We start from the raw sequence: 1153433 nt of genomic DNA on the forward strand, positions 1-1153433 counted from the left end.
ATGACGTAGGCTCTTTACCATGTGGTCAGCTGTGCCCAATCACAGTGATAACAGTGTAAACAGGAAATACCGGTTACAGTACAGCCCCAACAGTGCCCACCAGTGCTGTCCATCAGTGCCCACAAGTGCTGCCTGTGAGTGTTCATCAGTAATGCCTTTCAGTGCCCATTAATGATGCCTGTCAGTGACTATCATTGCCGCCTATCAGTGTCCACAAGTGTCACCTATTAGTGACCATCAGTGCCGCCTAATATTGCCGCCTATAAATGTCCATAAGTGCTGCCTATCAGTGCCCATCAGTGCCAGCTATCAGTGCTCATCTGTGCTGCATATCAGTGCTCATCAATGCTGCATATTAATGACTCCTCATCAGTGCCATCTCTTCAGTGCCCATCAGTGCAGCCTCCTCAGTGCCCATTGGGGCAGCCTATCAGTGCCCGTCAGTGCAGTCTCATCAGTGCACATCAGTGAAGGAGAAAAATTACTTATTTACAAAATGTTATAACAGAAACTAAGAAAAACTTCTTTTTTTTCAAAGTTTTCGGTCTTTTTCCATTTGTTTAGAAAGAAATTAAAAACCAAGCTGTGATTAAATACCACCAAATAAAAACCCTAGCTGTGTGAACAAAATTATAAAAAAAATCATATTGGTACAGCATTGCATGACCATGCAATTATCATTCCAATTTGCGAGAGCGATGAAAGCTAAAAATTGGCCTGGGCAGGAAAGGGGTGAAAGTGCCCAGTAGGTAAGTGGTTAATTCTGATTGCTAACTCTTTGGGCAATCAACCTCTTTAGTGCATTTTTTTGTTCTTGTTATTAGGGGCTAGTCATGTTTGGCTGCTGTCCTGTTCATAGAAAACAAGACTTCAAGACTCGCTTTAAAAAAAATAACATTTGTTTCAGGTAGTCATTTTTGGGGGGTTTTTGTTTGCTTTGTTTTTTTTTTTTTTATATATATATTATGCCGATATGGCTTTTATTTTAGGTTTTATTATTATTTTAAATACATATGGGCCTAACCCAAAAACTTTTGCAGGGAAAGCTGACAATTTGCATAGGGAGAAATTAGGGTCAGTTAGTTAAAGTTGTTCGTAGACCCTTACATATACACAGATAAGTGACTATCCTTAGGTGATAAACAGAGATGAAGCAAACCCTCCTACATAGGTTGTACCTGTTTATCTGCTTTCTTCTCTTCTCTAAATTCATACCAAATGCAAAATGTATAAAGCTTGTCTGAGCTGCCAGAAAAAGGGGAAAGGGGGCAGAGATCTGAAGTCACATTCTGCAGCACTCAGTTAGAGCTGATTGGAAGGAAGGGAACCCCCCCCCCCTTTTTCACACAGCACAGAGGAACGGACACGACACTTCCAGCACAGGATGTTTGTATTGACAAGGGGTGCTGAAGTATGCTAGAGGGTCTATTGATCCTGGCTGCTGGGGATCTAATGTTGCTGGGGAGGGCTATTGCTGCTGGTGGGGGAACTATTTTTGCTGGGGGGAGGGGTCAATTGTTGCTGGGAGACATCTACTGTTGAGAGAGGGGTCTATTGTCGCTGGCATCCGAATGGTCTATTGATGTTGGCTGCTGTAAATTTATTGTTACTTGTGGTAGTCTATTGTTGCTGGGGGGGGGGGGGTTGTTGTGGGAAGTCTTTTGTTTCTAAGGGAGTCTGTTGTTTTTGTGAGGATCTATTGTTGCTAAGGAAGAGGGGCTAATGTTACTGGCTGCGGGGGATCTATTTTACTGCTTCTCTTGTTATCATTAACAAATTCCATACACCATAGAATGATACAGTACTTGGTTCTGTATTCTCTAACAGGGGCAGGAACTTTCTTTTAGTGGTATTTAATCACTGCTGGGTTTTTTATTTTTTACAAAAAAAAGGAAATAGACCGAAAATTCTCAAAAAACATTTTTTCTTAGTTTCTGTCAGTACATTTTTTACTCTTCACTGATGGGCACTGATGGGCACTGGTAGGCTGCACTGATGGGCACTGATGAGGTGGCACTTATGGGCACTGATGAGGAGGCATTATTATGCCACACTGATGGGCACTGATATGCAGCACTGATGAGCATGGATAGGCGGCATTAATGGGCACTGATAGGTGGCACTGGTGGGCATTGATAGGCGACACTTGGGGGCAATGTTAGGTGGCACTGGTGGGCACTGATAGGCAACACAGATGGGTGGCACTGTCGGGCACTAATGGGTGGCATTGATGGGCACTAATGGGCAGCACTGATGGTCATTGATGGGCAGCACCAATGAGCAAGCACTGGAGGGCATTAAAAGGCAGCACTGACTGGCACCAGTAATGGGCATTGATTTCTGTCACTGATGGGCACTGAAAACGGGGAAAAAAAAAATGTGTGAAGGACAATGTACCTGCTTGATCCAGACAACGTGGTCTTCTTGCCTCTCATCCACACCCAGGATACTGGGAGGAGGGCACAGTCCTCATTGGACTTGACTCTCAGGTCATTCTCATGGATCTTGCCCCCCCCCCCCCCCCCCCGAGTAGGAATCAGATTCCCCTGCTAACTTTGTTAGACCCCACCGTTGGAAGGTTTTTAGGTTACCCATTACCTACTTTTAGTATGATAACAGTATTTCAGGGTTGGCGCCTATTACTAATGGTTTGAAATGTATATTCCAGTTTTGCCTGAGGGGCCCCTGAGGCAATCCCCTACCTTACACCGGTTCATACACTTCAGTTAGCATTCCGGGGTTTCTCCCCACCTTAGTTCATATGAAGTATATTAAATGGTACCCTATGTTATCCCATACCATCCTCTCCACTCCCCTACTTCCCTCCCCATTTCTCTCCACGCCATGGTCCATTCCTCCCTTCCTTCCCCTCTCCCACCCCTTACCCCTATCCCTTCTTACAGCCCTATGGCTTACTAGCCTTGTTACTGCTGGTTGCGATTCATTGTTTTTATATAATATTGACATGTTTTTACTTTTAGGGATTGGTTGCAGCTGGGGCAGCTGTAGTGAGCCCCCACCTACCCTTCAGCTATGGTCCTCCCATACTCATACGGTAGGACTGTAACCCTCATAGAGGGCTACTATTCCTTGTACTCATGTACTCTCATTCCAGGCTTCTGGAAAGCCTCTGCTCGCTCATTCTTTTTCTCCTCTTTCTTTTCCTCTCTAACTTCTTTTTACTTCTAGTCCCTCACCAAGACGTTTCCCTGGAGCACTGGATTGCTACTCCACCCAGTTGCAGTCTTACCTTCAAGATAAGGTAAGTGACGGTAGATGGGAATCTTACCCCAATGGTTCCTGATGCACAGCTAACCACCCACTTCGTATGGTCTCCCATAACGCTCAAGGGTTAAACTCACCCGTTAAGAGGCATAAGTTTTTCCATCCCTATCAACCCTAAAAAATTGATATAGCCCTGTTGCAGGAAATCCATTTCAGTAAACGATACATTCCCTCCTTCCTTCATGCACACTACCCTCAGTTTTTCCTTGCGAACGCTGAAAACAAGACAATGGGAGTAGCCATCTTGATCTCTACAATTTTTAAATTCACTCTGCAACTAGAGCACAGAGACCCAGAAGTCAGGTTCATTCTAGTAAAGGGAAGGCTCGATGATCATCTATACTCACTGGTCTCTTATTATGTCTCCAATAAGGAACAAACAAAATGTTTCCAATCAATGCTCCAAACCCTGAGTCCACTAATGGAAGGCACAGTGATTCTTGGAGGCGACTCCAATATGATCCTCAATCATGGTCTGGATAAAACCAAGCCCTTGAAATCTAAACTTACTCGCCCCACTAAAAGAAGCTCCAAAATTTACAAACTAATCTCCCAGCATGGCCTGGTGAATATATGGAGAGAATTTAACCCCTCCAAAGCAGGCTACACCCATTTCTCAAACCCACACCAATCATACACCAGGATAGACTATATCTTTATTTCTTCAATACACATCCCCCTAGTGCTTAAGGCTTACATCAAGGACACAGTGTTATCTGACCATTCCATGGTCCTACTCACTCTGCGTAGAAATGTATCCAGCCCACCCACCCCCCATTGGAAACTCACTGAGTCCATTCTTAATGATCCCATTCAAACCCTTGAACTAGAAAAAGCTTTAAAGGAATATTTCTTACTCAATCACACGGAAGGGATCTTGGCAGAGACTCTTTGGGCAGCACATAAAGTGATGATGCGTGGAAAGTTCATCCACATAGCGTCCCAGTTAAATAGAGAGGGACTTTTCCACGTTACGTTCACAGCATAGAAAAGACCCATCCAAGGTCTCAATAGAATAACTAGATGCGTCGCGCCTTACACTCAACCTAGCACTCATGGTTAAAGCTGAAAGGAACATCAGGTGGCAAGGGGCCAAATTTTATATTCTAACACAGGGATACCATCGGCTTGATGCTAGCCTCCAAATTTCCCCCAAACCATGCTCATATGCACTCTCGAAAATCCGTTTGCAAGAAGGGACCTCAACTTTTAACCCCCCAACGAACTAATCTTTTTAGGCTTTATACGCTAAACTATACAAAGTAAAGGATTTGATACTATTGTAATTCGGAAATTTGGATACATCAGAATTTCCAAAAAACTGAAATTTGTCTGAATTTCAATTCGGAATGAAAGGAACCGCACATGTCTATACTGTAGCTACATTGCTGGAACTAGGAAGCAGGTCTTGAGAAAGTGGAGGAGTACAGTGGATGATTTGGACGATATATCGAGATGAGATGGTGATGTAGCTGGGGGGTAATGTTATCTATGGCTTTGTATGTTGTAATTAGTATTTAGAATTTTATATAGTATATTAGGCTAGTGTAAACCAGTGGATGGACTGACAAGGAGGGGTGGCAGTGACAGATCTGTTCGTAAAGCAGTCTATGATAAACTGGAAGGGGGATAGCCTATGTAGGCCAGTAAGACCAGAGTTGTAGTAGTCAAGGCAGGAGATAATCAGGGAGTGAATATATGGTGTCAGTAGTTAACCCCCCTGACGGTATTCCCGAGTCTGGCTCGGGGTGGAATTTTTATACCAAGAGTGGTAACCCCGAGCCAGACTCGGGACCGCATCGCTGGATCCAGGAGGATGTTTACTTACCTTCTCCCTCGGATCCAGCGTTGTCTCCCTGATGCACGAGCGAGCCGTGTCTCGCTCGATCTATCATGGAGCCGATCTCCTTGCCCCCACTCACAGAATTGAGCGATAGCGATTTGTGGGGAGATCCGTCATCAAATACTGAAAAGTAATCACAGTGACAATTCTGCAACTGAGCAAATTTCTGTGTTTTTGATTTGATTACATTATTGAATAATTTTTATTATTGTTATATTATTATTTGGTACAATTATTTATAGTTATTTATTATATTATAATTTATGATTTCATTTTTCAAACTAAGAATTACAGGACTACAATATAAAACGCCAAATTTTCATGCAAAATAATGGTACCGCTTTTAGCACCTAAAATCCGAAATGATCGTACCGCCAGGGAGGTTAAAAAGGAGGGAATTTTGGAAATGTTGCAGAGGTTAAGGCATCAATATTTAGCCAGTGATTGGATGTGGGGGTCGAAGGAGAGGTCAGAGTCTAGCACCCTGACATGCTTGGAGGGACACGATGCTTTTGCCTAACGGTGTGTCCAATCCGGGTGCAGAAATTCTAGAATGAGGTCATTTGAACTTATTTCTAGAATGTTTGCCAGTTCACAAATCCAATATCTCTAAACTTCTCTTACTCTATTCCCTCTAATATATGATGGAAAGGCAACCTGGTGAGAGTAAATGTGACAGATCTCTTCCTCTCCTCAATTCAGAAATTCAAACAGCGACTGATGAGCGAAGGCCTGTGAGATGGTGGCAGCCTGCCACTCGGTGGGACTGCTAAAATTGGAAATTTTGTCGGCATGTTATAGTGAAGCTTCAGTGTATGAAACATTTTTTTCAACAGGATTCATATGTTGTAGATCTTAGATGACCTCAATCTGCCTAGAATTCTGCTTTGAAATGGCTAGCATTCAGGTTTGACAATAGAGCCATGGGAAGCTTAGGAAATATACTGTATTAGGAGACTGTTCCCAATGTGTCAGAATAAAAAGTCATTTGTCATAAGCACAATCCTCAATGTGTTTAATATTTATCTTTGTCTACTGCACAGAGGGAAAATGATTAGCAAGAAAAAAAAAGCAAAAAAAAAACAAAAAACAAATAGTTGCTGTTAGAATTGAGTGCCAAGGGCCCAAGCTAAAAAAAAAAAAAAAGGGGGCCACATTGCTTAACCACTTCAGCCCCGGAAGAATTTACCCACTTCCTGACCAGAGCACTTTTTTCAATTCGGCACTGCGTCGCTTTACCTCAAAATTGCGTGGTTGTGCAACGTTGCACCCAAACAAAATTGACATCCTTTTTTCCCCACAAATAGAGCTTTCCTTTGGTTGTATTTGATCACCTCTGTGTTTTTTTTTGTTTTGTTTTTGCGCTATAAACAAAAAAAGCAATATTTTTTACTTTTGCTATAATAAATATCCACAAAAAATCTATAAAAAACAATTTTTTTTCCTCAGTTTAGGCCGATGTGTATTCTTTTACGTTTTTGGTAAAAAAAATCGCAATAAGCTTGTTTTGCGCAAAAGTTATAGCATCTACAAAATAGGGGATAGTTTTATGGCATTTGTATTATAAATTTTTTTTATTAGTGATTTTTATCACGACTGCAACATTATCGCAGACACATCAGCCACTTTTCACACTATTTTGGGACCACTGTCATTTATACAGCGATCAGTGCTATAAAAATGCACTGATTCCTGTATAAATGACACTGGCAGGGAAGGAGTTAACCACTAGGGGGTGATCAAGGGATTAAGTGTGTCCTAGGGAGTGATTCTAACTGTGGGGGGTGGGCTTCCACTCACATGACAGTGATCACTGCTCCCGATGACAGGGAGCAGTGATTTCTGTCACGTCACAAGGCAGAACGGGGGAAAGCCTTGTTTACATCTCGCTGTTCTGCGGCACTGTGACACGATTGCGGGACACCGGCGGATATCAATGCCACTTCTTAAATTCCACTTCTTAAAGGGTCTGTACCTGTACACCCATTTGCGTAGCCGTGCCATTGTGCCATCGTATATCATCGTGCGCTGGTCGGCAAGCAGTTAAAGGGCCAGGGCTTTCAGATTAACGCCCCCCATGAAGATTCCCCCTGGTGATCCTTGTCACTGGTATACAAATTGATGGGAAATACAGCCTTTTATAGCTGTCACCAGAACAAGAGGTGAGAGAAATATACCAGTGAGGATACTTTTTTGTCTGTGACAACCATCTCTCCATTCACATTGTAAAGATCTCCTCTCACTTTCTTCTGTGTCTTAGGGCAGCAAGTGAAGAGAAATATCCGGAACAAGACACAGACAGCAAAAAGTATCCTGACATTCTGACATGAGTTTTAAAGGAGAAGTATGGCCAAAGGTATTTTGTCTATACCTCTCATGTAAGTCACAAGAGTGTAGTCCGTTCTCCACTCCTGTGACCCTATAGCCCGCTGTCGGCTGACGTCACTCAGCCGGTCCAGACTCTGGAAAGATCCTGACTTTACAGTCATGATCACCCAGATGTTGGGACCATCAGCTAGACAGCCCTCTCAGGGAGCCGCTGGGAGACTAGGCCAGCTGCTTCTGCCCCCTCCACAGCCCAGTGCTCCTGTGAGCACTGGAAGGGCAGAGCAGAGAGGCTCTCTGCTCAGTGAAGACTGAAAACTAAGCAATCAGTGGTCTTAGATTGCTCAGTTCTCAGTATTAGATGATGCATTGACCTATGTGAGTATAATTTATTTATATTTTTACTAAAACCCAAACTTCGCTTTTAACGCTTCCCTACCCTATCCAAAAGTTAAAAAACAAATCCTTTCTCCAGATGTAGTATGCTGGCAGAGCTGAGTATTAGCCATACCCCTCTGCATGAGTGCCCTAATACAGACAGACTTAAACCCCATACAAACGGACCGAATGTTGGGCGACATTGGCCGGTTCAATAAAAAACGGCCAACACTTGGCCCGTGTTTATGTCACCCTGTTTGACAGAAGCCAGCCATTTAGGCCTCTTTCACGCTGGGGCGGTTTTCAGGCACTACAACGCTAAAAATAGCACCTGTGTAGCATCTGATAAAACCAGCCCCTTTCACTCCAGTGTGAAAACCAGAGGGCTTACACACTGGAGAGGTGTGCCAGCAAGACGGTGAAAAAAGTCCTGCTAGCCGCATCTTTGGAGCGGTGAAGGAGCGTTGTATTCACTGCTCCTAAACTGCTCCTACCCATTGAAATCAATGGCACAGCACGGCTATACCGCCGGCAAAGCGTAACTGAAAATAGCGGCGATGCCCACACTGCCCCAGTGTGAAATCTATCAATCTATGTGCGGCCATTGCAGTTAAGCAGAAGTTGAACTTCTGTCCAACTGTCCTTGACCAGTGTAGATCAGATGTCCCACCATCTTTAGTGTCTGCCCGACCATGAGTACTCACCATACACGTTGCTATTACCTAAATTAATGAGACCACACATGAACTGGAGTACAAATGGCCATAGCAGCCTTTTTATTAACAAAAACAACTTATTAAAATTCACGTTATTTTCTATCAACATCTGAAACACAACTAACAGTCCTCAGCCTGTTGGTTTTTGACGGCACCCAGAATTCCAACTTGTTCCACTTGTAACACTGCGGATCCTTTTTCCATACTAGGCCTCCAGCCGTGACACACCATCTCATAGAGAACCCACACTCGTACTGCAACCATTACCGTAATCCAGCTAACCTTAGTTGACTGGAATAAACCAGAAGGGCACATACCACCAAGGAGTCCCCCACACTTCCACCTCTACCGTATTTTCTTCCACTGCCAAAAGACCAACCACCGCCACTTGATCAGCTGCCATGACGTCACCTGCTCATACTGCACCTGTAAAGAGATAAACAAACCAACCAAACAAAACAAAAAACACAGGGAGGTTGGATTGGAAACTGCCTGCTTGTCACCTGTCCCTTCTCTGCTGCCCAGGAGACCCAACCTATCCCTTAAATAAACTCCAACAACCCGTTCTCATCCTGTTGCTCCAACCAATCCTACCTCTCCCCTATTCTCTACCTACAATCCTTAACCCCATAGATGCTTCCCCTTCTCACCCTGTCATGCTGGCCCTGCACTATCTTTAATTTTATTTCTCTCACTTCAGGCCTAACTTTCAGATAAAAGGCCCTCTATCAGTAGCTGCAGCCAATGGCTGTAGTTCTGACCTGTGTGTTCTGTCAGTGGAGGAGTCTAACCACTGTCAGGATACACAATGGGGAGGATTCCCCCATCCACCTTGAAAGGGGGAATTCGTTTCAACCAGTGGATTTTGATTGTCATCTGATCTGTGGCACTTGCACCCCCACGCCTATCGCCTATCCTTTTCCTGCTTGTACCTACGGGCTGTTTAAATTTACATAATTTAAAATTTGGGATCCCTTGCAGTATTGTGTTATCCTGGTCACCTCCTATGCTGTCATCTTTTTCATTATTATATCATGGAAATTGTAGTTGTATGATATCTCTGCATCACATGAGAATACTGTTCTGGACAATCAACAGACTGTAAAACCTAACTTCTATTTCATAAAAATTTTGACAAAATAATTACTTTACTGTTCCACATGTCCCCACCAGAGGATTTCTTTCATCTGATGACATCATAAAATGTTAGATGTTCCTTTATTCGAGTCACATTGATAATAGTCACACAGCACTAAAGACTTGACAGGGAGCTTACCCTTCCCTAATACAAAAAAAGTGTTGGCTTAAGATTACTGGTGCATAACTTGGTAGATAAAGGGGGCCTCAACCGTGGCCCCTACCATTCCCAGGGTATCGAACATAAAATTCAGTAATGTAATGCTATAGAACAGCCTTTCTCAACCTTTTCAACACAGAGGAACCCTTGAAATAGTTCTCTGGTCTCGGGGAACCCCTTCTAAAAATTAGAAATCTACAACTCATGATACATTAGTGTGATGGTCAGTAGGAAGAATGTTCCTTACACTTGTGATCATTGGGAAGAATTACCCTCTTACAGATAGCTGTAAAGATCAATGGTGTTTGTGGGAACTTATCCGAGAGGCAAAAATGGTCCAATGCTGAAGGAACCCCTAGCAACCTCTGGAGGAACCCTAGGGTTCCACAGAACCCTGGTTGAGAATCACTGCTATAGAACATTTAGGCTGCTTTCACACTGGGGCGGTATTCAGGCGTTACAGCGCTAAAAATAGCGCCTGTGTAACGCCTGAAAAAAACCGGCCCCTTTAACTCCAGTGTGAAAGCCGGAGGGCTTTCACACTGGAGCGATGCGCTGGCAGGACGGTGAAAAAAGTCCTGCTAGACGCATCTTTGCAGCGGTGAAGGAGCGGTGTATTCACCGCTCCTATACCGCTCCTACCCATTGAAATCAATGGGACACCGCGGCAATACCGCCGGCAAAGCGCCGCTGCAGCGGCGCTTTGCGGGTGGGTTTAACCCCTTTTCGGCTGCTAGCGGGGGTTAAAACCACCCCGCTAGCGCCCGCACACCGCCGCTAAAACGACGGTAAAGCGCCGCTAAAAATAGCGGCGCTTTACCGCCGACGCTGCTCCCGCCCCAGTGTGAAAGCAGCCTTACAGAGACTGCTGATATACTGCAAGGGTTGGTCAGAGGTGGAAGACATGTATGTACATGTAATACAGGTATGGTTGGGGATTTTAGTTATACTATGAGACACAGTCAGAGACTATGGACATGTTCTATTACAAATCAGTGACCCAACCACTTGGCTAATGACTGAGCACTAACCGAAAATCCAAAATGCATAGGCTGTTTTACAGCTATGTACATGTATTTAATAAAGGAATACTATTTTGGATGTCATCCTGAGTGCTGACCATCCCTTTCCTTATTCTGGTACGTTAGAGGTGTCAGCAGCCTCAAGGTCTGAACAACGGGCAGAGATTTTATGTGGGAAGGTTGCAGCACCTATACACTTTTCATAATATGTACGAAAGGGCTGCATATATCCGTCAAGCTGTGAGCACCAGGACTTTAGACATTAAGAAAAAAGGGCATAACAACTTCACCTTCCATCTCCATTCTTACAAAGTAGAACGTGTCAATGAAAGTTAGTTTTTGCTCTGTCCTCTATACCAGCCACGTCCTTTTCTCAATGTCCACTTCGAGACTCACCATAATTAAATTATAATACAACAAACCCTTAGGGATCTATATACAAAATCTAATTGCCCATTAATTATTCTGCAGAGACTCTGTGGGGTATTAGCCTTTATTGATTTAATATAGACACAACTTTAGGTCGAATCCATTTTTCCGTAACCTGCAAATGACCTTTATAAAAAGTGAAGTTTAACCTTGTGCTTCCAGTGTAATAAACCATAAGAAAAAAAAAAATGTTTGGCAAACTTGACTATGGCATTTAAATATCGGAAAGAATATTAAATAAAATATCTCTTTTTTATGACTACACATAAGAGGTTGTTTGGAATTTATGTAATACTAGTGCTGCATACTTTAAAAGATACATCAATGTCCATTAAAATAAGCACAAAGTGTAGCACTAACTTTAATGTATCCAGCTATGAAGGCTCTTTCATTCCATCTACTCAATTGTGCATGAAAAGGGACTTTGGAAAATAGGATGTTTTTTTTGTTTTGTTTTTTTCAATTCAGACATCCTCATTAATATTTAATGGGAGCAACAGTGAGGTTCTGGGTATCTACAGCAGTGTTGTGACATATTCTGGGTAACAGATCCTTATAAGTATGTAGGCAATTGGAGACAACATTCATTATAGTGAAAGTCTACCTTTTTCATTTCAGAAAATAATATCTCCAATGCTTCCAAATATATTTAGATATACCTAAAGCAGAACTGGGGTCAGAATAAAAGTCTATGCTTACTTAAAGTGAAACTGTGCTTTGACCACGCAGGACAGAGCAACAGCCCAATTCCACCCAACCCCTCCACCTTCCTGGCTTCTCGCCTCCCACATACATGTTTACATTTTTTAAGTACTTTTTTTTTATGTCCTCAGGCTGTTCCTCTTCCTCTTTACTGGCACTGGGGGTATCCCTCAATAGTGATGGACGAACTTCCGACGGGACGTTTCGCGAACGCGAAACGCGAACGGACACAAACGTTCGCGAAAACGACCGTTCGCCGCGGGCTCCATTGACTTCAATGGGAGGCGAATTTCGCAAACCTTTAGGTCGAATTTGCGGCCACGGGGTAATTATTAGGGGGTAGCACGTAGTCCCACCACCTGGACAATAGCATAATACATGTATGAGGTGAATTTGGGATCGATAACTACAAGCATTTTTTTTTTATTTGGGAAATTGTTCTGACAATTCAGGACTATGGAGCTAATGAAGACAATGGAGGAGAGGGAAGGTCAGGGACCAGGGTAGGCAAACAAGAGGGTGCAGGAGATACAGAGCACTGACAGCAGCACCGTAATACAGAGCACTGACATCAGCACCGTGACATACAGCGCTGACAGCAGCTCCGTGACATACAGCGCTGACAGCAGCTCCGTGACATACAGCGCTGACAGCAGCTCCGTGACATACAGCGCTGACAGCAGCTCCGTGACATACAGCGCTGACAGCAGCTCCGTGACATACAGCGCTGACAGCAGCACCGTGACATACAGCGCTGACAGCAGCTCCGTGACATACAGCGCTGACAGCAGCTCCGTGACATACAGCGCTGACAGCAGCTCCGTGACATACAGCGCTGACAGCAGCTCCGTGACATACAGCGCTGACAGCAGCTCCGTGACATACAGCGCTGACAGCAGCTCCGTGACATACAGCGCTGACAGCAGCTCCGTGACATACAGCGCTGACAGCAGCTCCGTGACATACAGCGCTGACAGCAGCTCCGTGACATACAGCGCTGACAGCAGCTCCGTGACATACAGCGCTGACAGCAGCTCCGTGACATACAGCGCTGACAGCAGCTCCGTGACATACAGCGCTGACAGCAGCTCCGTGACATACAGCGCTGACAGCAGCACCGTAAGCAGCCCCAGGAGGAAGTCAGCACAGCACAGGGATGGTGTGATCCCCTCATAATAAGAACCCCCAGGAGGAAGTCAGCACAGCACAGGGATGGTGGGAGCCCCTCATAATAAGAACACCCAGGAGGAAGTCAGCACAGCACAGGGATGGTGGGAACCCCTCATAATAAGCAGCCCCAGTAGAAATATGACACCGCTCAACCTCTTCAAAGAGGAGGGTAGGGGCATATAGTACGGTGTGCTTTTTTGGGTCAGGGAAGTGAGCCAAATGAATTAAGAAGGTCTGTGTGCTTGATTCCAAAAATTGTTTATAGACATATACATGGTCTACTGATCACATGTGTTGAATTCCTCCGAGATCCATGCCTCATTCATTTTTAGAAATGTGAGGTAGTTAACACTGTCGTGAGCTAGGCGAGTACGCTTATCGGTCACAATCCCCCCTGCTGCGCTGAACGTCCTTTCGGACAGGACACTGGATGAGGGGCAAGCCAACAGTTCGATTGCAAATTGGGCAAGCTCTGGCCAGAGGTCAAGCCTGCCCACCCAGTAGTCTAGGGGTTCATCACTCCTCAGAGCGTCCACATCGGCCGTTAACCCAATGTAGTCGGACACCTGACGGTCTAGGCGTTCCCTGATGCTGGATCCGGATGACACCTGTCGATGGGTCGGCTGAAAGAATGACCTCATATCCGAAGTCACCAACACATCTTCAAACCGGCCTCTTCTTGCAGGCGCTGTTGGATTGGTACCCGCAAATCCTTCTCTGGGAGTGGGAATTGCTCCTCTGCCAGCGCACGCAAAAGCAGAATGCAGCATTTCTCGAAGCAAGGCCTGGAAGTGCTGCATTCTGACAGCCCTCTGCGACGGCGGTAACATTTCCGCCATTTTGTGTTTGTACCGGGGATCTAAGTACGTTGCCACCCAGTACTGGTCCTTGACCCTCATGCTTTTTATACGGGGGTCCCTATTAAAACACTGGAGCATGAAGGCCCCCATTTGCACTCAAGCGGAAGGTATGTGGTGGTGGTGGTGTTGTTGGTGGTAGTGTCTTTGGGGGTGCACATAGCAGAGAGTGAAGAAGAGGGTGCAGATCGAGAGGATGAGGAGGGTGCAGAAGAATAAGGCTGAGTGAGCCACTCAACCAAGTCTGGTGCGTCCTTTAAAGTAATTGAACGCACCTTCTGCAACTTCCCACTTTGGCTCAAGGCTGTTGCTCCTGCCCTACCCCTACCACCCCTGCGGAAGGGCCTGCCTCTTCCTCTGCCTGTCATTTTTTAAATCACCCTGTGACAAAACTCTTAGTCCCTATACCGCTGAAGGACTGCTGCAGTATAGGGCAGCGGTCAGCAGTAGTGCACGTCAACCCTATGTATTGTGGACCGATAGCGGTCCTTACAGAACAGCAGACTGTACTGCACTCAGGCCTATGTACCGTAGCACCCTATACCAAGTTACCAGTCCTTATAAAAACTTTTGTGGACCAAGCAGGTTGTGTGTTAGTGTTTAGCAGACTGTGCGTCAGTCCCTATACCGCTGAAGGACTGCTGCAGTATAGGGCAGCGGTCAGCAGTAGTGCACGGCAACCCTATGTATTGTGGACCGATAGCGGTCCTTACAGAACAGCAGACTGTAACGCACTCAGGCCTATGTACCGTAGCACCCTATACCAAGTTACCAGTCCTTATAAGAACTTTTGTGGACCAAGCAGGTTGTGTGTTAGTGATTAGCAGACTGTACGTCAGTCCCTATACCAATGAAGGACTGCTGCAGTATAGGGCAGCGGTCAGCAGTAGTGCACGGCAACCCTATGTATTGTGGACCGATAGCGGTCCTTACAGAACAGCAGACTGTACTGCACTCAGGCCTATGTACCGTAGCACCCTATACCAAGTTACCAGTCCTTATAAAAACTTTTGTGGACCAAGCAGGTTGTGTGTTAGTGTTTAGCAGACTGTGCGTCAGTCCCTATACCGCTGAAGGACTGCTGCAGTATAGGGCAGCGGTCAGCAGTAGTGCACGGCAACCCTATGTATTGTGGACCGATAGCGGTCCTTACAGAACAGCAGACTGTAACGCACTCAGGCCTATGTACCGTAGCACCCTATACCAAGTTACCAGTCCTTATAAGAACTTTTGTGGACCAAGCAGGTTGTGTGTTAGTGATTAGCAGACTGTACGTCAGTCCCTATACCAATGAAGGACTGCTGCAGTATAGGGCAGCGGTCAGCAGTAGTGCACGGCAACCCTATGTATTGTGGACCGATAGCGGTCCTTACAGAACAGCAGACTGTACTGCACTCAGGCCTATGTACCGTAGCACCCTATACCAAGTTACCAGTCCTTATAAGAACTTTTGTGGACCAAGCAGGTTGTGTATTAGTGTTTAGCAGACTGTGCGTCAGTCCCTATACCGCTGAAGGACTGCTGCAGTATAGGGCAGCGGTCAGCAGTAGTGCACGGCAACCCTATGTATTGTGGACCGATAGCAGTCCTTACAGAACAGCAGACTGTACTGCACTCAGGCCTATGTACCGTAGCACCCTATACCAAGTTACCAGTCCTTATAAGAACTTTTGTGGACCAAGCAGGTTGTGTATTAGTGTTTAGCAGACTGTGCGTCAGTCCCTATACCGCTGAAGGACTGCTGCAGTATAGGGCAGCGGTCAGCAGTAGTGCACGGCAACCCTATGTATTGTGGACCGATAGCAGTCCTTACAGAACAGCAGACTGTACTGCACTCAGGCCTATGTACCGTAGCACCCTATACCAAGTTACCAGTCCTTATAAGAACTTTTGTGGACCAAGCAGGTTGTGTGTTAGTGTTTAGCAGACTGTGCGTCAGTCCCTATACCGCTGAAGGACTGCTGCAGTATAGGGCAGCGGTCAGCAGTAGTGCACGTCAACCCTATGTATTGTGGACCGATAGCGGTCCTTACAGAACAGCAGACTGTAACGCACTCAGGCCTATGTACCGTAGCACCCTATACCAAGTTACCAGTCCTTATAAGAACTTTTGTGGACCAAGCAGGTTGTGTATTAGTGTTTAGCAGACTGTGCGTCAGTCCCTATACCGCTGAAGGACTGCTGCAGTATAGGGCAGCGGTCAGCAGTAGTGCACGGCAACCCTATGTATTGTGGACCGATAGCGGTCCTTACAGAACAGCAGACTGTACCGCACCCAAGCCTATGTACCGTAGCACCCTAGACAGACCAAGTTACCAGTCCTGATAAAGAGCTTTGTGGAACAAGTGAGTTGTGAATGATTAGCAGACTGCAGCAGAAGGGCAGCAGTCAAGTATAATATTCTTTCTATATTTGGAAGAAAGAATATTATACGTGTACAAGCCTATTACCGTACCACTGATACCAGTCCTGAAAAGAACCTTTGTGGAACTAATAGTAACAGCAAGTCTTTAAAATTATCCTCACTGCCTGACACACTGCTTCCTGCCTGTCCCTATACAAATTGGCAAAAAAGAGTAGGCTGGAACGATTAGCTGGAACAGCTCTTTTGTGGACCTGATAGTAACAGCTAATGATGATGATGATGATGATGATGAAGAAAGACTAATCTGGCTGAGCTGTCCCTAAAATAGCAGCATACAGCGCTCTGTCCCTTTATCTAAACTGACAAAAGAAACTCAGGCTGCTGACCTAACACCTATACCAGTCCTGAAAAGAACTTTTGTGTACCAAATAGCTAGCGTTTTCTCTGTCCCTACTCCACACAGGATCCTTTCCCTACAGTGACAGAAGAAAGAATGTAAAATGGCCACCGGATCGGGTGTATTTATAGGTTAGGGGGAATGTCCAAGTGTCCCTGAGCTGTCATGTCTCAATTGGTTGTCCTGTAACACATGATAAACGTGTCACGAAAGGTTAAAGTTCTTGTATACATTAAACACGTAAGTCCGCCGGGGCGAACGACGGAAAAAGGCGTTCGAACCCGCGGACGGCGAAAGTCGGAAATTCGCCGCGAAACGACCGCCGGGCGAAACGTTCGTCCATCACTATCCCTCAATAATGCAAAGCATTACTGAAGTGACGACATTAGAGCCATTTTCTATATGCTTTTAATGGGAGCATTGAGCACCACCAGGCATTCTGAAGATACCTTACACAATGGTTCCCGGCCCCCTACTGTAGGCACTTGCCTTACTGTGAGATCCTGGAAAAGCTAATCATGTAAGAAGACACTCCAGCACCGTGTAGGAGTGCATTATTACAAAATTTGGAACCCTCGTCTTCCCCAGGATCAAGTGGTAAGGGAAATTACATTGGTGCCTACAGTAGGGGGGCAGAAACTAGGGTGTAGGTTAAAGCATTAGTGAAGTCATTAAAAAAAAAGAAAGAAATGCCCCTCTGGCTTTGGGTTTAGGTCAAAACGCATTAGTATGCCTGCATACTAGAAAATTGTGACAGACTTACATGCAGTGCTGTGCTGCCAGGGCTCTCCCTGGTCCCAGTTGCTCCCATCTTTGCCTGGTCTTCATTCTCGGCTCAGTGTCTTCAGGCATTTGAATGGCCAGGCAGTGATGACATCACTCCTACTCATGCGCACAGGAGTAGCATCACCAGGGCTTTTTTTCACAGAAAATAGGTACAGAAACTGAACCACAACCAGGCATGTACTGGCCATTGAGACAACAGGGAGTTTCCCGGTGGGCCGATGCCTCAGTGGGCTGGTTTCAGTGACAAATTAATGGCTGTGCTGCTTGCCCTCAACTTCACACAGTGATGTGAGAAAGATGAGAAAAATACAGAGGAGAATAAGTGATATAATAAAAGAGGTTAGTGAGGACTACTTATGTTATGCTACTTATGTTTGTTTGCACAATTAGGTATAGTTTTATATACTTGTTTTGTGCTTGTTTGCAAAATTAAAGTGGGCTGGTCTGGATGAAGTCCAGGGCCAAATTTTTGTCCCAGTCTAGCCCTGACCACAACCCCCCATAAAACCCTCTCAACCGCCCCCCCTCCCCACACACACACACACACACCTTCCAAACCACATCAAATTGAGGGTGTGGTCAAATTCCACTAACAGTGGGAGGGTTTTAAAGGGGCAGGATCATCCAGTGGAGGTGTCGGCCTCTGCACTGTACCCGACCTCTGCACTGTACCCTGGACACCTGCATCTCCCCATCTTGCACTCAGTGGGAGCCATTGGGAGACAAACTGTCACTTGTAAACACAGAAGCCAGACTTCTCTGTTTACAAGCAAAAGAGGTGAACAGGAAGCAGAGGTCAATGTAAATTTTTTTACTATTCATTTAGTTGGTCATTAAATGCCTCCTATGGTCACCTGCAGTCCCTTGGCTTACCGCGGCATGTGTAGAAACCCTGAATCTTCATTAATTGCATTTGATATATCTATCCTAGATCCTGGGGGGAGTAGGGATATCTCTGAGCTGAATATGCACATGTATATTTATCTGATTATCTGTATACTGTACTGATTTTATTGTTTTTTGTTTTTGTTAAAATGCTCTATATTGATACTAGTATAATAGTATATATATTTTTCTATTAGAAAACTTTTACTTTTAAGTGGACAGCATCCCCAGAGGAAGCCCAGGTTGAGGGCGAAACATGTTGGGAACTACATCAATCTTGCCGCATTCATAACAGAACTTGTACCTGCTGTAAAACTGTTTTTAAACATGTTTTTTACCAATGTTAAAATAAAATGGTTTTCTTTTAAATGTATTTCCTTGGATCTACTTACTAGTATCTACATCTTACAAATACCATATATACCTCAATACACCTTTAGAATGTACATTGCAGTGCTAAAAAATACTAAAAATGCAATAAAGAAAGCAGCTCTAGCGACAATACTCACCTCCTCTCTGTGAGCTTGTCTCAGCTGTGAATACTTTCCACAGACAAGCAACAGCAAGAGGAATACAGAGGGACAGGGGACATGTCAGGCTCTACATTCCTCCAACTGTTGCTTGACTATATAAAGCGTTCACAGCCCAGACAAGCTGCATGAATTAGCCATCTCCTTCATAGTTGTTTGTCAAATCAGCCATGGAAGGAAGGGAGAAGGCATGTTGGACCTCATAACTCAATTAGTAACATGGGCCAAAGTACTACATGTCTCTTTTCACAGAAGGGCCAGAACTGTAACAAAACCTTATAATGGCTGATCGTCTTTAAAGCCTACGTTTAGTAAAAATTTTAAATCAGCACAAGGGACATTACTTACAGTCAGTGCCGGGACAAGGTCATCCAGAGCCCAGGGCAAACATGCCAAACTGCGCCCCCCGCCCCCAAGGTGTATGAGCATTATGTGTCATCAAAAATCCCCCCCCCCCTCAAAAAAACTGAGCGCTAATCTTTTTCCCACCCCCAAGCATAAATTCCCCCTCCTCTCAGTGCAAATCTGTTCCCCTGCTGAAATTCCCCCTTCCAGCACAAATCTTACCCCCATCCCCCAAATCCCCCCAATTCAAGTACCCACCCCAAAAAATCACTCCTCTTAGCACAAATGATCTACCCCTAAAATTGTCACTCCCAATAACCCCACTGCAAATCCCCCCTTCCAGCACAAAGTGCCCCAATCATCCCTCCTAGCACAAATTTTCTTCCCCCGTTCCTTCTCCACCTACATTTTTAGCATACCCCCCAAATTTCCCCTCCTAGAACAATACTTACTCCCTGCTGCCCCCCCCAAATCCCCCTTTCCAACACAAATTCCCTCCCCCAATTTCCTTGTGGTGCCCCCCACCTCACATGATACCACAGTGCCCAGGGCAGCCTTCCCTCCTGCCCACCCCTTGTCCCGGCCCTGCTTACAGTCACTGTGATGTGTCCCTTGTGCTGCTGGTTCTGCTTTAGTAGAAAAGTTCATCCTTCAACCTCCCTCTCATAGTAGAGCTGAGGAACCTGTCATGAGCACTCATCAAGAGTGCTGAATATGCCTACAATTTCCTGCAACCCCCTCAATTCTTAGAAGCTGTACTATGGTATCCATAAATGAAATATTATCTATGAATAGAGGAGGCGGATCTTTCATTCATCTGCCCATTTTCCATTTATAGAGCAGATGGATGGAATAGGTGGGCATAGTCAGCCCTCTTGATGAGTGCCTATAATAGGGTTCTCTCGTATATATACCCCTGATGCATTGAAAGGTTATGGTGGCAGGGGTAGGGAAAAGAGGAGAAAGGTTTAACTAAAGTAGGAGTCAGCAGCACAAGGGAATAATCACAATGGTAGTAAGTAATGTCCCTTGTGCTGATTTTTTACTACATTTAGGCTTTAACACAAATGGTGGGTGTTGGTTTCTCATTCTAGACTAAGTATAGGCCAGGAGCTCAGCATAAGTGGAAGGCCTACATGATGGGGTTTGACTAGAGAGGCTATAGTAAGGTAGGGGTTAAAAAGAAGTTTAGTTAATAGGAGGGATACTTACTAAGTATTACCTCATTGGAGGAGATTAGGGTGGGGTAGGGTGTAGACAGGATTGTCCTAAAGGTTCCTGGGTGGGAGGAGACGCTCTAGCATTAGTTGGACCAGAGGATAGCAACGGACAAGATTCTCCCACCCTATTTTACTGTGGTAATCAACGGGTTGTTTTTGTTTTTGTTCCATTCTTTAGTGTTGTTTGGAAGATGGGGACTGAAGGATGTCGTAGCAGCAGGCAGAGGTCATAGGGTTTGGGAGGATGGTTACGTTCTTTGGAGAACGATGGATTGGGCCCATCTCTGGTATGGGGGGTACCCGCCCTAATAAGGGCAGAAGTAATACGTGTTGAAGCAGTTGGCTGTATCTAAGACATAGAAAACAGGCAGTTACATTCAGTTTGAGAGGTTATGGTCTGTTTTTCTGTTTATCGCCGTTTATATTATGTAATAAAGTGGTTTTGTGGTTGGTTATTGTAATAAAGGGCTGCTATGGCCATTTAAACCCAAGAAAGTTTGAATTATTTAAATAAGGTAAGGTGGTATTTGGGCAAGTGGCAATACCCCAGGCATGTATGGGAGGAGCCCAGGGAGTGTCAGGTGTTACTTATACCCTCACTGGGAGTCTTGTTCTCACTCTGGCTTTTCTCCTCACACATGCACATGATGTCTCATGCCGCGTACACACGACCGGACCGGACTCTCCGTCAGAAAAGGTCAGACGGAATCATTCTGTTGGATATTATGATCGTGTGTGGGCTTCATCTGATTTTTTCTTCAAAAATTCAGACGGACCTAGAAATAGAACATGTTTCAAATCTGTCCGACGAAATCAATTTCTATCGGGAAAACCGTTCCTCTGTATGCTGGTCCGACGGACCAAATACGACGCAAGGGCAGCTATTGGCTACTAGCTATTGAACTTCCTTTTTCTAATTCTGTTGTGCGTCATCACGTTCAAAACAAATTGACTTTGGTCTGCTCGTGTGTGGGCAAGTCAGTTCGGTTGGAACTCTGTCGGAAACTCCATCGAGAAGACCGTCAGACCTTTTCTGCCAGAAAGTCCGGGCGTTTGTGTACGCGGCATAACAGCTTGGCAATATCACCAGGTAACTATCCTTGTGATTTCCTCTCTACCATAGATAAAAAATACTCATGTTCAACGCTTTGTTTATATGCAAATTAAACAATTTTACAATTTCTCCTACCACATGTCTTGTGCCTCACTTAACGTCCATAAAAACCCCTTTCTTATAACACACGATAAGTACATTGCCTTTTCTTTTGCAGGCTAACATTATTTTACTTTGGAACTTGTAGTGACTTCACTTTAAAAAGGCCAATTCAACTGAGCAAGAGAAGACAATGATGATGTGCAAAATGTGGAAAGGTATTATAATCAATCAGATTTTAGCTTGCTACAATTAGACTGGTAAAAAATAAAGTTTAACAGGTCTCTATGGAAAAACGTTGTAAATTGTTCGTTGCTGCTGTCTTCTTCACACCAGACATTTACAATTGTATGCACAATAGCACATACATGTTTTTAATTTCTTTAGTAATTTTTTTTTTTTATTGAATTCACTTTTTCTTGTCTTACAATTTACAGTATATAGGTGATAAGTAAGGGACACTGTGCTGCTTTGAAGCTTAATCATTCCAATAAGTGGTAAAAGCTGCAGAGAAGTGTTAGACTTATGAGTCAGCTCAAATTGAGACTGAATATGTGTGATTTAAACCATCAACTGAGTGGGAAGCTGGCATTTTAGAAGTTATATATCCTGGTGTACATTATAATTTGGTAAGGGATTAAAGAGAACCAGTCATCAATGGCCAACTTTAATAATCGGAACCACTGCTCTTGTACCGTTATAATAGCTCTTAGGGTTTAATTAACTCTTCAATCTTTATTTTTATTCTCTACTTGGTTGTAAGGTCATCCTTGTCTGAGCTTGGTGCTGATAGACATACTTGTCTCCAGATTTTATTCATCCTAAATACATATTTTGTTTAAACCATCAAATTCAGTCTGGGGAGTTGTCATTCTTCAAAAGAAGCATTGCTAAGATTAAGCTTTTGCCAACTGCGTAATATGTGTATGGGGGCCAAAAGGATGGGCTCTAAAACTCAGACCCCACACATATGCATGTATTGGTGCCTGAGACTGTGTGCTGAGAGCACGCTCTCAGTGCTCTCCCAGAACACTGACAGAGCTGTCACCATCAACTCTCGGTCATGGCTTCTGATTAGGAGCCAAAGGAACAGACTACCAGTCATTATGGCTGTGAAAGCCAATCACCGCAGTTACATGATAGAGAAGCCGCTCCACTGTTTGAGTATTAAAATCCACTTAAAGGGGAACCGGGAGGTGTCATGAAGGGGTTAGAGTTCATCATCATCACAAAGTATCTACCAAATTACCCCTCTACCATTCCTGGCTGCATAGCTGACACTGGGGCTCCTTATGTAGTAGCAAACTTGAGGGATGGACTCAGGAAGACAAACGCTCCTGAGGCCTAGACCTCCAAGCATGTGGCAGGCCTGGTGCAGTTGTGGGAAGGGCTTATTCACCCTACACATGGGGATAGCTTTCCCGTGTATGCACTCATCAATGCCCAGAACCAGACGAGGCCGTGTTTATCTGGAAATCAAACATTAAAGTGGTACCCTGGCTTAGGGATGAGCCATACACTGTGCACAGTAGAAGTAAACATACAGAGTCCCTCTGTAAAGTCCCTTGTCCCATACTACTGCACACCTATCTGTCAAGTATTTGCATTTAGGAGGGACACCCCTGAGCCTATGCCAGCTCCACCAGTCCAGCGTACCTCTGCCAGCATACCTCTGCCTAGAATGGGGTCCCGATGAGGACTAGCGCAGACCTCATGCATGCTCTCCCTTTCCTCCTGCACCCTCCCGTACCATGAGGTCAGGTACAGTACCTGCGATCTTGTACCGCAGGTTTGGTTCCAGTACTTTGGGGGAACCGATCACTAGGGAGGTAGCCAGAACACCAACCACCACACTACCAGAGAACTTGTCATCTACGCCAGATACCATGCTTTATGACCAGCTGCTATACATTCCCACCAGTCTATGGTTAACCGTAGCAACTGCATTCCTCCTGCCATGTTAACCCTTCATAGTAGTCTCACCTTTGCACCACCTGTGTGCTTTACAGCCCCTGTTCTTCTGATTTGCCATACACCCCTTTGAATAACTTCAGACCAGGCTTAAAACAGGTAATAGCTTTACTTAAGATTCAGTAACACAGTTCAATAGCACAACACACATGAAACAGAGACCAGCCCTAACTAACTAATGCAGGCTACCCAGGCTCATACCCTCGAGAGAAGCAAAGTCCATTTAGCAAAAGTCCAGTGATGTTAGGTTCTTAGTCCGGAAGAATCCCAGCAGGGTGACCCAGAAGAGAACCACGTACTCCAGTAGGACTACATGTTGCAACAGTTCTTCCTCTGTAAATCCCATGTGGAAATGAGAGAGCTCGGGGCCCTCCCCTGGTTTCGATATGGCTTGAGGCAGGTCTCAGAAATCCCAGGAAGAGACTCTAGAGACAATCAACCCCTTCCCATCTTGGGCATCCTATAACTGTGTTTATAACTACGCAGTGCAATGAATACAACAGCAGAAATACGTTCAATTACACCACACAAGCACTTGCTTGCACAGTAGTGGGTACACTCTGCTTCATCCTCTGAAGCCAGTTGCATATCCGGGACTGCAACCATGAGATCCCTTGTGCTGCTGCAGCTTCACATGGTTGGCACAGTCAATCTTCAATTACTTGTGTTCCCTTTCCCCATATGACGTTCTTTGGAAGCTGGTTAGCATGACAATGAATTTGCTGTGCTCATTCCTGTAGCTAAGCTTCAAAAAATCCATCCAGCTTCAGGCCACCCTAATTAAATCAAGTTAGAGCACCTTACTCCTTGACCAATGTAAAATGGATGTTCCCAACCTTACCCACTGACTGAGAGGCCATACTCAGATCACCCACAACCACTTCACCTTACCTATCCCAATAACGGAGACCACTCAGCAAACGGAGTGAATAATGGACATAGCAGCCTTTTGTTAACAATTTTAAAATTGAATTAACATAAAGGAGAAAAACATTCCTTAAAACAGAAACAGATCAGTCATTAAGCCTGTTGGTCTTTGAGGCACCCTAAAAATAAGTTTCATCATACACTGCGGGACCTTTATCATAAGTCGCAACACACTGGCTTGGAGACAACACTCTACCCTCAGTGCAACCTTTTCCATATTCCAGTTAAACTGTAATTACTTGGAATGCACTAGAGGGACACATACCATGATGGGTCCTGAACCATTCACTTATCCTACATTTTTCTCCTGCCAGCAAAGACCAACAAAAACACCCAGCTGCCATGACATCCAGTAATACAACACATCATAGCAATGAAAAATAAACAAGAACAGGGAGGGTGGTAATTTGCTTACTGCATCCGACAATCTTTCACTGGATGCCAGGACTGAAGCCACCCCTCCTAAAGCTGTCCAAACCTCACCCAGTCACCACATACCTCCAATCAGGTAAGCCCCCCTATTCGTCTGCAAAAAAATCTCTACCTCTTAACCCTTCCCTAACTTGTCTCCCTTCTTCACCTGGTCATATCTGCCCTGCGCTATTTATTTTTTTTTTTCTTTAGTTCCGGGCCTTTCTTTATTCCCTGTCCCTCTAAATTTTACATTGCCAGGCACCTGCTCCTTCCTGTCATTAGGCCACTTTCACCCATGTCCTTTGTCTTCTAGCTCTGGCCTTTTCTTTCCTGTCTGCATCTAATTCCTCAATGTTCATATCCAAATGCCAACTTTTTGGGAAATCTGTATTTACATATGAGTAGACACGTCTCTAACCTTTATTGTATTATGCCACTTGGGTCTATGTGCAAAGAAATCAGAGACCTATGTGCCCCATAGTAAAATTTATTGCAGCAGTGCATTGTGTTAGGTTGGCAGGGGCTTAAGTTATAGCACTGCAGGATACATCGCTATCATAGCTGCACAGGAAAAAAAAACCCTTACACAACTCAGTAAGCCATTAGAGCAGCAGATTATTCCTTTTCAGACCACTAAGTCTGAGGTTTAGGTCAGATATAGAAAGCTTTAAACCAAGCTGCTCTATTGGGCTGTTTTTTTTAGCTAACCCATGGAGCTCTAGAAATTCTGTGTCATTTATTGAATGTTAATTGTAAAATAGAAACATACAGTAAAAAATTAATGTAAACCAATAAATACAAACTAAAAATAAAGTTAACCTAAAACCATTAAAGGTTCCTGTTCGTTAATACTGAAGATTTCCACCAATGCAGCCTTATGCCCCATACACACGGTTGGACATTCTGACAACAAAATCCATCAGATTTTTTTCCAACGGATTTTGGCCCAAACTTGTCTTGCATACACACGGTCACACAAAGTTGTCAGAAAATCTGATCATTCAGAACGCAGTGACGTAGAACACGTACAACGGGACTATAAAGAGGGCAGTAGCCAATAGCTTTTGTCTCGTAATTTATTCTGAGCATGCGTGGCACTTTGTCCATCGGAATTGTCTACACACGCTCAGAATTTGAACTATCGGATTTCGCTGTCAGAAAATTTTAGATCCTGCTCTCAAACTTTGTGTGTCAGAAATTCCGATGGAAAAAGTCAGATGGAGCCCACACACGATCGGAATTTTCCGACAACAAGATCTGATCGCACATTTTCCGTCGGAAAGTCTGACTGTGTGTACACGGCATTAAACTCATGGACTTCTGCTTGGTGACAGTCAAACAAATATAGATTGAACAGAAATGTGATCCAAGTATATACCAACATATAAGATAATACAATAACAATGGTGCTTAATGGGCTGTTTTTTTTTAGCTAACCCATAGTGCACTAGGAATTCGGTGTCATGTATTAAATGTTTATTGTAAAATAGAAACATACAGTAACACATAAATGTTAAACAACAAATACAAACTAAAAATAAAATTGACCTAAAACCATTATAGTTACCTTTTAAAGCAAATGTGTTGACACTGAAGATTTCCACCAATGCAGCCTTAAACTTATGGCCTTCAGCTTGGGGACAGTCAAACAAATATTGATTGAACAGAAATGTGATCCATGTATATATCAACATATAAGATGATAGTGATACAATAACAATGGTGTTTAAGATAAATGGTAACCTCATAAATGTATGCAGCCGGAAGCTAATACTAATAAAAATATTGGACCTGTTTGGCCCTAAATCGGGTTAAAGAAGACCTGTTATTAGGACAACACTGAAATGTGCATACAACAGTAAAGACTTGTAAAGATTTCAGGACATAAAGCACAAGGACATCACATACTTTGGCTCTTGTTTAAAAAATCAAAATATGCTTGTTATTGAATTTAAAAGAATTACAGAGAGGAAAACCCAGTATGTACAAAATGTTTGAGGCCTTTCTCTGTTTTTACGCTCTCTTTGTCCCTGATATTTCAGACATGAAATGCTATATGATTAAAAGACCAGGATCTCTACAGGAAATGGGCATTTTTCAAATGTCAAGTGATTCAGTTGTATAGAGTGGGCAGTGCCAGGTTCTTATATCAAAAACATAATACAGGCCATTTTTATACCATTACTCTCAAAGCTCAGTGGGCAGTATACATTATACTGTTAGGATATTTTTTCATTGCAATTTTATTTTAAAGTCTTTTCAATTGTATATGTTTTTAAATGTTATATTCTTTATTGTTATTATATAAAAAAAAAATCTTTAAAGTGTATCTAAATCTAAAACCAAAAAAGTTGTATATTACAGTTTACTCGTCCTTGGTGTGGTGACTAGAGTTCATCTTTAAATGCCCATATCTGAACAGGGCAGGAATGCACTGCTGTAAGATGTGTGTGTGTGTGTGTGTCTGTGTGTGTGTATCAGCTTGAGCTATTCAGCTCTGTAAGCAACAGGCTTTTTTTTTCTGGCAAATCAGTTTGTTTTTGCAAAATACTGATCCGTTATGTGACAGACAGTGATTAGGAATAGCAATTACCTGCTAGGCCCAAGCATGCAACATGGGAGATGGTCAAATACAAATTTATACCTAAAAGCAGGGCCACCATTAGAAATGATGGGACCCTCAACAGCCTGCCTGACAGACCCCCTCCAGTGTCTGCCTATACACTCCCCATGCACTGTTCACTACTCCACATTCCGAATGAGGGACAGTCCCTTAATATTAGGGACAGTTTGGAGGTATAATTCTGTACTCACTGCATCCCACATTTCACCTCACTTTGCAATGCCCTGCATCCACCACTACCCCACATTCCGCCCCCCGTCTATCATCCACTACCCTGAATTCTGCACTCTTGGCATCCTCTACTACTCTCTGTGTACCCCCATTACACCTCACTCTACCACCCCTGAATCACCCACTACCCAACACTCTGCATCCTCCACTATTCTCTCTGTGCCCCAATTATACCTCGCTCTGCACCCTCTGCATCATCCACTACCCCAAAATTCTGCATCCTTTGCATCCTCCACTATTCTATCTTTACCCTCATTTACAGCAATACAGCAAATATGTGTTATGGCAAGAAGAGACCCCTAAATGTAAATGTACGATAAGCTGCACAATGCTGACAGGCAAGGAGAACCAATAGGGTCTCTTCTGTCATAAAAATCCTACCAGACTGCCATTTTTGAACTTTTATTGCTTTAATAAAAAAGTATGTACAGAATTTAAAGAGGAACTTCACCCAGACGTATGAAAATGAATAGTCAGCAGCTACAAATACTGTAGCTAGTGATTTTTAAGAAAAAAATTCTTACCAACCCAGGAAGTCCAGAGCTGTCTTCCATGCAGCTAATTCTTCTCAAGGCTTCACATCTTCTACACCACCATCTTGGTTTCAGCTGTTACTTCCTGATGACTCATAGCTGGCCACCTATTGTGAGGCGGCAGCAGGCTCTAAAGTCTGGTTCACATGGGATGAATATCTGCTGCTATTAGCTAGTTCAACAGAAACCAGCCAACATTTGGGCAGTGTGTACACCAGCCTATCAGACAGAAGCCAGTTGAATGACCGACTTCTGTCGAACGGGCTTGAAAACTAGCGTCCAATAGGCATCCGATCAGAGCTGGCAGCCAATGGCTAAGAGAGCTAATTGGTATGTTCTAGTGGGTAGGCAGCCCCCCACTCAGAACACAATAGCTCAGCGGGGAGGTTGCTGTACTAACATCAAATAGTATAGCAAGCTCCCCAGTTTTTTTTCTCGTTCAGCCCGTTGGGTTGCATGAAAAAAAAAAAATACTGTGTACCAGGCTTGGTCCTGTAGCCTTCTGGGATGTGTAATTTTATCTCAGAAGGCTGTGGTTGGGGGAGGCCCAAGGTGATATCATCCTCACCTAGGCAAGGAATAAGTAAGCTGGAGCTGGTACCACCAAAATAAAAGTACTAAAAATTCATATTGGATTGGGAGAAAAAAAGAATATGGGGGGGGGGGGCAGTAATTTTCAGGTAGAGGTCATCTCTAAGAAGACACTGACACCTTCTATGTACCCCATTTTTGCCCATCTCTGATTTTTATTTTCCCTCTCTTAAATCCAGATACCATTGGCAGTACATGCACACAAATAATAGAAATCAGAGCAAGTTTAGGTGATCTCTGAATTTGCATACAGATGTGCAAAGAGATAAGACACAAAATTAAAACTCAACAGAAGGTATAATTATGATGACTGACATTTATATCTTAACAGAAAACACTTAAACATAATCAAGCTTCTGCCAATATAATTTAGATTGCAATTATAAAACCTACAGTGGTGCACACTTCAAAGTCATGTCTCTAATTAAATGATTAGGTCTTATGCTTTATCTATAAGAAACACAAAAATATGTTAAATCAAACCAGTCCTGCCACGTTGAAATATGTATTACTAATGCTACAACCTGAAAACTGAATTGTAATGTACATTTACTAACACGCCTACTGCTCAGTAGAACATTTTTCCATGAGAGGTTAAAGCTGAACTCTGAGATACGCAAATATTGTCTAAATACAAGAGCAATGTGGAATCTTGGTGGGCTTTACGTATTTCTTGAAGATCTGTGTGGTAATCAAGTGTGAAACTTTGCCCTTGAGCTTCCTGTGATAAAGACCGGTCACTACTGCTCTCTCTCCTTGTCCAGGGTGACTGGTCTTGTCTCCGCCCCCTCCTGTAGTTTTCTGCAGGCAACCCGTAGTGGGTGAAGCTGCTGAGCCCCTCCTATAGTTTTACTCTCTGTACAGTACTAACATATTGGGGGTAATTTACGAAGATGAATGCGCTGCGCCGGTTCATACCTTAATTTGTGCGCCAGATAAATTATTAATTGAGCGTATGAACTGGCGCATGCATAAGTGCAACAGATAGTATGCTGGCTCACGTGATAATAATATGCCATTGATAATAGCGCATGGCATATCATTAACAGTCCATTCACGCAGGGGCAACACGATTTCCAGCACGACTTTGGGAGGCAACTTGGACAAGACTTGAGTATGAATCACAGCACGACTTGGGGCGACTTACAAAATGACTTTAAGTCACCCGCAGGCCAGGTGACTTTAATTTAAAAAAAAATGGTGTGGGTTCCCCTCCAAGAGCATACCAGTCCCTTCAGGTCTGGTATGGGTTTGAAGGGGAACCCTGCACCAAAAAAAAAATGCCGTGGGGGTCCTCCTCAAAATCCATACCAGGCCCTTCAGCTCTAGCACGAATTTTAAGGGGAACCCCACGCCCCAAAAAAATGGCGTGGGGGTCCCCCTCAAAATCCCCACCAGATCCTTATCTGAGCACGCGGACCAAGAAAAGAGGGGGGACGAGAGAACGCCCCCTGAACCGTACCAGGCCACATGCCCTCAACATTGGGAGGGTGCTTTGGGGTACTCCCAAAGCACCTTGTCCCCATGTTGATTAGGACAAGGGCCTCATCCCCACAACCCTGGCCGGTGGTTGTGAGGATCTGTGGGCAGGGGGCTTATCAGAATCTGGAAGCCCCCTTTAACAAGGGGACCCCCAGATCCTGGCCTCCCCCGTGTGAAATGGTAAGGGGGTACAAAATTACCCCTACCATTTCACCAAAAAAGTGACAAAAGTGTTAAAAATTACAAGAGCCAGTTTTTGATAAGTTCTTTATTAAAGTCATCTTCTTTCCGTCTTCTTCGGGTCTTCTTCCTTCTTCCTATCTTCATCCTTCGGTTTCTTCCTCCATCTTCTTCTTCCTGCATCTTCTTCTATCTCCATCTTCTTCTTCCTCCGATCCTCTGCTTCTTGCTCCGGTGTTCTCGTCTGGCATCTTTCTCCACGGCGTCTCTTCTTCCTCTCTTCATTCTCAGGATGCTCGGCACAATGGGAGGCTCCTGCTGTGTGTGGCGCTTCTCTTCTTCTGACACTTATATAATGGAACCATGCGTCAGAGGGGGCGGGGTCATATCCGTTATATAAGAACTGTCAGAAGAAGAGAAGCGTCACACAGGGGGAGCCTCCCATTGCGCGGAGCAGCCTGAGAATGAACAGAGGAAGAAGAGACGCGGAGGAAGATGCCGGATGAGAACACCGGAGCAAGAAGTAGAGGATCGGAGGAAGAAGAAGATGGAGGAAGAAACCGAAGGATGAAGAAAGGAAGAAGGAAGAAGACCCGATGAAGATGAAAGAAGAAGACTCCAACCATTTCACACAGGGGAGGCCAGGATCTGGGGGTCCCCTTGTTAAAGGGGGCTTCCAGATTCTGATAAGCCCCCTGCCCGCAGACCCCCACAACCACCGGCCTGCAGCCTGCCATGTTGTGTGCTCGGATAAGGGTCTGGTATGGATTTTGAGGGGGACTCCCACGCCATTTTCTTTTTGGCACGGGGTTCCCCTTAAAATCCATACCTGACCTGAAGGCCTGGTATGGAATTTCGGGGGACCCCCACGCATTTTTTTTTCTTAATGCTAACTTGACCTGTGAGCAAATAGCCTTAAAAAAAAAACATAGAAGTGATCCAGCGTAAAAAAAATAAACGAGTTGAGATTTGCGCCTGTTCAATTTAATGCAAATGCATCTACGTGGCTTGACATTTTACTAAGATTTTGCCGGTGCAGTGAACCAAAACACTTGAACGTGCTCAAATGCCGCTTGCGCATGCGCAGTGCATAGAATGACCTCACGCAGTTCCAAGTGTAGTTGCAGGTGCAGCAGGCTTGTTCAGAGAAAGTTCCTTTTCCATTCTATTTTGGAAATATTTGTTACTTAGACAGTTATAACTGTACTTCCTCACATCACCCCCATAATATTAACACTTCCACCTTCTTTTAATTCTGAGTTGAATAATGCATGCACCATGTCTATAGTGGCGCACCAATCGCCGTCTTTCATGCGCTGGCATGATAATCGTAAATAGGCTGTGTTACAGGCGCAAATGCTTTGTGGATACGAAAACGGCCTCAAGGTGCAAACCGTTTGTAAATCAGCCCCAAATTCTGTAACGTTCCTGTTTGGTAGTGACAGTTAGCATTACAAACATTTCATTTATTTTGGGTGTGTGCTATAATATTTGTTTTTATACAATAAAGGTATTTTTAGTAGGATTTTTCTATTTTTCGTTTAAAAGTTTTTGTTTTTTAGGTGATGGCCTAAGCTTTTTCCAAAAACTCCCCTATATTTCTTTTAAAGGGTCAGATTTACAATAGCATATAATGTCTGAGTTAACATGCTCTAGTGATGATCACTCTCAATCTGCTGGTGCTAAAATTGTTGTCCCAGAGCAGGAAAATCTCTGCACAGGGCAGGATCTGAGAGTGTAATCATCAGAGAAAGGAGTAGACAAGAACTACAAGAATCAGAGGAGGGCCAGAGGGGAAGCAGAAGAGGAAAAGGGGAAGCACAACAATCAAAGACTGGACGGGGTGAGGACTAGATGGGAAATAGGAAAATCAGATGAGGAGCTTAGGTTGTGGGCAGTGTCGTGGCCAATGCCTACTTGAGACTGGAAGTTCGCCCCCTAGAGAGCAGATCAGAGACCAACAGAGACTAACTCTTTACACTTTGGTTCCACTTAGAACTAACAGACACTGTAACCAACAGACACAACAGTCTCCTCTTCTTCTTTTTCCAGGTGATAAACTGTTGTACGATGGAGCGTAGAGCACACCCCATACCTCCCCTGTCCCTGTATCTCTTCCCAGATGCTTAATATATAATTCCATAATCACATTTTTACTGAAATAATGCCACAATCCACACATAATGTAGGAAACGATTGCTTTCCATTTGCAAGGCCTTGCTTCATGAACACCCAGGCCTGGTCCCTAGGTGCACTCTGTGCCGCAGTGAATCCCAGTGTAGCGGCCATAACTCATCTCAGGGCGGCCTTAACTTAATGGGCTTACCGATTACCTTCTCTCGGCCTGCTCCTCTGCATCTAGGGGTTCCCAGGGTTGATACCCAACAACTTGTACACTGACACAGATGAAGTTCTTTCAAAAAGGTTTATTTTGCAGTAGAACTTTCACAAACACAGTCTCTTAGGGAACAGAGGGCACGGGTGAAGAACTCAGGCACCTTCAACTGCAGGTTTAGCAAAGTCTCTATTTCCACCTAGAGAGTAGCCACTCGCAGCTGGGTACTTCAAGGCTGAACAAATCTTTAGCCAGAGATCATGGCAGTCAGCACGTTGACTCAAAACTTGAACAATCAACTGAGGGTATACAGGAACCTTTTTCCAACCGTACCTGGAACATTTCCCGCTTGCTTTATGGTACTGGAAAATTGTGAACTCGTCAATGTCCTTCCCAACTCAGTAACCAGGCACTTCTCAGGAAGCCACTTGCCGGCCCTCCTCCGAAGAGTCCTCCCCCGGTCACTTCCACGAGCTGTGGTGTCCCTCCAAGCCGAGAGCACACCCGGATAATTTGAATCCTCCCTCAGTTACTGCGCCTCGGACCAGCAAATTCCGAGACTCGGGAACAGACAGATCCCTACCCCAGACTAGACAGGTCTATCAGGGGCAACTAACAGGAACATGTTGCGGGATGTCAAACACCCCGTGACCGGGACCCCTCACGGGGATACCCCAGTCCTGGAACCAGAACAGACCACACGGGTCTCACAAACAACTCCGAACCCTGAACACGTGACCCACACCTGTTTAAGTACCCCCTCCCAGACTCATCAGCGGGCCCCGGCCCTCCTGCTGATTGGCTCCGAGAGGGCCATACCCAAACATCCAACCAGACTTGGTTCTGGCCTGTCATGCGCACCTCACTGTTCACATGACCAGGCAGAACTTTCAAACATAGCCTGGCCAGACTGGTGTTAGGCCTACCTACAATAATTAACCCTCAGAACCTTTATTGTCCTGAGGCCAAAAATTAAATTTACAATGCGTATGACATTTGATCCCAAATGTCATCCGCTACACCAGTATGGGATGTCCAGCCGGGAGGTGAGGAACATAAAGCATACCTGTCTTCCCACCCCAACAGGGGTCATATCACCCGCCACTGTCAATCGCTTTCATCTCCAGACTGGCCATCATCCCTGGTAGTGTGTTCCAACCCTGAGGGATAAAGTGTGTGACTTTAACTACTCTCTGCAGCAGTCTCCTGTGAGTCCAGAGTGGCATGATGATGTGGTCCCCAGAGTGTGGGTCCTTGGCTCTCTGGGCTCACAGAAAGCAGGTTGAAAAATGCTAGTCATCATTAAACCTGAGGAGAGGATCAGTGCTGAAGCAAGAAGGTAGGTGTATGGGGCTGTGCTGGAGTGTGGAGTTAAAGAGTATTTTTATTTTTTTTAAAGATAGGGGTAGGGGGCCTACTTAACAAAAAAATGTTACTTTGTAGTTATGCTTTAAATTGGCTTTTGGCTTTACTACCCCTCAAGTGCTCCCCTTTTAGCTGCAGTGGACAGGGGTGTATTCATTGCCATGACTGTAGGAGGAATTCTTTCCCCTTGTGCTTTGGAGGCTTTACTGCCTTCCCATCGCAATTCATGCAAGTGAATAGGACAACTGCCCCAGAAATGCACATATTTGTGGCACAGTAGTCCAGCATTTAGGCGGTTAAAAGGCAGTGAGGAGCCTCCTCACCATCTGTCAAAAGCTCTCTGAAGTGTGATCCCACCGTGGGTGTAAACAAGCTCTTAAAGTGATACTTAAAGTGGAGTTTTACCCATTTAAAAGTCAGCAGCTCCAAAAAGTGTAGCTGCTGATTTTTAATAATCAGACACCTACCTGTCCAGCTATGCGGGTGTACGAAGCCCTGCTTTTCTCCCCCTCTTCTCCGCAGTGCCGGCATTCTAACTGTGGGCGCCCGGTTATGGCTTCACAGCTGGGCACGCACTACTCATTCACGAGCCGTTCTGGAGGGGGGGGGCACTCTCTCTGGTTGCAGGTTTTGATCAAGTGTAAGCGTAGTCGAGGAACAAGTCACAGATGGTAGTGAAGATAAGGACAGCTGCAAGTACGCAATGGAGCAAGATATCCACTGGTGAAGGCACAATAATCTGGCAAACGGGAAATCATAAGAGAAGCAAAGAGTTTAAGGCTCACCAGAAGTAACAGACAGGGCAAGATTGTCCAAGGGACCAGACAGACATGGATTAGGTGGCACAGGAAGAAGAGTTACAGTCAGACACTGCCGAAGTTGCAGGCTCAAATCCAGACCCTGACAGCTAGTAAGCTGCATCCTACTCCCTCCTCACATGAAGAAAAAACAGAAAAGCGCCCCTGAGTGCAATATTTATTGTACAATTGCAAGTGGTAAATCAAACACTTACATAAAAGTAAGGGAAGGTAAGCTCATCTGAGACAGAAACCCACAGGGAACAGTCCTCCATGCCTCTAGTCTGAAGGTACAGCCGCCAAGATGGCCGCAGTGAATCAGGAAAAAGCAGGCAAGTCCTGTAGTTGTTCCTGATGGAACCAGCTTGGAGCGCAGTGCCAGTAGGTGTGTGACGTCACTGGGGTGAGGGGAGAACCACAACGCGTTTCAGAGCATGTGTGAAGCTCGTACGGCACGTGCACACTCCTTTCTCAAGTGATACAAAGAAGGGAGAGGGGTAGGTTTAAATGCTCTGCACTGGGAAGTCAATTACCAATCAATTGGATAAAGCCACTAAAATGCTGTTCGCCTAGATACATTTAGTGGGACACATGCAATATAAAAGTGCACTGAAACATGGTATTTAAAACATTTGAAAGGAGAGGAAGTGTAAAAATGTAAATAAATAAATAAATTGCCCATTGATATAACCAATATGGGACAGATCATTGAAATTAAAATTAATAAAAATATATATGCCTGAAAATACAGTATGTGGCATACAGAATATATATATACATACACAAACATATTCACGTGCATACACGTTCAATTTAAAGCGGTTCTTCACCCTAAAGGGGAAGTTACGCTAATCTGATCCCTCCCCCCTCCGGTGCCACAATTGGCACCTTTCAGGGGGGAGGGGGGTGCAGTTACCTGGATAATCCAGGTATATGCACCTACTTCCGGGCAGACCGCCGCAGACCCTCGCAGACGCCCCGCCCTCCCCCCTGTTGTGTTCTGGGAAACATGCAGTTCCCAGGACACAGCGGGGGACCCGAAGAGACACGCAGTGCGACTCACGCATGCGCAGTAGGGAACCGGGCAGTGAAGCCGCGATGCTTCACTTCCCGATTCCCTGACAGAGGATGGCAGCGGGGGCAGCAGCGAGAGCATACATGTGTCCAGGCATATACATACAGATGGACAAGGCCACACAGGTGACCAGATTTTATATAAAGGAATTATTTAAATTATTATATGTATGCATGATTGGGACATAGCTGGACCATGAAGGGATGGAATGTGTATATGCAGAGGCGTAGCTTGAAGCTTGTAGGCCCTGATGCAAAAGTTGACATGGGCATCCCCCACTACCACCCACCACTTTCACCGTGCTTGCAGATACACCCACCGCATGCCAAGATACTCAAAATGGCTTAAGAGTTTTGATTTCCCAGAGTTCCTCCTTACATCAGAGGACAGGGATCACCGCTGGAGAATCAGAGGACAGGGATCACCGCTGGAGAATCAGAGGACAGGGACCCCTAGCAGGTCACTTGGCAGAGCTCCTTTCCCATCCCAGCATTGTATACAGCTCCTCCCCCCACCCCCACACTCCACAGGGCTGGGGGGGCGCAACTTAGATCTGCGGGGGGGGGGGGAATCCATGTGACACAAAATCTGGAGCCCCCCAGGTGTTAAGGGATTTTTTTTAGCAATTTCTGAAGGTTTCTTTGTCAGTGTTGGCAGGTGTTGGGGGAAGGTCCCTTCCCAGAGGTGTGTGTCTTTTTCCCAGTTGTCAGGGAAGTGGGGTAAGCATACATCTCTAGGCGGGGGGGTACAAAGAATCCCAGCTGGTAACTAGGAGACACTGAGCAGTGTTTTACCTCACCAGTAACATCCGTCACATCGTGGCTACAGGACGGCACTCTTCTCCTCTTAACTTGCTGAGCTTGGTTACCATTCCATGTTGCCAGCACACAGCACAGACACTTCCCCATCCTGGGCTGTTCTGACCCCATGCTCTTCTCCATTCAGGAAAAGGCTCACAGCTTCTCCCCAGGCAATGAGAACAGAGGGGTCTGTGAAAGGCAAAATGCAAGCCCAGTATTGGAGCGTGGCTGTGGGGCCCTAGGGCAGATTGGAGCTGGACTTTGTGGAGAATATGATAATATGACAGGGAGGCTGCAGGGGCCCCCTGGAGCTAGGGGCGGTGTTGTGATTCTAACCCCTGCAACCCCATATGCTACGTCCATGTGTATATGTATGTAACCAATATATATATTTCAACATACGACAAATCTGAAGTAATCAGGTGGAGAGTTGTGAAAGTTACTGTAATTCTAATGTGAGTGACATAAGAATTACCCAATATTTGCACAGTCAGCTCCATGTGATGTGCCCTCACTCGTAGGGAGATTAGGTCATGCCTTCACTGGGGTGTGGTTGAGGTTTGTCACTTGATTGGCTGATAGGCATGTGCGCCGTCAATAAATTGGTTTTGTTTCGTTCCGTTTCGTATTAGCCGTTAATTCGTATGTCGTAATTCGTGTCCGAAATTCAATTTGGATTCGTACGAAATACTAATTTTCGTAACAATTACAAACGTTCATTATGATGAATTTCAAAAAGTAAAAAATACCTTTCTCAATATGACAGTCGTCGACACATTATGCTCAATATGAGGGGCTCCCACCATTCCTGTGCTGTGCTGACTTCCTCCTGGGGCTGTACCCCTGCTGTGCTCATTATGGGGAGCTCCCACCATCCCTGTGCTGTGATGCCTTCCTGGGTTTGTACCCTTGCTGTGCTCATTAGGAGGGGCTCCCACCATCTCTGTGCTGTGCTGACTTCCTGGGTTTGTACCCCTGCTGTGCTCATTATGAGGGGCTCCCACCATCCCTGTGCTGTGCTGACTTCCTGGGTTTTTAACTTCATCATATCAAATAATCATAATTATTATGACAATAATAAAACAATATCAACGAACATTCATATTTTGAATCTCCCATCGACTACCAGTACCTGTCTCCCAATCCCATATTAAAAAAAGTAATTTTCCCAACCCTCACTCAGCAACAGAAGAAAACCTCTGATTGGTCAACAAATTCATCAACTAAATTTTGTATGCAATTTGGAAGCACGGAAATTCGTATTTTGGAGGCTTCCGAATGTACGAATTTTCAGAAATTTGTAAAAATTTTGGATTTGTACGAAACGAACCGCACATGTCTATTGGCTGAGCGGTGTGGTGTTCGCCCAGATTGAGGGTTTACGGGCTTGCACCTCACACCTGGTCATGCCCTCGTGATGACGTGCTCCTGGTCACGTGATTCGGTGGTGCTGGGAACACCTCTTCATTTTTAGAGGGGTTGTGACTGGCCGCCCTTGATCATGTGGCCAGCGTCCCTTTATTTTCTTTCCACTGTGCTTCAAGGAGATGTGTATCTCATGTGGACTGCGTCATTTCTACGACTATTCTGTGGAGGCGTTCTGGTTACTATGGTGCTATGTTTAGAGCCATGTGACCAGATTTGCTCCACACCATTGGTTCTTCAGGTCATGTGACCTAGTAGTCCAGAGATTGGTCTCTGTTGGCCACGTGACCAGTGTCACCAGCTTCGTCACGTGACTTATTCCCATTAACCATATGTTTGGCCATGTGACCCAGCGGCTCTGTGGCTATGACTGGTTCTTTCCAGTCATGTGACCAATGATGCCCATTTTCCCAGACTTTCAACAAGAGGTCCGTCTCATGTTGGTTGCGCCATTTTCGGGCTTCCCTTGTAGGTGTGTTCAGGCTCTCGTGGAGTCAAAATTCGACCTTATGTGACCAGACCCGCCTTTTTCCATTGGTTTCCAGACCGAGGCTAGGAGCCCATACTGTCATGTGACGGGCCCTCTTCCAATCATCGGCCACGGAACAGTGGATGCTTAATTGGTTCCCTTTGATTGGTCTTGTAATTCATATGTAGTTTATAAATATGAGCACTGTGGGGGAGCTGATGTATGCCCCAGTTGAAGTCCATTGGGACAAAATGCGTCTGGCTTGGCTTTCTGCTTCCCACATTGCTGTCTTTTTATTCTGTGATCACAGTTTTTTATTCTTACCGATGTATGTTGATTTTTATAATAACATTTTTTTTTTGGACCTACACCATATGGAGGCATTTTTTCTCCATACCCCCTGAATGAGAGCTCTTTGGCTGTCCAGCCAGGCTTTCCACATCTGATTTTCAGCCTTGGTCTTTCCCACGTCCGGTTACCTGCACATCTCTTGGAGTTGTGTTTGGATGTCTTCAGTTTCTCTGGAGAACTGCTGACCTGCCAATCTTGGCACCCTCGTTTGACTGACTTGACACTCGAGTCCACCAGTTTCAGTAAGAATAGATATATTTCCCCCTTGGTTGAAGATGTACCATCTTTGATGCTCTACATGCCGGTCAGTGCCAGTGTATTCCATCCCTGAGAAACCACCACCCGGTGGTAGACCTACACCGGTCTTCCCCATGACTTTTTCCACTTATTGAACTTTTTTCACTAACATTTTTTCATTTATAATTGTTTTTTGTGTGATTGATTTTATTATTCAATCATTATTGGTATACTATTATACATGTTTACTAATTAGCGCTACATTCTTCATTATCCACTATTTAGAATCTTTGACACGTTATTATGTAGCAGCTTTTCACTTTTCACCCATTGAGTTAGCGCAGTAATATTCTTCATTTACACTTTTCATGTGTATGTGAATGTGTCTGATCATCTGAAAATGAACTAAAAGATAAGAACAATGAATTAGCTGGGAAAAAATTGCAGATAATATAATGCTGATTTCTAGTTCCTCGTTTTAAGCCATTCGGTGCGGGAATATCGAGAGTATACTTTATATCCAAAATATTTCACGTTCACATAGTCTCCAGAAGCGCTCAACTTCGGAAGTTTTTTGGATATAGCTTAAATGTCCCACACCTGTAATTCTATGGTAGACTTATTATGATGTTCTAGAAGGTGTTGTGGTACACTATGTTGGTTACACCTCTACAAAGCGACAGTGTTTGCCGAAGTGTTGTCTCAGTGGACGGATGGTGCAACCTACATATAAAAGCTTAAAAAGACATGTGAGACAACAATATTGTTGAGACAACAATAAACAACATAATCGGTGGAGCAGTTATAAAAGTTGTCTAGGTAATAGACTTTATGCTTAAAGTTTTTTTTGCCCATGTCTCACAAAATCACAAGTCTTACATAATTCCTTATGGCAACGATACATCCCTTTAAGAAGAATTAAGCATAGCGGGTTTTTGTCCTTAATGCAGTTTAGTTTAGTTTGGGCGCTATTTTGTTTTTTAATGTAGGCATCCTCCTCTAGGTAACCTTTGGTTTATCACAGAGAATGGTGTTGAGGTGGTATTAAGGTAGGGATCTTGCTCAGTCTGGAATCAGGAGAGCTTAGCCTTTCTAGACCTTGAACTTGGCCACGAGCATAATCACATTTTTGCTTGTAATTACACTAAATCCACTGCGGGTAATTTGTACCTACAATTTAACAGCTGTCATCGCCCACAGTGGGTCAAAACATAACGAAAGGGCAGTTCTGTAGATTAAGGCAGAATTGTACTAGAGACTGCGACTACATTTCCCAGAGAACACACCTCAGGTGAAAATTCCTGGAAAAAGGATACCCAGAAATGTTGGTAGATCAGTACTATGACACCTTTCTTCCAAGTAAAAAAACAAAAGTTGAAAAACCTCCTGAGAATGTACCTGTTCGGTTTATCACTTGGTATCATGGTCAACACAAGAGAATAGAACACATTCTCAATAAACATGGGAACATTCTAAAGCAAGATCTCCACCTTAATACCATTCTCTGTGATAAACCAAAAGTTACCTATACTGTAGGAGAGCCCCTACACTAAAAAACAAAATAGCACCCAGCATATGTTGTATATTGTTGTCTTTTATATTTAGGTCGCAGCATCCGTCCACTGAGACAATGCTTCAGCAAACACCGTGGCTTTGTGGAGGAGGGGTGGGACCAACATAGTGTAATACAACACTTTATAGAACATTCTAATAAGTCTACCATAAGTTTACAGGTGTGGGTCATTGAAGCTATACCCAAAAATGTATCCGAAGCTGAACGCTTCTCGAGACTATGTGAACGTGAAACGTTTAGGATATATACTCTCGATACCCTCACACCGAATGGCCTAAATGAGGAACTAGAAATCAGCATTATATTATAACTATATTACCTGTAATTATTTCCTAGCTAATTCATTCACATATACTTTTCACTTGCATTAAGACCATTTGTGCAAATATTGGTTAATTCCTATGTTATGCCATTCACTTTAGAATTACAGTAACTTTCACAACTCTCCACCTCCTGGTTACTTCAGATGTGTCATATATCGGAAAATATATATTGGTTACATACATATACACGTTCCTTCCCTTCATGGTCCAGCTATGTTCCAATCATGCGTACATATAATAATTTAAATAATTACTTCCTTTATATACCATCTGGGCACCTGTGTGGCCTTGTCCATCTGTATGTACAGTGTATGCATGTACACAAATATCCTTATAGTGTTTTACATTTTTTCACATTTTTCATTAAATTAAACTTTGATCCCCCCAGTATGTGTGTGTATGTATATGCACATATATATATGTTTGTGCATGTGTATATATACAGTTGTGCTCATAAGTTTACATACCCTGGCAGAAATTATTATTTCTTGGCCATTTTTCAGAGAATATGAATAACACAAAAACATTGCTTTCACTCATGGTTAGTGTTTGGCTGAAGCCCTTTATTATCAATCAAATGTGTTTACTTTTTTAAAATCATAATCGCAACAGAAACTACCCAAATGACCCTGATCAAATGTTTACATACCCTGGTGATTTTGGCCCGATAACTTGCACACAAGTTGACACAAAGGGGTTTGAGTGGCTATTAAAGGTAACCATCCTCACCTGTGATCTGTTTGCTTGGAATTAGTGTGTTTGTATAAAAAGTTGATAAGTTTCTGGACTCCTGACAAACCCTTGCATCTTTCATCCAGTCCTGCACTGATGTTTCTGGATTCTGAGTCATGGGCAAAGCAAAAGAATTGTCAAAGGATCTGTGGGAAAAGGTAGTTGAACTGTATAAAACAGGAAAAAGATATAAAAGTATATCCAAGGAATTGAGAATACTAATCAGCAGTGTTCAAACTCTAATCAAGAAGTGGAAAATTAGGGATTCTGTTGAAACCAAACCACGGTCAGGTAGATCAACTAAAATGTCAGCCACAACTGCCAGGAAAATTGTTTGGGATGCAAAGAAAAACCCACAAATAACTTCAGGTGAAATACAGGACTCTCTGAAAACATGTGGTGTGACTGTTTCAAGATACACAATAAGAAGGCACTCAAAGAAAGATGGGCTTGAGTCGCCAGAAGAAAGCCATTACTACTCAAATGCCACAAAGTATCCTGCTTACAATACGCCAAACAGCACAGAGACAAGCCTCAAACCTTCTGGCACAAAATCATTTGGAGTAATGAGACCAAAATGTTGCTTTTTGGCCACAACCATAAAAGCTACATTTGGAGAGGAGTCAACAAGGTCTATGATGAAAGGTACGGACGTGGATCACTGATGTTTTGGGGATGTGGGAGCTACAAAGGCACAGAAAATTTGGTCAAAAATTGTTGGCAAGACGAATGCAGTATGTTATAAAAAAATACTGGAGGAACATTTGCATTCATCAGCCAGGAAGCTGCGCATGGGACGTACTTGGACATTCCAACATGACAATGATCCAAAACACAAGGCCAAGTCGACAAGTCATTGGCTACAGCAGAATAAAGTGAAGGTTCTGGAGTGGCCATCTTAGTCTCCTGAACTCAATATCATTGAGACACTCTAGGATGATCTCATATGTGCAGTTCATGCAAGACAACCCAAGAATTTACAGGAACTGGAGGCTTTTTTTCCAAGAGGACTGGGCAGCTTTACCATCTGAGAAGATAAAGAGCCTCATCCACAAATACCACAAAAGACTTCAAGCTGTCATTGATGTTAAATGGGGCAATGCACAACTGAGGTATGTAAACTTTTTATCAGGGTCATATGGATAGTTTCTGTTGACATTATGATTTAAAAAGAGTAAACACAGTTGATTGATAATAAATGGCTTCAGCCAAACAATAATTATGAGTGAAAGAAAAGTGTTTGTGTTATCATTTATATTCTCTGAAAAATGGCCAAGAAATCATAGATTCTGCCAGGGTATGTAAACTTATGAATACAACTGTATATATATATATATATATATATATATATATATATATATATATATATATATATATATATATATATATATATACATATATATATATATATATATATATATATATACATACATATATATATATATATATATATATATATATATATATATATATATATATATTGCAGGGGTTGTCAACCCCTGGGCCGTGGCCTTTCTTCAGCGGGGCCACGGGCACAGGCGTTCGGCATGAGACAGCCGGGCGGTCAGCATATAAGCACCAGGTGGAAGGGATAGAGAGTGGGCAGGCAACATGGCAGGTGACATCATCTTTCTCCGCCCCCCGCATCGCTGCTTTTCCACCCTGTCAGCCTCAATTTCGGAAGTGTGGCAGGGAGCAGAGAGACGACATCATCTCTCTCCAACCCCCCGCATTGCTGCTCTCCCGTCCTATCAGCCTCAATGTCGTAAGTGCAGCAGAGAGCAGATGACATCATCTCTCACTGCTCTCCTGCCTTCACTCAGCGCCCTTCTGTGCTAGATGGACCAGTGCTGCCACCAATGTAGTGGCAGGCAGTGTGGCAAGTGACAGTCCACATCTGGTGACAGGCAATGTGACAGGTGACGTCGCAAGTGACATTCCGCATCTTGTGGCAGGCAACATGGCAAGTGACATTCCACATCTGGTGAGAGGCAACGTGGTAGGTGACATGGCAAGTGACATTCCGCATCTAGTGACAGGCAACGTGGCAGGTGACATGGCAAGTGACATTCCACATCTGGTGACAGGCAACGTGGCAGGTGATGTGGCAAGTGACATGCCGCATCTGGTGAGAGGCAACGTGGCAGGTGACATGGCAAGTGACATTCCGCATCTAGTGGCAGGCAACATGGCAAGTGACATTCCGCATCTGGTGAGAGGCAACGTGGCAAGTAACACACTCAGGGCTCCCACTAATTCTGCATTATGGTGAGTTGTACTATTTTATTAATTACTACAATGTAATAATAGAAATAAAGTGCTGACAAACTGCCAACAAAAAATCGCTTATCCCCCATGGCCCCCCCCCCCCCCCCCCAACCGGGCCTTGGCACAATTTTCTTCTATGCATTCGGTCCCCGATGCCAAAAAGGTTGGGGACCACTGATATACTGTATTTTCAGGCATATATATTTTTAATTCATTGACATGATCTGTCACATATTGGTTATATCACTGGCCAATTTATTAAAAATTTTTTCACTTCCTCTCCTTTCAAATGTTTCAAATAATATGTTTCAGTGCACTTTTATATTGCATATGTCCCACTAAATGTATCTAGGCGAACGCCATTTTAGTGGCTTTATCCAGTTGATTGGTACTCCCTGTGCAGAGCATTTGAAACTGTCCCCTCTTTGTATCACTTGATAAAGGAGCGCTCATGCTCTGAAATGCGTTGTGGTTCTCCCCTCACCCCGGTGACATCACAAGCATTCTGGCACTGCGCTTCAATCAGGCTTTTTCCTGATTCACTGCAGCCATCGTGGCGGGTGTACAACAGGCTTTAAATGGCTTTTGAAGATTAGAGAAAATCCCTTCAACTATAATAAAAAAAAAAAACTCTCATTAGCTGGGAACATGACATTAGATACTGACAAACTGAGAAAACCTAAATGCAAATAAACTAAAATCCTAATGTTGACCCTCTCCTATGCTTTTATTTAATCACTTCCCGACCGGCGCACAACGATGTACGTCGGCAGAATGGCACGGGCAGACAAATTGGCGCACAGGTACGTCCATTTGTATTTGCCACCCTGCCATCACAGGTAGGGACCCCCGTGAGTCCAGTTGCGGGTCCCGCGGACTCGATCGCTGTGGGGATACCCACGATCGTCTCACGGGGAGGCTGAATGGGGAGATGCTGATGTAAACAGCATCTCCCCATTCTTTTTTTTTTTCCATAAAGATTTTATTGAAAAGTGTAACAGTTTACAGGAACAGGTCAACATAAGTGAACAGGTACACGTCAAGAGGCCAAACACACCAAGGAAATAATGCACGGTGGGGGAGCAGCCAACAGGGACCTCCCAACGGTACTAAGCAGAAGAATAGGCTTGAATACTGTTCCAATCACTATATCAGTACTACATCAAGTTTAATTATGATGGCTTCACAGCCGCGGGAGGGGGACAGCTCGGGTGGCTACCTGCGCCCACCCGAGAAACCCCAGGGAGAACAAAGGGTATAGGGTAAGGGCAAAGGTAAGTGTCGAGAGCAAAAAGAAAAAGGGAAACCTGAGAGAAGAGGTGTCAACAGGGGAGGGGTCTTGGGGAAAGAAGAGGAGGGGGGGGAGGGAGCAAAGAAGTGAGAGAGAAAGACGGAAATGGGTGGGGGGAGAGGAGAAAGGGAAGGAGAGGGGGGAAAGTGAGGGAGGAGGGAAGGAGAGAGGAAGGGGGTGTGTGGGGTGTGCGGCCTCCCGCCCCAGGGGGGGGCTCAGGGGAAGTAATAGACGGTTGGTAGAGAATCAGGTGGAGGTCAGCCTTCAGCCAGGAGGAACATGTTGTTTATACTCAGGAGTAGTTGTGAAATGAGACCAACAGGCCCACGTGAAGGAGTATTTCTCGAATCTCTCTTGGGAGATGTGGATCAGCTCCTCCATGCCAGCAATCCTGGAGATAGTCGAAAACCATTCGGCCAATGAAGGGGCACGCGTAGACCGCCAGTGTCTGGGAACACACAACCTGGCAGCATTGACCATATGCATGGCCAGGGATTTCAAGTAGGTTCTCCGAGAAAGGGAGGTGTGATGGAGGAGGAATTGTGCCGGAGTGTAATCAAGATCAAGAGTAGTAACGGCTAGGATGAGTCTGTGGACTTCCCTCCAGAAGGGTTGGATGATCGGACACGTCCACCAAATGTGGAGCATTGTCCCAATATCAGCGTTGCATCTCCAGCAGACATTCGGGGTGGAGGGGGAGAACTTATGAAGGCGGGAGGGGGTCCTGTACCATCTGGTTAAAATTTTGTAACCATTCTCCTGTATGGCTACATTCAGCGAGCCTTTATGAGTATATTCATGGACTCTAGTCCATTCCGTCGGTGTTAGAGGAGTCGGTAGATCCCTATGCCAGGAGGATTGAGAGGGGGAAAGGGTCGGGGCAGCCGGGTCCGCGATGAGGGTATACAGGAGGGAGACAAGGTGTTTTTGGGGTATCTTACGGTTGCATAAGTCTTCAAACGGGGTGAGTGGTCGTATCCACTCCTTCAAAGGGGCCCGGGTGGAAAGAAAATGGTGAACCTGGCGGTACGTCCAAAACGAGAAGGAGGAGGCGTTCGGGAGGCTACGAAGGGCGTCCAAGGAGAGAACTTTGCCCCCCTGGAAAAAATGAAGGGCCAGGACGTCCTCAAAAGGCCAGACCTGTCGAAGAAAGCTGGGTGAGTAACCAGGGGGGAAGTCAGGGTTGAATCTCAGTGTGGTTAAGGGGCCCGGGGACGGCGCAATAGGTACGGAGGCAGAAATTTTTCTGCATAGCATCAGGGAAGTGTGGATAAATGGGTGTGTTGCGAGGGAATGGGGCCATTGTTTTGGGAGCAACCAGGGGAGGAGGTGAATGGGGACTGTGGAGAAGGCATCTTCTAGAGATACCCACAGTTTGTCAAGAGAGTGGATATGCCAGTCCGCTACCCTGGTAAGGTGGCAGGCGACGTAATACTTGTATAGGTCTGGAAGGGCGATCCCCCCTTTGGATTTGGGGAGGGTGAGCCTGGAATATTTGATCCTCGGGGGGGAGTCTCTCCACAAAAAGGACGAGCAGATCTTCCGGTAGGAGGAAAAGAAACTACAGGGCAGGGCCATAGGGATGGTCTGGAACAGGTATAAAAAGCGGGGCAAGATGATCATTTTAATTAAGGCCGCTCGTCCGAACCAAGACACGTTAAGGTGGATCCAGTCCTTAAGATAGGTTTGGGTGTGGGTCAGGACCGTGTGGAAGTTAAGGGAGTAAAGGTCAGAAAGGAGGCGAGGAATTTTGATGCCTAGGTATGAGATAGCGGTGTGTTCCCAATGGAAGGGAAATGCTGCCTGGCAATGGGATACTTCCCGGGGGGGTAGGGAGACATTTAGGGCTTGGGATTTGGAGTAGTTGATCTTAAGGTTGGAGATCTTACCAAAAACTTCTAGATCCTGAAGCAGTGATGGAAGAGAAGTGCGCGGCGCAGTCAGAGAGAGCAAGATGTCGTCCGCAAAGGCCGAAACCTTGAGCTCCCTCTCCTTAATCGAGATCCCCCTAATATCCGGGTTCGTTCTGAGTTTATTCAAAAGTGGCTCCAGAGTGAGGATGTATATCAGTGGTGAGAGGGGGCAGCCCTGACGAGTGCCGTTGCTGATAGGGAAGGCGTCCGATAGGTGGCCGTTGACTCTCACCGCTGCAGTAGGGCCCGCGTATAAGGTCATTATAGAAGCTAGCATGCGGTCGCCCAGGCCCACCGCTGTTAAAACTGCACGCATGTAGTCCCAGGCCACTCTATCGAACGCCTTCTCGGCGTCGAGGGAGAGGAAGAAACCAGGGGTTTTGGAAGAAGTGAGCCAATGGTGAAGGTTCAAGGCGCGGATAGTGTTGTCCCGAGCCTCCCTTCCCGGGACGAACCCCACCTGGTCATTGGGGATTAGGCTGGGGATCAAGGGGAGCAATCTGTTGGCTAAAATTTTGGCATAAAGTTTGATGTCAACATTTAACAGTGAGATTGGCCTATAGTTTGCTGGCAAGAGGGGATCCTTGCCCTCCTTGGGTATCACAGTTATGTGAGCCTTTAACATTTGATCTGACTTCACCTGGGGGTCCGCGAGGGCATTGAAGGTGAGAAGAAGGTGCGGGGAGAGGGTGTCCAGGAAAGATTTGTAGTACTGGAGGGAGAAACCATCTGGCCCCGGGCTTTTGCCAACCTTCATCTGCTTCAGTGCAGTATCCAGTTCCAGGGAGGAAAATCGTGCCTCCAGAGATTGAGCACACAGGGGAGAGATAGGGCTGGGGCTATGTGACGCGAGAAAATCTGCGATAAGAGCGTCCCGGGCCGCTCTTGCGGTCTGAGAGAGGGGAGAAGGGTGAAGGTTATAAAGTTTGGTGTAGAAGTTTTCGAATTCCTTCGCAATATCCTCATTTTTAGTAAGTAAGGATCCCGAGGGATGTCGCAGGCTATGGACAGAGGGAGATAATTTAGCTGATTGGACCGACCGAGCCAGGAGACGGCCACATTTGTTGCCGTGTTCGTAAAAGACCCTTTGGCCTAAGACATAACGTCTTTTAGTGCGTTTGCCCAGCTCATCTGTGAGCAGAGTGTGAGTGTGTATCAGCTCATTGAGGGTAGCTTGGGCCTGAGATAATTTGTGGGACGTTTCCAACGTCTTCAGCTTAGTCAAAAGGGAGTTCACGCGCTCCTGGTGTAGTTTTTTGGCTTGGGAAGATAGGGCCAGCAGTTCCCCTCTAATTACACATTTATGGGCCTCCCAGAGAGAAACCGGGGAAGCAACGGACCCCGAATTCTCCTGGAAGAACAGTCGTATGCTCGAGCGAATACGCTCCAGGGCGAGGGAATCTTTAAGCAAGGACGGGTTGAAGCGCCAGGTTTTAGTTTTGGGGCAGGAATCGGGGAGGGAGAGCGTGACGGTGATAGGGTGATGGTCAGAGAGAAACATGGGCTCAATGGATGAGTGTTGAAGGAGAGGGAGGTCCCTCTGGGACAAGAAGAAAAAATCAATTCTGGAATATTTTTGGTGGGGAGCCGAGTAGAAGGTGTAGTCTTTGGAGGAGGGGTGAAGCGTACGCCAGGCGTCGTGAAGTGATAAAGCTTGGAGCTGCGCTTTAATCTGGCGGAGGGCTCTGTAAGTCAGCGAGGATGTCCCAGTGGACGTATCAAGAAGAGGGTTCAGAGGGACATTAAAGTCTCCCGCTAAAAGAAGCAGCCCACTCTGGAAGGAGGATAAGAGGGTACAGATCGTGCGGAAAAAGGTTACCTGGTGTTCGTTAGGGCAATAGATGTTGGCTAAAGTAATCGGTGTAGAAGCGTAGGTGCCCTTAAGGAAGACATACCTGCCCTCCGGGTCTATCAGGGAGTCGGAGAGATGAAAGTTAGCATGCCTGGAGACAAGGACGGACACACCCTTCGTTTTTGCTGCAGGATTGGTGGCATGGAAGGCCGTCTTATATACGTGGTTCGAGAGTTTAGGTATAGCAGCATCTCCCCATTCTGCCTAGCAACAAGTGACACTAATCTCTGCTCCATGTGATTGGAGCAGAGATCAGTGTTCACTAAGACATAGCCCAGCCCCCCAAAGTTAGTAACACACCCCTAGGACACACTTAACCCCTACACTGCCATCCCCTGGTTAGCCCCTTCACTGCCAGTGTCATTTACACAGGAATCAGAGCATTTGTATAGCACTGATTGCTATATAAAGGACAATGGTCCCAAAAATGTGTCAAAAATGTTCAATGTGTCCGCGATAATGTCGCAGTCACAATAAAAAATTAAAATTAAAAAAAAATTTGCTGATCGCCGCCATTACTGGTAAAAAATAAAAAAATGTATAAAAATGCCATAAAACTATCCCCTATTTTGTAAACGCTATAAATTTTGCACAAACCAATCAATAATCGCTTATTGCGATTTTTCTTACCAAAAATATGTGGAAGAATACGTATCGGCCTAAACTGAGGAAAAAAATGTTTTTTTTTATATATATTTGGGGGATATTTATTATAGCAAAAAGTAAAAAATAATGAGTTTTTTTCAAAATTGTCACTCGATTTTTATTATAGCGCAAAAAATAAAAACCGCAGGGGTGATCAAATACCACCAAAAGAGAGCTCTATTTGTGGAAAAAAAGGACGTCAATTTTGTTTGGGAGCCACGTTGCATGACCACACACTTGTCAGTTAAAGCGACGCTGTGCCAAATCGCAAAAAGTGGTCTGGTCTTAAGCCAGCAAAACGGTCTGGTCTGAAAGTGGTTAAAAAAAATTGCCTATTTTCTATAGCCCCTTAAAAACATGTAATAATGGTGCAAAAGCCAACCTGCCATCTAATGAAAAAACACACTTCTCATCTCATTCAATCTTTAAAATATAACTAAAAGGCAAACATTTTTGGGGGGATAAAGTGGAGAAAGGTTAGAAAATCTGTCAGGTTTCTGTCAGGTTTGCATTGCTTTCTGTGCCCCCGAGATTCACCCTATTTGTCCGGTTTAACAATATCAACAAAAGTGAAAGAAAATCACATATATGGGTTGTCACCAGAATAGAAGTGGGGGGAAATTTTCAAATGGGGACACTAGTTCTGGTGACAACTAGGCATTTCCTCAATTTGGAGGGATTTCCTCCCATTTCCTGTTTTGGCTACGGGACAGGAAGTGAAGGGAAATCCTCCTAATGGACAAAGATGGCAAGCAAAATTCTAACAGGGTTTATAACCCAAAAATGAAAAAAAAAATTGCCATTAGTTCTACTTTAAGCTGCTAATTTTAAGCAGAACTGAACCCTCATCCGTTTCAGCCAAGGAAGCTGCCATCCTCACCAGTGTTTGATCTTCAACTGCCATGGTGCTGCACATGTGATCAGTTATGACATCAGCCATTTGATGGTTTGAGAGTATGTTGAGAGCACAAACAAATGTGACAGTTAGCATTCCCGGGAATGTAACTGTTTTTTGAATTTTTCTTTATTGATGGGTTTAGTTCCACTTTAATAACTGGCTACAGTTATAATAAGCTCAGTAATCGCAAAGCAGAAAAGAGAATTTAAAATGCAATACAAAACTTCTTCATGGAATTTTGTGTGACTACACAGATAATCAACAGAAGAAGCTTTTATATTTGACCCCCAGGGCCCTGTCACAGCTGTACCCTCTGCACCCTCTATAGTCACACCTGAAGATATAATTCCATTCTGATGTATTTATAAAAGAAATCTGCATATTCAAATTCAAATTGTGACTACGCAGATTCATATTCAAATTCCATTCTGTGAAACTGTAAAACGCGACAGCCAAATGCCAGCTCGCTTTGATTTGTTGCATCCAGGCAGATCTCTCCCCTCTTCTCTGTATGGAATGTACAAGATTTCTGTGACAGTTTACAACAATCATAAACCATAATGCCAGTTTTAAGATGCAGCATCATTTCATAGCAATTTATCAATCCATTATGCCATCGTAATCTCGCCATAAATTTGGATGTAAAGAGTCGCAAAATTGACAGTGGGTTCTGTAAAGTAAGCTTACATCCGTATTCTGTTTGTAACACCATTTCGATTGTCAGAGTTACAATAAAATTGCTGACAACAAAATAATATCGGCGCTTGAAAGGACCGCCGCAAGTCAACCGTAAGGAGCAACTGATATCATTCACGCATAAGCTAGAGCATATCAGAATAAACACGGCGCAATTTAGAGGCCTGTTTGTAAAGTTGTTTCAAAGTTATTCAGATTTGCAACATTTTTTATTTTTTTACTGTGTGGCTTTTCAAATAAACTTCTCAGGTCATTTCTGTAGATATGACAGCTTAGTCACTGTGCTGGGAGTGTGTAGCGGGCACAGAAACCCATGGATGCATATGTGGGATGTGTGGGCAGTAAAGTCCACCCTCTATGTGTAACATTGAGAGCAAGAGTTTAAAAATGTTATGTTCATCCAAAACATATTTTTTTTCCATTTTAGTTTTCGGCAAGGTGGGAAACATTTAGAACCTATGTTGGGTATTTACTGCTACTTAATCTAGTTCTCTGTTAGAGAGATTTCCCCCCCACTTCCTGTTAATGGTTTTGGCAGACAGGAAGTGAGGAAAAATCTGGTACAGGTTTAAAAATAGCTAAAAAGCTAATAGGGGTTTTAGCCTAACATTTTTAATTTCTGTTTTGCTGATTTTTCCTCAGTTCTTGACTGGTAATGCTGTTGTCACCAGGACAGTGGGAGAGAAATCTTTCTAATGGAGCCACAGAGAGCAGGAAACCTTGACAGGGGACCTAGCGCCATAATTTATTCAAATCTGAAAAAAATAACATTTTGTCTGTACATTACACCAATGGTCATCAACCCTGTCCTCAGGGCTCACTAACAGGCCAGGTTTGCAAGATAACTGAAATACATCACAGGTGATATAATTTGCTGCTCAGTGATTGCAGTATTGTAGTCTCCATCTCCCCAAGGTAATACAGGCAGTACAGTGGTGTAGTAGGTAGCACTTTCACCTAGCATCAATAGGGTTGCTGGTTCAAATCCCAACCACGACACTATCAGCCTGGAGTTTGCATGTTCTCCCTGTGCCTACGTGGGTTTCCTCCCACACTCCAAAGGCATGCTGGTAGGTTAATTAGACCCTGCCCAAAAAAAAAAAAAAATGGCCATAATATGTGTATGTCAATGTTGTAAGTGTGTCGGGACCCTACAGGTTAAAGGACTGCGTAAAAGCTGCAGATGGACACCGGTGGCAAGAAAGTGCCCTGAGGCAATTCAGTTCACATAGGTAGCGCTTTACAAGTCATAAGGCTTACCTCTAGGTCCAAGAAATATTTCCTAAAACGGTTTAGGAGATATTTACTAAAAAACAGTGACAGTGACAGCTGTAGACAGCGGCACGCAGGCGCACTATCGCTGTTAGCAGCATGCCGCTGCTAACGGCGATATGTCATTAGTGGCAGCTCCTGTGCGCAGCCGTAGGAGTGACATCATCGCTGCTCCGGCGCTGTGAGTGGCCGGAGCAGCGATACCCAGAAGAAGATGGATGCGCCGGACTACAGGGGACAGCGGTGACATCGCTGGCTCCTGTGTCAGGTAAGTGATACATAATGGGCTACTATGCGATGCATACTATGCGATGCATAGTAGCCCATTATGCTTTATCCATTATGCAGGGAGGCAAAGAGGATGTAAACCCATCAGTTTGCTTCCTCTTTAATAAAAACAAAACACAATAGTTTATATTAGCATATAGTATATTTTTTTGTATAATGTGAAAAATTATGTTATGCAGAGTAAACAGATACCTAACATGTCATGCTCCAAATTTGCCCATGCTCGTGGAATGGCGACAAGCTATGGTACTTAAAAATCTCCATAGGCGATGCTTTAAATTTTTTTTACAGGTTAGCTGTTTAGAGTTACATAGAAGGTCTTGTGCTAGAGACTCTACGGTCTCTATTAGAGCTCTTGCTCTAATGATCGTGGTGACACCTCACATGTGTGGTTTGAATACCGTTTACATACGTGGGCGTGACTTAGATATGTGTTCACTTCCCCGCATGAGCACTGAGGGATGCAACGCTTTAATTTTTTTTACATATTTAAAAAAAATAATTATTATTATTTATTTTACTGCCCAGCAAACTACCACATCGGCTTGCTTCCAGGCTTTACCGATGGCTCTGGTAAGCCCAGAAACCACCAGGAAGTTTCTAAAAGTCATCCCGCAGCAAATCAGCCCGTGGGACCACTTTTAACAGATGCAGGATTGCCCATAGTAAAAAATTATACTGGAGCTATGGCAGGTAGCATCGGTATTAAATGTCAAAGAAACGTTGGCAAGTGTAGTATTAAACCAAAAAGCAAATGTTTCTTATATCGCACCAATTGTTAGGTGTGATAGCTACATTCGTTTTCTTTTGTAGACTTTCCTTGTTCGATTTTCATCAGTTTTTACAGCCAGTAAGTAATGTTGCATTTATTCAGAAAATGCAAAACATTCTTTGAATGGTGCCTGAACCTCATGTGTTCAGAATGCTTCAGGATGACGATTCAGCACAAGAGATCTCAGCATGTTGTCTCCTTTAGATATGGTATATACATAGTTACATTGGTCCAAGCTGGACCAATGTAACTATCTGTAACATGCTGATGCTTGGAATAAATAATTTGAGCTCTACTTTAACAAAAAAGCTGAAGAATGATGTGAAGAAGATTAGAAACATAAGCTAAACATTTTTTAATCTTAGTTTTGGGTGGAGTAATGGAAAGTTTTGTGAAGTTACGATTACCAGGGATCATCACTAGAGAATGTTTCAGTTTGACGATTTACTCCACCTCCTATTCTGTGGATAACTGTTAGGCCGCGTACACACGGGCGGACTGTTCGCACAAACTTGTCCGCTGAACAGTGTTTGGGCGGACAGTCCGCTCGTGTGTGGGCTTTCAGCGGAGTTTCAGCGGACAGTTGGACGGACAAAGTCTTTCGGAAATTCCGAAAAACTGTCCGCTGAAACTGTGTTTGAGCGAACAGTCCGCCCGTGTGTGGGCCTGTCCGCTGTACTTTCGAAATGAGCGGACTGTTCCCGCTCGGAAAGTCCGCCCATTTCGAGCGCGTGTACAGGTAGGCGGGGCCCGCGAAGGAGACGTCGCGGGCTCCGCCGCCTGGAATGGGCTTAAAGGGGAACCCCAACGCCGAAAAAAATCGGCGTGGGGGTTCCCCCAAAGTCCACACCAGACCCTTGTCCGAGCACGCTACCCGGCCGGCCAGGAAAGGGGGGCGAGCGAGCGCGCCCCCCCTCCTGAGCCGTACCAGGCCGCGTGCCCTCAACATGGGGGGGTGCTTTGGGGAAGGGGGGGCCGCGCGGCCCCCCCACCCCAAAGCACCTTGTCCCCATGTTGATGGGGACAAGGGCCTCTTCCCGACAACCCTGGCCGTTGGTTGTCGGGGTCTGCGGGCGGGGGGCTTATCGGAATCCGGGAGCCCCCTTTAAGAAGGGGGCCCCCGGATACCGGCCCCCCACCCTATGTGAATGAGTATGGGGTACAATGTACCCCTACCCATTCACCTGTGAAATAAAGTACAAAAAAAAACACAACACAGGGAAAAAATATTTTATTGCACAGCTCCGGGGGGTCTTCCGTCTTCGGGGGTCTTCTCGCCGGACTCCTCCGCTATCTGTGTGTAGCTCTTTTACTAGCGGAGGAGTCCGGCTTTCTTCCTCCCCGCCGCCGGCCTCTTCTCCCGACTTCGGGGGTCTTGTCCCCCTCTTCGGTTCTTCTGCCGGGCCACCGCGCCTTCTTGTAGCTCTTTTACAGGCGGTGGCCCGGTCTTCTGTCGCCGCTGTCGTCGCCGCCGCCGCCTTCCGTTCTTGTTCTTGTTCTTGTTCTTGTTCTTCTTCTTGTTCTTCTTCTTCTTCTCCTGGAGATGTTGACTCGACGAGCTCTCCGGCCGGAATGCCAGAGCCGCGCTGTGCGGTCACTTATATAGTGACAATGGGGCGGTGTCACATGGTATATGTCACATGGGTTGGTCACATGGGTTGATGTCACATGGGGACTATGACATCGTAAGGGGGCGGGGTCACCATGTGACCAACCCATGTGACATATACCATGTGACACCGCCCCATTGTCACTATATAAGTGGCAGCGGAGCGTGTCCCTGGCATTCCGGCCGGAGAGCTCGTCGAGTCAACATCTCCAGGAGAAGAAGAAGAAGAACAAGAAGAAGAACAAGAACGGAAGGCAGCGGCGACAGAAGACCGGGCCACCGCCTGTAAAAGAGCTACAAGAAGGCGCGGTGGCCCGGCAGAAGAACCGAAGAGGGGGACAAGACCCCCGAAGTCGGGAGAAGAGGCCGGCGGCGGGGAGGAAGAAAGCCGGACTCCTCCGCTAGTAAAAGAGCTACACACAGATAGCGGAGGAGTCCGGCGAGAAGACCCCCGAAGACGGAAGACCCCCCGGAGCTGTGCAATAAAATATTTTTTCCCTGTGTTGTGTTTTTTTTTGTACTTTATTTCACAGGTGAATGGGTAGGGGTACATTGTACCCCATACTCATTCACATAGGGTGGGGGGCCGGTATCCGGGGGCCCCCTTCTTAAAGGGGGCTCCCGGATTCCGATAAGCCCCCCGCCCGCAGACCCCGACAACCAACGGCCAGGGTTGTCGGGAAGAGGCCCTTGTCCTCATCAACATGGGGACAAGGTGCTTTGGGGTGGGGGGGGCCGCGCGGCCCCCCTTCCCCAAGGCACCCCCCCATGTTGAGGGCACGCGGCCTGGTGCGGCTCAGGAGGGGGGGCGCGCTCGCTCGCCCCCCTTTCCTGGCCGGCCGGGTAGCGTGCTCGGACAAGGGTCTGGTGTGGACTTTGGGGGAACCCCCACGCCGATTTTTTTCGGCGTTGGGGTTCCCCTTTAAGCCCATTCCAGGCGGCGGAGCCCGCGACGTCTCCTTCGCGGGCCCCGCCTACCTGTACACGCGCTCGAAATGGGCGGATTTGCCTCCTCCTTACGTGGGCGAGTCCGTTCATTTCAAAAGTTGAGCGAACTGTTTGCCCAACCTTGTTCGTCAAACAGTCCGCTCGTGTGTGGGCAAGTCCGCTCATGCAAATTTTGAGCGGACTGTTTGCCGAAACTGTTTGACGAACAAGGTTGGGCAAACAGTCCGCGCGTGTGTACGCGGCCTAAATGTTTTAATTTCCTATCCCTTTTTGTCTTGATGACAGTGGTCCAATGGCCCCTTTTTGTTTTCCCAGAGAGGACACAGACAGCAATAAAAAGCTGACACTGGTTCCAACCCTTCATACTACGTCCAAAACCAACATAAAAAAAAAATGGCAGAGAAAAAAGCAAATACGGCAATGACAGCTCTCAGGATTTTTCTTTTAAAAGTTCTGGATAACAGAACCTCTTTAAACAAAGTAGAGTCTCAAATGATTTTCTTTAAACAAGTCTCCGATGTAAATCTGTTCTCTGTCTGCTGTCATCACCATTCCTTATGCTCTATATGTTTGAAAAACACTGATTCCTGTTTTTTTTATCAATTTAAAGATGAGTCACATACTTGTACTGAAGATTGAAATGTCTGTCTACTGCGATTGAGTCTTCTTCCGAAAAAAAAAAAATGAGTTAATCTTTATTCAAAACCATATGCTTTTATTTTCTTCATTAATGTGCATTTAAAGTTTGTTTGTAGAGATCTGATGAAGAACATTGGCAGAAATAGGTAGAAAACAGAATGGTAACCTGCTATGAACTCGGAATGTTCACTTGTATGTAAATTAGTCTAGTCAATGAATCAGAGACTGGGACTAAGTGACCTGCTCTGTCCAAGATAATAGGGTTTAGGATGGACACCAGTGGGGTGATTTACCTCTATTGGCCTACAGTAATCAGATCCTTCTGCTCAGCATGGCCCCTCACTATGACTAAGTTTTCCACTTCTAGCCAAGTAAAGACATCAAGCACCATCTACTAGATCCCCCATAGGGTCAGCTTTAACTCGAAGTTCTTAAAGCGGACCTCCACCCTAAAGTGGAAGGTCCACTCATTGGAACCCTCCCCCCCTCCAGTGCCACAATTGGCATCTTTCAGGGTGGAGGGGGGTGCAGATACCTGTATAATCCAGGTATCTGAACCCACTTCCGGGACAAGCTAGCCGCAGATGCTCCGCCCCCCCCGTTGTGTTCTGGGAAACACGCAGTTCCCAGGACACAGCGGGGACCAGTGGAGACACGCAGTGCGACTCGCGCGAATGCGCAGTTGGGAACTGGGCAGTGAAGCCGCAACACTTCACTTCCCGATTCCCTGACAGAGGATGGCGGCGGGGGCAGCTGAGAGATGATCGATTGCTCGTCATCTGCTGCCGACATCGCTGGACCATGGAACAGGTAAGTGTTGATTTACTAAAAGTCAGCAGCTGCAGTATTTGTAGCTGCTGACTTTTAATATTTTTTTTGAAAGGTGCAGCTCCTCTTTAATGCTGGAATTTTGATTAGTAATGGTTCCTACTCTTGCTGGATTCTATACAAGTTTAATTCCATTAAAACAACATGGGGAAAGCCATGGGGAAGTCCCCGTGCATCAGAGTGGGGTGGGGTCACTGGGTGGCCCCACCCTCTGTTATATAAGAGCTGTTACATAGTGGGAGACTCCCATTGAGGCAGATCGTCTGGAGGACGAAGGGGAGAAGAAGAAGCCAGAGGAAGTTGCCGGGCGAGAAGACCAGAGGAAGACAGAGGAAGAAGCAGGGGGACGAACAAGATGGAGGAAGAAGAACACCAAAGGAAGACCAGAAGAAGATGGAAGAAGAAGCGGGGAAAGAAGAAGATATTACTAAAGGAATTGTCAAAAAACGTCTATTGTCTTTTTTTAACATTTTTGATTAATCAATTCACACGGGGGGGGGGGGGGGATCTGATTCCCCTTGTTAAAGCAGGCTTCCAGATTCCAATAAGCCCCCTGCCCCCAGACTCCCACAACCACCGGGCAAGGGTTGTGGGGATGAGGCCCTTCTCCCCATCAACATGGGGACAAGGTGCTTTGAGGGGCTACCCCCTTTTCTTCAGCAAAAGCTGGTCAGAGGTGATGGAGAGATGGATTTAGCCAAATACATGGCAATCTTAGAAGAAAACCTGTTATGCCACGTACGCATGATCGGATTATCCAGCGGACTTGGTTCAGCAGACCAGAGTCCGCCGGACAATCTGCCCGTGTGTGGGCTCCGGCAGACTTTTTGTTCCAGCGGACTTAGAAAGAAGTCTTGACCCAAAATTGTCAATTCACCCATCTGTGTGCTAGTCGGCCAGACTTTCGAAATGAGCGGACTTGCCCACACATGGAGTAAAGTCTGTTCATTTTGAACGTGGCTCCAGGTAGACAGAACTAGAGAAGGAAGTCAATGTCGCCGCCTTCATCGGCGAGATTGACATCTGGCTAGCCCCGTCACCTGGTATGGATTTAAAGGGGAACCCCCTATGCTGAAAAAACGGCGTGGGGGTCCCCCCAAAGTCCATAGCAGACCCTTATATGAGGACACAGCCCGGCCAGTCAGGAAAGGGGGTGGGGATGAGCAAACACCCCCCCCCCCTCCTGAGCCATACCAGGCTGCATGCCCTCAACATGGGGGGGTGCTTTGGGGAAGGGGGCCCCCCTTCATAGCATATTCATGCGTTAGAATGGCCCAGAGTCCAGACCTAAATCCAATTGAGAATCCGTGCAAGACTTAAAAATTGCTGTTCACAGATGCTCTCCATCCAATCTGACAGGGCTTGTGGCTATTTTTTAAAGAAAAATGAGCAAAAATGTCAGTCTCTAGATGTGCAAAGCTGGTAGAGACATCCCCAAAAAGACTTGTAGCTGTAATTGCAGCAAAAGGTGGTTCTACAAAGTATTGACTCAAGGGGGGCTGAATACAAATGTACGCCACACTTTTCACATTGGTAAAAAATGTTGAAAACATTTATCATTTTCCTTCCACGTCGCAATTATGTGCCACTTTATGTTGGTCTAACACATAAAATCCCAATAAAATACATTTACGTTTAAGGTTGTAACATGACAAAATGTGGAAAATGTTAAGGGGTATGAATACTTTTTCAAAGCACTGTACGTCAGACTGGAACAACCATCAATAAACAGGGCTGGGAGTCTTTGACACCACCTATCTTCCACATGTAATTCCATTTTAACATCTCTCTACCTCCGGCGTTTTGAGAAAAATGTACACCTTTAAAAGTGTAAATCAAAGGATTAACACCTATGAAGGCTTTCCGTCACAGAGGATGGGATTATATAATTAGAACATGGTGGTTCCACAACTGTCACACCTTCCATCCTGTTCTTGTGCAATAACACCTGCCTTTCCAAATATCCGCCTACGAAACATCTTCAACATTACAGAACATGTTCTTTTGAATGTGACCAACTACTCTATCATGACCTGGGTAACTGAGAACCTTCACAGACAATGTTGCACAATATTGTATTGTGATGTGTCAGGAATGTGTCCATACAGACTTGTAAGGTTACTTACCAGCGTCCCCCCCCAAGAAAATTGAGTACCAGCCGCCACTGCTGGAAACTGAACTGTTCACTGTTAATTCCCACAAAGACTGTAAGTCCCAAGAAGCAGCACTAAAACAGCAGGAGCCAGTAGAATTGACAGTTGTAAACTGCAAGTGCTGGGGTAAGAATTTTTATTTTATTGTGCTCGATGTGCGTCCTAAGGGTGCACGGGCGCCACGCCCACTCTCCAGCCACCCCCTCTATCATAGCCTGTTACTATCCATGGCCGCCGTTGCAACCCCCTATTCAGGCGCCTGGCTCCTTTTCAGGCACCGGGCGCCTGAATTACAGAAGCTGGGGGTGTTTTTGAAGCACCTGAATAGAGCCATAAGCTCTAATAGGCGTTAAAAAAGGCGACCTCCGAGCACCATGCTTGGCGCTCGCAGTTCATCCAGCTGTGTTAGAAAAGCGAATGAACATTCGCTTTCCTAAAACTGAAACTGAACCTCCTCTCAGGAGAAGACATTGAGGATGTGGAAGAGCACGGAGGACACCGCTCTCTGCCCGCCGCCGCCACCCGCTGCCCCACCGAGACAGGGTAAGTGCTGGGCAGATGGTAAGCGAGCGGGGGGGGCAGCGGCAGCATTCGATGGGCACAGTGGCTGCATTCGATGGGCACAGTGGCTGCATTTGATGGTACAGTGGGAGCATTTGATGGTACAGTGGGAGCATTTGATGGTACAGTGGGAGCATTTGATGGGCACAGTGACAGCGTTTGATGGGCACAGTGACAGCGTTTGATGGGCACAGTGGCTGCATTTGATGGTCACAGTGGCGGCAATTTATGGTACAGTGGCTGTGTTTGATGAGCACAGTGGCGGCAATTGATGGGAACAGTGGTAGCAACAGATGGGAACAGTGGCTGTGTTTGATGGGCACAGTGAGGCTGCAATTGATGGGTTTTTTTCAGATTTTTTCAGCTTGTTTGCACCCCCCCCCCCCCCCCCCCCCAAATTTTGAGCACTGGTGTTGAGCTAAAAAATGCTGAAGGTTTAAAACCACTTTAATGGGCATTTAACCCTTAGGCCGCGTACACACGGGCGGACTGTTCGCCCAACTTTGTCCGCTGAACAGTGTTTGGGCGGACAGTCCGCTCGTGTGTGGGCTTTCAGCGGACAGTTTCAGCGGACAGTTGGACGGACAAGGTTTTTCGGAATTTCCGAAAAACTGTCCGCTGAAACCTTGTTTAAGCGAACAGCCCGCTCGTGTGTAGGCTTGTTCGTCAAACAAAGTTGCGCGCATGCTCAGAAAGGATTTTCACGCCGAAAGCTATAATGCAGTGTATAGGACGTCGTATTTTTCGTCCCGTCGTACGTGCTGTTCACGTCATCGCGCACGGTTTCAGCGGACTGTTCGTTCGTCGTGTGTGGGCATGTCCGTCCATGCTAATTTTGAGCGGACTGTTTGCTGAAACTGTTGGACGGACAAAGTTGGGCGAACAGTCCGCGCGTGTGTACGCGGCCTTACAACACAGGGAACCCAACTGCAAGGTTTTTTTTTTGTGTGTGTTTAGAGTTTGGCTTTAAGTTAGGTACCTTCCTCAGCAGATTGTACTCAGAAAAGTGTGTGTTACATTTTGACATAAATGAAAAAATAATCCACTTTCCAAATTTCTCTCTATGAAGACTTTACTGCTCGTTTGTTGCACACAGATTGTTCCACATGGTAAACATTGAGCATTGTTAAGAGAACATAGTGGGACTGTTGTATACTCTAATTTACATATCCTTCCATTTACGCAGCAAAAAGGAGGGGGATCCATCAACCTGCAGCCTTAAGCTTCATTCAGCCATTTTGTTGCAATGTACCATATGGCAGTGAAAAGCAGAAAAACAGATATATTGTAACAGCTACGGCATCATTTCACTTCCATAAAAATGGCTTTTTAAAGCGGTATTAAACCCAAAAGCAAACATTTATTATATTTCAGCTTATCAATTTTTAGTTGTGATGACTGCATTAGTTTTCTTTATTAGACTTTTCCTAAATTTGCACCTGTAATCCTGTCTGTTGTTTTTCAATAGAATAAACTGTCCGGCAGATGTAGCAGTTATGGGATTGTGACAAATCATTTACTACTGACAGGGATGCTTACAATGTTCATATTTTTTTTATTTATACAAAACTTTAATCCCACAAAAGAAACAAAAATGTAGTTGTAACTTGTTATAAAGTATTAGCTGGAGTTTGGCTTCAATTTGTTAGTGCATTTAAATTTACTAATACATCTAACACTCCCCCCCCCCCCAGACTGACAATGCTGCTTTCCAAAGGTGACCCCCTGTGCGCATTCATTCAGAGTGGGGGCACTTTGATACAGGAGGTGTGCTACTGGCCAGATTATCAGGGGAAAACATAATTTTAGGCTAAAGGCTAAGTTCACCTTTATAAGAAAAATGAAAAATACACATATTTTTGCTGGAAAAAAATAGCATTTATATTTTTTTTCACAGGAGCCTGCAACACATTGCACCTTCAGTCAGTGGTTTGTGGGTGCAATGTCAGGCTCCTACATCCTCCAGCTCTCTGCCTGCACCTATGTATGGGTTTTCAGTTGTAGAGCTATAGGAAGTGTCATTGGACTGTGTGTTGATCTGTCTGGTGCAGTGGCAGATGGGATTTGTAGCTTACTTATTCAGTTTTCTGTGAATGAATGACACGGCTGTGTGGGTGGAGCGCTGGCTGCTGGGGAGAAGAACCCCTATATGGTTATCTGGAGGGGACTCTGGGGGTGGGAGGTGGCTACCTAGGGATATGTAACACGTTACACCCTAAATCCAGGTGTAAAAGATGATGTAACATCTTTCTAAAGTTGAACTTAGTCTTTAAACTTTTTTTTTTTTTTTGCTGCAGGACTTTCCTTAAAAAAAGAAAACTTTTGTTTTAGAGTTGCATTGTGGAGTTCCTTTTAGGGGAATTTTTTTTTTAAACCACTTCAGCCCTGGAAGGATTCGCCCCCTTCCTGACCAGAGCACTTTTTGCAATTCAGCACTGCGCCGCTTTAACTGACAATGGCGCAGTTGTGCAACGTGGCACCTAAACAAAATTGACGTCCTTTTTTCCCCACAAATAGAGCGTTCTTTTGGTGGTATTTGATCACCTCTGCGTTTTTTTTTTTTGTGCTATAAACAAAAAAAGACGAAAAAACACAATATTTTTTACTTTTTTCTATAATAAATATCCCCCAAAAATATATATAAAAAAAATATTTTTCCTCAGTTTAGGCCGATATGTATTCTTCTAGATATTTTTGGTAAATAAAAAATCGTAATAAGCGTTTATTGATTGGTTTGCACAAAAGTTATAGCGTCTACAAAATAGGGGATAGATTTATGGCATTTTTATTATTATTATTTTTTATTAGTAATGGCGGTGATCTGTGATTTTTATGGGGACTAAGACATTATGATGGACACATCGGACACTTTTGACACTATTTTGGGACCATTGTCATTTATACAGTGATCAGTGCTATAAAAACATACCGATTACTATATAAATGACCCTGGCAGGGAAGGGGTTAACCACTAGGGGGTGATCAAGGGGTTAAGTGTATCCTAGGGAGTGATTCTGTTGGGGGTGCTACTATATACATGACAGCGATCACTCTCATCTGTGTCATATCACTAGGCAGAACGGTGAAATGCCTTGTTTACATTCTTCCGTATTCTTCTGCTCCGTGACATGATCGTGGGCACCCGGCGGACATCAAGTCCGTGGGACCCATGGTCATGGTCACGGAGCATGCAGCGGGCGCGTGTGCTCACAATGCCGCTTCTTAAAGGGGACGTACCTGTACGCCCTTTTGCCAACCCATGCCATTCTGCTGAGGTATATCGTCGTACGGCAGTTGGGAAGGGGTTATTGTTTATGATGCTTTTTTAAGCTTATGGTGCTCAAAGCACAGCATTTACTTGTTAGTGACCATCTGTTTCTGGAACTGCCTTTTTTCTTTCAATCATTTTTATTGATTATATCATAAAGAAAATACAAACGGACAAAATATTGGCCAACATGGCCTGGTTGAAATCAGCAAAAGAACGTAATAACATGTAGAAATACGGAACTGTGTGTTTTGAGAACTGGTGCTGCCTTTTTTCACAGCACACCTTCAACCGTTTGTTTAAGAGTAGCAAGTACAAGTTTAAGAGTAGCAAGTACAAGTTTAAGAGTAGCAAGTACATGTTTAAGAGTAGCAAGTACATGTTTAAGAGTAGCAAGTACACATTTAAGAGTAGCAAGTACAGTATCAAGGGTGCACCTAGTCACCTCACATTATATCATTATTATTCACTACACCCCCTTATCCCCGTAAGTTAAGCACATACCAGTTGGGCCTACTATCCCTAAATAAAACTGTCTTACTGCTGGCCAAATTTGCACTGCCTTATCTTCTGTATATCTTAACCCTTTTATGAATACACATAGCTGGCCCATTTTTTTGCGCCTCAATCACATTTGTACCTATTAATGCTGATTAAAATTGCCCTGCTACTGCCCAATTTTATACTGCTGTATCCTCTGCAGTATCCTAATTGTATCCTGATGAGTACCCGCTATGTATGTAAATGTAGTTTTTGCCCAAAACTGTAGTTGAGTTTTGGGGTTAATTGTGTGAAATTATGCTTTGGCATCAATTTGGCTGGGCTGTATCTGCCTGGTCATAGGTGGGGTTTGCACCTGTGAGAGGCATTAGAATGCAGTCTGGTTGGATGCATTGGGTACCAATCTCTCTCTCGGAGCCAATCAGTGGGCGCGTTGGTTCCGCTGTGTATTCCGGGAGAGGGTACTTAAGGTGCTGAAGTCACATGGTTCTGGGTTCCGGTCCAGAAGTTGTTGCTGACTCCATGGTCCTGGTCTTCCTGACCAGCCCCCAGAGGCCCTCATGGTCTGGGGATCCATCCATTTACGAGCCTCTGAACTGGCTAGTCCGAGGCACAGTAACTGAAAGGAGGATTCTAAGGTGTTCCGGTGCTGTCTTGGGTTTGGGAGGCCCAGCAACTCGACAAGCAACCAGGGAAGGACTCTTCAGTAAGAGGGCCACGCACAAGGCTGGCTGCTCGGTAAGAGCCTGGAAGCTGAGCTGTTAAGGACACTAATTGAATCTACATTTCTTACGGTATCACCGGACCAGCTGCAAGATTCTGGTACAGTAAGAAAGTTCCTACCTCTATCCTTCCGTTTGCAACTAATTTTCAACCAAGCCTGTAACAGAGACTTTGCTAAGCTAAAATTACTTGTTGGCTGCTAGTATCCATAAACAAGGATATATCCGACAGTTAAAGAATCCAGTTGCGAGTGGCTATTCCCTGGATTATGTAAAGAGAGACTTTTATTGAAATCAGCAGTTCCAAAGTACCTGAGCTATACTTCATCCTTATACCCTCTATTCCCAACTGAGAGACTGAGTTCTGTTTAACTGTTTTATGCAAATAAATACCCTAAAAAGGAATTCAAGTGTGGTCTCTGCAGTTACTGGGCCATCAACCCTGGGAACCCCTAGACAAGAGGCTGAGGCTCCCAAAAATAAACAGGATACCTGTGAAAGACAGGTATCCCCCCCCCCCCCAAAAGGTGTCAAATGTGGCCCCGGGGGGAGTAGTATAACGAGCGGAAGTTCCACTTTTGGAACCAAAAAGCAAATGTCACTGCTAAAGCAACTTGAAAAAAGTTAACCAGATTACGGTACTACTGCTTTTTCGTAAACTAAGCTAATTGTAAAAAAAATTAAAATATTTCACAGCTAAATGCACTGCTAGTGTATGGTGTTGTTGAGACTGTCTGTAGTACTGTTTTGTAACACCTTACACATTTAAGCATGGGTATAACCTTTATACTGTTGCCATACCATTCCCCTTTTGATAGCAAAGTCTTTAAGTGAAAAAAAAAAGTGTAAAAAATGTACATACAGTGAAACCTTGGATTGTGAGTAACGCAGTTTACGAGCGTTTCCCAATAGGTGCTATTTTCAATAAAAAACTTGACTCAATTTGCGAGCGTTGTCTCGCAAGACAAGCAGGATTCAATCCGGGGGGGGAAGTACCACATTTGGCCAGAGGTGTGGGGTAGATGCTCGGAGACACTCAAAGACACTCCATTCCCGAGCGTCTCCACTTCACCTCTGGCCACATGCAGTACTGCATACACCAGCACCCCCGCACCTCTGGCCACATACAGTACTGCATATGCAAGCAGTCACTGTGGAACAAATTATTTGAGTTTCCATTGCTTACTATTGGGAAACTTGCTTTGATATATACGAGTGCTTTGGATTACAAGCATGATTCTGGAATGGATTATGCTTGTAATCCAAGGTTCCACTGTATAATAAAATGTATTTTTCAAAAATGAAAAAAAATGGAAAGAGCCCTTGTCCCCATGTGCATGCACGTACAAATACGGGTTTACAGCATGGGTGGACTCGGACAAAAATGTGGCCCTGAACTTCATCATGACCGGCCCACTTTAATTTTGAGTGTCCCCAGCAGCGTCCCCCTTACATCAGTGTGTCCCCAACAGCATCCCCCCCATTTTGAAGCGTGACATGTTGGGTATCAATTTACTCGGCGTAACATTATCTTTCACACCATAAAAAAAAAAAATGTGGCCAACTTTACTGTTGTCTTATTTTTTAATTTAAAAAAGTGTATTTTTTCCAAAAAAAGTGCGCTTGTAAGACCACTGCACAAATATGGTGTGACAGAAAGTATTGCAATGACCACTATTTTATTCTCTAGGGTGTTAGAAAAAAAATTATAATGTTTGGGGGTTCTAAGTAATTTTCTAGCAAAAAAAAACTGTTTTTAACTTGTAAACAACACATCTCAAAAAGAGGCTTGGTCCTTAAAGCGGAGGTCCACCCTAAAATGGACCTCCGCTCATCGGAATCCCCCCCCCCCTCCGGCGCCACAATCGGCACCTTTCAGGGGGGAGGGGGGTGCAGTTACCTGGATAATCCAGGTAACTGCACCCACTTCCGGGCTAGCTCTCTGCGGAACGAGCGTAGGTTACGCCCCCGTTCCGCAAGCGCCCGCCCCCTTCAGCAAGTGCCCCGCTGCCTGCTGGGAAACACACAGCTCCCAGAGGCAGCGGGGACCGTCCGGATTGCGCCGCGCTGCTCGCGCATGCGCAGTAGGGAACCGGGAAATGAAGCCGAAAGGCTCCATTTCCTGATTCCCATACCCAAGATGGCGGCGGGACCCGGCAGCCGAGCGAGCGATCGGCTTCGGGTGCCGACATCGCGGGCGCGCTGGACAGGTAAGTGTCACTATTTAAAAGTCAGCAGCTGCAGTATTTGTAGCTGCTGGCTTTTAAAAAAAAAAAAAAAAACGCGGAGTCCCGGTGGACTCCCGCTTTAAGTGGTTAAATCAATAAAGACATGACATGACATGGTATTTTATCTAAGGGAAGAGCTATTTTATCTAAGGGAAGTTCCCAAAAAATGGCCTGTTGGGAGTTCTTGAGGACTGAGGTTGAGAACCACTGTCCTACAGCACTCAGTGGTTCCTTTTGCCGACCTCCGCATCACTATAAAACAAAGGGTGCTGCACTGGTCCCCAGCAGGCTGCGTAGGATAGTTTTCAACCCTTTTTAATCTTCTTTTGGATCTGAGCATCAATGGTCTCTTACAGCATGTCTGCATGCACTCCATTGGTAGTTGCATGGCATTTGGTTTTTCTGATGGTGAAAACAGTTAAAACAGCCACTTGTAGTCTCCATTGGAGGCTCTTGCCACAAGGTGATGATGCAGAAGCTAGGTGACAGTGTCAGGACATAGTCACCCCATAACCGAAAGTGCCTTAGAAAAGAGCTCTCATGGCAGGATCAGGTACCTTATTTAAAACTGCAAAACGATTGAAAATGTGATGCACACGCACCCGGTCATCCACATGAGGAAATAGCATGATTCATCAGACCAGGCCACCTTCTTCCATTGCTCCATGGTCCAGTTCTGGTACTCACATGCTCATTGTAGGTACTTTTGGCCATGGCAACCGGTCAGCATGGGCACCCTGACCGGTCTGAAGCTATACAGCCCCATACACAACAAACTGACACCTTTATCGGAACCAGCATTACATTTTTCAGCAATTCAAGCTACTATAGCTTTTCTATTGGATTCGAATACACAGGCCAGTCTCCACTCTCAATGTCCATCAATGGGCCATGACCCTGTCACCGGTTTTCCTTTCTTGGACCACTTTTCATAGGTCCTGACTACTGCAAACCGGGAACATCTCACAAGAACTGCATTTTTGGACTTGCCCTGATGCAGTGATCTAGCCATTAAAATTTGGCCCTTGTCAAAGTCACTCACATCCTTATGCTTGCCTATTTTTTCTGCTTTCAACACAGCAACATCAGGGACAACATGTTTGCTTTCTGCCTCATATATATTCAATCTTCAGATGCTATTGCAACAAGATAATCAATGTTATTCAATTTACCTGTCAGTGATCATAATGTTATGGCTGATCGGTGTATGTGGCTGGCAACCATTGCTGCTAAAAAAAAAAAAAAATTCTTATACTTAGATTTTCCCTTTTAAACTCCAGTATGAAAGATTATACATTGTTTTTATGTGCATTTTCTTTGCCGGGATATTAAACGTCGGTACATATATATGAGTTATTATGAGATGTCTGGAAGAGATGTGCATTGGAATTTATTAAAGGGACGAGATAATAAGACCATGCTGGCATCTGCATGTACTTGTCGGCAGAACAGCTTTTTATTTCTATTCATTTATTACTTTGTTCATGCAAATACAGTATAAGATTGCCGATAAAAGATATAACTGATTGAAAGTAGCGACGTGTTCGCGGCAGCAGTTCACCTGAAATTGCTTTCTATGTCTTTTCTAGTGGAAGAAAACGTCTGATATTTAGTTGGTTTAGAGAATCTGGTGTCTTCCTTTATCAGGAAATATATTTGAATAATTCAGCTTACTTTCATCAGAGCAACATGATTTTTGTATTAAAGGGGAAGTATTGTATGTATAAAGCATGAACATGTTTAGTTCAGTATTATTTTTTTAATTCAATTTTGTGTGTAATTTTACATTTTTACATATTTGATCCTCCATATTTTTGTTATTGTATTAGGTGTAGAAGATTGTAGATTATTCACCTGCTTAACAGTTGCTTAAAGTGGTTATAAAGCCTTAAAATGGATTTCCCGGTGCCACATTTGACACCTTTCGGGGGGGGGGGGGGGGGAAGACATATACCTGTTTTTGACAGGTACCATTCCCCACTTCCGGGGGCCCTTTCCTTCTTCCTCCATCACAAACCAATTAGAAAGCGCAGCGCGCTTCGCGCATACGCAATAGGGAACGGGCTGTGAACCCAAAAGGCTTCACTGCCGGGTACCCTCACCAGGAATGGCAGCGGCTGCACCCAATAGCTGATCCGATGATAGGCTGGGGTGCCGACATAGTGGGCTCCCTGGACAAGTAAGTGTCCATATATTAAAAGTCAGCAGCTGGCGTATTTGTAGCTGCTGACTTTTAATTTTTTGTGGGGGGCTGGACCTCCTCTTTAAGGTATTTACCTTATTGTATACTATGCATTAAGGTAAAAAACCTTCTGTTGCAGAGGATAACCCCTAGCCCCCCCCTTTTACTTACCGGTACCTGAGCCCAGTCTCGATCCAGTGCCCCCTTACTGGGCAGATTAATAGTCAATTAAGGTCAATCAAATAATTTGACGAGGTAGTGGGGGGACGAGGTTGAGCCCCGCTGTCTGTGTCAATAGATGCAGACAGGGTGCCTCGGGAGCAAGCCCGTGCAAGTGTCCCCATAAGAAGTGGCTTTCTATTGGGGCACTTGCCGAAGAGGAGGAGCCAGGAGCACTGGCAGGGAATCCGAGAAGAGGAGGATCGGAGCTGCTTTGTACAAAACAATTGCACAGATCAGGTAAGGACAACATGTTGATTATGTCAATAAAAGAAAATCGAACCTTTAAAATCACTTTAAAATCTAAACTCAAAAACAAATATATCATATATTGTAGCTTACCTGTCCTGGTTCACACTAGTTGTTTGCAAATTTTGAGGTGATTTTACATCTGTTCATATACTATGGGTACTACTACTACTACAACTACTACAAGTACTACTATTCTTTTGAGCAACCAAGGATTTGCCTGGGAGGTGGGTTGAAGGTTAACCTTGTTTTAAAGCCTCAGACTGGGTTCATATATGTGTGGGGCCAGTTTCAGTGCTATTTTTTCAAAGGAGTCCAGTGCGGTTCCATTCACCAGTTCAGGTGCAAATCAGGTGCAAATTTTTAAAGTGTGTAACATTTGAAATTGCACCTGAACCAGACTGAAAACCATATGTGAACCAGCTCAATAGAAATCCGGTTTGGTTCACATGTGAAGCGAATTAGATGCAGTTGAAAACACATCCAATTCACATATATGTATGTGAACTGGAGCTCAAACCTAAATGCCTTTTACCTTAATGCATTCTATGCTTCTGGGTCGAGCCAGTTGAGTCAACAGACTTTGACAGGGCGGTTTAGGAGCAAGCCTGCACGAGTGTCCCCATAGGAAGCGCCTTCCTATGGGGGCACGTGCCAAACAGGAGGAGCCAGGAGCGCTGCCTCGGGATCCGAGAAGAGCAGGATCAGGGCTGCTCTGTTCAAAACCATTACACAGAGCAGGTAAGTATAACATGTTTAATATTTTATTAGAAAAAAAAAGCATTAAAAAAATGCATTCAAAATGCATCAAATTCGCATGTACATACAATTTCCGTGCAGTTTCATTGAAGGCTATGGGGGCCAAAATCACGCTGGAATCGCACCAAAGTAGTGCAGGAACCTTGACCAGTGTAGATTAGATGTCCCCAAACCTTCTTGATGTCTGCCTGACCACTTGTACTCATCCCACCCCTTAACGTTACCAAAATTAATGAGACCATACATGAAATGGAGTACAAAAAGCAGCCTTTTATTAACAAAATGATTTAAATTAACATGCTTTAACACTTCAACATCTGAAAACAAACTAAACAGTCACTCAGCCTGTTGGTCTTTCACGGCAACCCAAAATTCAAAATATGTTCCACTTGTACACTGCGGGACCTTTTCCATGATAGGCCTCCAGCCGTAAACACCACCTCGGAGACAACCCACTACCCGCAGTGCAACCATTACCATATTCCAGCTAAACCGTGTTTACTGGAATACACCAGAGAGGCACATACCACTGATGAGTCCCCAACACTACCATCTCGTAAGTGTTTTCTTACACCATCAAAGACGAACCATCGCCAACCGATCAGCTGCCATGACGTAACCTGCTCATACTGCTCCTGCAAATAAAGAAGAAAAAAACAGACAAACAACACAGGGAGGGTAGGTGGCAAACTGCCTACTTGTCGCAGCTGATGCCCAGGAGACCTGCCTCCCCCTTAAATAAACGAAATCCCTCCCCCAGCCAATTCTACCTATTCCCCTTCTCTTTACACCTTTCCTTCCTTTTAACCCAATAGTTGCCTCCTCTTCTCACCCTGTCATGCTGGCCATTCACTAATTAAATTTTATTTCTCTCGCCCTGGGCATCTCTTTTCCAGAATCACTTTATACACATATTAGTACATTTTGTAAAATGTATTTCCATGCCCTAGACTGATATGTTTTAGCTTTTAGGCACATCCAGCATGAATGGAAAAAGGTTTGTCCTTCTTTGTATCTGACTTACTTGTCTATCACCTTAGATTACTTAACTTGAGTTTAATACCATCTGTATAATATTTTAAGGGTCTATTCACACTATCCATTGTGTTAACGCATGGCATTTCATGGAGAATATTTCCTGATGGTGACAACAGTGGACCACGCCTGCTTAATGTGTGTTGAAATGGCCACTAGTAGTCTAGTAGACCGAACTATTGGCTCAGCCTTACTGAGAATGGTGACAATGCAGGGGTACAATTGGGAGGCATGAGCAGAGAGTTGTCACCTTTTACCAGGTGCCTAAACAAGCGCCTTCATGGCAGGATGACCAAGCGTTAATTTGATGCAAACTGTAGATTTAAAACTGATTAAAAATGGCTTTTTAAGAGCCGTTAAAATGATGAATCTTTAGGTTCTCCTCCCATCAACTCTCTGCTGTTCAATTTAATACCTTTTCCATTCCAATAAGAAAAGTAATTTCTTGTTCTCCACCCACGTGACGCAGGGGACACGTGGGCAGCACAATCACGGGAGGACATCTATGTACGCCCTCCTGGCAAATTAAGCCCGCGCTGTAGCCAACCCAGTCATGTGAAGCTGGATGCCTACAGAGTATCTAACATGTTTCACACAAGAGCTTAGTCACTACTTTGAATAAATATGCTATACTACATAGCATTTGAAAATACATATCACTATTGTATTTCTGGAGTAGAAATTAGGTTCTTTATTTTAAAGAAGAGTGAGCAAATAAGGGAACAAATAAGGAAGGATCATTGTTAGAGTTTTCATACACTTTAAAGTGTATCATCACACAAACACACATTTTGTTTTACTCTGTATTGTGCATAGATTTTTTATTTTTTTCTTCTTTAAAATAAAGAACCTAATTTCTACTCCAGAAATACAATAGTCTTATGTATTGTCAAATGCTATGTAGTATAGCACATCTGTTCAAAGTGGTGACTAAGCTCTTGTGTGAAACATGTTAGATACTCTGTAGGCATCCAGCTTCACATGGCTTTGAAATAAAACATCTAAGTGTAAATATGCAGTAATTGCTGTATTCATTCCCTGTTGGGATATATACAATGTATAGAGGATAAACAGATAAGATGTGCTAGATAGAACTAAAAGGATCTATTCTTTGGAGGTAAAGGAAAAATAAACTTTAAGAAATGCACAATTCAGAGTAAAACAAAATGTGTTTTTGTGTGATGATACACTTTAAAGTGTATGAAAACTCTAACAATGATCTTCTCTTATTTGCTCCCTTTTGGTCTGTTAATTATATCATTCAAATAGTTTGGTATATTTGTTCAGTAAGTGCATAAAAATATCTGTTGATCCTTGAGCAAAAGGTGGTTTTGGGACTTTAAATGAGGTGCATGATAACTGTTGATCCTTTTTTTAGTTTTAGTCTTTTTTAGTTTTAGTTTTAGGCCTCATGCACACTGGGCATTTTTTCTGCTGCTCCTAGGGGTGTCCAGCATTTTTTCCTGCTTCTAAAAGGTCCTGCATGTTAGCCTATATGTCCATGCACACATGCGTGTTTAGAGGAGTTTAACCCCTTCCCGCCTGTGATATAACAGAAATACGGCTACACCACGAGCTTAATTTGCCGGGAGGGCATGCATAGATGTCCTCCTGTGATTGTGCTGCCCACATGTCCCCTGCATCTTATGGGTGGAGCGCTCTGTGATCACTGAGTCCTTCGGACTCAGCTGATCATAGATCAGGGTAAAGGGACAATCACAGTTGCCCTTTGCCATAAGATCAGCAGATTATCAGTTTCCTGATTATCAGTGCAGTCCCAACAGTGCCCACCAGTGATGCCAATCAGTGCCCATCAGTGTTTCCTCATCAGTGTCACCTATCAGTGCTGCCTATCAGTGTCCATCAGTGCCGCCTACCAGTGCCTATCAGTTCCCATCAGTGCTGCCTATTAGTGCCACCTATCAGTCCCCTTCAGTACTGCCTATTAGAGCCCATCAGTGCCACCTATTAGTGTCCATCAGTGCTGCTTATCAGTGCCCATCAGTGCCACCTGTCAGTGCAGCCTCATAAGTGCCTCCTCATCAGTGCCCACCAGTGTCACCTCATCAGTGCCACCTCATCTGTGCCCATCAGTACAGTCTATCAGTGCCCATCAGTGCAGCCTCATCAGCACACATCAGTGAAGGACAAACTATGGAAAATATTTGTTTGTTTTTTTTCAAAATTTTCGGTCTTCTTTCATTTGTTTAGCAAAAAAATAAAAAACCTAGTGGTGATTGAATACCACAAAAAAAAGGTCTATTTGTGTTAAAAAAAAAAAAAAAAAAAAAAGATAAAAATTTCATATAGGTACACTGTATTATCACCATGCAATTGTCATTTAAAGTGTGACAGCACTGAAAGCTGAAAATTGGCCAGTGGCACAATAGTTTAATAGTATAGTTTGTGGGCTTCTTTTTTGCAGTACCGCACTGCATTGTCTTACCATTTTAATAAAATGCTAAAGCAGAATGCACAAAAACACTTCAAACCACAACCCCAAATTCCCGAACTATCTCTCATCCTTGTAGCCCAAATTATTCCCAAAATATTCAAAATATAGGTATGTGTTTGATAGAAATTATCTAGCATCAGGACAGTATGCATGCACCTAATTAGGTAGCAAATACAAAGTGATAAGATTTATCTTGCAATAAAAATGACAGTGTGTTATTTGAGAGATAATAGCCATGAATGTTGTTCAGTGGCTGGACAGTATGTAAGGACCTCAGTTAGGTTTCTAATTTAGAAAGGAGAGACTAGGGAGGTTTTACCTTGAAATAGAAATGTTAGTGTTTTACTTGAGAGACAATAGCCATAAATATTGTAAAGCGATTGTATAAAGTACCTGCCACCTGGAGCTGCAAAAAAAAAAGCTACACTATAATCACCCCTTAAGTCCCACAGTCTAAGCCCCACTTTGTCCAAGCTCTTTTCACTGTAACCACTCTTAATCTAGTGCTATTTTTTTCACTTATGTTATTTTTTTTTACATTTTTACTTTCAGATGTATTTGCACAAAGCAGTCAAAAACCAGCATCCAAGGAAGAAATATTTTCCTATTTTGTTTTGGTGATTTTGCTTCTTTTTTCGAAGCGATTTAGGATGAGGAACATTGGGGGGCCACTATATAGCGCTCACTTGCTCTAGACAGCAAGGTCCACTTTAAAATGTAACCTCTGTACCGAATTTTCTGGCTGCTACTTTGCTTGTTTGATGAGATATCATGGATTCCTCCGGAGGTTGCTGACAGGTGAAAACACATGTAATGTCACAAGGCACAGAACATTTTTAGCACCTGACTGACAAGCTTGTAAAAAGATGTGCAAAAGGTTATCTTGGCATTTGACAGAGAGAGAAGAGAGATGCAGTGCAGAAAGCATATTATATAATAGAGCAGAGCAAGGATTACAAACAAAAATATGTTACGCCAAAGATAATTGAACCTCATAAGCAACAATTACAGATTTATGTTCTGATGCTGATAAAAAGCAAGGACAAACCTAAAGTGGATCTGTTATTCTGTAGTGGACTTAATGCTGTGAAGGAAGACGGCAAGGAAGGCAAACAGTACTTTGGTTCATCCAAGGCCAAAGGCATCAGAGTATTTTAGAAATGTGATAAGCAATTAAAGCACAATTAAGACCATAAAATATATTATTGTTACACACTCAGGATGTATCACAAGTAAAAATATGTGTTATTTCAAGATTAGGTCCCTGACCAGTGGTGAGCATTTTATCCCAAGCATGCTAACCGTCCATAGCTTTGGCTTATGAGAAGTTAAGCATTCTCTCCTCAAGAAAATGCCTTGATTACTATCCAATATTTGGACTTTGTAAGTATTTATTTATGCATGTAAAATGAAAAAGACAAGTTGATCCAACTGGACATTCCATCATTGTGTGAGGAGGAGTTGGTGTGTGAATGTACTTTTTTAAAATGTGTTTATTTGAGTTTTCAACAGTACAGCTTATATGTCAATCAGGATATATAGCATATAACAGCACTCCAGTTGTACAGACAGAAATATAAACCCTTAATAATTAAGTATAAAATGTTGTGTGCAGTGGCCCGAGCACCACCTGTGCAAATAACCTCCCAGCCTGCGAGCTGTCATACAGCTCGCTGCCTCCACCATCATATTAGTTGAAGCTATGGTGTTACTCACATCACCCAAAAAAGGGGCACACCACAGGAGTAAGGAAAAAAATTAAACAAAGAAACAAAACCCCCAACAAAACATAGACACAAAAAGACAAACAGGCATACCAATCACACACTTCACATTCACACACGTCACCGTCCCACTGTGCATCACAATTTTCCACCATACGCAGCATCAATGTAGTGTCATATAACTGCAGTGTTCCCTATAATCTGCCCCTCCCGCCAGTAGCCAGTAGCATACACCAAGAATCCCAAGGTCCAGACCCACCCCCCACAATCCCACCTAGGAGATTTGTGAGGATAGGACCGTCCCCCAGAAGGAGCCAGAGACATCCAACCATGGCTGCCACACTTTATGAAACTTTTTTAAACAAGCTCTATTTTTATACACAATTTTAAATTTGGGGAGTTCTCCATTAATAATACCAAATAGGGATTGGGTCCTTGGGGGGTCACTCTCTTTCCAGTGCAGTAAGATCACTTTACGTGCATAGAATAAAATGGTACGAAGTAAAGTCCGAGCTGATGCCTTGTGGATGAAGTCATTCAGTATACCCAGTAGCTCCACCTCTGGGGTTTGGGGCACCGGGAGAGCAAGATGATCATCAAAGAATTTAAACAGGTCCTTCCAATACAATTCCAATATAGGACAGCTCCAGAACATATGATATAAATCAGCATTATCAAATCTACATCTAGCACACAGAGCCTCAGCTCTCAGGCCCAATCGAGCCAGTCTGGCCGGGGTATAATGTAAATGATGAATAAACTTAAATTGTACATATTCATCAGATGTGCTTATGATGTCCTTAAAACAAGTTTCCGTATCCTCCTCCCAACCCTCCCCTGACAGATCAGGTATCAATCTTTTCCACTTCATAAAGGAATGTACTTTTCAGTGTTAGTAGGTGTGTGCATCCTGTGGAGTCTGTTACTAGTGAGGGCTGGAGTAGCTGATGTCCATTTCAGTTAGGGTGTGGAGAGTTTGGATAGAAGCAAGGTTACATTTTTCATCTCTCTCGCCTATTGGCGCTTCAAGATGGTTGAATGCCAGGGGGTGCCCTAATGCAATTACTGATTGGAGGAAGGACAGATTCTATATTGAGTCTTCCCCTTTGACTTTTTCTACAACAATTGAATTTTGTGTTCCCTGTTGTTCAGGTATCCAATGTGTCTCTCAAAGTGACTCTTATTGGATAATCTACCATTAAGCTACATGTGTATTGTTTTTTGTACATTAATTGCATATGGCAATAAAAACCTTTTAAAAAAGCATGGAGGGTTCCACTTCTGTCCTGGTCTATAGGAAAAGGGACTGTATTTTTTAAGCACCTGCAAAGCATGGTCATCAAGAACCCAAACTTATGACAGCTGAGTTCACAGAGGAGCAGGATCTTAAGATTGGGCAGTGCTCTCTAGAGCTTCTGATGGTGGAGATGGGTTGGCTGCTTACTGCACCCAGGTCGCTACCCTAGTTACTACCAGCTAAGACAAGGTTAGTGAGAAGCTCCGATCATTGGAACGATGAGTTGTGGATCAGTACCGCAGAAGAGCTACAAGGCACTGAGTACAGCGCAGCATTCAGGGGTCTCAGGGAACTGGAGACTATATGGCATAAAGAGTTTCCAGGGACAAGTAAGAGAGTGCACAGCTGAACTTCCAAGGGCAGGGTATTACTCAGCCTGCAGGATTTCAAGGGATAGGTGAACAAAGTACTTGCATGAACAGAACTTCCAGGGACTAGGAGTTACAAATTACAGGACTCAGCACCATATGGAAAAATTTTGCTCAGGAAAACATGGCTGGTCTTAGCACAGCCTACCCAGAGTCACTAATCGCCAGACTGGCAGGGACTGGTCCTATATCAGACAGAGTGTGGAATTGGGTGGTATCTAAGGCTTCCAAACCAGTGCATGAGTCGGGAGAGAACAAACCATAAGTCAATGGGGTCACAGGTAATATTTCAGCTTTGCAGCTACAGCAAGGTAGGAAAAGTCCACCTGACTAAAGGACTTTTAGAAAACAGATCCACTTTACAGTTGATCTGCAGCAGTACTGCACAAGATCTGAGGGAAGGTATCACCATCTCCTGGAACCTGTACTTGAATCTATAGATGTTATGCCTGTGAAAGAAAGTTAAACAGAAAAGTGGTTGTGCCATGAGGCCTTGGGCCACCCACAACCAGGCAGACCTTAATAGGTCACCCATGTGGTGGCAAGAATCCCAGCTACAAGGGGGACCATGCCTGTGTTAACAGTATTTTACTGCTACTTAAAGTTGCCCTGTGTTGGCAGCAAGCTGGAGATCCACATCACACAGAGGAAAACAGTCCAAATGTTCAGTGGCACAACACACCTTCTGCACAGTTGCCCCAAACAACAATGCTGCTCACTCTTCAAGGGTTATATCACTAGAGATTTGGGCCTCTGCTCTCTGTTTGAGAGCAGAGCAGCCTACACTGGGCAACTTGATATAGTAATAAATAACTTTTAACACATTAAAAACACACATGTTCTTTACTTGCTATGCAGCCTGACATCTTGTTTTTTTCCCCTAAGAAAATAACAGCACCGTTAACAGGTATCGCTGGGATGATGAGAGTGGGATATAATTTAATTACATACCCATTGATTATTTTATTCCCTCATGGTTTTATAAACTGAAAGGTGCGCATTAATTCTGCCTTTTATTGTAGTAGAACTTCTCTGACTGTTTGTGTAAATGCATGGTTTTGTCGGAGAACGGTAGGAGAAATTATCTAATAATAGTATTGTTATGCTTACCTTTGACAAGTTATGGTTTACTAAATGGCTGGGAAATTCAAAGAAAAAAAATTAAGGCTTACAAGCAAACAATTTTCTCACTGTTACCTAAGAAAGGGACTGAGAGACATCTGTTGGGAAGTAAATTTATGCAGAATTCTACCAGGGATTGTTGCTTATCTGTGTATTAAAAGCCGATTCTAGACAAATTGCAAAGAGAAGCTATTGAATGCACAAAAAGTACAGAGCTTACCTATTTTTAGTAAATATAAACCGCTTAATACCTTTTGTCATCTGCAGTATATAGCGATCTTGTGACTTCTATCAGAGCCTGGTTAAAGCTTGTAGGAGTTTTCATACAGCACTGGCTGACTTATCAGGATGCAGAACCCCTGACCCTGTGTCTGGACAGTTCTGATTGGCCCTGTGCGGATCACATGCACTCTCCCAAGAAATAAAATACTCTCTGGCAACACACACCAAACCGAGCATGTGCAGCCTGACTCCAGTAACTCTGTCTTATACAGACATGTTTTGGAGACATTGCAAGAAGGGAAGGGTCAATGTAATACACGATCAAACAGCCTTTTTACACAATGCAGATGATTAACCCCTTAGGTTCCACAGAGAGTATAACAAGCATGCTTTACTGCATATACAGACTGATTTTACTGTTGTGGGTTTAGTAACCCTTTGTCGGAAATTGTTCCACCTACTGGTAGCATTGTCAGACATCTGGTGTGCAGTACTGATGTCCACCAGCGGGTGTCTCCTGACAGTCTGGTGGTATTATTTGATCTTTGGACCACAGTTCTGGCACTCACCAGGGGGTGGTTCCTGGCAGTGTGGAGCCGACATCATCTCCTGCGATCAGGCATCACCTGATCCTGATTGCAGGAGATATGTATAAATAACTGGCAAGTACCCACACACTTTTCCTTGGTATCTTCCTTGTGCCCTGACCTGATCCTGTGAGCTTTGAGCCTGATCCTAATGCCATCTCTGAACCTGATCCCTGTACCTGTACCCTTTGCCTTGTACCTATACCCGTCCCTCATGTGATCCTGTTACCCCTACCTTTAGTTACAGCCTGATTTATCCATCCTCTCCTTGTCCTGTTTGTTCCCTATCCCTAGCTGCTGACCTCCCATTGGCTCCGTTTACGATTTCCGTATTCCCCATTATATGTATATATCTGTCTGTTTATTATTATTTGTGGGTTTCTGTTTGTGGTTGGCTGGTTGCACATTGTATTATATTGGAGATGGTTGTGTTTATTCACTTATCTTAATCACTATATTTCACTTATAGACGTTTAGGTTTCCTCTGTTGCGGTCCACACAGTTCTGGTCTCCCTGATACATGACGCACTTTAACTAAACAAGCTGAACATAGAAGCTGATTGGCTGCCATGCACAGCTGCTCCAGATTCTGTCTGCTTCAGTGTTAATTCCCTTCCATGATACTTCTCGTTATGGTATTCAAAATGGTATTCAAAATGGAGTGCGGCTTTGCATAAATGGGTGGAGCCAACAACCTATGTTGTCACTTCACAAAAAAATTTTCTGCTTATCAAGAGCAAATTATCATGCATTCCCTTCCTGATGTCAGAAATTGAATCACCTGCTGCTGACACTGTGGTTTCCAGACCTGTTAGATTGTAGTTCCGGTGCCCACCAGCAGGTGTCTCCCAGCAGCCATCAGTTCCTAGCAATTAGTCTGATGCTGGCTTCTGGGAGGGTATTTAGTCCCTCCTCCTCTACTCCATCTTGCCTCATTGTTCAGCCTGTGGGCCCCTTGTTCTGTGCTCCTCGTGAGCTGTTACTCTGTTCCGGATCCTTCTCCTGCCTGCTAGAGCCTGCTCCTGTGTACCCTCTCCCTGTCCTGACTTGTTCCCTACTCCTCCTGACTGATCCTCCATGCATGGCTCTATAGTTAGTTGCTAGTTAGGTGTTTTGTCACTTAGTTGGTTTGCCAGTTAGGTATTTTATCATTTGATTATGGTTCACTGATATCTTCAAGAGGAAGTAAACCCTGATGGGTTTACTTCCTCTTTGTCTCCCTGCAAAGGTAAAGCATAATGGGCTACTATACATCGCATAGTAGCCCATTATATGTCACTTACCCGACACAGGAGCCAGCGATGTCACCGCTGTCCCCTATAGTCCGGAGCATCCATCTTCTTCTGGGTATCGCTGCTCCGGCCACTCACAGTGCCGGAGCATCGATGATGTCACTCCCACGCATGCACATGGGAGCCACCACTAACGGCAGCGCAAGGGTTTGTAAGGGTTTACAACCACTTTCATGTTTGGTGTTTCACTGGTAATAAACTTAACAGCAGGGGGGGAAAAAAAATTCTGATCCCCCAGAAGGCAATCAGATATTCCCTGGATCAACAATCTCAGTTATTATTAATTATAACTATTAAAGAAAAGCTCCAGTCTTTTTCGTAAAAATTAAAAGTCAACAGCTGCAAAAACTGTAGCTGGTGATTTTTTAATAAACAGCTACTTACTTGTCCCAGGATCCAGCGATGTGCTCACCCGAGCCATTTTCCCCTCCTCTTGTCTCTCTCCAGGATCTTAACTGTGGGCACTCGGCTGTGACAGCTTGTGTCTAAAGTCGGGTGCCCACTTTGCATCTGCAGCCTGTACATGCGTGAGCCTCACTGAGCATTTTCAATGTTCCCACAGTGTTCTGAGACCTGTCATGTGACCCAGAAGACTGCTGGGGGTGGGGGGTTAGAACTTCTGCTTCCGATCGCCTAGGCGTTTGGAGCGGGTACCCCCAAAAGTGTAATTTCACAAACAGGGGCACAGAAGGAGGCCCCTTTTGAGTGGAGCTCCGCTTTAATATCCAGTTACATTTTTTTCCATTACTAGTAAAAAATAAGTATAAAACTATCTCCTATTTTGTAGACGCTATAACTTTTGCGCAAACCAATCAATAGATTCTCATTGTGATTTTTTTAATCAAAAATATGAAGAAGAATACATATCGGTCTAAAGTGAGGAAAAAAAAATGTTTTTTTTAAAATATTTTTTGGGGATATTTATTATAGCAAATGGTAAAAAATAATGCGCTTTTTTCAAAATTGTTGCTATTTTTTTGTTTATAGCGCAAAAAATAAAAACCACAGAGGTGATCAAATACCACCAAAAGAAAGCTCTATTTGTGGGGAAAAAAGGACGTAAATTTTGTTTGGGAGCCACATCACATGACCGCGCAATTGTCAGTTAAATCGACGCAGTGCCGAATCGCAAAAAGTGCTCTGGTCAGGAAGGGGGTAAATTCTTCCAGGGCTGAAGTGGTTAATACAAGATCATCAAAGCAGTTTTTGATAATGTTTTGAAATCACTGAATATTGGTATAGACCACCACACAAAATCTGGTGTCAGGTCAACCCCCTTCTCTTTTAGAAACATTTTCAATATGGGTAATTACTGTAATTATGGTCCCTTTTATGAAGCCCTTAGGACATCCCCAATTGTGAAAAGCGCAGCCGTTCCTAATTAAAAATATGAAACACTATCAGTCCAGGCATACATGGATAAAAGAAAACAATTAGTCATTTTCAAAGAGGGATTGTTGTCAGAAGGGCAATATTATATGGATGTTAGCATGCAATGTGACCAGCAGAGCGTGGTGGGATAGACCTCTGGCTAAGTACTCTGATGTGAGAAAATGACAGTCAGCTACAATTTACTAGTGTTTAATCAATGCAGCACAGCATGGGGCAGGTGTATCAGGGGTACTTTTGTCTATTAGAATGATATAGGGGCCATTTATCCATCACATGTAGACAATTTAATAGAATCTTGTGGGTTGGGGAACAGGAAAATAGCCTGAACATTATATATATTTTATATATATAGGCTTTATTTTTTATAGTGTGGACCATGTACTGTTATATCATGGTGCAAGAGCTTTAAGGAAACACATGTTGTTTGAAACAAGGGACCTGTCATTGCTGATTTGATTTTTGAAGATATAGATTTCACGGCCATCATCCCGGCTTTTCCACTTCTGAGTCAATGACCTGAAATAAGCAAGAGGCAAGGGAGTGATGAGGTTTTTTTCAGCTTTTCTGGTTGCATGCTTGTTCCAGGTAAAAGCTGAAGTTTAGCTAAAAAAAAATATAATTTTCTCTATAGCTTTAGTTACCTAAAGTACCTATTCTGACGTATGTCCTACGATGTGCAGGCAGCTGGATTCTGTAGAAATCTTCGCTGCTGGGGATGCCCTGTCCTCTTCCTGGTGATGATCTTCTATGGGGGTTAACAGATTCTTTGACAGGGACACGCCCCCTGCTGCCCTCTTCTCCAAAAAGGATAGTTCTTCACTGATTACACTGACTGTAATATGATCTGTGAATAGGGAGAAAATCGTGTGACTGATCGGACTCTCCCCCGTTCACAGATTCGATTACAGTGTAATCAGTAAACTTTTTGGTTTTAGGTGTAATACCGCTTTAACAGGCTAAAGATAATTTGACAGGGACACACCCCCTCCTTCCCTCTCCTCCAATGAGAAAAGTTTGTCCACTGATTACACTGACTGTGATAGGATCTTTAAATGGGGGAGAGAATCCTGTGCCTGATCAGACTCTAACCTCAACATTCACAGGACCTATTACAGGCAGTGTAATCAGTGAAAGAACTTTTCTCATTGGAGGAGAGCACAGAAGGGGGTGTGTCCCTGTCAAATTATCTTTAGTGCTGCCGAGCCTGGAGATCAAATGCTGTTAAAGTGCTATAACACTCAAAATCAAAAATGCAATATATTACAGCTTACCAATCATTTATGTGGTGGCTGCATTCATTTTTTTACCCCTGTTTTTACCTTATGATCTGGCCAATAACACACCTCCTATATTAGAGTGCTCCACTCTGGATGAATGACCACAGGGGACACCTTGGCACCTTTGGACAGCAGCATTGGCAGTCAGGGAGGAGGGGAGTGTTAAATAAATGCAGATTTAGAAACACTAACACCAGTGGTGGCTGGTGGTTGGTCTGGCACTTACCCCATTTAAGTGGCGGGCAGCAGGCATTGGGCAGCGGCTCCTGTGTCCTCTCTCCTCCATCACAGCAGCTTTCGCCGTGCGTCTCCTCCCCTCCTCCTAGGTGTCCAATAGGATTGCCTGTCCTTACAGCCAATCAGGTGATGGGTCTCAAGAACCACTTCCTGATTGGCCAGGAGGAGAATTAGTGTTACAATAGCGAATATTCAATAGCTATTGTAACACACCCATCCGTGCGTCCACCGCCCCCATGCAGGATGCTAGATGCATGGATTCCAATGGGGGGGGGTTGTGTTTTTTTGAAGAACCTGATTAGAGCCAGAGGCTCTAATAGGCTTCAAAATAGGGTGGGCTTGGGGTGCAAGCACTGGGAGCCAAGCCCACCCTATTTTGAAGCCTATTAGAGCCTCTGGCTCTAATCAGGTGCTTCAAAAAAACACAACCCCCCCCCCCCATTGGAATCCATGCATCTGGCATCCTGCATGGGGGCGGCGGACGCACGGATGGGGGGGCACCCTTAATGGACGGGCCGCCCCTGACTAACACATTGAAGCCAAAGTCCAGCTAATATTTTATAATCAGTTACAGCAAACAGCTGTTTTCCCTTTTTGGGATAAAGATTTTACATAATTAAATAAAAGCTGATCATTGTACGCACCCCTGTCAGTGTTGAATGGCTTGTCTCATCTGCGTAACTTGACACATCAGCAGGAGAGCTTGTTCTTTTGAAAAAACAACAGATTTACTGGTCCGCTGGCCAAATGAAAATAGAAGAAAGAAAGCCTAAAAAAAGAAAACAAATGCAGCCATCGCATGTAAGATTTGGTAAGCTGCAATATATTAAATGTTTGCTTTTGGGTTGATTAACGTTTTAACTCCCATGGCCTGGAGGAGATCACTAGTACCAGGTCCAAAAAAGGAAGAAATAATGTTAAAAACAGTATTTTAAGAAAAAAGAATGGAAATTGTTTATGGCACACTGTTCTATAGCAAACTAAATGTCGTCCAGTTTGGGGTTAGATCTACATTACAGCTGGCTGGTACACTCTATACAGCTCTTATCTTATACAATAAACATACAGAGCTGGTGACTTCTGCAGCTTTTCCTATCAGACAGTAGTTGCTGTCCTTGGTGCTGAAACATAATACCAGACCAAGTCTATGGGGCTTGCAATCAATGTGTATTTTGCTGTTATGCCATTAACTTGTAATTTCCATGAAGATACATAAAGTATTTTAAGGAGTATAATGTTAAGGTCCATTTCCACTGTCCTTCCTCTTGACCTTCAGTCCATCCATTTCCCACTTGGATATGACCCTCAATTTTTTCTTAACATACCTTTTTTGGATGTCTTTTAGCTGGTCATGTGATGAGCAAGGTCTTTTCACTCTTTACTCCAGTGCTGGGTGGTCCTCACAAATTCAGAGGGTGTTCCTGACATGGTGATGTTGGTGCTGCTCTGTGCATAGGTGGGTGCTCCCTGTGCTCACTGTAAGTGTGTTGAATATGGAGCAGCGCTGGGCTGCAGAGTCAGTCTACATGAGGCAGCACCACAGAGGAGGTAAGTACTGCAGAAAGTACTGTTTTTTTTTAAATGTTTGCAACTTGTGAGACACTGATTAAAAAACAAACTGGAGCTGGGCCATAAAGCCCAACTCTGGGCAACTAAAATAGCATAAAAAAAAGGAGCAAGTTTGTTTACTTCGAATCTGCTTCCCTGCCGGTGGAGTGTCAGCTCTGTGGGCCACACAGGAGACGTCTTACTGAAGGGGAGGTTTTCTGAGGACATCACCGTGTGGCCTGAAATGTTGGAGGATTATCCAGGACTTAGTTCACCGTCTTCTCTTCACTGAGGGCCTTATATGCTCATACGATCTGGTGTTGATGACACGCAGATCCACCGACTCTGGTAAGAGTATCCACCTATATTATTCTTCTGATACTATCAAATTAAAGAAGTCCATACATCTGCTGACGTTACCCCTCTGGAGGCTGAGTGGTTTATGTGGCAGGTCCTTCTATTATTTTGATGGACAATTCTTGGACTTATTCTCTATATGTGTATTTGGTCACTAATTAATATTTTTTACTTCATATTCACTTTACCTTATGACACGAATATAGGGTTTTGTGTTATTAGCGCTACATTTTCACTAACTAACTAAAATATAATTCCTTGCAGTGAGGCTGTGCCTGTAAAGCCTCGTACACATGATCGGATTGTTGGCCAACAAAATTGTGGATTTTTGTCCAAAGGGCGTGGGCCCAAACTTGTCTTGCATACACATGGCACACAATTGTTGACCAACAATCAGGAACGCAGCTCTTTAGCACCACCCTTTTGGCTCCTTCTGCTAATTTCATGTTAGTAGAAGTTTGGTGAGTGTTGATTCGCGCTTTTCATTTTGTGCTTTTCAGTTCGTTTCTGAACAGCCCTTCATCAACCAGACATGTTGCGGAATCGGAGGAGATAACGCGTTATTTATTATTGGCCTTGGAGTTATTGCTTTGACATTATTTTTTTGGTTGAATAATGATTTGATTTGGTATATTTTCAATATTTTTGGATGCATAGAATTCACTTTTTGGTTAAGTTCTATTGGCAGATAGCATGTCTAATTTTATTTCTTATCTTTTTTAATGCACAATAAAAAAAATGTGTAGAATAATACTTGGCTATGTGTTTTACTTCAAATGACAGTGTTTGGGAGTAGGCAGTTACATTTAAAAAAAAATACAATGTAAAATTGACAAGGGACTCCTAAAACTAAAACCATCTAGCATTTGTCTGCGGAAAATCCGACAACAATTGTCCGATGGAGCGTACACATATTTGGATTTTCCGCCAACAGCCTGACATCACACATTTCCTGTTGGAAAATCTGATAGTGTGTATGAGGCTTAAGAGTTTATTGCTCATTTTGGTCTAGGGGAAAAATATATTTACCAATCCTCTGTGTTGTTAGACTGGTTCCCCCCCGCTCCAGCAACAGAGAAGAGGGTCCATAGCCTGACATTGTGCCAGAACATGGGACAGTGCCATCTGCTGAGGAGTGCAGGATCAGGTAAGTAAAACTGTTTCTCCTCTCCCCTGGACAAAACAAGCAATTAACCCTTGCAGTGCACAGGGCTGGATTTTCCATTAGGCTCTATAGGCATATGCTTACAGGAGCCCTTCCTAGAGGGGCGCCTGTATGTACATGTCTGGATCTAGGGGCTCCTCAGATTTCAGCTGTGCCCCCCCCCCCCCCCCAGACCAGCGTTCCTATGAACAATGTACCTGCCAGTCAGAGAGAAGAGAGCTGGTAAGAGGTGTGGGCTCCTGTCAGTGGAGCACTCCTCTGTGGATTACACAGTATCCTCTTAGATTGCACAATACATGGCTTTATTACCCACCCCCTACTCACATTTCTGGGAAATGAGCAGTCCTTAGTAGAGGTAAAGGATGGGTAAACAAGCTGTGTACCATCCGATCTAAGAGGATCCTGTGTAATCCACTGTATGAAGGAGCGCTCCACTAACAGGAGCCCACACCTCCTCCCAGCTCTCTTCTCTCTGACTTGCAGCTGGCATGGGTTCCATCATTCAGGGGGTGGCTGGCCTGGGGCAGGGGGCACATAGAGCCCACACCTCTTCACTACTCCTGTAAGATTGGAGGGGGGGATGTTTGTGCTGGGAAGGGTAATGGGGGAAAGCTTTGTATGGGGGGTGTATGTATTAGGGGGCAGAACTGAGGAAGATTTGTGCTAGGAGGGGCAGGGATTTGTACTGGGAAGTGATTTGGGGAGGAAGATTTGTACTAGGAGGGGGATTTGGGGGGGATTGTGCTGGGAAGGGTGATTTAGGGGGAAAGCTAACACTAGGAGTGAGGATTTGGGGGAGGACTGATGCTAGGAGTGGGGATTTGAGGCCGCATTTAAGCTAGGAGGGGGTATTTGGGGGAGAGAATTTGTACTAGGAGTGGGGATTTGGGGGTGGACTAATGCTAGGAGTGGTGATTTTGGGGGGACTAATTCTAGGAGTGGGGATTTGGGGGCGGGACTAATGCTAGGAGTGGGGATTTGGGGGGGTGGACTAATGCTAGGAGTGGGGATTTGGGGGGAGGATTTGTACTAGGAGTGGCGATTTGGGGGGACTAATGCTAGGAGTGGGGATTTGGGGGGTGGACTAATGCTAGGAGTGGGAATTTGGGGGGACTAATGCTAGGAGTGGGGATTTGGGGGAGGATTTGTACTAGGAGTGGGGATTTGGGGGCACGGCTAATGCTAGGAGTGGGGATTTGGGGCGAGGATTTGTACTAGGAGTGGCGATTTGGGGGGACTAATGCTAGGAGTGGGGATTTGGGGGGTGGACTAATGCTAGGAGTGGGAATTTGGGGGGACTAATGCTAGGAGTGGGGATTTGGGGGAGGATTTGTACTAGGAGTGGTGATTTGGGGGGGCTAATGCTAGGAGTGGGGATTTGGGGGGAGGATTTGTACTAGGAGTGGCGATTTGGGGGGGGACTAATGCTAGGAGTGGAGATTTGGGGGGAGGATTTGTACTAGGAAGGGGGATATGGAAGGAAAGATATAGTGAGGCCCCCTGAAATTCAAGGGTTAAATGCTCATTATGTCTTGGCGTGGCACTTTGTCAGATCGGAATTCTCTACAAAGGATCGGAAAAAGTCTGATCAGATTTTGTTGTCGGAAAATTTTAGATCTTGCTCTCAAATTTCCGACGGAAAAAGTCAGATAGAGCCCACGCACGATCGGATTTTCCGACAATATAATCCGATCGGACCTTTTCCATCTGAATTTTCGACCGTGTGTACAGGGCATAAGATGCGGTCGCTACAGACTCCTCTCTAAGCTGCTCACACCTGTGGTCGCAAGTTTGCCCCCTCAACATACAATGCATGGTTAATAGCCCTGGATTAGATGTGACGATGCTGGGGCATAGGTTGGAAATTCGGAGAGCAAAGGACAGTCCTGGAATAGGGAATAGGATAAGAAATACAGCCTCTTTCTCTAGCTCCTGAACATAGTGATCATTTAAAAGTAAGAAACTCAATATCATCCAAATTAAGTTTATTAACTACATGTTTATTACAGCTTGAAATCCTAACGCGTTTCGGCTATGCTGTGACTAATGCTGCGTACACACAATCGGAATTCCAGCCAGAAAAAGACAGAGGAGAGCTTTTCATCGGAAAATGCGACCGTGTGTATGCTCCATTGGAATTTAGCTGTCCGAATTCCCGCCAGCCAAAAATTGATAGCATGTTCTCAATTTTCCCGACGGAAAAACTTTCTATCGGAAATTCCAATCGTGTGTATGCAATTCCGACACAGCAAAAAACACGCATGCTCAACTATGAGACAGAAGCTATTGGCTACTGGCTATTGAACTTCCTATTTCTAGTCGCGTCTTTCGTGTTGTACGTCACCGCGTTTTTAAACGATCGGAATTTGGTATGACCATGTGTAGGTAAGACAGCTTGAGCCGAATTCTGTCGGAATTCCATCTGGAAAACCATCAGAGCTTTTTCCGATGAGAATTCCGATCGTGTGTACGCGGCATAAGGCCTGGGGGCCAAAACACGTTGGTGTATTTATGCTGTACTGACCATTTAGCTACTTAACTTTACCACATTTGGATGACACCGAGTTACTGATGGGATCTTACTTTTGCACAAACCAATCAATTTACGCTTATTGTGATTTTTTTTTACCAAAAATATGTAGAATACGTATCGGCCTAAACTGAGGAAAAAACATTTTTTTTTTATATTTTTGGGGGATTTTTATTATAGCAAAAAGTAAAAAATAATGTGTTTTTTTTTCAAAATTGTCGCTATTTTTTTTGTTTATAGCGCAAAAAATAAGAGGTGATCAAATACAACCAAAAGAAAGCTCTACTTGTGGGGAAAAAAGGACGCCAATTTTGTTTGGGAGACACGTCGCACGACCGCGCAATTGTCAGTTAAAGCGACGCAGTGCCGAATCGCAAAAAGTGCTCTGGACTTTAGGCAGCCAAATGGTCCGGGGCTGAAGTGGTTAAGAGTATTCTGTGTAAGGTCTGCATGACGCTCACACACAGAACAATAAAGATGGTGAATAATTTAACCTCAAGAATGAATTTGCTTTTCAAGTGAGTGAGAAGGCAGCCAATAGGGGGCTGGGAGAAGTGCGAAGAGTTTTTCCTGAATGGAGGAAGAACAGATAACAGAAGTCATTAATCACAGAAAGGCTGTGAGCTGGGATCAGAAGATACTGGCGCCAAGTCACTGCGCCACCAGCTAATCCTTTTACATTTCCTTATGCGAAACTGATCAATGCGTGCGTGGGAACCTGATCCTCTCTCCCAATCCAGACATTTGTTTATGCTGTCATCTCAGAGCTCGTTACCACCCTCAGCGTGACTTTCTGTTCTAGCTGGGACTAGCAGAACTAGCATGGAAAGTGGAGCTCTTTGATGCCCAGAGGTAGTTTGGCCTGTATGCATCAAATTGAAATTCTAGTGTTTTGGGGCTGCCGCAAGGCATAGGTGCCGCATTCAGCCACACTGCCTGTCAAAACCTGAAATACGCAGTCACCGGACGTTTTGCCTGAATTCGCACCAGAACTGGACCCAAAAAAGCACAGAACCCTTTTTGAAACTGCACTGCGGCCATCCTGGGCATGTGTGAACCAGATCCATTGAGAGCCAGTCACATTCACATGTCATGCAAACTGGATGCTGTTTAAAATGCATCCAATTCACATATACATTATATTACCAGAAGTATTGGGACGCCTGCCTTTACACGAACATGAATTTTAATGGCATCCCAGTCTAAGTCTGTAGGGTTCAATATTGAGTTGGCCCACCCTTCACAGCTATAACAGCTTCGTCCTTCACATTTGGATGCTGGACGCCGTGACGGACGATTGGATGGACATAGTCCAAAGGAGCGGTCTCTATCTGGCTGTATTATTACTGTAATATCCACTATTCCTCAGGCCTGACTGCTTTGCCCCAGTGCTCTCCCGGGGTTTTTTCCATCCACCCACCTGCAATAGGGAGTTGGTCTTCCATCAACATCTTGAGGCCCTCTCGCCCCATCTTTACTGGGGTGACCACACTGGAAGTTCCTCAAGGGGAAAATAGCCATCGGCAACATCCATCCCGTTTTTTCGTCTTGTTTCTAATTACAATGAAATGAAACACACTATTTTGAACACTAGACCTTTTTTATATCTCATACCTACCCCTGAGGAAGGAGATTCAGGCTCTCCGAAATGCGTAGGGTATTCTAAGCGATTAGTGTGTATATTGATTATTAATGTACTGATGCATTCCATGTTTTCTTACAATACCATTTCAATAAAAATTCTTTTTTTGTACCTTATATACTTGATAATTACTGTATGTGCCTAAAAAGTCCACCACTAGGGGTGTTCTAATTCTTGGTCTATAACAGCTTCAACTCTTCTGGGAAGGCTGCCCACAAGGTTTAGGAGTGTGTCTATGGGAATGTTTGATCATTCTTCCACTGATGTGGACGAGAAGGCCTGGCTCACAGTCTCCGCTCTAATTCATCCCAAAGGTGTTCTATTGGGTTGAGGCCAGTAAAATTCCTCCACCTCAAACTCTCTCATCCATGTCTTTGTGGACCTTGCTTTGTGCACTGGTCCAAATCATTTTGTGGACGGAGGATTATGATGTGGGGTTGCTTTTCAGGGGTTGGGCTTGGACCCTTAGTTCCAGTGAAGGGAACACTTAAGGTGTCAGCATACCAAGATATTTTTGGACAATTTCATGCTTCCAACTTTGTGTGAACAATTTGGGGATGACCCCTTCCTGTTCCAATATGGCTGCACACCAGTGCACAAAGCAAGGTCCATAAAGACATGGATGAGCGAGTTTGGGGGGGGGGGGGAACTTGACTGGCCTGTACAGAGTCCTAACATGAATCCAATAGAACACCTTTGGGATGAATAGAATGGAGACTGCGAGCCAGGCCTTCCACATCAGAGCCTGACCTCACAAATGCTCTTCTGGAAGAATGGTCAAACATTCCCATAGACACACTCCTAAACCTTGTGGACGGCCTTCCCAGAAGAGTTGAAGCTGTTATAGCTGTAAAGGGTGGGCAACTCAATATTGAACCCTACGGATAAGACTGGGATGTCATTAAAGTTCATGTGTGTGTAAAGGCAGGTGTCCCAATACTGTTGGTATTATAGTGTATGTGAACCCAGCCTTAATGTGAGTACAGCTTGGTACGGCATCTAGCTGAATCATAGATATTGACAGGCTGCAGGCAGCTGGACTCTACATTGCACCCATGCCTTCCTAAAAACACTGGAATTTGACACACATGGGCCACATTGTTTGTCCCCTATATGATAAAAAAAAGTTTAGTAAAAAAGGGTAAAAAAGTTTGTTACACCCAAGCCCTTAAAATACTTCCCCAAAACTTTTCTGAGCCCCACCCCCACATTCTTCCATATACAAATATAAATGCACACATTGGCGGCACATATGCATGAACAAATCGATTGCACTGCATATCGCCCCACATGCCAGGGTGAGAGCAATCATTCTAAGCCCAGTGTTCATAGTGCACTCTAATGCCGTGTACAGACGATCGGAATTTCGGACAACAAATGTTCAATGTGAGCTTGTTATCGGTAATTGCGACCGTGTGTAGGCTCCATCAGACATTTTTTGTTGGAATTTCTAACAAACAAAATTTGAGAGCTGGTTCTCCACGTTTCCGATAACAAAATCCGTTGTTGTGAATTCCGAGCGTATGTAGACAATTTCCGACGCACAAAATTCCACGCATGCTCTGAATCAAGTAGGAGACGGAAGCGCTCGGTCTGGTAAAACTAGCGTTCGTAATGAAGATAGCACATTCGTCACGCTGCAAAGTTTTTAATCTTTTAATACAGTGCATTCCCTTCTTCTTTATAATGCTAGAATTATGAAGTTGTTTTGCTGCTGATATTCACACAGAGTTCTGACAAACTGATTTCATTATTATTTCTCGTGATCTTATGAATAATCTTTTTTTTTTTTTTTTTGCCAGATCTCCAGAATAATGTTTTATTTTTATTTTTTTATAGTGATCTACTTTTTTTAAATTTGTTTGTCAAGATCTCCTGATTTTTTTTTTTTATTGTGATCGCCATTATATTTTTCTTCGTTTTGCTTGTCAAGTTACCACAACACCATTATTATCTTGTATTTTTTAACCTCAGAGATTGGTTGGTGTTGCTGTCCCTTGTTAATTTGACATTTGTCTTTTTGAAATGTACCTGCCTACTCACAAACAAATTGTCCTTTTTGAACTAAAACATGTATTTATGAAAATAAAATCTGCATTTATTAGGGGTCATAACAAAATAAAGAGGAAGGCAATGCTGGATAAACTGGAGAAATTGGCAAAGCCTTTGTACCCAAGGGCAGACTTCAATTATTTGACAGGCAAAATTGGTAGCCTGAGGAGTCCATTTAAAAGAGAGTACAATACGGTCCAGGACTCTGAGAGATCAGGAGCAGCAGCAGATGACATGTATGTTCTGAGGCTGTGGTCTTACAACAGCCTGTGTCTTTTGTCAGACCAGACTGAACCCAGGCCATCACTCTCTTGTCTTCCTTCCATGCTTGCTTCTGGGTTGTGGCTCTGGTGTTGGAGTTGTGGCAGGAGGTGGAGGAGGAGGAGGATGGTCCAACTCACACAGGTGGGTTTTGCTTGTGAGTTCGCCCCTCAACCCCTTATTTAGGGCCAGATAGATCAGTTCCTCACAAAAGAGGTGTTGTCCCACTTCCATTTCCTGCATTTTGCTGGCTACCATGCAGGCATAGGCTTCTTGAAGATTGGGGGTGGTTCTGAGGGCCGCAGTAGCCTCCCGATTTAAAGAAACACTGACTCCTGCACATTCCTCCCCTTCCTGGTACTTTTTGTTACAAGGCGGAAGGGAGGAACCTGGGTATCGGTCAGGCTACTGGGCCCGGCCACCTCCTGGCTGTCACTTTTCCCGCCACCTCCTGGTTGCCACTTTCCCCCGACCACCTGCTGGATGCCACTTTCCACAATCTCCTCCTGGCTGAGGCTTTCTTGTGTAGGAAAATGGGACATAGTTTTAGTTAATTGTTCATCAAACAGAATTTTGAGAAATATGTTAAACAATGCTATACCTGACTCAAGCTGTGCACCTCCACATCTTCTTCCTGGGTGGGAGGCCCAGGTTGGACGTCGGAAGCCTCAGCTGGGGTGGAAGGAAGTGTGGAAGGAAGGGTTGAGAGTGATGGCCTGATTTCACTCTGGTCTGACAGAAATCACAGTCTGTCGTAGTACCACAGCCTAGGTACACAAAGGTCATCTGCTGCTGCTCCTGAACTCCTGAATCCTGGACCTTTTTGCACTCCCTATTACATGTGCTCCTCAGGCTTAAAATAGTTGATGTTTGCTGTGGGGATCTGCCGCTTCACCAATTCCAGCAATTGATCCAGCGCTGTCTGCCTCTTTATTTTATTAGTATAAAAGGGGTGTTTTACCTGCCATAGACAGGGCAGCTCTCTGTTCATATCCCTTTCATGACTAAGCCTATTTTTGGAATTTGGTGTTTACAAGTTAAAATCCATATTTTTTTAGCAGAGGCTCTAGAGAATAAAACGGCGATTGTTGCAATATTTTATGTCACACGGTATTTGCGCAGTGGTGTTTTAAACGCAACTTTTTGGGAAAAGGGACACTTTCATGAATAAAAAAAAAAACAGTAAAATTAGCCCAATTTTTTTGCGTAATGTGAAAGATAATGTTACGCCGAGTAAATAGATACCAAACATGTCACACTTTATAATTGCGCGCACTTGTAGATTGACGACAAAGTACGGTACCTAAAAATCTCAATAGGCGACGCTTTAAAAAATTTTTACGGTTACCAGGTTAGCGTTACAGAGGAGGTCTACTGCTAGAATTATTGCTCTCGCTCTGACGATCGCGGCGATACCTCACATGTGTGATTTGAACACCGTTTACATACGCGGGCGCGACTTCCGTATGCGTTTTCTTTGCTTCGCGAGCTCGCGGGGACGGCGGGCGCTTTGAAATTTTTTTTTTTTTTTTTTTATTTATTTTATTTATTTTAAAATGACTAAATTGTTTTAAAAAAAAATAAAAATTTGATCACTTTTATTGCTGTCACAAGGAATGTAAACATCCCTTGTGACAGTAATAGGTGGTGACAGGTACTCTTTATGGAGGGATCGGGGGTCTAAAAGACCCCCCACCCCTCCTTTACACTTCAATGTATTCAGATCGCCGAAAACGGCGATTCTGAATACCGGATATTTTTTTTAAACCGGTGCCATTGGCAGCCGAGTAAACGGGAAGTGACGTCATGACGTCGCTTCCGTGTTTACGATGAGGAGACTGGAACGAAGCCGATTACGGCTTCGTTCCAGTTCCTCCCCAGCAGCCAGAGCCAACGGATCGCTAATCGGTGCTCCCGATCGAGCGGGAGCACCGGTAACAGCGGCGAGAGGCGGCGGGAGGGGGGGACGTCCCCTCCCGCTCCTCCGGCATAACAGCCGAGCGGCTTTTAGCTGCATCGGTTGTTATGGGTGGAAAGCCAATCGCCTGCTGAACAAAACGGTACCGGGATGATGCCTGCAGGTGCGGGCATCATCCCGGTATACCCCCCGGAAGCCGAGTACGCAGAACTGCGTACGCTCGGCGGGAAGGGGATATCAGTGAATTGGGGGAGGAAGTCGTGATCATTGAATCAATCCATTTTATCTGCAAAACACAACACAGGACAAACCCTAATGTCAGGCTAAACTCTCCTAATCTTGTCCCAATATCGTCCTCATTCTATAAGCAGTATAGGCCACTGATGCCCACAGTTCAAATTGTACCTTCGTTATCACGATCGGCGCTTACGCTACTCCGTCCTCCGCTAACAGATCATATGTACGACGCACACGTGTTACGCTTTATATACACTGCGCATGCGTAAACTCCGCCCGCCCCTGACCTTCTTTCTAGTATATTCCCTGCCCCTTCTCTTTTGGCGCAGTGGGAGAGCATGTGGCGAAGAAAGAGCAAGTGCATGCAGAGGAGAGCAGCAACGAGGATGACGAAGAAAGCCCAGTGCCACAAACGTCCCAATCCAGGAGATTTAAGGTCTCAAATATGTCCTTTGTAGAGATGGTGGACATCTTGAAGAGGGCTGACTATGATGGGAAGCATGGACCTTACCCAAACCCAAATGTGAGAAAGGCCAAGATCATGGCTAAAGTTGTGAAAAGTCTGCAGAAGAATTTTGGGGTACGACGATCCAAGGATCAACTGAGGAAACGATGGTCAGACCTCAAATTGAGGGAGCACGATCAGTACAGAAAAATCAAGAGCGTGCTGCAAAAAAGTAAGTATTTTGTCGTGTGTTCCTATTATTATTATTACGTTCGTGCTGCTCCATGTGCTTTTCTTTACTGTTGTACAGTTCAAAATGACAAGTTTCAGGTTTGTGGGTACAGTAATTGTTTGTAGTAAACATTGTTTTTTCGCTCACTAATATGATGTGTTTGGCAGATGCAGGTTAACTACATTTGTTCATGCCTATTTATATTAAAAGAAGTTTATTACATTGTTGCCTAGATGGGTATGTAACTAGAATGAAAGGCAAACTTGATTCCGTGTAAAGAGAGAACACTCAGCAGCTGTTTACACATCTGGACACAGGAGCACTAGTGTGGGACACCAGAACAAACTTTTAAGGGTGTCTCACACAGGTGCTGTAGTGGATACTAGGGGTCTCTACATGTGCGAAACTTGCACAAAACAGGTAATTATTCCAGATTTAGAAAGGAAAAAAAAATCATGTTTTCAGCTTGGAACTCTGCAAAAACAGACAATTGTACGTGACTTCCAAGCAATGTTTCATATTCTTATTTATGGGCTCAAATATCTGTGTGTTAAGTATACCTTTTTTTTAATTCACATAGGGGAGAAAAGACTCGGGACATCAGAGGACACTGGGAACCCCCAACTTCTTAAAGAAGGGGAAGTCGCAACACCACAACCTCAGGATGTGGAGGAAGGAGAAGTTTCTGAAGTGGGCGAAATGGTGACCACAACAGGTGAGTGTCTGAGACCACAGCTTTAGGTAATAGATGTATGCCTGCATATTTATAATGCATGAGGGGTTATTTACTAAAGGAAAATCCACTTTGCACTGCAAGTGCACTTAGAAGTAAAGTATCTGAAGATCCGAGGGGGGCATGCAAGGAAAATAAAAAACAGCATTTTAGATTGCACATGATTGGATGATAAAATCAGCAGAGCTTCCACTCATTTCAGATCTACCCCTTAGATTTAGAGCGACTGCACTTCCAAGTGCACTTGCAATACAAAGTGGATTTGCCTTTCGTAAATAACCCCCAATGGCATGTTTTTTTATTTTAGGTGATGTGGATGCTGTGGAAGAAGAATCTTATTTCACAAGTACAAGTGCACACGTCCTCATCGGGGAGATAATGGTGTGCAATCGTGATTTACAGAAGATCAAGAAAGACATCAATGATGTGGAAAAAAGACTCAAAAACATTCCATTTGGAAGGGCATAGAGAGGAGACATTTCTGGATCTGGCGGCAGAGGAGGACCTTCCTTTTTTCTTTTGTCTGTGATATTGTGGAGTTTGGAGACATTCCCATTAGGACAAGAGACCCTGGAGACCGGGAACCAGCACAGTGACCCTCTGGACGTTTGATAAGGATCCTGAGCCACTGCCTGAACGGCTATTGATGCACTACTAGACCCATTTGGGGTCTTTTTGTGAGGTAAAGAGGCTGGCACCACTGGGGGAGGACTGTATCAAGCTACATGGGTTTTTTCTACATTCCAAAGTGGACTGCTGAATTTGCCTTTTGCTGGACTATTATACCTGTTCTTTTCCCACTCACTCTCATTTGTCTTTATAGGAAAAGAGTGATATTGTTGCAGGACTATTTTGAGACAGAACTCTGGTTTCTTTCAATTTGAACTATATGATTCCCTTTGCTGGACTCCCACACCTGCTCTTTTCCCCCTCATTCCCATTTATTTTCATAGGAAAAGAGTGACATTGTTGCAGGACTATTTGGAGACAAAACTCCGGTTTCTATCAATTTTATCAATTTGATCTATATGATCCTCGTTTTTGGATGATATGCCATTTTTTACACAAGCCACTGCACTTTATTTATAGTTTTTTAGCATTTTTAGAGCATTAGTTCACTATTCTACTGCTGCTTTATTGGACTATTCATATTATATATATATATATATATATATATATATATATATATATATATATATATATATATATATATATATATATTTTTTTTTTTTTTTTTTTTTTTTTTGGATTGCTCATATTCTTTGGATTATACTTTACCATTACTGCACTTTATTTCAATTTCTATTTCAATAAAAAAAAAAAAATCTCTCACATTAGGATTTATTGTATCTTTACTTATATTAATTTAGATCACTTGTTGTGGGAATATCACTAATACTTCTTTAAACATTATTTATCACTGTTTATGGATACGTTTATCCCCTGTTGATATTTGGTTAATTTATTCACCGTTTACTATATTGGTTTAACTAGCGCTACTTCACTTTATATACACAGTTTTTATGGGTGTTTGTAACACTTTAGAAGTTTAGCTGCTTCTTATTTCCATTTACCTACTTATAGTTGTTTGTAAACACTTTATAGTCAGCACAGATTGCTTTGTTAGCGCATTAGTACACACCCTTTGATAATCCAAAATTATTCAAATTTGTTTGCATTTTTCAGATTTTCACAAATTTTTTAAAATTGTTTAGAAAGCCAAATTTTGAAGATGCACACCGTGTGTCAACATGTGCTATCTGCCATCACGGGATATCAATGTACGCGTTTTGTGGGTGCAACCCCTTCCTCACAACTAAAGTAGATGAGAGGAAGGGGCTGCACCCCCGAAACACGTCCATTGACCCCCCCATGATGGGAGATAGCATATGTTGACATTAGGCATGGGATCAGGAGGGAAATGCACATTTTGACTCCCAATTTGTATGCATCTTTAAAATTTGGCTTTCACAGGGGTTACATCACCCCATCTGATGAAGGCAATATCAACACCATTTGGACATATTGATGTATGATATTGCCTTCACTTTGTCAAAGTTGAACTTTGTAAGTTCCTGAGTTGTGTATGTTTATAGTTTCATAGTTTCATGGTTAGTAAGGTTGAATAAAGACACCAGTCCATCCAGTTCAACCTGAGTGAGTGCCTGTTTAACCCAAAAAAGGCTATTTGTACTCTCAAACCTAAAAATGTTATACAACAACTATGATGGTTTGTTCAAAAACCCTTTTCTAATGCACATGTGAATGTGATTTGAGTAAAATGTTTTCTACTCAACAAAGTGTGGCTTCTTCTTTCAATACTCAATACCAGTTTTTGTTGTAATTTGGTGTTTACAGTGACAACGGGGGTTATTTACAATAAGACCCCACATCTCTCCTCCAGGCTGGAAAGCATGAGATCAAGAAAAAAAATTCACCGATGTCATGCTGACAGCCGCGATCACAGCTTTGTTTTCTTCCGGTCACACTCGGGCCTCCGACAGTCATAGAGATCACTGGTGACCATCTGGTCACCGGAAATCTCTATTATCGTCATCCGCCGGACGATTCTTTCTCCGGCCCCTGATTGGCACGAAAGAGCCCAGAGAAGCACCGGATGGCGGCTGGAGGGGATACGTCCCCTCCTGTCGCCTATAAGAATGATCAAGCGGTGGAACTGCCGCTATGATCATTCTTATCATGCACATAATCGCCGGCTGGAAAGAATGATATCTGAATGATGCCTGTAGCTGCAGGCATCATTCAGATATCCCTTCACAGAGACAAGGATGTCATATGATGCCCTAAGGTATTGAAGTGGTTAAGTATATTTTTATGGAAATGTTGTTTTCGTGGTTGTGTTGTACTAATATCATGTAAAATAAAAAATGGAACTACAACTGGTCTATTCCCTAGGACAGTGATGGTGAACCTTGGCACCCCAGATGTTTTGGAACTACATTTCCCATGATGCTCAACTACACTGCAGAGTGCATGAGCATCATGGGAAATCAAGGCTCGCCATCACTGCTCTAGGATGTCTGCTCTCAGAAAATATATAGGGGTTGATTTACTAAAGAGAAATAGACTGTGCACGCTGCAATTGCAGTTGCTTATTAAGACCCCTTTCACACCGCAGAGCCTATAGCGTTGGCGGTAAAACGCCACTATTTTTAGCTGCGTTTTAACATCAGATTTGCAGCGCATTTCAGCCGCTAGTAGGGTGCTTTTACCCCCCGCTAGCAGCCGAGAAAGGGTTAAACCCACGGAAATATGCAGCAATAGCGGCGTTTTGCTGGCGGTAATACAGTGCTGCCCCATTGATTTCAATGGGGAGCAGCGGTGGAGGAGCGGTAAACACACCACTCCTTCACTGCTCCAAAGAAGCTGCTGGCAGGGCTTTTCCTGACGTCCTGCCAGCGCACCGCTCCGGTATGAAAGCTCCCGGGGCTTTCATACGGGAGACAAAGGAGCAGCAGTTTGAGGGCGACTTGCAGGCACTATTTCTAACGATATAGCGCCTGCAAAACACCCTCGGTGTGAAAGTTACATTTGACAATCTAATATAAGATTAGTTGAAAAAAAATCTGCTTTTGTGTTGCCTGTCTGCTGGCCGTCTCTTTCCACATCAAGTCCACGGGACCCGCAATCACACACGCGCCCACAAGCCGCTTCTTAAAGGGCAATGTACAGGGTACGTGATTCTGCCTGTACGTGCCCTTCTGCCGCAGTATATCTGCGTGAGGCGGTCGAGAAGCAGTTAAAAGAGAAGCATAGCCAAATTTCATTTGACTGTACCTCTCCCCAGGGCCACAGAACTGCAGTTCGTTTTGCACTCCTGTGACCCCTTTTTTTAGCAGACAGCAGGCTGAAGCCCGTTGTTGGCTGATGTCATAGAGCCTCAGAACCCTGGATCGGCACCCCACAAGCTGCTGAGAGCCTGAGCCGTCCCCTTCCACCCCCTCCACAGCCCTGTGCTCCAGTGAGTGCAGGGTAGCAGAGTAGAGAGCTGGTGACTGACAGTCCCCGGCTCTCTGCTCAGGGAGCTGTGGGAAGTGTTAGAGCCGGCGGGGGACAGATGCAGCATCCACCTAGGTAAGGTGAATAAAAAAAAGCAAAAAAAAAAAAACCCATAGTTCTCTTTTAGGGCCGGTTCACACTGGTGAGATGTCAGAGATCGGATGTGATTCGCACCGCACTGCAGTGAAAATCACATGCGATCTCTGAGCGATTTCAGCCATTAAGATCGTATGGCTGAATTTGCATCAAGCTCGCACAGGACCCTTTTTTTTGTCCGCAGCAGAATTGGATCGCATAGGTGTTCACACCTATATGATCCAATTCTTCTCCGAGTTTGCAGATCGCACTGTGATATATGTATATGTATATACTGTGATTCTGTACTTGCCAAATATGCTGCAGAAATCTCTCTCCACTGAGTCTGGCTGCAACCATTTTAACTGTGGGCAGATGAAGTTGCTGCCTGTTCACCTCCTGGATTTACACAGACACACAGAGGTACACCTCCAGCCCTGCAGCTCTCATTGGCCCTCTTATGACTCACCCCCCCCCCCTTCCTGGCAAACTCTCACAAGAGTGAAAGAGACCTGTGCATGATGTCATAAGTCTAGGCTAATGGCCAGGCAAGACACAAGAAGTGGGCTGTACAAGGTATTTACTGGCAGAAAAAAAATGTTTTACTAGCCAAAGTTAAAACAAGGGCAGAAGATTTAATAGATGGAAAGATGAGAAAATTACTGAAAACAGAGTTCCACCCAAAAATGGAACTTCCGCTTTAAGGGAGGTGACCCCCATTTTTTTTGGGGGGGGGGGAGCCGGGACCCTCTTTTCAGGTGGTCCCAGCTCCCACTTCCTCCCGGCGCACCGCGGCACCGGAAGGGAGATCACCACTCTCTCTCGGCAATCATCTGGGACATGTCACAGGTCTCAGATGATTGCCTGGCCAATCTGTAGCTCGCGCATGCACAGACGGGCACCCACAGTTACAATGCCGTCGCCGCAGAGAGGCGGGGGAGACAAGCGGGGCTTAGTTCCCCTGCATCGCTGGACCCTGGGACAGGTAAGTGTCTGATTATTAAGGCCCCTTGCACACTGGGGCGGTGGGTGCGTTGGCGGTAAAGCACAGATATTTTTAGCGGTGCTTTACCGTCAATTTCACTGGGCTATTCGGCCGCTAGAGTGGTGCTTTTACCCCCCCACTCGTGGCTGAGAAAGGGTTAAAACCATTGCAAAGTGCTGCTGCAGCAGCGCTATGCTGGTGGTATAGCCGCGCTGCCCCATTGATTTTGATGGGCAAGAGCGGTGAAGGAGCTTTTTTAGCATTCACATTCTGGGCTTTCACACTGGAGAGGCAGCAGCGGCTCTTTCAGGGTGCTTTGCAGGTGCTATTTTTAGCGTTAGACCCCTTTCACACTGGGGCGCTTTGCAGGTGCTACAGCGCTAAAAGTAGCTCCTGCAAAGCCTCCTGAAACAGCCGCTGCTGTCTCTCCAGTGTGAAAGCCCCAACGGTTCTCATACTGGAGTGGTGCGCTGGCAGGACGCTAAAAAAAGTCCTGCTAGCAGCATCTTTGGAGCGGTGAGGGAGCGTACACCACTCCTGCCCATTGAAATCAATGGGGCAGCGCGCCTATACCACTGGCATATCGCTGCTGCAGCAGCACTTTGCGGTAGTTTTAACCCTTTCTCAGCCACTAGCAGGGGGGGGTAAACCCCCCCTGCTAGCAGCCAAATACCACTGCTAAAACGACGACATAGCGATGCTAAAAAACACGCCGTTCTATCGTCGACGCCGCTCCCGCCCCAGTGTGAAAGGGGCCTTATGCCCCATGCACACGGTCGGAAATTCCGACTACAAAATCTGTCTGATTTTTTCAGATGGATTTTGGCCCAAACTTGTCTTGCATACACACAGTTGCACAAAGCTGTCGGAAAATCCGATCGTTCAGAATGCGTACGACGGGACTATAAACAGGGCAATAGCCAATAGCTTTCATCTCGTAATTTATTCTGAGCATGCGTGGAACTTTGTCCGTCGGAATTGTCTACACACGATCGGAATTTAAAGGATCAGATTTTGTTGTCAGAAAATGTTAGATCCTGCTCTCAAACTTTGTGTGTCGAAAATTCAGATGGAAAAAAGTCATATGGAGCCCACACACGATCGGGTTTTCCAACAACAAGATCCGATCGCACATTTTCCTGTCGGAAAGTCCGACCGTGTGTACAGGGCATTACGGCGCCTGCAAAAGCGCCCCAGTGTGAAAGGGGTCTAAAAGTCAGCAGCTGCAGTATTTGTAGCTGCTGATTTTTTTCTTTGTTTACAAACGATTTTTATTATGGAAAAGATCAAGGTATAAAACTGATACAATGATGGTACAGGTGAATATGCAAATATCTTTGACGTTATATGATGTACAGGAAGTGTAATAGGGTTATGGTTAGTCAGGTAAACGAGGAGAGAAAAACAAATTGCATGGTGTTATGATCAGGCCAATCAACAGTATTGAAGTAGGGAGAAGAAATAAAATAACAAATACATATATGTTTTTAAGGGGAGAGATTTTTAATTATTATTATTATTTTTTTTTAGCAGAACTCTGCTTGAAAGTCCACTTTAGGATAGTATTGTTTGTACAATCAGATTGTTTAGTGTATGGCCAGCTTACAAATGAGCAAACATCTGCGAGCACCTGTCACCCCACCATACCAGAATGCCAATGATGTCCATAACAATCTCTCCTTTTAGCAAATTAGTATCCCAAACATATATGGGCGGCACAGTGGTGTAGTGGTTAGCACTCTCACCTAGCAGTAAAAAGGGTCGCTGGTTTGAATCCCAACCACAACACTACCTGCCTGGAGTTTGCATGTTCTCCCTGTGCCTGCGTGGGTTTCCTCCAGGTACTCCGGTTTCCTCCCACACTCCAAAGACATGCAGGTAGGTTAATTGGCTTCTGTCCCAGATTGGCCCTAGTATATGAATGGGGACCTTGGATTGTGGGCTCCTTGAGGGTAGGGACCGATGTGATTGTGCAATGTACAGGGATAGGGAAAATTGTAGACACTCACTCAGGATGGACTGGTGTCTTCAGGGCTGTCTTTAAGGCAGGGCAAAAGGGGCAGCTGCCCTGGGCCCTGTCATTGTTGTGGGGCCCAAAGCAGCTGCCTCATACTTGCCAACTATCCCAGCTTAAAGGGGTTGTAAAGGTTTGTTTTTTATTTTCTAAATAGGTTCCTTTAAGCTAGTGCATTGTTGGTTCACTTATCTTTTCCTTCGATTTCCCTTCTAAATGTTTTTTTTCTTTGTTTTCCTTGTCTGCATTTCTCACTTCCTGTTCCTCCGCAGTAAGCTGTTCTGGCTGACTAACCACCACTCGGATGATGGTGGGAAGTTCACTGAGGAGAAACAGGAAGTGAGATATTCAGACAAAGAAAAAAAACATTTAGAAGGGAAATTGAAGGAAAAGGTAAGTGAACCAACAATGCACTAGCTTAAATGAACCTATGTAGAAAATAAAAAATGAACCTTTACAACCCCTTTAAATTCCATTGTCCCTTGAAGTTTTAGTCCCGTGCTGTGTCTCGATATCTCAGTGTGAAGTGCTGGTACTAATGCTGCCCAGCTTTGCAGATGACCCACCTGCAGACCCGTGTGTACATGTAAATAACCGGCATTCATATGTAAATAGCGGTGGAATTCATAAGGAAATAGCTGCGGCCGGCAGCATTGATATGTAAATAAAGGTGGCATTCATATGTATATCATGCCCCCTGCAGTGAGATGATGTGCTGTAACTTCTAGCAACCAATCAGTGAGCAGTATTACTGTACAGTAATTTCTAGCAACCAATTAACAAGCAGAAATCATTTGCTGTATCCTATAGCAACTAATCAGTGAGCCGTAATGTGTACTGTAACCTCTAGCAACCAGTCAGTAAGCAGTAATGATATTCTGTAACCGCTGGCAACCAATCACAATTGCTGCCTGATCTGATACAGTAAACTGATTTTAAGCCTAGCTACTATTTATTTTATGTCTCGGAGCAGGTGGAGACTGAAATTGCATGCAGGGGCCCCAAGAATTTTTTTTCCCAGGGTCCAATCAATATTAAAGACGGCCCTGGGTGTCTTTATTCAACCTTACTAACTATATAACTATGTATAGATCTCCCAGGCAGGGCATGCTGGAGCTTGTAGTCCCCCAACAGTTCAGCATGTAAAGATTCGCTCTGCAGCACCCAACATCTGCTTCCTCAGCTCCAGCCATAAAAATCGCATTTCTGTTGATCTGCTGCCTGTCACAGCCCAGTCCCCCCATTAATGGACTGTCAGAGAGGACCAGCACAGTGCTGGAATTAGGATGCTCTATTAGTCTGATCTGTCAGCTTCTCATCACTCCTCCTTGCAAAGCAACAAACCACATTTTTTATTTTTTATTTTAAAACGAATTTAAAGTCCTAAAAGCAACACAGATCGATTGGCTGTGATGCGATGCTGCTGAAAGTTGTCTGGGCAGAGAAGAGAGGCGCTGTCCCTTTAAGTCATAGGCGAGGAGGAATGCACAGAGTAGTCACAGGCAGCCTCCACAATATAGGCAGGGCTCTCCTATCTGCACTGAGACTGGGAAGCAGCAGCGAAAAAAAACCCATCCGATTGGCACTGCGCAGAGGAGCGACTCCTAATGCTTGCTGCACAAGCAGGGATCTGATTTAAAGGTGGAGGAGTGGAAGTATGAGCAAGGCTTCCACCCTCCAAATCTTGGCCACTTTTCCTGACAGCCCAGTCCAGGCTGGCATGTCTCTCCTTCCCCCTCTTCTACAAACACTGGAGTGATAGAACACAGCCAGAGCACCTTCTAATCCCTGGGAAGAAGATTACTCTTTGGGGAAGCTGGATGAACAAGGCTTATTTTTTATTTTTTTTTCTATTTTATTTTCCCTTTTTTTTTTTGTGGTGCAAATGGATTTTTAAAAAGTCTTAGATCTTTCCAATGATCCCCCTTGGAACTCATTGCCACTGGCCGGATTATACAGGTAAGAGGCTTTGAGATTTAAAAGTCATCAGATAGCATGGAGAGAAAGAGCAGAACAGGCAAAGATCTCTTTTACTAGCTGGAAATCTGCTTAGGTTACCTGGGATTACAATGATTTATTGATCAGAAATGATAGATGAATAGGAAGGAGGGGGAGGGGGAGGGGGGGCAATAGGAAGCATAGGGAGCAAGGATGAGATAGGATGACAGCAAAGCTGTATAATAAAAAGAAATTCCATTTACTATAATGAGAGGAGCATCTCCTGTGCTGTACATCTCTCCCATCAGGACCGGAGTGGTACCCGGTGCTCTTAGCATCCGTTCAACAAAATTCCGATTTCAGCAACTTCTCTGCCAATGACCAACTTCACACAATGCCCTGGTCCACCGGCTGCCCATGTGTCTCCTGGAAGGCAATGAAAGGGCAGCTTGTGGGTAGCATTGGCTGCTCAGCTATGCAGGTGATGTCATATAAATAGGACTGTACTCTACAACATCTGGATGACATGGTTCACTAGTCAACCTAGTCAACTAGGGAGCCCAAGTCCAAGGGTCCTGAGGATAGGTGAGCTGCTTTGGCATTAGGGCACCGTAAGCAGCATGCACAGTACATAGTCTTTCCCTCAGGAATCTGGTTGTGGGATCTGTTTGGAGTAACCCTGACCCCACAGGTTGTGATCCTATTGTTGGGCAATACATGAATGTTATAAGGAAGATAGATAACACACATAAAGATAAAGGTACACATAAAGGTACATAAAGATAGAGAGATGGATAGACACTCAGATCATTTAGATAGATAGATGGACAGGTAGGTAGACATGAATACATATAATTATACCTACATATGCCAATAAAAAAAAAAACATTTGCATGTTTGCATATCTATAAATTTATACATTTATATAAATATAAACTTAAATATGCAAATAAGTACAAAATAAGTACTGTAAAATAGATATATTTTTGAATGTGTGTATATATATATATATATATATATATATATATATATACTCTGTGTGTATGCATACAGTATACATATGCACTATTACTGTGTGTGTTTATATATATATATATATATATATATATACTGTGTACAGTTTATATGTAGTAGTATCTGCAAGTAGTAATAGTGTTAAAAAAAAAATAATAATAATAATAATAAAAAAAAAAAAAAAAAAAAAAAAAAAATATATATATATATATATATATATATATATATATATATATATCTGCAAGTAGTAATAGTGTTAAAAAAAATAATAATAAAAAAATAAATAACTATATATATATATATATATATATATATATATATATATATATATATATATATATATATATATATATATATATATATATATATATATATATATATATATATATATATATATATATATATATAATATATATATATATATATATATATATATATTATATTATATATATATATATATTTATATATCTGCAAGTAGTAATAGTGTTAAAAAAATAATAATAAAAAAATTATATATATATATATATATGTATATATATATATATTATTAAGTATGTACGCACATGCACACAGTGTAGATATTTAAATATGTATGTGAATGTATATTTATATATTTGTAATGTAATTAGACTATCACTCTACAGAAATGGCTTTGCCCAATTTGTATATTGTACATGTGTGTCTCTGTATGCGTTTATCTGTTTGTCATACATTAAACGTCTATTAAACTGCCATTATATTTATATACATTATAATAGTTACACATACTAGATCATGTATTACATACAATCAAAATCACTAATGCGTTTGATTTAGGATTGTTGTAAGGAACTTATGCAGTGGTTATAACATTAATAGGATTCTAAAAATAACATTAAATATTAATACAAACCCAAGCCCCATGTATTTCTTTGATTGATATTGGATAGAATAATGTATTTATACATTAGTCTTTATCAGCATTTTTTTCTTTTTCATGGAATAAAATATTTCCCCCTGGTTCATTGAGAGATTACAAGTGAATAAGTGACAAAATTTCTTGCCTGGAACACCGTCTCCCTGAATGACTTTCCTCTGGCTGCGCAGGAAAATACAGCAGCAGGAATGTCTGATTGGCTGAAAAAAAAATGGAGAGTGTCTGAAGTCTGATTAATTGGGTGAAAGAAGAAAAAAATCCCAGCAGGTGATGTGGAATACCGAGGACCTGGAAGGACTGGGAGTGCGGTCTTCCCAGCCTGCCCAATGTACTGATTATATTACGAGTGGCACCGCTTACCCTGTAACATTTAAAACTATTATGAAATGAGTGACATCATTGTGTGCAGCACAGCTGTATGTGTCAGAGACATGGGCTAATCATGAATGCATTCCAGGGGTCGGCGTAGATTAGAATTGTGCGTGAAATGTTTTGTGACTCAGTGAGAAAATGTTCTACAACAAGATGTCAATAGATGACAGACGGCTGTCAAAATCAGTCAATGAATTAAAGAGTGACTCCCCCTTTTCTGGAAATGGGAATACTGGAAGACGGGGCAATAAATTCTCCAACTTTGTAAATAGTATTTGTAGGTGTTGGTCGTGAATATAATCAGTCTGCTGTGACCCAACCTGGTGACGCCCATAGCCCCCAGTAACGCACACAAGAAGGGCAGTGTAATTGGTACAGCCTGGCTTTATTTTGTCAGCTGTAGTGAATAGCCCTGCGGGACTACAGCGCCCAGCATGTCTTAACAGGCTCAAGGGTGCTACATATTCTTTCCTCAGTTACTTCCATTATGCCTGTAATGGCTTCTAAAGTATCCACTTTTCCCAGTGAGAAATTTTCAAATGGAGCTCCATTTCCTCGGAGGTCTGTCTGCAACTGACTGTGCAGTATTGGCGCTTGCCCGCAGTCTTATGGGGCAACAGGCAAAATAGGAAAACCTCCTATTAGATAGAGCCTATACAGTATATAAATAGAGGTGATAAGTATATGCAATGTTACTTTCCTGCCTTGCGAGAATGTGCCCTTATTTTAACACAAATGAGAAAAAAAAATATATAGGTTATAAATTATTCAAACAATATAGAAGTTATATTATTATTCTAGACCAGGCATTCTCAACCAGCATTCCTCCAGAGGTTGCTAGGGGTTCCTTGAACTGTGGGTGATTGACCTCAAATATAATGGTTCCTTAGTTCCAGGGTCAACACCACTTGGACAGAATCAATGACACCTATGATCTTTCTAGCTGTTTCTAAGGAAGGCAATCTGACCACCAATTTAAGGGACATTTTTCCTACTGACCACCAAAGGAACATTCTTCCCACTATCCACCAATGTAAGGAGCATTCTTTCCACTGATCGCCAATGTAAGAAGCATTCTTTCCACTGACCACAAATGTGAGGGACATTCCTCCCACTGTCCACCAATGTAAGGGACATTCTTCCCACTGACCACCAATGTAGGGAGCATTCTTCTCACTGATTACCAAAGTAAGGGCCATTCTTCCCACCGACCACCAATGTAAGGGACGTTCTTTTCACTGACCATCAATGTAAGGGACATACTTCCCACTGACCACAAATGTAAGGGATAGTCTTCCCACTGACCAACAATGTAGAGAGCATTCTTCCCACTGACCACCAAAGTAAGGCCCATTCTTCCTACTGACCACCAAAGTAAGGGCCGTACTTCCCAGTGACCAACAATGTAAGGGACATTCTTCCCACTGACCCCCATTGTAGGGACATTCTTCCCACTGACCACCAATGTAAGGGACATCCTCCCCATTGGCCACCAATGTATGGGACAGTCTTCCCACTGATTAATAATGTAAGGGACATTCTTTCCACTGAGCCCCAATGTAAAGGACATTCTTCCCACTTTCCACCAATGTACAGGACATTCTCCCCCTGACCACCAATGTAAGGGACAGTCTTCCCACTGATTAATAATGTAAGGGACATTCTTCCCACTGAGCCCCAATGTAAGGGACATTCTTCCCACTTTCCACCAATGTACGGCACATTCTTCCCTCTGACCACCAATGTAAAAAGCATTCTTCCCACTGATCACCACTGTAAGCGACATTCTTCCCACTGACCACCAATGTAAGCTACATTCTTCCCTCTGACCACCAATGTAAGGGACATTCTTCCCATTGGCCACCAATGTACGGGACATTCTTCCCCCTGACCACCAATGTAAGGGACAGTCTCCCCACTGATTAATGTAAGGGACATTCTTCCCACTGACCCCCAATGTAGGCGACATTCTTCCCTCTGACCACCAATGTAAGTGACATTCTTCCCCCTGACCACGAACATTCTTCCCCCTGACTACAATTGTATAGGGACATTCTTCTCCCTGACCTCCAGTGTAAGATACATTATTCCCAATGACCACCAGTGTAAGGAACATTCTTCCCCCTGACCATCAGTGTAAGGGGCATTTGAAATTTATTTCAAGGGGTCCTCTAAGGAAAAAAAGCTTGAGAAAGGCTGGTCTAGGATATCTTTATTCTAAAACTGATACTAAAGTAGATTTAAGCCCAACCAAGGTGCATTGCCGCCTTGTCACATGTACCCATGGTGGAAATTACAAGCAGCTTGGGACACACGTTGTGCAAGCAAAGTCCACCAAAAGGGTTGGTCCACAATGATGTGAAGCTGACACTGAATCCAGCACATGTAGACAGAAATTGGCTGAAAGAGACTTTAGAAGATTCAATAAAGGATGAAAAACGATGCAATTGTGATACACAGGGCTTTAGCAAAGTGCATCTCACCCAGTTAGGGTTTAGCTTTACTTTAATGTTAGTGTGTTACAAATGATTAAAAACATATAGAGCAATGGTGGTTTACTCACATGATATAGAGGGCCTTGAGTGCAGCCCCAGATATCACCATGGGGCCATGCCTAGTGTTCTGTGAAAATAATAGTACAGGAAGGTGTCAGAGACTATGGTGATTCTACGAGAGATGGTCAGACACTGAGGACATGCTACAAGGGATGGTCAAAGACTATTGGCATGCTACAAGGGGGCATATAGGGGGGCTCAAGCATGGTTCCTGACATCACCAAGGGGCCATACATAATTTGCAGTGAACACAATATTTCAGGAAGGTGTCAGAGATTGCAGATAATCACCAGGAGATGATCTAAGATTATGAGGATTGCTACAACAGATGGTCAGAGGCTATGGGCATACTACACAATATGATCAGACACTATGGGCATACTAATACAGATGGTGAAAGACTATGGGCATGCTACAAGGTATGGTCAGAGACTATGGGCATGCTACAAGGTATGGTCAGAGACTATGGGCATGCTACAAGGGGGCATATAGAGGGGTTCAAGTGTGGTCCCTGACATGACCAAGGAGTCACACATAGTTTTCAGTGAACGCAATAGTTTAGGAGAGATTGCAGATAATCACTAGGAGATAACCAGAGACTATGGGCATACTAGAAGAGATGGTCAGAGATGGTCGGAAACTATGGGCCTGTTGTTGGAGTTTGTGAGACCATGCTTTAAAAGAGAGCTATAGACTGGAGACACCGTACATTAGACAGTTAGAGTTTACTACTATTAAAGCCCATTTAAAAATCAATGCTTCCACATATGTGCTCCCTACATCCCCCATAAAAATGACCTATGCCACATTTAATATTTTCCAAAGCAAGATCTATTATATAAGATGGGGATAAAAACATAAAAAGAAAAATGAATGGACATCACAGAAAAGGTGTGATAGTATGGGAAAAAAATAAACCAAACCATTTAGCTACTAGAAGACAGTCGATAGAATATTTTCCTTCACTGGCCTAAGTAAGCACCTAGGCAAGGAATACAAGGGGACTATTTGCAAGGAGCTTAAAGGTCCACATGTGTTCCCCAGGATGCAGATTGGACACCAAGGATTTACAGTAGTCCAAGTTCTCAGCCATGATTCGTGTGTGTATGTATCTGTGTACTTTAATATAATTTTTAAAATACAAGTTTAATATGATCATATGCTACAGTTATAATACAGCCTATAGCTTCTATACCATAAGAGATATTGTATTCCAACAATGTTATCAATGTAGACAGATATACACACAAACACATGAACAGCTACCTAGAGAACCTTCATGGCGTCTGTACACTCACAACCTCATATATATAAGGTCAGAGATTGATGACCTAAAATTACATTTCATAAGAAAGCCATTTGCACTGCTAAATGGTTGAGCTTTCCCTGCTAGCTCGCCTTGTTCCTGGGCTGTCTGTATGTTCTTAACCTTTATGTTGCAATGTGCTCTGAATGCATGCAGCATGCCAGGTCATTTCATATATATTGCAAATGGTTACAATTAAGAAGCTCCCTTAAGTGAAGGGTCGGGATCATAACTCTTGCCTGTGTTTCATTTAGAGAATGGCGATGCTCTGGGCAATGTCTTGGGTCGTCTACTTGTGGATAAGTGCCTGGATGTTTTTACTGTGTCACGGATCCCTCCATCAGCAAAGCTTTCAGCAGCATCATTTACACCGAGCAGGTAAGGAGAATCCACGTTCTGCTCTTTGAATTCATCGAACGTTCAATTTCTGCCGCTTCTTTGATAAAGATCAGCCTGGCTTTTAGCCTTTTGCAGGTTATGTGAAGGATCAAGTCTTACAAAATAATCATTTCCCTTAAGGGTCCACATCAATCCTTAATCAGCTCAGAATCCTGAATTGTGGAAAGGGTTAATGAAATGTCTGAACTCAGTTGAGAATCTCTAGAAATAATGTCAATCACAAAGTTTATCTATGAAGGCCTTAAACAGCATCTTTGGGCAAGTCTCTTTTTGTTTTGTGCTTTATACTCGCTCCACCCCTCTAGAACACCCACTTATCTTCCTCCAGTTGCAAGAAAATCTTCTTTGAAGTCCTACTGGCTTCACCTTCATCAACCTGCAATGCAAGGAGGAGAAGAGTGCAGGAAAGCCTAGATCAGTGATGACGAACCTTGGCACCCCAGATGTTTTGGAACTACATTTCCCATGATGCTCATGCACTCTGCAGTGTGGTTGAGCAACATGGGAAATGTAGTTCCAAAGCATCTGGGGTGCCAAGGTTCGCCATCACTGGCCTAAATCATGTAGGCCCACCCTGCAGAACAAGTGGTTGCCATTGAGGAGATCATCATCCAGTCCACAAATAGTCAGCTGGGGTGACTGGTCTCCTCAACAGGAATTGCTGCCTCAACAGGTGTTAACAGGTGGCATTTTCTGATGGAGAAAAGGGGCTAGGGGCACCCTTAGAGTGAGCCGTAAAGAAAAAACTGGGGTATATGCTTTATTAAAACACATTAAAAAACTTGCTTGGAGAATAGCTTTAAGGGCAAACTGCCATGTGATAGCCATGGAAGCTGCCAATGGGGACTTCTCTTTCTGACAATGCACATTGTCTGACAGTCTTGCTTCATTAATTTGAGTCACTGACCTGAAACAAGTCTGCAGATGAAGCCTTCTGACTTAACTCTGACTCTCCTAATCTGCCAGTTTGTTTTTGGTCAATGGCCCAGAAAGTATGGAAGCCATTGGGCCAGGCATCCAGCATTTTCAAACGGAGATCCACAGCCAAGATATTGATGTTATGGTTTAAGCCATTCCTAACTAAATGCTGCCATAAAGGGAGCAATTTTCGCAAGAAATGTGTGACCAGTTTGGGTTAATGTTGGCATAGGAGCATAGCACAGTTTGAAAGTACTTGTGAAGATTTGCAGGATTGGACCAGCATGTTGGGAAATCTCTGAATCTTATGGGCCTTGCTTCTCTTTTCTGTGTCGAAACCTAAACGATTGTTTTGTCATGTATGTGCCACATTTAAGTGTTGCTGGAGCTAGAAAGACAAATTGTGACCCTCCATTGAGTCTAATGTCAAGAATCCTCGATGGTAGATCTCTATATCTACCTCAAGCTGCCCATAAACCTGGCACATTTTGGAAGCTTTTATTCACCTTTTATAAAAATAAAATAAAACGGTCCAGTGCAATCTTCCAATCATGACTCAAACTGTTTCTTAAACCCAAACAACTAGACAACTCAGGCTATGGTGATAATTAGATCACCTCATTACCAATTAAAAGGGCACTTTTCATTGGTTTCTATCCTAATTTGTGGGATAATAGGATGCCAAATGGGTCATCAAAACTGAAAAAAAGGATTGCAGATTACAATGGACTGTTCAGTTCTACTCAAATGTTTTTTTTTTAGACAAAAGCTGATGGAGATCTTCCAAAATTGTAACAGAATTTACACCTGTATGGCTAGTACCAGGACTGAGCTACATGTGACATTTGAAAAGGTTGCTTAGTTTGGGGATTTAACATCTTACTGACTGTAACTCTAATTGCATTGATTTTAACTGGGTCAGTTCACAGCTAGGTGATTTAACCCCTTGCTGACTGCTGCTTCATTTGCAAAACACTGTTGATGCTGTTAAATGTCATGACCACAGGCAAATAAAATCTTGGTTTATAGTTGGGCCCTTATTCCATAGAATGTTGTGCTTCCCTCTGTCATTGAATAACTACATACCTGAGCAAGGGCAAAACCCACAGAAATGTATGCCTTATTATTCTGAGTGTTGCAGATAGAAACCTTATGAGGCTTTTGTACTTTGCACATTTGCATTACCCCTTGCATTGGTTTACTGAATAAGCCCAACTCAATAGTAAACTGTTGTAAGAGTTATAGAAAGATTGGTGGATCTTTCTATACCAAAGCTAACTAGTTAAATCACTTACCTAATAAGGCAAAGATATCAAGCAGTCTTTGCATATGACTGATCTGATTCTAGTGAACTAAAATCTGATTGGCTATTATTGGATATGTCTTTTTGCATATTTATTAGTACCCTATGTACTTTCTTATTAAAGTCTGAATGTATGGTGAAGACCATTAACTTCCTTGAAATTTTTTTAAAATATTTATTTGTTAGGAAAAATAGACTTCTAACACGTTTCAAGGGACAGGACTCCCCCTTCTTCAGGAGCTTAGACAAAAATTGATGAAATGATCTGCTCAAAGTAATACAGAGAGCCTCAAATTGAGGGTGGAGTTGGCTGTCCATATGCTGATAGGATAGGTCAGTTTGAATCCAACCTCAATTTCACCTTCTCCATATTACTTCATGTTTATCATTTCATTAAGCTTTGTCTAAGTCCTAAAGAAGGGGGGAGTTCTGTCCCCTGAAATGCATTGGATGTATCTGTTGTTCCTAACAAATTAAGATTTTAAGCAAATTTCCATTGGAAGTTGCTCATTTGCGTAACAGTTGGACTATTGTGATCAGAGAGGCAGCAGCCTCGAGCCCAGAATTGGTTTTGTACTTCTATTATAAACCAAGTTCCAGCTGGAAACACTAATCGGATCGGATCTATCTTTCATTTTAATTAACTTCTACTCACATTGGGTCAGCGCTATCATACAACTTCAATATCTTATTAAAGTGGAAGTTATACAAACAGTATGTTCAATTTTTTTGCAGTTCTTACTACAATTGTGCCTTACTTTTGATATAGAAATCACTACATTTCAGCCCAGATCTGAGAACAGTTCCTTTGGTAGCAGTGGTGACATAGCTATAACAATGGAGCAATGCTGGCACTTCTGGTGTCACCACTTCTTAGATTGTACACTGGAAGTGGAACCCTTCTGTTACTTTAAGACCTCTCTGCCTGTGGAGGTTCATCCCTTTTGTCATGCCTATTGAATGTTTTCTATGGCAAATCTCTTCCCATGGTCTTCTGCTACATGTTACTAACATGAGTCTCTGCAACAATCCTTACTCCTAGGCTGCATCTTTTAAAATAAGAAGCAAGATCATGTGAAATGGTTCTATGAAAGCTTAATTGTTTATATTAATGCATGTCAAGGGATTTCACGTATTAACTTTTTTTTTTAGGAAAGGAGGGGCAATTATTGGAATAACCCTCACAGACTATTGCCTAGGGCAGAAACGGGGATGCAAGAAGCCTGAAAACTCACAAACTTTGGTCATGTTTTCCCAGTCTTGTTTCCTGCATTGGCCACTTTTCGACATTTGTGACTATATTTAGCAAAGGAATGGTAAAAGGAAGGGGACACAAAGGTTTTTTTTTATTTCAGGAAACGTTAAGTCATCTCTTGTTTTTCTTAAAGCAGAACTAAACCCATCGATTTAACAGTTTCAAAAAACAATTACATCCTTGGCACATGCCAGGAATGTAGCTGTCACTTTGGTTGTTCTCTCCAACTATCAAACCATCAAATGGCTGGTGTCATAACTGATCACATATGGCATTCGCGGGGGTGGCTGGTGGCAAGATATTCATAGAGTTAGGGGTCATGGGGTCAGTCCTCCACACTGTAATGTAATATAATGGGAATTGCACTGTAAAGGAGCACTGTAATGATTAAAGCATCCCTTTGCAGTGCAGTCCCCTTTATATCCCAGTGCCCCTTTACATTTCAGTGCCCCTAGCAATCACAGCCCCCATCACTGTGCCCTTTGCAGTCATGCCACCCCTCTTTTCCCTCTAATCACAGTGCCCCCTTTTAATCTCTGCTTCCCCTGCACAGTCCTACTTTTGGCAGGGCAGGGACATGATTCAGCCACCCCGCCGACGATGTCATCCTATAAGCAGGGCAGATGGCAGGATGAGTTGCAGATTTGGATCATATTAACAAGTGGCTGAATACCCGCTGGTTAATATGAAAAGACTCTTGCTCTCTGTGCAGATCTCCAGCTCCAGGAGAGTCGGGAGAGGAGATGCAGGCATGGCTGCATAGTGGGAGGTGACTGTGTTAGCCGTGTACAAACCATGGTTGCCGCTTACCTCCAACTATGCAGCCTGTTCATCAACAGGCCCCAGACAGGTATTGGTCCGCGGCCCAGGAGTTGGGGACCCCTGCATTAGCCAGCTATGGTTAGGAAATGCGGCTTGGTGGCCCTAGGCCACCGGGCAAATTCCCAGTGTGCCCTATGGCCAGATCTCCAGCTCCTGGGAGAGCCGGGTGAGGAGACGCAGGCATGGCTGCATAGTGGGAAGTGCGGCGACCATGGTCTGGGTTAGCCCTGTACAAACCACCGTTGCCGCTTACCTCCAGCTGTGCAACCTGGTCATCAACAGGCCACGGACTGGTACTGGTCCACAGCCCGGGAGTTGGGGACCCCTGCATTAGCCAGCTATGGTTAGGACATGCAGCCCGACGGCCCTGGGCCACCAGGAAAATGCCCAGTGTGCCCTATGGCCAGTCTGGGCCATATTATTACAATAAGGGTATATTTTCAAACGATATGCTTTTAGTATATTTCCCATTCGCAGATATGGCAAAGAAAAAAACGTAAAAATGTATTGATGATTGATAGGTAAATAATTAATAAATATGTACAAGAATATGTATTTTTCCAATGATCTGTTAAAAGAAATGAAAAATAAAAATAATATAAAATAACCAAAGGTCCATTAAATTCACACAGTGTGGTCTAGTTATGCCAATGATAGATCTGCTGGATTTAAAGGGCCACTGCTATTCAAATAAAACATTTTTTTAAAATGTATACAAGGATATATATTGTTAAAACTAATGATCTTTGTTATAATAACTGAAAAATATAAACAGTATAAAATAACTAAAGGCCTACTGAATCCACACAGTGTGGTCTAGTTATGCCAAAAAAAGATCTGCTGGATTTAAAGGAACACTGCTATTCAATTAAACATAAAGGTATAAAATATATTAAACGTATAGAAATAAATTGCACTGTCACAACAGTATTTTCTAGCATATTGCTAACACAACTCCAAACCCACAATTTGTTTATCATCTACCCTTAAACTGTTACTAAACCCACAACAGTCAAATCTGTCTTTATATGCAGCATAGCATGCTTGTTATACTCATGGTGGTACTTAAGGGGTTAAGCCTCTGCATTGTGTAAAAAGGCTGTTTTATCCTGTATGCACAGATCCTTCCCTTCTTGCATCGTCTATCTTTGAATGGCTAGCTAACACACAGGCAGTAGCCAACCTGCACATGCTCAGTTGTGTCTTTTATGCTGGAGAGAACATTTACTTGTTCTCAGAGATAGCCAGGTCAGATGATATTGACATCACACATGTGGGCGTGTATTCAGGCTGCAGTGGAAATCTCCTCCTACCTGAACTCTCAGCACTGGAGAAACTGTGCAGTTTATCACTGACCATGGTAAACAGATCAGCCAAAAAGCTATATACAGTAGTGGCAATATTTTAATGTAAAAAGAAGATTTGTAAGCTGTGGGCACTGTGGGGGGCAGATGAACTATTTTCATATTACTGGGTTTAGTAACACTTTAATCTGGCCATAGATAGATTGAAATTTGGCTCGTTCAACAAAGACTGGCTGAATATTGACCCATCTATGGCCATTCCCATTCAAGAGGAGTCTAATGATCTTTCTATGGCCAGCTTTAGTTCCATCTGTTGCCCCACAATGCAATGACATCTTAGGGCTGTCTTGAAACAACAAGGGTCTATTATACTTAAAAGCTGTGCAGCCGTGCGTTAATGAACGGGTGTTGACACTTGGATCTCACATTATCATTCTTTGTGTGAAGGCAAGCTATTCCATTTAAATGGCTGCCAAGGAACCACAATGCTGCCAAAAACACACAGGGCTACTTTTACCGCAAGGCACTGTGTGCAATGTGGGTTTCAGCAGAGTTGGGGTGCCATTCAAAGTAATTATTCTGCATTGCACTAACATGCAGTAAAACACATTGAAAATAGATCCAAATACAGTGTTTCCCATGCAGAATTAATGGATTTTTGGGCGATGTGCACTACCAATTTACCAGCTGCAAGTGACTAGTGAAATGTTATTTTAGATCTATAGGTTGTGGAGGAGGAAGGGTACGGCTAAGCTTGTCTATTACAATAAAAAGTATAGGAATAAATTGGCATTTGACTTTAGTGCCCTATATATCTGCAAGTACTAATTGGACTGACATTTCTTTTACTATAACATCCACCCATGCCTTTCTCATCATATTCTCAATCTGAATGCAGTCACAATTTTGTAAGAGCGTTGCAGGTTATCATTTAAGGCCTGATTGTAATAAAGTTTGCTTGTTTGTGGCACAATGTATTTTCCTGGTGTCACTATAGTTTTGTTGTGTTGGAATTGAATGGCTTTAGCCAGGTAGGCTTGTGACTAGGCACTATTCAAAGGACAGCAATTCAAAATAATATAGAAAAAAATATAGGGGCTATTTACGAATCTGCAGATAATGAAAAAATTATTTTCACCAAGTGAGTTTTTCATCTTAAGGCTTCAAAAAATGAAATTTATCAGCACTCAAAATTATTCCTAATTTGTATTTTTTAAATTACTAAACACACTAAAAAAGATACAGGAATAAACTGATGATATATTACAAAAACGCCTGGGTGATTGAGTCACAATTGTCTTTCTTTATAGTGTAATGTACACTATCTATCTATCTATCTATCTATCTATCTATCTATCTATCTATCTATCTATCTATCTATCTATCTATCTATCTATCTATCTGTCTATCTATCTATCTATCTATCTATCTATCTACCCACCTGTTGTAGTTGTTAAACATTAATTTATATTTAATTTATATTTAACATGTGTAATATATTATATTAGCCAAAAGGTTTTATTAGAATAGGGATGAGTTAGAACTTATTTCAGCCCCTTATTGCTACCATAAAAACACACAACCTGTTTCTCCTATGATCTTAAGAAATATTATTGGTTAATATGGTCAAGACAAGACCTTGGATCCTCCCAACATGCTCCATGGTTGAATCAGCACCCCTAATTGTCAGAGGCAGGAGCCTGTTTAGGTTTATGAGTGCTACTATTTACCATTTTATGAAAGGTCTCGTGACTCCATTGGAGAAACTTTTCAAACAAAGACACAAACACCTATAAGACACATTTTTTAGCACAATGGAGAAGGATTAAGTTGACCATTCACATAGCAAATTTTGTCTGGTTCCTGACGAACTGCTGAAATTCACTGAATGGTTGGCCCTGTTGGCCAACTCTCACCCAACATCCCTCAACTGAAAAATTGAAGAAGCTGGGCAGAAATTAGTGGATGAACAGATCCAGACACTGTTTCGATATTTTGACAGCTGGTAGAGTTGGCTTTCAAAATAAAATATGTGTAGCAGGAGATTGATTCATCCACACTATGTAGCATTGATGGACAAATCTATGTGTATGGCCAGCTGAAGATCTTTCATTGAGTTTTATTGCTGTCCATGGCCTTGTTGGGGGAGATTTGCCCTCTTCCTGACCAGGTAAGACTGTGTGTGTCAGGGCTGACAGGATGTCAATGGGACAGGAAGTGACAGCTTTATCTCCTCAATGGGAGCATAGACGGCAAAAAAAAAACAGAAGTTTTATTAGAGGTTTGGAGTTGGGCTCTCATGTTTAGTCGTGAAGGTCCTAAAAAAGTTGACAAAACCCAATGCACAACAATCTAATATTTGAAAAGTAGAACAATAGAATGCTCACAAGTCATGTGAATCTGATTTATTGGAGTTTGCAAGTGTAGTAAAATATAATACTGGCCATGCTTCTGATTTCCTGAAATAGTCATATTTCATAAACTGGAGTTTTGACATATTATTTGAGATTGACATGATTTAGTTGATGATGGCCGTGCTTGAAGTCTGCTGTTAATCTTAGTTTCTTCATACAACAAACTTTAATAAAAGACTGGCCGCTGCTTTTTGAAGTTTAATATATATTTTGTTAAAACCTAACTCTAGAGAAAACTTTTTTAGTGGCAAGGGGTTAGAAATTCTATGACATGAAACTGGTGTCAAATAGTACAGAAAGAAAACAAAAATCTCCTCTAGTGGACACAGACACCATTTCAAATCTGATGGAAAAATCCCAACAACATCAAAAACCGACAGCATTTTAATCATACGGAAATGTAGAAAGTAAGAGCACTAAATGAATAGTGAGTCCATATTGAAAAATGTGTTTAGGAATAGAAGTTTAATTTAAAAAAAAGGTACATGCGTTTGAAGGGTTACAAAGATTTCATCACTGGATATGTAGTGTTATATAGGAGGACTACATTGGTTGCCCCAGTGCTGCATGTTTTCCAATCTGGTAAACGAATGGGTTATTTTTACTTTGAGTCTTTGTTTTTCCATGTAAAATGTTGTCGGTTTCTGCTGAACCCTAAGAGATCTGTACCAAATCATTGGAGACTTGCCTTATGTATGGTTGTTTCATATTTTATGTTACACATGTAAATTGGTTGATACTGGAATTTTGCAACTGTGTCGGCTATATACTGTGAGGACATCAGTATTGACTGACACTGTGGGGGAGATTTACTAAAACTGGAGCACTCAAAATCCCGTACATGGTAGCCAATGAGCTTCTAACTTTATCTTATTCAACTAACCACTTGCCGACCGCCCCATAACACATTTCCTGCTATAGGGTGGTCGTGCTGCACAGAATCACATATATATAATGATTCTGCACTTCCGAGTATCAGACGTGAGTGCGTGCCACCGGCGGCTCACTCCCGCTGTGATTTTACACAGCTGATCAGTGGGTACCTGGTCACTGTCACTGGTTCCCAAAAAAGAGTCCATTAGGTGTCCACAGTCCCGCTATAAGTAGCTGATTGCCGCCATTACTTGTAATAAAAACATAATAACATAAATATATTCCATAGTTTGTAGACATTGTAACTTTTGCACAAACCAATCAATATATCCTGACCTCATCAAACCCATATGCCCTGTACACACGGTCGGAATTTCCGATGGAAAATGTGCGATCGGATCGTGTTGTTGGAAAATCCGATCGTGTCTGGGCTCCATCGGACTTTTTCCGTCAGAATTTCCGACACACAAAGTTTGAGAGCAGGATCTAAAATTTTCCGACAACAAAATCCAATCATTTAAATTCCGATCGTGTGTAGACAATTCCGACGAACAAAGTGCCACGCATTCTCAGAATAAATTACGAAACGAAAGCTATTGGCTACTGGCCTGTTTATAGTCCCGACGTACGCGTTGTACGTCACTTTGTTAAGAATGATCGGATTTTCCGACAACTTTGTCCGACCTTGTGTATGCAAGACAAGTTTGGCACAAAATCCTTCGGAAAAAATCTGATGGATTTTGTTGTCGGAATGTCCGACCGCGTGTACAAGGCAATAGATGTGGACATGAAGACATCAGGGCACAGTGAAGTACTGTTTTCTGGAAGATGAAAGGATCAGTTGAATATAGGAAATGTGTTCACCCCTAGAGAAATTGAGCAAAAAATAAAACATTTGCACTGGTTTTTTCCCTTCACCAATCTATCCAAAACCAGAATAACAAAGTTTTTCCTGGAGTTGAATTGTAAGTTTCTTTGGTATGCAATAATGCTAGATTTTTATGTTTTTTAGTTCATAACAACCTGGTTCTACATCATATAGTAACTGTAATTATTAGAAGCAAAATCATTTCATTCTTATTTCTAAAGAGGGTTAGTGAAAACTTACAAATTTTCCAAACGCCTACAAAAAGGAAGCTGTACTCTGTAGGAAGGCCAACCAGGTGTGGGAGTCATAAGATGATTAATAATACATGATATTCTCAAGGATCTCCAGTCAATAGCCAGCGGCTGATTTTTGATTGATGACCGTAGTCTTAGCCATGTGAGGAACATAATGTGGTTTCATAAAGTTCATCAGCTGTACGAGAAATAAATACCTATACTGGCCTCGATGTATTGACAAGCCAGCAGACACCAGCTTCATAATGCAGTTGTGTATGTCAGCCATTCAACAAATGAATATAAATGTGGCTGGTTAATGATTAATTGATTGGGCTGTGAGTGAGGTATCTGCAGTCTGGTTTTGCTGTGACCCCCTATACCAGGGGTAGGCAACCTCGGCCCTCCAGCTGTTTTGAAACTACACGTTCCACGAGACATTGCAAGACCCTGAAAATCCCAGGCATAACTCCTAGAGGCAGAGGCATGATAGGATTAGTAGTTGCACCACAGCTGGAGGACCGAGGTTGCCTACCCCGGCCCTATACCATACCTACCTAAAGAGATTTCCCTAAAAAATGCAATTTTGGTAAAAATGCATGTGTGGAACAGAATAGTATCAAGTCCTTTATATTTTGTAGATCTAAGTAGTGACTGAATGCCTCTAATCGGCATTTATATGCATTTGGCCATATAAGCTGTGATGTCATGGGTGAGCAGTATTAGGAAGAGCCGGCAACACTGTAATCCTTGAAGTGTCATTTATTGATACATCCGAGGGACAATAAAAGAAAACTGACGCGTTTCGGCAATAGCCTTAGTCGTCATGGGTGAGCACAGAGGACAAAGTCTTCTCAAAAATATGATAGCTGACTTTTTTCATGGCAGCAGTTAAAGTTGATACATACTTTTTAGTAGGACTCTGGATAGACATAGGGTTGAGAAGGTAGTAGGTAAGCTATAGGTCGCAGGTGAAGAACATTCCTTGAGTTCAGCATAATCACTGAATTGAAACAATCATGCAAACAGGAGTTTTGACTTTGCTTGCTACATGCTTATTCCAGGTCACTTGCCCAGAAAGAATCCAAGCTGGAAACAGCCAGGCAGCTATCATTTTTAGAAGGGATATCAGAATTGGTAGCAGCCCTACAGTATCTATTTCAAGTTTTCTTCACCACTAATAATTTGGGATCCATTTTTTTTTGTTTTGCCAGAGAAGACCTTGATACTGTCCTCTGCGTCACTGCTTCCAGCCTCACCTCCCACTTACCTCCCAATAAATAAACATGCATTACCAACAGGAAACACAAACTCCACTTTGTAAAACCAGCTTAAACGAGTGGTATTATCAGCCGCGAACAGGGAAACGAGCGGGCCTGTAGCTCAGCTGCATTTACCTAAGCCTGAAAAATGACCTCTTTTATGAAGCAGGATCTGGAAGACACTAAGTGCATACCAAGTAGAGGAGAAATGTGAAAGATGACATATCTTTCATTCAGAACGCCCGATCCAGATAGAGTGAAGCTTTTACATCTGCTTCATCACCTGTTTAGGATCTGCAATGCTCCCCCTGCCGCGTACCTCTTTTTCGGCAGCTATGCCATACCTTACCTGAGTAAGATTGATGGTGAGCTGATCCCAGGCAGCCAATTTCAGTCTCTCAAGAAATAATCCGCTACTTTGACAGATGAGAAGAATTTGATGCTCCGTTCACATCATTTAGATTTTTCCGCACCTGAAGAGCAAGTAGAGGTTCTTGCTGGGATAAATATATTTAGACATCCCAGGGTAGCCTTAATAGTGCGCTTTTTAATAGTGCGCTTTTTATTTTTCTACTTTTTTTTTACTTTTGGTTCTCAGATGCTCAGCTTAGGGAAATTATTCAATTTTCAAAATACACAAGGGCTGCTTGATCAGAGCTACGGGAACGGGAAGATGAAGCTGACGCTCATTGCTATGCTGCCAGTCAAGTGTTAGCGTTATAGAACAACTTTGCTTTAGTGAAGTTGTCCTTTAAATGTTCCCCCTACTCCTTGAGTGGCTTAAAGCAGACCCAACCCCCCCTTTTCCTAAATTTCACATCAGCATGCATCTTTGCATGCTGATATGAAATCGCCTAACACTTTTTAAACTTTTTTTTTTTTTTGCTTTACTTACCTTTTTTGTCTTCTACTTCCTGGATTCCCCTGAAGGCACTGGTGACATAGCCCTGGTCACACAGATGCCTCCTGGGAAGGCATCACCATTACCTTTAGGGAAATCTCTTACCTAAACTGCAGTTTAAAATAAAATAATCTTGCAGTATTGGTATACTCATTTTGCACAGGCGCCATACAAAATTACAGGTTTTTTTTCCCAACAGAGGCATGTAGTGAGGCATGGGGGGTTATTTACAAAAGTCAAATCCACTTGCGCCTTGCATTGTGACACACCTGGTTGGGGTCTTATGCTGCTTCTTCCATCCCTTCTCTGAGTTCTAGTGTTCAGAGGTAATACTTAGGGGTTGATTTACTAAAGACAAATAGGCTGTGCACTTTGCAAAGTGCAGTTGCGCCAGAGCTTAGTAAATGAGGTAAAGCTTCACTTTGCAAAGAATACCCAATCACATGCCAGGAATTATTTTTTTAAAACTGCATTTTTGCTCGCACATGATTGGATGATGGAAGTCAGCAGATCTTTTGCTCATTAAGTAAGCTCTGGAGCAACTGCTCTTTAAGAGTGCACTTTGCAAAACTGCACAGTCTAATTGCCTTTAGTAAACCAGTCAAATTCAAGTACACAATGGAGTTTATTTACTAAACCTAGAGAGTGCAACATCAGGTTCACTTCTGCATATAAAGCTATCAGCTTCCAGGTTTTATTGCAAAAGCTTAAGTGAACAAGCTAAGGTTAGAAGCTGATTGGTTTCTATGCAGAAGTGAGCATGATTTTGCACTCTCCAGCTTTAATAAATAAACCCCATTGTCACATGAACAAGGAGGAGATACTCTCCTTCTAGGCCCCAACACTATCCGGCAGGAGTTTTGGGTGCTCAAAGTGGAGCTCTCAGTTGTTACTGACTATCTGATCTTGAAATTGCGTTGTTGAAATAAATTAAAATAAAAACTCCCTCCTTTACTTATATGTATGTAGCTGTTATTCATATGACATTTCTGGTATCATATGCCCTAACAGTTACTTTTTATATATTTTTTTTTTGTTTTTTATTTGTGAGATGTGACTACTGTTTTATATTGCATTGCCTTGTTGGCTGCTTTATTTATATAAAAAAAAATAAAAAAAAAATCTAAATGCAAGAAATGCAACTAAATTACTTCACATTATATTAAAAGTTAGGTATATACCAATTAGACTTATTATTCTTAATTAAAACTATCCTGCTGGCCAATACTGTACTGCTTACATTTACAAGTCTATTTAATAATTTATTTTTTTAATACAGAGTGACATTAATTTAAACCTTTATAAATTGTTGGAGTGCAGGTTAAATATACATTTTTTGATGACGTGTCTTTTGTATCTGATACAAGCATTATTATTATTATTATTAATTTTTTTTTGCATAACAAGTTTCTGGACAAAAAATAATGAACCAGGTAAAATGACGCAGAGCTTGCTAACTAGAATACTTCTATCCCTAATGAATCTTTCTTTAATTCTGACTATACTGATTTGTCACTTTACAGCTACTTCAACTGGGTCATTAGTTTCATTTAGTCGCTCTCTCATTACAACATCCAATAACGGGCATACAACAAAAGCCCCTAAAAGGAACGACGTGATTAACTGGCGCCACGACAAGAATGCAGTATATAGATTTTGTCACTGGGAGATCAGGATCATCTTTTTTCTTTTCCATTGTCAGGAGATGACAGAATTGTCACATTTAAAGATATTATGCAGCGTGAGTAAATCGCTGTATGTAATAGTGACATAAGGAACAATTATAACTGTATTATGAGAATAGCATGTGATCAGCTAATTAGAAAATTGATGACTTTTATTTTTCTCTTGCTGCTTTTTCTTATTGCTGATATAACAAAATGCAACATACTATCTCACTTAAGGAGGCAATGGGAGTTATTTACGAAAAGGCAAATCCACTTTGCACTACAAGTGCAAACTACAAGTGCAAAGAGAACTTGGAAGTGCAGTCGCTTTAAATCTGAGGGGTAGATCTGAAATGAGGGGAAGCTCTGCTGATTTTATCATCCAATCATGTGCAAGCTAAAATGCCGTTTTTTATTTTCCTTGCATGTCCCCCTCAGATCTACAGCGACTTTACTTCCAAGTGCACTTTCAGTGCAATTTCAAGTGCACTTTGCACTTGTAGTTTGCACTTGTAGTGCAAAGGGGATTTGCCTTTCGTAAATAACCCCCAATGAGAAGAGCAGCGTGATAGGGGGTTGATTTACTAAAGGCAAACAGACTGTGCACTTTGAACTCTGCAATTGAACTCTGCAATAGTGATGGACGAACTTCCGACGGGACGTTTCGCGAACGCGAAATGCGAACGGACCCAAACGTTCGCGAAACCGACCGTTCGCCGCGGGCCCCATTGACTTCAATGGGAGGCGAACTTTGCAAACCTTCATGTCGAATTTGCGGCCACGTGGTAATTATTAGGGGGTAAAACGTAGTCCCACCATCTGGACAATGACATAATACATGTATGAGGTGAATTTGGGATCGATAACTACAAGCATTTTTATTTTATTTGGGAAATTGTTCTAACAATTCAGGACTATGGAGCTAATGAAGGCAATGGAGGAGAGGGAAGGTCAGGGACCAGGGTAGGCAAAGAAGAGGGTGCAGGAGATGATCACCAGCAGCGTGACATACCGGAATGACACATGCACCGTGATAGAGGCATCTGACAGCAGCACCGTAATACAGAGCACTGACAGCAGCACCGTGACATACAGCGCTGACAGCAGCACCGTGACATACAGCGCTGACAGCAGCACCGTGACATACAGCGCTGACAGCAGCACCGTGACATACAGCGCTGACAGCAGCACCGTGACATACAGCGCTGACAGCAGCACCGTGACATACAGCGCTGACAGCAGCACCGTGACATACAGCGCTGACAGCAGCACCGTGACATACAGCGCTGACAGCAGCACCGTGACATACAGCGCTGACAGCAGCACCGTGACATACAGCGCTGACAGCAGCACCGTGACATACAGCACTGACAGCAGCACCGTAAGCAGCCCCAGGAGGAAGTCAGCACAGCACAGGGATGGTGTGATCCCCTCATAATAAGAACCCCCAGGAGGAAGTCAGCACAGCACAGGGATAGTGTGATCCCTTCATAATAAGAACCCCCAGGAGGAAGTCAGCACAGCACAGGGATATCATAAGCAGCCCCAGTAGAAATATGACACCGCTCAACCTCTTCAAAGAGGAGGGTAGGGGCATATAGTACGGTGTGCTTTTTTGGGTCAAGGAAGTGAGCCAAATGAATTAAGAAGGTCTGTGTGCTTGATTAAAAAAATAGTTTATAGACATATACATGGTCTACTGGTCACATGTGTTGAATTCCTCCGAGATCCATGCCTCATTCATTTTTAGAAATGTGAGGTAGTTAACACTGTGGTGAGCTAGGCGAGTACGCTTATCGGTCACAATCCCCCCTGCTGCGCTGAACGTCCTTTCGGACAGGACACTGGATGAGGGGCAAGCCAACAGTTCGATTGCAAATTGGGCAAGCTCTGGCCAGAGGTCAAGCCTGCCCACCCAGTAGTCTAGGGGTTCATCACTCCTCAGAGCGTCCACATCGGCCGTTAACCCAATGTAGTCGGACACCTGACGGTCTAGGCGTTCCCTGATGCTGGATCCGGATGACACCTGTCGATGGGTCGGCTGAAAGAATGACCTCATATCCGAAGTCACCAACACATCTTCAAACCGGCCTCTTCTTGCAGGCGCTGTTGGATTGGTACCCGCAAATCCTTCTCTGGGAGTGGGAATTGCTCCTCTGCCAGCGCACGCAAAAGCAGAATGCAGCATTTCTCGAAGCAAGGCCTGGAAGTGCTGCATTCTGACAGCCCTCTGCGACGGCGGTAACATTTCCGCCATTTTGTGTTTGTACCGGGGGTCTAAGTACGTTGCCACCCAGTACTGGTCCTTGACCCTCATGCTTTTTATACGGGGGTCCCTATTAAAACACTGGAGCATGAAGGCCCCCATTTGCACTAAAGTGGAAGCGGTGTGGTGGCCTGGCTCCTGCTCATCATCCAGGATAATGTCGTCCTCTTCATTCTCCTCTCCCCATCCTCGCACAACAGGGATCCCAGAAAGGTTTAAAGCATGCTCTTCTTGCTCCTGCTCATCCGCCCCGGCACCATCCTCCTCTGACTCCTCATCAGACTCCTGTTGTTGACTTGTCTCAGATAGAGTAGCCCCCCCTGGGAATTCATCCAGCATTGCGACTTCCTCATCTTCCCGCTCCTGCTCCTCCACAGCCTGATCAATGACACGACGCAATGCACGCTCCAGAAAGAAGGCATAAGGTACCATGTCACTGATGGCGCCATGGCTGCGACTGACCAGTTTGGTGATCTCCTCAAATGGCCGCAGAAGTCTGCATGTGTCGCGCATGAGCAGCCACTGGCGCGGTGAAAAAAAACCCAGCTCCCCAGAACCGTTTCTTTCGCAGAGTTCATACAGGTAGACGTTAACTGCACGTTTCTGCTGGAGCAGCCTATCAAGCATATAGAAGGTTGAGTTCCATCGCGTCGGGCAATCGCAAATAAGACGTCTGACCGGCAGATGGTGTCGCCGCTGAATGTCAGCAAGGCGAGCCATGGCCGTGTAAGATCTTCTGAAATGGGCCGAGATTTTCCTTGCCTGCCGCAAGATGTCCTGGACCCCAGGGTATTTGACAAGGAATCGCTGCACGACCAAGTTTAAGACGTGTGCCATGCACGGCACGTGCGTGATTTTGCCCTGTTTCAATGCGCTAAGCAGATTGGCACCGTTGTCACACACCACTTTACCAACTGTCAAATTGAGCGGTGTTAGCCACTCATCTGCCTGTGAACGCAAAGCTGAAAGGAGTGCCGGGCCAGTGTGGCTCTTTGCTTCCAGGCACAACAGACGCAGCACGGCATGGCAACGTCTCACCTGGCATGTGGAATAGGTTCTGGGGAGCTTGGGCGGTGCAGTGGAAGAGACGCTAGCAGCGGAAAAGGAGGAGGCAGCTGAGGAGGAGAGGGAGGAGGATGGAGTAGGAGGAGGAGAAGAAGAGTCAGGCCTGCATGCAATCCGTGGCGGTAAAACCAAATCTACACGGGTGCCACGGGTTACATGCTTGACGGCCGTCAGAAGGTTCACCCAGTGGGCAGTAAAACTGATATACCTTCCCTGCCCGTGTTTGCTAGACCACGTGTCTGTGGTCAGATGTATCTTGGCACCGACACTGTGTGCCAGAGATACATTCACTTGCCGCTGAACATGGCCATATAGCTCTGGGATGCCCTTCTCTGAGAAATACTTCCTTCCTGGGACCTTCCATTGTGGTGTTCCAATGGCCACAAATTTGCGAAAGGCCTCCGAGTCCACCAGTTTATATGGCAGTAGTTGGCGGGCTATGAGTTCTGACAAGCCAGCCGCCAACCGTTGGGCAAGAGGGTTATCCGGCATCATCATTTTTTTACGCTCAAACATTAGGCCCACGGAAGCCTGCCTTTTTGCAGAAAAATGTGAGCTTGGCGTGATGGAAGGTGGAGTGGAGGACAATTGTGAGGAGAGAGGAGAAGGAGAAGTAGAAGACGAGGCTGGACGGTGAGAGCCTGCAGTGTGGCTTTGTGTGTTCCGTTGCTCCCACTGGGCTCGGTGATGGCTGCTCATGTGCCTTCTTAAGGCGGTCGTCCCTAGGTGAGTATTGGGCTTACCGCGACTAACGCGTTGACTGCAAAGATTGCAGATGGCAACGCTATTGTCAGCAGCGGACACGTTAAAAAAAGCCCACACTGCGGAGCCATGTGCCGGTGTCCTGGGAGCGCCAGATGTGACCGTACATGGTCGATGACTCGCTCCTGATACATTTGCAGTCTGCTTTGTCCCTGCTGTGCAATGTAAGTCATTGCTGCTTCTCCTCCCTATCTGCTGGTCCATATCTCCCTCTGAACTCCCCTCCTCTTCCTCTCTTGTGGGCACCCACGTGACATCACTAGACACGTCATCATCAACGTCACCTTCCCCACCGCTATAAGTAGAGATCTCGGAGTAGGCAGCAACACCGGGGACCAACCTCCTCCTTGGGCTGATCTGGGTACTGGCGTCAGACTGCTGAGTAGCGCTTGTTGCTACCTCCTCTTCCTGATCCAATACCAAGAGTGGCTGCGCATCAGAAATGTCCTCTTGATATGGATCGGAAAATAATTCCAGTGACTCAAGCGGAAGGTATGTGGTGGTGGTGGTGGTGGTCGTGTTGTTGGTGGTAGTGTCTTTGGGGGTGCACATAGCAGAGAGTGAAGAAGAGGGTGCAGATCGAGAGGATGAGGAGGGTGCAGAAGAGTAAGGCTGAGCGAGCCACTCAACCAAGTCTGGTGCATCCTTTAAAGTAATTGAACGCACCTTCTGCAACTTCCCACTTTGGCTCAAGCCTGTTGCTCCTGCCCTACCCCTACCACCCCTGCGGAAGGGCCTGCCTCTTCCTCTGCATGTCATTTTTTAAATGACCCTGTGACAAAACTCTTAGTCCCTATACCGCTGAAGGACTGCTGCAGTATAGGTGAGCGGTCAGCAGTGGTGCACGTCAACCCTATCTATTGTGGACCTATAGCGGTCCTTACAGAACAGCAGACTGTACCGCACTCAAGCCTATGTACCGTAGCACCCTATACCAAGTTACCAGTCCTTATAAGAACTTTTGTGGACCAAGCAGGTTGTGTATTAGTGATTAGCAGACTGTACGTCAGTCCCTATACCGCTGAAGGACTGCTGCAGTATAGGGCAGCGGTCAGCAGTGGTGCACGTCAACCCTATCTATTGTGGACCGATAGCGGTCCTTACAGAACAGCAGACTGTACCGCACTCAAGCCTATGTACCGTAGCACCCTATACCAAGTTACCAGTCCTTATAAGAACTTTTGTGGAACAAGTGAGTTGTGAATGTTTAGCAGACTGCAGCAGAAGGGCAGCAGTCAAGTATAATATCCTTTCTATATTTGGAAGAAAGAATATTATACATGTACAAGCCTATTACTGTACCACTGATACCAGTCCTGAAAAGAACCTTTGTGGAACTAATAATAACAGCAAGTCTTTAAAATTACCCTCACTGCCTGACAACACTGCTTCCTTCCTGTCCCTATACAAATTGGCAAAAAAAGAGAACGATTAGTGGTTACTGGAACAGCTCTTTTGTGGACCTTGATAGTAACAGCTAATGATGATGATGATGATGATGATGATGAAAGACTAATCTGGCTGTCCCTGTAGCATACACCGTCCTTTCCCTTTCTCTAAACTAACAAAAGACACTCAGGCTGCTGCAAGAATCAGCAGCACAGCAAACCTATCAACACCTAACACCTATACCAGTCCTGAAAAGAACTTTTGTGTACCAAATAGCTAGTGGTTTATCTCTCCCTACTCCACACAGGAACCTGTCCCTATCTTAACAGAAGAAAGAATGTAAAATGGCCACCGGATCGGGTGTATTTATAGGTTAGGGGGAATGTACAAGTGTCCATGTGCTGTCATGTCTCAATTGGCTGTCCTGTATCACATGATAAACGTGTCACCAAAGGTTAAAGTTCTTGTATACATTAAACACGTAAGTCCGCCGCGGCGAACGACGGAAAAAGGCGTTCGAACGTGCGGACCGCGAATGTCGGAAATTCGCCGCGAAACGACCGCCGGGCGAACCGTTCGGCCATCACTACTCTGCAAGCGCAGTTGCTCCCGAGCTTAGTAAATGAGGTAAAGCTTCAGTTTGCAAAGAATATCCAGTCACGTGCAACTGCACTTTGCAAAGTACACAGGGGGTTATTTACTAAAGCTGAAGAGTGCACAATCTGGTGCAGCTCTGCATAGAAACCAATCAGCTTCCAGGTTTTATTGCCAAAGCTTTATTGAACAAGCTGAAGTTAGAAGCTGATTGGCTATTATGCACCGCTTCACCAGATCTTGAGTGCAGTAGTTTTAGTAAATCTCCTCCACAGTCTATTTGCCTTTAGCAAATCAACCCTGTGGTGTCTGTGAAAGGCCCCCTAAACCTTTGTTACTCACCAGTAATCCCCCACCATTCTTTCCTCTACCTTAGCCAGCCCAAAATACCAGTTTGTAGAGGAGAATGTGAGTTTGGGTCTGGCTGCTATCCCCTGGGCCAAAGCACTGTCACATGACCAAGGGTGTGATGTCACTCTCCCTTTAGGCTCAGACACTAACCAGAAGTGGAGTTTGGAGTACTGAAAGTGAAGCACTCATTTGTTACTGATCATCTATTTGTGAAGTTGTATTGTTGGGAAAAAAAAAAGTGCAAGGACAATGTTAAAATAAATCACCTTATATTATATTACTCATAGAATAAACAAAACTTAAGCTTACACCAGTTAGACCTATTATCCCTAAAGTGATTGTAAACCTCAGACATGAAATATCAACAAAGCATATCCCTCTATAGTGTGTAAGTGTTTTAATTTACCGAGCTAAGTGTGATTTCTGTCTGCTGCTTCATTCTTCTGCTATCAGCATGAATCACTTCTTACAGGTTTTCTTGACACCAAGAAAAAGAAGATGACAGGGGCAGGATCTCCAGTATGAAGCCTGTGATTGATAGCCTCAGCACTGTTCCTGTGTGCTGTGAGGGGACAGGGCCAGGCCGAGGCTCTGTGTCTGAATGGACACAGGGAGCTGTGGCTCAGCTCGTGTGCCCCCATAGCAAGCCTGGGGTGGGGGCACTCAACAGGAGGGAGGGGCCAGGAGAGCTGAAGTGGGACCCAAGAAGAGGAGGATCCAGGGCACTCTGTGCAAAACCACTACACAGGGCAGATAAGTTTGGACATGTTTGTTAAAAAAAAGCAAGACTTTACAATCACTTTCAGCTCTCCGTCCCCCCTTTTTTTTGACAGCTCAGACAATTTTTATCAATTCTGCACTTTGAACGAATGTACAAAAGAGAAGACTACAGATAAATAGGTATAACTTATGTTGGAAGATTATTTCATCTCTGTGTATCGCCAGAGGCCAGTCACTTTAGTGAGTATATGTAAGGGTTTACAACCACTTTATTTAAAACCGTCCTGCTGCTGGCCAATGTTACACTGCCATGTCCTTTGCAGTATCTTAAAGAGGTTGTAAACCCTTACAGACCACATTTACCTACAGGTAAGCCTAAATTAAGGCTTACCTGTAGGTGCAAGAAATATCTCCTAAACCTACACGGTTTAGGAGATATTTGCAAAAGACAGGCACAGCTGTCTATGGCCCATGTGCCGTAGACAGCGGCGTGCAGGTGTACTGAGCGTACCACTGCTAACAGCGATCATGCAGTTAATTGCGGCTCCCATGCGTATGTGCGGGAGTGACGACATTGCAGCTCCGGCCAATCACAGTGCCACAGCCACGATAGCTGGAAGGAAGATGGACACTTTGTGGAAGAGGGGACTCCTGTGTCAGGTAAGTGACACATAATGGGCTACTATGCGATGCATAGTAGCCCATTATGCTTTACCTTGGCAGGGAAACAAAGAGGAAGTAAAACCCATCAGGGTTTACTTCCTCTTTAGTAATGGTAGTAAAACCTCAGCCTCTGCTCTTGTTTTAGTACATTTGGGCCTAGTCTTGCTATTTAGAATTGTCCTGCTGCTTATTGATTTACACAGCTGAGCCATCTGTGGTTTCCTATGTCCAAAGCTTTTTTGCCTGTACTTCTCTTGTGGATAACAAGAATGCACTTACTTTCGCTCCACTGTGACCCAGAGTCAGCCAATGGTGAGCTATTTCCCTCTATCAACTGACATAACAGAACTGCTCCAGGCTCTAGAAGGACCCTGACAATATTGGTCTACTAATGGCCTTGCATTATACACAATGAAGCAGAAGGCTTCCAATATTCTGCCACTGAAAAGAGAAGGATTGGAATGCCAACTGCTGCAAACCATGTAAGGTATTCTTTTGTTAGATTCTCCCTAGACAAAAATTCACAGCATATTTTATATATACTGAGGGGGTGGGTGGCAATTTCATACTTGTAGGCCAGCCAGGGGTTCAGCTTTATGACCTGATGTCAAAGCCTTGCTTATTTTTATTGACAGTGAAAATTATTGCTTTCTGCCAGACGTGTCCATCGCTCATCAACATCTAAGAAAAATAAATGCTAGCATATGTCTCTTAATAAGTAACCCAAATTCTTTTTTATTAACCCAAATAAGATCAAATGACTGTGTTAAAACTTGGCTGTGCTTGACAGAAAACCTAGAGAAGCCTGTAATTACCGAGCCGCTTTTGTCGAGGAACATCTGAATTTGTAGTCACGAAGGACTTTTCCATTATTCATCCTGAGGTCCCCAGTGCCCAAGTTTTTCTCTATCAACATGGATTGTTAGTCTGAAGCATGTATTCTTGATTACACCTTGGGCATTATATATCAACGGACTTCATGTAGCTCTGGCAATTATTCGGCACAGGATTCCACAAGCTGTTATAGTACTCTTTCTTGCCATAAATAGATTTTAACTTCTACAATTCCTTCTCTAATATATTCTGCATGACCTGTTTTACTGAGAATGTTACAGAGCACCCAGGTTGTGCTTCTTTTAAGAAGTCTAATGACATTTATTATGGGGTCACTACAAGCACGTATTCGCTGTGGGGTAATCGCACGGTGAGAGGAGGGAAAAATTAACATAGGAATTCAATAAACATTTGTATTCCAGGACAGAATTCATACATAATAATCCATAATTGCCTTTAAACTCATTATTGATTTCAGAGGCCTTCGTCGAAAGTTGTCAGTGTTGCAGTTGCTAGATCAAGCGTTCTACAATGTGATTTGTTAGATAAAAAAAACCTGTAAAATTTTCAAAAATTGAAAGACATCTAGTGGTTACAGCAGGAGCGACAATTGTTTTTTTCATACGCAAACCAATAGCAGGATTTTAGCGTTAACCCAAATTGACATTTGTATATGCAGGACAAAACATTAGGTTTTCTTAAAAGAAATCCCATACACTGCATTTATGAACCTTCCCTTTAATACTCCAACTGTCCTGTTCCACTTCTAGAACATTGGGAATTATGGTGTACTTTTGGGTATGGGATCATGTGACTCACTCTGCCACATGAGTGTGAAGGGAAAGTACTTAGCCCTGTGTAAGCTCAGACCTGTGTAAGCTCAGACTTGAAAATCACACAGGGATTTTTCTCTTTGTTGTTTGCTCTGGTGGTCAAAGGGAGTGAATGGAAGGTGAGTATAAGGGTGGCCAGAGACTAATATTTTTTTTCTATCAGCCAGTGAGCTGATTCCCCCATCCACGTATTTCTTTGCTGTCAGAATAAACTGACCAGCGCTGCAACTGATTGGCTGATTGATTTTTTTTCCAATATCCTTTTCTGACAAAAGTCAATCATTAAGAGGAATGGCCTGAAATGGATCAAAATTCATCAAGTCCCTATTTAATTTTGACCAATCTATGGCCAGGCTTCGCAGCAAGAGTAGGAAAGGCATTAAGTGAATCTACATGAACTCTTTTAAAAGTCAGGTAGAAGGCCCAACACCCAATACTGAAACTATAGTACGTTAATGTAATGTAATATCTAACATTGTAAGCAAGAACAGCCAATATGTATACACTATGGGGTTGATTTACTAAGGGTAAATAGACTGTGTACCCTGCAAGTGCAGCTGCTCCAGCGCTTGGTAAATGAGGTAAAACTTAAAGCGGGAGTCCGCCGGGACTCCGCGTTTTTTTTTTTTTTAAAGCCAGCAGCTACAAATACTGCAGCTGCTGACTTTTAAAATAGTGACACTTACCTGTCCAGCGCGCCCGCGATGTCGGCACCCGAAGCCGATCTCTAGATCGTCACTCGGGTGCTGCCGCCGCCATCTTGGGTATGGGAATCAGGAAATGGAGCCTTTCGGCTTCATTTCCCGGTTCCCTACTGCGCATGCGCGAGTCGCGCTGCGCAATAAGGACGGTCCCCGCTGCCTCTGGGATCTGTGTGTTTCCCAGCAGGCAGCGGGGCACTTGCGGAAGGGGGCGGGCACTTGCGGAAAGGGGCGTAATCTACGCCCCTTTCCGCAGAGAGCTATCCCGGAAGTGGGTGCAGTTACCTGGATTATCCAGGTAACTGCACCCCCCTCCCCCCTGAAAGGTGCCAATTGTGGCGCCGGAGGGGGGGAGGATTCCGATGAGCGGAAGGTCCATTTTAGGGTGGACCTCCGCTTTAAATTTGCAATGAGTACCCAATCACATGCAAGAAAAAGAAAGAAAAAAGTGCTTTCACACGATTGGATGATGGAAGTCAGCAGAGCTTCTGCTCATTTAGTAAGTGCTGGAGCAACTGCTCTTGCAGAGTGTAATTGCAAAGAGCACAGTCTATTTTCATTTAGTAAATCAACCCCTATGTGTCCTAAACCTGTGTGGGCACACCTCCTAGCTCATAACAAAGCCAAGTCCATAAAGAGCAAGATTTGATGGGTTTGGCATGGACAGGGCTGTACAGAGCGCCTTATCTCAACCCTGATGAATATCTTTGGAATTAATTGGATTGTTGATTGTGAGCCACAATCAACAATTGCTGAACCTCACAATGCGGCTTTGCCTAATGGGCACACCTTTTCACAGATACACTCCAATATCTTGTGGAAAGCCTTCCCAGAGGAGCAGATGCAGTTATAGCTGTAAAGGGAGTCGGGCTTCATAATAATGTCTGTGGTTTTGGAATTGGATGTTCCACAAGTTCGTAAAATATGATGGTCAGGTCTCCACAAGTGTTTGGTCATTTAGTGTAATTTACATTAATGTGGGCTTGATTTACTGGTAATATCGATTGTTGGCTATAGTCTAAAACCAAAGACAAAAATAGTGTTGGATTTTTGAGGTACCCAAGGATAACAACTCCAAATTTCTAAACATATACCATTTTTAATTAATGGTGTATAAAAGATATAGCCTTAAAAGAACATACATATTTAGGGAAGCCCTCCTCAAGGTATCACTATACCAGTCATCTCACAAACATTGTTATGATTACAAATACATAAGGCATTAACATCACAACTTAATGCCTCTATCTATTTTAAAGTACATGCTACAAAATGGACATAGAGATCCCGGTTCCTCTATGCCTTTCTCATATATAATATTCAGGAAGGTAAGAGAGAACATCTTTAAAAACAAGTTCTGGGGTATGTGAATAGTGCTAGGACTTCCCTGGGTGAGTACAGAGGCATCACAGGGGAATCCTTTAAAGCCACAGAATATTTAAAATGGAATCCAAATGACATCTTAGGGTTAAAAAAAGGATGGTATCTAGTGTTTATGCTATGGGTTAGTGTTTCTAATGTGGGAACCTTCCCATATACTTACGCTGATGATAGTTGAATAGAGGAACCTCCACATGTGTCAGATAATACAAAGTAAAGGGAGAGTCTTCCACTTGTTTTTTTGTCTTTTGTATTTGTTTTTCATTTAGTGTAGTATGCGGATACCTGCAAGTTTCAGATATGTATAAATGTAGAAATTGATGAATTAACAGAGCCCAGATAAAAAAAAATAAAAAAGATCAGCTGAAAGAGCCAGTTCATCCAAAAAAAGGATCTGTTTCAGGTGGATCTTACTTCATTCATTGCAATAGGGAGACAAAATAATTCAAAACATTACCATCGAGGGGCAGACCTCAGTTTGAGAGATCTTGTTGCATCCTGTTGAGCTATGAGGCTGGGTGATTCAGTATTCCATTAAAAAGCTGTAACTTCGGTTGTAGATAAACTGTCCCTTTAAACTCCAAACCTTGCATTTATAAAGCTTTGGACAAGTAGCTTTCTCGGACTTTTAATCCTTAAGGTCTTGATAAGTGCAGGTCATCCTTTTATTCTAAAGTATAGGACCTAAGGGACATTTTTACCTTTTTTGAATGTCCCGAAACACTGAATAATTACCACTTTGAAGTACCTGCAAAAAATTTTGCTTCCAAGTTGCAAATGCATGAATTCTATTATGCGAAATTCAGCTATTTACTTCTTTAATATGCTTATAAATCAGAGCACATAGAGCTAGTTTTTAGGAGACAATTGTTAAGGCTGCTCTGATAATTGTGACCCTTTGAATTGTATTGATTTTAGAAAAAACATATTAATTGTCTGTCTAGTAGTCTTTTTCCAGATTTCCAAAATCTGTGTAAAGTATCTGAAATATTTGGCATTCTTACTGCTAGCATCAGCATGTTTAATTTCATTCCAATTAACAAAGAATGCACAGATATGGAGAATACTAGGGCTGTTGAATGAGGATATATTCTTGAGTTTCAAACAAGTAGTTAAATTCTTGAACTGCTCCTATTTCTAATCTTCCTTTTACTTTCTATTATAACGTGTTTCTTATTCATCCTTCTTGCTTGTTCTTGACTTTATCTTTTCCCCTTATTTCCTTCTTTCCTTTCCCTTTTTCAGCTTTAATTTCTTTTTTACCTTCCTTTTTGCCTCGTAAATCTATTTACTCGATTCTCCTTATTCTCTTATATTTCTATCCTTATGCTTTCTGTCCTTTCATTTCTATTTTTACTGTTCCCTTGCCATCTTTACCCTTCTTTCGCTTTCTCTTTTCATCCAATCCCCACTCTTCTCTTTTCACTCTTCCTTTCTCATGACCTTCTTTTTCCCATTGCCAAACTTTATTTGTTATCTGCTTCTCTTAGAATTCTTATTCTTCCCCTCATATGTCCTTATTGCCCATCAGTACATCCTGGCAATTCTTTTGTTCTGTTTCCTTCATACCCTAAACACTTGGTTTTCTTTGCTTCTACTTTATATCCATTCTTGTGTTAGAATTCTTTTATATCCTTTTTACTTCTTACCTTGTCACCCTTCACCTTCACTCTCTTCCTTTCCCATTTTATCCTGCCTGTTCCTTTCTACTGTGTTCTCTTCTCTCCCTATATAATTCACTCTCTTTTATTTCATTAAATATTGCTCTTCCATTTCCCATTCTAACCTTAGCCCGCCTTCTAATGCCTTTTCCATCCATCATTACCTCAAAGTCATTTGACTATCAATGTTCTACAGCTGCCATAATAAAGTGATTAGAGACCTACAATCACTTTATGAATGATCGGCACAATTCACATTCCTCAGTAACTACATTTATAATATTCTATATCACCCATGGTAGGACTGTTATTTCTTACCATATGGTTTAGTGTAAAATTTTATGCAAGGCAGATTAGTTACATTCCCTCTTTCACATGTCCATGAAATTCCAGATATCTCAATTTCTTTAAACATTGGCATAGTCACACCCACTTCTCACACTTGCTAGCTAAGTGTCACCTCTTTCTTCCTCTTCTGCATAATTCCCTAGTTTCAGTCCCTAACACAAGGCTGCCACTTTTATCCTTGTAACTAATCTCCAATATGTCTGTTCCTTGTACAAGACTCTACCAAGATGCTTGCCCCTCTCTTGTCATTTCACTACTTGAATACTGCAACACTCCACTAATTGGTCTCTCCCTCACTTTGTCAGCCTATGCCGAAAGCTTTAGCTCTGCTCATTCATCTAACGAGTTATTCCTTCTCTATGACAGTTGAGACAGAAGATTTTTCCTGGCCCTGGAAATACATTTTAAGTGATAACATTGACTTATTAAGCCATTCACTTCAAAATGCTGAATTTCCCTTACAGATTGGTCTCCGCCCATTCCATTATCTCTCTTTGTACATGAATGGAGTACTTCTCTAGAGCTTTACCAAATTCACTTTGAAGCTTCAGACTCCTCCTAGCCTTTCCTTCTTTTTTTACAAAGAGGGTCTACTCAGGCAAAGTCAGGATGAGAAACAGAAACACTCTAAAGCCCCGTACACACGATCGGATTTTCCGATGGGAAATGTTGGATGTCAGGCTCTTGATGGAAAATCCGACTATGTGTATGCTCCATCGGACAATTGTTGTCGGAATTTCCGCCAACAAATGTTGGCTAGTATGTCTTCAAATTTTCCACCAAAATATGTGTGTTGTCAGATTTTCCGATCATGTGTACACAAGTCTGTCGCACAAAAGTCCAAAGTACAAACACACATGCTCGGAAGCAGAAGCGGTCGGTCTTGTAATCTAGCGTTTGTAATGGAGAATTAACATTCGTGACGTGGCAAATTATGAAATCTCCAAATGCAGCGCACAATTCTCTTCTTCTTTAATGGGATAATAATGAAGCTGCTTTACTGGTGATACTGATGAAGTTATTGCAAACACATTTTCAAAGGCTTTTTTTTTCTAGTGATATCAAGAATAATATTATTATTTTTTTTTTAATTTGTGCAAGTTACCACAACACCATTATCCCGTAGTTTTTAAGATCAAAGATACAAATATGTTGGTGTCCCTTGTCAATTTCCATTTTTTAAAATGTAACTGCCTACTCTCAAATTGTTATTTGAAGTAAAACACATAGCCAAGTATTATTCACCACAATTTTTTTATTGTGCATTAAAAAAAAAATTAGACATGCTATCTGCCAACAGAACTTAACCAAAAAATGCATTCTATGCATCCAAAAATATAGAAAATATACCAAATCAAATCATTATTCAACCAAAAAAATTATGTCAAAGCAATAACTCCAAGGCCAATAATAAATAACACATTATCTCCTCCAATTCTGCAACATGTCTGCTTGATGAACGAAACTGAAAAGCGAAAAATGAAAAACACGAAAAAAGAAAAGTGCGAATCAACACTCACCAAACTTCTACTAACACAAAATTAGCAGAAGGAGCCAAAAGGGTGGTGCTAAAGAGCTGAAGAACGACGTAACATATCTAGTACATCACTAAATTCGTAATTGTTGGCCAACATTTGTGTGACCATGTATATGCAAGACAAGTTGGAGCCAACACCCTTCAGACAAAATTCAGCGGTTTTGTTGTCGGAAAGTCCAATCGTGTGTACGAGGTATTAGGCTTTGCCCCTATAAGTATTACCATAGTAAGCTATAGAGCCAGTGTCAATGGACTTTTGCTTGCTTTTGATCAGGAGTGTTTCTATTTATTCTATTGAGTGCCCTGGGTCTCTTTTATGAACATATGGAGCTGATACATTCTATGTATTACATGGTTTTGAAACATTGCATCGTCTTATACAATTATGTGTTTTAACACCAATTCATTTTTTTTAAGTAGAAAAGATTATATGAGTCTTGGATGTGATCCAGAGTGGTCATCACCAGCCCCTCAACATTTTAATCTGTGTGCCCAGAGACTCTCCTAATCTATTAGGACTCTAGAAACATCCCGGTTTCCCTATTGGACTATGGAAATAGCAATGCAGCTTGAAGCAGGTCAAGTGTAATTCAAATGCAGGTCAAATGCACCTTGAATAAATTCTGAATCATTTCAGAGTTTCTTAAATTGGCATCAGAAGCATGCTGCATTTGCCCATTAAAGCCTGCCAAATATTGGCCTCTACTGTAGCATACCTTTACCTCACCACTGCTCCAGTTTTGCTACTTTTACAGCATGTGTTGATGGGCTTTTGTTTCATACAAGTCAAAAGAAATGCCAAACTGTTCGACGTAGATCAATTACAGGTTAGAAGGAGGTCAACTAAGGGGGTGGATGCACCTGCCAATTAATTCTGAATGTTCTCAAAATGTGGACCCTAGTGGACTAAATCAACCCTACCTTCTTATAGCTCTTTGCTACTCCAGCAGTGAGATCTTCCTACCATAATTACCAACCTTTTTCTCGTATACCTAGGACATTTTTGGTGTTTCTGTCTACCTTTGTGTGAATAAGTTCCTTCTGCTGCAATCACCATGATATAAAATAAATTAACCTTCCACAGGGAGACAGGGAGAGTGGGAACCCCTCCTGATGGCCACAACAGGCATGCAGACCCAGGTACTCAGCACACACATCTCACCAACAGTTTCCATGTAGGCAAGTGACAAGTGTGTTCTTCGTGCAATGTATTTATGATATGCTGGGTTTAACATGCTGTGGTGCCTGCCATTTGACCTGTGGAGCTTCCTGTAGTGGGGATGTTTGAATGGGAAGGGGATGGGTTGGAGGGTAATCGGAGATTGGTCATGGAACAAGGAAGGACAATGCACCAAGAGAAAATGCTGCACCTAAGTAGGGTCAAGCATTGGCAGGAACCCGAAACTGGACTGTTAGTGAGCAAGACACCATCTGATGGGCACTTATACAAGCTCAAAAGAAATGAGACACCACAGCATAACCTTAAAGATCCTGCCAAATATTAGAGAAATGCTGGTCAATTAATTAACCTGTTGCACTTCCATGTGTTTGCTTGAGTGAAATTGTGTGAAGAAATGTTGTATCACCATGCCATTTACTCAGTAAATACAGTTTACTACAGTGTATAGGAATAGGGAATGAAGTTTAAGTCCTTATGTTAAAATTCTGGGTAATGGAGAGTGACAAGTAAAAGGAAGGAGAAGCAGAGGAGGCAATGGTGGCCAGTGATGTAGGTTTTGTCGGAAGGGTGGATTAGTGGCAGTATAGTCCATATATAATTTAAATCTGTGTTTAGGCTGGTTGTGGTTTCAGATATTGGTGACCCAAAAACATCTAGTTGCAGCTTCTGGATAAATTTGGAAACTATTTGAGGTCCCCAGTGACAACCAGATGGGTATTTTTTTCCCTACTCAATCTACATATAGCTACCACTATTCTTCTGAGTTGGCTGATTTTTTCCAAACAATCTCCCTTTACCCATAATTAATATTATTTCATAGCTTAATTATAGGCTGCTTGCATTATTCGTAATTACATGGTGCTGCTTTTCTCTGAGGAGTCAGAGTAACACCCAGCGTGTTTGGAGTCTTCAGAATCACTAGGGAATGAGACTAAAAATGAACAAAAAACAAGGTTTCTTGTAAGGCACAACAGACAGGGAGTTTTGTGTTGTCTGATTAGTCAGCGAACAAAGGGTGGTGGTGCTGCTAGACAGAAGAACCTAAATTATGGATTAACACACACACAAAAAAGACAGCCATTCAGGAAGGTTGGAGCGGCCCAAACATTATGAATAAAGCTGAAAACCAAGGTGGGGATTTTCAGCTAACATATTCATATTTTATTTATCAGAAGAAAATTATGATAGGATAGGTTTGCATTTTAAAAATAGAGAAAATGAAAGGGTTTTTGTTATTCATTACTTGTTTATGTGTAAAAATTAGTAGTATGTTCTACTTAAACGTTGCACTTCTTGGGAAAAATGTTTTTACCAATAAATGGCGACATGGGCTTTATGTGTTGTACTCCAATAAAAAAGGAATTATCTGCTCCCCTGGCTTTACCAGTCTTCATATATCATATAAAGTATAGGGGTGCTGAAATTAATTGCAGCATCGATACATCATGATTCCAGTGTCCCTGATGCAGCATCGATGCATACGACCGGAAAAATGGATTGGCGGGTGACGTCGTCCCGGCTTGCTTCGCTGTTCCCGGGAGAGCTTTTCAAGCGTATAGTTGTATATGCCTCTATTCTGATAACTACAGTCAACGGGCAGGGCTGAGAGTTCCCCGGTGACGTCAGGAGAAACGTGAGAGGAGAGAGGAGAGAGGCAGGCCAGGCAGTCACATGAGCGGGGTGTGCTGGAATGTGCAAACAGGAAAGCCCAGAGGAACTGTCAGCACAGAGACAGTACAGGGAACTTCGCAGGGCTGTTTGTCAGCTGTGGATGCTCATCCCTCCTGACCTCCCAGCAGCAGTGTGTGTGAATGCCTGTACCCTGTAGTGCACCGGATTAGTGTACTTTTTTAAATGAGTGAAATTATTTTTAATTCAAAGTAGAGTTCCAGTCGATTTTTTGTTTATTAAAAGTCAGCAGCTACAAAAAGTGTATCTGCTGACCTTTAATAAAAAGACACTCACCTGTCCCACGATCCAGCAATGTGGCCACCCAGACCCTCCATTCACTCCCCCACCTGTCCACAGCACTGGCAATACTACTGTGGGCACCCGGCTGTGACAGCTTGCAGCTTCACAGCTGGGTGCGCATGTCTCACTGGGCCATCCCGAATGGCCGGGAAATCTTCTTGCAGGGAGGGAGGGCCTGCCTAGACGGCCCGAGCGGAAGTGGGAGCTGGGTACCTGTCAAAAATAGGTACCCACCCCCCCCAAAAAAAATGACATACCAGTTGTGGCGTGTAAGGGGGTCAGGACTCCTTAAAGCGGGAGTTTCAGTTTTGGGTGGAACTCCACTTTAATAAAAAAAATGTTTATACAGAAAGCACTATAACATCCCCAACCCTGGACTCCAGGAGGAGACTATCACACCCCCAACCCTGCCATGTACACAGCACAGGGGATCCTCTACCTCTGATATTCCTCATATGCAAGACTCCATGATGACCATCCTAACACCCGCCCTTTGATTCTTCCATCCTTCAGTCCCCCCCTCACCACTACCATTTTTATCTTTGAACTCTTCTATCCATGGATTCCTCCGTCTCCATCCCCATACTCTTCCATCCTTCAGTTCCTATCTCCAGACTCCTCTGGACCTTCCATTCTCTGCCCTTAGATTCCTCAATCCCAAGACTATTCCATCCTTCCTTTCTTATTCATGGATTCTTCCATCCTTCAGCTCCTACCCCTCCCTCATATCCTGGACTCTTCCATGTCCTTGTCCTGCTATATTCAAAGCAGATAACATAAAAAAAATGAAGTTCTTCTAAATTGCATGCCATTGCTGAGCCTATCATGTACTAAGACCCCAAGTCCTTTTCCATCCTAGATTCCCACAAAGGTTCTCCCCCCAGTGTATAGATTGCATTCATATTTTTTCCAGCCAAATTCATTATTTTACATTTTTCTACAGTAAACCTCATTTGCCATGTAGTTGCCCACCCCATTAATTTGTTCAGATCTTTTTGCAAGGTTTCCATATCCAGTGGAGAAGTTATTGCCCTGCTTAGCTTAGTATTGTCTGCAAATACAGAGATTGGACTGTTTACCCCATCCTCCAGGTCGTTTATGAACAAAATAAATAGGATTGGTCCCAGCAAAGATCCCTGGGGGATCCCACTACCCACCTCTAACCACTCTGAGTACTCCCCATTTATCACCACCATCTGAACTTGCCATTGTAGCCAGTTTTCAAACCATGTACTCACCTTATGGTCCATGCCAATGGACCTTATTTTGCACAGTAAACGTTTATGGGGAACTGTATAAAATGCTTTTGCAAAATACAGATGCACCACATCTACGGGCCTTCCTTTATTTAGATGGCAACTCACCTCCCCATAGAAGGTTACTAGATTGGTTTGGCAAGAACGATTCTTCACGAATCCATGCTGATTACTGCTAATGATACTGTTCTCGGTACTAAAATCTTGTATATAATCCCTTATCATCCCCTTCAAGAGCTTGCATACTATTGATGTTAGGCTAACTGGTCTTTAATTCCCAGGGATGTATTTTGGGCCCTTTTTAAATATTGGTGCTACATTGGCTTTTCTCCAATCACCTGATACCATTCCAGTCAGTAGACTGTCAGTAAAAATTAGGAACAATGGTCTAGCAATTACTTGACTGTGTTCCCTAAGTACCCTTGGATGCAAGCCACCTGGCCCTAGTGATTTATTAATGTTAAGTTTCCCAAGTCTAATTTTAATTCTGTCCTCTGTTAACCACGGAGGTGCTTCTTGTGATGTGTCATGAGGATAAACACTGCAGTTTTGGTTATAGAAGCCCCCCAATTCCCTTGTGAAGACTGAGGAGAAGAATACATTTAATGCCTTTGCCATCTCCCCATCCTTTGGAACCAGATGTGTTTCCTCATTCTTTATGGGGCCAATATGGTCTGTCCTCCCTTTTTTACTGTTTATATACTTAAAGAATTTCTTTGGATATTTTTAGAGCTCCTCCGCTATATGTTTTTTGTGTTCTATCTTAGCCACCCTAATTGCACCCTTACAATTCTTGTTGCATTCTTTATAAAGTTTGAATGCTGATGATGATCCCTCAACCTTGTATTTTTTGAAGGCCTTCTGCTTTGCTTTTTTTATGAATTTTTACATTGGAATTAAGCCATCCAGGACTTTTGTTTGCTTTTAAATTTATTACCCAATGGGATGTATTGGCTAATGCCCTTATTTAATATGCTCCTAAAGCAAACCCATCTCTCCTCTGTGTCCTTTGTTCCTAAAATTTTTTTTTATAAATTTTTTATTTATAACTGGAAAAGAGGACCAACCAGGCCACAACATGGATACAGACAAAATAACACACCATACAGGCACAGTCCAGAGCAATACAAAGAAATAAAAGAAAAAGGAAACAAATCACATAACAAAGTATCGATAGAAGTATGCCCTGGGACCTATAGTCCATGACCAGTTGTCCCGGCTCGGCGGGGCCTCCCCCCATATTTTTTTTTTGGGATATATAGAAAACAGTAAGAGCTTGTAGTAAGCCCTGGAATGCTAAGAGAAGCCAGAATAGAAAAGGAGTGGAGAACGAAGAGAAGAAAAAAGAAAGGGGGGGGTGGGGGTGTATGAGAGAGAAGGGCGGGGGAAGGGTAAGGGAAGAGGGGATGGGGAAGGGGAACTCACGAACATGGGTGTCCTGTTTATGCTCGAAGAAGGCAGCCCATCTCCATGGTTCAGCCTGCTGCTAGGGGCCTCACGGAGGGGTACCAATGGACCCTCTAAGAGCCTGCCCTTCTTGCGAGTATTTAAACATATTCCAGAGCTGCCATGTTTTGGAGTACAACGCTTGTCTATGCTGACTCGTCAAGATCAGGTCTTCCATCTTATTAATATCTTCCACTTTCCTAATCCAGACATCTAGAGTCGGCGGAAGCTGAGACTTCCAGAGAAGGGGGATACAAGCCTTTGCTGCATCCACCAGATGCCGAACTAAAGATTTTTTGTAGGAGCGTGTAGGTATATCGGTTGCATGCAATAGAAAAAAAGCTGGGTCATTAGGGATATTGTGATCAGTAAACTTCTGTGTGATTCGGCGCACTTCCCCCCAGAAATACTGAAGTCTGGGGCAGGACCAGAAGATATGCAGCAGCGTACCTCTGTCCTCCCGGCAGCGCCAGCACACCTCTGCCACCTCCGGGAAGAACTTGTGCAGCACCTCCGGGGTTCTGTACCAGCGCGTGAGAAGTTTGTAATTCGTATCTTGGTACAGATGGACGATTTGTGTGTAAACGTGATAATTTTCTGTTTCTGGTGGTCCGTGAAATTGCATTGTAATTCCCTCTCCCATTTAGAAAGGCTGGGGAGTTGGTAGTCCGTCGGTGGTGCATTCAGTTTCGCATAAGTCAAGGTCAGGGTATGAGCCACCGCCCCCGTCCCAGAACACAGTTTGTTCCTAAAGTTTATCCCAATTCATGCCTTCTAACAAGGTTCGTAGTTTAGGGAAGTTGGCTCTTTTGAAATTCAGTGTCTTGGTATTCCCCTTATGTTCCATATTTGTGTGATTTATACTGAAGCCAGTTGATCTGTGATCGCTGTTTCCTAAATTGCTCCGTATTTCCACATCCATGATCAGGTCTGTATTGTTGGTAATCAGTAGATCCAATAACGCTTTATTTCTAGTTGGTGTGTCTACCATCTGATCCATGAAATCGTCCTGCAAGACATTTAGAAACTGGCGAGCCTTAGATGAATGCGTGGTTCCCTCCGCCCAGTCTATGTCTGGATCAAATAAAATCCCACATTATGATAACACTTCCTTTCCTTGCTGCTAATCCAACTTGTGATAGGAAAGCCGTCTCTCCCTCCTCCCTCAGGTTAGGGGGCCTAAAGCATACTCCCAGTGCTATTTTCCTCTTAGGCTTATCCCTTTGTAGCTCTTGCCATAATGATTCCATCTCCTTCCTAGCTCCCTTAGTGATATCATCTCTCACATTCACTTGTACAATATGTATTTTACTGTCTCCTGAAGCATTTTCCCAGTCTCCAAATATTCACAATCTCTGACAGTGTTCTGCCGCATGTCCACAGCCTCTGATCATCCCTTGTGTCATGTCTGCAATCTCTGATCATCTCCTGTATTATGTCCACAACCTCTGCCCATCTCTTTTATCATGCCAATAGTTTTTCCCAATATCCTGTTGTCTCTGATAATGAATATTCACAGAATTTTGGTGATGTTGGGCCACATTAGATGTCCCCCATATCAAAAAAGTTGACTATCACTGCTTTAAGAGCTTGTGTGACATACCATTTAAAAATCATGGGCATTAATATGGAGTGCCCCCCACCCTCATTTGCATTTATAACAGCTTCCATCCTTCTGGGAAGGTTTCCACAAGATTTTAGAATGTGTCTTTGGGAAATTGTGCCCATTCAGTGAAAAGAACATAGGTGAAAGTATGTACTGATATTGGGTGACTTGCAAGTGGAGTTCTGCTTGTAAGGAATATGTGTATACTTGAATGTCCATAGCCTAAGTATGGCCAATATGCCCTAAACCAGTGGTCTCCAAACTGTGACTTGGGGTCAGATGCAGCCCTTTGCCTGCTTTTATCTAGCCCTTTGGGCACTAATCCATCCACTGACACCAACAGTGGTTGACACCAACAGTGGCATAATTCTTCCCATTGAGACCAACAATAGGGCATAACTTCTCTGAATGACACCAACAATGGGGCACAATTAGTCCCAATGATACCAACAATGGGGTGCAATTACTCCCACTGAAGCCAATGATTGGGGCAGTATTCCTCCTACTGACACTAAATATGGGTAGTTGTTTACTTTCAGTGATAATAAGACATTTTCTACTCCCACTGACCACAGTCCTACCCCCCGCTCCCCCAACACCCCCTGTCTAAGAGACAGTACACTGACCCTGTGTTTATAAAGTTTGGAAACCCCTTCTATAAAAAAAAATTGTGGAAACCATTAAGCCAATATGCCCTAAACCATCCAAATGGCTTTCCGAAACTATAGTTGTAACCCCTTTGTGACCTATTTACAATATACTGCAATGCAAAATAGTATAAAACTTTTGTGGCACGTGTACATACCTGCTACAAAAAATAACTAAGCACCAAGGTATCATGGTAAAAATAGCAATTGTTTTCTTGCTTGAGGGAGTTTAAGAATATTTAATGATTTTTCAGCTATTAATGTGGCACCAAGCTGGCTGACTGGTGAAGAAAACAGATATTAAGTACAGATTTTACAGTGAAAGTTGTACTGTTTCCCCACATTCTAGTTACATGCTCTTAGTATTGAAACCTATAAAATATAAAATGTAGAGCTTCATAAAGGTTGTTTAGCATCTTCTGGGAAAGGTCTGAGGCAATGCACAGCAGTAAAAACTCCATTGTTTTTGTTTTAAGGAATTGAAAGTATTGAACTATTCATTTGTATCGAAAAGGAAGCAGTTCAAGCAATTACAATGAGAACTGCTGGAAAATCCTCCTTTTCTTGTGCAGACGGACTTTGCTTATATTAGTGTTATATGTTTGTTTGGGCCTTAAAGAGGAAGTAAACCCTTTCAAACCACTTTGACCTACAGGTAAGCCTAGATTAAGGCTTACCTGTAGGTCCAAGCAATATCTCCTAAACCTATATGGTTTAGGAGATATTTGCCCGAAAATGGGCACCGCTGTCTACGGCGCATGCGCCGTAGACAGCGGCGCGCAGGCGCACTAAACGCGGCAAATCCAAGAATGGAGCTGCCTAATTTGTTTACTCCCGTGCGCATGCGCGGGAGTGACGTCATCGCGGCTTCGCCGAATGACAGCGGCGGAGCTGCGAGACGCGACTCCCGTGCGCATGCGTGGGAGTGACGTCATCGCGGCTTCGCCGCTGTGATTCGGCGGAGCTGCGAGACGCCACCAGCAAGATGGATGTGGCGGACTACAGGGGACAGCGGCGACTTCGCTGGCTCCTGTGTCAGGTAAGTGACACATAATGAGCTACTATGCGATGCATAGTAGTCCATTATGCTTTACCTTTGCAGGGAAAAAAAGAGGAAGTAAACCCATCAGGGTTTACTTCCTCTTTAAAGAGGAACTGCAGTCCGCTCACATAATTTGTAATAAAAACATCTGTGCCATGCTGAAGCTTCCCTCCAACCACTTGCATATTATTTTATATATACTGTGAATCTGTACCAAATATGCTTCAGAAATCTTCCTCCACTGAGTCTGGCTGCAGCCATTTTAACTGTGGGCAGCTGAAGCTGCTGCCTGTTCACTACCTGGATGTATCCAGAGGCACACCTCCAGCTCTGCAGCCCTGCAGCTCTCATTGGCCCTCGTATTACTCATCCCCCCTCCCTTCCTGGCAAACTCTAATGAGAGAGAGAGCTGCGCATGATGTCATAATGCTAGGCTTTACCAGACAAGAAACAGGAAGTGGGCTGTATAAGGTATTTACTGGCATAAAAAGAATGTTTTACTATCCAAAGTTAAAACAACATTTAATAGATGGAAATTTGAAACAATGACTGAAGTTCCACTTTAAAGTGGTGTTCCGGGAAAAAAAAAATTAAAAGCCAGCCGCTACACATACTGCATTAATAAATGGACACTTACCTGTCCTGCAGTCCCTCGATGTCGGCACAGCGGCTGATGTTTCCATCAGCTGTCGGGTGCTGCCGCTGCCATTGTGGGTAAGGTAACCCGGCAGTGTAGCCTTTCGGCTTCATGCCGAGAACCCTACTGTGCATGTGCGAGGCCCCGCTCCCCTCTCCTATTAGCGCGGTGGCCGGGGGAGGAGGAAGAGGGAGCCCCGCAGTGACGCCACGGCCGCATCACAGCCACGGTCGGACTCCCGGAAGTAGGAAAGGCTACCTGTCAAAGACAGGTATCCTGTCCCCCCTCCCCCCCAAAAGGTGCCAATTGTGACATCGGAGGGGGGGGGGGGAATCCGATGAGTGGAAGTTCCACTTTAGGGTGGATATCCGCTTTAAAGTGGTATTAGATCTAAAAACAAAAGTGTAATATATTGTACTTTAAATGCAACTACATTTGTTTTCTTTTAGACACCTTTCTCTTATTTTCATCTGGTGATCAAGCTACTAACAGACTTTATAATGGAGGGTTCTCCACTCCACTGGAGGAGCAATAGACACCTTTTCGATAGCAGCATTGTCAATCTGGGGAGAGGGTAGTGTCAGATGCACAAGAGATTTAGGCTACACATTAAATAAAAGCTGACCACTGTAAGCAACCCTGTCAGTGTAAATGGTTTGTCATATTCCTCTAACTGCCACTTTTGCTGGTCAGCTTGATCTGATGAAGATGAAAAATAGCAGATTTACTGGCAGGCTCAGCAAGTGCAAATAAAGGAAAATCACCTAAAAAATAAAATTAATGCAACAACAACATCTAAGAAGTGATAAGCTGCAATATAATGAATTCATTATTTTTTCTTTTGGGATTAATACCACTTCTAGGTGGAATCCACATTTTTTTTAAAGTTCTGGATAGAATAGGGAAAGGGTAACTGGTTTTTATTTTTGTCTTCATCCCATTTGGGGGATTCCCCCCTTCCTATAGTCTTGTTACTAGAGTAGCAAGTAAGGAAAATCGCCCAGATGAGACAACAGTAAAAATACTAATAGATACTTTTGTGACCTAAATGGTAAAGATACAGTATGCCACACCAACAAATTTGGAGTCCAAGCTGATATTGAATTTATTGCATATTATGATAGAAAGAAAATAGCCAACACATTTTAAGGGCGTGTGCACCCTTCATCGGGGCTGGAAAACTGTGTAAACTTGAAATGGAGGGACTCAGGAATAAAATAAATGATACATTTTGTGGTATAAGCAATGTTTGTCCGGTACAACCTCTTTGTAGCTAGTGGCACACATACCGTAACTTAATAATAATAATAATAAAAATAGTAATACATTTTATGACCTAGACACCCCGTCTTGACAGCACAAATAGTTCTTTGATTGCCACTGTAGCAGTAGCTCAGCTTTGCCAATGACCACTGATAACAAAAAAACACACTCCTGCACACGAGTGGACTACTAGACAGTGTATGTCATGATGGTGTATGTCACTGGCCTTGCTGCCCTCAAGGATAGGGGTGTCCTAACGATAAACAAGAAAAAGAGAAAAAGGGCGCACCAGCATAATGCATTATCCTTTGGATGGATTGTATTAAAAATGAATATAAAAGAAAACTACTCACAAACGTAGGTGAATGGTTCGCAATGTAAATAGTTTCCACAAATAGCAGCAATAAGTCAGAACCAGATACACTACAAATGGTCACAGAGGAGATGACGAGGGCCATTGCCCGCTGACGCGTTTTGAAGGATCACCTTCTTCCTCAGGGTAGGCTCGTTGTGGTGTGCGGCCATCCTCTTTCATTTACATTAGCATTTGAATATACCTTTAATTATTACTTAAAGTGTTACTAAGCCCACAACAGTAAAATCAGTCTGTATATGCAGTGAAGCATGCTTGTTATACTTACTGTGGAACCCAAGGGGTTAATCCTCTGCATTATGTAAAAAGGCTGTTTGATCCTGTTTTCTCCGTTCCTTTCCTTCTTCCACTGTTCCCAATCCATCTCCTGATAGGACAGAGTCTAGGGGACAAGCTGTACATGCTCAGTTTGGCGTGTATTCTAGAGAGATTTTTTTTTTTTTGGGGAGAGTGCATGTGATCAGCACAGGGTCAATTAGCACTGTCTAGACAGAGGGTCAGGGGTCCTCCAGCCTCATTGGACAGTCATAGGAGACAAGCTTTAACCAGACACTGATAGAAGTCACAAGACTGCTATATACTTCTGATGAGAAAAAGTATTTAGTTTATATTTACTAAAATTGTTGCATTTCCAGGTTCTGTGTACTGTGGGAGACCAGATATAGTGAGTCCTGGGTTTAGTAACACTTTACTGAAGTAAACTGGTGATTTGTATTGAACTTCAGCTTTGAAACGGTAATGATATACCTGACATGAGTTAATGATATTGGTTATATATTCATATTTTACGTTAATTGTGTCAATTATATAAATAACCAATGGACAGAAAAGGAGGACTCATGTTTGCACTTGTTTCCAAAGGTATAAAAAAATAATTTACTCTCCTTACTCCATAGCTCCTATAATTTTTGCTTCTGCATTTAAAAAGAAGATCTTTAACCCTTTCCCACCCCTGTCTGGCATCCGGTTAAATGATTCTGAATGCCCTGGGGGCAGAAAGGAATGGTGATCATGTGACCCCTGTTACAGTGAAAACAAGATATAACTGTGCTCAAATCCCAATATCTTGTCTATGCATATAATCTACCAGGTGCTAAAGGGTGACCACATATTAACACAAAAAATTTCACAGTGGTCACATGATCAGAAGGCGGTCCTTCTGGCTATCGATCATTAGTCTGGATTGAGATCTGTCTTTGACAGCTTGGTCTTTGTATTGGGAGTGCGCAGCGAGTGCGTTCTCAGTACATAAATATCCGCCACCCAGCGATGTATGTATGCAGTGTGTGAGTGTTACAACCAGGGCCTTTTTCAGCAGGAACACGGGGAACACCGTTTCCGACACCTCCAGCACTATGGATCTATTGTTGATGAGGAGATCTACTGTTTCTGGTGGGGGGGTCTATTGTTGCTTGGGGGGTCTTATATTACTGGGGGTCAGTTGTTGCTGGGAGAGATCTACTGTTGAGGGAGGGGCCTATTGTCGTTGGCTGCCATAAGGTCTATTGATGCTAGCTGTGAGAGATCTGTTCTTGATGCCAAGAGACTATTCTTGCTTGGGGGAATTATTATTTTTTTTTGAAGGGGGAATCTATTGTCGGGGGAGGGGGGTGGGGTCTATTGTTACTGGCTGCAGGGGATCTATTTTAGTGCTTTTCTTGTTATCATTACCAAGTGCCATAAAAATTCCATACAAATTACAAAATGATACTTTGTTCTGTATTCTCTAAAAAAGGCAGTACTGGGAGATGGGTAGGGGGTGAAACCAAGGAATGGTGCTCATAGGTGTGTAGGGGCAGAGAAAAGAGATGACTCCAAAAGGGGGAGTTCTGCCACTTATTCTCTAAGAAAAAAAAGCCTTGGTTACAACCCACCCTTTTGCTGCTACACATATGTGTTAGGTGGTCATAAAGTGGTTAAAGTAACCATTTTACCAATTTTCATTTTTAAGTACATATATATATATAAGAAAGAATGTAAATACTTATATTTCTTGCTGTCCAATCCAACCAAACAGGGCACTCTTTGGATGAAATATTTCTGGGGAAACATTTCTTTGAAACCACTTCTGGTGGTATTGATCTTCTGTGTCCCCCGCAGCACCCAATAGTTCCTCCCACTGCCCTCCGTATTAATGCAATGTCCTATATTGACATAGAGGTTGGGGGAAGAAACCACTGAGTGCTGCAGGGGGAAACAGGAGTTCAACACTTCCAAAAGTGTGAGTTTCAGCAAAACTTCTCCCAGTGATTTCTTTTTTTTTTTTTTTTTTACAATGAACTGCTTTTGGCTGCATATGCTGCAGGATAGGTAAGTATTTTTTTTTTATAGGGATCTGTTTAATTGGACTTTGAGATTGGCAATGGCAACAGCATCAATATACTCTACGTCTGATGTCTTTAGATTTATGATGGAAGGAAAGGAAGGTTTTGTTTTTCTTTCAAAGTACATTTTTATTAGCTGGTGACATTATGTAAAATCTGTTTGATAAAAAAAGATGTTAGCTGGGCAGGATCACTAGAAAAAAAAACTGTTATTACCTTGTCAGTTTGACTCTATTTTAGTGGGCTAGGACTGGCGAAAGGAGTTTAAAGCACCATTAGACAGTATAAGGTTTGATGGTCTTGACTTCTCATGAAATGTTGTAAGTGCAGCCTTGGGAGGAAAAAAAAAAAACATGGGCAAATTGGTCTCAAACTGTTGAGAGACTTTTGGCCAAACATGCCCAGAGAGTTTAAAGCATGAAAGGTGATTTTTGTGCTGAAATGTAATGTGTTGCTAGAAAGCTGAAAATAATGGCTTGGGATTTATAAATAAACACCAGATGTATTTGTCAAGGGGCAACATAACTACTGAATTCATTTCCAGCATCATCTATGGAAGTCATGGGTCTTTTTTATGTCATTTCATTCCTGTGAGCAACACAGTGCATCTTCACAATGGAGAGACAGAGGAAAAGAGAGAGACTTGGATAACGAGAGAGAGAGAGAGAAAGAGGGGAGAGAGAGAGAGAGGAGGAAGAGAGAGAAGAGTGAGGAGGAGTGAGAGAGAGCGAGGACTCGGAGAAGGGAGATAGAACAAGGAGGAAGGAAAAAGAGAGAGGAGAGAGAGAGAGGGGAGGAAGGAGAAGAGAGAGAGAGAGAGAGGGGAGGAAGAGGGGAGAGAGAGAGGAGGAAGAGAGAGAAGAGTGAGGAGGAGTGAGAGAGAGCGAGGACTCGGAGAAGGGAGATAGAACAAGGAGGAAGGAAAAAGAGAGAGGAGAGAGAGAGAGGGGAGGAAGGAGAAGAGAGAGAGAGAGGGGGGAGGAAGAGGGGAGAGGGATAGGAGGAATAGAGAGAAGAGTGAGGAGGAGGGAGAGAGAAAGTAGTGAGAGAGAGCGAGGAGAAGGGAGATAGAGCAAGGAAGAAGAAAAAACTGAGAGGCGAGAGAAAGAGGAGGAAGGAGGAGAGAGCGAGGAGAAGGGCGAGAGAGAGAGTAGACAAAGAGATAGAAATGAGAAAGAGAGAGGAAGAAGAGGGAGAGGGAGCGACAGAGAGGAGAAGAGAGAGAGAGCAAAGAGGAGGGAGACATAGATGGGGGAGACAGAGAGAGCTAGAGAGGAGAGAGAGAGCGAGGGTGAGGGAGACAGAGATAGGAGAGAGAGAAAGAGATGAGGGAGAGAGAGAGAGAGAGAGAGAGAGAGAGAGAGAGAGAGAGAGATGAGGAGGGAGACAGAGAGAGAGAGAGAGAGAGAGAGAGAGAGAGAGAGAGAGAGAGAGGCGGGAGACAGAGAGAAAGAAGGGAGGGAGAGAGGGAGAAAAGAGAGAGAGGAGGAGGAGGGAGACAGAGAGGGAGGAGGAGTCCAGTTCACACCATAGAAATGCAGTCCGGGTGCGTTCCAGGTGCTTTTCTGCATACGCGTTTTTGGCATGTTTTTGATGCAGTCCAGTGCACCCCCCGCCACCTTTTTTTCTTAACCTTAATTAAGGACATGTATGTTCCAGTGCATTTTTGGTGCATTCCAGTGTGCGTTTTGGTGCTTTTAGTTGTGTTCCAGTACAGTCCTGTGCAGGAAAAATGCAACATGTTCTACTTTTTTTTTCTGGAACCGGAACGCACTGGAACTGCAAGCACTGGTGTGAACTATGCCATTGAAAACCATATAACCTACTTTCCATGCGTTTTTGATGCAGAAAAAAACCACACTGGACTGCATGTGGTGTGAACTGGCCCTAAATGCGATATTTTGCGATATGTTTTGAAAGTGGTGTCTCCCTCCTGGCTATGTATCGCTGAGAATCGCAAAAGCAGCTGAACAGAATTATACATCTTTTGGCAGGTAAAATAATACATATGTATGTATTGCATCTAAGCGTTTAGAAATCTGGCTGGAGTTCAGCTTAAAATGCTTACATCAAAATGTTTTCTATCTACACCGATTTTAATATTAAACAGCAATCATACCACCAAAGTAAAAAAAAAAATAAAAAAAAAAAATAAACATGTCGGGTTAGGAAAACAGATTCAGATGTGCAGAAAATGCGTGGTCACTTTTATGCGTGAAGATATTCTGCTGTGTTGCTCTCATTTGTACTTGGCAGGCAGAAAAATCAGTTATGGATCAAATGGAGCCATTTGTCACGGATTAATGCATTGCAATGCTTTGATAACAGTGGGAGACAGAGGCGTGCGGGAGAGTAGATGTTGAATTTGGACAGGAAAGAAAAACTAATGAAGCCAAATAAAATATATACAGTCAAATATAGCAGGCTTGCTATTCTGATCATTTAATGACTCATTTCATATATTTGTGGTTGTAATGATGCATATTGTGGTGAGTTGCTATAGGGTGGCATTGAGGCAAGACCAAGCCACAGTGTGTGACTGCAAGGTTACCAATAGGAGAAAAGAAAGACAGAAACAATGTGGATAGCATTTAAAGTGGAACTCAACAACTATCTGAGCACCGCGAACCAAAATCTATTCAATTAATTTTTTAACAGTAAAAGCAAACTCTCACATCCACCCATCTCTACAAGCTTTATTATGTTGAGAAATATTTTTAAACCCCCCGAAATTCTAGCTGCTGCCATAAGGGCAGGTGATTGATGTACCATTTACCTTCTGGATCCATCTGCCCTTAGCTCAGGCATGCAGGCAGGAGGGTGTGCTTAGCTAAGAAAGCCCTTCCTCCCCTTCTCAAGATGAAAGAGATAAAAATGCCCATGGAAACTGGGATGTATAACATCATTTTGGCCTAGCCCAGAAAACACTGAAGAAAATACTGAAGAAATGTAAAAAAAAAAAAAAAAAAGTGGAAACAAGTAAATATAACATACTTTCCAGTCTTTTTACGAATGCTTGCAGCATACGGATTACATATAGCTGATGTTAACTGAAAGAGTTTAGTTCCGCTTTAAAATTGGAGCAAAAAAGAGTTTTGTCCATGGCAACCAATCAGGTTACAGCTGACATTTTCTAGTAGACAATAATAAGTGAAAATATGCATCTGGTCGGTTGTGTATGGAAAAAAAATCGTATTTTATCCTTTTTAGCTGCCATATATTATTCCATGTGAATACTGGTATAGATTGACTTGGGCACCATATAAGACAGGGCACCGCTACATCAGCTGTATACCCATTGCTCCAGTCTTAAAGAGGAAGGCATTCTATACATTAGGATAAAAAGTCTTCTGTGTGCAACAGCCCCCCAATACCATTGGCTCCTACTGCTGTCAATCAAAGTCAGTCAGCCAATGAGGAGAGAAAGGGGCGGGGCCGAGCCAGGGTGCCATGTCTAAATAGACACAGGGAGCTGTGGCTCAGGTGCCCACATAACAAGGTGCTTGCAGTGGGGGCACTCAACAGGAGGGAGGGGCCAGGAGCACCGAAGAGGGACCCCGAGAAGAGGAGGATCCGGGCTGCTCTGTGCAAAACCACTGCAACAGAGCAGGTAAGTATATCATTTTTGTTCTTTTTAACTAAAAAAAAAAAAAAAAAAGAGACTTTAGTATCACTTTAAAAATAGATCTAACATCAAAAGCAAAATGTAATATATTGCAGCTTACCAGTCCATATATGTGGTTTCAGCACCATGGACAGCAGACAGCTTTGTTATAGTGACAAACATCAATAACCCTTTAAAGTAGTTGTAAACCCTTCTTTACAACTTTATGTTACAGGTAAGCCTATATTAAGGCTTACCTTTAGCTAACAAGGATATCTCCTAAACCTGCACGGTTTAGGAGATATCTCTGTATTTGCATGTGCCAACGTCATGCGGCACATGCGCACTTAAGACAACTGAAGCAATGGCGCTATATGCCGTTGCTTCAGTTGTACTGTGCCATTCCAGCGCGCATGCACAGAGTGACGTCACCGCAGCTCCGGCTAATCACAGCGCCGGAGCCGCAATACCCGTAAGTCACTCCGGGACAACATGTCGGCGGTCGGAGGGGGAGATGTGGACCAATTTGGGGGCTTGGATCTGAGGTAAGTGATACACAATTAGCTAGTATGCAATGCATACTAGCTAATTATGCCTTTCTCTTGCAGGGTTTTTTGTTAATTTTTTTGCTGTGGGTTTACTTCCTCTTTAAGAGATGTCTGAAAGAAAATTGAGTTGCCTGTACCAACCAACTAGAATGCTGCCGTAATCTCTGTCATACAGGTTCGTAAACGAGGAAAGATAATTCTTTTCTATACATTTTTCTTCCCTCCAGTGCCATACTGAGTAATGGTTATAATAGTTTCATTCTACTTCAAAGCCCAAATTAAACTTTTAGGTTTATTTCATTATTTACTACGATGTATATGGTGTGTATGTTTTGTTTTGTCATTTCTATTTTTTTTTTTTAACCTTTAACTTGATTTGTCTTTTTTTTGTCCTCTTACTCTGTTCTATGTTTTAAGATTATACTGGTTGGCATGGGAGATTTACACACGAAGGGGCCATTGTGGGTCCTGACTCCTGATGTCTGTTCTTGGGGCTGTACCCTCGCTGTAGCCATTGTGAGGGGTTCCCACTCTCCTGACTACAGTTTAAATGTATTTTATGGTATGAAAAATGTGACAGGAGTAGCACCCAAAGGTGGGTGGGAACTCGCAAATGGAATGGAATTATGGCAAGGAAGACAATCCAAGATATATAATAAACCAGGGGCTTACTTAGCCCACTAGACTGTAACCACATGTAATATTTAGGTTAGTTGGCTCTTTGGACTCATTTAAACTTGCAGCTGGGGGTTGAAAGATACATGTGGATGAGTGGTATTTTTACTGCACTCCAATCAGCCCTTTAAAAAGGTATTCATAGTTACATAGTTAGTAAGGTTGAATAAGGACACCAGTCCATCCAGTTCAACCTGAGTGAGGTGTCTACAATTGTCCCTATCCCTGTACATCGCACACTCACATCGGTTCCTACCCTTAAGGAGCCCACAATCCAAGGTCCCCATTCATATACTAGGGCCAATTTTGGAGAGAAGCCAATGAACCTATCAGCATGTCACTGGAGTGTGGGAGGAAACTGGAGTACCCGGAGGAAACCTACACAGGCACAGGGAGAACATGCAAACTCCAGACAGGTAATGTTGTGGTTGGGATTCAAACCAGTGACCCTTTTTACTGCTAGGTGAGAATACTATCCACTACACCACTGTGTACATGGGTGTCTGCAGAGCTTTTTTCAGGGGGGGGGCATCATTTTAGGGTCACCCATGTGGCGCCCCTTTTTGACAATGTCATTATCACATTATGATGGTCAGAGACTGCTGACTTAATGAATAATGTCCGGCAGGCCCTCTTACCAGACCCAGCGAAACTACAGCAGTGATCCCTCTGGCTGGGTGATCGCTCACTCTGGGTTCCCTGTGGGTGACCCTGGTCAGTAGGTAGTGTAGCATGTCTGCACCCTGGCAGTGGCTCAGTCTTTCTTTCTCTGGAGGCACTTGGTAGCGTGGCACTCTCTCTGGTGGTGCTGGGCAGTGTGGCTCCCTCTCTGGTGGCGCTGGGCAGCGTAGCTCTCTCTGGTGGTGCTGAGCAGTATGTCTCTCTCTCTCTCTGGTGGTGCTGGGCAGCGTGACTCTCTCTCTGGCTTCCTCCCAGCACAGGTCTCGTTCTTTGTCATGTAGCACTCTCTCCTTCAGCTTTTTTCCAAGCTACAGTCTCTCAATCTCTCTCTTGATCGAGCTGTGGAAAATCGAGCTGTAGCCTCCTCCCTGTGGAAAATGGGGCCACAAATCTTTGGGACTACATGGGCGGGGAAGCTAGTGAGAGCCGCTGTCTCTTGTCCTTAACAGGAGAAAGGGGGCAAGCGGGGGAAACCTCTGACAGCCGCAGCTCGCTTTTCTCCTGTCACAGCAAGTTCTCTGCTGGACTGAGCAGGGAAAAGAGCCCGCAGTCACACTACACTGATTTGGGGGGCTTGACAGCACCTTGATGGTGTCACCCTACTGGCAGGTGGCACCCAGGTGCGAGCTGTCCGGTCCCATATAGCGACACCACTGTGCTGAATTTAACAGTGCTGATCTGATCCCTGATTCCAGGGGGGGCACTTGACCCCCCTTGCCCCTACCTGTGAATGCCCATGACTGTGTATTCCCTTTGTCACACTCAATTTGTGGATTGCTATTTAGAGGCACAACAATGTTGCTGCATGTCTAAACCTAGCATTAAAAGGTTAATGGATATCAATCCCCAATAAAAAAAATCATAATATGTGTGAGCTTTCCAGTCCTTAGATGTAGTAGCTGTATTAGTACTATGGGGTTGATTTACTAAAGGCAAAAAGTTTGTGTACTTTGCAAAGTGCAGTTTTACTCTACAAGTGCAGTTGCTCCAGAGCTTAGTAAATGAAGTGAAGCTCTGCTGACTTCCATCATTCAATCATGTGCAAGCAAAAATGCTGTTTTTTTATCTTGCATGTGATTGGGTACCCTTTGCAAAGTGAAGCCTTATTTTCCTCATTTACTAAGCTCTGGAGCAACTGCACTTGCAGAGGGTAACATCACTTTGCAAAGTGCACAGTCTATTTGCCTTTAGTAAATCAACCCCTCTATGTACTGCCAGCACAGAAAAAAATCTTTCTGTACACTGAACTGATAACTCAAACAATATTATCAACTTTCCCAGCTATATTCTGTGAATCTATAGTCTGTGAATCTGTGAAGCTATATTCTGTAAAGTTAAGGAGGGGGAAAGGTGTTCTGTAAACCCAGCACACTTCCTGTCTTGGGGTGACAACTCACCTCCATTTATACAAATGCTCCCCTACAGATGCAGCAGGGGCGGACTGACCATTGGGCTTCTCGGGCACTGCCCGAGGGCCCCATGCCATTAGGGTGCCCCATCAGGGTTGCCAGCCTCAGTAAAACCAGGGACAGTATGTAAAAAAATAGTGTTTTTTTTTTTTACATCTGTCTTTGAAATGTCCCTTTCCGACATCCTTTTGGTCTAAAAATCCCGAGATTATAGCTGCCCCACTTCTCCAGTACCTTCTCAGCCAATAGAAACATATCTGTGTCTACTGCGTGATTGTATACTGTGTGTGTTTGTGTATACTGTGTGGCCCCATAATCTGTGATTGCCGGGGGGCCCCATAATCTCCTATTGCCCGGGGGCCCCATAAATTGTCAGTCCGCCCCTGAGAGGCAGTATAGTGCGTGAGCATTGTCAATCTTTAACGGGAAGTTTGTAACTGGCTGGATCACCAAGCGAAAATAAGGCAAAAAAAAAAAAGGAATGTAGTCACCACATTTGAGAACAGGTTTTGGATTTAGATAGTTACACTTAAAATGGGAGAGGTGGTTTAACATCCCTATGTAGCATCCTCTAGTACATGTTGCCCTCATTGGTCGCTTGATAAACCCCATTTATTAAAGGTATAGAAAAAAGATGCATAAACCCTGTGCATAGACTATATATATATATATATATATATATATATATATATATACATATTATACCGTATATATATATTGTTGTTTTTCTTATTTTTACTAAAGATGTTACTATAACTAACACACTGTGTACAGTACCAACCAACACCACATGCATACTTAAGAGTATGGTATACCAGAACTAGTTAATTTATGGTAGTCATCCTTTAGGCATCCTGGAACCATGGAAACACATACTTTTAAACATGGTGTTTTGTAAGCCACTGCATAATAAATTTATAGTAAATAAAACATGAAAAAAGAGGCGAGTTCTATTTTACCAACAGAGAATCCGCGATTGAAATTAGCATCACAAAACCCCAAGTTGATGCTACCTATTGACAGATCAGCTGCTTTGTCATCTAAGGACGAAGCGTATTGTTCCTCCTGCTACTCAGCAAGTGGCATCTGGAATCAACGTCTTATTTTTTTTCACAATTACAGTGAATAAACAGTAAATGAAAAGGATCAAAGACTCAAAGCAATAAACTGCTGTAGCGGTGCTTCTCACATTTTATTGTTGTACACTATCAATGATCCCATTACATCTGATCTTTGGGGGATTCATCGTTTTCTGGTTCTTTTCTGTATTGTGTATTGTAATCAAGTTTACCGGAATGGTTTGGAGCGGCTTTCGTGAAAGACTGGAATCTGAGGTGAGCTGAATAAAATGTGTGCTGCTAAGAAATGTAGCTTCCTAAAAGGGACACCATAAGCATATTAAAGTAAAAGTCTAAGCAAACAAATAAATACACCTTTGAAGTAAATATGTACATTCTGTATGTTGGTCATGTGGTCTCCGCTGAGGCTGCTGATCTTGAGGAGTTACCAAAGTGTAATGCCGCGTACACACGACCAGACTTTTCGAGGGACTAAGGCCGCGTACACACGGGCGGACTATCCGTCCAACTAAGTCCGTCAGACAATCCGACAGACAGTCCGTCCTACTTTTGAATGAACGGACTTGACCACACATGATGAACAGACAGTCCGCTGAAAGCTTGCGCGATGACGTGTACAGCACGTACGACGGGACTAGAAATACGACGTCCAATACACAGCAATGCAACCTTCGGCCGTGTAAATCCTTTCTGAGCATGCGCCATACTTAGCCCGTCCAACTTGCCTACACACGAGCGGACTGTCCGCTGAAACCAAAGTTGGACGGACAATATTACGGAAATTCCGAAAGACTTAGTCCGCCAGACTGTCCGCTGAAAAAGTCAGCTGAAGCCCACACACGAGCGGATTGTCCGCTGAAACACGTTTCAGCGGACCAAGTCCGTCAGACAGTCCGCCCGTGTGTACGCGGCCTAAGTCTGACAGACTTTCGACGGAGTTCTGACAGAGTTCTGACGGACTTTCCGAATGAACGGACTTGGCCACACACAATCACACCAAAGTCCGACGGATTCAAACGTGATGACATACGACTGGACTAGAATAAGGAAGTTCATAGCCAGTAGCCAATAGCTGCCCTAGCGTCGGTTTTAGTCCATCAGACTAGCACACACAAGAGCGGATTTCTCAGTAGGAACTGGGTCCGGCGGAGTTCTGTCAGAAAAATTTGAAACATGTTCCATTTCTAAAGTCTGTCAGACTTTTGCAAATCAAAAGTCTGCTGCAGCCCACACACGATCGAATAGTCTGCTGGAATCATTCCGTCAGACTTTTGATGTTGAAAAGTCCGGTCGTGTGTACGGGGCATTAAGGTGGAGTAACTGGTGTGAAGGTTCCTCCTCCAAGGTCCCCTGCTAGAGGCCAGGTGAACCATTCTTTGGGACTGATCATGTGGCCACCTGCTTGAGAAATCCTGGATTCTCATCAGTCAGTTGGTGCCTGTTAATGCTGCTGATTTTGGGGAATAAGGTCACTAGATTGCCCAGGTAGAGTTGCTGGCGTGCAAAATCCTTCAAAATCCTCTGCCAAAAGTCAGGTGACCAAAATTTTGGCACCAATCATATGATATCTGCCCGAGGAATCATGGGATTACTCTGGTCAGCTGGTCCCTGCTGATGTTGCTGATTTTAGGGCATGCTGTTGTCAGCAAAGTGTTCATGTCCGGCAACTGGTATACAAGGCTCTTCCTCCAAGATTCTGAGCCAGGGGAAATCAAACTTTGTCTTTGGTCAAGTTATCATCTATCTAAGTTTCTCAAGTTTTCTAAGCTTGCAGGGGTCATCTGAGATTCGAACCATGTTTGGGCAGGTTGATTGTACCCATGTTGATCGATCGATCATCTTGTGTACAACCAGCCTGTTGGGCTTTTCATGCGATTATTGCCAGCAGTTATAGCCTCTAGCAATAAGAACTGTGTGTTCTCCTGGCCAGGGGTGGTTACCCAAGCCCCTTCCCCCTCACTGGAAAAACACAATAGCTCAGCAGGAGGGATTCCCCCATCAACACTAACTGGGGAATTGAGTGAGTGCTTTTCATTGCAGGAAAGAAATCATATCATCTATGGCCGGATTAGGGAAACCTATGAGCCCGTTGGTCAGGAGATCTTGTGTTGCTGATCTCGGGGAGTGTTCAGGTTCATCGTCTGGTGTGAAGACTCTTCCTCCAGGATGGTCTTTGAGAGGCCATGTGACCAACAGGTCAGCATTGGTTATGTGATCATCCATCTAAGGAAACCTAGTTTTTATTACGTTTCCCTTATATTCACCAGTATGTATGCTGAAGAGTTAGTGTCGGTTCACACTGAGGCAGCACGACTTGCAGCCCGATTGCTTCAGGCGACCTGGATACGACTGCTGCGGCGACTTGCAAAATTACTTCTCTATAGAAGTCAATGCAAGTCGCCTGAAGTCGCCCCCAAAGTCGTGCAGGAACCTTTTTTTAAGTCAGAGCGACTTGTGTCGCTCCGATTAGAACGGTTCCATTGCACAGAATGGGACATGACTTGTCAGGCAGCTAAGTCGCCTGACAAGTCGTCCCAGTGTTAACCGACCCTTAGATGAATATGTTTTCTTCTGAGTTTAGGTTTGCTTTAATTGTGTTTAGTAATTTCAGCAACTTCAGATCAGAAAATATTGATGTACTTTTTTACTTAGATTGGATTTTCTGAGTTTTTCTAACGCTTATATAACGATATTACAATCAGAGATTCATAAGTATTACATAAACCAACTATTCACATAATAGAGAAAAACTTGTAGGATCTTTTCCCAATCAACACCTTTTACTCCACATGTTGTGCTCATGGCAACACCACAATTCATAGTCCACATCATTGCTGCAAATTGTAGATAAGTAAATGTCACAACATGATTAGTAACCAGAGGTGTATGCCACACTAATGCAGCTAACATACTTCTTTCACCTTCTTTTAACATTCTTACACTTTTCATTTGAGCCTTTGGAAATGTGGAATAAATACACATTTACACTTATGAGAATTTTTAAAGCTATATTTGAAGGTGAGAACAGTTAAATTCTTGCAGCTGAATCCCAAGCAGCAGCTAAAAACACAGATGAAATGTACCAAAAGTAATGCAAATTGTTTAAATATCACATGTCGGCTCTTTTTCTTTTTCATTGCAGTTAAAGAGGAAGTAAACCCTGATGGGTTTACTTCCTCTTTCATTCCCTGCAAAGGTAAAGCATAATAGACTAGTATGCATCGCATAGTAGTCCATTATGTGTCACTTACCTGACACAGGAGCCAGCGAAGTCGCTGCTGTCCCCTGTATTCCGCCGCATCCATCTTGTCGGTGGGGTCTCGCAGCTCCGCGGCTGTCATTCGGCGAAGCCGCGATGACGTCACTCCCGCGCATGCGCACGGGAGTCGACACGCGCGGCAGCTCTATTCTTGGAAATGCCGCGCTCAGTGCGCCTGCGCGCCGCTGTCTACGGTGCATGCGCCGTAGACAGCGGTGCCCGTTTTCGGGCAAATATCTCCTAAACCATATAGGTTTAGGAGATATTGCTTGGACCTACAGGTAAGCCTTAATCTAGGCTTACCTGTAGGTCAAAGTGGTTTGTAAGGGTTTACAACCACTTTAAACACAGTAATGGATTTCATGTGCCATTATTGAGTTCTCAATGAAGAAGTGGTGCAGGCTGTCCAACATCCATAGAAGGCTACAGAATGTTTACAGAGATTACACCAATGACAAGACCAATGTCTTGTCATTGGTGAGTCTTGTCAGTGGTGTCATCCAGGGGTCAAGTCCTGGGGAAAAAAGTGTGGGAACTCCCTCCCAAGATCCACTCCCCCACCAAAAAAAAAAAAAAGATATGCTCAAATGCATATATATATTTCACATAAAATACAGTGACTGCAAATGCGACATGCTACAAGAGATGACCAGACTACGAATGCGACTACAGGAGATGACCAGACTGCGAATGCGACTACAGGAGATGACCAGACTGCGAATGCCACATAGTACAGGAGATGACCAGACTGCGAATGTGACATAGTACAGGAGATGACCAGACTGCGAATGCCACATAGTACAGGAGATGACCAGACTGCGAATGCCACATAGTACAGGAGATGACCAGACTGCGAATGTGACTACAGGAGATGACCAGACTGCGAATGTGACTACAGGAGATGACCAGACTGCGAATGCGACATAGTACAGGAGATGACCAGACTGCGAATGCGACATAGTACAGGAGATGATCAGACTGCGAATGCGACTACAGGAGATGACCAGACTGCGAATGCGATTACAGGAGACGATCAGACTGCGAATGCGACATACTACAGGAGATGATCAGACTGTGAATGCGGCTACAGGAGATGATCAGACTGTGAATGCGACATACTACAGGAGATGATCAGACTGTGAATGCGGCATACTACAGGAGATGATCAGACTGCTAATGTGACATACTACAGGAGATGATCAGACTGTGAATGCGGCATACTACAGGAGATGACCAGACTGCGAATGCGACATACTACAGGAGATGATCAGACTGTGAATGCGGCATACTACAGGAGATGACCAGACTGCGAATGCGACTACAGGAGATGATCAGACTGTGAATGTAACTACAGGAGATGACCAGACTACGAATGCGACTACAGGAGATGATCAGACTGTGAATGTAACTACAGGAGATGACCAGACTATGAATGCGACATAGTACAGGAGATGACCAGACTGTGAATGCGACATAGTACAGGAGATGAGCAGACTGCGAATGTGACTATAGGAGATGAACAGACTGCGAATGCGACTACAGGAGATGACCAGACTGCGAATGCGATTACAGGAGATGATCAGACTGCGAATGCGACATACTACAGGAGATGATCAGACTGTGAATGCGGCATACTACAGGAGATGATCAGACTGTGAATGTGACTACAGGAGATAACCAGACTACGAATGCGACATAGTACAGGAGATGACCAGACTGCGAATGCGACATAGTACAGGAGATGACCAGACTGCAAATGTGACTACAGGAGATGACCAGACTGCGAATGTGACTACAGGAGATGACCAGACTGCAAATGCGATTACAGGAGATGATCAGACTGCGAATGCGACATACTACAGGAGATGATCAGACTGTGAATGCGGCATACTACAGGAGATGACCAGACTGCGAATGCGACTACAGGAGATGATCAGACTGTGAATGTGACTACAGGAGATGACCAGACTGTGAATGTGACTACAGGAGATGACCAGACTACGAATGCAACTACAGGAGATGACTAGACTGCGAATGCGACATAGTACAGGAGATGACCAGACTGCGAATGCGACATAGTACAGGAGATGACCAGACTGCGAATGCAACATAGTACAGGAGATGACCAGACTGCGAATGCGACTACAGGAGATGACCAGACTGCGAATGCGACTACAGGAGATGACCAGACTGCGAATGCGACTACAGGAGATGACCAGACTGCAAATGCGACATACTACAGGAGATGATCAGACTGTGAATGCGACATACTACAGGAGATGATCAGACTGCGAATGCGACATACTACAGGAGATGATCAGACTGCTAATGTGACATACTACAGGAGATGACCAGACTGCGAATGCGACATACTACAGGAGATGACCAGACTGTGAATGCGACATACTACAGGAGATGACCAGACTGCGAATGCGACATAGTACGGAAGATGACCAAGTAGCCAGTTTTAAAATTTAAACCTGTCCTCTTTATGGCACCTCCTTTACATTCCTGTCCTCACCCCCTTTGTAGAACCCCCCTTCACATTCCTTTCAGTTTCTGATACTTTCCCCCTCCCTCCTTCATAACAGTGCCCTCTTCCCTGTCTTACCTTACACAGGACACAGCAGATGACATCGGAGGCACAGAGCTGACATCGGAAGTGCAGCAAAGGGATGGACAGAGGGCGGGACCAGCCCCAGTTAACTGATTGGTTGATAGAATGCAGAGCAGTTCTATTAACCAATCAGTTAACTGGGCCAGCCCCTGCCCTCCGTGCATCACTGTGCTGCTCTTCCGATGTCAGCTCTGTGAAGACAACACAGCTAGCAGGCTGTGCTAGAGCCTCGGGCGGCTCTGGTCCTGCAAAGGGAACGGCGTTCCTGCTGTGAAAAAAGTGCAGGGACGCCGTTCCCACGCATTCCCGCAGGACTCGAGCCCTGGTGTCATCCCCGTAAACACTATGCAGCCTTTTGTGGATGTTGAACATACTGCATCTGTCCTTCGTCAAGAACTCAATGCTGGCATGTTGCTTCTGCCTGGCATCCATTTTTTTTACTTGCAATGAAAAGGAAGAAGAGGAGTTACTATAGAGGAAGAGTTATTCTACCAACATGTTAAATTTGAACAACCTATCTAAGGTAGGCCCCATTCACGTGGGCGGCTCCTTGAAGTGGAATGAGCTTGCTTCAGTGGGGGATCTCTCCCCGCTGATCCCCACTGAGCAGGCGAATGACAGGTCCGTGTCGGCTCCGCTATACAGAGCAGACATGGACACTGTCCCGCTCTCCTCTATGGGGAAATCAGATAGAAACAGACCACCTGTACATTTCCATCCAATCTTCCGGACTGATGACGAATAGGTCCACCATCCGTCTGTTTTTGGCAGAGCGGAACAGATCGGATGGCACGTTAGAAGATACTGGAGAGTCTGATCAGATCACCTGTGTAAAAGGAGCCTTAAAGTGATTGTAAACCCTTACATATACCCAGTGAAGTGACTGGCCTCAGGTGATACACAGAGATGAAACAAATCTGCTTACATAAGTTGTATATGTTTATCTGCAGCCCTCTCCCATCAACATCCTCAAAAAAAGGGATGGAGAGCTGAAGCTACACTCTCTAGAGCTCAATGAGGAGACCTCTGAGAGCTAATTGGAGGAAAGATACGCCTCCCCCCCCTTTCACACAGCACACAGGAACAGAGCTGAGGCTGTCAATGCACTGGTCCAAATCATTTGGTGGAGGGGGGATTATGGTGTGGGTTTGTTTATCAGGGGTTGGGCTTGACTCCTTAGTTCCTGTGAAGGGAACTCTTAAGGCGTCAGCATACCAAGACTTTTTTTGGCCTAGCTCCTTAGTTCCAGTGAAGGGAACTCTTCAGGAGTCAGCATACCAAGACATTTTGGAGAAGTTCATGCTGCCAACCTTGTGGGAACAGTTTGGGGATAGGCCCTTCCTATTCCAACATGACTGCACACCAATGCACAAATTAAGGTCCATAGAGACATGGATGATTGAGTTTGGGGTGAAAGAACTGGACCTGACCTCAGCCCGATAGAACACCTTTGGGATGAATTAGAGCGGAGATTGTGAGCCAGGGCTTCTCGTTCAACATCAGTTCCTGATCTCACAAATGCGCTTCTGTAAGAATGGACCAAAATTCCCATAGACACACTCCTAAACCTTGTGGACAGCCTTCCCAGAATAGTTGAAGCTGTTATAGCTGCAAAGGGTGGGCAAACTCAATATTGAACCCTACGGACTAAGACTGGGATGCCATTAAAGTTGAGTGTAAAAAAACTACAAACGAAACCACTTGAGTGCAAGCCTGTAAGTAATACCCCTTCATTATCAGGCCACTTTTCAGGTTTCAGTACTAATTTGACTGACAGTTACTCAGTCATGCAATAGTGTGCCCAAATTAATTTGTTTATATATTTTTTGATATATTCTATATATATATATTTATTCTAGTGGTATTTAATAACCACTGGGCTTTCAATATTTTACAATTTAAGGGCTCATAGAGCATTCTTTCTTATACCAAACAAGCTGGGGTATTTGGGTGCCTGGGAGCTCCTGGTGTTGGGTACATCCACCCATACACATGAATAGTAGTAGACGGCTGTATTCAAGTATGTATGTGCCACTGCTTGCAGAAAGTGGCACATGCACATAGACATACATCCTTGAATGCAGACTGTCTGCATTTGGAGAGGTAGGTCTGTGCACATGCTTCACTTTACCATACATGCCTACAGCTGCCTAGAACCATTCATGTCTATAGGAGGCTGTATAATGCACAAGGGGCATCCAGGCACCAACATATGTAAGGAGGAATGCTCCTGTGTGCATGAGCCCTAAAGGAATATTTTTTAAGGAAAAATCTTTTTGTTGTAAAACATATCAAATAAAGATGCCAGGACAGTACAATAATTTCCAAATTGACTCCTTTTTTGGCACAAATGATGAAAGTTGCCCACTGAAGAAAAGTAGTGGTAATAACCCCCCCCCCATCATTGGTGACCCCCCCTTCATTGGTGGTCATTGTGATTTTAAAACCCACCACCACCCCCCTCACTGGTAGTCAGTGTCACTTTGGATCCCCCACCTTTTAAAAAACAATCCCAAATTCCTTGGCAGTAAGTGGCACTTTACTCAGTTGCCGACCGGCTCACACTGATATACGTTGGCAGAATGGCTCTCCTGGGTGAAACCCAGTATAGATACGTTGTACCCTTTAAGAGCCACCAGATGTGCGTGTCCGATGGGCACGATCGCCACTGGCCACGTACAATCACGGCCACGAGAGCCAGCACTGGGATTTGTGTGTCTAAACACACAAATCACTGTTCTGTCAGGGGAGAGGAGACATATTGTTTGTTCCTTCTAAGTAGCAAGGATATGATTCCTCCCCCAGTCAGTCACATCCCCATACAGTTAGAACACATATAGGGAACACACATTTAACCCCTTGATTGCCCCTAGTGTTAACCCCTTCCCTACCAGTGATGTTTACACAGTAATCAGTGCATTATTGTGATTTATTTTACCAAAAATACGTAGAAGAATATATATTGGCCTAAACTGCTGAAGAAATGTGTTTTTTTTTAAACTTTTTGGGGAAATTTATTATAGCAAAAAGTAAAAAAATATTGTTTTTTTTCTTCAAAATTGTCGCTCTTTTTTTGTTTATAGCGCAAAACATAAAAACCGCCAAGGTGATCAAATACCACCAAAAGAAAGCTCTATTTGTGGAAAAAAAAAGAACGCAAATAGCGTTTAGGTACAGCATTGTATCAGTTAACTTTGTTGTCAATGGGCTGAATATTTGTAAACTTTGCCACAGTTTACAATTGCAATCTCTGTGATTGATTCACAGCAATCATAAGGTACAGAGCCACTTTGTGTGGCTGTATTCATTTGCTTGTGATCTACACTGTCTAACAATAGCACAATCATAGCTTTGGTGTTCATCTGGCACCGTTCATAAACAGCACTCCAGAAACAAACGTCCATCTTGCAACCATCATTTTTTTTCCCAATACCGGGCGGTATTAAGGTTAAGAAGGCCTGTGACACAAATACAAGGTTTGGGAGGACTAACCCTTTAATTAAACCTTATAGCATTATAAAATGATTGCTATTCACGGTGTAATAACCCTCTTTTTATTATAGCTTTAAAATCTGCATGACAGCTACGATTTAAGGGCTCAGCTATGAACCTTTTCATTCTGTTGGATTTCAGATGGTTAAAGAACAATTTTATTTATTTTTTCAGACTTTCTTTTCATGGTTTTCAATCTGCTAATAACGGCTCTTTACGTCTTTGCTGCTAGGGTCTGCTAATCTCAGCAGGTCCCCTGATCCCTGTCCATAGATTAGCTGTAAGTGATCATGCTTCTTCTCTAATACACTGTGTTTTTTAATATTTCAAATGCTTGAGATGCTAAATGCCAGGATTGTCCTGTCAATCTCGGCAATAATTCCTCTGGAAGACCTGCTGTTTCATTTTTTTCCTTCCATAAGAGTCTCCAACTGCTATGATTTCTGCTTCATACTCAAGAGGAGGAAAAGTAGACTTGGAATCTGAAGTATAATATGAGAAATGTAGAAAAGAAAGGCCAAATTTTTTGACTTAGTTAATTATCCAAAGTGCCATGTAGACGCATAGGAGCTTTTTTTTTTCTTCATTGGGTAGAACCATAACGATCTGTATAGGTATAGGATAAATACTTAAAGCTTGGCCTTAAGTTTAAACAAGGAAACTGGTTACTTGGAAACTTGCTTCCCAAACCAGTAAACAATGTGAATATACAGGAAATTAACAAATGAACACTTACCTGATGCCTGAGCTGTTGCCATTAGGGATGAGTGGATCAGCCTTGAGTTGGTCTGTGAGTCTTGCTCAAAGTTTCCAAACTTTGTGGTGAATCCTATTAAAGTCTATGGTAGTTTTCTCAATCTTTTTTTCAGTCATGGCACCCTTTGAAGGTACTGAATATCTTGTGGCTCCTCATTCTAAAATGGGGTTCTTGTCACATCAGAATCCCCCTTTCACATCTGAGTCTTCAGTTTGCCCTCCCTGTTCACAGTCATCCCCGCTTCACACAGAGTCCTCAGTTCCTTCTCATATTATAACTTCAGAGTCCTCAGTACTCCCCCTTCCCGTTCACATCAAAGTCCTCAGTCTCCCCCCACCCCATTTCCCTTTCACATTAGAGTCCTCAGCCTCCCTCTAGTCTTTTCATTCCTCCCTTCCTGATCATCACCACAGCATAACTGTGGCAGCATGGCAGTGGGCAGGAGGTGGAGCAGGTCTAAACGGAGATGGACTTCAATTCTCTTCTAAATGCCACCCTCATTGGATTTGTGTCATGTGTTTCCATGGTATTGGTGGCCCACCTGCACTTTGGAAACACATGACGCTGTGCAAAAATATCAGATGCAGTGTTCAACCCTCACAACCCCAGATGGAGATGGCACACCAGGGTCAGAAAACTGGTCTATGGGCAATGGGGGCAGGGGGTATGGTTTTTAATTCTGTTAATTTGTAGGGCCAATAAGTAAGCTTTTGTCAAATAAATTGCATAGGATGCCAAGCACTGCCATGGGGGACATAGTAAAAAGAAAACAGTATCTGTACATACATAGAATTGTCAGTTCTCCATAACAGCTCCAACACACACAATATGGCTGCTCTGAGACCACTCTTATAGAAAGGGGGCTAGGCTAGCCATTCTTTCAAGGCATAAACGCTGGCCAAAGCCAAAGCATTACACTGCATTATAGTGTGTTCCTTATTTGTGGTGTTGATCCTGCCAAGTTTTTGGACAAAGGTTTATGATCTGCAAACTTTGTGAATTCTGGGGATTAACCGAAAGCTGGAAACAGCAAACCCAGATGTCATACCTAGTCTGCATCTGAATCTGGATGTAAACTCCTGCCTAAATATGCAGTATATTGTAAAGGTAAACACTTTGGCTGTCATTGCTGAATTCTTCCTTCGAAAATGTTACATGGCTACAATATGCTGATCCTAAGGATAAATGCTGATCCTAAGGATAGGATGTGATATGATAACAGAAGAATGGAAGAGTTGGAAAACCTATGAAGTATTTATTGCTGTTTGCGATGAGAAACCCAAAATTTTACTGCTGTCACTGGAACATGAGTTAGGGGAAAATCGCCCAATAAGGACATTTGTATCAGAGAAAAATGCCAAAAAATTTTTTTCTTCACTTCCTGTTGTATCTCTAGGACAGTGAAGGAAAAAATCCCCAATGGGACACAGACAGAAGAAAAAAAAGTGAGTTTAAATCTGGATTTGGATTGAAATCTTTATACTCTGCAAATAAATAAAATTCAAAAGTTTGACTTTAGAAACATTTATAATACCCCAAAAATGCCACACTACCTAAAATTATTTTTAAATGAAATCTAAAGTTTGGCAATAATCAGTAAAAGTGAACTGGGATCCCCCTCCCTGCACAGCCAGTTACACTGAATCTTCACAAGCTCCCAGAGTCAAGAAACAGTCCAGTGATTGTTTTTTGTATTTTTATTGAGGGGATAAAACTTGGATAGGGAGTAGGGATATTATGGGATGCCCACTTGACTTTAAAACATCTTCAGGGACAACTCCTAGTATATACAGTCCTATATACAGCTCCTTTCCTTCCTCCAGCACTTCACTTGTTTGCGGAATCACCAGTGGTGTCACTATGTAAAAATCTGTAGCACTGGCCCATTACAGGCAGGAACTTGTAGCCCCTATACTTGTAGCATGCAGAGTGACACCTCTGACCCATTCACTTCATTTCTTCCCATGGTCACTGGTCCCAGCACCACCTCTTTAGGCCCTGCACGCCCTCCAGGCTGCAGTAGCTTCTTTCACTAGCCCTCCTGGCTACTTCACCACAGTCTTCCTGACTGACGCTCCTAGTCCTCCAGACTGACATTCTCCAGTACTCCCAGGCTGACTGTTAGGAGATCTCCAGGACAACTCTCTCTCCTGCTGTCCTAACACCTGCTTCCTTGCATCCAGGCAAGGATTCCTGGCATGACCCAAGAGTATTTAAGAGGTGCCTGACTCCTGCCAGCCCGATTGCTGGGGATTGGCCTTTGGCACTACTCAATACTCCAAGCAGCTCCTCCTAGACTCCACCTTCTACTTCTGGAAGCGTCTCCCAGGTTCCAGAGACCAGAGGTGCTGCTTGATTAGTCATCCAGCCTCCCTGAGTCACTCATCCCTGACCCAAATTCAACCCAGGCCTGGCTGCCAGCCAAGCCAAATTTACTTACACTACAGCTCACCAAACAAAAAAAAATTCAGATCAAGACTTGACGAAAATTGCTTGTACTTCACTAGTCACATGCTTGTTCCAGCTTAATGACATAAAAAAACATTGAAGCCAGAGACATCTAGGAAGCACTTTTTGGTTGGAGGAGTCAGCAATGGCAGCTTCCACATTTTTGTACCAGTTAACTTTATGTCCCCCCCCCTTCTTGGAGTTTTGTAGACATCCTTCTTTATCTATCGCTAAACAAGTTTCTGAGTTTTATTTTAGTATGCATCGGCTCGTTTAGCAAACCATTTATTTCATTAGCACTTGCAACATTAATAATCATAATGAAAGTGTTTTTTACTTAGTACAGTCCCGATTCAGATGTCACACTGATCCTTTTGTCAAAGAGCAATAAAATGTTCTTGTAGCTATTACGTTTAATCAGGGGAGAAAACGGCATTCTGAAAATGCAAATGATTTCTAAAGTTCAATTTTCTGTAAATGGCGAGTGCAGTAAAATACTTAAAATAAATTATGAGTTAATTAACATTACCATGGCAATTCGGGCTTCCAGCAGCTTGCCCTGCTAATTAGCCAATGACTAATAATCAGATTTTAATATTTCAGCGATTGAGGCATTGATCACGGTTACCAGCCTGAGAGGGAGAGGAAAAGCAGACTCATTTTTTTTTTAGCGTAATGTAAAGCTACCTTTCTGACGTTGAGGCGACCTGGAGTGTACCGCGGTCTTAATCTTCCTGCCGCGTTAGGCCTTCAACAACAGATGTCTGGCTGACTTCCTGCAATGGTCTTTCAATAATTAATTTTTTACTGATAGGATCACAATCTGTTAAAGTAGAAAAGAAACCTGTGCTGAGAAAAATATGGAAGCTGTCATTGCTGGCCAGCTTTTGATAATGCTAGTCGCTTGGCTTTCAAGCTTATTCTTTACTTTAAAGTGGACTTCTGCCTATACTCTGCACAGTAGAGAATTAACATATGCTGAACAAGCAGAAAATGCATTTACACTGGAGGTTATAACAGAGCATGGACACTATTTATCCCTTGGTCCGTTTTGTTTGTGTAGTGTGAGTGCACCAAACACTCGCTAATAGCTCTGTAAGGAGGAAGGACAATCAACAGTGGGCATGAATCAATTCTAACAAGCCCTGTACTGCTTATGCAGCATATTGTACACACAACTGGACTTTTCGATGGACTTGGTCCGGCGGACTGGAATCCATCAGACAATTCGATCATGTTTGGGCTCCAACTGACTTTTTCTTCCCAAAAGTCCAGTGTGCTAGTCCGACGGACTAAAACTGACGTTAGGGCAGCTATTTACTACTGGCTATGAACTCCCTTATTCTACATCATCATGTTCGAATCCGTCTGACTTTTGGAGTGATCGTGTGTGGCCAAATTAGTTCGTTTGAAAGTCCGGCAGACCTCAGCTGCTGAGTTCGTCGGATTGTCCGCCAGACCAAGTCCGTCAAAAAGTCCAATCTTATTCTACGTCATCACATTCAAATCCGTCTGACTTTTGGAGTGATCGTGTGTGGCCAAGTACGTTTGTTTGAAAGTCCGGAAGACCTCATCTACAAAGTCCGTTGGATTGTCCGCCAGACCAAGTCTGTCAAAAAGTCTAATCGTGCGTACGCGACATTAGTGCTCAATCTTATGGCTTGCAATAAAGAATACCACATTGCCACCATTGCAGTGCATCATCTTAGACCAGCTTTTGTAATCCTTGTCTTAACACAAAGGAACCCTTGAAATAACTTTCAGGTCTCAGGGAACATGCTCTGATAATGACTATATCTATAGCTCACAGTACATTAACATGATGGTCATTGGGAAGAATGCTCCTTACATTGGTGGTCATTTGGTAGAATGCCCCTTAGTTTGGTTATCAGTGAGAAGAATGCCCCATACATGGGAGGGGGGGGGGGGGTAGTGGGAAGAATGCTCTTTATATTGGTGATCAGTGGGAAGAATGCCTCTTAGTTTGGTTATCAGTAAGAAGAATGCCCCTTATATTGGTGATCAGTGGGAAGAATGCCTCTTAGTTTGGTTATCAGTAGGAAGAATGCCATTTATATTGGTGATCAGTGGGAAGAACGATCCTTATATAGGTGATCAGTGACAAAAATGCCCCTTAGTTTGGTTATCAGTAGGAAGAATGCCCTTTATATTGGTGATCAGTGGGAAAAAATCTCTTTACATTGGTGGTCAGTGGGAAGAATACTCCATACATTGGTGATCAGTGGGAAGAATGATTCTTACATTGTTGAACAGTGGGCAGAATGCTTCTCACATTGGTGGTCAGTTGAAAGAATGCTCCATATATTAGTGGTCAGTGGGAAGAATGCACCTTAGTTTGGTGATCAGTGGGAAGATACCCTCTTACATTGGTGGTCAGTGAGAAGAGAGATTCTAACGTTGCTGGTCAGTGTGAAGAATACTCCACACATTGGTGGTCAGTGGGAAGAATTCACCTTACATTGGTGATCAGTGGGAAGAATGCTCTTTACATTGGTGGTCAGTGGGAAGAATGCATCTTACATTAGTGATCAATGGGAAGATTGCACCTTACATTGGTGATCAGTGGGAAGAATACCGTGACATCGGAAATATGCAGGAACCGAAAGAACCCAGTCCATCTTGGAATCTGTCTGCTGCTATCCTCTCGGCATATGTGAGCATATGACATACATATACTGTATTACACGATCAAAAATGTTTTTTTTTTTTAAATGGAAACAATTTAAGTATTTCTATGGTGGAAAATTTTGGCAGGTCATGGAGAATGAGAATTGTGATATATAACCATCAAATATTTGTGTCCTGTTAGCCCTTGTACACACGGTCGGAAATTCCGATGGAAAATGTCCGATCGGACCGTGTTGTCATATAATCCAACCGTGTGTGGGCTCCATCTGACTTTTTCCGTCGGAATGTCCGACCAACAAAGTTTGAGAGCTGGATATAAAATTTTCCGACAACATGATCCGATCGGACTTCGTCCGATCGTTTGTAGAGAATTATGATCGGACAAAGTGCCACGCATGCTCAGATCAAATTACAAGACCAAATTACAGTGGGAAGAATACCCTCCTTACATTGGTGGTCAGTTGAAGGAATACCCCATGTATTGGCTAGTAGCTTGAACATAGTCCCGTTGTAACCAACGACCAACGAAAGTCATCACATTCGGAACGATCAGATTTTCTGACAACTTTGTCCGTCCATGTGTATGCAACACCAGTTTTGGACAAAATCCCTCAGAAAAAATCAGACGGATTTTTTTGTCGGAAGGTCCGACCGTGTGTACAAGGGCTAAGGGTAGATGAACTAATAGGTGTGGATAGCACATGTGGCACTGGGTGTTGTATGGCATATACAAATTTTTATGTGTGAGCGCAAATATGTATTCATTTACTGCAGGTTGTCAGATATGAGCACACTACACCATAAGTTGTTTTGTTTTATTTTGGTAATATAACGTCTCGGGAAGGAGATGAAGGAGAGAGAATAAAGAGAAGACACAAGTGTGGTTGTGAATTTAAGCTTTATTGAATCTGGTGAGAGTTTAAACATTTCAAGCACACAGTAAGATAATTTGTAAATACTGGAATATCACTAAAGACTGGTTTGAGCGCTGAATTAATCTATTTATTGCATACTCGCCAGGGGGCGTTTTATTTCCAGCTGCTGCGGGAATTTGTTTGAGTTTCACCTGTGTGCTGATAAAGACTGTGACTGTTATATTATACTGCATCCTAGAAATACTGAACAGAAATATTCTGTAGGGTTTTCATTTCTGTCTGTGAGCATTCGGCAGTTTGTGTATTGCTCACTCCACACTCATTCATACCCTGTCTGTGGTTTGCCACCTACTTTGGGGGAATATTTGACCATCTCAACTGTCTCCCATGTTGCCATACTCAGGCCTAAGTTAGGCCCAAACAGTCAAATGGGGTAGAGATGAAGATCATTAAGCCTGTCTACGCTCAGCCACAGAAACAGAGCTTACTCAGGGTTTAGACTCAGCATTTCTTCAAGTGGATTATGACTACAGGGAAGCAGGGGGACCTCTGCCTTCTGATATCAACAAGGCATTTTCGTCCACACAACTGACGCTCACTGGATATTTTCCCTTTTTCAAACCATTCTCTGTAAAACCTAGAGATGGTTGTGCGTGAAAATCCCAGTAGATCAGCAGTCTTTGAAATACTCAGACCAGCCCGTCTGGCACCAACAACCATGCCACGTTCAAAGTCACTTCAATATCCTTTCTTCCCTATTCTGATGCTCAGTTTGAACTTCAGCAAGTCATCTTCATCACGTCTAGATGTCTAAACGCATTGAGCTGCTACCATGTGATTGGCTAATGAGCAATTTGTTTACGAAGCAATTGAACAGGTATACCTAATAGAGTGGCCGGTGAGTGTATGTGGGAACGTTGCATTTTGAGGTCACAGGTCCATCTAAGACTGTCCTGTCCAACAGTGATAATTTCACAGCAGAATAAATAGTATTGCCACTTTTTTAAAGGAGATAAAGAAATAACAGTACTAGTGGCAAGGTCAACCGGTAAAGAAAATTTGTTAAATTAGAACTATAGGCAAAACTTTTTTTTATTTTGGATAGCGCAAGTAAGGATTATTACCATGTCATATTTTTTTCTGCCATTTGTGTCCCGTTGCAGAGATTTCCCTTCACTTCCTGTCCGATAACCAAACAGGAAGTGAGAGGAAATCCCTGTAAATAAACCCCTAGGCGCAGAGGGTACATAGATATGGGGAGAGGCTGTATATTTGCATACTGTGCTGTGATGACAGCATATGCCTTGCGTGCTCCTGGCACAGTTACTGGTGGCTAACGGAAAGCTCCCAATTGTTTCTTGCAATCTGGAGCTTTCCAATTATGTGACTGCTGTGAAAACCAATCACGGTGGTCATGTGATCATAATCCCTGCCCCCTGGCATGTGAAATCCCCTAAAGGGCTGGAGGCGCTGGTGCAAAGGGGTTAAGGAAATTCCTTCGGGACCCCTAGGTCATCAGAACTAGTGTCCCCATTGGAAGATTTTCCCTCTATTACTTTTCTGGGGGCAACCCAAAATTTGGGATTTTCTTTTACTTCGACTTTCAATGATAACCAGGGTGTCACGTATCTAGTAGATGAGCCCAAACTGCAGGGGAAGGCCCCTTTTACGCCTCTGACTCAAAGCCACTGATAGAGTAAACAGGAGGTGCAGGAGTGTAGAGTAGCACGAGTGCCTGGCAGGATCAAAGGCAAGGAGGTCAGTCCAGAATTTCAGGTGGAACTGTGCAGTGTGGTCAGCAGACTGGAGCAGCAGACTGAAGGCTGGAGCAGACTGGAAGGAGAAACCCACAGGACTGGAACTCAGAAGGGTCAGACAAGGCAGACAAGTTAGAGGCAGGAGCAGGGTCACTGGAACAAGCCGAGTCGGTATTAGGCAGGCGGCAGAAAGACCAGAGGAGCAGGCAGATGCAACTTCAAGACAGGCCAGGGTCAGATGCAGGCAGACAGCAGAAATAGTCAAAGGCAAGCTGGGTAATACACAGGAGCAGCTTTGGATAGCAGATAACACATGGGGAACGCTGTCGATCAGACAGCAATGCTTCTGTGTGTCAGCCTAGTTTAAATAGCCCGCCTGGGGTCATGGGCCGCATGCGTTCCCGTGCTCACTCTTGCATGCGCATTGGCACCTGCAATTGCGCACCAGCTTGTCCAGCTCTTCTGTTTCTGGCAGACTCTTCTTGACACAGGGCATATAGAGAGGGAAAATGTATTTTAATGGGCGCACAAACAGCATAAAAAACTGACAGGGGTTCTAATCCAGGGGTTCTAATCCACTCTTTCCAAAACGAAAAATAAAATGTGCCTTTAGTTATACTTTAAAAAGGTTGTAAACCTTGGGGAAAAAAAACCCTGCAAGACAAAAGCATAATGAGTTAGTATGCATCACATACTAGCTCATTATGAAACACTTATCTCAGAACGATGCCCTGAACCGGCGTTGGCACTCCGAGTACATGACCGACATAGTCCACCGGAGTTACTTCCAGGTTCGCTGCTCGTGTGCTCTGATTGGCCAGAGCCCCAATGACGTCACTCCCGTGCATGCACGTGGGAGCCGCCTGTCACGGCACGGCTACGCAAGAAACTGCACCAGCGGCCCGTTTCATCAGTGCGCATGCACTGATGATGTCAGCAGCAGCGCGTATACTAAATATCTCCTAAACTGTGAAAGTTTAGGAGATATTCACGGTACCTACAGGTAACCCTTGTTATAGGCTTACCTGTAGGTAAAAGTGGTGTAACAGAGTTTACAACCACTTTAAAGTGGTTGTAATCCCTGGTTAAAAAAAAAAAAAACTCAAGACAAACTGCAAGACAAAAACATAGTGGGCTAGTATGCATAGCATGCTAGCTCACTATGAATTACTTACCCGAGAATGAAGCCCCCGCAGCCGTCCTCGTGTCCCCCTCCAGCCGGGGAATTCTCTCCCGGGGGTTACTTCCGGTTATCGCGGGGCTGCTTCCGCACTTTGATTGGCCGGAGTGGGAGCCGCTGGTAATGGCACACCGACTGAAGCCATGGCAGATACGTACCATTGCTTCAGTTTGCCCCAGTGCGCATGTGCCGATGTCATTGGCACATGCAGGTTTAGGAGATATCCTGGGTAGGTACAGGTAAGCCTTATTATAGGCTTACCTGTAGCATAAAGTTGTTGTAATGAGTTTACAACCACTTTAAGGGGGAACTGTTGTGCTAATGTTAGTGACAGATTGCAGACTATATGCCATTTTTAATTTGGCGCATAGTACCACTTTTTCACTTTTTGCACATAGCAAACAACAAGGCTAATACACATGGAGGGCTGGCTGTTGTGTTAAAATTCTTTATTAGAACATTGATATACAACAGAAAGGCCTTCCTTTCAATAATATAAACAGTCTTTGTAGGATAATCCACTGAGGGTGGTCAAAATACCTTCTATAATTGCTGTCTGCTGTGCTTATAGAAGATAATACAAAAAAAAAATACAAAAAAAATATGCTTCAATAATTACTCTGTATTAGGCCATTCAGTAGCAAAATGCCTGCTTGAAAGAGCAATTGTCTTATTCTCTATGAACATTAATGGACCTCCTTCTGGCTGTTTACAACCCTCTCTCTTCTAATTCATCAAATGTAAACTAAGTATTGTGTATCTTCCCCAGCATGGATTGGCTTTTATATGCTGCAAACCAGATGACAGTCATACCGTGGCAGCCTGTAATTCCTGGGAGGATAGTGTGCGGGGAGGAGGGCACGCCATTGTGCCGAGCATTTTCCTTCAAACAAACCTAAATTGGTTGGTGTTTATCCTTCTGAGTTAATTTTTATTTGTTGGCTTCTCACTGCCAGAAACATTAAAGGGAAACAATAATGGTTCTCTTGGTTGATCTTATTTCCATTTCTTTCACACATTACAGGTTTAAAAATGGTTTATAGCTTTTTCCATTAATTATATAAAATGTTATGCTTATAAATAAATTCAAGGAGCAGCAATGAAACTTTTTTTCCAAAGAAAGCCTGGTTCTCACTGCAGACTGAACATTAAAGCTGAATTCTAGGAATTCAGCCATTTTGCAAGCAGCAAACACTATGAGTTAAGTCCAAGGAGGTTCATGATATCTCCTGAATTTATCGGTATTATTTATATCGATAGGTTTTGCCCTACCAGGACATACATTGATACTCTGGGCTTTGAGAGAGGAGAGAGAGAGGCACATAGAGCAACTATACCTGCTCCTCCCCTCCGCTGCCTATTCAGAGAAGCCTTTGTATTCTGTGAATGAGTTCACATGATACAAAGGCTTCTGTGATTGGGCAGGAGAAGGGGAGAGGCAGGCATAGCAGCTGCAGTGACTCTAATCTTGAAGATGCCTAAACCTGAAGCATCAGCACCAGGCTCTTGGAAATACAGCGATAGCCATCTTTCGAGAGTGCAATAAAACTGTCAGATTTAGCTAATAGAAATAAGCCCAGGAGCTGTCATGAACCTCCTTGAGCTTAACTCATGGCATATCTTCACTCATTACAAAGGAGATTAATTCTTGATTTTCAGCTTTAAGAAAGGTTTCCTTTGTGCTCCTCTGAGTCATTCAACTTTGTTGTGAAAATTGTTCCTCTACTGTTCAAGTCTATTTCTGGGATATTCATATTATTTAGGGTGACCAGACGTCCCTGGTTCCTGGAGGCAGTCCCCGATTTGGGGGCTGACCCCAGACAAAAAATTGTAATAACCCCAATTTATTTCCAACTTAAATGATGGTGTCCCTGGCCAGTGGTAGGTGCAGGGCAATCCATCTTATCCACATTTCTGTAACTGGACTGGAGCTGGAGGAGGGAGTGGAGGGATGTGTCTGCTCCTGGCTGTGTTCGTGGGGTTGATTGTCGGTGTCACGTGCCGATATCATGTGGTCCTTTTAGTTACTCCGCCCCCCCAGCTTGTGTAGACTTTGTTGCAAGAGGTAAGAGTATGGATTATTTGCCATCTTTTATGACGGTGACCTGCAGTGCACACCTGGGCCAGCACTTGACTCAGAGCAAAGTAGGCTCAGGCGTTAATAAACCTTAATAAATCCTATAAGCTCCTCCCACTGCTATTATAATATGGTCACACCTAAAATTTGGTATAGCGTGCTTCGTATGCCATTATTATCCCCACTCCTTGCTACTCCCCTGTCCCATCCTCAAAAAAAAAGTCCTAGTCAGTAGGATGTTCCTGGATTTCATTTTGAAGATTTGGTCACATTATTTTTACTGCAGTAAGTTTGCTTGGCAAAGGAGGTTGTCGTATAATTGAGCTCGCCAACTGCTGGCTGCAGATGGTAAATGTGAAAAATTCATATAAAGTATTTCAGAAAGTGTTCTATGAGCATGGCTTGGAGGATATTCCTTTTACACCCCATACTGGAATCAATCATACGTTTAACATGGTGCTGCAATGACTCATGGCTGAAAAACAGTTTAAAACTGTATAAAATATAATATATGCCCATCAGCCTCACTGAAACATTTGTCTCAAAGTGAAAAGCTTTTCTTTATCGCATGATCACATAGATAACAATGTTTCAGGATCTCACAGGGACTCTTCATCACATGTCTGATGAAGTGTCTCCATGCGGGACTTGAAATATTGTCTGTATGTCATTATGCAATAAAGAATGGCTTTGTACTTTGAAACTAAATTGTTCACACAACATATTTTATTCTATCCCTATAGTAACATGGAGGTCCCCAACTGTTGGCTGCATTTGGTATAAATTAACCATTTATATTCAGTATTTTATATTTGGCTGACTAAAAATAAATGTAAATATATTTTAAAATGGTATTTTATTAGGTCTCAACATGATAAATACTGTATATAATACTAATATAAACACAATAAATATATTGTATTATATACATTCACTTTTTTGCCAAAAATAATATTAATTGATAAGTTACACATAGTATAGGTCCAGCAAAGCAGAATACATTGAACAACATTAAAAAAAAAGGCCCTGCAGTTTCTGCAATTAGGATTTACAGTAAGATAGTCACATAAGTCCTGACCACATTCATAAAAGGCAACCGTAAGACCACTTTCTCACTGGGGCCGCGGCCACAATAGCGCTAAAGTGCCGCTAATTGGTGCTTTAGTGCTGTTTAAGCAACACTTTTCGGGCGCTAGCAAGGCACTTTTAACCCCAAAGAAGGGGTTAAAAACACCCATGTTGCGCTACGAAGCACTTTCAGGCGATGGGCACTGCGTTTTGGGAGCGATGTGTGTAGCGCTCCCAAACCGCCCCAAAGATTCTGCTTGCAGGACTTTTTCAGGCACTATTTAGAGACAATTTCTAGTGTTAAAATGCCTAAAAACCACCTCAGTGTGAAAGGGGTCTAATAGCATCCAAGTAGGGCAGTAGGGTGAAAGTGAAAAAAAAGAGGGGGGAGAAAAAAATGGAGAAGGGGGAGGGAAAAGCGAAAAATAACACCAAGTAATTGCCTAGAAGAACTAAATCTATCCCAAGCTGTGGCCCCAAAGGACCAATGAGGGGTTAGGAGTAGTTGTTAGGAGTAGTTGTTATCACAGTGATTCTTTCACCATCTATCCAATTGGACCAGATTTTGTAAAATTTTCTCGGGCAGTTGTGACTAACGTAGGTCAATTTATAGAGCAGGAGAATTGCATTGATAGCCACCTTTCACTGTGCTACGGTGAGGGGCTGGGGGGCCTTCTATTTGACCAGAAAGGTCTGCCTTGCATAAAATACAGAGTAAAATATAAGTGGTTTAACATAACGAGTATACTGTATACCATGTTGTTGTATTGATTGATGTTGTGTTAATCTCTCTGAGGATGGAAGTTGAGCGAGGGAAAGATGGCCCCCACTCGGCTCCATTGGATAATGGAAGCGACATCATGGTCTTAAAGGGAAGATATATATATATATATATATATAATATTTTTTTATTACATTTAAGTGGAAATGTGAGATCTGAGGTCTTTTTGATTCCCAGATCTCACATTAAAGAGGCCCTGTCATGCTTTTTTTCTATTACAAGGGATGTTTACATTCCTTGTAATAAGAATAAAAGTGACTCAAAAAAAATTTGGACAGTGTAAAAATATAAAACAAAAAGTAAAATGAATGAAGAATGTAGAATGAAGAATCTTTTTTTTTAAAGCGACCCGCCAAGCTCGTGCGCAGAAGTGAAGGCATGCGTAAGTCGCTCCTGCATATGTAAACAGTGTTTAAACCCCATATGTGAAGTATCACCATGATCGTTAGAGCGAGAGCAATAATTCTAGAACAAGACTTCCTCTGTAACTGAAAACTGGTAACCTGTAGAGATTTTTAAACGTCGCCAATGGAGATTTTTAAGTGCCAAAGTTTGTTGCCATTCCACGAGCGTGCACAATTTTGAAGCATGACATGTTAGCTATAAATTTATTCTCGTAACATTATCTTTCACAATATAAAAGAAATTGGGTTAGCTTTACTGTTGTCTTATTTTTTAATAAAAAAAAGTTATTTTTTCCAAAACAGTTGTGCTTGTAAGACCGCTGCGCAAATATGGTGTGACATAAAGTATTGCAACGGCCACCATTCTATTTTGTAGGGTGTCTGAAAAATATATATAATGTTTGGGGGTTCTAAGTAGTTTTCCAGCAAAAAATTGTAAAAAATAGGCCTGGTCCTTAAGTGGTTAAACATCGGGATTTACATGATTGTGTCATCTCTGAGCTAGATGCCCAGTACAGAATATAGCTGCTGATTCTAGATAATGCCTTAACAAAGATGGCACTGTCCATCTTCAAGAAAGCAGATGAAAAGCAGAAAAAGGCATTACACAAAAGTGTACTGGGATCTATGTAAGGTGGAGTGCTTGGGCCTTATGTCACATGACATAGGGGATCAGTCATTGCTCCCTTCAATTTCCAATGCCAGCCAACCCCTGGTATTTTGTAGGAGTAGCAAAGGATGTGGCAAGGAATGTAAAATTGGATATTACTAGGTCAGGATTTTTGGCTTTAGAGGGCCCTGTCGCTTGGACTCGAGCAGGCAAGGTGACATTCTCTTTAATTCAAAACCCATTAAAAAATTGTAAAGAAAGGTCTACATTGTATCACAAAAGAGCTCCTAATTTGGTGCGCTCTTTGCTATTATTCTAGAATGAAATGGGCCCCTTGTGAAGCATTTTTCTCCATAAGTTGATAATAGGGAAAAAAATCCTCCATGTAACCATAAGACAGGAACAACAAAGCCTCAGCGGCTGCCAGAGCATTTACAGGAGCGTGCTCAGATATTTTGTTTGGTCTGCACAAATAAATTGTTAGATAATTTGGAACAGTGCTCCTGCTGTGAGACTTAATGGGAAAATTGTAAAACGCCAGGTAAAAATGAACACCTATTATACCTGTACTTTGTTGTATTTTTTTCTAGTGCCCAGTATGAGGCATATTAGATTAAAGATAAGCTATGGTGTATTCTCAGACAATATGGGCTTTGTGTTATTACTGTAACATTTAACAGAAAATACTTACATGGCATTCACCATTTTACATGCTTGTGACTCTGTGTTTTAAAGGGTCAGTCCATCAAGAAAGGCATATTTTAATTATGGATGGAATCTGGTAGGCTAAGTCAGCTCTTGGCCTCTTGTATATCTCAGATACTCCAATGACAAAAGATACTTAAGGCCCGTACACACAATCAGATTTTCCGACGGGAAGTGTGTGATGACATCCTGTTGGTGGAAAATTCAACCGTGTGTACGCTCCATCGGACAATTGTTGTCTAACTTTTTCCGCCAACAAATGTTGGCTCGCAGGTTTTCAAATTTTCCACGGACAAATGTCTGTTGTCGCATTTTCCGAGCATGTGTACACAAGTCTGTTGGACAAAAGTTCAAAGTACAAACACGCATGCTCAGGAGCAATTACGAGCCAGAAGCAGACGGTTTTGTAAACTAGCGTTCGTAATGGAGAATTAACGTTCATGACAAATTATGAAATCCCGAAATGCAGCGCACAATTCTCTTCTTCTTTAATGGGATAATAATGAAGCTGCTTTGCTGGGGATACTGATGGAGTTATTGAAAACTAATTTTGAAAGGCTTTTTTTTCTAGTGATATCAAGAATAATATTATTATGCTTTTTTTAAATTTTATTTGGGCAAGTTACCACAACACCATTAGCCCGTAGTTTTTAAGATCAAAGATACATTGTCCATTTTTCATTGTATTTTTTAAAATGTAACTGCCTACTCCCAAACTGTCATTTGAAGTAAAACACATAGCCAAGTATTATTCTACATGATTTTTATATTGTGCATTAAAAAAAGAATGCTATCTGCCAATAGAACTTAACCAAAAAGAGCATTCTATGCATCCAAAAATATAGAAAATATACCAAATGAAATCATTATTCAACCAAAAAAATAATGTCAAAGCAATAACTCCAAGGCCAATAATAAATAACACATTATCTCCTCCAATCCCACAACATGTCTGGCTGATGAACGGCCGTTCAGAAACAAACTAAAAAGCACAAAATGAAAAGCACGAACTAAAAAGCTCTAAATGAAAAACGCAAAAAGAAAAGCGCAAATCAACACTCACCAAACTTCTACTAACACGAAATTAGCAGAAGGAGCCCAAAGGGTGGCGCTAAAGAGCTGAAAAACCATGTAGTATGTCTAGACCGTCGCTACATTCGGAATTGTTGGGAAACATTTGTGTGACCATGTGTATGTAAGACAAGTTTGAGCCAGCGCCCTTTGGACAAAATGCCATGGTTTGTTGTCGGAAAGTCAGATCGCGTGTAAAAAGCATAAGGCTAGCCAGTAGACTGATGTAATAGGGGACAGAGCAAGACAAGTAGCCTTGTGGAGAAGGATACAAAAACCTGTCTTTTTCCCGGCCATAATTCTCAAGTCTCTTACTGCCTACCTGGATGTTTTAGGTGTTCCTATCTACCTTCGTATGCTTCCGCTCCTTCATTTCAATTCTCCATAATAGAAATAAAAAAAATAAAAAACCCACAGGCAGAGTGAGAGCCTCTTATAATGGCCATCACAGGTGTGAAGAACCATTTTTTCATTTGGTTTATGGCTAGGTTCACACTGATGGGGTGCAAGTCTAATCCATTTTGCAGTGTGACTTCAAGGAGCAGTTCAAGTGTGAATGGATCCAGTTCAGATGCCACTCTAATCTGTTTTTCATGTGATTTGGATACAACTGCGATTTCTCTCTCTCCTGCATTAGGACATGGTCCAGGGATGAGGGGTGAGAAACACAGCAAAGGCTTGCAGAAAATGTACTAGAATCATGTTACTTTAGGGCTGATAAGCGATCTCCAATGCAGTTTTTGTTTAAGTCTATATAGCTACAAATCGCACAGGACACTGTATACAGGTGAACAGCCTCCACCTAACTTATATTAGTTCACTTGTCATGCAATCACATGAGTTCTGGAACGCATCAGAAATTTCATCAGAGTGAACTAGGGCTAAATTTGTTGCTGTAACTACTTAAAGTGGAGGGCCACCCTGAAAACAAAAGTACATTCAAATTCAGCAAAAAATCAGAAAAAAAAAATGATTTTTTTTTTTAAAACTTACCAGAAATGCCTGTTGCTAGGCATATCGTCCTAATCTGCCTCTCCCTACTCTGCGGTGATGTTCGGTCTTCTCTCCTCCATGCTGCGTCTTCTGGGGAAATGGGGCGCTGTGTGTTCTGGGAACTGTGTGTCCCAGAACACAGCGCACTCCATTCACAAAGCGCTGCGCGACTCGCGCATGCGCAGTAGGAAACGGGCAGTGAAGCCGCAAGGCTCCACTGCATGTTTCTCTTTGTTGGAATGGCAGCGCCGGGACCCGAGAGCCAAAGGACGGGTCAGCCTCGGACGGCCGACATCGCGGGCGCCCTGGACAGGTAAGTCTGCCTATTAAAAATCAGCAGCTACAGTGTTTGCAACTGCTCATTTAAAATTTTTTTTTTTTTAAGCTGGCCCTCTTCTTTAAAAGTGGCAGCTTTTTCATTTTATCAGCCTGTGACTGGACAATAAAAATAGAAGCAGCACGCTGATGAGTTCTTCTTTCTGTTGCTCTGCATGTTCCTTTTGTCAACGTGTTCCAGTAAGAACATGAGCACTGCTGCAGTCATGCTGGAACATGAAGGGGCCATCCCCAAACTGTTCTCACAAAGCATGAGTTTGTCCAAATGTCTTGGTACACTGATGCCTTAAGAGTTCCCTTCACTGGAACTAAGGGGCCAAGCTCAACCCCTGGAAAAACAACCCCACACCATAATCCTCCCTCCAACAAATGATTTGGACCAGTGCACAAAGCAAGGTCCATAAAGACATGGATGAGCGAGTTTGGGGTGGAGGAACATGACTGGCCTGCACAGAGTCCTGAACTCAACCCGATAAGACACCTTTGGGATAAATTAGTGCCTGTGAGCCAGGCCTTCTCGCCCACAGCAGTGCCTGACCTCACAAATGTGCTTCTGGAAGAATAGCCAAACATTCCTATTAAAGTCCATGTGCGTGTAAAGGCACCTTTGACAATATATTGTGTATATACATACACGGTATATAAATATATTAGGGCTGTTACTGATTACAATTTTTGTTTTTGCTTGATTAATCGATTTTTTTTTTTAATCAACTAATTTTGATTAATTATAACACACATACAGATCCAAATACTTTTAGCTGATCTCCTTGCATTGCAACTCTGCATTAGTCAGTGGTAAATATGGTATACACTATATACAATCACCCGACACTAGTTAGTTTCCACAATCCATGACTTAACTTCACAGTTCACACAAATACGTTTTAAATTCAATCTGTAGCACTGATGTAAGTAATTATTTTTTCCACAGTAGCGTAACAATCCCTCCACCTCCGGTCTGACTAATTGATCTCACCTTTATAGCATGAACCCCTGTGCAAACAGGTGGTCATGCAAGCAGGTATCAAAAGGGTTAATACGGGCCATAAACGTCTCTCACGTCTCCTTAGATCTCAGCAAGGACGCCAGGTCATGGGTAGAAAGAAAAGATCTAAGTGCTCATCGCATAAGTATAAGATTACATTTTTGTGTTCAAACACAAACTACTTACATAAAGATGATAAAATCACAGCATGTAAAGCCGACAATCGTGTTAGTTCCGTAGGGCAGCAGCAGGAGACGTCATGCGTAGCTCCTCCCCGTACGCGTTACGTTTAATCAGAACTTTTACGTCACTCCCCCTTCCCTTTGTTAGCAGATGGAAGCACTTGGGGAAGGGGAAGGAGTCCAGTGACGTGATGTCCGTGACGTCACTGGATCTCCGACGGAACTCCCTGAAGACCCGGAAGCTGGTGGAGATGTGAGTACCGATCAAAAGAATTTTGATTGATCAAACAAATTTATCGATTAATCGAGGAATTCATGTTTAATTTCCACAGCCCTAATATATATATATATATATATATATATATATATATATATATATATATATATATATATGTGTGTGTTTATGTGACATCAGTTGGACATAAATTGATCCCCCTCCTGTTAGGATTGTGTGCACACATTTTCGGCATCACAGAAAATAATATAAAATCCTACATCACTTTGTCTTGTTACACAATAATAAAAAAAATTTCTTTAATTGAAAAATCATCTCCTGGTATACAAAACAAGGAATATCAAAGGATATAACTCACTATTGACTACACAAGATTGCCAAAGTGATTTATCTATGAAAGAAGAAAGATGTATAAAACTTTCAGAGACCAGATGAGAAACAATACATCAAAATAATGAGCATGTTACTAGTAATATATGCATAAATCCTCAAACAGCCAAATCCATCATTAAGGACCAGATTAATTTTATAAAGGTCTAAAGTGGGTTGATAGCAGAGGTCTATTAGGTAGGAAATCCATTCACTACTGTGAGGAGGACATCCCACATGCTGATGTCAGAAGGAAGACTTACCCACTGCTGCCAGGTGGAAGACCTTCTCACTGCTGCCAGGTGGAAGACCTTCTCACTGCTGTCAGGAGAGAAACTCACCCACTGATGTCTGGTGGGATACCTACTCACTGCTGTCAGTAGAGAGGCTCATCTACCTGTCTGGAGAGAGGCTCGCCTATGCTGTCAAGAGGGAGACTCATTCCCTGCTGTCAGGTGGGAGACCCACTCAATGCTGTCAGGTGGGAAATGCACCTATTGCTGTCAGGTGGTAGACTCAGCTATTGATGTCAGGTTGGTAGACTCACCTACTGCTGTCAGAAGGTCTCTGCTGTCAGGACGTAGACCCACCCACTGCCATCATAAAGGGAAACTCACACACTGCTGTCAATAAGGAGACTGCTGCCAGGCGGGAAACCCAACTACTGCTGTCAAGAGAGAGACTTAATGTCATTCATTTTGGTAGATCACTAGCAATAATCAGAAAAAGAAACACTGAGCACCCCTTAAAAGACTGTGGATCATGTATTTATTATTATTTGTCCCAGTCCCTGTAGTGGCCGGCAGTATATGTTCCTACTCCTTATATCTCATCATAAATATTCCAATATAAATAAAATCCACTGAAAAAAAATAGCTTTTTCTTCATCTGTTATTCCTTTATCCTGTTAGATATTTAGGCATTTTTCGTGGATCTCTTGTTTCATTTTCAGAGCCATTGGAATCATTGTAATAGGATGACAAAATGATAAGATCCCTCTTTCTGATTTTAATTTGGACCACAATAGATGACTTCTGTGGTAACCAATTGCTTAATGATATGCCATCTGGACATTCCTTGGCCACTTTGCTGGGCAGGTGAGAAATTTGAATAATCTTTGGAATACCTAAACAGGAATTCCATTAACATATTAATGGAAGAGGTTGTTGGTATGGTAATATCTTTTTATGAATTTACAGATAGGTATCAAAGATTACTGAAAAGGTCACTGACATTTATTACATTTGAGCACGCAGCCTAATTTATTGGCCAGGTATACATTCCAAAACAGGGTCCTTTTTGTAATGGCTTGGTATAGCACTGAAACCCAAGCTGGCCAACTAAACTTATATACAATATATTACCTTCTCAACGTCAAGTCCTTGTAACATTAGTTTTGTTGATAATGTACAGTACGTTTCCCCTATTATGGAGTGGTCCAAAAGAGCTCGGAGCAAATGGCAATAAAAAATATACTGTATGTGTTTTTTGATACCTAGTAGCTGTCCATGCTATCTAAATGTACCTAATTCAGACAAACCATTTGAAGATAGAGGAAGAAAACCCAAAGCAGTATATTCAATAAAAAATAGTGAGGGTGCATTTTTTTTATCAATGGGGTTTTCTCTTAAAGGGGGTGCAGCTTCTCATAGATGTGTGCAGATCATCCACTGCTGAAAAACTTTTATTGTAAGCTTAGTCTGTTACCAGGAGAGTGCTAAAGCCAAACCAAGAGATCAAAATTTGATCAGTAGATCAGCACCCAGGGGTCAAAATCAAGGGTGATTGCTTTTCCGGGACAAGCCCCCCAATATCTGAAAGGAATTGTACACCTTGAAGACCACCCTGATTTATGCAGGCAGACCCTCGGGATCCTATATGTAAACATGTGGGACTTCAGCACAACTTTGATCCGCCTGTGATAACCTTTTTTGTCCTGGAACGTATTTTCCAGAACTCACGGGGAAGTGACTTTGACAAACAAATTCTGACTCATGACGTCAGCCACCAGCAATCAACCACGGGGGCATGGTGGCCTGCCTCCATAAATCAGGGTGGTCTTCAAGGTGTACAATTCCTTTCAGAAATTGGGGGCTTGTCTCGGAAAAGCAATCACCCTTGATTATGACCGCTGGGTGCTGATCTACCGATTGAATTGTGATCTCTTGGTTTGCTTTAGTACATCCATAGCCAACTCCTGCCATTGTTGGTTTGATGTCCAGGTGGTGATTCTACAATACAAGGCTCTCACTGCTTGCCTTCTGGTAAGCGCATATGCTTTGTGGTGGAGGTTCACATATATTGATGGTCTGTCTGCACATAAGGATTTTTATTAATCATCACTTTCACTTATCTCACTGGACTTAGATATCATTCTTCATTGTTTTTCTTGAAATCTGAGGACTGGTTATTTATCACGGAACACATATTTAATGATAATATTTATTTTTATGGTTAATTTATGTCACATAATGTAATTTGTGTCATATTTCAATTTGTGCCACGATCTATAATTTCATTGCACAGCTTTTTTTCTATTTCTGTTTATGGTGTTTGTATGTATCTTACAAAGTGAGCTGCAGCTATAGTTTAGTTTTGGAGTTTATAGTTTTGAGCGCTGTATTTCACCTTTTTCTATACCAGGAGAGTGCTGCAAGTTACAAACAAGTGTTGCAAAGTTACGAGTTACTGTAGCTACTGGAAAGACTTCCATGTTGCCAGCGAAGGAACCATATTATCAGAGAGACTTCTGTTTTCAAGTAGACCTTCATGTTTTCAGTAAAATCGCCATGTTCACAAAGAGGGAAAGACACAATAATGTTTAGACAGCCTTGACAAATCTTACTGCCAGTACAGTTCCCCTAATGAAGTCTTTGCAGCTATGAAGCTAACATCATGGGCCACACATCAGGGCCTCAAAAGAGTTTGAGGATTCCTGACCATCATACCTTCGCTATATGACCAAAAGTATCTGAACTCGTCTCAGAAGTATTGAGTGCAGGTGTTTCCCATGAAGGATACTATTAACAATACTGCAACAAAACACTGACTTGCAGAATCAACTCCATAAAGACGTAGCTTAACCATTTTGGATTGGAGTGGCCTACACAGAGCCCTGCCATTAACCATATTTTAAACATTTAAAATGAATTAGAATGCAGATTGCAAGTCTTCTAGCTCAACATCTGTATAAAACCACCTTTAAAAAAAAATACATTTTAATTATATACATATTAAAAATACAAATCTTTAAAAATGTCAATTAGACACCAGTTCATTTACAAATGGTAGGGACTTTAATTGTAGAGTGTCAGAAACCATCAATCAGACCGAGACAGAAGTACAGTTAATCACACTTGTTTAATAATAATAAAAAGGTAAACAGAGTAAGCGTAGTCAATACATAGCCAGAGTTCAGTAACCAGATCGGACAGTCAGCCAATGCCAATGTCAGAGAGACAGAGATCAACATAGTAGTACAGCAAGCAGGATCAGGAGCCAGAAGGGACGTCAACTGAGCAAGTCTTCAACAGGAACGCAGGAGAAAAGTTTCTGAGAAGTGACCAAAGGCGAAGGCAGAGATGCAGTGAGCCAGACGGCTTTAAGTAGGCAGGACTGATGAGCAGATCAACAACAGCTGAGTCAGCGTGGAGAGAAAGGAGCTGGCAATTATCCAACAGCTGAGCGGCCAGCTCAGAAAAGGAAGGGCTGAGCCCAGCCGTGACATAGATTTCTTGGAGATTATTTATTTTGACACGTTTCATGGGATATCCTGCTTTCTCAGGACCTCGGATCTCCACCAATAGAGTAATCACTACAATATTATCCAAAAACACATATTAAGCATTTTACAAGAGTGTCTAATAATTAAACACATATACAATCTTTCACATAAAAAAATATATATATAATTTACATTTTAATGAGAGAAGATTAATTCAACACCCTAACCCTAGCTTGCAGAAGGGAAAGTAAGAAACAAACAAAACAATTTGAGATATATGTCTTAAGTCCCTTTCATTCACACACATATATCTTTGGTTTTATACTTTATCAGGGATAATAGCCTCCAATGGGATGATGCATTATACCACACCACTACCCCAACTTTGGTTTATTAGCCTAACATCAGTGTTGGACCTCACAAATACTAATACTGGCTTAATGACACACATTCCAAAAGATACATTCCAAAATCTTATAGAAACCCTTCACAGAAGAGTAAAGGGTGTCATACGTACACAAGGGGGTGTGGGGACAACTCCATAACAATATCTATATTTTTGGAATGGGATATTCAATGAGTTCTTATAGGTGTAAGGGTTAGGTGTCACCATCCCTTTGGCCAAATAGCAGGCCATAGAGAAGTTCCTTGGCAGCCGGCTGTATCCTAAATTCATATTTTTAATAATAAGATTCAGGGAAAAGAATAGCGGCACAACAAGTAAGATATTTAAAATCTTGCTGCATTAAGTTGTATTTTGCAGCACAGTAGAAATTATCATTCAGATAATCAGGAACGGTTTTGCACATGTTGACCTATATAGAGTCTTGGCTTTACTGTTTTCCCGACTTGGTTCATCATTGAGTGGAAAGAATATATTATTTTCACAGATGGTGTATGCACCTGACCTATTGTTTGAGAAACTTCCTAAGCTTTTTGCAGTTTGCATGTAAGTCTGAAAGGTGCATTGCGTTGTGAACTTTGGTAAAAGAGTTAAAAAAAATAAAAATAATAATATATATATTATATATATATATATATATATATATATATATATATATATATATATATATATATATATATATATATATATGTGTATATATATATACTATATGTATATACCCCGTTATAAAACGATACTGGCTACAAATTTGTTCCATACATTCTCACTGTGTTTTAGCCCTTGTACACACAGAAAATGTCCGATCGAATGTTGTTGGATAATCCGACTGTGTGTGGGCTACATCGGACTGTTTCCGTTGGAATATCCGACCGACAAAGTTTTAGAGCTGGGCTATAAAATTTTCCGACAACATGATCCGATCGGACTTTGTTCGATCGTTTGTAGAGAATTCTGATCGGACAAAGTGCCACGCATGCTCAGATCAAATTCCTAGACCAAAGCTATTGGCTACTAGCCTGAACGTAGTCCCGTCGTAACGAAATAACGTCATCACGTTCTGAACGATCGGATTTTCCGACAACTTTGTCCGACCGTGTGTATGCAACACCAGTTTCGGACAAAATCCATCAGACAAAATCCGACAGATTTTGTTGTCGGAATGTCCGACCGTGTGTACAAGGGCTTAGAGTTGTAGAGCCTTATGCCACGTACACACGGTTGGAAATTCGGCCAGCAAAAGACCGATGAGAGCTTTTCATCGGAAAATGTGACCGTGTGTAGACTCCCTCGGACTCCAGCAGAATTTCAGCCAGCAAAAGATTGAGAGGATGTTCGTAGTTTTTCAGATGGAAAAAGTTTTGATCGGAAATTCGATTGTCTGTATCAATTCCAACACGCCAAATTCCTACGCATGCTCAGAAACAATTAGACGCATGCTCGGATTAATTTTCTCGGCTTGTCATAGTGTTGTACGTCACCGCGTTCTTGATGGTCGGAATTTGGTGTGACCACCTGGTGTGTGTAGACAACACAAGCTTGAGCGGAATTCCGTCGGAATTCCATCGGAAAAACCATCCAAGGCTTTTCCCACTAGAATTCCAATCGTGTGTACGTGGCATAAGAAAGGTGACAACACTTTTTGGAGGCTGAAATACAACTGACTTTGTGTCATTGCCCCACCTCCTGTCTATTTTCTGAAGCAGTAGGAAACATTCCTTCCCTGATGCCCACCTGAGCTCTCATTTTTTTTAAACCTAATTACCTTTCTTTCCTGCCTGTTTCTGTTTCCTTTCTGTTACTCAAATTAGCTGAGTTGCAAAATTGTTTTTTTGGAGAGAATACTCTAATGGGCCAGTTGCAGCCTAACATAACACTATATATATATATATATATATATATATATATATATATATATATATACACACTCTATATTACCAAAAGTATTGGAATGCCCGCCTTTATACACACATGAACTTTAACCACTTAAGGACAAGCCTCTTTCTGAGATTTGGTGTTTACAGGTTAAAAACATTTTTTTTGCTAGAAAATTACTCAGAACCCCCAAACATTATATATATATATTTTATAACACCCTAGAAAATAAAATGGCAGTCGTTGCAATACTTTTTGTCACACTGTATTTGCGCAGCGGTCTTACAAGTGCACTTTTTTGGGAGAAATTCACTTTTTTGAATTAAAAAATAAGACAACAGATACACAACATGTCACACTTCAAAATTGCGCCCGCTCGTGGAATGGCAACAAACTTTTACCCTTAAAAATCTCCATAGGCGATGTTTGAAAAATTATACAGGTTGCATGTTACAGAGGAGGTCTAGGGCTAGAATTATTGCTCTTGCTCTAACAAACGCGGCGATATCTCACATGTGTGGTTTTAACAATGTTTTCATATACAGGCGCTACTCACATATGCGTTCACTTCTCAAGTGCATTTCAATTTTTTATTTTTATTTTATTTTACCTTTTTATTTATACTTAAAAAAGTGTCACTTTTATTCCATACCTTATTCTGTACTGTGTTACTTTTATTATATACTTCCATCATAATAGAAAAAAGGACCTATATGAGATCTGGGGTCAAAAATACCTCATATTTACACTAAAATGCAATAACAAAAAAAAAAAAAAATCCCTTTAAGAACTATTGGCGGAAGTGATATTTTGATGTCGCTTCCGCCCTGCAATGATATGGAGATGGGTGGGGCCATCTTTCCCTCACTCGTCTCCATACCAATTAGGGGACAGGATGCGATTGCCTCCGCCTCTCCCGGCGGCTCCGGTAAGCGGCGCAGGGCACCGGAGAGCAGCAGGAGGGGGCCTCTCCTGACGCAAACCAAAGTAATCTTGCGGCGAAGAGACCACTTTTATCTGAAAAAGGATCGCCCGCTGAAGAAGAGGCTTCCGGGATTATGGTAGCTGCTGCCATAACAACGATATTCCTCTTCAAAGTAGCGATGTAAAACAATGGCGGGCAGTCTGTAAGTGGTTAATGACGCTCAAGCCTTAGTCTGTACGATTTAATATTGAGTTGGCCCACCCTTTGCAGCTATAGCAGCTGTTCAGGGAAGGCCGTCCGCAAGGTTTAGGAGTGTGTCTATGGGAATGTTTGACCATTCTTCCAGAAGCGCATTTGTGAGGTCAGACACTAATGTTGAAAGAGAAGGCCTGGCTCACAGTCATCCCAAAGGTTTGAGGTCAGGACTCTGTGCATGTCTGTCAAATTCCTCCATTCCATTCCCATAGACACACTCCTAAAACTTGTGGACAGCCTTCCTAGAAGAGTTGAAGCTGTTATAGTTGGAAAGGGTTGGTCAACTCAATAATGAACCCTACAGACTAAGACTGGGATGCCATTAAAGTTCATGTGCTTGTAAAGACAGGCGTCCCATGAGATCGTTGCACCTATTCATGTTTTTTATACACTTTTTTACATGTTTATCTCATGACAGCATAGGGCAGCCCATTCACTTGTGCACAAATACACCAAGTGCGCCAAAGTAGTTTCTGCACCTTTTTTGGGTGGTGAGCCTTGCATGCTTCTTATTGGACGAAGTAAAACAAATGTCTTCCAGCTCTGTATGGGGTGCATTAACAATCAATGGAAATGTTGCGTGTTTTAGCGTATTCTGGGAACGCATGCAGAAACACCCTTAAGGGTGCATAGACACATATTAATGGGTGAGTCTCATCTACAATATTCTAAAGCCTCATACACATGATGGGATTGTTGGCCAACAAAACCACAGACTTTTGTCCGAAGGGCGTTGGCCCAAACTTGTCTTGCATACACACGGCCACACAATTGTTGGCCAACAATCACGAACGAGAGCATTATGGCCGGGATAAAAACAGGTTTTTGTACCCTTATCCACAAGGCTACTTGTCTTGCTCTGTCCCATATTACACTAGTCTACTGGCTAGCCTTATGCCTCGTACACACGATCGGACTTTCCGACAACAAAACTGGAATTTTGTCCAATGGGCGTTGGCTCAACCTTTTCTTGCATACACACGGTCACACAAATGTTTTCCAACAATTATGAATGTAGTGACGTTCTAGACGTACTATGTGGTTTTTCAGCTCTTTAGCGCCACCCTTTGGGCTCCTTCTGCTAATTTTGTGTCAGTAGACATTTTCTTTTCTTTTCACGCTTTTTATTTAGCGTTTTTCATTTTGTGCTTTTCAGTTCATTTCTGAACGGCCGTTCATCAACCAGACATGTTGCGAAATTGGAGGAGATAACGTGTTATTTATTATTGGCCTTGGAGTCATTGCTTTTACATTATTTATTTGGTTGAATAATGATTTGATTTGGTATATTTTCTATATTTTTGGATGCATAAAATGCACTTTTGGCAGATAGTTCTATTGGCAGATAGCATGTCTAATTTTATTTGTTTTATTTTTTTAATGCACAATAAAAAAAATGGTGGCGAATAATACTTGGCTATGTGTTTTACTTCAATTTCCGACTGTGTGTTCAGGGCATTAAAGAAGAAAAGAATTGTGCGCTGCATTTGGTTTCATAATTTGCCACGTCATTATCGTTAATTCTCCATTACGAACACTTCTGGCTTGTCCTTGCTTCCAAGCATGCATTTTTTTACTTTGGACTTTTGTCCGACGGACTTGTGTACACACACTCGGAAAATCAGACAACAGACAATTATCTGAGGAAAATTTTAAAAGCTGCCATCCAACATTTCTCTATGGAAAATCCGACATCAATTGTCCGATGGAGTGTACAAACGGTCGGATTTACCACCAACAGCCTGTGATCCAACGTTTCCCATCGGAAAATCCGATCGTGTGTACGAGGCTTAATAGTCTTCTCTGTTGTTGAAACCTTGTAATAGAGAACATCTTCAGACAGCTTGGGTTTTCCAAAACACAACATTCCCGATCACTCATTTCGATTTGAACATGGGGGGAAGTGGTCCTTTATGTCCATTGAAGTTACCAAAGTACGGAAGCTGTGAGGCTCCAACTCAAAAACAGGTTGGAGGGGGGCCCGTTATCCAGCGTGCCTATATGGGAAAAGTACAGAGTCAGTTTCTGAGTGTTTTCAAATCAGCTCTTTATAAATATTCTGGAGCCAGTAAGATCTACTGTTCAACACTAATGTCTGTTACGGTATGCAAATGTCGGGAGAGCGTCATTAAACATATACAAGGTCATTACGAGCCGTGTTGGGGAATTGAAATCATTTCGGCTATTTGCGCACTTTCAGCTCCATTAGCGTGCAGAGGGATGTTAAATGCATGCAAGCGCTCTCAATGTCATCATTCACACTCAAGGACAGTACAGTGCATCCTTTTTAAGTTTTTCTTTTTGCTTGTGAGACTAGAAACTCCAAACATATTGCTTAAGAGTGTTTAAAGTGGAACTGTGGGCGAAATAAAAATAAAAAAATGAAATACAGAATGCCGCTGGTCAAGAGCCTGTTAACACAGCAGCCATGCTTTTCTGAGTTCCCACTTGTAACACCGTTTAATTACCTGTTGATCCCGTCAGTAGGTTTATTTTGAGCTTCCTTTAACATACAGTACCAAGCTGTCCAGCAATAGTGGAGGGTTGAGAAAAAACATTTAACACTGGCAGGGGTGCTTACAGTAATCAGATTTTCATTTATGTAAAACCTTTATCCCAAAAGATAAAATAAAACTGTTGCTATAACTGTTTAACTACTGGGCACTTAAACCCCCCTCCTGTGCAGACCTATTTTCAGCTTTCAGTGCTGTCGCACTTTGAATGACAATTGCGCGGTCATACAACACTGTACCCAAATAACATTTTTATCATTTTTTTCCCACGAATAGAGCTTTCTTTTGGTGGTATTTGGTCACCTCTGTTTTTTTTTTTTTTATTATTGAAAAAGACCAAATTAAATTTTTTTTTTTTATATATTTTGTTATAAAATTGTGTAAACATGTAATTTTTCTCCTTCATTGATGTACGCTGATGAGGCGGCAGTGATGGGCACTGATAGGTGGCAGTGATGGGTAATGATGGGTGGCAGTGATGGGCACTGATGGATGGCAGTAATGGGCACTGATTGCTTACACTGACAGGCAGCACTGCTAGGTGGCACTGATTGGCACCACTGGTGGGCATTGATAGGTGGCACTTGTGGGCATTGATAGGTGACACTGGTGGGCACTGTGGGCACTGGCAGGTGACAATAATACATGGCACCAGCAGGGGGTACTGAATGGCACAGAGGAGGCATCTTTACCTCTTTCCTCTTCGAGACTGACATCCCTTTAACATAAGCCGGTGATTGGCTTTTTTTTCTCCTCACGCTGTCAGCGTGAGGAGAGAAAAAAAAACAATCACCAAGCTTTTGTTTAAATCATGTGATCAGCAGTCATTGGGGCCGGGAACGTGACTTGGTGATCACAGCACGCTCCCCGCGTGCCCTGTAGGGCACACGTGGGGCGCGTGCACAGGGGAGGACGTCCTATGATGGCCCCCGGAAATTGAGGTCTGCGCTGTAGCCATCATTCGGCTATGGCCCGGACCTCAACTGGTTAAAAAGGGTGAGCTGGAGTTAGTCACTTATGTAAAGTCCATCCAAATCTGCTAGTCCATCTAACACCAACCTCTCCATAGGCTGGCAATGCTGCTGTCCAAGAGTGGCTACATTGATCCTCCATACAATGGAGGAGTGAGCTTAGCCACCCCAAGACAAAAAGCTTGTTACTGGCTGGATCACCAGGTGTAAATAACCAGTTCCTGACCCCGTTATAGCCGAATGATGGCTACAGAATGGTCGCACATTGCTGGGAGGGTGCCATATGACGTCCTCCCGTAATCGCTCTTCCCGGGCACTCGCTGCAGTGTGTAGGCAGTGTGCTCTGTCATCGCCGTGCCCATAGGACACAGCTGATCACAGAATGGGGCAAAGAGCTAATCACAGCGGCTCTTTACCACGTGATCCGCTATGTCCAATCAGAGCTGATCCTGATGTAAACATAAGCCAGTTATCGGCATTCCTTTTCTCATGCTGACAGCGTAAGGAGAGGAGAACCGATAACCAGCTTGTGTTAAAGGGTAATCTACACTAATAATCAGGGCACTGATTATCAGTTTTCTGATTATCAGTTCAGTGCCAATCATTGCCCACCAGTGCTGCCAATCATTGCCCACCAGTGCTGCCAATCAAGGCACACCAGTGCCACCAATCAGTGCCACGTATCATTGCTGCTTATCAGTGCCCTTTAGTGCTGCCAATCAGTGTCCATCAGTGCCACCTATCAGTGCCCATCTGTGCCACCTATCAGTGCCACCTATCAGTGACCACCAATGTCGCCTATCACTGCCCATCAGTGCCGCCTGTTAGTGCAGCCTTATCAGTGCCTCCTCATCCTCAACAGTTATAGCACCTCACCAGTGCCACCTCATTAGTGCCCATCAGTGCAGCCTATCAGTGCCACCACATCCATTTCAGTGCCTATTAGTGCAGCCTATCAGTACCCATTAGTGCAGTCTCATCAGTGCGCATCAGTGCAGCCTCATCAGTGCCCATCAGTGCAGCCTCATCAGCGCACATCAGTGAAGTAGAAAAATGACCTGCTCACAAACAAAATATGAAAAACTTTTTTTCCCAAATTTTTCATTTAAATTAAAAACCAAAAAAAAATAAAACCCAGTGGCAATCAAATACCAACAAAAGAAAGCTTTATTTGTGTAAAAAAAAAGTATACAAATTTCATTTGGGTACAGTGTTGCATGACCACCCAATTGTCATTCAAAGTGTCACAGCGGTGAAATTTGGCCCGGGCAGGAAAGGGGTGAAATTGCCCAGTAGACAAGTGGCTAAAGTATTAAAAACCTAAAATATATGAATGATGCAGACAACGCATCTAAGGATTGGTGAGCTACAATCAATTACGCTTTTGTTTTTGGGTTTATATACATTTTATGGACCAGCCCTGCCTTGTCTTTAGATTTAATGTTGAAAACTAGGTCATGCCAACATGGTTTTGGTTAGCAAATCAGCAGATTAAAAGAGCAGCATCGATACATTTCATTTGATCTCCCAGAAACACAGCAGGAAATAAGTGGAAATCTTCACTTAGAAAAGCCCCTGGAACAAAAAGTGATATAATGATCGTTTTCTCGCTCTCTTTTCCCAAGCTTTTTAACAGTATTACAAAAAACGAACACAAATGTAAATGGCTATATACAAACTAAAAAAAAGCTAGGGAAATGATACAATTACTAAAATTAGGGTAAACAAAATTGTAACTTTAATGCCGCGTACACACGACCGGACTTTCCATTAGAATAAACTCTGACGGTCTTTCCGACGGAGTTCCGATGGAGTTTCGACCAAACAGACTTGCCTACACACGATCACACCAAAGTCTGTTTGTTTCGAATGCGATGACGTACAATGGGACTAGAAAAGGAAATTCAATAGCCAGTAGCCAATAGCTGCCCTTGCATCGTATTTGGTCCATCGGAATAGCATACAGACGAACGGTTTTGCCAATAGGAATTGATTCCGTCTGAAAGATTTAAAACATGTTCTATTTCTAGGTCCATCAGAATTTTTGAAGAAAAAGTGAGATGAAGCCCACATACGATTGGAATATACGATGAAATGATTCCATCTAACCTTTTCTGCTGGAAAGTCCGGTCATGTGTACACTAGACATGTGCGATTCGTTTCGTATGAATCTCAAATTCCTACGAATTTCCCTAAATTCGTACGTTCGGTACGTTTCCGAATTTTGTACGAAATACAAACTTTTGTTTACGAATCCCCAGGAGGAAGTCAGCACAGCACAGGGATGGTGGGAGCCCCTCATCTAACGAAAATTCTTCAACGGAATTTCGTATTTCGGATAAAAACCAAACCTTCATCAGCACCGACTGTCATATTGAGGTATATTTTTGCCTTTAAATTCATCGTAACGAATGTTCGTACAAGTTAACGAACCTAATGACAATTCGTATTTTGTACAAAATGAAATTGAATTTCGGACACGAAATACGAAGTACGAATTAATTTTAATACGAACCGTAACGGAACAGAACGAAATGAATTTATTGACGGCGCCCATGTCTAGTGTACACGGCATTAAGGTAATGCCCTGTACACACGGTCCGACATTCCGACAAAAAAATCCATCTGATTTTTTCCGACGGATTTTGTGCCAAACTTGTCTTGCATACACACGGTCGGACAAAGTTGTTGGAAAATCCGATCGTTCTTAACGAGGTGACGTACAACACGTACATCGGAACTATAAACGGGCCAGTAGCCAATAGCTGTGGTCTCTTAATTTATTCTGAGCATGCGTGGCACTTTGTCCGTTGGAATTGTCCACACGCGATCGGAATTTAAACGATCGGATTTTGTTGTCGGAAAATTTTAGATCCTGCTCTCAAACTTTGTGTGTAGGAAATTCCAACGGAAAAAGTCAGATGGAGCCCACATACGATCGGATTTTCCGACAACACGTTGCGATCGCACATTTTCTGTCGGAAATTCCGACCGTGTGTACAGGGCATTATAAAACGAATTAGGGACACTAAAATACCAGCCAGGTGGCAACCCTATATAATCCAGGACAGGATTTAAGGGGAGTTTCCTCAATGGGACACAATAAAAAAGCAAAAAAAAAAAAATACCTATAGGGGTGTAAACTATTCCTACTATATCCAAAAAGAAAACGAAAAATGTCTTGGCTGTACATATACTTTACCTAGATATTATGAACTCCCATATTTAATGCATCACAGGTGTATACAGTGGAATTTTGGATTACGAGCATAATCCATTTCAGGAGAATGCTTGTAATCCAAAGCACTCGCATATCAATTTATTCCGCATTGACGTCTATTACATGCAATACCGCATGTGGCCAGAGGTGGGGGGGTGCTGGAGAGCTTGGCTGAACCCAGAAAGCCTCGGAAATACTCCATTCCTGTGTCCTTCGGAACGGCTCTGAACTGTTTTGAGTGTTCCCGCGCCACTGGCCAAATGCGGTACTGCACTGCCTATTATCTTGAATTCTGCTCGTATTGCGAGACAACACTCACAAACCGAGTCATAATAATAAAAATAAAAAAGTTGCTCGTCTTTCAAAATGCTTGTAAACCTCGTTACTCGTAAACCAAGGTTTCACTGTATTAGCACTGTATTAGGGTTGCTCCAGCCACCCATGTGACTTATTATTGTGCCACCTAGTGCTCACAACAGCATGCTACATTTGTATCTGCTTTATTAACACTGAAAGGGGTAAAACAAAAATGTTATATATTGCAGTTTGCAAAACCTTAACCTCTAAACGCATATATGCAGCAACAAAGAGAGTGGGCTTTAAAGAATATGGGAAACCTCACCTTGTAAAACAACTCAGTTTAAAATAGAAATGAAAGGCAAAACATTTGTGTATACATTAAAAAAAAATTATACATACTTTTTTACATTTTTTTTATAAGTGATCACTTTCCCTCTGTTCTCAGCTGCATAAGGAGCTCAGAGAGTTGGAGAAGTAGAAGCAGTGGCACACTGATCTTCCCAGTGAATGGCTGTGCGGGGGGGGGGGCGTGTCAGCAGAAGTCTGGTCATTGGAGGAGAGAAGGCTGAGTTCCCAGCACAGCCAGAAAACTGGTCATGTTGTGCTCTCCTGCTTAGTGTGGCCAGTTTTTTGATAGGAAAGCAGAAGGACTGTCAGGAACACTAGGGATTTCACACAAAGGAAGCAATACAAAAAGAACAGGATACTTTCTCATACAAATACATGGTACAGCAGGCACATTCAGTGCTTTCAGTGCTAAGAGCATGATCCCAACACAATGACCCATCTTTCAAAAACAGCTCTCGGCCTCTGCTTGTGATCTGTAGGTGGCAGGACCAGCTCCTGGTTATGTGACCACACTGACAGCCAATCACAATAGTCACATAAACGTCCAACCCTTCTCCCCCCCTGGCATAGGGACCATGTTTACCGCTTCAACCCTGGAAGATTTAACAGCTGAATGAGCAGACCATTTTTTGCGATTCGGCACCGCACCACTTTAACTGACAAGTGCGCGGTCATGCAGTGCTACACCCAAACAAAATTGACGTCCTTTTTTTCCCACAAGTAGAGCTTTCTTTCGGTGGTATTTGATCGCCTCTGCGGTTTTTATTTTTTTGCGCTATAAACAAAAAAGTAGCAACAATTTTGAAAAAAAACCCACAATATTTTGTACTTTGCTATAATAAATATCCCCATTTTTTTTTTAAAAGAGCAAATTTTTTCTTGGTTTAGGTCGATCTGTATTCTTCTACAAATTTTTGGTAATAAAAATTGCAATAAGCTAAATTGATGTATACTGCGCTATGACACAAACTTTGATCAAGCCGCTGATACAGCTCCAGACAGAAGTAAGTAAAATCAAAAAGAAAAAATTACGTGTAGCGCTATACCAAAGTATTAAAGTACAAATATATACGTGCAAACATATACCATATTTTTCGGACCACAAAACACACTTTTTCCCCCCAGAAATATGGGGGAAAATGTGCCTGTGTCTTATGGTGCGAATATACGCTTGGCACCACCCCCGCCACACTCAGGAGTGCTCCGCGGCCTCGGCCTTAGGAAAGGCCACGGCTTCAGCCTAGCTCCGGAGCGGCGGCCATCTTGGAGCACCCGCCGTTTTCAATGTGATCGCTCCGTCAAATGACGGAGAGATCGATTGTAAACAAACCAGCGTCATGATGATGCCGGTTCCTCTCTCCCCTCTGTGTACAGATCTGTACAGTGAAGGGGAGAGATCGGATGGCAGCAGCGCTGTGGGCTGCATCTGTAGTGCCCACAGCGCTGCTCTGTGACAAGTGCAGTCACAGCCATTCCTCCATACCCTGACAATACTCTGCCATACCCTGCCAATACTCTGCCAATACCCTACCTATACTCTGCCAATACTCTGCAATACCCTGCCAATACTCTGCAATACTCTGCAATACCCTGCCAATACTCTGCCAATACCCTGCCAATACTCTGCAATACCCTGCCAATACTCTGCCATACCCTGCCAATACCCTGCCATTACTCTGCAATACCCTGCCAATACTCTGCAAAACCCTGCCAATACTCTGCAATACCCTGCCAATACTCTGCAATACCCTGCCAATATTCTGCCATACATTGCCAATACTCTGCCATACCCTACCAATACTCTGCCATACCCTGCCAATACTCTGCCATACCCTGCCAATACTCTGCCCTACCCTGCCAATACTCTGCAATACCCTGCCAATATCCTGCCAATACTTTCTATGGTAATGGTCACTCTGCATTTTCTATGGTAATGGTCACTCTGCATTTCATGGGCACTGGAAAATATTTTAGTACACCATTTGGTTCAGAATATTTTTTTTTTCTTGTTTTCAACCTCTAAAATCTAGGTGTGCCTTATGGTCAGGTGCGTCTTATGGAGTGAAAAATACGGTATATATCTTAAAACAAATAAATCAAAACCAAGATCACTAGTGCTCCGTGAGCTCAAAATTCTAAACACTATTAAGTGAAAGAAGAATAGAATCATATACAGCTTATTCTTAAAAAAGTGCAAGTGCTATTAAAGTCCCAAAAGATTAAATTCGGTGCCAAATTAGGTAAAAACTTCCAAGATGTACTCTTCATACATGCAACACCACCACCACCGTGGAAGTGTAGGAGGCTTACCAGGCCTATTAGGCATATTCCCCTCAAGTCATGTAGGCTTATGGATGGAATTCAACCCAATGAATGTAGGTAGTCCACCGCCTCAAATTGCACCGCAATATCAATTTGGCAAAGGTACGTGGTTATCCAGTAAACGATGACGTGGTGATATCATACATAGAACCATAACAATAGGAATCCAACATAAAACTCTATAAAGATAAATCAACACTTCCGAAAGATGAATCAATCTATCAAAATCTATCCATATAAGTGAATATATGTTGAATAAATTACAAGCTCAATATCTCATATTATGTCATACATAATATGAGATATTGAGCTTGTAATTTATTCAACATATATTCTATTATATAGTTTAAATGTTTTGAGGAAGTTTTTTTAACCATTTAATGCATACCATCGTTATTGTCTGTATTTAGAATATTATGCGCTGTTTCTGACTCTCTTTTGATAGATTGATTCATCTTTCAGAAGTGTTGATTTATCTTTATAGAGTTTTTTGTACAATAGTGATAGGGCTTTATCAGTGTATAGAGCCTAATTAAAACAGCTGCTTAAGAGGAACATAATTCCACACCCCCCAGAATATATACACACGTTTTACGGTGTAAGCGCTTGTTGTTTTTACATCTAGCAAGGCGGCGCTAGTTGTAAGGAATCCAACATAGCGTAATATTGTCACGAAAATTGCTTTAATATAAAAGGCGAATAAAAAACACTAACATTTTGAGGGTATCAAAAACAGCATATATAAAAATGTATGCAAGCGATGTCTGCAAAGGAGTCCACCCAACGAGTTTCGACTACGGAGTCGTCACCCAGATGACGACTCTGTAGTCGAAACGCCAGGTGAAAATCAAGAAAGAGAAGGCTAAAAACAATATAACAAATGTGCCAACACATTTGAGGATTGGTAAGCTGCAATATATAACATTTTTGTTTTGGGGTTTTAGAACTGTTTGAAGCAAAAAAGAAAAGTGAGCAAAACTGGAGCCACAGCCCAGAGCAACCATCAGGAATAAACAAAGAAAAACAAAAATCTGCTTCGGCTGCCATGAGCAACAGCTCCATTTTTGCGGCAGTTTTCTTTGTAGCAGTTCCTATAAACCAGTTCTTTTTTTATCTTGTTTTACACAACTCTGAGCACTTAGTGAAGTCCTTCTTTAATAGCAGCAGCAGTGTGCTATGATAAATGGAACAAACGTTTATTGATTGAAATGATGTTTCTTGCCTTGCATACTCTTTCTGCCAGTTGCTGTGTGTGCTGAGTCACACCACATCAGTCTTCAATTTATTTTTAAAACATGAATTGTTGCTTCCAGGAACAGAGGACATTGGGTCAAAGGGATGTTCCTTAACCTCTTGCCACCCGCGTTATAGCTGAATGACAGCTACAACACGGGCCTAAACTGCTGGGGGGAGACCATGTACGTCCTCCTGCATGAGCTGCCTGCGGGGTTCACTATGTTATCAATGACAGCTGATCACTTGATGTAAACAGAGCCGGCTCAATGCTTTTTTTCCCCTCACGCTGACAGTGTGTGGAGAAACAAAAAATCTGATTACCGTATGGAGTAACGGGACATCGTGCCCACCAATGACACCTACCAGTGCCACCTATCAATGCCTACCAATGCCACCAATTGGTTCCCATCAGTGTTGCCAATCAGTGGCCACCGGTGCCTCATCTTAAGTGTCACCTATCAGTGCTGCCTATCAGTGTCACCTACCAGTACCTATCAGTGCCACCTATCAGTGCCACCTATCAGTGCCCTTCAGTGCCACCTAGTAGTACCCTGCAATGCCGCCTATCAGTGCCATCTATCAGTGCATGCAGCCTCATCAGTACAGCCTCATTAGTGCCCACCAGTGACACCTCATCATTTCCCATCAGTACCACCCATCAGTGCCTATCAGTGCTGCCTATAAGTGCCCATCAGTGCAGCCTATTAGTGCCCATCATTGCAGCCTCATCAATGATGGAGAAAAATTACCTGTTTGCAAAATTTCATAACAAACTATGAAAACTGTTTTTTTTTCAAAATGTTCTCCCTTTTTTTGTTTGTTTAGCAAAAAATAAAAAACCCAATGATTCAATACCACCAAAAGAAAGCTCTATTTGTGTGAAAAAAATGATAAAAATTTCACATGGGTAGAGTGTAACATGTCCGCACAATTGTCATTGGTGGTGCTGAAAGCTGAATATTGGCCAGGGCAAGAAAGGGGTTTAAGTGACCAGTAAGCAAGTGGTTAAAGCAGAACGCCAATCCAAAAAAACCTTATTAGCTTGGATATGTGTTCATAAACAATATCCTTATACTCCAAAAATAATCCATACACATCCACACTTTGCTGCCTGCTTCTAGACTTCAGACGTACCTCCCCCCTTCCTGCCGACACTTGCTGCTATTGTACAGAGTGGGAGTCTGTCAGCAAGTTCCAGCCAATGATTCATGGCTGGGACCTGCTAATCACAGGTGCTCTGAGCTGTCTAATCACAGCTCAGGGCTCTGTGTTAACAATCAGCACGGAGCTCTGTACAGAAAGACCAATCTCTTTGTTTCTCATGTCTGCAACATCTCTACACACATTACACATTGTTAGGCACACATTTAACCCCTTGATCGCCCTAGATTCATTTATTTATTACAGGTAATTATATAGCGCCGTCAATTTACGTAGCGCTGTACATATACGTATATATTATACATTCATATTAGTTCATGCCCTCAAGGAGTTTACAATCTAAGGTCCCTAACTCACATTTATACATCCACCTACTAGGGCCAAGACAGGAGTCAAATATCCTACCAGCTTGTCTTTCGAGTGTGGGATATTAAGTGCAAATTTCAGGCAGTTGAAGTGATTGTAAAGTCTTGTTTTTTTCCCTCTAAAAATAACAAACATGTTATACTTACCTCCTCTGTGCAGTGGATTTGATCCTCCTCTGTGCAGTGGATTTGATCCTCCTCTGTGCAGTGGATTTGCACAGAGCAGACTGGAACCTCCTCTTCTCAGGTCCCTCTTTGGCTCTTCTGCCTCCTCTCTCCTGTCGAGATCCCCCACAGCAATCAGCTTGCTATGAGGGCACCTGAGCCGAATCACAGCTCCCTGTATTAGTGTCACTTGTGATGTCAGTTGCAGTTAGTCAGTCTCCCCCCCAACAACAAAATCCGATCAGACTTTTTCCGATCGTGTGTAGAGAATTCCGAGGCACAAAGTGCCACACATGCAATGCTACTGGCTACTGGCCTCTACCTAGTTGTGCGTTTTGTACGTCACCTGGTTCTGAGCGATCGGATTTTCTGATAACTTTGTGCGACCGTATGTATGCAACACAAGTTTTGGCCAAAATCCGTCAGAAAAATTCTGACGGATTTTGTGCTTGGAATGTCCTACCGTGTGTATGGGGCATTAGGGCTCAAATGTAATTGGACAAATGAATATAATCATAAATAAAATGTTAATTTTTAATATTTTGTTAAAAATCCTTTACTGGCAATGACAGCCTGAAGTCTGGAACCCATGGACATTACCAAAGACTGGGTTAACTCAGTTCTTATGCTTATCCAGCTGTCTTCAGTTGTTTTTTGTGGGTCTTTCTGCCTCTAGTTTTGCCTTCAGCGAGTGAAATGCATGCTCAATTGGGTTTAGATTAGGTGATTGACTCTTTGCTGAATATTCCACTTCTTTTCCTGGTTCCTGGGTTGCTTTTGCAGTGTGTTTTGGATCATTGTCCATCTGTACTGTGAAGCGCCGTCCAATCAACTTTGCTGCAATTCGTTGAATCTGGGCTGACAGTATATCTCTAAACACGGCAGAATTTATCTGGTGTCTTCTGTCACCTCATCAATAAACACCAATAACCCCGCGCCACTGGAAGCCTGTCAGAAACCATGAATTAGACTGAGACAGAAGTACAGTTAAATCACACTTGTTTAATAATAATAAAGAAAAGTAAACAGAGTAAATGTAGTGAAAACATAGCCAGAGTTAAGGAACCGGAACAGATAGTCAGACAAGCCAAAACGTCAGGGAGCCAGAGATCAGCGTATTAGAACAGCAAGCAGGATCTGGAGCCAGAAGGAATGTCAGCCAAGCAAGTCTTTAACAGGAACACAGAACAGCATCTCTAGAGATGTGACCAAGGCAAAGGCAGAGATCATCTGGGCTGGATGGCTTAAGTAAGCAGGACTGACAAGAAGGATATCATCAACAAGTGAGTCACTCTGGAGAAATAGGAGTTGGCAATTAACCGACAGCTGACTGGCCAGCTCAGAGAAGGAGGGGCAGAGCCCAGCCCTGACAAAACCATGCATGCCCATGCCATCACACTGCCTCCACCATGTTTTACAGATGATATTGTGTGCTTTGGATTATGAGCTGTTCCAAGCCTTCTCCACACTTTTTTCTTCCAGTCATTCTGGTACAGATTAATCTTAGTTTCATCCGTCCAAAGAATGCTTTTCCAGAACTGGTCTGGCTCTTTAAGATTTTTTTTGGCAAAGTCTAATCTGGCTTTTCTATTCTTCAGGCTTATGAATGGTTTGCACCTTGTGGTAAACCCTCTGTATTTGATCTTGTGAAGTCTTCTCTTGATTGTAGACTTTGACAATTATACGCCTCCTGGAGAGTGCCCTTCAATTGTCTGGATGTTGTGAATGGGTTTTTCTTTTCCATAGAGATGATCATGTGATCATCCACCACCGTTGTCTTCTGTGGACGTCCAGGCCTTTTTATGTTGCTGAGTTCACCAGTGAGTTCTTCTCTCCTCAAATTGTACCAAACTGTTGATTTGGCCACTCCTAATGTTGTTGCTATCTCTCTGATGAATTTGTTTGTTTTTGAAGTTTTACAATGGCCTGTTTCACTTGCATGTACAGCTCCTTTGAACGCAGGTTCACAGCAATAGATTCCAAATGCGAATACCACACTTAGAATAAACTCCAGATTTTTTACTGAATTTTTTGCTGAAAACCCCTTTCACATCGAGGGCGTTTTGCAAAGTTTTCATCTTTTTTTTCCGTTTATATTGCAAAAAATAAAAAACCCTGTTGTGATCAAATATCACCAGAAGAAAGCTTTATTTGTGTGAAAAAAATTATATACATTTCGTTTGGATACAGATTTGCTTGACCACGCAGTTAAAAAACAGTGCTGAATTGCAAAAAGTGGCCTGGTCATGAAGCGGGTAAAACTTTTAGGAGCTCAAGTGGTTAATCTGCTTTTCATGAAATAGTTTACTGTGTTTTTCTGCCTCCTTGAAACCTCCTTCATGAGCTCCCAAACCTGTCCTTTTCCCACAGCAGTGTGGGCAGTGTGCCCACTCTGCATCCCTGGCTGGCACTCTGCCATTCTGTTTTCCAAAATCTTGTAAGCAATATATAATTTTGGGAACCACCCCCATCCAATAGCATGCAACAATAGCCCTAAAAAAGTGGGAGTACTTTCCCCAAAAACACATTGGCTCAATGTACATATTTACATTCTTAATAAATGTCTTATGAACTATAAATAAAAATTGCAGTTTTCTAGACACCGGGCACTAGTTTCCTACTCCAGTCAACCGATATTACATTAATCATCAGCACGTTCTATTCTCTTCTTGAATACTTTTTATAAGTCACATGACATAATTTGCAACATTTTAGGGCAAACATGTTCCCCTTTCTTAGGCAGACGGTGACTGAAGGAGAGGCACATGTTGACCCCAAAACATTGCACAATATATCATGTGACTAATAAAAAAAGTCTTCAGGAAGAGAACGGGATGTGCGGCTAATTTACATGATGCATGGATTCGCACACAATCCATTGCTAATCACTACAGCTCCCATTACTGCAGCAATTTATCACTTTTTGGAGTCCCAGTGCTCCACGCTTTCCCTGTCTTTAATCTTCAACCTGTAACAAACCCAAACTTCAACCTGAAGTCAAACCCTCCTCTGCTCAGTCCAAAAGGCAATAAAAAGTCTAGTCTGGAGTATGGGTTTTACACTCATGAAATGTCCATTCACACTAATGTGTTCAGTAACACACACATTTTAATGTATGTAACTAACTAACTAACTGTGGTGCGTTATAGTACCATTCATTTGTAATGGCACCCCCAACACACCTACCCAGTGCACAAGTAAGGAAGAAAGGGAGGAGAAAAAAAGGCAGGAAGGAAGAAGGGAGGGAGGAAGGAAGGAGGGGGGATGAAGGAAGAAGGATGGGATGAATAAATGATAGAAAAAGGGAGAGATGAAGGAAGGAAAGAAGAAGAAGGGAGGGAAAAAGTAAGGTAGAGAAGAAGATAGGGAGGACTGAATGGAAAAGAAGGAAGGGAAGATGGAAGGAAGAAGAGAGGGATGAAGGAAGGATAGAAGAAGGGTGGGGTGAAGGAAGGAAAGAAGAAGGGAGGAAAGAAGAAGGGAGAAAAGAAGAAGGGAGGAAAGAAGAAGGGAAGAAAGAAGGGAGGAAAGAAAAAAAATAAGAAGATAGGAAGGACTTAAAAGGAAGGAAGGATGAGAGAGGAAGGAAGGAAGGAAGGAAGGAAGGAAGGAAGGAAGGAAGGAAGGAAGGAAGGAAGGAAGGAAGGAAAGAAGGAAGGAAGGAAGGAATGGAGAACCAAAGGGAGGAAATGTTTTTTTTAAATTAAGGAATGAAAGAAAATGAGAAAGGGAGATAGTGAAAATGGAAGAAAGAATGAGAGGATGGAAGTAAATTAGAAGGAAGGAGGGAGAGAAGAAAAAGCGGAGATAGAAGGAACAATTAAAAAAGAGAGAAAGCCAGGAAGAAGGAAGTATGGAGGGATAGAAGGAAGATGAATGAATGAAAGGAAGAAAGAATGGTCAGAGGGTGAAAGGAAAAAAAGAAGGGAGGAAGGAAGGAAGTAAGAAGGGAAGGAAAAAGTAAAGAGAGAAGAAGATGGGAGAACTGAATGGAAAAAAGGAAGGAAGAAAGGAAATAAAGAAGAAGGATGGAAGGAAGAAATGAAAAAAGAAGGGATTGGTGAAGGAAGGAAAGAAGAAGGGAGGAATGAAGGAAGGAATGAAGGAAGGAAAGAAGAAGGGAGGGAAAAAGTAAGGGGAGAAGAAGATATGAAGGACTGAATTAAAAAAGGAAGGGAAGGGAAGGAAGGAAGAGAGGGATGAAGGAAGAAAAGAAAAAAGTGGCAGTGAGAAATGAAAGAAAAAGGGGGGGGGGGGTGAAGGAAGAAAAAAGTAGGGTAGGTGAGAGGTAAGTAGGTAGAGAAAGTAGGCTGAATAAAAACAAAAAGTAAAGGAAGGAAAGAAAGAATAAGGGAGGAAGGAAGGAGGGAAAGAAGTAGGGAGAGATGAAGGGAGGAAAGAAGAAGGGTGGATGGGAGATAAATAAGGAGGGAAGGTAGGCAGGGCTCACTAGAAAAAAAAACTGAAGGAAGAAAAGGATGAAGAAGAGAGGAAAGAAGCATGGAAAGAAGGGTAGGATGAAGGAAGGAAAGAAGAATGGTGGGACGAAGGAAGGAAAGAAGAAGGGTGGGATGAAGGAAGAAAAGAAGACGGAAGGGTGGGTGGGGGGAAGGAATGGTAAGGAAAAGAGTAATAGAAGGAATTGTGTAGGTAATCAAAATAGAAAGAAAGAATTGCATATCTCATGCAGAACACAGGCTTTCACTTTGAGCACTGTGCATAGACGCAGGATAAGCTGTATCATTTACTATCTTTGAAGTGTCCTTTTGTTAAAATGACAATCCGAAGTCAAGATAACACATGGAATCTGAACTGCCATATCCTCATCGGTGTTACTTATTGTACAAAATAGTACATCTATAAGGGGCTATTTAGCACAACACAGAGAAGTGAAGGACAGACATAACAAGTCTTTGTGACATCCAGGCACAGCAGTACACAAATATCAGCTATGCCCAGGTTATCATCGAGATAATGATGAGGCTGTGCCTTTCTTTTCCCAAGAAGGAACTTCTTCTGCTGGGAATTAAGTACCAACAGAAACATAGAGAAAATCATTATTTTCTTGGTGCAAGGGGCCCCTTGTCAAAAATGTGCAAATCAAAGTACTCGCAGATCACAGGTCCACAATATATCTAAATTAACAATGCATTGTCTCTAGTAGTAACCAATCATATTCAAGCTATATTTTTTCACAACAGGCTAGAAATGAAAGGAATTTCTAGTTTTATATCTGCTTTGACCTACCAGTGTCAACATACAAAGAGTCCCCCGCCGCTCAGAGCCTTATGTAGCAACATTGATATTCTTACCTTGTTGTCACTTCTAGTAGCTGATAGACTTATATTTACTCTTTTGGATACAAGAAAGCTTGTAAAGAAGCACTATATGAGTCAGGTACTCACAGAATACCCAATATACCTAGTGATTTTGGCAAGATGCTAATGACTGGACGTGGCAGCAGGTCGGGTAATAGTAAATTGCTGTATGCCATCATCAGGCTGCCCAGCAAATATCACTGCATATCAAGTAAAGTATTTTCAAAATCTGCTGTTGGAGAAAAAGGGGAACTGAAAACCTGAATAACAAAAGGTGATCTGGTTATCAGATTTATCAGACATCCAGCGGCGAGATGAGTCTTTTGATGTTTCTTGCAAACTATCCATCTTTTATCTAATCTGCGTAAGCAACTTTAGGTGGATCACCTTTTGTCAGCTACTTTTTAAAACTTATCTCCAGGCATGACCACAATTTGCCCCCAAACCTCCTTCTTCCCCTGTAGAACATTTCTGTACATTATATTATTCTTTTACCTTGCTCCTATAGCAAGAAACAATGTTTATTACTCCCTGACTAATGTATTCATCAGAATATACATTTGCAACTGATAAAAGTAACTAAATGTGTCAGTCTCCTGCAATCCCCTTTACATGGGTAGTGAAATAAGGAGGGTCAGCACTATGAACCAAACAACTGCTACTGCAACACACAGGGACAGAGAACATGCGGACTGGAGGAGTAAGCATAGTGAATAGAAGGATGACCTCATCAGTGCGCTGCTGCTTCTTCAGTATCCAATCACCAAGTGAGGGTGTGTTTTCAGTAGTGTTCCTGACCAAACTAAGCAGCTCCTGCAGTGAGGTCCAGGACTCAGCATGGTTGCCTGGGTTATGGAACTAACTGCACAGATTTAGAAATTCTTTGGCAGGTAAAATAGTTCCCTTGTAGGTGCTTCAGCTGTATATTTAAAAGCCAGCCTGGAGTTCAAATTAAATGTACAGCTGTGGCCAAAAGTTTTGAGAATGACACAAATATTCATTTTTAGAAATATACAAATCAAATTTGTTGCGCTAAGAAACAAAATACTAGGTAAAAGCTGCTGAAACAATATTGTTAGGTGCAATAATAAACATATGGGGTAAAGGTGCGCTACTCAAAAAGTAATAAACGAAAGTTCATATGTCATATAATCAAATAATAAGTTCCAAATTAGATACGGACAGGAATCACACTGCATTCCTGTTCAAATCGCATTTGATTCTTTGCAGTTTGATTTGAGCCGATTCATCTTGTATGGGCTGCAATTGCACCACAAAGGTGTCAGTAATTGGTATTGGCGGGTACTTGATCGAAACTAGCGGTACTCGCTGATTAAAAAAAATGGTATCAGTGCAACCTTAATTAAAAACATGTTTTAATTCTGTTTAGTCAGTCTTGTAATTCATACACTAATGGTAAAACACGCAGCTAGTCAGATGACACTCCTCTTTGGCCAATTAACCAGCATAATCAGAATTCTGATCCATTATCCAGTGAGCAGACAAATGAAGCTGTACAGCCAGGGGTGGCCTGTCCATTAAGGACACATGGGTGGTGACCCCCTCGTCCATCGCCACCTCCCCTATCCATGCATCTGGCCCCTTTCAGGACACCGGCGTATGAATTACTATGCGGGGGGCTGTTTTTTTTTTTGAAGCACAGATTAGAGCCAGAGTCTCTAATAGGCTTCAATATAGGGTGGGCTTGGGTCACAGTGAGTGCGCTCCGAGCCCACCTAGGTGTGTTACAACAGCAAATCACTATTGGCTGTTGTAACACTGATCCTCCCCCCGGCCAATTAGGAAGCGGGTTTTGACACTGGTGACTCGATTGACTGAAAGGAGAGGCGATCCTATTGGATGCCTAGGAGGAGGAGGGGAGGAGCTGGAAGCCGCTATGGAGGAGAGGACTCAAAGCTGAGCCTCTTCACCATGCTGCTTGCCACCCTCCACAATGGGGTAAGTGCCGGACTGACCAGTAAACCACACGGGGCGGTGGATACCGCTTGGGGGAGATGTAGGGTTGCCACCTGATCCCTTAAAAACCAAACACATATTGATTACACAGGTTCTGTGGCTGATTAAGGTGGTAATTAAACTCACTTGATGCCTTATCTCAGTGGTTAAATATTCACATATCTCTATTTCAACTGCTTTCATCTTTAAATCACTGAATGGTCCCTTTGAAATTTCAATGGCAAATGTTTTTTTGTTTTTTTTCATCTGATTACCCAACAGTATAATGCAGTTATTTATTTTTGCACTTATGCCAGCCCATAAAAAGAAATACTTTCAAAGTGCCACCAAATAAAATTAGCGATGTTCAATGCACAAATGTTTCTTTATGGATCCAATTTATTGAGTAATTCTGTTTTCACTAGAGACAAAAGATTTATGACGTTTAATATAAGCTAACGTGCAAACAAATGTAAATTTAATATGCATTATTCTAATGCACTTAGTGTCAGAAGTTTAAAAAAAATTAAAAGTCCTTAACTTTCTCATTTTCCATAGATGCAGATTGATTGGTTACATAGTTTCATTATTCTCTTAGGCATGATTTATGAACTGTTAAATAATTCTAAAAGCTTACTTTGAACAAATTAGAGGGTATAATGAAACACAGCGGTAGACGATTCGTGTACAGGAAAAAAAATAAAAAAAGTGAAATAAAATTTGCTTGAGAGCTATCATTTTCTAAATTTTCAGCTTTGGCTGAACACTCTGCAGGAAGGGATCTGGTTTTCATTTAAAATCCTTTCAAACTCAGATAGCAGAAAAAAAGCTTGTTTTAAAGCTGATCTATTTAAAGATTTTGAGAAGTGGAGGAAGAAGAACAATGCTGTGAAGAAAAGGAGAAACTACAGGTGTAATATATTAGCTAAGAGGTCTGAGACATTAAGTTAGAAATATTTAAAATGCATGTTATTACTTTAATGGAAAATTATGTATTGGGCTGATTCAAACCTCTATTATGGCATTCCCAACCAGGGCTCCATAAATCTGTAGGGTTCCTCCAGAGGTTGCTAAGGGTTCCTTGAGCTTTGGCTGATTATTGTCCTCTGATGGTGCCTGCATAAGCCCTTGTACACACGGTCGGAGATTCCGACGGAATGTGTCCTATCGGACCGTTTTGTCGGATAATCCGACTGTGTGTGGTCTCCATCGGACTGTTTCCGTCGGAATATCCGACGGCCCAGCCCAAGTTTTCCAACTTGTCTAGAAAATTTTCCGACAACATGCTCCGATCGAACATACTCCGATCATGTGTAGCCTACTCCGACGGACAAAGTGCCACGTATGCTCAGATCAAATTCCTAGACCAAAGCTATTGGCTACTAGCCTGAACGTAGACCCGTCGTAACGAAATAACGTCATCACGTTATGTACAACCGGATTTTCTGACAACTTTGTCCGACCGTGTGTATGCAACAGTTTCGGACAAAATCCGTCGGACAAAATCCAACGGATTTGGTTGTCAGAATGTCCGACCGTGTGTACAAGGGCTTAGTCTGGGTCTATCACCACTAGTCATCAGCATGAACCCAAAGATCTTTTATTTGTCTGTAAGGTTGGCGTTCTGACCACCAATGTAAGTAAGATATTCTTCTCACTGATATCAATGTAGTTGACATTTCCCAATGACACATGATGAATTTATTTTAGCAGGGGTTACCAGAGACCTACATATTATTTTATGGGTCCCTCTGGGGTAAAAAGGTTTATAAAGGTTGTTGTAATAAAATATCCTACGTGGCCACCTGACCACCACACTTACCCCAATGGCTAAAAGTATGGAGAGACTGCTCTAAATGATTAAGTTAAGATGTTTCCAGTGGAGGGTACCATTAAAAGAATTGTTAAGTCAGAAGGATTTTTATCTTGATGCACTCTATGCATTAAGATAAAAAGCGTTCTGTGTGCAGCAGCCGTCCTAGCACCCCCTAATACTTACCTGAGCCCCATCTCTCTCCAGCAATGTCTACAAGTGTCTCTGCCATCCGAGACTCTCCCCCCTGATTGGCTGAGACACAGCAGCGGCACCATTAGTTGTCAGGAGAGAGAGGGGCGGGGCGGGGCTGGGCTGCAGCTCTATGTCTGTAAGGACACAGGGAGCTGTGACTCGGTTCGGGTACCCCCATAGCAAGCTGCTTGCTGTGGGGGCACTCGACAGGAGGGAGGGGCCAGGAGCACAGAAGAGGGACCTGAGAAGAAGAGGATCTGGGCTGCTCTGTGCAAATCCACTGCAACAGAGCAGGTAAGTATGACATGTTTGTTATTTTTATTGAAAAAAAAACAGACTTTACCATCACTTTAATGCTACAGCATATAACAAAGAGAAAATTTCCTGCGCTTAGTATATGATGAACCAATAACAATTAATCAGTGTAAAAAAATCACAATCAGCAAGCGCTCACTGTATCTCACATAACAATACAAAGGATATCTAAAAAGGTGCGTGTTGTTTCAGTACCTCCAGCTCCGTCATACTGTCAGGTCCCAATTCCCATAGTCACCTAGACTCCAGACTGATCCTGTTGAGGAGCTAATGATCGCTGATGATTTAGATAAACCTCTTTCAACCATGTATGGTACTCTCCTTTCTGTTGACTAACCTAAAATTGAAAAGTCGTGGGAATATTGGAAGAATGATATTTCATCTTTGGAGTAGGAGGACTTGGAGGACTGTTTAGAGCAGCGTCCTAAACTGGTAGTCTCATCCAAAGATAAGCTGATACAAGGTAAGTTCCTGCATTGGGTCTACTATACCCCCACCAGGTTGCATAGAACATTCCCAGATTGAGATCCTATTTGTCCTCATTGTAGACTCCATCCCGGGTGATATTTATGCAAGCTTTGGGAATGCCCTTATATTGTAAAATACTGGGCTGAAGTCTTTGAGGAGATAAATCTTAGGCTACAACTGTGGTCAGTATTTTTTTATTTGTTTATTTCTTTATTTGACATATTACAAGTTATAACAGACCAAGTTACAATATCAGTATATATTTTACAGTTTTGTTTCCTTATACCGCTAATACATCATATTCTCGTTTTCCTATTTATTTCAATTGATCCGTGCAAAACAACTTTTTATATTTTTCTCTTATTCTTACTTGCCACTATCATATATACTACCTAACCATCCTTTAGACACAAGTATTTACAAACATACACACAGACATAAACACAAAAAAAAACAAAAAAATAATAAAAATAAATAAATAAATAAAAAAATATAAAAAACACACGCACTCTCCGGGCGAAAAATCCATAGCGTAGTTTCCATAGTGAGTTATATATCACAAGCTGACAAAGGAGGAGAATGTTTATACCCACATCTTCCTTTGAATACTGCTTTTACTGTCCCACTCAAACAGAAAAAGAAAAACTATACTAACCACTCAATACAGACTCCCCCATTACCATTGAGGGTGGAGCTACCCGTGGATCCGATATCCATCGTTTCCATATTTTAATCCAGTTATTGGATTCTCTCCTATTGCAACCAATTTGTTGTTCTTTCAAGATGTTTTCATTTACCTGAAGACGCCAGTCCTCAAGTAAAGGTGCATTCGAAGATATCCACCTTAGAGCAATTAACTTACGTGCAATAAACAATAGTCTGGTAACTAATATCATCACCTCCCTGGGAAAGAAACCTTCCTCGTCCAAATATCCCAGTAGACATGTCATAGGGGTCCTGTCGATATGCGTATTACATGTAGCATTGATTGTATTAACCACCTCTCGCCAATATCTAGCCACTTTTGGACAATTCCACATCATGTGTATTAAATCCGCTGGAGACTTTTGACATCTAGGACACTCTGGAGAATCGCGTCTGCCCCACTTAAATAATTTAACTGGTGTTCTATATACCCTATATATTATAAATAGTTGCGTCAGGCAATGAGCCGGTGATAATGATACTAGGGGCACCCTTCTCAAAATAATTTGCCAGTTCATCTGAGATGTCCCCTATGTCTCTCTCCCAGCCTGTTCTACCCGGGCTGACAACTTTATCCTGATATAGTCTCATCAATTGACCATATAAAGACGAGATCAAGCCCTTTTTTTCCTCCCCCCTTGCTAATGATGTTATAAGTGGGGTAGGTTTTATCACTATCTTTTCCCTTCTAAACTGAGTTTGAATCGCATGCCGTAATTGTAAATATTTATAGAAGTGACTAGAAGGCAGTTGAAAGGATTCTTGCAGGTTCTGAAAGGAGCGCAGAACGTTATGTGTAAACATCTGTTCTATATATTGAAGCCCCTTAGAGTGCCAGCTTTCGAATCCCTCCAATTTATATAGTTCTTTGTATTGCTTATTCCCCCAAAGCGGGGAGTATTTTGAGACTCCTTCAAATTTCATTATACTCCTCATTTCCTTCCAGACTCTATTCATAAGTGTCGTTGTTAGACCCCTACCGGTGTTACCCAGGGCTCCGGATTCCAACTGAGCCACAAGATTATATCGAAAACTGTTATTTAACAGTAAAACCTGTATGGGGTCTTCCCAATTACTTTCCCCCCAGCCTGCAAAATGCTGAAGCTGGGAGGCTATGAAGTAGAGTCTTGGCTGTGGTACCGCTAATCCACCCCAATCCCTTGCCCTCTGGAGAATTGATAACTTAATTCTCGGGGTTTTTCCTTTCCACAATAGCCTACGAAATATTGATTCTGTTTTTTTGAACCATTTTAAAGTTATCCATATCGGTGAATTATGGAGTATATATAACAATTGAGGGGTCCAGATCATTTTTATGAGATTTGCACGGCCTACCACCGATAATGGCAATTTGGTCCACGCCATGCTCTTAAGTTGAAATTTGTTAAGAATAGGTGACAAGTTATCCATTAAATAGTTTTCTATTCTAGAGTTTATAATTATTCCCAAGTATTTAAATGATGACACTATTTTAACTTGAGGGGCCTCTTTTAACCTGGACAGACTAGGATTATCTAAGGGAAGTAGTACGGATTTATCCCAATTAATAATGTAACCAGAAAACGATCCAAATTGTTTTATTAGTGACATTAAGGAGCTTAAAGAACCTTCTGTATCCCCAAGAAACAGTAATGCATCATCAGCATACAAGGAGATTTTTTCAATCCTCGTTCCTCTAATAAATCCGCAAATAGATTCTGCCTGTCGAACGGCCTCGGCCAGTGGTTCAAGAGCTTTCTGAAAATGATAAACAAGAACTGGGTGCTCCTCTGACATTGGAGGAATTGATTAAGGCAGTGGAAGAAAGTCCAAATGATAAAGCCCCGGGTATTGATGGGTTACCCTCAGAAGTATATAAACAATATGGTGAGGTTTTGCTTCCAGAATTATTGAAGGTCCTTAACCAGGCTTTGGAATCATTCAGGCTTCCTGAATCTATGAGGGATGCTTGTATTATTGTATTAGCAAAGCCGGGAAAGGACCCTTTGGCTCCGGAATCCTACCGCCCGATATCATTGTTGAACTCGGACGCTAAGATTTTAGCCAGGGTCCTGGCTAAAAGACTAAGTAGACATATGCAGGGATTGATTCATCATGACCAATGTGGCTTTATCCCAACAAGGTCTACAGCTATTAATATAAGGAGGCTTTATTTGAATATGCAAATACCAACTGATAATATTGGGACAAGAGCGATTTTGTCACTCGACGCTGCGAAAGCTTTCGACAGTGTCGAGTGGACATATCTGTGGGAGGTGTTGGGTTTGTTTGGCCTGGGGGACAAGTTTATAAGGTGGATCAGGATGCTGTATGCCACTCCGAGGGCATGTATGCAAATAAATGGCACGGTTTCAGAATTTTTCCCATTATACAGAGGAACAAGACAGGGGTGTCCCCTGTCTCCTTTACTATTCGCACTGGCTCTTGAACCACTGGCCGAGGCCGTTCGACAGGCAGAATCTATTTGCGGATTTATTAGAGGCTACAACTGACCATCCCACTCTCTCCATCCTTAGCAGGGTATTCAGGATGATGAACAACATTCTCATCACACTAAGCTGTTAATCTCCTATCTCCTTTACTATGCTAAAAAATAAATCTTCATTAAATGGTCATCCTCAACCCATCCTGGGGTGTCCTGCTGGGAAGCTATGGTGGATGCAGCCCATCCTATGTACAAGCTAACCTATATCAATTGAGGCTGCCCCTTGGACCTGGATATGATGATTACCTGTAGTATTCTGTGTCTGGGTTTGCAATTTGGGTGTTGAGCCTGGGGTACTCCCTCTGTGGGACCCCCCCCCCCCTTCTCCTCCTTGCCGTTTCCCTTTGTTTGCTGGCCTTTTCCTCTTCCACCCCCCCTTCTTGTTCCCCCTTTCCTCTCCCCTCAAATGTATCCTTGGATATAACATGGCTCTCCCCCTTTTGTTGAGATCTTGCTGTTGTATATGCCTGTATTTATTATATGTTTTGTTAGGACATGTCTGATTTTTTGTACCTGGTTTCTAAAAATTATTTTGCATTGCTGGTCTCTCTCATGTCTTATGTACTTCTCCTTTTACAATGTAATAATGTAATGCACTGAACCATGTCTTGTGCTCTGTTCTGCTGTATTTGTGGCAAAGTGGCAAAGTGGCAAAGTGAAATAAAGCACCCCTACGTGTTGCGTCTAATAAAGTATGTGAAATTCATACCCTAATTCATAGATTAATACAAGACATAATTGGTCAATTAATAAATGTGTGGATAAATGTATAACATACATAAATCAATAGTTCTGTAATTTATAAAATTCATGAACATGAATCAAGTCCCAATTAAGGTGATGGAAAAAATAAAGTGCTGTACTTGTGTGCCAAAGAATTTTGTACTTCAGGAATAATAACACCTCTTTCCAGACATTAAGACCATTGTAAAAAGAGTCTAACTAGGCCTTAGTGAGAAAAGCCCTCAACTGTTTAAAATACAGCTAGGATCAGACCTAGGATCAGTAAGCAGAACCGACAGCTGCACATATCTCCAGCAGGTGCTTCTCAGACCACCATCATACATCAATGTACTCACAACCACCGATTAATCCAAAACAATCACATGTAGAGAGGAAGAGGAGTGCTCATTGTGCAATATTTAAAAACCAAGTTTATTAAACAAAGGCATCACATATACAAAGCATCCATCGCTCTGTTGAGAGTGATGATGTCACCACTGAAACTCCGTCCCAGCGGGCATGATGACACCACAAACAAATATGGCCAACCTCATGTACATTTTGAATTAAAAACTATACATGGACACAAGGCTTTTAAATCATTAATTCCCACAGATGAGATTATTTACAATGTTTCTATGTTTAGCTAAAAGAACATTAGTAAGACAGGGAAAGTGGGGAAGAGGCATCTGTTGTTATCGTTTTTATTGCTGTCTGTGTCCCCACTGGGTAAATCTAATCTCACTATTGGTCCTATAGATCACTAAAACTGGAAGAGAAAGTAAGGGGAAATGCAAAATTTTTTATTTTTGGAAGATGGGTGGGATTTTCCTTGGCTATTGGGAGGGAGATTGGATTTACCACCTGCTTTGTCTACGAATACAGGAAGTGAAATTTCCCCAGTGGTGATGTGAACAGCATTAAAAATATAACAAAAGCTCAAAGCCTTCTCTGCACTTAAATAAAAAAAGAGACCCTGTTGTTTTGAGTTAGGCAGATTTTACTGAATAGTTTTACAAAGAGATAGAAAGATTTTCAGGGACACAATAGTGAAACAGAGCCTGCATATAGAATGTGCAAATATGGCCTACCTTCATGTACTTATAGACTTACAGACCTATACATGGAAACAGCTATAGCTATAAAAACATTAAGGCCCTACTGGACTAAAGTAAGGCCGGCCATACACGGTTCAAATATTGTCCAGTTAAATGGGTTGTAAACTCTCATGGTTTTTTACCTTAGCGCATTCTAAGCATTAGGTGAAAACCCTTCTATCATGTTGCAGCCCCCCAGCCTCCCTGGTACTTATCTGAACACTATCATTCTTCGGCCCTAGCTGGTGTCTCATGTCCTGCTTTGATAGATTAATAGCAAAGCAGCCATTGGCTCCTGCTGCTGTCAATCAAATCCAATGATACAGCACCGGGTGGCGGTGCCGAGTCCTGCGTTCTGTGAATGGACACAGATGCAGGACTCAGGAGCGCGCCTGTACGGGTGTCCATTAAGGAAAGCCTTCTCCAACGTGGACATTCAATGCGGGGAGGAGCCAGGAGCGCTGCTGAGGAACCCCAGAAGAGGAGGATCGAGGCCACTCTGTGCAAAACGAACTGCACTGTGGAGGTAAATATGACATGTCTGTTATTTAAAAAAACAAAAACAAAGCTTTACAATCCCTTTAAGCAGGAACCGGCCGAGATACAAACAATTAATGGGCAGGCTGACTGTAGAAAGTTGATTGATCTACGAACTTTGTACAACCAGCCTGCTGAATTATCTTGTGATTATTGCTAGCGGCTGCTATAACTGCTAGCAACAATCACTGTCTTCTCCATGGTTGCAGAACAAGAAATGTGCACCATGTATTAGAGAAATCTCTCAGAAATTAATTAGCTTTTTCCCGTTACATCCCTCTTCCATCTCCACCAAAACATATAAGAAATCCATCCTCTGCCACCTTTTAAATGCAGTAAAATCTTGCATTCCATTAAAATGGAGAGACCCTATTCCTCCCTTATTATTTTTTGCAAAAGGTGAAACTAGCATTTATTTCCTCATTGACACTTACCCACAATAGCACACATTTTATGGTGTACTAGTGTGGGTGTCAGAACCCTTCAAAGCTGTATAATCACTGTGACTGATGATGCTTATTAGTAAAATCGATGTTTATAATGAGAAATACAAAAGTCTGAGAAGCTGCTTTTAAAAGGTATTGTTAGTTTGCACTTTGGCATGCTGTATTTACTTCATTTTTGCAACGCTAAATTTGACTAAAGCTGTTTTGTATAGAGTTTGGAAGGGGATGCATATCTGTCAGGTTTTTATTGCTCTCTGTGTCCCTGCTGGGGAGCTCTGTCTCCTCTATCTGTTATGATGTCATTTGTTACTAGGACAGAAAGTTTTGAGATATACAACATTTTAAGATTTCTGGAACCGAAAGTGAGTGGAAATCTTCCAATTTAAACACCTTTGATAATTATTTAATAGGGAGTGTTCTCTTACTTTGGAGATATTTCTCCCCTATTACCGTTGTTCAGAAAGTGAAGGGAAGATTCACCATTGAGACATAGACAGAAATTAGACAGACAAACATAGACAGACAAAATGTAAACCTGACAGGTGCATTAACCATTCCGTACTGTATGTAAAAAAATGCACCTATAAATATACTTTAATTAACAAGCCTGTTTTGGCAACACAAGGTACCACTTGTCGCCTACTATTACCACTTCAGAATTTTAATGGGACACCAGTGCACCTAGAAGCCCCAAGAATTGCTATGCCACGACAAAGTTTCCATTGAGTAGCTCTGGTTCCTCTCAAAAAGTCACCAAGGTATCTGCATTGCTTTGTGGATTGTGGTGCCTATGCTTCTTGAAATTCTCAAAAACCATAACCTGCATACAAAGGGTGCTTCTGGGGCACCATATGGCCAATAGGATCTGTAGGACCTCATTATAAACAGTTGGGGTTAATCTAGTAACTGTAATGAATACCAACTACAATATATTCATTCTAATTATGTATATAATTGTTTGTCATATTTATTTATTTCCTTTATTTCCATTTCCTCACAATACTATCTGCATGCAAATATTAATGAAAACCCCTTCTTTAAGTAGCCACAGTAGGGTGGAAATACCACACAGGTGGTAATAGGCCTCCAACCTGATAGCACACATCTCCTCCACCTTTGTTATGGCTTATCTCTATGACATTATGCACACATAATTTTTTTATATCTAGAAACTAGAATAGTTTAATGGGATATAATGGGATTTCAGTTTGTGAATTCTGGCATCTATATATTAGCCATGGTTTTGGTTAAGTGTACACATGGTTTCTCAGACAGCTCAGCCCCCTACTGTTGCCCTACACCTTTGATTTGTCAGATCACATTGTACAGTCGGAGCGAGTAATCAGTTGCAAAAAGGGAACCAAGGAAATCCTGACTTTGTGCAGCAGACAAATTCCAACTTCCAATTTTGCGCCAAGATGCTCCTCTCGGACCAAATGCTCCTTTCAGACCCAGTCTTGGTAACTTAACTGGAGTTCAAGGATTGATTTTTTAACAATAATAGGTTCAATTTGTTTGGAAATTAATCTTTAGCTGTCTGTTGTAACATGCTGTCAGGATTTTTTTCCTGGCAACTTGTAAAGTTTCCAACAAGCCACTGTATTTAGTGAACATTTTTGGCTACTCACAGACATCTTAAAAAAATGATTGACACCTGATCTAATTTTTGATTTCCTGTCTACAGCCCTTATGCTAGAACAACCTTTCTAAACCCTTTTTATGTACCCCAGAGGAAACCCTAAAATTTGTTTTCTGGCATTAGAGAATTCTTAATAAATCCAGATCATGGGGTCAATGGGGAAAATGGGGGTTATTTACAAAAGGCAAATCCACTTTGCACTACAAGTGCACTTGAAATTGCACTGAAAGTGCACTTGCTGTAGATCCAAGTGGGGACATGCAACGTAAATAAAAAAACAGCATTTTAGCTTGTACATGATTGGATGATAAAATCAGCAGAGCTTCCCCTCATTTCAGAGCTACCCCTCAGATTTACAGTGACTGCACTTCCAAGTGCACTTTTAGTACAATTTCAAGTGCACTTTGCACTTGTAGCGCAAAGTGGATTTACCTTTCGTAGATAACCACCAATGCCTCTTATACTGGTACATTAACCTGGAGATTAATCAGCCACAACTCAAGAAACCCTTCCAAAACTCTTAAGGAACCCTAAGATTCCACACAATTCTGCTTGAGAATTGCTGTGTTAGACTATATCCACTAATCCTGGCATAAATTGTCAACCTAGTAGGTTAGAAAACCTGCCTGATTACTTTTGTTCCATACTCTGATAACTAGTGATAGGAAGATCTTCCAGTGCCAGTCTTCTGTCTCCATTGAAACAAACAGAATAATTTGGTCCAGCCATACCATCCTTTAGAAGTGTTTGGATTGGGCATCCCATCCTGCAACTAACATAAATCTATGGAAAAGTTAGGAGATAAGGAAAAAATGTAAACTCAATGGAGTTTACCCCATTATTCACTCCATTAAATCAATATTTGATTTGCCTAACAGTGATAGGACTTCTAATGGGGATCCCAATGGCCAAACTCGCAGCCAGTTCTGACTTACACAAATTGATTTGTTCACCCCTATAAAGTGTGGCTGGGATATTCATTTCCCTTTTCTACAAGCTAATTTCTGTCAATTTCTAGCCATCTTTTACCTTGTTTTGTCTGTGGATTAGTGGTCCTTGAAAATGACATAGCAAAGAACCCAAAGCTCCACGTTATCTACCAGAGTAAATAAGAAATAGAGGAGAGGAGGAAGAGCCTTAATGATGTAGTAATTCAACCATGCTGATATGTTGTACAAAAATGTTCTGAAGAAATAAACGATTGTTATGTACATTTGGAGAACTTATGAATGACCAGATGTGATGGAAAATGTCACCTTCTAGGGGTGCATGTGGAGAATACCCTATGCAGGAAATTGGGTCGCTCTTGATACCACGGGATAGCCAATCCTAGGTCCCTCACAAGGAAAATCAAGATGGTGTGATGAACTTTTAAGTGATGCAACAAAAACACCATTAAGCCCTGTACACACGGTCGGACTTTCCCACGGAAAATGTGTGATCGGATGTTGTTATCGCAAATTCCGATCATGTGTGGGCTCCATCTGACTTTTTCCGCCTGAATTTCCGACATACAAAGTTTGAGAGCAGGATCTAAAATTTTCCGACAACAAAATCCGATTGTTTAAATTCCAATCGTGTGTAGACAATTCCGACAGATAAAGTGCCACGCATGCTCAGAATAAATTACGAGACAAAATCTGTTGGCTACTGCCCTCTTTATAGTCCCGTTGTACGTGTTGTACGTCACTGCGTTCTGAACAATCGGATTTTCCTACAACTTTGCGCGACCGTGTGTATGCAAGACAAGTTTGGGCCAAAATCCGACGGATTTTGTTGTCGGAATGTCCGACCGTGTGTACAGGGCATAATATGTGGCAGAGGCACCCGTGATATCATATAGTGACATTAAAGTATAACTAAAGCCCCATACACACCACTACACACTGAGTTTTTCCTTGAGGTTTACCAAAACCATGTAGTGCAAGGGCCTGCCTGATTGCATACAAAATTTAATAAAAATGGAGCCATCATGATTAGAGTAATAAACAATTCAATTTATTTCATATACTAAAAAGACATGTTTTGTTCCTAAAACTAACAATTCCTCAGCTGTTGCTTAGCTTTTAACAATTTTCCAAACCTCACCCCTTAACCTCCTCCTCAAAAAAAAAAAGAAGAAAAACGCATACAATAACAGTAATAACATAAATCATTAAAACAAGATAAATGGAACATGCTGGAAATGATATCTCTATTTTCTTTTTATTTTCAAACTGACTGCCTTGCTATCATATCCGATGTAACACCAGTAGAACAAGACCTTCCAAATAGCATCAGTTCTAGAATTTAAAGGCCTTGCATGTATCATTTACCATTAGGAGATAAATAAAATCCCTGATAGCGATCGGACAGTTGCTCCACAACTTATCAGTGGAACAGACTATCCGCCATGTAATCCTGACTCTGAGCACTCGCAAGGTAAAGCGTACTGCTGCAGTAAGTCTTAGTTTGATGGGCCTAAATAAAAAAGCTCAATAAAAGATTATAGCATCTGTAATTTTGGGAGAATGACACAATTCAGTAGCTGCACGGCGCTCTAGCGCGATGCAATGTCTTCAGTCACTTCGAGTCATTGTGAACACAAATGGCACTGTTGTTCTGTCTTTGTGCAAAGGTGAATGTGAAGTTATTTGATAGATGGGTAGGATGCCTGAAATCCTTTATGTTTAATGCTATATTCTAGTCTCAAATCGTATTGCCTGCAGCTCAGTATAATTGAAGGGGTTTAATCATAATTATAGGTTATACACAGCTACCAGCACCATATTGTGCAGTACATAGCCTGGCTCAGTTTACAGCATTAAACTGAACTTATCTGCTGTTCGGCTTTTCTTCAACCCGAATTTAGTGCAAAAAAAAAAAACAGGTCAGGTTCACTGTTCTTAAAGTACCAGAGGTCTACAATGATTTTTACATCTGTTAATTAAAGTGTCATCCTACCTTTCTGAGACATTTTTAGCAAATTGGACACGCACAAACTATTTCTTCTCTCCCCTGGACAAAATGAACTATTAACCTTTGCAGTGGTTTAATTATTTAAAGATCAACTCCTGCCCGGAGTTAGGCTTAAATAATTAAATAAAACTGGCAGAGGCTTTATCAACAAAGAATGAAACTGTGAAAGCTGTGCCCAAAACAGGCAAGTGGCAAACGACTTGTCACCAGGATTGCCTGCGGTCTTCCCATTATTGACTTACCATGTCTTATTCTGCATTGTCTCTCTGTGAAGACGGCCAGCATGTAATGGAGTCCATACCAAGGAGAACAATGAGCATGCATGATAGTGACAGCACCAAGTCTCACTCCAAATCATGTGAGGCTACCGTAGTGCATTAGATCTCAACCTTCAGATATACAGTTATGAGCTTGTAGGCACTGGACTGCCTAGGCACCATTACATACCAGACTGTTTTAAGGAAGATTTAAAGACAAAAGAGAAACCTTTCAGGATTCTGCTTAGGCACAATTAACATTTGTAAATGTAGCACCCTCTAGTGTGCTAGATAGGATGTATATAGTTAGTTGTTAGCGTAGGGAAATTTGGCCTGGCTAAGAGCCAGGCTTGGGTTGAATCTGGGTCAGGGCTGAGTGACTCAGGGAGGCTGGAAACTCCCCCTGCTATATGGAACCTTGGAGAAGCTTCCAGAAGTAGAGGGCCCCAGCCAATCCCCAGTAAAATTGTCTGGCAGGGGGCAGGCACCTCATAAATACTCGGGTCAGGCCAGCAAGGGCTGTCGGTGGAAAATGAAGAAGGGGTGCTGAGTGGGGGTGTTGTTGGCCTTTGAGGGTGCCCCCTAGTCTGGGGGGGTGTGACCTCGGGCCTGGGGCTCAGGTGCTGGAGGGAAACTCTTCAACATATTAAGGGAAATCCTTCCTGGAGGCATGGGAGCAAGGAGAGGACATCAGGAGAAGGTCAGAACATCCAGGAGTTGTCCTGAGAAGACAGCTTGGTGGGCTGCTGAGTGAGCAGTCTGGGAGGACTGTGAAAAGAGACAGAGAGTCAGTCTGGGAGGACTGTGGAGAAGTAGCCAGGGGAGGGCTAGTAAAAGGGGCAGCTGCAGCCAGGCGGGCTGGCAGTGCCTAAAGAGGTGGTGCTGGGATCAGTAGCCACAGGGATGTAAGCTAGACACTGGACTTTGCTACACAACCCAGGGGCCTGGGGTCCCTGCCTGTAAAGGGCTTTTGCTTTGATCTGGCCGTGTGTCTGGTCAAATCCATTAGTGTCCAGCTGAGATTTTTTTCTGCAAGCAAGTGTGCTGGAGAAAGAGCGTATATAGACTGTTCATGGGAGAAGTTGCCCCTGAAGTTGTTTAAAGTCAAGTGGGCACCCCAGAATACACCTACTTCCTATCCACGTTCTAATCGCTGAATAAAATAACAAAACAAGGTACTGGACTATTTTCTGACTCTGGGAGACTGTGAAGATTCGGTGTGTCTGGCTCCTGTGGCTCCCTAGGGGGATGTCTGTATGTAGATCTATAACATAACACATTTTCAGTTTAAAGTGACAAGCAAATATCCTCCACTTACAGACACATACCCCGCTGTCTCCCAGACCTTGGGTGCTGGCAAAGCAACTGCACACCAATGATGTATCAATCATCAAGGCTTTATTCCAACATTGGCCATAGCCTGGGATCTATATGACTAATCCTTGTGTGGTGAAATGCGTGGAAGTGGTCAGTCTTCAGACAGGGGGGCTAAGGCTATGGTCTATGATGGAATAATGCTTGATGATTGATACTTTATAGGTGTGTGGTTGTTTTGCTTTTTCTCTTCGATAACAAATCTTCACTTTTGAGTTGAGGTCTATTATAGCAACCCATATATTGGATGGAAAATGTTTAAATTTGCTCTTAGTGATGTTATCTGTCAACAGTTAGCTACAAATGCCTACAGGTTGGTCGTGTGGGCACAATTGTAAATGGAAGAGAGCATTTCGTTGTCAAGTTGTCAAATGGAGACTTCGTTACTTACTTTGTGTTTTTGTCTCCCTGTCCATCTTTCTTCTGTCTATAGAATGTATCTATCTATCTGTCTATCTATCTTAGTCTTTTTCTCTCTTTCTGTCTATCTTCTTATCCATCATAATGCTAATCCGTAATGAGAGATATAGCAAAATATCTTATATCTATCTTAAGGATAGCCTAAGAACTGTCTTTTCCCCTTGTACATATACCCCTATACTGTTTTCTTTTTAGGTATAAAAACTATACTGATTTACATTCGCATGACCTATTTCCAAATATATTCAACAAGAAGGATGTTTGATGTCTCCAAAACTAGAGCAGGCTGGTTCTTCCTACAGTCAAGTTAATAGACAAATTGTCCTGGGAGATTAGCTGCATCCCTTAAGTTTGTTAACATTTCTAAAGTCATATGTAAATTGTCACTGGAAATTTGGTGTTGCGGCTCAGCGATTGCCAGAATCCTCTGGACGTTTTCTGGAGCACAAGCTTTTGTAACAGTATTACTGGTATTGATTTTTCCTCATATTGCAGCAACAAATACCATATTATGGAGCTCAAAAAACATTATGAGACCGGCCATTGTTGTTTGTTTTTAAGGGCATGATCTAGGCCTGTCATCCTAATTCTGACGTCACCACTTTCCGTACCACTGATCAAAAAAAAAAAAACATATACAGTATGCATCAAATGTTCATGTACTAAATATACACATGCATGTTCTAAGTCAATGACCCACCCCCCAGTGCTACTCCCTCCATCCTCTGTGTTCTGTGGAGCTCCTGGATAGCACCCGGTTTTGGCATATCTGCATTAAATTTTGCCACTTCCCAGCAAATTCCCCTCCCCAATATTCAGCTGTCAGCCTTTCTCAACTTTTTTTTCCCCCTTGTAATAGTTTTTAAGTATCAAATTATTTAAATGTTAAAAAAATAGAAAATTACTGTGATCAGTAAATTTGTTTTGTAGAATGTTTAAAATGAAATAAATGCTGCGCACCTACAGTATCTGACACCTAAAACAGATCAATTTTTAATACCTATCTGCTGTATACCAAAAAAAAAATTTCAGTACAAATATTAAATTTAACAATAACAAGACACACATATATTGAAAATTGTGGCGCCTCCTAACATTAATTGTCACTGCAGAAGTGACCCCTTATGTTGGGGGTCAGTGGAAAATTGCCTCCTTGTACTAATGGTCAGTGTAGGTAGGAGATCAATCAATATACCATCTGCTAAAGGAACTCCTAAAAATTTCAGTAAGCCCCTTGGGTTCCACTTGGATGTCTATTGAGGAGTGCCTGATACACACTTGAAGGACTTTTTGGATTATTTAATAGTTGAAAGCATTAAGTACAGCCGACGTGTTTTGAAGGGAAAAAGCCACCCCTTCTAAAGGGCTTGAGCAGTTAATATTAATAAAAATATTATATAATGCACAAGGGGACCTGTATTAAGGCTTTATGAAAATTAACATCTCTTGTCGGCACTAAAGGCAGTCCACTGAGTCCAAGGAACCCTTGTTGAGAAAAGCTGGCCCAATATCCAAGCCTCAATTGAGATTCTAGGACTTGACTTTTTAATGGTGGGAGGGGTTTCCCACTGGGAGGGATGGGCTTAATGCTGACATGAGTAGACATGTGCAAAAGGAAAAAATTTGTTTAGTTTCGTTTCGTTTTAATTCGTTAATTCATTAATTTCGTTTAGTTATATTCGTTAACTTCCTTAAATTCGTTTTCAGATTTCGTTTAGTTTTCTACCGAATTCGAAAAATCGGCCACATTCGAAAATATTTCAACCAAATTCGAAAATATTTCTACTGGATTCGAAATGATTTCAACATGATTCGACATTATTTCAACCGCATTCGAAAATATTTTGTGACCCGACTTTAGGGCCATGTATCTCGGGGTCACTTGGTTCTAGAAATTTGGATATGTTGTAGTGCTAGTACTATTGTGTTTTGCATACCCAAAATCGGGTTGCAAAATGCCATTCTCTGCTCTAATAACTAATAACATTTTGCGACCCGATTTTAGGGCCACATATCTCGGGGTCACTTATAGCTAGAAACTCCAAATTTGGTATGCAGACACAATAGTACTAGCACTACAACATGTCAAAATTTGGAGTTTCTAGCACCAAGTGACCCCAAGTGAATCATGTTGAAATAATTTATAATAATAATAATTTCGAATGCGGTTGAAATAATTTCGAATCATGTTGAAATCATTTAGTACTTCGGCTCAAATACAATACAACACCCTTTGAACTCAGTTCTCAGGAATGCACTTTGCCAGTAATCCATCTTCCAGCAAAAAATTAATTAGCTGATTGGACTATAAGATTTACTTTGAGCTGACCTTTTGTTTCATTAGATCTTTAAAGAATTACCGAATCATGTCGAATTCATTCGAATTCATTCGTTATATTTCTTTCGTATTCGTTGCAATTCGTTATTTTTTTTATTTGGACATTCGGATGCATCCGAATGTCCGAAAGATGCAAAATTCGGCCGAATTTCGATTCGTTACGAAACGAATTGCACAAGCCTAGACATGAGCAGAATTTAAAGCCAAGTGTACACGGGCATGGAAAACAAGAGCTTTACATTCTTCAAGCTAAGAAAGATTAGAGAAATTTGCAGAAGGATACCAGCAATGGCAACCCAAATATTTCTTCTTTAAATTATAACACGTCTTTGTTAAAAGGTAGCAAGTGAATCAGTATAGATTTTGGTTGGCATTCAGAAATTAATGTGAAATATGCTTTATCTGTGTTTTATTTTTTTATTTTTATTTTTCTCCATGAATAGTCAGCCTTGAGACCTCTGCCAGAATGATGGTATAATTAATCATTCTCACCTATGCCTTTTCTTTAGAAAATAAAATGTAGACGTTTCTCAATTCTACACATTCACACTTGCCGGCAGATTTAACAATCACCTTTACATGTATTTCTTAATGTGCTTTTTTTCTGACTCAGGAGAGCACAATCCCGAAAAACTTGGATCTTTACTTTGCTTTTTTTCCTCCCAGTAAGGCTTTTCTAATCTGTGTTCAGCAATTCACCATCATTTTCTTCAGCCTAAATCTATTTTTATTAGGATTGTTATTACCCAATTATAATGAAAACATTTTTATCTACCTTCAATTAGAGCGATAGTGCAGCTTCCACAGTTACCATTAAGATACTTATGATTCGGATCGGTTGCTTTTATGGCAAAAGTCTGAAAGAATGAATCTTTATCGTTGAAAAGGTTTCAGAGAAATGAGAAAGGTCTTGTGATTATAGGAAGATCTGTGTGATACGTAACACACTTACAATCACTTTGAGCAGCTCTTTGTGATACTTTTCTAAATGTGAATGTGAAATGCAAGGTAAGGGTCAGTGCCATTGGCTTTGGGCTTTGGGCTTGTGTCAATAGTATCAGTTTGACATCAGTTTTAGATGTTTTTCTAAAATCTGTCAAAATTCATTAACATCTGCTTCAAGTGGCTCAGTCTGAATCAAAAAGCTCATTGGCAGAGACCCTAAGCCTAGGCTCACATTGACAGCAGGATTGAAATCGTGCAAGTTCAGTTGAACTCATGCGATTTCATACCCGCATGTCAGTCTGACCTCGAGAGCAATTTCAGAGACATCTTATGCACAGACGTCTATAAAAAATCACACCCTGAAGTCGCCAAAATTCGTATAGAAACAACTTTTAGGAATCGGTGCGGCGCGGCAAGCCGGCGTCTAACTGATTCGGACAGTGCCATTACCGGCAATAGCCGCTGATTTTCCAAATCGCATCAATGTGATCCTAGGCTAAAGGCGAGCCAAGTTCCTCCAAAGACTGTACAGGATCTGTGATTTTAAAGAAATACTTTGATCGTTTGGGAGAACGTTATATTAATAATTTTAAGTTGTAAAACCATTTTAAATAACTTTTTTTACTTTACATATAATATATTCGACAAATAAACATTTAATACATGACAAGGGATTCTCAGTGTACTATGGGTTAGCTAAAAAAAATAAATAAAGCAATAGCATTCTGCCTTGTGGCTGGCTTTGTCTCACTGAATCTTCAGAGTCTTTAGATGCTTTACTAATGTGAGTTTAAAATGGAGTTGAGAAAAGGGGGGGAATGATCTAAGTTTCTCCAAACTGCACAATGTAGGTTTATTAAAGTGGAACTAAATTCCCTCAATCAACATTAAAGTGATACTAAACCCAGGACTCTGCATTCGCTATATCTGGTCTCCCACAATACACAGAACATGGAAATGCAATTATTTTATTAACTATAAACTGCTAAATACCTTTTCTCATCAGCAGTTACAGCAGTCTTTTATCAGTGTCTAGTTAAAGCTTGTAGGAGGAGTTTTCATTCTCACATGACTGTGCTATGAGCCTGCAGGATCCCTGACCCTCTGTATGGGCAGGGCTGATTGGCCCTGTGATTGATCACTTGCACTCTCCCAAGTAAACAAAAAAACTCTCTGGCAATACACACCAAACTGAGCATGTGCAGCTCGCCCCCACAGCCGTGTTCTATCAGAAAATGGACTGGCAACAGTAAAGAAGGGAAGAGTCAGAGAAGACAGGATAAAACTGCCTTTTTAACCACTTCACCCCTGGAAGATTTTACCCCCTTCCTTAATCAGTTTAGGCCAATATATAGTCTACATATTTTTGGTAAAAAAATAGCAATGAGCGTATATTGATTGGTTTGCGCAAAAGTTATAGTGTCCACAAACTATGGGAAAGATTTATGGCATTTTTATTGCATTTTTATTATTTTTTTACTATTAATGGCAGTGATCTGGGATTTTTAGCGGTACTGTGACATTGCGACGGACAAATCAGATGCTTTTGGCACATTTTTGGGACTATTGACATTTATACAGCGATCAGTTCTATAAAAATGCACTGATTACTGTGTAAATGTCACTGGTAGGGAAGGGGTTAACACTAGGGGACAATCAATGGGGACAATCAATGGGTTAAATGTGTGTTCCCTAGATGTGTTCTAACTGTATGGGGATAGGACAAAACACAAGGGCTGTGCTGGCCCTTGTGCACGTGCCACGCGTATCATGTCCCCAGCTCTTAACCACTTGAGCCCCCTTCCTAACTAGACCAATTTTCAGATTTCAGTGCACACTTTGAATGACAATTACTCAGTCATGCAATACTGTACCTATATGAAATGTTTGTTCTTTTTTTCACACAAATAGAGCTTTCTTTTGGTGGTATTTAGTCACCACTGTTTTTTTTTATTTGATTATTGCAGAGTATTGGGGAGTATTGGCAGAGTATTGGCGAGTATTGGCAGAGTATTGCAGAGTATTGGTAGAGTATTGGCAGAGTGCTGCAGAGTGCTGCAGAGTATTGCAGAGTATTGGCAGAGTATTGCAGAGTATTGGCAGAGTACTGCAGAGTATTGCAGAGTATGGGCACTGAGCAGCGCTGTGGGCACTACAGATCCAGCTGCAAACAATCTCTCCCCTCACACTGTATAGATGGGTGCGGAGAGGGGAGAGAGCAACCGGCATGAAGCTGGTTTGTTTACAAGTGACTGCTCATTTGACAGAGCGTTCACGTGGTAAATGGCCACTACCAGAGGCCATTTACCGTAATGCAGACCCAGCGTTCACAGATTTTTTCGGGAGTGCGCCCCAGGGGGCGCGCGGGAGCAAGATTCTGGGGGGACATCCATGAGCGTCCTCCCAGAATAAGTCGACCGCAATGTAGCCTTCTTTTGGCTAAGTGGTTAAAGGAGACCCCGTACCCGAACAGGGTTTCGCACAGCAGTGCCATTGTGCCACAGTTTATCTACGTGAGCCGGTCGGGAACCGGTTAAACAATGCAGAGAATTGGCCCCTTAGGCATAGCTCCCCAAAAAATGTAAAATATCCAGTGTCAGAGGTTAGAGGGAATATTGATTTTTTTCCCCTTCGTCATGTGGAAGTACTTAGATCTAGTGATTGATTGCTAGGCCCATACACCACAGTATAAAAAGAGGCCACATTCTCCACTATGCCTGGGTATTTTGTAGGGGCGACCACAGAAGCAGAGTGGTCATGGAGAGGTAAATATAAGGTATTGGGGAGGGTTTGAGCAGACAATGTCACTTTATCCTAATGGGCTAGTCTAGTTAATATGGTCTCTTTAAGATAAGTCAGCCCAAACCCTAACCTTCCTCAACCCCACCGGCATTACTATGCACCTCTAATAACAACAATCATTAAAAACAATATGTAAATGCATCAAGCATAACATCCTCTTCCCCTAATTTGTAGATCTAACAAACCTTGTTTTAAAAGCAGCCAAAAGCAATTCCTAACGTAGCCCAAAAAAGAAGCAAACTAAGCCTATACCTGTACATCCCTGTCTAGAATAGAGTGTCCTCTGATAGTATTACTTTTACGGAGTAAGATACTGCAAGGAGTCAGAGCCTTGAAGGCCGGGGCGATCATAGGAAATATTTTACCAAAGGTATTTGGGGAAAACCCCAGGCGAAAGCTTTGATTATATTGTACCCGCATGTAATGGGAGTAATAACAAAGGAGGCCGTAAATTATACATAGAATATACCTACACAGAGGGGAAGCTTTGAGAAACACAAAGGGCTTCTGCCAACTTTTTGAACTTTCTTACAGTTCCAGTATTTCAGTAAAACTCTGGAATAACCTGCAATCAAAAAGAGCCAAAACTGCACAAGTACAAAAGCGATCAGTCCATGTAGATTGAAATAAATGTCCATGTTCAGCAATGATAATGATCCTTCATTAGGCTATCTGATGGTTCCTGTAAGCTCCTTCATGTTGGCCGATCCAACAAACATGCAAAACAAAAGGACAGAAGCGCGGGATCCAAATAACATACTGTGTAATTTTATTGATAAAAAAACAATAGCACACTCACTGTAAAACAGCTTGTATCCGGCATAGATTGGTATAGAAACAAAAGCACACTGAGCTCCGGCTGTGGTGCAGATAACAGGGAGACCTCGAACTGGCCGCTAGAATACCGCTCATACTGTTAACAGAGTAGCGCTCTCATTTGCCGTCTGCTCTCCCAGCTGGAACGTGCATCTGGTGAAGGGGGCGGCAATGCGTTTCGAGAGAATTTCTCCTTTGTTAAACCTTATTACTGATACAGAATACAATACTGCAAGGAGTTAGAGTGACCACAGGAAATATTATACACAGGAAATATTATACACAGGAAATATTTTGATTATATTGTACCCACATGTAATGGGAATAATAACTGAGGAAGCTGCAAACCAGAAAGAGATTGCAAATTTGACACTGAAATATCCCTACACAGAGGGGAAGCTCTGAGGAACACAAAGGGCTTCTGACAACTTTTTAAAGTTTCTTACAGTTCCAGTATATCATTAAAACTCTAGAAGAGCCTACCCATGATGCGCAGCTGTGCGTCAAGTGGTTACATCAAATGGTTAAAGTGGTTCTAAAGTCAGATTTTTTTTTATCTTATTGCATTCTATGCATTAAGACAAAAAAAATTCTGTGTGTAGCAGCCCCCCTCAGCCCCCCTAATACTTGCCTGAGCCCCATCTCGATCCAGAGATGTTGCATGAAAATCTCGGCTGTCTGGGGCTCTCCCTTCTCATTGGCTGAGACAGCAGCAGGGCACCATTGGCTCCCACTGCTATCAATCATAGCCAGTGAGCCAATGAGGAGAGGGGGGTGGGGCCGAGCCACAATTCTGTGTCTGAATGGACACACAGAGCAGCTGCTCGGCTCGGGTGCCCCCATATCAAGCTGCTTGCTGTGGGGGCACAAGGCTGGAGGGAGGGGCCAGGAGTGCCGGCGAGGATCTGGCCTGCTCTGTGCAAAACCACTGCACAGAGCGGGTAAGTATAACATGTTTGTTATTTTTAAATGAAAAAAATGTAGACTTTAGTATAACTCTATGGTTGGGAAATAGGGGCGAAGTAAACCAAAATTACATATAAGATTTATCTATCAATAGCTGAAGTTTTTGTTTTTCCACACTGTAACATAGTACTTATTAACTGTTGATCCTGCCAGTAGATTCATTATTCCCCCAGAAATGGTCCGACGGAATCATTTCTTCGGATATTCCGGTCACGTGTGGGCTTCTGCGGACTTTTTTTTTTCAAAAATTCTGATGGACCAAGAAATAGAATATGTTTTAAATCTTTCTAACGGAATCAGTTCCTATCGGGAAAACCGTTCGTCTGTATGCTATTCCGATGGACTAAAAAAGACGCAAGGGAAGCTATTGGCTACTGGCCTAAATCAGTCTAATGCCACTTCTCACCTGACAGTGTTGAGCAACATCCAAACTTTGTTCAAAACCAAAAATAAGTTTTAGTTTTAATTACACTAAAAGACTGAACTCTGGACCAGCAGCTAAATATATGGGAATTTCTAGTTGCTGGTAACCACTTTTGTGATCCTTGACCCACTACCAGATCCTGAACCTCCTGAAAGAACAGCAGCAGAGCAATGGCATCTTCTTTTTCAGCATGTTCCCTGTCAGCACAGGTTGGCCTCAGGGTCTTAAAAGACAGGTTTCTCCCCCCGCTTCCTTTCAGTACTGGCTGAATTGTAATAATTAGGGATCTAAGTCCAGCTGGCACTGGCTAAGAGCAGCTGAACTGAACAGCTAAAAGCAAATATCAGAACAAAATTTAAAGCCAAACTCCAGGAGATCTAAAAAAAACGTCCCTTGCAGTAGAGCAACCACATTACAAGGGTCAACTACTATTTTAGTCTTGGGAAGATGAGAAGCACTTTTACTAACCCAAATCTAGCTTCCCCAGCAGACAGCACTCCCCATGCTCCATTGATAGAGTGTCCCTTAGCCCTTGTACACACGGTCGGAGATTCCAACGGAATGCGTCCGATCGGACCGTTCTGTATGATCTTCCGACTGTGTGTGGTCTCCATCAGACTGTTTCCATCGGAGTATCCGACGGATCAAGTTTTCCAACATGTTGGTAAAATTTTCCGACAAAATGCTCCGATCGGACATACTCCGATCATGTGTAGAGAATTCCGATCGGACAAAGTGCCATGCTCAGATCAAATTCCTACACCAAAGCTATTGGCTACTAGCCTGAACGTAGTCCCGTCATAATGAAATAACGTCATCACGTTCTGAACGATCAGATTTTCCGACAACTTTGTCCGACCGTGTGTATGCAACAGTTTCGGACAAAATCCGACGGATTTGGTTGTCGGAATGGCCGACTGTGTGTACAAGAGCTAAGTGTCCCCACTTCCAATGCAGGCTTATGGTTTTGGCCTTGGTCTTGGCAATATCAGGATCTTTGATGGCTGGAGCATTGGGGAAAGACCAGTCTAGCAATGCAGTGGATCAAAGAATCAGGTAAGTACATTTACTTTTCCAGGAATGTACTTAACCCAAACAAGCTGTTACCCCTTTAGTGTGGGAATAGTGTTGGAGTTTAGCTTTACGCTTTGACTGGGGTAAGTGTGTTGTAGATATTTTCAGCCTCAGGGAAGTAATCATTGGTGGCACACCCATAACCGCTGTATATATATAAAAAAAAAACACAGAAGGGAAGGATAGATAAAATATAGCTCTAGGAACCCACTTGTAGAATCTTATGCATACAATATGTAGGACTAAGGAAAGTGTCTAATGGTAATGTGAATTGGGTATTATTGTATTATGAAAAAGCTTTGAGAGTCTTAATTGGTTCTTTTAAATTCAGCCAAAAAAACAATAAAAAGCAAACTCTCTGACAAGATAATGCTTCTGGCTTGTTGAATATACGAAGAAGCGGTGTAATTTATTGTCTCGTGTTTAGCGTTTATGGGCTTCTTTGAGATACCTCATTGAGTGATAAAAGTACAAAAATAGATGTCAGCAGGTAGGAGACGCCATTTATCACAACCCGCTTCATACAATAGCGGATACAATGTGTTTTTGTGTTTCTCGTCAGTAAAAGAAGCTCTTTTATTGCGTCTGTTATATGTAGGGGTCAGCAAAGCTGCCGAGATTCCGTATGGAACAAAAATTTACCTTCAAAGCATTTCTGGGGTCTTGCTGAGATAGGAAGCAAAAGCCAGTGATGTGATGTCATTGCATTTAGAATAACAATGTCACATCATCGCACATTCTATAATGATGCTACAAACTTTAAAGCTTTTCGTTTGCTAAAATATCCCAATAGAGCTACCCTGTGCAAAGAAGGCACTGAATTCTCACCTCTCCTGCTATCCCCACCTGTGATCACTGCTGAAACAAGAAGAAACCACAGGCTAAATATGTAATACTTTTGGTAGTGTTGATTTCTTTGTCCACAGCTGCGTGTTGTGGTTCCTCCTGCTGGCCCCTGCGCCACTAGAGGATGCAGTAGTAATGTAAATGCTGGTAGATCAAACCACTGCATGCAGCAATGGGTGGGGACTAGGAATCTTACACTCCTGGAAGTGACTGAGATGCTTTAAAGAAACTCTAATGCCATTTCAGCAAAAGATTGTATGTGTATTTAACATATTTTATGCTCAGTGGCTTAGTGGTTAACGCTTTTGCCTTGCACGGGTGCAAGGTGTCCTCAGTACATGTTCTGGTCAGGAGGACACTGTCTGCGTGAAGGTTGCATGTTCTCTCTGTGCTTGTGTGGGTTTCCCCTGGATACTCTGGTTTCCTTTCACACTCCAAAGACATGCTGCTAGGTTAATTGTCCTCTGTCTTAAACTGACTCTAGTATGATATTCAATTACTTGTGCCCAAGGTGGCTGCCTCAACATCTGTCCCAACCTGGACCAGGACAAGGGGTGGGCAGGAAGGGTGGCTGCCCTGGGCACTGTGGTGTCATGTGAGGTATGGGGAGGGGGTGCCATTAGGAGATTGAGGGAAGGGGATTTGTGTTAGGAGGAGGAAATTGTGAGGCGGCGGAGGGTAAGAATGGTTCTAGGAGGGGAAATTTGGGAAAGTTTTGGGAGGGGGAAGGGGATGGGTTTTTTTTGGGGGGGGGGGGGAGATTTTTGTTATTATTTTTTTTTTTGGTGTGGGATTTGTACTAGGGGCATATGGAGAGAGAAGAGTTCCGCTGGGGGGGGGGAGGGGGAAACATGTGTGCTGGGAAGGAGGGAATTTCAGTATGGGGGTGGGTTTGTACTGGGAGTAGAGTGAATTCATGCTTTGAGGTTAAGCATGCAGACTAGTGCTCGATCTTTATGGGGTGGGGGATTTTTGCTGACACATAATGCTCATATAGCTTTAGAGCGCATTTATTGAGCATGTTCACCCTGGGCTCTAGATGAACTTGTCCCAGCACTCGTCCAAACAGCAGATAAAGCACTTTGAGTCCCCAGTGACAAAGCATTATAAAAACATAAACTAAATAATTTATGAAAACATTATTTACCTGTAAAAGCCTCCTTTGTGTACACATCTAAAGCTCTCAGACTGCTGCTGGGCACTGCCATCTTGGATGTGATGTTAGCTAAATCAGAGGCATTACTCAATAGACACTCTGTGTAGGGGATTCTGGGAGCTCCTGCCCGCTTGTGGTCATAGCTGTACAACACACAATGCCATTCTCATTATTATGTAATCTGTCTGATATGAAAATAATGTTATGACGGCTAAAGTGCATTCAGTACAAGATGAAACTCACATGTAGGATAAATGAGAAGTCATTATATTTAAACAGGGTTACACTATATGGAGCTATAGAAACATGACCAGGAATGTTCTAGATTGTTTACCACTTGTTTATGTGAAATCAGAATGTAGCACCCTCGTCTTAAAAGTAGAGCTACAGGTAAATCTAGTTATGCTGGGTGGTAGCCAGCCTGGCTAATTTGTAGTGTTTAGCAGTCAAATGGCTTCCCTGCTAATCCCGTGTAGCTGTGGTTTCTCCCTTTTGTCAGTAGGTGGTGGTGTTGCCTTTGACATTAGTGTGATGAGCTACAGTGTGTTCAGGTTATGAGTAAACATACCTTTCTCAGCCAATCAGATTCGCTGCTATGAATGCTGGGAAAATGTATTCATATGGGAGAAGTCAGGTGATCGGGGTTAGTCTTCCCACCCAGGGCCTGGCTGCTAGACCTAAAGCCTAAGGCCTATCTAAGTGGTTTCCTGGCTGCTAGGCCTATCCAGGGGTGTTCCAGATTCCACAGAGGACTCTGTGTCACTACATAAAATAATTGATCTATCGTACAAAAATGTGCAAATGCTGTTAAACAAAGTGCAAAAGAAAAAAACTGTGTGCTGACACAGTGAACAAAGTGCTTAGTGCAAGAAAATATTATTCATTAGTAAAGTCCCTTGAATGCTACATAAAACGTTAGGTATACTTATGAGAGGAGGGGCAGAAGAGCTGGGTCAGCACAGAGAATAATTTGACACTCCCAGAAGAGGAGAGGGCTATGACATGCAAGAGAAGGGGGGAGAATGATGTGTTCGGGAATTGATTAGTCAACTTGATTAACCACTTCAATACCGGGCACTTATACACCTTCCTGCCCAGACCAATTTTCAGCGCTGTCGTACTTTGAATGACAATTGAGTGGTCATGCTACACTGTACCCAAACTACATTTTTATAATTGTGTTCCCACAAATAGAGCTTTCTTTTGGTGGTGTTTGATCATCTCTGGGATTTTTATTTTCTGCTAAACAAATAAAAAAAGACCGAAAATTTAGAATTTTTTTTTTAATTTCTGTTACAAAACTTTGTAAATAAGTAAGTTTTCTACTTCACTGATGGGGTTGCACTGACGGGCACTGGTAAGGTGGCACTGATGGGCACTGATGAGGTGGCACTGATGGGCACTGATGATGGACACTAATATGCGGCACTGATGGGGCACTGATGGGTACACATAGGTGGCACTGATGGCATTGAAAGGCAGCACTGATGGGCACTGATAGGTGGCATGGATGGGTATGGATTGGCACTGATAGGTGGCACTGATGTACACTAATGGATGGTACTGATGGGCATCACTGATTGGCAGGCATCCATTGTGGAAACTGGTTGGCATCCATTGTGGCCACTGATTGGCATCCATTGCGGGCACTGATTGTTATCCCTGGTGGCCATGGGTGGCATACCTGGTGGTGACTAGTGGTGGGCATCCCTGCTGGTTCTGGTGGCATCCCTGGTGGTCCAGTGTGGGCATCCCCCGAGGGGGGGGGGCTGCACTAATAATAAATCAGCACAGACCCCCACTGTCAGAGGAGCAGCCAATTAGCTCTCATCTACTCTGGCAGGCACGATTGAGGAAAAGCCGATCAACGGCTCTTCCTGTTTACACTGTAATCAGCCGTGATTGGACATGGCTGATCAAGTGGTAAAGAGTCTCCATCAGAGACTCTTTACCTAGATAGGTGTTGCGCTGTGTCAGATTGACACACCACAACAACGATCGCCGTGATGTGGGCCCCCGGGGGCGCGCAGCGTCTTGTTATCCTGAAAGATGTCCTATGACGTCCGGTCAGGATAATACAACCACTTTGTCAACGTCATTTTGCTATATGGGGGGGGCGGCAAGTGGTTAAAATCACTTGCAATACTTTCCATGCTTTTACCTGGAATTTTTAAGTTGGTGACAGGGTCTCTTTAAATCCAACCTTTATTTATAATTTGTCTTATGTTTCAATCAAGATGATCAACCCAAAAAGAGAACAATAAAAGGAAATTTAAAAAATAGCTTTTGTGGAACAAAAAAGGGCGTGCGGCTTTGAGTTATGTCCTTTCCTTTGCATTCTTATTTCTAAATCAACATAATAACACACTAGGATAAACAAAAGAGCACGCCGGTCTTGATGCATTAGCCTAGTAATGATAACATCTTTGTTTTTTCAACTTAAATTAAAAGCATTGTTTTATTTGACATTTTGAAAGATATAATCAATTTCATTGACTGATCTGTTTAAGCTGGATGCCACCAATGCTTCTCAGAGTCCATTCTCCTCGCAAAGACATACAGATCAATAATAGGAAGTTTTATACCATCAGGTATTACAAATGTTTCAGGCTACGTAATACAGAAGTTCATTTGTAAATTCTCCATTTCACCCTTGTTACATGAATAGAAGGTGTTCTCTGTAATGAATGTGTTTCGGATGGATATAAATGACTTCATTAAATATATTTTTCTACATGGTAAAAAGTCAATGGTGAAATAATTAACATAGATCATTTTGCTATTTGAGAGAGTGCATGCTGTTAAATAAAACATAGCCTTCAATGTGCTGCAAATTATTATCTGGAACGGTAAAGCGCCAGTTATGTAGCTTGCTGCCCATAGATTGGAGAAAGGAAAGAAGATATACTATATTGCCAAAAGGATTGGGATGCCTGCCTTTACACGCACATTATTATTATTATTATTATTATTGTTATTATTATTATTATAATACAGGTTTTATAGTGCCAACAGTTTGCACTATATTTAAAATTAATGATATCCCAGTCTTAGTCCATAGGTTTCCATATTGAGTTGGCCCACCCTTTGCAGCTATAACAGCTTCAACTCTTCTGGGAAGGCTGTACACAAGGTTTAGGAGTGTGTCTATGGGAATGTTTGACCATTCTTTCAGAAGTGCATTTGTAAGGTCAGAAGGACGAGAAGGACTGGCTCGCAGTCTCCGCTCTAATTCCTCCCAAAGGTTTTCAATTGGGTTGAGGTCAGAACTCTGTGCAGACCAGTCAACTTCCTCCCCCCTAAACTCGCTCATCTATGTCTTTATGGACCTTGCTTTGTGCACGGGTGCGCTGTCATGTTGGAACAGGAAGGGGCCTCCCCCAAACTGTTCCTACAAAGTTGGGAGCATGAAATTGTCCAAAATGTCTTGGTATATTGATGCCTTAAGAGTTTCCTTCTCTGGAACTAAGAGGCCAAGCCCAAATCCTGTAAAAATAAAATTAAAAAAATCCCACACCATAATCCACCCTCCACCAAATGATTTGGACCAGTGCACAAAGCAAGGTGCATAGTTGGCACTCAATATTGAACCCTACAGGCTAAGACTGGGATGCCATTAAAGCTTATATGCATGTAAAAGCAAGTGTCCCATTACTTTCCTGCAATATAGTGTATGTTTTTTTTCCTGTGCAGCTTTAATCCCAGCGCATGATTTATTAAATGATATGATTAAACAAAAAAGTATACTTGTTTTGGGTTGTTTTCTTTAAAAAAAAAATATATATAATTTTATATATATTTTTTTGCATTTATGTTATTTTTTAAATGGTATGCCATTAATACAGGATGCACCTATTACACGTGTTTTGCAGAGCATTATGGGTTTTTTAAAAGAGAGCTCAACAGTAAAGCTTTTTACTTTCAGACTTTTTCTCTATAATCAAAACTGTACAGAATCATACAGAGCAGCAGAAGAATAAGTCGCTTCTGCATACCTTGTAGCTTCATCTTTTCAGCTTAAAAAATAACAGGAAAGCGCTTACGCTAGGTTCACACTGTCAAGTTTTGTGTGACTCACATTTGCACAGGCACAGCAGCCCTTTTATTTAAATGGTCTGCTGTTCCTGCGGGAAAACATAGGGAAAGGGTCCTGGCACCTTGTTAAAATTGCAGTAATTTCGCTTTTCAAACCTGGAGGCAAAATGGGTTGATTACAGTGGGTTAAATATACCATAGTAATCCTTACTTATTGAAGTCTTTTTTAAAAAGATCTCTATGGAATATAATATTCCGAGGCAGCGTTCGTTCATGTTATTCTCAAATTAAACACTTTTTTAAGAGTGGGAACAATTTATAGATTATACTCTAGATTTGGAGGTGATACAACGTTTTATGTTAACATTTAAATATAAGGAATGGTCCATTAAAGATGATATTACTAATAGTCTGAGCAATCTTAAGCTTAAGTAATAGTAAAAAATGTATATTGCTGGTTATTCATTTAAGTGATATGTCTGACTGCTGTTTGGTGTGGACAATGGCTTGTTGTTATATTTGTTAGTGTGTGTTTTTTTGGTATTGTAACATACGATATTTACAATAATTATAATGTATGCCTAATCAATCAATCAATCAATCAATATATATATATATATATATATATATATATATATATATTTTTTTTTTTTTTTTTTTTTTTTTAAAGGGTTAAGTGTCTTAATATAATCAAAATTTAAGTCTTTGATATATTTTTTTTCTTCCTTTCTATTTTTTTTGGGCATTTTGGCATTGTACTATTTTAAAAATGATGAATAAAATGTAAAACAGTGGAAAAATACCTCCATGAAGAACATATAAAAATACAAAAAATTATGTAGAAAAACTAGCTTCTAAAACCGTCAGATACACACCAGAAATAGATAAATAGTACAAAGTAGCAGCGCTGACCAAAATGTGACCAAATAAGCGTAAAAAAAAAAAAAAAATGTATTAATCCAAATCAATGGTTGCGTATAAATGACATAGGTAGATTTCTTGGTGGTTGTAAAGTGGTTGTAAAATCACTTTTTGGACTTCTACCTATAAGTAAGCCAAGAATAAGCATTATGTGCGCCGTTTAGGAGATATTTCACTTGTAGTCCGCCGAAAATTCCTACGGCACATGCATGGGGAATAGTGATGGACGAACTTCCGACGGGACGTTTCGCGAACGCGAAACGCGAACGGACACAAACGTTCGCGAAAACGACCGTTCGCCGCGGGCTCCATTGACTTCAATGGGAGGCGAATTTCGCAAACCTTTAGGTCGAATTTGCGGCCACGGGGTAATTATTAGGGGGTAGCACGTAGTCCCACCACCTGGACAATAGCATAATACATGTATGAGGTGAATTTGGGATCGATAACTACAAGCATTTTTTTTTTATTTGGGAAATTGTTCTGACAATTCAGGACTATGGAGCTAATGAAGGCAATGGAGGAGAGGGAAGGTCAGGGACCAGGGTAGGCAAACAAGAGGGTGCAGGAGATACAGAGCACTGACAGCAGCACCGTAATACAGAGCACTGACATCAGCACCGTGACATACAGCGCTGACAGCAGCTCCGTGACATACAGCGCTGACAGCAGCTCCGTGACATACAGCGCTGACAGCAGCTCCGTGACATACAGCGCTGACAGCAGCTCCGTGACATACAGCGCTGACAGCAGCTCCGTGACATACAGCGCTGACAGCAGCACCGTGACATACAGCGCTGACAGCAGCTCCGTGACATACAGCGCTGACAGCAGCTCCGTGACATACAGCGCTGACAGCAGCTCCGTGACATACAGCACTGACAGCAGCTCCGTGACATACAGCGCTGACAGCAGCTCCGTGACATACAGCGCTGACAGCAGCACCGTGACATACAGCGCTGACAGCAGCTCCGTGACATACAGCGCTGACAGCAGCTCCGTGACATACAGCGCTGACAGCAGCTCCGTGACATACAGCGCTGACAGCAGCTCCGTGACATACAGCGCTGACAGCAGCTCCGTGACATACAGCGCTGACAGCAGCTCCGTGACATACAGCGCTGACAGCAGCTCCGTGACATACAGCGCTGACAGCAGCTCCGTGACATACAGCGCTGACAGCAGCACCGTAAGCAGCCCCAGGAGGAAGTCAGCACAGCACAGGGATGGTGTGATCCCCTCATAATAAGAACCCCCAGGAGGAAGTCAGCACAGCACAGGGATGGTGGGAGCCCCTCATAATAAGAACACCCAGGAGGAAGTCAGCACAGCACAGGGATGGTGGGAACCCCTCATAATAAGCAGCCCCAGTAGAAATATGACACCGCTCAACCTCTTCAAAGAGGAGGGTAGGGGCATATAGTACGGTGTGCTTTTTTGGGTCAGGGAAGTGAGCCAAATGAATTAAGAAGGTCTGTGTGCTTGATTCCAAAAATTGTTTATAGACATATACATGGTCTACTGATCACATGTGTTGAATTCCTCCGAGATCCATGCCTCATTCATTTTTAGAAATGTGAGGTAGTTAACACTGTCGTGAGCTAGGCGAGTACGCTTATCGGTCACAATCCCCCCTGCTGCGCTGAACGTCCTTTCGGACAGGACACTGGATGAGGGGCAAGCCAACAGTTCGATTGCAAATTGGGCAAGCTCTGGCCAGAGGTCAAGCCTGCCCACCCAGTAGTCTAGGGGTTCATCACTCCTCAGAGCGTCCACATCGGCCGTTAACCCAATGTAGTCGGACACCTGACGGTCTAGGCGTTCCCTGATGCTGGATCCGGATGACACCTGTCGATGGGTCGGCTGAAAGAATGACCTCATATCCGAAGTCACCAACACATCTTCAAACCGGCCTCTTCTTGCAGGCGCTGTTGGATTGGTACCCGCAAATCCTTCTCTGGGAGTGGGAATTGCTCCTCTGCCAGCGCACGCAAAAGCAGAATGCAGCATTTCTCGAAGCAAGGCCTGGAAGTGCTGCATTCTGACAGCCCTCTGCGACGGCGGTAACATTTCCGCCATTTTGTGTTTGTACCGGGGATCTAAGTACGTTGCCACCCAGTACTGGTCCTTGACCCTCATGCTTTTTATACGGGGGTCCCTATTAAAACACTGGAGCATGAAGGCCCCCATTTGCACTCAAGCGGAAGGTATGTGGTGGTGGTGGTGTTGTTGGTGGTAGTGTCTTTGGGGGTGCACATAGCAGAGAGTGAAGAAGAGGGTGCAGATCGAGAGGATGAGGAGGGTGCAGAAGAATAAGGCTGAGTGAGCCACTCAACCAAGTCTGGTGCGTCCTTTAAAGTAATTGAACGCACCTTCTGCAACTTCCCACTTTGGCTCAAGGCTGTTGCTCCTGCCCTACCCCTACCACCCCTGCGGAAGGGCCTGCCTCTTCCTCTGCCTGTCATTTTTTAAATCACCCTGTGACAAAACTCTTAGTCCCTATACCGCTGAAGGACTGCTGCAGTATAGGGCAGCGGTCAGCAGTAGTGCACGTCAACCCTATGTATTGTGGACCGATAGCGGTCCTTACAGAACAGCAGACTGTACTGCACTCAGGCCTATGTACCGTAGCACCCTATACCAAGTTACCAGTCCTTATAAAAACTTTTGTGGACCAAGCAGGTTGTGTGTTAGTGTTTAGCAGACTGTGCGTCAGTCCCTATACCGCTGAAGGACTGCTGCAGTATAGGGCAGCGGTCAGCAGTAGTGCACGGCAACCCTATGTATTGTGGACCGATAGCGGTCCTTACAGAACAGCAGACTGTAACGCACTCAGGCCTATGTACCGTAGCACCCTATACCAAGTTACCAGTCCTTATAAGAACTTTTGTGGACCAAGCAGGTTGTGTGTTAGTGATTAGCAGACTGTACGTCAGTCCCTATACCAATGAAGGACTGCTGCAGTATAGGGCAGCGGTCAGCAGTAGTGCACGGCAACCCTATGTATTGTGGACCGATAGCGGTCCTTACAGAACAGCAGACTGTAACGCACTCAGGCCTATGTACCGTAGCACCCTATACCAAGTTACCAGTCCTTATAAGAACTTTTGTGGACCAAGCAGGTTGTGTGTTAGTGATTAGCAGACTGTACGTCAGTCCCTATACCAATGAAGGACTGCTGCAGTATAGGGCAGCGGTCAGCAGTAGTGCACGGCAACCCTATGTATTGTGGACCGATAGCGGTCCTTACAGAACAGCAGACTGTAACGCACTCAGGCCTATGTACCGTAGCACCCTATACCAAGTTACCAGTCCTTATAAGAACTTTTGTGGACCAAGCAGGTTGTGTGTTAGTGATTAGCAGACTGTACGTCAGTCCCTATACCAATGAAGGACTGCTGCAGTATAGGGCAGCGGTCAGCAGTAGTGCACGGCAACCCTATGTATTGTGGACCGATAGCGGTCCTTACAGAACAGCAGACTGTAACGCACTCAGGCCTATGTACCGTAGCACCCTATACCAAGTTACCAGTCCTTATAAGAACTTTTGTGGACCAAGCAGGTTGTGTGTTAGTGATTAGCAGACTGTACGTCAGTCCCTATACCAATGAAGGACTGCTGCAGTATAGGGCAGCGGTCAGCAGTAGTGCACGGCAACCCTATGTATTGTGGACCGATAGCGGTCCTTACAGAACAGCAGACTGTAACGCACTCAGGCCTATGTACCGTAGCACCCTATACCAAGTTACCAGTCCTTATAAGAACTTTTGTGGACCAAGCAGGTTGTGTGTTAGTGATTAGCAGACTGTACGTCAGTCCCTATACCAATGAAGGACTGCTGCAGTATAGGGCAGCGGTCAGCAGTAGTGCACGGCAACCCTATGTATTGTGGACCGATAGCGGTCCTTACAGAACAGCAGACTGTAACGCACTCAGGCCTATGTACCGTAGCACCCTATACCAAGTTACCAGTCCTTATAAGAACTTTTGTGGACCAAGCAGGTTGTGTGTTAGTGATTAGCAGACTGTACGTCAGTCCCTATACCAATGAAGGACTGCTGCAGTATAGGGCAGCGGTCAGCAGTAGTGCACGGCAACCCTATGTATTGTGGACCGATAGCGGTCCTTACAGAACAGCAGACTGTAACGCACTCAGGCCTATGTACCGTAGCACCCTATACCAAGTTACCAGTCCTTATAAGAACTTTTGTGGACCAAGCAGGTTGTGTATTAGTGTTTAGCAGACTGTGCGTCAGTCCCTATACCGCTGAAGGACTGCTGCAGTATAGGGCAGCGGTCAGCAGTAGTGCACGGCAACCCTATGTATTGTGGACCGATAGCGGTCCTTACAGAACAGCAGACTGTACCGCACCCAAGCCTATGTACCGTAGCACCCTAGACAGACCAAGTTACCAGTCCTGATAAAGAGCTTTGTGGAACAAGTGAGTTGTGAATGATTAGCAGACTGCAGCAGAAGGGCAGCAGTCAAGTATAATATTCTTTCTATATTTGGAAGAAAGAATATTATACGTGTACAAGCCTATTACCGTACCACTGATACCAGTCCTGAAAAGAACCTTTGTGGAACTAATAGTAACAGCAAGTCTTTAAAATTATCCTCACTGCCTGACACACTGCTTCCTGCCTGTCCCTATACAAATTGGCAAAAAAGAGTAGGCTGGAACGATTAGCTGGAACAGCTCTTTTGTGGACCTGATAGTAACAGCTAATGATGATGATGATGATGATGATGAAGAAAGACTAATCTGGCTGAGCTGTCCCTAAAATAGCAGCATACAGCGCTCTGTCCCTTTATCTAAACTGACAAAAGAAACTCAGGCTGCTGACCTAACACCTATACCAGTCCTGAAAAGAACTTTTGTGTACCAAATAGCTAGCGTTTTCTCTGTCCCTACTCCACACAGGATCCTTTCCCTACAGTGACAGAAGAAAGAATGTAAAATGGCCACCGGATCGGGTGTATTTATAGGTTAGGGGGAATGTCCAAGTGTCCATGAGCTGTCATGTCTCAATTGGTTGTCCTGTAACACATGATAAACGTGTCACGAAAGGTTAAAGTTCTTGTATACATTAAACACGTAAGTCCGCCGGGGCGAACGACGGAAAAAGGCGTTCGAACCCGCGGACGGCGAAAGTCGGAAATTCGCCGCGAAACGACCGCCGGGCGAAACGTTCGTCCATCACTAATGGGGAAGAAACGAAACGAAGTGCCGTTTCATACCTAGCCTGTGCCATTAGTTGGGGCTCCCATGCGCATGCGCGGGAGCGACGTCGCGTGGCTCTGGCAAATTACAGAGCCGGAGTCCGCAGCCTGGAAGGAAGAGGGCCAGAAGATGAACGCTGCCTACACAGGGCATATCGCTGGATTCCTTTTCAGGTAAGTGGCGCATAATGGGCTAGTATGTAATGCATACTAGCCCATTATGCTTTTCATTTGCAGGCTGCAGCAGCGGCGAGCAAAAGAGGAAGTAAAACCCAACAGGGTTTACTTCCTCTTTAAGAATAACACCTCTTTACAACAGTGCACCTCCACCACATGAATTGTGCGCTTACCAGAAGGCAAGCTTTAAATAGCCTGTGGCTAATTACCCAGTCAGCATGGGCGTCCGCAACAGGGGGCAAGGGGGGTCAAGTGCCCCCCCCCCTGGAATTCCCAAGGTGTTGCAGCCGCCGCCATGCTGCATTTTTTTTACTGAGTCCGCCGGGGCCATGTTACAGAGCGGCCGCCGTACACAGCCAGCCAGCACTTTTATCCAAAGGAGGAGATGCTGCAGGTACAGCCCGCCCTGTGTGCCACAGTGCCTGGATAGGAGGATCGGGGGGCTGCAGGGGGCCCCCCTGCCAATTCTCCTATCCAACTTATTTTACTGTCCCCAGTTCACCTTGTGCTCCCTGCCCCCCCCCCCCCCCCCGTGCTCTCCTCCACCACACTCTCCTGCCCCCCCCAGTGCTCTCTTCCACCACCACACTCTCCTGCCCCCCCATTGCTCTCCTCCACCACCACACTCTCCTGCCCCACCACACTCTCCTGCCCCCCCCCAGTGCTCTCCTCCACCACCACTACACTCTCCTGCCCCCCCATTGCTCTCCTCCACCACCAAACTCTCCTGCCCCCCCCCAGTGCTCTCCTCCACCACCACACTCTCCTGCCCCCCCCAGTGCTCTCCTCCACCACACTCTCCTGCCCCCCCCAGTGCTCTCCTCCACCACCACACTCTCCTGCCCCCCCAGTGCTCTCCTCCACCACCACACTCTCCTGCCCCCCCAGTGCTCTCCTCCACCACCACACTCTCCTGCCCCCCCAGTGCTCTCCTCCACCACCACACTCTCCTGCCCCCCCCCCCATTGCTCTCCTCCACCACCACACTCTCCTGCCCCCCCCATTGCTCTCCTCCACCACCACACTCTCCTGCCCCCCATTGTTCTCCTCCACCACCACACTCTCCTGCCCCCCCAGTGCTCTCCTCCACCACCACACTCTCCTTTCCCCCCAGTGCTCTCCTCCAACACACTCTCCTGCCCCCCCCATTCCTCTCCTCCACCACCACACTCTCCTGCCCCCCCCCATTGCTCTCCTCCATCACCACACTCTCCTGCCCCCCCCCCCAGTGCTCTCCTCCACCACCACACTCTCCTGCCCCCCCAGTGCTCTCCTCCACCACACTCTCCTGCCCCCCCCGTGCTCTCCTCCACCACCACACTCTCCTGCCCCCCCCCAGTGCTCTCCTCCACCACCACACTCTCCTGCCCCGCCCAGTGCTCTCCTCCACCACCACACTCTCCTGCCCCCCCGGTGCTCTCCTCCACCACCCTCCTCCTGCCCCCCATTGCTCTCCTCCACCACCACACTCTCCTGCCCCCCCCCATTGCTCTTCTCCACCACCACACTCTCCTGCCCCCCCATTGCTCTCCACCACCACACTCTCCTGCCCCCCCAGTGCTCTCCTCCACCACCACACTCCCCCCCCCCCCAGTGCTCTCCTCCACCACACTCTCCTGCCCCCCCATTCCTCTCCTCCACCACCACACGCTCCTGCCCCCCCAGTGCTCTCCTCCACCACCACACTCTCCTGCCCCCTCCGTGCTCTCCTCCACCACCACCACACTCTCCTGCCCCCCCATTTCTCTCCTCCACCACCACACTCTCCTGCCCCCCCCAGTGCTCTCCTCCACCACACTCTCCTGCCCCCCCATTCCTCTCCTCCACCACCACACTCTCCTGCCCCCCCCCCAGTGCTCTCCTCCACCACCACACTCTCCTGCCCCCTCCGTGCTCTCCTCCACCACCACCACACTCTCCTGCCCCCCCATTGCTCTCCTCCTCCACCACACTCTCCTGCCCCCCCATTGCTCTCCTCCACCACCACACTCTCCTGCTCCCCCCAGTGCTCTCCTCCACCACCACACTCTCCTGCCCCCCCCCACAGTTCTCTCCTCCCCTGTTCTTGCTGACCCCCTGCTCTCCCCATCCTTCTCTAGCCACCATCCCAGTGCTCTCCACTCCCCCCGTTCACCCCCCAGGGCTCCCCCCACAGTGCTCTCCACTCCTCCCAGTGCTCTCCCCCCTGTTCTCCCCCCACTGCTCTCCCCCAGTGCTCTCCCCCATTCTTTCTCCCACCAGTGCTCTCCTCCCCCCAGTGCTCTCCTCTCCCCCCCCCCAGTGCTCCCCCCCAGTGCTCTCCGCCTAGTGATCTCCACTCCCCCCAGTGCTCTACCCCCTGTTCTTTCTCCCCCCAGTGCTCTTCAGCTCTCCCCATCACTCTCCAGCCCCCACCCCAGTACTCCCCAGCCCCCCATTCTCCCCACCCCTGTTCTTTCTGCCCCCCTGGTGTTCTCCAGCCCCCCAGTGCTCTCTACCCTCCGTGCTCTCCACCCCTGTTCTTTTTGGCTCCCCCCAGAACTCTCCACTCCCCACCCCTTTACTCATGTGCTCTCCAACCCTACCAGTGCTCTCCATCCCCCATAGTGCTCTCCAGTCCCCCGTGCTTTCCACCCCTGTTCTTTCTGGCCCCCACTGGTGCTCTCAAGCTCCCCCCCATTGCTCTCCACTCCCCCCTGCTCTTTGTACCCCCCTAGTACTCTCCAGCCCCCGTGATCTCCACCCCTGTTTTTCTGCCCCCCCCCCAGTGCTCTTCACCACCCCACACTCTTAGCCCCCCCAGTGCTCTCAGCCTACCGTGCTCTCTACCCCTGTTCTTATTGGCCCCCCCAGTGCTCTCAAGTTCCCCCCAGCGCTCTCTGCTCCCCACCCCTGTGATCTCCACTCCCACTCGCTCTTTGCCCCCACCCATGTGTTCCAATCCCACCAGTACTCTTTGCTCCCCCTTCTCTCCAACTCCCACCCAGTGCTCTCCACTTTCCCAGGACCAGAGGACAGGCTGACTGGGGCTGGAAAATGAGGACAGCTGAAGGTCCAGGTGGCCAGGGACCACTCCATCTCACAGCAGATAGATCCTCTGGAAGGAGCACCGTCCACATCCAAAACGAGAACAGACCCTGCCTACTGCTGGCCATCATGGATATCCTGCTGGCATGCAAGGTACCGTACCAAGCATCAACAACACACCTTCCCACAGACAGGGACTGCAGACTGGGACATGGGGCACAGGAAGGGCTGCAATGATGGACACAGTGAGGCTGCATTCACGGCACAGTAAAGCTGCATTTGATGGACACAGTGAGGCTGCATTTGATGGACACAGTGAGGCTATATTTGATGGACACAGTAAAGCTGCATTTGATGGACACAGTGAGGCAGCATTTGATGGACACAGTGAGGCTGCATTGGTGGGCACAGTGAGGCTGCATTGGTGGGCACAGTGAGGCTGCATTTGATGGGCACTGGTGAGGTTGCATTGAGCTCTTGCATCAAGTTTGCAGTCTCTGACCATCTCCTGTAGCATGTCTGCAGTCTCTGAGGGAGTCTGGAGAGGAGTCAAGAGTGGGAGCACTGCCAGGATGGGGGTCATGGGAGAAGTCAGACTTGTGTGGACTGTGGACAAGAGACTATAGGATAAAACCAGAGCTACCAAGCTGGAGCCGACTGACTGAGCCCTGCACAGTGCACCTGAGAGGAGGTCAGTGAAAGCACCACCAGGCCAGTCGGGGGGGGGGGGGGGGTCACTGATGTAAGGGGGGGGGTGAATACGATAATGTAAGGGGCATTGATATAAAGGGTTTCCTCCTTATATTAGTAACCCACCCCCCTTACCTTTGAGTATTCTTTCTGCAGATGGTGCCCCCCCCCGCGTTCTGAGTTCCTGGGGTCCCCCTTGATGATTGATCACTTACCACTATTAACTGGTAAAATGTATGGTTTTCCCTTTCATGAACAAGAAAATAATGACGTTAAGCTGTTGGGCTGGTATAATAATGCTGTGAGACTGGTATGAATTTTTTTCCCGGGCAGGTTTTTGAAAGTATGGGCATCCGCAAGGTTACTCAGGTGGATGCGTACCATGCCCATATAGCCTAGAAAATGTACTTCTTTTTACATTGCAATACATCTGTTGTTGCCATATTTTTATCTTGATGAAAACAGCCTATACAGTGACAGTATGAGATCAAAATATGGCCACAACAGATGTATTGCAATGTAAAAAGATGTCCATTCTCTAGGCTATATGGGCATGGAACACAGCCGCCAGAGTAACTTCCAATACAAAGTGAAGATGAATTATCTGTTATATAACACACATGTATTACCAGTGGAAAGATTTTCATGAGATTGTCGAAAAGGGGCGGAGTATGAGCGGCCTTAAAATGATGCCCCCCCTTGGAAAAAGTTCTGCGGACGCCCATGCCAGTCAGGGCCTTTATCCAAAAGGAAGATGGTTATTATTGCTGTCTGGGTCGCTGCCAAGTTCTCAGGAACCCTTGTATTAATTCATAAAATACAAAGCTTCCTGTGAATGGCTAAGCAGAGCTCAGCCTGACACAATTTTGTTCTGGGAATGGGATGGGAAGTCCCTGTACCTCTGAAGTAACACAGCACTGTGTACTGTATGTAGCTGACACTAGTACATACAGTTTATATATTGCTCACAGTGCCTGCATTTCTTAGTAATACAAAAAAAGCATATCCTTCTATAGTGTGTACTTGTCTTGTTTAGGAGCACTAAGTGTCATTTCTGTCTGCTGCTTCCTTCCATTGTTACCAGCATGAGTCACTTCTGATAAGTTTTCCTGGCACCAAGAGAAAAACGGTGACATGGGAGGAATCTCCAGCAGAGTTACAGTCTTAGCTTTGTCCCTCTGTGCTGTTTGAAGAGGCATGTCTCTTGTCCCTCCAGTCAGCTCTTATGCCACGTACATGCGATCGGAATTCCGGCCAGAAAAAGACAGATGAGAGCTTTTCATCGGAAAATGCGACCGCGTGTATGCTCCATCGGAATCTAGCTGTCCGAATTCCCGCCAGCCAAAAATGTATAGCTTGTTCTCAATTTTCCCGACGGAAAAACTTTCTATCGGAAATTCTGATCGTGTGTATGCAATTCCGACACGTCAAAAATCACGCATGCTCAGATTCAACTATGAGACAGAAGCTATTGGCTACTGGCTATTGAACTTCCTTTTAAACAATCGGAATTTAGTGTGACCATGTGTAGGCAAGACAGCTTGACCGGAATTCCGTCGGGAAAACCATTAGAGCTTTTTCCGACGAGAATTCCGATCGTGTGTACGCGGCATTAGAGTACTCCTCACTGAGCTTTGCAGATTGTAACTTCAGCTTTCCATCCTCTTTTTTCTGAACTCTCAGGCAAGCTTTAAAATGATGCACTTTGAATGGATGTAGAGAAGAGAAGACTGCAGATAAACAGATACAACTTATGAAGGATGATTTGTTTCATCTCTGTGTATAACCTGAGGCCAGTCACGACACTGGATATATGTAAGGTTTTATAACCCTTTAATTTCTTCACGACCGCTTTAGCCAAAAGATGGCTACAGAGCTGTCACACATTGCCAGGAGAGCGTCTATTGACATCCTCCCCTAATCGTGCTTCTCGCCTGTCTCCTTGGGACACAGCTGATTACAGATAACAATAAAGAGCCAATCACAGCAGCTCTTTACCACGTGGCCCAATCACAACTGATCACAGTCAAAATAGGATTTTCCGGTTATCAGCATTCCTCTCCTCACGCTGTCAGCCTGTGAGGAGAGGAGAGTCGATAACTGGCAAATCCACACAGAGGACATCTACACTGATCATTAGTGCTCTGATTATCAGCATAGTTCCAAGAGTTCCCACCAGTGCTGCCAATCAGTGCCCATCAGTACTACCAACCAGTGCTGCCTATCAGTGCCCATCAGTGCTGCCTGTCAGTGCCTATCAGTGATGCCTATCCTTGCTGCCTGTCAGTGCCGCCTGTGAGTGCCCCTCAGTGCTGCCTATCAGTGCCTCCTCATCAGTGCCACCTCATTAGTGCCCATTAGTGTACCTTATCAGTGCCCATCAGTGCAGCCTCATCAACGCACATAAGTGAAGAAAAAAAAATACTTATTTAGAAAATTTTATAAGAGAAACTAAGAAAAACATATTTTTTTCAAACTTTTTGGTCTTTTTTTTTTTTTAAATAGCACCAAAGGAAAGTCTCTATCTGTCTCAAAAAATGATAACATTTTCATATGGATGCAGTGTTACCTGACTATGTAATTGTTATTCAAAGTGCAACAGCGCTAAAAGCTGAACTTTGTCCTGGGCAGGAAGGAGGTAAAACGGCCCAGTAGGAAAGTGGTTTAGGGGTGCCTGTTTGCACTGGAGCATGGGAGAATGAACACTGATTGGCTAATAGATGCAACACGTACAGACTATTCCCTTTTTTAGAAAAAAAAACCTTTGATCACATTGTGTAATATTCATAAACAGTGGAAGAGATAAGATTATGAGGGGTTAATGACTGACTGCAATTTTTTTTCCCAACATTTCTTTAAATAGATTTTATGGAACCATAAGTAACATTTGGAAGCACTTCCTTCCCCAGAACAATTATAAGCATCAGTGACATTCCTGGATTTCAAATGCCCTTGACATAAAAATGAAATCCAATATCTGTGATCCTACATTATCCAGGTGATGAGTAAGAGAATATAAGAATACTGTATTTGTCTATCCGTGTGTGTGTGTGTGTGTGTGTGTGTAAGTGTGAACAGATACCCCGGCATTTCATTTTACTGCTAGTGATTAGAAGAGACTTGATTTTTTTTTTCTGCTGCAGTTAAATTGACACTAATTGACATTGCCAAAAAAGAGCTCTATTGAAGTATGTATTCTTAAGTCACAAAAGTCACTTCTATTGTTCTCAGCCTCCTCCAATTCTCCAAACTCCTACTTCTGTGATCTGACTTCCTTTTAGAGGGTTGCTATGTTAGTTCCCCATGATCCCACCATATGAAGAAATGTAGACACCCTCAGTGGCGTCACTAGGGGTGGTGTCTCCCAATGTGGAAACAAATTGGTGTCACCCCCCCTTTCACTAACTATAGCCCCCCTTCAGTACAGACCCCCCTCCCTTAGTACAGACCACCCTCCACTAACTACAGACCCACCTACATTAAGTACAGACCCCCCCCACTAAGTACAGACCCCCCTCACTCAGTACAGACCCCCTTTCCTTAGTATAACCCCCCTTTAAGTACAGACCCCCCCTCCATCAGTATAGACCCCCATCAGAATAGACCCCCCCAATGCAGACCCCCCTCCATCAGCATAGACCCCCCCTCAGTGCAGACCCCCCAACAACATAGGCCCCCCTCAGTGCAGAACACCCATCAGCATAGACCCCCCTCAGTGCAGACCCCCCCACATCATAACGTAGATATTTGGCAGCACACTAAGGATCAATGTTTCAGAGTCACGCAGGACCCCTTCGTCAGGCATGTGACAAAGGGGTCCTGCGTGACCCCGAAACATCGCACCTTTCTTGTGTTGTGATCGTGCAATGGTGTGTGCTGGCAAATATCTACATTGTGACTTGAACCAAGATCCAGCTGGTTGTTGCTGCAGCACCTAAACCTTGAGAGCTTATACCAGGAACGTGTGCGATGGGAATATGAAGTATGTACCCCCCAACAGCATAGACCCACCTCAGTGCTGACCCCCAATCAGTATAGACCCCCTCAGTGCAGACCCCCGTCCATCAGCATAGACACCCCCCAGTGCAGACCCCTCCTCCATTAGCATAGACCCCCCTCAGTGCAGACCCCCTCCCCATCAGCATAAACCCCCCCATTAGCATAGACCCCCCTCAGTGCAGACCACCCTCCATCAGCACAGACACCCCCCCCCCCCACTGTCAATTCCCCCATCAGCATAGACACCCCCCTCAGTGCAGACCCCCCCCCCTATTATATTAAAAAAAAATGTATATATTTTGTGATATTTTATTAAATATATATAAGGAAAGTGGTGTTTCTTTTTTTTTTTAACACCTTCACAGCTGATTTTAGTTAACAACCTGGTCAGTTCTGCCTTTTTCTCCTATCAGCATGTTCCTTGTTAGTACATGAGCATCAGCACATCTGAATGACTGCTTGTACTGCTTCACCCTCTCCTATTCTGAGCTATGTTGTACAGGGTATTGCAAGAGCCTGACACAAGATTAAATTTGGCTGCTTACACTACAAAAAATAAAAAATAAAAAAAAGTAATTCATTAGTAAATACATTGTGTCTTTTATATTAGCCTTGAGTTAAGCTTTATTAATAATAATAATAATAATAATAATATATATATATATATATATATATATATATATATATATATATGTGTGTGTGTGTGTGTATATAATACATATACCGTATATAGGTATATACTGCATATATAATTTTTTCATTTTTTTAATACATTTTGTGATATTTTAATACGCACATAATGAGAAGGTAGTATTTTTTTATTTTTTTTACACCTTTACAGCTGATTTTAGTTACCTACCTGGTGAACCTGGAACTTGCTAATGGCCATGTAAAAAAAAATAAAAAAGAAATTCCCCTTTAAGCAATTTACATGCAATAAAGGCATGATTTTGTAGCGGATAAACTCAGCAGTCCATCATTGCATGTTGTAATGTACTCTGCAGTCTTATTTTGGCTCTTTAAGCCTTGTTTCCAGATAAGACAAGCTCCCGAGTTATCCATTTGAGTCATCACCTGGTAATCAGGGAAAGAGATCTTGGTAGGAAGGACGCTGTCAGGAGGCAGCGCACGGAATACCCAGCCTGTATAGAATTGATTTTAGAACAGTGTTCTCCTATGAGAATATCCGCCGAGAGAGCCATTGATTGATGGCCCGGCTGTAAGTACATATGATATGCCCAGAGAATAGTGTGACTTTAATACATCTTAAAGTGAAATTTCTCCCCCTTAATAATTGTGATGACATTGATTTATCGTCCTTAGCTGTAATCCCCACATTCTTGAACCTTGAGGGATCCAAGATTCGCCTCTCCTCTGCTATAATAAAGTGTGTTCCTTCTCTGGACAGGTAGACAGAAATACACAGGCTCATTTATTACTATCATAAACAAGTTGAACACAGGAATGTGATATATTTGTTTGCTGGATTTTTATCAGAGTAAATCATGATAAATGCGACACATGAAATAAACATTTGGTTATGGACTGACTGTATATTGTTTAGGGGAAGGTGACCTGCCATGCGTCTGGGTACTCAAAGACATTCAAATTCAAATTTTGTCAAATTTTATCAGCTACCTGTAATATTTTCTGGGCTCTGTATGAGTATATTTGTTAAGAACCGATGAAGGCACAAGTTTACTATGCTAGATTTGCCGATCTTTAGAGCATAATGTGGAAATTCCTCTTGGCAAATGCATACCTTTAAGGTGACGCTGCAACAAAATATATATTGCACCAAATGTAGACATTTCTGATTTGGCACATAGCCTGATTATTTCTTCTATAGACTCTTACTCTCTTTACCTTTAATTAGGTTCTAATTTCGGTTGGGTACTGTTTTACCTTTCAAAGGATCAAAAGCCAGGGTTGGCATTCAGTTGTTGAGTTGTAAGTAAATATTCCGTAATCTATATGTTATGGTTCTCTGTAAAAAGCAGCTGATGGGTGAACAATGTGAGGGCGTATCTTTGGGTGCAAAACCAACTGTCTGTTGGGTACCTGGTTTCTATATCTAATATAGCCCTTTTTTGGGGGTCACAGGCAGCTCTTTGGCTGTAGGACCAGATGGTAATAATACCTTTGGTTGCACTTTGACTTGATGCACCTCCTTCTCAGGACAATACCTGTCCAGGGTGGCAGTTGGGGAAGGATGATATTGTTAGTGCCATACATATGAGCGGTGGTGCGAGTAGGAAGGGAGGTTGCTGGATCAACAACTCCACTGTTTTATTAGAAAACCAAAGCAGCGCTCAAACTAATGTGAAATAAATCTCAACTATATAAATGTGCAACACATTTCACCACAACTGTATCTCAGGGCAATAGTGAATCGATGCTTGAAATCCCACTCTTTCACCTCTACATTGCACTCTTTTTTTATTATGCTCACCCAGCAAAAGGCCTTTAAATTATAGAAGGTCATAAAGGATCAGCTCCAAAGGGCTTCTCTTATAGAACAGCACCCCATACACTGGACAATCAACATCTTTTATTACCCCATCAAACCAGGGCAATTCCACCTATGATTCCCAATGCCTGGGTTTCCCAAGAATGAACACCTTTCCCTCAGTTGAATCGAATGCTCTCCTTGGGACTTTGTTGAGAAAAAAAATACTAGAACACATGCCCACAGGAAAAGTATAAAGTAGTGCATAGATTAAAATACAACAGTACTGCTGTAGAAATTACTTTGGCAAGTGTTGCCGATGACTACGTGATGATGACTAGGGTTGCACAGATACAGTTTTTTTTTTTATCAGCAAGTACGAGTATCTATAGTTTCGGTCAAGTGCTCGCCAATACCGAGTGCCAATACTTTGTGGTGTGATTTGTGTCTATACAAAATGGACGCAAATTGCACTGCAAATAATCACATGCGATTTGAACAGGAATGCAGGGCAATTCTTGTCCGAATCACTTGCGATTTCCCCCACCGCTCCTGTGTATAGTGTGTGTGAATCCAGTATAGGATGGGAAGCACCATCTAGGGAGCAGTTTATTAAAAAGTTTATTATAACTCACATTAAAGTATATATTTGGTCAACTCCAACTCTGCATGTCCCCATTCCGCCAATGATAGAAAACAATGGAGGTGCTCAAAGGGCTGGAGACGAACTTCCGGGACCACTGTGAGTATTGGGTGGAAGTGATGTCAGCTTGGTGGTGGACCAGCTATATATCTCCTCCAGCCCTGTGAGTACCTCCAGCGGCTGTGGTTTTCTATCATTGGTGGGACAGGGAAATTATGCAGAGTTGGATTTGACCAGTTATGTACTTTAATCTGAGTTATGAATTTTTTAATAAACTGCCCACTTGATGACTCTTCTCTTTCTGTACTGAGTTCACACACAAACACACAGGAGTGGTGGGGGAAATCACACTGCATTCCTGTTCTTTGCAGTGTGTTTTGCTCCTTCAATACATTTTGTATTGACGCAAATTGATGATGTAAAAAAAGGGGCGGATACAAACCTGATGTGTTAAGTTCCTGTTGGGGCTTCCTCAAAGGTATCTGCCAGAATTATAGATGGAGAAGGGTCATGGTAGTACTGATGAAGAAAAGGATGATTCTGATGCAGTTAGAACATCATAAAGATGAGTTGATGGAGAGGGTCAAGGAATATTGAACTATGTTGGAGGAAAAGCAGCATGGAGAAGAGGGTCTGAGAGCATGGAGGAAGGGAAAGATTTGTGGGAGTACAACTAATGAAGGGGGTCAAGGAATACTAGCCTACCAACATTTCAGGAATAAAAAGGTTCATGGTATGAAGGGGAATTAGCAGATGGGGAAACGTCATGGTAGTACTGAAGAGGGGAAGACCATGAGGGTGATGCTACAGCTCAAGGCCTATCAGTGTTAAATGTATGTGTGTTTTAGGCTTCATTCACATGAGGCTGATCCGCTCAGTGGAGTCCGCCAGCTCAGCAGGAGATCTCGCCGACGAATGACAGGTCCATCCCTGCTCACTGAGCGGGGAGGGGCCTGTGAGAGCCTGCTGAATCCTATGGAGGGATTGGCCGAAAACAGACAGCATGTCCCTTTTCATCAGATCTCATCCAATCCGATCCACCAAAGCGTATCGCCATACTTCTGATTTTAGCGGATCACATGGCAGATGGGTGTCAGTAGACACATCTCCGCTGACATCCATCTCCCCGTAGGAGTCAAGGAATGGCCCGCTCGGATCCGCCTGATAAATGAACAGGCGGATTGGAGCGAGCTTGCCGTGTCAAAGGGGCCTATTAATAAAATCTGTGAAGCTCTCTCAAAAGGACACTATGGGGGTGATTTACTAAAACAGGTGCACACAGAATCTGGTACAGGTGTGCATAGTAATTAATCAGCTTCAAGGCTATATTATCAAAGCTTAAGGCCTCTTTCACACGGGGCGGATCAGTAAAGATCCGCCCCGTGATGATCCGCTCGCTCAGCGGGGATCGCTCCGTTGTCCCCGCTGAGCCGGCTGCGGACAGGGCGGTCTCCGCACACTGTGCAGGGACCGCCCTGTCAGCTCTCCGCTCTCCTCTATGGGGATCGGACGAGCACGGACCGTGTGTCCGTGTTCATCCGATCCGCTCTGCAGACGGACAGAAAAATAGGATTTTCCTCCGTCTGCAGAATCGGACAATTTCGGAGGCGGACAATAGCGGGTGTCTGCAGATGCTCATCCGCAGACACCCGCTATCCCATAGGGATGAATGTATGGCCCGTATTTCATCCGCAAACGGATGGATGAAATACGGACATACCATCCGCATGTGTGAAAGGGGCCATATTGAACAAGCTGAAGTTAGAAGCTGATTGATTACAATGCACAGCTGCACCAGATTTTGTATGCATCAGTTTTAGTAAATATCCCCCTATATGTTTATATGTCATGTACTTTGATGAAGAAAGTAGGCACGCCCGTGGATGGCCTTGTACATTCTGTTGATGTTTCTTGGGTCTAGAACAAATGTAAAGTGGGATGGAGCTTAATCCATTCCACCTATATAGCTACATAAACAAAAAGTCAATTCTTTATAATAAAACTCTGAAGAAGAAGAGAGAGAGAGATATCTGCTAAATAATTCTCAACTCTAGACTAATAGACAAGGGACACATGGAGGGCCCTTCCTATTGAAAATGGAAGAATGTGCCAATTACTTACTCTCCTCAAATCAAACTGACTTTTCTTAATTCTCCCAGGGGTGTAGGTTCTTACTGTCATCATCATGTGTACAACTTTCTCCACTGAAAACGACAGCCACCATCATTCTAAGCTTCTAGAGGAAACCAATGGAGATTGATTATGACTTAAAAAATTTGGATTGTTCAAATCTACTAGAGAGGAGGGGCTTGACAACCTGAAGAACAGCTAAGTCTATGGCAACAATGAATTTTGGATCTTGATAATGCTGAAGGACACTGTAAGATAAAGTTTAGACTTATTGACTTGAATTATCACAGGTTATGAAAGTAGGGGTCACAGTTACACAGCAGGGTGGTACAAACCCAATGCAAAAGTAGATAGAAGACACTTGGCAGGCTATCTTGTACCATTTTAACTGCTAAATATTCAATTTTCCCTTGATTACACATTAAACTAATATAACAGAGCTTTACAAATAAGCTAGGCAAACTACCATTAATTAATAGGATGTCATTATTTTGCTTTATATGGGACGTGGCAACTAAAGTGTATAAAGTTCTTTCTTTGGTTTACTTTGTGAAAATTATGAAAACAGTATACTTTTTTTGCTTCTTATGACAGTGATATTCAAATTCTACCGGTGCCTCAAGCCACAACATGGTTTTTTCTTGTTACATCCTATCTCTTGACCTGCAAAATGGCAGACACTCATGCATAGCTTTATGAACCCATATTAAGGATCAAATGGTGATTTACCAGTCTATGTTATGAAAAACTCGCCATAGGGTTAAAATGAATGGCAAGCTGTCATAACAAGCACAAAACTGTAGAGAAAATAAACAACATGTAAGTGAGGGGTCTGTTGGAGGTCTGAAATCTGGGCCAGATTGATCTGTCTTTATTTTCCTCTCTCAAGAAGCTGTCAGCCTCTCCCGCTGGCATGTAGACATTTCTCCTGGTGCTATACAAAGCTGAAAGGTTCCTTTTAATGGTGCCAGCTGATGCCAGAGCCATTACTTGTAATGACCTGTCAAGAAAAGGTACTGAAATTGTGACTAAGGACCCAAAAACAGAAAACGTATAGTGAGTGTCATTTTTTAGCATGGTCACACTCTTGTAGCTGAGATCTATCACCAAAAGTTTCTGTGAATTCAAGTCAAGGCCTAAATGGTTCTCTAGCTTTAGCAAGATCATGTAACCCTTGCCATGAGATTTTAAACTTTTTTTATATCTGTTTTATAATAATTTTATAAAATAGGCATTTAGGAAGTGTTATGCCACATAAATATGACCAGACAGAAAAGGTCTGACGGAATCATTCCATCGTGTCCCTCCTTTCCCCAGAAGCCCCATCTATAATGTTTTTTTTATTTATCTTTGACATGTGATTGTTCGTGCCATATGTAATTTCCATGCATGTGCCCAAGTCACCAAGCATAAGGCTGCCTAAAGGACTCCTTCTCTTTCTATCATTATTGGAAAAGTAAGCAGAGGGTTTCTGATGATGTTAGTAAAAGGGTAGGGAAAATAAGTCTTTAGAAAGTTAGAATGCAAATACTACTTTTTAAAATAATATGTAAGTGTAGCGGCCATAACCCTTTGCAGGGCAGCCTTAACATTTTGGGCTTACCGGTTACCTCCGCTTGGCTTGTTCTTCCACGTCTAGGGATTCCCAGAGTTGATACCCAACAACTTTGGACGCTGACTCCAATAAAGTTATTTGCAGGGGTAACATCCAACAACACAGTCTCGTATAGGAACAGAGGGCAAGGGTGACTTGAACTGCAGACATAACAAAGTCTCTAGTACCACCCAGAGAGTAGCCACTCGCAGCTGGGCACTTCAAGGCTGAACAAATCTCTAGCCAGAGATTATGGCAGTCAGCACTTTGACTCAGAACTTGTGAAATCTCTGACCTTTAAGAAGTTGTAACTGAAAGTGAACAGGAACCTTTTCCTCAGTACCTGGAACGTTCTCTGTCTCCTTGATAGTACTGGAAAAAGCATGGATTCGTCAATGTCCTTCCCAACTCAGTAACCAGGCACTTCTCAGGATGCCAGCTTGTTGGCCCTCCTCCAAAGATTCCTCCTTGGTCACCTTCATGAGCTGTGGTGTCCCTCCAAGCCGAGAGCACACCCGGACACCTTGAATCCTCCCTCAGTTTCTGCGCCTCGGACTAGCCAGTTCCGAGACTCGGGAACAGACGGATCCCTACCCCAGACCAGGCGGGTCTAGTGGGGTTAACCAACCGAAGCATGTTGCGGAGCTTCGAACGCTCCCGTGACCGGGTCCCCTCGTGGGGCTACCCCGGTCCAGAATCAGGAACAGACCGCTAGGGCCTCACGAACGAACAACCCGTAACACGTGACCTCAACATGTTAAGAACCCCTCCCCAGACTGCTCAGCAGGTCCCAGCACACCCACTGATTGGCTCAGAGGAAGCTGATACCCAAAACGTCCAACCAGGCCTCACTGTACACATGACCAGGCAGAACTCTAACACAGCCCAGCCAAACTGATGTCAAAGTTAACCTACATAATTAACCCTCAGAACCCCATTACCGTTCTGAGGCAAAAAACTAAACTTACAGTCAAATGACACTTTGTCCAAAATGTCATCCGCTACATAAGTAACATCCTTTTCTCAGTAAATCAGACAAGGATAGACAGGTAAACAAAAAATGCCACTTAGAGAATCACCTACTGGCTGGATTTAAATCCTGCCAATGGTATTCATATATGCGGCCTCTTGAAGGGTGGGCTTTAACGCTGAAAAGCTGCATATATTCGGCCCTATGTAAACACCTTTCTGTGCTGAGAGCTTGCGCCCACAGCACACATACCAGCGGGGACCGGAAAGCTCCCAATGCACACTTGCGATTGGGAGCTTTCCGATCATGTGTCTGCTGTGACAGTCAATCACAGGGTCACATAACCCAAATGCTAACCTCTGCCTCCTGGCATTAGGAAACTCTTAACTCAGGAAGGGGTTAAATTGCCAAATATTCACATACCATATTTCATATTTTATCAACTAAAAATATTTTTTAAGTATTTTTTTTTCAGTTCTGACCATAATAATAAAAAAAAAAAGATGAGCTATTATATATTCCCTTTAACATGGACCTGAACTAAAGATTTGCTATCTAAAATATCTAAAAAAGCTCAATACCCTGGTATTTTTTACCTTTTGCCTTATGCAGGCCATACACGGTCGAATTTCGAACGAATTTTCTTTTCAGAATCAGAAAATTCGTTTTTTTTGTGATCCGATGATGCCACCATTGATTTTCGAAATTCGGCCGACAAAGCCTTCAATTTCACCTCATGTTGCTACAGAAAAGAATTTTCTTGGCTGGGAATCTTCTTTTCTCTCCGTAAATTTTCTTTTATCTCCGTACATTTTCTTTTATCTCCGTACATTTTCTTTTATCTCTACATTTTCTTTTCTTATTACGTTTCTCGCACGATTCTCCCATCATTGATTAGAAAATCGTTCGTTTTTCTAAAAATTTGTCCGATTCCTCAAATTTTATTTCCGCACGAAAATCGGCTGTTGCTGCAGCCCACTAATGGTGCGAAATTCATACGAAAATTCTTAGATACGATTTTCTAAAGAAAATTCTTTCGAAATTCGAACCGTGTATGGCCGGCATTAATTTCCTTCTGAAAAATAGCAGTACACTTCCTGACATGTAACTGTCATGTCATAACTCCCAACTGTCCCTGATTTCAAAGGACTTTTTTCTTCCTCATTTGTCCCTCACTTTGGTCTGAACTATATAGTTAGGCACTATTTATCTTTCAAAAAGTGTTTCAGTGCTAAACCTTTCATCCAATTTCTAAATTGCTGCATTTGTATATGTCAAAAGCTGGTATAAAGAAATAATAGTGTTTAAAAAAAATAAAAATAAAAATCACTTGTGGATTTAACTTATCTTTTGTTTGTATAATTCTCCTTTAATGAGGCGTGTCAGGGTGTGTGTCCTATGCCTACATACTTTTGTCAATAGGTGTCCCTCATTCCCATCCAAAAAGTTGGTATGGTCGTGTGACTGCCTAGGCACTCTTGCTCTGTAGTTTCACAGCTGTATATCTGCAGTTTGAGATCTAAGGCACTGCTGCGTCTGACTGCTGGACAAGAATTGGACAGTGATTTTGTGATGTCTCATCTCTGCTGTTCACAGTTCTCCATGCAGGGGTGGAAGCTATACCTGAGAACCTGCAGTGCATGAATCTTGCTGCTTCTCATTCATTTATTATTTCTCTGCTGTTCCTGTTGGTTCTTACTCATTATCCCAACAGTCATTAGGCCATCAGTCATCAGGATAAGTTGGTGAGCTGTACTCCAGGTTACAAAACGAAATACACTTCTCCACTAAGGCTTCTCTAACTGATGCATTTCACTTTAAGATATTAATTAGTTCAGCCTTTATCAACCTAGTTACCCTATGTGAACTCTTCAAATAATTTCCAGTTCTTAGGGAACCCCTGTAAAAATAATTAGTGGTCGCAAAATCTTACATGTACCAAGTAAAGGGACCAACCTCAGGTGATATACAGAAATGAAACAGTTGTACCTGTTTATCTGTAGTCTTCTCTTTTCTATATCCATTCAAAGTGCTGAATTTATTTTAAAAAATTGCGATTTCTGAAAAAAGGGGGCGGAGAGTTGAAGTTACACTTCGCAGAGCTTAGTGATGCCAGCTGTGAGAGCTGATTGGAGGGAAGAGACATACCCCCCTTCACACAGTTTACAGGAACAGAGCTGAGGCTGTCAATCTCCTGGAGATCCCTCCCCTGTCATCATTTTTCTCTTGGTGTCAGAAAAACTTGTCAGAAGTGATTCATGCTGATAGCAGAGGAACGAAGCAGCAGACAGATATGACACTTAGTGCTTTTAATTGAGACAAGTACACACTTTAGAAGGATATACTTTCTTCATATTTCATGTCTGAGGTTTACATTAGCTATTAACTTTATTAACTCTGAGTCAATCCACACGCCACTCAGGCTTTTTAAACTGGCATGTTTTACACTAAGGGCCCATTCACACCTGATTGTTTTGTAGCTTGAAACCTGAAGCTAAAAAATGCTTGAGGGAAAAAATCCATTATTCTCTATGGAGATGGTTCACACCTCCACTCCATGTCTCCTGAAGCCCTACGCCTGAAGCTAAAACAAGTTCTTGACCATTTTTTGTCACTCGAATCGGACAGATTTGGGCATTTTTGGAGCAGGAAGCAGATAACAAAATCTAAAAACATAGCAACAAATGATGAAACAAATGATAATTTTTGCTATTGGCTAATAAAAAAAATGTCAAAGCTCAAAAACGCCAGAAAACACTGCATGGAGACGCTCAAATACACGCAACACAACACCAGAAAACCTACTCAAAAAACGCTACGCTCAGGTGGGATTAGGGCCTAAGATATAACATAGTCCAACCTTTCTCAACTTTTTTATCCCCGAGTGAACCCTTGAAATTATTTTCAGGTTTCCGGGGGACCCCTTCAAAAATGATGAAATCACAGTACATTAGCCAGTCCATGGTGGTGGTCAATGCGAGAGGTTCCACATTACACTTATGGCCAGTGAAAAAGTGTCCCTGTGACAATAGTGGTCAGAAAGACGAACGGTCCTTACATCGGCCATTTAAAGAAGTTGTTATTGATTTCTTACCTGAGAAAGGATAGGGAAAGCGACACTGGTCCGACACCAATGGCATTCCCAAGTGAGATTGGTGCCAGGCACCATTATGCAGGAGATCAATTTACTAACCACTGCTCAAGGAACCCCTAGAAACCATAGGGGGAACCTTGCTTGAGAAAGGCTAGCTTAGTCTCTGTAACTAAGCTCTATTAGAAAATGAAAAGACTCAGCTGTAGGATTTTGAACTGAGTGCAGATTAACCTCCCTAGCGGTCCCGAGTCTGGCTCGGGCTTTAATTTCAGTACCACGAGCGGTAACCCCGAGCCAGACTCGGGATCGCATCGCTGGATACAGGGAGAGATTACTTACCTTGTCCCCTGGATCCAGCGATGTCCCCCCGCTGTGTGTGCGAGCTGTCCTCCGTTCGATTCACACAGTGCCCGAGTGCCGCCGAGCTCCGTTCCCTGCGACGTTACGACGCACTGGAGCGGAGATCGGCGCCAAATTCCAAAAAAGTAAAAATACACAATACACATACAGTACTGTAATCTTACAGATTACAGTACTGTATAAAAAAAATACACACACCCTTTGTCCCTAGTGGTCTGTCCAGTGCCCTGCATGCACTTTTATATTATAAATACTGTTTTTTTTCTGCCTGGAATTGGGAGATTGTCCATAGCAACCAAAAAGTGTCCCTTTATGTCAAAAGTGATTTTAGACCAACTAGAAAACAGCAATAATAAATTAGAATCACTTGCAGAATTGAGCGATAGCGATTTGTGCGGAAATTCATCATCAAACACTAAATCTTAGCCCTTGTACACACGAATGTGTCCGATCGGACCGTTTTGTCGGATATTCCGACTGTGTGTGGTCTACATCGGACTGTTTCCGTCGGAGTATCCTACGGACCAAGTTTTCCAACTTGTTGGTAAAATTTTACGACAAAATGCTCCGATCGGACATACTCCAATAATGTGTAGAGAATTCCGATCGGACAAAGTGCCACGCATGCTCAGATCAAATTCCTACACCAAAGCTATTGGCTACTAGCCTGAACATAGTCCCATCGTAACGAAATTACGTCATCACGTTAGATTTTCCGACAACTTTGTCCGACCGTGTGTATGCAACAGTTTCGGACAAAATCCGACGGACAAAATCCGATGGATTTGGTTGTAATGACAGCGACAATTCTGCAAATGAGCAAATTTCAGTGTTTTTGGATTTGATTACATTATTGAATAATTTTTATTATTATTTATTATCATTATTTATTATATTATAAACTTTATCATACCCGGGATGTCTGCTAGACTCTGGTTTGAACAGATTTAAGAGAGTTATTCCTAAGAATTGCAGGTCTACAATATAAAACGCCAAATTTCCATGCAAAATAATTATACCGCTTTCAGCACCTAAAATCTGAAATAATCGTACCGCCAGGGAGGTTAAAAGTATGTAAAGGTTATTTTGAACCATGACCTGGCATTTTTGCTTACAAACTTCTCTTTATGAATGTTTCGAAGGGTGGGATTAGGTGGAGTGATTATTTTAGTAATGAGAAAAATATCAGCCATTGGGAGCCAACAGGCAATACTAGTGAAGGGTCCTTTGCTTGGCGTTTTGGTCACAGCTTCCATAGGACAGGTCCTCTTTAAAAGTAAATACAAATATGTCACATGAATAGATGAAAACTTAAAGCATTCACTTATACTTGAGAAACATTATTACAAAGTTTTTTTTTTCGGAGCTACCATATAGAATGATAAATTTGAGCTTATCTACTATATTTGTACACTAGATCACTCTTCAATACCTTGTTAATGTTATATGTATTTTTATGGTCTCATGGTTCTTAACATGCCTTACGGCAATGTATCAATGTTTGTAACCTGAAAATGCACAATAAAAAACGATTGGAGCCGAATAGATGAAAACTTAAAAGGCAACATTTTTTATTTAGCCAATAAGAATGACAACACATACAAATACACTCACCAGTATGGCAGATATAAATAGGATTTCATTTTAGCTTTTCCTGAGACTCTCTGATAGACTATCGTGTCTTCTCCTTGTCTAGAGGGGTTTCATCAACCTTTTCCTCCATGTCTGGCCCATGGGAAGTCAATGGCATTATAATGAATTAGGGCATTAAATATGCAGCCTTCATTTGTGTGCGTTTCACATCTTGCAAAAAAGTATTGAAATAAATTATATTCCTGGTAGACTAAGCTGATAAAATGATACCCTCTAAGAACACAGATATTAAAAAATTCACTTCAGTGCTGCTGGCCACTTATTAATCAGAAGGCAGGAAAAAAAAGTAAAAGGAAGGAAGACATCCTTTCCTGAAGGAAGACCGAGTTGCTCTGTGCTGCAAATATAAAAATTGATCTTAATTAACTCACAGTGTTTCCGGACTTAAAAAAAAAAAAATCTAATTTGGAACAACAATTGATGGACATTCATAGCTGTACAATACCTGATCTTTAGATAATAGGAGTTTTTAAAGGAACCTCTCAAAATAAAAATGTGGAGCTTCCGCTATGACTTTTAAAAACCCAACTCTAGGCCCAGTTTCTCTCCCTCAAGTGGTACCCGCTTCCCCCTGGAGGATCCCCCCAACACCACCCATGGAATTCAACTTTCTGGAAAGGTATTCTTAGCTTTCCATAAAGTCTTTAGGCTGGTCATGGGATGCGTAGGGTCCCCCTTTTCTTTCAATCTTCTCTTGGTTGTAGGCAGTCCTGGATGATGAAGAGAGTGGTGCTAAAGTGATGATGTAAGAACCACAGTCAGCCTTATTATACGGTTATACATGAAGGATGCTGTGGGGATACCTCTTTTGGGGAGGACCCATGTTTTGCTTTGCATCTTTTAGCCCTTATACACATGGTCGGAGATTCCGACGGAATGTTTCCTATCGGACCGTTTTGTTGGATATTCCAACTGTGTGTGGTCTGCATCGGACTGTTTCCGTCGGAATATCCGACGGACCAAGTTTTCCAACTTGCCGGTAAAATTTTCCGACAAAATGCTCCTATCGGACATACTCCGATCATGTGTAGCCTACTCCAACGGACAAAGTGCCACGCATGCTCAGATCAAATTCCTTAACCAAAGCTATTGGCTACTAGCCTGAATGTAGTGCCGTTGTAACGAAATAACGTCATCACGTTATGTACAATCGGATTTTCCGTCAACTTAGTCCGACCGTGTGTATGCAACATCACTTCCGGACCTCTTCCTGAATTAATCCATCGGAATTACTCCAACGTATTTGGTTGTCGGAATCTCCGACCGTGTGTACAAGGGCTAAGGGTTCTTTGCTGTAGAAGTAAGGAAGCAATACAACCTCTGTAGTATATTATTATGATTTTGCTAAATAAAATGCTGTACACACAAACTATTACAATGATAGGAATACAAGACTGACAGATATACATACAACAAATATGCCCACACATTACCTAGCTATACAATAGGAATACGTTATAAGTTACTTAACTCAGGTTATAGCAGCTTCACGCTCTCTATAGGCAACCAGAACTCCTGGCTATTCGAGCGATTGCAGAAGTTTCTTCTGGAACAGAAGAATGCATACTAGCTCATTGTGCCTTTGTCTTGCAGGGTTTTTTTTTATTGGAAGTTTTTTAACCGCTTGCAGACCAACAGTCGCACTTTTACTGTGGCAGGTTGGCTCCACTGCGTGAATATTGTACGTTATCTCACGATGCCTGGATAGCAGCGAGCCTCGTGAGTCTGACCGCGGGTCCCGCAGACTCGATGTAAACAAACATTTTTCCCAATTCTGTCTAGTGACAGGACACTGATCACAGCTCCCTGTAATCGGGAGCTGTGATCGGTGTCGTATCACACATAGCTCCCCCCCCCACAGTTAAAATCACTCGCTAGGACACACTTAACCCCTGTAGAGCCACCTAGTGTTAGCCCCTTCACTGGAAGTCACATTTACACAGTAATCAATGTATTTTTAATCACATTGATCGCTGTATAAATGGGAATGGTCCCAAAATAGCACCAAAGGTGTCTGATGTGTCCTCCAAAATGTCGCAGTCATGATAAAAATCGCTGATCGCCGACATTACTAATAAAAAAAATATTAAAGTGGTTGTAAACCCTTACAACCAACTTTGACCTACAGGTAAGCCTAGATTAAGGCTTACCTGTAGGTCCAAGAAATATCTCCTAAACCTACACGGTTTAGGAGATATTTGCAAAAAGACAGGCACCGCTGTCTACGGCACATGCTATAACTTTTGCGCAAACCAATCAATAAATGTTGTGATTTTTTTTACCAAAAATATGTAGAAGAATACGTATTGGCCTAAAGTGAGGAAAAAAATGTTTTTTTATATATTTTTTGGGGATATTTATTATATCAAAAAGTAAAAAATACTGCGTTTTTTCAAAATTGTCGCTATTTTATTTGTTTATAGCGCATAAAAATAAAACTGCAGAGGTGATCAAATACCACTAAAAGAAAGCTCTATTTGTGGGGAAAAGAGGACGTCAATTTTGTTTGGGAGTCACGTCGCACACGACCGCGCAATTGTCAGTTAATGCAACACAGTGCCGAATCTCGAAAAAGTGCTCTGGTCTTTGGCCAGCCAAATGCTCCGGGGCTGAAGTGGTTAAAGGGGTTACAACCACTTTAACTTCAATATAATTTAATCTTCAATTTTTAAAAGGCCACTTACACACGGGAGTGTCAACTGCAAAGTAGTCATGCAGGTATTTTAGTGCACTGGGGAGGGACAGGGGCAGTGTCCAGCCCTGATACCTGTAACCTGTCAAAGTCTATGGCAGACTGCAAATGGACAGGGCTGAGCGCTGTACTGAGTGGTACCCGTGTTAGGACTCTATGCGTTCGGGGCTAATTCCTTATTCAGATTAGATGCAGGTGCTGTTAAGGATACATTTGTCCGACAAGCTACTTTGACAAAAGTCGACTAAACAATTGACTTTTGTCCAGATGAGCCAGCAGGGCCATGCGCTGTTGTAATTTTAGCCAAGCCAGCAGGAATTGGCAGAAATTCAAGCAGTTACACAGTTTGTGAGGTTGAATAAAGAAACCAGTCCATCCAGCTCAACCTGAGTGAGTGTCTACAATTGTCCCTACCCCTGTACATTGCACACTCACATTGGTCCCTACCCTCAAGAATCCCACAATCCAAGGTCCCCATTCATATACTAGGGCCAATTTTTGAACAGAAACCAATTAACCTACCAGCATGTCTTTGGAATGTGGGAGGAAACCAGAGTACCTGGAGGAAACCCACGCAGGCACAGGGAGAACATACAAACTCCAAGCAGGTAGTGCCATGGTTGGGATTCAAACCAGCAACACTTTTTACTGCTAGGCAAGAGAGCTAACCACTACACCACTGTGCCGCAGTGTATGGCCAGCTTTTCTACTAGACACAGGTAATCTAATTTACAGCTGTAACAAATTGCAGCAAGGTGCCATCGAAAATCTGGTTATTTTATTGCTCTCATTTCTCCGGGCGCCAGGAGCGGTGTACTTTCAATAGAATCCCTGAGATATATTTGCCACGAGCTAGAAAATAATTATGTGTCCCCATTACATTTAGCACAATGGCGGGCCCACAGCTCAGTGTCACACTCTACATATCTTTTCACTTTACTATCGTTTAAACTTTACGTCCAGCAACAAGCCGGGGACGTGGTTTCCGGTGGCATAAATTGGCTTGTGAAAAATTTATGTACGCTTTACCGGCAATGACAGAATGTAATCTTCTTTGTATTGAATCTTCATAAGGTAAAAAACAATGTTAATGAGATTTTTTTAAGGGTGCTTTGAATTCATCTTGGTAAAAGACAAATAGCGTCGCCTTCTTTTTAATTCCTGTAAACCTTGCGGCGCAAAAATAAAATAAATCTCCAGTGGGTGAAGCGGCTATTGGTTTCAAGGACAAGACAAAGTGTTGGTTTGAAATGCCAAAGCCTTTCTTCTTTCAGAGTCTCTATGTAAACAGACACGTTAAATAATATATCTTCAGGTGGTTTAGGCCTCGCTGTGGGGACACTTATGAATATTTAGCGTTAAATATGTCGCAGATGTGAAATGAGAACAAATTTATCTTGCCTAGCAGTTCTGTGTGGAACGTATTGAATTAGTTGTATTAGGGCCTGTTCACACTATGACATTGAGGTACTGAGTGCAATACATGCGTTTTACTGCAATGCTTGACAACGTTAAATGCATTGGTGCGATTCATTCTGCTTGAACCAGCTGTTGAAAGTTGCTCTGCCATTATACTGATCTGAAAGACCCATTACTTTTGCTTTGTGTCTATATTTTTTCAAACCCTGATGCAGGGGCAGTGTTTGGCCCCCCGAAACGTATAGGATTTAAAAATGTATTTATGTTTGGAATGAACTTGATTTTGGACTCAAACAATTTGGTGTGGCATTTTAATTCCATATTTAAGAATGACTGTATTTATTGGCGTATAACACGCAACTTTTCACCCTGAAGGTCGGGTGCAAATAGCATGTGCGTGTTATATGCCAATATTTAAATTTTAGCTGCCTCGGAGGGGACAGAGAGGGGGCGGGACGAGCGCCATCAGATTACATACAGTGAGAATCTCCTGTTTATTTGGCGGCCTCTACAATAAGATGTCCCATCTCCTGGGCCACCATTGGACCACTGTTCTGTCTATCATAGGGGATTCCCACTGTGTGTAATCTGTCGGTGCTCATCCCACCCCCCTCCCTGTTCCCTCTTGGCTGCTGATGGGCATCGATTAGGCTGCACTGATGGCAATGGTAAGGCTGCTACATTGAAGGCAATGGTGAGGTTGCTGCATTGATGGCAATGGTGAGGCTGCTGTATTGAGGGCAATGGTGAGTCTGCTGCATTGATAGCAATGGTGAGTCTGCTGAATTGATGGCAATGGTGAGGCTGCATTGATGGCACTTGTGAGGCTGCAGATGGGCATTGATCAGGCTGCATTGATGGCACTTGTGAGGCTGCAGATGGGCATTGATCAGGCTGCATTGATGGCAATGGTGGGGCTGCAGATGGGCATTGATCAGGCTGAATTGATGGCAATGGTGAGGCTGCAGATGGCCACTGACCCTTATTTTGCTTCAAAGTTCCTTATTTAAAGTTTTTTTTTTTTTTTCCTGAAACTTCCCTCTTAAAATGAATGTGTGTGTTATATCCCGATAAATACTGTAATTCTAAATGGTTGGGGTGGGGGGCCATTAAAGTATATCCAAAGTCAAATGTGTATTTTTACATAGAGTAAGGGAGTGGTTCTCAACGCCTGTCCTCAGGAACCACTAAAAGACCAGATCTTAAGTATTACCTTGGGGAGATGTAGACTAGAATACTGCAATCACTGAGCAGCAAATTATATCGCCAGTGATGTATTTCAGTTATCTTGCAAACCTGGCCTGCTAGTGGGTCTTGAGGACAGGAGTTGTGAACCACCGGAGTAAGGGATTATTAAAACTGAAATTCCCTTTACTCTCCTGTACTTAAATAGCTTTTTTTTCATTGCTACTGTGAGCTTCTCGTAGTGTGCATTAGAAAATTTAGAAATACGATAGAACCCACCTCATTTCCTAGCTGAAGGGCATTCAACATGATTTAGCCCCTTCCTTCTCAGTCCTACTGTCCCTGGCCCACCCTTTTCATTTATTGGATTTCAACTCTTTCAGTTATGGAGGTTCAGCATCAAATGTTGGCAGCAGCTTGGGCAGTCTGCTTGCAAATACAGCCTGCCTGGGAATTGCCACAACTTCAGACTAATAAACACATATCAAGGACGAGAAGGCCTGGCTCGCAGTCTCCACTCTAAGTCATCCCAAAGGTTTTCTATCAGGTTGAGGTCAGGACTTTGGGCAGGCCAGTCAGGTTCCTCCACCCCAAACTCACTCATCCATGTCTTTATGGGCCTTGCTTTGAGCACTGGTGCGCAGTCATGTTGGAACAGGAAGGGCCATCCCCAAACTGTTCCCACAAAGTTGGGATCATGAAATTGTCCAAAATGTCTTGGTATGCTGATGCCTTAAAAGCTCCCTTCACTGGAACTAAAGGGCCAACCCCTGAAAAACAACCCCACACCATAATCCCTCCTCCACCAAATGATTTGGACCAGTGCACAAATCAAGGCCCATAAAGACCATTGTCATCAAGACAAATAGAGAGAGTGAATGTCCCCAGTGGGCACACAGACAGCAATATAACCTGTTCCAACCCTTCTCTACGAAAACTCTACCTTCCTACACTACTCTATTCAAAACCTAAAAAAAACTTTGGATTTAGCTAAACCATGGGGTCGATTTACTAAAAGCAAACATAAGTGCAGTTGTTCCAGAGCTTGGTAAATAAGGTAATATTGGAAAGAACACACTGCTGACAAGAGCAAGAAGGGTGCTGCTCACCCCTATAAATCAGAAAAATAAAACAAATTCCCCCACCAACGGGATTTTTAGGCAGCAATAAACAATAAGCGTAGCATACTATATAAAAAAGATTATTTTATTGTATGGTAAAAACATGAGCTTCACCCAGGTATTTAAAATAAAAAATATAGATAGAACCAAGCTTGTATATACAAAAATTACAATGACATCAATGGGCATACACTAAACAGACCTAACTATAAATATACTGTATAAAATTAATAACAGCAAAAAGAAATAAATGCAGAAGAAATAAAAGCTCTTCATATGCTGACAAACAATGTCAACCTCACAATAAAACCCTCCGACAAGGGGGGTAATGTTGTCCTTATGGTCAACTCAAACTATGTACGCATGTGCCAAGAGATTCTAGACAACAAAGAATGGTATAGGACTATCCCGAGTACATTAATACAGACTTTTTTACAATAAATTTTACAAGCTAATAGATGCAGCCCTGGCTCAGGGTGGCATCACAAAGGACCAACATGCCTTTATTGGAATTAAATATCCTAAGGCCGCCACCTTCTATAGTTTACCAAAGATCCATAAATGCCAAACAAGACCTCCTGGCCGGCCGATCGTTTCAGGGAAAGGGGGAATAACTGAAAATCTTAGCAAAGTCATTGATTCATTTCTACAGCCATTTGTTTTGAGTATGCCCTCATATGTGAAGGATACAACGCATCTACTACAAACCATTGAGAACCATACCTTAACTGCCAATTCCATCTTAGTGGCAATTGATGTGGAGGCACTGTATAGCTCGATCCCACATGAGAAGGGGACCAAGGCTATACAAAATCTACTTCAACTAAGTGGGAGATATAAATTTGAAGTTAACGAATTCATAGTGGACGGACTTGATTACATCCTACATCACAACTTCTTCCTATTCAATGACTCCCACTACCTCCAGGTGCAGGGCGTGGCCATGGGCACTTGCTGTGCCCCAGCCTACGCCAACCTGTACCTGGGGGAGTGGGAGAAGTCCCTCCTGGATGACGGGGACCTCCTCGAATACACGCGCCACTATGTGGCGGCGGTATATCGATGACGTCCTCGTCATCTGGGAGGGATCGGAGGCTGCCCTGTTGGAATTCATGTCCTGCATGAATATAAACACATATAATCTCAAGTTTACTGTGACATATGACACTCAGAGCATTACGTTCTTAGATGTCACTATAGGACGCACCCCAGATAACTCCATTTTCACCTCTCTATACCGAAAAAGCACTGCGGGCAACACGGTATTGCATGCAGATAGCTTTCACCCTATGGCCCTAAAACGGTCTATACCCTTGTTGTGTGCCCTCCCCTTCCCCATCTTGGTGGCGGGTCAGGCAGCGGGTGACAGTGGCGAGCTGTGGGATGAGTGGTGGCTCCTGTGTCCCCCATGCTTCCTCCGTGCATCACTTCTTTTCTCCTGCTAGGAGATTGTCCAATCCTCATGTCCAATAGGATCACCTGTCCTTTCAACCAATCACCAAGTGACGGGTTTCCAACCCACTTCCTGATTGGCCGGGAGGAGGATTAGTGTGGTGATAATGAATATTCATTTGTTATCAACACACAACTGGGTGGGCTTCGGGCGCAATGCCCTGCGCCCAGAGCCCACCCTTTTTTGAAGCCTATTAGAGCCTCTGGCTCTAATCATGTACGTCAAACCCCCCCCCCCCCCATTGGAATCCATGGTCTGACGTCCCTGTATGTAGATCAGGGGGTTGGATTCATCGATAAGGGAGGTAGCAAATGTGCATCCCTAATGCACGGGCCGCCACTGGTTAGGTAAAAGATGCACCACACTACTGCTAAGAGGTCTAGATTCAACTTTATTCCATTAAAAGTAAGGGGTACAGTCCAAAAAGTAGCTAATGCATTTTGAGGCTGCCAAACAAGCTGATGACAAGGCCGCTTTTTGTAATTCACATTGGAAAAATTACCATTGTAGGTTCAGGTTCGATTCTGGTTTGTTCACATTGTTGTCAATCAAGTCCTGATGAAGGCAATGCTCTTGGATCACCTGAAATATATCAACATCAATACTTTAACCGCTTTTAAATTTGCCGCCTTTTGCGTGCACGTGTGCTGAAGGAGCGTGCCCGTGGGTCCCGGGAACTCGATGTTCTCTGGCGGCCCGCGATTGCAGTGTGGAGAGGTAGACCGGGAAGATGCCTTTGTAAACAAGGCATTTCCCCTATTCTGCCTTGTGTCATGACAGAGATCTACTGCTTCCTGTCATCAGGAGCAGTGATCGCTGTCATGTTCTATGTAGCCCCTCCCCCCGCACTTAGAATCACTCCCTAGGACACACTTAACCCCTTCATCGCCCCCTATTGTTTAACCCCTTCCCTGACAGTGTCATTTATACAGTAATCAATACATTTTTATAGCACTGGTTGCTGTATAAATGACAATGGTCCCAAAATAGTGTCAAAAGTGTCTGATGTGTTTGCCATAGTGTCGCAGTCATGATAAAGATTGCCGCCATTACTAATAAAAAAAAAATAATAATAAAAAAATATGTAGAAGAATACATAACAGCCTAAACTGAGGAAAAAAATTTTTTTATATATATTTTTGGGGGGATATATATTATAGCAAAACGTCAAAAATATTGCTTTTTTTTTTCAAAATTGTTGCTATTTTTTGTTTATAGCTAAAAAAAAAACGCAGAGGTGATCAAATACCACAAAAAGTAAGCTCTATTAGTGGGGAAAAATGAATTTTGTTTGGGTACAACGTTGCACGACTGCTCAATTGTCAGTTAAAGCGACGCAGTGCTGAATCGCAAAAAGTGCTCTGGTCAGGAAGGGGGTAAAATCTTCCGGGGCTGAAGTGGTTAAGACAGGTCACTTCAAACTTTAGGGGGGGGCGAATTGTGGCCAGTGGGAGTAGAAAAAGCCTCAGCATCGGTGGGAATAAACCATGTCATAGGCTTGGTGGGAATAAAAAATTAGCATCATTGGTTTCACTGGGAGGAATAGTGCCCCATAATTGGTGTCAGTAGGAGGAATACTTCCCCATCATTGGTGTCAGCCTCAGCATCGGTGGGAATAAACCATGTCATAGGCTTGGTGGGAATAAAAAATTAGCATCATTGGTTTCACTGGGAGGAATAGTGCCCCATAATTGGTGTCAGTAAGAGGAATACTACCCCATCATTGTTGTCAGTGGGAGGAATAGTGCCCCATAATTAGTGTCAGTAGGAGGAATACTACCCCATCATTGTTGTCAGTGGGAGGAATAGTGCCCCATAATTAGTGTCAGTAGGAGGAATACTACCCCATTATTGGTATTAGTTGAAGGAATAGTGCCCCATCATTGGTTTCAGTGGGAGGAATAGTGTCCCATCAGTGATGTCAGTGGGGTGAATATGCTTCATCATTGATGTCAGGGGGAGGAAAAGTGTCCTGTCTTTGGTGTCAGTGGAAGAAATAGTGCCCCAAGCGAAGAATAAAGGCAAGCAAAGGTCACCTGCTTTAAGAATGGGTCTCCAAACTATGCTCCTCCAATTGTTCAATAACTACAATTCCCATCATGCCTAGTCATGTCTGTGAATGTCAGAGTTTTACAATGCCTCATGGGACGTGTAGTTCCGCAACAGCTGGAGGGCCATCATTTGGAGATCCCTGCTTTAAGATAACAATACCGGTGATAGGTCCAGTGCTATGTTTTCGCTTTCCTCAACCAAGTTAACTATTTGATAGGTGTTTGTGAGATAGGGATTTTAGTTTGTAAGCATGTATGTGAGATTTTAGATTGTAAGCTCCTTGAGGGCAGGACCAGGTGTGAATGCACAGTATGAAAAGCGCTGTGTAAACTTTTGGCCCTATATAAATAGCTGCCTTCCATCGGTTTACTTGGTTTAACTTGACTACAGGTTCTCTTTAAACAACACTTTTTCCTTGCAATACAGCAAAGTTTGTTTCTGCAGATTCAGCTTTATACTGATTGATGTGTTCTAAATTAGTAGAGCTAACAGACAGGTCAAGAAGCCTATTCTGGATGGATGAAAACTCTGCCAATATCTAGACGATGTTATTAGGCCAAACAAGTGTTGCATTGATATTTAATTAATATTTGCATTGCTGTCATCACTGGCTATCCATTCAATTATTGATTTAAATAAGACACTGAGAACACGATGATAATTATCTATTCGTTAGCGATAAGAACATTACTTGCAATAGACGGTGAATTTGTTTTTTCTGTCTGACATCGCCGGTATTAAAAAGACTTTACAATGTTATATTTCAACTTGAGTTATATGACTTTACTTTGTATTTTAAGTACAAATGTTACCAAAGTTCAAGATGAATCTTTGCAGATCTTTCTACATTTCAACAAAGACTTTGTAAAAGTTTCCAGCTTTTCAGAACTTATTATCACACCATCTTCTCTTATGTTTGACACCATGTACTCTACTCCTGATTACCTGAGGCTTGTCATGACCTTTGGTATATGTGGATCCTGCTTAACCAGGGGAGGAAGGAATGGGGCTATAGTATGAAGATAGAACCTTTACAGTAGACTTCATGATAGAAAAAAAGTGTTTGCACAATAACAAAAGATGAAGAATTAAATGTACCTGATGACTCACGGAAGGATTGTTTCATTTAAAACATATCTATGGTCAAAATGTAAAATTATATACTAATTTGAACATTTGTTATCAATTATATCTAACCTACTCTGAAGCTAATCTGAACAATCTTGAAGTTTGTAAGCTTACTTTGTGAAGATCCTCAGACATTTACTCCTTGTATTATGTGACACGTAGTCGCTATGCCCTGTGAGTAGGCACTATTGTGTCACACATTTCACAGAGCCTGCCTTCTGAACTACATAGGTGCTATCACGTACCTGGTGATGACTGGACTGTTGTGGAAGCCTCTCTTGCACCTCCTGTCCAACATTCCTGAAGATGGAGACAGTGTGAGGGCACGGAGTAGCACGAGTGCCTGAGTAGCTGGAAGGTGAAGTCTGCTCTTAGGTGGATGAAGCTGGGGGTCACAGTCCTAAGAACAGGATAATGAAGAAGCTTGGCACCAGAGCAGGAGATGGTAGCAGAGCCGGTATGCAGGCAGGGACTGAATCAGCAGGCAGAACAAGTCCAGGAAGCAGGCCAAGGTTGTTAACAGCTGGGCAGCGCAGTACAGAATAAGCAGGCAAAGACAATACCAGAAAACAGGCCGAGGTCAGAGAGATCAGGTGAACAAGGTTAATGCAGGAGCAAAGGCAATGTCCAGGAGAAAGCAGGGTCATACACAGGTAAGCAGGTTCAATGGATCAGGTCACAGGAATGCAGGTACAGGCTGAAGACCATTTAGCAACTGCTCATGGTGACAGATCAGTTTAAATAGGCAACTGGGCACCAAGTATGCACGCTAATTCGTATGCGCAGGTGTACGTGTGCAAGTGCACTCATGAATGGGGGCTGAAATAATACATCTATGGCGTCTTTGCCTAGAGCAGGGATATGCAATTAGCGGACCTTGAGCTAAGGCATAGGCATAGCAAGACTCTGACAGCCACAAGCATGACACCCAGAGGCAGAGGCATGATGGTACTTGTAGTTTTGCAACAGCTGGAGGTGCGCTATTTGCATATCCCTGACCTAGAGGTATTAGCATGTGAGCAATACACATGTGCACAAATGTAAGCCCGCACTGGTCTTCTGGTGCTGGGAATCTGGTTTACCTTACAGGTGCTAAGAGGAGGAGTTTCAGGTGGTGGAGTCAGTACAGAATGACTGCTTGCAGGCCTGCAGGTAGCAAGTTACCATGGGATATGTAGTCCTTATAAGTTAAACGTAAACAGCAGAGGAGAAGCTGCAAACCATACAGGTAATCAAGGAACAAGGTTGACTGCCCAAAATTCTAGCACTCAGAATTAATGTATAGTTTCCTAACAACCTGTTCATTCCCTATGCAATTTTTCATGTTTCCTTACAACAGATCCTGATTCACCGACACTATGGCTGCCCTATGCCCCGACCTTATAGCCAAAGAGCTGGTTTATCCAGAAGCCCCCATATTGCCCCGTTAAGCCTGATGGCCATAGTTCAAAGGCCATTCAGTGTGTCATAGTTTAAAAAAAAAAAATCTGATATGATTCACTTCAAACTATTTGTATTTTGAGGTGCAGTGGATCAAGGTTGATCAAGTAGATATATGTGCATTAAGGTTCCCGGTTTTGCGCCTCCCTTAAAAATAACCGAGGTCATGTGTAGGACCCTAGAAGTGTCTGTTGTGTCATCACATGGGCAGTTCCTTGATTTCCCAATGACTACAGGTATTCTATGGGTATATGAAACTTTCAGTTGATTATTTTATTCTCTATGGCTAATTATTCAAACAACTCTGAGATAAAGTGTCACTTCTGCGCAAGCATGTGCTTTGGCTTGTCGTCATATGCCATAAAATCAAGAGCTCTCAGAAATACAATCAGCAATATGCAATTAGCAGTAAACTTGGTAAATGGGCCCTTAAATGTGATCCGTTCCTTAGAGAGGCATTGTGAAACTGATATCACCTGAGCTGTGTTTTTAATGCTGTTCAATCATGAATAATTGTTTCTTCTTCCAGCAAAATCCAATTTGCATCCTAAGGTAAAGGGCATGTACACCACATACAAGCATGAAACACTACAAAAGAAAATACTGTAAATATATGTAATTTTTCAGAAACTGAGACTGATATTTACACTTCTGGATTTTTACTTGACGTGATTTACAATGAAACCAATGGAAACACAAAAAATGCATGTTTACAAGTATAGGCACATGTCAATGTGTGTGATTGTGTATGCCAATGCAGTGCAGTGTAATTGCATCACAAACTCAACATAAGTTTTACTGCATTTTTATTGATCTCACTGGAAAATGTATTGGGGGGCAGATTGAAAAGTATGAATCTAGCCTTAAAGCCAAAACTTTTTAGCTTTGTATAGAGCAGGGTGATTAATATACCCCGATCAGTTTTTTAGTTTTTTCTGGTTGTGTCCATTAGGAAGATTTACCGTCACTCTCTCTGTCCTAAAGACCTAATAGAATATTAAAACAATTTCCCCTTCGAACAAGTGCCCACAATGATAGTTTTTCCCTTAGCTCTATAAGACAGCTCACGATTTCACATCACAGGAAACAAGGGGCACCATGACATATAGAGAGGGTGACAACCCCCAGCAGAGACACAGACTGAAATTGTTTACTTAGAGTAGAAGTCCATAAGCACCAAGTATATATTCAGTAAAAATAACAATTGTCCTTTTAAACATAGCTAGTAAGAGTAGCTGAATCTGTCTTGATGTCTGAAGGCCAATAGCTTATTGCTTTGCTTCCTCTTTAGAAAACCTATAGTGCTTTGGGAATCTTGTATTTGTTCCTCCCTATATTAAATACTTAATTGTATATATATATATATATATATATATATATATATATATATATATATATATATATATATACAATTAAGTATTTAATATAGGGGGCGTGGCCAGCGGCGGACATGTGAGCAGCAAGCTTACGGAGCTCCTCCGGCACCGAATCATCCTGAACAGCATCCGTTATCCCTACCTAGATACCGACCTCGTAGCCACTACCGCACTGCCCACTACCTTCTCGGGCACCCGCTGGAATGGGTCGGAACGGCCCTGCGAGCCAGAAATCCGCCGCGGACCGGGCGGCCACGCTGAGGGGCAGCAAGGCCAAAGATGGCGCCGGCGCGTCCTCCACCACGGGGAAATCCTCTAAAGGCAAGGCACAGGCGAAGGCTGACTCCGGTCCCTCGGCGAACTCACATGTGCCCTCCGGTATTCCGGGTAAGCCGAAACCGCCGACAACTATCAGGGAACATTTTGCGGATTCTCCGCATGGACAGCATACCCCCCCCCAGCGTCCCCGAGAGCAGAGCAGGCCGTAGACCCCTGGGAGGAGGGTGAGGCCTGGGAGAGAGACAGCGACCCGGGGGATCCCACTCCACAGGTGGACAGGGGGTCGGAGGTGGAGAGAACGGCAGAGGGTGAAGAGGAACTTACTTTGAAGCATGTTATGGACGCTATCCATCAATGCCAAACCACTCTGACCACACAGATCGAAACGGTTAGGCTGGATCTCTCCATTGTTAAACATGACATGCAAAAGATTCGCTCTAGGATTTCCACCGCGGAGCAAAGAATCAGTGAGGTGGAGGACAATATGCAACCTATGTCTGCTACTCTCCGCACACATCAACAAGAGATTACTGAACATGCTGCTAAATTGGGAGACCTTGAGGACCGAATGCGCAGGAATAATTTACGTTTCGTGGGATTCCCTGAGGGTGCGGAGGGCAAGGACGCGGAGCAGTTCCTGGAGCAATGGCTGAGCACTCTGTTGGGACGGGAGGCACTGTCACCCCTGTTTGCAATCGAACGGGCTCATAGGGTGCCCATGCGCCCTATGCCCCCTGGAGCCCCTCCGCGACCCATTTTGGCCAAGATCCTTCATTTTCGGGATAAAGAATGCATTATGCGCACCGCGCGGAACTTACAAGATATACAATACAACGGAAAAAAGATCTCTATTTTCCCGGATTTTTCTGCTACTACTCAAAAGCAAAGAGCGGCCTTCTTCCATGTTAAGAAACGCCTCCGAGAGAAAAATCTTCCATATAGTATGATGTATCCGGCCAAATTACGAGTTGTTAATGACGGCAAGGTACAATTTTTCCTTTCACCCACTGAAGTCTCGGATTGGTTGGACGGCCTGTAACATTCCGGTCCCTACCTGTTTTCTTATGGCCGTCACGTTGTTTACCTTCCCTACAGTCTATGATGGAATTCTATACACAGGGCGGAGGACGACCACTCTATACGGTACTTTCTGGTTGACTTTATTCTGTTCTTGTTCCTCTTTGAAGTTGTCCCACCCAAAGCACCGGAATTGACACTGAACCGCCATTTTGCCCTGCTGGCGGACCTGGACCTGGCGTCTACAATTATTCTGGGATGCGCATATCTTTCTTTGGTTACTGTATCAGGTGCCTTATTTGTGCTATGTTTTGCCGGAGGAGGCACAAGCTTCCTCTTTTCTGATCTGACATAGTTTTTCTTACTAAACTGATTCTGGGAGCAACGACTGGTCACTCCCTGGACTAAACAGTTTTTTTTTCTTCCCTTTTTGGTTTTCTTTTTGGGGCTAAAGCTCGTTATGGTTGGGGGTAATGAGCAGGGAGGGGGGAGGGGGGAATGGGGATGGTTAGCCTGGAGATGTTTGCTCCTGTTTTTTTTCCTTGGTATACCTGATGCACGCACGCAACGACACCGAAAATATTGGTGGGAGTTTCAACTTTTTTATTTTATGTTTATTGTCTATAATGTGTCGGGGGGGGGGGGGGAGGGGAGTGGGACCCTCTTGCTGTCCTGCCCTCTCTCTTCTCCCCCCTTCATATGACTACTGTGTTATACAAATGAGCTTTAACTGTCTTACTTGGAATGTCAGGGGGCTGAACTCGAAGATTAAGAGATCACTGGTCTTTGACTATTTGAAACGTACTAAGGCGCAAATAATTATGCTTCAGGAAACTCACCTGATGGGTTCAAAGGTCATGGCCCTGAAAAAGAGGCATATTGCTCATGCTTTCCATGCCACTTACTCGACCTATTCTAGAGGGGTATCTATACTCATATTACGGTCCCTACCTGTCCAGATACTAGAGGTTAGGACTGACCCGCAGGGATGCTATGTAGTGGTCATACTGCAATACCTGGGTGTGTTATATACTTTGGTAAACCTTTACATGCCCCCACCATTTGATTTACAAAGATTGGGAGCCTGCATGGCGGTGGTTCTCCCTATGTTGCGTGGTCACCTTATTATGGGAGGGGATTTTAACCAGGTCATGAATGCTGATTAGGATAGGCTACGTTGCACTAGACCATCATCTACGGTGTTAAGTGATTGGGCTGCGTCCTATGACCTCAAGGAGGTCTGGCGTTGGAGGCACCCGGATGCCCGAGAGTTCTCTTGTGCATCGGCATCCTATAGATCGCTTTCTAGATTGGACATGTTTTTCCTCCCTGGGGCTGCATTGCCAGAGGTGGAGGCTATCTCCTATCTACCCAGGGCTATATCGGATCACTCACCTCTGCAACTGACTATGAGAGCGGGCATTGTCCTGGGTGAGCGTGTGTGGAGGATGAGCTCATATTGGTTGCAGGAGACTATGGTAGCATCGATTTGTAGGGACGCAGTGACACACTTTTGGAAGGAAAATAGGGAGGAAGTCCCCGAACTGATCACCTGGGACGCTTTCAAAGCGGTCTCTAGGCGGGCGTATATGCAAGGAGTATCTGATTTCAAGAGAGCGACTGGGGATTGTTTGAGAACATTGGCCAATCAGTTACAGGGGGCAGAAGACTCTTACGTTAGAGATCCCTCTCCTCAGCATTATCAAACTCTGCAAAGTGTTAGTAGGGAGTATGAACTTGCACTGCTCTCGAAAACCCAAAAAAAAAATCTATACCAACGTCAACGGATTTTTGAGATTGGGGACAGGAGCGGGAAATTGCTGGCGTTTTTGGCCGCTCCGCTCCCGGACCCTATTTTCATCCCCTGTGTTTATGATACCTCAAACACTCTCAGGGATACTCAGGATGAGATTGTGGAAACTTTTTACAAATTTTACACGGAATTGTACCGCTCCCAAGCCCATTATACCATCCCGGAATTATATGAATATGTGGATAGAATTGACTTCCCGGTGCTACCCTTAGAACAAAAGATGTCTCTAGAATCACCTATCTCCGCCGAGGAGATACTGCTTACCATTAAAAGTTTTGCTAAACATAAAACTCCAGGCCCAGATGGCTTCCCTATAGAGTGGTATTTAGAATATCAAGATGTTCTAATCCCTAGACTAAGAAAGCTTTATTCGACTATTTTTGAGCAAGGCTGCTTACCATCATCTATGACGGAGGCCCTAATTGTATTAATTCCCAAGCCCAATAAAGACCCACAATACTGTGAATCCTACAGACCCATCTCGTTAATTAATACGGACTTAAAAATTTTATCTAAGAGTACTTATACAATTGGGAGCCAAGGAGAGGAGGAGGAGATCACAGCGCTTAGACACGCTCACTTCAGACATCAAAATCCTGGAAAACCAAAATCAATCCAATCCTAACCCCTCCACTAAACTCAAATTAGATCGCCTTAGACAAGAATTACGAGCTCACTTACTTGACAATTACCAAAAAGCACATACTTACTTTAGAGCTGTACATTATTCTACTAGTAACAAAGCTGGTCGAGCTATGGCTACCAGAATTAAAGGTCACTACTCCAAGACTAAAATTCCTTTTCTATTTCACCCCACCACGAACAAAAAAGTAATAGATCCCTCTGCTATAGCAGACGCATTCAGCCACTACTATGAATCCCTCTATAATTTGAAATCAGACCCCAATACCACACAACCCTCTCCTCAAGACATAGACTCCTTTCTCCAAGAAATAAAACTTCCCAGACTCTCAAGTGATCAACTTCAGTCACTGAATGCTCCATTCACACCACAGGAAATTATTAACACCATTTCTGCCCTGCCATCCAACAAATCTCCAGGCCCAGATGGTCTCACTGGTGAATACTATAAAAAATTTAGCTCGCTCCTCAGTCCATACTTTTCCAGAGTATGCAACGACGCTGCCTCCTCCTCCTCTCTACCTCCAGAAATGTTATCTGCTCTAATTATTACATTGCCGAAGCCAGGGAAGGACCCGTCACATCCACAGAATTTTAGGCCAATCTCTCTTCTAAATGTAGACACCAAGATATACGCCAAACTTATAGCAAACAGACTGATAGACTTAATGCCCCATTTAATACATAGAGACCAATCCGGATTTACCAAGGGGAGACAAGCCTTTGACGCTACCCGTAGAATAATTAATGTGGTACACCATGCTGAGCTCACTAGAACGCCTTCTCTGCTTCTGTCTTTAGACGCAGAGAAGGCGTTCGATAGAGTACATTGGGAATATATGAAAGCAACCCTACTTAAGTTTGGATTCCAAGATACGATACTCTCTGCTATTTTAGCTCTATACTCGTCACCATCTGCCCAAGTATATACTTCTGAAATGTTATCTAGACCCTTTCAGATCACTAATGGCACACGCCAAGGATGCCCCTTATCGCCGCTAGTTTTTAATTTAATAATGGAACCCCTAGCCGAACACATTAGAACACATTGCAACATCAATGGATTCACCATTGGCCAAACAGAACACAAAATTAATTTATTTGCTGATGACGTCATATTGATGATCACGGATCCCATTTCTTCCCTGGCTTCGGTACAATCATTATTGAAAAGGTTTAGTGATTTATCATACTATAAAGTGAATGAACATAAATCCGTTATTTTAGACATGGGTTTAGATGCGACCACTGGTAATCTTCTTAGAAATTTGTTCCCTTACTCTTGGACTGACACTGGTTTACCCTATCTGGGCATACATATTACTAGATTTACGAAGTTACTCTTTTCCCGTAACTATCCTGACATCAAACAAACGCTACTTCAAGACATGGAAAAGATATCAAAACATGAATTTTCTTGGGCAGGTCGTCTAGCTGCCTTCAAGATGATGGCATTACCTAAACTGTTGTATGTCTTTCGTACACTGCCTATACCAGTACCGCTTACTTATCTTAATTCATTACAATCTGCATTAACACGCTTCCTCTGGCAAGGCAAGAAACCACGATGCAATCACACAAAGCTCATCAAACACAGATCAGTAGGTGGCATGGGACACATAGATATTAAGGATTACTATATTGCTACCATCATATCCCAAACGAAAGAATGGTTTAACACACACACCAACACCCTGTGGGGAGCTATAGAGAACACAATGACACCTGGTACTAATCTATCCACCTGGCTGTTTAGCACCTCCGCTAAGACTCCACAATTATCTCTATACTCACCTACCATACAAGCCACGGTCAAAACTTGGAGAACACTACACTACACTCACTGGACAAATCTTCCCCTACGACCCATTCCAATCCCCCTTGAAACACTACAACTACTTACTCCCGACCTCCACATTCCTGTCTGGATATCAGCCATGGCAACTTACACATCGGAACTTCGCTCTCTAATTCAATCCAATTCGCATACACTCAAGCAACAACAGTCGGCCACCCATATGACGGACTATCTAACATACTACAGGATAAGACATTGCCTCGCTGCTCACCCTTCTTTAGAAAGTTCTCTACCACTAAACATTTGGAAGTTCCTATTTCTTAACGATCATATCTCTAAGGGGATCTCAATAGTATACTCCACCTTGCAGGGAAAACATATGTTTTACAAGTCCAAACCCCTTACAGACTGGGAGACAGACCTTGAGACACAATTCTCAGATTGTCAGTGGCAACAAGCAATTAAGTCCACCTACACATACACTGCTTGCTCCGCACTTTGGGAGCTCGCCCAAAAAATTACAATGAGATGGTACTTGACACCATATAGAATGGCCAAATTTAACAAACAAACACCGCATACTTGCTGGAGAGAATGTAACTTGCCTGGGACACTCCTACATATTTTCTGGTCATGCCCACGTATAAAACTAGTATGGTCCAAAGTAGAAACACTACTACATGAAGTTCTGCACCTACACATTCCACTAACTCCTTCTCTGGCAATCCTCAATGTCAACATTAACGACATTCCATCAGACCTACGCTTAATCACCACACACATTCTCTTAGCCACAAAACTCTTAATCGCAAGAAAATGGAAGACAACTACAACCCCATCACTGGATGAAATTATCATGGTAGTCCAAACGCACTATACATATGAAATTGTTCTCTCTAGAGGGAAACACAACCATCACCGCCTTAAAACTCTCTGGCATCCCTGGTCGGTATGGTATGACCAATACCATAATGTTTGATTAACTCTTTCCATCAAGACAACCCCATGACTCTCCATCCTCTTTTGCTTCTTTCCCTCCTATCCCCCCCCCTCCTCTTCTCTCCCCCCTCCTTTCCTTAAGCTCCCTCTCCTCTCCCCCCTCCCACTCCCCTCCCCCCTTTATCTCTCGCCCTTCCATCATTGCTGTTTATAAGCTGATATTATAGACTGTTATGTACTAAAATGAACATTATATTGTACCTATTGTACCTATCATACCTACTGTTCCTGTAGTACCGTTTGTACCTACTGCGTATTTACATTGTTGTATGTTCGCTAAACTCAATAAAAACTATTTTGAAAAAAATAAAATAAAAAAATTTTATCTAAGATTTTGGCCACCCGTTTAAATACCATCATTGGTGCTCTTATTAATCCAGACCAAACTGGCTTTATCCCTGGTAGGTCCACTTATAGTAATATTCGCAGATTATACACTAATTTACAAGCCCCCAATAAATTGTCTGTCCCCCGAGCTATTGTTTCTTTAGATGCCCACAAGGCATTTGATTCCGTGGAGTGGCCGTACCTTATATATATTATGGAAAAATTCGGTTTTGGACAGAATGTTATCACCTGGATTAGGATATTGTATGATCAACCTATTGCCCGCCTTAGGCTTAATGGGATTATTTCTAAACCCTTCAGAATCCACAGGGGCACCAGACAGGGTTGTCCTCTGTCGCCCCTGCTGTATGCTCTGGCAGTGGAACCTCTAGCGAGGTTATTGAGGAGTTCTCCGGAACTTCAGGGCATGTGGATTGGCTCCTTGGAAGAACGTATCTCGCTATATGCTGATGATATGTTGCTCTATTTGTCAAACCCTAAATACACGATTCCCAAAATGCTGAGGTTGATCACTGATTTTGGCGTATATTCAGGCCTGAAGATTAACTGGACTAAGTCCACTGTATTTTCGTTGGACTCAGAGTCCCTTGCCCACTTACCACAACATTGCCCGCTTCAATTCACTTCATCGTTTAAATACTTGGGGGTGGTGGTTAGGCTGCCGATTTCGGCATACGTCCAGGATAACCTTCTTCCTTGTATAGCTTCTCTTAAGGCTAAACTCAATAACTGGGTGGGTTTACCTCTTACATTGATGGGGAGGGCTAATTTATTTAAAATGGTGTTTTTCCCTAAGTTGCTGTATGTCTTGGCGAATTGCCCAGTGTATGTACCAAAGAAGATCTTTCAAGAGATTGACTCTTTGATATCTACATTTTTATGGTCTCCCAAGAATCCACGGATTGCATTGGCTACTTTACAATTACCTATACATAAAGGGGGGCTAGCAATACCGAATCTGCGTTTGTACTACTATGCATCACAGTTGGTATATGTTCATTGGTGGCTATTTCCACAGTTGAACAATGCTGCTACTGCAACAGAGGCAGCGTTGCTCTCCTCCTATGAAACACTGTCAAATGTGATCTTTAGAGGAGCGATTTCTGAGAGGAGGGGTACAGATATGATTGCAATCTCTCTCAAAATCTTTAAGATATGTAAGACACTGGTGCCTGAACCCCACCCCACGATTTCCCCTAATCAACCCATATGGAATAATCCGGTTTTCCCACATTTTAGAGATCTCCCTTTCGCTGGCAATTGGGCCGAAAGAGGTTTGAAATATGTCCACCAATTATACGAGGAAGGTAGATTCAAAACCTTTCCAGCATTCCGACAAGAGTTGGGTATACCTGAATCCTGGAGGTTTAGATATTTACAGTTACAGCATGCGGCCGAGTCTCAACTTGGGCTCCGGGCTGTTACCTTTCAGAATTCTACTTTGGAAGGGGCGCTTGCCCAACCAGAACATACTAAACTGGTTTCCAATTATTACAAATTGTTGAATGAGCCTAAAATTTCTAGATTGCAAATCCTGAGACAACAATGGACGAGGGATGTACCTGACCTGTCGGACGACAACTGGGAGGAACTTCTAGATACTTATTTTAGCACTGCTATTTCTGCCAGAGATAAAATGATTCAGATACGCATTTTTCATAGGATATACTATACTCCTCTACGCCTTTTCCGTATGCGGAAACTGCCTTCTCCTCTGTGTCATAAGTGTGGTAAGGAAGAAGGTAACCTACTACATATGTTGTGGGACTGTGAGCGGATAAGACCATTTTGGTCTCAGGTGACCCACTTTGTGGCGACTACCTTTGACCTCCCCAATATTTGTAGTCCTAAATGGTGCCTCCTCTCAGTTTTTGAGGAGGTTGGCATTAGTAACCATCAGAAACAATTTTTGCGTTTTCTCCTTTATTATGCTAGGAAGACGGTCCTATTACATTGGACGCGCACATCATTGGTCTCCCTAAACAAATGGAAAGCTTTGATTAACCAAGACTTGCCAATATATAAAATAACGTATGAAACAAGGGGTAAGCCAGGGAAATTCCTCAAAATATGGGGAGACTGGGTGGATGGGATAGATACATGTAATTCTGCTCCTCTATGATCTGTTGTGCGGTAAAAGCGCTGCCATGGGACTTCTAGGCCATTGACAGGATGATTTGAGGTTCTAGACCTCATACCCACCTAATTGGCATCCTTATGAGTGCATCTGTTCTTTGTTGGGTTGTTTGTTGTTGTTGGGAGGGTGGGGGGAGAGGGTGGAAATAAAAAATACAAGTGGAATATGATTTTGATATAACTGAGGTACAGGGCAATTATTGTTGTACGACTTGTCATTGTTTATCAAGTTATGTTTATATCCCACAAAGATGTATACAGTCTGACTTATTATATATGTCTGTGCCAAATATTATTAATAAAAAACGGAGTTTTAAAAAAAAAAGTATTTAATATATATATATATTAGAGCTGCAACTAACGATTAATTTGTCCGTCGACTAACCTATCGATTATTTTTTCGATTAGTCAACGACTATCCGATTATTTTTTTATTTTATTTTTTTAATGAATCTAGTGTTTTTTTTTTGATTAGCGAATTAATCCTTTGGATAACCTTACAAAAAATAAGTACATAAAAAAAAAAAAAAGTAAGATAAAAGAATATAACTTGTACATACTTATACATATTATATATAAGTATGTACTTATATTCTTACCTTTTTTTATGTACTTATTTTTTGTAAAGTTAAGATAAAAGAATATATATGTATGGCTGAGTACGACTGAGCGTGGCTGGGTACGGCTAAGCATGGCTGGGCAGGGTACGGCAGAGCATGGCTGGGCAGGGTACGGCAGAGTATTAGCTGGCAGAGTATTGGGCTGGCAGAGTATTGTATTGGGCTGGCAGAGTATTATCTGGCAGAGTATTGTATTGGGCTGGCAGAGTATTATCTGGTAGAGTATTGTATTGGGCTGGCAGAGTATTATCTGGCAGAGTATTGTATTGGGCTGGCAGAGTATTGTATTGGGCTCGCAGAGTATTGGCTGGTTATGGAGGGATGGCTGCTTCCATCCGACCTCTCCCCTCCACTGCACAGATCAGTACAGAGAGAGGACAAAGAAACCGGCGTCATGTCATGACGCTGGTTTGTTTACAAGTGATCGCTCCATCAGAGCGATCACATTGTAAATGCCTGGGTGTAGAAAGATGGCCGCCGCTTCGGAGCTAGGCCGAAGCCGCGGCCTCTCCTAAGGCCGAGACCGCGGAGCGCTAAGCAGATCGCAGCATGTGCCGATCCGAGCGGGGTGACCCGTTCAGATCACGGATCAGTGACGATCCATTGCACCCCTAGGGATGGCGGCATGGAGGGGGAGAAGAGAGGGGGACAGCGGCATGGAGGGGGAGAAGAGAGGGGGACGGCAGCACGGAGGACAGTGGTAGATACTAAGCACTGTGACGCATTGACACCCTGCATGCACGTCAACGTATTTTTGTAGTTGACGTAATCGATTACGTCGACTAGTCGTGGCAGCTCTAATATATATTTATATATTTACCATATATATATATATATATATATATATTAAATACTTAATTGTATATCATTATATATATATATATATATATATATATATATATATATATATATATATATATATATATATATATATAGTAAAAATATAAAACAGATGTTTTAAAAATGTATAATAAATAATTGAATAAACTTGACCTAAAAATGTATTACTTGCCTTTAATTTAACTGGATAAATAGTTAAGCTCAGCAGTGAAAAGGGCTGGTGCCTGCTTGTTTCTTCCTGAACACCTTGTGAGTCTCCTGGCAGTAAGTCTGGCGTCCAGTTCTGAAACCAGTGCTGTACAACAATACCCCCTATACCTTCTACAGTGCAATGTTGTATTCCTCTCTAACCACGATAGAGGTCCCTTATTGCAGAATATATAACTGAACTTCTAGATTTCATATCTACAATTTTCTCAGGGGTAAGATAAGTACTTTGCTGTGGCTGATTTTGCTTTCTCCTTTTAAGAATGGTGCAATTACAGAAAAATGCTTGTTGGTCCGAGTGGAAATCAAGTGAGCTCCCGACTTCCTAAGCTTTCTGCCCGAGCTGTGCTGATATCCAAAAAACAATTTTATTCACCCTGCTGTGGTTCACCTTTCTGAACTACAGAACATCTATGTTATACAGCAGGGGTCTCCAAACTGCAGCCAGCGGGCTTGCCTATTACTTCCACTGACACCAAAGATGGAGCACTATTCCTCCCACTGATACCAACAATGGGGCTCCATTCCTTCCTCTGATACCAATGATGTCCTCTTTGTGATCCTACTGACCACCAAGCCTATGACATTATACAGTGCCTTGACATTTTCGACATTTTGTCATGTTACAACCAAAAACATAAATGTATTTTATTGGGATTTTATGTGAAAGATTAACACAAAGTGGCACATAATTGTGAAGTTGAGGGAAAATGATAAATGGTTTTCAAGTAAATATGTTAAAAGTGTGGTGTGCATTTATATTCAGCCCCCCTGAGTCAATACTTTATAGAACCACCTTTCGCTGCAATTACAGCTGCAAGTCTTTTTGGAGATGTCTCTACCAGCTTTCCACATCTAGCGAGTGAAATGTTTGCCCATTCTTCTTTGGAAAATAGCTCAAACTCTGTCAGATTGTATAGAGACCGTCTGTGAACAGCAATTTTCAACTCCTGGCACAGATTCTCAATTGGATTTATGTCTGAACTTTGACTGGGCAATTTTAACACATGAATATGCTTTGATCTCAAATATTCCATTGTAGCTCTGGCTGTAGATTTAAGATCGTTGTCCTGCTATAAGGTGAACCTCTGCCCCAGTCTCTTAAGATTGCCCTGTATTTGGCTCCATCCATCTTCCTATCAACTCTGATGTGCAGTGTTAGTTTTCCGCCACACGTAGCGTTTTGCTTTTAGACCAAAACGTTTTTGGTCTCATCTGACCAGAGCAACCTTTTTGTACATGTTTGCTGTATCCCCCATATGGCTTTTCGCAAACTGCAATTGGACTTCTTATGGCTTTCTTTAAACAATGGCTTTCTTCTTGCCACTCTTCCATAAAAGTCAGAATTGTGGAGTGCATTAAATAGCAACAATGCAATATGTAATAGTTGTCCTGTGGACAGATTCTCACATCTGAGCTGTGGATCTCTGCAGCTCCTCCAGAGTTGCCATGGGCCTCTCGGATGCCTCTCTAATTAATGCTCTCCTTGCCCAGCCTGTCAGTTTAAGTGGACAGCCATGTCTTTATAAGTTTGCAGTTGTGCCATACTCTTTAGGTTTCCAGATGATGGATTGAACAGTGCTCTGTAAGATGATCAAAGCTTGGGATATTTTTTTATAATCTAACCCTGCTTTAAACTTCTCCACAACTTTATCCCTTACCTGTCTGGTGTGTTTCTTGGTCTTCATGATGCTTTTTGTTCAGTAAGGTTCTTTAACAAACCTCAGAGGGCTTCAGAGAATTATTAGTATATAGTATATAGAGTCTACCTGTGAGATTAAATTACACACAGGTAGACTCTTAATTAGTTATTAAGGTTGAATAAATACACCAGTCCATCCAGTTCAACCTGAGTGAGTGTCTACAATTGTCCCTATCCATCGCACACTCACATCAGTCCCTACACTCAAGGAGCCCACAATCCAAGGTCCCCATTCATATACTAGGGCCAATTTTGGACAGAAGCCAATTAACCTACCTGCATGTCTTTGGAGTGTGGGAGTAAACCGGAGTACCCGGAGGAAACCCACGCAGGCACAGGGAGAACATGCAAACTCCAGGCAGGTAGTGTCGTGGTTGAGATTTGAACCAGTGACCCTTTTTACTGCTGGGTGAGAGTGCTAACCACTACACCACTGTGCCGCCAACTCTATATACTAATTAGGTGACTTCTGAAAGCAATTGATCCCACTAGAATTTAGTTAGGGGTATCAGAGTAAAGGGGGCTGAATACAAATGCACGCCACATTTTTTGCATATTTATTAAGATATACTTTAAGAAAATGTGTTCATTAAATGTCATAATGACAAGATTGAGATCAGATTTTTTTACGATTCTGGTTAACTATCGCTATAATCTCTAGATAATCTCTTCTCAGCATTGGATGGAACAGTGCAGTTGCCTCCAAAGGTACAGGATGTGATTGGTCTAATGGGGGCCTAGGCAGTACATGAAGAACCGATAAAAGCTTCTGTTCATTACTGTTAAAGGTTACCATTAACCTTCTTTAGCCTATAACTTTCTGTCTTCAGACACAGCGTGTCCTTCATGGTGTACAAGTTATATGATTGTTAGACAGGAAATCATTTGTATTCTACAACTCACTGCAAAACACTTGAGATGAAAGAGGAGTTTTAATTTTGTTTTATGATTAGGTGGCCTGGATTCTTTTCATGGGTCAGTAATTGACCAGAATGTAATGAAAATCTATGATTGAAACCATTATAATCCATACATATAGCATCATAGCTTGCCTATGAGGGTGTATTCAGTGACACTTTAGCCCTTTGGGAATTTATAGGTCAGCAGATCCTGCTTGCTGGCCATATGGAGGCATCATGAAGCCCTTTATATTACTTGGTGACTTGTACCATTATTCAATAAATATTTTTAAACAAATAGCGTGCCTTCCTGTACATTTATAAATTTCAGCTACATTCCATGTCCTTTACATATCCTTAGGACTGCAAGACCCAAGTAGTCTATTTGTTATATCAAGGCATATAGTAAGTGCTAAGGATCAGTTTCTTCTCTTCTAAATTGCCAGTAGATGGCTGGTGGGGGGGGGGGGTATTAATGTGTTAATTTTGTGAATGGGTTCACATAATACAAAAGCTTCTGTGAATGGGCAGCAGTTAAACCTGTCACATATAAGTAATATAAATATTTCCCAGAGGTGGCATATACCTAACTGGACTTAACTCATAGTGTACCTGCACTTTTTGTAAATTTGCTGAATTCAGCTTTAATTAGGTCAATAGAAATGGTCAGGGGATGAGTGGTGGGGGCAAAGGTGGCTCCAGAAGTGTTTTTGGGGAGAAGTGGTGGTGCTGGATTCACATCAGTTCATATAATACAAAGGCTTCTGTGAATAGGCAGAAGGAAGGGAGGGATGGGCATAGCAGTTCCTGGAACTCTGCTCTTGAATAAACTGAGACCACAGTGAGCAGTGTTGGATCTCCAGAAGTTATCTTCCTGGAGCACAATAAACCTGTCAGATGTGAATTCTAGAGGTAAGTCTAGGAGGCAGCAGGCACCTTGTTAGACTTTAAAGTGTTTGTAAAGGTTATACTTACCTGCTCCGTGCAAGGGTTTTGAACAGAGCAGCCCCGATCCGCCTATTCTGGGGTCCCTGCCGGCGCTCTTGGCTCCTCTGCTTCATCAGGTGCCCCCGCGGAAAGCCACTTTCCATGGGGGCATCTGTGCGGGGTCGTTCCTGAGTCATGCAACTGCGTCCATTGACAAACACAATGAGACTCAGCCCCGCCCCCCGTGTCCCAATGTCACAAAATTTGACTGACAGCAGCAGAAACCAATGGCTCCTGCTGCTATCAATCTGTCCAATGAGGAGAAAAACAGAGGCTGGAGCTGCCGGGCCCGTGCACATCATTGGATTGGATCGGGTTCAGGTAAGAAGGGGGGTCTTGGAGGAAGCTGCAGCACAGAAGGTGTTTCACCTTAATGCATATAATGCATTAAGGTGAAAAATCTTGATACTTTACAACCACTTTACAGTAAAATCAGTAATAAGTAAAAATCTGTCTGTATATGCAGTATACTCACTGAACCTAAGGGGTTATTCTTCTGTAGTGTGTAAAAAGGCTGTTTGATCCTGTCTTCTCCTCTTGTCACCTTCTTCCACAGTCCCCATCTATCTGATGATAGAACAGAGCCTTGGGGGCAATCTGCACATGCTCAGTTTGGTGTGCTTTGCAAGAGAATTTTTTTTTTCCTTGGGAGGGTGCATGTGATTAACACACGACCAAACAGCACTGTTCAGACAGAGGGCCAGGAGTCCTGCAGCCTCATTGGACAATCAAAGGAGAATGAAAAATCCCTACAAGCCTTATCCAGACACTGATGAGAAAAGATATTTAGCAGTTTATATTTACTAAACAAAAGTGCATTTCCATGTTCTGTGTACTGTCAGAGACCAGATATAGTGAATGCAAAGTCCTGGGTTTAGTAACACTTTAACTCATGGCATGTCTGCAGTTTTTACAAAGTAGCTGAATTCCTGGAATTTAGATTTAAAAATAAAATCAAGCAGTAGCTTTTTGTTATCAGCCTCATGGCTTCCACAGAGCGCAAAATCTTGCTTGTCAAGATGCAGGCAGGTATGCAGTAATGAAGAGGACATTGACGACACTGCCAAGTGCTGAAGTTTGATGGGTTAACCATTATACTCCATGTGAGCCATGGGTACATGGGTAGCAGAGAATTGGATGCCAGTTGTGCTACCTGCTACCATGGTTACCATAAAGCCACGTGCATCTGAAATCCGCTTCTTTTTTTTTTTTTGTCCCTAGAAAAAATAAAAATGTGTTTCAGAGAGGCACAGAGAGGAGGATTTTCTAAATGACTGAGGTAATAGGAATCTCCTGTTAGATAGAACTTTAACTTTCAAAAGTAAGTTACTTCCATTTTAAGACATACTTGAGATGACAGTTGCCTAATTGGACAGGTTTGTATCAACCAGTGTCCATGAATACTGCTTACCTTACACTTAATTAAGTACTCACCTACAATCTTGCTGCTGCCATTGCAGGCAGACAAGAGCAGCTGTCATTTATGGACAGTCGAGCCCAATCAAAACAATATAAAAAGATACAGTATACAGGCATACCCCACTTTTAAGTACACAATGGGGTTTATTTACTAAAGCTGGAAAGTGCAAAACCAGGCAAAGAAACCAATGAGCTTCCAGGTTTTATTACCAAAGCTTAATTGAACAAGCTGGCGTTAGAAGCTCATTGGTTTCTATGCAGAAGTGAGCCTGATTTTGCACTTTCCAGCTTTAGTAAATAAACCCCATTGTGTACTTAAAAGTGGGGTATGCCTGTACAGCCATATAGGCTTTGTACTAATAGCCTCCATTTTCCTGTTATAGCAGTTGTGCAGGGACTCAAAACATTACTGTGTAGAGCAGTGGTCTCCAAACTGCGGCCCTTGGGGCTGGATGTGGGCTTTTTTTTTTCCATGAAAATTTTTATTGAAAATAAAATAGTTACAACATAGTAGAGTATGTTACAGAAGCAACTAATAACACATAAAAGTGCACATAACAGTTAAGGTAAGCAGAAGACTGTACATAAAAATGTAATTCAGTATAGGTTTGGTGTTTTAAACAGGAGGGGGTTTAAGTTAGGTCGATTTAAGAGTGATCGCAGTAATATCGTTATTAGCTATTTGTAATGGATGTCTTAAAAAAGAGATGTATTTTAGGATGGACACGAGAGTCCATTAAGGAAGGTTTGAGCATTATTTCTGTTATAGTCGCATGAATGTGTAACGGTTGGTAGGCAGTTTGGTGTTTATTTGGTGTCCCTTTATCAAGTAAGTGATAAAAGTGGATGATGAGGTATAGATGGTCTTGTCTTCTTACGCATCTGAAGCGTCGAAAATAGGGCAAAATTGCTGTGATAGGAATGTGTCTGAGTAGGGTATTATGCTTCTGGATTTCCATGATAAATGTAGGACTCAGGGGTGGTTTGAAGGCAAGTTTGGGGAAGGTGGAGTGGTAGGGAGGGGTATTGAGAGCATAGAGGGGAGATAGGGAATGGAGGGGGTGGATTGAATACCATCTCTCTCTCCCTTCGCAGGGATGGGTATATAGAGGTTTGGAATGGGGGATACGAGTTTTAGAGATTCTGTATTTTAGTTGTGCGTTGTGGTGGATGTTGGGTAGGGGGTTGGTGTCTGGGCTTTTTAGTATGGGCTTTCTCCTGAGGTGTATGTTTGTGTTGCATTGGGGATGATAATGGATGTGACCTTTTGCTTGCTTTTATCTGGCCCTCGGGGCACAATTCCTCGCAATGACACCAACAATGGGGCCCAATGACGGGGTACAATTCCTCCCAACGACACCAACAATGACACCAATGACAGGCACAATTCCTTTCAATAAAATCAAAGAGGGGGCATTGTTCATTCCAACTGATGCTGTGACATTTTCTATTCCCGATGGCCAGAGTCCGGCCTCCCTAAGGTCTGAAGGACACTAAACTGCCCCTTTGTTTAGTAAGTTTAAGGACCCCTGGTGTAGAGCAATCAATACCAGCATTAGACCAGGTGCACTCAGTAAGGTAACAGACCTGGTCAGACCTCTCCGTAACCTTCTCTGCAATATGTGAGCCCACGTGTGATGATGGGTGGGACTGTTACTCAGCTCTGCCAGCACAAAACACTGCAGTTGAAAGTAAAATATATTTCCAAGCAAAAATAATCAATAAATACATGAGGGACATATAAATATAAAGAGATACAATGGTGTGGCATTTCAATTGGACTTTAAAGTGCATCTAAACTCATTTACAGAAATGTCATATATAGAAGCCTACCAGCCCTTATGTGTGGTGGCTTTGTTTGTTTCTTATTTCAGGGTTGTTTGCTTTATTTTCACTTGTGATCCTGCCAGTAACACAATTTCTGTCCTGGGTTATAGGATCCATTTGCAGAGAAGCATGGTCACCCTAGGACAGGAAGTATGTTAGGATTGCAGAACATCTCCTCTCCTCATCTCCAGAACATTGAGTTCTGGAGATGGGGATGGCAAGGCTGATATTGCGGTTTGGAATTTCAGTGTAGTAAAGGCAGAAGGAACATGAATTTAATAACTCACTGGATTTTTTGCAGATCACAAGGTACTTTTCTGTACTTGTAGAGTTTTTAAAGAGACAAAATACGGTGAAAGGTGTGTATATATAGAGATATTTTTAAAATTCCACAGTCCCTTAGTATACTTGTTGTGATTTTATTAACATTGACTGCTCAAGCCCTAAAGAAAGGAGGGGGGCTTTTTCACCTAAAACACATTGGGGGTTAGTTACAAAAGGCAAATCCACTTTGCACTGAAAGTGCACTTGGAAGTGCAGTCGCTCTAAAAAAAAGGGGTAGATCTGAAATGAGGGGAAGCGCTGCTGATTTTATCATCCAATCACGTGCAAGCTAAAATGCTGTTTTCTATTTTCCTTGCATGCCCCCCTCCGATCTACAGTGACTTTACTTCCAAGTGCACTTGCAGTGCAAAGTGTATTTTCCTTTAGTAAATAACCGCCATTGGCTGTATCTGATGCTCTTAACGTTTGTACCAAGCTTTCCTCTGCACACATCCAAGAATTTCTCATTTAGCGAGAGCTCCATTTGTCACTATCAGAGAGGTAGCAGCCTATGAATTCGAGTCTACAGAGTCCAGTAGAGTCTATGGGTTGATTTACTAAAGGCAAACAGACTGTGCACTTTGCAAAGTGCACACAGTCTTTTTGCCTTTAGTAGATCAACCCCAATAGATAAATTCTGGATCTGGTTCTATGAAGGATAAAATCACTTTACATTAGATCCACCTGAACCAATTTTCAGTTTTGTTGGCCACGTGATAGCACACACACATTAGAAATCCAACACAGTTGGAATCTAAGGACATGCAGTTGCATATGAACTTTTATCTGTATGAACTCTATGTAGTCCTCAGTCTAGTTTAGATGGGCATGTAGATCACATTACAAGACCAGGTAGAGTTGTCTAAGCCCCTGTACACACGGTTGGAGATTTCCACAACCAAATCCGTCGGATTTTGTCCGTCAGATTTAGTCTGACGGATTGAGTCCGAAACTTTTGCATACACACGGTCGGACTAAGTTGTCGAAAAATCCGATCTTTCGGAACGTGATGATGTAATTTCGTTATGATGGGACTAGATTCAGGCTAGTAGCCAATAGCTTTGATGTAGGAATTTGATCTGAGCATGCGTGGCACTTGGTCCGATCAAAATTCTCTACACATGATCGGATTACGTCCCAACCGGCCCAGTTGGTCGGGAAATATTTCCAACATGTTGGAAAATTGGGTCCGACGGAGATTCGGACGGAATCAGTCCGATGCATACCACACACAGTCGGATTATCTGACGACACGGTCCGATAAGACACATTCCGACGGATTCTCCGACCGTGTGTACGCGGCATAAGAAATATTTCCCATGGCTGTAGTTGCAAATATACCACCTAGAACAGTGATGGAGAACCTTGGCACCCCAGATGTTTTGGAACTACATTTCCCATGATGCTCAACTACACTGCAGAGTGCATGAGCATTATGGGAAATGTAGTTCCAAAACATCTGGGGTGCCAGGGTTTGCCATCACTGACCTAGAACAACAGAGCATAGCTCAGCTGAGTGCAGCGTTTCACAACCTGAGAGGAACCCCTAAAATATTTTTCAGGTCTGTGGGGACCCTTTCTAAAATGTATTAATTGGAGGTCAATGGGAAAAATGTCCCTAACATTGGTGGAAAGTAAAAAGAATGCAACCCTTACAAACAGCTAAAAAGATAACTGGGTCATGCTGCTGGCTTTGCCAGGTAGTATTGGCTCATTACTATACAGGCACCATCAGAATGGAGGTCAATCAGCCTTAGCTCAAGGAACCCCTAGGTTTCTCTGGAGGAACGCTAGGATTCGGCAGAACCCTGGTTGAGAATTGCTGGCTTAGACAAAACAAGTACACATAATAAAAGAAGAAAAGGAAACACAATGGATAAACACATTGCTTTATTTTAAACAGGATGAGTTTACTTCAAGGTACAATAGAACCAAGGCATCTTTGCAGCAATAAACTTTAAAGTAACTTTCTAGTCACTGAAAGTGACAGAAACTGCAACAGTGTACAAAGTCTTGCAAAGCTTTGAAAGCCGAGCTTAGCTTGGGAATCCACATATAGAACGATTCAATATTCTAACACAAAGTACTTTTTGCTGAAGAATAAATTGAATTGTCAATCAATAGAGGGTATTAGCAAAAGTTCAGGCGATGCTTTTCCTACGCTAGACTGACAAGTCGGGCTGTATTTTCTTCATTTTTTTTTCTCTTTTAAACTACATTTTAAGTGTTTTCAGCATATCTGTTGGCTTTTAATTTTAGGATCAATTGTTTGTTTTACTTTCTGAGAGTTACATATCAATGAAGAGATGTCTTTGTTTGAATTGCCTGTCCTTATTATGCTTGCTTTGCAGTATACATTTGATTGTATCTGTTTAACGTATAGAAGTTGTCTCTGCTATAGCCTACAAATGACTAAACTCAGTTCCTTGCATTTTAAAGTAAAAGTCTACATTTCGCTTACTATATTTAAAAAAAAGTATGCTTTCTCGTAGACTAATACTTTTATTTAGTTTTTTTGTTTTTTTAATGGGCTACTATCTGTACTAAAGTCTTGGGCGCTGTCCCTCGCATACCCACCGTCTCTGCAAACCAGAACTACTAGCCTTCCAGGTTAAGTGATGCCCAGTATCATTTATCCCATTTCCTGGAGTGCAGGATCTCATGGGCCCACCCTCTAGGGAAAGAGGGTGCATCGCTACCGTGCACTACACTTACATCACAGTGTTGCAAGGAATAGTGCTCATCTCATCAGTTATTGTGGACTACCCAGAAAAGAGGACACTGTGTGTCACATGATTGGCCTGAAGGCTTCTGATAAAAGTTATTTGTATGTTGAAAAAGTAAAAAATAAATCTGGGATTGGAGCGGCATAAAAGGGAATGGGGAGGACTAAGGGGCAGGTGAAGTTGGACTTTAAGTTGTTTGATTCTGGTATAATCTTGGAGGTGCTTAGCAAAGGGTGGAGCCTACCAAAATGGATACAGTTTTGTAAGGCAATTTTAAAACAGGTTTTGGGGCCTAAGTAACCCAACAAGCAATGCAGACTGTCAACAAAGGAAGCACAATATACTGACAGCTTTCAAGCCCACCAGTGTCAGCTGGTGCTCCATTTTTTGTGAGGTTGGCAAAACCGAACCCCCGATCAGTCGGTCACACCCCCGTCATTCAATCATCAGGACACCAGCCTTACCCCATCTAGTTCGTGGGCAGCGCTTCCTCCCCTCGTCAGCTTCACCCTGCGTCTTCTCATCCTCAGCTTCACAACAGCTTCCCCTGCATCTTCTCCTCCTTGGCAGCCAATACGATCAAATCTCTTCCCAGCCAATACGGTCTCAGGACCTGCTTCCCGATTGACTGGGAGGAGAATAAGGAGAACCCCATTGGAATCCATGCGTTTGGCACCCAGCATGTAGATTAGGGGCCCGGGAGCATGGATTAGGGGGGTGGCTGAACTGCTCCCCTTATGGATTGGGGCTGCTACTGAAGCCCACCATGTATAGACTTTCTAGGAAATCCATTTTGGAAACCTATAAAAAAAAAAAAGTAATCAGTATGCAAATAGAATAGCGTTTAACTGGTATCTAGTTAATGCATTTCATATGATAGAAACTGGACTTCTATGTGTATTATCAGGGTTAAGAGCTTTCCAGAGTTTGTCAATGTCATAAAATGAATGATAGTTTTCCATCAGATTATAAATTGGGTACTGGATCTATCTGAAACTGGAATTATTTATATGACCCCTGGCTATTCAGGGTTCCACAAGACAGTGTTATAATGGTAGAGCTGGGATAAGGAATACCAGTCTCTCATTATATATGGAAACAAGACTTCTTATGGCTTTACTAGGGACTTTATCATGTATATAATGTTTATGACAGCTAAGATGGTCATACACCCCCAGGCCAAGGGATAGCATACATCACAGCTTCCTTAACAAAAGACAAAGCAAATGGAAGATTTTTGTTTTGTTAGCTTGCATTGCACAATATTTGGAAAAGATGACAAGCGGCGCAGTGCAGATTAATTTAATGCCAGCTTAGCAGAGCCCACTAGGTCCACTCTATTAGTAGATGTTTATAGATTTACGTGAGGAACAAGGAGCACTTACTTTTATATTGGGGATGGCTAGAAATCAAATAGCTCATAATAATATGAGCAAAATCTTTTTTTTTCTAATTCCAAGTAGCATACAGAATAGTTAGAATCTCTGACAGTTTTCTATTCTGTCAGTGTTTTAACCTCACTTCCTGTCTACAGTACCAGGACACAAAATTATGGGAATGGAAAAGGCTTTTAGACACATGGTTTTGTTGCTATCTTTATCTCTATAAATTTGACCTCTGAGTCCCCAAAACATCTTGGCTTTTATGAAATAACAACTCTTCAAGTGGATCTATACTCACCTTAGCTCCAGCGATTCTGCTACGGCAAGCTCCCTTACTGGTACCAACGTCTTGGTCAGGATGATATAAACTCACTCACATTGTGTGGAAATTAAAGCAGTATTAAACCCAATATGTAATATATTTCAGCTTACCAAACACTATATGTGGTGCATGCATTATTTTTCTTTTTCTAGGCTTTTTTCCCTCTGTTTTCTCTGGCCAGTAACACATCTACTGTATTAGAGTGCCTCTACTCTGGATGAAGGAGCAACAAAGACATTTTTGGACAGCAACATTGTTAATTGGGGAGTGGGGGAAAGTAGTGTTAGACTTTTTTAGCAGATATACAGTTGTGCGCATAAGTTTACACACCATGGCAGAATTTATGATTTCTTGGCCATTTTTCATAGACTTTGAATGATAACACAAAAACGTTTCCTTCACTCATGGTTAGTGTTTGGCTGAAGCCATTTATTATCAATCAACTGTGTTTACTCTTTTTAAATCATAATCACAACATAAACTACCCAAATTACCTCAATCAAAAGTTTACATACCCCAGTTCTTAATACCGTGTATTGCCCCCTTTAACATCAATGACAGCTTGAAGTATTTTGTGGTATTTGTGGATGAGGGTCTTTATCTTCTCAGACGGTAAAGCTGCCCTTTCCTCTTGGCAAAAAGCCTCCAGTTCCTGTAAATTCTTGGGCTGTGTTGCATAAACTGCACGTTTGAGATCTCCCCAGAGTGGCTCAATGATATTGAGGCCAGAAGACTGAGATGGCCACTCCAGAACCTTCACTTTATTCTTCTGTAGCCAATAACAGGTCGACTTGGCCTTGTGTTTTGGATCATTGTCATGTTGGAATGTCCAAGTATGACAGATGTGTAGCTTCCTGGCTGATGAATGCAAATGTTCCTCCAGTATTTTTTGATAACATACTGCAATCATCTTGCCATCAATTTTGATCAAATTTCCTGTGCCTTTGTAGCTCACACATCCCCAAAACATCAGCCATTCACCTCCGTGTTTCACAGTAGGAATGGTGTACATTTCATCATAGGCCTTGTTGACGCCTCTTCAAATGTAGTGTTTATGTTTGTGGCCAAAAGCTACATTTTGGTCTCATCACTCCAAATGACTTTGTGCCAGAAGGTTTGAGGCTTGTCTCTGTGCTGTTTGGCATATTGTAAGCGGGATACTTTGTGGCATTCACGTAGTAATGGCTTTCTTCTGGTGACTCAACCATGCAGCCCATCTTTCTTCAAGTGACTCCTTATTGTGCATCTTGAAACAGCCACACCATATGTTTTCAGAGAGTCCTGTATTTTCCCTGAAGTTATTTGTGTGTTTTTCTTTGCATCCCAATTAATTTTCCTGGCAGTTGTGGCTGAAATTTTAGTTGGTCTACCTGACCTTGATTTAGTTTCAATAGAACCCCTCATTTTCCACTTCTTGATTAGAGTTTGAACACTGCTGATTGGCATTCTCAATTCCTTGGATATCTTTTTTCTTTTTTTTTTAACTTACAACTGTGTTTATTTTACATACACTGTAAATTAACAACGTAAGCATAGAGATAATGATCAAACAATCAGACTAAATATCACTGTCCAGTTGTAAGATAAGCAGCAGAAAGATAAAGAATGAGTATCCCTATATTATATATTGTATAAAAAAGAAAAGGATAAATGCCTGGTTTATCCCATCGTAACCCACCAGCCTAATGAGAGAGAAGCTTAAAATGAAAAAATTAAAAAATCATCATCAAAAGAAAATAGCAAATAAGGGGAAAAGGAAAAGATAGAAGGGGGAAATTTCCTGGGATGGTGCCCTGGCTCATGGTAGATATACATATTTAATTGGTAAATATACTACGTAGCCTAGTGTGGTAGCAACAAAGATTGGTCAAAATCAGTGGGGAAGTAGTGTTTAAACCATGTTTGCCAAATATTGCAGAATGTATTGATCTTATTCTCTTCAATAGCTGTCATCTTAGCATATATGAGTGCTCTATTCATTCTGTGTTTAGCTTCGGCGACAATTAGAGTTTGGGGCTTCCATGCCTTGGCTATCGTTTGTTTAGCTGCAGTACTAAATTGAATAAACAATTGAAACTGAGTGTGGGTGAGTGTAGTGGGCTTAAGGTTTAGAAGTGCCATAGCAGGATCTGGAGGAATTGCGATATCCAGAGCTTTAGAAGCCATAAGAAATATGTTCTTCCAGAAAGCAATTAGGTGGATATGTGGGGATGAATTTTGCTATTCTAGCTGGTACTAGGTACCAACATGCTAGAACCTTGTAATTTGTTTCTACAGCAAAACAGTTTGGAGAGGAAGTTTTGGTGGCTAACCAGATATTAGACCAATCTTTATTATCGAACACTTGGTTCATATCTTGTGCCCATTTAGTAGCGTATGAGGGTAAAAACTCACTGGAGATCTCATTGAGTTGCAGATATAAGAGTAAAATAAGTCCTCTAATGTGTGGGTCGCTTATACATATCCACTGAAATTGAGTCATTTGGTTGAGAGTTGAGTCTGTACTAAGAAATAGTTCGTAGAAATTTTTAATTGGTAAATAACTGAATATTTCTGTTCTAGGTAACCCAAAGGTTTCACATAGTACTGGAAAGGTATGGATAATGGTAGCAGAGGATTGATTGTATACGTGAGTCAGGTTCATAGAGGACCATGCAGAGAATTATCTTGGAAATTTCCAAGCAGGATAAAAGGCTGGATTATTAAGGAATGAAAGCAGGGGGATATGTGGTGATTGGAGATTATGTGAGCACTTAAATTTATCCAAAATTGCTAAGGTATGTTTCATTATGGGATTAGAAAGATGTATTCTATCAGGGGGGCGAAGCCATAGCATATTAGCCACCGAGATAGGGTCGCTATCTTCTGATTCCATAGCTACCCATATCAACTGTAGCATGATATTTGGGAAGAAGCGAAATCTGTGCAGCATTGAAATAAGAGGAAAAGTTGAGTAATCCCAAACCTCCTCTCAATTTATTGAGGTAAAGCGTGGATTCAGTTATGTGAGGTTTGGGGGTACCCCAAATAAAGGACATAACTCTACGTCGAATAAGTCTTAGAAAATAAGATGGTAGTGGTATAGGAAGTACCCTGAATAAGTATAAAAATTTGGCAATATTGACATCTTTATAGCGTTAATCCTTCCCAACCATGACATTGCTTCATGAAGCCAGCAGTTTGTTTCAGGAGAGGCAGATAATTAGCCACAAAAAGATCCTTAAGGGAGATTGTGAGTTATACTCCTAGGTATAGGAGTTGTTTTGGAACCCAGTTAAAAGCTAAGGAAGTTTGTGCATGTTGAAGTTCTGATTGTGACAAGGAAATATTTAACGCATTTTATTTTGTTGGGTTAACATATATTCCTGAGATTTGGGCGAAATTATCTAATGTATTGAGTAAATTAGGGGTAGATATAGGGGGATGTGACAAAAATATAAGGATATCATCCGCAAAGAGGCATAATTTATGATGGTGGCCACCTAATTTGATACCTTTAATATCAGGATTGGTTCTAATTAGTTGTGCCAGGGGATCTATTAATAAGGCAAAAAGTAAAGGGGAAAGGGGACAACCTTATCTAGTGCTTCTTCTAATGTCGAACATTGTTGACTTATAACCAGCATATTTAATATATGCTCTAGGATTATTATATAAAGAGGAGACACAGGTTAAAAAATGGTTTCCAAATACCCATTTTTGAAGGATATATTCCATATATGACCAAGTGACAGAGTCAAATGCTTCCCTTATATCCAAGGAAACAAGGCAAGCTGGGATTTGCCTGGTTTTAGCAGCATGTATAAGTAAGAGTGCTTGCTTAATATTATCACCTGCCTGGTATTTTGTCATAAAACCTGTGTGGTCCTTATGGATTAGATGGCCAATGGTATTATTCAATTTGGTGGCCAGGATTTTAGCTATTACTTTTATATCTAGGCTGAGGAGAGATATAGGACAATAGTTAGTGCAGGAAGTGGAGTCAGAATGTGGTTTGGGGATCATTGCTATGGTAGAGGTGAGTGTCTCCGTTCTAACTGATTGTCCCTTAAGGATCAAATTGAAGGCCTTGGTTAAGACAGGCATTAAAATATGTGCAAACTGTCTATAATATGCAGTAGAGAATCCATCCGGGCCTGGTCTCTTATGCAGTTTTAGGGATTTATTGCATTTAAAACTTCAGTATCTGTAATTGGGCATTTAAGAAGATCTCGCTGTTGTTGATCAAGATTAGGAAGTGTGATATTGGAAAACAGAGTATCTGCTTTGGTCTTATCGAAATTCGGAGCAGAGAAATATGATTTAGCCAAGTTAGAACGAAAAATCTCTAGAATCTTTACTGTATTACTAGTGTTCGCTTCTCGGGATACTTTCAATCTTATCGGTGTTTGTGTGTGTTGCGAATTCTTTATTCTAGCCATGGGCATATCAGGTTTATTTGCCCTAAGGTATTGAACATGCTGACGTTTGTGTATGAGCTTATCTACTGATTCAGTCAGAAAAAGATCCAGATCAAAACAGGCTTTTTCTAGTTTAGAGTTATTGGTGGCAGTCGGGGAAGATTGAAAAGTCTGGTGACAGTCATTAAAGGTAGACTCAAGTTTCGCGCAAAAAAAATTTGCATTCTCTTTTAAGCGCAGTTGCTTGTTGTATCAATCTACCCCTAATGACAGCTTTGTATGCCCACCTTAATGTAAGAGCAGAGACATCCCCTGTATCATTGGATATTAGATAATCGGAAAGTGCTTTCTCAATCTCAATACGATGAAAAGGATCGGTCAATATAGAGTCATTTATAAACCAAGTGGTGTCATGTGATCTAGGAACTGTGGAAGCAATGGTAGTGAATACTGCACAAAGGTCTGTCCATGGAAGAGGAACGATTTTGGATGAAATGATTTCTGATATCATACTAGATGGAATAAGGATATGATCTATTTGTGAGAAGGAGTTATGTGGGTAGGAATAATGAGTGAATCGTCTACTGGTAGGGTTAATTTCTCGCCAAGTGTCTACCAAGCCACGTGTAGTAAGTAGACATTGAAAAGTTAGGTTTATTGTACCTGTAGTAGGTCCTGAAGGAGATTTATCCAAAAAAGAGCAAATAGTTGCATTAGAATCCCCACAAATAACAACCGTACCAAACTTATGAACCTCTATAACTTGAAGAAGATGAGATAAAAAAGCCGTTGGGCGTTTGTTGGGGGAGTAGTAAGATACAATTGTAATAGGATTGTCAGAAATAAAACCTGTTAAAAGTATATATCGTCCCTCAGGGTCCGTCAATTGTGATGCAAGGTTAAACGGAGTGGAACAATGAAAACCAATAAGGGTTCCACGCTGTTTAACCGCCGCGGAGGCAGTATAGAATTGTGGATAAGGAGATGAAAGAAATTTGGGGTAAACATTTTCAGTGAAATGGGTTTCCTGTAAACATATAATATTAACTTTCTTCATTGAAAAAGAGCGTAGTGCCTTCGTTTACTTATGTGGAATATTAAACCCTTATACATTTAATGACAAGACATTTATAGGAGCCATAAACCAACTAGGGTCAACATTATATCATAACAAGCATAGTACTTACCGAGAGCCAGAACCACCGACTGTAGAGTCAAAAGGGAATAGTAGAAGGTAGAGAAAGAAGAAAAAAAAATAAAACAATCGAGCTAATCTAATATGAAGACAATATGTCAGTAGATTAAAACTAAATAATAGGGTGTGGGAGAATCTCAGGGGAGTATTTAGAACTCCCTGAGAGGGCCGGGCCCACCAGTAGAGTCCCCCATATGAATGGTAGTTGTCCTTATGTGATATGAAGGGTAACAAGGAATTCCTAAAGGATGAACAACTCTGGAGAACCACAGGAACTCTGTAAGAGCTATCATGGAAATATTTAACTGATATTAAAAAAAGGAGTATAAAAAGAAAAAAATCAAAAATTCTTGTATGACAGAACCATGCTGCCAAAGCTCATTTCAGCATGAGGAGCTTGGCACCTGTAATGAGAGAAGGTAACTAGTTTAAACTAAAATGTCAGCCCATTGAATCCTCGTTATTGGGTGGTAAATGCTCATAACGACCACGCTTATTAAGATTTTGATGTGAAGAGGAGGTAGAGCTGGATCCTGCGTCTTTATTTTGCTGTGGAGATCGAGAGGCTGAACGTCTGTGAGAGTGGTCTTTAGGCAAGACTATTTCAGCCAAACCCATTTCAATTAGGGCCGACTGTAAGTCCTCTGATGAGCGACAGACGTATTTCGTTTCCAGATGAGTGAATCGGAGACAAAAAGGGAACCCCCAATGGTAAGTAATTTGATTTCGCTGAAGTATCTGCAGTTGAGGTTTGAGCGCACGTCTCTTTGCCACTGTAAGTGGGGACAGATCAGTGAAGAGCTGATAGACATGGCCCTGAAAGCTGAGGGATTCTCTACCTCTGGCAGCTGTTAGCAGCTGTACTTTGGTTCTGTAATAGTGCAATTTGGCTATTATGTCCCTTGGAGGACCATTGGTTTTGCAAGGAGCTAAACCTCTATACACTCTATCCATTTCAAGCCTGTCAATAGGCAGGTCCAGAACAGATTCAGGGATTCCCCTGATCCGCAGATTCGATCGACGGTCCCTATTCTCTTTGTACTCCAAGCGTGACTGTAGTGTGAGGTTTTCCTCTTTAAGGGCCATAAGCTCAGAAATTTAATTCTGTGTATGGTTATCAATTTCATCCACTCTCAGTTCTAAGTCTGCGGTTCTCTGACCCAGTTCTCTTCTTTCTTTAGTTAATTTGTCAGAATGTGGTCAGAAGTCTGCTTGAGGGCTTTCTGAAGCATATATTCAAATTTTTTGAATATGTCAGGCTGTACTGCAGCTTGTAAGTCACCATTGTCATAGTCAGACTCACCATTAGTAGCTTGTGTTTTCTGGCTGTGGGGCAGAGACTTCTTAGTGCGTGGGCTGCTGCGCTGTGAGGGGGAGGATGATGCTGCCATCCTAAATGCCTGCTTGTGTACTGTTTCCCTCGATATACCCGCTTTAAACTTGTTTTTTGGGCCCCTCAGAACCATTATTTATATAGTGGATGTTGCTGAGGTGAGTCTTCTTCTAGTTTGAGCTGATTACAGTGCTGCTGTGACCTATAGTCCTCCTGTGGGAACTCCCGAGGAGGGGAGCTCTAAGGCAGCATTACTGTTACCTCCGGCTGCCACGCATGCGCCTCCTTGGATATCTTTTTATATCCCATTCCTGTTTTATACAGTTGAACTGCCTTGCAGATCCTTTGATCCTTTTGCTTTCCCCATGACTGAGAATCCAGAAACGTTAGCGCAGCACTGGATGAAAGATGTAAGGGTCTGTCAGGAGTCCAGAACCTCACTAACCTTTTATACACACACACTAATTACAAGCAAACAGATCACAGGTGAGGATGGTTACCTTTAATAGCCATTCAAACCCCTTCATGTCAACTTGTGTGCATGTTATCAGGCCAAAATCACTAGGGTACGTAACTTTTGATCAGGGTCATTTAGGTAGTTTCTGTTGTGATTATGATTTAAAAAGAGTAAACACAGTTGATTGATAATAAATGGCTTCAGCCAAACACTAACCATAAGTGAAAGAAAAGTTTTTGTGTTATCATTCATATTCTCTGAAAAATGGCCAAGAAATCATAAATTCTGCCATGGTATGTATACTTATGAGCACAACTGTAAATACAAATAGGGATGAGCTGAACACCCCCCAGTTCGGTTCGCAGCAGAACATATGAACAGGCAAAACATTTGTTTGTACAAGCGAACACTGTTAATGTCTATGGCACGCGAACGTGAAAAATCAAAAGTGCTAATTTTAAGGGTTAATACAGTATGCAAGTCTTTGTCATAAAAAGTGTTTGGAGACCCGGGTCCTGCCTCAGGGGACATGTATCAATGCAACGGCCATTTTTTCGGGAGCAGTCCCAGTCCCCCCCAGTCCATTACGAGGCCCTTTGGGTCTGGTATGAATATTAAGGAGAACCCTGAACCAAATTTTTTTTTAAAAATTGCGTGAGGGTCCCCCCAAATTCCATACCAGGCCCTTCAGGTCTGGTATGGATTTTAAGGGGAACCACATGCCAACATTTAAAACAAAATGTTGTGGGGTCCCCCCAAAAATCCATACCAGACCCCCAGTGTGCAACCTGGCAGGCTGCAAAAAAAGAGGGGGACTAGAGAGTGCCCCCCTCCTGAACCGCAACCAGGCCACATGCCCTCAACATGGGAGGGTGCTTTGGGGTAGCTTTGTTGATGGGGACAAGGGCCTCATTCCCACAACACTTACCCGGTTGTTGTGGGGGTCTGCCGGTGGGGGGGCTTATCGGAATCTGGAAGCCCCCTTTAACAAGGGGACCCCCAGATCCCGCCCCCCGGTTTGAAATGGTAACAGGTAAATTCCCAAGAGCTTCCCCCTGGCGTCAGAGGGGGGCCAGGCCACCCAAGTACGTAAATGGGTGGCCTGCCACCCCTCTGATGCCACAGGGAAGCCATTGGGAAGTCCCCGTGCATCAGAGGGGTACGTCACCGTGTGGCCCCACCTTCACTTAAAGAACTGTAATCGCTGAAGCGTCATAAGGCGGGTGACTCCCAAGGAGGCAGATCTTTTTTTGTTAAATTTTTCGTTCCATCGGTGGAGCCATAGAAGAAGAGGAATGGACTTTGTGGGACACCTGTACCAAAGTGTGTCTTGTTTTTATTTTTATTTTTTTATTTTGACACTTTTTTTATGAAACGGTATGGGTACAATGTACCCGTTACCATTTCAAACAGTGGGGTGGCATGATCTGGAGGTCTCCTTGTTAAAGGGGGCTTTCGGATTCTGATAAGCCCCCCGCCACAGACCCCCACAACCACCGGGCAAGGGTTGTGGGGATGAGGCTACCCCAAAGCATCCTCCTCATGTTGAAGGCATGTGGCCTGGTACAGTTCAGGAGGGGGGAGCTCTCTCGCCCCCCCCCCCCCCTCTTTTTCTGCAGCCTGCCAGGTTGTGTTCTTGGATAAGGGTCTGGTATGGATTTTTGGGGGGACGCCAACCCAATTTTTTTTTTCGGCACGGGGCTACCCTTAAAATCCATATCAGACCTGCAGGGTCTGGTATAGATTTTTGGGGGGATCCCCATGCCATTTTTTTTATTTTAATTTTGGTGCGAGGTTCACCTTAATATCCATACCAGACCTGAAGGGCCTGGTAATGGACTGGGGGGTTCACATGCTGTGGTTTTCAATGACTTTTATCTGTATTGCTAAGACCTGACAATTCATTATAGCCGCGAGTAGTTTTAAATTACTTTTTTCCTTTAGAAATGTAATTTTGTGCAGGGACTGTTCTTAATACGGCGCCACTTTACAGGCATACTTTAGAAATTTAAAGGGATATTTTACTTTTATTGTTTCACTTTAAGCATTATTAGAATCACTGCTCCTTAAAAAAAAACGTCAATTTTTAACACATTTTGCATTGATACATGTCTCCTGGGGCAGGACCCAGGTCCCCAAAGCCTTATTATGACAATACCATGCATATAAGCCTTTAAAATGAGCACTTTTGATTTCTCCCATAGACTTTTAAAGGGTGTTCCGCGGCTTTCCAATTTGCCGCGAACACCCCAAATTGTTCGCTATTTGGCGAACGGGCGCACACCCGATGTTTGAGTCGAACTTACATTCAACTTGAACATCTGGCTCATCCCTAAATACAAACTCCGGCTCACACTTTATAAGGACTTACAACAAACAGTTTTTTTTCTCTTGGGATAAAGGTTTTCCATAAATAAATAATAAGCTAATGATTGTAAGCACCCCTGTCAGTAGTAAATGGTTTGTCTCTTTTTTTTTTTTTATTCTTTATTTAAATTTAAATTTAAGAGTAAATGGTTTGTCTTAACCCTGTTACTGCTGCATCTGCAGAACAGCTCGTTCTGTTGAAAAACAACTGATTTCTTTGGAAGGTGAAAATAAGTGAAATACAGCCTAAAAAAGAAAACTAATACTAGATTCAGCGAAAAGGGATATAAAACTAAGGATCTGATCATCAAAACCAAAAAATTGAAACAGAAAACAGATAGAGAAAGTTTATTTATATAGCTCTGCCCTCTTGAGGGTCGCAAGATAATTCATAATTCAGTAGGAAGGAGGGAGAAGATTCGATACCCCCTCACCGGAAATAAGCATGTTTGACCCTCAGACTGAAAAGCTAAGGGTCCATTTTCTCGGATGAGTAGGGGCACCAGAGGGGTGTGTGCCACATTTCACGGCATTTTTCTTTTGAGCACTTTATTTATGAATTATCGAGCATGGAGAACATAATAGGAAGAAGGTGGATTATGAAATGAACTGTTTTGAACACTTTTTGACTTTGAACGCTTCTTAAAGGACTAATTTGCAGTTCACTGTATTATATATTTTTATATCTATTTTTTTTTCATGTGATATGGGATACACTGTATGCATTGTGGTAATAGTTGGTATTTAACCACTTCAGCCCCTGAAGGATTTGCCTCTAATGACCAGGCCATTTTGTACAATACGGCACTGCGTCACTTTAACTGAAAGTTGCGCTGTCGTGCTTCGCTGTACCCAAACAAAATTGGCGTCCTTTTTTCTAACAAATAGAGCTTTCTTTTGGTGGTATTTGTTTTACTTTTTGCTTTAATACACATCCAAAAAAAAAACATATTTATTCATCAGTTTAGGCCAGGGGTCTCAAACTGGCGGCCCTCCAGCTGTTGTGAAACTACAAGTCCCATAAGGCATTGCAATGCTGACAGTTACAAGCATGACTCCCCAAGGCAGAGGCATGATGGGACTTTGTTTTTGGACATGTTTTGAAACAACTGGAGGGCCTCCTGTTTGAGATCCCTGGTTTAGGCTGATATATATCCTTCTACATATTTTTGCTATAAAAAAAAAATCGCAATAGGTGTACATTCATTGGTTTGTGCAAAAGTTAGAGCGTCTACAAAATAGGGGATAGCTTGATGGTATTTTTAATATATATATATATTTTTTTACTAGTAATAGTGGCGATCTGCGACATTGTGGCGGACAGCTACGGCAATTTGCGCTAAAGAGAGCAGACCTGCCGGCAGCTGGTCAGCAAGTGGTTAAAGTGGATGTAAACCCTCACATATACCTATTGAAGTGAATAGCCTTAGATGATACAGAGAGATGAAACAAATCTCCTGTCTTCAGCTTTCTAGACTCTTTAGAAAGTGCAGATTAATTAAATAAACTTGCAGAGTTGTGCTGTGAATAGAGAAGCTCTCTGCTTATCTATTTCTAAGCTCCCTCCCCGACACAAATTTTCAACTGCTTTTACCTCCTGTGTCAGAGAACTTGTCAGAAGTTTTCATGTTGATAACAAGGGGAACAGAGCAGCAGAAAGACACAGGGCTTAGGGCTTTGGAGAGAGATAAGTAAACGCTACAGATAAATGTGCCCAGGTCAGATTTCATGAATGGGGTTTACATCCACTTTAATGCCACATTTAGATCAGTAAAAAAAAGGAAAAAATAAAAAAAATCTTGAATAGTAGATTATGTTATTGGATTATTTCTCATTCTGGAAGCTAGAAGAACTTTTGTGTGTGCATATACATGTGTGAATGTGCTCATTATACAAACCAGAATTTTGTTTTTTGCACAGGAATGCTCTACCAGGAATATCCGGTGTTACAATAAATGTATTTTTAGTCAGGTCAATATGTGTATGTTATGCATATAAAACATGTATATCATTCTTTTCATATTTAACTTTTGTCACCAGTGGGCAGAGCTCTGGAGTTGGTATTTTTTGCAGTTTTAATTCCTTGTTGTATACAGAATATAACCTGGAGACCGGCTATTCAGTTTTATTGAGAATGTATGCACAGCTGAATGAATCTCATAAAAGAACACCCCTCCTACTTCTGTCTATTCAAACAACTCTGTATGATGTTTCAATTAGAAAGAAGCTGTCTACAAGTGAGCAGCCACTGCTGGGCTTTTTTACTAGAAAGCTCAAGATACACTGAAAAAAAAAAAGAACAACCAACTGATATTTTACAAATGTGTATTTGCAAAATAAATGAGCAATGGAAACCTCACACAAATAAAATAATAATACAAAAAAAACTATAAAAGCATAAAAAAATACTTGAAAAAAATTAGTCATTGAAATAAAGTGGAATAACGTTGACCAAAAAAACAAAACAATATAATTTTCCTTTAAAGGATATCACTGTCTAAACTCATTTACTGAAATATTTGAAAATATTTTTAAAAATTGTGATACACGAGGTTTCTAAAAATCAAAACCGTTCAGTTATTACATATGAGGACTTTGTGATGGTAATCTTTGTTGTAACGCATCACTACAATCTTCCCTGTGCCTAAAATAATTCAATTTTCCATACGTGTTTCCCAGCAAACTGGAAAAATTGGCAAGGTGCTCTGCTTCAGAACCTGTGCTTCTTTTCCAAATATATTAATTAATGTGACTATGCTAAGATATGCAATAAAAATAGCAAACAAGCATTCTTAATTAGACCAGAGAAAACATATTTTATGCAAGTAGGACACACAGTGCTTTTGTGGTGCCGGTATATTTTATACAATTAATCAGCGTTAAATTCTCCTATGAACTATTTCACGCATAGTAACTGGTAGGTCAGCACAAATGCAACAAACTTTGAAATGGCGAGACACTTTACATCATTAGTATACAAAGCGCAGTGAGATTTTGGCCTCTATCACATGGCATATATGAAAATGGTTGTTTGTATATGGCGGGTAGAACAGATGGCAGCTCGTTATATCCTTTCACTGACTGTAATTCTGTTATTTTTATAATCACATGATCATATGGCAAAAATTCAGAGTCTTGTTTTCTTAAGCAAACCACTAAGTCATATGTTGTCCATGTCTGCCTGTTAAAGCATAGGTAAACCCAATAAAAAAAGTCGCATACAATAAAGCTTGGTTTGAGAGTAACTTTGAGAACGTTTTGCAAGACAAGCAATACTTATTAATATATTTTGACTTGATATAAAAGCGATGTCTTGATATACAACTAGCGTCATGTCACAACTGAGTATAAAAGAGAAGAGAGGCGCCTCTAAGTGTAGCAATATGGTTACATTTAATGAAGGTACAACATTTAGCAACATTATAGAGACAGCGGGAGAGGTGCTTTCTGGTAGTTTCTAGGTTTATCAGAGCCGTCGGTAAACCCAGAAGCTATCCGATCTGTTGGATGGATAGGCAGGAAGTTGAGTGAGGGCAAGATGGCCCCCACTCGGCTTTATGCCCTTGGAGGACCGGAACAACCTCCAATGTCACTTCCAGTTCTCTGGCTTAAAGTGGTAGTAAACCCTCTGACACTTTTTTTTTTACACCTGTAAGGAAAAATGCATAATGAGCTAGTATGCAACACATACTAGCTCATTATGAAATACTTACCTTAGAACGAGGCGTCGGTATCTCACCTGGTCCACGCCGAGGTTGCTGACATGTTGCCTTGGCGTGTCTTCCGGGTATCGCGGCCCCAGCGCTATGAGTTGCATGCACGCAGGAGACTTCTTTCCAGCAAGGTCCGTCGTCTGCCAGGCTTTCAGCTGAGAATCCCCTGTGCGCATGCGCCGCTGCAGTCAGCGGCTCATTGCAGGGGGGATATTTCCTAAACCGTATAGGTTTAGGAGATTTTTTTTTTACCTACAGGTAAGCCTTAGGCAAAAGTTAAAATGTATTATTATTCTTTATTCCCTTTTTTTTCTCAATGATGGCATGAGTAAGATGGTAGCACAGGACTGAGCTGTGACTGATCACAGAAGGTTGTCAGCAGGACAACCCTGAATCCAATGGCTGAGTAAGCAACCATACTGTGCCTAGAACACCACCAGGTAAGCGGGGTATAGAAAATAAAGGAAAGGGGGGGGGGGGTTAGCTGAAGTTTCTCTTTAAGAGCAGAGAGGGTAAGGAGAATCTGTTTACCTTCCATGTGCTACCCTTCCCCAACACCACCACCCAGTGAGGTACTGGGAATTCCTGCAATATTGCTGTATAAGCTATCACCAAATGATGGGTCAGAGCTTACAAAGGTCTAAGAAGGTCCCCCTTCCCTGGTCCATACATGATAGTGTCAGAATCGGCAATTGCTCAGGTGCGGACTTCTACACAAGGTAGCAGGTTAGTTGTGCCACCATACTCTGGAACTACTAAGTTCTCTTAGCCCTTGTACACACGGTCGGACATTCCGACAACCAAATCCATCGGATTTTGTCCGAAACTGGTGTTGCATACACACGGTCGGACAAAGTTGTCGGAAAATCTGATCGTTCAGAACGTGATGGCGTTATTTCGTTACGACGGGACTACGTTCAGGCTAGTAGCCAATAGCTTTGGTCTAGGAATTTGATCTGAGTGGCACTTCGTCCGATCGGATCATGTTGTCGGAAAATTTTACAGCCCAGCCCTAAAACTTCGTCGGTCGGATGTTCCGACGGAAACAGTCCGGCTTACACTTTTGGTAAGCTAACTGGAAGGTAGAGAAGAGAATGAAAGGTAAATATGAAAGTAGAGCTACCCTTTGGTTTAAAATATCAGCAATATGCTCACAAATGTACTTTTTAAAAATAAATGAAGAATACAAAAATCTATATTTTTTTATTATGTAAAAAAGTGTTGTACTCGCTTGACCTAAACTACTGATTTTATTATTAATAACTAACATTATTATGCGGCTTACAATCATTTTCTTTCTTTCAAAACTATGCAGCTGGTAAAAAGAATCCTTTCTACTGCCTCTGTTGTTTGTTCCTTTATTGTGTTTGCTTTGATTTTTATTTCCCTGAATACTTCATCTTGCTTCCATCATTATCCTATTCATTACCTCTAATGCTTTAGTTATGTTTTTTTAGCATTCTAAGTATGTTGTTATTTGTATCCTGCTGGAAGAAGAATACCGAGGGAAGCTGCTTGGGTTTCAGATCACGCCTAGGGAATGGTGGTCTTCAATAATAAAATATTTTGTTGAATGTATAATTTATAGGAGAATGACAGCCCTGGAATTGATATATTTTTTGCCGCAGCACAGAAGCGTCCGTAAATAAATCCTGTCAGGGCACAAAGAAGAGAGCCGATCGTTCAGCTCGCAATGACACCTGCTACATTGTTTCGCTTTTTCAATCAATATGTCAGCGATGCGCTTCATCATATTTAAAAGCAGCGTCTAAATGTCTTTCGCTCTTTAAAATGTCAGAATACCCAAGATCACCTTTTTATTTGTTCCCCATGAGTCTTGCATTCTGTTTTGTCCATCAAGTACGTGCACTAGACCAAAAGGTTAATGACTGATAATTTGACTTCATTAGGTAATGATAGAGCAACCTGAGTTACTAATTACACTCATGTATTGAAGAGCAATGTCATAACATTAAGATGGAATACGATGAAATATATGCATAACTCTCCAGCTTTAATTTGTGTACTGCTGAGATTTCCATTTACAGAAGAGGTGTAAAGAGAAACAGTCATTCACAACCATACTGTTCATAAAATGGTCAGCCCACCTAAAAGGGATATTTTATTTATTAAACTTGGTGAATAGAACATCCTTGCTTCTTATATCTCTTGGCAATTCCAGCAAGTGGACCCCCCTGGCCATTGTTCCTAGCCTTGTAAATGCCTATCTTGGAGTTTTGAGTGCCCCCATTCATTTTGGGATGCTCTTCATTTTCCATTACATTGGTCAACAAATTTTGGGAAATTATCAAGATAAAATGTGCTAATTCTTACATATTTTGATTAAATTCATTAGAAAATAGGTGATAAAGGTGCTAGTTGGCTAAAGTTTTGAAAATGTTTCACAAATCAAAAGATTTATACACAAGCAAATATATTTGCCTATAAGGGAGGGGGTCTAATGATCATGATGCCTCGTAACTTCTCGACAAAGTATGGTAGAACAATGAAAATGGTACCACGTGGACGTGTATACATTTATCTTCACTTTGAGACTAAAGATCACTACCTAACTGTAATTTATGGTTCATTTATTGCAAGGTACTGTACATTTGTCTTGCTCAGATCTACACATTATACAGTTACATCTGGTGGCTTGTGAAAGTGTCATTGCCTAACATTTCCAAGGAACAGTTGTGTGATATTTTCCCTCAAGATGCCTCAAAACTGTGTAAACAATGCAGATAATGTCTGCTACATTTGTGGCGAGGTTACATTTGCATCTCAAAAGTGCAGTATGACGGCAGTGGTAAAAAGGGTATACCCCCTATATTTTGGATGCAAACAGGGGATCAGGACAAGAATTTGGCTCCTCATTATTGTTGCATTACATGTACAAACTATCTGCGTCATTGGCTAAACAAGAAGAAAAAGTCCATGCCTTTCGCAGTCCCAATGGTGTGCAGGGAACCCACCAATCAGAGTAGAGATTTAGAGACTGCTATTTTTGCATGGTTCCCCCAACTGCAAAAGGGATCTCAAGAAAGAAGTAGACTGTGGAATATCCAAACATTCAATCCGCACTGCATTCTTTATCCCATGGTGAGGACTAGCCAATTCCAGATCCATCAGACTCCTACTCTCTAGACTCAAATGTAAGCGGACCCAAACTTTAACTTTTGTTATCAATAAAAAGATATATTTATAATGATCGATGTGGCACCAATCTTATTGCTGTCACACTTTGCAGAAAACTTATACTTCTTGTCAATTCTAGCAAGAAGACCTTTCTTGGCCATTGTTCTTAGTTTTGTTATTGTCTATCTTGGAGTTCTGAGTGTTCCCATCCACCTTGGGGTTTTCTCAATTTACCTACTCCATCCTTCATGATGTAATATGAAATCAACATTTGGGAAAAAATTGTGAGAGCTCACCTTTATGACCACCGCAGGGTAAAGCACAGAGATCTTAACAGCATGGGGTTGATTTACTAATAGCAAATAGGCTGTTGCAAGGGAATGTGCATTTCACAACTGAATTTTCTCATATCTTAGTGAATATGGTGGAAATTCACTATACAAACAATATACCCTGCCATGTGCACGAAAAGAAACCAAAAAACTGTATTTTGCCTTGCACACGATTAAATGATGAAGTGAACAGCTTATTTGTCTTTTATGAATCAATCCCCTTAATAGGGATGAGCCGAACACCCCCCGGTTCGGTTCGCACCAGAACTTGCGAACGACCCCCGCGTTCGGCACGAACGTTAGAACCCCATTGAAGTCTATGGGACTCGAACGTTCGAATTGGAAAGTGCTAATTTTAACGGCTAATATGCAAGATAGTATGCTAAAAAGGGTTTGGCGATCTGCCTCCTGCCTCAGGGGACATGGGTCACTGCAAAAAAAAGTTTTAAAAACTACCGTTTTGGCGGGAGCACTGATTTTAATGACGATTAAAGTGAAAAAAAAAAGTGAAATATTCCTTTAAATATGGTGCCTGGGGGGTGTCTATATAGTATGCCTGTGAAGTGCCACGTGTTTCCCGTGTTTAGAACAGTCCCTGCACAAAATGACATTAAACGGAAATAACACCATTTAAAACTGCTTGCGGTTTTAATGTTATATCTGGTTCCTGCAATATGGTTGAAAATCATTCAGAAAAATGGCATGGGTAGCCCTCCCTGCCCATTACCAGCCTATTTGGGTCTTGTACGCACATTAAGGGGAACCCTGTACCCATATTAAAAAAAAGGAAATGCGTGTGGCCCCCAGGCCCTATATACTCAGAACAGCAGTATACAGGCGGTGCAAACAAGACAGGGACTGTGTAGGTTTGTTGTGTTAAGTTGAATCTGTTTGTCATTTTCAACCGGTACATTTTTAAAGTGTAGCTCCAGTCAAAAAAAATATCTTTAAGCTTTTTGGAAAACATAGGGAAGGGTTATCACCCCTGTATAATTTGTTTTGTCGTCCATCTTTTTTCATCTCACTTGCTGTTGTCTCCTTCCGTTTGCAAGTAGGAGATGTTTGTAAATTGGATGTTTGAAAGTAGGGGCCTGCCCTATATGCTCTGCAGAAATGGCGGAACAAGGTGTTGGTTTTGCAACAACATTGTAAGCCCTCAAAGTGACTCTTGGTGGCCGCTGGAGCGCCCTGCTGTGAACGATTATATCAAGAATTGTAATTACATGCCATTGTTGAACAGTGGTAGAAAAATTGACCTTTGGTGGTTGTGGTGCTGGTGCCACAACACTATAAGTCCTCACAGTTACTCTGGGTGGGCACAGGAAGGGGCCCTCCTGTGAAATATTATATCAAGAATTGTAATTACATGTCCCTGTTAAACAGGGGCAGAAAAATTGGGCCTTAGGCACTGGTGCCATCACACTGCAACCTCTGCCATACACTCTAGTTTTTTTGCAGGAATTAGCCCTGCTGCAAAGCATTGCATCAAAAATTTTACTTAAACGCCCCTGTTAAACAGGGGCAGAAAAATTGGGCCTTAGGCACTGGTGCCATCACACTGCAACCTCTGCCATACACTCTAGTTTTTTTGCAGGAATTAGCCCTGCTGCAAAGCATTGCATCAAAAGTTTTACTTAAACGCCCCTGTTAAACAGGGGCAGAAAAATTGGGCCTTAGGCACTGGTGCCATCACACTGCAACCTCTGCCATACACTCTAGTTTTATTGCAGGAATTAGCCCTGCTGCAAAGCATTGCATCAAAAATTGTACTTAAACGCCCCTGTTAAACAGGGGCAGAAAAATTGGGCCTTAGGCACTGGTGCCATCACACTGCAACCTCTGCCATATACTCTAGTTTTTTTGCAGGAATTAGCCCTGCTGCAAAGCATTGCATCAAAAATTGTACTGTTAAACAGGGGCAGAAAAATTGGGCTGCTGGCATCACCCAGAACCAAAAATGTTCTTCCAACATATCAGCGGAGGAGGAAGAGGATAGACAATCAACATAACAGGACAGTCACTCAGCATCAGCATAGGCAGTCTTGAAGGGATGTGGTATTTCAAAAAAAATTATTCGGTTACATCAGCTTCAGGTGCTTGGTAGCTGTGGGTGATCCAAGACTGATTCATCTTGATGAAGGTCAGTCGATCAACTGATTCGGTGGACAGGCGCACCCTGTGATCGGTAACGAAGCCACCAGCAGCACTGAAGGTGCGTTCCGAAAGAACGCTGGATGCAGGACAGGCCAGTAGCTCAATTGCATGCTGTGCAAGCTCTGGCCAGTGATCCATCCTCAAGACCCAGTAAGCCAGAGGATTTTCAGTGGGAAAGGTGTCCAAGTCTGACCTTGCCCCTAGGTATTCCTGCACCATGTAAATTAGACGCTGGCGATGGGTGCTGGAACCAATCATACCTTGGGGCTGCGGACTAAAAAATTGTCTGAAAGCATCAGTCAGACGGCCACCTTCTCCACCGCTCCTTCTGACTGATGCCTCAGCAACACGTTGTCCAGGACCAGGAGTTTGTGACCTCCCAGTCTCTGGGAACGCGTTGCACAGAGCTTTCTGCAAGGCCTCCCGGAGATGTCTCATCCTCTGCTCCCTCTGCGATGGCAAGATAAGGTCGGCAACCTTACCCTTGTATCGTGGATCAAGGAGAGTGGCCAGCCAGTAATAGTCCCTCTCCTTGATCCGAAGAATACGAGGATCCTTCCGCAGGCTTTGCAGGATCAGGGAGGCCATGCAGCGTAGGTTAGCTGAGGCATTCGGTCCGGAGTCCTCTGGGTCACTAAGGACAACATGATCCGCAGCTACCTCCTCCCAGCCACGTACAAGTCCACGTGTTTCTTGGGACTGTAAATCATCCCTATAAGACTGCTGCTGCTGATGCTGAGTGCCAGCCTCCACCTCCATGCTGACACAATCATCCTCCTCCTCCTCTTCCTCCTCCTCACCCTCTTCCTGTGTGATGGGTGGCACAGCAGGAACACTGTCTGGATAAAGGGGGCCTTGAGAGGCAAGGAAGTCCTCCTCTTCCTGCCTCTGTTCTGCCTCAAGTGCCCTGTCCATTATTCCACGCAGCGTATGCTCCAAGAGGTGGACAAGAGGTATAGTGTCACTGATGCATGCACTGTCACTGCTCACCATCCTTGTGGCCTCCTCAAACGGTGACAGGACAGTGCATGCATCCCTGATCATGCCCCACTGGCGTGGTGAGAAAAAACCAAGCTCTCCTGACCCTGTCCTGGTGCCGTAGTCGCACAGGTACTCATTGATGGCCCTCTGCTGCGTGTGCAGCCGCTGCAGCATGGCCAATGTTGAGTTCCATCTGGTGGGCATGTCACATATAAGGCGGTTCTTGGGCAGGTTCAACTCCTTTTGGAGCTCAGCCAACCAAGCACAGGCATTAAATGATCGGCGGAAATGCACACAGACTCTCCTGGCCTGTTTCAGGACATCCTGTAAGCCGGGGTACCTGCCCAAGAACCGCTGCACCACCAGGTTAAGGACGTGAGCTACACAGGGCACATGGGTCAGTTGTCCCCGTCGGAGGGCGGAGAGGAGGCTGGTGCCATTGTCGCAAACCACCATTCCTGGCTTAAGCTGGCGTGGCGTCAACCACCTCTCGGCCTGCCCCTGCAGAGCTGACAAAACATCCGCCCCAGTGTGGCTCCTGTCCCCCAAACAAACCAGCGCAAGCACGGCATGGCATCGTTTTGCCTGCGTACTTGCGTAGCCCCTGCAACGCCTACGGAGCACCACTGGTTCTGAGGACAGAGCACTGGAAGAGGCCATGGAGGAAGAAGAAGAGGAGGGGGTGGAGGAGAGAGGTGTGTCACAACCAATAGTAGCATTTTGGAGGCGTGGTGGCGGAACAACCTCCAATACTACTGCACCTTGTCCTGCATCCTTCCCAGCAGCCAGAAGAGTGACCCAATGGGCCGTGAAAGACAGGTAACGTCCCTGTCCATGCCTGCTGGACCATGAGTCAGCGGTAATATGCACCTTACCGCTGACCGCCCTGTCCAGCGAGGCAAGGACATTGCCTTCCACATGGCGGTAGAGAGCCGGAATTGCCTTCCGTGAGAAAAAGTGGCGTTTGGGGACCTGCCACTGAGGAACCGCACATTGTACAAACTCACGGAAGGGGGCCGAGTCTACCAACTGAAAAGGCAGCAGTTGAAGTGCTAGCAATTTAGCCAAGCTAGCATTCAACCGCTGGGCATGTGGATGGCTGGGAGTAAATTTCTTCCGCCGGTCCAGCAGCTGGGGCAGGGACATTTGTCTGCTATAATCGGACGTGGATGTACCACTAGCAGAGTTCCCGGAAGCACTTGGCTGTGACACACCTAATTCTACACCTTCATTCCTCTCAGAGCAGGTTTCAGAGAGGACTGAAGGTCTAGTGGGGTTGGAGATGCCAGCTGATGAGGAGCAAGGAGAGGTCCGCTTTGTTCTTTGGTGTGGGTCTTTGAGGTATGCTTGCCAACGAGCTGCATGGCAGGTCAACATATGTCTGGTCAAGCATGTGGTGCCCAAGCGGCTGATGTTTTGGCCACGTGAGATACGCTTGAGACATATGTTGCAAATAGCAGCGGTGCGATCTGATGCACTCGTCTCAAAAAAGGCCCACACCAAAGAACTTTTAGAATAACGTGCAGAGGAAGCGCGATGCGCAGGCGGAGCTCTGCGGTGTGATTCAGTCGGTGTGCTGCCCCTAAGCTGGCCCCCGGAGGGCATCCTGCCTCGTTGGACATGTGCCTCCTCCTCCTCCTCCTCCCTCCTTCCAGGCACCCACGTGGAGTCAGTGCCCTCATCATCCCCTCCCTCTTCATCGCTGTAGCAAACCTGGCAGTATGCTGCAGCTTGTGGAACATGACTGCCAGATTGCTGTCCTTCTTGAGCATCCCCTCTCTCTGTGCTCACGCTACTGCCTTCCTCTAGCTGAGTGTCATCATCAGAGCCCACCAAACACTGGGCATCCTCCTGGAGCATGTACCCAACACTGTGCTCAAAGAGTTCAGGAGACTCCTCAGGAGGACGTGGTGGGTCTAGGGAAGGAGTCACTGATGATGACATTGAGAGGAGGGACGACGATGTGTTAGCAGCTGCTTTTCTACTACCCTGAGACTGGGTGAGAGAGGATGAGGAGGATGAAGAGGGCTTGGTCATCCACTCTACCAAGTCGTTGGCATGTTGCGGTTCAACATGTCCAGCTGCAGAAAAGAAGGACAAGCATGTCCCATGGCCACGTGCTGATGACAATGCACCGTGTCCCCGACCAGCACTGTTGTCTCTAGACACAGAGCCTGCTTGCCCTCTTTTATCGGCTCGCGCCTGTCTGCCTCTCCTTGCTGGCCTTCCAGACATGGTAATGGCCTGAAGGGAGTTGGGTAAAACAGTAGTTGGGTAGTTTATATTGTGCTGGAGGCACACAACACCCACTAACTCCTGCAGATGCCTTTTTTATAGAACAGCAGAGTTAAAGGGGTATATACAGATGTATACTGTGCTGTGCTGGAAGCACACACAACTTCCAATAACTCCAGCAGATGTCAATCGGGCCCAAATAGAGAACAGCTATGTAGGTGGATAATAGCGGTATGTACTGGGTAAAGAGCAGGCACACAGCACGCACTATCTCCTGAGTGACACTGCTGACTGCAAGCTCTATTGTTAAAGATGGACCACTAGCTATATAGGTGAGGTGAATATCACGGTGTATACTGCGGTCAGGGCACGCAGACAATAACCAGAAAACAGCAGAGTTAAAGGGGTATATACAGATGTATACTGTGCTGTGCTGGAAGCACACACAACTTCCAATAACTCCAGCAGATGTCAATCGGGCCCAAATAGAGAACAGCTATGTAGGTGGATAATAGCGGTATGTACTGGGTACAGAGCAGGCACACAGCACGCACTATCTCCTGAGTGACACTGCTGACTGCAAGCTCTATTGTTAAAGATGGACCACTAGCTATATAGGTGAGGTGAATATCACGGTGTATACTGCGGTCAGGGCACGCAGACAATAACCAGAAAACAGCAGAGTTAAAGGGGTATATACAGATGTATACTGTGCTGTGCTGGAAGCACACACAACTTCCAATAACTCCAGCAGATGTCAATCGGGCCCAAATAGAGAACAGCTATGTAGGTGGATAATAGCGGTATGTACTGGGTACAGAGCAGGCACACAGCACGCACTATCTCCTGAGTGACACTGCTGACTGCAAGCTCTATTGTTAAAGATGGACCACTAGCTATATAGGTGAGGTGAATATCACGGTGTATACTGCGGTCAGGGCACGCAGACAATAACCAGAAAACAGCAGAGTTAAAGGGGTATATACAGATGTATACTGTGCTGTGCTGGAAGCACACACAACTTCCAATAACTCCAGCAGATGTCAATCGGGCCCAAATAGAGAACAGCTATGTAGGTGGATAATAGCGGTATGTACTGGGTACAGAGCAGGCACACAGCACGCACTATCTCCTGAGTGACACTGCTGACTGCAAGCTCTATTGTTAAAGATGGACCACTAGCTATATAGGTGAGGTGAATATCACGGTGTATACTGCGGTCAGGGCACGCAGACAATAACAAGAAAACAGCAGAGTTAAAGGGGTATATACAGATGTATACTGTGCTGTGCTGGAGGCACACACAACTTCCAATAACTCCAGCAAATGACAATCGGGCCCAAATAGAGAAAGGCAGCTTTATATAGTGTGGGGCGTGCACTACACAGTCTGAGCTATGATTGGCCACAGGCAGGATGCCTGTGGCCAACCATTGCTCTTCCCACTACTGGCGCTGCGATTGGCCAAGCATGCGGGGTCACAGTGCATGCTTGGCCAATCGTGAGACAGCAATGCATTGCGCCATCGCAGTGCATTGTGGGCCACACGAATTTTGCCGCGAACGGCCCAAACGTTCGGAATTCGGCGAACGCACGAACGACCGATGTTCGAGTCGAACATGCGTTCGACTCGAACACGAAGCTCATCCCTACCCCTTAATTCCAGATTCTTGTTAAATGGCTTACCATTATAAAACTAGCTGCTACAGTAGTTGTTAATGTGTGTGTGCCAGATTTTAAACAGTTTAAAGCCTTGTGATATAAGTCTGCAATAACTGGGTGAATTAAGCGGAAAGTGGCCCCAAACCATTTTTTTTTAAATCAGAACTGGATTATAAACATTTTAAACTGGCAAGATCCTATTCTGGAGAGCAAATTGGTAATTGTGATCTTTCATGGCAACTTTGTCCACCTTTCTTGGATATTGTGAGTGCTGTGCCACAGACTTTCTTTTTTCCATTTCAATATAACATATAATTTATAAGGGAAATATTATAGAGGTTCGGGGGAAAAGCTTTTGCTGGAGTATAACACTTTTAATAGTTGAAGTGGAAGAAAATCCTAACTCTAACTATTCTTAAAGTTGTTCCCTCCCTATAGGTTAAGGATTCGTTTTGATAGCTATTGATTTTGGGTCATGGTCATGGGTCATGTTGTTTGGGGCATGTGGGCTCCGTCCTCATCGTTCAGCGGTTATGGACCTTCAGGACTAGACCAACAAGACCGACCTTCGACAAGATGACCTGTTGGAGAAATCATACCAAACCCCACAGACCTCCAGGAATGAATCCTATAGGAATTTCATGTAGGTGATATCTAAAAAACCATACTCCCCCCCCCCCCCCCCATGGGTGTCCGCAGAACTTTTTTCAGGGGGGGGTCATCATTTTAGGGTCACCCATGCACCGCCCCTTTTCGACAATGTCATTATCACATTATAATGGTCAGAGACTGCAGACGTAGTACGGTTCCTAAGATAAGTAATGGATAATGACCAACAGGCCCTCTGAGCAGACCCAGTGAAACGACAGCAGTGATCCCTCCAGCTGGACGATCGATCACTCTGGGTCCCCGGGAGCGACTGGTCAGTAGCGTAGCATGTCTGTACCCTGGTCTCTCTGGATTCCACCCAGCACACTCCTCATTCTTTGTCCTGTAGCACTCTCTCCCTCAGCATTTTTCCAGGCTGCAGTCTCTCAATTTCTTTCTTGATCGAGCTGTAGCCTCCTCCCTGTGGAAAATGGGGCTGCCAATCTTTGGGACTACATGTCCCATGATGCTCTACTCTCCTAGTCTCCTTTGATTGGCCCTCAGTTATGGCCAATAGGGAAGGAACGGAGCGGGCAGGAAAGCCCCAATAGCGATGCAACTGTGCTGAATTTAAGATCTGATCCCCGATTCCAGGGGGGGCACTTTACCCCCCTTGCCCCTACCTGCGGACACCCATGCTCCCCCCTGGAGGGTGTCCTCCACATCACCTACTTAGATATTCCCAGCGCAGCTCTTAACTCTGCTATATCTGTGGGCGAGTGCTAGGGCCATCCAGGGGCAACTCTTTGTTTTCGCTGTTTTTGATCAGACACTCACGTTACCCGTGTAATGTTATTATAGTTTACTGATTCTCCTGGAGCCTTAGGTGGCTAATAGATAGTTTTGTTCTCCAGTTTCTCTTGCTGTTAGTAACCAAGGATACTACAAGCTGTACAGTCTTACTATATGGTAACATTTGTTTTGATCAATATCACATAACCCTATTGTGAATAGTGATGGCCGAACGGTTCGCCCGGCGGTCGTTTCGCGGCGAATTTCCGACTTTCGCCGTCCGCGGGTTCGAACGCCTTTTTCCGTCGTTCGCCCCGGCGGACTTACGTGTTTAATGTATACAAGAACTTTAACCTTTCGTGACACGTTTATCATGTGTTACAGGACAACCAATTGAGACATGACAGCTCATGGACACTTGGACATTCCCCCTAACCTATAAATACACCCGATCCGGTGGCCATTTTACATTCTTTCTTCTGTCACTGTAGGGAAAGGATCCTGTGTGGAGTAGGGACAGAGAAAACGCTAGCTATTTGGTACACAAAAGTTCTTTTCAGGACTGGTATAGGTGTTAGGTCAGCAGCCTGAGTTTCTTTTGTCAGTTTAGATAAAGGGACAGAGCGCTGTATGCTGCTATTTTAGGGACAGCTCAGCCAGATTAGTCTTTCTTCATCATCATCATCATCATCATCATTAGCTGTTACTATCAGGTCCACAAAAGAGCTGTTCCAGCTAATCGTTCCAGCCTACTCTTTTTTGCCAATTTGTATAGGGACAGGCAGGAAGCAGTGTGTCAGGCAGTGAGGATAATTTTAAAGACTTGCTGTTACTATTAGTTCCACAAAGGTTCTTTTCAGGACTGGTATCAGTGGTACGGTAATAGGCTTGTACACGTATAATATTCTTTCTTCCAAATATAGAAAGAATATTATACTTGACTGCTGCCCTTCTGCTGCAGTCTGCTAATCATTCACAACTCACTTGTTCCACAAAGCTCTTTATCAGGACTGGTAACTTGGTCTGTCTAGGGTGCTACGGTACATAGGCTTGGGTGCGGTACAGTCTGCTGTTCTGTAAGGACCGCTATCGGTCCACAATACATAGGGTTGCCGTGCACTACTGCTGACCGCTGCCCTATACTGCAGCAGTCCTTCATTGGTATAGGGACTGACGTACAGTCTGCTAATCACTAACACACAACCTGCTTGGTCCACAAAAGTTCTTATAAGGACTGGTAACTTGGTATAGGGTGCTACGGTACATAGGCCTGAGTGCGTTACAGTCTGCTGTTCTGTAAGGACCGCTATCGGTCCACAATACATAGGGTTGCCGTGCACTACTGCTGACCGCTGCCCTATACTGCAGCAGTCCTTCAGCGGTATAGGGACTGACGCACAGTCTGCTAAACACTAACACACAACCTGCTTGGTCCACAAAAGTTTTTATAAGGACTGGTAACTTGGTATAGGGTGCTACGGTACATAGGCCTGAGTGCAGTACAGTCTGCTGTTCTGTAAGGACCGCTATCGGTCCACAATACATAGGGTTGCCGTGCACTACTGCTGACCGCTGCCCTATACTGCAGCAGTCCTTCATTGGTATAGGGACTGACGTACAGTCTGCTAATCACTAACACACAACCTGCTTGGTCCACAAAAGTTCTTATAAGGACTGGTAACTTGGTATAGGGTGCTACGGTACATAGGCCTGAGTGCGTTACAGTCTGCTGTTCTGTAAGGACCGCTATCGGTCCACAATACATAGGGTTGCCGTGCACTACTGCTGACCGCTGCCCTATACTGCAGCAGTCCTTCATTGGTATAGGGACTGACGTACAGTCTGCTAATCACTAACACACAACCTGCTTGTTCCACAAAAGTTCTTATAAGGACTGGTAACTTGGTATAGGGTGCTACGGTACATAGGCCTGAGTGCGTTACAGTCTGCTGTTCTGTAAGGACCGCTATCGGTCCACAATACATAGGGTTGCCGTGCACTACTGCTGACCGCTGCCCTATACTGCAGCAGTCCTTCATTGGTATAGGGACTGACGTACAGTCTGCTAATCACTAACACACAACCTGCTTGGTCCACAAAAGTTCTTATAAGGACTGGTAACTTGGTATAGGGTGCTACGGTACATAGGCCTGAGTGCGTTACAGTCTGCTGTTCTGTAAGGACCGCTATCGGTCCACAATACATAGGGTTGCCGTGCACTACTGCTGACCGCTGCCCTATACTGCAGCAGTCCTTCAGCGGTATAGGGACTGACGCACAGTCTGCTAAACACTAACACACAACCTGCTTGGTCCACAAAAGTTTTTATAAGGACTGGTAACTTGGTATAGGGTGCTACGGTACATAGGCCTGAGTGCGTTACAGTCTGCTGTTCTGTAAGGACCGCTATCGGTCCACAATACATAGGGTTGCCGTGCACTACTGCTGACCGCTGCCCTATACTGCAGCAGTCCTTCATTGGTATAGGGACTGACGTACAGTCTGCTAATCACTAACACACAACCTGCTTGTTCCACAAAAGTTCTTATAAGGACTGGTAACTTGGTATAGGGTGCTACGGTACATAGGCCTGAGTGCGTTACAGTCTGCTGTTCTGTAAGGACCGCTATCGGTCCACAATACATAGGGTTGCCGTGCACTACTGCTGACCGCTGCCCTATACTGCAGCAGTCCTTCATTGGTATAGGGACTGACGTACAGTCTGCTAATCACTAACACACAACCTGCTTGTTCCACAAAAGTTCTTATAAGGACTGGTAACTTGGTATAGGGTGCTACGGTACATAGGCTTGAGTGCGGTACAGTCTGCTGTTCTGTAAGGACCGCTATCGGTCCACAATAGATAGGGTTGACGTGCACCACTGCTGACCGCTGCCCTATACTGCAGCAGTCCTTCAGCGGTATAGGGACTGACGTACAGTCTGCTAAACACTAATACACAACCTGCTTGGTCCACAAAAGTTCTTATAAGGACTGGTAACTTGGTATAGGGTGCTACGGTACATAGGCTTGAGTGCGGTACAGTCTGCTGTTCTGTAAGGACCGCTATCGGTCCACAATAGATAGGGTTGACGTGCACCACTGCTGACCGCTGCCCTATACTGCAGCAGTCCTTCAGCGGTATAGGGACTGACGCACAGTCTGCTAAACACTAACACACAACCTGCTTGGTCCACAAAAGTTTTTATAAGGACTGGTAACTTGGTATAGGGTGCTACGGTACATAGGCCTGAGTGCGTTACAGTCTGCTGTTCTGTAAGGACCGCTATCGGTCCACAATACATAGGGTTGCCGTGCACTACTGCTGACCGCTGCCCTATACTGCAGCAGTCCTTCATTGGTATAGGGACTGACGTACAGTCTGCTAATCACTAACACACAACCTGCTTGGTCCACAAAAGTTCTTATAAGGACTGGTAACTTGGTATAGGGTGCTACGGTACATAGGCTTGAGTGCGGTACAGTCTGCTGTTCTGTAAGGACCGCTATCGGTCCACAATAGATAGGGTTGACGTGCACCACTGCTGACCGCTGCCCTATACTGCAGCAGTCCTTCAGCGGTATAGGGACTGACGTACAGTCTGCTAAACACTAATACACAACCTGCTTGGTCCACAAAAGTTCTTATAAGGACTGGTAACTTGGTATAGGGTGCTACGGTACATAGGCTTGAGTGCGGTACAGTCTGCTGTTCTGTAAGGACCGCTATAGGTCCACAATAGATAGGGTTGACGTGCACCACTGCTGACCGCTCACCTATACTGCAGCAGTCCTTCAGCGGTATAGGGACTAAGAGTTTTGTCACAGGGTCATTTAAAAAATGACATGCAGAGGAAGAGGCAGGCCCTTCCGCAGGGGTGGTAGGGGTAGGGCAGGAGCAACAGGCTTGAGCCAAAGTGGGAAGTTGCAGAAGGTGCGTTCAATTACTTTAAAGGATGCACCAGACTTGGTTGAGTGGCTCGCTCAGCCTTACTCTTCTGCACCCTCCTCATCCTCTCGATCTGCACCCTCTTCTTCACTCTCTGCTATGTGCACCCCCAAAGACACTACCACCAACAACACGACCACCACCACCACCACCACATACCTTCCGCTTGAGTCACTGGAATTATTTTCCGATCCATATCAAGAGGACATTTCTGATGCGCAGCCACTCTTGGTATTGGATCAGGAAGAGGAGGTAGCAACAAGCGCTACTCAGCAGTCTGACGCCAGTACCCAGATCAGCCCAAGGAGGAGGTTGGTCCCCGGTGTTGCTGCCTACTCTACTTATAGCGGTGGGGAAGGTGACGTTGATGATGACGTGTCTAGTGATGTCACGTGGGTGCCCACAAGAGAGGAAGAGGAGGGGAGTTCAGAGGGAGATATGGACCAGCAGATAGGGAGGAGAAGCAGCAATGACTTACATTGCACAGCAGGGACAAAGCAGACTGCAAATGTATCAGGAGCGAGTCATCGACCATGTACGGTCACATCTGGCGCTCCCAGGACACCGGCACATGGCTCCGCAGTGTGGGCTTTTTTTAACGTGTCCGCTGCTGACAATAGCGTTGCCATCTGCAATCTTTGCAGTCAACGCGTTAGTCGCGGTAAGCCCAATACTCACCTAGGGACGACCGCCTTAAGAAGGCACATGAGCAGCCATCACCGAGCCCAGTGGGAGCAACGGAACACACAAAGCCACACTGCAGGCTCTCACCGTCCAGCCTCGTCTTCTACTTCTCCTTCTCCTCTCTCCTCACAATTGTCCTCCACTCCACCTTCCATCACGCCAAGCTCACATTTTTCTGCAAAAAGGCAGGCTTCCGTGGGCCTAATGTTTGAGCGTAAAAAAATGATGACGCCGGATAACCCTCTTGCCCAACGGTTGGCGGCTGGCTTGTCAGAACTCATAGCCCGCCAACTACTGCCATATAAACTGGTGGACTCGGAGGCCTTTCGCAAATTTGTGGCCATTGGAACACCACAATGGAAGGTCCCAGGAAGGAAGTATTTCTCAGAGAAGGGCATCCCAGAGCTATATGGCCATGTTCAGCGGCAAGTGAATGTATCTCTGGCACACAGTGTCGGTGCCAAGATACATCTGACCACAGACACGTGGTCTAGCAAACACGGGCAGGGAAGGTATATCAGTTTTACTGCCCACTGGGTGAACCTTCTGACGGCCGTCAAGCATGTAACCCGTGGCACCCGTGTAGATTTGGTTTTACCGCCACGGATTGCATGCAGGCCTGACTCTTCTTCTCCTCCTCCTACTCCATCCTCCTCCCTCTCCTCCTCAGCTGCCTCCTCCTTTTCCGCTGCTAGCGTCTCTTCCACTGCACCGCCCAAGCTCCCCAGAACCTATTCCACATGCCAGGTGAGACGTTGCCATGCCGTGCTGCGTCTGTTGTGCCTGGAAGCAAAGAGCCACACTGGCCCGGCACTCCTTTCAGCTTTGCGTTCACAGGCAGATGAGTGGCTAACACCGCTCAATTTGACAGTTGGTAAAGTGGTGTGTGACAACGGTGCCAATCTGCTTAGCGCATTGAAACAGGGCAAAATCACGCACGTGCCGTGCATGGCACACGTCTTAAACTTGGTCGTGCAGCGATTCCTTGTCAAATACCCTGGGGTCCAGGACATCTTGCGGCAGGCAAGGAAAATCTCGGCCCATTTCAGAAGATCTTACACGGCCATGGCTCGCCTTGCTGACATTCAGCGGCGACACCATCTGCCGGTCAGACGTCTTATTTGCGATTGCCCGACGCGATGGAACTCAACCTTCTATATGCTTGATAGGCTGCTCCAGCAGAAACGTGCAGTTAACGTCTACCTGTATGAACTCTGCGAAAGAAACGGTTCTGGGGAGCTGGGTTTTTTTTCACCGCGCCAGTGGCTGCTCATGCGCGACACATGCAGACTTCTGCGGCCATTTGAGGAGATCACCAAACTGGTCAGTCGCAGCCATGGCGCCATCAGTGACATGGTACCTTATGCCTTCTTTCTGGAGCGTGCATTGCGTCGTGTCATTGATCAGGCTGTGGAGGAGCAGGAGCGGGAAGATGAGGAAGTCGCAATGCTGGATGAATTCCCAGGGGGGGCTACTCTATCTGAGACAAGTCAACAACAGGAGTCTGATGAGGAGTCAGAGGAGGATGGTGCCGGGGCGGATGAGCAGGAGCAAGAAGAGCATGCTTTAAACCTTTCTGGGATCCCTGTTGTGCGAGGATGGGGAGAGGAGAATGAAGAGGACGACATTATCCTGGATGATGAGCAGGAGCCAGGCCACCACACCGCTTCCACTTTAGTGCAAATGGGGGCCTTCATGCTCCAGTGTTTTAATAGGGACCCCCGTATAAAAAGCATGAGGGTCAAGGACCAGTACTGGGTGGCAACGTACTTAGACCCCCGGTACAAACACAAAATGGCGGAAATGTTACCGCCGTCGCAGAGGGCTGTCAGAATGCAGCACTTCCAGGCCTTGCTTCGAGAAATGCTGCATTCTGCTTTTGCGTGCGCTGGCAGAGGAGCAATTCCCACTCCCAGAGAAGGATTTGCGGGTACCAATCCAACAGCGCCTGCAAGAAGAGGCCGGTTTGAAGATGTGTTGGTGACTTCGGATATGAGGTCATTCTTTCAGCCGACCCATCGACAGGTGTCATCCGGATCCAGCATCAGGGAACGCCTAGACCGTCAGGTGTCCGACTACATTGGGTTAACGGCCGATGTGGACGCTCTGAGGAGTGATGAACCCCTAGACTACTGGGTGGGCAGGCTTGACCTCTGGCCAGAGCTTGCCCAATTTGCAATCGAACTGTTGGCTTGCCCCTCATCCAGTGTCCTGTCCGAAAGGACGTTCAGCGCAGCAGGGGGGATTGTGACCGATAAGCGTACTCGCCTAGCTCACCACAGTGTTAACTACCTCACATTTCTAAAAATGAATGAGGCATGGATCTCGGAGGAATTCAACACATGTGATCAGTAGACCATGTATATGTCTATAAACAATTTTTGGAATCAAGCACACAGACCTTCTTAATTCATTTGGCTCACTTCCCTGACCCAAAAAAGCACACCGTACTATATGCCCCTACCCTCCTCTTTGAAGAGGTTGAGCGGTGTCATATTTCTACTGGGGCTGCTTATTATGAGGGGTTCCCACCATCCCTGTGCTGTGCTGACTTCCTCCTGGGTGTTCTTATTATGAGGGGCTCCCACCATCCCTGTGCTGTGCTGACTTCCTCCTGGGGGTTCTTATTATGAGGGGATCACACCATCCCTGTGCTGTGCTGACTTCCTCCTGGGGCTGCTTACGGTGCTGCTGTCAGCGCTGTATGTCACGGAGCTGCTGTCAGCGCTGTATGTCACGGAGCTGCTGTCAGCGCTGTATGTCACGGAGCTGCTGTCAGCGCTGTATGTCACGGAGCTGCTGTCAGCGCTGTATGTCACGGAGCTGCTGTCAGCGCTGTATGTCACGGAGCTGCTGTCAGCGCTGTATGTCACGGAGCTGCTGTCAGCGCTGTATGTCACGGAGCTGCTGTCAGCGCTGTATGTCACGGAGCTGCTGTCAGCGCTGTATGTCACGGAGCTGCTGTCAGCGCTGTATGTCACGGTGCTGCTGTCAGCGCTGTATGTCACGGAGCTGCTGTCAGCGCTGTATGTCACGGAGCTGCTGTCAGTGCTGTATGTCACGGAGCTGCTGTCAGCGCTGTATGTCACGGAGCTGCTGTCAGCGCTGTATGTCACGGAGCTGCTGTCAGCGCTGTATGTCACGGTGCTGCTGTCAGCGCTGTATGTCACGGAGCTGCTGTCAGCGCTGTATGTCACGGAGCTGCTGTCAGCGCTGTATGTCACGGAGCTGCTGTCAGCGCTGTATGTCACGGAGCTGCTGTCAGCGCTGTATGTCACGGAGCTGCTGTCAGCGCTGTATGTCACGGTGCTGATGTCAGTGCTCTGTATTACGGTGCTGCTGTCAGTGCTCTGTATCTCCTGCACCCTCTTGTTTGCCTACCCTGGTCCCTGACCTTCCCTCTCCTCCATTGCCTTCATTAGCTCCATAGTCCTGAATTGTCAGAACAATTTCCCAAATAAAAAAAAAATGCTTGTAGTTATCGATCCCAAATTCACCTCATACATGTATTATGCTATTGTCCAGGTGGTGGGACTACGTGCTACCCCCTAATAATTACCCCGTGGCCGCAAATTCGACCTAAAGGTTTGCGAAATTCGCCTCCCATTGAAGTCAATGGAGCCCGCGGCGAACGGTCGTTTTCGCGAACGTTTGTGTCCGTTCGCGTTTCGCGTTCGCGAAACGTCCCGTCGGAAGTTCGTCCATCACTAATTGTGAATCTACCTTATTGAGGCTTCACACTAATTCCTGTGAATGCTGCATAACCATCACATTTCTGTATCAAATAAACTTCAAAAAATTCTGGAATACGATATATAACGCAGCCTGCATTCTGACTAAGGCGGGCACTATTGCTTCCTACGCCAATACTCAGTTTTCTCCCATTTGGGGTGTATGGGAGGGGGGGCAATATCCTAGCCGTATGTTTAGGCATCAGGCCTAAACCAATGTTTGAAATACGTTTTGACTTTGTCTGCTTACCATTATAACATCCAGGTATGACAGTATAACAGGATACATTGCTTGTTTTTTTTTCTCTTAATTTTTTTGTACAAAACTTCAATAAAAATCATTGAACAAAAAAAAATATATGGTCCCTCCCCCCTTCTCCTACCTACCCTGCATACTATGTATTAATCTGTGTATTTTTTTATCTGCTATGATCGGGCCACATGATCCCACAGTTCTGGCTCCCCTGTGTCCGTGGGAAGCTGCTGCAGGGGAGAGAAGGGAGTGAAAACAATGGCTGAGCCAATGGATCCTATGCGTGAGGTCATGGCTTTGGGAATTCATAGCTATTGTCGAGTGTTACCCTACACAGGGGAGCAAGAGCTGCAGGATCATGTAATCGGACTGGAGCAGAGGATGGGGACAGGAACATATCAGAAACTGTTAGAATCAGGCGTTTCCACTTTATAGGGCAATTTTTATTTAGGTTTATAAACTAGACCGATGAGATGGATAGCTGAGGTTCCAAAAAAGGGCCATCAAGATGAAAGACAGCTGTGAGTTATGTTCCCTGGTGGACTTAGGGTGACCATGCATGGTCCAATCCTGTCCTAAGCTAATGTTCAGTTAGGAGTGTTAATTGTGCATGCACAACTTCAGATAATGGGTCCCGGCAATAAAGAGAAGAACAGATGTCTCCCACCATCACAATCAAATCACAGCTAGACTGAGTCATGGAAATGAAGGCATGATATATTTTTGTTTCTGGGTCCCTGCAAAATAAAACTCCAATTAATTTGCTGAGCCCTGAGAAATGTGATGGAAATAATCAGCAGTAACCAAGAATATATGCATGGCATATAAAAGTTGGTTTCATTCAATGGAGTTCTGTCTTGGTTGACAGATTAATGACAATTGTAGGCATATTACGTGCCTCTTTGGTGTGTGATAGGCACCCAGAGGAACAGTACACATTACAGGAAATGCAGTTAGATTTCCCGGCAACGATTAGTATTGTTGCAAGAGTGCACTGCAACAATTTTAGCTTGGCGGTGTAATTAAAAATAAACTAAACAGAATAATGTCAGAGTTCTATGGGAAACAAAATGAGACCAATAAAATGTAAAGACGTTTACCATGAAGAAAGAAAGTTTAACTGGTTTGTCTTTTTTTTTTATTTTTTTACGGAAAATCTCTCGTCTAATTAAAACAGAAAGACCTAAACCTAAAATTAAAAAAATGTAAAGCATGTATGTATATATAAATATTTTACCCTCCTGCAGTCATTAAATGTTAATCACAGAGCAGATATGTTTACCTTTCTCTATAATTAGGTAAATTCCACATCTCACATGGATCTGACATCTAAAGACCATTTTGGTAGAATAGCTGACCAACCAACTCTGAATATCGGTCCTCCAAAACCCTCTGGCAGATTCCATGTGAGGGATGCTGAGGCATTAGAGGGCTGTAGAATCTATGTAGTTACTTTGAAAGATGAAACTTTATGATCAACCAACAAGCTTTCAGTACTGGTGGGTTGTCAGCTCATCTTAAATGCATCCACAGGCAAAGATAATGGCGCCTTTTCCAGCGTAATCCAGCCTTTTTCTCGTGTAGGTGAGTATCTGAAGATTGAGTGGGCTGGAGTCCCTTTCTTTAGAAATAAGCTAGCTCCACCCTCCCCGCTTCCTCCATCACCCCCCAGTTCACATCAACTTATAATCGTGGACAGCCAAATTGAGTTTTTACTTCCCTAAAATTTCAATAAAAATCTAAAGATTTTAGCGAAATGCATTGGAGCCAATAGGTAAGGCACAATTAGGGTGTTTTTGGCTCCAATTTGGCTTTTAAATATGTAGCTCCTCAAGGTTATCGAACCTCCTTTCAAGTATCTTGGACCCGTTCTTGTGTTTTGTGCCCCCATTATCTTACATTTTTATTTTACAGAAAGAAAACACAAACAGTAAAAAAAATGTTTTAAGTACCAGTACACAAATTCCAATCAAATTAATAAAAAGGGAACACTGAGGATCTATTTATATATTTATTTTTTTCATGCTAGATTCACACACCTTTCACACAATTGAATCTCATTAGAAAAATGTCTGAAACCTGGGTCGAAGCTGCATGACAAACATTTAAACAAAACCACCCTAAATATACCAAAAAAAGATATAAACTCTAAATAAAGAAAAAAATTGGCTAGGGCTTTTTTGCAAGCAAATTTGGACCATTCAGCTCAATGAGTGCCATTAAAAGGTTTGATTTAATTTAATATATTTAATGTTTACGTAACAATACCCTGGCAGGGGCTGCTAGGAACTGGTTCCCCTATTCCTACATAGCCAGACAACAAGCATTTTCCACTTTCATCTGGACACAAGAAGACAGTCTTTGACCTTGGTTTTGTTGTTTAATTAGGGATAATAACTTGGAGAGGCTGAAGGGATTATGGAATGCCCAGCTTGACTAAAACAATGAATGTGGACAACTCCCTTCCTATGTACAAAATCCTGTATTGTCCTTGTTCCTGGACACAGTAATGATCAAAAAGCAAATATTCCTTGAGGACTAGGAGCTCTCAGTCCTCTTTAGAAAATAGCACAGTATGTTGTAAACTGCATACAGGATCTCCTCTTCTCTGTAGAACTTCTCCTAGATCTACTGCATGCAGGAACTACCAGCCCTCCTGGCTGCTTGTCCGCCAGACCACCTGGCTGCTCCAATGATTTTCCAGGGCAAAGAACAGGAAGGGCTAAACACAGTGCTGTCCTCCTGAAAGCTTGCAACATTTGACAGTCTTTCCCCTTGTGAATGCTTACATGTGCTGATGTACTCAATCTGTGCTTCTTGCTCCCTGCTGCTCCTTAGGCAAAATTTCTCCTCAAACCGAGACACTGATAGGATCTTCCCAATCCAGCCCTATCCCAGCCTGGAGGCAGAGCCCCCCTCCCCGGACCCAGGGGTCCACTCCTAAGCCCCCCGACAGCCTCCTCAGCATTCCATCTTTCATCCGACTCCCCTGCTGTCATGGCTCCACCATGACAGGTCATTCTGCCTGGGGATTGGTTCCCTCAAATATGCAAGTATTGGTTCCCTCAAGTATGCAGATCAGAACCTCTTGGCCTTCGCTCACTAACTTATAGAAGCTTCTGCAAACTTCTAAATCCAGGAGAGGTATCAGAGACCTGTCTCTGTGGATCCATCCAGCCTGAACTGCACTAACCCTGAGTCATAACCTAAATTTGCCTGCGTTAACACTAGTAGCACACTAGAGGGTGCTACATTTATATATTGTTAACTAGATGCTGACCGCCGACCGTCCAATGATGGCCAGGCGGCGCACCTATTGTGGCAGGAGGCCGTCATATGACGGCCTCCCGTTTAAACAGGGAATGCGCGCGATCGTGCACGCGCATCCCTGTTTCTTCGGTGGCGGCGTGTCACGGAGACACCGCTCGCCACCGAACGGGGTGAACAGCCATTGGTTATGGCTGTTTACCACGTGATCGGCCGTGATGAAGTCACAGCCGATCACACATGGTCACACCCCGGCTGTGCACGGCGCATGCGCGCGATCACGAGCGCGCTGCGCGTTCACGTCGGTGGCGGTGTGTTCCCCGGGAACACTGCTCGTCACCGACGCTGGTAAACAGCCATTGGCCGGCTGTTTACCCACGTGATCGGCTGTGATCCTTTCACAGCCGATCACTAAAATGTAAACAAACCGCGGTAACGTGATGTTACCGGGTTGTTCTCCTCCTCACACACCGATCGTGTGTGAGGAGGAGATTGCGGTAACATCTCGTTACCGCCTAATGTACACCAATCACACTGATTGCCCCCCCAATAAAGAGGACCTGTCACCACCCCTCATAGTACCTGTCAATCACAGTCCATCAGAGTACCTGTCACAGTCCATCAGAGTATTTGAGTACCTGTCACAGCCCATCAGAGTACCCGAGTACCTGTCACTAGGCCATCAGAGTACCCTGAGTACCTGTCACCAGGCCATCAGAGTACCCCGAGTACCTGTCACCGGGCCATTAGAGTACCCGAGTACCTGTCACCAGGCCATCAGAGTACCCGAGTACCTGTCACCAGGCCATCAGAGTACCCCGAGTACCTGTCACCAGGCCATCAGAGTACCCCGAGTACCTGTCACCAGGCCATCAGAGTACCCCGAGTACCTGTCACCAGGCCATCAGAGTACCCCGAGTACCTGTCACCAGGCCATCAGAGTACCCCGAGTACCTGACATCAGGCCATCAGAGTACCCCGAGTACCTGTCACCAGGCCATCAGAGTACCCGAGTACCTGTCACCAGGCCATCAGAGTACCCGAGTACCTGTCTCCAGGCCATCAGAGTACCCGAGTACCTGTCACCAGGCCATCAGAGTACCCGAGTACCTGTCACCAGGCCATCAGAGTACCCGAGTACCTGTCACCAGGCCATCAGAGTACCAGAGTACCTATCTGCAGCCCATCAGAGTACCCGAGTACCTATTTGCAGCCCATGTCTCATAGAATATATGTTGGGATGTTTGCTTTCCAAAATGGGGTCATTTTGTGGGTAATTTCACTGTCCTGGTGGTCCAGGACCTTCAAAAGTGTGATGGGTAGGAATGAAATGAGATGTGTCATTTATGCTCCTAGAACGCCTGAACGTACTACTTCAATGTTCGGCCTCTCTATGTGGCCATGCTGTGTAAAAGTCCTACACATGTGGTATTGCCATACTCGGGAGGAGTAGCAGAATGTGTTGTGGGTTGTAATTTTTGCTATATACATGCTATGTGTTAGAAATATCTCATAAATTGACAATTTTGTGTAAAAAAAAAATGTGTTTTAATTTTTTTCCACATATTCCAAAAACTTCTGGAAAAAAAGTAACCATTCAAAAGACTCATTATGCCTCACAGATTATACGTTGGGGTGTTTGCTTTCCAAAATGGGGTCATTTTATGGGAAATTCCATTGTCCTGGTACTCCAGGGCCTTCAAAAGTGTAATAGGTGGTTGAGAAATGAGATGCGTCATTTTTGCTCGTAGAACGTCTGAAGGTACTACATCAATGTTAGTGCTCTGTATGTGGCCAGGCTGTGTAAAAGTCTCACACATGTGGTATCGCCGTACTCGGGAAGAGTAGCAGAATGTATTTTGGGGTGTAATTTGTTGTATGCATATGTTGTGTGTGAGAAATAACCTGATAATATGACAATTTTGTAAAAAAATAATAATAATAAAAAAAATCTTCATTTTGCAAAGAATTGTGGGAAAAAATGACAACTTAAAAAAACTCATCATGCTACTTACTTAATACTTTGCAATGTCTACTTTGTAAAAAGGGGTCATTTGGGGGATATTTGTACTTTCCTGACTTGTTAGTGTTTCAAGAAATGAGGTACACCTGATGTACTGAAGGCCTGATCAGATGTGATCAATTTTAGTGATTGGCACCATAGTTTGTAGACTCTATAACTTTCACAAAGCCCAAATAATATATACTAATGTGGGTTATTTTTACCAAAGATATGTAGCAGTATAAATTTTGGCTAAAATGTATGAAGAAAAATTACTAATTAGCAAAAATTTATGACAAAAACAAAGAAAAAGGCATTTTTTTCACAAAATTTACATTTTATTTTATTTATAGCACAAAAAATAAAAAACTCACTAGTGATTAAATACCACTAAAAGAAAGCTCTATTTGTGTGGAAAAAAGGACGCAAGTTTCATATGGGTACAGTGTTGCATGACTGAGTAATTGTCATTCAAACTGTGAGAGAGCTGAAAGCAGAAAATTGGTCTGGTCAGGAAGGGGGTGTAACTGCACTGTATTGAGGTGGTTAATTTATTTCCATGGTGGATCTGTAAAAAATTTACTTAGTGAGCAGTTTAGACCATAACCACACTTTACTGTAAAAAGCTTTGGCATGGGCATGCCATTCTTCTATGCTTCTGTCTGCATGGTATGTAGGTTTCCAATTTCGCCCCACTTCAAAGTTGGCAAACTTTCCTTCAGATTTACCGCTACTCCTGTGTAGACTTTTCTTGCCTGATAGTAGCCCAGTTTAACTTACTTCTGTGGTCATTGGGAATAAGTGAGGTATAACAAGGTGTTGGCCAATTATAATTTTTTTATTTAAAGGGTAGCTTTAAAGGGTGCTTTTGTGAGAAAAAATGCAAATCACAATAATAATAATAATAATAATAATATAGTATATTTAATTCCTACAATATAGTAATTGTCTGTAAATTTCAATTAATTATGGCAACCTAGAGGCGTTCTGCACACAGACTACCTCTAAAAATGTATTTTCCTTGTTTAATTGGCGAACTGATTTTCCCAGAACTCTCCACCAACATACAGGTCAGTCCCTTCACTTCCTGTCCCATAGTCAAACAGGAGGAGGAAATTAAATCTGCAAATTAGGGGAATTTTTTGGGGACCTCCAAGATCACCAGAAATAGTGTCCCCATTGGCATATTTTCCCTTTATTACTTTTCTGCTGACAAACCAAAATCTGAGATTTACCTTTACTTTCAATTATAATGGTAAACAGGACAAATAGAGAGGGTGGATCTCCCTAACGGGGGCACAGACAGCAATAAATACTGACAGGGGTTCTAATCCCTCTCCACTCTATCCAAAACAATAAACATTTGCCTTTTGTCATGCTTTAAGGTTAGTTAGGATAAAGCTGGAATTCCATTTTAAAGCCGCTAAGAAGTATGTAAAATGCAGGTCCAAAGGAGTTCAGAAACTACAGTGAAGGAATGGAGAGGAAACTGATATCAAAAACAAGCAGAATGTATCTGAAAACATGCTGCATTGGCCCAACTACACATGCCCCAAGGCACACTTCAGAAAGCAGGGCTGAGAATCCAACAAAAATAATTCCGGCCTTCAAAAATACAGTCACAGTTATTAAAGTAAAGCAGCTTCAGTATACAACATACGGAGAGATGAGGACTCCCGATATAAAAAGGAAAAGATTTAAAGTGATATTAAAGCGGAGTTCCTCCTAAAAGTGTAACTTCTGCTAATTTGTCCTCCCCCCCTCTGGTTCCATATTTGACACCTTCTGGGGGAGTGGATACCTGTCTTTGACAGGTATCCTGTTCTCACTTCCGGAAGCCATGGCTGTGACCATTGACATCACTGCTTGTTGACATCTCCTCCTTCCCCAGCTGTGGGGCCAGTAGGAGAGAGGAGTGGAGCCTTGCGCATGTGCAGTAGGGTTCCTGTCGTGAAGCCATAAGGTTCCCTTACCCGCAATGGCGGCAGCATCTGCGGTGCCAGCATTATTAAAAGCCAGCAGCTGTAGTATGTGCAGCTGCTGGCTTTTCATTTTTGCAGTGGTGGGCGGACCTCTCTTTTAAACCCAAATTTTTGAAGCTCTTTTAGCAGCTGATTTAATCACTTACTGAGTATGAAGTTTATTTTTCCTTTAATCCATGCCTATGTTCCAATTTAAGCTGTTGCCATGACGCTACCCCAGGTTTTCGGTTTCAGGGTGGCACCTCTCTCTTACAGATTCAATGGAGACTGCACTACCCACTGCTAAATCCTGCAAAGACTAGATGATCAGAGAAGTAGCACTAAGACAGCAAGTGGCAGCGGCATTGGAAGTTGTAACCTGCAGGTGCTGGGGTTTCAACAGTTTACCAGGGATTTTCTTCTTTTTTTTTTTTGCACAATACAGTGCCTTGAAAAAGTATTCATACCCCTTAAAGTTTTCTACATTTTGTCAGGTTACAACCAAAACCGTAAATGTATTTTATTGGGATTTTATGTGATAGACCAACACAAAGTAGCACATAATTGCGAAATGGAAGGAAAGTGATAAATGGTTTATTGTTTCAAGTTGCATCAAATATGCGGCAAAATCGCATGACTTTCAGGTCGCACAAGTGTGAAAGGGGCCTACGTTTCTCTAACAACCTCTGAAGGCTTCACGGAACAGCTGTATTTATACTGAGAATAAATTACACACAGGTGGACTCTATTTACTAATTAGGTGACTTCTGATGCACTAGATTTTAGTTAGGGCTATCAGAGTAAAAGGGGTTGAATACAAATGCATGCCACACTTTTCAGGTATTTATTTGTAAAACGTTTTGAAAACCATTTATCATTTCCCTTCCACTGTACAATTATGTGCCACTTTGTGTTGGTCTATCACATAAAATCCCAATGAAATACGTTTATGTTTTTGTTTGTAACATGACAAAATGTGGAAAATTTTATGGGGTATGAATACTTTTTCAAGGCACTGTATGTTGAGCTTAAAATCACTGTTGATTTAATACTACGTGAAGGTTAGGTAACCCAATATAACTTCTTTAAAAGTGTTTTTTCTTTTTTTTTCAATGCCATGGCTCTGTGAACCCTAAACACAATCTCAAGCCTACAAAAGACTAATATATCCTTCAACATTTCCTTTTCTGGGTGTATATATTTATAGTGTTATGTTGAGCCATAGGAACAACTTTATATGCAACTGCACATTGATAGAAAAATGCATGCAGAGGCGAGATGCAGACACCAACCGCTGTCAGTGGAGCGCTGATTGGCGGCTCACTGAAGGGAACATTGAATCTGTGCCACGTACAAGCGCCACTGGCAAAATATCTGGCAGCCGTCGGAAACCGAGTAAATCAGTCTTGGTAATAAGAAATGCAATGAGGGATACAAGGCATGGTCATCTGAGATTTATTTCAAAAGAAGAGACGTTTAAAGAAGTGTCCAGCTCGGCATATGTGTCATTTTTGTGCAATTACTTGGATGGAATTTAGAAATCATTTACATTAGAATGATTGCTATTATTTTATTATATTACTATGATTTATTCCTATTGCTGTTGAGACATAACAGTATTAACAAATGTATTTTTATATATGCATTTTGTAACAAACGTTTCTATTTTAGTTCATTCGAGTAAACACTGGTCAACTCTTCATTTAAACTACAACACCAAAGGGGCTATGATTATAACATTATGATAAGGTGTCAATTTAATTAAAACAATTATTGAGATTTTGTAAGGTACAGTAAAATCTTGGATTGCGTGTAACGCAGGTTACTAGCATTTCGCAACACAAGCTATTTTTTTTTTAAATCCTGACTCAATTTGCGAGCGTTGTGTCACAAGATGAGTAGGATTCAAGTCTCTGGGGTGTGCAGTACTGCGTGTGGCCAGAGGTGTGGGGGCGTCGGTGCGTCTCCGAACGTCACCAGCGCCCCCTCGGTTCCAGAGTGTCTCTGAGTATCTCCGAGTGTCTCTGTGTGGTCTCTGAGCATCTCTGAGTGTCTCAGAGTGCCTCCAAGCGTCTCAGAGCGTCACTGTCACCCCCTCGGTTTCTAAGTGTCTCCGGCGCCCCCCCCCTACCTCTGGCCACATGCGGTACTGCATACACTAGCAGTACACTGTAATTATCTGAGTTTCCATTGATTCCTATGGGGAAACTCGCTTTGATATACGAGTGCTTTGAATTACAAGCATGATTTTGGAACAAATGATGTTTGTAATCCAAGGTACTAGTGTTTGTTCTGTTAATTTTGGCCTCTTGTTTCCCATGTAATGCATATGTGTATCACCAAAGAGGATGGTCTTTAACTCCCACATTCTACACATATGCACCCATAAGTAGCAAAGGTTTCACTGATCATGTGACCAATGTAAAGTCCATCGCACCCCCCGTGGTAAAAACCCATTTAATGGGACATCTAGAATGCTCGAGAAGAGGATAAAGTATGTCTAAAGCTGTCTAAAGCTGTTTTTGCTTTGGATAGATCAGAAAAGGGTTAAACCCTCTATCAGGTTTTTATTTGTTTACATTTGTGTCATATTAGGGAGATTTTATACAACTTTCTCTCTTGTAGACACAACAGGAAGTTCAAGATACTCTCTTCAAAGTGAGGAGAATCCCCTCTTAACCACTTCAGCCCCAGAAGATTTTACCCCCTTCCCGACCAGAGCACTTTTTGCGATTCGGCACTGCGTCGCTTTAACTGACAATTGCGCGGTCGTGCAACATTGTACCCAAACAAAATTGACATCCTATTTTTCCCACAAATAGAGCTTTCTTTTGGTGGTATTTGATCGTCTCTGCAGTTTTTATTCTTTGCGCTATAAACAAAAAGAATGGCAATTTTGAAAAAAAAACATTATTTTTGACTTTTTGCTTTAATAAATATCCCCCAAAAATATCTAAAAAAAAATGTTTTTTCCTCAGTTTAGGCCGATATGTATTTTTCTACATATTTTTGGTAGAAAAATAAATAAATCGCAATAAGCGTATATTGATTGGTTTTTGCAAAAGTTATAGCGTCTACAAAATAGGGGATCGTTTTATGGCATTTTTATTATTATTTTTATTTTTTTACTAGTAATGACGCCGATTTGCAATTTTTATTGTGACTGCGACATTATGGCAGACATATCAGATAATTTTGACACATTTTTGGGACCACTAGCATTAATACAGCTATAAAATTGCATTGATTACTGTAAAAATATCAAGGGGTTAATTGTGTTCCCTGGGAGTTGATTCTAACTGAAGGGCAAGGGGACTGACTGGAGGAAGTGACAGATCGTGTTTCCTAGCTAATAGGAACACACGATCTGTCACTCCTGTCAGAGCAGAACAGGAAAGTGTGTGCTTGCATACACTCGTCCCTGTTCTGTCTCTCCTGCTCATGATCGCTCGTGGCCGGCGGTCATCACGACCGTCGGCCTAGAGCATCAGCACCCCCTGCTATCCCAACCCAGCGAGCCAACGTATAGCTACAATGGCTCGCGCTGGGGAGCCAACTTGCCGCAGCATAACTGTGGCGGTTGGTCGGGAAGCGGTTAACCACTTCAGCCCCAGAAGAATTTACCCACTTCCTGACCAGAGCACTTTTTGCGATTCAGCACTGCGTCGCTTTAACTGACAATTGCAACATGGCTCCCAAACAAAATTGATGTCCTTTTTTTCCCAGAAATAGAGCTTTCTCTTGGTGGTATTTGATCACCTCTGCGGTTTTTATTTTTTGCGCTATAAACAAAAAAAGAGAGACAATTTTGAAAAAAAAACATTATTTTTTACTTTTTGCCATAATAAATATTCCCCAAAAATATATATAAAAAAAAAACTATTTTTTTCCTCAGTTTAGGCCAATATGTATTCTTCTACATATTTTTGGTAAAAAAAAAAATCACAATAAGCGATTATTGATTGGTTTGCACAAAAGTTATAGCGTTTACAAAATAGGGGATAGTTTTATGTCATTTTTATAAAAACAATTTTTAAATGGCGGCGATCAGCGATTTTTATTGTGACTGCGACATTATGGTGGACACATCGGACATTGTTGACACATTTTTGGGACCATTGTAATTTATACAGCAATCAATGCTATACAAATGCACTGCTTCCTGTGTAAATGACACTGGCAGTGAAGGGGTTAACCTCTAGGTGGCAGTGTAGAGGTTAAGTGTGTCCTAGGGGCATGTTGCTAACTGTGGGGGGGGGGGGGCGTGGCTGTGTTTTACACATCACTGATCTCTGGTCCAATCACAGGGAGCAGGGATCAGTGTCACTGTTGCTAGGCAGAACAGGGAGATGCTTGTTTACTTTAGCATCTCCCTGTTCTTCCTCTCCGTGAGGCGATTGTGGGTATCCCCGTAGTGATCGAGTCCGCGGGACCTGCGACCCGACTCATGAAGCTTCCCGCGGGCGTGCCCCTGCCGCCTCTTAAAGGGCAACATACAGGTACGTGATCCTGCCTGTACGTGCCCTTCTGCCATCGTATGTCTGCGTCAGAGGGTGGTTAAACAGTGTCCTTCATTGAAAGATTTTGGGTTTATTCAATGCATCACAGTGAAGTATGTCAACACGCATCAAAGAACGTACTGTTACTTGCACATGTGGCTGTGTGAATGGATCCCTCACCTTCGTTCTTTTTATGATAACAACATTCTGGACTTTCCATCACTTTTAGTCCCCATGAAGATAGTCACAAGAAAAAGAATGCAAGTCTCTCAAATGGGACACAGACAGTAGTAAAAACGTAACTTTTTCCTTCATTATTTAAAACTAAACCAAAAGTTTCAGCTTAAGACATGCCATAGATGATGCGATTTTTCTTTCTAGCAAATCGCTTGATTTCCCCCCATCAATATGGTGTTGATGAGGGAATCCTTCCCATTAAGCTACTGTGTTTTCCCAGGAAAAGGGGGGTGCAGGAGAGCTGTCCCTGCCGGGAGAACACACACAGTGATTATCGCTATCGGCTATAGCTGCTATGGTTTCATTGTCTTTTAGTAAGGTTGATGCAATGCCTTGAAAAAGTATTCACACCCCTTGAAATTTTCCACATTTTTTTCATGTTACAACCAAAAATGTGAATGTATTTTATTGGGATTTTATGTGATAGACCAACACAAAGTGGCACATAATTGTGAAGTGGAAGTAAAATGATAAATGGTTTACAAATACATATGTAAAAAGTGTGGGGTGGATTTGTATTCAGCTCCCCTGAGTCAATACTTTGTAGAACCGCCTTTGGCTGCAATTACAGCTGCAACTTTTTTTGGGGATGTCTCTACCAGCTTTGCACATCAAGACAATGACATTTTTGCTGATTCTTCTTTGCAAAATAGTCCAAGCTCTGTCAGATTGGATGGAGAGCATCTGTAAATAGCAGTTTTCAAGTCTTGCCACAGATTGTCAATTGGATTTTGGTCTGGACTTTGACTGGGCCATTCTAACAAATGAATATGCTTTGATCTAAACCATTTCATTGTAGGTCTGGCTGCATGTTTAGGGTCGTTGTCCTGCTGGGAGGTAAACATCCACCCCAGTCTCAAGTCTTTTGCAGACTCTAACATGTTTTCTTCTAAGATTGCCCTGTATTTGGCTCCATCCATCTTCCCATAAACTCTGACCAGCTTCCCTGCTGAAGAAAAGCATCCCCACAACTTGATGCTGCCACCACCATGTTTCACGGTGGGGATGATGGGTTCAAGTTGATGTGCAGTGTTGGTTTTAGTTTGCTTTTAGGCCAATTTTGGTCTCATCGTACCAGACCACCTTCTTCCACATGTCTGCTGTGTCCCCCACATGGCTTCTCGCAAACTGCAAACAGGACTTCTTATGGCTTTCTTTCAACAAAGGCTTTCTTCTTGCCACTTTTCCATAAAGACCAGATTTGTGGAGTGCACAACTAATAGTTATCCTGTGGACAGATTCTCCCATCTGAGCTGTGGATCTCTGCAGCTCCTCTAGACTTACCATGGGCCTCTTGGCTGTTTCTCTGATGCCCAGCCTGTCAGTTTAGGTGGACGCCCATGTCTTAGTAGGTGTACAGTTGTACCATACTCTTTCCATTTTCGGATGGTGGATTGAACAATGCTCCTTCAGATGTTCAAAGCATGACATATTTTTTTTATTACCTAACCCTGCTTTAAACTTCTCCAAAACGTTATCCTTGACCTGTCTGGTGTGTTCTTTCGCCTTCATGGTGCTGTTTGTTCACTGGGGTTCTCTATCAGTCCTCTGAGGGCTTCACAGAATAGCTGTATTTATACTGAGATTAAAGTACACACAGGTGGGCTCCATTTACTAATTAGTTGACTTCTAAAGGCAATTGGTTCCACTAGATTTTTGTTAGGGGTATTAGAGTAAAGGGGGCTGAATACAAATGCAAGCCTCACCTTTCAGATATTTATTTGTAAAACATTTTGAAAACCGTTTATCATTTTCCTTCCACTTCACAATTATGTTCCACTTTTTGTTGGTCTATCAAATAAAATCCCAATAAAATACATTTACGTTTTTGGTTGTAACATGATAAAATGTGGAACATTTCAAGGGGTATGAATACTTTTTCAAGGCACTGTATCACTTAGGCCGCGTACACACGGGCGGACTGTTCGCCCAACTAAGTTCGTCAAACAATCCGACAAACAGTCCGTTCAAAATTAGCATGAACGGACTTGACCACACACGATGAACGAACAGTCCACTGAAAACGTGCGTGATGACGTGTACAGCACGTACGACGGGACTAGAAAAACTACGTCCTATACACTGCAATGCAACCTTCGGCCGTGTAAACCCTTTCTGAGCATGCGCGATACTTAGTCCGTCCAACTTGCCTACACACGAGCGGACTGTCCGCTGAAACCAAGTTTGGACGGACAAAACCAAGTTTGAACGGACTGTCTTACGGAAATTCCGTAAGACTTTGTTCGTCAGACTGTCCGCTGAAACAGTCCGCTGAAGCCCACACACGAGCGGACTGTCCGCTGAAACACTGTTCAGCGGACTAAGTTGGGCAAACAGTCCGCCCGTGTGTACGCGGCCTTAGTGTGCTTGCATCTTTTTTTTTAACTGGTTTTCAATTCATGGATTTGAAAAGGCCTTAAGAAGTTCTACAACTTTTCTAGCTTGTCCCATGGATGTAAGCTGTTTAGCTGATATACATTTATGAAAAATGTTTTCCAGCAAGAAAGAATGAAATAATTAACTTAATAAATAAGTGAAGAAATAAATGAAAATTGCAGTAAATATAATAGGACAAATTTACAACTTTTCAAAGCCCAAAATGAATTGTTTTGTTCTTTTGTTTACAACCAGAAGCGCAAGTGATTTACATTATGTATAATTCAACTTCAGGGAGAGACCAGATTCTAAATAACGGTGCTAGATTTCCTTTTGTTTTTTTTTTACATTTACTACAGACACTAAAATTGTCATAGATTTCCGCTCGGGGGAGTAAAGAATGGCTCCTTTTTATAGTGAAAGTTCAGCTCATTTGTGTTTTTCATAACAAGCCAGTGAGCCGCATGGTTACTGAATTATTGTCATTGTTGGAATTGTGACATTTTTCCGATACGGCTTCTAACAAGACTGAACTAGTAAAGGACGTCCTTCTTCTAATACACTGACATTCTGGCTGCAAAAGCTTCAAGCAAACCTGGATTTTGTCAATTCAGAGCAAAGTACCAGGCTCGCTTTAGAGCAGGGATGCCGTGTACACACAATCGAATTGTCCGGCGGACTTGGTTCGGCCTTTATAACGAATGGACTTGGCCACACACAGACACTCCGAAAGTCCGGCGATTTCTAATGCAATGACGTACAGCACGTACGACGGGACTAGAAAAAGGAAGTTCAATAGCCAGTAGTCAATAGCTTTCTTCTCGTACTTGCTTCAGAGCATGCGTCATTCTTAGTCAAAACTACTTTCTAAGTCTGCCAGACTTTTACGATGAAAAAGTCCGCTGGAGCCCACACACAATCCAATTGTCCGGCGTACTGTGGTCCGGCGGACTTAGTTCTATCCTTAATTCCATCGTGTGTATGCGGCATATGAAGACATACTTAGTCCTGAATCCTCACTGGACCTCCCAAAAAATGATGTGTAATTTCTGAGCTTACACAGGGCCAAGGAACCGTTCCCCTGCTCCCATATGACAGCCCCAGATAGCAAGAATAACTTGGCATAAATTTAGTCTTGCCAACTTGCTGCATTTTCATTGCCAAGTTGTACACTTGCAGAGCACTTGAAGCACATTCTAGTTGACTCTTTTTTTTAATTCAACCACAGTGACCCCTGTGGTGGGAGGACTATTGCACAACATTACTGAACCAGAATTTGCAGCAGACTTGCAGAATGTTTGCAAAGAAAGTTGATCTGGAGTCATGCAATGTGGACCTGCTGCAATTGTGCAAAACAATTTGTGAAGCCTGGCAAATCTAGTAATAGCTTAGCAAGTCATTTAGAAACTTGCAGCACAATTGCTTGCTATCTGGGGCATTTAGCCCTGGCCGTTGACTGCTTAGGAACCAAGGGCTACACAGTCAGGAGGCAGGAACTACATACTCATAAGCATGGATACTCTATGACCAGTAGTGGCCTGTCCATTAGGGGAGCAGGGGTGCTGTCCCACTAATCCTTGCGTCTGGTCCCTAATCTACATGCAAGGCATGTATACCAATAGGTTTTTTGTTTTTTTTAGAAGCACGTGATTAGACCCAGAGGCTCTAATAGGCTTCATAAAAGGGTGGGCCTGGGGCGCAGAGCACTGTGCCCTGAGCCCACCCAGTTGTTTGACAATAGAGAATTAACATTTGCTATTGTCTTCCTGCTTCTCCTCCCAGCCAATCAGGAAGTGTGTTGACCCAATTGGCTGAGAGGAGAAGTGATTGTATTGGCCGCCGAGGGAAGGAGGAGGGAAGGAGGAGGGAAGCCGTCGCCGCCGAAGCCTCCGCCATTGAGGAGGAGGCAACACAAGAAGGAGCCGAAGCTGCTAGATGGGGTAAGTGCGGGGCTGGTGGGGGGTTGAACGAGCGACCGACGGACCGGCTGGCTGACCAGCCGGCTGGGGGGGTTGGTGACAGGTGTCTTGTTTGCAGCCCCCAAAACATACAGCACCAGCCGCCACTGTCTATGACTAGAGTGGGCTAATAGGTGGTCGTGGATTGAGTAGCAAATATGTACCCACCCTTCTATAAAGGAAAAAATGCATTTGTTTGTTTTTTTTTCATAATTTTTACTTTTGTTTTCACCTGGTAATCCTGTGAATAATATATTTCCTGTCCCTAATTTCTTCACTGTTTTCTCTAAAGAGGCGAAAGATGCAGCATCGGACCTAGGTAAGTATGAAAAATAAATAAAAATTTAAATTTCCCATTCTTCTTTTTTAAGTTACACAAAAAAGATAATATTCTTACTGTTTTCTTATACACCCAGGAAGTGTCTGGGGAAAGTAGAAAAATGTTTTAGCCTGAAAAGTAATGCAGGCACCACATCCAAGGATTGGTAAACTGCAATTCATTCTGTTTTTGTTTTAGGGTTAAAATACAATAGGTTACATTTTTGTTTGTAGACTAAAATACACATTAAAGCTCAACTCTGGGCAACTAAAAATATATCCCTTGCAGTGGGACTGTGCCGGCACTGCAAGGGTTAGTAGCTTGTTAAGATCTAGGGGAAAAAAACAAGATTTATTTACCCGATCCTCCATTCTTACCTGCTGCTAGACTGATACCCACTTGCCTCGTTTCCCCCACACTCTAGCAGTTTAGGATGCTAACATTAAGACCAAAGCAGAGGATGCCAAGGGATAGTCCACTGCGGGAGTATGGGGGAGCATCACCTGCTTGGGGAGCAGAGGATCAGGTAAGTAAAATTGCTTTGCCTTCAGATTTCAACTAGGACAGCAGCCCCAAGCACAGGGGATTCTCCACAAAATGTAAGTTCTGTCCCTTATGCTGATTTTTTCCTTTTCTTAAAACATAGGCTTTAAAGCAAACCTATGCATTGGCCGTTCAACAGATTTCCTTTAAAGTATAACTAAAGGAAAAACTTTTTTTTTAAGTTTTTGATAGAGTGGAGAGGAATTAGAACACCACCAGTTTTTATTGCTGTTTGTGCCCCCGTTAGAGAGATTCACCCTTTCTATTGATCTTGTTTACCATTATCATTGAAAGTGAAAGTAAATGAAATTGCCCACATTTTGGGTTGTCCCCGGAAAAGTAAAAGAGGGGACATTTTCCAATAGGGCCTGCTTCTGGTGATCTGGGGGTCCCCAGGGAATTCAGTTGATTTACAGGAATTTCCTCTTACTTCCTGTTTGTCTATGGGACAGGAAGTGAAGGAAAATCAATGCAATGGGACACAGATGGTGAACAAAAAAATCTGATAGGGGTTATAACCCTACCTTAATCTATCCAAAATGAAAAAAGGTTGTTCCTATAGTTCTACTTTAAGCAGCATATACTTACCTTTCTTTCCCTCCCCAGAGGTTCAATTTAGAGGCAGAGGCTGAAAGAAATATCCATTACTTTGAGATGTTGAGAAGTGTTTGATTCACTACATGTGACAGCTAGGGTTACCACCTGTCCTGGAATTCACCTGGACAGTTCGGGTTTGAATCATGCGTCCGTGTTTCAGTCTGCCTGAAATGTCAGAAATTCCGATGGAAAATGTCAGATGGAGCCTACACACGGTCAGAATTTCCAACAAAAAGCTCCCATCTAACATTTTCCAATAGAAAAACCGACCGTATATACGGGGCATTAGAGTCCCCAGTGTTCTCTGTACTTCAGAGTCTGCAGAGTCCTCCTTTACATTGAAAGGAAACTCTGAGAGTTTAGATGTAAAAAGAGAACTCTGTGGACTCTGATGTAAAGGGGGAATCTTGTTATTAACTTTATATGATTAGAAATGTTATTTATTAGCAAAATATATGTATAAAAAAAATGGCTGTGTGCTGCTAAAGTGTGCGGGTTTTATTTGAAAAAAAAGGTGGCAACCCTAGTGACAGCTCTGAGCCAATCAGCAGTGTCACAAGAGGAGTGTCTGCAGACCCTTCTTCTGCTGCCACTGTGTCATTTACTGCAAAGATCTCATGTACAGTCTAAGTGATCACTAAAACAAGGGAAATTAAGGAAATATTTCCTCCTGTCTGCAGCAGAGTAATGACATCATTCTCCCAGACTGCACCTCTTAGCCTATGCTTGGTCACTTGTCTGGAGCTCCGGGTTACTTTTAATGTTAAAAGCTACAACTTGAGTTTTTTTTCCTCCCCAGGGCTAAACAGAGGCATGGAGTAGCAAAAAGAAGGTAAACATGTTCTGCTGGGGAGGACTGCATTAAAGTTAGCCTTTCGCTTTACCCAACGTGTGCAAAGTACAGGTCCACTCAATGCAATAGCTAAATACAGTAAAGATGCAGATATCAGAGGGAGCACAGAATTTAAACTGATTGTGCGACTGCCATATGTTGGGAAGTTTTCTCATGATTACTCAAACATGCCACATTTTTAATTAGTAGCCTGAAAACAACCTCTTGTTGAAAAACTGCCTTGTTTACAACACTTAGAAATTAATTAAGGGATTCAGAAATTTCTCTTGACACAAACCATTGGGAAGAATTAAAGGAATATCTCCCCCCAGTGGGGACACTAATAAATACAGCAATCATTGGGAGGAAGTGAGGGGAAATCTCCCCTAATGGGGACAGTAATAAATACAGCAATCATTGGGAGGAAATGAGGGGAAATCTCCTCCAATGGGAACAGTAATAAACACATGAACCATTGGAAGGAATTGAGGGGAAATCATCCCCAATATGGACAGTAATAAACACACCAACCATTGGGAGGAAGTGAGGGGAAATCTCCCCCAATGGGGACACTAATAAATACAGCAATCATTGGGAGGAAGTGAGGGGAAATCTCCTCCGATGGGAACAGTAAAAAAACAAACCAACCATTGAGGGGAAGTAATGCTGTGTACACATGACCGGACTTTTTTTTGACAGATTAGGTCTGGCAGTCTACCCGACGGACTTTCGGCAGAGTTCCGTTGAACTTTCTGAACGAACGGACTTGGCCACACACAAGCACACCAAAGGCACACCAAAGACCGACGGATTAGAACGTGATGATGTACAACCGGACTAGAATAAGGAAGTTTGTAGCCAATAGCTGCCCTAGCTTTGGTTTTCGTCCATCGGACTAGCATACAGACGAACTGATTTTTCGTCCAGACTCGAGTTCGTCAGAAATATTTGAAACATGTTTATTTCTAGGTCCATCGGACTTTTGGGGGAAAAAGTCAGTTGGAGCCCATACACCATCGTAATATCCGATGGATTCATTCCGTCAGACCTAGTCAGTGGAAAAGTCCGGTCATGTGTACGCGGCATAAGGGGAAATCTCCCCAAATGGCGACAGAAATTACAAACCCGACAGATGATGGAACCCTTTCCAACTCTGTCCAAATGAAGTAATAAAAAGATTTACTCTAGAGTTCAACTTTAAGGTTAGGCTCAAGTCTTTGTGTGTTGGGTACACACACAAAGTCACACGCTTTCACATGCTTTCCTGGCATTAAGAGAAATGTGCACTTTAGCTAGCACGCAAAGGTTAATTGTTAATGGCACCCCAATGCACAGGGGTGGCGGAACTTTAATAGCATGCACCTGACCTCAACCTGATAGAAAATCTATAGGATGAATTAGAGTGGAGACTGTGAGCCAGACCTTCTCATCCATATCAGTGCCTGACCTCACAAATGTGCTTCTGGAAGATTGGTCAAACATTCCCATAGACACACTCCTAAACCTTTTGGACAACCTTCCCAGAAGAGTTGAAGCTGTTATAGCTGCAAAGGTTGGGCCAACTCAATATTGAACCCTACGGACTAAGACTGGGATGCCATTAAAGTTCATGTGCGTGTAAACAAAAAAGAGGGAAAAGAAAGGGTTTCCCAAATAATTCTTCAAAAAGGAGCTACCGGTATTAACAAATAAAAAATTACTTATTGAAAAATCCATATAATGAAATTTTATAAATGTAAAAAGAAACCACATACATGCAAAATAGACAGTTGTCTAAGGAGGTGGCCACCACAAACAGACATACAAGCCCCTCTAATATCATATACAGCTAAGTCACTAGGGGATGGGCATGAAAGGAACGAGACCATCCACTTAGTAGTCCTAGCAAGATGCTGGTAGGTATATAGAGTTAATACTGTGGACTTTAAGTGTTAGCTGTATATGATATTAGAGGAGCTTGTATGTCTGTTTGTGGTGGCCACCTGTGACCTGTGCAACTGTCTATATTTTTTAAAGAAGAAATGGCAACTGTCTATTTTACATACATGTGGTGGAGGTTTGGTTTCTTTATACATTTATAAAATAATGTCATTATGTGGATTTTGCATATGTATCAGCGTATAACACCCCAAGTTTAGGAAGGAAGTTTAAGGAAAAAAACGTACATTTAAATGCCCATCAATGCAGCCTTATCAGTGTCCATCTGCAGCCTTGTCCATCATTGCAGAATGGTATCACTGTCCATCTGCAGCCTTACCCAAGTGTCATCTGCAGCATTATTGTTTAACTTACTGCCGCCTCGATAGACAGAGCTGGATGTCCTGTGTACTCATCTCGTCTCGCAGTCCCGCCCCTTGGCCCGGCTCCTTTGACACAACACCTGTGCAATAGTGGGACTGGGCGTGACTGCTAGTGGAGCTGAGCCTAGCCGAGTACACAGTACACCCAGATTGGTCTATTTTGGCGGCGCTCGTTCCCTCCTTCCCCTCCGGCAGTGGTTCGGTGTATAACGCGCACCTGCGGTCTTCTCCTGATTTTAAGGGGAAAAAAGTGCATATTATACGCCGATAAATACGATAATTTATTATTAGTGAATGCTGATAGCTCCTTTTTGAAGAACTCTTTGGGAAACCCTTTCTTTCCCCTCTTTTTGTATGCCTAATTTAATTCAGAGGAACACACAGATATGATTGATTACTTTTAATCCCTGAGTTGACGATATGTTATGAATACTATCGGGACTACCCTACTATATAAGTCCCCACTATAGTCTTCTTTACTGGGATGTAGCCGTGGTGTCTTCTTTTATATTTTTGTTTTGTTGGTCATGTGCATGTAAAGGCAGGTGTCCCAATACTTTTGGTAATATAGTGTATGTCAATTATTTCAGAGCTGTAAGTATGTGCGTATTCACATCTATATCTGCCTGGTGTTTAGATTGAAGCCCTTAATTCATTCGGCTATTGTCTTAATAACATATCTCGCACTACACCGCCTTAGCAACTCTAGTTGGTTTTTTCCGGTGATCCGTATGTTGCGAGGTCCTCATTAGTGTTGTGGGGTATGGCGCTGATTAAAGACTGTTTTGCTAACTTCCTGCAGCCCATCTCAAGGGCTTTCAAGTACAAATCCTCATGTAAGAAGAATGACTTTTTCAACAGACCAAAAAAAGTATAAAAGCAAGCACGGAGTAGACATTATTAGACAGATCTGTTAAAAGTTGGCAGAATGTTCTTGGAGAATGATGAAATGAGACAGAAATATCTGCTGGTCAGGAGGTGACATAGACGGTGGAGGAAAGACGTGGAGAACGGCAAATTAGTCTATGCAGCTAGACGACAATGCGATTATACACTATGGATGAGCGGAGATAAAAATCAACGCTATCTACATAGATAAGAGGGGAGAGAGGAGATGAGTAGGAGCTACAGACAATAAAGCCATGTTCCCATTGATCGTTACAGGTCTATTTCTGATAAGATAAAATGAAAAACATATAAAATAATAACCATTCTATGATAATATCTATATGGAATCCGTTATTATGCAAAATGGTTTAATAATGACTCAAAGGGCTACACTTTAATAATACAAAGCCCTTTGTAGTAGAATTTCTAAGAGATGGGCATGCTTGTGGATTTATAATGTTCTAAAGCTCAACTATGACCACATTTAATTATATTGCTCAATATTATTTATTTCATATACTTAAAAAAAAAACAGGTTGTGTTCACCAAATTTCTTTTACAAACCTAAATATTGATTTGTAAATGTAGCTGGGACATCATCCGTCTATGGAGTGTACTTGTCTCAGTTAAAGTGTTACTAAACCCATAACAGTAAAATCAGTTTGTATATGCAGTAAAGCATGCTTGTTATACTCACTGTGGAACCAAAGGGGTTAATCCTCCACATTGTGTAAAAAAGGCTGTGTGATCCTGTCTTCTTTGATCCTCCTCTTCTTCCAATGTCCCCAATCCATCTCCTGATAGAACAGAGCCTTGGGCACTCTGCACATGCTCAGTTTGGTGTGTATTGCTAGAGAGTTTTCTTTTCTTGGGAGGGTGCATGTGATCAGCACAGGGCCAATCAGCACTGTGCAGACAGAGGGTCAGGGGTCCTGCAACCTCATAGGTTAGTCAGAGCAGAATGAAAATTCCTCCTACAAGCTTTAACCAGACACTCATAGATGTCACAAGACTGCTATACAGGGGGTCCCCGACTTACGAACGCCCAACTTACGAACCACTCCTACTTACGAACAGGGGGCTGCGGGGACCCTCTGCCGTTCTGCGTGGACCATCTGCCGTTCTGCACATGCGTGGCCAGATGGAGCCTCGGAAAATGTTGGAAATGTCCGTAATTTGCGCCAAACTGCATTCGATGGAACATTGCAAATGTCCGTAATTGTCGTTCTGCACATGCGCGGCCAGACGGAGCCTCTGAAAATGTCGGAAATGTCCATAATTTGCCACGCATGCACCGAACGGCATTCAACGGAACATCTGAAATGTCTGTAATTGTCATTCTGCGCATGCGCGGCCGACTTATGAACATTACCATTGCATTTCCATGTTCTGTGTTCTGTGGGAGACCAGATATAGTGAATGCAGGGTCCTGGGTTTAGTAACACTTTAAGAGCAGTAAGTGTAATTTCTGTCTGCTGCTTTTGTCCCTTCCCCCCAATCAGCTTTTAGAGCTTTGCTCATTGAGCTCTGCAGTGTGTAACTTCAGCTTTCCGCCCCATTTTCTGAAAGCTCAAGCAAGCTTTATAAATTCTAGACTTTGAACAGATGGGATGAAGAGAAACGGCAGATAAACAGGTACATCTTATGTAGGAGGATTTGCTTCACCTCTTTATATCACCTGAGGCCAGTCACTTTACTGGGTATATGTGATGGTTTACAACCACTTTAAAGGATAGCTAGTTTTTAGCGGGCACCTGTGGGTGGGATCATGGTCCTTTGTAGTGCTTCTAGCCATATTAGCATACTAAAAAAAGATTGTATGATATGGATTTTACAATTATATGAGGATAAAAGGGGATAGACCCTTACACATTCCCCACTTATACATCCAATTTTAGAGAAATATATGTTTCTTTTATAGGATTCAGTTATTTTTTGTTCATCGCCTCCTGTAGTTATCATGCTCTCAACATGGATTCAATAATTAAAATGATTTGGCGTCGTACTGTGTAAAGTTTGCATACTCAGTAGGTCCCTTAATGCTTTAACAATTACTGATTAATTACAAAAATGTCCTTTTTTGCAGAGATATTCAAAATATATATACAAATGTGTATTTTTGTGCACCTACATTTTTGATAAATTGTAAGCAAAATACAAATTTTGTAGTATATTAACCCCAGTTTTGTTGTTTTACTTCTTTTAATAATAATTTCATAGAGCACTCTAGATCTCCTGAAGAAGCTAATTCGAAGAGAAACATGTGGAGTGGTAGTGTCTGTACAAATATATGAGAGATGATATATAAGAGATTTTTATGATGAAAATGTTTTTATTGACGTTAATAAAATATTTTTTATAATCTTAAAAAATACTATACTTCTCATTTTTTGACACCTTAAAAGTCCCACAGTGTTCTTTTTTTCCATGTTATTTTTGAATATTTTGATTATTATTATATTATTATTTGTTATAATTATTTATACTTATTTATTATATTATAATTTATGATTTCATGTTTCAAACTTTATCATACCTAGGATGTCTACTAGACTCTTGTTTGGTCAGATTTAAGTGTATTATTGTTTAACCCCTTAGGTTCCACAGTGAGTATAACAAGCGTGTTGTGGGTTTAGCAACACTTTAACTCTTATCACTGTTAAATTAAATAAAATTTAAATAATAACAAAAAAAAAAAAAAAAAAAATATATATATATATATATATATATATATATATATATATATATATAGGCAAATGAACATATAGAAATAAAGTCCGTGTGCAAACAATGTGCATACATGTGCAATATTGAATCATGTACATCACTAAATAATCTTAACATTAAAGTCCATCATGCATCCTATTTATATACAAAAAGTCCAATATGAACATGCAAAATGGTAAAAAGATCGGTGCTTATGGACACAATTCCCACTTCAAAGGCCTCCAGTGCTTGAATGTGCTCCTTTTAATAAGTGTAGCCTCTTACCAGGCAATGTGGATCTCGAATTACAGAGATCAAGCAAGCATGCACTCCATCTCAACAATGGATCATTTAAATGGTGGGATATTCCTGCTGTGGCACTATCGCTGCTAAACTGAACTCAGTCCCTTAGAATCACAGTGTCGTTCACTACTCGGGCATGTATAGAGAATAAACAGAGAGAAGCCTCATAGTGTAAAACAGTTTAACTGAACTGTATTTTGATATCAAGGTTACTCTTACAAAAAGACAATGAAGTGGTGTATAAACAAACCTTCCACGGTTTCACCCGTCTTGCTGTCTGTAATGACGTCACACGTGGGGGGGAGGCAGAGTAGAGAGCTTGAGTGACAGTCACCAGCTTCTCTGCTCATGGAGCTGTGAGAACTGAGCAATCGGCAGTGTTCCATCACTCAGTTCCCAGTGTACAGGCGCCAGGGGACAGATGCAGCATCCACCTAGGTAAGTATGAATAAAAAAAAACACACTTCCCATTTAAAGAAAAAAAAAAGGGATAAAAATAAATACAGAAAAAGTAGCAGACTCCGATGTCCATTTAACCACTTGCTTACTGGACACCTAAACCCCCCTCCTGCCCAGACCAATTTTTAGCTTTAAAAGCTGTCACTCTTTGAATGACAATTGCGTGGTCATACAACACTGTACCCAAATGAAATTTTTAAACATTTTTTCCCCACAAATAGAGCTTTCTTTTTGGTGGTATTTGATCACCTCTGGAGTTTTTATTTCTTTGTTAAAAAATGTAAAAACCCGAATTTCTTTAAAAAAAAATACAAAACCGTTTTATACTTTGTTAATAAATTTTGCAAACAGGTAATTTTTCTCCTTCATTGATGTACGCTGATGAGACTACACTGATGGCACTGATAGGCTGCACTGATGGGCACCGATAGGCTGCACTGATGGGCACTGATAAGGCAACACCGATGGGCACTAATAGGTGGCACTGGTGGGCACTGATGAGGTAACACTGGTGGGCAGTGAGATGTGGCACTGATGGACATTAATAGGTGGCACTAATAGGGGGCACTGATAGCTGGCACTGATAGCTGGCACTGATGGGTGACAGTGATGGGCACTGATAGGCACTGGTAGGCGACACTGATAGGCAGCACTGCTAGATGGCACTGATGAGGAACTGATTGGTATCACTGGTGGGCATTTATAGTTTGCACTCGTGGGCATTGATAGGTGGCACTGATGTACTGGTGGGTACTGATTGGTGGGCACCGTGGTCACAGGGACTGATGTCCCTTCAACAGAAGCCAGTGATCTGCTTTTTTTTTCCTCGTGCTGTCAGCGTGAGAAAAAATGATTACCAATTCTGTTTACATAAGATGATCAGCTGTCATTGGCTGACAGCTGATCATGTGGCAAGGGGTCGGGATCGACTCCTTACTCTGATCTGTGATCATCCGAGTCTCATTGACTCGGGTGATCACAGTGCGAGCCACACACGCCCTGCAGGGGGCATGGCCAGCTTGCAAAGGAGAGGACATCATTCGGCTATAGTGCGGATCTGAAGTAGTTAACGTGTGTTTATGTCTTGGGGGGGCAGGAAGAACCAGTCAAACACATGATGACCACTGTGATTAGCTGTCAAAGTGGTCACATGTTTGGTGGCTCGGTAACGTCGGCTCTTGATCATTAGTACAGATTAAGAGCTGTCTTTGACGGCTCTGTCACTGTGCTGGTAGCGTGCAGCGAGCATACTCTCAGCACAGAAAGCTTTACTACCCATGGACGCATGGACAGTGTGTGGGCCAGTGGTGGCCCTTAATGTAGGGTGCAGGGGCTGCCACCCTAATCCATGCGTCCAGCCCCCTAATCTCCATTTTGGGGAGTGCCGGATTTCAATAGGTTTCATGAGGCTCTAATTGGCTTAAAAAAGGGTGGGCTTGGGATGCAGAACACTGCACCCTGAGCCCACCCAGTTGTGTGACAATAGTGAATTGATATTCACTATTGTCTTCCTAATTCTCCTCTCAGCCAATCAGGAAGCGGGTCCTGAGACCCAATTGGCCAGGGAGTCTTAGAAAGGGAGGTGAAGCAACATCTGTTGGGCTGAGAGGAGAAGTCCCGGCTCTTCCCTCAGCTGGAGTGAGGAGCAGCAGCCCTACCTCTCGTCCTCGATCTTCATCTCCTAAGGCAGCCTTTATCAACCTTTTCAACACAGAGGAGCCCTGGAAATAATTCTCCAGTCTTGGGGAACCCCTGCTAAAAATTTAAAATCTACAACTCATCATACATTAGTGTGATGGTCAATGAGAAGTAGTGATGGCCGAACGGTTCGCCCGGCGGTCGTTTCGCGGCGAATTTCCGACTTTCGCCGTCCGCGGGTTCGAACGCCTTTTTCCGTCGTTCGCCCCGGCGGACTTACGTGTTTAATGTATACAAGAACTTTAACCTTTCGTGACACGTTTATCATGTGTTACAGGACAACCAATTGAGACATGACAGCTCATGGACACTTGGACATTCCCCCTAACCTATAAATACACCCGATCCGGTGGCCATTTTACATTCTTTCTTCTGTCACTGTAGGGAAAGGATCCTGTGTGGAGTAGGGACAGAGAAAACGCTAGCTATTTGGTACACAAAAGTTCTTTTCAGGACTGGTATAGGTGTTAGGTCAGCAGCCTGAGTTTCTTTTGTCAGTTTAGATAAAGGGACAGAGCGCTGTATGCTGCTATTTTAGGGACAGCTCAGCCAGATTAGTCTTTCTTCATCATCATCATCATCATCATCATTAGCTGTTACTATCAGGTCCACAAAAGAGCTGTTCCAGCTAATCGTTCCAGCCTACTCTTTTTTGCCAATTTGTATAGGGACAGGCAGGAAGCAGTGTGTCAGGCAGTGAGGATAATTTTAAAGACTTGCTGTTACTATTAGTTCCACAAAGGTTCTTTTCAGGACTGGTATCAGTGGTACGGTAATAGGCTTGTACACGTATAATATTCTTTCTTCCAAATATAGAAAGAATATTATACTTGACTGCTGCCCTTCTGCTGCAGTCTGCTAATCATTCACAACTCACTTGTTCCACAAAGCTCTTTATCAGGACTGGTAACTTGGTCTGTCTAGGGTGCTACGGTACATAGGCTTGGGTGCGGTACAGTCTGCTGTTCTGTAAGGACCGCTATCGGTCCACAATACATAGGGTTGCCGTGCACTACTGCTGACCGCTGCCCTATACTGCAGCAGTCCTTCATTGGTATAGGGACTGACGTACAGTCTGCTAATCACTAACACACAACCTGCTTGGTCCACAAAAGTTCTTATAAGGACTGGTAACTTGGTATAGGGTGCTACGGTACATAGGCCTGAGTGCGTTACAGTCTGCTGTTCTGTAAGGACCGCTATCGGTCCACAATACATAGGGTTGCCGTGCACTACTGCTGACCGCTGCCCTATACTGCAGCAGTCCTTCAGCGGTATAGGGACTGACGCACAGTCTGCTAAACACTAACACACAACCTGCTTGGTCCACAAAAGTTTTTATAAGGACTGGTAACTTGGTATAGGGTGCTACGGTACATAGGCCTGAGTGCAGTACAGTCTGCTGTTCTGTAAGGACCGCTATCGGTCCACAATACATAGGGTTGCCGTGCACTACTGCTGACCGCTGCCCTATACTGCAGCAGTCCTTCATTGGTATAGGGACTGACGTACAGTCTGCTAATCACTAACACACAACCTGCTTGGTCCACAAAAGTTCTTATAAGGACTGGTAACTTGGTATAGGGTGCTACGGTACATAGGCCTGAGTGCGTTACAGTCTGCTGTTCTGTAAGGACCGCTATCGGTCCACAATACATAGGGTTGACGTGCACCACTGCTGACCGCTGCCCTATACTGCAGCAGTCCTTCAGCGGTATAGGGACTGACGTACAGTCTGCTAAACACTAATACACAACCTGCTTGGTCCACAAAAGTTCTTATAAGGACTGGTAACTTGGTATAGGGTGCTACGGTACATAGGCTTGAGTGCGGTACAGTCTGCTGTTCTGTAAGGACCGCTATCGGTCCACAATAGATAGGGTTGACGTGCACCACTGCTGACCGCTGCCCTATACTGCAGCAGTCCTTCAGCGGTATAGGGACTGACGCACAGTCTGCTAAACACTAACACACAACCTGCTTGTTCCACAAAAGTTTTTATAAGGACTGGTAACTTGGTATAGGGTGCTACGGTACATAGGCCTGAGTGCGTTACAGTCTGCTGTTCTGTAAGGACCGCTATCGGTCCACAATACATAGGGTTGCCGTGCACTACTGCTGACCGCTGCCCTATACTGCAGCAGTCCTTCATTGGTATAGGGACTGACGTACAGTCTGCTAATCACTAACACACAACCTGCTTGGTCCACAAAAGTTCTTATAAGGACTGGTAACTTGGTATAGGGTGCTACGGTACATAGGCCTGAGTGCGTTACAGTCTGCTGTTCTGTAAGGACCGCTATCGGTCCACAATACATAGGGTTGACGTGCACCACTGCTGACCGCTGCCCTATACTGCAGCAGTCCTTCAGCGGTATAGGGACTGACGTACAGTCTGCTAAACACTAATACACAACCTGCTTGGTCCACAAAAGTTCTTATAAGGACTGGTAACTTGGTATAGGGTGCTACGGTACATAGGCTTGAGTGCGGTACAGTCTGCTGTTCTGTAAGGACCGCTATCGGTCCACAATACATAGGGTTGCCGTGCACTACTGCTGACCGCTGCCCTATACTGCAGCAGTCCTTCATTGGTATAGGGACTGACGTACAGTCTGCTAATCACTAACACACAACCTGCTTGTTCCACAAAAGTTCTTATAAGGACTGGTAACTTGGTATAGGGTGCTACGGTACATAGGCTTGAGTGCGGTACAGTCTGCTGTTCTGTAAGGACCGCTATCGGTCCACAATAGATAGGGTTGACGTGCACCACTGCTGACCGCTGCCCTATACTGCAGCAGTCCTTCAGCGGTATAGGGACTGACGTACAGTCTGCTAAACACTAATACACAACCTGCTTGGTCCACAAAAGTTCTTATAAGGACTGGTAACTTGGTATAGGGTGCTACGGTACATAGGCTTGAGTGCGGTACAGTCTGCTGTTCTGTAAGGACCGCTATCGGTCCACAATAGATAGGGTTGACGTGCACCACTGCTGACCGCTGCCCTATACTGCAGCAGTCCTTCAGCGGTATAGGGACTGACGTACAGTCTGCTAAACACTAATACACAACCTGCTTGGTCCACAAAAGTTCTTATAAGGACTGGTAACTTGGTATAGGGTGCTACGGTACATAGGCTTGAGTGCGGTACAGTCTGCTGTTCTGTAAGGACCGCTATCGGTCCACAATACATAGGGTTGCCGTGCACTACTGCTGACCGCTGCCCTATACTGCAGCAGTCCTTCATTGGTATAGGGACTGACGTACAGTCTGCTAATCACTAACACACAACCTGCTTGTTCCACAAAAGTTCTTATAAGGACTGGTAACTTGGTATAGGGTGCTACGGTACATAGGCTTGAGTGCGGTACAGTCTGCTGTTCTGTAAGGACCGCTATCGGTCCACAATAGATAGGGTTGACGTGCACCACTGCTGACCGCTGCCCTATACTGCAGCAGTCCTTCAGCGGTATAGGGACTGACGTACAGTCTGCTAAACACTAATACACAACCTGCTTGGTCCACAAAAGTTCTTATAAGGACTGGTAACTTGGTATAGGGTGCTACGGTACATAGGCTTGAGTGCGGTACAGTCTGCTGTTCTGTAAGGACCGCTATCGGTCCACAATAGATAGGGTTGACGTGCACCACTGCTGACCGCTGCCCTATACTGCAGCAGTCCTTCAGCGGTATAGGGACTGACGTACAGTCTGCTAAACACTAATACACAACCTGCTTGGTCCACAAAAGTTCTTATAAGGACTGGTAACTTGGTATAGGGTGCTACGGTACATAGGCTTGAGTGCGGTACAGTCTGCTGTTCTGTAAGGACCGCTATAGGTCCACAATAGATAGGGTTGACGTGCACCACTGCTGACCGCTCACCTATACTGCAGCAGTCCTTCAGCGGTATAGGGACTAAGAGTTTTGTCACAGGGTCATTTAAAAAATGACATGCAGAGGAAGAGGCAGGCCCTTCCGCAGGGGTGGTAGGGGTAGGGCAGGAGCAACAGGCTTGAGCCAAAGTGGGAAGTTGCAGAAGGTGCGTTCAATTACTTTAAAGGATGCACCAGACTTGGTTGAGTGGCTCGCTCAGCCTTACTCTTCTGCACCCTCCTCATCCTCTCGATCTGCACCCTCTTCTTCACTCTCTGCTATGTGCACCCCCAAAGACACTACCACCAACAACACGACCACCACCACCACCACCACATACCTTCCGCTTGAGTCACTGGAATTATTTTCCGATCCATATCAAGAGGACATTTCTGATGCGCAGCCACTCTTGGTATTGGATCAGGAAGAGGAGGTAGCAACAAGCGCTACTCAGCAGTCTGACGCCAGTACCCAGATCAGCCCAAGGAGGAGGTTGGTCCCCGGTGTTGCTGCCTACTCTACTTATAGCGGTGGGGAAGGTGACGTTGATGATGACGTGTCTAGTGATGTCACGTGGGTGCCCACAAGAGAGGAAGAGGAGGGGAGTTCAGAGGGAGATATGGACCAGCAGATAGGGAGGAGAAGCAGCAATGACTTACATTGCACAGCAGGGACAAAGCAGACTGCAAATGTATCAGGAGCGAGTCATCGACCATGTACGGTCACATCTGGCGCTCCCAGGACACCGGCACATGGCTCCGCAGTGTGGGCTTTTTTTAACGTGTCCGCTGCTGACAATAGCGTTGCCATCTGCAATCTTTGCAGTCAACGCGTTAGTCGCGGTAAGCCCAATACTCACCTAGGGACGACCGCCTTAAGAAGGCACATGAGCAGCCATCACCGAGCCCAGTGGGAGCAACGGAACACACAAAGCCACACTGCAGGCTCTCACCGTCCAGCCTCGTCTTCTACTTCTCCTTCTCCTCTCTCCTCACAATTGTCCTCCACTCCACCTTCCATCACGCCAAGCTCACATTTTTCTGCAAAAAGGCAGGCTTCCGTGGGCCTAATGTTTGAGCGTAAAAAAATGATGACGCCGGATAACCCTCTTGCCCAACGGTTGGCGGCTGGCTTGTCAGAACTCATAGCCCGCCAACTACTGCCATATAAACTGGTGGACTCGGAGGCCTTTCGCAAATTTGTGGCCATTGGAACACCACAATGGAAGGTCCCAGGAAGGAAGTATTTCTCAGAGAAGGGCATCCCAGAGCTATATGGCCATGTTCAGCGGCAAGTGAATGTATCTCTGGCACACAGTGTCGGTGCCAAGATACATCTGACCACAGACACGTGGTCTAGCAAACACGGGCAGGGAAGGTATATCAGTTTTACTGCCCACTGGGTGAACCTTCTGACGGCCGTCAAGCATGTAACCCGTGGCACCCGTGTAGATTTGGTTTTACCGCCACGGATTGCATGCAGGCCTGACTCTTCTTCTCCTCCTCCTACTCCATCCTCCTCCCTCTCCTCCTCAGCTGCCTCCTCCTTTTCCGCTGCTAGCGTCTCTTCCACTGCACCGCCCAAGCTCCCCAGAACCTATTCCACATGCCAGGTGAGACGTTGCCATGCCGTGCTGCGTCTGTTGTGCCTGGAAGCAAAGAGCCACACTGGCCCGGCACTCCTTTCAGCTTTGCGTTCACAGGCAGATGAGTGGCTAACACCGCTCAATTTGACAGTTGGTAAAGTGGTGTGTGACAACGGTGCCAATCTGCTTAGCGCATTGAAACAGGGCAAAATCACGCACGTGCCGTGCATGGCACACGTCTTAAACTTGGTCGTGCAGCGATTCCTTGTCAAATACCCTGGGGTCCAGGACATCTTGCGGCAGGCAAGGAAAATCTCGGCCCATTTCAGAAGATCTTACACGGCCATGGCTCGCCTTGCTGACATTCAGCGGCGACACCATCTGCCGGTCAGACGTCTTATTTGCGATTGCCCGACGCGATGGAACTCAACCTTCTATATGCTTGATAGGCTGCTCCAGCAGAAACGTGCAGTTAACGTCTACCTGTATGAACTCTGCGAAAGAAACGGTTCTGGGGAGCTGGGTTTTTTTTCACCGCGCCAGTGGCTGCTCATGCGCGACACATGCAGACTTCTGCGGCCATTTGAGGAGATCACCAAACTGGTCAGTCGCAGCCATGGCGCCATCAGTGACATGGTACCTTATGCCTTCTTTCTGGAGCGTGCATTGCGTCGTGTCATTGATCAGGCTGTGGAGGAGCAGGAGCGGGAAGATGAGGAAGTCGCAATGCTGGATGAATTCCCAGGGGGGGCTACTCTATCTGAGACAAGTCAACAACAGGAGTCTGATGAGGAGTCAGAGGAGGATGGTGCCGGGGCGGATGAGCAGGAGCAAGAAGAGCATGCTTTAAACCTTTCTGGGATCCCTGTTGTGCGAGGATGGGGAGAGGAGAATGAAGAGGACGACATTATCCTGGATGATGAGCAGGAGCCAGGCCACCACACCGCTTCCACTTTAGTGCAAATGGGGGCCTTCATGCTCCAGTGTTTTAATAGGGACCCCCGTATAAAAAGCATGAGGGTCAAGGACCAGTACTGGGTGGCAACGTACTTAGACCCCCGGTACAAACACAAAATGGCGGAAATGTTACCGCCGTCGCAGAGGGCTGTCAGAATGCAGCACTTCCAGGCCTTGCTTCGAGAAATGCTGCATTCTGCTTTTGCGTGCGCTGGCAGAGGAGCAATTCCCACTCCCAGAGAAGGATTTGCGGGTACCAATCCAACAGCGCCTGCAAGAAGAGGCCGGTTTGAAGATGTGTTGGTGACTTCGGATATGAGGTCATTCTTTCAGCCGACCCATCGACAGGTGTCATCCGGATCCAGCATCAGGGAACGCCTAGACCGTCAGGTGTCCGACTACATTGGGTTAACGGCCGATGTGGACGCTCTGAGGAGTGATGAACCCCTAGACTACTGGGTGGGCAGGCTTGACCTCTGGCCAGAGCTTGCCCAATTTGCAATCGAACTGTTGGCTTGCCCCTCATCCAGTGTCCTGTCCGAAAGGACGTTCAGCGCAGCAGGGGGGATTGTGACCGATAAGCGTACTCGCCTAGCTCACCACAGTGTTAACTACCTCACATTTCTAAAAATGAATGAGGCATGGATCTCGGAGGAATTCAACACATGTGATCAGTAGACCATGTATATGTCTATAAACAATTTTTGGAATCAAGCACACAGACCTTCTTAATTCATTTGGCTCACTTCCCTGACCCAAAAAAGCACACCGTACTATATGCCCCTACCCTCCTCTTTGAAGAGGTTGAGCGGTGTCATATTTCTACTGGGGCTGCTTATTATGAGGGGTTCCCACCATCCCTGTGCTGTGCTGACTTCCTCCTGGGTGTTCTTATTATGAGGGGCTCCCACCATCCCTGTGCTGTGCTGACTTCCTCCTGGGGGTTCTTATTATGAGGGGATCACACCATCCCTGTGCTGTGCTGACTTCCTCCTGGGGCTGCTTACGGTGCTGCTGTCAGCGCTGTATGTCACGGAGCTGCTGTCAGCGCTGTATGTCACGGAGCTGCTGTCAGCGCTGTATGTCACGGAGCTGCTGTCAGCGCTGTATGTCACGGAGCTGCTGTCAGCGCTGTATGTCACGGAGCTGCTGTCAGCGCTGTATGTCACGGAGCTGCTGTCAGCGCTGTATGTCACGGAGCTGCTGTCAGCGCTGTATGTCACGGAGCTGCTGTCAGCGCTGTATGTCACGGAGCTGCTGTCAGCGCTGTATGTCACGGAGCTGCTGTCAGCGCTGTATGTCACGGAGCTGCTGTCAGCGCTGTATGTCACGGAGCTGCTGTCAGCGCTGTATGTCACGGAGCTGCTGTCAGCGCTGTATGTCACGGAGCTGCTGTCAGCGCTGTATGTCACGGAGCTGCTGTCAGCGCTGTATGTCACGGAGCTGCTGTCAGCGCTGTATGTCACGGAGCTGCTGTCAGCGCTGTATGTCACGGAGCTGCTGTCAGCGCTGTATGTCACGGAGCTGCTGTCAGCGCTGTATGTCACGGAGCTGCTGTCAGCGCTGTATGTCACGGAGCTGCTGTCAGCGCTGTATGTCACGGAGCTGCTGTCAGCGCTGTATGTCACGGAGCTGCTGTCAGCGCTGTATGTCACGGAGCTGCTGTCAGCGCTGTATGTCACGGAGCTGCTGTCAGCGCTGTATGTCACGGTGCTGCTGTCAGCGCTGTATGTCACGGAGCTGCTGTCAGCGCTGTATGTCACGGAGCTGCTGTCAGTGCTGTATGTCACGGAGCTGCTGTCAGCGCTGTATGTCACGGAGCTGCTGTCAGCGCTGTATGTCACGGAGCTGCTGTCAGCGCTGTATGTCACGGTGCTGCTGTCAGCGCTGTATGTCACGGAGCTGCTGTCAGCGCTGTATGTCACGGAGCTGCTGTCAGCGCTGTATGTCACGGAGCTGCTGTCAGCGCTGTATGTCACGGAGCTGCTGTCAGCGCTGTATGTCACGGAGCTGCTGTCAGCGCTGTATGTCACGGTGCTGATGTCAGTGCTCTGTATTACGGTGCTGCTGTCAGTGCTCTGTATCTCCTGCACCCTCTTGTTTGCCTACCCTGGTCCCTGACCTTCCCTCTCCTCCATTGCCTTCATTAGCTCCATAGTCCTGAATTGTCAGAACAATTTCCCAAATAAAAAAAAAATGCTTGTAGTTATCGATCCCAAATTCACCTCATACATGTATTATGCTATTGTCCAGGTGGTGGGACTACGTGCTACCCCCTAATAATTACCCCGTGGCCGCAAATTCGACCTAAAGGTTTGCGAAATTCGCCTCCCATTGAAGTCAATGGAGCCCGCGGCGAACGGTCGTTTTCGCGAACGTTTGTGTCCGTTCGCGTTTCGCGTTCGCGAAACGTCCCGTCGGAAGTTCGTCCATCACTAATGAGAAGAATGTTTCTTACACTTGTGGTTATTGGGAAGACTTACCCCCTTACAGATACCATATTCATCGGCATACAACACGCACAGGCGTATAACACGCACCTTCATTTTAGGAGGGAAGTTTCAGGAAAAAACTTACATTTTAAATAAATAACTTTGAAGCAAAATAAGAGTCGGTGTCCATCAATGCAGCCTCACCATTGCCCATCTGCATACTGATCAATGCCATATGCAGCCTGATCAATGCCATCTGCAGTTTTTCAATTGCCCATCAATGCAGCCTGATCAATGCCCATCTACAGCCTCACAATTGCCCATCAATGCAGCTTGATCAATGCCCATATGCAGCCTCACCGTTGCCATGAATGCAGCCTGATCAACGCCCATCTGCAGCCTCACCTCAGATTACTGCTGCCTTGGAGGGGACAGGGAGGGGGGTGGGATTACATTTCAGATTACATTTCAGATTACATACAGGGAGAATCTCCTATTTACTGTTCTGCCTCTTTAATACAAAGTCCCGCCTCCTGGACCGACTTCTATGATAGACAGAATGGTGGTCCAATGCTGGCCCAGGAGACGGGACTTCCTATTACAGAGGCTACTGAGTAAACAGGAGATTCTCGCTGTATGTAATCTGATGGCGCTCGTTCCGCCCCCCTCCCCGTTCCCCCCCTAGGTGGCCCAAATTGCAGTATCGGCATATAACACGCACCCGATTTTCAGGTTGAAAAAGTGAGTGTTATACGCCAATAAATACAGTAACTAAAAAGATCAATGGTGTCCTTGAGAACTTACCTGAGAGGCAGAGATTGATCATTGCTCAGGGAACACCTAGCAACCTCTAGAAGAACCCAAGGGTTACAAACCCTGTCCTAAGGTAAGGCCGCCTTCCCGTCCGTCTCCTGTTCGCGGGGGGGGGGGTGTGGTGGGGGTGGCGGTGGTATGAGTGAGGGGGTGGTTTGTTTGCCCCTCCCGCAAAATATTGCCCATCAGCCGCCACTGGTGTGGGAATTATATGGGCAGCAAACGGTTAAAAACCCAACAACGTTTCTAACATTTACAAGTTTCTATTTGAAGACTATTTGTATTGCTGTTTGTGTCTGTATCAATGAGATTTTCCTGTCTTCCCGTCTGACATCCATGAACTATTAGAAAGTTATTGGAGGTGCTAACTCTTGCACATTTCAAGTAAAACAAGGGGAGGAAAAAAAGTTTTGGGCTGCAATCCAACTTTATTCTGTTCGCTTTGTCACGGAGAGCTAAAAATAAATAAATATGCGTGGTTCTTTTTAAGCGCGAGGTCATTTTTCTTCAGAAGATAATCTGTTCTTTACCTCTACTCTTCTCCTTTCATATTCTTCCTGCATAGCATTTAACTGAAAGAAACGCCATAAAAGTGGTTTTCAATATTTCCACTTTAAACCCCTTTTTGTTGTTTTTTTTTTTAAACTGTCAGAATATTTTACAGAGAATTTAGAAAGTATTTTTTGCATCGCTTGGGAAATAATAAGGTCAGGTATTTTATTTTGAGTAAAAGAAGGATGCTTAAGGAGCTTGCAACTGCAGGCAAATAATCAATGTATAGTTTGGTTTTATGGATGCAAGCTCCTTAGGGTCAGTTAATTCACTTGGTTAGATGTTTTATGAGGCTCTGTAGGGGGATGATGAATGGAGACAACGATCAGCCTTTGTATCCAAACACTTTACTATGTTCTCATCGCTCCGTGGTTATTTTCCCCCCATTTCTGGTAACATAGTTCCTGACTTACACTCTCTTTATATGTCCTAGCTGAAAGGGGGCTCTGAGTTTGAATGGACGGGGCAGTGGCTTTGGTGTAAATATTAATTCAATATGGTTTTAGTATTAGTTCTTTTTTATTACAGAAGCTTCAATTTTATCTTAAAGTGACTGTAAACCTCTAAAGTGAAAAATGAACAAAACATATCCTTCTATAGTGTGTACTTGCCTTGACCCAAATCACGTAATGTGATTACTGCCTCCTCTTTCATGTATCTGCAATGAGTCACTTCTGACAGTCTACATTGATACCAGACAACCCTGAGAGACGCACCCCAAGCACATAGCAGGTGATTGAAAGCCTTAGCTGTGCATATTTCCCTATGCAACTGCGCAGAGGGGTGTTTGTCTATTCTCTAAACTCAGGTCACAGATTACACTCAGCTTTGTGCTCTATGTTGTGCAGTGTGTGACATCAGATTCCTGTCCCCTGCATTCTGAAGCTAAGCAATGTTGCATAAATTCTGTAATTTGAAGTACAATAGAGAAGGGAGGACTGAAGATAAACAGATACAACTTATGTAGGAGAGTTTGTTTTGTCTCTGTGTATCACCTAAGGCCAGCCATTTCAGTTGGTATATTTGGATTACGGTCCTCTTCCTCTCCCAGCACCAGAGGTCCTACTTGGTTGGCCCACTCATCCCCTCTATTTCACCCCAGGAGTGCCTTATGGACCTATGCCCATCAGGGATGCTGTCTGTGTCAGTTGCTGAATATGCCACCACAGCCCCCTTTCATGATGTCCCAGATAGTTCACGATCCACAACATTATACCATCAATGCACACATTTTATACTTTACACAGTTTCTCCCGAAGAGTGACTTAAATCCACAAAACGCGTAGAGCTATCAGATGCCGTGTTTTATATTAATCATGTGTTTATCAGATACTCATGTAATTATGCACACACCCTTACCTACCTTGCCAGGGATCAGTGAGGCCATAGGTAATGCAGGTTTTACTTTGTAAAATGTGTATGTGTATATATATATATATATATATATATATATATTGTACAGGACGCTGTGGCTGGGTCCTGGAAGGTCGATATGTTTCCCCTCTGTTTGGACCGTGGTCCCTTTAAGGGAACAAAAGGGGTTAACTCACCTGTCAGAGGAAGTGTGTATAAAACAAGACAGGAAGTTGTAGATGGGTGTGGAGGAGTGTAGAGGAGATGGTGGATGGTGGTTTGTGGTTTGTGGTTGGTGTTTGGTTTGCAGCAACAAAAGTGGACAACAGTGTCCTGCCTGGAAGCCTCCTGGCAGCGTAAGCTACCTGCATCAGAAATCAAGGACTGTTTGATGGAGATAGCAATTCTGGACTTTGCCAGTCAGTGAGACTGAAACCTTTTTGCTTTTGTTTTGCTGCTGTAAAGCTATTTAAGTTCAATAAACCTTCTTTTTGAGTGAAAAGCCTGTGTCCTGCGATCTAGCTGATCCCCCGAAATTTACAATATATATACATTCACAATCCACCAAAATTCATATATATATATATATATATATATACACAGATCTATATATATACAGTGGTGTGAAAAAGTGTTTGCCCCCTTCCTCATTTCCTGTTCCTTTGCATGTTTGTCACACTTAAGTGTTTCGGAACATCAAACCAATTTAAACAATAGTCAAGGACAACACAAGTAAACACAAAATGCAATTTGTAAATGAAGGTGTTTATTATTAAAGGTGAAAAAAAATCCAAACCATCATGGCCCTGTGTGAAAAAGTGATTGCCCCCCTTGTTAAAACATACTATAATGCCGCGTACACACGAGCGGACTTTTCAACATCCAAAGTCCGAAGGACTGAGTCCGTCAGACTATCCGATCGTGTGTGGGCTGCAACGGACTTTTGACTCGCCAAAGTCCGAAGGACTTTAGAATATGGAACATGCTTCAAATTTTCCCGAAGGAACTCCGCCGGACCCGGTCCCCTTCGAAAACTCCGCTCGTGTGTATGCTACTCCGACGGACTAAAACCGACGCTAGGGCAGCTATTGGCTACTGGCTATGAACTTCCTTATTCGAGTCGGGTCGTACGTCATCACGTTCAAATCCGTCGGAGTTTAGTGTGATTGTGTGTGGCCAAGTCCGTTCGGCCGAAAAGTCTGTCAGAACTCCGTCGGAATTCCAGCAGAACTCCGACGGAACTCCTTTGGAAGTCTGTCGGACATAAGTCCGCTCGTGTGTACGGGGCTTAACTGTGGTTGTCCACACCTGAGTTCAATTTCTCTAGCCACACCCAGGCCTGATTATTGCCACACCTGTTCACAATCAAGGCATCACTTAAATAGGAGCTGCTTGACACAGTAAGGTCCACCAGAAGATCCTTAAAAGCTACACATCATGCCGAGACCCAAAGAAATTCAGGAACAATTGAGAAAGAAAGTAATTGAGATCTATCAGTCTGGAAAGGGTTATAAAGCCATTTCCAAAGCTTTGGGAATCCAGCGAACCACAGTGAGAGCCATTATCCACAAATGGCGAAGACATGGAACAGTGGTGAACCTTACCAGTAGTGGCCGGCCGCCCAAAATTACCCCAAGAGCGCAGCGACGACTCATCCAAGAGGTCACAAAAGACCCCACAACAACGTCCAAGGAACTGCAGGCCTCACTTGCCTCAGTTAAGGTCAGCGTTCATGCCTCCACCATCAGGAAAAGACAAAAGGGCAAAAATGGCCTGCATGGCAGAGTTCCAAGGAGAAAACCACTGCTGAGCAAAAAGAACATCAAAGCTCGTCTCAATTTCTCCACAACACATCTTGATGATCCCCAAGACTTTTGGGACAACATTCTGTGGACCGATGAGACAAAAGTGGAACTCTTTGGAAGGTGTGTGTCCAAGTATATCTGGCGTAGAAGGAACACTGCATTTCATAAAAAGAACATTATACCAACAGTAAAATATGGTGGTGGTAGTGTGATGGTCTGGGGCTGTTTTGCTGCTTCAGGACCTGGAAGACTTGCCGTGATAAAAGGAACTATGAATTCTGCTGTCTACCAAGAGATCCTGAAGGAGAATGTCCGACCATCTGTTCGTGTACTCAAGCTGAAACGAACTTGGGTTCTGCAGCAGGACAATGATCCTAAACACACCAGCAAGTCCACCACCGAATGGCTGAAGAAAAACAAAATGAAGACTTTGGAGTGGCCTAGCCAAAGTCCTGACCTGAATCCTATTGAGATGTTGTGGTATGACCTTAAAAAGGCCGTTCATGCTCGAAAACCCTCTAATGTAACTGAATTAGGACAATTCTGCAAAGATGAGTGGGCCAAAATTCCTCCAGGACGCTGTAAAAGCCTCATTGCACATTATCGCAAACGCTTGGTTGCAGTTGTTGCTGCTAAGGGTGGCCCAACCAGTTATTAGGTTTAGGGGGCAATCACTTTTTCACACAGGGCCATGATGGTTTGGATTTTTTTTCACCTTTAATAATAAACACCTTAATTTACAAATTGCATTTTGTGTTTACTTGTGTTGTCCTTGACTATTGTTTAAATTGGTTTGATGTTCCGAAACACTTAAGTGTGACAAACATGCAAAGGAACAGGAAATGAGGAGGGGGGCAAACACTTTTTCACACCACTGTATATATATATATATATATATATATATATATATATATATCTGTGTATATATATATATGAATTTTGGTGGATTGTGAATGTTAATCATATTATGTTATTTGATACCAATGTTATTATCATGTTTAATTGTTTCAGTAATTGACATCAAGATTAAGTGTGTGTGTGTGTGTGTGTGTGAGTGTGTGTGTATGTATGTATGTGTATATATATATATATATATATATATATATAAATAATAATAAACATCTTTAATATTCACCAATTTACTAATTTGCAACCGCGTGCTTCATCTAAAGTCCCATCTCCTTGCTCCTCTCTTTTATATTGACAGGGATGGAGGCACATGAACTTACTGGACCATGGCTTCATTTAAAGTCCCAAACCCTTTCCCCTCGTAGTACTTAGTGGGTATATGTAAGGATTTGCAACCACTCTAAAATCTGCATGTTTACATTCCGACAGGTCAACATATGCTACAACAGTATAGGGTCATTGCACAGATGTCACCCTACTGCAACTGGTATGCATGTGAATGAGGTAACCTTACAAAATTAGCCATATGTCATGGCAAACTGAAAAAAAAAAAATATTCAGCGATACTGCTGTAAGACCCCTTTCACACTGAGCCGCCCTGGGCATCAGCGGTAAAGCGGCACTATTTTTAGCGCTGCTTTACCAGTGTTTCAGTGGCGCTATTTAGCTTAATATTCTTACTTTAATGCATTTAGACCCCTTTCACACTGGAGGTACTTTGCAGGTGCTACAGCGCTAAAAATAGCGCCTGCATAGTGCCCGAAAAAAAGCCTTAGCTGCAAACCCAGTGCGAAAGCCTGAGTGCTTTCACGCTGGGGTGCTGCGCTGGCAGGGCATCACAGAAAGTCCTACCAGCAGCTTTCGGCCTCTAGCGGGGGGTTAAAACCATCTCCATCTTCCCTCTCACAGAATGGCGGTCTGCCTTGTTTACACAGGTAGACCGCCGTTCTGCCACTCCTGAGTACAATTGCAGGGTGCTGGCGATCATCGGGTCCACTGGACCTGCTGATTGGCTCCCGCTGTCTCCAATCACAATAGGAGGGAGTCACCCAGACCCAGCATACGTAATTTCGCTCAGGAGGGCTGTCCTGCCACAGTATATCTGTGTGGGGTGGTCCAGAAGGGGTTAAAGTATAACTAAAGTCAAAACACTTTTGGTTTTGGATATATTGCAGAGGGATTAGCCCTGTTGTGCTTTATTGCTGTCTCGGCCCCATCAGGGAGATTCACCCTCTCCATTTGTCCTGTTTACCATTATCACCAAGAATTAAAGTAAAAAAAAATCCAGAATGTTGAGTTGTCACCAGAACAGGAATAGAGGGGAAATCTTTAAAGGGGAACGCTATTTCTGGTTACATCTAGGGGTTCCCTCACTCTGTAGGGATTTTCTTTCACTTCCTCTTTTTTTGGCAAACACAGATGGAAAAAAATGGGGTTATAACCCTCCCTTACTCTGTCCAATTTTTTTTTTTTTTTTAAGTTTTGCCTTTATTTCTACTTTAAACTCTTCCTGCCAGCCATACACATATATGAGTCCCAAATGTAAACATTTCTTTGTTGAGAGCGTCCGCCCTGTGTGCTCCCATCACAATTACTGGCAAATGCGATCGAAAGCATTCTGATACCATGACAGCCAATCGCATCGGTCACATGACCAGAATGCCTCCCTGGCATTTAGAACCTCTTAACTACTTGCTGACCCTTGGCTCCCCAGTGCGAATTGCTGTAGCTATACAGCGGCCACTTTAAGGGCTGTAGGGGCACGCGCGCACAGCTTGACACTGGAGCGGATGTGCTTGGCCGGCGGCCGCGATGACCGCTGGTCACCCACGATCGCTCTACAGAGAGCCAGAACAGGTATCTGTGTATATAAACAGACAGATCCCCGTTCTGACGGCAGTAGAGAGAGATCGTCTGTTCCTAGTGATCAGAAACAGCAATCTCTCTCCTCACTACACTGCCCCACAGTTAGGGTACGTTCACGATGGGGTGTTGGCAGAAAAGGGCTGCTATTTTTAGCGGCACTTTACCATTGTTTTATCGGCGTACTGGTCTTTTATATTTCATTGAATAATGAATAGAACAACAAAGTGGATGCAGAAGTGCAATGCAAAGTGCACTACCAGCCAATCAGAACATCCCCATTTTGTATGGAAATGACTTCAGTTACAATGAATACTGAATGAAGTCTTGTATTAAATGAGCCTGCAAATGTTTGACACTTTTTATGCTTCTATTTTTATGCCATCGATGACTAGTTTGCTGTAATTTATATTTTTGTCAAGAGTGAAACAAATGTTTCTATTGTTCGTTAAAACAGAATTAGTGTACTTGAATCTTTTGTTAGCTGCAAGGCTCCGCAACCCAACTTTGCCGTTCCCAATGCTATGACATAGAAATATATCCCCCTCCGAGAAAGAAAGCCCTCTGTACATCAGCCAAAGCCACAGCAAAAAGGGTATTTCAGGAACAAGGGACCTCTGCAAGGTTTAACTATATTATGGATTGTGCAGAAGTGATTTATTGACCGTCAGAAATCAAATGACAGATTGCTTGGAGAGCAGGAAGGAGTAATTTCGAAGCTCTAGGTGAGGCGGGAGATGGGATATTTACCCAGATTGAATAAACACACGTGACAGTTTGCACAGAGAATAAAGACATACAGTACTTTACAATCCTTTAATGTGGCAAAACATATGACGTGAAATAATCCTCCACACCCGTTGTTTCCACACAGGAGTAGTTTGCTAATCTTCATATCAATTTGTGACACTGTAACTGGTGAATAACAGGCTGAAAGCAAACAGCTAATAGACATTGGGCTTGATTTACTAAGACCGGAGAGTAGAAAATGTGATGCAGCTCTACATGGTTGCCAATTAGCTTCAAATGTTAGCTTGTTCAATTAAGTGTTGACAAAAAAAAAACCTGGCAGATGGACACGATTTTGCACTCTCCATTTTTAGTAAATCAGCCCCAGTATGTTAAAATAGTTAAAGTCCTTAAAATTGTATTGTTCTCAAGCAATGCTTAAAATTTTTGGTGTCAAATCTACTCATCTTTGACTACTGTTAGGTCTGTTAGGTTGGTATGCCGATGGTAGAGCCATCACTGGGAGTCATTAGAGGTGTCCTTGTACATGTAAAATGAAAGACCAGGACTTGCATAGTCGTATTTATCGGCATATAACACGCAATTTTTGCGTTGCGTGTTATACACCGATCCCCGCTGATCTCCGCTGATTGTGAGGAGAGGAGCGAGTGCCGGCGACACACAGAAAGCCGAGTGTACTCGGCTAGGCTCGGTTACTCTCGCAGTCCCGCCCCTGCCTGTGAGCAGAGATAAGTCTAGTCAAGTAAACTTGGCTTTCTGTATGTTAGCGGTGCTCGCTCCTCTCCACTCACAGTCAGCGTAGATTGGCACCAATTTTAAATAATCACCAGCTGGGCAATGCTGCAAAGAAACTGGCAAGGCTGCAGAGGCACTGGGCAAGGCTGAAGATGGACTCTGGGCAAGGCTGCAATGACACAAGGCTGCAGATGGACACTGGGCAAGGCTTCAATGATGGGCAAGGCTGCAGATGGACACTGATAAGGCTGCATTGATGGGCATTTAAAGGTACGTTTTTACCTTAAACTTCCCTCCTAAAAAAATTGTTCCTTAAAATTCCCTCCTAAACTTGGTGTGCGTGTTATACACCGGCGCGTGTTATACGCCAATAAATATGGTACATAAGTTACACAATTAGGTAAGATTGAATAAAGACAACAGTCCATCTAGTTCCAATTTGTGATGATGTGTGTATGTTTGCGTAGATAATCATTTCCCATATCCCTGTATATTGTGTCCGCTAAGATACACGTCTAGGAGACTTTTAAAACTGTCAATACTTCCTGCTTACACTGCAGATTGTTCAAGAGAGTTCCGCATCCTTACCCAAAAAAAAACCCTACGCAGCTTACAGTTAAACCGCTTCTATTTCAGTTTCATTGTGTGGCCCCATGTCCTCTTACACTCCCTGAGACTGAAGTTTAATACTTATGCTGGGATCACCATTGAGACATTTGTATATTACTATCATATCCCCTCTCAAGGGTCTCTTCTTCAGGGAGAATAAATGTAGTACTTTTAGTCTTTCCTTGTAATTGAGGTCCTCCAGTCACCATATTCATTTTATTGCCGATCTCTGGACCCTCTCCAGCTCCAGCACATCCTTTCTGAGGATTGGTGACTAGAACTGGATGAAATACTCCAGATGCGGCCAAACCAGAGTTTTATAAAGTGACAGGATTAACATTATAAAATGGCAGGATTATCGTTACTATAACATTACAGTCAGACTCAGACAGTCCTACAAAGTGGTTCCATAAACAGACTTTGTCAATTTGTTTACTCGTGGTAAGAACAACCTTACTCGTCACTTCCCCATTAAAGACAGTCATCCAAGTGTTTTGCGTAAGTTCCATGTTGGATGGTGTTGGAGCTTACACAGGGTTAACTTATTCCTTCTCCTTCTCATATGGCAAGGTTCAGGCAAAGCAACTGGTTCAAGCAATGTATCCTAGGAGGGGGTCACCAGAAGAACCAGGAATTTAGCTAGGGCTCCAACAAGAAAACAAAGAAGTGATGTAATATGGCAAAGGTCTGAATCAGTGGTTGGGGGGGCTATTCTTACAAGAGCCACTTTGCCCTGAATGGAAGACAGTGTCAGTTGCCAGAGGCTCTTTAATGGACAATTGGGCAGCACTTGCTAGGTCTAGGAGGAAAGTTGTAGCTAGCGATGGTACATGTTCAATGTGCAACAGTTTAGTGGAATATTGAGGGAGCATTGCTTATCTTTTTTGGGGTAAACCACCAAGTTGATTATGCATGATTGTGCTGCATTGCTTGCCAATACTGTCCATATATATTAACCTTTACTTATTAAAGTGGAACTGCCCTCGCTCAATCAACATTGACTATTTTTAATCCTTATCTTGCTTTAAACTTTTATTTTTTTCACATTTCTTCAGTTACTTTTTAGTCTCCAGGCCCAGGCAAATTATGTCATACATCCCATGAGTCTCCAGGAGGAGAGACGCGGTTTTCTCAGCTAGGCACACCCTCCTGCCTGCATCCCTGAGCAAAGGGCAGATTCAAGGAATTAAATGCTCCGTGAAATTTTCTGCCCTTTTTAAAGATTGCCACTGCCAGAAATGATAGGACATGTTTTTCAAAGTGTTTTCTTAGCAAAATAATACAGAGAGACATGGAAGGATGAGGGAGTTTGCGTTGAATATTAAAAATGAATTAAAGTGGTTATACTTACTTGAGTCCGATCTCAATCCAGAGCTGTACAGCACAGAGCCAGCTCAGGACTGAGCCCGCAGGAGTGCCCCCATAGCAAGCAGCTTGCTATGGGGGCAGTCAAGGCGGGGAGGGGAGTCAGGAGCACTGACGATGGACCTGAGAAGAGGAGGATTGTGGGCTGCTCTGTGCAAAACCATTCACAGAGCAGGTAAGTAAGTCATTTTAATTATTAAAAAAGAGCACCTAGAATCGCTTTAAATTGCGTTTTTAGTCTGTGGTGCTCAGATGCAGTGTAGTTATACTTTAAGATAAAGGACAATGTGCAAACCCGATATTGCCCGCAGATCCTAAAGAGAATTCTTGCCTCACTGCACTTCAGTGCACTTAAATCTGACTGAATGCTATGGATTATTACACCTTGTGCTTCCCAAGTGGTTTACCTTATGTAATAAAATTCTGACACTGTTAAATGTTGAGGGTTTTTCTTATTTTTTCATTTGGTAAGGAAATTGATCCACAGTACAATCACGCAAAGCAATATAGCAGACTTATAAAGTAGTCCTTTACTTCCGAGCAATATGAAGTTTTGATCTGTAGCGTGTTGTGCCTGTTTTCCCACCTCAAGAGAATCCTCACCCAACTCTTGACATCTGTAGATGTGAACATGCTGTCCTAAGCCAAGCAGATCATAGGCTTTCAATGGAGATTTTCCAGCAGGTGACTTCCAAACAGGGGCGGAATGACCATTGGGCAACTCGGGCACTGCCCGGGGGCCCTGAGCCACTAGGGGGGCCCATCAGGGTTGCCAGCCTCAGTAAAACCAGGGACAGTATGTAAAAATCTGTGTTTTTTTTACATCTGTCTCTGAAATGTCCCTTACTGACATCCTTTTGGTCTAAAAATCCCGAGATTATAGCTGCCCCACCTCTCCAGTAGCTTCTCAGCCAATAGAAACATGTCTGTGTATACTGTGTGATTGTATACTGTGTGTGTGTATACTGTGTGGCCCCATAATCTCTGATTGTCTGGGGGCCCCATAATCTCCTATTGCCCGGGGGCCCCATGAGTTGTCAGTCCGCCCCTGCTTCCAAATAAAGCATTTTAGAGATATCTTAATAGACAAGTCTTCAGTATTATGTCAATACCCTCCTTGGTAACATGCCACCGCTGCTGCACTTTCACACTTGGCTGAACCAGTTTTGGTGGAAAGTCAAGCACTGGTTGTGAATTCTCAAATTATATTGACACACGGAGAGAAACGGCTTGTAAGAGTTTGATCGGTGAGAATTTGCAGACCGGTAGATGATTTTTTTCTTTCAGAACATCCAACCAGCTGATTTTTGACATTTTAATGTACAGTGGGGAACAGACAGAGGCTATCATTTTTGTCTTGAGTGGCAGTATTTCTTACATTGGTTGTAAAAGTAGAAAGATTCTTATCTAAATGCATTCTCTGCATTAAGGTAAAAAACCTTCTGTATACAGTATCCTCCCTATACTTTGGTAAAAGCAGAACGTGACGTCATGTCATGAAGAAGGATCCACCATGCATGCGTTCTGCCCCTTTTGACGTCACATCCTGGAACCTGCGTTCCAAGCTGGACCCAGCAGTGCTGCTGCCCTTTCAGGATATTAACCATACAGCTCCCCTCTGCTGGTTGGCCGGGATCCCTCCACTTGTGCTACCACTTTATTTTGGGATATCCTTTTGGGACATTGACTGCCAGACTCCTCATGTGATCTGATGAGACTATATACTTTTTATTTCTGGTAAGTGTTTTTTTATCCTTTGTGGCAATAAAAGTCATTTTTAATACTGCACTTAGAAGTGCCCTTTGTTTGTGTTCTGCTTTTACCAGAGAATTTCTTTCCTCTTATGGAGTGCTACTGAAGTATTTCCTTCATAAACACTGTGGATTATTATTTATGGTCTGTCTAGCTTACCCTAGCGCCCTACATTTCACTTCCCCTATACTTACTGGTGCCCAATCTTGATCCAGCACTGTGCCCAAGAGCAGCGTCTCTCTCTCTGCTCACTGGACTTGGAGGAAGTAGCAGGAGTCTTGGCTCCTGCTGCTATCCGTCACAGCCTGTGAGGAGAGAGTGGAGGGCAGGGTCAAACCCTTCTTTGATGCCAATGGACACACAGTGCGTGGCTCGGGGTCGATCCTGCATAAGTGCCCCCATAGCAAGTAGCTTGCTATAGGAGTACCCGGCATGGGGGAGGGGCCAGGAGCATTGGCGGGAGACCCCAGAACAGGAGGATCAGGACATGTCTGTTATTTAAAAAACAAAAAAAACATCACATATGATGTCCTCTGGTTCTCACAGCTCCTGCTAGGCCCCCGGGGGCCCACAGCACAGTGATCGGCGATGAGTCGTGTCACTCGTACACAGCTCATCCCCGATAAGGGTAGAGAGCCAATGAAATCGCCATACTTGGGAGGAATAGCAGAATGTGTTTTAGGGTGTAATTGGAAATGTGTTTATGCTGTGTGTGAGAAATTACTTGATACGATGACAATTTTGTGTAAAAAAATAAATAAAAAATAGATTTCTTAATTTTCCTAAGAAGGTACCCCTCACCTGCATAGGCAGTGTTCTTGTGAAAGTGAACTAACCCTTTAAAAGTTAACTATGCCTAAGCTCAGAGGGACAGTCGCGGAAAATTATGTTTCAGTTTACTGCAAGCAGAAGATAATATTTCCTTGGTATCCTTACCCCCAGTGATCGTTTAACCGCTTGCCGACCAACCGCCGCAGTTGTACTGTGGCAACATGGCTCGGCTGCACGAATCACCGTCATATTGCTTCGCTTCTATCTTTGGCCACTAGAAGCGCGTGTGCTCGCTCGCCCATGGAGCCGATGTGAGTGCCCAGTGGCCGCGATCACCAACGGGCTCCCACAATCGCTTGGGGCACACGGAGAACTGGGATCTGTGTGTGTAAACACAGATCCCGGTTCTCTGAGAGGAGAACAGACAGATTGTCTTTCATACAGAGTATCCGTATGAAAAAAATGGATTGTCTTTCATACACAGTCCCGTTACCTCTTCAGTTAGAACACACACTAGGGAACACATTAACCCCTTGATCGCACCCCAGTAGTTAACCTCTTCCCTGCCAGTGGAATTTTTACAGTAATCAATGCATTTTTATAGCACTGATCACTGTAAAAATGCCAATGGTCCCAAAAATGTGTCAAAATTGTCTGACGTGTCCGCCATAATGTCGCAGTCTCCATAAAAATCATTATTAGTAAAAAAAACTTTTTTGCCAAAAATATGTAGAAGAATACATATCGGCCTAAACTGAGGAATTTTTTTTTTTTTTTATACTGTACATGTTTGGGGAATAATTCTTCAAAATTGTCGCTCTTTTTTTGTTTATAGCGCAAAAAATAAAAACTGCAGAGGTGATCAAATACCACCAAAGGAAAGCTCTATTTGTGGGAAAAAAGGGACATCAATTTCGTTTGGGTGCATCACACGACCATGCAATTGTCAGTTAAAGCGATGCAGTGCCGAATCGAAAAAAGTGCTCTGGTCAGGAAGGGGGTAAAATCTTCCAGGGCTGAAGCGGTTAAACCGTACACTATTTTTTTCCAATGCATGACAATAAGAGGGCAACAGAAGGGGGATGGTCTATGAGATATAACCTGTATACACACAGTCCAGAACACAAAGGCACTGCAATTTTCTGAATTTTTAAACTTAGCAGTAGGATTTCGGCCAAGCAAATATGGTGCCAGCCATATAAGAAGCAACGTGGGTGAAGGCACTTCTGGGAAGAGTACTTTACTGTACTGTCACACATTGCTTAGTTTGCATATACGCAGTGTAAAAATATATATACCGTATTTATCGACGCATAACACGCACAGGCGCATAACACGCACATTCATTTTAAGAGGGAAGTTTCAGGAAAAAAACTTACATTTTAAATAAGGAACTTTGACGCAAAATAAAGGTCAGTGCCCATCTGCAGCCTAACAAGTGCCACTAATGCCACCAAATCAATGCCCATCTGCAGCCTCGCAAGTGCCATCAGTGCAGCCTCATCGTTGCCATCAGTGCAGCCTCACCATTGCCATCAATGCAGCAGCATCACCATTGCCATCAGTGCAGTCTGATCGATGTCCTTCTGCAGCCTAGAAGGGACAGGGAGGGGGGTGGGACAAGGGCCGACAGATTGTATACAATGAGAATCTCCTTATGATAGACAAAACAGTGGTCCAATGGTGGCCCAGAAGACGGGACTTCCTATTACAGAGGCGGCCAAGTAAACAGGAGATTCTCACTGTATGTAATCTGACGGCGCTCGTCCCGCCCACCTCCCTGTCCCCCCCGAGGTAGCTAAAATTGTAGTATTGGCGTATAACACGCACACGATATTTGCACCTAATTTTCATGGGTGTTATACGCCAATAAATACAGTATATGATGCTAGATCGGAACAGAGTTGTTAGGCAGATTATTGGTGAAAATTAGGATGAGAAAACGATGGTATGGTTTGGGTTTTTACTCAATTGTTTTGATTATGTTTAAGTATCGCAAGTAAGTAAGTCAAACTAACAACTAATTTTCAAAAGCGTATCTCACCTCTTTCAAAAGGGCTTTACAGCCATATTTTATAGAATATGTACATAGAACAAAATACCCATGGATCCTTACTCAATTTATGGTATCACTATCTACAGTAAAATATATATTTTTTCCTGGAAATGTTCTTTCCCGCATAAACCAATTCATATGTTGTAGAATTACAGCTGTGTTTACAGATAAATGGATGAATCTGTTTATAAATGGATTGAGTTTCCGCATAAATGTCTATCCATTGATTTTTACTTTGTTTAGGGAAAGTGTTTTAGTCTTCGGATTGCATCCTCGAGGGGTTAGAAGACACCAGTAGAAAAGAAATAGCCAAGTATTGGGTGCCTGTGACCAGCCGTCCGAATCAGCAATTTACTTATCTTTTTATCCCGCGTAGCGCACACCCCGGAGCTGTTGGTTTGCTCAAAGTTCTTTTCCCAGGTTAGGGTAGTAGTAGCAGCCAGGCACACTGCAACAGTCAGTCTTCTGGTTTGATGAACAGTCTTGAGTTGCCTTTTTGGAATTTATTGATGAATAACTTGGATAGGGCATAGGGAGTGTTGGGATACTATGTGAAAGCAGAGCAATAAATTGAGAACACTCTTCTCTGTAATACTATTTTTAAGCACAGTTCCTCCAGCAAAGGCCCAAAAATGGACAACGCCAAGCTGCCTAATGTTTCAGTCCAAGCAAACACTAGTATTGATATGCTAGGGATATCAACAGCAACAGTCACTAAAATTCTTCACTCGGGTCTGTACTCACAATTGCATGTTTCTGGCTGAGACCCATAAATATTCAGGCTACTCACTATACCCGCTCCACTCCTATGTCCTAGAGCAGTGATGGCGAACCTTGGCACCCCAGATGTTTTGGAACTACATTTCCCATGATGCTCATGCACTCTGCAGTGTAACTGAGCATCATGGGAAATGTAGTTCCAAAACATCTGGGGTGCCAAGGTTCGCCATCACTGTCCTAGAGCCTTCCGATCAGTCCAAACAATCAGCAGCTGCTCCATTGATTACAGAACAGAAAAAAAAGAGCCTATCTAGCAGTGGGCTAAATCTGCAATTTCCTGTCCAGTATTTTTCCTCGTTTATTACTAGCATTAAAGCCCTGAAGAAGGGGGAGTAATGAGTTCCCAAAACATTTTCCATCTAGTTGAAAAAAGATTTACTGGACTTACTCCATGTAAGTCATAAGGCTTGCAGGCAGATGTAAATTGATGTGCTTCTGTCTACATTCCACCACCAGTCCATCCAAGTCCAGGAGGGGGGAAAGTTTTCTAGGAAATCGACTCTTCCTGGATTAGTAACATTTTCTATCAAGTTTAAAGGCCCATTGAAAGTGCTTTTACCTGCAAATTTTAGGTCAGTGACAGCGACTCTTTCACTTTGCCCATTAAGGGCAACAGCAATTTATCTGTTTATTTTTACCGGACCACCGCACGCCAATATACGTCCATATTTTGAAGGAGGATATTGTTGTTATGGCAGCAGCTAGCTGCCATAACCCCAGTATCCTCTTGTTTGGCCGGCAGCCTGCTTCAAGATAAAAGTGGTCTCTGCAGTGGATTCACCGTGAGATCACTTTTATCTGTGGCAGGAGAGAGCCCCCCTCCCGCTGCGCTCCAGTGCCCTTCGCCACTTACCGGAGCCGTGGGCAGCGGCGGAGGCAATCGGATCTTCACCCTTGCTGGGCATGGAGACGAGTGAGGGGAAGATGGCCCCCACCCATTTCCATGACAAAAGGTCACTTCTGCCCATAGCTCTTAAAGAGCCATTTTTTTCAATTCTTTTTTAAAATGACATTTTTTTTTTAATTGCATTTTTAGTGTAAATATGAGATCTGAGGTCTTTTTGACTCATATCTCATATTTAAGAGGTCCTGTCATGCTTTTTTTCTATTACAAGGGATGTTTACATTCCTTGTAATAGGAATAAAAGTGACACAATTTTTTTTATTTTTTTTAAAAACAGTGTAAAAATAAAAAATAACAGTTCAAATGAATAAGAATTTTTTATTATTTTTTAACACGCCCCATCCCACCGAGCTCACGCGCAGAAGCGAATGCATATGTGAGTAGCATATAAAAACGGTGTTCAAACCACACATGTGAGGTGTGAGGAAGCCCTAGACTTCCTCTGTAACTCAAAACAGGCAACCTGTAGAATTTGTTAAATGTCGCCTATGGAGATTTTTAAGGGTAAAAGTTTATCGCCATTCCACGAGCGAGTGCAATTTTGAAGCGTGACATGTTGGGTATCAATTTACTCAGCGTAACATTATCTTTGACAATATTAAAAAAAAATTTGGCTAATTTTACCGTTTTATTTTTGTATTCAAAAAGTGTATTTTTTCCAAAAAAGTGCGCTTGTAAGACCGCTATGCTAATATGGTGTGACAGAAAGTATTGCACCGACTGTCATTTTATTCTCTAGGGTGTTAGAAAAAAATATATATAATTTTTGGGGGTTCTAAGTAATTTTCTAGCAAAAAAAAAAACTGTTTATAACTTGTAAACAACACATCTAAAAAAGAGGCCTGGTCCTTAAGTGGTTAATACTTTTCTTGTATGAAGACATATGAACTTTATTATGTTTCTTCTTTTATCAAACCTTCAAATCTATTGCCAACTCTGTCCATTCTTCCTTCTTCTGTTTATCCTCCATTGTCTCCTAAGATCAGGGGTGGACTGACCATTCGCCCCACTCGGGCACTGCCCGAGGGCCCCGGGCCACTAGGGGGCCCCATCAGGGTTGCCAGCCTCAGTAAAACCAGGGACAGTATGTAAAAATCTGTGTTTTTATTTTTTTACATGTGTTTCTGAAATGTCCCTTACCGACATCCTTTCGGTCTAAAAATCCAGAGATTGTAGCTGCCCCACCTCTCCAGTACCTTCTCAGCCAATAGAAACATGTCTGTGTATACTGTGTGTACATGTATGTGTATACTGTGTGATTGTATACTGTGTGGCCCCATAATCTCTGATTGCCCGAGGGCCCCATGAGTTGTCAGTCCGCCCCTGCCTAAGATTCACCTTTATCCAAGATTCCATTTTTTTTTATATATTTAACTGAAATTTTGCAAGTAATGAATTTCGTGAGCTTTACACTGTGATCTCGAATGCGTCGTACATTTTTAAGTAATCCCAGAACATTGCCAGCTCTATTGTGTTAGGTAATGAGGGAGAAGATCAAATTTTGACTATTTAGCTCTATATTCAAATGTTTTTATATTATTACATTTTTTATTCATTGAATAGATGGCTTCATAATGACAGAACAAGCATTGTTTTATATGTCCTGACATGAAGTTAATCAGATCAGGTTTATTCACGGGATGTCACAATAGAAAAACACTGTTCTCTGCCAGCGTGACATCAAAGATCAAGATGAAACCCGTTCCGTATTCACCCCTTTCATAAGATCCGGTATGAATAAAACATCCAAGGTTGGACGGTAATAATTCTCAATTATTTAAATAATGTACAATGCTTCCAGCGTCCCTGCAGAATTACAACTGCGCACATAATAGACCTTCTACTTAAAAGGCTTAGAATTCTGAGTAAGCAATTTGCCTGTTAAGTGGGAAGTGGTATTTTTTTTAATGTAACATTGCAGGAATTTTTCAACAGGGTTCTTTACATGATGTGGATATAGTCCAAGGCCACACAGACATCTGTATTGTATTTTTTTTTAGATCAAAATCTTCAGCTCTGTTAGTGAACTATTCTTTTTGTTGATATAAGCTTTCATTGTTGTGGTTAATTTAATGCAAATTATGGTTATAATTATGATCATTTTCAATAAAGTGTGACCTACATTTGTTACAGTAATACTTGTATCAAAGCACCCCCACCTCACAACCCCCTCCCAATTATACTCACGTGTCCAAGATCCAATATGATTACCCTTATAATTATAAAGTCCATAGAAACAAATGAGATTGCATACTGTATACGATGGCTCGATCAAAAATATTTTTGACAAACAAATGGTTGATCTAGGCAGTTATAACGCCCTGAATCAGGAACCTGTGAATATAAAACTGGGTGGGGATGCTCTGATTAGGTAAGGCTAGCCATATACCTAGGATAGATTCCTCCATCTATGCTAAACAGCAGGGGGAAAAGCTCTCATAACACTATTGTATTCTGACAACCGACACACGTGGCTAGTTTGAATACCCAAATAGTGATAGATGCAGTCAACAGTTGTCCACCCAGCACCTTCTTTTTTTTTTTTATAATAAATATTTTTATTATTTTAAGAATAGAAATCACAACAAGGTATACAATTTATACAATAAATAACATTTTAAAGTATATAGAAATAAATTAACAGTTAAAAAGAAAGAGAAAATGGAGGAGGGGTGGGAGGAAAATATCAGAATGAGAATAATTTATCAAAATATTTACAAGAGTTTTTAAGACTACATCACAGGTAGACATGTGCAAAAGGAAAAAATTTGTTTCGTTTTGTTTCGTTTTAATTCGTTAATTCATTAATTTCGTTTAGTTATATTCGTTAACTTCCTTAAATTTGTTTTCGGATTTCGTTTTAGTTTTCTACCGAATTCGAAAAATCGGCCACATTTGAAAATATTTCTACAGGATTCGAAATGATTTCAACATGATTCGACATTATTTCAACCGCATTCGAAAATATTTTGTGACTCGACTTTAGGGCCATGTATCTCGGGGTCACTTGGTGCTAGAAATTTGGATATGTTGTAGTGCTAGTACTATTGAGTTTGCATACCAAATTTGGGGTTTCTAGCTATAAGTGAGATATGTGGCCCCAAAATGTCAAAATTGTCAAATGTCAAAATGCAAAATGTCATTCTCTGCTCTAATAACTAATAACATTTTGCGACCCGATTTTAGGGCCACATATCTCGGGGTCACTTATAGCTAGAAATTTGGAGTTTCTAGCACCAAGTGACCCCGAGATACATGGCACTAAGTTCGGGTCACAAAATATTTTCGAATACGGTTGAAATAATTTTGAATCATGTTGAAATAATTTCGAATGCGGTTGAAATAATTTCGAATCATGTTGAAATAATTTAGTACTTCGGCTCAAATACAATACAACACCCTTCTAACTCAGTTCTCAGGAATACACTTTGCCAGTAATCCATCTTTCAGCAAAAAATTAATTAGCTGATTGGACTATAAGATTTACTTTGAGCTGACCTTTTGTTTCATTAGATCTTTAAAGAATTTCCGAATCATGTCGAATTCATTCGAATTCATTCGTTATATTTCTTTCGTATTCGTTGCAATTTGTTATTTTTTTTATTCGGACATTCGGATACATCCGAATGTCCGAAAGATGCAAAATTCGTCTGAATTTCCATTCGTTACAAAACGAATTGCACAAGCCTAATCACAGGTACAAAAGCGATCTATCAAAATTTTAAGGAAAGAAAGATGTAACCCAGGGGGACCATATAATCTTGAATTTGTGTAAATCATCACAAAGAATAGCAGCAAGTTTTTTGTTAGACATATATCAATTCATTTTATTTTTAACTGATCAGGAATTCAGTGTAGAAGACCACCAAACTCTTGCCAAAGTTTGTTTGGTAGCAGTGAAAAAGGATGTTAAGAGGCGGAATTGAATATTTGTGAAATTTTCGGGTTTGAGATTTAGTAAGACTTATATTGGGTTCCTGGAAAGCTGTTTTCCAAATGATAAAAATAATTTGGTACATGTCAGTCTAAAATTGTTTTATTCTATGACAATACCACCATATATGTAAGAGGGTACCAGTACTCAAGCAACCTCAAAATCATTTATCAGAGACTGTTGGTTTCAATTTGGCTAAACGTTGGGGGGAAAAATACCATCTCGTTAGCAAATTACAGTTGGATTCTACTGCTGCTGTGTTGATAGAACAGTGGGACGTAGTGTACCAAATTTGTTTCAAATCTTTTTCTGCTATAGGTTCACCAAGATCATTTTCCCATTTAGTCATGAATAAATGAGACCGAGGTGTCTATTTTTTAAGTGTAGATGAATATACATTATCGAGGGAAGCCCTTTAGTAGTAGGATCCTGTTTACATAAATGTGCAAAAAGAGTGAGGGTTTTTAGACCTGAAGATGACCTATTGGTTGGATTATGAAATGTTTAATTTGAAGGTATCTAGAAATTCCTTGATGAGGTAAGTCGTGAGTGTTTTTAATAGAGGAAAGACTCAGTACTCCATTGGAAGATGTCAGATCATATATTTTATAAATATTTTTAGAAGTTCACCATTTGAATTGGAGGGTTTCATGGAATTCTGGGAGAAACATTGGGTTATGTATAACTGGTAATAGGGGAATATAATAGAATATTAGGTTTCCTCCAGTCTTGTATGTATCCCATATCGATAAGGAATGTTTGATAACATGATCCAAAGAATAGTATCAACGGATGTAGGGTCCAGTTGGGAGGCCTCTATGGATATTCAGAGCAGAGGGTCTGAATAGTTATGGTATCCTGTATGTTGCGCAATTTGAGCTGCTGAGTAATAAGCAGAAATATTTGGAACAGCCAGACCTCCATTTTTTGTCTGGAAAAGAGTTTCTCTATTAATTTGAAGTTTATGATTTGGCCATATAAAAGAAAATATCATGTTTTGAATTAATCATAGAATACAGAAGGAACTTTAATAGGAAGCACTCTAAATAAAGTAATTTAGGTAAAAAACAACATTTTGATAGATGATATGTGTCCCAACCACGCACCTTCTATTTTAGAGTTTGTCAAGCCAGGTGATGCCAAGGGCTTAAGTTCTGTCCAATTTAGCATTAATTGGCCAAAATTCGAGCCTTGTATTGCAGGCTTTTCTGCAACAAAGGTTACCTATTTATTTGATTGCCTTCTTTAAACCATGAAATAATCAAAAGATTGGCGGATTTTTTGTAGGTTTATTCCAACCACTACTGTATTGCGTGGTCTCAATGGCTCAAATATAAAAAAAAATGATTGTGGCACAGACATCGCAAACCAAACAGTAGCCATATAAATTTGCTTAAAAATAGAGCTTTCAATATAAATACAGTATATAGGAAGAAATGAGATTGCTGTGTGCGCTGGCTCAATCAGAAATATGTTTGATAAACAAATGGTTGATCTAGGCAGTTACTGTATAGCTCCCTGAATGAAGGACCTTTGAATTTAAGACCATATAGCTAGACACACATAAATAAATCCTTCCCTCTACCTTCACACGTATTTATCCAGATGGCAAAAGGGTATTTATATATAAAGTTCATACTGACCTTAAAGCGAGAGTTCCGCTGTTTTTTTTTTTTAAAAGCCAGCAGCTACAAATACTGCAGCTGCTGACTTTTAAAATAAGGACACTTACCCGCCCAGCGTGCCCGTGATGTCTGCACCGAAGCCGATCTCTCAATCGTCTATCGGGTGCTGCCGCCGCCATCTTGGGTATGGGAATCAGGAAGTGGAGCCTTGCGGCTTCATTTCCCGGTTCCCTACTGCGCATGCGCGAGTCGCGCTGCGCAATAAGGATGGTCCTCGCTGTCTCTGGGATCCGTGTGTTTCCCAGCAGACAGCAGGGGACCTGCGGAAAGGGGTGTAAATATCCGCAGATTCTGCGGATATCTATGCCGAAAGTGGGTGCAGATACCTGTACTGTATAGGTACTTGCACCCCCTCCCCCCTGAAAGGTGCCAATTGTGGCGCCAGAGGGGGGAGGGTTCCAATGAGCGGAAGCTCCACTTTAGGGTGGAGCTCCGCTTTAAAGTGGATGTAAACCCGGAAAAAAACTTTTTTTGATGTCATAATGTAGAGTATACGATTTCCCATCATTTAAGCCCAGTCTTGTCACAAAGAGTTAATCCAGCTCTGAGCAATCCTCTTTTATTGTTCAGTGAGATAAATCTTGACAAACAGAGAAAAACTTTGTCAAATCCTTCCCCTTGCTCTGAGTGACAGGTGATTTATATATCTCGTGCACCAGCCTAAGAGACATGCATTATTTTTTAATTCCCTCCCCCACTCCTTTCTTCTGCTGCTCTGCCAGAATTGGATGTTCCCCACTTCAGCATGATTGGGCATGTTGAACTCATGTGGTTACTTTCCTGTCTTTTCACTGGATGTTAGAGATCATAGCAGAAGTTCAGTGTAAGTTCACAGGAGAAAATACATATTGACAAGGGGAGTGTAGAGGTGGGCGGGGAGTCTACTGACATCACGACTACACCCACCAAGCTCCAGACAACAGACCCACCCACAGAATATGTTGTTTTTCGGGTCTCATAGCAGACAGAGGGGAGACATTTGACAGGTAAAGATACATGCAGGAGGCATGGATATCCTTATAGATAACCCCCTATGGCAGTAGTTTAGAAAGAATGACATTGGGTTTACATCCACTTTAACTATAAACTGCCTCAATATTTAAAGATTTTAATACAGTACTTCTAAAGAAGGAGAAAAAGTGAATCTATAAATAAAACACTCTTACCCCAAATGGCTTTAATATGGAGCTTAACCTCCCCAAAAAACTTAAAAGGAAAAAAAACTGCTACTGAATATAAAGTATTAGCTGGAGTTTGGCTTCAATCTGTTAGTTTATTTCAATCTGCTAGTGCATATAACACCCCCCCCCCCAAATAATAATGCTGTTTCACAAAGGTGCTACCTGTTCTCATTGATTCAGAGTGTGGGTACTCTAATACAAGTCGTGCGTTACTGGCCAGATCATCAGGTGAAAACAGAGGAAAAAAAGTAAAAAAAAAAAACAAACAAAAAAAACAAATGGCCACTTTCACCCCCTTCCTGCCCAGGTCATTTTTCATCTTTCAGCGCTGTTGTATTTTGAATGAGAATTGTGTGTTCACACTATGGTGTACCCATTACCCATATGACATTTTAAATCCTTTTATTTACACTGCTGAGTTTTTTGTTTTTTACAAAAAAAAAGATTTATTTTTTTTTGAAAAAGAAAAAGGCTTTCTTAGTTTCTGTCAGTACATTTTATAAATAAGTAATTTTTCTCCTTTACTGATGTGTGCTGATGAGGAGGCACTGATGGGCACTGATAGGCTGCACTGATGAGGCAGCGCATATGGGCACTGAAGAGCACTGATTAGGTGGCACTGATGAGGAGGCAATATTATGCCACACTGATGAGCACTGATAGGTGGCACTATTTGCCACACTGGTGGGCACTGATAGGCGATACTGGTGGGCATTAGTAGGCGGCACTGATAGGCGGCACTGATGGGTGGCACTGATGGGCAGCACTAATGGGAATTGATGGGCAGCACCGATGAGCAGGCACTAAAAGGCAGCACCGACTGGCACCAGAAATGGGCATTCATTTGTGTCACTGATGGGCACTGATTTTAGAAACACAAAGACTGCATTTGCATTGCTCCATTGCAAAATGTGGTAAAAAGGCATATGCACCTGTGAAAATGAGACATAGGATATCATGCCGTGTTTTTGATGCGTTTTCTATTCATTTCAATGGGAAGGTGTGTTTTTGGCGCATTTCTTTACATGATTATTATTATGAACATACTACCTGCACCAGATATATTTTCAACACATTAAGTGTATTCATGCTATGTAATCTGTATTTACTATCTCTCATAGAGATCTCTGTACTCTCCCTGATAACACCTTCATCCTTCTTTTTCCCCATAAGACCATCTTTGTTCAGGCATAATTCAAAGTCATCTTCTACTAGATTAAAATGCTGGCCAAGGGGCAATGCAATGCAGTCCTGGTGCTTGTTAAATACCCTTTATGTTATTTTGTTTGCTGTGTGCACAGGTTGTATCTTAAGTGGGGTACACACTATAATAAAATCGGACGAACGATTGTCCCATTTTCCACATTGTTTCACACCAAATTGGAACAGATGAACGAAAATTCATACGGAAATTCCCATACGGCAAAGGCTTTTTTTTTGTTTATTGTTTCTTATCATGCTCAGTCTTTCTTTACTGATTTTTCTTGTGCGAAAACCGTAGGTTCTGTTCCCATACGAGAAAAATTTTGGTGTTTGTCCTTTCAGAAATTTTGGTGCAAAAAGTTAGAATCAGCTGTCGAAAAGTTGTGTACACACTATACGAGAATCGTATGAAAATTCTTTGGATGAAAATGTTCGCTCCATTTTCTCATAGTGTGTATGAGCCTTTAGTGACGGTTCACACTGGAGCGACCTGTCAGACAACTTAGCCGCTGGACAAGTCCTGCTCCATGCATTTCAATGGAACCATTTTAACTATTAGCAACTCAAGTCGCTCCAACTTAGAAGAAAGTTCCTGTATGATTTTGGGGTGACTTTGGAGCGGCTTGCATTGACTTCTATCCAGAAGTCATTTTTCAAGCCGCGCTGAAGTCACTCTGTACTGGGCGGCTTCAGAGTCAGATGACTTTGAAGTCGCCCCTGTGTAAACCGGCACATATAGTCCACTTTTTTACAGGCTCTCAATTTATTTTTTGCCAGAAAGTTACAATGTACAATCAACGTGAGCAATCCCTGGTGAAGAGGAGACTTCTCTAGCTTGCAGCAAACTTAAGACATAGCACCTAAGCTTCTAAACTAAAAATGCTATTTCATCTATTTTTTGTGATAAAGCAGAGGGTTTTTTGGGGACTTTAAATGAAGCCATGGCCTGGTAAGGCCATGTATTTCCATCCCTGGTGACTTTAAATGAAGCCATGGCCTGGTAAGGTCATGTATTTCCATCCCTGTGGACTTTAAATGAAGCCATCGCCTAATACGATCATGTATTTTCATCCACGAGGACTTTAAATGAAGCCATGGCCTGGTAAGGTCATGTATTTCCATCCCTGTTGAAGTCAAAAATAAGGAGGAGAGCGAGTGGGACTTTACATGAAGCATGTGGTTACAATAGAGTAAATTGGTGAACATATAGGAAATGTATTGATTTTTATGTAGTATATACATACATATAATTCTGGTATCAATTATAGACGATGAGAATAGTAATAACATAAAACATGGTAATGACATTGGTATCTCATGATATAACTACAATAATATTGCATAGTTCACCAATAGCAAGATTGTAAAAAAACATAAATTGCGAAATAGTGCCTGCAGGACCTATGGTCTCACTAGTCCTGTAAAGCTGCTACTGCAACTACGTGCTTCATGTAAAGCCCCACTCTCTTGCTCTCCTCCTTATTTTTAATAATCAAAGAAAACTCACCCATACATCCATGTCTCCTTTCTTTATCTTGCTCATAAATCATTTTGAAAAACACCCCCTAGCATTTACTTTCTGGAATCCATCTGCCCTTAGCTCAGGTATGCGTGTAGGAGGGTGTGCTTAGCTGGTAAATTCCCTCCTCCCTGCCTAAAGATTCATGAGATGTATGACATTTTTTGCCTAGGTTTGAAAAACAGAAGGTAACTAAAAAAAAATATGATATGATATGATATGATATACGTTCCTATCTGTTTACTAATGCTAACAGCATAAGGATTAAAAATAGTCAATGTTGATTGAGAGAGTGAGGTTCACAGGTTGTTTTATTTGAGCCATGGCTGCAATGTCCGGGTAACCAGAGTCTAAAGCCTCATACACACGTTACGATTGTTGGACAACCGAGCATCTGATTTTTGTCAAAAGGGCGTGTGCCAGGATCGTGTCTTGCATACCAATATTAAAGAAATTGTCGTGCCACAAACACAAACAAAGGAATTTCAGCTCTTGAGCACCACCCTTTGGGCCCCTTCTGCTAATTTCGTGTTTGATGAGCATTGATTCCGAGCATGCGTTTGTACTTTTGACTTTTGTGTGTCAGATTTGTGTACTGACCATACGAAAATCTGATGTGGAGGTGTCGTTTGACACAAATTTACTAGCCTGTCATCCAACATTTGTTGGCCAAAAATTGGAAAACAATTGTTGAAAGGAGCGTACTAACAGTAAGAATTTCGGAAAACAGCTTGATGTGGAAATTGTATATGAATTATTTACTATCACCGATGTTTTCCCTTGGACCTTGACAAAGGTGGATGTACTAAGGCTGATTTGACCTTCCGTAATTAGAGGGTCCTGGTGTTCTGGTAAGAGTACATCTTAACCTGTGTGTCGGTGGTTCAATTAAGGTGAAGGATTTACCTTTCCAATTTCCTTTTCTTGCACCACTTGTGGAGATTCTATTTTCCATAACCATGGGAATATGTGAGTTTAGCCTTTGTGCATTTGAACTTTATTGACCCCTCTCTTTTGTTACACTTTTTGTACATTTATTTTTTAGCGCAACTTACTTATTATATATATTGATCTTGTGATAAGGCACAGTCAGTTGTTAGAGTTCAAGGGCTTCAAAGTAGCTTTTTATGATGCTGCTGGTATATGTTCTGACTGGTATATATTAGGAACTAATTCATACATACTTGTAAAATTATTGAGAACTTAAACTGAAGCCACTAATTTAGATGACATTCCAGCAACTTCATTGTGTGTTATTCTGAGTCATTTTACGTAAAGTTTATATAAATCTAAACCTCCCTTTCTGTCCCTGTGACAGTTGGATTTAGTAAATTTTGGGTTGTTGCTGAAACAAGGATTGGTGATAAACCTTCAGTGGAGACATCTTTTCCCTTACAGGATTAAATTTCCCTTCCTAGGAGTAGATTTCCTCTCGCTTCTGTTGTCTCCCTCCTTTTGTAAGTATGAGTTGGATGTTTTTAACTTGGTGACTTGCCTGTACAGCATGTGAGAGGAAATCTCTCCAAAAATAGGTAAAATCCTTTCTTGATAATCACCAGGAAAAATATAGAGGATGAGATTTCCCGATGTAGACAGCAATAAAATTGGAGAGAGGTTCTATGGCTGGCACACTCTAAAATTGAGAAAAACATGTTGGCTTCAGGTTTGTACAATTTGTAAAATTTTCCGATGGTATAAGCAGGGGAATTTTAGTAACAGGCATAAAACTATTATTGTTTGCTAAATTATTCACTTGCATGGACAATTGTACGATACTATATGGCCACCTGACCATCTCATCTCTATAAACTTGATAGAAATCCTATTCCAAAACCATGGGCATTATTATAGTGTATCCCAAAAACCTTTGCAGTTTCACTTTTTGGGAAAGCTTTTCTCAAAGTTTCGGAGTACCTGTGTACATTTTTACTTGTTCAGCCCAGGTACTGATGTTGGAAGTGAAGACTTGTCTGACAATGAGCGTTTCAGTTCATGCCTGAAGTGTTCAGTAGAGTTAGGGCCAGGGCCTTGTGCAGGCCACTTGAATTCTTCACACCTAACGCATCAAATCATGACTTTATGGAGCTGGCTTTGTACACAGGAAAACAGTCTTGCTAGAACAGAAAAACCCTTCTAAACTGTTACTACAAGGTTGGAAGTGTACAATTGTATAAAATATCTTTTTGTGTTGGAGCCCTTCATTGAAAACACCTAAACTTGTAATTTGGAGGGGGTGTATGTATACTTGTAGGTTTGATGCCAGATGTTTATGTATTTTTCGGCCATATAGTGTAGCAGTCACTATCTACAGCTATTTCCACCGTGTCCTCACTTACTGTACATAGTTGCAGTAATAGAAAGGAATCTATTTTATCTACACACTCCACAGTAAATCTATGAACACTCAAGCCTAGCGAGTGAACATTTCCACAAGCTTTTAATTGTGGAAATGCTCTCATTAGGTCTTCTAAACCACTATGAGTGTTGCTTTCCTGCTGGTGTCTCCTGAGAACGAGGGTCATTAGGGCTCTTTATACTCTACAGTTATACACAAGGCAATTTACATAGTTAGTCACAATCATCCGTACAAGTGAGTGGTGATGGAATAAGCAGCAATTATGGGCTATTTTAAGTTGTACAGCCTTAATGTGTAATTTGGTTCTTTCAGGGGTGGGGCCATGGTGACAGCAGCAGTTGCAGATTGGTTACTAGATTAAGTTAAAACTAATAGAGCAGCCTTTCTCAACCTTTTTACCCCTGGAGAACCCTGCAAATATATTTCATATCTCGGGGAACCCCTGATAAAAATAATTACTGTATACCCAGTGTATAGATTATGGTACATCAGCATGATCACTACATTTCAGAATATTTTAAATATAAGAAAAAATAATATGGCATACCTTTCATATTTGCCTTCCTGGGTAGATTATTTTTTACACTTTACTGCTTTGTACTACAATATTGTTAATGGTGATTAGTACGTTTGTCCTACAGTACTGGGGTCTTTGACTTGAGTCCCGGTCTGCATGGACACTGCATGAAGTTTACATGGGTTCCTTCCACACTTCAAAGACATGCTGGTAAGGTAATTAGCTCCTGTTTAACATTGGCTCTAGTATAATATAATGAGCTCCCCCAAGATGGCTGCCCCAAAAGCAGTTAGAATGATTTGACATTAAAGAATAATCATAACAGAAAAGAAATGCAAGCAGTAAAAATTGTGGTTTCCCATATTAGTGGTGATCGTAAAAGTGCCCCCTTGCACTGGTGGTCAGTGTAGGCGATCAATTTAAGGAGGAGCATGCTTTGATAGAGGATCTTATGAGTATCCATTGAAATTCACTTGTCTTTCACCAAAAATAGATCAAAAACCATCTTGGCCACCCTCTTTTAATACTGCATTATCTGTCTTAAAAGCATTGGTATTGTTGTAAAAGCTTTGATGACATTTGTAATCTTGGCTTTGCCAAGTTCTGGTCAATTGCATGTAGAGAATTCTGATCTCTAGATGGCAGCCTTACAGCTATTCCAGTGAATACATCAATGTGTTTTATGTAAGTTTAATAAACATGTGTCTGATATTCATTCTGCACATACTTAAATTGTATCCACTTTTTTGGGGGAAAAACACATTCCCCTTTGGGTGGTCTATGTAAAATACAAGGATTTTAACAAACTTTGTTGCTGGTTCCTACCTTTTGTTATTCTGAAGAAAGCCTTGCATGTTTGTCTGTATTCATGTAGGAAAGTGAGTCTAATGAGTGGTTTCATAATTATTGATCAGCTGTGCACCTGCACGGTTCTAATGAGTGAAGTTGCAGGGTCTGCATCCCTTTAGGAATAATTTCCTATTGGAAATATCTCACCAAAAAAATTAATTTTTGTTGCAGAGGATGCCTGAAATCTGACTGGCATCTTAGGGCAGACTTCTGGGAAAATTAGTGAGCCAATCAGACAAGCAAGAAATGACATATCTGGGGATGTTCCGTACACATTCTGTGTACAGAACACCTCCAGGTAGCTATATTGCATTTTCAGAAAATTATAGAGCTGCGGATTGAAAAGGAAAGGTCATTTTTAATAACATTTTTAATAACATTCAATTTAAAGGATTATATGAATTGTGTCACAATTGTATACGCTGTATTATTTTTTCTTTGTTTACTATTTTTTCCCCCCACTAAAGTAGAATGACCCTTTAAAGCAAAGGTTCATGTCCATAGAAGTACCCTTATCCACTATGCTAATTATGCCCCTTACTCCTTTCCAGATGCATATCTACCTTGCAGTCATGCCTGCGATGTCTGCTCTTTGTATACTGTACATTCAAATGGCAGTTCCTATTGAGTAAATTCCCATAGCAAAACTATCTCCAGAGGATGTTTTTTTTTTCTTTTGCACCATTGACATCAAAAGTAAACATTTCACAGTATACATTGTTACCAAATAATATCCCATCTGACCCATCTCCCCACCCGCATCCACCCTCAGTCTCGCCAAATATCTAAAAAAAAAACGACTCTTTCTCTTTCGGCCATGGGTCCTGTTATGCAACCGCCATCCTTTCGGCATATCTCAATGATTGCTTATATTTTTCCCAATCTTTCCATCTCGTTACGAACCCCACTTCACTTATTTCTCCACTGAACTTTACATACTCTAAGTTGTAGATTTTATTTATATTACAAAACCAACTTTTCAAAGAGGGACTTTTTGGATTTTTCCACATTCGAGGAATTAAACTCTTTGCTGCATTTAAAAAGCAAGGAATAAGTGTTTTCTTGTATTGATTAATGAGCGACGTACCTCCGTGTAGCAAACATGCCCCTGGTATTTTTAAGCCCGTAATCTCCTCGGTTGTTAATATTACCTCTTTCCAGAATTCTCGAATTTTGGGGCATGTCCACCATATATGGATCATAGATCCTATTTCTGAACATCCTCGCCAACATAAGTTAGAGGCCTCTCTTTGATGGTAAAAAAAACAAGGAAAAAAAAAAACTATCTCCAGAGGATCTCTTGGCTCAGAAGGAAGTCCCATTAAACCCTATGGGAATCTACTACATAGGCGTAGCTGGCATTTTGAGGATCAGCACCAGGTGGTATACAAAGAGCAGAGGTTGCAGGCTCAATGGCAGGGGGGGGGGGATAAGTGCACTTTAATTAAAAGTGCACTTATATTTTAAATGAAAGCTGTAAAAATTTAAAATTCTATGTAATCTCCTTGTTGTATGGAAGGAACCCTTGGGCCCTTGGGTGTGGATGGAGTGTGTAGAGGTAAAGAAAAAAGCAGAGATAAGGGGAATATTATACAGCTGGCTGTTGTGCATTTTTGTAGTGTATATATAGAACTTGCTTTATCACAGTCCCCAAATTGTACTGACTGTATAAGCAAAACTGTTTCAAACTTTTGGATGGAATGGAGAAGGATTGGACCCTCTGTTCGATTTTTAATGCTGCCTGCATCTCTATTTGTCCCGATTGCCATTGTCACCAAGTCAGGAAGTAAGGGAAAATCCAATATTTTACCATTGTCATGAAAGAAAGGTGAAGGGAAATCTTCCAATTACAACAATTGCTCTGCTGACAACTGTCTATGATGGAAATTTCCCATAATTTGGAGATACTTTAGCTCACTTCCTGTTGCATTTCGCAGACAGTAACTGCAGCAAAATCTCTATAGCAGAAAACAGACAGCTGGACAGCAAAAAAAGTAAAAAATAAATAATATAATAGTAGTTGTAACCCACTTAATCCACACCTAAAAGAAAAAAAAGGCTATAAATACACTTATAAACTTTGTGATTTGTCTTACAGCCACTAGTCACATAAAAACTAAAAATGACAGGATGCCCTTTTGTGACAGTACATATTTGAAGCATGCAAGTCTTTGCCTTTCTTGCTAATTAAAAATAGTAATATTAGTAATATTGTTTATGCCAGCAACCCATCAGATGCTTGCTTAAAACTTTATGACCTATTCTTGTACAATGACAGCTACAGAATGATTGACTTGCATGAGCAAAAGCTATATTTTGCTTCAAACTAGTTGTAATAAATGAGTTCCAGTCACTTAAGATTTTCCAACATAAGCAAGTTTTAACATGGACAAGTTGAAACTGTAAAATGTCATGCAAATTGACTGCAGAGATACAGTAACTATCAAAATATGTACCTTTTGGGAGAAATACATTTGTGCTATATCTGTATATTTTTAGTTCTGGTTACTGACAAGTGAGCTGGGCAAAGTTTGGCTCACTGGGGGTTCAGCAAACTAAAAAAGAATCCGCTGAACCCAATAAAAGCACCAAACCCCACTAAAGTCTATGGAAGCTAAATCTTGTTATTTTTTCTGCCCTTTTTTAAAGCCAATTTACCAGCTTTTGTTGAAAAGGGGCATAGGTAGGTGGGCACTGCTATGGAGTATGTGTATTAAGCCCTCCCCATCAACAGGCTTTGCCTCCATCCCTTGCAAGGTACCATCCCAATGTTGAGGACATGTTGCCTCAACATCGGGAGGATACCTTTTTCTGGCAAGCCAGGTTGCATGTTTAAATTAAGGGTCTTTATGAATTTTTAAGGGGGCTTAAGCTGTTTTGTTATTTTTCAAATTGTGTGCTGACTCTTAGAAAGGGTCCTCCCCACATCTAATGCAAGACTGAACCATACCAGGCCACATGCCTTCAACACTGGGTGGGCAAAGTTGATATGACAAAGCGTCCCCCCTAAGTACTTTGTCCTTGTTGATGGGGCCAAGTGTCTTATCCCCACATCCTGCCTAAGCTTGCAACCATGTCATGCACCCCCTTAACTATACCACTCGGACTAACCAGGTAATGCATTCATGTCTACTTTGAAGCTCTTCATCTAGCTGGTTTACTCTTGTAGCAACCTCCTAGGTAGGTGCTAGGATAGTTAAATAAGTGTTTGTGTGTTTTTTAAAAGTACATTTATTTGCCACACTGTAGGCAGTGTGGCTACAATTTTAAGGAAGGTAAAAGCATGTTTTGGTTTACTGTACCCAGTGAGCTGTAATTGTTCAGTTCTGATCAGGTCTGCTGTGTGCTCTGCTGCTGCCAGTCTGTTGGCTAACTCCCTCCGTATCCGGGTTACATGAGAAGTTTCTGGATGATGCTGCGGGTGGCAGCATGCATTTTGATACAGCCCCATTCTATCCCAGAGAGGCAGGCTCTGATGGCATGCTGGAAGACTGTATTTACTCTGGGAGCACACAGAACTCTGGGTCTAGTTCCAGAGTGGAGAAGTCCAGCCTGAGGGGGGAACTCTGCCCTCTTAGGTACAAGCTTTAGTGAGGACACCACAGGTGTGCGACCTGAGGGAGGAATGCTAAACCCCAGGTGCTTGGAAGGAGGTAACTGAGGGGAGCTGTCTGCCATAGATCTGTCTGATATGACTGGATGGCATCACTTGGAAAATTGAAAGGAAGCTCCATCTGTTCTTGTGCCTTGTGAGTACAGACGCTGAAAGATCTTGAGGACCTTGTGTTTTAGCTACCCCTCTGGGATATTAAAGGGGACACCAGCTGGTGTCCTGAAGAGCTCTGTCCAGACACTTTCCCACTTAAAGGGACTTTGATCCAATGGCTCTACTACTACTTAAGCTACGGTTTGTTACAAACCCAAACTTCATCATAGTTTGTCCTGAAATAAAAACCTAGTCCTTAGTTGTACATAGTCCTTATCTTTGAAGTACCCTACCACTTCTCTCATTCCTATCAAAGTTCTCCAAAAATAAAAACAACAAAAACAGCATCCCCTAGCCTGGTCCTTGGAGAAAGCGTGAATGAACCTGTTGTGTACCTGGCTGAAGTTTGGCAGACCTGGGCAATAATTCTTGCAACTCCTATGAGAGTAGCGCTACACTTTAATGCAGCGTACACACGATCAGAATTTTGGTCGGAAAAAGCTCTAATTGTTTTCCCGACGGAATTCCGATGAGTTTCCGCTCAAGCTGTCTTGCATACACACGGTCACACCAAATTCCAACCGTCAAGAACGTGGTGACGTACAACACGTACGACGAGACTAGAAAAAGGAAGTTCAATAGCCAGTAGCCAATAGCTTCTGTCTTGTAGTTGAATCTGAGCATGTGTGAGTTTTTGCGTGTGGGAATTGCATACACATGAACGCATTTTCGGATAGGAACTTTTTCCAACTGAAAAATTGAGATTGCATTTTCTGACCAAAAGCTCTCATCGGTCTTTTGCTGGCCTAATTTCCAATCGTGTGTACGCAGCATTATACGAGGAATAGCCTGAATGGCAGCAGATCAAATTATACACGAATGCAGATAAATGAGGAGGCACCCCTCCTGCTGCTTACTCCTGCTCTAGGATGTACTACAGACTTGTATGAATTTAAGTTAACAAATGATTAGTCAACACTGGGTTTGCAATTAGAAAGCCATGTATTCTCTTCATGAAAGTATCCATCTATGGATATTTAAAGTGGTTCTAAAGCCTAAAATGTTTTTACCTTAATGTATTCCATGCATTATGGTAAAAAAAATGTTTAGGTATCATCAGCATTGCCCCCTTACCTTCCCCGTTACGTACCTGAGTCCTCACTTGATCCAGCGCTATGCCCGTCTGTAGCGGCTCTCCACCTGCTGTCAGTGAAATCCTGTGATGAGTGAGCGAGCCACGATGTCTATAGACACAGGCAGCATGGCTCATGATTGAGCCCTCAGGTGTGCCATCAAAAGAAAGTGGCCGCCTATGGTGGTTTACCAAGAAGAGAAGGGGCCAGGAGGACCAGCGGGTGACCCGAGATGAGGAGGATTGGGACACTCTATGCAATTCCATTGCATAGAGCAGGTAAGTATATTGTGTTTGTTATTTATACATTAAGAAATGTTGACTTTACAATCACTTTATATACAAAATATAGATTGTATGCAAAGAAATAAAAAATAAAAGATCAGTTTATAAATGATGTACTGGTGACAACTATCTAAGCCCTTGTACACACGGTCAGACATTCCGACAACAAAATCCGTCGGATTTTGTCTGACGGATTTTGTCCAAAACTGGTGTTGCATACACACAGTCAGACAAAGTTGTTGAAAAATGCGATCGTTCGTAATGTGATGACGTTATTTCGTTACGACGGGACTACGTTCAGGCTAGTAGCCAATAGCTTTGGTGTTGTAATTTGATCTGAGCATGCGTGGCACTTTGTCCGATCGGAATTCTCTACAAACGATCGGACAAAGTCCGATCGGATCATGTTGTCGGAAAATTTTATAGCCTAGCTCTAAAACTTTGACGGTCGGATATTCCGACGGAAACAGTCCAATGGAGCCCACACACAGTCGGCTTATCCGACAACACAGTCCGATCGGACATTTTCCGTCGGAATGTGTACAAGGGCTTAGAGAAGGTTGACCTCAGGACCATCCCTCCCACTTTCTGTTGTAGCTACAGTACAGAAAATGAAGGGAGATCTCCCCAGTTGGACACAGGGGGCAATAATATAATACATTTATTCACCCCCAACTACATCAAAAACTAAAAAGAAATTTAGGCTGTAGATATACTTGTATTACCTAGATGTCAGGAACAACATAACAGTCAATTCATCGCAAAGGTGCAAATATTCATTAACAGATAAAACATCATTTATAGATATCCCTTCCGATATACTCCCAATAGTGTTGGGTACCTCCAAGCACCTGCAGTGATGATGACTCTGCGGTAAAATAATGTCTTTTGGGCCATGTTGCCAGATGGTGATGTATAAATAAGTTTTATGCTGCCTTGGATATTCATCTTTTGTGCCATTAATCACAGAAATGAATGTATAAGTCCTGTGTGATTCCTAATTTCTGTGTGCATGTTCACTAACCCGGTGCTATAAAAGCATAATTGTAAAAAACAGCTAATTGCATTTGGAAGCTTACCATTATGATGTCACCACATCACTTTTGATCTGTGTGTAAAAAGTCTAACGAGAGCACCAGACCAAGACTATTTATTTTTACTGTTCGCTCATAACAGGGTAATATAGAAACCAAAGCGTTTTCGAGGGCTCAGGTGCTCCCTCTTCATCGGGACTTTGGATTTGTGTAAACTGGAATAGTAGAACGTGGTTTAAGTTACTTAGTGGAAGTAGTTGGCAGCATCATTAACAGCTAATTCAAACAGTCATGTGCTGACATTGTGGCTGTGCTTTGAGAATGGCAGAGTAGAATGAGGAAGAGAGATGTACAACATCGGAACAGATGCTGCTAATAGCCAACATTCCAATGCAACGGAGAACTGGAAGTGCCGCTTCTTGCAGCACATATCAGGAACTCTCAGTGGAGCTTAGTAAACTGAAATATTAAAGAACGATCATTGGGGGAGATTTACTAAAGGCACTCATTTTCCCCAGAGCTTAGTGACTGTGGTGAAGCTCTACTGACTTCCATCAACCAAATCATGTGCAAGCAAGAATTACTTTTTTTTCTTTCTTTTTTCTATTTTCCTTGCACCTGATTGGGTATTCTTTACAAAGTGAAGCTTTGCTGCATTCACTAAGTTTTGGGGAAAATTAGTGCAATTTCACTTGAAAAGTGCACAAAATATTTGCCTTTAGTAAATTAACCCTGTTGTGTGTTGATTAAACATAAAAAAAAAAAAAGAATTTATGATGAACTTGCTGATGTAACATAAAAAACTTTGTGCTTGGAGTAATGTAATGCTTGGTTAACCTAAGCCTGCATGCTTATACATATAAAACATTTCTCTTTCAGCAGTTGGGTCATGTATGAAAGTCATGCTGTTGATGACTTTGAAACTTTGCACAAGTCATCAAAGAAAAAGAAAGGGAAAAAAGGAACAAACACCATGTGGTTGGACAATGGTCTGCTGGAGTTACCTTAAGACGGTGAACTAAAATTTGAGGAATTGGTACAGGGTCCACCCTAGAAAACAAAGGAAACAGCCTTTATGAAAGAAGCAGTGGCTGAGAAAGAGACCTTCGCGGTCCAAACCACATTCAGAAAATAGATGGAAATTGGATGGGATGTCCTGGTTGGGGTGACATTTAGAAACTACCCTAGGCAAGAGGAGGAACTGACCCTCAATATCACAGTTTCCTATACAAAATGGGGAAGGATTCCTTGCCAGGTAAAGTCACCAGTTCAGACACTCGGGCAAGGTGTAAAGAGTAGAAACACATGACAATAAATGAAAATTATTTTTCACTGATGTTACAATAAACTCCATAGATAGAGGTGACCATAGATATGAGATAACTGTCTCTCGAGCCATCCCGTTGTTACCTCTACAAACAATGATGTAGGATATATTGAGCAGCACATTTATGCAGAATTTGTATAGCACGCAGCCCTTTACTGAACAAAGACATACAATACAGTTAGAATACAATTTAAGACAAGAGGGTTAGGAGGACCTGCTCATGAGAACTTACAATCTAGTGATACAAGAGGTAGTGAACTAACTATAACAAACACATTATACTGTCAAACATTTTGTATAAAAGCAGAGGTTTTAGTTGCAAATCATTTGCAAATATTTACAATGTAAGCCACACTGCCTCATCAAGGCCTCTCTGTATAGTGTGGTCCTAACTCTAAACTTTGAGATTACAAATGGTAGTAACAGTAAATAATGAGCTGATAAAGAAAGTAAAAGTTCTGTTTTTACTTGGAGGCAAGATAGGCTTCCCTGAAAAGGTGAGTTTTTAAGGATCATCTAAAAGGTGGACATATTAGGCGATAGCCCAACAGATTAGGATAAGGAATTCCATAGGATGGGAGAGGATCTTGACAAGTCCTGGAAGTGAGCATGGGAGGAGGTGATGAGAAGGCTAGAGAGCAGAAGGTCTTGGGTGCAAAGAAGAGATTTGGGTGACATTTTGAGACAAGTTTGGGGATGTAGCTTGGTGCAGCTTTGTGGATGGCTTAGTAAGTTGTTCCTATTTTGAATTTTTTTTTGTTGGGCAAGTGGAAGCCAGGATAGAGATTGGAAAACAAGTGAATACATTATTTGGCAGGATACAAAATCTTGTCCAGTCATCACTGTATTCCCTGACTTCTGTATTCTCTGTGTGTGCCTTCTCCTATCACTTCCATTGCCCTAACAAGGAGTGTTCTTGTGACTAAAACACTGAACCATGAGATATCAGGAGACAGATGGAAGGTGCACGCACGTCTGACTTTTAGCAGATTCCTGCAGCCAGCTACAGTGCCTTGCAAAAGTATTCACCCCCTTGGAATTTTTGGTGTTTTGTTGCCTCACAACCTGGAATTAACATGGATTGTTTGAGGATTTGTTTCATTTCATTTACAGAACATGCCCACAACTTTGAAGATTTTTTTTTAATTATTGTGAAGTAAACAACAAATAGGACAAAATAACAGAAGAAGTCAATATGGATAACTAATCACCCCCCTAAAGTCAATACTTTGTAGAGCCACCTTTTGCAGCTATCACAGCTCCAAGTCGCTTTGGATAAGTCTCTATGAGCTTGCCACATCTTACCACTGGGATTTTTGCCTATTCCTCCTTGCAAAATTGCTCCAGCTCCTTCAAGTTGAATGATTTGCGCTTGTAAATCTTTAAGTCTGACCACAGATTTTGTATTGGATTAAGGTCAGGGCTTTGGCTAGGCCATTCCAACACATTTACATGTTTCCCCTTAAACCACTCAAGTGTTGCTTTAGCAGGGTGTTTGAGGTCACTGTCCTGCTGGAAGGTGAACCTCCGTTCTAGCCTCAAATCACACACAAAGTGGTACAGGTTTTGCTCAAGAATCTCCCTGTATTTATCCCCATCCATCTTTCCCTCAACTCTGAACAGTTTTCCAGTCCCGACTGCTGAAAAACATCCCCACAGCATTATGCTGCCACCACAATTTTTCACTGTGGGAATGGTATTCTTTGGGTGTTTTGTTGTATTGGGTTTGTGCTAGACATAGCGTTTTCTTTGATGGTCAAAAAGTAAAATTTTAGTCTAATCAGATCAGAGCACCTTTCTCCATACATTTTGGGAGTCTCGCACATGCCTTTTCGCACATTCAAAACGTGCCATTTTTTTTCTGCTAAAAGTAATGTCTTTCTTCTGGCCACTCTGCCATAAAGCCCAACTCTATGGAGCGTGTGGCTTACTGTCGTCCTATGTACAGATACTCCAGGCTCTGCTGTGGAACTCTGCAGCTCCTCCAGGGTTACCTTAGGTCTCTGTGCTGCCTTTCTGATTAATGCCCTCCTTGCCCGGTCCATGAGTTTTGGTGTGCGGCCGTCTCTTGGCAGGTTTGCTGTTGTGCCATGTTCTTTCCATATGGTTATGATAGATTTGATGGTGCTTGGGATCATCAAAGATTTGGATATTTTTTATAACCTAACCCTGACTTGTACTTCTCAACAACATTGTTCCTTACTTGTTTGGAGAGTTCCTTGGTCTTCATGGCAGTGTTTGGTTAGTGGTGCCTCTTGCTTAGGTGTTACAGCCTCTGGGGCCTTTCAAAAAGGTGTGTATATGTAATGACAGATCATGTGACACTTAGATTGCACACAGGTGGACATCATTTCACTAATTATGTGACTTCTGAAGGTAATTGGTTGCACCAGAGATTTTCATGGGCTTCATAACACAGGGGGTGAATACATACACACATGCCAATTATCAGTTTTTTATTTCTGAAAATAGTTTTATGTATATATTTTTCTAATTTTACTTGCCAACTTAGACTATTGTGTTCTGATCCATCACATATAATTCAGATTAAAAAAAACATTGAACTAAAGGCTGTAATGTAACAAAATAGGTAAAAAGCCAAGGGGGTGAATAAGTTTTCAAGGCACTGTACATTATACCTATCATTGCTCTTTGAACTGACTTATTAAATGAGCTTGGATGTTTTCATAGTTTTGTGTTTGCGAGTGTGCTTGTTCCTTTATATTGAAACGGCTTAGTACAGTGCTCTGTAGAATTCTTTGTATTATCCTTTTATGTTTGTCAAAGACACACTTTGTTTGTTGATGGAAGATAAGCCTTTGATAACATTAGTGTAAATTCAAGATGAAAGGATAGGGAAATCTTTTTTTGTATACTCCCTAGTTTTGTAACTTTTAACTGTGATTGAATACAAAATGAATCTCATCTGCTATTATCTTCCAAAAAAATAGCATAATTGGTACCCAAGCAAACAAAAATCGCTTAGATGACCTACTGGTTTGGCTTGAAATTGTATTTCATAAGGGTATTGTGTAGTATGTTATGATTAATACTGAACTCCAGACAAAATCTTTTTAGTTTTTTGTTTTAGACAGAGTGGAGAGAGGTTTGGAATGTAATTGGTAAAGAACCCACTATTATTCTATAAAGGTTTGGAACGTCTGTCGGGCTTATTGTTGGAGACACAACTCCATACAATATCTATTTATTCTAATTGTTTTAGCACCCAGTGCAATTCATGTCTGTCAAGTTGATAACATCTGTATCTTTTTTGTTGTTTCATGTATAAAATACATGTTTCCACAATGCTTGAAGAAGAGACCAGCTTGCCCCCAAAAGCTTGTGCTACAATTTATTTCATTTGGTCAATACGGTATCACCCTATATTCAAACTTATTCTATTGTTGGTGTTTATAAGAGACAAAAGCACCATGCAAAATGGATCTACAACCCAGTAAAAGTTTTTTCATCAAAGAAAAGGTTAAACTGACATGTTTCTGGGTTTTTGTCCCCCTTCATCAGTTATATTTATTGAAAAAGTTACACAGTATGAAAAGACAAATGACAAAATCAGATGAGAAGGATTTGGGATTACATTTGTTTGTTTTTGTTTACCACGGGATCAGCTGTGTCCAATCACAGCCGGTCACAAGTTTCTAGGCGATCCCGGCTTCCATTTCTAGGCGATCCCGTCTTCTTCTCCTCAGTCACCGATCGTTTGAGGAGAAAGCCAGGATCAGTAAGTGACTGCTACTTTACTATACTGTCTTATATATTACTGTGCACCACACGTTCCCCCCCCCCCCCAATAAAGAGAACCTGTCACACAGCACGTCTGGATCTGTCACACAGTCTGTCTGGATCTGTCACACAGCCCATCTGTCACACAGTCCATCTGGATCTGTCACACAGGCTCGCCCTCAGTACCGCCATCGGTACTGCCATCAGTGACCTGTCAGTAACGCTATCAGTACTGTCACACAGGCCTGCTATCAGTAACGTCACACATAATTACTGCCATCAGTACCATCACACAGGTCCGCCATCGGTACTGTCACACAGGCCTGCCATCAGTACTGTGACACAGGCCCTCCATCAGTGAACTGTCAGTACCACATCAGTACCGTCACACAGGCCTGCCATCAGTACCATCACACAGGCCTGCCATCAGTACCATCACACAGGCCTGCCATCAGTACCGCCATCATGGCCAAAGATTTTATACACCCAAGGAAGCATATAACATTCTTACTACGTTGGATGATGAGAGCAACGGGAAGCTCTTATCATACGATTCTGGTTAAGAATTCAAGCCAGTAGAGAGTAGTGGAGTGGAGGAATCAGAGGAGGAAACAGCCCCTCCCAAAAGAATAAAGAGATCAGGCACAAGTTCAGAAGACCTGCCTACTACCAGCAGCACCAAACCCCAGGAAGAGGAGCTCAGTGCCAGTACTGGAATTACATAACCCAAAGAATTCAGGCCCAGTCCAACCTTTCCAATTCCCTGGCAAACCCCTTATGGTTGCCTGCCAGCTTAGGGTCTGCTATAATCCCCCCTTTCACCGCACAGCTAGGTGTCCAGCCCAACACTACAAATTTTTCCCAATTAGATTATTTTTATTTGTTTTTCCCAGAAGATTTGCTGCAGTATATGGTGGACCAAACAAATCTCTATGCAGAGCAATTTATTGCCTCCAGCCCCAATTCATCCTATGCCCATGTGTTTAATCTGCAACATTTCACACTAGATGAGTTCAAATTGTTGTTGGGCCTTTCATTTAATATGGGGCTTACAAAGAAGAATGAACTGTATGCTTACTGGCCCACCACATGCAGACATATTTTGCTGTCATGTCCAGGACATGCTACGACATGATTATGCGTTTCCTACATATTAACCACTTTCAGATCGGACCAATTTGCTGGTCAAAGACCAGACCACTTTTTGCGATTCGCCACTGCGTCGCTTTAACTGACAATTGCGCGGTCGTGCGACGTGGCTCCCAAACAAAATTGACATCCTTTTTTTCCCACAAATAGAGGTTTCTTTTGGTGGTATTTGATCACCCCTGTGGTTTTTATTTTTTGCGCTATAAACAAAAATAGAGCGACAATTTTAAAAAAAAACGCATTATTTTTTACTTTTTGTTATAATAAATATCCCCCAAAAATATATAAAAAAACATTTTTTCCCTCAGTTTAGGCCGATACGTATTCTTCTACATATTTTTGGTAAAAAAAATAGCAATAAGCGATTATTGATTGGTTTGCGCAAAAGTTATAGCGTTTACAAAATAGGGATAGTTTTATAGCATTTTTATTAATAATTTTTTATTATTTTTTTTTTTACTAGTAATGGCGGCGATCAGCGATTTTTATTGTGACTGCGACATTGTGGGGGACCCATCGGACATTTTTGACACATTTTTGGGACCATTGTCATTTATACAGTAATCACTGCTATATAAATGCAGTGATTCCTGTGTAAATGACACTGGCAGTGAAGGGGTTAACCAGTGGGTGGCAGTGTAGGGGTTAAGTGTTCCTAGGGGTGTGTTACTAACTGTGGGGGGGTTGGGCTTTCATTTAGTGAACACTGATCTCTGCTCCAATCACATTGAGCAGAGATCAGTGTCACTAGTTGCTAGGCAGAATGGAGAAATGCTGTTTACAACGACATTTCTTCATTTGGCCGCTCCGTGAGACGATCGCGAGTATGCCCACGGCGATCGAGTCCACAGGTCCCGCGACCGGACTCACGGGGGTCCCGACCAGCGCGGGAGCACGCCGCTGGCGGCGTGCTCCCGATGGCAGGGCGGCAAATTTAAAGGGACGTACATGTACGCCCATTTGCCTGCCCGTGCCATTCTGTCGACGTACATCGTCGTGCGCTGGTCGGCAAGTGGTTAATGACCACTCACAGTGCCCACCCGAGATCATCCCAACCACGATAAATTGCATAAAATATGCCCCCATATAAATTATTTTTCTAAGCGATTTGCTGAAGTGTATGTCCCAGACCAAAATATTTGTGTGGGTGAATCCCTTATCTGCTTTACTTGCCGGCTGCAGTTCATACAGTATATTGCCAGTAATAGGGCCAGGAAAAGGTTAAAAATAAACAAGCTTTGTGATAGAACCACTGGATATGTGCATGCCTTCCGCATGTATGAAGGCAAAGACTCCCAGCTCTCACCCCCTGAGTGTCCAACATATATCGGAACCAGTGGTAAAATTGTCTGGGACTTTTGCCCTTCTACTTTAGTACACAAGGGTCCCACATATATGATGGACTTCAGAATAGACAGTAGAAAAAAAAAGTTTTTGGTTTTCTGTGTTTCCAGAACAGGGTCTGAACTGGAGGATTCAAAGAAATTTGGGTGGGTGAAGCCTCTACCCCTGTCCCCCTGGCCCTAAGCCTGATCGTCCTTCATCCTGCCTGGACCAATAATTTGGCTGCTCTGACCCTATAGCTGCCTGTAATGACCCAGGACATTATGGACCATGTTTCTTCCTGCTCACTGGACCAATACTTTGGCTGTGTTGACCATTTCTCTGCCTGCTGCCTTTACTGACTATGGAGAGTATTTCTGTCTGGACAGTCCCTTTTGCTGCTGCTGACCACATCTCTGCCTGCTACATGAACCAATGCTTTGGCTGTGCTTACAGTATCTCTGCTTGTAATAACTATGGACAGTATAACTGACTGCTGCCTGGACGATTGCTTTTGCTGTTGCTGACCACATCCCTACCTGCTGCCTAAACCGATCCTCTCCTCTGTGGACAACTTCACTACTAAAACCACAGGTAATCTTTAGTTAATTGGTATGTACCTGCTATGTGTTGGAAATATGAAGGGCCTTCAAAAAAGTCATTGGTTTTAGAAAATTATATGTGTCATTTATGCTCCTAGATCACCTGGAGGTGCTACTTCAACTTTGGGCCTCTGTATATGGCCAGGCTGTGGAAAAGTCTCACACATGTGGTATCATCATACTCAGAATCAGTAGCCAAATGTATTTTGGTGTGTAATTTTTTCTATGTACATGCTATGTGTTGGAAATATCTTAATAATATACAACTTTGTGTAAAATAAAAAATGCGTTTTGCAAAAATGTGACATGTTCAAAAGACTCATTATGCCTCATGGATTATACATTGGGGTGCTTTTTTCCAAAATGGGGTTATTTTGTGGGCATTTCCATTGTCCTGGTGCTCCAGGGCCTTCAAAAGTGTAATAGGTGGTTGAGAAATGAGACTTGTAATTTATGCTCCTAGAACGCTGAAGATATTGCTTCAATGTTGGGCCTCTGTATGGGGCCAGGCTGTGTAAAAGTCTCACACATGTGGTATCACTATACTCAGGAGGAGTAGCAGAGTTTATTTTGGGGTGTAATTTTTGCTATGTACATGCTAGGTGTTAGAAATATCATATAAATGGACAACTTTGTGTAAAAAAAAAAAAAAATGTTTTCATATTCGTTCCACGTTTTCCGAAAACTTGTGGATAAAAATGAACTGTTCAAAAGAATTATAATGCCTCATGCAATTTATGTTGGGGTGTTTGCTTTCCAAAATTGTGTCATTTTGTGGGATGTCATTGTCCTGTTGCTCCAGGGCCTTCAAAAGTGTGATAGGTTGTCATGAAATTATATGTGTAGTTTATGCTCCTAGAACGCCCGGAGGTGCTACTTGGATGTTGGGCATCTGTATGTGGCCAGACTGTGTAAAAGTATCACACATGTGGTATCACCATACTCAAGAGGTGTAGAAGAATGCATTTTTGGGTGTAATTTTTGGTATGCACATGCTATGTGTTAGAAATATCTTGTAATTGGACAACTTTGTGTAAAAGAAATACGTTTTCATTTTCTTTATGTTTTCCAAAAACTTTTGGAAAAAAATGAACTGTTCAAAAGACTCATAATGCCTCATAGAATATATGTTGGTGTTTTTGCTTTTCAAAATGGGGTAATTTTGTGGGCGTTTCCATTGTCCTGGTGCTCCAGGGCCTTTAAAATGTGATAGGTTGTCATGAAATTAGATGTGTCATTTTTGTTCCTAGAGCGCCCTGTATATTGGGCCTCTTTATTTTTTACCAAGCCAGGCTGTGTAAAAGTCTCACATATTAGCATCACCATACCCAGGAGGAGTAGCAGAATGTATTTTGGGGTGTATTTGCAAGTATACATTTGCTGTGTGTGAGAAATACCTTGTTAATATGATAATTTTGTTTAAAAAAAAATCTTAATTTTCCCATGAATTGTGGGAAAAAAATTACTTAAAAAAACTTGTGATGCCTCTTACTAAATACCTTGGACTGTCTGCTTTCCAAAAGAGGGCCATAGGGGGGGGGGGGGGGCTTTCCTGGCTGATTAGTGTCTCAAGAATGAGGCCATCAGTACATCAGGTGTGATCAATTTTCAATGATTTTCAATGATTGGCACCATAGCTTGTAGACTCTATAACCTTCACACAGACTAAATAATATCCACTAATGTGGGCTGTTTTTACCAATCATATGTAGCAGTATAAATTTTGGCCCAAATTTATGAAGAAAAATTACTTTTTTACAAACATTTTTTACAATAGAAACAATAGAAACAAAAAAAGTTTTATTTTTCAAAATGTTCGGTCGTTTTTCGCTTATATCGCAAAAAATAAAAAACCCAGTGGTGATTAAATCCCACCAAAAGAAAGCTCTATTTGTGTGACAAAAAATGATAAAAATTTGTTTGTTTGGGTACAGTGTTGCATGACTGAGTAATTGTCATTCAAAGTGTGAGAGCACTGAAAGGGAACATTGGTCTAGACAGGAAGAGGGTATAAGTGCCCAGGATTGAAGTGGTTAAAATGCAACACGATATACAGAGGTATTGATTTAGCCGTAAGCCTGGTACACACTAATGGTATTGTGTACCTGGTTTAAGTGTGCTGTTATCAGCTTCAAGCAAAACTCATAGTGAATCATAGCACTCATTTAGGTATCTTGCTATACACAGGGCCGGATTAACATAGGGGCTGATGGAGCTGCAGCACCAAGCCCCTGCCTTAAAATAGGCCCACCCAGCCAGCAGCATAAGCCCGATTTTTTTTTTTCCTGTCCATAAACTTCTATGGGACAGGAGAAGTGTGTGTAAATGTAGGGGTGTCTGGCTGCATCTGTGTTTGCTCACTGTGGTTATTACAATGTCACAGTGCACAGTTCCCCCCCTACACAAATGGGAGAGGCTGAGTCGGCTCTGCCTTTCCCCTCCCCCTCTGTGAAGTCTGTGCAGTGAAGGAGCCGTGTGGGTGGGAAACACCGGCAGATAGAAGGTGAACAGGATATCTCTGAGTGATGAGCCTCCAGGGACCGTCCACATGTGAGCTCAGTGACTGGTTTCTTATATCCCTTTCCCTCGTTTTTAACTTTTTTCTCCAGCAGTAGCTGTTAGAACTGCAGCCAAAGTGTTTAGAATTGTGTCATCAGCCTGTGGCAGTGCTTGGTGGCCCCTTGTGCTTTTAGGTGGTTCACACTGATTTGCTGTGTTTTGGCCCATTGCTGGTGTATCCACAGTTTTCCTGCGTTTTACCCCCAGTCCTATAGGTTTCTATTAGGTTGTTTGTTTTTTCTGCATTTTCTGAAAGCGCACCAAAATTCCTGCATGCTGCATCTTTGGCACACTGTCAGAAAATGCAGCAAAAACCTGCAACCTGATATAAATCAATAGGACTGCAGCTAAAACTGCAGATACATGAGCAGTGCAGCCAACTGCAGCACACCAGTGTGAGCCCAAAAGCTTGCACACACAACCCTGTACAACTTGGTCTAAACAAAACTCCTGGCATACAGCCATACCATCCCAGCTCAGGAGGGGTGGGGGCTCCAGGGATTTGATTGACTATGCAGGCCCTGTCTCTTCTATCCAATTGGGGAGAGTCTTGGAGGCAGTGGCAGGCTGCTGGTGGTAAGTGGCACACTGTATCTGGTGACAGGCTGTGGGTGGCGAGTGGCACACTGTATCTGGTTGCATGCTGGTGGCAAGTGGCACACTGTATCTGGTGGCAGGCTGCTGAAGGCAAGTAGCACACTATATTGTGGAAGGCTGCTGGTTGCACACTGCTGCTGGTGGCAAGTAGCACACTATCTGGTGGAAGGCTGCTGATGGCACACTGCTGGTGGCAAGTGGCACACTGTATCTGGTGGCACACTGCTGGTGGCAAGTGGCACACTGTATCTGGTGACAGGCTGCTGGTGGTAAGTGGCACACTGTATCTGGTGACATTCTGCTGGTGGCAAGTGGCACATTGTATCTGGCATGCTGCTGGTGGCAAGTGGCACACTGTATCTGATGGCAGGCTGCTTGTGGCAAATGGCACACTGTATCTGGTGGCATGTTGCTTGTGTCAAGTGGTACACTGTATCTGGCATGCTGCTTGTGGCAAGTGGCACACTGTATCTGGTGGTACACTGCTGCTGGTGGCAGGCTGCTGATGGCAAGTAGCACACTGTATCTGGTGGCAGGCTGCTTGTGGCAAGTAGCACACTGTATCTGGTGGCAGGCTGCTTGTGGCAAGTGGCACACTGTATCTGGTGGAAGGCGGCTTGTGGCAAGTGGCACACTGTATCTGGTGGAAGGCGGCTTGTGGCAAGTGGCACACTGTATCTGGTGGAAGGCTGCTTGTGGCAAGTGGCACACTGTATCTGGTGACATGCTGCTGGTGGCAAGTGTCACACTGTATCTGGTGACATGCTGCTGGTGGCAAGTGTCACACTGTATCTGGCATGCTGCTGGTGGCAAGTGTCACACTGTATCTGGCATGCTGCTTGTGGCAAGTGGCACACTGTATCTGGCATGCTGCTTGTGGCAAGTGGCACACTATATCTGGCATGCTGCTTGTGGCAAGTGGCACACTATATCTGGCAGGCTGCTTGTGGCAAGTGGCACACTGTAACTGGTGGCAGGCTGCTTGTGGCAAGTGGCACACTGTAACTGGTGGCAGGCTGCTTGTGGCAAGTGGCACACTGTATCTGGCATGCTGCTGGTGGCAAGTGTCACACTGTATCTGGCATGCTGCTTGTGGCAAGTGGCACACTATATCTGGCAGGCTGCTTGTGGCAAGTGGCACACTGTAACTGGTGGCAGGCTGCTTGTGGCAAGTGGCACACTGTAACTGGTGGCAGGCTGCTGTTGGCAAGTGGCACACTGTATCTGGTGGCATGCTGCTGGTGGCAAGTGGCACACTATCTGGCATGCTGCTTGTGACAAGTGGCACACCGTATCTGGTGGCAGGTTGCTGGTGGCAAGTGGCATGCTGCTGGTGGCAAGTGGCACACTATCTGGTGGCAGGCTGCTTGTGACAAGTGGTACACTGTATCTGGTGGCAGACTGCTGGTGGCAAGTGGCACACTTAAAGAGGGATTCCGCCCCAAAAAAATATTAAAAGCCAGCAGCTATAAATACTACAGCTGCTGACTTTTAATAAATGGACACTCACCTGTCCCGGGTTCCAGCGATGCCGAGGCCGATCGACCGCTCGTGCCTCGGCTGCTGCCGCCACCATTCTAGGTGAGGGAATCAGGAAGTAAAGCGAATCGGCTTCACTTCCCGGTTCCCTACTGCGCGAGCTGCGCCGCGCAATAGGAAATCTCCGCGCTGTCACTGGGACCCGTGTGTGTCCCAGCAGACAGCGCGGCAGGGCAGGAAATGGCGTAGACTCCCGTGGGAGTCTATGCCCGGAAGTGGGTGAAAATACCCCCCTCCCCCCTGAAAGGTGTCAATTGTGACACCGGATGGGGGGGGGGTTCCGATCAGCGGAGGTTCCACTTTAGGGTGGAATCCCGCTTTAATCTGGTGGCATGCTGCTGGTAGCAAGTGGCACACTATCTGGCATGCTGCTTGTGACAAGTGGCACACCGTATCTGGTGTCAGGTTGCTGGTGGCAAGTGGCACACTGTATCTGGTGGCAAGTGGCACACTGTATCTGGTGGCAGGCTGCTAGTGGCACTGTATCTGGTGGCACACTGTATCTGGTGGCAAGTGGCACACTGTATCTCGTGGCAGGCTGCCAGTGGCACACTGTATCTGGTGACAGGCTGCTGGTGGCAAGTGGCACACTGTATCTGGTGGCATGCTGATGGCAAGTGGCACATTGTATCTGGTGGCAAGTGGCACACTGTATCTGGTGGCAGGCTGCGGGTGGCATCTGGCAGCAGGCAATGGTGGCAAGCGACACACTGCATCTGGTGGGAAGTGACAAGCTCAGGTTCCCACTGATAATGCATCATGGTGAGTTGAACTATTTCACTATATATTACAATGTAGTAATAGAAATAATGGAATTTGATCATCCCGATGCCATATCAAGCATAGCGTCAGGATGATTTTAAGTGCTAAGTGCCATTTGCCTGAAAAATCACCCCCCGCCACCTATTTCCCCATCAACCCGAGACTACATCCCCCCTCTTTTTTTTTTTGGGAAGGGGGGGATCTCCCTGAATGGCAGTTTGGAAATGTGGTCTCCTATGTTGCTGCTGTTGAGAGACCGCATAGCAGGTGGTATTGGGGGTGTTCCTGCTGCTCAAAGGCTGCACGGCCGATATTACTGGTGAAAGTATATTTAATTTGTTTTAGCAAAACATTTTTGCATTTTCATTTTGTTTCCGTAAAAAAGGCCCACCAAAATCCTCAGCACCAGGCCCATGATGCTGTTAATCTGGCCCTGGCTATACATGCTTTTTGAGGAGATATCTGTCTGTGTGTGGGAAGACAATCAACATTATACAGCCAAGATTCTTTTGTTATTATTGCATTTTTATAATCGAAGCAAAAGAATGGTCATATGCCAAGACTAGACTTTTTATAGTAGCTGGAGCTGGGTGTTAAAGAGGAAGTAAACCCTGATGAGTTTACTTCCTCTTTCATTCCCTGCAAAGGCAAAGCATAATGGACTACTATGCATCGCATAGTAGTCCATTATGTGTCACTTACCTGACACAGGAGCCAGCGATGTCACCGCTGTCCCCTGTAGTCCGGCGCATCCATCTTCTCGGTGGGGTCTCCCTGCTCCGCCGCTTTCATTCAGCGAAGCCACGATGACGTCACTCCGGCGCATGCGCACGGGAGCCAACACGCGCAACATCTTCGGCGCTCAGTGCGCACAGTGCTCAGTGCACCCGTGCGCTGCTGTCTACGGCGCATGCGCCGTAGACAGCAGTGCCTGTCTTTCAGCAAATATCTCCTAAACCGTGTAGGTTTAGGAGATATTTCTTAGACCTACAAGTAAGTCTTAATCTAGGCTTACCTGTAGGTCAAAGTGTGTTGTAAGGGTTTACAACCACTTTAAAGATAACATTTGCATGGGTTAAGGATAGGTCTGCTTTGAAGTGAACCTGTCATGTTTGTAAAGAGATGTTAATGGCAGGTCCCTGTGATAGAAAAGCTCTTATGCTCACCTCTCTGGTGGCTCGTGTCTCTGGTAGTGCGGTGGCTCCATCCTCCACCCCAAGTCACTACGGGACTCAGCAGTGAAGTAGGTGTCAGTGGAATCATGGCAAGTGGTGGGGGTACAGTACAGCCATCTGACACTTCCAGAAGTGATAAATGCTGAAAACAGGCCACAGAACTAAAACCGTAGGAGACATGGGCCACAGGAGAAGTTATGTTCTTATATTGCAGAGACCTACATTTATTATTTTATTCAGGCTTGAGAGGGTCAGTTTAAAGCTGGCCATAGGCTGTTAAATTTCTCTTGTTCAGCCCCCTACAGGCTGAATAAGAGAAATCTGTTGATTCCCCATTTTACGGGGTTGAACAAAAGAAATCCATCAATTCTCCATCCATGTTATTCAGCTTGGATGGGGGAATCTCCTCCTATTTTATTTTATTTTGGAAGCTGTCAAAATACCAAAATATTGGTTGTGTCACGTACCTGATGGCTAAACCTGAGGAAGGCCTCTCGTACAACCCCCGGCTCAGAGAAAACCAATGTTGTAACAGTGGCCTTGAGAGCACGGTGGTGTAAGGCTGCCTAAACTGTCTTCTGGGTGCAGGGTGTGTCACCAGGGTGGACCAGAAAGCCAGACAGCAGATATTGGTAGATCAGCAGACTCTGGGCTGGTAGCAGCAGATAGCCAAAGACTGGCAGGAATTTACCTGGCAGAGGAGATACCAGATGCGTGGTCAGACAAGCTAAGTTGACAACAGACGGTCAGATGCAGCCATAGATGGCAGGAAAATAATGGTCCTGGTACAGGCAGAGATCAGCAATGCTAGTTCAGGCAGATAAGTGAGAGAAAAAAGGCAAAGTCCAGATACAGGCCAATGTCAGGATAAGAGAGGTACAACTGAGTCAGAGACAAGCCAGGTCAAATACAACAATCAGCAGGATCAGGTTTCAATAACACAGTTACAGCTGCAGATCAAACAGCAAAGTGCTAGTGAACCTGCTGCACTTATATACTGTATGACATTTGGCACCAACGTTATTGGCACGTGCGCACTGGCATGCATATGCAATTATTCGTGCGCAAGCATACATTTGTGTGCCTGGCACAATGGAAACTTGCGGGATCGGGCACGCGCATTTGTGCCTGCCTCTGGCTAGCACGTCCATGACGTTTTGTATCTGGTTGGATGCAGCTGCTGTTCAGCTGACAATTTTCCGCCTATCTCCTTTTGATTTTCATATTGAAGGATATTGAGAGTGCTGACAGGGCCACCCATGGGTCAAAAGTATCACATCAATAAAAATAAACAGGTTATTAAAACAATCTGGCCTTTCCATGAGACTGTAGTATTTCTTTCTTTTAAAATGTGAAAATAACGTTATATGAGAATAAAACAACCAGACAGGAAACAATTTTTTTCTGCTGTAAAAGTATGACTCTGGTCTATGTATTAAATTATATCTCAGTAAATTAGCTTCAAATGCTTTTTTTTTCCCCATCAGCCAGAGTATACAACCTCTTTAGATCAAGGCTAAAGTGAAATTGACTGAGATGAGAGTAGACCGGGCTATAACACATTAATCCCATAATGCTTCTGTTATCTTGGAGAGTTGCCACCATTGGAATATTGTATCAGTTTTCCGTAAAATAAAGACAGAATGTGTCTCTGCTGGATTATCATATTTGCATAACTGGCGGTCATTTTGTGAACTATGACTGGAAATTGAATTTGCCAAAGGTTTTCTGCACAAGAGATAAACACAATGGAATTGTCGTTTCGCTGAGATATCACTCAGCGCTTCTTTTCAGATCTTTTGCCTGTAATTAATACAGCAAAATTTAAATTATTCAGAACGGTAAAAAAAGCCACAGTCTTATTGTGTGGGGGGTTATGCTTGCAAAATCTGCATTTTTTTCAGAAGTTCTGCAGGTTAGTTCCGTTACGACTTTTGAAATTATTAAACTAATTTGGTTAAGCTGGAGAAGAGAGGCAATCTTAAAGGATAAGTATACGTTTGAATAATTATCTTATTTATTACTACGGAGAGGTGGTCTATCTTTGGGATGTCAGATAGACGGCTCCCCTATCGGAATAATAGTATAGTATTCCACAGTGGTGGCTGTGTAGCTCCACACCTTAAAGTGTATCTAAAGCCAGACTTTCTGTTGTAGTTATGGATTAAGTTTGGAAGCTGATCACTAAAGTTCTCATACTTTTGAAGTGTCACAGGAATAGGAGGTGAAGACAAATTGGGACACCTGTTCTGGTGACGACTGCCTAAAAAAAAAAAAAAATATATATATATATATATATATATATATATATATATATATATATATATATATATATATATATATATATATATAATTTTTGCTCCATGTTGCATCTTTAGAACAGGAAATTAAGGGAAATGTCCCCAGTGGAACACAGACAGCAACAAACAGGAATTTGACCCTCCACTACGCTATGAAAAACGAAAAAAAAATACTTTTTTTGTTATAAATACACTTTGAGGCTGAGTTCACACTTGTGTTATAACAGACATTGCAAGTGATTCTCACTGCATTGCTGTGTAGATCACATGCGATGTCTGTGCGATGAAAATTCAGTCAAACTGTATGGCTGAAATCGCATCGCATTCGCACCAAAAGAACCCTTTTTTTGTCTGAAAAACGCTTTGCACTGAAATCGGATTGTATGGATGTTCACACCCATGTGATCCAATTCCTGTACCATTTCACAGTTCGCACTGGGGGGGGTGGGGGGGGGTAGGTACGGTAAAAAAACTTTTTTTGCGTTCTCCTGGAACAGTGGTCTCCAAACTGCGACCCGGGGGCCAGCTGTGGCCCTTTGCTTGCCTTAATCTGGCCCTTGGGGCACTGTTCTTTCCACTGATGAAAGACACTGTTGTTCCCACTGACACCAACGATGGTGCACTATTCCTTCCACTGACACCAACGATGGTGCACTATTCCTTCCACTGACACCAACGATGGTGCACTATTCCTCCTTCTAATGCCATAGATGCATTATTTACTCCCACTGTTGCCAAAACAATTTCTACTCCCAATGGCCACAGTCTGACCCCCTCAAGTCTACTCAGTAAACTGGCCCTTTGTTTAGAAAGTTTGGAGACACCTGCCCCAGAACAATGGTCTGCAATCTGTGGCCCATGGACCAGATGTGGCCCTTTGCTTGACTTTTTCCAGCTCTTGGGATGCTTTTTCGTTCACTGATATGAGCCATTATTTCTCCTATTGACACCAATAAGATGCCTTTCCTTCCACTGACACCAATGATGAGGCACTATTCCTCCCACTGATACTGATAACAACAATGAGCTGCTATTCCTTCCACTGACACTAATGATGAGGCACTATCCTTTCTATTGACACCAATGGTGGGGTACTATTCCTTCCACTGACACTGACAATTGCGCACAATTCCTCCCATGAATACCAATGATGGGGCACTATTTCTCCTCCCACTGACAACACACATTGTACAATCTTTATATTGCCACTGACCACCAATCCTGAGACACTGTCCACTTACACCACTGCTGGAGCATTTTCTACTCCTGCTCTTTAAAGTAAGGCCCCCCTAAAGTCTAAAGGACAGTAAACTGGGCCTTTGTTTAGAAACTTTGGGGACCCCTGGCCTAGATAATAATGAGCATCTAACCCTAGGAGTGTGGGGAAGCTCCACTGGAAAGCTAGGCTTTTAATTTCAACCAAATTTCAGCTGTAATATTATTTGCATCAGTCATGCCCTGACCCACTAATACTTACCTGATGCATGCTCCATCATTGCATTGCTTTTTTTTTTATATATGTGTCTATGAAACTTTAGCAATATTTTAGAAGGACTTTAGGAAGCAGTTACCTTTGGTTGTTCTTCTAACTAGATTCCACATCAAAAGTTATGTTAGTTCCCTAGTCTAAACTTTCTGTTTCAATCTTTTTTTTTTTTTTTTGCGTTTTAACAATAGAGAATTGTGCATACAATATTGTCAATTGTAAAGTACACTGTATAGTGGCAGGAGGTAAGTATTCATGTTCGTTTCCACATACAATATCTCCTGTGTATGTAGGCAATTGCACTAGAGCATAAAGGCATGAACCATATGCATAATTTATCCCAAGGTTTCACTGTGGACAGCACAAAGACCGTCATTGGATAAAGGAATGTGGGGGTAAGTGAGAATCTTCATATGCGGTTGAGATACAATGTGGTTTAATGTGGAAATTACTGGGAAACTCCCTTTGGATTCAAGAGAATGTGAAAAAAAGGAAATTAGAGAAAGACAACTGAGTTGATGAAAAAAAGGTATCGAGTTAGTGGAAGGGATGAGCGGGAGTAGGATAGGCAAGTTTATTGAGTATTGGTTGAGTACAGTTGAAACTTTCTGAAACAAAAAGTCACAGCAGATGCTACCTTATCGAAAAACCTTTCTTCTACCTTGTCAGTCAGTATCAGTCACCGTGGAAAAATATATCTTTGAACTACTCCCTTGGTGATATTTTTTAACCACACTCTCTAAACCCAATACTCAAACAACTCTGAACTTTGAATAGTGTGAATGTGGGTGGAATTATTCACTGCCAATGGAAACCGAATAGAGAAAGAACAAAAAGTGTGATAGATAACCCATGTGCGCAGCAATCTTTCCGCAATGATTAAGAAAGGAAAGAAGTTTTTTTTGTCAAGGTCACCTTCCAGATGTTCATTTCTTACTCTTGTCAACACCGGACCATGATGACAAGGCAAGCGGAGGGTTGTAATGAGACAGGTTGATTGATCAGTGAATGTCAGATTAATTCAGTTGGAAGGGAGCCAGGCTAAAGCCTAGGAGTGCCTGAACGGAACACTGGCTCTTCCGAGTCCACGCTGAGCACTGCTCTAATGGGATGAGAAGGGAGAGAACAGACAATAGAAGAAAATGTTATTTTTTTAATGACTCTTATGCCATTCAAAGATTCAGTACAAGGCAACGCAGTGAGATACATAGGCTTGCTGCATTTATCCGAAACTGCAAATAATGCATTAGATAGGCTGAGAAAAGTCAGAATTTGTAACCAGATGTCAGTTTGGATTATTATTTATACATTTGGGATGTCGGCCAGCCAGTGCATGAATTACGGTATTTGAGTGACAACAGATCAAGGGAAATGGATCAAGCGGGAAACATTTATCCCCATGTTGCTGAATGGCTTTGCGAGTACATCCGTGGTTGAAAATTGGTCATGCAATTTGTGTTTTTCTTTTGCATATTATGAATGTTGGAGGGGTATCTGAGGTCATTTAAAGGAACACAACAAAGGAAAAAAATATATTTGCTTGTCTGAACAGTTTGCATAGTTAAACAATTGTTAGCTTCATCTCATTCTGATCATCTTCGTGTTTTTAAATTTACGTTCTAGATACCATCAGAAAAAGTTGTCACATAGAAATTTCATATCTTAACAGCAATACTGTTGGGGCATTTGCAGCAAGATATTGAAGGAAGGAAGGAAAAAGAGAAAGGAATGAAGCAAGAAAGGTGAGAGATGAAGAAAGCAAGATAAAAGAAAAGGGAAGAAGATGAGCAGGGAAATGAGTAATGATTAACATAGAAACATAGAAAAGTGCCGGCAGAGTAGTCCATCGAGTCTGCCCATTTTTTTTTGGGGGGGGGGGTTGTTTTTGTTTTTTGTTTTTGTGTTTTATTTTTTTCTTCGTTAACTTTATTGTCTGACTATAGATCTTTGTTTGTCCCAAGCATGTTTGAAGCCATTTATTTTTGACTGACTCATTACTTTTGCTGGTAGTTTATTCCAAGTATCAACTACCCTTTCAGTAAAATAATACTTTCTGGTACAAATACTTTTATTGGTAAGTAAGGAGTATGGCATAAGGAAAATAACAGTTTGCAAAGTAACCCCAAGGGAAAAGGGGGTAAAACAAGATGCACATGTAAAGGTGAGACCAGAAAGGTACATGTGCAAAGATGGAAAACATTTTTAACTGTGGAAAAATGTTACACATTCAAGTAAAAGTCACCCCCTAAGCCCAGCTGAGTTATGGAAGGCAAAGGGGAACAGAGGGAGGGCCCCCCTTAGCAGCCAAATCCATTGATAATGTCATGGAGTATAGTCCTATGGTGCACCATTGCTGGAGCAGTAGCCATTATAATAAATGAAGAGCTGGGGGAACAGGTGGTGCAAAAATGGAGGGACTGGGTAAGCTACCCCATAGGAGTTAAGATTCGGGCTGGGTTTGTAATTATACAGGTGCAGCTAACGTCCAGTCCAATCACAACACATAACGCATTGATATCTTGGGATAAAGAGGGCAAAATAATAATTTATAAGGTAAGCTAGTTTGAGGTCATGTCCCAAGTTCTTGATTTTGGTTTCATATTGAAAAAAACTGCCCTCCTGAACCTTATTCACCCCTTTGATGTATTTAATGGTTTCCTCATGTCCCCCCTTTCCCTTCTTTCCCCCAGACTGTACATATTAAGTTCCTGAAGTTGCTTTCGATATGTTTTATCCCCCAAACCTTTTTCCATTTTGTTACACTTGTTCTATCTTATCAATATCTATGTGTAAGTGAGGTCTCTAGAACTGGATGCAGTATTCTAAATGAGGTCTCACTAAATATCTATATTATGGATTCAGAACATTCTTCTTCTTGCTGCTGTTCCCTCTAGTGATGCATCCTAGAATTTCTTTTTGCTTTTCCTACTTCCTGGTCACACTGTTTGCTCATTTTGCAGCCATCTAAAATAAGAACCCCCAAATATTTTTCTTTTGTAGTGCTTGCCAACATTGTACCCCCAATGGTGTACTCTCAGGGGATTATTTTTCTTTAGGTGTATTATTTTACATTTAGAAACATTGAACTGCAATTTCCACAGCTTTGACCAATCTTCCAGCAATGCCAAATCATGTTCCATGTTACGAACACCTCCAGGGATGCCAACACTATTACACACCTTTGTATCATCAGCAAAAATGCATACCTTGCCCAACAAACCTTTAGTTATATCATTGACAAATAGATTAAATAGAACCAAACCCAGTACAGTGCCTTATGGTACACCACTAAGGACTGGTTTCTGTTCTGACTGAACCCCATTTACAACCACACTCATGTGTATCTATCTAACCTTTAGCCGACGGCATATCCACTGAACCACCCAAGAGTTAAGTCCTAGCTTCTACAGCATGTGTATTAGATCATTATGTGGAACTGTATCAAATGCCTTGCTGAAATCAAGATATGATATGTCCACAGCACCTCCCTGGTTCAAAACACTGGTAATATAGTAAAAAAATTTACCGTATATACTCGAGTATAGGCCGACCCGAATATAAGCCGAGGCCCCCAATTTACCCCCAAAAAAACTGGCAAACTTATTGACTCGTGTATAAGCCGAGGGTGAGACATGCCTGTCCATCCCTGTGTGTGTGTCCGTCCATCCCTGTGTGTCCGTCCATCCCTGTGTGTCCGTCCATCCCTGTGTGTCCGTCCATCCCTGTGTGTCCGTCCATCCATCCCTGTGTGTGTGTGTGTGTCCATCCATCCATCCATCCCTGTGTGTGTGTGTGTCCATCCATCCATCCATCCCTGTGTGTGTGTGTGTCCATCCATCCATCCATCCCTGTGTGTGTGTGTGTCCATCCATCCATCCATCCCTGTGTGTGTGTGTCTCCATCCATCCATCCATCCCTGTGTGTGTGTGTCTCCATCCATCCATCCCTGTGTGTGTGTGTATCCATCCATCCCTGTGTGTGTGTGTGTCCATCCATCCATCCATCCCTGTGTGTGTGTGTCTCCATCCATCCATCCATCCCTGTGTGTGTGTGTCTCCATCCATCCATCCCTGTGTGTGTGTGTCCATGTGTGTGTGTGTGTGTGGGTGTGTGTGTGTGTGTGTGTGTCCAGCCTACCTGTGTCCCGAGCCTGTGTCCCGAGCCTCTGTCCCGTGCCTTGCCTCCTTGCCTCCGTCCCGTGCCGTGCCTTGCCTCCTTGCCTCCGTCCCGTGCCGTGCCTTGCCTCCTTGCCTCCGTCCCGTGTCGTGCCTTGCCGTGCCTTGCCTTGCCTCCGTCCCGTGCCTTGCCAGGATCGCCGCTCTTCGTCGGCGCCTCGGCGGCCATTCTAAAATTCAAAAGCCGCGCCTCCGCCTTCGCCTGTGATAGGCGGAACACTGAATTTCCCAGCAGCCTGTGTTCCGCCTATCACGGACATCGTCTCATCCTCGTCCGTAGTACGAGGATGAGCGGATGTCCGTGATAGGCGGAACACTGACTGCTGGGAAATTCAGTGTTCCGCCTATCACAGGCGAAGGCGGAGCCGGAGGCGCGGCTTTTGAATTTTAGAATGTCCGCTGTCTGTCTGCTCGACACGCTGATCGAGCAGGCAGACAGCGATGACTCGAGTATAAGCCGACGGGGGCACTTTCAGCCTCAAAAAAGAGGCTGAAAATCTCGGCTTATACTCGAGTATATACGGTAATCAGATTAGTCTGACATGATCTGCCCTCATGCTGCTTTGGGTCCACTAAGTTGTGTATTTTTAAGTGATCTGTGATCCTTCTTTTCAGGAGTGATTCCATTAACTTGACTACAACTGATGTTTAAATTACTGGCCTATAATTGCCAGGTTCTACCTTGCTGCCCTTCTTCTGGATAGGTACAATATTAGCTGTCCACCAATCATGTGGACATTTTCCAGTTAGAAGAGATTGATTAAAAAGATCAGTTAATGGTCCAATAACTATATCTCAAAGTTCTCTTTGAACTCAGGGTTGAATACCATTAGATCCCATTGCTTTATTAAGCTTTAACCAAGCCATTAAAGTGTATGTAAAACCAAACCTATTTTAGGTTTAGTAGAGTACAGGTGAGTTATCATTGTATGTCTTGCCTTATTTTTAGGAAGAAAGCAAGTAAAGAAAGAAGGAAATATATAAAAGGTAGGAGGGGAAGAGAGGAAAAGGGGAATAAGGAAAAAAGAAAGAAAGAAAGAAAGAAAGAAAGAAAGAAATGTACAAGGGAAAGGAAGGAAGCAATGAAGAAAAGAAGAAGTAAGATGAAGGAATGAAGAGAAAAGAAGGAAGATTGAAGTTAAAGGGGTGAATAATGAAGGATTCAGGATGGAAAAACAGACAGACAGAAGGGACTATGAAGTGAAACAAAGATGAAAGGAGAGAGATAAAGGAAGGAAAGAGGAGAATTGGAAATAATTAAAAGAGAACTAGTGGCAAAACATTTTTCTTAATTTTGGATAGGGTAAGGAAGGGTTATAGCCCCTGTTAGTTTTTTTGTCATTATGTGTCCCATTGGGGAGATTTTCTTTCACTTCCTGTCCCATAGCCAAAACAGGAAGTGAGAGGAAATACATAGTAAAGGAAATTCTGGTTGTCACCAGAACTAGTGTCCCTATTAGAATATTTCCCCTTTATTAGTGTTCTTGGAACAGCTCAGAATTTGGGATTTTCTTTCACTTTCACTAACATGACATATAGAGAAGAGGGGGGGGGGGCTATGGCAATAAAAACCTGACAGGTGTCCTACGCCACTCTGTCCAAAAAAAACGAAAAATTGCTGCTGGTTATACTTTAAGAAAGAAGTAAAATAAACAAAAACTGGAAGGAGGGAGCTGAAGGAATTAAGATAGAGAAGGAAAGAAGGAGATACAGAAGGGAATGAAGTTCAGAAGCTATCACATTGATGCTCATTCATTGTACCTATGAAAGGCTGCTAGCATTCAGCGAAGGGCGTCTACAGCACACACAAAACAAGTGGCAACCATGGTTCATCTTGTATTACCAATCGCATTACTCCAATCCTAACGTGTCTTAATCTGTTTCTTAACTGACTATGCTTTAAAGTGTAAGTAAACCCTCCTATCGGTTTCAGCCAAGGAAGCTGCCATCTTTGCCTCTGTTTAATCTACAACTGCCATGATGCTGCACATGTGATCAGTTATGACTGTAGCCATTGGATGATCTGACTGTTTGGTTGAGAGCACAACCAATGGGAGTGTTACATTTCTGGGACATCCCGTAAATGAAACTGTTTTACGGATGGGTTTATTTCCAGTTTAAGTGTGGACTTGTTTACTACATTAATTTGGTTACTTGGAAGACTTTACCAATTTATGATTATTATTTGCAAAAACTTCAAATAAAAATCTTATTGAAAAGAAGAAGGGAATGAAGAAGAACTATAGAAGTAAGATAGACAGAAGGGAGAAATTATATAAGGAAGCAGGAAATAAAACAAAGAAAGGAGAGAGAGAGGAAAGAATAGGAAATTGTGAAAAGGGAAAAATGAAGACAGACAAAAAGAAAGAGAGTAATGGAAAAGAGGAAGGCGGAGGAAAAGGCTCTACTTTTATTTTTGCTTCAGTTTTTATACTTTAGCTCCGAAGCAGTTAACTAACGGACTGGGTCAAAAGCCTTTTGTTGGCATCAGATGGGTTTTGCATTCCTATACATGCCAATGAGAATTCAAATCCCACTTGAAGCAGATCAAATGCAAGTCAGAAGGAGTCAAATGCACTGATCAATGAGATCTGAATGATCTCTGAAGCTTTTCAAACTGATGCCATCAACAAAGCCCGTCAATACAGGACCTAAAAATGTAATTTGAGTAGCAATGGTTGGTGGCATACATAGTATTCATAGAAAGGCAATCTGGTACATCATTTAAAAGAGTTATACATTTGCTTTGACATCTGAAATGATGATGTTTGCTCTTTAAATGTAGACGGCTATGTTAATAGTGAAGATGGGGGGCATACAGTGGAAGACATTGATTGCAGAAGAAGAGATGCGATGATTTGTAGCTGCAAGTCAAATGAACATAATTCTGCATTGCAAAAGACTGCTGTGGCTTTTACAAGTAGAACAAATTGTCAGATATTTCAGGAGATTTATGGAACAGATGGTGACCAGAGAGGCGAACAACTTCACAAGATATATTATGGGCATTTCAAGTCATGCACGACAAAAGCTTTGCTAAAACTCTTTTTACCCATCTTGCTGGTCGCTGATGACCAAATTTACATTTTTAGATAAGCAAAGGCAGTTAGATGAAAGGTAAGGGATCAAACAAAGACGAGGAGCCACACAGATATGTATTTATGAGAGAAATTTAAGGACAAAACAAAAGCGCAGAAATGAGAAAAGAAAAAATATATATAAAGTCATGCACAAAGATAAGGACACATTTAAAAAGAAAACGAGACAATAAAGGAAAAAAAAATCTGTTTTGAAACAGTTACCATGAAAAATCTCCTTTTCTTTTTTTTTTTTACTTTGCAGCAATTTTAATGTGACTTTTTCGCTAAAATCAGTCTATAAACAAAAGGACCACCTGTAAAAAAAAGAGATTAAAGTGTATGTCCAACCAACAATTTCTATTTTATGTAGTGTTCTTGCCAATTGGAGTGCCACTTGTTTAAATTCAGTTTTTGGAGCTAGGCTGTAGTCAGCCTGAGCTCTGATTTTTATTGTTATTTGGATTCATTGGATTCCCACTAAGCCTAAGGCCAGCCATACACAAAGCAAATTTCTTTCCTGCAAAACGTGGCCATTATCTACTCCAAGGGGGGTAGGCAGGGGAAGCTGAGGTAGCAGGCTGGTTGTACCCAGGTTGCACGATCAATCAACTTTGTACATTCAGCCTGCCCATTAATTGTTAAATTCTCAGGCTGGTTCCTGCTGAACCGACCAAGGTTCGAACCATGTATGGCCAGCCTAAATCATTTTTACTTATTTCCCCTCATTCACGGTATCAGTGACAATGTTTTACCAGACAGGAAGTGAGGGAACCATCAGCAAAAACAGCAACGATACTCCCGGGCATGAGTGAGATAACCCAATAAGAAGTGTTGAAAATATGGACAATTCTCTTGAATCCTTGCTGCCTTCTAGGACTGGGATAGTCATCAGAACACTGTAAAAATAGATAAACGGCAGAGGGCACACTGGCTTAGTGCATTATCCCACAAAATGTTTATTAGATGTAAAGTACAGTAAAACAAATAAATAGTGCTCACAAACATATGTAGTGTAAGCGCTCATCAGGCCACTCCTTGTGGCTGCACTCTCCCAGACTGGCTAATGCCTTTAGCATAGGGGAACTTCACTAGGGTCCTTGCTGGCTGACGCATTTCAAAGGTATGTCTTTGGGCTCTGAAGAAGGACATACCTTTAAAAAAAGTGTCAACCAGCGAGGACCCTGGTGACGCCCCCCCCCCCCCCCCCATGCTAAAGGCATTAGCCAGTCTGGGAGAGTGCAGTCACAAGGAGTGGCCTTATGAACGCTTACACTACCTACACTATATTACCAAAAGTATTGGGGCACCTGCTTATACACATACACACACACACACATAAACTTTAATGGCATCCCAGTCTTAGTCCGTAGGGTTCAATATTGAGTTTGTCCACCCTTTGCAGCTATAACAGCTTCAATTGTCCTGGGAAGGCCATCCACAAGGTTTAGGAGTATGTCTGGGGGAATGTTTAGCCATTCTTCCAGAAGCGTATTTGTGAGGCACTGATGTGAACGAGAGGGCCTGGCTCACAGTCTCTGCTCTAATTCATCACAAAGGTGTTCCATCGGGTTGAGGTCAAGACTCTGTGCAGGCCAGTTAAGCCCTTCCACCCAATCTCGCTAATCCATGTCTTTATGGACCTTGCTTTGTGCACTTGTGTACAGTCATGCTGGAACAGTAAGGGGCCATCCCCAAACTGTTCCCACAAAGTTGGGAGCATGAAATTGTTTTTCACATGGGCAGACCGTATGTCCGTTTTTCATCCATCCATTTTCAGATGAAAAACGGACATACATGTATCCCTATGGGATAGCAGATGCCAGCGGATGAACATCCGCTGACATCTGATGACATCAGTCTTTGCTATGCTCTGAAACTGATGACGGAGGAAACCTCTATTTTTCCATCCGTCTGCAGATCGGATCGGATGAAAATGGACAGACAGTCCGTTTTCATCCAATCCCCCCATAAAGGAAAGCGGAGATCTGACCAGTCCATTTCTGCACAGTGTGCAGAGATGGACTAGTCATCCGCCGGCTCAGCGGGGATCAACGGAGTGATCCCCGCCGAGCAAGCGGATGTCCAAAAACTGATCCTCCCGGGTTCTGCACGTGTGAAAGGGGCCTTAAGCATTCCCTTCACTGGAACTAAGGGACCAACCCCAACCCCTGAAAAACAACCCCGTGCTATAATTTCACCTCCACCAAATGTTTTGGACCAGTGCACAAAGCAAGGTCCATAAAGACATGGATGAGGGAGTTTGGGGTGGAGGAACTTTATTGGTCTGACCTCAACCCAATAGAACACCTTTGGAGTGAATTAGAGAGCACACTGGAAGCCAGGCCTTCTTGTCCGACATGAGTGCCTGACCTCACAAATGTGCTTCTGGAAGAACGGTCAAACATTCCCATAGACACACTTCTAAACCTTGTGGACAGCCTTCCCAGAAAAGTTGAAACTGTTATAGCTGCAAAGTGTGGGCCAATTCAATATTGAACCCTACGGACCAAGACTGGGATGCCAATAAAGTTCCTGTGCCTGTATAGGCTGGTGTCCCAATATTTTAGGTAATATAGTGTAAGTTTGTGAGTAGTATTTATGTGTTTTACTTTACCCCTAATAACATTTTTGTGGGATAATGCACTAGGACAACGAGAGAGCTATTTTATCTATTTTTATGAGGGAAAACAGCAGCACATTCAGCAATATTTTTTTTTTTTAAGTTGAGTAGGGGGAAGTCTAAAACCCTGTCGTTTTTTTTTATTGTCTGTGTCCCTGTTTAGGATTTTCTCCATATTCCTGTCTAGTAAAATTGCTGTTACTGTGACAGGAAGTGAAGGGAAATCTCTTTAATGGAGTCCAAGATATAGCAGTAAAAAACAGACATGGCTGCTAACCCTTCCCGGCTTTTTTAATTTGTTTTATTTTTATTTACCTTTTTCCAAACTCTTTATGGCACCCTGCATCATTTATGAACTTTTTACAGGTTTTAGCCCATTAGGTCCTCACTGATTGCTTTGGGACCGTTTCTGCATTGAGGTGCCAGCTTTATTGCGATAAAGTAGTAACTCCCTTTATACCAGAAGAAAAAAATACAGATTTTCAGTAGCTCAATTTGAGTAAATAGAATCCCGTTTTTTTTTTCGTTGGGAAGTGCTACCTAATGTGTGGAATGTGTCATTAGTTTGTCGGCATATGCTTAGTTTGCTGAGTTTGTCTGTTTTCAGCAGCAAAGAGCAGACTGCTCATTCTGTGTTATGTCCTGGAGCGTTTTCTGACCGTAGATGGTAATACGTAAAGGGAACTTGAAAAGGAATTAGACAAAAAAGGAAGAAAACATGTTTGAGTGCTTCCATAAAAAAGACTTAATTTAGGGGAAAGCTGCCATACGGCACTGAAAGATACATTATTAACTGTTCTCCAGTCAAGACAGTTAAAGTCGAACTTTGTTCTCCCATTTAAAAAAATATATACTGCAGCGCTTATAAGTATTTCTTATAAGTATAAGTAAGCATTTCAGTTTTCTATTAATCCAGTTCAAAGTCCCACAAACACCTTTTGGTCCTGCCAGTAATGTCCACCTAATGCAGCTTTCTATGATGGTGTGGCAACTGTGCTGCACTGCTCCTGAATTCAGAGCAAGGTTGCCAGGCTCATGTGAGTTGTGGTTAATTGCACTACAGTGTTATAAAAAAAAATGTTGCAGGGGGTGTGGTTATCAACATTGTCACTGCTAATTCACAAGTCTGGATTGTTTGCTGCCCCCCCAAAAAAAATATACCACCAGCCGTCACAGATTGACAGCACTGCCTCTGTTGTGGAATGTCCCCCATTGTGAGCTACAGTGTTTTAGTTGTACTCTGAAGGCTGGATTCCCCAAAAAGTGATATTCAAGTTCCAAATGAATGCTGGTGGGTCTGATTAATCACTTCCAGTTCAGGCCAATTCTGACATTTCTCTCCTACATGTATAAATCATAATTTTTAGCATTTTTTTAAGCAGAAGCCCTAGCCACTTAAGCCCCGGACCATTTTGCTGGCCAAAGACCAGAGCACTTTTTGCGATTCAGCACTGTATCAACCTTATGATATTTCAATGAAATAACTGTATATGAAATACATGTTATAATTTTTGATGAACTCCAGTTTGATCTAATCTTTGTTACTAATAGTAACCCCTGTACCTGGTACTTTCTATAACCTGGCATCCATTCCCCCTTCCCCCTTTTTTTTTCTTATATGCCATACAGTTACAGCAACAACACCTCAATAGGTGAATGATCTTAAAGAGGGATTCCACCTACAAAAAAAATATTAAAAGCCAGCAGCTATAAATACTACAGCTGCTGACTTTTAATAAATGGACACTCACCTGTCCCGGGTTCCAGCGATGCCGGCAGCCAAGGCCGATCGATCGCTCGGCTCTCGGCTGCTGCCGCCACCATTCTAGGTGAGGGAATCAGGAAGTGTAGCGAATCGGCTTCACTTCCCGGTTCCCTACTGCGCATGCGCGAGTCGCGCAGCGCAATAGGAATTGTCCGCTCTGTGTCTGGGACCCATGTGTGTCCCAGCAGACAGCGCGGCAGGACAGGAAGAGGCATAGACTCCCATGGGAGTCTATGCCCGGAAGTGGGTGTAAATACCTGTCTTTGACAGGTATCTCCACCCCCCTCCCCCCTGAAAGGTGCCAATTGTGAGGAGGGGGGGAGGGTTCCGATCAGCGGAAGTTCCACTTTAGGGTGGAACCCCGCTTTAATCGGTCAATTAATGTATTTGACCGTTTATTAGTGGACGGCTTGCTTACCTTCCCCTACCGTTTCCCCTCCTCTTGTTTACATATGGAACCAGAGATGGCTCTTCCTTCATGGTTCCGATTTGGTCCAACTGTTTAGATCCTTGGTGTTTAAAGCAATGTTTAAAGCAGTGGCAAACAACCACCCTCCCACAGCACCTCAAACACTCCCACCACCCCATTTGCTATCTGCCAGTCCACCGGCACTTACCTCATCTAGGCATCGGGCAGCAGTGGGGAACAGGCATCGGTGGGCACATTGGCACTGGCAGGGATCAGGCATCGGTGGGCACATACAGCAGCGGTGAGGATCGGTCATCGGAGGACATCAGGCTGCGGCAGGCATCGGGCAGTGGCTCCTGTGTCTTCTCCTCCTCGCTTCCGCTGGGCATCTCCTCCACTCCTCCTAAGCATCCAATAGGATTGCCTGTCCTTTCAGCCAATCAAATGACGGGTATCAGACCCACTTCTTGATTGGCCGGGAGGAGGATCAGTGTTGCAACAGTTAATTCGCTTTTGAAACACAACTGGGCTCATGCGCCCACAATGGATGGGCTGCCCCTGGTTTAACGCATACATTTTGGCTTTTTCTTGGCTCAAAACCCTCATCTTTTTCTTACCTCACTGTTGTTGTTTAATCTCCCCTATAATCAGACCTCATTGATGGTGGTCATTTAGCGGCAATTCCTCTTTTGGTTTTAATGAGCATTGACATGTTTGTGAACATATACCTTCCTGTGTAACTGTGGTCATATAAGGTGCGATGATTTGTTCACATTTGGTGATCTACATCTGAGTGTTTCGATTTATCAGTATTGAAATGTGAATCCTGAGGAAGCCCCTCATTTGGGTGAAATGCATTGATCCATACATATCCAATTCATATGCATCAGACCACGCATTGACTGTACGGAATGATCATAATACATGTTGATTGTACTATTTAATACGTTTTGATACATGTTTTAATGGTTTTTGTATAAATAAAACTTGTGGTTTTTAGAACAGATTCTAACAAGACAAATGCCGCTGGTTGCATCCTTACCTGGCTCCCCAATGGAACAGGAAAGCCTGGTAAAGCCATTGGTGATGGGAGGGAGTGTCCCCTTTTGCCAGTTGTACAAGTAATACAGTGGCTTCATAGCCACTCAGATTATTATGACTTTACGGCACACGCCATGGGTCTGCAAAGGAGACCTAAGTCCGAGGGCTTATGAGCATCACCTTCATGCAGTTGCAGTGTGATGGTGTGACATTTACATGGTTAAAAAAGGTTATGAGTAGGCAATATATAGCCTCCTTCCTCCTGTTCTTAAAAAGCTATCCAAGCTAATTTACTTGTGTATATATATATGGTGCTGATAGCCCCAGGCCCACTCCGACACTTTGGGTTGGCAGTGACCCTCTAGGGGACTTTTCATCCACGTCTTTCTAACTCTATTGATTATTTAGCTACCGTCTCTACATTTTTCATAATCAGCGTGTTGTATTTTATGGCATGTTCATTTCTTTAATTTCTTTCTTTAATTTCTTTCTTTACATTTCAACTCGTATGGGTCTTTGACCCTACCTTATAGCTGTATGAACACTTTGGCTTTTATATTATATAAAACTCGAAAAAATGTATTTAAAAAAAGGGATCCGCAGCAGATCATTTTTTCAGAGTTGTGTGAATTTTAGCCACACGCCTAAACATAGCCTTATAGAGACCAATTAAGGCAGACTGGAGCCCTAGGAAAGGGAGCAGATTTGCACCCCATTCCTTGACATTGATACGGTTGCAATAGGCTAAGCGAAGCTGCTCTGTCTGCAATGTCTGTGTATGTTCCCCCTGATCAGACAACTGCCAAAAAGTACATACCTCCTTTAAGGTGTCAAACAGGTGCACAGCTTTGACCAATTGCACTATCTTTCTGGTTTACTGCAGGAGCAAGGTTGTGCCCCCTGGTTATCCACTGGGGTCACGGCACCTGTCTGGGGTGCCTGGCTGATGATCCAGCTCTGCTGTTTAACAAAGTGGTGCTCTCTTGGCTTAACAAAACACGTAAAAGATTGTTTCTAATAATAGGGGGTCACAAGGGGTAGAGGTTCATAATAGGCAGTATGTCCATAAAACTACAAAGTCCGTTCAAGTCCATATAGAATGATGTGGCTAACTTTAGTGGCAGTCTGGTCTAGAGGCAAGAAGTAACTCTATATGGAAAGAGAAAGAGGAGACACAAGCACCTACTATGTGTAGCATTGAGGTTAGTTTTAAGGTCTCATGCACACTGGACGTTAAAATAACATTATAAAAAACGGCAGTAGCTTTGCAGTGAGTCTTTCAGCGTTTTTTAACGTTTTTGCAAAAGCGTTTATTAGCATTTATTTGTGTTTTTCCACATTATCATTTTGTTTTTTTAAAGAAAAAATAATTATTTATTCAATGGATCAAAAACATTAAACACTGGTGAACCACGTTTTTGAATGTGTATTGACGTCTATCAGCGTTTATGCACGTTTAATCTTTTTTAGCATTTTTTGTGGTCAGAAAAACAGCTCCTGAACGTGTTTTTAGGGCCTTCAGACAACAGCCCATAAACTCCACTGCTGATAAATGTCCAAAAACGTCCATGGACACATAGGATAACATAGAGGGGAGTTTATGGGCTGTTAAAAAAACCGCCTAAACTCCCAAAAGGGACGTTTATGAGCTTCAGTGTGCATGGAGCCTTATAGAAAGTAAAAAATATAACTCACAAAGGGAGTATAAAAAAAATGTAAAATGAGTCCTCGTCAACAGGATATCGGTCAGCGTCCAGGTAGGATTGAAGGGCTGGTCTGCTGCTGTCAGAGGCGCAGGAGGCTCTCATGCTTCCTGGCCCATGAAATGCACAACCCGGTGGATGTGACGTCACGACCGGATGTGGTGTAGGACGTAGCTGATGACACATTTTGCAGAGCATGCGCTCCTTCTACGGAGCCCAACAGCATCCAAAAATGACAAATATAATTCAAATACAGAAAAAAAACATACACATATATGCCTTATATATTGTTTTTCAGTTTTTTTTCCTGTATTTAAATCATATTTGTGATTTTTGGGCTCCACAGCCCACCGCCTGACCACCCTTATAACCACACTTATAAGCCTTTTTCCAATATGGCATGGCCTGAAGAAGGAGCAAAGATGGTCAGTTAAAATGTAGAGTGCTCTCTGTCTACCAGGAAGCAGGATCTATTGGTTAGGTCTGCTCACTGTACTCAGGTTCAGCTCAGCTTGTTCTGACTGTCCCCCACTGGTCCAATAGGGAGGCATATTGGACAGTAGGATGATACCTGACATGTGAGTGTACAGGCTTTGTGGCAATTGGCATAAGGAAAGTGCTGCATTGCATTGTGGTATACTGTATATGAAGTACATGTGCTCAGAGTTATTTGAGCCGGGGAACAGAGTCCAGGAGGGAGAGGGGCGGCTTCCCTCTCCTCCGTGGAGAAGGCAAAGTGGCCCTGGGTGGTCGACCCAGTGGCCTAGAGAGAGAGAAGTTGAACCCAGAGATCCTGCAGAGCTGACTGGAATGGAGACACCAGGAAGCATCTGATTCTGCCTACTGTGAGTACAGATCTGTATCTTTGGGGCCTGTCGAGTGAGGGCCACCCCCTTCAGCTTGAAGAGTCAGTGGATGGGTGTCAGTAAAGAGGATACTAGAGAGTGTCCTGAAGATAATGTAGTTCATCAAGTCTACTGCTAGTGAGAGCAAAAAGGCTTAACCCTTCCATACATGTGGCAGTATGGTTAAAGCAGCGTATCTGTTTCCACAGATAATCCAGTGAGGTCAAGTGAGGGTTGTCTTTATCTCTTGTGAATAGTTCCACTTGGAGTATGCCACTCATCCCTTCTCCCATTCAAGTTCCAAATAAAATACAAAAACACAAATACTCTGGACTGGTCTTTAAATGGTACATTTACCACCACGTTTTGGTGTGGACCAGCCCTAAAAATTGGTGGTTGATCTGTGTTTCTACTTCCCATCTACAATGTGATATAGCAGTTGCTCAGGTCTGTTCATATTTCCATGGCTGCGATGCTGACTTCATGGCGCAGCAATTTTAACTTGTCATGTTGAGTTTGGCAAGTGTTGTTTCATGCCAAGCTTGCCCATTGAAGTTGAGATGGTACTGCATTGCACATTCTTGCAGAGCAGTATTTCAATGTAAAATACCACTTGGGTTATAAAAATAACATTTAGGAGGCAACAGTATCACTTTTTTCAGTGAGGAGAGAGAGTGTGCCATCCATGTAAAAGAGGAGTTTGCATGTTCTACCTGTGTCTGTATGGGTTTCCTCCCACACGCCAAACACATGCTGGGAGGTTAATTGGTTCGTGTCTAAAGTGGCCCTAATATGTGTATGGATGAGTGTGAGTTAGGGTCCTTAGATTATAAGCTCCTTGAGGGCAGAGAGAGATATAAATGTACAATACATATGTAAAGCGCTGCGTAAATTGATGCCCCTATATAAGCGTCTGTAATAAATAAATAAATAAGCTTTTCTGCATCTACAAAACAGCAATGAGTCTGCATTGGGTGTGTTTAGGAATTCCTGTCCTACATCACAGTCAGGGGTTCACAGACCACCAGCTTACTGACAGAAGAGGGACTGGTATAAATATTGGAATTCTGAGCATGCAGACTGTGCTCTCTGTTGACTTCTAAAGGTTAAATCTTCAATTTTGACCAAAGCGTATCTTTAACATATTAAACTCTTATCAGCTAAGGGCATTCTAGGGGTAAAAGAATTTAGCATAGTTCAATGAAGCGAAGAATTGTTGTGTAATGACTTAGTGTCAGAGCTAGCTACCTTATAATTTACATATTTTTTAATTACCTGGATTATTCAAGTGATTGGTTTTGTACTTGCCCGTGGGGCTAATTGCAAAATCCAACTTGCAGGCATTAAAAAGAAAAAAAAAATAATATATATATATATGTATGTCAGCAGAGTTTACGGAAGCATGGTTGTTTCGAGGCTTGCTCTGTAGCGCGGAGATAAGTTGTGTCTCTAGGCATAGCAGGCTCCTGCTTGTAGACTCCTGAGGACTAAAGAATTGGAAAAGCAGAAGTGTGCTAAACTGATTATGAATGTCTGTTGGTAGTCAAGAAAAGAAACATTGTAATTCAGGTATTATAGGAGTTTTCCGTGCTTTGGAGTTGGCCATAAATAAACTAGTGCGACAAAGCCACCATCAGAAAAGGTTGACACTTGGAGCGGTATTAATATTTGTTAACATTTTTGTCCACAAAAGGGTATTTATTTATTACTGATTTAGCTGGCTAAACAGGGATGGATATGTCTCTAGGAACTGCAGGTTTGTGCCTGTAGACTGCAGTGAAAAAAAGCTGTGATATTTGTCCCATTGCTTCATCTAATATTTGGTTTTATTTCCATTATGTTATATTATTACATATTGTCATAATCATAATCATCTAAGCCAGGATTAGGTTAACGATGTTAGCAGTTTATTGGCCCGGCATTGCCAGCTTCTTTCTTGGTTTAGACGAAACCCAAGATACAGTGTTGCCAACCTACCAGATTGAAATTTACTGACATGACACCCAAAATTTACTGGCAAAGCCACGTTTTTACTAGCATTTCCAAAAGTTAAAAAATTACAGTTGTAAGTGCAAATTTCAATATTTAGGCTACAAATAAGTACAATATGCAATTAGCAATGTGATTTAAGGTAGCTATTAAGGCAAAAAGCATATTTCTTATTTTATTCTCAATATAGTAAGTGGCTCAGGGACAGGAAATTTGAATGGGCGACACATGCCCATGAAATGTACTCTCACAGTATAACTAACCACAGTGTGCAGCAGCACAGATCACTGACACGTCCCATACTGAGTCACAGTGATACTCTCTCTCCACACTAGGTGGACCTCTCAGACCCCTCCAGTCCAAACAGCATTGACAGTCCCGCTCCCGGCTTGCCTTCCTCCCATCCCACAGACCCGCACACTCATCTCCCTTGCACCATGACATCACACGACACGCTCAGGCACTGCCTCCGCCAGACCGATACGACCTGAACGCGCTGTAGAAGGCACTTGGATGATTCTGTCCGGCTCCGGACTCGAGCCCAGTTCCTAACCAAGCGTCACAGCCATATTTTTTACTGGCAACCTTTTCCTCTTACTGGCATTTACTGGCAGGAGAAAAGTGTCTGGTTTTTACTGGCTGGCAGTAAAAATACTGACGGTTGGCAATACTGCCAAGATTATCCCTAGTTTCAAGAAGTACAATCCCAGTATGAGTGTGCGGTGTCCTTTGAATTCTTGCTGCAGGAAGTTTCACAGAATGAATTTTAGAGCAAGCTGAGGGAACTTTGGTTCAATTAAATTGATTAAAGCGGAGTTCCGCTTAAAAAAAATAATTATAATACAAATACTGCAGCTGCTGACTTTTAATATTCAGACACTTACCTGTCCCTGGGTCCAGTGATGCGGGGAAACTAAGCTCCGCTCGTCTGACCCTCCTCTCTGCAGCGCTGGCATTGTAACTGTGATTTCACAGCCGGGCACCCACTGCATGCGCGCGAGCCACGCCACTCGCCGTGACTGGACAGGCAATCATCTGGGACCTGTGACGTTTCCTAGAGGATTGCCGAGAAGGAGAGGCGATCTCCCTTCCGGTGCCACGGTGCGCCGAGAGGAAGTGGGAGCTGGGACCCTCTAAAAAGAGGGTATTTGCTCCCCCCCCCAAAAAAAAGATGACATGCCAAATGTGGCATGTCAGGCGGTCACCTTCCCTTAAAGCGGAAGTTCCATTTTTGGGTTGAACTTCGCTTTAAGACCCTCAGTAACCATGAGCAAGGGTTAGGTCTTTCCTTGTATTCAGTAGGTTAACCTCGGGTATCAGTTGGCCCTATTTCAGTCTGACAAATGGCAATGTTGAGTGCAGTTTCTCAGAGTATCCCCCTGTAGTTCATCTTGTACTGAACAGACTTTAGTAATCGATTGCCAAGGGTCACTGCACTTTGCATATCATAATTGCTTGTTGCATTGCTAATCAGCTAAAATATGTCAGTACTAAAGACAGTCTGTATAGCCCCTTAGCCACTAACCAGATTCAGACTTGTACTGCAAAATTACATTTAGAATCTCGCATTTTGAATCTGCTTAATGGCTTTGAGGTAATTCTGGAAGTCCATAGTACCACTGGGCACTGTTTTCACAGATATCTTTCACATTCACAGAAGGCAAGCATTACATGAACATGCAATACTTCCCGATGGATGGATGAAAAAGATCTCACTGTGCAATGCCAACCAACCTTTTTTGAATGTGTGTGTGTGTTAAGGACACCATTTCCAATGGGGTTTGTGCAAGTATATGAATATTGAGTATTTTATTATTTTAACTGTGCAGTTTTTTCACTAAAGCTGAAGTTTAATCTGCTTACATTTTGTCTTTCTTGGTTCAATCTTTCCCCTCTAACAACATTGTAAGTACATATTTAAATAAACCTAAAGGGGTTAGCAGAGTGCTGTGCATAGCTTCCTGTACTTCACTTAAGACTGCTCATGCACTGGGCACGTTTTTGGGAGAAGTTATGCACATTTTAAAATGCCTTAACAGGTAGCTGTCAGCTTTGATACAAAGCATCCCCTTTGGCCAATGAAGAGCAACTGTTCTAGCGATATCAATTTTAAACAGGAGGCAGATCACCTGTACGAACGGTTAGTGGCCGGGGGGTATAGTAAAACCAGCCTTAAAAAGGCTTTCAAAAAAGCCATGGCCAGACCCAGGAATACCATTCTTTTCCCAGGTCCTAAGAAAACAGATCCCAGTACAGTGAGGTTCATAACTACCTACTCTGACCAACATCAGAAAATACGATCGGTAATCCAAAAACACTGGCGCATCCAGTTAGCGGACCCTGTACTAAGTATATAGGAATCAAACCTGAAATTACTTTTTGACACTCAGGATTTGTCAGAGATCATTTAGCACTGAGCCATTATTGTAAAACTGAAGATAGATCTCAAGACCAATTGGATCTGTTTCGCTGTGGTACATGTGACTTCTGTGATTTGCTTATGGTGGGACCCTCTATTCCTCTTCCAAATGGCCAGATCCACTCCTTAAGACATCCCATTACTTGTCAAACCAGGGGAGTAATATGTATTATTTTCTGCCAATGTGGAGCCTTCTATGTTGGCAAGACGATCAGGCCTTTTTGGCAGAAGATGAAGGACCATGTATACTATTCCACCAATGACCTTTTAAACACCACTATTGGCCACCATGTAGCCTTCAAGCATAAATATGACCCACTAGTTTTCAAATTTGCTGCTCTTGACTGTATCCAGGAGGACCTTTAAGGAGGAAATTTTGACCAAAGAGTTCTCCAATGAGAGACCCAATGGGTGCGTAGTTTGCAGGCCACTATACACCCGGGCCTAAATGACATGATGAGCTTTAAACCTTGCCTGTAAGAATTATTATGTGCTTGACTTCTATATAGAATTTTATGTACCCTATGTATACTCTGTACCATTCCTCCCCTTTCCCTTTCCCTTTTTTCCCCTCCCCCTTTCCCTCTTTTTTCCTTTCTCTACACCATATATTTTCTTCCCCCTTCTTCTTTTTTCCTTTTTCCTTCTTTTTCCCTATTCTATTTCTCCTCTTTCCCTTTCCTCCTTTTTTTCTTCTCCTTTCCTTTTCCTTTTTCTCCTCTCTTCCCTTCCCCCCCCTCCCTTTTTCCCCCTTCCTCTTTCCATATCCCTTCTCTGGCCCCCCCCGCCCCCCCCCCCCGCTATTTCCCCCTTTTTTCCTTTCCTTTTGTCCCCCCTTACCTGTTTCTCCCTTTCAACTAATTGTTACCTCTTCAATATTTGAAACTATTTGTTGTGTCCGTTCTATTTACAGTAATTGTTACCTAACAAGTAAAGGATCCCATAAATGGATCAACGAGATATTACATGATGTATAGTAATGTTTTCCACATTATTATTTTTCTATTTTTCATTATTTGTGATTTCGTTTATTACTTAGGCCCCTTTCACACTACCGATCTGTTCAGGTCCGCCTGTCAGTTTTTCAGGCAGACCTGAACGGATGCTCCATAGAGCTCTATGGAGCGTCGGATGTCAGCGGTGACATGTCCACTGACATCCGACCTGCTCCGTTCCGAAAAAGTTTGACGGAGGAAAAAGCTATTTTTCCATCCGTCATTGGATCGGATCGGGTGATCCAGTGGATCCTGCTCAGCGGAGATCGATCCCAAGCAGTGGGAGGGGCATCCCCCCTCCCGCCACCTTCCACAGCTCATCCGGGTTCTCCCGTCCCACCGGGAGGTTTGAGCGACCAACCGGCACGTCTGACGGCTGGATGGAGACCCGAACAAAGCAGGAATTGGCTTTGATCGGGTCTTGGATCTAGTAACCCAGAAGCAATGTCCTGACATCGCTTCTGGTTTACAAAAGACTCAAAGGTGCTACATTTTAAAAAGTGACAGCATTCAAAACAGCCAAACTTGGCATTTTAAAAGCTTTAAAATGCAAAGGAATGATTTGGGGTCTTATAGAGTACCTGTTACTAACTATTACTGTCACAAGGGATGTTTACATTCCTTCAGACAGCAATAAAGGGGATCAGATTTTTTTTTCAAAGGGACAGTGTAAAATGAAAAAAATAAAATATATAATAAAACATTTTTTGAAAGCGCCCCATCCCTCCATGCTTACACAGCTGGGAGAGGGGGCTGTGTAATATGCAGGAGGGGGCTGTGTAATATACAGGGAGGGCTTTATAATATTAAGGGGGGCTGTGTGATGTGCAGTGGTGCTGCGTAATATGCAGGGGCGGCTGTGTAATGTAAAGGGGTCCAGAGGTACGGGGGACTGTGTAACGTAAAGGGGCCCTAGCCACCTCCCAGTACCGCCCCCTTATGAGAATGCAAAACCAAGTATCATTTTGTGGTGCTAACTAATTTGTATGGAATTTGTTAATGATAACAGTAAAGTCAGTAAAATAGATCCTCTACTGCCCAGAACAATAGACCTCCCAGCAACAATAAACCCCCCAAAAAATACCCTTCTCCCCAGAAACAAAATATACCCCACCAGCAACAATAGATCCACCCCAGCAATGATAGAACCTTGCCAGTTACAAAAAATCCCCCAGCAGCAAGCATCAATAGATTCTCCAGCAGCCAGCACAAGTAATTCAAAACTGATCGCAGCTGTAATGAATTGTCGGGTCTCGACAATATAGATAAAACTCATTGAAAAAAATGGCATGGGTCCCCCCCTCCAGTCCATTACCAGGCTGTTTGGGTCTGGTATGAATATTAAGGAGAACCACAAACCAAAAATTAAAAAAAATTGTGTGGGGGTCCCCCCGAAATCCATACCAGGTCCTTCAGGTCTGGTATGGATATTAAGAGGAAACTTGCGCCAATTTTTTTTTTAATTACGTGGGGCCCCTCAAAATCCATAACAGACCATTAAGGTCTGGTATATATTTTAAGGGGAACCCTGCTCCTAATTTTTTTTTAAAAATGGCGTAGGGCCCCCCCCCAAATCCATATCAGACCCTTATCTGAGCGCGCAACTTGGCAGGCCGCAGGGAAAGAGGGGGGATGAGAAAGCGCCCCCCCCCTCCCCGAACCATCTGAGCTGTTTTAAATTACCTTTTTCCTTTAGAAATGTCATTTTGCTGTGGTTTTGTTCTAAACTGCGCCACTTACTTACAGGCATACTATAGACACCCCCCAGGCATGATATTTAAAGGAATATTTCATTTTTATTGTTTCACTTTAAGCATTATTAAAATCACTGCTCCTGAAAAAATGCCCATTTTTGCATTTACATGTCACCTGGACCAGGGTCCCCAAACACTTTTTTATGACAATGACTTGCATATAAGGCTTTAAAATGAGCACTTTTGAGCTTTCATGTTCGCGTGCCATAGACTTTAACGGTGTTCGTGTGTTCGTCCAAATTTTTTGCCCGTTCGCAAGTTCTGGTGCAAACTGAATGGGGGGGTGTTCAGCTTATGCTTACTCCTGTGAGTGCATAATGGTCCTAAATAACAGAGCCCTGTAGTTTTTACATTTCTTTACAACAAAGCTCTATTATTTAAAAATGTTATGTATTCTTAGAAATGGATGTAAGGGCAAGCAAATAGCTATTGCTTGGCTTCAGGTGACCTAGTAAAGCTAAATCAACCAGCAAATATAACTGTTTCATATGTAAACTCACACTATGGTATTATTTTAGAATGGAATATTCATGTTCGTAGATTAACCCAATTGAGTCTAGTTTGTTACGATTGTTTATGGACCACAGACATCTAAACAGCCTTCATATAATGCCTGTAGGGACCTTACCTCATACTGTATGTTGATGAAGACCAAAGATCTTTATGAACCATACTAGCCTTGTCAAACAAAGGACCTCTTTTTTTTTTACTTACACAGTAGTCCCACAAAAAGGAAACCTTTTGCTTTCTCCCTCTTGTTTATGACCTCACCTGGTGGAATCCAATGATGATCCTGCAGGGGCTATGGGGCAAGAATCCCCACCTCCTATAATATCAGTGTTCTAAGTAAATTCTTCTTAAAGTATAACTAAAGGTAAAACTGTTTTTTTTTTTTTACGTTTTGAATAGAAAGAAGGATTAGAAGTTTTTATTCCAGTATGTACCCCAATTAGGGAGATTAACCCTCCCTATTTGTCATGTTTACCATTATCACTGAAAGTGAAAGGAAATCCCAAATTGTGGGTTTTCATCAGAACGGTAGTTGAAGGAAAATCTTCTGATAGGGACACTAGCTCTGGTGATCCTAGTGACAAACAGGGATATGTCACTTTGGAGGGATTTCCTCTCACTTCCTGTTTTAGCTATGGAACAGGAAGTGAGTGGAAATCTCCCCAATGGGACATAGATGACAAAAGAAAAACAAAAAACCCAACAAGCGCTCTAACCCTCACTCAGGTTATCCAAAATGAAATAAGTTTTGCGGGAAACCTGGGCTTAAGGGGCAGGTGCTTTGGGCCTCACAACAATGACTGGGCCTTGGGCAGCTGCCCCTTTTGCCCCATATTAAAGACGGCTCAAGGGTGCCCTTTGTCGCCTGGATTGTTTGCTCTGGCCCTGGAACCCCTGGCTATCCTGATCAGGGGGTCGCCTGTCGTGCGGGGCCTTCGGGTGGGTACTGTGGAAGAAAAGATATCCCTTTACGCGGACGACACCCTACTCTATTTAAATGACACGGGTCCATCTCTTTTAGCAGCACTCACGATATTTGATAAATTTGGCTCGTTTTCGGGTATTAATATTAACTGGTCTAAATCCGTCCTATTTCCCATAGATGTTGGAACACCTCCATCGGTTGGCACTATGCAGTTGCACTGGACTACTGAATTTAAATACCTGGGGGTGCGGGTGACTAGGGACCCCAGTCAGACTTACAATCTGAATGTGCTCCCTCTCCTCCGTCTCCTGCGTGAGAAGTGTCAATCTTGGTCCGGACTCCCACTTAATTTGCTGGGACGTATTAATATTTTTAAAATGATACTTTTGCCCAAATTTAACTATGTTTTCCGGAACTGTCCAGGCTGGATACCGGGATATTTTTTTCGGGAAGCGGACAAACTTATAGGCTCCTTTATATGGAATGGTTCTGCCCCTAGGCTAGCCAAGTCCACGTTGCAGTCCCCAACGACTGTTGGAGGCCTCGCCCTTCCTAACCTGCAGCTCTACTACTGGGCCGCCATGTTAGTTACCGTTTCTTGGTGGTTTGCGGCACGAAGGTCGAATGCGGCGGTGTGCTTGGAGGCGGCTATCCTGGGTTCCCTGCAGGAATTGGGGGTAGTGGCCTACAAGGGGGCGCGGGCATATGCTGTCCTCCCCGGTCCCACGAAAACGTCACTTAGGGTCTGGGGGGTGGCCGGACGCAGGTTTCGGCGGCCGGGATATTGGTCTCCGGCTCAACCTTTGTGGGGTAATCCGAATCTGCCTCATTTTAGGACAGTCCCGGACCCGCAGGTATGGGTGAGGTTTGGGGTCCGAACGCTGGGAGACATAATGCCGTCGGGTAGGCTTCTCTCCTTTGCTCAACTGACTGCCTCCCACGCTTTGCCCGGTTGGATGTACTTCAGGTATGCCCAGCTGCGCCACGCAGCCAGAGCGCAGTTCCCTGCCCCCCCGACACTACAGGCCACTCCGTTGGAAGAACTGTTCGCGGGAGGTGATCTAAAAAAGCCACTCTCTGATGTGTATCGTGTCGTGTCCCCTGTTGCTCCTTCTAAATTGAACTCTTTATGGGACAAATGGAAAGCGGATATTCCGGCGTTGGAGAGGGATGATTGGGAGGAGTGTCTGGATAGGGGCAGTAAATTGGTAATATCCGCAGGAGATAAGCTTGTTCAAACCAAATTTATACACCGGGTATATCATACCCCCATGCGTCTATCCAGAATTTATCCCGCTAGGGATCCGCATTGTCCCCGGTGCAAAACGGAGCTGGGGACATATCTCCACATGTTCTGGGATTGTGTGAAACTGGTTGATTTCTGGAATGGGATATTCGATCATTTAAATATCAGGCTAGAGCTGGGTGTCCCCAGGCTTCCTGAGCTAGCTTTGCTGGACATTCAGGCTGATGAGCAAACACCTTACCATACTAAACTCTTGATCTCATATCTCCTTTTTTACGCCAAAAAAGAAATTATCTGTCATTGGTTTTCACCCTCTCCTCCTAGTGTGGCCTTGTGGGAGAAGAAAATAAATAGTGTTCTGCCACTTTACAAACTCACGTATCACAATCGAGGCTGCCCGTGGAAGTTCGATAAGGTCTGGCTTCAATGGACCTCTGGATAGTATGGGAGCACTTACCTAAGCCAGGTTGTGTTGTGGTTTTTTTTTTTTTTTTTTTTTTTTTTTTTCTCTATGCGTGTTACTGGGATGGAACCTCTGTTAAGATTGTATGTATTCCTCGTTGGCTACCTGTATTATATGTAGGAAATGTCACCTTTTCTTTTTATGTATCCGATTGTGATGTGGGCTACTCCCCTGTCTTTTGTTCTATTATTCTGTACACTTGTCTTTGACAATAAAGCACTCCTGTTGTTTAAAAAAAAAAAAAAAAAAGACGGCTCTGACTATAACTAAAGATAAAACCGTTTTTTTATTTTTTTTGTTTTGAATAGAGTGGAGAAGAATTAGAACACCTGTCAAGTCTTCATTCTAGTATTTGCCCCAATTAAGGAGATTCACCTTCCCTATTTGTCATATTTTTCATTGAGAGTAAAAGTAAATCCCAAATTGTGGGTTGTCATCAGAACAGTAATTCAAGGGGAATCTTCCAATAGGGACACTAGTTCTGGTGACTCTGGTGACAAACATGGATTATGTCACTTTGTAAGGATTTCCTCTCACTTCCCATTTTCGTTATGGGATAGGAAGTGAAGGGAAATCTCTCAAATAGGACAAAGATGGCAAAAAAATCCCAGACAAGCGCTCTAACCCTCACTTACGTTATCCAAAGTGAAAAAAGTTTTGTGGGCAGCGTGGGCTCAAGGGGTAGCTGCTTTGGGCCCCACAACAATTACTGGGCCTGGGGCAGTTGCCCCTTTTGCCCTGTGTTAAAGATGGCTCTGAGTATAACTAAAGGTAAAACTGATTTTTTTTTTTTTAGGCTTTGAATAGAGTGGAGAAGGATTAGAACATCTGTCAAGTCTTTATTCCAATATTTGCCCCAATTAGGGAGATTCACCCTCCCTATTTGTCATGTTTTTCACTGAAAGTGAAAGGAAATCCCAAATTGTGGGTTGTCATCAGAACAGTAATTTTCAGGGGAATCTTCCAATAGGGACACTCGTTCTGGTGACTCTGGTGACAAACAGGGATTATGTCACTTTGGAGGGATTTCCTCTCACCTCCTGTTTTTGCTATGGGATAGGAAGTGAAGGGAAATCTCCCAAATATTACACAGATGGCAAAAAAAAACAAAAACAGACAAGCGTTCTAACCATCACTTACGTTATCCAAAGTGAAAAAAGTTTTGCGGGCAGCATGGGCTCAAGGGGCAGCTGCTTTGGGCACCACAACAATGACTGGGCCTGGGGCAGTTGCCTCTTTTGCCTGTGTTAAAGATGGCTCTGAGTGTAACTAAAGGTAAAGCTGATTTATTTTTATTTTTTTACGTTTTAAATAGAGTGGAGAAGGTTTAGAACACCTGTCAAGTCTTTATTCCAATATTTGTCCCAATTAGGGAGATTCACCCTGCCTATTTGTTATGTTTTTCACTGAAAGTGAAAGGAAATCCCACATTGTGGGTTGTCAATAGAACAGTAATTGAAGGGGAATCTTCCAATACGGACACTAGTTCTGATGACCCTGGTGATAAACAGGGATTATGTCACTTTGGAGGGATTTCCTCTCACTTCCTGTTTTAGCTATGGCATAGGAAGTGAAGGGAGATCTGCCCAAGGGGAAACAAATGGCAAAAAAAAAAAAAAAGAAAAACACCTGACAAATGTTCTAACCCTCGCTATCCAAAATAAAAAATATTTTGCCTTTAGTTCTATTTTAAGTGCTATCCTAATTAAAAAGTGTAAAGTATTTCTTTACACTGATGTCACAGTAATGGAGTCCATTACTTGCAAGTTGCAGAAAAGTATCTTTGTGAGCTTGGGGTGATTGCCATTTCTGTCTCTTTATTGCCACATCCTTCTCAAGATATAACTGTTTAGCACAGGTAGGGATTTAATATTTTCCCTCCAGGTTCCCTCTCAAAACAATACAAGATCCTGCTAGCATCAATTTCAGTATGTGTTCGGAAACTAGCCCCAAATCAAATAGAGAAAGAGCAGTGTTTATGACATAGGGTGACAATTGGCGATCCCGTAAGAAACTACTATCAAACAGGGCCGTTAAATGAGTCAATGCTATTGAAAGAGAGAGGAGGTAAGGTGCTTTATTGATTCACCTTAAAAGTGATAGACAGCCACAACTGCGTGATCAATATAAGATTCTCTGTAGCCATTAAATTAAAGCATTATGGTAAATTGTGAAAAAATAAGAGATTAGACATGACTTCATGAATTCATATGTTCCGGGTGTAGTAAAATTAGGATGACTTGCATGGATATTACAGTAGCTGTGTTAGCTAAGTCTACTGGTGTTGATGTACACAGCCCACTTTCACTACTTTGAAAAGAGTGTAGTGCCTTGTAGTTTTATTACAAATAAAAGATAATTGGTATCCTCATCCTCATTATTTAGTATAGAAAACAAGAAAGGGGCGAAACGCGGTGTGATACAATGGTCCGTGGTTGATACTATTACCTACCGGTAGTTATCCACTAATTTTTAGGTAGGTGGATTACGTATATTATTTTTATTTTTATTTATTTTTTCTTCCACTCGGTGATCTAATTTATTAATTCACTCATACTTTTCTATATTTATATTTTTTCACAGCCTACTCTGTATAATGTGCCTCCCGTGTCCGCCCTGTGGGTGGTAGACCCTAATGTTGGTAGCCACCCGTGCCTACTTTTGGCCCTCTCTTTGGGGACTCCAGTGGTGAGCCACGTTTCTGTAATAACAATCTGTAAAAACACTCCATAGCCCTGACCCTATTAGGTTATTAATTGATGTACTATGTTAATGATGTAAATATATGTATTTGATTTTAGATTTGTACCAAGAGATCTCCCGAAGAAGCGACATTTGTCGTGAAACTAGTAGAGACATTCCATCAACTTGGACACTAACTATTGTACCCTCAGCTTCCCCATCTTAGGAGGCCGGGTACCAATTGATTGTAAATTTATTTGTTGTTACTATGTACAATGGTTGCAAGATGGTTGACATTTAACAACTGTTTTTAACACAATCATTTTTCTAAATAAATATTAGTAATTTCTATATATTGTCCATATGTCTGGGTATCAAGACAGTCTTCGATTCCGCTGGGTGATACATGGTTATTTATGGTTGGAGTAGTCCATGTTAGTTTCGCCCCTTTCTTGTTTTCTACACTTTCACTACTTGCCAAAAAATAATACTGATTATGTCCGTCAAAAGGGGTGCATATTGTAGTTTTAAAACATTCTCACCTTGCGTTCATATTGTAAAATGCATCTGAAAGTGTTTTTTCAAATGACTCACATTTATACAGTACGTACATGTTAAATAACACAAGGGCCTACATTAAAAACAAAGACAAATTCAGCTGAATATGTTAACCATTCCAAATACGCAATAACTTCACTTTATATAAATGACCCAAATAGAAATTAAATGGAAATGTGTTTAATGTGAACCTTGCATGAAAATGCAATGTGCCTTTGCTGACTGTCCCCACCCCAAAGTAAAAACATGTAGAAAAGCTGCAAAAAAATAAAAAATCAAGAAAAATAGAAAACAAAAAAAGGTCACCTTGGACTTCAACTTCTGTCCACTTTCTTAAAGTGCTGGCAACATAATCATTTTGGCTCAAAATACCATAAGAATGTTCTCCTGTACTGCGATAGAGTGCTTTCTTGCTGAATGAAGCACCATAGGAAGGAATGAAAGGTAAGAAGATGCTTGGGGTATACGGTATAGAAGGAATAAAACAAAGATGTTGTTTTGCCCTAAATGAGCAGAGCACAAGTTTGCTTTAGGCCAGGCGCTCATTGGTTTTATTTTTTTAAAAGATCGGGCAAATAATACCAATTCTCAACCTGGAGGACCAGGGTATCACTCTTAGCCCTTGTACACACGGTTGGAGATTCCGTCGGAATGCGTCAGATCGGAGCGGTTTGTCGGATATTCCGACTGTGTGTGGTATGCATCGGACTGTTTCCGTCGGACCAAATTTTCCAACTTGCTGGAAATATTTTCCAACAAACTGCTCCGATCGGACATACTCCGATCATGTGTAGAGAATTTCGATCGGACAAAGTGCCACGCATGCTCAGATCAAATTCCTACATCAAAGCTATTGGCTACTAGCCTGAACGTAGTCCCATCGTAATGAAATTACGTCATTACGTTCTGAAAGATCGGATTTTCCGACAACTTTGTCCGACCGTGTGTATGCAACAGTTTTGGACAAGATCCGTCGGACAAAATCCGACGGACAAAATCCGATGGATTTGGTTGTCGGAATCTCCAACAGTGTGTACAAGGGCTTGGTCTGACTCATTCACTTGGACCTGTCTGACCTGGATGCCTGCCTATACAAAGATCAAAAGCTCCAAATTCCAATTGTGCAAGCCATTAGATAGGCAAAGCACGCAGGCTCACTTTAAATGAAAGCACAACAAAAACAACAACATTTACAAATGGAATCATTTTACCAAACGTACTTATGAATGTTTGTTGAGAACAAAGTGATCAGTGCAAGCCTCATGGGAGCAGCCTACATGAGGAAGCCAAAGTCATCTAAGTACACATATAAACATCCTACCTCCGGATCAATGGGTAAGCCACAATGTGACGGATGGTTAAAAAAAAAAAAATCCAAATTGTATCTTCAAGGACAAAATCTTCCTTTTACCCTTTGGTAAATAAACGACTCCTGGAAGGGCAGAGATTCATCATAAACTGGATGATCTGCAAGAGAGTACATCCAGAAATGATGAACACAACAGCTTTTGAAATCCATCAAATTAATTCTTCTCAGATCTTTCATTACATGCTCATAAATTAATCATGGTATTTATGTGTCAACCTGATATAGCCAGTTGGCTTGGTGGAACACTGGCTTGCCCTTTGCGCCAGCAAACAGCTACATCACCCAAAACAAAAGGCTATTAGGGAGAGAAATTGATTCTGTCATGCTTTGTGTGCAGATGGACGGGGCGGTGGAAAAGCATTTAGATAAATCAATTAATCAATCCCTTTATGCCAATTTAAGCATCATAAAAAAATCATGCAACTCAACTGTAGATGAATATTTCATTTAAGAATATTGAGAGACATTTATGAAGGTAGGAAAGCTTGTTCCTACACCTATACCAAATAGGTGTCATGGTAGAACAACATAGTAGGCATGCTGTGGTGTGGCCTGTATGGGGCAGGACTTAATGAAAGGGATGAGGCTTGATTGCATCACAATATCGACTGTACATCTGCTTTAGATTCATAGGGTTGTGTAGCTCATTGTTCATGTAGAAAATCTGTAACTTGTGGCAATACTTGTATTGGTGAGTTGTGAAAATGGTTCATTCGGAGAATGAAAACTAAATCTGCTTGATCTATAGGATGTAACCCATTTCAGTATGAAACACCTGCAAGGCAATGGCATAATGTGCTAGTATGCATCACCCAGGCCAATTCTGACACTTCTCTCCTACATGTAAAAATCATATATTTTTTTTTTTTAGGGTTGTCCCGATACCACTTTCTTAAGACCAAGTACAGATACTTTTTTCAAGTACTCCTCGATACCGATTGCCAATACTTTTTTTAATGTCATGTGGCAGTTTTCAAAGCTCAATACAGATTAGGTGGCACTGATATGCAGCACTAATAGGATTAGGTGGCACTGATATGCAGCACTGACTGATGAATGGCACTGATGGCTAGGCACTGACTGATGACTGGCACTGATGGCTAGGCACTGATTGATGTCTGACACTGATGGCTGGACACTGACTGGTGCTGACTGATGGGCACTGACAGATGGCTGGCACTGATAGATGGCACTGATAGGTGGCACTGACAGGTGGATGGCACTGATAGATGGTACTGACAGGTGGCTGGCACTGGTGGCATTGATAGGTGGCACTGACAGGTGGCTGGAAATTATAGATGGTATTGATAGGTGGCACTAAAATGTGGCTGGCACTGATGGCTGGCACTAATAGGCGACACTTATGGGCACTGAGCACTGATAGGTGGCATTTATGGGCAGTGATTGGCAGGCACTGAAATGCCATGAGAGTAAAGCTGCCTGTGATGCCCATCTTGGTACTCCTTGCACTCCGCCGCATAAAAGCAGCAGCAGCCATCTTGTTACACCCAGCCCGAACTAGATGGGCTGGATGTAACAAGATGTCCACTGCTGGCTTACTGCGGCCAAGTGCAGGGTTTACCAAGATGGGCATCGGGATGTCCAACCGTTGAATGGGACGCGGAGCATCACTTCCATTGCTCCGCAAATAGACTTCCGGTTGCGCCGCCTCTCCCAGGTATTGGGTCAGGCATCGGGAGCATTTGCGCAAGTACAAGTACTCGCGCAAATTCCAGGTATCTGTCCTGATACCGATACTAGTATCAATATCGGGAAAAATCGATTTTGCTAGAAAACTACCCAGAAACTCCAAACAGTATATATATTGTTTTAGCAGACACCCTAGGGAATAAAAATGGTGGTCGCTGCAACTTTTTACGTCACACGAGATTTGCGCAGCAACTTTTTTAAACACATTTTTTTTTTGGGGGGGGGGGGGGGGGGAGAAACACTAACGTTAGTCAGATTTTTTTGTATACTGTGAATGTTGATGATGTTGTGCTGAGTAAATAGATACCTAACATGTTTGCGCACACTTATGGAATGGTGCCAAACTTCAGTACTTTTTTTCACAGATTACATGTTTATCACAGCATATGTAACCTGTGTGTATCTGGCTCTGATGCTAGCCAGTGTCTCACCAGCCACTAACCTCACCACATGTCACTGGTTTGTGGTGTTCAAATACAGTTCCGCTTTAAGACTGGCCGTAGTCCAGCCATGCAGGGCCTGACCAGCATCACACTAGCGTGACAATGGAGGAGAGGTATCCAAAAAGTGGGTGGCCGATGCCGCTCACAAGTGACGCCACAGTAACTCCCCACATGAGTCAGCCAGGATGGACTGGATACGCACATAATGACGCCAACTCACGCATGATCTCCAGGCATGATGCCGATGTGTAGTGAGCAGCCCACTCGATTGCCCAGGCCCCATCTCCAGAAGGAGTAGGGAGAAGAGAGAGAGAAAGTATATTACATATCAATTCAAGCAAATATATAGCCCTTCACACCTACAGGACTCCAAAGGTTTCAGATGCATGAGAGTCATCAAGTACCTCTCTCTAAAAACAAGGTTCTATCTGTATCTATGCCAACAAACTGGACATGCTAAATAACACAGAAACTGCTATTCAAGCACTTCAGTATCAGCATGGCTGCCCAAATCTCATGGGATTTCACAATCAAATATCCAAATTTGAGATGTAGGCCTTCCCAAAATGATGGCCTTAATGGACCCCATAATGAGGAACATATTAGTCTCTTGTGAATTCCAGCCAGCATGAGAAAGTGACACAGTGCCTCCTACAAGTTGGAGGACAAACTGTAGCCCAACACCTGCCAACAGGTATGCTGTATTTACTCATCAACACAAGCTACCACTTGTCTATCCATAACCTACTATGGCCTGGTGTCCCCAAGCTTTGTATCACTTTGCAAAAGACCTCTTTGCCCCTGTACACACGGTCGGACATTCTGCCAACCAAATCCGTCGGAATTTATCCGTCGGATTTTGCCTGTCGGATCTTGTCCGAAACTGTTGCATACACACGGTCGGACTAAGTTGTCGAAAAATCCGATCATTCAGAACGTGATGACGTAATTTCGTTACGATGGGACTAGTAGCCAATAGCTTTGATGTAGGAATTTGATCTGAGCATGCGTGGCACTTGGTCCGATCAAAATTCTCTACACATGATCGGAGTATGTCCGATCGAACCAGTTGGTCGGAAAATATTTCCAACATGTTGGAAAATTGGGTCCGACGGATATTCCGATGGAATCAGTCCGATGCATACCACACACAGTCGGATTATCCGACAACGCGGTCCGATAGGACACATTCCAACGGATTCTCCGACCGTGTGTACAAGGGCTTTGTTGGCAGCCACCACTTCAATCAATGACCACAGCAATGAGATGATTACTCTTCATTTCTTAATTTTCGAAAGAAATTACAAAAACTTTTCCTATCCAAACTGGCTTTTTCAGTGCATCTCTCACAGGAGCTATATCAAACAATTTCATATGACACCAGTCCAGAGGTCTATCTACATCAGTTTAAATACAGAATGTGTATACAGAATATTTTAAGCAATATCAAATGATGAGACACAACAACCCGACAGGGGTGACAGCTGAGTGCTAACTAATGTCATCAAATGAGATCATTCTTCTCATTGTGACTGTTGAGGAGAAGTCACGTCCATGCTTTTTAATCCTTGCTCTCGAAATCTTCCAGCTGTTTTTGATAAGCAGTTAGGAGTACACAAGAAAGTCTCGGTATTAGAGTTTAACCACAAAATTAAGTAAAAGTCAACAGGATGCCTCACCCTGTAAACCCTCACCTTGTAAAATAACCCATTCAGTTCAAAATAGAAATGAAAGGCAAAATATTTGTGTATTCACATAAAAAGCATTATGTGGTTCGCGCTGGGCAAGCGAATATCTTCCCCATCTTTTTTTCTTTTTCTACTCCCTTTTCTTATTCTCATTTCTTCTTCTTCAATCTGTTAGACTTAGAAATGCTCATTTTGTATCATAGACCTCCCAAAAACGGAGGAGGACTTTCTTGTCCTCAATCATGTAGTTGTGCTGGTTATGGAGGGAATTCAGGGCTTTGGTAACTATATGTTGGTTGTATGATATGGAGCTACCAATTCTTTCTTATAAACGAGCTGAAATACTGAAACCTGTTTTTAGCGCCACATCCCATAATTTCTACAAAGAATATACAAGATTTCTAAAGGGACTTTTTTTTTTTTGTAATTCCTTTATTTACTTTTCAAAATAAAACAGTTTTACAGTCCAAAGAAAAATGACAATAATTGAAATAAAAACAGAGACAGGAGATGGATACAGTTTGATGTAGTAACAGCATCATCAAATATCACATAGCATATGTCCAAACCCCGGGTCGTGCACTCAGTAAAATACGCAATAGGGTAAGACTATACATCATGGCTAACTGTGCACCACTCTGAGGGGAACTATCTGACCGTTGTCCTAGCAACCCACTGTTGCCAGGTGGGCCACCAGGACTATGCTGTGAGAGGCTCACTAATACCTGCCAAGGAGGATCGTCCCATAACTAGCTAGGTCCAGCCGACTGGCGTGACTGGTAAGTTAAAAAAAAAGTAGGATATTCAGAGTATCTGGATGGGCCGGCCTAGGGCTGGGAGCGTCTCAGGGAAAGAAAGGAGGACAAAGGGGCGAAAAAGCAGGATGGGAGGGATAGGAGAGAAAACAGAGGGGGAGAGTGGGAGGGTGGTGGTGCCTCCCGACCAGAGGGCGATTCACGCCATAAGGATTAATCAGGCAGAGCAACCTCGCGGAGGTAAGCTTCCGTGTAGATGTAGTGTTGCCATGGTCGCCATGTCTCCCGGAAGGCCTCCTCCCCTCCACGCAGAGTGGCAGTAAGATCTTCCATGTTTCTGATGTCATTCACCTTAGCAAACCACAGAGATTTAGTCGGCGGAGTCTCCGATCTCCAGCACAAGGGAATGCATGCCCTGGCAGCGTTCAAAAGATGGATGGTGAGAGAGGCTTTGTATTTCTTAATGGATAGCTTAGAGAGGTGCAGTAAACAGGCCGCGGGATCTCCCTCCAGGGAAACACCAGTCAGGTGCTCAATCGTGCGTGTCACCTCCGCCCAGTAAGGTTTAATTTTGAGACAGTCCCAAAAAATGTGCAGCATCGTTCCCTCCTCCACACCACAACGCCAACAGAGACTGGGGACCCGTGGGAAGAAACAATGTAGAGAGGCGGGCACTCTATACCAACGAGTCACAAGTTTATAGAAAGATTCCTGGATCTTGGTGGCAATAGAGGACCTCTGGGCAAAGTAAAGGATCTTCTCCCGCTGAGTGTCACTAAAGTGGACGCCCAGGTCCGCCTCCCATTTAGAAAGAAAAGGGGGGACGAACCCGTCTATTGGAGAGATCAGGGAAGAGTAGAGTAGAGATAGACAGTGACGGATCGGTTCCCTGCGATGGCAAATGCGTTCCAGCTCCGTGAGTGGGCGCGATATGCCGGGTGACCGCGCACATCTGCGCAAAAAATTACGCAGTTGGAGACCGCTCCAGAAGTCTAATGGGGGGTCCAGGGTGGACACCCCCGCTTCTATTGCAAGTTGGCCGTCTGAACCAAGAAAGTTGTAGAAATGAAACCGCCCTGCTGTTGCCAGTCGCCCAAAAAATGGGGTTCTGCCTGCCAGGTAGAAAGTCTGGATTACCCAAAATTGGCACCATGGGGGAAGGCAACGGGGAGACCGAGGAACGTCGGAGTGTGTCCCTAACTACCCGCAAGGTACTGCCAAGCGTAGGGTGTTCATTTAGGCCCTGCGGCAGCGAGGTAGCGACCCATGGCCAGCTCCTGGCCATACCCTCAGAGTCCTCCAGTTCCATCGCCACCCACTGCTTGGCCTCTGCGTGGCAATACCAGTCGACCAGTCTAGTAAGGTGAGCTGCCCTGTAGTACGCCTTAATGTCCGAGAGACCAACTCCTCCCCTATGCTTAGCCATATGGAGGATTTGCAGCCTGATACGTGGTTTTCGATGTGACCAAATAAAGTCGCGGAACAGCGAGTCAATTCGCTTGAAGAAAGATGGAGGGAGACGGATAGGGAGGGCTTGCAGTAGATATAGTATCCTAGGCAATGCGGTCATCTTAATGGCATTACAGCGGCCGAACCAAGTTAAAGTAAGTGAATGCCATTGATGGAGATCGGATTTAAGACGGAAGAGAAGTGGGGCAAAGTTGGCCAGGTATAAGTCAGTGGGGTCCGCACTAATGTTGACACCCAAGTAAGGAATAGTATGGACCGCCCAGCGCAGCTGATAGGCTGACCGCAAACGTCCAACAATGGCCTTGTCCACTGTAATGTTCAGGAGGGATGATTTGGTCAAATTGATCGAGAACATAGAGAGAGCACCATATTGCTGCAGGGACTGAAGGAGATTGGGGAGAGAATGTAGAGGGTCTGTTAGGAAAAAGATCAAGTCATCCGCAAAAGCTGCCACCTTGTGGGGCCCAGAGGATTTATGGAAACCTGCAATACCCGGGTCTCCCCGAATCCTGCACAGGAGGGGCTCCAGTGAGAGTATAAAAATCAGTGGGGACAGGGGGCAGCCCTGCCGGGTGCCGTTACGGATGTTGAAGAAACCGGACCTCGTTTCATTCACCTTAACCGCAGCGGTGGGATGGGAGTAGAGGGAAAGGATCCAACCAAGCATCGAGGGACGGAGACCTATGTGTTCCAGGGAAGCCTGTATGAACGACCAATCCACGCGGTCAAAAGCCTTCTCCGCGTCGGTGGACAGCAGGAGAAGGGGCCGTGCAGAGGACCTGGCCGCGTGGATTAGGTTCACCACCCGAATGGTGTTATCCCGGGGCTCCCGCTGCGGGACGAAACCCGCCTGGTCCCTATGAATCAGACCCGGTATATGGGGGAGCAGCCTATTGGCCAGTATCTTGGCAAACAATTTAAGGTCGGTGTTCAGGAGGGCTATCGGGCGGTAACTCCCACACTGCAGTGGGTCCTTCCCCTCTTTAGGGATAAGAGATATGTAGGCTCGCAGAGAGTCCATCGGGAAGGTATTACCTTCCGTAATCGAGTTGAGGGCCGAAACCAAAGGTTGGGAAAGCGTCTCAAAGAAAGTTTTATAGTAGGTTGGGGTGAAACCGTCGGGGCCAGGGGCTTTTTTGGGCTTCGAGCTTGCCAGCGCTGCCCCTAACTCCGCAGTCGTTATAGGTTCCTCCAGTTCCTCCTGGACCTCAGCCGAGAGAGAGGGCATGCTGGACGTGGCGATGTAAGACCGTGGGGAGAATCCACCAGCGGAGCCGGAAGTATCTGAATGTGGCCTGTCTAAGTTATAGAGGCCTTCAAAAAAGGATCGGAACTCCAATGCTATGTCAGATGATGTGTTCGCTTTTTGGCCCGTGGAGGTCAGGATATGAGAAATGTAAGTTTTGGTGCGGGGGCCTCGCAACGCCCTAGCCAGCATTGTACCGGGTTTATTGCTGAATTCATACATCGAGCGGTGAGCCCACGCCAATTTTTGCTTTGTTTTATGGAACATAAGTGAACGAAGCTCCTCACGCGCTTTAAGAAGTGCCTGATGGGTAGACCGCGCAAGACTGGCTTTGTGAGCGCATTCTAAGGAGCGGATCTGAGTAGTTCATCCGCACGACGCGTCCTCTCCCGCTTCAGTCGAGCCTCTATCTGAATTAAGGTGCCCCTTACCACCGTCTTGTGGGCTTCCCACACCGTCAGAGGGTTGGCCTAAAGGGACTTTTTAAGCGCAATGACACCATATTATATAAAAATATAATAATATATTAGTATTAGTATTAGTACTAAATTCAACTATGTATTTATATGTTTTTTCTATATTATATTAAAAATTTATATTTTTATATAATATGGTGTCATTGCGCTTAAAAAGTCCCTTTTGAAATCTTGTATATTCTTTGTACCAATTCTTTCTGTTGATAGCTCTTCCTGGACCTCCCCACCACTTTCCCTCACTCAACTCTCTCTACATGCTCCTATATGGAGGATATTTGGTTACAAGTAGTCCATCTGGTGACATTCCTAGGAGTTAAATCAATCTTTGAGCTTATCTGGATATATTTAGTCCCCATGGCCCATGTGGAGATTTTCATGATCTACGTATATTCTTTTTGATATACCAGTCTGAAGTTATATCTGCCTATCATTTGTCTGTACTTTTGTATTGTGCTCTCATGGCTAGTGTGGTCAGGTAGAAAGCAGAAAAACTGTCAGGAACACCAGGTATTTCACACAAAGGATGCAATACAATTGGAACAGGATACTTTCTCATACAAGTTCATGGTACAGCAGGCACATATCAGGAATATTCAATTATGCGTTGACATATTCTTTAAAAGAGCAAAATACCACACATTTACCTATTATCCTAGGCAGATTAAAGAGAATGTGACCTGATTGGTGATATGAATTAAAAATGTTCTCCCTTACCTGGCTTACTCTAAGCTTGACTCCTCAACTCAAATATCAGAGGTCATAGGTCATCAGAAGTCTGGTAGTTGCTGCCCATTATATGAGCAAAAAGTAGGGCCAGGCAGTTGATAGGTTAACAACTGTCAGACTTCACATAACCTTTCATTCTCCATTATTCTATCTTGAAAACTTTCTTATAAATCTACAGGGAATTCATTACTGTTATTTTTTTTCCAATATACACATTGGGTTTATTTGTCATTAATGTAGAAATGTAGATATATTTTTTCCTACCACTAAATTAAACTGAGATTTCAAACGTAAATTTGTGTACATGCCTCTAAAGCATGGCACTTTATTAACATCACATTCCCTTTCATTCTTCTAAACCAGCATCTCTGGCTGATATTGTAATATTAATTCATAATCTGAGCCCATTCATATATTTCTTAATTTAGTTCTTGGCACAACGTGACAGGCTGGAAAGCTATAACCATCACATAAGGTATGTTATTTTTCGCAATCCTTCACCAGGAATTATTATAGATTTGTCAGAAGCTCCGTTAATCACAATTCCGTGGGAAAAAATATTGCGGAATCATAGGGCCCTCGCCCCATTATGTATAGAGTAACGGAGCACCATAAAGAATATCTGACAGTTAAAGGCTGTTATCGGCCATCAGTAAACTTTGTTTTATGTGCGGAAAAACTGCAGATTCGTTCTTTTCTCTGCCTGACTTTTCATGGAAACTTTGAAAAGTATTTCTAATGCCTTGGCCTTTGGATAAAATAAAAGGGAATCTACCTGAAGCAAAACAAGAATTGCACCTCACAAGAATGAGTTTACTATTTTAGCAAGATTGTTGGAAAGAGAACCAGTCACTAATGAGTATTTGTAAATGTTTGATACTCCGATCTTGAATTTCTATCAAGGTCTAGTCTTAAAGTGGAGTTCCACCCAATTTTAAACATTTTCTATGGATTTCGTTCTATTAAACTGTTTAAAGTGGTTGTAAACTTTAAAAAAAAAAACTGCAAGACAAAGGCATAATGAGCTAGTATGCATAGCATAGCATAGCATATTACTTACCTTACATCGAAGCCCCCACAGCTGTCCTTGAACCCCCCCCCCCCCCCCCCCCCCCCGGCACGCGGACATCTCTCCCGGAGCTTACTTCAGGGTATCGCGGCTCCGGCACAGTGATTAGCTGGAGCCGCGATGACATCACTCCTGCGCGGGAGCCGGCGGTAACGGCATATCTAACTGAAGCAACGGCACAACACACCATTGCTTCAGTGCGCATGTGCCGATCACTTCGGCACATGCAGACACAGGGGGATATCTCCTAAACAGTACAGGTTTAGGAAATATCCAGGGTAGCTACAGGCAAGCCTTAATATAGGCTTACCTGTAGCATAAACTTATAAAAATGTGTTTACAACCACTTTAAACACTAGGAATCATTGTTATTACAGAAATCACTGCTGAATTCAGTTTTTTAACTTTTTTTATATTACTTACTTTTTATGTTTGCTCTGCAGAGCGCTTCCATGTCTAGTGTGGGCATGTGAGGCCCACTGGCATTCTTTTCCTGAATATGGTGATGCTGGTTACCCAGCACGCACCTCCCATTCTCACGCGTGCACCATTTACACAAGGCGCAGGGAAAGGATAATTAACTTGTTAACTTGTTGCCATAACAACGGTCAGTGACGGAGGAAGTGCCCGCCCTGTTGTTATGGTTTCATAGATAAGCGATCTAAAGGAAAATCATTTAGCCTCAGAGAAGCCTCTGAGAAGCAGCGTGCAAATGTGCCGCAAGATCGCCGCTCTACACACCTCCTTCTCCTATGCTGGCCATTCTGTATATAAACTGCAGAGCAATGGCAGCAAAGGGCTTTGTTCCCTTTTTAAAAATGGCGCCTTAATCCTCCATTGCTTGCGTCATTTCCGGTTTATAAATAACGCAATGCTAGCGCTCGGCGCTGCCCACAGACACCTGGGAAAGGATGACACACATCCCCCAGGAGCACTAACAACCACAGGCACCGAGGGAAATGACGTCAATCGCTGCAGAGAGGAAGTGGCAGAATACAAGGGACCCCATAGCAACAGTACCGAAGGAGCGAGTAAAGAAAAAAAAAATTCAAAATGTTGTTGCTGAAGTAGATTGCTGTTGATTGATGTAAAGTACATTTTATGGGTGGAACTCCGCTTTAAACTGTTCAAAAATGGATACAAATTGAACCAATCTGTCATTAGACCAATCCTTAGATTTTTATAAAAAATATGTTTAAAGTGTTACTAAACCCACAACAGTAAAATCAGTCTGTATATGCAGTAAAACATGCTCGTTGTACTCATTGTACAATGCTCCCAGCCAGGGCTATGTGCGCCCATTGAAAAACACAGGTCCCAGAAAGCCACAACCCTGCTCTTTCCTCCTAGCTCCTGATAGACACTTGCAGGAGCCAATTGCTCCCTTACCCTCACCTTTCCTCTACAACCAGGAAGTTCGAGGAAAGAGTATGGATCATTAAGGATCTGGTGGTAGAGACAAAGGCAGCAGTTAAAGTGTTACTAAACCCACAACAGTAAAATCAGTCTGCGTATGCAGTAAAGCATGCTTGTTATACTCACTGTGGAACATAAGGTGTTAATCCTCTGCATTGTGTAAAAAGGCTGTTTGATCCTGTCTTCTCTATTTCTCCCCTCCTTCCACTGTCCCCAATCTATCTCCTGATAAGACAGAGCCTTTGGGGTCACTCTGCACATGCTTAGTTTGGTGTGTATTGCTAGAGATTCTTTTTTCTTGGGAGGGTGTATTTGATCAGCACAGGGCCAATTACTGTCCAGGCAGAGGACCAGGGGCCTTTCAGGCTCATAGGACAGTGAGAGAGGACTGAAAACTACTCCGACAAGCTGTAACCAGACACTAAAAGGAGTCACAAGACTGCTATATACTGCTGATGAGAAAAAGGTATTTAGCAGCTTGTATTTACTAAAATAATTGCATTTCCATGTTCTGTGTACTGCGGGAGACCATATATAGGGAATGCAGGGTCCTGGATTTTGTAACACTTTAATTTTGAAAATGATCACAACCAAAAATGTAAAAATTTAAATTCTCTGGAAATGTTCCAATATAATGACTGGGCCATTGAATGTTTGATTAAAAAAACGTTTTCAATTTTTAAAACATTTTCGTTTGTTTTTCTACTCATCTTTTGGCTAGCTTTATGGGTATCACATGGATAAATAAACCAAAAACAAATTTCATCAGGAAATCTAAGGTCCTGATGACTCTGGTACAATTGAAGGAGAAAAAAACCAACTGCCAGGCCTTGTTTAATGTTAAGTTAAAATGAACAAGATTGCAGTTGCGGAAATTTTTATTATTATTATTATTATTATTATACAGGATTTATATAGTGCCAACAGTTTGCGCAGCACTTTACAACATCGGGATGACAGTACAATTATAATACAATTCAATACAAGAGGGATCAGAGGTAAATGGCTGGGGTCTGCCTTGGTCAGCCTGTAATAGGAACGTGTGGGCTATATATGCTATATGGGTACCCAATCTCTATGTAAAGCTAGGCATACACTATTCAAATTTCAAAGGAAGATTCATACAGACATCCTAAGGGAAATTCATACAAAAATTCTCAGAACGTTTGAATGCAGTTTGAAAGTAGTTCAAAATTTCATTTACTTTTAACATTTGATTTTGGAATGAAAGGACTTTACTGAATAAAACCCACATACACTGTTATGTCGCGTACATACGATCGGAATTCCAGCCAGAAAAAGACCGATGAGAGCTTTTCATCGGAAAATCGGACCGTGTCTATGCTCCATTGGAATTTAGCTGTCCGAATTTCCGTCAGCCAAAAATTGATTGCATGTTCTCAATTTTCCCGACGTAAAAACTTTCTATCGGAAATTCGTGTGTATGCAATTCCGACACGCCAAAAATCACGCATGCTCAGATTCAACTACGAGACAGAAGCTATTGGCTACTGGCTATTGTATGTCCCTTTTCTAGTCCCGTCGTACGGGTTGTATGTCACCGCGTTCTCAAACAATCGGAATTTGGTTTGACCGTGTGTAGGCAAGACAGCTTGAGCGGAATTCCATCGGGAAAACCATCAGAGCTTCTTCCGACAAGAATTCTGATTGTGTGTACGCAGCATCAGAAGTTCATACACTGTAGAAAGATTTTTTATCGTGCTTCTTTGAATTTTCTCATCATGGCAGTAAAAAACAGGCAATGATTTGACCGGCTAATAATTAGAAAATGAAAAAAATGTTAAATGAAATTATAATGGTGTAAATTCAGCTTAAGTGACAGGGGCCCAAGAAAAAATATTTCCTACTTTTGCTGTGACTTTTTGATGAAAGACACGTTATAGCATAAACTAGAGACAATAAATTTATAGAAAAATACACTTACTCCTTTTATCTGAGATGCATATATACAGGCAAAAAGATTTGTGGGTATTGATGATGGCACAAGAAAAGTGGCCTAGGAGGTATGAAAGCAAAATTTGCCACAATTAGGCCTTTTGCCTCTGTACTTTTCTGCTCTGTGCAATGCAAATTTTCATCCTGGACCTGCAAAATGCAAAATTTGTTGTGGTTTGCTGACAAGTTGACTTTTCTGTTTTTGTCTTTGAATATAAAACTGTTCTGGCGATTCTTTTGTTATGCTCTGAGAGCTATAATGTAATTTCCTCCACAGTTATGTAAATTCTAATTGAAATTGAGCCACTGAGTACAGATGTAGCCCCCAAAACTCTTGGCATTTTATTGTTTCCTAAAATCCTATCGTATCATAAGTGTGATCAATACAAATTCGTTGATGTCAGGATGTATAATCATCATTTAAGATTCATGAAAGGCTTTCATATCTCAAATTACATTATAGTATTGATAAAAAATGTCCATGGAGCTATCTTATATTTACCGCCTTTCTTAGAACTCACAAAGGGAAACTAAGGGGGCAGTGTTTGAAAACAGTAGATACAAAGTAAAGGATCAAATTATAATCATATTTCAAGAAAAAAAATGTGCTTTAAAAACACCTTAACACCTTTATAGGATACATGTAATACTAAAAAAAGAAGCCCCAGGCCCTCTTCAGCAATGTAAGATAGAAATATCCAAATACTGGATCTCAGATGCGTTGACACAGCCAAGTAGAGATTGGGTCGCAATAGCAAAGGTAGCAGCCAGGGGCGGACTGACCATTCGGGCACTGGGGCACTGCCGAGGGCCTCATGCCACTAAGGGGCCCCATCAGGATTGCCAGCCTCAAAAAAAAAACAGGGACATTATGTAAAAATCTGTGTTTTTTTAAAAATCCCAAGATTATAGCTGCCCCACCTCTCCAGTACATTTTCAGTGTGTATGTATTCTGTGTGTGTATACTGTGTGCATATAATATGTGTGTATGTGTGTGTATACTGTATGTGTGTGTGTGTATACTGCGTGGTTCCATAATCTATTGCCTGGGGTCCCCATAATCTCCTATTGCCCAGGGGCCCAATAATCTTCTATTGCCTGGGGGCCCCATGAGTTGTCTGTCCGCCCCTGGTAGCAGCCATTTCCTGGGTTCCTCTGAGCCCTGTCACTGACATAGAGATTGAGTACCGATTATACATATGGAGCCCAAGGGCACATGTGATGAGTTGAAGATGACTGCATTCCTGTTGCTGTAGATATCCTATTGCAGCCTGACCAAGGCAGATACCCAAACCATTTCTGCGTCTGTGATCTGGTTAATTTTAAATTTGCATTAATGAAAGCCTACCAGTTGGTTTATTTCTTGCTTAATTGTTACAGGCTCATCAAGATCTTAGATTTACTTATGAGGTTCTCTAAATATGGAGTGAGAGGACAACTGCAGTTTCCCTAAACATCTGTACACCTGATCATACTGCCCAAATCTGCCCATGGCGGTCAGTGTTTACGTCTTGCTGGGAACAACATTGCTGCATATGCTTCCTGGCCAGCCATATAGAACATTGGCCATGCTCCTCTTCTGCTTTGTGGAGGTAGATAGGATTGGCCACTACAAGGTATATTTTTTATATATAAAGGGGGTCAAAGATCTGGAGGGACATGTGTATCTGCGGGAACGATCCAAAGAGGAGCAGTTTGTGCATAAACATGCATACTTGTGTTGTCAGAAACATTAAAGTCTATATTGTGGAGAGTTGGGAGAACAGGGCTGAAGCATGGCTGGTATTAGCACATATTTGCATTAGCTTTCAGTTTCCTGCTCTGCCTGAATGCCAAACTATTCTGGTCAGACAAAGCTTTTCCATTTCTTGGAAGTGCTAAAGCTTGGCCACCCCCCTTCTCTTAACACACGCTCCTATTAACCAGCCAAACATATTTGGTAGTGCCAAAGGTTGCCTAACTCTTTCCTCCTCTCACACATTCATATGAACCAACAAAGCAGAGCAGACTAATATAATTATTTACAAATAGGGAGGTGTGAGTTTCGATGGAGTGGTAAGTTCCAGCACTAGCAGAAAATGTTGAATCTTTGATTGATCAGAACTTTCAGGTATTTATTCACAGTAGGGTATTAAAGGATGCTAAAGATGTGTTCAGACACCTCTAAGAAACTGCAAGGGCTACTCTCTCCTTATATTGAGGGTTCAGAAGGTAAAATATTGTTGTTTATGAATCAATTTATTAAAAGACAGCAAGCCAACACATTTCAAGGATCTTTGTTGCCTTCATCATGGTTACATAGAACACTACAGGCTGTCAGCAGTTTTTTTTTTTTACAGTAACTTTACATTATCTACTGGGTTACCACAGCAATTTGTTTTGGTAGTCCACTAAACCCTTGCCTATCCTGACCTCTAGTGTATCCATAACTTGTGCAGTGCGCACAGCGCACACAGGCCCCAATGGTGCACTCAGTGCATACACTGGGGACTTGATTCACACTCCTCGCCACAACATTGTCCTTTAAGCTGCAACTGTAAGAAGTGGATGTGGCTGCTGCTCAAAGGACAGTGTTGTGGTGAGGGGTATGAATCAAGTCCCTATATGCTGGCACCACACACCAGCAATGCACTTATCATATAATATATACATACACCTGCCCCACCATCACATCCCGAATAGTGCCAGGTGATGCTCGGGCCAAATTTTCCTCACCAGTTCCCACAAACTATTCCACATAATAAAAGGTATTTGTTGAACCTAGTAAAATGAAAATACTAGCATACAGTCTAAAGTTCTGAGGAAAGAGGGGCATAGGTGTTTACTGGGTGCAAATCAATGCCCGGCACTGGTGCTGATTGCATCTACCAGCTCACACGGTTGTTAAGGGGTCCTAGCTCATGCAAAGATCCACTGCATCCTACACCACAGAGTTATTGGATAAAACAGACATCGCTCAGTAACTTGTTCTATAATGTGTCTTTCATTAAATGGAGAGTTTTCACTAAAAAAAAAGACTTGACTTTGCCCCTCTTTGTTCGGTTCACTATGCTTTCTGCTCAACTACATTTGTAGTCGCCCACCTTACCGCCATCCGCACGTAAATTCTGTCGTAATCCAGTTTTACTATTTCCTGCTAAGGAATCCAATTGCCTGAAACTTAATAATACAGCAGCAGAAAAACTTGTTTCATCCCCAGATGGCATCAAAATCTCCTTTTGTTTCCTTTCCTTCCTTTGCACTCTTTCTGGAAAACACATCCATCACTCTTGTGCAGTTACTAAAGCCATTTTGACCAAAGCTGCTTTCATTTCTCCTACCTTCCTGCCCACATCTGACTTGTATTTATTTATGGCTGGCACTTGAGTGTTTCTCTGTAAAACAGTGGTCATTATCCCCGAATGATGCATTCAAGAGCCCCCCCCCCCCCCTGAAAAATGGCTTGCTTCTTCCTCTTCTGTCTGTTTGGATATTCTTCTTAGTTGTTGCCTAATTATTTTTAGGATGCACTTACCATAGATCTGAAGAGCTGGGTTATATTTCAGAGCTATTCCCTTGTAGGACTATTCTATAGATCATTCTGATTTTTCCTCCTGTCTTACAATCTGACTATCACAGAGCAGTTAAATTGTATTTATACATCACAGGCTGCTTGCAAATGCTGGTTCCCCAGAATTTATGAAGCTTCTAAACTTGACAGTGGTTACATCAGTCCAGAATTGTGAACTGGTAGCTTTTTTTGCAAGCTTTGGCAATCCGAATAACCCAGTCTAAAAATCTCAATCTAAAATAATGCAATTTTTGTTTTTTGAAGGAGTTGAAGCCAATGTCAGGTGTTACTTTGGTCTGTGATGCCGTAGAGAAATTCTTTGCCTTCTCACTCCCCCCTGACCCATTCAGAGTTTTGGGGGTGTTTCAAACTCAGTAAAGCTATATTTTACTCACCTAAGTCCACTGTCCATGCCCCTTGCTTTCTCCAGTGAGACTGCTCTTCTGGATCCAGAGAGAACCATAGGACAGGTAACTGGAAATGTTCATGTCACACGAGCGGTGTGGAAGAAGAGAGAAAACTAAGGATGATAATGTCATGTGACTGTGGATTTATGCGGGTAAAAGGTTTATTTAGGTAGTGAGGTGACAGGCTGGAGTGGGGCTGTTAAAGGCTTTGTCACTTTGACCATTCACGGCAAGAAAACCACCCAACCACTCATACTTGCCTTGCCTATTCTTGCTCAATTATCCTTTCTTCTGTCGCAGCTTGGCCTAACACAGGCCTGGTAATTGGCTGCTTAGGACCAAGCATTTCTTCCCCGTACCTGTGGACTCTAAGCCCTTGTACACACGGTCGGAGATTCCAACAACCAAATCCGTCGGAGTAATTCCGACAACCAAAACAGTCTGAGTAATTTCCGACGGATTAGTTCCGGAAGAGGTCCGAAAGTGATGTTGCATACACACGGTCGGACTAAGTTGTCGGAAAATCCGATTGTACATAACGTGATGACGTTATTTCGTTACGACGGGACTACGTTCAGGCTAGTAGCCAAAAGCTTTGGTCTAGGAATTTAATCTGAGCATGCGTGGCACTTTGTCCGTCGGAGTAGGCTACACATGATCGGAGTATGTCCGATCAGAGAATTTTGTCGGAAAATTTTACCAGCAAGTTGGAAAAGTTGGTCCGTCGGATATTCCGACGGAAACAGTCCAATGGAGACCACACACAGTCGGAATATCCGACAAAACGGTCCGATAGGACACATCCTGTCGAAATCTCCGACCGTGTGTACAAGGGCTAACAGAACAAAAGAACATCAAAGCAGTACAATGATGCTGAGTATCCATAGGTAGATTTTCATACAAGAGAACCTGTTACTTTCCCCTGAATGGGCAACGTGACAGATTTTCAGTGTATGTCAAGCCAAAATATTCGTTTTTTTTTATTTTTGGATATAGTGGGGAAGGATTAGAACCCTTGTTTGGGGCTTCATTAGGGAAACTGGTTAAACTGAATGTGAAGGAAAATCCTTTACAGCAAAACAAGCTTTCTTTAGGGAAAGGCTAGAATCCCTGTCAACCTTTTAGTTCTGTCTAAGTTGGAAGTTTCCATCACTTACTGTCTGGTAAAATTATTGTCCCTGAATTAGTAAGTGAGAGGGAATCTCTCTAAAGCCCCATACACACTATCAGATTTTCTGCTGATTTTTGTCTTCGGATTTACCAAAACCATATAATATGAGGTCAAACCTTAGGAGTTTCAATGTGTATGCAATCAGGCAGGCCCTTGTACTACATGGTTTTGGTAAATCTGAAGACAAAAATCTGTAGAAAATCTGATAGTGTGTATGGGGCTTAAGAGTGACCCTAACAGCAGTACAAACCCAACAGTGGTTCTAATTCCAACCCATTCTATTCAAACATTTTAAAAAGTTTTGACTGGACATGCCTTATACCTTAACATTTAAATGTAGGTTTTCTGAAACAAAGATGTGTAAATAGGCCCATAATGTGAAACTAAAGTAAAAAAAGATAAAACTTTCCAAAAAGTGTGGATTTGTGTTTACGGGCAAAGGCAGCTTAGTTTTATTGCAAATTCTCCTTGTATTTGGGATCATTTAGAGTCCATTGATAAGTCCACTTGACCAGCAGTTAAAGAATATGTTACCTCAACATTTCATATTTCTGATATGGAAAAGAGAAGAAAAACCCTGATGGGACTTTACCCCCCAAATAAGCCCTACCCTGTTTCCCCCGAAAATAAGCCCTATCCTGAAAATAAGAACTACAAGGACTTTAACTAGGGCTTATTTGGGGGGAAGGGCTTATATTGCAGCCATCACCGACAATCAGGCTAGGTCTTATTTTCAGGGAAACAGGGTCGCTTGCTTGCCCACGCCGATACTGCTGGCCAGTAAAGATGGATATACATGGTCTGAAATATGGCCATTCCTGCAGGGACCAGCTGAATTTCGATTAAAAACGTATGGGCAGGTTTACTGTACAAGGGTTTAACTATCCCTTGACTTGTGTAAAACGAACCTGTCGAATTTCTGCCAAATGATCAATACCGCCAGGTATAGCTAGCAACATTGATCATTGTATTTTGAATCATGTATGGCCAGCTTAACTCTCCTGATCTAGCAAGAAGCTTCCCTACATACTGTAGATTCACACAGGTTCTTATCTTAACTGAAGCCCTGATGAAGGGGGGGGTATGTTCTGGCCCGTGAAATGTGGTGCATGTGTTTTAGTCTAACCGCTTGCTGACCAGCTGCCACAGTTATACTGTGGCAGGTTGGCTCGGCTGAGCAAATCGTGGTTTGTACACAGCAATTTGTGGAAATGCATGCATCAATTGGCCAGCAGGGGAGCCAATCAGCGGATCCGGTGGACTCATTGTCCGCCAGCCGCCATGATCATTCCCCGCAGTGACTAAATGGGGATCTGCCATAGTAAACAAGGCAGATCTCCGTTCTGACATGGGGATGATATAGAGATCCTGTCTCTGTGCTATGCAGGAAGATGGATCTGTGTGTTTTCCCAGGCAGCCCATCCCCCCACACAGTTAGAAACACACTGAGGGAACCCAGTTAACTCTTTGATTGCCCCTGATGTGAACCCCTTCCCTGCCATTGCCATTAGTACGTCAGTGCATATTTTTAGCACTGATCACTGTAGTGACGTCAGTTAGGTGTCTGATCTGTTTGCCGCAATGTCACAGTCCTGCTAAAAATCACTGATCACCGCTATTACTAGTAAAAATTAAATAAATAACAAAAATGCCTTAAATCTATCCTCTATTTTGTAGATGCTATAACTTTTGTGCAAACCAATCAATAAACGATTTTCGTGATTTATTTTTTTACCAAAAATATGTAGCAGAATAAAAATTGGCCTAAATTGACGAAGAAATTTGATTTTTAAAATTTCTTTATTGGGTATGTTTTAAAGCAGAAAATAAAAAATATATATATTTTTTTCTAAATTGTCGAACTTTTTTGTTTATAGCACAAATAATAAAAACCTCAGAGGTGATCAAATACCACCAAAAGAAAGCTCTATATGTGCGGAAAAAAAGTACATACATTTTATTTGGGTACAGCATTGCACGACCGTGCAATTGTCAGCTAAAATAACACAGTGTTGTATTGCAAAAAATGCCCTGATCGTTAAGGGGGCAAATCCTCGTGGTAAACTAATAAATGAATACAGGCATACCCCACTTTTAAGTACACAATGGAGTTTATTTACTAAAGCTGGGAGGCTTTAGTAGCAGGGAGGGAAAATGGCTAATTGGGCCTAATTTGAATATTTTTACTTAGGGGTGTACTCACTTTTGTTGCCAGCGGTTTAGACATTAATGGCTGTGTGTTGAATTATTTTGAGGGGACAGCAAATGTACCCTGTTATACAAGCTGTAGACTCACTAATTTACATTGTAGCAAAGTGTCATTTCTTCAGTGTTGTCACATGAAAAGATGTAATAAAATATTTACAAAAATGTGACGGGTGTACTCACTTTTGTGAGATAGTATATATATATACATATATATATATATATATCAATACCTGGAATTCCTCTTTAACCCTTTCATGCCGTGTGTATGCAAATATGCGACCCCACAGGACTGGGCTTTTTCCGTGGGGTCTGATATTTGCGCATCTCCATTTTTACTGGAAGCGCACCGCACAGCGCACTCCCAGGACAGAGACCTGGGCCCTGTACTAACAATTGAGACAAAAAAAACCTGATTTCGGGTCACCTGATCTCTGTGATAGCCTGTGATTGGCTATCACAGTGATCACTCATTGTGAAGCCCTCATTCGTGTTTTCTCTCTCTGAGAATGGAGAAGAGAGATACATCATATCTCTCTCTCCTTGCAGAGAGAAAAAAAAATATTTAAAAAATGAAAAAACCCAGATCAAGGTTTGATCTATGTCAGTGCCAGGGTTAGTGTTTGGGTCAAGATCAGGGTCAAAGGTCAGGGTCAGTATTTTTTTCACATGATTTTTTTTTTAATTAGTATCATTGTCAGTTTGTTTTATATAGGATAAAAAAAAAGCAATAAACAATGAGCACTAGTGTTACTGGGTTGCACTACGGGTACAATCAACAACTAACATACACATATGTAGTATTGCTGCGATCGTCAGGCACAGAAGAATTTAATTTGGTTGTTCTTTGGTGGAAGGTTATGGTAGTAGCAAGAAATATACAGCTAGATTTGAAAAAAAAATTTTTCACTATTTTGGGCCAGTTTTCCTTTGATAATAAAAAAAATCAGGAGATATCCATTACCATTTACCACTAAATTAAAGCCCAGTTTGTCCTGTAAAAACACAATATAATCTACTTGTATGCACAAAGCAGTGGCCAGGGATTTGGCATAAGGGCAGATTTTTAGCTGCAGCAGATATGTGCAAGCTCCACTATACACCTTTGCTTTATATCTGACACCTGGTTTTCTTTTTTTTAAGCCTCCGAGTTGCCTTGAAACATAGTGGAGATAGATGCATTGAAATAGAAATAATTGGTTCCAAACAGAATGTTGTAGTAAACTCAAGAGGCCTCTGTTAATGTCTGCCGATTCAGGTAAAATGCAGTCAGTCTTGTGCGGATCTCCAGTTATGACAATAATTGTATCTGCTGAGTAGCATATGAATTGTTTCAAATGTCCCTTAGACATTTCCCGACCTTGATGTCCCCCTTGTCAGCAGACAGATGAGCTGAAGCTTGCACTAAACCTACATTGCATGTAAATCACAGAATGTGAGTAAAAGATTCCTTCTCCTTTTGACAGGGAGCATTAAGACTTTTAATATTCCTCAAAACCATATGAGTAAGTAAACTGGATAACTATACAATGGTGACTCCATCGCATTATCCTGCTGGAAAGCAAAGCTTTTTATACTGGATGGACATAAGAAGAGTATTTGCAGCTAAAATGGTTTAAAAAAATACAGAAATCATAACTTAAAGTGGACTTAAACCTTTGCATTAAAAATGGCATCAGGGAGCTTTATGACAGTGGGCTTGATTTACAAAAATTGGAGAGTGCAAAATCTGGTGCAGCTCTACATATAAACCAATCAGCTTCCAGTTTTTTTTTTGTTTTTTTTTCAAAGCTTAATTGAACAAGCTGAAGTTAAAAGCTGATTGGCTACCATGCACATCCAATTTTGCACTCTCCAGTTTTATTAAATCAACCCCATAGTGTACTAGAATTCACAGCGGTGTCAGCGCTCTCAGCCTGTTACAGGAGCTTTCATCTTCTCCCGTTTTTTCCTCCAGGACGCTTGATTGGCAAAGCGTGATTATGTCACTCCCATGCCACTGACTATTAGCTGGTAAGGCCTAAGGACCACTTACTACGTGCCAAAGGGCTGCAGGTTGGACACCAGGGATTTAGATACATATGCAGAAAACCATGTAAACACTTTTGCTAAATAAATAATTATATTAATCTATATTTCAAACATAAAAGTAGGATAGAAGGACTAAACCAAAGGAAGACTGCTTATTCATAACAGGGACATTTAGGAGTTATGACCTACATCCTTCCTTGATTCCTTCCTTCTTATCTCCTCCCTTGCTTCCATCCTTCGTACAGATGGTTCTCTTATGTCATCATGCCCTTTGTAACATCCCCAAGTACAGGAGATAGATGGGGAAGTATCATTATGCTCTGTAACTGCTCTCACCTCTATGGAGCTCAGCTGCAAAAGATTCTTTTACAGCATTTCCCTGCCTGATGCTCTACAATACATGTAAGAGTGGGTTTATAGGGTTGAGATCAGCCTAAAACCCCTGAAACAGAGGTTCCTTGGGTCAGTGTTTAGCCCAGAGGTTTAAAAAGAATAGCCGATGCTTAAACATTTTAACTGGAGAATGTGGTTTAAACTTGGCCAAGCGGATCTCTCCCTTATATTAATGCAATAAGGGAAATTGCCTTCACTTCACAAAAATGTTGCTGAGGTCTCCTGCAGGGTTTGGGTCAGTGGCATATCATCCATGGGTGTGATGTGTGAGGTGCACATGGGCTCCAAGGGAGGGGGGCCCACTGTGCCCTCACACATTGCACAACATGGGGCGATGCCAGTTCCCTTTTTTTCTTGTCTGCACATAACAGTCACCCCTCAGCAGGATGTGGTGTCCAAGGGAGCCGAACCTCACGACTGCCTGCCGCATCTATACTATGTAATCAGCGAGTGCTACCGAAGTGCCAACTGGTTACTTGACAGCTGTCATCTAGAAAGGAAGGGATATTTCATCTGATCCTTTCCCCATTCTGCTCCCTCTGCGCCTAATCCCATCAACAGCACAAGCACTACTCTGCTACATGAATCTTTACTGCATCCCTAGTGCTTGGGATGTGGAGGTGATCAGGCACTGGGGGAGCGGCAGGGGGAGAGGATCAGATGAAACATTCCTTCCTCTTCAGATGACAGTTGTCAAGTAACCAGCTGGCACTTCAGTAGCAGCCACTGGTTACATAGTATAGATACCACAGCAGCTGTGGTATTCAGCTCCCCTCGGCTCCACCTACGGTAGGTGGGGGGTTAACTGTTATATAACTTGATCTCTGAACTCTGCATAATTTCCTACTCACCTGTAAACTTTTCATCACTTCCTACTGATCTCTGAACTCTGTGCTACTAACCACTAACTGATCTCTGAACTCTGTATCACTTCCTACTGATCTCTGAACTATGTGTCACTAACCACTAACTGATCTCTGAACTTTGCGTCACTTCCTACTGATCTCTGAACTCTGCCTCACATCCTATTGATCTCTAAACTCTTCGTTACTTCCTACTGATCTCTGAACTCTGCATCACTTCCTACTGATCTCTTGTTCCCACATTTATCCACGGCTTCCTCGCAATAAAAACCGCACCCATTTTTTGCCGCAACATGCTTTTCTTGCTCAGGAGGGCCCAGAATATGATCCTGCACATTACTCACATAAGATGTCACTGGTTTGGATAGCAATAAGTTAAACTTTCAGATTTTTCCAGAAATAGTCATCCATACTCAATCTAAACCTTACCTGCTAGTTAGTATGTGTGTGGAAGATAAAGTCCTATGTGTATCTATATTCCTGCTTCAGCTCAGAGCAACGATGTGTGTCAGCGAATGTCTAACTGCCTTCTTTCATCTTTATAGATGAATGGAATTACAGGCCTGGTTTTAAATTAAATGGGGCCCAGCATGGCAAAAGAGATGCAATGCCATTCTTACAGAACAGAATTTGTTCAAAAACAAACTTAATGCCACGTTATAATCTCTAGAGTAAATGCCATGCTAACTAATGTCAAGGCAATATGGCATTTCTAAGTTGGTGTCACACTACTTAAAGTATATTTAAAGCCAAAAACTTTTTTTTATTAATTTTGGATAGATTACAGGAGGGTTAAGGGTCCTTGCATATGAGCGCCAGAGTCTGTACGATGTAAATTCCAGCATATTTCTACCTCCCAAAAGCCCATGTGCCATGGATATGAATGGCTGGTAAAAAGTTTATATTGCACAGGCTCAGATATTCATTGAACTATTTTTAGCTTTTTTTTTGCCATCTTTGTCCCCATTGGAAGGTTTCTCTTCTACTGCTGGTAGAGTAGTAAATCCCCCTAACAGAGACGCAGACAGCAATGAACACATGACACTGGTTCTAATTCACTTACTACTCTAAGTGGAAAAAAAAAGTGTAATTATACTTAAACGTTGAGTCACATAGGAGCTAATTTACTAAAACTCGAGAGTGCAAAATCTGGTACAAGTCTGCATAGAAACCAATTAGCTTCCAGGTTTTTTTGTTAACACTTAATTGAACAAGCTGAAGTTAGAAGCTGATTAGCTACCATGCACAGCTGCACCAGGTTTTGCACATTTTTTGTAAATCAACCCCATAGCGTTACAATAGTAATTTCCTGCAGGGCCGTTTTTAGGGTAGAGCAAAAGGGGCAGCTGCCCTGGGCCCTGTCATTGTTGTGGGGCCCAAAGCAACTGCCTCATGTTTGGCAACTATCCTGGTTTAAATTCCCTCGTCCCTTGAGATTTTAGTCCTGTGCTGTGTCCCAATATCTCAGTGTGAAGTTCTGCTACTAATGCTGCAAAGCTCTGCCCTATTGTTGTGTAAAGATGACTCGCCTGCAGCCCCTGTGTTTATATGTAAATTACCGACATTCATATGTAAATAGCAGTGACATTCATATGTAAATAGGGCCCCCCCTGAGGTCATATCCACAGTAATCTCTAGCAACCAATCAACAAGCAGAAATCATGTACTGTAACCTCTAGCAACAAATCAATGAGCCGTAATGTGTGCTTTAACCTCTAGGAACCAGTCAGTGAGTGGTAATTATACACTGTAGCCTCTGGCAACCAATCCCAATAGCTGCCTGATCTGATTCAGTAAACTAATTTTGAGTCTAGCTGTTATTTATTGTATGTCTCAGAGCAGGTGGAGAGCAAAACTGCATGGGCGGGGGGCCAAGAAAAGTTTTGCCTAGGGTACAATCAATATTAAAGACGGCCCTTATTTCCTCCAATCAAGGCCATGATGAAGCCATATTACTATATGAAATCATGATACTAGAGCATGCACATTGCCATGTTACCACTGATATTACACAGTGCCATTTTAATAGAGGCATAAACACTAGGTGGAGATTATTAGCCCACATTTAATTTGTTTACAGTCAACTGCACGTTCATTTCATTTCTTAAGGTAGGTTTCTGGGGCCCTTGCCGTATGATTACAGCAGATAGAAGCCTAACAGGATGACACTGTGACTGAATGGTGACCTCCTCTGTTCAGTAGGCAGCAGGGAAGCCATTATGGCTTGAGTGTCTCTTTAATCATTTGCCTGGTTCTACGTTTTATCATTGGCAAACGAATATCTAATCTTCTAAACTATTTTCTAAATGCCGACCGATCTGTTGCATGGCATGTGAAATATGACTAGCTGAAATGATATTACAAGTAGCTGACAACTGCTGACAGTTTAGAATGGGCATATTAGAAACTCAGACAGAAAGCATTATCACTTAATATCGTGTCACCGCAATGTCGCTATATCACATTTTTCTGGCAGAACAAGTTGAAAACTTGTTTACATATCTCTGAGATGCCATCTGCAACACTGTTGTCTTATGTGCCTCCATATCCCGACCTCATTTCTGTACAGGAGCACTAGATGCCAGCCTGTAGGAGATGTCTACATTCTTGGTATTTTTTCACACTTCAGCAAGACACAAATTGTCTTTTAAACGACCTTCCCTAAAAGGCGTCTCCCTGTGGCCACAATAATTGAAAATTAAGAGTGTACAATGTAATAATTAAATTGTACCCCTTTGAACCAAAGCATACTGTCACTGAATAATAAAGGCTTCCTACTCTGAGCACAACAGTAGCGGAGCCCCAACTGCTACAGTGTAACATAACAAGCTGTGACAGCTCCATAATTACCTGATACTTAAATTCTTTTTAATATTCCAGTAATTTCCATCACTACCAATACGTCAAAAGATATCTTTCATTTCATGTTTTATGACTCTGTATAATAATTAAAAGAAATGTCAAGTACCCATAGATATTAAAAATGCTGTTGGTTGCCAATCTTTGCATTACAAGAGCATTAATTAGAAATATTAGTTGCTAATCATTATCATTAGCCATTTCTGTGTTTTTCATTGCCTTACTTGACATTATATGTGAAAGTGGGTGTAATAAATGGCAATTGCCTCTAAAGATGCACTGTGATGCTAGTCAATGATGTGCTAGGACTAGTTTTACAAAGAGTAATAAATGGATATCCTATCCTGACACCTGTTAAATTGATGACTAAGGTAGACCAGATGTCACCAACCACTTGCCATAATGACCGCTATGCCCCCATACCCCACTTTCCAAGTATACCTATATTAATCACATTAACACCATTTTGGAGTCAAAATTTGCCTATAGTGGCAATTTCTTAAAGAGGAAGTAAACTCTTCCACTCTGATGCTTTTTTTCATTTAGTCCATTATAATAAGTAATTATCAGACTATAGCCACTGTAATCCAGCCCAAATCGCATATTACTTACTGTTTAAAGAAACTTTAAAAAACTTGTTTCCAGGGGTTAGGCAGCGCCATCTTAAGTATTGCTTTCTGAGTCCACAGTGGAGTATATTTCCTCCCTTACATTGAGCACTTCCTGTACTGTTAACCAAGCCTCCTTCTCAACCCAACGTTTCTATAGCAACCCTGCTTCCCTGTTCATAGCTTACTTGTTTATTTCATAGTATTTACTTGTTCCGATGTTTAATGTTTGCCTTTGTCAGACTTATCAGCTTCAGTTGATAAGAGTGCAGTAATGCCCAAGTGTAGACTGTATGTGAGGTCACATGGTCACATGGTGTGTAGGAGGAAGCTCTGAGTGATTAGCAGCCTCCTGGGATATCAGTGGTGTGCCGTAGGAAGTCCTGATAACAGATAGACAAGCACATAGAGAGTGTGCCGTAAATCAGGGGAGCTCTGGGCATGCTCAGTGACTTCATTCTACAGAACAAAATAGATTACAACAATACTAAGCAAGTAAGGAGATATCTACAAGCAGTGTTCATTAGGGTTTTTATGCTGATTTACATGGGACAAAGTTGTGGGGGAGGGTTTACAACCACTTTAACAAATAACTAAAATATAACAAACATTTATTTAAACAGAAACATAATGATAATAACAATAATGATAAAGGTTGACGATCTTTAAAGGCACTAAGGATCCAACATCTGTTTTGTATCTGTGGAACCACCAAAAGGTCCCCAGCCAAAACACACTGGCACAGGGACATTCCTGACTTTCCGCAGATACATTCATATCCCAAATTCCCAGGTAAATCACCGTTAACTGGAATTCTACAAAATAAGCTATATCAAAAATGGGTCCCTAGTGTATGATATCCCTGATATTTATCCAAAGACCTCAAGCTCCAGCCTACTACAACCAACAAGTACCACTGATCCATAAAGCAGGGTCAGAGGGTAGGATGTTTCTTCTTTGTCCACCGACATCCACACACCGCTTGAAGTTTTCTCCACCTCTCCTTGTTGCCTATGAAGCCCCTCCTAAATATTCAATCCTACCTATCCTAGTGATTAACCTCATATCTCATGATCCTCTATGTTAACCCAATGTCTTCTTTCCTCCATTGTTCACCTAGTCATGCCTGCCCTTTGTCATTTTCTTTTGCTTGTTTATCCTCAATTTGACTAAGATGACAGAATTTGGTAAAATTTTCTCTTTGGATAATGAATGCAAAGGATTGTGGAGAATTCAGTAAATTAATTGAATTTGCTTACACAGTTTGGTGGGTAGCACTGGTAGCTAACTGATTAGTTTCCCTTGTCTTGGAATTGCTCGTAATGTCTCCATATTCCCTGATATTTATTTAAAAGGTTAGTTTGCTGCTGTTTGTTATCTGTAATGCAATTAGAGAACTATAATGATTGGACATAGATCTCTTGTCTATGGGTACCTGGAGATACCAACACACACCAACCACTTTCACTGAGCTAGTGGACAAGGTAAAAAACATTTTCAGAATACTATTGAGTCCCTCCCTGATTACTAGTACCTAGAGCATCATACTGAACCCCCTTCCCTTTCTATTGACAATATATTTGTATGATTAGCATAGCCTGTAGCTGGTCAACCTGAACCACCCTCAAAACCTAAGACCGACTTAAGGCTGTCCATGCATGAGTTTCTGCTTGTTGGTGTGACCTCTCAAAGCATCAGTTGGAACAAGTAAATTGTGTTCAAGTTAATGATAGAAAAATAAGGATAAAGACTGAAAGTGCTTCCTCTTGCGTTCAAATGTTTCACAGAGGAAATAGAACTTGTTTTAAATTCCTTTAAAGTAGAATTAAGGCAAAAACTTATTTTTTTCATTTTGGACAGGAGAAGGGAGAATTATAACTCCTGTCAGTTTTATTTTTGCCATTGTTCCATCAGATTAGGTGACCCATCAGAATTGGTAACGGAAGTGACGCTCTGTCGCCGCCATCTTGCTACACCTTGCACTCCTCCACAGTAATGATACACAGAGAAGGAGGCAAGTGGACATCTTGTTACACCCACCGGAGTTTTGCATTTCACAGTTATTTGTAACTGGAAATGCAGCTTATAAGGTGAAATACAGTATATAGAAATCCAACGAAATGTTTAGATGTTGAATTTTAAAAGCAGCTGCTGATCTCACAGGTTTGCTAATATGACAGAACACTGCTGCTTTTATAATTCAACATATAAACAGTTCGATGGATTTCAAAATACTTTATTTCACCATATAAGCTCTGTTTCCTGTTAAAAATAACTGTGAAATGCAAAACTCTGGTGTGTGTAACAAGATGTCCGCTTGCCCCCTTCTCGTGTATCTTTACTGTGGAGGAGTGCGGGGAGTAGCAAGATGGCGGCGACGGAACATCACCTCCATTACCAATTCTGATGGGTTGCCTAATCTGACAGAACACCATCTCCGTTCAATTGAGGAGATTACGCTTCACTTCCTATCCCATAGCTAAAACAAGAAGTGAAAGGAAATCCCTTTAAATTGGTGAAATTCCTGGTTGTCACCAAGGAGACCAGAATTAGTGTACCAATTGGAAGAGGTCTCTCTATTCCTGTTCAAGGGTCGACACAAAATATGGGATTTTCTTTACAATTCACTTCTGGTGATAATGGTAACCATCAAAATAGGAGGGGGGAATCTCCCAGCAGGGAGCATATTCAGCAATTAAAACCTAATTCCTGCCCTCTACACTCTATCCAAAACTGAAAAAAAGTTTTGCATTTAGTTATACTTTAAATAAGAGTGAACACAAAGGGTTTTTTTTTTCCATTTCCAGTGGACTAGTGCAGGTCTCATTCTTCAACCAGGTCTTCACTGATGTTCAGGAGATCAATGTGATGAAAATTGAGACCAATGAAATTAGGCAAAACTCTGTTCTCAAAGGATGGGTGAAATATCTCCACCGAACTTATGAATGGCAGGAAGATCTGACCTATCTCAGTGCACCTAAAATGAACAAAATGTGTAGCTAGGTTAAGTGTGACAATTTCTTGTTGTCAAAAGGCAATCTGCCCATTCGTAGACTGGCCTAAACAATGGTCTATCACAGTGGCTTGGTTTTGGTTTTAAACCACTCTCTTAAAATTCTGAAGCCCATTAGACAAGGTTATTCTCTTCCCAGTAGAGAGCTGGAAACTTCAGGGTGCCAGCATATTGGTTCTTTGTATTTATTTATGTGTTCAGTTGCTTCGAAATTGTAGATGAGCCCTTTCCACTCCTGAAGACAATATATCAGCAGTGATTGCACCCAAATCTAATTTCTTTGCATATATAAATTAAGTTGGAGATGGTCTTTTAATAACATCAAGGTGATAAAAAGGCAGCAACTTGGATGCAAATGATCCCGCAATTTGCATGCAGGTTTTAATCATTATGTCATATAAAGAAGTAAAATTTACCCTATTAGAGAACCAGGTCTCATGAAGGTGAAACAGGACTCTCAGTGATGCATTCTGTAACAGTTCATATACTGTATTAATTGCAAACTGACCATCACTTTCATGAGATGGATTTGTGCTATGTCTTAAAGCTGAAGATATAAGACAGATTTAATAACAACATTTAATGCGGCTTTGTAGCCCTTTAATGAATGAATGTTACAAGCATAAGTAGGCAAATCGGTCTTAATAAAGGCTCCTGTCATTGCTTGTACAGCAAAATTGTGATTGGGAAAGGGGAAGGAGCAGTACTAGGAGCGAGTGAGAGGCTGCAACTTTTACATGTGTGTACAAGGTACATCCTGATAGGTGGGATAGGCAGACCTGTGTGTTGCTGCTCATTTATTGTCCAACCAGCTGCATGGGGTTGAGACACCACTGCATTCCTTTACTGTAACAAAGAAATTGTTGTCACCTTCCAGGCTGTTAATATGCTTGATAAAAGAAGCATACACAATAATAGCAATAGTCACCACTATATCTTAAAAAAAAAAAAAAAGTTAAAAAAAGTTTTAAAAAGGTTCATACATTTTAAGGAGCATAACCCTTAAGAGCCATTTAAAGCTTATTTCAATTTTAAAACCCACCTGAAAATCATCTCAATTGCACCCCCTTATTGACTTGAAAAAATTTGCCAAAATGGCAAATTTTTACGTTTTATAATCAAGTGGAGAGTAGTTATAACATTTGTCAGGATTTTATTAATGTTTATGTCTTTATTTGGGAAAAGGCCCCTTACGTCCTGACCCCATGACATTAGACAGCCTAACAAGCAATGGCAATGAACACATTTTTTAGAAAGGGTTAAGCCTTTTGTCACGTTTATTTTTTGGTGATTGTATCCCCATTGGAGGGAGTCTCTTTACTTTCTGTCCCACGGATGGTGGTCAGTGGAAAGATTCCCCCTTATATTAGTGGTATAGAGGAAGAATGTCCCGTGCGTTGGTGGCCATTGGGATCAATGCCCCTTACATTGGTGATCAGTGGGAAGAATGTCCTGTACATTGGTGGTCAGCGGGAAGAATGCCTCTTACATTGGTGGTCAGTGGGAAGAATCCCTTGTGTATTGATGGTGAGTTGGGAGAATGCCTCTTACATTGATGGCCAGTTGAAAGAATGACCCTTAAATTGGTGGTCAGTGGGAAGAATGCCCCTTACATTGATGGTCAGTGGGAAGAATGTCCCTTACATTGGTGGTCAGTGGGAAGAATGTCCCTTACATTGGTGGTCAGTGGGAATAATGTCCCTTACATTGGTGGTCAGTGGGAAGAATGCCCCTTACATTGATGGTCAGTGGGAAGAATGTCCCTTACATTAGTGGTCCGTGGGAAGAATGTCCCTTACACTGGAGGTCAGAATGATACCTTTACAGACAACTGAAAAGATCATTGGTGTCATACTGCTGGCTCCACCAAGTGGCATTAGACTCAGAACTATTCAGGCATCATCAGATGGAAGGTCAATCAGCCACAACTCAAGGAACCCCTAGCAATGTCTGGAGGAACCCTGATTAAGAAAGTCTGCTTTAATGTTTCAGTAAAGAGAAACACGGTTTTCACCCTAGACTATTCATCTGATTTGAAATTAAAATAGACCTTCATCTTCTCATCTTCATTACATGGGATGAGAAGATTTAGTAGTTTACAGAACATAGTTGGAGGGAAGATAATATTTTGCAATTCTAGTTCAGCTCATAGGAAAGCAGCTTGCTAAATATGTTCTTGTCGATTGAAAAAAGAAAACAAATGCAGCCACCATAAATAAGGACCGATGAACTGCAATATATTACTTTTTTTTCTTGGGTTAAAATAGCCTTTAAATTGAAACTGATCATATCATATGTCAATATATGGTAGTAAAAAAATCAGTCATTTACAATAATAATGTTCTTATAGCATACCCTTTAACTTTAGAGCTCGTTCTGTATGGACACAAACTTTTCTAAATTTCTGTATAAAAAACTAAATTATACTGCTGTGTTATTGCATTTTGTATCTGTATGCAGTTGTATCCAACAGTCGTTTCCTCAAATAAAACAGTGGACACAGTTTTATTAATTTCCATAAAACGGGGACCCGGGGTCAGGGTCTTGTTTGGGTCTTTGTTAGTTGCTATTATTTTCTTACAGATATCTCTATTTGTCCAACACTTTATGAAATGTTGTTGTGACTCGGAGGACCCCATACATAGATTAAATTACACAGTGCGCATCTATCGGTGCCTGAAAAGTGCTCACAAATGAGAGAGCCTTGAAGTTCAAAAGCTTTATACACTGTAATTTTCTTTCTCGCTTCACTTAGAGGACGATTATCGACCAAAAAAATGCCTTACCTAACAGTAGAGAAAATGTTTGTAAGCATATGAGCCTCTGCTAGCAGAAAATTGATTGGTTGGTTAATAAATCAGTTGAATAGTTTATTTATAAACGAATAAAATGCTGCGCTATCCAAATGTTGTCGTGTGACCATCACATACAAATGTCTGTTAATAAAATAGTATCATAAACTGTTGCAATCCTATGGGATTAAATTATATCCAAATATTGAAATCCTATGCGATTATATATTGCAATCCTGTGCGATAATTCTAGTGACAAACTCAGTACATGTACATAGCTCTATATAAAGTGCATTCACATTGGATAGACAATATTAATAGTGCTGAATATTATACAAATAAATCGTGCATTGAAGTGCTCCTGTGCAATACTATTTATGATTTTACTGTTGTGGGTTTAGTAACACTTTAAATGCTGCCCTTGTTACTGCCACCAGATCCTCCATGATCCATACTGTTTCCTCAAACTTCCTGGTTGCTGGAAGAGGTGAGGGTAAGGGAGCGATTAGCTCCTGCAAGTATCTATCAGGAGCTAGGAGGAGGGAGCAGGGGCGTGGCTTGCTGGGAGCTGTGTCTTTTAATGGGCGCACATAGCCCTGGCTGGGAGCGTGCATGCATTGGTGTCTCCTTTGCAAGGGAGACACTTGCAAATAGAGGCAGTAGTTTAAGGACCGTCTGTGCATAAAAGAAAGGTGGATTTTCAAGGAAGCAGACTATACATTATATGTAAATGTGTACTTTCTGGACTAATTATTATTTTTTTTTTTTAAATGGGGTTTAGTATCACTTTAACGCTCAACTGAACCTTTTTTTTTTTTTAAACTAGCTAAATACATCCCAGGGTTATCAAAACAATCTCTTATGCTGTCTACACACGATCAGAATTCTCATCGGAAAAAGCTCTGATGGTTTTCTGGACAGAATTCCGACGGAATTCGGCTCAAGCTGTCTTGCCTACACACGGTCACACCAATTTCCGATTGTTTAGAACACGGTGACGTACAACACGTACGACGGAACTAGAAAAAGGAAGTTCAATAGCCAGTAGCCAATAGCTTCTGTCTCGTAGTTGAATCTGAGCATGCGTGATTTTTGGCGTGTCCGAATTGCATACACACGATCGGAATTTCCGATAGAAAGTTTTTCTGTCAGGAAAATTGAGAACATGCTATCAATTTTTGGCTGGCAGAAATTCGGACAGCTAAATTCCGATGGAGCATACACACGGTCGCATTTTCTGATGAAAAGCTCTCATCAGTCTTTTTGTGGCCGGAATTCCGATCGTGTGTACGCGGCATTACAGTTTGTTTCTAAACGATCTAAAGCAGACACAGCCTGAGTGGAAAAGCCTATTCCCTGCCAGGAAGCAGAGTGGGACCCTTGCTCCTTGTAGGGAAGCAGTGATCTCTCTGGAGAGGTCCAACATGTCCCCTATGGATTTAGATCTGAAGCGCTCAAATCAACAAGAAATGCAAGCTTTGCTGATTGCAGAGCTATAAGTTTGACTATGCAGACAGCATGTTTCAACACAAGGATTCTACCCTGCAGCTGCTGCCAAGGGGCAGTTTTTTCTACAGTACTCAGGTTATATCTGCTTTACAAACCAAATTTACCTTAAAAGCGTTGAACACTTCTAGTTTGGATGCACCTAGAATGTATTTAGCTGGTTTACACTGGGTGTTCAAATGGGCTTTAAGACCAGGGTCCGCTCAAGCTTCTACACCATGTTGACAATTTCCACAACTAAAAATTGTATTGCATCATAGGAACTAGAGCTTTCTTCTTTTTTTTCCTGGTATATTTATTATCAGTAATAATATGCCAATAGAAAGGAAAAACCATATTGGGAAAAAAAATCACTCCACCTACAGACAAAAGCTTGGTGTACTTCTCCTGTGGATCACAGGAGTGCATTTCATTCTGCACTCCTGTGACCCGTTTTCAGCAAACAGCGGGCTGAAGCCAAAATATACTTTGGACATACTGAAGCAGAGTATGATCCTCTCCCTCAAAGGCTGGGGCGCAGGGCAGTATTCCAACATGATAAAGACTCCAAACACACCTACAAGACGACCATTGCCTTGCTAAAGAAGCTGAAGGTAAATGTGATGGACTGGCCAAGCATGTCTCCAGACCTAAACCCTATTGAGCATCTTTGGGACATCCTCAAATGTAAGGCGAAGGAGCGCAAGGTCTCTAACATCCACCAGCTCTGTGATGTCATCATGGAGGAGTGGAAGAGGACTCCAGTGGCAACCAGTGAAGCTCTGGTGAACTCCATGCCCAAGGCTTAAGGCAGTGCTGGAAAATAATGGCAACCACACAAAATATTGACAAATTGGGCCCAATTTGGACATTTTCACTTATGGGGTGTACTCACTTTTTTTGCCAGCGGTTTAGTGCATGTGTTGTTTTGAAGGGACAGCAAATTTACACCATTATACAAGCTGTACACTCACTACTTTACATTGTACCAAAGTGTCATTTCTTCAGTGTTAACACATGAAAAGGTGTAATAAAATATTTACAAAAATGTGGGGGGTGTACTCACTTTTGTGAAATACCATATATAACAATAAAAAATACACAAGCTAGCTACAATTAGTGATACTTTTTTGTTTGTTGAATCTAGGTACAAGTAATAACAGTGTTGCGGGAATCTCAATTAAACGTAACCTTTGACTTCAGGTTCAATAATACAAAGAATACTGTTTCAATTCTTTAAAATTATTTAGTTATTATTATTATTTTGTTATTTTCAATAAAACTTTTGAACAAGAAACATGTTAAGAGATCCAATTCCATGCCTCCCCATCATTTGATTACCATGTGGTATGTATACCACCCGGATAAAAGTCCCTACCTTGGGGGCAAGGTGGACACCCTAAAAATAACCATTTTTTGCTAAAGGAGGTCGTAATATTAATAGAATTATAATGGGGTTGTGTTATTAATTTTGTATTAAATATAACACAGTTGTCCTTTTTTGTTGTACAGCAACCCTGATGTGAGGTTCCGTTGTATGGAAATAAATATATGTTCTATCACATATTTCGCTTTATATGTTAACTATATATAGGTTTTATTTTTTTATTTTTTTTAAAAAGCACATTATTTACATACTAACTTTTATGTTTTTGTAATTTGTTTACTTTTTAACATATTTCTTTTTATTTTTTAGAGTAACAGTTTCCCTTTAACTTAAACTGCTTCTGCATTCCCCATTTTTTAAATAAAATCACATTTTTGTGACTAAAAGTTTTCCGGAATTTCATTTATGTCTAAATGCTTTAAACTTTCCCCTTAGGAGAGAACCGACATTTCAAGTGTTTTTTTGCTCACTTAATGCAGATATACATTCATATCATGCAGAATAAAATCCTCTCTAGGGGAGATATTGCTTGCATACATCTTAAATAAACCATCTTGCTGGAACACTTTAAATCGTGTATTCATTTGTTAGATTCTCATAACTATGTGAGTATGTCCTTAGTCCTGATTTACATCAGGAATGGGGCTGAAACCTTGCAATATTACAGGGCTGAAGATGCATATTGCATAGGCCCGATGACTAATCTTCAGATATACGTATGCATTGTATGGAAATGTAGATTCCCATTAGTATACACCGTCCCTTCACTTATTTGAGATTATTTGAGATTGTCGTTTCCAGGGTGAATTCGTAGCTTGTAATGGTTACAAAATAAGGTTCCCGGTTATTAACTTGGATGCAGGTTAAAAAAAAAAGGTGCATAAGCAGACTTTATCTTTAGTGCATATCAAAATGATAAGTAGTTCCATGGATTTGAGAAACGGAATATCTATGCAAATGTTGCCTTTCTCTGTGAATGTTGAGCTTGAAGCCTTCCCTCTTTGTTTTCTAAATCTTCCCATTGGTCAAGGAGACAGACACCCTGATATCCCACCTTAAAACCCAACTCCAAGAAAAAAATGCAATTTAACCACTTCAATACTGGGTACTCTTACCCCCTTCCTGGCCAGGTTGATTTTCAGCTTTTCAGCCGTCACACTTTGAATGACATTTGTGTGGTCACGCAAAAAAATTTTTTCACACAAATATATTTTGGTGGTATTTATTCAACGCTGGTTTTTTAAATTTTTTTGCTAAATAAACAAAAAAAGACTGTACAATGGGGGGAAAAAAACCTTGTTTTCTTTGTTTCTGTTTAAAATTTCGCAAATCAATAATTTTTCTTCAAAAATTTAGGCCACCATGTATACTGCTACATTTTTGGGGTGAAAATAACCCAAATCAGTGTTTATTATTTAGTCTGTAGGAAAGTTATAGTCTAATAACTATGGTATATATAGTGGATATAGAAAAGAATCACACCCATTGACATAATCACATGTTGTTGCTTTGTAGCCTGAAATAAAGACAGACCAGACGCATTTTTTATTTTAACCGACTGTATCCAAGTGAAAGATATATAACACCAAAATGTCAGAAAAAAAAAAATCAAAAACAGAATCACTGAGTTGGAAAAAGGATCACCCCCCTTATGGCAGTATTTTGTTGGAGCACATTTTGCTTTAATTACAGCCTTTTGGGATATGTCTCTACTAACTTTGCACATCTAGACTGCAATATTTGCCCACTCTCTTCAAGTTTTGTTAAATTTGATAGTGACTGTTTGTGGACTGCAGTCTTCAAGTCATTTTACAGATTTCCAATGGGGCTTAAGTCTAGGCTCTGACTAGTCCATGCAAGGACATTCACCTTTTTCTCCTTCAACCACTGTGTGGTAATTTTTTTCTGTGTGCTTTGGGACCTTGTCATGTTGGAAAGTAAACCTTCTTCCCATTGCCAACTTTCTGGCAGCAGATTTTCCTCAAGAATTGGATGGTATTTTGCCCCATCCATTCTTCCTTCTATCCTGACAAGTGCTCCATTCCCTGCTGCCGAGAAACAAATTGTGTACTGTGTATACCCCTAGCCACTGCCTCTGGAGCTAAATGGGTAGTGGGGTAGTGGTGGAAAGTACAGCACCCCCCAACCACTAGCGTGACTGTGCCTTATGAGTCAAGCTAATATCCTGATAAATTGGTTATTGGTTAAACGGACAAGATTCCATTTTTTTTTTTAAAGAAATTGTATAATTTGGAGGATGCATGGAGGGTGTGGTGTTGTAAAATACATTTAATAGTTGAAGAGTACATCTTAGAGGTCTATATAGCAGACCGAAAAGAAGGACTGAAGAGGAGCAGAGGTATTTAATTCAAAAAGAAGCAGAGTTGGAAGGTTGGATGGCTTTTGGCTTGAGATTCTTCATTCAGAAATTACTGACAGATGCATTTAACCTGCAGATTACTTCCTTCTGACCTGCTGACGGAGGGGAGGGAGGCACAGTGCGGCCGGCTGTGTGAAAGTGATCGGCAGCTATGAAACTGTTTCATCACTTTCACTTTGAAGCTGGTCGCCAGCTCTACAAAACCCACACAGGCTGATGGCTGCTGCTTCAACCATCAGCTTGTGATCGAAGGTTCACTCTTTGGACATACATAGTATGTCCAAAGAGCTGACCTGGTTAAAGAGCAGCACATTTTGGCTGTGGGGCATAGTGGGCGCAGGAACAGATGTGACGCCTAAAATAGTGTGAATCACACCTAAGGGTGTCTCCAATTTTTCTCCAACCAGAGTGGAAATACTCTACGGCAGGAAGTATGTTCTCGAGGAGGTCACCAGGTTAAAAAAAAAAAAAGAAAACAAATTCACTTACCGTATCTAAGGACTGGTAATCTGCAATATATAAACTTTTGGTTTTTGTGTTTAATATCATTTTAACCGAGAGGCTGAAGTAGTAGCAGGACACCCAAAAAGTATCTGTGCAATTTCCATAGAACAGTCCAGTACTGTAAAGCCTCGTACACATGATCGGATTTTCCTCAGACAAAACGTCAGACTTTTTTCCCGAAGCCATGTGCCTGGATTTTGTCTTGCATATAAACAGCAAGGAATTTCCGGCCAACAAACACAAACTTAGGGACGTACTATGTGGTTTTTCAGCTCTCTAACGCCACCCTTTGGGTTCCTTCTACTAATTTTGTGTAAGTAGAAGTTTGGTGAGTGTTGATTCGTGCTTTTCATTTTGCGCTTTTCATTTAGCGCTTTTCATTTCATGCTTTTGAGTTCGTTTCTGAACGGCTGTTCGTCAACCAGACGTGTTGCGGAATCGGAGGTGATAACGTGTTATTTATTATTGGCCTTGGAGTTATTGCTTTGACCCAAGTCCAGTCCAGGAACAGGAAGGAGGAGTTCTTGGACCAAAAATTGGTTGCTTTATTAATCATGACCAATTAAGTCATATGCCTTTGCTGTGGGAGCTCCAGGAGAATAATAGAGAAGGCTTTTATTTGATTTTTTGGTTGAATAATAATGATTTGATTTGTTATATTTTCTATATTTATGGATGTATAGAATGCACTTTTTGGTTAAGTTCTATTGGCAGATAGCATGTCTAATTTTATATGTTCTTTTTTTAATGCACAATAAAAAAAATGTAGAGAATAATACTTGGCTTTGTGTTTTACTTCAAATGACAGTTTGGGAGTAGGCAGTTACATTTAAAAAAATACAATGTAAAATTGACAAGGGACACCAACATAGTTGTATCTTTGTTCTTAAAAACTACGGGATAATGGGGTTGTACTAACTTGCCCCCCCAAAAAAAAAGCATAATAATATTATTCTTGATATTACTAGAAAAAAAAGCCTTTGAAAATTAATTTTGCAATAACTCCATCAGTATCACCAGCAAAGCATCTTCATTATTATCCTATTAAAGAAGAAGAGAATTGTGCGCTGCAATTTGAGATTTCATAATTTGCCACGTCACGAATGTTAATTCTCCATTACGAACGGTAGTGGCTTCTGGCTCTTCCTTGCTTCCAAGCATGCATGTTTGTATGTTGGGTTTTTGTCTGATGGACTTTTGTACACACGCTCAGAAAATCTGACATCAAACACGCAGAAAATTTTAAAACCTGACATCCAACAGTTGGTTGCAGAAAATCCAACAACTATTGTCCGATGTAGTGTACAAATGGTCGGATTTTCCGCCAACAGCCTGTCATCACACATTTCCCGTCGGAAAATCCAATCATGTGTACGCGGCTTAAAAGAGATCGTAGTGAAGGTTTCCATGAGATAAAATAAAAAATTCAGTTCAATACCTCAAAAAGCTGAATGAATTGACCTTATGACCAGAGCTGTGAGTCCGAGGTAAAAGCCAACTGAGATCTGAAAGTTGCTGCCTTCTTATCCTTCTGACCTGATGCTAACACCTGCTGTTTCCCAGCTCCTAAGTGTGCAACCATTTTTTGTGCTCGTGAGATCAACCTACTTTTGCCCATACTGAGCTATTTTAGGCTGAGAAGAGGCTAGCCGCTGTGACTTTGAACTGAATTCCTGAAGGAAGTCAGCTGTGCATTATAAAATTACCTCCCTTGGGTTTCGGAACTGTATCTCAAATATATTCAGTTCTCATAAAATGAACATTTTAAAGTTGAAATGCATGGTTTCTGTACTTTAATAAACCAGTGAGCTTCTATTTAGAAATATAAAACTCTTCAAGTGTTCCATACTGTTCCAGTACTCTTCGTAAAATCAATTCCAGAAAGTTTTCTTATTTTGTTTTATTATTATATTTAGGATATGCCTCCACTCTGGCAGTTATATTAATCCTGTCATTCACTCTTGTGCGGTTTACATCATGTTCTAATATTAAACTTTCATTTAACTTTCTAATGCTCCTTTCCCCTTTCTGTCTCCCATTTATTCCCCCACCCGAATTTCAATGACAGAAGTTATAGATCAGCATTTTGTACTGAGCTGCTGTAGCAAAAGTCAGAAACAAGACTCATATTTTATTTATTAAAATCCAGAAGAGAGCAGTAGCTGCCACCACTACAACCTGACGACCCCTGTCCGTACAGCCCGTGTAACACCTTTCTTGGCCAGCAATAAGGCTATCATGTGCACAAGGGGTGTGACTGCTTTATGGTTTGAGTGATTGAGTGAAACCCATGACACACCACATCACAATACTGTCAGCTGCTAGATTCTACCATTTACCGAACATACCACTGGTCTCCGAAAAAATGGCACAACTGTTGTCCTTACTGCACACTTATACACTTGCTGCCACTGCAAGAACATGTACTTCTGAGAGAAGAGGCTCCGCTCACCAACCCACTGTATTAGTACTTAGATAAATGGGGTCTCGTCCAGCGCTGCTCCAGTTGCGCCCCCTTTCATCCCGCTCACTGGAGTGACCAAGCCCCGGTGAGCAGGTTGAAATATTTCAGGAGGACATGGTTGGAGTGGCACTGGCTGAGGCCTCTTTTTCTCTTTAATAATGCTCTGGCCGGGAGATTTCTGTGTCAGCTAAGAGCGGCACTGCAAGTTTTATTTGGATTAACATGTGCTTCTGCCCTCGCCACCACCGCACTGACGTGCACCTCTGCGCTAGCTGACATGGCACCAAAGCGCAGACCTGCACTTGCCTTGCCACCACTGCACAAATGCACGTCTGCATGTAGCAATGAATTGATGTGATGCTGCAACCCATTAAACTTGCAGCAAGAGCAACATGAGTACCAGTCAACTGTCAGAGAAACATCAAAAATGAATAAATCTGCATAATTGTGCACAAGTTCTAAACATCTTCTTTATTGAGGATCCAACAGGAGTAGAAAATCTTACACACAAAGAAAGGTTGACATGTTTCATGGCTAAAGCCCACCCGGGCTGAAACGCGTCAACCTTTCCCTGTGTGTAAAATTGTATACTCCTGTCAGATCCTCAGTAGGGAAGATTTTTAGGGCTTGTACACGAACATGCCGATCTATTTGTTTTACACATCTGCATTTGCTCCTAGTTACACTACTGCACACTTCTGCACTTGTCACCACTACATTTCAGCACCATCACATAATTCACTATCTGCCATTGCATGTCATTTGCTTCCATATCCATCTAATTTAATGAATAGGATCACTTAAAGCATACCTAAACTTCCAGAAATGCGGCGGTTACATCCCTTGCCAGCTGCTGTCTTCTGCATCTTAATGTTGGGGCTTCAGCCTCTTGATTGTCTGGCGGGTGGATGGGGGTGATGTCATTCCATACATCCGCATGGGAGTCAGACATTCTGGCATCACCGGAGTGTTCCAGGAATACATAATGAGCTGAGGCTGCGAGTAGTTTGTGTTATTGCAGAAGATACATAAAATGGCTTTTCTGCAATAAATAACTGCCTGCTCACAGTCTTTTAAAAATTAGGTTTAGTTCTGCTTTATTAGTTTATTTATTAAAAAAGAGTCCCTGAGCTCCAGTCCAGTGACCTTGTCTAGTCTGAAATGATGTCATCAGTTAGCTGCAGGCAGTAAGAAGCATTTTCTCAGTCTTTTCCCCAGCAGAATTGTAACTGTAGCACCCTCTAGTGTGTGCTAGATGTGGGATATTTTTTTTGTACTGTAGGTTTGTTAGTATAGGCACATTTAGTTAGCTCAGGGATAAGCCTGAGCTGTGAATCTAAATCAGGGATGAGTGAATCAGGGCTAGGTGACTCATCCTAACAGCTCCTCTGGTGCCTCCCTCTGGTCTAGAATGTTGTAGACACTTCTAGAGCTAGTGGGAGGAGGTTTAGGAGGAGCTGCCTGGAATATTTATGAGGGCCTCAGCCAATCCCCAGTAAAGGGCTGGCTGGGGACAAGGTTTACCTCATAAATAGGCACGAGCCATGCCAGCAAGGGCAGTCAGGTGGAAGATGGAGATTGAGTGCTGAGGGGGCTATTGGTGGTCCTCTGGGGAGCCCTTCCTGGAGGCACAGGAACAAAAGAGAGGACAGTGTGAATGGAGCAGCACTACTGGGGACTTACAAAGGGGGAGACTGCGACATGTAGCCAGTTCTCCCTGAAGACAATGGTGTGCCAAGTCTTCATCTCTTCCCAGGGAGATCTTCTGAAAAGTCAGCCGGATGGGCTGGTGAGAGTCAATCTGGAAAAGTGTGGAGGAAAGTTAGCCTGGAGGGCTAGTGAAAGGGGCAGCTGCAGCCAGGTGGGTTGGCAGTGCCTGAGGAGGTGTTGCTGGGACCAGTAACCACAGGAGGGAAAGTACAAGCTGATCACTGTATTCTACTACACAATAAAGGGGCTTTGAGTTCCTGCCTGAAAAGGGCCATTGCTAAATCTGACTGTGCCTGTAAGTTTCAATAACAGTGATCTAGCTGGAGATAGCAAGCAAGTAAAGTGCAGGAGGAGTGTCAAGGAGACTGTATATAAGCTGTATATAGATTGTGTGTAGGATGATGTCCCTGAAGTTGTTGCCAACGTTTTGTTGCTGCAGTCAAGTGGGCATCTCATATGCTCCCATCCAAGTTATTAACTCTCAATAAACTACAAAATAACTAAGTTACTGACTTTTCTCTGTCTCTGTCACCTGTTAAAATTAGGTGTGCCTGGCTGTACAGGGTGGGAGATCCCAGTTCATCTGCTGCTCCTTAGGGGCTGCGCTACTTTACTTGTAGCATAGTTACAAGTGGAACAGTGGAAGGCTGCATTAGGGGCTGATTTGTATCATTAATTTTTGATTACAGCCAACAGCTGCACATAATTGACATGATTGTGATCAAAAAGTAAATGCTGGCCATGTCCAGGGCCCCGTATCTTGACTGTATCCATTTCCAAGAAAATATTGCATGCATAAAATCTGGGCAGCGGCAAAGAGTCAAGAATAGTCCTTGGGACAGCCATTCCATATCTCTCATACTCTTGTCACCCATATTTTTATAGGCACTTAGACATGTTGACGGTGAACATTCGCTGTCAGCTGCCAATCTGAAGCAGTTCAGTGGAATACAGAGGAAGAAATGGATTGCATTATGTTATTTCTCCGTCTGATATCTGCAACGAGTCATGTGATTTCCCCTCATCTGCCAAGAAGGCCTGGAAGCACAAAATGCTCTTCTAAGTAAAATCAATTTAGTTCATCCAACTTGTTCTGTAAAGCAACTTCAGTTTTCAGGTCTTTTAAAAGTCACCAAGCACAGCTGTCAATCTCTCCAAGAAGCCCAAAACAAATTCATTTCAGATATGGTCAAGGACACAAAATAATGTTGTCTCAAAGCAATATAACAGATAAGAGTGTTTGCAGGGGTGCTGGAGTGAGTCGGGCTGTTTGCTGGTGATGCAGCTCAAGATATTTGATGTTCAAGTCCCTAATGAGCAGCAAGAGCGATATCAAGATCTCTCTCGGAACATGCTATCTGCTCCATGTCAATGTTATATTGTCTGTGGAACAGTTTTCCTTCTGTAAATATTTCATCGCTTGCTTCCACTTAATTCAAGAAACCATCTAGGATTTAGTGTATGAGTTGCACAACTACAGTCTACTGCAAAAGTACATTTTAGAACATTTTGCATTCTAGAACAAGGGTTCTGCTCAAAGGAAAGAAAACTCTTTATATTCCACAATAGGGGTTCTTAACCACTTAAGGATCGAGCCTCTTTCTGAGATTTGTTGTTTACAAGTTAAAAACTGTTTTTTTTTGCTAGAAAATTACTTAGAACCCCTAAACATTATATAAAAAAAAATCTAACACCCTAAAATGGCGGCTGTTGTTATACTTTCTGTCAAAACGTATTTGCTCAGCGGTCTTACAAGCGCACTTTTGTTGGAAAAAATACACTTTTTTGAATTAAAAATTAAGACAACAGTAAAGTTAACCCAATTTTTTTTATATTGTGAAAGATGATGTTACGCCGAGTAAATTGATACCCAACATGTCACACTTCAAAATTGCGCCCGCTCGTAGAATGACGACAAACTTTTACCCTTAAAAATCTCCATAGGCAACGTTTAAAAAATTCCACAGGTTGCATGTTTTGAGTTACAGAGGAGGTCTAGGGCTAAAATTATTTCTCTCACTCTACCGATCACTGTGATACCTCACATGTGTGGTTAGAACACTGTTTTCATATGTAGGGGTGCCACTGATGTATGCGTTCGCTTCTGCGGGATGGGGCGTATTTCTTGTTTATTTTACCTCTTATTTTTTATTTTTACACTGTTCTTTAAAAAAAAAAAAAAAAATGCGTCACTTTTATTCCTATTATAAGGAATGTAAACGTCCCTTGTAATAGAAAAAAGCATGACAGGGCCTCTTAAATATGAGATCTGGGGTCAAAAAGACCTCAGTTCTCCTATTTACACTAAAATGCAATAATTAAAAGAAAATTGTCATTTGAATTTTTTTTTTTTTTTAAATGGCCCTTTAAGAGTTATGGGCGGAAGTGGCGTTTTGATGTTGCTTTTGCCCTGCAATAGTATGGAGACAAGTGGGGGCCATCTTCCCCTCACTCGTCTCCATACCCAGCAAGGACAAGGATCCGATTGACTCCGCAGCTACCGACAGATCTGGTAAGCGGCGGAGGGCAATGGCTTTCTTCTTGCTACTCTTCCATAAAGGCCAGATTTGTGGAGTGCACAACTAATAGTTGTCCTGTGGACAGATTCTCCCACCTGAGCTGTGGATCTCTGCAGCTTCTCCAGAGCTACCATGGGCCTCTTGCCTGCTTCTCTGGTTAATGCTCTCCTTGCCCAGCCTTTCGGTTTAAGTGGACAGCCATGTCTTTGGAGGTAGGCACCTGCGCCATACTCTTTCCATTTTGGATGATGGATTGAATAGTGCTCCAGGAGTTGTATAAAGTTTGGGAATTTTTTTTATAACCTAACCCCTACTTTAAACTTCTCCACAACTTTATCCCTGACCGGTCCGGTGTGTTCCTTCATGATACTGTTTGTTCACTAAGGTTCTTTAACGAACCTCTGAGATCTTCACAGAACAGCTGCATTTATAATGAGATTAAATTACACACAGGTGGACTCTATTTACTAATTAAATGACTTTTAAAGGCAATTGGTTCCACTAGATTTTAGTTAGGGCTATCAGAGTAAAAGGGGCTGAATACAAATGCATGTCACACTTTTCAGATATTTAATTGTAAAAAAAATTCAAAACCATTTATCATTTTCCTTGCACTTCACAATTATGTGCCACTTTGTCTATCACATAAAATCCCAATAAAAAACATTTATGTTTTTGGTTGTAACATGACAAAATGTGGAAAATTCCAAGGGGTGTGAATACTTTTTCAAGGCACTGTATATGTATGAATCCCCATATGCTGTACATATGATATACTTAGCACACTCCATTAGCGTTCAGTGGAATGGATACACAAAATGTTAGCACTTTCCATCTTTACCTTCCTCTGCATGGTAGCTATTCTATCCTTTATAAGCTTGTATTTATTGAAAACCTTTAAGCACCCTTTAAGTAGTCCATTGGGACAATATATCATGGACCAGTGATCTGTATCAGTCTTTTATAGCTAAAAAGTCACCTTTGTTTGTGTGACCTTGTTTATTCACTTTCTGATTAATTGCAGATGTCATTGGATCAGTGAACCATTGTGAAGGTTGAGGTTTTTAAGTAGAACCATTTTTGTTTTGCTGAAGTTTTGTGGTTACTGCAGCAAGTACAAATACAATGCACAAATCAACATTTCTGTATAAATGTGTAATTATTCATGTTTTGTAGTGTGCAAAGTGCCTGTGACATTCACTGCAAATCATTTTAGCAGAACAAGCTTGTTTGGACATCAAAACCTTATACTGTAATTATAACAAACTGGATGGAATAATGTAAGCATTTAGGTTTCTTAAGGTATGTTATACTATACATAAGCCTGATGCATATGATGAGAATTAGACCTGTGCAGTCCATTTCGTTCCGAATTGAAATTCAGAAGAATTTTTCCTTATTCGGAAATTAGGATGTATCCGAATTATCGAATTTCAATAGTAATGCATTTAAATAAATCCAAAATAATGGAATATTTCAGATTAAATTGAAATTTGAATAATTTTCAAATTGAATAATTTTTGAATAAAATTTGAATCGTTTTTCTAATTAAGTTTGAATACTTTGCGAATCCAATTTGATTTCAAAATAAAATACAATGGAATAGAAAAGAGAAGAATATAATAAAATAGAAAATAATAGAATAGAAAAGAAAATAATAGAATATAATAGCATACAACAGAACAGATTAGAAAGTTTGAATACTTTGCGAATCAAATTTTATTTCAAAATAAAATAAAATACAATGGAATAGACTAGAGAAGAATATAATAAAATAGAAAGTAATAGAATAGAAAATAAAATAATAGAATATAATAGCAAACAACAGAACAGATTAGAAAATCAAGGGATAGAAAAAAGATAGATTAAAAAAATAAAAGTATAAAATAGAATAGAGTAAAACAGTACAAAATAAAATAGAAAATAAATGAACAGAATAAAATAGAATAGAAAATACAATGATAGAATAAGAAAAAGAATAGACTGGAATGAAATAGAAAGAGTATAACCATCTTTTAAAATTCATATTTCAAATAGAATACATTTGAATTCAAAAAGACCACAAAAGAATAGAATAGAAAATAATAAAATAGAAAAAAACAATAGAATAAGAAAGAATAAATTTGAATAGAATAGAAAAGAATAGATTAGAAAATAATGGATTATAAAAGAATAGAAAAAAACACTAGAATAGAATAAAATAGAAGGAATATAACCATCTTCCAGAATTCAAATTTGAAATAGAATAAATCTGAATTCAAATAGAATAGAAAAGAATAGAATAGAAAAATACTACAGAATAGAATATAACCATATAACCATCTTCTGAAATTTGAATTTTGAATAAAATAAATTAGAATTTTAATAGGATAGAAAAGATATAACTATAACAGACAAGAAAAGAATATAAAATAAAAGAATAGAAAGGAATAGATAAAGCAATAGAATAGAATGGAATTAAAAGAATATAACAATCTTCCAAAATTAGATTTGGAATAGTTTTCAAATGGAATTTGAATTCAGATTGATTTAGAATTTTACTAAAATAAACAAAACTAATTCTGAAAACAAATTAAACAAATTTAACTTAATTAATTTATGTAAATAACAAAACGTAACAAAACAATTTTTTTCGCTCTGCACATGTCTAATGAGAATATCGGACAAATGATTGTCCAATTTTTTTTTTTTTTGCATACTAGTCTCCATATCAACAAGACAGAGGTTACTAAAGTACGAAAAAAACTCATACAACAGAATAAAGTTCGGAAGTGATGGCATGTATTGTAGTGTATTTGTATTGCATTTTCAGACAAAAACTGTACTGATTAAAATAAAATTGTTTTGTGTTTGTCCCTTTGTATAATTTCAGATGAAAGCTGTGTAGTAACGATCAGATTATCGTACGATCAATTCAAAAGCGGTATTTTTCATACGGTTTTTTGATCGTGTGTACAGGCCTATAGTTACACAGTTAGTTACATAGTAAAAGTGAAACCAGCCCAAACTTTCATTTCTAGTTTTAAATAGAAAAAAGAAAGGGTTAGAACCGTTTGTTGCTGTCTGTGACCCTGTTGGGTTGATTTAGTTGTGAGGGAAAAATTGGGAAATAAAAGTTAAGAGCCGTCACTGAAAAGGGAGTAGAAGGGGAATCTCCCACTGAGGACACCTGCCAAAGTTTGAACTTACTTTTGGAGATTTGGCTTAACTTCCTATTATGTCTACAGGACAGGAGATGAGAACTCCTCCCCAGTGGAGTCACTAACAACAAAAAAACTATTAACAGGATATTTATTTATTTTAGGCACTTATAGCGCTGTCAATTCACGCCTCGCTTCACATATATTATGCATTCACAGCAATCTCTGCCCTCAAGGAGCTTACAATCTAATGTCTAATGTAATGTCTAATGTCTAATTTCACTAACTTGCTGGCAGAGGAACCGCCTGGGTGGGTTGGTATTTTTCAGTCCTGGTTTAGGCCTTTTCTGAGAAGCTGGGAGAATGGTGGCCCAGTGAAAGGCCTGAGGGTCCAACACGGTAAGCTCCTGGCTTATGTTGCCCCATGGCTGAAAATGCTTCGGCAGTGGCAAGTAATGTCAGAGGAAATTAAGTTTCTTCCTAGGAAGGACCTGAAGAGGAGGGTTGTTGAATCTGCCTTTAGTGAGCCACTGGCCTTGAGGAATTGCCCAGGCCCTTTTATGAGGGAGGGTCTGCATTTGCTCAATGTAGAGAGGACCCATTTTAAAGTTTCAGGATGTGGCCTGGCGCTCGTTCCATGGCAGACTATATGTGAAGGGCAACCTGAAGCATCACTCTGCAGAGAACCGCAGTTGTCCAAGAGTGGAGTGTGGTGGGGTGAAGGAGACAATGGACCATTTCTTGCTTCAGTGCCCCTTCAATGTAGAAGTCTATAAGCGGTGGGTGGGGCTCTGGGTATCCCTTTCCTTTGGCACTTGAGTTATGAAGAGTGGTCATACGGGGCCTTTGAGACACATCGGGATTTTGATTTTGAGACTCTTTTTCTAGTTAGTTTAGTAGTCCGTTTCTTCACATGGAATGCATGGTGTCAGGTTTCCATTCAGAAAAAAGTCCTTCCTGTCATTCTGGGCGAGGTTGGGTAAGATTTGGGGGCTTGAGAAGGACAGGCGGTGGCCCGGGGGCCTGGACAAAGGCGTAGAGGAATGTCAGGTCTCCGTAGCTGCTGTCTGTCAGTCTCTGGGTGCGCTGCTTTTCATTCTGTCCTTTCACGTCCCCTAGATAATATATAAGATTGGATTTTTGAATGCATGGGTTACATGGGTTACATGTGTAATCGTTCTTAGCCTGAGGGTGTGTTTAGGTGGAGGTTAGGATTATGTTTGGTTGAATCGTGATAATAATAATTGGAAAATATATCTTGGTTGGTATATTTAGTTTTATTTATGTTTTTTCTTGCAATTTTTTGTTTATATGCTGATGTAAGCTATTTTTGTTTATATGTATTTTTATTTATTTTGTATATATATCTAAATATGTTTTTATTATGTTTGTACATTTTTGTATATTATCATTTATACACACACACACACATACGGTACAGGGAGAACATGCAAACTTCAGGCAGGTATTGCCGTGGTTGGATCTGAACTGATGACCCCAGTGCTGCTAGTCTGAAGTGATAACCACTTAGCCACGTTGCTGCCCCATTCGTTTTAAAAATAATCCAGTCTCTTTTTTTTTTTCGTTCCAAGAAGGTTTATACCATTACTTTTTGCATGCAGTAAGGCATGCAACATCTTAAAGCTGATCTCCTGGCAAACCGATAAAGACATAGATGAATTACATATGATGGAGCTGTTTTACCTGTCAAGATTTGTATTACTGTCCATCTAGTCCTGAGATTTACACAGCCCTGCCACACAGCACAGTCCATGGAATGGTATATTGGATGGCACTGGGACCCTAGGTGGATTCTACTTGATACTGATGATTTTTATTGTCACAACATTTTACTACTATAATCCTGATGGGGCATCTGGATGCTGCTTCCATACACTGCAGGACTTCCAAGAGGAACCTCAGGCAATCAGTATAGTGCTTGGATTATGAATCTAAAATGCCACACTAAAATGTTAAAATCGAAACAAAAGGTTTTAATTAAAAACATGTAGTGAACTCACTAGTCAACGTGTTTTGGTGGCTTCAGCCCACCGCCTTCATCAGGCCTATAATATGATAGGAGAAGTATAAAACATAACACAATAAAAACCTTAAAAAAGCAATGAACATACAAATAATACATAATAATAATAATAATAATAATAATAATAATAATAATAATAATAATGCACATTAATAATACACATAAAAAAAACAATCAATCAAATATGTGTAATTATGTGCATAGTGATTGCATGTATAGGTGGTAACAGCTCTACTTATTTCTCTACGGTGTGATGTATTTTCCATTGTCTGTGTAATAGTAGGGGATTTTTTTATTAATTTTAATAATAATAATAATAGAGGATATATAATAATTATTAAAGATCTGTGGTATATATATTAAGTTATATTGCTTCATGTGGATCTGGTATTAATTGTAAATATACACGCTCAATGCACAAAAGTATTTTTTTACAGAAAAATGCTGACAAAATGTGGATTTTTCAGAGTATAAAGCTGGCCATACATGGGTCATCAGAAATTGGAGCCGTGGGTGATCCTATCAGCACCCACCCACCTTCCAAGGCAGAAAATTGACAGCTAAACAGCAGCTGCATCCAATCAGATGCCACCATTGTCCATGCATCTTGATATGGGAGAATTGTGGATCAATAGATTCAGTAGATCAATAGATTCTTACTTTTTATTTATTTTTCTTATTTTTTATATCTTTATCAGTAATTTAGTGTATAATATTATTATGATTATTGCTATTATTATTATTTTTATTACTATAGATTTGATCATATTTGTTCTTTTTTTTCCTAGGATTTGTTTCAGGGCACTTTCCAAACCACAGAAAACTGGGAGAAATAGGTAAGTGATTTCAGTTCTAATGGCCTACCAAGGGAGAGCAGTTGCCCCAGGCAAGTCTTGTTGGTGTCACTTATTGGAGGGTCTTATATGTTGAAGAAACTGTTTGTATTCAGAGGATATCCTGTTGTAGTTAATATTTTGTATTTATATTCCTGTATTTGTTGGTATTCTGCCTGCAAGAATCTGAAAACCAAATGCGTATTTATAACGCTCAAATTTACATGGACCCATAGCTGTCACATACATATTTATAAGTGTGCACAGTGCTTGGAATGTAGAATATAGAATGTTAGGAATGGGGAAAAGAAATTGAATGTATACAATGCTTGTGGTACACAGGAATATTGTACAAACTAAAGGTTTTCATATGGTATTATTTTACCAAGAACAAAGCCAGTTCCATCCCTGACAACCCTCTTACCTGTAATACCTACGATACTTTCCTAGGACCTGTAGTTTTTTTTAATTGGGGCTTAAAGAGCAAGTTTTTATTGAAACGCTCATTAAAGCACATTTTCACACAAAAAATGCTATTTCAGAGTTGTGCACATGTTGACAATTTTAACCACTTCTTTCTTGTTGTTTTATACACTATATTACCAAAAGTATTATACACTATATTACCAAAAGTATTGGGATGCCTGCCTTTACACGCACATGAACTTAAATGGCATCCCAGTCTTAGCCCGTAGGGTTCAATATTGAGTTGGCCCACCCTTTACAGCTTCAACACTTCTGGGAAGGCTGTCTGCAAGGTTTAAGAGAGTGTCTATCGGAATGTTTGACCATTCTTGCAGAAGCGCATTAGGCTTGCAGTCTACGCTCTAATTTATCCCAAAGGTGCTCTATCGGGTTGAGGTCAAGACTCTGTGCAGGTCAGTCAAGTTCCTCCACCCAAAACTTGCTCATCCATGTATTTATGGACCGTGTTTGTGCACTGGTGTGCGGTCATGTTGGAACAGGAAGAGGCCATCCCCAAACTGTTCCCACACAGTTGGAAGCAAAATGTCTTGGTAAGCTTATGCCTTAAGTGTTCCCTTCACTGGAACTAAGGGGCTAAGGGGCCAAGCCTGACACCTGAAAAACAACCCCACACCATAACCCCCCTCCACCAAATAATTTGAGGCTGTTATAGCTGCCAAGGGTGGGCCAACTCAATATTGAACCCTACGGACTAAGACTGGGATGCCATTAAAGTTCATGTGCATGTAAAGGCAGGCATCCCAATATTTTGGTAACATAGTGTACCTCTTGAGGATTTCAGTCAAATCAGGGCAGTGATTTGACTGCCCTGATTCAATTAAGTCAAATGATGGTGACACACTTCATCATTGGAGTAAAGAAATGTCATCAGCACACCAAGCATTCCTCGAAAGGGTCCAAAGCTTTATTTTCATGGTCACATAGGAAACATACGGCCGTATGTTTCCTATGTGACAACAAAAATAAAGCTTTGGACCCTTCTGAGGAATCCTTGGTGTGCTGATGACATTTATTTACTATAATTGTCTACGGTTTCCAGCCTATGGTCATTACAGCATCCGGCATTACTAAACAGCCATTTCCAAGAACGTGTGCACTCTTCTTCATCTTCTCTGTGCAGATTTGTATGCAGCAACGTCCAGGGGCACCTGAAGCCCAATAGTGACTTTCAGAGTTAGAGACAGCTAACATCCTTCTGTGTAGAGTGGGTTGCAAGGCATAGCGGGTGTAATACAAAATGAAAGGGTGGGCGCCAGACACTTTTAAATAGCAAAAAGAGATGTATTGTCTCCTAAACAGAACCGTGGGAGAGAGGGTTAGGGCCAGAACACCCTTAGGTAGATGTAATGTTAATTGGCAAATTCCGAGACTTCTATAAGCCTACAGCTATACAGGTGAGGGCCTCCAGCTGGACACCACTTCTGTATAGGTAGGACGTTGTCTCCTATGGCAACAGTCTTATAAAAGTTACTAAATGTAACTGTATCCAACTATTTGCAACTCAAACAGTTCTCCGCTTACCCCACAGACACTCACTGTGGTTCTTCACTTAATGAGCTCTCAGTCTCTCTCACTACACTTCAGATACAAAAGCCACTGGATCCCCTGAGCTCTTTCACTGTTAGCACTCAGTATCTTCCTCAAGCGTCACCCCCGCTTCCCGGCTGGGTCCCTGGCTTGGCACTTGCTGAAGTTTTCCTACTTCTTCACCGTCCCTGATTGGCGAGAAGTCTGCTCTGGGACTGGCCTCAGCTCACTCACAGTGGTCTCCGGTAACAAGGTGGATGGTCCCTTAGTGGCGACAGGTTCCCCTCTACCTCCAACCACAGCTGGTTCCCCGGCCGGCAAGAACCGCTATTTCTGGTTGAACTACAAGCCCACAGTCCCAACTCTATGTTGCTCTCCTGCTTCTGAAAAGGCCCTCAGACAGCCTAGCAGCCAGATGTCCCCAGGATAGGCCTTAGGTTCATGGTGGTGTCCTATTGCCCAGAGCAATACAACACACCTCCACCCAGATAGCCATTCATGTGGCACAGAACAACAATCACCTGACTCCACCCAAATAAATAGGCTCTCCCAGCAGGCCAAGGAGCCAAAGAAAATCCCTGCTTATTGGCTGAGACACCCTAATCATTCATAATCTGTTCTTGCTATGCCCTTGTCTTATCCAATGTCACTAGATACCCAGCCACCCAGTGACAGAAGAGAGAAGTGCAGAAATTCCAGAATTATGGGAAATCAATTGATCTCCTAACTATTGGCCAAGACAACTATTACCTGGCAACTACATTTAATAGCAACCCTGCATAAACATCAGGGTGCTACATGTACATTTGTACTATTAAAGTATATGTAAACCCTAATATGAACTTTTCTTAATATCTGTTCAATAAGTGCATACAAAAAAACGACTGATCCTGTCAGAAATCCAACTCCAGTGTACACTATTATCATTTATCACTGTATTAGTGTCACTAGTGACATCAGTGGCAGTTAGTTACCCTCCCAGCCAGTGTCTGTTAGCGCCAGATTGGCCACTGCACTAACACTGTCACACTATACGTTGCTGATTACCGCCATTACAGTAGAGTGTCTATAGCTGCATAAGTTGAAATATATATACACCATAGAAAGAGTAACTGATGTAGAGCACAGGAGGTCTATATCTCTCTCTAGGCACGTAGCAAGGGTTAAAATGCTACAGTAATATGTGTAATGATGATGCTGCGTAACCGCAATCTGTTCATAAAGGAATTTTCTATTACATATTGTACTGTCTGCCCCAGATGATCAAAAGTGTGATCAATCACAAAAAAGAAAGAAACAAGAAAAGAAAGGGTAGAGGAGCACAATCCTGAGAGCTGAACCACAGAAATAATGATATAGGGAAAACCTGCTCCTGTTTCATAGGACACATGTAAACCTTGCTTGCAAAAACACCATAAAGAGTAACTGGTCTTCCACTTCTACATTGTAAACTATACAGCAGGCACCGCCAAGCGTTTTCTCACGTGTTCAGTTTATTTCATGAGCACCAATAAAACATACAGCGTTCTCTTCCCACCTCCCTAACTGGTCCATAAAGCCACTCAGAGCACAACTATGGAGGTATAGTTATGTTTTTTTGTAGTGGACTATCCCATATTTTGGAATCTGTTAATAAATTATACATGCTGGCACCTGAAGGAAATTTCTATATGGACCAGTCAACAGTTTACCATTTGTAGCAAAAGGCTTGTTTTAACCTCTCCCCTGCCATATGAAGACTAAAATCCAAGACGTTTCAACATTTTACATTTTGCTATCATTAAAATCTTTGGTTCAATGAAACGGTAGGTTGCTCTGCTTGAGCTCATACAACATATCACCAAATGTGACAGGTCTGGATGTTTGGAATTTAAGTTGATCTTCACGTTTATGCCAGGATTAATAGAAGTAATCATAGGATGAATGAACTGATGAGCAGATCAAGTTCTCATGGACCTTATCTTGCATCCCACATGTTCAATATCTAAGCGGGTTTCAGCTCTCTTGAGTTTTATGCTATTCAATTGTACTTTTTTAGTTAGCCAAAGGTATGCTTTCTAGTTTTATCAAGAAGTTCAAAGAGAATATATCTCCTGAAAGTTTGTCTAAAAAAATGTACAGTTAGCAGAAATGATAGTACAGTACTTAACTTTTGCCTTTAAAGGGCTGGATGAATGTTTCTTTCTACTGCATTATAGGCAACTAAGGACTAACTCCATACTGTTTTTTTTTTGGTGCTTTGTATTTGATGCCAAGAAGTAAGAAGAAGTGAAAGAACCATCATCACCCAAAGTGTTCCAAAATTCATAGTTATCCTATACCATAGAGCAGGGGTGCCCAACTTTTTGAAGAGCAAGGGCCACTTAAGTGAATTGGTAACTTGTCGCGGGCCACAATAAGTAGAGCGGACAGAAGACCGTTCCGTGTCTGCACTGTATATGCAGAGCGGACATGGACACAGCCCACTCTACTCTGTGGCCCCCCCCATCTGATCCAACCAGATAGAAGGGGATGCCCTTCTGTTTTTTTTGTTTTTTTAGTGGATCGGATTGGAGGTAGGTGGGTGCAAATAGACACAAGTCCTTCCATAGAGGTGAATGGAGGGTCCGCATGGTTTGAACCAATCATGTGAAAGGGGCCTAAGGCTGCTTTCACACTGATGTGTGGCAGTTTACCTGCACTGCGGGTGCAGTACAGTGCACCTGTGGCTTTTCTGCAGGTTAGCTGCACTTTGCCATCAATGTATATTATATCCTGCAGGTGAAGTGCTCTTTCTGAAAGCACACCAAACCCGCAGATAATAACAGAAGTCTATGGCTCAGTGCAGGTAACCCAAGGGTGCAATGCGTTGCACCTGTGGATCAGTTTGAAAGCAGCCCAGTACCCACTGCAGAACAGATATGCCCATATATACACTGCTTTTAGTAATAAAGGTACCTTTAATAACAGTCTTCCATTCAGGTATCGCCGGCTGTTGCTGTCACAGGCAGAATGCATTTGGTATCACTCCGCTTGGGACAGGAGCCGGCGCTACACAGGAAGCGTCGACAATTGCGGCTCTGCTCCCTCTGCAGCCGCTTGCTTCCTCTACCGCTGGATTCATTTAAAACACTGATGCTCTGGGATGGTGGGTCAGCAACCCATGATCAGGGCTTGAGAACCTGTTATCCCAAAGCAGGAGGTCGCGGTCCACATCAGAAGGCTCCGCGGGCCACACCCCTGCCATAGAGCATTCCCTAACATGTAAAGTTAACCTTTTGTCCCACGCATATAAACACCATGGTACTTTTAGAATCTGCTCCATTGGCTGTTTCAAACATGCTCCTTTTTTACTCTGAATGTGCAGGTTAATCAGCACTGTTATCAAATTGCAAAAAGTTGATAGCCCTTCGGAGCTCAGTTTCATAGAGTTTTCCATAAATGGATAATGCACCAATTAGTTGTTTATGACCTGATTACAACAAATGTGTTCATTAATTTGTAATGCATTGAGTTTCTTTAACTACCAGAATACTATCTTGTATATACCTCCTCATTACTAGTCTTTTTTTCATTTTGCAGTGCTTTGTATGTCCAATCCATACGCGGACATACTACACTTTACCAAATGTATATTATATCATTTTTTGAGGCAGATAGCGTTTTCTTTTGTTTGTCTTTAATAACCATTTTTTTTTTTACTTTATTAGGAAAACATTCCAAAAATTATGAAAAAATACTGTCGTGTCACATTCTTACGGACATAAAATGCCCCTAAAACTTATTGCAGCAGCATGGCTGGATCTAAGGGGGTGCTGGGGTGGGCTGTACTTCTCTAGATTTCAGTTGCACTCCCCCAGGCCAGTCCCCTATGTTGTGCATGGCCAGCTGACCACCTCCTCCCAGCCCCACACTGCACACAGCCTGGGCACAAGGCATACAAAAAAATCACACGGCGCAAAGCTGAGGCAGAATTCCCTTAAAAACACAGCCTCAACCTGCATAGTATGTAGCTGGCTGTTATGTTGCAGTTCTGACCTGGGAAATTTCCAGAACAACAACGCATCTGCAGTGGCCAGCTACACACTTTGCAGATCAAGGCTGTGTCTGTAAGGGAATTAGATCTCTGCTATGTGCTGTGCGGGGAGGCAGAGCTCTGCTGCTTGCCTGTGCCCAGGCTGTGTGCAGTGTGGAAATGGGAAGAGGAGCTCTGCTGAGTGCCCTGCCAGCAGTGACCCCTGTCCTCTGCTCTGCTGACCCCTGTCCTCTTCTCTGCTTACCCCGTCCTCTGCCCTGTTGACCCCTGTCCTGTTCCCTGCTGACCTGTCCTCTGCTCTGCTGACCCTCATCCTCTGCTCTGCTGACCCCTGTCCTCTGCTCTGCTGACCCTCATCCTCTGCTCTGCTGACCCCTGTCCTCTGCTCTGCTGACCCAAGTCCTCTGCCCTGCTGACCCCTGTCCTCTTCCCTGCTGACCCCTGTACACCATATCTCCCAACTTTTTGAGATGGGAATGAGGGACACCTATCAGCAAAAGTATGCAGGCATAGGACACACCCCATGCTACACCCCCTTAAAGTAGAATTGCACAAAAAAAACTAGATTTGTTAAACCCACAAATGCTTTTATACCACTAATATTCCTTTATATTGGCTTTTGAAATTTACAAATGCAGCAATTTAGAAATCAGATGAAAGGTTTAGTGCTTTGATAGCTAAAAAGTGCATTGTATATACAACTATATAGATCAGATCAAAATGAGGGACAAATGAGGAGAAATGAGGGACAGAGGGACATTGCTCCAAATCAGCCAGACTTCTTTTCTAAGCGGAGACCTCCACCTTAAGTAAAGGCAGCTGGAACAGCCAGCAACCGAATACAACAACTCCTTCCGCATCCATATAGGCATCCCCTGATCAACTTGCGCGCTAATAGCCTCAAGCACGGCGGCAAGTCTGATACCTAGCCCCACCTCAGGATCAATACCCTGATCAGGATCATAATCTTAGGCCCATAGTACCATCAACAGCATCCACAAACCATGTGCTACTTCAAATACTCAGCTGAAGTTCTGCACAGACTAAGGAACATCAACACCACATTGCCATCTTCCATACAAAAAATACTTCAAAGAGAACAACTATTAAAAACCGGACGACAAGCAGCTCCCAACCACAGGAAGACATCTACTCGACCACTACAATTAGATTGCGCCTTGATTAACGCCAGGTCTGCAGTCAAACATAGACTGGAAGTACACGACTTCATCATTTAGAACAATGTAGACTGCCTCTTCATCACCGAAAGCTGGTTAACCTCTGACTGCAACACCATCCTCACCGAATTGGTGCCGGAAAACTACAGGATCCTAACCGAACACCGGATAGGGAAAAAAGGAGGAGGCCTAGCAGTGATCTTTAAAGGTCACCTGGATCTCACTAAACCATCATCTCAGAACCCAGTGTCTTTTATGGAAACCCTGACGCTACATTTTCAACCAACACCCCATGACACCACTCATATACTACTGTGCTACAGACCACCGGGACCAAAGTCCAATCTTCTTTCACCCCTCACGGAATCCTTTGCAATGCACACCCTAAAATTCAAAAATTTCCTGGCACTCGGAGATTTCAACCTTTGGGCAAACGCTAAAGACCCCATCGCGACTGCCTGCATCAATCAACTAGAAGAACTGGGTCTACAGCAACTGATAAAGACTCCCACACATGGGTCAGGACACACCCTGGACCTCATTTTCAAACAGAACATCAACGTCAACATACTCGACAACATAACTCTGCCATGGACGGATCATCACGCCATCAAATTCAAAATCACTACCAACATCACCAACGCAAAACGGAAACCTGTAACAACGCACTGGACCAGATCGCATAAAAAACTGTACTCCGAAGCCTTCAAAACCACTCTGTCCAAAAAAATATCTACAATAACCTTAAACCACTCTACGGAGGAAACACTCAACTCCCTGAACAAGGCATTACTGCAATCAGCAGACTCGGTAGCACCAAAACGCAGGGCTCTCATCAGGAAGAAAAATGCTGGATGGTTTAATAGCTCCCTCTCCGTACTAAAGCAAGAACGCAGAAGAGCGGAAAGAACATGGAGAAGAAATCCCACCGAGGAAAACCTATTTAACTACAAAGGTCTAACAGAGAATTATCGGAAAGCAATCTTCAAAGCCAAAAAGGACCACTTCTCATATACAATCTCAACGGCCGCAAACCAACCATGGGAACTGTTTAAACTGGTTAATCAATCAATGAATCCGGTGTGCCTAGAACCCCCAGAAAGCGAATCCCAGGATTACTGTGACAAACTGTCGGATTTTTTCATCGATAAAGTCAAAACCATCAGGGAAACAATTTGTCAGAAGAAAACATCCAACCTCAGCCAGCAAATACATAAAGAGGATGTCCGCACCAACATACCGCAACCGCCAAAATTTTCACTATCCCCAATTACCGTAGACACCGCAAAAAACATCATTAATAAACTGCGTGACAGTACCTCACCTATTGACATCATCCCCACAAAACTACTGAAAGAATGCTCCGACATCGTGGCTCCAACCATAACCCACCTCATAAACCGATCATTCCACGAAGGGATTGTTCCCAGCATCCTCAAACAAGGCATCGTCAAACCTCTACTCAAGAAACCAAACCTGGACCCTCAGGATCCAAACAACCGTAGGCCAATTACAAGCCTCAACACCATTTCTAAGATCATGGAGAAAGCTGTAGTACATCAGCTACAACTTCACCTGGATACTCACAAACTCCTGGACCCGCTGCAATCAGGCTTCCGCCCCGGTCATGGAACAGAAACAGCTCTCCTCAAGATTTGGGATGACGCCCTCGAAGCGGCAGATGACGGAGAGCCGTGTCTCCTCGTACTGCTAGACCTAAGTGCAGCGTTTGATACAGTAGATCACAATACTCTACTCGTCCGCCTCACAGAAGTAGCCGGAGTCCAAGACATAGATCTCCATTGGTTCGCGTCCTTCCTAGGAAATCGGTCACAGACAGTGAAACTAGGAAAATTCCTCTCCGAAACTCGGGCAGTCACCTGCGGAGTCCCTCAAGGCTCTCCGTTGTCACCCGTTCTCTTCAACATTTACATTCGTCCACTCCTTCAAATCATCAGATGCTCAGATCTCTGCTTCCACTCTTATGCTGATGACACGCAACTTTATTTCCGGATCAATGGAAAAAAAGATCACCAACAACAACTTGAAAACTGCCTCAAATCAATAGAGGACTGGATGACCACCAACTCCCTCCAGCTGAACCAATCAAAGACAGAGCTTCTTATCTTACACCAAAATCATAAGCCCGCAACCAAAACCTCCTGGTCTCCACCAACCGTCTTTGGGCAGACTATCTCCCCAAAGACCAAAGCGAAGAGTCTCGGGGTTATTTTAGACGCACAAATGTCAATGGATGCGCAAATAGGAGCAGTAGTCAGTCGATCTCACCATCTGCTGCGCATGCTTCGCAGACTCATCCCTTTTATCCCAAAGAATGACAAAGCAGTGGTAGTTGGAACAATCATTAATTCACGACTGGACTACGCAAACTCGCTTTACATAGGATTACCACAATATCAACTTGCGCGATTACAACTGATCCAAAACACAGCGGCAAGGCTGATAACAGGAAAAAAACCCTGGGAATCCATTTCTCCTTCACTGAGGAGCTTACATTGGCTAACCGTAAAAAATCGGATCACGTTCAAGACCCTTTGCCTCACCCACAAATGCGTGCATAGAGAAGCTCCGCAATACCTAATGGAGAAAATAAATCATTACACACCAAACCGCAGTCTTCGATCAGCCAACAAAAACCTCCTCCTCGTGCCCAAAGCCCGGTATAAATCCAAGGGGGATCGGAGATTCGCTGTCCAAGGGCCTCGGCTATGGAATGCTCTACCAATCAACATCCGCCTGGAAGAAAATCACCTGGCTTTTAGGAAAAAACTCAAGACCTTCCTCTTTTAGCAGATGATCAAAGCTCGCCACAGCGCCTAGAGGCGATTCAGTTCGCATTGTGCGCTATATAAGTATTTCATTCATTCATTCATTCATTCAAATCAGGGACAGTCCCTCAAAATCAGGGACAGTTGGGAGCTATGCTGTACACTGCTCTGCTGATCCCTTTTCTCTGCTCTGCTGACCCCTGTCCTCTGCCCTACTGACCCCTGTCCTCTGCCCTGCTGAACCCTGTACACTGTCCTGCTGATCCCTTTTCTCTGCCTTGCTGACCCCTGTATGCTGCCCTGCTGACCCTTTTCCTCTGCCCTGCTGACATCTGTCCTCTGCACTGCTGAGCTCCTGTACGCTGCCCTGCTGACCTTCCTTCCTTTGCCCCCTGACATTTTTTACTGCAACCCTACATCAGACAGGCTACAACAGGCCCTGTGCAGCAGTTACAGTGTAGGGGCTACTCAATGCACAAAGCAGCTTGCAGGTTTTAGTGCTCAGGAGTTAGCACCTTCATATGGTGGAGGTTAATGGTGTGTGCCACCTTAAAAGCTTGTGAGTGGTGAGTGCTCGATAACAACTGTTTATGTTCCATATGTGCCCTGCGCCCCCCCCCCCCCCCCTGTGCTTAGTAGTGATCAGTGTGCCCCTCTTTCATGGTCAGTGGGAGCATGTTCACTTACAGAATGTGATGGCGACCCGATGTCTCCAAGCGGGTGATTGCTGTTCTCCAGGTCAGCAGGACTGGGGGGGGGGGGGTGATGACGGAATCCTGCGTAAGTTGACCTTACAGATTTTTTCTGTAAAGGTGAACTTACCCTTTAAGGAGATTCACCCTCTCTATTTGTCATTATCATTGAAGGTGAAAATGAAGAAAATCCTAAATTTTGGGTTGTCCCTAGAAAAGTGATAGAAAGGAACTCTTCCAATGGGGACACTAGTTCTGGTGGATTGGGGGTCCACAATGAATTCCCTTAATTTGCAAGGATTTCTCCTCACTTCCGGTTTGGCTATGGGACAGAAAGTGAAGGGCAATCTCCGTAATGGGACACAGATGGTGAAAATAAATCTGATAAGGGTTATAACCCTCCCTTGCTCTATCCAAAATTAAATAAAAAGTTTTGCCTATAGTTCTACTTTAAGTACCTTTTAACATGAGTACCTTACCTGTTCCCCATCTACCAACCAAGACCTAAGACAATGAGACAACAGGTCTTGTGCCAAAACATAGATACTAGCTTTAGAATGTGTTGATCCATACTTGGCAACATGGCAACAGCTCCTCATAAAAGATTTTTTTTTTTGCTAGTACACAACATTGAGAATTTATGTACTTCACACTTAATCTAACTGATCACATACGACATGTTAATTAAACTTAACTTTGTCCTGATTGCATCTTCCACCTTCTGCCATTCTCTTTACTTCACATGAATACAGTGGACTGACAAGTGCACCATAAAGAACGCTAACCATGTCTCAGGGTTAGGAAATGATTCTTTTATCTGTCTTCACTGTCATTGCATTCCAGTTCCTTTGGATTCTATTAGCCTTTCATTCCATTATCCCCGGAGACAAAAAAATGAACTACAAAATATATAAATAAAGCAGGAGTGAAGAAATTATAGCATTTATGATCTAGGCTGATGTCTACTTATATTCAACCCTTTCATTCTGCACGCTTTGAAAAGGCAAGCCGACGCCACCATATATTACTGTAGACGCTTACCGCCGCTGTGAATAAAATTTCTAACTAGATCCTGACAAATCAAATCATTTTAATGAACCGCGGCAAACACTATGTGTTGAAACAGCTGTATGCACAATATGCAAATGCTGTTTATGAGCTTCTTATGTTGCAAAGTAAACAGTCTTCACATGAAGTTTTTTTTATGATTCATGGCTTCGGATAAAACTGAATTATTCTGGGCAAATGCTAGAAATGGCGTCCGTGTAAATTTTTCAATGTCTCCATAAGGGAAAATGTTAAACATATGCAGAAATGTAGAGTTGGTAAGCAGATAACAGGCTTGACAAATGAGTCTTAACAATATCCAGTGTTTGCCACGCTTTTGGACGGAAACCCACCTGAGGTCTAAATAGAATGAAGAGGAAGGTCAAAGAATTTGAATGAAGGATGAACAAAGACTGTACTCTGGAGGATCCTGTGTATAATAAAAAATATGTCAGAAGATGATTAATTGTATTTTAGAGTCAGATCGTTTCCAGAGAGTAGCAGTGTGCTATGAATAAGGAGTTTCTAACCTTCTTTCCATGTAATTAAATGAGCGGCATTAAAGTCTAGGTTAAGGTTTTTCGAGGAAACCCCCAAAATGTGTAATACAAAAATGAATTCTTATTTGCATGGGCTGTGTTTAAATTTTGCCAGTCTGGATGTAAGTGCAGAAATTAACTCTGGAAGGGCATTTCAAATTGTTGCTGAATGGCACTCGGGGCTGGGACAAGGAGGGGGCAGGAGGGGCAGCCAATTTGGGCAGAGAACTGTCATGTTGAGGGGTCACCGAGGGCCAGGGCAAGGGGTGGGCAGGAGGGACAGCTGCCCTGGGTACTGTGTTATCATGTGAGGTGGGGGGAACACCACAAGGAGATGGGGGGAGGATTTGTATTGGAGGGGTACTAAGAGTGGTGATCTAGTGGGATTTGTGTTGGGAGGGGGGATGGAGGGAGGACGATTTGTGGTAGGAGGGGGGATTCGGGGGGAATCTGTGCTGGGAAAGAAGCGATTTGAAGTGTGGGGGGGGGGGAGATGTGTACTAGGAAGGAACATTTTAGGGGTAGAGGATTTATGCTAGGTGGGGGGGGGTTGAACTGGGGGAATTTGTATTTTATGCAATTTGAAGTTTCATAACAAGTATTATCAATATAAGTATGCTACCGATAAGTAAAGAACATAGATTTCAAATAATAAACATTCCAAGAGTTGGTGTCCAATCTTGGACATATGGTAAATTTTTAAAACATTTTGACAAGAAAAGAAAAAGAAAATAGACTGGTGAGAATGACCCAAACATAGTGTAGGGTGGGTACTCCTGCGCTAAAAGGAATTTGTGATATATACAAAATAGTGGGTGCTGCATCCACCGTATGGACCAAACTCGTGTCCAAATTTATGTAATTTGTGGAGGGAGGGGGGTGGTGTTGCGCTCCTTCTAATATATTTTTCTCTTGTGGTGTGTTACCACGATATTGCCAAAGTATCAGTTATATGCCCAACAATTGACGATAAGGTGCATAGGTGCAAAATCAATAAATAATCTTAAATTACTTAACAAGTGTGTTAAAGAAACATAATAGTTTTAAAACAACAGAAGACAAACTAAACAATATCTGAGTGATATCAGCAAAAACAAAATTGTAGCTAAAGGTGGCTATATCACTGTGCAATATATATAAAACATAAGTGAATGGTTCATAAAGTGACTGATATGCAAACGAATAAAACAAAAAAGATATGATTCAAAATATATAAATAGCGTATACACAAATATTTTCAATCATCTAACTAAACAAATATTCAGTGCGGTATTGGATTTTTTGATCCTTAATCCAATGTGCAAATATTGGTGCAAACGTGCAAAGTGTTTCACTGGAACACTGTGTATAGCTGTCTTGGCATTAAAGTGACACTGTGCCTTTAAGTGCAAGAAATAGGATAGATCTTCAGTGTCAGTGACACCCGTGGTAGAAATAAATGATTACCTCACTGCTGTAAGGTAAACAGCGTGTAGCAGAGTAATCTTTAGGAGGAGGGGGGGTCCCTTCAACTCGGTCTTTTCCTGGGCGTTCGTTCACTTTTAAGTGGAGCCAGGGGGATGGGGGGGGAGAGGTAGGGGTGATCCTTTTCTTCCTCTCTTTCACTGGGTGCCTCAGATCATAGCATTCTCAATGTGCATTTAAAAAAGATAAAACAGGCCCACCATGGTGTAGTATTTTAAATGAAAGTAAAACTTTTATTTGCATATGTTTAAAAACTCACATTTCTGTGGGGTTATACTGGCGTTGTAAAAATGAGCGCCGAGCTCGTGTCTCAATGTCTGAGCGTCTGTTCCGGTGTCTGGTTAGCCTACGCGTTACGTCACGGCAGTCGAAGTAACGTGCCGTGACGTAACACGTAGGATCCGAGGCTAACCAGACACCGGAACAGACGCTCAGACATTGAGACACGAGCTCGGCGCTCGTTTTTACAATGCCAGTATAACCCCACAGAAATGTGAGTTTTTAAACATATGCAAATAAAAGTTTTACTTTCATTTAAAATACTACACCATGGTGGGCCTGTTTTATCTTTTTTAAATGCACATTGAGAATGCTATGATCTGAGGCACCCAGGGAAAGAGAGGAAGAAAAGGATCACCCCTACCTCTCCCCCCCCCATCCCCCTGGCTCCACTTAAAAGTGAACGAACGCCCAGGAAAAGACCGAGTTGAAGGGACCCCCCCTCCTCCTAAAGATTACTCTGCTACACGCTGTTTACCTTACAGCAGTGAGGTAATCATTTATTTCTACCACGGGTGTCACTGACACTGAAGATGTATCCTATTTCTTGCACTTAAAGGCACAGTGTCACTTTAATGCCAAGACAGCTATACACAGTGTTCCAGTGAAACACTTTGCACGTTTGCACCAATATTTGCACATTGGATTAAGGATCAAAAAATCCAATACTGCACTGAATATTTGTTTAGTTAGATGATTGAAAATATTTGTGTATACGCTATTTATATATTTTGAATCATATCTTTTTTGTTTTATTCGTTTGCATATCAGTCACTTTATGAACCATTCACTTATGTTTTATATATATTGCACAGTGATATAGCCACCTTTAGCTACAATTTTGTTTTTGCTGATATCACTCAGATATTGTTTAGTTTGTCTTCTGTTGTTTTAAAACTATTATGTTTCTTTAACACACTTGTTAAGTAATTTAAGATTATTTATTGATTTTGCACCTATGCACCTTATCGTCAATTGTCGGGCATATAACTGATACTTTGGCAATATCGTGGTAACACACCACAAGAGAAAAATATATTAGAAGGAGCGCAACACCACCCCCCTCCCTCCACAAATGACCCAAACATACTGTAGGGTGAAGTTCATGATGTCGCGTTCAGTAAGGCTGAGCAGGTGTGTAAAACGGGGGTTATATAGTAGTAGGCATGTAAGATAGTTGGTACATAAATGCGGTAACTTGGCTGGGAAAAGTGACTGCTGGGACTCGGGAGGAGATGTGGGGGGGGGGGGTGGGGGAGCCACCAAAGCCACAACCTGGATGGGGTAAGTGCGATTGATAGAGCAATAGGGGTGGCGGGGTTGGATGGCTGGCTGGGGGAAAGGTGACTGGCTGGGTGGGGGTCGTGGGCCGCCCCCCCCCCCCCCCCCAAGGAAAATTCAGCACCAGCCACCACTGTAGCTGAGGGTTGACATAATTGGTATCTATTAACTCAATCTAATCTCATCTTATATTTATTTATTTTACCATAAAATTGGGGAATATATGTTTTGTGCAATAAAATTTATTTGAAAGTAGTGTGACAAAATTTTCAACTGCCATCATTTTATTCTATAGAGTCTTCCCTTTCAGAAAACATATAAAGTTAATGTAATGGTGCGACTTGTTGTGCTATTTGACAGTTCCAAACCGCATGACCAGTCGCATCCTATTATCCGCAATGGAACCGTTCAAATCTGACTTTGCGGTGCCACACCGATTTGAAGAAAAGGTTCCTGCACTATTTGTTGGCATTTCAGATGTGACTTGCATAGACATCTGTGCATGAAGTCGGACAGATGTCAGACAAGTCACACCTGGAATCGCACTGACCTGCGTTTTTGAAATCGTGCTACTTCAAGTAAAGTAGCACAATTTCAAAGTTGCCTTCAGTGTGAAGAAGGGTTTAGGGATATGAAGTAATCTTAAGGACTAAAAAGTGCATTTGACATATGTAAAAAAAAATTAAAAATGTTTCTGTCTGCAAAAGTGTTGCACGTAGGGGGTGTCTGCATAGGTCAGGTAGGTCCCATGTAACAGTTTGCCACACAAAACATGTTTGACCATATTGGGAAATGATCCTATGTTTGTGGTTTGCTTTAGGCTATATATAGACCTTCCAGTTATATCTTTCGCCCTTGCTGATTATTATATTAGGATATGATCTATTACCTCTGAACACACAGAGCTGCAACTAACTAGCATATCCATTAATTTATATAATCTACTGTGTCTGCTTAATTAAATTTATTAAACCCATAGCTGGCTGAAGCTCCAAAAGAAATTTTAGAAGGTGCTGAGGCTTTGAAGTAAATTCTATCATAAATCTTATATAGGAGTTAACATGTTAACGCAAATTGAAAAGTTGTTTTCAATCTTAAAGTGGAGCTCCACCCAAAAGGGAAGCTTCACTTATCTGTCTCCACCACCCATGTGCAGTAGGCAACCAGCAGTGATGCTATAAGGCTTCACTGCCGGTTTCCATTAGCCGAGATGGAGGCGCCAGCACCGGAGAGCCCATTCAAGACTCGCTTCAGGTGAGGACCCTCGCTGGATGCCTGGACAAGTAAGTGCCCTAACAGTAAGTGTCAGCAGCTACAGTGTTTTTAGCTGCTGACTGTATTTATTTATTTATTTGCGGGGAGGTAGCTCCTCTTTAAATTGGTAGCTTTCATTAGAAGAGTTCCCCATGATCCTTCCTGCCATGAAGGTCCTTGTTCAGGTACTTCCTATTATAACTGTCTCTCCTAATTTTGTTCCTGCATTGTCACCCTGCCACATATGGCCGCCTACGTTACACATGCCATGGTCCATGTCACTATTAGTCAACCAGTTCAGAAAAAAGATGTTGATAAGAAGTCAACAGTTCTAATGAGTTTCAGGAACATAGTTCATTAAAGAGTTTGTAAACCCTTGATTGCTAACAAACATTCCTATACTTACCTGCTCTGTGCAATGCTTTTGCACAGAGCACCCCGATCCTCTTCATCTGGGGTCCCTCCGCTGGTGCTCCAGGCACCTCTTTTTCATTGGATACCCCCATGGAAAGCCGTTTTCCATGTGGGCACCTATGCGGGCTTGATCGCAAGTCCTTCTGCTGCGTTCATTGACACAGACAGCGGGATTCGGCCCCGCGCCCGTTCCCGTGTCACAGCTTTTGAGTAACAGCAGAGGGAGCCAATGGCTCCTGCTTTTATCAATCTATCCAGTGAGGAGAGTGACAGGGGCTGGAGCCACTGCGCTTGTGCACATCACTGGATCGGATTGGGCACAGGTAAGAAAAAGGGGGGTCTAGGGGGGAAATGCAGCACAGAAGGTAAAAAAAAAGGTAACTCCACTTACGTGGGGAAAAAAATTGCAAATAAAGAAAAAATAATATAGCGTTTACAATTGCGACACGAGTCATATTGTAATTGAATGTTAGCAGCCACTGTAATTTTCTGAGAATGCATTGCGATATGGCTGCATGGAGTTGTTCTGTACACAGAATGTGTACTGACCACTCCCCAGAAACATAATTTCCTGCTTGTGTGATTGGCTCACCAATTTTCCCAGAAGTCTGCCTAAGATACAAGTCAGATTTCAGGCATTCCTTGCAACAAAAATTAAATTTTTGGTGAGATACTCCCTGTAGGAACATGTCTAACGAGATGCAGGCCCAGCAGATTTCCTCATTAGTGCCCTGCAGTTGCACAGCTGATAGATGATTATGAAACCACTCCCATTAGACCCACTCAGTACAGAGACACAGAGGAACATACAGGGACTACTTGAGAGTAACAAAAGGTAGGAATCAGCAACAAAGTTTGTTAAAATCCTTGCAATGTACATAGATTACCCACAGGGGAATCTTATTATCTCAACAAAAGTGGAGTTACAACCACTTTAACCACTTTCTTACTGGGCATTTAAACCCCCTTCCTGCCCAGACCAGTTTTCAGCTTTCAGTGCTGTCATTCTTTGAATGACAATTGCGCTGCCATGCTACACTGTACGCATATGACAGTTTTATAATTTTTTTTCACACAAATAGAGCTTTCTTTTTGTGGTATTTAACCACTTCCCGACCAGCGCACGACGATGTACGTCGACAGCATGGCACGGGCAGGCATATTGGCGTACATGTACGTCCAATATTCGTTGCCGCCGTGCCATCGGGAGCGCGCCGCCGGCGGCGCGCTCCCGCGCTGGTCGGGACCCCCCTGAGTCCGGTCGCGGGACCTGCGGACTCGATCGCCGCGGGCATCCCCGCGATCGTCTCACGGAGCGGCCGAATGGAGGAAATGCTGTATAAACAAAATTTTCCCATTCTGCCTAGCAACTAGTGACGCTGATCTCTGCTCCATGTGATTGGAGCAGAGATCAGTGTACTCTAAATGAAAGCCCAACCCCCCCACAGTTAGTAACACACCCCTAGGAACACTTAACCCCTACACTGCCACCCACTGGTTAACCCTTTCACTGCCAGTGTCATTTACACAGGAATCACTGCATTTATATAGCAGTGATTACTGTATAAATGACAATGGTCCCAAAAATGTGTCAAAAATGTCCGATGGGTCCCCGACAATGTCGCAGTCACAATAAAAATCGCAGATCGCCGCCATTACTAGTAAAAAAAAAAATAATAAAAAATTATTAATAAAAATGCTATAAAACTATCCCTATTTTGTAAACGCTATAACTTTTGCGCAAACCAATCAATAATCGCTTATTGCGATTTTTTTTACCAAAAATATGTAGAAGAATACGTATCGGCCTAAACTGAGGGAAAAAAATGTTTTTTTATATATTTTTGGGGGATATTTATTATAACAAAAAGTAAAAAATAATGCGTTTTTTTCAAAATTGTCGCTCTATTTTTGTTTATAGCGCAAAAAATAAAAACCGCAGGGGTGATCAAATACCACCAAAAGAAAGCTCTATTTGTGGGAAAAAAAGGACGTCAATTTTGTTTGGGAGCCACGTCGCACGACCGCGCAATTGTCAGTTAAAGCGACGCAGTGCCGAATCGCAAAAAGTGGTCTGGTCTTTGACCAGCAAATTGGTCCGGTCTGAAAGTGGTTAATCACTACTGGGGTTTTTATTTTTTGCTAAACAAATAAAAAAAGACCAAACATCTTGGAAAAAAAGCAGTTTTCATAGGTTGTTATAAAATTTAGCAAACAGGTAATTTTTCATTGATGTGCACTGATAGGCTGCACTGATGGGCACTGATAGGCTGCACTGATGGGCATTGTTAGACAGCATTGATAAAGCAGCACTGATAGGTGGCACTAGTGGGCACTGATGCGGCTGGACTGATAGGTGACACTGATGGGCACTGATAGATGGCACTGAAGGGCACTTATAGGTGGCACTAATAGGTGGCACTGATAGGTGGAACTGATGAGCACTGATTGACACTGATAGGTGTCACTGATAGGCACTGGCAGGTGATATTGATAGGCCAGCACTGATAGGATGTCAGTGATGATGAGGTACTGATGAACACTGATAGGTGGCACTGGTATTGGTATTGTCACAATATTCTACTGCTATTATCCAGATATGCCATCCATGTGATGTGTAGGACTCTTCCATACACCATGGGACCTCGACAGGAAACTTTGTGCAATCAGTTGTTTATCTAATATATTTTTTTAAACCATCGATGCTCCCCGCTCTTACAGTAAAGAACCCTCTATGTAGTTTAAGGTTAAACCTCTTTTCTTTTCATTTTAATGAGTGGCCACGAGTCTTGTTAAACTCCCTTCCGCAAAAAAGTTTTATCCCTATTGTGGGGTCACCAGTATGGTATATGTAAATTGAAATCATATCCCCTCTCAAGCGTCTCTTCTCCAGAGAGAATAAGTTCAGTGCCCGCAACCTTTCCTCATAACTAATATCCTCCAGACCCTTTATTAGCTTTGTTGCCCTTCTTTGTACTCGCTCCATTTCCAGTACATCCTTCCTGAGGACTGGAGCCCAGAACTGGACAGCATACTCCATGTGCAGCTGGACCAGAGTCTTGTAGAGTGGGAGAATTTTATCGTTTTATCTCTGGAGTTTAATGCATGCCAATATTCTGTTTGCTTTGTTAGCAGCAGCTTGGCATTGCATGCCACTGCTGAGATTATCCTCTACTAGGACTAAGAAATCATGCCTATTTTGTTCCTCAGCAACACCTCCACCTCTATACCACTTCATAAAAAATGCACATTTTTAAAGCAATTTTTTGGTACTCCCTTGGTTTCAGGACTCCAATGTCAGGGGAGCACCAATAGAATGAATATACTACATAAAAAAATAAAGGGTTTTAACCACTTGCCGACCAGCTCACACCGATATTTGACGCCAGAATAGCACGGCTGGGCAAAAGAATGTATGGCTACGTTGTTCCCTTTAAGAGCCGCCGGAGGCATGCGTTTGTGCCCACGGCACGCTGAGGGACCCGATGCGAGTGGCCAGCAGGGGGGCGATTGCCGCTGATCACCCACGATCACGTGCATGAGAGCCAGCATGGGGATTTGTGTAAACACATAACTCCCTGTTCTGTCAGGGGAGAGGAGACATATCATTTGCTCATATTAAGTATTTTTATAGCTCTGATCACTGTATAAATGTCAATGGTCCCAAATCTGTCCACCGCAATGTCGCAGTACCACTAAAAATCGCAGATCACCGCCATTAATAGTAAAAAATAAAAAAAATTATAAAAATGCCATAAATCTTTCCCATAGTTTGAAGACGCTATAACTTTTGTGCAAACCAATCAATATATGCTTATTGTTATTCTTTTAACCAAATCTGATGAAGAAATTAGTTTTTTTTTAAACATTTTTGGGGATATTTATTATAGCAAAAAGTAAAAAAATATATATATTTTTTAAAATTGCTGCTCTTTTTTTGTTTATAGTGCAACAAATAAAAAACACAGAAGTGATCAAATGCCACCAAAAGAAAGCTCTATTTGTGGGGAACTAAGGACCCAAATTTGGTTTGGGTACAGCATCACACGACCGCGCAATTGTCAGTTAAAGCGACACAGTGCCAAATTGTAAAAAGTCCTCTGGTCAGGAAGGGGATAAAATCTTCCAGGGCTAAAGCGGATAAAGTCATGGAACTGGTCTCTTCCAATGAAACATGAAGAACTGTGTCATACCATAGGCTTCACACTGCTCCATAAAAAAAGACAAAAATGGAAGGCGCATGCCTAGTGCATTACCAATGACAATATAATGAATAATAAAATCCATAAAAAGTGGGTACTCACAAAATACAACTCTCAATTGAGCCATAAAAATCACACAGTGTATGGACGTGTGCAGGACCATATCACAGGGTAAATCTGCCAGGTTTCGGGGCGCACCCTCTTCCTCAAAGCTTGGCTAGGCTTCACACCGCTCCATATTCCACATGGTGTGGAGAAGCTCTGATGCATTTCGGAGAATGGACCATCTGCTATAAATCATCCCTTTTATTCTTGAATATTGCAAGAATTTAGAAAAAAAAAAACTCTTTCATGACCCCTCCATGCCAACTGTCTTTATTTAATTCTATCAGGTCAAAAAGTGGCAAGTTTATATTCTCATTCTTGGATATATTTGCATTCTCAGATAGAACTTGTCCTTTTCTTTCCATTATGCTTCACGTAGCAAGTTAATTTCCAAAAGATTATGATTGTCGGTGAGTTTCATGACTCAAATGCTTAATTTGAAGGTAAAATTCCCCCCGTACCTCTCTCATCACCGCTCAGTACTGTTGAGAATAAAAGAACTGCATTTATATGATCTGATATTAATTCCATTATTGGTATTATGATGGAAGCAAATAGCTATCAAGCACAATCCACTTCTTTTTGTCCTCAAGAGATTCAGCATCACAAAGCCTGTCTGCCTCCCACAATGCGTGCTAATGATACCTTGTAATAATTAGAGAATTTGGTAGGAAGGAATAATCGCACGTCTTCCTCTATAGGCTCTTTAAGATTTAATATCGAAATTGTCTGTGCTTGAATAGACACTTTACAGACTATTGTCTGCAAACTCAGCCTGGTACTTCAAATAGTCATAGAAATTATGGGAATTGCCTGGAGCAGAAACTACAGTAAGAGCTAGATGAAGCTGAGTAAGGACTGGAGATTGCATTAGGTCCTTGTGGGGAAGAAGTTGGTCAGTGACCAGGTTGTGTTGCTATCATTTACTTAAAATACATGCAAAAGGGTCATTAACCCAGAACTCAAGGGAATCACTATTACTATTACTATTAGGTACTGGTAAAAGTAAATAATGTAAATAATGTCACGGAATGCTGAAGAGGGGAAGAGTAAAAAAATGAGGCAAAAATGTGGGTAATACTCGCACCCTATAATTTAAAGGATCAACTAGTTCACCCAGAGAATTTGAAAGCAGAGTTCCCGGCATTTTTTACACTCCGCGTTTGTGATCATTTTCTCACACCTATTTAAAACTTTTTTTTTTTAGACACGTAAATACCTTATATTTTTCAGAATCCTCCGCTTTTGCTGAACCTCACGGCAATGAGGTACATCATGTCTGCCTGCCCACCCATTGGCTCCTGGGATATGAGTGTCATCAATCCCATGAGTCGATGGACCTTTGCCACTTGTAGAATCGCACCACACTTTGTACTATATGTGCATGGGCAAAATCGGGAGGCGCTTGCTGGGTAGCCAGCAGTGCTGTATCCTGGTGTTCCATCAGATTAGGCGACCCGTCAGATTTTGTTCCGTCACAGCCATATTGGTACACCCAGCACTTGGTGACACATATGCCGCGTACACACGTAGCCGACTATCCGGTGGAGTTCCCGCCGGACTGTCCGTCCGACTTTCCGAACGGGCTGCTTGCCCACACACGGCACTTTTTCAGCGGACTAATACGGCGTACTAAGTCCGCCGTACTATCCGCCGTACTTTTGAAATGAACAGACTTGCCCACACACGTGGAGGAAAGTCTGCTCATTGCGAGCGCGTCTCCAGGTAGGCGGGGCCCACGAAGGAGGCGTCGCTGGTCCCGCCACCTGGTATGGACTTAAAGGGCAACTCCAACGGCGAAAAAAATCGGTGTGGGGGTCGCCCCAGGTCCACATCAAACCCTTGTCCGAGCACGCTACCCGGCTGGCCAGGAAAGGGGGGACGAGCGAGCGCCCCCCCCCCCCTCCTGAGCCATACCAGGCCGCATTGTACCCCATACTCATTCACATAGGGTGGAGGGCCGGTATCCGGGCTACCCCTTATTAAAGGGGGCTCCTGGATTCCGATAAGCCCCCCGCCCGCAGACCCCGACAACCAATGGCCAGGGTTGTCGGGAAGAGGCCCTTGTCCTCATCAACATGGGGACAAGGTGCTTTGGGGTGGGGGGGCCGCACGGCCCCCCCTTCCCCAAGGCACCCCCCATGTTGAGGGCATGTGGCCTGGTACTGCTCAGGAGGGGGCGCTCGCTCGTCCCCCCTTTCCTGGCCGGCCGGGTAGCGTGCTCGGACAAGGGTCTGATGTGGACCTGGGGGGACCCCATGCCGATTTTTTTCGGCATTGGGGTTCCCCTTTAAGTCCATACCAGGTGGCGGGGCCAGCAACGTCTCCTTCGCGGGCCCCGCCTACCTCGAGACCCGCTCAAAATGAGCGGACTTTTCTCCGGGCGGAAAAGTCCGTTAATTTCAAAAGTACGGTGGACTGGCATACGCACGGCCGGATTGTCCGCCGAAATGCGAGTCCGGCGGGAAGATTGGAGTGCAAAACTACTTTCTAAGTCCGCTGTACTTTCGGGTAAAAAAAGTCTGCCGGAGGCTACACACGGGGGGATTGTCCGGCGGACTTGAGTTTGCTGGACTTTTCCACCTGATTGTTTGATCGTGTGTACGCTGCACAAGCCTACAGTCTGAAGTCGCCAAGCAGACATCTTTTTACACCCACCGAAATGTTTGCATTTCACACTTAATTTTACCAGTAAACTGAGCTTATATCAAATACAGTATTTAGAAGTCCATAAGACTGTTTTGATGTTGAATTTTAAAATCAGCAGCAAGCGCGCTAATCTGCTAATCTGAAGGGCCTGGTATGGAATTTGGGGGGGCCCCCACGCAATTTTTTTTAAAATTTTGGTTAGGGGTTCCCCTTAATATTTATACCAGACCCAAAGGGCCTGATAATGGACTGGGGGAATCCCATGCCGTTTTTTTCAATGACTTTAATCTGTATTGCCGGGACCTGACAATTCATTATAGCCACTAGTAGATTTAAATGACTCTTTTTCCTTTAGAAATTTAATTGTGTACAGGGACTGTTCTAAACATGAGAAAAATGCACCAATTTACAGGCATACTATAGACACCCCCTAGGTACGAAATTTAGAGGGATTTTTCACTTTTATTGTTTCACTTTAAGCATTATTAAAATCACAGCTCCCGAAAAAAACTGCAGTTTTTAAAACCTTTTTTGCATTGATACATGTCCCCTGGGGCACTTCCTATAGTCTGTTGTCTCAGGGTGACAACACTAAATTACATTGTACAGTGTCTTGAAACAGTATTCATACCCAGTCCCCTTGAAATTTACCACATTTTGTAATTTTACAACCAAAAACATAAATGTATATTATTGGGATTTTATGTGATAGACCAACACAAAGTGGCACATAATAGTGAAGTGGAAGGAAAATGATAAATAATTTTCAAAATGTTTTACAAATAAATATCTGAACAGTGTGGAATGCATTTGTATTCAGCCCCTTTACTTTGATACCCCTAACTAAAATCTAGTTTAACCAATTGCCATCAAAAGTCTCCTAATTAGTAAATAGAATCCACCTGTGTGTAATTTAAACTATATAATAATGTATATATACAGCTGTTCTGTGAAGCCCTCAAAGGTTTGTTAAAGAACCTTAGTGAACAAACAGCATCATGAGGGCCAAGGAACACATCAGACAGGTCAGGGATAAAGTTGTGGAGAAGTTTAATGTGTAAGTTCACCTATATAGAAAAATCTGTAAGATGAACTTACATAGGATTTCTTCCTCGACCCCCCCACCCCAGTCCCGCTGACCTGCAGTGCGGCGATCTCCCAATCTGAGCTCTGCTATAGCCACCTTACCAGTCCGGGCTTTAGAAATGCCCTCAGAATTCTATCTACTTCTTCCCGCTAACAGGACGGGCTACGCGGGATCTGATTGGTCGGCGCAGACCATGTGACAGTGCCAACCAATTAGAATGCTCTGAAATGTACCTCCTGACAGGGGATGTTTTGGAGATTAAGCTGAGGGTATTTCTAAGCCCTGGTCCAATGAGGCGGCGATATCAGGGCTTATAACGGGAGATCGCCATGCTGCAGGTCAGCAGGATGGGGGGGGGGGGGATGAGGGAGTCCTGTGCAAGTTCACCTTACAGATTTTTCTGTAAATGTGAACTTACCCTTTAAAGCAGGCTTAGGTTATAAAAAAAATCCCAAGCTTTGAACATCTCTTGGACCACTGTTCATCATTCGAAATGGAAAGAGTATAGCACAACTGCAAACCTACTAAGACATGGCTGCCAACCTAAACTGACAGGCAGAGCAAGGTAAGTCTGGAGGAGCTGCAGAGATCCACAGCCGCAGGTAGGAGAACCTGTACACAGGACAACGATTAGTGGTGCACTCCACAAATCTGGCCTTTATGGAAGAGTGGCAAGAAGAAAGCCATTGTTGATAGAAATCCATAAGAAGTTCCTTTTGCAGTTTGTGAGAAACCATGTGGGCGACACAGCAAACATGTGGAAGAAGGTGCTCTGGTCAGATGAGGCCAAAATGTAACTTATTGGGCAAAAAGCAAAACGCTATGTGTGGCGGAAAACCAACACTGCTCATCACCCTGAGCACACCAAACATGATGGTGGCAGCATCATGTTGTGGGGATGCTTTTCTTCAGCAGGGACAGGGAAGCTGGTCAGAGTTGATGGGAAGATGGATGGAGCCAAATACAGGGCAATCTTAGAAGAAAACCTGTTAGATTCTGCAAAAGACTTGAGACTGGGGCAGATGTTCACCTTCCAGCAGGACAATGACCCTAAACATACAGCCAGAGCTACAATGGAATGGTCAACCTGTAGACTGTGGGCAGGTGACAGGTGGATTGCGAGGAGATCCCCAGGTTGCCGACACTCTGCTTTCCCTGAAAGCTTCCGAGCCTGCAGGCACATGCTCAATCCCAGCCTGCAGAGACATCCCCCGCCCCATGCAGTCGTGCAGATGCGGATCGTGGAAAGCCTTGGAAATAGCTTGGGAGGGTTCGAGCTCCTGACTGAAAATACCCAAGCTTTTACACTTACCGCATTGCGTGCCTTTGCACTGGCCCTCTCCCTCCAATCCATCCATGGCACTTGAAGGTAATATACGAGAGGAGGGCCGGTGGGGATCAGAAGATTCAGCTCCGCCATGACAGCTTCCCTGCGCCATTCTGCATAAGAAAATAATTTTTATCCCTTCCCGACCCCCCAATACTATACCCTCCTGACCTCCCTGAATCATGCCCTCCTGACCCCCCGTACTCTGCTCTGCTCAGCCCCCAGTACTGTGCCCTCCTAGCACCCCATTATGATACCCTCCTAACCCCCTTGTACTGTCCTCCTGACCCCCCAATACCATACACTCCTGGCCCCTTATTAATGTACCCTCCTGACCTCCCTGCATCGTGCCCTCCTGACCCCCAAAATCATGCCCTCCTGGCCTCTGAGTACTGTATCCTCCTGACCTCCCTGCACCATGCCCTCCTGACCCCCCAATACCATACCATCCTGACCTCCCTGCACCATACACTCCTGACCCCCAATACTTTACCCTCCTGACTCCCCAATACTGTGGCCTCCTGACCCCCTGCACCATGCCCTCCTGACCCCCCCAGTACCATACCATCCTGACCCCCCTGCACCATACCCTCTTGACCCCAGTACCATACCCTCCTGATCCCCTGTCCTCTGCCCTACTGATTCCTCTCCAGTGCTCTTCATACTGCTGACCTCTGTACACGTCTCTTCCTCCTATTGACCTTTCTAGACTGCCATACCTACTACTGACCTCTGTACTCTGTCCTATGTATTACTGATCTCTGTACACTGCCCTACCTACTAATGACCTCTGTACACTGCCCTACTTATTACTGACCACTGTACACTGCTCTGCATACTACTGACCTCTGTACACTGCCCTACCTACTACTGACCTATGTACACTGCCCTACTTACTACTGACCTCTGTACACTGTCCAACATTCTACTGAACTCTGTACACTGCCCTATATATTACTGACCTCTGTAAACTGCCCTTCTTACTACTGACCTCTCTACACTGCCTTACATATTACTGACCCCTGTACACTGCCCTACATACTACTCACCTCTGTACACTGCCCTACATACTACTGACCTCTGTACACTGCCCTACATACTACTCACCTCTGTGCACTGTCCTACATACTACTGACCTCTGTACACTTCCCTACCTACTACTGACCTCTGTACACTGCCCTGCATACTACTGAGGCCTAGTGGGGATGACCAATTACTCCCCAGACATGAAAAGCAAAAATGTGAATGAAAGTGAATGCCAAGTTTCTCACTAAAGCTAAATTGTAAGTTTCCTTTATGCCTCAGTGAAGGCAAATATGCATGAAGGACAAAAAAAAGTCTTTACTTTTCATTGGGGGCTTGCTAGTTAATTTATTTTAAAAATCTCTTTGATCTCTTCCATGTTGTCCAGGTAGGTCTCCACCTCTCAAACGTTGTCTACCCCTGGTTTATATCAAAGCATATTCATGTGCTGAATGGCCCAGTCAAAGTCCAGACCTAAATCCAATTGAAAATCTGTAGCAAGACTTGAAAATTGCTGTTTACAGATGCTCTCCATCCAATCTGACTGAGCTTGAGCTATTTTGCAAAGAACAAAGGGCAAAAATGTCATTCTCTATATGTGCAAAGCTGGTGGAGACATACGCCCCTAATCATAACACATCCAAGCACCTTCTGCCCCACCAGCCACTATGATAAAAATACCCAGGCCCATAACCTGCAAATAAACGAAGAAAAAAAGACCAAAACAATATTAAAAACCATTAACTCTTAGCCCTTGTACACACGGTCGGACATTCCGACAACCAAATCCATCTTTTGTTCCGACGGATTTTGTCCGAAACTGTTGCATACACACAGTCGGACAAAGTTGTCAGAAAATCCAATCGTACTTAACATGATGACGTTATTTCGTTAGGACGGGACTACGTTCAGGCTAGTAGCCAATAGCTTTGGTGTAGGAATTTGATCTGAGCATGCGTGGCACTTTGTCCGATCGGAATTCTCTACACATGATCGGACAAAGTCCGATCGGATCATGTTGTCGGAAAATTTTATAGCCCAGCTGGAAAACTTGGTCTGTTGGAACCCACACACTGTCGGATTATCCAACAACACGGTCCTATCGGACATTGTCCATCGGAATGTCTAACCGTCTGTACAAGGGCTAAGGGAGGGAGGGTGGGAAGTTGTCCCATCCAGGCTCTCTTCTAAATAATTCCTCCCAACTCCTGAAGTCCCACCTGCTCCATCCTTTCTACCAATTCGGTGAGTATCCCTTCTTAATTACTTTTGATATCCCAAAACTCCTTGTATGTCCAAACCCCATTTAACCTACATCTAGGCTTCTTTCTTCTACCCTGGGCCTAACTTTCCACTTCACAGTTATGTGCCACTTTGTGTTACATACAGTAGTTACATAGTTAGAACCTGAGTGAGTGTCTACAATTGTCCCTATCCATTGCACACTCACATCGGTCCTCGCTCTCAAGGAGCCCACAATCCTAGGTCCCCATTCATATACTAGGGCAAATTTTGGACAGAAGCCAATTAACCTACCTGCATGTCTTTGGAGTGTGGGAGGAAACTGGAGTAAACCCACGCAGGCACAGGGAGAACATGCAAACTCCAGGCAGGTAGTGTTGTGGTGTGGTTGAGATTCAAACCAGTGACCCTTTTTACTGCTAGGCGAGAGTGCTACCCACTACACCACTGTGCCACCCTAACAGGTCTATCACATAAAATCCCAATAAAATACATTTACATTTTTGGTTGTAACATGACAAAATGTGGAAAATTTCATGAGGTATGAATACCTTTTCAAGGTACTGTGTCTATGAAGGGGCATCATTGTTGCCCTAGGCTACTTGTTTCTGATTTTGACCTCTGAATGGGTGGGACATATATAATAACACTGCTTAAGATTTCAGTATGGGCAGATTATACAGGAAGTAGGAAGCTCACTGGATTTCTAGCAGGACCAGGTATTTTACTGTACTCTTTTAAAAAGACAAAATGGGAAAATCGGCGTCTATTGAAGAGATGTTTTGAATATGTTTTTTTTCGCTTATAATTTTGCCCAGACATACAATTTAAAAGATATCTAGAGTTCACTTATAAGACAACAGAAATGCACACTTGGGAAAAAAATTTAATATCTATGCACATTACTGAAAAAAAACAAAGAACCATTTTGTGGTCTGATTGTACCAGCGTTCTTCTTGATAGTCTTCAATGGTGCTTCTTGAAGCTTAATTAACACTAAACTGGCAAAATTCATATTTGACCAAGCAATATATTTTAAACAAAGCATCTCTCAGACATTGTGATGCATGCGTTCTAATCAGTCACAAGCACTCTGCAAAAGCTGTATTATTTTTAGAAGAAATAATTGCTTGGTATAATGTTCCTTTAATTGGTTTCTATGATGGTGTTTGTTCAGTGTTGAAACCCTTCACTCTTCATATTGGAAGATCTTGGCTCTCTGCTCAATGGTTCTTTGTAAATTGGAATATATCCCAGCATCCTCTATTGCCGCCATTGTTCAGCCATGCAACCACTTCATTCATTACTAGGATACATTATAGTTGGATTTGAATTGCTTATTTGCTGCATTTTGCATGGAATCAAATCAAGGTTGTAACAGTTATCTGCTCTGTCTTTTGTGATAAGCACAGATCTGAGAATTTAAAATGTGTTTTTGTTTCTAAATAGCAAAGGGCATGATGCCAAGAGAGTATACCAGCTAATACAGAGTAAGTGTCAATTATAAAAATACATTGGTAACAAGGTAATCATTTCTGGTTATTTCCTCCTGTTTTAAAACCAGTGACAAAGCTACCACCTTAACCTCCCATGTGGCTGCCATGGGATCACATCCATTGCAGGGGCCCACCATTAGTGCACCAAAGATTAGCCCTTCTTAGAATTTTGTTGCTATGAGACTCATGAACTTGGTGTGGCAAATGAGCAAATCATTGAAAGGCACCTTACAGATTAGGGCACTTGCAATACTGGAACGTGAACCATGAATTTGAAATGCTTCTAAGATCATTCATTCATTGGCAGGTGCATTTGACTTGCAGTTGACCTTCTTCAAAGCTGCATCAACCTGCTGTAAGCATGTTTTGCATTCCCATTGATTTGTAAGGGTAGAGAAGCAGTTTTGACATGAACAAAAGGCAGTTGACAGACTCTGATGCCACATACACACTACCGGACTTTCCGGCAGTAAGGGTCAGATAGAATCATTTCATCAGTTATTCCAATCGTGTGTGGGCTTCAGTGGACTTTTTTTTTTAAAAAGTCTGACAGACCTAGAAATAGAACATGTTTTAAATCTTTCCGACGGAATCAATTCCTATCGGGAAAACCATTTGTCTGTATGCAGGTCCGACAGACCAAATATGACGCAAGGGCAGCTATTGGCTACTGGCTATTGAACTTCCTTTTCTAGTCCCATTGTACGTCATCGCGTTCAAGATGAACGGCCTTTGGTGTGATCGTTTGTAGGCAAGTCCGTTCAGTTGGAACTACGTCGGAAACTCAGTCGGAAAGACTGTCAGAGATTATTCTGATGGAAAGTCTGGTTGTGTGTATGCGGACCACTGTCATAAGTTTGGTGTGATCCATTGGCTCTGTAGTGACAAGGGGGACACTAATTTAGCTACATGATCAAAAGAGTTCTGTTTATTCTGCCCGTCCATCATCAATACTCTATAGCTGCTTAATGTAGAACTCTACCCAAGAAAGGGTTAAAGCGTCCTGTCTGACACCCTCGAAAAGGAAATACATTTAAAAACTTTATGGTTATTACCACATCAGGTGAAGAGGTGAAAAATCTTCTAATAGGGACCTTTGTATTGGTGACAACTAAGCCCTTGTACACACGGTCGGAGAATCCGTCGGAATGTGTCCTATCGGACCGTGTCGTCGGATAATCCGACTGTGTGTGGTATGCATCGGACTGATTCCGTCCGAATCTCCGTCGGACCCAATTTTCCAACATGTTGGAAATATTTCCCGACCAACTGGGCCGGTTGGGACGTAATCCGATCATGTGTAGAGAATTTTGATCGGACCAAGTGCCACGCATGCTCAGATCAAATTCCTACATCAAAGCTATTGGCTACTAGCCTGAATGTAGTCCCATCGTAACGAAATTACGTCATCACGTTCTGAAAGATTGGATTTTTTCGCCAAACTTTGTCCGACCGTGTGTATGCAACAGTTTCGGACAAGATCCGACGGACAAAATCCGACGGGCAAAATCCGACGGATTTGGTTGTGGAAATCTCCGACCGTGTGTACAGGGGCTAAGAAGTTTTCTTCCCTCAGTTTTGAGAGATGCTCAGATTTAATTTCTTGGTTTATGTATTTCCCAGGAAATGGGGGGTAATCACTCCAGCGGGGATGGGCATGGCAAGAAAAATCTATCAGAAGTTCCAACATATCCCCACTTTAGCCAACAATTAAAGTCCAACTCCAAGCAGTACTCACCCTCTCTATCAGCCAGTGCTGCACTCTTCCTTCTGCTGCCAGTCCTTTAATGAGTTGAATGATGCTGCATATCATTCAGCCCACTTTCTGTGAGCCCAGGGCATCAAGGATGTCACAGAGCCACCCTGGACTCGCAGAAAATCAATGCAGAGAAAATTGCCTATGGCATTGTGAAAGAAAATGAACAGAACTTGGAACAATCGTGTGGCCAGATTGAAGACAACTTTAAAAAAAAGGCATGTTAACTAAACAAATGTGAGTGGGCACATGTGCCCTGGGTGCTGTGTTGAGAGGGGTCGCCCTGGTGATCCATTGGCTCATCCCGGTCCTCATTGACAAGAGTGATTGCAGTTTCAGAATGAATAGCTGCCGGCTGTTGCTGGAGAGAGGATTCAGCTTTCTCCTCCCTTCAGCCTGCAAGAAGCAATAGAGAGTCGGTAGAAAATCATATGTTAAGGGGCCCAGGCGCTACCTGTAAGAGCTAGATACATTTCTAAATGTGTCTATCCTAGAAGGCTAGAAGGCTCTAAGTTGGTATTGACTCGTATTTATACATAAAAAACAGAGATACCCCTAGACATCTCTGATAATAGAAGTAAAAGGAGATAAACAGGATAAAATGCAGGGAAACCTTATAGATATAGGCTGAAAATTAGAAAACTGTCAGAGGATAGCACCTAACAGCATTAACCCAGTGACTATAATGCACTAAGAAAGATTTAAGGTACAACCAGAATTTAAAATTGTGCGGAAAACCGTATATATTTGTATGTCCCTCAGATGAGACCAAAAAAAATAATAATTTCATATAAGTTTCATATAAGTATGGGCTTCAGTTGGAACCAAGAAAGATTACATTAAAGTATGTGCTATACCGAAAAAAAGCATATATATATCCAACCAAGTGCTAGCGTATATGCAATATAAACAGGGGATAATACATGTACAGGACCAAAGAACCAAAATAAATTAATATAAATAAATAAATAAAAATAAAAAATATATGAAAATTATATAATATATAATAATAAGTGTTTGCAAGTACAAAAAATACAAAAAGTGCAAAAGGGCAGAAAATGTGCAAAAAGTGCAAAAAAGTGCAAAAAAGTGCAAACCAACAATAATCTCAAAATCCACAGGAAGTAAATAAAAGTAAAAAATGCAAAAATACCAATACACGTGCTATCATAAGCGTCCTTAGAAAAATAAGTAAAATTAATTAGAATAAAGTCCACTTCAGGTGGTATAACAGGAGGTAGTGGTATATACTATAAATCTTCAGACAGCTGGATTTTAAAGTGACTGGTGCTCAAACAGATAATTCAGGTGACTTCCGTGCTCACCCCCTCAGCTCCCCACTCCCCGGATCCCTATGCCCATGAAGGGCAAGCAAGCATGTATGTCTCAAAGTGCAGAGATTGGTCAATCCAGAGAGAAAACGTCCAGGGAGGATCGTCCACCCTTTTTCTCCTTCCTCGTTGCACAGAGAAATTCCAGTGGGCCGGTGGTTGTAGGTCAGTATGTCCTCAGGGAGATAAAAAAGGGTCTCATAGTGTAGTAACTCCAAAATTACAAAAAACTTGGGTTCAAAAGTGATGGTTCTGCTGGCCGTAGAACCTGTCACTAGTCGGAGGTAGGGGGAAGCTGTTGCCACAAAGAGACCAACCATCTTGTTACCAGGGACCACAGTGAGTAACTGAAGCAAGTACCGGAGCAGTGTTCTCACTGAACGGACATTGTGGAGAATTGGGAAACTTCAGGCAGTAATCAAGTCAGGGACCCAACCCACGGAGGAGACGCTTGCAGATCAACCTTGTGAGTCAAGCCAGGGACCTCGCCAGTCAGCAGGGGTGAAGCTTGAGAAGTATCTGAAGTGCCAAGCTAGGGGCCCAGCAGGAAAGTGTGGATGATGCTTGAGGGAGATACCACCGCAAATATTGGAGGAGCTCAAGGGATTCACAGTCAATGAATCAGTGGTACTAGTGAGAGGCCGGAAGCTCAGTGTTGAAGAACTACAAGAGGCAGTTGTAGTGGAGCTGAAAGGACTGTTACGTTTGAGTTAGGAACTGTTAAAGACTGTTACCATAGGAGACAGCAATCCTGCATGTGCAGATGTGGCTTCTTGCTGGGGCCTTTCCCTGCACGGCTGTCCTCCTATTGAAGTCTCGGAGTCTGTCAATTGAATTTGCAACTCCCTAAGGATGTCCTGGCCCTAACACTCTTTCCCCCAGAAATACAAAAGGACTGTCAAAAGAAATAAAACCTCTTTTACATCCAAGAATTGTCTGGCACCCAATAACTTTCACCATCTTTGCACCCATTATGCCTCCCAACCCACCATATATTGAAGGATGTCAGCTAGCTCTGGCCTGGAAACTTCTCGATAGACTGGAGAAGGCCAGAGACCTTTCAGTGCAGTGACATTTTTTAAAAGTCTCTTTTGTGTGTTTTTAGCGCAGGCAACACAATAAAATTAATGGGTTGCCCAATACATGCTGCTCAAAAAATGTGCAACCTCTGTCACAACTGGAAAGGCATGAATAGAGCCTTATGCCTTGTACACACGATAGGATTTTCCGACAACAAATGTTGAATGTGAGCCTGTTGTTGGAAAGTCCGACCGTTTGAGAGCAGGTTCTCAAATTTTCCGGCAACAAAACAGAAATTTCGATCGTGTGTACACAAGTCTGAGGCACAAAAGTCCACACATGCTCGGAATCAAGCAAAAGAGTCACACTGGCTATTGAACTTCATTTTTCTCGGCTTGTCTTACTTGTTGTACGTCACTGCGTTCTTGATGTTTTTTTTATTCACCGCTGTTAGACCCCTTTCACACCACACCGCCGATAGCGTGGGCGGTAAAATGCCGCTATTTTTAGCGGTGTTTTACCGCCGGATTTGCGGCGCATTTTGGCCGCTAGCGGGTCACTTTTACCCCCCGCTAGCAGCCGAGAAAGGGTTAAAACCGCCGGCAATATGCCGCAATAGCGGTGTTTTGCCGGCGGTATTACAGCACTGCCCCATTGATTTCAATGGGGAGCAGCGGTGGAGGAGCGGTAAACACACAGCTCCTTCACCGCTCCAAAGAAGCTGCTGGCAGGACTTTTCCCTGACGTCATGCCAGCACACCGCTGTAGTGTGAAAGCCCTCGGGCTTTCACACTACATACAATGGTGCAGCTTCTTTGGGGCGGATTGCAGGCGCTATTTCTAATGCTATAGCACCTGCAAAACGCCCTGGTTTGAAAGGGGTCTAAGCAGTGGCGGCTGGTGAAGTTTTTGGATGGGGGGGGGCGCCAGACCCCGCCCATCATGACCCCGCCCACCATTTTGGCCCCTCCCACTTCTCATAAAACACGCCCCTTGTGTAATCGGAAAAAAAATTTGACGTGGGTTCCCCCTCCGAGAGCATACCAGGCCCTTAGGTCTGGTATGGATTCCAAGGGGAACCCCCTACGCCGAAAAAACGGCGTGGGGTTCCCCTCCAGATCCACACCAGACCCTTATCCGAGCACGCTACCCGGCCGGCCAGGAAAGGGGGTGGGGACGAGCGGGCGGCCCCCCCCCTCCTGAGCCGTACCAGGCCGCGTGCCCTCAACATGGGGGGGTGCCTTGGGGGAGGGGGGGCGTGCGGCCCCCCCACCCCAAAGCACCTTGTCCCCATGTTGATGAGGACAAGGGCCTCTTCCCGACAACCCTGGCCGTTGGTTGTCGGGGTCTGCGGGCGGGGGGCTTATCGGAATCCGGGAGCCCCTTTAATAAGGGGGCCCCCGGATACCGGCCCCCCACCCTATGTGAATGAGTATGGGGTACAATGTACCCCTACCCATTCACCTGTGAAAAAAAGTACAAAAAAAAACACAACACAGGGTTAAAATATTTTATTGCACAGCTCCGGGGGTCTTCCGTCTTCGGGGGTCTTCTCGCCGGACTCCTCCGCTATCTTCTTGTAGCTCTTTTACTAGCGGAGGAGTCCGGCTTTCTTCCTCGCCGCCGGCCTCTTCTCCCGACTTCGGGGGTCTTGTCCCCCTCTTCGGTTCTTCTGCCGGGCCACCGCGCCTTCTTATAGCTCTTTTACAGGCGGTGGCCCGGTCTTCTGCCGCCGCCCGTTCTTCTTCTTCTTCTTCTTCTTCTTCTTCTTCTTCTCCTTCTTCTCCAGGAGATGTTGCCTCGACGATCTCCCTGGCCGGAATGCCAGGGACGCGCTGTGCTGCCACTTATATAGGGACAATGGGGCGGTGTCACATGGGTTGATGTCACATGGGTTGGTCACATGGGTTGATGACATCAACCCATGTGACCAACCCATGTGACATCAACCCATGTGACACCGCCCCATTGTCCCTATATAAGTGGCAGCACAGCGCGTCCCTGGCATTCCGGCCAGGGAGATCGTCGAGGCAACATCTCCTGGAGAAGAAGGAGAAGAAGAAGAAGAAGAAGAAGAAGAAGAAGAAGAAGAAGAAGAAGAAGAAGAAGAAGAAGAACGGGCGGCGGCAGAAGACCGGGCCACCGCCTGTAAAAGAGCTATAAGAAGGCGCGGTGGCCCGGCAGAAGAACCGAAGAGGGGGACAAGACCCCCGAAGTCGGGAGAAGAGGCCGGCGGCGAGGAAGAAAGCCGGACTCCTCCGCTAGTAAAAGAGCTACAAGAAGATAGCGGAGGAGTCCGGCGAGAAGACCCCCGAAGACGGAAGACCCCCGGAGCTGTGCAATAAAATATTTTAACCCTGTGTTGTGTTTTTTTTTTGTACTTTTTTTCACAGGTGAATGGGTAGGGGTACATTGTACCCCATACTCATTCACATAGGGTGGGGGGCCGGTATCCGGGGGCCCCCTTATTAAAGGGGGCTCCCGGATTCCGATAAGCCCCCCGCCTGCAGACCCCGACAACCAACGGCCAGGGTTGTCGGGAAGAGGCCCTTGTCCTCATCAACATGGGGACAAGGTGCTTTGGGGTGGGGGGGCCGCACGCCCCCCCTCCCCCAAGGCACCCCCCCATGTTGAGGGCACGCGGCCTGGTACGGCTCAGGAGGGGGGGGGCGCCCGCTCGTCCCCACCCCCTTTCCTGGCCGGCCGGGTAGCGTGCTCGGATAAGGGTCTGGTGTGGATCTGGGGGGGAACCCCACGCCGTTTTTTCGGCGTAGGGGGTTCCCCTTGGAATCCATACCAGACCTAAGGGCCTGGTATGCTCTCGGAGGGGGAACCCACGTCAAATTTTTTTTCAGAAATTTGGCGTGGAGTTCCCCCTTCAGAGCTCATTCTCTGATTGGCCACGGCAAAAGTCGCCTGGCCTGGGGAAACCTTTCTGGCTGTGAAAGCTTTTTGCATTCATTCAGCTAAATGCACGAACATTCTCCACAAAGTAGAGGCTAGAAAGCCTTTATGCGGTGACTCACCTCTCACTGTCTGGCAGCTCCGCTCGGGCTAAGGAACGGAGCTGCCTACGTCACTTCCGGGTTTCGTGAAGCAGCCGAAAGCCGGAAGTGACTGCCTGTCTAAGAGTGACAATGCTCCCGCCCGTAGAATCACAGTGATTTTACGGGCGGAAGCTAGTCGGCGTTCTGCTGTGCGCCGCAAGGCGGGTTTTTAACCCGCAAATGAAGCGCCATGAATGCAATCTTGTGATTGCATGGACGTGGCGCTTCTCATAGTGCACTGTGACCGGCGCCACAGTACACTATGTTAAATTGTTAAATGACATTTTTTTTTTTTTTTTTTTAAATGTCTTAAAGGGCCCGTTTTTTTTTTTTACTTTTTTTTTAACTTTTTTTTTTTTTTACACCTAGGGAGAGGGGGGGCGGCGCCCGGGCGCCCCCTATGGGCGGGCCGCCACTGGGTCTAAGTCCCTGATATGTGCACTGAATTTAAACTCTCCAGTGTGCTGCAATAACTATTACACATATCACAAACATTATATACAATTTGCTGTTTGCCATCTTCTTTGCCCTGGGCGCTGGATGACCTTACCCTGGCACTGGATCTGCTTACCTAAAATGTGGCTTTAAAAAGTTTTTCTTCAATCCCACTTTAAAGTATTTGTAAAATAGCAATGAAAGGCAAAACATGTGTGTATGGATATAAAAAAACAACAACTTATTTTTCTTTTTTTATAAGTGATCGCATTCCTTCTGTTCTCAGCTGCATACAAGCTGGGGGGAGGGGGGGTGGGGAACAGCAGAACATTGAGCTTCCCAGTGAAAGGCTGTGTGTGTGTGTGTGTGTGTGGGGGGGGGTGTTCTCCTGCTTAGTGTGGTCAGTTTTTAATAGGAAAGCAGAGGGACTGGCAGGGATTTCACACAAAGGAAGCAATACAAAGAGAAAACAGGATGCTTTCTCATACAAGTACATGGTATAACAGGCACATATCAGGGATATGAAATGTCTGCTTTACATACTCATACCTCACAACTTTTTGAGACGGGAATGAGGGACACCTATCAGCAAAAGTATGCAGGCATAGGACACGCCCTTCCCACGCCTCCTTAAAGGAGAATTGTACAAAAAAGTAAGATTGGTTAAACCCACAAATGCTTTTTTTACTACTACTATTCCTTTATACTGGCTTCTGGAATTTCTAAATGCAACAATTTAGAAATCAGATCAGAGGTTTAGTATTTTGCTGGCCAAAGACCAGAGCACTTTTTGCGATTCTGCACCGCTTCGCTTTAACTGACAATTGCGCGGTCATGTGGCGTGGCTCCCAAACAAAATTGCCGTCCTTTTTTTACCACAAATAGAGCTTTCTTTTGGTGCTATTTGATCCCCTCTGCGGTTTTTATTTTTTGCAATATAAACCAAAAAAATTGCGACTTTTTGCTATAATAAATATCCCCCAAAAATATATAAAAAAGTTTTTTTCCCTCAGTTTTGGCCGACGTATTAGGATGTATTCTTCTACATATTTTTGGTAAAAAAAATCGCAATACGCGTTTATGGATTGGTTTGCTCAAAAGTTATAGCATTTACAAAATAGGGAATAGTTTTATGGTTTTTTTTGATAAAATTTTTTTTTATTAGTAATGGCGGCGATCAGCGATTTTTATCGTGACTGCGACACTATGGCGGACAGATCGGACACTTTTGGCGCGATTTTGGGACCATTCACATTTATACAGCAATCAGTGCGATTAAAAATGCATTGATTAGTGTGTAAATATGACTGGCAGTGAAGAGGTTAACCATTTGGTAGCGCTGTAGGGGTTAAGTGTGTCCTAGGTAGTGATTCTAACTGTGGGGGGGGGGGGGGGGCTGTGTGTGACACGTCACTGATCACCGCTCCCGATTACAGGGAGAGCTGATCAGTGTCCTGTCACTAGGCAGAACAGGGAAATGCTTGTTTACGTCAGCATTTCTCCGTTCTTCCTCTCCGTGAGATGATCACGGGTATCCCCACGGACATCGATGTCCACAGGACCCACGATCACGCTCACGAAGCTCCTTGCAGGTTCTCAGGTGCTACCAGTAGGACCTTTTTTGTCTCTGTTTTCTGTAAAAGACATGTGTAAGTTGCATCCAGGCCCCCCAATTTGTGTTTATGCATATATGGAGGGGGAGATAGCTTGTTAGATGTTTCTGGGGAACTTTCAGTTGGTGGCCATGTCCTATATCTTCCTCTCAGCTGCTTCTACTTCAAGTGGAATGTGGGCAGTTACAGCTGCTTGATTTCTCTTTCTTTCCAAGATTATCTGCCTACTCTTAGATCTCTTGGGAAGAAGTAATCATAACAGTCTCTTTTGGTGCCATCTGTCCAAAATTCTTAGGAATAACTGTGTATCCACTTGAAACTAATTATTTATCAGGTACTATAAACATAAGATTTGTGAACGCAGTCACAAATATCATAAAATATACCTGTCATTAATAAAATATAGTAAAAATTTACAAAAGACCAAAAACATATACAGTAAGCCTAAATTCACACTATAGCGATGCAGAAACCAGCGCAATTCCAGCGCCGACTCCCGCATCGCATCTCTCCTGCAGGCAGTTCATACTTCTTACGTCTTCTATGAACCAATGCTGGTGTCAATACAATGTTAATGAGACCCCCAGATCGGTTCACAGATTGCAGTATGAACTGAGGATTCGGGCAGGAATTGGACTGCATGGGGGAGGGCACCCATGCGATCCGATTCCAGTGTGGAGGAAAAAAGTCCCTGCACCTTTTTTTCTGCAAATCCAATGCGAGTTCAGCCATACAACTTCACAGACATCGCATGTGATCGGCAGTGCAAGTGAGAATCACTTGCGATGTCTGACATTCCTACAGTGTGAACCCGGGTAAAGGAAAAAAAGTATTTGATCCCCTGATGATTTTGTATGTTTGCCCACTGACAAAGAAATGATCAGTCTATCATTTTAATGGTAGATTTATTTTAACAGTGAGAGACAGAATAACAAAAATATCCAGAAAAACACATTTCAAAAAAGTTATAAATTGATTTGCATTTTAATGAGTGAAATAAGTATTTGATCCCCTATAAATCAGCAAGATTTGTGGCTCCCAGGGGTCTTCTATATAGGTAACGAGCTGAGATTAGGAGCACTCCTAAGGGTCCTTTCACACGGGGCGGATCAGTGCTGATCTGTCCCGTGGATATCCGCTTGCTCAGCGGGGATCGCCGGAGCGATCTCCACTGAGTAGGAAGATGAGGGGTCTGTCTCTGCACACTGTGCAGGGACGGACCTGCCACAGCGCCGCTCTCCCCTGATCCGATGACGGATGGAAAAATAGCTTTCCACACTTTTTTGGATCGGAGCAGCTCGGATGTCAGCGGGCATGTCACTGCTGACATCCGACGCTCCATAGACCTCTATGCAGCATCCGTTCAGGTCCGCCTGAAAAACTGACTGTCTGTGTGAAAGGGGCCTAAAGGGAGGGCTCCTAATCTCAGTTTGTTACCTGTATAAAAGACACCTGCCCACAGGAACAATCAATCAATCAGATTCCAATCTCTCCACCATGGCCATCCTTGTCAGGGACAAGCTTGTAGACCTACACAAGGCTGGAAAGGGCTACATGACCATCATCAAGCAGTTTGGTGAGAGGGTGACAACAGTTGGTGCGATTATTCACAAATGGAAGAAACACAAAATAACTGTCAATCTCTCTCGGTCTGGGGCTTCATACAAGATCTCACCTTGTGAAGTTTCAATGATAATGGGAACGGTAAGAAATTAGCCCAGAACTACACGAGAGAATCTTGTCAATGATCTCAAGGCACCTGGGACCATAGTCACCAAGAAAACAATTGGTAACACACTATGCCGTGAATGACTGAAATCCTGCAGTGCTCGCAAGGTCCCCCTGCACAAGAAAACACATGTACAGGCCCATCTGAAGTCTGATAATGAACATCTGAATGATTCAGAGGAGAACTGGGTGAAAGTGTTTTGGTCAGATGAGATCAACATCAAGCTCTTTGGCATCAACTCAACTCGCCGTGTTTGGAGGAGAAGGAATCCTGCCTATGACCCCAAGAACACCACCCCCACCGTCAAACATGGAAGTGGAAACATTGTGCTTTGGGAGTGTTTTTCTGCTAAGTGGCTAATGACAACCTCATCGCATCAAAGGGACGATGGATGGGGCCATGTACCATCAAATCTTGGGTGAGGACCTTCTTCCCTTAGCCAGGGCATTGAAAATGGGTCGTGGATGGGTATTCCAGCATGAAAATGACACAAAACACACGACCAAGGCAACAAAGTAGTGACTCAAGAAGAAGCACATTAAGGAGCTGGAGTAGCTCATCCAGTCTCCAGACCTTAATCCCATAGAAAATATGTAAAGGGAGCTGTAGGTTCAAGTTACCAAACTTTAGCCTCGAAACCTTAATGACTTGGAGAGGATCTGCAAAGAGGTGTAGGACAAAATCCCTCCTGAGGTGTGTGCAAACCTGGTGGCCAACTACAAGAAACGTCTGACCTCTGTGATTGCCAAGAAGGGTTTTGCCACGAAGTACTAAGTCATATTTTGCGAAGTGGTCAAATACTTATTTCACTCATTAAAATACAAATCAATTTATAACTTTTTAGAAAGGCGTTTTTCTGGATTTATTTGTTGTTATTCTGTCTCTCACTATTAAAATAAAAATACCAATAAAATTATAGATTGATCATCTCTTTGTCAGTTGGCAAACATTCAAAATCAGCAGGAGATCAAATCGTTTTTTCCCTCACTGTATATCAAATACCCTGGGTCCCACCCAAATATTAGAAATTATAGTGTAGCGCCCCCCTGGGTATACTGGGAGAAGACGAGTACCTCCAGAGACAGGGAGCGGGCTTACAGTCACCCCAGGGCTGAGTACATGGCTATAATGGGAAGTGAGAACAAATATAGGCGCCAGTCACTTTAGGTAGTTTTCAATGCTTTAATAAAGAACTTGAAAGAAGTAGTAGTAAAGAGGTTGATGGGAGGTTGCAGATACCTTTTTGTAGCAGATCACTTACAGACTCTTCAGGATAAAGGACAAAACAGCTTTCTCTTAGCAAAATCTTGTATATCTGGGTAGGCCTCTGCCACAGACCTAACAAACAGTATGATGTCTGGATAAGCCTCTCTCACAGGACTTAAGAGCCAGCAGATACCTGGATAAGTCTCTCTCACAAACTTAGCAGCTAGGAATGTATTACCTTGATTAAACTGTAGAACAGCGTCACAGTACCAGAACCTTTAAGCCATCCGGCGGTACTGTGAGGGTAGGTTAGATGTAGGTGCGTCCTCCAAGTAAGTCACCAGGCCCTTCTGAGAGACCAGCCTTCATCCTGGTTGTCTCCAGCAAGGGTCCTCCCCTGGATTTCCTCAGCTTGGCTCGGCTTCTTCCAAACAGGCAAGACAGCCTAAGCACCACCTCAGAAGTAGTAGGCCCCAGACAGGCGTCTGGGCCTATTTGCACAGCTTGCAGCAGCGTAGCCTCCAGACCTGGAGGGCCAAGAGGTCTGGACTGATTAGAACACATGGCATCTGTCCAATAAATACCCCCTCTCAGAATGTACAGTGGCAGGAACCTCCTACTGGGCTGTTTCTGGAAAAAGAATATTCATTACCGCTCAACTTCTCACTGTCTTGTGGTAGCAGTGACACCTACTGGCAACAGTGGGAAATGCACAACACAGTCAAGATTAGAATAGAATCAATAAACTATATACAATCAATCTGAGCTGGTTACAGCTCAGCCAAAAACTAAATTTACAATATAACCCCATTTTAGGGAACAGGGGCCTGCAATAGAAAACAATAATAGCATTATGTCCAAAAAACCCTAATTTTTGTATGTTGGAGCACTGACAGTGTCTGACAGTGTCCCTGAAAAAATACTGTTTATATGAAGGGAAAGCATGCGAGCACCAAGCTGTTGGAGGTTCATCCGTTTAAGGTTGCCTGGTTGCCAGGATTAGCTGTTTAGATTCCTCTTACATAATAAGCCCTAATGAACAGGGATTTGTGTCTAACCCTTAACATATGTTGGATGTCAAATCTTAATAAACTTTTATAATGTGATGAATAAAACTGTAATCAGGATTGAACCATACATCTTGATGCTCTCATCCTTGCACACAAAATTGGTCTTCTGTGGGGATCAAGTTGCTAAAAGTGCATCTGGTTTTCCGATTCCATAGACAAATAAACAGTCCTCTTTGAGTGGCAGGTTTTATAATGCCTGCCTGATACACAAGTTTTTTTTTTCGTTCAACCTAGCGGGCCAAATGAAAAACAACAAAAAAACGGAGGATGTCTCTGTACTAACTATACAATGTTAGTACAGTGATCTCCCTCCAGTGCTATTGTGTTCTGACAGGGGAACCCCCCACCCCAGAACACACCATTCAACTTTCAGCAAGTGCAGCATGTTCATTCACAGAAGCCGGACGTGAGATCAGCTTCTGTTGGACAAGCAGCTGTACACAGGGGCTGAAAGTTTCCCGGTTTCTACTGTAACGGCTGATTTCAGTCCATATTTGGCCTGTGTGTACGGGGCTTTAGACAGTTGTACAACAGTCAATAGAGCCAGCAACTCGGAAGGTTAGGCTGCTTTCACACTGGGGCGGTATTCAGGCGTTACAGCGCTAAAAATAGCGCATGTGTAGCGCCTGAAAAAAAATGGCCCCTTTCACACTGGAGCGATGCGCTGGCAGGACGATGAAAAAAGTCCTGCTAGCCGCATCTTTGGAGCAGTGAAAGAGCGGTGTATTCACCGCTCCTAAACCGCTCCTACCCATTGAAATCAATGGGACACCGCGGCAATACCACCGGCAAAGCGCCGCTGCAGCGGCGCTTTGCGGGCGGGTTTAACCCTTTTTCGGCCACTAGCGGGGGTTAAAACCACCCGCTAGCGCCCGCAGACCGCCGCTAAAATGACGGTAAAGCGCCGCTCCCGCCCCAGTGTGAAAGGGGCCTTAAAGTCCAATCTTCTTTATTGAAAATTATGTTGGGGTAAAAATCCAGGAACAAGACAGTTGACGCATTTTAGCCTATGCAGGCCTTAGTCATAACTTATCATGGTTATGATTAAGACCTACATAGGCTGAAACACATTATTTGTCTTGTTCCTGGATTTTTACCCCAATATCATTTTGAATAAGAAGACTGGATTTTAACCTTCTGAGTTGCCAGTTCTTTTAACTGTTTTATACCTATGGCAGAGAACTGATAAGGTATATAACCTCATTTGAAACAGGATTGTAGGGTGCAGGGCCGTCTTTAATATTGATTGGACCCTGGGCAAAAATTTTCTTGGGCACCCCCCCCCCCCCATGCAATTTCACTCTCCACCTGCTCTGAGACATACAATAAATAGCAGCTAGACTTAAAATCAGTTTACTGTATCAGATCAGGCAGCAATTGCGATTGGTTGCCAGTGGTTACAGCATATCATTACTGCTTAATGACTGGTTGCTAGAGGTTACAGCACAAATTACGGTTCGCTGATTAGTTGCTAGAGGTTACAGCAAATGATTTCTGCTTTTTAAAGAGGAAGTAAACCCTGATGAGTTTACTTCCTCTTTCATTCCCTGCAAAGGCAAAGCATAATGGACTACTATGCATCGCATAGTAGCCCATTATGTGTCACTTACCTGACACAGGAGCCAGTGAAGTCGCCGCTGTCCCCTGTAGTCCGCTGCATCCATCTTGTTGGTGGGGTCTCGCAGCTCCGCCGCTGTCATTCGGCGAAGCCGCGATGACGTCACTCCCGCGCATGCGCACAGGAGCCGACACGCGTCGCTCGCTGAGAATGCCGCGCTCAGTGCGCCTGCGCGCCGCTGTCTACGGCGCATGCGCCGTAGACAGCGGTGCCCGTTTTCGGGCAAATATCTCCTAAACCATATAGGTTTAGGAGATATTGCTTGGACCTACAGGTTAGCCTTAATCTAGGCTTACCTGTAGGTCAAAGTGGTTTGTAAGGGTTTACAACCACTTTAATTGGTTTATAGAGATTACTGTACAGTAATAATGATCACTGGTTGGTTGCTAGAGGTTACAGCACATCATCTCCTCACTGCAGGGGAGCATGATACACATATGAATGCCACCTTTATTTACATATCAATGCTGCCGGCCGTAGCTATTTACTTAGCAATGCTGCCGATATTTACATATGAATGCCGGTCATTTACATGTAAACAAAGGGGCTGCAGGTGAGTCATCTGTACACAACAATAGGGCAGAGCTGGGCAGCATTAGTACCAGCACTTCACACTGAGGCCGCGTACACACGGGCGGACTGTTCGCCCAACTTTGTCCGCTGAACAGTGTTTCAGTGGACAGTCCGCTCGTGTGTGGGCTTCAGCGGACAGTTTCAGCGGACAGTCTGACGAACAAAGTTTTTCGGAATTTCCATAAGACAGTCCGCTGAAACTTGGTTTCAGCGGACAGTCCGCTCGTGTGTAGGCTTGTTCGACAAACTAAGTTTTGCGCATGCTCAGAAAGGATTTACACGGCGAAGGTTGCATTGCAGTGTATTGGACGTCGTATTTCTCGTCCCGTCGTACGTGCCGTTCACGCCATCGCGCACGCTTTCAGCGGACTGTTCGTTCATCGTGTGTGGTCAAGTCCGTTCATGCAAATTTTGAGCGGACTGTTTGTCGGACTGTTTGACGAACAAAGTTGGGCGAACAGTCCGCCTGTGTGTACGCGGCCTGAGACATCGTGACACAGCACAGGACTAAAACGGGGGCAAGGGAATTTAAACCAGGATAGTTGGCAAGTATGAGGCAGCTGCTTTGGGCCCCACAACAATGACAGGGCCCAGGGCAGCTGCCCTGCCTTAAAGACGGCCCTGGTAGGGTGGTAGCACTGTCAGTTGTTACTGTTCCTAAGGCAGTTGACTCCTCCATATGAGCAGGGTAATTGTATAGTCATTTAGATACTTGTAACAATATTACTTCTGTTGTACTCATTGGTGCTAAACATTTTTCATGGATGAATATTATAGTTACCGTGTTCATTCAGCAAAAGAGGCATTAGTGTCTCCTCCGCACAATGTTTGAATGAAAGAAAAGAATTGCTATGTCTCTTGTACAGCACATTGCCTTCGTATGTCTCTGGCTGGTAATAGTGTTTCTCTTATTACATCTCACATCACAGAGCAAGCTGAACCTGAACAACATCTGCACCGATCATTTCATGATCCAAAGAGCCTGGTCTGCGCTTCCACATATACTGTAAATTTCCAGCACATTTTAATGGGCCCCTTCGGTTCAACTCTTTGAGATGGAATGAGCCAACTGAAATGAATAGAGGTTGCCTTGTCAAGTCCTTTTGTCCAAAAGATGTAAAGTTCATCTAAAACTTCTAGTTTTTCCTCCCACAGTAATACATAGGAATGTTCAGTGCAAGTTGGCATATTAAATTTCCTAAAAGAAATTTCCAGTTTCCATTTTTTAATGGTAAATGCAGTTCTAAAGAAGGATTCCATATATACTCTTTTAGACAGTGATGGATAGAGTAGGAGACACTGAGCAGGGCTTTTACATTACAAAAGCTCTTGCAGATAGAGCAGTGTACCATCAATCTAAAGGACTGTCAGCAGAGCTAAGTATCGCTACTCAATGATAGAAATATCAATAATAACAACATTTAAGTAACTGCAGCACCAAGGGTGACAATGCTGCAATGATTTCCCTGCAGAAGCAAGAGCATTGTTGCCCTATGAAAAGAAGTGTCTATCAAATTCAGTTATTCTCAATCAGGGTTCTGTGGAACCATTGAGTTCCTCCAGGGGTTGCTAGGAGTTCCTTAAAGCGGGAGTCCACCGGGACTCCGCGTTTTTTTTTATTTTTTTTAAAAGCCAGCAGCTACAAATACTGCAGCTGCTGACTTTTAAATAGTGACACTTACCTGTCCAGCGCGCCCGCGATGTCGGCACCCAAAGCCGATCGCTCGCTCGTGCCGCCGCCATCTTGGGTATGGGAATCAGGAAATGGAGCCTTTCGGCTTCATTTCCCGGTTCCCTACTGCGCATGCGCGAGCCGCGCGGCGCAATCCGGACGGTCCCCGCTGCCTCTGGGAGCTGTGTGTTTCCCAGCAGGCAGCGGGGCACTTGCTGAAGGGGGCGGGCGCTTGTGGAAAGGGGCGTAACGTACGCCCCTTTCCGCAGAGAGCTAGCCCGGAAGTGGGTGCAGTTACCTGGATTATCCAGGTAACTGCACCCCCCTCCCCCCTGAAAGGTGCCGATTGTGGCGCCGGAGGGGGGGGGATTCCGATGAGCGGAGGTCCATTTTAGGGTGGACCTCCGCTTTAAGCTGTGGCTCAAGGCATCATCACCCATCTGACAGTGCCTACAGAGTTTTTGGGTCAACACCACTCGACAGCCAACAGCATAACAACAATTTATCTTTTTAGATGCCTGTAATGGTGGCTTTCTAACCACCAATGTAAGGGTCATTTTTCCCATAGACCCCCAATGAATTGGTTTTAGTAAGTGTTTCTTGAGACCCGAAAACTATTTTATAGACATGTGCGCCGTCAATAAAATAGTTTAGTATTGTTCCGTTCCATTCCGTATTAGCCATTAATTTGTTTTTCGTAATTTGTGTCTGAAATTTAATTTGGATTTATGCGAAATACAAATTTTTGTTAGGTTCGTTAACTTTTCGTAACAATTACGAAAGGAGGGGCTCCCATCATCCCTGTGCTGTGCTGACTTCCTCCTGGGGCTGTACCCCTGCTGTGCTCATTATTAGGGGATCCCACCATCCCTGTGCTGTGCTCATTATGAGGGGCTTCCACCATCCCTGTGCTGTGCTGACTTCCTGGGTTTTTAACTTCATCATAAGGAATAATCATAATTATTATGACGATAATAAAACTACATTAAGGAACATTCTTATTTTGTCCGATTCTAATTCTCCCATCGACTAACAGTACCAGTCTCCCACTCCCATATTAAAAAAGCTAATTTTCCCAACCCTTACTCAGCAGCAGAAAAAACCTCTGCTTGATCAACAAAACACCAGTCACGTTTGCATTGTAACGGAATTTGGATCTGAAATTTGCCAACGAAATTTGGTATTTCGTATACAGTTCGGAAGCATAGAAATTTGTATTTCGGATGCTTCCGTAAATGAATGTATACATTTTTGGAAAAACGAACCGCACATATTTTAAGGGTTGCTCTTGGGTAAAAAGGTGTAGACTAGCCTATCTCAAGCTTTTTACCCAAGAGGAAGGTTTATGTTTGAGTGTTCTTCTATTCCTCTCACAATGTAGGAAGGGGAGGAAGAACGATATTGTGAATGTAGAATTTAATGAATGAAGGGTAGGTAGCAGCAGATCTTATTAATTTGATTAATTTTAATGTGGGATTGTTTTTAACCCTTTTACTCCCTTCCTCTCCTTTACATCTAATCTCCATCCAGAAAATCATCCCCACATCATGATGCTGCCACCACCATGTTTCACAGTGGGATGGTGTGTTCAGGGTGATGTGCAGTATTAGTTTTCTGCCACACATAGCTTATGCTTTTAGTCCAACAAGTATTTTGGTCTCATCTGATCAGAGGACCTTCTTCCACATATTTGCTGCGCGCCCCCCCCCCCCCCCCATGGCTTATCACAAACTGCAGACAGGACTTTTTATGGCTTTCTTTCAACAATGGCTATCTTCGTGCCACATAAAGGCCAAATTTGTGGAGTGCGCGATTAATGCCACTTACACACAACCGGACTTCAGACTAGGTCCGAAGGGATTCGTCTGTTGGACAATCCGATCATGTGTGGGCTATTCCAATCGTTTTTTTGGAAAAAAAAAATCAGACGGACCTAGAAATAGAACATGTTTCAAATCTATCCGACGGACTCAACTCCGATGGACTAAAAATCGGGAAAACTGTTCGTCTGTGTGCTGGTCCGACGGACCAAATACAATGCAAGGGAAGCTATTGGCTACTGGCTATTGAACTTCCTTGTTTAGTCCCGTTTAAGTCATCACGTTCAAAACGAACAGACTTTCGAACGGACTTAGTCCCGGTCATGTGTGGCCAAGTCTGTTCGTTCAGACAGTCCATCGGAACTCCGCCGAAAGTCCGTCAGGAAGACCGTCTGACCTAGTCTGCCGGAAAGTCCGGTCGTGTGTACGCGGCATTATAGTTGTCCTGTGACAGATTCACTCTGCAGCTCCTTCGGAGTTACCATGGGCCTCTTGACTGCTTCTCTGATTAATGCTCTCCTTGCCCGGCCTGTCTTGACGGCCATGTCTTGGTAGATTTGCAGTTGTGCCATACTCTTTACATTTTTGGATGATCGATTGAACAGTGCTCTGTGAGATGTTTAAAGCTTGGGTGTGTTCCTTGGCCTTCATGGTGCTGTTTGTTCACTAAGGTTCTCTAACAAACCTCTGAGGGCTTCACAGAACGGCTGTAAATATACTGAGATTCAATCACACACAGGTGGAATCTATTTACTAATTAGGTGACTTCTGAAGGCAATTGGTTCCAGTAGATTTTAGTTAGGGGTATCAGAGTAAAGGGAGCTGAATACAAATGCATGCCACACTTTTCAAATATTTATTTGTAAAAAAACATTTTGTGTTGGTTTATCACATAAAATCCCAATAAAATACATTTACGTTTTTGGTTGTAACATGACAAAATGTGGAAATGTCAAGGTACTGAATCAACCTTAGTAAAAACCATAGCAGCTATAGTGCTAGCGATAATCATTGTGTGTGTTCTCCCGGCAGGGACTGTATGTATGTATGAGCCCAGTATTATAGAAATCTTCAGTTTTTTGGCTTAGTTACTTCATGGCTTAAAGATTTTCCATCTCAAAATGGGTTAAGACGTGCTCCTGTGTACACTCTGGGAATACATCAGCCAAGACTCCCTAAACCTTTCATGTCGATCTCCTTAATCCTTTCTCCTCTCAACAGATGTTGGTAGATTATATTATTGTGTACAGAGTGTCTCCAGGGTCCATTTATCGATGGCCCATTTCTTTTGTCATCTGTTTCCCCTTTAGCAAGAGAAAAAAACACAGCTGATTAAGCTGCCCATTGTGCTGTAAAATACTATCAATATCTCTTCTGTGACAATGTGTGTTCATCCCCTAGCCTATGTAACACATCAGGGCTGCTATGTATAAACTGGAGGACAGGAATAGTGATGGACGAACTTCCGACGGGACGTTTCGCGAAAGCGAAATGCGAACGGACCCAAACGTTCGCGAAACCGAACGTTCGCCGCGGGCCCCATTGACTTCAATGGGAGGCGAACTTTGCAAACCTTCATGTCGAATTTGCGGCCACGTGGTAATTATTAGGGGGTAAAACGTAGTCCCACCATCTGGACAATGACATAATACATGTATGAGGTGAATTTGGGATCGATAACTACAAGCATTTTTATTTTATTTGGGAAATTGTTCTAACAATTCAGGACTATGGAGCTAATGAAGGCAATGGAGGAGAGGGAAGGTCAGGGACCAGGGTAGGCAAAGAAGAGGGTGCAGGAGATGATCACCAGCAGCGTGACATACCGGAATGACACATGCACCGTGATAGAGGCATCTGACAGCAGCACCGTAATACAGAGCACTGACAGCAGCACCGTGACATACAGCGCTGACAGCAGCACCGTGACATACAGCGCTGACAGCAGCACCGTGACATACAGCGCTGACAGCAGCACCGTGACATACAGCGCTGACAGCAGCACCGTGACATACAGCGCTGACAGCAGCACCGTGACATACAGCGCTGACAGCAGCACCGTGACATACAGCGCTGACAGCAGCACCGTGACATACATCGCTGACAGCAGCACCGTGACATACAGCGCTGACAGCAGCACCGTGACATACAGCACTGACAGCAGCACTGTAAGCAGCCCCAGGAGGAAGTCAGCACAGCACAGGGATGGTGTGATCCCCTCATAATAAGAACCCCCAGGAGGAAGTCAGCACAGCACAGGGATAGTGTGATCCCTTCATAATAAGAACCCCCAGGAGGAAGTCAGCACAGCACAGGGATATCATAAGCAGCCCCAGTAGAAATATGACACCGCTCAACCTCTTCAAAGAGGAGGGTAGGGGCATATAGTACGGTGTGCTTTTTTGGGTCAAGGAAGTGAGCCAAATGAATTAAGAAGGTCTGTGTGCTTGATTAAAAAAATAGTTTATAGACATATACATGGTCTACTGGTCACATGTGTTGAATTCCTCCGAGATCCATGCCTCATTCATTTTTAGAAATGTGAGGTAGTTAACACTGTGGTGAGCTAGGCGAGTACGCTTATCGGTCACAATCCCCCCTGCTGCGCTGAACGTCCTTTCGGACAGGACACTGGATGAGGGGCAAGCCAACAGTTCGATTGCAAATTGGGCAAGCTCTGGCCAGAGGTCAAGCCTGCCCACCCAGTAGTCTAGGGGTTCATCACTCCTCAGAGCGTCCACATCGGCCGTTAACCCAATGTAGTCGGACACCTGACGGTCTAGGCGTTCCCTGATGCTGGATCCGGATGACACCTGTCGATGGGTCGGCTGAAAGAATGACCTCATATCCGAAGTCACCAACACATCTTCAAACCGGCCTCTTCTTGCAGGCGCTGTTGGATTGGTACCCGCAAATCCTTCTCTGGGAGTGGGAATTGCTCCTCTGCCAGCGCACGCAAAAGCAGAATGCAGCATTTCTCGAAGCAAGGCCTGGAAGTGCTGCATTCTGACAGCCCTCTGCGACGGCGGTAACATTTCCGCCATTTTGTGTTTGTACCGGGGGTCTAAGTACGTTGCCACCCAGTACTGGTCCTTGACCCTCATGCTTTTTATACGGGGGTCCCTATTAAAACACTGGAGCATGAAGGCCCCCATTTGCACTAAAGTGGAAGCGGTGTGGTGGCCTGGCTCCTGCTCATCATCCAGGATAATGTCGTCCTCTTCATTCTCCTCTCCCCATCCTCGCACAACAGGGATCCCAGAAAGGTTTAAAGCATGCTCTTCTTGCTCCTGCTCATCCGCCCCGGCACCATCCTCCTCTGACTCCTCATCAGACTCCTGTTGTTGACTTGTCTCAGATAGAGTAGCCCCCCCTGGGAATTCATCCAGCATTGCGACTTCCTCATCTTCCCGCTCCTGCTCCTCCACAGCCTGATCAATGACACGACGCAATGCACGCTCCAGAAAGAAGGCATAAGGTACCATGTCACTGATGGCGCCATGGCTGCGACTGACCAGTTTGGTGATCTCCTCAAATGGCCGCAGAAGTCTGCATGTGTCGCGCATGAGCAGCCACTGGCGCGGTGAAAAAAAACCCAGCTCCCCAGAACCGTTTCTTTCGCAGAGTTCATACAGGTAGACGTTAACTGCACGTTTCTGCTGGAGCAGCCTATCAAGCATATAGAAGGTTGAGTTCCATCGCGTCGGGCAATCGCAAATAAGACGTCTGACCGGCAGATGGTGTCGCCGCTGAATGTCAGCAAGGCGAGCCATGGCCGTGTAAGATCTTCTGAAATGGGCCGAGATTTTCCTTGCCTGCCGCAAGATGTCCTGGACCCCAGGGTATTTGACAAGGAATCGCTGCACGACCAAGTTTAAGACGTGTGCCATGCACGGCACGTGCGTGATTTTGCCCTGTTTCAATGCGCTAAGCAGATTGGCACCGTTGTCACACACCACTTTACCAACTGTCAAATTGAGCGGTGTTAGCCACTCATCTGCCTGTGAACGCAAAGCTGAAAGGAGTGCCGGGCCAGTGTGGCTCTTTGCTTCCAGGCACAACAGACGCAGCACGGCATGGCAACGTCTCACCTGGCATGTGGAATAGGTTCTGGGGAGCTTGGGCGGTGCAGTGGAAGAGACGCTAGCAGCGGAAAAGGAGGAGGCAGCTGAGGAGGAGAGGGAGGAGGATGGAGTAGGAGGAGGAGAAGAAGAGTCAGGCCTGCATGCAATCCGTGGCGGTAAAACCAAATCTACACGGGTGCCACGGGTTACATGCTTGACGGCCGTCAGAAGGTTCACCCAGTGGGCAGTAAAACTGATATACCTTCCCTGCCCGTGTTTGCTAGACCACGTGTCTGTGGTCAGATGTATCTTGGCACCGACACTGTGTGCCAGAGATACATTCACTTGCCGCTGAACATGGCCATATAGCTCTGGGATGCCCTTCTCTGAGAAATACTTCCTTCCTGGGACCTTCCATTGTGGTGTTCCAATGGCCACAAATTTGCGAAAGGCCTCCGAGTCCACCAGTTTATATGGCAGTAGTTGGCGGGCTATGAGTTCTGACAAGCCAGCCGCCAACCGTTGGGCAAGAGGGTTATCCGGCGTCATCATTTTTTTACGCTCAAACATTAGGCCCACGGAAGCCTGCCTTTTTGCAGAAAAATGTGAGCTTGGCGTGATGGAAGGTGGAGTGGAGGACAATTGTGAGGAGAGAGGAGAAGGAGAAGTAGAAGACGAGGCTGGACGGTGAGAGCCTGCAGTGTGGCTTTGTGTGTTCCGTTGCTCCCACTGGGCTCGGTGATGGCTGCTCATGTGCCTTCTTAAGGCGGTCGTCCCTAGGTGAGTATTGGGCTTACCGCGACTAACGCGTTGACTGCAAAGATTGCAGATGGCAACGCTATTGTCAGCAGCGGACACGTTAAAAAAAGCCCACACTGCGGAGCCATGTGCCGGTGTCCTGGGAGCGCCAGATGTGACCGTACATGGTCGATGACTCGCTCCTGATACATTTGCAGTCTGCTTTGTCCCTGCTGTGCAATGTAAGTCATTGCTGCTTCTCCTCCCTATCTGCTGGTCCATATCTCCCTCTGAACTCCCCTCCTCTTCCTCTCTTGTGGGCACCCACGTGACATCACTAGACACGTCATCATCAACGTCACCTTCCCCACCGCTATAAGTAGAGATCTCGGAGTAGGCAGCAACACCGGGGACCAACCTCCTCCTTGGGCTGATCTGGGTACTGGCGTCAGACTGCTGAGTAGCGCTTGTTGCTACCTCCTCTTCCTGATCCAATACCAAGAGTGGCTGCGCATCAGAAATGTCCTCTTGATATGGATCGGAAAATAATTCCAGTGACTCAAGCGGAAGGTATGTGGTGGTGGTGGTGGTGGTCGTGTTGTTGGTGGTAGTGTCTTTGGGGGTGCACATAGCAGAGAGTGAAGAAGAGGGTGCAGATCGAGAGGATGAGGAGGGTGCAGAAGAGTAAGGCTGAGCGAGCCACTCAACCAAGTCTGGTGCATCCTTTAAAGTAATTGAACGCACCTTCTGCAACTTCCCACTTTGGCTCAAGCCTGTTGCTCCTGCCCTACCCCTACCACCCCTGCGGAAGGGCCTGCCTCTTCCTCTGCCTGTCATTTTTTAAATGACCCTGTGACAAAACTCTTAGTCCCTATACCGATGAAGGACTGCTGCAGTATAGGGCAGCGGTCAGCAGTGGTGCACGTCAACCCTATCTATTGTGGACCGATAGCGGTCCTTACAGAACAGCAGACTGTACCGCACTCAAGCCTATGTACCGTAGCACCCTATACCAAGTTACCAGTCCTTATAAGAACTTTTGTGGACCAAGCAGGTTGTGTATTAGTGTTTAGCAGACTGTACGTCAGTCCCTATACCGCTGAAGGACTGCTGCAGTATAGGGCAGCGGTCAGCAGTGGTGCACGTCAACCCTATCTATTGTGGACCGATAGCGGTCCTTACAGAACAGCAGACTGTACCGCACTCAAGCCTATGTACCGTAGCACCCTATACCAAGTTACCAGTCCTTATAAGAACTTTTGTGGAACAAGCAGGTTGTGTGTTAGTGATTAGCAGACTGTACGTCAGTCCCTATACCGCTGAAGGACTGCTGCAGTATAGGGCAGCGGTCAGCAGTGGTGCACGTCAACCCTATCTATTGTGGACCGATAGCGGTCCTTACAGAACAGCAGACTGTACCGCACTCAAGCCTATGTACCGTAGCACCCTATACCAAGTTACCAGTCCTTATAAGAACTTTTGTGGAACAAGCAGGTTGTGTGTTAGTGATTAGCAGACTGTACGTCAGTCCCTATACCGCTGAAGGACTGCTGCAGTATAGGTGAGCGGTCAGCAGTGGTGCACGTCAACCCTATCTATTGTGGACCTATAGCGGTCCTTACAGAACAGCAGACTGTACCGCACTCAAGCCTATGTACCGTAGCACCCTATACCAAGTTACCAGTCCTTATAAGAACTTTTGTGGACCAAGCAGGTTGTGTATTAGTGTTTAGCAGACTGTACGTCAGTCCCTATACCGCTGAAGGACTGCTGCAGTATAGGGCAGCGGTCAGCAGTGGTGCACGTCAACCCTATCTATTGTGGACCGATAGCGGTCCTTACAGAACAGCAGACTGTACCGCACTCAAGCCTATGTACCGTAGCACCCTATACCAAGTTACCAGTCCTTATAAGAACTTTTGTGGACCAAGCAGGTTGTGTATTAGTGTTTAGCAGACTGTACGTCAGTCCCTATACCGCTGAAGGACTGCTGCAGTATAGGGCAGCGGTCAGCAGTGGTGCACGTCAACCCTATCTATTGTGGACCGATAGCGGTCCTTACAGAACAGCAGACTGTACCGCACTCAAGCCTATGTACCGTAGCACCCTATACCAAGTTACCAGTCCTTATAAGAACTTTTGTGGAACAAGCAGGTTGTGTGTTAGTGATTAGCAGACTGTACGTCAGTCCCTATACCGCTGAAGGACTGCTGCAGTATAGGTGAGCGGTCAGCAGTGGTGCACGTCAACCCTATCTATTGTGGACCTATAGCGGTCCTTACAGAACAGCAGACTGTACCGCACTCAAGCCTATGTACCGTAGCACCCTATACCAAGTTACCAGTCCTTATAAGAACTTTTGTGGACCAAGCAGGTTGTGTATTAGTGTTTAGCAGACTGTACGTCAGTCCCTATACCGCTGAAGGACTGCTGCAGTATAGGGCAGCGGTCAGCAGTGGTGCACGTCAACCCTATCTATTGTGGACCGATAGCGGTCCTTACAGAACAGCAGACTGTACCGCACTCAAGCCTATGTACCGTAGCACCCTATACCAAGTTACCAGTCCTTATAAGAACTTTTGTGGAACAAGCAGGTTGTGTATTAGTGTTTAGCAGACTGTACGTCAGTCCCTATACCGCTGAAGGACTGCTGCAGTATAGGGCAGCGGTCAGCAGTGGTGCACGTCAACCCTATCTATTGTGGACCGATAGCGGTCCTTACAGAACAGCAGACTGTACCGCACTCAAGCCTATGTACCGTAGCACCCTATACCAAGTTACCAGTCCTTATAAGAACTTTTGTGGAACAAGCAGGTTGTGTGTTAGTGATTAGCAGACTGTACGTCAGTCCCTATACCGCTGAAGGACTGCTGCAGTATAGGTGAGCGGTCAGCAGTGGTGCACGTCAACCCTATCTATTGTGGACCTATAGCGGTCCTTACAGAACAGCAGACTGTACCGCACTCAAGCCTATGTACCGTAGCACCCTATACCAAGTTACCAGTCCTTATAAGAACTTTTGTGGACCAAGCAGGTTGTGTATTAGTGTTTAGCAGACTGTACGTCAGTCCCTATACCGCTGAAGGACTGCTGCAGTATAGGGCAGCGGTCAGCAGTGGTGCACGTCAACCCTATCTATTGTGGACCGATAGCGGTCCTTACAGAACAGCAGACTGTACCGCACTCAAGCCTATGTACCGTAGCACCCTATACCAAGTTACCAGTCCTTATAAGAACTTTTGTGGACCAAGCAGGTTGTGTATTAGTGTTTAGCAGACTGTACGTCAGTCCCTATACCGCTGAAGGACTGCTGCAGTATAGGGCAGCGGTCAGCAGTGGTGCACGTCAACCCTATCTATTGTGGACCGATAGCGGTCCTTACAGAACAGCAGACTGTACCGCACTCAAGCCTATGTACCGTAGCACCCTATACCAAGTTACCAGTCCTTATAAGAACTTTTGTGGAACAAGCAGGTTGTGTGTTAGTGATTAGCAGACTGTACGTCAGTCCCTATACCGCTGAAGGACTGCTGCAGTATAGGTGAGCGGTCAGCAGTGGTGCACGTCAACCCTATCTATTGTGGACCGATAGCGGTCCTTACAGAACAGCAGACTGTACCGCACTCAAGCCTATGTACCGTAGCACCCTATACCAAGTTACCAGTCCTTATAAGAACTTTTGTGGACCAAGCAGGTTGTGTATTAGTGTTTAGCAGACTGTACGTCAGTCCCTATACCGCTGAAGGACTGCTGCAGTATAGGGCAGCGGTCAGCAGTGGTGCACGTCAACCCTATCTATTGTGGACCGATAGCGGTCCTTACAGAACAGCAGACTGTACCGCACTCAAGCCTATGTACCGTAGCACCCTATACCAAGTTACCAGTCCTTATAAGAACTTTTGTGGAACAAGTGAGTTGTGAATGTTTAGCAGACTGCAGCAGAAGGGCAGCAGTCAAGTATAATATCCTTTCTATATTTGGAAGAAAGAATATTATACATGTACAAGCCTATTACTGTACCACTGATACCAGTCCTGAAAAGAACCTTTGTGGAACTAATAATAACAGCAAGTCTTTAAAATTACCCTCACTGCCTGACAACACTGCTTCCTTCCTGTCCCTATACAAATTGGCAAAAAAAGAGAACGATTAGTGGTTACTGGAACAGCTCTTTTGTGGACCTTGATAGTAACAGCTAATGATGATGATGATGATGATGATGATGAAAGACTAATCTGGCTGTCCCTGTAGCATACACCGTCCTTTCCCTTTCTCTAAACTAACAAAAGACACTCAGGCTGCTGCAAGAATCAGCAGCACAGCAAACCTATCAACACCTAACACCTATACCAGTCCTGAAAAGAACTTTTGTGTACCAAATAGCTAGTGGTTTATCTCTCCCTACTCCACACAGGAACCTGTCCCTATCGTAACAGAAGAAAGAATGTAAAATGGCCACCGGATCGGGTGTATTTATAGGTTAGGGGGAATGTCCAAGTGTCCATGTGCTGTCATGTCTCAATTGGCTGTCCTGTATCACATGATAAACGTGTCACCAAAGGTTAAAGTTCTTGTATACATTAAACACGTAAGTCCGCCGCGGCGAACGACGGAAAAAGGCGTTCGAACGTGCGGACCGCGAATGTCGGAAATTCGCCGCGAAACGACCGCCGGGCGAAACGTTCGTCCATCACTAGACAGGAATGTGCTTCTGATGTCTCTAGCAGCCAATCTGATTGCAGCTGTCATTTATCCAATGCAGGGCCTGTAAATAACAGAAAGGATCTGACTGGCTACTGTAAGAAATACAATTACATTTTTCTGCAATGCTTAATACTAAACTCTGGTGTAAGCAAATATAGTCTAAATACAAGGGGCATAAGTAGTCTTCCATGAATCTTGGTGTACTTTGTGTATTTCTTCCAGATCTGTGCAGTAATCTATGGAGGAGCTTCCTGTAATAAAGACCAGTCGTTGCTGCTCTCTCTGCTTGTGCAGGGTGACTGGTCGTGTCTCCGCCCCCTCTTGTCGTTTTCTACAAACAGCCTGTAGTGGGTGGGGCCTCTGGGTCCCTCCCACAGCTTTGCACAGGCTATGTACAGCTTACTACAAGGTAATACCTGTTGCAAAGGCAATTTGTGAACACAAAGTGGTAGACATGTGCAATGACAAAAAAAAGTGTTTGTTTTTTTGCTTTTTTCTGAAATCCGGGAAATTCGAATTTCCAAATGTAGAATTTTTGGATTTTAGAATTTTCGGATTTCTGAAATTCGGAAATTTGAAATTTCGAATTTCTGAATTTCACATTTTCAAATTTCTGAATTTAGAATTTTAGAATTCCAAATTTTATGTTTTTGGAAATGGAAATTCAAAAATGTAAAAATCTGAAAAAAAAGAAAAATTCAAAATAATAACTATTAAATTATAGGTGTTAGAATTTTCTTTCAAATTTGGCTGTTTGTGAATGTGAATACAAATTTATCTGAAGTTACAAATTATCCGAAATAATGAATGCCTCATCTAAACAAATGGAATGGAATAAAAATAATAATAAATAATACTAAAAAAAGATTTTATTATTAGATTGTTACGTTCCATTCTTTTAAACACGGCATTCATTATTTCAGATAATTCGTAACTTCGGATAAATTCGTACTCGTTACTTTCAGTAGCAGCTAAATTTGAAAGGAAATTCCAATACCTATAATTTAATAGTTATTATTAGTTAGTTATTATTTCAGATTTTTGGGTTTTCAAATTTTCGGATTTTCCTTATTTTTTTAATTTTCAGTTTTATATTCTTATTTTCAGATTTTCACATTTCCAAATTTTTGAATCTCTAAATTTTCTAATTTTCTAATTTCCTAATATCAAATTTCTGAATTTCAGAAACTTAAAATTTTCAGACATTCGGAAATTTGAAAATTCGGGAATTTGAAATTCGGACATCCGAAATTTCGGAATTGAAAAATTTGGGTATTTGGAAATTTTGGAATAAAAAAATTTGTCAAAATTCCTTAAAAAACAAATTCAGAAGTAGACCAATTGCACATGTCTACAAAGTGGATTTATATTCTTTGTAGCAATGGAGAACTATTTAAAATATAGTTTTTGTGTGTGGAGTTTGGCTTTAATACCATTAGGATCAGAAGTTGTTTGATCTTTGGGGGACCTATTTTTTTCATGTTTATAATTATATTGCTTTTATAATTGTCATATCTAATATTAATCACTTGACCTCTGGAAGGTTTTACTCCTTTCATGACCGGGGCATTTTTTACTATTCAACACTGTACTACTTTAACTGGCAATTGCTCGGTCATGCAATACTGTACACAAATGAAATTTTGTCATTTTTTCTCACAAAAAGGGGGCTTTCCATTGATGGTATTTTATAAACCACTGGATTTTTTACTTTTGCTATATAATTAAAAATTTAGGTCAGTGTTTTCTGCTACATTTCTTTGTTATAAATAATCCAAATCAGTGTATATTATTTAGTCTCTGTAAAAGTTATGCCCCATACACACGGTAGGACATTCCGACCAAAAAATCCATCTGAATTTTGGCCGCAACTTGTCTTGCATAGCACGGTCGCACAAAGTTGTCAGAAAATCTGATCATTCAGAACGAGGTGACGTACAAAACGTATGACGGGACTATGTAGAGGCCAGTAGCCAATAGCTTTCGTCTCCAAATTTTTTCTGAGCATGTGTGGCACTTTGTGCGTCGGAATTCTCTACACACAAACGTAAAAAGTCCGATCGGATTTTGTTGTCGGAAAATTTTAGATCCAGCTCTCAAACTTTTTCCGTCAGAAACTCAGATGGAAAAAGTCTGATAGAGCCCACACACGATCAGATTTTCCGCCAACATAATCCGATCTGACTTTTTCCGTCTGAATTTACGACCGGGTGTATGGGGCATTAGATTCTGCAAACTATGGTGTATACAGTATATTTGAGAACTGATTAATCCTGATGTGCTGACAGCATCTCATTTCTTGGGGCCATGCAAGGCCAGGACAGTACAAATACCTCCAAATAACCCCTTTTTGGAAATTAGACAGTCCAAGATATTTAGTAAGATGCATGGCAAGTTTTCTGAAATTGTAATTTTTGTCAATTTTTTGGAAAATGAAGAAATTAAGTAAAAAAAAATGTTTTTCACAGTTAATAAAAAAAATAAAAAATAGTGATGAGAAAATCCACAAATTGTTGGAAAGGGCTATTGAGATATGTCCTTCTGAGGGCCTGGTGATGTCATAGGAAGTAATAAAAGCTGTTTCTTGTTATAGGACAGTGATAGCGAACCTTGGTCCTCCCAGATGTTTTGGAACTACATTTTCCCATGATGCACATGCACTCTGCAGTGTAGTTGAGTATCATGGGAAATGTAGTTCCAAAACATCTGGGGTGCCAAGGTTCGCCATCAGTGCTTCAGGATAATGATAAAACAAATACTGGGGAATTAAATAAGCTTCCTGCGCCATTAAAATGCTGCAGAAAACTGTCAGGGGTTATTAACTCAGTAGATTGACCCTTTTTAGGTCTATCTTCACAACCTGCACCTGCAGCCGCATTTTAGAGTGAAATAGAAACAAATTTAGGTCTGCCCCTAATTAACAGAGGGAATGCGGCAGTTTTCCATATAGAGAACAGCTGCTGATTTCTTCCAGTTGTAACCTGCTGTATGGGGTGTGAGCTGTCAATCCCTCTCATTCATCTCTCTGCCTATGCAGTGATTTCACTACACAAGTAGAGGCTGTCGGGTTAAAACCCCCCTCCTGCCTCCCACTCTGTGCAAAGCTGGGAGGGTAGGGGGAACAACGGTGAGATTGGAGCATACAGCTCTAGTTTTCATGTTTTCTGTGCTTTTTATGTCATAGATATGGCAGAACAGAGAACTGATTGCTCCTGATAAGAAAAGGGGCTTGAACCCAGTGGTGCCCAGTCTATTAGGGGTGCAGAGGGGCCACCCCCCTAATCCATGCGCCCCAACCCCTAATATACATGCAGGGCACCGGTTTGCATGGAATCTAATAGGGTTTTTTTTTTGGAAGCACATGATTAAAGCCTTAGGTGGCTCAAAAAAAGTGGGCTTGGGGCCCAGAGCACTGCGCCCTGAGCATACCCAGTTGTGTGACGATTGCTAATTAATATTGGCTATTGTCTTCCTGATTCTTCTCCTGGCCAATCAGGAAGCGTGTCCTGAGACCCGATTGGCCAGAGTGTCCTAGGACTCCCGGCCAATCTGGTCTCAGGACCCATTTTCTGTTCGGATGGGAGGAGAAGCAATGGCCCTGGCTGGGAGGGGAAGCCCCAGCTCTTCCTTTGGCTGGAGCAAGGAGAAGCAGTCCTACCCCTCGTCCTCAATTCTCGTAAACTCCTAAGGTAAGGCCGTCTTCCCGTACGTCTTCCATGAGAGATGGGCGGGAATGGTTTTATTTGCTGCCCTCCAAAAATATTGCGCACCAGCTGCCACTTCTTGAAAGTTGTGCAATTATTGTGCATTTCCCCCACAATGTTGGAATATAATCTAGAGAGACAAAGGGGGCACATGTAGCCAGGGAGTGGGTGCAGAGAGGCTGCATGAGGTCAGCAGCAACTTAAATGCCACTAAGGATGAGAAAATGTGAAAATAGTATTTTATTAGAAATAAATATGGCAACTATTTATGATACAGTTCTTTAGCGGGAAAAATAAAATGTAATTCAGGTAGAGTTTACGTGCTTTTTAGGACCCATTCGTACTAGAATGCCACATGGCAAACCCGCATTCCGTGCTGATTACCCACACTGCATTCCAATAGCACTGCCTTTGTGATTTGCAGCGGGTGTCAGTGCAATGTATCAACACCCCAAAAACAGGTTGCACATGCAGTGCATTTCCCCCGAACTAAAAAATGTGTTTTTTGTTTTGATTCATAATTTACATAAATTCATTTATGTACAGAACAAAAAAAAAAATTATTGTTTCAATGTGATCTTTACATAAATCCGTTCAGTTAAATTAATTTAATTTGTTTTCAAAATTCTTTTTGTTTATTCGAGTTCGAATCAATACAAATTTTCTGAATTCCATTGAATTGAACAAAAATCAACCGACTTCGAAAAAGCAAGATATCATCGTCAAATAAAGATATTTTATGGGAAGAACCTGCAACATCGATACCACTGATATCAGGATGAGAGTGAACCCCCTCTGCCAATGGCTCTAAAGCCAAAATGAAGAGCAGGGATGAGAGAGGGCACCCTTGACGCGTACCCCTTCCAATGTTGAACAGAGGCGACTCAAATCCACAGTACTTACGTTTAGCTCAAGGGGAATCATAGAGGGCTACCATCCACCGCAGAAAGGAGGCACCAAATCCATAATGGCGAAGTACAGACATGAGATAAGGCCCTGATAATGTGTCAAAAGCCTTATTCACATCTAAAGATGGAAGCATTGATTCCAACGAACGGTTGTGAGCTATGTGTTGCAGCTGTAAAATCTGCTGAATAGCTTGCTTGCCTCTGTGGAACAAAGCCAACCTGGTCTTTCTTCATTAAGCGTTAAAAGGAAAGAGTTCAATCGGTTAGCCAGGATCTTTGTTAGAACGTTCATATCTATGTTGATTAGAGAAATGGGTCAGAAGTTTGCCCAAGAGGAATGGTCACGGTCAGGTTTAGGAATCATGACAATATTAGCAGTTAACAGGTCCAAGGTGAAATTCTGGCCCTGTTTAACAGAGTTATGCATAGCTGTCAGGTGTGGGGCTATAACACCAGCCAGTTTCCTATAATAAAGCCCTGTGTAACCGTCCAGTCCTAGTCGCTTACCCACTTTCAAGTCTTTAATACTTTGAAGGACTTCCGAGACTTGAATGTCCCACCCCATGAGGGTCATGTGAGTCTCCATCAATGTGGGAAGTGAAAGACGGTCAAGGAAACTGTCTGTGTCCCAACTACACGAATGATCAGAGGCCGAGTACAGTTTGATTAAACGGTAATGCAATTCCTTCAGAACCTTCACTGGGTTACACGTGAGTGAGTACATTATGCCTGTTACTCAGAGTGATAGGGGCAAATGTAGGAGTAAAGGTACGAAGCCTGTGGGGGCCAGCATTGATTTGGTGTATTTGCTTTAGCATACCACTTCCGGTGGGACCAATGCAGAACACGTTCAGCTCCACCTGTGAGGCATAGGTCTAGCTCTGAGCGGGCCTGATCCAGGAGTTTATGGTTGGCAGGAGTAGGAGATTGTTTAAATGCAGTAGAGAGTGATTCCAGGTGGGCCTCTAAATCACGTTGCCAAAGACCACATTCTCATTTCCGTTTTGAAGCTATTTGTATGATGTGACCCCTAAGAACTGCTTTGTACGCCTTGCATAGGGTTACAGGAGATGAAACTGAGCCTGTGTTGGTGTGCAAATAATCCTCAGAAGCTTTCAAGATATCATCCCTAATCTCCTTGAAATATAGAAGCGAGTTGTTCATTACCCAGGGAGAACAAAGTGGTCTACTGAGAATAGAGTGACATACTACCAGGACGGGGTTATGATCTGACCATGGGGCAGCTAAATAAAAGTGGATACCACCAGGGGGAGATGTTCAACATGAACATATGATCTATTCTAGAGTGAGAATGGTGGGGGTGAGAATAGTGCGTGTAATCCTTGCCTAAGGGATGGAGTTCCTTCCAAAGGCCAACCAGGTCATGGTCTTGTAGGGCGTGAGCATATTTCCTAGCATCGGAGGAGATAGCAACGTGTTGCGAGGCATATTTGTCTAAGGAAGGGTTTAAGGGTAGATTCGAGTCACCCGCAAGAAGGAGGGTGCCCTTGTGGTGAGATATCAGAAGGCAACAGAGATGAGTCAGAAAGGGTTCCGGGGTAGAACTAGGAGCGTAATAAGTCATGATAGTAAACTCTGTGTCCTGAATGGTACCTTGTAGCAACAAATATCTGCCATCTGGATCTGCTCTCTCTTTAGTGCAACTGTCCTCTGAGAGCCTTGTGGTGTCGTCTGGCTCCAGGTGCTCGGGTGCCATCTTGCCCTTCCCCTTCCATTTCCTGTGGTTGGAGAAGTCTTCTGGCTAGAGCGATATCGCTGCCATTTTTTGGACATGTTATACATGCCCAACGTGAGCCCTGTGATGTCCGCAGCCTCGGGAGCCACTGCAGCTGTCTGGGAGCGGATTGTGACTTGTCATCTGGGTTTTAGGTTCCGACTGCGTGGAGTGAGGAGTTTAGGCATCCATCTTCCTCAGTCCCTCACATACACCCCTGTTTTACTCTATTCTTTTCTATTCTATTATTTTATTTTCTATTCTATTCCTTTATTTTACATTCTATCCCTTTATTTTCTATTTTTATTTCTAATCTTTTGTTTAGTATTCTGGTCTGTTATACTCTATGATATTCTATTCTTTTATTTTCTATGATATTCTTTTCTATTCTGTTATATTCTTTGCTATTATAGTCCTTTATTTTTTATTCTATTTTATTCTCTTCATAAATTTGAATTCATTTTGATTGGAAAACGATTCAAATTTTATCTGAAATTTTAGTTTAGTTATTTCGGATTTGTTTAAATTTGTTACTATTGTAATTGGGAGATTCAGATACATCAGAATTTCCGAAATAACGAACAATTCATTCAAATTTGTATTCAGAATGAAACAAACTGCACATGTCTATTGTACAAAAGTACATGCGATCCGTTTGCAGTGCGCTTCCAAAAGTAGTGCATGCACTACTCTTGGTGCGGGATAGTGCGATGTCAGCCCAATCAAAATTAATTGGGCTGAAATTACACTGTACAGAACTACATATAAATTGACAGGAACCACACAGCATCCCTGTGCGATTTACATGCAGTTCCTAGTGTGAATGGGCCTTAAAATGCTCTGTATATTTAACACAACACAGCAAACCAAAAATACACTTGCAAATTACATATCATGGCCTGTTTCCTGCCAAAGAATTTGTATTTATGTCCATCTAGTTGTGAGATTTACATCGCTTTGTCACACAGCACAGCTCTTGCAGGGCAGCAGAACAGATGTTTCTCTTCTACAATTCACTAACATTTACAGGCCTCCTCTCTGCCCCACCCAGTGATGGACTGTGGAAGGAGAAGCAGCAAACGCATGAGCTCATCTCTGTGTCCCTCTGCTCTCTCCTCCTATCAGCCTGTTCTTTATCATCACATGGGCACTGCAGAACAACCAAATGGCTCCTTGTGCTGCTTCTTAAACTCCCAATCTGAGCTCTGCTGCGCAGTGGCTACTTACACTTACTTTTAGGTACTTACACTTTTGCATAAAAATATACATGCACTACTAATTACAGAGCTGCCTTAATTTGATATGTATATTTGCCCAGAGCTCAGCTTTAATGGCAGGCTTATTGTGAATGATAACAGACCAAGAGCGATGGGTGTTAATGAGCTAGATGGGTTGAGGGACTTTGAATTAAATGAGTTTTGGCCTTTAAGAATTTATCAGTATAAACGAATTCTGAATAAAACTAAAAGTCAAAAGAAAACTCAATTCTTAATCATAAAAAGAATCCCCTGATACTGGCAAGTCTTTTTTACAAGTAACATTATATGAGTCACCACTCACAGCTCCCAGAAGGTGTTATAACTAATAGCTGGGACTGTTCACAACCGAGATGCCAAGCTGAGTTGTCGTTCAATAAATACCGGCAGACAAAAGGCCCAAAAAATATAATAGAGAGGGCAATATTGGACTCATTAATTCCTCGGAGGGGATGTCGTTTTATACAGTGTTTTTATCACAACAGCTCACTCAGCATGTGAAATGTTCTCATTTTATTAATAAAGGTGCATTTAATATGGAGTTTTTGCAAAAAAAACCTGACAAACGTTGTTAATTCACATTCACAACTTGGATTTGTAGAGGGCAACGGCTGCGTTATATAGCTGATTTACATGGAACCTTGGTTGCTTGGCTCACATAGACAAGTAAGCAGCTTAATTGCCCGTGCCAAGACAAAGCATGTGTTATTTAAAAAGAAACCTGGCAATTTAAAGTGCACCTACTCATTACCTATGTTAATGCCAATATTCCTACCCATCCCACTTCCTACTTTCCCACAAAATCTGACCAACTCTGATTAGAGGGTCATGGAGCTTATTAAGGGCTTCTCTTTGTTCCACAGGTGAACAAGGAGGAAGAAGGGAAGGTGGGAGGAAAGTAAAGGCCCCCGAAGGAGCTGCTGGTAATTTTTGGGCTTACCGTTACCTTCCGCTTCTTCTTGTTGCATGTCTAGGGGATGTCCCATGGTAGATGACCCAGTAACTTGAGACTGACAATAGATCCACTTGAATGGATTTTATTTGGAAACTTTAACCATTGAACAGTCTTTTAACTTGGGATCAGAGGGTTGGGAAGGAATTCAGGTACTCTCAATGTCATAGTCTATAAACGTTAAAAACTTGCTTACTTTGACTGCATCCAGAGATAGCCATTCGCAGCTGGATGAACACTCAGGTTGGACAGTCCCTCTCTCACAAGGCCTAGCAGCCAACAAGGTGCTTACTCAGGAACAAAGTCTTTGTCACAGACGTTGTTGCAGAACACGTAGGAAACTAGCTGTAGAACACTTGTAGGATACCTGGATCTTTCAGCTTAATTGGCGATATCCACGAGACCGGATTCTCTCAGCTACTTCAGCCCTTCCAGGCTCTTGTTAAGAATACCAAACTCACTCATGGTGTTCTTCTAAAGAGTCCTCCCCTGGAATGCTCGAAGTCCAATGGATCTCTCCCGGACCGGAGACGGCACCCATCCACCTCAGAATCCTTCCTTAGTTTCCATGCCTTGGGCTAGCCAGCCTCGAGGCATTAAAGTCAGGTGGAACTACACACCAGACCATAACATTCCTGGGGGCTGGTCAGGAGGACCAGGACCATGTAATTAGCACTTCATACTGGACCAGAACCCCGAACCACGTGATGTCCACATCTTAAATACCCTCTCCCAGAGGGCACAGCGAAAGTAACTGACCAGACCTTAGTTCCACGCCTGGCTGCCACCAGAGACAGTGCCCCCTGTGGCCAGGTTGAACATCTCACAGTCCAGTCAGACTGACACAGAAGTCCAATTTAGACAAATAGACCCAAACCAAACTGTAGTTTGGGTAAAGTTAAATTTTGAAAACACATAGCGCGTGCTCTTGAGGTGCCCGCCGCTACACACTTCCCCCGCTTATTTAGACAATGTCCCCATCATCTGGGAAAGACAGGGAAAAAAATCCCAGAACTAACAACTGGTCCTATCATAAACAACACTAGAGTACCTGAGTTGGGGTGGGAAAGGGAAAAAAGGGAAGAAAGCAACAGTAAAACTTTCACATTGCAGCAACACAGAATTATATCACATTACAATTACCACCCAAGCCTTTCTATCTAGCCCACCCATTCTCCGGTATCTTGATAGATGCTCTCCGGTGAATCCTGGAAAAGAGAAACATATGTACAATAATTTACACTTAACTGTTAGAAAGCAAAATTCTACCAATCTCCATGGATTTCTCTTTTCTAACCCTTAAAACGTCTTAAATTTCTAAAACCGTTTTTTTCCTGTAAAACAATACTAATCACGCCGAATCATGCCACCTAGTGGTATGCGTCGCTGAAGTGCAGTCCTTAACCTAAAAACAGTTTAAGTATTCTTGACATGGTGGATGTTCCATTCTCTGTGTGATTGACTCTGACTAATTACCCCAAAGTTCAGTAGCTTGAAGAAAAATTTCAAAGAGGCAAAGACCAAGAGAAACCCTCATTGCAGATTTTAAAGTCTTGACTCAGGAACAGTTCACCAGTAGAAACGGGGATCAGGCAAAGTTAAGACCAGTTCCCGGTCTGGTACGGACATACCAGGCTGAGGAGCAGAACAACATTAGCGGTAGACTCTGGGTCATCTTCATCTGGGCCAGACATTACAGTTCTAGACCTGCCTACTTATGTACAGTGCTACCTTTATGAGTAGTAGGGATGAGCCGAACACCCCTCAGTTCGATTTCCACCAGAACATGTGAACAGGCTAGAAATTTGTGCGAACATGTGAACACCGTTAAAGTCTATGGTACATGAACATGAAAAATCAAAACTGCTAATTTTAAAGGCTTATAGGCAAGTTATTGCCATAAAATGTGTATGGGGACCCGGGGAAACTGCCCCAGGGACATGTATCAATGCAAAAAAAGTTTTAAAAACAACTGTTTTTTTCTTGAGCAGTGATTTTAATAATGCGTAAAGAGAAACAATAAAAATGAGATATTCCACTAAATATCATGCCTGGGGGTCCTCTTAGTCTGCCTGTAAAGTGGCACATCTGTCTGATGTTTTTTACAGTCCTGCAGCAAAATTACATTTCTAAAGGAAAAAAATTAATTTAAACTTGCTTGCGGCTGTAATGTATTTCCAGCTCCCGATTCGGGTATTTACTTTAAGGGGAACTCCATGCCAAATTGTAAAAAAATTGGCGTGGGGAACTCCCCCAAAATCCATACCAGACCCTTATCCGAGCATGCAGCCTGGAAGACAGGATAGGGGGGGGGGGCGATCAAGCGCCCCCCTCCTGAACAATACCAGGCCACATGCCCTCAACATGGGATGGGGGCTTTGGGTTCTCCCTCCAAAGCACAAGTGCCTTATCCCCACAACCCTTGCCCGGTGGTTGTGGGGGTCTGCAGGTGGGGAGCTTATCGGAATCTTGACGTCACGTTTAACAAGAGGACCCCCAGATCCCGCCGCCCCATGTGAATGGGTATCGGATACATTGCACCCCTACCCATTTACCCAAAAAAGTGTCAAAAAGTATAAAAACACAAAAGACTGTTTTTGACAATTCCTTTATTTACATGGATGTACATCCATCGTTAATCACGCCGCCCGATGGACCCAAAAACTAGAAAGAAAAACTCTGCCTCCATGGGAGGACTCCTGGCAACTGCTGTCTCTTGGCTGTGACAGCTGTTATAAAGGCAAGGACAGGGCCACCTGCTGACATAACCTGGTGTCATGTCGTCAGAAAGGGCGGGGGCTCCAACCTGGGAGATCCACCCTAAAGATTCACCCTATTACTGGCGCACATTAATGCAATCACTCAGCTTCTTTGTAAGTGGACATCGGTTCATTTACAACATGCCACAGTACTTTTAAATAAGTCACACCAATATTAAGGTTCCCTATTTGGACTTTGGACTCTCCATTTTGGTATTTCCCCTTTTCTTACTGAGATCCTTGTTATCTTGACCTTTGGTGTGAGTCCACCTGCTGGGTCAGGTTTCCTTTCCTTGCCCCCCCCCCCCCCCTTTTGGTTGTCACCTGGGGGGGCTGCTCTCATCTCCAGCCTCCTGGGCGATGCGGGGCCAGCATGCCCATATTTCCTTGTTTTCAAAGTCTTGATGATATACAGTGCCTTGAAAAAGTATTCATACCCCTTGAAATGTTTCACATTTTGTTAAAACCAAAAACGTAAATGTAATTTATTGGTATTTTATGTGATAGACCAACACAAAGTGCAACAAAATTGTGAAATGGAAGGAAAATGATAAATGGTTTTCAAAATTGTCTTTGCAAATAAATATGTGAAAAGTATGGCGTGCATTTATATTCAGCCCCCCTGAGTCAATACTTTGTATTACCACCTTTTGCTGCAAGTACAGCTGCAACTCTTTTTGGGGATGTCTCTACCAGGTTTGCACATCTAGAGAGTGACATTTTTGCCCATTCTTCTTTGTAAAATAGCTGAACAGCAATTTCAGAGTCCTGCCACAGATTCTCAATTGGATTTAGGTCTGGACTTTGACTGGGCCATTCTAACAAGTGAATATTCTTTGATCTAAACCATTTCATTGTAGTTCTGGCTGGATGTTTAAGGTTGTTGTCCTGCTGGAAGGTGAACCTCCGACCCAGTCTCAAGACTTTCGCAGACAAACAGGTTTTCATCTAAGATTGCCCTGTATTTGGCTCCATCCATCTTCCCATCAACTCTCACCAACTTCCCTGTCCCTGCTGAAGAAAAACATCCCTACAACATGATGCTGCCACCACCATGTTTCACGGTGGGGATGGTGTGTTCAGGATGATGTGTAGTGTTAGTTTTCTGCCACACATAACGTTTTGCTTTTAGGCCAAAAAGTTACATTTTGGTCTTATTTGACCAGAGCACCTTCTTAGACATGTTTGCTGTGCCCCCCACATGGCTTCTCGTAAACTGCAAACAGGACCTCTTATGACTTTCTTTTAACAATGGCTTTCTTCTTGCCACTCTTCCATAAAGGTCAGATTTGTGGAGTGCATGACTAATAGTTTTCCTGTGGACAGATTCTCCCACCTGAGCTGTGGATCTCTGCAGCTCCTCCAGAGTTACCATGGCCACCTCTTGGCTACTTCTCTGATTAATACTCTCCTTGCCTGGCTTGTCAGTTTAGGTGGACAGCAATGTCTTGGTAGGTTTGCAGTTGTGCCATACTCTTTCCATTTTTGGATGATGGTTTGAACAGTGCTCCGTGAGATGTTCAAAGCTTGGGATATTTTTTTTAAAACTTAACCCTGCTTTAAAGTTCTCCACAACTTTATCCCTGACCTATCTGATGTGTTCTTTTTTCGCCTTCATGATTCTGTTTGTTCACTAAGGTTTTCTAACAAACTGCTGAGGGCTTCACAGAACAGCTGTATTTATACTGAGATTAAATTACACACAGATGGACTCTATTTACTAATTAGGTGACTTCTGAAAGCAATTGGTTCCACTAGATTTTAGTTAGGGGTATCAGAGTAAAGGGGGCTGAATACAAATGCATGCCACACTTTTCACATATTTATTTTAAAATATTTTAAAAGCCATTTATCATTTTCCTTCAACTTCACAATTATGTGTCACTTTGTGTTGGTCTATCACATAAAATCCCAATAAAATACATTTAAGTTTTTGGCTGTAATATGACAAAATGTGGAAAATTTCAAGGGGTATTAATACTTTTTTAAGGCAGTGGACACCAAGACACCTGCTCTCACATGATATCATAAATACCTTCACCATGTTCTCCTGATGAAGAGGAACAAACGCATGACCTTGAAATGTGTTGGGTATTACTCTATACACAAGTATAGGAGTGATTTAAATTAGTGGTTTGATTTCATTATTTTTTTTTGTACATCTTTTGTATTAATAAAAACAATATTTTATAACTAATTTGTATACGCTGTTTCGGAGTCATTGCACTTCAAAGTCCCACTAGAGGGTATTCTTTCTGGTTTGTGTTTTAGGATAACTTAAGTGCAGTTTAACCTTTTGCCGACCGCCTCACGCCAATATACATCGGCAGAAGGGCTCGTACAGGCAGAATCACGTACCTGTACGGTGTCCCTTAAGAGGCGGCCATCGGGCACACAGTAAGCTCCATGAGTTGGGTTGTGGGTCCCATGGACTCGATCGCTCCAAGGGTACCCGCAATCGTCTCACAGGGAGGAAGAACGGGGAGACGCTAATGTAAATAAGCATCTCCCCGTTCTGCCTAGTCACAATGTCACTGATCTCTGATCTCTGCTCCCTGTGATCGGGAGCAGAGATCAGTGACGTGTCACACACAACCACGCTCCCCCACAGTTAGAAACACGCCCCAGGACACACTTAACCCTTATACTGCCACCTAGTGGTTAACCCCTTCACTGCCAGTGTCATTTACACAGGAATCAGTGCATTTGTATAGCACTGATTGCTGTATGAATGACAGTGGTCCCAAAAATGTGTCAAAAATGTCCAAAGTGTCTGCCATAATGCCGCTTTCATGATAAAAATTGCTGATCGCCGCCATTTAAAAAAAATATATATATATTAATAAAAATGCCATAAAACTATCCCTTATTTTGTAAACGCCGTAACTTTTGCACAAACCAATCAATAATCGCTTATTGCGTTTTTTTTTTAACAAAAATATGTAGAAGAATACGTATCAGCCTAAACTGTGGAAATTATTTTTTTTATATATATTTTTATATTATATATATTATATTTATATAATATATATATATTTTATATATTTTTATATTATATTATATATTTATTATAGCAAAATGGAAAAAATAATGCTTTTTTTTTCAAAATTTTTGTTTATAGCGGAGCCACGCCGCACGACCGCGCAATTGTCAGTTAAAGCGGCGCAGTGCCGAAACGCAAAAAGTGCTCTGGTCAGGAAGGTGGTAAATCCGCCCGGGGCTGAAGTGGTTAAGAAGAATAAAATACTATAGCAGCTTGCTGAATCACGACGTGTGTGTTCCCTTTAGGAAATACAATCATCTTGGCCATTAACAGTTAAAGAATAGTTTCTCTTAAGGTTAGAAAGCCTGTTCACATTTCATAGGTTCAGAAAATGAATGTAAACAGCTTCTGCTTTATTATATTATAACGGCATGTTTATCAAGCTAAGCAGGACTGGATTTAGAGTTAATTACAACAGACAATAAACAAATGAACATGCAAATGAACACAGCACCGAGCCAGTGGGTGGCTTTGTGTTTTATTTAGAATTAATTATGAGAGAAGATTTCCGACAAGAACCTAACCTTGCTCATTTCTACTCATTCAATTTATCATTGCAAAGATGTAGGTTAATAATCCATAGGAATGATTAAACAGATTATACCGGTACATTTATACATAATAATCAAGTCATTTCTGGGCATTGTGAGGACTAGTTAATCATATAGCGTTTATTGTGTATGCATTGTGGTGGCTGGAATTCTATAGGTGAACAATTTCTTCTTACGGGTATTATTATTAACATCACTATTATCAACAGTATCAACGTCTTCATCCCCATGAAGATCATTACTGTGATCATCCTCATCACTATCATCATTGCCATAATCATCACTAGTACTATTAACATTGTCATTATCACCATTATTATTCTTGTTATCTCTATTATCAAAAATACTATCAAAATTATTATCATCATCTTCTTCGTCATCCATCACTATCATCATTATTCGCATCATCACAGCTGTGGGCGGGGTTTACAGCACTCAAGTGGGGTCCCAGAGAGAGCATTTGCTAGTGCCCCCTAAATAAGGGCTGAGGCTGATGTACAAGTACATAGGAAGTTCCGTTTTTTTTCGCTCCATAAGGCGCACCTAGGTTTTAGAGGAGGAAAACAAGAAAAAAATATATTCTGAACCAAATGGTGTACTAAAATATCTACCAGTGCCCATGAAATGCAGCCTGACCTGTGTCAAATAAATGCAGCCTGACCATTGCCATAAATGCAGCCTGACTATTCCCATAAATTCAGCCTGACCATTGCCATAAATGCAGCCTGACCATTGCCATTAATGCAGCTGACCTGTGCCATTGCTCAGGCTGCTCTGTCTTCTCAGCAAGTGTCAGGCCCAACTGGGAGATCGCCCAGCGCTCGCGGGGGTCTGGGATGTCTGTCTTCCTGGCTTACCATGACAACGGCGGCGGGGGTGATGCTGGCAGCGGCGGGGGAGGGGCGGAGCCTGTCATATATTCGCACCATAAGACGCAGAGTCATTTTCCCCCATATTTTTTGGGGGGAAAAGTGCGTCTTATGGTCTGAAAAAAATGTTGGTATACTTTACTTATACATGGTCTAATAGACATGGGCGCCGTCAATAAATTTGTTTCGTTCTGTTCTGTTACGGTTTGTATTAAAATTAATTTGTACTTCGTATTTCGTGTCCGAAATTCAATTTCAATTCATACAAAATACAAATTGTCGTTAGGTTCGTTAACTTGTGTGAACGTTCGTTAGGATGAATTTAAAGGCAAAAATATACCTCAATATGACAGTCGATGCTGATGGAAGTTTGGTTTTTATCCGAAATACGAAATTCCGTTGAAAAATTTCCTGAAATACGAATTTTCTTTAGATGAGGGGCTCCCACCATCCCTGTGCTGTGCTGACTTCCTCCTGGGGATTCGTAAACAAAAGTTCGTATTTCGTACAAAATTCGGACGCATGGCAATTAGTATTTCGCATCCTCCGAAATTTGTACGAATTTGAGATTCGTACGAAACGACTCGCACATGTCTATGGTCTAATGAACGCTATTCTTTATTGGGCCAAGGCATTGCAATTACTGTTTTTACTTGATGTATTTAGTGTTCAAAAAACTATTATACACAGACATGGACAGTAAGCTCTCTGCAATTATATTCAGTAAAGAATGTTTACAGTAATTCCTCTTGGTCTGGTCTGAATTTAATTGAGGATAACCTTAACTACTTAAGGACCAGAAGGTTTTACCCCATTAATGACCAGGCCATTTTTTGTGATACGGCACTGCTTTATTTTTAACTGACAATTGCATGGTCGTGCAACACTGTACTCAAATAAAATTGATGGGAGTACAGTTATCTTTATTGAAGATAACTGTAAGAAATGAACAGTCAACACAGAATGTCTAACAAACGAACTCAAGCTGGCCATAGATAGATCAAAACTCAGTTGGTTCAGCAGGGACTGGCTGAATTTCGATCCATGTGTGTCTGCTTCCACTCAACAAAGATCAATCTAATGAATGACGTCTGTCAAACAAGCTTGTTGGAAATGTTTTCTTGATCAACAGCTACAAGCTGCTGATCAGTGTATTCTGACAGCAGAGAATCTTCGCTGTCAGAATACAATGTCTGGAGGATTTCTCTATACACCTTGATTGTGTGGATAGTGGAATGGATAGGGGAATCTGTTCATCTTTTCCCAATCACCATGCTGGCTGATCAAAAAAAAAAGAAGACAAATCTCTCCAGCTTTATCACTGTCACCATTATCTTCATATCATTATCACCATCATCATAATTTTTATCTCTACCGTCATTATTCTTATTATTATCCCCATTGTCATATTGATTTTTAAAATCATTTTTATCTTTACATGATCACTATCATAAACATCACAATTATTATTATGTCACTGCTGAGTCTTAGTGATGCAGAGGCCAGAGGATGGAACCACAGCACATGGTGTAGGACACAGGTATCTCACACTTCTGGAAGCGTTGGTTGGCAAAAAGGCTGATGGAGGCCACAGCACTGGGACAGGGGGTAGGTAGGAGGCTTAGGATATACATATATCAGAGCTACGCTAAGCTAACAGCAAATTACAGTAACAAAAAACAAAAGGAAAGAACATATAATGTAATAAAGTCCACATGAATAAGTAGAAATTCTTCTTTAAAAGTTCAGCAGTAGACATCCATCACCAGCAGCAATGTGAGGCCTTCTTGTGCAAAAATTCCACCTTTAGTATTAGCCCCTGTACACACGGTCGGACATTCCGACAACCAAATCCGTCGGATTTTGTCTGTCGGATTTTGGCCAACGGATTTTTTCCGAAACTGTTGCATACACACGGTCGGACAAAGTTGTCGTAAAATCCGATCGTTCAGAACATGGTGACGTTATTTGGTTACGACGGGACTACGTTCAGGCTATTAGTCAATAGCTTTGGTGTAGGAATTTGATCTGAGCATGCGTGGCACTTTGTCCGATCGGAATTCTCTACACATGATCGGACAAGGTCCGATCGGATCATGTTGTCGGAAAATTTTATACCCAAGCTGGAAAACTTGGTCCGTCCGATATTCCAATGGAAAAAGTCCTATGGAGCCCACACACGGTCGGATTATCCGACAACATGGTCCGATCGGACATTTTCCGTCGGAATGTCCGACCATGTGTACAAGGGCTTAAGAGCGCTTATCAGATATTGTTGACCCTTTTTCTCTAGAGAGGTCTAATAAGCCTTGACCATAACCCTCAGCAAGATCGCTCAGGCTCTGATAGGGGTACACTTCTATGGATATCAGGACCAATGGTCTTCCTCCAGACCTACCTCCCTAAACATCATAGACAGGAGTATAAAAGGAAAAAGGCTCCAATAGTGTAAAACCTTCCACGTATTTTATTAAAAGTTAAAAATTGCACTTACACAGCTGTGTAGATAAAAATGCCAAACACTGTACCGTTTTCTTACCGACAACACATTCAAACCCGCACTTCCAGGATCGGTAGGGACGCGATGACGTCAGCATGCAGCCTTGTCCTGGAAGCATAGAAAGGGAAGGCCAAGAGCTACTATTTTAATTTCTTTAGGGAATTAACAGGGATTCTTTAACGACTTTGCCAGTAAGGGCAAAGTGTCAGATTTTCTTAAAAGGATGGCCCCACTCACTGATTCCTTTCCCATAATCCCCAATGCTAAATTGCTCTATCAGAGCCACCCCCCCCCCCCTAAAAAAAAAAAAAAAATACTTAAGGGTACAGCCAAGCATGTGGCCTCCTTCCAGGATGGACACATGTTCCCCTGTACCCCTGTGTTCAGGCCTGAGTGGTCGATTGCTAGAGCAAGACCAGAACACTGTCATATGAAGGAGGTTAGGAAGACATTAAACTAGCATAAGCTCCATTACAATACAGCAGATTTTAAGTAGGCTTTAGACTCCTGGCCAAAGGGGGAACAGACCGCAGGGGGACATGGGAGGAGGGGTAAGTATCATATTTTTTTTGCGATGATTAATCATTTTTTCTATTAACAGTCTTTTTAAGTATGAAAAGATTATATACAAAAACCTGGCATATGGATCTCATAGAAGACAACAATCTGGAGATACATACCTCTGTTGTTTTTTCATAATTCAGTCCCGGTATAGTTAGCTGACAGCAGTTGCATTTTATACTTGATCGCTCAGGAATAATATTTCATGCTAATATTTATACAGCGCATTTTTCTTTCCCCGGGGTATTTTTTTTTTAACTTCTTCACATCTCAGGTCAACTCATCAGTTTGTAAAAAAAAATGATTAAACTGACGTCAGCTTTGTAAATTTTTTTTTCCAAGCAGCAGGAAATATTTCTGTAGCCAGTTCAGTTGATGTTCAAAGACCATTGATGTGTTTCTTTTAAGTTTTATGCATATTTTAAAACTATAATCTCGATGTTGTTGAGCACTTTTTTAAAACAATGCTGGGTAAACCTACAATGATCGATATCAGAGCGAGAGAAAAGATAAAGGTGAAAGATGAAAAGATGGCTGAACGCACGTCAACAGTGCACTTGTGGTGATGGAAGCTTGATACTGTCCTTAGATGATTCCTCTGCCTCTCTGGTGTTGCCTATACAAATTACTATATTTTCTGGGTGCTAGGACCTGTTTCTCTCCTCCAGATATGATTTTTTTCTTTGATTTATCTTTGATATGTTTTATATTCATATGAATGAGGCTCGGTGCAGATTTCTCATGAGATCAATTTGCAAGATTTTTTTATGGTGAGACCAGTTCCCCAGTCAGTGCACTTATTTGATATGGAAATGCATATGCTTGCCCTATATCCAGTCATATTCTGCACACTGGTGTAATTTTTTTGGGGGGGATTTTTTTTGTTAGCATTGACATTTCCGTATTAGAACATACAGCAGACTACTATATATAATGTAAATTTGTCTAGAATATACCGTAGTTCTGGATGTCACTTACCTGCTTCTGCGGGCTGTGGCCCTTTGCTAGCCTTTATCTGGCCCTTGGGGCACCTATTCTGCCACTGACACTACTGATGGGGCACCATTTCTGCCACAAACACCACTGATGGGGCACCATTCCTGCCACAGACACCACTGATGGGGCACCATTCCTCCCATAGACACCACTGATGGGGCACTATTCCTCCTACAGACATCACTGATGGGGCACATTCCTCCCATAGACACAGCTGATGGGACACTATTCCTCCCACAGACACCACTGATGGGACACCATCTCTGCCACAGACCACTGATGGGGCACCATTCCACCCATAGATACCACTGATGGGGCAACATTCCACTCACAGTCACCACTGATGGGGCACCATTCCTCCCATAGACACCAATGATGGGGCACTATTCCTCCCACAGACACCACTGATGAGGCACTTTTTCTGCCACAGACGCCACTGATGGGGCACCATTACTGCCACAGACACCACTGATGGGGCAACATTCCTCCCATAGACACCATTAATGGGACACCATTCCTGCCACAGACACCAATGATGAGGCACTATTTCTGCCACAGACATCAGTGATGGGGCACCATTCCTCCCACTAATACCAATGATGGGGCACAGTTTACTCTCAATGACATCAGTGCATTTTCAAAAGCCACTGGCCACAGTCTGGCCCACCTAAAGCTTCAAAGATAGTAAACTGGCCCTTTGTACAGAAAGTTTAGGGACCCCTGCTCTTGCTGGTTGGCTTTCTCGCTGGTAGTACCTTCATCTTGGCCTGATGCCCTCATCTATCCAAGTGCTTGCACCCTCCTGTGGCTTGGTATTAGAACTGCCATAAGTAAAATTGCAGCTTAAAGTATATAAAGCCAAAACAAATTTTTTTAAATTTTGGATAAAGTAGAGGTGAGTTAAAATTGCAGTATGTTTTCTGTTCCATAATTGTACTACTAGGGAGGTTTCCCTTTACTTCCTGTCCTGTAGACTTATCAGGAAGTAAGAGGATATCTTTCCAAAGGGAATTCAATCTTAGGCCGCGTACACACGCGTCATACAATCCGACGGACAGTCCGTCATACTTTCGAATGAACGGACTTGACCACACACGGATGCACAAACAGTCCGTCGAAAGCTTGCGCGATGACGTGTACAGCACGTACGATGGGACTAGAAATAGGAAGTCCAATACACAGCAATGCAACCTTCCGCCGTGTAAATCCTTTCTGAGCATGCGCCATTCTTAGTCCGTCGAACTAGCCTACTCACGAGCGGATTGTCCGCTGAAACCAAAGTATGACGGACAATATTACGGAAATTCCGAAATACTTAGTACGCCAGACTGCACGCTGAAAAAGTCCGCTGAAGCCCACACACGAGCGGACTGTCCACTGAAATGTGTTTCGGCGGACTAAGTAGGCCATACAATCCGCCCGTGTGTACGCGGCTTTAGACATTTGTCACAGAAACAGGTTTACCCCATGGAAGAGTTTTCCTTTACTCCACATTTTTGATTTACCCTCACATTCTTTCCCAGTGACATTGCTGATCAGGTCAGTAGAGAGAGAGTACATCTCCCTGACTGGGGCAGAGACAGCAATGAAAACCAGTAGTTCCAACCCCTCTTCATTCTAAATCTAAAATCTATAATCTAAATCTAAAATTTAAAATAAAAAAACCTCCCTTTAGTTATAATTTAAAGTGGTCCTAAACCTTAACTAGGTAACATTTAGTTAACATTTAGTTTCTAATGCACTTTGTATCATAAACGTCTGCTGTTTTTTTCTTCTTTTAATATTGTAGTCATCTTATAGTTCATCCTTTTTTGCTGATATCTTCTAGTCCTGTCTACATGCTCTTTCTTATGCAGAAGTTGCTCATTGAAAGATTTTTTGTAGTGACAGCCGAGTAATGCCACGTACACATGACCGGACTTTCCGGAAGACTAGGTCCGACGGTCTTCTTGACGGACTTTCGGTGGAGTTCCGACGGACTTTCCAAATGAACAGACTTGGCCACACATGAACGGACTAAGTCCGTACGAAAATCTGTTTGTTTTGAACATGATGATGTAAACGGGACTAAACAAGGAAGTTCAAGAGCCAGTAGCCAATAGCTGCCTTTGTGTCGTATTTGGTCCGTCGAACAGCACACAGACGAAAGGTTTTCCCGATTTTTAATCCATCAGAATTGAGTCCATCGGATAGATTTGAAACATGTTCTATTTCTACGTCCATCAGATTTTTTTCGAAAAGCAGTCGGACTAGACCATACACGATCAGATTGTCCGACGGACTGATCCTGTCGGACCTAGTCTGTCGGAAAGTCCAGTCGTGTGTACGCGGCATTAGGAGTTCAAGTTAGCCTAAGGCCTCATGTACACTGCTGCTGGTAAACGGACGTTTAGGAGCAGTTGGGCAGTTTTTTCAACTGCCCCTGAACTCCCCTCTGTGTTATCTTATCAGTACATGTACACAGGTTCATTTATAGTCGTTTCTAGGTAGTTGCGTTTAGAGGCTTTTTTGGAACCCAAAACAATGCATTCAGAAGCTGTGTCTAGAGGCATTTCAAACACCAAGGGCAACTACCCGCGTTTAGGCGCATTTTCGTCTAGTAGCGTTTTTAAAGGGAAACATTTTATCAAATAGTTTTCAGCCTGCAAAAATGCTAAAAACACACCAAAAACTCAATTATCAATGTATGCAAGCTTGATATACCATGTGATATTCCCCTCATCAGCCAATTATGATGTACAATACACAACTTGCATTACTTGATGGATATAAATATGAGAGAGAGAGATGGATGGATAGAGAGATGGATATATATATATATATATATATATATGAGAGAGAGAGAGAGAGAGAGAAAAGGTTTATAGAGAGAGAAGGAGAGAAATATATGGAGAGAGATGTAGGAAGATTGATAAATATATACACATACCTGAAAGTCACCAACAGACGTTCCTCTGATGGCACGCTTTTCCTCATGTTGGTGTCCATGCAAACTAGACGGGGTCTAACCTTTTCCAAAGAACGTTAAAAGGTGGCAATTGACAAGCTTGAAAAAAGTGTAAAAATATCTTTGGGTAATTATGCAGCTGAACATACATATTAGAAAAGTATCCTGTGGACATGTGTTAAGCCATCAATGGATGTGTCCAATAGCGACGAACTCAGGTCCTCCTACGCAATTTTCTACGTCTTTGGAGCCTCAGCAAAAGCAACATCAGGAGCATTTCCCCACAGATGCTCATCATGGGATCCATATTAACAAACCAACCAAAAAATAACAGCTAGCTACAAGCACACTGCTTTCTAATCATTTGGGAGGGTCTCCTGAGGTTATCTTTAGTGAACGCTCCTAAACGTAAACCCGGCTAAATGCAGCTAAATGGCACTAAACGCGGCTTGTAAATGCTGCTAAACACGCGTTTTTAAACCTAGATTACTAGCTGTGATGTTCCAGTTTTCAGGAGAGGTTGAAAAACGTCCTGTGTACATGAAGCCTAAACCTTGGGCTGAAGACATCACCAGGATTCACGTTGAGTGAAATCCAAAACTATTGGCCAATAAGTTTGTGAGTCCACGGGAGAAATTAGGAATGGCCCATATTCACTGTTTAGTCTTTGAATCGGATCAACTGAGTCAAAAGAGCCAATGAATAACCCAGCCGCTTCACTATTAAAGGTTAATCGCACAGTAGACATATAGCATATTGTCAGTATGTTCTTGCACCGTTAGGGATATCTCACCATTCTATGTGCTATACTGTGCTGTTCTGTGTCTTACTGAGTAATACTGTGGATTGCCCATCAGTGCAGTCTCATCAGTGCCCATCAATGCAGTCTCATCAGTGCAGCTTATCCATGGCCATCAGTGCTTCCTATCAGTACCCATCAGTATAGCATATTAGTGCTGCCTTATCAGTGCAGCTTAAGAGTGTCGCCTAATCAGTGACCATCAGTGACCATCAGTGCAGCCTCATCAGTTTCATAATATCACAGCTTATTAGTGTATATGAATTATGTATTGATTAGAGCACAAAGCACTTTGCAGTACATGAATTTTCAGTGAATGTGGACTGTTTAAAGCGGAGTTCCACCCAATTGTGGAAGCTCTGCTTATCTGCTTCCTCCCCCCCTCCGGTAACACATGTGGCACCTTTCAGGTGGGGAGAGGTACCCTTTCCCACTTGTGGAAGACTGCGCTGCCCCTCAGAAGTTTGGCCCTCTCCTCCTTCCTCTACCGCCGGGCCATTCAGAAAGCACTTCACACATGTGCAGTAGGTAACCGGCAGGTCTCCCTTACCATGAATGCTGGCGGCAGCACCCAAGGGCCGATCCGAAATTCGTCTGGGGTGTTGACATAGTGGAAACCCTGCACAGGGAAGTATCCTAATATTAAGAGTCAGCAGCTACAGGATTTGTAGCTGCTGATTTTAAATGTTTTCACGGGGGAGGGGGAGGAATTCAATTTGCACTGCTGTACTGAAGTCCGCTCTCTGTTGACATCACCAATGTCAGTCTAGGCACTATGTTATCCTGACCATGGAGTCTGGATCCGCTAGGTGCCTGGACTGACACCTGTCAAAGCCTCTCGGTGAGCCGCTGAGAGCCTGAGCTGGCCGCTATGCCCCCTCTACAGCTCAGTGCTCCAGTGAGCGAGGAGGAAGAAGAGCAGAAAGCTGCGACTGACAGTCTGCAGAGCTGTGAGAACCGAGTGATCGGCGATGTTCGATCTCTCAGTTCTCAGTGCAGAGGCTTCGGGGACAGATGCAGCTTTGGACTGATGCTGCATCCACCTAGGTAAGTAACCTAATATTAATCAGGAAACAGTTTACTTCCTTTACTTCTCTTTTAGACCCCTTTCACACTGGGGGGGCTTTTTAAACGTTTTTTGCAGTACATGAACTTTCACTGCATGTGGACTGTTTAATGAGTTTGTAGCACCCCCTAGACACAGGATTAACCCTTTCAATGGACCGATCACTTTATTGCAATATCATGAGCTTTAGTCAAATTACATGCAGTCAGTCACCGGCCACTTATGGGGTGCGAGTCCCCCCCCCCCACCCCCTCGGCCAAGCATGCCCACACACCATACTACTGCCCATAATATTTACAAGTGGCGCTACAGCAAGTCAGCTGCTGGGGGCTGCATTTGTCCGGGAGGAGGCCGTGGGAGCCAGGACTTGGTAAGATGGGTCGGGGGGGCTTTTTCTCGTGTGGGGGGTGGCTTTTTTGACGCACCCCCTGCAAAGTGCCACCCTAGCCCTGGGTCTTGTCGGCCTAGGCCAAAACACAGCACTGGCCAGTGGCTGAACAAGGACCTGCATGGCCTAAGAAAAAGATACAAAATTACTTTTTAAAATGCCATTAATATGTTAATGTTAAAAAGTCTTTATGAGACTTTAGTGAATAAACCACTTTAAGAGTGATATAGCTAGAGATTGGAAAACAAATCTTCTTGGTCCTTTGTGGCCTTCTGATGTTGATCTGCAATTGCAATTGTTGTTCTCGTTTGGAATAAAAAGGTCCGCTTTTGCTGATAAATATTGACATTATTTACTGTAAAGGTTAAATGGAACACTCTTTCCAATTTCATTTTCTCCTTCCATTCTTCTGGGATAATCAGTTAGAATATGTAAGGAACTTAAGCCTTAAGTAGCAGAGTCATTGAAGCTGTATAAAATCAAATGAGATTTCTGCTCGACCAAAACTATTCAATGCCTCAATTATTCCATTGTGTTTCTTTGATCTTTCTACAATTTTACAATTCTTTATAGAGATCAATTTGCATAATGCTATAATAAACTAGAGAGATGAAGTATGTGGAGATAACAGGGAAAATATTAATAAAACTACATGTTCAACATCATAAAGAGCCAAATGTCATATCCTTTGCAGCTTCTTCCTGGTGCTGGAGACTTCGATATAGGTACAAACTGGAACTGCTTAATTAAAACAGTTTTGTAGCTTTAGCTTCTCTGTTAAAAACGTTCAGTCCATCTGAAATTGATGTTTCAATTGTAGGGAGCTTTGATGGAGTTTAATCACCCACTGGATTTATGTACTATATGACAGACAGTTTACAGACACCTGACCATCACACATATGAGGTTGCTGGACATCCCAAAACATTAATATATGGTAGACCGTCCCCTTTGAGGTCATAACAGCTTCCTACTTTTTTTTTTTTTTACAACTAGATATTGTAAATTATTTTATTTGTACTATCTCATGCAGCAAGGTTTGTGGTCCCTTCCTATCCATGTGGCTATAACAGTTTCCATTCTTCTAGGAGGGCTTTCCTCAGATTGTTTGTGTCTTTGGGAATTTGTACCTATTCAGCCAGAAGAGCATTTGTGAGGTCAGATAGTGATGTTGAATGAGAAGATCTGGCTTGCAACCCTTATTTCAATTCCTCTTAAAGATGTTCAATAAGTTTGGGGTCATGGCATTTTGCAAGCCACTCAAGATCCTCCAAACTTTGTGACCAGGGGCACATATGGGAGTCATATGGGAGCAGAAAAGGGCCTTCACCAAACCACTGCTTAGTGGCAAAAAAAAAGCCAAAAAGTATTTGTATGACGCAGTAGTGGTAACAGTATACTTTACTGAAGATACCCCAACTCTTTTATTTGAAGGATGTCCACAATTTTTTGCCATATACTGTAGTGTATCTCACAGGGTTTCCATGAAGAACTGTAGACTGGAGTTTAAGGTCCACCCTCTTGCTGCAGTAACTAAAGCTATCCTTGCTTGAAAAAAAAAAATGCTAAAATCTACAATTCATGTGTTTATATACAAAGGGAAATGTGTAATCAATGATAAATGTCTTTTGAATCTGTAGGGCATACCTAAAGGCATAGAAGCACACACAGTCATTCATGGAGGTAGAAATTGCATTTGGCAAATAGTCATTGTGTATATAGTTTGGAAATATCTATACAATAGATATGAAAACAATATGTATTCCATATCACTAGGACTATTGCTTTTAAAAAAGAAATTAAAGAGGCAGGTGAACGCCTTGATTGTTTTATAATGGGACCCCATCACAAATAATAGATCAAGATCTTAACACTGAGAGATCTTTGTACCACCTTTGCTGGCACTAGGGGTCCGCAAATTCATTCACACCAGCCAAGTGAGCACTAACTTAAAGCTTTGGGAAGAGGTTGTCAGCTGCCACGCTGCATAACATCCACTCACTCAACTAGAGTGATCCAAAGGAGATCCCATATTTAGGACCCAAGGTTGTTATGAGGCCCAGTCTTTTGATCTTTATTAGTTGCTATACAAAGTACAAAGCACTTCCTTATTGAATCTGCAACATTAATGAGGCATGCTCTCCACTTTTCAATCAAAGTCAAAGTCGGGTTACCTAGCAGGTTACTGAAAATAATTTAGGCAGGCAAATTAATCAATGTTTAACCCAAGATTCATACAACTTTTACTAGATTCACACATTTTTAAAAAGTAATTAAAAAAAATATTGAATCCCATAGTTATTGTAAGGGTTAAGTAGTAGTAAGGCTATTTCTTCAATGGGTCCTATGGGTCACAGGGGTGCACTTTGTTTTTAGCCGACAACAGGCTAAAGTCAACTCTTGGCTGATGTCACTCAGCCAGTCCAGACTCTGGAGAGACCCTACGTTTACATTTGGGATCCACCCAGATGCCTGGACTGAGCCACTGGGAGACTGGGCCAAACGCTCCCATCCGCTCCACAACCCACTGCTCCAGTGAATGCTAGAGGGGCAGAGCAGAGAGCTGGTGACTAACAGTCACTGACTCTCTGCAGACTTAAAAGCGAGAACTAACCAATCAGCTGTCTTTGATAACTCAATTTTCAGTGTAAAGGCAGAAAAGGACAACTGCGGCTGGGATCAATCCTGCAGAATCTAGATGAATATGAGTGACATTTTTATTTATTTTTTCCCAAGTAAAGCATTACTCAACTCCCCCAAACCCCCCCCCCCCCCCCCCATGTTTTTTTCCTCATGCCTTTATTCCTGGGTTCTTTTCAAAACACACATTGATCCACTGTGCACTGTTCACTTGCCATACAACAGGTCCCGTTCTACCATCTTGGACCTCTTTAGCTAGATACCAGTTCTGGGTGCAGGCAGCAAACTCCGACGACCTGTCTTGGCTGCTCTATGTGCCGATCCTGCAGCCTCCTGGGGGATGTGATGTAAGTATCCCAGGAGGCTGCAGGATGAAAATACAAACCATTCTGGCCTAGGCTGGAATGGCAGCAGGGGTGAGGCCAAAAGTAAAAATAAATAAATAATATAGATAGAAATCTTTTTTTTTCATTTCTGTAATTCTGCTCGGGGATGGGGGTTAAAACAAAACAGTTCTCCCTTTTAGGGGTTCATTTAACTGCTGCTTACAGACACTGTTGAATTTAGTCTAGATATATACTGTCTTTTCCTCAAATCACTCCCCCTATCCCTAGTAAAGCTATGTTATATTCATATGAAGTATTTCCTTTCACCTGACTAAAACAGAAAAAATATGCTTCACCATTTTCAGACCACTTTTTGCGATTCGGCACTGCGTCGCTTTAACGGACAATTACGCAGTCATGCGACATGGCTCCCAAACAAAATTTACATCCTTTTTTTCCCACAAATAGAGCTTTCTTTGGTGGTTTTTGATCACCCCTGCGGTTTTTATTTTTTGCGTTATAAACAAAAAAATACAATTTTGAAAAAAACGCATTATTTTTTACTTTTTGCTATAATAAATACCCCCAAAAATATATAAAAACTTTTTTTTTTCCTCAGTTTAGGCCAATACGTATTCTTTTCCATATTTTTGGTAAAAGAAAATCGCAATAAGCGATTATTGATTGGTTTGTGCAAAATTTATAGCGTTTACAAAATAGGGGATAGTTTTATGGCATTTTTATTAATAATTTTTTTTTTACTAGTAATGGCGGCGATAGCGATTTTTATTATTGTGACTGCAACATTATGGCGAACACATCGGACATTTTTGACACATTTTTGGGATCATTGGCATTTATACAGCAATCAGTGCTATACAAATGCACTGATTCCTGTGTAAATGACACTGGCAGTGAAGGGTTTAACCAGGGGGTGGCAGTGTAGGGGTTAAGTGTGTCCTAGGGGCGTGTTACTAACTGTGGGGGGCGTGGCTGTGTGTTACTGAACACTGATCTCTGCTCCAATCACAGGGAGCAGAGATCAGTGTCACTTGTTGCTAGGCAGAACGGGGAGATGCTGTTTACTTCTGCATCTCCCCGTTCAGGCTCCCTGTGAGACATTTGCGGGTATCCCAGCAGCGATCGAGTCCAGGGGACCTGTGACCGGACTCACGGGTGTCCCGACCGGCACGTGCGCACGGCAACGGAGGTGCGCATGCGATGGCACGGCGGCAATTTCAAATGGACGTACCTGTACGCCAATTTGCCTGCCCATGCCATTCTGCCGACGTACATCATCGTGCGCCAGTCGGGAAGTGGTTTAAGGAGTTCTAAAGTCTCAACTTTCTGTACTGCAGCCCCCTTTTTTCTTACCTGAACCCGATCTTTCCAGCAACGAGCATGAGCACAGCAGCTCCAGCCGCTGTCTCTGGGTCCTCATTGAATAGATTGATAGCAGCGGGAGCCATTGACTCCAACTGCTGTCAATTAAATCCAATGACACTGGAGCCGAGGGTGGGGCCGAGTCCTGTTGTTTGTGTCAATAGACGCAGCAGCAGGACTCGGGAGTAAAAACGGAAAGCGTTCTCCGTGGGGGCACCTAATAAAGAAAAGGTGCCAGGAGCGCCACCGTGGGACCCCAGAAAAGATGGATCGGGGCCACTCTGTGCAAAACCCTTGCACAGAGCAGGTAAGTACAACATGTTTGCTATTTAAAAAATCTTTAAAATCACTTGGTGCATTTTGACAAGCAGTCGCATCATAATGTTTGGAGTCAAAAACGGGTTGTCGTACGTGTTAACAGAAAATTAAACCTTTTTCTTGCCAAGCTGATGGCTGCGTCAAAGCCAAACTAATTAAATCTGAATTCACAGCATGTATAAAAGACACAAATGAAAGCAGTTCTGTATTTACTAATACACCATTAGATTTAATTATTTAAAGAACAACTATCATTGCAAAAATGTCACTGATCTACGCCCCCTGTTGCAATCTGTGTGACAACTGATCTAGGTATGAGATGGCCCTTGTCTCGGTGTAAGAGCTCTTTGCATTCCTCTTGCTTGCCGTTTTGGGAAAGTACTCTTATTCAAGACAAGCGATCATTATGAAGAGGCTGTATCCTTCTGAGCTATGTTGTTGGACAACAGCAGAGGATGGAGGGGTGACCAGTCTGATCCTAAGCTAGGAAAAGCCTGGTACACACTAGCGTTTTTTTTTTTTTTCAACCCAGCAGGCTGAATGAAAAAAACAACTGAAGAGCTCAGGAGGAACCGCTGTACTAACGATCTGATGTTAGTACATCGATCTTCCCACTGAACTATTGTGTCCTGATGGGGGGCAGCTCCACCAGCAGAACACACCTTTCAGAGCTCACAGCCAGTGGCTGAAAGCGCTGTTTGGATGACGATCGGCAGGCCTTTCCAGTCGTGCTCCTTCAACAAAAGCTGGATATTTGGACGGCTTCTGTAGGACCGGCTGCTGTACACATGGGCCGAATGTTGGCCATTTTATTTCGAACCGCCTGATACTGCACGATATTCATCCTATGTGTACAGGGATTTAGGAAGCATCATGGGACAAAGTACCCCATGGACTTTCTCCCATGAGGGAAAGAACAGCATAGTTTTTTAACCACTTCCCATCTGCCCTATAGCAGTTTTACTGCTACAGGGCGGCAGTTGTGTGCCGGATCTCATACAGTATATATACATACTCCGACACTTCCCGGTAGGGGGCACACATACGCTGTCATTACACAAAGCCAAAGCCGTTCAGTGGGTGCCGGGTACTCATCCACTGGCACCTGACGATCGGCAGGCAGAGAGACAGGACTGCGATCTAAACAAGGCAGATTGCCATTCTGACAGGGGGAAAGGGATGAGGTTTGTGTCCCAGCAAAGCACGGAATAAATTCCATCTCTTCCCCTAGTAAAAGTACCTCACACAGTTCAGTAAAACACAGGCTAGGCACACGGTTAACCCTTTGATTGGCCCTGATGTTAACCCCTTCCCAGCCAGTGTAATTAGTACAGTGACAATGCATATTTGTAGTACTGATCACAGTATTTGTGCTACTGGTTCCCACAAAGTGTCAAAAGTGTCAGTTAGTGTCAGAATGTCAGCAGCAATATCACAGTATTACAATATAAATCACTGTTTGCTGTCATTACTAGTAATAAATAAATATATAAATAAAAAATATCCCATAGTTTTTAACAAACCAATCAATATGCGCTTATTGGGATTTTTTACCAAAAATATGTAGCAGAATACATATTGGCCTAAATTTATGAAGAAATTAGATGTTTTCAATTATTTTTACTGAATATGTTTTATAGCAGAAAGTAAAAAATATTGTTTTTTTTCAAAAATGTCTGTCTTTTTTTGTTTATAGTGCAAAAATAAAAAATGCAGAGGGGATCAAATACCACCAAAAGAAAGCTCTATTTGTGGGAAAAATGGACATAAATTTTATTTGGGTACAGCGCTGCATGACCGTGCAATTGTCAGTTAAGGTGGATGTAAACCCTCACATACTGTATACCCAGTAAAGTGAATAGCCTCAGATGATACACAGAGATGAAACAAATATCCCTACATACGTTTTACTTGAATATTTGCTGTCTTCAGCTTTCTACACTCTTATGCCGCGTACACACGGGCGGACTGTATGGCGTACTTAGTCCGTCGAAACACATTTCAGCGGACAGTCCGCTCGTGTGTGGGCTTCAGCTGACTTTTTCAGCGTGCAGTCTGGCGTAGTGATGGCCGAACGGTTCGCCCGGCGGTCGTTTCGCGGCGAATTTCCGACATTCGCGGTCCGCACGTTCGAACGCCTTTTTCCGTCGTTCGCCGCGGCGGACTTACGTGTTTAATGTATACAAGAACTTTAACCTTTGGTGACACGTTTATCATGTGATACAGGACAGCCAATTGAGACATGACAGCACATGGACACTTGTACATTCCCCCTAACCTATAAATACACCCGATCCGGTGGCCATTTTACATTCTTTCTTCTGTTACGATAGGGACAGGTTCCTGTGTGGAGTAGGGAGAGATAAACCACTAGCTATTTGGTACACAAAAGTTCTTTTCAGGACTGGTATAGGTGTTAGGTGTTGATAGGTTTGCTGTGCTGCTGATTCTTGCAGCAGCCTGAGTGTCTTTTGTTAGTTTAGAGAAAGGGAAAGGACGGTGTATGCTACAGGGACAGCCAGATTAGTCTTTCATCATCATCATCATCATCATCATCATTAGCTGTTACTATCAAGGTCCACAAAAGAGCTGTTCCAGTAACCACTAATCGTTCTCTTTTTTTGCCAATTTGTATAGGGACAGGAAGGAAGCAGTGTTGTCAGGCAGTGAGGGTAATTTTAAAGACTTGCTGTTATTATTAGTTCCACAAAGGTTCTTTTCAGGACTGGTATCAGTGGTACAGTAATAGGCTTGTACATGTATAATATTCTTTCTTCCAAATATAGAAAGGATATTATACTTGACTGCTGCCCTTCTGCTGCAGTCTGCTAAACATTCACAACTCACTTGTTCCACAAAAGTTCTTATAAGGACTGGTAACTTGGTATAGGGTGCTACGGTACATAGGCTTGAGTGCGGTACAGTCTGCTGTTCTGTAAGGACCGCTATCGGTCCACAATAGATAGGGTTGACGTGCACCACTGCTGACCGCTGCCCTATACTGCAGCAGTCCTTCAGCGGTATAGGGACTGACGTACAGTCTGCTAATCACTAACACACAACCTGCTTGTTCCACAAAAGTTCTTATAAGGACTGGTAACTTGGTATAGGGTGCTACGGTACATAGGCTTGAGTGCGGTACAGTCTGCTGTTCTGTAAGGACCGCTATCGGTCCACAATAGATAGGGTTGACGTGCACCACTGCTGACCGCTGCCCTATACTGCAGCAGTCCTTCAGCGGTATAGGGACTGACGTACAGTCTGCTAATCACTAACACACAACCTGCTTGTTCCACAAAAGTTCTTATAAGGACTGGTAACTTGGTATAGGGTGCTACGGTACATAGGCTTGAGTGCGGTACAGTCTGCTGTTCTGTAAGGACCGCTATCGGTCCACAATAGATAGGGTTGACGTGCACCACTGCTGACCGCTGCCCTATACTGCAGCAGTCCTTCAGCGGTATAGGGACTGACGTACAGTCTGCTAATCACTAACACACAACCTGCTTGTTCCACAAAAGTTCTTATAAGGACTGGTAACTTGGTATAGGGTGCTACGGTACATAGGCTTGAGTGCGGTACAGTCTGCTGTTCTGTAAGGACCGCTATAGGTCCACAATAGATAGGGTTGACGTGCACCACTGCTGACCGCTCACCTATACTGCAGCAGTCCTTCAGCGGTATAGGGACTAAGAGTTTTGTCACAGGGTCATTTAAAAAATGACATGCAGAGGAAGAGGCAGGCCCTTCCGCAGGGGTGGTAGGGGTAGGGCAGGAGCAACAGGCTTGAGCCAAAGTGGGAAGTTGCAGAAGGTGCGTTCAATTACTTTAAAGGATGCACCAGACTTGGTTGAGTGGCTCGCTCAGCCTTACTCTTCTGCACCCTCCTCATCCTCTCGATCTGCACCCTCTTCTTCACTCTCTGCTATGTGCACCCCCAAAGACACTACCACCAACAACACGACCACCACCACCACCACCACATACCTTCCGCTTGAGTCACTGGAATTATTTTCCGATCCATATCAAGAGGACATTTCTGATGCGCAGCCACTCTTGGTATTGGATCAGGAAGAGGAGGTAGCAACAAGCGCTACTCAGCAGTCTGACGCCAGTACCCAGATCAGCCCAAGGAGGAGGTTGGTCCCCGGTGTTGCTGCCTACTCCGAGATCTCTACTTATAGCGGTGGGGAAGGTGACGTTGATGATGACGTGTCTAGTGATGTCACGTGGGTGCCCACAAGAGAGGAAGAGGAGGGGAGTTCAGAGGGAGATATGGACCAGCAGATAGGGAGGAGAAGCAGCAATGACTTACATTGCACAGCAGGGACAAAGCAGACTGCAAATGTATCAGGAGCGAGTCATCGACCATGTACGGTCACATCTGGCGCTCCCAGGACACCGGCACATGGCTCCGCAGTGTGGGCTTTTTTTAACGTGTCCGCTGCTGACAATAGCGTTGCCATCTGCAATCTTTGCAGTCAACGCGTTAGTCGCGGTAAGCCCAATACTCACCTAGGGACGACCGCCTTAAGAAGGCACATGAGCAGCCATCACCGAGCCCAGTGGGAGCAACGGAACACACAAAGCCACACTGCAGGCTCTCACCGTCCAGCCTCGTCTTCTACTTCTCCTTCTCCTCTCTCCTCACAATTGTCCTCCACTCCACCTTCCATCACGCCAAGCTCACATTTTTCTGCAAAAAGGCAGGCTTCCGTGGGCCTAATGTTTGAGCGTAAAAAAATGATGATGCCGGATAACCCTCTTGCCCAACGGTTGGCGGCTGGCTTGTCAGAACTCATAGCCCGCCAACTACTGCCATATAAACTGGTGGACTCGGAGGCCTTTCGCAAATTTGTGGCCATTGGAACACCACAATGGAAGGTCCCAGGAAGGAAGTATTTCTCAGAGAAGGGCATCCCAGAGCTATATGGCCATGTTCAGCGGCAAGTGAATGTATCTCTGGCACACAGTGTCGGTGCCAAGATACATCTGACCACAGACACGTGGTCTAGCAAACACGGGCAGGGAAGGTATATCAGTTTTACTGCCCACTGGGTGAACCTTCTGACGGCCGTCAAGCATGTAACCCGTGGCACCCGTGTAGATTTGGTTTTACCGCCACGGATTGCATGCAGGCCTGACTCTTCTTCTCCTCCTCCTACTCCATCCTCCTCCCTCTCCTCCTCAGCTGCCTCCTCCTTTTCCGCTGCTAGCGTCTCTTCCACTGCACCGCCCAAGCTCCCCAGAACCTATTCCACATGCCAGGTGAGACGTTGCCATGCCGTGCTGCGTCTGTTGTGCCTGGAAGCAAAGAGCCACACTGGCCCGGCACTCCTTTCAGCTTTGCGTTCACAGGCAGATGAGTGGCTAACACCGCTCAATTTGACAGTTGGTAAAGTGGTGTGTGACAACGGTGCCAATCTGCTTAGCGCATTGAAACAGGGCAAAATCACGCACGTGCCGTGCATGGCACACGTCTTAAACTTGGTCGTGCAGCGATTCCTTGTCAAATACCCTGGGGTCCAGGACATCTTGCGGCAGGCAAGGAAAATCTCGGCCCATTTCAGAAGATCTTACACGGCCATGGCTCGCCTTGCTGACATTCAGCGGCGACACCATCTGCCGGTCAGACGTCTTATTTGCGATTGCCCGACGCGATGGAACTCAACCTTCTATATGCTTGATAGGCTGCTCCAGCAGAAACGTGCAGTTAACGTCTACCTGTATGAACTCTGCGAAAGAAACGGTTCTGGGGAGCTGGGTTTTTTTTCACCGCGCCAGTGGCTGCTCATGCGCGACACATGCAGACTTCTGCGGCCATTTGAGGAGATCACCAAACTGGTCAGTCGCAGCCATGGCGCCATCAGTGACATGGTACCTTATGCCTTCTTTCTGGAGCGTGCATTGCGTCGTGTCATTGATCAGGCTGTGGAGGAGCAGGAGCGGGAAGATGAGGAAGTCGCAATGCTGGATGAATTCCCAGGGGGGGCTACTCTATCTGAGACAAGTCAACAACAGGAGTCTGATGAGGAGTCAGAGGAGGATGGTGCCGGGGCGGATGAGCAGGAGCAAGAAGAGCATGCTTTAAACCTTTCTGGGATCCCTGTTGTGCGTGGATGGGGAGAGGAGAATGAAGAGGACGACATTATCCTGGATGATGAGCAGGAGCCAGGCCACCACACCGCTTCCACTTTAGTGCAAATGGGGGCCTTCATGCTCCAGTGTTTTAATAGGGACCCCCGTATAAAAAGCATGAGGGTCAAGGACCAGTACTGGGTGGCAACGTACTTAGACCCCCGGTACAAACACAAAATGGCGGAAATGTTACCGCCGTCGCAGAGGGCTGTCAGAATGCAGCACTTCCAGGCCTTGCTTCGAGAAATGCTGCATTCTGCTTTTGCGTGCGCTGGCAGAGGAGCAATTCCCACTCCCAGAGAAGGATTTGCGGGTACCAATCCAACAGCGCCTGCAAGAAGAGGCCGGTTTGAAGATGTGTTGGTGACTTCGGATATGAGGTCATTCTTTCAGCCGACCCATCGACAGGTGTCATCCGGATCCAGCATCAGGGAACGCCTAGACCGTCAGGTGTCCGACTACATTGGGTTAACGGCCGATGTGGACGCTCTGAGGAGTGATGAACCCCTAGACTACTGGGTGGGCAGGCTTGACCTCTGGCCAGAGCTTGCCCAATTTGCAATCGAACTGTTGGCTTGCCCCTCATCCAGTGTCCTGTCCGAAAGGACGTTCAGCGCAGCAGGGGGGATTGTGACCGATAAGCGTACTCGCCTAGCTCACCACAGTGTTAACTACCTCACATTTCTAAAAATGAATGAGGCATGGATCTCGGAGGAATTCAACACATGTGACCAGTAGACCATGTATATGTCTATAAACTATTTTTTTAATCAAGCACACAGACCTTCTTAATTCATTTGGCTCACTTCCTTGACCCAAAAAAGCACACCGTACTATATGCCCCTACCCTCCTCTTTGAAGAGGTTGAGCGGTGTCATATTTCTACTGGGGCTGCTTATGATATCCCTGTGCTGTGCTGACTTCCTCCTGGGGGTTCTTATTATGAAGGGATCACACTATCCCTGTGCTGTGCTGACTTCCTCCTGGGGGTTCTTATTATGAGGGGATCACACCATCCCTGTGCTGTGCTGACTTCCTCCTGGGGCTGCTTACGGTGCTGCTGTCAGCGCTGTATGTCACGGTGCTGCTGTCAGCGCTGTATGTCACGGTGCTGCTGTCAGCGCTGTATGTCACGGTGCTGCTGTCAGCGCTGTATGTCACGGTGCTGCTGTCAGCGCTGTATGTCACGGTGCTGCTGTCAGCGCTGTATGTCACGGTGCTGCTGTCAGCGCTGTATGTCACGGTGCTGCTGTCAGCGCTGTATGTCACAGTGCTGCTGTCAGCGCTGTATGTCACGGTGCTGCTGTCAGCGCTGTATGTCACGGTGCTGCTGTCAGCGCTGTATGTCACGGTGCTGCTGTCAGCGCTGTATGTCACGGTGCTGCTGTCAGTGCTCTGTATTACGGTGCTGCTGTCAGATGCCTCTATCACGGTGCATGTGTCATTCCGGTATGTCACGCTGCTGGTGATCATCTCCTGCACCCTCTTCTTTGCCTACCCTGGTCCCTGACCTTCCCTCTCCTCCATTGCCTTCATTAGCTCCATAGTCCTGAATTGTTAGAACAATTTCCCAAATAAAATAAAAATGCTTGTAGTTATCGATCCCAAATTCACCTCATACATGTATTATGTCATTGTCCAGATGGTGGGACTACGTTTTACCCCCTAATAATTACCACGTGGCCGCAAATTCGACATGAAGGTTTGCAAAGTTCGCCTCCCATTGAAGTCAATGGGGCCCGCGGCGAACGTTCTGTTTCGCGAACGTTTGGGTCCGTTCGCATTTCGCGTTCGCGAAACGTCCCGTCGGAAGTTCGTCCATCACTAGTCTGGCGTACTAAGTATTTCGGATTTTTCTAAATTCTGTCCGTCGTACTTTGGTTTCAGCGGACAATCCGCTCGTCAGTAGGCTACTTCGACGGACTAAGAATGGCGCATGCTCAGAAAGGATTTACATGGCGGAAGGGTGCTTTGCTGTGTATTGGACTTCATATTTCTAGTCCCGTCGTACGTGCTGTACACGTCATCGCGCAAGCTTTCGACGGACTGTTTGTGCATCCGTGTGTGGTCAAGTCCATTCAGTCGAAAGTATGAAGGACTGTCCGTCGGATTGTATGACAAACTAAGTACGCCATACAGTCCGCTCGTGTGTACGCGGCATTAGAAAGTGCAGATCAATGTTAGAAATCGTTCTTCCTCTTTTAGCAGTGGGTGGAGACCTGATAAAAGGCACCCCCCCCCCCCCCCCTTCCACATAGGCAACAAAGGAACATGCAAAGTTCTATTCTGAATAGACAAGCTCCCTGCTAATCTCCCTCTAAGCTCCCCCCAAATGTTCAGCTACTAGTATCTCATGTGTTGGAGAACCTGTCAGAAGTAACTCATGGTGATAACAGAAGAACGAAGCACCATAGGGAAATAACACTTAGAGCTTTGGAGAGAGATAAGCAAACACTACAGATATATGCGCCTAGATCAAATTTCATGAACGGGGTTTACAACCAATTTAAAGTAAAGTCACTAAAATGGCCTGGTCATGAAGGGGGGGGGTGTAAATTTTCCAGAGGTCAAGTGGTTACATAAAAGCAAAGTAGTAACCAAATGTTACTTTGTATCAGCCTCTTGAAGTCTCTGTACAGCAGAGCTCAGATTGGAAGAGAGAGCCAGCTAGTTAAACACGCTGATAGGAAATGGGAGCAGAGTGGCATAGAGATTGGCTCATCAGATCTGTGTTAATGGACAGAAATACAAATCCTGGTAAAAAAAACTTGCTTTATATATATTTCATCGGTGTACTTAGCTGTTTGCCTGAAGTTTAAAGCAACGTTCCACCCAAAAGTGGAAGCTCAGCTGACCTGCTTCCTCTCCCCCCTCCAGTGTCACATTTGGCACCTTTCAAGGGGAAGGGGGCAATGGGTACCTGTTTTTGACAGGTACCCGTCCCCACTTCTGGGAGACTGCGCTGTGGCGCCGTCCCTCCAAAGTTCGCCCCCTCCCTCCTCCTTCCTCCGCCAGTTAGAAAGTGCAGCACACTCCGCGTATGCACAGTAGGGAACCAGCTGTGAAGCTGAAAAGCTTAATTGCTGGTTTCCCTCACCACGAATGACGGTAGCAGCACCCAAGAGCCTATCCGAAAATCGACTGGGGTGCCGACATCGCGGGCTCCCTGGAAAGCGTCTTTATATTAAAAGTTACCAGCTACAATATTTGTAGCTGCTGACTTTGAATTTTTTTTCCCCAGGCTGGAACACGACTTTAACGTAACCATTAGAATAATACCATTCCTCTGTCTTGATAGGAGTAGATGCTACAGTTGGAGCACAGCTGTATATTTGATACATAGAATAAACCTTCTTTATTACCTCTCAGCAAGATGTCGAACAACAACAAAAAAAGACGGCTGAAAAAAATACTTTTTTTTTGCCTTCTTTATCAGACTAATATGCAGGGAGCAGCAGTACGCTATTATAAATCTCATTGCGGGGGCACATTTAAAGTACAATGTTACACACAACATGATGCAGTGTACATAGTGGTATTAATAAACACTTATAATTGAACCATTTTTCAAGGCTACAATATTGTTCAATTAAATTAACCAGTCTTCAGAGCTGCATTTTCCACCTCACTGTTAGAATTATGTTCATTGCCTATCTGTGTTAAGTTTAATGTCATTATAGTATATTACCGAGTTGTGTGCGTGATGGCGGTAATAATACATTATTTTCAAAAGAAAAATGCACAGTGTCTGAACGTCCATGGCCGGTCTGTTAAGTATTTGGTTTCAATGTAGCCTAGGCGTACTAATCTCCAGACATTTTGTAATGTTTTCAAGGTAAACAGTCTTTATATAAGATCATTAGTCATGAACTATGGACTCTTAATAATTGTAAGTTCGAGAAAATGATTTGCCCTTGTGAGACTTTCCGCCTTTATTCAAACTTCTGCCTTTTACATCTAAGTGTCCCTGTCTGTCTAGCAGCCTCTAAGTACATCAATACATGCTATATTAGTATTGTTGAAACATTTTTTCTTACATTGAAAAAGTGTAAATATCCTCAGTCCATCCCTTTAGATGCAGCTGCTGTTTTTAGTATTTCCTACTTTCCATAACAACCAGTAGGGGGTGAGACATCAGCCTTCTGCTGATTGGAATAGTGAAAGAACACATCCTTGGACACCATTTAGACCAGTGGCCATTGTTTGCAGGTCGACCGTCACTTACCCGATCGGCGGACACGTTGGGGATCATCAGGAAGGGGGACAGGCTGCAGAAGGCATGCTGCAGCGTCTTCCATGTCCTCTACTCTTCTGAGATCATGGCGGCTTCTACCGTGCATCCCCTCCCCTCCTCCCAGGCATCCAATAGGATCACCTAACCTTTCAGCTAATTGGGAAATGGGTAACAGACCCACACTTTCTGATTGGCAGAGGCGATTCAGTGTTAGAAAAGCAAATATTCATCTGGGTGGACTCTGAGCGCAATGCTCTGTGCTCTGAGTCCACTCTAGGTTGAAGCCTATTAGAGCCTATGGCTCTAATCAGGTGCTTCAAAAACCACCGGACGCCTGAACAGGGGGGGCCCATATGCCTGAACAGGGGGTGGCAGCGGCAGCAATGGATAGATTCATGCAATGCATAAGTCTATCCATTAACCACATGGGGGGGGGGGCGAGGATAGAGGGGGCAGTGCCCTCAATGCATGGGCTGCCCTTGATTTAGACATACATTTTCCTGTAAGGGAGCTGACCATTGGCTGGTGTCGACTTTAGCTATGTAGTCTGCCCATCAGTTACCTCAGGCTCTGAAGAAGAAGGTCAGTCCTTCGAAATGCGTCTCATCCAGGATCCCCCACTCCCAGGTTCAGGGATTTAAGCAACCGATGAAAGATAGCCACACATGTGGCCTGACAAGCATGTTTTTAACTTATGTTTGTGAGTAGACATCTTTATGATTTTATTCATATCTTTTAATAAATCTATAAAACTAGGCCAGTGTACCCTCATTTCTTTTTTATTCTCATGCCACTGTCAGGACAACCCCAGTCCTAGAGGGCAGCAAGGCGTCTATGGGATTATCCACCATTTGACCAGGCACCTGTGACACTACACAGTCACCTAAGTCTGGCAGAAGTGTGTCGTTCTTTAAAAGATCATCCTGACTTGGGCACTACTTATAAAATTGCTCTTAGGAATAGTCCCAGGGTGATAAATTCCTTGTCAAAATCACCTACGATACTGGAAATTGGAAATCCAGGTTTTCTACCAGGGTTATATGACTCTATATTTTGTCAATTTATAGAAGCAGGGAAGTTTGAAGGGAAAGATTTTAGGGAAGACGGTGGTTGGAAAACTATATCTGATATTCAATCCATGATCTCACCACCCCTTCCGTTATGGCAAACAACTCAATTAAGGCATTACCTTTCTTTGATATCTTTATGATCGGAGCTTTCTCATATACCTGTTTCAGAAACACACTGTGTGATATTATAAAGTAAGTAACTTTAATTGCCAGATAAGCAGCAGTAGAAAATTATATTTACAAAAGTGGAGTAAACAGTTCTCTTGTTAGCATATAAGGCACAGATTCACAGTCCATTCACCAAAGATACAGAATGCAGCTCAGTAAACTGGCACTGTAGTTAATATTCCTCTCTCAGGCACATCAGTGGCATACAAGGCACATTATGATTACTTGCCATAACAGGTGCAGCAGAGATGATTTAACAGGAAAATACACTGTCTTAGATGATCTTCTATCACAAGCACAGCAGCAGTGCTGATAGGCAGGACTCCTGAGGATCCCTGTTCCATCCCTGCAGGCATGGGCGGACTGACAACTCATGGGGCGCCCGGGCAATAGGAGATTATGGGGCCCCCAGGCAATCAGACATTATGGGGCCACACAGTATACACAAACACACACACACACACACACACACACACACACACACACACACACACACACACACACACACACACACACACACACACACACACACACACACACACACACACACACACACACACACACACACTATACAATCACACAGTATAAACAGACATGTTTCTATTGACTGAGAAGGTACTGGAGAGACAGATGTAAAAAAAACACAGATTTCTACATACTTTCAGTGGTTTTACTGAGGCTGGCAACCCTGATGGGGCCCCCTAGTGGCACGGGGCCCTCGGGCAGTGCCCGAGTGGCCCAATGGTCAGTCCGCCCCTGCCTGCAGGCTGGAACACTCTCCCTGAATAAGGCCTAGCTTTTCCCTCACATGCAGTATACCTTCCCCTCACTCATTTCACACACATGTCTCTCAAAATGGTGGCTGGGCCCTCTTTTTATATGGAAGCTAACAGAAAATGGTGGACAAAATCTCAAGAGAACTTGGTACTAATCAGTACATGAGGCTTCTCCAAGATGGCTGCTGGAGACAAGCTAGAGATTAGTTACAGCCTCAACAGAATTTCCCAAAACAGCAGGAAAATACAAAACATATTCTGAATATAACATGACATTTCTGCATGAGAAAGTAAATATGATACAATTGTAGCCCCACTTCTCCTCTCAGCCAGCAAGGCTGTCCTATCACAGTTTACTGTATGTGAAGAGGCTACCTACATACCTACCATCTTTGCATGCATCTGTATTGCTGGTCAACCTATATGAAGGGGCCTCTCTAGAGCATACCCTGCATTGCCCCTCCAGACTCTTTTATTCCCTCTTTTGTTGCAGTATGAGAAGTTGATCTAAATATGATATTTTCTGTGGACCAAAGAGACTTTATTATTTATTTTATACACAAATCTTCTATTTCTTTGAGACTGCAGGAATTAGTATGTAAGCTCATGACTAGATGGTATAGAGTTCTGGAGAAACTACACAGAGAGTTTGGCGATGTGGGGAAGATAGGGGAACATTCCATAATATTTTTTGGACTTGCCCTCAAATTTGGCCTTACTGGCTGGATGTATGTGCTTTGATTGAAGATCTTACGGACCTTTTCTCTTGTCCATGCCCCAGCAGCCTGTTTGCTACACCTTAACTCTCTTTTCAAATGAAAATATTGACATTCTTTAGTGAGACATCTTTGAAATGTGGCGAGGGCCCGCATACCAGCACATTGGAAATCTCCTTCTCCTCCCAATGTGTACCATTGGATAAGAAGAGTAAATTATATAATGTACATGAAGGAACTTAGAGCTTTGTTGAGGAGACAGGCATCTCGCTTTAAAAAACTTGGACGTGGTGAGTTACGTTGACTGCAAGATATCAGACTTTTCTTACAAACTTGTAGATGTAGTGGAAACAAATATAGTGGTACACAACAGTGTATTAGCGGTTTCTTCTTTTTTTTTTTCCTTTTTTTTTCACTTTTCTCTTTTTTTTATCATTTCCTTTCTCAATTCCCTCCATCCCTTATCCCTCTTAGGTCCCGTCTTCTTCATAAAAAAAAAAAAAAACAACTTAATTTCCCCCTCCTTGCATACATCTTATACGTGCTACAGAATATAATCAAATATGGCAATTTTGATCTGTAAAGAATTGTAAAGTATTGAACTGAGTGGACTCGATGGATTTATAACTTATTTTGCTTTATTTTTTATTTTGTCTTATTTGTGTATTATGTAATTATGATGCATTAATGGGCAATTATTTATAATTGTATACATTAGAAATCTTTTGTACAAGTGGGCATTTTTGTGTATTAAGGAATGCAATTGTTTTGTATTATTTTAACATAATCTGTTGCTTTAAATAATGAATTAAAAAAAAAAGCCCACATCTCACAGCAACACAAACTCGCCTGCTGCAGGGACCACTCCAGATATGCTTCCCAGTAGGTATGGCTGTTGTGGATGGCACTGGGCTACATGTAAATGTCAATGACATCACACATGCCTAGTAGCAAATCAGTGTTACTGCACATGGGCCATGTATTGGCTTTGGTCTGGATTATCCCCAAGATCTAAACAAATTAATTGGGTGGGCAACTACATGGCAAATGAGGTTTAAAATGTAAAATGTAAAATAATGCATTTGGGTGACAAAAATATGAATGCAATCTATACACTAGGGGGGTAACCTCTGGGGGAATCTAGGATGGGGAAGGACCAGGGCCATCTTTAAGGCAGGGCAAAAGGGGCAGCTGCCCTGGGCTCTGTCATTGTTGTGTGGCCCAAAACAACTGCCTCATACTTGCCAACTATCCAGGTTTAAATTCCCTTGTCCCTTGAAGTTTTAGTCCTGTGCTGTGTCCCAATATCTCAGTGTAAAGTGCTGGTACTAATTCTGCCCAACTCTGCCCTATTGTTGTGTACAGATGACTCACCTGCAGGCCCTGTGTTTACATGTAAATAACCGGCATTCATATGTAAATAGTGGCAACAATACTAAGTAAATAGCTGCAGCCGATGGCATTGATATGTAAATAAAGGCAGCATTCATATGTATATCATGCTCCCCTGCAGAGAGGAGATGATGTGCTGTAACCTCTAGCAACCAATCAGTGAGCCGTAATGTGTGCTGTAACCTCTAGCAACCAGTCAGTAAGCAGTAATGATATGCTGTAACTGCTGCCAAAAAATCGCAATTGCTGCCTGATCTGATAAAGTAAACTGATTTTAAGTCTAGCTGCTATTTATTGTATGTCTCAGTGCAGACGGAGAGAGAAAGTGCATGGGGGGGCCCCAAGAAAATTTTTGCCCAGGGTCCAATCAATAATAAAGACGGCCCTGGGAAGGACCTGGGGGTCCTAGTAGATGATAGGCTCAGCAATGACATGCAATGCCAGGCTGCTGCAAGCAAAGCCAACAGAATATTGATATGCATTAAAAAGGGGATTTACTCCAGAGATAAAACGATAATTCTCCCGCTCTACAAGACTCTGATCAGGCCACACCTAGAGTATGACATCCAGTTCTGGGCACCAGTCCTCAGGAAGGATGTGCTGGAACTGGAGAGAGTCCAGAGAAGGGCAACAAAGCTAATAAAGGGACTGCAGGACCTTAATTATGAGGAAAGGTTACGAGGACTGAACTTATTCTCTCTGGAGAAGAGACGCTTGGGAGGGGATATGATTTCAATGTACCAATACAATACTGGTGACCCCACAATAGGGATACAACTTTTCCCGTGAATGCGAATTTAAAAGGAGACGTGGCCATTCACTAAAATTAGAAGAAGCGGTTTAACCTTCAACTGCTTTGAGGGTTTTTTACTGTAAGAGCAGTAAGGATGTGGAATTCTCTTCCACAAGCAGTGGTTTCAGTGGGGAGCATAGATAATTTAAACAAAAAATCTATTAGATAAGCACCTGAACGACCGCAGCATGCAGGAATATACAATGTAATACTGACAAAAAAAAATACACACACACAGGTTGGACTTGATAGTCTTTTTTCAACCTCACCAACTATGTAACTATGTAACGCTACACTGCCCCCAAAGTGGACCTGGAATTTAATCACAATGCTGCTGACTGCCTCTAATCTGCAGCCATCTTTGCAGCACGCAATAATAACTTCTTTGTGGCCCCTGCATGTCACCTCATCTACGGAAGGGAGCCGAAAAATACATTCTTAGTAATGAGAGACTTCTCGTGCCAGATGCAAAGTTCCCCAAGCCAAAAGTTCCCAGTTGACCCCTGTCTCCTTGTCTTGCCCCATCATCACAGGCGAGATTGAATTTGGCCAGGATTGAACAGTTTATTGCTTCCTTTAATCACTCAAATTAGCTTGCAACTTTCTCCCATAGTTCTTGGAACCATCCACTATTCCAGCTCATACATAATTACCATAAATTCATTTTGTATGTAGAAGTGTGTTATATATTTCATATTAACATGACGCTACAAACAAAGAAGCCTATTCAACGCCGATTACATTAGTGTCCCCAGAAGTCATTATTAAACGAGAAATTTCATTCACACATGAATTTCATTTCCACAAAAAGATGGGTAATCCTTTGCTTCCAACACAGGTAAATTAAGTAATATAAGCAATATATTAAACATGCTCTCATACATTTTCATTATTTTGTAGTTGGCAAAATATAATATGGTGATCTTTATTACCTGTATAAATATACAAGGATATAATACATCTACATGACACACATAGCAATTTGCCACTGTCATACATCAAGACTATGCTTGTGGAAATTACTGTTTGTAAGGTTTAATGAAGAAACACATACAGTATGCTATTTGTTAGATGTTTAGGGTGGTCTACTTGGCATTTTTTGTTTTAACATTTTACTTTTTTTAATATATATATATATATATATAAATGTTTAAATTAACAGCCAGAATTGACTATATTCCTTGCAGTGTGCCTAATATCCTTAAATATTAATATTTTTACAGTTTTCAGAGTATTTTCTTTTGCTTATTTTTAAGGTTAAGGCCATCCAGCATGGTTATTTTAGTTACAGTTGATGCTTGACAAATTAATACACCACATTTTTTTAAGATGTTTTGAGACTTCCAGAGATTCCTGGCTCTGATCTTTCTGAGTTTCACAATTTATGCTAATATAAAATTCCAATGATGAGAATACAAACCATTTCATACTGGATGTGGCAGGTTATTGACAGCCACACAATTTAAACATTTCATCTTTGAGTGGATTGAGAGTTTAAGGAGACTAGACATGTGCAATTACTTTTTGTCCGAATGTAAATTCAGACAAATTTTTGTTTATTTGGAGATTTGGATATATCCGAATCTCTGAATGAAATAGTGAATGGATTCGAATCTCTGAATGTAATAGTAAAGAATTTAATTAAGTTTCTTTAAATTTTGTTTAGTTTATTCATTTTCGAATGAATTCCAAATTTTCAGAACAATTGAAATTCGGATCGGTTGAAAAATGATCGACTGATTCCTATTTTGTGTGAAAAATAGCTGGTTGTTAAGGAGCAGGCAGGAAAGCCGGCCACCCCGTTCCTTAACAACTGATGACCCATCAGCTGTCAGTGGGCTTCCCTGCTGAGAGTTGAAATGTAAGCAAAAGAATGCCAGCAATAGAAATAAAAAAAAAAGTCTGGGGTCCCCCCAGTCTATTCCAGGTCCTTCGGGTGTGGTATGGATTTTAAGGGGAACTCCATGCCAAATTATTTTTTTAAAATGGCATGGGTTTCCCCTCAAAATCCATACCAGACTCTTATCCGAGCATGCAGCCCAGCAGGTCAAGAAAGGGGGATGAGCGAGCGTCCCCCCCCCCGGGACCACACCAGGCCACATGCCCTCAACATGGGCATTGTGATTGATGATTTATCTACATTGTGGGATTTTTTTTTATTAAAGTAATTAATAAAAACTTGTCTAGTGTCTTTATTCACTTTTTTGGTGAATGGGTAGGGGTACTATGCACCCCATACTCATTCACATAGGGGGAATGGGATCTGGGGGCCCCCTTGTTAAAGGATGTTAAAGGGAGCTTCCAGATTCTGATAACTCCCCACCCACAGAACCCCACAACCAGTGTCAAGAGTTGTGGGAAAGACAACATGGGGACAAGTTGCTTTGGGGTTGGGGGGACCCAAAGGGCCTGGCATGGATTGGCGGGACCCCATGCTGTTTTTTTTCAGAATTTGCTATTGCTTACATTCTTTTGTTTACATTTCAGCTCTCATCAGGGAACCCCTCTGACAGCCGATGAGTCATCTGTTGTTAAGGACGCGATGACCAGCTTCCCATCCTGGTCCTTAACAACCAGCTATTTTTCACACAGAATTGGAATTGGTTTCGACCAATCTAAATTTGAATAGTTCCGAAAATTTGGAATTTGTTCGAAAATTAACAAACAAAAGGACATTTAACTAAACACAATGAAACTAAACAAATCAATGAAACAAAATTAGTAACATAACAAATCTATCCGAAACTAAATAAAATACATTTTTCCATTCTGCACATGTCCAAAAGAGACAATGAACTCACACATTTTCTTTGCTAAAAGTAGAATTATTCTCTTTGGTGCACATTACTCCCCATCAGTCGTGTCATTTTAGTTAAAAGCATCTAGTACAGAATGCAGGCACAGCCTACCAGATAGTGTCTCTTTCCAAACTCTGATCCTCCCCTACACAGAGGGCATGTGACCCATGTTCTTGAATTTGATCCCATGACAAGCCCTGGGATGGAGAAGAATTGTAAAACTATAGGGAGAGGTATTTACCCCCTACTTAGGAAGATGATTTTTATATGGAAAATGTAACTTTAGAGATAGTTCTCCCTCCACAATATGTGCAGCAAGACACTTGAAATATAGGTGCCAGTCTGCCTTTGTGGTCCTTCTCACGTCCTATATACTTGATATGTTCAGTTGCACACCTGACTATATTAATCAAAAATATATTTTCAATTATGTCACGATCTATGGCTGGTTGTACATGGGTAAATTTTTAGGAGAATCAGTGAAGATATGGGAACGTTTCAGTAATGATTTATGGAGCAAACAACCATTGTAACTTTATAGGCACAAAAACATTGACTGTTTTCTTTGAAATGGGAGTTATGGGTTAAAATGTTTTTTTTTAAACTTAAAAAACATAATTGGTTTCAAAACGACTTCATCTGTATGGTGGTAACCAATGATGACAAGGGGAGAGTGGCCACAAAGAAAAAAGTATCTTTGCAAATATTCAGGAGTGACATTGAACTCAATGACAAATCCGGCAAAGATATTATGAAGTGCTATAAAAACCCAACTGCGCTATGTGGTTTCTTGGAATCGTTCCTGTTGAATGATTCCAAGGTCAGGTCCTAGCGGCACATTACACATTACACACATTACATTACAATTTTGTCTAAGCGTCTCCTGTAGGTAATTTGGTAACACTGAGCTTTACACCTAAGGACTCCAGCTCTTGGGATTCCTGATTCACTTTCTAAAAAGTGAAATCTATGTTTTTGTAAGAACAATTGCTATACTGAACACATATATTCTAATGATTTTACAACTCACATATGATCATCTTTGATTGTCATCATTAAGAGAATGGGGCAATACAACTCTGAAGGATAACTGCTATCTTCAAACTGGAAAAGATAACTCTAAAATCCCATGACACCTTAAACAATTGCTTATTTTAACGTTATGCTTCATTCATAGGCAAACATTTTGATTTTTCTTGTTAGGCTTTCAAAACATCTGCTGCAAAATTAGCTAATAAATGGCCAGCTTAAGGGGTACCTTGGTTCTTTTCTTAACTTCCATCCCTTTCATTTAGAAATGATGGATATGAAGTAAAATTAATTTGCACACCAAACAATTCTTTATTCTTGTGTGCCGTGAATAGAGTTCTTTCCAAATAATCCCCTTAGTTTCGCATCAGTCCCAATTCACAAGGTCCTTATCTAACAATGACCTCTGATGTTCTTGGGAGAGCAATCTTTAAACATTTACAAGCAGCAATCAAATACTTTGGGAGATGGATATCTTGATGTACTGTCTTCTAGTAATTGATAAAACTGTTTCCTAGTCCTCAAAGCCCCAAGTACAATGTTCTTTTTGTTCTTTTCTTTGTTGACAAAGTAATAATGATACCATCGTTAGTCAAAGAGTTCTAAGAAGATGGCACGCTGGTGTTTGGGGAACCAAACTTTTGTAAAACAGGAAGTTCTGTTGTTCGTGGACAATTTAGCCATAAAATAATTCCGATCATGCCTGTTAAGTAAATTTCACAACTCAACTAATAATCAAAATGGCAAATCATTTAAAGTTTGTATGGCATATTTGCTAAGCATATAAACAGCTGGCTGAGGTAACCACCCTTCACAACAGGATGTCTCTGGCTACAGCCATTATTAAGGCAGCATTTATGGACAATTTCTCAGCAACATTTTAAGTGAAATGAATAGGATATTGTATGTGGCCCTGACAAGTGGGCACCATTAAGAGCCCACAATATGGGATTGTGGCCACCACATTTTTTAATAAAGTTTTAAATTCTATATTAAAAAAAAAAAAAAGCGCACCTGTCACAAGGCTTTTAGGTGGGAAACACATTTTTCCACACGTGTATGGGATCCATAAAAGGCCCCACTTGACAGACCCGCTTGCAGTTGTCTTGAATCGGCTTGGCAAGCTCCCCCTCCCTCCCATCCTGTTGCTGGCACCATTATGTGGTCATGTCACCCTTGAATCAAGGGGGACTTTGTTTTATGAATTACTCATTTATAGCTCAAGTTCTAAGACTGAGCGAGTTAAAAGATTGTTTAAAATTTTGAATATATATTTATTTACTTATTGATATTTGAATAAAGTTTTAATAGATTTCAATTTGAATACCAATAAAGGTGCAGCGGCCATTTTAAACAGCAAATTGTATTGTGTTGTGTATTTTTTTTTAATTAATACTATGTTTAGTCAATGTAAGTGTGCAACCTACAATCCCATGAAAAGAAGTGCTTTATTCCCTACAAAACATGTTGGCTTAAGCTGGCTATAGTCAGAGTGAACCTCTTTCCTGCAACCACGGGTATTGAGCGGGAGCCATTGTGTTCACCTGGCAGTGGGGCTGGGGAAGCTGTCCCCATTGGGAGAACACAGTGATTATTGCTAATGTCTATAACAGCCGCTTAAAATTGCATCTAAAATACGGGGGGCTGGTTGTACCCAAGTTGACCGATCCTGCTGAACTGGCCAAAATTTCAACCATCTATGGCCAGCTTAACAAATAAAATTGTATCTCAATGATCAAAAAGTATGCTTTTTGTGTAAGGCACTTCGTGTCCACCACACAACAAGGTTTTTGCAGTCGTCTATTTTGCCATTGAGCATATTTCTCCTCAGTTCCAATTTCAATGACAGTTGTCACCAGAACACTTGTAATTTTGTGTAATGAGGACACAGTCCAACAAGTAGAGTTTTCCCCTCACGTTTGGCATATTTCTTGCTGTATTGTAAGTACAGGAAGTGATTAGAAATTTCTGCAATGAGGTCACAGATGTTCTAGCCCATCTCTACTCTATCAAACCCCCAACACTACCATCACCAAAAAATGTTTCGCCTAGAGTTATGCTTTAACACTGGAGGCTGAATAAAAATTTAATTGTAGGATATAGATACAATATAAATGTAAAATAAAATAAAAAAAACTTTACTGCAGTATATTGTTAAATTATCAGGATGCATAAAACGATGCACAGTCTCAGTAAATTAGCTTTTTGGGATTGTGTCCCGAGTGACGTTGGGGGAAATTTCACAGTTGGCATTTCTCACAAATGGCTCATATAACAATAACCTATTCAGGATTGCGGCACTTCAAAAAAAACAACCCCACCGTATTGTAAAGTAATCAACTTCCACCCAAAACTGAAAGAGGTAATCCACCAGATCCTCTGTCCTCAAACATATAGGAGGTCAGTATGTGCTTTTTGAAAGAATGCTTTGGGATGGGATCATGCTTTATCATTTTTTTTTCTTTTTTGCCTTCCTGTAGATCAGCTGTGGGTGTATGGAGATCTTCGACTTGTGCTTTTTTTTTGGGGGGGGGGGGGATTAAACTGGATGGACTTTCGTCTTTTTTAAACTGATGAACTATGTAACTATATACGTACTGTGATGACCTGATGTGATCCTGGTACTTGTGTCTGTTGTATATCCAGAAGCAGATAGGATCAGGTAGACTTGTGCAGAACAAAAAAATGTGTTTTGTTTTGTTTCAATTCATTATTCACAAACATAAATTTGTTTAGATAAATTAATTTAATTAGTTTAATTCGTTTTTTTATTTGTTTTCGAATAGTTTTTCGAATTCATAACGTTTTCAAAACAATTTAGAATAGTTTTCAAATTTGAAAAGTTTTCGAATTCAAATCGTTTTAACATTTCCAAAAATAATAAAATAGAATAGAAAATAAAGGAATAGAATAGAATTTTTTTTTCTAATCTATTCCTTTATTTTCTATTCTATTTTATTCTTTTTGGAAATTGGAAAACTATTTAAAAAAGTTTTTGAATTTGAAAACGATTTGGATTCGAAAAGTTTTTGAATTTGAAAACGATTTGGTTGCGAAAAGTATTAGAAACTATTCAAATTCAAATTTTGCTTGCATTTCAATATTTCGGATTCGTTTAAATTCAGTACTATTCTAATTCGGAAATTGGGTTACATTCACTTGGAACTAAACGAACAGCACATGTCTAGGATCTGGTAAGTTACCTCCTTTAGTTTTGGGTGTAGGTCTCATATTGTACACTTTACATGGTGATAAAGTTGAAGTACTGCAATCCTGTGTAGTTATAAAAACCTTCTAAAAGAAATGTCAGCTGTGAAATTACCTAGGACACATACCTGCATGTGACCAGTCAAGCTTTTAGAGGCAATTAGGAGTCTGTGATGCATACTGGGTATTTTTCCAAAGATTATCAGCACAGTCATGTGACTGCTCCTGTACTCATGATGTGCTCATAAAAATGTGGGAAATGTTATGTATATCTTTCTTCTAATCTCTGTATCACATTCATAATTATTTGTGAATTTCCATGTTTTTTTTTTGTCTCTGCAGAAGGAGGAACCTGCGAAGTCATAGCAGCACACAGATGCTGTAATAAGAATAGAATCGAAGAACGGTCTCAAACCGTAAAATGTTCTTGTTTGCCAGGAAAAGTGGCTGGTACAACCAGAAATAGACCCTCCTGTGTTGATGGTAAGTGCTTAAGTGCTATATTGTATTAAAATAATATTTTCACTCATGTATTTTTCAGAAAGAAGGTGAAACTTGCCAGGGGAGGACTTTGGTGGGTGCCAGAGGATACATGGGCAGGTGACCCTGAGTTTTCAATATGCAGACCATGTTTAGAGCATGACTCCTATTCAATGGCACATGCTGGGTAGAGCTGCACGATTAATCGTTAAGAATCGTTATCGCGATTTTTCCCCCTTGCGATCTTGACAAAAGTATTTCCTGATTCTTTCTATGCAGAGAATTCTCTCTGTTCTGCTAAAGCCGAGAGCCATCAAAAGAAAGGGGGGAAAAAAATGGTCAGTCTGCCAAGAATCACAATATTATTTAGCAGTGGAACCTAAGTATAAACATAGGGGGTTATTTACGAAAGGCAAATCCACTTTGCACTTGGAAGTTCAGTCGCTCTAAATCTAAGGGGTAGATCTGAAATGAGTTGAAGCTCTGCTGATTTTATCATCCAATCATGTGCAAGCTAAAATGCTGTTTTTTTTATTTTCCTTGCACGCCCCCCTTCGGATCTACAGTGACTTTACTTCCAAGTGCACGTGCGGTGCAAAGTGGATTTTCCTTTAGTTGTAACGATTTGTCCTTTAGATCAAAGGAATACATTTTGGTGTGTAAATTAGGGAAGTTTAACCACTTAAACACTAAACCTTTTTATGACATTTGTTGGTTTCAAGTTAAAATCATTTTTGTTTTGCTAGAAAATTACTTAGAACCCCTAACATTATATATATATATATATATATATATATATATATATATATATATATATATATATATATATTTTTTTTTTTTTTAGTAGAGACCCCAGAGAATAAAATGGTGGTTGTTGCAATATTTTATGTCACACTGTATTTGCGCCGCAGTCGTTCAAATGCAATTTTTTGGGAAACAAATTACACCTTCATGAAATAAATAAAAACAAACCAGTAAAGTTATCCCATTTTTCAAAAAAAAATTTGTATAATGTGAAAGATTTTACCCCGCGAGAATCGTGATATTTTTATTCTAAGCATAAAAATTCTCATTTTGGCCAGAATCGTGCAGCTCTAATGCTGGGCATTATATAGTTACCTGCTCCCTATTCAAACCTTGATGAAATCTTCTGACATAGGGAAGTCTTCCAACGCCAACTTCCTTTGCATCTCAGACATTTCACGTGACCACATGCCAACAACCACAAAAGCAAGCTTATGTTTGAAGATGTGAAAAAGGTTTTGCACAATAAACGATGTCCTTTGGGAACATCCGCCTTTGACTATGTCTACTAGTTAGTGAAGCACTATGGCACACTTTGGGGTTGATTTACAAAAGGTAAATGTAAAGGTTTACAAAAGGTAAAGGTTCACTTTGCAAGGGAAGTTGCCCTTTGCAAAGGAATTTGCAGAGAGCTTTGTGAATGAGGTGAATCTCTGTTGTCATTCAATCACTTGCAAGAACAAATGTGCATTTTTTTTATTTTCCTTGTACATGATTGGGTATTTTTTGAAACTTTATCACATTCACTAAGCTCTGGGAAAAATTGCTTTTACAAAAGAGAACAATCGGGTTGCCTTTAGTAAAGAAATTCCTTTGTGTTGTTCGCTTTCCTAAACCCAAAGAAATCTGTCCCCACCATGAAAGAGCTAGCCGGTTGAATTTAGGCTAATGGTTTCCAGTCCCCCCTGAATCTGGCTATAAATGTTAGGGGGCAATTTGAAGCATAGGAAGGTAAGCATTATCCATAAGTCATTGGATGGTAAGCAATAGGAATCACAAATCATCTTTCTTTGGGTTGACCACAAAAAGCACGTTTTAAGCTGGTTGCTTGGAACTGTTGCACATGAAACTTCTTTACCGAATAATTCTAAAACACACATATGGATGAGTGGAGTGATTTTGAACACTTAGTTGTGCTTGAAATCTTTTTACATTTATTTATTTATAAGGTGGTCTCTACTTTGGGAGAAGGAGGGTGTAATTATAGAAGTTTATTTAGTTTTATTTCTTTTATTTTCTTTTATTTTTAAATTTTTATTTTTTTATTTAAAATTTTATTTTAGTTTATTTTAGTTTTTATTTAGTGATCTTTGTATTTTTTTTCCATCTGTGTATGTATTTGACCATTATCTGTGTACTGTCACTTTTTATTTTACTTTTCTTCCTGTATTTTTTTTACTTTAAAAAAAGTAAGACTATGAGGCTAATGACGGGTCATTTTGGCAAATGAACAGGCTTTGTATAGTTGAAAGGTGTTGTTTTAACCCTCAAGACCCATTAAAGCGGAGCTCCAGCCCTCCCACCAAAAAATTGAAAGTCAGCAGTTGCAAACACTGTAGCTGCTGACGTTTACTATTAGAGCACTTACCTGACCAGGGATCCCGCAGTGTCCTCACCCAAGCTGATTCTTGAAATGGCTCTTGGGTGCTGGCACCACCATGTTGGGTAAGACTTGCAGCTCCACAGTTTTCTATTGCGCATGCGCGAATAAGGCTGCGCTTTCTCAATAGGCCGGATGCGGCGACTGGGCTGAACTTCCAACTGAGTTTGCCATTGAAAAAAACAGGTACCCACTCTCCTCTCTCCCACACAAGGTGCCAAATGTGGAACCAGAGAGGGGAAGGAGGCAGACAAGCAAGGCTTCCCCTTTTGGGTGGAGCTCCGATTTAAAATGTTTGTTACCCTAAGAATAAAAAAATAAATGGATCCTGTTTCCTTAAAGCATGTGCTACAGCACAGGGCGTGTGCTATGTATTTGGCCCCCTGTATCACCTGAAATACCTGGCTGATTCTGCCAGGCTATACCCTCCCTCTGTAAACTGACCACAGTATATCATGGCTGCTGTGCCCTGACACTGGGGTCAGTTTACGTGCCTCCGTCATCTGCAGCCCTGCTCTTCTGTGTCTCCCCCCCCCCCCTGCCTGTCAGCTCCATCCACTCCACCACTTTTCTCTCCTGGTGCAATCAAATCTATAATATGCCACCCCCTCTGTTATATAACGCTATGTGTCCCTGTGTCTGTGCTGTATAAGAAATAAGTGATTATACCGTATATCAGAGCGTCTCCTGGTGCTCACATGACTCCTGGATCTCTCTCCTCTCTCATCCAACCCTCCCCAGCTGACGCCAGCAGCAGTGCTTAACCCCGCCCACTATAGCTTTCAGCCGGGCAAAGGAGAGAGCCTAGGAGTCACATGTGCATCAGGAGACACTCTGATATAAGGTATAATCTGCGTTTTTTTTTTTTTATACAGCACATGGGTACATAGCGTTATACAGTATAACAGAGAGAATAGCATGATCATCATATAGTGGGTTAAGAACCATTTTAAGGCTAGGTTTCACACCTATGCGTTTTGCAGTGGGTTTTCAGTTTTGCAGAAACATACTACAGTCCATTTAACATGATTTCTTATGGGTCACATTCACTTCTGTGCATTTTAAACCAGTGCAGTTTTTGGAAAGGGTCAAGGACTTTTTTGCCCTCAGTAGGTTGCCTTTTTGATTACATAGACTTCAATGTAACCGCAGTGGAGACGCATCAAAGATGCAAAAAAATCCAGTGCTTGCATTTTTTATGTATTTCAGCTGTGTTGTTGCTGGTTTCTCTACAGACACCTCCCAAACACGTAAAACGCAAAACGTAAAACGGATCAAAAACATGTTCAAAAATGCAAAACCAGGAAAATGCATCAACCTCAACCTGCATAGGTGTGAACCGAGCATTAAAGTGCATTGGACTCTTAATATCTACCACAAGTCACTGCAGGCACCATCATTTTTATAGTTTTATAGTTTTAGATGCATTGCAATTAATATATTATAATTAATATAATAAGTAAGTGTCTGATTTATTCAGAAAGCTTTAATGCCCCGTTCTCAGTTTGTGTTGCAGGAATGCTCATTCCTGCTTACTTTTTTTTTGTGTGATTTATACGTGGCTCTGCATGTCACACATAGGGCAACTAATTCACTTGAACAGGTTGCCATATAAGCATTTGCCGCACCAAAGAAGTTCATGTACCAAATGTTGGAACTGAGCCAGGTGCATTATGTTCACATACGTTTTGTTTCATGAAAATTGTGGCAAAATTGCACCACATTTGGGGTGTTTTTAAGAATGAATGACACCCAAATGCGTCTTTGCACTCTTTGCTGCGATTTTAGCATGATTTTGGAAATTCGGAATTCCAAATCACTCAGATGTGAACGGGCCCTAAAAGATTGGTTTAGTTTCAATAGAATAATACAGCCTCCACTCTACTTCTGCTTTCCCCCTCCGGCATCAACACTTTATGTATGATAGACACCAGTATCATGTCTATACTTGACTATCACCAAAATTCTAGGTCGCAGGAAAAGTACAGGATTACTTCAATCCAAGTCTAGCTCTGCACACATATACTTAAAGCATCTCTTTTTTTTTCAGATAAAAAGCCAGTGCTGCAAATTATGTAAATAAGTAAAAAAAAAAACTCCTAGTAAATTCAGGACACAAGGTTAGAGCTCTTGCAGAGTAACTGTTGAAATAAGCCTCTGGATATGTTTCTAAGGAAGGAGATAATAAGGCAGAGTGTGGAATGGATGTGGTGAAACTTTTTAGTGTCCAGCTTCTTTGATTTCTATGTAACTTAATGTAGGTAAAATCTTCTTCTTTCATCTACATGAGTGCTGGTCAACTCATTTAAAATAGGGGGCCGTGTCTTACTGCACTGTAATGCCACACTGGGACCCTGCGTGGGTCTAACGCTGGAGCTGTGTCATTTGTGAATTTTGTATGTTTTTTAAAAGCAAATAAAAAAAAAAAAGGGAGCCGTAAATCACCATAGGGCAGCACATAATATTTTGTAAATTTAATGCTACAGATAGCTGTCAAAGACTGGAGACATGCAACAGGAGATGGTCATGGTACAAGAGATAATCTGAGATTGGAGACATGGATGGTCAGAGACTGCAAACATGCGACAAGAGATGATCAGAGACTGCAAAATCATTCTACAAGGGATGGCCAAAAGCTAAATACATGCTATAGCATAGGTACAGGGCCGGCGCTACCACTAGGCGGACTAGGCAACCACCTAGGGCGCACTGCCGCCTAGGGCGCCCGGCTGCTGGTTATTTTATTCCTGACTGCACACTGTCCTTGCTGCAACTACTACGTTAGTGCCATGTCAAGCAGCAGCGCCATCCGCCCTCCCCCTCGCCCCGCTCTGGCTTTGCAGTAATCCTCCTCTCTTCTGGTATCACCTCGCTCACGCAGTGAGCCAGTACCGATCACGTGTCCAATCACTGTTCAGACAGTAACCGCACTGCCTCTCAGTGTCTCAGGCAGAAGTCGCCCCCCTCCTCCCTTCCGCTCTCTGTCAGACTCAGTCCTCGCTCTGTGACATTATCCTCATGATGATGATGATGACACACACCAGCAGCCGCCCCCCCCACTTCAGTCCGATGGTCTGTGAAATAGTTATGCCACACAGGCAGGCACAGCAACAGCCGCTCCCCCTCCCCCCTGTCAGTCCAACGGTCTGTGACATTAGCTATGAGTCTGACACACAGGCACAGTAGCAGCCGCTCCGCCCCTCCACTCTCTGTCAGTCCTCTGTGAAATGACACATGCCATTTGATAGCACGGAGCCCCTGGCCCTGCCCCCACACTCTCCTGGAACAAAGGATGGATCATGGAGGATGGATGCAGCATGCATGCATCATCATGGGATACAGCATGACGGCGTCAGCATGGCGCCTGACGGCCGTTCTCTGGGCTTGGGGTCAGGTGCGTGCAGGCAGCCTGGAACAGGAAGAGAAGAGGCACCACACGAGGCAGGTACACAGGCTGGCAAATACAGTAGAGTTGGTGCCAGCAACAGGTGTTACTGGTGTGACCGTGAGGTAAGTAAAAAACTGTTGCTTTCTCTCTGTTACGCCCCTTTCACACTGGGGCGTTTTTCAGGCGCTAGAGCGCTAAAAATAGCACCTGTGTAGCGCCTGAAAAAAACGGCCTCTTTCTCTCCAGTGTGAAAGCCAGAGGGCTTTCACACTGGAGCAGTGCGCTGGCAGGATGGTGAAAAAAGTCCTGCTAGCCGCATCTTTGGAGCGGTGAAGGAGCGGTGTATTTACCGCTCCTAAAATGCTCCTACCCATCGAAATCAATGTGGCTATACCACTGGCAAAGCGCCAATGCAGAAGCACTTTGCGGGCGGTTTTAACCCTTTTTCGGCCGCTAGCGGGGGTTAAAACTGCCCCGCTAGCGGCCGCATACCGCCTCTAAAACGACAGTAAAGCTCCGCTAAAAATAGCGGCGCTTTGCTGCTGAAGCCCGCACCGCCCCAGTGTGAAAGGGGCCTTAATGTGAATGACATTATGTAAATGTGATGACCATGAAATGTAATTTTAAAATGTGAGTGTATATATATCTATTATATTGACTGTTGACTGATCTGCCAAATGTCCCCCCAAGTCTGTAATTTATACGCGCTGGTTAAGTGGCATTGATGGGCTCTGGTGAGGCGGAATTGTTGAGCGCTGGTGAAGCGGTATTCATGGGTATTGGTGGGCGCTGGTGAGGCGGCATTGTTGAGCGCTGGTGAAGAGGTACTGATGGGCGCTGGTGAGGAGGTATTGATGGGCGCTGGTGAGGAGGTATTGATGGGCACTGGTGAGGAGGTATTGATGGGCACTGGTGAGGAGGTATTGATGGGCGCTGGTGAACCGGTATTGATGGGCAAAATGTTTACAAATAAAAATCTACTATTTTATGGTTTATCATTTAGAATTATTTGATACAAAAGCTGATTTGGGGCAAAACGGTAACATTTCCACAATTAGCTGGTCTAGCAGTGCTTGCTTGCAAGATAGTAGCAGTCATTAAAAAGGTGGGGTGTACATGGGAAGGGCAAAGGGGGTGGAGTCAGGGGTGGAGCCAATGGGGGGGCGGCAAAATGAGGTTTCGCCTAGGGTGTCAAAAATCCTTGCACCAGCCCTGCATAGGTATGCACACAGGGTGTGCTTTATGTGCCTGGGCACATCCTAATCACCCCGTGCAGCTCAGATTCCACTTTCTACTGACACCAAACTTTGCCCTCATGACACATCTACTGTTCTACTGACACAGTCCACTGCTGTACTGACACCAACCTTTGCCCTATTGGCACGTACACTGCTCTAATGACTGACACCATCCACTGCCCTACTGACACCATCCACTACTGTATCGACACCATACATGTTTTAAAGTGGTTGTAAACCTTTTACAACCACTTTAAACTACAGGCAAGCCTATAATTAGACTTGCCTGTAGCTGCACTGGATATCTCCTAAACCTGCACAGTTTAGGAGATATCCCTGTATTTGCATGTGCCGACGTCATGCGGCACATGCGCACTTAAGCCAACTGAAGCAATGGCAGTACGTGCCGTTGCCTCAGTTGTACCGTGCCGTTCGCGGGGGCTCCCACACGCACGCGCGGGAGTGACGTCATCGTGGAGTCTTCCGAAGCTGTGATACCCGGAAGCAAGCCCTGGGTGACAGAGGATGGATGCGGGCAATTTGTTCTCAGGTAAGTAATTCATAATGAGCTAGTATGCTATGCATACTAGCTCATTATGCCTTTATCTTGAAGGGTTTGTTTTTATTTTTATTTGTGCAGGAGGGTTTGCTTCCTCTTTAATACAATGTTAAAATGTTTGTTTACATTTATTGATAAGAGTGTGTGTATATATAAATATATATGGATATATAGATATAAAGATATATACACTATATTTTTAAAAGTATTTGGACGCCTGCCTTTACATGCACATGAACTTGCCATCACAGTCATAGTCTGTAGGGTTCAATATTGAATTGGCCCACCCTTTCCATCTATAACAGCTTCAACTCTTCTGGGAAGCCTGTCCACAAGGTTTTAGAGTGTGTCTATGGGATTGTTTGACCATTCTTCTAGGAGTGTATTTGTGAATTCAGGCACTGATTTTTGATGAGAAGGCCTGGCTCGCAATCTCTGCCAAAACACACCAACCCAAAGGTGTTCTATCAGGTGTTTCTATACAGGACTCTATGCAGGTCCACCCCAAACCCGCTCATCCATGTCTTTAGGGACCTTGCTTTGTGCACTGAGGACGAGAGGGCGTAGACACACCAGTCAATGCACTCAATGCACTACAATGAACCAAAAACCAGGCCTGCTGCATTTTTGCTAGTACACCACACTTCAACCCAAGACTCATCACCATTCAACCATTCTAGAATTGTTGGATTTTGGTGTCTCAGCTGCCCACCATGCTTCCAACTTCTAAGAATAAGTAAGAACCAGAGCACTCTTTTCAGCCATAAACCATCAATGAAGTCAGGTACTGATATGAATTGATAGATGACACCATCATAAACCTAGTCCAAATAGTGACATAGCATAATTCATTGCCTCTATTGCACTAATCTTTAGTAATGCTTTCTTTGTTATCATTAGATTTTTTCCGTAATTAATCATCTTGTGTCTCTGTCTTTGTTCCTTGAATGTTTGACTCTTTTGAGGCTGGGTTTTTAAACAAGCAATTAACTCTTGTACTGCGGGTGCAAGTTTTTTTTTTTAGGTTTCCTTGAGTCGGGCTTCTAAACCTTGTTGTTTTATGTTCATTTGTCACTGCTGCCCAAGGAAGGGGTCGTCACTCGTCAGTGGCCCGAAACGTGGTGGCAAATACGAATTTAATCTTTATTTTGCCCAAATGATGTGCTGTTGATAATCCTTCAATTTATAGTTTCATCTTTCAACCCCCACTTCTGTAGGGGTGTAAAGATAGAAAGATGCAACTACGGTGTATGGCGGGGCCATCTGACATACAGGAGCTGCAGTGCTGGAACAAAGGAAAAGAGGGTACAACTGGATTTCCTTGAAGTAAAAGCAAACATAGTGCATTACTGTATAACGCTTTAATCATTTTTTAAAATAAAACTAATATACTCACAAAAGAAAAAATAACACAGGCGCTACAAAAAACAAATCACCACCAGATGCATAACCAGGGCCGCCCTTGAAGTTTTAATCCTGCGCTGCTACTAATGCTGCCCAGCTCTGCCCTATTGTTTTGTACAGATGACTCACCTGCAGACCTCTGTTTACATGTAAATAGTGGCATTCATATGTAAATAGCAGTGACATGCATATGTAAATAGCTGAGGCCAACTGCATTCATATGTAAATAAAGGCAGCATATATAGGTATATCATGCCCCCCTGCAGTGAGGAGAAGATGTGCTGTAATCTATAGCAACCAGTAAACAGTATTACTGTACAGCAATCTCTAGCAGCCAATCAACAAGCAGAAATGTGCTGTAACCTATAGCAACTAATCAGTGAGCCTTAAGGAGTGCTGTAACCTCTAGCAACCAGTCAGTAAGCAGTAATGATATGCTGTAACCTCTGGCAACCAATCGCAATCGCTGCCTGACCTGATAGAATAAACTGATTTTAAGTCTAGCTGCTATTTATTGTATGTCTCAGAGAAGGTGTAGAGCGAAATTGCATGGGAGGAGGGGGGCCCTAAGAATTTTTTTGCCCAGGGTCCAATCTATATTAAAGACGGCCCTGTGCATAATCGTTGCGTAGGGTGCACCTTCTTATGTTTGCTTTTTATTCCTGTTTTTTCTCGAATTGAAGAGGGCAGCAAGGCTTCAGTGCACCCATTGGTGGTCTAGTTGGCTAAAACCTACAGTGGTCCATTTGGGTTGTCTAAGGCTGAAGACATGTCCATGTGGGTTCCATGTAGCAACCAAAGAAGAGCACACACCTCTCCATGCAAATCTTCAGGTGCAGATGGATGACAGGTGCAGGCCCTGGCTCACCACTATCTAGTGCGAATAAAATAAAGAAATGGTTGCACTCCGAATTTCCCAAAAAACTTGCTTGATGTACCTTTATTGTCACGTATATCAGACAAACACGGGACAAGCAGTTGACATGTTTCGCAAGCAATAGCTTGCTTGTTCACAACCAAGTGTGTGAACAAGCAAGCTATTGCTTGCGAAACATGGCAACTGCTTGTCCTGTGTTTGTCTGATATACTTGTGACAATAAAGGTACATCAAGCAAGTTTTTTGGGAAATTCAGAGTGCAACCATTTCTTTATTTTAGTGGGTTCCATGTAGATTGGACTGCCAGGAAGATTGCCTCACCTGTAGCACAGACTTATTTGAAACCTGACAGGATTACCTTTAAGTTGTAGTAATGTTTACTGCTCCGTCAAACCATATTTTGTTATCTGTATCCATAAATAACACAACCTATAGCGTTTCCCTATTCTATATATTATCTATGTCATTGCTGCTATAGCGTGTTGTATCAATTAAATAACTATTTTGAGCAGCTGTTACAAAAATATAGAATGTTTCCTATATGATGTCAGTTGCAGCAGGCTGCTTGTCGGCTGATTTTTCCAGATTTGTCATATTAAAACAATTTAAATCAAGAATTCTGGAATCATCTGTCATAAATCAATGTAAAGAAGCACACTGAAATAACTGATTAAAGTATATCCCTGTGCTGTAGACACCATACACGTGGAACGGGCAGGTTTGGTAAATATAATGGCTGAGTATTTCTTGAAAGCTTCAGAGACTGAGGACTAATTGACGATAACCAACTGACAAAAATGGTCCACATTGTAAAAATTGCATTCAATTTCAGGTTTAAATTGTTATATAAGGGCCACGTGGGGATATATTTGCTGTGGCTGAATTCTTTGGAGACCATTGAAACCTCCCTCTGCTGGCTCTATAACATCCACAGTGATGTAATCTATACAGAGCAAGAGAAACATTTATTTTTCCGAACAATGAGCAATTTTGATGCTTAGAAGATCTTATCACCTTCTAGTTGACCCCTGCATGGCCTAATTATTGCAATATATCTATGTGGAGAGTGGAGAACAGTAGGGTGCTAACAGCTTGTGTTAGTGAACATTGCTGCAGAATGAAGATATAGCCTATAAAAATGTTTGGCATATACTGTAACTAAGGACAAGCAAAACTTACCGTTTTCCCCTTGCCAACATTTTTGTGACATTTCACCAAAATGCATAACAAAGAAGGAGAAATTAAAGTGTTTCTAAACCCAGGACCCTGCATTCAGTATATCTGGTCTCCCCAGTACACAGAACATGGAAATGCAATTCATTTAGTAAATATAAACTGCTAAATTCCTGTTCTCATCAGCAGTATATAGCAGTCTTGTGACTTCTATGAGTGACTGGTTAAAGCTTGTAGGTGGAGTTTTCATTCTACTTGTACTGTCCTATGAGGCTGCAGGAACCCTAACCCTCTGTCTGGACAGTGCTGATTGACCCGGTGCTAATCACATGCACTCTCCCAAGAAAAAAAGCTCCCTAGCAATATAAATCAAAATGAGCATGTGCAGAGTGCCGCCAGGGCTCTGACTATCAAGAGATGGATTGGGGACAGAGGAAAAGGGGAGGATCAGAGAAATCTGGATCAAACAGCCTTTCTACATAATGCAGAGGATTAACCCCTGAGGTTCCACAGTGAGTATAACAAGCGTGCTTTACTGCATATACACACAGATTTTACTGTTGTGGTCTTTTTTTAAGAGTTTATAGGAATTTAAATAACTTTTAAAAGTTTTTTTTTTTTTTTTAGGATATATATATAAAGATTGACCAAGGCTGTGGCAAGGGCATGTGTTTTACCAAAAGGTTTTGGTAACAAAAGTGTTCCATCTACCAATCTTGGAAAGTGGGACAGTATGTGCTAAATATACAATATACAGTATCCTATACTTCTATATTTTGAAATGGAATTTGTCATCCCGTCCTACATATACTACTTTTCACCTTATGTTGTCTATGACCTTCAGGCAGTGTTGCCAACCGCCATTATTTTTAATGGCAGCCAGTAAAAAATGGGCACTATTCTCCTGCCAGTAAATGCCAGTGAAGCTATAGGTTGCCAGTAAAGAAATATGGCTGTAACGTTTGGCCGATACATCAGAGTGCCTGCTACAGTGTGTTCAGTGTGTGACGGCAGTGTGTCGCATGCAGTCATGATGCAAGGGAACAGATCAGCCGGAGCCTCATGTGCAGGTCTGTGGTACATGAGGAAGGCAAGCCGAGAGTGGACTTAAGGGACCCCCCGGCATGGAGAGAGCGGGTCACTGTGACTCAGGAGGGGACGTGTCATGTTGGTGAGGTGCCATCTTCATCTGTGTTGCTGCACACTGCTTCTTTATTGAGCCAAAGTTAATTACATGATGTGTAAGTTCATTACGTTTCGGGCTCACAAGCTTACCCCTTCTTCAGATCAAACACACATCTAAAGTCAGATCTACACATGGCTTAAAAAAAACATAATTTCACACATTTGCAATCAATTATGTGATTAGCATATATACAGCCTTATATCACAGGTGGGGAAATTATTAGCCAAACGTAGAACCCTCCCATATTTCAACAGAAGCCTTCAACACATTTAATCTGTCAAAATGAAACATGTACATCATGTATCACCATCTAGACATCACATCAAATGAATTATCACCTAAATGAACAGATATAAATCCAGATCTGCATATATATATATATATATATATATATATATATATATATATTCTGCATTCAGTGTAGCCCATACATACAGTGCATTCAGTGATGTGTAGTTTCTAATACACTTCAGACAATGTACACAGTATATAATACAGTGTAGTGTGGTGTTGCAAAACAAAAAATACATCATGTCCGGAAGGCTACCAAGGAGAGGCAGATGCTCACAGGCCACTAAAAGAGGACAAGCAGTCTCTGTGTGTACAGTCAACAGGTTGAGGAAGGGAGAAACATGAGTCTAGAGAGAGAGGGTGCCACAGAAGGACAAGAAACTGGCAATCATGTTCCTCCAGCTGCAGCATACTGCCAAGTTTGCTCCAGTGACAAGGAGGGAGGAGATGATGAGGTTACTGACTGTACTTGGGTGCCTGAGAGAAGAGAGGGGGAGGAGGAGGAGGCACAACTCCAAAGAGGTAGGATGTCCTCTAGGGGGCAGCTTAAGGGCAGCCCCCCTATTGCATTACACTGCATCACACTACAAAGGTCCTCAGGTGCAGGGTGCTGCTGACTCCCAGCTGACTTTTAAAAGTTCCTTGGTGTGGGCCTTTTTCAACAGGTGTGCAGCTGATTGCACCATTGCTGTTTGCAGCCTATGTCTGAAGTGGATCAAGCGTGGCCAGAACAGCAGCCGCTTGGGCACCATATGCTTGACCAGACAGATGACGACCTGTCATGCAGTCTGTTGGCAACAGCACTTGAAAGACCCACATCAAAGAAAAAGGCAGACTTCTTCTTGCTCCTCATCTGGGATCTCCAACCCTACTATACTCCCAGTCCTCTCAAAAACCTGCACTGAGAGGAATGAAGGTATAGCAATAGGTGTCCCAAGTACTTTCAGCCAATCTGCTAGCAGTACACCTCTAATTGATTTTAGCAGGCAAATTTCCCTACCCCAGTTGCTGAAAAGAAATGTGGTCCCAGCCATCCACATGCTCAGTGTCTAAATGCTAGCTTGGCCAAATTGCTAGCACTGCAACTGCTGCCTTTTCAGCTGGTAGACTCTGCCCCCTTTTGTGAATTTGTGAAATGTGCTGTACCTCAGTGGCAGGTTCCAAAATGCCATGCTGGCATGTGGAAGGCAATGTTTTGGCCTCATTGGATAGGGCGGTCAGCAATAAGGTTCATATTACCTCTGACTCATGGTCCAGCAAGCATGGGCAGGGACGTTAGCTTTCCTTCACGGCATACTGGGTAACTCTGCTGGCAGCTGGGAAGGATGCAGGACAGAGTTCAGTGTTGTTAGAGCTTGTTTTACCACCTCGCCTCCAAAATGCTAGTGGTGATTCTGCCACAGCTCTCTCCTCCACCCCCTCCTCTTCTTCTTCCTTTATGGCCTCTTCTGCAAATGTATCCTCTGATCCAGTGGTGCTTTGTAAGCGCACAAGGGACTACACAAGCAGTCAGGCTAAAAGATGCCATGCAATGCTTGAGTTGGTCTGCCTTCCATGTTTGGCACACATCCTGAATTTGGTGGTGCGGCGATTCTTGAGCAGGTACCCATGCTTGCAAGATCTCCTGAAGCAGGCCAGAAAAGTCTGTGGTCATTTCCGCCAGTCATACACTGGAGCCATTGGCTCCCACTGCTGTCAATCAAAGTCAGTGACAAGGGAGTGGGGGCGGGGCCAAGCCCTACTGTCTATGTCAATGGACGCAGCAGTGGCGATCGGATGCGAGAGCCCACTTGTGCCCCCATGGGAAGTGGCTTCCCATGGGGGCACTGGACAAAGGGAGTGCCAGAAGTTCCATCCAGGGGACCTAAAAAGAGGGGGTTTGCGTCCACTCTGTGCAAGGTAAGTACGGAGATGTATGTTTGTTTTTGTTTTTTTTTATTTACTTTTACAATCACTTTAATGCTGCTTTTATAATTAAGAACAAGCAAGTAGTAGGTCTTTACTAGTTACATGTTTGCTCCAAGTCAGTGACTCACTACTAGATAGCAAAACAATGATAATAATGAGATCCTTTCCGCTTTGCAGTTGTAATGTTGATAACCTCAGTTCATTATAAGTGTATTTCTTTTTATTTGACTAATATTAATAGCAGTGTAGGTCAAAATACTTCTCCGGACCCGCGTTATATGTCAGCATTTTTTAATAATATTTTTTAAAGACGCCCTCAAAATATGAAACTAAAAGGACTTTTTGCCACAAAGTCAATAGCTTGATATGATATTTATTTCACATAGAATTCCAGAGAAAAAAAAAAAGCTAAAAAAAGATGTGCAATCAATTTTCATTTCTTAGGGTAGAAAAATAATGTTCTATTAAAACCAAGGAGTCAGCTTCTTATCCCTCTAGCAGTTCCTCTGCCCAGATAAAAAGAGATTTCAGATTCCTTAGTTATTAATGTCCTGTCCATATGAACAATGTGCACCATTTCACACTGCTGGCAAAATCTATGACCGTGTTGCCTCATAATGACGCTGCAAAGCAGCCTGAGAGATTTAAGCACGGCACTCTTAAATAGGAGCAAAAGTATATATATATATAAGGTGTGTTACCGCCAGCTGTTACCTGCAAAACCTTGTCTTTTCTCACAATGCAGAAAAGTATTACTGGCCACAGAGAATGGGAGTATAAGGAGTACCTATGAGCATATGGATCCATGTAAATTGGCTGCCAGGTGGTAAGGCTGGTGTCTCCAGATATCTGTTGCTATCCTTAAATTATGGGCAGAATACTGAAGCACTCCAAAAAGCTGTAGTGCCTCTGTAATAGAAACAGTTAAGAGATCTTGCATGGTTGATTTTTCCTTCCTTTTGACTCCCTATTGACTTAAAAGCATGATTGGAAGACTTATATGTGAAGGGGCAGGTCAAATAAAAGACCATAAAATATCTTGTCGCTGTTTCTATACTAAGCATGAATGGAGATGCCTGGAGGAATATACTGTAGCTCCATATGTTCACAGATTTGATTTAAGTGCACCTGTCACTTTTTTTTAACTAATATGTCATCAATAGGGTTGGTAGGGAATATAAGCACTGCTCTTTTTCTTTCTTTCTAACCTGTACTGTAAGCACTGCCCTATATTTTTCTTTCTGTCTTGTACTTCCCATGAACATGAATAGGCAGACATCTGTGCAGAGAAGACCCAAAAGCTCAGAGGACAAGATGACTGTAGATATCTGCAAAGAAGTCACTAAAACTGTAAAGTCTGCGCTTATATATTCATTTAAATGCTCAGGCTATTCAATGGGGGAGAGCAGTAATCAAGGAAGGGTATCTAATATGTCCAATAAACAGTTTTCCTCAAGAACAGACAGCCAACTTCGTATGAAGGCACCAGCCTTGTCCAGCTATGTTTATGGGCTAGTTATAGAGCAGTGATGGAGAACTTTGGAACCCCAGATGTTTTGGAACTGCATTTCCCATGATGCTCAAATACAGTGCAGAGTGAATGAGCATCATGAGAAATGTAGTTCCAAAATATCTGGGGTGCCAAGGTTCTTCATCACTGTTATAGAGTTTTGAAACAGTGATGTAAGCCCAGCATGCAGAAGGTCTGCCTATGCTACTTTGATACCCTACGAGGCTTGGCTGTGAGAAACTATAGATACCTGTGAAAATGCATCATATAGTATTGAAAACCAATCTGTTTACGTATGGCAAATCAAGAAAAGGTTGCATGACTGTGGCCAACTGGCCACTTAGTTTTCCATAAATATTCCCTAGTGGACTGTTTACAAGGGAAGACAATGCTGGCCAATCAGAAGTACAGACCAAAAAAATGGTAAAGGGTTAGAACTTCTGATAATTTTTGTTTTTGTCTTCCTGTCCTGGTGGCACGCATTTTCACATTTCACCACATTTTACCCATTCACCACATTTCTTGCACAAGCATCATAGGGACAGAAAGTGGGGTAAATCTCCACAGTGGGTCACAAACACCTACAACAGTAATGTGCTGCTAATGATTGTACCTTTATAGGAACAATTTACCCAAAATCCCTGATGATGGGGATACATTAAAACCCTGAAATGTCTTGGCTATGATTGCCGTGATCAAATAAAACATCAATAAATAAGAACCATTTATTTATTTATTTTTTCTTTTATAAGGCTTAATCCCTCCGTATTTGAGTAGAGCAGCCTTTTTCAACCAGGGTACCTTCTGGGTTCTTCTTAGGTACCTTGGAAAAATGCCTAAAAATGCCCAAAGTTGTCCAAAATGTCTCAATAAGCCAGTGGTTTTAATAAGGCTGCATTTTTGTTACACAAGACCTCAGGTCTTTATTGTGCAGCATTACAATCTTGGGCACTGCAGGCCAGTCGCTGGCATCTGAGCAGCCAATGATGTCATTGGCTATAAGGAGGATATCAGGCACCTACACAGAATCTTGTTTGCTCTGCCTCTCACCATTCGCAATGAGGTCACAATAACTGTGACCTCATTGCATGAGGGAGAGAAACCGAAGGAGAAGAAAAACTCAGCATATTAGTCAGTGCAAGTGTGGAAAGGTATATTCGTTTTGTAAGAATAAATTACCTCTAATGTTGGGTGCCCTATATGTGGGGACAGCTAGCTGCTGGCATAAAAACTATATTCCTGTTCAAAATACCGATGTATAATGACCAGAAGTGTTTTTAAAATATCCCACTCCACCTAAAAACAAAAAAAAGGCTCTGGCTGTAATACTTACCTTCAACGTGGAACTGTCTCCTACACTAATTCTTTGCCACAAGATGTCCTCAGTCTTCCAGGTTGAATGGCAGCATCACCCAACGCAGAAGACTAAGGCCTCATGCACACTGCTGATGTTAAACGCATGTTTTTGAGAGTTTAGACATTTTTTTTCTGCCCTTGAACTCCTCTAATGTTATCTTATGTGTCCATGCACACATGTATGTTTTTAGCAGTTTAGTAGCAGGAAAGTTCAGAAGATGTTCTCTGAATGGAGAGGGAGATGGAATTTTGACAAAAATGCTGAATGCTGTGAAATGCGTGAAAACACTGTTAAACACAGTGGTGTAGTAGGTTGCACTTTCCCCTAGCAGCAAGAAGGGTTGCTGGTTCAAATCCCAACCATGACGCTACCTGCCTGGAGTTGGCAAGTTCTCCCTGTGCCTATGTGGCTTTTTTCCAGGTACTCTGGTTTCCTCCCACACTCCGAAGACATGCTAGTAGGTCCATTGGATACTGTCTAAATTGTCCCTAGTATGTATAAATTTAGTCAGTTAGGGACCATAGAGTGTAAGCTCCTTGAGGGTAGGGACTGATGTGAATGTACAATGTATATGTAAAGTGCTGCGTAAATTAACGGCGCTATATAAGTACCTGAAATAAATTAATAAATAATAAACACTTTATTTATTTCAATGGCCACAATGAATTAAAATTCTGGCCAATTAAATAAATAAATGTCCAAGTTCTCTAAACACTGTTAAACTCGCTTAAATTGGTTTGAAATAATGCAGCTTAGGTGAATATATAACGCTGATTTTCTCCTGTCTGGATAAACAGCATTTACAGGAAACCAGTGTGCATGAGGCCTAAGGAAAGGATGTAAGTGCAGGGTATCAAGGCCCCATGCCCTGGGCATGGCCTACTATACCCACAGTGTATGAATATAGAGAGTGCTGCTGATATCATTATAACCATGACCTGCACAATCTAAGACCACCTGGAGAAAACCTGAAGAGACCAGCTTGTCAAGTAACTGACCAAAAGACACCAAAACAACAGAAAAGGGTAAGTAAAAAAAGCATAAAATACTTTTCAAGCTGGGTAAAGAGCTCAGGGTTGGGCTTTAAGGATTGCTAATAGATGGGGAGACATGGTGGATTACAGTTAATTCACATTTGATGCTTTCACCCAAACCTCAATGTCCAATGCTGGGTTTTAAGCTCCATAAACTAACCAACCATCATTTTTTTTTTCTTTTTTTTTTACCTGTTTTATATATAAAAAAAAAAAAAAAAAACCTTTATCATTCCTGTTCCATTAATGTCAGTATATAAATTTCAGCTGCCATGAAGTTTTCTTGGCTAAAGTGATATAAAAAGCCATGCTCCTCTAAGCATTTGAATTCAAGAATCAGCTGTCAGCTCAACTCTCTCTTGTATTTTGCATAATGTCAGTCTAATGCAGTGAGCCGCCAATGGCGTTCATATGCTTATATAAAAATGTGTAATTTCTTTAACAACAGTTATTACCGGGCGATATAAAGAAACCACAGACATCTTCCGTCATCGATCACACGCTTGTATGCAAGCTGAGACAGAATTTGGCAATTAAATGTCAAATACTTTGATGGCTTAATGACCCTTGAAACAGGACAAAACACTGTATGCAAATGGTAGTGAGTGACTGGAACAGAAAGGGAAACGCAGGGCCGGTGCTTTCTTCTGGATATTACATTCATAAATCATACGGAACGGTCTCAGTGCGAGATGAGTTCCACACAAAAAAACTAATTATGACATACATCTTTCTACTGGCTGCCTTTCTTACTTAATAAAGTACCTTTTCATTGCATGTTTTAAAGTGAAAAAATACATTACCTCCAGATTGAAAGTGTAGACATGTCGCTGGTTTCATTCTACGTAAATGTTTTATTTGCCAGTCAGGAGTATTAAGCCGCGCATAGACTTGAGACGACGGTTGGATGTGAATTAATGATGTTACCACTGAAAGATCTCTTCTCATCTACAGACATTTCCACAGTTCCCAACTGTCTCTCATTTGGAGCCAAATCCTTCTGTTGTTTACACCTCAATGGTCCCCCTTTTTTTTTGCTCTGATATACAGACCTCTATACAACATACAAAATGTACCATTTAAAGCTGAACTCTGGGAATCAGACAAAATCTACCCTTGGCGTGACCCCCCTTCCCCACTACTGCAAGGATTAAAAGCTTGTTTAGACTAGGCAACAAAAAAGCACTTTTACTTACCTGATCCACTTCCCCTAGCTTTGGCACTCTCCCATGCTCCGGAAGTTGACTCTACCTTGGCATTCTCATGTCCAGTGCATGGCTATGGTCTCAGCATCCTGATGGTGTTAGAAGACCTTAGACCATAAGAACATGGGGAATAAGAGGCTACAATGATTGGTCTAGCAGCACAGAGTTGCCTGCAGAAGCAGTAGGTCGAGGTGCATGAATAAGGTATATTACTTACCCCATCCCAGGCTTCAGCATTGTTTTCTCTTTTCTGAAGCTTCAGCCATCAGAAATGTTGGGGCCCCTTGCAAAGCTTTAGGCCTGGAACCCCCCCCCCCTGACCTCCAGCATTCCCCAGGGCCTGCTCACTGGCCAACCCACAACGTCTTTCAGTGCACCCACTTTTATTTTAACACTCTTACAGCTCAATATATAAGGATGAAAAGTATATTTCAAGTCATCAGTGCTTTGAAGATTTAACAGGAAGGAATTATATTTTGGCCAAAAAATATGAAGCCTGCCACCATGACAAGGTATAATCTCTTGTGCGGGACCCTATACTGACTACAATTTCAATGCCCCACGACCCAACCTCCCCCCATCTATCCTCTAACAGATCTAAGAAAACAAAAACAAAGCTCCAAAACAAAAAAGCAAAGAGCCCTTAAATTTAATCTCCCTCCATATATTTAGCAAAGAGTTGGCCCAATCGAACTAAGAGACATTACAATCCAGCAAAGAGCCATCCCCATATATTAAGCAAAGAGACGGCCTAAACCAGCATAAAAGCATAAATATCCCCATATACTGTATTCATCAAAGAGACATCCCAATCCAGCAAAGAGACATACCAGTCCAGCAGATGCAACCCTAATATAGGCAGCAAAGAGACACTCCAATCCAAAAAAGAGACATCCCCATATAGCAATGAGACATCCCCTTATAGCAAAGAGACAGCCCAATCCAGCAAAGAGACAGCCCAATCCAACAGAGAGACAGCCCAATCCAACAGAGAGACAGTCACCGACCAATCCAACAAAGAGACAGTCACAGCACAGGCCTAAAAATGTAATGTCTAACAACTTGTCTACAGTCCACAGTGAGCAGTCAATCAGGCAGGCTACAGGCAAAGCAACTCTTCCATTCGGCTGGGCTGTGAGACTGCCGACCAAACTAGCATCTGGTCTGCAGGGAGAGACAGAGTGAAGATGATATCACTCCGCCTTACCCTCTCTCAGGCTGCAGCCGGAACTTATCGAGCTGCATCGGCTCACTCCACGGCTGCCCTGCTAAAGCATTAGTATATAGAGGGTGCTTCTCCCTCACTATTTCTGGCAGTGGGGCTGGAACACTGTTCCATCATGTTCTGCTAGAAAGAAAGCCCTGGCTGTTACTATACAGTAAGTTAACAACTCATTGATTTGGGTGCCCGGGCAGTGGCCAGACTTTTCTTCTTTTGTGGTTGCTTTCTAAAGAAAATGAACTGTATAACTTTAGTTTTGAGGCACCTAAAATGTATTTGGCTTTTAACCTCCCTAACGGTGATCCCGAGTCTGGCTCGGGCAGGGATTTCAGTACCACGAGCGGTAACCTTGGGATGCATCGCTGGATACAGGGAGGATACAGGGAGAGGTTACTTACCTTGTCCCCTGGATCCAGTGATGTCCTTCACGCTGTGTGAGCAAGCTGTCCTCCGCTCGATTAACACAGTGCCTGAGTGCCGCCGAGCTCCATTCCCTGCAACGTTACGACGCACGGGAGCGGAGATCGGTGCCAAATTCAAAAAAGTAAAAACACACAATACACATACAGAACTGTAATCTTACAGATTACAGTACTGTATAAAACAAATACACACCCCCTTTTGTCCCTAGTGGTCTGTCCAGTGACCAGCATGCACTTTTATATTATCAATACAGTTTTTTTCTGCCTGGAATTTGGAGATTGTCCATAGCAACCAAAACTGTCCCTTTATGTCAAAAGTGATTTTAGACCAACTAGAAAACAGCGATAATAAATTAGAATCACTTGCAGAATTGAGCGATAGAGATTTGTGGGGAGATCCGTCATCAAACACTAAATCTAATGACAGCGACAATTCTGCAAATGAGCAAATTTCAGTGTTTTTGGATTTGATTACATTATTGAATCATTTTTATTATTATTTATTATCATTATTTATTATATTATAAATTTTATCATACCCGGGATGTCTGCTAGACTCTGGTTTGAACAGATTTAAGAGAGTTATTCCTAAGAATTACAGGCCTACAATATAAAACGTCAAATTTCAATGCAAAATAATTGTACCACTTTCAGCACCTAAAATCAGAACTAATCATACCGCCAGGGAGGTTAACAAACCTTCCACTTTATATGGCGATTAAGATGGAGATCGGTAGATGGTACTGTTATCAATTTTGCTTCTACATGCTTCATATACACCTAGAAAATTATTCAAACAGTAACAGAAATTTAACCACTCACACTTTAACTTTGCACATGTGTTAAAATCTGTATTTTTTACTAGAAAATTACTTAAAATTCCCAAATAATTATATATTTTCTGAAGTGCATTTTAGTGTACACTAAGCACAATATAATACACAGTTTTGCGTAAAAGATGATGTTGTCAAATAAATAGATACCAAACATGTCAAACCTTAAATTTACCTTATGCCTAAAAAAGCTTATCTGTACCACAGAGCCACCTAAACCACTTAATAACCATGAGCCTGCTGAAAAAAAATACTAAGTTTGTAGTTACCACCTAAAAATAGGGGAATTCGCGGCGGTGGTTCTGGAGGCGGCGTGGTTGGGGTCGTATGAGGCGCTAAAGAACTTACTGTATCGTGGTCTTCGGGCCCCCTTCCCACTTACTGTAGCAATGAGGGCGGTTGTAAGGGCATGGAGCGTGGCTAATTCGGTGCGCCCCATGCCTTCGGGATACATATCTCCCCATAGTCCTCTTTGGTTTAACCCGAATCTTCCGGAATTTGGCTCAATTCCTGATCCGAGTGTATGGGCCAGCAGAGGTATCAAGTATATTGAGCATCTCTGTGTTGAGGGTAAACTACGGACCTTTGACGGGCTGAAGCAACAGTATGCCTTGCCTAACTCACATTTATTCCGATTTCTACAACTTAACCATGCCTTTCGAACACAGTTTGAAAATGCCTCAGTGGTGTTCTATACCTCGAAGCTAGAGACTCTGCTTAGGGACGGGGATCTGTCTAAACCTCTGTCTGCTATATATAAGGTGTTGCTCCCAAATGTTCATACGGGCCTGGAAGCCCTAAGGGCAAAGTGGGAGGTGGATTCTTCCTCATTGGACACTGAGGACTGGGAAGATGTCTGGGAATATCCATTCTTACAATTAGTGGCAGCCAGGGATAGACTGGTACAATTTAAAATAGTGCATAGGGTTTATTACACTCCACAACGTCTTCACAGAATTTACCCTTCTGTCCCTGCCTCCTGTTGGAGATGTAACTCGCTCTCAGCGGATTTTATCCACATGTTCTGGAGCTGTCCTCAGATAGTTAGTTTTTGGGTGGAGGTGACTAATTTTATTCTGACTGTGACCACCGTAAATGTACCGCTGTCAGTAGAGATATGCCTATTAGGGTTGGTCGGATCGCTGGCTCCACGCCGGGCGCTCCGCACACTCCTCGGCTTATTGCTATATTATGCCCGTAAATCTATTGTTCTTAAGTGGAAGGCTCCGCTAGCTCCCTCTGTTAATTTCTGGAAGAATTTAGTAAACGCGGCTCTTCCACTATATAAGACCACCTATCTTTCTCGTGGCTGCGGGGCCAAGTTTCATAAAATTTGGGACATCTGGACGGAGTCATGCGACACTAACGCTGACTCGAATGCTGACTGAGGGGGTTCCATTGCGAGTAAGTGGAAGTGTCTAGGGTACTGACATTCATGTAGCCCTGGGTCATTCCTTAGGGGGATGGTGAGGGGCTGGTAGGTGGGGGGGACCGCTTGCATAGTTCATCCTGTGGTTGTCTGTAGTCTGCAGAAGAGCATGAACGAGTTTGCAAACTGTCCTGAGTAATGAGTGGTGGTGCTAGAGGGTACGGTGGATTTTTTTTGGTTGTTTATGTTGGGGGGGGGGGGGGGGGGGTTGTTTGTTCCCTGACTGTTTGCTTCAGGGAGTGTAGTAATAATCAGCCTGGGTATGCCCAATAGGCTGTAAGTTGTTTTATTTGTTATGTGCAAAATCAATAAACAGAATTTAAAAAAAAAAAATAGGGGAATTCAAAAAACATGTTATAGACTATGTTTAGAATTCTATCAGGGAACACCACCGAAAGTGTTGGTGCTTGCACCCAATTCAAGTGGCTGTAAGAGACAGCTACATGAATATGTATGTGTTTGCACGGAAGAAGGATCCATCCCCGTGCACTTCCCCCTCCCTGCCTGGTCACACTGATAGGAGCATAGCGGAGGATTTTTTGTATTTGTAGTGGGCAGAGCATGATAGGGACTTGAGAGACCAATTCCCCATCAAGTCTGCTACATTTTTGATTGACAGCACATGGATGTCATTCAATTTGTCCGCTATTCAGAATCTGCCTGCCAGAATATGGTCATTACCTATATCTGAGTAATGACATCAGCTGTATACCCATCTCTACTCTTTACATTAATTTTTCTGCTGGGTAATCTCCTGGGTGACTGCTAAATGAGGCAGGGAATACAGCGCCGTGTGGGAATCCGTCACACACATGACAGCTTTCCAGCACAGGCAAAGCCCACTCTGAGTATTGGCGTACCTGTATACACCAGCTTAGAGTTGGTTTTAATTACTGCCAGATTCCTGAATGGAGATCTGTTGGTAATCTGCAATAGTGATATATTCCTAAAATGACAGTAGTAAGAACTACTTGAATTTGCCACACATGTTGGTAATGTTACCGACGCTGGTGCAAATGTTTAAAGAAACTATCCCCATAAAAGTGGTGTTAGAGCTATTTTGAATTTTCCTGATGTTGGTTAAAAACATCTTCAATAACAGAGACATCATATATGTACATCATACATTGGGTAATTCATAAATATAGTGACTAGAAAAGCCTGCCCTGAATGGGGAATAAATGTGGAAAACAAAAGTTCTGCCTTTGTAAATTCGTACTTTTGAATTGGCAGATTAATTTAACAAATCACATTTCCTATATGGTTGATATCTTACCTCAGCAGTTGTTAAGCAGAAAGACTCATCAGTTAAAAACACAGCTCCCTCTTTTGGTCAATATACTAATTTGTATATTTATTGCAATAAGAAAATAATGGAATCACTGCTGGCGTTGCCGTAGGGACCGTGGCACTTTGCTTCATATTTACTGGCAATGTCCACCTTTGGAGGTCTGTTCAAGATCTTGTTCACTGACTGTTTGAAGTAGACTTTCCCTTTTGTCACAACATTTTCTTGCTATGGCTACTCCCTCCCAGGTTGACCAGGCTGGCTAAGAAAGTGGGGCATCATATCCTGACAGCTACTAGGTGTCTTGTAGTCCTCCATCGGAAGCAGTAAACGCTGCCAACCTCCATTGAGCTGAATGCTATGATTTAAGATGCAGATATTATGGAATCCCTTACAGCATACCTTGCCGATAAGGTGGAGCATCTTAATGCAATATGGAAGCCCTGGCATTTGCGAGAGGATCCCCCTCAAGGCTCCACTATTTCTTGCTGACCATTGTGCCAGTGTTCTATAACCCTAGGAGCTCAAGACCCTTCTCAAGATCTTCTTCTGTTCTTTTTCTTCCTTACCCTTTCTCATTCTGTTGTTCTTGGTTGATTTACGAAGACATGAATTTGGATGTCGAACTTCCTCCCTGGGCCCTGTACTGTTTTAAGCCTCTTCGGGTTTGGGTTTGAGTGATAATATTCTTTAACATTAACTATTCATTATATCGTTTTTACTAAATATTATAATCAACACTTGCAGATGTCTTGCTGATTCAATCTATGAGCCCCTTTCAACCTATGTTTTATTTTATTTTATTTTTTCTCGTTGTTTTGTAAAAGGAAAACTTTAATAAAAATTGTTAATTATAAAAAAAAAAAACATTTAAAAATATCAGTCACAGAATTCTTTTTTTGGTTGGTGAGCCGTAAATGGTAGATGGGGGAAATAGATAAGTCTAAAAGACCAGACAGAACAAAGCTTTAGTAATCAAGATGGGAAAATATTAGAACCTTGCCACTGTCTGGGTGTAATTATTTTGAGAAATTAACCTGCTCCATGTTCCTAATTACTTCCCCCACTAATCCAGGGAATCAGACCATCTATTTCCATATCCAAACCCCATTCTTATGACATAAGGCAATCCTTCAGATATTTAACTTCATATCCGAATTCTAAAAGCATATATACTTTTTCCCATTGATTTCAAAGGCTGCTCATTCTTTGTCTGTCTTTGATTATCAGTCTTTCTGAGACAGAGACACCGCCGAGTACAAAGAGTAGTAATAGATTGTTATCCAGCGAGCTGTATTGATCAGGTCAGGTAGTAAATTAACAGCAGTGGAATGCCATTAAATTTTAAACTTAATTGCCTTCTTCTCCTAATTTCTATTGAATACAATCAATAGGTGTCAGAGGAAAGTTAAAGAAGTTATTCAGCCATCTATTTTCACACACTGAATGAAAAACACACCTTTATCTCTTGCATTTGAATGCTGTACAGCCCTCCTCTACGAATTACGAATACGAGACAAAATCCTCTCTGTGACATCATGTTAATTCATTTATTGGGGGTCTTGTATTATGATAAGAAAAATACCCTCTCTGTAACTAAGTATCTTATATAAATAAAACAAGAAACAGTATTAGAGTTACTTGTGCCAGTGTCTGCCTTTTATATATTCCTTGCTTGTAATTTGTATTTTGGAACAACTGTAGCTGTTTTTATTTTTTTTGTGTTTTTTTTTTTTTTTGCTCTCCCTGCTTTGAAATCTTGTGAGGCTTCACATACAGAGATCTATTTTTGAGAAGCTTGGCTGGAGGTGAGTTTGTTTCCTCAATCTTACAATGGTCATTCTGGGATCACTGCTGGAATAGATTCTCTTATGATTCGGCATTCTCTAATGGCCAAACTGCAGCAGCAGCATGCACAAAAGAACCAAGCTTTTATACCCAGAGCATAGCATCGAATCAGGGATCGTATCGCTTTTTTACCTCTATCGGTTACTTGGCAAAGCTTTGTCCCACCCTTACGTCCCAGCAATGATAACAACCTGCTTACATTATGACAGTTAGGGGGGAAAGTAACCTTCACCTCCAGTTAGTATCTGGTTTTTCATTTTCTCTCTGGTGGGCAAAATGAGCAAGGAAAGTATAAGACCCCTTTCATGCTGAGGCACTTTTCAGGAGCTTTTGCTCTAAAAATAGTGCCAGAAAAGCACCTGAAAACTGCTTCCCATTCATTTCAATAGATGCTTTCACACTGGGGTGGTGTGTTGGCGGGGAGGTGCAAAAAGTCCTGCAAGCAGTATCTTTGGGGCATGTTTGGAGCTTCCAAAGTGCTTCAGAAACTCTGCAAAATGGCTCTTTTTTCTTTTTTTTAAGGTCACGTTGTCAGGTGACCTTAAAATAAGTGCACCGCTAACACTGCAATAGCGCCGCTAAAGCACAGCAAAAACGCAGCTAAAGCATGGAAAAAACACCCAATGTTTTATGGGCAGTCTTTGAGCGCCTCAGTGTGAAAGGGGTCTAAGAGTCGGGGATAGTGTAGAGGTTGGTTGAAAGCTAAATTACCTTGTTCTTCTTGTTGCTATAACCTGCATAGGCAAATCAGAGGTTCATGTAAGGCTGCTGCATGCATATAATGTATCTTTATGATACAGTATATACATATATATATATATATATACCCTATATATATATATATATATATATATATATATATATATATATACACACAATATTACCAAAATTATTCCGACGCTTACCTTTACACACACATGAACTTTAATGGCATCCCAGTCTTGATCCGCAGGGTTCAACATTGAGTTGGTCCACCCTTTGCAGCTATTACCACTTCAACTCTTCTAGGAAGGCTTTCCACAAGGTTTAGGAGTCTGACTATGAGAATGTTTGACCATTCTTCCAGAAGCGCATTTGTGAGGTCAGGCACTGATGTAAGATGGGAAGGCCTGGCTCGCTGGGTCTCCCCTCATAATTCATCCCAAAGATGATCTATCAGGTTGAGGTCTGAACTCTGTACAGGCCAATCAGGTTCCTCCACTCCAAACTCGCTCATCTATGTCTTTATGGACCATGCTTTTTTTCAACGGTTTTTGAGTGATGGGTCTACTGTTGCTGGATTCGGGAGGGCCTTTTGATTCTGGCTGCTGTGAGATCTATTGTTGCTGGCAGGTTTCTATTGTTGCTGGATGGTATTTGTGGCCAGGTCTGTTGTTGCTGGAAAGGGTCTTATGTTACTGGGGGATCTACTGTTATGTGGGGGATCTATTGTTGGTGTTAGGTCTATTGTTGCTGGCTGCAAGAGATCTATTTAACAGCTTTTCTTGCTATACATAACAAGTTACATACAAATTATTAAGCAGCACCACAAAATTATAATTCATTCTGTATTCTCGAACAGGGTCGGTACTGGGAGGTGGGTAGGGGGCAGAGACAAGGGTTGACTCGGAAGGGGGGAGTACCGGCACCTATTCCCTGAGAAAAAATGCCCTGAGTATATGTCTAGTTACATTGGTTCAATTTAGGTCAATGTAACTATGTAAAAAATGTACATACCTGATATTCTTCTATAATGTTAATATTTTTGCCTGACATGGAATGTAACTACTGAGAAAAAAATATTTATTAACTTCAGGAAACATCCTAACACAAATCAAATATTTGTTAGCCAAGGAGACTTTGCAAAGCTGTAAGGCATAGACCCCCGAGGGGTTATGGGGATCATAACCTAGCAGGAAAGCCTGCTATCGCACGCCTAGGAGGGCTTTGTGGAAGAAGAAAGATGCTTTTGACAACATGGAAACAATGCAATCAGTTTTGTTGCTGAAACCACAAAGCAATTTATTGTGATGGATGTACAGATATATGTAATCTTCCCCATGATCTTCTGATCCAACCATACAATGTCCTTCTCCATTTACTTGTCCCAGCTAAGGTTACAAGCCATTTATCATTGTCCTTAATGTACCTTTTTATTCCTCTACAGCTTACTCAACCTTGGAAATAAAACAACATGCTGCTGTTTGCATTGGCATGTTGTAAGCAGTGTTATTTACAAAGCAATGTGCTTATTTATTAACAGAACATTGGGCTTATTTATCAACCTTAAAATTCCTTGCTGAAATTTTTCTTTGATTCTATAATGGTTATTGGGTACTTTATCAAAAAGCAAAGTGAATTTTTGGACCAATGAAGTAAAGAAGGATTAATATGATAAAAAAAAAAATACTAATAGAAACTATTACCGTTGCTATATTTCCTATTGGTAATGCCATACTGAATGATGGGGGGCAAGGACTCCCATTGGTATGTATTCATAAAATATACACACTTTGAACATTTGGGGCTTTTACGTGAAATGGCAGCTGATAACATTTGAGAGATTGGCAGGCAATTTTATTGGGGGTTCGTGTTTGTAGTGCTGGTGTTTGGTGTATAGTGAGTCAGGCAGCCAGTGTTGTTACATGGGAGTGAGAAAAGAGTGCTTAAAGTGGTGTTCCGGCCGCAATTTTTTATTTTTTTTAAAAGTCAGCAGCTACAAACACTGTAACTGCTGACTTTTAATAAGGACACTTACCTGTCCAGCGAGCCCGCGATGTCGACCGCCCGAGGCCGATCCGTCCATCAGATCGGCTGCCGGTGCCTCCATCTTAAGGGAAACAGGCAGTGGAGCCGTGCGGCTTCACTGCCCGTTTACTACTGTGCATGCGCTTTGTGAATGGCCCCATTGCTTCCTGGGACACACACAGAAGGCAAGGCAACGGGGCTGCTCGCTGAAGAGGAGGAAGCGCCGCAGAATAGGAAGAGGCAGATTAGCAAGACTGCCTAGCAACAGTGGTTTTTAATTTTTATTTTTTATTTTTTTATGAATATCAATGCAATTTTTTATTGTCCACTTTAACCCTGTGTAAGCTCTAAGGCTGGCCACACATAGATCTTTTTTTTTTAGCTGGCGGACCGATAAAAAGAACTGAACTGATTTCCTCATCCACACAAGTGAGGTGGATGGAATCCCCCCACACTGTGTTATTGTATTCTGACAGCTGGGACTCCTATGTTGTCAGAATACATAGAATGGCTGCAGCACTGATTGAAGAAACATTTCCGACAGGCCAGTTTGAGAAAAGTTAATCATTAGATCAACTTCTCTGGATTGGGATCCACCATAGATGGATCGAAATTCAGCCAGTCCCTGTTGAACCGGTCAAATTTCGATCCATCTATAGCCAGCTGATCTTACAAAAGGATACCTCTCTTTACCCCTGCAACCAAATAGAGCAGCAGAGGAGTTATAATATATTATACTGCCAAGTAGACACATGACTATGATCAAATAATTGATTTCAGGTGTTTCCAGTGAAGGGTGCTGTTAATGCTGCAGCATATAAGTACATTTTATACAATTGTGTGCTCTCAATTTTGTGGCAACTTTTCCATCATGTGTGTCCCTGTAAACCAAGCCAGCTCCATATAGACACGGACAGATACATTTGTTGGTGAGGAACTCGATTGGCCTGCTTAGAGCCCTGACCTCAATACTATTGAACAACTTAATGAACTGGAAAACTGCATATCCTTTATTTGGCCACTGAGCTGCCTATCGGGTCTATCAGAAACCATGAATCAGTCGGAGACAGAAGTACAGTTAAATCCAACTTGTTTAATAATAAAAGTAAATAGTACAAACATAGTCAAATTTTGGTAACCAGACTGGATAGTCAGACAAACCAGAAAGTCAGGATGCCGGGTAACGGCGTAGTGGAACAGCAAGCAGGATCTTGAAGGAAGCCAGAAGGAATATCAGCCAAGCAAATCTTTAACAGGAACGCAGGAGATAGTCTCTGTAATGTTGACCAAAGCGAAGGCAGAGATCATCTGGGCTGGACGGCTTAAGTAGGCAGGACTGATGAGCAGGATATCATTAATAGGTGAGTCACTGTGGAGAGATAGGAGCTGGCAATTAGCCGACAGCTGAGCGGCCAGCTCAGAGAAGGAAGGGCAGAGCCCAGCCCTGACAGATAGGCAGTTCAATGGCTAAGTGAAGGAGCTCATTCGTCAGGCTAACAACACTGCTGCTAATGAGGTGGTGACTTTGCTTTGTCGGCCTACCACAGAAAGTGTTCTTACTGACAGGATCTTCATGTCATGTTGTCAAGAATCTTGCAACAGAATTACAGAATAATTTGCTTTTAAAAAATTTTTTTAAGAAATGTGAAACTGTATACAGTGAAGCATGATTCCAAACATACTGAAAACTAAATTTACTGTTTACATACAATTAAATTGATTCTAAAGGAAGTATTTTTTTTTTAAATAACAAACATGTTATACTTACCTACTCAGTGCAATGGTTTTGCACACAGCATCCCTGATCCTCTTCTTTATGGGTTCCCTGCTGGTGCTCCTGGCTCCTCAATAGCAAGCCTCTTGCTATGGTGGCACTTAAGTAGGCTCACTCCTGAGTCACGCTCTGTATCTCCATTCACACACAGAGCATGGCTCAGCCTTGCCCCTATTCTCTCCTCATTGGCTCACTGGCTGTGATTGACAGCAGCAGGAGCCAAGGGCTCCTGCTGCTGTGTGAGCCAATGAGGAGAGAGAGACCCAGGAGGGTCACTGCTGATGCACATCGCTGGATTGAGATGGGGCTCAGGTAAGTATAAGGGGGTTTGGGGGGGGGGGGGAGCTGCACCCTGAAGGTTTTTTATCTTAATGCATAGAATGCAATAAAGTAAAAAACCTTGAGCCTTTAGAACCACTTAAACCAGTTCAGGTCCACCCCAGGTTTACAGGGCGACACCTGTGTGCCGGATCAGGCATATAAATGTGATCTGGCTTTTCCGGGTAGGGGGCATGCATGCCTACCAATGGTGGCTTGCTCCCACTGTGATCACACACAGCAGGGGCTCAGCAGCGGGTACCACGGCCTCGATGTCCACTGGCACCAATGATCCAGCAGAAAGGCAGAACGGGGGCCTGCCTATGTAAACAAGTCAGGTCGCCGTTCTGACAGGAACATGGATTCATGTCTTCTCCTAGTAAAAGCACCTCCCACACTGTAATAAAACACAAGCTAGGCACACAGTTAACCCTTTGATCACCCCTGATGTTAGCCCCTTCCCAGCCAGTATCATTATTGCAGTGACAGGGTATATTTTTAGCATTGATCATTGTATTAATGTCACTGGTCCCCAAAAAGTGTCAAAAGTGTCAGTGTCCGAATATCTGCTGCAATATCGCAGTCACGCTATAAGTCATTGATTGCCACCATTACTAGTAAAAAAAGAAAAAAAAATATCCCATAGTTGTAGATGCTATAACTTTTGTGCAAACCAACAAATATACGCTTATTGGGATTTTTTTACCAAAAATATGTAGCAGAATGCATATTGGCCTAAATTTATGAAGAAATTTGATTTTTACATTTTTTTTATAGATATGTTTTATAGCAGAAAGTAAAAAATGCTGTTTTTTTTTCACTATTTTTTTTGTTGTTGTTGTTTATAGCGCAAAAACACTTTACTGAAGAATCAAGAGTCTTATTTTTTTTGTAGCTAACTAAATCCTTGATCGCATTGACACCCAGTCATGTGAACAAAACCAAGTTTGAGTCACATGTGGTCTATCGAAAGTGGAGGATCATGGGCCTGATGTCTAGAGACTATTTAGGAACAGCAACCAGTCTGCATCTCAGCCTAAACATCTCCTGAAATGAATTCAGATGGGATCTTCTTAGCTGGGATCTTCTCTGCTTAGGCAGGGACCATGTATTGTATTGGTCAAAAGAATAGATGCAAGAGTCATCAAGGATTTACCTTGTTACAAAATAATAAACAATGGAGCCACCATCTGTATATATTTGTGTCCTTTTCTTAATCAGTAGTACGTCTTTACTCTTCCTCAAGACCTTAAATATTTTACCTACAAAAGTACTTCTTGTTCTTGTTAAGTGTGCACCAATTTATTTTTCCTCGTCCAATAAAAATCAGACATTTTTGCCAAAAGGCTTAGAAACGATCATTTAGACACAGTTATACTACATGACAGAGAATAATAAGAAGTAGACCATCTAATTGGGGACCTTAAAGGAAAAAAAAGCCAAAGGCTTAGTTTTCGAGTTCTGTGATTGCGATAAATCAGTAATTTGTGTCCTAGTGACTTGCTGCCATTGTTTAACCTGCAAAGACCGTTTCATTTTTATTTACTGTCTTATAAAGTACATCTTCAGCATTCTGGGTTAAGATCTCTTTTCAATTATAGCAGTTTTTTACTCTAACAGTAACACCCTCTTCCCCTCCCTTCAATTTTATAAACTGTCTCTGACTCGGACATGTAACTTACAAGTAAACTTGTCTAGTTATCTTTAGTTGTATCACTGTTTCTTCCAATCAATACACATAAAAACATAGTAATGTAAAAGAGTGATGGCAGAAATAGAGCAAGTGGTCCATCGAGTCTGCCCTTTTTTTTTTTAACACAATTCTAACTTCCTAGTCAGCATGAAATATCCTGCAGAGACTAAATGTTCAATCAATTCAGCTGAATGATTGAAATACTTCGGATATCGGGCGGTGGCATAATTGCATTCCTGGATGGAGGTTGAGTGTGTATGAGGAAGTACTGAGCAGAAAAAAATAATCTAAAAGGTATGTTCAGGCATTACCCAAAACTTAACCTCTAACCTCCCTCTATCCACTCTACAACATTGTAGACTATGTATCAACATTCATTTTTCCTTTTACCTTGTTCCCAGAGCAAGAAACAGATTTTATTACTCCTGTAATATCATTACCAGTTGAGTACATAATATAACTGGACAATAACATTTATAGGTAAAGTTAATGTAGAGAATGTGCTATTGCCTGTCGGTGGTTTAGGAAGTAATTTTATCCCCTGCTGGAGCAAATTGGATCATGCTTTACTGGCTTTTTTTTGCCTTCCTCTGGGTCAACTATGGGTTTGGGATTGTGTATATGGGATTGTATTATTCCCCCCCCCCCTTTTATTATTTGAACTAGATAGACTTGTGTCCTTTTTCAACCTGACTAACTATGTAACTAACTATAAGGCCCCATTCACACCTGAGCATTTTGTAGCTTGAGGCCTGAAGCTACAAAACGCTGGAGGGGAAAAAAACGATTATTCTCAATGGAGACGGTTCACATCTCCACTCCAAGTTGCCTGAAGCCGAACACCTGAAGCTCAAACAAGTTCTGGACCCTTTTTTCACGGCAAAATGCGGTAAAAAAATGCTGCAAAATCTTGGTAAAAAATGCTGCAAAAAACGCTGAAAAATCACTGTAAAATCACGCAATTTTCTGCCTGAAAACGCTATGCTCAGGTGTGAATGGGGCCTTAGTAAAATTTGCAGGGACAGGTGCTGGGAGCTCAGTTCCTGTTGACTGGGGCATGCCTCACAGAATTACATCTTCCACAAGACTAGGCTACGAGCCTAGCCCACTGCTAAGAGTTAGGGTTATTTGGAGATTAAGGGTTACATTACACGTTAGCCAATGTTTTTTGTTTCTTGTTTTGGACAGAATAGGGAAATTTAGGACAAAAAAAGTTACAATGTATAGTTAAGGGAAAATTTACTTAGATATTGTAAGTGTTGGCTGGCTGCTATGCCCTATGGTTCCATATATATATATATATATATATATATATATATATATATATATATATATATATATATATATATATATATATATATATATAAAGCTGCACATCTTCTAGCTTGGTTAAGCCAAAGATATGAAGAAATAAAAAATAGTCTGCACTCTGTCAAATAAGCAATAAGCAATTGTGCAAAATGACATCAAATCCAAAATAAAGTGCTCAGTGTATTAAATATATATCAATATTATAATTGAACAATAAACAATTGTGCAAAAAGTCTATAATATGTAGTCTTAACTAAATATTTATTAACACTGAACACTTTAATTTGGATTTGATATGAGGGATTTTTTGCACAATTGCTTATTGCTTATTTGACAGAGCGCAGTCTATTTTTTATTCCTTCAGGAGTACACACATACTGAAAGTCGGATGGTTCCTGCTGCACCTTCTGTATGTATGTACCAGGCTTTACTTTGCTTCATTCTGTTGTGATGTACAGGTCAGAGGATGGAACCAAAGCATGTGGTGGAGACCACATTGCTCTGGCACTCCCGAAAGTTTCAAATTAAGAAGACACTGATGAAGGCTGCACTATTGGAATGCAAAAAACATAGGACCCACAGCATCCAGAGAGTCCGTATAACAACTCTTCTGTAGCACAGAACTTTCAACTGAATTTTTATAAGTTACAGATTTGAGAAACCTGATTTTTAATTATTATTATTATTATTTGCGCTTTATATAGCGCTAACAGTTTACGCAGTGCTTTACAATGTAGAGAGGGGACAGCACAATTACAGTACAATATAGAACACTGGTCATCAACCCTGTCCTCAGGGCCCACTAACAGGCCAGGTTTGCAAAATAACTGAAATACATCACAGGTGATATCATTTGCTGTTCAGTGATTGCAGTATTCTAGTCTGCATCTCCCCAAGGTAATACATAAAACCTGGCCTGTTAGTGGGTCCTGAGGACAGGGTTGATGACCACTGATATAGAAGGGACAGGAGGGCCCTGCTCGTAGAGCTTACATTCTAAAGGGTGGGAGTGGTGGCACAAAAGGTAATAAATACGGAGAATGATTTGATGGGGTTGTTAGGTGGGTGTGGGATAGGCTTCCCTGAATAAGTGAGTTTTCAGGGATCTCCTAAAGGTGGACAGGTTAGGGGCTGATCGGATATACCAACTCTGGAGAAGTCCTGAAGATGAGCATGAGAGGAGGTAACAAGGGAGTGTGAGAGCAGGAGGTCCTGGGAGGAGCGGTGGGGACGATTTGGGCGATATCTGCAGATAAGGTTGGTGATGTAGCTGGGGGCGATGTTGTGGATGACCTTGTATGTTGTGGTTAGCAATCTACAGTAAAGGTATTTACACAGTTCATAAAAAAAGTAAACAGTAAATAAGGCACAACAGGTTATTATTAATATTATTATTACAAGATATTAGGGTATAAGCATGGAAGCAGTCAATGTAGACTGTTTTTTAATGGCGTAGCCACTGGAGCTGTCATCCCTATCTTGGCTTCACTACACAGTGAATCAACGAGCTGGAAACAGACATACAGGGCGAGAGATCACAGTTTCCAGGTGGGCCACTCACTTAATGTTAAAGTCAGTATCAGAATGATGGGATCATAATGACAAGTTAGGAGTGGCAGCTCAAATATTTATTTTCAGAACTGTGCTCTTTTTCTCCATATATGTGCAGGTTATAAAATAACCAACAACCTCACTGTAATATATTTCTGCATCTAATTTATATTTGTAGCTCATCCAGTCACAGCGACTTTATCTTTCCACTCCACTGCATGTTTATAAAAGAAGTCTTTACAATCTAATACTGGACACGGAAACAATCTGTTACGTGTAACACAGTACATTATTACGTCTCCTCGGAAACTGTGGCTTCAGACGCACTTCATGTGAATTTATCCTGATGTTATACTATCACAATGATACTCTTAGTGGGATGCCAGCTGTTTCCTCTGATGGACGTGTGTGCAGAACAGGCTTTTTGTTCTGCAATTATCTTCTGATCGTGCTAAATTTTGTTCAGCTGACCATGTGATTTCAAGCAATAAATTCATTATGTGATGACAATATAGTTCTTGAGAGAGGGGTTACAATATGTATCACAGGCTGTGTTCTGGTGATTTATAGCAAAGACCTGCATCTCTGGGCTTACCATGTTTGTGACTGCTTATGATAGAAAACCTAATTGCATATATAAACAGGGATATAGCTGCAATTCTGGCTATACACTTAACTGCTGTGGAAGCTCTTCCTGAGCGTTTGAATACAAATATGATCACATGGAGACCACAAAGGTTTTCCACCCATAGTTTTGAGCATTTATGGAGCATGCAAATTGATCAAAAATGCCTTTTACTGTAACTGCCATTGAAGTGTTTTTCAATTGATTTCCAACAGAACCTTCAATGTGTGGTTGGTCAACTCTGTGAAATTATTGAAACGGTATGTAGCACTACTCCTCTCAGGGTAGTAATTTCATACCACAATACTCAAAGGAGTATAGAAGACTGATATCTTTGAATGTCCAAGTGCTTACTCCTTAACATATGATGAGGTAAATAGGTTGGACTCAAGCCCTTTTTATCCTTTTTGTATTTTTACTGCTAAATTCAACTGGGAAAGAGGGTTAGAGATGCAGTATTCTCAGAAAAGATGGCAGAAAGTCTGGCCTACACAGCAGGGCGAATCTCAATTTCCAAACTCCAGCTTAGTGTAGCTTGTATTTGTCTTTCTTTGGTACCATTGATAATCTTTGGCCCTTTATGAGCAGCCAGAATTAGGTTTATGGAATGAGGACAGTCACTTTCAATGGATCTTCCTCTCTAGACAATTTAGGCCCTTGACCAATCCAGAGCAGCCGCGGGTAGTTTATTCTGTTAGCAGTGAATAATTTTTACTGGTTCAGTTGCAGCTTCTACCCAACTCTCCCTGGACATTCCCCAGCACAGAAGACTCAGTTCAAGATCTTTTCTCCAGGCAGGCAACCGACTGTAGGTGTAAACTACAGAGCATTACACATTGGCTCTGCCTGGGGTAAACCCTAAAGAGAAATGGCACTCTAAAGCAGTCTTTTTCAACCAAGGTGCTCAGGCACCCTGGGGTGCCTTCAAGTTCCTTCAGGGGTGCCTTTGCAAAATGAACAAAAATTGTTTGCAAACCAGCAGGTGGATCAAGCCTAACTTTTAGTAACAAAAAACACAGGTTTTCATTGAGCACCACTAAAACCTTTTACCCGCCGGCACCCTAACAACCAATAACAGAGTTGATAAGGAGGATGCTGTTTGCTTCTCCCCTGTCCCTCTCTGTCAGCCCCAGGGTCACATTAGCCGAGAGAGGGAGAGAAACTGAGGGAGAGGAGAAACACCGGAATATTAGTCAGTACCAGTGTGCAAAGGTGTGTACAAGTGTGCCCTAAAGAATAAATCACCTGTAACTTTGGGTGTTCTACATGTGTGGATGTTGCTGCATTATAAAAAAAAACTATCCGTTTAATTTTTTTAATTTTAGAATGGGGTGCCTCAAGATCGTAATGAATTTTAAAGGGTGCCTTGACTGAAAAAAGGTTGAGAAAGACTGTTCTAGAATTTGCTCCAACACCATCCTTTAGCTCACACCACTGAACAAACTCTTCAGTGATGGGCTGGAGAGGATAAATGTTCATAACTCAGTTATTGTTTCTTTCCACTCTGACTGATGAAAATTCCTCAACAGTAGCAGGCAGAAACAATCAGTACCCTGAATTTAGGAAAAACCTGCGGAGCACAGAAAATGTAGACAGAGCTCAAGCTAGCTACAGCCTAGCTGCTAAAGCAAACTCAGAATTTAACCATGGACATTCCTGCTTGAGACAGGCAGTTTCCTGTAGAACACTGTACACGGTAGAACACTGCAGAACAAATGACCATTTTTTAAAATTGAAAATGGATGAAAATCTTTTTAAAAAATTATGGCACAGCTATTTTTGTAGAAACTTCAACCACCTTTCCATTAATTGATCAAAAGAATCAAGGCAACCAGGATCATCTCTACAATTTAAATAAAGTATAAATATATACACTGTTGGTGGTTTGAAAACTGGAGTAGGCGGGCAGTTTAATTTTTTTCTACTGGAAGGCCTAACAAATGTTTAGTTATGATTGTGCAAATGAAGCCCAAAACTCTGCGGTGATGGCAAAAAAATGCATTCATCTTTCTGGTGGTTCTCTCTCTGTTTCCTTGGCACTGGTTTCTCTGGCTTACTTCCTGGTACTCTCTGTGGTTCTCATTGTTTTTTTTGCCTCCGCTTCTGGGTGTTTCTGTGCACTAGATTCTCCTTCTCTGTCCATAAACATGAACCAGCATTCCTTTAATGCCCTTGGCTGTGTTGTCCATCTGGTGTGGTGTGCTCAGACATCAGTAGGCATCTATATAGTGCCTTTAAAAAGTATTCACACCCCTTGAAATTTTCCACATTTTTTCATGTTGCAACCAAAACATGAATGTATTTTTTGGGGGATTTTTTGTGATAGACCAACAAAAAGCGGGCCACAATTGTGAAGTGGAAGGAACATGATAAATGATTTTCAAAATGTTTTACAAATAAATATCTGAAGTGTGGCATGCATTTGTATTCAGCCCTCTTTACTCTGATAACTCTAACTAAAATTGAGTGCCTTCAGAAGTCACCTAATTAGTAAATAGAGTCCACCTGTGAGTAATTTAATCTCAGTATAAATACGGCTGTTCTGTGAAGCCCTCAGAGGTTTGTTAAAGAACCTTAGTGAACAAACAGCATCATGAGAGCCAAGGAACACATCAGACAGGTCAGGGATAAAGTTGTGGAGAAGTTTAATGTGTAAGTTCACCTTTATAGAAAAATCTTAGTAAACAAACAGCATCATGAAAACCAAGGAAGACACCAGACAGGTCAGTGATAAAGTTGTGGAGAAGTTTAAAGCAAGGTTAGGTTATAGAAAATATTCCAAGCTTTGAACATCTCACGGAGCACTGTTCAATCCATCATTCGAATATGGAAAGAGTATGGCAAAACTGCAAACCTACCAAGACATGGCCGTCCACCTAAACTGACAGGCCGGTCAAGGAGAACATTTATCAGAGAAACAGCCAAGAGGTCCATGGTATCTCTGAAGGAGCTGCAGAGATCCACAGCTCAGGCGAGAGAATCTGTCCACAGGACAACTATTAGTCGTCCACTCCACGAATCTGGCCTTTATGGAAGAGTGACGAGAAGAAAGCCATTGTTGAAAGAAAGCCATAAGAAGTGTCGTTTGCAGTATACAGGAAGCCATGTGGGGGACACAGCAAACATATGAAAGAAGGTGTTCTGATCAGATGAGACCAAAATTGAACTTTTTGGCCTAAAAACAAAACACTAGATATGGTGTAAAACGAGCACTGCACATCACCCTGAATACACCATTCCTACCAAGGAAACATGGTGGGGGCAGCATCATGTTGTGGGGATGCTTTTCTTCAGCAGGGACAGGGAAGCTGGTCAGAGTTGATGGGAAGATGGATGGAGCCAAATACAGGGCAATCCTAGAATAAAACCTGAGTCTGCAAAAGACTTGAGACTGGGGCGGAGGTTCACCTTCCAGCAGGACAACGACCCTAAACATACAGCCAGAGCTACAGTAGAATGGTGTAGATCAAGACTTGAAAATTGCTGTTCACAGACTCCATTCAATCTGACAGAGATTGAGCTATTTTGCAAAGAAGAATGGGCAAAAATGTCACTCTCTAGATGTACAAAGCTGGTAGAGACATCCCCAAAAAGACTTGCAGCTGTAATTGCAAGGAAAGGAGGTTCTACAAAGTATTGACTCAGAGGGGGCTGAATACAAATGCACGCCACACTTTTCACACTTTTTATGTGTAAAAAGTGTTGAAAAACTTTTATCATTTTCCTTCCACTTCATAATTATGAGCCACTTTGTGTTGGTCTATCACATAAAACCTCAATAAAATACATTTACGTTTTTGTCTGTAACATAACAAAATGTGAGAAATTTCAAGGGGTATTAATACTTTTATGTGTATGTACTGATTGCTCATGCTACTAGAAGGCAGCTTTTTACATGCATAAGTTGATCCTCATAGAGTGTTAGCTCTTGGGTGTGACTCATTACAGTTTCTCAGAATTTCTTTTATTGCTGACCTCACTTGTCCTGACCTTGCTATTACTCTCTCTATGCTGACCTTGGTCTGTTTGTTAAATTGCTTAGGGTTTTGGTCTTGACATTGAGTTCTTGTTACTTCTGGCAGCAACTTCTATCGATACTCTCAACTCTTTCTCATCCTTTGACATTTGACTGTCAATCCTCTGCCCTAGTACCACTGTACTGTACTGTCCAGTCTCTGGATTGCTGGCCCATCCACTAGCCGTAGCTGGCCTTATGGGGTTATGACCATTCTGCCCAAGCTACGTTATCTGCAGCTTGTTTTCTTGGGGGCACCTTAGTACCAGTGCATAAAGAGGAATAGTGGCTGGTAAAGGTTAAGAATCATGCAACAGTAATTGCAGAACACCTCTGGTTGCATTTTTGTATGTGTTAAAAAATCAACGTCTTTTTACGCTCAGCTACCAAAACGTATTTTGTGTGTTTGCATCTACCAAATACGTCAGTTTTCAGTTGATGTAATTGCAGTTGCTATTAGTGAAATATTACATTTCAATTAAAATAGAGTGGGAATAAAAGCCATTTTATTACTTTTTGTGTAATCCCAACTTGTCTAAATTATATTTGTGCTTTTTAGGTGAGTAGGATAGTGTAGGAATATCAGCATAAAATGTCAAAAAAAATGCTGCTAGTACAGTGCTCTGAAAATGCCCGGAAGGTCACATGGGACTAGAATCCCCCAGTAAAGGTCATTTATCTCAGTCAACGCTTTTACGTACAGACACTCCTTCCCATAACTGTACCAGACACTCTACAACCGACTATAAACTTTATGACTTTTGATATAGGAGCAGGCAGCCACATTAATAAAACTCTGGGACTTTCAGCAAGACATATTAACCTTTATACTTGTTCAAGTATAGCCCAGTAAACTGATAACTTGCCAAAATGTATTTACTTGCAAGGAGAGAGGAAGATGGACTTCTTATCTACTGCACAGGTGTTAAACAAATCTGAAAGAGAATGCTGTAATGCAGTTTTGGGGCAGTGATACAATTAGACAAGAGATTCATTCTGTAGGGATGTATTGATCATTTTTTGTAGTATTGGAAAAATGGCACACTGACAGTGGAGGTTAATAAAAATGGAACCAAACTCATAGAGCAAAGGATTACAGGTACTGTAAGCCCTTGTACACACAGTCGCACATTCCGGCAACAAAATCCGTCAGATTTTGTCCAACGGATTTTGTCCGAAACTGGTGTTGCATACACACGGTCGGACAAAGTTGTCGGAAAATCCGATCGTTCAGAACGTGATGACTTTATTTCCTTACGACGGGACTACGTTCAGGCTAGTAGCCAATAGCTTTGGTCTTGTAATTTGATCTGAGCATGCGTGCCACTTTTTCGGATCTGAATTCTCTACTAACGATCAGAAAAAGTCCGATCGGACCATGTTGTCGGAAAATTTTATAGCCCAGCTCTAAAACTTTGTCGGTCGGATATTCCAACGGAAACAGTCCGATGGAGCCCACACACGGTCGGATTATCCAACAAAACGGTCTGATCGGACATTTTCCATCGGAATGTCCGACTGTGTGTACAAGGGCTAAGAAGAAGCTCAGCACCTAGAATGCTGAAGGATCCAGTCTTTAAAAATAATTTTCTGGCCTTCAGAAAGGGTGTTAGCTATACTTCAGTTACTCTAAAAATGGAGAGAAATGGCACCTAGAAGTTCCAGCACATATCTGCATATCTGTTATACCCAAATAGCAGACTGTTTTGAAAGTAAAAATCATCTACACTTATCGATAGGTTTGAAGTTTTTTCCAGCTTCTTCACACCTCCCAGGGATCACCTCCTATGGATCACCTCCCCTGTTAGCACAAGTCCTCTCCCCTCCCAAAGCACCCCCCAGCACATATCCAAGCCCCCCTCCCCCCCCACTAGCTCTAACCCTCTCCCCTCCCAAAGCATCCCCCAGCACACATCCACCCCCCTGCAATCACTAGCCCTCTTCCCTCTCAAAGCACCACCAGGACATATCCAAGCCCCCCGCCTGCTAACGCTAGCTCTCTCCCCTCCCAAAGCACCACATAGCATATATCTGACCTTCGCCCCCTCCAGCACTAGCCCTCTCCCCTCTAAAAGCATCCCCCAGCACACATCCAACCCCCCCTGCAAGCACTAGCCCTCTCCCCTAATGAAGCACCACCAAGCACATATCTGACTTCCCCCCAACACTAGCCCTCTCCCCTCCTATAAAGTCTCCCCAGCACATATCTATCTCCCCCCACCCCCCTGCTAGCACTAGCCCTCTCCCCAGCACATATCTGACCCATGCAGTTTGTGCATTATTACTGACACCCGCATACCGTGCAGAACACTCACAATTCGGCCACATGCACAGTTCACTATGGCACTCTATGTGCACCACATTACTGCTCGCTTTCGGGCCACCAAAAGTGCCCCAGGTCTTTTACAATCTTATAGCTAATACTCCAAAAAAAAAAAAGTTTCCACTAAAGTGTTCGGGTTTGGATTTAAGAAGAGATGGCAACCCTAGGCTCCCTCCTCCCTCCTCTTCGCCCTGATTTTAGTAGAATTCTCCCTCCTGTCATTGCACTGCTCCTCTCACTTCACACGCAGACACTCAGAGCTCCTCCTCCCCACATACACACACTTATTACACAATTATCTTACAAACAGCCAGGAATATGCACAGTATATAGAGATACAGCCTAGAACTGCTCACTGTTTACACAGACAGAGCCTTGATATGCACACTGTATATACAAATAGCATGCGTGTGTGTGTGCACTGTATATAGCTGCCTACTATGCTTGCTGCAGCTCCTACATCAGAAAATCGGAACAGAATACCATTCGGGGGACGATTGTACGGCATTGCATGTCATACAGAGTCATCACATGCCGTACAGAGTCATCACATGCCATACAGTGACATCACATGCCATACAGAGTCAGGACATGCCATATAGTGCTATCACATGCCGTACAGAGTCATCACATGCTGTACAGTGCCATCACATGCTGTATAGAATCATCACATGCTGTACAGTGCCTTCACAGGCCGTACAGAGTCATAACATGCCATATATAATCATCACATGCTGTACAGTGTCATCACATGCCGTACAGAGTCACTGCATGCCGTACAGTGCCATCACATGCCGTACAGAGTCATCACATGCCGTACAGAGTCATCACATGACGTACAATGCCACCACATGCTGTACAGAGTCATCACATGCCATACAAAGTCATCACATGCCATACAGAGTCATTACATGTTGTACAGTGGCATCACATGCCGTACCGCGCCACCACATGCCATACAGAGTCATCACATGCCGTACAGAGTCACCACATGCCGTACAGTGCCAGCACATGCCGTACAGTGCCATTCCATGCCGTGCAGAGTCATCACATGCCGAACAGAGCCACCACATGTCATACAGTGTCACCTCATGCTGTAAAGAGCGACCACATGCCGTACAGTGTCACTGCATGCCATACAGCACCCCCACATGCCGTACAGCACCATCACATGCCGTACAGAGTCATCACATGCCATACAGTGTCATTAAAGCTGAAGATTTGAGGATTCTGCAGGGTTGCTATTAACCCCTTTTATCCTCTTTTTGGTGTCACAAGTGTTTAAGTGTTGTCTAACCCCAGGGAACCTGCTCTCATCCTCTGGAACTCCGCTTAAAGGAGCCAGACAATTTAATCACAACAGTTTGCTAATGTTTGTTAATTGTTTGATGTTAAATACCTGTGGGCTGAGGAGATAGAGGGGACAGGCCTGACGGTTTTATTAAGTGTCAGTCACCTGCCTCTTTGCTGCCTGTTCACATAGGTTTCTGAAACTGAACTTAGCCACATTGTGCTTTTCCATTATAACATGTTAGAATAAGTTCTAAACTGTACGAATAGCATTAGTGCTATATTGTTCAGATAAAATATCTTCAATACATATAGTGTTATGTTATGCATTTCTATGTGTCATTCTTATCACAGTAAACAAACCTGAACTGCTTCACTAATACTGTGCAGGATTCTTGTTATTGGTGTCAATGGTAACAAAAAAGGACTAAACCCAGGGTGTCAGAGGTGGTGGAGAACTTGCAGAGTCGGGGCAACCAGTGGGGCGCAGATTCTACCAGCAGCCCTCAGGAGGGTAGTGCTACATCATGATATGTTTGCCATTTGGCACCCGATTACCATTACCATGGATGGCCTAGTCATCTGTTAGCCCTTGTATACACGGTCGGACATTCCGATAACAAAATCCGTCGGATTTTGTCTGACGGATTTTGTCCGAAACTTGTGTTGCATACACACGGTCGGACAAAGTTGTCGGAAAATCCAATCGTACGTAACGTGATGACGTTATTTCGTTATGACGGGACTACGTTCAGGCTAGTAGCCAATAGCTTTGGTCTAGGAATTTGATCTGAGCATGCGTGGCACTTTGTCCGATCGGAATTCTCTACACACAATCGGACAAAGTCCGATCGGATCATGTTGTCGGAAAGTTTTATAGCCCAGCTCTAAAACTTTGTCCGTCGGATATTCCGACAAAAACAGTCCGATGGAGCCCACACACAGTCGGATTATCCGACAACAGGGTCCGATCTGACATTTTCCGTCGGAATGTCCGACCGTGTGTACAAGGGCTTAAGGGCAACCGACAGTCAAGAAAAAGAATAGGATGGTTTCATCTGCCCAACGATGATCCATGTCACTGTGTTTGCTTTCAGAGTTTATCGTCCCACAAGATAGTGAATTTTTTTTAACAAAACTTTACATTTAATATCTCTGCCATCAACCTTCCCGATTAATGATGTTCATCACAACGGTAGATAGGGAACAGCTTGTAACTTCAAGGTTTCTGCAAGGGGTCTCTGAAGGTGGGGTGAGATTTTCTCTGCCTTTATAGCCCAATTGTAACTCAAACATGTAATATATAGTTTTAGTGTATAGAAGAGTTGGAACTTTTTATTGCTATTTATAACCATTTTGTGGGAGATTCCCCTTTCTTCTTGTCCTTGTGACAACAAGAAAAGAAATGAAGGGAACAGTGTCACAGGACCGACAAGACAATAATAAAAATGTATCAGAGACTCTGACTCTTCCCACACTTTAAAAAACGCTTTCTTGGTCTTTCTGTCTCCTCTACTTTACTGCTTTGACCTGATGAAGAGAGAGAAGATTTCTACAAGGCTTGTCTCTAAAAATGAAGGGCAGATTTAAAAAAAGATCACGTTCGTTGCGCAACAGTTTTATGACTTTTAAATATGCTCACCTCCTGTTCCTGTGACACCTTTCTACGTGGACAGGAAATGAGTGGAAATCTTTCCAAAAAGCACATAGACAGCAATAAAATGTGATAGAATTTCGAACCCCCTCTCTGTTCTTCTCAAAATTAAAAACAAAACATCTGAACTTGAGATTTAATAAAATATAAGATTCAGCTCAATGATTGTATCAGGTACGGGGGAGAATAAAGGGTTAATGAGCCGAAAATCTGCTGCTTCATTCGGTTGTAAATGAAACCTCTCATCAAACACATCTTGTTTCTCCAGGCATGCTATCTCCCACTTCCTGTGCTCTGTTACAGCTGGGTAATTCTGCAGGCTCTTCATAAAGTATTTTTAAGACACTTCTGCAGTACATGGACTGTGCTGTAGTGGATTTTGTTTCGCACAAGGTGATTACTCCTGCCACATCTCCTGCACAATTTGCTCTAAGCACAATGTGATTTAGGGCATACTGTCTACCACATCAGCCACTATAGTCCTCACAAAAGTTTTCACCGCCTCGTCTACATTAACTTATTACCAACCTAACTTACCGCCAACCCCAGGAGGCAGATCTGATGGGGATGGAAAAGGAGGTCAGGTCATTACCCTTGAAACGACAGGTGTCTAGATTGGAATTAGGATGCTCCTTGTTAACATTTTCCTAAAATAATGGAGGAAGCAGCCTTGCATGTCGCTGAGAGTTCAGCTACGTAACACAAAGTCAGCCTTAAATGGCACTTTGCTGTAGTTGTTAGTCAGTTCTTTGTTAATAGGCTTTTTTGGCATATACCATGTGGTAGTCAAACACATCTACCTTGCTGTAATGTGAATTCTGTTATATAATTTAAGCTGTAGATACAAGATGAATTACAAAGGAAATATCTAAATGTTATTTTTATCGGTAGCTTTGGAACCATCCTTGTGTGAGTTAAAGGCTCCAGATGTGCCAGATGTGACCTCCTTTGTTAGGCATCATAAGATCCTTTAAAGCTATAAAAATTATTTATACTATTATTTTTCGGTTCAATCATTTTTATTGGTTTTAGTGAAAATAACAAAATAAGCACCAGAGTCACCCATACAGGGGCTGCATATGGAACATTCAAAAGTATAAAACATAAAAAAGTGCCAATGAAAATCAAACAAGCAAGCCCCTATGAATAACCACTATATCTAACTCTATATATTTAAAAAAAAATTCTAAAGATGGGAACCCCTGCTGTGGGGTAACCTCCGTGCAAGTAAAAGAGAATGATTTTTTTTTAAAGGAGAAATTGGGGGGCAGAGACCCCAGAGGTGAAAGAGAGAGAAATTAAAAATAGAACAGATGTGAGGAGAAGAGCAAAAAGGAGGGGGGGAGGAATGGGAAAACCATGGCCTCGGGACCGCTAACTGGCAATTCTACTATTATGTTTATACTACTATTATTAGATATTGCATCAAGTTTCACAATCAGTACTGTGCCTCTGCAACCTAGTAACTATGTTCTCCACCACTAACACAAAAGAATGGAAGGCAAGTCAATAGTGCACCTGGCTCCAGCTACTTATCCACCAGCAATGTAAGCATTGAAAGCATGGAAAAGAAAGCTGGTTCTAAACAAAGCAATGTAATAGTCTATGATGTTGTCTCTGAACAAAAGGGAAAAGAGAAATGGAAGAGGTTAGGTTAATTGCTTGGTGTCCTTGAATAAAAAAAAGAAAAAAAAGAACTAATGCATGGCCTATTTTAAAATATATTTACATGATTGTTTTGGATCAATACTTACTTTTATGTTAATACATTTTTATATATCTCTTTTTGTTACTATTTATATAAACGCTTTATTCTACAAATAAACATTTAATGCAAAAGGGCATTTAGAACATATGTTTTGCAGAAAATTTTTGGTTTTCTAAAGAGAGTGTGAAGCAGTAGCTGTTTGCCTTCAAACTGTCTCTCTCTCTGGTTGGAAAGCAGGCAGGATGATGGGAATACTCACTTCTCTTATTTATTTACTGTAGTTATGTGTTGAAATTGAAACTTGAGACAAAGAACTATGTAGACCAGTGATGGTGAACCTCGGCACCCCAGATGTTTTGGAACTACATTTCCCATGATGCTCAACTACACTGCAGAGTGCATGAGAATCATGGGAAATGTAGTTCCAAAACATCTGGAGTGCCAAGGTTCACCATCACTGATGTAGACAATAGGGTTTGGTTTTCAAAACATCAGCCAACAATAGACAGGTAATTGAAAAACAGGTCCATTGGGGTTCACCCTGTACCCCAACTATTTCTGAATGGCTTACCCGTGTGGGGAAACTAGCTGAGGAACTAATCCAGATAGCACGAGAATCCCCTTCAAAATTCTCCTGGACATGGGCCTGCTGGACCCACTTCTGTTCGACTGAGGGATATGCCTCCTTGATGGGCGTAAAAAGCCCTGAACCCTCTACTGGCTAATAGAGACAACTAACTTGGCATTTGCTAGGAGAATACTCTTTCAATATGGCGCACAAAAACCCATCACCCTCACTCAAAGAGCAACCCTAGGAGACGACCTCTTTTAACAGGGATTCTCTTGCGAGCACCTATATACGTGGCGCGACCCGTGAAGACCGGGGAGGTGATGCCCTCAGAGCTCCTCTTCCCCCCAACTAGTCTTTTCTTTTCTTTCTTCTCTTACCCTCCCCCCTCCTAGATTCTCTCTCCCTTCCACCCCCACTACCTCTACCCCCGCTCTCTCCCCTCCCCCAACGTCTTCCCCTCTTCTGCCCCTGTCATAACTAACAGGACGATACACGCCCACATACACATCTTCATATATGTTTTGGACTTGATGACTGACTGCGACCCCCACTTCTTACACCAAACTTAATGATTGAGACGAATCCCCACACAACCTCGCCTGACCCTAAGGACACATCCCCTCCACCCCTACGCAGATATAGATGGACATAACCAGGTAAACCAGGAACCGCCCCTGTAATAAGCCCCACACCCTGGAGGTTAGGGTGAGGGCGACTGCTGTATATACATCTGCTTGCAGAACATGAGTGATTGTGGGAGGGGAAATTTTGGAAACTTGTGGGAATTTTTGAAACTCTTGTAATCTTAGGATTCTTTGAAGACTTTGGTTATTTCATATGTGTTACTCTGTTCTCAATAATAATATTGTATACCATTTCTGTACTTGGTTACGATGTTCACTCACCTTCTGTTTATGTAAAATTATGGACCAATACTTTATTCTCAATAAAAATTTAATGGAATAAAAAAAAAGAAAAACAGAGATTGAATTCCTTTTTAAAAATAGAGGTACACTTCTAGTGCACTGAGCCTTATTGCTGTGTATCTGCTGTAACATTATCAAAGGTACTAGGCCTCTGACCACTAGTGTCACAGGGCTTAGGGTGAGCTTTGGTGATATCAATACTATGGGGCTCATTGTTTTCCTTGATGGCGAGGAAGCTGTATTTCCTTGCTTTTGCTTCATGCAGTTTATGCTTCCTCCACGTCTTCAGGTGGTTATTGAATATTACTTCAATAGTCAATAGATAGCCAGGTCTGGCGTATAAATCACAGCCCTTCTTCTCTAACAAGATGGCTGCCTCTACACATAGATACAGTACAGAGCAAGGCATGGTAAGTCAATAAGTCAGCTTCACATAGCTTACAGGCAATATTGGTGACTAGTCGTTTTCTTATTGCTTGTTTTTTTGGGGCACATCTTTCACAGTCCAGGAGACTAAGGGAGACAATAATAAAGTATGAGCTTGCAACATGTATTACAATGGCACACTCTTCCATTGTAGCATTTAGTTTATTGGTGACTACTGTTACATACTGGGCATTGTCAGGACATAACATGCAAAAGTATAATTAACATAAGATGTGTGCTCATGTGTGTTTTATAGTTAAGCTACAATACAGTAAATAGTAAATACCTTCAGGGTTCTGTAAAATAATTTTTAAAATGCTGACAGCTCTAAAATGTTTCCTGTCAGTATTGATGTGTATTGTGTGTCCTATTTTTACCCTCTATAGTCCCCATTAGCACATTGATTCGTGCTCTGAGGAAGCAGTGACAGATAAGAGACACAATCGTTTTCATTCAATTTTATGGCACTTCTCAATTCTAAGCAATGGGTGATCTCATGCCTACAGCTACTCCTATAGTATTCGGTATCGCGTTTATAGATCCAGAGCTGTTTAAAAGGTTTTTTGTCTGGCTCGTGTGAAGTTTCCACCACGCAGTGGCCCCTCTCCGGGAGTCTTTGCTTCCTTTTTAATCTAATCCATTTACAAAATGTCTCACAATTTATTAAATAAAGTGGGGAGAATTTATATCTTTTCATTAGACTGACAACGTGTTTTTCACCGCCGATGTCTGAAATGCATTCTGTATTTAAATTTTATTTCTATCAATCTTCTCGCAGAGTAGGGGGATTGAGACGAAGCGCAGTGTACATCTTTACTTGCGCGGTGAAAATTGGCAACAAGATTCCTCTTCAGCCTCCGACTTAAATAGCAGAGATGTTTGTAGCTGGCATAGACAAACAGATTCGATTTAGATGGTTTTCTATATGAGTCTGTCTGTGTGTACACTTTAATAAAGCGCAGGGTTACATCTCAGCTTTCCCTGGAAAATGAGACATGCCAGGTAAGAAGAAAGGCTGTGAACTCCAATGTTGTCAGAAGCAGTAAATAACATCAGGTAGGGAGGATTGTGAGCTGGCAAAGTGGTTGCCTTAAGGGAAAAGTCCATTCAATGGCTTAGGTGGAATGGTGGAGAGGGAGGCTTCAGTATAAAGTATATTAGACATGGCTTAAAGTGATTCTAATGGTTGTAATTTAAAAAAATAATAACAAATATGTTATACTTTTCTGCTCTATGCAATGGTTTTGCACAGAGCAGCACTGATTTTGTTTTTGGGTCCCCCACCGGTGTTCCTGGCTCCTTCCCCCTTGTCAAGTGCACCCATAGCAAGCCTCTTGCTATGGGGGCACTCAAGCAGGCTCGCTTCCGAGTCATTCCCCTGTAAAGGGAAATTGCCCATTCACACACAGAACATGGCTTCGCCCTACCCCCCAGTCTCTACTCATTGGCTCACTGGCTTAGAGCCAACGAGGAGAAAAGAGACCTGGGAGAATCGTGGCTCTCATGCACATTGCTGCATCGAGACAGGAATCAGGTAAGTATGGGGGGGGGGGGGGGGGGGTGCTGGGGGAGGGAGAACTGCACCCAGAAGGTTTTTAACCTTAATGCATAGAATGCATTAGGGTTAAAAAAACCTTCTGCCTTTAGAACCACTTTAAGAGTATTAAAGTTGATCTCCAGTTAGGAGACATAGTTACCCCTGCAGTGGTTTCCCCTCCATGCTGCAAGGGTCTACTTCTTGTTATGCCTAGGTGATGATGAATAAGGTAAATGAATGTCCTCATTCATTGCTGTCAGATGTTCGGAAGCTATTGACGGGCCCAAGTCATCCTCTAGTACAGGAAGTCCCCAAGTTACGAACACAATAGGGACTGTAGGTTTGTTCATAAGTTGAAGTTGTTCGTAAGTCGCAACACTGAATTTGTAAGTGGAACTTCCGGTTGGAACACTGCATTTGTAAGTGTAACGTCCGCCTGTGCATGGATGTGGGATGTTCTGGGCACTTGTACTGTTATCTGGGGTTCTTCTGGCTATGCAGTACATTTAGTACTGCAGTATGGGATGTGTTTGGAGGTATCCAGGACCAGTATGGAGCAAGTGGGCAGTATTTGTGACCGTTTGTAAGTAGGAGTCGTTCCTAACTCAGGTGTTCGTAACTCTGAGACTACCTGTACAGTAGTTCTCAACTCCTGTCCTCAGGACCCACTAGCAGGCCAGGTTTCCAAGATAACTGAAATATATCACAGGTGATATAATTTGATGCTCAGTGATTGCAGTATTCTAGTCTGCATCTCCCCAAGGTAATACCTAAAATCTGGCCTGTTAGTGGGTCCTGAGGACAGGAGTTGAGAACTACTGCTCTAGTACAATGTAGGTCTACTAATCCTGCATTGTTCGTGATGTCGTTGGGAAGTTTTGGGCAGTGAAGAGAAGAAACTTGGGTGGACCGTTCATGCAGAATGAAGGAAGCATGAAAAAGGTTAAGTGTTTTACCTTATTCCAATCCCCCCTAGACATATCAGCCAGTTAACACAGAATGGAGGGGGACCCACTGCAAGGGTAATGTTTTCTCTAGACTTCTGCCCTTTAGAGTGTATATCCATCACTTTCTTCTCCGATGACAACGGATTTATCAAAGAGGAGGAAAGGGTAAATCTGCAACAAGGACGTAGACAATCATAAAAAGCTGCTACTAGCTGTGTCACACCACAAGAGTCCACAACCCCCTGCCATTGTACATTTCTATTGCCCCAACAATTTACACAGTGCTTTACATATATATTGTACATTCACATCAGTTCCTGTCCTCAAAAAGCTTACACTCTAAGATCCCTATTTGACATGCTAGGGCCAATTTAGAAAGGTGTCAATAGCACTACCAGAATTTCTTTGTAGTGTGGGAGGAAATCCACACAGGAACCGGGCTAGGATACACGTTCCAGGCTGGTTGTGCCAGGGTTGGAATTCAAAACGACAACCCCAGTGCTGCTAGGCAGAAATGAAAACCACTCAGTCATTGTGCTTCCCACTAGCCAATGGGAATGCATGGGAGGTAGGGGAAAAGGGCAAGCGTTGCCATGGCTAGTAAGTGTCAGAGCTTTCCCCTATCAGAATGGCCCAGAATTTATAACCAAAGGGGTCAATACAAACGTCTGTAGATATGTGCTGAATTTAGGGCACATGCACTTGATAATTGCTAGCAGTGGTATTTATTTATTTATGTTTATTAAACTGACATAGCCACCTATATAATAGGAAAGTTATAATTATGTAGGCTTACTTTAAAAAGATTCATATATGCCCCATTATTTAGAAGTCTAACATTCAAATTTCCTTCTATATAGCTAGCTCATCCATCATGGTCCAGCTCACCTCTGATGCATCAAAACAATTCTCTCACTGTCATATACACTTACTGGCCATGGCATTAGGTACACCTTTCTGGTACCAGGTTGGACCCCCCTTTTGCCTTCCGAACTGCCTTAATTATTTGTGGCATAGATTCAACATGATGTTGGAAACATTCCTCAGAAAGTTTGGTCCATATTGACATGATAGCATCATGCAGTTGCTGCAGATTTGTCGGCTGCACATCCATGATGCATATTTTCCATTCCACCACATCTCAAAGGTGCTCTATTGGATTACAGTTATAAAGGGATGGACATAGTCAGCAGCATAACTCAGGTAGGCCGTGGTGTTTAAACAATGCTCAGTTGGTACTAAGGGGCCCAAAGTGTGCCAAGAAAATGTCCCCCACACCATTACACCACCACCACCAGCCTGAACCTTTGATACAAGTCAACATGTATCCATGCTTTCATGTTTATGCCAAATTCTGAGCCTGCCATCTGAATGTTGCAGCTGTAAATCGAGACTCATCAGACCAGGCAACGTTTTTCCAATCTTCTATTGTCCAATTTTGGTGAGCCTGTGCGAATTGTAGCCTCAGTTTTCTGTTCTTAGCTGACAGGATTGGCACCCGGTGTGGTCTTCTGCTGATGTAGCCCATCTGTTTAAAAGTTCGATGTGTTGTGCATTCAGAGATAGTATTCTGCATACCTTGGTTGTAACAAGTGGTTATTTGAGTTACTGTTGCTTTTCTACCATCTCAAACCAGTCTACCCATTCCCCTCTGACTTCTGACATCAAAAAGGCAATTATTTCCATACAGCTGCCTTTCACTGGATATTTTCTCTTTCCCGAACCATTCTCTGTAAACTCCAGAGATGATTGTGCATGAAAATCCCAGTAGATCAGCAGTTTTTAAAATACTCAAGACAGCCCGTCTGGCACCAACAACCATGCCACGTTCAAAGTCAATTAAATCCCCTCTCTTCCCCATTCTGATGTTCGGTTTGAACTTCAGCAAGTCATCTTCACTAATGCCAAATGCATTGAGTTGCTGCCAGGTGATTGGCTGATTAACAATTTGTGTTACAAAGCAATTGAACAGGTGTACCTAATAAAGTGGCCAGAGAGTGTATATAAAGATTTCCTATAAAATATCAGCCTTGTTCACACGGTCGGACATTCCGACAACCAAATCCGTCTGATTTTGTCCGACGGATTTTGTCCGAAACTGTTGCATACACACAGTCGGACAAAGTCAGAAAATCCGATCGTACTTAACGTGATGGCGTTATTTCGTTAGGACGGGACTACGTTCAGGCTAGTAGCCAATAGCTTTGGTCTAGGAATTTGATCTGAGCATGCGTGGCACTTTGTCCGATCGGAATTCTCTACACACAATTGGACAAAGTCCGATCGGATCATGTTGTCAGAAAATGTTATAGCCCAGCTGAAAAACTTGGTCCGTCGGATACTCCGACGGAAACAGTCCGATGGACCCCACACACAGTTGGATTATCCGACAACATGGTCCTATCGGACATTGTCAATCGGAATGTCTGACCGTGTGTACAAGGGCTAACAAAATCCAGGATGAGAGGGATGGGATGGTTCTTTTCTCTTTATCGCACACAATGGTAGTTACTTAAGAGCCAAAATGCCAACTACAGCCTAGAACCCATTTTTCCCCACAACATATACAGTGGTGTGAAAAAGTGTTTGCCCCCTTCCTCATTTCCTGTTCCTTTTTGCATGTTTGTCACACTTAAGTGTTTCGGAACATCAAACCAATTTAAACAATAGTCAAGGACAACACAAGTAAACACAAAATGCAATTTGTAAATGAAGGTATTTATTATTAAAGGTGAAAAAAAATCCAAACCATCATGGCCCTGTGTGAAAAAGTGATTGCCCCCTAAACCTAATAACTGGTTGGGCCACCCTTAGCAGCAACAACTGCAACCAAGCGTTTGCGATAACGTGCAATGAGGCTTTTACAGCGTCCTGGAGGAATTTTGGCCCACTCATCTTTGCAGAATTGTCCTAATTCAGTTACATTAGAGGGTTTTCAAGCATGAACGGCCTTTTTAAGGTCATACCACAACATCTCAATAGGATTCAGGTCAGGACTTTGGCTAGGCCACTCCAAAGTCTTCATTTTGTTTTTCTTCAGCCATTCGGTGGTGGACTTGCTGGTGTGTTTAGGATCATTGTCCTGCTGCAGAACCCAAGTTCGTTTCAGCTTGAGTACACGAACAGATGGTCGGACATTCTCCTTCAGGATCTCTTGGTAGACAGCAGAATTCATAGTTCCTTTTATCACGGCAAGTCTTCCAGGTCCTGAAGCAGCAAAACAGCCCCAGACCATCACACTACCACCACCATATTTTACTGTTGGTATAATGTTCTTTTTATGAAATGCAGTGTTCCTTCTACGCCAGATATACTTGGACACACACCTTCCAAAGAGTTCCACTTTTGTCTCATCGGTCCACAGAATGTTGTCCCAAAAGTCTTGGGGATCATCAAGATGTGTTGTGGAGAAATTGAGACGAGCTTTGATGTTCTTTTTGCTCAGCAGTGGTTTTCTCCTTGGAACTCTGCCATGCAGGCCATTTTTTCCCAGTCTTTTCCTGATGGTGGAGGCATGAACACTGACCTTAACTGAGGCAAGTGAGGCCTGCAGTTCCTTGGACGTTGTTGTGGGGTCTTTTGTGACCTCTTGGATGAGTCGTCGCTGCGCTCTTGGGGTAATTTTGGGCGGCCGGCCACTCCTGGGAAGGTTCACCACTGTTCCATGTCTTCGCCATTTGTGGATAATGGCTCTCACTGTGGTTCGCTGGATTCCCAAAGCTTTGGAAATGGCTTTATAACCCTTTCCAGACTGATAGATCTCAATTACTTTCTTTCTCAATTGTTTCTGAATTTCTTTGGGTCTCGGCATGATGTGTAGCTTTTAAGGATCTTCTGGTGGACCTTACTGTGTCAAGCAGCTCCTATTTAAGTGATGCCTTGATTGTGAACAGGTGTGGCAATAATCAGGCCTGGGTGTGGCTAGAGAAATTGAACTCAGGTGTGGACAACCACAGTTATAGTATGTTTTAACAAGGGGGGCAATCACTTTTTCACACAGGGCCATGATGGTTTGGATTTTTTTTCACCTTTAATAATAAACACCTTCATTTACAAATTGCATTTTGTGTTTACTTGTGTTGTCCTTGACTATTGTTTAAATTGGTTTGATGTTCCGAAACACTTAAGTGTGACAAACATGCAAAGGAACAGGAAATGAGGAAGGGGGCAAACACTTTTTCACACCACTGTAGTTATTCATCTTCAATGGTCAAAAGAACAAATGCAGAGGTATATCTCCAAAAATCGACACAAACAGAAATAAAGAAATTTACAGAGAGCCACTCTCCACTCTATCCTGAAAAAATGCTCTTACGTTCACATTAATTCTACAAAAGCCCATAGCCCTTTAGGATTCAATAAATTGAAGATGTCTCTAGTAATCCATGAGCATCAAAAATATATTATGACACCCTATTGGAGGCCCTGACCCCTAAACCGGGCGCCAAGAGAGGAGTAAATTGCTATGCCTATTTACCTATTTTTTTTATTTACACAAAGCTTATTTGTGGTGCAAAACATAATTTGATGCTTTAACCTATGTGCTATGCTCAAGCTAGACTTTTCAAAATTGCTTGACAGATACACTTCACATGACACACGTCACCATTTAGTTGAAAATTTAACCAGGAACAAAAGAAGAAAACAACGAGCTGTTATTGCTGGATTTTTATTCCAGCCACACTGTTACTGCAGATAGTCAGTGTGTCCCTTGTGTGACACTAATACAGGAATCAAAACCACAGGAACATCTCCATTTCACTGTACAGAAGCTCTGCGGACATTTTGTTTTAATAAATGATGACGATCCCGGTGGAGAGCTTTCTGAGTTTAGCGGTCTAAACACTGAAAACCACCTATGCCTAAACTTCTTACTAAAATAAGTATGACTGAAATAATAAAAAATGTTATCATTCATTTTTTGTACATTGCTAGAGAATGTCAAACCCAAACTAACTAAAGTCAAATTCAAACCATATCCATACAGCTTGGACTTGTTAGAAAAATAGAATAAAGCAAATATATGAATTAGCTTAAAGTTTGGGCTGCGCACTTCCCGATATGTTCTACAGATGTCGTCAAAGGTAGAGAGTTGGACCGAACACTCCTCGGTTCTCACTAGAACTCCCAAACATGTAAAATGTTCGGACCCGAACTGCAAATCCTATTAAAGTCACTGGTACCTGAATTTAAAAAGCAAAAGTCACCATATTGAAGGCTTATATGAAAGTTGGCCATAAAAAAGGTATGGGGGCCAGAGTACTGCCCTGGGGGACATGTATCAATGCAAAACATTTTTTTTTTAAAAGATAGTTTTTAGAAGGGTAGGGATTTAAATGATGCTTAAAATGAAACAATAAAAATGAAAAATTACTTTAAATATAATGCCGGGGGTCCCCTTAGTCCGCTTGTAAAGTGGCACATCTGTGCCATGTATAGAACCTGCTGCAGCAAAACTGACATTCATAAATTTAAAAAAATTACATTTAAATTGAAGGCAATACAATGCCATTGCCAGCAATAGAAAAATGTTGCATGTATAAACAATGCATACTGGGTCAGTGACGTTACAAGGGGGCGGTGCAACCAGGTGACGTCACCAGGTGGCCTCACCTATTACCTATATAAGAACTGTTGAAAGGTGCAGTCTGCAGTCGGTGGTTAGCCTTTTTTTGGGGTCCAGCGGTGGCCGTGGGCATCTTGATTGACGATAGAGCTATATCGGGGACATTGTTTCTTTGTTGGGATTTTCAAAAACGATGTCTGTGTTTTTATTTCTTTTTGACACTTTTTTGGTAAATGGATTGTACCCCTACTCATTCTCATGGGGGGGGGCAGGATCTGGGGCTTCCAAAGTCTGGTTAACCCCCTGCTCGCAAACCCCCCCCAACCACAGAGGCGATTTAGTTCGCATTGTGCGCTATACAAGTATTTCATTCATTCATTCATTCACAGCCCAGGGTTATGGGGAAGAGGCCCTTGTCCCCATCAACATGATTTCTCCTCATTTCCCATACTGTTCACAACATTTTACCGGACAGGAAGTATGTGTAGCTCTACAACAGAAATACAGACAGAAATACACATGCTTTTCTTTGGTAGAGTAGAGAAAGGCAGGCACCACTGTCATATTTTTATTTCAGTCTTTCTCTGTTGTATATTTTCCCTTACTTCCTGTCTGGTAAATCAAGCCAGACAGGAAGTGGTGGTCAATCTCTCTAGCAAAGCCACAGAAACACAGATATAAGCAGGTCACATGCCAATTGGATTGCTTCTTTTCATTTCTTTTCACACCATTGTATAAAATTGTGTTGCTAGCTGTGTTTGGTCACAGTGAACACATGGTACAGACAAGCCAATTACAGCCCATCTTTACCATGTGATTAGCTTTGACCAATGACAGCTAATCACAACAAAAGACACCGAATGAACTAGTTTCATTCAGTAAAAATGGTTGCTTATGCCAATGAAATTCATTGCTATATGCTATCATAATGTGTAACAAAAAACAAATCCTGATCACTTCCCCAGAGTAGTACGGTGTTACTATGGTAACACTGTATTTCTCAGGTCACAGTGTGATAGAAGGAAAAATCGTAAAAAAGTAATAAAAATAATATTTTTTAATCATTCATTTTTTTAACATTCTATCACCAGTCAGTGTCCCTGATCACTGCCACACCAGTTATATGATAACGCTGTACTGCACTGACAGTATGTAGAAAACAAAAATAGTTTTTTACATTTCTTCTCTTTTTTCAATAGAATTGTGACAAAAAATTACTTCAAAAAACATGTGATACCTCTTACTAAACACCTTGGACTGTCCACTTTCCAAAAGGGGGTCATTTTGGGGTATTTGTACTGTCCTGGCATTTTGTGGGCCTGGAGAAATGATCAGTACATTAGGATTGATCAGTTTTCAGCTATACAGTATATGTACAATTTGTGGACTCTATAACTTTCCTACCGACTAAATGATATACACTGATTTGGGTTATTTTCACCAAAGAAATGTAGCAGAATACATTTTGACCTAAATTTATGAAGAAAGATTATTTATTTGCAAAATTTTATAACAGAAACATGTTTTTGTTTTTCAAAATTTTCCATAGTTTTTAATTTATTTAACAAAATATAGAAAACCTAGTGGCTATTAAATACCACCAAAAGAAAGTTCTATTCGTGCGAAAATTTCCTTACACATTTCTTATGGGCACAGTGTTGCATGACTGCGCAATTGTCATTCAAAGTGTGATAGCGCTGAAAGCTGAAATTTGGCTCTAAATGACCTGTCCAATAGATGGGACAGAAAAGTAATAATAAACTGTAACTGCTACACTAAACACAGATATGGAAGCTGGTCTACTGTGTTGAGCCTTTAAATTCTTTCCAAAAAGTCAGGATTGCTTCCAGAGATTCTTGAGTAGTACAGTACACTCTGATAGTGTCACGGGTGAAGGAGTTAATTAGAGCAAGCATGGGAAAAAAATGTTCTAGACTCTTTCATGCAAAGCTCTAGCTAAATGAAACATGATGCCTGCAGATATCCTAACTATTTCAAATTAGCTAGCTGGAAAACTTGCTTATTAATAAAATTCAAATGCAGTTGCACATTATCCTTCAAGGAAGCCTCAGAAACATCTTGAAGGAATTAAGAAGTTCTGTAGTCAAGTTTCCATGCGATAATCTAAGCTGAAAATTCGTTAATTAGCAGTCGAACATGTTAGATAGTTCAAAGGATGTTACCATATAGAATATACTGCATAATATTAAAAATATAATGTAACTATAAAAATAATATATACATACATTTTTTTTCATCTCTCATCGTTGTCCCCCAGAGGAATGTTTTAAAAAAATAAGACATCTGTAGCCAGAAGGGAAGGTAGACCTTGACAAGCTTGAGTTGTCTTAATGAGTTACACTACGATAAAAAGTGGAGTTGATCAAGAAGTATATAGGCAATGTTAGGAAACAAATCTTTATGTTAATGGCCTTCTTCTAGGAAATTGACTGGAATGAATGAAATCACTGTATAGAACCCTTATTATCACTGTTTTTTGATGGAAAAAGGGTACTGTATGCTATACCATGTGCAGGTGTTCCTGGTCCCTAAGGATGAATGGAGCTTATACAGATAGTCTTCTGCCTGGTACACACTATTGATTTTTGTTTTTTTTTGTTTGCTGAGTTGAACCAAAAAATAACTCACAGCTCCGGTCAGAGCCGCTGTACTATCTGATGTTAGTACAGTAATCTCCCCCGCTGAGCTGTTGTGTTCTGACAGGGGGAAGCTCCCCCGCCAGGAGACTCCAATCAGCACTCTCTCCCATTGGCTGAGAGTGCTGATCTGGAGCTGGTCGGCTGCTGGTTTTCCAGTATGCTCCAACTTCGGCCAGTTCAATAAAAACTATCCGACATTCGGACCCGTGTGTAAGGCCTGACAGAAGATGGTCATCTGGCCAGCTTCTGTGAGGCCTTACACACGGGTCCGAATGTCGGATAGTTTTTATTGAACTGGCCGAAGTCGGAGATTCGGCCCATGTGTAGGGGCTTTAGAAACAAAGCCTTATGGTCATTAAAGAAAAATGTTGACTGGAAAGAATCACCATGGATGTGTTTTAAAGAAAATACTGTTGACTATACAGAGAGGAAGTGTGGCTGTTTCCCAAGGCTGTAAAGAACCCATACACTGTAGATGATCTTAGGAAACAAATTTATGTGGTTATGGCCTTTTTTTCGGGAACATTGTTGACTGATAGAATTGCCATTATTGCAATCATAAAGATTTTTTTTTTATTAAAGTAGAGACCCTCAGACAAAACAGAATACATGTGTTCCTAGGCCACAAGATTCAATAGAGCCTGTCTTAGGACTCAAAGCCTTGTTCCAGCAGGTTTTCTTTAGAGAAATTGTTGCCTGGAGAGAACTGCCATGGCTATGCTTTGATGAAACTAAAGTACTTTAGAAGATGCAGGTGTGCCTGGTACACAAGCTCCCAACTTTGGAACTTAAGAAAGAGGGACACTTGGAATGTGACATGGCATGTGACAGGTTGTGCACCTTCATAAATGAGGGTGGCTAAAAGTGCACTTGAATATGGGGAGTGACTTAAAGGAGCATGGTAAATGTAATCTGAACCTAAATTTTGTATACTTTGTACATAGTCTGCCAATGAGTTCAGAGATCAACAGCAGGTAACTTAAAGGGTTAGCAGTATGTAACATAACATGCAGGAGTCAGTGGACATTTCCCTTTCACTGAGATTTATGACTTCTTTTCACTAATCGTAAGTGAGATGCTATCAGCCATAGTAGCTACCCCCTGTTTCCTGCATAGAACAGGAGCTAAGTGCTGAAACATATATTCCTGTGCTTAGCTCCAGGACACAGCATTTGTAGGATGCTGAGATTGTGTCTGAAACCCAGGACAGTTCTGGAGAATCTGTGATGGTTGGGGGATATGTTTCAGTGATCAAATAATTCTGCTACATTTGAAGACAATGTGCTGCTCTGCTCCTTGCAGTAGGAAGACGAGGAAGGCTTTGTCAGCCATTCAGCTACCTCTTGTTTGTGCTGTGGCTTCATAGCATGGCCATTCTGATATAGAAAAGATAGACATGCCTTGCCTCTAGACCAGTGATTCTCAACCAGGGTTCTGTGGAACCCTAGGGTTCCTCCAAAGGTTGCTAGGGGTTCCTTCAGTATTGGTCAATTTCTGCCTCTCAGATAAGTTCCCACTGACGCTATTGATCTTTTTAGCTATCTGTTAAGAGATAATTCTTCCCAATGACCACAAGTGTAAGGACCATTCTTCCCACTGACCATCACTCTATTGTATTATGAGTTGTAGATTTCTAATTTTTAGCAGGGGTTCCCCAAGACTGGAGAACTATTTCAAGGGTTCCTCTGTGTTGAAAAGGTTGAGAAAGGCTGTTCTAGACGATGTGGAGAACCTCTGCTACTCACTTTAGGCCTGCAATGGGGGACCAGAAGCTAAACAGCAACAACAGTTGTTGCAGAAACACACAAAAAGTAGTCACAAAAAGGACTGTTGGGTCTCCTATGTATGTGCACGGGATAGGGGGATGTACACAGACTGGCAGCTCACCATACACTGTTCCAACAAAAAATTATAAATGGCTGCTGGGAACCCATCCTTTTATAGTGAGTCAGTTGGCACATACCAAAATGCCTATTATTGACCATTCTAACCCTCCTGACCACAGTTGAAAGGGCATTATGAGTCCTAAATACAACAGTGCCTTATACCCCCCTGGATGTGAACCCACCATGAGGTGAATCCTAACTGCATCCCTAGATATAGTAATCTTAGGAAATAAAGCCTTGTGCTATGGTCCTCTTAAAATACAGTGTTGTCTGTATGCAACTAATATCCTTGCATTCATCATATGGTATCCTAATTATGGCTGTGCTTTGACTAAAATAAAATGCTGCAAATTAAAGAATGAGCATGCTCATCCCATAGGATGGATGGTGCCCATATAGACAGTTGTAGAAACAAAATGCTGTATGCCTATGATCTTCTTCGGGAAAACTGTTCTCTGGAAAGAATCACTATAGCTGTGCTGTCATAGAAACAAAATACTGTAGACTATAGAGGATGCAGGTGTCCTTGGGCCATAAGGTTGGATTGGAACCCAAGCTATGGTTTCCAATTCTGAGATCTACAATTTCAGAAACAGTTACTTTGTATTTAAGGACCATAGGCTCAGTTTACTAAGTTATGACAAGTGTTATTTGCCATAACCACTGTAATTTTCATCAATAAGAGCTGAAAATAACAGTCACCTGGCAGAAAATAACTATCATTATGACAGGTAACAGAGACGTTAGTTTAGTGTACTGATAGTAAATTGAGGCTTGAGTTCACCATGGCCATCTTTCTGAGCAGAAATGGGAAAATTTCTCTGCATATGCAACTGTTCCTTCATCATATGACATAGTAGCTAATTAGTGTTTTTAGATCATTTAGGCAAATTAAAAAAAATGAACATTTTATTTATTGTATTTACTTACCGAACGTGAAATGTAATGTAATATAACAGTTTGAAAAATGCATAAAAACTTTGCCATTAGCCCTTGCTCCAATAAGCTTACAATTTAATGTTACACAAACACCCACACATATGAATTCCAAGGCTTTTTTTATTTTGGATTTTTTGGATTGCTCCTTGGAAAAAAATGGAGCACTTGTAAGAAAGGACATAGCAAATAGTTAGTATCTGTAACACATGCTTTAAAAGCCCATGAGATCGAAAATATATATATTGAGACTTACAATGATTTTAGGCTCTCATGTGATATAAGACTAATAACAAGTATAAGCTTAGAGTCAGTGAACACTACACCGATACCTTCTAGATGTATCTGAACACCTATAGTCATTCCAGGGTCAGGATCCCTCTCACTTCTCTGGAAGCTTGTGCTCAATTTTTTCAACTCATGCTGCCAGAGAAGATCCAACAGGGGACGTTTTAGACACCACTGAAACCTCAAAGGTTTGTATTTGTAAAATGAACTTTAAAATACTTTTTTTTTTTATCGTATAGCATGTTTTTTATTTTAACTTACCCACATGCACAGTGAACCTTTTCCCTGGGCCAGTTGATAACCTCCCATGGCTTCCAATACCTCCCTATGCTGATGATAACCAGCTCTATCCCTCCACTCCTCGACTCACCCACCTCAATCTCCTCACTTATAACAAACTTACTGAGTAATACATCAGTATGGATGTCACACCACTTCCTCAAACTCAATCTTTTTAAAACTGAGCTTGTTATATTTCTTAATCCCTGATCCCCTCCCCATGACTTTGCCATTGAGATCAACAGCACAACCATTGATTCCTCTACACACGACGAGGTGCTGGGTGTAATCCCAGACTCTGACCTCTCCTACAGTCCCCCCATCTAATCACTGGCTACATCGTGCCACCTTAACCTCTGCAACATTTTCAGAATTCGCCCCTTCCTGACTAACAACACCAAGAACAACTTATTTGCACTTTGACTACTGCAACTCCCTCCTCACTGGCCTACCTTTGAACAGGTTATTCCACCTTCAGTGTTATTAATGGTGCTGCTAGACTAATAAAACTCACTGACTGATCTGTGACAATCCCTTCATTGGCTTTCCCAACCTCACCTCCTTTCTGGCAATCCCTTCATTGGCTTTCCCAACCTCACCATATAAAAATTCAAACCTCACCATATAAAATTCAAAATACTAACCACAACATACAAGGCCATCCACAACATCACCCCACCAACCTCATCTGCAAATATTGGCCAAATCATCCTCTCTGCTCCTCCCAAGACCTCATGCTCTCTAGCTCCCTTGTTACCTCCTCCCATGCTTGCCTCCATGACTTCTCCCATCCTCTGGAACTCCCTGCCCCTGTATGCCTGGTCAGCCCCTACCCTGTCCACCTGTAGGCGATCCCTGAAAACTCACCTATTCAGGGAAGCCTACCCAACCTCCACCTAAGAACTGTCACCTTTATCAGATCATCCCCCACAGCTATTACCTTTTGTACCACCTCCCCCTCCCTTTAGATTGTAAGCTCCTTGAGCAGGGCCCTCCTATTTCTTCTGTGTTGAATTGTATTGTAATTGTAATGTCCCCTCTTTACATTGTAAAGAGCTGTGTAAACTGTTGGTGTTACATAAATCCTGTATTATAATAATAATAACAATAATAATGGAGTCCAAAGAAAGGATGGACGGATGGATGAGGCCAACTGTCAACTTTTTTCCCATGGGGGGAAGGTAGGTGGCATATAAGTCAGCTCCTTTTGAGGGCATCCAATCCTTGTGCCTATCAGCCTCATTTTTGGGAAGCACCTCTCAAAGTGCGCTCCTAATGCTGAAGTGCGTGCAACTTGGTATCAACATGGCATGGGGTTGCACACTCAAATGCTCGAATGCCAAGCCATCATGACTGAGGGGAAATGGGTACTATTTTTTTTTCAATTTTAAAAATTCTAACATTTCAAGTACGGAAACTATGTAAAACAAACAAAACAAAACAAAACTGTTTTATCACTATAGAGAGATTCATCCAGCAAACACCCTGACCTGGTAAAAAGCTGTTTCTATAGCTGACTGTAGAGTTTACATTTGCCTACTGTCCTCATTTGTCTGATGCACATATACCTTCTTATAAACATGGGGTATGTGGTCAAAAAATGCCAGACAGAGGTGGGCAAGTGGCAAAAGGGCACAAAAAGTATTACTACATAATTAGCCATAAAAGTTTATAAATGTACATCTAAGCAGGGCCGGGGCAAGGGGTGGGCAGGAGGGGAAGCTGCCCTAGACACAATGGTTTATTGCAGGGATTGGGATGCTCTGACCCAACCCTAAGGGAAGGGGGGTTCAATTTGGCATCTTTGCCATGGGCGCTGGATGACCTTGTCCCAGCACTGCCCCGAAGTATGCAAATTCTTGCATGAATCATATAATAACTAGTTCAATTTAAGACTTAGCAATATTTATATTTTGATGATCACATTTACATATATGTCTTGAACTGGAATGGAATAAAACAATGATTTCTAGATTTAATGTGCAAACTCCGATGTAACTTTTCAGAAGGACAGGGGAGTTTGTGTAGAACAATGGAAACGTGTGTATATAGCCATTGCTATACACATGCATTCCCTCTCCCTTGATGTTTTTCATTTGTGCCATAAAACTGTTATTTTCAGTAAGTCTTTTGAATGGAGCCATGGCCCTTTCTCTGGGTGCTTGTTAGTCTGCAAGTACTGTAGCCTTTTACCTTTCTCTCTCAGAAACTTTCATCTGCTGGAAGGAGTCGAGGTGCAGATTCTCATTAGGGCTGACATCCTATATCATTGCTAAGAGAATTCTGCATACAGAAACTCAATATATAACTTAATGAGACAATGCTTGAATTCATTTTACAGCAAGGTGAATAGAGAGAGAGCATAAATTATCAACTGAACTTTTAATTCCACTTTTCTGGTGTGCTTCCCCCGCTTCCCAATCGTGTCTTGTTATCCACATTCCACATAACCATTGGAAACTCTCGGGCATAAGAGATCAGGGATGTCCTCTTTGAAGCTGACCCTTCATACCTTTGACCCAATTGTCTATAATTTATTCACATCTTGTTGGCAGAAAATGTTATTTTTTTGCAGTTTGCATGTGTTTACTGCTACTAGTCTTAATTGAATATACAATATATTCAGATATTAAAAGCAAAATTAGCTTGAAGCCCAAATAAAGCCTCCTAACCATTCTGTACCTCTGAATGTTATGATTTGCGACTGTTTATTGCTTTAAAAAGCCCTGAAATAACTCAAAATCCCAATGAAAATGCTAGTTTGTGCCCTCACACTGCAGAGCTCTATGCTGGCAGAGCTGAGTAACATCCATTTTCCTTCACACGTGGCCTTACACAGACCTGTATTACAGACAAGGTCTGTTAAAGTCGCTGTTAAAGTCGCCATACACAAACCAATTTTCCTTTGTTCAGCCCCTAGGCTAAACGAGAGAAAATTATTTGGTTTTACCCATCCACACTAATACTGCGTACACATGGTCGGACTTTTGGACAGACTAGGTCCGACAGTCTTCCTGAAGGACTTTCGGTGGAGTCCCGACTGACTTTCCGAATGAACAGATGTGAACGTGATCCATAGGAAACCATGTTAAATGGACTGTAGTGTGTTTTTGCAAAACTGGAAATGCACTAAAATGCATAGGTGTGAACAAGGTTAATATTGGATGATTCTTTAGGAATCATCCAAAATTCCAGCCATCTATGAGGACCTTTCCTGAATGCAGAATACAGGCTGCACTTGGCCTACCTCTAGTGCACAGCACAGTCATATTAAGACACCCTACATAGCTGTCATAACAGAAAAGTAAAGGCAAAACTTTAAGCATACATTTGCACAGTGCTGCTACATAATCATGTGTTTTTTATGAATGTTTATGCACATTTTTGATGCACTTCCATGCTTAAAGTAGACCTTTAAGCAAAACTTTTTTGAAAATTTTGGATAGAGCAAGGGAGGGTTATAACCTTTGTCAGATTTATTTTCGCCATCTATGTCCCGTTGCAGAGATTTCTCTTCACTTCCTGTCCTTTAGCCAAACATGAAAAATCCCTGCAAATTAAGGAAATTCCTTGGAGTCCCCCAGGTCACCAGAACTGGTGTAACTATTGGAACATTTCCCCTCTATTACTTTTCTGGGGACAAACCAAAATTTGCCATTTTCTTTCACTTTCAATGATAATGGTAAACAGGACAAATACCAAAGGTGAATCTCCTTAACAGGAGGCACAGACAGCAATAAAAACTGACAGGTGCTCTAACCCATCTCCATTCTATCCAAAAAAAAATGCATTTATTTACCAAAAACATATGTACATGTGCTCCAAGTTTATGGGGCCAAAAACATGCTTTGCTATACCAAAAGATGCCCCTGCACCTTTTTAAAAGAATTGTTTTCGGAATTCGACCCATGTATGGCCTGCATTAGGTATGTTTAACAAACTGGGAACAAACACAATTGATATGCAATTACACTCCTCTGTCACCCATACATATCCATTAACTATTTGTTATGATTAGTTAGAACTCACAAAATACACTCAATGGATATGTGTGGTACAACCTGAGCTAACACAAACAGTTTTAGTGCAGGGGGGTTCTGTACAGTCCATAGCATAAAACAAACAAAACATCTGCTCATCTGAGCCTCTGACTAATCTAACATGGTGCCCCTAAAGGGCCCCCAAAACAAACAGGTGGCTCTTGCACATTTTTAGTTTTCTCCCAGTCAGCCTTTTCACCTAGCAGCAGGCTTGCACAACAGAGAATGAGAGACATTTCAGCATCAGTCATATATAAAAGGGCCTGTGGACAGTTGGAACCAATTAATGAGGTCTGGCTGGCAAGTAAGATATGAACCTAATATCCCAGAATGTATTTAAATTCTAACAAAAGTCTATTTTCTCCACATCGGCTTTAAAATATGGAACCCTTCACCATGTGTATGGGAGAAACCAAGATGACATATATACCCCTTACACAATCCTGCAAGGCAGTTCATCACTATTTGTATCTAGAGGATTTAAGGTATTGTATAATGAACATTAACCCCTTTCCGCCAACTGTACACATATATGGAGCCTTGCTGAAGTGGATCTTCCTCCGTGGGGCCACATATATGCGTACATGTGTTTGTGCTGGGAGCGTGGTGCACAATGTACCAACACATAGACCGGGCCCACTGAGAGCCCCAAGGTATTAACCATAAGGAATTGGGAAGCCTAGTTCTCAATCACCTGATATCTGTGATAGCCTCTGATTGGTAGTGATCAGTCATTATACAGCCTGCCCCTGTGTGTGTTTTCTCCTCTTAATCGGATAGAAAGATACATTGTATCTTTTTCTCATTGCTAGGGGATAAATATTTAAACAAACAAAAGTGTGTGTAATAAATATTTAGAAAAAAATAGCTAGACGGTTTGAGTTAGGGTCAAAAGTCAGGGTCAGAGTCAAAGGTCAGGGTCAGTGTATTTCAGGTAGGATTCAGCCCTGGTTCACATTGACGCAATTTGGCATGCGATTTGACATGTCAAGTCACATGCCAAATCGGTGGCAATTGCTGGCAATAGCACTGTCCGAATCAGTGCAACGCCGCACCGATTCCCAAAAGTAATTTCTGTACTACTGTTGACGATTTCGGTGTGCGATTTCTATTGACATCTTTGCAGGAACTCACACAGATGTCTCTGAAATCTCCCCCGAAGTCGGGACTGACATGCGGGAATGCAGTCAGTGTGAACCAGGGCTAAAAGGATTAAAACATTTTTTTAAATAGTATTAATTATTATTATTCAGGATTTATATAGCGCCAACAGTTTGCGCAGCGCTTTACAATATGAGGGCAGACAGTACACTTACAATACAAATCAATACAGGAGGGATCAGAGGGCCCTGCTCGTTAGAGCTTACAGTGTCAGTGTATTTAGGTGGGATAACAAAAGCAAAACGCACACCATTGTTTCTGGGCCCAACTACATGTATAAATAAAAAATTACATACACTTATGTTTCTTCGCTGTGATCATTTATTTTGGGTTGTTCTTTGGCTGTAGGTTATGGTAATAGCAATAAATATACAGTTACATTTAAATATATATATATATATATATATATATATACTTTTTTTTTTCTTTTTTTTTTACTATGTTTGATAAAAAAAAATCAGGAGATATAATTATTGCCATTTACCACCAAATAAAAATCCAATTTTTCCTGGAAAAAAAAGGTATAATTCACTTGGATAACCTAAGTAGTTCATTAAAATATGTCAAAGTTGCAAAATGATGTTCAAGTGTTTGTGTTATCTTTGTCATGAAGGGGTTATCAAAACCCCAATCCACAACACAAAATCAGTCCAAAAATATAAATGTATTATCTCTTCTCACGGTCTCTTCATATAGGATTCAGGTTTCCAAATGCTTCCCATCAATACAATTTGCAAAAACAAAAGCAAAACATCAATACCAAAATAAAGGTCATAGATTCTATTCTGGCCTTTTGGGTATAAAGATGACAACCTATTGATCTACCATACTTCCTGAAGTTATCTTGTCACCTCCCCTTTTGTTTCTGGGGACACTATTAATGACAATAAATTTGCACTAAATTTGAGGAAGATCGGAGACATCCATGTATGGCTGTAATAAAGAGTAATTTGCAATAGAACAATAGAAACGATGCTTCTCAGCTCTTGATGTGCTGTATATATTATACATATTCTAATACTTTTTACTTTAAATGCTCTATAACTATAAATTTTAAGCCTGTATTAAACATAATAGGGAATTAGCATGATGAAAGCCTCTTTTCTTTTCTAAAGAAAAGAGATCTCTTTAATGTTGAATTTTCTGTACGTTTTTTTTTTTTTTCTTTTTTTTTTCTTTCGATATTTATAGATTTTTTTTTTTACTTATAACTTTCACTTCACCCCCTAATGTGACTTTGACTCAGTTCTTTGTTTCAGGGTTTCTCAGACATGCAGAAGACAGGAATGGATTTCCACAGATAAAAGTTGGCTTAATAAAAATAACATGAAATACAGAGAAAAAAGTAATCAATTATATCTGCACCAGTAACTTCACAATGCAGATTCTTAAAGGCAAAATATTTCAAATAAAGGCTTTGTTAGGAAGTGTTTATAAGTAGTTAATACCTGAAGGCACGCTGTGTCATGCTTAAAAGAATCCTTACAAAGCCACAAGAAATATCCCACTTACAGTGGTTCTTTCCCCACATTTTGTTTTACATTAAATTATCATGTGCACTTACCTTATCTATTTACTAAAGTATACCCTATATTTTCAAAAGTATTGAGACATCTGCCTTTACACGCACAAGATCTTTAATGGCATCCCAGTCTTAGCCCGTAGGGTTCATTAGTGACATGGCCCACCGTTTGCAGCTATAACAGCTTCAACTCTTCTGGGAAGGCTGTCCACATGGTTTAGGAGTCTGTCTATGGGAATGTTTGACCATTGTTACAGAAGAGCATTTGTGAGATCAGGCACTTATGTTGGACGAGAAGGCCTGGCTCGCAGTCTCCGCTCTAATTCATCCCAAAGGTGTTCTATCGGGGTTGATGATTCTGTGCAGGCCAGTCAAATTTCTCCTCCACAAACTCTCTCATCCACACCTTTATGGACCTTGCTTTGTGCACTGGTGCGCTGTCATGTTGGAACAGGAAGGATCCATCCCCAAATTGTTCCCACAAAGCTGGGAGCATGAAATTGTCCAAAATGTCTTGGTATGTTAACGCCTTAAGAGTTCTCTTCTGGAACTAAGGGGCCAAGCCCAACCCCTGAAAAATAACCCAACACCATAATCCCCCCTACACTAAATAATTTGGACCAGTGGACCAAGCAAGATCCATAAAAGAAATGGATAAGTGAGTTTGGGGTGGAGGAACATGACTGGCCTGTGCAGAGTCCTAACCTTAACCCGATAGTACATCTTTGGGATGAAGTAGAACGAAGACTGCAAACCAGGCCTTCTCGTTCACATCAGTGCCTGACCTCACAATGCACTTCTAGAAGAATGGTCAAATATTCTGATAGACACACTCCTAAACCTTGTGGACAGTCTTTCCAGAAGAGTTGAAGGTGTTATAGCTGAAAGGGTGGGCCAACTCTGTATTGAAGCCTATGGACTAAGACTGGAATGTCATTAAAGCCAATGTGCGTGAAAAGGTAAGCATCCCAATGTTTTTGACAATATAGTGTATGTAGAAAGTCCCCTGTGCATTCGTTGAAACCGCTCTTAGGCCACTACGTAGTACTGGATGTGACTAATGGCTCTAGCAGAGACACCTTCTTCCCAGAAAAAAATGAACTGCTTATGAACACTGTGTTTTAACATTGCCTGGTACCAGCAGGGCAGGAGTGAGGGGGGTCTCCATTGTAGAGCACAAGATAGCAGTAGAACCCTACAGGGGTATTTTCCAAAAAGTATTGGCTTGGCATACACTTTAAATTGTAATATTTAGTAATGAGCTATTCCGAATAAAATGGTATGAAAGGCTTTAAGTGTTGTTTTCTAGTATAGTGATAGGCTTGCTAATGATAGCCCACACTGCCACATGTCATAGCTATAGGACCACCTCCACCTTAACCACTTCAATACAGGGTACTTAAACACCTTCCTTCCCAGCCCAATTTTCAGCTTTCAGCGCTCTCGCACTTTCAATGACAATTGCACGGTCATGCTACACTGTACCCAAATGAAATTTTTATCATTTTGTTCACACAAATAGAGCTTTATTTTGGTGGTATTTATTCACGGCTCCGTTTTTTATTTTTTGCGATATAAGCGCAAAAAAAGCGGAAATTTGAAAAAAAAACTATATTTTCTTTTTTCTATTTTAAAAGAAATCCAATAAAATAAGTGTATAATAATTGGTTTGTGTGATCACGGACATATGTACACAAATGATCATGTACATATGTGTGCAGGTGATCACGTACATATGTGTGCAGATAATCATTGGAACATGTGATTTTAGTGGGACATATGTGGGGGACATGTGTTTTTTTATTTGGGGACATGTCTTTTTATTATTTGGGGACATGTGTGTTTTGGGGACATGTGTGGGGACATGTGTTTTGGGGACACGTGTGGGGACATGTGTGTATTACACTAGACTGGTGATCAGTGAGTAAAAAGCTGTAAAAACGGCTCATACTCACTGATCACCAGCCGGCTGCAGCGATCTGCTCTCCTCTCCTCAGCGACGACATCCGTGTGAGGAGAGGATAGCCGATTGCCTAGCAACCGGCTGTTTGTTTACATCACATGACGGCCGTGATTGGACACGGCCGTAATGTGATCAGGGGGGCCAATCACAGAGCCCTCCTGCTGATCCGAGATGCGCCGTGTCCCAGTGACACAAGCACATCGGGATCGCGCCGCTGTGCGGGCACGCGTGTGCGCGATCCCTCTCCTTCTGAAGGACGTTCCTGAACGTCCTATCAGAAGTAGAGAGCTCCCACCCGGCCAATGTACATATACGGGAAGTGGTTAAAGTAGGAGTTCCACCTAAAACGAACAAATTCTAAATCTACTGGCAGCCACAATCTAAGACTAATCGATCTTACCCTGTAAAGCAAAAATTGCTATACTTTTTCTGCAGCCAATCCCGTCCGGTCTCTGGCGGCGGATGCTGTGTGGAAGAGACAGCTGACAATGGCTGAGAAATGCCTGGGAAGTGAAGATTAGTCTTAGAATGTGGCTGCAAGTAAATTTAGAGTTAGTTCGTTTTAGGCTGATATTCTACTTTAAATTAAACTGGAATAGTAACGTGAAGTGAAGTTGTTTTCACTTCCTATATATAATCTCCTCTTTGCTGCTTTCTAGCTTCCTTGCCACCACTTCCAATGCTCAACTCCTGGACTTTCACAAGATCCTCTCCCATCCTCTGGAACCCCTTACCCAAGTTTATCTTACTATCTCCTACTGTGCCCACCTTTATTCAATCCCTGAAAACTCATCTCTACAGAATGGCCTATCCTGCCTTTAACTAATAAACAGATTTTTTACTTTCTCCATCAGATCATTCCCCGTAGTTATTACCTTTGGTATCAACTGACCCTTCTTATTGGACTATAAGCTTCCCCAAGCAGGGCCCACTATTTCCTCTTGCATCGAATTGTATTGTAACTGTAATGTCTGCCTCCAAGTGCTGTAAAAACTGTTGGCGCTATATAAATCCTGTGTAATAATAGCAAACACGAGCCAAGTTCTCTTGCAAGTAAAAGCCTACAACTTTTCTCCATGGTATTGCTCATCCCAACCCCTCCAATAAGGTCATGAAAATGGTGTCACTCTTCCACAGCAGGCCTCCCCAGTTATTTGTTATTTTCCATTCAGAGGAATCAATATTGAAGGAGCGTGACACCTTCATTTGTCCTTGTAACAGCCATAATATGTACTATGGCTGGGATATCTGATGGTAGTATCTTGCTGATGACGTCCTCAAGGGCCATAAGCTTACATGTATCTCTGTAGGTTTTCAGCATTACATTCTGCATAGATATGCTACAGTTTTCACCAGTGAAATCCTTTATCTTTCTTTTGTCCCAAATGTTATATCTCATATTGACTTCTGATTTATTATGCTGAGGCAGGTTGCCTAAAAAGTAACACAGGTGTAGGTCTTTTTTTTTACTGTAAGTGGAAATAAACTTTCGCAATAATTAATAACTATTTTAATTCTTATCCTGCTAGCATTAGTAAATAGATAGAAAGGTGTATTATATTAACTTTTTTTTAACTTTTTTTCTTACTTTTTTCGTTTACATTTCTTTAGTCGCTTCCAGATTTCTGGCCTAGATCATACATTCCAGGAGTCTTCATTGACATTCGTTTTTCTATATTTGGGAGGAGGGGCTTTCTCAGCTAAACACAGCCTCCTGTGTGTATGCCTGAGCTAAGGGCATGTGGAAGTAATGCTACATGAATCATCTGCCCTTACTCAAGACGGCCATGGCTAGTAATGCTAAGGGGGTGTTTTTTAAAGTGATTTCTCAACAAAATAAAGCATGGAGACATAGATGGATGGGTTGGCTTTGAATATAAAAATTAATTAAATAACTTTTTCAATTTGTGGTTCTTAGATACAGTTAAGATAAACGTTAATATGTGTAGCTCTATATTCAACTGACAGCAGTACACTGAGAGTCATTCAACCTAGAAGACCGAGGATGTCTTTTTGTGAAACGAGGTACTGCGGAGATGAGTGCAGAAGAGGAGGTGAGTATTGCAGCCTAATCTACTCCTATTATTAAAAAAATAACTCGAATTGGAGCTATAAATACTAGATGCAGTTGAATCAAAACTAGCATCGAATGAGTCTAAGGTTTTTTTCTTCAAGTGACAACAAAAAAACAAAAGCCTTTCAGCTAAATTCAGGGCTCACAAATCTCCTTTCATCAGGGCTATGGTAGGACATGTTAGATTAACTGTCAATGAGTAATTGTGCCAGCCCAGCATCAGTAGTAAAATGATTGATCTTAGTTGGCTGCTGTTTGTTTACTTGCCGTCATGTGTACTCTTACGACAATCCTTTGGTGCTCATTTTGGCTCATCTAGACTTGGATTTTTAAGCTTGGGTGACCCCCACTTCTTGGGAGGGCCCCATTTTGTGGACAGCTACCAACCCCACGTTATCAGGCTCAAATGATGATTTTTCTTTTTACTGGCTGAAGTCTGTCCAGCGCCTCCTTTCTTTTCAACTTTGATAATAATTTAGAGTATCAGTTTTATGAGATCAGCTAATTAGCATATTAGTCCAAGTTTTGTGTGTGGGGATAGAGTGTTATGGAATATCTACCCTCACCATCCCCAATATCATAAATACTAGAACCCAAAAACGTGTGGAACTTTAAATGTACATCCTTGGGTGTAATAGACACAGATTTATAACGTATATATATATATATATATATATATAAAATAACAATTTTATTAAAGATATCACTAATATTAAAAAATAATCTTAAAAACAAATTCACAAATTCCAACCACAGTGATGTTTATCCAGGCCTTGGGATCCGATTAGTTGGCCGTCGAGTTTCGCGGGCAAACCTGCTTCATCAGGGCCTCGAATCCTATTCAGAAATACTCTAATCATATACAAGAATATGTATGAAACATTGATCACTGAGTAGCATATTACATAGCATATTATATAGTATCTTATATGTACATTATTGACAAAACATAACATGCAAACATATCATATCCAACATGAATATAAAAAAAAGGATGGCTCAAGAACGTCAAAGCATTGATCAAACATAATCACCCCTTTTCTTAACCCCTTCCGACCTGACCTCCCTTCCTCCCCTCCTTTTCCTTTTTTGCTCCCTCCTTCTTCCCCTCTTCCTCTCTCTCCCTCTTGTTCTACCTTTCCCTTTATGCCCCATACACACGGTCTGATGTTCTGACTGAAAATGTGCGATCAAATCATGTTGTTGGAAAATCAAACTGTGTGTTGGCTCCATCAGACTTTTTCAGACGGATTTTCCGATGCACAAAGTTTGAGAGGAGGATTTAAAATTTTCCGACAACAAAATCCGATTGCATAAATTCCAGTCGTGTGTAGACAATTCCAACGGACAAAGTGCCACACATTCTCAGAATAAACCAAGATACGAAATCTATTGGCTACTGGCCCGTTTATAGTCCTGACGTACGCGTTTGACGTCACCTCTTTCAGAACGATCAGATTTTCCGACAACTTTGTGTGACCGTGTGTGCAACACAAGTTTCGACCAAATTCCGTTGGAAAAAATCAGACGGATTTTGTGGTCAGAATGTCCGACCGCATGTATGGGGCATTAGAATGTGATATTTTTGATGAACCTTTAATCTTACAGTCTAGATTTACTCTCTTGGCAACTTGTGGATATGAGGTTGTTTTTGGAGGACTCGGTTCGGTTCCCCACAGGCCTTGCAGGCTGTTTATCAACAACATCTCAGGCACTGTTTTATAGGTGATTATGTTTGATCGATGTATTGTCGATCGACATTAAGTAGTTGATTATGTTGTGAAGTTCTTGCCCCATGCTTCTTTTTTATATTCATGGTAGATATGATATATTTGCATGTTATGTTTAGTCAATAATGTACATATAAGATACTATGTAATATGCTGCTCAGTGATCAATGTTTCAAGCATATTTTTGTATATGATTACAATATTTATGAATACGATCCAAGGCCCTATTGAAGCGGTTTTGCCCACTAAACTTATTGGCCAACTTATCGGATCCCAAGGCCAGGATAAACATCACTGTGATTGGGTAAATTGTGGATTTGTTTTTTTAGATTATTTTTTCATATTTGTGATATCTTTAATAAAATTGTTATATTTTATATACATTATGAGTCCGTGTCTATTACACCCAAGGAGTTATATTTAAAGTCCAACACATTTTTGGGTTCTAGTAATTAGCATATTAGTAGTCTTCCCTACTTCAAACAAATGAAAACATTTTAATGTTATATTAAGACATCTAGACATCTTTACTATGTAAAACCATAGAAACGCTTCCTGTTTAGACCTGAGTTTTTAATAGCGACCACATTAAGAACCTAGACAACTCTTTCAAATAACTTCAGTCTAATTGCTTTAAATTGTTTATTTTACATTTTTTATTTTTATTTTTTTTGCATTTGCAACATTCTTTGGCTATTCCTGTACCGCAGTAATTAAAACGACAAGCAAATGTTTTAAATCTCCCAAACTTTTTTTTTTTAATGATGACAGTTTGATGAAGCCTGTTTGATTGTTAGTGTCTGATTGTATATTTCCATCTCCACTCCTGGCATTCTTATGCTGTTCATATGCTGCATGCAATGAAAAATAGCCCCTAGTAATAGCTGCAAAATCCTTAGATCTGCTTTTAATTCAAAGGAGCACCGTGTCCAGATCATTTAAGATGTTATGTGCAGCCTCTGAGGATTTTCATTGTGAAAGATTCTGTAGCGCTGCCAAGTGGGTTAGGCTTTCTTGTTTTTATTTGCCTAAAATGAAATCTGCAGAAGCTCCACTACAAAGAGGAGGAATTGTGAAGACAAGCTGTCTTTTGGCAACACATGGAGCCATGCTAATTATTATTTAAATGTATGCACGGCTTATTATCTTGATAAACACAAGGAGTGTAAAAGGGGCTATTAAAGTAGCCTTAATGTTGTCCCTTTTTGACATCACAAGCCATCAAAGAACAGAGAGCACCGGTATGGTGTGCAGTAGAGGACATGTATCATCTTAGCTAAAGGATAAAAATCCAGTTTAAAGAGAATGGATGTTGTTCTTTGCATATAATATATCTATTTATTACCCCCAGGAAGAAAGTCACTTTAATTTTTTTTTTTTACTGTACTACCGTATAATTAAATATAAAATATTGAATATTATTATTTCATATTAAGTTACAAGCTGGCGGCAAGTGCACCAGCATACCTGATCTCACCTTCAGCTCCATTGATAATAGATTAAAGCCGTTCCTCACCATTATGTCCATTGCGCTTCTCTCTTCTCTGCAAATCCTCCAGGTCCCAAGTTACTGATCTCTTGCTACTAGAAAACCGATTTTTGTGCAACTCCTGCGCATCTCCCCCAACTGCATCTTGGGGTGGCGGCATCCACTTTAAATGCTGTTTTGCTGCAACCTGAATAGCTTTAAGCTTTGTCAGTTATACAGGGGCTCCTAAAAAGCATGCAAGTTTTCTTATTAGAAGGAGCAAACTGAGCAACTCATGCACAACATACTAGTTGTTTAATTGAAATACACACACCCATATGTATATATATATATATATATATATATATATATATATATATATATATATATATATATATATATATATATATATTTATATATGTGTATAAATATATATACAATTCATACATACAAAGAATCCAAAGAAAATAAGTTCAGAAATAAGTTATGTGTAATACAATGGAATGAGAAGGGGAAAAAGTATTGAACACATGAAGAAAGGGAGGTGCAAAAAGACAGGAAAGCCAAGGGACCAGCTATATATAATTAGAACATACCTATTCCTATACCTCATATATTGCAAAGTGGTACCACATCCCAATAAAAGAAAGGGAAACAGAAAAGAAGAAAAGAAGAGAAAACAGAAACAGTCCGTACAAACCCAAATCCTGTCGTTTCAGTTTTTTTCACTGTAATATATATAATTATTATGTACTACAATTGTTTGGTATTCGTGCTTCAACTTTCATCAGATTTCCACATACCACTAACTGTATAATCCTGTGAATAAAGGGGGTTTTATATATATATATATATATATATATATATATATATATATATATATAGAACTGAGAGCAATCTTGCTCTCAGTTGTGTATAACATGGACTTTTAAACAGAAGCAGAAAGATAGGTGCTCCATCTCCTTTATTTGTTGGATTTATATATATATATATATATATAATTTAAAAAAAATAACTGATCTAAAAACATTAGATTTTTGCTTTAAAGACCCATTTACACCTTTGTGCTTTTGGCATGTTTTAGATGTGTAAAGCAAACTTCTAATAAAAGTTTACTTTATTGGAGTCAATGGAGAAGCCAAATTTAGGGCAGCTTGGTAATTTTAAAAAGGGGTGGCAGTGCAGCTTAGTGCACAAAATGTTGTGTGCATTGTCATGCTCTGTACTTCAGGTGCAAACGTAACTACTGTACAAGCGTAAGTGCCATCCTAAATTAATGTCACACACGGTATTTATCGTTAACTTGTGTTGTAGTAATGGGCAGTATGATGTACATTTTACTACTCCTTCAAAAGCCTCATACACATGATCGGACTTTGTACAAACTTTCCCGTGGACTTTTGTACGAAGGGCGTTGGCCGTAAATTTGTATTGCATGCACACAATTGGACTTTTTAGACAACAAACACGAACTTAGTGACGTTTCAACGTACTGACGACACTCCGGTGCCACCTTTGGTCAACTTCTGTATTGTTTTCTGATCTTTTGCATTGGTTTTGAGCATGCGTGTTTGTACTTTGTACAAAAGTCCCATGGTTTTGTGTACACACGATCGGACTTTGCTCCATCGGACTTATGTTGTGAAAAAGTTTGTCCATTTGCACAGCCAACAAAAGTCAGATGAAAACTGAAAAAGTTTGTCCCATGGAGCTTACACACAGTCGGATGTTGCCTTAAAACAGCTAATTTGCATGTTTGTTGTCAAAAAGTCCAATCGTGTGCACAGGCCTTAACACTTCTTACCACAGTGCATCAGTGCTAATGGACCCATATGTCGTGTACACACGACCAGACTTTCCGGCAGACTAGGTCCGACTGACTCAGTCCATCACACAATCCGATTGTGTGTGGGCTAATCCGATCGTTTTTCATTAAAAAAAATCTGACGGATCTAGAAATAGAACATGTTTCAAATCTGTCCGACAGACTCAATTCCTATCAGGAAAACCGTTCGTCTGTATGCTGGTCTGACGGCCCAAATACGATGCAAAGGAAGCTATTGGCTACTGGCTATTGAACTTTCTTTTTCAGTCCCTTCTTACGTCATCACGTTCAAAACTGACTTTCGGTCAGTATAATTCCCCACTTATAGCTTTAAAAAAGAATGAATACTTTGCTCCAGGGTTAAAGATTAATGGTGGGAATTGGTTGAAAAAAGAGAAGGCACAAGTGAGAGACATTATAAAAAATAGGAAGATTTTGTCACTGCACGAATTAAAACACAAAGGGGAATTAGGAAGAATAGATGAATGGCGGTACCTTCAGCTGGCTCACTTTGTTGGGGGCTTACCGCAACCATTAAGAACTGAAGAAGAGATGTCGCCCCTGGAGCGGCTGTGTTTAACAGATAACCCGAAAGGAATAATCTCCAGGCTGTATAGGCTCCTGTCTGAGGGAGGGGAGCTGGAGAGCCTGCTTTTCATACAGAAATGGGAAAGGGAATTAGGCGCACAATGCAATAAAAGCACTCAGGGGAAAATTTTTAAATGAATACATAGGTCGGCGGCCGATAGTAACACGGTAGAAATTAATTATAAATGTAGTTCTAGATGGTATGCCACACCAGACAAAGTCTGCAAATTTCAGCCAAGTAAGTCAGGGGACTGTTGGCGAGGGTGCAAGGTTGCAGGAACAATGACCCACCTGTGGCGGAGTTGTCCAAAAATTAATAAATATTGGAAAAAGATTTTATACTATATAAAAGATATAACTAACATAACGATCCCAGAAGATGCATGGATAGTATTATTCCATGGTACAAAGGGGAAGTAAAAAAGTATCAAGAGTCACTGGTCCCGCATCTCTTAAATGCCGCAAAAAGATTGATACCTAAGAATTGGCAAGAAGAGGAAAGTCCACCAATCTGGGAGTGGATAGATGCAGTAGAAAAAACCTATTGTATGGACAGGTGAAGCGATAGTTATGGTGATAAGAGATTGTTAATAGCAGACAAATTGCAAGAGTGGAGAAATTTCAAAAAAACATGGAGCTATGCAGAGCATATAAGAAGCTAACAGGAAAACAGGGAAGACAGAAATCGAATCAATTTCTCGCATAGTGAAATAGATGAAGGTGGAGGGTGGGGGGGAGGAATAAGTAGAGGATGGAGAGAGATAGGTTTGTATGAATAGTTTTGAGAGCTTCTTTTTTTCTGTTGGATCAAAATAAAGGATTTTAGCAACTTAAAAAAAAAAAAAGGATTGGATAAGAATAAAGCTACAATGATGTGAAGACGAGGAGGACGTAAATGAACGTAAAGTTGATTGGGGCCTCGTGGAAAAATTTGCTGAAGTAGCAAAAAAAAACGGACTTTCGAATGGACTTCGTGTGTGGCCAAGTCCGTTCATTCGGAAAGTCTGTTGGAACTCTGCCAAAAGTCCGTCGGGAAGACCATCGGACCTAGTATAACACGGCCACTGGTGGGAGCAAGCCCAGAGTGGCTTTAAATGTAGCACAGTGTTTCCAGTATTGTGCACATCAAGGACGCCTCTTGAACAGTTCACCAAATGCTGTTCTGCAAAAGTCCCCCTTGAACCCCCGAAGGCCACTTCTGGTCATTGAAGCTGTAGCCACACGAAGGGACCAATAAAAAGACTTAGGAGGCAGACCTAAGTTTGACCTTCACTTAATAAGTCAAGGTTTAAATATAAATTCATGTTGCCTCTATCACTAGATCATTTTACTACAAAGTTTAATTTCTAATCAAGGTAACCTCCACATCTGTTCATCATACATAGTCTGGATTGCTCTGGCTTGTGATAGGCTCACTTTAAAAGACAAGGGATTCAGGGAGCATGCTTTCTCAAATATCCCTTTTAAAGAATGACTATTTGACAGCTTGTTGAGTCTCTTCTTCTGTAATGAATTCTAAACAGGACTCCTGGTTGACTCAGATTTGCATGTAAAGTTAAGAAGAACATTGCAGCTGTGGAGGCATCGGACTGTGAAGCTGGAAGCTTCAGCCTGACACCTGGTGAATATGCCTTTGGCAAATGTGTCATCTTTGTGCCTTTGCCACCAAATTTAGACTAAAGGTCCCTGTGTAGCAATTTATTCAGCTTTCCTGACCTGCATAGATGCTCTGGGTAGCAACATATTTTTTTGTTAAATGAACAACCCAAACACAACAATGTACAGGCCTCCCTGCATTGTTACTGACTATGGAGCAATGCTTCTGTACAAAAACAGTATTGGTGAAAAAATAACTTAAATACAATAATAACTGTGAAGGTAAGTTCACTTGGTGAAACAATTTACTGAGATTTTTCATAGCTTGCATAGGGTCAGGGAGAGGTGTATGCCTGTGATAGGGTAGATAAGTATAAAATGGGGTGTAATGCTGTATGGATTTTACATTTTTATCATTTGTTCCTAATTTTTTTACTTTGTTGGTCAGCCAACAATACCCAATGCCATTCAAATGCTTCTTGGTATAAAGAGGCAGCAGAAATTCCCTGTGCCACTACACCACCACCATCAGGCTGAACAAGACTTGATTCACGGAGCACTAATCCTTCAATTGACACCAATGATGGAGCACGATTCACTGATACCAACGATGGGGTATTGCTTACTTCCACTGGACCACAGGACATTTTCTACTCCCACTGACCCCAGTACGGTCCCCCTAAAGTCTGAAGGACAGTAAACTGGCCCTTTGCTTGGGTCTGTAGTCCTGCATGACATCGAAGGACAGTCCAGCACTGTGGGAATGGAATTTCGGGTAAGTAAAAGTGCTTTTATGCTTCCCTAGACTAAGCAAGCAGTTTGTCCTTGAAGTGAGGAAGCAGAATTTTCAGATTTGCCAGAGTTGGGCTTTAATGTGTTTGGGGAATTCTTGTTGAAAAGGGGAAAAATGTCCTTAGTGTCATGTACCTTATAGCGGAGTCAGAACTGCTGAGAGTGGCCTCTTGCACGGTTCCGGTCCCAACACCCCTGGTACTGGGGACAGGGAGTGCTGGGGCAAACGAAAGGGTGCAGGTGCCTGCAAGCTGAAGACTGGAGCTTGGAGATACAGGATCCTCTCGGAGGAAGGTGTGAAGACTGATCACCAGAACTGTTCAGCGGGAGCCAGGCAGGTAAGTATGGATTCAACTGCAACGTCAGGAACAGGCAAAGGTTGGCAACTGGCTGGCAACAAGGTACATAAACGGAAGGCAAGTTCGCAGTCAAGGACAGGCAGAGGGTTGGCAACGGGCTGGCAGTGAGGTACAGAATCAGAAAGCAGAACCATAGTAGAGAATCCAAGCCAAGGTCTGTATAATCGGTAGAGGTAGATAACAGGCAGGGGTGATCCAGGAGAACTTAGGAACAAGCTGAAGACGATTCAGCTCTGGTATCAGGCAGAGACTGTGTTTATATAGGGCCCATGTGCCAGGATTGGCAGACGCTAACGTGAACCCACTTTTGCATGGGTGCATGAGTGCGCACATTCGTTCCGGAACTCGTTCGCCGCGCATGCCCATTGGCATTAGCGGAATGGGAATTAGCCACTGCTGCACGGAGATGGGCATTAGCACTGTGAGTTCTCTGACACTTAGCAATGATCTTACCACTTCACAACTGCACTTGAAGAAGTTGCGTGCACCCAGATTCTGTTTTGATGCATATGGAAAATGTAATTAGGCTCTAATTAAAAAAATAAAAAAAATAAAACACTTCTGGACTTTACACAACTCAGGATGAGCCTTTTTAATTTGCTTCCATTACAAGTTTATTGCCATTTTATTTTTATTCAGTAAAGCACACAGATGTGAACAGACCCTAATCTGCCTATATGCGATACTCTGATAGCTGTGGAAATGTAGCATTGTTGGAAGACAACAGGGATAAGGCTTGGAGAAATTCAACTTACTGAGCATTGCCTTTTTTTTTTCCCAGCTTCGATAGTCATTGGGAAGTGGTGGTGTGAAATGGAGCCATGTTTAGAAGGAGAAGAATGTAAGACCCTCCCAGATAACTCAGGATGGATGTGCGCAACTGGCAATAAGATAAAGACCACAAGAGTAAGTATAGTCATACTACATAATTAACAGTCAAAAAACATAGAAAATTTAAGAAAACTGAAAGAAAAAAATCAATTGTCGCCAAGACCAATACATTTTATGGCAATTTAAAAGCAGCATGCCAGCAAAGCTATCAATCATACTGTATACCTTTAGCCAGTTTAATGTAAGACAGTTTTAATATACTGTAAATGTATAAGCTTGTTGCTGGCTTACTGTTTACTTACCCTCAGGGCTTTTTTCTCAGAGAAAAGGTGCAAGTAGTCCCCTGAAGAGTCAATCCTTGTCTCCATCCTTTACCCATCTCCAAGCACCATCCCTTGGTTCCACCCCCTACCCACCCACCAGATCCCCTGCAGCCAACAATAGCCCCCCCCCCCCCCCCCTCTCCAAACCACTAAATCCCACAAGCAACAATAAATCCTCCAGCAACAATAGATCCCCTCAGCAACAATAGATACCTCGTAACATAATACCTCCCCCCAGCAACAATAGATTCCTTCCAGCAACAACCAACCCCCTCCAGCAACATTAGAGCTCCAACAGCAACAATAGATCCCCCAGCAGCCTGCATCAATAGACCCTTGGGCACACCTTGCCATTACATACATTCAGTGCTGGAGGTCCCCCCCAAGTTCCCGCTGAAAAAAAGCCCTGCTTACATTTACTTTTAACAGAAGGTATGTTCTGCCTTTTACTGTCCCTGGGGAACTTTAGGGGGATCACCTGGTTCTTTGTATATAGTTTAAAAGCAAACACCTAATTTAAAATGTCTTTTGCCGCATACATACGATCGAATTGTACTTAGAAAGTAGTTTTGACTCAAAATTTGTCCGCCGGACTTGGCTTTCAGCGGACAACCCGTTCGTCAGTGTGCTAGTCCAGCGGACTAAGAATGACGCATGCTCTGAAGTACGAGAAGGAAGCTATTGGCTACTGGCTATTGAACTTCCTTTTTCTAGTCCCGCCGTACGTGCTGTACGTCATCGCGCTAGCAATCGCCGGACTTTTGGAGTGTCCGTGTGTGGCCAAGTCCGTTCGTTATAAAGTCCGGCGGATTGTTTGCCGGATTGTTTGCCGGATTGTTTGCCGGACCAAGTCCGCCGGACAATTCGATTGTGTGTACGTGGCATTTCAGTTCAAATGGAATGACTAGACATTCTGTAGATCTTCAAACAAATTAGTCATATTGATGCTGGAACATATTTTTATTGGGTCAGTCCACCCAAAAGTGACATTTTATTTATATGTGAATTAGAGTCCAGCTCCTGGCTTCTTCTATGTCTTGGCTACTCCAACAACAATATCTTCCTAGTATGATCTCTGACTCTGTTCTTGTCCACATTGTAATTTTAGCTGTTGCCATCTATCTTTTAAAGTCCCCCTGTTACTTTTTTATTATATAAATAAATCTAGCAGGGAGGGTTGACCCTCGCCGATTGTGCAGACCATTACAGAAATATCACTAATAGAGTCCACCTAAAAAATACACCAATATGTGGATTACAGACAGTACTCTGGTATGAGGCCTGGGCCCCATCAGGTCAACAGGGTTACCTGGGTCCAACAGCGGCTGGGTTGGCCCTCACCAGTTGTACAGACCCATTACAGAACTGTCACTAACAGAGTCTGCCAAAAAAAAAAAAAGCTGCTGATAGGTGGATACAGACAGTACACTGGTATAAGGCCTGGACCCCATCAGGTCAGCAAATATACCTTGGTCCATGAGTGGGCAGCTCCTGAAGAGTCTACACAGATTGGTTTGGGAAATCCTGCTCCCAGGTTTGGGGCCCAAGTTGCCATCTGGTTCCATAGCCGTCATATGGGATGATGGAGACAGGGCTACTAGAATTTCTGATAAAGTTGGGCAGCCAGGCATGGTCTCAAAGCAGAGCATGTAAAGCTACTGCATTGACTGCTGCAAAGTCACTGCACACTGAAAAGCAAGAGGAGCCCGGAGAGGGGGTGGATGGGCAGAGATCCACGTCACTGTCAAAAAAAACTTGTCTAATAAAAAAACTGTGTAAACACAGCATCTCCCCGTTCTGCCTAGTGACAGAACACTGATGGTCTGCTCCCTCTCATCAGGAGCAGCGATCAGTGTCATGTCACTGCTAGCCCATCACCCAGACAGTTAGAATCACTACCTAGGACACACTTAACCCCTCCCCCACCCTCAGTGGTTAACCCCTTCACTGCCAGTGACATTTTTACAGTAATCAATGCAATTTTATAGCATTGATTGCTGTAATAATGCCAGTGATCCCAAAAATGTGTCAAAATTGTCCGATGTGTCCACTATATACATGTCGCAGTCACGATAAAAATTGCTGATTGCCGCCATCACTAGTAAAAAAAAAAAAATTATTAATGAAAATGCCATAAAACTATCTCCTATTTTGTAGATACTATAACTTTTGTGCAAACCAATCAATAAACTGCAATTTTTTTTACCAAAAATATGTAGACGAATACATATCGCCTTAAACTGAGGAAAAAAAAAAATTTTATAGATTTTTTGGGGATATTTATTGTAGCAAAAAGTAAAAAATATTGCTTTTTTTTTCAAAATTGCCGCTCTATTTTTGTTTTCAAAAATATAAAAACCGCAGAGGTGATCAAATACCACCAAAAGAAATCTCTATTTGTGGGAAAAAAAGGATGTCAATGTTGTTTGGGAGCCACGTCGCACGAATGCACAATTGTCAGTTAAAGCAACGCAGTGTCGGATCGCTAAAAGTGGCCTGGTCATTACGCAGCCAAATGGTGCGGGGCTGAAGTGGTTAATATCACTTTAAATCTGGCAGTACAGTAGTTGTAAACCTTCTCCCCCATAATCCAAAACTATTTTGTGTGGGGGCAGAATTTAATATCGCCTTTCCAAAATAAATGATACTACTCATAGCTGAAGTATGTTACCTATCTAAACACGTTTTAGAATACTATGGGGGTTATTTACTAAAGGAAAATCCACTTTGCACTGCAAGTGCACTTGGAAGTAAAGTCGCTGTAGATCCGAGGGGGACATGCAAGAAAAATTAAAAACAGCATTTTAGCTTGCACATGATTGGATGATAAAGTCAGCAGAGCTTCCACTCATTTCAGATCTACCCCTTAGATTTAGAGCGACTGCACTTCCAAGTGCCCTTGCAGTGCAAAGTGGAGTTGCCTTTTGTAAATAACCCCTTATGTGCTACCAATCAGCAGATATAATATATTTATAATGTCCCCCCTTTTCTCCAGTGTAGCAAAGAGAAGTACCCACTACTTTCTGATATGGTGGAGTATGTGACTCCTCTAATGCTTACACAACAACAATGGTGCCTATTGATTGGCCCAAAGCTGTTCCTTGGGGGTGGAAACAAGTTGGAGCATACACAAGGCTTTATTTCCTTGCTCTGGAAGGCCTTCCGAGACAATCATTGCAAAGAGAAGGTACCGTATATGCTGCTGAGGAGAGGGAATTTAAAGCCTAACTCCAGGCAGATACAAAGGACACACATTAATACAGCTCCATATTCATTAATACGTCATCCATATATTTATTTGTTTTAGCATTTGACATCAGCCTCTTGCAGCCCCTGCGCAGCAGAACATAGGCTGGGGGAAGGAGCAGCAGCATATGGAGCAAATCAAGGAGTCTGCTGAATAGAGGAGCAGACTGGTAGAGAAATAAGGCCATCTCTAGTATGCTGCTTCTCCTTCAGTGTCCAGTTACAGGGCGGGGGGGGGGGGGGTCCATGACAGCTCCTGAACTTAGAGGAACAGCACTGAATGTTGATGGATGTCATTTGACTCGGAAATTGAATATATCTAGTGGAGAAAGTGACTATTACTGTGGAGCCAGCTCCGGATTGAAGGTAAGTATTGCAGAAATGTCTTTTAATGGCCTTTTATTTATTTTTACTTTTATCTATTTAATAAAGGTTTGTTTTTAAATGACCGTGTTGCTTTATCCTACATGGCTAAAGAAATGGATCATGATAATAAGACCGACGCGTTTTCTCTACTGACCCATTACAGAAATCCCCACCTTTCTGCATAATAGTTAAGCACTCATTAGGGTGTGAGGGTCCCCAGCCTATTATGACTCCTTCTTATGACTGTTTACAGCTGTACCCTGTAGAGGTGATAAATAGGATAAATAATTACACCTGCAATTTACACGCAAGCATTATTACTGGCAAATGATTATGTGAGCGGATTTTAAATTAGACGAGAATATAAAAGACAAGCTCGGTGAAATTCACTCCATTACATGTAAAAGCTTATCAGAGATTTCCATCTTAATCTCAGGTATATGCTAGAGACAGAGAATTACGTTTTATAGACGCTATACAAAATCCCAGAGTTTCTATCAATTACAAAGCCCAGAAGCTTTCTCTGTAGGAACTGCTGGCAAAACAGATGTGAGTTCCTGCTTACTAAAGTGGAACAAAAAAAGTCATTTTCATTACACAGCTTGGGTTATTGCAATATATTTATAGCTAGAATTTAAAGGGGAATTTCAGCACATGTTCTTCTAGGGCAGTGGTCTCCATACTGCGGCCCAGATGTGGCTCATTGCTTGCCTTTATCTAGCCCTTGGGGCCACTATTCCACCAACTGACACCAATGATGGAGCACCATTCCTCCTACTTGGATGGGAGAATGTGGAAGTGCCCCTGGCACTATTCTTCAAATTAAAACCAATGATGGGTCACTGATGCTGGGGCATTTTCTACTCCCAATGGCCACAGTCTGGCCCCTCTAAAGCCTGAAGGACAGTAAGCCGGCTCCTTGCTGAGAAAGTTTGGAGACCCCTGTTCTAGGGATTTTAAGCCCCCTTTCAGGAGATACAAAAAACAACCCTTGCACTGCAAGTTTTAAATGATTAACTGTAGCAGATGAGTAATAAGTAAGTAATAAGTAAGTAAGTAATAAGCAATACTTGCATTTCTCCTTGCTATGGCAGGCTCTGGTGCTCTCCTTCGCTCCAACTTGTGGGTGGTCATCCGCACTTACTATGCAGAGCTATTGGCCCAGCACTGTAGCTGATGAGGTCAACGAGCATCTTATAGAAAAGGCCTACCTAGATAAGGCTACCTTTAAGTAGACAAATAGCAGCGGTCAGAAGAGACCATTGATATATTAAGAAAGTGTTGCGCTAAATAAAATAAATATAATAAATATGTGCAAAGAGAAAGTCTCTGTCCAAAATGTAAACTTATACTTATTTAACGGGTTGCCCCAATACTCATTACATCAACTGTGTATATGTATGAATATTACACGTGAATAAAAAACATGCAAAGCATGCAAAACATGCTCCAGTGAAGATTGGTGCAATGTCTGCACGAGGAACCATCAACAATCCCCCTCAGCGTGAAGAGTAGTGACAAATATCTTCCAGAAAATCCAAAAAGTGCACAGTACACCCTTATGTGAACACCGCCACCTGGAACAGATTTTAGGCTTACCGGACCCTTGTGACCCAAACGGACATACGCCCGAAGGGTCTAAGCGGCTTTGGTTCAGAACGATTAGATGGCCTCCAGGGAACCATAAAGCGTAGAACTGGTTGATGCAGAAACTCCTCCAAAACCAAACCCAATGCCAAATATCCTCCAATCAATAGAACAGATCACACTCCACCAGACGATCATACAGAATGAAAATATGGAACCAAAATAGCGTAATTTCGTAAAAACGTATACATTTATTAAAAAAAGGTATCAAACTTACATTTCTGCAGTTGACATAGCGCTTTCTCAAAAATCACAGCAGTGAGGTTCTCCCAACGAGTTTCGTCTCCTTGGAAGTCGTCTGGGGAAGAGACCATTGGCATGAAGCAGTAGACTCTTGTTGGCAGCTGTAAACGCTGCCCGCACACACTGTCCTCTGTACAAATCAATGTCTGGTGCCACTGCTGTTTGCAAGTAACCACTCATCCATGGTTACATGCAAATAGATCCCTCAGCTGACTCTGGATGCAGTCAGTGTGCATCCAGCAGTAAGTTCAAGCTGGATCCTTGGTGGCATCCATAAAATGTAAGTCTTTATTGGCTACATAATAGAACATAACAAGCTAATTAAATAGCCTCATAGATAGGTTGTTTTAGCCGAAACATGTTAGCTTCTTACTGTTGTGTTTTACTATGTAGCCAATAAAGACTTACATTTTATGGATGCCGCGAGTAGTCGGCTAGTCAGCTTGTCCTTACTATAAGTTCAACTTTTGGAGTATGGAGGCACTTTAGCCAGATCACCGGTTCCCAGGCATAAGAAACTGTTTTTGCGGTTGAGTATGGGTTCTGTTTTCTTTCTTCAGAAAACAGTTTTTGGCCAGTTTGTACTCAGCCATACAACAGAGTATTGCTGTGAGTGTGTAATGCAGCAAACAATCTGCCCTGGCCACCCATGTGAATGCAGCATTAAACCTTACTCCTCTTCCCCTAGAATTACCAAGCATTTTTACCCTTGCAGTGCAGAGGAGGAGGGTTGTATAGCAAGGGTCGTTTTTCTATGTAAATCCCATAAATTGGCATTTAGGCTTAATGTACACGGGATGTTTTACAACCTCTCCTGAATAATTTAGCTTGACAGATAGTAATCAACGTTTAACCACTTGCCGACCAGCTCACATACTTATACTGCTACAGGTTGGCAGTACAGCATTCGTGTCTGTGGACGCTGGACTCAGGAGCGCGCCCGCAAGGCAACCCCCTTGGAAGAGAGCTTCTCCTAGGGCAGTGATGGTGAACCTTGGCACCCCAGATGTTTTGGAACTACATTTCCCATGATGCTCCACTACACAGCAGAGTGCATGAGCATCATGGGAAATGTAGTTCCAAAACATCTGGGGTGCCAAGGTTCACCATCACTATCCTAGGGGGTTATCTGATGCGAGGAGAAGCCGCAAGAGCCACTGTGGGACCCCAGAAGAAGATGTTCGGGGCCACTCTGTGCAAAACAAGCTGCACAGTGGAGGTAAGTATGACATGTTTGTTATTAAAAAAAAATAAAAAAAACGATCCTTTACAATCACTTTAAATCAGTTCAGCTAGGCTCCCAGGCCACACCTCTCTATATCAGTCTTTATGATTGACACTGCTGGCTGACCTAAATGATAATGATATACTTACAGCAGAAGTGCTTGTAATGAGAGACGAGTACATTGATTCATGAATCTGGCAGACTTGTTAAATGTCACCTTCTTTCCAATCAGACGTTTTCAACGTGCCTGATTACATGGATGTAGATTTGTCCAGCCTGCAAATTAGCTTTATGATTGACTTTATTTGAAAATTTCCTGATTCTCCATAAATCATTTTATTCAGGTAGAGCCATGATCTGCTAAGAGAAAGGTGAGATTCGCTGGGTTTTCCCTAATCGGAAAAATGATTCGCTCATCTCCACTTTTAGCACTACCAATCGTATAAAATGAAACCTTGCAAACGAGAGTGATCATATTCAAAGTGCCTGATCAAGCAACTAAAAGTCATCTTATTGAGGTCAGAACTTAAAGTGGAGGTTCACACAAAAATTGAACCTCCGCTTTTCGGAACCCCCCCTCCGGTGACACATTTGGCACCTTTCAGGGGTGAGGGGGGTGCAGATAGCTGTCTAAGACAGGTATTTGCACCCACTTCCAGGCATAGACTCCCACGGGAGTCTATGCCTCTTCCTGTCCCGGCACGCTGTCTGCTGGGACACACACGGATCCCAGAGACAGCGCGGATCATTCCCATTGAGCTGCGCGGCTTGCGCATATGCAGTAGAGAACCGGGAAGTGAAGCCACAATGCTTCACTTCCTGATTCCCTCATCGAGAATGGCGCCGGCAGCAGCCGAGAGCCGAGCGATTGCTCGGCATCGGCTGCCGACATCGCTGGACTCCAGGAAAGGTAAGTGTCCATTAATTAAAAGTCAGCAGCTGTAGTATTTGTAGCTGCTGACTTAAAAAAAAAAAAAAATTTCCCCGGACTCCCTCTTTAAACTGGGAGTAAACTCCCATCTCTGACTTGTATCTATAGGTAAGCCTATAATAAGTCTTACCTATAGGTACTGTAAATATCTCCTAAACGTGCTGCGGCACCATGTGCTTTGGTGTGTGTGAAAATGTGTCCATTAGGAAATGTGTAACTAATAGCATTGCTGCGCATCTACTAAAGGACAGTGCGTGTCTGTGCTTGTCAGGAAAACCACATGATCCCGACATGCGAGCGTGTGAACCTAGCCTTAAGCCTTGTAAGCACGATCGGACTGTGCAGAGACAGACCTGTCACCTGCTGGCTTAGCGGGGATCGACGGAGCCATCACCGCTGAGCAAGCGGATGTTCACGGGGCGGATCATCACTGATCCGCCCCATATGAAAGAGGCCTTAATCTTGCCCACTGTGTATGGGATGAGCTTTACCTGACAAGTTTGTCATTTTTGTGGGTCACTCTTGATATTTACACAACCTGCCACAGAACACAGTCAGGGTGGTGACCTGACTTTTCCCTGCTGTAGTTAAACAATACAGGCCGCTGGTCCCCTCCATGCCCCCAGACTGTGTGGTTGATTTACTAAAGGCAAAAAGACTGTGCACTTTGCAAAGAGGAGCTGCACTCTGCAAGTGCAGTTGCTCCAGAGCTTAGTAAATGAGCAGAAGCGCTGCTGACTTCCATCATCCAATCATGTGTAGTCTAAAATGCTGTTTTTTTTTTAATTTTCCTTACATGTAATTGGATACTCTTTGCAAAGTGAAGCTTTACCTCATTTACTAAGCTCTGGAGCAACTTTGCAAAGTCTGTGTGCCTTTAGTAAATCAACCCCCAATGGCTCCTACTGTTGTGTAAGCCAATGAGAGAGAGAGAGATCCAGGAGAATCGCTACTCTCATGCATATCGCTGGATCGAGATCAGATTTAGGTAAGTATAAAGGGGGGGGGCTGGGGGGCTGCTGCACCCAGAAAGTTTTTTGACCTTAATGCATAGAATGCATTAACGCCAAAAAACATGCTTCCTATCAGGACATGTGTATACATCAGATTCTAATCAGCTCTGAACAGTCCCCCCTATCTCCCAACTCATTGCTGTACAGGAGATTACAAGAGGCTGATATCAACACTAATTGCATTTAAAAGCATATATCATTTATTTTAAACTCCTACATAACAAACCTCATGTACAAATGTTAGTATGATTGTATAGCTGTTAATTTTGAATACAAAAAAAAACTTTATTGTGTCAAAAAAAACGAAAAGCTACATATTTGCATTATATTGTACTTTATATCTGCCTGGTGTTAAGTTTTAGGGCCGGCTCACACCAGAATCACAGAGAAATACAGTGTGCATTCCTGTGAGATTCCTGTGCGTTCCTCTGTAGTGTGATTGCAAAACGCACCAAAACGCACCAAAAAGCAGTGCAAAAACATGCCGCACCAAATTACATGATATTGCAGTAGCATGCGATCTGGTGCCCACTGCGCTTGCAATCTGCATTTGAGGTGCCGTTAACAATGTATTGCCACCTGCAGCAGATTGCAAAGACAGTGAGGTTGATTTACTAAAGACAAATAGACTGTGCACTTTGCAAAGTGCACTTGCACTCTGCAAGAGCAGTTGCTCCAATGCTCAGTAAAAGAGCAGAAGCTCTGATGACTTCCATCATCCAATCATATGCATTCAAAAATTCAGTTTTTTTTAATTTTCCTTGGACGTGATTGGGTATTCTTTGCAAAATGAAGCCTTACCTCATTTACTGAGTCCTGGGCAACTGCACTTCCAGAGTGCAACTGCACATTGCAAAGTGCACAGTCTATTTGCCGTTAGTAAATCAACCTCAGTGTGTTTTGAATGTGGTGCGGGAAATACGCATGAAACACCTTCTCCGCACCACGTTCTGGTGTCAGATAGAACATGGTGGTGCCGGATGGAGCTGTAGCCAGGCATGAGATGATCTCTGCGGGTCAACGCTGATCCAATGGATAGGTGAGTATCTAAAATTCGTAGATACCACCATCAGGTAAGTGCGGGGGAAATAAAAATGTGGAAGTTGGTCAAAGTTCCTCTTTAACTTGAATTGCAGTAAGGCAGTCAATTGAAAATAAATAGATCTTGGGGGTCTATTTATAAACAATGTGCTGTGCGAATGTGACAAGCGTTTGTACAGCCGCAACTAAAAATGTTGTACCCTGTTTCCCCAAAAATAAGACCTAGCGTGATTGTCAGTGATGGCTGCAATATAAGCCCTACCCCCCAAATAAGCCCTAGTTAAAGTCCTTGTAGGTCTTATTTTCAGGGTAGGGCTTATTTACGGGGGAAACAGGGTAGGCCTTATATTGCAGCCATTACCGGAAATCACGCTAGGTCTTCTTTTTCAAGGAAACAGGGTAGTTTGTCTAACATGATTATTTTCTATGGTTGTTAACGCCCTCTAGTGGTCATAACAGGGTATTTTTTCTTGAAATTCTTCAATCGAGAAAGTTTCACATTATGTTCACTAGATGGAAAACTGAGGCTAATCAGCATAGAAGTGATAATGATGGTGATGATATTAAAGCAAGTTAACGGGGAAAAGAATCAGAAAATTGAGCTTTGTTACTGTGGGTTTAATTTGTTGGTAAAGCCAACTTCCAGTTTTTAGCATCTCTGATTTGTTGATTTTCATAATACCTTAAAAAAAAAAAATGTGATCAGTTATGAAATTGCTACCGTTTAATGTATTCCAGATGAACAATGCATTTCAATCCATGTAGATTTATAAATACATAAAGAATTAACCACACTGTTATGTCCTCCAGTAAAAATGTGTCCTTTTCCTGCAGAAATTTTATAATAAATGTACAATAATAATTACAGTTTTAATTATTAATTAAGGTTAAACCATTAAAATTGCAGAATGAACTAAAATAGATTCTGTATATGGCTGTCCTGAATATGACTTCATTTAAGCATAATGATTACACGGCAGGATATTTCATTTTAGTATAGGAAGTATATATTTCATATTTTTTTTTTTTTTCTTCTTTATTCTATAAAATTCAATATGTATATTTCTGGTGAAGGTTTACATTTTTTGTTTTGTTTTTAAGTTTCAGGGTCACTCATGACCACCTTCATGCAAGGCACGATGGCATCTGAGAGGCCCTGAAACCTAGTAGGTATAGTTATTGTTGTCACCCTAAAAGAATTAGTCCAGTCATTGGTAGTTGTTGTATTTTTTTTTTTATTTGCACGCCAAAGAAATCCCTGTGGTTAGTCTACACTAGGCAAACTAAGTCTGGGCATTCGATTTACTAGACATTGGATTAACCCAATTAACCACTAGAACAGGGGTTTCCCAACCCCATTGGCTAAATCCAGTCCACTGCAAGATTTTATTGGCCCTCTGATGTAAGAGACCCTGATGTAAGAGGGGACTGATGGGGACTGTCATATAAGGAGGGACTCTAATGACTCTAATGAATGGGAGACCCTGATTTATAATGAACTTTGATGAGGACTCTGTTGTAAACTGAATCTATGAATGGGGGACTCCAATTTAAGGGGAAACTCTGATGGAGACTCTCATATAAGAAGGGGGGGGCACAGATGTAAGGGGGTCTTTGATTTAAGTGGGACTTTGATGGGGACTCTGATGTAAGGGCAGACTAACTCTGATGAATGGGGGACACTGATTTAAGGGGGACTTTGATAGGGGTTTTGATGTAATGGGAGATTCTGATGGGGACTTTCATATAAGGGGGGGGGGGCTTTGATGTAAAGGAGACTTTAGTTTAAAGGAGGACTTTGATGGGGACTTTGATAAAAGGGGGTTCTGATGGGAACTCTGATGTAAGGGAGAACTCTGAGATGTATTTGGAATGTATATGCTTTGTTTTACTGAAGTTTGTTTTTCTGATGTTCTAAAACACATCCTATTGATTACAAAAAAAAGTAAAACATATTTATTCATCTAAATTTCACTCGTTCATAAAAACTGCAGCCCATGAATATTTGTAAAATATACGATGTGGCCATCATACTAAAATGTTTGGAGACCCCTGCAGTAGACCATTAAAGCTTACTTTTTTTAGATAATAAAACTCTTCCTCCCTTCATCCCCTTCCCTTCACTTCTCTTCCTTCCCTTCTTTCTCTTCCTTCCTCCCTTCCTTCCTTCGCTTCCTTCCTTTCCTCTTCTTTCCTTCCTTCCTCCCTTCCTTCCTTCGCTTACTTCCTTTCCTCTTCTTTCCTTCCTTCCTCCCTTCCCTTACTTTCTTCCTTCCTTCTTTCCTGCCTTCCTTCCTTTCCTTTCCCATCCTTCCTTCCTTTCCTTCCCTTCCTGCTCTTCCTTCCTCCCTTTATTCCTTCTCTATCTTATCTTCCTTTCTTTCCTTCCTTCCTTCCTTCCCTTCTTTCCATCTCTTCCTTAATTTCCTTCCTTCCTTCCTTCCATTTCCTTTCTCTCCTTCCTTCCTCCTTCCTTTCCACTCCTTCCTTCCTTCTCTTTCTTCTCTTCCTTCCCTTCCTTCCTTTTCTTCATTCATTTTCTTCCTTTTCTTCCTTCCTTCTCTTCATTCCTTTTCTTCCTTCCATCCTTCCCTTCTTCCACAGGAAACCGTTTTGACAAAATTATTTTAATGTCTGATATTTTATGCTTCCATCCTTCCTTCCTTCCTTCTTTCCTTCCTTCCTTCCTTTCATTCCCTTCCCTTTCCTTGCTTCCCTTCCTTTTCTTCCTTCCTCCCTTCTTTTCTTCTCTTCATTCATCCTTCCTTCCTTCCCTTCTTTCCTTCTCTTTCTTCTCTTCCTTCCCTTCCTTTCTTTCCTTTTTCCTTCCTTCCTTCCTTCCTCCCTTCCCTTCCTTCCTCCTTCTTTTCCCTTTCCTCATGCCTTCCTTCCTGCCCTTCCTTTCCATCCTTCCCTTCTTCCACAGGAAACAGTTTTAACAAAATGATTTTAATGTCCGTGATATTTTATGCTTCCTTCCTTCCTTCTGCCCTTTCCTTTCTTTTCCTTTCCTTTCCTTTCCTTTCCATTCCCTTCCTTCCCTTTCTACCCCCCCCCCCCCTATTCTTCCCTTCCTTCCTTTCCTTCCTTCCTTCCTTCCTTCCTTCCTTTCCTTTCCTTTCCCTTCCTCTCATTTCCTTTTCCTTCCTTCCTTTCTCCCTCCCTCCCTCCCTTCCTTCGCTTCCTTCTTTTCCTTCCTCCCTTCTTTCCTTCCCTTACTCCCCTCCCTTCTCTTCCTTCCTTTTCTTCCTTATATCCTCTTTCCACTCTTCTCCTTCTCCACAGGAAACAGTTTTGACAAAATTATTTTAATGTTTGTGATACTTTATGCTTTAGACGTTACAAAATGTACTACTTGGCACACCTACACTGGGGAATTCATAAATAAATGTAATCCTTAGGGGGTCACTGATCCTGGGGGAGAGGGGGCATTCATAAAACAGTGGCTTATGGACCTTTTACCCACATGAATTAATTTATTAACCACTTGGCCTCCGGAGGATTTAACCCCACCCCCCTTCATGACCAGGCCACTTTTTGCTATACAGCACTACGTTATGTTAACTGACAATTGCGCGGTCATACAATGCTGTAACCAAAGAAAACGTATGTAATTTTAACTTTTGGTGATATTTGCTCACCACTGCGTTTCTTACTTTTTGCGCTATAAACATAAAAAGACTGACAATTTTGAAAGAAAAAATATTTTTTTTACTTACTTCTATAAAAAAAATATATATATATAAAAAAAAATCGAATTTCTTCATAAATTTAGGCCAATGTGTATTCTGTTACATATTTTTGGTAAAACAAAAAATCACAATAAGTGTATATTGATGGGTGTGTGCAAATGTTATAGTGCCAACGAACTATGGGATATATACTGAAATTTTTATATTAGTAATGGCGGCAATCAGCAAGTTATATTGCGGCGAACAATCGGAGACTAACTGACACTTATGATACTTTGTGGGTACCAGTGACACTAATACAGTGATCAATGTATTCCCTGCTTTGCAGGAAAAGAAAATTCATCACTCCCCCCTGCCAGGATGGAGCTCTGCCTTGTTTACTCCATCCAGCCTCCAATGAGAACACAGAATTTGTGGTACATAGCAATGATACAATACCAATTTGGGGACACAGAAACAACATTTAAGATATATCTGGCGTTCGTAAAGCAATGCACACTTGCTCTAGTTCTAAAAGCTTTCACACATCCTGGGCAGGAAGGAATCCTGGATAAAAGTTACGTGAATCTTTTGTGAATAAATAAACTGGAATAAATTTGTTTTGGGTATAGTTGGAAAAGGTTAAAACCACTATCAGGCTATTTATTGGTCTCTGTGTTCTGCTAGGGAGACATCATGTAATTTCCTGTCCTGGAGTTGCAATAGCAAATGAGATTAAGGTTAGGTTCACATATGTGCAGCCGCATGTTTGTACCTGGGGTTCAGTGCAATTCAGGTCCAAATTTTTGCCTGAATTCGCACTTGAACCGGACCCAAACACGCACAGGACCCGTACGCACTCGGCTCTGCGGCCGCCCCGGACCTGTATGAACCGGCTCCGATGAGAGGCGGTAACACTCGTATGTCATGTGAATTGGATGCGGAGTAACCTTCATCCAATTCTCACATATGTGAACCCAGCCTAAATCTCTACAATGTGAGGAGGATTCTCATCTTGGACAGTTGTTACCAGAACAATGACGCCTTCCCTCTTGTTCAAAAGAGCTAAAAAAAAGCTAAAATTTGAGACACTCCCTCACTTTCTATTTCAGTGATAAGGGTCACCAGGCTTAATTAACCATTTTCCCTCCCCGGTGTTATGCGACTCATTAATGTATTACAAGGTCTAAGATGTGAATGGGGAGCAGATGTGTTAAATTTGGTGTCATCACTCTCACTCTCTAATACTGGTCACTGGAAGTTCAACATGACACCTCATGGCAAAGAACTCTCTGAGGATCTGAAAAAAATGAATTGTTGCTCTACATAAAGATGGCCTAGGCTATAAGAAGATTGCCAAGACCATGAAACTGAGCTGCAGCACAATGGCCAACTGTGGTCAACTCTAAACAGGCCTTACCATGGTCGACCAAAGAAGTTGAGTGCACATGCTCATCGTCATATCCAGAGGTTCTCTTTGGGAAATAGAAGTCTGAGTGCTGCCAGCATTGCTACAGAGGTTGAATGTGTGAGGGGTCAGCCCATACGCTGCACACTGCATCAAATTGGTCTGCATGGCTATCGTCCCAGAAGGAAGCCTCTTCTAAAGATGATGCACAAGTAAGCCTGCAAACAGTGTGCTGAAGACAAGCAGATTAAGGACATGGATTACTGGAATCATGTCCTGTGGTCTTATGAGACCAAGATAAACGTATTTGGTTCAGATGGTGTCAAGCGTGTGTAGCACCCTGGTGTTTAGGCAGGGTTGCTAGTAAATTTAGTTTGTAGTTGCCCTGGTTAAATGTTAGTAGGTCCAATGATTCCTCGCTAGTTCTGGATTTGCTGCACCTTCTCTCTTCTGTCGCTAGGTGGCATTATGCTGGTGACATTAGATAGACACGAGCTTAGCAAGACCAGGTTATGAATGGATGGGGTGCCCCAGTCAATTGACGGAGATTTCTTCAGTCCCTTGGCTTGCTGGGAAAGCCTATTCATTTTGGTGGTGTCAGGTAATCAGGGTTCTGTGCCACCTGAATGGCTGTCTGGATGGATGTGTGTTATGCTGCCTCGGACTGATACGACAAAAGCCTGAGGCCTATCTCGGGGACAGCTGGCTACTAGACTGTCTGAGGGACTATCCAGAAGCAGGAGAAGCAGCGCAGGGTTGGAACTGCAAGGTTGGAGTCCAACTGAGAGTAATGGTTCAGCCGGACGGAGAACCACTTGTGGTTGGAGGTAGAGGGGAAGCTGTCGCCATTAAGGGACCATCCACCTTGTTCCTGGAGACCATTGTGAGTAAGCTGGAGCCAGTACCAGAGTAGTCTTCTCACCAGCCTGGGATTATGAAGAAGTGGGAAAACTTCAGCAACTGCCTAGCCAGGGACCCAGTGGGACAGCAGAGGTGATGCTTAAGGAGCATCTGTGAGTGCCAAGCCAGGGACCCAGCAGGGAAGAGGGAGTGACACTTGAAGAAGATACTGAGTTATGAAAGTGGGAGAGCTCAGGGAAACCAGTGGCGATTGGGTCTGAGAGTCTAGTGAGGGACTGGGAGCTTGGTGAGTGAAGACCTTCAGTGAGAGACTGTAGAGTGCAATGAGAACTATTTGTGTTACCATTAGTTAAATACAATTACCGTTAGTGACTGTTACAAGATTTGTTGCCATAGGAGACAGATGTCCTACCTATATAGAAGTGGTGTCTGGCTGGAGGCTTTCCACTGTATAGCTGTCTACCTATAGAAGTCCCAGAGTCTGTCAATTTTCATTGCATCTACTTAAGGGTGTCCTGGCCCTAACCCTCTCTCCCACATTTCATGTTCAAGAGACAATAAACCTCTTTGCATTAAAAAAGTGTTTGGCGCCCATCATTTCAGCTTGTATTACACCCCCCATGCCTGGTAACCCACTCTATAAGGAAGGATGTCAGCTTTCCCTAAAGCGTGAGGTCACCATTAGGCCTCTTGGGCCCCGGGACCTTGCTACATGTGTGTGGCAGCAACTAGGTGAGGAGTACAAAGACAAGTGTGTCTTGCCTACAGTCAAGCATGGTGTTGGGAGTGTCATGGTCTGGGGCTGCATGAGTGCTGCTGACACTGGGGAGCTACAGTTCATTGAGGGAACCATGAATGCTAACATGTGCTGTGACATATTGTAGCAGAGCATGATACCCTCCCCTCAGAGACTGGGCCGCAGGACAGTAACCCAACATGATAGCGACCCCAAACATACCCTCAAGATGACCACTGCCTTGCTAAAGAAGCTGAGGGTAAAGGTGATGGACTGGCCAAGCATGTCTCCAGATCTAAACCCTATTGAGCATCTGTGGGGCATCCTCAAATGGAAGGTGGAGGAGTGCAAGGTCTCTAACATCCATCAGCTCCGTGATGTCATCATGGGGGAGTGGAAGAGGACTCCAGTGGCAACCTGTGAAGCTCTGGTTCAGCTCCATGCCCAAGATAGTTAGAGCAGTGCTGGAAAATAATGGTGGCCATACAAAATATTGACACTTTGGGCCCAATTTGGACATTTTTACTTAGGGGTGTACTCACTTTTGTTGGCAGCAATTTAGACATTAATGGCTGTGTGTTGAGTTATTTTGAGGGGACAGCAAATTTATACTGTTATACGAGCTGTACACTCACTACTTTACATTGTAACAAAGTGTCATTTCTTCAGTGTTGTCACATGAAAAGATATAATAAAATATTTGCAAAAATGTGAGGGATGTACTCACTTTTGTGAGATACTGTAGGTTGAAAAAAGACACAAGTCCATCTATTTCAACCTTTTAGTTCAGCTGTGCGCTACTTTTTTTGTATGCCCCTAAACGCAGTGCACATTGGTAGACCTAGCTGTGCGTATGGCCCCATTGGTTCCCATAGTGCTGCATTTAGATGCATACAAACCTATGCGCTGTACGCATCTAAACGCTGTGTCTTAGACGCCAGTGTGAATGAGCCCTTAGTGGTCATGGTACACTATCACTAAGGAGGTCATTAAGAAATTGTTTTGGCTTCAGTTACCAACTCATTAGCCGGGGGGGGGATCAAATGATGTCAATTCAAGTAAAGACTTTAAAGGTGAAAAGATAACATGAAATGATATTGGCATGTATTGTCTATGTGTGCTTGTGGTAAAAAGATGAAAATTGCTACTGTCAGAAAGTTTTTTGACTCTTTTGATTTGCAGTAAAATGCGGGATTGTATGACAATCATATGGTTTTTGTACAGTAAAATAAAGCCATAGCACTCGCTAGTTGCTAGAAGGAATCAGCTGTCAGGTTTGAAATGTATTGTAGCAGTGCCCATACATAATTAATACTGTGTACTGTGTACATGATTTGGATGTACTCTGGGAGAAAACAGTGACAAGGTAAACAAGCGCCTGAGTGTTACGTGGAAGAACTGCCGACATTTGTAAGACTTTGTCAGTGGAATCTGAACAAGCGGCCCTAGAGCTATGACATTAATTGACTGCAATTCAACAGTCAACCTACACACTCCATGCCACTCGATAACCGAAAAAAAGATGAACATTTTGTCTTATATCACAGTATAGAGCAGCTAGGGTATTTAAAGTGAACCGGCAAGTGTAAAGACAGTGGAGATTCTTTCAAAGTGTATATCTTGGCAAAAAAAAAAATATATATATACTGCATCAAATTTGTCTGCATGACTATCAACCCAGATGATGCACAAGAAAGCCTTGCAACAGTTTGCTGAAGACAAGCAGACTAAGGACATGGCTTACTGGAACCATGTCCTGTGGTCTGATGAGACCAAGATAAACCTATTTGATTCAAATGGTTTTCAAGTGTGTGTGGCGGCAACCAGATGAGGAGTACAAAGACAAGTTTATCTTGCCTACAGTCAAGCATGGTGGTGGGAGAGTCATGGCCTGGGGCTGCATGAGTGCTGCCGGCACTGGGGAGCTACAGTTCATTGAGGGAGCCATGAATGCCAATGTGTACTGTGACATACTGAAGCAGAGCATGATCCCCTCCCTTCGGAGACTGGGCCGCAGGGCAGTATTCCAACATGATAATGACCCCAAACACACCTCCAAGATGACCACTGCCTTGCTAAAGAAGCTGAGGGTAAAGATGATGGACTGGCCAAGCATGTCTCTAGACCTAAATCCTATTGAGCATCTGTGAGGCATCCTCAAATGGAAGGTGGAGGAGTGCAAGGTCTCTAACATCCACCAGCTCCGTGATGTCATCATGGAGGAGTGGAAGAAGACTCCAGTGGCAACCTGTGAAGCTCTGGTGAACTCCATGCCCAAGGGGGTTAAAGCAGTGCTGCAAAATAATGGTGGCCACCAGTGGCGTAACTAGAACCTTCAGGGCCCCGATGCAAGAAGCCATGAAGGGCCCCCCTGAACCCCAGCCAGGGCCCTTCCCTCCGAGTCCGGCGGTGGAACTCCAGGCCGTGGTCACAGGTGTGACCTTTGTGAGCCCTGTAGTTCCACCACTGGTATCAGTAGTTTTTTTTTATTATTTTTATTTTTTATTTTTAGGTGCCCCATTGGGGGACTGTCCCTAGGCAGGATGGGGTCCCCGTCCCCAGAAGAGATGAGGTCCTTTTCTCCAGGGCAGATGAAGTTACTTCTCCCAGGTGAGAAGGGGTCCCTGTCCCCAGGGAAGGTGGGGGTCCCTGTCCCCACGTGAGAAGGGGTCCCTGTCCCCAGGGGGAGATGGAGGGGGTATGTAATGGTGTGTGGGGGATGGGGTCCTCTCACTCACCATGACCAAGCTGTAGGCCGCACACTCATCCATGTTGGCCTGAGCTTCATCCAGTGTGCTGGACGGGCAATCAGCATATCTCCCAGAAAGACCTTTCATCATCTGTGTATGATGGGGGAGGAGGGGGCCTGGCAGACAAGCCTGCAGTATCCTCCGGGGAGCTCTCATAGGGCTGCACTGCATCTGTGTGCTTAAAGTTTGTTTACCCGGGAGAAGTATGCAGTGCAGTGTGGGTCGGACTCGGGGGGGGGGGGCGGGACTCTGGCTGGGGAGAGCAGACATCGGACTGAGCGGCAATGCATGGAGCAGGGGAGGGGTACTCTGAGGAGCCGGCCGAGGACACAGGTCATGCGGGGAATGCACAGCTAAAGAGCAGCCAGTGCGATAGTCGAGCATGGAGCTCTGCTAGTCACCCTCCACCTCCAGCCACCCGTGTGCATGGTGCACTGGTACCCCTAGCTGCCTATGCTGCTGCCGGCCATATGTAGAGGGGGCTGCATGGGCCCCTTGCATCGCAGGGCCCGGTTGCGGTCGCAACTGCTGCACCCCCTATAGTTACGCCCCTGGTGGCCACACAAAATATTGACACTTTGGGCCCAATTTGGACATTTTGTGTGTTGAGTTATTTTGAGGGGACAGCAAATTTACACTGTTATACAAGCTGTACACTCACTACATTGTAGCAAAGTGTCATTTCTTCAGTGTTGTCACATGAAAAGATATAATAAAATATTTACAAAAATGCGAGGGGTGTACTCACTTTTGTGAGATACTGTATATTCTGTTTCAAATCGTGAAAAATAAGGACGCTACCTGTAAATTGCAATTAGTACAGTTGTTACAAGTAAACAGTAAGAGTAAAAATCAGTTAATCCAAGATAGTATCTACCAATTCATATAGCGAAAAATCCAGAAAAAATCTCCAAAAATAAGTAAATGTCCAATCACCATGTTCATATACAGTGAAGATGATGTGGTAAGTGCTCCAGTCTGCATATAAGTGCTTCACCACAGTGAAAAAACAGTATGCGCTCACCAGGACTATTTGGCTACAGCGTGACCATCAGTCATATACATATATTTCTTCTCAAACATCAAAGGACACAGAGCAGCCATATACACTACTACCTGGGTTATACGCCACCTTTAGGTGAATGGACACTGGTGGAATAACAGAAACAGGAAGTGCCCCTCCATATAACCCCTCCCATACAGGAGATACTTCTGTTTTTTAGCCAGTGTCTAAAAGGTGGATGGTCACTTTTGAGCTTTCTTTGAGCTTCTATGCTGTAATCCCGTAGAGGTTCTTAGGAATCAAGGGGGGCAGCTGTTTCAAATCAAATCCATTTCAAAACAGCTACTATGCTAAGATAAATGGTACCCAAGCCTCCTAAAGAAGATTAAGGATCAACGACAAGGTTTTGCGTGTAATGCGACCTTCAGGCGCTGGACCCTGTGTAGTGGAATCCTGGACACCACAGTGCTAAGGCATTCCTGCAGGGTGCTGTACAGGTCTAAAGGGAGTGGACCATAAAACATGAAAGGGTACCCAGTCCTTGAAGATCCATGGTGACTGGAAGAACAGGTCTTTGGTATAGGAGTCTTCCAAGGGGGAATTTTGGTACTGAGGAACTTGTGTATTTGTGTCACAAAGCCAGTTACCCCTGCTTCAGCAAGCTTTGTCTTCCAAGAGGCATTCTGGGGGAGTGCTGCAGCTAAGGACACGTGTTTCATCAGTGGCTCCTGTAGAGGCTAAATGGAACTCTGCTGTAATAGCCTCCCCTTAAAGACTGGAGGGGACCAGACAATCTGAGCCACTGCGTCTATCCGGCATTGTGTCTACTACCAGTGCTTCCACCTCAGAGTTTATTACAAAGGAGAATCTGGCATCAGCTTTGGCTAGTTTAGAAAGCAAGATTGCTGGAATAATCGCTTCAGTCACACAGGGTGGGAGAAAACGTGACAGATCCCTTTCCCCTATTCTTCCTATATTGCAGCAAGACTGGGTTGATGAGGTAGAAGATGTAATGGCCGATCAGGCAGCTGATATCCAAACAGAGGAATCTGCCTTAAATGATTCAGAGCATGAAGAGGCTCAGATTATATCACAAAAGCTTCTCATCTATACGCTTACGCAGATGGTTCGCACAGCTTTTAAGTTACCTCCAGTAGAGGTCCCGGAAACACCTTGTTCCTCCCTGGGTTCTTTGAAACCACAGCAGAGTGGTTTTCCACAGACAAAACCTCTGACTTTTGTCTGAAGGCGTGTGCCTAGATTTTGTCTTGCATACAAACGGTAAGGAATTGTCAGCAAACAAACACGAACATACTGAAGTACTACGTGGATTTTCAGCTCTTTTGGGCCACCCTTTGGGCACCTTCTGCTAATTTCGTGTTGGTAGAAGTAGAGTGTTGATTCACACTTTTGATTTTGCGCTTTTCACTTTGTGCTTTTCAGTTTGCTTCTGAACGGACGTTCGTCAACCAGACATGTTGCGTAATCAGAGTAAATAACGTGTTCTTTATTATTGGCCTTGGAGTTATTGCTTTGACCCAAGTCCAGTTCAGGAACAGGAGGAGGAGGGGTTCTTGAACCAAAAATTGGTTGCTTTATTAACTGTGACCAATTATGTCATATGCCTTTGCTGCAGGAGCTCCAAGAGAATAATCCAGATGATTTTCGGAATCATCTCCGGATAACGGACCTCTGCTTTCACCAACTCTTGGCATTGCCTACCCCCTATATTAAGAAGCAGGATACATGCATGAGGATTTTATTTTGTTTTTTGGTTGAATAATAATGATTTGATTTGGTATATTTTCTAGATTTTCAGATGTATAGAATCAGAATGCACTTTTTGGTTAAGTTCTATTGGAAGATAGCATGTCTAATTTTATTTGTTTTCTTTTTTTAATGCATAATAAAAAAAATTGTGGAGAATTATACTTGGTTATGTTTTTTACTTCAAATGACAGTTTGGGAGTAGGCAGTTAGATTTAAAAAAATACAATGTAAAATTGATAAGGGACACCAACATAGTTGAATCTTTGATCTTAAAAACTACGGAGAAGAGAATTGTGTGCTGCATTCCGACATTTCATAATTTGCCACGTCCCGAATGTTAATTCTCCATTACGAACACTAGTTTACAAGACCGACTGCTTCTGGCTCGTCTTTGCTTCTGAGCATGCGTGTTTGTACTTTGGACTCTTGTGCAACGGACTTGTGTACACATGCTCAGAAAATCCGAAAACAGACATTTGTCCGTGGAAAATTTTAAAACCTGTCATCCAACATTTGTTCATGGAAAATCTGACAACAATTGTCCGATGGAGCATACAAGTGGTCAGATTTTCTGCCAACAGCCTGTCATCACACATTTCCCATCGGAAGATCCGATCGTGTGTAAGAGGCTTTAGACAGTACCGAAGACAGAGTAAACTCGACAGTGAAGAAAGTAGTATTTCGGAAGCAGTGTTAGCCCTTGTACACACGATCGGATATTCAGACGGAAAATGTCCGATCGGACCGTGTTGTCGGATAATACGACTGTGTGTGGGCTCCATCGGACTGTTTCCGTTGGAATATCCGACCGACAAAGTTTTAGAGCTGGGCTATAAAATTCTCAGACAACATGATCCGATCGGACTTTGTCCGATCGTTTGTAGACAATTCCAATCTGACAAAGTGCCACACATGCTCAGATCAAATTCCTAGACCAAAGCTATTGGTTACTAGCCTTAACGTAGTCCCGTCGTAACGAAATAACGTCATCACGTTCCGAACGATCGGATTTTCTGACAACTTTGTCCGACCGTGTGTATGCAACACCAGCTTTGGACAAAATCCGTCCGATGGATTTTGTTGTCGGAATGTCCAACTGTGTGTACAAGGGCTTAGGGTTATGGCTTTCAAAGGAAACCACCTTGTTGTTCTCAGCACAAGCGTTGTTTGAAAAAACAAGACAATATCAACAGCTTCCCTGCTTGCATACTCACGAAATTCCTTTCTGCCAACATACCGTAATCACGATTTTAACATAAGAATTTCAGATGTACAGATTGTTTGGTGTTAAGGCAGATCTGACATACAACACTGAGCAATCATCTGTTAGGTGAAACACCCCCAGGTCTACTTCACATATTACATTGACTAGAACACCTAGTTTGAGTTTCATCTCTGTTTCTGTTGTAGTGATATTATGAACAATAGAGTTCTATGGGCTGCTTTATTATTTTAAAATAAGAACTGCATTGATAGGTACATTAGGATTGTGCTTAAACCAGTTGTTCTTTCCTTGAACGTGGATTATCATGCCTGGTCAACTCTTAGCAGTCAACTCTTAGCAGTCTGAGGGTGTAATGATGCAAGCTAAATGGTAATAATCTATGATGTTGAAATGATTGTGTACACAACTGTGGCTAATGTTATAGTAATTCGGAATCAATTTACCCAGAATGCTGTCTACTTATTTTGCACAGTGTGAGGTGCATAGATTGGCCATCGGCATAGTAGACCTCTCACATCAGTCATGACTCATTGGTTTAGCATACAATAAGGCAATGAAGGTGATGACACTTCACGAGAGTTCAGAACTCAACGGCTAGTCTGATACCTCTTAGGGCTCTTGCACACAGACATATACAGCTGTATATACAGACATATTTAGACACCCAGGAACCACAGGTGTTGTGTACAGCCATCTGTACAAATTAGTTTACAGGATACAGCTGTACATAGGTATACGCTGGTCCTATCGTAAACACATCTAAGTGTATGAACATACACTCTTAGGCCGCGTACACACGGGCGGATTGTCTGCCCAACTAAGTTCGCCAGACAATCCGACAGACAGTCCGTCCAACATTTGAATGAACGGACTTGACCACACACGATGAATAGACAGTCCGCTGAAAGCTTGCGCGATGACGTGTACAGCACGTACGACGGGACTAGAAAAACGACGTCCAATACACTGCAATGCAACCTTCGGCCGTGTAAATCCTTTCTGAGCATGCGCCATACTTAGTCCGTCCCACTTGCCTACACACCAGCGGACTGTCCGCTGAAACCAAGTTTGGACGGACAAAACCAAGTTTGGACGGACAAAATTACGGAAATTCCGAAAGACTTAGTCCGTCAGACTGTCCGCTGAAAAAGTCCGCTGAAGCCCACACACGAGCGGATTGTCCGCTGAAACACGGTTCAGCGGACTAAGTTGGGCAGACAATCCGCCCGTGTGTACGCGGCCTTAGATGCAGGCAGTCTGGGTCTCGGGTCCCTATGCATACACATATATATGCTGGGACCAATGTATACACTATTTTGGCCAAAGTATTGGGATGCCTGCCTTTACATGCACATGAACTTTAATGGCATCCCAATCTTAGTCCGTAGGGTTTTATATTGAGTTGGTCCATCCTTTGCAGCTATAGCAGCTTCATCTCTTGTGGGAAGGCTGTCCACAAGGTTTAGAAGTGTGTCTGTGGGAATTTTTGACCATTCTTTCAAAAGCGCTTGTGTGAGGTCAGGCATTGATGTTGGACAAGAAGGCCTGGCTCGTAGTCTCCTCTCGAATTCATCCCAAAGCTGTTCTATCGGATTGAGGTCAGGACTCATGTTGGAACAGGAAGGGGCCATCTCCATACTGTGCTTCTGGAAGAATGGTCAAACTTTTAATATCAGAGCACTTACCTGTCCTGGAATCCATTGATGTCGGCACCCCAGCCAATGTTTCTATTGGCTATCAGATGCTGCCGGATTCCCTTACTGACATTGCCAGTAAGGAAATATGGCAGTAAAGCCTTGCGGCTTCACAGCCAGGTCCCTACTGGGCATACATGAAGCGCTCTTTTACTGGTCCAGCAGCAGGGGATAGAGGAGGGAGGACAAGGGGGCCAAACTTCTGACGTACCTCGCCGTGGCATAAACAGGTACCTGGTCCCTACCTCCCCCCCAAAGGTGCCAAATGTGCACCGGAGGGGAGGAATCAGATAAGTGGAAATTACACTTTTGGGTGGAACTCCTCTTTTAGGTGTTCTCTAGAAAGAACAGCATAAATTCAAAAGCTGAGCACTGTGTTAGAGAAAGACCCCATTCTAAAATAAGGATGTTCCGCTGTCATTCCCCAGAGAGGCAGAACGTCAATCTGCCTATGTAAACAAGGCAGATTGCCATTCTGACAAGAGTAGAACATAGAGATCTTTTGTTCCTGCTAAGCAGGAACACAGATCTCTGTCTTCTCCCAGTCAGAGCAACCCCCACACAGTTGGTAAGCACCCCCTAGGGACACAGTTAACCCTTTCATCGCCCCTGGTGTTAACCCCTTCCCTGCCAGTGTCATTAGTACAGTAACAGTGCATATTTTTAGCATTGATCACTGTGTTAGTGTCACTGGTCCCCAAAAAAGTGTCAAAAGTATCAGTTAGGTGTTTCATTTGTCTGCCGCAATATCGCAGTCCCGCTAAAAACCGCTGATCGCAGCCATTACTAGTTAAAAAATAAATATCACCACGTTTGTAGACGCATTAACTTTTGCACAAACCAATCAATATACACTTATTGGGATTTTTTTTACCAAAAATATGTAGCAGAATACATTTCAGCCTAAACTGATGAAATTCAATTTTTTCTATTTGTATATTTATTGGATGTGTTTTATAGAAGAAAGTAAAAAATATTGTTTTTTTTAAATTCAAAATTGTTGCTCTTTTTTTGTTTATGGCGCAAAAAATAAAAACTGCAGAGGTGATCAAATACCACCAAAAGAAAGCTCTATTTGTGGGAAAAAAATAACTTCAATTTTATTTGGGTACATCATCGCACGACCACACAGTTGTCAGTTAAAGTAATGCAGTGCTCACAAAAAATGGCCTGGTCATGAAAGGGGTAAAACCTTCTGGGGCTGAAGTGGTTAAAGAAGCTGAAGTTAGAAGCTGATTGGCTACCATGCACCGCTGCACTCGATTTTTCACTCTCCATTTTTAGTAAATCAACCCCAAAGGTTGAATAAAGGTACAAGTCCATCCAGTTCGACCTCAGAGTGTGTGTGTGTAACTACTATTTTCAATATCCCTGTACATTGTGCTTGCTAAGAAACACATCTAAATGTTTTTTTTTTATTTATCTACACTCCCTTCTGACACCACCAACTGTGGAGGGGAGCTTTACATCTTTACTGCTCTATCAGTAAAGAACCCCTTATGCCGTTTAAGATTGAACAGCTTCTTGTTGAGCTTTATTGTGTGGCCGCATGTCATCTTTAGAGAACTTAAATTAAACCACATTCTCACAATGCTAGAGTCACTATTTAAAGATTTCTATATTGCAATCATATCCACTTTTAAGCTTCTCTTCCCCAAGGAGAAGAAAGTTGAATGTTTGTAGTTGTTCCTCATAACTAAGGTCCTCCAGCCCCCTTTACTAGCTTCATTGCCCTTCTCCGGACCCTCTAAAGCTCCAGCAAATCCTTCCTGAGGATCAGTGACCAAAACTGGACAGCATACTCAAGATGTGGCCGAACCTGAGTTTTGTAAAGTGTAGAATTCAAGTTTTATCTCTGGAGTAAATACCCTTTTTAATGCATGCTAATAGTTTGCTGGCCTTGCTTGCTGCAGCTTGGCATTGATTGGCACTGTTTTCAAAATATGAATAAAATCACTTGATCTGTACCAAGTGGTAAATTAAGTATTATGTGGGCAATGCTCTTATGTGTATAGCAATTCTTTTGAGTGATATCTAGACTGTGGTTATGCTTATATATCTATATTTAATTGCTACTGTGCCCATGTATCCCAAAAAATTATAGATATTTGTGCTTGTTTTTCAGATTCATCCGAGATCCTAATCTTTTTGGCAGTCGTCATATGAACCTGAAGAGGCCATATGAAAACTTTATTTAAAAAAAAAAAAAAAGCTTATTAAGGATTTACAAGCCAAATGGATATTTTACTTGCACTTTTGACTTTATACGGACAAACTATTTGGGGTTTCACTATGTGAAATAGATTTCACCTTGGAGAGCAAAAATTGAAAAAAAAAAATCTATACTTTGACTTTGCCAACAACGGGGCTGGAAACGTTCAACCATTTTGTGTTGAAACATCGAAAATTTGGCCGACTGGATTACAGTTTTATATAATATACAACATGTAAATATATATAAATATATATCTAACTGAAAATTCAACTAAAAAAGTAAAACTTCTGTTTCCTTCGTCTTTCTTGGACCAATATCATATTTATATCGCTAAGGAAAACTGCCTGGAAAAGGGTCATATTTTCCATCAAGCCCTGAGAATCTTCAGCATATATAGAATCAAAATCTTCCTCCGATTCCTAAATGGTGAAATACATTATTTTTTCTAATGTGTTCCAAGAGCTTTTTACCCATGTGTGATTATAGCATGCTGGCTTTGATTATGTAACATTTTTCTTAAAAAAAAAAAAAAAAAGTTGGCTCCTGCCTCTTTCTTTAATTATTTTTTACAAGACAGTCAGCAGAAATGGATATTATCTCTAACAGGACCCAACAACTTTCACAGTCGAAGGCATGGGTTAACATTATATTTGTATTATTACTGGTGTAAATAGAAAGCCAACGGGATTTGTATAACCGGTGCTGTCTGCGGTCAACCCTATTGGATTCCAATGTTTTGCACTTGCTTTTTCCTTCCAACGTAGACGTCTCAATAAATATTATTTTGCTTCATTTTTTTAATGCTTGGTAATAGACAGACTGAGTTGGTGTTAATAAATATGTAGGAAGCTTTATTTTATTTATGGGATATATTTAATTTTGCAATTTTTCTTCAATTCCTGGACATTTAGCATTAAAGTGTATAACATCATAAAATGTGCATTTTGTGTTTGTTTTAAAGGGTAACTAAGTCCTGCAAGCTGTATCCAAAATTGACAAGCAGAGGACAAATCTTTAGTCCTTAAGAGGAGGGCCGATTCTAAAAAAAAAATATGTAAAGTCAGCAGCTGCAAATACTGTAGCTGCTGACTTTTAATAAGCACACTTACCTGTCCAGGGCACCTACGATGTCGGCCGCCCGAGGCTGACCCGTCCCTCGGTCTCAGGTCCCGGCGCCGCCATTTTGGCTAAGGGAAATAGGCAGTGGAGCCTTGCGGCTTCACTGCCCGTTTCCTACTGCGCATGCGCGAGTCACGCAGCGCTTTGTAAAAGGGGTGCGCTGTGTTCTGGAACACACAGTTCCCAGAACACAGCGCGACCCATTACCCAGAAGACGTCGCACAGAGGAGAGAAGATAGAAGATCTCCACGGAGGAGGAAGAGGCAGATTAGGATGATGTGCCTAGCAACAGGCATTTCTGGTAAGTTAAAAAAAAATAAAAAATTCTGTTTTTTTTCAAATTTTTAATGTCTTTTTTTTTTCAGGGTGGCCCTCCACTTTAGTAATGCCTGTGATTTCCCTGCAGCTGATCTTTTCCCTATTACCGACTTACAATGCTTTGTAATGCACTGTGTCTCTAAGTGGGGCCATCTGGGTAAAGGCAGGGCTTTGCTTTCTCATGTCAGAGCCTCCAGTAAGGAGAACAGTGAGCAACACCACAGAGATACCACTAAATCTCACTCCAAATTTCCTGAAACTGTTATGCCGCGTACACACGAGCGGACCTTCCGGCAGAAAAGGTCCGGCAGAATAATTTCATCGGATATTCCAATCGTGTGTGGGCTTCAGCTGACTTTTTTTTTTCAAAAAGTCTGACGGACCTAGAAATAGAACGCGTTTTAGATCTTTCTGACAGAATCAATTCCCATCGGGGAAAACCGTTCGTCTGTATGCTAGTCCGACAGACCAAATACGACGCAAGGGCAGCTATTGGCTACTGGCTATTGAACTTCCTTTTCTAGTCCCGTTGTACGTCATCGTGTTCGAGATGAACGGACTTTGGTGTGATCGTGTGTAGGCAAGTCCGTTAGGTCGGAACTCCGTCGGAAAGACCGTCAGAGTTTATTCTGATGGAAAGTCCGGTCGTGTGTTCGTGGCATAAGTCAGAGGCCTCTAACACTACATATATACAGCTTTGGTGCTGTAAGCACAGGAGCACCTAGACACACTTTTTTTTTTTAGAAGGGAAAAAAGGTCTTTACTATTTAAGTTAATGTCTACTTTAAATGTATCATTTTCACTGCATTCAAGCTAGAGGTTGGAAAGGCTCAAAAAAAATTACAGTGGAAGTCTAATAACTTACAGAATACTACAATAGGATGCATTTGCAGTCGTTGTTAAGATTTATAATGTTATATGTGAAAGATGCAGCACACACAGTTCATTTAACACTTCTGTCTATCTGAATGATGATCCAGTCAATATTTTTAGACAACATTGTAAACTAGATTGTAGAGTTCTAGAGACCAGGTACTTTTTAATCTTGAGTCAATTAAAGTGTATGTATAGCCAAAATGAATTTTAAATAGACAAGGAAAGGGTTCAAAATCCCTGACCAGGGCTGGATTTACAGGAGGCTATAGGCAAAGAATTCTGAAGCCCCTGCTCCATAAAAGACAGTGAGGCAATCTTTTTTGATTTGATTTGATTTGATTGATTAAATTACCGGTCTAGGAAATGCAAACTTTCAGTAAAGAACACAATAAAGTGAATTTTAGGGCAAACAAACACCATAAACCATCCACACTTTTGGTAAAATATAAAAGACGAGGGTGCACCAAATAAATAGATACCAAACTTTTTTATAAACTTACATAGGTTGTTCACATTTCACATGTTGGTAGAGTAACACTTCCTCTATAGTACTATTATTCATTGCAGGTAAATCATGGATGCCAAGCAGAAGCAATGTGCCATCAATGTGTTATTTATGGAGGGGTCCAGGCAGTCCAACATTCACAGAAGGCTACAGAAATTTTATCGGGATGGCACTATTGACTAGAGCAATGTCTTGTCATTGGTGACTGTTGTAAATGGTAACATCTCCATAAACATTTTGTAGCCTTCTGTGGCTGTCGGACAGTCTGCACCACTTCTACCTCAAGTACTCAATGATGGCACATTGCTTCTGCTTTGAATGCATTATTTACCTGGAACGAAAAAGAAAAAGAGTTACTATAGAGGAAGAGTTTTAATTTAGAGAGAATGGGTTTTTGAAAACCATTTGAGAAGGAAAAGGAAATTAAAGAAAGGAAGAAATGGAAGGAAAAGAATCATGAGTAAAAAGGGAAAAAGGAAGGAAACTAAATGAACAGGGAAAGGGAAGGGTAGGGAAAGAAAGATGATAGAAATTTTAAGCACTGTAGGCAGGCGGCATGAAAAACTGGGATTTACTTACAAGGTTGTGTTCTTTACCTCTCCTAGGCTTTACGGCATTCAAGGCATCTGTGGGCCATTCATGGATCTATTCTCAATAACCATGGAGAAAAATAAATAAATAACTCTCTTCCATTACACACACGGGTAGTTCCTTCATCAGATATATTGATTGATGTTTACTAAATGAAAACACACATCCAACACGTTATTGCTCGCTGTTCGCATAATTACAGAATGATTAAGCGGGGTTTATGGCAGATGAAATTTGATGTTTTAATTCCAGAATTGCAACCGCACATTCAGATCAGCAAATTAATTTTTGTAACTGATGATAAAGCAAGCAAAGGCCATGATGTGATTTGTCAACTTCTTTAGAATATTCTGAAAAGCTGCGTCATTGGTACAGAGTATTTTTTCTTATGAGCTTCAGAATGATGGAAGCTGGACATCTTGAATTCCCTCAATTAGAGGTTCTATGATGGTGAATTCCAGGATAGCATCTACTTACATATAATAAATACATACGGTGGATATATTTTATCTGCTAAAGCAGCAGTTCCCAACCTGGGATACATGCCAATAATTTAAGCGGTACTTGAAAAATATAATGGTGGCAAAAAAGCTCCTCCCCCACAGCTGTCACATGATCCCAAGAAGGTAATGCTGCACGTCCGTCTAGTTTGCTGGCTGTCCCCGGTCCCAAGTTTTAAGTGGTCTATTGATGGCAGCTTCGGGGCACCATGTGATTACTGCAACTCCTTGGGTAATGAAGGCTGTATCTGAATTTAGGAATTGAAATGTCACACTGAGTCCAAAATACATTTTTTTTCAGGTATAAGTTGGATACAAGAGCCAACATGTTTGGGGGAACAGACTTTGCGTCCGTCATCATGGTTTACAAAGATGTTGTCAGATTGTGAGGACCCAATATTATATACTTGTGCTATCATTTTCAGCAAAGAAAGGTTCAGTAGCTGTTCTATGCCAAAACTGCCCAGCACAGTTACATTTTTTACATATCAGATATCACTTTCTGATTCCTCACAATCTGACTCCATCATTTTGTAAGCCCTTGTGAAGGGTGTGATGTTTGTCCCCCAAAACGTGTTGGCTCTTGTATTCAAATTATGTTTGGAATAAAACTTCTTTTGGACTACTTTTTGGTTGCCGCTTCAATTCCCAAATTCAAATATAGCTCGACCCTCCAGTGACAGCTTAACTCTCTGGCGCTTGAGCTTATCTTTCATTTGTCATGCTGCAGGCAGAGGGGGCACACATTCTCATTTGGTCAGGGGTTCTGTCTGTCAAACTTGTACTGGCCCTGCTTGTGCCTCCCACCCATCAACTTTTAATATCACAGTGAGCAAGGAAAGGGGTCAGGACTAGCAGAGCAGAGCGATGTAGTGGTCTTTTGAGTTATTGGGGAGAGACCCTACTCTTTGATCTGAAAATGTAGAGGGGGCTGCTCCTGATTAGCTGACCAGAGTTTTCCTTCTGTGCACCCCTGATTGTTTTTGACAGAGCTCTGATAGCTGACTTGAGCCGTGGATGTGTTGGGATCACCTCATGGGCATTTCTTGATTGGCTAACCTGGCATTAAGATTTGTCAGGGTCGCCTCCTGTTGTCCAAGCAGATGTTCTGCACTGAACTTAATGCCCTTTAAATATGTGTAGGGCTCCACTCTTAACCCTGCCCTCTACCCTTGTCCAAACTTATGGCCTAAAACTTATGGTAATGAACGGCCAAGGGGAACTTAATTAAAAAAAAGATTAGGAACCACTGTGATAAAGGATTTGTATTTCTGTCAACCAAATCCTAAGATTAAAACCTGCTACACACCACTAGTATTTCTTTGTTCAACAGAAGGTTGACAGCTCCAGTTAGAGCCTCTGTACTAAGGATTTTACATTAGTGCAGCTATCTCCCCTTCTGTTCTTTTGTGTTCTGACAGGGGGGCGGCCGTCCTGACAGAACACTCCGGTCAGCCCTCTCAGCCATTGAAAGCCAGTTTCTCCCCCTCCTGTCGGCTTTCAGCTGCTGCAGGGAGAGACACAGACACAGGGCATTCCTATAATTGCTTGCCCGATTGATTCCCCTCCTTGTTCTGCCTGCTTCTGATCCCCCACGTGTGCCCCCCTGTCCCTGTGAATAGATTTTTTTTTTATGTAAAAAACGAACAAAAAAGGGCTAATTCATACATATTCCCTGTTATGTTTGTGTCCACTAATAATTATTTTAGTGTATTTTTAGTGAAAATATGGTCTTGATATATTGGACGGGGGGGGGGGGGCTGCCAGGTAGGTTGTATGGGACCTCGTGATTTCTAACAGCGGCCCTGTTTGCTGCAACCAACAGCTCTCAGTTTGTACTAATGATAAGGAATCGGCAGTATCGGCTCCCGATCATGTGGTCCCTGTGACAGTCAATCACAGTGGTCACATGACTAGGCAGAACTTTCCAGCCCCTAAAGTATGGGCACTGTAAAAAGACAGATAGAAAAGGGTTAACTTCATTACTTTAATTTTTTTTAACAGTAAAACAAAGATATATAAAGGGACAGTACATAAGTAATTATGGAAAAGGAAACATATACATACAAAGTACATTAAGCAGCATGTGACATTCATTAAACTCTTACTACAGATGAATTGATCACTGTATAGCACCTCTTTGGGGGCAGAGGCAGTAATGTAAATTGCATGCACGAGGAAAATATCCGGCAGCAAATGTTTGGGAAAGTCACATTCCCTGCTTTATAAATATACTCCTAAATGAATAAAACAAATCTACCCTAAATACACCCACCAAAAAAATTGTTGCAAATTTTGCTTAAACACTGAAATCCTTCCACTAATTCCCAGCTACCAGCAGTCATATTAGGCCTAATGCACACTTGGTATTTACCCCTATGCATGAGGCTCTGGTGTCTGACTCTATGAGAGGCTGAAGCTTTTGTTTAGCTGGAAGATGGACGCACCCAACATCCACCAATTTGGTCACACCTACCATTTGACATGCTGTGCACACTGCACCACGACGCTACTCTGCCCCATGGAGCGGGGGATGAATTTCTGCACCTATTCTCTGACAAAAAAAAAGCCCTGGGATGGATGGCACAAAGAGGGAGATTTACGAAAACTGGTGCCCTCAGAATCTGATGTAGTTTGCATTGTAGCCAATCAGCTTCTAACTTCAGCTTGTTCAATTAAGCTTTGACAGTAAAACCTGGATGCAGACTGGTTTCTGTGCAGAGCTGCACCACATTCTGCACCATACAGTTTTAGTAAAGAATCCCCAATGAGTGCTACTAATGTTCATAGCAGTATATGCCCAGGAGCCAATGCCCAGAATGTGAGTAGTATGTGTTCCAAGCATTCTTCACTGGGCTTAATGTCCTAGGCCAGTGATGGAAAACTTTGGCATCTCAGATGTTTTGGAACTGCATTTCCCATAATGCTCATCTACACTGAAGAGTGCACGAGAATCATGGGAAATTAAGTTCCAAAACATCTGGGGTGCCAAGGTTCGCCATCACTGTCCTAGGCGTTAGCACCACTTCGTACACCTTCCAGCCCCATCCAGCTTTTTAGAGGCTGCCGGAAGCAGAGTTGGATGGTGCACCTGTGTCTTTTGTTTGCACCAAAACCCCCAGATCCTCGTGCACCAAGATTAAATGTCCAGTATGCATGAGGTCTTAGGCCGCGTACACACGGGCGGATTGTCTGCCCAACTAAGTTCGTCAGATAATCCGACAGACAGTCTGTTCAAATTTTGAATGAACGGACTTGACCACACACGATGAACAGACAGTCCGCTGAAAACTTGCGCGATGACGTGTACAGCACGTACGACGGGACTATAAAAACAACGTCCAATACACTGCAATGCAACCTTCGGCCGTGTAAATCCTTTCTGAGCATGCGCCATACTTAGTCCGTCCAACTTGCCTACACACGAGCGGACTGTCCGCTGAAACCAAGTTTGGACGGACAAAACCAAGTTTCAGCGGACAAAATTATGGAAATTCCGAAAGACAAAGTCCGTCAGACTGTCCGCTGAAAAAGTCCGCTGAAGCCCACACACGAGCGGATTGTCCGCTGAAACACGGTTCAGCGGACTAAGTTGGGCAGACAATCCGCCCGTGTGTACACGGCCTTAGACAGTCAATTCGTCCGCTGAGACTGGTCATCCTAAGGGGGTGTACACGAGGCCGCATAGAACCAATAAATATATGACTTCCCAGTCCGACTGTTATTTTTCCAGAATGCGCGATGATTCAGTCCATGAATACCTTGCTGTCCTAGGCACAACCTAGGCAAATGCTCCCCATCTATATTCTTTCCACGAGCAATTTGAGTAAAAGTCCTTGAAATATGTTTTGTTTCTTCTTCCAGATATAAAACCAGAAAAAAAATATAAAACTGTATTTATGAATTTTATTAGACATCATCAAAATGAGAAATTGCTTTCAGCTGGCTGTGAATTAATATGCATTACAAATAGAGATTCACGTTAACAATATGACAGCTTAGGAAAACGTCTGGATTTCCGATGCAGATTATTGCTGTTCTTGCCTCTTCACTTTGTCAAATTTCGGGGTATTTTTTATGATGCATGTTGTGTTTTCATGGGGAAAGCGCTCTCAGGAGACTATGTGATCAAACAGCATTCTTTAATATAAAGATCTCTAATCTGCGAGCCCGCTGATGGCATCTGGCAACTAAACACGAGAATTACGTTGGCACAACAAGCTTAACATGAAGCATCTTTTAAATCAGCAATTTATAATTTAACAGCACCACCGCTAAAAAACATGATGATACTTTATAACTTTCCACTTGAACTCTACAAGAGCAATCAGGAATGTTCTGTACCATTGAATTTTTGTAATATAAATGACATTTTTTTCATATCTTGCACCAATGAGATCTAATGAGTTACAAACATTGCTTTGTATTTGTGCTATTAGGTTTGGTTCTGGATGCACACAGTTGTACACCTTTAACCCCTTCCTGACCAGTCCTGGCATCCTTTTAACGGGGTCTGAGGGAAGGACTGCCCAATTATGTGATTACTGTCATTGGCTTTTTTGGCGGGGGCCATGCGCCATGCTTGTGGCGGTACCCTTCAGTGGAGCGCACTCAATCTAGGACATTCTCATGTGAGAATCAGACATTATGGCCATTTCCTGACTTAGAGATTAGACTTGTACAATGTGCAGCAATTAGTTACACGGAGTCCCTCTGTAAAAGGGCTGTGGTGTGTCACTATACACCTTAGCTAGATGTATGTTACATTTAGGAGGGACATTGCTGAGCCTGTACCCTCTCCTCCAGTCCAGCGTAACTCTGTCACCTCAATCCCAGTGACAGAATGGGGTCCCGCCGTGCATCTGGCGCAGATTTCATGCATGCACTTAATTAACTTTTTCCACTCGCCAGAACCATGTCTCCATAAAGTGGGTTTAGTCCTGGTTGGTTTGTGAAACCGACCACTAGGGAAGGAGCCAGAACGCTGACCCCCTCTGTCATCTATACCAAGTACCACACTTCACGACTGGTTGCAGGGTATATTTCTGGTTGCCCATAGCAACTGCATTACTCCTCCTGCTTCTCTTGCTGAATACACCTTCCATGATGGCTTTTACCCCACATGTGTTGTACTGACCCTTGTTATTTCATACGCTAAGAACTACCATGCACCCCCTTAAATTGCTTTAGACCAGGCCAATGCGACTTTAGTGAACATTTTGTGACAAAGCCCAACATGAACAATTCAAAGCAACATTCCCTAAATAACTTAAGTAGGCTACCCAGGCATACCTCAACAAGGTAGTAACCCATTAGTGGCATCCTCCAAGACTTGATAGTTCTCTGGGCTCCCGGGGTCTTCCAACGGACTGCTGGGCGCAGCAGTCCCAGTTAGCTCTTCATGATATTTACGGCATCTTCAGGAACAGAAACAGAATATATATATATATATATATATATATATATATATATATATATATATATATATATTATACAGGGCAGATAGACAGGGTCCAAATAGCCCAGCAACAGAGCTCCAAAACATTAAGCCTTGCCCAGCCTGAGCCAGCCAACTTCCTATCTAACACACTGTAGGCAACCTGCCTACAGGCTGTCTCAGTGGTCACATGATTATGAGCCCATCCAGCTGACAGGGAGCTGTCTATGATAGTTCAGTCACTGTGCTGGGAGCACTAAGCACTATACACTATAGCACTATACCTGCGGCGTGTGGACAGTATGTGTTATGTGGGTGGAAAGAGGTTAAAGAGTAGTGTAGCCAAGTGCTGGACTACAAGTACATTGAAGAAGAGACATTGTTTCCTAAGGCCGCGTACACACGGGCGGACTGGCTGGCTCAACTTTGTCCGCTGAACAGTGTTTCGGCAGACAGTCCGCTCGTGTGTGGGGCTTCAGCGGACAGTTTCAGCGGACAGTTTCAGCAGACAGTTTGACGAACAAAGTTTTTCGGAAATTCCGAAAAACTGTCCGCTGAAACTTGGTTTGAGCGAACAGTCCGCCCGTGTGTAGGCCACTTTCGAAATGAGCAAACTGTTCCCGCTCGGAGGGAAGTCCGCTCATTTCGAGCGCGTGTGCAGGTAGGCGGGGCCCGCGACGGAGACGTCGCGGGCTCCGCCGCCCTGAATGGACTTAAAGGGGAACCCCAACGCCGAAAAAAATTGGCGTGGGGGTCCCCCAAAAGTCCACAACAGACCCTTGTCCGAGCACGCTACCCGGCCGGCCAGGAAAGGGGGGCGAGCGAGCGCGCCCCCCCTCCTGAGCCGTACCAGGCCGCGTGCCCTCAACATGGGGGGTGCCTTGGGGAAGGGGGGCCGCGCGGCCCCCCCACCCCAAAGCACCTTGTCCCCATGTTGATGAGGACAAGGGCCTCTTCCCGACAACCCTGGCCGTTGGTTGTCGGGGTCTGCGGGCGGGGGGCTTATCGGAATCCGGGAGCCCCCTTTAATAAGGGGGCCCCGGATACCGGCCCGCCACCCTATGTGAATGAGTATGGGGTACAATGTACCCCTACCCATTCACCTGTAAAATAAAAGTACCCAAAAAAAACACAACACACGAGATAAAATATTTTATTGCACAGCTCCGGGGGTCTTCCGTCTTCGGGGGTCTTCTCGCCGGACTCCTCCGCTATCTTCTTGTAGCTCTTTTGCTAGCGGAGGAGTCCGGCTTTCTTCCTCCCCGCCGCCGGCCTCTTCTCCCGACTTCGGGGGTCTTGTCCCCCTCTTCGATTCTTCTGCCGGGCCACCGCGCCTTCTTATAGCTCTTTTGCAGGCGGTGGCCCGGTCTTCTGTCGCCGCCGCCTTCCCTTCACATGGGTTGGTCACATGGGTTGATGTCACATGGGGACTATGACATCGTAAGGGGGCGGGGTCACCATGTGACCAACCCATGTGACATATACCATGTGACACCGCCCCATTGTCACTATATAAGTGGCCGCTCAGCGCGGCTCTGGCATTCCGGCCGGAGAGAGCGACGTGTCAACATCTCCTGGAGAAGAAGAAGAAGAACAAGAAGAAGAACAAGAACGGAAGGCGGCGGCAACAGCGGCGACAGAAGACCGGGCCACCGCCTCTAAAAGAGCTATAAGAAGGCGCGGTGGCCCGGCAGAAGAACGGAAGGCGGCGACAGAAGAACGGAAGGCGGCGACAGAAGACCGGGCCACCGCCTGCAAAAGAGCTATAAGAAGGCGCGGTGGCCCGGCAGAAGAACCGAAGAGGGGGACAAGACCCCCGAAGACGGAAGACCCCCGGAGCTGTGCAATAAAATATTTTATCTCGTGTGTTGTGTTTTTTTTTTGGGTACTTTTATTTTACAGGTGAATGGGTAGGGGTACATTGTACCCCATACTCATTCACATAGGGTGGGGGGCCGGTATCCGGGGGCCCCCTTATTAAAGGGGGCTCCCGGATTCCGATAAGCCCCCCGCCCGCAGACCCCGACAACCAACAGCCAGGGTTGTCGGGAAGAGGCCCTTGTCCTCATCAACATGGGGACAAGGTGCTTTGGGGTGGGGGGGCCGCGCGGCCCCCCCTTCCCCAAGGCACCCCCATGTTGAGGGCACGCGGCCTGGTACGGCTCAGGAGGGGGGGCGCGCTCGCTCGCCCCCCTTTCCTGGCCGGCCGGGTAGCGTGCTCGGACAAGGGTCTGTTGTGGACTTTGGGAGGACCCCCACGCCAATTTTTTTCGGCGTTGGGGTTCCCCTTTAAGTCCATTCCAGGCGGCGGAGCCCGCGACGTCTCCGTCGCGGGCCCCGCCTACCTGCACACGCGCTCGAAATGAGCGGACTGTTGCCTCGTGTGTGGGCGAGTCCGCTCATTTCAAAAGTTGCGCGGACTTAGTACGACGAACAAAGTTTGCCGTATTTGTCCGCTCAAAAAGTGCCGTGTGTGGGCGTGTTCGTTCATTCAAAAGTTTGAGCGGACTGTTTGACGAACTTAGTTTCGCAGACAGTCCCCGCGTGTGTACGCCGCCTTACAGTTAGTCACCTTACTTTTAACTGATAAGCTGGACCTTGCAATATACTATGCCCTCCGGCCAGCAGGGAGAGAACTACACAGGCAAGCTTATAGACCTCTTTAAAGTGCACTGGAGAGCATAAACGTGCAAGTTCAGGGCATCCATGGCATTATAGGTCCTATAGGCACACACAATACAACTCCCATAATACACTGAGGAGGAAAGGGCAAAGGGAGATAGCTTTTAAAGAGACTGAGGGAAAGGCTTCTCACTCTTGACACCAGGGAACTCATGGTGTGTACATCTGCTAGGGTGCCCACAGAACACCAGTAGGACGAGCCAATGAGGACCAGAGCTCAAAAGTGACCATGTAGGATCATGGCGTTGACATCTACACTTGCCACGCAGAGTGCAGCACATCATTTCACCCTCTCTCCCTCCTACCTGTAATCACTGGAACCATCTGTACGCAGACATAAAGAGGCCCCTTTTACAGCAGGAATATTGCATCTTTGTTGCAAGGATTGGTGAGAGGGCAGATTGCCCACCTCTATCATATTGTTCAGCCACGACTAAATCGCTGAGAGAAGGACATTAGGACACTTAGCACCCATAATTCAGCAATACTGCATCTGTACCATGTTAGTATTACACAAGAATACCTCTATACTGTGCCTACCTCAACAATGGACTGCACCTACAATGTACTGTATGCTGGACCATCTAGACTGGGAATCTCCAAACTTTCTAAGTGACATTTTACTGTCCTTCAAAATTTAGGGAAGCCTAACTGTGGCCTGCGTGAGTAGAAAATGCCCTGGCATCAATGGGAGTAAACTAAGCCACATCATCAGTATTAGTGGGATGAATAGTGTCCCATTGTTAGTATCAAGGGAAGGAATAGTGCCCCATCATTGGTGTCAGAGGGAGAAGTATACCCTTATCATTGGTGTCAGTGGGAAGAATAATGCCCCATTGCTGGGTTCGGTGGTAAGAATAGTGACGTTGTTATCTGTGACAGAATTACAGTATGCCATATTGTTGGTGTCAGGAGGAGCAATAGAACCCTATGGGCCAGATAAAGCCACTGATTATTGCACCAACATTAATAAAGGGCCCCAACTATAGCCGGCAGAAGAACTTCATAAAGGACTGTCCTTCATATAATAAGCCTTATCACTACCCTACACCCTTTATCCATCTAACAGGTTTTCATACACCATAAGTCCAGGCCTAGATTTCTCTGTCAGTATAGCCTTCTAAAATCTTTTTGCTGTCCACGGCAGCACTCAGAGTGATCTGCTACAGTTTATACTGATCCTGGCACATAGTGTTGTCATATATTCACCTCTGGTTACTGGTTCTACCATACACTGATCTGTACAACTATTATTATTTGCCTAGTTTTTTTGATTTTACAGTTATTATTCGCTAGGTATTTCAATATATTGTGAGTTTCTTGCCACATTATTATTGTATTCCCTGTATAACCAGCAGTGAGGACAGCGGTATTACAAACTGTGTTCAATCAACCCAGAGTTTCAGAAGCATTGGAGTATTTGTAAGGTCGTGGCAAAGATCAGAGAACCCAACCTATCCAGCAGATCCTGCTGGGGTAGCACTACAGTACCTATGGGCAAGATCGAAAATGACAGGATGCCATCTGTCAGAAGGTCCTCTTTAAGTCATATGAATAAAAGCTGACCATTGTAATCACCCTTGTCAGTGTTATATGGTTTGTCACAACTTTGATTGCTTCTGTCGGTCAGCTTGGTCTATTACAAGAAGTAGAAAAACCACAATCCTACTGGTAATAAAACTATGTTACGGGGGGGGTTAGAAATAATGCACTGACACCCACAAATCAAGTGCAGTACAAGTGTACAAGTGCAGTACATTTTGAATACAATGTGGGATAAGCACATGGAACGTGGGTTTTCCGCACCATGTTCTGGCCTTAACTCATCTTAACTACTTTCTTACTGGGCACTTAAACCCCCCTGCTGTCCAGACCAATTTTCAGCTTTCTGCGCTGTCACACTTTGAATAGAGCTTTATTTTGGTGGTATTTGGTCACCTCTGCAGTTTTTATTTTTTGTTAAAAAAAATTAAAAATACAAATTAAAAAAAAAAAATTATATTTTGTTATAAAATTTTGCAAACAGGTAATTTTTCTCCCTCATTGATGTACACTGATGAGGCTGCACTGATGGGCACCGATAGGCTGCACTGATGGGCTGCACTGATGGGCACCGGTGGGCTGCACTGATGGGCACCTATAGGGCGGCACTGGTGGGCACTGAGAGATGGCACTGATGGGTGGCACTGAAGGGCATTGATAGGTGGCATTGGTGGGCACTGAGAATTGGCATAAATAGGTGGCACTGATAGGTGGCACTGATAGGTGGCAGTGATGGACACTGATAGGTGGCAGTGATGGGCACAGATCGGCACTGGTAGGTTACACCGAAAGGCAGCACTGCTAGGTGGCATTGAAGAGACACTGATTGGCACCACTGGTGGGCATTGATAGGTGGCACTCATGGGCATTGATAGGTGTCACTGGTGGGCACTGGCAGGTGACAATGGCAGGTGGCACCGGCAGGGGGTACTGATTGGCACAGAGAAGGCAGAGGAGGAGGCAGATGTGCCTCCTTCTTCTTTGGGACTGATGTCCCTTAAACATAAGCTGATGATCGTTTTTTTTTCTCCTCACGCTGTCAGCATGAAGAGAAAAAATAAAAAACGATTACCGAGCTTTTGTTTACACACCTGATCAGCTGTCATTGGCTGACAGCTGATCACATGGTAAGGGGCTGGCATGGGCCCCTTACTCGGATCGGTGATCACCCAAGTCTCGGTGACTCGTGATCAAATCGCACGCCACGCGCGCCCTGCAGGGGAGCACGCAAATGAGAGGGCATGCTATGACGGCCTCCCAGAAATTCAGGTCCACGCTGTACCCATCATTCGGCTATAGCGCGGACGTCAAGTGGTTAAATATATACTCCAGTCAATACTCTATTATGGCTAGTGTGCAGATGTGCCAAAAGGCTCTACTCAACCTTCAGGTCCTGACAGAGCTCTTTGGCACATCCGAATATGCACAGAAGATTTCCTGCACGTGTGCAAACACAACAAAGGTTTGGAACTTCCATAACATTCTTCGTTTGTGCATGCACAGGGACCCAAAGCCTTGCAACACATCTGCGCATGCACTGATGCTGGGAGGCTAGGGCAATTCTTGCCTAGGCAAAACTTTTAAATAACAAAGAAAATTATATTTCAGAATGTGAAATAGGGAGAGGGGAAGGCAGGGCAAAATGAAAGTTAGTTTAAGGTGAGGGTCCGCTATAAAAAAAATAAAGTTTTCCTTTTATTATCCTGTATACTGCATATAATAATTTGTAACTGCTATTTACTTGACAATGCTTTGAAATATCTTTTATCTTTTTAGTGTTTATATGACTGCAGATCTATTTCTGTACCTTTTATTAGGCTTTATATCAATTTAGCCCCAGGTGCGTCTAAATCTAGGGTAAACGCTGTAAAAAAAAAAAAAAAAAAAAAAAAAGCTATGCTGCATTTGAGTTCCTCTTTATATTTTTAGCTTCCTGGATACACAGAAATGCATTTAAAGTGATATTAAACACACACTGGTTAATTTACTGTACATTGTTCCTTCTATTTCTGTATGGGGATGATGGCACTGCAATTATTTTAATCATTTTGTCATGTTACAACCAAAAGCATGCATGTATTTTTGGGGGTTTTATGTGATAGACCAACACAAAGTTTTTTGCATAATACAGAAAATGACTCTTGTAGTGACTAAGTAAATATAAACAGCATGACATTATCTATTTATTGATTGTTTTTTTAAGATGTGGGTTTAGTAAACCCACAACTGAAAAATCAGTCTGTATATGTTTGTTATACTCACTGTGGAACCTAAGGGGTTAATCTTGCGCATTGTGTAAAAAGACTGTTTGAGCCTGTCTTCTCTGATCCTCCTCTTCTTCCACAGTCCCATCTTCTGATAATACAGAGCCTTGGGGACACTCTGCACATGCTCAGTTTGGTGTGTATTGCTAGAGGTTTTTTTATCTTGGGAGGGGGCATGTGATCAGCACAGGGCCAATCAGTATTGCCCAGACAGAGGGTCAGGGGTCCTGCAGCCCCATAGGACACTCAGAGTAGAATGAAAACTCCTCCTACAAGCTTTAACCAGACACTAATAGACAGCATAAGACTGCTATATACTGCTGATGAGTAAAGGTATTTAGCAGTTATTTACTAAAATAATTGCCTTTTCATGCCCTGTGTACTGTGGGAGAGAACTAGTGAATGCAAGGTCCTCGGTTTAGTAACATTTAGCATTTGAATTGCATTTTTACACATAAAAACATGTTTACATTTTCATAGTATAAGTAGTTTTCTTCATTATCAAACTACAAGAATAATTTTAAAATCACTCTCAGACACAGTTATCATCATGTGAACCTGGCTGGCTTACTTACCTTGTTTGATGTCTTTTGGTGGGTCAGAGACACCAAGTCCCCTTTGGCCTTTACCCAGTGGTGGGTGGTCCTGGATGATGTACAGAACAGCTCGGATGTGATGACACAACTGCCCCTTTCTGCATCAACGCACTGTAAGTGCAGGGGACCCGAGCCCACCTAGTTGTGTGACAATAGCAAATTAATATTCACTATTGTCTTCCTGCTTCCCCTTTTGGCCAATCAGGAAAGGAGAGGAGCGTGAATGGCCGAGAAAGGGAAGCAATCATATGGTTTGTTTGTCACCCCCCCCCCCCACCCCCATCCCCCCTGGCTGGAACACCAGCCACCACTGGTCTTCATGCTTAAGTAAAACTGGGCATCATTCAACCTGAAAGATTTAGAACACCTTCTTATGCAAAGGACAGCTGCAGGAGGTGAGTATTGCAGAAAGAGCTCCTCTAATTTATTTTTTTCCACAAGAGAAAAAAAAAACAAAAAAAACAAAATTGAACTTTAAATGCACTACAGATTTTTTGGGGGATTCCCTGTTTTAACTGTTGCGAACGTTTAACCCCTAAACACGTCCCTTGGATTCAGACTAACCTTGAAACCTAAATATAACTAGTACAGTGAAAATAGTACTAGTTTGTTGATAAAGTTGCTGACACAATATTGAACACTGATGAAAATACAATTTCATAAAACCACTAAACCTAAAAATTGTTCACCAATACTATAATAATTTTCCCTTTAAAGTGACACTGCAAAATAAAACCATACAATAATGCTGCCCCTAAAAAGAAGATGTAGAATACTCGCCTTTCTGCAGCCCTATCTGCTAGTCTGATGTAGTGGGGAAAAAAATCTGCTGGATGGTGATCCTGCAGAATCCGTCATCTCTGGGAGTGTTGATTTCCTGCTCCCCTGTTGAACTCAGTGGTTCAGTCCGCAGGCTTCCAAGACATTACTATGTTCTGCGGTGAGGTAGAAGCTGTCAGGAAGAGCCAAAGCATGCAGCAGGGGAGCCTGTGATTTCCCTTTACTACAGTGATGTGGGCAGTAGGGATGAGCCAAATCTACTTGGGTTTGGTTTGAGGCAGGTTTAACAAACTTTACTGAACTTACGGTGCCAAATCCAAACTCTTTTGAAGTCAATAGGAGCCAAATACTAATCTAGTCTAATAAGCAAGAGATCGTCAAACAAATGGCACGGTGGGCTAAGAAATTCCTTTTTTTTTAATTACACTTTTCTGGGAGCAGTGATTTTAATAGAGCTGCAGGATTCTGCCCAAAATGAGAATCACAATTTTTTTGCTTAGAATAAAGATCATGATTTTGCGGCGTAACATCATCTTTCACATTATACAAAAAAAATGGGCTAACTTTACTGTTTAGTTTTCCATTCATTCAAGTATTTTTTACCAAAAAATTGTATTTGAAAGACAGCTGTGCAAATACAGTGTGCAACAACTGCCATTTTATTCTCTAGGGTCTCTGTTAAAATATATATATATATAATGTTTGGGGGTTCTAAGTACATTTCTGGTAAAGAAAAATGATTTTAACTTGTAAGTAACAAGTGTCAAAAAAAGTTTAGTCTTTAAAGCGGAGGTCCACCCTAAAGTGGACCTTCCGCTCATCGGAACCCTCCCCCCCTCCGGTGCCACAATCGGCACCTTTCAGGGGGGAGGGGGGTGCAGTTACCTGGATAATCCAGGTAACTGCACCCACTTCCGGGATAGCTCTCTGCGGAAAGGGGCGTAACTTACACCCCTTTCCGCAAGTGCCCGCCCCTTCCCGCAAGTGCCCCGCTGCCTGCTGGGAAACACACAGATCCCAGAGGCAGCGGGGAGCGTCCTTATTGCGCAGCGCGATTCGCGCATGCGCAGTAGGGAACCGGGAAATGAAGCCGAAAGGCTCCATTTCCTGATTCCCATACCCAAGATGGCGGCGGCAGGACCCGACAGACGACCTAGAGATCGGCTTCGGGTGCCGACATCGCGGGCGCGCTGGACAGGTAAGTGTCACTATTTTAAAAGTCAGCAGCTGCAGTATTTGTAGCTGCTGGCTTTTAAAAAAAAAAAAACGCGGAGTCCCGGTGGACTCCCGCTTTAAGTGGTTAAACTGACCTAATTTACAGATGGAAGTTCATTCTTTTGATCTAAAAGAACAAAGTGTTACAATGTTTCTCTTTATCTCCGCCTAAGCGATGTTGTGAGAGGCTGCCTTTTTTTTTCCTTTTGACAGCTGTCAACTGAGTAGAAAACTCTCTGCGCTGAATCGGGAAAATGCTCTGTTAAGATCGCAAAGGGTCATGTGATGTCAATGTTGTCCCTGCTTCTTTGCTTACACGGCCAGGAACTCGAAGCCATCAAATGAATGGGACCCAATGACATCACTGGTTGCTAAGGATGCTGAAGGATGCCACAGCTACCAGCACCTGCTGCATTCTTAACAACTATTGACAGGAAGCTGTCATATATTGTAGCGGTAGAAAAACCGCTTCTATACATGACATTCAGATTCCACTAAACATGGCAACGTTCAGACTGAACCTTGAGCTCATCTCTAGCAGGCAGCAGGAGAGAAAAATTTCTTTGGAAGAAGCCAAATTATTGAAAAGTTTTATTTTGGAGGCAAAGTCACTTTAAAGTGTTACTAAACCCAAAACAGTAAAATCAGTCTGTATATGCAGCATAGCATGCTTGTTATACTCATTGTGGAACTTAAGGGGTTAATCCTCTGCATTGTGTAAAAGGGCTGTTTTATCCTGTAAACATGTATGTATGTATCCTTCCCCTCCTGCACTGTTCATCCTGGGAAGGCTAGCTAACACAGGCAGAGTAGCTGACCTGCACATGCTCAGTTGTGTCTTTTATGCTGGAGAGAACAGTTACTTGTTCTCAGAGATAGACAGGTCACATGATATTGTGGGAGTGTATACAGGCTGCAGTGGAAAACTCCTCCTACCTGAACTCTCAGCACTGGAGAAACTGCGCAGCTTATCATGTAATTGTGGTATACAGATCATCCAAAAAGGTATATAGTGACAGTATTTAATGTAAAAAGAAGATTTATAAGCTGTGGGCCCTGTTTGGGGGGTTGGAATGATCTATTTTCATATTACTGGGTTTAGTAACACTTTAATGGTCGCACTTTATATAATTCTCATAAGATGTTTTCAAGTAGCTAATATGCAGGAACACTTTGTTATAAACACTGTTTAAGTAAATAACATAACTAGAACATTTTGAATAGGAATTGATAACTTAATTTAGCCAGGCCTTGTACATTTTTTCTCTGCTTAATTAAATGAAAGTCTTTTAGGTTCTGATCACATGAATTATGTCCACAAGGTAATAAAATAAGAAATGAATAACATTCTACGTGTTGTAATAAAGCAATGTTAACAGCTCCAGAGATAAATCACTTGCACTAGCCTCATTATTGCTCTCAAACTTAACACTTATATTTCACATTGATTTATTTAACAGTATGATGTTTTTTTTTCTTGCTATGCAGTGTAGGCACATGGGCAGTAAGTTTTGTAAATGATGCTCTTCTTGCTGTAATAAAGAATCTGCTAAACTACCAAGTGTTTTTTTTCAACCTGGCCACATATATTCCAATCTGATTGTACAAACTCAAGAACTGTAAATATGCCAAATAGGCACAATCTGCCTAGCCATAGCTTCTAGTTTTCAGACAGACATAATTGTAATGCAGTAGTCCTTTCTCTGTTAAAGTAACATTTTTAGTTGTGCTGTATGCTTGCTTCTGTCAGAAACCATGAATTAGACTGAGACAGAAGTACAGTTAAATCACACTTGTTTAATAATAATAAAAAAAAGGTAAACAGAGTAAACATAGTTAAAACATAGCCAGAGTTCAGGAACCGTAACGGATAGTCAGACAAGCCAAATGTCAGAGAACCAGAGATGAGCGTAGTAGAACAGCAAGCAGGATCTGGAGCCAGAAGGAAGGTCAGCCAAGCAAGTATTTAACAAGAACACGGGAGAGTTTCTCTACAGATGTGACCAAGGCGAAGACAGAGATCATTTGGACTGGGCGGCTTAAATAGGCAGGACTGACGAGCAGGATATCATCAACAGGTGAGTCACTGTGGAGAGATAGGAGATGGCAATTAGCCGACAGCTGAGCAGCCAGCTTTGAGAAGGAAGGGCTGAGCCCAGCCCTGACAGTTTCTTTATTTACGGTTATGACTAAAACAGGTAAAAAAAGAGTTTAATATAAAATATTGCATATGAGCATTGTGTAGTCTTGAGTTAAGCCAGCAGGTGAAGCATTAGGCTCCTTTTAACATGTTTTTTTAGTCTCCATTGTTGTAAAATCTTTTTACAGAACTCAATAGCTCAAACTTAAAGCTGAACTCCAGCCTTCCCTTCAGTTTTGCACATTTTTACAGTCTCCTCTCTTGTACTGAAATTGCTTACTCTGATTGCAATGGATAAATAAAGTGTTTGTTACCCCAGCATTTCATATATCTGATATGTGCCTGTTGTACCATGTACTTGTTTGAAAATGTATCCTGTTCTCTTTGTATTGCTTCCTTTGTGTAAAAACTGTCCACACAGGAGAACACATTGTGGTCAGTAATCTAGCTCTGCTGGGAACTCATCCTGTTCTCCTCCAATGATCAGGTGTTTCTTGACATGCTACCTCTGCATAGCCTCTTACTGGGAAGCTCAGTGCGCTGTTGCTTCTCCTCCCCCCAGTTCTTATACAGCTGAGAACAGAGGTAATGTAATCACTTATAAAAAAAAGGGGGAAAAGGTATTTTAATTTTTTTCATATCTATACATGTTATCTATATTTTTGTAAATATTTTATTATATCTTTTCAGGTGAGACTGACAATGTAATGTAGTGAGTGCACAGCTTGTATAACAGTGTAAATTTGCTGTCCCCTCAAAATAACTCAACACACAGCCATTAATGTCTAAACTGCTGGCATCAAAAGTGAGTACACCCCTAAATGAAAATGTCCAAATTGGGCCCAATTGCAGTGAGCGGCGTATGGTCTGAGCACTGACAGGCTGACCCCCACCCCTTCAACCTCTGCAGCAATGCTGGCAGCACATCTATTTCCCAAAGACAACCTTTGGATATGATGCTAACCACGTGCACTCAACTTCTTTGGTCGACCCTAGTGAGGCCTGTTCTGAGTGGAACCTGTCCTGTTAAACCTCTGTATGGTCTTGGCCACCATGCTGCAGCTCAGTTTCAGGGTCTTGGCAATCTTCTTATAGCCTAGGCCAGGGATATGCAATTAGCGGACCTCCAGCTGTTGCAAAACTACAAGTCCCATCATGCCTCTGCCTTTGGGTGTCATGCTTGTGGCTGTCAGAGTCTTGCTATGCCTCATGGGATTTGTAGTTCTGCAACAGCTGGAGGTCCGCTAATTGCACATCCCTGGCCTAGGCCATCTTTATGTAGAGCAACAATTCATTTTTTCAGATCCTCAGAGTATTCTTTGCAGTGAGGTGCCATGTTGAACTTCCAGTGACCTGTATGAGAGAGTGAGAGCAATAACACCAAATTTAACACACCTGAACCCCATTCACACTGGAGACCTTGTGAAACTAACGAGTCACATGGCACCAGGGAGGGAAATTGGCTATTTGGGCCCAGTTTGGACATTTTCACTTAGGGTGTACTCACTTTTGTTTCCAGAAGCTTAGAAATTAATGGCTGTGTGTTGGGTTATTTTGAGGGGACAGGAAATCTACACTGTTATATAAGCTGTACACTCACTACTTTACATTGTAGCAAAGTGTCATTTCTTCAGTGTTGTCACATGAAAAGATATAATAATATATTTACAAAAATGTGAGAGGTGTACTCACTTTTGTGTGATACTGTACATATACACACACATATATATATAATTATAGATATATATATATATATATATATATATATATATATATATAGAGAGAGAGAGAGAGAGAGAGAGAGAGATAGATATCCATATATATATAAATGTTTTGCATTTCATTTCAGTTGAATGGGTTGTTTTACAAGGTGGTCGACATAAGGGCAATGTGTCCGGAGGGAGCCCATTGCTCTTTAAAGGTGCAGGAACACATCAGAAGCCCAGCATCCATTGCTATATATGTTCTAACATGGAGACTCTCATAGACTAGAGTCAAGACTTCACTATACAGAGGGGCCTTGGCAGTGGCAAAGGCAGAGTGGCTTCTACATATACAGTATTTGCAAAGGTTTGTGTTTTTAACACAAATTGTGAGACAGTAATTATTTTATTTATTTATTTTTTCAGCTGGGCTGGCTAGGTGGTATGTGTGCTGGCAAATACATTTTGTTTCATAGTAGCACAAATGGCTTTACTTCAATCAATGCTTTCTCTTTTATTTTAGGTTTAAACCCTGAGAGCTCCCGAAAACGGTTTCGTTTCTGAGCCTTGGTATCTCTTTAAACCCTATGCAATGTCTAGACTTCATATATACACCTCACTGTGAAATGCCATTGTCTGCAGCTTTTAACACTGATCGAGGATGCTGGAAAGAACATCGGAATGTGACATTTAGGTTCTGCTGCAGTTCTGCAAGCAAGCGAGAAAACTAATGCACATCAAATGACCCATGCATTGATTCGGCAGCACTGATCCTGTTGGAGTGACAATGTTAATTATGTGAAAATTCCTTGAGAAACAAAGCTAAAAGTTTGGCTCAAGTTTTTGTACATTACAGACCTGAAAAGATAAATTGTTTTCTACAAAATAAAGAGATGTATTTAAAGCACAACTCCAGCTTAAAAAAAAAAAAAAATGATTTACCTACAATATTTAAAATAAAAAAGTTTAGTTCTTATTGCAATATTGACCTTATTTTCATTGTTGTCCTCACAGATGCACTGCTCTGCAACTCAGCAGTGGTCCGTTTCTGGGTTGAATCACCTATTTAGCTTCAGTGTCATCCAACTTACTTCCTGTGAGCCCAGAGCGGGCTTTCTCAACCTTTTCAACACAGAGGAACCCTTGAAATAGTTCTCCGGTCTCAGGGGAACCCCCTGCTAGAAATTAGAAATCTACAACTCCTGATACATTAGTGTGATGGTCAGTGGGAAGAATGGTCCTTACACTTGTGGTCATTGGAAGAAAAAAAAAAGCAAAGGAAGAGGCGCCTCTGGGTGTAGAGATAACATACACTTTAATTAAAAAAACGTATTTAATACAGGCAACTCACATTTTGGATGTGGTCTATGAGCATTCAGTCACTTTAAAAGCTGAGCATGGATGTGGTCATCTAGTAGTCCGTCAAGCTGAGTCACTCTAGCCGCTAGTGGCCAGGAAGTGGCACAGATGCGGAGAGAGATGACATCATGAGGTGGGTGCGACCGGTTTCGTGAGCGTACAGGCTGAGGTTGTTTGACAGCTCCTTCATCAAGCAAGTGGGACAACAAAAAAGACTGATATATATAGGCCATGCACAGGAGGAAGGGGAGGAGGCACTTAAAATGCAGGTGCAGAGAATTACTGGATTGGAAATGGAAGATGAATAAATAAAATAATAAAGATGATGAATGTAAAAATAAAATTTTTATATTGTTCCTTTTCTCTCCCTCCCCTTTCTCCATATCATGTCGGTTTAACTTTAATTTATTTATGATACAGTGTGTATATCATTTATCTATTGCTGTCTCTGTATTGACCCATGAGTCTAGAATTTTTTTTGTTTTTTTTAGTACCATTGTTATATTTATTTTATTTTTAATTTTATTTTTACATTCATCATCTTTATTATTTTATTTATTCATCTTCCATTTCCAATCCATTTATATCCTATTTCATGTTCTCGCTGACACCCTTTTTTTTTTTGCAACTAAGATTTGTAATCCTCTGCACCTGCATTTTAAGTGCCTCCTCCCCTTCCTCCTGTGCCCAGAGGCGCCTCTTCCTTTGCTTTTTTTCACAGACTTTGGAACATGGTTTCTGTCCTTCACTGATGGCAGCCCTGGATATGGAGCTCCTGGTTTTAAATGCTTTCCTTTGTTTTACTGGACAGTAGCTTTTATATTTATAACCATACGGATCTTTACATAATATGGACTCTCATTCATTTAATTGGATTTTTGGTTTCAATTGGTGAGAGACTGGTGGACATTGGGAAAATCTTTGACTCTGTTTTTGCGCATTTACTTGTGTATTGTGGTCATTGGGAAGAATTACCTCCTTACAGATAGCTAAAAAGATCAATGCTGTCAGTGGGAACTTATTTGAGAGGCAGAAATTGCCCAATGCTGAAGGAACCCCTAGCAACCTCTGGAGGAACCCCAGGGTTCCACGGAACCCTGGTTGAGAATCACTGGTCCAGAGTGTCAAGGACATGCCTTCTTGAGGTAGGTTACTAAGCTACCCTGGGCTTGCATGAAATTACATGGTGCCATTCTCTGCAGCATTCAGAACCCGCTCACCAGAGGAGGAAGAAGAGTAGAAATCAGATCATGACATGTTACCAGACTGAAAAGCCAAGGAAAATAGTTGCAAGAAGACTCCAAAGATGAGCCCAACCTGGAGCTGAGCTTTTAAAACTAACAAAGCAAACATGCAGATTACTTAAACAGGGAGGCACAGAGTAAAGAGAAAAGAAGCATAGACGCAGGGCCAACATGAATGGGTTAATACTGGTTTGAGCATAGGAGTCATGCTAAGATTATAAGTAAATAGGAGGAAGGTGGTACCAGATTGGTAGAAAGGGTGGAGCAGATGGGGATTCAAGAGTTGTAATGAGGGAAGGCATTCAGTCAGAAAAGAGCCTGAACGAGACAACTTCCCAGTCTGCCCCCCTTAGGGTTAAGGCTTTTTTACTGTTGTTTTGGTCTTTGTTTTTGTATTTTGCAGGTCACAATGTCTGAGCACTTCTGTCATAGCGGCTCTGGCAGGGCACCAGGTCCTTGGATGTTGTTATGATGATAAGGGGGAAAAAAAAGGTACATTTGTAGGCACCCATCTTGGGTATGACTCCCATTATTCGGCTGGTGGTACCTGCCATATTAATTTGTCTCCAAGTCTGTGTTTCTGCGGCTGAAGGCCTAAAAATGGTGGTTATGCAGGTATATGTAGTGCATGCCCACAAGGACCTTTGGGCCCCTTGAATACTGTCTGTATGTTCATTAGTTGATATGTTTAATATGTTATTTATATTTGGTTAATAAAAGGCTGCTATGACCATTTAAACTCCAGACGGTGTAATTTCTGGTCAATTTATTGATTTTAAGTGGTCGGTGGAGTGGTCTTCAGGCAGTTTGGTCAAAGAATCTTTTGTACCCTAGTCAAGAGTTTTTTCATTATTTACAGAAATATAAAGAGTTAGCATGCCTAATCAACTTAATACGATTTAAAGGAACACTCCATTTTCTCTACAAAAAATGAATATACATACTTGCATATGAGGCTGCACTCCTTCAGGGTAAAAACAATATTTTTTTCAGTTCTCAACATGAACACTGACACTCCAATCTCTCTTTCCCCTCTGATGTGTTTCACCCCACCATGGAGCTTCATCGTGGAGCTGTACAATTTAGATCTACTAGGGGTGAAAAGCCTAATGCCGCGTACACACGACTGGACTTTTCAACAGCAAAGGTCAGACGGAACGAATCTGTCGGACAATTCGATCGTGTATGGGCTCCATCGGACCTTTGCTGTCCAAAACTCTGACGGATTTTAGAAATAAAACATGTTTCAAATCGTTCCGCCTGACCCAGTTCCTTTGGAGACATCCGCTTGCCTGTATGCTAGTCCAACGGAGGAAATCCAACGCTAGGGCAGCTATTGGCTACTGGCTATGAACTTCCTTATTCTAGTCCGGTCATACGTCATCACGTTCAAATCCCTCTGACTTTGGTGTGATTGTGTGTGACCAAGTCCGTTCATTTGGAAAGTCCATCGGAACTCCAGTGAAAGTCCATCAGGAAGACAGTCGGACCTAATTTGCTGGAAAGTCCGGTCGTATGTGCGCGGCATCAGAGGAAAGAATTTGTTTGAATGTCAGTGTTCATGCTGGAACTTGAACAACAAAGTTTCTCATTACGACACTGAGACTGTTCAAGTGCTGATAATGAAACATGTTTTTCTTATTTACTAATCAGTTGGAGAACGTACATGGCACTTGATCAGGTTCTGAAAATAGATGTGGGGACTAACCTACCAAAATGTTTAAAAGGAGCCGAGTAGGGTTAGTCAATCAAACTAAGTGAAATTTGAAGAAAGGAAAACAAACAAAAGAGAGATTTATTCATCAGTTTAGGCCAATATATATTCTTCTACATATTTTTGGTAAAAGAAAAATCACAATAAGCGTATATTGATTGGTTTGAGCAAAAGTTATTGCGTCTACAACATATGGGGTAAATTTAGGGACTTTTACTTATTTATTCATTTTTTACTGATAATGTAGGCGATCTGTGATTTTTAGAGGGACTGCGACATTGTGAATGACACTTTTTGGGGACCAGTGACATTATTACATTGATCAGTGCTATAGAAAATGCACCAATCAATGTAAAATGACACTGACAGGGAAGGGGTTAACACTAGGGGTTAACTGTGTTCCCTGGGTGTGTTCTAACTCTAGGGTGGATGGTCTGCCAGGGACATGCCTGAGATCACTGTTCCCGATCACTGGAAAGAGTAGATCTATATTATGTCTCCTGTTGTAATGGGGATCTGGCTTGTTTACAAAGGCAGATCCCCATTCAGCCTCTGTACTAGGTGATTGCGGGTTGCCGGCGGACTCGATCCTGCCTGACACGCGGGAATTCTCTGGCAGCATCCAGCAGGCGAGAGAGCCCGCAACTGCCCGAGCCGAAGTACAATGATGGCGGCTCGCCCAGGAGAGCCAACCTGTCGCAATGTAACTGTGGCGGCTGGTCTATAAGTGGTTAAGGTGGTTATAAACCTCTGAAATTAAAAATGAACAAAGCATATCCCTCCATAGTGTGTACTTGCCTCTATCCAAAGCATGTGATTGCTGTCTCCTCTCATTCCTCTGCTATCTGCAAGAGTCACTTCTGACAGTCTATGCCAAAACTAGATAATTCCAGCATGCAGCAGGTGATTGACATCCTTAGTTGTGCACGTTTCCCTTTGAGAATGTGTAGAGGGGGTGTGTCCATTCCCTCCACTCAGGTCTCAGATTACAGTCAGCTGCCATCTCTATGCTGTGCTGTATGTGACATCAAATCTCTGCGCCCTGCCTCTTTAAGCTCAGTAATGCAAAGTCATGCAAAGTCAATTCTGGAATTTAAAGGTGTTGTAGATAAACAGGTACCATTTTTGTTTTAGGATTTGTTTCATATCTGTGTATCACTTGAGGCTATTCACTTCAGTGGGATTGCTATTTTGACCAAGCTCACATTTAGCATCATGCTTCTCCAATCATAGTCTGGGGGGAGATGGTGGTGACCAATCTGTATTTCAGATTGGCATTAGATCACTAGGCTTGCTGTATTGTCTGCGAGAACTCTGCAAACCACAAGACCTGCTGAACAGGATTACCAAACTTTGGCAGGTAAAATGGGTGTCATATATGACTGAAGTTCAGCTGTAACTTTTCAGTCTCCTCTTTAGCCCAGTTCTAGACAAATAACTGTGGGCTTTCCAATTCCATACCATGCCTGTGGGTATTCATTGGGGAAACAGAGCTGTCAGGTAGTGGCCATAACTGCCTATTCATCAAAGCTATTCCTTTGGGTGTGCTACATATTCAATGTCATCAAGATACATCAGCGAATGCGGAACAAATTGATGATCATTACTAATTAGCGTCTTTGTTCTCTGAGGCTTGTTTAGGAACTTTTTTTTTTTTTTTACTTGGTATAAAAATATTATTTTCCTTCGCCTTATTGTGCAATAATAATAGATGGAACTATATTTTCAATGCCGTTGCTTTATCCCGGAGCAACAGAGCATTACATTAATTGACTTGTCTTATTAATTCAATAAGCTGCTTGGAAGATGAAATGCTGGGCCAAACTCGCCTGTTTTTAGCACTTTTTGGTTGTTAGAGAAAAGGCTTCAAGGCTCAAACTGTTCAGATGTTTTGCACACTTCACTGAATAATTTAATGCTCTGCTGAATGTGGAATTACTACAAACTGCTACTTTTTTTTTTTTTTCAAGGAGTTATCATTTTATTTTAACTGTATACTATGACAAGGAAAGGTTTTCACACTTTCTGGAGAAAACTTACATTGTTAGAGGGTAGAGGGAAAATGGTGGACGTAGAAGCTCCACTTATTAGCTCCCCCCCCCCCCTCCAGTGCCACATTTGGCACCTTTTAGAAAGCACATTGCGCTTTGTGCATGCGCAGTAGGGAACCGGCTGTGAAGCCAAAATGCTTCACTGCCGGGTTCCCTTACTACGAATAGCAGCGGCAGAACCCAAGAGCCGATATAAGCATTGGCTGGGTTGCCAACATCACTGTATTCCAGGACAGGCAAGTGTCCTAATATTAAAAGTCAGCACCTACAGTATGTGTAGCTGCCGACTTTTCATTTTTTGTTGGGGGGGGGGGGGGCAGTTGAGTGAAATGAAAAGAGGTTTTCACCCCTTGGTTCTCTGGGTGTTGAGAGCCATCCAGTGTATTCAATAAAAAGTTGAAAACAGAGTTGACACTAAAAGCCCGTACACACGATATAAAAATCTGAAGTAAGATTTCGTCCAATGAACGATCTGCTGATTTTCAGATCGTTAGTATGGTGCTTTCGACAGCAGATTTTGGTTTTCCGGACCAAAACCGTACTAATTAAACGACAATCGAACGTTGAGGTAGTCAGTCGCTTGCCGCCTTTCGCCCCCTTTCCCTCTTCTGTCTAAAGAAAAGAACATGTTTGGTCAAAAACCATGAGAATTAATTTTATCTGTTAAGGTTTATACTGCATTTTGGGAATAATGAAAGTTTGATAAATATGACTTTCTCCAACACTAATTCATTTTGAATGACATAAGTGTGAAGCAATTTTTAAATTAAACTCAACCTACACAAGTTTTTCATCCTTATGCTAATGCAGTGGCAAGTCTCAATTCTTAATAAATGCATGAGACAGTACAGTGATGAAGCACTGCCGTGTTCAGAAAATGTATTAGGACAAAAATATCGTCCTGTTCCATAGATGCTGAAGCAAAGGAAAGATGTTCTGTTGTATGTGGTAGCCAATCACAGTCATGTTTTATGTTTATAGTCTATAACAGTGGTCTGCAAACTGCAGCCATGGGGGGCCATGTGCAGCCCTTTACTTACTTTTATCTGACCATTGGGGCATTTTTCCCCCACTGAAAGCAACAGTGGGGCACTATTCCTCCCACTGATACCAATGATGGAGCACTATTCCCTCCACTGACACCAACAACACACTATTGTCTTCACTGACACCAACAACAGGGCATTGTTTATTTCCACAGGCACAGGATATTTTCTATTCTCACTGTCCGGCACCTATAAAGGACAGTAAAATGGCCCTGTGTTTGGAAATCTGGGAGACCTCTGGTCTAGAATATGCATGAAAGAAATTGAGAGTTTTAATGTACTCAAAATTTCTGTGAAAATCTGTAGTTTTCACAAAATAAAATTGCCATTTTGGCAAAATACATTACAGCCCGAAGAAAGGGCAAAATTAACTTGAATTTAAGGGTGCAATAGGCTTAAAAATGTCAACTATCCGGGACCTGTATTAATGTCAAAACAAAGATCCCATATTACCAGAAAAAAATAACTTTCCTCAAAAAAATAAAAATAACAATAAAAAGATGAAAAATAGTAAAAAAAAGTCAAAATTTAAATTTGCAGTACACAAATAATAGCCACAGTGATTATGCGGTTATCAATTCCACCTAGGGTCATCAGTTTGAATCCTAACCATGGTTCTACCTGCATGGAGTTTTCATGTTCTTCATGTGCTCCTGTCTAAATTGACCCTTGAATGTGCATGTATGAATGCCTGTTAAGGAGGACCTTCAACCACCCAGTGAACTCTCCTCCTCTTCAGGTTAGTTTTTTGTTTACTTACTGTTTTTTCATGGCTTAAAAGTCTCGGCCTGCCCCTCAACCTCCAGAATTTGCCTAGGCCAAGGACACAGTGCCCCCTGGGATACATGAGGAGCAGTCCCATACAGTAAGGAGGAGGAGGAGGTGGGCTAGCGGTGCCAACACTCGTAAGAGCCAGCAGCTGTCAGAGGCAACATGGTGGTGCTGGACCCATGATTGGTGATTTTGTTTTGTCGTTCTTACTAATGAGGGTGGACGTTGGTGGTTGGGGTCCATGATGAGGGTCTAAAATATGGTTTCCATTGATAAAACAGTGGGACCCACCTTAGGTATGGTTGCTCTTGTTCAATTTAGACTGACCGGGTAGTGTAAGGTGGTGGAGGTCAGTTAGGATAGTCCTCATGGCGGTGTTTGGCAGCTGGGGACGGAACCTAGCTGAATCGTACCACAGACTCCAAAGTTGTGGGAGATGGTGTCGTCAAGGATTTGCAACCATTCTTGGATCTGAATTGTTATGACTGTCTTATGTTTTCTGTTATTTATGGTGTTTGTTTAATAAAAGGCCTTAACTCCACTCTAGATTTGGTGTCATTATTTAAGGATATGCGAATGGAGATGGGTGCAGATTTATAGAATACTGATAGACAGGTGGGATCTGAACTACAGCTGGGATCACATGACCACAGATTTTGCAAAAAAAGGACAATTTACAGGGGTTTTTTTTCTTATATAAATATCTGCACTGAATAGCTAGAGTGGGTAGAACGTATTATTCATAGAATCCAGTCCTTGACCAGAGTACTATTTTAAATAATAGGAATGTTGACACTGTAGGACAAACTATATGCATATTCCTGCCCCATAAGCATATATGTGTTCAAGAGTGGAGGTGTGTATGATACCTTAGTTTACTTTTATTCAGCCACCCAGCAAGACAATCAACTGGAAAGGAAGTCAGCAACTGTCTCTACTACCCACAGAACAAGACAATCCTGGTAGCCATGTATTGTCACCAAATCTATTGGGATAAAAATGTATTGTGCCTGGTGTAAAAATGATGCCTCTAAGAACTTGTTAGGCACTGTATTAGTCGCCAATGGGTTTCTCAAATTTTTCTCTATGGGCTAATTTTCGGATTCAGCTGGCTTACAGCAAGCATCGGTTATCTCCACTCTTACATTCACATTAGCTGCCTGCCCAAACCTATCAGCAGTTTCTTTCCCGAGAGTAAATTACCGATGCACAACAGCTGCAGGATACTGCCGTGCCTCAAATTAGGAGGATTTATAGGGATCATGTTTATTCAGCTATTTAGTGTATTCATTTGTTGCTATGTTTGATTGAGTGTTACTCTGCAAATCCTTTGTCTACATTTACACAGATCGGCCTTGTTAACAGTTTTGCAGGTTTATTTGTTTGTGGTTTTCCATGACTTCATTAGTTTATACAAAATTTGTACATCTGTCTCCATATTTAGGTTTTTTGTTTTAATGCCATCTGGGAAAGGTCAGTACTGAGCTGCAAAAAATGTAGGTTATCAGCAGTGGCGGTCCATCCATATGGGGCGCTTGAGCGCCGCTGCCCCCCCCCCAAGCTGTTTGTAAAAAATAAATAAAAGTGTCACTTTAAGAGCAGGCGCCGGACATGTGGCGGTCTATGGGAAGCTTCCCAGCCTGCAATCAGCTGATTGCAGGCTGGGAAGCTGATTTGTCTGTGTTTAGGGCGTGTGCAGGGTGCAAGCTGTGCGCCCTCACACACTCCCACTCTACTGGGATTCGTCGGTATGCCCTACTAAGCATGGGATTGACGCAGCAGGGACCGGAGGAGAGGACAATGGGCGGTCCTGTTTGCATCACTGTGGTGGGTTGATTCGACTGGGACGCGCAGTGGATTCGGTGAGGAGCGCGCCATTGAAGGTAAATGCTGGCTGTAGTGCTGCTGACCCCAGAGACACACACTCTTATATGGAGTCTGCTGAGAAGGAGGGGAAGCGATAGTGGATGGGATAAGTGCGGACTGGCTGTCATCCTCTGTAGTCTGTTCCCTTACTGTGCCTCTGCTGCTAAGAAATGCACACAGCCAGGGAACTCTGCATTTATGTGTACTCCTCCTCTGCTTGCCACCACTCCCCTGTCACTGTGCTGCTGGTATGAGAGAGAGTGGGCTGCAGAGATGGAGGCTAGCTCTCCTCTCGCTGTGGGCTGACCCCCCCCTCACTTTTCTGCAGATCAGTGGCAGGAATGGGATCTGTGTAAACTCCGTTCACTCTCTGCTCTCCCCCACCCTCTGAGTCTTGGCAGTTCAGAATCTAATCAAATCAGAGGATAAAAGAGGAAGAGATGGGTGGCAGAGAGGACTTGCATGCAGACAAGGAGGATTATGAGAATGGTAGTCCTTACAGGAGCACTGCAATATGTATGTCTATGAAGGTCAATGTGTGCTGGACTTAGTCTGAGCCTGTCTGCTTGCACCAGAGTGAGGACAGACCTGCTGCTAGAGCTTGTCATATGTGAACCAGAGGTGAGGGCCCAAAGTAATAATTAAAGCTCCATGGGGGCTGTGATTGTTGATCTTTTTTGTTAAAATGCTTGCTGACTGGCTGTTATTTTGATACCCATATATTCAGTACCGTGCATCACTGAGCAGGGACAAGTATACAGTTCAGAAAGTCTAAGCCCTTGCACACCTGGTCGGAAATTCCGACCACAAAAAAAAGTGAGACAAAGTGCCCAAGTAAGGGGTGGATAGTTCCCTATTAGCGATAGAATGGGAACATGAGAATCCGGTACTAACAGATATTAAAGATACAAATGCTCCATCAATGGATCAGGTGCGTGAGAAGTCATGCAACAAGCACAGACCGATCCTTAGAATAGCGTTATCCAGGCGACAGTGTCCGGCTCCATTGATGGAGCATTTGTATCTTTAATATCTGTTAGTACCGGGTTCTCATGTTCCCATTCTATCGCTAATAGGGAACTATCCACCCCTTACTTGGGCATGTTGTCTCACTTATGAGATATACTACAGACCCACTTATTTAGCCACCACCTGGGGACTTTTTATTTGGTCCGCTCTCCATGTCTTAAAGGCTCCTCTAATCCATCGTTGTGGCAGGGCCCTTGGTTGGGGTGAATTTCTCACTTCTTGTAACCACTTCACGTCAATTACTGGCTCCCCTGAAGAAGCCTATGTTTAGGCAAAACATGTTGGGACTCCATCAGAACAGCCAAGTGTAATTCCAATTGAATTAATTGACTAAATGTGGATATTTTACTTTTAATTATCATATTGGTTCATCTATAACCTTGAATATTCGCTTTGGGTTTTAAACTATCATATATAAATAAATAAAATGTTTTTTCAATTTTAATAACTATATATTATATGTGTCTCTGTACCTCCTATCCGGGGGTCTCTTTTTCAAACAATGTGACTAGCACCGCAATAATACCGATCTGTCCTCCTCTACTTTTTCCATTTGACCATGTTGGGATTAGGTGCCTTGATAACTTTTTGCCCTGCCTGGGTTTTTTCTTTTCCTGGAAAGTAATACAATATTTGGGGAGTATGGTAATTTTTTAGCAGCTATTGTACCCATCAAGGAAAGAGAGTAGGTAGACCGTGTTTTCAGTTCATTTTCCAGTGAAGTGTAAAGACGGATATAGTTAGCCCGAGGTAACAACAAAATGTCTAAGGTGAACTTTATACCAAGATATAGAAGAGCATGTGCACACTATTTGGAGGGAATGGAAGTCTTAATAGATGTCAGTAACAAAACAGGGAAGTGAATATTTAGTGCTTCCAATTTATCTGGGTTTATCCATAAGTCCGAGATGATTCCAAAATTGGTTGGGATCTTGAATAGGTTGGGCAGGTGCACCTGCATAAGATGTGCATCAATCATTAAATTCTAGGACGTGGTGCTAAGAACCAATTGGTGTGTTCGTGGTCATGAAAATTATTTCATCAATCATGTAGTTTCATAGTGTAATTTCTTGACCTGTACGTACAGCCTATAGCAGAGTAAGTCATCACATTCCTGCGTCAGTAATTTCTATTTGTGCTCAAACATGAGACAGGCGGAATGGCTGTTCAAAGGTTAATGCATGACTTCTGTCTGTATTCTGGGAGCTGCCGCTTCCTGTGAAGAGACTACATATCCCAAAATCCCTGGATCTCTCAGGCTAGTGCTCCGCAGATGAGGTCTACACAGTCATTACAATATACAGACACAAACAGGCAGAGCAATTATCAGACACATCATCATACAATCTTTCATCACAATAGCATGCCTACATTTGTGATGCAACAAGAAAGAAGAAGAAAATGACTAGGCATGGATTGGATGCTGTGTGACCTAGAACAGGAAGTTGATTGTCCCTTCAGAGGATGGGGACCAGCTACGTGAATGAATACATGACACTACAAACTGCAGCCACAACATGTGAGTCTATAATTAAAGGTCAGGCAAAAAAACTACACTAATGCCGCGTACACACAACGGAATTTCCGACGGGATTTCGCTCAAGCTGTCTTGCATACACACGGGCACACCAAATTCCAACCGTCAAGAACCCGGTGACGTACACCATGTACGACGGGACTAGAAAAAGGAAGTTAAATAGCCAGTAGCCAATAGTTTCCATCTTGTAGTCGAATCTGAGCATGCGTGAGTTTTTGCGTGTCGGAATTGCATACACACGAACGGATTTTCGGATAGGAACTTTTTCTGCCCGAAAGATTGAGAACTCATCGGTCTTTTGCTGGCCGAATTTCTGATCGTGTGTATGCGGCATAATAACTAGTTAGAAAAAAACAAAAACATTTAAACGTGCACAGTGTATTGCAATAGGGGTGACTAAACAGAGTGGCTGCGTTGGAAAGGAAAGGCAAATATCCTCTGATGTAAAAGGAGGCATATAGTGTACCTGAGCGCAGACTATGCATAAAAAGTTCTGTTATCAAACAAAAAACCTTAGGGTTTCTTCTTTCATGTCTGTTCACCTATAAATGTCTGTGAATCCTTAAAATAAATCTATGGTCAAGAAAGACAAACACAAATAAAGTAGTTTAATTTTACTGTAATTCATTGTATATATGAGGATTGGGCAAGGTCTGAAAGCTGCAATCCTTGAAACATTGGTAATATAAAGCTGGCTACCTTGTGGCAGCAAATTCTTTGATGTTTACATGCAAAAAGTATTTACATATTTTAAACAAGCACTGAAAGTACTTTAAGCTCTGAATCTATAGGCATTGTGGAGAAATACATTTTCAACCTCTCTTTTCCCCTTGACTTTCTTTGGAGAGCAGAAGCTTGGCAGGCTGCCATCCTTCTAATCTAAACACACAACAGGTAAACTGTTTGAAAGAGACTGAGCCCTAATTTACATTGACTGCAGTTTTGCAATCATGCAACTTCATCTGAAATTGCATGATTATTAAGCTGCATGTCAGTGAGACTTTGGGTGGGACTTTGAAGACATCTGTGTGGCTTCATGCACAGATGTCTATTCAGGTTGCCCCCGAAAATCGTCAAAAGTAGTGAATGTACTCTTTTTTCAAATTGATGCGGCACCACAACGTCGGCGTTGCACTGATTTGAACAGTGTGATTGCCAGCAATAGGATGCATATCTCCCAAATTTTTAAGATGGGAACGAGGGACACCTATTAGCAAAAGTATGTAACCATAGGACACACCCCCTGCCACTCCCCTTAAAGAAGAATTATGCAAAAAAAAAAAAAAAGATTAGTTAAACTCACAAGTATTTTTTTTTTACCACTAATATTCCTTGTTATGAGCTTCTGAAATTTACAAATGCAGCAATTTAGAAATCAGATGAAAAGTTTAGCTCTGGGAAATACTTTATGAAAGCTAAATAATGCATTTTATATACACCTATAAAGATCAGACCAAAATGAGGGACAAATGAGGAGGAAAGAGGCTTTGCTATGATCTTTAAAGTAGACATGTGCACTGACAAAAAATTAGTTCATTTTCGTTTTCATTTCATTCCTCTTTTTGCTTTTTTTCGGAAATTCGGAAAATCGAAAAATTCGGAAATTTGAAAATTTGGAAATTTCGGGAATTTTCACATTTACATTTTTCGGATTTCTGAATTTCGGAAATTCGGAAATCCGAAAATTCGAAATTCGGAAATTTCGGAAATTCATAATTTCGGAAATTTTCAAATTCGGAAATTTAAAAATTCGGAATTAACAAATTTGTCAAAATTCGTTAAGAAACAAATTTGGAACTAGACGAATTGCAAATGTCTACTTTAAAGTATAACTGAAGGAAAAACGTTCCATTTTAGATTTTAGAGATTAGAACACCTGTCGGGTTGTTACTGCTGTCTGTGCCTCAGTTAAGGAGATTTTTCCTCTCTACTTGTTCCTTTTACCAAAAGTGAAAGTGAAAGAAAATCCCAAATTTTATGTTGTCACCAGAACAGGAATAGAGAGAAAGTCTTTCAATGGGGACACTAGTTTTGGTGACATTAGTGACAACCAGAGATTCCCTCACTTTAGAGGGGTTTTCCTCTAATTTCCTATTCTGGCTATGGGGCAGGGAGAGAGGGGAAATCTCCACAATTTTTAGGCTGCTTATTAAGAATATGCAAATAGTTGCCACATCACCCTGAACATGCCCAATCTCATCTGATCTTAGATGCTAATCAGGGTCTGGCCTGGTTAGTACTTGGATAGGAGACCGCCTGGGAATACCAGGCGCTGTTGGCTTAATACAAATAGTTTAGACTTCGTTCACACAGGTGCGATTTATTGTGCAATTTTAAAGTTGACAAGTTGCATCCCATTGCCAGCAATGGAACCATTTATTGTGCAATTTTAAAGTTGACAAGTTGCATCCCATTGCCAGCAATGGAACCATTCAAATTGCCATGACTCATGTCACAGCAATTTTGAAAAAGGTTCCTGTACTACTTTTTTTCCAGTTTCATTCTGCCTTGCATAGACTTCTGTTAAACGAAGTCGCAAGCCACATTCGCTCTGATCTGCGGCTTTGAAACCTTGCTGAAGTAACATGATTTCAAGGTCACACTGATGTGAACCAGGGCTTAATGTCCATAGTCTGGGTTCGGGTGCATTTTAGGTTTTTCCTACATAGAAAAAAAGTTTTTGGAATATTATGTAGCACCCTAATGTTTAGACAGGGTTGCTCCTAAATTTTGTAGTTACCTTGGCTCATTGTTAGGAATCAATTGAGTTCACCCTAAGGCTGGATTCACACCTATGCAGTTTGAGTGTTTTTTGCATTTTGCAGATTTGCACTACAGTCCATTTAACGTGTTTTCCTATGGAACACTTTTTGTAGTTCAAATCTGCGAAATGCAAAAATCACTAAAGCTGCATAGGTGTGAATCCAGCCTTAGTCTGGAATTGCTGCACTTCTCTCTTCTGCTGCTAGGTGGATGGGTACCTGGTGATATTTGATAAGATAAGGGCAAAGCAAGGACAGATTAGGAGTATATGGGGTATCTCAGCCAATGGGCAGGGGTTTTCCAAAATCCCTTGGCTTGCTGGGAGAACCTATATATTTAGGTGGAGTCAGGTGATCAGTGCTCTGTGCCACCTGGATGGCTGTCTGGGTGGATGTGTGTTGTACTGCCAGGGCTGCTAGGCCAGAGTTTGGGCCTATCCTGGGCACACTTGGCTGCTAGGCTATCTGAGCGCCAATCCAGAAGCAAGAGAGCAGCATAGGATTGAGATTGCAGCTTGCAGTCCGACCAGAAGTGACGGTTCTGCCGGCCGGAGAACCTGTCATGGTTGGAGGTAGGGGGAAGCTGTCGCCACTAAGGGTCCATCCACCTTATTACCAGGGACCACCGTGAGTAGCTGAAGCAAGTACCAGAGCAGTATTCTTGGCAACCGGGGATGCTGAAGAATTGGAAAACTTCAACAGGTGTCAAGCCAGGGACCCAGCCAGCGTAGGTGACGCTTGCAGAGCAGCCTTGTGTGTCAAGCCAGGGAACGAGCAGGGGTGAAGCTTGAAAAGTATCTAGAGTGCCAAGCTAGGGACCCAGCAGGGACGTGAGGGAGATATGTAAGTGAAGATTTGAAGAGCTCAAAGGATTCGGTGGCAGTGAATCAGCAAGTCTAGTGAGAGAGACTTGGAGCTCAGTGGGTTGAGAACCTACAATAAGTGACTGTATAAGAGTAAAGTAGTTTGTTACAACTTGTGTTAGGAACTGTTCTAAGACTGTTGCCATAGGAGACAGTGCTCCTACGCATGTAGATGTGGTGTCTTGCTGGATGCCTTTCCCTGCATGGCTGTCTACCTATAGAAGTTTTGGAGTCTGCCAATTAGCATTGTAACTACCTAAGGGCGTCCTGGACCTAAACCTCTCTCCCAAAGTTCTGTTCAAGTGAAATAAAATCTTTTTGCATTTAAGAAGTGTCTGGCGCCCATGAATCTATCTTGCACTACACCGACTATGCCTTATAACCCACGCTATACAGAAGGATGTCAGCAGCTCTTGGCTCTGGAGGTTCTCATTAGACTAAAGTAGGCCTGGGACTTAGCTACAATTATTTTAGTTTTCTCCCTCAAAAAACACAGAAGCAGACCAGTGAATGGTTTGTCATTGTACACATTTATTATTGAACACTGGGCTTTGCCTAGAGTCCACCTTGAGCATGCCAGTCTAATGCCCCTCCGTTATGGTGCCAGAGGCACTACTAAAATCCACTATGCACCCGGAGGTGCTGGGATCAAATGGCTCAGTACACACATTTTATCAGTGAAATGTTGCTTGCTCGCTGCATCTCATTAGAATGAATGTCTCCTGCAGTATCTGCCAGGCATTCACCCTGCCACACCAATTGCCTCCTATGGCTCACCAAGCTCCCCTACTTAGAGGAGAGATCAAATGAAAGCCAGAAGGGGAAATTTGAAAACACAGTTGTCAGGTGCACAGCATACAATGAAGATCAGTTGGAACGTTCAGGTATATTTGTTATAACCTAGTAATATAGTTTGATGAAAAGCCATGGTGTGTTTTGTTCCTTCTATTCCTTCCTCATAAGGTTTCGTTGTGCACCTGCAACCCCCACGCTGGAATGCTGAGAGCGTAGAGATCACCCCTAATGTTAGATTGTGTTACATGAGAATTGCTAGCTCGATACAAAACCACTATATTTACCCAAAGGCTTTGTCTCCTCTGCCAAATGCATACCAGCTTGGCAGAACTTGTGAAAAGCATTTGCTCAGCTGCTGACCCATGAGGCCTGACAACAATCAGATGATTGCTTGCCCACATGCAATATTAACACTTTCCTAGTAACAGGTACTGCAGTGATGAGGACAAGAAGCCAAAATCTTTCTGCTTTATACACTATAATGGGGTGTACACACAAGCAGATTTTCCACTGAAGCTTGGCTTGCATACACACGGTCACACAAAAGTTCTTGGAAATTTCGACCGTCAAGAACACGGTGATGTACAACACTACGACGAGCTGAGAAAATGAAGTTCAATGCTTCCGAGCATGCGTTAAATTGTTTCCAAGCATGCACAGGAATTTTGCGCGTCGGAATTTGTACAGACGTTCGGAACTTTTTCCGACCGAAAAAAATAGAGAATCTTCTGCTGGCTGGAATTCTGACAACAATTGTCCGATAGAGCATACACACGGTCGAAATTTCTGACCAAAAGCTCACATCAGAATTTCTGATCGTGTGTATGGGGCCTTAGACCAGTTGTGGACGCCAGACTATCATCTCTACACTAGATGATCAAAAGTATGTGAAGACTCCTCCAAATTATTGAGTTCAAGTGTTTACAGTAAGGCAAGATTTAAGCAGGATTCACATCTATGCATTTTTAGTGCATTTTTAGTGCATTTTTAGTGCTTTTTGCATTTTGCAGATTTGCACCACAGTCCATTTAACATGTTTTCCTATGGAACACGTTCTGTAGTGCAAATCTGCAAAATGCAAAAAGCACAAAAAATGCATAGGTGTGAATCCAGCCTAAGGCCTGTGCGTTTCCAGTTTTGCCGAAACACACTAGAGTCCATTTAACATGGTTTTCTATGGATGTAGTTCATCTGTGCATTTTATGGAAAGAGTCAGGTATTTTTTTCTGGTTTTTGGTTCCACAGACTTCAATGGATCAAAAGCGTGTGTTGAAAAACGCAAAATGCACATGCAGAATGCAAACTGCCACCTGCATAGGTGTGACTCAGGCCTTAGGCTGAGTTTACATTTAGGCCTTATTCACACCTATGCAGGTGGCAGTTTGCACATTCCAGGTGCATTTTGCATTTTTCAGTAGACATTTTAGGGTCCATTGAAATCTATGGAACAAAAACCCCATAACAAAATCCCATAAAATGCAGAGATGTGAACTACATCCATAGGAAACCATGTTAAATGGACTGTAGTGTGTTTCTGTAAAACTGAAAACACACAAAAAAAAGCATAGGTGTGAACCAGTCCTTATACGAATTAGATATTATGCGAATTCTCCACATCCAATTCCCATGACAGGAGAGTGTGAACACTCTCAATGGAGTCGGTTCACACATCTCTGGGACGGCCGCAGAGTGCACAGCAGAAGGTTCCTGTACATCTTTGGCTCAGTTTAAGGTCTGAATTCAGGCAAAATTTCAGACCTAATTCTGACCTGAAACAGTGAACGGGGATGTGCTGGACCCTTGCTGTGCCCCACACCGCTCATGGTGTGGACCCAGCCTAAAGCTTCGTACACACGATCAAATTTTCTGCAGACAAAACCTCTGACTTTTGTCCGAAGTCTTGTGCCTGGATTTTGTCTTGCATACAAACAGCAAGGAATTGTTGGCCAACAAACACGAATGTTCAGATGTACTACATGGTTTTTCAGCTCTTTAGAGCCACCCTTTGGGCTCCTTCTAATTTCGTGTTATTAGAAGTTTAATGAGTGTTGATTTGTGCATTTCATTTCATGCTTTTCTTTTAGCACTTTTCATTTCGTGCTTTTCAGAAACAGCTGTTTGTCAACCAGACGTGTTGCAGAATAGGAGGAGATGCCGTGTTATTTATTATTGGCCTTGGAGTTATTGCTTTGACCCAAGTCCAGTCCAGAAACAGGAGGAGGAGGAGTTCTTGAACCAAAAAATTGTTTTATTAATCGTGACCAATTATGTCAGATGCCTTTGCTGCAGGAGCTCCAGGAGAATAATCCAGATGATTTTTCGGAATTATCTCTGGATGACGGACCCCTGCTTTCACCAACTCTTGGCATTGTTGATCCCCTATATTAAGAAGCAGGACACATGCATGAGGGTTTTATTTTATTTTGTGGTTGAATAATAATGATTTGATTTGTTATATTTTCTATATTTTTGGATGAATATAATGCACTTTTTGCTTAAGTTCTATTGGCTGATAGCATGTCTAATTTATATGTTTTCTTTTTTAATGCACAATAAAAAAACAATTGTGGAGAATAATACTTGGCTATGTATTTTACTTCAAATTACAGTTTGGGGGTAGGCAGTTACATTTAAAAAAAATACAAAATGTAAAATTAACACCAACATAGTTGTATCGTTGGTGTTGGAGTAACTTGCCCAAAAAAAAAGAAAAGAAAAGAAAAAAGAAGCATAATAATATTATTCTTGATATCAGTAAAAAAAAAAAAAAAAAAAAAAAGGCTTTGAAAATTTGTTTGCAATAACTCCATCAGTATCACCAGCAAAGCAGCTTCATTATTATCCCATTAAAGAAGAGAATGTGTGCTGCATTTCGAGATTTCATAATTTGCCACGTCATGAATGTTAATTCTCCATTACGAACGCTAGTTTACAAGACCGTCCGCTTCTGGCTCATCGTTGCTTCTGAGCATGCATGTTTTTGAAGGACTTGAAAAATCTGACAATGGACATTTGTCTGCGGAAAATTTGTAAAACCTGCCATCCAACATTTGTCCACGGAAAATCTGACAACAATTGCCCAATGGAGCATGCAAACGGTCAGATTTTCCACCAACAGCCTGTCATCACACACTTCCCAAATAAAGATGAATGGAAAATTCTGGACAGCCGCACTCCAAAGAAAATTTCTTCGCCTTTTATTGAAAAATCGGGATCACACTGCACAAGCCCCAGCAAAGTGATACAAACAAATAACTGACACATTTCACACTACGAAGAGTGCTTACTCATGAGGTGAAGACATTTTATTTGGAGTGCGGCTGTCCAGTATTTTCCATTCATCTTTATTTGCTACACACATTAGCCAGCACCTGGGGCTCTATATATCTAGAGGAGAAGTTTTCATTTCGGCTGGCCTGACTGAAGCGGTGGTAACCCCTTCTTTGTCACACATTTCCCGTCGGAAAATCCGAACGTGTGTGCGAGGCTTTAGACGTGCATCTACATCCACCACTTCATTGCAGAGGCAATATATCGGCAGTGGAGAAGCGACGTGGCGCCTCTTCCCCATCTGTTTTAACCCCATTTTTGGCAACAAACGCAATGTAACGCCATTCATTGTACTCGACTGCAGGGCTTTTGTGGCACTTCCCTATTCGTTTGAATGGATCCCAACAAGTTGGATAGTTTTTGCAATAAACACAAAGCATCATGACCACAGCATGTAAATGCCCTATTCTGCTGCCAATGCAACTTAAGGGGGGTGGTCGGGGAGTGCTAAAAATGCAACTTTACCATGCATTTTTACAGCCCCCGGCCACAGGTGCAAACTTATCCTTTAAAAGTAGAACTATAGGCAAAAGTTTTTTTTTCATATTGAATAGAGTATGGGATGGTTATAACCCCTGTAAGGTTTATTTTTGCCATCGTTGGTGATCATTTACAATCATTGTAACCATACAACCTGCTGATCAGTTGCTTGACTAGATGACAATCAAGCATTTGATCAGCAGAAAGCACACCTAATCAGGACCAATCTTGTCTAAGGGGATATCTTCCTTCTTATAATGCTCGGGAACATCCCACACATAAGGTAAAGCAAAAATGATTGATGGCAGAGAAAGCTAATAGCTGTGAGCCAATAACTTCCTGTGCTCACTGTCTGTGTTGGATATTCAGTTACTTAATCTCAGTTGTCTCTGAGGACTACAGAAACATGTGTATGAGTGAGTATTGCCACCCTAAGAACAAAATCATTGGATGAAAAAAAAAATATATAATATATATATATATATATATATATATATAATAAATATATATATATAATATATATATATATATATATATATATATATATATATATATATATATATATATATATATATATATGAGTTTTGCCACCCTAAAAACAGATGCACATTACTGGCAAAATCATTGGATGAAAAAAACAATATACATACATATATGTATATATATAAATATAGCCTGAGAAAAGCTAATGTATTCATCACATTTCAAGTGGTATTAAACCCAAAACCCAAAATGTTAAATATTGCAGCTTACCCATCTTTAGATGCAGAGGCTGAATTTCTTTTCTTTGACTTTTTTCCCCTCTGTTTCTGTTTTCCCTTGGTCCCTTGGTGTTCTGGCCAATAACACACCTCCTGTATAAGGCCGCGTACACACGGGCGGACTGTTCGCCCAACCTTGTCCGCTGAACAGTGTTTGGGCGGACAGTCCGCTCGTGTGTGGGCTTTCAGCGGACAGTTTCAGCGGACAGTTGGACGGACAAAGTCTTTCGGAAATTCCGAAAAACTGTCCGCTGAAACTGTGTTTGAGCGAACAGTCCGCCCGTGTGTGGGCCTGTCCGCTGTACTTTCCAAATGAGCGGACTGTTCGCGCTCGGAAAGTCCGCCCATTTCGAGTGCGTGTACAGGTAGGCGGGGCCCGCGAAGGAGACGTCGCGGGCTCCGCCGCCTGGAATGGGCTTAAAGGGGAACCCCAACGCCGAAAAAAATCGGCGTGGGGGTTCCCCCAAAGTCCACACCAGACCCTTGTCCGAGCACGCTACCCAGCCGGCCAGGAAAGGGGGGCGAGCGAGCGCGCCCCCCCTCCTGAGCCGTACCAGGCCGCGTGCCCTCAACATGGGGGGTGCCTTGGGGAAGGGGGGGCCGCGCGGCCCCCCCACCCCAAAGCACCTTGTCCCCATGTTGATGAGGACAAGGGCCTCTTCCCGACAACCCTGGCCGTTGGTTGTCGGGGTCTGCGGGCGGGGGGCTTATCGGAATCCGGGAGCCCCCTTTAAGAAGGGGGCCCCCGGATACCGGCCCCCCACCCTATGTGAATGAGTATGGGGTACAATGTACCCCTACCCATTCACCTGTGAAATAAAGTACAAAAAAAAACACAACACAGGGGAAAAAATATTTTATTGCACAGCTCCGGGGGTCTTCCGTCTTCGGGGGTCTTCTCGCCGGACTCCTCCGCTATGTGTGTGTAGCTCTTTTACTAGCGGAGGAGTCCGGCTTTCTTCCTCCCCGCCGCCGGCCTCTTCTCCCGACTTCGGGGGTCTTGTCCCCCTCTTCGGTTCTTCTGCCAGGCCACCGCGCCTTCTTGTAGCTCTTTCACAGGCGGTGGCCCGGTCTTCTGTCGCCGCTGCCTTCCGTTCTTCTGTCGCCGCCTTCGGTTCTTCTGCCGGGCCACCGCGCCTTCTTGTAGCTCTTTTACAGGCGGTGGCCCGGTCTTCTGTCGCCGCTGTCGCTGTCGCCGCCTTCCGTTCTTGTTCTTCTTCTTGTTCTTCTTCTTCTTCTCCAGGAGATGTTGACACGTCGCTCCCTCCGGCCGGAATGCCAGAGCCGCGCTGTGCGGTCACTTATATAGTGACAATGGGGCGGGGTCACATGGTATATGTCACATGGGTTGGTCACATGGGTTGATGTCACATGGGGACTATGACATCGTAAGGGGGCGGGGTCACCATGTGACCAACCCATGTGACATATACCATGTGACACCGCCCCATTGTCACTATATAAGTGGCAGCGGAGCGTGTCCCTGGCATTCCGGCCGGAGGGAGCGACGTGTCAACATCGCCTGGAGAAGAAGAAGAAGAACAAGAAGAAGAACAAGAACGGAAGGCGGCGACAGCGACAGCGGCGACAGAAGACCGGGCCACCGCCTGTAAAAGAGCTACAAGAAGGCGCGGTGGCCCGGCAGAAGAACCGAAGGCGGCGACAGAAGAACGGAAGGCAGCGGCGACAGAAGACCGGGCCACCGCCTGTAAAAGAGCTACAAGAAGGCGCGGTGGCCCGGCAGAAGAACCGAAGAGGGGGACAAGACCCCCGAAGTCGGGAGAAGAGGCCAGCGGCGGGGAGGAAGAAAGCCGGACTCCTCCGCTAGTAAAAGAGCTACACACACATAGCGGAGGAGTCCGGCGAGAAGACCCCCGAAGACGGAAGACCCCCGGAGCTGTGCAATAAAATATTTTTTCCCCTGTGTTGTGTTTTTTTTTGTACTTTATTTCACAGGTGAATGGGTAGGGGTACATTGTACCCCATACTCATTCACATAGGGTGGGGGGCCGGTATCCGGGGGCCCCCTTCTTAAAGGGGGCTCCCGGATTCCGATAAGCCCCCCGCCCGCAGACCCCGACAACCAACGGCCAGGGTTGTCGGGAAGAGGCCCTTGTCCTCATCAACATGGGGACAAGGTGCTTTGGGGTGGGGGGGCCGCGCGGCCCCCCCTTCCCCAAGGCACCCCCCCATGTTGAGGGCACGCGGCCTGGTACGGTTTAGGAGGGGGGGCGCGCTCGCTCGCCCCCCTTTCCTGGCCGGCCGGGTAGCGTGCTCGGACAAGGGTCTGGTGTGGACTTTGGGGGAACCCCCACGCCGATTTTTTTCGGCGTTGGGGTTCCCCTTTAAGCCCATTCCAGGCGGCGGAGCCCGCGACGTCTCCTTCGCGGGCCCCGCCTACCTGTACACGCGCTCGAAATGGGCGGATTTGCCTCCGCCTTACGTGGGCGAGTCCGTTCATTTCAAAAGTTGAGCGGACTGTTTGGCAAACAGTTCGTTGAAACAGTCCGCTCGTGTGTGGGCAAGTCCGCTCATGCAAATTTTGAGCGGACTGTTTGCCGAAACTGTTTGACGAACAAGGTTGGGCAAACAGTCCGCGCGTGTGTACGCGGCCTTAGTGAACACACAACTCCTGGAGGAATGGGAAAAGAAGGCACAGCAGAGAGCAGCATTACCAGTCTAGGGGAGGGGAGGATAGTGTTAAATGTTTTAGCAGATATAGAACAACTAATAAATTGAAGCCAAACTCCAGCTCACACTTTATAATCAGTTACAGCCAAGTGTTTTGTTTTTGTTTTTTTCCTTTTGCGATAAAACTTTTAAATGAATAAATAAAAGGTGATCATTTTAATCGCCTCTGCCAGCATTAGGTGGGCTGTCTCTTCCATGAAAACTGATACATTCTGCTGGAGAGTTTGTGCTGTGAAAAACAACACACTTGCTGGCTGGATCACCAGATGAAAATAGAAGAAGAAAAGCCTAAATAACAAAATGAATGCAGCCGGCACATCTAAAAATTGGTAGGCTGTAATATAATAAATGTTTACTTTTGGGTTTAATACTGCTTTAACCAGTTCAGCTCTTTGGATGTACTACATGCGTCCAAAGAGTGGACTATTAACATACCTCCCAACTTTTTGAGATGGGAATGAGGGACACCTATCAGCAAAAGAATGCAGACATAGGACACACCTCTTGCCACACCCCCTTAAAGGAGAATTGTATGAAAAAAAACAAGATTGGTTAAAACCACAGTGTTTTTTTTTACCACTACTATTCCTTTATATTGGCTTTCGGAATGTACAAATACAGCAATTTAGAAATCAGATGAAAGGTTTCATGCTGGAAAACACTTTTGATAGATAAAAAGTGCATTTTATATACATCTATAGATCAGACCCAAATGAGGGACTAATGAGGAGGAATGAGGGACAGATGGACATTGCTCCAAATCAGGGACAGTCCCTTGAAATCGTGGAGAGTTGGTGCTGATGGCTGCAGTTCTCCCTCTCTTACCGAGACCCAGCAACACAACCGCCGGCTAAGGGAGGGAATCCATGCCTTGATCTTACATGTAAACAATGAAACGGGAAGTGATGTCACTTCCAGTTTCAGAAGCACCATTTCCTGGCCAGTACAGCCAGGGGACACATCTAACCAAGCCAATCTGCGTGAGAACAATAATTCTAGCACAAACCCTCCTAGTTAACTCTAAACTGATGAGCTGTAAAGGCTTTTAAAGCGTCACCTATGGTGATTTTTGGGCACTGTCGTTTTTTGCGATATCCAGGGCACACACAATTTTAAGACATGGAATATTTGGTATCTATTTACTCCATGCAATTTAATCTTTTATATTTTAATCAAAAAAATTGGCATTATAGTGTGTGTGTTTTTTGCACTAAAATTCGTTTTATTCTAGTTCTTCCTGAACATTTGCGTTTAATAAACAGTTGTGCAAATATCATGGGATATAAAAATTTGCAAGTATCACCTTTTTATTGTACAGGGTCCCTGCATTCAGGAAATATATAATGTTTGGGGGTTTAAATTGTTTTATTGCCAAAGAATTTTATATGTATGCGAAAAATCCCATGTATGATTTTAGGAAAGCCTCTAATAAGCCTTATATATAGATACTGTAAATATCTTTACTTTAGGTGTCGCCGATGACGTCACTGATGCTTGCTCTCTGAAGGAACGGTTACCCATGCTGTAAACAGCGAAGTCCCATGCGCATTGGCCAATTAGCTGAAGCCTGCAAACCCATAAAGAAGACCGGTAGAAGATGGAAGAGCCTTCAGCGGTGACAATATGCCATTGGAGGGCTTAGTTTTTAGGTAATTCTCCCATAATGTGCTTCTATGGCTCTAATCAGGTGCTTCAAAAACACCCCCCGCTGCTGGAATTCAGGCGCCCGAAAAGGGGCTGGACGCCTGAATGGGGATGTCTACAGCGGCCGTGGATAGATTCACGTAATGCATGAATTTGTCTCCAAGCTCATGGAACACCTTGTCCATGACCAACTGATTCGCTACCTCATGGACAACAACCTTCTCAACCCCCTACAGTCTGGCTTCCGCCCACAACATTCTACTGAAACTGCCCTACTAAAACTCACCAATGACCTACTAACTGCTGAAACCAATGGGCACTACTCCATACTCATACTTTTAGACCTCTCTGCTTCCTTTGACACAGTTGACCACCTGCTCCTCCTTAGCAAATTACGCTCCCTTGGCCTCCGTGATTCTGATTTATCCTGGTTTTCCTCCTACCTATCTCAGCGCACTTTCAGTGTCACAACTCCATCTCCTCTGCTCCCCTTCCTCTTTCTGTTGGGGTACCCCAAGGTTCTGTCCTTGGGTCCCTCCTATTCTCGCTCTATACCTCTTCCCTGAGCCAGTTGATAACCTCCCATGGTTTCCAATACCACCTCTATGCCGACAACACCCAGATCTATCTCTCCACTCCTCAACTCACCCCCTCAATCTCCTCACAGATCTCCAACTTACTGAATGCCATATCAGTATGGATGTCACACCACTTCCTCAGACACAATCTTTCTAAAATGTAGCTTGTTATATTTCCTCCTTCACATGCCCCCCCCCTGACCTCTCCTTCTGCCCCCATATCCAATCACTGGCTAAGTCCTGCCTCCTTCACCTCCGCAACATCTCAAGAATTCGACCCTTCCTGACTAATGACACCACAAAGCAACTCATTCACTCCTTGATTATTTCCCACCTTGACTACTGCAACTCTCTCCTTAATGGCCTACCCTTAAGCAGGCTACCTCCCTTCAGTCTATTATGAATGCTGCTGCTAGACTAATACACCTGACTAATCGTTCCGTGACTGCCGCCCCTCTCTGCCAATCCCTTCACTGGCTTCCCCTACCCCACTGCGCAAAATTCAAAATGCTAACCATAACATACAATGCCATCCACAACATCGCCCCCATTTACATCACCAACCTCATCTGCAGATATCGCCCAAATTGTCCCCTCTGTTCCTCCCAGGACCTCCTGCTTTCTAGCTCCCTTGTTACCCCCTCTCATGCTCGCCTTCAAGACTTCTCCAGAGCCTCTCCCATCCTCTGGAACTCCCTGCCTCAGTCTGTCCACCTTTAGGAGATCCCTGAAAACTCATTTATTCAAGGAAGCCTATCCCACACCCACCTAAAAACAGTCCCCGAGCCACCCCCATCAAATCATTCTCTGCAGCTATTACCTATTGTACCACCACCCCCTCCCTTTAGAATGTAAGCTCTACAAGCCCTCCTGTACCTTTTGTACTGTAACTGTGTTGTCCCCCCTTATACATTGTAAAGCGCTGCGTAAACTGTTGGCACTATATAAACCGTGTATAATAATAATATGCACATCTATAGGGATGCCAGGGATGAGTTCTTTCATATGATGATTAGGAACAGACCACACATGACAAAGTGTAAATCATGCACATCTACAGGGATGCCAGGGATGTGTTCTTTCATATAACGATTGGGAACAGACCACACATGACAATGAGTAAAAATGATTGATGATGAAGAAGCCAGCCTTCCACGGGAGCTAGTTCTAAGTAACTCTGTAGATTGCTTCAAAAAAAGTTCTGAATGCGTTTCTAAACACAAAAAATGTAACTGGCTATTATGGTTATAAGAAATAACACAGGAGATTGTTGATTGACAAGGTATTTGGGTTTCTCTGGGACCAGGAAGGATTTTTTCGCCTGTTAGAGGAAATTGGACCGTGCTTTATAAGGGTTCTTCGCCTTCCTCTGGATCAGCTGAAGGTTTCGAGTATTGAAGGTTTTTTTTTTTTTCCATCTTATTTTTTTTTTTCTTATGGTTAAACTCCATAGAAGTGTGTCTGTTATCAACCTAACAATGTAACTAAAAATGTAGAAGCTGGGAGTCATGTGACCTTGATATATAGAACAGTGGAAAACCGAAGCTGAGGCGCAGATAATGCTTTTCTAAGGTTCCGATTGTCTCTGTACATTTAATCTTCCCATTTGTCTCTTTCTCCCCCAAACATCTGTAAATGCCAAATTTTGGAGTGTAAGTAAAGCAAAGAGTCTCGCCAAAGTGACAGAACGCGGCAGACATCCGCAAGAGCGAGCGGCTTCTTCTACGATGCTGAAGACTCCGAATTTGTTCGTTTGTCAAAACAATCATGCGCTTTGCTACAATAAAAGCTTTGCACCCTCGGGAGCAGAGCTGACCTGTTTAAATTTGGAATTCCTCTTTTTTATTCTTTCTTGGAACTGACTTGAATGTTTAAAAACTTCAGCTGATCAGTCAAAATGAGATTCATAAAGATGCTTTTTTTTTTCCCCTAAAAGCAAAGAAAGGAAACACATGATTTGTGCCCACAGGACGGCTTTGTGTTTTATTTTATGACAGTTTAAAGAGGAACTGCAGTCTGCTCACATCATTTGTAATAAAAACGTCTTTGCCATCTTGAAGCTTCCCTCCAACCGCTTTGTATATTAATTTATATATACTGTGATTCTGTACTGGTCAATAGGGATATAGCCCGATGTTCGAGTCGAACGTAAGTCGGGTGTTCGCCGAATAGCGAACAATTTGGGGTGTTCACGGCAAATTCAAAAGCCGCGGAACACCCTTTAAAAGTCTATGGGAGAAATCAAAAGTGCTCATTTTAAAGGCTTATATGCATGGTATTGTCATAAAAAGGGTTTGAGGACCTGGGTCCTGCCCCAGGGGACATGTATCAATGCAAAAAAAAGTTTTAAAAACTGTTTTTTTTTTCGGGAGCAGTGAAAGTGAAACAATAAAAGTGAAATATTCCTTTAAATTTTGTACATGGGGGGTGTCTATAGTATGTCTGTAAAGTGGTGCATATTTCCAGTGTTTAGAACAGTCTCTGCACAAAATGACATTTCTAAAGGAAAAAAAGTAATTTAAAAGTACCCATGGCTATAATGAATTGTCGGGTCCCGGCAATACACATAAAAGTCATTGAAAAAAACGTCATGGGATCCCCCCCCAGTCCATTACCAGGCCCTTTGGGTCTGGTATGAATATTAAGGGGAACCTCGAAACAAAATTTAAAAAAAATTGTGTGAGGGTCCCCCCAAATTCCATATCAGACCCTTCAGGTCTGGTATGGATATTAAAGGGAACCCCATGCCAAAATTAAAAAAAATGGCGTGGGGTCCCCCTCAAAATCGATACCAGACCCTTCAGGTTTGGTATGGATTTTAAGGAGAACCCTGTGCTAAAATAAAAAAAAAATGGTGTGGGTTCCCCTCAAAAATCCATACCAGATCCTTATCTGAGCATGCAACCTGGCAGGCCGTCTTAAAGAAAGGGGGACAAGAGAGCACCCCCCCTCTTGAACTGTAACAGGCCACATGCCCTCAACATGGGGAGGGTGGTTTGGGGTTGCCCCCAAAGCACTGTATCCCCATGTTGATGGGGAAAAGGGCCTCATCCCCACAACCCTTGCCCGGTGGTTGTGGGGGTCTGCGGACAGGGGCTTATCGGAATCTGGAAGTCCCTTTTAACAAGGGGACCCCCAGATCCCAGCCTGCCCCTGTGGGAAACAGGGTTCAAATGTACCCCTACCATTTCACAAAAAATTTGTGAAAATTGTAAAAATTACATGACACGGCTTGGGACAAGTCCTTTATTAAAAACTAAAAAAAAAAAAAAAAATGTCCCACGAGGTCGTCTTCTTCTTCTTTTGCTCCGCTAATGGACCAAAAAAGAAAAAAAAATGTGAAAAGAAACCATGGGAGGCACCCGCCATATGATGCATCTTCCCTTTGACAGTTCTTTTATAACTGAGGGCGGGGTCACACCTTGACGTGACCCCGCCCCCCTCTGATGTACGGGGACTTGCCTATGGCTTCCCCGTGGTCAGAGGGGGGCGGGGCCACCCGGTAACGTAAACACCTCCAGCCCTGCAGCTCTCATTAACCCTCTTATGACTCATCCCCCCTCCCTTCCTGGCAAACTCTCATGAGAGTTAGAGAGAGAGAGCTGTGCACGATGTCATAAGCTTTGCCTTTTTACCAGACAATAGACATAGAGCAATTTGTTTACCCGTGAGATACCCATGATCGTCTCACGGTGAGGAAGAACGGGGAGATGCTAATGTAAACAAGCATCCCCTTGTTCTGCCTATTGACACTGTCACTGATCAGCTCTCCCTGTGATCGGGAGCGGTGATCAGTGTCATGTCACACATAGCCCCCCCCCCCCCCCCCACAATTAGAATCACTCCCTAGGACACACTTAACCCCTACAGTGCCACCTAGTGGTTAATCCCTTCATTGCCAGTGACATTTTTACAGTAATCAATGCAATTTTTTAGCATTGATCGCTGTATCAATGCCAATGGTCCCAAAAATGTGTCAAAATTGTCCGATGTGTCCGTCATAATGTCGCAGTCATGATAAAAATTGCTGATTGCCACCATTACTAGTAAAAAAAAACACAATTATAAAAATAAAAATGCCATAAAACTATCCCCTATTTTTTAGACGCTATAACTGTTGTGTAAACCAATCAATATACGCTTATTGCGATTTTTTTACCAAAATATGTAGAAGAATACGTAAGGCCTAAACTGAGGGAAAAACATTTTTAAATATTTTTTGGAGATATTTATTATAGCAAAAAGTAAAAAAGAATGCATTTTTTTCAAAATTGTCACTATTTTTTGTTTATATCGCAAAAAATTAAACCCGCAGAAGTGATCAAATACCACCAAAAGAAAGCTCTATTTGTGGGGAAAAAATAACATCAATTTTGTTTGGAAGCCACGTCGCATGACCGCACAATTGTCAGTTAAAGCAACACAGTGCCGAATCGCAAAAAGTGCTTTGGTCAGGAAGGGGGTACATTTTTCCGGGGCTGAAGTGGTTAAATAAACAAGATGAATTTTGAAGATGATTGGCATAGTTTCACCAGATTTTGCACTTTCCAGTTTTAGTAAATCAACCCCAATGACTTTCCTAAACCCCCATCTCTGTGAAACAATAACACAGAGATTGAGGGAGCATGGAAGAAATAGGGAGGATCTATCTAGGGCTGAACTAACTAGCACCAAACAGGAGGGGATGGTAGTGAGAGACACCATATCAAAGCAAGTGAACTTGTTGTAGTGGCTCTAAACCACCACTAGACATCAGCATAATACAGACCAATAATAATAATGCTGTTCAATACAAGGCATAAAAAGTTGGACAGAACACATATGCAGATATACCCTATATTACCAAAAGTATTGGGACACCTGCCTTTACATGAACTTTAATGGCATCCAATCTTAGTCCGTAGGGTTCAATATTGAGTTGGCCCACCCTTTGCAGCTATAACAGCTTCAACTCTTCTGGGAAAAGGGGAGTTACTGGCGCACAGAATTTAGGGTATATGGTTTTATATATTTAAAAAAAAATGATACCAGTGTTAAGGGTGATGATGGTGAATCCATAGAAAGTCAATAGTCCATGGTAGTTGGGGGTACAATAGGGAATGCACAGGACCACCTGATTCTGTTATCCTCAGAGTTGTGTAGACCAAAGGAAGAAAGCAGAGAGGGAAGGAAGCGCCAGCTAAGTGTAGTATCCCAGTAAAATGTTTTCAATGAAGACAGATTAAAAACACTCACAAGATAAAAATATATAAAAGGCTCAGCTGGTCACACTAGGTATGGATGTGAATCCTCCTGATCCCCTCCTGCAGAACTGCTGTTATCCGTTTTGGTTGCTGGGCATAGAGATGGCTGGTTCAGGAGCCTGTAGGAGCCCCGGGAAGTCACGCTGACCAGCATGGAACGCACGGCGTAAGTGGCGTCACCAGAAGGAAAGGAGGTGCCAGACAAGAGGGAAAGCAAGTCAGGCTACTCGTTCGGAGCATTCGGCTCCTTCTACAGGCCTCAAGGAGCACATCCACACCTAGTGTGACCAGATGAGCCTTTTATGTATTTTTATCTTGTGAGTGTTTTTAATCTGTCTTCATTACAAACATTTCACTGGGATACTACACTCAGCTGGCACTTCCCTCCCTCTCTTCTTTCTTCCTTAACTCTTCTGGGAAGGCTGTCCACAAGGTTTAGGAGTTTTTTTAATGATATTTTTGAAAATTTTTTAGGAGCTCCATTAGGGTGCTTTGGTGAAATATCAGGGGTCTAAACAGGGGGAATCTGCACCACACTGGGTGATTTAGGGTGTGCCAAAGCACACCTCGCACAACCTGTGAGCATGCCTATGGTTGCACCAATACAATTTTATTACCGCCAAGTACGAGTACCGATACTGACGGCCAAGTACTGACCTATGCCAAGTACTGATAACTTTGCAGTGTGATTTGAGCCCATACAAAACTAATGGGCTCAAATTGTACTGTAAAGAATTGCATGTGATTTGAACAGGAATGCGGTGCTGGCGCAATTCCTGTCTAAATGAAATGCGGGTTCCCGGACCGCTCCTGTATGAACCCAGACTGAAGTCACTATGACAAGCCTGGGTTCACACATGAGTGGTGAGGAAACCGCATGTGATTCAAACAGGAATTGCACCACATTCCTGTTCAAATCACATGTGATCCCTTGCAGTGCGATTTGAGACCATTCATTTTGTATGGGCTTAAAGGTATCGGTTTCAGGTATCACAGCACTAGTATCTGCACTGATACTGGTACAGTACACAGAACAGAATGAGGCCTGGGATGAACTCCAGAAGCCAGCTTCCAAAGTGGGGCATATAAATACCTTGAGTGGGGTTCAGGGGCGGCCTGTCCATTAGGGGTTCCTGGGTGCCACCCCCTCTCTGCCAGCCCCTATATGCAATGGATAGATTCAGGTATAGCATGAATTTATACAAGGTGGCGGCCTCCTATTCATGCGGCTGGCCCCTTTCAGGGCACTGGGTGCATGAATTACAGCGGCAGTTTGTTTTTTTAAGCACGTGATTAGAGCCAGGCTTCAAAATAGGGTGGGCTCGGGACGCAGTGAGTGCAACCGGATCCCACCCAGGTGTGTTGCAACAGCGAATGAATATTCGCTGTTGCAACACTGATCTGCATCCCGGCCTATCGGAAAGTGGTTCCCGATATCCATTACCCGATTGGCTGAAAGGACAGGCGTTCCTATTGCATGCCCAAAAGGAGGGGAGGAGACGCACAGTGGAAGCGAGAAGGAGAAGAGCCGCCGATGCCTGGATGCCCGATCCCTGCCGCCGCTCTACAGATGCCCGATCCCCGCCACTACTCCACAGATGCCTGATCCCCACCGCTGCTCCACGGATGCCCGATCTCCACCGCTGCTCCATGGATGCCCGATCCCCGCCGCCTCTGTAGGGATGACCGATCCCTGCTGCTGCTCCACAGATGCCTGATCCCCACTGCCGCTCAACGGATGCCCGATCCCTGCCAGCACTCTATGGATGCCCGATCCCCGCCACTGCTCCATCGATTCCCAATCCCCACCGTCGCTCCACAGATGCCTGATCCCCACCGCTGCTCAACGGATGCCTGATCTCCACCGCTGCTCCACGGATGCCCGATCCCCACCACTGCTCCACGGATGCCCGATCCCCACCACTGCTCAACGGATGCCCGATCCCCGCCGCCGCTCTACAGATGACCGATCCCTGCCGCTGCTCCACAGATGCCTGATCCCCGCTTCTGCTCTACGGATGCCCGATCCCTGCCAGCACTCTACGGATGCCCAATCCCCGCCACTGCTCCATGGATGCCCAATCCCCACCGTCGCTCCACGGATGCCGATCCCCGCCGCTGCCTAGATTGGGTAAGTCCCGTGGAGGGGGGGGGGTTTGAGTTGCCTTGGAGGGGGCTCCATTGTTTGCCACCCCCCCAAACAAAAAAACACTAGCTGCCACTGGTTGGGTTGATACTTTCTATAGGCTTTGGACAGATTTGGGGGTATCTTTGCCAAGAAAATGGCTTCTTCCATCGGAAAGGACAGATGCTACTTAAAACTTCACAGGCTTCTGTAACATTTACAGATAATGGTATTTCCATGATATGTTTTCAAACAAAAACATAACAAATTAACATTTTTACTAAGGTAATGGTATTCTCTGCCTGCGTATATTTGCTAATTGTACGCTTTGATTTAATGCCATGCAAAAGCACAAAGCCTTTCATCTTGCTGATCTAGAATACGAGTGCACCCAGCCTTTGAGATGGATGTACTAATTTTAGTGTGGTATGTCAGGGTTCTGAATGCAGAAGTACATTTATGCTACTGATGCATATGGTACATTGTAAACCCTGTGATCGCCCGTCTTTGAATTGCTCATACAGAAAAAACACTTAGACATTCCTTTGGATCTCATCTTTCATATTAGCAAACATCTCGATAACTTCCAAGAGGAAAATACAGACACAGAATGTGCTTTATCTACAGCTGACAGATGTAGGGCTTCCGGCTAAATTAACATGTCTTTTTTTGAGCATTAAAGGTATACTCCAGAATTGGTAAAATAAAAAAATGTTAACTTTACAATGTAAACTATTCCTTCTGCAAAGTCGGTGAAATGTGTAAAAACTTTGCCCGTGTTACATTATAGCAGTGTTTCCCAACCTTTTTGTAGTCAGAGCACCCTTTAAAATTATAGACAATCTCAAGGCCTCCCATTCTAAAATGTAAAAAAAAATATTCTAATAGCTTTACATAATGCAGCAACATCCACACATAGCACACCCAACATTAGAAGGGATTTATTCTTCCAATAAAATACACTTTTGCACACTGGTCAGGGCAGGCCCAAGACATTGTGCTGCCTGGGTGCAAGAATGAAATATTCCCCCCCCCCCCAAAAAAAAAAAATCACACCCACCAAAAGACCCCACGTCCATTATTTTATATCATGATAATTAAAACTAAAATAAAATTTATCAGGAAGTCAGATTTATATGCAACAGCACCTTGTTTATATGCAAAATTATATGACATACCACACATCTTGGCACCCTAGGGCTTCCATAGGTGCTATGTGTGTACGCACAGTGGGGCCCCCCCCACCCCGTGGGCCTGTGTGCAGTGAACATGGATGATATGCCACTGGGATAGGGCTGTATAGGGGTGGGCTAGCGCAGTATAGGGGCAGGCTAGGGCAGTATAGGGACAGGCTAGGGTAGTATATGGGCTGGCTAGGTTAGTAAAGGGACAGGCTAGGGCACTATATAGACAGGCTAGGGTAGTATATGGGCATGCTAGGGTACTATATAGAAAGGCTAGGGAAGTATATGGACAGGCTAGGGTAGTATATGGGCAGGCTAGGGTACTATATAGAAAGGCTGGGGAAGTATATGGACAGGCTAGGGTAGTATATAGGCTTGTGCAATATGTTTCATAAAGAATCGAAATTTGGCCAAATTTTGCATCTTTCAGACATTCAGATGCATCAGAATATCCGAATAAAAAATTACGAATTTCAACTAATACAAAAGAAATTATAGCGGATATACCGAATGAATTTGACATGATTCGGTAATTTGTTAAAGATCTAACGAAACAAAGGCCAACTCAAACTTGACCTCTGGTCAGATGTGCTGCTGGGGAGTGCCAGGAACACCTGGGGGAAAATCACCATATTCAGAGATGACATTGGTTGTTAGGATGCCAATGTCTAGAAAGTTGTAATGGTGCACAATGAAAACCTGTGGCTTTCTGTAACTAAAAGGTAGGCTTGCTCCACACACCTATATAGTTTTTGATATATTTTTAGGCATTTTGCCAAGGCATCCCTGAAGAAACCTCAAGGCACCCCCACATTATAGATCTAAAGCTGGCAATATTGCAGTAGAATTTCGTTAATTTGTCAGGGAATTTGATCTTGCCACCATTGAGTCAACTCATTTTGTTAGAAAGCCCTTAAAGTTCCAATCTCCCTGTCTATTTAAAAAAAAAAATAGCACCCCTGTTATTCTCTTTACCAGTACAATCTAAATTGGATACTGTTATAAGTGTAATCATTCATGTTGATTATGAATCTTCAATTACTATGGTATGGTACTATTAGGTATGTAGGCAGCACCCATTGCTACTGTGGGCATCTGAAGGCCACTCATATTTGTTTTATGGGATTTGGTGCAGCTGGTCATCCAGCAAGCACCTCCCAATCTCACATCTGTACAGTCAGGACACAGCACAGTGCACTGTGTTGCTTGCAGGTTGCCGTAGCAATGACGTAAGTTCCCACCCTAGTATTATGGCAACCTGTCAATCAACACATCCCCGATTCCATTACTAGGCTTTCTGAAGACTCCTGGAATAGATGAAGCCGATATCCCAGGAGTCAAAGTGAATCACCTTATAATGTCATCGCCTAGGCGGCCGGGACAGGAAGTGCTGCCCAGAGATATAAAAATGGTATCTAGAAACAAACAAAAATATCCATTTAGCACTGTACACTGGGTGGCATTGAGAACATAGGAGCTTGAAAAAAAGGATGGAACTCCACTTTACAATTTTGTCCAGACCTACTACTTGAATGAAATTAAATATGTACTAAACTGGTTTCTTTTGTGCCTGGAACATACACATTACAGTATGTACAATATGTTCCAAAAGAAAACCACATTCCCATCAGAGTCAACCCCTTTGTTCTCCATCTTGGTTCAGTTTTCTCCTCTGCCAAGCAGGGCAGCTTCTGAGGACCACTGCTGGCTGAAATCCAGGCCTCCACACAAAGCACAAGTTAGGTTGTCCTCCGGCAGCTGGCCTAAAAGCACAAACTATAGACAGCAATTCTTCCTGGGTTAAGACAAAAGGCCTTCACTCACGGTTGACTCAAATATTTAAGGCTTTCCCCAACATGAATCACTGGCAAGAAAACACCTAGTGGCTGGCCAAAGAAGGACACCAATATTCATACTCCAGCGCTATTGCCTCTCCCCTGCCCCGCTAACAGGCAGGTGCAAATAGCTAGGTTGAATTAAGGGAAACAAATAGAAACAGTTCTATCTATCTATCACTCAAAATCTGGTTGGGTGTAGACAGGTGGTACCAAAAACAATCCCGCAGAAGGCAAGAATGGCTAGTGTCATCTGAACAGGCCCATAAGGAGCAGATCCTTCCCCTTCGTCGCTCAGGTTGTGATATCTGAGCCCTGTTGTTTGCAGCATTCTACGTTAAGCCCAGACTGTGTCATGGCACCATAAGTTTGATAGCCCGGCACAAATACGAGTGGTAGTCCACTTCGCAGAGGATATTGCTTCAAGCCTTGCTTGCTGCCCTCTAGGACCAGGGATGTCATTATTGTCTCTAGAAAATGGAATGAAAGAGGGAGCACCAACCAAGTGCATTATCCCACATGTATTTAATAAAGAATAAAATCATAAAAAAACTACTCACAAGCATGAGATTTTCAGTGCACTTAGGCGGGCCACCTTTCCGTAGCTCGAAAGTCCTAGAATGATTGATTGATGTTGATTTGAGGCTGTTGATTCTAGGACTTTCGATCTAAGGAAAGGTGGCCCACGTAAGTGCACTGCAAATCTCATGCTTGTGAGTAGTTTTTTATGATTTTAGTCATTATTAAATACATGTGGGATAATGCACTAGGCTGGTGCACCCTTATTCTTGCCATTTTTTTATGAATCCATGACAACCTGGGCTCACAGGTAGGGGACCACTTGATGATGAGTGTCATTCAGCCCAGAAGAGGACCATCAGTCAAAGCTGAAGAAAGATGCGGAAGGCAACACTGAAGTGTGAAGAGGGTGAGTAGTGTTTTTTTTTTTCTTCATTTTTTAGCCTAGAAGAGAAGAAGTGAACCAATAACCAAATTTGCTATTCCACATGCTCCTTTAAGATATAAAAAGTTTGGTCCTATTTGTGTATTTGTCAGAAAGATATATATAAGAGCACACAAATCCAGAAGCAAGTGGAGAGCAATGCTTTCTAAATGTGCAGCGCCTTGATTTTTGTTTTTAAACAGCTTCTTTGAACTATTTTAGACCTGCTCTTGTGCCAGGAAAGTGCCCCTAATGAGCCTCATTATTTTACTTTTCAAGGAAAGCAAATACAAACAGAAAAAAAAGTTAAATAAAAAAATGTAAAACAAAAGCATGCAGAACATGATCAAACAATGATCAAAGACATACAGAACATTTTGAGGAAAAAAAAAAAAAGCAAAAACAAAAACCCAGGTGTGTATTATAAGGTTGGGTTCACACCTATGCGAATTGGATGCGGATTCTTTGCATATCAGGAGAATATGACCGACTCACATGTCCCCGGGGTGGCTGCGGAGCGCACTACACTGAAACTGTGTGTCTTTTCCTCCGTTTCAGGGCCGAATTCAGGCAAAGATTCTGCCCTGATTCGTCCCTGAGACGGAGAACAGGGACGGACAGCGTTTCTGTGTGATCCGCGGCCGGTTTAGCTGTGAATTAAGCCTTAAGCAGTTAATGTGACATTCATCAAGCATTTACTACGGGCGGTAATTTAAAACACACTCACTGGGAAGATTCACCTGCAGTATATGTTTGGTGAATGTCATAATGGCTTCCTGCAATCAAGATTGTGGCACCAGGGATGTAAAGAGAAAGTAAAGGCACTTTTTTAAAAAAAATGCAACCTGCAAGGCAAAGGCATAATGAGCTAGTATGCATAGCATACTAGCTCATTATGAATAACTTACCTGAGAACGAAGCCCCCGAAGCGGTCCTCCTCCTTTATCTTCACCGCTGCCATGTATCCCCGGAGTGACTTACTGCTCCGGTGCTCCACCGGAGCCGCGGTGACGTCACTCCCGTGCATGCGCACAGGAGCCGACACGAGCGGCATATCGCCATGATCTGTGGTGTGCTCAGTGCGCCTGCGCACCGCTGTCTATGGCGCATGCCTGTCTTTGAGTAAAAAGCGGTGCCTGTCTTTGAGTAAATATCTCCTAAACCGTGTAGGTTTAGGAGATATTTCTTGGACCTACAGGTAAGCCTTAATCTAGGTTTACCTGTATGTCAAAGTGGTTTGTAAGGGTTTACAACCACTTTAAAGACTGCTAAAGAACAAGCCCAGGTGAAGAGAGCACTGGATCCCTGGGCTAGTAATGTCCATTTAATAGAAGTCAGTAACTCAAGTATTTTTTTTTTTTTTAAAGACAGAAAAACCAAAACCATCCTGCTCATCGCTTATTATTGCACATCGTTCTGTCAGTCCTTGGGAAGTATGGCCATTATTGCTTATTAGCACATGAGTTTCTAAACTTACTAAACAAAGGGACAGTTTACTGTAACAGTTTACAACAGTTCTCTTCAAAGTAGCGAAATAGAATGACGGCGGGCGGTCCGTAAGTGGTTAATACATCTTATGCATTAGGGTGAAGAAACTTCTGTCAGTGACTGGCCCCCCGACCCCCCCTGTTCTACTCACCTGAGTCCCATAATTCCCACGCCGGAGACACGCTCTTCCCCTCTGCCCGTTGTCTTGGCTCTTGATTGGATAGATTGATAGCAGCAAAAAGTGGTGGTGATGGAGTAGAGCAAGTTGAGTTATTGTCCAACAATGCTGCTCAGTGACCATGATCTGCTGGTGTGGATTCTTTCTTTGTTTGTGCTTTAAATAAAGCTTTACTAGTGATAGCATCAGGGTACAACCTTGTGTTTTGCTCAGTGGCATTGATCCCCTAGGAAATGTAATAAATATTTAGTGATACTCCTTTAATCACCCTTTTTTTCTTCAGGACAAAGCCATTTTTGTTCAGGCATCATCTACAGTGCCTTACAAAAGTATTCACCCCCTTGGCATTTTTCGTATATTGTTGCCTCACAACCTGGAATTAGCATGGATTGTTTGAGGATTTACATCATTTAATTTACAGAACATGTCCACAACTTTGAAGATGGGTTTTTTTTTCTTTATTATTGTGAAGCAAACAACAAATAAGACACAATAACAGAAAAAGTCCATGTGCATAACTATTCACCCCCTAAAGTCTATTTTGTAGAGCCACCTTTTGTGGTTATCACATCTTCAGGTCGCTTTGGATGAGTCTCTATGAGCTTGCCACATCTTACCACTGGGATTTTTGCCCATTCCTCCTTGCAAAACTGCTCCAGCTCCTTCAAGTTGGCTGGTTTGCACTTGTGAGCAGCAATCTTTAAGTCTGACTGCAGATTTTCTATTGGATTGAGGTCTGGGCTTTGACTAGGCCATTCCAACACATTTATATGTGTCCCTTTAAACCACTCAAGTGTTGCTTTAGCAGTGTGTTTGGGGTCATTGTCCTGCTGGAAGGTGAACCTCCATCCTAGCCTCAAATCACACACAGAGTGGTACAGGTTTTGCTCAAGAATATCTCTGTATTTAGCACCATCCATCTTTCCCTCAACTCTGACCAGTTTCCCAGTCCTGACTGCTGAAAAACATCCCCACAGCATGATGCTGCCACCACCATGTTTCACAGTAGGGATGGTGTTCTTTGGGTGATGTGGTGTGTTGAATTTGCCCCAGACATAGTGTTTTCTTTGATGACCAAAAAGTTCAATTTTAGTGTCATCAGACCAGAGCACCTTCCTTCATACATTTTGGGAGTCTCCCACATGCCTTTTCGCAAACTCAAAATGTGCCATTTTGTTTTTTGCTGAAAGTAATGGCTTTCTTCTGGCCACTCTGCCATAAAGCCCAACTCTATGGAGCGTACGGCTTATTGTCGTCCTATGTACAGATACTCCAGTCTCTGCTGTGGAACTCTACAGCTCCTCCAGGGTTACCTTAGGTCTCTGTGCTGCTTCTCTGATCAATGTCCTGCTTGCCTGGTCCGTGAGTTTGGGTGTGCGGCCGTCTCTTGGCAGGTTTGCTGTTGTGCCATGTTCTTTCCATTTGGTTATGACAGATTTGATGGAGCTCCTAGGGATTATCAAAGATTTGGATATTTTTTATAACCTAACCCTGACTTGTACTTCTCAACAACATTGTCCCTTACTTGTTTGGAGAGTTCATTGGTCTTCATGGCAGTGTTTGGTTAGTGGTGCCTCTTAGGTGTTGCAGCCTCTGGGGCCTTTCACAAAGGTGTGTATATGTAATGACAGATCATGTGACACTTAATTTGCACACAGGTGGACATCATTTCACTAATTATGTGACTTCTGCAGGTAATTGGTTGCACCAGAGCCTTTTTTGGACTTTATAACAAAGGGGGGTGAATACATACGCACATGGCAATTATCATTTTTTTATTTCTGAAAAATAGTTTTATGTATATATTTTCTAATTTTACTTCACCAACTTAGACTATTGTGTTCTGATCCATCGCATATAATTCAGATTAAAAAAAAACATTGAACTAAAGGCTGTAATGTAACAAAATAGGTAAAAAGACATAGGGGTGAATACTTTTGCAGGGCACTGTAAGTTTAGCATCTGCTTTCTGGAGGTGCTGGCTTGAAGATATCATCTCACTCTAGGTGTCTATGCAGTTTGGCTTTGTTCACAATTGTTGGACACAGAGTAGCCTCTCACCTTGTGATTTTTAATAAATGTAACGTGGGAAAGACTGGGAAAAGCTTATTTCTGCCTGTAACACCATTTTTTTTTGTGGTAAAAGGTTGAGGATGATGAGAAAAATGAGAGTGTGTTACTGTACATTGTAAATCTATTCATGCAGACTTTTAATGTTACTGAAAGGTATTTCTTTATTTTTCTTAAAGCAGCTAAAATATGCTCCAGCACGGTAAAGAGATCCATTATCTATCTGCCTCTTGATAATAAGGGGCAGCGGGAGGCTTTCATTACAATGCAATATTTTTTCAGCACTGTTCTGCCAGGCAATTGCAGTCAAATGATGGCAATCACCAGCTGGAAGTCAACATGTCTGACTCCTGACACCTTTAGTGTAATCATGCCTGTTAGCAAGAGCCTGATGTGCTCCTGTGCTTTAAACCGTTAAATACACGCAGCATGAATCTGTACAGGAAATATATGATGGGTTAGAAAATGCATTTATTTGGTATGGTTGCCAATGCTGTACAGTAATTAAAGATGGTTATTCCCACTTAGTGCCGGGACAAGGCCATGTAGAGCCCAGGGCGAACATGCCAAATTGCACCCCCACCCAAGACGTATGAGCAATATGTGTCAGTGAAAATCCCCTCCCCCCAAAAAAATAAAAAATCGAGCACTAATCTGCATGCTCACCCCCCAAGCATAAAAGTCCCCCTCCTCCCAGTACAAATCTGCCCCCCTGCTGAAAAGACAACCCCCCTCCCCTTCCAGCACAAATTCTCCTCCCCAACCTTCCATCCTAGCACAAATCCCCCACACATTTCTCCTTCTAGAACAAATACCCTCAAATCATCCCTACCAGCACAAATCCCCCCCCCCCAAAAAAAATCCCCTCCATAATATTACTTTTATAGAACAAACCCCCCAAATCCCCCCTCCTAGCACAAATCCCGCCCCCATCCTCCTCCAAACACAAATAACCCCCCCCCAAATCACCCCTTCTAGCACATCTCCCAAAATGCGCCCTTCTAGAACAGTTCTTACTCCCTGCTGCCCCCCAAATTCCCCTTCTTAACACAAATTCCATTCTACCAATCTCCTTGTGGTGCCCCCACCCCCACATGAAAGCACAGTGCCCAGGGCAGATGCTGCTCCTGTCCATTACTTGTCCCGAACCTGCTCCCACCCACCCTGTCAACATTTTTTTTCAATTTTACATGTTGTTATTTTATACCCAGTGATGCTTTCATTGGGTTTCTGTTCTTCTCTATGTCATGCGGGCAGATCATGACTAGTAGAAGGTGCCTTCCGCATGCTGATTTTATCTGTACATAGCTTTCGGAAAACATCACAGCACCTGCCTCTGTACTTCTCTCAGAGGCCTTCAGACCTGATGGAAGCAGTGCGCTGGCCCTTGGGAGCATTTATGCAATTACCAAAATGCTTAGATGAGTGGATGTCAGTCTGAAGGAAGGAGAATTCCTCTGCAGGCTGTAGTTGCATACAGACCACCCTAAGTAATATCCACATGTGATGCTGAGCCTCCATGATTGAAAAATTTTTAATCCAATGAATGAAACGGGAGGGCCAGGGACAGTCAGGCTGGGATGGGGGGACAGGAGGGTGCTGTATGGTGCTGGATGTCTTCCACCCATGAAATGAGGCAGGCTATAGCCTGCTGCATGTTCTAATGCAGCGGTGACCAATCAGTGGTCTATTGACCACTGATGGTCCAAAGGAAAATTTTGGTTGTCCTCAGGGGTTCTACTGTCGTTTCCAGTGTGGCTCATTGAGCGCTGACAGTCAATACTGTCAGCGTGCATTGGTACCTAATGCCTCTTCTGTTGTTTTGGTTCCTGTGAACTCAGAGGGAGTCGCTGTGTATATAACGCAGCAGTGTGATCCAGGGGGAAGGGGGCAGAGAGCTGGAGCATTGTGTGTATAGGATATGTAAAATTAATGTTAGTGGTCTGCAGGATTCAAAAGTATGAGTTGTGTGGTTCATGAGCCCTGAAAGGTTGGCGACCACTGTTCTAATGCACACTGTGGACAGGGCCATCTATAATAGTGATTGAACCCTGGGCTAACATTTTCTTAGGCCCCCCTGAAATTCACTTTTCTTTTTCGTACATCATGGGACACAGATCCACAGTATTTACTGATGGGTTATATAGGTACCACTAGGTGATGAACATTGGCACACCCTAGACAGGAAGTTTAGCCCCCTATATATTCCTTTACTGGGAGTACCTCCGTTTTTTTTGCCAGTGTTTTAGGTGTTGGTCATGAGTGAAGATGTGCTGTGCTGAGCTCCACTGGAATATTCCTTACTGGGGCAAGCCATGCAACCGGATCTATTCAAAGTGCCCTTTCCAGGTCAAATTGAATAGACCGGTCCGTAGCCCACTAAGACCAAAGCTTGGTCACCACAGTCAACTGGAATACCTAGGTTGGGTTCTCAATTTAGAGAAGTCTTCTTTAAAACCAGTAAGAAGACTAGAGTACTTGGGTCTGGTCATAGATACGACCCAGAAGAGGGTGTTTTTACCCCAGGCAAAAATCTGTGCCATAAAGGAGCTAGTTCAGGTAGTCAGGGCAAATAAGGGTCCTTCTATTCGCCTTTGTATGAGGTTGTTGGGAAAGGTGGCGGCTTCATTTGATCTCAGTTTCATTCGAGACTGCTGCAAAAAAGTATCCTGTCTGCCTGGAAAAAGAAAGTCCAGGCACTAGATTTTCCGATGCGCTTGTCACCAATAGTGCGTCAGAGCCTCTGTTGGTGGTTGGTACCCGAGAATCTGCGGAAAGTGAAATCCTTTTTACTAGTTACCTGGAAGGTGGTAACAACAGATGTCAGCCTTTCGGGTTGGGAAGCAGTTCTGGAAGAGACGAATGTCCAAGGGAAATGGTCCAAAACCAAGAGGACCTTGACCATCAACATTCTAGAGATTCGTGAGGGGTACCTAGCCCTAAAGGCCTAGACATTCAGGTTGCAGGGTTGTCCTGTAAGGATCTAATCCGACAAAGCCACAGCAGTGGCTTATATCAATCACCCAGGGGGCACCAGGAGTCATGAAGACTAGGGAGAGGTAAACCAGATCCTAAACTGGGCAGAAAAGTATGTGCCATGCATATCGGCAATCTTCATTCCAGGGGTAGTGAAGTGGCAGGCGGACTACTTAAGTCACCAGTAGTTGTTCCCGGGGGAATGGTTTCTTCATCCCGACATCTTCCTGGCTATATGCCAAAGATGAGGGATCCCGGATGTAGATCTGTTTGCGTTCAGGTTCAACAACAAGATCAACAACTTTGTGTCAAGAACAAGGGATCCACTTGCATGCGGGACAGATGCATTGGTGACTCCGTGGCATCAGTTCTCACTGATTCATGCATCCTATTCTGCTGCTACCACAACTTCTTAGCAGGATCAAGCAGGAAAAGAAGTCGGTGCTTCTATTGGCCCCAACGTGGCCCAGAAGATCTTGGTATGCAGAAATAGTGAAGATGGTGGTAGGGTCCCCATGGACCCTACCACCACGTCCAGACCTGCTATCGCAGGGACCAGTGTTCCATCCTACCTTACAAATGCTAAATTTAGCCGTTTGGCTATTGAAACCCACATTCTGAAGAGTCGTGGGCTTTCAGGCCCAGTAATGTCTCCCTTGATTAATGCAAGGAAGCCATCTTCCAGAGTCATTTATTATAGAGTCTGGAAGGCGTATGTCTCCTGGTGTGAATTCAGAGGTTGGAATCCCAGAAAGTATGTCATAGGGAGAATCCTTGCTTTTCTGCAAATGGGGTTAGAGATGAAGCTGGCCTTGAGTACTATCAAGAGCCAGGTCTCGGCCTTGTCACTATTGTTTCAACGTCTGCTTGCTTTGCATTCTTTGGTCTGAAGCTTTATACAGGGGGTAACGTGGCTTAATCCATCAGTTAGAGTGCCCCTGAACCCTTGGGACTTGAATTTAGTTCTGTCGGCATTACAGAAACAGCCTTTTGAGCCGATATGACATATTCCCTTGGTCCTTTTGACAAGGAAGCTAATTTTTCTGGTAGCCATATCTTCTGCAAGAAAGGTATCAGAATTGGCGGCTCTTTCTTGCAAAGAGCCATATTTAATCATGCACAAGGATAGTGTAGTATTGCATCCTCATCCTAGCTTTTTCCCCCGAAGGTGGTTTCAGGTTTTCATCTAAACCAGGATATTGTTCTGCCTTCATTTTTTCCAGATCCCTGTTCTAAGGAAGAAAAGTCACTACATTCTCTGGATGTAGTGAGAGTGGTCAAAACCTATTTGGAAGTGACTGCTCAGTTTCCAAAACTGATGTTTTGTTTGTGTTGCCTGAAGGTCCCTTTTTAGGACAGGCAGCGTCGAAATCTACCATTGCTAAGTGGATTCGATAGGTAATTGTTCAGGCTTATGGTTTGAAGAGGAAAGTTCCAACTTTTCAAATCAAAGTGCACTCCACAAGGGCTGTTAGTGCTTCATGGGGAGTGCATCACCAGGTCTCCATGGCTCAAACCTACAAGGCTGCAACTTGGTCTTCAGTCCATACATTCTCCAGGATCTATGAGGTGAATGTGAGAAGACATGAGGATATCGCCTTTGGGCGCAGTATGCTGCAGGCAATGGTACAAGGTCCTCAGGTCTGATTGCACAATACTTTTGTTGTGTCTCCCACCCCTCAGATAGCATTGCTCTGGGATATCCCATCAGTATATACTGTGGTGCTGTATCCTGTAATGTACGAAAAAGAAAATAGGATTTTTATAATAGCTTACCTTTAAAATCCTTTTCTTTGAGTACATGACGGGACACAGAGGTCCTTCCCCTCTTCTAATACACATATATTGCTTTGCTACAAAACTGAGGTACTCCCAGTAAGGGGAGGGGTTATATAGGGGGCTAGACTTCCTGTCTAGGGTGTGCCAGTGTCCCTCACCTAGTGGTGCTTATATAAACCATCAGTAAATACTATGGCGCTGTGTCCTATGATGTACTCGAAGAAAATAATTTTACAGGTAAGTTGTTATAAAAATCCTATTATCAACTATTTGAAGGCAGCGTGGGCTGCAGGGGCAGCTGCTTTAGGCCCCACAACAATCACTGGACCCCAGGCAGTTGCCCCTTTGCCCTGTGTTGAAGCTGGCCCTGACTGTGAGAAGCCCACAGTGTGCAGTGATATCAAAGTAAGCAATTTCAGTACAGGAGAAAAACCTCTACAACTGTGAAGACTAAAGGCAAGTGGGGCATTTACTGTAGCTTTAAAATGTTAAAGAATCTGGTTTACGACCCCCAAAATTTCACATTGACTCACAGCTGACAGTTCCACGTCTCTGGTAGAAGCAGAAATACACAGCCACAACAGAGGTCTATTAGCTTGTACAGGAGTTTAGCTTTACACAAAAATATATAAGTCTAAAAAGGGTAAAAATATCAACAAAAAAAATAAAATGAAAGTAATAGTAATGAGCTCTCAGCTCTGTATAAGGGGACAAACCCAGTATTGAGCTCTCAGCCTCTGTCAGCAGGTCCTAGTGGTTTATTTATCTTCAGAATAAGCAAAATTGTTCTTGAGGCGAAAGCATTTCAAAGGTCCTAACTACACAGATATATCTTACCATTATTGCCTGATTTCCCCAAGCAACAGAGAAATCAAACACATTTACTACTATACTTTACAAAGTATAAAAGGTAACTAAGCAGCAATGTACATTTACTAGTGTGATCTCCCCCCATTGTCTACAGCAGGGGACTCCAAACTTTTTAGCACAAGGGACACAATGTACATTTTACAAATATTCACAGCCTGAAATAATTTGTTTTATAAGTTTATTAATCAAATTTATATGAATGAATATGAGTTTTTATGTAATCAGCCTTAAAGCGGTATTAACCACCTCAGCCCTGGAAGCATTTGCCCCCTTAATGACCAGGCCATTTTTTACAATATGGCACTGAGTTGCTTTAACTGACAATTGCGTGGTCATGCGATGTTGTACCCAAACAAAATTGACATACTATTTTTCCCACAAATAGACACGCCCATCGCAAAGCCAACTGGAGGGAAATGGGTATTTATCCCGCAGGATCAGAGGTTGCTTCATAAGAAAAACACAACCTTCAGAAACACGGCAAGACCTAGAGGCAGAGATGCCAGGTCCTACAGGCCAGGAAGGGAGTTTCGCTGGCAATGGCCAAATTCTGGGACAAACCACAAATCTAGAAGACAAACCTCTTCCTTCTGGCAAGAACCTCAGAAGTCTTTTTGACTACCCACCAGCTCACATTTGCCAGGTAGGAGCCAAGTATTCAGGTTTCGTCAAAAGTGGATAAAAAGGATAAGGATAAAGGATATCGACCATCAGGTATGAGCACAGCTGGAAATTCCTCAAACAACCCAACAGAGCCTCTGTCTCAACAAAGATGCCTAAAGAAAAGGAAAAACAGGATGTCTTTTGGAAATACATACAGACCCTCCTGGAGCAAGAAGTGATAGTAACAGTCCTCAACAGGAGCGTTTTTTCCAGGGTCTACTCGCCTCTGTTCTTGGTTCAGAAAAAGTCGGGGACTTTGAGGCCAGTAATAGACCTCAGGGACCTCAACAGGTCCATCAAGAAGGATTGATTCAGGATGGAGTCTCTCCAAACAATCCTGAAGGTCATTCAACCAGAGACTTTCTACTGTTGGTGGACCTCAGGGATGCATTTTTCCACGTGCCCATGACCCTGTTCTATCAGAGGTTTCTTTGGTTCACAATACGACAACTTCACTATTAATTTGTATGCTTGCCCTTTGGGCTGACCACATCTCCCAGGGTATTCACGAAGATCCTGGTGGCCCTGGTGGCCCACTTACGATTGCAGGGAATCCGTATACACCACTATTTGAACAACATTTTACTTCTAAGTCAAGACAAGGACACGCTCCTGACACACCTTCCCTCCTATCCTGCTGGTCCTCCTTTTTGTGCGCAGGTTGCGCAGGAGAAGGTGTCCATTCTGGCGGTAGTACGGACTGGCCAAAGAGACCTTGGTATTCTCTGCTCCTCTCATTGCGCATCAGAGAACCACGCCCTCTACTAGTAAGGCTGGACCTGCTGATTCAGGGGCCAATCTTCCACCCGGCCCCAGAGAGTCTGAAATTGATCACCTGGGACTTGAAAGGCAAAGGCTAATCAGTCTGGCTTTCTCAGCCAGGGTCACGAATACAATACCCTAATGAAAGCCAGAAAAGACAGTACCAATAATGTCTATACCAGAATTTGGAACAAGTTTGTGGAATTAGCATACAGACATTACTTTTTGCCAGATTAGCTAAGGGTCTGCCACATACTGGAATTTCTGCAGGCGGGATTGGGACTAGGCCTCTCCACAAGTACTTTGAAGGCCCATGTGTCTGCTATCTCAGCTTTCACTGGTACCCAGTGGGCCGTGGATAAGTTGGTGAGCCGATTCTTCAGAGCGGCCATCCGCCTAAGACCACTGAGGTCTCTAAGATTTCCAAAGTGGGACTTGCCTCTAATCTTGGATTTCCTTTCATCAGACACCTTTGTTTCTCCTGTCTCACTATGGCATCTCTCATTGAAGACCACCTTTCTTGTGGAAATAACTTCAGCCAAAAGGGTGTCCGAGATAGCGGCCTTGGGGTTTGAAGACCCTCCTCTCTTTCTTGCTAGAAAGAGTGGTGTTCAGGCCAATGCTGGGATTCGTCCTGAAGGTAGCCTCTAGTTTTCCTATGACACAAGAAATCACGCTCCCAATGTTTCTCGCAGAGAACTCTCAGAATCCAAATCCACTTGATGTGGGGTCTTCACTGAAAGCCTATGTTGACGCAACAACAGAACCTAGAAAGTCGGAAAAATCTCTTCGTCATCCCGAATGGTGCTTGAGGCCTGAGGGCTTCTGGTAGAGTGATCACCTCGTGGATAGTCAAGATTATATCATTGGCCTACAGAGCAAAGGGTTTGCCTGTGCCTGAGGGGGTCACAGCGCATTCCACTAGGGGAGTCTCTACCTCCTGGGCAGCGGTGGGACAAGTGTCCTTGGAGACGCTTTGTGCAAGGCAGCCATATGGACGTCCATACATACCTTAATGGCACACTATTGCATAGAGCTGGCAGCTCTGACTACCATAGATTTTTGCAGGCGTGTTCTGGATTCCGCCTACAGTGTAGATTACAATTTTTTTCAAGCATTACCCTCCCATGAGTGGTTAATTCCCAGCTGTGCTGACATGGAGCCTTCAGGAAAACAGAAAATTTAATTCAAATACCCAAAATAATTTTCCTTTCCTGAGGATCTCCAAGGCAGCACAATGCCCGCCCAGTTAAGTAGTACAAGCTACCAAGTAATTATAGACCCGTTAGTTTAACTTCTATAGTTGGGAAGATACTGGAGGGATTAATAAAAGACCACATAGACAAGTTCTTGCAGGAAAAAAATATTTTGAGCATCAGACAGCATGGATTCATGAAAGACAGAAGTTGTCAGACAAACCTGATTTCTTTTTATGAGGTGGTAAGTAAAACCTTGGACAGAGGGGTGGCGGTGGACGTGATATATTTGGATTTTGCAAAAGCGTTCGATACAGTTCCGCACACACGGCTCATGTGTAAGGTAAAGTCTACAGGTTTGGAAACATCAGTTTGTAGATGGATAGAGAACTGGCTAAAAGACAGAATTCAGAGAGTAGTGGTTAATGATTCTTACTCTGAATGGTCTAAGGTTATCAGTGGTGTACCCCAAGGTTCAGTGCTGGGACCCTTGCTTTTTAATATCTTTATAAATGATATTGGGTCTGGGATCAAAAGTAAAATTTCAGTCTTTGCAGATGACACCAAGCTATGCAGTGGAATAACGTCCTTACAGGATGTCACCAATTAACAAGCCGACCTCAATGCTCTGTCTAATTGGGCGACTATGTGGCAGATGAGGTTTAATGTTGAGAAATGTAAAGTTATGCACTTGGGGGCTAAGAATATGCATGCGTCATACATGCTAGGGGGAGTACAACTGGGGGAATCCATAGTGGAGAAGGATCTGGGGGTTTTGGTAGATCATAAGCTCAATAATAGCATGTAATGCCAAGCTGCGGTTTCCAAAGCGAGCAAAGTCCTTTCCTGTATTAAGAGAGGTATGTACTCCAGAGAGAGTCCAAAGACATGCTGGTAGGTTAATTGGCTTCTGTCCACAAAATTGGCCCTAGTATATGAATGGGGACCTTGGATTGTGGGCTCCTTGAGGGTAGGGACCAATGTGAGACAATTGTAGGTACTCACTCAGGTTGAACTGGATGGACTGGTGTCTTTATTCAACCTTACTAACTATGAAACTATGAAACTATGAGAGAGAGAGATATCATTTTGCCCCTGTTCAAATCATTAGTAAGACCTCATCTGGAATATGCCGTTCAGTTTTGGGCACCAGCTCTCAAAAAGGATATCGGGGAACTGGAGAAAGTGCAGAGAAGGGCAACCAAACTGATAAGAGACATGGAGGAATTCAGCTATGAGGAAAGATTAGAGGAACTGAATTTATTCACTCTTGATAAGAGGAGATTAAGGGGGGATTTGATCAACATGTACAAATATATAAGGGGTCCATATAGGGAACTTGGTGTCGAGTAATTCACTTTACAGTCAACAAAGAGGACAAAGGGGGCACTCTTTACGTCTAGAGGAGAAGAGATTTCATCTCCAAATACGGAAAGGTTTCTTCACAGTAAGAGCTGTGAAAATGTGGAATAGACTCCCTGCAGAGGTGGTTATGGTCAGCTCAGTGGATTGCTTTAAGAAAGGCCTGGATTATTTCCTAAGTGTGCAAAATATAACTGGGTACTAAAATGTATAGGTAAAATTGATCCGGGGAAAATCCGATTGCCTCTCGGGGGATCAGGAAGGAATTTTTTCCCCTGCTTTAGCAAATTGGATCATGCTCTGCTGTTTTTTTTTGCCTTCCTCTGGATCAACTGTGGGTATAGAATTGGGTATATGGGCTGGTATGATATTTATTATATATATATATATATATATATATATATATATATATATATATATATATATAATTATTTTTTTTTTTTTTTTTTTGGTTGAACTGGATGGACTTGTGTCTTTTTTCAACCTGACTAACTATGTAACTATGGAACTCTGAGGTCGAGGTGAGTGAAAAAGTTATAGTTAAGTCCTGATTACGTAGGGGGTGGATGGGGGCTCATCCAGCTGTGCTGCCATGGAGCTTGTCAGGTAGCGAAAATGACGGTAAGTATATGAATTCAATTTTCTGTTTCTTTGTTATCTTCTATAAAAATAACAAACATGTTATATCTAACTGCTCTGTGTAGTGGTTTTGCACAGAGCAGCCTGGATCCTCCTCTTCTTGGGTCCCTCACCGTGCTCCTGGCCCCTCCCTCCATTGAGTGTGCCCACAGCAAGCAGCTTATTATGGGGGCACTCGAGCTGACCCAAGCCACAGCTCCTTGTGTCCATTCAGTCCAGGATTCCAGGGTGGATTGTTTCTCCTCCTGAGAAAATAATGAGCGGGTGACTGAACAGGCCAGCGGGTGAGTGAGTGGACTGGTAATCATGCTAGCGGGCAGTCGGGCTGGCGTGTGACTGAGCAAGCAGGCAGGTGTTGTCAGGAAGCTGCTACCCATCTGAATATGTGACTGAAGGGACATTGCGTCACAGCCATCTTGGTACTCCCACGCTCATCCACAGTAAGCCTACTGTTATAAGTTCGCAAGCAAACATCTTTATACACCGGAGTCTTGCTTTTCACAGGTATTTTTAAAGTAAACTCAACTTATATTTCACTAAATAAGCTGAGTTTACTGTTAAAAATAACTGTGAAAAGCAAGACTCCGGTGGGTGTATAAAGATGTCCACTTGCCGACTTACTAACTAGGCTTACTGCAGACAAGTGGGGGTGTACCAAGATGGCCACAATGCAACATCACTTTGTGATAATCCGCATCTTGTGGCAAGCGATATTGGCAAAAGACAATCCACATCTGGTGGCAGGGGATGTGGCAAGTGACAATCTGCATTTGGTGGCAGCCAAAGGTGGCAAGTGACACGCTGCGTCTGGTGGCAGGCAACGGTGGCAAATGACACGCTCGGGGCTCCCACTGATTCTGCATTATGGTGAGTTGAACTATTTAATTTTATATTACAATTTAATAATAGAAATAATGCACTTCAATCATCCTGACACCATATCAACCATGGCGTTGTGATGATTGAAGAGCCAACACCAGCCATTGCAATTTTCTGGCTCTGGATCTGGCTCTGGATCCGCCCCTGATTCAGTCACGGAGACGCGGTTTGGCCCCGTCCCCTGTCTCTACTCATTGGCTAACTGACTTTGATATACAGTAACAGGAGCCAATGGTGCCCCTGCTGTGTCTCAGCCAATCAGAAGGGAGAGTCCTGGATGGCTGAGGCACTCGTAGACATTGCTGGATATAGATGGGCTCAGGTAAATATCAGGGGGGCTGAGGGGGGCTGCTGCATACAGAAGGCTTTATATCTCAATGCAGGGAGGACCACAAGCACAGCCGAAATCTTTTTTTTTTTTTTTTTTTTTTTTTCACAGTCAAAAAAAGGTTTTATTAAGAATATTTTCAGGTTTACAATTAGCATAGAGTTTTACATGTTACCAACAACAGATTGTATATAAACATTGATACAGATAGATAGCGGTCGTGTTGTAACCTAATATCTCATTAGAACAAGTAATGGGAGCAAAAAAAAACACATAGAGAGGGATAGAAATTAGTAGTATCACAAGGTAGGTTATGAATTTGGGGAAGGATGAAAAATGGTACAGGGTAAAAGGGATTGTTATTCAGGGAGGGGGAACCATCGCACTAGGGTTCGTTTTCTTAGCTTAAGGGCCGGTGCACACAGCGATGCGCGGCGAGGCGTCTCCGACTTGCCTCGCCGCGACCTGCACGGACCTCAGCGGCGACTTGCAGAGGACTTCTGTATAGAAGTCAATGCAAGTCGCCCCCGAAGTCGCCCCAAAGTAGTACAGGAACCTTTTTTCTGAGTCGGAGCGACTCGAGTCGCTCCTCTCAGAACGGTTCCATTGTACAGAATGGGGGCGACTTGCGGGAGCGAGGCGAGGCGAGCCGTGTCGCCTCGCCTCGCGTCGCAGTGTGAACCGGCCCTAAGTGTGTATCTAATAGAAACACATGTAACACAGCCCTTTTATTTGTTTCTGTCTATATCCTTTTCCTCTTTAGAGTGGCGTAGAGGGGAAATTCAGCTCATAAGTAATCGGTAATCTGAGGAGAGGGTAAAGGCCAACCAAGGTTGCCAGGTTTTGTTAAAGGATGCACTGTTCTCTTTTTTCATAGCCACTAATTCCTCCATTTTAAAAATGTATTGCACTCTGTTTAACCAGTCCTTAATTGTTGGGACTGTGGGGGCTTTCCAATGGGTGGGTACAAGTGTTTTAGCAGCAATGAGTAGGTGTCGGGAGAGTGATTTTTTGTAGCGACTTAAGGTAGTTGGTACTAAATTAATCAGGCAGGCGGCTGCATTTAGTTCTATATTCGTTTCCGTTATATGTTTTATCCAGATCTTAATTCCATCCCAGTATGTGCTAATGAGTGGACATTCCCACCAGATATGTATAAATGAGCCAATGCAAATTTGACATCTCCAGCATCTATCTGAGGTGGGGTGAGACCATCTCCCGGTCTTTTGTGATGTCAGATACCACTGCGTGAGGACCTTATAGGAAATCTCTTGGTATTTGGAGCTTAGCGAACACTTGTGTGTCAGAATACATGCCTTTTCTCATTGCTTTTCAGAAATATTCATTTTAAGATCAAGCTCCCACTTCCTTTTGTGCTTATTGTTATCCGCGTGTGGCACACAGATTAGCCATGAGTATGCAAGGGATGTGGTATGAGCTACCGGTGATCTTTGTAAGCATATGGATTCTAGCTGCGTCAACGGGAGGCAGAATTTGGATTTGTACTTACTGTTTACCACAAAGTCCCTTAGTTGCATGTAGAACCACCTACCAGGAAAGGTCTCACCCACCTCGGAGCTAAGTGCGTCTAGTGTTTTGAGTTTCGAGTTTGTCATGCAGTGATGAATAAGGAGGTCCCTTGGTAATTTATGGTGCATACCCGGTGGAAAATCAGGGTTGTTGGCAAGTGGTGTCAGTGGACCCGGGATGGATGCGATTTTATGTAAACTCGCTATTTTGTGCCAGATATTGATTGTGTTTACAATCAGGGGGTGGTCTATCTGTTTATCTTTTTTGGAGTGTGTGGACCATGGGTAGTAAAGTGTCTTGTGTGCAGTTAGATTACTTTCCAATTGGACCCAGTCTTTGTTAGGGCCATGACAGTGCCAGTCTATGAGTCTGGTGATGTGTGCAGCCTGGAAGTATTTCTTGAAGTCAGGGAGACCCATACCCCCCTTGCTTTTGGGGCGCGTTAGCAGAGTAAAATTGATTCTGGGCTTTCTATCTCCCCAGAGGAAGCTCCTCTGTGCTTTGAGGAGAGTGCTAAAAAAGGTTTCCGGAATTTTTATGGGTAAGGCATTAAATAGATACAATAGTCTGGGTAGTATCGTCATTTTCAAAATGGACGCTCTACCAAACCATGAGAATTTTTTTGGGTGCCACCTTAGTAGGTCTTTCGTTATTGCGGATAATAGGGGTTTGTAGTTGGAAGTGTATAAAGCGTCGGGGTTGCTAGTCAAGTTTATACCTAAATATTTGAGTGCTGTCTGTTCCCATTTATAAGGGTAGTTGTCTTTCAATCTCTTAAGTTGGTCAGGAGGAAGGGTAAGGTTGAGTGCTTCAGATTTTGATTGATTCACTTTAAAATTGGAGATGAACCCAAAGGTTTGAAACACTTTTTGAAGGTTTGGTAGGGATATATGCGGGTTGGTGATAAAGAATAATAGGTCATCCGCATAGGCGGCTATTTTGTATTCTCTATCGTTTACTGTAAAGCCCTGAATATCTCTGTGTAAGTTGATTGTTCGTATTAGGGGTTCTAAGGTGATGATGAAGAGGAGTGGAGATAGGGGGCATCCTTGGCGTGTTCCATTGTGGATCGAGATGGGGTCAGAAAGTGTGTTATTTACTTTAATTTGGGCCTGGGGGTTTCGGTAGAGGGCTGAGATCCACGACATCATATTTTCCCGTAGTCCAATATGGGCACAGGTGTCCATCATGTAGTCCCAGGAGACTCTATCGAAAGCCTTCTCTGCATCGGTAGAAAGCAATATTCCGGCTGTGTTAGAGTTTTGAGCAAAATGAATTAGATTCAGTGCCTTAGTAGTATTGTCACGGGCTTCTCTACCCGGCATGAATCCCACTTGTTCAGGGCCTATAATCTTTGCTAGGAGGGGTTTTAATCTGTTGGCGATTATTTTGGCCAGGATCTTGAGATCCACATTTAGAAGTGAGATGGGTCTAAAGTTTGCGCATTCGGAGTGGTCCTTGTTCGGTTTGGGGATCACAGCTATGTGTGCCATTAGGAATGAGTTGGAGTCATTTCTGTTTTTCGCTAGGAAGTTAAAAGCAGATCGAAGGGGTTTCAAGAGAGATATTGTGTAGGTCTTGTAGTATTGTGATGTAAAACCATCAGGGCCAGGGCTCTTTCCTGTTTTTAAATCTGATATTGCGTCTGAGATTTCTGATAAAGCGATAGGGTCATCTAGCTTATGTGTATCATCACTTGACAGGGATGGTAACTTACTGTTTCCCAAGAAGTCTTTGATTGCTTGAAATCTTTTATGTGGTTTTTGAAAATGGAAAAAAAAAAGAAAAGACACCCTCTGAGAAAATCAACACCATTATGCAAAATCTATGTGCAAAAAAATGTCTGCTTCCTGTGGATTTTTTCAACTTCACACTCTTTACGAAGAAGCATAAATGCCACCAGCTCGGACGTTTAATCCTAAATGATGTGTAACACTCATGACTACACTCATAAGGAGAAAAAACGGGATGTGAGGATAAAGTTTGACAATCAGATAGCTTGCGTTAACCTTTGGGAAGCCTCCAGCACGACGGCTGCTTGTTAAGGCTTTAAATTTCTACAATATACATCACCAAGTCCCTGGCGACGAAAGCAAAATGAGAAAGTGATCAGAATTTAAACACTACAGACGTGAAGAGAGCAGATCTAACCTTCTATATGTTTCTAGTAATCAGTTGTTGCCCAGGGAAATCAGCAACTAATGCCAAGATAGATCTGTGAAGTCACTGCCGTAGAATTGCTCCCCCTGCGATAACAGCACCGCTTATTATGAAGATATCTCAGAGTGTTCAGCAAATGATTATGAAACACTGTGCATGTGGTCGAAATGAAGAGGGTTGTATAATAAAAGGGTGTATGTGGTCCGAAATAAAGAGGATCAGATAATAAAGGCGTGCATGCAATTTGAAACAGAAAGGGTAGGATAAAAAAAGGGGATCTCAAGACAAGTAGATAAATACATAGGGTTTAGGTTGTATTGATAAAAACATAAAAATAAAATCATAGGGTTATTTGTCCTGCAAACCTACATCTATATTCATTCTGAAAAATCAAATATTACTAGGCTATGTTCTGTCTTGGTCAGCTATTCTTTATTCATAAGAATAGAGTGAAACTGAAATATATTGCATTGTGGTCACTAGAGGGCGCTTATTATTACAGAAAATAAATATATTACTTGCTATGATTGTCAGCTCCATCCATTGGCCATAATCTGGTATTTTCCTGATTCAAAAATGAACACTGCGCTATCCAAATAGAAAAGCTGCTAACACACCCAAATGGATATTTCAAGGTGAAAAAATATATGATCTATACAAAAGTGTAGCGCTAAACAAGAAACTGTGCAAAAATTACATAAACTCTAAACATAAATTACATAAACTCTATAACATAACCCCATGTGCCGCCACCCAGGGCTACCACAATGTTCCTTGTAATGAGAATATTGATCTGGATAAACACCAAGATTATGTTAAATGAAACAATCACTTAAAATTGTGCACATAAGAACAATTCACACATAAGATTATATTGTTTTGTGAACCAAAACTCAAATGTTCAATAGTCCAGACAAAAGAAAAAAGAAAAAAGGTTCACAAAACAATGTAATCTACAAATACTGTAACTGCTAGCTTTTGATATAAGGACACTTACCTGTCCAGAGATCCAGCAATTGTCCTCACCCAAGTCGATTTTTCAATCGGCTTCAGGTGCAGGCATTGGCATCTTGACTAAAGCCTCGTACACACCACTCAGGTATTTTTTTCCCCCACGAAAGTGGAGTTACCCTTTAATGACTTTAAAGTGATATTAAAGGCTTTTTTTTTTACATTTTTAAACAATAAACATTTCATACAGCAGTTTTTCACAGTGCAGCCCCCATCCTCTTCTCGGGTCTTTCGCTGGCACTCCTGGCCCCCCCTCCTGTCCAGTCCCCCCAGAGCAAATAGCTTGCAATGGGGCACCTAAGCAGGTTCGCTCCAGAGCCAAAGCTCTGCGTGTCCATTCACACACAGAGCTATGGCTTAGCCCCACCCCCGCTCTCTCCTCATTGGCTCACTGGCTGTGATTGACAGCAGTGGGAGCCAATGGTGGAGTGCCAAGAACCAAGGCTCTCGTGCACATCGCTGGATCTAGATCGGGCTCAGACAAGTATTAGGGTGGCTGAGGGGACTGCTACACAGATAAGGTGTTTTTTTTTACCTTCATGCATACAATGCATGAAGGTAAAAAACCTTGAGCCTTTTCCAAACACTTTAACTATTCTTTGGGCAATTGTGCCCCCATCTATCCTTTTAAAACTGGTATGGTGCCCTTTGGGGACAGTGAGGAGGCCTTCTATCGCCACTCCTATAATATTTCCATCATGTTCTCTATGACATGTCACCAGGTTCATTGCTTGTTAAAGCAAGGTATATTTTTCCTTTTTGCCTTCTCCCTGACCTTATCTAGCCTGCCTTCCCCCAGCCCAGTTGCACATGTGCCTCTATCCAACAGTGGGGTGCCTGTGTTTGTTTACATCCAGCACCACAAGTCTTCAGTGCTATGTCTGTTCCTGGAAAGTAGATTCCCATAGACAGAAGATTCACATAGATCCCACCGTTCCAACGGCTAAGGTCAATCCTTCCACTGAAGGGCATGGTAGGTGGTAACCGAAGAAACTCATCTATGCTCTGGTGAATCCACATGTCCAACTAATGGTTCACAGGCAAGGACCACTCTTAAAAACAGCATTATTTCACTAAATAGTACATGCTGCAGAGCCGCACTTGGAAACAACCCCCGTATGACAGGTTTCACCCATATATGCTTAGTCGCAGAGACTCCTATGGAGCTGTCTCTGGAAACTAGAGGGCATTGGGAAGTAAGGTATTCACTCGCAGGAGGGGAGGGTAGGCAGTTTAAATTGGGGAAGGGGCCAGGGTGGATAGGTGAACTTTGCTTTAACTCTCCAGTATTTACCAAAAACCTAAAATATCAGTTTTCAAGAAACAACTTGCCTTCTCATCCACAGTGTATTTCCTGTTAAAACTCCAATGTTTGAGGCTCCCATGGAATGACAGCATTTGAGAGACAAGTCCGGGCAGTCCGAGTTAATAAATATGTAACGGTAACACAAAGGGCAAACGTTATTTGACTGTGAATAATACAAATTTCTTCTACATGGAAGATTCCCGTTAACAACACACAACTGATGAGCCGCTGTACATATTTGCTTTTCAGCAGTTCAAGGATGGCGTCAGGTTTTTAAGTGCTCCTAAGTGCTTTTATGAAACAAAAACCCAGCAGGGCCAAGAAGATTTACAGGTATACATTAAACATAGGGTTATTGGTTGTTGTTTAATGCAAATGATTTCTAGAAAAGTGCCATTACAACGTGAATGAATGATCTTCTGATACACAGCGCCAAAGCATTTGACCATTCATTTAGGCCTACACGATAGCATTTCACTTTTATATTTTCATTATCTCAAATGCCCAGAAGCATTCGCAATATATTCTCTTTCTGCTGACATTAAGATCATAGAACAGGTCAATTATTCAAATGCTGCTTAAAGCTTGTTAGAAAAAAAAATCTCTGGAGAAATCAGTTTTTTTTTTTTTATACTCACAAGTGTTTAAGGGATAAGTGTACTTATCCTTACACCACAGAAGACATGTCTGTGCTGCAATAGGCAGACAAGGGGGGTTATTTACGAAAGGCAAATCCACTTTGCACTGCAAGTGCACTTGGAAGTGCAGTCGCTGTAAATCCGAGGGGGGCATGCAAGTAAAATAAAAAGCAGCATTTTAGCTTGCACATGATTGGATGATAAATCAGCAGAGCTTCCCCTCATTTCAGATCTACCCCTCGGATTTACAGTGACTGCACTTCCAAGTGCACTTGTAATGCAAAGTAGATTTGCCTTTCGTAAATAACCCCCAATGAGCAGCCAAAGTACAAATAAGTAGTGTAGTAATTAGAGTTAATCATAAATTTCAAATGATGCTAGATTCAGGGGAAAAAATTATGAATTCGGATGCCCCAAGCCAAATTCAGATTTCAGTGTTTTATTCACAGTTAAGCCTCGTACACGCGGTCTGATTATTGGATTTTTGTCAAAAGGGCATGTGCCAGGATCTTGTCTTGCATACTATTATTATTATATTATATTATTCAAGCAAATTGTCGTTCGACAACACAAACGTAGTGACGTACTATAAGAGTATAAAGAGGAAGTTCATTTTTCAAGCGCCACCCTTTGGGCCCCTTCTGCTAATTTCATGTTAGTAGAAGTTTGGTGAGCGTTGATTCACGATTTTCAGATCGCACAAAACGAATGCCTTTAAACCGCTTCCCGACCGCCTGATGCAGATATACGCACGCCTGCGGAGAGCTTCATGAGCGTGACTCGATGTCCGCAGGGATACCCGCGATCGTCTCACGGAGAGGAAGAATGGGGAAATGCTAATGTAAACAAGCTTCCTGTAATCAGGAGCAGTGATCAGTGTTGTGTCACACACAGCCCCTCCCCCCACAGTTAGAATCACTCCCTAGGACACACTTTACCCCTACAGCGCCACCTAGTGGTTAACCCCTTCACTGCCAGTCACATTTACACAGTAATCAATAGACATGTGCACACTGAAATTTTTTGTTTCGGAATTTAGTTTTCGTCCGAAAAATAAATGTATTTAGTTACTCCTGAAATTAGTTTTTATTTATTTTGTTTTGTTAAAAAATGCATTCGTCCGAAAATCCGAAATAATTAAGGTTGAATCTGTCATTGAAGGCTTATGGTGTCTGTCAAATGTTCTAAGAAGATTCGACGCAGTAGCTAAACTGTACAACGGTGCAAGAAAATAGAAGTATGGCTGGAAATCCTCAATGTATACAGCAACTCATCCCAATTATTGAACAAAATTTTGTAAATCGGGATAGAAAGAGGGGATTATGACGGTGCCAAAAGATGCAAAATTACAAAAAAGAAAGTACATAAAATATTAATAAATGTTATTTACATAGAACAACCATGGACATCAAAGATATACAGTAAGTGTAAACAGACAGTACATAAAATAAAAATTTATGAGAAAGGAGGGTAAAGAACAGGCCTTGGTGTTTATAAGGCCACTGATACAGGTACTCAAATCCTACATGTTTCACCAAGACATTGGCTTCCTCAGGGAAATGATATAGGCCTGTGCCAATATTGAAGGTTCTAAGTGAGAAAACAAAAAAAAACATAAGATATACAATTCGAATTCCAATGTAATACATTTTAACCTATATATTTGCACCTGAATGCATGACAGTGACTATAAACCATCCCCGGCCGAGGGATCTATAAATGTGTCACAATTGTATATCTTATGTTTTTTTTGTTTTCTCACTTAGAACCTTCAATATTGGCACAGCATCTTTGAAGCAGCATTTTGGATACATGCTACAGATGCACCACTTTACAGGCAGAGTAAGGCCCCCCAAAGTTAAGCAATTTTGCATTTTTAGAGGCACTTTTCCTTTTTCATTTTTGGGGTTGTTCAAATTGGTGACATTGATATATGTCCCTTAGGGTGGGACCTGGGCCCCCATACCCATTTTAAGGCCAATAACTAGAAGATAAGCCAGCCAAGTGGGGACTAGCAAAATTAACAAGTCAGTTCTCATATACTGCAATGGTATTTGTTGTATAACTTTTGCCCATGTTAGGCTCTTTGTTTGCCCCCCTGCACTGGGGAGGTGGGGGGGGGGGGTGTTTGTCCCATCTGTAATTTTGCAGCATGTTGGTTGATGTGCTTAATTTTGGACAGGGGTGGCTTATTTTGTGCTAGCTGCATGTGGGTTGATCTGGGCATGCTCAGGGCCTTTTATTGTTTTTCCAGCTTTTTGTGTGTGAACAGCACTTGGATGTTTCTGGGCATGCTCAGAGAGTTGTTTTTTGGTTTAGTAATTTATGGACATCCTTAACAGGTTTACCCACTTTAAAGTTCAGTCTCTAAACTGGGTGAACTTGCATTTTGTGTGTTTCATGGACTGTGTTTTCAATTGCCTTATTTGCATGCAAACCTATGTTTTATAAAGCTTGCGGATAGCATTCTTTACCTTGCCCCGAAAAGAGGCAAGATTGTGTGTGTGGGTGTCCTTATAGAGTTTGTAACACATGTATTTTCTCTTTGTATTTTGTTTGTTATCTCTTTGCAACAAATGTGTTTTAGAGCATTTTTTTTACTTTGGTTTATTGTATTTTTTTGGGTGGTGGGGGGTGATATTTTTCCCTGAAATATTTTTGATGTTGTCAATGTGTGTTGTTTGTATGTTGTTTAACTTTGATTTAATTGTCTGTGCTGCTTAATTTTGCAAAATCTTCCTCAAGCTATTGTGACTACTAAATGTTTAAATCCATGAGAGACTGTCGGCGCAGTCCTTATAACTCCTATTAATTTCCTCTGCAAAATGGTCAGACCTCAAAACCATATTCTGTTAGTGTCTCAAATTAGTTTAACCACTTGCCGCCCGCCCTATTACAAATTGACGGCGGCAAAGTGGTTTCATTATCCTAACCCGACGTCATATGACGTGATTAGGATAATAAGCCGCTGCGCGCCCCCGGGGGCGCGCATCGCGGCGATCGTTGTTGCGGGGTGTCAGTCTGACACCCGGCAACTACGATCTCGGTAAAGAGTCTCCGACGGAGACTCTTTACCATGTGATCAGCCGTGTCCAATCACGGCTGATCACAGTGTAAATGGGAAGAGCCGGTGATCGGCTTTCCCTCACTCGCGTCTGTCAGACGCGAGTAGAGGAGAGCCGATCGGCTGCTCCTCTGACAGGGGGGGTCTGTGCTGATCGATTATCAGCACAGCCCCCCCGAGGATGCCCACACTGGACCACCAGGGACACCACTAGACCACCAGGGAAAAGGTAATAAAAATACATAATCCTCCCTAGACCACCAGGGTGCCAGTCAGCACAATGGGTGCCAATCAGTGCCCATAATGGATGCCAATCAGTGGCCACAATGGGCATCACTGATTGGCATGCATTATTGTTTGGCACTGATTGGCATCCATTACTATAACACCGATGCCGCCTATAAGTGCCCACCTGTGCCGCCTATGAGTGCCCACCTGTGCCGCCTGAGTGCCCACCTGTGCCGCCTATCCATGCCCACCTGTGCCGCCTATCTATGCCCACCTGTGCCGCCTATCTATGCCCACCTGTGCCGCCTATCCATGCCCACCTGTGCCGCCTATCCATGCCCATCCGTGCCGCCCATCCGTGCCAGCTATCAGTGCCAATTTGTGCCACCTATCAGTGTCCGTCCGTGTCGCCCATCCGTGTCGCCCATCCGTGTCGCCCATCAGTGCCGCCTATCAGTGCCGCCTATCAGTGCCACTTCATTGGTGCCCATCAGTGCCACCTTATCAGTGCCCATCAGTGTAGCCCCATCAGTGCCCATCAGTGAAGGAGAAAACATACTTATTTACAAAGTTTTGAAACTGAAACAAAAAAAAACATTTTTTTTTTCAAAATTTTCGGTATTTTTTTATTTGTAGCGCAAAAAATAAAAACCGTAGAGGTGATCAAATACCACCAAAAGAAAGCTCTATTTGTGGGAAAAAAATGATAAAAATTTCATTTGGGTACAGTGTAGCATGACCGCGCAATTGTCATTCAAAGTGTGACAGCGCTGAAAGCTCAAAATTGGTCTGGGCAGGAAGGTGTTTAAGTGCCCTGTATTGAAGTGGTTAACTTTGCAAAGACACATTCCCAAGTTCAACTGTGATGCATGTCAATGGCCCAGTCCTGGAAAATCTGCATCTGCTTTACTATTAATTTACCTAAAAATTGATTTCCTTCAGCTAGATGTGCGACCGTTGTGTGTGCAGAGGTATGCACCTGTGGTGCATATCTGGAAGTGGTGGCCAGCACACAGGAATGATGTCACACCCCTACAGGAAGTTGCTTGTACTGCTGCTAATTTCTTACCACCACCATGCCCTGCTCACTGTTCTCTGAGGAAGAGATGATCCTTATTTGCAAATTAAGCTTTTTTTTTTTTTTAACATGGGGTGGTATTTGTGTGGGTCCCTAACACAAATTCATACATACTCGGGCCAATTTGGACCGGATCCGATTTACCTACCAGCATGTTTTTAGAGTGTGGGAGGAAACTGGAGGAAACCCACACGGGCACAGGGAGAACATGCAAATTCCAGGCAGATGGTGTCGTGGGTGGGATTTGAACCAGTGACCCTTTTTGCTGCTAGGTGAAAGTGCTAACCACTACACCACTGTGCTGCCCAGATATATAGCTATAGATGTAGGTTCCTGTGTCAACCAACAGAGAGAAGTTGGGTAGATGCCACACTCTCAATTCTGGCGGCATAATAATGGTCTAGCACAGACTACGGCCCTCCAGTTGTTCAGGATTTACACTTCCCATCATGCCTAGTCATGTCTGTGAATGTCAGAGTTTTGCAATGCCTCATGGAATGTTCAATTCCGCAACAGCTGGAGAGCCATAGTTTGAAGATTCCTGATCACTCTACCATATCTTGAAAAAGGGTGGGTTCTCATGTGCCTTGTATAATGCCCAAGAAATATCTTTAGAAAAATACAAGTGGGTCATGGCACATCTACATTCCAAATTTGCCACTTAAGATGGTCATGCATTATGCAATCCGACTGGCCAATCTCTGTACAACTCAATATTTCAGCAAAATAGGTAATAGGAAGATGCACTTGAACAATTAATTCAAATTATAGCAAATCAAACACTAAATCTATTTTTTTAATCAGACTGATTGCAGTGTATGGTCACCTTTAAAAATTAAGATCTGAAAATATAAATTTATTGGGTTTAGAAACATTTCTCTGTTTGTTGTTTTTTTTATTGCACCGTACACCTGGAGCAAGAAACAGTCTTTATGTATAATGAAAGCGGAAACGAGCCACCAGCAGTTGTACATGCGCGCCCCCCTACGCGGAAGTGTTAAAGTAAACTTACCCATCCATGCATGTCTCCATGCTTTATTTTGTTGAGAAATCACTTACAAAAATACCCGCAGCATTTCTAGCCATGAGCATCTTGAGTAAGGGCAGATGATTTATGTAGCATTTACTTCCTGGAATCCATCTGCCCTTAGCTCAGGCATGCAGACAGGAGAGTGCACTTAGGCGAGAAAGCACCTTCTCAAGATGAAAGAAATAAAATGCCCATGAAGACTCCTGGAATGTATGAGATCATTTTGGCTTAGGCCAGAAACCAGGAAGAATTGTAAAAAAAAAAAATAATTAAAACAAGTAAATATAATATACCTTCCTATTTATTTACTCATGCTAGCAGCATAAGTATTAAAATAGTTAATATTGATTCAGAGAGTTTAGTTGCACATTAATGTATTTATCTTTGAATGAATGAAAACACCTGCCCACCACCATCCCTTATAAGAGAGTGGAGAGATTGTAAATCTTATATGAGAACACAGCGCACCTGGCACTATGATATGCCAATATCAGAACACAGCACGGTGTACTGCAGCTTTTAATGGACGTAAGTTCTAAACTGTAAATCTAGCCAATTTTTTCTTTTCTATTTTAGTTTTGAAGAATAGTTAAAAAAAAAAAAATCAGTTTTTCTATTGCTTAATTTGTCACATTCATGACCTATTCTGTCCCAGTTACAGCTACCACAGCACCAGTATGCAGGAGTAGTATACAAAGGTAAACATGCGGTAGCACACAAAAAAAAAGCGTATCCATATCATATCTGTAAAGAGGTAATACATCTACAATAAACCTGATTAAAAGAAAAAAAAACCTTTAAAGTCAAACTCCAGGCAAATATTTTAACCACTTGCCGACCACCACACGCAGATATACATCAGCACAATGGCAGCGGTGGGCAAATGGGCGTACCTGTACATCCCCTTTAAGAGCAAGAGAAAGCAGGCATGTGTGCCCGGCGCACACAGTGTGACCTGCCCGCGGGACCGGCAGACTCAATGTTCGCCGGTCTCCCGGCGATCGTGTCACAGAGCCTCAGAATGGGGAAGTGCCTGTGTAAACAAGGCATTTCCCCGTTCTGTTTTGTCAAATGACAGAGATCACCGCTCCCTGTCATCGGGAGCGGTGATCGCTGTTGTGCGACCTGTAGCCCCCCCCCCCCCCACAGCTAGAATCACTCCCTAGGACACACTTAACCCCTTCAGCAAGCCCAGTGGTTAACCCCTTCACTGCCAGTGTCATTTACACAGGAATCAGTGCATTTGTATAGCACTGATTGCTGTATAAATGACAATGGTCCTAAAAATGTGTCAAAAATGTCCTATTTGTCCACCATAATGTCGCAGTCACGATAAAAATCGCAGATCGCCGCCATTACTAGTAAAAAAAAAAATTATTAATAAAAATGCCATAAAACTATCCCCTATTTTGTAAACGCTATAACTTTTGCGCAAACCAATCAATAATCACTTATTGCAATTTTTTTTAACCAAAGATATGTAGAAGAAAACTTATCAGCCTAAACTGAGGAATACAATTTTTTTTATATATTTTTGGGGGATATTTATTATAGCAAAATGTAAAAAATATTGCGTTTTTTTCAAAATTTACGCTTTTTTTGTTTATAGTGCAACAAATAAAAACCGCAGGGGTGATCAAATACAACCAAAAGAAAGCTCTATTTGTGGGAAAGAAAGGACGTAAATTTTGTTTGGGAGCCACGCCGCACGGCCGCACAATTGTCAGTGCCGAATCACAAAAAGTGCTCTGGTCTTTGGCATGCAAAATGGTCCGGGGCTTAAGTGGTTAAAGAGGAAGGTAAGTCCACTTTTTAACTTGTACCTATAATAAGGCTTACCTGTAGGTACAGTGAATATCTTCTAAACTTGCATTGTTTAGGAGAAATTCACATGGGATGCAGCCAGTGATGTCATCGGCGCATGCGCTCTGAAGGAACAGCAAACGCTACCCAGAGCATCCATACAGCCCGCAAACCCAGAAGGGTGAAGATGGAAGCACGGGGAGTGGTGACAGCACTGCTCTAGACGTAGGGTTGGCACCTCATCCTTTTAAATCTGAACACATATGAATTGCACAGGTTCTGAGGCTGATTTAATGCAGATAAGGCACCAAGTGAGTTTAATTACCACCCTAATCAGCCACATAACGTGTATAATTAAATCGGAGGTCTGCCCACCGCTGCAAAAATTAAAAGCCAGCAGCTACACATACTGCAGCTGCTGACTTTTAATAATTGGACACTTACCTGTCCTGGAATCCAGCGATGTTGGCACCGCAGCTGATGTTTCCATCAGTTGGGTGCTGCCGCCTCCATTGCGAATAAGGGAATCCGGCAGTGTAGCCTCACGACTACACCACCGGATTCCCTAGTATGCAGCATAGTACATAATGACTTAAACCTGCAGGGGGCCCTTTTTTATATTTTTGTAGTATTTTACTACCACTTTAATTAGCTGACGTTTGCCTTTAATTTGTTAGTCAGGTCCATCTAAATCTGCTAGTACATCTAAAGCCCCATACACACGATTGGACTTTTTGACAACAAACATGCAAATTAGCTGTTTTAAGGCGACATCCGACCGTGTGTACGATCCATTGGACAAACTTTTTTGATTTTCATCGGACTTTTGTTGCCGGAAAGTTTGTCCGTTCGCACAGCCAACAAAAGTCAGATGAAAATCAAAAAAGTTTGTCCAATGGATCGTACACACGGTCGGATGTCGCCTTAAAACAGCTAATTTGCATGTTTGTTGTCAAAAAGTCCAATCGTGTGTATGGGGCTTTAGATGTACTAGCAGATTTAGATGGACCTGACTAACAAATTAAAGGCAAACGTCAGCTAATTAAAGTGGTAGTAAAATACTACAAAAATATAAAAAAGGGCCCCCTGCAGGTTTAAGTCATTATGACTTTTGTTGGCTGTGCGAACGGACAAAATTTCCGGCAACAAAAGTCTGATGGAGCAAAGTCCTATCGTGTGTACAGAAAACCATAGGACTTTTGTACAAAGTACAAACACGTATGCTCAGAACCAATACAAAAGATCAGACAATAATACAGAAGTTGATCAAAGAGTGGCGATAAAAAGCAGAAAAACCACATGATTTGGTGAAAGTTGGCTGAGAAAGTCCTGCCGTGTGTATGCAATACAAGTTCACAGCCAACGCCCTTTGGACAGAAATCCACAGGAAAGTTTGTTTGAAGTCCAATGATGTGTGTTAGGCTTAAGAAGGAGTTAAAAATTGTATCTCTAATTATCATTCCAGCAGAAGCAATCCTCTAATTACAGAAAACATGATTCAAGCCAATTACTATGTCACAGATGGGCGCTGAAGCAACTACTGTACATTCTCCTAAATCCGGTCCATATGGGGGAAGTTCCTTGAATCAGATCCCTCAGCTTGGCCACAAGCGCATCTTTCTGCATATTGATCGCAGCAGCAATCTGTAAGTTCATCTTCTGCTATTTTCATCATGTAAAGCTTGTGAATATAAGAGCGGTTATTAAGTCCCCCCTCCATGTCACCGTTAACTAGAAGACTGACAACTAAAGTCACCTTCAGACTATCTTGCATATAAGCAGAGAAAATGAAGCCATTATTCCTAATGTCGATCTCCTGTCGTCGCGTCGGCGCGTTTGTCTATACTTTATTTTTAGAGCCACGTTTCTCTGCTAATTGCAAACCGGGAAAAAAAAATTAGATTTGGAAGAATAAAAAATAATTAGTAGATTTTCAGCTAGTCATTATCTCTCTGAAGAAGTCATTGGAAAATCAGGAACACATTTTACAGACTTAGTAATGATGCGGCTGCGGAGTGACTCCCAGCATCAGCGTGCCAGGTGTGTGTTAAATATTTTATTGTTTTAGTTATCAACAGCATCACTTGGAATTAAAGCATTATAGTGTGGATGGCAAACATATTCTGCAATTATGTGTCATGCCCTGAATCATAATATATTGCTTTGGCGGCACTATTCAGGAAGCTCATTTGGATGCTAGTGGTATGGTAACCGAGAAGATAAGAGAATGTTTCCTTAAGATGAAAAAAAACAGTAATAAATATGGAAGGTTAAAAATGATCTCCAATTGTCGACTAAAATTGTGTGGTATGTTTTTGGTAAATCTAGGCATCAACTGATGTATTAAATCCAAAAAGGCCAATTTTTCTCATTTCCAAAACCTCTCGCTGAGTAACCAATTAACCATTGGTCTCAACCAACCCTTAAACAGCCTCACAGACCCAGCCTCTTTCTGAGATTTGTTGTTTACAAGTTAAAAACTGTTTGTTTTTTTTCTGCATGAAAATTACTTAGAACCCCCAAACATTATACATTTTTTTTATAACACCCTAGAGAATAAAATGGCAGTCGTCGCAATACTCTCTGTCACACCGTATTTGCACAGCGGTCTTACAAGCGCACTTTTTTTGGAAAAAATATATTTTTTGAATATAAAAATAAGACAACAGTAAAGTTAGCCCAATTTTTTTTTTCATGTTGTGAAAGATAATGTTTCACTGAGTAAATTGATACCCAACATGTCACGCTTCAAAATTGCACCTGCTCATGGGATGGCGACAAACTTATACCCTTAATCTCCATAGGAGACGTTTAAAAAATTCTACAGGTTGCATGTTTTGAGTTACAGAGAAGGTCTAGGGCTTTAATTCAACTGGTGGGGAAAAGTGTCAATAAAAAAACACATGTAGCGCACGTATTTTCTAAATCTAAGTTTGTCTGAAACAGCAGTTTGGTTCAGACTAATTGTGCTTAGGTTCTGGCTTCTGTACCAGTTTGGCTGGTTTGCGTTCATTTCCACTTGACCGTGGGTGTCGCTGTCACCACCGGTAAGTGTTGGAAATATAACAAGCCAAATGTATTGGGTACCCCTTTTACTCAGAAACAGCCCCGTGGGAGTGGTCTACCAGCTGCGCATTCTGGGTAAGGGTATTTAAGGTACTGACGCCATTTTGAGGGGTCTCTTTTTGGGGTTCGTTTTCCCCGACCTCATGGCCCTCCTGGTCTGAGGTGTGTGCTGCCTTAATCAGTGTCTCAGGGCCGGCTGGCCTGAGGCTCTGCAACTTAAGGGTAGGCCCAGAGGCTCTGGGGCCTACTGATCCAGAGATGATCCTGTGCTGCCTTGCCTTCGGGGAGAAGCCAAGCAACTGGAGGATCCAGGGGAGGACTTTTCTGAGGAGGACCGAGCAATAAGGCTGGTGCCTCATGGAGAAGCCTGGAGACTCAGTTGGAGGATGCATCCTGAGTTGCTTACCGTACAGTATCGTCTGGTCTGCTGAAAGATTCAGGCACTGTGGGGAAATTCTTTAACCACTTAAGGACTGCCGTATTGCCATTATACGTCATCGCAATGGCACAGGCAGGCACAAGCACGTAGATGTACATGCCTGCCTTCCAGCGGGTGGGGGGTCCGATCGGACCCCCTCCCGCTGGATACGGGAGCGATCCGTGATGAGGGGATGGCCGTTGGTTTCTGGCCACCCCCTCTGGATCGCTCCAGGCCAGTGACGAACTTCCTCCCTGTATTGTTTACACAGGAAGGAGGAAGTGATGTCATTCTCCTCGGGGCGGTCTTTTTGACCGGACTATGAGGAGAAGACTAAAAGTAAGTGCACCAAAACACTACACTGACACATAGGTACACATAGGTACACAACCCCCCCCCCGATCCCCCCCCCCGATCGCCCCCCGATCCCCCTCCGCCCCCCCTCCCCCCCAGTCACAGTGTCACTGATTGCATTGATCATTTCTTTACTGATCACTGCATTCAGTGTCAGTTGTAAAAGTAAAAACTATCAGGGCAGTTAGTGTTAGGTCCAGGGTAGCCCCCTATCACCCCCCAATAAAGATTTAACCCCCTGATTGCCCCTAGAGTTAACCCTTTCACCCCCTTTTGCCAGTGTCACTAAGCGATAATTTTTCTGATCGCTGCATCAGTGTCGCTAGTGTCGCTAGGTAGCTAGTTATTTTTTTAGGTTCACCGCCAGGTTTTTATATTGCTAGGTACCCCGATATACTACCCAATAATGGTTTCAACATCCTGATTGCCCCTAGTTAACCCTTTCACCCCCTTTTGCCACTGTCACTAAGCGATCATTTTTCTGATCGCTGCATCAGTGTCGCTACTGTCGCTAGGTAGCTAGTTATTTTTTTAGGATCACCGCCAGGTTTTTATAGCGCTAGGTACCCCGATATACTACCCAATAATGGTTTTAACATCCTGATTGCCCCTAGTTAACCCTTTCACCCCCTTTTGCCACTGTCACTAAGCGATCATTTTTCTGATCGCTGCATTAGTGTCGCTACTGTCGCTAGGTAGCTAGTTATTTTTTTAGGTTCACCGCCAGGTTTTTATATCGCTAGGTACCCCGATATACTACCCAATAATGGTTTTAACATCCTGATTGCCCCTAGTTAACCCTTTCACCCCCTTTTGCCACTGTCACTAAGCGATCATTTTTCTGATCGCTGCATCATTGTCGCTACTGTCGCTAGGTAGCTAGTTATTTTTTTAGGTTCACCGCCAGGTTTTTATAGCGCTAGGTACCCCGATATACTACCCAATAATGGTTTTAACATCCTGATTGCCCCTAGTTAACCCTTTCACCCCCTTTTGCCAGTGTCACTAAGCGATCATTTTTCTGATCGCTGCATCAGTGTCGCTACTGTCGCTAGGTAGCTAGTTATTTTTTTAGGTTCACCGCCAGGTTTTTATAGCACTAGGTACCCCGATATACTACCCAATAATGGTTTTAACCCCCTGATTGCCCCTAGTTAACCCTTTCACCAGCGATCACAGTATAAGTGTCACTGGTGACGCTGGTTAGCCAGTTAGTTATTTTGGTTCCCCGTCAGGTTTTTGTATAGCGCCAGGGACCCCCATATACTACCTAATAAAAATCTGAACCCCCTGATTGCCCCTAGTTAACCCTTTCACCACTGATCACCGTATAAGTGTTACGGGTGACTCTGGTTAGTTTGCTTTTTATAGCATCAGGGCACCCACCATTTATTACCCAATAAAGGTTTAACCCCCTGATCACCCGGCGGTTGATATCAATTAGGTTTTAGATTCAGGGTCTGCATCGCCCCACGCAGCGCTAGGTTAGTGCCAGTACCGCTAACACCCACGCGCAAAGCATACACCTCCCGTAGTGGTATAGAATCTGAACAGATCAATATCTGATCTGATCAGATCTATACTAGCGTCCCCAGCAGTTCAGGGTTCCAAAAAGACGCATTGTTAGCGGGATCAGCCCAGATACCTGCTAGCACCTGCGTTTTGCCCCTCTGCCCAGCCCACCCAAGTGCAGTATCGATCGATCACTGTCACTTACAAAACACTAAACACATAACTGCAGCGATCGCAGAGTCAGGCCTGATCCCTGCGATCGCTAACAGTTTTTTTGGTAGCATTTTATATTTAAATCCGGAAGGCAGTGCTTGGTTTTCGGGGTCCCGTACGTGGCTAGGCTCCCAAAAAGTCCCACACATGTGGTATCCCCGTACTCGGGAGAAGCAGCAGAATTTATTTTGGGGTGTAATTTGACTTCTGCCCATAGCATGTGTGAGCAATATATCATTTAGTGACAACTTTGTGCAAAAAAAAAAAAGTTTGTAATATTCCCGCAACTTTTGGCAAAATATAAAATATTCCATGGACTCAACATGCCTCTCAGTAAATAGCTTGGGGTGTCTACTTTCCAAAATGGGGTCATTTTGGGGGGTTTTGTGCTATTTTGGCATTTTATGGCCTTCGAAACTGTGATAGGTAGTGAGGAGTTAAATCAAAAATTTGCCCCCTTATGCCGCGTACACACGAGCGGACTTTTCAACATCCAAAGTCCGAAGGACTGAGTCCGTCAGACTATCCGATCGTGTGTGGGCTGCAACGGACTTTTGACTCGCCAAAGTCCGAAGGACTTTAGAATATGGAACATGCTTCAAATTTTTCCGAAGGAACTCCGCCGCACCCGGTCCCCTTCGAAAAATCCGCTCGTGTGTATGCTACTCCGACGGACTAAAACCAACGCTAGGGCAGCTATTGGCTACTGGCTATGAACTTCCTTATTCGAGCCGAGTCGTACGTCATCACGTTCGAATCCGTCGGAGTTTAGTGTGATCGTGTGTGGCCAAGTCCGCTCAGCCGAAAAGTCTGTCAGAACTCCGTCGGAATTCCAGCAGAACTCCAACGGAACTCCTTCGGAAGTCTGTCGGACATAAGTCCTCTCGTGTGTACGGGGCTTTAGAAATCCTGAAGGTGGTGATTGGTTTTCGGGGGTGCCGTGCACGACTAGACTTGCAAAAAGTCCCACACATGTGGTATCCCCATACTCGGGAGAAGTAGCGGAATATATTTTGGGGTGCAATTCCACATATAACCATGGCATGTGTGAGCAATATATCATTTAGTGACAACTTTTTGTAAAAAAAATTTTTTTTTTTTTTTTTGTCATTATTCAATCCCTTGGGACAAAAAAAAAAATATTCAATGGTCTCAACATGGCCCTCAGCAAATAGCTTGGGGTGTCTACTTTCCAAAATGGGGTCATTTGGGGGGGTTTTGTGCCATCTTGGCATTTTATGGCCTTCAAAACTGTGATAGGTAGTGATAGGTAGTGAGGAGTAAAATAAAAAATGTATGCCCTTAGAAATCCTGAAGGCGGTGCTTTGATTTCGGGGTCCCGTACGCGGCTAGGCTCCCAAAAAGTCCCACACATGTGGTATCCCCGTACTCAGGAGAAGCAGTAGAATGTATTTTGGGGTGTCATTTCACATATGCCCATAGCATGTGGGAGCAATATATCATTTAGTGACAACTTTGTGCAAAAAAAAAAAAAGTTTGTAATATTCCCGCAACTTGTGGCAAAATATAAAATATTCCATGGACTCAACATGCCTCTCAGTAAATAGCTTGGGGTGTCTTCTTTCCAAAATGGGGTCATTTTGGGGGGTTTTGTGCTATTTTGGCATTTTATGGCCTTCGAAACTGTGATAGGTAGTGAGGAGTTAAATCAAAAATTTGCACCCTTAGAAATCCTGAAGGTGGTGATTGGTTTTCGGGGTGCCGTGCGCGACTAGACTCCCAAAAAGTCCCACACATGTGGTATCCCCATACTCGGGAGAAGTAGCGGAATATATTTTGGGGTGCAATTCCACATATAACCATGGCATGTGTGAGCAATATATCATTTAGTGACAATTTTTTGTAAATTTATTTTTTTTTGTCATTATTCAATCCCTTAGGACAAAAAAAAATAAATATTCAATGGGCTCAACATACCCATCAGCAATTTCCTTGGGGTGTCTACTTTCCAAAATGGGGTCATTTGGGGGGGGTTTGTACTGCACTGCCATTTTAGCACCTCAAGAAATGAGATAGGCAGTCATAAATTAAAAGCTGTGTAAATTCCAGAAAATGTACTCTAGTTTGTAGACGCTATAACTTTTGCGCAAACCAAAAAATATACGCTTATTGACATTTTTTTTACTTAAAGACATGTGGCTGAATAAATTTTGCCCTCAATGTATGACTAAAATTTAGTTTATTCGATTTTTCTTATAACAAAAAGAAGAAAATATCTTTTTTTTTCAAAATTTTCGCTCTTTTTCCATTTATATCACAAAAAAAAAAATCGCAGAGGCAATCAAATACCATCAAAAGAAAGCTCTATTTGTGGGAAGAAAAGTACGCAAATTTCGTTTGGGTGCAATATTGCATGACTGCGCAATTACCAGTTAAAGCAGCGCAGTGCGAAATTGGAAAAAGACCTCTGGTCCTTAAGGTGTTTATTGGTCCGGGGCTGAAGTAGTTAATCTTTGCAACCAGAAGCTTATCATACCTTCCTGTGGCAGAAGACTGCATGACAAGATTGCTAAACTTATCAAGTCTGTGGCAGTGACTTTGTACGAGCATCTTGCCAGCTGCTAGGTCAGTGAGAGAGGCCTATCCGGTGATTGCTAGATCCAGCTTGTGGAAATTGTTGTCCTCTGAATCAAGGAAATACCTATAACCCGCAAAACTACGAAGATACCTGAATCCCCCTTACCCTCTATCCCTCTATCACAAAAGTGTGTGTTGTTGTTAAATAAACACCCAACAAAAGGAAAAAAAGACTAAGTGTCGGAGCCATATTCTTTAATCCACTATACACCGGGACCCCTAAGACGGACACAGTGAACAGGTGAGGTAAGGTAAGCCCAATAAAAATTCAGCAGCTCCTTCGGGGGTCAGTGCTACACACACTACACAGGTTTTTAAAGTAGTTTATTAGGCAATTTCGGGGTTCTTCTTCCGACTTAGGGGGTTCCTTTCCAACTTCTCTGCGCTTTCCGCCTCTTCTCCCGCTCTCCGGTTCTTCTGCCGGGCTCCTCCGCTATCTTCTGCTCTTTTGCCACTCTTTTGCTAGTGGTGGCCCGGCTTTCTCCTTCGCGGCCATCGCCGTCTTCTTCCTTCTTCTGTTCTTCCGATGTTGACACAACGCTCTCTCCCGCTATAATGCCGTGGACATGGTGTGCGATGACTTATATAGGCATAAGGGGCAGGTCACCAGATAATGTTACCCGGTGACCCCGCCCCGTATGACTTCACCGTCCCAGCATGCTCCGGGACTGTAACATCGTAAGGTGCGGGGTCACGGGTGACATCATTCGGTGACCCCTCCTCTTATGCCTATATAAGTCGTCGTGCACTGTCTCCACTGCATTACAGCGGGAAAGAGCGTCGTGTCAACATCAGAAGAAGAAGAAGATGGCGATGACGACGGCGATGAAGGAGAAAGCCGGGCCACCGCTAGCAAAAGAGCGGAAAAAGAGCAGAAGTTAGCAGAGGAGACCAGCAGAAGAACCGGAGAGCGTGAGAAGAGGCGGAAAGCGCAGAGAAATCAGAAGGGACCTCCAAAGTCGGAAGACGACCCCCGGAGCTGCCTAATAAACTATTTTAAAAACCTGTGTAGTGTGTTTTTTTATTGACACTTTTTCCTCCAGGTGAATGGGTAGGGGTACAATGTACCTCATACTTATTCACATAGGGTGGTGGGCCGGGATTTGGGGGCCCCCTTATTAAAGGGGGCTCCCGGATTCCGATAAGCCCCCCGTCCGCAGACCCAGACAACCAACGGCCAGGGTTGTCGGGAAGAGGCCCTTGTCCTCATCAACATGGGGACAAGGTGCTTTGGGATGGGGGGACGCAGGGTGCCCCCTTCCCAAAATCACCCACCCCCCATATTGAGGGCATGTGGCCTGGTACGGTTCAGGAGGGGGGGCTGCTCGCTCCTCCTCACCTCCTTTCCTGACCGGCCAGGCTGCATGCTCGGATAAGGGTCTGGTATGGACTTTATCCATACCATGCATCGGGGCTCACAAGGTATCAATCTCGCTGATGAAAGCTGCAAGATTGACTTCCCTTTCCAGTCCCGTCATGCCTGGAGTCATGTTCAAAATGAACGGACTTTAGTCAGTGTGTGTCCGTGTGAAAGTCCGTCGGGAAGTCCCTCAGACCTAGTCTGCGGGAAAGTCTGTACGTGTGTGCGCAAGTCCACTTGTTCGGAAAGTCCGTTGGACCTCCGCCAAAAGTCCGTCGGGAAGACCGTCGGACCTCGTCCGTCGAAAAGTCCGGTCATGTGTACGCGGCATAAGACATCTTTTTAGTATTTTTGTGAAATTAAAAACTCTAAATTTTGCTAATTTCTGGTCATGTTATTTGTTATGTTGAAATGTGATCTTCCCGCAAGAAGGGGACTTTGGATCTCTCCAAAACAGAAATATAATTTTCAGGTGGGTTTACCCTTAGTTTTTTTTCCCTAACTTTATTTCTATCAGTTTTCTTTCAACATGTAGAGGCATAACATCCATCTTCCATCCACAAAAATGGAAATGACTCTATTTGTGCTTGTTTTTATCTTCCCATATCTTTGTCCTTCGGCCCTGTCAACAAAATCATATAGAAACATTATTGTCAACCCCCAGCTAACTGCTGGTACAAAATCTCCTCCAACACGAGTGTCAAGAGGCCTGCAGTTCATACCCAGAAACTTTTCTTGCTGTCAAGTAGTAAAAGTTCTGCTCCGCCACAATAAATCAGCCGCCCTTTATTCCTAAGGCTCTACAATTTTCGTAGGCTTGCAGAAAAGTACAGAAATAGCCATTATAGGGCATAATTTAGAAAGGGGAAAAAAAAAGTAGGCGCTGCTGGTGACAGAATAGAAAGTAGCCTTTATGAGCAGTTTTAAAACTCCGGAATGTGATTTATACTGAATGTCAGTCTAATTATCAGAGGTGGCGTGGTATGATGTAAGAGATCGAGGGGCCAACTTGACTTTATGCTTTGCTCTTCAAGCTGCATATTTTTCTGCAAGGAGTAATAAATTTATATAGGCACATGAGTAACATTTAGTGTATTTATTACGGCATTCCGTGGCAATATTATTATTTTTGTTTCTTGAATAAAATATGTAATGGCCACGTAAATATTGTTTCTGGCTCTGTCTGACGTATCTGGCTATTACATGGCTGAAGAATCCATCAGTAATGAACGTTGACTACCAACTCCACTCTCAATAAAAACAATAGACTGCATGTCTTTGGTTTCAAAGTACTGTGTATCTAAACCCAAGTATACATAGAGATGTGTGCCCCTCTATTGTATCATTTTAACACCACATCCATTCCAGCAGCAAAAATTTTAGGAGAAACTTCAAAATAGGACTTTTAAGGTGTCAAACTGAAAAAAAGGTGAGGGGAATCTTCCAATGGGGACCACTGTTCCTGGGACAAATATCTAAAGAGGGCATTTCCCTTCTTTGGGAATTTTCCTCTAACCTCTTGCATCTCTGGGACAGGAAGTGAAGATAAATTTCCCCAATCAAATGCAAGCAGAGGGTTAGTTCCCATTTATGAATGACAATTTCATGCATAATCTTGTTTTGTTGTACCGAAACAGGTCCAATTACGATAAAGTCGATAACTGCGGTAGAAGAGCTAGAACCTGTAGGTTTAATATTACATTGATTATTTTGTATTTCTTGTTTACAACTTAGTAAGGATAGACCAGGTATTATACCTGTATTATGTCTATGCATGTTTAATTAACCTATTGTATTTCATTCTGTTGTTATGTGTTTGTGTTATACTATGCTTTTGGGGATATGCTGCCAGCCTTCCAAAGAATGTGGTGCCCATGTCACAGGGACATGCCACTGTTAAGTGAGGAGGGTGTAAGCAGAGGGTTAATACCCCTTTATGGGAAGCCTTGCCCCAGGAGTGGTTGAGGTCTGAGTCACCATCTCCTTATGTAAATGTCACTGCAAGACAGGAGGAGTGTAGGTTAATGAGAATGTACCTAGAGAATCACCCATCTAGGCTAGGCTCCAAGTACAGATGGGAGAGGTGTATCTAGGCTGAAGAAATCCTATAGGAGCTAGCTTATTATTATACAGGTAACAGTTTTATATAGCGCCAATAGTTTGCACAGCACTTTACAACATGAGGGCAGACATTACAGTTACATTACAATTTGGTACAAGAGGAATCAGAGGGCCTTCTCATTAGAGCTTACAATCTAAAAAGGAAGGGTAAATTGATAGAAAAGGTAATATCTGTGGGGGGATGAGTTGACAGAGAAAGTAAAACAGTGTTAGAAGCAGGCTGAGCTTCTTTGAAGAGAAGGGTTTTCAGGGATCGCTTAAAGATGGATAGACTAGGGGACAGTCGGATATATTGTGGTAGGGAGTTCCAAAGGATGGGAAAAGCTCTGGAGAAATCCTGCTTAAGAAGTAACTAGATGGAACCCCCTATTTCAATACAATGTATTCTCAGAGTGATGGGACTGCCCTTTACCTTGCTTTACATTTATAAGGAAAGCACCATAAAAGGCTGACTGTGGGGAAAATAATTTTTTGTAAACAAGTTGCGAAATAACCTTTGAGAAAGAGTCTCTGGCTGGGAGTATGTGAATAGCCAAAATTGTGTCTTTTCTCCACAGAAAGGTGTGTTAAAAAACCCAATATATTCATACCACTTGAAGATGAAGGGAGATGCTTTGAGCCAGCGTGGTCGTTGCTGGTGGCCAACCGGGGAACTGCTTTCAGGTATACAGACAGCAAACAAAAAGTTTAAAGTATATCTATACCCAACACTCTTTTTAAGTTTTGGTTAAAGTCTAGAACCCCTGACAGGTCTTACTGCTCTCTGGGGCTCTGTTGGATAGATTGTCCTTTACTTTCTGTTCTGGGGACAATGTTTTGCCAGACAGGAAGTGAGGGAAATCTGCAGCGGGGAAACAATAAAAAGCTGACAAAGGTTATACTGTTCCCGTATTTGACATAAAAAAAGAGAAAGATTTTTCCTCACTTCCTGTCTTAGGGGACAACCTTTTTACGAGACGGGAAGTGAAGGAATCTCTGCACTGGAGCTTTGTGCGGCAGTGAAACCCGACAAGTGTTCTAATCCACCACCACCACTGTAGACATTTCCTAAATAAGCATGTGGAGTTATCAAAGTAACCCATAATTACCCATTGGGATCACTCAAATTTTATCAGACAGTACCAAGCCCTGATGAAAGGGGATCCTTTGACCCCCAAAATGCATTGGCTTTTCACAATATAAGTCTTAATAAAATAAAAATAAAATCAAGACTTTCTGTTTTTGGCACTTTTCTCAATGCATATCCAGCCTCTACTTGAACAAAAAAATAGGCTGGCAGGGCTTTTATCTATTGCACAGAGCAGGTAAGTATAACATCTTTTTTATTCTAATATTAAAAGCTGATGCTTTACATTCACTTTAATTACTACCAAACACGTCTAATATGAGCCACAATGGAGAGCATACAGATCCACATAATGCAGCGGCTCACCTAGAACCCGAATGAAATATTATAATTTCACATAGTTTACTGTAGTGTAAAGCAGTGATTTTCAACCATGGGGCTGTGGCCCAGTACCTGGCCAAAGCCTTTCTCCTGCCAGGCAATGGTTTCTGAATGGACACACAGAGCAGCGGCTCGGCTCGGGTGCCCCCATAGCAAGCTGCTTGCTGTGGGGGCACTGCTGTGGGTAGGAGCGCCGGCAGGGGACCTGAGAAGAGGAGGATCCGGGCTGCTCTGTGCAAAACCATTGTACAGAGCAGGTAAGTATAACATGTTTGTTATTTTTAAACAAAAAAATTATGAGACTTTATTATCACTTTAAGAATAAAACATGACAATGAATGATATCATTTGAATAATAAAACATGACAATGGATTTAGCTTTTTCCCACTCTACTGAAAAAAAAAACAATCTGTAAATGGTGATGAAACAGAAAGTGCTGGTAAACATGTTTCCATGCATTTTGGACCACTAATTAAGCCTGCACTGTTTGAATGACAGCTCCATTCATCCGTAGAGATCCGTGTTGCCTGTCATTCATGCAGGAAATCCTGTTCAATGCCTGTTTGTGTGTAGACATAGCTCAAAGTGATGAGATGCAGCAGCAGGATATGGATCATTGCTGTCTTGAACGAACATAGTCACTAGAAGTCAGTTACTTCCTAGAAAAAATAAATAAATAAATGTGTATGTATATATATATATATATATATATATATATATATATATATATATATATATATATATATATATATATATATATATATATATATATCACAAAAGTGTGTAAATCTCTCACATTCTTGTAAATATTTTATTATATCTTTTCATGTGACAACACTGAAGAAATGACACTTTGCTACAATGTAAAGTAGTGAGTGTACAGCTTGTATAACAGTGTAAATTTGCTGTCCCCTCAAAATAACTCAACACACAGCCATTAAGGTGAAAAATCACGAACCTTTACAACCCCTTTAATGTCTAAACCTCTGGCAACCAAAATGAGTACACCCCTAAGTGAAAATGTCCAACTTGGGCCCATAGTGTCAATATTTTGTGTAGAACTGACCCCCGAAGGAGCGGCTGGTTTTCTTGGGCTTACCGTTTAACTCCTCCACATTGTAGCTCTTCGTTCTTGTCTAGGGGTTCCCGAGGTTGATGCCCCAATAACTGCAAAGACCGACGCTTGAATTCCTTTTGGAATTTTTTTTTTCTTAAAACATTGAACAGTAACACAGTCTCTCAGTTGGGAATAGAGGGTATAGGTATGGAAGCTCGGGCACTTTGAAACTCCTGACACTTAATAAATGTCTCTCTTTCTCTAGGTAGTAGCCACTCGCTGGATATTTCCATCGTCGGATAAGTCCTGGTTTTAGGGACTTAGCAGCCGACACATGAATCAACTTAGCAAAGTCTCTGCCACAGACTTGGTTGAAAACTTTTAGATAAATACAAAAAGTCTCCCTCACAGGAACTTAGTTGTAACAGAAGGATAGGAATAGGTAGTACGCTACCAGTATCTTGCAGCCGGTCCGGCGATACCGTAAGAAATGTGGATTCCATTAGTGTCCATACAGCGCAACATCCAGGCTCTTACCGAGCAGCCAGCCTCGTGTGTGGCCCTCTTCCGAAGAGACCTCCCCTGGTTGCATGACGAGTTGCTGGGCCTCTCCAAAATCTGAGATGGCACCGGACCACCTTAGAATCTTCCTTCCAGTTACTGTGCCTCAGGCTAGCCAGTTCCGAGACTCGGAAATGGATGGATCCGCACCCCAGGCCATGAGGGCCTCTGGGGGCTGGTCAGGAGGACCAGGACCATGGAGTCAAAACATAACTTCTGGACTGGAACCCAGAACCACGTGACTTCAGCACCTTAAGTACCCTCTCCCGGAATACACAGCGAGACAACGCACCCACTGATTGGCTCCGAGAGAGAGACTGGTACCCAATGCGTCCAACCAGACTGCATTCCAATGCCTGTCAAAGGTGTTAACTGCACCCATGACCAGGCAGAACATTAGTACAGCCCAGCCAAACTGATGGCAAAACCACAAGCAATTAGCCCCAAGACTCAACTATAGTCTTGGGAAAAAACTAAATTTACAGACATAGCAGGTACTCTTCAGGAGAACTGGTGCTACATTTGCATAGAGAACCATTATTTTCCAGCACTGCCTTAATCCTCTTGGGCATTGAGTTCACCAGAGCTTCACAGGTTGCCACTGGAGTCCATTTCCACTACTTCATGACGACATCACGGAGCTGGTGGATGTTAGAGACCTTGCGCTTCTCCACCTTCCGTTTGAGGATTCCCCACAGATGCTCAATAGGGTTTAGGTCTGGAGACATGCTTGGCCAGTCACTCACCTTTACCCTCAGCTTCTTTAGCAAGAAATTGGTATCTTGGAGGTGTGTTTGGGGGTCATTATCATGTTGGAATACTGCCCTGTGGCCCAGTCTTCGAAGGGAGGGGGATCATGCTCTCCTTCAGTATGTCACAGTACATGTTGGCATTTATGGTTTCCTGAGGCTGCATTCATACCTGAGCATTTTCAGCTTTTAAAACGCTCGTAAAAAGCCCTAAAAACGCCTGAAAAAGGTCCAATAAGCAAAATCCCATTCATTTCAATGGCACCTGTTCACATCTGAACATTTTGTCACCTGGAACAAAATTCATTAAGCTCTAAAATTAACATGAGCTTCTTTGGGGCAGATTACAGGCATTTTTCTGCTGGCAGCACTCATATGTCTATTTCCCAAAGACAACCTCTGGATATGACTCTGAGCACATGCACTCAGCTACTTTGCTCGACCATGGTGAGGCTTGTTGTGAGTGGAACCTGACCTGTTAAACCGCTGTATTGTCTTGGTCACAGTTTCAGGGTCTTGGCAATATTCTTATAGCCTAGGCCATCTTTATGTAGAGCAACAATTATATTTTTTAGATCCACATAGAGTTCTTTGCTATGAGATGCCATGTTGATCATCAAGTGACCCTTCAGAGAGAGTGAGATAACACCAAATTCAATACATCTGCTCCCCATTCACACCTGAGACCTTGTAACGGGGGGGGGGGGGGGGTAATTGTGCCCAATTGGATATTTTCACTTAGGGGTGTACTCACTTTTGTTGCCAGTGGTTTAGACATTAATGGCTGTGTGTTGAGTTATTTTGAGGGTCAGCAAGTATATAAATTGGGATAGGACAAAGGAGAGAGCGGGAGACACACAGAACTGCAGAAGGAAGGATAGTTTTTTTGTGCATTTTCAGACAGCATTTATCCTGGCTGGCAAAGACAAAAATGAAGTGTGTCTCAGCTATATAGATATTGGTGTATTTTTTTGTCTTTGCTTTGTTTTAAAAAGTGAACAACAATAGTCTAGCAAGCTAGCTGTTGGATCACTGACAGCATGTACCTTTTTGTTTTTTGATGTGTCCCTCTAGTACTGCCCCCAGCCATCTCACAGTGACAATGCAATAATGAGTTTTTTTCAAAGTGGCAGTGCCCAAGCCTACACATAGGTCACTTGGGCACTACAGGTGGAAGGCATGTTTATTCTTCACTACAAGGAAGTGAAAAAAAAATTCAGGGGGCGGCTGCAGACATCCTGGAAAGTACAAACCTGGAAAGGAGAGAAAAACATGCCATTCTATATTTTTATATTATTGTCCACATGTTCCTTTTAATGTGAATCTGTGTCTTGTCTATGAACAATAACATATCTACATATTCATAACACGCAGTAAATAAGCTCTAAAACAGGCCATCACTGTCCTCCATAGCTGCAGGCACTCAGGAGCTCAACTCCCCCTCCTTCTTCTTCCCAGCAGTGACTCTGCAGCTAAGCTTTTCCTGCTTTCCTCTCCTGGCAGTGAATTAGCAGCTCAGTGCCCTGTTCCCCCTGCTGGTGAAGACTCAGCAGCTCTGCAAATCCTGCTCCCCTCTCCTGGCAGTGACTTATCAGCTTAGCTCAGTGCCCTGTTCCTGCTCCTGGCACTAACTTAGCTCCCCCTTCTCAGCATTGACTCTGCAATCTACCAGATGTAGTACCCTCCTAGTATAGGATGCTAGGTCAATTTAGTCCTTGGTTCCTCCGTAGTCATTGAAGCAGCTATTGATTTCTTTGGGCTGATCTAAATTTCACAGCCTGCAGGTTTGATTGCTTTCCCCTGTATTCAGGAGGTTTTCAGAATAGAGAGGGTTGGTAGAGTCAAATGAGCAACTTGAATATTTATGGTACTGTAGCCAATCTCTGGGGAAGTGTGCCCAGTAAATGGCTGGGGAGGAACATAAATATCCTGGATTTTGGAGCAGCCCTGTTCTTGTCCTGCTGGAGAAGACCCAGCCTCGGGGGCTGCTGTCCATTTGAAGCAGTTCTGCTTGAGTCTGCTTATGTTCGAGGTCACGGGTATCGCAAAATTGGAAGGCCTATTCCTACTTACCTTTGGAACTAATTAAGCAGTTTCACAAACAAATCTGCTCTGGAGAACTCACTGAGGAGTGCCTGGAGGAGACTGGAAGGTGTGTAGCTGAACTGGGACATTGTGAGTACTGACCTTAACTCAGGATCCTAGTGACTATGCGCTGTTCTACTTTTTGGGTGCCAGTGATGGCTCTCTCTGAGACAGCTTTTACCAGGTCTCAGTTCTCACCTGTTTCTGGCTTAACTGTTCAAAGAAGTTTCACCTAGTGGCATGTATGTCCTCCTGTTACAAGTCAGCATTTTTGGAGCTTCTCATACCACCCCACTCCTTTCCTGTTACAAGTTCTGCAAGCAATAAATAGTAAAAAGACATCCCCTAAACTGTTTAATGGAGCCAGAGTGAATGAACTGTTGCGTGTGTGATTGGTAGCCTCTGCACTATTTGGGGAAAAAACAGTTAAAATCAGTGCCCCCCTAGGGAAGAGATGCAGTTTCTGGTTGTATCAACACTTAAAGTATGGGATGGATTGGTGAAGAGGGGAATAGGGTCCACCTATGTGGTCCCAATGACACCCCTCTTCAGCAATCCTGAACTTCCACCAGCAAGGGAGACTACGACCTTCCTAAATTGGCACAAAAGGATGATATAAGGATAGTACAGACAATGGAGGGTAGCAGACTTCCCCAAGTCCTAGGAAGGGAACATGAGAGGAAATAGATGCAATATTGGCAACTCCAAGAATATATAACCTCCCTCAGGAAAGTGGGGATATTGGATAGATTGCCGACAGCACTGGAATTATTATTTTTACAAGAGCAGAAACCAACACATACCGTAGCTTATCTAAAGTATATAAATATTTAATTTCAAACAATAAGGAACAAGGGTTAAGCTATACTAAAAAGTGGGAAGAATAGCTGGGGATGGTTATCCCCAGAGCTAAATGGGAGAACGCAATCACACTAACACACAAGATATCAATCTCTAATAGGCATCAAGAAAGAAATTATAAATTACTAGTCAGATGGTACAAATGCCCAATAGATATGCACATAGTTAATCCAGATAACGATCACATCTGTTGGACATGTCGGGGGGCAGTAGGCACAATGTCACATATTTGGTATTTTTGCCCAGGGGTTCAGACATTTTGGAATAAAATGTATAAAATATATTGGGATGTGACGGGTGCCAAGTTGCAACCGGATATATTAGTATCTATATTGTCAATGATCCCGGGATCGCTGAAAACTATAAAAAAAAAGGTATTTTAAAATATTTTTTAACAGCAGCAAGAACGGTTATAGCTAGAAAATTGAAAAATAAGGCAGCATCTTCGATAGATGAGTGGATAGCCGAGATGAGCGAAATGCGTTCCCTGGAAGAGAGGATCAGGATCGAAAAAGCTTCAAAGAAAAAGATAATGGCAGCATGGCAAATTTGGGAATAATATAGAACATCATCGTCTCTATTATTGGAAATATAGAAGGATAACCCAAACAGAGACATAAGAGAGAGGTATGGGGGGGGGGGGGGATGGGTTTAAATTGAGGGTTTTTTTTTTGGGGGGTGGGAAGGACGTGTGAATGTCGAGAAAGAATGGGGAGAATATGGGGGTGGGGAGTATGACTGAGTAAGGTGGGTTACAGACTTAACATAAGAATAATGAACAGACTTGAAAAAATTGAGTTTAGGTATTTGAAAAAGAATTTATGTGAAAATAGAATGTAATCCAATTGTATTGGTTGTCAAAGAACAGATCTGTAAATGTTGGATAAGAAAAATTGTAAAAAATGTTTTGTTAAGTAAAGATTATAAAAAAAATTCAGTGGCTCCTACGGGGGTAGCGCTACACAGCTTTTTTAATGTAAGCACAGAGTCGGTTCCCTGGGGGGAGGGGGCAGGAGGAGCTGAGCTGCTGAGTCACTGCTGGGAGAAGGAGCAGGGCGAGTATGCACTTCCAGGGGAAACTGTAAAACGTTGGATTTCCCCCCAACTTTCTTTCTCAATGACAAAGTTCAGCAGGCCAAAGAGAGGGGTGAATCTCACAGATAGCAATAAACAGACGGGCTATTTTTTTCCTTATGTATAGTTACACAGTAGGTGAGGTTGGAAAAAGACACAAGTCCATCGGGTCCAATCTATATGTGTGATTATATGTCAGTGCCCAAAATAATAAAATAAAAAAAAAGGTTTTGCGAGATATTCACTTTATGAGAACATATCATCAACATGTCCAGCTAATTAAATTCAAAATACTAACCACAACATACAAAGCCATTCACAACTCTGCCCTGAGCTACATCACCAATCTTGTCTCCAAATATCGCCCAAATCGTCCCCTCCGTTCTTCTCAAGACCTCCTACTCTCAAGCTCTCTCGTTTCCTCCTCCCACACTCGTCTCCAGGATTTCTCCAGAGCCTCTCCAATCCTCTGGAACTCGCTACCTCCACTGGTCCGGCAATCCCCTACTCTCGCTACCTTCAGGCGATCCCTGAAAACTCATCTATTCAGGGAAGCCTATCACGTCTCAAACTAATCTCCTACCACTTCCATCAGCTCATTCCCCACAGTTATAACCTTTTGTACCACCTGCCCCAGCCTTTTAGATTGTAAGCTCTTCTGAGCAGGGCCCTCTTAATCCTCTTGTATTTTATTGTATTGTAACTGTATTGTCTCCCTTTTATATTGTAAAGCGCTGCGTAAATTGCTGGCGCTATATAAATCCTGAATAATAATCATAATAATATTGATTTATAGACCCCGGACCATAGACCATATTTGCATCTGTGCTGAATTTCAGCAGAATTTATTCAGTGTACTTTTCTTTAAAATATCCATTGATGATCTGAGCTGTCAGTCTCTCCATGCCGAAGTAATGTGGAGCAGAGTGCTAGCGGGTATGGCCAGAGAACTCCGTGCCTTACTCCCCCACAGCCAAGTAGGATCCTCGTTCCAAGAAAGTGCTCCGAATCCTATCACATGTAACTAATGTTCATCAGCTTTCTCCGACACACAGGCACGCTCCTCTTCCCATTCCAGATATTGGTGTTAATTATCTCCATTTGCATACGGCAAGAATAAAAGTTCAGAAGTGTGAAGGCAAATGAGCACTTATCAGTCTTGACAGTGAGACCCAGCAAACAGTGACAGTTGTCTCTGCCATAAAAGCATGCTGCGGAAATGTGGAGGAATGTGTTAAACACCATTAAACAGAAGAGCTCCTTAGCAGAAGTATCTCTGGGGTAGTGATAGCTCCTATTTAAGAGCCATGTTATGACAAGCTTGACAGATTTGATAGTGATCTGTTCCAACTCATGACATTGCTGAAATTAAGTTAGATGGGATCAGAAAAAGACTTTTGAAAAAGACTCCGTCAAATCTATAGAGTGTTATTATTGTTAATATTGGGTTCTATCATTGATATAGATGAACATTATTATTCCTTTTTACTGCAAGGTGTTCCTGACATTGAATGGTATTATACAGTGTATTCGGAAAGTATTCACAGCGCTTCACTTTTTCCACATTTTGTTATGTTACAGCCTTATTCCAAAATGGATTAAATTCATTATTTTCCTCAAAATTCTACAAACAATATCCCATAAAGACAACGTGAAAGAAGTTTGTTTGAAATCGTTGCAAATTTATTAAAATAAAATGCGAAAAAAATCACATGTACATAAGTATTCACAGCCTTTGCTCAATACTTTGTTGAAGCACCATTGGCTTCAATTACAGCCTCAAGTCTTTTTGAGTATGATGCTACAAGGTTGGCACACTTATTTTTGGGCAGATTCTCACATTCTTCTTTGCAGGACCTCTCAAGCTCCATCAGGTTGGATGGGGAGCGTCGGTGCACAGCCATTTTCAGATCTCTCCAGAGGGGTTCAGTCGGGTTCATGTCTGGGCTATGGCTGGGCCACTCATGGACATTCACAGAGCTGACCCGTAGCCTCTCCGGTGTTATCTTTGCTCTGTGCTTAGGGCTGTTGTCCTGTTTAAAAATAAACTTTCACCCCAGTCCGAGGTCCAGAGCGCTTTGGAGCAGGTTTTCATCAAGGATGTCTCTGTACATTGCTGCGTTCATATTTCCCTTGATCCTGACTAGTTTCCCAGTTCCTGCCACTGAAAAATATCCCCACAGCATGATGCTGCCACTACCATGCTTCACTGTAGAGATGTTATTGGCCAGGTGATGAGCGGTGTCTGGTTTCCTTCAGACATGACACTTGCCATTCAGGCCAAAGAATTCAATCTTTGTTTCATCAAACCAGAGAATTTTGTTTCTCATGATCTGAGAGTCTCTTCAGGTGCCTTTTGGTAAATTCCAAATGGGCTGTCATGTGCCTTTTACTGAGGAGTAGCTTCCGTCTGGCCACTCTACCATACAGACCTGATTGATGGAGTGCTGCAGAGATGGTTGTTCTTCTGGAAGGTTCCACTCTCTCCTCAGAAAAATGCTGGGGTTCCACCAGAGTGACCTTTGTGTTCTTGGTGACCTCCCTGATTAAGGCCCTTCTCACCCGATCGCTCAATTTGGCAGGTCGGCCCGCTCTAGGAAGAGTATTGGGGGTTCTAAACTTCTTCCATTTACAGATGATGGAGGCCGCTGTGCTCATTTGGACCTTCAATGCTGCAGACATTTTTCTGTACCCTTCCCCAGATCTGTGCCTCGATACAATCCTTTCTCAGAAGTCTACAGACAATTCCTTGGACTTCATGGCTTGGTGTGTGCTCCGACATGCACTATTAGCTGTGGGACCTTTTATAGATAGGTGTGTAACCTTTCCAAATCACGTCCAATCAACTGACCACAGGTGGACTCCAATCCAGTTGTAGAAACATCTCAAGGATGATCAGTTGGAACAGGATGCATCTGAGCTCAACTTTGAGTGTCATGCCAAAGGCTGTAAATACTTATGTACATGTGATTTTTTATTTTTAATAAATTTGCAAAGATTTCAAACAACTTCTTTCACTTTGTCATTATGGGGTTTTGTTTGTAGAATTTTTGAGGGAAATAATGAATTTAATCAATTTTGGAATAGGGCTGTAACATAACAAAATGTGGAAAAAGTGAAGCGCTGTGAATACTGTCTGGATGCACTGTATCTCCTATCCGTTTTTGTTTAGGACCCAACCTGTTCTGTCCCTCTTTGCTCTACAGATACTCCTCTTTCCTTTTTTTCAAAGCAATTCTAAATACATAAATATATAGCAATATAGCTTTTTTAGGGATTAAAAGGATTTGGATTTGTCTTTCCATTCCTGAATTTTACAGAGCTCTGCCACACAGGACATGCCTGTCTGGCAGTGCAAGTGACCTGTTTTTTTCTCTGCTGCAGTTAAAGGCCAACTGTGGGCTGGAAGAAAAACAATCCCCAGCAAGGCAAGGTTCAAATTCCTATTACATCTAGGGCATGTATGTCAAACACCTCTCCTGCAGCTGCAGCAACACCCTAGTTTCTGTCCCCACCTTGTCTCAGCAGTCAGTAGCAAAGCGGAGGACATAACTCCTCCACCAGATCCTGCACTTTTCCGTGCAGCCACGGAGAGGCTCTCTCTGCCCCCCACTCCCCGTCTCAGCAATCGGCAGCAGAGAGGATGACAGAATCCCTACACATCCTGAACCTCTCTGTGCAGTCGCAGCAACTCCTCATTTCTGCCTCCCCTGGTCTCAGCATTCAGCATCTTTTTCCCAGCAGCATGAGGTAAGGGGGGTCCCATTTGATCTAAGGGTGGGTGGGGTACTCTTGACTTCTGATGGTGGGGAGGGGGGAGGTCTTGACATCTGATGTAAGGGGGGTGGGGGGCTCTGGACATCTAGCCTTACAGATACAACTAGCCCTTTGAGGGCAACCATAATGCTGATTCAACGAGCAATAAAACTGAGTTTGACACCCCTGGTCTAGGGGCAGATAGGCTGTATTACTTGCTGCTCTGGCTGGTAACAGCAGTCTCTGTTGCATGGGGCTGTGGGTGGTCCTTTAGCATCATCACACACAATGTCATTAACCCTGCATTGCACATGGTGGCTGCAGGATTGCGACTGCGGCCAGGGGCACCTTAGAAAGGTGGACCAGTTGTACTGGTAGGGGGACTCTGCTGTGATGGAGGAATGAGGTAAGCATTACAGCTACACTTAAAGAAAAAATTGCATTTGGCTTTTGGAATGTGGGGGGCCCACTGCAGGGGTATTTTTTTCTTGAGCCTGGAGTTGGGCTTTAAAAGTCTATTATTACAATTTTAAAGATAAATTTTGTGCAGCACTCTAAAATTTGTGAATATACAAATTCATATGTATACAATCTAATATATAATGTGAAATAACCACGAAATAAAAACAGTGAAAAGTGATGTGAAATCACTAAAGAGACATCATCTGGGATGTCTCTTTAGACAAAACGCGTCGGGGCGGGCCCTGCCGATGTCATTGCGTTACAAACAAATTGTATATTTTCAAGCGCTTTATCCACTTTCTAAATGTGAGTATTTCCAATTTTTAATACATTTCTATGTTTATATGGATTTACACTATGTGGAGTATTTTCTTTTTTGGTCATGCTACTTTGAACATTTGAGAGGATTTGGTCTGACAAGTTGGCTGCTTCTGGGGACTGCTTCTCTGTGACATCTCTTGACCAATTGGACCATCTTCCATTTTTGATCTGGAGCCCAGATGTGGAGGCCCCATACATTGGTGTTTACACCACATGCCTTGTTGACTGAGCGTATGTCCATTTGAGTCCTCTCACTCTGGTAAGCCTCCTCACTAACCAGTGGTGGTTTTATTGTCTATGTCTTCACTTATCTATGTCTTCAACACTGATGTCATGTGAAATCCCCTTTCTGGCTATATAATCTGTTTTCACTGTTTATCCAAGGACTGTTACATTCATGGTTCAAAAATGTTTATCTGATGGAAGATGGACTTTAGTTTGGGTGTGAATTTCACATCATTTTTCACAGTTTTTTATTTTTTATATTGTGGTTATTTCACATTATATGTTAGATTGTATGCATATGAATTTGTATCATCACATTTTTTGAGCTCTGCACGAAATTTTATCTTTCACATATTTCTTGATTTACACTTGTCTTAGTGTTGTGCTGGCTGCTATTTGATATACGTTTGCATGTCAGCGCGATATACACCAATTTTTCTATTACAATTTAAATTTACAGTTCTGTCCTCTATGGAACAAAGTACATCTAGTACTTCATCTCATGTTTCTAGGTGCTTTCTAACCCTAGTTATGAGTACTAACTTGCCCCCCTCCACTCCTGCCATGGCCGATCTGTCAACAGCTTTGAGGGCTCATGCACACTGCAGCTCAAAAAAAAAAAGAAGCTGCTTTTACAGGCTTTTTGTCTTTTATCTCTCTGCCTAAAAGCTTGAAGAAGCTTGTGCTTTTTTGTGCTCTTTTGCACATTTTTATTGATCTTCTTCAAGCTTCTGTGAGCTTCTTCAAGCTTATTTAAGCCTAATTTTTTTTTTCTTTTTTTTTTTCACAAGCCCACCTCTCGGCCAATTTTATTATTTTTATTTGTGCATTTTCGAGCTTCTTTGAGCATTTTTTAGCTTTTTTGTGCATTTTTGTGCACTTAGACATCTTTTCTGCTCTAAAGCTTCACTCAAAAACGCGAGTTTGGTGGGGGTTTTTTCCTGCCTGTAAACTCCTGAAAAAGCCATAGTGTCCATCGACACATTGGCTAACATGGAGGGGAGTTTGCAGGCAGAAAAAAACTAAAGCTCAAAAAAGCTCAAAGGCCTGTAGGAGCAGCTTCTTTGAGCTGCAGTGTGCATGAGCCATGAAGGAGATAATTCATAGCTGCAGCTTGTCTGGGCTGTAACATTTTCCTGAGATAAGCAATGGCAAGAGGAATGCAGAGAAAGAGGGAATGTGTCAGCTCTTGCATTCCTCTTCCTGTTGCTTGTCTCAGGAAAATGTTCACAGTCCAGAAAAGCTGCAGCTATGAATAAACTGTCTCCTTCAAAGCTGTTTTCGGATTGGCTGTAGCAGGAGGGGAGTGAGAGGTTGATACTTATAACTAGGGTTCAAAACCTTTTGTACCAAATAAAACCCTTCGAAACATGGAAAAAAAGAATTTGGCAGCTGGGGGGTGGAATCCTATATCTGACACCCCACCCCCAGGCAGGCTGCCCACACCACATTTCAACTTGAAGTGACATTAGGGTAGTATACTGGTAGGTTAGGTGATATAGTGCCAAGTTAGGGTGGTATATAGTGCCAGGTTAGGGTGATATATAGAGCCAGGTCAGGGTGGTATATAGAGACAGGTTAGGGTTATATATAGAGCCAAGTCAGGGTGCTACAGTATCTCACAAAAGTGAGTACACCCCTCACATTTTTGTGAATATTTTATTATATCTTTTCATAACAACAGAAATTACACTTTGTTATAATGTAAAGTAGTGTGTGTTCAGTTTGTATAACAGTGTAAATTTGCTGTCCCCTCAAAAATACTCAACACACAGCCATGTCTAAACCGCTGGCAGCAAAAGTGAGTACACCCCTAAGTGAAAATGTCCAAATTGGGCACAAAGTGTCAATATTTTGTGGGGCCACCATTATTTTCCAGCACTTGCTTAACCCTCTTGGGCATGGAGTTCACCAGAGCTTCACAGGTTGCCACTGGAGTCCTCTTTCACTCCTCCATGATGACATGTTGGAGCTGGTGGACATTGGAGAGCTTGCGCTCCTCCAATTTCCGTTTGAGGATGCCCCTTAGTTGTTTAATAGGGTTTACGTCACCGGCTGCCTCGGGAGATAGTGAACATCCCTGAGGGACAGCCTAACTTGATGAGATGACAGGCTCCCCCACACCGCTGGGCTCTCTGCTGATCCGATCAGCGTTTTTACAAAGCTATAATGACAGGGAAAGTGCAGGGGCACCTTGGGTCCCTGGGCAGTGCTTGACACACTGGGTGGTGTGTTTCTCATATACACTATCTTACCAAAAGTATTTTGACACCTGCCTTTACACGCACATGAACTTTACAGTGCTTGTAAACCACTTTTGCCTACAGGTAAGATAAGGCTTACCTGTAGATACTGTGAATTTCACTGTATACGGACATGCCGTTTCTTCAGCTGCTGTGCCGTGACCGGCGGCTCCCGCGCACATGCGCTGAAGGCCGCGAACCCGGAAGTAACATTCCAGAGACATGTCGCCCATCTCAGCGGTGTACAATGTCCACTGCAACAGAATCATTCTAAGGTAAGTATTTCATAATGAGCTAGCATGCAATGCATACTAGCTCATTATGCCTTTGTCTTGCAGGTTGTTGTTTTTTTTTTGTTTCGTTATTTGCAGAGTTTACAACCAATTTAATGGCATCCTAGTCTTATTCCGTAGGGTTCAATATTGAATTGGCCCAATGTTTGCAGCTATAACAGCTTTAACTCTTCTGGGAAGGCTGTCCACAAGGTTTACAAGTTTATCTATGGGAATGTGTGACCATTCTTCCAGAAGAGCATTTGTGAGGTCAGGCACTGGTGTGGGTGAGAAGGCCTGGCTCGCAGTCTCTCCTCTAATTCATCCTAAAGGTGTTCTATGTCAGAACTCAAACTCGCTCATCTACATCTTTATGGACCTTGCTTTGTGCACTGGTCCAAATAATTTGGTGGAGGGGGGATTATGGTGTGGAGTTGTCTTTCAGGGGTTGGGCTTGGCCCCTTAGTTCCAGTGCAGGGAACACTTAAGGTGTCAGCATAAGAAGACATTTTGGACAATTTCATGCTCCCAACTTTGTGGAAACAGTTTGGGGATGGCCCCTTCCTGTTCTAACATGGCCGCCCACCATTGCACACACAAGGTCCATAAAGACATGGATGAGTGAGTTTGGGGTAGAGGAACTTGACTGGCTTGCACAGGCCTGAATCCTAACCTAGAACACCTTTGGGGTTGAAATCGAGTGGTCAGTCAAGTCAGGCATTCTCGTCCACAGAAGGGCAGTGCCTGACCTCTGAAAAATGTGTTTCTGGAAGAATGGTCAAATATCCCCATAGATACTCGCCTAAAGCTTGTGGACAGCCTTTCCAGAAGAGTTGAAGCTGTTATAGCTGCAAAGGGTGGACCAACTCGGTATTGAACCCTACAGACTAAGACTGGGATGCCATTAAACTTCATGTGCGTGTAAAGGCAGGCATCCCAATACTTTGGGTAATATAGTCTATATCTGTCTGGAGTTCAGATAAAAAAACAAAACAAAAAAAAACACACGAGTAACATGACAGATTGTAAATAGGCACAAGCTCCTACTAAGTCCATGCTCATCTCCACTGTATGTTACCATTACAGCTCCCTCTGAAAAGCCCAGTACTTAATAAATGGAGACTTTTTACTGCCCCCCTCTTCCCGACAATTTAGCACTCTGTCCTGGTGACCAAAAAATGTATTTTCCTACCTTTATAAAGGCCCTCTGGGGCCAAGTATAGTTGTTTAAGTGAACTGAAGACCTAACCCAAGTGACTAAAGATCTGAGAATAGTGAAGCATACATGGCAATCTCCACTGGTCTGAACATTACAGTCATCAACCTGGCATAAAAAAATAAAAAAAACAGGATCTTCAAATTTGTGTATAGGGGGTTCTACATGTCTGCTGTGTATCAGTATCAGTGTGGTAAGTATGAGTACCCACAAATGGACTGTCATCCTGAAAAGCAGCTGCTATCCTTTTGAGATTTGATCAGTGGTGTCTGGTGCTCAATTTTTTTTCTGGGGGGGCAGCAAACAAACCACCTGACCCCCACATTCAGTCGGCCAAAACCACACCCCCTCCCCTTCGCTCAGTCAATCGGCAAACAAACCCTCCGTCACCCATCCACCCACCAGCCCCATCCAGATCGCGGACAGCTTCAGCGGCTTCCCCCTGAGTCTCCTCCTCGGCGCCTTTGCCCCTGCTTCTGCTCCTGGCCAATATAGTCGCTTCTCCTCTTGGCCAATTTGGTCTTAAGACCCGCTTCCTACTGTCACACAGCTGGGTGTTCTCGAAGCACAGAGCCCACCATTTTTTAAGCCAATCCGAGCCTCAAGCTCTAATCACGTGCTTAAAAACAAAACAAAAATCATTGAAATCCATGCATCCAGGGGCCCTGCATGTAGATTAGGGGCCGGGCGCATGGAGATTAGGGGCCGGGCACATGGATTAGGGGGACCGTGCCCCTGCCCCTCTAATGCAGGGGCCGCCACTGGATTAAATATTCTGCTTGAAGCATCGATTACCAAGCAACCACTGATCACAGGAGCTGGTGCCCTGTAGGTGCCCTGTAGTTATTGACAACTCACAGAGTCTCTGCAGAAGAATTATAACAAAGATCTCAGAATAAATGTATTGGTCTCCCCAATATACAAACAACTCCATCTACATACCTCCCAACTTTTCAAGATGGGACCGAGGGACACCTATTAGCAAATGTATGTAGGCATAGGACACATCCCCTTAAAGGAGAATTATACAAAAATAAAAAATAAAATAGATTAGTTAAACCCACATTTTTTTTTTTTTTTACCACTACTATTCCTTTATATTGGCTTTTTAAATTTACAATCGCAACAATTTAGAAATTGGATGAATGGTTTAGCACTGGGAAACACTTTTTGATAGATAAAAAGTGCATTTAATATACAGCTTTATAGATCAGACCAAAATGAGGGACAAATGAGGAGGAATGAGGGACAGAGGAACATTCTGTTCCAAATCAGGGACAGTTGGGAGGTGTGCATCTAGTACATACACTCACTAATGCATTTCACATACACTCAGCATGGGTTTGGATGAGCAAATACCGAGTGATTTTGACATCAGTTTGATAAGCTTCTGAGATCATTTAGAATGAATTGCATGGCTAGTTGACCTGCTTCACCTGCTTTTGCATTCCCATACACTTGTATGGAAAGAAAGCAGCAAAAAAAAAGCCTATGGACACAGGCTCTATAGCGTTATCAAGTACCGGGCTGCCTATCTGTTCTGGATCCAAGTAGGTACAATGCCCTTATAAAAGGTTATCTGAATTCGGGGTCTCACTTGTGTTATACAAGCCTCAAGGAAGCACAACCCAAGAAACTATACAGTAAAATTAAATTTTTCCACCCTAGCAAAGGTTCAGTATAATAGTTTACCCAGCTGCTAAGAAGATTAGTATCCATTAAAGAAATTACCTAATCCTGCTAACTTAAGATACACTTGTTTTATGGCTACCAGAGGCTGTGCTCCTTTCAGAGAGCCCGTCTGACCCTATGTTCCTTGTCTGTCTCACTGTCTGTATGTACATGTACGCTGTGTGTAGCACGCTGTGTGTATGCACTACAGAAATAACATTTATTTGCCCAGTCTACACTGCATTTATATTTATTCATGCAATGTACTTCTCCCATTTTCCAAGCTGTACATCTTTACGACTTCCTTCAGGCAATAACCAGGTCACTTACTCTCAAAATATAGCACGCCATGTGAAAGAATTGTATTTTTTTAAGGACATATTCCTACTATTTAACCAAACACAGAGAAATAAATGATGGACAGATAATGCATTGTGAAATGCATTAAAAATTGCCTATTGAAATGGAATAAACTGGCTTAGTAATCACGTCGTCTCCCGGCCGCCAATTTAAAAGCAATTTTACTGCTCCTAGGGAAAAATGGAACAGTCTTCGGGATGGTTATAGTAAATGACTTTAAGACATGAGACTTTGAAGTTTTCTCCTCTAGCCCTATAGAAATATAACAATGTCTATCCAGTCTCGCAATATCTTTTTATTATTTGACTGTGATTGCAGCAATACGTCGCCGTTTTGTGAACTGCAAATGATTTCAAAACTTAATGCACAAAATTTTCATCAGCTTAAATGCAAATTGTCACAGACGCGAAGGCCAATTTGGTAATAAAGGTTTATATTATTTTGCAATCATTTGAGGCTTATAAGGTAAATATTGATTTAATATTCTAAAGTAGCAAGTTCAGTGAAAGTGTAATTGAGAATGGATAACTTTGGAGGCTTGTTCACTTCTTCAGGCGAGAAATAAAATGTAGTCATTTGTAATGCAAAGTCGATAGCTTACCAGAATCTACATTTCTGTTTGGGACAGTAACAAGAAACCATGCTTCTAGTATAGTGTTCCTTCTGTCTGCACAAACCAGATTTTACACACAATGCAGATTGATCGTACAGTGGCAACTTTCCCAAATCTGGCATCATGGTAATGCATATAAGGACAATCCCTCCCTCTAGACTCGCTGCAGTATCATCAACCATGAGCAGACCTCTGGCTCTGGCCCCCTCTCCTATGCACAGTACTTATCTTGGTCACATAGGGGTAGATTTAATAAAATTGTAGCACTCAGAACCTGGTGCAGCTATGCATGGTAGCCAATCAATCAGCCTCTAACTTCAGCAGTAGCCAATCACCTTCTAAAGAGGGATTCCACCTACAAAAAAAATATTAAAAGCCATCAGCTATAAATACTACAGCTGCTGACTTTTAATAAATGAACTCTCACCTGTCCCAGGGTCCAGTGATGTTGGCAGCCGAGACCGATCGATCACACGGCTCTCGGCTGCTGCCGCCGCCACTCTAGGTGAGGGAATCAGGAAGTGAAGCGTTGCAGCGTCCCTTCCCGGTTACCTACTGTGCATGCGCGAGTCGGGCAGCGCACTAGGAATGGTCCGTGTTGTCTCTGGGACCCACGTGTGTCCCAGCAGACAGCGCGGCGGGACAGGAAACAGCATAGACTCCCGTGGGAGTCTAAGCCCGGAAGTGGGTGCAAATACCTGTCTTAGACAGCTATCTGCACCCCCCTCCCCCTGAAAGGTGCCAACTGTGACACCGGAGGGGGGGAGGGTTCCGATGAGCGGAAGTTCCACTTTAGGGTGGAACCCCGCTTAACTTCAGCTTTTTCAAATAAGCTTTGGCAATAAAACCTGGACGCTGATTGGTTTCTATGCAGAACTGCACCAGATTTTGCACTCTCCAGTTTTAGTAAATAACCTAGTAAATAACCTCATACTCACACTGGGCTATAAACAAGTGTTCACGGGGCAACTTATATCATTTAAAATAATAATGCAAAAAGTGCTCTTGGTATCAAAATCATGAAGAGTCAAAAACTGCTGCAATCAAAAAATCCTTGAATAGTGCGGAAATATGAGTTGTGAATGAATAAGATGAGCTGTAATTTGACTATCCCAAATTCTAATCTAAACAATAAAATATCAAATGTGTAACAATTGACACTAAATGGTGATCTGGAAGGTAATCTCCAAACAACTAAACCATAAAACTTACATAAACTCAAAACATATGTAGCACTAACCCCCGAAGGAGCTTCTGGTTATTTTGGGATTACCGTTACCTTCCGCTTCTTCTTGTTGCACGTCTAGGGGATGTCCCGTGGTAGGTGACCCAGTAACTTGAGGCTGACAATAGATCCAGTTAAATGGATTTTATTTGCAAACTTCAACCATTGAACAGTCTTTTAACTTGGGATCAGAGGGTTGGAAAGGAATTCAGGTACTCTCAATGTCAAAATCTATAAACGTTAAGGAACTTGCTTACTTTGACTGCATCCAGAGAATAGCCATTTGAAGCTGGATGATCACTCAGGTTGGACAGCCCCTCTCTCACAAGGCCTCGCAGCCAACAAGGTGTTTACTCAGGAACAAAGTCTTTGTCACAGACGTTGTTACAGAACATGTAGGGAAACTAAGCTGTAGAACACTTGTAGGATACCTGGATCTTTCAGCCAGCTTGGCGATATCCACAAGACCAGATTCTCTCGGTTACTTCAGCCCTTCCAGGCTCTTGTTAAGAAAAGCCAAACTCACACGTGGTGTTCTTCTAAAGAGTCCTCCCCTGGAATGCTTGAAGTTCAATGGGTCTCTCCCGGACCGGAGACGACACCCATCCACCTCAAAATTCTCCTCTAGTTTCCATGCCTTGGGCTAGCCAGCACCGAGGCATTAAAATCAGGTGGAACCGCACCCCAGGCCATAGCCTTCCTGCGGGCTGGTCAGGAGGACCAGGACCAAGTAATCAGCACCTCATACTGGACCAGAACCCCGAACTACCTGTCTATATCTTAAATACCCTCTCCCAGAGGGCACAGCGAGAGGGCCACTCCCACTGACCTGACTCCGAAAGAGAGTAACTAAGCGCCTGACCAAACCATAGTTCCACGCCTGCCACCAGAGACAGTGCCCCCTGCGGCCAGGCTGAACATCTCACGGTCCAGTCAGACTGACACAGAAGTCAAATTTAGACAAAATAGACCCAAACCAAACTGTAGTTGTAATGTGTAATGTGTATTTGAAAACAACTGCTATGAAAAATTGCAGGTGATGAAACCAAATGCGCAAAACAAATTTTTTTTAATTAAAATAAACATTGTTCCACGGTTCATATATGTGCATAAAAAATAAAAGTGATTCCAGCTTCCCACATGCAATTGCAAAGTAATAATCTTAGTGCACATAGATTGATTTCACATAAAGGGTATATCACCACAATGCTGTAGCTATGATTAAGCACCAGATTCAGGTGTGAAACATGTAAGCTGCTTGCATCCCCATTTTTTGTACCGTATTGATTGACTGTACACTGGATTTTAACCCAATAAAGGTGTTGTATCGGAGTGCTGCTGTCCAGGCTTATTCTTTTGTTCTCTGATCCAAGCAGAGCCTGCCTATCAAGAGTGAGTATCATTTGGAACCTGTGCTTTGAGAACGTCTTTTCTTTTTCATCACCGCAATGCTGTATGCATAAGGTTGGCCGCTTACCAAAATAAATTATCCCACAAAGAGATCCTATGAGTGTATGTAAACTCTCCTCTGAAGTCAAGTGGTCAGCCAGCTTCTGGAAGCAAATTCAGGCTTGTATGTCTCCTTGATCTCGTTTGTCACATCAAGCAATATGTAAAGCAATGGAAGAGGCTCATTATTTTAGGAAAACTTATTTATAGAATAGAAGGAGTGCACTTGCATCCAAGATGTTAAAATCGAGCAATGTATAGTATAGTCGTGCACAGCCGTCTGCAGAACGGTCTGTGCGAATGGACTTCACGCTGCTGGCTCCGAACAGTTTCAGGCCAGCTTTTGCGCTCTCCTCTTTCACCTTCATTAACCCCCCTAGCGGTAATCCCGAGTCTGGCTCGGGTTGGGATTTTACTAACAGGAGTCGTAACCTCGAGCCAGACTCGGGATCGCATCACTGGATGCAGGGGAGGACACAGGGAGAGTTACTTCCCTTGTGCCCTGGATCCAGCGATGTCCTCCACGCTGTGCGAACGAGTTGTCCTCTGCTCGATTCACAGTGCTGAATGCCGCCGAGCTCCGTTCCCTGCAACGTTACGGCGCACAGGAGCGGAGAACGGCGGCAAATTCAAAAAAGTAAAAAGACACAAAACACACACAGCACTGTAATCTTACAGATTACATTACTGTATTAAAAATTACACACCCCCTTTGTCCCTAGTGGTCTGTGCAATGCCCTGCATGCACTTTTATATCATAAATACTGTTTTTTCTGCCTGAAATTTGGAGATTGTCCATAGCAACCAAAAAGTGTCCCTTTTTCAGTGTTTTAGGATTTGATTACATTATTGAATAATTTTTATTATTATTTATTATATTATAAACTTTATCATACCCGGAATGTCTACTAGACTCTGGTTTGAACAGATTTAAGAGAGTTATTCCTAAAGCCGCGTACACACGGGCGGACTGTCTGGCCAACTTAGTCCGTCAGACAATCCGACGGACAGTCCGTCATACTTTCGAATGAACGGACTTGACCACACACACCACTTTTTGAGCGGACTAATACAGCGTACTAAGTCCGCCATACTATCCGCCCTACTTTTGAAATGAACGGACTCGCCCACACACGCTGAGGAAAGTCCGCTCATTTGGAGCGTGTCTCCAGGTAGGCTGGGCCCGCGAGGGAGACGTCGCTGACCCCGCCGCCTGGTATGGACTTAAAGGGGAACCCCAACGCCGAAAAAAAATGGCGTGGGGGTCCCCCCCAAGTCCACAACAGACCCTTGTCCGAGCACGCTACCCGGCCGGCCAGGAAAGGGGGGCGAGCGAGCGGCCTGAGCCGTACCAGGCCGCGTGCCCTCAACATGGGGGGGTGCCTTGGGGAAGGGGGGCCACGCGCCCCCCCCCACCCCAAAGCACTTTGTCCCCATGTTGATGAGGACAAGGCCCTCTTCCCGACAACCCTGGCCGTTGGTTGTCGGGGTCTGCGGGCGGGGGGCTTATCGGAATCCGGGAGCCCCCTTTAATAAGGGGGCCCCCGGATACCGGCCCCCCACCCTATGTGAATGAGTATGGGGTACAATGTACCCCTACCCATTCACCTGTAAAATAAAAGTACCAAAAAAACCACAACACACGAGATAAAATACTTTATTGCACAGCTCCGGGGGTCTTCCGTCTTCGGGGGTCTTCTCGTCGGACTCCTCCGCTATCTTCTTGTAGCTCTTTTGCTAGCGGAGGAGTCCGGCTTTCTTCCTCGCTGCCGGCCTCTTCTCCCGACTTCGGGGGTCTTGTCCCCCTCTTCGGTTCTTCTGCCGGGCCACCGCGCCTTCTTATAGCTCTTTTACAGGCGGTGGCCCGGTCTTCTGTCGCCGCCGCCGCCGCCTTCCGTTCTTCTTCTTCTTCTTCTTCCTCTTCTTCTTCTCCAGGAGATGTTGCCTCGACGATCTCTCCAGCCGGAATGCCAGGGACGCACTGCGCGGCCACTTATATAGGGACAAGGGGCGGTGTCACATGGCTTTATGTCACATGGGTTGGTCACATGGGTTGATGTCACATGGGGACTATGACATCGTAAGGGGGCGGGGTCACCATGTGACACCAACCCATGTGACATAAAGCCATGTGACACCGCCCCTTGTCCCTATATAAGTGGCCGCGCAGTGCGTCCCTGGCATTCCGGCCAGAGAGATCGTCGAGGCAACATCTCCTGGAGAAGAAGAAGAAGAAGAACAGAAGGCGGCGGCGGCGGCGGCGACAGAAGACCGGGCCACCGCCTGTAAAAGAGCTATAAGAAGGCGCGGTGGCCCGGCAGAAGAACCGAAGAGGGGGACAAGACCCCCGAAGTCGGGAGAAGAGGGCGGCGGCGAGGAAGAAAGCCGGACTCCTCCACTAGCAAAAGAGCTACAAGAAGATAGCGGAGGAGTCCGGCGAGAAGACCCCCGAAGATGGAAGACCCCCGGAGCTGTGCAATAAAGTATTTTATCTCGTGTGTTGTGTTTTTTTTGGTACTTTTATTTTACAGGTGAATGGGTAGGGGTACATTGTACCCCATACTCATTCACATAGGGTGGGGGGCCGGTATCCAGGGGCCCCCTTATTAAAGGGGGCTCCCGGATTCCGATAAGCCCCCTGCCCGCAGACCCCGACAACCAACGGCCAGGGTTGTCGGGAAGAGGCCCTTGTCCTCATCAACATGGGGACAAAGTGCTTTGGGGTGGGGGGGCCTCGCGGCCCCCCCTTCCCCAAGGCACCCCCCCATGTTGAGGGCACGCGGCCTGGTACGGCTCAGGAGGGGGGCGCTCGCTCGCCCCCCTTTCCTGGCCGGCCGGGTAGCGTGCTCGGACAAGGGTCTGTTGTGGACTTGGGGGGGACCCCCACGCCGATTTTTTTCGGCGTTGGGGTTCCTCTTTAAGTCCATACCAGGCGGCGGGGCCAGCGACGTCTCCTTCGCGGGCCCCGCCTACCTGGATACCCACTCGAAATGAGCGGACTTTTCTCCGGGCGGGAAAAGTCCGCTCTTTTTAAAAGTACGGTGGACTGGCATACACACGGGCGGATTTTCCGCCGAAATGCGAGTACGACGGACAGTATTTCGAACATTCCGAAATACTTAGTCCGCCGTACTGCACGCTGAAAAAGTCCGCTGAAGCCCACACACGAGCGGACTGTCCGCTGAAATGTGTTTCGGCGGACTAAGTAGGCCATACAGTCCGCCCGTGTGTACGCGGCATAAGAATTACAGGACTACAATATAAAACGCCAAATTTCCATGCAAAATAATTGTACCGCTTTCAGCACCTAAAACCAGACTGAATCATACAGCCAGGGAGGTTAAGAGACTCTTTAGTTCTTCTTCACTTTCTGATATTAGTGTGGTATCATCTGCATATCTCAGGTTGTTGATATTTCTCCCTGCGATCTTAAAGTGGTTGTTAAGCCACTCTAACCTGTATACAACATCAGCACCGCCTCCTATTGTAGTATCCCCCTCTGTGTGTGATTTATAAAAATAAATGCTGCAAATACCTCATTTCGCTCCCGAGATTAAGATCACATGACCAGACAGCTCTCTCCTTTTTTCCTCTGAGAGATACAGCAGGCAGGGCTGAGATTCCTCTGCTGATGTCAGAGGAGAGGAGGAGAGGAGGAGAGAGCTGGCCAGTCATTTGATCACAATTTCGGCTGTTAAAGCCAGAATGCCACAAAACATTTTTTTTTAAAAGACAGCAGCTACAAATACTGCAGCTGCTGACTTTTAATAAATGGACACTTACCTTTCCTGGAGTCCAGCGATGTCGGCAGCCAAAGCTGATCAATCGCTTAGCTCTCGGCTGCTGCCGCCACCACTCTTGGTGAGGGAATTGGGAAGTGAAGCGTTGGGGCTTGACTTCCCGGTTCCCTACTGCGAATGCGCGAGTCGCGCTACGCATAGTAAATGGTGCCCGCTATCTCCTTGGACCTGTGTGTTTCCAAGGAGACAGCGGGGGGGTGCGGGAAGGGGCGCGACTCCCGCGGGAGCCTATTCCCGGAAGAGGGTGCAGATACCTGTATTATACAGGTATCTGCACCCCCCTGAAAGGTGCCAATTGTGTCACCGGAAGGGGGGGGGCGGAATCAGATGAGCGGAACGTCCACTTTTGGGTGGAAATCCGATTTAAATTAGGTATTTACAGCATTTATATTTATAAATCATGTATTAATAAAGTTTTTTTAAGAAAACATTATTTTTTTATTTTTTTAGTTTCTGTCAGTACATGTATTTCAAAGAATACAAGTTTACAACATACACTGCCAATGTGGCAAGTATTTCAAAATGTTCAGTCATATACAGTTAGGAGAACAGAAAACGTATTGCAAGTAATTAACAATATCAGGATAACTGAGTATTGTCATATCCAAAAAATGAACAGATGGCACATTGTGTCTATCAAACATATACAGACATCATGTTACATCTATTTAAAGAGATGTCATAGAATGTCTCCTTATGGGATGGGGAAGAGGAAAGTAAGGGGGGAAGCTTGGTTGTGAAGTACATATGTGCTGGGATTGCGAACAAAAAAAAAAACTGGAAAGGGAGAGCCCAACCCTATGAGTACTGTATATACCAATGATTATGTAAGCCTATGGGGACTCAGAGGACGCGAGGTATGTCTCATTGTTTCCGTCTCTGGATATTATGTTTTAGAGGACCTGTCCAGCGTCCAGCACCGGCCTGGGAGTAGATTGTGATTTATCAACACGTAGCGACTCCTGAAAGTCGAGCCAGCATGCTCACGTGCGTGTAAATTTAGAGGGATTATAGCGTGCCACACTGATCATCTCCTCCATCTCCGCTGTCTGGCGGATACTATTCTGCATGCGTTGGGGGAGTAATGGAATGTACAGAAATGCATCATCTGGCAGCATTTACAAGATGTAAAGCTAGTGACTAGGGATGAGCCGAACACCCCCCGGTTCGGTTCGCACCAGAACTTGCGAACGACCCCCGCGTTCGGTACGAACGTTAGAACCCCATTGAAGTCTATGGGACTCGAACGTTCGAATTGGAAAGTGCTCATTTTAACGGCTAATATGCAAGATAGTGTCCTAAAAAGGGTTTGGCGACCTGCCTCCTGCCTCAGGGGACATGGGTCACTGCAAAAAAAAGTTTTAAAAACTACCGTTTTGGCGGGAGCACTGATTTTAATGACGATTAAAGTGAAAAAAAAAGTGAAATATTCCTTTAAATATGGTGCCTGCGGGGTGTCTGTAGTATGCCTGTGAAGTGCCACGTGTTTCCCGTGTTTAGAACAGTCCCTGCACAAAATTACATTAAACGGAAATAACACCATTTAAAACTGCTTGCGGTTTTAATGTTATATCTGGTTCCTGCAATATGGTTGAAAATCATTGAGAAACATGGCATGGGTAGCCCTCCCTGCCCATTACCAGCCTATTTGGGTCTTGTACGCATATTAAGGGGAACCCCGTACCCATATTAAAAAAAGGAAATGCGTGTGGCCCCCAGGCCCTATATACTCAGAACAGCAGTATACAGGCGGTGCAAACAAGACAGGGACTGTGTAGGTTTGTTGTGTTAAGTTGAATCTGTTTGTCATTTTCAACCGGTACATTTTTAAAGTGTAGCTCCAGTCAAAAAAACTATCTTTAAGCTTTTTGGAAAACATAGGGAAGGGTTATCACCCCTGTATAATTTGTTTTGTCGTCCATCTTTTTTCATCTCACTTGCTGCTGTCTCCTTGCGTTTGCAAGTAGGAGATGTTTGTAAGTTGGATGTTTGAAAGTAGGGGCCTGCCCTATATTATAGCAGTATGTACTGGGTACAGAGCACGCAGACAGCACGCACTATCTCCTAACACTACTGACTGCAAGCTCTATTATTAACCACTTGTTAGCCCAATGTTTGCATAAAGTGAAAGATGAAGTTATGCTGAGTAAATAGATATCAAACATGTCACTCTTCAAAATTGCACATGCCCGTGGAATGGCGCCAAACGTCGCTACTTAAAAAATCCCCATAGGCGACGCTTTAAATATTTTTTTACTGGTTACATGTTTTGAGTTGCAGAGGAGGTCTAGGACTAGAATTATTGCTCTCGCTCTAACATTCTCGGCGATACCTCACATGTGTGGCACATGCGAGCACATGGGGACATGGGCGCTTTAATTTTTATTTTATTTTTTTATTGTTCATTTTACTTTATTTATTTTAGTTTGACATTTTTTTTCCCAAAAATATATTTTTGATCACTTTTATTCCTATTACAAGAAATGTAAACATCCCTTGTAATAGGAATATGGGGTGACAGGTCCTCTTTACAGTGAAATCTGGGGGGTCAATATGACCCCACATCTCACCTCTAGGCTGGGAAGCCTGAAATAAAAAATAAAAAAAAGATTCTGGCTTTGATCGTACTGCCGAGTTGGTAGAAGCACCGGAGGGCGGTGAGGGGTGGGGGGCGTCTATGGCTGGGTATTTCAGGGTATCACCGAGTATGGCTGGGTATCTCTGAGTATGGCTGGGTATGGCAATTTATGGCAGGGTATTACAGAGTATTGGCGGGGTATTGGCGGGGTACTACAGAGTAATAGCAGGGTACTGCAGAGTATTGGGGGTACTGCAGAGTAATGGCGGGTACTGCAGAGTATTGGGGGGTACTGCAGAGTAATGGGGGTTACTGCAGAGTAATGGGGGGTACTGCAGAGTAATGGCAGGGTACTGCACTGCAGAGTAATGGCGGGGTACTGCACTGCAGAGTAATGGCGGGGTACTGCAGAGTAATGGCGGGGTACTGCAGAGTAATGGCAGGGTACTGCACTGCAGAGTAATGGCAGGGTACTGCACTGCAGAGTAATGGCGGGGTACTGCACTGCAGAGTAATGGCGGGGTACTGCAGAGTAATGGCGGGGTACTGCAGAGTAATGGCAGGGTACTGCAGAGTATGCACTGGTATTGCAGAGTATTGGCAGGGAATTGAGGGGTTAAATTCGGTGAGCAGCGATGTGGGCACTGCAGATGCAGCCCACATCGCTGCTGACACCGATCTCTTTCCCCTCCGCTGTACCGATCGGTACAGAAAGGGGAGGGAGGAACAGGCGTCATAACATGACGCCGGTTTGTTTCCAAGTGATCACTCCGTCATTTGACGGAGTAATCACGTGGTAAACGGCCGCTATGAGCGGCCGTTTACCGTGATGCGCCGGGTCCTATGGACCCGGCGGTCACGGATGCTCTCGAGTGCGCACACCTCGGGGCACGCGAGAGCAGAATTCTGGGAGGCCGTTAATTAACGGCCTCTCTGAGTTAAACAACCGCCCTGAAGCCGTTATCGGCAATGGGCAGTTGTTAAGTGGCTAAAGCTAGATCACTAGCTATATAGGTGAGGTGAATATAGTGGTGTATACTGCAGTCAGGGCACAGACAACAACCACTACACAGCAGCAAGATAGGAAATCAGCCAAAAACGATTGGTGTGTACTGTGTTGAAGGTACACAGAACACCCACTGCTTCAGATGCAAAGTAACACACTACAGGAGGCCGCCTTAAAGGCGGCCTTATATAGTGTGGGGCGTGCACTACACAGCCTGAGCTATGATTGGCCACAGGCAGGATGCCTGTGGCCAATCATGGCTCTCCTCGCTTCCGGCGCTGCGATTGGCCAAGCATGCGGGGTCACAGTGCATGCTTGGCCAATCATCAGGCAGCAATGCACTGCGCCAACGCAGTGCATTGTGGTCCGCGCGCGCGTCACTCGAATTTTGACGCGAACGGCCAAAACGTTCGGAATTCGCCGAACGGCCGAACAGCCAATGTTCGAGTCGAACGTACGTTCGACTCGAACACGAAGCTCATCCCTACTAGTGACTTATGATACACAGATTTCGGTAGAGAGGAATGATGTAACGTGTTTTGGGCAGGGGTATAGTCAAGAGTAAGAGAGTTTTTTTTAGCTATGTCTGCATGTACCATAGACCAAAAACAGCTGTATTTTTGTGCATGACCACCATAAGTGTAGCAAGGAGCCAGGGTCAGCCTCACACTTCCAACATAGGGATGAGGCCATGGTTGTAAATTTGTGAATGAGTAAGGGTGTCCTATACCATCCTGAAAATAGCTTATAGCCTGCTTTCTGGGTCGTTACATTTATTGAACACTTGTGTAAGTGGTAAAGTATCCTGTCCCACTCCTCTTCTGTGAGGTTGAGGTCAAGTTGTTTTTCCCATTTGTGGCACATTCTACTGGCCTTCGGGGAGATGTCCGGGAAGAGGAGTGTGTATAGCAAGGATAGCATATGGCGCCGTGGTGTGGATCAGGAACAGATAGCCTCAAATGTGGTAAGTGAGCGTGACTAATAAGGGGAAGTTCTTGGGTAATTAAAAAAGTGCTGCACTTGAATGTATGTCCAAAAAGGCTTCATAGGAGAGAAAATTGCCTCTGTGAAAAAAAAAATTTCTGCGTGGATCTGTTCGTGAGGCCAGATATCTTTCAGAAACTGGGGTGACAGGGGAGAAATCAGGGTTGTATTGGAAAGGGGTAAGTGGACCAGGGGACAAGGAGAGGGTGAATAATGTGGATGACAATCTAAAGCATACCAGAGATGGTCCCACTGTCGGGTGGGTGTATATTCTCCAGAAGTATGTCGCTTAGGTAACCATGTGCAGGGGGACTGTTGCGTTCACCTGTTCTAGAAGGACCCAGGCTTTTGTGGTGCGGTATACATTCCAGTCCACTATTTTCGTGGCGTGGCATGCTAAGTAATATTTATAAATGTCCGGTAAACCAATGCCTCCCTTCAGTTTCGCTAATGTGAGTGTATTATAGCTAATTCTACAATGTTTCTATCCCCAGACGAAGAGGGTGCCAGCTCTGCGTTATGCTACAAAGAATGCCTTAGGTAGGAGAATAGGGATTGTCTGTAACATGTATAAGAGGCGTGGAAGAATGTTAATTTTCACGATGGCTGCCCAACCGAACCAAGATAAAAGCCCCTTGTGCTAGGCCTAGAGGTTTCGCTGGATAGTATGCAGTAGAGGGAGGTAATTAAGCATGTAAAGGTCAGATAAGGAAGATGGAAGTTGGATTCCGAGGTAGGTGATGGATCTCTTCTGCCATGGAAAGGGGAAGCTAGATTTACATGCATTCACCTAAGACTTTGGTTACGTCACGTTTAGGGCAAATGATTTATCAAAATTAACTTGCAAGTTAGAGATGGGATGTGAAATCCTTTAGGTTAGGAATCGTAAGTTGTGGCAAATGTCGCAATTTTATGACATCGATCCCCTTGATATTATGATTTTTCCTGAGTTGATTCAGTAGAGGTTCCAGGGTGAGAACAAATAAGAGTGGTGAAAGAGGGCATCTTTGTCTAGTGCTGTTAGACACGGAGAAGGCATCTGACAGGCTGTCGTTGACACTGACTTTAGCAGTTGAATATAGTGCAAGAATGAAATTTAAAAAAACCCTTGTATTTTGTTTTTAGAGAGCCAGTATTGTAGGTTTAGGGCTTTCAGGGTATTATTCCTGGCTTCCCTACCCGGGATGAAACCAACCTAATCAGTGCTTATGAGAAGTGGCATAAGAGAGCAGAGACAGTTTGCTAGAACTTTTGCAAAAATGTTTCGATCAGCCCCCCGTTTTACTTATCTGAGCCCTGGAGTTTCCCATGGTGGAGACGTGCTCTTCCTCTGCCCGGGGTTCTCGGCTCTTGATTGAATAGATTGATAGCAGTGCAGCCATTGGCTAACGCTGCTGTCAATCAAATCTATGGACGCCGAATGCTAGACTTCGGAGCACGCCTGCAAGGTATCCCCAAAGGAGAGCGCTTCTCCTAGGGGGTTATACGATGCGGGAAGGAGCTACCAGCGCCGCCAGGGGACCCCAGAAGAGGATGATTGGGGCCACTCTGCAAAACGAACTGCACAGTGGAGATAAGTATGACGTGTGTTATTTTTTTTTCCTATGTTTCCCCATGTCTTTGTTGGCTCTTGTCGACGTACAATGCTACGGGATAAGGCAGCCATTCTCTTCCATGCTCAGACTACGCCCGAAGTTGTTTTAATTTAACACCGTCTAAGTAAAAGGTGCATGTTGATTTTTGTTTTGTTTTTGTTTTTTTGCATCTTGTAGGCAAATTTGGTACTCTGAAGCTGGCCATACACCAGTTCCATTATTCCATCCAGACAGCTGTATATGTGCATTGGCTCCTGATTTAGGTTTGCTAGCTGTCAATCAGAAGATAGGGTTGGGTTCATTGAGCACTGCCTAGTTGATGGGATGCAGTTATTAACTTGCTCATATTGTGCATGTGTAGCTCTTAGGCCCCTTTCACACTGAAGTGCTTTTAAACTGCCAGTAAAACACTAAGCGCTTTTGAAGAGCTTTTCAGGCACTTTTGAAAAGCTTTTCAGGCACGGTTGAAGAGCTTTTCATTCATTTCAATGGAGAGGGGGATTTTTTTACGCACTGCCCCTGTGTGAAAGCAATCATTGATTTTTATGGAAATAGTTTTTTGTGAGCTTTTAAGGCACTTTTTTTTCTTTAGCGTGAAAGTGCCTGAAAAGTACCTCAGTGTGAAAGGGGTCTTAGTACTTAGATATCAAGGTGGGGGGGGGGGGGGGGGGTGAAGAAGACAGAGGACACTTGTCCCCAAACATCTTATTGCTATCATTAATATTGTGGAAAATTGACTTGCAAATGCTCATGTTGGGCTTTGTATATATCTTCAGTTAAACCCATTCAAACAGATATCTGTTGATCTACCAAATCAGTGACAGCCCATGAATGGAACAACGACTGTGTAGGCAGGAACATCATAAACAAACTTCCTCTGCAGATAGGGGGTGGATTTACTAAAGGCAAATATGTAATTTCCTTTGCAAAGAATTTGTACCTTGCAAGAGAAATTTCCCTTGGCTTAATGAATGAGGTGAAGATCTAATGACTGCCACAATCCTATCATGTGCAGGCAAAAATATCGTTTTTTTTTTTCCAGGCACGTGATTGAATACTCAGCAATATGAATTTTCACCACATTCACTAAGCTAAGAGAAAATTACCTTGCAAGGTAATTGCACAAACCTTTAAGAGAAGCTGCTGATGGTCTTCATATCCCTGGCACTGCCATCTTGGCCATGGAACCCGATTGTGACTTCCTGCTGTTTCACAGCTGACTCTCCACTGTGGAAAGACAAAGAACAGCGCTCTCTAAGGTAGAGACCAACTGTTGCTTAGGGTACTTCCAGATGTCCTCCCAGTCTTCAGTATCCAACTCCAGGGCCTCGCTGCGCTAGCAGGACAACAGTTCATCCAGACCACCATGTATAGTCGGTAACAGGTTCTTATATATATTTGATAGTGGTTTTGAAAGGGAATCATCATGCAGTAAAGACTCGATTCTCAAGAGGACCAGGATAACTGGTTGATTGCAAAACTGTGCCTGAAAAGTGTGGCGCAGTAGGAGGTATCAGAACAAACACGAGCTTGGGAGATTGTATTGCTCTTTCAGGAAATCGAAGGTTGGCAAACCTCTATACTCATGACTATAGTATAACTGATGCTATGCTGCTCCTGGAAAGACCACCCAACTCCATACCTTGCCCCTTCCCATTAAAGAGACCACACCTTCTTTTGGAGTCATTAGTGGCCGTAGCAGCCCCTTTATTAATCAAAAATAATAATTAACATATAAAACCAAAACAACAATAAAAACATCCGTTAACTTAAACCCTGAGCGCGTTGGTCTTCTGCAGGACATTCCCCCTCCCCACCCCATTAGCATATTGATCAAAAACAGGCACTGCGGTAATATTACTGTAACTAGGCCTCAAGCTGACATGCTAGCTCAAAGACACCCAACTCTTGACCGCAGTGCACCCATTCACCAGCTGCCATATAAACCATCGCTATATGGCATATCAGCAACGAGCCCATATCTCCAATGGGTCCCGCATCAACTTCTCTGTGGGGAGGGGTTATCTTCCTTTACCTGCACTGAACCAACACCCGCCAACCGCTACGACATCCAGCACCAATTCCTGAAATGAAAATAAGTTATCTTCTGACCACGACCTGCATTCTCCTCAATCCCAAGTAAAATTACCAGAAATCCGTCCAATTGTGCCCTGCCCCCCAACCCCCCCCCCTTTTTTTTTTAACCCGCAACCATCCATATGACCCCTAATGTAAGGGAGGGAGGGTGGGAATCTTCTTACTGCCAACTGACGCTGGGGCGTAGAACACGCTCGCCTCTTCGCACTGGCTCCGCCCCCTAACCTTCCTGTCCAACCACTGCTGCAGTTCACTATTCTCATGTCAGCCCTCCGCCTACCCTTCGGTCCCGGCTCCATGCTGATCTTTACCTGTTGCTTTCAGCAGGGGTATCCCACTTGGAACCTGGACCTGCAAGCTGTTTCATTAGCCATGTTAAGCAATTTTTAGGCTGTCACCACTTAGCAAAGCTGCTTGTATTCTTCTGACATAACCTGTCTTTGTACTTTGGACTTTTACCAATTTTTTATTGGGAGACACAAAGACCTTTGGTGTATAAACCCTGCCCCATATTAGCATGGACACTGGGCAAAAAAGCAGAAAGACATTTCTCCAAACCTAGTCAGCTTTGCTGGTATAATATCCCACTTGCTGTTTCTCACAGCCTTCACATCCTGTATGTTAGAACATTTCGATCTGAAGTTAGATGATTCATGGAAAGGAATACCGGTAATTCTTTCTACAGGGGTTTTATTAGTGTCAGCCTTGGCACTCAAAATAAGGGGTTCACTGTCCTTGGAAGTCCATTGGGAATCATCAGGTACCCCAAGGAAGAAGAAATGCAAGTGGTTGGGACATTGTAACTATATGGTTATTTGTTGAAACAGCTGATCAGTGTAGAAAATAATTATACCAGACGTTTCGTTTATACAGTGCTGATACTTGCTCCAGAGTAGTTTACAGAGAACACTGAACTGTTCACATTAGTCCCTGATCCCAAAAGGGCACAAAGCATAATAGCCCTATTACTCCTAGTGATAGCTTTGCGCAGAAGCAAGCAAATTTACTAGTATGCTTTTGGGTTGTGGAAGGAAACCCAGTGAGAGCCCCACACAGATAATGTCTTTGGTGGAAATCAAACTCAGGAGTACCCTACTGTTGCAAGGCAAGAATTCTCACCATTTATCAGGCATGCTGCTCTGTGTTCAGTTTTGGAATAGAACACATAATAAGTTAATTAAAAACTTTTTTTAGCAGACACCAGCATGTTTTCCCTCTGTAGGAAAATAGAATAGTAGTATAGTTTAGCACGAAAATTGATACTCTGTGCATTCATTTCAATGTACAATAATCTAATTCTCCCAGCGAATGCATGTTGCGTTTAATATAATAGAAGACACTGGCACATTTCGAGATGCAATTTTCCTGCAGTGTGCTTTATTTGTGCAAAACCAAACAACTCACTGATCCCTTGGAGACCCAGCTGTAATTATATTGTCTTGCTACGAACAGCATTTTGGAAAGCATCTCTGTTGCAAGCTCTCTTTTTAAAATGCGATCACATGGAAAAACGATCTATATGAATTATCTACGCCGCACTAGATGGCAATGCCTGGCTATGCTAAATTAAATCAAAGTTATTCAACTCGGAGGAGACTTAATGTTGACAAAAGTTGTGTATTACACAGATGGTTGGAGGAACAGTAAATGATTTTGGTCGTATATCATACACTCATTTTAGTGGGCACTATCGTCTCCAGCAATGTTCCTGAACGTGCCATAAATTTTGCAGGTGCTGGAAATGTTGTCACATTTTTACAAGCAAGCACAGGTTTGTAAACTGGTACGATAAGCAATGGTTTCAGGGCATTTTTAATTTTAAAATGGACTGTGATTTTTTTTGTCAAAACTACCTGAAAGTTTAAATCTAGGAGTAAGGAGCCCTATGTTGGCAGGGTTAGGATGGTGGAGGAAGCACAGGGTCACCAAGAGAATGGGTACAGGCATACCCCACTTTAAAGTATGCAATATTTACTAAAGTTGGAAAGTGAAAAATCAGGCTCACTTCTGCATAGAAACCAATGAGTTTCCAGGTTTTATTACCAAAGCTCAATTGAACAAGCTGGGGTTAGAAGCTCATTGGTTTCTATGCAAAAGCGAGCCTGATTTTGCACTTTCCAGCTTTAGTAATTAAACCCCATTGTGTACTTAAAAGTGGGGTATGCTTGTATTGTATATTAGCAAAACATGGGCTCTGGGGGTACCTGTTATCACCCTGGCAAGGGCTGTTTTATTTATTTTTATTTTTTGTAGCCAGCATGTTGAGTTTGAAGCACTTGGTATTAGCAATATTGTTGACCACGTGTGTAGTAGAAGGTAAGACAATTGTAGTATCCAACTTGGCAAACAGGGTAGGAGGGATTAAAACTTCAAGTCAATTTAACTCCAGTGTTGGTTTAGTTAGCCGCAGGTAAATTGTTATCTTAGGTCTCAGTGCTAAAAATACAATGCTTGTAGTGTTTTTCAGCATTGAAATGAAGTGGTTAAAAAAAACACACTCCATAATTTTCCTAATCTTGAAGGGAACATATATAATCCTTCCCAGATGTATAATTATTTCACACTCTCATGTTGTGACAGTGCCAACATGCTACACACAATGTGGGTAATAGTCTTGCAATTTACTTTTGAATGGCATCCAAAAATACCTAGGCAGCACAGCACAACATACTTGCTTTCTTGCAAACACAATGCACAGATATGAATAAAAATTTCAGAGGAAACATTTCAGCTAATCATATCCCAAATCTATCTATATTCTGATGCAGTGTGCTATATTTTGTCAAATTATCCTGAGAGCTAAACTTATGGTAGCATGGCTGTAGTAGTAGAGAGGCTCTAAGTGATGGGCCAGAAAAAATAAGATGCCACGGTCCTTTGGGTTGTGGGTTGGGCATGGGTATAATATACAAGATATCAAAGTTATTTATGGGTAACAGTACTTTTTACCAAACTACATCCTGAATACTGATAATAGTGCTTTGAGAGACAGACAGCTGGTGTAAAGAGTACCAACAACAGCTCCCTCGCTGCTAGAGACTGTGCCACCTACAACAGGTACTAATGACAGGATGCTTGCTACACTTCCATTACTCTTGGCAACCATTTGTGTCTTCATATCACTCAACTCTACGCTATTACCCCAATGTGTCAAGACCCACTTGTTAACTGTATGTATGCCGGTTACTTGTGATACACCTCTTTAATAGCTTTTTTTCACCTGCATCCTGCATCCTATGCATTAAGGTGAAAAAGCTTCTTCTAGTGACTGGCCCCCTAGCCCCCCCCCCCCCCCCCGATTTTACTCACCTGAGTCCTGTAATTTCCCTCTGGAAGAAAGGTGCTCTTCCTCTGCATGGGTTTCTTGGCTCTTGATTGGATAGATTGATAGCAGGGCAGCCATTGGCTCTCGCTGCTGTCAATCAAATCCAATGACGCGAGCGCCTGGGGGGGGCAAGTCCTACATTCAGCATCTATGGACACTGAATGCTAGACTTGGGAGCCCACATGCAAGGTAATCCCTCCAGAAGAGTGCTTCTCCTAGGGGATTATACAATGCACGTGGACCCGCGAGAGCCGCCAAGGGACCTCAGAAGTCACGGATTAGGGCCACTCTGTGCAAACAAACTGCACAGTGGAGGTAAGTATGCCATGCTTGTTATTTTAAAAAAATAAAAAAACGGCGCACGACGATGTACGTCGGCAGAATGGCACAGGCAGGCATATTGGCGTACAGGTACGTCCATTTGTATTTGCCGCCCTGCCATCGCTCGCGTGCCAGTCGGGACCCCCGTGAGTCCCGTCATGGGTCCCGTGGACTCTATCACCGCGGGGATACACGCAATCGTCTCACGGGGAGGCTGAACGGGGAGATGCCGATGTAAACAGAATCTCCCCGCTAAGCCTAGCAACAAGTGACACTGGTCTATGCTCCATGTGATTGGAGCAGAGATCAGTGTTCACTAACACATAGCCCAGCCCCCCACAGTTAGTAACACGCCCCTAGGAACACTTAACCCCTACACTGCCACCCCCTGGTTAACCTCTTCATTGCCAGTGTCATTTACACAGGAATCAGTGCATTTGTATAGCACTGATTGCTGTATAAATGACAATGGTCCCAAAAATTTGTCAAAAATGTCCGACGTGTCCGCCATAATGTCGCAGTTACAATAAAATTCACTGATCACCACCATTACTAGTAAAAAAAAAAAAATATTAATAAAAATGCCATAAAACTATCCCCTATTTTGTAAACGCTATAAATTTTGCGCAAACCAATCAATAATCGCTTATTGTCATTTTTTTAACAAAAATATGTAGAAGAATACGTATCGGCCTAAACTGAGGGAAAAAATTTTTTTAATATATTTTTAGGGGATATTTATTATAACAAAAAGTAATCCAATACCACCAAAAGAAAGCTCTATTTGTGGGAAAAAAAGAACGTCAATTTTTGTTTGGGAGCCAGGTCGCACGACCGCGCAATTGTCAGTTAAAGCGTCGCAGTGCCGAATCGCAAAAAGTGGTCTGGTCTTAAGCCAGCAAAATGGTCCGGTCTGAAAGTGGTTAAGACCAGACAAGGAAGATACATTTTACAGTCCAACAGGCAAGACATAATACTTCCCTAGTTCCCTAACTATAACTACAGGCTGGTGTGCTGCCCCAGCATACCTGAAAAAGTGCATCTTAGTGTCCATAGTCCTTTACAGGTTCTCTCATGCAAGTGTAAATCCTTCAGGGGCATAGTACTGTGCTGGTATTTTCAGGGCGAATTCCAAGTGAAAAATCTCTGTTGCAGGCCATAACAAACAACATTCTCCTACTCCTGTGGATCTCTTCTTCCGCATCCATCCTCTCTGGGTCTCACAACCCAAGGCTGTACTGTGCTTGCAAACTGTCTTCTATGGTACCACTGTTGACTCCCTGGACTTCCACTGGGGACTCCCTCAGACAGGACCACTGCCCTCTTTATACCATGGAGGCAAGTTGGCCTGACCCAGACAAAAAAATAACACCAAAGACCAGGAGAGTAGGGCAAGCATTAACCCCAACTCTCTCATCCAGGACAGTAGCCACTAACTGTTCCAACCTGCTTGCATATAGATTGGGGAAGATGCAAAAAACAACATTGGCAAAGTGAGGGGAAAGTTACAAGAATGCAACATTGGGAACTGGAGGATGGGAGTGGGGTGGGTGTACGGTGTTAGTTTACCATTTAATTTTTTCTGAAAAGGTGAACTAACCCTTTAAGAAAAAAATGTATGTAAAAGTCCAACAAAGAGAGTAGGAATCGCTGTCTGTGGACCCAATAAATGTGTATACCCAGGAACGCTTAGTGCAGAGATCCCACCAATAGGTTGCCCAAGAAATATAAGATTTATTAAGATATCAGTTTTGGGTGAAGTGACCCCTTTAAAATAGGGCTGTTACTGATTAAAATGTTCGTGTTCGATTAATCGATTTTTTTTTATCGATTAATCGACTAATTTCGATTAATTATAACGCACATACAGATCCAACCACTTTTAGCTGATCTTCTTGCATTGCAACTCTGCATTAGTCAGTGGTAAATGTGGTATACACTATATACAATCACCCGACACTAGTTAGTTTCCACAATCCATGACTTAACTTCACAGTTCACACAAATACGTTTTAAATTCAAACTGTAGCACTGATGTAAGTAATTTTTTTTCCACAGTAGCGTGACAATCCCTCCACCTCCGGTCTAACTAATCACTCTCTCACCTTATGGCATGGACCCCTGTGCAAACAGGTGGTCATGCAAGCGGGTATGAAAAGGGTTAACATGGACCATAAACTTCTCTCACGTTTCCTTAGATCTCAGCAAGGACGCCAGGTCATGGGTAGAAAGAAAAGATCTAAGTGCTCACCACTTAAGTATAAGATTACATTTTTGTGTTCAAACACAAACTACTCACATAAAGATGATCCGTAGGGCAGCAGCGGGTGACGTCATGTGTAGCTCCTCCCCCGTACGCGTTACGTTCAACCAGAACTTTGACATCACCAGACTCCTCCCCCCTTCACTTCGTTAGCAGACGGAGGCACTTTGGGAAGGGGGAGGAGTCCGGTGACATTGATGTCCGTGACGTCACCGGATCTCCGATGGAACTCCCTGAAGACCCGGAAGCCGGTGAAGAGGTGAGCACCAATCAAAGGAATGTTGATCGAAAAGAATTAATCGATTAATCAAGGAATTAATCTTTAATTTTCACAGCCCTACTTTAAAATAATCTTGAATTAACCTTCTGATTTTAACACTGTTCATATATTTTCTGCTTAGTAGTAGCAATTTGCAGAATGATTTAGTTGTTGCCTAAAGTTGCTGGTTAACTGTTGGGAAATCTTTTTTTTTTCTGTGCTAAAGTTCCCCTTTAAAATGTACTTAGAGTCTGATCCATAAATGGTAGATCATTAACAAGATCGATAATACTAATAAATACATTTGTTTCCTATAAAAATGAATTAGATATTGTGCGATGAGCCAAGCACAGATTGCGCTGTTGATCTTTTACTTTTTAGCTTTTATGTTTGCATATGACTTTTTACTGTTTATAAATCATTATTAATGAGAAAAACTGCAGTTTGCTTCACTGGATAGTACATCTAGTAGCAGTTCAGTGTTACGCTGTATATTTGAGATCTGTGCAGATATAATATATATTAAGTCTCCTTTTTATCTTTGAGACATATTTTTTATTAATGTTCTTGTGGTTTCGACTTGGCTATCGCCATGACCTGTTTTTCAACATACATGCAAAATTCCCATCAGGGTGGCTGATGGTTGGTGAGAGAATGTTATCTTTCTTTGAACGCTTCCCAATTATTGGCCTGAAAAAGGCACCATGATTCCTCAAAGGCGCAAATGTTATATTTTATTACGTGTATTATTCTTACAATGGTGTAAGCTATAAGTCTGTCGTGCCTGGCCTTTAAACTTTCTATGCAGAAAGAGTAGTTATAAATAATACCTTCTGCTGGGTCTTGATCTTTTACCAGATTTGCCTGCACACTCATATAGCGAAATCCAAACGATCTATATTTTGTGACACATAGCTTTACACAATCAAACATTTAGTGTTCTTACAAAACAATTGGCGATAACCGAGCAACTTGATGAAGAATACAACTGCAAGGTACTTTATTGCTTGTGCAACCAATCAAATTGGGATGTGACTGGTGGCTTTATCAATTTATTCCTATGTTAAACAATAAACACTCAGACTGTTGGACATGAACTTGAAGTGATTGTAAATGATCACCTTGTAAAAAAAAAAAACATTCCGTTTAAAATAGAAATGAAAGGCAAAATATTTGTGTATAGATATATATATATATATATATATAAAAAAATATTATAAATACCTTTTCCAATTTTTTTTTATAAGTGATCACATTCCCTCTGTTCTCCACTGCATAAGAGCTGGGGGGAGGAGAAGGAGCGGCACACAGCTTTCCAAATGGCTTGCAGCAGGGGTGTGTCAGGACGAGCCTGATCATTAGAGTAGAGCCCATTGAGTTCCCAGCACAGCTACAGAACTGACCACAATGTGCTCTCCTGTTTAGTGTGGTCAGATTTATATTTTTGGGGTGACATGCAATACTGAGAATTTTTTTTAGGCGAGTGCAAAAAAGAAATGCTTTAAATAGAAGTGCTAATAGTTACATTTTATAATTTAACCAAATGAAGATGAAATGAACAGAAGAGAATCAAAATCAAATCAATATTTGGTGTGAGCACCCTTTGCCTTCAAAACAGTATCAATTCTTCTAGATACACTTGCACACAGTTCTTGAAGGAACTTGGCAGATAGGTTGCTCCAAACATTGTGAAGAACTAACCACAGATCTTCTGTGGATGTAGGCTGCCTCATATCCTTCTGTCTCTTCATGTAGTCCCAGACAGACTCAATGATGTTGAGGGATCTGTGGAGGCCAGATCATCACTTCCAGGACTCCTTGTTCTTCTTTATGCTAGAGATAGTTCTTAGTGATTGTAAATGATCACCTTGTAAAACAACCCAGTCAGTTTAAAATAGAAATGAAAGGTAAAACTGTTTTGTATACATATAAAAAAAATATATAATTCCCTTTTTTATAAGTGATCACATTCCCTCTGTTCTCAGCTGCATAAGACCTGGGGGGAGGAAAAGCAACAGCACACTGAGCTCCCCAGTGAGTGGCTATGTAGTGGGGGCGTGTCAGGACAAGTCTGATCATTGGAGGAGAGCAGGCTGAGTTCCCAGCATAGCTAGAGAACTGACCACAGTGTGCTCTACTGCATAGTGTGGTCAGTTTTTAATAGGAGAGCAGAGAGACTGGCAGGGACACCAGGAATTTCACACAAAGGAAGCAATACAAAGAGAACTGAATACTCTGTACATAGTACAGCAGACACATATTAGGAATATGAAGTGTTGGGGTAACAAACGTTTTAAATCAGCCATAGCAGCCCTTTTTTTAACCATAATTAAGAATTAAAAAAAACAATTACAAATTGAACCCATACCGGAGAAATAATATTACCAGGAGGGGTCTTTGGGTCCTAACCTAAAGACCTAACTTGAATTCACCTCTGTCCCTAGCTGCACTGACTCAAAGGAACTGAGCATTTTCTAATTTCCTAAGATGCCAAGCCCCTGGTAGACTGGCCAATACCAAAGAGGGGCCAAGCTCCATATTACCAGATAAATGTCTAAAAAAATACTTATGTGCTACTCTGTGTAGATTACAAAGGTTTAAAAAAATAAAATAAATAAATAAAGTGCAATAATGGATATACAGTAAATAGCTGCTGGATTCCTATAGTGTCACCAGCACCAAAAGAGTAAAATATATACGATGCAGTAGCGCTATACAAATACACTCTAAATAATTAATAATCTGTGCAATATCGCAATAAGTAATCAATAAAAATGCAATAAAAATCATAACAGTAAAAATATATATATAAGGGTGCAAAACTTCAGTGAAATGTTACAAGGTTTTTATGGACACGAACACACCAATACGTTTTTTGATAAGAATCAACGGACGTACATACACAGCTCTTTATATTTAGATACCTTAGAAGGGATCAGAACATTGGGAGTTTTTGGCCCTCGATATTAAGCTTGCTGCTGAGCCTGCCTTTTTGGTCTTTTTGTTACCATCTATGGTCACCTGTAGCGCATGTTTTTTGCCCTGATGCAGCCTAAACATCTAGCTATCCCGGCAGTGTTTGCCCCCCCCCCCACCGTAGGACATATAGAAGGCATTGTATCTTGCAAGTGAGCAGCATCCCCTGAGGAAGCCCGTCATATGGGCAGGGCCGTTTTTAAGGCAGGGCAAAAGGGGCAGCTGCCCTGGGCCCTGTCATTGTTGTGGGGCCCAAAGCAGCTGCCTCATACTTGCCAACTATCCTGGTTTAAATTTACTCATCCCTTGAGGTTTTAGTCCTGTGCTGTGTCCCAATATCTCAGTGGGAAGTTCTGCTACTAATGCTGCCCAGCTCTGCCCTATTGTTGTGTAAAGATGACTCACCTGCAGACCCTGTGTTTACATGTGAATTACTGGCATTCATATGTAAATAGCGATGCAATTCATATGTAAATAGGGGCATTCGGCGGCATTGATTGATATATCAGGCCCCCCCTGAGGTCATATCCACATTTATCTCTGTTAACCAATCAACAAGCAGAAATCATGTACTGTAACCTCTAGCAACTAATCAGTGAGCCGTAATGTGTGCTGTAACCTCTAGCAACCAGACAGTGAGCGGTAATGATACACTGTAACCTCTGGCAACTAATCGCAATAGCTGCCTGATCCGATTCAGTAAACTGATTTTGAATCTAGCTGCTATTTATTGTATGTCTTGGAGCAGGTAGAGAGCAAAACTGCATGGGGGGGGCAAGAAAAGTTTTGCCCAGGGTCCAATCAATATTAAAGATGGCCCTGCATATGAGCAAAACATGTTGGGAAGCGCATCATCTTTTGCCGTGTTGCTAATGTTGAAATTGACTACATTTGCTTTTGCTATATCTCCTTCTCCTTGTTCCTTGTTTTTTATACTTGAATTCTTATTTTGGTCCTTCAAAATAAAATAATTATTTTATACAATATATTTGATATTTTCTTTATTGATTCGCACCTATAATGTCCCCATTTTTTCCATTTGTCTATTATTCTGTGAAACGTTATACAACTGTGAAAGTAAACATCAAAGGTGCATTGATGAATCAATTTTTCATAAAAAAAACAGTCCAGTGCAAAAAAGTGCTGTTAAATAGTCTCTTCAAATGTGCAAAATATATGAAAAAAAGGGTAAGATAAAATGGGTCTAGTCAAGCATCTATACAATCCTCAGGGGGCAAACCTCTGGGCACTGAGGATTGTATAAATGCTTGACTAGACCCATTGGGATCTTCCTTAGAGGTGAGAGGCTGGGCACACTGTGTGTGGTGGATTGAAAAGAGAAAAAAGAAGGGGGCTACAAGTGTGATCACATCATTTTGAATCTCTTTGCACTGGCAGTGTTAATTTAGTTGACTAAAGTGACTAAATTATTTCAGTCAACTAAATGAATACTATTTTAGTCAACTAAAATACGACTAAAACTAAAACAATTGAGGTGACTAAAATAGGACTAAAACTAAAATGGAATTTTGGTCAAAAGACTAGAATGGGACTAAAACTAAAATGCCATTTTAGTCAAAAGACTAAGATTAAAACTAAATTGAAATTTGACTTCAAAATTAACACTGGTCTGTATTGCATATTCATATCAATACCATAAATAATAACAAATTCGATTTTTCACTCCAGCAGTATATAATGAGTTTGGAAATTGTAGAGAAATTTTAACTAATGTTTTACAATTTAATTACACCCATTAGATTTTAGACAACTAAAATGAGTTTAAGTCGACTAAGCCCTTGTACACACGGTCGGAGAATCTGTCGGAATGAGTCTTATCGGACCGCGTCGTCAGATAATCCGACTGTGTGTGGTATGCATCGGACTGATTCTGTCCGAATCTCCGTCTGACCCAATTTTCCAACATGTTGGAAATATTTCCCGACCAACTGGGCCGGACGGACCTAATCCGATCATGTGTAGAGCATTTTCATTGGATCAAGTGCCACGCATGCTCAGATCAAATTCCTACATCAAAGCTATTGGCCACTAGCCTGAATGTAGTCCCATCGTAACGAAATTACGTCATCACGTTCTGAAAGATCGGATTTTTCGCCAACTTGGCCCGACTGTGTGTATGCAACAGTTTCGGACACAATCCGTCGGACTAAATCTGACGGGCAAAATCCGACGGATTTGGTTGGCAAAATCTCCGACCGTATGTACGTGGGCTAAGATGTACTAGAGATTTTAGTCGACTAAAACATAGGACATTTTAGTTGACTAAAATTTATTGGAGATTTAGTTGACTAAATATGACTACTAAATACAACTAAAACAATTGCAGAAGACTAAAATGGGACTAAAACTAAAATTCCATTTTATCCCTAAGACTAAAATGAAAACGAAAATTTGCTGCCAAAATTAACACTGTGCCACTTTATCTTACCCTTTTTTTTCCGCACATTTTGCACATTTGAAGAGACTATTTATTTAATAACACTTTTTTTGCACTAGACTGTTTTTTTTAATGAAATATTGATTCATCATTGCACCTTTGATGTTTACTTTCACAGGTGCATAAAGTTTCACTGAAGTTTTGCACACTTATATACAGTATATACATATTTACTGTTATAATTTTTATTGCATTTTTATTGATTACTTATTACAATATTGCACATATTATTCATTATTTAGAGTGTATTTATATAGCGCTGCTCCATCGTATACATGTCATATCACCAGATGGACCCCCTATATCATAACCATCCCTGCTCCGCCAGATGCAATTAGTTCCCGTTTTTACTTATCGGAAATTAAGTAGGGTGGGTCTCTCCCGTAGAGCTTTCTGGTATGACTTTCCAACAGTTCATAGTGCACCTCCCTGCCATCTGATTCTCGACCACCAATCAGGTTAGACCACATTTTGTTTGACACTATTCCCTTGCCTTTAACCCTTGTACAGTACTATTCCCCCACCTCAGCCCCCACAGTGTAGCCCTTCTATTACCCAGAGTCTGATATGATTGTGTGTTCTTCCACATAGCAGGCTTATTAGCCCAGCATATCGGTAGAGAAATACTGCTATTATATTGCATGTGTGTAGGGGATGAGCAAAGATGTGCCAGAAAATACAAATATTTACCTTTTTTAAACTAGGAAATCTTCAAGCTTTTCCTGTACATCTAGTGCACAAAATAAGATCATAGTAGGGCACACCCCAGAGGAACTAGAAGGCAATCATATCTCAATAAATATCCATATTTTGATGCAGTGTGGGTGGGATGGGAACTTCTTTGGTCAAATTAACCTGAGTCAAACCTATCATAGCAGAGCTTTCCCTAGGAAAGGTCTGATGACCCAGACAAAACAGAATACCATGGACCATAGGTTGTGGATTGTGCATCGGAATAATAGACAGGAGATCAAGGTCAGTTATGGGCTACAATGCAATGGATTAGAGTACTTAAATAAAAGAGTGTCAGGGAGGTGTTATTAAATGGACAGGTACGGACAGAAATCCATTAGGTATGCACAGACTGACTAACTGAAATTGACACAGACAAATACATAGAAAGATAAAAAGACTGATTGGCATTGATGAACAGTCTGGTTTACTGACAGCTTAACTGGCATCTACATTGATACACATATAGAAAGCCTTAGGAGGCTGTAAAACAGCAGGCTGTTTAGCATTTACTGTATGTACAGATAGTTGTAGTAACATTAATTAGCAGGCTTAATGGCATTGGTAGAGACTGGGTAGACACCGTAATCATTTCCTTTTTTTTATAAGTGATCACATACCCTCTGTTCTCAGAGCTAAGCTTCAGAGAGAGCTGGGGGGAGGAGAATCAACAGCACAGTAAGCTTCCCAATGATTGGCTGTGCAGTTGGTTTGTGTCAGGACAAGTCTGATCATTGGAGGAGAAGTTCCCAACATAGCTAGAGAACCCACCACAGTGTACTCTCCTGCTTAGTGTGGTCAGTTTTTAATAGGAAAGTAGAAGGATTGGCAGGAACACCAGGGATTTCACACAAAGGAAGCAAAAAAAAAGAACAGGAAACGTTCTCATACAAGTACATGGTACAACAGGCATATATCAGGAATATGAAGTGTTGGGGTAACAAATACTTTAATGACATTGGCTGTAAGTTTAGGGTCATTGTTCTGCTGCAGAATAAATATGGGGCCAATCAAACTCCTCCATGATGGAGTGGCTTGATGGATAAGTATCTGCCTGTATTTGCTAGCATTGAGGACACCATTGATCCTGACCAAATCTCCAACTCCAATGCAGTCCCAAACTTGCAAGGACCCTCCACCATGCTTCACTATTGTCAGACACTCATTATTGTCCTGCTCTCCAGCCATTCACAAACAAATTGCCTCCTGCTACAGGCAAATATTTCACATTTTGACTTATCAGCCTTTTTTCTGCACCCTAGTTCCTATGTTTTTGTGCATAGTTGAGCCGCTGAGCCTTGTTTCCACGTCGGAGGTATGGCATTTCAACTGCAATTCTTCCTTGAAGACCACTTCTGGCCAGACTTCTCCAGACAGTAGATGCATGTACCTGGGTTCCACTGGTTTTTGCCAGTTTGGTGTTGATGATACTGCTTGACAAATGTCGAAGGGAAGTAAGCATGATGTGTCTTTCATCTTCTGCATTAAGTTTTCTTGGCTGACCATTGTGTCTCTGGTCCTTAACGTTGCCCCTTTCTTTGTGCTACTTCAAAAGAGCTTGAACAGCACATCTTGAAACCCTAGCCTGCTTTGAAATGTTTGCCTGAGAGAGACCTTGCTAATTCAGTTTAAATACCTTGTGTCTTGTTGCTGTGCTCAGTCTTGCCATGGTGTATGACCTGTGTCTTCCATAATCTCACTGTAGTAGCAGAGTTTGTCTGTCCCTCACTCAGTTTTAAGTCTCCTACACAGCTGTTTCTGTTTCAGTTAATGCTACATATGAAATTGATGATCATAAGCAGGGCTCAAGTCCTGCGGGAACGCGTGGGAACGGCGTCCCTGCACTTTTTTCACAGCAGGAACGACATTCCCTCTGCAGGACTAGAGCTGCCCGACTCAGGGCCGGATTCCCCACAAGGCCACCGAGGCTAGGCCTCGGGGCGGTGCCTCTTATGTGGCGACTTCTTGGCTTCCTGGTGACTGGAACGCATGATACTGCGTAGGTGATGTCATCAGCTGGAAATGATGGCCGCGTTGCCTCCCGTGTCTTGCATCATTTCCGGCTGATGACATCACGTCCACCCTATCGTGCATTCCACCACTACCAGGAAGTGGAAGTACACAAGCCCGATAGGTCACCGTGAAATAAGCAGCGGTGCCAGCGAAACGGGCTTGCTAGCAGGCGGGAGTTTGCCGCCCCCCCAGAATGTGCCCCTGAATGTCCCCTGTCCACAGAGTCCCTTCTTGGTCCAGACACGACAGCCACTAAAGTGGGCATCAGGGCTGCTATTAGAAATCCATAGTTCCCGTACATCCTACCTGATGGGGCCCCCTTTGACGTGGTGACAAGTGACTGGCAAGTGACACCCTGCATCCGCTGACAAGTGACGTGGCAAGTGACACCCTGCAACCACTGACAAGTGACGTGGCAAGTGACAATCCGCAATGTGTGGCAAGTGACAATGCGCATCTGAAGGCAGGTGGCATTGGCAAATGACACGCTCAGGCTTCAACTGATGCTGCTTATGGTGAATTGAACTATTTTATTTTATATAATATTTTATATAACAATGTATAAATAGAAATATTGCACTTCAATAATTTTTTTTTTTTTTGCGATACGGCACTGCGTTGATTTAACTGACAATTGCACAGTTGTTTGATGCTGTACCCAAACGAAATGTAGAATAAAGTTAGAATTAAAAAATTGTAGGGAGTTTCTTACTGCTATAATCTTTAATAGGCATTTTCTGCATTACTGAGTATTTTCAGCCTGTGCAATTAAAGCCAGTTATTTTCAGTGTTCTCGTGTGTGGAGTGTGTTTTTAATTGATCGATTGTAGCAGTCATCGATAAAGGACAAGAATGGTTGTGTGTGTGTATGTGTGTGTGTGTGTGTGGGGGGGTGGCATTGAAGGACATGGGCCTTGGGGCGGCAAAGGGAGTAAATCCAGGCCTGCACCCAAGCCGATCCTTCCCTAAGCGCCGATGCCCCCAGCATCGCAGCATAGTGAAGGATGGCGTCCTCCCCTCCCTCGGTCCTCCTCCTCCAGCAGCCGTGGCTATACTATACAGGACCGTGCCTGCGAATCTGCAGAGCTGGATCCCCGCTGCAATGCTGTCATTGGCTGCTAGAACCACCATTGTCCTAACAACCAATGACATCACCTGTGCTCCCCGCCCTCATCAGCAAGTTCCTCCGTCTGCCTTTTGCCTCCCTGCAGCATGCTCCTTCGTCAAGAACTTATCCAGGTACATGTTTTTCTACTTTGTGATGGCTCAGTCACAACTCTGATGGGGAACTCTGGGGACACTATGATGGTAGGGCTCTCTGATGGGGGGGGCTCTCTGATGGGGGGCACTCTGATGGGAACACCTGCTCTCTGGTGGAAGGAATAGTCCCCCATCATTGGTGTCAGTGGGAGGAATCGAAAGAGGGAAAGATCATCACCCAATGTGGTTAACTTATTTTGTTTTTGTAAATTGGCACTTTACAATAAATGTTGCACTGTATTTTCTATGAAATATATATGCATATGAGCGTATCATTATTTTTTTTTTGGTGGGGGAGTGCATCTTGGGTGGGAGTTCCCACAGTTTTTTCCCCAGGACTTGACCCCTGATCATAAGCCCTGCTTAGTATGATTGGTTAGCCATACATCTGACTCTAATCTTAAAACAAATAACTGACTTTGTGCAAATATAAGAATTGATGCTGGTTGAAGCCAAAGGGTAGTCACACCAGATACTGATTTGACTTCGATTTTTCGCTTTGTAAATTGCTAAAAATAAACAAAGAAACAATATATTTTTGAAAGTATTTCTACTTTTCAGCATTTCTTCTCACCTGCCGAAAATGTTTGCACAGCAATTTAGCCATTTAAAGCGTACCTATACTCACAGTTTATGCATAGCTTTCCTCTGTCTCCCCTCAATGTTATACATTTGGAGTATTATTTTATTGGGTAGCAAGTACTTTTTCAGTAAGTACCTAGTCTCTCTTCCATTTTCTTCACCTAGGTGAAGATGGAGCTTAGGTAGGTCTGCCCACCACCTATAGCCTCCTCATTCCAGCCAGGTGATCTTGTGCATGTGCAAGGGGATTTTGATTGTGAGTCATCAGGAAATGACAACTGGCACCCAAATCCAAGATGGAAGCATGGGAAACCAAGTAGGTGAAGACATCCACTGCTAGAAAGACTGCTCTGGAGATCATGGACTGGTAAGTATTTCTTTCTTAAAAGTCAGCAGCTACAATAATTGTAGCTGCTGACTTTTATTAATTTATTTATTTTTAATGTGTTTGTTTGAAATGAGGTGTACATGTTAGTTGCAGGCACATAAACTGCTCTAGGCACACTTCAAATCCCCTAGTTGATAGTTCATCTCAGAAGCCAGAAAGAGAAAGTAACTATGTTCCTACATACAGTGAGATAATGGAGAACGAACGTAGCCACCCTCTAACAAAAAGTCAGACCACAGCAGCAGAGAAATAAAATGAGTTTGGAGGTTAGGAGTAGGGTAGACTGGGAGCAAAAGAAGGAACTTTTTGAGTTAAGAGTACATAGTTGAATACATGGTTGGATGATTTTTTGTTTTTTAAACTAAAGTATGGTGTCACTTTAAAAAAAAAACGTAAAATGTAACTAAATGTATCTGTTTTTCCTTACTGTAAAGCAGCCGGCCCTACTCACTGCATGCTGTTGATTGCAGCTTGGCATGTTTTACGAAAAACTAATGATGAGCTGAAGATTTGTAGACCTCATTTGCACAGATGTACCGATCTATAGATCTGTGTAAAAGACCGTCATCACCTGCGTGGGATGCAGATGCATTTTGTGTACATTCATGTTGGATCGATGCACGGATCAGAATGCACTCTGTCTGTAGTTAGGGATGCACTTGGAGATCCGTGTGTAAGAGGGTCCTTGTGGTTGGCTAGTTTTGACGTCCAAGCACAAGGCCCAACTACTGCTCCAGCCCTGCTAGAACACAATCCTACCTGCTGAGGCCGACCCCTCCACCATCTTGTGCCCTGCTCCTCTCCATAGGCCTCCTAATGACATTCCTGGCCATAGATCTTTGTATTAAAAGAAGGAATGTCCACACTGTAGTTGGTTTCACTGCACGATTGTGTTCTCTGTAGACACCTCTTAGCTGGGTACACCTCTCCTGGGAAGCAGTCTCATATGGGGATTCTCCAGCATGGCCTAGAAGGCCTTTTGCAATCCCCCCTAGCCTCCACCTCCTAAACCCCTTCCCAGTGCTGCCTCCCAGCCCTTTAAAAACTTCTAGATGCCAAGAGGCGTAGGTGGGCATTTGGGTCATGTGACTGCTGTCACTGGCTGTCCCATGTTCGGAAAGCTCCGTAAGTATGCATCAGGAGCTTTCCGGTCCCCTCTGGGGACGCTCAGTTTTGTGTTTACATATATAGGGGGCCTCTCGGCAATAAAGGATAAGTTCATCTTTCATGACATGTTACACCCATATTCGGGTTGTGACATGAAACATGTTATGAATGCACCGGCCCCAGCACCTCCCTGATCCCTGCTGTGCCAGCTATCCAGGGTTCTTCTCCACCCACTAGCTGTTAAAAAAAGACATGGCGTGTGGGGCTCTACCCACCTGGCTGCGTCGCTCATTCACAGTGCTTTCTGAATGGATTACTACAAGGTCCAGCAGCCTTTGTGCTGACGGCTTGTAGTTTTCAATGAACTACCACAGTGCTGTGAGCACTGTGGTAGTTCATTCATTCTTCCTGTGAGCATGTATTGGCTATCTCGTAACCATTTCACACAGGGGGGTGGAATCTGGGGGTCCCCTTGTTAAAGGGGGCTTCAAGATACTGATAAGTCCCCCACTACCCCAAAGCACCCTCCTCATGTTGAGGGCGTGTGGCATGGTACGGTTCAGGAGGGGGGGCGCTCTCTCGCCCCCCTTTTTTCTTGAAGCCTGCCAGGTTGCGTGCTTGGATAAGGGTCTAGTATGGACTTTGGGGGGGACCCCACGCCTTTTTTTTTTTAAATATTTGGCGCAGGGTTCCCCCACACAATTTTTTTTTACATTTTGGTTCCCCTTAATATTCATACCAGACCCAAAGGGGGATCCTATGCTCTTTTTTTCAATGATTTTTATCTATATTGCCAAGACCCCACAATTCATTACAGCCGCGAGCAGTTTTAAATGACAATTTTTCCTTTAGAAATGTCATTTTGCTGCGGTACTGTTCTAAACACTGGAAAAATGTGCCACTTTACAGGCATACTATAGACACCCCCCAGGTACAATATTTAAAGGAATATTTCATTGTTATTGTTTCTTTAACCACTTGCTTACTGGGCACTTAAACCCCCCTCCTGCCCAGACCAATTTTCAGCTTTCAGCGCTGATGCACTTTGAATGACAATTGCGCGGTCCTACAACACCGTACCCAAATGAAATATTTATAATTTTCCCCACAAATAGAGCTTTCTTTTGGTGGTATTTAATTCCAGCTGGGAGTTTTATTTTTTGCTAAACAAACAAAAAAAGATGCAAAAAAAATAAAAAATCATGTTTAATAGTTTGTTATAAAATTTTGCAAACAGGTAATTTTTCTCCTTCATTGAAATGCGCTGATGAGGCGGCGCTGGTGGGCACTGATAGGCTGCACTGTTGGGCACTGATAGGCACAGTTAAGTTAGCACTAATAGGCACAGATAAGGTGGCACTGATGGGCACAGATAAGGCAGTACTGATGGGCAGCACGGATGGGTGGCACAGATGAGTGGCATGGATGGGTAGCATGGATGGGCACTGATGGGTACCACTGATAGATGGGACTGAGGGGCACTGATAGGTGGCACTGATAGGTGGCACTGATAGGTGGCACTGCTGGGCACTGATGGGCGGCACTGCTGGGCACTGATGGGTGGCACTGCTGGGCACTGATGGGCACTGGTAGATGACACTGATGGGCACGGATATGTGGCACTGAGGTGCAGCACTGTTTTTGCGGCAGATTGTGGGCACTGATAGGTGGCACTGTGGGCACTGATAGATGGCACTGTGGGCACTGATAGGTGGCACTGTGGGCACTAATGGGTGGCACTGTGGGCACTGATGGGTGGCAATGATGGGGGGCACTTTTTATTCTATAGGTGGCACTGTCAGGGGGCAGGTGGGCACTGATGCGCTGGCCGTGATCGGGACTGATGTCCCGATCACGGCCGCCAGTGATCGGCTTTTTTTTCTCCTCGCGGAAAAATAGCCGATTACGGCTCTGTTTTGTCACATGATCAGCTGTCATTGGCTGACAGCTGATCACGTGGTAAGGGGTCGGGATCGACCCCTTGCTTGGATCCGTGATCAGGCGAGTCTTATAGACTCTCCGATCACAGAGTGCGCCGCGCGCGACCCTCAGGGGGCGCGCAGGCCGCTCGTGCACGGGACGACGTCAATAGACGTAGTCCCGGCAAAGCAGGTCCACGCTGTAGCCGTCATTCGGCTATAGCACGGATCTCTAGAGGTTAAGCATTAAAAAAATCATTGCTCCCAAAAAAACATCAGTTTTTAAAAAAAAATGTTTGCCTTGATGCATGTTCCCTGGGGCAGGACCCGGGGCCCCCAAACACTTTTTATAACAATAACTTGCCTATAAGCCTTTAAAATTAGCACTTTTGATTTTCATGCTAGTGTCCCATAGACTTTAGCAGTGTTGTGAATTTTCCCTGAACATTGCATATTGTGTGGTGTTCCCAGAACATCCGAACGACCAAAGTTTGGCCCGAGCATAGGTTCGGGCCAAACTTATGCTCGGGCCAAACCGTTCGCCCATCCCTACTAGTGTCACTTCCACCTGAACCAGGCATTATTCTGATACAGAGCCAGCTAGTGGCAAAGCAGCTAACTGCACCTGCCGATACATGCAGGTCCGTAAAGTATTCCGCCTGTCATTGATTTCAACAGGCTGCCTGCACACAACTGCACGGAACACCTGTACATTCTACGCAAGTGAAGATGACCCTTCGCTCGTTGTACAGATTGGTATGCCCTTGTGAATGAGGCCTTAAATTCAATAACTAAAAAAGGAAACATTTACAAAAAAACAGGGGCAATGAACCAGCACAGAGGATTAAATAGATAACGAGCAAACCTCTAAAGGGGTTAAGGAACAGGCTGCAAGTGTCTTCAATGTTTAAAGTGGCAGGCTAAGAACTCTATGTATTGGAGTTCACTTTTTCAATCAGTAGGTTATGTTTACTGGTCACTTGGAAGCAGAAAGCCTAATATCAGCATTACGGAGGCTGTGCCATATCGAGCAGGCTTCAGTTGCAGGCAATCACACTGCAACAAGGTTAATGTAAAGCTGAGGGCTCGGAGATCTGTAACCTTGCTAATTGTGCCCTATACTCAAGATTGGACCACAGCGTAGAACGCATTAGAGGCTGTCTTGACAGCATGGCGGCAGCTCATTCAGACTATGGAACCGGATCAAACAAGATTCTTTTTTTTTTCTTTTTTTTTATTACAAGAAGTATTCAAAGAGGTGACCTAGAAAATCATCAGCATTGTGCTTTTCTTTGAAGTTCCTTGTTTCCGGCTACAGAATAGTTGCAGATTAAAGGGGAGATCATGTAAAACATTTAGTTAAAATGACAGTAAATCTTCTACACTTTGTCACAGGTGTCCTGAGTCAATACTCACCTAACTGTCTGAAATGCAAATGCGCCTAATGCAAAGTGATGCAGCTGCCGCATGCTAGATCGCATAAAAGGACTTATCCATTATAAATGTTATGGTATTTTTTCTCATTTGAATTAAAGGGCAAAAGTAAAATCGGTCAGTTGCTAATGTTGTCTATAAATTACTACAGCGTGTTACGGGAAACAGTCATACCATTACCCCTCTGAGCCTAATATAATCTATTAAAATCAAGGTTAGCAGCTTTTCTTTTAAAAAATTACAGAGGGTGGGGTGTAAAATTAGGAAATGCAACATTTTGCATCTCTGATGGTGCAGATTAAGTCCCATTCACACCTGTGTAATTCAGGAGCATAGGCAAAAACTCACATCGTGCTTGTGGTGCCAATAATTCTTATGGCATCCCAAATCTGGCCAGCAAACATGCATTTTTGTACACAATAAATATGTTGTACGAAAAATGCAAAACTCTATACCCAAAGGGTGTAGGAGCTTATTTGGCATGTTTATTTTGTTGCATGTATGGCATTCAAGTGAATGGACTGCCCTAAGTGCATTGAGTAAAAACCCGCAAATAAGCACGCAAAAATACACTTTCATGTTACGCTTAAGTGTGAATGGAGCCTTAGGGCCTACCAAAAACAAGCAATGAATCCATAATTTACTTTATGCCAAATAAAGGATCCTTGCATAGTCCAGAAATATTGCTTCTCAATGTGATATGTTGATATGTCCAAAGAGAAGGGTTTTCAGGTATTGTCTAAAAGTAGACAGAGTAGGAGATAGTTAGACAGCTTGGGGTAGGGAGTTCCATAGGATGGGAAAGGCTTGGGAAAAGTCTTGGAGGTGAACATGGGAGGAGGTCACAATGGAGCTAGAGAGCAGGAGGTCTTGGGAGGAACGTAGAGAACAATTTGGTTGGTATGTTGAGACTACATTAGTGATATAGCTGGGGGCCAAGTTGTGAATGGCTTTGTAAGTTGTTGTTAGTGTTTTGAATTTAATTAGTTGGCTGAGCTGAAACCAGTGAAGGGCTTGACAGAGACAGAGGGATAGCAGACATTTATCGATTGGTAAGGTGGATGAGCCTGGCAGCCTCATTCATGATAGACTGAAGGGAGATAGCCTATGTAAAGGGAGAGAACTAGGAGCTTTGTGGTGTCATTGGTTAGCGTAGGTTGAGGTGGCAAGATTTGGACAGTGATTGGCTGTGAGACCGAAAGGATAGTGCAGAGTCCTTGATTACACCTAGAACCTTGGCATGTGGGGATAGGCCGATACATGGTGCTATCGATCATGACAGAGAAATTAGGGGCACATGGGGGAGGAAATATTATGAACTCAGTTTTGGATAGATTTCATTTGAGGAAGTGGTGTGACATCTAGACTGATTTCTGTTAGTAAATCAGTGATACGTGAGAATACTGAAGAGGTGGGTTGAGGGGTAGAGAGATACTGTAAATATGAGTGTCGTGTTTGGGTGTGTATTGGAAGCCATGGGAGGCTATTACCTGACCCGGGGAGGAAATTAATATCAAGAATAGAAGATATCCAAGAACAGAACCTTGGGGGACCCTGACAAAGAAAGGAAGAGGAGAGGAGGAAGTAGAATTGTAGGAACCACTAACGGTGCGGTTAGATAAGTAGGATGAGAACCAACGAAGAGTACAATCATGGAGACCAAAGGCATGGAGTTTTTTGAGGAGGAGTCCACTGTGTCAAAGGCAGCAGAGAGGTCCAGGAGTAGAAGGGTATAATAGTGTCCATTGGTTTTAGAAGTTGGCAGATTATTTATGAGTTTTAGAAGAGCAGTTTCTGTAGAGTAAAATCCAAATTGAAGGGGATCAAGAAGGTTATTCTCAGTGAGGTGGCTACTCAGTTAGTTGTAGAGTAGACATTCATGGAGTTTGGTTAAAAAGAGGAACAAGGAGATGGGGCATAAGTTGTTAAGATTAACCTGTTCCCACCGACATGGCGCATATATGCGGCCTCTTAGCACAGACATTGGCAGGGAGCAGAACATTCCGATGTATGTGACCACTATCAGAGCTTTCCAATCATGTGACCACTGTGCCAGCCAATTACAGCGGTTGCATAAACCGAATGCCCGCCTCCACCTCTTGGCATTTAGGAGGTCCTGGAGGTGGTGGCAGGAAGAGTTTAAATATAGCTAGTGTAATTACCAATAAGTTGGTATCAGCCTCCTGTAACTCCATATAAAGCAGAAGTAGGGAAAGTACCAGGAGCCAATCATATGTTCTGCATACAAATGTGCTGATAAGGAACATGCTGATAGGAGGAGAGAGCCAGTCTCCTAGTTCTGTTTCAAAAGCTGCTTTATGCATTGCCCACCCTTCATAGACCCAGTGGGTTGATTTACTAAAGCTGGAGAGTGTAAATTATGTTGCAGATGTGCATAGTAACCAATCAGCTTTTAACTTGAGCTTGTTCAATTAAGCTTTGACAAAAAAATGGAAGTTTTAATTGGTTTCTGTGCAAAGCTGCTCCAAATGTATCATTCTCCAGTTTTAGTAAATTAACCCTAGTCTGCTTAGACAGTATGATCACTGGCTGACTTTGCACCATTAACAGGCAGCCTAAAGTGGTTGTAAAGGCTTAAAGGATAAGTTCACTTTTGTTTCTAAATACCAGCCCCCAAATGTACTAATATAATATTTATGTACTTTTTTTGCAAAAATATCAAAGGTTTCCATTACATCGACAGACCACTACTGTCCTCATCCATGTTTCCAAATGTATCTATTGCTTCTGCCTTACTTCCTGAACAGACCATAGGTCATGACACAGGAAGGAGTTAACCAGCTGACCTCATTAACACACACCCTACATCATCCACCTGCCTACCTACCCACCCTTTCCCAGCGGCACGTTTTTTAAATGAGATGCAATCAGTGATCACCCTTCTCACTAAATACACAATATACAATCAGATTGCATAGTGTAGGTCATCTTTATACAAGTACATAGGAAGGAGTGGACAGAAACACTCAGCTGCCAAGCCCCATTCACATCTCTGCATAGTAGGAACTCACGTTCCCACATGCTTTTTTTTTGTTTTTTTTTGCGATGAGGGGAGGCGTTTTGGAGCATTTTCACTCATTGCATTCACTCGAGTGGGCTGCCCTGCACACAGCAATCACCCCAAAGAAGATTCAGAATTTTATTTAGAATGGAGCTTGGTGCGTTAATTACTGTGATTTTTAGGGCAGCGTATTTCACTGATTGATTGCATTTCATTTAAAAAACATGCAGCTGGGAATGGGTGGGTGGATGATGCAGGGTGTGTGCTAATGAGGTCAGCTGGTCAATTCCTTCCTGTGTCATGACCTATAGTCTGTAAGGAAGTAAAGCAGAAGCAATAGATACGTTTGGAAACATGGATGAGGACAGTAAGGTAAGTGGTCTGTAGATTTAATAGAAAGCTTTGATATTTTTACAAAAAAAGTACATGAATGCAATATTGGTACATAGGGGGGCTGGAATTTAGAACAAAAACAAGTGAACTTATCCTTTAAGTAAACAAGTTGTAGTGGCACTAAGCAACCCCTAAAAGTCAGCATCCATACAGCTCAATACAACATTGGAAGAAAATATAGGATGGGTAGAACACTCTCTTTCTTAATTGAACCAGAGAAAGTTGTGTCCTCTATCTGGCTGTGTAGTGTGGCAGCTCCAAATAAATCTCAGGACTGGCTGAACAGAAATACAAATTCTTTGATAGGTAGATCAATTCTCTTCTATGTTTTTGTATCTTTGTATTTCGCTGTTTGCCTCACATTCGGTTCTAAAACCAATATAACGCTTTGCATGCCTTTATTAAATGCGGATGTAGTTGCCTGTAACACTTCAGCCCCATACTGAGTGCATCCTTTAGGAACGGCATGCCTGGTAATACATTTTGGCTCCTGAGCAACATCCCCTTTTCTACATTACTTGTTATTCTCGTCAGAGAGTCAGCCCCTTGCAGTCAATGTTGAGCATGCTACTCCTATAGAGATCAATGTACCCGTATTATTTTTAAACATGAAATGTTTTTTTTTCTTCTCTCCCAAATGCTCAGAGGTTGGAATAAAGACTTGGTTATTCTCCGGAGGAGTTTCAGTAGCTGGCAGCTTCTAAGAGTCTTGTGCGCTGAGGCCGCTTGTGGTGGGCCTGCAGCTGTGTAGGCAGAGGCTAAACACCCTGCAAGAGAGCAGCTGGTCAGAGTGGGCAGCTGAATGCAGATTAGGAGGAAGGGAATCTTGGCGTTCTACGAGCCATCCTATCACATGTAGAAAAAGATTCATATTGCAAAGACAAATTCTATTCCAATGTAAAATATATTATTTTGAATTGAGGATTTGATTATCATAAAATAAAATGAATGCAAGTAAAATGATCATGTATTTTCCCTAGGGAAGCACCGATACAGATTTTTTTATCGGTGTGCAGGGGCGTTGCACTTGCTAGGTCTACAAAAGGTCTGGGGCTAGAGCCCATAGCAGTGAAGTAAAGAAAGTCATAGGCTATTATATATATATATATATATATATATATATTATCATTACATCAGGGTCCCCAGAGAGCCCCCCCTTGCATCAGGGTCCCCAGGGAGCCTCCCCCTTACATCAGAGTCCCAGAGAGCCTCCCCCTTGCATCAGGGTCGCCAGAGAGCCCCACACTTACATCAGGGTCCCCAAATAGCCCCCCTTACATCAGGATCCCCAGAGCGCCTTCCCCTTACATCAGAGACCCAAGAGAGCCCCTTCCTTACATCAGAACCCCCAGGTAGACGTCCCTTCCTTACATAAGGGCTCCCAGAGAGCCCCTTCCTTACACCAGGGTCCACAGAGACACCCTCCTTACATCAGAGTCCCAAGAGAGCCTCCCCCTTGCATCAGAGTCGCCAGAGAGCCCCCACTTATATCAGGGTCCCCAAATAGCCCCCCTTACATCAGGATCCCCAGAGACACCCTCCTTACATCAGGGTCTCCAGAGAGCCTCCCCGTTACATCAGGGTCCCAAGAGAGACCCTTCCTTACAATAGGACCCCCAGTTAGACGTCCCTTCCTTACATCAGGGTTCCCAAAGAGCCCCTTCCTTACACCAGGGTCCCCAGAGACTCTCTCCTTACATCAGAGTCCCCAAAGAGCCCCCCCTTACATCAGGGTCCCTAGAGAGACACCACTTACATCAGGGTCCCCAAAGAGCTTCCCCACTAACATAAGGGTCCCTCAGAGAGCCTCCCCCTTGCATTAGGATCCCCAGAGAGCCTCCCTCACTTACATCAGGGTCCCCAGAGAGCCTCCCCCTTACATCAGAGTCCCCAGAGAGCCCCCCCCTTACATCAGGGTCCCCAGAGAGCCCCTCCTTACATCAGGGTCCCCAGAGAGCTCCTCCTTACCTCAGAGTCTCCAGAGAGCCACTCCTTACATCAGGGTCACCAGAGAGAGGACGGGCAGTGAGAGATGATATCATCTCTCTGCTGCCCACAACTGTACAGTGAGAGCGCAACAGTGGTGATGCAGGGCGGGCAGTGAGAGATGATGTAATCTCTCTGCTCTCTCACGAACCCAGCTCTCCCGTGCTGCCTGCTTTCTCTCCGGTGCTGACCGCCGCACTTGCGGCCTGGATGCAGAGAGGCCATGGCTGTCTCTGAGAGACTTGGGGCTATGGGCCCCAGATTCAGGGCTATAGCCCCAAAAGCCCACCCCTAGTGACGCCATTGTTGGTAAAAACAAGTACTGATACTTTCAGTCAAGTACTCGCCCATACAAAGTATAAATACTTTGTGGTTCAATTTGTGTCCATACAAATTGAATGGGCACAAATCGCACTACAAAGATTCCATGCGATTTGAACAGGAACTCGGTGCGATCCAGCCCAAATCGCATGTGGTTTATGGCACTAAAAAAAATAGTGATTTTTAACAAAGGAATGGTATGGGCAACTTCCCTGCATGACGGGTTTGGGTTCCCTTGCCCCTCCCATGGCTTTATTCCCCACATCTTCAGCGGGTCTCTCCCCCCAGCCACCAGTGGTTCTTACCATCCACTGCACCCCCTCGTCATCCCCTTGCCATCCCCCTGGTCCCGCTATACCAGACTGCCGTGATCCCCCACTGAGACTGTCATATGCCGAAAATCTGCTTCACCGGTTCTGGGATTTGAAATCCCTGTGGCTTTGGCCATGGGATCGGCAGGAGGAGCCCATGCCGCAGATGTTCACAGTCAGATGGGAAGAGGGTAGAACTCATCATGCAGAGGTTTTCCGCACCGCTCCTGTGGGAACTCATGAATCACTTTGACAAGCCTGGGTTCACACAGGAGCACTTGCGATTCAGACAGGAATTGAACCACATTCCTCTTCAAATCACGTGCAATTCTTTGCAGTGCAATTTGCGCCCATTCATTTTGTATGAGAAAGTAATGTCACCAGCACACCAGGATCTCCAAAAATGGGTCCAAAGCTTTAATCAGTGATCACATCATTACAGCAGAAAGCAACGTTTCAGAGCCACGCAGGACCCCTTCATCAGGCATCAGGCAACGCAAATTGCACCACAAAGTATCAGTTTCAAGTATCAGGAGCATTTTCACTAGTACGAGTTCATGTGACGATAGTGGTGCAGCCCTAATTCACACAATGGCGTTTTGTGAACGTGCACGAAAACCGAATGTCGCACTTGCAGTACCATTCTTTCTGAGGGCATGCTTTGATCTTTGAAGAGCAATCCTCGTTCAGAGAGAATTTGACACAAGGCCTTCTCACCGCCTGCCTTAACCCCTTGAACCCTGCACTAGCATGCCATGACCATATGCAATGCACGCATGGCCAGGATCACCAGGTAAAAATAAAGGAAAAAAAACAAGAAAACGAATGCAGCCACCACATATAAGCTAAAATGTATTTTTTTTTTTTTTTTCGCTTTTACATCCTCTTTTATATTAAACTTACAGACAAGCCATTTTTTGTCTATCTGTGTACCGTATGTTATTTGTGAAAACAAAATAATTGTTTTATATGTCATTGTGTATGCACTGTAAGTGAAAAGTTTCAGTATTAATTAGGATTAGGGATGCCATGCTATGATCGAAGCTGCTGATCCAGCTACGTCTTTCTATAGATATTTTAGGAATGGAATGTTATTTTAAGCCGGGCACTGCATACATAATGGAAATTCTCATACAACAGCTAATTGTAATCAAAGCATCTCTCATGAACCCTGCTATTTGCCTTACACCACTAATTTCCCCATTCCTGGGCATCATCAAATTACAGTACTTGTGCCAAGACGTTAATTACAAAACCAAAATACTGCAGAAAAATCAAATTATATCCACTTCGTTCATGTAATTACTTTGCATTTAATTGAATGATGCATTGCTTTTAGGGAATTCAGCTGTAATAATGAAATGAAACAATATTTCCCGGGCAGGCCTTGTTTGTAGTGTCAGAGTCAATTAGTGCGTTAAAACTTGGACAGGACCTGTCGGTATTAAGTGGGCGCAAAAAGTGTGGGTGGTAGAGCTGTTCAAAACTGATATTTCACTTATAGGGGCATAACGGTGAGCGGAATCACCTACTGGGGGTTTAATATAAAACATGGATGCTCATCTAGCTGACTGACCTGGTTATGCTAGTCTTGGCCTGAAGTCTCATTTATTCTGCTGAAGTAAGAGAACCTTAACCACTTCAGCCCCGGAAGGATTTACCCCTTCCCTTCCATTTCTTGCAATTCTGTACTGCGTCGCTTTAGCTGACAATTGCGCGGACATACGACGTTGTACCCAAAAAAAATTGACGTCCTTTTTTCGGCACAAATAGAGCTTTCTTTTGGTGGTATTTGATCACCTCTGCGGTTTTTATTTTTTGCGCTATAAACAAAAAAAAAGAGTGACAATTTTGAAAAAAAAGCAATTTTTTATTTTTTTTTGCTAAAATAAATATCCCCAAAAAATATATAAGAAAACAAATTTCTTCCACAGTTTAGGCCGACATGTATTCTTCTACATATTTTTGGTAAAAAAAAAAAAAAATCACAATAAGTGTATATTGATTGGTTTGCGCCAAAGTTATAGCGTCTACAAAATAGGGGATAGTTTTATGGCATTTTTATTATTATTATTTTTTTACTAGTAATAGCAGCGATCTGCGATTTTTATCGGGACTGCGACATTATGGCAGACACATTGGACACTTTTGACACTTTTTTGGGACCATTGTCATTTATACAGCGATCAGAGCTAGAAATGGCCACTGATTACTGTATAAATGACACTGGCAAGGAAGGGGTTAAACACTAGGGGGCAATCAAGGGGTTAAGTGTGTCCTAGGGAGTGATTCTGATGCCGCGTACACGCGACCAGACTTTCCGGCAGACTAGAGCCGATGGTCCGACTCCACTGGGGACACTGATGTAAGGAGGGGTTCCACTGGGAACACTGATGTAAGGAGGGGCTCCACTGGGGACACCTGATGTAAGCGGGGCTCTGCTGCCTGGGGAAACCTGATGTAAGGACTCAGGACTCCACTGGGGCACTAATGTAAGTAGTGACTCCACTGCCTGGGGATACTGATGTAAGAGGGACTCCACTGCCTGGGGACACCTGATGTAAGGAGGGACTCCACTGGGGACACTGATATAAGGAGGGACTCCACTGGGGACACTAATGTAAGGAGGGACTCCACTGGGGACACTGAAGTAAGGAGGGACTCTTCTGGGGACACTAATGTAAGGAGGGACTCCACTGCTTGGGGACATTGATATAAGGAGGGACTCCACACACTGATGTAAGGAGGAACTCCATTGCCTGGGGACACCTGTTGTAAGGAGGTTCTCCACTGGGGACACTGATATAAGAGGGACTCCATTGGGGACACTGATGTAAGGAGGGACTCCACTGGGGACACTGAAGTAAGGAGGGACTCCACTGGGGACACTAATGTAAGGAGGGACTCCACTGCTTGGGGACATTGATGTAAGGAGGGACTCCGCTGCCTGTAGACACCTGATGTAAGAGAGACTCCACTGCCTGGAGATACCTGATGTAAGGGCTTGGGACTCCACTGGGGACACTGATGTAAGAGGGACTCCACTGGGGACACTAATGTAAGGAGAGACTTCACTGCCTGGGGACACTGATGTAAGAGGGACTCCACTGCCTGGGGACACCTGATGTAAGCAGGGACTCAAATGGGGACACTGATGTAAGGAGGGACTCCACACACTGATGCAAGGAGGGACTCCACTGCCTGGGGACAGCTGATGTGAGGAGGGACTCCACTGCCTGGGGACAGCTGATGTAAAGAGGGACTCTGCTGGGGACACTCGACGTAAGGAGCAACTCTGCTAGGGGCACCTGATGTAAGAAGGGACTCTGCTGGGAATGCCTGGTGTAAGGAGGGACTCCACTGCCTGGGGACGCCTGATGTAAGAGGGACTCCACTGCCTGGGGATACCTGATGTAAGGAGGGACTCCACCGGGGACACCTGATGTAAGAAGGGGCTCCACTGCCTGGGGACACTGATGTAAGGAGGGACTCCACTGCCTGGGCACACCTGATGTAAGAAGGGACTCCACTGCCTGGGGATCAGCTATCCTACTACACTTGGCGATATGGACAAAAAAAATACAGATCTGTATATACTGTACTCTCACCCTGCTACTGAATCTCCTGTGATTCCACTGTAAATGACAGTGGTTGCACCCAGTATTAAACCCAAAAACAAACATTTATTAAATTGTAGCTTACTAAATCTTACATGTGATGGCTGCAATAGTTTTATTTTTTTAGGTTTTCTTTCTTCTGTTTTCATCTGCTGATCCAGCCAGAAGGTCTGTTGCTTTTCAAAAGCACATGCTTTCCAGCAGAATCTATAAGTTTACATGAATGAGACAAACCCATTAACACTGGCAAGGGTGATTTATTCATGCAAAACCTTTATCCCAACAGGGAAAAAGAACTGTTCATGGTAACGGATTATAAAGTGTGAGCTGGAGTTTGGCTTCAATTTGTTAGTGTATTTAAATATGCAAATACATTTGACACTACCCTCCCCCCAGACTGACAAGGCTGTTTTTTGCTGTGCCGCCTCTGCTCATTCATCCAAAGTTGGGTTTCACTAAGGCCGCGTACACACGGGAGGATTGTCTGCCCAACTTAGTCCGCTGAACCATGTTTCAGCGGACAATCCGCTCGTGTGTGGGCTTCAGCTGACTTTTTCAGCGGACAGTCTGACGGACTTTGTCTTTCGGAATTTCCGTAATTTTGTCCGCTGAAACTTGGTTTTGTCCGTCCAAACTTGGTTTCAGCGGACAGTCCGCTCGTGTGTAGGCAAGTTGGACGGACTAAGTATGGTGCATGCTCAGAAAGGATTTACACGGCCGAAGGTTGCATTGCAGTGTATTGGACGTCGTTTTTCTAGTCCCGTCGTACGTGCTGTACACGTCATCGCGCAAGTTTTCAGCGGACTGCCTGTTCATCGCGTGTGGTCAAGTCCGTTCATTCAAAATTTGGACGGACTGTCTGTCGGATTGTCTGACGAACTTAGTTGGGCAGACAATCCGCCCGTGTGTACGCGGCCTAAGGCCCCTTTCACACTGACGATCCGTTCAGGCCCGCCTGTCAGTTTTTCAGGCGGACCTGAATGGATGCTCCATAGACCTCTATGGAGCGTTGGATGTCAGCGGTGACATGTCCGCTGACATCCGACCCGCTCCGATCCGAAAAAGTGTGACGGAGGAAAAAGCTATTTTTCCATCCGTCTGCGGATCGGATCGGTGACGACGGACACTGCGGCCCATCGTAATCCGATCTCCTATAGGGGACAGCGGTGCTGTGACAGGTCTGTCCCTGTGCAGTGTGCAGAGATGGACCTGTCATCTCCCTGCTCAGCGGGGATCGATGGAGTGATCCCCGCTGAGCAAACGGATATCCACGGGGTGGATCAGCACTGATCCGCCCTGTGTGAAAGGACCCTAATACAGGAGGTGTGTTACTGGCCAGATCACCTGGCCTTGGTGGGCATTTTTTTTACCCCCCAATGATAGAGGGGCATTCTTTACTTTCATTTATGCTGGGGCATTCTTTTTACTTCTGTTAATGCTAGGACACCTTTTTACAAATATACAAAAGCCCGTGATATTGATAATACTTAACTATGGCAAAAAAGAACTAGACAAGGGCGCGCACCAAAAGACCACTTATCTAAAAATGTAACCTCTATTATAAATCATAAAGGGTATGTGAATGACCATAAAGCCGCGTACACACGTAGCTACTTGCCCACACACGGCACTTTTTCAGCGGACTAATACGGCGTACTAAGTCCGCCGTACTATCCACCCTACTTTTGAAATGAACGGACTCGCCCACACACGCGTAGGAAAGTCCGCTCATTTCGAGCGCGTCTCCAGGTAGACGGGGCCCGCGAAGGATACGTCGCAGGCCCTGCCATATGGTATGGACTTAAAGGGGAACCCCAACGCCGAAAAAAATCGGCGTGGGGGTCCCCCCAGGTCCACATCAGACCCTTGTCCGAGCACGCTATCCGGCCGGCCAGGAAAGGGGGGGACGAGCGAGCGCCCCCCCCTTCTGAGCCGTACCAGGCTGTGCCCTCAACATGGGGGATGCCTTGGGGAAGGGGGGGCCGCGCACCCCCCCCCACCCCAAAGCACCTTGTCCCCATGTTGATGAGGACAAGGGCCTCTTCCCGACAACCCTGGCCGTTGGTTGTCGGGGTCTGCGGGCGGGGGGCTTATCGGAATCCGGGAGCCCCCTTTAATAAGGGGGCCCCCGGATACCGGCCCCCCACCCTATGTGAATGAGTATGGGGTACAATGTACCCCTACCAATTCACCTGTAAAATAAAGTACAAAAAAAAACACAACACACAAGATAAAATAATTTATTGCACAGCTCCGGGGGTCTTCCGTCTTAGGGGGTCTTCTCGCCGGACTCCTCCGCTATCTTCTTCTAGCTCTTTTGCTAGCGGAGGAGCCCAGCTTTCTTCCTCGCCGCCGCCCTCTTCTTCCGACTTCGGGGGTCTTGTCCCCCTCTTCGGTTCTTCTGCCGGGCCACCGCGCCTTCTTATAGCTCTTTTACAGGCGGTGGCCCGGTCTTCTGTCGCCGCCGCAGCCGCCTTCCGTTCTTCTTCTTCTCCTTCTTCTCCCGGAGATGTTGACTCAACGCTCTCTCTGGCCGCAATGACAGGGACGCGCTGCGCGGCGACTTATATAGTGACAAGCCCCCTTGCGATGTCACAGTCCCAGAGGATGCTGGGACTGTCGCCATGTGACATCAACCCATGTGACATCAACCCATGTTCATCAATCCAAAGACATGCAGGTAGGTTAATTGGCTTCTGTCCAAAAAATTGGCCCTAGTATATGAATGGGGACCTTGGATTGTGGGCTCCTTGAGGATAGGGACCTATGTGGGTGTAGCAATGTACAGGGAAAGGGACCATTGTAGACACTCACTCAGGTTGAACTGAATGGACTGGTGTCTTTATTCAACCTAACTAACTATAAAACTATGAAACTATGTGACATCAACCGATGACCCCGCCCCTTGTCACTATATAAGTCGCCGCGCAGCGCGTCCCTGTCATTGCGGTCGGAGAGAGCGTCGAGTCAACATCTCCGGGAGAAGAAGGAGAAGAAGAAGAATGGAAGGCGGCGGCGCGACAGAAGACCGGGCCACCGCCTGTAAAAGAGCTATAAGAAGGCGCGGTGGCCCGGCAGAAGATAAAACCATCTACAAAATGAATAAGTGTATCATAAGATAAATCTATCCACCAATAGACAAAACAGCGCGTATTACTCCGTTTGCGAAAAGATGTTGTTATAGTGCAGTCTTCTATTTTAGATTTAACGTATGTGTATACAATAGTCACAAATAAATCATTAGTGTGCAATTCATTCATAAGAACTGTCCTTGCATCTGATTTGTGGTTTTGCTACAATGTTCATCAGCTCTCACTCAATGGTTAAACCGCACAAGTGCAAAAGTTCTCTGCCACAGTTCATTAGATGTATACTGTATAGCCCTTTCTAGCGAGAATACACCTCCACACGTGCAATAATGTGCCCACAAATCACTGGGGGATATGTGCAAAACCGAAAACCCCCTTTGGTTTTGTTCTTACCAGATACACCTGGTTTCACAGGCCTTTAGAGATCACTCTTGTCGGTGCCTAAAGCCGGGTCCCATCCACATCATAGACTCCAGGTGTTCAGAATCTCGGAGAAGGGTAATTACAAAAAGCACACATAGCGTAATTCCATCTCACACAAAAGATTATTTATTTAAATAAAAAAGTGTTGCACTCACAAACGTAAAAATCTTTAAAAGCATTGGTTCATTCTGCATGCATAGTTCATTGCAATGATCAAGATCAGGAAGAATATTATCATCCGCCGCTACAAGTTGTTACTATGAAATAGCTCACGGTTTTAACTGAACGTCTTTCTTCCCTCCTGTCAGTCTCACTATGCCCGTGTTGTATGCTTCCATCTTGACGCGTTTCGTCATATTGACATCATCTGAGGGGCCCGGCAGAAGAACCGAAGAGGGGGACAAGACCTCCGAAGTCAGAAGAAGAGGGCGGCGGCGAGGAAGAAAGCCCGGTGAGAAGACCCCCGAAGACGGAAGACCCCCGGAGCTGTGCAATAATTTATTTTACCTTGTGTGTTGTGTTTTTTTTTGTACTTTATTTTACAGGTGAATGGGTAGGGGTACATTGTACCCCATACTCATTCACATAGGGTGGGGGGCCGGTATCAGAGGGGCTCCCAGATTCCGATAAGCCCCCCGCCCGGAGACCCCGACAACCAACGGCCAGGGTTGTCGGGAAGAGGCCCTTGTCCTCATCAACATGGGGACAAGGTGCTTTGGGATGGGGGGGGGCGCGCAGCCCCCCCTTCCCCAAGGCATCCCCCATGTTGAGGGCACGCGGCCTGGTACGGCTCAGGAGGGGGGGAAAAGTCCGTTCATTTCAAAAGTACGGCGGACTGGCACACACACGGCCGGATTGTCCGCCGAAATGCGAGTCCGGCGGGAAGATTGGAGTGTAAAACTACTTTCTAAGTCCGCCGTACTTTCGGGTCAAAAAAGTATGCCGGAGGCTACACACGGGGGGGATTGTCCGGCGGACTTGAGTTTGCCAGACTTTTCCACCCGCTTGTTTGATCGTGTGTACGCGGCATAACAGGTATCCCTATAGGGTGACGTTGATGCCATTATATATGAACCAAAGTTCTATCTAGATATATACCATTCGTTTAGTTCCAGATTTGGTTTTTAACGAACTTAGACTGAGTTTCCGAATTTTAGAATTTCAGAATTTTTCAGAATATTCGGGAATTCTGAAATTCGAAAATCCATGAATTCGGAAATCCAAAAATAAGAATGAAAATCCGAAAACGCAAAAGAACGAAAACCCGAAAATAAGAACAAAAATCTGAAAATTCAAAAACCCGAAAATTAAAAAACCCGAAAATTAAAAAATTTTAAATAATAACTAACTAATGATAATAACTTACCTATTACTAACTATTAAATTATAGGTATTGAAATTTCCTTTCAAATTTGTCTGTTAGTGAACGTAAAGAATACAAATTTATCCAAAGTTACGAATTATCCATAATAACGAATGCCGTATCTAAATGAATGGAATGTAATGAATTAATAATAATAAATAACAACAATAATAATAATAATAAAACCATATTATTATTATTTATTATTATTTCATTTCATTCCATTTGTTTAGATGCGGCATTCGTTATTTTGGATAATTCGTAACTTCAGATCAATTTGCTTTTGTTACATTCCCTAACTGCCAAATTTTAAAGGAAATTACAATACCTATAATTTAATAGTTAATTATTATTAGTTATTGTTTAGAATTTTTTTGATTTGTCGTTCTTTCAAATTTTCGGATTTTCCTTTCTTATTTTCGGATTTTTGAATTTTCTAATTTCCTAACTTTCTAATTTCCGAATATTCAAATTTTCTAATTTGCAAAGAAAAAAAATGAAATGGAAACGAAAACGAACACATTTTTCGGCAGTGCACAGCTCTATTTCTATCTCTATGTAGTGATATTTGCATATACCAAGTTAATTGGTGTAACTTCTCTTGATATACACATATAGACAATATGAGGGTTATTATATCCTCTTACATTCAATATAATGGCTCCAGGCTATTTAAAGGATATGTAAACTCAAGGTCTACTCACCAACACCAATGGATATGAAGAGATGGGGGTACATCTGTGTCTCCTCCCATCTATTAGCCACATATAAAAATTAGATGAACAAAATAATGATAAAGTATACTAGTAAATAATATGAAAATATCTATCTCTCAGATCTGTACATACAGGTACACTTATCCATGTGGACACAAACCACCACTAATGGACAAGCCCCATATATCCCCAAATCCACAAAAAAGCTTCTCTAACAATCAAGACTGCATTGACACAAGGCATGTCTCACCTCACAAAAATGAAAAAAAAGGGGGGGGGGGGATGTGTCAGGACAAAAATGAAAACATGAACTTAAATGAAAATACATTTAGAAGGTGCTCCCAAAATAAAACCACCTAAACCTAACATGTTTCACTCTTTAAATAGAGCTTCATCAGAGGTAAGAACGATAAAGAAAATGAAGAAAATGAGCAACCAAAAGTAGCTGACTGTCACATGGTGAAAAGAAAACGGACACGCTGGGGTATGGCGCTGTTTTTCCTGCCAATGAGGCTGGGGAATTATTTTCATCCACTGACCACAGACCTCAAGACATTTTTATTTCGACTGACAACGTGCCATTTTTATTTTACTCCCACCAATAAATGTTGCTCCTACTGACACAGAGACACATTTTTTTACCCTCACTGACCTCCAATGCTGGGGTACTTTTTTGTCCTACTATTCACAGTCTGGCCCCCTAACAGTCAAAAGGACAGTGAACTGGCCAGGTGTGTTGCTAGGTGGCAAAAAGACCAGGAGCTTTGGCCAAACTCCAAGAACCGGGGGGGGGGGGGGTGGGGGTTGTATGACTTACCAGTGCCCATCAATGCTGACCACTAAACTGCCTGACCTACATACACTGACCTACATACAATGACCTTCATACACTGACCTACCTGACCTACATACACTGACCTACATATACTAACCTACATACACAGACCTACCTGACCTACATATACTAACCTACATACACTGACCTACATACATTGACCTGGCTGACCTACACACACACTGTCTGACCCACCTCAGCCCAGCCGTGGTGTGCAGTCACAGCAGGCAGTCAATCAGTCACTCATCAGAGAGAAGCTGAGCCGAGGAGGAGAGGAGAGGACAGCCGGGCCGCCGAGCAGGGATGTGGCGTTCCCGCCTTCTGGAGCCTGCAGTGATGTCATGCACACGACTCGCAGTCCTGGTGCTGCAGGCTCCAGAAGGCGGGACCTGCTATGGCACTCGGCTGCACTTGGCCACTTTCAGCCTCTATGGCTCTCGGCCACTTTCAGAGGCAGCTGCACTCGGCCACTTTCAGCCACACTCAGCCACTTTCAGCCGCTCTCGCGATCAGAACGGTTGCGGCGCTCAGGGCTAACAATGGAATGCAGCATTCAATAGACTGAGGGATTTTTGAGGTCACATTTGGGGCTTCAGCCCCCCCTAGCCACCCCCTCCCGACACCCCTGGGACTGGCCCTTTGCTTAATATTTGTAGGACCTTGAGACTGGATGGAACCAAGAGGACACAGGATAAGAAATAAGACCAAGTAAATATAATGAAGATAATGGAGAATATAACATAGTACTCATATTAGTGGTTACCAGCCTATATCCACAAACATAGTAATAATAATAATGATAATAATAATAATAATTAATGCTTTTCCTTGGTATATTTTTCATTTGATCAACTGCTACTGTTCATTCCATTCAGGAATGTCTTCCTGCTCCTTCAGTTGGGGATGTCTTCATCCATAAAGATAAAAATGTGCACTTGGGCAATCAAAGCATGCATGTCTATGCAAAGTAGGACACATTGGTGGTTGAATTGTATAGATAGCTTTACAAGTGGAAATTTGTGAAAAAAACAGCTAGGAAATTACTGATCATAGAGGCCCCACAGAGAAGTTTGGTGCCCCAGTTACCAGCACATCAATATGAAGAGTGCCATCATTTATTCTCTCTGATGAGGCCTGCCAACTACATGAAATGAGTGACATCACTCATCATATTAAACTTGGTGAGCTCAGCCCACAAAATGGCTACCTATGACAGTCGGCCCGGAGACAGGTACTCTTTAGTAGTTGGGTTCCATAAATTATTTTTCATGCCCCAGCGCTAGCAGACTGCAACGGTAAACTGTCGCTCACTGACGGCATTTTAATGACATGTAAAACAGGAGTGCTTTGTACCCATGCCATAAATACAATTGAGATACTGCGAGATATTATTATGTTAATAAACAGTGTTTGGGCTTTTATTGGTTTTCACCATCTTGCAGGAGCTGTGAGCGACAATTTATCCCCATAAATACCCAGTTCATGATTTGGATTGACAAGTAATTACTTGTAGACTAAACATTTCCAGGGCTTGTGATAGTGGTGACTACATAGATGACTGAATTGAAATGACACTGAGAATTAACTGATTCGCTGCCACGCCGACTCCGACAAGAGGAAGCTGTGATACCTTTAATAATAGAATGTTGATATTGCTGTTGTTGCTATTGTTATGTACCATTAAGACCAGACTATTTTATTAGATTGTAAAAATAAAGATACATACATACCTACATACATATATAGGCAGATTGGATAGATCGATAGACAGATAGATAGATAGATATATAAATAGATAGATATAGACAGACAGACCGACAGACAAAAAACAAAGGTTTATACTCACTTTGACGTTTCCTAAGACGTATATGATGGATGCCATTGCTGTCCTATTTCATGGCTTTTGACACACAGGCTTCATTACTTGGATCCATGTACAGGACCCAGAACAAGCACATATAGCCCTCTTTTGCACAGGGGGGTATCAAATGGGCCTTTCCAAACGGAATATTTCATTAAACATGTAGGCAATTAAGAGAAGTAGTATCTTTGCTAAGTGGAGTAATGGGATTGATAAAAGTTGGCCATGCCTCCACCCAGGACAGGTCCTTCTCCATCATTGATTTCCCCAGTTCCATGCCCCCTAGAATGTATGATGCATGCATGTTTTTAACCCCCAAGTGTATATCTTAACATTAACCTTTGTTTGCCACATAACTGCCCAATCAAGCAGTGTGTTGACATCTACTTGTAAGCTAGAGACATCTTGTAGGGACTTTATACTTCTACATAGCTTGGTGTCATCTGCAAACACACAAATTATACAGTATATATGGGTTAATGTGCAAGGGTCCCAAAACTCTATCTATCTATCAGGGGCGGACTGACAACTCATGGGGCCCCTGGGAAATAGGAGATTATGGGGCCCCCAGGCAATCAGAAATTATGGGGCCACACAGTATACACAAACACACACACAGTATAAAATCACACAGGTTACACATGCATGTGCACACAGTATACACAGATATGTTTCTATTGGCTGAGAAGGTACTGGAGAGGTGGAGCAGCTATAATCTCGGGATTTTTAGACCAAAAGGATGTCAGCAAGGGACATTTCAGATGGCAGATGTAAAAAAAAACATAGATTTTTACATACTGTCCCTAGTTTTACTGAGGCTGGCAACCCTGATGGGGCCGGAAATATAAAGTGTAAGCGCCCAACTTATATGTATATAACTCTTAAAGTAATACAACAAAATACAAACGTATGTGCACACATGTGTGTCAAATGAGTGTAGTGTGACCCCAAAAAGAGATGGGGATAATACTGGTATATATACCAAAAAAAGGATAAAATCAAAAGTGACAACCTGGAAGTGTGTGTATGAAATTAATTAAAAACTATATAAATGCTTATCCCAGTGAAGAGAAAAACAAAAACAAAATGAAAATCAATCAATATAAACACATGGAAGTATAACTAATAAAGGTGATAAAGTCCATAATAAGACGTGCAAGATATCAGTCCCAATGTGCTCCGGTGTCAACCGAGATCCTGTGTTGTTATGACCAAAAAGATGTTCCACCCTGTGAAGCTCCCACCACCTTGCGAAGTGCAGGCTTACCGGATGGGTATGACCCAAGTAGACATACGCCTCAGGGGTCAACAAGAGCTTATAATCCCGGCTAGAGTAGTCCCAAATTGGATATTCCAATCGCACCACATACGATTCATACAGGCGACTGGGTGTAATCACTGTTTTTCATATACATGGACAACTCCGACAACAGCTCAGGCATGGAAGATGAAGAAACAAAGCCAACATGGCATAATAACGTTTTTTTTAAAAAAGACCTTTAATAAAAATAGTTCAAACTCACATTTCCAAAGTGATCAACAAAGCATATCAGAGGAAATAGGCAGTGGCGGAGTCCTCCCGACGCGTTTCGACCTACAGGTCATCATCTGGGGTGGGCTCCAACCACTGACACACTGCCTTATATAAGTGCTTACACAATAAAGTGATACCATTCCCCCATGTGTTGCAATCATGCCCACTTCCGGTACATCCAAAATGGCGGACGGGCGTGCGTTCCACGCCTCCGTTTTTTATGCGTTCCACCTATATGTCCAATGTATTAGGTACGAGAGGCATAATTGGGGATGGTGACGGCCCCACTTCAGGTTATAGTAAGATGGCGGCCTGGCGTGCGTTCCACGCCTCAATAATAATGCGTTCCACCCATTCCTGACAATCTAAAGAGGAAAAAACAAAACAAAGGCCTGCTAATGTGATGATACAAAGGCTGCCGTAGGACCGTGTACCCAATGTGAACATTCGTCCACTGGACTTGCAGAAGGCGTGTAAAATACGCCCGTCTCACCATCCGGTCGCAACCCGGAACCGGAAGTGCGCATCCTAAAAAATTCGGAGAGTGTCTCAAGGGTGCCACCCCATAGGAGGAGGATGTCGTCTATGTACCGGACCCACAAAATCAATGATGGGCTCTGTTGAGCATAGACGACATCCTCCTCCCATTTAGCCATAAAAAGATTGGCCAGACTGGGTGCGAATTTGGCCCCCATGGCCACACCCCTTTGTTGTGAGTAGTACTGGCCATCAAACCAAAAGTAACTATGGCTAGTAGCAAATTCCAATAGTTCAATGATGTAATCACGTTGGCAGGGAACCAACGATTGTTCTCGGTTCAGAAAACAACGCACCGCTTCGATTCCCATCTCCTGTGGTATGCAGGTGTATAGGGATGCAACATCTGCGGTAGCTATAATACATTGTCCATGAAACTGTATACCTTCCAATTTTTTGATGGTATCGCCTGTATCCTGTAGATAGGAAGGCATTTTCCTGACAAGTGGTTGGAGATAGAAATCTACGTACCTACCTATACGTGATGTAACGGAATTAATACCACTCACAATTGGTCTGCCGGGGGGGGCCGTCAGACTTTTATGGATTTTGGGCAGATAGTAAATAGTGGGTATTCTAGGGGATATCGGGACCAAAAATGCTCTTTCCTTTTTTTTTTTTTAATTTTCTGTTCAAAACCTTTATCGATAAGGGTTTTTAATTGTTTCTTATAGACACTAGTGGGATTGTTGGGTAATTTGCAATACGTGTTTGGTTCATTCAAAATGTTCGCCATTTCTTCCTCATATTGTGCCTTATCCAGAATAACTATGCCACCTCCCTTGTCCGCAGGGCGTATAATGACTTGTTTCTGGTCGCAAAGCGACCTCAATGCTACCTTCGGCAAGGAAGTAGGATAGTGATTCTTTACTGGTAATTTGGCTAGATCACTGAGTACTAAATCTCTGAAGATTTTTACCGCAGGAGCAGTAGGTACTGGAGGAGAAAAAAGGGAGGGGTTAGATAACCCCGAATGGACAGTTCCTGACGTACTGGCATGATAATCTGTACGGTACGGATTGGATGTGAGATATCTCTGGATATTCATCTTCCGTGTGAATTTATGTATATCTATAAATGTGGAAAATTTGTTAAGTTTGTTAGGGGGTGCAAACTTCAGGCCCTTATCTAATATGGACATCTCTTCATGAGTAAAAGATTTGGTGCTCAGGTTAAAGACGCCTTGACCTATCAGAGCCTTCTTCGTTTTCCGCCTTTGTAATCTCCTTCCCCCTCTACAACCTCTCTTAGTTCTTGGCCCCTTTTTTTGGTATACGGGTCTTCGTAAAAACCCTGTTGTTCGTAGTTGGTGTTAGGAGGATTGTATGGATGGGGGGAAGGAGAATGCCCGGTATATGTGTTGTCGGAGTCTCTCATGTCGCGTAAAGGTGCAAATCTATTTTGTGAAGGAGGTATACCTTCATGGTGTTGAACTCCCCGATTCTGATAGTAGGAAGAGTTTGCCTCTCGAGGGGGGGGGTAATTTTGGTAATTGGAAGGATATGTCGTTCGTGGAGAGGAATAGTACGGGGAATTGTTATAGTCCCCAAAAGCAGAAGTGTTCCTATGATGGGAATGACCCCTTTGGTACCCACGTCCTCCTCTTTTGCCTCTTTGGCCACCCCTACCCCTCCTTTGATTATTCGACGTGTGTGGACTTTAATGTTGAATATTTTGTGTTCCCCTATCAGACCACCTCTGGACAACCTCACTGTATGATCTGGGAAGCAGTGTGTCCTGGGAGGCGGAGGTACCCGGATTAGGGCTACTCCCTATATTCACAGAGGGGATGGTTTGATTAGGAGGCGGTGCTGTGAATAATTTTTGCCACCCGAACACGTTATTTGTTTTGTAATCATTCGTGTCGCGGGAATATTTTTTCTGTTTTTTATTTTTTTGTTCACGATCCTCTTTCTCCAAATGGCTGAGTAAATTGGACGAAAGGGAGATATATTCCGACGAACCTTTATATATATTCAATTTGTCTTTAATTTCTTTAATTTCCTTATCTATACATGTCAAACGGGCATTTTTCTTTGAAATTAGGAAAGAAAGAAGATTAATTCCTGCCTCATTGAAATATTTGAACCAAGAGTCTGGATCGGACTCTCCCTGCTGTGGGCCAATATCCCATCTCAAACTACGAGGAACCATTTGTTCTGTGATGTACTGTTGTAAAAACACCAAATCCCACTGTAGATGTAATTCTGTGGACATGATGTTTTTCAACCTCATGAAGAGGCCCCCAATCTCAGTATTGCTACTGTCGGGGACGAATACACCATCAGTGTTCACTTTGTGTGAGGCTCGATAGTCAAACACATCCATTATGACTATGAACGGTTCCTGACAACTGCCGCAATATTAATCCACTAAAACCAAGGAAAGCTAAATAACAACAATACTGCGCAGTGGTCGGCGAAAGAGAAATAAGGATAAGCTGAAGGCTGCTAACACGCTAAAATTGGGATCTTTTTAGCTGGGAAAAGTGTCGGAAATATAAAGTGTAAGCGCCCAACTTATATGTATATAACTCTTAAAGTAATACAACAAAATACAAACGTATGTGCACACATGTGTGTCAAATGAGTGTAGTGTGACCCCAAAAAGAGATGGGGATAATACTGGTATATATACCAAAAAAAGGATAAAATCAAAAGTGACAACCTGGAAGTGTGTGTATGAAATTAATTAAAAACTATATAAATGCTTATCCCAGTGAAGAGAAAAACAAAAACAAAATGAAAATCAATCAATATAAACACATGGAAGTATAACTAATAAAGGTGATAAAGTCCATAATAAGACGTGCAAGATATCAGTCCCAATGTGCTCCGGTGTCAACCGAGATCCTGTGTTGTTATGACCAAAAAGATGTTCCACCCTGTGAAGCTCCCACCACCTTGCGAAGTGCAGGCTTACCGGATGGGTATGACCCAAGTAGACATACGCCTCAGGGGTCAACAAGAGCTTATAATCCCGGCTAGAGTAGTCCCAAATTGGATATTCCAATCGCACCACATACGATTCATACAGACGACTGGGTGTAATCACTGTTTTTCATATACATGGACAACTCCGACAACAGCTCAGGCATGGAAGATGAAGAAACAAAGCCAACATGGCATAATAACGTTTTTTTTAAAAAAGACCTTTAATAAAAATAGTTCAAACTCACATTTCCAAAGTGATCAACAAAGCATATCAGAGGAAATAGGCAGTGGCGGAGTCCTCCCGACGCGTTTCGACCTACAGGTCATCATCTGGGGTGGGCTCCAACCACTGACACACTGCCTTATATAAGTGCTTACACAATAAAGTGATACCATTCCCCCATGTGTTGCAATCATGCCCACTTCCGGTACATCCAAAATGGCGGACGGGCGTGCGTTCCACGCCTCCGTTTTTTATGCGTTCCACCTATATGTCCAATGTATTAGGTACGAGAGGCATAATTGGGGATGGTGACGGCCCCACTTCCGGTTATAGTAAGATGGCGGCCTGGCGTGCGTTCCACGCCTCAATAATAATGCGTTCCACCCATTCCTGACAATCTAAAGAGGAAAAAAAAAAACAAAGGCCTGCTAATGTGATGATACAAAGGCTGCCGTAGGACCGTGTACCCAATGTGAACATTCGTCCACTGGACTTGCAGAAGGCACTAGGGGGCACTGCCCGAGGGCACTGCCCGAGTTGCTGACTGATCAGTCCACCCCTGCTATCTATCTATCTATCTATCTATCTATCTATCTATCTATCTATCTATCTAGAAATAATCAGTGGTCTCCCTGAAAGAGTCCAACATGCACCCTGCTAATTCAGAGCTGGGGTTCCCCAATGAGCAGAAAGCATGAGCTTGAATCAGACCCTATTTCAAAATAGGTGCAAAAGTAAGGGTCCCAATGCTGAACTTAGTATTGTCAATCTATCTACCTATCCACCTATCTACCTATCTATCTACCTATCTATCTATCTATCTATCTATCTATCTATCTATCTATCTATCTATCTATCTATCTATCTATCTATCTATCTATCTATCTATCTATCTATCTATTAAGAGCTTTCCATTAATTTCAATGGAGAAGGGTGTTTTTTTTTCCACCTCCCTGCCAGCATACTTCCCCAGTGTGAAAGAATTAATTGATCAAATGGAAATAGGTTTTTGTGAGCTTTCCAGTCACTTTTTTTTAGCGTGAAAGCGCCTGAAAAGCGCCTTAGTGTGAAAGGGGTCTTAAATCTGTCAAGTCTAATAGACATCCCGGGTATGATAAAGTATGAAACACAAAATCATAAATTATAATATAATAAATAACTATTAATAATTATAACAAATAATAATAATAAAATGTATTCAATAAAGTAATCAAATCAAAAACATTGAAATTTGCTCAGTTGCATATTTGTCGCTGTCATGACTAGTGTAGTCTGAATGTTCCCCTTATATTATTCCTTACCCATACCTTCCCCTATTAGAAACGAGACCACACCATAGGTTGGAGTAAACTGGCCACAACAGCCTTTATTAAACATAACTCAAAATTCACTCCAATAACTTGTAAATATGAAAATATCTAAATATATATAGATATATAAATATAAATAACTTTATTACCATTAAACCACATTAAATAACATTAGCTGCCCATTCTTGTGATCTCTGATGGTGACCCCACTTAAGCCAATACCAAATCACTGCGGTACACCTGACCAACTTCCCAAAGGCCTCCACCTGTGACCGGTCGGAGACAACTTCCGCCAGTGAACATAACCGTATTCCCTCCAACGTTCAGGAATACCCAGAGGGGCCGATCGTTAGATGAGCCCCCCACACCCTCAGATCCCTTCTGAGTACCTGTCTACCGTCAGAAACCACCAGAAAACACACCGCCAACACAGGAAAACCTTCAGCTGCCGTGACAACCGACGAAACCTGCAAAAGAAGAAAAGACCAGCAACAAACGACACAACAAAACAAACACATAACATTAGGGCGGGAGGGCGGGAAAAACTGCCTCCTCTGTGTCACGCTGGGATCCGAATGATCCCCTAAAGCCACACCCCTCCCTTTTATATGACCCCTCCCCTACACTGAACTTGCTTCCTGCAAACCTTTTTCCTCAGCTCCACCCATAAAGCTTAACCCTCTGTGTCCCTCATCCACACTGTCATGTCCAGCACTCCTTATATCATTGCATTCTTAATCCGTGCTTCTCTTTACTTTCAGTGTCTGTTGATGAATTTCCCCATGAATCCCTATCGCTCAATTCTGCAAGTGATTCTAATTTATTATCGCTGTTTTCTAGCTGGTCTAAACCCGCTATTGACGTAAAGGGACACTTTTTGGTTGCTTTGGACACGCTCAAGTTTCCAGGTAGAAAGAACAGTATATATATTATAAAACTGCATGCAGAGCACTGGACAAAGCATTAGGGACAAAAGGGATGTGAAATAATTTGATACAGTAATGTCATCTGTAAGTGTTATGTTTATTTTTCACTTTTTGAATTTGACGCCGGTGTCCTGTCGGATAGTGTCCGCTGTGGACTGCGCAGGACAACCACATTCCGAAAATAGCCGAAGAGGAACGGCGCCTGTGCCGTGAGTCCAGGTTCTAGCCCCACCATCCAAGTGGACATAGAGTTAGAATAAAAAGAGCTGAGCGCAGCGAGGCCGTGCCCGAAGCGTGGCGAGCGCAGCGAGGCCGTGCCCGAAGCGTGGTGAGTAAAGCGTAGCGAGCGAAGCGAGCCCGCGAGGGGCCCTCTAATATGTGCAGCCCTATGTCCACTTGGATGGTGGGGCTTGCACCTTGACTCACGGCGCAGGCGCCGTTCATCTTCAGAGATTTTCCGAATCTCCTACTGTTCCTGCCTGCGCAGTACGGGGCGGACACTTTTAGATGGCCGGACTCTATATGTCAGAACACCGGCCTCCATCCCCGTGCGTCACAACGCTCGCAGGGAACAGAGCCCGGCACAATGATAGATCGGGCAGATGACACAGCTCGCACACACAGCGGGGAGAAATCGCAGGATCCTGGGGACAATGTAAGCAACTTTGCTTGGATGCGATCCCGAGTGTGGCTCGGGGGTTACTGCTTTTGGTAATGAAATCTCACCGAGCCACACTCGGGATTACCGTTAGGGAGGTTAAACACAGAGAGCAAGGGTCCTTCTCTGCAGAATGTTGGCAGGGAATATGCTTTTGTACATTCTAAAGAAACGAACCAGGGGCCTACCTGCAGGAATCACCCAGCCATATGCGACCCAGCCATATGCTCCAGGGGGACCATGCATGTACACCTGGATAGGACAAATGCCAACTTCTCATCCTCTCCCTCCCACAGGCATTTATCCAGCTTCTTTCTGCTGCCATCCTGTGTGCTCTCCTTCACCCCCCTCCCCCCGTGCCCTTTTCAGCCCTCCTTTGCTCTCTCCTGGCCCCCCTCGTACCCCGCAGTTCTGCCGGTTTCCTCCCTCCCCTCTCTTGTCGACTGCTGCAGGGGACACTGTCAGGATGGAGAGCAGGGAAAGGGCCGGTAAATATGTCATTTACCAGCCCCTTCCCTGTCTGAATAAATATCCGTACCGATCACTGACTCTGCACATTCATAACTGAAATATCGTAAACTCTGTTTACTATGCTTCACTTTGTGAATGAAGGGGGAGCTCTGTACATTCCTATCCATTCATTCTGTACTGCTGAGGTTGCAGAGATGGAGGTCTCAATCTCCTTTCTCTGTCTCAGAGGTAAAACACCAGAGTTCTTTTAGAACCTTGATATCTCACCAAAACCCCTTCCGCCCACCGGCCGTCCTCTCATTCTGGGTGGACATCATATGATGGCCCTCCAGAACAACCGTTCCCGCACGTCCGCGGGGGCACGCATCGCAACAATCGGTAAAGCACCTATGGCAGAGGCTCTTTACCATTTGATCAATCGTGTCCAATTGGACACGGCTGATCATGATGTAAACAGGAAGAGCCGTTTATTGGCTTTTCCTTACTCGCATCTGTCAGAGGAGAATCGGCTGCTCTCCTGACGTGGGGGTCTGCGCTGATTGTTTATCAGCACAGCCCCCCTTGGATGCCCACCCAGGACCACCAGGATGCCACCAGGACCACCAGGGATGCCACCATACTGGACCACCAGGTATGTCACCCTAGACCACCAGGGAAATGCCAATCAGTTCCCATGCCCAATGCCTGCCAGTGCCAGTGTAATTAGTGATGCCTATCAAAGCCATCTATCAGTGCCACATATCAGTGTCAATCAGTGCCATCCATGAGTACCCATCAGTGCCGCCTATCAATGCCCATCAATTCCACCCATCAGTGCCGCCTACCAGTGCCCATCAGTGCTGCCTATCTGTGCCCATCGTCAGTGTCAATCAGTGCCACCTCATTGGTGCCACCTCATTGGTGCCGCCTTATCAGTGCCCGTCAGTGCTGCCTTATCAGTGCCCATCAGTGAAGGAGAACACTTACTTAGCAAAAAATAAAAAGATGCAGAGGTGATCAAATACATACAAGAAAGCTCTATTTGTGGGAACAAAATTATAACAATTCTGTTTGGGTTCAGTGTAGCATTACCGCGCAATTGTCATTTAAACAGCGACGGCGATGAAAGCTGAAAATTTACTTGGGCAGGAAGGGGGTGTAAGCACCCTGTACTGAAGTAGTTAAATAATTGTACAAAAAAAAGTTAAAATTAAAAAAAGGTAACAAATAATAATTAAAAATAAAAATAAAAACTTAAAGAACCAGTGGCAGAACAACCAGGGTCACAAAGGTCATACTTGCGACCAAGCCCTGTCGTTCCGCCACCGGGCTCGGAGGAAAGGGTCGAACCTGGGGGTCAGGGGAGCCTTTCATGGGTTCTTGCACCGGAGCCCTTAAGTTTATAGTTATGCCACTGAAATGAACTATAATGCCCCATACACACGAGCGGAATTTCCATCTGAAAAATCTTGGATGGTTTTTCCAACGGAATTCCGCTCAAGCTTGGCTTGCTTACACACGGTCACACAAAAGTTCTCTGAACTTTCGACTGTAAGAACACGGTGACGTACAACACTACGACGAGCCGAGAAAATGAAGTTTAACCCCTTCCCGCCGAGCGTACGCAGATGTGCGTACTCGGCTTCCGGGGGGTATACCGGGATGATGCCCGCACCTGCAGGCATCATCCCGGTACCGTTTTTTTCAGCAGGCGATTGGCTATCCAGGCATAACAACCAATGCGGCTAAAAGCCGCTCGGCTGTTATGCCGGAGGAGCGGGAGGGGACGTCCCCGCCACCCGCCGCCTCCCGCCGCTGTTACCGGTGCTCCCGCTCGATCAGGAGAACCGATTCAAATTCCGCTGCCTCCGGCTGCTGGGCAGGGACTGGAATGAAGCCGTAATCGGCTTCGTTCCAGTCTCCTCATCGTAAACACGGAAGCGACATCATGACGTCACTTCCCGTTTACTCGGCTGCCAATGGCACCGGTTTTAAAAAAATATCCGGTATTCAGAATCGCCGTTTTCGGCGATCTGAATACATTAAAGTGTAAAGGAGGGGTGGGGGGTCTTTTAGACCCCCGATCCCTCCATAAAGAGTACCTGTCACCACCTATTACTGTCACAAGGGATGTTTATATTCCTTGTGACAGCAATAAAAGTGATCAATTTAAAAAAAAAAAAAAAAAAAAACAATTTAGTCATTCTAAAATAAATAAAATAAATAAAAAAATAAAAAACATTTTTTTAAAGCGCCCGCCGTCCCCGCGAGCTCGCGAAGCAAAGAAAACGCATACGGAAGTCGCGCCCGCGTATGTAAATGGTGTTCAAATCCCACATGTGAGGTATCGCCGCGATCGTCAGAGTGAGAGCAATAATTCTAGCACTAGACCTCCTCTGTAACCTGGTAACCATAAAAAAAATTTTAAGCGACGCCTATTGAGATTTTTAGGTACCGTACTTTGTCGTCAATCCACAAGTGCGCGCAATTATAAAGTGTGACATGTTTGGTATCTATTTACTCGGCGTAACATTATCTTTTTACGCAGAAAAATTGGGCTAATTTTACTGTTTTTTTTTTTTTTTATTCATGAAAGTGTTCCTTTTCCCAAAAAGTTGCGTTTAAAACACTGCTGCGCAAATACCGTGTGACATAAAATATTGCAACAATCGCCGCTTTATTCTCTAGAGTCTCTGCTAAAAAAAATATATATATATAATGTTTGGGGGTTCCAAGTAATTTTCTAGCAAAAAATATGGATTTTAACTTGTAAACACCAAATTCCAAAAATAGGCTTACTCATGAAAGGGTTAATGCTTCCGAGTATTTTTTTTTCGTCTGAAAAATGGAGAACTTGCTCTCAATCTTTTGCTGGCGGAAATTCTGCAAGCAAAAGTCCGATGGAGCATACACGGTCGGAATTTCCAATTACCAAAAGCTTGCATCTGGCGGAATTACTGATCGTGTGTATGGGGTTTAAAGTGGTTGTAAACCCTTAAAAACCCCTTTGGCCTACAGGTAAGCCTAGATTAAGGCTTACCTGTAGGTCCAAGAAATATCTCCTAAACCTATACGGTTTAGGAGATATTTACTAAAAGACAGTGACAGCTGGCTACTGCGCATGCGCCGTAGACAGCGGCACGTAGGTGCACTATCTCCGTTAGCAGCATGCCGCTGCTAACGGCGATATGCCGTTAGTGGCGGCTCCCATGCGCATATGCGGGAATGACGTCATCACTGCTCCGGCGCTGTGAGTGGCCGGAGCAGCAATACCCGGAAGAAGATGGACGCTCCGGACTACAGGGGACATTGGTGACATCACTGGCTCCTGTGTCAGGTAAGTGACACATAATGGGCTACTATGCGATGCATAGTAGTCCATTATGCTTTACCTTTGCAGGGAGACAAAGAGGAAGTAAACCCATCAGGGTTTACTTCCTCTTTAGAGCTTTGCCCATCTTTTGTTTGGATTCACCCAAAAACTGTATTTACTGTAGTTGCTTTAAACTGATGCTCTATTGGGCCTTAATGCATGTAAAATATGCAGAGCAAACCAATGGCACTGATGAATGCATTGATTAGACATTCTTCAGCCTTCTTATTGGGGGGTGAGACAAAAACAAGCTCGATGGTGTGCTTGGCTGCCCTCTTCATTTGCAGGACTCTGTCGGCTACAAAGAGTCATGTCCTCTTTAAACGATTGTAGCGGAAGAGTTATTGTTTTTAATGAAAGGCGCGCTGTAAAGCCACGATCTCCGGAGACATTATGCAAGAAGTCCCCATTATTCAAGAGAATGGAATTCTAGTAAATGCTGTTTACATGCTTGTCCTTTCGTCGTTTGCTTTTTCCCAGAAGCCTCTTCTCCTCAATAGCGGCAAACTGCTTGTCTGTTAGGAGATGAAAGCCGAGACATCATAAGGCCACCCGTTTAAGGTCAGAAGGTTCAAATAAAACATAAAGACGGTCCTTTGGAGACCCGTGCGTCCTGTACCTCATTATATTCTCCCTCCGCTTTACCGTTCCCATCCGCACCAGATAGGATAAACGAATTTGTTTACCCAGAAAGGCAGAATAAATAGCAGAAAGAAAACACATTTCCAAATTACCACATGCAATCCCATGAATATTGATATTAGTAAACATTAAAACTGCGTTGTGCGTCATGGGACCAATGAAACCTACCTCATCATCTTTCACAGCTAAAAGAAATCGATGTTAAGTACCCTGCCCTGCACGATCCAGTTACAAATCATATATTATTAACGCAAGTCTTTTGTAAAAAGTTCCTGTTGACAAGGTTACTTTGTAACTTGGAAATGTTTTGCTTCTCATTACATGTCTATTGCACAGCAGCTGCACGAATAGTCATGATAAAGCTGAAAGATGGAGATTTTGACAGTTCATCTGTCACTTTAGCCTCTAAAGTCAGAAGGCTAGGCAGGGGCTTTTTATCCTCTTGTAGTCCATCCGTGATATCAAGGCATCTGTTCTACATGCAAGGAAGAAATTATTTACAGGAGCTGGTTATTGTTAAAGTGAACCAATGGATTCACTTTAACCACTTTCAGACCGGACCATTTTGCTGGCTTAACAGACCACTTTTTGCGATGCGGCACTGCGTCTCTTTAACTGACAATTGCGCGGTCGTGCGACGTGGCTCCCAAACAAAATTTACATCCTTTTTTTCTCACAAATAGAGCTTTCTTATTTGATCACCTCTGCGGTTTTTATTTTTTGAGCTATAAACAAAAATAGAGAGACAATTTTGAAAAAAACGCATTCTTTTTTACATTTTGTTATAATAAATATCCTCCAAAAATATATATAAAAAAAAAATTTTCCCCTCAGTTTAGGCCGATAGATATTCTCCTACATATTTTTGGTAAAAAAAATCGCAATAAGCGATTATTGATTGGTTTGCGCAAAAGTTATAGCGTTTACAAAATAGGGGATAGTTTTATGGCATTTTTATTAATCTTTTTTTTTTTTACTAGTAATGGCAGTGATCAGCGATTTTTATTGTGACTGCGACATAATGGCGGACACATTTTTGACACATTTTTGGGACCATTGTCATTTATACAGCAATCAGTGCTATATAAATGCAGTGATTCCTGTGTAAATAACACTGGCAGTGAAGGGGTTAACCAGGGGGTGGCAGTGTAGGGGTTAAGTGTTCCTAGGGGCGTGCTACTAACTGTGGGGGGCTGGGCTATGTCTTAGTGAACACTGATCTCTGCTCCAATCACATGGAGCAGAGATCAGCGTCACTTGTTGCTAGGCAGAACGGGGAGATGCTCTTTACAATGACATCTCCCCGTTCAGCCACCCCGTGAAACGATTGCGGCGACCGTGTCCTTGGGAACCACGACCAGACTCGCGGGGGTCCCAACCGGCATGCGAGCGTGCTGCCGGCGGTGCGCATGCGATGGCAGGGTGGCATATAAAAATGGACATGGGGCGTGGCCAAGCGCATGGAGGAGAAGGACGTGTGAGAGCTCAGCTCCCGCTCCATTGCACCCACCGGCACACAGCGCCGCCAGACCGCACCGACCCGAACATCTCCATGAGCAGGAGAGGAGGCACCAACACCCCCCGCACCTCGGGGACCCAGAAAACCGGGGACATCGGCAGTTTTTTCCCCTCGAGGGGACCGAACAACAAGGCCGCGCCGGAATCCAAGATGGCGGCGACCCGCTCGGCAGCAGCACATGCGGCGCACGCCGCATCTAAGGTACAGGCCTCTCGACCCCCCTCGCCTCGGTCCTCTCCCGGATCCCCGGAGCGGCATAGTGGGAGCCCTGACAGCCCAGCACACTCAAGGAGCCCTTCCCCGGCCCCTGGCACACAACATGGAGGCTGGGACATGGAGAGCTACATTAAAGTTCTCCCAACTAAGAGAGACATTGAAGCATATATCAGCAGGCTAGAGAGGTCATATCAGAGGGAGATTAAGGACTTGCGCCAGGACATAGGCCACCGCATGGAGGACATTGAGATTCATGTGGAAGAGTCAGCACTTAGACTCAAAGAACATGACCACGTCCTGCAGCAGCATACCAATCAAATTCAGCACTTGCTCTATGGTCTCGACGACCAGGAGAACAGAAGTCGCCGCAACAATATCCGCATCCGCGGTATCCCTGAAGCGATTGAAAACAAAGATCTAATGTCAGCCGCCTCCACTATGTTTAACCAGTTGCTGAACAAACCCAAAGAAACCCCGATCGAAATTGATAGGATTCACAGGTCCCTTGGCCCTCGCAACCCTAATCCTGCACACCCTAGAGACGTCATCTGCCGCGTCCATTTCTTCAACGTCAAAGCTGAAATAATGCATGCTGCCCGCACACAAGACTCCATCCTGTTTAATGGGTCACCGGTCATGCTCCTGACGGATCTATCAAAGCAGACGCTGCTGATGAGGAAAGCCCTGAAGCCAGTAACGGATGCTTTGCATGCTAAACAGATCAAGTTTCGATGGGGGTTCCCGTTCCACCTTTTTGCATCCCATGATGGTAAATCTGCCACCTTTCGCACATTGGGAGATCTACCCAACTTTCTTGGCACCTTTGAACTACCTCAAATCAGGATTCCGGACTGGCCACTAACGGCCGTCACCCCTGGCCTACCTACCACTTCAGCCTGGGTTACACAAACCAAGAAGAAGAGGTCCCGCTCCCGTACCACCAAATCCCCTCCCGGATGAACGCATTGAGTACCACTGATAAGTGGTTGTCTGACTTCCACATCTCTGTCTCTATGTCTCTTTTGAGACATATGCCTCAGGTTATCCCCCTGCACTTTGTGACTTGAAAGTCCTTCACTCGACCCCTTTCCTGCTCTTATTTGCTCTTATTTTATTTCATCTTATTTTATCTCATTGTTTTTTTTTTTTTTTTTTTTTTTTTTTTTTTTTTTTTTTTTTTTTGGTGTGGATCAATCCCCACCACTCCTCCCCCTAGCTATAAGTTTTACGAGCTTCTTCTGTTGATATGAGCTCTCATGGTTTTGGATCTGTATTATGTTACGCTATTCAGGTGTAGGGGTGGAGGGTGGGGGGACGGTTCATTGGGTCTTTGTACTGTCTAAACAGATCTGTATGTCATTTGGTAAGCTTTTTCACACTCTTTAGATTCAATATGGTGAATGGTAAATGACTATATGCTAGACCCACTTGATCTCTCCATTGATACAGATGACGTGCACTTTTTCTGCCCCTCCGGATGGAAGGCTGCCTTGTTGGCTAGCCCATTGTTAACTTCTGCACACGCCATCGTATGATCCCTACATATACAGACGCTGTGTGCTACATATCAGCTTATCCAGTTTCACAGTTAACTACAGTTGGGGCGGAGCCCTTGAGTTCAGCTTGACCGCGTATCCCCACGTTAGGGTGTACAGAGTCGATTTCTGACTTTGTTACGGTTGTACCTGTTAGTTTTTCACTGTAGTGCTCATAGATTTAACCCCCCTATGGACACTAGAGGGAGTTTTCTCCCTATAACTTTACATCCTCAGCTTCCTAGAAAGCATTGCATCACGCTGTTGCAGGAATTAGTTTCCCACCCTCTCTTGCACTTAGCACCCCAGGCTCCTCTGGAGGAGCACACACGAATTTTCCTACTTCAGCGCTCTGATCTTCTTCTTCCCTATCCATCCTTGACCTCCCCTTCTTCCCTTTTCCCCTTCACCTTTGTTGCACAGCCTACCAGTACACTCGCCTACTCAGTAGCATTCAGTAGCACCCAGGAACATTCCTCCCACCTCTCCATTCAATGGCCGCAGCTCTAGACCTTAAGTTTTCCTCTCTTAATTGCAGAGGCTTTAACACCCCGGAAAAGCGTAGACAGATTCTACACCACTTTCACAAGGCCGGATCGCAGGTTCTTTTACTACAAGAGACTCACTTTCGATCCGACAAGATACCTCCCATTCCAGATAGACACTACACGACCTGGTTCCACAGCACGAACCCCCTAGCAAGATCCAAAGGGGTTTCGATTGCTTTTCATCGTTCCTTCACACCACAAGTACTCGAAAGTGTCATAGACCCAAAAGGGCGGTTTTTATTTTTGAAATTGCAGTATCTACAAAATGTACTAACTGTTGCCAATATTTATCTTCCTAATCAGAACCAACTTCAGTTCCTCTGCTCCGTGACTGCGCGCCTTAAATCTTTCCGGACTCCTAACCTGATCCTAGGAGGCGACTTAAATGTTCCCCTTGTGCCGAGACTGGACTCCTCTACCGGTAAGTCTCACCTATCACCCACCTCACTTAACAAAATCAGGGCTGCCCTAGCTGACATGTCTCTAGTAGATACCTGGAGATTGCTACACCCCTCAGATAGGGACTATACCTACTTCTCCCCTGCACACAACTCTTACAGTAGGATAGATTACATCCTTCTAAGCCAAAACCTACTGGACTTTGAACCTCAATGCGAGATTGGGATGCGACTATGGTCGGATCACGCTCCGGTACATTTGACACTTGGGAAGCTTCCTCGTTGCCCCCGTCGGGGTACGTGGAGGCTGAACGACAACTTACTGACTGACACGGTGTGTGTAGCGGCAATCTCTCAAGCGATCACAGATTTCACCAAAGACCATGCCCAGGACGAGACTAGTAATATGACTAAGTGGGAAGCCCTGAAATGCGTTATTCGCGGGATTTTTATCCAACACGGGTCTAGATTGAAGCGAGCTCGTACAGAGGAGGTACACCGGCTTTTCTCTCAGATAGCTCTCCTAGAGACCTCCCATAAACGTTCTTTAGACACTCGGACTTTGGCGGAGCTCTCTAACGCACGGCGGGAATTGCTTCAGATATTTTCAGATAGATCACTAACCGCATACCATAAGGGCCGCCATACCCACTACTCACAGGCTAACAAATGCGGAAAACACTTAGCACGAGTTATCCACCCTAGACAACAGAGACAAACCATCCCTTGCATCTTATCGGCTGCTCAGCAGAAGAGGTTCAGGAACTCCGAGATTGTTTCGGAGTTCAGGGACTTCTACTCCTCCCTCTATAATCTTCCCCCCTCGGGTGCCTCGAACCCCACTTCAACGCCCGACTTAAACTGCTACATTCAGGACACTGCCTTACCCTCTATTCCCTTAACTGATAGAGCTGATTTGGAGCTACCCCTGTCCACTTCTGATTTTCTGACAGCGATTAAAGGCCTAAAGAATGGCAAAAGCCCCGGCCCTGACGGTTACTCCCCACAGTTCTATAAAACATTTGCACACCAACTCGCCCCGATTTTGGCCAAAACATTCGAGGACATAGATGATGCACATCCCCTCTCACTCCAAATTCTCCAGGCACAGATAGTTGTTATACCCAAACCGGGTAAGGACCACATGCAATGTGGAAATTATAGGCCCATATCCCTACTGAATGTAGACCTCAAGCTTTACTCCAAAATCTTGGCAACACGTCTCGCTCCCCTACTCCCCTCCATCATTCATAACGACCAAGTGGGCTTTGTCCCGGGCCGAGAAGCTAGGGATAACACCACTAAGACTTTACATCTCATTTCATACGCCAAATCCCACAATATCCCTACCCTTCTACTAGCCTGCGATGCCGAAAAGGCGTTTGATAGGGTGAGCTGGAAGTTCCTCCAGGCCTCCCTGCAACAGATAGGCTTAGGCCCGCGAATGCTCTCTAAAATCATGGCCCTATATACGAGCCCATCTGCCAAAGTCTTAGCTAATGGAGAATCGTCGGGGGCTTTCGGAATCCGGAACGGCACCAGGCAGGGATGCCCGTTGTCGCCACTCCTGTTCGCAATTGTTGTAGAACATCTGGCTCAAGCCATCCGAAACAATCCCTCCATTCATGGGATCAACACCCCCTCGGCTCCCCGCAAGCTGTCACTCTATGCAGATGATCTGCTCTTATATATCACTCAACCCCGCATTAGTCTTCCAGCCATCCTAGAGGAGCTTGCCCGGTTTGGCACTCATAGTAACTTTAAACTTAACCTAAACAAGACGGAAGCTTTAAATATCTCTTTACCCCCGAAAGATCTGGACTTTGTTCGGGAGCGGTTCTCCTTTAAATGGCAACCACGCTCGATCAAATATCTTGGGACAGAGATTCCTTCAGCTGATCATGACGTATATACCCTAAACTTTAGCCCATTGCTGACTTCTATCAGACGTTCCCTCGAGAGCTGGCACAACCTCAAGCTCTCCTGGTGGGGGAGAATGAGTGTTATTAAAATGGATATCCTCCCGAAGGCATTATATTTATTTCAGGCTCTTCCCATTCTTTTACCGGGGACTTTCTTTCGGACGCTACGAGCTTTGGTAAACAAGTTCCTCTGGCAACACCAACCTCCCAGACTTAAGCATAAGATTTTATGTGCCCCCAAACTTAGGGGGGGTACGGGCCTCCCGGACTTCCAACTATATCATACATCAGCGGTATTTTCCCGACTTCTAGACTGGTTTCCGCAATCGAACATCAAACCTTCCACCTCAGTTGAGCAGGACATGGCAGGGGTGGACCTGCGTGCCCTGCTATGGGGGTATAACACCAGATATCGCACGATGCAGGGGCTCTCCCCCTTAACGAGGGCGGCCCTTACATTGTGGTACACTAAAGCTACTCCTTATGCCTTATCCACAGATCCCAGCCCATTAACGCCCCTGTTTGATAATCTGGCCCTCCCCTCCATAGCAGCTAAAACGTCCTGCGGGAACTACAAGCGTGACAGTTGGCCGACAGCAAACCAGTTTGTCCACCCCACCACTGGACATTTCCGTCCTCCCTCTGACTCACAAGCAGCCACCTCTTCGGACTGGTTGACCACGATTTCCTTAAACCAGCTATGCAGAGACCTTCACCTCTCGGGCAAAACACACAGACCACTCACGTTGTTTGAGGATCTCTGCAAACTAGCCCAAACCCCCAGACACACTCTGTCATTAATTTACAAAGATGTTCAATCTCGCTCATACGACGCCCTCCCGACCTATACGAGTAAATGGTCTAGAGACCTGAATTTAGATATCACCCCAACACAGTGGACTACCTCCTTCACCCACACGCATCACTCCTCTAGGTCAGGGTTTTCCCAAGAGAAGAACTATAAATTGCTCTCGAGGTGGTACAGGGTCCCGGTCTCGGTGCACAGGATGTTCCCTTCAACCACAAACATGTGTTGGCGCTGTCACGGAGCACAAGGTTCTTATATTCACATGTGGTGGGACTGCGATAAGGTTCGCCCATTTTGGAATAAAATATATGAAATTTATAATGAGGTATATCAGACCACGTTGCCTCCTTCGCCTTTGTCTGCTCTTCTATCCATTCTCCCAGGGACAATTCGGTCCCAGAAAGGTAGTCTTTTAAGATTCTTTCTTTCAGCAGCCCGTCACACCATTTCCCTGTGCTGGAAGAGGGAATCCGCTCCCTCTATTTCAACTTGGGTGGATAACATTAATGACATCATGCTCATGGAGGAATTGCAGGCGAAGGCGGATGATACTTATGATAAGTTTACTATGCTATGGTCTGTCTGGCGGCATCACTCTCAAAAGGAAATATTTCTTAACAATCTTAAACTCACTTGAACAATCCTTCTGCCATGATTGAGCAGAGAGTGGTGGCGCCGGGAGAGCCACAGGTAACACCGGAAGAACACACATAATTGTTTCCACAACTGAAACTAGGCGACTGTGGTGCTTTTATCCTTCACATAAACCAAGTATTTTGATACATGTGTTGATCATTTCGTTTCCACTAAATGAATCTGCTGTGCACTCCCCCCTTTCCCCCTCACCTGTCTTCTTTTCTTTCCCATCTTCCTCTCCCCATCTCCCTGTAGTACTTACCTTCCCCCCCCCCCCCTCCCTTGATCTATTGTGTTTAACAATGTGCATCAGTAGTCGTTGTTGGTGACATGAGTTATATGCCTACTCATTATCAGGTACACTATGTTATCCCACCTGGCATATAGTCGTACACAAGTTTTCAATATTAACTTTGTAACCTTACCCTTCCCCATCCCCCCTTCCCCTCCCCTCCTACCTACCCTTGGGTTATACAGCATACTATGTCCATCTACTTGGACATGTTATACGCTCAGGAAAATGTTTGCAACTTTCTGCACTGTTAATCGCGTTTAAATGTTCATACGCTAAGTACCATCTGAGTGGTTGTAATTGTTTACCACTACCCCCCATTTCCCCCCCCCTTTTTCTTTATTCTGTACCCTTAATTATTTTTACTGCAAAATGATTAATAAAATATATATTCAGCCTTAAAAATGGACATACCTGTACGCCAATATGCCTGCCCGTGCCATTCTGACGATGTACATCGTTGTGCGCCGGTCGGAAACTGGTTAAAGCTCAACTGAAGTCCTCCGACACCCTCCTGATGAGTCAGAGCTAGAGCTCTCCAATCAGCAGGGAGCATAACAATTACTGAGTGCAAAGCGATAGCTCTGACCTGGTAGACCTCTGCAGAGAGACCACTGCTTCCACACAGAGAGCAAGGGTCCTTTTCTGTAGTATGCTGTCAGGGGAGAGTGTTTATTTAGACCCTTTTCACACTGGGGGCATTTTGCAGGCGCTATAGCGTTAAAAATAGCACCTGTAATGGAGGAAATGCAAGCCAAAGTACTGGACAAGCAGGCAAAATTCTCTTTCACCTGGAGTATATGGAGGCATTACTCTACTTCAGATAAATTAAAAAGGAGAATCTCAGCATTAAAAGCAATCTGAGAAATCAAACAATTCTGACTTGAAGACCCTGGGTCTTGTACGACTGAGGCTCGCTGTCTCAACCCTTCCCCCCTCCCCCTCCTACCCTTTCTCCCTCCCCCTCTTACCTTTCTTCTCACCACCTTTCCCCTCATCTGCTTTTCTCACTATCACTTCTCTGTCCTATCCTCTTAGGCCTACCCAAATACTCACAGGTATCCTGTTCTACCAATCTCTAACCCCTTGAATCTTATGCTGCGTACACACGATCGGAATTCCGGCCAGAAAAAGACAGATGAGAGCTTTTCATTGGAAAATGCAACGGTGTGTATGCTCCATCGGAGCCAGCCAGCCAAAAATTGATAGCGTGTTCTCAATTTTTCCAACGGAAAAACTTTCTATCGGTAATTCCGATCGTGTGTAAGCAATCTCGACACGCCAAAAATCATGCATGCTCAGATTCAACTACGAGACAGAAGCTATTGGCTACTGACTATTGAACTTCCTTTTTCTAGTCCCGTTGTACGTGTTGTACGTCACCATGTTATAAATGATCGGAATTTGATGTGACCGTGTGTAGGCAAGACAGCTTGAGCCGAATTCCGTCGGAATTCCGTTGGGAAAACCATCAGAGCTTTTTCAGACGAGAATTCCGATCGTGTGTACGTGGCATTAAGGGATTTAAAATGACCTTGACTCGTTGGTCTGGTCCGCTGTCGCAGATTTAGCACTAACATCTGTTCTCCCCTGGTTACTGGACACAGCAGGCTCCCACAGGGGCGCCCGGCCCGAGGAGAAGGTCAACCGAAATGTATCTACTGCAAGCTTTATCCTGTGAATGTAGACGGGACCTCAAGTGTACTACATGGACAAAACAGTCATAAATATATATATATATATATATATATATATATATATATATATATATATATATATATAGTAGTTCATAAATATATAACTTGTTTGACACTCTTGGATCAGACAGCCTATTGTTGGACTCCTGGCCCTGTTCCTTTCTTGACTTTACTGTTTATAAATATTTTTACTTTGAAAAAGAACAATAAAAACTTATTGAACCTAAAAACAAATTGCACCTGCAAACCGCCCTAAAACAGCTGCTCCATTCACACTGGAGAGTTGAGCTGGCAGGGCGCCAGAAAACATCTTTGGAGCGATGAACTCACTGCTCCCCCACCGCTCCTTCCCATTGAAATCAATGGGGCAGCGCTGCTATAGCGCCGGAAAAATGCCACTGCGGCTGCGCTTTGCCGGCGTATTTAACCCCTTTTCGGGGAGTTAAAACTGCCCTGCTAGCGGCTGAATAGCGGTGCTAAAACTACAGTAGAGCGGCTTTATTTTTACCGCTGACGCCCTAGGTGGCACAGTGTGAAAGGGCTCCTACTCAGACTGTGGTTGCTTCTTAAAGAAAATTAACTGTAAGACCCCAAACACACTATTAGATTTTCTGCACATTTTTGTCTTCAGATTTACCAAAACCATATTATATGGGGTCAAACCTTAACCGCTGGCCGACCGCCATTTACATTTACATTTACGTTGGCAGAATGGCACAGCTTCACAAATGAGCGTACCTGTACCTCTTTGAATTTGTCGTTGTGTGCTCCGTGATCGCGCCCGCGGGTCCTGCGGGCTCCATGTGCGCCGATCTCCCGGCGATCATGTCACGGAGAGGTAGAGCGGGGAGATGCCTATTATGCAAGTCCCCATTATTCAAGAGAATGGAATTCTAGTAAATGCCGTTTACATGCTTGTCCTTTCGTCGTTTGCTTTTTCCCAGAAGCCTCTTCTACTCAATAGCGGCAAACTGCTTGTCTGTTAGGAGATGAAAGCAGAGACATCATAAGACCACCCATTTAAGGTCAGAAGGTTCTGCCTTGTGACAGGACAGAGAGCTACTGTCATCGGGAGCAGTGATCACTGTCGTGTCACTTGTAGCCCTTCCCCCCCACAGTTAGAATCACTCCCTAGGACACATTTAACCCCTTCATTGCCTCCTAGTATTAACCCCTTCCCTGCCAGTGTCATTTACACAGTAAGCAGTGCACTTTTATAGCATTGATCGCTGTATAAATAACAATGGTTCCAAAATAGTGTCAAAAGTGTCCGATGTGTCCTCCATAATGTCGCAGTCGCGATAAAAATCACAGATCGCTGCCATTACTAATAAAAAATAATAATAAAAATGACATAAAATTATTCCCTATTTTTTAGACGCTATAACTTTTGCGCAAACCAATCAACATACGCTTATTGCAATTTTTTTTAACCAAAAATATGTAGAAGAATACATATCACCCTAAACTGAGGAAAATTTTAGTTTTATTTATATATTTTTGGGGGATATTTATTGTAGCAAAAAGTAAAAATGTATTGCTTTTTTTTTTATTGTTGCTCTTTTTTTGTTTATAGCGCAAAAAATAAAAACCGCAGAGGCGATCAAATACCACCAAAGCTCTATTTGTGGGGAAAAAAAAGACGTCAATTTTGTTTGGGTACAACGTCACGCGACCACGCAATTGTCAGCTAAAGCGACGCAGTGCCGAATCGCAAAAAATGGTCGGGTCATTCAGCAGCCAAATCTTCCGGGGCTGAAGTGGTTAAGAGTTTCAATTTGTATGCAATCTACATGGATTTCCTTGCACTACATGGTTTTGGTAAATCCGAAGACAAAAATCTGCAGAATAGTGTGCATGGGGCTTAGATTGTTGGACGAATGTTTGTCATTTTTTTGTTGGATGCCAGTATCAAATTAAAAGTGAAGAGGGTACTCACCATCAGAAAATATTCTGACAACAGAATTCAGCGTCAGAAGTGACGTAATGTGTTGAATTGTTTTCCATGTGTTCTTTCATTTCTGAGCATGCCTAGTCTTCAGTTTTTTTGTTTTTTTTTGTCAGAAATCCGTACTAATGAAAAGAAAATCGGACGTTGTGGTCACATCAGACAACATTTTTTAAGCCTGCACATCCAGTTCTTGTCTGCCGAAAATTCATAATCGTCTGTCAAAAGCAGCATGCTAACGATCAGAAAATTGGCAGATCGTTCATCGGACAAAGTTTGTCTTCAGATTTTCTTGCCGTGTGTACGGGCCTTTAGGCTGAGTTCACACTGCTGCGATGCAGGAACGCTGCGAATGCACTGCGGGTTCCCACATCGCATGCCTCCCGATGGCAGTTCACACTGCCCTATGCGAACTGCTGGGAGTGTCAGTGAAAAGTTAATGACACCTCCAAATCAGTTCGCACATCGCAGTGCGATCTGCAAACTCGGACAGGAATCGGATCGCATGGTGTGAACGCGATTCTGCTGCGGACCAAAAAAAAGGTCTTGTGCAAGTTTGGGCCAGATGCGATGCGAATTCAGGCATACTATCTGTATGGCTGAAATCGCATTGCACGGAGATCGCATGTGATTTGCACTGCAGTGCGGTGCGAATCACATCCAATGTCATACACCGCAGCAGTGTGAGCCCAGCCTTAGGCCCCTTTCACACTGACGTCCCGTTCAGGCCCGCCTGTCAGTTTTTCAGGCGGACCTGAACGGGTGCTCCATAGAGCTCTATGGAGCGTCGGATGTCAGCGGTGACATGTCCGCTGACATCCGACCCGCTCCGATCCGAAAAAGTGTAACGGAGGAAAAAGCTATTTTTCCATCCGTCTGCGGATCGGATCGGGTGACGACGGGCACTGCGGTCCGTCGTCATCCGATCTCCCATAGGGGAGAGCGGCGTTGTGACAGGTCTGTCCCTGCGCAGTGTGCAGAGACGGACCTGTCATCTCCCTGCTCAGCGGGGATCGACGGAGTGATCCCCGCTGAGCAAACGGATATCCACGGGGCGGATCAGAACTGATCCGCCCCGTGTGAAAGGACCCTTATGCCGCGTACACACGAGCGGACTTTTGAACATCCAAAGTCCGCTGAATAATTCCGTCAGACTATTCGATCGTGTGTGGGCTGCAACGGACTTTTGATTCGCCAAAGTCTGACGGACTTTAGAATATGGAACATGCTTCAAATTTTTCCGACGGAACTCCGCCGGACCCGGTCCCTCCGAAAAATTTGCTCGTGTGTGTGCTATTCCGACGGACTAAAACCGACGCTAGGGCAGCTATTGGCTACTGGCTATGAACTTCCTTATTCGAGTCCAGTCGTACGTCATCACGTTCGAATCCGTCGGAGTTTAGTGTGATTGTGTGTGGCCAAGTCCGCTCAGTCGAAAAGTCCGTCAGAACTCTGTCGGAACTCCGGCAGAACTCCGGCAGAACTCCTTCGGAAGTCTGTCGGACATAAGTTCTCTCGTGTGTACGGGGCTTTAGACTTTGCACAATTTTGAGTTGATTTATTAAAACTGGAGAGTGAAAAATCTGGTGCAGCTGTGCAAAGAAACCAATCAGCTTCCAGGTTTCTTTGTAAAAGCTTAATTGAACAAGCTTGAGTTAGAAGTTGTTTGACTACCATGCACAGCTGCACCAGATTTTGCACTTTCCAGATTTAGTAAATAAACTCCCTTGTTTTTTTAATGTATCTGGAAAGTGTTCAGCTGTTTTAAAATGGAATTCCAGCTATTCACCTAACTAGCCTTAGGCCCATTTCACACTGTACCGGTCCGTTTTGACAGACTTCGCTTGCTCAGCACTGATCGATCTGCTGATCCCCGCTGAGCAGGCGGATGACAGGTCCGTTTCCGATCACTGTGCAGAGATGCACCTGTCAGAGTCCCGCTCTCCTCTATGGGGAGATCGGAAGAAAATGGAATAGACCGCCTGTCCATTTTCATCCGATCCAATCCACCAGACGGATGGAAAATAGGACCACCGTCCATCTGGATTTGGTGGCCCTGATCGGATCGGGCACCTCTGACATCCGTCGCTCCATAGAGGAGAATCGATTGTCCGATCAGATCTGCCTGAAAAACAGAGAGGCGGACCTGACCGGACAGCCTGTGTGAAAGGTGCCTAAAAACTGCCTCCTGTCCCCCACATAACACCTATGCTCAGGGCTGGGACAAGGTGTGGGCAGGAGGGGTGGCTGCCCTGGGCGCAATGGTTTATTGCAAGGATGTGGGCGCCCTGACCATAACCCTGAGGGAAGGAGGGGGTGCAGTTTGGCATCTTTGCCCTGGGTGCTGGATGATCTTGTCCCGGCACTGCCTATGCTAACCAACTTGTGTAAGAAAGTTGTATACACTTCCTTATTTTCAGGGCACGCTGGTGTGACCGGCAGAGGCTGTTTGATGCTTTGGGCAATGTTCTGCTGCAAAACCTTGGATGTTACTTGACACATAAAACCTACCTTGCTAACCAAGTATATCCATTCACGGAAATAGTGTTCCTTGGTGGCAGAGGCCTCTTTCAGAACCCTTAAAAAATGGTTCCAGAATGGTTTGAGGAAACCAACAATGAGTTCAAAGTGTTGACTTGACCTCCAAATTTTCCAGATCTCAATCCAATTGAGCATCTGTGGGGTGTTCTGGAAAAGAAAGTCTGATAGAGGAAGAATCCACCTCGCAACTAAAGGATAATTTCACCTTTTAAAAAATATATATAAACGCACATCTTTTTGCAGGTAAACTAGGAGCCTGGAAAGCATTGAACCTACGATCAGCAGATCTTGGGTGCCATGCAGGACTCCTACGGATTTCTCAGTCCTGCACAATGTGACCCAAGGGATTGAACTTGTGAGATACCTAAAATTTAAAGTACAACACCAAAAAGTGAACAGTGTAATGAAGTCTAATAACCAGGTTTTTTTTTTGTGTATGTAGACAGATGCAATCTACTTTCCCCACTGCAGGTGGCACTCAACCACAGCGGCATTGCAAGCGGAGAGTAAGTCAAGAGGAAAATGGTTCCTCTTGGGTTTTCTGGGTCACTGGGGAAGCTACTTGATTGGATGCTGCCATCCCATGTGACACTGGTGGCCATCTTGGGTCAGGCAGAATCTATTTAATACCCTGGCTCCCAAGCTTGGTGCGCATTCCCCATGTGGGTAGTGTAGGAACAGGTCACTCGTTTGTCAGGGACAGTGATTAGCAGTAGAAAGATGTTCCAGATGAGTAGGGAAAGGATAGGAACATGTAATCTTTCTTGGAGACCTCCTCATTTGGGTACGGATTGGCCAGGCCTCCTTAAGACAGATGCTGTTTGCACAGAGACCTGCTCTCCTACAAATTTCTGTTGCATTCCGTGAGTGTTCCCAGTCAGTCGCCTTCCCACCAGGCTGACTGTGAATTAATTCTGCAACTGGGCTCTGAGTGTTTATTGTTGCCACACCATGCTGCACCTTCCTCCCTTCACTTTATATGTGGTCTTTTAAGTGGGGAATAAAGCCTCGTACACACGATCAGATTTTCCGCAGACAAAACCTTGCACTTTTGTCCTAAGGCATGTGCCTGGAATTTGTCTTGCATACAAATGGCAAGGAATTGTCAGCCAACAAATGGACGTAGTGACATACCATATGTTTTTTCAGCTATTTAGCGCCACCAAAAACAAGCATAATAATATTATTCTTGATATCACTAGAAAAAAAAAGCCTTTGAAAATACGTTTGGCAGAACTCCATCAGTATCACCAGCAAGGCAGCTTCATTATTATCCCATTAAAGAAGAAGAGAATTGTGCACTGCATTTCTAGATTTCATAATTTGCTCCGTCATGTATATTAATTCTCCATTATGAACACTAGTTTACAAGACCTAGGCTTCTGGCTCGTCCTTGCTTCCAAGCATGTGCGTTTGTGCTTTGAACTTTTGTCCGACAGCAGACATTTGTCTGCGGAAAATTTATAAACATGCCATCCAACATTTGTCCACGGAAAGTTGGCCAACAATTGTCTGATGGAGCGTACAAACAGTCAAATTTTCCGCCAACAGCCTGTCATCATACAATTCCCGTAGAAAAATCAGATCATGTGTACGAGGCTTTGAAGTTGAGCTTCAGCCTTTCCTTCAGCCTTACACAGTTGTACAGCTTCCTTTCCTGTTCTGACATTTCTAAAGCCTCGTACACACGATTGGACTTCAAACAAACTTTCCCGGGGATTTTTGTCCAAAGGGCGTTGGCCATAAACTTGTATTGCATACACACGGCGGGACTTTTTCAGCCAACTTTCACTAAATCATGTGGTTTTTCTGCTCTTTACCGCCACCCTTTGGTCAACTTATGTATTGTTGTCTGATCTTTTGCATTGATTCTGAGCATGCGTGTTTGTATTTTGGACTTAAGTCCGATGGATTTCTGTACACACGATCAGACTTTGCTCCATCGGACTTTTGTTGCCTAAAAGTTTGTTTGCAGAACGAATGTTTGTCTGATGAAAAATGAAAAAGTTTATCCGTTGGAGCGTACATGCGGTTGGATGTTGCCATAAGACAGCTAATTTGCATGTTTGTTGTCAAAATGTTCGTTCGTGTGCATGAGCCTTTACTCTGATTTCAGTGCACACTGTGAGATTTTCGGAATGTGCATTAGAACCTGCAGCAAGTCAGATAGAGTCTGTTTTATTGGATGGCAGGGGGATATCCACCATCATCTAACTCCACCCTCAGCCTTAGTGTTCCTGACCCATTCCTTTCATTCACTGTATTTTCTTTCTTTTATTTTTTACTTTCTTTGTATCCCCTGGTACGCCTGCAATGGTTTTTGGCTAGTCCAAAAACGATCTGCTTTGTTTATGATAAAGTTTATTTTATTCAGCTATGCTGAAGCATTAATTGCCTTATTCTATTCCCAATGTTGAATGGCCCCCTCATTAGTATTTTGAATAACAACGCATTGTGGAAAGAAACATAACTGATCCAACTCTATCTGTGAATTTCTAATCCTCTTCAATACTTTGTCCTCATTTAATCTATTAATTTAGTAATTCGCCATGTAGCGTCTGTCTCTCAATGTCCTACGTTATTTTAGTGCCAGTTTATAGATTCCAGGCTCAGCAAATTATCCCTAATTAGCTCACTAAATGGCCACATTTCAGCAGTTATGCTAGCAAATCCACGGAACTTATTGTGCTAAGTAACTTCTTTTTTTTTTTTTTTAACTAAAAAGAAAAGATGTTGTTTTTCTTCCCAGAGGAGCTGGGATGTTGATTTTTCAAAGGCATTTCATAGCTAATAATTAATATTTAAAGTGTAAGAGGTTCAAAAGCAGAGAATGTAGTTATTGTTATTATTGAGTGTTATTGAGTTATTATCTCCCCCCCCCCCCCCACACCCCCCCACACATTCCTGCTCTGGCTGATGCCTTAACCTTGCTTAAAGGATTAACGCTAAAACGTTTTGTTTAAAGTTTTGTTGTCCTCTGATGGCGGATCCGGTTTAGGTCTCCAGTGGTCCAACATGTCTCTTGCGCAGTGTTCTATTCATGAAAGCTCACGTTACGAAATAAAAAAGACGGCTTAAATTTGCCATTAAGAGCGCAAGCTTAAAGCAGATATTCCAGTGCATGGGGGTAGAGTAGACGAAGCAAGTATCAAGGTCTGATAACACTGTGTATGCATGTGCAAGGAAACACAGTGTACATGGGCATATGTACCACAGAGCTCTGTTGGGTCCAGAAGACCTAGCAGGGACCTTCAGCACATTTGTGCATGTGCAAGATAATCAAAGATGGAGGTGCGGAAGAGGAGGGGCAGAGTATAAATATCAGAAAACTATTTTAATTTAACTAGTTAAGGGTAATAAACTTCTAAAACAATGAATGATTACAGGGTCATGCTGACTATGAGGCCAAGTGAGGCATCCCCTTCAGGTGGCCTTTATGGGCACGGTGGGTGGCAGCACTGAGGCCAGAGTGTCCATAGTGGACACTCCATCCTTAGCGCATGTTTAGCCTTTCTATATGTTCAGCTCCCAGGCTGCACAGAGCCATTATTTGTAGTGCAGCTGTCCCCTTCTAGCAACCAATGTTGGGTGGGGGCAGGGATCTGTAATTTAGTGACAGTAATAGCAACACTAAATGGCAGATCCCCAGCATCTTTTTGGCCATACAAATGGGCCAGGAATTCTGGGTGACATCTAATGCCGCGTACACACGACCGGACTTTCCTGCAGAAAAGGTCAGACGGAATAATTTAATCGGATATTCCGATCATGTGTGGGCTTCAACTGACTTTTTTTTCAAAAATTCTGACGGACCTAGAAATAGAACATGTTTTAAATTTTTTCCGACATAATCAATTGCTATTGGGAAAACCGTTCGTCTGTATGCTACTCCGATGGACCAAAAACAATGCAAGGGCAGCTATTGGCTACTGGCTATTAAACTTACTTTTCTAGTCCCATCGGACGTCATCGCATTCTAAACGAACAGACTTTGGTGTGATCATGTGTAGGCAAGTCCGTTTCAGCGGAACTCCGTCGGAACTCCGTCAGAAAGACCATCAGAGTTTATTCTGTTGGAAAGTCCTGTCTGTGTACAAGCCATTAGACCACATACGGTCATAACCACCCAAATATGGACAGCTTGTTTGCTAATCTGCCAAGCAAAGCTTATTCCTACTAACCATAACACCTGTGGGAGCTTGTTTGACATCCCATTCCAAAACCATTGGCATGCTATGAAATTGACACCATCTTTGCGACTTTAATAAACTTCACTTATCTGGGAAGGTCCTCCAAAAAAATCTGGATTGTGTCAGTGGGTATTGATGTTTATTCAGCCAAATCAGCATTTGTGAGGTCTCAGAAGGTCTCAATAGGGTTGAGGTCTCAAGCTACTAGAGTTACTCCACACTAAACTTACCAAACCATCATTATTATACAGCTGGCTTAGTACACAGGGGCACAGTCATGATGAAACAGAGAAGGACCTTCCCCAAACTGAAGGTTGGAAGTGCACAACTGCTAAACTATCTTTGTATGTTTCAACATTAACAGTACCCTTCATTGGAAACAACTGAAGTCAATACTTTGGAGGAGTGTTCACATATTTTGGCCATATAGATGGTCAGTTCATCACAAAACTTATGGCCATATATTTTAGCTCAAAAAAAACTACTTTGAAAGGTTTATTAATTCTCTTTGAATATTACGGATTTCATATGCTGCTTTGCTTTTGATTCTCCAGAGCTCAGCAATGCTCTGTCAAACCATGAATGTATTTCTTGGTTTTCCTTAATATTTTTCATCACCAGGTTTCGGTGTACTGACGGCAGCTCGTGGCTGTTCAGATAATTAAGTGTTTTCATGAAGTCCTGCTTTATATTCTCTAGGGAAAAAATAAATATACCTGACCAGACTGAAGTCTGAAATTGATGACAGTGACATTATCTAGAGCTCCTGCTACTTGTATTGATTGATGGGCATAACGTTAATATGTTTTAAATAGCCGCAAAATCTAATTTCACGGATCACTCCTTTGTAATCACAGAAGACAAAACTACCTGAGCAAATATTTAAAAGTGTGGGTGTCATACAGCATTAGGGGGTAGATCTGCTCAAATATTGATTGTAATAATAGGCCAATTTAAAGACACACTCTAGTCAAACATTAAAAATCATAACGATTAGTATTAGTCTGCAATACAATTATATAAAGTTATAGATGGAGCATGGTGGGGCTGAGTCAGCTCTTGGCTTCTTAGATACAGTAGTCCAACAGTGAGATCTCCCTATTGTAAGTAATGACTTTGTCATTGTCCACATCAGAATTTTGGGTGTTCCTGATCACCTTTGTGTTTTCTAGCTGCTCCTGTTAAATTACTGTATACATAATATAGAAAATATAAGCCAGAAGGCATGGTGGGAATCCCTCGTAAAGGGCACAGCTGGTACGTGGACCCAAAACCAGTGCAGAGATCTTATCAGCATAATTTTTAGAGTCTCTGATAGATATAAGAAACTGGAGAATTAAACAGGTTTAAACTCTTTGGCATTTACTAGGAACTGAAATGCCTTTTTGGGTAGACTGACTCTTTCAAAGGACAACTTAACTTTTAGTGAAGTTGTCCTTTAAATGTCCCGTAGACCAGCTTGGAGGACACATCTTAAATTGCTAAATGGCTCTGGTTTTTCATTTGGTATTCACATTGTGCTGCCATCTCTCTTGATGGATAAATCCGTACACTCAGTACCCGCATCATCTGAAGGTCCCTGAATTTAAACTTGACCAGCTTCACCTCTCTGTATCAAAGAAGTGATTTTAGTCTCATGCTACCAAAATGTATGTATGTTCTGTATTACATTCTTTTATCATTTAGGCATGAAATATTTCACATTCATTTATTCCAACCAGCAGGTATTCAGCAGGCTTCTTTTTTACATATTTACCAGGCTAACCTTAACTGCTTTGATTAAAAAAAAAAAAATCTGTTTGTTTACTGACCTGACTAGTGTAAGTTCAAAATACAAACACTTCTGAATGATCAGCTGAGTGTAAGTTTATATAGTACCTGATGCCAAGGATGGGTCCTGGACGGTGCTATGTGGCACCAATATTTGGATTGTGATCCCTTTATGGGAAATGTTTTGGGTACTCAGGGGTCTCATCTGTGGGTCTCACCTGTAGGTAAGGAATTCTGGGCTAATCTAGTAAAGGAGATAGCTGACTCTCAGTCCTCTTGCCATTAAGAGTGGCTTTTTTGAGACCCAGAATTTTGAAGGTCCATAGTGACTTTCGGGTGGGAAAAGGACCTCCACTCCCGACTACCAGGACTCCAGTCCCTACACGGTTAAGCAGCCTCCAGGAAGAAGCACATAAGGCCATACGCTCCTAGTGCTAGGGGGTGGAGTAGGCGTTGAGAGGAGACCTGGTTGTGTGCTGAAAATTGACAAACCTCTGAAGCTGGACGCTGCTAACTGCCAACAATTTGCGCAATGCTTTACTATATGAGATTTACATGTCTGATATTTTGGTTTGTGCTGAAGATAAGCAAACTTTTGCGTTGTGTTTTCTGAAGTTCTGTTTCGCTACTAGAAGCTATATTCTGTTTGCTTTACCTACTTGCTAACCAGCCGTCAAAGTTGTACTGCAGCAGGTTGGCTTGGCTGTGCGAATCACCGTCATTGTACCTCGACCCCTTCCCTGCCAGTGTCATTTATACAGTAATCAGTGCATTTTTATAACACTGATCGCTGTATAAATGTCACTAGTCCCAAAAAAATTTCAACAGTGTCCGATCTGTCCACCACAGTGTCACAGTCCCGCTAAAAATCATTACTAGTAAAAAAATAATAATAATAAAAATGCCATAAATCTATTCCCTATTTTGTATACGCTATAACTTTAATGAAAAACCAATCAATATATGCTTAGTGCAAAAAACTTTACCAAAAATATGTTGTAGAATACATATTGGCCTAAACTTATGAAGAAATAATTTTTTTTACATTTTTTTTATATTTATTATAGCAAAAAGTAAAAAATATTATTTATTTTTTTTTTTTAATTGTCAGCCTTTTTTTGCTTATAGTGCAAAAAATAAAAATCACAGAGGTGATCAAATACCACCAAAAGAAAGCGCTGTTTGTGGGAAAAAAAAGTACATACATCTTGTTTGGGTGCAACGTTGCATGACAATTAAAGCGGCACAATGCAGTATCGCAAAAAAATGGCCTGGTCATTAAGGGGGCAAATCCTTCCAGTCCTTAAGTGGTTAAAGAAAATTAAATTCTTTTATATAGATCTCGAGTTGCTATACCCCTGAACTTTACAATATATATATTTTTACACCATAAACAGATAAAAGATAAACCAGGTCAAAGGCGAGAAATTACATCAACCAAAACCATTATATTTCTTTTAACCTTTTGCTGCAAGCCAGTTTGCAACACCTTGATCTGAATAAAGTTAAAGCCAGTAAGAACATCCAACTGGGCTATGCGTCCTGGTGTAGTTAAATCCAAGTACACTGGAGTATGAGAGGGAGGTTACACAGCACAGAATTGACTCAGAAGAGATTGCACTCCTGCGCAAATGCATTGTGAAAGGACTGAGGCAATTCTGTATTAGCCTACAATTTGGGTTCACTTACAAATGTAAATGGAAATTTCTTTTCATTTTCATTTTTAGCCATTTCAGTTCCCCAAAGTGTTCCCCAAAGCACATGATGAAACAGTAACACTAAGCATAGCATATGAGGAATTTTATTCCCAGAGCAAAACAAAGTCAAAAACACAGTTTATGAAAATTACAGTCTATGTAAAGCAAATAACCTAAAAAAAAAAAAATGTTTCTTAAAGTGGTCCAAATCAGTCCTCAGCAGATTGGTATGCAATCAATAAAGCAGTCAATCAATTCTGATACCTTTGTTAATCAGGGATATAAAGAACATTCACACTTACTATTCATTATTTTCCATTGTTAAAGGGTCTGTCTCCCAGAAACTGATATTATGGTTAAGCGTGATTGAACTGTATCACAGTGAGAGATGCCAGCCCCTGAGTACCCAGGTCTGCCCACTTATTGCAGCCATTCTAAACAGGTCCCATTTTTCTTGGATATATTTTATTTTCTACTATAGAACATTCAATTGGAGGAGTGAGACTCTGCTGTAGTATGAGTTGTGGGACTTCAAGGAAGGTGAAGCTAGGTGTTACAAGAGTCGAAGTGAGAAATGCAGCTCTCCAGCTTTTACTGGAAATACTACTTTGGGAGTGGGTCCAAGACATTTGGAAGCGGTCATGTGGCAATGTCACAGTGCATGTAGCACTAATAATCATAATATAGAATGTAAGTAAAAATACATGGCCTTAGAAGACCTGGCGGGTTGGGATAATACATACTGTACCTTGTTGTTCTCCTAATGAGGCCCCTCATGTGTTGAACAATGGGTGCACATATCATGTCAGCAACAATCTTTCTTTGTTGGAATCATTCAGATACAGCACTCAGTTCATTAGCATCTCTCGATTTTCGAGGCGAATAACATGGATGGTTTTCAGGGAAGCAATGTCAGTAGATGATCATCCACCGCAATAGTAGAGTTGATAGAGAAATCCATGAATGCAGCAACATAGGTAAGGTAGACATACTGGTTGATTCTGATGTTGGTAATACCAGTAGACATTTTTTGGTGTCCTCCATTAAACATGTAATGTATTAGGCTGATTTCCATATGGTCAACATCATTGGCGTAGCACTGAGAATCAGATGTACCCATGTCTATTGTTCATTGATTCTCTTAGTTGGGTAAAAAGTCATGTCTAAGGTCCATGTCAGACCAGCAATTCTGTCACTGATGGCAACTCACCATCAAGAGAGCAGCAAGACTATTCAATTGCTCCTATGACAGGTGTAGGCACCCTCGGTACTCCAACTATTGTGAAAGTCCCATGAGGTATTGGGAGACTCTGAAAGCCACAGGCATGACTCTCAGAGACAGAGGCATCGTGGAATTTGTAGTTTCACCACAACTGAAGTGCAGAGGTTGCCTACCACTCTATCTGGCATTGCTCCCTCATTGGTTGAACCAGCACAGAGTCACTCTGTCTCTGCTCCCTTGCTGGCAAGCAAGATTATGCAGCATTTCTGCCAATGAAGGGGCAACATGGTAGCAGAAAATGAATAGTCACTTTAGTTATTGTTGCGGTCAGTGGCAGGATCCCTAGTTTAGTTGAACAAATGATCACCCATGGACACGTCCCACAGTTGATGTAGAGCTAGCGATATTCAGATTTTTAATGTTGGATAGGCAGCTCTCATATGCAGCAATGGCTTCCAAAGCAACATCAGGGTGAATTGGTGGAAAAGAAAAGAACAGGAGCACCACATCAGGAGATTAAAGCCCATAAATATTTTATTCCACTATCTATACCTGTTGTTTACACTAGCTGCTTTTGAGCATCCCTGAGTCTACACATTTTTTTTTCTGTACAGAACATAAGCCCTGATAAACAGTTTTGGGCCCTTGAAATGTGTTGGCTACACCAGCAGATTTGTTTAAAAATTTGTCAGAATAATGTCTTATGCACACTGGATGTTTAGAATAGAAGTCTGTGTTCTGAGCATGCGTCCAGTTGTCAGCTGATTTGACAGGCTGCAGGCACTAGGATGGACAGTGAGCCTGTACCTTCCACCTGCATCTAAACGCTGGAGCCTCATGCATCGGAGCTAAACGTCTAGTGTCCATGGGGCCTAAAACAACTTTGGACTCCAACCTCCTGGTGTGCTGCTCCTTTTCTCCATTTTGCCTCAGGATCAATAGTTTGACGTGGGCCCCCAGAGAGAGGCTCCCCAAAGTGCCCAATATTTTATTAGCAAGAATACCTTCGTCTGTGTACCCTTCTGAAACTAGTTTACTTTGTTACTTAGATTCTGTCTTCCTGGCTTCAGGGACAGACAACATCCACACACTTTATCTGTTCAGAAAGAGAACCAATTCTGGCCACTGGTTGGACACAGGGATGGCAGGTATACAGGGCTTAGTCTCAAAGTCAAGAAAGTCGAGCCCTTAATGACAAATTGAGAACAGAATCAGAGAGGTGCACAGAGGCACTTGGCTTACAGAGGTAATAACGGCACCTTGTTTAGTTGAAAAAATGTTAACAGGTTTACTTTAAAGAGGACCGGTGACATTTTGTTTGGTTCTTAATTTTATAACAACGACACAAAGCCTTCTGGATTTTTTTAATGACTCAAAAATACGTTTGGCTTTTTCAAGTCTTTTCCTCCTGTCTGTGAAAACTGGGAACCAGTATTTTGAATAATTTAAACCCAGAAGACAATGATACATCAGGAGGAGCTCTGAGCCTGCAGTAAAAGAAATTGTGCGCTGCCGGCTATTTTTCTGCCTAGAGGTCAAGACTGAATAAAACAATCCCTCTGGAACAAATAAAACAGACCCGGGGTCAGTACTACGCTCAGAGGCATCGGGAGAGAGAGAGGAGTAGAGAGGCCGAGCAATAGCGGAATGGCCTGATTTCTTGGCCAAGTGTTTTTGTAGAGGTCCTGAAACTAACCTTCATGGGAATTGAAATACATTAAAACTCCATTCATAATGCAGCAGGATAGACTAAGCCTTATAGTTTTACATATTATTTTTAAAAACCTGACCTCAAATCTGTGCTTTCAAACAACATTTTGAAGGCTGCTATTATGATATTGGCGTGGCGGGTGGAGACCTATGGACTGAATCGTCCATTAGTATCTTATACTGTACGGTATCTCTCAGGAATTCCAATAGTGAGAGTTCTCCACTTGCTGCTTGCTTGTGGCCATTACAAGAGCTCCCATTCTGCCTGCTGGATTTGAAATTTTAGACATGCAGAGAAATTCAATTCAGACCTGTGTTTTTCTGGAGTACACAATAAAAGGCACGTTTTACCATGCATTACTAAAACACACAAACCTGGCATAGCAGCCCCTATTACCATCCCTCCACATGTCCCTGATTTGAAGGCATTGTCCCTATATTGGAACCAAATTCCTCTGTTCCTCATTGCTTCTCAAATGTCCCCTTTCAGGTCTGGGGTATAGAACACTACGAAAAAAATACCCTATAGAGGTGTATTTAAAAAACAATTGCAGAGCTAATCATTCTGGGAAACTGTATATGTGTTCATTCTTGATGAATGCGGAGGAAAGTCATTTTACTAAATTATTTTCTCTCCAGGTCAAATGTAATTCATTCTTACAAAATAGAGTGAATCAGAAAATACAGCATGATGACCATTAGATGGAGTTAGCGATCATAGTAAGTTAGGGGGAAGTTTACAAAAACTGGTGCACTCAGAATCTGGTGGAGCTGTGTATGGTAGCCAAACATTTTTTAACTTCAGCTTGTTCCATTAAATCGGTTGTAAACCGCTGCACTTTTTCTTTTCTTACCTGCAAGTCAAAGGCATGAAGCATACTAGCACATTATGTGAAACTTACCTGAAAACGTAGCCTTCCAGCGATGCAATGTCAGCTTCCATCTTCAGTCATCTTGCTTCCGGGTTCACCGACTCTGTGACTGGCCGGAGCCGTCATGACGTCACTCCTGCACATGTGTGTGGGAGCCGCCGGTCATGGCACAGGGCTCTGAAGGAGCGGCACGGGTGGCCATTTCTTCAGCGTGCATGTGCCAGTGATGTCACTGGCTGAATGTACAGTAAATATCTTCTAAAAGGTGCACGATGTATTTACGCTACCTATAGGTAAGCCTTAACCTATAATCTATATTACTTCCTCTTTAAATCGGAGTACTACCCAAAATTGAAACTTCTACTTCCCCCACCGGTGTCACATTAGGCACCTTTCGGGGGGGGGGGGGTGCAGATACCTGGCTAATACAGGTAATTGCTCCCACTTCCGGCAATAGATCACTGCAGAATCTGCAGTGATCTATGCCATGTCCGGCCCCTCCTCCGTCCTGCCCCGACACACAGGTCCAAGAAGACAGCCGGGACCAGTCAGGATGTGCAACATGATTCACGCATGCGCAGTAGGGAACCAGGCTTTGAAGCCACGAGGCTTCACTTTCTGATTCCCTTACTGAACATGGTGGCGCTTCCACCCAGGAGCCAAGCAATGGGTCAGCTTCGGGCGAAGACATCGTGGGCGCCCTGGACAGGTAAGTGTTCATATTTTAAAAGTCAGCACCTGCAATATTTGTAGCGGCTGACTTTTAATTAATTTTTTTTGGCAGGACCCGCTTTAAGCATTGTCAATAATACCGGGAAGCCGATTGGTTTCTATGCAGAGTTGCACCAGATTATGTACTCTTCAGTGCTTGTCTGGTTCACATTAAAAAATGAACACCATTCAACCTGGGGAGAAGATAATCTAATAACATTTGATTTTGCTCCCTTTCACACAGCTCAAATAGTAATACTAGTTTCACAGGATGAACAGATTCACACGTTTTTATGCAACCCCTGAATTAAAGGAGCCTGAGCTCTTTTGGCTGGATTTCTCTTATGGGTCATAGGAGTGCAATGCGTTTTGCACTCCTGTGACCCATCTTCAGCAGAGAGCAGTCTGAAGTTCGCTCTCTGCTGAAGTCACACAGATCAGTCCAGGCACTACGTCATCCTGACTCTGGGAGTCTGGATCTGTCAGCTGTCTGGACTAATGGCCGCCCCAGCCTCTCAGCGAGCCGCTGAGATGGCCCCTCCCCACCCCTCCGCGGCTCAGCTCTCCAGTGAGCGTGGAGGAGCAGAGTAGGAGAGCTGCTGATTGACAGGCAGCAGCTCTCTGTTCAAGGAGCTGAGAGATCCAAGCCATCGGTGGTGTTCGGTGGCTCGGTTCTCAGTGCAGAGACGCTGGGGGACAGATGCAGCATCCACCTAGGTAAGTATGATTATGAGGGGAAAAAAAAAATCCAATACTTCTCTTTTAATGTATGTTGTTCTGATGGGTAATAATGTGTGGGTTTAACCAATTATTTCTTCATTCTCCATGTGTCTGGAGGTGTTGATAGGGGTCTATACCTTGGCTACGTACTTTGTGCTAAAGGTGTCACAAGGTATCTGCCTGTTGGGGTTAGTGACTCAATGCAGTAAAGAGATCTATCATATATATAGAGGCCTATCTTTCAAAACTCCTTTTTTAAATATGCCCCACAGTGTTGATACTAACAGCCGTTTAAATCAATATTAAACCCCAAACCAAAAATGTAATATAATGCAGCTTACCATTCATTAGATGTGATGGCTGCCTTAGATTTTTTTTCAGGCCTTAAAGTGGTTGTAAACCCTTACAAACCACTTTGACCTACAGGTGAGCCTAGATTAAGGCTTACCTGTAGGTCCAAGAAATATCTCCGAAACCTACATGGTTTAGGAGATATTTACTAAAAGACAGACACTGCTGTCTACGGCGCATGCGCTGTAGACAGCAGCACGCAGGCGCACTATCGGCGTTAGCAGCATGCCGCTACTAACGGCGATATGCCGTTAGTGGTGGCTCCCGTGCGCATGCGTGGGAGTGACGTCATTGCTGTTCCGGCACTCTGAGTGGCCGGAGCAGCGACACCCGGAAGAAGATACAAGCTCCATACTACAGGGGACAGCGGTGACATCGCTGGCTCCTGTGTCAGGTAAGTGACACATAATGGGCTACTATGCATTATGCTTTACCTTTGCAAGGAGGCAAAGAAGAAGTAAACCCATCAGGGTTTACTTCCTCTTTAACCCTCTGTTTTCAGCTGGTAAAACACATCCTGTAGTGCCCCCACTCTGGATGAAGGGGCAAAGGAGCACCTTTGCACAGTAGCAATGTCAGTCTGGGGGAAGCGGGGGGGGGGTGTTATATGGACTAGCAGGTTTAGATACACTAACAGACTGAGGCCCATCTCCAGCTCAAACTGCAGCTCCAGCAACAGCTTTTTCTTTTGGTACAAAGGTTTTACATAAATTAACAAAAGCTGGTCATTAAACAACCTTTAACACAGTGCTGTCTAATAATCTAATCAACTATTGCTATATCATAAAAAGATAAATGGGAGTACTACTTGTCCAAGCGCACATGTAAAAAACTATTAAATGCTAAAATGAAAAGTTCATTATACAACAGCTGCTGCTATAAAATGAGTCCCTCATTACAAATTATATGCCTTGAAAAGACTAATAGTTACAGCATTAGCTGCGCTCCTCCAGCGTGAACAACACTGTGTGTTTGACAGGTCCTGTTAAAGATAGTTCATATATGTTCCACTGTTGTGTGTGAAATATAAATAGAGACATCTAAACGTGTCTGGTCCTTGGAATCGAGCTATAAAGTTCTGTAGCCATAAACACCATCACCATACCTCGTTGGTTCCACTGCCTACAGATATTGCACTCACCAGATCTCCAATTAATTCTGCCTTATGTCAATTAAACCCTCTGTCCACAATAGATCACTCTAACCAGAATCCTTCTCCCAGCGCTGCTCGTCTCACACAAAGACAAAAACAGACTCCAAATCGTAATTCCATATGACATGTATTGTTATAAAACTTCCCCCTTTAAAATCACACTTACAAGAATAATATAAAAACCAGCATAGTAGAAGCACTAGTAGGTCTGCCCGCTGTCTCTCACCAATCACTGGTATTCCCATTATTGCGGTAATTCTCGAATCAGGCAGCTTACTGACGTCATTCTGGATAGCCGTATGGTCCCAATCTGACGCGTTTCATCATCACGACTTCGTCTGACAGGTGAAGGATCCTTGTTAGAGTGTGATCTATTGTGGATGGAGCATTTAATGACATAAGGTATAATTAATTGGAGATCTGGTGAGTGCAATATTTGTAAGCAGTGGGACCCATGAGGTGTAGTGATGGTGTTTATGGCCAGAGGACTTTGCAGCATGATTCCAAGGACCAGACACGTGTTACAGATGTAATTGACTTGATGTTTTTCAGCAAAAAAGTCACAGCATGCATATGGAAACCCTCCTAGGTATTTAGACAGCAGCCTTCAGCCTTGCTCTTCTCCTCCTTGGTTCTCTTCTCCCAAAGCCTGATTAGCTGAGCCAAACATACGTAGGATGGGACATCCGGTGATGTCCTTTCCAGCCTGTGGAATGCACACTGCAGCATTTCCGGGCTTTACATGTGGTTTTTGATATTTATTCAATGTGAGTGTTTAATGTGTTTTAATTTATTTTCTTAATAAACAATACTGCACCATGTGGGTTCCCCCTTTTTGTCCTCTTGCATATTAATGGTATATGAGGAAATAGGAGGAATATAAGGATACTGGGAGAGGAGAACCAAGGAGCAGAAGAGCAAGGCTGAACTCCGCTGTCTAAATACCCAGGAGCAGTGGTGGCCGCCCCCCCTAATCCATGCGCTCTGCCCCTAATCTACATGCGGGGTGCCAGACACATGGATTTCAATGAGGCTCTAACTGGCTTCAAAAAAGGGTGGGCTAGGGGAACGCACTACGCCCTGAGCCCACCCAGTTGTGTGACAATAGCAAATTAATATTGTCTTCCTGCTTCTCCTCCTGGCCGACCAGGAAGCCGAGAGGAGATGCGACTGTATTGGCCGCTGAAGAGGAAGCCACCGAGAAGGCGGAGGTGCAGGGGAAACCGCCGAGGAGGAGACGTAAAGCTGTCCGCGACCTAGATGGTGTAAATACGGGGCTGGTGGGCGGACGGGCGAATGAAGACGGGGGGTTTTGACTGACAGATGGATGGACCAACGGAAGGACGAAATGTGGGTGTAGCAGGTGGTTTGTTTGACGCCCCCCCCCCAAAGAATGGAACACCAGCCACCACTGCCCAGGAGAGTTTTCATATGCATGCTGTGACTTTTTTGCTGAAAAGCATAAAGTCAATTACATCTGGTGAGTGTGTGAAGGCACAGTGTTTGGCACAGAGCACGTTATTTACACTGTGAAGCAATTTATGGATGAATATTATTTATTATGAACTACCAAGCACTTTTTGGGACTGTGAATTTATATTGGCATAGGTTTTGATGATTTGTGATTGCATGTAGCAACAATTGATTAGCTTATTAGACAGTGCTGTGTTAAAGGTTATGTAGCACAAAGGCCCCAAATCGGCATTTGGTGAACAGCAATTAAATTTGGCACATATAAAGCTGATTGTGATTACAGTGGCAGCGCTGTGTATAAAATAGTATAAAAGCTGATCATTGTAAGCAATCCTGTCAGTGGACAGCTTGTTCTGTTGAAAAACAACAGACTGACCGGTAGGATCACCAGGTCAAAATAAAAGAAAGAAAGCCTGAAAATGAAAACGAATGCAACCACCACATCTAATTGGTAAGTTGCAACATAATTCATGTTTGCGTTTGAAGCTAATATCGCTTTAAAGGTCACCCAAAAGCCATAGTTAAAGCTGAACTCAGGACAAAATGATTATTGCAATGCCCCCTTCCTGCTTGGTGGGTTTGATTAACTTCTGGCTTCTTATTTGTCTTGGGTGCTCCAAGAGTGGGCGCTCCTTGCCAAAATGTATGACTCAGTTCTTGTGCACCTGAAAGCTTTGGGTGTTCCTTTCCACCATTATGTGTTCCAGCTCCTCTGATTTCATTCTTCATTATAGAAAACAATTTAAAATCCAGCAGGGTTGATGAAAGTCTCCCAAATTGGGCACAGCAGATATTCCAAGATCTTATCTTTTTTTTCTTTTTTTTTTACTGTAAAGCGTATTTAAACTCAAGAACAAAAATGTAATTTCTGCGGAATGAGTATGCTTTTCCTTTATAAGATAGTCCTATTTTTACTTTTAAAATGGCGACAGGGTCTCTATACCATTGTAAAGTCTCTAAAATCCTCTATGCAAATGAGCAGAACGAGTAACAATCATTTATTGTTCCTTCTGTGATTTGATCTCTGTGGTTTTACTCTCCAAGGTTATTTTCAAACGATGTTATCTGTGAGGTATTTTGAGCCATGAAAACACACATGTAATTCTTCACAAGCTAATTAACATTTTATATTCTTCCTAAAGAGTTTTCTTAAGGGCAACCTCGAAGTCCATGCACGGCACAATCATTTGAAGAACATTGAATCTGATTGATGGGAGATGAAAAACAGTAATCTATTTAATTGGGTAGTGGATTAAAGAAAGTGTCTAAAAACTATACAAAAGAAATGATATTGTGAACTATTAAAATGTGGTTAAAACCAAACCTACCCTGAGCGTCAAAAACTGAACATATGAGGATATGGAAACTGCTTTTGCTGACCCGCTTTCACTTTTTCTTGGCTACTCAAGTTACTAAGTAAGGAGACACTGACCTGTAACAAGCATACAGTTAACGTAACGTATGTCCTCCCACCCAGCATGCTTGTTTCATATCAGAGGTTTGAAATTGAGTGCCGCTGTTCCATCAGATTGCCGCTACCCATCAGATTGTATAACGGGAGTGACGTTCCGACCAAGAAATACTTACTGCGTGTGAGCTGTCTTTTCCACGGTGATATGCGCTCCAAACACTTCATGCTCTGAAAAGTAACAATAATCAGATAGATCATCCATGTGGATATCTTACTACACCCAGCTACGTCTTGAATTTTAGCAATAAAGTGAGCATATATAAATAAATGTAGTATATACACTCAGTTTACTGCTAAAATTACTCTGAAATTCAAGACGTAGCTAGGTGTAGTAAGATGTCCACATGGGTGTTCTATCAGATTACCACTACCTGTCAGATCATGAAATGTTTGGAACGCATAGCGCCATGGAATGCATGGTGGAACACATAGCACATGCGCAGTAAGTAGTTTTTGGTCGGAACGTCACTTCCGTTACACAATTTGATGGGTAGAGGCAATCTGAAAAACACCACCATGAGGATGAGAGCAACCATCAACAGTAAAAACAAGATGGCAATGGCAGCCTACCTATTTCCATGCTCACAATTCCATTAAAATCAACCCATCAGCTATACAGGAGGTGGACATTTTCTTGCTTGGCATTGGACTGCGTGGTTAGCATTGATACCTTACAGTGTTGCAGTCATGGATTCAATACCCAATTGGAAGCAAGTCCAATTGGAATTTAAATGAAGCACTTAGATACAGTAAAGTGTGCAAAAAGCTTAATGTGTATTTAAAGGCAAATTATTTTCATTTTGGAGAAGAGTTAGACCCTTTGTCAAGTTTTTGAGTGTGTGTCTATTGGGGAGATTCACTCCTAGATTTGTCCTGTTGACCATTGTCACCAAGAGTTTGAGGGAAAATCCAAAAGATCTGAATTATAATCATAGAAATAGCAGACAGAAAATTATCCATTGAGGATACCTGTTCCTGTGGCAACTCTCTAAGATGAGACTTCTGTTTACTTTGAGAGATAGCCACTAATTTACAGTTGCATCTCCAGGATGGAAAGTAAAGGGAAATCTCTCTAGATAGACACAGACAGTAAAAAAAATAACTTGAGTGGGGTTTTAACCCATCCTTACTCAATTTAAAGTTTAAAGCGGACCTTCACCCTCTTCCGCTACTTCACTCCACTCCGTCCCTCCTTCCATTCTCATTCAGTATTGCGCTGTGTTTTGTGTTTTTATTTTTTTTTTACCTTTTTGGGGTAGAAATGTCCGGCTTTACCTCCCCATGCACATTAGTCGCCTGGCATATCAACATCACATATCCCAGGAGACATATCCTTCCATTTAGAAAAGGAGGGGGCGGGCCTATTGGCGGGCCTAACCAGGAAAAGCTGGTGGGCCTCTTGATGACGTCAGTGACAACATGGCAGCGCGGGACAGAGCTGTGGCTGTGCATGAAAGGATCTCAGCATGACATTGCTGGATCCGCTGAATGGGTGAGTATCTGAAATGTGCAGATACCACCTTAGGGTAAAGGGGGGTGGAGGGGTGAAATATAAAAAAATAGGGGGGTGCAGATCCTTTTTAAAGTAATTGTAAACCTGTATTTTTTTTAATAACAAATGGTTGGTTTTGAACAGAGCAGCCCTGATCCTCCTCTTCTCAGATCCCACTCCCGTGATCCTGGCTCCTCCCTCCCGCCAAGTGCCCACCATAGCAAGACTCTTGCTATGATGGCACTTGTGTGGGATTGCTGCCAAGTTGGCACTGTGTGTCTCATAGACACAGAGTGCAATTCGGCCCGCCCCCTGCTTTCTCTTTAGTGGCTGTGATTGACTGACAGTAGCAGGATCCAATGTCTCCCGCTGTTGTCTCTGAGCCTATGAAGAAGGAGAGAACCGAGAGAGCCTTTGCTCTCATGCATATTGACGGATCGAGATTGGACTGAGGTAAGTATGGGAGGGAGGACTGCTGGGGCAACTGCACTCAGAAGGTTTTTTTTCTTTAATGCAGAGAATGCATTAAGGTAAAAACACCTTCAGCTTTTAGAACCACTTTAACCACTTCCCGACCGGCTCACGCTGATATACTTTGGCAGAAGGGCATGAACAGGCATATTAACGTACCTGTACGTTGCCTTTTAGAAAGCAGGTTGCCCGCCGCGAGCTCCATGAGTGTGATCGCAGAGAGGAAGAACAGGGAAATACTGATGTAAACGAGCATTTCCCCGTTCTGCCTAATGAAACTGACACTGATAACAGCTCCCTGTAATCGGGAGCGGTGATTAGTGTCCTGTTACACATAGCCCCTCCCCCCCCACAGTTAGAATCCTCCCTAGGACACACTTAACCCCATACAGCGCCACCTACTGTTTAACCCCTTCACTGCCGATCACATTTACACAGAAATCAATGCATTTTTAATCACACTGATCGCTGTATAAATCTGAATGGTCCCAAAATAGCATCAAAAGTGTCCGATTTGTCTGCCATAATGTTGCAGTCATGATAAAAATTGCTGATCGCCGTCATTACTAGTAAAAAATAAAAATAAAAAAGCCATAAAACTATCCCCTATTTTGTAGACGCAACCCAATGAATAAACGCTTATTGCAATTTTTTTTTTTTACCAAAAATATATGTAGAAAATACATATTGAGCTAAACTGAGGAAAAAAATATTTTTTATATATTTTTTGGGGATATTTATTATAGCAAAAAGTAAAACAAATTGACGCTTTTTTTTGTTTATAGCGCAAAAAATAAAAACCGCAGAGGTGATCAAATACCACCAAAAGAAAGCTCTATCTGTGGGAAAAAAGGGCATCAATTTTGTTTGGAAGGCACGTCGCACGACTGGGCAATTGTCAGTTAAAGCGACGCTGCGCCGAAACGCAAAAAGTGCTCTGGTCCTTTGCCAGCCAAATGGTCCGGGGCTTAAGTGATTAAAGTGTTGCTAAAAAATAAGATAAAATAAGCAAAGAAATCAACTTACAGTCAGCAGAATACGTCTATTCTGCTGATTGCTCTTCAGTTAGAAGAGATCCTCCTCTGTCCCTGCCCTTCTACCACCATCCTCTAAAACACATGCCAGATATTAGGCGTTTTGGGCCCTTGACTAACAGAAATTATGAGGATGTTCTGAACAAGGACTTATGTAGCCTGAAATGCATAAGTAAAGCATAGGTGTTTTAACCAAGGAAGCTTTTTGTGTATTTGTGAGAATGTTGAGTTGTTATGCACCTTGCTCTATTCAAAGATTACATATAAACAGTGCATGAGCTGTCACCTCTACACAGAAGGAGAATGACAGCCTACTAAAGGTTCATAAGTCAGCTGCTATTATGAAATAGACCTGTAAAACTGGGGAAATCAGATTATACAGACTGCTCAATGACTCAAAGAGAAGGGACATATCCCCTTTCCTTTCTTCCAGCGCAGTTGGGAAAGAGCGACTTGTCTGGCTTAGGGTAGACTGGGTGTTTCCACGTATACAGACAATTCTGGGCTCTTTTCTTAGCCCTTGTACACACGGTCGGACATTCCGACAACAAAATCCGACTGATTTTTTCAGACGGATTTTGTCCAAAACTGGTGTTGCATACACACGGTCGGACAAAGTTGTCAGAAAATCCGATCGTTTGGAACTTGATGACGTTTGTACGTTATGACGGGGCTACGTTCAGGCTAGTAGCCAATAGCTTTGGTATCGTAATTTGATCTGAGCATGCGTGGCATTTTGTCCGATCGGAATTCTCTACAAACGATCAGACAAAGTCCGATCGGATCATGTTGTCAGAAAATTTTATATCCAGCTCTCAAACTTTGTTAGTCGGACATTCCGACGGAAAAAGTCAGATGGAGCCCACACACGGTCGGATTATCCGACAACACGGTCCGATCGGACATTTACATTTACATGTACAGTTTATAATCTTGTATGTGAAATAATATAAACCAAAATACATAATACATTCACTTTATAAAAAGGTCCCTATTGTATGAAAGTGATTGTATATCTATTGTTGTAATAATAGGCTGTAAACTACTCCTCGGGGGCGGAGACTGATGGTGAATGAACGGCTCCATGTACTCTGTAAAACACTGCAGAAAGTGTCAAATCTATAAAAAGAATTCAACTAATTATAAAGTACAAATTGCTAGATTTTCGACCTACCGTATTTGCCGGCGTATGAGACTACCTTTTACACCCGAATTCCGCCGCCAAAAAACGGGGGTCGTCTTATACGCCGGGTGAAGAGGAAGAGTACCTGGTAAAGCCCTCAGTAAGCTGGATAACAGGTCACCGGACGATCGTGATTGTACGGTGCTCCGTACTGGGTGGAGAGGCCGCCGGGTGATCCTGTGTGCATACAGTGTGCGCCTCAGCCAATCTTGGCAGGCGATGCACTGTTGATGAATGCAGAGCCTGTTAAGACCGCTCGGATTGGACTAACAGCCTCTGCCAATCCAAGCAGGATACACGAGTCAGAGCGGCGCGGGCTGATGATGTCACAGCCTCTGCCAATCCGAGCAGGCTTTGCATCCATCAACAGAGTAGTAAAATGCATTGCCTGCCGTGATTGGCTCAGTGGTGCACACTGTATGCACACTGTATTCTGTAACCGGACGAAATATACAAACAAAATACCAGTATACTGGTATACTGTACAGTAATTTGTTAACCAGTGAGGAAGTGACAACAAGTTTGCAGTAACAAACCATCATACTGTACCTACCATACTAACAAAGCATACTGTACCATCATACTGTACCATCATATACGGTATACTGTACCCACTAACAAAGCATGGTTCATTAAAATTACCGTATATACTCAAGTATAGGCCGACCCGAATATAAGCCGAGGCCCCCAATTTACCCCCAAAAAAACTGGCAAACTTATTGACTCGTGTATAAGCCGAGGGTGAGACATGCCTGTCCATCCCTGTGTGTGTGTCCGTCCATCCCTGTGTGTCCGTCCATCCCTGTGTGTCCGTCCATCCCTGTGTGTCCGTCCATCCATCCCTGTGTGTGTGTGTGTCCATCCATCCATCCATCCCTGTGTGTGTGTGTCTCCATCCATCCATCCATCCATCCATCCCTGTGTGTGTGTGTCTCCATCCATCCATCCCTGTGTGTGTGTGTCTCCATCCATCCATCCATCCCTGTGTGTGTGTGTATCCATCCATCCCTGTGTGTGTGTGTGTCTCCATCCATCCGTGTGTGTGTGTGTGTGTGTGTGTGTGTGTGTGTGTGTGTGTGTGTGTGTGTGTGTGTGTGTGTGTCCAGCCTACCTGTGTCCCGAGCCTTTGTCCCGAGCCTCCGTCCCGTGCCTTGCCTCCTTGCCTCCGTCCCGTGCCGTGCCTTGCCTCCGTCCCGTGTCGTGCCTTGCCTTGCCTCCGTCCCGTGCCGTGCCTTGCCTTGCCTCCGTCCCGTGCCCTCTTCGTCGGCGCCTCGGCGGCCATTGTAAAATTCAAAAGCCGCGCCTCCGCCTTCGCCTGTGATAGGCGGAACACTGAATTTCCCAGCAGCCTGTGTTCCGCCTATCACGGACATCGTATCATCCTCGTCCGTAGTACGAGGATGATACGATGTCCGTGATAGGCGGAACACAGGCTGCTGGGAAATTCAGTGTTCCGCCTATCACAGGCGAAGGCGGAGCCGGAGGCGCGGCTTTTGAATTATAGAATGGCCGCTGTCTGTCTGCTCGACACGCTGATCGAGCGGGCAGACAGCGATGACTCGAGTATAAGCCGAGGGGGGCACTTTCAGCCTCAAAAAAGAGGCTGAAAATCTCGGCTTATACTCGAGTATATACGGTACTGTGTTTAAATCAGATCTGATGTTAAGTCTGATGGGTTTTTTTTTAATGGTGTTGCCTCAGAAGGGGGTAGTCTTATACGGCGAGTATAGCCCAAAACCTACGTTTTCACTGGAAAAATAGGGGGTCGTCTTATACGCCCAGTCGTCTTATACGCCGGCAAATACAGTAGGTGATACTACAGGCTCCTAGTGAACTTAATGACAATACTTTTTTTTATTTAATTTTAACAAGGATCTCAACCATAGGTTTACAGGTGAGGGATTCAATTTAAAATATAAAACTATATTACCTGTGAACTTCTGTATCTCTCGGGGGCTCAGAGTTGGTTTTTTACATATGAGTTCCCAGCTCCACCCAACTGCAATAAATATTATAAGAGTCTCTGTTACTCTCATTGTGCATTGTATATATATATATCTTTTTTTTTTACAATAAATAGAATTCAGTAGGAGTGTGGCGTCCCCTTGACTTGCTAGTGGAGTCCCTGAAGTATACAAGATTTATTGATAGAACCCACCTGCATGTACCCAAATCTATAATATAAACTTTGGATGCATTTAGCATTTTAATTATTTTGGTTTTGGAAAATGACCAGTTTCATCTTGATTATATATTATAATCTTTGTTCAGTTCCAAGATAGTAAATGAAGTAAAACCCAAAAGCCGTTCCACCAAGTTTGTCTTCAAAATATCGATAATCCAGAATTCAGTTTTCTTTATGGTAGATTTTTTTTTTGTAATCCAAAGTTAACTTCCAAGACGATCAAAGGGACTTCAAGTCAGTATGTGCAGAAATGTAATTCATCAATAGTTTATTTAAAGCCTCTACAGAATCCCAGAACAATACAATAAAATAGGTTGAAAATGTTGTTTATCTTCAGCAGTGTTCCTAAAAAGTTAAGTCAGAAGTCTGTGAAAGAAATTGAGTGCACATATTTTCACCGAGGTGCTACAATTATTTCTGCTCCATCATCACATTTGATGTTCGCTACCGTGTTACCTGCAATGAGATAAATAGAGTTTATTATAATGCTTAGAACAAAAAAAAAGTAAGAGTAAAAAGCCGCCTACATGTAATCAGTATACTGGTGTTACTGTCCAGGAACCAGGGAACACAATTATTTTTACAGTCTCAGATTCAAGGACATTTATAAAATAAGCAATCTACTTAGTCGGGCAACAAGTTGCAGAAAATTAATACTAAAAAATAAAGCCACACTATACATAGGTTTTTTTTAGGTTAAGAGAGATTGTCTCTTATGTTTTTTGTTTTGTTTCAGAAGCTGGAAGGTCTATAATATTTTGTTGGTATTCCACATACAATGCTCCATTTTTATACTTGATGGAAGTCCATCATTCACCAATAATCAGAAGACAAATTGCTGTTCTATGGGATCTATCGTTTGTGAAATGGAAACAGCTGATGAATTAGACATGTTGAATTTGAACATTTTAGATGTTTAGGTATGGTGTAATGGAGGATGACAGTGAAGGTTGACAGTTATCTTATAAAGGATGCATTTTCCAAGCTAAATTTTATTGATTTCCACTTTGAAGTTTATTCATCCATTAAATAAGCCCCATTGACATGGACGATGCTTCTATAACATATTTTTAGACGTGTCTCTGAAATGTTCAGAGGGTGCAAAATGTTCAGAAGTGCCCACAGCTATCAGAAAATGTTCTTTCTATCTAGCTGGTTATGTTCGGATTAACGAAAGTTTGCATGTCTGTAGACCCTACCCACCTACAACAGACATCCCCCAACGCAAGCTTTTATGAGAGTAGATAGTAGAGAGTGTACATAATATAACAGGGTACTAACATTTATAGTAAATTTGATCCAGGGAAAATCTGATTGCCTCTCAGAGGATCAGGAAGGAATTTTTTCCCCTGCTTTAGCAAATTAGATCATGCTCTGCTGGGGTTTTTTGACATCCTCTGGACCAACTGTGGGTATAGAATTGGGTATATGGGATTATATGATAATTATTATTTTTTTTTTTTTGTGGTTGAACTGGATGGACTTGTGTCTTTTTTTCAACCTGACTAACTATGTAACTATGTGACTATATGCCAGGTTATATTCTTCCCCAGATATTATTATAGTTTTCCAGCTTTCCCTCCATTTGATACTTCCCCTCCCTGTTTGGAGAACCCTCTGCACCCTTATCTATTTTATTTTTTTATTTCTATACATACCATTATGTCATGGATCAGTCATATATGCTGTATTATACTTTACACAATATTATTATTATTATTATTATTATACAGGATGTATATAGCACCAACAGCTCGCACAGTGCTTTACAACATGAGGGCAGACAGTATACAGTAATTAGAATACAATACAATACAGGAGGAATCAGAGGGTTATTAGAGTTAGAGTTTACAATCTAAAAGGGATACACATTGTAATACCTGTGGGAGATGCACTGAAGGAGAAAACAAAAGTACAGTTGTTAGGTTGAGGCAAGATAGGCTTCTCTAAAGAGAAGGGTTTTCAGGGATCGCGTAAAAGTGAACAGAATTGGAGATAGTCAGTCATATTGGGGTAGGGGATTTCTACCGGGTGGGAGAGACTCAGGAGAAATCCTGGAGGGGAGAATTGGAAGAGGTGACAAGGAAGCTAGAGAGCAGGAGGTCTTGGGAAGAAAAAAAAGGAGATGATTTAGTTGGTATTTTCAGACTGGGTTAGTGATGCAGCTGGAGGAGTTGTGGATGGCTTTGTAAGTTGTTATATTAAATGTCATTTGTTGGGTGAGTTGGAAGCCAGTGGAGGGATGGGCAGAGAGGGGTGGCAGATACTGAGCGGTTGGTAAGGTGATTGAGTCTGGCAGCAGCATTCATGCTGGACTAAAGGTGGGATAGCCTATGTAAAAGCGTTCCAGTGAGGAGGGATTTGCTTTAGTTGAGGTAGGAGATAACCAGGGAAGAGCGTATTTTTGAGATGTTGTGGAGGCTGAGGTGGCAGCCTTTGAACAGTGATTGGATGTGGGGCCAAAAGGAGAGTTCAGAGTCAAGGATTACACCTAGAACCCTGGCATGTGGGGACGGGTTGAAAGTTGTGCCATCAACCTTCACAGAGAAGTCAGGGGAAAGGGCACGCAGGGGAAAAAATATTGTGAGCTTGGTTTTGGATAGATTGAGTTTCAGGAAGTGGTGTGACATCCAGACTGATATGTCTGTTAGTACATTAATGATGTGTGAGGATACTGATGGAGTGAGCTGAGGTGTAGAGAAATAGATTTGGATGTCATCAAAGTAGAAATGGTATTGAAAGCCATTGGAGGTTATAGCTAACCCAGGGAGGAGGTATAGATCGAGGATAGGAGTGGTCCAAAACAGTACCCTGGGGGACCTCCAAAAATGAAAGGAAGAAGATAGGAGGAGGTGGTAGAACTGTAAGTGACACTGAAGATGCAGTGGGATAGGCAGGATGAGAACCAACAAACAGTACAATCAGAGACCAAAGAAGTGGAGTTTTTTTAGGAGAAGGCAGCAAAGGCAGAAGAGGGGTCCAGGAGTAGGAGTACAGAATATTAACCATTGGTTTTAGCCATTAGTAAATTGTTTGTGAGTTTTAAGAGAGCAGTTTCTGTGGAGTGTTGAGAAGTCCAGACTCAATGTAATCAAGAAGAGTATTTTCCGTGAGGTGGTAGCTCAGTTGGATGTAGACCAGGCATTCAATTAGTTTGGAGGTAAAGGGGAGCAAGGAGAGGGGTTGTAAGTTGTAGGTTAAGATTGGTGGGATCCAACAATGGCTATGAGGGTAACAAATAAGGATGAGCCGAACACCCCCTGGTTCAGTTCGCACCAGAACCTGTGAACAGACCTAAAATTCGTGTGAACTTTAGAACCCTATTAAAGTCTATGGGACTCGAACGTTCAAAATCTAAAGTGCTAATTTTAAAGGCTAATATGCAAGTTATTGTCCTAAAAAGTGTTTGGGGACCTGGGTCCTGCCCCAGGGGACATGTATCAATGCAAAATTTTTCGGGAGCAGTGATAATAATGCTTAAAGTGAAACAATAAAAGTGTAATATTCCTTTAAATTTCATACCTGGGGAGTGTCTATAGTATGCCTGTAAAGGGGCGCATTTTTCCCGTGATTAGAACTGTCCCTGCACAAAGTGTAATTTCTGCAGGAAAAAAAGTCATTTAAAATCACTTGCGGCTATAATGAATTGTCGGCTCCCCATAATACAGAGAACATTGAAAGTCATTGATTTAAAAAAAAGAAAAAGTGTGGGGTTCCCCCAAATTCAATTACCAGGCCCTTCAGGTCTGGTATGGATATTAAGGGGAACCTCGCATCAATTTTTTTTTTTTAAATGATGTGGGGTTCCCCGCAAATATCCATACCAGACCCTTCAGGTCTGGTATGGATTTTAAGGGGAACTCCACGCCAATTTTTTTTTTAAAAATGGCGTGGATTTCCCTCTAAAAATCCATACCAGACCCTTTATCCGAGCACACAACCTGGCAGGCCGCAGGAAAAGAGGGGGGCAAGAGAGCGCCCCCCCTTCCTGAACCATACCAGGCCATATGCCCTCAACATTGGGAGGATGCTTTCGGGGTCTGTGACCCCTCAAAGCACCTTGTCCCCATGTTGATGAGGACAAGGGCCTCATTCCCACAACCCTGACCGGTGGTTGTGGGGGTCTGCGGGCGGGGAGCTTATCAGAATCTGGAAGCCCCCTTTAACAAGGGGACCCCCAGATCCCGGCCCCCCGTTTGAAAGGGTAAGGGGGTACAAAAGTACCCCTACCATTTCATAAAGAAAGTGTAAAAGAATGTTAAAAAAGACACACACACCGTTGCAGAAGTCCTTTATTAAAAATAGAAAAATTTAAAAAAGATTCCAGTGGTGGTAATCCACTCCTGCTATCCAGCGACGGATGATCATCTCTCCGGAGTCCAGCGATGGCTGATCTGATCCAGCGACGGGTGATCTCTCCCTCCAGCCCAGCGCATCCATCCTTTGTCTCCACTGGCGGAGACACTGCGGGGATCCCGGCAGCCTGACATTTCTTACATGAGGAGGGCGAGGCCACCCATCACCTGACCCCGCCCCCCTCTGACGCAAGTGGGAAAGCCTGGCTTCCCCAATGACGTGTGGGTGACCCCACCCCCCTCTAATGTAACGGAAACCTGCTTTTTTTTTTATCAATGACTTTCAATGACTGTTCTCTGTATTACGGGGAGTCGACAATTCATTATAGCCGCAAGTGATTTTAAATGACTTTTTTTCCTGCAGAAATGACACTTTGTGCAGGGACAGTTCTAAGCATGGGAAACATGGGCCCCTTTACAGGCATACTATAGACACCCCCCAGGTACAAAATTTTAAGGAATATTACACTTTTATTGTTTCACTTTAAGCATTATTAAAATCACTGCTCCCGAAAAACATTAGCATTGATACATGTCCCCTGGGGCAGGACCCAGGTCCCCAAACACTTTTTAGGACAATAACTTGCATATTAGCCTTTAAAATTAGCATTTTAGATTTCTCCCATAGACTTGTACAGGGTGTTCCGCGGCTTTTCGAATTTGCCATGAACACCCCAAATTGTTCACTCATCCCTAGTAACTAATATTTGTTTTAGAGAGTAAGGGAAGATGCCAGAAGAGAGGGATTGAAGATGTGAGTTAGAGAGTTTGAAAATGTGCACATTTGGCTGGAACTCCGCTTTAAGGAAGGGGAGGGGGGACACACTGAATAAGTGGACCTTGCACCTTAGGTGTTGTTTTTAGGTAATTAAAAAAAAAAACTATTGACTTCATTGGTGTCTTCATTTATGATTGATGATTAGTTTTAAGAAAACTCCTTACTGTAAAAGGAGTTTGCAATAAGGCAAACTTTTGTTCCAAACATTTAAGAGATGTTATAGACAGAGGAACTTATAAAAAGTTATTTTTCTGCATATATCATTGCTTGTTTATTAAGTATTAATCTGGTTTACTGAGCTCATTTAGATTCAGTTGCGTCTATTCACATACATTTGAGAAGTGTGATCGGATAGTAAGGCAATGACAGCGGAATTTAGGCATATTTCTTGTCATATCAAATATTATGGCTTTTTCTTCATGCAAGGTGAATGGTGTATTAAAATCATGTGCATCTGTAATGAAATGAATAATTTTCTACACAGGGAAAGTTGCATAGACGCAAGAAAAATGGACAGCCCCTTTACTCCAAGGTGAAATAGGTCGCTATAGTGTTATATTGGAAAAGTGTTGCAAATGAGAAATTTATTCTGAAGAACTGTCGCATGCATCGTTATCAGCTATGAAACTATGGAATTGTTACACATCTTTTACGAACTTGGCAAAAGAGTTCCACGTACAAATGTAATGACAGAATTATGTCAGAAAGCCTATACTGAATCACCTCCAGAGTTCATTGGAAAGGATTTCCATTTCAGAAGTATGCACTATTCTTAGCAGTGTGTGTTTTTTAATACATTTTCTGCATTTGTAAACTCAGAATTCTTTTTTTTTTTTTTTCTGACTTTTATTCTTAGAATTCTAACTTGAAACTCAGATTTCTGACTTTTATTCTTAGAATCCTGACTTGAAACTCAGAATGCTGAAGTTAAAACTCCTAATTTTGCCTAACGTTTTAAATGTTAGAAATCTGACTTTGAAATTGAAAATTTTGTTTAATAAATATTAAAGATGGAAAACAAATTTTGCAAAAACTCCCCACTTTTTGTCTTTGCTATACTTTTACATGCCGAAGAACACCACTTTCATGTCAATGATCCTCAAGGTAGCAGCCAGTTATGAGGCCTTGCCAACCAACTCATTAGACCAAGATACCTGGCAAACGTAATGATGTCATGATAAGAAACATCATACAAACAGGAAGAAGACAGCCATCACTCACCTTTGTAGTTTTGATTTTATTCCCACTGCTACAGGACCAGCCTGTGAGATCTGGCAAAACTTTACACTCTTCCCACTCCATACAGGGCTGCATGTGACACCACCACTTCTGGATAACAATTGATGCTGGAGAATGGAAAGAGAAATGTAGTTTGATGGGTCAGAATTTTTTTTTCTCAGTGTTCAGTGAAGTCATTTAATAAAAGTGCATCAGAAATGTTTGCAGCCTCATTGTTAAGTTAATTCATTTTTGAATGGGTAAAGGATTTAATCGAATGTTAAAATGGTATTAAAACCAAAAATATAATATATATTGCAGATTACCTTTAGATTGCTAAGGATATAGTTATATCCACAGATATGGCAGTTCGAGTGACAAGACAAGCCATTTACCACTGCCAGGGGTATTTTACAATGATCAGCTTTTATTTATTTATTAAAAAAAACTTTTATCCCAAGGAAACAACAAAACAAAAACTGTTGTTGTAAGTGCTTATAAAGCGTGAGCTAGACTATGGTTAAATTTAATATGTGTCTAAATCTACTAGTCCATACCTCCCAAATTTTTAAGATGAGAACAATATCTATAACAATAACGATATCTATGTAGGTATGTAGGGCAAAATTCTGTAGGCATAGGACACCCCCCCTGCCACGTCCCCTTAAAGAAGAATTATACAAAAAAATTATTAGTTAAACCCACAAATACTTTTTTTTTACCATTACTATTCCTTTATACTGGCTTTTGAAATTTCCAAATGCAGCCATTTAGAAATTGGATGAAAGGATTAGTACTGGGAAACACTTTTTGAAGTGCATTTTTTATAAAACTATATTTTTCAAAATAAGGAACAAATGAGGAGGAAAGAGGGACAGAAGGATTTTGTCCCAAATCACAGACAGTCCCTAGAAATCTGGGACAGTTGGTAGCTATGCTAGTCTTATGCCCTGTACAATTTGTCGGACATTCCGACCACAAAATCTGTCGGATTTTTTCCGATGTATTTTGGTCGAAACTTGTGTTGCATACACACGGTTGGACAAAGTTGTCGGAAAATCCGATCATTCGGAATGAGATGACGTTCATTGCATACGACAGGACTATGTAGAGGCTAGTAGCCAATAGCATTGGTCTCGTAATTTAATTATAGCATGTGTGGCACTTTGTCTTTTGGAATTCTCTACAAACGATCGGAAAATTCAGATCAGATTTTGTTGTCCGAAAATTTTAGATCCAGCTCTCAAACTTTTTCCGTCTGAATTTCCGACGGAAAAAGTCCGATAGAGCCCACACACGATCGGATTTTCCGACAACTTAAGCCGATCAACCATTTCTGTTGGAATTTCCGACCGTGTGTACAGGGCATAACACTCTCCCCCTTCCAGATTAACAATGCTGCTATCCAAATGTGCCCCTGTGCTCCTTCATCCACAGTGGGGGCATTCCAATACAGGAGGAATTTTACTGGCCAGATCACCAGGTTAAAACAGTTGGAAAATGAAGACTAAAAATAAAAAAATTAAAATCGAATGATTGTTGCAAAATATGACATTTTTGGTTTGGGGTTTAATACCGCTTACATTTTTTCATCTAAATGCATATCACTGTGCAAAGCAACCCCATAAACAGTAAAAAATAAAAAAAACTTTACTCTCTAGACATTCACAATGTTTTTAGACAGTCTTAACAGATCGCTAACACTCTACAATAATGCTGCAAAAACCATTAACAAGGCACATAGCAAGGCTCCATCGCTGCTTGCACCTTCTGCAGTTAGCAGGTCTTGCTTGCTGTTCAATCTGCTAGCTGTTGATCACAGTTTAAAAAGCATAAATACAATCGTATCAACTGACAAAAATAAACATATGCAAATTTCAGTAAAAATATTGCATAGATCCTGAGCTATAGGCAGTACAATGTTAAAAACATGTCTACTTTTCTTTGAGGTTGGCTCCATCCCTTGCCACCTCCCAACCTTCCTTATTGGTCCTTTCATGTGAATAGCAGACTTTTAGACCAATGGGGTTAGGCTTAGGAGATTATTGGAAAGGTGTATTTGAGCTTTAAAGTGTATGTCCAGACAAAACTTTTTCATTTCGCTATGGATAAAGTAGGGAACAGTTTGAACCCCTGTTGGGTTTTTAGTGCTATCTGGGACTCCATTAGAGAGATAAACCCTTGCTTCCTGTTCTGCTGAAAACCTTTTATCAGATTGGGAGTATATGGTTACTTTATAACAGTAACACAAAAATAAAAATGATTTTTCTTATAAGAGTAGGGGAAGGCTAGAACCCCTGTCTAATTTATAGTTCATGCTCAACTTGCTCAACATTTATCCTGATATACTAAGAACATTTAACCGGCTCTCACCTAACCATCCGTGGTCTCCGTGATTAGCCCTATCAGACAATGTCAGTGATTCCTAGTGTCGACATGTCTAGACGGGATAAAGATTCCCAGGCAGCGGCAGACCACACGGGGCAAGATGGTGGCCACCCGCAATGCTCAGGTAGGGAGGCAGCATTGAAGCTCTTCTGTAAAAGACAATCCTACCAAGGCCGTTATTCAATCAATTGAGCCTGTCTAATTAATATTTTTTTCTTGTCCATGTTGCATATTTTCCTTGCTTCCTGACTGTAGAAACAATTTTCACTGGACAGAAGTTAAATGAGAATCTCTCTAATGGAGGTACAGATAGTAAAAATTCAATAGTAAAAAAAAAAAGGATTTGGGCTTGACCTACACATTCAAGCCTATTCAAACCAAAAGGCAAAATGTTAATATATTGGAGCTTACAAGATCTTAGGCAGGCCATACATGGTGCACATTTTTTCCTTGGTTGCAAGGCATGCTGACAAGGGAATCAGCAATCGTCTTCTCCCAGTAGAGAGGCAGGGGAGGGCGGCAGACGCTATAGAGAGAATCCGACAGGCTGGTTGAACCCAAGTTGAACGTATTCAAAGGGGTGGAGATGCTCATGACATCACTGACCTAATAGGGTCACGTGACCCTATTAGGTCAATGACATTGACCTAATAGTGCCATGTGCCTATATTAGGTCAATGATGTCACAAGAATCCCTGACCTTTTGTATACATAAGCTGTGTGGCAGCTCCCACCCAAGGCAAGGCATCTCCCATCCAGAGCTCCTTGGTCCAGCAATGACAGTTAACTTTGGGATTCAGACAACCTTGGGTTCGGAACTGAACTCAAGCCTGAACCAAAGGTTATCACTAGTGACAATGTTGCTACTCCACTAATTCAACACGGTGAGTGAGTGTTTTCACCCTGTGTGTAGCCTGGTCTGCAACGCTGCCAGCAGAGGAGCGGTTGCACAAACTCGGCTGTCAGCCTACACATTTTGTTAGCACTTGGGATGTTCTAATAAAAAATTCTGATCAACTACAGTGTGCAGCCATTTCTTCTATTTTGATTGCATGCGGAGGTGAGCCGGGGCGGGCCCCTATTTGCTCACTAGGCTTCCTGTCTTACCTGGAGCACCGAGTTCTCTTGTTTGGAAAGTCAGCCTACACTGACACAGCTACTGTCGCACATTGCCTGTATTTCTTCTCTTTCCTGCTCAAGCTGACAAGGGACACTGAGGACTACCAGGCATGTACAAAGCACAGGGGGACAGGAGTGGCAGTGCCCACCACATAGGGAACCCAGAGGAGGAGCATCTGGACTGCTGTTAATATTGGGAGGAACTTAGACTTGTGTGGAATATAGTCCCCAGACAGACTGATCTTGTGCGGCAGGCTGCTAACAAAACATCAGGGAAACAGAGATGCAGAACTTGTCTGGTACATGAGAATGCCATTGTCGCTAACTGATGTCCACCTGATCATTGGGGAGAAAGGCACTGTCACTGACTTCTCTGAGCTGCTGATGGAGAACAGAGGGAGACCAGCTGTTATACAGGAGTTTGTGAGAGGCCACCAACCAAACCCCACTGCACCTTAATAAAGAGGAACAGTATTACCTACTTGGGACAAAGTGCAAGCACCTATAACCAGGTTCAGAAGAACTATACCTTCAGGGTTCCAACCCTGGATTTGCGCACCAACATGCTGGCCAGTAGAGAAAGGATTTAATATAGACTGCTGGACAATTATTGTAGCATTACCTTTTAGGCATGGCTATCCCCAGTACAGGATTTAGGTGTCATTCTCTGGTCTTTTTGTTTACTACTAAATGTATACCATATTTGCCACTAGGGATGAGCCGAACACCCCCCGGTTCGGTTCGCACCAGAACTTTCGAACGGACCCCACGTTCGTTACGAACGTTAGAACCCCATTGAAGTCTATGGGACTCGAACGTTTGAAATGGAAAGTGCTAATTTTAACGGCTAATATGCAAGATACTGTCCTAAAAAGGGTTTGGGGACCTGGCTCCTGCCCCAGGGGACATGGGTCAATGCCTAAAATGTTTTTAAAAATGGCCGTTTTGGCGGGAGCACTGATTTTACTGACGATTAAAGTGAAAAAAAAAGTGAAATATTCCTTTAAATATGGTGCTTGGGGGGTGTCTGTAGTATGCCTGTGAAGTGCCACGTGTTTCTCGTGTTTAGAACAGTCCCTGCACAAAATGACATTAAACGGAAATAACACCATTTAAAACTGCTTGCGGTTTTAATGTTATATCTGGTTCCTGCAATATGGTTGAAAATCATTCAGAAAAATGGCATGGGTAGCCCTCCCTGCCCATTACCAGCCTATTTGGGTCTTGTACGCATATTAAGGGGAACCCTGTACCCATATTAAAAAAAGGAAATGCGTGTGGCCCCCAGGCCCTATATACTCAGAACAGCAGTATACAGGCGGTGCAAACAAGACAGGGACTGTGTAGGTTTGTTGTGTTAAGTTGAATCTGTTTGTAATTTTCAACTGGTACATTTTTAAAGTGTAGCTCCAGTCAAAAAAACTATTTTTAAGCTTTTTGGAAAACATAGGGAAGGGTTATCACCCCTGTATAATTTGTTTTGTCGTCCATCTTTTTTCATCTCACTTGCTGCTGTCTCCTTGCGTTTGCAAGTAGGAGATGTTTGTAAGTTGGATGTTTGAAAGTAGGGGCCTGCCCTATATGCTCTGCAGAAATGGCGGAACAAGGTGTTGGTTTTGCCACAACATTGTAAGCCCTCAAAGTGACTCTTGGTGGGCGCTGGAGCGCCCTGCTGTGAACGATTATATCAAGAATTGTAATTACATGCCATTGTTGAACAGTGGTAGAAAAATTGACCTTTGGTGGTTGTGGTGCTGGTGCCACAACACTATAAGTCCTCACCGTTACTCTGGGTGGGCACAGGAAGGGGCCCTCCTGTGAAATATTATATTAAGAATTGTAATTACATGTCCCTGTTAAACAGGGGCAGAAAAATTTGGCCTTAGGCACTGCTGCTGGTGCCACCACACTGCAACCTCTGCCATATACTCTAGTTTTATTGCAGGAATTAGCCCTGCTGCAAAGCATTGCATCAAAAATTGTACTTAAACGCCCCTGTTAAACAGGGGCAGAAAAATTGGGCCTTAGGCACTGGTGCTGGTGCCACCACACTGCAACCTCTGCCATATACTCTAGTTTTATTGCAGGAATTAGCCCTGCTGCAAAGCATTGCATCAAAAATTGTACTTAAACGCCCCTGTTAAACAGGGGCAGAAAAATTGGGCCTTAGGCACTGGTGCTGGTGCCACCACACTGCAACCTCTGCCATATACTCTAGTTTTATTGCAGGAATTAGCCCTGCTGCAAAGCATTGCATCAAAAATTGTACTTAAACGCCCCTGTTAAACAGGGGCAGAAAAATTGGGCCTTAGGCACTGGTGCTGGTGCCACCACACTGCAACCTCTGCCATATACTCTAGTTTTATTGCAGGAATTAGCCCTGCTGCAAAGCATTGCATCAAAAATTGTACTTAAACGCCCCTGTTAAACAGGGGCAGAAAAATTGGGCCTTAGGCACTGGTGCTGGTGCCACCACACTGCAACCTCTGCCATATACTCTAGTTTTATTGCAGGAATTAGCCCTGCTGCAAAGCATTGCATCAAAAATTGTAATTAAACGCCCCTGTTAAACAGGGGCAGAAACATTGGGCTACTGGCATCACCCAGAACCAAAAATGTTCTTCCAACATATCAGCGGAGGAGGAAGAGGATAGACAATCAACATAACAGGACAGTCACTCAGCATCAGCATAGGCAGTCTTGAAGGGATGTGGTATTTCAAAAAAAATTATTCGGTTACATCAGCTTCAGGTGCTTGGTAGCTGTGGGTGTTTCAAGACTGATTCATCTTGATGAAGGTCAGTCGATCAACTGATTCGGTGGACAGGCGCACCCTGTGATCGGTAACAAAGCCACCAGCAGCACTGAAGGTGCGTTCCGAAAGAACGCTGGATGCAGGACAGGCCAGTAGCTCAATTGCATACTGTGCAAGCTCTGGCCAGTGATCCATCCTCAAGACCCAGTAAGCCAGAGGATTTTTGGTGGGAAAGGTGTCCAAGTCTGACCTTGCCCCTAGGTATTCCTGCACCATGTAAATCAGACGCTGGCGATGGGTGCTGGAACCAATCATACCTTGGGGCTGCGGACTAAAAAATTGTCTGAAAGCATCAGTCAGACGGCCACCTTCTCCACCGCTCCTTCTGACCGATGCCTCAGCAACACGTTGTCCAGGACCAGGAGTTTGTAACCTCCCAGTCTCTGGGAACGCGTTGCACAGACCTTTCTGCAAGGCCTCCCGGAGATGCCTCTGCTCCCTCTGCGATGGCAAGATAAGGTCGGCAACCTTACCCTTGTACCGTGGATCAAGGAGAGTGGCCAGCCAGTAATGGTCCCTCTCCTTGATCCGAAAAATACGAGGATCCTTCCGCAGGCTTTGCAGGATCAGGGAGGCCATGCAGCGTAGGTTAGCTGAGGCATTCGGCCCGGAGTCCTCTGGGTCACTAAGGACAACATGATCCGCAGCTACCTCCTCCCAGCCACGTACAAGTCCACGTGTTTCTTGGGACTGTAAATCATCCCTATAAGACTGCTGCTGCTGCTGCTGATGCTGATGCTGAGTGCCAGCCTCCACCTCCATGCTGACACAATCATCCTCCTCCTCCTCTTCCTCCTCCTCATCCTCTTCCTGTGTGATGGGTGGCACAGCAGGAACACTGTCTGGATAAAGGGGGCCTTGAGAGGCAAGGAAGTCCTCCTCTTCCTGCCTCTGTTCTGCCTCAAGTGCCCTGTCCATTATTCCACGCAGCGTATGCTCCAAGAGGTGGACAAGAGGTACAGTGTCACTGATGCATGCACTGTCACTGCTCACCATCCTTGTGGCCTCCTCAAACGGTGACAGGACAGTGCATGCATCCCTGATCATGCCCCACTGGCGTGGTGAGAAAAAACCAAGCTCCCCTGACCCTGTCCTGGTGCCGTAGTCGCACAGGTACTCATTGATGGCCCTCTGCTGCGTGTGCAGCCGCTGCAGCATGGCCAATGTTGAGTTCCATCTGGTGGGCATGTCACATATAAGGCGGTTCTTGGGCAGGTTCAACTCCTTTTGGAGCTCAGCCAGCCGAGCACAGGCATTAAATGATCGGCGGAAATGCACACAGACTTTCCTGGCCTGCTTCAGGACATCCTGTAAGCCGGGGTACCTGCCCAAGAACCGCTGCACCACCAGGTTAAGGACGTGAGCTACACAGGGCACATGGGTCAGTTGTCCCTGTCGGAGGGCGGAGAGGAGGTTGGTGCCATTGTCACAAACCACCATTCCTGGCTTAAGCTGGCATGGCGTCAACCACCTCTCGGCCTGCCCCTGCAGAGCTGACAAAACATCCGCCCCAGTGTGGCTCCTGTCCCCCAAACAAACCAGCGCAAGCACGGCATGGCATCGTTTTGCCTGCGTACTTGCGTAGCCCCTGGAACGCCTACGGAGCACCGCTGGTTCTGAGGACAGAGCACTGGAAGAGGCCATAGAGGAAGAAGAAGAGGAGGGGGTGGAGGAGAGAGGTGTGTCACAACCAATAGTAGCATTTTGGAGGCGTGGTGGCGGAACAACCTCCAACACTACTGCACCTTGTCCTGCATCCTTCCCAGCAGCCAGAAGAGTGACCCAATGGGCCGTGAAAGACAGGTAACGCCCCTGTCCATGCCTGGACCATGAGTCAGTGGTAGTATGCACCTTACCGCTGACCGCCCTGTCCAGCGAGGCAAGGACATTGCCTTCCACATGCCGGTAGAGAGCCGGAATCGCCTTCCGTGAGAAAAAGTGGCGTTTGGGGACCTGCCACTGAGGAACCGCACATTGTACAAACTCACGGAAGGGGGCCGAGTCTACCAACTGAAAAGGCAGCAGTTGAAGTGCTAGCAATTTAGCCAAGCTAGCATTCAACCGCTGGGCATGTGGATGGCTGGGAGTAAACTTCTTCCGCCGGTCCAGCAGCTGGGGCAGGGACATTTGCCTGATATAATCGGACGTGGGTGTACCACTAGCAGAGTTCCCGGAAGCACTTGGCTGTGACACACCTAATTCTACACCTTCATTCCTCTCAGAGCAGGTTTCAGAGAGGACTGAAGGTCTAGTGGGGTTGGAGATGCCAGCTGATGAGGAGCAAGGAGAGGTCCACTTTGTTCTTTGGTGTGGGTCTTTGAGGTACGCTTGCCAACGAGCTGCATGGCAGGTCAACATATGTCTGGTCAAGCATGTGGTGCCCAAGCGGCTGATGTTTTGGCCACGTGAGATACGCTTGAGACATATGTTGCAAATAGCAGCGGTGCGATCTGATGCACTCGTCTCAAAAAAGGCCCACACCAAAGAACTTTTAGAATAACGCGCAGAGGCAGCGCCCTGCACAGGCGGAGCTCTGCGGTGTGATTCAGTCGGTGTGCTGCCCCTAAGCTGGCCCCCGGAGGGCATCCTGCCTCGTTGGACATGTGCCTCCTCCTCCTCCTCCTCCTCCTCCCTCCTTCCAGGCACCCACGTGGAGTCAGTGCCCTCATCATCCCCTCCCTCTTCATCGCTGTAGCAAACCTGGCAGTATGCTGCAGCTTGTGGAACATGACTGCCAGATTGCTGTCCTTCTTGAGCATCCCCTCACTCTGCGCTCACGCTACTGCCTTCCTCTAGCTGAGTGTCATCATCAGAGCCCACCAAACACTGGGCATCCTCCTGGAGCATGTACCCAACACTGTGCTCAAAGAGTTCAGGAGACTCCTCAGGAGGACGTGGTGGGTCTAGGGAAGGAGTCACTGATGATGACATTGAGAGGAGGGAAGACGATGCGTTGGCAGCTGCTTTGCTACTATCCTGAGACTGGGTGAGAGAGGATGAGGAGGATGAAGAGGGCTTGGTCATCCACTCTACCAAGTCGTTGGCATGTTGCGGTTCAACATGTCCAGCTGCCGAAAAGAAGGACAAGCATGTCCCATGGCCACGTGCTGATGACAATGCACCGCGTCCACGACCAGCACTGTTGTCTCTAGACACAGAGCCTGCTTGCCCTCTTTTATCGGCTCGCGCCTGTCTGCCTCTCCTTGCTGGCCTTCCAGACATGGTAATGGCCTGAAGGGAGTTGGGTAAAACAGCAGTTGGGTAGTTTATATTGTGCTGATGGCACACAACACCCACTAACTCCTGCAGATGCCTTTTTTATAGAACACCAGAGATAAAGGGGTATATACAGATGTATACTGTGCTGTGCTGGAGGCACACACAACTTCCAATAACTCCTGCAGATGGCAATTGGGCTCAAATAGAGAACAGCTATGTAGGTGGATTATAGCGGTATGTACTGGGTACAGAGCACGCGGACAGCACGCACTATCTCCTAACACTACTGACTGCAAGCTCTATTATTAAAGATAGATCACTAGCTATAAAGGTGAGGTGAATATCGCGGTGTATACTGCGGTCAGGGCACGCAGACAATAACCAGAAAACAGCAGAGATAAAGGGGTATATACAGATGTATACTGTGCTGTGCTGGAGGCACACACAACTTCCAATAACTCCTGCAGATGGCAATTGGGCTCAAATAGAGAACAGCTATGTAGGTGGATTATAGCGGTATGTACTGGGTACAGAGCACGCAGACAGCACGCACTATCTCCTAACACTACTGACTGCAAGCTCTATTATTAAAGATAGATCACTAGCTATATAGGTGAGGTGAATATCACGGTGTATACTGCGGTCAGGGCACGCAGACAATAACCAGAAAACAGCAGAGATAAAGGGGTATATACAGATGTATACTGTGCTGTGCTGGAGGCACACACAACTTCCAATAACTCCTGCAGATGGCAATTGGGCTCAAATAGAGAACAGCTATGTAGGTGGATTATAGCAGTATGTACTGGGTACAGAGCACGCAGACAGCACGCACTATCTCCTAACACTACTGACTGCAAGCTCTATTATTAAAGATAGATCACTAGCTATATAGGTGAGGTGAATATAGTGGTGTATACTGCGGTCAGGGCACAGACAATAACCACTACACAACAGCAAGATAGGAAATCAGCCAAAAACGATCGGTGTGTACTGTGTTGAAGGTACACAGAACACCCACTGCTTCAGATGCCAACATACTACACGTGGGCCGCCTCAATGGCGGCCTTATATAGTGTGGGGCGTGCACTACACAGCCTGAGCTATGATTGGCCACAGGCATCCTGCCTGTGGCCAATCATGGCTCTCCTCGCTGCTGGCGCTGCGATTGGCCAAGCATGCGGGGTCACAGTGCATGCTTGGCCAATCATGAGCCAGCAATGCACTGCGCCATCGCAGTGCATTGTGGGCCGTGAGCGCCACGCGAATTTTGACGCGAACAGACCAAGTGTTCGGATTTCGCCGAACGGACGAACAGCCAATGTTCGAGTCGAACGTACGTTCGACTTGAACACGAAGCTCATCCCTATTTGCCACTGTCTTTCACATGTGTACCTATTGCTGTTTTAATTTCTTTGGTTATTGGATTGTTGTATATATTGTTGTAATAAATAGCCACCCTTCAGCCCTAGTGTGACAAAGAACATGGTACTGCTTGTAGAGTTGGGGGCACTGGAAACAGGGGACCCAAGAAACAGAGGCTCCTCCGGGGGTAAACACTACATGTCTCATTGGCAGAATCACCAGGTGAATAGAAAGCAAATACAGCCACTATTTCCAAGAGCTGGTAAGCTGCAAAATATACAATTTTGCGAATTTAGATATAGTTGAATAAATTCTTTCCCTTGCACAACCCACCACTCTCAATTTGTGAACAAGAATTTATTTTAGATAAAATTGCAGTTATTGCTTTGCTGAATTCTTCTCTAATTTGGCTACATTATGTGAGGGACATTTTTTTTTTTTTGCTTTAGCAAGAGGAGCCACTCAACCAGCTATATTGTGTATGAGAATACATTCCCTGCCTATTTCTTCAAATAACTAATTTACTGTGTTCATGTTTTGAAAAAAAATAATATATTGGGACTAAATTGCCTGCAGAAATAAAGAATGATAAAGGCACCCACTGTCATTGACAAGTTATTTAAATAACAGCAATAGTCCTATGGTGAAAGCACTCAGGCATTGCTGACACTCAGTGGAAAATTACACCAAATATCATGTTGTTACACAAAATAATTACTACTTTGGCTCTGATGTATGAAATTGATGGTCTTCTTCCATCATCAACATTGGCCAGCATACTATCATTTTAATAATCTTACAAATAAATCAAAAAAAACATTTTTTTTTACATAAGCAGAAAATTCCTACAAAGGAGGACTGCACCTGTGCCATGTAATTTAATGGTAAATTGCATGGTGCTGCCATATGAGGGGGGAAATTATACCCCAAATTTGTGTCTTTGGCAAATCAGAAACTTGTGTGTGGTGGGGGGGGAGAGAAGTTTTTTGTGCGATGCATAAATATAGGCTATATAGTTTATTGTAATGCGTTGTGAGTAAAATGCAAGTGCTGCATTTTATTTGCATCACAAAAGTTTATACAGGCAGAGCTCTCATAGTGATTTAAAAGATAGCATAGGCTTCTTCAGGCAGTTAGGCCATTTAAAGCGGGAGTAAACCCAGTTTCAAAAAACACTTACATTCCCGGCATGCCGGAAATGCTAACTTTCACATTGGTTGTGCTCTCAACCAAACTTTCAAACCATCCAATAGCTGGTTTCATAATTGATCACATGGGCAGCATTATGGAAGTTGAAGAATCATTATAGGCCAAGATGGCAGCTTCCTTGACTGAAAACGATAGAAGGGTTTACTTCCACTTTAACATACAATCCATACCCACAAAGATATACAGTACAGTGATAGTCCATGGTTTCATAACTGGTAGTAAGTATCCATATTTCTTTGAGATTTGTGAACCAATTAAAAGGGATATAGGACCCCTCATGTTCTTTGTGTCTGATAAGCCCTGGCATCTTTTTCCATCTACTGTGGGCCTGCCCTACCATCCAGGGGTACTGGGTGGTGAGATTTCTCCAAGACACCATGAGCGCCCCTCTTACCCTTCACCCCAAACCATGTCTGCTAGGTCCTGTTGTAGACAAGTTTACTAAAATGTTCCTACACAAGACACTACTCATAGCGAGAAAACTTAGTTGGACGTAGACCACACCTCCCACATTCAGCTCCTGGATCCAAGAAGTAAATATTACCTTTCCCTACAAAAAAAATCACTTATATACATAAGGGTTGCCCATCTAAGTCAAACGAAATTTGGGAGCTGCAAACCCCTGCCACATGTGAGGGACACTAGTAGCCGCCACCTCATGTCCCTCGGTCCAATGCAGGATGAATAGTATATAATATCCCACATGCACCGCTTTAGAACATAAAACCCACCTAAGGCCGCGTACACACGCGGGGACTGTTCGCCCAACTTTGTCCGCTGAACAGTGTTTCGGCGGACAGTCCGCCCGTGTGTGGGCTTTCAGCGGACAGTTTCAGCGAACAGTCCGCTGAACAAGGTTTTTCGGAAATTCCGAAAAACTGTCCGCTGAAACTTTGTTTCAGCGAACAGTCCCCTCGTGTGTAGGCTTGTTCATCAAACTAAGTTCCGCGCATGCTCAGAAAGGATTTACACGCCGAAAGTTATAATGCAGTGTATAGGACGTCGTATTTTTCGTCCCGTCGTACGTGCCGTTCACGTCATCGCGCACGGTTTCAGCAAACTGTTCGTTCGTCGTGTGTGGCCATGTCCGTCCATGCTAATTTTGAGCGGACTGTTTGCCGAAACTGTTTGACGGACAAAGTTGGGCGAACAGTCCCCGCGTGTGTACGCGGCCTAAGGGTTTGTGTTGTCTCTCACCACAACTCAATTACTAATTGTTCAATGCAGTGGTAATCTACTGGGCTTCATTACCCTATCAATATTCCTTTGTTAATTGTCATAAGTTATTTTCCGCAACAGTCACTGTAGGATTAAACCTCTGCATAAGTTACAGAATTTCGAGTACCAGATATGTGCTGTATTGTCGCAACATTTTTTTTAAAGTGGTGAAGTCCCTATGACCATTATGTAACTCTGCACTATTCTGTACTTATGCTTCAAAAAAGTGCATGCTTTCATATTAAAAAAAAAGGAGTGGGGGGGGGGGGGGGGGGAGTTGGGTATGGGACTTATCTCTGACTATTAAAAAAAAAAAACACTTTTACCAATACGGATTGAGACTGTTATGACACTAATCAGCTAATCAGCCAGTGATCAGATCACTCAACACAGTTTGGTTGCTCCCTCCGTCAAACTCTTTCAAATACCTTTTTGTTGCAAGTGAATAGAGTTAAATCGAAAAAATCGACTCAGTGGGGTTGATTTATTAAAACTGAAGAATGCAGAATCTGGTGCAAGTCTGCACAGAAACCAATTAGCTTCCATGTTTTTGTGTCAAAGCTTAATTGAACAAGCTGAAGTTAGAAGCTGATTGGTTTATATGCAAAGCTGCACCAGATTTTGCCCTCTTCAGCTTTAGTAAATCAACACCCATCTGTCGGACGACATGCAAATAAAAGTTTCAGTGACTTTACCTTATTTCCGTGTTTTGATTTTACATAAACAGCCGCAACAATCTTTAGTTGTAGCTAGCTTATGCATTTCTGATTTGCTGTTTTTATAGAAATAAATATGATAAAATTCTTATGATTTTGTTTCATAGCTATCCATGTGTAAAAATAAAACTAAGCTAGTCAAATCTTTTGAAGCGTTACTGAAATCTAACTGTTGATGTTAAATATTTTGACAGTCTGCTGAGGGGGCGAAGGAGACATTTTTGAAAATCCATTGGAGGTCTGTAATCGCAAAAAGGTTCAGAGCTTTTGTAATAGATGGACCAGAAATCACAGGTCCACAGCAAATATGTTGAACAACGGACAAGGGATTCTTCCCCAGTGTTTAGGTCTCTCCTCATCTTCTAAGGTCTGACATACTGTATGAAAGAGGAATCTTCCAGAACATTATCAGACGCTACAGCCCAGAGGTTTGGATGTAGCCCATCAAACCCATGCTTGTCATATTCTCGTGAAAACTTTGAACCATGCTTCTTTTTTTTTTAGTTGCCAAGACTGGCATTGAAAGTTTCCATCAAACATTAACCTTATGCTCCCGATGGTAGGTGCCCAACTCGGTTTTACTAAACAACCAATAAAGCAGCTTTAGAAAAACCTTAATAAGTTAAAAAGATCATTGTTGTTCCACTTAAAGACAGATCTTTTCATCTACTGAAAAGAAATCCTGGAGCAAGAAAGTCAGGAAAGATCCAGGAGAATTACTAAAGTATGAAAGAAGAGCTAGATGAAAGAGGACAGTAGTGTGAAAGAGCATGTCTGAGTAGATGCTGTGCCGAAGAACAAGAGGATGATAAATTACCTTATCACAACAGAGAACCTTGGCCTAATGTATCCTCCACAGAAAAAAAAGAGGAGATATATTTAATATATTTAGGAGAAAGTCTAGTGTTTTCTACAAAGAACATACTGGGCACTCCGGTTTTGAAAATATTTGATGACGTGCATTGTTCAAGGAGACCTTTAGAAAGACATGATATTCAAAATATAATTTAGTTATAATTAACTAATTCCCCTATAAAATCCCTATATTACCTCCTGTATATTACATCTGTGTAAACAGTGCATTTAAATGTCAGACCATATTGTTTGTACAAGCTCCTCACTGACCTATTGATTATTATGATAAATTAGCAAAATTGAGTTTTAATTTCCATGAAATTTTTGGCAAAATTTGGAGATTTTGTTACGTGATTTTGGCAAGACTCCCAAAGATTTAACAGGAAGTAAAAAAATTCTCTTATTTTTGGTGTTTGTGATGTTTATAATATATAGACTCTCCCTAGTGGGAACATAGACAGCAATATAAATGTAATACTGAGTTCTAAATCTTCTGTAATCTATCATTTAAAAAAAAAGTGATTATACATACATTTTAAGGTGGTTGTCAAAGTAGTATTAAACCCCAAAACAAAAATAAAATACATTGCTTTCTATTTCTTAGCTTGGATGTGGTATGGTGGCTGCATTTATTTTCTTTCTTTTTTATTTTCACTTGGTTATCCAACCTATAAGTCTGTTGTTTTTCAACATCCTTTAACAGACCAAGTTGTCTAGCAAACGTGGCAATGAGGGAATTGAGAAAAACCATTAACCACTTTTAGGGGAGTTTAGTTCGATAGTGTGTGGGATAGTCCAATCGTTTTCCTTTAAAAAATTCAGACGGACCTAGAAACAGAACATGTTTCAAATCTGTCCGATGGACTCAATTTCTATCGGGAAAACCATTCGTCTGTATGCTGGTCCAACGGACCAAATACGACACAAGGGCAGCTATTGACTACTGGCTATTGAACTTCCTTTTCTAGTCCCGTCGTACGTCATCACGTTCAAAACAAATGGACTTTTGAAAGGACTTTAGTCCATTCTTGTGTGGGTAAATCCATTCATTTGGAAGTCCGTCGTAACCCTGTCGAAAGTCCGTCGGGAAGTCCGTCAGACCTTTTCTGCCGGAAAATTCGGTCATGTGTGCCCGGTATTAGCTGGCGTTTAGCTTCAGTTTTTTAGTCCAGCTCATCTAAATCTTCTAGTCTAAAACTCCCCTTCCCCCAGACTTATAATACTTCTATCCAAGGGTGTCTGCTTTATTACTTCTTCCAGAATGCAGGCACTCTAATGCACCATACACACGAAAAGACTTTCTGCCAACAAAACCATGGATTTTTGTTCGAGGGTTGTTGGCTCAAACTTGTCTTGCATACACATGGTCACACAAATGTTGGCCAGCAATTACAAACATGAGAATGCGGTGATGTACAAGCCAGGACGGCTCCTTCTGCTTGATTCTGAGCATGCGTGAACTTTTGTGCGACGGACTTGGGTACACACGATCGGACTTTCCGATAACAACGTTTTGTTGGTGGAAAATTTGAGAACCTGCTAGCAAACATTTCTTGTCCGACAGCAAATGTTCGATGGAGCATACACACGGTTGGACTTTCTGACAACCATCTCACATCCAACATTTCCCGTCGGAAAATCTGACCGTGTGTATGCAGCATTGGACAGTAAGGCCTCATGTACACTGCTGCTGGTAAGCGGACATTCAGAGGCAGTTGGCTGCTCTTTCAAGTGCCCCTGAACTCATCCAATGTTATCTTATCAGTACATGTACACGGGTTTGTTTAATGTCGTTTTTAGGCAGTTGAGCTTAGATGCCTTTTTTGGAAAGCAAAAAAAATGAGTTCAGACGCTGAGTTTAGAGGCATTTCAAGTGCTAAACATGGCTAAACGCGGATAAACGCGGTAGCTCGCGTTTAGCTGCTTTTCATTTACAGGTGTCTTTCATTTTTGGCTATTTTGAAAAAAATATATTTTTTGAAACGCGGCTTGTAAATGTGGCAAAACTGACGTTTTAAATGTGGGTTATTATCTGTCAAGTTAAATTGTTCAGGAGAGGTTGTAAAAACATCCTGTGTACATTAAGCCTAAAACCGCATACACACGATCGGAATTTTGGCCAGCAAAAGACAGATGAGAGCTTTTTATCGGAAAATGTGACCATGTGTATGCTCCATCGGAATTTAGCTGGCCAAATTCCCACCAGCAAAAATTTGAGATGTTATCAATTTTTCCGAGGGAAAAACTCCTGATCGTGTGTATGCAATTTCGAAGTGCAAAATATCATGCATGCTCAGATTCAACTACGAGTTGGAAGCTAATGGCTACTGGGTATTGAGCTTCCTTTTTCTAGTCCTGTCATACGTGTTGTACGTCACCGCGTTCTTGACGGTTGGAATTTGGTGTGACCATGTGTATGCAAAACAGCTAGAGCTAAATCCCATTGGAATTCCATCAGGAAAACCATCAGATCTTTTTCCGACCAAAATTCCGATCATGTGTACGCGGCATAAGTGTATTACTGGCAAGATCACTAGGTGAAATAAAGGAGAGGAAAGCCTAAAAAAGGGAAAATTAATACAGCCACCAACCTGCGATATAATACTACTTTGATTTTGGTTGAATACTGCTTCAAGGATGCTTTAAGGATGCCATAGACTTTTAGGGGTTGAATTACTAAAGGCAAATAGACTGTGCACTTTGCGAAGTGCAGTTGCTCCAGAGCTTAGTAAATGAGCAGAAGCTCTGCTGACTTCCATCATCCAATTATGTGCAAGAAAAAATGCTGTATTTTTAAAATTTTCCTTGCATCTAGTTGGGTATTCTTTGCCAAGTGAAACTTTACCTCTTTTCCTAAGCTCCGGAGCAACTGCAATAAATAAAAAGTAAATGTCAATAATAGTACATAAATAACAAGCACTAAAGTATAAATATAGGTCAAGCATTTTTCTTTTCTTTCTTTTTTGGACGAAGTGATAAAGTGTATTTTGCTTTTCACTATGGTCTACTGGGGAAATATCCAGATATGCAACAGGAATAAAAAAAAAATTCTACAAAGCGCCAGTTGTTATCAGAACAATAGCCTCCATTGAGAGATTTCCCCTCTATTTCGGTTCCATTAACCTCCCTGGCGGTATTCCCAAGTCTGGCTCGGGGTGGAATTTCAGAACCAAAAGCGGTAACCCCGGGCCAGATTCGGGATCACAATGCAGGACCTAGGAAGTGTGCTTACCTTATCCCCTGGAACCTGTGATGTCCCCCCCCGCAGTGCGAGCGGCTCGTCCTCCGCTTGATTCATCACAGAGCCGAGCTCCCTTCCCTGCGAGCGTTGTGACGCACAGGGATGGAGAACAGCGCCAAATTCAAAAAGTGAAACACACACATTACATACCGTATAATGTAATCTTACAGATTACATTACTGTATGCAATTATTTCACATCCCCTTTGTCCCTAGTGGTCTGTCCAGTGACCTACATTTTTATATTATAAAAATTGTTCTTTCTGCCTGGAAACTGGAGATTGCCCATAGCAACCAAAACTGTCCCTTTACATCAAAAGTGGTTTTAGACCAGCTAGAAAACAGCGATAATAAATTAGAATCACTCGCAGAATTGAGCGATAGTGATCTGTGGGGAGATCCGTCATCAAATTCTGAAAAGTAATGACAGTGACAATTCTGCAACTGAGCAAATTTCTGTGTTTTTGGTTTTATTACATTATTGAATAATTTTTATTATTATTATATTATTTGGTATAATTATTTATAGTTATTTATTATATTTTAATTTATGATTTTGTTTTTCAAATTTTATCATACCCGGGATGTCTACTAGACTTAAGTGAGTGAGTTATTCCTAAGCCCTTGTACACACGGTCGGACATTCCGATGGAAAATGTTTCCGTCGGAATGCCCGACCAACAAAGTTTGAGAGCTGGATATAAAATTTTCCGACAACATGATCCGATCAGACTTTGTTCGATCGTTTGTAGAGATTTCTGATCGGACAAAGTGCCACGCATGCTCAGATCAAAGTATGAGAGCAAAGCTATTGGCTACTAGGCTGAACGTGGTCCCGTCGGAACGAACAGAATGCTCGGATTTTCGGACAACTTTGTCTGACCGTGTGTATGCAACACCAGTTTCTGACAAAATCCGTCGGAAAAAATCAGACAGATTTTGTGATCGGAATTTCCGACTGTGTGTACAAGGGCTAAGAATTACAGGCCTGCAATATAAAATGCCAAATTTCCATGTAAAATAATTGTACCGCTTTCAGCACCTAAAATCCGAAATAATCATACCGCCAGGGAGGTTAACAAAGCAAAATTTTGGAATTTCTCTCACTTTCAGTTCATGTTACTATAAGAAAAGATAAAGTGGGTGGATCTCCCTTTGCTAAGTACAGACAGCAATAAAACATGATAAGGCTTCAGTGTTGCCAACCTACCAGATTGAAATTTACAAGTCACCCAAAATTTACTGGCACTGACAAGTTTTTACTGGCATTTCAAAAGGCTACAAAATTAGTTGTAGACGCACAATTCAGCATTTAGGCTAAAAACAAGTACAATATGCAATTAGCAGTGTGATTTAAGCTCGATTAAGGCAAAAAACATATATCTCACTTTATTTTCGATATAGTAAGTAGCTCAGGGACAGGACTAAGGAGGGCAAGAAATTAGAATGAGTAGGCACACACACATATGCAATTGATAGTCACAGTGAGACTGACAACAGCTCAGATGATGACACCTCACCGTCACGTCCCCTCCTGAATCACAGTGATAGTTTCTCTTAATGCCAGGCAGGGCAGCCATCATACATATTTGGGCCCCTTACACAGCTTTTTTCCTGGGACCCCCCCCCCCCCCCCAGCCTGACCACCAACATTCCCCAGGGCTTGCCCATGGGCCATCCTACCGAATCCGCACACCGGCCACCTCACCTGTACGCACTCAATCCTGTATATAAGTCAGCCCCCCCACACACCTGTATATATGTCAGCCTCCCTCACACTTATATGTCAGCCCCCACACCCCTGTATATATATCAGCCCCCCCCACACACACCTGTATATGTGTCAGCCCCCCACACCCCTGTATATAAGTTAGCCCGCCCACACACACCTGTATATGTGTCAGCCCCCCACACACACCTGTATATATGAATGCCCCCCCACCACACGCCTGTATATATTGCAGCCCCACATATACATAAACCTGTAAACACACAAGGTTCTGCCCCCTCCCTGTACACAAAAGGCCCCCTTCCATTTCCTTCACAGCCCCTACTTGTAAAGAAGATCTTCCTACCTGGTTCCAGCTCGTTTCACAAAGCTGACATATTGCTGGCACAGAGAAGCACGGTACACGAGGGGTGCACATGCACATAGTAGCCAGAGGTGGCAGTAAAGAGCTCAATGTCTGAGCTCAATGCCACAGAGAGCAGAATGAGCCAAGATTGATTCTGTAATGGACAGCACGGCTCCCCTTCACCCGTCCTGCCTTCTTCTGGCCCGGGTGGGCCCCTCGGGCCCCGGTCCACTTACAGTTGTAACGGCTGTGCCCCCCTGATGGCGGCCCTGATGCCAGGTGGTCCCTTCAGTCCAGTCCAGTCCAAACAGCACTGACAGTCCCACTCTCAGCTTGACTTGCTCCCATCCCACAGACCCGCACACAAGGCTTCGGCCACTTCGCTCGGTTCCCCTGCACCATGATATCACACAGCACACTCAGGCACCACCTCCCCCAGAGCTGCTGGCACCACCAGAACACACTGTAGCAGGCACTCAGATGGTCATGGCCAGCCTAGCGCCACAGACATATTTTTTACTGGCAACCTTTTCCTGTTACTGGCATTTACTGGCAGGAGAAAAGTGTCCATTTTTTACTGGCTGCCAGTAAAAATACTGATGTCAGCAACAATGTAATTCTTCAATAATGTATTTAAAAACAACATTTTATATATACATACACTTTGGTGAGTTTTAAGGGTGCAGTAGGTTTTAAATAGTTTCTATTACATAGGCTCGTTTTAACTATCCTGGACCTGTTTTTGTATCATAAAACAGACCCTAAATAGCCCAACTATTTAAAAATTTCTCAGAAATAAAAATACAGTACAAAAAGTAAAATAAATAAATAAAAAATAAAGCGACAGTAAAAAACAAAAAACAAAAGCAAAACTTAAATAAACTACTTTATATGTCTCTTACCGCTGGAGACACCTTCCTGGAGCACAGAGTCTCATTATTCTGGCACCCCTAGACATAATGAGCATTTAGCAGTGTGTGTGTGTGTTTGTTTAAGTCATCGTAGTCATCAAGAGGTTAAACCTCCAACGTCGCTTCTTCGCGACAAAGCAACACACCCGCCGAAACTGATAATTCACTCAGAAGGACCAACACCTGTTCCCAGGAATCTTATTGAGATGATTTAACCAGCCGTTAACAAAAAGAACAGTAAAGAAAAAAAAGATAAATTGCCTTGTTTTATAATGGAACAGATTGAGGAGCAACAGGAAACATCATTAATACAAACATAACATAGAGAGCAGTGAAGCGCACTCCAAATATCCTATTTACTGGGGCAGACTGTTAGAAACTCATGCCAGGGATAAGGAGTGTTATGTAGGCAACAATGTAAATACACAGATAAATCTGTCATAACCTTATGCAGTGCCGGGGGGGGGCAGAGCACAGGTTACTGTAACCATGGCTCATCTAGGTTTGGGCCATCAGCTCTTAGCCCCCGTACACACAGTTGGACATTCCGATCGATCATTTCCGACGGATTTAGTCCGGAACTGGTGTTGCCTACACATGGTTGGACAAAGTTGTCGGAATTTCCGAAGGACCAGAAAGCGGCGACGTAAATCACGTACGATGGGACTAGAAAAGGAAAGTTCAGCACCACGTGTGGCACCCTTTGGGCTCCTTCTGCTGATCTCGTGTTTATCACGTGTTAGTAGAAGTTTGGTTAGAGACGATTTGCGCTTTTCATATTTGTGCTTCAGATTGTTACTGCTCTACAGTTTGTGCTTGTGGGTGCGTATCTGCTTATCAGTGCATGTTGTCAGTTCGCATTTGTTGGTCATTTCGGACTATATCTTGGTATAGTACGCTTTGATTTTCAGTGCTTATTGTACGCTCGTTTCTGGTTTTCAGTTTGTTCTTTCAGGCCTTGCTGTTTATAGAGAATAATCCTGATGATTTCAGGAATTATCTCCGGATGACGGACCCCATTTTTCACTGTCTGCTGGCTCTGCTGTCCCCTTATATCACCAGGCAGGATACCTGCATGTGGCAAGCCATCACTCCAGAGCAGAGGCTCATCACCACGTTGCGGTCTTTGGTGACAGGGAGAAGTCTTCAGGACCTCAAGTTCTCGACAGGCATCTCCCCCCAGGTTCTGGGAATCATTATTCCTGAGACCTGTTCTGCCATCATACAGGTCCTGCTGAAGGACTATATTAAGGTAAGATTTCTCCTTTAACATCACATTCTATGTATTTAATGTTTGCTAATGTATTGTATTTATTTCCTCATTCCCTAATTACCATGATTGCAATATGCTGTAATTGATATACTGTGCCCCTTTGTCCTCATGCATGCTGGAAGCTTTTAAAGTTCCTTTTTTGTCCTTCATGCATATTTGCCTTCACTAACCTCCCCAGCATGCTCTTCTGGGCCCATAAACCTATAGCCTAGTCACTTAGCAATGTATTTTGTCAGCTCCATAGTATTGCTTTCCCCTAAACACCCCCTAAAATGTGTACAAATGTTATGTGTGTGCTTAAATTCATGCAGAGTGCCAGAGGTTTTTTTTTGGTGGGCCAAACTCATTAGGAACCCCCTCCCCCCAACTGCTAGGTCAGTTGATAGCAATCCTCTACCTCTTTTGTGGTCAGATTTATGGATGAATTCACCAAAGCATGTAGTGCATGGGCCTGCCACAATACTTTCAAATGCTACTGTTTTAAGTTTTTTTTCTCCTATTATTATCTTGATAGGTAATAGCAGAATGTAAAAATGTGCTTCCATTTGTTCATTATTATATATATTTTTTGTATTATGACACTTCTTACCTGTCCGGTGGGCTGCCAATAGTATATGTCAGGAGGGACTGGCCAAAGTATCACACATTATTTATGCATTCAGCTCTCAATGAAGTGGAGAGGGTTACCTGTCCAAAACATCCCCCTCCCCTCATTTTTTGCAATGTCATCAGATGGGGGGGGGGGGAATCTTATACTTTTAGCTTTAAATACTAATTTCCAAAAATGTGTGTGTCTAATCTGCTTGCAATGTTGATGTGCAAAATGACTATTTTTTTCTTGTTTGACTCCACAGTTTCCTTCAACGCCACAGGAATGGCAGACTGTGGCCTCCCACTTTGCCACCCATTGGGACTTTCCAAATTGTGGCGGTGCAATTGATGGGAAACACGTCCGCATCGTCCCACCCCCCAACTCGGGGTCCTACTATTATAATTACAAGGGGTATAATAGTATCGTGATGTTGGCGGTGGTGTCAGCTATTTACGAGTTCCTGTATGTGGACGTGGTGAAAAATAGCCGGATGTCGGATGGTGGAGTGATTGCGCAGACTGAGTTCTACTGGCATCTCCAGAGTGGAAGTCTGGGCTTGCCACCTCCAGAGGAGAATGTGGAAGGACTCCCTTTTGTCTTCGTCGCGGATGAAGCATTTGCTCTGGGAAACCATCTGATGCGGCCTTTCCCGATGAGGACCCTCACCCGGACCAGAGGGTCTTTAATTTCTGGCTGGCCAGAGCCAGAAGGGTAGTGGAGAACACTTTAGGGATAATGGCCAGCCGGTTCCGCCTATTTTTGACTCCAATTCACATGGCAGAATATAAACTCAATCATATTGTGCTTTCGTGCTGCATTCTGCACAATTTTTTGAAGAAACACTCACCGAACTATGTGGCCTCAGTTGGGCCTGATGCAGACTTACCAGAAAATGCCAACCTGACGGCCCTTGAAGCTGGCCGTCCTGGCTTGCCCCCCCCCCCCCCCCCAAAGCGCTTGCAAAGTCACAAAGTCAGAACAAGATATATGGAGTACTTTGTGGGTAGGGGGGGCATTGATATGCCAGACAATGTCTGAGGGGTATTTTTTTTAATACATTTTTCTTTCAAACTGCAATAATCTTTGTTTTAATTTACTGCTTGGGTTTGTTTTAAGGTGTCTCCTAGGTTGTTGTTTTTTGGTTATTTTTTTGGGCCTTTTTCTTCAACAGTGCAAACCCAATTTCTGGGTGAGATGAGGTGACAGTCTCTTCTTCAGATTATTATGTTGTGGGTCTGCTACATACACACCTAGTTTTTGTTGTTAATGTATATAGTGCATTACTGACAAAAATATTGCTCATTTTCAGCACGATCACAGAAATGTGTGGTGTCATGAAAACGGCGTGATTGGGGCAAATTAAAAAGCACTGTGGGTGTTATTTACTAAAGGCAAATCCACTATGCACTACAAGTGCACTGCAAAAGTGTACCTGAAACTGCACTTGGAGTGCAAAGTGGATTTGCCTTTAGTAAATAACACCCATTGTCACAGAAAACAACAACTTTACTACAAATACTGCTTTTGCACATTGAAAAAGGAAGCCACACATTGTTGATAATTAAACTTTTTACTCAAAGCACATTCACATGTGTGTTTATAAAAGGGTTTTACAACAAACCAACATATTTGGTGTATATAACATTATTTTTGGTAACATTAATATAACTTTTGGCGTTTTTGTGTAAACAGGCATGTATCAAAGCATAACATACAGAACACAGGAGCTTACAAAGTTCAACTTTGAAAAGTGAAGACAATATCAGACATAAGTATGTACAAACTGTGTCGATATTGCCTTCATCACATGGGGTGTCACCCCTGTAAAAGCCAAATTTGGAAGATGCACACAAATTGTGAATCCAACTGGGCATTTTCCTCCTGATCCCATGCCTAATGTCAACATGTGCTATCTCCCATCATGGGGGATCAACATGTTTTGGGGATGCAACCCCTTCATCTCAGCCACTTTAGTAGCAAGGAAGGGGTTGCGCCCACAAAACACATACATTGATCCCCCATGATGAGAGATAGCACATGTTGACACACTGGGGGTTATTTACGAAAGGCAAATCCACTTTGCACTACAAGTGCACCTGAAGGTGCACTTGGAAGTGCAGTCACTCTAAATCTAAGGGGTAGATCTGAAATAAGTGGAGGCTCTGCTGATTTTATCATCCAATCATGTACAAGCTAAAATGCTGTTTTTTCTTTTCCTGGCGTGTCCCCCTCGGATCTACAGCGACTTTACTTCCAAGCGCACTTTCAAGTGCACTTACAGTGCAAAGTGGATTTGACTTTAGTAAATAACCCCCACTGTGTGCATCTTCCAAATTTGGCTTTTCTAAAAATATAAACGTGTTTTTTAAAAATGAAAATGGATGCTAGCTAGTTTTGGGTGTTTCAGATTCTCCCTAAAACATCAATGATGTTCTTCATTTTTTTTTGAACATCATTGATGTTTTTCTTGATATTATCTAAAGTGCGATTGCACCCCATTATCTCCCCGATGAGGATCTGGGCACTTTCACTGGTAAAATGCGATTCTTCTTCCACAACATCCACATCACCTATAAAAAAAAAAACACACAGTGTATTATAAATATGCAGGCATACATTGATTAGCTTACCTGAAGCTGTGGTCTCAGACACCTGTTGTGGTGCCAATTTCGTCAATTTCTACAATCTCTCCTTTCTCCTCTACTTCTGGTGTTGGTATTTCCCCTTCTTTGGGAGGTGTGGGGTTCCTGGTGTCCTCAGACATCCTGAGTCTTCTCTCCCCTCTGAGAATGTAAAAAAGGAATACTTAGCACACAGATATTTGAGGGCAGAAATATGAATATGAAACATTGCTTGGAAGAGTTGTACAATTGTGTTTTTTGGCAGAGTTCAAAGCTGAAAACATTATTGTTGACACTTTCTAAAGCTGGAATACTTCCCTGTTTTGTGAACAAATGTAGTCAAGTGCAACTTGCCAAAACATCGTCTTTAGAGTGGGCTAACGAACGATGTTTATTACGAAAGATTGAACCCATGAACATGAAAGTGGCCATTTTAAACTGTACAACATTAAATCAAAGCACATGGAGCAGTATGCAAGTGATAATAATAATATGAACACACGACAACTACTTACTTTTTTGAAGAACGCGCTTGATCCTTCTGTACTGATCGTGCTCCCTCAGTTTCAGGTCTGACCAGCAATTTCTCAGTTGATCCATGGATCGCAGTACCCCAAAATTCTTCTGAAGACTCTTCACAACTTTAGTCATGATCTTGGTCTTTCTGACATTTGGGTTTGGGTAAGGTCCATACTTCCCATCATAATCGTTCCTCTTCAATATGTCCACCATCTCCAACATCTCTCCAAAAGACATATTTGAGGCCTTAAATCTCCTCCTCCGGGATTGGGACGTTTCTAGCTCCAGGCTTTCCTCGTCTTGCTCCTCCTCCTCGTTACTAGTATGCTTTGTGCGCACCTGCTGTGTCTCCACCATGTGCTCTCCCCACTGTGCCGAAAGAGAAGGGGCAGAGAATAGACTAGAAAGAACGTCAGGGGCGGGCGGAGTTTCACGCATGCGCACTGTATATAAACCGCAACACGCGTGTGTCGTACGATCTGTGAGCAGAGAGAGGAGCTGACGCACTAATCATTCAAACAAAGGTACAATTTTAACTTGGTACATCACTAGCCTATACAGCTTCTAGATTGAGGCCTATATTGAGACAAGATTAGGAGAGTTTAGCCTGACATTAGGGTTTCTCTTGTGTTGTGTCTTGCAGATAATAATATGGATGGGTTTAAACACCACAGCTTTCTCCCCCTGTTCATCGACAAGTACAGGGAGCTGCCCTGTCTGTGGCAAGCTAAACATCCCCACTGCAGCAACAAATTAAAGAGGCAGGCACCGATGGAGAAACTGCTGAAGTTTGTGAAGCCAGTGGTCCACAGGGCAGACAACAATTTAAGAATGAAAATTGGTGGCCTGAGGAGTACTTATCTGAGGGAGCGCAAGAAGGTGCTGGAGTCCATGAAAACTGGAGCTGCAGCAGATGAAGTTTATGTCCCCAGGCTGTGGTATTATGACAGGATGCATTTTGTGGCAGACCAGGCTGAGGTCAGGGAATCCCTCTCTACTCTTCCTTCCACGCTTCCTTCTACGCTTCATTCCACCCCTGCTGAGTCTTCTGACGCCCAACCTGGGCCTTCCAGTCAGGAAGGTGTGGAGGAGTCCAGCTTGAGCCAGGTATAGTATTGTTCTACATATTTTTGGAGTAAAAATGAATGCTGTTAACTTGATTTTTGCTCACTAATTTCTGATTTTATAAAGTGTTTCACATATCAATAGACAGTAGTGGCCAAAATATTTGGGCCAAGAATGAAAAATGCTGGGCTTAGAATAATAGTCTTTTCTATTTGTTAACAATTTGCAACAGTCAAGAGTTGAAAATTGTGTGTGTTTGATGAACCAAAAACTAGAACTATGTCCCCTTTTCATACACAGGAAGACCTCAGCCAGGAGGAGGCTGTGGAAGGTGGCAGCCAGGAGGAGGAAGGGGTAAGTGGCAGCCAAGCGGTGGGCAGGCCTAGGAGCCTGACTCAATCCCAAGTTCCTCCCCTCCACCTTCCAACCAAAAGGGCCAGAAAGAGGGGGAATGTGGAGGAGTCAGCACTCAAGCTAATTGGGGAGGCTTCTGCGGCCCTCAAAGCCACCCCCACATATCAAGAGGCCTTTGCGGGCCTTGGCTGTGTGCAAACTGGAGGGGCAACGCCTCATATGTGAGGAACTAATTATCCAAACTCGAAATAAGGGTTTGAAGGGCCAAATGACACAAACAACACACGTGTGTGATTTGGACCATGCTCCTCCTCCTCCTTCTGCCACACCTCCAGCACCACAGCCACAGCCTGGAAGGAAGCGTGGAAGGAAGACCAGGTCTGGTCTGACAGAAGATGCAGTCTCTTGTATGACCACAGCCTGGGAACATAGATGTCATCTGCTGCTGTTCCGGGTTTCTTGGACTTCTGGACCAGACTGTTCTCCCTCAGATATGTACTCCTAAGGCCACCAATTTTTGCGTTTAAATAGTTGATGTGTGTCCTGGAGGCCAAAGGCTTCACTAATTTCCCCAGTTTCTCCAGCGCTGCCTCCCTCTTTATTTGTTTATGACACCTAAATAAAGTTTTTTTTTGGTTCAAGAAATCTGGGGACTCTAACATAAGGAATGCTCTGGAAGCCCTGATTTAAAGTGGGGTGCCCCCTAAAAAATTTTTTTAAAAGTCAACAGCTACAAATACTGCAGCTGCTGACTTTTAATAATCGGACACTTACCTGTCCCAGGGTCCAGCGATGTGGGGGAATGAAGCCCCCCTTGTTCCCCGCTCCGCTCGCAGCGCCGGTATTCTTACTGTGGGCACCCGGCTGTGGCTTCACAGCCAGCAACCCACTGTGCATGCGGCGCCGGGCACCGTGATACGCCGCACAGTCATCTGGGAAACGTGACAGGTCCCAGATGACTGTGCGGCGCGAGGGGAAGTGATGTCACCAGCCCGGGCATTGAAGAAGGCAGACTACGAGGGACCCCCTAGCAACAGGCATTTAGAGGTGAGTACAATTTTTTTTTTTTCCAATTTTTTATTTTTATTTTTTTAATGAATTTTAAGCTATTTTTTATTTATTTATGGCTGGCAACACCACTATAAGGGAGTACACTGAGAACTCTGATGTACGGAGAGGACTCTGATGGAAGGGGGAACACTGTGGCCTCTGGTGTAAAGGGGAACTCTGATGTAAGGTGTGCTCTGAGAACCTTGATTTACCTTAGTGTACTCACTCATTCTCAATGTCTAAATCTGCAGAACATCTTGGTCTGTAAAAGGATGCTGAAAAAATAACAGATTTACTGGCTGGATTCCAATGTGAAAAAGGAAAAAAAAAAGAATCCAGCCACCAGATATAAGAATCGGTAAACAGCAAAATAATACATTTTTTGTCTTTGGGTTTAATACTGCACCCCAATACCCCGGATATGCGATACAGCACAGCATGCAGCAAGCATTGCAGTGCACTGTCAGAAATGCTAAATGCACCTTTTTGGGTGCTTTTTGTAAACCAATGCTTATTAGCATATGACAGCATATGTTAATGCGTGTGCATTCAAATTAATGCAAAGATCTAAGAGAGCCCTTATGCCCGGTACACACAATGAGATTATCGGACGAATGATCATCCGTTTTTTTGTTTTTTTTTCGCATGCTAATCTCAGATTGAGTTTACTAAAGTCACAAAAATTCACGTACGAATGAATAAAAAAATTGGAAGTGATGTCATGTGTTGTAATGCATTTGTATTGCATTTTCGAACGACAGCTGTACTGATTAAACGAAATAGTATGAACTGGCATCGTACGGAAAAAGAAAATCGTGCATATACAATCAAATAATATCAGATGAACTGTCCTGATCAGCTCTCGAAAGCTCTGTACTAAGGATCAGATTATCATACAATCGCTCCGAAATCTGTATTTTTCGTACAATTTTCTGATCGTGTGTACCGGGTATCAGTGTAGCAATAATATTCAAAGCCTCTTCATATTAAAGTGTGGTTTAATTTTTACAAAGGCAAAGCTCCCTCTACTGGCTAATAATGGAATCACATGATAGAGAAAAAGCATTTTTGTACAGGTGGGCAAAGCTGTACTATACTACAAAAAGACATGAAAAACATTTGTGTTTGGGATGCGCTAGTTGTTTTTCCTCTTGTTCTTTTTTCAAGACATCTTCACTCCTATCACTGGACTGATTTTTATTATGCATCTTCAAAGACTGGTTCTTGATATATATTCTGGTGGCTTATATGTTGCACCTATGTACCCTTTTTTGTGTGTTTTGAATGCATGCCAATCACTTCAATTGCAGGAATTGTTGTATATTACGCAGAGGTGGGAGGGAAGGTGTAGGTCTGCCAACCCAAAATGTATTCATTTTATAGACAATTGCCTCAGAGACTCACAGATAGCTCCATGTTTTGTTTTTTGTTTTTTTACAGGTCACACTAGCTATATAATATATTGGGATAGAATATGACTCTATTTACACTTCCTGGGGAATAGATGTTTGTAGACATCTGACCATCACATCTACTTGACCAACAGTATGTGGACACCCAACAAATGAATGAGTTCTGCTGTCTCCTCCTGTGAATAACGCTATAGCATGTAAAGACATTTTACATAATAACAGTTTTGGGAATACAGTGGAACCTTGGTTTATGAATAACGGAGTCAACGAGCTTTTTGAAAAACAAGCTACTATTTTTTTTAAATTCGTACTCGGTTTGCGAGTGTTGTCTCGCAAAACAAGCAGAATTCAAGCTAATGGGTGGTGCAGTACCACATTTGGCCAGAGGTGTAGGGGCGCCAGTGGCACTCGGAATGGTTCAGAGCCATTTGGAAATACTCAGAATGACTCGGAAACACTATGTTTGGTCCGGGACAGCTTTCCGAGCTGTCCCCGACTATTTCCGAGGCTCTCCGGAGCCCCCCACCTCTGGCCACATGTGGATGCATGTAATAGAAGTCAATGCGGAACTAATTATCGTAATTTCCATTGGCTTCTATGGGAAAACTCGCTTTGATATGCGAGTGCTTTAAATCCTGGAACGGATTATGCTTGTAATCCAAGGTTCTGCTGTGCCCTTTACTGTACAAAGCCAGCCCGATACAGACATGGTTTGGCATAGAGGAACCGGCCTGCACAGAGCCAGGGGCGTACTAAGTGGGGGACGGGGGGGCGTGCCGCCCCGGGTGCCACACACTGGGGGGGGTGTCAGGCCAGCGCCCCCCCTCCCCTCTCCGCAACGGAAGTGTCAGACAGCGCCGTGAGGATCCCGAGGCACTGGCAGTGGGCAGCATTGCGGGGGGGGGGGGGGTTCGAGCAGCATCTTTACTGTGGTGGGTCCTGCACTGTAGGGGGGGTCCTGCACTGTAGGGGGTCCTGCACTGTAGGGGGTCTGCACTGTAGGGGGGTCTGCACTGTAGGGGGGGTCCTGCACTGTAGGGGGGGTCCTGCACTGTAGAAGGGGTCCTGCACTGTAGAAGGGGTCCTGCACTGTAGGGGGGGTCCTGCACTGTAGGGGGGTCCTGCACTGTAGAAGGGGTCCTGCACTGTAGGGGGGTCCTGCACTGTAGAAGGGGTCCTGCACTGTAGGGGGGTCCTGCACTGTAGAAGGGGTCCTGCACTGTAGGGGGTGTCCTGCACTGTAGGGGGTCCTGCACTGTAGAAGGGGTCCTGCACTGTAGGGGGGTCCTGCACTGTAGGGGGTCTGCACTGTAGGGGGGTCTGCACTGTAGAAGGGGTCCTGCACTGTAGAAGGGGTCCTGCACTGTAGGGGGGTCCTGCACTGTAGAAGGGGTCCTGCACTGTAGGGGTCCTGCACTGTAGAAGGGGTCCTGCACTGTAGAAGGGGTCCTGCACTGTAGGGGGGGGTCTGTACTGTAGGGGAAGATTCTGCACTGTAGGGGGGTCTGTACTGTAGGTGAGGATTCTGTACTGTAGGGGAGTCTGTACTGTAGGGGGGTCTGCGCTGTAGGGGGGTGGGTCTGTACTGTAGGAGGGTCTGCACTGTAGGGGGGGGGGGGTCTGCGCTATAGGGTGGAGGGGTCTGTACTGTAGGAGGGTCTGCACTGTAGGGGAGGATTCTGTACTGTAGGGGGGTCTACACTGTAGATGGGGGTCTGTATGGTAGGGAGGGGGGTCTGCACTGTAAGGGATCTGTGTAACATGCAGAGGGTCCAGAGCTGTGAGGGGCTGTGTAATGTAAAGGGGTGCAGAGGTGCAGGGTGCTGTGTAATGTAAAGGGGTCCAGAGGTACAAGGGCTGTGTAATGTAAAGGGGTCCAGAGGTTCAGGGTGCTGTGTAATGTAAAGGGATCCATGGGTACAAGGGCTGTGTAATGTAAAGGGGTCAGGAGGTTCAGGGTGCTATGTTATGTAAAGGGGTCCAGAGGTACAAGAGCTGTGTAATGTAAAGGGGTCCAGAGGTGCAGGCTGCTGTGTAATGTAAAGAGGTCCTTAGGCGCAAGGTCCTGTGTAATGTAAAGGGGTCCAGAGGTGCAGGGCGCTGTGTAATGTAAAGGGATCAGGAGGTTCAGGGTGCTATGTTATGTAAAGGGGTCCAGTGGTACAAGAGCTGTGTAATGTAAAGGGGTCCAGAGGTGCAGGCTGCTGTGTAATGTAAAGGGGTCCAGAGGTGCAGGGGGCTGTGTAATGTAAAGAGGTCCTTAGGTGCAAGGTCCTGTGTAATGTAAAGGGGTCCAGAGGTGCAGGGTGCTGTGTAATTTAAAGGGGTCCAGAGGTGCAGTTGTGGAGAGGGGGGGTACACAGTAGTGACAAAAAGATATTGAAGGATGCAGAGGTATGCAGGGGACACGGTGGGTGTTTTTACATTTTATGGTGGGGGGGGGGTGCCAGATATAGGATCCGCCCCGGGTGCCAAATGCTCTAGGTACGCCCCTGTGCCAGCCATTGATTCATAGCCAGGACCTGCTGATGGGCTGTGTCCAATCACAGCCCAGAGCTCTGTGTTGGTAAACAATACAGATCTCTGTGTCGAGAGGGCAATCTGTATGTCCTTATCCATATAAAACTGGTAGATCATTAATGAAAAGCAGCACACTTTACACACATTACACATTGTTAGGCACACACACACATCCCTTGATCGCCCTAGATGTGAACCCCTTCCTAGCCACTGTCATTAGTACAGTGACAGTGTATAGTATTATCACTGATCACTGTATTAATGTCACTTGTGATGTCAGTGGCAGTCAGTGCCCCCCAGCATCAGTTAGTGTCAGATGCCACGCCGCAGTATTGCAGTCCCATTATAACTCACTGATTGTCGGCATAAGTAGTATAAAAAAATAAAAATAAATTCAAAAATCCAGTATATGCAGTATACACCATAGTTAGTAAGCACTATAATTTTCAAGCAAACCAATCAATATGCACGTTTTGGGATCTTTTAAATCAAAAACATGTAGCAGATACCATTCTTCCAATATAAGCGTTATTTGACACATTCTGTAGGATAACCTCTTGTTTGTACAAATTATCCAGAAAATAGTAAAAATTATTGGGGGAAAAAAATATGTAGCAGAATACATTTTGGCCAAAATTTATGAACAAATTTGATTTTATTTATTTTTTATTGGACAGGTTTTACGACAGAAAGTAAAATATGATTATTTTTTTTTTAATTCTCCACCTATTTTCGTTTATATTGCAAAAAAACAAAAAAAAAACAACAGCAGTAATCAAATACCACCAAAATAAAGTTGTATTTGTGTAAAAAAAATTATATAACAATTTGTTTGGGTACAGTGCGCAAATACTAGCTAAAGTAGCATAGTGCCAAATAGTACTGGCCTAGTCATGAAGGGGGTAAAATCGTCCAGTGCTCAAGTGGTTAAAGTAAAGGTTACAGGTTTAGTGTATGTGGTAGGAAAAATCTTCAGACTGATGAGTTCATCTCTCTCTGTCTGCTCTATTAAGGGCGCACGGGCACCGCCCCCTCTCTCCTGCCACCCCCTCTACCACCAATAGATAGATTCATGCATTGCAAGAATCTATCTATGGCCAACGCTGCCACCCCCTATTCAGGCGCCTAGCACCTTTTCGGGAGCAGGACGCCTGAATTAAAGCAGTGAGGAGTGTTTTTGAAGCACCTGATTAGAGCCATAGGCTCTAATATGAGTCAAAAAAGGTGACCTGCGAGCACCATGCTGGGCGCTCACAGGTCACTCAGCTGTGTTAGAAAAGTGAATGAATATTCGCTTTCCTAACACTAAACCGCCTCTACGCCAATCAGGTGCTGGGGTCTGTTACCTGTCACCTTATTGTTTGAAACGACAGGCGCTGCTATTGGACACCTATCAGGAGGAGAGGACGGGAGATGAGGAAGGCAGGAGACTCACGAAGGACCCCCATGAAGGACCCCGTTTGTCGCCGTCACCGGCTGCTCCACCAAGACAGGGTAAGTGCTGGGCAGACAGAGAGTGGGCAGAGGTCACACTGGGGGCAATCAAGGGCACACTGGCAGCATTTAATGGGCACACTGGCAGTGTTTGTGCACACTGGCAGCATATGCTGGGCACACTGGCAGCATTTGATAGGCATCCTGGCAGCATTTGATGGGCAAATTGGCAGCATTTGATGGGCACAGTGGCAGTGTTTGATGGCACAGTGGCAGTGTTTGATGGCACAGTGGCAGCGTTTGATGGCACAGTTGCAGAGTTTAATGGGCACAGTGGCAGCATTTGGCACAGTGGCCGCAATTGATGGCACAGTGGCAGCATTTGATGGGCACAGAGGCAGCATTTGGCACAGTGGCCGCAAATGATTGCACAGTGGCAGCGTTTGATGGGCACAGAGGCAGCGTTTGGGACAGTGGCTGAATTTGATGGGCACAGTGGCAGCATTTGATGGCACAGTGGCAGTGTTTGATGGCACAGTGGCAGCGTTTGGCACAGTGGCAGCATTTGAGGTTACAGTGGCAGCGTTTGAAGGCACAGTGGCATCGTTTGATGGGCACAGTGGCAGCATTTGGGGGCACAGTGGCAGCGTTTGATGGCGCAGTGGCTGCAATTGATGAATTTTTTTTTATTTTTTTAAATGTTTGCGCCCCCCAAAAAAAGTTTTGAGCACCAGCCGCCACTGCTAGCACATAAGCACTGCAGCACACCTGACGGCAACACAACTCCTTGTGCTTCTTTTCCCTCTTCCAGTCTGAGCTCTGAGGTACAAGGACTGTTAGAAGGCCAGTGTTTGCATTAAAAAAATTCCATGTAATGACATATTAATGAAAGAAGAGCTGCAATATTTGTTGCCTTCTATGGTGGCCCCATGCACACGAGACACCGATACAAACTCTGCTGAACGCATCTGCCTGGAGTTCAGCTTTAAGAGTTTACCCCCAAATAAATATTAAAATTGGTTTCACATATGAGCACAGATGCTGGCAGACGCTCAAATGCAGTTAAAAAAAAATCACCAAACTTTTTAACAAATATTTATTTTTTATAGACTTAAAGGAAATCTTAATTAGCCTCTTTTTTTTATGGATTATGTGAATTTTTGGACAGCTGGCTACTCTGTCTGGCAGCAGGATCTCCTCACTGGAATTCATGTCTGGCCGGGTGTCAGGGATGTGAACAGGAGTTCCCAGCTGGCAAAGGAGGGAGACTTGTGATCTGGATACCAAGGGCATAATTACAGCCATAACAGGCTATGCAACCGCTTAAGGACCCCAGTGGAACAAAAGCCCAATTATATCTGGCTACCTAATAACTTATCCAGGCAGAAAAAGAATTCGGTAAATTGCTATCGATGAATAAGTGAAAGTAAGAATAATGCTGCAGTGATAGCTGTTGTTTTGGAATTGCTTTTATCTTAAGCTTCGTACACACGATCGGATTTTCCGCAGACAAAACCTCAGACTTTTGTCTGAAGGAGTGTGACTGGATTTTGTCTTGCATACAAATGGCAAGGAATTGTCAGCCAACAAACACGAACGTAGTGATGTACTACGTGGTTTTTCAGCTCTTTAGCGCCACCCTTTGGGCTCCTTCTGCTAATTTTGTGTTATAAGAAGTTTGGTGAGTGTTGATTCACGCTTTTCATTTTGCACTTTTCCGTTCATTTCTGAGCGGCCATTTGTCGACCAGACATGTTGCAGAATGTTATTTATTATTGGCCTTGGAGTTATTGCTTTGACCCAAGTTCAGTCGAGGAACAGGAGCAGGAGGAGGAGGAGTTCTCAGACCAAAAATGGGTTGCTTTATTAATCATGATCAATTATGTCATATGCCTTTGCTGCGGGAGCTCCAGGAGAATAATCCAGATGATTTTTGGAATTATCTCCGGATTACGGACCCCTGCTTTCACCAACTCTTGGCATTGCTGACCCCCTATATCAAGAAGCAGGACACATGCATGAGGCTTATATTTTATTTTTATTTTTTGAATAATTGATTTCAATAATGATTTGATTTTGTATATTTTCTAGATTTTTAGATGCATAGAATGAACTTTTTGGTTAAGTTCTATTGGCAGATAACATGTCTAATTTTATTTGTTTTCTTTTTTTAATGCACAGTAAAAGAATGTGTAGAATAATACCTGGCTATGTGTTTTACTTCAAATGACAGTTTGGGAGTAGGCTACGGGATAATAGTGTTGTGGTAACTTGCCCAAATAATAATAATAATATAAAAAAAAACATAATAATATTATTCTTGATATCACTAGAAAAAAAAGCCTTTGAAAATGTGTTTGCAATAACTCCATCAGTATCACCAGCAAAGAAGCTTCATTATTATCCCATTAAAGAAGAAGAGAATTGTGCGCTACATTTCATGATTTCATAATTTGCCACGTCACGAATGTTAATTCTCCATTACGAACGTTAGTTTTAGCATGCATGTTTGTACTTTGGACTTTTGTGCGACGGACTTGTGTACACACGCTTGGAAAATCCGACAACAAACATTTGTCTGTGGAAAATTTGAAAACCTGCCATCCAACATTTGTTGGTGGAAAGTCTGACAAAAATTGCCCGATGGAGCATACAAACGGTCAGATTTACCGCCTCGAGTCCCTCGGAATGATTTGAAGCAAGTTTTATTTCTACGTCCGCCAGACTTTTGGGAAGAAAAAGTCCGCTGCAGCCCACACATGATCGAATTGTCCAACTGATTCAAGTCCGCTGGACCAAGTCCGTTGAAAAGTCCGCTGAAAAGTCCGGTCGTGTGTACGCGGCATAAGGCCCCTTTCACACAGACACCTCCATGAAGTGGAATCCGCTTGCTCAGCGGGAGAATGGATGACAGGTCTCCTCTATGGGGCAATCGGACGGAGACAGACAGCCTATCCATTTCCATCTGATCCCATCCACCAGGCAGATGGGGAATAGGACCACCAGCTGTCTGTTTTTGGCAGACAGGATGGGATCGGGTGGCGGTGAGTGTCAGTGGACATGTGTTCGTTGATGTCCTCTGCTCCATAGATGAGACTGGAGGGTCCAATCAGGTCTTCCTGAAAAACTGACAGGCGGACCTGATCGGATCTGATCGGATCACCCATGTAAGTGGCCTAAAGGGTCACTCCACCCAAAATTAACAAATGTCAGAGACTTAAACCAGAGTTTGCTTTTCTAGATCTGTGCATCTAATATTGGGATTTCCCTTTCCCTGTGAGATTTTTATTTAATTTACATCTTGGAGTAACAAAAGGAGATGGCAGGGCCAGTGCTACCACTAGGCAAACTAGGAAGCTGCCTAGGGCACATTGTTGACTAGGGCGCCTAGCCTTTGGTGTTTCTACTCTCTTCTCTCTGCAGCAAGCAACTAAGTCTCAGCATCAGCAGGCAGCCGCCACTCTGTTCGCTCATAGTGTCAGCGGTGGTGGAGGACTGGGTCTGTGTCCCGACTCCTGAATGAATGGACGCAACATTCATTGATGAGTGCTGGTAGGCTGTATTGATGGGTGCTGGTAGGATGCATTTGATGGGCGCTTTATTAAAAAGGTGGGGTATACATGGGCAGGGAAAAGGGGGTGGAGCCAGGGGTGGAGCCGGGGGGGTGACAAAATGAGGTTTCGCCTGGGGTGTCAAAAGTCCTTGCACCAGCCCTGGGAGATGGAACGAACAAAGGTGGGCAAGAATACACAAAACTCCCAGGTGAACAAACACTTACAGAGGAACTGCAGTCTATTCACATCATTTGTATTAAAAACATCTTTGCCAGTCTGAAGCTTCCCTCCAACCACTTTGTATATTATTTTATATATACTGTGATTCTGTACATGCCAAATATGCTGTAGAAATCTCCCTCCACTGAGTCTGGCTGCAACCTTTTTAACTGTAGGCAGCTGAAGTCCCTGCCTGTTCACTTCCTGGATTTACACAGACACACAGAGGCACACCTCCAGCTCCGCAGTCCTGCAGCTCTCATTGGCCCTCTAATGACTCATCCTCCTCCCTTCCTGGCAAACTCAACATTGAGAGAGAGAGCTGTGCATGATTTCATAAGCCTAGGCTAAAGACCAGACAAGAAAGAAGAAGTGGGCTGTATAAGGTATTTACTGGCAGAAAAAAAAAATATTTCACTATCCAAAGTTAAAACAACAAGGGCAGAAGATTTAATAGATCGAAAGCTGAAAAAATGACTGAAGTTCTGCTTTAAGCTGTCCATAAACTAGAAGAATTTTGTTTGATAAAACTGATAAATATTATTGACCGTAGTGAAGAAGAAAATTGATGGAGAGGGTTGGAAAACTTTTCTAGAACAACCAAAATTCTAATACTAATTGTAATGAGCATGTGCACCCCAAAATTGAACGTAGACTTTTAATTATCGGCATGGTAACTGAAAAAAAATGTTCAGGGGGTCATACAAAATGTGTATGTCCATAATGAATGGTACTATCAAATTCTCCAACAAATGATTTCTCTGAATTTCTGATCAGACAATATTCTATGGGTGTATGATTAGCTCTAAGCAGGCCATAGATGGCTTGATTTTCTTTCCTACCACCACACAGTCAGTGTTGATGGGGGAACTCCTCCTGCAGCGCTATTGTGTTCTACCAGCAGGGACTGGGCGGGGGGTGTCAGAGCACATTAGTTACTGCTTATGGCTATAGCTGCTGGCAGTAATTGCATGTCAAAAGTCCAACAGGCTGGTTGTTGTACTTAGGTAGATTGATTAAAATAGGGAATAGATTTATGGCATTTTTATTATAATTTTTTTTTATTGGTAATGGCGGTGACCTGCCATTTTTAACGTGACTACAACATTATGGCGGACACATCGGACACTTTTGACACTATTTTGGGACCATTGTCAATTATACAGCGATCAGTGCTATAAAAATGCACTGATTACTGTATAAATAACACTAGCAGGGAAGGGGTTAAACACTAGGGGGTGATCAAGGGGTTAAGTGTGTCCTAGGGAGTGATTCTAACTGTGGGGGGGGGGGGGTTGGCTACCAAGGACATGACAGCGATCATTGCTCCCAATGACAGGGAGCAGTAGATTCCTGTCATGTCAATAGGCAGAATGGGGAAATGCCATAGTTCTGCCGCTCCGTGACACGATCACGGGACACCGGCGGACATTGGGTCCACAGGACCCACAGGCACGCGCCCACAATGACACGTCTTAAAGGGGATCTACCTGTACGCTCATTTGTGCAGCCGTGCCATTGTGCCAATTTATATCGTTCTGCACTGGTCGGCAACCGGTAAGGTAGTTGTAAACCCTTACATATACACAGTGAAGTGACTATTCAGGTGATACACAGAGATTAAATAAATCCTCCTGCAAAAGCTGCACCTGTCTATCTTTAGCCCTCTGTCCTCTACAGCCTTCTAAAGCACACATTTCTCACCTCCAGCAGGCAGGATGTATGCATCTGAGGTCACACACTGCACAGCATAGAGCAGGGAGCTGAGTGTAAACTGAGGCCTGAGTGGAGGAAAAAGAAACACCCCCCCTCTACACAGCCTCATAGAGAAACATGCACAGCTGAGGCTGTCAATCACCTGTTGTGTGCTGGAGGGGGGCAGGGCCATCTCCCTGGATTCCGTGGTGTCACCATAACCTTTCAGAAGTGCCTCATGCAGATAGCAGAGGGAAGAGAGAGGAGACAAAAATCACACTAGGTGCTTTGGCTTGTTCACACTAGTACACACTATAGAAGGATATGCTCTGTTTATTTTTTCATTTCAGAGGTTTGCAACCACTTTAAACCAAACACTACATGACTTACCTTCTACACAAGATGGCTGCGCCCTGGTAGTGCCCGCTACTTGTCCAGGAAAACATGAACATTTCACAGTTTGTGATCTCTCCTCAATACGATTTTTATTACAGCATCGGTGAACTGCGACCACCTCACATGTTCCTTGTTTCACCTGATGATACCCTAAAACAGAAGAAGGCAACAGAAGGGTCTTCAGTGAGTGATAGGCAATGCGGGGCTTCTGTGTTAATTCATAATCAACATCTCTATGTATGAAATATCAAATGTGACCTCAAACAATGTTCTGGCAGCAAAGGGGGACCTATTCAAAATAGGGTGGGTTAGTCGTAAAGTTAAGGCTGATCAGTCTGTTTTCATATACAGTATCACACAAAAGTGAGTACACCCCTCACATTTTTGTAAATCTTTTATTATGTTTTTTCATGTGAGGACACTGAAGAAATGTCACTTTGCTACAATGTAGTGAGTGTATAGCTTATATAACAGTGTCAATTTGGTGTCCTCTCAAAATAACTCAACACACAGCCATTAATGTCTAAACCGCTGGCAACAAAAGTGAGTACACCCCTAAGTGAAAATGTCCAAATTGGGCCCAAAGTGTCAATATTTTGTGTGGCCACCATTATTTTCTAGCACTACATTAAAGGGGTTGTAATCCTTTGTGGTTTTTCACCTCAATGCATTCTATGCATTGAGGTGAAAAACATCTTGCAGTGTAGCAGCCCCACTGTGCCCCTGTTTTACTTACCTTGACCCTCTTTTTCTTGTGCCAGGGATGAGCACATCAGTTCTAGCCGGTGTCTCATGTCCTGATGCTGTCAATCAAATCCAAATGCTGGACTCGGGAGCGTGCCCGCAAGGTAACCCCCTCGGGGAAGCGCTTCCCCGAGGGGGTTATCTGATGCAGGGAGGAGCCAAGAGAGCCACTGGGGGACCCAAGAAGAGCAGGTTTGGGGCCACTCTGTGCAAAACGTGCTGCACAATGGAGGTAAGTATGATATGTTTGTTATTTAAAATTTTTTAAAAATTAACCCTTACAATGCCTTTAACCCTCTTGGGCATGGAGGTCACCAGAGCTTCATTGGTTGCCACTGGAGTCCTCTCCCACTCCTCTATGACAACATCAGGGAGCTAGTGGATGTTAGAGGATGCCCCACAGATGCTCAAAAGGGTTTAGGTCTGGAGACATGCTTGGCCACTCCATTAGCAAGACACTGGTTGTCTTGGAGGTGTGTTTGGGGTTGTTATCATGTTGGAATACTGCCCTGTGGCCCAGTCTCCAAATGGAGGGGATCATGCTTTGCCTCCGTATGTCACAGTACATGTTGGCATTCATTATTCCCTCAATGAACTGTAGCTCCCAAGCAGTACTCATGCAGCCCCAGACCATGACACTCCCACCACCATGCTTGACTGTAGGCAAGACACACTTGTCTTTGTACTCCTCACCTGGTTGCCACCACACACGCTTGACACCATCTGAACCAAATATGTTTTATCTTGGTCTCATCAGACCACAGGACATGGTTCCAGTAATCCATGCCCTTAGTCTGCTTATCTTCAGCAAACTGTTTGCAGGCTTTCTTGTGCATCATCTTTAGAAGAGGCTTCCTCCCGGGATGACAGCCATGCAGACCACTTTGATGCACTGCGCGGTGTATGGTCTGAGCACTGACACGCTGACCCCCACCCCTTCAACCTCTGCAGCAATGCTGGCAGCACTCATACCTCTATTTCCCAAAGACAACCTTTGGATATGATGCTGAGCACCTGCACTCAACTTCTTTGGTCGAACATGGTGAGGCCTGTTCTGACTGGAACCTGTCCTGTTAAACCACTGTATGGTCTTGGCCACCGTGCTGCAGCTCAGTTTCAGTACCTTGGCCATCGTCTTATAGCCTAGACCATTTATGTAGAGCAGCAATTCTTTTTTTCAAATCATCAGAGAGTTCTTTGCCATGAGGTGCCATGCTGAACTTCCAGTGATCAGTATGAGAGAGTGAGAGCGATAACACCAAATTTAACATACCTGCTCCCTATTCACACCTGAGACCTTGTAACACTAACAAGTCACATGACAACGGCGAGGGAAAATGGCTAATTGGGCCCAATTTGGACATTTTCACTTAGGGGTGTACTCACTTTGGTTGCCAGAAGTTTATACATTAATGGCTGTGTGTTGAGTTATTTTTAATACTATACATTGTAGGAAAGTGTAATTTCTTCAGTGTTGTCACATTAAAAGATATAATAAAATATTTACAAAAATGTGAGGGGTGTACTCACTTTTGTGAGATAGTGTGTGTGTGTGTGTGTGTGTGTGTGTGTGTGTGTGTGTGTGTGTGTGTATATGTGTACTGTATATATATATATATATATATATATATATATATATATATATATATATATATATATATATATATATAGTTAATTCGTTAAAGTGAGTATAGTTAAATTGTCGCCATTGCCTGTACCAATCAACCAGAGTTCGATTTACATTTGGCAACCTGCACTGGAGGCAACAATTTATGTGCAAATTGCGGAAATCTTTACCAACTAAGAGTCGATTATTTGCAGTGGCTGAGCAACCACGTATATTGTTCTGCATGTTGCTGGCCAGACAAAATAATACGGGACAAGAGGACAATGAGGAAAGCGCTGACATAAAAAAATAAATAAAATTGTAACAGGAAAGTGGAGGCAAGAGATATTTATAAAATATCATTGGAGACGGGCTTTGTTTTGGTTTTTAAACCTTTTTTTTTCATATTTTTTATTTATGTTATATTTTATTTAATTTTTTATAAACTAATCATGTTTAATTATGGATTGTTTTGTATTATTATTATTATTTTTTTATAAAACGGTTATTTTATAAACAAATGTTTATTACAGCGTGCCTTTGCCTCATTCACATGGACGGCTGGATTGGCTTTAAATCCCTGTTTTTACTGCCCTTCAACAGCCCCACTGTGCAGTGGTGGCAGGAGCAGCTAGCACATAGCAATGCGACTGCAATCTTTTGCCTAGTGGCATGCCAAAAATTATACAGCATGTCTCCCTTGGCAGGTGGTACCAGCACCAAACGTGACCCATTGAAATGCTTGTCTCATGGTTGTGCCTCGGTATTTCCCATGATAAAAAGAAAGGGCATTAGGAGGGGTATTAAAAAAGGGCATTAGGAGGGCGTAGTAGCGTCTCCTGAATGCCAGGCAGCTGCTTCTCTACCACCCTCTGAAAGGCAATTCACCATGGATCACGTTTTAGAGTGGAGGTAGAGTGCCACAGGTGTGAACGATGCCAGTGCTGCCCACATGCTTGTTAACCACCTCTGCAGACTGAAAATTCAAATGGGTTCGCTTCTGCTAGAAAAGGTGGGAGGGGGAAATCCCTTTTCTGAATCATTCAGCTGTATTGATAATTGGACCTCCTGCTAGTCTGTTCACAACAGTGCAGTATATCAGAAAAGATGGTGGACAGCATTGAGCTCACCCCCTAAAAGTAGTAAATATGAAATATTGATCATATATATATTTTTTTTTTTTGGCATAATAAGAAAAAACATTCACAAAAACCCTTTCAATTGCCTTTTGTTAGTGATAAAATACTAATCAAGGTGTTATCTCTAATACACAAACAATACAGCAGCACAGATGGTCACGTACAACATACATGTACCCAGCATGATGGGCAGATTCTATCACTACTTTCTATTTTGTGCTTAATACAATTTATAATACAATTGGGGTTTAGGCTCTTTGCATTGTTTAAAGTCAACATGGTATCAATTGGAAGTTCCATTTTAATATGAAATTCCCTACCATGCAGCTCCCTGTAGTAACAAGTCTAGTAATGTAAGGGTTTTATAAGGACATGCAGTAGCAATTATAGATATAACCTAGCCTACTGGTGAAATCGGGTTTAAAAAAAACAACCACTCAAATATGTATTTTATTTATAGCATTATCTGAAAGTTTAGACTTTAGTTATATTGAACAATTTCTTGCACGCAGTTGGGAGAAGGATAACCTCTCGGTCTTCATAAGCGGCTATTCCTTTTATAGAAAGTAAACAAAGTAAATGCGTAAGCCATTGCTGAGCTAAATAAAGTGAAGTACGATCGTAGTGCCATGTCACTTGGAATCACCCTGCAATTCTCAGGATTCTCTATAAAAAAATACAATAAAATGCTAAACAATGTCACTTCGTTTTTCTAATAATAATAATCCATTTTGCTTTGCTAATGCCTTATTTGTTGGCCAAATAATCATCTGCCGGATAAAGACTGCTAGATTCCCACTGCTTTTACAGCTTATCAATGACACTTGCAAGGCTCTTGTTTATCCTGTTTATCCTCGACTTTCTTGTAATAGCTCAATAAGAGAAAAAAAGAGTCAACAATCGGAGACGTCTAGAATCACATAGGAAGAAAAAGAAGAAACTCGAATGAACTTCCTTATTTCAAGTGCTTGTGTCGCCATGCCCCCGTAGGGTTTCTGAAGCAGTGGTTCACCTGTCATCCCTCCCAGCCAGAAAGCCATCTCTCAGTCACTCAGAGACATAGAACAGTCCATAAGCTTTTTTTTTTTTTTTTTTTTTTTTTATTAAGGGGATTGAACTTGGATGGGAAACAGGAAATTATAGGATGCCCAGGAATATTCAGTGCAAACTTGCTTGGCACTTCTATATACACTCCGGTATATACACTCCAGTCTTCTCTCCAGCATAAACTCTTGCTTAAGACCTCATATCCTTCTCTTCTCCAGCACTTCACTTGCTGCAGACTGTTACTCCTCCAAACTAACTAGCAGCGCATGGTTAGGCCTGACACTAACTCAGCCAGGCCTCAGTGAACTGTCATTTGCGGGCAGGGACCTAGGGCACCAGTGGTGTAGAAATACTGTAGTTCTGGTGCTAAATGTCCTCTGTTCAGCTACCAGTACTAGATAGCTCTCTTCGGGAGCTGCCAGCCAGCCCAGCTGTGATGACCTCTTTCTACTGCCCTTCCCACAGTCCTCACTACTGGTACTGCGCCCATCTCAAACTGCAACCTTCCGGTTCTTTCAAGTGTGCCTCTCCCCAGTCCTCTCGACCATGCTCCACTCACCAGCCCTCCTGGCTGCAACCAGTTGTCCTCTCTGGAGACTCTTAGCAGTGTTCTCTCCCACTGTCCTCTCCTTGCTCTCTTATGTGCCTCTCTTTACTCCTCCTGGATGCACCCTAACCCTGGCCCAGGGTCACCATCCCCACAGATACTCCCCCCACCCCTAGATTGGGGGGCTTCCTGTTGGCCCCAACAGCCTCCACACTCTCTCATTCCAGCTCTTCCACCTGACAACGCTCACTCAGCTGGGCTGACCCCTGAGTATTTAAGGAGGCCTGCCCCCTGCCAATCTAGGATGGGGATAGTTCAGGGCTCCTTCAAATACCCCAGGCAGCTCCACCTTTCTTCTCCTCCTCTCTTTCCAGGTCTTTCTAGCAAGCTCTAGTGAAAGAAAAGGGAGTTCTTAGTGATGCTGCCTGTGAGTCACCAGCTGCTACCCTGAGCCACTCCCAGCACAGAATGAAAACAAACAGGCCTAGCTAGGCCTGCCTAAATGTTCCTACTCTTCCAGAAAAATGCTGACTCGAGCACCTACCTAACTAGAGGGTGCTACACTTACTAAGCTGCACATTTTGCTTCAAGTACTAAAAAGTATTTTGCTTCAAGTACTAAAAATAGTTATCCCAAGTAGAATCCCCTGTAAAAAGTCAGGCTGGTTATTAAAGAGGTTCTGCACCTTTAAAAAAAAATATTAAAAGCCAGCAGCTACAAATATTGCAGGTGCTGACTTTTAATAAATTCACACTTACCTGTCCCAGGGTCCAGCGATGTCGGCGGAAGATGACGAGCGATCGCTCGTCTCTCTGCTGCCCCCGCCGCCATCCTCTGTCAGGGAATCGGGAAGTGAAGCGTTGCGGCTTCACTGCCCGGTTCCCTACTGCACATGCGCGAGTCGCGCTGCGTGTCTCTGCTGGTCCGTGCTGTGTCCTGGTAACTGTGTGTTTCCCAGAACACAACGGGGGGCGGGGCATCTGCGGCGGTCTGTCCTGGAAGTGGGTGCAGATACCTGGATTAACTGCACCCCCCTCCCCCCTGAAAGATGCCGATTGTGGCACCAGAGGAGGGGGAGGGATCACATGAGCGGAACTTCCACTTTAGGATGGAGAACTGCTTTAAAATAAAGTGGCCACACGAGGTAAATTCAGTTATTTACATGATTCTAACAAGTAGTAATTGAGCATCACAACAAACCCCCTATGACCTCTGTAGCTACAGGCACTGTGGACTAATTAATTTCAAACACTCACAGCTTAAAGTGGAGCTACACCAAAAAATGGGAAATTCTGCTTTAAGGCCCCCCCCCTCTTCTTTTGGAAATGGTACTTTTTTTTCTGGGGGGGAGAGTACGTGGTCTTAACAGGTACCCGCTCACACTTCCACTCGGATTGCCTAAGGAAGACTGCAGGACCATTCAGAATGTGCATCGTGACTCGTGCATGATGGGGCACCAGTTGTAAAGCTGTCACAGCCGTGTGTCCACAGTGGAACTCCACCCAAAAGGGGAAGTTCCGCTTTAGGGCCTCCTCCCCCCTCTTCTTTAGGAAACTGTACTTTTTTGGGGGGGGGGGGGGGAGTGGGTACCTGGTTCTTGCTTGGATCACCTAGGGAAGACTGCAGGACCATTCAGAATGTGCAGCTCGTGCATGCATAGTGGACCCCCAGCTGTGAAGCCACAAGCTGTCACAGCCAGGTGGCCATAGCTGAGATGGTGGTGCTGGGAACAGAAGACAGATGGAACAAACATCTTGGGTGAGCACATCGCTGGATCCTTGGACAGGCAAGTGTCAGTACCGTAATTCCAAGCCAAATTCTTGGCTTGCATTGAGGTGCATTAGCCTCACTGAAAATTGTTGTTCGCCAAAAAAAAAAAAAATAGACAAAAAAACAGGTGTTCAGGAAGCAGTAGGATCAACTTCCAAATAAATGCTTGACAGCGACTACTTAGCCGAACTCCCAGTAGTCCCTCTCCCAGCAGTGCAGCCAGGGTGTGGAGGAGTATGTGATGGCAAATCACCAAGCACCGGCTGAAAAGAGCAGCGGGGCAGTGAAGAAAATGTGAGCATATACTGCTCAATTAAAGTGAACCTGTTGTTTTATCTGCATCAGCAAAGCACAGGTTCACTCAAAAAAAAGGGCACAATAGCAGCACTTGTGTTTCTATCATGACGGTTTAACGAAAAATATAGCAAACCCTTATGCCGCGTACACATGATCGGAATTTCGCTCAAACTGTCTTGCCTAGATACGGTCACACCAAATTCCGACGGTCAATAACACCGCGACATAAGACACATTCAACGGCACTATAAAAGGAAAGTTTAATGCTTCTGAGCATACGTCGAATTGTTTCCGAGCATGCGTCGAAAAATTTGATAGAAAGGTTTTCCCTCTGAAAAATTAAGAATAGGCTCTCAATCTAAAGAACGTCGGAAACGGCGACAGAAAAAGACAGATTGGCATACACACGGTCGGAAAATCCGATAAAAAGCTCCCAGCGAACTGTTTCCATTGGAAATTCAGGCCGTGTGTACATGGCATTACATGTAACCTCTTCCATTTTCCTTGTGTTTCATTGTTCCTGAATGACGCATTTCCTTCCACATTTAAGGTCAAGAAGTCTTTTAGTACAGAATTCATTAGGTTTTAAGGGTAAGCCTGCAAATGTCTTAGAACACTTATTCGTTACTCAGAGCTCATCTGTATTTTTCTACACTGAATTCTCTGTAAGGGTGTGATGTAAACTTGAAAAGCTTGGCCCATTCATTCGCACAAAGGGTGACCATGAGAATTCAAACACTGAGCCTCGATGACCTTGAGCACAAAACCATCCTTGGCTTCAGAGCGCAGGATTCCATCACCTACAGCACAAGCACAATCGCCATCATTGTGTCTTTGTGTGCCTCCCCTGTTGTTGTCACCTGTGGAGTCAATGCAAGAGGGTCTCTTCAATGCATCTTGTAAACCATCTAAGGTGTGATTTATGTGACTTGCACCCCTTCCAGACAATGTGACTTTTGAAATCCTCTGAATGCACAGAGCGTGTATGCTTGCTTTCCTGGTCCATAGGGAGAGAGCTCATTCCATTTACAGAACTGCAATATCTTTTTAGATTGCCACATCACACAATTGCCTCTATCGTCAATTCTGTCTCACTCAAGCACAAGAGGTAAAAAGCTTATTACAGCTGAAGGTAAATTCCTCCTTGTTATCATGCTAGGGTAACAGATGGAATAGTAGAAGTTTTACAGACAAGCAAATTTCCTAAAAGTGACAAGTTCACACACAAAACCTGGAAACTCAACTGCTATGTTTAAAGAATAACTGCACTAACTGTTATCACATCGTAATATGCCCACATAAATTAGAACCTTAGGAGCCCATTCACACTTTAGCATTGCGTTAACATGCACAATAACCCACTTATTTTTGTGTAATTAGGCATGGGGCCAGGAGTGTGCCTAGGTTAGGAGGCAGACATTTATGTGGCCTCCCCCAGAAACTGCAGCCAGGGATGTGCCCAGAGTTAAAAGGTGGACATTTTTGTGGCCTCTCCCTGAACTTGGGGCCAGAAATGTGCCTACAGTTAGGAGGCAGACTTTTTGTGGCATCTTTCCAGAAACTGGGGCCAGGAATGTGCTTAGGTTAGGAGACAGACATCTTTGTGACCTCCCCTTAGAAACTGTGGAAAGAAGTGTGCCTAGGTTGAGAGTTGGACATTTTGGTGGCCTCCCCCTAGACACTGGAGTCAGAAGTGTGCCTAGGTTAGGAGGTGGACATTTTTTTGCTGTATCCTTTCAGAATTAAAAGCCAGTATGATTCCTTATATACTGTGACCAATAGACCCGTGGCCGCTCCATTTTTGCAGTTTTCCACCTTTGGTTGCTAGGACGCTGACACAACTTTTCAGCTCTCAGAAATGAGGTAGATGGCAATGGAAACCTAGACCTAGAAGTATGTGATAGTCTTGTATTCGAATTGGTGCCACTGCTATGTCAATATGATCCCTATGGAGCATCCGGTAGGTAGATCCTTCCGCAAACCAAGGGATCACCACCATAAGTCTGGTTTTTGTAGACAAAACTCTGATCCAGTGACTGAAGTGTCACATTATAAGGTTATATTTAGAAAGAAGTTTATTGATTGTGAGCAGTATCCAATGTGTTTTAGGGGCCCAAAATTGCCCCTTCATCGGGACTTAAAAAGTAGGGTTGAAAAACCAGTGGCTGAATGGCACTGTGTTGCAGTGTGCACACACACCAGCTAAATCACCAGATACCCCTAGATTTCCCAGTTGTTAATCCTACATCCCTGATGAAGGTCTGATTTCGAGCGTCCCAAATGCATTGGCTACTACACACAATAAACTTCTTTCTGAATATAACATTATGGTGTGGCGCATTGATCTCTGGATATGAGTTTTGCCTACAGCAACCAATGAGGCTGCTATCTTCCGAGCAATCAACGACAAACAAGAAATGGAAATAGAAAACAAGGAAACAAAATGTTTACACAAGGATAAGGATTTTAATTGTGTAGCCACGTGGGCTCAATTTTCGAATTTCATTGAAATCAGCTGAAAATAACTGTCACTTTTTAAAAAGAAGTTTCATCACCCTCACTCCCCAAAAAAAGAAGTTGTGGTTGGAGTTCCGTTTTAAACCCTCAATTACAGTACCAATTGCCATTTCGGCTTCTTTCTTCTCATGCGTAAATAAAATATGCCATTTCCATTTTGTTATTTTTATTGTGTCTCTCCCTGTTATAAAAAATGTTTAATGAGAACTAAGATGAGCAGAAAATCACCTTTTACACCGTCTCCAAGTCATTTCGCAAAAATGTATCCAATATCCAGCTCAATATACAGACAATCAGCTCTTGTTATGAGAATGCAGAATTATGTTACATTAGGCAGTGCAGCGGAAACTTTATCTACGAGCTCCCCATTGTAATAACAGCAGGAATTATTATCAGTGCAGACCTGGTCTTTGCCGACAAGAGAAAATGAATTATTTTGAGAGAAGAAAAAAAAAAAACACACACTATGGAGTTGAATAAAGAAACAAAGTGGGGCTAAGTAGTGAGAACAAAAACAAAACGCAATAATGTCTGAAGGAAAAGGAATGCAGATCTGGTGTTTAAAGACATAAGCCAGTCAAATTGAAATTACACCTTAAAATACTAACACAGAACAAAACGGAACTGCTCCAAATTTCAGTTTTTTTTATAAAGGTACTGCTGTAATGTACAAGCACCCTATACCCTTATGTCAGCAACATTGTGACCTGTATACTGGAGGATTTTTGGAAATTAGAATTCTTGAGATTGAGGGCAGAGTAGAGGATTTTCCAAATTTTGGGTATGGAGGGGCTTAAACTGAGACAGGAGAGTCAAACCATGTATGGGCAGACTGATTGTATCCAAGTCGATCCATCAATTGACTTGGGTGCAACCAACATAATGGATTTTTCAGGTGCAGTTATTTCCAGTGGCTATAGCCGCTGGTAACAATCACTGTGTTTTCCTGGCCGGCATGGCTCCCCGCGCTCCCCCCGCTGGGAGAACACAATAGCTCCACAGTAGGGATTCCCCCATCAACACTGACTGCATTGATGGGAGGGAAATCAAGCAATTTTCTTTCCTGCAACTCGTGGTTACTGAAAAAAAATATCATATCCTCTATTGCCTGCCTTAAAGTGGTTGTAAACCCCTTTGTCTTACTTTTATCTATAGCTAAGCCTAGAATAAGGCTTACCTATAGGTAGTGGAAATATCTCCTAAATGTGCGCCGTTTAGGAGATACTTCACTTGTAGTGCGCCATCAGCGCATGCACAGTGAAGAAACAGACCACAGTGCCGTTCTTTCCCCAGCGTGTGCCGCATGCAGTGCGGGTTCTCTCCATATAGCCAATAGCCATCTTCTCTGAAAAGCAGTCCATGCTCTGATTACTTTTCAGAGGCGTTCAAGGCATACATATTCCCTCCTTACTGCCTGTTTTAACCCCCTAAATGCTGCACCACCACACTGCAACCAGGAGCATAGCACGTGGTTGCAAAGTAGTTGCAGCGCAGCCCTATTCAGTTGAAGGGGTCACATTTGGCGGGTGATAGCGTCTGCTGAATGCGATGTGGGTATAGCTCCTGCCATGAAGCAAAGCATCATTATTGTGGCATGTGTAAATCCTTTTTGGGTAAAGGGATGGTTATAATGTGGCTCAAGTGCATATATTTATACCCCCCCCCCCAAAAAAAAAAAAACAAGTGTAAACAAAGCCCTAGCAGTGTTACTTGTAGATGGCAGCCAGGTGCACTGTCAGTGCCATTAGAATGATGAACAGGTGGGAGCCAACTGCATTGCATTGACGCTCACAGAACCCCATTTTTTGTGGTCTGCCACCAAGTAAGTAACTTATGTCCCTTGCTTGCCAACCCAGACCCTTCATTTGCCCACTACTAAAAGTGGACAGGTTTTGTTTCCTATCTATGCTCTGTTGGGTAGATTTTCCTTGACTTCCTGGGGCACAACAGAAAATTTGAAAAAAATCTCACGAAAGTGGTTAGAAATCCCCGCTTAGATGTCTGTCTTTGGAACACGTGTTCCCTTGGGAAGTTTTCCCCCTATCCCTTGCTCCAAAAACAACTATAACATTTTGGATTTGCCATCACTTTCTGTCCCAATGACAATGGTGACCAGGAAGCGTATAAAACTCCCCGGCAGGGGCACAGACAGCAGTACAGAGGTTCTATCTACTCTACAAAGTGAAAAATAAAAAAGTTAGCTAAAAGATATACTTTTATGTAATTTTTTGCTGCAATCAAAGAAGCATAAAAGTTGTACAGTAGGTGGCCCTGGAAAGGCAAGAGCAGGCGCCCCTGTTTCCCACAGTGTAGTACTCAGTAGGGATGGACTCCAACATCAGCTGTTTGTTTGTTTGTAGATATGTTGACATCATGTGACGTCAGAGGGGGCGGGGTCACCCGGTTACATCAGTGAGTGGCCCCTCCCTTGCCTATATAAGAGTTGTCAAAGCGAAAAGACAGCAGTCACCGGGAGGCCTCCGATGGAGGTGTTTTTTCTATTTTTCGGGTCTGTTGGGCAGTGTGAGTGACAGTAGATTTAAATCGCAGGACACTTTTTTTTTATTTAAAAAAAAGGAATTGTCAAAAACTGTCTCTTGTGGTTTTTACTTTTTGACACTTCTTTTGGTGAATGGGTAGGGGTACAATGTACATATTCACATGGGGGGTTGGTTGTGATCTGGGTGCCCCTTGTTAAAGGGGGCTTCCAGATCCCGATAAGCCCTCTGCCCGCAGACCCCGACAACCACCGACCCAGGGTTGTCGGGAAGAAGCCCTTATCCCCATCAACATGAGGACAAGGTGCTTTGGGGTGTGGGGGGCGCAGAGCCCCCCTGCTCAAAAGCACCCACCCCCCCATGTTGAGGGCATGTGGCCTGGTATGGTTTGGGGGGTGCTCTCTTGTCACCCCCTATCCTGACCTCCAAGCTCAGATAAGGGTCTGGTATGGATTTTGTTTCTTAATTTTGGCATGAAGTTCCCCTTAAGATCCATACCAGACCCAAAGGTGGAGGGACCCCACGCCATTTTTCATTGCTTTTTTATCTATATTGCTAGGGGCCGTCAATATATTACAGCCACGAGCAAGTTTAAATGGCATTTTATCGTTTAGAAATGTCATTATTGCCACGGCACTGTTCTACACTCTTCACAGATGCGCTACTTTACATGAAGACTAAGGGGGCCCCTCACGAGTCACGATATTTAAAGGAATATTTCATTTTTATTGTTTCACTTTAAGCATTATTAAAATAACTGCTTCTAAAAAAATTGATTGTTTTAAAAACGTATTTTTGCATTGATACAGTACCTGGGTCCCCATACACTTTTTAAGGCAATAACTTGTATATAAGCCTTTAAAATTAGGACTTTTGATTTTTCATGTCCGTGTCCCATAAACTTTAGTTTTAGGTTGCCTGTTTGAGATGTTCTGGTGCGAACCGAACCTGGGGGTGTTTGGACCATCCCTAGTACTCAGTGACTTGAGGGGTGGCCAACCACCCTGCCACAGTGGGAGGCCAGGAGGAAGGCCTTATGGTAATTATGACTTTTAGAATGTAACAGTTAACAGAAGAGTTCTTTTGTATTGCCTTTTTAAGCAGACACACAACAAATCAAATCTTCTGACATACTGCGTGCCTCCTCGTTTCTCTCCTCGCTGCTAGAGACAAAACTGCCTTTATTTGTAGCTGCACAAGAAATTCTGTTGCTGCAGAGATTCATAAGCGTGGCTGGGTATTCTGACATCACGCTTGACAGAACTAAGTAGAAGCCAGCCAAGCATGATGTGGGTGAGTTACAGGCGAGCTTGCTGGAATTATCACTATCTCTGTGCTCTAAACAGAGCAATGCTCCCAACAAAAGGCTATGGAATCTGACTTAAAGGCAACTATGGAATTTTAAAAACATTTTTAGTTATACTTGTAAAAGTGATCAGCTTAAACCCAACACCAGGAAAAAAAATCTACCCTTGCAGTTTGGACGTGGTAGGGGCAATGTTTGTTATGTCTTGGAGAGTACAGGAACAAGTGTTATTCCTAATCTTATACCCCTTCTGCGGCCAGCTTGGGTGCTCTCCTTTTCTTCGCAAAGCTCTGGTCTATGGCAGTACTTGGTGTCATCATATACAATGCAGGGCCATGAGCCCAGTATCATATGTTGAGAAGGTAGGACTTATAGTCACTTATAGAGGAGTCTGTAGGGGACTGCTCGCTAAGGGGACTTTGCTGGAGCATGGAATAAGGTAAGTATTTCTCTTCATGCTAAACAACAGGAGTATTTAAACCTTGCAATGCCAGAAAAATGAGGGGGGGGGGGGGGGGGTGGCACTGCAAGAGTGTTCATCTTCCAAAAGCCTTGTTTTGATGTATGATTTGTAGTTATAAATATATACAATGCAGTGGAGCAGCCATATTGGTGATTCTGCTTGTTTGTTGTGCTTTGCTGATTCTCAGCTCAAGTCAAGTCTACTGAGTAAAACACCCACAATGCTCCCTGTAGACAAAAGTCTTGCATAGGTGTAGCACCAGGAATGGCTGTTTGATCCCAGCTTCCATTCCAAGAAAGGTGCATTGCAGTCAGGCACATGGTAGTTCTTGGTCACTCAAGATAGAAAACAGGCCGTGCATGTCTTTTTGTAGTTTATTTGCTGGTTTGACTTGGGTGGGATGTTGCCCTTGTGATACTCCAAAATGAGCAGAGATGCAACAGAGGACACTTTTGACTAATCTGCTTCTTTAGGATGCAACCAACCTCTTGATTTCAGAATTTAAGAAAACTACAATGCAGGGGGACCCCTTAGTAGAGGTATAACCTTAGTCAAAGTAATTGTAGTGAGTTCTCCCAAAGGTGGCAAGGACAGTACAGTCTCTAGGATGCTTAAGGCTAATCCTCACTGTGCCCTGGGTACTGTAATGCTTCCTGTAGTACCAGCCAGCCTCTGTACTGGATGCCTCCAGCCTAGATGCTCTGTGTGACTTCCTGCACTGCATCAGGGTGCTCTGGACAAGGGTCCAACTAGAGCTCAGATCCTTGGAGAATTTCTTCTGCCCTGTAGTTGACAGCCCACGGGCCTCAGCCCTCAGACTGGGTCTTCTTTTCCCAGGAACAAGGGACTGCTGTTCTAGGCCCCATACTATTTATATACCTCTCAGCCCCCCTGCTGGTCACTCTTCTGACCAGAGATTGGCTGAGGCTCTATGAATATTCAGGCCAGGAGCTGACCCCCCCCCCCCCCACTATATTCCATAACTCAGTGGAATGCAGGGGGAAGTAGTTGAGCCTGCCCTAGCGTAGGCTGCTGTGTCTGGTGGGGGGACATGCTGAATTGAAGCTGGTGGAGCATATTTTCAGGAAAAACTAATTCACTGCCTTGCTCAAAGAAATGTGCATGCACGCAAAACAGTCCACAGAACTGTGTAGTCAGTGCCAAGCATGCATTTACATATGCATGTGTGCATGCACGTAGATATAAGCATTAGTGTTTTCATGATCATGAGCATGCAAACTTAAATGCACTTTGGTGCCCAGTGGCATATTTAAAGTGATTCAAGACTTGTGACGTTGTGGTCACCAGCTCCCTCTGCCTGTGATCCCATGTTTATTTCTGTGTTCTGACTCAGGCTATTTGACTCCACATGCTCCTGAATCTATGTTGCTGATTCCGGCTTGTTACCTGACCTTGACTACTGCCTAACACCCAGGTACCTTCGCTGCTTGCCTGATATTGACCTTGGCTTGGCTCTGAATCTGCTCCTGGTTTCTGATTCTGTACTTGTCCAACCAGTTGTTGCCTATTTTTCCCACTTGACCGTGCATCCAAGATCCTGCATCCACGAGCTGCCAGTCTGCCTGTTTCACAGTCTTCATCTCCATCTACTACACAATCTCCAAGCCATTTCTCCAACAGGCATCTGTGCCTCTCTGTGCCGTTATACCCTGTCATCAACCCCAAGGGGACAAGAGGTGCAAGGGAAACCCTCTCGTCAACTCGCCATCAACCAGGTATGTGACACATATGTGAGTGAGTGATTTGTATAGCGCTCCCTATGCAAACTGAATCGCCTTAGGGTGCTTTCTTGCCACCAGAGTCCATCTGCGGCTTTGCGTGGTCCTTTACCCCGTAAGGTCCTGACACTCTTAAAAAAAACATAAAACATTGACATACACATACACATACACAGGCCGTTTTATTTTTTAGACAAGGTCTAATTAACCTACCAGCATGTCTTTGGAGTGTGGAAGGAAACCCGAGTACCCGGAGGAAACCCACGCAGGCACAGGGAGAACATGCAAACTCCAGGCAGATGGTGTCGTGGTTGGGATTTGAACCAGCAACCCTATTGCTGCTAGGTGAAAGTGCTAACCACTACACCACTGTGCTGCCCACAATGTACCATATGTAGCAGATGGCAGAGGTGAGAGGGGACCTTTAACATAAGACAAAGCCTGTCCTTACTCCCAAGATTGGTGGGCAGTTATCAGGCCTGAATGTTTTCACATGGGAAACAGAGATCTGCGTGAGCTCTGACCAAAGTGACCTGGAGCTGCCACGTGACTTTTATGATTTCTTAAGCAAGGTGAACCAGAAGGGGAGAGCAAACCCCTTACCCACACACACACACCGCTCTGTTTTTTTTATACGTACCTCAAGATTTTTAATCTGGTTACCTGACATAAAAGCTTCTCTTCTTCTGTTTGTGGCCCTTAATGCTGCCTGGAATGACACTCATGTCAGCATTCTCCTGTGTCATCATTGATCACCATGATGTGCCCTTAGTGGATGTCACCCAAACATACAGAGCTCCCTATGGGTCACACATACCCAAAAGGTGACTAAAGCTACCATGTCTGACATTTCTACCTTTTTCAGGGAAAAGCTCTACCTGATTGGGCGACCAGTGTCAATGTAGTCAGTGGTTTAGGAGGCACACCTCATTTATTTGGCTCTGATGAGTAGGGTTTGCCCCCGAAACACAATAGTTGACTAGTCTCAGTGACACCAGAGTTGTGTTGATACTTCACCTTAGGATGGTTACTCTGCAACTTTGGTCCATAATGCAGTACTTGCCTATGGCTATTGTGAGCAGGCTGGTAATGCATTAGGCCAGGGGTAGGCAACCTCGGCCCTCCAGCTGTTTTGAAACTACAAGTACCATGAATCAACAAGTTTTTCAAAACTCCAACACAGGATGACACTGTGGGAATCCAAAAAAATAAAGCAGTGCCACATCCTGAAAAATAATTTTAAATAGAGGGACAACAAGAATGGACTTTATAGGCACCAATTATAAAAAGTATATACAAAGTTTGTATTTAAATAAAAACTTTGTATATACTTTTTATAATTGGTGAAGTGAAGTCCATTCTTGTTGTCCCTCTATTTAAAACTACAAGTCCCATGAGACATTGCAAGACCCTGACAAACGCAGGCATGACTCCTAGAGGCAGAGGCATGATGGGATTTGTAGTTTCACCACAGCTGGAGGGCCGAGGCTGCCTACCCCTGCACTAGACCTTTGTGCCTCTTTCTTTTGTATCTCTGTTTTCAAGACACTCCATTCAAGTACTTGCTTGCCAACACTAAAGCTTGGGCTATGGCCACCTTGAGCATGCAATGAAATCCCATCAGGAAAAAAACTTGACAGCTTCTTGGCTGGCCATGTTGACACATGCTGTTCCCTTTGTTAAGGGGTATTTTTTAATAGGATGCTGCTCTCAAATTTATTACTGTAGAGACCATTAGGTCTGTTTTATTTACAGAACTGCATTTTAACTGTATAGACCATGAAGCATGAGATAGAAGAGATGGTTTTATTGTTTCCTCCTAAATGATAAAGAGCCTACTGAATGTTCTCACCATTCCTGACACCCCTGTCCAGGCATGTACTGGCCATTGGGACTACAGGGAGTTTCCCAGTGGGCCGATGGCTCAGTGGGCCAGTTTCAGTGACAAATTAATGGCTGCGCTGCTTGCCCTCAACTTCATGCAGTGATGTGAGAAAGATGAGAAAAATACAGAGGAGAATAAGTGAAATAATAAAAGAGGTTAGTGAGGACTACTTATGGTATGCTACTTATGTCTTTTTGCACAATTAGGTATAATCGTATATACTTGTTTTGTGCTTGTTTGCAAAATTAAAGTGGGCTGGTCTGGATGAAGTCCAGGGCCAGATTTTTGTCCCAGTCCAGCCCTGCCCCTGTCCTACTACAATTCTAATGCTGAATTTGGCCACAAATGTCCAGAGATGGATAAACAAAGTAAAAACTTAAGGCAAAGTTACCATAATGTGTACATCATAGGTTTGGTGCCACTTTCTTTATCCCTGCTGCCCTAGGCACTGGCCCATGAGTGGCATAATAGTAAATACATCCCTTACCTTTGGTTGCTTAGCAGCTAGTTGTGTTTCCATGGTAGCTTTACAACCCGCAAAGTGATATGAGCCCTCAATCACTTGTCCTGGATTAGCCATACAGTAACTTAAATATATACCAAGGCTGCACTGTGAACCAGTACTTTTTCATATTTTTATAATCCATTGAAATTGTAATATTTGAATGGTTGGATGGAACCTTCTAATTAAAAAGTGAATAATCTACCTTCATTCGATTTGTAAGACTTTTTCCATAGGGGTGACAAAGAAGCCAGAGAACAATCCGCCGCGCCTTTTTTAATGAGAATTTCAAAGAGCAAAATAAAAACCGATCTGTGACCTTCACTGCTCGTTGGAACAAGAGAGCCAGCTCGGCAGAAGGGATTCATGTAATACACTGTATCCTTTGCTTAGAGTCATAGGTCGCATCCATATGGAAATCAGTCTCTCTTGGAATAAGTACTGGAGGTGACCCGGGATCAGAAGAGAGCGCAGAGGCTTCATGGTGGAATAAAGCATTAAACGTGAGTGGTCGATAAATCAAAACACAGTGACAGGAATGCGTTGCTGCAAATGAGAAGACGAAGAGAATACACTTAAGATTAAAAGAAGGTGAGGGGTATGGTGTGAACTGAAGCACAGGAGGAATTAGTCAATCAGCCTCAGCATAAAGGGAACAATAGCTTAGTCAGAGGGACCTTTGCTCTCCAGAGCTAACAATGCCTCTTGAGGCTCTTGGTTGGTGAATAGAAGAAGCAACTGGATGAAAATCAAACTGGATTATGTCTACATGACAAAAGTTACACCTTGAATCTTTTCTTGATGTGTATTCGTGGACTACATTCAGCGAAGGCAGCCATTTTGAATTCAAAGGCAATTCAGCCTTTGGCCATGCCCGCCCTCATACTGTATATGCCCCATGCCTCTGTTTTTTTCACTTTGGTTATCCTAACTTTACATTTTGGAACATAGGGCTCATATAGGGTAATAGATAAAACAAGATAGCAAAATAGCACCCTTTATTTTTTGCCCTTTTGGTCTTATTCTAATCAAATGAATAAGATCCTTTAATAGGGAAGTGCTGTACATTTGAGTGCATATGGCAAAGTATGCCACTAGAGAACCTGTTGCTGGAAGTTTTATTGCCCTGGTTCCCAAACTGTGGGCTGGGGGTCAAATGTGGCAGTTTGGTACTTTTTATTTAGCCCGTGGGGCTCCTGCAGACATTAATCTGTGTTTCACTATTGCACTGTTACAGTAATGATTTCTAGCAGCTTTATGTAAAATGTCTCCAGTCTATTACTGGCTCCTGAAGCATATCCCCAGTCTACAACAATACCTATGGTATGTTCATAGTCTCTGACCATCTCTTGTATAATGTCTGCAATTTCTGATCATCTCTTGTATCATGCTCATAGTCTGACTGTATTCACTGAATTTTATGTGTAGCCCCTTGGTGATGTCGGAGACTGTACTTGAAGCCCCCCGTATCAAGAAAACTGACCAGTACTGCTTTATGGTGTGAGCAAATCCAGGGCTTTTTTTCCCAGAGAATAGGGGCAGAAACGCCCCCTTTCTGAGTCACTCCTTGCCACCCCCTACTCACCTCTGTGCACTGTCCCTTGGTTCCACCCCTGCCCACCTCCCAGTACCGCTAATTTTAGAGAATACAGAACAAAAGTATTATTTTGTTGTGCTAAGTAATCTGTATATAATTTGTTAATGATAACAAGAAAAGCAGTAGATCCCCCAGCAATAATAGATACCCCCCCAGCAACACTAGACCCACCCCAGCAACAATATACCCCACCCCAGAAACAATAGACCCCCCCAGCACTAATATACCTCACCCCAGCAAAAATCGACCCCCCACAGCAACATTAGACCCACAGCAGCAACAACATACCCCCCCCACTACTCCAAATCAAGGACAGTCCCTCGAAATCAGGGACAGTTGGGAGGTATGTCAACAGGTGTTTTCTGTGCTTGCTGAAAATGAATGCAGTCACTACATCTAAGCACTTGTAAGCTGCAATATTACATCATTTTTGGGGACAGTTAAGATTAACACCTGTCCAGGATTCACTCGGACAGTCCGGGTTTTGAATCATGTGTCCAGGGTTTCAGTCCACCTGAAACCCAGACACAATACTCAGACAGGAATGAGGCTCGGAGCAGGGCCTGACAGGAGAATGAGAGGGCACTATGCACGCCGCATTACTATTCTCTGTGGAGCACTCAAAGGTGTCCCAGGTCCTTTACAATCCTACAGCGCAGTGGCGGCTGGTGCTTTTTTCTTTTGGGGGGGCAGCAAACAGCCCCCCCAGGTCAGGTGGCAGTGGGAGAACAGCCGGGACATCAAAGCCCGCACTTACCCCATCTAGGAAGCGGGCGGGCAGCGTGTCCGGCAACTTTCTTTGTCCTCCTGTGGTGTGGATCACAGTGCCGCCATGCATTCTCCTCCTCCTAGGTGTTCAACAGGATCGCCTAACCTTTCTGCCAATCAGTAATTGGGTATCAGACCCGTGCTTCCTGATTGGCAGAGAGGCGCTTCAGTGTTAGAAAAGCGAATATTCCTTTGCTTTTCTAACACACCTGGGTGGGCTCCGAGCACAATGACACCTTTTTTTGAAGCCTGTTAGAGCCAATGCCCCCCCCCCCCCCCACTGCTGTAATTCAGGAGCTCGGTGTCCTGAAAGAGGCCGGAGGCATGAATGGGGGGTGGCTGCGGCGGCCATGGAAAGATTCACGGTATTCATGAATCTATCCATCAACCATATAGTGGGTGAGGTGGATAGAGGAAGTTGTGCCTGTGCGCCCTTAATGGACAAGCCGCCCCTGCTACAGTGTATACTAAAAAATAAAAAGAAAAAAAAATTGCTGTGTGTCACTAAAGTTACCAGGTTTGGCTTGAAGAAAAAGTGGCAACCCTAGTGACAGTAGCTCACTCTTGTGCCATTTCAATGCAGAAAAAAGGTTCTGCTGGGTGATCTTCATAATTGCAATATGTCCAAACGTTGCTATAAAATCTACAATGAATTCTTAATATCTGTAATGAAGTCTTCCGAGGGAAATAGCAGAGTTTGTTCTGTCTGCACTGGGGGGAAATGTAGAGTCGTATTTATTTTCCCCTGCCGTGGTTCAGCGTGGCACTTAGAAGAACCATTATGAGGACGCCATTCATCGCTGAGCACAAACTTGAAACATTGTGGAACATTATTTTATTGGTTTATGACACTCGGTGAACATCAGTTTCGCTCCTGGCGCTGCTCTCCACTGTCTCGTGGAATTACTGCTGTTCAGTCCTGCACACCATTTAAGTACTCATCAGTGTTGTGGCAATCTCATCCTGTTTTGGACAAATCTATTTGCAGGAGGGTTCGGGCTATTACACTGTTAACCCTACTGGTGCCATCCTCTGCAAGCAGGAAAACATGAAATAAAGACAAAGATTCAGGATTTGAATTTGCAAACTGCAACTTTGGACCTCATAGCAGCCATGTGGGAGGGCATGGTGTTTTTTTTATGTTATGTAAGGGGGGTTTTAACTCTTTCAAATTTTATCTAAACTCTAAATGGATAACATTTTTATTTTCACCTTTTTTCTATACATTTTGCATCTTACTGCTGCTTATCTCCTGCGGCCTCTTTTGCTGTGTACACACGATCAGACTATCCACCGGGTATGTGACATCATAAGGGGCGGGTCACCATGTGACATCACCCAGTGACCCCGCCCCTTGTGCCTATATAAGTCGCCACGCAACGCATCCCTGGTTTTGCAGAGAGAGCGTTGTGTCAACATCAGAAGAAGGGAATAAGAGAAGAAGAGAAATAGAGGAAGAAGGCGGCGACAGTGCCAACGCTATTAAAAGAGCTGTAAGAAGATAGCGGAGGCCCGGCAGAAGAACTGAAGAGCGGGACAAGACCCCCAAAGTCGGAAGAAGACCCCCGGACAGCAGTGACGACGAAGAAAGCCGGGCTCCTCCACTAGCAAAAGAGCGGCAAAAGAGCAGAAGATAGAGGAGGAGCCTGGCGAGAAGACCCCCAAAGTCGGAAGAAGACCCCCGGAGCTGTCTAATAAACTACTTTAAAAACCTGTGTTGTGTTTTTTTTATTAACACTTTTTCCCTCAGGTGAATGGGTAGGGGTACCATGTACCCCGGAATCTGGGGGTCCCCTTATTAAAGGGGGCTCCCGGATTCTGATAAGCCCCCTGCCCCCAGACCCCGACAACCAAGGGCTAGGGAACAAGGTACTTTGGGGGGGAGGAGCGGCTGTGTGCTCAGATAAGGGTCTGGTATGGACTTTGGGGTGACCCCCACGCTGTTTTTTCAGCGTAGGGGTTACCCTTTAAATCCATACCAGGCTCGCTGATGGAGGTGGCGACATTGACTTCCTCCGCTAGTCCCATCTACCTGGAGTCACGTTCAAAATGAACGGACTTTACTCCGTGTGTGGGCAAGTCCGTTCACTTGAAAAGTCAGACGGACTAGCACACAGACAGGTGGATTGTCCGCCGGACTGCCGAGTCTGGCAGACAATTTTGAGTCAATACTTCTTTCTAAGTCCGCCAGACTTGTGGGAAGAAAAAGTCCGCCAGAGCCCACACACGGGCGGATTGTCTGACGAACTCTGGTCCGACGAACTCTGGTCCGCCGGACTAAGTCCGCCAGATAGTCCGATCATGTGTACGCGGCATTTGAGTCACTACCTGTCTGCAGGCAGGCACTCCAGCATTGCCTGCACATCATTATTTTCTAACTGAATTTCTAACCGTGCCAATGGTAGACCATGCCTGTACAGTGTGTGCCAACACATCAGCTTGAAGTCTCAATCAGGGTGCATGTGGCAGGGTGACCAATGCAAAAGCTCAGTAGAGAGACAGTTGTCATTCTATAGCTGGGACCTTCATGTCGGGATCACTAGGTTTTCTTAAAGGGTCAATTCACCTATTCACAAAAAATGAACAGGTAAACTAACTCACAACTCATTCTCCACCCCCCGGTCCCTGCTACATCCATAGCTCCCAATTGTCCCTGATGTCGAGGGACTGTCCCTGATTTGAAGCAATGTCCCTCTGTTCCTCATGCCTCCTCATTTGCCCCTCATTTTGGTCTGATCTATATAGTTGTATATAAAATGCACTTTTTATCTTTCAAATAGGGTTTCCCAGTGCAAAACCTTTCATCCAGATTCTAAATTGCTGCATTTGTAAATTTTAAAAGCCAATAGAAAGGAATAGTAATGGTAAAAAAAAGCCCTTGTAGATTTAATTAACCTTTTTTTTTTTTGGTTAATTCTCCTTTAAGGGGCTGTGGCAGGGGGTGTGGCCTATGCCTATGTAGCGCTGGCTCCTGACGAGCAGGCGCTATGGTTTTTGAAAAGTTAATTTGCCTGAACCATAGTTGGGTTTCGGGACTATTTCTCAAAATTTCTGGTCTCAGTACCAGTCTACCTAGGTTGCACTGGGTTCTCATCGACCGAGGGTGTCTCAGTCACCGCTGGCAAGAGTAGAAACGCAGTCTAGCTGGGTGTATTGAATGCCCCTATTCTCTCGGAACCAGCCCAGTGGGAGTGTTTTCCTGCTGTGCATTCTGTGGGGTGCTTTTTAAGGTAGGGACGCAATGTTGGCGGGTCTTTTATTTTCTATCTGTTATATATAATATATATATATATTATATATATATATATATATATATATATATATATATATATATATATATATATATATATATATATATATATATATATATATATATATATATATATATATATATATATATATATATATATATATATATTTATTTATTTATTTATTTATTTATTTTGCAGAGACCCTAGAGAATAAAATGGCGGTTGTTGCAATATTTTATGTCATGTTGTATTTGCGCAGTGGTGTTTCAAATGCAATATTTTTTGGGGGGGGAAAAATACACTTTTTATGAATTAAAAAATAACAAATCAGTAAAGTTAGCCCAATTTTTTGGTATAATGTGAAAGACGATGTTACGCCGAGTAAATAGATAACGAACATGTCATGCTTTAAAATTGCACATGTGATAGCCTCTGATTACTCTGTGAATGGACGAGAGATATGTTGTATCTTTCTCTGTCCGTGCAGACAAAGAAAAAAAAAAGTGTGTGTAGAAAAAAAAAAAAATAATTACAAAAATAAAATAAAAATTAGGAAAAAATTACCTAGATCAAGGTTTGGTCAAGGTCAGTGCCAAGGTTAGTGTTGGGTCAAGGTCAGGGTCAAAGGCTGAGGTCAGCGTTTTTTGGACAGGATTATTTTTTTTTTTTAATTAGTATCAGTGTGTTTTAGGTAGGATAAAAAAAAAGCAGAATGCACAATATTACTGTTTCTGGGCTGTACTATGGATGCAAACAACAACTAACACACACACACACATATGTGGTATCGCTGCGATCATCAGGAGCAGGAGAAATTATTTTGGGTTGTTCTTATTATTTTGGGTGGAAGGTTACAGTAGTAGAAAGAAATATACAACTAAATTTAAAAAAACGTATTTTCTTTTTACTATTTTGGGCCAGTTTTCGGTTGATAATCAAAAACAATATAAAAATCAGGAGATATCCATTACCATTTACCACCAGATGAAAGCCCAATTTGTCCAGAAAAAAATGTGGTATAATCCACCTGGATGTACACAGTAGTTAATGATATGTACGGTTTTACTAACACGTATCAAAGTTACAAAATTGGGCTAAGGTGCGAAGAATTTAAGCATTTCTCTAGAATTTCCAAACTCATTATATACTCCTGGAATAAAAATCTAACAATGTTATTATTTATGGCATTGGGGTTTGAACATGCACTACAGACACAGATTCACAGATTTAGCTGTTGTGATATATAACGTCTTTATAAATAAAACCAAGTTTCCTAAACAAACAAAAATATTGCTTTTTGACAAAGTACAACTTTAAAATATAAAAAAACAAACAAACTGTAAACTTTATTGTCTGTAATGCAAGGCTACAAGCAGGGATGGAAAAGTAAATGGGAGTGAGTGCACAGGACAGAGACCTGGATGATCTGGGTAGGCTGTTTTTTACACAATACTATGCACTGCGACCTTGCTGAGAGGGGAAACCACGTCACATCCAGACACAAATCTCATGGAGGAGTTCCTAGGCAGCAGCCAGACAGAAGGAGCCTGCATTTCCCAGGCCAATACAGCTTGCTAATAGGGGGCTGGGGCTTTAACAGACAGGTCAAGCTCCAATTAAAACAATTCAGATGACTAAAATACGACTAAAACTAAAATTGCATTTTAGTAAAAAAAGCTATTATTAAAACGAATGTGAAATTTGACATCAAAATTAACAGTGCTTCAATCACCTCCATAGCTACAGGCATTGAGGATAAATTAATCTGTGAACTTCACAACACAGGCAAAGAAATGTACTTGTTTTTTTTTTCTGTTACTTTCTATTGCACCAGATCCTTCTAGTATAAACGCACAGCAGGTATTTCTAAGCTGTTAGAAAGCACTGAAATCCAACTTTAGCCCTTGTACACACACAAAATGTCCGATCGGACCATGTTGTCGGATAATCCGACCGTGTGTGGGCTCCATCGGACAGTTTCCGTCTGAATATCCGACGGACAAAGTTTTAGAGCTGGGCTATAAAACTTTCCGACAACATGATCCGATTGGACTTTGTCCGATTGTATGTAGAGAATTTCGATCGGACAAAGTGCCACGCATGCTCAGATCAAATTCCTAGACCAAAACTATTGGCTACTAGCCTGAACGTAGTCCCGTCGTAACGAAATAACGTCATCATGTTACGTACAATTGGATTTTCCGACAACTTTGTCCGACCATGTGTATGCAACACCGGTTTCGGACAAAATTCGATGGATTTTGTTGTCGGAATGACCAACCGTGTGTACAAGGGCTTAGAGTCTTTATATTGATCTGTAAGGATATTTGAGGATGAATAACTTCAGTAAAAAGCAGTTAGAGAAGTTAAGGATAACTTGTTGTTTTAAAGAGGAAGTAAAGGCAGGCAAAGAAAAAAAAACACACCCTGTAAGGCAAAGGCATAATGAACTAGTATGCATAGCATACTAGCTCATTATAAATAACTTACCTGAGATGGAAGCCCCCGAAGCGACCCCCATTCTTCTTCTCCATCGCCACCATCTATCCCGTGACTTCCGGGTATTGCGGCTCCGGCGCTGTGACTGGCCGGAGCTGCAATGATGTCACTCCCACGCATGTGTGGGAACTGCCACTAACGGCAGGATCGCCATTAGCAGTGGCATGCTCAGTATGCGTGTCTCACTGCCGCTGTCTACGGCGTGCGTCGTAGGTGCCTGTTTTTTGCAAATATCTCCTAAACTGTGTAGGTTTAGGAGATATTTGTTGCACCTACAGGTAAGCCTTAATCTAAGCTTACCTGTAGGTAAAAGTGGTCTCAGAGGGTTTACAACCACTTTAAAGCTCTTTTACTACTTGGTAAGAATGTTTAAATACTTTTTTTGAGGTTGTATTAAGCTGTTTGTCTTGAGTTCCTCTTTAACTCTTCTGATCTAAACAGACAACAAGGTGGTTTAATGACTCTTGTACCACAGCCCTGAACTGTCGCCGAGAGATAAAGTGAAAGAAAATCCTACATTTTGGGTGGTCACCAGAACAGGAATGAAGGGGAGGTTTCCCAATGGGGTGCAAATTCGGGTAAGGTGGCAATCAGGGATTCCCTCGTTTTGGAGAGATTTCTTCCCACTTTCTGTTTTGGCTGAGGGACAGGATGTGAAGGAAAATCTCAATAGATGACAAAAAGAAAAAAAGAAAAACTGGCAAGGGTTATAACCCTCTCTTACGCTATCCAAAATTAAAAAAAAAGTTGTATCTTTAGTTCTACTTAAATATATGAAAGAACAGCAGCAGGTTATCTCTCTACAACAGGATAGGCAACCTTAGAGAGGTGGAGATCTACCTGGACAAAATTGAATAGATCGAAGATTACCAGGGTGCAGCGCCCCCCCCCCCCTTTTTTTTAAAGAAATGAAGCCCCCCTAGCAGAAAATGAAAAGTCAGCTGCTACACATACTGCAGCTGTCGACTTTTAATATTAGGACACTTACCTGTCCTGGAATCCAGTGATGTTGGCACCTCAGTCGATGGTTCCATCAGCTCACCGATGCTGCAGTCGCCATTGCCTGTAAGGGAGATCATCAGTGAAGCCTTGTGGCTTCACAGCTGGTTCCTTACTGTGCGTTTATGAAGTGTGCTGCACTTTCCAAATGGCCCGGCAGCAGGGGAAGGAGGAGGGGGGCCGAACTTCCCGAGGGATCTCGCCGTGGCAAGATCTTACAGAGGTGGGGACAGGTACCTGTCAAAAACTGGTAATCACCCCCCCCCCCCCCCCCCGAAAGCTGCCAAATATGACACTGGAAGGGGGAGAAGGCAGATAAGTGGAGCTTCCACTTTTAGGTGCAACTCCGCTTTAACTAGCAAGCCCTCAAAAACAGTAAAGACAGCATAAAGAAAACCTAGAAAAATCTACTAAACAAATGTCACTGTAAAAATATAAACTTAGTCTACCTTAAAAGTTAGCTTCAGTGAGAAACTCGGCATTCACTTTCATTCACATTTCTTTTCATGTATGAGGAGGATTTGGTCACCCCCACAAGTTTGATGCCGGAGTTCATCATGAAGGCAGAACATCTGGTACTGCAAGCTGATTTTTTTCTTCATTAGTTTCATGCCTTGCTATCTGCTCTGATTTCTGTCCAGTGTAAGTAGGATGTAGGCAGTGTACAGAGGACAGAAGGATATAGGGCAGTGTACTGGTGTGTTAGGAGAGTATGGTACTGTAGGGTCAGGAGGGCATAGTACACGGGGATTATGTGGTGGCAGGTATGGACGTCCTCCCGAGTAAGCACTGTCTGCATGACCCTGCGGGCGGGCGCGCAGCACGATCTGTGATCAAGAGTCTATGAGACTCAGCTGATCACAGATCCGAGTAAGGGGTTGATCCCAGCCCCTTACCACGTGATCAGCTGTCAGTCAATGACTGCTGATCACATGATGTACACAGAAGCTCTGTAATCAGTATATTTTTTTCCCTCACGCTATCAGCATGAGGGGGATAAAAAAGCCGATCACTGGCTTCTTCCAGCGGGACATTGTTCCCTTACACAGAAAGCTGCTGCTGCATTTTCTGTGCACACCAGTGTCAGCTGCCAGTGCCCACTCTGCCACCTATCAGTACCCACCAGTTCCACCTACCAGTGCCCACAGTGCCACCCATCAATGCCCACCAGTGCTGCCAATCAATGCCCATCAGTGCCACAGATCAGTGCTGCTTATCAGTGTCACCTACCAGTGCCCATCAGTGATCATCAGTGCCCATCAGTGCCACCTATAAGTGGAACCTATCAGTGTCCTTCAGTGCCATCTATCAGTGCGCTCCAGTGCCAACCATCAGTGCCAACCATCAGTGACACCCATCAGTGACACCTATCAGTGCCGCCTCATCAGTGCTTATCAGTGCCCATTAGTACCGCCTTATCAGTGCCCATCAGTGCTGCCTATCAGTGCCCATCAGTGCAGCCTATCAGTGTCCATCAGTGCAGCCTCATCAGCGCACATCTGTGAAGGAGAAAAATTACCTGTTTTCAACATTTTATAACAAACTATGAAACACTTTTGTTTTTGTTTTTTTGAACATTTTCGGTCTTTTTTTGTTTTATTTAGCAAAAAATAAAAATAAAACAGCAGCTATTAAATACCACCAAAAGAAAGCTCTATCTGTGTGAAAATAATGATAACAATTTAATTTGGGTAAACTGTAGCATAACCGCGCAATTGTCATTCAAAGAGTGACAGTGCTGAAAGCTGAAAATAGGTCTGGGCAGGAGGAGGGGGTTAAGTGCCCAGTAAGCAAGTGGTTAATAAACATTAAATAAAATTTGAAAAACATTAAATTGCACTATGGCTTGTGCACCAATTGTGTGTGCTATATTATTATTACTATCATCCTTTTTCTTTTTGTGTGTGCTATTTTTGTCCCTACAAAACTGGAGTTACCTTTTATTATGTCAGAGGATCTGTGACTTCTGGAGCATAGGGCAGAAGAGGCTGCAGGGATCAGTCTTACAGCCTGGAGGGAGCCTGCGGGTGGAGGATCGAATAGATAAAACTTTGTTTTCTTGTACCCTAGACCTAAACGAGCGTTTAACCCTGGCAGTGCTGGGGCAGCCCCACCGCAAGGGACCATTTTTTTCCTTTCTTTGGAGTTCAGCTTTAAGACCTTCATGGTCAATTATTCCATAAATACCGATGGTTTAAATCAAAACACACATATCAAGAAATCAACTAGAACACAATCTAAATACAGAATGCATTTTTCTTCTGCAGACGACAGTGTCCCTTTAAACGTTTTCATTCTGACAAAGAAAATGGCAATAAAAAGTCAACATCCATTGTATCGTTGATAGGATGAGCTGCGTCGCTGCGAAACGAATGGCCCTCGTCGAATTTTTGGCGAGATGACAAGGTCTAAAAATGGGCCGCAATAAACGAGCATCTCTTTAAGATGATTTTTCTCTCCTGCGTTCTCAGATCCGTAAGAGATCAGCAGATGGCCCGAGGCGATCATAAATATGTAACACCTGGAAGTGGCTGTGGTTGAAACATATCCAGGAGATGCCTTCGTTGAACTTGAACTCGACATTGACTCGGCTGTCTGATTATTCTTCATTTTTATAAGCAGGCGGATACACCGCTTCCTCGGGCTCGCTACACTCGCTAAAGCTATTAGGGAGTTAAACACTTCACAAATCAGTGCGTTATGGGGGAGTCACACAGCGAAAGCGGAATTTACCACCGCAACACTCCATGCCGTCCTGCAAATCATTTACATATAAGTAGCTTTGGTGTTTTGATTCTAATTAGGCCAATCAGCATAATTATGTGTTACCCTAGAAACCTGGCATATGTGTGTCCATATAGACTGGATCTGTGGCAATGCTAAAAAAAACATTTCAAACTAATCGTCTTGCTCAAGTCGATGTATAGACATTGTTTAAGCCGAGTAAGTAAAACCCCATGTAAGGTTTAGTTTGTTTAAAAGGACCGTTTACCTGGCTATCAAATATTAAAGTGGTATTAAACCCAAACCCTTTAATATACCGCAGCTTACCAATTCTTATGCCCTGTACACACGGTCGGACTTTCCGACAGAAAATGTGCGATTGGATCTTGTGGTCAGAAAATCCGATCGTGTGTGGGCTCCATCTGACTTTTCCCATCGAAATTTCCGACACACAAAGTTTGAGAGCAGGATCTAAAATTTTCCGACAACAAAATCTGATCACGTGTAGACAATTCCGACGGACAAAGTGCCACACATGCTCAGAATAAATTACGAGACAAAAGCTATTGGCTACTGGCCCGTTTATAGTCCTGTCGTACATGTTGTACGTCACTGCGTTCTGAACGATCGGATTTTCCGACAACTTTGTGCGACCGTGTGTATGCAAGACAAATTTTGGCCAAAATTCAATCAAATGTAGACAATTCCGACGGACAAAGTGCTACGCATGCTCAGAATAAATTACGAGACAAAAGCTATTGGCTACTGGCCCGTTTATAGTCCCGTCGTACATGTTGTACGTCACTGCATTCTGAACGATCTGATTTTCCGACAACTTTGTGCGACCGTGTGTATGCAAGACAAGTTTGGGCCAAAATCCATCAGAGAAAATCCGACGGATTTTGTTGTCGGAATGTCCGACCGTGTGTACAGGACATTAGAAGCGATGGCTGCATTTGTTTTCTTTTTTTAGGTTTTCTTTCCTATATTTTGATCTGGTGATCTAATCAGAAAGTTTGTTGTTTTTCAAAACAACAAGCTCTGCTGCAAAAGCAGCAGTTATACATGGATGAGACCAACCATTTACCACTGACAGGGAAGCTTACGCTGATCAGCTTTTTTTTATGTAAAACCTTTATCCCAAAAGAAAAAAAAAAACAGTTTGCTGTAAACACCAGTGATTGAGAACAGGTTCTCAAATTTTCTGACAACTTCACTTTGTTGTCAGAAATTCCGAGCGTGTGTACACAAGTCCGATGCACAAAATTCCACACATGCTCAGAATCAAGTACGAGTGGCGCACTGGCTATTTAACTTCCTTTTTATAGTGCCGTTGTAGGTGTTGTACATCACCGCGTTCCTGGCGTTTGGAATTTCTGACAACATTTGTGTGACCATATGTATGCAAGACAAGTTTGAGCCAACATCCTTCGGAAAAAAAACTTTTTTTTTGTCTGAATGTCCGACCGTATCTACGCAGCATTAGTGTATTTAAATCTGCTAGTACAGGGGTCGCCAAAATTTCTAAGCAAAGGGCCAGTTTACTGTCCTTCAGAATTTAGGAGGGCTGGTGGGATTAGAAAATGTCCTGGTGTCCAGTGTGAATAAACCATGTCTTATCTTTGGTATCAGTGGGAGGAATAGTGCCCCATTGTGGGTGTCAATGGAAAGAATTCAGATTTTTTTTTATTTTTCTGGACATGTTTTATAGTAGAAAGTAAAAAATATTATTTTTATTTTTTTTTTAATTTTCAGTATTTTTTCATTTATAGCTCAAAAAGAAAAGCACAGTGGTGATCAAATACCACCAAAAAAAAGCTCTATTTGTGGGGAAAAAAATGATATACATTTTGTTTGTGCACAGCGTTGCATGATGCACAATTGTCAGTTAAAGTAACGCAGTGCCAGAAAGTAGAAAATATCCTAGCCATGAAGGGGGGGGGGGTCAATCTTCCAGAGGCCAAGTGGTTAAAATTGACTCAGTTGTTTATAATTGGAACCCTAGGGTAAGGTGACCAGATTTTTAAAATGAAATCCGGGGACTTTTTTTTTTTTTACTAGCAATGGCAGCAATCAGCGACTCTCTGCCCATTGCCGCTCGCCGGCCGCCTCACATCCTGTCAAGTCTTAGCCCTTGTACACACGGTCGGAAATTCCGACGGAAAATGTTGTAGGATAATCCAACCGTGTGTGGGCTCCATCTGACTTTTTCCGTAGGAATGTCCGACCAACAAAGTTTGAGAGCTGGATATAAAATTTTCCGACAACATGATCTGATTGGACTTTGTCCGATCGTTTGTAGGGAATTCCGATCGGACAAAGTGCCACGCATTCTCAGATCATATTACGAGAGCAAAGCTATTGGCTACTAGCCTAAACGTAGTCATGTCGTAACGAACGAACGTCTTCACGTTCCGAACGATCGGATTTTCCGACAACTTTGTCCGACCGTGTGTATGCAACACCAGTTTCGGACAAAATCTGTCGACCAGCACATGATCATCAGAAAGGGGCATGGATAATGGAAAAAAAATACACCCCCCTAAGCTAGTAGGAGCAACAGAGCGGGGGGGTGTAATTCAGATTTTTTTTTTTATTCTGCACTGACTGTCTTTGAAATTGCTCCAGCTCCTGTTCAAATACAATCCAGGGACGAAAACCGGGGACAGACTTGGTCCAGGGACAGTGTCCTCAATCCGGGGACTGTCCCTGGAAACCGGGGATGTCTGGTCACCCTATCCTAGGGTCATATTCATGAATGATGTGCCCAAATTTTCAAATGTGGGAGTCATTTTTATAGATAATAGGGTCTTTATTTTTTTTTAAACAAATTTACAAGTTTGAATCTAATTCAGATGCTGGAAAATTTGCTGCAAACTCAAGTTAAGTTTGAATCTCTTGCCTACCCCAGAGATCTTACATTCCAGTAAACACAGCATTTTCCTCCAGTAAAAGCAATTTTCCTAAACTCTCCAGTATGTGCATCTTGTTTGATACTCAGTTATGAGATGGAGCTAAGAAAGAGCAAAGGGAAGATAGCACAGAAATGATAAAATGTCAGATACACTGATCGTCCCTTAACATTTTCTCCGACTCAAGAACATCACATTATTTTTGCACAGTTTGGAACACAAAACGCTATATTTTTCCATTTATAACAAGAAAATGACTTCTCTGGATGAGGTGGTGAAATTAATACCGTTTCAAAGCACTTGTCACCTTTGATTTGATCTGGGGTGAGTTGTGCTGAACATTTGCCTAACGCAGCAATATCGTCAGAGGAAGGAAGGTTGAAGATGCGTGGCAGAGTACAAATAAGTTCTCCTAGAATTATACTGGAAGGTTAGTGGAGTGGAAAAGATATCTACCAGACGCCATATTATAGAGATTTAGAGGAATATTCTGTCGTTGAGTAAGTGTTGAGGAGTAGATTCGGAATAATCAAAACATCGTTTTTACCTATACGACTGTCCATCTTGTTTTTGTAGTTTTGCATGTACCTCAGCTTTCCACATACTTCTGTTGTTGAAAAAGTTTTAGCGTCAGGACTTTTTGCACATAGAATTAGCTGAAGATGTGCCTCTCCAAAAACAGTTCCTTTCTGTAAGCTACGTGACCATAGATTTATTTTCCGTCTCTTTCCTCTTCGATTGGGTTCATCCCTATTCACTAAGAATGTGACAATATACCTGGGTTCGGTTTGAGGTGGGTTCACAGTACATGATGAAAGTTTGTGTGCCAAATTCAAAACTCCCCTAAGGTCACTGGGAGCCAAATGTTAAAAACAGCAAGGCCCATTTTATAGGTAATAGGCAGGAAATTGTCAAACGAACAGCAAGTCTGATTAAGTTTGTAGGTGGAGTGCAGCGTGGTGTGGCGGCAATAACACACACAGTCCAAGTGCAATGAAAGAACTTCTACAAACTCGAAAAACATACCAAATCTGGGAGCCAGGGCCTAAAATAGGCTCTGCCTGACCCAAGATGGCTGCAAGAGTTACATGGGGTGGCAGCATCCAATTAGATAGCTTCCCCAGTGATCCAGTAAATTACTGAGGAACCATGTCTCTCTTGACTTCCTCCCCAGCTGCAATGCCACTACAGAAGAGCACCACTTGCATTAGAGAAAGTAGACTGCACCTGCTTACACATTTCCTATCTCGCGGGGCCATGCTGTGAAAAGTAAACAATAGGGCAGGGTCTCCTGCATGGCGCCATTGACCAAATACAACCATGGCTATATTTAATCATGTCATTACCCAGATATGACCATGTGGCTATGTTTGGTTTGTGATGTCACGCTATCCTTGCCTCTTTCTACATGGTTAAGGATTGCCAACCAGTAACAGAATAGTGCCACATGATGTCATTGGTTGCTAAGGACATGGTAAATGCTTGCACCCACTGCTTCCTTAGCAACCAATGACAGGAACTAATCTGTCATATATAGTGAAAAAAGTCCAATGAAGTGGTTTATGTGAGTGAATCAAATTCCTTATAGGTGATAAAAGTTCTTATATTCGTGCACCACACACCCAGGCTTATCACCACGTGAGAAGAAACTCACCCCTTTAGGGTTAAATTTACCAGAAATCTGAAAAAATCAAGCGTCATAAACACATCTTATGTTGCCACTTCTCAGGAATAACCACTGTCTCTGCTAACATTATTATTGGGTATGGAAGGCTCTCCTTGTGTTCTGCTTAAGTTCTTCTTCATGTTTGTGATGCTTGATTTTTTTCAGATTTCTGGTGAGTTTAACCCCAAAGGGGAGAGTTTCTTCTCACGCGGTGACAAGCCTGGGTGTGTGGTGCATGAATATAAGAACTTTTATCACCTATAAGGAATTTGATTTACTCACATAAACCACTTCATTGGACTTTTTTCACTTATATGAGGAATTATATAAGAGTGTGTCATATGTTGATGGATTGACATGAGCGCTGCTATGGTAGTTTGAAGTCGCATGACATTTTGGACTTTTTTAATTGCCATTGGTTTTATGTATGATTTATTTTATAGTAGCTGTTCACACAAATGGTTTTAGATTATAAGCTATTAGACATGTGCAGAGTAAAATATTTCGTTTTCGTCCGAAAACTTAATTTATTTAGTTACTCCCGAAATTCGTTTTTATTTATTTCGTTTTTCGTTCAAAAATTGCATTCGTCCGAAAATCCACATGAATTACGGTCGAATCTGTCTTTGAAGGCTTATGGTGTCTGTCGAATGTATAAAGAAGATTCGACGGAGCTAGTATATAGCATACTTTAGAACCCTATTAAAGTCTATGGGACTCCAACGTTCAAAATCTAAAGTGCTAATTTTAAAGGCTAATTTGCAAGTTACTGTCCTAAAAAGTGTTTGGGGACCCGGGTCCTGCCCCAGGGGACATGTATCAATGCAAAAAAAAGTTTTAAAAACGGCAGTTTTTTCGGGAGCAGTGATTTTAATAATGATTAAAGTGAAACAATAAAAGTGTAATATTCCTTTAAATTTCGTAGGGGGGGGTTGTCTATAGTATGCCTGTGAAGGGGCTCATGTTTCCCGTGCTTAGAACTGTCCCTGCACAAAGTGTCATTTATGCAGGAAAAAAAGTCCTTTAAAATCACTCGCAGCTATTATGAATTGTCGGCTCCGTAATACAGAGAACACTCATTGAAAGTCATTGATAAAAAAATAAATAAATAAATAAATAAAAAAGCGTGGGGGTCCCCCAAATTCAATTACCAGGCCCTTCAGGTCTGGTATGGATATTAAGGGGAACCCTGCCTCAAATTTAAGAAAACATTTGACGTGGGGTTCCCCCTAAATATACATAACCAGACCCTTCAGGTCTGGTATGGATATTAAGGGGAACCCTGCGTCAAATTTTTAAAAAAATTGACGTGGGGTTCCCCCTAAAAATCCATACCAGACCCTTTATCCGAGCACGCAACCTGGCAGGCCGCAGGAAAAGAGGGGGGACGAGAGAGCGCCCCCCCTCCCTCCTGAACCGTACCAGGCCACATGCCCTCAACATTGGGAGGATGCTTTGGGGGTCTGTGACCCCTCAAAGCACCTTGTCCCCATGTTGATGAGGACAAGGGCCTCATCCCCACAACCCTGGCCGGTGGTTGTGGAGGTCTGCGGGCGGGGGGCTTATCAGAATCTGGAAGCCCCCTTTAACAAGGGGACCCCCAGATCCCGCCCCCCCCCCTGTTTGAAATGGCAAGGGGGTACAAAAGTACCCCTACCATTTCACAAAGAAAGTGTAAAAAATGGTTAAATAAAACAAACACACTTTTGAAAAATTCCTTTATTAAAAAAAAAAAAAAAAAAGATTCCAGCGGCGGTAATCCACTCTTGCTATCCAGCGACGGACGGTCATCTCTCCAGCGATGGCTCATCTCATCCAGCGCAGCGAATCCATCCCTCTTCTGTCTCCGTGGAGGAGACACTGCAGGCATTCCGGCGGCTGACGTTTCTTATACACGGAGGGCGGGGCCACCCGTCACTTTGACCCCACCCCCCTCTGACGCAAGGGGAAACACGGGGTTCCCCGTGACGTATGGGTGACCCCGCCCCCCTCTGATGTAACGGAAACCTGCCTGTGTTACATCAGAGGGGTGCGGGGCCACCCATACGTCACAGGGAACCCTGGGTTTCCCCTTGCGTCAGAGGGGGGCGGGGTCAGGTGACGGGTGGTCCCGCCCTCCGTATATAAGAAACGTCAGCCGCCGGAATGCCTGCAGTGTCTCCTCCACGGAGACAGAAGAGGGATGGATTCGCTGCGCTGGATGAGATGAGCCATCGCTGGAGAGATGACCGTCCGTCGCTGGATAGCAAGAGTGGATTACCGCCGCTGGAATCTTTTTTTTATTTTTTTTATTTTTAATAAAGGAATTTTTCAAAAGTGTGTTTGTTTTATTTTTTTTGCATTGATACATGTCCCCTGGGGCAGGACCCGGGTCCCCAAACACTTTTTAGGACAGTAACTTGCAGAATCTTTTCTCTCTGTCAAATCTTTTTTCTCTGTCGAATATTTTCTCTATATAATCTTGGACTAATAGAGGTAAGGTTAGGCACATTCGACCACAGGTTCTATAGACACAGATTGTTGTCAGAGTCATGTCGAATCTCCTATTCTATATTGAACTGTTGTAACAATGAAAACGAAAATAAAGCATTTATTTATGTCGGATCTTTCGTTTTTCGGATTTTGTGCTTTCGTTATCGTTTGTCAAAACGAAAACGAAAATAGCTGAAATTCGGACGAAAATGCATTCGGACGAAAACGAATGCACATGTCTATAAGCTATAGTTTTGGCATTTATTACCTTGGAGGAGTGTCCATCCTTGGCGCTGAGTGGTGCTATTGGGCCGTATTTATGCACTTTGTGTCATATTGTCATATATAGTAGTGGTAGAAATACTGCTACTATGAAGGATATTTGTCTCCTGACGAATAAGCAAAATGTTCAGGGTTCAGACAGACACCTGAACAGCTCAAGTTCAGTCTGCACCTATGTCTGGATGGAACATTGAGCTCATCCCTGATCACCACTTAGCTGAACTGAAAGATAATCACAGCTGCAGATTTCAGTGTCAAAGCCTAATGCCGTGTAGACACGAGCGGAATGTCCGACAGAAAAAGTCAGATGGGAGCTTTTCATTGTATATTTTGATCGTGTATATGCCCCATCAGACTTTTTACGTCGAAAATTCTGATGGACCTAGAAAGAGAACATGTTCTAAATATTTACGACTAAACCAATTCCTATTCCGCTCATCTGTATGTTGTTCCGACGTACCAAAAACGACGCATGCTCTGAAGCAAGTACTACACGGAGGCTATTGGCTACTGGGTATTGAACTTCCTTTTTCTATTCCCGTCGTTCGTGTTACACGTCACCGCGTTCTTGATGGTCGGATTTTGGTGTGATAGTGTGTACGCAAGACAGCGTCAGCGGAATTCTGTCGGAAAAACCTTCAGAGTTTATTCCGACGGGAAAACCAGTCGTGTGTACAGGGCATAACTCCACCAAATAATGTATGGAGGGAAGAGAAGAGGCTATACCCCTTTCAGGAGATTTCACTTCATTTCCTTCCAAAAGTGATCATAAATCTGATTGAAAATGTACTCATGGGCAGCAAAAAATTTGATAGACATTTTTAACTCTTCCCAATTTTTTGAATATTATAAAAAATCCTTTAAAAAGGATGGACTGTACACCACTGAATGTCGCTGGATTGAGAATATTGATGACTATATTGATGAGAATAATGATGACTCCACAGGCAGTTTTGCTCACCAAGGCACAGTGTCAAAATCCAATGTAGTTGGAGACAGAGGGACAGCCTGATAGCCAGGCATAGTTTTATATCTGCTAAAAGTATCATAGGTGTGTGGCACTCACAGTTGTCCTGGGGGATGCAGCAGACACCTGCCTTTGTAATGCCGAGGTTGCTGCAGAAGATCACACTTCCACAGTCCTTACAACGGTTAAGGTCTAATGCCGCGTACACACGATCGAATTGTATGACGTACTTAGTCCGTTGAAACGCATTTCAACGGACAATCCGATCGTGTGTGGAATTCAGCGGACTTTTTCAGCGTGAAGTCCGGAGTACTAAGAAGGCCGGTTTGCACACCAATCTTCCCGTCGTACTTTGGTTTCAGCGGACAATACGTTCGTCAGTATGCTAGTCCGACGGACTAAGAATGGCGCATGCCCAGAAAGGATTTACAGGGCGGAAGCGCTCTGTCTTGTAAAACTAGTGTTCGTATTGAAGCTAGCATATTCGTCATGCTGCTAATTTTGTGATCTTTTAATATAGCACATTCTTTTCTTCTTCATAATGCGAGAAAAGTGAAGTTGCTTTGCTGCTTATATTCACACAGAGTTATCACAAATGTCTTTATTCATCCTCATCTTATGATTAATATTCCAATTGGAGAATAAATAAAAAAAATAAAAATAACGGACGAATTAAGCTGAAGTCTGAAAAGCGCGAATCGTCTCTAACCAAACTTCCACTAACGCAAAGTCAGCAGAAGGAGCCCAAAGGGTGCTTTGCTGTGTCTTGGACTTCCTATTTCTAGTCCCGTCGTACGTGCTGTACGTCATCGCGCAAGCTTTCGTCTGACTTTTTGTGTATCCGTGTGTGGCCAAGTCCGTTCGGTAGAAAGTCCACCGGATTGTCTGCCGGATTGTATGACGTACTAATTACTTCATACAATTCGATCGTGTGTACGCGGCATAAGTGTTCTGTTATAGAACTGACATACAACAGATGTAGTCCAAGAGCCTTCTTGGCATAGGTCTCATTATTCCACTTTACAAAAGATAAAAAAAAACAATAAAAAGTATCTTGGACAATGGTTGCTTCCTGTGCACATGACATGTTTTCTCGAGTCATCTGTTTACAGCCATCTGGATGACAATGGCACCTTTCATGTTCTCCTAAGGAGAGGTTTACTGTAAATCACATAAAATACAGGTGCAAGCTAGGTATATGTTTCAGATGGAAAAGTAACCCTTTATGATTCACCCGCAATCTGTATATTAATGTTCAACGATCACACATTGAGAGCAACCAGCTGACAACTTGTCCAGCTGGCATTCTAAATCCCATCTAGCATTGATATCTCCAGTCCAAAAATGATGACTGCAAACAAATCAGAGTGGTTCTTAACCATTTATTCGCCATGTAATCTGTTACAAAATGATCAGATGCAGGTTTCAGCTTTTTTACACTGTAACTGTCAGATACGATTGCAGTGTTTTATTAAAAATGATAATATCTAAAATTAATAGATTTTTGAATGACATTTTTGTGATTGTGTATGCTTATAATAAGAAAAAAAGACTGAACAGGGTTTTTTTTTTTTTTAATACGGGGTACCAATATAAAGTTTTAAAGGTCCTAGACCTCCCTTTTCCTCCTCATAATTTCCCCCAAGAGCCTCTTAACTTTCTCCCTTCTTTAGGGCTCATTTACACTTGTGTTAGCCTTCTGAAGAGTTACACGCGGTGTTTAACAGGCATTATGTAAGCTGTTCACTGCCTTTTTTTAATACCTAATATCCAATTTCGCTGCACGTGCCACTTTAGGCCCATTCTCTCCTCCACCCATGAAGAGGAGTACAGTTTGCCATCTTTGCCCTGGGCAGTGGATGACCTTGTAGTGGCACTTCATTGGACTGTACAACCTGATCTGTCCACTTCAGATTTGAACATTTTAGGCAGCTTTACAATTGGCTATAAACTTATACTAATTGATTTTAAAAGGTCATAGAAAAAAATTAAAGGTCATTTTGTAGAACTTGGTTAATGTTGGCATTTTCCTTAAAGGAATATGACTCATATAATTGTACATATCTCTTGGTAATAGTAACTTAGACCTGTTGTTTTAAAAATATATTAATGCTTAATAATGCCTCACTGATGTTACAGAAGATAAATCACAGTGCTTTAGGAAATGTGTAATTAGGCGCCATGCCTTCTGGCTATTCCAGGAGCATGAATGCTTGTTGTAGTTGCCGTAAGTAAAGAACTATACGACTTTGTAGTGAGAGGTCTAATTAACATACACATACACTAGAGTCTCTCGCATGACTTATGAACATGGTTGTTGCTTTCTAATACTAGGTATACAAAATACGTAGTACAGAATTACAGGAAGATATAAAAGACCCAAACAAATGTAGCTCTCTGGAAGAACTATTAAATATCTGATTAACTTCCTCTTCTTTCTTTTTCTCTCTTGGCTTTTGCCCTTTGAGAATGTCAACTTAGGGGTCAGTCTCTCCTAGGCCTTGTGCCTACGGACATGAAAGGACACAGGAATCTTCCCTCCTGGAAGGAACTGCTAAAAGTGTTGCATAAGATAAGGCCTAGGGAGGCAAGGTAATGCATATGGAGATGAGGAGCGGTATAGTTGAGTGGAGTGGGGATGTATACACAGGGACCTTTGATGCTGTCCTTCCCTGGCAGTGAAGATTAAGATAACGCTAGAACCTTAATTGATAGGGATCCTGAGCTCCACAGGAGTCCAGCTAGCACAGTGATTTTTAAGGTAATTATCAGAGACTTTGAGAATGATCTAATATAGATAATGGCCTAGTCTAGAGCATGAGATTGCGTGTATTGGCATATATCCTGATGCGTACCTCCGTCTCCCTCCCATATTGCTACTGCTAAAATGACTGGTGATCATTCTTTCGAAATTTTCTGGAGAACATAACCACATCTGAGATGAATGTGTATAATGTAGCTGGTTGATAGCTGAAGATATATATTCTTGTGTAAACACTGAAGGCCAGTACCAATAGCGCTAAAGCATAATTCAAGTAATATTATTAAAGGTTAATTAAAAAAAAATAAAAAATTCTAATACTTACTAGACATGTGCACTGCCAAAAAATGTGTTCATTTTAGTTTAATTCGTTTTTTTGTTTCTTTTGTTTTTCGGGTCATTCGTTATGATTGAAATTCGTAAATTTGAAAAATTTGAAAATCCGAAGTCCGTAAATTCACAAATTTCAAAATTCTAAAATCCGAAATCCGGAAATTCGAAATTTTCTAAATTTGGAAATTCCAAATCTGGAAATTCAAAATAACTATCTAATCAGGAAGGGGGTTTATGGGACTTTAAATGAGGTGATGATGTAGTCATTAACCTCCGTCCCTGTAATTATAAAAGAAACATGGGGTGTAGGTTCGGGACTTTGAATGAAGTATGCTGTTGGTCAAAATGTTATGCAGTACTTCCGGTTCTGGCGCTGTATGTAAGGGACAGGGAGACCGGCAGCTCCGCTTAGCCCTCAGAGAAAAGCGACATATTAAGCCCTGGGGCAGCTATCCCCCCCCTCCAGACAACCTCCACACAAACCCCAGTGCTGATGTGGATGGAGCATTACCTTACACAGCCGCGGTCCCGCTCTGGGTCTCGATGGAGAGACACTTCTCCCTCTCCCTCAGGAATGCCAGGGAGACCCAAAATGGCCACGGCAGTGCCAGGCTCTTCTCTCTCTCAGAAATATTTGCAGCCACAGCTCACAGGTAAGGCTAGTGAAAGAGAGAATTACTTTGAGGACATAGAAGCCAGTGAGCTGGGAAACCAGAGCGTGCGTTTCACATTAGCCTACCCGGCAGTCCTCTGCCTGCAAACCCTGAATGGGGAACAGCTCACTGTTCACTCCCCAAAAAAAGGGATATGCTTTCCTGTGATCACTTCCATCATCAACCAGGCAAACCCCTTCTGACCCCTATGCAGACAAAATGAAAAATAGGCCTAGGAAACAAAGGAGACCCAGGAAGCACCCGCCAAAAAGCCTAAATCACACCTATTCAATTGATCAGCCTGCTCATCACTGAAATTTCTCTCTAACAGGTGCCCAACATCCATTTGTGGGGTGGGCAAATATTTTCCTTTTGAGCCCCGACTCTCCAGGAGTCTATCGCCTCTAGGTCAGTCCACTAAGTACAAACCTAGAAATGTTGCTCATTGCTCACCATCTGAGTTTTCCTCATCTAGTTATTGTTTTTTTGTTATGAGTTTCGCTATTTTTAGTTTTTTCAGTCTCTTAAATGTATGTTATGTTCTCTGTTATGTTCCTCGCCACCAGAACTTACCCTGTTTCTCCTCTCAGGGGAGGTAACTATGCTCCTTCACCACTTGGTCTTCCCATCAAGGGTATCTTGCAAGCCAAGAAAATGTGGAGATCCTCTCCTCAATGCACCATATTTTTTGGGAGTAGCTCACTACTTCAACTGCACACTTCTCTGGCCTGCGGACTAGCAGTCCAACCAGTGGTGAAATTAGCATACGGAAAAAGGTGAAGTCACAAAAAAATTTGTATCTCAAGGTTAATTTATTTTCTTCATGTCCCCTCTTCTCTTTCTTTATGCCCCACTCTCTCAAGAAGGGATGGTTTCTCCAGCCACAAATCCGGAAACTTGAAACACTACACCCGATTCCGATCGCAGGTCTTTTAATACAGGTAAATTTCACACATTACCCCATACACTATCTTCCCCTTACCTGATCCATGGCTACTCTACACATAACACCCTGGAATGTTAATGGGCTATGCTCCCCAACAAAGAGAATGAAGATTCTCAGACACCTAAGAAGATTAAAATCAGACATAGCACTCCTCCAGGAGACACACTTAGCGGAAAGCGACTTCTTGCGAATGGAGAAGTTGTGGGTAGGCAATATTATAGGCTCAGCATCTAAATGCTGCAAAGCAGGTACAATCATACTTTTACACAAAAAATTAACATGCGACTTAGTATCCGTCGACAGAGATGAGGAGGGCAGGTCAGTTTTTAATCCACCTTAAATTCTCGTCCAGAGAAATCAGGATAACCAATATATATATATATGCTTCTAACTCCCCAGACAAATCCTACTTCACTGACCTTACATCTCTAGCGACTGAGACCAACCTACCTCACCTCATTGGAGGAAATTTCAATTCAGTCATTAATAATTCTTAAGACAGATCCAGTTCCCACTGTAAACTAAGACCGAATGCACGGGACCTGTTCACCCACTTCTACCACACGGTGAACGCCCTCCAATTAATAGACACATGGAGAATACAATATCCCCAGATGAAAAGTTTATATTTTTCTCTCCAGCCCACAACTCTTTTACTAGACTTGACTAATTCCTCTGCACCCCCTTCCTTTCCACACAGTAAGAGAATCTCGTATTCACGACATGGTCATCTCAGACCACCCCCCCTATCTCAGTCCCGCATCTAAACCAAAATTAATGTTTTAAGACCATGCTGAAAGAGGCCTGGAAGGAATATACACACAACGATAGCTCCCATGAAGATGACCCAAATCTATGCTGGGAGGCAGGCAAGGCATTCTTCCATGGAAAGATAATATTCTTTGTATCGGCCTATAGGAAGAGCATCCAAAAATCTTACCTAGAGACTAGCGATAGCTTACGAATTGCCCAGAAACTACTTACTGAGCTGAACACCCAAGAAAACAGCAAGACATGACAGGAAGCCAAGGACTGCTTTGATACCTGGGCAAACAATTTAAAACATGTGAAAATGACACATTCCCAACTACCCTATCACAAATTTGGCAATAAGGCAGGGAAGTTACTAGCCAGACTCTCAAAAGGCTCATACCTCCCCACCCATATCACTGCCCTGCATAACCCCAATGGTGCTCTCTCCACTTTACCCAAGGACATTAACAAAACATTAGAGAAACATTCTACACCAACCTTTATGCTCAAGATTCGATAGACCCCCCCAAAGCGACCAAATGGCTAGAATCAACGCCCCTCCCACGGATTAACCCCGAGCTACTGATCACCTTAAACACCCCAATTACAGAGGAAGAAATCTTGGCCTCCATTAAAGACCTGACAAGCAGCAAAGCTCCTGGCCCTGATGGGTACACACCTGAATTCTTTAAAATGATAAAAGAGGAACTCATCCCCTCTCTATTTTCAGTCTACAATACAATATGGGATGAGGGAGCTTATCTTCCGACAGGTCACCAAGCAAACATAAATGAATTGCCAAAAAAGTGAAGGACCCAAAACAGCCAGGGTCATACCACACCCAATATCATTGCTAAACATAGACTCCAAAATACTCTCTATTATAGCTGCCCGTTTAGCAAACATCATGCCATCCCTTATTCATCCTGCACAGTCGGGGTTCTCCAAGGGTAGATCAGCCTCATCCAACTTGAGAAAAGTCCTAGCCACCCTAGAATAAACAATAAGCAAAACAACACCCCTTGATGATGTGACGTTTACCCTAGATGCTGAAAAGGCATGTCAGCTTTCATAGGCTATCCCTAGTGATGCAAAAATTAGGGATATCCGGCCCTTTCTATCATTTCACTCTCAACCTATATTTGGCACCGTCAGCTGCGGTAATAGCTGCAGGTGTACGATCTAACCCTATTCGGTTACACAAAGGAACAAGACAGGGCTGCCCCCTCTCTCATCTGCTATTTAACCTGGCCATCAAACCTCTATCGCCTCAGCTACACAGCACATATCCATGGAATCCCACTCAGACAAGAGGACTTACGAGTCACCCTTTTTGCAGATGATATTTTGATATTCACAACTTCCCCCCAAACAGACATACTCACCATACAATCAATCTTCAACTCCTTTCACAAATGCTCTGGCCTAAAAATGAACTTCGCCAAGAGCAAAATCCTCCCTCTAGGGACAAGTAATTCTCAACCATGGTCACTCTCTTCTCCCTTCCACACCAACGAGAAACATATCACATACTTCTACATTAAAATAGAGAAGGAACCATCCTCTCTTTACTATCTCAACTACCCTCCTCTGATATCTAAAATAGTAGGTAAATTGGAGGTTTGGTCCAACCTCCCACTTTCACTCTTTGGGAGATGCGCACTTTTTAAAATGATCAGCTTTGCTTGCCTTTTATACCCTTTACAAACTTTACCGTTATTACTGAAGCACAAAGATATACAAAATTTAAATAAGGCAATTACTACTTTCATACGGAAGAAGGGCAAACCTAGATTAGCACTAACCAAACTCTATAGCTCAAAGAGTGAGGGGGGCCAGTACACCGAACATTAGAATATATAATTTAGCATGTCTTTTGAGAACAGGAATGGACTGGATTCTACAATTGTCAAAATACTCCAATAAATCTATCCAGTCTCCTACATAGCTAGTTTCAACAAATCCCAATTCATATAAAATGTTATAGTTATTATAGTTAATAGTTTATAACTCACTGTCACATATTATAATTCATATAACATATTATGAATTCAATAAAATTCATATACAGTATATATACAGTATATATACATTTCGTACCTGCATGATCTAAAGTTCCTCTAATCCCTAACACATATATATATACATAAAGATGAAAAAAAAGATGAAAAAACTAACTAACTAATGATAACAAACTTTTAAATTATAGGTATTATAATTATAGGTATTGGAATTTCCTTTCAAATGTGGCTGTTAATCAATGTAACGAATACAAATTTATCCGAAGTTACAAAAATAATCCGAAATAACGAATGTCACATCTAAACAAATGGAACAGAACAAATTGATAATTAATAATAATAATAAAAAGTTGTCATTATTACTGTTATTTATTATTAATGTGTTTTGTTCCATTCGTTTAGATACGGCACTTGTTATTTCGGAAAATTTGTAACTTCGGACAAATTCGTATTTGTTACATTCACGAACAGCCAAAATTGACAGCAAATTCCAAAGCCTAAAGTTTATTAGTTAGTAATAGTTAAGTTATTATTAGTTATTATTTCAGATTTTTGAATTTTCGGGGGTTTTGTTCTTTTTCAATCTTTGTTTATTTTCGGATTTTGGAATCTTCGCATTTTCAGATTTTTGTATCTCCGAATGTTCGAATTTCTGAATTTTCGAATTGACAAATTAACAAATTGACAAATTGACAAATTTTCAAATTGATGAATTGACGAATATATTCGCAAAAATTCATTAAATTAGTTTTTGTTAATTCAGATATTTAAGAATTTGTCGAAATTTGTTAAAAAAACTCATTTGGAACTAAACAAATTGCACATGTCTAATACTTACCTACTCTGTGCAATGGTTATCTTTTTGGGTCCCCCACGGGCGCTCCTCCTTTTCTCTGAATTTCCCCATAGTAAGCCGCTTGCTATTGGGGCATTTGTGTGTACTCGCTCCCGAGCCCCGTTCTGTGTCCAATGGATCATGCTGCTGTCTCTTAGTGAGAAGACAGAGACAGAGGAGACACCCTTGTGCACATCGCTGGATCACTATCGAGCTATTAGTGGGGCTGCTGGGGGAGCTTCATACTGAAGGTTTTTTATCCTCATGTATAGAATGCATGAAGGTAAAAAAAAAACCTTCAACCTTTAGAACCACTTTAATTTTTTTTTTTTTTTACTGCAAACTGTTGGAAATTGACCTTTGATCAGCATCTTGCAGTCGTTGTACAGAAATGCTCAGAGAGGGAGTGGAAAAAGTAGCATAAGGGGTTAAACAGGTGTGTTGCAGTCCAAGGAACATGCTAAGAGGAGGAGAGGACAGAATTACAGAGATGAGCTCATCAGTATTCTGTCTCTTCTTTCACTCTTTTGACCTCCCTGGCGGTATCCCCGAACGTGACTCGGGGTTGATTTTCTCTGCCAGGAGCGGTTACCCCCAAGTCACGCTCGGGGTAACATTGCAGAGCTGCCAGCGGAGATCTTACCTTCTCCTGGCGCTCAAGCGATGTCCTCCACTGTCCTCCCCTTGTGATCTCCAGCGCGATCGCCGGCGAGATCATGGCATCTGACTTCCTGGTTCCGTTCCCTTCAAGCAGGAGCTGCGCTTGGGAGCGGAACTGGGTGGGAATTTCAAAAAGTGAAACATAACACAAACGCAAAAAAGAGGTGATACACTGTAATCTGAGAGGATTACACTGTATCATCTCTTTATCTGACTGATAAATGTACAGTGCCCATTGCCTCCAATTTTTCCCAGTAAAATATATCTAACATGGCATCAAAAAAGTGCCACAGAGTTGCTTGCAGAACTGAGCAATAGTGAGTCGTGGGGAGATTTGTCGTCTGAAACTGATCTGGCAACTGACAGCAATGATGATCCTGCACCTGACCTCAGCGATGTACGCACTTGGTGCGCTATTGACTGTGATACAAACCGGGTAGCGCCGCCAAGATTCCCCTTCACTGGATCACCTGGGATGAAGGTAGATGTTGAACATGACAACCCTCAGGCATACCTGCAATTATTCCTCACTGAGGAGGTAATTGAAAAAATTGTCACAGAGACAAATCGCTACCAAGAGCAGCAATCCGCTATGCTGCATGCCAGGTTTTCCCGAAGCAGAAAGTGGGAACCGGTGACTAAAGAGGACATCTGGCAGTTTCTGGGACTCATCATTCTTCAGGGGGTGGTGGGGAAACCACTCCAGAAATGGTACTGGACCACTAATTACTGGCCACTCCGTTTTTTGTCACCGTGATGTCCGAATACTGGCTTTCCCTCATCATTAAGTATTTCCACTTCACGAACAATGAAGAGTTTGATGAGGTCACGCATCCTGCACCCAAACTAAAAAAAATCTGGGAGGCATGCCAAATTATTGTGACCAATTTCCAGCGGACATATGTGCCAGAAAGGGAAGTCAGTGTGGATGAATGTTTGATGGCCTACAAGGGACGCCTAAGCTGGATACAGTTTATTGCATCCAAAAGAGCGCGGTTTGGCATCAAATACTACATGCTCTGCCAGTCATCCACTAAGTACATCTGGAATTCGGTCATTTACACCGGTAAAGGCACGAAGTTCAACCCCAGGTACAGCGGCTATGGGATGGCCACATCATCTGTCCTTACACTGCTGGAGCCATTGCTGAACCAGGGATATTTTGTGACCATGGACAATTTCTACACATCTCAGGAGCTGTTTGAGGTTTTGCTACAAAACAAGACTGATGTGTATGGTATAGGCCTAGCCGACGTAACATGCCATCTATATTTTCCAAGAAAAAACTATAAAACTGAGAAATGGTTGCCTGGCAGAAGGGTAAGATGATGGCAATGCGATGGTGAGACAAGAAGAACGTGTGTATCATGAGTAGGGATGAGCCGAACACCCCCCGGTTCGGTTCGTACCAGAACTTTCGAACGGACCCCACGTTCGTTACGAACATTAGAACCCCATTGAAGTCTATGGGACTCGAACGTTCAAAATGGAAAGTGCTAATTTTAACGGCTAATATGCAAGATACTGTCCTAAAAAGGGTTTGGGGACCTGCCTCCTGCCCCAGGGGACATGGGTCAATGCCTAAAATGTTTTTAAAAATGGCCGTTTTGGCGGGAGCACTGATTTTACTGACAATGAAAGTGAAAAAAAAATGTGAAATATTCCTTTAAATATGGTGCCTGGGGGGTGTCTGTAGTATGCCTGTGAAGTGCCACGTGTTTCCCGTGTTTAGAACAGTCCCTGCACAAAATGACATTAAACGGAAATAACACCATTTAAAACTGCTTGCGGTTTTAATGTTATATCTGGTTCCTGCAATATGGTTGAAAAGCATTGAGAAAAATGGCATGGGTAGCCCTCCCTGCCCATTACCAGCCTATTTGGGTCTTGTACGCATATTAAGGGGAACTCTGTACCCATATTAAAAAAAGGAAATGCGTGTGGCCCCCAGGCCCTATATACTCAGAACAGCAGTATACAGGCGGTGCAAACAAGACAGGGACTGTGTAGGTTTGTTGTGTTAAGTTGAATCTGTTTGTAATTTTCAACTGGTACATTTTTAAAGTGTAGCTCCAGTCAAAAAAACTATTTTTAAGCTTTTTGGAAAACATAGGGAAGGGTTATCACCCCTGTATAATTTGTTTTGTCGTCCATCTTTTTTCATCTCACTTGCTGATGTCTCCTTGCGTTTGCAAGTAGGAGATGTTTGTAAGTTGGATGTTTGAAAGTAGGGGCCTGCCCTATATGCTCTGCAGAAATGGCGGAACAAGGTGTTGGTTTTTCCACAACATTGTAAGCCCTCAAAGTGACTCTTGGTGGGCGCTGGAGCGCCCTGCTGTGAACGATTATATCAAGAATTGTAATTACATGCCATTGTTGAACAGTGGTAGAATAATTGACCTTTGGTGGTTGTGGTGCTGGTGCCACAACACTATAAGTCCTCACCGTTACTCTGGATGGGCACAGGAAGGGGCCCTCCTGTGAAATATTATATCAAGAATTGTAATTACATGTCCCTGTTAAACAGGGGCAGAAAAATTTGGCCTTAGGCACTGCTGCTGGTGCCACCACACTGCAACCTCTTCCATATACTCTAGTTTTTTTGCTGGAATTAGCCCTGATGCAAAGCATTGCATCAAAAATTGTACTTAAACGCCCCTGTTAAACAGGGGCAGAAAAATTGGGCCCTAGGCTGAGGTGAATATCGCGGTGTATACTGCGGTCAGGGCACGCAGACAATAACCAGAAAACAGCAGAGATAAAGGGGTATATACAGATGTATACTGTGCTGTGCTGGAGGCACACACAACTTCCAATAACTCCTGCAGATGGCAATTGGGCTCAAATAGAGAACAGCTATGTAGGTGGATTATAGCGGTATGTACTGGGTACAGAGCACGCAGACAGCACGCACTATCTCCTAACACTACTGACTGCAAGCTCTATTATTAAAGATAGATCACTAGCTATATAGGTGAGGTGAATATCGCGGTGTATACTGCGGTCAGGGCACGCAGACAATAACCAGAAAACAGCAGAGATAAAGGGGTATATACAGATGTATACTGTGCTGTGCTGGAGGCACACACAACTTCCAATAACTCCTGCAGATGGCAAGTGGGCTCAAATAGAGAAGAGCTATGTAGGTGGATTATAGCGGTATGTACTGGGTACAGAGCACGCAGACAGCACGCACTATCTCCTAACACTATTGACTGCAAGCTCTATTATTAAAGATAGATCACTAGCTATATAGGTGAGGTTAATATAGTGGTGTATACTGCGGTCAGGGCACATACAATAACCACTACACAAGAGCAAGATAGGAAATCAGCCAAAAACGATCGGTGTGTACTGTGTTGAAGGTACACAGAACACCCACTGCTTCAGATGCCAACACACTACACGAGGCCGCCTCAATGGCGGCCTTATATAGTGTGGGGCGTGCACTACACAGCCTGAGCTATGATTGGCCACAGGCATCCTGCCTGTGGCCAATCATGGCTCTCCTCGCTGCTGGCGCTGCGATTGGCCAAGCATGCGGGGTCACAGTGCATGCTTGGCCAATCATGAGCCAGCAATGCACTGCGCCATCGCAGTGCATTGTGGGCCGTGAGCGCCACACGAATTTTGGCGCGAACAGACCAAGAGTTCGGATTTCGCCAAACGGACGAACAGCCAATGTTAGAGTCGAACACGAAGCTCATCCCTACTCAAGAGCACTGTGCGCAATACCTCCACTGCCCTGGTCCACACAAAAGGTGGAAAAGATGTGCTAAAGCCGCAAGTCGTGATAGACTATAATTGCACTATGGGAGGTGTCGACAGAGCTGATCAGGCAATGACATTTTATCCGGCTATGTACAAACAGCAAAAAAAAATTATAAAAAGATTTTCCGGCATCTTCTGGAACAATGCCTTTGGAATTCATATATTCTGCACAGCAAAGTGTGACAAGCCTCTTGTTCATTCTGACTTTATCTGGAAGGTGGCTGAGCAGATTTTTGTCAAACACCAGACGCCATCAGTAGCTGTGAACAGACCTGGAAGACATCCTGTTGACATTGTCAACCCAGAACGCCTAACAGGTCGTCACTTTATGGACTACATATCGCCAACTGCAAAAAATGCAGCACCTACCAGGATGTGCGTGGTTTGCTGTTCAAACAGAGCTAGCAATGGAAAGAAAGTCCAAAAAGAAAGCAGGTTCCATTGTCCAGATTGTGATGTCGGACTGTGTGCTGTACCTTGTTTCAAAATTTATCACACTCAGGATGTTTATTGAATTTTCTTTGTTTGACAAATTTCATTGTAAAACAAGGATACACTTACTCTTTCCCCCATCTATTGTGTATCACCACTGCGCTAAACAAAAAACTTTAAACTAAGCCGCCACTTTAAAAAAAAAAAAACAATATATGTGCAATATTCCTTATCTAAACAGTAGGATAAGCAGCGCTAAATATAAATCCACACCAGTGAATTCAAAAGTATTAAAGATTATAGACCCAGTCCAGTGAACATGAATTACTAAATGTTACTACACTGTGCAAACCCTGCCCCGAGCATACAGAAAATTAATTAATAGTTTGTATCAAAATTAATTAACACAAATTATTATATAGTGCATGTCACCAGATGAATAGTGATAATTTATACGATCTGTTGAAAAAAATAATATCCTGTGACTAAATATTATTCAACACTAAAAATAAATAAATAAACAAATAACGAGAATCAAATGCATTGTTTCAAGTTCTATCAAGCAATGTCCACTTCCTAACAACATTGTTACAAACACCACTGTGAAACGCTCCTGAGACTATAATGTATCCCAGTAAAATTATAGTCCATACGTTGAATCTTCAAATCATAATCCAAATAATGGAATAGTGAAACAAACGTTTAACCAGTGTCTCTTGAATAAACAGCAGATTACATCTACACTCCTCCACCACACCGCTCTAGATGTGACTCCTTTCCCCTTATGTGATTACACTCACCAGCTGTATATGCCTCACACTTTCGTGTTTGGCTGGATGTGCTTTTTCCTTTACAGGGTTTAAATGGGGTATCCAGGTTTCCACTCCAGAATGCAGGGCTAATGCCATGGCTGTTCTCATAGCCGCCACGAATGTTTCCATAGGTGTCACGGCTGTTCCCATAGATATTCTCATGCAACACAGAAAAGATTTGCTTCCATAGCGTGATACAGTATAAAACTTTTTAATCACACTTAAAAAACTCTCACATTGCACTCACATCAAAGGATGAATAAACACGCCAAATATGAAAAGATTCACAGCACTCTTGAGTAACCCATACTGAAGCATAGGTGGTCACGGCGGACCCAGGATATGCGGGAATGATGGATAGTCTCTCACCGCTCCTTAACTGTACCGCCAATTTACAGGGATCAATGTAAGATGTTCAGCATCCTATATGTATCTCTCTCATTCGCCTAGTAGCCAAAATCCTACCTGCCTGTGGCCAATCATGGCTCTCCTCGCTGCTGGCGCTGCGATTGGCCAAGCATGCGGGGTCACAGTGCATGCTTGGCCAATCATGAGCCAGCAATGCACTGCGCCATCGCAGTGCATTGTGGGCCGTGAGCGCCACACGAATTTTGGCGCGAACAGACCAAGAGTTCGGATTTCGCCAAACGGACGAACAGCCAATGTTAGAGTCGAACACGAAGCTCATCCCTACTCAAGAGCACTGTGCGCAATACCTCCACTGCCCTGGTCCACACAAAAGGTGGAAAAGATGTGCTAAAGCCGCAAGTCGTGATAGACTATAATTGCACTATGGGAGGTGTCGACAGAGCTGATCAGGCAATGACATTTTATCCGGCTATGTACAAACAGCAAAAAAAAATTATAAAAAGATTTTCCGGCATCTTCTGGAACAATGCCTTTGGAATTCATATATTCTGCACAGCAAAGTGTGACAAGCCTCTTGTTCATTCTGACTTTATCTGGAAGGTGGCTGAGCAGATTTTTGTCAAACACCAGACGCCATCAGTAGCTGTGAACAGACCTGGAAGACATCCTGTTGACATTGTCAACCCAGAACGCCTAACAGGTCGTCACTTTATGGACTACATATCGCCAACTGCAAAAAATGCAGCACCTACCAGGATGTGCGTGGTTTGCTGTTCAAACAGAGCTAGCAATGGAAAGAAAGTCCAAAAAGAAAGCAGGTTCCATTGTCCAGATTGTGATGTCGGACTGTGTGCTGTACCTTGTTTCAAAATTTATCACACTCAGGATGTTTATTGAATTTTCTTTGTTTGACAAATTTCATTATTTTGCATTACATTATTGAATACAATTATATTTTTTATTAGATTATAATTCATGATTTTGTGTTTCAAACTTTATCACATCTGGGATGTCTACTAGAGTCTTGTTTGGTCAGGTTTAAGTAAGTAATTACTAAGAATTGCAAGCCTATAATACATAACACCAAATTTCCATGCAAAAAATTGTACCGCTTTTGGTACAAAATTCCTGACATAATCATACCGCCAGGGAGGTTAATAACAGGACGGAATGAGAAGGAGGCCTGAATCTAATATCTGCAAGATACATATCTAAAGTGTAATTCTTGCTAAGACCTCTCTTTCAGAATCATGCCAACTAGGGCAAACAAACAGTGCTGTTCCACATCTGTAATTTGACTGCAGGATGACAGTCAAATTACATGTTTAGCTTGACCTTTAAGGTAGCCTGTCAAGTTTAGTGGCCAATAAGGCCTTGAGGAGGACAGAATGGTCATAACACATCCATGGAAGCGTTACCCAAGTTATTTTTCCCAAGAATTGGCCTGCAGCCAGGCACTTGGTCACAGTCACTCTTTAGCTCAATAAACAGTCCAGAAGTGCTCTTTTGTTTTGTTTTTTGTTATTGGGGTAACTTGGATAGGGTTGGGGAATTGAGTGCAATACTCCAGAAAGAACAATATACAAGAAGAGGACAGTAAACTTCCTTCTCTAGAACTGTAAGCAAAGTCCTTGTAAAAAAAACTGTTGAATTGACTTTATACTAGTAAAAACTAAAAGCACGGAAGCCTTTTCTTTTGAGCAATTAGAGCAGGGGCCCTTAACAAAGAATTAGATAGACTGAGCTGATGTCCCTTTTATGCACATACAGCTGACTCTAGTGTCAGAAGAGTGGCAGCAACCCACAATCTCTAAGATCTCTCACAGCAGTTTGTACTTACAAAATGTCCAGGAAAAGTCGGTTGCCTGCTTCCAACATCCATGCGTCACCTTTTTCCTGTGATACCAGACTAGATCTTTAGACAACAGCACCTTAATCAGCTCTCTGCAACTTCAGCAAAGCAGGCCTTCAAGTCTCCCACCTCACAAACACATGGCAGGATAGTCCATCAAGGCAAGCAGTCCTTCCTTAGGCCGTGTTCTCCTCCTACAGGAAAAATTCTGCAAGCTCTGTGTCTTAGAGAATTTATACAGACACCCAGCAGCCACCTGGGCCAGGGATTGGCCAGGGGTGTATAAATATACATGCTGCCTATTTGCATTGCTCCACACCTATGTTCAAGAAAGATCCATATTTCTCTAGGAAGCAGAGAGAGCAATCAGATGAAACATTGAACAGGCCAGAATAATCAACACAGCTTCACTGATTACAGTGAGCAATGCTAAATTTACCTAACAATTAAACAGCAGCTCCACTCGATACAATGAGCCAGTACTAAGTTTGCCTAATCCTAGCACCTATCTAGGAGTGTGCTACACAAGATCTTATTGCATTAAAGTGGCTCATAGTCTTTAAGGGTCATGGAATGATCTCCAAAGAAACTAAGCATAAGTAGATAAACCTAGGGTTGTCTGTATTACCCTTTATCCACAGGCTTCTTTATTTTCCAACTTTGAAAATGTGGAATAGTCTGCCATGTAAACTGGCTCCCTAAACAAACAAAATTGGACTTACATTTATAAAGTCAAGATTTTTTTCTCCCATCAGACCAAACTTTAAGAAGTTTTTTTTTTGCTTTTGGTTTCTCAGGGGTTTCCTAGGATGCATTTAATACTTGATGGACATATTTTTTTTTTTCTCAGCTAGCTAGGTAGTTAAGTACAGAAAGTTTTGCTAACATTTAGCTTTCACAAAATTGTTTCTTGAAGGAGTCAAGGAAGAGTTTCTAGTGCAGGGCACAAAACTAACTTGACGAGTTGCTAGAGCCAACATGGCTATTTTTTTTCTTTGTTTCAGTTGTTCCTACGTGTGACAGCCACTGGTGCAGTTTCTATGCAGACTGAATGCCAAGATGATGCTGAAACATGCTCATGAGAGATTTTCCAGATTGTGAGACTTTACACATTTCCCAAGTGAGAAACCCCTCGCCTGACAAGGTTATCAATATTTGCAAATGATCATTAGTGGGCAATTTTCAGCCCCATTTAGCAGATGAATACAGCTTAGATCTGTAACTCAGTAGTGATCTGTAAATGACCCGCTAACTGAATAATTTATTAAGGGCTGCCAAGTGGTCATACAGCAACCAAACTGATGCAGCTTCTGTCTGGAAAGTTTTACTTCAATTTGTAAGAAAAAGAAAGAGCCCAAGGACCTCAGTGACTGTGTGTGGGGGTTTGGTATTCACAATGGAGAAGTGCACACTACAAAGTTCCTGAGCACTGATTCGCATCATTTTTGGAATAGCATAATCTAACAATGGAGGACGTATAACCACTTCAGATGTGCAGGCATCTTTTGAATAAGCTATGTCCGTGATCTAGAAAATGTTTGCCACAGAGTTTTGGTACTTTATGGTGTCTAGGTTAGTGGGCCCATTCCCCAGTAGAGAACAGGCTAGGAGTAGTGGGTGCCAGGCCTAGATATAATTACACAACACATGCAGTAGCAAAGAACTAAAGGCTGAGTGTAGTGGATGTTTTCAGCCTAGGTCAAGCCAACTGGGCATTAATGCATAAGAAAGCAGTGTTGTCAAGGGGGTTATTTTTCAACATTTAAGGTCAACTTCATCCAAAATGTTTGTTTTTTTTACATTTTGGATAGATTTTTGAAAAGTAAATACTTGTGTGGTGTCTTTTTGCTATCTGTCTGTTAAGGAGATTTTACCTTACGTCCTAAGACAGTCTGTGACAGCAAAAAAAAAAAAAAAATGATAGGAGAGCTTGTCCCCAAGACAAAGGCAGTTATTAATGACAGAAGTTCAAACAATTCCTGAATTTACTGAAAAAAATGTTTTGCTGCAGTCTATGCCCCCACTGGAGATGTTTCTCATCACTTTCTGCCCCAACAAGATGTAAGGGGAAATGTTCTCGTTGCAGCCAGAGGCCACAATATCCCGATCCCACTCTCTCTGAACAATTGCATCCAAAACGTCCATACCCATTTTAACTAGCCAATCCCTAAAGTAATGACAATTAGTAGAAACAATATATCCAGGGTTCATAGCCATTCTTAGACATACAAAACTGAGTGGTGCTAGGGTTACATCTAAATTAAGTAACCGTGGCTCTTTAGGTGATATTTTTTAGATGGGCACTGACCCCTATCTTCCACCCTGCTCACCCCTGTCCTAGGCTCAGCTGAGCAGTATCCTTAGCTCTGCTGACCCCCTGTCTGGGCATTCCCTAGGCCTTCTTTCCCCCTTTGCACTGTCCTGCTGACCCCCAGTACACTGCCCTACCAATTTCTGTGTGCTCCCTTGCTGATCTCCCATCCTTTGCCCTGCTACCCCCTGTTCTCCACCCTGCTGACACTGTACACTGCTCTGCTAACTTATAGCCTTTGTACACTACTGTGCAAACTGGTAACCTTATCCTGTGCTCTCCTGACCCCCTGTACATTGCCATGGTGACTCCTCTTTCCCCCTGATATTTTTTACTGCACCCCACATCAGGCATGCCATGCACCCCACATCAGATCTGGTCCTGGCAGGTAGATGTCAGCTGTCTTTTTCTCCCTAGCTGAAGCTTCACCACACACAGTAATGCCATATAGAGACTCCAGATAACACAAAATGATGATCTCATTAAACTAAGCCCAAGGTAACTTTATTCATGGCTAGGACACTTCTGCTCCCACCTATGGGAAAGTAAAGGTAGCCATACATAAATCTTGCTTGGCATATTAAACAAGGTTAACATATTCAACATTAATATTAGTAACATGTATTTTCAATGCAGTGATCATTTCACAAAGATGTGCCTGTATACCAGAAACAGACGTAATATTAATAAAAGCCTCAATTAGTTAGGCTGATTGCTCAGTTTCTTCCAGCAATATTTTCTTCTGAACAGTCTGAAAATATGCCCAGCTTTCTGATCCACACACTAATAGCTACTTTTCTACAAAACTCTGCAAAACTGGTTAATTAAGGAAGAACTACAGGCAAACATTAAAACACTCATCCTCCCCTTCATATAGTCAGTAAATGTGTTTTGATCTCCCCTACTGCACACGGTCGGCCACTTCTCCCTTCCTGGTTTTTGCTAGCGGCTTGGTGGTGTCCTCGGTTGCTGGGTTCAGTGGAGGGCAGTACAATCTATATCTTTAAAATAGCAAACCAAATTCTTTTCTATTGACTTAGAACAGATTTGCTTCTGTTTCAACTACAACTCACAAGGCAGGGGGTGAACCCATCAACACAGGTAAATAACCAGCAAACTAATATGGATTGAGAGATCAAGTTGGGGAGGCTTTCTGGAAACCACAATCAGTAGAAATGAAAGTGCCATGGAGGGACTGCATTTTTGCTCTTTGTGCAATTCTACCCTAAATACTTTTATCAACCTCCATTGTGGCAAATTCTTCCTACATTGCACTTTGCTACACTAAATGGTCTGTTTATCATTGGTTTCACCCAACATTGGCGCTTTCAGCTAAGGATAAATAAGAAAAATATGTGAATCTTGGGTGACAGCATGAATCTTGGATAAAAACGTTGATGAACTATATGGTCAAAAAAGTATGTTATGCTATTATATAGTATGCTATATGATAAGATGTTCTTGTTTTTCAGGATTTGGGTTAAGCCCCTTGGTTCCAGTAAATGTTATTGATAATGTTGCAGTGCACTAAGACATTTTAGATAATTGTGCACTTTCACCTTGTAGTAACAGTTAGTGAAAGGTTCTGTTCTGTTCTTGTATGACTCTGCCCCTGTGCACAAAGCCAGCTCCATAAAGACATGGTTTGGCAAGTTTTGTGTACAGGAGCCCCATTCCCTGCACAGAACCCTGACCTCAAGCCAACTAAACACCTTTGCAATGAACTAAAATGTGAACTGAGAGCCATGTTTTCTAGTCTGACAAATAGTGTGACTGTGATAATCCATATGTTTGCATATATATTATTACCACCAGGGCTTTTTTTCTAAGCGAATAAGTGCAGGAACTGCACCCTTCTGAGTCACTTCTTATCTCCGCCCCCTATCCACCTCTGAGCACTGTTGCTTGGTTTCATCCCCTACCCACCTCTCAGTACTGCCCCTTTTAGAGAGTACAGAGCCAAGTATAACTTTGTGGTGCTAAGTAATTTGTATGAAATTTGTTAATGATAGCAAGAAAGTAGTAAAATGTATTCCCTATAGCCAGCAGCAATAGACCCCCCTGCAACAATAGATTCACTCCAAAACAATAGACCCCCCTAGCGACAATGGACCCCCACAACAAAATACCACCTAGAGGCAACAACAGATCTCCAAGCAGCCAGCATCAATAGACTACACAGCAACCAGCAACAATATACCCTCTCCATCAATAGTAGATCTCTGCCAGAAACAATTGACCCACCAGCAACAACAGACCGCTACTCAAAATAGATCCACTCCAGCAACAATAGACCCTCCAGTCCACCCCAGCACTCCTTGCCATTACATACATTTGGTGCTGGAGGTGCTGGAACTGTGTTTCCCCCACGTTCCCGCTGAAAAAATGCCCTGATTACCACTAATGCAGTGTTTCAACTTTTGTGTTTATGCATGTCAACCTCATTCTTTTAAAGTGCAACGTGACAAAATATAAAGATATATGTAATAAGAAATAGAAATAAAATTAAAAAATATACAAAAAATGCCAGAAGAAACAGGAATCACAATTATAAACCATGTACATATATCATACAGTCTCCAATGTTCATGCTGTTTTGACATATATATTCAAAGTTCTCTTGTTCAAATTTCCAAAAAGCTTCCCAATAATGCATGTATGAATGCGAGACGCATAGAGGCTTCTGGGTAATTACGAACGTCCCTTCCGGTAACTAACCCGAACCAAAACGAGGCTTGGAGCGTAAGCCGGGAACAAGAAACAAAGCGACCTAACAGAGCTCCACAACAGGATGCTGGATAGACTTAGTGCCGGTTTTAAGGCACTGGTAAATGTGAGTATGCAATCTTTATGTTTTTAATGGCTACAAATAAATGTATTTTTATAAAACATACTGCGCAATGATAAATCTTTAATCTTTATGAGATATCAATATTGGGCATTAAGAAACGTCTAGTGGTTAACTGACTGGAGGAACACCAGGATAGTGTATTGGTTATCCCTATGTGAACCAAAGGTAAAACTTTTCCTAGGCTCTGGTGAGTGACCATTTTAGAAGATGGTGGTGGCACAAGAAGTGGCGAAAAGTCATGGTTATGCAGCACAAATGAAATTTGAAGCACAAGAGCACTTTGAATATGTATGTCAAAACAGCATGTACATTGGAGACATATGATATATGTACATGGTCATCCTGGAGTATGAGTTTTCAGAATTAGAATGAGACCTAAGCTGAGTCTCTCACCCCGTCCCCTGCCATCACCTTGCTATCCATTCTTCTGGGTCTGATTACGTTCCAGGAAAAGTGCCTACTGCATGTTTTTCTTTCTGCAGCTCGTGTACTGATCTCCAGATTCTGGAAGTCTGATACAACGCATCCCCCCTTTCCAGTGGGTAGATACAGTCAATGACATTATGCTGGTGGAGAAGATGCAGGCACAGGAAACTGGCTCATAAGACAAATTTACCACCCTGTGGTGTACAGTATCTAACAAGAGTACACCCTTCACATTTTTGTAAATATTTTATTATATTTTTTCATGTGACAACACTGAATAAATTTACACTTTGCTACAATATAAAGAAGTGAGTCTCCACTTGTATAACAGTGTAAATTTGCTGTCCCCTCAAAATAGCTCAACACACAGCCATTAATGTCCAAACCATTGGCAACAAAAGTGAGTACACCTCTAAGTGAAAATGTCCAAATTGGGCCCAATTAGCCATTTTCCCTCCCCGGTGTCATGTGACTCATTAGTGTTACAAGATCTCAGGTGTGAATGGGGATCAGGTGTGTTAAATTTGGGGTTATCGCTCTCACTCTCTTATACTGGTCACTGGAAATTCAACATGGCACCTCTGGGCAAAGAATTCCCTGAGGATCTGAACAAAATAATTGTTGCTTTACATAAAGAGGGCCTAGGCTATAAGAAGATTGCCAAGACCCTGAAACTTAGATGCAACATGGTGGCCAAGACCACACAGCAGTTAAACAGGAAAGGTTCCACTCTGAACAGGCCTCACCATGGTTGACCAAAGAAGTTGAGTGCACATGCTCAGCATCATATCCAGAGGTTGTCTTTGGGAAATAGACATATGAGTGCTGCCAGCATTGCTGCAGACTGTAGGGGTGGGCGAACGGTTCAGCTCAGCCATAAGTTCGTGCTGAACTTTGGTTGTTCAGACGTTCAGCGAACAACGAACATTATGCAGTGGTGTTCGCAGCAAATTAGAAAGCCGCGGAACCCGGTTAGAGTCTATGGGACGCTAACGTGAAAAACCAAAAGTGCTCATTTTAAAGGCTTATATGCAAGTTATTGTCATAAAAAGTGTTTGGGGACCTGGGTCCTGCCCCAGGGGACATGGATCAATGCAAAAAAAGTTTTTAAAAAGTCAGTTTTTTCGGGAGTAGTGATTTTAATAATGCTTAAAGTGAAACAATAAAAATTAAATATTCCTTTAAATATCGTACCTAGAGGGAGTCTATAGCATGCCTGTAAAGTGGCGCAGTTGTCCCGTGTTTAGAACAATACCAAAGCAAAATTACATTTCTAAAGGAAAAAAATCATCGCGGCTTTAATGAATTGTAATGAAAAACGACATGGGTTCCCCCCTAGTCCATTACAAGGCACTTGGGATCTGGTATGAATATTAAGGGGAACCCTGAACCAAAAATTTAAAAATAAATTGCATGAGGGTCCCCACAAAATCAATACCAGGCCCTTCAGGTATGGTATGGATTTTAAGTGGAACCCTGCGCCAACATTTTAAAAAAATGGCATAGGGGTCCCCCAAAATCGATACCAGACCCTTATACGAGCACTCTACCTGGCAGGCCACAGAAAAAGAGGGGGGACAAGAGAGCTCCCCCTCTCCTGAACCGTACAAGGCCACATGCCCTCAACATGGGGAGGGAGCTTTGAAGTAGCCCCCCCAAGCACCTTGTCCCCATGTTGATAGGGACAAGGGCCTCATCCCCACAACCCTTGCCCGGTGGTTGTGGAGGTCTGCAGGCGGGGGGCTTATCGGAATCTGGAAGCCCCTTTAACAAGGGGACCCCCAGATCCCGGCCTCCCCCCCATGTGAATTGGTAAAGGGTACATTGTACCCCTACCATTTCACAAAAAAAGTGTCAAAAATAGTAAAAAGAGACAGGAGACACTTTGGGACAAGTCCTTTATTAAAAAATAAAAAAATTTAAATGTCCCGCAATGTAACCGAAAAAAGAAAAAGAAAAGCCGCAACAGCTCCCCCTCCATGGGAGGCTTCCATCGAGTGACGCTTCTTCTCGGTGACAGCTGTTATATAGCTGTCACCACCCCCACCCCCGACACCACATGACGTAGATTAGAACTATTGTCAGGTTTTAATGTTACTGCAGGCTTCGTTGGAGATTTCTTCATCTCCTGTTAAATTAAAAGGGTGTCCCCAGGACAAGAGGTGAGGAAAAATCTCTCAGTAACATTAACACAGATGAAAATAAAAATATATAATTTTTTTTGTTGTTTTTTTTTTTTACTTTGATAGGGGGATGCTAGAACCCCAGCTTTTTATTGTTTTAGCTTTCCCGGTTGCAGATTATCTCTTAGTTCCTGTCTGGTAAAGGGTTGTCTCTAGAACAAAAAGTGAGGGGAAACGGAGCACAGATTTCAGTAAAACTTGACATGTATTCTAACCCTTCCCCATTTCCATCCAAAACAAAAAAAAGTTATGGGTATACACTTTGGGTAGGTTCAATAGTTCTACGTGCTTTGCAAATCATTTCTTTCTCTATCAATGACCTAGCACAGGCTGTAACGCTAATCTCTTTCTTTCTTTTTGCAATCACTCCTCACTTTGGTACTTCCAATCTCTCTTTCTCTGCCTCCAAATTACCCAGCATTTTCATGGGTTCTCCAGCTCCTTCCTGAGGCCATAGAAGGCCATCCAGGAGATACAGATGCATACAAAAAATAAAAACCATAAAAAATTTCAAAAATAGAACCCATTTATCTCTTTTGTCAGCATCTGGATGGCCGGATGGAGTTAACTGCATCCCACAGACTCCTTCTGAATACATCTACTATCTAGTGGTGGGACACAGGACACCTCCATGAACCCCTTTTTTGTTACAGCTGACTAAAGAAGTTAAATTGTATGTAGGTGACGGACAGAACCAAGGACTGGCTACCCAGAAAAAGAGGACATTGTATTGTACAATATACATCATTATAACAGCTCAGTGAAGATTCTTTCTTTATTTTTTTGTCTTGTGTTGCTATTTATGGACACAAATTAAGAAAAAAAAGGGTTCTTTAGAGATTTCTCTATAGCATCTGCTCCCAGTTACCCAATTATGTCACTTGCAAGGCTCGCGACTTTACACTTAATCACAGCAGCCAAAAGGCGTATGTGCTTTGTGTTGAAATTCCACTTAAATTGGATTGTATCAGTCTCTTTAGTACAAGATGCTGACTTGGCCAGTTTATCCAAGGCTTTTCAAAGGGCAAAGACACACAGTGAAAACTCATTTATGGGTTAAGGCTTGACATTGTCCTCTAACTGTTTCCTGCAAATGTGTGCTTATACTTTTTACAATGGCCCCCTGGGATCAAACAGGAGAATATCAGTGGGGCCTATTGTAACCAGTATAATTTCATCTGTCGGCTTTCTTGTATAGGAGAGAAAACGATAGGAAGAATTGGATGGGTTCTGTGGGCAATGCAAGCCCTTTTAAGGCTAGCCGTATGGATAAAAAATTCTCTCTAATAGATTCTTTCCTCCACCCTAAACAGCATGAATGAAGGAATCTCCCCTGCTGACTATTATATTCTGACGGCGCACACCCAAGGTTTTGCAAATACCTAAACAGTAACTGCATCTGAATGAATGTGTTCACTGTTCCGTCAACAATTTTCCACTCAGCTCCTTCAACAAAAGTCAAATGAAAAATCGACTTTTATCTGTGTGCTGCAGACACGGCAAACAACACTTTGAAAGTCAGCAGCAATTGGTCCAAATTCGAGTTGTGTACAACAGGTTTTAGAAACATAGAATGATGACAGCAGAAAAACACTAAATGACTCATTGAGTCCACCCCTTTTTAGACAGTTGCCATTGTAAAAGTTTTCCTTGATTTTATAACAACTCTAAAATTGAGGATTTCCCCATACTTTCTATCTAAAGCCCCATACGCACTATTCGATTTTCTGCAGATTTTTGTCTTCAGATTTACCAAAACTATACAATATGAGGTCAAACCTTAAGAGTCTCAATTTGTATGCAGTCAGGCAGGCCCTTGCAGTATATGTTTTGGTAAATATGAAGACAAAAATCTGCAGAAAATCTAATAATGTGTATGGAGTCTAAGTGATAGTGGTCACCAGGACCAATATAGATTGAAATCTCTTTGAGGGGGGGGGGGGGGGGGGCAAAGACTATAACCTAACCTTTTCTCTCTCGAAAACGAAAAAAATATTAGCCTTAGTGAGGACATAGACTGCAACCTATCTCTTCCCCTCTTTAACCAAAGAAAATAAAAAATATGCCTTGTAACAACTATTTTATTAGTTATTTTAAGATAAAACAATGATTAAAAAAAACTGTTGAAAATGCCAACTGTAAAATGAGCTGGCGAACCTGAAATTCAGGTTGGAAATTCTTTGCCCTTGTACACACGGTCGGAGATTCCGTCGGAATGTTTCCTATCGGACCGTTTTGTCGGATATTCCGACTGTGTGTGGTCTGCCTCGGACTGTTTCCGTCGGAATATCCGATGGACCAACTTTTCCAACTTGCCGTTAACATTTTCCGACAAAATCTTCCTATTGGACATACTCCGATCATGTGTAGCCTACTCCGACGGACAAAGTGCCACGCATGCTCAGATCAAATTTCTAGGCCAAAGCTATTGGCTACTAGCCTGAACGTAGTCCCGTCGTAATGAAATAACGTCATCACGTTATGTACAATCGGATTTTCCGACAACTTAGTCCGACCGTGTGTATGCAACATCACTTCTGGACCTCTTCCGGAATGAATCCGTCAGAATTACTCCAATGGATTTGGTTGTCGGAATCTCCGACCGTGTGTACAAGGGCTTAGACCTTGGCAATTACCTAAAAAAAGAGTAAATCTGCTAAAGTTTGATCCATATATGGCCATTCTCGCTCTTGAGAAGCCGTTCTATTGATTGACTTCTCATGAATGGGACTGCTGGGAAATTTCAATTCATTCAATGCTGCAGCCAATAGGCTGTGACACTGATTCTATAATATGATAGTATTATACGATTAAGCACATTTTTACTATGTGAAACGCGTCTACCAGCCAATGTTTGTTCTGTGGTGTCATCTTGGTTGTTCAATAAAGGATCTTGGATCAGTTGTGGTGTGCAGCCAATTCTTCTATTTCTACTGTCTGCGGAGGTGAGTCAGGGCAGGCACCCACCAGGTCCATTAGGCTTCCTTGTCTCACCTGGAGTGGTGAGTGTCCTTTGTTCAGTATTCAGATAGTAGGGAGGTGGGGAGTCTCCCGACTGTCAAAATAAATTGTCACCAAATGTGTGGATTGGGGAATCAGGTCAGGTTTTCTTGTTAAGCTGGCTGCCTGAATGAAAAAAAAAGGAACCCATTTATGGGCAGCTGAAATCTGTCAGGCTTAGATTTTGGTCATCATCTGTAAGCACAGTGACAATGTGCAACCATCACACCAACACCTTCACTACCTAGATTTTTTTAGGGGGCTCCTTCGGGGGTGACCAGGCAGCTGAGCCACAGTTTTATTGCCTCCTAGCTGAATTCCAACATTACACTAAGATGAAGCTGTACACATTTTGTGGCTGCGGCAATTTAAAACCCATCCTGCAGAGTTTGACTGTGGCGCCACCTGTTAAATTCATCCACTGAAATCAATGGTTCTGCACCGCAAGCAAAACACTTGGCTCACAGTTGCGGTGTGGTCCCACAATGTAAAATGATTGTTTAACAGTGTAGTCTCCCAATATAAAATGGACTTTTAGCAAATGAAAGAAAGATGCCAGGCACTGACAGTAATGCCTCATACACGCGATTGGACTTTCCCCCAACAAAACCGTGGAATCTTGTCCAAAGGGTGTTGGCTCAAATTTGTCTTGCATACAGACGGTCACACAAATGTTGGCCAACAATTATGAACGTAGTGACGTACTAGACATACTATGTGGTTTTTCAGCTCTTTTGCACCACCCTTTGGCTCCTTATGCTAATTTCCTGTTAGTAGAAGTTTGGTGAGTGTTGATTCGTGCTTTTCTTTTTGTGTTTTTCATTTATCACTTTTCATTTTGTACTTTTCAGTTAATTTCTGAACAGCCGTTCGCCAACCAGCCATGTGGCGGAATTGGAGGAGATAACATCTTATTTATTATTGGCCTTGGAGTTATTGCTTTGACATTATTATTTTTGGTTGAATAATGATTTTATTTGGTAAATTTTCTATATTTTTGGATGCATAGAATGCACTTTTTGGTTCTTTTCTATTGGCATATAGCATGTCTATTTTTTTTTTAATGCACAATAAAAAAAAATTGTGGAAAATAATACTTGGCTATGTTTTTTACTTCAAATGACAGTTTGGGAGTAGACAGTTACATTTAAAAAAAAGCAATGTAATATTATTGACAAGGGACACCGACATAGTTGTATCTTCATTCTTAAAAACTACGGGATGATGGTGTTGTGGTAACTTGCACAAATAAAAAAAAACATAATAATATTATTCTTGATATCTAGGAAAAAAAGCCTTTGAAAATTTGTTTGCAATAGCTCCATCGGTATCACCAGCAAAGCAGCTTCATTATTATCCCATTAAAGAAGAAGAGAATTGTGCGCTGCATTAGAGATTTCATAATTTGCTGCGTCACGAATGTTAATTCTCCATTACGATCGCTAGTTTACAAGACCAACCGCTTCCAGCTCGTCCTTGCTTCCGAGCATGCGTGTTTGTACTTTGGACTTTTGTCCGACGGACTTGTGTACATACGATGGCAAAGTCTGACAACACACATTTGTTGGCAGAAAATTTGAGAACACGCAAGCCAACATTTGTTGACAGAAAGTCCGACAACAATTGTCCGATAGAGCGTACACGCGGTTCGATTGTCCGCCAACAGCCTGACATTTCCCGCCGGAATGTTCGATCGTGTGTATGGGGCTTAACACTTCCCAAACAGCTATCAGCTGTTGATATACCACCCTCTGACCTACTCGCACTCAGGGCACTGAGCACCACTATACTCCATACCACATGATATTTCCAAAAATATTGATTTATCTTTTCCTCTATAAGCTCTATTTTTTTCCCATTTCCCCCTTTTTTTGTGTTCCTTTCTGCCGCCAGCAGTGAAATGTGACTTCTGTGCCTTACAGACAAAGCAAAAAATGAATGTATTGATTCTACTGATGAGATTTCCAATGTTTGAACTGTTATTTCATGTCCCTTCAATGCATGTTCCTGGGTAGAGTCTCGCCGTGTCCCGCTCCCTAATTAGGCAAACAGAAAACGACACGGCGTAACGCAGAATATCTTTAGTGCCACAGACGGCGTTCAAGAAACCCCCAAAGCAAAAGGAAAAAAAAAAAGAAACTTTCTCATTCGTAATTTTTTTTTTAACTTCTTAATAATCTCCAGGCTGCCACACAGGAGATGGTGACAGGATGCCTCAAACAAGCAAATTCTCTTTGAAATTTTCCACTGGATTGCTGAACAGTCTTTTCTGTCAAGACTGCAGTCCCAGGCGACTCTGGAGGGTTCACAAAATAAGATGCAAATGCAGATCCACCATACAAGCTGTGATGCCCATTGAAAACGATGACTGCACTTTATTTGCATTGTATGTTCCAAGCACAGTTACCTTTTACTACAGTATTCTTGTATGTGGACAGAATGATAATATGCTAATATTAGACCTAAGAAGAGTTTCTACTTTGTCCCTTAAATTACTGATATACCGGAATTGCATGTAGGTTATGGCTGATTAAAGTGGAGCTGCCAAATCTCAACTTAAACCCAAACTTGGGTCAAAAAAAATATTTATAAAAATATATTCATCAATAGCCACAAAATATTTAAATCCATTTTGTGTGCAACAAATGCCTTTGCAAACCTCATATCACCTTGTGAAAGTAGCAGTAACATTATTATTGTAATATACATAGTCTGTGCAGAGAGCAGAGCTATGGATAGTAGGGGGGGGGGGGGGCAGTAAGCTTGTACCCATTTTAGGGAGACCCCCCCCAGGCGATATTTTGGGTGGGGCTATGTAAGCTTATAGCCTCAGGAAGTTCTAAAGCCTAACCATTTTTTACCTAAAGGCATTCCTTGCATTAAGCTAGAAAAGGTTTAGGCATCAATTTTGGCCCCTAATCCCCCCTTCTTATACTGACCTGAACCCTCATTAGATCCAATGCTGTGCACATATGTAGCTCTTCTCTCTGCTCACTTCTGTGTCGCACTGGCTTTGCTGGGGCACTTGGCTCCCAATGTTGTCAAACAAAGCCAGTGACGAGGGAGCGGGGGGCAGGGGCATGTCCCGCAGTCTGTGTCAATAGAAGCAGCACGAGTGCCCCCATGGGAAGTGGCTTCCCATGGAGGCACTGGACAAAGAGGAGGAGCCAGGAGTGGTAGAGGGGGATCCGAGAAGAGGAGGCTTGGGGCCGCTTTGTACAATTCCATTGCACAGAGCAGGTGAGTATAACGTTTGTTTGTTATTTAAAAAAAAATCAATTACACTTTAACCCTTTTGGGTAGGCCCAGATAAAGCTTCATTGGAGTACCCACCTAAAGGTACCTACAGTGAGTAACTAGAAGTGGTGGTTGGCTTTGTTGAAGTTAAGCTTGAATTGTACAGTTACTACTGATGCTGGGGTTAAAGAGAAAGAGGCAAAGTTGTGTTCTGACAAACTGTATGTTTTGTTCCTGCTGCAGTAAAATGCCAAGAAGGCTGAACATGTAGACATTCATTTATTTCTGGAGGTAGGCCTCAGGCTAGGAGAATTTGAGTAACTAAGATGGCAGAGATCCCTCACATTGCTGTTCTGTAGTGCCATAGCTTGATCCTGTTGCAAAAATATGGTGGGGAGAGCCCTGGGCCAGCAGGACTGTTGCTTGCAGCAAATCAGTGCCAAGATTACAAGCTTCACCCACTACAAGCTGTCTACGGAAAACTACACTTGGGGTGGAGGCAAGACCAGTCACCCTGCACAACGATAGAGAACTTTTAATAGTCTCTTGGTCATTGCTCTGGTTGTAATACTCATATCCAACTCAGAGCTTTGCCCCACGATATTTCTTCTCTGCCACAAGATGTTCTCAGTCTTCCAGCTGAATAGCACCCAGCATCATTCGATCCAAAAGATGGAAAACATACTGTGAATGCATTTTGTCACGCCCCCCTTTTTCCAAGGAGGTGCGAGCACGAGGACCTCCATACACAGGGGAATGATTTAGAGAGCAGTGGTACAGCTCTCTGCTTCAGTAAGGAACGCCCAGAGGCAAGAGGCAAAGAGCACCCTGTGGCATCTGGGAAGGGTAAGTATAATAAAAACAAATAGAAAAAAATTTAGATGGAAGAATATAAGGGGGAAAGAGAGTCGATTTGGGGAAGGGAGGCTGCCCAAAGGTCTGCTTTAGATGCTTTGCTACAAAAAGATTTTTGTTTACAGAGTTCAGTAGATCAAGTTCTGATTACACAGAAATTGGAATGAGTCAAATGAATGACACCTCTCTGGGCTGGGACCATGGATGTGGTAAATGAGAAAAGCAAAAATGTGCTTCTTAAAAAAAACATTCAAATCTTCTCACAATTGCAGACTGCACTCGTTTTCTAGCACAATTTTGCTGTTCTCATTTAGATCTATGGTCCCAGCCCTGAGGAAGAGAGAGGCATTTCCCATGAAGCACGTTGGCTTTTTGTGTTGTTTTTGATCAATAAATATATAAATACAATATAAATGTACCCTCAAGTGATATAAACTTCTGTATTGGTCACACCTCCATACTCAAATACCAATAAGAGACAAGGCAATGAGAATTTTTTTATTTTTATAGTGAAGTGTTAAAAGAACTAGCATCTCTGTCATGTATTAATTGCTGGCTGTGGTCATAAGAAGTGAGGATTCCCATCAGGGATTTGGAGAGAAATACAAGTTGAAAGAGTTTAAAAAGCATCCTGACTATCCAAACTTAAAAAAAAGTTTGAATGGGATTCACCTTCAACCAGAAATGTCAGCCAGGGTTGTGGACTTCCTTTAAGGGTCAAACAGTACACTCCTCATCTGAAATAGATAGAAGAAATATGCTGGCAATGCAGTTAAAATAGAATATTTTCTCAAAGTATTTTGAACCCTTCTAGTTCTGGTTTTAAAGCATTCGGCCCGGTCTCCTGACACAGGCTCTGCCTTTACAGAGGAGCATGGCTGTTGTAAATTAGCTGGGTTGTTGTAACGGGGACATACCAGTCAAACACAGAGGAAATAAAATATGAAGTTTGCTTCAAGGTTTCCTGGCAGTAATTATTAATAGAGACTGGCGAGAGTCAGAGCATGAGCTGAAAATGCTGAGGTTCTTGTTAGTCAAAAGTTACCTTGAGAAAATGTATCAAGTTAAAAAGTCAGAGGTCAAAGCCTGATAGCGGTCAGTCTTAAATGTACAGAGCAACGCTTTCTGTCAAGTTAAATTACTCCATTTAGGGTGAAAATAATGCGGTTACTGCCACATGAGCATATATACCATTACAAACATGTATTATATTGTAATAAATGTGTACATGGTGCGCTAATTCAAAAAATAAGTGCATTGATAATCCACAATAAATCAATATACCATACGATATTGATCCATACAATATTGATCTATTGTGGATTATTAATACTGTACATGTATATTTTGAATTAGCGCACCTTTCTGATTTATAGGGGGTTATTTACTAAAGGAAAATACACTTTGCACTGAAAGTGCACTTGGAAGTAAAGTCGCTGTAGATCCGAAGGGGACATGCAAGGAAAATAAAAAACAGCATTTTAGCTTGCACGTGATTGGATGATAAAATCAGCAGAGCTTCCCCTCATTTAAGATCTACCCCTTAGATTTAGAGTGACTACACTTCCAAGTGCACTTCCAGTGCAAAGTGGATTTGCCTTTCGTAAATAACCCCCATGGTGTTTGAATTGACTATTTAATGGTTCCCCTAAAACCATATAGGGACAATCTCAATTCATTTATTTGCACATAGCAGCACATAAATACCGCAACACAGTTCATGTATTATATGTGCTGGCGATTTAGAGCCCAACTCCGACTTCTGCACTTGCACCCCTAGACCACCCTCTCTCCATAAACAGTCCTCTGTATATAGTGCTATTTGTGTTTTTCTATACTCACCTTCAGCTGTTAAGTTCACTGAGTTTAACATAAAGCAGATGTCCGTATATTACATTCCCAGTGAACTATTACCTTCACTAACAGTTGCAGTGGCTGGGAGCGCTGTATAAAAGATGTAGCCTCAGCTACATACTGTATATCACGCTGACTTACCATCATGCTCCTGGAACAAAACTGAGTCGGGCTGAGCACTGCTCAGCCAAGCCATTCGCAGGGAGCTTTGTATTTTATGAATGAATACAAAAGCTTCCTCTGATTGGCTGACGTGGAAAGGCAGGCAGATGATGCCAGGAAGAGCGAAACGCTTCAAATTGTGGGAAATCCTTTCCTAGACAGTTGGCACCAGAACCAGTGTTCCCATTGGAAGGTTTCCATTATATTCCTGGTATGATAGTATCTCAAAGTTTAGGATTGTCTTTCACTTTTGCTCTTGGGGACATTGGTCAACAAGAACAAATATCAAGGGTTCATCTTCTAACAGCTGCTCTAATTCATCATTATACTATCCAAATTTAAAGACAAATTCCAGGTACGGATATATTATATTTAGTTACATTGGTCCAGCTTGGACATCAGCTGGAAATCAATGTAGTAGACACCACTACTCCAGGTGATCTCCACTATCTTCTGGGTCCCATGCTAAGCAGCTGCCCTCATGCATTCTGAACACAGGAATTTGTCCGCTTGGCACAGGCAAATACAAAGTGTTCTCTGATTGGATAAGGTAGAGAGTGTGCTCTGCCTCTCCACCTCGTCCAATCAGAGAATGTGTTGCATGCATTCAGAAAATATGTTCGTTCGGAATGCATCAGGCCCACTGCTCAGCACGAGACCCAGAGCCATGCAGAAAACCAGGGGCGTCGAACAGCAATGGTATATGCTATTAAAAAAAATATCTTACTTGAACTTCTTTAAATTTGAATAGAACAGTGAAGGATTAGAATACAAAACTGGGATTTAGATATACTTTAACTGACAGTATCCCAGTCTGCAAAAATTCACTTTCAACATCTTAGTGATTAGACTGTAAGCTTTTTGAACCAAATAAATAGCACAGAGACAAACCCGCAGGCATGTCATTTTTTTCCTATTTAATTTTATTTGCCTGGAGCAGACATGTTCACATTCTTTAATTAAAGAGGCATTTAATATATGCGTCTAGAACACATTTTATACAAAGGTGAACAGATGATAAACAGTCACAATGTGGGAAGAAATATCACTTTTCATCATTTTATTTGTTTTCCTCGCCATGTACATGCACACGAGCCCAATTAAAATGTTCTCTACCTCAGAATGGAGAGAAACTGTGTTGTCGTTAGGCTGATTTATATCCTCAGCTATATAATTCAGAACAATTCATCACATGCAGCTCTTCATGCATAAACATTATCTATACGTACAAAGATGCTAAATCCACTTCTCTCTTTATACTGTATATATATATATATATATATATATATATATATATATATATAAAATCGGTGACATGCAGGAGATCAAAGTCCATCCATCAAGTGTATACAAGGTCTGTTTTGTTTTCTTACTGAATTTATTAATCAGCAATATTAAGGAGGTTCTCCACTTATCAACAGCGGGAAACTGTTTAGCGATTCACAGCTTTAAGCTCATTAAAGCAGAACTGTATTCTAAAATCACCATCACATCTCACTGACCTTCACTCCCCACTACGCCAGTAAGCAAACACATTAAAAACATACTTATCAAAGATGTCTGTGAAGGTTCTCATTTATCCAGGTCTTGGTATAGCTAGTAGTAGGAAGTCACATTTAACTGGACTCCTTCTGTAAGATTGAAGACGTTTGGAAGCTTTTCCAAGCCATGGCTTCAGGTTTAACCACTTGGGATCCGCGCTATTGCCAAATGACGGCATTAGCGCGGACCTACATTTCCGGGACTACGTCTATTGACGTCGTCCCGTGTACGAGCGGCCTGCGCGCCCCCTGAGGGGTGCGCGCGGCGCGCTCTGTGATCGGCGAGTCCATGAGACTCGCCTGATCACCGATCCGTGCAAGGGGTCGATCCCGACCCCTTATCACGTGATCAGCTGTCAGCCAATGACAGCTGATCATGTGATAGAACGGAGCCGGTAATCGGCTATTATTCCTCCTCGCGCTGACAGCGCGAGGAGAAAAAAAAAAAGCCGATCACCGGCGGCCGTGATCGGGACATCAGTCCCGATCACGGCCATCAATACAAGGGACCACCTGCCACCTGCCAGTGCCCACCTGCCTCCCGCAGTGCCATCCTGAAGTAAAATAAAAAGCAAAAGTAAGTGCCCCCCATCAGTGCCCCCCGTCAGTGCCCATAGTGCCCACAGTGCCACCCACAGTGCCACCCACAGTGCCACCCACAGTGCCACCCAATCTGCCTCAAAGGTGCTGCACCCCAGTGCCGCCCATCAGTGCCCAGCAGTGCCGCCCATCAGTGCCCAGCAGTGCCGCCCATCAGTGCCCAGCAGTGCCACCTATCAGAGCCACCTATCAGTGCCACCTATCGGTGCCCATCAGTCCCATCTATCTGTGGTACCTATCAGTGCCCATCCGTGCCACCCATCCGTGCCACTTATCCGTGCCACCCATCCGTGCCATCTTATCTGTGCCCATCTTTGCCCATCAGTGCCGCCTTATCTGTGCCCATCGGTGCCGCCTTATCTGTGCCTATTAGTGCCGCCTTAACTATGCCTATCAGTGCCCACCAGTGCAGCCTATCAGTGCCCACCAATGCAGCCAACAGTGCCCACCAATGCAGCCCATCAGTGCCCACCAATGCAGCCTATCAGTGCCGCCTAATCAGCGCACTTCAATGAAGGAGAAAAATGACCCGTTTGCAAAATTTTATAACAAACTATTAAAACATGATTTTTTTTTTTTGCATCTTTTTTTGTTTGTTTAGCAAAAAATAAAACTCCGAGCTGTAACTAAATACCACCAAAAGAAAGCTCTATTTGTGGGAAAAAAATGATAAAAATTTCATTTGGGTACAGTGTTGTATGACCGCGCAATTGTCACTCAAAGTGCATCAGCGCTGAAAGCTGAAAATTGGTCTGGGACTGAGGGGGGTTTAAGTGCCCAGTAAGCAAGTGGTTAATAAATGTCAGCTGTAATTAGTGTCTTCTGCATTACAGAACCAGTCTGGTTGAATGTGACTTCCTACTACTAGTTATTACCTATCTATTACCAGGGCTTTTTTTAAGCAGGAACTAGGGGGAACTCAGTTCCACCACCTCTGGCTCGGGTCTTCTGCTCCCTGCTCACCACTATCACTTGGTAACACTGAAGTCCAACTTCTGCGTTTACAAGTGATAGCTTATCTCCCAGTATCTCCCACAGGTTAGATCTGTGCAGATCCCACTGGGTGCCGAACAGGGACAAGGGCGATGCATAACAGGTGCCCAGGGTTCAGTGCACTCATGGGCAGGAGAGGGTGCATGGTAGGCTGCACCCTCTGTGGTCTAAATTTTTTCCCTGGCGACCAGTTGTTCATGCTCCTACTACATGATCCCCCTTGCTAATGACTGTAGTATAGTATGCTAGGAGGTACTACAGCCGGATAGGTGTTTCAGCTTAATATTGCACAAAGGTAAGACATATGACAGATGGTGGAGCTTTTAAGGAGGGGGGAGAAGATGAGGGAAGTGGAGGGAGGGGGTTGTATGCAAAGGAAAGAGCTACTATTTGATGCCATTTGGCAGGTATGTGTGTGTGGCAGACATGGTTGAGTTCCAGCACCTATTCTTTGAGAAAAAAAAGCCCTGTCTATTACTAGCTATTACCTATTACTAGCCTTACCTATTCAAAGAAACTAGCTGTTCCTTGACCCCTCCATAGCTGGACACCGGGACAAATGCTGACTCTTGCGATCTTTACATCTGTTTACATGTTTTTTCCATCAACTGATGAAAAATGGACAGATGGAACGCCCATTTGAAAAGGACCCAAAAAGGAAAAATGAAAACTGTTGCTGTAACAGCTTAAAGTGGCTGTAAACCTCAGTAATGAAATCTGAAAAAAGCACATACTGTATATCTGTAGTGTTAAAAATATAAGAAGTGCAGTGCAAAAAAGCAATAAAACACAGCCCAAAATGCTGGTGCACAACACCTCCCGGAAAGATGAAAAGATGACTCCACCAGCAATTTCAATAATGGGGACAGACCCTCCACCTTTGATATAAGTTCTACGCTCACCTCAAAGCATGGAGTCCTGAGCTAACAGGTAGTCATTCAAGCAGGTCCCACACAAAAGGTAGGTAGCAAAACGGATCAAGTAGAACTTCTCCTCCAGATTGTTACTCTCGGGGAGGCATCACTGTGCAAATATTTAAAATGTATTTAAGTCCAAATACAGACTCCTCATGAGTTGAAAATGATCCAGGCATATAGCACAACCATGTGCCGTTTGCTTCAAAGGATGGCAGCCGGTGACGTCATTCGCATACCTCCCAACATTTTGAGATGGGAATGAGGGACGCCTACTAACAAACATATATAGGCATAGGACACTCCCCCTGTCACACCCCCTTAAAGTAGAATTAACCCCTAAAAAATGTATTAAATCCACAAGTGATTTTTATTTTACCACTACTATATATATTTATATTGGCTTTAAAAAATGCACCAATTTAGAAATTGGATGAAAGGTTTAGCACTGGGAAACACTTTTTGAAAGATAAATTGTGCATTATATATACAACTATATAGATCAGGCCAAAATGAGGGACAAATGAGGAGGAAAGAGGGACAGAGGGACATTGCTCCAAATCAGGGACAGTTGGGAGCTATGCATGCCTCCTCCCCCATATGTGTCGCGTTCGTCAGAACTTCCTCAGTGGGGCGGGGGCACGGCGTCACACAGAAGCTTACTTATAGTGTTCTGTTGTCATACCAACGGAGTACACAAATGAGTGGCGATAGGCAAAGCTCGTAAATAGGCATCAAACGTAAATTAGCAGCCGGTCTGTGCTCCGGGCATCAGGACAGGCCCTAATACTATCATATATGCAAATATATTACTAAAAATGAAATTAGTTCAATAATAGACCTATAAAGAAAAAGTATTTAAAAAAAGTGTTCCAAGTCAGTCCACTGCACCCTAGTGGATGATCAGCATATCTAACCCGAACACATGCATGTATTTTAATATATAAGATCTCACCCGATGCCATCCTCCAAAACATCACAAAAATTCACAAACTTTAATTTGAAATTCATAAAGAAAAGAAAAAGAAATTATTTGTCGGAAATAAAACTGTTTAAATTGAAGTTACCATTTAACCCTTCGGGCGTTAAAACTTTAGCCTCCACAATCCAGAATGATTCTCTTTGGATTCTTAGGATGTGGTGGATATAATTACCACCCCTCCAATGGCTGTCCACCCTTTCAATACCTCAAAATTTTAGGCACCTAGGATCCTTAATATGGTATTGTCTCAAACGTTTAGACAATCTATAGGTCCTGAGGCCCTTTTTAATATTATTAGCGTGCTCCCCGATGCGAACACTCAGGGGTTGGGAAGTTCGGCCTATATATTGGAGTCCACAACTTCACTCCAACATATAGACCACTCCACAGGTGCCACACGTAATAAGATTCTTGAATTTATAAGACCTATTAGTGGAACTTATGTTGAATTTGCACTGTTTGCATGCTGGACACCTTCCACAAGCATAAAAACCCAAAAGAAAAGAGAAAATTCTATTTTCCTTACCTATAGGTGGGTCAATAACTCCTGGGGCAATGATATTGCTAAGGGTGGGGGCTCTTTTGTAAATGAATTGGGAGCAGTTAGGAAAGACTGTTCCCAGTATTTTGTCCTTCCTCAGTACCTCTCAATGTTTATGTACTATCCTCTCAAATTGCTTGTGTTGAATATTAAAATCCAGAACCATTTTAAATTCATATTTAGCACCTTTTTATTATTAGAATCCAAGATCAAACTAGTTCTATTCAGGGCACCGGCCCTCTCTATCTCATTCTGAATTTGGTGCTTTTGATAACCCTTTGGTGGAATATATCTGCCAAGATTTGAGATTGGGCTAAAAAGTCAGTGTCAGAAGAGCAATTTTGCCTTAGGCGAATAAATTGCCCTCTAGGAATGTTACAGAGCCAACTTTTATGGTGACAGCTGTCAAGAGGGATATAACTATTCTGGTCAGTAGGCCTAAAGTAATTCTGTGTCTTGAATACAGCTCCCTCCTTGTAGATCTCTAAATCAAGGAACACGATTTTCTGGGAATCTATGTTCAATGAGAGAGATATGTTTTTAATTTTGGTATTCAACTTCAGCATGAATGTTTCAAGGCTGGTCATGTCACCCTCCCAAATCATGATGAGATCATCAACGTATCATTTATAGCACATTAATTGGTTAGGGCATTCCTGGAAAATACTTTCCACCTCCCACAAGGCCATAAACAAATTTGCCACACTGGGGGCAAATTTGGCCCCCATGGCAACGCCCAGCGTTTGTAGGTAGAAATTTCTGTTGTACCGGAAATAATTCTTGGTTAGGCAGAATTCTGAACACTGTAATATGAATTTTCTATGTCTACTAGACAGATCAGATTTTAACAGAGAGGATGGCATCAGAGCGGCTAATGATAGTATATAGAGAACTGACGTCTACAGTAATCAATATACTATTACTCTGAATAAACTGTTGATCTGAATAAACTGTTTGGTGTCTCTAAGTAAAGCCTTGGTCTCTGAGACTATAGGCTTAAGGAAATGATCAATATACTGGCCTAAGCATGCCAAAACTGATTCCATGCCATTAACTACAGGTCTCCCCCATAAAACGCTGATGTACGTCGGCAGAATGGCACAGCTGCACAAATGGGCATACCTGTACGTCCCTTTAAATTTGCCACTGTACCATCGCATGTGCGCTGGCTGGGAGCTCCGTGACTCGGGTCACGGGTCCCGCGAACTCAATGTCCATTTCTGTAATCGGGAGCTATGATCAGTGATGTGTCACAGCTAGCCCATCCCCCCTACAGTTAGAAACACTCCCCACGACCCACTTAACCCCTTCACTGCCACCTAGTGTTAACCCCTTCACTGCCAGCCACATTTACACAGTAATCAATGCAATTTTAATCACACTGATCGCTGTATAAATGTGAATGGTCCCATAATCGTGCCAAAATTGTCCGACATGTCCACCATAATGTCGCAGTCACGTTAAAAATCGCTGATCGCTACCATTACTAAAAAAATTCATTAAAAAATGCCATAAAACTATCCCCTATTTTGTAGACGCTATAACTTTTGCGCAAAACCAATCAATAAACGCTTATTATGATTTTTCTTACCAATAATATGTAGAAGAATACGTATCGGCCTAAACTGAGGAAAAAATGTTTTTTATATATTTTTGAGGGATATTTATTATAGCAAAATGTAAAAAATATTGAGGTTTTTTTTTTAATTGTCACTCTTTTTTTGTTTATAGAGCAAAAAAACAAAACGCAGAGGTGATCAAATACCACCAAAAGAAAGCTCTATTTGTGGGAAAAAAAAGGATGTCAATTTTGTTTGGGAGCCAAGTCGCACAACTGCACAATTGTCAGTTAAAGCGCTGAATCTCAAAAAAAAAGCTCTGGTCTTTGGGCAGCCAAATGGTCCGGGGCTGAAGTGGTTAAATTGAGTTTAGAGTTTGTGCTGCTCAGAATCACTTTAGTCTCACTTTAAACTCTTGTCGACCTTATAACTTACAAATACGGCTCTGCTGTGCAGGCTTACGTACCTAGTATGTATGATTATACACAGCGGGAGCTGATCAGCGGGTGGCTTCCAGCTAGGCCTGCCTAAATTTACCCGTACTCACTAAAAATCCTCACCTCTAGCACCTACCAGTAGAGGGTGCTACATTTATCTGAAATCACTGGACTCCAGGAGGACTTTTTAATGATACAGGGTAGAACTTTTTGAAAACATTGCAGTTACTGTATATTGTGACACATCAGAAATTATTTCAGGCAGACTTGTAAAGGAACTAAAAGGTCCCCTTCAATGGAAACTTGACATAAAAGAAGCATTAACTTTGGTGACCTCTACCCCTGAAAATGCTAGATACCTGATTTTCACACTGACCCTATAGCTTTAGTACTTCCAGTCATGGGCCTGGACCATGTGTGCAAATAAAAATATATGACTTTGGCTTATGCTGCGTACACACGATTGGAATTTTGGTCGGAAAAAGCTATGATGTTTTTTCTGACGGGATTCCGTACAAGCTTGTCTTGCATACACACGATCACACCAAATTTCGACTGTCAAGAACGCGGTGACGTACAACACGTACAACGGGACTAGAAAAAGGAAGTTCAGTAGCCAGTGCGCCATCCTTTGGGCTCCTTCTGCTGATTTGGTGTTAGAAGAATTGAGAGATGATTCGCGCTTTTCAGAATCGTGCTTTTTCAGATTCAGTTCAGTTCGGTTTCAGTTTGTGCTTGTGGGTTTGTATCTAATTTTCAGTGAGTGTAGTCAGTTCGTATCTGTTTTTCAGTGTGTTCTTGTTCGCTCGTTTCTGATTTTCAGCTCGCTCTTCACAGGCCGCACTGTTCTTAAGTGCGTTCGGTTAGTTCGTTCTGACCAACCAACCGTTTTTGAAGCCATGTTGCGGTTACGTACTCATCGTAGAGTTTGTGCTGCGCGGAGGCTTGGTGTTGGGGTTCTTGCTTTGACCCAAGCCCAGTCCATGAACAGGGTGGGGAGGAGTTCATGGACCAAGAATTGGTTTCTCCAGCATTGCCTTCCTCTTTATTTTGTTATCAGCCAGAATAAATTGAGTTTTTTTTAATATGAAAATACTTGCCTATGTGTTTTTCTTCAAATAGGACAGTTTGTTTGTAGGCGGGTACATTTCAAAAATGCAAGGTCAAATTAACAAGGGTCATCACCAACACCAACCTCCTTGAGATTTAAAAATACAAGATAATAATGTTGTTTTGGAAACTTGACACACAAAAAAAAATGATGGAGATGACTAGAAAGTAATTTAAAAGTAATCCAAAAAAAAAGGAGTTCTTGATAAAAAAATAAAAAAAAGACAATAAAAAATAATTCTAAATATTATTATGGAGATCTGGCTTTAAAAAAAAAAAGATTTTTCATGAGAGCATGAGAAATAATAAAGAAATAAGTTTGTGAGAACTCTGTGTGAATATGAGCAGCAAAACAACTTCATTCTTCTAGCATTATGAAGAAGAAAAGAATGCGCTGCATTAAGCTATTTAAAACATTTCAGCGTGATGAATGTGCCATCTCCATTACGAACGGTAGTTTTACCAGACCGAACGCTTCCGTCTCGTACTTGAATCTGAGCATGCGTGAGTTTTTGCGTGTTCAAATTGTGGATAGGAACTTTTTCCGACCGAAAAATTGAGAATCTGCTCTCAATCTTTTGCTGGCAGAAATGCCGCCAGGAAAAGTCCGATGGAGCATACACGCGGTTGCATTTTCCGATCTTATGCTGGTGGCATTTCCGATCGTGAGTACGCGGTGTTACTTTCTTTGGTTTCACGTCAGTAATGAAGCCAGGGGCTCAAACAACAGCCAGACAAGAAGCATTTCCTTTCATGTAATATTTATTTAATTAAGTTGGATTGTTATACTTATTGATATCTATCTAGCCGTATTGTTCCTAAATATTTAATTTTGGGATAGAGATAGATAATACTATCACTCATTTACATAAAAGCAACTTATCTTTCATCCGCAGAGCTGGACAAAAAGGGCAACTTTGAGAATTAGGAGAACTGTTGAGCCTTGCTAGTTGTGAAATTCATTACTACAAAGTGCAATTTTCCCTTCCTCTGGTCATGAAGAAAATGACCTTGCTAAAACTATATATTATTTAACAGAACTTCTATCAAAGAGCTTTTCTGTCACATCGTGTAATAAAAAATTGCAAGCAGGGTCCTAATCGTCTGTAAATGCAAAGTACTTAGTATTCGGGAGGAAAAAGGGATAATATTTCAAGGATGCTATTTCTTTACATGCCCTTTTGGCCAAGTCTGCTAATAGACTGGGGATTCAGATATAAGTGGCAATTATTTTGAATGAACCTTCCAAATCATTTGTCAACTGTGATTTTTATTTTTATTTTTTTAACTGAGGCAATGAAAGCCAAGGTTATGTATAAAGAGTTTGAAAGTTGTTTGTGTTGCTTTTAACTATCAGATTCCTGGGGACCGTGTTCTGTAGCGAAAGAGAGAAAAGGATACGGGCCGTCATTAAGGTATATTGAATGACCTGGTGCAAGTTGGACTACCTAAACTATACCTTCTAACATATTTCACTCATTTTTAATAGAACAGGAGTTACAAGGTGGGCCCGTTCTCTTATACACTATATTGTCAAAAGTATTGGGATGCCTGCCTTTTCCACTCAAATTTGTCCCAAAGGTGTTCTATCAGGTTGAGGTCAGGACTCTGTGCAGGCCAGTCAAGTTCCTCCACCCCAAACTCGCTCATGCATGTCTTTATGGACCTTGCTTTGGGCACTGGTCCAAATCATTTGGTGGAGGGGGGATTATGGTGTGGGTTGTTTTTCAGGGTTTGGCCTTAATTCCAGTGAAGGGGACTTTTAAGGCATCAGCATGCCAATACCTTTTGGACAATTTTATGCTCCCAACTTTGTGGGAACAGTTTGGGGATGGCCCCTTCCTGTTCCAACATGACTGCACACCAGTGCACAAAGTAAGGTCTATAAAGACATGGATGAGTGAGTTTGGGGTGGAGGAACTTGACTGGCCTGCACAGAGTACTGACCTAAACCTGATAGAACACCTTTGGGATGAATTAGAGCGAAGACTGCAAGCCAGGCCTTCTCGTCCAACATCGGTGCTTATCCTCACAAATGCTCTTCTGTAAAAATATTCAAACATTCCCATAGACACACTCCTAAACCTTGTGGACAGCCTTCCCAGAAGAGCTGAAGCTGTTATAGCTGCAAAGGGTGGGCCAACTCAATATTGAACCCTACGGACTAAGACTGGGGTGCCATTAAAGTTCATGTATGTGTAAAACACCATTGACCATATATTGAACGTCATTAAAAGTATCCTGATTAGCATACTATCACTTATACAATGTATACAAAATGTATCACATTAGTCTGTCTAGAAATAAATACTAATAACGGTGTATTCATAAACCATTTGCATAGAATGTGAATGTAAAATATATGTGTAAAGCGTTGCGTAAATTGATGGTGCTACATAAGTACCTATAATAAAAAAAATGTAAGTGGAATATGGCTCTTTTTTTTTTCAAAAATCATACTTACCTAGGTGGATGTAGCGTCGGTCCAATGCTGCATCTGTCCCCTGTCGGCTCCAAGACTGATAACCAAGCGATAACCAAGCGATAACCAAACGATCGCTCAGTTCTCAAAGCTCTGTGAGCAGAGAGCCAGTGACTGATAGTTAGCTCACTGGAGCGCTGGGCAGTGGAGGGGGCCAAAGTTCCAGGCTCAGCCTCTCAGCGTCTCACTGAGAGGCTGAGCCAGCTGCCAGTCCAGTGTTGTGGGTGGATCCCGACCATATGGTCACGATCTTGCCCCCAGCTTAGACCAGTTCTGTGACATCAGCCAACAGCGGGCTTCAGCACGCTGTCTGCTGGAAACTGGTCACAGGAGTGCAGAACAAACTACACTCCTGTGATCCACAGAATGAGCTTTGGCTGTACTTCTCCTTTAAATTATTAAATAGCAATACACCCTGTAAAAGTGGATGTGCATTTGTTTCTGCAAAAATGAGGCAAAAAACAAATGTATTTAATTTATTCCCTGGGTTCAACTAATGCTTTTCATTGATTTAAAATTTAAAATACTGCATTTGGCCACTAGATGGTGTTGAGTATCATAGGAGTTTTTTTACGCTACTTAGCACTATCTGGTGGCCAAATGAGGAATTACAAATTACTATGCAATTTTTTTTGGTTATTTAGTATTTAGTCCTGGGCAGACTGACTTGATACATTTTGTATACACTGTATTTCAAAATGAATGAGCGAAACTGTTTACATTCAGATCAGTTTTTCTCCATATCACAACACTCATCCCTACATAAGCCCCTTGCCCATGGGAGCGTTTAGCTGCACAATGTCCATCCTGGTGTTTTAGTGTGGTAAAAAGGCACAGATGCAGCATTCAGCCCCGCTGTCTGCGGAATGTTAAAGTCTATGGTAGGCTGTGACTGGATATAGTGCTGAACACTGTACTGAGTAGTACTTGCTTTTAGGGCCCTATGCAGCTCAGAATGCAGAAGCCCTTAGTTCTGGGCATTCATCTTAAACTCATGTTTCACTCAATACATGGTTCAGCTCCATCTAGCTTACCATATACTTTAACAGGCTGTAGGCAGCAGGGTAGGATGCTGCACCTGTACCTCCTAGGTGCACTAAAATGTACACTGTATGGTTAGACACCTCCCTGTGTAAAGCAATGCTCCCATAGATTAGTAAATGTTATACTCTTCATCGTAGAAATAGTTTGCCCTCAAAATACAAATGGGACCATGTAAAAAATGATTTGAAACTATGTTGGCTGTTATGGGAAAATGTGCACAGTGATCGTTGAGTATTTCATCAGAAGATGTCTGCTGCAAATGTTATTGGCCACAAAAATCTCATCGGTGTCCCTACCTGATTTAGTTTCCTTTTGTTGCCTACAGCAATGATTTTCTAGACCTGTAAAAAAAATTGCATTTGCTCTGCCTTGCCACCACAGTAAGGCAGCCCATAGATGAGTCCTTTTGTTTTTCATTCAACCAGTAGGCTGAGCGAAAAAAAACAGACTTGATTTCCCCCATCCTCCCACTCGAGGTGGATGGGGTAATACTTCCCTCTGAGCTATTGTACTCTGACAGCGGGGAGACCTCCCTGTTGTAAGAAAACTCTGATCAGCACTGCTGGCTATAGCCGGCATTGGTGATCAAGCAGAGAAAATCAGACTGGCTAGTTGTACAGAAGTCGTTCAGTAGATCAACTTCTGTACAACCTCCCTGTCCATACATGGATCATAATTTGGCTGGTCCCTGCTGAACCGGCTGAATTTCAATCCATGTATGGCTGTCCTACCAGTACTTTTTGTAGTCAAATCCTCCAATAATCCTCCTGCCCTTGTAAATAGCTCATTACGTCTACCTGAAGCCTTCACAGAGCTTAAAACTGAGCCCCAACCAAAAGGGAAAGCTGCACTTATTTACTTCTCCCCCTCCACTACATTTGGGGAAGAGGGGGTGAGCAGATACCTGTCAAAACCCGCTCCCACTTCTGGGTAAGATCGCCGCACAATGATTACCGCAATCTACAAAATTTCTGGCCCTTCCTCCTTCCCCTCTTCCCCCTCCCCCCTTGCTGCTTTCTGGTAGACACACAAGACCCAGAAGACAGCGGGACCATTCAGGAAGTGCAGCACGACTCACTCGTGAGCAGTAGGCTCCGAAGCCGCAAGGCTTCACTTCACTTTAAGATGCCGGAGCCTGCGTGCACAGCCGATGGACGAATCGACTAGGGGTGTCGGAATTGCAGGATACCTGGACAGGCAAATGTCTTTATATTAAAAGTCAGCAGCTACAGTATTTGTAGCTTCTGACCTTTCATTTTTTTTGATTATTATTTTACAGGCTGGAACTCCACTTTAAAGTCAAATTACAGGCAGCTTCTCGAAATGACAAATGGCATGCCTGACAAACTCTTTACATTTACTGCACTGGAAGATTTGGCTGAAACAGAATGTAATATTTGTTACATCACTGAGACTGATGAACTGATAGTAGTAAAGACAGGATGGTCTACTTAGCACTTAGTTTGAATGATTTTGAAGCATAACCCTTGATTACTGGCATAACAATGATATCTACAGACTAGTAAGGATCTGTAATAAAGCTTGTTAAAATCCTTAGAGAGCATTCAAATAAAACAACCAGTTTCAGTCTGTAGGTAGTATCAAACCACCATTTAATAAACTCCCAGAGCACCGCATCCTAAGACATCTTCATTGTTTATTGATTAGCATTGATTGGTGCCCCGGTCTGCTGAGGCAGGAAAACGGTCAAGATAAGCATGCTGCCAGACTTTGTATTGCTAACATCTGTAATCAGTACCAATGAAGATGTTTTAGGATAGAGCACCCCCGGAGTGTTTATAACAGTGGTGTCTTGATTCATAAAGTAGATCAGCCTTTCTCAACCTTTTTTTTTAACACAGAGGAACCCTTGAAAAAACGTTCTGGTCTCAGGGAACCCCTGCTAAAAATTAGAATATCTACAACTCATAATATATTAGTGTGATGGGAATAATTGTTCCTTACAGTTAAAAATATCAGTGGTGTCAGCAGGAACTTATCTGAGAGGCAGAAATTGCTCAACGAATCCCTAGCAACCTCTGGAGGAACCCTAGGATTTCATGGAACCCCGGTTGAGAAAGGCTGAAATGGATACTACCTGCTTATTGAAACAGTTTTACTGGAATTCTCACCTGTGGATGTGAATGGTAGCAGCCTCCCATTATAGCAGGACATGCCTAGGAAGGGGCACCATCAATAGATACCTGAATTAGATGTAAACCCAATCAGTAAAATCTAATCTGAGATTTGGCACAATAGAGTAATCTCAAAAGTCTAAATTAGTTAAATCTGCAACTTTCATCAAAATAGTATCTGTGAATTTTGTATTACAAGTGTATGTGGAGGCATTTCCTGTTACTGTGTTCCTATGTCCTAATTGTTCTCCTGGGTTGTCCCCCTGGCAGACGCTCTTGCAACAGAGGGTACAAGCAGATGTGCTGTTCCACATTGTGAAGGCTTGGTCTGTTGATGTCGCCAACAGGAAACTCAACCTGAAAATATGTCATTCACCATCACTGAAGTGTAACATCACCAAGCTAGTTCTACTCCAAGCCTGCTCGCTGCCAGGAGAAAAAGAGGACCCTCCACATCACATGACCTGCCTGGAGACATTGCTGAAAGATAAGACATGGTCATCTAATTGTCATTGCTTACCACAGAATGTGATCAGTATCTCAACTTAGGGAGTGTGGGAATGTGCTCTTTTCAGTCAAGTCAGACCCTATTCACCTAACCCATAGACTTGAATATAAGACAGGAGCGGTAAAAACCTGTTTACTGTCACTGTACAGTAATACTGTACAGTAAAATATGTATATACAATAAGCAAATATGACTCACCCCCATGTACAAATACAGGTGGATCAAGCCTGCTTTTAGTTGCATCAAGCCACAGGTTTTTATTCTGCACCATTTCTACCTTCCATCCACCGGCATCCTAACAACCAGTGATGTCATCAGTGTTGATAAGAAGGGTGTTGATCACCTACACAGAATCCTTGTTTGACCCACCCTCTGTCAACACTGGGGTCACATTATATGAGTGATGGAGAGAAACTGAGGGAGAGTAGAAACACTGGAATACTAGTCGGTACCAGTGCAAAAGTGTATAAATGTTGGGTGTCCTACGCGTCGATGCTGCCGCATTAAGTAAAACTATTACAATCGTTTTTTTAATTTTAGAATGGGGTGCCTTGAGACTGTCTATAATTTTAAAAGGTGCCTTGAGATTGTCCATGATTTTAAAGGGTGCCTTAACTGAAAGAAGGTTGGGAAACACTGTACTAGCACATTATGAAATACTTTAGAACCTTAGAATACCTTAGAACAAAGCCCTCCAGTGGCACAATGTCACTGCTGACAGGGCTTCCATCTTCACCCGGTCTTCCTAGCGGGTTTTCAGGCTCCGGCTGTATGAGTGGCTGGAGCCACAATTATGTCACTCCTGCACATGGGAGCCATCAGCTACGGTACAGAGCTCCAAAGGCTGGGATGCCAGACCTTCCGAGAGCATGTGCCAGCTGCATTCATTCGGAATATCTCCTAAAGACCCCAAGTTCAGGCGATGTTCAATATTATACAGGTAAGCTCTATTTTAGGCTAACCTGTAGGTACAAGTCCAAAAAAGGACTTTACTACCACTTTAAAGCCTAAAGCTGTCCATAGATGGTTTGAATCTCGGCCAGTTCATCAGGAAACGGCGGAAATTCAAACTATGTATGGGCAGGCTAAAAGAATTCAAGTTAATCGATCGGTACAACTAGTCTAGCATTAATCACTGCAACCATTGCAGGAAAGAAATTTTCTCTGACTATGGTCGGCCTAAGTTTATTTTTTTTTAAATCAGCACAAGGGACAGTATTTACATTGAATAAGAAGTGTCCTTCATGCTGGTGGCTGCTCCCTTGAAAATCTTCCATCTTCTAAAGCCTTCACCCCAAGGCCTCCACAGCGGTAATCTTCTGATGCTGTGGGGGTTAATACGAGCTTCTGGACCTGTGACAGGCACTCATCCTCGTGCCATCCATGCCTTCCCCTTCTGACCCCTCCTAATCATAGAAGCTGGAGGACAGGTAGACAAATGAAAGGTCCAACTCCTCTATTCATTCACTGCTGGAAGCAATAGCTTTTATGAATGGAGAAGAGGTGGCAGAGAGGGCCGGCATAGTCAGCAGTCTTGGCGATTACCTATGACAGATTCAGCGGCTCATATTAACCCCAACAGCTCCAGAAGATTACTGCTGTGGGGGATTCTTGTGCTCCTTTTTTTTAATTATTATTTAATTAACCTAAACTTATGCTTTACATAAAGACCCTAATTTTCCTTTAAATATGCATACTGACCAGAAATCATATGACAGTACAGGCTGAAATGTTATGTCCTTTTCTAAAGCTTCATTGTGCAAAATATACAGCACAAAGGAACAGCACCTGCTCAGCATAATAATTCTGCATTCAAATGTGGCCAGTTATGCTGCGTAATGATTGCCTCAATAACTAGGATAAAATATTGAGGTGAATTATAGGAAATGGGCTCCCCAGTGGACATTACATGGAGCACGTAGCATGCAGTTTCCATTTTCCCTCTCCGGTTTGGTGGAGAGCCTAGATGGTGCGTGGTACACCAGGGTATAGAATGACAAATCAACAGTGTCACAGCAGCCTTTTCACTGTGTGGCCTTTCCAGCCCATAACAATAATGCTGTGAAATACTTAATAGAACCATAAAGTCAGCGAGTCCCTGTCCAATCTATTCTCCTCGTAACCTGCGGGATATAGTGATAAAGTAACACGTCTAAAGTCAACTGGAGATCCTGAAATGAGATCTGTGAATTCTAAAGCGCATGCTGGAGAAATGGATTGACAGCGACCAATCATACATTAGTAGAAACTTTTGAAACAGAGGAGCATAGTTGATCTATAGAAAGTGAAAGCCCAATTATGAAGTGGTTTGATTTGTATTAGTAGAGAAAAAAAAAGATCTCTTGACCCTCTGTGGTAAATTGCTAGGGTTAGATGAAGCAATTTGTGCAAGTCAGAATTTGCAGCATATTCAGATGGCTTGCTTTGGGCTGGGGTGCATTTTTAAATGGTGCTTTACTGAGAAACTTAATTCCTTAGAAAGACCACTTACTAGTTTACTACCAGCTGGCAAAGAATAAAACAAGAGGCTTGAATAAGGCCTTGTGCCCATGGACGTTTTTACAGCCGCTTTTATGAGTGTTTTTTTGCAGCTTAAAAACGCCTCTCCATGCTAGCCTATGGCAGTGATGGCGAACCTTGGCAACCCAGATGTTTTGGAACTACACCTCCCATGATGCTCATGCACTCTGCAATATAGCTGAGCATCATGGGAAATGTAGTTCCAAAACATCTGGGGTGCCAAGGTTTGCCATCACTGGACTATGGCCTCATACCTGCCATGGCGTTTCTGAGCTGTAAATGGCATAGGCGTTTTTAAGCTGCATAAAAACCCAGGATTTCTGAGGCACGGCACTAGAGCTGTAAAAACGCCAAATGCACAAAGACGCTGAATTGCGTTTTTTTAATTCTGCCTTTTTTGGGGTTTCTGTGGCATTGTGGGTAATTTGGGAATGTAACATAGCCAAGAGATGTAACTTCCTTTAAAAAATGCTACTTAACGCTAACGCGCAAAGAGGCGCAAAAACGCTAATGCATACTAACGCCGCATACATACTTTTTCCAGGTGTCGGTACTAGCTTTACAGCTTGTTTTTAAAATAGTCCGTGGGCATGAGGCCTTACAACTAATAAGCAACTATAATACTTACTTTTATAATGTGTTGATGTCCCAGTGGGAGGATATGCTTACCCTCCAAACCCCAGGATCTTTAAAAATGGCTTACCCTTTGGTTGCTGTTGGATGACCGGGTGCAGCCTTATCTCTTTTTGGCCTAGTTCACACTGGCATTGAAAGCAGACATTTGAGGGGCTGTTTTAATGCTGCCTATAGCAAAATGACGGCCGGGCAGTGGTTCAATTATCCTGACTGGGCTTCATATGACGTCCATCAGGATAACAGCCGCTGCATGCCCGTGGGGGCCACGCATCGCGGAGATCAGAGGCTCTTTACTGAGATCGGTGTAGCGATGTGTCACACACTCTGACACATCGCTACACCGATCTCAGTAAAGAGCCTCCGACGGAGGCTCTTTGCCACGTGATCAGCCATGTCGGCTTTTCCTCACTCGCGCCTGACAGGGGGGTTTGCGCTAATTGTTTATCAGCGTAGTCCCCCCTCAGATGCCCACACTGGACCACCAGGGAAGCCAACAGGACCACCAGGGAAGCCCCTAACATGTCCCCCTAACATGTGGATGGCCAGGTCCATCCCCTATGGCCATCCACATGTGCCAAATTATGCCCAACATTTGCCAATAAGTGCCCACAAATGGGCACTGACTGGCACCATTGTAGAACTGATAAAACCAGTGATGCCCAACAATGCCTCCCACCAGTGTCATGAGTGCTACCCATCAGTGTCCCTTAGGGCCACCTATCAGTACCCATCTGTGCCCACCTATCAGTGATCAGTGCCCATCCATGCCACCTATCAGTGCCACCCATAAGTACCCATCAGTGCCACCCATAAGTACCCATCAGTGGCGCATATGAGTGCCCATCAGTGCTGCATACCAGTGCCACCTATCAGTGCCCATCAGTGTCACCTATCAGAGCCCATCATCGGTGCCCATCAGTGCCACCTCATCAGTGCCACCTCATTGGTGCCCGTCGGTGCCGCCTTATCAGTGCCCGTCAGTGCAGCCATATCAGTGCCCATCATTGAAGAAGAAAACTTACTTATTTACAAAAAAAATTAAGAGAAATAAAGAAAAAAATTTTTTTTTCAAAATTTTCGATCTTTTTTTATTTGTTGCGCAAAATATTGAAATTGCAGAGGTGATCAACCACCAAAAGGGTTGTTAGGGTACAGTGTAGCGTGACTGCGCAATTGTCATTCAAATTGCGACAGCGCTGAAAGCTGAAAATTAGCTTGGGCAGGAAGGTGTATGTATAAGTGCCTGGTATTGAAGTGGTTAAGCGCTTATCAAATGCACCTACTGATGCACATTAATGCTAAAGGTGCGTTTGATAAGCATCAGTATTTTGAGCAAGTGTGAACAAGCCCTTTGAACACTGCCTTTTTGTTGGGGGGATCTAGTGACATACTGCTCTATAGTGAACTGATAAGTGGCCCTTTGGACTTTTTACTAGTTAACTATTACATTAGGTGATGGGAATAATGGTGTGACTTCTGCTAAAGCAATAGCAGGATGGATTTTCCTTTGTTCATGCATCGTTAATAAATTTCAAAAGATGTTTCACTCACTTTCCTCCAATGTTTTCCACTAGTTGCTTGAAACATTAATCTTCATGTATGAAAGTGGCATTTTTCGGACTTTAAATACGCAGTGCTTCAGTGGACAAACGCATATGAGTATTTGACCAGCCCATACACCCAACAGCATTGGGCTGATGTTTTCAAGAAAGGGTCCTGAAACACCTGTCCATAAGTTAAAGTAGCCTTCTCGTCCTTTTTACCCCAAGGAACCCTTAAAATAATTTTGAGGTCTCGGGGAAGCCTTAATCAAAGCAATTCGTAGGTCAATGACAAAAATGTCCTTTATATTGGTGGCCAATAGAAAGAATACAAGCATTACAATGGTGGTCAGAATGTACCCTTACAGACAGCTAAAAAGATAATTGGTGTCATGCCACAGGTTTTGCCAAGTGCCATTGGTCCTAGAACTATGTAATCACCATCAAATGGGAGGTCAATCACCCGCAGCTCAAGGAACCTCTAGCCACCTCAAGAGAAACCCACAGAACCCTGGTTGAGAATTTTTAAAATCTTTTCCTATGTTCTTGCTCCGCTAACTCTGCAGAGCGCTAGCCAACTTCAGGTATGTGGGTGTCCCCTGTGCCCACTGGGAACTATGAGGCCTCACCAAGGTGTCAGGTTTGTGTGAACTTCCTTTTAGAACTACACAGGTCACAGAGCCAAAGCTGGACTGACTCAGGAGCTACTGTCAATTACCACCATGGAGGAAGAGAATCGAGGCTTTGGCATGTGGGTGGCACTGGGAACAGCTGCACGTAAGGTTGTAGTTCTAAATGGGAGCACACACAAACTGGAAACTCTGGGAGACTTCATAGGTCCTTGTGGGCACAGGGGACAACCACATACCTGAAGTCAGCCAGCATGGCTAGGACACAGATATGTTAGCAGAACTTTTTTTAAAAAATAGCAAGAGCATGTAAGTCCTACTATAAGCATCTCATTTTTAAAAATGGCTTTAATGTCACCGTTGCATTCAGCCATTATGCACAAAATGTGTAGAAAATTAAAACAAAAAAACAAAGAGCAAAGCTGAGTTAGGCTCCATGAACAATAGCGTTTTTATTAAGATCCTACAAGCTATTAGCATTTTTTTTTGATTCTAGAAGCTAAATAGTGTTAGCCTATGTGTCCATGCACACTACTTTTGGCTATTAGCATGTTTTGAGCTTTAGCATCTAGGAGTACAAAAAATGTTTTTTGACAAGTTTTTTGAAGTGTTTTTCCAGCATAACAAAATGCTGAATGCCCCTAAATGCTCCTAAAATGCTCCTAACAGCTTTTTTTGTGCTTTTTTTTTCTTCATGTACTGCAAAAACACAAATAAAATGCTAATGCTTCTAAAAGCTTCTAAAATGCTAATAGAAGCTGGCACAAAGATGCAATTATGAGCATTTTTCATCCATCATTTTATTTTCTAGCTTTTTTTGTGCTTATGAAAAACGCTAGTGAATGATGTTTGGTACATTCTCTATCCTCTTTGACACAGTACGATCCCATATGGGGTGTTGGGGTGAGATGGACACTACCCATTCTCTGGTACATTTTTTTGTATTATTATTTCTGGTCTCACCTCACAGTATTCACTTCATGGTGGATCTGAGCTGTAATCTGTATGTGAATAAGATACTCACCTTACTATGTCATCAATAGGACATACAATGTTATTATTATGTGTCAATTTCTCACTGTTAAAACTCAAAACTTTGGAACGAAAAATGCTAGTGTGCATAAAATGCCTATAACATGCCTAAAACAATTTAAAAAAATAAAGGAGAAAATCATAACATTCAACTTAAGTCCCATATCCAGAAATAATGTTTAGTGATGTCACTTTTTACTTTCCCACTTCATTGTTTGCTTGTAAAACGGTCCAGAAAAATCAGCTTCATCAGGTTATGAAAAAATGTAGGTAAAATATATACATTTTTATTTATTTACAAACAAATAAAGATAAAAATTATTTAAAAAAAAATATTTTGTGTGCATTACTTTTAAAGATTGAAAACAACTGTAAAAATTAGATTGCATGTAAAAAAGAAATATCGCATTTCAGCAACTGCATTTAGATCTATTTTAACAGATTTTTCTTAAATTCACAAAAAGTACTTGCAACACTGGATGGGGTGATTTACTAAAACTGGAGACTGCAAAATCTGGTAGTTCTGTGCATGGAAGCCAATCAGCTTTTATGTTCAGCTTGTTTAATTAAGCTTTGACAAAAAAAACAAAAAAAACTGGAAGCTGATTGGTCTCTATGCAGAGCTGCACTCTCCAGTTTAAGTAAATCAGCCCCATAGTAATTCTATTTGCTATTGTTAGTGACCTCAAATACACCAGTGGTCTGTGCTAATGTAATCCCAAAGAGCCCCAGTATCCCTTCACTAAAAAAAAAATCATTTGTAACTCTTTGACCAACAGGAAATATTGATAGCTTCCTATCCTTAATAGGAATCACAATAAGTGACTTCATCCCCATCAGCAATATTGATGGGTTCCTCTGTTACTAATAAGAATATTGTAAATCTTCTACCAAGGGGGATATTGAAAAGTAATTCTTTCTCCAATAGGGGTATTGATAGGAAACAGTCACTAATAGAAGTATTGACAGTTGACTCCATCACAGTTGGGGATAATGGTGATGGTGTTGAAGGAAATGTGTCATCTGAACATGACGTATATATTTCTGTATGTATGAGATTTCTCAGTGCTCTCCTTCAGCTATTATCTGTGAAAACTAGACCAATATAACATGATTGGAATTTTATTTAGCATCTGATATACATATTGAAAATTATATTCCGAAAAAGGCTGATTAGACTGGACTTATACTTCCTATTCTTAGGCCACCTGTCTTAGCCCTTGTACACACGGTCGGAGATTCCGACAGAATGTGTCCTATCGGACCGTTTTGTTGGATATTTTGACTGTGTGTGGTCTGCATTGGACTGTTTCCGTCTGAATATCCGACGGACCAACTTTTCCAACTTGCCGGTAAAATTTTCCGACAAAATGCTCCGATCAGACATACTCCGATCATGTGTAGCCTACTCCGACGGACAAAGTGCCATGCATGCTCAGATCAAATTCCTAGACCAAAGCTATTGGCTACTAGCATGAATGTAGTCCCGTCATAACGAAATCATGTCATCACGTTATGTACAATCGAATTTTCCGACAACTTAGTCCGACCGTGTGTATGCAACATCACTTCCGGACCTCTTCCGGAATTAATCCGTCGGAATTACTCCAACGGATTTGGTTGTCGGAATCTCTGACCATGTGTACAAGGGCTTAGGGACTGTATCATTGGGCTTTCGATTCTATGATATAGATTTTGCTTACCTGTGTGGGTTTTTTGGGAATGTAAAACCTACCTAAAGTCGGTCAGAAGAACGTCAACCACAGATCTCAGAGACATCTCGAATGAATGTCAAACTGATGCCATCATCAACTTAAACTCAAAGCCCATCCACATAAGCCCTTTTCTGTTTTTCTCCTAACCCCGTCATTTGGCTATCTTTAGTGATATTGTTAGTAGACTTTTGTTCAGGTCAGAAATTATTCTCTACTTCTTCTCTACCCATAAAAGTCAATAAGAATGCAAAATCAGCTAGAAGCAGGTCAAATTCAGGTCAGAAGAAGGTCAACTGTAGGACTAATGTGCCTGCAATGAATTCTGAATCATCTTAGGAGCAGTTCAAACTGATGTCAAAAGCATGCTGCATTTGGAGTCCAAGGTCCATCACCACTGGCCCTAAGTATCACTGCTGGCCCTATGTATCACACAAGATATGACAGTTTATTCACTCTGCGCCAGTAAAAGTAGAGCTTTTATCTAGAATAGTTGGGCAAATTTTTGCTAGTAGCTTGTTTTTAGGCATACTGTATGTATCCAGAATGGATAGACCGGTGGTAGGCAAAGCCAACAAAGAGCCCCTGTGCAAGAACAATTTTTGGAACTCTTTTTCACAATTTACTTCACAACTCTTCCACTGTTTCTTAATGCAAATGAAATATAGCCTTTGGGATACCTTGTAACAAACCAGTAGCATGGTAAGGCATCACAAATAAAGCCATTTCTCCTCTGCCCTACAAGTGACCAGTTTCCAGGTTTACCTGAAATTCCAAGGGTCCCAGCACCAACCTGGTCCACATATAGTACAGTTGGGCTCCTAAGTCCCAGAATGCCCCGTGCAGCTGAACAGCCTCCGCAAATGGTCTGTTTGTCCCTAGTATGAACTGCTGGTATGCAATATACTATTCCACCAACAGAAATACACAAATTGCAAAATTATACTAGTAGGTGCTGTGCCTCTCTGGAACTTTTGGTTACATGTGGGAATATATTACTGACAGTCAGCAACATGATACGTGGGTTGCTGAGTATTGCCCCTGGCAGACCATCTTCCCTTTTCCACAGTCTTTTGTCTATGCAGAAATTCAGATACAAAGAAACCGCTGCCTTTGGATCACTTCCAAAGGTTCTTACAGCTGGCATAGACTAACAAGGGCTGGATGATTTTCCTGATTCGGGTTCTTGATACAGGGGCTTTCATTTTCATAGCAGGTGTGAACATGTTACATTTTGCATACTAACAAGGATTATATTCAAAGGTAGCTATATTTAGTTAACTATAAAATGAAATGCATTCCTGTCATGTCATTTTCATTGTGACATGAATGGCATTATTAAGATAATCATGGTGGGCCTCCAAACACAAAGGTCCTAGCAAAATAGCTTTGTTCATCTACTGGACACTGTATGCCAAACAAGATCTCTATATATGCCGCGCTACATTATCTTTATTTATTCAGCCAAATTTTAAAAAAATGCATTCTTAAGATACTCATGATAGGCCTTCAAACACAAAAGAACTAGAATAATATCTTTGTTCCCCCACTGGACACTGCATGCCAAACAAACACTATATGTGTCGCGCTGTATTATCTCTATTTATTCAGCATAAATCAAGAAACTGTTCCATTTTCCAACCTAAGGGAATGATGGCAGCTGGCAGTTGGTGAATTGTTTTCTTTTCTGCATACATTCAAATTATAACAAATGATGTCATATGTGTAGGAAAAATGTGCCAGGGAGGTAGTCTTCCATAAAATAGTAACATGAAAGACCCAATAAAACAAAAATTTGCTATCAACTGCACCAACTATATTGGAAGTGTTTTCCATGTGATAGAAAGGAACAACGATAGACAAGGCAACTCTGAAGTCAAGTTGAGCTGATTCAGTGGATATTTGACCAGTTCCTAGTTTACAGTAGTCCTTTCCACCAAAAGGATGCTGGCTCTGTGTCACCCCATCTAACATTTCCAATACATGTACTAGGGCAGCCCTTTAGCAGCTTAATGCTCCCCCTGGGGTGGAAGGTGATAAGTCTTTCTGGTTCAAAACCCCACACATTCGCCATGCCAACACAATGCATGTTCTGCAACTGCAGTGGAAGCCTCTATTGCATTGCTCAGGAACTGCTTCAAAAAAATAAAGCCAAAATTCAAACAAAACTTTTTTTCGTTAATATTGGATATATAACAGGGAAGGGCTAAACCCTTGGTTATCTGTTTAGTTATATCTGTGTCTATGTTGAGAATTTTTCCATTTATGCCTTTTCTCTGTGACCTCACAGAAAAAAGATCCCTCCAACAGGGGTGTACACAGTAATAACACACCAGCCATAACCAACAAAGATATTTTGGCCAGAGTTTGGCTTCAATGGATAGACATTGTTAGTCCTAGTCCCTGGCCCTGCTGTGCTCTCATTATGTGAATTCGCCACACTTGACCTGTTTTCCAAGTAACCAAAGAATTTGTTAGTCGGTGACAGTGACGAGTTCCATATTTTTGAGCAGTGTTAGCAAGGAATTTTCAAACAGATATGCTTTTGTATCTCTGACATTCTTTTTGAGACCCCAATATTATGATCCCCATAATTGGCCTTCATCTACTTCCAACTGTACAAAGTCAGTCCTACAGTCAGTCCCCTCTCCATTATAATCGTCAATCTACAACCAAAGAAGTGCATTTGTCAATACAAGGGTCTTTCATCACAAAAATCTTGTTTCTAAAGAATGGAAAAAGACATTTATAAAAATGTGGCAAAAAATGTGTGGCATTAGAGCCCCGGAGAGCAACCCATGGCCCGGGGCCTGCATGTGGCCATTGGTGTCCCTGTGGACACTACTGTTTTTCCTTATAGTCATGTTATAGCACTGATTTCTCACAGTCTCATGAAATGTGTCTACAGTCTGTTACTGACCCCGGATGCTTGTCCCACTCCTATAGAATGTCTATCATCTCTACAGTCTGTAACCATCTCTTGTATCATGTCCACAATCTTTGACCAATGTGTGTATCATGTTTGCAGTCTCTGACCATCTCTTGTATCATGTTCACAGACTCGGACCATCTTCTGTATTATGTCCACCTTCTCCGACCATTTCTTGTATCATGTCCATAGCTTTTTATTATATCCTGTTGTGTGTCTATGGTCTCCAATAGTGAATATTCACTGAGTTTTATGTTTGGCCCTTTGGTGATGCCAGGGGCCACACTTGAGGCCCTCCACATTAAGAAAGCAGTAGAGCGAAGTGTAAAAAATCATGTAAGATTAATCAAATGCTAAAAAAGGCACAGAACTGTTAAAATGTAGTAATAAAAGGTTAACAAACCCTTCCCAAAAATGTCTTCTTTCTACCTCCTCAATGGACTGTTTTTTTGTTTTTTTGAGGGGGGTGGGTTTGTGGCTCATTGTTGCAACGGAGCTCCAATAAACTCAATCGGAGAGTTTGACAGGCGATAACCCAAGTTAAAAATGCTGCATCGGCGAAGCAAGGAATCACGCTGCTGTGATGCTACAGCTCTATCCAGTGTTATGTATATTAGCATTGGTAAAACAATAGTCCATATAAATCAGTCCTCCAATGACACCACAGTGACTCCACACATTGAAAAGAGTTCCCGACCACCGTATCAAAGGCCTGCTTACCAGATAGCAAGCAAAAAGGGCGTTTGACTGTAACCCAGCCACGGCCTTTAGCTTGCAGTGATGACCACTGGAAACACACAGGGACCGGACCTTGTAGCTGAAAACCACTCTAAGCATCTCAAAAAATTCAAAGATTACCATTGAAAACATCACCTATGATGAAATGCATCTGGGTGGGCACGCACTGATGTCACCATGCTGTTCGAGAGGAGGACGGGCTCATGTGTTTGTTGGCCAGCATTTGTTTTTATTTGATTACTGTCTTTCTACATGTAAGTGCAATACTAACTTTTTTATTAAATGTTTAAAAATATATCATGCTATGGTCAGTTTTTCTTCTTTCTGAGCCCATTCTGAGTACACCATCAAAGTACGGCTATGAATTTTGTGAGGCGCTTAGAGTGGTTTTCAGCTACAAGGTCCGGTCCCTGTGTGTTTCCAGTGGTCATCACTGCAAGCTAAAGGCCGTGGCTGGGTTACAAGCCCTTTTTGCTTGCTATCTGGTAAGCAGGCCTTTGATATGGTTGTCCGGCACTCAATGTGAGGAGTCACTGTGGTGTCAATGGAGCACTGATTTATATGGACTATTATTTTACCAATGCTAATATACATATTGCTACTGGTGCAGCTCTCCTCTCTATCTTTTTTTGTCTATTTTTGTGTGTATCCCACATCTGAGCTGCTGCCTGTGTTGTCTTTATTATTCACTATTTTCAAACTAGCACAGTTTTTTGTTATAAATCAGGTGGGTGACCAGGAGGCAGCAAAAAATGTAGCCTGTTTTTACACCTCCATGGGACCACCTGCCTGAAAGAGCCCTAACATAAATTTTACATGTATAGGGAACAGTGTAAATCCAGGGTAGAAATATTTTAAATATAGCTAATATAAGTACCCAAATCTGTCTTAATATAATCAGTTTTACAATAGAGACCAGTATTATTAGTTCCCTATACAACAGAACCAAGTGTCCTATTTGTCTATACAGTAGCACCCAGAAAGGAAAATGAGGCGGTAGCTCTAAGTCAATCAGGCTCTTATGCAAGCTCATGTTCTGAAATGAAGCATCCTGACAAGAGAGTTGACCTCATCAGTGCTCCTTCATTAACCGATCACAAGAAGGAGCAGGAGGATGACCTGTATTGCATAGCTGGACTAGAGGAAGGTCACCAAAGTGACTCTGCTGTCTGAAAAGACTGTAAAAATCATAGGACTGGGTGATCACAACTACAAATTCCAAGTAAAATATCACTCATATATGTATTTAAATGGAAATGTAGCTGTTTGCCTGGAGTATTGCTTTAAAATAAGGATAGGATATCCACAGTACTTCGTAAAAAACAGTAATAAATACTTTTCAAATGTAGTAAATCCTTAAACAAAATATGTTTGCTTACCGGCTGAAGTTAAGGGCTCTGCACAACTGGAAGATGTCAGGTTTGGTTTGTTAATCTGGCATTTTCCAGAAGGGTTGCCTGTGTGAGTATATCACTGGATGACTGCGAGCTGTAAGAGGCCACTCAATGTGCTCGACATTTTGCTGAATTTGTGAAGTTCCCTGTCGATTTTATCAGGGTCCAGGATCATTTTCACCATTGCTGCTGTTTGCTAATTATTTATAAACCTAGTATCAGTGTTCTTTCTGCAAAACTTCAAGAATATTCAGCAGCACGCTGCACACAATGTTGTGTTCTAGTTGCTAAGTCCTGGATTGACCTGTGGTCAGGGAAGTCACAGAGGTATTAGCTGCTTCTTAACTGCAGCCAGATGGAAAAAGAATATTAATCAGGCAAGGCTGAAATAAATTAATTTAAAACATTAAGGAATTTGGAAAGCAAATCAGTCTCGTTTCCATTTCTTGTTTTAATTGTGATTGTATTGAAACCAGTTCTATAAAAAAAAAAAAATCCGGTGCTATAGCTATGTTTATGTTTGTAGGTACAAAATATATGGCATTTTAACAATTATGTGTCCTGGCCAAAGTATGAGCCAGGGTTTATGGCTTTAATAAACCCCATGTCCTCTTCCCCATTTCTAACATTCCTAGTCACAATAACATTATAAAACATCCTATAATCTTCTGCTGCACCAAAGCTTTGTATCACTAGGTTACACCAAACCCCCATTAACTCCTTTAGGTAGCTTGTGAGGCACAGGAAAGACACACTTGGGAAAGATGCCACTGGATTCCCCCACACACTTTAACAGATGGACATGGGATCACACATTACTTGATGCAATGAAGGCAGTTGGCATTTTTAGAAGAAGCTGGCCAGGTGTGAATGGGGTAGCCTTCTTTGCCTATAAATATGATTAATGAAACCTCAAGCAGGGCTGTGGGTACTGTGACCTAAGGCCTTCAGTAACCATAATTAGCTGTAATCTTCAAAGCACTATGCCACCCATGAGGATTCAATGTGGTAAAGGGCTGTTCTTGAAGAAAAAACAGGCAACCAGTGGTGACTAGGGATGAGCTTCGAGTTCGGCGAACAGTGAACAATTTGGGCTGTTCGCAGCAAATTCGAAAAGCCGGAACACCCTATACAAGTCTATGGGAGAAATCTAAAGTGCTCATTTTAAAGGGTAATATGCAGGTTACTGTCCTAAAAACTGTTTGGGGACCCGGGTCCTGCCCCAGGGGACATGGATCAATGCAAAAAAAAGTTTTAAAAACGGCCCTTTTTTCAGGAGCAGTGATTTTAATAATGATTAAAGTGAAACAATAAAAGTGTAATATTCCTTTAAATTTCGTAGCTGGGGGGTATCTATAGTATGCCTGTGAAGGGGCGCATGTTTCTGGTGCTTAGAACTGTCCCTGCACAAAGTGTCATTTGTGCAGGAAAAAAAGTCTTTTAAAATCACTTGTGGCTAAATTGTCGGCTCCCCGTAATACAGAGAACACTCAATGAGTGTTCTCTGTATTAGCCGACAATTCATTCATTCATTGATTAAAAAAAAAAAAAAAAAGCGTGGGGGTTCCCCTAAATTCAATTACCAGGCCCTTCAGGTCTGACATGGATATTAAGGGGAACCCGTGTCATATTTAAAAAAAAAATTGACGTGGGGGTCCCCCTAAAAATCCATACCAGACCCTTTATCCGAGCACGCAACCTGGCAGGCCGCAGGAAAAGAGGGGGGGACGAGAGAGCGGCCCTCCCTCCTGAACCGTACCAGGCCACATACCCTCAACATTGGGAGGATGCTTTGGGGGTCTGTGACCCCTCAAAGCACCTTGTCCCCATGTTGATGAGGACAAGGGCCTCATCCTCACAACCCTGGCCGGTGGTTGTGAGGGTCTGCGGGCGGGGGGCTTATCAGAATCTGGAAGCCCCCTTTAACAAGGGGACCCCCAGATCCCGCCCCCCCCCCTGTTTGAAATGGTAAGGGGGTACAAAAGTACCCCTACCATTTCACAAAGAAAGTGTCAAAATGGTTAAATAATACAAACACACTTTTGAAAAATTCCTTTATTAAAAATAAAAAAAATAAAAAAAAGATTCCAACGGTGCTAATCCACTCTTGCTATCCAGCGACGGATCTCCGGGGTCCAGCGATGGATGATCACATCCAGCGACGGGGGATCTCTCAGTCCAGCGCTGTCCATACATCCTTCTTCTGTCTCCACTGCGGAGACTGCGGAGATCCCAGCGCTGACGTTTCTTATATTAGGAGGGCGGGGCCACCCGTCACCTGACCCCGCCCCTCTGATGCTGGAAAGGGAAGCCAGGGGTTCCCCAGTGACGTGTGGGTGACCCCGTCCCCTCTGATGTAACGCAGGTTTCCGTTACATCAGAGGGGGCGGGGTCACCCACACGTCACTGGGGAACCCCTGGCTCCCTTCACCAGCGTCAGAGGGGACGGGGTCAGGTGAGGAGATGATCTCAAATGTAAACAAATGAGATCATCTCCCATTGCCGTGTCTCTCTCTCCTCACACAGAGACAGCGTGTGAGGAGAGAGAGGATCTGTGAGTGTTACACTGTGAATTCATTACTGTGACTAACATCTGTCAGCCCCAGTGCCATCTGTCAGCCCCAGTGCCAGTGCCAACTGTCAGCCCAGTGCCATCTGTCAGCCCAGTGCCATCTGCCAGTAGTGCCATCTGCCAGTAGTGCCAGTGCCGCCAGTGCCAACTGCCAGCGCCAGTGCCACCTGCCACCTGCCAGTGCCACCTGCCAGCGCCAGTGCCACCTGCCAGCCCCAGTGCCGTCAGCCCCAGTGCCGCCAGTGCCGTCAGCCCCAGTGCCGCCAGTGCCAGTGCCGCCAGTGCCAGTGCCAGCGCCAGTGCCACCTGCCAGCGCCAGTGCCACCTGCCAGCGCCAGTGCCACCTGCCAGTGCCGTCAGCCCCAGTGCCGCCAGTGCCAGTGCCGCCAGTGCCAGTGCCACCTGCCAGCGCCAGTGCCACCTGCCAGTGCCACCTGCCAGCGCCAGTGCCACCTGCCAGCGCCAGTGCCATCCGTCAGTCCCAGTGCCGTCAGCCCCAGTGCCATCAGCCCCAGTGCCGTCAGCGCCAGTGCCGTCAGTGCCAGTGCCGCCAGTGCCAGTGCCACCTGCCAGTGCAACCTGCCAGTTCCACCTGCCAGCGCCAGTGCCAGCGCCAGTGCCAGCGCCAGTGCCATCTGCCAGCCGCAGTGCCATCTGCCAGCCCCATTTGCCAGAGCAATTAGCCAGAGCAAATAGCCAGTGCCATCTGCCAGTGCCAGCCCCAGTGCCATCTGCCAGCCACATCTGCCAGCCACATCTGTCAGCCACATCTATCAGCCACATCTGCCAGCCACATCTGCCAGCCACATCTGTCAGCCACATCTGTCAGTCCCATCTGCCTCCAGTGCCATCTGCCTCCAGTGCCACGTGTTGTCAGTGCCACGTGTCGTCAGTGCCACCTGCCACGTCAGTGTCACCTGTGATCAGTGCTGTCAGTGTCACCTGTCACATCAGCGTCGCCTGTCAGTGATCAATAAAAATGTCACAAAGATTGTATTCAGCTGAGGAGGCATATGATATCCTTGCAGCCGAAGAGAGCAACGGGGAGGTTTCCGCTTAAGATTCCTCCTCATATTCAGATTGTGACTCTGACGTGGACTACGAGCCTGTCCTCAGCAGCGGTACCATGACAGCCTCAGAGGAGGAAGATGATAGTCCGCCCGTCAGACGAAGGCGCACTGGTGAGGAGGCGGTACCATCCACCGGCAACCCAGTGCCATCCACCGGCACCACAGTACCTCGGCAAAGGCCACGTACCAGTGGGGTGTCAACTCGGCCCCAAAGGGTTAGGTCCCATGCCAGCCTTCCCTATTCCCTCCAGAACCCCTTGTGGCTTCCTCCTAACTCAGGAGAAGCCAACGTTCCCCCTTTCACTGCCAACCCAGGAGTCCAGGTGGACACACAAAATTTTTCCCTGATGGACTTTTTCCACCTAATTTTTACAGAGGACTTGCTTGAATTCATTGTGGTCCAGTCCAACCTATATGCCCAACAATTTATTGAAAGCAACCCAACATCCTCTTATGCCCGTCCCTACGAGTGGAGAGCCCTAACAGTGGAGGAGTTTAAAAAATTTTTGGGCCTCACATTTTGTATGGGACTAAACAATAAAAATGAAATACGTGCATATTGGTCATCCCGCCCCATCTATCACATGCCCATCTTTTCCTCAATAATGCCCCGGACCAGATATCTAATGATAATGAGATTCCTACACTTTAATGACAATACACAGTGCCTTCCCCGGAATGACCCAAATTTTGATAAACTTTACAAAATTCGGCCACTAATAAATTATTTTTCTCAGATTTTCCCCCAGTTGTTTACCCCAGACCAACACATATGTGTGGATGAGTCCCTGATAAAATTTTCTGGCAGGCTGGGGCTAAAGCAATTTATTCCCTCCAAAAGGGCCCGCTATGGAGTGAAGATGTATAAGTTGTGTGACCGAGCCACAGGGTATACATATTCCTTCATGGTATACGAAGGGAAGGACAGCCAGCTACATCCCCCTAATTGCCCCGAATACATCGGATCGAGTGGAAAAGTTGTTTGGGAACTCATAAACCCACTCCTTGAGAAAGGCTACCATCTGTGTGTGGACAATTTTTATACCAGTTTACCCCTGTTCTGCAACCTCCATAGAATGCAAACTCCAGCATGTGGCACCGTAAGAACGAACTGGAAGGGCTTTCCTCAAAGCCTCGTCAACAAAAGGCTAAGAAAAGGCGAAGCGGCGAGTTTACGGAACGAGGAAATTTTGGCTGTGAAGTGGAGGGACAGAAGGGATGTCTACATGCTTTCTTCGATCCACAACAACACTTTTGTTGAGATCACCAGGAGGGATGGCCCAATACAAAAACCCACTTGTATCCATGAGTACAACATGTTCATGGGGGGTGTCGACTTGAACGACCAGATGCTGGAACCCTATCTTGCCACGAGAAGAACATACAAGTGGTATAAAAAAATTTCAATTTATTTCTTTAATTTGGCCATATACAACACGTATGTAATTTATCGTAAGTCCACAGAAAGACTCATACCCTTCCTTGGCTACAAGGAGGAAATCACCACTGCCCTTATATACCCCAACGGCCCACCACAAAACATTCGATCCGATGTAATTAGCAGACTCTCTGAACGCCACTTTCCTGACAAAATCCCTCCCAGACCAACAGGCCGAAGACATCAGAAAAAATGTCGGGTGTGCAGCAAACGAGGAGTGAGAAGAGACACCACTTATCATTGTGCCCAATGCCCTTCCCAACCAGGCCTCTGCATAGGTGACTGTTTCCGCCGTTACCATACTTCAGTGAATTATTAGTGAAGTATGGTAACCCTAACCCTCACTTCCTGCCATTTACCTTCAAACCCCTTATGCCTCTGCTTGCTCTGTAACTGACCCTGGCTTGTTATTCGACCACGCTTCTGCCTACTGATTTTGTACATACCTCTGCCTGATCTGGAACTGACCCTGGCTTGTTATTCGACCACGCTTCTGCCTACTGATTCTGTTTATGCCTCTTCCTGATCTGGAACTGACCCTGGACTGTTATTCGACCATGCTTCTGCCTACTGATTCTGTACATACCTCTGCCTGATCTGGAACTGACCCTGGACTGTTTGACCATGCCTTTTGCCTGCCTCTTGGACTGTTCTTGTACCCTCTCAGTGGACTAGTGGGATTCATAACAGGGGTCTCACATATGTGAGGGGCTCCAGAATAGTTTTTTTGGATGAAGAAGACAATTTCCTTTGTTTTCTCATTCCTAGATTAGGGTCTGGAGACTTGGAGGCTTCAAAGAGATTTGGGTGGGAGAAGCCTCTACCCCTATCCCCATTCTGTCCTGAACAAGGCCCTACTTCTGCCTGCTGCCTGTAGGACCTATACCATCATGCCTCTGCCTGTCGCATGAACTGACCACACCACATGGATGGACCATGTTCCTGCCTACTACCAGGACCAATATTTTGGCAATGCTGACGATCTCTGCCTGCACTGACCTTGGACTGTATATGGACAGTATCCCTGCCTGCTGCCAATATTGACTATGGACAGTATACCTGCCTGTTGCCTGGAAAATTGTGTTCACTTTTGCTGACTAAGTCCCTGTCTGCTGCCTGGACCAGTGCTATCATCCTGTGGACAACAGCGCTGCTAAAACCACAGGTAATCTTTTGTTTACTCTTTTCTCGGCAGAATGTATTTTGGGGTGTAATTCTTGGTATGTGCATGCTATCTGTCCCTGGAACACCTGATGGTGTTCCTTGCATTTTGGGCCTCTGTATGTGGCCAAGCTGTGTAAAAGTCTCACACATTTGGTATCGTTATACTCAGAAGGAGTAGTAGAACGTATTTTGGGGTGTCATTTTTGCTATGTAAATGCTATGTGTTGGAAATATCTTATAAATGGACAACTTTGCGTAAAAAAAATGCGTTTTCATTTTTTTTCCACATTTTCCCAAAACTTCTGGAAAAAAAATGAACCATTCAAACCACTCAATATGCCTCATAGATTATACGTTGGGGTGTTAGCTTTCCAAAATGGGGTCACTTTGTGGGCATTTCCATTGCCCTGGTGCTCCAGGGCCTTCAAAACTTTAATAGGTGGTTGAGAAATAAGATGTGTAATTTATGCTCCTAGAACGCCTGATGGTGCTATTTCAATATTGGGCCTCTGTATGTGGCCAGGCTGTGTAAAAGTCTCACACATTTGGTATCGTTATACTCAGGAGGAGTAGTAGAACGTATTTTGGGGTTTCATTTTTGCTATGTATATGCTATGTGTTGGAAATATCTTATAAATGGACAACTTTGCGTAAAAAAAATGCGTTTTCATTTTTTTTCCACATTTTCCCAAAACTTCTGGGAAAAAAATGAACCATTCAAACGACTCATTATGCCTCATAGATTATACATTGGGGTGTTAGCTTTCCAAAATGGGGTCACTTTGTGGGCATTTCCATTGTCCTGGTGCTCCAGGGCCTTCAAAAGTGTAATAGGTGGTTGAGAAATGAAATGTGTAATTTATGCTCCTAGAACGCCTGATGGTGCTATTTCAATATTGGGCCTCTGTATGTGGCCAAGCTGTGTAAAAGTCTCACACATTTGGTATCGTTATACTCAGGAGGAGTAGTAGAACGTATTTTGGGGTGTCATTTTTGCTATGTACATGCTATGTGTTGGAAATATCTTATAAATGGACAACTTTGCGTAAAAAAAATGCGTTTTCATTTTTTTTCCACATTTTCCCAAAACTTCTGGAAAAAAAATGAACCATTCAAACGACTCATTATGCCTCATAGATTATACGTTGGGGTGTTAGCTTTCCAAAATGGGGTCACTTTGTGGGCATTTCCATTGTCCTGGTGCTCCAGGGCCTTCAAAACTGTAATAGGTGGTTGAGAAATAAGATGTGTAATTTATGCTCCTATAACGCCTGATGGTGCTATTTCAATATTGGGCCTCTGTATGTGGCCAGGCTGTGTAAAAGTCTCACACATTTGGTATCGTAATACTCAGAAGGAGTAGCAGAACGTATTTTGGGGTGTCATTTGTGGTATACACATGCCATGTGAGAGAAATAACCTATTACATTGAAAATTTGGTGAGAAAAAAAAAAATCTTCATTTTGCAAAGAATTGTGGGAAAAAGATGACAACATCAAAAACCTCACCATGCATCTTAGTAAATACCTTGGAATGTCTACTTTCAAAAAAGGGGTCATTTGGGGGGTATTTGTACTTTCCTGACTTGTTCTGGTCGCAAGAAATGAGATAGGCCAGTACATCAGATGTGATCAATTTTTTATGATTCGCACCACAGCTTGTAGACTCTCTAACTTTCACAAAGACCAAATAATATCCACTAATTTGGGTTATTTTTACCAAAGATATGTAGCAGTATAAATTGTGGCCAAAATTTATGAAAAAAAAATTATAATTTGCAAAATTTTATCACAGAAACAAAGAAAAATGTGTTTTTTTTAAAAAAATTCGGTCTTTTTTCATTTATAGCGCAAAAAATAAAAACCCCAGAGGTGATCAAATACCACCAAAAGAAAGCTCTATTTGTGGGAAAAAAAGGACACAAAATTCATTTGGGTACAGTGTTGCATGACTGAGTAATTGTCATTCAAAGTGTGAGAGCACCAAAAGCTGAAAATTGGTCTGGGCAGGAAGGGTGTTTAAGTGCCCAGTAAGCAAGTGGTTAAGGTGACCTTTGATGCTGTGTAAGAGTGTAAATTTGGATTAAATTCGTAGTCCAAGATCACACTCCAAAGTTACGCTGGAAATCATGTGACTTTGCAATCACACAAGTATGCATGGAGCCTAAATTACCTGCATGTGCAGTTTATTCTATTAAGGTGAACTAACCCTTTAAAACATTTAAGGGTGGCAGACCTCCATTGGAAAACAATATGTACTCTAGCACTGGCCTCAAAGGAGTTGCTGTAATTTGGACAGTTCTTTTCCTAGATTAGTACAGAAACAGCCATTCAAACAGAAATAGTTCATTCTCTCTGGCTCAATTTTCAATTTAGGGGATGTCTTTTAGGATTTTTATTGCTGAAGAATTTGGATGGGGTATAGGGCGATATGGGATACTCCAGATTCATTGAATATTTGCAGGATGACACTTCATTTTGGTAAGCCTCCGTGAACAGTGTCTATATATGAGCAAGTACAGATGGCAGAACTGAGTCCATGTTTCAAAAGCTACATCAGTAAGGACTACTCCTGGCTCTTCCACCCAAAGGAAACAGCACACACATTCATAGGGGCCTTGTTAGTACTCACAGCGTCACAGAATCACCAGATGCTTCCTTTCAGTATCTACTGGACACTCTTCAATGAGGGAGTGATTACTGCTCACAATGCCACAGGACAGCCAGACCCCTTCTAACTTCCCCTGGGTATTCTTTAGTGAGCTCTCCAGACCAGGTACTTAGGTGAAAGGTTCACTTGATGAATTTCAGAACAGGATTTAAAAGTGGGCCCACCAGCTATGCCCAGCTGGAACCTAGATGAACATTAGCTGGAATCAGGAGAACTTCTGTAGATAGGGGTAGCCTTCCCCACGCAAACAGGTGAATTCCCTTCAACAGTGAAAAGAGCCTTGCTGTTCTGAAACTCCAACTATTTATATGCCTCTCCAGCCACCTACTAAGCCCACCTCCCAGGGATTGGCTAAAGTACAATATATATTCAGGTTGCCCATTTGCCTTGCTCAAACCTCTATGCTCCAGAAGCCTCTGGAAAGCAGGGGAAAGCAATCAAATGTGCAGCCTGTGAGATCCAGAATAAAATCCAAAAAGCAATCAACAACTGCTACACTGATTACAGAGGAGCCAAAAAGAATGAAATTGGCCTAACATCCTAGCAAACTAACCAGGAGGGTGCTACAAATGTTAAAAAACAATTATTTAGCATTTGGAAAATAGATACAGCTTTAAAGTGATTGGTACTGGGGAACATCGACCAGTAGGAGGGTGTACATTCACAGACTTTTGTATGCATCTGAATTACTTCCCAATGCAGGTAAATGAAAATGCTAAATATTTTTCATTAAGCTAGTCTGAACCAACACAAAAGCAAGACTAATGACCCCATACACACTATTAGATTTTCTGCTGATTTTTGTATTCAGATTTACCAAAACCATATAATATGAGGTCAAACCTTAAGAATTTCAATTTGTATGCAATCAGGCAGGCCCTTGCACTACATGGTTTTGGTAAATCTAAAGACAAAAATCTGTAGACAATCTAATAGTGTGTATGGGATTTAAGCAAATAAGACACTGACAAGCAAAAATCACACAATTGCAAAGACAGACTGAAGGCTTGATCAGACACAAACATATACTATGCAGATTTCAGGTTACAGACATGGTAGACAGATTGGTCACTGGCATAAGCAAGGATAACAGACCAATGATCAGAGACTGTACAGACAAACTAAAAATGCAGACAAAACAGTTCACAGGAGAAATGCAAGGAATGAACAGACAGATGTCAGACAAACCTGAATCCAGGGCATAGGCAGCGCACAGATAGGTTTATCAAGTACAGACTAAATGTCCAGCGGTATACTTAACTTTTCTTGATAAGAGCAGGTGTGTGCTGCAGTGCTGATTAATGACCAGCAGATGGCAAAGGCCCAAATCTGATCACTGCAATAAGCTCATAACAAATATCAAGCAATAGTCAAATCAATCATTTTCTGCTTTTTAACTATGCCCCTTAGTGAAAACATAACTACAGACCTTGACTTCCTGCTGAAAAACATCAAAATTCTGTTTGGTTTTCAGACTATCTATTCCATGTAGCAGTGGAAGGGAGAGGAATTGCTTTTCTTGCTAGCAGATGCACATCTTGCACTCTAACTGTATATTAATAAATTGAAACCATCCTGTCTCGGAATAGTCAGCAATCTTTTACACCCCTTCAGACTCTAAGTTATTAAACAATAAAAAAAATTTCACATCCCGAAGTTTCCCGCTAATAACTCTTCCCCAGCTGTCAGTTTTGGGAAAAATTGAGAATTGTTGCTTACATCCCGGCACTGATATATCATCGCTCGGCTGATGAGAAGAGATTGCCTGGCTGAAACTTACAAGACATCTTTAATCTCACCATTTAGAATTCAAAGCTCTGCCACTGTTGTCACTTTCTCCTTCTACAGGCTATTAGACAAGAGTGGTTAACGGTGGCAGGAGCGGTTTTCAGTGTGATCCGTCAATCTAGTTTTAATTGTGCCCATCCTATAGATTTATATGGAGGCTACAGATTCGTCAGAGGGGGGAAAAAATATTTCTGCAGGATAAGGAGGGGGAAAAATATTTCTGAAGGATAAAGCGATGAACACAAATCAGTGAAATTCCAGACACCGTTGTAAGTTAATTGTACAGAGGATTGCACCTAAACAGAGCAGGATCATCCTCAAGACAATTTAGGCAGGAGCCTAGAGACAAACAGATGTTCATGGGCCCCAGCTTCTGCTCCTGCAGTAAATCACGTGGATAGATTGGTCAAAGCTGTGCACTTACCTGTCATTTGACCGGGGAGGATCGACTTCTAGGCTGTTGGTATCTGACAGCAAGCGGCCAGTACAGTACAGACAATGCACATGGTGAGGCTTGCCAGTGTTTATTGCAGTCCTTTTTAATGTCAATCAAATACATGAGGGTGCAAAGCTGCTATCTTGCTTAGGACCCATGCTGCCTTAAAGTGCATCTAAACCCAAGAACAGAAATGTTCTGAATAAATAATCTGGTTTACTGGAGCTCACTTCACGATACTGGTACATTGATCTCACACAGTTCAGTATTTAACATCTCTAAGTGGAAACTTACCAATACAACTCCATGGAAAACAAGTTATTTATGGTAACTTTCTCTTTGAAGTAGCTTTGGGACACCATAAGGGCTTAGACTGGTGCAATAAGTCACTAGTGCATTGGTTTAGACTGGTGAAACAGTGTGCATACCTTTAGCTTGATCCACCTCCACATAAATTTATTTCAGCCTCTCACTTTTCCCCAATTCCGGGTGATGTCTTGAGTAAACTACACCCAATGTTGTGTCTCTACATAGAAGTATCTATGGAAGTCCCTTACTTCCCATGGCTTCTGATCCACCTGGGCACATTACCTATGGCTATATATTCCTCCAATGATGTGACCTAGCCTCCTGCTGATGCACCACTGCACGTAGTTAAATCCAATGCTCCGGGGGTATTAACGCATAAAACAAACTGGATGCAGCTGCCAAGTTGGCTGGGGCCAAGTGGATAACAATAAAATAATCTATGTGTCTATGACCAGCTTAACATATCTGTTTTTAGACCCAGTGATGTCATCATTGGGTCTCTGTGCTTTTCTGTGCAATGTAGGCAAATCCTGGCTGATGGGGGGGGGGGGGAGCTAGATGGTGCTGGCCAATTTTGTGAGATACATACAGTATCTCACAAGAGTGAGTACACCCCTCACATTTTTGTAAAGATTTTATTATCTTTTCATGTGACAACACTGAAGAAATTACACTTTGCTACAATGTAAAGTAGTGAGTGTGCAGCTTGTATAACAGTGTAAATTTGCTGTTCCCTCAAAATAACTCAACACACAGACAATAATGTCGAAAACGCTGGCAACAAAAGTGAGTACACCCCTAAGTGAAAATGTTCAAATTTGGCCCAAAGTGTCAATATTTTGTGTGGCCACCATTATTTTCCAGCACTGCCTTAACCCTCTTGGGAATGGAGATCACCAGAGCTTCATAGCCATATGTTGCCACTGGAGTCTTCTTCCATGATGACATGAAGACATCAAGGAACTGGTGGGTGTTAGAGACCTCCACCTTCCATTTGAGGATGCCCCACGGGTGCTCAATAGAGTTTAGGTCTGGAGACATGCTTGGCCAGTCCATCAACTTTACCCTCAGCTTCTTTAGCAAGGCAGTGGTCATCTTGGAGGTGTGTTTGGGGTCATTATAGTGTTGGAATACTGCCCTGAGGGGATCATGCTCTGCTTTAGTATGTCACAGTACATGTTGGCATTCATGGTTCCCTCAATGAATTGTAGTTCCCCAGTGCCGGCAGCACTCATGCAGCCCCAGACCATGACACTCCCACCTCCATGCTTGACTGTAGGCAAGACACACTTGTCTTTGTACTCCTCACCTAGTTGCCACCACACATGCTTGACACTATCTGAAACAAATATGTTTATTTTGGTCTCATCAGACCAAAGACATGGTTCCAGTAATCCATGTCATTAGTCTGTGGGCTTTCTGGTGCATCATCTTCCTTCTGGGACGAGAGCCATGCAGACTAGTTTGATGCAGTGTGTGGCGTATGGTCTGGACACTGACAGGCTGACCCGCCACCCCTTCAACCTCTGCAGCAATGCTGGCAGCACTCATACATCTATTTCCCAAAGACAACCTCTGGATATGACGCTGAGCATGTGCACTCAACTTCTTTGGTTGACCATAGCGAGGCCTGTTCTGAGTGGAACCTGTCCTGTTAAACCTCTGTATGGTCTTGGCCACCGTGCTGCAGCTTAGTTTCAGGGTCTTGGCAATCTTCTTTTTGTCAAGGCCATCTTTATGTAGAACAACAAAAAATTTCAGATCAGATGTTTTTATTATTCCTTTTTTATTACAATATACAAAGTTTACAGTGTAAACTATATTACGCAGCGCTATAAAGCCAACATCATTGTTGGATTTGGAAGGAAAAAAATGTAACAAAATTGGTGTTTCTGACACAAAGGAGAGTCGTTTATCATATTTAGAATTACATACCAAAAGGAATTCAAGTCAACATCTCAAAAGATCTATCATATTTATCCATTGACTGCATTTTACAATTTTACCACAACAAAGCAAATAAATCATTCCCCTATATTGAAATATAAGTAATTTTATGACCAATAGGCACATGCATATGCCAGAATCCATACTAATGAAATTGATCATTTTCTAGTGCAGTTTAGAAAACAAAAGCAAATTTGTTGCTTTGGATTACAGCGTGTTTTGTTTTATGTTTTTTTTTAGGAATAGGGACAATTGTAGACACTCACTCAGGTTGAACTGAATGGACTGGCGTCTTTATTCAACCTTACTAACAACGTAACTATGATCACAATATGTGTATCCTGGATCCCTATTTCTCCCTCAGGAGCAACGGTTCATGGCTGGCCAGATCTCATATAGCAGCTGACATAAAAACAAACAAAGCAGTTCCCATAGTGAAGTTCAGTTTTCACGATATTACATTTATTAAAACAGTATTGCATCCCTTCCCCCCCCCCCCACAGCACTGCTCCCCTTCCCCACCCCCCCCCCCCCCCCCACAGCATTGTTCACCCTGCCAAAGGCCCTGCAATGCACAGTGCATTCTGCGCTCCCTGATTGGGGGCACAGTAAAAACTGATTGTTAAGGAGTAGGGCCAGGAAGCTGGCGGCAGCATCCTTAACATCCATCAGCTGTCAATGGGCTTCCCTGCTGACAGCTGAGTAAAAAAAACATTTGCCAACATGCACCCGTCCGTGACATCACATGAGGAGGTGGTGCCACCAGATGATGTCGCCAGCTAGCCTCGCCCTTACCTATATAAGAACCGTCAAACGGCAGAGTAGGCATTCAGATGTCAGCCGTCAATGAGTGTGGAGTGTTTTTGTTTTGTTTTCTGATTTTTTCAGTCTCCTTTACCAGTCAAGGCCTCTTAAGCCGCGTACACGCGTAGCGGTATGTCCGACGTACTTAGTCTGGCGGACTTCCCGCCAGACTGTTAGTCGGACTTTCCGAACGGGCTACTTGCCCACACACGGCACTTTTTGAGCGGACTAATACGGCGTACTAAGTCCGCCGTACTATCCGCCCTACTTTTGAAATGAACGGACTCGCCCACACACGCAGAGGAAAGTCCGCTCATTTCGAGCGCGTCTCCAGGTAGGCGGGGCCCACGAAGGAGACGTTGCTGGCCCCGCCGCCTGGTATGGACTTAAAGGGGAACCCCAACGCCGAAAAAAATCGGCGTGGGGGTTCCCCCCAAGTCCACAACAGACCCTTGTCCGAGCACGCTACCCGGCCGGCCAGGAAAGGGGGGGCGAGCGAGCGCGCCCCCTCCTGAGCCGTACCAGGTCGCGTGCTCTCAACATGGGGGGCCCCCCCACCCCAAAGCACCTTGTCCCCATGTTGATGAGGACAAGGGCCTCTTCCCGACAACTCTGGCCGTTGGTTGTCGGGGTCTGCGGGCGGGGGGCTTATCGGAATCAGGAATACCGGCCCCCCCACCCTATGTGAATGAGTATGGGGTACAATGTACCCCTACCCATTCACCTGTAAAATAAAAGTACAAAAAAAACACAACACACGAGATAAAATACTTTATTGCACAGCTCCGGGGGTCTTCCGTCTTCGGGGGTCTTCTCGCCGGACTCCTCCGCTATCTTCTTGTAGCTCTTTTGCTAACGGAGGAGTCCGGCTTTCTTCCTCGCTGCCGGCCTCTTCTTCCGACTTCGGGGGTCTTGTCCCCCTCTTCGGTTCTTCTGCCGGGCCACCGCGCCTTCTTATAGCTCTTTTACAGGCGGTGGCCCGGTCTTCTGTCGCCGCCGCCGCCTTCCGTTCTTCTTCTTCTCCAGGAGATGTTGACTCGACGATCTCTCCGGCCGCAATGCCAGGGACGCGCTGCGCTGCCACTTATATAGGGACAAGGGGCGGTGTCACATGGGTTTATGTCACATGGGTTGGTGTCACATGGTGACCCCGCCCCCTTACGATGTCACAGTCCCGGAGGATGCTGGGACTGTCGCCATGTGACATCAACCCATGTGACCAACCCATGTGACATAAAGCCATGTGACACCGCCCCTTGTCCCTATATAAGTGGCAGCGCAGCGCGTCCCTGGCATTGCGGCCGGAGAGATCGTCGAGTCAACATCTCCTGGAGAAGAAGAAGAAGAAGAACGGAAGGCGGCGGCGGCAGAAGAACCGAAGAGGGGGACAAGACCCCCGAAGTCGGAAGAAGAGGCCGGCGGCGAGGAAGAAAGCCGGGCTCCTCCGCTAGCAAAAGAGCTACAAGAAGATAGCGGAGGAGTCCGGCGCAATAAAGTATTTTATCTCGTGTGTTGTGTTTTTTTTGTACTTTTATTTTACAGGTGAATGGGTAGGGGTACATTGTACCCCATACTCATTCACATAGGGTGGGGGGCCGGTATCCGGGGGCCCTCTTATTAAAGGGGGCTCCCGGATTCTGATAATCCCCCCGCCCGCAGACCCCGACAACCAACGGCCAGGGTTGTCGGGAAGAGGCCCTTGTCCTCATCAACATGGGGACAAGGTGCTTTGGGGTGGGGGGGCCGCGCGGCCCCCCTTCCCCAAGGCACCCCCATGTTGAGGGCACGCGGCCTGGTACGGCTCAGGAGGGAGGGGCGCTCGCTCGCCCCCCTTTCCTGGCTGGCTGGGTAGCGTGCTCGGACAAGGGTCTGTTGTGGACTTGGGGGGGACCCCCACTCCGATTTTTTTCGGCGTTGGGGTTCCCCTTTAAATCCATACCAGGCGGCGGGGTCAGCGATGTCTCCTTCGCGGGCCCCGCCTACCTGGAGACCCGCTCAAAATGAGCGGACTTTTCTCCGGGCGGGAAAAGTCTGCTCATTTCAAAAGTACGGCGGACTGGCATACACACGGCCGGATTGTCCGCCGAAATGCGAGTCCGGCGGGAAGATTGGAGTGCAACACGGCATTCTAAGTCCGCCGTACTTTCGGGTCAAAAAAGTATGCTGGAGGCTACACACGGGGGGATTGTTTGGCGGACTTGAGTTTGCCGGTCTTTTCCACCGGATTGTTTGATCGTGTGTACGCGGTATTACAGAGAAATGCGTCGGATGGCACTATAGGACCAGGCGTACGTTACAGCTAGCTGGCTTGTGCCTCAGCTGTTGTTTTTATATTGATACACTGTTTTTAAAAATATTTGGAAAATGTTTTTTGGATGTTAACTCTGTACCCAATCAACTACTATTTTTAAATTGGAATAATGAAGCCTTTTAACCCCCCTGACGGTATTCCCGAGTCTGACTCGGGGTGGATTTTTTATACCAAGAGCGGTATCCCCGAGTCAGACTCGGGACTGCATCGCTGGATCCAGGAGGAGGTTTACTTACCTTCTCCCTCGGATCCAGCGTTGTCTCCCCGCTGTACGAGCGAGCCGTGTCTCGCTCGATGCATTACATCGCTGATCTCCGTGCCCTGCGAGCGTTGCGACGCACGGGCACGGAGATCGGCGCCAAATTCAAAAAGTGAAATAAACAGTAAACATACAGTATAATGTAATCTTACAGATTACATTGCTGTATGTAAATATTTCACATCCCCGTTGTCCCTAGTGGTCTGCCCAGTGTCCTGCATGCAGTTTTATATAATAAAAACTGTTCTTTATGCCTGGAAACTGGAGATTGCCCATAGCAACCAAAACTGTCACTGTACATCAAAAATGATTTTAGACCAGCTAGAAAACAGCGATAATAAATTAGAATCACTCGCAGAATTGAGCGATAGCGATTTGTGGGGAGATCCGTCATCAAATATTGAAAAGTAATGACAGCAACAATTCTGCAACTGAGCAAATTTCAGTGTTTTTGATTTGATTACATTATTGAATAATTTTTATTATTGTTATATTATTATTTGGTACAATTATTTATAATTATTTATTATATTATAATTTATGATTTAATTTTTCAAACTTTATCATACCCGGGATGTCTGCTAGACTCTGGTTTGGACAGATTTAAGAGAGTTATTCCTAAGAATTGCAGGACTACAATATAAAACGCCAAATTTTCATGCAAAATAATGGTACCGCTTTTAGCACCTAAAATCCAAAATAATCGTACCGCCAGGGAGGTTAAACCTAGTACTGCACCATAAGGTTTTTTTTTTTTTTTGTCTTATGTGATAGCGTGTGAGGGATCCCAGCGTGTTCAGAATTCCAGGGAACATGAACAGCACTGTAAGCAGATGAGTGCTGTGTGGAGGAACTATCCCGCTTGCTTACTTCAGGGGTGTGGATGATCTATATCCAGGGATTGGATGGTCATAACGCCTGAACGGATTGCCTGGTGGTGAGGATTCACCTTTCATTCATGCTCATACGATCTCTATTATTTGAGATCCTACAGATCTGATATGCGGCCACCTTGTCAGGCCTTTCTTGATTGATGTATTGCTGGATGAGTTCAGTGTATGGTGCTTCCGTGTGAAGGAAAAGAGTGAAAGGAATTTCTGCCATCATTTGTATCATTAGCCATCCTTGCAACACTGGGAAGGACCTTTTGTGATACATTAATTGAACTATTTGCAACATTAGGTTCATGGACATTGTAGTTTAACATGGAAATGTGTTTGAACCTATTAATTGATTAATTGATTATTCAGTAAATATATTTTCATATAGTGTCATTCTCATGTGTCTGAACCTATTGAGTAATCGATTCCCTAGTGAACTTATTTCCATATACTATTCATTTCACAATTTTTTCACAAGACATTCAGTATTTAATAATTTTTTTGAACATTGTGCTACACGGATTATTGAAATAACCCCTTTGGTGGCATTTTTGTCATTTATTTCACACATGTACATAGGTTACACAGTTAAAGTTTTTCACATACATGCACAAGCCGAATATTTAGGTTTTTTTTGTTGTAGCACCTCACTTTCTTTTTTTGTTTTTAATAACAACCATATTACCCACTTTTTTGTAGGGTAGCATGGATTTTCTACTTTTTTACATTTTTTGTTAAATAGACAGGTGTCGGCAATTTAAATGTGATTTGACTTGTTTTTTTATCTTTAGAAAGATGATTTTTGCTGCAGCATGTTCTATACATGCTGCAGATGCGACACTTTACAGGCAGGCTAAAGAGACCCCCAGGCACTATATTTAACCACTTCCTGCCCAGCCTATAACAGATTGATGTCCGGAAAGTGCTTTTGTTATCTTGACTGGGCGTCATATGACATCCAGCAGGATAGCATGCAGGCACGCACCCACAGGGGGCGTGCAGCATGATGTTCGCGAGTGTGGCGTGTCAGTCTTACACACTGCATCTCCGATCGTGATAAGAAGCCTCTGACAGAAGCTTCTTACCACGTGATCAGCTGTGACCAATCACAGCTGATCATCGCGTGAACCAGGAAGTGCCGATAAACAGCACTCCTCGGTTCGCTCTGACAGGGAGAGCCAATCGGTGGCTCTCCCTATTGGGGGGGAGGGGGGTCTGTGCTGATAATCAGCACACTGATTATTAGCACAGCCCCCATCAAATATACCCATAAGCTGCCAATCGGTGCCCAGTCAGAGCCCCATCATAACCCCCTGCCAGTGCCTAATAAAGTGCCAATCAGTGCCCACCATAGTGCAAATCAGTGCCCACCATAGTGCCAGTGTCCCTCACAGTGCCAATCAGTCCCCAGCATTAACACCTGTCAGTACCTGCCCAATCTGTGCTGGCCATCAGTGGCATCTATTAGTGTCCATCAATGCCAACTGTCAGTGCCAATCAGTGCCACCTATCAGTGCCGCCGGTCAGTCCCCAGTGCCGCCTGTCAGTGCCCATTAATGCTGCCTGTCAGTGCCCATCAGTGCTGCCTGTCAGTGCCTATCAGTGCTGCATATCAGTGCCACCTATCAGTGCCCATCAATTCTACATATCAGTGCCTCCTCATCAGTGCCCCTGTATCAGTGCCAACTCATCAGTGCCCATCAGTGCCGCCTCATCAGTGTCCATCATTGCTGACTCATCAGTGCCCGCCAATGAAGGAGAAAACAACATTTTATAACAGAAATGAAGAAAAACTTATTTTTTTCAAAAATGTCTGCCTTTTCTAGTTTGTTTAGCAAAAAATAAAAACCACAGATCAAATATCACCAAAAGAAAGCTCTATTTGTGGGAAGACAATTATAACAATTTAGTTTAGGTACAGTGTTGTATGACCGTGCAATTGTCATTCAAAGTGCAACAGCACTGAAAGCTTAAAATTGTCCTGGCAGGAAGAGGAGAAAGTGCCCGGTATTGAAGTGGTTAAAGGAACTTTTCATTTTTATTGTTGCATCGTTAAAAATCACTGCTTCTTTAAAACAGATTGTTTTAAAAAAAAAAAATTTGCATTGATACATGTCCCTCAGGGCAGTACTTGGATCCCCATACCTCTTATGGGCATTTACTTGAATATAAGCCTCCAAAATGGGCACTTTTAATCTCTTATGTTCGGCCCCTATACACTGCAATGGAGTTTGCAGTTCGTGGCAGAACTTTTCCCCTGTTCGGGAGTTCTGCTGCAAACTGAACAGAGTGGTGTTCGGCCCATCTCTACTTGTAAGTTGGAGACATCTTGTAAAGCTGTTATTAAACTGCATAGCTTGGTGTCATCTGCAAAGACGGAAACTGTACTTTTAATCCCAGACCCCATATTATTTATAAATATATTAAAACGCAAGGGTCCCAACACTAAACCTTGGGGTACACCACTGATAACCTTAGACCATGCAGAGTAGGAATCATTAACCACTACTCTCTGAATTCTGTCTTTTAGACAGTTTTCTCTCCATCTACAAACTGATTTTTCCAAGCCTGTAGACTTAACCTTACGAATTAGCTGTGTGTAGGGAACTGTGTCAAATGCTTTTACAAAATCCAAGTATACCGCGTTCTACAGCCACCCCTCCGTCCAAGGTTTTTCCTACAGTACCTCTTCATAAAAATAAATCAGGTTTGTCTGACAACTTCTGTCTTTCATAAATCCATGCTGTCTGTTGCTTAAAATATTTTTTCCCAGCAAGAACTCGTCTATGTGTTTTTTTATTAAACTCTCCAGCATCTTCCCGACTATAGAAGTTAAATTAACAGGTCTATAGTTACTTGGTAAAGACTTTGATCCCTTTTTAAATATAGGCACTACAATGGCCTTATGTAAATCCAGTAGTACTATGCCAGTCATTAACCACCTGACATCTGCGCTATGGCCGAATGACGGTCACAGCGCGGATGTGAATTCGCAGGGCGCGCACAGAGCGCGCTGTGAGCACTGAGTCACGAGACTTGGATGAGCACCCATCTGAGTAAGGGGCCGGTCCCAACCCCTTACCATGTGATCAGCTGTCAGCCAATGACAGCTGATCACATGATCAAAACAAAAGCTCAGTGATCGTTTTTTTTTTCTCCTCACGCTGACAGCGGAGGAGAAAAAAAAAAAGCCGATCACCGGCTTATCTTAAAGGGACATCGGTCCCGAAGAGGAAGAGGCAATTAGTACAAATTTGAAAAAGTTGTAAAACATAAATTTATTCACAAAAAACGGAATAATAAAGCAAGCACTACATATTCTACATAGTATCTAAAAACAATTAAATGGTGAAAGAGTGATACTGTCCACTTATGCGTTCCAAGACCTCCAGAAGCTAGTGGAAATGGAATAAGCGGAATAAGAGGCAATTATGCCTCGTTTATACCGTCCACCTGCCAATGCCTACAAGTGCCACCTATCAATGCCCACAAGTGGTGCTAATCAGTGCCACCTAGAAGTGCTGCCTATCAGTCTAACCGATCAGTGCCCATCACTGACACCCATCAGTGCCCATCAGTGCCACCTATCAGAGCCCATCAGTACCGCCTCATCAGCGTACATCAATGACAGACAAAAATTACCCGTTATAAAATTTTAAAACAAAAACATTTTTTTTTTTTAAATTAGGTCTTTTTAATTTAAAAAAAAATGTAAATAAAAATCGCACAGGTGATCAGATACCCCCAAAAGAAAGCTATATTTGGGGGGAAAAATTTTCATTTGGGTACAATGTTGTATGACTGCTGAAAATTGGTCTGGATAGAAGGGGGGTTTCAGTGCCCAGTAAGCAAGTGGTTAAAGAGTCCCTAAAAATGTGAAACAATGGCCTTGAAATGTCAGATCTTAATTATTTTAGTATCCGTGGGTGGATGTCATCTGGTCCAGGTGCTTTATTCACTTTTTTTCTGTCTAAATATTTCTGAACCATCGCAATTTTGAGCCATTGTGGATCATTTAGACATGTTATATTATTCTGACACATTTTTTGCATGTTTTGGAGATCTGGATATATCCAAATACCCAAATTACAATTTAAATTTTTTTTACGGAATACTCCGAATAATGAAACAAAATTTGTTTGAATTTCCGAAATTGGTACTGAAATTCAAATCTAATTTTATATCGAACGCCAGATGAATTCTAATGCCGCGTACACACGAGCGGAATTTTTTAGCTGCCCCTGAACTCTCCTCTATGTTATCTTATCAGTACATGTACACAGGGTCATTTATAGTAGTTTTTAGGCAGTTGAGTTTGGAAGCATTTTTTTTGGAATGCAAAAAAATGGGTTCAGATGGGTGTTCAGAGGCATTTTAAACGCCAAATGCCTGTAACAGCCTGTAAACGCTGCTAAACGCGGTAACTCGCATTTAGCAGCATTTCGTTTACAGATGTTTTTTTAATTTTTAACAGCTAAACGCGACTTGTAAACGCTGCTAAATTTACTTTTTAGTCGCCGATTTCCAGCTGTCTAGTTAAATTGTTCAGGAGAGGTTAAACAACGTCCCATGTACATGAAGCCTTAGGCCGCGTACACACGGGCGGACTGTCTGGCCAACTAAGTCCGTCAGACAATCCGACAGACAGTCCGTCCTACTTTTGAATGAACGGACTTGACCACACACGATGAACAGACAGTCCGTTGAAAGCTTGCGCGATGACGTGTACAGCACGTACGACGGGACTAGAAATACGACGTCCAATACACTGCAATGCAACCTTCGGCCGTGTAAATCCTTTCTGAGCATGCGCCATACTTAGTCCGTCCAACTTGCCTACTCACGAGCGGACTGTCCGCTGAAACCAAAGTTGGACGGACAATATTACGGAAATTCCGAAAGACTTAGTCCGCCAGACTGTCCGCTGAAAAAGTCCGCTGAAGCCCACACACGAGCGGACTGTCCGCTGAAACACGTTTCAGCGGACCAAGTCCGTCAGACAGTCCGCCCGTGTGTACGCGGCCTTAGTCCGCCAGATTGTCCGCTGAAAAAGTCAGCTGAAGCCCACACACGAGCGGACTGTCCGCTGAAATACGTTTCAGCGGACCAAGTCTGTCAGACAGTCCGCCCGTGTGTACGCGGCCTTAGGTGATTTTAATCTTTCCAGCATGTGTTTGTTGTTTACAGCTAACATTAGGTGCCGGTTCACACAGGGGCAGCTTCAAAGTCGTCCGACTTTGAAGCCGCCCTGTACAGCGTGACTTCTGTGCAGCTTGCAAAACGACTTCTGTGTAGAGGTCAATGCAGGTTGCTTAGTCACCCCAAACTAGTACAGGAACCTTTTTCCAAGCCAGAGTGATTTCAGTCACTCCTATTAGAATGGTTCCATTGCAATGCATGGAGCGTGACTTGTTAGGCAGCTAAATCATCTGACAGGTTGCCCCTGTATGAACTGGCACTAAATGAAATCATGTTATAGTCACTGCTACCCAAATATGGTAATAAGCTCTGCAGGGTTTGAGATTATCAGGTGCATCAGAGCATCATTCCTATTTGGAGCCTCTATGAACTGTACCATAAAATTGTCATGTAATAGGTCATCCTCACATCCAAGATGACGGCACCCAGCAGAAGCCTTGGCCATTTTGGATATCTACACAAGGAAGGCTTTATCTGTAAATTACATGTATAAAATACATTATATGCACATATAATCGTATAGCAAGATTATTTTTTTTATTGGTATGTGACAGGGTCTCTTTAAAACCCTTTTGAAGCCTTTTTCAAAATTGCACTTATCATTTTAAGGTGCACCAAAATAACAGCTTTTCAGTGTTTGTAAGTATGCACCACTGCGATTAATATAGTCTGGATCCCTGTCAATACGCTCTCTATGAAAGCAGTGGTCTCTCTGCAGCAGTCCAATACATATTTTTCTGTATCAGACCAATAGCTGTGCAATCAGCAAAGCTCATGCATATTGCTATTTTCAAAGCTATTGGTCCTACTTAGCAGAGAGTGTATTAGACTACTGCAGCAAGATCTTTGCTCTCATAAAGAGTAAGCAGCTCAGAGTATGAAACCTACACTCTTGTATTCTTTCAGGCTTGGGAACACACACACAATAGTATTTATATTAAATTTCCTGTGTGAATGTCTTAGCATTTACTTCCTATGATCACCATCACCATCTAGTGCCCATTATGCAGTATTTTCCTTATTGAGATATTTCCTGTTATTAACACTTGACATACTGCAAGGGATAAGAAAGGTGGGAATGGTACCTAGGTATTTTTAAATGTTCACTAAACACTATGATGCTGGAGAACTAACACTGAGTTTAAAGCCCAACTCCAGGCAATTGTTTTCTCATGCAGTGGGGCTGTGCCCACACTGCATGGGTTAACTGATCTTTTTGTCTAGGTGAACACAGCACCTATACTCATCCAATCATTCAATCGTCAGGAAAATGGCACTCCCCCACTTCCAGGGGTGGACTGTTCCTGACGTCTTTACATTCAGAGTTGATCTATGAGCGTGATGAAATCAGGTACCGCTGGGTTGGGGGGGGGGGGGGGGGTTCAGGAGCCGAATTGACCGGTCTTGAGGTTTGGAGGATTGAATTAGTGTATCTTGACTCTCTAGCATTAATAAATATTTAGGAAAGTATATTACATTTTCATTGTAGAGAGAGGTTTGGGACTTTGTATGAAGCATGCAGCTGGGGGGGGGGGGGGGTAATCATGATGCGAATTATGTCTTACCAGTTTGTTATATATTATTGTAAATTACTACACTTCAATACAATGCACATAAAGAGTATAATAGAATAAAAAAGAATTCCCTATATGATGTGTACAACCAAAACATCATAATAATATAGCATAATAATAATAATAATAACGTCAGACACATAACCCATGTATCACACAATACACTGACTGTAAACATGATAGTGACATCAACATAGCTCGACACGTTTCGTGGATGTCCTCCACTCATCAGGAGCAGATGCTTTATATATATCCATAATTGATAAGTTGTACACGTTAATAATTGGTCTCACTGTTATGGCGCATACACACGATCGGAATTCCGGCCAAAAAAAGACAGATGAGAGCTTGCGACCGTGTGTATGCTCCATGGGAATTTAGCTGTCCGAATTCCCGCCAGCCAAAAATTGATAGCATGTTCTCAATTTTCCAGACAGAAAAACTTTCTATCGGTAATTCCGATCGTGTGTATGCAATTCCGACATGCCAAAAATCACGCATGCTCAGATTCAACTACGAGAGAGAAACTATTGGCTACTGACTATTGAACTTCCTTTTTCTAGTCGTGTCGTACGTGTTGTATGTCACCGTGTTATAAATATCGGAATTTGGTGTGATTGTGTGTAGGCAAGACAGTTTGAGCCGAATTCTGTCGGAATTCCGTTGGAAAAACCATCAGAGCTTTTTCAGACAAAAATTCAGATCGTGTTTACGCAGCATAAGAGCACGGGATGGGGAGGAAAAACAAAAGTATGGAAAATATCTACCCATACTTACAATATAGCTATGAGTCTGAAATAGAGCGATGAGAGCTGCAGGCCAGTCGAACAATTCACTAGCCCCAAGAGCTGAGGTGGAAAACCCAAGATATTTGATGGAAAAACACTCAAGAGACGGTTGTCCCTGGGAGTATGGTCCCCCATGGATGGTCGGGGGTGATATGAATGGCATATCCGTGAAATCTCTGCAAATAAGTGTTGAAATTATGTGTATTATTACATATAATATTAAGTGTACCCATTTAACATGGTAAAGTGTGGGCCAATGCTATCACCAGAGGTAGCGAGTGAAAATGCGATTGTATGGGAAAATGCAATATCTAAGTATGGAGTAAGGGTAAATATAAGGGTGACTTAATGTACCCCAACCCATGAGAGCTACATGTGAAATAAAAACCACACACCAAAGGAAAGGATGAAAGGGAAAGGAAGAAAATGCTACCATAATACTAACTGGAACTCCTAGGCCAACACACATGGTCCAAAATGGTGCACAATGTCCAAAGAGGCCAGCTACCACAGAGAACTTCTGTGACCTTGTGTGTTCAGACCATTGTCTATCCTTGAAGTTCCCTGATGGGAAAGCTCCTCACTGTGTGTTTAACAGCCCACATATATATATAGAGGAAGAGAGGTGCGAGGGTAAGCATACCCAGATGCTGTGTGCACCTGTGCCTCATCTCCTAATCCCATAGTTAGATGTGTTTTCCCCCTATGTGTAGGGTTGCATTTTGAACACAAGAGGGAGCAGGCTCCAATGCAAAAAAATAATTAATGTTTATTTTTATCAATCATTATGGGTGCATTTTTTTTTTTTTTTTTGCAAAAGCCTTTAAGGGTGGTTCTATATATTAGAGAATAAAAATAAAATAGTCATGAAACAAGGTTCCCCAAGCCAATGCTGCATGCCATTTCAAAAGACATTAAAGTGATGTTTCAGATAATAATAATGCATGGTAATTTATTAGGTCATTATATGGGACTTGCTAATGTTCCTCCAGCAGTCACATCTTACTTCCATTTCCTCGGTGACTGATCAATAACGTATTTGCTCTTACTTTAGAGCAATCAATTAGACAGGGGATATTAATTAACACCTATTCCATGGCTAAATAAATCTAACACAGGAGCCTGTTTACTGGAACAACACAGAAAATTATATGATTGGATTACAGTGACCTCATTATCATGTTCAAGAAACCAGTTTGAGATGATTTGAGCTTTGTGAAATGGCGCATTATGCTGCTGGAAGTAGCCATTAGAAGATGGGTACATGGTAAGGGATGGAGATTGTCAGTAGCAATACTCAGGTAGGCCATGGCATTTAAAAGATGCTCAATTGGTACTAAGGAGCCCAAACTGTGCCCAGAAAATATCCCCTTAGTATTACACCACCACCCTGAAATGTTGGTATTTACGCCAGATTCTGACCCTAAATCCGAATGTCGCAGCTGAAATCGAGACTCATCAGACCTGGTACCGTTTTTCCAATCTTCTATTGTCCAACTTTGATAAAATATATATATATATATATATATATATATATATATATATATATATAAACTGTATACCGATCAGCCATAACATTATGATCATTGACAGATAAAGTGAATAACATTGATTATCTTGTGACAATGGCACGTAAAAGTGAGTGGGATATACAATATTTGTGAACATGTTTTCCTTTAAGATGATGTGTTGAAAGCAAAAAGCACCTTTGACAAGGGCCTTATTGTAATGGCTAGACGACTGGGTCAGAGTGTCTCCAAAACTCCAGGTCTTGTGGGATGATTCTGGTCTGCAGTGGTCCAAGAAAGGAAAACCACTGAACTGACGACAGGGTCATTGACAGCCAAGGCTCATTGATGCATGTGGGGAGCGAAGACTAGCATGTGTAGCATCATTCTTATATAAGAAAACAAAAATCCAATATAAATATACCAAACACTAAAACAAGCCAAAAAAAAACACATTTAGTGCCTTGCCTTTTAAATCCTACATTTATTTCATACAGCTATGAACAATATAATAACTGACTGATCACCATGAATACCCAGGCACCCTCAAATATAGGACACACTAGCCAGTCTCTCCCTCTTTATGGCAATAATCTATTTAGAATTAAAGGAGAAGTACAACCAAAGCTCAACTGGCTGTAGTTCTTCTGTGGGCCACAGGAATCCAGTTTGTTCTGCACTCCTCTGCCCCCTTTTTTCGGCAGACAGTCATTCTCTGCTGACATCACAGAGCTGGTTCAGAGTCAGGCAAGATCGCGTCAATGGAGTCTGGATCCACCCACATGCCTGGACTGGCACCCAGCTCCGCCTCTCAGCAAGCCACTAAGAGGCTGAGCCGGCCACTCCCGCCACCTTCATAGCCCAGCGCAGGGGGCAGAACAGAGAGCAGGTGACTGACAGTCAACAGCTCTCTGCTTGGGGAGCTGTGAGAACTGAGTGATCTGCGGTGTTTGATCGTTCAGCTCTTGGTGTTAGAAAAGCACATGAATATTCGCTTTCCTAACACTGAACTGTCTCTCCGCCAATCAGGTACTCAGGTCTGTTACCCATCACCTGATTGGCTGTAATGACAGGTGCTGTGATTGGACACCTATCAGGTGTCCAATCATAGGAGAGGACGGGAGAAGACATTGAGGACATGGAGGAGCATGGATGATACCGCCCACCGCCATTACTTGCTGTCCCACAGAGACAGGGTAAGTGCTGGGCAGACAGCAGGCGGGGGGCCCAGTGGCAGCATTTGATGGGCACAGTGGGAGCATTTGATGGGCAAAGTATCAGCATTTGATGGCACAGTAGGAGCATTTGATGGGTACAGTGGCAGCATTTGAAGGGCACAGTGGGAGCATTTGATGGCACAGTGGGGGCATTTGATGGGCACAGTGGGAGCATTTGATGGGCACAGTGGGAGCATTTGATGGGCACAGTGGGAGCATTTGATGGGCGCAGTGGCAGCATTTGATGGGCACAGTGGGAGAGTTTGATGGGCACAGTGGGAGAGTTTGATGGGCACAGTGGCAGCATTTGATGGCACAGCGGGAGAGTTTGATGGGCACAGTGGCAGCATTTTATGGGCACAGTGGCAGCATTTGATGGCACAGTGGGAGCATTTTGGGTTTCACAATGGGTGCATTTAATGGGCACAGTGGCAACATTTGATGGGCAGAGTGGCTGCGTTTGATGGGCACAGTGGCTGCGTTTGATTAGCGCAGTGGTGGCATTTGATGGCACAGTGGCTGCGTTTGATGGCACAGTGGCTGCGTTTGATGGGCACAGTGAGGCTGCAATTGATGGTTTTTTTTTCAGAATTTTTCAGTTTGTTTGCGCCCCCCCCCCCAAAAAAAATTTGAGCATCAGCCGCCACTGGAACAACTATTTACGTATGGACATATGCATGCTTTCAGGGTCAAGTAGGCAACCTATATGAACATCATTATCATTATTTATTGTAATAAAAAGATAATGCAAAGGGGTCAGTACATAGGCAAACCATCAGCTTATATTTGAAGCATTATAAAAAGTAAACCATAAAGGCATGTGTTATGTATTCAGAACAGTGACCTTCGTTTATGTATAGTAAGGAACTGCGTATGGTTCTATGACCAACATCTATCAGGGTCATACCATTATAATAAAAAGTCTATAAAAGCTTGTATTTTTTTTAAATATGAGGATAACAATTTAAATCAAAAGAAAATAATTACAAGACTGCAACCATTACAGCACTGGGTTGTTAAAGGACAAAATAAAGGTAATAGGTTGCTGAGGATAGAGTGGTGTAAACCAAGTCAAGGTTAAGATATGTATTCACAATTGCCTTTCATAGTAAGAGCCTGTACTATGCATCTGACCTCCACTGTAACCAGTGTCCCTATGGCTCCAGTGGTGTTGAAGGGGTCAGTCAAAAAGCCTCAGACTAAAAAAGCACTCAAATATAAAACTACTCCATGCATACATTTAAAAAAACAGCAAATTGTGTGGTATATGGTGTAGCTTGCAATGAAATAATTATGTTAATTAATAGGGGGAGTCCTTATTCCACAGTGTCATATGCATACGCAAAATATACATGCCCCTTCATAACGTTATATAGAAAAGGGTACTTCTAGGAGCATTTTTTTTATTTTTTGTCGACCCTAGTTTGTTTTTGGTCAGCTTGTTCCTATTCTATATTGCTGGCAATACTCTTCTTTTTCTTACTATTAGGAGATACGTTGCAACATGAGACATTTGAAGGGACATACCTCCCAACATTTTGACATGACAAAGATGGACAACCTTTAAAGTATGAAGGCAAAGGAAACACAATTGTCATGCCCCAAGTTATAAGCATTATGAAGAATTAATAAGCAAACATTACATAGTTGCATAGTTAGCCAGGTTGAACAGAGGCACACATCTGTTGAGTTCAACCAAAAGCCAGAAATAAATTAATTTTAAACCTGAATCCTCAGAACCGTAAATCCACTGTTGATTGAGAAAGGCAAAAAAAATGTTTGCAGCATGGTACAAATTGTTCCAACAGGGAATAATTTCCACTCTGATCCCTTAATGCAACTGGACATTCTCAGGATCAATATGCATTATTGCTTATATTAATAGCCAATGGTGGGGCAATATTCCTCCTATTGATGCCAACGATGGAGCACTAATACTCCCACTAACACCAACAATAGGACACTATTCCTCCTACTAACACCAACGATGAGTCACTATTAATTCCACTGAAACCAACAGAGGGACATAATGCCTCCAACTGATACCAACAATGGGGCAATTTTCCTCCTACTGACATCAATGCTGAAGAACTATTCCTTTCAAGGACACCAGCAATAGGACACTATTCTTCCTACTGACACCAACGATGAGGCACTGTTCCTTTTACTGACACAACAGATAATACCTCCAACTGACACCAAAGATGGGACAGTAATCCTCCCACTGACGCCAATGATGGAGCACTATTCCTCCCACTGATACCAGCAAAGGGGTACTAGTCCTATTACTGATACCAAAAATGGGGACTATTCCTCCTCCTACTGACTACAAGCTCTATTTATTTTTATTTTTTAATCCCACTGACCACCAAGCCTGAAATATTGTCTATTCCTTCTGACACTGGGGCATTTTCTACTTCCACTAGCCACAATCCAGCTCCCCTAAAATCTGGAGGACAGTAAACTAGCCCTTTGTTTAGAAAGTATGGAGACCCATGGTCTAGAACAAAATATTCGAAGAGATGTTCCCTCGATTGGCACCCAATAGTAGCTCAAACCATAGAAATACAGAAAGCAAAGCAAAAATGAATGAAAGAGACCAAGATCGTTTAAATTATTGGTAAAAAAAAAAATCATATAAAAACAGCCAACGTGTTTCGGAAGCAACATAACTCCCCCTTCATCAGGGTTCACTGAGGTTAAAACTTGGCTGGACAGTGAATAAACAGTGACTTCACACTTCCATACTAGAACCAGTACGGAACTCTCCACATAGAGTAACAGCTTCACGGCAGTTGTTGAATAGCAATGAACGCTTGAGTCAAGACCTCCATTAATACAATACAAATGCAGCGCCAGAAACTTCAGGATGGCATTACATGATGTTATTACATGTTTTACATTCCTTAGATTTCATGATACATGCATGTTTTTATTCCCTAATTACATAACTTTACATTAATCAACATATATCCTTAGTTTGACATCCCTAGTAATAATATATTCAGTATTGATTATAGGTATTTATATAGTGCTGACAATTTACTCAGCACTTTACATATTGCACTTTCACATCAGTCTCTGCTTTCAAGGAGCTTAAAATCTAAATTCCCTATCACACATACTAGGGCCCATTTAGACAGGAGCCTATTAAGCTACCAGTATGTACTAATAGATTTGCTTATAAAAATGAGGTACTAATACTAAACCTACAGTATTATATAATGGAAAATAAAGAAAGAAAAGAACGCTACATTATTATGGAAAATATACAAAACTTTATAACATCTTAAGACACAGTTCACTAGGGCTGGACTGGGACAGAAATGTGGCCCTGGAATTCCTCCAGACCGGCCCACTTACATTTTGAGTGTCCCATCAGCACTCCCTTACATCAGAGTGTCCCATCACCAGCCCCCTTATAACAGAGTGTCCCATCAGCACCCCTTACATCAGAGTGTCCCATCAGCACCCCTTACATCAGAGTGTCCCATCAGCACCCCTTACATCAGAGTGTCCCATCAGCACCCCCTTACATCAGAGTGTCCCATCAGCACCCCTTACATCAGAGTGTCCCATCAGCACCCTCTTACATCAGAGTGTCCCATCAGCACCCCTTACATCAGAGTGTCCCATCACCAGCCCCCTTATAACAGAGTGTCCCATCAGCACCCCTTACATCAGAGTGTCCCATCAGCACCCCTTACATCAGAGTGTCCCATCAGCACCCCTTACATCAGAGTGTCCCATCACCAGCCCTCTTATAACAGAGTGTCCCATCAGCACCCCTTACATCAGAGTGTCCCATCACCAGCCCCCTTATAACAGAGTGTCCCATCAGCACCCCCTTACATCAGAGTGTCCCATCAGCAGCCCCCTTACATCAGAGTGTCCCACTGAGCAACTCCCGGTAGTCCCGATGGCCAGTACATGCCTGCGGTTCACACAGGGGTGACCTGTCAGGCCACTTAGCCACCTGATCATTCATGTTCAATTCTGTACAATGGGACTGTTCTAATAGTGCGACACAAGTCACTCCAACTTAGAAAAATACTCCTGTATTACTTTGGGGAGACTTCAGATCGGCTTGCATTAACTTCTATATAGAAGTCATTTTGCAAGCCATGCCAAAGCTGCACTTTACGGAGCTGCTTCAGAGTCGGGCAACTTTGAAGCCGCCCCTGTGTGAACCGGCACTAAAAGTAGACAAAAAAATCCTAACTGCGACATTATTCCAACCCTAGGTGCATAATCTATGCTGAATGTAGTAAATCAGATGTAACTGATGACGATCCACTTTGTTACTTCAATCTGCACAGTCTTACACAGTGAATTGCAGCAGTATCCTTTTATATTTATGTGGTGTCTATAAAATAACCTGTATCTTCCCTAACTTTCATTTGTGGTTCACTCACTCCCCCTCCCAGACACAGCAGCTCACAATGGGAGGGTTTCTGTAACAGAGGCAGTGCTGTCCTTACCAAAAGCAGTGGGTGGAACGAGGTAAGGCAAGGAGCTGGTGGACAAGCCACAGGCTTGTGAGTCAGCAATGCTGGTGGCCTCACCCCCTGCAAAGACCCCTCATCCCATTGTAGTGCAAGTAGACACAGTCTATATGAGAGCAGAAACTCTGCTCTGATACGGGAGCAGTGCTGCATTGTTGCCACCCTATCACAGGAAGCTGCATTCGGTGGACTTCACTGGCAGGATCTACAGGAATTTGTGAGTCTTTGCAAAGACACTTAAGCCCCATACACACTATCAGTTTTTCTGCTGAGTTTTTCCTTCAGATTTACCACAACCATGTAGTGCAAGGGCCTGCCTGATTGCATACAAATTGAAACTCCTAAGGTATGACCTCATATTATATGGTTTTGGTAAATCTGAAGGAAAAAACCCAGCAGAAAAACTGATAGTGTGTATGGGGCATAAGACAACTGTAAGTGCAGATGTTCTTATCATTAGGTGCCTCACAAATACACTACATTACCAAAAGTATTGGGACACCTGCCTTTAAACGCACATGACCTTTAATGCCATCCCAGTTTTAGTCTGTAGGGTTCAATATTGTGTTAGCCCACTCTTAACAGCTTCAACTCTTCTGTCCACAAGGTTAGGAGTGTCTATGGGAACGTTTGACCATTCTTCCAGAAGCACATTTGTGAGGTTAGGCATTGATGTGGACGAGAAGGCCTGGCTCGCAGTCTCCCTCATAATTCATCCCAACGGTCTTCTATCGGGTTGAGGTCAGGATTCTGCACAGGCCAGTCAAGATCCTCCACCCCAGCTCGCTCATCCATGTCTTTATGGACCTTGCTTTGTGCACTGGTCCAAATCATTTGCTGGGGGGGTGGATTATGGTGTGGGGTTCATTTTCAGTGGTTGGGCTTGGCCCCTTAGTTCCACTGAAGGGCATCCTTAAGGCATCAGCACACCCAGACATTTTGGACAATTTCATGCTCCCAATTTTGTGGGAACAGTTTGGGGATGGCCCCTTCGTGTTCCCACCTGACTGCACGCCAGTGCACAAAGCAAGGTCCAAAAAGACATGGATCAGCGAATTTATGGGTGGAGGAACTTGACTGGCCTGCAGTCCAGACCTCAACTTGATAGAACACCTTTGGAATGAATTAGGGACTGGGAGCCAGGCCTTCTCATCCAAAATCAGTGGCTGACCTCACAAATGTGGTTCTGGAAGAATGGCCAAACATTTCCATAAACACACTCCTAAACCTTGTGGACAGCCTTCCCAGAAGAGTTGAAGCTGTTATAGCTGCAACGTGTGGGCCAACTCAATATTGAACGCTACGGACTAAGACTGGGATGCCATTAAAATTCATGTGCGTGTAAAGGCAGGCATTCCAATGCTTTTGGTAATGTAGTCTATATATTTTTTTTTGGGGAAGCTATAGTGTTTTATACTTTTGCTTTTCCTTTACAAAATAGCAAACAAAAATTTAGAGTTTGGATGAAAAGTTTATAGTATAGCATTTTTGGCATTTCTTGGCTTTTGATAAAAGCCCTCAAGTGTCTAGATTCCAAACTGCATCATAATGTATTACAGTTCCTTAGATACTCTGATTATGCAATAAATTGTTCCAATGATAAACTTTGCAACGCAGTATGAATTGCATTCCTGTGATTGGCCCTGAATAATCACATGGTGCACTATGTTACACTTTTTGTATAATGCACTGCAATCTTCTCCATAAAAAATGAGGTTTCATAACAAATAGCTTGCATTGGGTATTTATTGTCATTGCTTTTACATGCTGTAGGATTGACAGTAGATTATTTTGTGTCACATTGGAGGTTTCGTTTGCATCAATGTCAATTTTCTTTTCTTTCAGCAAACCTGTTGCCATATTTAAGTAGGGACCCCCTTACTTTATAGCGCCTAGGATTTTCACAATGCATATTTTTCCAGTTAAATTTACACAGGTTTAAATAATATATGAAATAAAAAGCCGCACTGTACTTAAAGCACCCGGTGATAAGACATATTGTGCTTCATAAAATTACAAATGACTCATAATTTTCATTAGCAAGAGCAGAATTATGACTTGAATGAAAGAAGCTAGTGGGAGAGATTGCTGGGACTATTTATTGCCTTGCAGAGCCCTCTAGTGGAAAGAAAGAAAATAGAACGCGTTCGGGAAAAATAAACAAAACTAGGTTCACATACAGGTGCATCTTATAAAATTAGAATATCATCAAAAAGTTAATTTATGTCAGTAATTCAATTCAAAAAGTCAAACTCGTATATTTTTTATAGATGCGTTACACATAGAGTGTCATTTCGTTTCATTTATTTGGAAATCAAGGTCCCAGAGTTTGGAGGAAGAGTGGAGAGGCACGCAATCCAAGTTGCATGAGCTCCGGTGTGAAGTTTCCACAGTCGGTTATGATTTGGGGTGCCATTTTTGCTCTGAGCCAAGAGTGCATAACCCACAGTGCGCAGGGGAAAGGAGTAAGTAACACACACAGTGCAGGGGTCAGGAGTAAGCAATTCACAGAGTGCAAAGGTCAGGAGTAAGTAATGTACAGCGTTCAGTGGTTAGGAGTAAGCAATACACAGAGTGTAAAGTTCAGAAGTAAGAAATACACAGAGTACGAGGTGTAAGTAATGTACAGAATTCAGGGGTCAGGAGTAAGCAATGCACAGAGTGCATAGGTCAGAAGTAGGTAATGTACAGAGTGCAGGTGTTAGAAATAAGTAATGCACAGGGTGCAGAGGTCAGAATTACTGTAAGTTATGCAAATAGTGCTGAGGAGAGGAGTAACGTACAAGGTGCAGTGGTCAGGAGTTAGTAAAAAAATGCACAGTTTAAGAGCAAGTAAAGCACAGAATGCAAAGGTCATAAGTAAGTAATGCAATAAGCCCCGGGGTTAGGAGTAAGTAATGCACGTTGTGCAGAGGTCAGGAGAAAGTAACGCACAGAGTCTGGTGATCAGGAGTAAGTAACGCACAGAGTGCAGAGATCAGAATTACTGTAAGTTACGCAAACAGTGCTGAGGAGAGGAGTAACACACAAAGTGCAGTGGTCAGGAGTAAGTAACACACAGGGTGCAAAGGTCAGGAGTAAGTAAAGCACAAAATGCAGAGGTCAGAATTAAGTAATGCAAGGAGTGCATGGATCAGGGGTAAGTAATGCACGGAGTGCAGGGTCAGGAAAAAGTAATGCACAGAGTCTAGAGGCCAGGAGTAAATAACACACTGAGTACAGGGGTCAGGAGTAAGTAATGCACGGAGTTCAGGGGTCAGGAGTAAGTAACACACTAATACACTGAGTGCAGGGATCAAGAGTAAGCAACACACAGAGTACAGGGGTCAAGATAAAGTTATGCACAGAGTCTAAAGATCAGGTGTGAGTAACACACCAAGAGCAGAGGTTAGAAGTAAGTATTGCATATAGTACTGAGGTCAGGATTAACGAGTACAGGGGTCAGGAGTAAGTTCCACTCAAGTGAATTCTGTAGTTAGATCGGGGACCCACTAGGGAAAACAATGCAGCCTAATAAAAAGTAAGTCTTGGTTTCATGATTCACACACAATATTAGAGAGATACTGACTGTAACAAGGACTGGCTGTATAGAACAACTAATATTTTTACAAACATGCAGTAGCTATTGTAACTTTTTTGCCCCTGCATATAGAGACCGCAAATGTAACGCACAAGGTTTTAAAAGCACTTAAGGCATGCTAAAATGACCTGCAGTACTACTGCCTGAGTACTCACCTTTGCATGTTTTAAGAGCACTTTAGGGTACATTAAATACTAATACTGCTTGACAAATCAGGTCCAATATAACAAATCTGCATGCATGAAAGCCTCTTCTAATAAAAACCCCACCGTGATGTTTCCTGTTGGTAAAATAAGACAGTTTCTCACTACTCCATTCTGAGGCCTGGCTTTGGCTGTTATTTCCGCTATTCCTAAGGCTACGCCACTGCCAATATAGCTAAACGGATGTCAAAGTACAGACAAGTAGAGTTCCAAAATGGGAGCAGTTGCCTAAGGTAACCAATCAGTTTTGCTCTTTAAGCCTCATGCACAGTGGGTGTTTAGCTCTGATGTATGAGACTCCGGGCATTTAGGTGCGGGTGTAAGGCACAGGCGCACCTTCCATGCCAACTGCCAGCAGCCTGTAAAACTCTATGAGAGGCAAAAAAATTCTGCGGCAGGACAGTGCAGCTACAGAACAGTGCACCTAGCGATATGAATGTCTAGGGCAGTATATGCCCTGGTATAAAAGCCCAGAACGCAGAACAAAAGTTGTGTGGCACAATCACTGTTTGCATTTGTGTGTAGAGGTTTCTTTAAAAAAAAAAATAATAATAAAGTTTTATTTCCTTTATTGTAATTTTCACCTGGGTTTCTGACAGCTCTGAACCTGGAAACACTCAGAAATGAGTGCTTCTGTGTTCATTGATCACAGAACAGATCAGGGAATTTACTATGGTTTTTAGCTCCATCTAGTGGCCAAATGCAATATTTTCCATTTTGAATCATTCAAACAGCACAGGGAAAAGCCTAATAATATTTTTTTCCCCCTCTCACACAGAAAAAAATGTACATGTACTTTCAGTGGGCAAATTTTGTAAATACATCCCACACTGTGTGTTGCAGCGTATGTGTAAATGGCACCAGCAGCCCATTTTGGTTTGGCGTCCCAGTGCAATTGCTGTGTTCTTACTTGCACAGTACAATGTTCAAGCCCAAAAGGAGAGCACAGCCAGGCTGGTGTACTGATTTTTATCTGTCACCTCCCTGCCCCAGCCTGTGATTGGAGAATGAGGGAGTAGCAACAGGCAGATGAAGTTATCTCTCTGCTCTTTCCTCCTGTCAGTATGTTGTTTGCCGGCACATGCAGCATGCAGCGCACTTTACCAGCCCCAGGTGCTGCACCCCACCATCCCAGTCTAAGTGATACTGAATAAGAGAATACAGCAGGGCCGTCTTTAATATTGAGTGGACCCTGGGCAGAACTTATCTTGGGCCCCCCCCCCCCCATGTAGTTTTACTCTCACCTGCTCTGAGACATACAATAAATAGCAGCTAGACTCAAAATCAGTTTACTGAATCAGATCCGGCAGCGATTGCGAATTGGTTGCCAGAGGTTACAGTGTATCATTACCGCTCACTGACTGGTTGCTAGAGGGTACAGAACACATTACAGCTCATTGGTTAGTTTCTAGAGGTCACAGCACATGAGTTCTGCTTGTTGATTTCATTGCAAGAGATTACTGTGGATATGACCTCAAGGAGATATGATGTACATATCAATGCCACCGGCCGCCAGTATTTACATATGAATGCCGGTGATTTACATGTAAATACAGGGTCTGCAGGTGAGTCATCTGTACACAACAATAGGGCAGAGCTGGGCAGCATTAGTAGCAGCACTTCACACTGAGATATCGGGACACAGCGCAGGACTAAAACCTCAAGGGGCGAGGGGATTTAAACTGGGATAGTTGGCAAGTATGAGGCAGCTGCTTTGGGCCCCACAACAATGACAGGGCCCAGGGCAGCTGCCCCTTTTGCCCTGCCTTAAAACCAGCCCTGGAATACAGGATACTCAAGTCAAATTCAGGTCTTTACACTTGTTGCATTTAAGAATAGATGTAGTCTTTTTTAATAAACTTATAACTTTATTCATTCATGTTTTTTGCCTTCCTGGAATTTAGCCTTAATATGTAAAGCACAAAAATTATTTAGTAATGAAAAGTAAAATGCAAGTTTTTTTTTTCCAAAATAAATAAAAAATAAATACTTTGCATCATTCCATTGTGGTCTGAGAAAAACTTATGAAGAAAACTGTCTAAATGTAATACCGCCTTCACTTCCCCTACTACACATGCATTATGCTAAGTCATTCCCCATCTGGGAGCAGAGCCGACTACAGTATGTAGCAGAGATCATTACACTGTAAGAAATTATACTAAATAATTCAGCTCCAGGCTCCATTTTACAGCCATGATAGAGTTCCTGCTTCAAAATAAAGCTAAACAAACAGGTAACGGCTGATACAGAAAATACGCAGAACAACAATGAGCCTTTTTACATCTTTTTGGTTGGATGAAAAAAAAAAAGATAATATGAAGAATAATAAAATATGCTGGAAAGGAAAAAAAAAACAATAATAGGAAATAAAAATAGATTATTACATTCTGAAGAGAATGTACACATCTTTTTACAATTTTCTTTGTGTATTAATTTAAAAAAAAAAATGAAAATAATTAAAAAGAAAAAAAACAGAATAGCAGAAAATAATAAGGATTAAAAACATTATGACAATTTATGTCTTTTTATTTGTCTAGTACATATTTAGTAGTTTACTCATTTTTTTTAGATCTTGTGTATTATTTGTATTATTCTATGTGAATGTATTTAGTAACATGAATATTTTTATTTTTTTGTGCAGTTTTTTTGCGTATTTACAGTTGCTGCTGTTAAGATACAGAGGTGTAACAGACATCACACCATCTACTGCATGTTGCAGATATTTATCCCTTTAACAATGTTGTGATCTATGTATTGTTAATCCTCTGCTGAAATGTATTGACATGAAACTGCTCTGTGGTCGTATTTTGCTCTAGAAAAGACTCTTCCTAGGAGCAACTCTATAAATCTATGATGGTCCATTTTGCAAGAATGAGTTTTTAGTAGATGTGTATATTGTGAGTTCCTGGTTGAAGTATTAAATATTACCTTTAAAAAAAAAATTATATTCATCCTTTTGCAGTCCACAAGTGATAAGTGTAATTCCCCGTACACACGATAGGATTTTCCGGCAACAAATGTTGGATGTTCGTCCATAGTATGCTCCATATGCTCCATAGAACATTTGTTTTTGGAATTTCCGCCAACAAATATTTGAGAGCAGGTTCTCAAATTTTCTGACAACAAGACTTGTTGGAAATTCCGAGCGTGCGCACACAATTCCGACGCAAAAAAGTCCACGCATGCTCGGAATCAAGCAGAAGAACCGCACTGACTATTGAACTTAATTTTTCTCGGCTCGTCGTACGTGTTGTACGTCACCGTGTTCTTGAATTTCAGACATTTGTGTGACCGTGTGTATTCAAGACATGTTTGAGCCAACATCCTTTGGAAAATCCTATTGTGCGTACATAGCCGAAATCTGGTAATCCAGCGATTCAGATACCTGGGTTACTGCTGTGGTTAAAACACAGACATAATTATTAGGATCTGAGTTAATACTTAACTCAATGGCACAGAAGAGGGGCAAACTTCCCTCAGTCTGAGTTTATATATAGCTCAATGGCTTAGAGGAGGGCACTCTCCCCTCAATCTGAGTTTATATATAGCTCAATGGTTCAGAGGACACTCTCCCCTCAATCTGAGTTTATACATACCTCAATGGTTCAGAGGAGGGCCACTCGCCCCTCAATCTGAGTTTATACATAGCTCAATGGTTCGGAGGAGGACACTCTCCCCTCAATCTGAGTTTATATATAGCTCAATGGTTCAGAGGACACTCTCCCCTCAATCTGAGTTTATACATACCTCAATGGTTCAGAGGAGGGCCACTCGCCCCTCAATCTGAGTTTATACATAGCTCAATGGTTCGGAGGAGGACACTCTCCCCTCAATCTGAGTTTATACATAGCTCAGTGGTTCAGAGGAGGGCACTCTCCCCTCAATCTGAGTTCATATATATATATATATATATATATAGATAGCTCAATGGTTCAGAGGAGGGACACTCACCCCTCAATCTGAGTTTATTTATAGCTCAATGGCTTAGAGAAGGGCACTCTCCCCTCAATCTGAGTTTATACATAGCTCAATGGTTCAGAGGAGGGCACTCTCCCCTCAATCTGAGTTTATACATCGCTCAACGGCTCAGAGGAGGGACATTCACCCCTCAATCTGACTTTATACATAGCTCAATGGTTCAGAGGAGGGACACTCTCCCCTCAATCTGAGTTTATACATAGCTCAATGGCTCAGAGGAGGACACTCACCCCTTATATGAATTGAAACAAACAATTAGCTTATGCCCTTAGAAATATGACCAAAAATTACTAGTGCTTCCCTTTAAATGTACAGTACGATATCAGGTGATGGTATTCGAAGACACTGTCAGCAAGCTTGTGGCTAAATATTGGACTGGTTATTAATTGGTGTGAGCCTCAGACAATGAGTTTAACACCTTACCTGTTTGCCCTCGGGAATGGAGGCTTGAGGCAGATAGGAGCTTACAGCACACCATTAAGACGTAGGCCAAAATGAGCCAGTGAGACAGAAGCATCGAGTTGGCATAGAACCTCATTCTGAAAGGGGAAAATAAAACAATGAATTTACTCTACATCCAATCAATGTTAAAGGCAGTGTTCTATATGCAAGGTAACAAGGCATCTGAAGGAAGAAAAGAAAACTTGGTAAAGCAGGAGACATGGGAAGTTGGAAGCAGAAGGTTGAGGAAAGTTAGTGGAGGGACAGCAGCCAGTTTGGGCAACAAAGAAAGTGTACAATAAGGTATCTTGATACTCAACATAAGATGTTGCAAAGTTACTTTGTATATAACAAATAAGAGTGTAACCTATTATATTATATGACAGTGCTAAAAAGCTCAGCAAAAGAAAAGTCCTCACTTGAAGGTGTCATTAAAATATTTAAAAAAAAGTGTCTAAAAAGGTGCTCTTAGTGTGCGTACATACACATGTGTGCTTAAATTGGGGCTCTCTCCAACACGCAGCGAATTATGCACCTCTTACCAGAAGTAATAGATCCCAGATGATAGGGATGATAGGGATCTCACACGCTTGTTGGGATAAAAATCAGCTGTGATGTTCCACTCCTGAAACTTTGGTAAGAAAGCTGCTTCCTGGTAGGATAATAACTTTGCCTGGATAAGAAAAATACACTCCCAGCTCCACCGATCATCCTGCTGTTAGTGCTCTCTGGCACAAAAGTATCAAAAAGCGAGAAACTTCATAGTGTATAAAAATGGACATTTATTGAAAGATAATTGATTGCACTTACAAGAATTCAGTCGTAATAAGGCAAAAAAACAGACACAGCCGTGGACCTTATCCTGCAGGCTGGTGAGTGGGGGCGTCACAGAACACAGCTCTACCCAACGCGTTTCCCCTTATGAGGCATTGACTGGGAACATGATACTTTTGTGCCAAAGAGCACTAACAGCAGGATGATTGGTGGAGCCGGGAGTGTATGAGATATTTTCAAATCCAGGCAAAGTTAATATCCTAATCCTAATATCTGGGATCCATTACTTCTGGTAAGAGGCGCATAATTCTCTGTGTCTTGGAGAGAGCACCGTTTTAAGCACAAATATGTATGAACTCACACAAAGAGAACCTTTTTGGACACATTTTTTTATTATAAGATTTACAGTAAATGACACCTTCAAGTGTGGACTTTTTTTTTTCTGAGCTTTTTAGCACTGTCATATTTTAATAGGTTGCACACGTATTTGTTATGTATGTATTTGAGTATTTAGACTTTTTTAAGTTGCAGCACCTTTCATAAGAACATTTCAATTGGTTTTTGGGTAAGCGTGAGATATCTACTTTAATTACTTGCTGACCAGCCAATGTCATTATACAGAGGCAGGTTGGCCCTATTGCTTGAATCACCATAGGTGTACGTCACTTCATGCAATAGATACAATTGGCACAATGTCCACCGGTGACCCGTGATCACTCCACAGAGAGCCAGAACAAGCAGTGGCGGAATTATCAGGGTCGCACCAGTCGCATTTGCGACTGGGCCCTTGAGCTCCGCCACTGTAAGGGGGCCCGCCGCCGCCCGGGAGATAGTCATTTACGCGGAGTCCCGGTAAGCTCCGCCCATCCTTTCCGACTGCTCCGCCCATCCTCCCCGCCCATCCTCTCCGCCCATTCCCTCTGCCCGCACAGTCTCCGCCCAAATTCTCTGTCCCTGCTTGCTCCGCCCATCGTCTCCGTCCACACCTTCAATCACAGGCCCCAGCCCAGCCTCCCTGCTCACCCAAGCAAGGCCGAGCAAGGAGGGGGAACCAAGTGATCTACAAGTGAGTGGCACACATCTTTTGATCCCCCCTCCACACCACTGATACCCCCCACACCACCACAACTGTCACTGTTACCCCCACACCACCACAAC

The 1153433-nt window shown here is 42.9% G+C and overlaps 2 protein-coding genes across 4 annotated transcripts in view; one reads left to right on the plus strand and one right to left on the minus strand.

The window, feature by feature from the left end:
* The first annotated feature begins 105599 nt into the window (after window positions 1-105599).
* TAFA1 (TAFA chemokine like family member 1) lies at window positions 105600-742383 on the plus strand. 3 transcript variants are annotated; one of them, XR_013262309.1, is made up of 7 exons: window positions 105600-106081; window positions 112478-112601; window positions 519649-519696; window positions 630550-630690; window positions 714174-714298; window positions 725360-725428; window positions 741502-742383. XR_013262309.1 is itself a non-coding variant. In XM_077451975.1 (7 exons), the coding sequence occupies exons 2-6, from the start codon at window positions 112481-112483 to the stop codon at window positions 725375-725377; spliced, it is 453 nt and encodes a 150-aa protein (XP_077308101.1). In that variant the 5' UTR covers window positions 105602-106081; window positions 112478-112480; the 3' UTR covers window positions 725378-725424; window positions 741502-742383. The 3 variants fall into 3 exon arrangements, 2 of the variants coding, with proteins under 2 accessions (XP_077308102.1, XP_077308101.1); XM_077451975.1 differs by having other exon boundaries at window positions 105602-106081; window positions 725360-725424; XM_077451976.1 differs by lacking the exon at window positions 725360-725428.
* Window positions 742384-965068: 222685 nt separating this feature from the next.
* TAFA4 (TAFA chemokine like family member 4) overlaps window positions 965069-1153433 on the minus strand; it is a 337297-nt gene continuing 148932 nt past the window's right edge. The window contains exons 3-6 of the mRNA XM_077451977.1: window positions 1151484-1151599; window positions 1011603-1011758; window positions 971778-971902; window positions 965069-965879 (exon numbers count right to left, since the gene is read on the minus strand). Coding sequence (XP_077308103.1) covers window positions 965868-965879; window positions 971778-971902; window positions 1011603-1011758; window positions 1151484-1151599 — 409 coding nt within the window. The 3' untranslated portion in view covers window positions 965069-965867. The remainder of the gene's footprint in view (window positions 965880-971777; window positions 971903-1011602; window positions 1011759-1151483; window positions 1151600-1153433) is intronic.

Source organism: Lithobates pipiens, unplaced genomic scaffold, assembly GCF_037356315.1.
Source record: "Lithobates pipiens isolate NorthernLeopardFrog02 unplaced genomic scaffold, aLitPip1_a1.2 Scaffold_23, whole genome shotgun sequence".
In the NCBI taxonomy this organism is placed as follows: Eukaryota; Metazoa; Chordata; class Amphibia; order Anura; family Ranidae; genus Lithobates; species Lithobates pipiens.

Excerpts from the sequence above, each read along its gene's own strand:
- TAFA1 (XM_077451976.1), top strand. The coding sequence starts at position 112,481 with ATGGCGATGCTCTGGGCAATGTCTTGGGTCGTCTACTTGTGGATAAGT. Across the intron at positions 112,602-519,648 it reads GCATCATTTACACCGAGCAG|GATTTGTTTCAGGGCACTTT; the intron begins GTAAGGAGAATC and ends TTTTTTTCCTAG. Across the intron at positions 630,691-714,173 it reads TAGACCCTCCTGTGTTGATG|CTTCGATAGTCATTGGGAAG; the intron begins GTAAGTGCTTAA and ends TTTTTTTCCCAG.